At 39.8% G+C, this 1,153,433-nt stretch overlaps 2 protein-coding genes, 2 long non-coding RNA genes, 1 other non-coding gene and 1 pseudogene across 11 annotated transcripts; 4 read left to right on the top strand and 2 right to left on the bottom strand.

Moving 5' to 3' along the window:
- The first annotated feature begins 81,359 nt into the window (after nt 1–81,359).
- Nucleotides 81,360–143,501, top strand: LOC128106283 (uncharacterized). 2 transcript variants are annotated; one of them, XR_008216649.1, is made up of 5 exons: nt 81,360–81,513; nt 122,300–128,232; nt 130,517–130,796; nt 131,344–133,491; nt 133,684–143,501. It is a non-coding gene; the product is annotated as an uncharacterized LOC128106283 (long non-coding RNA). The 2 variants fall into 2 exon arrangements; XR_008216648.1 differs by having other exon boundaries at nt 130,517–133,491.
- A 1,087-nt stretch (nt 143,502–144,588) lies between these two features.
- On the top strand, nt 144,589–163,768 carry LOC128105140 (uncharacterized). Its single transcript, XR_008216273.1, has 3 exons — nt 144,589–144,674; nt 153,447–153,502; nt 163,488–163,768. It is a non-coding gene; the product is annotated as an uncharacterized LOC128105140 (long non-coding RNA).
- Nucleotides 163,769–339,945: 176,177 nt separating this feature from the next.
- LOC128106010 (40S ribosomal protein SA-like) lies at nt 339,946–341,370 on the bottom strand (annotated as a pseudogene).
- A 198,159-nt stretch (nt 341,371–539,529) lies between these two features.
- Nucleotides 539,530–1,097,888, top strand: Nbea (neurobeachin). 6 transcript variants are annotated; one of them, XM_052730144.1, is made up of 58 exons: nt 539,530–539,827; nt 619,029–619,260; nt 622,672–622,772; nt 623,013–623,108; nt 623,779–623,900; nt 624,672–624,798; nt 628,274–628,393; nt 630,978–631,124; nt 646,684–646,881; nt 647,436–647,569; nt 666,082–666,190; nt 673,595–673,747; nt 674,872–675,040; nt 679,586–679,665; nt 680,445–680,507; nt 680,598–680,695; nt 681,986–682,078; nt 687,719–687,827; nt 699,362–699,443; nt 699,647–699,770; nt 700,464–700,656; nt 703,357–704,373; nt 705,970–706,187; nt 708,337–708,490; nt 715,885–716,065; nt 717,302–717,432; nt 720,929–721,036; nt 725,379–725,547; nt 727,527–727,622; nt 747,127–747,565; nt 763,564–763,700; nt 765,773–765,899; nt 776,566–776,693; nt 811,168–811,229; nt 822,504–822,568; nt 842,848–842,956; nt 845,947–846,113; nt 885,214–885,338; nt 901,710–901,853; nt 906,359–906,391; nt 925,306–925,442; nt 994,956–995,073; nt 995,363–995,465; nt 1,000,497–1,000,612; nt 1,013,986–1,014,098; nt 1,027,235–1,027,375; nt 1,034,339–1,034,458; nt 1,043,890–1,044,042; nt 1,056,726–1,056,893; nt 1,072,752–1,072,841; nt 1,075,221–1,075,413; nt 1,077,263–1,077,334; nt 1,079,404–1,079,559; nt 1,080,217–1,080,387; nt 1,090,397–1,090,498; nt 1,092,218–1,092,414; nt 1,094,127–1,094,278; nt 1,096,092–1,097,888. In XM_052730144.1, the coding sequence occupies exons 1-58, from the start codon at nt 539,558–539,560 to the stop codon at nt 1,096,180–1,096,182; spliced, it is 8,823 nt and encodes a 2,940-aa protein (XP_052586104.1). In that variant the 5' UTR covers nt 539,530–539,557; the 3' UTR covers nt 1,096,183–1,097,888. The 6 variants fall into 6 exon arrangements, with proteins under 6 accessions (XP_052586104.1, XP_052586103.1, XP_052586105.1 ...); XM_052730143.1 differs by having other exon boundaries at nt 763,564–763,718; XM_052730145.1 differs by lacking the exon at nt 906,359–906,391 and having other exon boundaries at nt 763,564–763,718.
- On the top strand, nt 761,457–761,571 carry LOC128106802 (small nucleolar RNA SNORA69). Its single transcript, XR_008216850.1, has one exon. It is a non-coding gene; the product is annotated as a small nucleolar RNA SNORA69 (small nucleolar RNA).
- Nucleotides 927,546–932,332, bottom strand: Mab21l1 (mab-21 like 1). Its single transcript, XM_052730149.1, has one exon. It carries the CDS (start codon nt 928,943–928,945, stop codon nt 927,866–927,868), a length of 1,080 nt encoding a protein of 359 aa, XP_052586109.1. The 5' UTR covers nt 928,946–932,332; the 3' UTR covers nt 927,546–927,865.
- Nucleotides 1,097,889–1,153,433: the final 55,545 nt, after the last annotated feature.

The following is a 1,153,433-nucleotide window of genomic DNA, read 5'->3' as shown; positions in this document are numbered from 1 at the left end:
GGAAGTTACAATAGCGAAAATGTTCAGGGGCCTGGAGGAGTGTGGTCCTGTTTTCAGTTTGTTCCTGGCTGTCTAGAAGGGTAGGTTTTCATTCTAGAAAGAGTTCTTCAATGACAGGAGTTTTTGTATGAAGGATCTGGAGAAAACGATCAGGCTGGCTATCAAAGCAATGCTGTTGTGGAGCAGCCGGAGTGAATGTGTGCAGGCTAACAGGAAATGAAGGGTGAGGAGAGGAGAGGTAACTTTAAGTTGAAGGGAAGACAGAAGATCAAGCCTGGAAGGATACTCTGGACCAGCCGACTCACAGCTGCGTTCCGGATGGCAGGCTGACAATAACCATGTCAAACTCAATCCCTTATCAAGATAGAAGGATGCTGGGAGGAATCAAATAAAAACAATGAGTATCAAAGCAGAGAGAAAAAGGAGATATTAAAACAATTGAGATGTGCCACCTGTATCCCCATCTTTAAAGTATCAGGCTCTGCATTTTAAAGCTACTGGTCAACAGGCCCTCACAGTAACTTTCATGTTTCCCAAAATACCCTCAAGTGACACAGTTTCCCAATAGGAGCAACAATTTGTTATCCTCCTATCATCCACTCATACAGGGGTTGAGGGGCTTCTGTATGGACATAAGGTGCATACATTGAGTGTATACATGAACTGAGGGCTGCATTAACAAGCCTGAGCTGTCCTCAGGGAAAAAAAAACAGTATGCCATGATCGTCACCTTTAATTAAGGGTCAAGGTACAGAGGAGTTAAGGCACATTCTCGGGTGTGTGTCCTGGGTACAAATTCAGACAATCAGCCTCCATGTTTGTGCCCAGCACAAACGTCAATATCAAATGTGACTTTGGGAAAAGTCACATTGTCACCCAAGAGTCTCATGACCATAGGCAGGCAGGAAGACACACAGGCACAAATCAAGCTATTTTATTTTTCAGATGCATGAACATGGATTCAGATATATGCACATGTGAAGACAGACCTGTACATGGGTGGTGTCAGTACACATGTGTTTGCACCTAGGATGCAGAAGAGCTTGGCTCCTGCTTCCTTCACACTCAGTTCACTAGTGAAAACATGGATCTCGTCTCTAGGTCTTAGAGAAATTATTTTCACCTCATCTCTGCAAAGTTGAGCCCACAGTGGGCTCGAATAGAGCCTTATTTGCCACCACATTTAAAGTAATAGGTCTATCACAGATACACAAGACAACTAACCAAGTATCTCCATTCCTCCAACCCAGCTGAAGAGGTTAGACCTTACACTTTTTGGGTAATAAATAAACTTCTTGGGATCTTCTGAATATTACCATTTATTTCCCCTGAAGCGTTCCTTAGGGTTATCTATTTTTAAAAAAATACATTAATTTACTTTGAGCACCTTGCCTGCAAGTACATATGTGCAGCATATGCCTGCCTGGTGCTCTCAGAGGTCAGAAGAAGGCATTGGATCCACTGGGCCTAGAGTTTTAAAAAGTGGTGAACTGCCTTATGGATGCTGAGAACCAAACCTTGGTATCCTGGAAGACTGTCAGTCTTAACTCCTAACCCATCTCTCCAGTCCCAGGATTCTGTGTGTTTAACTCCGTGGACCACAGGCCTTTGTGTTTGTTCTTCGTGGGTACAGTCCGATGATGATGTGTGAAAGTGGGTTCACTTCCCAGGAGTGACAGTAGAATGGAGGGTGAGCACCCTGGAAGAGGAAGAAGAATGGTGTGGTGGTCAAGGCTCCCTGAAGAAATGAAACTGCTGGAATGGATACATACAGTAAAACAAGTAATTCAATCAGCTCATGATGAAACAGTAACACCAGCTGCCTCACACGTGAGAGCCTGGGAACTCAGCAGTTTATCAGTCTGACTTGTCCCATAGTGGCTGCCTCAGACTGGAGACACCAAGAATGTGGTACTCAGGCCATGATGCTGGGCACCTCAGCAGTTCCTAGTCTGGTACTAAAGATCTGAAACATTTCTGGAAAGTCTCTTGTTCTTGGTCAACAGTAGAAGCCTGGAAACTCCAGTTCTGGTATCACTGAGGGGATCAGCAGAGGCAGTAACAAGAGGGAAGGCCAAGAAGGCAAGAGGCAAGTCATTGTCTTTCCGGCACACTGCGTGTCTGGATAGCTACGGAAGGTGCCGCCTACCTACACCAATTAAGGCAACTGGGACCATTCCCCAGTTGCCCCCCCCCCACTGGAGTGATTCTAATTTGTGGCAGATTCATATTCAAACCAACTATCACAAATAGAATTTTTGCTAACTGGTTATATGGATAAATAAAATACTTGAATATGAAAGTATTCCAGGAGCAGCAGAATGGTTATAAAAAAAACCCAACCTTTTGTGAAAGAACAGTGTTGACATGGAACCTTTTCTTTTAGTAATCTGATAGGAGAGCCCTTCACTGCAGCATCACTCACTGCTAAGTAGCATTTGATGGTCCCCAGCATTCTCCCCATCCTTGTCTTAAGTCATGCTGAAGCACAAGGTAGCATATTCTTTCTTGGCTCCTGTAAATTGCTGCATGTACTTATCATTTATAAAAATGGACTTGGAGTGTAAGTGGCACTGTAAGCCCCTGAAGATATCTTGGGTAGAAGAAAGAGAGAAACTTACAAATGAGGCAATAAAAAGCAAATCACACAACATTAAATTCACTAAGTAAGCAAGATAACAGAGCGAAAATGCAGAGGTGCTGAGCGAGCAGGCTTCCAGCCCATTCAAGAGATGAGGTTTGAGGTGACCTGCATGCTAAGTCTACCTTGCGTGAGACCCATTATTGAGATGGCACTTGTTGCTGGCATTAGTTATTCACTTTGTCTGACATTTTCATTACTAGCTCTCATTTTTCCATAGCCTACAACTCAGTGGTAATTTTTTTTAACTTTCGTTATTCTTAAAGGGCCAAGTTTGCCATTCAAATTCTAGGGCTTCAGATGGGATTTTATTTAATGGGGGAAATAGGCCGCCTTAGAGTGAGACACTATTAGATGCCACAGAGAATCGCCAGGTCAAAGGACGAGGCCACCAGCTGATCCCATGAGAAATTATATTTTCATTTCATTGTGCACATTACTAACAAGTTTGGAACCCCCAGATGTGTACATTCTCTTCTGGCTGTCCAATGGAGATATTTCTAGGAATGGATACAGAGAGTCAAATCATATGATACAGCCTTCAAGGGGAGCTTGGGGCTGTACAGTATGGTGAGCCCACATGTGAAAATAATGTAAGGGAGGGTACAGACAGGTGCTACAACGCTTCCAGCTGGGTGTGCTGTGGCCTGAGCAGCTTGCTGAGTTCACCATGGCATCATTGGTGCAGATGCCATTTCTCCTCATGCCTCCTCCCACACACCTCCCACATGCCCCACTTTCAGAGTCTCGTTTTCCCAACCCTGAGCCACGTTCAGGCAGAAATACATCAGCACTTTTTGCTTGCCATCTTTCTTCACTGTTAGTCATCGAATAACACGTTCTCCTCTGACTTCAAGGAGAGAGTTGGGAGGGGATGCCTTTTGAGATGTTGGCTTCATAATGGACTTTCAAAGACATCAGTGCTCTAGCCTAGCTGCTGGATCTGAAGACGTAGAAAAGGAAACTACTAGAGTTTCTAATGTGAATGGATGATGCCCTTCCTTGACAATTTTCACTCAGATTGAGTCTGATTGGAGGTCCCTAACCATGGTCAGGACAATCCCACTAAGTTTATGGTTCCACCCACCAAAAAAGCCAAATCTGTCAGTAGGGAAAAGGGGGACATTGTAAGGGACAATTAGAAGTATCAGCTCCAACAATTTGCATGAGGTTATTTTTTCAGAGCATTATTATCTTGAGTCTTCATCCATCATATTGCTTCATTTCTCATGTTTCATATGTGCCTATGTTTGTGGGGGTGCATACATGTGGGTGGGAGTGCAGGTATGGAGGCCAGACCTCTTTTATTCTCTATTTTTTGAGACAGTGTCTCTCACTGAATCCGGAGCTTATTGATCCACCTCGGCCACTCAGCCACCCACCTGTCTCCATCATCCTAGTGCTGGCACTAGAGACTCATGCCACCATACCAGCTTTGACATGTGTGATGGGGATTCAAATTCAGGCTCTCTCTCACACTTGCATGTGTCAGCCACTTTACCAGCCAAGTCATCTCCCTAGACAACACTCATCCTGCATGTGTGCTTCTCAGATGGTCTGTTCACATCCAGTTTTTTCATAGCCTTATTTAGACCTCAGACATTCAGACATTAAATTTAGACATTTAAATGTGAACCTATCTCTGAACACTCTTAAGCTCTTACTGGATCAGAATGTTCAAGGTTATTTGTGTGTCTATTCCTATTCCCCTTCCACGTAGATCCAAGGCATGTTTAATTATTATTCATGTATACCTTTTTTAGACCTAGGAATTCCTATTCAAGAAAAACATATTGCTTTTTCTTCAGAGGTATTAAGAGTGAAAGGAAACACTTGTTGAATTTAAGTGACATCAGTCCATGCTTGTGGATTCTTTGCTCACTCTCATCCTCACACTCTATATTGCTCTGGGCTTATGCCAGCTTAGCTTTGTTCCACATGCTTGTGGAAAATCACCTCAGAAAAGCCAGCCTAGACTCAGAAAAATAAGTTATGCCCTAAATATACTGTCATTCCTTATCCCTCTTCAAAGGTCCTCTGTCCCTTGGCCAAGTCATATCAGTTTTCATCAAGATTAGCTGGGAAGACCTATAGCATAAAACAACATGAGGTCACTAGATGTGTTCTAGAATGACACTGGAATCATACTGACAGCATTCACTTAAGCTTACAGACATTAACCTGCATTTGAACATAGGGTGTGTCAACAATTGAGTATGCTTACACCTTCATGGGCCTTCTCCTTATTACCCTTCACCCTTTTCCTCTCTCCCTCACTCTCATATGCCCACACCTCATTGAACCCACTCATCACAGAGGAAGTCAAGCTTATACATCCATTTACTCAAAAAACATTTGTTAAGAAACCAGTGTGTGTCAGGCTCCAGGGTACCTCATTAGTACAAGGAACTGCTTATTTGGCAGGAGATGTTGCCTTGAAAAACACTGATTAAACATTGCTTTATATGCTCTCAGAAGTTATTCAAGGCATTGATGTCATGCAAAAACGAGTGATAAATTATGCCTGGGAGAGATATGGGGGACCAGAAAAGAATCAGAAAAAAAGAGGCGTTGGAGTAGGCATACAACAGAAGGTCATCTTGGCCAGGCATCCAAGGAAACAGGAATTTGTTAGTGTTTTTGTTTTTTTTCTTGACGTTCCCTAGGACATGTAAATAGAACTACATGGGAAAATAACAATCTATACTCATCCTGATCACTGTCTTAATGTAACTAATGTGGTCTTTGGTATCATTGGTCAAGAACATCTGGTCCAGAAACTAATATTCAACTTTGAGCTCTGTTTCCCCTTCATATTTTACATTGGGTGATCACTAGGTCAAGTCAGGTTCACTCAAGGAATGTCCATCTGGGTCATTGTCTCATCTTCTTCACCCCAAGTTCTTGTCAGCTTTCTCTTGGACTGGTGCAGTGGACTCTGTACTACAAGTCTCAAGTCATATGCATTCTTTGCTCTCCAACTGCATGAAGGTCTCCCTCTGTGAAGATCATGGTTAAGACATTCTGCACCATCATAGCATCCAGTTTCCACTGTGGTCATAATCTGCATCAATACACCCATGATACTGTGTGTGTGTGTGTGTGTGTGTGTGTGTGTGTGTGTGCGCGCATGCGTGCATGTGCACTTATGCACCCTTTCACCTTTGTACTTCTAACTTTTAGCTTTTTGCAGCTAAAAATTAGATTTATTTAGTGTAAAACAACACTCTAATTCAGCTTAAGTACTGTCTCTATCATTTTATCTTTTCTTCATTTATTCATTCATGTATTAACGATACTAAGAATTGAACTGAGGCCCTTATGTGTTACAAGCAAATACTTTACCACTGAGAAATAGCCCTACGTCTTCCCTTCATATTTAATTTGAAGGCTTACTAAGTTACCCAGGCTGTCCTTGAATTCACTCGGCAGTCCAGACAGGCTACAGATGTGTGATCCTCCTTTCTCAGACTCCTGAACAGGTGGGATTGGAGGCCTGCACCACCACGCCTGGCCTCCTCTTCAATGGAACACAGCACAATGAATTACAATAACTTATATAAACTGTAAATACAGTGATATATGTACATACATTTTTTATTGTTTGTGTCCTGGCTTGCCCTTTCTCATAGGGTGTCATTCTTTATTTCTGAATTTGTTGTCTCTTCCACTAAAACTGCAGGTACAGTCATATTTAATATCCCACTATCCTTTTGTTGCTCAGCATTCTCAATCACTCAGAATATCTGGTAACTTATATATGCAGATGCTTCACCCCAGACCCACAGCATCAGAAACTCTTAGGTAGGTACTGGTCTACCTACAGCATCCTACTCCTGGTTCTCAGGCAGGCTGAAGTGTGAGCACCACACAGTTAAAAGTGTCTCTATTTCCATTCACTACTCTACTCCAAACCCCTTCAGAGACATGCAACATTCTCTCTTGACATAACAAGTCCTAACTTAACACAGGTGGCAGTGACAACAGTGAACTGATACTGAGTTCAAAGTCATTGGCTACTAGTGAAATCAGGTACTGCTATTTTCCGAGGACAGTGTTAGCCTCTTGTTGGGTGTCTCCCTGTCCCTCATAAGTGCCTTTGATTGTGGCCATACCCCTGTTTAAATCTCTCAAGGTAGAAATCCTCTGATTGTGCCATCTGTCCTTGCCAGCACTCTGATGGAGGACATTATGAGACATGACTGTATTTATTTCCTTGGGGGACCACAGGAAGGGGTGCAGAGGGGAAACTGCTAATGGTGTACTTTTGGACTTTGGTTGACAGTAAAAAAAAGTCTCTACATAGTTGTAAACAAACAGCTAGGCATACTCTCTATATTTGTGTGTCAGAACTGTACTAATAGGTCCCTTATGCATGCATTTCCTATTTAATCATCATCATCATCATTATCACCACCACCATCATCCAGAGGTTTCCCTTATTTCAAATTCACTGGCAATCAAAGTTCTGAATATCTATGGCATGGCTCAGATGATATGACAAAGCCAGAGTCCTTAACCATCACATAGACCTCAATGTTGTTCCTTTGGCACAGGTGGCCCTGCTATTGTGACATAGGGATGCAGTTAGTGGTCAGATCATGAGCAGGGGGTGAGGAAGAAGTGAATAAAGATGCTGGGAGCATGACAGCCATCTAGCATGTGAATTGGATGCCTGTGGACAAATGCAGACAACTTCAACTGTGACCTGGAATGTCCAGAGGGTAAGAGAACAAGAGAAAAGGGATGCAGGAAAGTCAAGGTCACTAGTGTGTAACAAAATTGTATGTTTTTTCAAACAGTGTCCTGGAAAGGGTTGGGGATATATGTCAATGGCAGAGCACCTGCCCAGCATGTGCAAGGCCCTGAGGTTCACTGCCAGCACCACAGCAAAGAAAAAAGCATGTTGAAAAAACAGAAGACATTTTGTTTTCATTGGTGGCATCCATACAAGTACCATCACATGGACTCAACAGGTTATTTTTAGGAATATATATGTATATACAAATACATATACATATGTAATAACAATTTATGAGAAAAGAAGCCATAAAATTGATGGCGATGGGGAGAAGTATATGGGAGGTTTTGGAAGGAGGAAAAGGAAAGGATAAATGTAACTAGAATACAATCTCAAAAAATGGAATAAAAGAGGAAATTAGATCATATTGCAAATAATTTTCTATCCAAGAGGCAACTGGATATGACAAATATAAAAAGAGTCAGGTTGACAAGTAGAAAGTGAAAGATTAAGCTAACTTGTCAATTCTATTAGCTATGGGCTTCCCCAGTCTCATCACATTCTTGGATAGAGAGCCAGCGATTAGTAGATATGCCCTGACATCTTGAACAGGGAAATAATGACGGACAGAGATGGACTTTAACCCTGCCATGCTCACCAACCATACATATCCACTTCTCAAGAGTACAGATATCAACCTTTAAAATGGCTACCAAGGATCTAGAATTTGGGATAACCACTTTGTGACCCTGCCTTCCATAATCAGAAGCAGTTCGAATCCACACCAGTTGGTGAATGGATTGCATATGCAGATTAAAGAGCCTCATGTGAAATTCTTGGGCCAGGAAGTACTTCTGAATGTGGGGTTTACTAGATTTGGAAATATTTGTAAGATTTTTGTCTGTACGACACCCTATCCAAAAAGAGCAAGAGTCAAAAGGCTAAAAAATCTGTAGTTTCTTAAGCATGAGGTCAATGCACAGGTTTTCAGAGTTCAGAGTTTTGAATGAGAGAAGTCTTAACCTGTGGCAAATAAATACATGTCTATTTAATAAGGGGATGGTGGATTTTAACTAGCTTGAAAGAGGATCTCCTTGAACATAGAGGGCTGAAGTCATAGATGACTACAGATAGTAGTGACACTACCATCTCACCTCTGTGTTCCATGCTGAGTATGACATGGTATAAGATTCCATGGAGCAGGACAGTCATATCATTCACATAATCTCTCAGTCTGTGGTATACAGTACATCATGAAAACATAAGCAAATACGATGGAAGCTAACAGGGTTGTCAAAGGCATCTAAGAAAAAATCATTTGTGCATAAATCAGGACTAAAACTCAAAATTAAAATGACTGTTCAAAAAAAAAAAAAAAAAACCAAAGCTTTTGAGACGATGTACTCATGTACTCATTAGGTTTGTCTGTCTGTCTGTTTGTTTGAAAATGTGACACAAACTAGAGTCACTTCAAAGAGAGAGCTTCATTGAGGAGTCACCTTCATTAGACTGGTATGTGAGTATATCTGTGGGACATTTTCTCAATTGCTAACTGATGGAGGAGAGTCCAGCCCTGCAGCATGAATCTTAACAGGTCTTATTAATAAAAACAAACCCAGAGCCAGGTATTGGGGTGATCACTGAAAGATCAGAGAAACAGAACCAGCCACAGCTAATGTCACCTCGTCAATTCCTCAGTTGATCCTGAATCCTCGAACTGGAAGCCTCTGAGTCCTCACCCAAATGAATCTCAGCTGAACTACTGCTAAAAACCTAAAAGCTTAACCAGGCTCTAGTTCCTGGTTTTCACACCTTATATACCTTTCTGCTTCCTGGGATTAAAGGCGTGTGTCACCATACCTGGCTGTTTCCAGTGTGGCTTTGAACTCACAGAGATCCAGACAGATCTCTGCCTTCGGAATGCTAGGATTAAAGGTGTGTGTGCCAAAATTTTCTGGTCTCTATATCTAGCGACTGTTCTGTTCTCTGACCCCAGATAAGTTTATTAAGGTGCACAATATTTTGGGGAAAACAATATCACCACACAGCCCACTGTGGGTGGTGCCACCCCTGGGCAGGACATCTTGGGGTGTACAAGGAACTAGGTTGAGCAAGCCATAGGGAACAAGTCAGTAAGCAACACTCCTCCATGGCCTCTGCTTCAGTTCCTGCCTCCAGGTTCCTGACAAAACTACCTTTTATAATGATATATAAGCTGTAAGATGAAATAAACCCTTTCCTCCTCAAGTTGTTTTTGGTCATGGTGTTTATCACAGCAGTAGGAAGCAATTTAGCACAAATGAGGAGAACATTCAGGCAAAACCCTGAAGTGGCAAGGCTCTGGGTCCATTCAAGTGTGTGTGTGTATCCAATGTCCAGTAAGGAAGTGCAGGAAGAAGGAGATGGAGTTGAAAGATAGAGTTCATATTTGAGACGATGCAAGGATAAAGATAAACACTGGTTTACCAGTTCTGTAATTCTATGATTCTATAACATTATGGTCTTGTGTCAGAGAGTGTGTGGGTTGAGAGGAACGTGGGAGAGAAGGGGTAGCAAGAGGAGGAGGAGAGGAAGAAACCTTGCCCTCTTCACTGGGCCCCAGATATAACTCTTAGCAAGCCATTCAGGGAGCCATCATGTCAGTAAGCTTGGGTTCCCTTGACTTTATAATAGGGAGGCCGTGGCCAAGGGTTTCCAAATGTGATTTAAATGGAACCACCACTGAAATCAGGTTTGAATGCCCATCTCTACGGTACTCAGGAAAAAGAGCCCCCTTGGATTTGGCAGACAAAGCCAGAGACACTGTTTGGACTAGATTTAGGAAAGTCTGCCAGGTAGAGAAGAGATTTCAATTGCCATGCAGCCAAATTGGTAATTAAAGTGCCTGGGTACTGGGGACACATGGTGAAAAGCCCTGTGACCTCACCATGGTTGGAGTTAGTGAGATTAATGAGCTCTGAAGCCAGTACTTCATCTCAGAAAAATGCACATGAATTATGAACAATTCTCCATGAGCACAGATCAAATGCCAGAGACTGATCAAATATTATTCATTGAAATCAGAAACTGAAAACCAGTCAGTAGTTTTATTGGTCCAGTTCAGCCCTTAACAGCTCACGAAGTAGGGTAGGTGGGTATGGACCCCAAGGTCCTAGATCATCTGAGAAGTAGAAATGAAACATGTAAATACATTTACTTTCTTCTGAATCCAAAGCTAGCAGAGTGGATCTGTGAAGTTTATTCTCGTGGTGGCTAGCTAGGCTACAGAAAAGATGGTTCCAGAAGGACACACAAAGGTAATGCTTTGGGTAAAGGGATTTCGCTGCTCCCGGGTGTCAGCAGATTCAGAGAGTGTGCACTTCTTCCGTGCTTTGTTTTAATTGAAACTGATGGAGCTGCAGAGCCGACTGAGTTTCACATAAATCATCATGGGTAATATTCTTTCAAGGGTAATCACAACATTAATATACCACGCAGGAAGTGAAATAATTAAAATTTAGCACATTGCCGTATTGAAGTTTCCAAAATTAGTCTAAAGCACCTTTGCTCGGTTCAAATGAGCCATCATGGCAATACATAGAAACAGGTACCTTGTTCCATTACATCAGCAATCTGCAGGAAAAAAAAATAGAAAGAAAAATCACATTTTTGCCTAACATAACATTGCTTATATTTAAATCTTTTTTTCTGGTGGTAATAATTTTTTTATTTGTTTTACTTGCCTCTCAGCAAAATGTGTGTATAAAAGATTGCCAGATAGATTACAAATCTGGGGATGTCAGAGAGAAAAAATGGCTCCCTTATGACCCTTAGGAAGAAGAGTTCAACCTAGGGAGGCCACATAGCTGCATATGATGGGGAGATATCTACAGTGATGTTCTTCTCATCTCAATATATTTGTGTGGAAAGTAATAAAATATCCAGGCTAGGTCTATGTTGAGCCACACCGGTGGGATCTGTAGCAACACTAAAGAGATCACTTGCCCCAGGAAGTGTGTCTGATGCTTGGTGTCTTAAAAGAGATACTAAGGAAAAAGGCTTAATTGAGGAGTGCACAGTCCCCAGCACAGACAGCTTGAAGACAGCAATAGTTTTCAGGGAACTGTATGCCAACATCATGACACTCGGAGACTTGTAGTGGTAAGTTTCTCCAGTCCCACCTGCCCAGCCCCATGGTCCTGCCCGGACTGTGGTCCTGCAGTCACTTATAAAATAATCATTCAGAGGCTTAATATTATTTACAAACTGTATGGCCTATGGCGGGCTTTTTGCTAGCTAGCTCTTTCATCTTAAATTAACCCATTTCTATTAATATATATTTTGCCATGTGGCTGTGGCATTATCGGTCTGCTGGCATCTTCCTGCTCCTTGGGCAGTGGCTAGGCATCTCTCACTGCTCTCCTTTCTTCTCTCCATATATCTGCTTGGATTTCCCACCTGCCTCTAAGCTGCCTTGCCATAGGCCCAAACAGCTTTATTTATTAGCCAAGGGGAGCAACACAGATTCACAGCATACAGAAAGACATCCCATAGCAGAGACCTTGATCTCAAAGCACAAAAGTAGTAATAGTGGTGGCTCCCCTAACCAAGAAAATGGGCAAGACCTCAGTCCTCAGATAAAAGCTAACTTGTTCCTATGCTGTCAAGTGATGGTAGTCTATCTTACCTGGGTGTCATTTCCCTTTCCATACAGAAATCCTACAGGGAGCTTCAAATCTATTAGTGTCTTAAGAGGCAGAGAAATAACAAGGTCCTCACAATCCTGAACAACAACTTGAGTAGATCATTTCCCTTGGTTTTAACAGGTTCACTAAGAGGAATCCCAAAGTGGGACATCCAAGGGAGGCATTTCAGACTCCAGACAGGGGAACTAACAGAGAGCAGAGTCTTGTCTACTGCATCTCATGTCACATCAACCATCATAACTGTCAGTCTGTCCTATACAGAGTCAGTTCTGGGAGGCCACCATTCAAGCATGAGCAGATACTTCCTGCATGGAGTATTCTTCACTGGTTTGGTCAACCTCATGTACAGAATGAGTGAAAATAAATACAAGGTGAGCAGAACTGTGATTATAATCAAGTCTCATAAAATCACCTGACCAATGAGAAGACCAGCAATTCATGACCTGAAAAGAGGCTTCATGGAGAAAAGAGTCAGCATTCTGTCCATTTGACATTTGGCATTTTGTAGGAAAATTTACTCTTGTGCATTATAAACTCAAGTCTTCCTGTTAAGATAAGAAGTCCAGAAGTGAGGACCTCTCATTGGAACTTCAGGGATACTCCCTGAGCAATACTAATGTCCATGACTTTAACCAAAACATCAGTATGTCAAATTCCTCTCTAAACCTTCCTTGCCTTGCTGTTCCCAAAATCTTTAACCACATTAAGCTGGGGTGAGCTGAATGAATACAGATGACAGGGGCAAAAATGGAAGGAAGAAGCAGAGAAAAAAAAGAGGAAAGGGGAAATGAAAAAGAAGGTGTTTGTTTGTTTTAAGGAAGAAGAGGGTGAGAAAGGGAAGATGGAGAAGGAAGTATTGGAAAGAGAAAAAGGAGAAGAGGAAAAAGAAGTGGAGAAGGTGCTCTCAACTAGGTAAGGTTACTATGAGCATTTTATCACTCACCCTAAGCATGTGCCTGTCCTCTCTTACTGCCCACTCTTGTGGTAACCCTGGGGACACTCAAGAACACAAAGGAACATACAGTTTCAACCTTTCAGCTCCAAAAGTTACTACCTTGTGTTTAATCAAAGATCTAGCACTCTCTCATCCCTCGGCAAAGTACGAAGTGTCCTATTTATAAATCACCCTAATGATACAACAAGAGACATTTTCTAACAGGTTTTATTTTGGTTTAGAACACGTTTAATTTTCATAATTTTGTCATCAAGCATAATTAAGGAAATAATGTAATTATGGAGTGTGTAGCATGGAGGAAGGATAATTATTTGGACTCCCCGGAAATGAGCTCTTGACAAGGAAGCAGCGACTTGAAGGGCTGTTAGGAGACTATGTATCATGCTCCGCTGATTCAGGGGCTCAGTCATCTGTATGGGCTGAATCCAAGCAAGCATTCAGAGAGTCAGGAAGTTAAACCCCAAAACAAGGGGATACAGCCCTTCTTGACTAGCAAAGGTAACTGCATAAGTAGTTAAGGTTGTATCTCATGGAAATAAAACATGAGTGGCATACGACCAACCAATAACGAGGGAGGTAACATATTCTGCAGGAGCAGGTCCAATGCATGCTTCAAAGGAAGTGTTTCATCTAATCAATTGATTAAACATCATGTTTTAGATCAATCTGGGACTGAGCTAGAGCGGACACCAACCTAGATCTGCCCTGGTGGTTACAAACAACTTTGTATTCTTCATTCTGTAACATCAAGGAAATTGGAAGCCATTTTCCCCCAAATGAGGGGACAGTTTAATTCAAAGTGAGTAAACAAAGCTGGGGCAGGGGGGGTGGCGGCGAAGTGGGGAGTGGGTGAGCGAGGTTCCAGTGAGTTGATCAGGCAAGACCAGCATTCACACTAAAATTTTCAGTAGGAATTTGCTTCAGTCTGTGCAAACAGAAGAGTACAAATGATACAGGGGTACAGGAAAGGTCAGACTGCCTCCTTACAAACGACAAAAACGCAGTTTCCTTTCAGTTTTGATATTAGTTTTACCTGGAAAGGAAAAGGCCTTTTCATTTGGCTTGTTTACAATTTCTTAAACCAATTTTGTAAATATTTTAGAATATTTAAAACAGTATCTAATGAGGCCCATAAGCCTCTTGCAGCAAAAAATAATTAATTATACTTGGCACTTAATGGCACTTTTCATCATTAAATCTCTTTGTAGACATTAATTAATGGAGAGATGTCTCATTTTTTTAAGTTGCTGTTGGGCTGCTGTCTTTGCATCTCATGAATACCAGTAGTGATGAAATGAAAAAGGAAAGATGTGGAATCCAGAACACAAACATGCCCAAGAGTCTGATGGGTAGTGATGGACGTTGTGTGCTTCCTCCCCTAGACTGGATGAATAATGTTTACTCCTGCTGTATCTCACAATCTGTTTCCCTTTTATAGCATAAGCACTGAGATGCTGTCTTTAAAAATCAAATATCCCTTAAGCTATTTAGAATCATTCAATGTAAAGCTTCATAAACAGAAGAACTGAAAGCAACATTGTGTATGGAAAAGTTGTCCAGCTGCTCACCCCACATCAGCCAGCCCCCACCCCTGTTCTGTTCTCATTAGAAACTTTACCCTCAGGCAGGCCTCAGCTCACCTCTAAGGTCTCAGTTTCCTTATCTGCAGGGAAGGTTGATCTAGACTACAAATCTGTACTCCCAGGGTTTTCTCCCATGTAGTCCTGGCACCAAATAGGCAACATGAACACATCCATATTCACTTTCATTACCATGACTATTCCCAGAGGCATACCGCTTTGTCCAGAGAAGCTCCTGCGTGTTCAGCCTCAGTCCATCTCCTACAAACAAAGTTCAAAGTCTACACACTATCTTTAAAGTCTGCTACTCCACCTGACACTGAAACTTCTTCCCATCCCCCTTTTCAACTTCCTCCAATGGTAGAGTCTACAAGTTTTTGGAGATTGTTATTGACGTCCTTATTTTCAGCATCAGCAGAACGAGTTGGGTATGTTCAGGGGCGACAGTTGCGTGACAAGGTGAGACATCTGAGTGACAAGGTGATACAGCTGAGTGACAGGGACAGTGACAGAAAGGAGATCAGAATAGGCAGCCATGAGGACCAATTAGGAAATGTGGCTTTCTTCTCTGAGTGATGCAAAACATGGAAGCTTCAAGGCAGTGGAATGCCTGAATAGGTTCAGGTTTAAGGACTTAGCTTATGTTGGATCGGAGCAGTCAAGAGGTTGTTTCCATGTCCCAAGCTGGAGTTGATAGTGCTTAGGGTTATAGTAATGACCTTGAAAAAAAGTATAAGAGCTTGGGGTATTAATTCAAATTAAAAACACTAATTTCTGACAAGTCCGCCACATTTAAAGAATAAAAGTGTCATTGGGCTGGCGAGCAAGAACTTGGTGATGGGAAGGTGAGGAATGGGGTATGCATAGGAAGTACATCACAGAGGCAAAGTTACCACATTTGAAGTCAAATTTGGGAGAACTTGTCAAAATGGGTGTCGGAAACAGGGAGAAAGAGCTTAACTAGAGATGCCTCATGACCTAACTGGGTTTCCTACTGCTGTGATAAAAGACTGACCAATGTCAGCTGAGGGAGGGAAAGGTTTGCTTCAGCTTACACGTCCTGATCACAGTACATCCTTGAGGGAAGCCAAGACAGAAGCTTGAGTAGATCTGGACGCTGGAGGCAGGAACTGAAGCAGAGGCCATGGAGGAATGCTGCTTACTGGCTTGCTCTTCATGGCTTGTTCAGTTTGCTTTCAAATACAACCCAGAACCAGCTGCCCACAGTTAGCACTGCCCATCATGGGTTGGTCCTTCCACACCAATTATTGTTTACTGCTCTAGAGGTGGTGGGACCTGGGAGAATGAAGTCTAAAACTGAAGCAGACTAAAGTCTTGTGTATCAGCCAATTTTATTTAGAGCTTCAGACAATTTAAACTCTGAAGGCTAAGAGAGATCACTTGAGTAATGTTCTCAAGAGTTCAAACTGTATACAGTCACAAGGACAAACTTCATATGGCAAAAACATGTTTTTCCATAGAGGCATATAACAACAACCTGTTTGATGAATAATCTGAAGTAAATTCACTCCTATCCACTACACCTGGGAGGGGCAGGAAAACACATTCCAAGAACATTTCCATGCTTTGAAGAAACTGAGGTCTCAAGACTCTTGTCTTGCTTTCTTGGAGTTTTCTCACAAGAACTCAGAATTCTCAAACAACTCCATTCTTGGACAGTGTTCAGCAAATTATTAGTCAAGAAAATGCTGCCCACAGGCTTGCCTTCAGGTCAGTCTGATGGAAGTATTTTTTATTTTTATTTATTTACTTATTTATATACTGTGTGTGTGTGTGTTGTTGTTGTTGTTGTTTGGTTTTGGTTTTTGGTTTTTGAGACAGGGTTTCACTATATAGCCCTGGATGTCCTGGAACTCTCTACCTAGAACAGGCTGGCCATGAACTTACAAAGATCCACCTGTGTCTGCTTCCTGAGTGCTAGGAATAAAGGCATGTGCCACCAAACCTGGCAGAAACATTTTCTTAGCTGAGGTTCCTTCTTCTCAGATGGCCCTTTCTTATGAAAAGTTGAAAAGAAACAAAAAAGCCCAACATATTTCCAGATTGGGGGCCACAGAAAATTAATTGCTGAGTATGAAGAATTGCTGGAAGGTAAAATCCAGAATCTCTTTTCAGACATGATTCAGTATTAGTCACAGTGTTGTTATGCCAACTCTTGACTAAATATACCCGAAGTACTTTTTTATACTTTCTCTTTAAAATATTTTTGAGATTATAATAATTTATCATTTTCCTTTCCCCTTTCCTCCCCCCAAGCCCTCCCATGTACATTCCCTTGCTATTTTTCAAATTCATGGCCTCTTTTCTGTAAGTGTGTGTGTGTGTGTGTGTGTGTGTGTGTGTGTGCGTGCGCGTGCGCCCGCGTGCTGAGGACAATTTTAAGAGCCATGCCATATTGCCTGCCTGAGTTAAGTTTCTGTTATCCAGAATTGAGCCACTAACCAGAAACTTTTGACATGCCTGGACAACTCCTGAGTTATTAGAAAATAACTTAACATTTCCTTATCTTTCTGCTACAGTGACCATTAGTAACAATGTTTTGTGGTTAGGTTGCTTGGTTGGGTTGCTTGGCAACTCAACAGTCCCCTGATCTTTTCCCAAAGAAAGTTTCCTGGTCTGCTTACTATAAAAACCACCTGAGAAAAATAAAATTTTGCAGCTTGATCAGAATACTGTCCTGGTCTGCTTACTATAAAAGCCACCTAAGAAAAATAAAATTTTGCAGGTTGATCAGAATACTGTCTTGCTGTCAATTCTTTGTGTCTCCTGTCCCTTCATTTGCCATTCCCCCTTCTAGGGTCTCTGCTGAAGATCCCGCTGGCCGGGACATATGTATGTGTGTGTGTGTGTGTGTGTGTGTGTGTGTGTGTGTGTGTATGTGTGTGTGTGTGTGTGTGTGTTGGAATTGCTCAGTCCATACAATGTTGCTTTAATGTATGTTTCTAGGGAGGACCATTTGGTATGGCTAACTAGTTGGAATAGTTATATATACTAAGAACTCAATATGTTTGTTACTTTAGTTATCATCATTATTCTTCATCAAACTATCTTTATTAACACAAAACCACAAAAGGCAGTTCCATCCTCACACAGCCTCACTATCCATACCTACAGACACCATGCATTTCAAGAAAACGTCTGGTCAGTTTCTCTCATATCCACAGACTGTGGATTATTTTATAAAGCAGAGGAAAATGAAATTACACAGTGCTCCTCTACCCCAATCAGATTTCTTATCCATGAAGACTGAAAAGTTTTTATAGATAGAGCACATTCTTTACATCTTTCTTTAAGCCCACCTTAGAGAGAACCCCACTAAGGAAAATATCCGAGAAAGGCAGATTAATTTGCCAATGCTATGAGCTTTATATTAAATAAAATCAGAGTACTTGTTTTAAAAAATTAGAGATAGAAGAAGGGAGTCTCAGGTTTCCCACCTCTATCTGTCCCACCATCATAACATGATGATGAACAGTGGTCCTCTTGACATATCCATAGGGAATAAAGGAGCAGTAACAGAGAAAATAATTGCCACACAGCACACATATCTTTCAGCTGCCCTCAGGATATAAAATGCAGCAGGGTGCCTTTTGTGAGTTGGCTGAGGGGAAGCAATTATTTAGAACTGTGCTCTTTATCAACATCCCTGAAGCAGAATGCAAAATGAATAACGGGTAAATGGATGTCACTTTAGACAATGTGTTTCCAAAAATAAAAGCAGAGGACAAATAATCTATCTTGAGTTTGGTTCTGTTTTTCCCCCTCTATGGACAATGGCTAGAGAGATGTCAGTTGTAGTTGGCTACTCCTACAAACAGCAAAGCAGGAAGGCTTCATTGGAGAATATGGCCTCATCTTTCTAAAGGCTAGTGGCTCTTTAAAGCCCTGGGGTGCCACATCTGACCCCTCCAGTCCTTTTTTAGATGGAGATCACTCCACTAGGCTTGCTACATGAATTTTTCAAGATTATTCCAATGCTTGGAACCCCTAGACCTCTGGATGGTTGACAGGGCTGATCATTCATCCCTGCCCTGCAAGAAGCTAAATTTATCATTTTTAATTGACAAGATATTTCTGAATTTCAGCAAAGCCAAACAGGAGAAGGACTGAGAGTCCCTGAAAATGCCACTAGGAAAGGTCTGTTTCTCTAAAGGGCATTGTGTCCTGCAGGAAGGCCAAATGAAACAGGCATATTTCAGAATGTTTATTTCTTTACGCAGACATGCCTTGTTACCCACGCACGGAAATGAAATTTCCAATGGTAATTACACATTTTCTCTCAGCAATAGAGAAAAATGATCATGTGAGAGGTACAGACCCAAAGGTTCTGTTTCCTGGGAGGAGGTCCACAGATTTCCCCCTCTTTCTATGGTAATGAAGATTCCAAACATAGGATTACAGAAAAGAAATAAAATCTATGGGATTTGGAAGGTTCTAAAGCCTAAGTGCTCTAACACTGAAAACTGGACTGTCAAAGTAACCACTGGCGGAAGAAAAGGGTCCTAAAAACAGCTCTGGAGTTGCCCACCCACAGCTGCATAAGGATGCTCTTTACATCAGAGTAACAAAAGGACAATAAGGGATGATTTACATATGTAGTAAACCTGCAGAAATACATCCATGAGAACAGAGACAGGGCTATAGGTTCAGTACAATACAACAAGTGGCATAGAATTGAGGAAATGACATTAAGAACTCATTGTGCCTTGATTTTTAAAGGTTTGTTTTCTATTTGTGAGGATGTATATGTGCCTGTGATGGAGGCCGCCCACAGAGGACAGAAAAAGGCATCGGAGCTCCTTGGAGCTGGAGTGACAGGAGCGGTTATGAACTGCTTAGTGTGGGTGCTAGGAACCAAACTCTGGTCCTCTGCAAGAGCAATATGTATTTTTAATTGCTGAGCCATCTCCCTAACCCCATCTATCTTAATTAGGGTTTCTATTGCTGGGAAGAGACACCATGACCATGGCAACTCTTATAAAGGAAAACATTTAATTGGGATGGCAGCTTCCAGTTTCAGGAGTTTAGTCCATTATCATCATGGTGGAGAGCATGGAGGCTGGGAGTATGGCAAGCGTGCAGGCAGACAGGGTGCTGGAGAATCCTACATCTTGATCCAAAGGCAACAGGAAGTGAACTATCTCTCTAGGCATGGCTTGAGCATATACAAGACCTCAAAGCCCACCTCCACAGTGACACACTTCCTCCAACAAGCCCAGGCCTACTCCAACAAGCCACACCTCCTAATAGTGCCACTCCTTTTGGGGGCCATTCTCTTTCAAACCACCATACCATCTTGACTTTATTCAATCAGAGAAAAACTTACCCATATTACAGCATTAACCTGGATTAAGCCTCTTCACAGAGAGCTAACCATGACATTCTTCCTCATTTCAACCATACCATCATGAAACAACTCCTCCTGATTGGTTACTTCTGCATTGTCGAGGGTGTGTACCCTATATGTTTGGATTTTCTGAACAGACAGCTTATTTAAACCTATAAATAGCTCCATGCTCATATTGTGATTTTCAAGAAAGAATCAGATGAACTCTTGCCTCCAACCTCCTTTGGGGGATCATCCCCCAAAATTCTGTGGAGATGCTGCTGCTTTTAAGTGTTACAACTATTCCCAGAACTTCTGTAACAGAATGGCTTCTAGGGATGGAGACGGTGTAAGTGACCTAACAAAAGAGAGTGAAAAAATAGCTGGGGATCCCAACTGTAGGTGGTTTCAGTAACTGGGGTCCCCTACTGTAGGTGGTCTCAGTAGCTGGGATCCCCTACTGTAGGTGGTCTCAGTAACTGGAGTCCCCTACTGTAGGTGGTCTCAGTAACTGGAGTCCCCTACTGTAGGTGGTCTCAGTAACTGGGGTCCCCGACTGTAGGTGGTCTCAGTAGCTGGGGTTCCCACTGTAGGTGGTCTCAGTAGCTGGGGTCCACACTGTAGGTGGTCTCAGTAGCTGGGGTCCACACTGTAGGTGGTCTCAGTAACTGGGGTCCCCTACTGTAGGTGGTCTCAGTAACTGGGGTCCCCTACTGTAGGTGATCTCAATAGTTGGGGTCCCATACTGTAGGTGGTCTCAGGTGCTGGAGTCCCCTACTGTGGTCTCTGGCCAGTGGTGATCTCTGCTCAGCATTCAATTCAAGTCTTGGATGTATGGGAGGAAATCACACAATTCTAAAATTTTCATGGCTTTTTAAAACAGCTTCCAGCCCACAGGCCAGCCCCAAGGTAGACAGAGGCAAAGAATATGCACTTGCTAAGAGCATCCGTGTCTTTCTGGGCTCCACACATCATGAGTTATGTCCCACAAGGAATCACAGAGAGAATTATGGAGGAAGGACCTGGTATACCTGTCACCAGACCTTCCCCACCATTATGGACTGTATCGTGATTCTCCCCCAAGTAAACCTTCAGGGCTTCAAGGGCTCAGGGTGGGAAAAGGCTATGCTCTTTGATAGCCCACATCACGTGTTTCTCTGCTGCATGCTTACTCTGCCCTCTTTAATAACAAGGATTCTATCAGATGACTCAACAAAAAAGGATTAGCAAACTAGGCCTGTCACACCCAGTTCTGGACTCAGAGGGATGCTAGAATCTCCTAGCACACCCACCCATTTGTCCTAGGGAAGGACTATGTGGGTACCACCTGTGCTGTTTCCTTGGGATAGAAAAAGCAGTTCCAGGATGGGCACTCAGTTTTCTGTGATGAGAACTCATCGTTCATCAAGTCCTGCCTTCTGACTATGAGGCTGACCCAATGTCCTCTTGGCTCCAACTGAACGGTCTGCCTGTGAAGTGTCTTACTAAGGTCTGAAATAAATCATTAAGGTCTTGAATAAGCCAAGGAAGAATGCATACCCCGGTTCAGATCTGGCATGTTGGTTGTAGGTGTTGTCATAGAAACTGAAGGGAGTGAACAGAGCATCTTTGACCTGCTCAACTTCCCAGGTTAAACAGCGGGAATTGCGTCCAGTCAACCACCTGATGCAGCCCATCTTCTGTTTCCCACGAGTGGAGAGTCTAAATGAAACCCATCTCTAAGGTACTGAATTTATAAGGTACTGAATTTAAATGGCTGAGCTCAGGTGTAACTTTCAGGAGTGTATGTTAGGATCCCTCTGGCTTTGTGACTGTGGACCAGAGTTGTCTGTCAGAAGTTAGGGTTAAACCAGGGTCACAATTGCAGACCAACAGGAGGCAGATGGAAGGCAGCTGCCAAGTGAAAGAAGTCAGACTGTTTTCCAGGTGGAACGGTGACAGGAGGCAAACAGCCCAGACGAAAATAGCTGCTATTTCTCATCGTGTAGTCAGACCACTTCATCCAGAAGCCACCGTACTTCCTCTAGGTCACCAGGGCAAATCTGAAACTCTACCAGGAAACCATGTAGACTCCTAGAGGCCTGAGGGAATGAATAAAACAGCATTTGTTCTGAGTACAGACCAGTTGGGGCCAAAGAGCTTTCCCATAAAAGATGTCTGAAGTAGTGTGGTAAGGCATACTAGAGCATGTGACTAAAGTCATCAGCTGTCAGTGTCTACCCAAAAACGGATTGTCCTGGGAACATTTATCTATGTATCATTCTGCATCAGCATGGAACCTTTTTGTAAAAGGGCCTGATGATTTAAATAAATGTTCCCTCATAGGCTCATGTGTTTGAACATTTGGTCACCAGCCAGTGGCGCTGTTTTGGAAGACTATGTGAACTCTAGGAGGTGAAGGAAGTGCACCACTGGGGCTAGGCCTTGAGGCTTTATAGTCTGGCCCAACTTCCTGACTGTGGATGGAATACCAAGACCTGGTATACCTGTCACCAGACCTTCCCCACCATTATGGACTGTATCGTGAAAACTGTGAGTCCAAACAAATCTCTCCTCTGGCGAATCACTTCTCATCAGGCATTTTGTTATAGCACCGAGCATATAACTAATACAATGCCCCCCACACACACACGCATACACACATAAGCATGCTTTGCAAAAACATACCCGCAAGCAGGATGCCCTACCACTCAATTTTCTATTTTCCTATCGTTACTGCTTTATTTTCAATCTAGTGGAAAAATGTCCAAGAAATGTTAATGTCCTTTTCCTCCCTTTTGGGGCTGATTCCAGCCTGCAGGTTACCTTCCTTTTTACAGAGTAAGATGATACTCCATGCTACTTACTTGCTCAGACTTCCACACTTATTTCTGCTCAGGTCAGACCTGCAATTGCCTGTAGCCAGTCAAGTACTGTATTTAGTCTACTTTACATATCTGTGACAGCTATACCACAGACTGGGTAACTTATAGAGAAAAATATATCTACTTAGCTCATGTTTCTAGAATATGGGATGCCCAAGATGAAGGGGCTGCATCTGGTGAGGGCCTTTTGACTCTGTCATGCCATGTTCAAAGATGGAGATAAATAGATGATAGATGATAGATAGATAGATAGATAGATAGATAGATAGATAGATAGATAGATAGACAGATATACAGACAGACAGACTGACTGACAGACAGACAGACAGATAGATAGATATGTTGATAGAGAGAGATAGATGGACAGACAGACAGACAGATAGATGATAGTAGAGAGAGAAGGAAGGACAGGTAATGGGTGGAGGAAGTAAGAAGGGATCAAACTTGCCTTATAGCAAACCTGTTTCTCCAATAACTGCGTTAATACATATCCGAGGTCAGTGCTCTCAAGACTATCCTCTCTACCCCTCTTCTCTCTTAATGCTGCTGCCTTGGAAATAAAATACTCAACTTATGAAGGAAGAAGGACAATTCAAATCAAAAGAGGTAGGTATTGGGGGTCTGGCCTTTATTATAGATGTGGACCAGGTCTCAGGGTAGGTAAAAAGCCACAAAGAAACTGAAAGATCTGGAAATGGGGAAAAGTCCATGAGAAACCAGGGTACAATAATTTAAATATCATGGCCATTTGTTCAACCAAGATGAGCAGATGATTCCATATGTTCTGGTTCCCCTTGGGAAAACCTGGGGCCCACACTGAGAGATCTGAAGAAGAGTCCCATCAATGTGTCTATGATAGAAGGTCACAGAACAGACTAAGCCTGAGAAATTCTTCCTGGGTTTGGTTAGAAACAGAGGAGTCCAAGTGAAATGCATCTTTCAAACCCAAGTGTGCTTTTACAGCACCCTGATTTGTAGTGTGATTCATTTGTCTTAACCACTTGACATCTGTGTGCACAAAGTCAAGGGCACACAGCCAAGTGTGGGCATGTTCTGAGGAAGTCTGGAATCTGTACAAAAATTTTTCATGCTAAGCTAAATTATTGTTGGAAAGGCAAAATGTTGCTTAATGGCAAATGTCCCAGGAAGCACAACACACTTCTTCCTGGGATGGCTGGTGGCTAAGCAATTTGACTTCGCTATTACCATGGCTGAAAGACAGAGAACATAGCTCACGAGTTGTGTTAACACGTAATTTTTGAAATGGTTTCGTCTTAACTCTTCCAAACCCTCTTCTTTGGCTTCTCCAGTCTTCCCTTCCTTTGGATGAAGGCGGATTGGTGGAGGAAAATCACTCACAGATAGGTCAAAGGACTTGCTTTGGGGGTTCATAGCTATAGCTGTTCTGTGAATCTAAGAGATTCTGGCAAAGAAATTTGGATAACTTAAAGACAGTTAAATAAAGGGTATTGTCTCAATGCCATTACCAAAGGCAGAAGAAAAAAATCGCTGGGAATAGAAAAGGAGATGGAGGAGCTGACATTGCTAGGCCTGGGCTAGGGGTGGGGCAAGAGGAGATAAATGCTCAAATGAGTTTCTAATAGGAGCATGGATGCATTCAGCTCAGGTATGCAGCCGACCCAAAGCAGCCCTGTAAGGAAGACCACAAGGGGGCAATTCTCTGTGGCAGGCAGCATGTGAACCATCCCATCACCATCGTTGTGAATCAAAACCACCTGGTAGCCAGCCTATAAATGGAATCTTCAGTAATAGCTGCTTGGGAGTCCTCATGGGGAGATAGAGTCTCTGTTGTGTACTATGTTCAATCCGCCTCAGAAACCAAGCCTTGTGCTTGCCATTTGTCCTATCCTTCACTAATTTCACCAATAACTAAAAGCAAGCACATGATAAGGAATCCACACCACCTTTGGTGGTGACTACATGATCACATTCCCTGGAGGAAGCCTGCCACAGGTGGAATTTTCCCTTCAGTTATAGCAAAAATACAGAAAGCATGTTGACTTTGATGATGTGAACTACACAGATACACACACACACACACACACACACACACACACACACACACACACATATGTTTATGGGATGTAGCAATTAGTACGGTGTAGTCTCTTTTTTAAGTTGTACCTTTTAAAAGATTTATTTTATTTATTTATATGTATTTATGTATTTTATATGTATGAATGAGTGTTTTGCCTGCATATATGTAAGTATACCTCCTGTATGCAGTGGCTGTGGAGGCCAGAAAAGCATCGGATCCTCTGGAACAGGAGTTAGAGATGGTTGTCCTCCTCCTCATTGGGTGATAGGAACTGAACCCATGTCTACTACAAGAGCAGCAAGTGCTCTTAAGCACTGATCTATCTTTTTAGCTCCCAATACTACCTTTCCCCTACTATCTTGCAAAGTATTTACTATGTCTTGTTTTACACACACACACACACACACACATACACACACACACACACACACACACACACACACACACACACACACACACACACACACACAGTTTATGTAGGAGGACAGAAAAGAAGTGGAAAGTTCTGAACAGACTTTTAGGATGACATCACCCAGAATGGGGTAGCCCCTGGTAATGTATATCTCTTATCTTCTCAGTGACACCCAAGCCAATTTCCAAGTTTCAGGCCTCAGTCTTTTCTGAACTTAGTCACCTCAGTGAAGCTTATGATGGGGTGAAGGGGGAAGCTTTGGTCGAAATGAGTTCTCCCCTTTCGGTGGAGGTGGTGGCTGGCAAGCAAGCATCTGTGTGTATATATGTGTGTGGATGTAAGAACATGGATGGACAGTGCTGCATGGATGGTGAACTTGTCAGGACGGATGGACAGCAGTCTACCTGACTCTCCCGCTGGTGTAATCAAGCCTGCCCTCCCTTCAGTCCAGAGAAAAGCGAGCCAGAGCCTTAAACCACTCAAGTCTGGGCTCTGGAGTCAATATCTTGAATTTTTATCATGGACCTGTCCCACTTAGCTGAGAGATCAAGCCTGCAGTCTTGCAGAGGTGGGTGCTTGTGCTGGCTAGGTTTTCGCGTGCTTTTTTTGATTTTTGTTTCTGTTTGCTTGCTTCTTGGTTTTTGTTAACTTGACAGAATCTAGGGTTTTCTAGAAAGAAGGAATCTTAACAGAGAAAACACCTCCACAGGACTGCCCTGCAGGAGAGTCCATCAGGTGTTTTCTTATTTGATTTGTTCACGACGTGGGAGGGCCCAGTCCATTGTGGACAACGCCCTCCCTGAGCAGGTAAACAGACTAAGCAAGCCAGCAGCAGCAGCTCTTCGTGGCCTCCACATCAGTTCCTGCCCTGAGCCTGCCCTGACTTCCCTGGATGATGGACTACATTCTGTAAGAGGAAATCAACCCTTCCCTCCCCACATTGTTTTTGGTCTTGGTGTTTATCACAGCAATAGAAAACAAACAAAGGTAGGATCGCTCTATAAGAAACTGTTTATCCTGATGATCCTGATGCAGAGCTGACCTGCTTTCCTGCTAGCGGCACAGTTAGACTGTCAGACTATAGTTTACTTCATGGGATTATGGGGTGAGTACTAGCCTGTAATATCTAAGTCATAACTCACTGTGAAAATCAATCTTATCAAAACATGAAACCATGAAAAAATAATTCAAGTTTGATTTGCTGTCAAATATCTGAAATCAGGTGGATTAGAAAATAAAATTCAGACTGGAGGCCTAATTTAGTGCTACGGTCCTCATGTGGTTTGCAGGAGGCCTTGATTTAGATCAGTGGCACCTCAACAGTAAAGTAAAATAAAATAATTTTATCATGTGACTGATGTATGTACGAGGCATGAAGTTGGAACAGAAAATAAGAAATCAGAAACCTGCCTTCCACATTTGCCATCTCCATGACCTTAGGCATTGACTTAACTATCCAAGGTCATCAAGTGGCATCTGCAACAAAGCTGTCCAGTACATTTGGATTTTTGGATCATCCATCATTTAAAAGCATATAGGCCAAGATTTCCAGCTGTGCCACACTGAGACATCTCCTTTCTAACTCCTTTGGACAGAAAGGGTTCTAGCCAACATGGAGCAGAGTTTCTACCCAGTACCCACTTGGTGGGGCTGACTCAGAGCTGCCTCCACCTCCCAAGGCCTGGGGTTACCGGTATTTGCCATCATAACCAATATATACAGTGCTGGGAATTGAACCTAGGATGTTGTGCATGCTTGGCAAACACTATCCCAACTGAGCTATATTCCCCAGTCCTTTGTTTTTGCTTTGCTTTGCTTTGTTTTTGCTATATAATGCTGGCTGGGCTGATAATCACTGTAAGGCCCAGGCTGGCCTCAAACTTGCAATAATCCTCTTGCCCTGGCCTTAAGAGTACAAGGATCACAGGCATATGTCACCTCAACACAGCTGGGGGAAAAATACATTTCTGAGCACAAGTAAGCCCAACCCCAAATTCTTTCCCAAATGTTGTGGCAATGATAATAAATCAGGCTCTAAGATCACCAGAAAGCCACCGAACAATGGGAACTCATAGACATATTTGTCCCTCATTAGCAAAAAAGTATAATCACTGACTCCACATCATAAAGGCAATAAATAGCTAAGCCACTGTGCTGACTGCCAGATCCAGGCTGTCAGCTGGGAAATATCACTTAGCCCTACTAATCTTTACGAAAGGTGTTCACTACTTGAAAACTCATTTCCCTGCAAAATTAAATTAATGCTTTGTATAAAAGAGTATGCTTGATTCTCAAGTCAATTTTATCATCATCATCACCATCATCATCATCATCACCATCATCATCATCATCATTATTTTAATGATAAATGAAGAAGCTGAAGAGCAGAATGGTCAGGAAGCTCACCCCAGTCATGGTTAGAAAGTGGTGTAAGTGCCAGACAATTACCATGAGCCTCTTGACTATGAGGTCATGAGCAAAGGAGCAGATGTCAATTCAGAACCACCATATTGACACCCTGACATCGTCCAAAGGAACAAACAGACATCCCTCAGGACTTTAAGGTAAGTCTGGATGTAGCTCAACCTAAGATGTGATAACTGAGTGATTCTGGGGCTTTGTTGCCTAGGACCCTGCAGACAATACCACCATGATGATCACAGTTAGCTTCTCTAGGACATTTTGCAGAATTGGCCCAAATCCTGGTGTACCTCTACAAACAAACATGCCTCATAGACCCCCAACTCCAACACTTGAAAGCCTGATTGCTTTTTTCCCTGCCTAGTCCCTAGTATGCTTTCTATGTGTTTACAGGTATTTTAAAGGAACAAACTTTGCAAAAAAAAAAAAAAAAATTCGAGTTGGGGGTGGATGAGATGGTCCAGCAGGTAAAAAGAGCTTGCTGCCAAGTCTCACAATGTAAGTTTGATCCCCAGGACCCACATAGTGGAAGAAGAAAACTGACTTCTGTAAATTGCTCTCACATAACACACACACACACACGCACACACAGAGACACAGACAGACAGACAGACAGACAGACAGACAGACAGACACACACACACACACACACACACACACACACACACACACACACACACGGGGGCGGGCAGGGAGGGAGACAGATTTAAGTTAAACTCTATAAACAGTGTTGTACTTCTAGCAAACAATTGCTAGCTCACCACACATTAGCAAAGAGTTCCCACAAATCTATTGGATGTCTTGGAGGCTCCCTGGAGTTTCAGGTGGCATAGATTTTGGGAAGATGGTCTTCCCTGGAAAGAGAAGAACACTTTTGGTCACCAAATTCTAAGAAGCCAGGACACAAGTGGAGGAGGGGCTGTGTGCCTGCTGATAAAGATAGGGCAATGGAAAATAGTGTTCACATGGTGGCCACCAACTCCACTAGCATTTTGATGCAAACACTTTACCAGCTCCCCACCCCTACGAAAACAGATGACTTTAGAAATATCAAAAAGATACACCTTGCCACCTCACCTATTCCAAAATACTCCTCTCACTGATGTTGAAATGTGGTTAGAAGTTCATCTTTAGTCTCTCTTCTGCAGAAACATTACCATCTTAGTGGAGACATGGTGGGTAGGATTATCATGCATGTCTGTTTGAAAAGCAGGTAGAGCTATCACAGAAGAGATACAGATCACATGTCTACCCTGTCCCTTGTCCCTATATGGGTCCCACATCTCCTCATCTTCTAAAGTGTTCTTTTGCTATTTTTTTTCACCAGGTAGTTAGTTACATAAATCAGGCAGGCTTTTTGTGAGATGAATGGAAGAGTCCAACCTCCTGTTTCATTGACTAAACCCCATACCCCAAGAGAGTTCCATGAGAAACATCACAAAGGCTGATCCATGTGAGGCATAAAGAGGACATGCTGAGCTGCCGTCTTTCCTAACACATTATTGCAAATCCATTTGCCATGAATTGCCTTGTGAGGGAAGAGTAAGTGATAAACAGATAAAAGAAGTCACTCATGTAGGCTGGGCTTGGGAGAGGTATTTCGTCATGGGTGGGAGCTGAACATCATGGCCCTATGTGGGGAACACAGTAAGGAGGCTAGTTAGAGGAGATAGGAGTCTGGCCAGGTCTCTGGGGAGACACCCTTTCCTGGAGTCCAAGGAGTAAGGCTCCCTGTGCCGGAGGCAGTCTATGATCATCGAACAAATCCCTCAAATGCCTGCTGAACTGGGATTGAGCTCATCGATGTCAGGATTTTAAGCCTTGTGCTGCTTTGGTTCCTAATTTTCTTCTGTTGTAGAAAACAGCCATTGAAGGCATGAACACATACTGTTTGTTTGTTTGTTTTTCCATTTTCGGCTCTGAAAGCATACCTATGTCATAGAGACCTAGAAATCACACATAGCAGGGCAGCTGGTATGCCAGAACTGGGGAAGGTCTCTTTTTGGCAGGTTCAGTTTATGCTGGCTTGGTGCCTGGACACAGACTTGAGGTCTGCGGAATGTGATTAATAATCGGCAGACTGTCTGCTCCTCAGGTGATTCTCCTATCATCTGGAGGGAGCTTAGGAGTGGGGTGTGAAGACTGCCTGGAAGTGGGGAGAGTGCGGGCTGGGCATGAGATCCTCCTTTTGACAATGATGCTGAGGGCTGGCCATCTGCTTTCCAAGCCATGAGCTGTAGCAGCATAGGATGCTGAGGGCTGTGAGCTCAGCATGCTATCCAGGCTGACATTCCCCTGCCCTCCACCATATTACCCTGACCTGCTCCTCAGGACCTGTCAGGAGGGTGTGCAAAGACTTGTTCAGTGGGGCTCAGTCCCTTACTAAGGAGACTTCTAGAGTAAGCCAAGGTTGTAATATGTTCTCTGTCTCCCCTACCCCTCCTCCTTTGGCCAAATTCTGTTAGTCTTTGATGTCTAAATACTGGTTCATTGGTCAGCAGCCTTGGGATCCCTGACAGCCTGAAGAAACACTCTTCAGAAGTGTGTGCCCCAACTATACCATGTAAATTTAAATGTGCATTTTCCAAAATCTTCAAATGATTCCTCCCGTCCTCATGTTACATTTGAGAAACACAAGGCTAAATGATCACCTGATAAAAACTTTCACTCACAATGTTTGAAGAAGCCCAGAAACACAAAGTTATCCACAGATTATGTTTCTTATTATGTCATAGAGTTATCATATTATTACCATTGCTGTTGAATTTTTAAATTCATTGTTTCTTAGGTGTCTACATTAAATTTTAGTTGTTCTCATCTCCCGTTGTCTCCTCTTATACCCCTTCCTCTCCCACTGAAACCTTCTTCTTCTCAGCCAGTCCTCCTCCTCTAATGTGTGTGTGTGTGTGTGTGTGTGTGTGTGTGTGTGTGTGTGTGTGTGTGTGTGTGTGTGAGCCCACGTGCATGAGTCTCCTACTGAATTTCATTATGGTTGCTTGCATGAACACAGGTGGGAGGTTATTTACTGGTGCATAGGCAGCTCACTGGTTGCAACCATTAACTGTCAATAGTCTCTCAAGAGGAGTGACCTCATGGGCACCTCCCCTTCCCATGATGAAATATTGACAAACCCAGTCTTGCACAGGCCTTGGCAAGTAATGGCAGCTACAATGAACTCCTGAGGTCAATGGCCCTGTCACGCACAGAAAACATTGTTCTGTAGCACCCCTCCCCAGCCTTCTGGGATGATCCCTGAGCCTTGTAGGGGGTAATGTAGATGTCTGTCTCTTTTAGGACCAAGTGTTCCACTCTCACTTAGTCACGCTTTGTCTCTTCTTTTGTCAAGAACTGCATTTTCCCTGAGATCCAAGTTTTGCCTGGAACAGTGAAGATGTGAGAACTCTCATTCCTTGTCAGAATGTTAGGAAATTTTTATTGAACACAATGGTATGGGGAAATTAATTCATTTCCCCTGCAAACCAGAAAGAAAGATGCTAAAAGATCAGGCTCCACTGGGAAGAAAGTATTTGGGGGACAGAAGCAAGGCTATATCTAAAATATTGCTACCCCCAGCACACACTACTGTGATTTAATTGGACACCCCTCCAGAGCTGGAGAGCTGCCAAAGCCATTCTTCCATTCCCATCAAAACCACCCTCCAACATTTCTACTTAATAGAAAAACCCAATGGCATTTTGAAGACAAAATGTCCAGGTGCATATTTATTTGTAGAAGGACGTGGACCAGAGCACATCTTTCCCGCAAGCAGCAGTAAGCCATGGCTGTGCATACCGAAGTAGTAAGCAAGTCCTCCGAGGTAGAAAGGTCAAACTCACCGAAGAATGAATGGTAGCCTCTATTTATTTTCTCTCGGAAAACATCGTAGCAAACAGGTGCACCAGACATGCATAATCATCACCAAGATGAAGTAAACCCTCTCTCAAGCTGCCTTAGCTGGTGCAGGGCCCCACTGAATGAACAGAATCCATTTCAATGTCTAAAACTTTTAGACACATGTCAATTCCTTTGAATTTGCCTTTGATTTAACCCAGCAACTGGATGGGGTTATCTTTGATGTACAAGGCGGCATCGTCTTTCTGAACTAATAACAGCTATACTCACAGTGGCTGCATTCGATTTCTACCTGGTTTTGTGACACATGCTTTGTCACAAAAAAGATATAATTTTCTATAAGATATAATTTTCTATAAGCTGCCCCAGTTGTGCCTGTCACGCAAGCTGAGAACATGCTGTCTGTCTTTGATCTGGGCTACTTTTATTATGGATACATGCATAGCAAACCACTTTACAAAACTGATGTAGTGGCTCCCTCGGGATCAAAGGGCATTCATGCTTCCTGCCTCACACAATGCTCGCAGTGTCTCACTCTGGAGCAATAGGCAAGCGTGCCTACCGCCCATTATCAAAGACTCAGGTTTCCTAAGCTTCAGGTTCTACAGTGTAACTCACGGTGTGTTGGAGTGTTGCTTGGCTCTGTGTGTGGCCCTGTGGGGATTGGGGAGCCAGCACATGATGTTGGTGCTCTACTGTTTGTATCATGAGTAAGAGAGGCCTTTGTCTCTGACCCAAGTCACTCCATGCCTCTGCTATGCATTAGCTTGGGGAGGGGGTTTAAAAAATCATAGTCTCTCTTCAGTTCTTGAAAGAATCAACATTCTATATAATTATATCATATTTAGTCCCATGAGCAACATTTAAAAAGTACTGTGATCTTTGCCACATGTGAACAGAGTTGTTAACATGAAACTGTTGACATCTACAAGGATTCTGTGACTGAAGTCCATCCCCAGAGAGGCTTTAATTTCTAGGTAGTGTTGAGATATATAGTTGCTGTGTATGTGTATATATGTAATATGTGTGTTGCCATATATACTATATATTATATGTGTGTATATATGTAAATCTTGCTGATAAATATTATATACAAGTTAATCTATGTTTAGACACTTCAATACAGATTCACACTAGAAGACATGTTGGAAAAGAAGCATGCTGAAGGGGTACAGAGGGGAATGGCATTCGGCAGGAGATATAGAGATTAATTAGATCCAGACTTTTATCCACCTAATAATTTACAATCTTATAGCAAAATAAGCACTCTAATGATAAAACATAGTCGAGTAGAGAAAACACAACATAAAAGACCTGTTCAGACTCAAAATAGAAAGATGTTGTATTAAGTTGTGGGCTTAGGATCCAGGTCTGTTTTAGGGGATGGGCAGAAAGTCAGGGCAGGAACTCCAGCAAGGCACTAACTAAAGCAGAGGCCATGGAGGAACACTGCTTACTGGCTTGTTCCCTATGGCTTGCTCAGCTAGCTACTTTTCTTGTATAGCCCAGGCACACTTGCCTAAAAATGGCATCGCCCACAGTAGGATGGACCCTCCTACATTCATTAACAATCAAGAAAACCCCAACAAGTATGCCCATAGGCCAATTTGATGGAGGCAATTCCCAGCTGAGACTCTCTGAGATAACTAGGAGGCTAGGTGATAGATTCAAGGCTGTTTTTCAGTGGGAGTCAAGACCTAATGAATGTAGGTTACCGGGGTTTGAGGAAAGTGTGTGGAGAACATAACCAAAAGTTACAGAAACTAAGGGCACCTAAAAAATAAACATACTCACCTGCAAGGTCAAATCTTAGTGCTCAAGTGAGAAATCCATGAAACACAGGCTTACATGTGAAACAGGAAAAGAAGAGCTAGTGTTCTGAGGAGGGGTGTGCTCATGCAGCACGTAACATCATTCAGTCATAGACTACCATTCTCTTAGCATTCATCTTCAAATGGCACTAGCCAAGTGTCTAGTACATGTTGTATTTAGACCCTTCATGGAAGAAGTATTTTAGTAACATAATATCAGACACCAAATGAAGGCCCTTGATAACTATTTATTTAGTAATTTACAAATTGGTTCTATAATATGCTAAGACCTGGTTCTGACATCTGCAATGGTTGTAACATTCAGCAGAATCATTCTCTCTGCTTCAGCTTTAGTCTTTTTGTGTAGGGCTAGTAGCTCTCTTTAGATAGTATGGCTATAAATGCAAATGTGTATTTTTCCATCAAATACATGACTTTTACAATTATGGCACTTAATATCAGAAAGTCAAGCATAGCTAACACTTCTGTGTTCCTGAGACACTAATATCAGACATATAACCTCATCAAAGCACATGGTAATTAACCTAGTCACTCAAATTAGTATATGAGAGTATATGTCAACAACCTGATAACTCTTGTCCCCTTAGGATTCCTTGTAGCTTGCATTTTTGATGGAAAAGCATTTTTACATGTGTATATGTACTTCAGAAATAAGTATGTGATACTGTTTTTTTTATTTTTTCTACTCATTCTTTTAGAAGTTTCTACAAAGTGTTTTGATTATGTTCATTCCTCTGCCCCAACTCTTTCCAGATCTACTCCTCTTTCTTACCCCCCCCCCCAACCTTGCATCCTCATTGTTTATAACACTTGTCAAGTCCAAGTTGTGCCAGCCATATACTTTTGGATGTATGGTCTTCTACTGGAGCATGCGCAAGTTACCACAGGCAACAATCTTAAAGAGAACTGACTCCATGTCCCCCCAGAAGCTATCAATTGCCAGTAGTTCCTTGGGGCAATGGGATAGAGTTTATACCCAGGTCACAGGTCACAAATAAAGAATACGTGGGCAGATCATCAAAGGGTATCTGAGAAAACACCATTTTGGAGAAATTACTGTTGTAAACGTGTCTGTAAAACTACAGAATTCATCACACTGATTAACTAGGAATCATCAAGGGTTTCATGCCTTTGAATTCAGAACTCCTTGTCAATAGAATAGTGAAAATGTTAAATCTTTGCAGACAGGGAGACAATGTGCTTCCCTGAGTAATGCCTATTTAAATTTTAAATAGTTTAATGAACTTAAGAGAGAGCAAAGATGCATTCTCCAAGAGCATAGATTTTATTTATTCCATGTGCTGTAGAGACTTAATTAAAGCCTTGTTTCATTTCCCCTCACTTTCAAAATTCACATTCTCATCTTTGAATTCAATGGAAGCATGACCTTGTTCCCAGTCATAGTGAACTTTCCACGTCACCTAGTAAGCCTGAGGTCTCACAGCTAGGCTGGCAAAGACTCAGGAAAACAGACCATCTCTTAGTATCTTATGATGGAGCTTGAGGCTGAGGAAATCCTTGGGCTAGTCCCTAAAGCACCAAAGGGGAAATGGAAAGGCAGGTTGCCAAACATTAAGTGTCAGGAACCCTGCTTGCACCAGGAATGAGAGTCAGGGTGGTCTGCAGACAAGAGTTTTCAGCAAGAAAAAAAAAAACTGTGGTTGAATGTTCCTTAACAATGGTACGTCTGTGAATGAAATCTCTAAGCACCTTAGTTTGCTATGTGGTAAATGGAGAACATGCAGAGGTATGCATGACAAGTCTTGTTCTGGGCACAGTACCTCTAGATCTCAAGTCTAAAGCACAGTAGACAACTCAGCTTTAATCCAGATGTCCACTCCTGGAAGCGCAGCCAGTTCTGCTGAGCTATCAAGGCCTCATGCTCTGAATTATAGTGGAAAATTTTACATGAGCTAATGTGACAAATTGAGCTCCCTGTTTCCTCCATTAACTGTCTCTGCTTCTATTTTCTGCCCTCTGGAGGCATGTGACAGCAGAAGAACACAAAGAGAAGACAGATGACTGATGTGGTAGCTCCATGGTAGAGTATTTGCCTGATGTGCACACAAGGTCCTGGGTTCCATTCCCAGAACAAGAAAGAAAAGGAAGGGAGGGAGGGAGGGAGGAAGGGAGGGAGGGAGGATGGAGAGAGGGATGGATGGATGGATAGATGGATGGATGGATGGATGGATGGATGGATGGATGGATCAATGGAGGAAGGAGGGACAGAGGCTGTATGAGAGAAAGTTGTAATGTGTAAATACCAACTTGCTTTTCTGCATGGTCATCATATTCTTTCAGAGAGGACTTCTGTAACAGGTGTATGAGTTATGCTGGCTAGAAATGTCAAAAATAAGAACTCAATGCTGATCATATGCTTTCTGTTAGTGTAGCCATGAAATCCTATAGATATGAGTTGACAGGCGCTTTCAAATCTACAGGAGTGAATCCCCATGTATTTTACTGAAGCAAGCCACCATTTGGACTCATTTATGCTCAGTTGAAGAACAAGAATTATCAATAATATTTATTTTATCATTTCAAAATTCTAATAATGTAAACCATTAATAATTTCTGGATTAAATTAATTTATCAATACATAAGCTAAATGAATTTATTAATAATATATATTAATTAAAAGGGATTCTTGACATGAGCACAGCATAACACTAATGCTAATAAATCATTGTATACCTTGGGTATTTTAGACAAAGAGACACTGTCTTAGTTAGATTTCTGTTGCTGTGACAATGACTATTAATAAACCAGCTTGGAGAGGGAAGGGTCTATTTGGCTTGCAAGTCCTGATCACAGACAATTATGAAAGGAATTTAGGGCAAGGAATATGGAGGCAGGAAGTGAAGCAAAGGCCACAGAAGACTGCTGCTTCCTGGCTTGCTCTCCATGGCTTGCTCATCCTGCTTTCTCATACAACCTGCCCAGGACCACCTGCCCAGAGGTGGTACCACCCACAGTGTGTTGGGCCTTTTCACAATTATCATTAATCAAGAAAATGTCCGACAGACTTGCCTACAGAAAAATTTGACAAAGGCATTTTTTTTTTGTTCATTTTGAGGTTCCCTCTTCCTAGATGGCCCTGGCTTGTGTCAAGCTCACAAAAAATATCTAACCAGTACAGATGCTCAAGAAACCACTAAGAATTTCCTCTTGCCTATAGTTCAATTTCATGGAATGGCTTTCCTTAAGAAATCACTTTCCATAAACAAAGTCATTCCCTGCTTTATGAGTCAAGCAAATGGAGAGAGAGAGAGAAAGAAAGAGACAGAGATGGGGGAGAAAGAATCTCTGTGTGTATGTATCTGTGTGTGAATGTATGTGTTTGCATCTCTGGGTATGTACCTCTGTATGTATGTCTCTCTGTGTGTGCATCTGTCTGTACATGTGTGCCCCTGCATATAAATGTGTGTATGCTTCTATTGATGAAGTTATTAAGGGATAGGTAGGTCGCAGGGTCTGGGGAAGGTGTATTGCAGTTCAGCGGTGTTCTCTGGAGCTCTGCTTGGCCCACCTCCACCGCCCAGGGTCCCGGACCAGAGAGAGCACTCGCTCATCCAGATCTCGGGGCTCCAGGCGCCTCCCTTGGCCCCGCCTTGTAGGCGTGACAGTTGCCGAAGTCTCAATGGGGGTTGGAACTTGCAGATCAAAGCTGGAATGGCTACCCACTACATGTTTCTGTGAGTATATGTGTGAATGCGTGTGTGTGTGTGTGTGTGTGTGTGTGTGTGTGTGTGTGTGTGTGTGCAAAAGAGGAGTGACAGCCCAGAGCAAGCACTATAAAGGCTTTGCCATTGTGTGCTGTACCAAGCACAAGACAATGAACTTCAATTCTGTGGGTCACGGCTACCCAGCAGCCAGACGGCAGGCAAGGGCCACCTTTAAGAGATTCTGAAAGGCAACAGCTGAAGAATGCCCAGAGCCAGCGATTAGTCTTGATTCCGGCAGGGAATGTCTCCAGAAATGACTAATTGGTATTCTGCTCAGGAAAAGAAAAAACAGGAACCAGTTCTCTGGCTAAGCAAAGGAGCATAGCTCAGTAGGCACAGGTGTCCACATCAGTAGCAGTTGTCACCTTCAACAGAAGGGTGATACATGATAAGAATAACACAGAAAGGTGAGAGCTCATTTTCAAAGTCCTCTGCAGATGGTAACTCATTTGCAGTGTGTCCTTTGCTATATAGAAAGATGATCCATGGTTTACTCATGGGACGTATTCATCAATGTAATAGACAAGCCAACACCATGTATATATGTTAATATAAAATGATTTACACATGATAATACACATACATATGCATATATAAAGATATAAAAATCCTGCCATCATATATATATACATATATATATATATATTATACAGTAATATATTTAATTTTCTCTATGGATGTATACAATTTATATGTATGGCTATATACATGCATGCATGTGTGTATATATAAATATATACACATTCTTAGCTCAGCAGAAGCTTAGATACTTCTCATTTGTTAAACCTTCGAATGATTTCCTTACAATTTGGCAATTATTGTGTAATTTCAAGTAAAAGAGATGGTATAACAAATGATTTATACAATGATAAACATTCTAAGGTTTGAATGTTTCGTGTTTCTTCCCACATTTAAGAAAAAGTCAGGGTCTTGAGTGATGGCACAGATCTTTGATCTTAGCACTTGGGAGACAGAGGCAGGTGAATTTCTGTGAGTCCCAGGGCAGTATGGTCTGCATAGCCAGTTCCAGGCCAATCAGGCTACATAGTGAGACCCTGTGTGTAAAAAAAGAAAGGAAGGAAGGAAGGAAGGAAGGAAGGAAGGAAGGAAGGAAGGAAGGAAGGAAGGAAAAATCGCTGTCTCTAAGCATGCTTATATATTACAACATACAACCTATGTACATATATATGTACAAGATGGTTTTCTTCCAACCTGCCATTTTTCAACTAACTCACATGCAGACCCTGGCAGATGATCAAATTGCTCATAAAAGAATCAAAAACAAAACCACAGATCATCATAAACAAACCCACAGCATTTCTGCCACTGGCTTTAGTTTCTCCTCTACCCATCACTTCCCATGAGAGCCGAGAACACTGGCTGGAATTCCCTGCCCTCTCCTTTCTCTGGTGGAGGTAATCTGAATGGAACACCAGAAGCACAGTGCCCAGGAGGAGGAGGAGCACAGGGCCTCCAGAGCACTCTGGCTTCTCAGTCTCATGTGGATAACCAGCAACTAACAGGAGTGCCTCACAAAACATCTCCCCACTCCCCAGCACACCAGGCAGGCTCTAAAACCTCAGAGATACCCAGCACTCATTCTCAGTGGTTCCATGCACTGTGTTGGATGGGTAAATCAAAGCCTGATTTGTGATCAGTGCCTGTCAACGTTCCCTGGGATGGGCTATCTTTAAAACATATTTCCATGGCAACTAGTTTAGAAACATATTTCACTAGAGAGCCTCTTATGCTAGGAGAGCCAGGAAATCCCAAGTGGCCCTTTCTTGTCAAAGCTTTTGCTACCAGGAAAGCAACTGAGGGTATGTGGGGAAACCCCTTAACAGACAAGGAAGTGTAGCATCAAGTACCCTGAGCCATGCCAGGCTTTGGGGTTAGTGGAGAAGCCAGCTTGCTAGCCTTGCCAAAGTCACAATTTCTCTGCACAAGGCAATTTCTCTGCTCTCTACCTCCTTCTTAAGCTTTTCCAACACCAGCTTTGATGCTGAAAGTCCACCTCTGCCTTCCTTTTCCCAGCCCTGTCTAAAATGCATGTCCAGCTGTGGCTGTTTCCAAGGTTTATAGCTGCAAACTCCTGCTTGTTCAATGGAAACAAAAACCAAAAGACAAGGCAAAATCTTGGATGTCTGGTACCTCACCTCTACTCAGAAATTTTAAATTGCTCTGCAGCCTAGGATTGAGGCACACTCTAGCAACCCTGGAAATCCTGAATGTTTAACCTTCTGTTAAGAAAGGCTGTAGATTCTCCGTAAAAGTGGCTTTGGGGATAAGACCTCTATCACCCTTCTCCCAGGGCCCAGGAGAAGTATTAAACTCTGGCCAGAGCTAGTACTTGGTGTAGTTCCACAGAGCGATGGCACCCAGAGTGTGGTGATTTGGTGGCAAGTTTTCCTTCGCCCCTGAGACACTATCAACTTGCATGCCTTGGGTTAGAGACATTCCCTTCTCAATGAAGTGTGGTCCTGTGTGTGTCAGTCTTCTGTGAAGTCAATCAAGGCAGATTTAAAAGCTGCTGAAAAGGATATAAAGTCCAAAAATATACCAATAAAAAATTACCTTGGAAAGGAGAGTTTAGCCCAAAATGCTTAGGCAAGAACATTTTGCTGAAAGACCTATAATTTCAAAGAGCAGGTTCAGGTTGCATAGCAGAAATTCTCCTGTTTGGAAGCAGAAACAGAATTGCCAAGATTGTCCAGTACCGGGATTCACCCTGGGTTTCAGCATCCTGTTCTCTATTGATTTGTGGTTGGTCTCCATTTCAGCTTTCTTCATGATGACTATTGATCACCATGATAGATCATCTATTCAGCAAACTTCACTGATCATTAAATGGCTGGGTGAATAGATTAGCTGGTTGAAGGTCTATTCATTTAGTGCACATTGCCATGGACCATGAGTCCAGGGGGACCTCAAGACTTCATTCTCCTGCCTCTCTGTAGGACCCCATGATTCCAGAAAGGAGTCTTGTATGCTGGAGAGTCCCTCCTTGCCTTGTAACTCCCAAGAGGCTTGGATTCTTTGATTGCTGTGGCCAAGCCCGTGTATGTGACATGGAATGAAGATATATTTTTAAGATAATTTAGTGAAAGCAGAGTGAGGCACTAAAACAGACATTTATGACAGAAAAACATAAAAGAGTGCCCAGGAATCATATGCTCACCTGAACACCAACCTGCAAACATTGAACTCAGAAGCCACAGTGAAACCTTTTCTAAATTGCCTATAAAGCCTTTCTTAATTGAACAATATTTCAAGGCAAATATGTAAAATGCTTGTGAGAAGAAAATAGTCCCTATAAAAAGTTAAAGATTCCAATTTCAAATGATGTATATACCAATTACAGATTTTCTTTCATCAATTCCAGTACCTGGCCAAAACAGGTTTCCTAAGAACATTCACAGGGCACACTGATTATCTGAGATCTAAGCTGTATCCTTCTAAGTGAAAAATCCAGTTTAAGACTAGATTAAGTTCCCAGAATGAACCGGGAACTCTCCAGTCATGGAAGCTGGCTTGTGGGTAGAAGGAAGAGAAATTCAACTGGATGATTTGACTCTTATAGACATCTCTGCTCAAAGGGATCCACACTTGCACTGTGAATGACAGAGGGGAGGTATGAGCCTTCTAGCACCCACTTCTCCAGCAACCTCAAGGAGACTAATAGAAGAGTGTGCCTTCAGAAGGTACTTCTGGTAGTGATGTGAGGTGCTGGGCTCCAGTCTAATTGGATGAGTCGTCAGGTGGCAAATGGAGGCATGGGTATGGAGAAGTCTTTCCTCTCCGGGAAGGTCCTAGAATTCCACCCCACCAAGGAGTGAAGAGCAATGCAACGTGATTGCCAGTCAGTGATAGGATGGGGCACTGAGTGCGTGGGTCTCGTACATTGGAAAGTCCTACCACATACTTTTTTTTTTTCTTTTCTTTTTTTTTTTTTATTAATTTATTTTGCAATACAATTCAGTTCTACATATCAGCCACGGATTCCCTTGTTCTCCCCCCTCCCGTCCCCCTCACCTTCCCCCCAACCCCCCCCCCCATTCCCATCTCCTCCAGGGCAAAGCCTTCCCCACAGACTGAGGTCAACCTGGTAGACTCAGTCCAGGTAGGTCTAGTCCCCTCCTCCCAGGCCGAGCCAAACAATCCTGCATAGGCCCCAGGTTTCAAACAGCCAACTCATGCAATGAGCACAAGATCTGGTCCCACTGCCTGGGTGCCTCCCAAACAGATCAAGTCAATCAACTGTCTCATCCATTCAGAGGGCCTGATCCAGTGGGGACCCCTCAGCCATTGGTTCATAGTTCATGTGTTTCCATTCATTTGGCTATTTGTCCCTGTGCTTTATCCAACCTTGGTCTCAACAATTCTCGCTCATATAAACCCTCCTCATTCTCGCTAATTGGACTCCCAGAGATCCACCCGGGGCCTAGTCATGGATTTCTGCATCCAGATCCCTCAGTAGTTGGATGAGGTTTCTAGCACAACAATTAGGGTGTTTGGCCATCCCATCACCAGAGTAGGTCAGTTCGGGCTGTCTCTCGACCACTGCCAGCAGTCTGTTGTGTGGGTATCTTTGTGGATTTCTGTGGGCCTCTCTAGCACTTTGCTTCTTCCTATTCTCATGTGGTCTTTATTTACCATGGTCTCCTATTCCTTGTTCTCCCTCTCTGTTGTTGATCCGGCTGGGATCTCCCGCTCCCCCAAGCTCTCTTTCCCTCAACCCTCGCCTTTCATTACCCCCACTCATGTCCAGGCTGTTCATGTAGATCTCATTCCATTTCTCTGTCATTGGGTGATCCCTGTGTCTTTCTTGGGGTCCTGTTTTCCAGGTAGCCTCCCTGGTGATGTGAGTAGCAGACAAGTCATCCTTGTTTCATGTCTAGTATCCTGCTATGAGTGAGTACATACCATGTTTGTCTTTCTGAGTCTGGGTTACCTCACTCAGGATGATTTTTTCTAGATCCATCCATTTGTCTGCAAACCTCATGATGCCATTGTTTTTCTCTGCTGAGTAGTATTCCATTGTGTATATGTACCACATTTTGTTTATCCATTCTTCAGTTGAAGGGCATCTGGGTTGTTTCCATGTTCTGGCTATTACAAACAATGCTGATATGAACATAACTGAACAAGTGCTCTTATGGTGTGGTTGAGCATTTCTTGGGTATATGCCCAAGAGTGGTATAGCTGGATCTTGGGGGAGATTGATTCCCAATTTTCTAAGAAAGCACCATATTGATTTCCAAAGTGGTTGTACAAGCTTGCATTCCCACCAGCAGTGGAGGAGAGTTCCCCTAGCTCCACATCCTCTCCAGCATAAGGTGTCTTCAGTGTTTTTGATCTTAGCCATTCTGACAGGCGTAAGGTGGTATCTCAGAGTTGTTTTGATTTGCATTTCCCTGATGATTAGGGATGTTGAGCAGTTCCTTAAATGTCTTTCGGCCATTTGAGTTTCCTCTGTTGAGAATTCTCTGTTTAGTTCTATAGCCCATTTCTTAATTGGACTGTTGGGCATTTTGATGTCTAATTTCTTGAATTCCTTATATATTCTGGATATCAGTCCTCTGTCAGATGTGGGGTTGGTGAAGATCTTTTCCCATTCTGTAGGCTGTCGCTTTGCCTTGTTGACCGTATCCTTTGCTCTACAAAAGCTTCTCAGTTTCAAGAGGTCCCATTGATTGATTGTTTGTCTCAGAGTCTGTGCTACTGGTGTTCTATAGACCCCATCCCTGAGCCCTACCACATACTTTTACAGAAACAGGACAATGTCTCCATTAGACAAAAACATCAGGCAGTCCAGTGGATTAAGACTTAAGATTCCACAGGCAGCAGGTTTTTGGCAATGAAAGTGAAATTATTTATATGCACAAACTGATGTTAACACTGATAATTTCAACTATTCTTAATTTTTTTTTTCTTTAAAGGTATTTGGAAGAACATCAGGTAGAAGTAAAAGGCTGATTTTTCAATTCGAATTTCAACTCTCATTTTGTCAGCTTTCACCTATGTGCCCGGATGAGGTCCCTCATGTGGTTGACTCAGACATCCTCCCCCCCCAGTCTCTCCACACACATCTCCATATGTCTCTCAGCCTCTCTGGCAGCTAAGTGTGCCCACACGACTAAGTTCTGGCAAGTGCAAAAGTGAAAGGAAGTGATGTATGTCACCATTGGTCTGTGCCCAAGAAGCTTGCATTAATTTCAACATCAATCTTAAGATGACATAATCAGAAGGACCCAGGTTAAAATCTATTCTGTGGATGCCTACCTGCAAAGCTTTTGTTAAATGAACAAACAGTATTTCCAACCAGAGTATATAGAGACTGAAAGTCTCTAAAAGGTGGCAGAGATCAGAGTCTTAGTCACAGGATGTTTTTCACTAGATGTTACAAAAGGAAGATTATCTTTAATTAAAACAACACAGATTGGGGTATATAGAACACAACAATGAACACCGTTTGCATTACTTAGTTCAAGTTAATTTCAACTTCTTTTTATTAAAAAGCAATGAATATTATCTAACTTTCAGGGAGATTGAAGAATGAACTATAGTGTGGTCTATCACAAGGTAAGTGCTAAATAGTGACCTGTCTTAGTTAGGGTTACTGTGGTGTTTGACTCTAATTGGCCCCCATAATCTCATAGGAAGTGGAACTTTTAGGCGGCATGGCTGTATTAGAGTAGATATGGCCTTGTTGGAGGAAGTGTGCTACTGTGGAGGCAAGCTTTGAGGTTCCTGTTCTCAGGATACTGCCCAATGTGTCAGTCAACTTCCTGTTGCCTGCAAGATGTAGGACTCTCAGCTACTCCTCCAGCACCATGACTGCCTGCCTGCTGCCATGCTCCCTATCATGATAATGAACTGAACCTCTGAAACTGTAAGTTATCACCTCAATTACATGCTTTCCTTCATAAGAGTTGCCACCACTATCATCATCAAAGGAAATCAGAACTGAAACTCAAAAACAACAGAAACCTGAAGTCAGAAGCTGGTGCAGAGGCTGCTGCTTACTGACTTGCTCACCATGGCTTACTCAACCTGCTTTCTTATAGAGCCAGGACCAGCAGCCCAAGGATGGTACCACCCACAGTGGGCTTGGCCCTTTCCCTTCAATCACTAATTAAGAAAATGCCCTCCAGGTTGTCTTCAGCCCACCCTTATGGAGGCATTTTCTTAATTGAAGTTCCCTCCTCCCAGATAACTTGAAGCCTGTTTCAAGCTGACATAAAACTATCCAGCACAATTGGCCCCTTGTCAACCTAATACACAAACACATCACTGGAAAGCCACAACATTTTCTTTCCTGTTCATCCTCAAGAGCACACAAAATATAAACATTACAACATAAAATATTCCAAGACTTCAAGTCCCACAATCTTTACAAATATAAATATTTTAAAATTCAGTCTATTTAAAATCCAAAGTCTCAGCTGGGTGGGGTGGTACAAGTCTTTAATCTCAGCACTTGGAAGGCAAAGCCAATCAGATCTCTAAGTTCGAGGCCAACCTGGTCTAGAGAGTGACAGCCAGGACAGCCAGATACACAGAGAAGCCATCTTGAAAAAAAAACAAAAAACAAAACAAAAAATCCGAAGTCTCGTTTAAAGCCTAATATTTCTTTAAAACATGCTTCCTTACTTCAAGAAGGGAGAGCCGGGGCACAGTCACAGTCAAATCAAAACAAAACAAAACTCTAACAGTGTAAATAACTCACTGTCCAATGACTGGAATTCACTCAGGATCTTCTGGGCTCCTCCTAAGAGCTTGGGTCACTTCTGTGGCTCTTTCCTCTTCAGCACACACAGTTTGTCTTCTAGGCTGTGGCTGGCTCCACTCTTCTTCTTCTGCTGTTCTTGGTGCTCATCCCATGGTACTGACATCTCCAAGATGCTGGGATCTTCTACTATAACCGGGCTGCGTTTTCACCAATAGCCTCTCCTGGGTTCTCTTCATAAATATGCATTACATGCATGCCTGGTAACAGAGGAAGCCAGAAGAATACAATGGATCTCCTGAAACTGGAGTTACAGATGTTGGGAGCTGCCGTGTGGGTGCTGGGAACTAAACCCAGGTCCTTTGCAAAAGCAGCCACTGTTCTGAACTGCTGAGCCACACATCCCCATCCCCTGCCATGAGTGTTTCTTTATTCAACTCTTTTTCTCTCTTATCGATGGTAACTAAATCATGTCTACTTATTATGAGGGAAATATACCACATTTGCCAAACAAAAGCATAATACCACTCTCGTATGGAAAGAACAAGAAATTTGATAATGATTACAGATATATTGGCAAGATGTGGGACCTTGTGTTCTATTCTTGTTTTCTCAGCCTCAGTTTCCTCATTTACCCTGCAGATAAAACAGCCTACACCCCAAAGAGACCATGTAGGGATTGCATCTGACAACAAGTATAAATCTATCCTATAGAATTTAGGATTCCAAAAAATGTAGTGTTAGTATTCTAGATTATTGTATGAAATGTACAAACCCAGAGGGACCAATGTGAACACTATCCTCCCAAATAACATCTGATTTTCATTGGCTTACCCAAGCTAATGTTCATTATTGCAGTGCTTTTAATGTGGGTGGGACTGTTTCTGCTGCTACTTCCCTACCTTCTAATGTGTTTAAACTGATGAACTAACTCACTGCATTAGTGTGTCTGGAGTTTCCCCATTTGCTTTTCATTCTGAAGGAGGAAAAGAATGGCATCACTAGCAAAACATCACTTATGCCCAAACTGGACCTGACAAACCAAAAAAATTTTTTTAAATTAAAAAAAAAGCAAGATCCTTGATGTCTTACACTTATTGAAACAGAGAAGTGTTCTCAGAGCTGGGGGCCTCTTTAGGATCAAACCAAACAGATATTAGTAAAGTGAGTTTTAATGAGAATCTACAAGTCACTTTAAATTTTTCTATATATTATCTTCATTTGACAATTTATAATCTCTAGAAACTTCTCATGAAATTTCTTACTATGACTAAAGATTATGAAGAAGCAAAACTTCCTGGAATAGAGCTTGGTACATTGCTCAATCCTTGTGGGGGTGACTGTTCTTCAGTCAACTAAAACACTGAATACTTGATGGATGTGCATCCAGCCTTGAAAGAAGGAAGTATCAGACCTTTCTGTGTGCTCTAATACTTTAAAGGAGATTTTAAAACAACAACAACAACAACAAAAAGACCACTGGGTAAATGGGATGTGGAGCTTTGAAAGAGTGTAAGGAAAATACTTTCTGTCAATACCTCAACAAAAATTGATGAAACCATGCCAAATGATTGAGGCTCACATTAGCACAGTCATATAATCTGAATGGGACCATCATTGTACAGACAGTCTGTAGTTAACTGAAATAGCTCGTATTTTTTAAATAAATACATTTCTCCATTTATATGACAAGGAGTCTTGAAAATATGGAGGGGAAAGGACTTTTTTTTCAGTGTCCCTCAGTTCCCACAGGAAAAGAGACGAAGGTACTGGGGAGATGACTCTGTAGATAAAGTGCTTACTGTGTAAACATGATCTGAATTTGAGTCCCCAGAACCCACAGAAAGCCGGGTGTGGTAGCCTTCATCTCTAGTTCAAGTGCTCTCACGGAAAGATGGGAGACAGACAGCTGAATCTCCAGAAGCCCGTGAGCCAGCTAGCCTGGCACACACAGCAACAGACCTGATGGCTAGGGAGCCCTGCCTCCTAGAAGAGCTCAAGACTTGTGGAGAGATGGAGAAGACAACATACTACTGTTACATTCTAGTTGGCAGCAAGAACTCCAGCTTGGTCCAGTTTGTCCTACTCAGAGCCGTTATCCACAGTTTCCTGAGGGTGAACTCCAACCCCCAAGTTCCTTGTACAGGTGTCTAGAATGAGGCTAAACCACAAATGCTCAATCCTCTTCTGAGTGGTCAGCCCAGAGCTGAGCCTGGGCTGCCAAACTGCACAACTCCCTGACAGGCTGAAAGTACACCACTGTGTTTCATCCCAAACTGCTTCTTCCCATATTACATTGTGATAGGATGGGACTCCCAAGTGTCTTTCTGTGGTTTTTCCTTTTAAAACTGGCTGCTCTCTCCACCTCAGGGATGTGATCTGGAGCCTGAAACTTGCCACCTTCCTGATATATCAGTTTTTCTAAAATAAATTTGCTCAAACCTGGTCTTTTGTGGTGGATTATTCCCGGATTCTCAGATCCTAACACTACAAGTGATACAGAATTTGTGGGGATGAGAGTTTTGGGGGAAAAGGATGACCCTGGAGCCTGGTCCAATGCACACAGTTTTAATTTGGGGATCATAACAAATCTTCAAGAATAAATAAATCATCTCCTCAGAAAAGGGAGGTGTGTTAATCAGGGTTCTCTAGAATAACAGAACTTACAGAATGAATCTCTCTCTCTTTTACATATACATATATATATATATATACATATATATTTGTGTATATATACATATATATATGTATGCATATATATGTACACACACATGATTTATTGGATGACTTACAGGCTGCAGTCCAGCTAATCCAACAATGGCTAGCTCTGTTTAGAGAGTTAAAACCCCCAGTAGTTGCTTGGTCTACAAGGCTGGATGTCTCAGCTGGTCTTCAGTATATTCTGGATTCCTGAAGAAGTAGGCTCCAATGCCAGTGAAGGAATGGATTGCCGACAAGGCGAGGGCAAGCAGACAAAGAGCAAAGCTTCCTTCTATGTCCTTATATAGACTCCCAGTAGAAGGTGTGGCCCAGATTAAAAGTGTGCCTTCCCACCTCAAGATCCAGATGTGTGTGTCTTCCTACTTCAAAGGTCTGAACTAAAAGTGGATTCACCCCAATCAAGCAAAAAAAAAAAAAATCTCTCACAGATGTGCCCTCCATTTCTAGATTATTGTTCCTTCCAGATGTAGTCAAGTTGACAACCAAGAATGGCCACCATAGTAGGCAAACCCTGTAACTGTGACTAAAGGTTTGCTTGGGATTTTGAGACTTTTATGTACCCACATGTCTGTCTCAACAACTCTTATTAGGCTCCATTAGTTCAAGATAAGAAGATTCAAGTTAAAGCTTGCTCCTCTAGCAATATTATTAAGTGGCATGTGCTAAATTTAATAAGGAATAATTTGCTATCCTTCCAGTGAACCTTACTTGCATTTGAGCACAGATAGACTGAAGCCAAAGGTTTATGCAAAAGTCCCTTGCTGGGGCTGGAAGAGAGCTGAGCTGACAGGTAGAGTGGTCTCTCCCAACACATCCAGGAGTCAGCAACAACCAGCCTTACACCAGTGGTTCTCAGCCTTCCTAATGCTGCAACCCTTTAACACAGTTCCTTACATTATGGTGACCCCCAACCATAAAAATTAATTTCATTGCTACTTCATAACTGTAATTTCGCTACTGTTGTGAATTTTAACGTAAATACCTGTGTTTCTGATGGTCTTAGGTGACCCTTGTGAAAGGGTCATTTGACCTCAAAAGGGCCACCACTCACAGATTGAGAACTACTGCCCAACATTTAAGAAAAGTTACATGTGGGGGTATGGTGTAGAAAGGACAGTACAGAAACAGGAGCATGCCCCGTCCTTGAAAAATAAAATCCACCAGACCCCAGGGGCAACCTAAACTTTCCAGGCTCACCTATGTCCTTCCTTTCCAACATGATCTCAATTCTATCATTTAAACCAGGTTTCTTAAAAATTTCCCACTCATGGCCCCTTTCCCTTGAAAAGAATTTAAAATACATCAGGTATATGGGTATGTAAAATAGGTATATAAATCAAGTATTTACCAAAGAAGTCATAAATTTAGTTTGGTATACCTATTTTTTAATTTGTTAAAGACAAAATAAAATTTGCATACTAATGAAATGGTTGTGCTTGTTTATTTTTACATAAAGAAATAAATCTTGACTGAATGTTGATACGGCAGGACACAGAAGATCTTCATCATTTCTCAGAGTTGATCAATATTTTGGTTTTATAACCATTAGTACTGAGAATACAGCTTCACATAAATAAATAGTATGAAATAAGGGGAGTATGTTTAAGCTCAACTCAGAAATTATTGGGAAATCTTTCCTAAATTCAAGACAAGATTTATTTAATATTTTTAAAAATAAACTCCCAGTCAACAAAATAACTTTTAAAATCAAATTTTCTAACATATTCCAATCCAAACAGATACTAGCTTGATAATACTTATATATTGAGGAGTGAGAGAGCTATTAAAATTTGTTGCTTTATTTAATTAAACCAGTTTGGATAAGAGCTGAGGATTTTGCAAGTACAATAACAACCCTGTTTTCAGACCATAGAACTGTCTGGAAATTGAGCCAAGGTTTTTCAGACATTCTTTGGTATTGTCTAGAATGATGCCATCACATTTAAGCATACCATTCACAATTAAGCTGCAGTGAAGTCATGTAATGAAACATGGGCAAGCACTGAGAGAAACACCATGAGTCCATTACACATGTGATCTTGAATTACCTTTGATTGTAGTGCTTTTATTGTTGCTTAGTTTTTCACAGCCCTTACATTCATTAATGGGATCCCACATGTGATCATAGTCCACATTTTAAGGAATTGGGGTTTAAATGGTGATTAGCACAGAGACCCACAGCTAGTCAAGGTATAGAGAATAAAAGACTGTGGAATGCTCAGGCCTAAATGGGACATCTGAATCCCAAACCTACCTCACAAGGCTCAGGGGTCATTGTGGAAGAGGGGACAGAAAGATTGTAAGAACCAGAGATGACAGATGACCAAGGAAACACTGTTTCTGGACACAGCTGGGCAGTAACACGAATGATCTTACTTTGGCTGTGACACAATCCACAAGACTACTTCAAGCTCAAGCTAGACCAAATTTTAGCTTGGAAATAGGAGGTAGGCAGAAAGCCCAGCCCTAGCTGAGAAACTACGGGCAATTGATAGCTGCTGGGTGGGAAAGAATCGGGTTCCTATTAGATCTACTACACTCAAGTGGGTGGCTACACATGTAAGAACACAGGGGCAAATCCAAGTTGGACTCAATACATTTAAAAAAAAGAGAGGACAAGAGAGAGGGTGTGGATATAGGAGGACTTGGAGGAGGAGTAAATATGACCAAAACACATTGTACAAAAATCTTTAGAATTACTAAAATTAAAGAAAAATCAACTAAAAGTCACAACATCTGCAGGTAAGAAATTCAGAGGAAGTAGTGAATTAGAGACCTGGGATTGATTCTAGTAAAAGGACAAGACACAGTTATTCCCAAAAGTATTCTGAGCACATGGGTATGATGGCATGGAAACATCATTAGGCCCAACCATGGTCAAATTCAGTAGACAGAGGAGTGAGCTCCCCATCCTGAGGTTTATACCAGCTGGGGTAAGACATCAAGGACTCTGCATAGGAAGCTCAAAGCCAAGTAAAGGGCCTACTGAGTTTTAAGGGGAGAATTGATATACAACTTGTGAAATGTACTACTGTATATAAATAAGAAACAGGATATTGCCGAGGATGGGAGGAAGTTGGGGTCAGGTATCTTGGGAAATGCTAGCTTATGTTTCACTTGACATTAACCGAAAGTTCTCATTTGGGGAGATGACTGTGCAGTTTAGGAACTGAGCAAAAGGCTCAGAATGTTTTTGCTCAACTGAAATCTGCATTTTATCCCAGCTCTTCATTCATTTGTGAGGGATTGGAATTAACGGCATCAACTCACAAAAGCCTTGTTCTTTACTACTAAATTAAATCATATTTGAATATTATGAGATCCAAATTGCTAGAGACTTTCATCTGCACTGGGCATCTCATCTAATTTTTAAATAACATGATGGATGATTATTTTCTAATTTGAAAAGACGCTATTTGTATTTCATCTTGGGCATTGGAGAGGCCTTTTTATTTGTCAGGATGATAAACTCTGTGTGCAAAAGGTCACAAAGCAAGAAGTAAGTTGGCAGATTGACATTTTAATCTCATTTAACACAAACATAATTATGGGCATAAAAATCTTAAATGGAAATAAATTAAAATTATGTTCTCATTATCTTGGATTATGTTTCTATGGGTTTTGTGAAGAAAAAAAAAAGGACAAAGAGAAAAAGGAGAGACTTCACTGACTTGAGGGTAGGAAATATTGAGGCATGGAGGCCAATAATCCTAAGGAGGAAAGTTCTGAGGAGTTGCTACCTGTGTGTGATTACACTATTGTACCCATACAGACTTCCTAATTCCTTCAGTTAGCATGATACATGCAAGGAAACAAAACTCTTAGCCTTTCTCCTTCTGATTCTCTTCTTTAAATTAGATTCACTTGTTTTTCAACAGGACCATACTTCACATCAATAAAGTTTGTTGGCCTTTTGGACCAACAATCTATCATGCAGATTTCAAATCAACCTAGGGCATTGCTGGGGTATAGCTACCTCTTTGGTGACATCTGTGCCTCTCCCCAGGAGTGCAAGATCTTGATTTCAAGGACAGAAATGCTAGATTTCTTTCAATCACGTCTTAGAACCACTCTTCAGAAAAGAGCAAAATTCTAAATTATACATGAAACAATCTAATCAAGTAGGTATATCACCTTCACTTGGGTCCGCATAATCACCTCAACAGAGGCCAGAAGTCCACACAGATAAGATTATCTAGGAAAGACCTCTGGGGGCCATCTTTTCTAATAGTGTAGATATAGTTCTTCTTCTTCTCTTTTTTTAAATCTACTTAAATTGTTAACTTTCCTCTTCCTTCTGTTTATACGGTTATTAAATCTTCTATAATTTATATACTATTATTTTTAAACTATATTTGTCAATTCAGTTAGACATAATGAAACCCCACAGCCTGTGTACCCGATACAACAAAATGTTTTGTTAAAATTACTCTAGAGATGTGAAGTTCCAGATCAAAGACTGTGATTTCTTTCTAGCTTGTAGATGGCCACGTCATTATCCCTCACATGGCCTGAGGAGAGAAAGACCTGAAGAAGCAGAGTTGTGAGAATGCTAGCATGCTCGCCGTTGTCTCCTTTCACAGGGCCACTGATCCTACGAGACCAGGACCCCACCTTCAGGACCTCTTTTAACTTCAGTTACTTCTGTAGAGACCTGACCCCTGGGAGTTTGGGACATCAGCATATGAATGTTTGGAAATGAGAAATACAAAGATTCACCTCATAATGACAACAGAATCAGTGCTGTTAGTATTTGTACTTCTTTGTCTTCTTATACCAACTAGAGCAGAAAATCTGTGCTGGTTCGGTGAGTTTTTTCTTGTTTGATTTTGTTTTTATTGACTTGGCACAAGCAAGAGTAATCTGGGAAGACAGGGCCTCAGTTTAGAAAACGTCTCTCTCAAATAGGCCTGTAGACAAGAGTGTGAGAGCATTTTCTTGGTTAATGATTGATGTGGAAGGGCCCAACCCAGTGTGAATGGTGCCACCCCCATACAGATGGTTCAGGGATGATAAGAAAGCACACTGAGCAAGCCAGTAAGTAGAGTTCCTCACAGCTTCTGCCTCAGTTCCTGTTTCCAGGTTCCTACCTAGAGCTCCTGTTCTGACTTCCCTTCATGATAGAGTGTGAACTGTAAGATGAAGTAAAGCTTCTCTGTCCAAGCTGCTTTTGGTCATGGTGTTTATCCCAGCAATAGAAGCCCTAACTAAGACAGCATCCCAAGAGAAAGGAGCCGTATGGACAGGTCCTCCTAGATGCAGAGCCTTCTCACCAGAATATATTTTATAATGATTGTCATGGAAGGGAAAGGTGGGGGGTGACAAAGGAGAGAGTACAATGACTTTAGATCCCAATGTGTCTGGACTTTTTAGCCACAATGCTTTCTACTGGAAGTAACTTCACCCTTCTCTGCATCCCCATAGCAGATCGGATGTGTTTGCTGTGTTGTCAGTGTGAAGAAATGTGCTTGTCTCATTGAGTCTGAATACAGCAAGCACATGATCAAGGGCTATTGGTTATCTCCTGTTCCCTCATTTTAGGTGTAGTGCTGTGAAAACAGTAGATAGTCAAAACTCAAGATGTCAAATGAATGATGTCATTGCTTCTGGATTGCTAAACTACATTCCTTTAAATAAGTTTTTCTTTCTTTCTTTTACTTACTTCTTTCTTTCTCCTCCCACTCTTTGTCTCCCTCCCTCGCCTCTCTCTCTTTTCCTCTCTGCCTCTTCTTCTCTCCCCACCACCCTGCACCCCCTTTAAAAATTCTGCATGGCTTTAGAAGTAATGGCAACACTAACAAAAGAAACAGGAGGAAGAAGTAAGGTTCTTGTCTTTACTTTCATTATTTAAATTGTGTCAATAACAAATAAGGTTTGGTGGGGCTGGTTCTTGCACAGACAAGCTGTTCTGGACAAGGTGTTCTTTAGAACACACAAGCTTTCTTGACATGTTGGTTCAGCCACTATACACCAGGTTTTTCTCTTAAACATCAGAGACTAGTATCAGTCCGGCTTTCCCTCCAGCACCCCAAACTCCTACCCCAGTCCCTTCAGAAATGTTTTCTTCTCTTAATCCCCATGGGGCTCTTTGGTACCTTCCACCCTTGGGAGCCCTGCTGTTTCTGTCCTCTGCGTGCCTGTAATTGTTTACTTAACACTCTTCTTCAAATAAAAGACTCACCCCATTCCCTAAATCCCTGGTGGAGAGGAGGTGAGGGGGCTCTAGACCAGCAGAAGTACAAGACTCTGGAAACCGCCATTTCTTAGCAAGAAGGCAGTTGTTGGCTGCAAGTGTGAAGAAAGGCTGTTTCCCAGCTCTTCCAGGCCATGCCACATTTCTCTGAAAACGTGCTTTTCAAATGTTCTCACTTTTTGTGGCACCCTGTTCATTCGACTCTTCCCCACACTGTCTCTGCTCCTTTCTCCTTTCTCCTACAGTAGCATTTTGGGAAGGAAATCAGGGGCTGGATGTTAAGTTTCAGATCAGCTTGCTAGAAAGAGGAGTAACAGAGGTGACTAACTCATCTGCATATTAGTGCCATCACATGATCAGATCCATATTTTTCTGTTTCCCCCCATCCTCTTATGATTTGTCTATTATTGTCAGTATCTGCATTTAATGGGAAGAAGTAGTTCAAACATCTCTGGAATTTGAGTATATTTATCCTGCAGCTTCTTTACATCAGATCCACCTCCATTTTTCACATGAGACATTCTCCTGGCCACATTTTAAGCTTTTATGAAAAAATCTAAGTCTCTGTAACAATCCTAGATACAACAGCTTAGAGGTGTTTCTTTGTTTTTTGGTTTTTGGGGTGGAGGATGAAATCATTCCTTGAGAAAAAATACAAATTCTGTAATGAGAATTTTAAAAACCTAATTAGTATAAAAACATTTTCATAGATTTCTCTGCCAATGAAAAAACAGAGTATATCTCCTTAAGGCATTTCTTAGTATGCAAATGAAAATTTCAGAGCACAGCCCTGACAGGCACAATAATGAAATACACGAGACCAATTAAACTGTTCCACTCGTTCAGAGTCTGAGATTTAATTTCAGTGACTCATAACTTCAAAAGCAGAGATCTTAATGCCCTAGTATGATGAAGTATAGTTTTTAAAGGGAGAAAAGATTTTATTGAGGGAGTTTGCACATTATTCATGAATGGAATAGGGAGGGGTCTAATTCAATGACTGTGTCCAGTGAACAGAGTATATGACTTTTTAGCTGATACTGGTCTCCAAAATTTATTTACCACTATGTATAATAGAATAACAAACGACAGAACTTTCTGAGTCTTGGAGAAACAGCCAAGTGTATCATATCAGCACTGTCACCTTCCAATGAGGGAAGCAAAGAGCATTGACATCAGTTTCCGATCTGGGTTGGGCATGAGAGCTTGATAAAATGCATACTTATGGGATACACAGCCAGAACGTATGACAAAAGTTTCTAGAAAAGCATCAGGGAACTTACATTTAAAAAAAAAAAAGTTCTCCAAGTTGAGTATGGTGGTTGGAATGAGAACGGCTCACAAAGTCTCATGTACTTAAATACTTGGTTCCCAGTTGGCAAAACTGTTTGGCAAGGACTAGGAGGTGTGGCTTTGCTGGAGGAGGTGTGTCACTGGGGGCAGGCTTTCAGGTTTCAAAGCCCATGCAATTCCCAATTAGCTCTCCCCCCCAAAACCCTTGATCATGATATAAGCTCTCAGCTACTGTTCTAGTACCACACTTACCTTCCTGCTGCTGTGCTCCCTGCCATAATTGTTATGGATTCCAATTCTCTGAAACTATACGGCCCCGACAAACTCTTTCACCTATAAGTTGCCTTGGACATGGTGTCTTATCACTGCAGTACAAAAAGAACTAAGATAATCAGTCTTAACCATATTTTTTGATTCTGAGCCATCTTCCATAATACAGTATTTTCTTCCCACCCCTTTTGTACTACCCAGGTAGCCTGAGAGTAGAGGGGTGAGGACAGAGAAGTATTAGGTGGCAATATCAGTGTGAAGAAAAAAGCCATAGAAAGAAAAAAACAACATGAATACACAGAATCCATATTGTGAGGGAGCCTGAGGGAAATTATTATATATAAAAAGCACTGAAGATAGAGAGTATGAAAGACTTAACTGCAGTATTTTAAGATTAAACCAAGATTTCCAAGAAAATCTGGGGTCAGAATGAATATTTTTAGGTGTGGCTGGAATATTGTTTCAGAGGTCTGTGTCTTGAGGCCATTTGTTACCTTCAGTTTCTCAATTATAAATTTCTCAGTTATAAATGTCTCATGACATTGGCTGGATATTTTCTACATTAAAATTAACAACATCTTTTTCTTTAAAATAATTCATTCCTGATATGACATGACCCTGAGGCTGGGAAATCACTCAGTGATAAGACATTTGCCTAGTGTATGGGTGTCCTAAGTTCAGTTCTCAACTCTGGCAATCAAAGGGCTGAACATCTGATCCAGAGTAATTATTAATGTGTTGTTTCTCAACAATAATTCTACAACCAGGTGCCCTTGAATTTAGTTCAATTCTGACACCGATTTTAGATTTGGGATAGATCCCATAAGTCAAACACTTTGGTCCTTCCTCAAAGAGTGCCCTCCTTCAGATGGCAACCATACTCCTAGCTATTCCTAAGTAACTTCCATTTATTCTCAGCTGGTATCAAGTCCAGGGCTTCCTTTAATATATTGGGGTTCAATAATCCCCTAGAATAGTTTACAGAATCCAGAAAAATGGTTTCACTTAGAATTGCAGCTTTATTACAGAGACTACAAGCCAGAAGAGAGAGAGAGAGAGAGAGAGAGAGAGAGAGAGAGAGAGAGAGAGAGAGAGAGAGAGAGAGACAGAGAGAGAGAGAGAGAGAGAGAGAGAGAGAGAGAGAGAGAGAGAGAGAAAGAGAGACAGAGAGAGACAGAGAGAGAGAGAGAGAGAGAGAGAGAGAGAGAGAGAGAAAGAGAGAGAGAGAGAGAGAGACAGAGAGAGAGAGAGAACAGAGTTGGAATAGGGAGAGATTAAAGCACTCTGTTGCACAGAGATGTGCTGTGCTGCCTCCAGGTAAATGGATGTGATCAGTACCAAGGACATTCTAGGTGTCATGGAAAGCTTCTATGAAGTCTTAATTACTTAGGCAAGATCAATACAGTCAATGGTCATGTGACTAAATTTCTAAGAGCCCTTCCTTGGAAGCTTGAATTCAGGGCTGAAAAATTCCAGCCCTCCACCATATGGTTATTTTTCTGATCACCAGTTCCCACCTTCAAGCTATATAACCCCCTTATCAGTATAAACTCAGCTTAATTGAAATGGATTCACTGCATCTCTACAAATCTCAAAATACATTAGTGTTACTTGGGACAGTCTAAGAGATTTTGAAGTGGAAAACTAGGAACCAGGGGTAATATACATACACACATACATATAACATATCATCAAATGTGTGCATATAATATACAAATATATTATACATAGTTATGTGTATATATGGGAGTAGAGTATATATGTGTATAGATATTCCACCATACATGTATCCTGATTCATGCAAATACAAAGAATATTAGATTGCCTTTGCCTATGTTCTTTCTGGCTCTCAGTCATATTCACTAGATGGTAACAGATCTTCCTTGGTCTTACTAATTGGGCTCCTAAATACCCTAAAGGAAAAGTTCCAATTTGATGCATTTGTTTCAACTTTTAAAGTGCTACTACTTGTTTAAGAGACCCATCTTCAATTGTAATTCTCATTGTTTTAGATTTGGTTTAGTAACCACAGAGTGTAAGAAGAGATCTGGAAAGAAACACCCAGAACACTCACTAGGCTATGAGTTTTCTTATACAATCAAGGAGCATAAGCCTAGGAGAGCCACTTCCCACAGTGGGCTGGACCCTTCAACATCAACCATTAGTCAAGAAAAGGCTCCTGCAGGCCATTCTGATGGAGGCATTATCTCAATGGAGGTTCCATCTTCCCAGATGGCCATAGCTTGTGTCAAGTTGACAAAAAAAACTAACCAGTATAGTAGCTTCCTGAAAATATGTATCAACTTACTTTGAAGACTCAAATGAGACAATTATTTTGCTTTGTGTACCCAGACATGTAACCAAATTTAAACTGCCAAAACAAAATGATAATTGGTCTTCACACCTGTAACATTTAGTTCTTCAAAGGTTAATTGAATTAAACTGAAGAAACTAAGCGATGCACTTTAGGTTGCAAATAATAATAATTATTACTATACTCACATCTGACATCGAATGAGCAAGTGTTTTGACATCCCCATATATAAACACATTTTCTAATCATACAAACTGCTGCTGCTGACCCAAAACACCAGAATGATATTTTTCTAACTGAGATCCACTTGTTAGATAATATTGTCTTGCACTGAGTACAGCATACCATAGACCACACAGTTAAACATTTCCCAACTAATGTAGATCTCCAGGACTCACTTTCCAAACAATGTAGTCTCCCTGGAGAAGTGCATACCAGCAAAGGGTTTTGTCTCAAGTAACAAGGTAGATGGCTCCTGAATACTATCCTCTGTTCTCCTTGTGTGCCTACATGTGTGCATCTTTAGACACACACACACACACACACACACACACACACACACACACACACACACTCACACACCAAAATATTGGAAGTGTAAGAGATTTATTAGAAAATGTCTGTGGTGGGGGCAAGGGAAAGTGATCAGAAGTTGACAGAATAATCTACTACAATATATTGCTGACCTTTTGGAAGGAAGAGGAGCATGGCATGAAAATTTGATCACTAAAGCCTCAGAGTGCTTTATAGTTCTGAAAAGATTTTGGACAGATGTGTAGTTCCCCCATACACACACACACACACACACACACACACACACACACACACACACACAGCAGAAACTGCCACAGAGAGGAGTCCTGTGGCCTGCATGAAGGGGCTTGTCTAAAGTGCCAGTCACCTGTGGTTAGTGTCTGGGAGCATGGGTCTAAGAAGGCTCATGTAAATCCTGGAAAAACAGCAGCTAGAGGTTGTCTCATTGTTCCATTCCTTCTCACAGGTGGGTTTGAAGGATACCTGAATGGACAATAGACCTTTTCCTAGAACATTCTATATTCCAACTTAGGAAGTGGTCATATGAGCGTCCATGCTTGTGATAAATTACCTCATCATACACATTAAGTATGTTTATACATGCCTTTCATGAAAATATGCTATATAAATAGTCAAAATTACCCTAAATTTATCAAGTAAAGGACTGAAGTCACCATCCTAGAAAATTCTGCCTACATATTTTAAGAACAGTTGTACCCTGGCATCTATCAGCATGAATGATGAACAGTTTGTGTTTTATCTGTATTACTCAGATAATTGCCTCATTTCGCCTTACTACTTCTTGCTACATAGTCACTGAAGACAAAGACTCCAGTTCTGAATCATAATATTCTTAGAACTTCTAAGCTTAAAGCTCTCTAATTTTTTTTAATGTGTGATTTCAGCCTAGTTGGGGGCACATTGTCTGCTGTGTTCTTCTGGGGTTTCTGGCCAGGCTTGAGGTCTGATTGCTGCTGAAATTGAAAGAGAGTGGCTGAAATTTCAAGTTGTGCAAAATCTGTATCTATTCAGGTCCCTTAGACAGAATTTGGATCAGCGGCCTGTAATATTGGCCAAGACACATTCCTGGGCCTTTGATTGAGTTCCATTATCTGTCTGCTTTACCAGTCACAACACATAGTTTTCACCATAAAAAGAAAAATCTTTGTAATAAATGGAGACACACACAGCACTCTGCAAAATGAAACACGGTGCCCATTAGCCAGCAGGCTGTTTGAAAACAGGTTTCTTCGGGTTTCCCATCTCTCCTTAGGAACCACTGTAGGTCTCCAGAGAATCCTCATTGTTCTGCTCAGGACCCTTTACTACAAAGGCAAGATCAAGACACAGGCTGAAGCGAGACTATTCCCCATTAAAAGGAAAAAAGGGGAGACTAGAAATTATATCCGAAATTCTCCAACTGTGAGCTTTTAATGTGAATGATTTACTAAAATAAAATGAAAACCTAGCAAGAAATAGAAGACCAGTTTTTATTACTACTGGGTATATTCTAATACTCTCCACATTCTACAAATGTCTCTTCATTAATGAATATTTCCTTAAAAAATTCAGAAGTTAAAAAAAAAAAAGAAAATTTACAAAAAGTGTTTTCAGCAAATGAGCCCCAGAGCCCACAGTGAAGCCTCAAGTAGAGAGTCACCCTTCTAAAACATGTTTTGATACAGCTAAGTTAATAGGTAGGACCCAAATTCAAACCAAGGTTTTGAGGAGGATTTTTTTTTTCTTGCTAACAGAGCTACATTATTTCGGCTGAATGTCAGAAAATGTGCCCTGTTCTCTGCAGTTCTTCCCAGGGATGTTTCAAACCTGGCTCCTGTGGGTTACAGGGACAAACGTCAGACACACGTTTTTTTGCATTTGTTAATTGAAGCCGCACGTCATGATCTGGCTCCCATTAAAAAGTGTAATGGAAAGGAGTGTCCTTTGGTCAACAAGGAGAGATAAATTTGGAAGGAAATGTATAATATCCTAAAAGGGATTTCATACATCATTGAAGACAAAGGAAAGAGAAGCTAAACAGATCAAAACTGGGAGCTTTTTTAATCATGTCCACCAAAACATGCCTGTCAGTAGATTGAACACACCTCAGACGAGGATAGGTTTACCACTTGACTTCACCCAATAACAGTCTCCAGGCTTAAGGGAGCCTTTGTAAAGGGAAATAGCAAAGCTGCATGCACTCTGAATCTTTTTGAAAGGCAGTCTGTTGCTTAAACATGAATTCTTAGAATGTAAAATGTAAGGATAAAGAAGGCTATCTTGACTATGCAATGAATTTGGAACAGGCAAAAATAAACTTAAAATAGCACCTAGAGAAGCTGCAGAGCATTTTCTCGAGCAAGAATGTTGAATGCAAAAGTGCCCGGGGCTTTGGCCTGGAGCTGTGTCTATATAACAAGACTGAGCCAATTATTCTGAGGCTGTTGCCTTTTTTGTTTAAAATAATCCAGTGTCTGCAAAACCAATCTGAGACCTTTACGGTTTATGTGATCTAATTTTCAAGAAGGGGAGAAACAGATAAACAAACTGCAGTTGCTGATAAGCCATTTCCATCGTAAAAATTCTATAATTAAGGTAAGCAGGAAATGCTTGTCTTTGCTCCTGTGAGTCAAAGTCCTTCCCAATCCAATTTGCCTAGAATACATATAGACCAAATTAATAAACAGATGTCACCAACTTCTATTTTAAAGCACTGCTCCAGAGGAGCTGTCACCTTAGATGACAGTGGTAAAGCTGTTACCTGGGGTTGGAGTTTTATTTCCCATGAACACCTGAGCGTCATCTTTATGTGTGTAGAATTGAATGATTGTGTTGAGCCTCCTGCTTTTAATGCAGTATCCATATTTCACAGGACCCGGGAATGTGGAGGAGGAGAGCGTTGGTGTGACATGAAGCCAATCGTAGACGCGAGTCTTCTGAAAACCAAGCAGGTATTTCCAGCTCACTCAGAGCCTAGCACTTCTCTCCCATAGAAATCAAGAAAGTCTAGGACACTCTTTTCCCAGCAGCCACGGAAATTGCACACAGATATTTAAGCTGAAAGCATCAGCCATTTTCGAGCCACAGCTCCAATGCTTCCACTGTGTGTTTGGATATCAGAGGTTAAAAACATGAGCAGTGTAATAATGATGCTAATAATAATAACAATAATAAAATAACAACAGTAGTAATACAGCAGGGGAGATTTGTAGGCACATTGCAGGACAGGATATTTCCATATGGAAGAATAGAGTTTTAATCAACCTCGTAAAGAGAAACGGAAAAGCCTCTCCATCCATGTGTCTATCAGCTCTCAACCTCAGAGGTGAAAAGATGACAAAGAATCCAGGGCTTCAGAAAAGCAGAGTGGAGCAGGAAGGGGAGAAGGGGCCACTGGAAGACCAAGCCATTGGGGATACAAGGATTCCTTGGTATAGCCACCAAAATCAGCTAGCAACAACCGAACTAAGATTTAACCAGCTTAGAGTCTCCTGCTCCCTGACATAATTAAGATGCCAATGTTGTTCCTTAGCAAGATCTAGGAACTCTTAAGCACACTCTGTCTCACTTCCTGAACCCATGATTGGAGATACTGGCTCCAGAGTTTGTGACAAGTCCCCTCTTCTGCATCATCCTTAACATTTCATTCCAATGGGCACTGCATCTCCATCACTCCAGCAGGCAGAGACACCACCTGCACCTTGGACTATCTGTCCCAGCCCTGGGTTTACAGTCTCTGCATTCTGCACAAGCACAGAGAAGATGACTGTCATTCAAACTGCGGTACATGTCACCTAGACTTAATGGAAAACTGTACCATGAGTCATGCAAGCCTCTTGTCATACTAACACCAGAATGGTCATGATCATCCATGGGGATTGTCAGATGTAGTCATTTCTGTGTTATTGTATCACTGCTGCTATGAGAATTGCTCCCAGAAACATGATTCACAATGGATATTAGTCTCAGAAAGGTAAAGCCCTTGCCCTTGAGAAAGTGTATAACAACTGTTTATTTCTAGAAGTTACATGGGATTTTGGCCACAGGATGAGGCTTTCCACAAGGAAAAGGTGGCATTGCCACTCAGGAGAGGTGTGGGTTTAGCAGATGGCAGCAGTCTGTGGTTAGTCACTGATTCAGGGAAGTCTAAAATATAGTCATTTGGAGATTTCCAGATAAGTGATTTCTACTGTGTGTTGTGGGTGCACATTTGTGTGTGTGTATGTGTAGATGCATGTGTGTGGATGCACAAATGTCTGCATAGGTGTTGAGGTCAAAGGTCAACCTCAGGTGGCTTTTTGTTTGTTTGTTTTGTTTTGTTTTTCTCAGAAACCATCTACCTTGATTTTTTTGGTTTTTAGTTTTTGGTTTTTTCGAGACAGGGTTTCTCTGTGTAGTTTTGGTGCCTGTCCTGGATCTCACTCTGTAGACCAGGCTGGCCTTGAACTCACAGAGATTCACCTGGCTCTGTCTCCAAAGTGCTGGGATTAAAGGTGTGTGCCACCACCACCTGGCCCTACCTTTATTTTTTGTGTCTCAGTGGGACCTAGGGCTCCCTGAGTGAGATGTACCGCTTGATCGGCAAGTCCAGGGATCAGTCGGTCTCTGTCACTCTGATGGCAGGATTTTAAGTAGGTGCCACATCCTCGACTTCGTTGGGTTGGTTTGTTTGTTCCCACACAGGAAGCATCATTTCCAGGGATGTCAGGGTTTCAGTATGTAATGTTCAGTTGAGCTGATAAGTGACCAAGTGATGTGCTCTCCTGGGTAGCTGGCAGGCCTTCCTGGGTAGCTGGGAGCTACATAATGCATGTCCTAGAAATACTGGCTGGTGTCATCAGATACCCTCTCAGGGTACCCAATAATATGTCCCAGCTTTTCCTTCCAGCTCCTCTTCAGGAAGTAGGTGGGACAGTTAAACCAGGAAGGTGCATTTCAAGACCTTGCGGTGTCTGCAAATTACTTCTCCCCTCCAGGACTGACACTGTAGAGCTACCTGGTATCCCCATGGCCAATGGATGTCGTACTTACCTGCTTACCACTTCCTTGTGTGCTGAACATAGCTCTGCTGAGGTCCTTGCCTTTAAATATGACTTTCCATGTGTAAATAGATTTCTTCTCCAGCTTTGCATTAAGGCAAACTGTATAAAAGACTATTTGAAGAACATTGATCACTTTACCAGCTACTCCAGGAATTTTCCAGATGAGTCCTCAGCCCTGGGCCAACATGTAACCATTTCCATTTTACAAATGAAAATCTATGTTTGAAAAATCAGGGATAAAAAAAAAAAAAAAACAGCACGAACAGGCATGATGCGGTGTAATTTAGGCAATTCTGAATGTGAATTTTTTTATGTTTTTCTTATTTCTTTTTACTTTCTGAGTTATTGGTTCCTGCCCAACCTAAAACTAATCCAAGGCAATTATTTACAAAGGAGATTAAGATTTCTTCCAGAGAGAATGAACAGGGAAGGAATGAGCCTTTATTTGATTTCTGTTATTAAAATTGAGAACATCTATGGACATAATGAATTACTAATAAGCTAATTCTGTTTATGGTCTATGCTGAAGGATTCTACTCATATTTTTTCCTTTATTATATAGAAAACATGCTTCTTCTAGCTACATACTGGTGGGGAAGCAATCAACAGGCCATGCCTTACTACAGCAGACCAAGGACATTACATCATGGAAGGCACATGGGAGACAAAAATGAGGAAGAAAAGTGACAAGGTGAGACCGGAACACTGTGTGGCCAAACCTGACCTTCAGCCAGGAGTGGGAATGTATTAAACAAGAACTGTTTGGTTAAAGGCAGATGGGAGCTTCCCAGACCTCAAAAGAGCATTGTCTCCCGTTCATTTTATCTGCATTGTTCACAGCAAACATAAATCAAATAAGTTGTTGGGCAAAGCGAGCCTGGAGTTTTAGCTCCCCTTGGCTCCCTGTGATTCAAAATACCACAGACAGGAGCCAAGCAACCTGGAGAGATGGCTAGAAACCACAGTACATGGCTCTGCATTGAGAGTGTTAGCCACACCCCAGGTGGGAGTCTACTGAGGCTCACCCTAAGGGCTCGGAGCTTTCTCACAGCCCACAGGAGAGGATTTAGGGAATAAGACTTATGAAGACCAACAAGCACTAAGCAAGACAAAGAAGAAGAAGTGGTCCTCAGAATGCAGTTGTGGACAGATGTGGGGCAAAGGGCACCATTCCAGAAGACAGGGAGCCAGGGGACACCATGACCAAGGTGCCTGGGTTTGCTTTAACTCTGAGATCCTGTGAGTCTCAGCATTCCTACCACATACCAGATAATTTCTTTAAATGGAACTAGATGCTAAGCACAGGAGTACAGTTGGGCAGTGGGATAAATAATGTCTACCTTTCCCTGGAGCAGTGAGTTGGAAGTGCTTCTTCAACTGCAAATCAGATGGTATTATAACCAGAGTATGAAAGTCACTTTTCTGTTGTATTAGTGGGTTTGTTTCCAAGTATCTAGCAACAGGACAACCACATGAGTTACAGAATTAGAAAACAAGACAACTTCATATAGTCTGCCCACTCCAACCAATTCAGGAGTGACATTTGCAGCCTTGAGCTGTAACTGAATGGTAAGAAAATGATGAAAGGATGAGTGAATGAATAGACCTGGACCTTTGTACCTCAAGATTAGTCTCTGATGGGGTGATTTGTGGTAATAATGAGGAATAGAAGTCCTCTTTAACACATATTTTTAAAATTTGTTGTTTATACAAAATTTTATGGGTGCCTTAGTGTGTACGTGTGTGTGTGTGTGTGTGTGTGTGTGTGTGTGTGTGTGTGCAGCATGTGTATGCAGTACCTGTAGACATCAAAAGAGGGTGTTGAATCTCCTAGAACTGGAGTTACAGGTAGCTGTAAGCTGCCACTTGGGTGTTGGGACTGAACCGGAGCCCTCTGCAAGAACAGTAAAAGCTCTTAACCACTGAGCTATCTCTCTGGGCCCAATATGTATTTTTTGAAATTATGTATCAATATTGAGTCAATGTCACAGACTCACGCTAGGAAACCAGCCTGAGGTCATTAAAATGCTCACACTGAAGCTACATCAGTGACTAGGCCATATGTGTGTGCTACCTGACTTACAGACTCACTTCAGGAAGTGGCATTTGATAGCTTTTTCCAGTTGTTGGTTATGTACAGACTCTTGCATCAGATATGTACTGCTCTATAACTCTGAAACTGATGCTTAAGATAACAAACATTTATCTCAGTCTCAGAGGGTCAAGTTCCATGAGTGACTTAGTTAGATGGTTGATAGTTAAGCTGTCAGTCAGGGGGCTATAACCAGCTACAGGTTGGGACTGGGTGATCCACTTCCAAGATGGTACGCTCAGCTCATATCAAAACTGGTAGATCTCAGCTCCTTCTTAAATAAACCTCTCTACAAGATTTGTCAAATTCTTCAGAGCAAGAGATGCAAGTGTGTGTGTGTGTGTGTGTGTGTGTGTGTGTGTGTGTGTGTGTGTGTGTATGTGTGTGTAATATTGTATTTCATAGTTTCACCCACCAATTCTATAGTATTCTGTTAGTCATAGAGATCAACACTAAACAAAGTCAGAGATGATTACACAGAGTGTGGAAACCAGAAGATGAGTCTTTGGAGAGAACATTTTGGCATCTTCTTACCACAATTCCTTTTCAGAGATCATTGAATCCCACTGACTCCTAGTGTTAGTATAAGCTATTCATATTATCTGATTTTGCAACAGAGACTAAATACAAACCCCTTTGATATAAGTAAGTTGTGCAAAAATACACTATAACCTAAAAGCTTTGTTTGCTAGTTCAGAATAATAAGGCCTCATGAAATCCAAAATTCTGTCTGTCTCTGGATGCAAATTTCAATGAGATGTTCCCCGATAATTCTCTAAATGTCTTGCTTGTTCAGTGGGAGATAAGTTTCATTTTGCAGTGCTTTTGAAACTTGAATTAAAGTGATATCCAATCCACTTAGTGCTAGAATCAACAGAAAATTCCACACTCCTTTTTTTACTGCTACATTTTTTGCTGATGAATGGTTATGGGTGAGTCTGTGGAAAAAAATTAGAATCTGCATAATACATCTTCTCTGGACATAAATATGGTACCGGCTGCCACAGCACAAATTCTTTGCATTTCAGCATGCCTACAGTCTATAAGCCCCAGCATGACTCACTTCTCTAGTCCTCTTTCTAACCTGAGCACTATATAATCTTCCTTTACAGAGTTCTCTGATGTCATTTGCCTTCAACTGACAGTAGAGGGATTATCAAAGAAAAAAAATACAAGGCAATTACTGAAATCACATGACAGTCCACAATTTTCAGTTAAATCTCTAGATGATATGCAGTAACTGTACATCAGTTCTTACTATAATTGGAACTAAGGGTAACCACAACTTACAATACAAACATTATCCCAGTATGTAGCTATATACTGAGATCTCAGCTTAAGATGGAACCCTTGATCACATGAAGAAGATGCAGTGGGCATGTTGTTTGAGGAGAGAGGGGAGCAAAACATACCATTAACAAATCTCTACCACTGCAAGGCTCTTTTAGACCAGGAACCTGTTCTGTTCATGCCCACTGTCTTTATTATTTCTGTTGTAAAAATGTTAAAACACCTAGTTATAGTCAGTCAGTCACCATTTCAATAGCTTCAATTATCTTACTCAACTGTGGATCTGGCATGCTACACCACCAACCTACCGGACAAGTTGGGTTCACTGGTGCAATTGTGGCTTGTTTTGTGGGTAACCAACAACTTTCTGATTAGCTTTGGGGACCACTGCATAAGACAGAATTCACATGTGGTACTATAAACCTGGTCAAATTGATTTCTGAATATGTATGCCTATGCCCATAGACCGCTGCTGCCATCAGCTTTGGCTAGAAAAGCTTTTTTTCTGAAGTGGATGTCGGTTCATAATCGATCCAAGTTCTGAGAATATGCAACTATTGAATGCTCAGCCCTAACTGAGACATCTATAAGCACCTCCTCTGAAGCTCAGGGAACATTTTGGAGGAGGAGACAAAATGAATGTAAGAGCTGGAGGAAGGGGAAGAGTGGTATGGAAGGCTATCTTCTGGGTGTGACATGGCCATTGTACCCTAGAATGCTGTGATGCCCTGGATTGATCAGCAACATTCCATCACAGACAGGTTTATAGTACCACAGACACCCCTCTCGTCTCTGAGAATATGTAAGTAGTTCATTGTTGTTGGGGAATGGGAAGACAATTTCCTGAGTAGTGCAGCCACTGCTAAGTCCCTTACTCATGTTCCTGTAAGAAAATGTAATTAACTCCATGGGGGTCACCAAAAAATGGGGAAAAAAGGAAGCTATGTGGGTAGATGGTGGAACCATTGAGAAAGAGGAAGGAGACCAGTAAGGGTGCAATGAGAAGGGGTGCATAAGACCAAAGCACATTATACACATGTGTGAAAGGGTCACAGTGCAGCCCAGTATTATGTATAACTAATATATGGTAATATTTTTTAAGGCATGGCTATAGGGACAGCTAACAACAGGCATTAGGAAGCTGTTAACGCCATACAATTGGCTTGGTATTGGAAAGCTAAAACTGAAAGGGACCTTGGAATCAGCACAGAACACACTCAGACACCAAACTATCAGCACAAAGGAGATTTGCTACAAAGGAGGGACAAATAGGGATGGGGGGGGAGGGGCAGTCTCTGGACCAGCCAAAGACAGCAGCAGGTGCTTCTGCAGGAGTAGTTTGTAAGGAGGAGAAGGATAAGTCTTTGTTAGGATGAGTTGGTAAGTCCCGATTAGACATCTTAGCCAATGTAGCCAAATTGTGAATTTTGATCACTGGACCTTGGAGTTTTAGGCATAAGGAAGTGGTGAAATAAGGATATAGACCTTGATGGCTAGCTTTAGGAATGTAGTCTAATGGCTTATGGTTTAGCAAGGGAGAGGAAAGGGGGAAGAGCATAGCAAACACCCCAGAGTCATGTTTGCTATGCTCGGGCCTGTTAGAGAGCCCTTCAATAACCCTTTTGAACTCTTGGCATTTCTCTTCCTTTGACCACTCAGAAGCCATCTTCTGTCCTGAGAGATTCTAAACAACGAACTCTGAGCTCCCTGGTTTTGACACTGAGTGTGGATTTCAAAGACAATCGAGAATCTCTGGTCCCAACCCTCTGAACTGGCAGTCACAGGCATTGGGTTTTCTAACAGTTTATTTTCTTACAGGGACATGAGTAAGGGACTTACCAGTGGCTACACCTTGACCATGTGAGCAGATCAAAGAATCTTTGCAAAATGACTCCTCCCAATGCAGAAGGCCCCCAGCCTCCTACCTCACAGGAACTCTAGAGAAGGAGGCTGTGACATTGGAGTCCCTGCTCAGTTTATTGTGCCGAACACTGATGTCAACACTGAAGAAGCATAAGGAGTCTTGTGCATGTGCCCTGCCTTGCCCACTGTTAGGAGACACCCCTTGCAAAAGAACAGCAAATCAAACCTCTCTCACACAGCTGACAAGCACCCACCTTAGGCAACTGTCAATGTGCTCTTCTCCACAGACAGAGCCCTGCCTGCTTATTTTGACCTATCAGAGTATTGCCCAGGGGTTGTTTTGCACAAAGACTAGAAAGAAAGCCAGTGAAACAGGGATGCATACTTGAGTGCATTTTACTCCAGAGGACTTGATTTTGCTTTTCTAAAAACAGATTGCATAAATCAAAAGACTTTAGGGGGAGAAGATGATTGGAAACAGAGAAACTACTGTGCTGAGAAATCACTTGGGATGAAATCTTCTGAAATACTGGGAGTCTACCGCAGGGCTGGGATTTTCCTGGAAATCCTTTCAACTGGGTGTCACATTCATTGTCTGTTACTGAGCTGCTGCAGGGACTCCAATCTAGTGCTTAACAAGGATGGAGGGAGCCTTGCAGCAGCTAAGACAAACTGAGGGTGCCCACAGCAAAAGCCAATCAGCCAGCAGCAGCCTTGTGTCCCCTGTGCAAAAAGTCTATGTAGCTTAGCAACCATCAGCCTTACCTCTCATTGCTAATGCAAATGCATCCTGCAGATGCCTCTGAGGGGATCATTAAGAGTGCGCTGCTGCAGTGCTGTTGCTGCAGAGCATGCCACCCAGCTGAGAGGAGCCTGCAGTGTGGAGAATCTCAGAAGACCTGCAGCCAGTAAGTACTGTAAAGCATTACATCATCAGGTTGTCAAGGCAACTGGCCAGCCTGCTTCTCTGAACTCCTGTGGTCCATGCTGACAGGTCCTGTAGACAAGGACTGAGCCAAACCAAGCAGAGTAGAGAGGAATGGTCTGAGGTCTGAGGCCTGAGGCATGACCACTAGCAGGCTCTCTATTCAGAAAGGTGACATTGCCTCCTTGACATCAGTGTGGGGCTGGATAACACAATGAAATACATCCCACCATGGGGAGATGAGTATCTAATTGACAGCATCTCCAAGAAAATGTTTCCTTTGAGTCATCTCAGCATCTGAAAGAGGCTGTGAATCACACAGGCAGTCTTTCACTCCTGGGAGCTCCTGTCTCAGGCTCCCCTGTCCATTCAGAATGGAATCTTGGTCAGCTTTGTAAGGGTATATAGTCAAGTCTCACAAACTGGGTAGCTTTAAACAGTAGAAACATATTCCTTTGCAGCTGTTAAGGATTGAAGTTTGAAATGAAAGTATCTTTCAGGGCATGGGCCTTCTGGAGTCCCTTGGAGAAGATTCTGCTACCTCACATGTTCCTTAGATTGCATCAGTACCCAACTTCACAAGCAATCCCTGTTCTGTGTATGTCCCTCATATAAAAATACCACTCATCTTTGATAGGGTCCCACTTGATGACTTTCAATTAATTGTATTTGCAAGTGGAATCCTATTCACATGTTCTAGGGCTTAGCATTTCAGCACATCTTTGGTTGGGGATAGCAACTCAACCCATGACTGGTCTATTCTTCGATTTCCCAAAAATCAGGTACACACAGAACTTGTTCAAGCCTGTAGGAGTGTTCCCTTGAGTTTGATTAGGTGACATGGCTGCATTTCTACCCTGTCCTCTGTAAGTGGAGTTTTCCTGTCCCATAGTAGCTCTCAAATAAACACACTGAGGCTTATATTAATTATAAATGCTCAGACAATAGCTCAGGCTTATTACTAACTGGCTCTTATATTTTAAGTTACACCATATTCCTTATTTATGCTCTGTCACGTGGTGGTACCTTCATTAGCATGGCACATTCATCTCCTGCTCCCTCTGTGTCTGACTGGTGATTCCAGACTCTGCCCTTTTTCCTCCCAGAATTCTCCTAGTCTGGCTCTCCTGCCCAACCTTACTCTGTTCAGCTATTGGCCAGTCAGCTTCTTTATTAAACCAATCACAGTGACATATATTCACACAGTGTGAAGGAATATTCCATAGCAGTCCTTATCTTGTTTATCTTTTGAGGAAAGGGTGCTTACAGCCCAGAATTCCTTTTTCCAGTGGGCTAGCCATAACTGGCTACATTTAAGACAACTTCCAGGCTGAACCCCAGACAACCTCTATCTTCATTATAATTTCATCTACATGCTAAGTGACCCCCATCCCTCCTGACTTCCTCCACTACCACCACCATAAGACCTGGTAGTTGTCATGACAGTGACCAGATGCAATGATAAAGGAAGAGGAAATGTGTCTCTGAACTCCCTGAACATCTCTGCCATTCCCAGAAAAGACCTGAGTATTTCTCAGTCTTGTTAGGCTACCCCCTCCTTTCTTTAGACTTCATTCATAAACTCCTGACCCCCTAGGCTGGAGATGTTGGTTTTATTGAGAAGTTTGAGTTTATCTCCCACCTCTCCTAGTCTCTGCCAAACCTAAGAGTCTGCTCAGTTGGTGCTCGGTCTTGGTATTGGCTCCATGATGCTGAGGAGGAAGAGGATCCTGCTTGAGGGGAAACCATCAAAAACAGAGGAGGTAGAATTGGGTTCTCCTAACAGTGCTGTAGACCACATGGTGCAAAGTCCAACCAAAACTGATCTGGTAAAACTGAGCCATGAAGGAAAAGTGGGCACCCCCGCATCCTGGGAAAGCAAGTTCAGGGCTCTTTAGGCTCTCCATAGCCTCCACCATCTCGCCTTTCTCTTCTGTTCTTCTGGCAATATAGGCCACATTGATGGTTTGTTCTGACCTAACTCGTTTGAAAAGAAGCAAATACAAGAAAAACTGTCACCCTGATCCTTTCCACCAGAAAGGATGGGAGTCATCGTCTCCAGAGGCACAGTTGGACTTTTATCAGCTGCATTGCGACGGCAGATGGTTCCACATACAAATATTTCCAAGTCCGCTTTCTCTTTTACTAGCTTCCCCGTGTATTTGCCTTCCCACCTCTTACCACCTTAGAAATGCAAAGCCCCTGCTTTTGTGTGGCCCCTTCTGTAAAAATGTATATACAGACTGTTTGTCATCGGGAAGACGCCATGTATACTTGTTCTCACTCATGTCTACGACACCATGTTCATGCATGGGGCACCCACATCTAAACTTTTGTGTGAGTGGTTTCCTCTTGCTATTCTGTCTTTGGTCAACCTAATGTACAGGGCTTTCATAGAGCCCTTCCCAGAGAACCTGAGATGGGTAGAGGGGAAGGGCCCTTTTCCTTTCCTGTATAAAGACACCAAATGTCACTCTGGCTTTTTGCTAAGCAGTCCTTTCCAAACATCTCTCAGGCAAAAGTTTCTCACCTAGTGAATCACTTGGCCAGAATGGCCCAGGAAATAACACTCACGGTGGAATGGGCCTGCATTTGCTCTTTCTCTAAAGACATCGTTCCTGCCAAGTTAGCACAAAGCTTCTGCATTGTTTCTACTGTCAGGAGCCAGAAGTCTTTGGAAAATTATTCTTGTGCACTGGAGCAATTGGGTGGGGAATTCAACTCTCAAGAGCATGGACAGACCTGGCGGCGGGGGCACCTCACTCGTGGGCTTTCTCTAAGGAGTGTAGGATGAGGCTCTAACAGTGGCTGCCAGCAGCTAACACTGTGTGTGTTCTTTGAGACATTACCCTTCATAACTGGATTAAGGCTACTAACTCTGAAATAGAGATTTTCTTTCTGGAAATAAGAATTTAATGAATTCCGGGTGAGGAAGGGTTTCTGGGTAAATGAAGCAGAGCTGTAAGAACATGCTGCCAAAACCAAAGAAAGCAACTGAGACAGGAGAAGGTTTCATGCCCATGCCCAACCCCAAGTTCTTCCCAGTCTGAAGTCACTCCCCTCCCCATCTTGAATCCAGCTGACTGCATTGCATTTTACTGGATGTTTCCCACATAATCTCATTTAATATGATTATGTAGCTGTAACAAAGGGACAGATAACTCCTGATTCATGATTCCATTAAGATCCATTCTCCCCTACTTTCCTTCTTAAATGGCTCTAGGTAAGTCAATGATTGCTGTGTTCTAAAATGGGAGGTCTCATTTCTAACACCATGAGGTGGCTGTGACAGAAGAGCTAAGTACAGAAATGTTGGATAAATACCTCCTCTTGTAAGGTCCTGTGCATAGTTTCATTTTATACAAGAGGCACCCGGGAGCCTCAAAGGCTGAATGATATTCTCTGTATTTGGTTGGAACCTTCGGCTCACTCCTGCTTGATCCAAAAAGCCCCAATCCTTTCTCCCTAAACCCCACCCTCTCAGAGAATCTCAAACAAAGAAAAGGTGCCAAAACGCCCTGTTCCTCATTCTTGGTGGCTAAGGTAGTTCCTCCCGTGAGGTCGCCAGCAGCCCAAGTCCCCAACTACAGCTCTCAGCTTTTGGCCATACTTGGACACCAACCCAGCTTGTGGCAGACACATCATCACCCCTCGTCTACAGGTGAGTGATTTCTCCTGCCTCAGTCTCTGGGGCTGGAGAACTCACCTGGCAGTTGCTTTGCTCAGATAAACATGTCCTTTACTTTTTCAATTCAGCTTGATCCCTACCCCTTTCCCTTGTCCCCTTCCCCATCTCCTTCTTCTAGTTCCTCTGCCACCACACCCCAGCACATTCTAACCCAGATGTCCCCTTCTTCTCTTCAGAAGACACCTGCAAGGTCATTTGCTCCTGTGTTCTGCCTGAGTCAGGAAGCAGCCGCTTTAATTTTTTCTTCCCGTTAATAAAGGATCTCTCTGTGAAAACAGGTGTTTGGGTGTGGTCTGTGCCTAATCCGCGGTCTCGGAGGGAGCCCCACTGTGTGAGAGTCCCCTGCAGGGACTATTTGCAGGATTATAGGTGAGGGGGTTACCTTCAGGAGGAGAAAATATTCAAAGACAGCTGTCTCACCAAGATTCACCCCAGCATGAGTGACAGATCACAAAAACTGGAAAACTGGAGCACACTGCACAGCCTATAGGCAGCTCAACAGGTAGGAGATTGTCTTTTCCAGGTTGCTCCCTTCCTGTGAGCCTCCTCCAGCCAGCTTGTCTGGTCCTTGTTTCTTCTCAGCAGGCAGTTGGGCCTGCTTGGCTGATCTCTGCTTCTTCCAGATGGCTTGTCTTGTCTGGGAGTGACCCTGAGCAGGCCTTACTGCATATATATGCTGTTTGTGAGGAGAAGAACCTAGTGAATTGTTCAGTTTCAGGGACTTCCTGAAGCTATTGTGAGTTGTTTACTTCCTGTCCTTAGGAGCTTCCCTGAAGGATGAAGTGTTTTAACTCCCTATAAACACCCTGTCTTAAAACATTCTCTTGTTTCATCTTCCTTTCATTGTCTCTATATCTTAAGAAGTTTCCCTCCAAGATGAAATGTCAGAGGACACTGCTACACAGCAATCAGAATATGAACTCTGCCTTGCAAGGCAGCAGTGACTAGAGGCATAGTCACTTGCAGGTCAGTACTGCTTCCACAGTTCCCTGACCCCTTTGATGTGAGGCTCCCAACTCTAGGAGTCCAGTGCCTCATGGATTCTCCTTCAGCCCAGCGCCTTTTGGAGCCATCTTTTCCAGAGACTGACTTTCTGATTGTTCAGACGGCATCTCCCCTCTCACAACTAGGCTTTTCTATTTTTATCGCCCTCAGTTTCCTGAAGTGATGGCAGCCATACACTGCTTAAAATTTAACTAGTGATGGCTTTGTTCCTTGCATTTCACTTAACAGTATGACAAAGGGACGTGGAAAGGGTCCATCATACTCAAAGAGTTCTATATTCCATAGATCTGATTCAATCCAACCAGTTTTGGAACAAAAAGTTTTTTCTAGACTTTAGAGTTCATAAAGTACTTAAAGGGCAAGCATAAAGACAATATTGATTTTCATAACATGCCTCTAAAATCCAGGCATGGTGGTTCAAGCTTGTGATCCCAGGGATGGGGAGGCAGCTCCAGGGCATTGAGAGACTCTGTCTCAAAAAAACGAGGTAGATGGTGACTGAGGAAAAGCAGCACCTGAGATTGTCCTCTGGCCTCCACATAAGCATGGGCACATGTGCAAACACAAACACACACACATATACACACAGACATACACAAACATGCACACAGACACATACACATATGCAGGTACAGAAAAAAATGTTTTTAAAACTTGCATTCTGGACTAAACATGCATTGTAATTTTATATTAGTTTTTGCATTACTATAACAAAATGCCTGTGATGATCAGTTTTAAAAAAGGACATGATATTTGGCTCATGGTTTCAACAATGAGTTAACCCAGTTGCATTGAAGGTATTGAAGAGCCTACCACCCCTACCCAATGCCCACACAGTGGGGGTTCCCCCCTGGACTCCAGATTAAACACAAACCACACCCAAACACCTGTTTTCACAGAGATATTCTTTATTAAGGGGGAAGAAAAGTTAAAGCGGCTGCTTTCTGACTCAGGCAGAAAAACAGCAGCAAATGACCTTGCAGGTGTCATTGTTAAGAAGAGCAAAAGGGGAGGTCTGTCTTAGAATGGGCTAGGTTGAGGTGGAATATTTTGACTGAGCATGCAAATTAGGGGAACAAAAGGGGGCTTTTGATTGCTAAACTTTAATGCTTTGATAGCTGGACCTTGGTAGTCAGCCTCAGGAAGAGGAAGTGGCCATATTAGGGAATAGACCTTGGTGGCTAGCTTTTGGAATGTAATCTAATGGTTTTTAGCAAGGCAGAGGGAATGGGGGAGAAGGGCAAGGCCTGCCAGAGCCATGTTTGCCAGGCCTGGGCTGGTTAGAGTCCCTTCTGATGTGATGGGGCTGAACATCTTGGAGTAATGCATGGTGGGGGAGGTGTGTTTACTCCATTGCAGCTGGAAAGTAGAAGAGACTGGAAAGGAACGGGTCCCAATTACCCCTCTATGCTTTGCCACCAGCCTTCTTACTTCCTCCCCTGTGGCAGCACCTCTTAAAGATTCCCTCACTTCCCAATGTCTGCATTATCTTAGGACCAAACTTTCAACACATGAGCCTTTGGGGACATTTTTGATCCAAACAAAAGCATATTATTTCCTAAGCAATATAGTATAAAAATATTTCGTGTAGCATTACATTGAATTAGGCTCTATAAACAATCTAGAGATGGTTTAAAATATCAAAGGAGAAAATTACAATAATTTAGTCTAATGATCTTAATTTGCTTCCTTTTCAATTTTAGAATCTGGCAATTCTTAACTCTGTAAAGTAGAATCTATGTCCCCACGGGCTGAACAGCAAATGTCGGTTTTATACACAAAAAGGGGCTAAGGCAAACAGGAACAAGATAAGAGAAACCCTGAAGGGTCACTGCAAAGTTATTTTCTTTGTAAAGAAGGGACAGGGAAATAGAACAATAGGAAAATAATTGCTTATTTAACAAGGGTTTCTTTCTGGTCGCCTCTATTGTGTAAGGATTAAAGTAGAGGGAATTTCATTATCTTGACAAATGAAGCTGGCCTGTTTGCAAAATTCAGCTGTTGTCTCTCTAATCCTGCTTTCTCCGAGGTCAGATACACAACTGAGTTCAGCTTGGCGACACGGAACTTTAGCCTCAGTGGCTCCATTTGGATTTGGGGCCTGGTCTGTTGGGACTTAGTACAGGAATTGGTAAGAAACAATGTCTACTGCAATTTTTACTTAGCAAGAGTATATTGGAGTATATATAGGCTATATGCAAATACCATTACCTAGCCGTCAGCTGTAAGGGCCCACAGACTTTTTGGTACCTGAGGACTTGGGGTCAGCAGGAAGGTCCTGGAACATCCTCTGCCGCTACTATAAGAAATGAGCTGCTATGGTCCATTTCCAGTATGAGATATGCTTAGAATTCAATAGTTGCAGATAAACAGGTGTTAGGTCCTTCTCTCCCTTGGTTGGTGACCTGCTTGTCTCCAGACTCTGAGAGTTCAAAAGTTACAGGCAGTGTTAGGATCTGTGTGACTTGGGTCCTAGAAGACTAACAAGGGGCAGTGAGGGAATGAAGAAAGGACAGACAGACACATCACAGTAAAGCTGGGATCAGGTGGAGGTCTGCTCCCTGCAACTGGGAACCTTAGTGTGTTGATTAGGTACAGCACAGCAGGAGGGATTAGCTAGTCTGGGTGGGAGGTCTGCAGAAGAACAGTCTAAGGCTGTAAACATCCAAGGGCAGGAAGCTGTGACTGCTGGTCTTTGCACACACTGATCAATCCCTCATAAATCCTAATTACAGGACCCCCAAGGAAAGCTTGGCCATTATTCTAGAGACTGTATGGGTAACGATTTTGCCAGTGTCCCGTGGGCCCAAGGCCTTGGAGTGGACAGCATGGCTGCGGCCATGTCAACAATGCATACTCACTCAGGGATTCACTCATTCAAGGCTTCCTCTACTCCTTACAAAGCAGACTGCTATGTGACTGAGGCCTCAATCAGAAAAGGGGGCAGTCTCAAGCCCCGATTTATTCATTCAAAAAAGTTTTGCCTCCTATATCAATAGGATGAGGAATTTGAGAATGTGACTATGCTGGATTGTGAATTTCAAATGGCCCCGCCAATGGGGAAAAGCAGAGCAGAAACTTCTCATGGTCAAATCAGCATGCCGGCCACCTTTGCTTTTCTCTGTGCTGGCATCCCTTCTGCAGAATGAGGTGTTTAAAATGCTTCATTTTCACCAGTCCCTTCAATTTGTTATGGTCTTATCACAATATGTAACTGTGTAATACAAGCCTTCCCTAGGCCAGGCTCTGGGGTGTTGGTCCTACGGATACAATCCAAGCTTATGGCCCTGGTCCTCATGGACTACAGATGTGGGGCTAAGAAAAGAAAATGCTGGACTTCTGGAAATGAAAACCAGCTCCACCCAGAGTGACATCCAGCTTTGGACATAAAAACCACTACATTCCACCTTTGCAAGGGAAGGTATCTCAAGGCATCTTCTTGTAGTTGGCTTAGTCTTTTGCTGTGTGGGCAGTAAGAAGCTGCTGACGGGTCTCCTGTCACTTGAAAGGGAATCTCTGTTTTCTCTCTCAATCTCATGGTCAGTTATAAGCAAAGGCTGACAAGCAGTTAGAGGATTTTTTTGATGCCCCTGGAAGGCCACCATATGAATATCTGTACCCCACCCCACTTCCTTAACCCTTTGTTGACTCAACATCATCAAGGAGAGGCTTCTTCAGCTGGCTCTAGAAAATTATATCAGATTTTGATAAGAAAATAACTATTAAAGCTTCTTGGAAAATAAAAACTGTAGGACATATGGACCAGCACTTAGGACCTAAGAAAGAATGATGGGATGGGGGTGGGGTATAATACAGGTCTCAGTGCCTGTAAACATAGCACTTCAAAGCGGAGAAAAGGGTGGGGAAGGATAAATAACACTAAGAGTGTTTGGAAAATCCATAGAGAAGGATCATTTTGTGGGAAACCTTTCTCTGAGTTGTTGTTCAGAGCAATACAAGAAACTTCCAAAATAATATAGGCTACTGTCATTGCCCCTGGTGACCTCCCAGAGGCTGACGGTAAGATCCTCTTGCTGAAGACACCACACATTTCAGACAAAGGATTTGGAAGAATCAAGCTGGACCTGACTTGGAAGCCTCTTCCCAAACAGTATCAGAAGGTGCTATGCTAGCTGCCGAGGGAGAAAAATAATAGTCCTACACAGCTGTTAAGTCTATAAACCACAACAATGACCATCCCAGCAAGATGTCCCCAAGAGTGCAATAGGGGCACATATATCTTAGGGGTAAGCAACAGATGCCCAGTTGCCCTTAACCAATTAAGAATTGGTTAACCAAATAGGGAATTCATACCTGTACTGTACACTTAGCCGACTACATGTGGCTAAGGAAGTCATGGATCCGAGAAGAGAACTGGCTACAGCCATTCTCCTAAACCAGGATAATCCCTACTTGCATTCTAAATACTTGCCCTCATATCTACAGGTAAGTGCAGTTCTCAAGCTCTCATCAAAGAAGCTTACTTTTACAGCAGATAAAGATCCACAATTGACCAAGAGGTGTCCAATCCTCGTTGATATAGCTAAAATTAAGGCTCATGGAACCTCTTGGAAAAGGAGGCAGAAAGACTGTAAAAGTCAGAGGACCAGGACATCTGCTGTGAGACTGTCTTCTATACAGTACAGGGGAAGTCTCAGCAATATGTCTGCCTGAACGAGACTCGCACAGTGATAGCACCAGATGACATGCTAGTGTGGCTGGGGAGACATCACACACCTCCACAGGTGAAAAGCAGCTGGAAGTTAATGACTGCTAAGAGGGTAAGCAGTCTTCTCCATGGAAAAACCCCTGGTAGGTTATCCAACCTTGACTGGTCAGCCCTAAGCACATATACACACAAGCAACACTAAGTGATGGACTCATCAGGTTGTGCATATATACATCATACATACAAAATACATAGATACATACATACATGTGTGTATGTATGTGTGTGACAACAATAACTGAAAAAAGTATGAATTTGGAAAAGAGTGGGTGGGATGAAAGGAGCTGGGCAGAGAGGAATGAAAATGATATAAATACAGTACTCATTTATGAAATTCTAAAAAATAAAAATAGTTTAGAGCAGGGAAGAGGTGCAGGTCGGAGAATTAGGAATTCAAGGTCACCCTTGGCTACCAGTGTGTCCCAGGTGAGCCTTGGCTGCAGGAGACTTTATCTTAAAAACACAAAAACAAAAACACATAGATTGTTTTATCGTGTGGATCCAAGAGTTGCCAAACTTCACTTCTCCCTTGCCAACTGAAAGTTTCATAACATGCAGAATTTGGGGCTCTTACCCCCAGAACGTTGAGTCTAGTAAGTCAGGGGTGGAGCCTGAGAATGTACATGTCTGACATTCTCTGGTAAGCTGAGGCTGCTCTTCTTGGGACGGGTAGGGTGGGGGTGGGAGGAAGACAGTGGGGAGACCTTATGGAGAATTATCTGGCAATATTTGCATTGGAATATGACACTGGTTTTTTCTAGGCTTACTAAACTCCTCCCCTTAGGTCCTTGTCTCCCTTGCCTCTGCCCAGGGTTAGGCTACTCCATTGCAAGGCTGTGCCCCAGGTCAGGGTGCAGACTTGCACCATACTTGGTTCAAAGCAAAATTTTGAGAAAACTGGAGTCTTTGTTTTTTTGGTTTTGTGCTTGCTGCAGAAGGAAGCTACTGCTAGGTCCCGATGTCTGGCTTCTAGCCAGCTTCTGGGTCACTGGCTTTCCCTGCTGTTGCTAATGGTCTCTAGATGTTTCTGGTTGTTATTGCTGTAGAGTATCTCAGTTCAACTTTTTCTCTCATAACTACTGGCATCAAAGGCAGCTTCTTCCAAGTGGGAAATGATCCATTTTCTCTTCAGGTTCCGAAAGTCTCACTGTGAAGACAGGAAAATGCTGTCTGGATGAAGATCCCGTGGTCTTATGCCCTCTATTTCTAGCCTTGTCTCCATGCTGTTGATTGAATATGCCTGGCATGTATCTCCAGGCTTGGCACTGGCTCCTGCCTTAGATTAGAGCTCACGTCTCTCAAAAGATCATATACTGAAAGTTCAGTTTCTAGTTTGACATCATTGGAAGGCGGGGCAGGGGGCATACTGCTCATGCTGACAGACTAGAGGAAAGGTCTTTAAGTCAGTAAGGACATATTCTCAAAAGGGACTCTGGACCCCTAGTCTCTTCTCTCTTTCAACACACACGCACACACACACACACACACACACACACACACACACACACACACACACACACACACACCCTCCATCCAGGTTTGCTCTTTTTCCACAGCCACCATCTCCTATGATACATATCTATATGTTTTATCCATCTATTTATTACTGGTCTGAATTTTACCCACTGTGTGTAAGCTTCATGAAGCCAGGGATTGTAGTCCACCTTACTTGTAGCTGTGACCTTGAGCAGTGTTTGATCTTTGGTAACTGACACCCACTAACTTCTGAATGAATCAACCATATTTGTTTCCCCTGACTTCAATACATACCCTGCATGTTTTATCAATAAACTTAGGATAATGGATCTCAGCTAAAACCTAGGTGCCATAGTTTGGTAAAGCTAAGCCATATCTAAATTGTGTTAGACCAATACCCACACAACCTGCTACTTGGAGAGCTTCTCCAATCCCCCTCCACCAAACTATAACAAATCCATTCAAAGTCCCTAGAGTGATCTATTTTTTCATGAATACTCAAATAAACTAAGCAGCTTTATTCAGTGTGTGTGTATAAATATACTTTTATGTGTGCCTCTAGAAAATTAGAAAGAAATGTGAAAAATGTAAATGGTGAAGAAATAAATAGAAACAAGCCAAGGATAAGATTGATCAATCAACTCTGCTTGGCTAATGTATAAATGGGAACAAGCGACATTAATGTTACAAAGCAATTCAGAAAAGATTATCTCAATATGGCCAAGTAAAGCAATGAGAAAAGATAAATATTTATGAGTTTTACTAATATACATAAATCACCATTCGACCCTTCCAAGCCATTGACTCAGGTGAGACGACATTAACATGAATTCATAGTTTATGTTGACCTGTACTGCTACAGACTCCTCTACAGAATGACAAGCTGTGGCAAATTTCTCCAGTTGCCTGAAAAATATCTAGATTATTCAGCAATGTGCTCGTGATTATTTCAGAGTTTTATGCTGTCTCTTATTTGTGGGGTAGTATCTATCATTTCCAAACTCTGAATAAGATGCCTTCGGGTGACAGATGGTTTATCATTTCCTTATTATAGGATCCAAAGTTACATAATCTTTGAAGAGCCTGTGGGTCCTTCCGGAACCGGACTCATTCTGTGTCAGACTGAAGGGTGAGAAAGGCAGCCATGCTCTATGGGTCTTCTAGCTAGACACCGCAGATTGAGAAGGACACATGAAAAGCCGCCACCTCTCTTCCCATGCTTCACATCACTTGGGGTAAGGCAATTCTTTTACAGTGGCTGCCATCAGAATGGGTGCCTACACAAGACTGAAGGACAGCCCTACTGCTTCACACGCTGTAAATAGACTTCATCTCTGATTTCTCAACAGCTTTATTGTGCAGTTAGCAGTGACTCTGACGAATTCAATTCAGTGAGAAATCAGAAAACACAGAGACAGCAAAGAAATAAAATATATTTTCTGGCTTCAATGAAAAGTAGCCGTAATTTCACTTGGATGGTGATTTGCAGCGCCACATACCCAGCTGTCACCACAGCGTCCCTGGACTTTCTGTTGTCCCCTCAGCACTCTTCAAACATTGGGCTCAGCTGTGCTCGTGTCCTGGTGTTTTTTTTTGACAAAAGGGCATTTGTGCAGTAATCCATTTAAGTGGAAAAGAATGACTCAATCTTTTTTGCCTTTGATGGATGGAGAATAGAAGATCAGGACACCCTGCCCCTCAGGGGAAACACAGTAGAGATAACATATATAACAGTAATAAGAAAGAAGAGGTCATGGATTTGAGAGGAAGTGGGGTGGGGATAGTAGAGAAGTCGGGAGAGAGAAGGTGGAAACAATATAAATACAGTACTCAGATCTATACTTCTCAAAAACTTAAATTAGAAAAATACAACAGAGAAAGCAGTTTTCTTGTATAATTTAAGACTTCTGTGTAATTGTGACATTGCTCTCTCTCTCTCTCTCTCTCTCTCTCTCTCTCCTCTTTCTTTTGCTGTGTGTGTGTGTGTGTGTGTGTGTGTGTGTGTGTGTGTGTGTGTGTGTGTGTGTGTGATTTTGAGGGGTGGGGCACTTGTGGGGATAAAATCCAGAGCCTCCAGCATGGCAGCCTCTATACCACCACTGTGTTTCACCCAGTCATCAATGTTTTTTTCTTAATAATTCCTGAAAAGTTAGGGAAATTAATCTTGAATTGTTTGACTCGTGATCTATTTTGAACATGACCCTTTAGTACAAAAAAAAATGTATTAAATGCAAAATAACAAATGATTATATCTCTTTAAATCTTTCTGCTTATTTTTGTTCTCTCAAAAGCAAAAAGAGGTGTTAAAATAGGGATTTTATTTATTCGACTTATTTGTTCATGTTAGTTAAAAAATGGTTTCAGTGAAAGTTTTTAAGTGTCAATGAAGATGCCAGGAGAGACCTCAATTTCTGGAAAATAGTTCTAGCTACCATTGTAGTTACGATTCTATGGTTGTAAGGAAACATCACGACTGAGGCAACTTATAAAAGAAAGCATTTAATTTGAGGACGGGACTACAGTTTCAGAAGGTGAGTCCAGGACCATCACGGCGGGATGTGTGGCAGCAGGCAGGCATGGCACTGGAGAGCTGAGAGCCCACATCCTAATCTAAAAGTTTCAGGAAGCAAGACAGGATCTGGCTTAGGATTTTAGAACTGTAAATCCCTCCCCCAGTGATGTGTGTGTGTGTGGGGGGGGGGGGGGTCCCTGCAGGTGTCAAACAGAGAAGCAACCCAGTGAAGAGATAAGAATGAAAACCCCGTGCAGACTGACTTCTCTAGGCGGATCATTGTCAGTGTACTTAAATCCCAGTACAGTCTGGGGAAAGGTTTCCAGCAATAATTAGTCCAATCATTCCAATTCCAGGAGCACAATAAAGTTTAGGGTGTGACTACATAGAAACTCATTTACACAGTGCATGTGACCATGAGGATGGATTCTACAGCTAAAAGGCCTAGAATCTAGTGTGGTCTCTAACTGATAGCATAGAGAACAGCAAGCCACAAAGTACATGTGACATCTCCCCTAAGGATGGCTAATGGTCTAGGGAGGAAAGAGTCTGGGACAATCATTCTGGGGAATTTGGGTGAGGTCTGCCTCTGTAAATAGCAATAAGGTCACCAGGTCCTTAACAAAATCCACTCTCAACTTTCTGGATGGAATACAGGTATTTGATTTTTATTTCCTCCATTGAGAAGACACTCATCCCTGTGTGATTAATATTCCTTGTTCTCTTAGTGCTTCTCTGTGAGTACAAGGACCTCTGTGGCCCCAACACAGCAACATACCACCCCAACAAAGCCACACTTCATTTTTTTGTTTATTTATTTGTTTGTTGTTACATCCCAACCAACATTTCCCCTCCTTCCTCACCTCCCAGATCCCCCTTATCACTCATCTTCTCTCCCACCCCCCATCCACTTCTCCTCTGTTTCTCTTAGAAAAGAGAAGGCATCCCATGGATATCAGCCAGCCATGGTATATCAAGTTGCAGTGAGATTGGGCACCTCCTCTCCTGTTGAGACTGGACAAGGCAATCTGGTAGGAGGAAAGGGTCCCAAAAGAAGGCAACAGAGTCAGAGACAGCCCCTGCTCCCACTGTTAGGAGTCCCACAAGAAGAATAAGTTATACAACAGTAACATATATGCAGAGTGTCTAGGTCAGTCTCATGCAGGCTCCCTGGGTGTCAGTTCAGTCTCTATGAGCTCCTATGAGCCCAAGTAAGTTGATGCTGCGGGTTTTCTTGTGGTGCCCTTGAGCCCACTGGCTCCAACAATCCTTCCTCCCCATCTTTCACAGGATCCCCAAGCTCCACCTAATGTGTTTGGCTGTGTATCTCTGCATCTGTTTCCATCAGTTGCTGGATGAAGCCTCTCTGATGACTGCTGGGCTAGGCACCATTCTATGAGCACAGCAGGATATCGTTAGGAATCACTTCATTGACTTTGTTTCTGCCAGTTGTGTTTGGGTCTATCCTAGGTCTCTGGGCTTTCCTGCTTCTTGTTCCTGGCCCTCAGGGGTGGGCTCCCTCTCATGACATGGGTCTCGAGCTAGGCCAGTCATTGGTTGGCCACTCCCACAATTTCTGTATCACCTTTACCTAAGTACTTCTTATAGGCAAGACAAATTGTAGGTCAAAGGTTTTATGGCTGGGTTGGTTTCTCAATCCCTCCACTGGAAGTCTTGCCTTGTTGCAGGAGATGGCCAGTTCAGGCTCCTTATCCTCCTTTGCTGGGAGTCTTTGCTAGGGTTGTCCTCACAGATTGCTGGGAGTTTCCATTGCACTAGATTTGTAGCTCCCAGAGATGCCCCCAGATTCCAGTTGTCTCTCCCTCCATCTTCCCCCACCTGATCTCGACTGTTCTCTTCCCCCTATCCAGAACCCTCCCCCATCCAACTTGGAGGACTATTCTATTTCTCCTTTACAATGAGATTTGTCCGTGCCCTCCCCATGCCCCCTCCAGCCTCCTTGTTACTCGACTTCTCTGCAAAGCCACACCTCATAATCCTTCTGAAACAGTTCCAGTAACTGGAGACCAAGTAGGCAAAATATATAAGCCTCTTTTTAGAGTTTATCTAATTATCTATAGTGAGTTTAGTTCTCATTCAAACCACCACAGTTACTGGATATTCTCTTTTTTATTGGCTAGGGACATTCAGAGAAACAGAACCTAAAATATGTACAGGTAGAGATGTCTATTGAAGGAACTGATTCACACAATTGCAAGGACAGTAAATCTCAAATCTGCAGATCCAGCATTAGGCTAGAAACCCAGACAGAGATCTATGTTACAGTCCTGAGAAAATGCCACTATCAGAAACCCCAGTTTCCACTCAAGCCTGGAGCTCACTGGATGAGATTAGCTTACATTATGGAAGGTGGTCTGTAAATGATAACTTTAGCCATATCTGAAAAATACCTTCATAGCACCTTATTACAGCCAAATTTATATGTGAAATTAGCCACCAAATACTAAAAGTAGGGAGTACAATTAAGAGTGGGAACTACCTTTATTATTCCTTTCCCATAAGAAACAGTATATATCCCTCATGAGAGTAGGCCATTATCCCCAGTAACAAACTGTATTATGCATATTTGTAAATGGGAGTCATCAAAATACAATATGATTATTCATAACCTTAGTAACTTATACTTTCCACTTATATATTTTATTTATTTTTATGTGTATGGTGTTTTCCTACATGCATGTTTGTGTACCATGTGTGCACAGTGCTCTCAGAGGGCATTGGATTCCCTGGAACTGGAGTTACAGGCTATTGTGATCTGTGTATGAGTGTTAAAGAGCAGCCAGTGCTCTTAATCACTGAGACATCTCTCCAACCCACAGTTATATATTTTAAATAAAATACCTTTTATTCACAATACTTCCTGTTCTAAGGACAACATATGAGCAAAATGATGATTTATCTTATACTGAACTAAATTCATCACAGGTAATTAGAAAAACTATATTTTAAAAATAGACACTGAGAACACCTCCAAGAATACAAATGTTGGGCTCAGGAGAAGATACCACAAGAGAAGGGGACTGTACCAGGTAAGGCTCACATTTATACTCCATTTTATCTTGAGGATAGTCTCTAGTCCAGGAAACACAGGATGACTAGAACTCACAGAAAGAACAGTGTGATGGCCTGGGGTATCAGAAAAAGGTGTTCCAAACTAACAGAGAAGCTAGAAATTAAGGGAGAAATTCTGGTAAGTATGTAGCTACAGGATTAGCAGGAACATCCAAATTCTACACCTAAACTACTGCCAAGCCCTTGGATGAACCCTGAACTACGTACATCCAAATTAGACCATAAAATCCAGCATGCATTTCATCTGGAAAGAAAAAGGAACTGAGCAGATGTTCTAGCAGTAGCCCAGCACAGAAGAGAAAGAATTTGGACATGAGTTCTGTCAATAACTTCATTGGATAGACCCAGACTGTTGAAGACTACAATCTTGTATAGCCAATATGACAATGTTGTGGCTTCTCTTTGTGCCCCAGGAGACTTTGTTGCTAACAAAGTGAGCAGTGTGGTCTGGACCACATCAGTGCTGGAGGATTGATGCATTATCATTTGCTGGACCATGATGAAAAATCACTACCACTAGATTTGCAGTGGTAACTAATTCCTGCCCAGAGTGGTAAAACATTTTTATTAAAAGGCAATCTAGTGAACGGGGGTGGGGACCAGTCATCTAGTTACTAAAATGAAAGAAAGAAAATAATAAATATTTAATCATCAAAATCCACATTTATATGGCCACTCCTTCAACTGGGTATCTACATGAAGCCTAATGGAATGCATTTTAGTGGACTATAAACAGACTCAAAGAGTATTAATAAAGACAATAAAGCATGTAACATAACAGAACAAGGATTTGTAAGATTTCTTGGACTTTAAAACACTTTATTTGTAAGAATTACATCCATTGCACTAAATATAGTAAATGTTAAACTTGAGTTTGAAATATATTTTATTAATTTATATAAACAATGATAATATTTAGTATTAATGCAAATTGCACACATTTGAAGAATTAATGAGTGGCTGGAACACATGGAGTTTTTCTTAGCATTTCTTTACAAATATCTTTAGCACTTGGCTTAATTGAAGACAGCAATGGCTCATACATAATTCTGTATTAAATATGTTGAAATATCATATATCACAGTCACTGAAAATTCCCCTTAATACTCCTGGAAAATTGTAAGTGAAAATCTTGAAATTGTTATGGAAGTACAGTGGCCCTCATGGGTCATCTGAAATGGTGTCAAGACTCTTTGGGAATCCTGTTTGCAGAGACACATGTTTCACATGGACACAGATTTACACGGATGCACTTCTTTTGTGTTTTGCCTGCTGTGGTGATACATTATGTACCCTAATAAACTTTGCCTGAAGATCAGAGAACAGAACAAGCCACTAGATTAAACAAGAGGCCAGGCAGTGGTGGCACACACCTTTAATCCTAGCAGTCTGTCTGGACCTCTGTGAATTCAAAACCACCCTGGACTACATGAGATTGACTCAGTCTGGGAAAAAAAAAAAAAAAAAAAAAAAAAAAAAAACAGAGCCAGGCAGTGGTGGCACACACCTTTAATTCCAGTACTTTCGAGTCACATGCCTGTAATCCCAGCACTTGAGATCTCATGCCTTTGCTTGGGAAGTCACAGACCTTTAATCCCAGCACTAAGAAGGAAGTGATATGGTGGACGGAGAAAGACATATAAAGTGTGAGGAGACAGGAACTAAGACTTTTGGGCAGAAGCATCCCTTTCAGCTAGAGGTCTATCAGTTGAGGCTCTTTCAGTCTGGTGAGGTAAGAGGTGGTGGCTGTGGCTTGTTCTTCAGGCAAATTTTATTAAGGTACATGATGTATCACCACACTCTACCATCTCCCTCTTCTTCTTTTTCTTCTTCTTTTTCTCCTCCTCCTCTTCCTTCTTCTTCTTATTATTACTATTACCATCATCATCATCCTGCTCCTCATCCTCCTCTTCTTCATCCTCCTCGTCCTCTTTTTTTTCTCAACTTTAATCCCTTCCCAAAGACTCATTACCGACTTTTCACTGATGTTTATAATATGCCACACCTCTAATTGTTTTTCTAAGCAAACTGACAGATACATAACTTGACATTCTGATCCCAGGGGAATTCCCCTTCCTTGCTGCACTTCTGGGCTATCCTATAAGTAAGTTATAAACCTATACTTTACTATTCTTTTTCAGGGTGGTTCCAACAACTAAATCAAAGTACCTGCAAATCATGTTTGAATATTCTCCCATTGAGGCTGTATTTGTAGAGTAAGGGAGTCATAGGCAATGTAGTAATTGCACCAGAAGGGGGATGTGCTAAAAGTGGGTTGCATTATGTATGAAGGACACTGGTGCCATCAGTCTGTGCACAAACATAACTTAGTAACTGATGATCAAATGTCCTAAGAAGTCATTGACACCTTGCTCATGATAGATGCTCGATTTTCAAGGCCACTTGGTATCCCTGGGGGTCAATAGCGAGACAACAGTGATTTTGTAACAAGTGAATACATATTTTATGCAGAAGGTATGCTGGCCTCCAAATCCCAAAGGGTTTGCAGACAGCTATCTAAATGGAACTTTCCACAAGATTCCCAGAGTGTGGCATTCTGCCATAGAGTGTTTGCCCTATGTGGACTTCCTTTTCACAATGAAGTCCAAGAAGTAGGCAGAGCTGCTTAAAAATGCAACCTGGTTTAGCTGCCCCCAAATGTGATAAATTATTGCCTTCAAAAAGCCCCCAAAGTCCCTTTCTTAAGTGCTAGCAATTGGGCAAAATATAGAAACTTGTTTTTCATTTTTGATGTAATATCCTGACATGCCCTGAACTACAGGAGTAACAGGAATTTCTCTGGGATGACAAGACACATAAATTTTCCTCGTGGTTTATATTCTACTGTGGACAGCCCTGTATCTCACCAGGTGCTTGAGTTATCTGCTGTTGTGTAACAAATCACTCCACAGCTAAGTTGATTTAAAAGAACAACAATTGCTTTCCTGCCTCTCCTGGTGATTATGACTCAGGTAAGGGGGGGGGGTGCAGCTGGGCAGCCCCATTCAGAATCTCTCAAGAAGCTGCAGTCAGAGGATGCCTGCCTGATGTTGGCAAAGATGGGCTGCAGCAACAGCTCTAGGAAGGCCAACCACCCTTCATCATAGTCGTGGGATTTGGTGTGGTCCCCCTATTCCTTCCATCCCTCTGACTTTCTGTTCATACATCCCTGTAAAGGCTTTAACACAAGTCTTCTGCTGAGTAAAATGGAAGCCATTTCATCTCTAATGATATCAGCCTAGAAGTGCACATTACACCAAATCTGGTGTGTTCTTTTGGGTAAAGCAATAAGAAAAGTCCACCTAGTTTCAGATGAGGAAACAAGGACCCCCACATCTAAATGGCAAAAATGACATAATCAATTTTTTAAGAAAGGTATGTAGAGTTTACATACGGCTGAGATTGTCTGGTAAAACACAATCTGATGACCCAGGTATCAAGGACATGGGCTTTCCCCGTGTATGTTGTGTATGTGTTGTAACATGATACTGTTGATACGTATGGCCAGCATGGTGTGCAATCGTAAGTCGGCAATGGGTTAGAGTGTAGGTGTTTGTAAGTTGGCATTGCCCTAAGGTAAAATGTCAAAAGTACACTGTTTTGTCATTCATGTGAAAGCAGTTTTCTTCTTGCATTCTCTATTTATCAGAATTGATTTTTTAATTTTGCAGAAAAATTAGTAGTACGTGGCAACAACAGAGCATGGGAATTCTCTTTCATGATAGAAGACTCCATGTGAACTATGGCTATAACTTGAAGCACCACCTGACTGGATTACCATAGTCACTTATTCTCCTAAGCCCTGTTCTGCTTGGAGAAATCTGCACCTTATCTGGGGGCAGAACCAATAACTGGAAACCATTCATTTTTAAGAATATGCATTCAGTCTAACCATGCTGTGCAGTATTGCTGAAATTCTGCTTCACTAATTACATGTTCAGCTTCAGAGTCTTAAGTCTGCCTCTAATGGCCTCACACTGTCTACTACATATTTCCTTGTCCTCTCTCTAAGCCTAGTAAACTAAATTTCCATCTCCAAAAGCCCCTGGATGGTGAGCTTGGTAAAGTGAGTTGAGTAGGGACCACCTCTGCAGCATCTACGTGAAAACAGATGCAGACTTGCCATTAAAGTCTGGACACAAAGAAAACAGACCACAGCCCAGAACTCTGAAACACTTCAAGATAAAGAAGAAAACTGACTGAAGTTCTTAGATATTTCCAAATCACAGAAAGCAAAAAGCAAGACAACTATTGTTTGTAAGTCTCTCTGTTTCATATAAAGCAGACTAGTACAGGTAATTCATAATGTGTGAAGAGAAAAGACTTTTTTTGTGTTGTTTTGTTTCCTTGTTTGTTTGTTTTAAACAATTTATTGGCATGCTGTGCAGTCAAAATCAAGTGTGAAGGCCACATATGATAGTACATATTTATCATGCCAGCACTCTGGAGCTGATGCAGCAGGATTATGAGTCTGAGGAAGCATTCTACACAGCAAGTTCTAGGTTAGCCTGTGATACAGATCAAGTCCAATTTTCAATAAATAAATAATAAAAAATTTAAAAAGGGAAACCACTAATCCAAGACACATAGAAAGAAGCCCAAAACAATTATGTAAGGGACAGTGTAATATAAAAGCAATAAAAATCCATATAACTAATGTAGAACACACATCGTACATCTATACATAGATATATCTGTGAATACTGTCTTTGTTGGACTATTCAATGTCACTGGGTGTTCTAGTTTGCTTTCTGTTGATGTGATAAACACAATGACCAAAAGTAACTTGGGAATGAAAGGGTTCATTTGGTTTACAGGCACAGGTACCATTCATCGTTGAGGGATTCAGGGCAATAACCCAAGCAGGAGCAGAGACAAGAGTCATTGGAAGGATGTTGTTCATAGCTTGCTTCCCTTTGTGTTTTCTAAAGTCATTTCTTTCCATTTATGGGGTAAGTGGTTTTGGCAACCACTTCAATGGCAAATATATTAAGTTTAAAAAAATCAGCAGTGTTCTCTTTTAAACAGAGATGAATTATGAATGTCTAGATGTGATGGGCTATGAGTCAAAGGGGCAGCTGAAGCTCATCAGACATACTTGTATTACGCATTAAGCTTTCAGCTCAATGTCCAAATGTATAAGACCCTTCTTATTAAACCAAGCAGCTTCATATCCAGAACCAATGTTCTCTTTCTCTTCCCACAGCTTTTGGTCTTATGATTAATATGACAACATGGTGTGAAGGATGATTTCCATAAAAATAATTCTGCAAAGGACTTAAGGAAAGAATGTAGGTCTTTTTTATTAAATCAGTTTCATCAGCAAACATTGGACTAGGCCAGATAGCTTCCCTAAGAAGCATCAATCACCTAACAGGAGTGCACCAAGACAATGCATGAGCACACAGAAGGTAACAACACACAGGCTGCTTTGCAATCGGCTTCCTTATTTCCTTTAAAATGAAATTGCAATTGCTGAATGGATAGAATAGATTTATTTTTGCCTGAGCCATATTTTGAAGTCATAATTCAATATAGATTCTTTGCCCTAAATCCCTCTTTCCCTCCAAAGTCATGCATTTTCCACATAGGCATCTCCTCACCTTATTAATGAGCAGAGAAGATGAATTTGAGAACATAAAAATCATTTACCAAAATGACCTCCTGTAGAGTCACTCAAGTAATAACTGGAAAATGAATCTTGGATATTAGAAACCAGGGGTATCTAAAATATTTTCAACAGGTTCCTCCCAATTTTCCCCAGCTACATTACTTCAAGGGGCAATGAAGAGCTAAAACAAAAGCTAATCTAAAATAAATTAGATACATTGGAATAGTAGGCTAGTGGAAAAGCAGACACAGTGGCTAAAGGCAATGCCTTAGAGATAATTCACCATATAAAAACCTCAAAAAATAAGACACTCAATAATACTGGTTGTTCAGCAGTCAAGGCCCACAGCATGCTTATGAGTGCTGTTCATTCTGAGATATGTTATTTTAAACTGCTATGGAAATTAGCAAACTATGCCTCAGTCAAGTTGCTAACCTCCAGAATTCTTACTTTGCCAATAAATTTTCTCTCTCTTATGAATTACCTGAAGAGATACATTGAGAGTATTAAGGAGGGAGCTGGAAACTTGGCTCAGAGATTAAGAGTACTTGATGCTCTCGCATAGGACCTCGGTTCAATCCCCAGTGCTGTTGTTAATTTCTGCTCTTTTTGAGGGCCTGCCACCCAGCACCCAAATAAATCACACATGGAGGCTTGTACTTAATTATAAATGCTGGCCTTAGTTTGGCTTAGTTTCTAGCCAGTTTTTCTTAACTTAAATTATCCTGTCTACCGTTTGCCACTGGGCTCTTTCTGTTCTCTTACTTCTGTAAATCTTACTCTTACTCTGTGGCTTGCTGTGTAGCTGGGTGGCTGGCCCCTGGAGTCCTCCCTCTCTGGCTGCTTGCTCTTCCTTTCACTCCTCCATCTCTTTTCTCCTCCAAGAGTTCTCCTTCTCTGTATCTTCTCTCTGCCGGCCAGCCCCACCTATCCTTTCTCCTGCCTTGTTTTTGGCCAGTTCTTTATTAGACCATCAGGTGTTTTACACAGGCACAGTAACACAGCTTCACAGAGTTAAACAAATGCAACATAAGCAAAAGTAATATGCCTTAAAATAATTTTTCCCAACACCCCAGAATCTACATGTCAACTCATAACCATCTGTAACTCCAATTACAGGGGATCTGACACCCTCTTCCAGCCTCCACAGGCACTGCCTGAATGTGGTGCACACACATTGACAAAATACATGTAAAGTGCAAAATAAATATTTTTTTGTAAAAGAGTACCAAGTGGCTTTGCTAGAAAAAAGTATCAGTGTGACTCCTCATTTGGAGCAATATAATTCCTGATGATTATTGAGTTACTTTTCTTGCTAATGATAACAAACATGATTGCTGAATATGGAAGACTTGGCTTCTCCTGCATTTTCCTGTATTGTTCTATACATGATTCCACTGAAGTAACAGCCACCCACAGCCATTATTCAGTGCTAACATTACAGTGTCAAGAGATGATAAGTGGATTCATGGGTTATCTCATTAGCTGTCAGAACAACCCTTGGGAGATGGCTGTTATTTCAGGGCTCTATTACAGTTAAGGAATGAAGGGTGAAGAAAGATCAAATAAGTTACCAAAGTCAAACAGCTTTTAAGCGTGAGATCTCCACTTTGAGCTATGTCGTCTCGAAGTTCCTACTCTCAAACACTGTGATATGATTATTCTCCCTTGAAATGAAATGCCACGCCGAACACCAAGGGAAGAAAAGCACTGTATAAAGCCTCCATTCACCTCTAATTCATTGTTTCTTGGGTCCAATTCTAATAAGCACACAGCAGGTACCAGGAAGAGGCCCTCCCAGCTGTCTCATGCTGCTCTGGATGGAATAAGAGCACAGAGACCGTGTGACTTGACCTTCCTTCCCTCTGTCCTCTTGCAAGTGACCTGAGTGTGACAAAGAAACACCTAGAATCTAGACCCTTTGTCCAAGATTCATGCAAGCCCAGGACAGTAACTCTGGGGGTGGGCAGGAGAGTGTGCTATTTCAGAAAACAAAGAAAATATATTGAACATGGTTTAGCACACAACATTATGTTCTTTGCTGGATTATTTATAAAGTTATGCTTGTTATATAGATCTATAAAACACCAACTATGGTGGTTTTGAGTGAGAAATGTCCTCCATAGGCTCATATATTTTACCCTTAGTCTGGTTGGTGGTGCTGTCTGGGCAGGTTATGAAACATTTAAAAGTGCATTTAAAGGTGAAGCTTTCCTGGAGGTAGTATGCCACTGTGGTTTTACTGTTCTCTTTCTTTACTTTCTGTGTGCGGATAAAAATATAACCAGCAGCCAGGTGGTTTAAAGGCTCATGCCTTTAAACCCAGCACTCAGGAGGCAGAGCCAGGCAGATCTCTGTGAGTTCATGGCCAGCCTGGTCTACAGAGCAAGATCCAGGACAGGCACCAAAATAACGCAGAGAAACTCTGTCTCAAAAAAAAAGAAAAAAGAAAAAAAAAGAAAAGAAAATATGACCAGCCAAATTACTTCTGCCACCTGCTGCCATACCCCACTCTCACCTTATGGGCTCTCTCTCTCTGGAAGCCTAAGTAAAAATAAACCCTCTTTTTCTAGAATAAGCTGCTTTAGGTCATAGTATTTTATCACAGCAACAGAAAATGCTCACCCCTAAATGGAACACCCATATCACACCCCTCCTCCTCAGAGTCCTGGATCATTGTGGAGGAAGAGGATAGAAAAACTGTAAGAGTCAGGGGCAGTGGGTGACTACTACAGTGTTTCCCAGATACAACAGGGAAGTTGCATGTCTTGCTCACAAGACTTGCTCAAGCTCAAGCCAGACAAAATCACAGCACAGAGAGAGGAGGGGGGCAGGAAGTCCCACCCTTAGCTAACAAGCTATTAGTAATAGAGAGCTGTGGCGAGAAAGAGAGTCAATTTTCTTTTAAGTGCATGACCCTTGGGAGATTGACCGTGCACGGCTGGATGGCCACACACCCAAAAGTATATGGGCGGCAAAAATTGGACTTGGTGGGGTTTTTTGTTTGTTTTTGGTTTTTGTTTTAAAACAAAGGACACAATATTGTGTGGATAAGGAAGGGAATGTGGATCAGACAGGAGCTAAGGAAAGAATGAAAATGATCAGAATATATTATATGACATTCTCAAAGAATTAAAACCATTATCAAAAATAAGTGAACATTTCATTTAAATATCTGTTTCAATAAATATTTTATGACTATTAACCAATGAGATATTATTACAAAATTCAGGAATATATGGATTTCATAAGAATCTTCTGTTTACTGTGTCAAAGGCAGGTAGATTTCTTATTGCCAATTCATAAATTTATACATTTAGCTAAGAGGAAATGGTGAGTGGGTGTTTTAATTTGCATTTTCCTCTGTGATTTGAAAAGAATTCCAGTGAGAATTATGACCGGTTTTCCAAGGTTTTCATACAGTGTTTGTAAATAAAATAGAAGTTATTGTATTACCCACTAAGTAAAGTAATAATATAAAAAATACTAAACATTTTTAATTAGAATAGTGATATTTCTCTCACGAATGATATTATTTTGCTTCATATTATAGTGTAATAGTTTAATAGTAAGCCTTTCACTATAGAGAATAGAACTAGAATTTGGATTTTCCTGAAGTCAAAGAGGAAATACTTCCTCCTGTTAGAAGCAGTGTTAGGAAAACATTTTAAAAAGCAAAACAAACAGAAGAACAAAAATATTTGCATAGAACGTCAGGATGGAAAGCCATAGTGCAAACTGAGGAAGTCTGTGCTTTGATGAGATTTCAGCAGGTGATGAAATTCCTCCCTAAGGAGAAATGAGACACAACAAACCCTTGGAGGGTGGGTGCAGTTCCTCTGTGTGGCTGAGGAGGGCTTCCTCCGAAATCACACTGGAGGTCTTGACAGAACAAAGGTTTATTCTTGGGGGATCTCTCAAGATCCTGGGAGGGCCTTGCTGTCACTGAAAGCCTTAGGGAAGGATTCTTTCTTGCTTTCTTAGTTTCTGGAAACCTCAAGTCTTTAGCACTGTTTAGTTTGTAAAGCTAAGCCCTGGTCTCCACCTCTGTCTTCACATGGTCTTCTTTCTCCATGGTTCCTCTGTCTTGTTATCCAAATCCATCCTTCTCCTCCTCCCTCCTACTGCTGAATATACTTTACACTGCGTGAAGATATGTCACTGTGTTTGGTTTAATAAAGAGCTGAATGGCCAATAACTAGGCAGAAAAAGGTTAGGCAGAACTTCCAGGAACCGAGAGGTCTTGGGGAAGAAGAAAGGCAGAGCTGCCAGCTGGGCAGAGAGCAAGCAGGGTGTGTAGTACAGAGCAAAAGTAACCAAGCCACATAAAATACCATAGATTTAAAAATATGGGTTAATTTAAGTTATAAGAACTAGTTAAGAACAAGCCTAAGCTATAGGCTGAGCTTTTATAATTAACAATAAGTGTCTGTGTCATTATTTGTGAGCTGGTAGCACAAAGAAAAAGCCTGTTACACCTCCTTCCCAGTTCCTCCCTTCCTCTCTCCTCCTTCTCTCTTCCCTCTGTCTTTCTCTCTTTTTGACTTGTATAAGACTTGGGGAACACATAATTTAATCTACTCTACATAGTGAAAACAATATCCCACACAAGCCATAGATGTATAAGGGGCAGAAAGATGGTGAGAATTAAAAGTTCATAGTTAAAGTAATAAACATGTTTCTTTTAAGATTTTTGTTTGTTAATATTTGACCACACACACACACACACACACACACACACACACACATACACACACAGACCAAAGGACAACTTTTAGGAGTCAATTCTCCCCTCCACCATGGGGTCTAAGGATTGAACTTGGGGTCATTAGGCCTTTACCTGCTGAGCCCCCTCCCTGGTCTAAGTATGTTTCTCAAAACCTAAATTTTAAACATACACTCTGTGAAGTAAAGGAATAAATGTTTTTTGTCTTCAGGACTCAACACTGAAGAATTCTATGACCACATGTTTGTGGTTTTTTATTCCCACATCAATACATTCTCCAAAACTAGCCGCATGTCCTACTAATCAGTGTAATCCTGCAGTGAGTTACAGACCCTCCAATTTAAGGGCTCAGTAGCACAAGATCACCCTGTGCTTCAGGTGCCAATCACAGTTCCCAGGCCATTCCATTTTACCTCCTCTCTGAATGGCCAGTTTATGACTCAGAGTTTCCCCAGAATCCCCTCCTAGGAATTCTGAAGCATTGAGCCTTCTATGTTAGAAACATGGTCATATATCCAGTACTGTTACAAAGGTGTTTTTGCAGTGATTATTGCTCAGCAATTACAAGAGTTTTAGGAATCAAGAGCAGAGATCAATTATAGATTCCTTTTTAAATCATAATATCATGTGACCTTTTAGCATCATTACAGTCTCAGCAGATATTTGGGTTGGAATCCCTTTATCCAGTTATAAATATGATTCAGCTTAGTGGTTCTTGGGTCTGAACTCTTTTTTTTCCACCACCCTGAATACCAGTATTTACAAGTGAATGAGTTTGTATTTGGTGTTTCATGTTTAAGTCTACAATAAAACCTACAGTGACAGCAGGTGCTCTGTTTTCTGTTGAATGAACACTAACAGCTTTACTTTTTATGGCCTATATTCATTGAAAACAGAAAGCTGTACTTGATTTGACTGGTTTTCTGTTTGAAGCAGCTGATGACCCCAGTGTAAAACTGTCTTTATTTCAGTTGTTCAGCAAGTTCTTGTAACAAGAGGACTAACTTCTTAGCAGCTTTACATCAGGTATAGGAAGACAGAGAATTTTACAGTGAGGAAAGCCAGATAATAGGAATAACCATTTGATCAAGGTAAAACGATTTACATTAGAAATTGAGTATACCTCTTGCTAATGCTCATTTGAAGATAAATCCTCAAGATTTTAGTAAGTACTGATTGTTTTTAATTTTTTGCATATAGGTGTTTTCCTGTACGTATATCTGTGCACCATGTGCATTCCTGGTGCCCATGGGGGCCAGAAGAGGGCATCAGATCCCCTGGAATTGAAGTTACAGATGGTTATCAGCCACCATGTGGGTGCTGGGGAATGCACCTGGGTTCTCGGCAAAAACAGCCTCTGCTCTGAACCCCTGAACTAACTCTCCCAGGCTGTAAGTGCCAGTTTTTGAATTATGTGTAGTTACTTCTTCAGCAATTTGTCTCCTGACCTTCCTGAGTTCAGCACATCAGTCTCATAACCACAATGGATAGTAAATTCTCATCAATGCTCTGAATGACTCAACCATTTATTATTAATATTCATCAGAAACAGAATTCCCACTTGACTCTTTTGTTTTAGCTTTTTGTTGTCACAATTACTTGCTAGGGGTTGGGGGAAGAAAGAATTACCAAATAATAGGAAGTGGCAGTGGTTATAGAATTATAGTCTTAGTTTACAGATAAGTTCACTTTATCAAGGTTATTTTAATAGATTTCTATATTTTCTACTGCAGAAATTCCCAACCTTTTTTTCCCAGACATATTTCTTGCAGGTATGAATGACAATTTTCCATGTTTCCATCCATTGTCAATTGGATCTACTAACTGACAGTCTGGGGGTGTGTCACCTCAAAACCAGCCCCTCCCATAACAATATGAAGAACTGCCAATGCCCAAGCACACCTCACCTTTCTTATAAGCATCTTGCTTGCTGTCTGGAAAATGAAATTGTCAGATTGCATGCATCTTGCTGAAAACAGGAAAGGACATCACTGGTCATGTTTCCCATTTGGTCATGTGTTAGAGTAAAAATTCTGTTTACTTATACATTATTACTTATGCATGTTCCATTTATTTATACATCTTAATACTTAAAAGATGAGACCAGCTTGCAAGAGACAGTGAAGATTTGTCAAGCCCATTAAAGTTGATCTAAGCACAACTCTAAGTAAATCTGTAATGGGTCCTAAAGAAATTCCCAGGACAACACACAGCTTTGATCTTAGGGTTACCTATGTTGGGAGTTGCTATCATAACTTTAATAACTGCACCAAGGAGAATTTACAGCTTTAACAGATAACTAAGTGAGGAAATGATTGATGCAGTCAACCCTTCCTGTCACTCTTAAAAAGATGACATTATAACTTGGTGCCAGCTGTCTCCAGGTACGACTTATTCATTGTAAGCAAAGGAGCAAATGAGAAGTGGGGAGTCACTGGAAAAGCACAAACACAAAGGCTGCCTCTCTTGAGGTTCCAAAGTCAAAGTTAGAAATGATCGGCAAAAACAAAAAAAAGATCCTATCTTTGGAGAGGGGGTTGAGAACATCAGTATTAACTGTCTTGTAATTGCAGGTCATCACAAGTCAGATATGTTTGATGTTAGCTATAGAGACTGGAGATTTCTAACCTAGAGTTCATAGAGGGAGATGGGCAGACCTCAGATTCGGTCTGCCAGTTCTCAGAGAGGTTGAAATCATGGTGGTCTGATAGGTTAGCATCTAAAACATTGAAACCCTGTACTTCAGGTTCCCAACTTCATGAAGCAAGTGAAGAGCCTGTGCTCGCTACTGTTGCTAAGGAACCTGTTGACTGATGAATGGCACAAGAAAACAAGCAAGACTTTTCAAACAGCTATGAAACTCAAACACTGCTAAATTCTTCACATTTGGTCCCCTATGTCTGTAGTTACTCATAATTCAGAAAATAGCACTTTTTCTGGGTATTTTTAGACTTTTTTCTTGATTTTTATTAAAATAATCTCTTTAAAATGATTTAATTCCAAAGAGTTATGAAGTATACCAAATAAAGTAAATAAATAAACTAAGTAAGTAAACAAAGAAACATGGATCAAGACATGATAGCTGAAGCTAAGGGTCATTTAAAAGGTTCTATAATTTTAGTCATAGGTACCATCTAGGTATTTTGTATGTGTGTGTGTGTGCTTTAAATATCATAAATTTTGAGTAGTGTGTTCTGCTTCAGAATTTCATCCTGTGTGACCTGTAACCAGAAGTTTCTTGGTTCCACCTGACCCTGTGGTCCTCAGCTGTTTATAAAATAATCACAGAGGCTTATATTAATTACAAACTGTATGGCCTATGGTTTCAGCTTTTTGCTAGTTAGCTCTTTCATCTTAAATTAACTAATTCCTATTAATCTATATCTTGCCACATGGTCATGGCATTACCAGTCTGCTGGCATCTTGTAGCTTCTTTGGCAGTGGTTGGCATCTCTCCCGACTCCACCCTTCTTCTCTCTGTGTCTCTGCTTGGCTTTCCCACCTGGCTGTAAGTTTTCTTGAGGTAGGCCAAAACAGCTTTATTTGTTATCCAATCGAAGCCACACATATTCATAGCATACAGAAAGACATCCCACAGCAGTGACCAACATATTTACTCTAGAAACATTGAAGGGTGTGGAGAGAGTGAACTCCATAGATTAAACTCAACCAAAAGGCATGCAACTAGTAGCAGAAAAACAAGAAAAACAAAAAAGTTTTCATGGGAGGCCTAGATTCCCCATTTACTTTCCTTCCCTCCCTGAACATAGCCATCTTATCATAGTTTATCTGGGAAATGAAATGAGCTCTCTTGAAATGAGGAATTGCTTATGTCCAGAGTTGAGAAGACTCACCTACCTCTGACACATGGGGGCAACACATTTGTCAGGAGCTCAGCTCCCTGCTCTTCATGCAGAACACATCTTAAGAGACTCTGGGCAGAAGACAGTCTTTCTGTCCAAGAAGAGTTGGCTGTCCTCTATGAACTCACTCCCAATCACTTCAGTGACTTCAAAGAGGAAGAGAGGACCCTGGCTGCCCCTTGGCTCTATGATGGCTCACTGCTGGCTTTTGTGAGTAGCTGTGATGGTCTCACACAATTAGGGCCTTTGCAGAGTGTCCAGATCCCTTGCACCAACAGTCAGCAAATCCCTGGCTCTAAAATGCACAGCTAGAGAAGAGTGTTTTAAAAAAGACAGAAAAACAGAGCTCCCCAGACTTGTAACATCAACTTCTCCCACATGATTCCCTTGGCTGGTGAAACAACGCTTTACTCTTTGAGCACCAGTATAAGTGATCGGCAGCTGCATGGGGAGTCAAGTATTTCTTCAGTCTCTACAGAAAAGCTATCAGAGAGGAAGTTCCCTGACAGAATAGAAGAGTGAATTCAGGAGAGTACACAATTCCTATCCTGCTGAGCCAGGAAAGAAGAGTCAGACTCATCAGGAAAAGCACACTTGCCTTTTCTTCCTTTTCTTGTGCCAGCATCAAAAATTATTTTTTTAATAAACACAATTTAGAAATGATGAGCATGACTGCTTCCCAATGCTATCTTTGCACACCCAACACATAAAAAGAAAGATACTTTCTCCTATTTGACTGTTCAAGAATTCTACTGTACAGCATCATGGAATATCGAGATCAACTATAAATAACCTCACCAGGCCTGAAGCAAAATCACATGGAGCCCCAACTGCAGTTAGCCTTTAAAGGGCAATCTGCCTAGGACTTTACTCTGGAAACCTAATGTTAGCCTTCTCACAGTTTCAACTGAAATGAAAGTTATACATTGTCAAGGTCATGGCACCAAGGAGAACCAGTAGTCCCTGTAGTATAGGGAGAAAATGTCTACTGTCCAAAGAGTGCCATGAGATGGGGCAGTTTTCAAGCAATAGGGTGCAAGGTGTGAAAGAATTTAAAAATCTAAGCCACAGTCTTGATTGCCTAATTATCTAACTGATCTCCATACATGGTTGTCATGATACTGGAAGGCTCTGAATCCCATGGGAGAGCTTCAACCAGAAGCTGTTGGATTAGCCTTAATTTTTCCATTAATGTTCATGACCACTTTACGACTGTCCCTGGAGACTTGATGTTCCTATATTGAGGTGTCCGGACTCTATTGATGGAGGATGCTCTTCTAGGCTGCTCCAAATCCATAGCCAGCTGGGAGACTGCCATTCTAGATGCTCACTGGCTTTTACACCCTGTTTGAGTTCTTTGCTTAGGAAACACCAGTTCACAAACTGGTTGCAATTGTAATTAGGCAATTTAATGGAGTGGTAATTAACATATCAATGACCTGGAGTTAAAAGAAAAGACAATTGTTAGTTTCTGTGCAGAGGAAGTAGAATGATCCGGAAGAAAAGTCACTTAAATTTAAAAAACAAAACAACTGTAATCAAATTAGTCATGGGCCAGCCAACTGTAAGAACAGGAGAGGGGATAATTGGGAAGGAGGATAAAAAGCCAGGGATAAAGTTTTACACTCAAGCTCCCATCATGCCATTCTATTTAAAACAAGCACAGGATCTCCTTGGGAATCCTGATCAGTGCTGGCTTTATAAGAAAGACAAAGACTCCAACCAGGAAACCATTTCCAAGGAACTCTGGGTAATATGTATCTGATAGTAAGTGGACCTTCATGTGTTTGAGAAAAGTGTCTACAGAGCAGGACAGATGGATAAGCAGTTAACAATGCACACACTTTTCCAAAGGATCTGGGTTTGCTTCCCAGCTTCCATGGAGACTCACACTCTGCCATAGCTTCCACTCAAAGGATTTAGTACCTCCTTCTGGCCCCTGAGTAACTTCTCATGTGTGGTATGCACTGTACATGCACACACATGTACACACACACACACACACACATCACATACACACAAATAAAAATAAATCATTTGATAAAAGATAAGCTCTAAGCTACTAAGCATATTATATAGAGCATGTTTGGCTTTCATGGTGGACACTCCTCTTTCTACATCTCTACCACAGGGATTACAGGTACACACTTTTTAATTAATTACCCACCTGCTGACATCAGTCATGTTAGGCATCAAGATTCCCGCTGAATTCAGAGTTTCATCTTATGGAAGAAGAAAACTGAGAGTTAGGAAAAGTAAGTGCTTTTCCAAAAGTTACTCAATGGTTGACTTCACTGTTTTTCTCTAGCACCTGATTGCTATACAAATATTTTACTTGTATTATCTGACAGTGTGTCCAGATGTGCGTGGAAGCCAGAGGTCAATATAAGGAGTCTCAATTACTCTCCACCTTGTTTACTGAGACAGTCTCTCACTGACATGGGGCTCACTGGCTGGCCAAGCTGGCTGGCCAGCAAGTTACAAGGATCTTCCTGTCTCCATGTCTTCAGCACTGGGATTGTAGGAGCACACTGGCACCTCTGGGTTTTGTCTGTTTGTTTGTTTGTTGGTTGGTTGGTTGGTTGGTTGTTTGGTTGGTTTGGTTTGGTTTGGTTTTGCTTTATGTGGGTACTAGGGGTCCAAACTCAGGTCCTCAAACTTGTGCAGCAAGCCTTGCAGGAACTGAGCCATCTCAACAGCTCACATTGGTGTTAGGAATGCAATAACGCTGATATTTCTGTGTCAATGGCAATAATGACAAAGAACAGAGAAATTAGAAAACATGTCCCATATTGTAATCAGGCAGCAGTGACTAGGAGATTTACAGATGGTTCTTCTGGTTACAGATATCCTACACAGCTCCACTTCCCCTCTAGACTCTCTGTAATCCAGCTACAATTACAACCAGCACATAGAAGACTATGGCGTGTCTCCTGGGGTATTTTAGGTAAGAACATAGCACATTTGCCTCCAGTTTCCTCAGTCATAGTGGGTATGACAAAGGGAGCATCTTCAGTGGGAGTACTCAGGGTGAGCCAGTCTCTGTGCTAGTGTTCTCTGTAGCTGGTACAGTGACTCTGGTCACACTGCAACCCAAAAGCTCCTGGCATGAGGGAGATTTTGGAGCTTGCCTCTTGCTGCACACCCTACACATCTGGACTAAGAGGGGAAGGGTGGGGGGATGGGAAGCAGTAACCAGCTATTCTTTATCAGGGAGTAAGGCAAGAATTAACTCCTAGTTGTTATTTGAAGTTCAGCTTTATCAGTGGTATGGATCATAAAAATTAAATGAGAATATTCTAAAGTGTCTCTCAATCTGACTATCAGACTATTAAAACAGTGAACTCCAAAGAAATTAGAATTTCCCCCAGTAATCTCATGTTGGGAGAAGGAAAAGGTGCCAGCACCACCAGAGGAGGAACCTGTCTTCCGGAGAGAGTTTTCACACAGTTCCAACAACTTGTCAGACCCCCTCCAGAATGGGACAGGAGTCTGGACAAGAATGGGTTAATGGTGGGCAGAACCACACCTTGACTGTGTCTGCTTAGATGTGCACAGCCTTGGCTCTCTATTTGAACTTTGACCTCACTGAGGATACCCAAGATGGACCTGGGGGATTCCCTGAATGACTTTGTCTCCCTTTCCAGTGTGACCACCTTGTATAAATCTCCTTTTTCTGCTTTCCACTTTTAACTTGGCTCTTCATATTCACTTATTGAGGATGGGTAACCAGGCTTGGCCCAGGCTGAGATACCCAAGCTTGAGGACAGTTAGTTGACTGGTTTTATTTAAGATCAGTGTCACTGGGTTTTGGTTTTGGTTTGGTTTTGTGTTGTGTTGCTACAGAGTCTCCCTAGGTACCCCAGAATGGTCTGGAAATACCTGTGTAGCCCTGTCTGTCCTCAGACTTACTAGTGCTCCTGTAGAACTGGGATTGCAGGTGTACCACCATTCCCCTGGATGTTTTTACTACTTCTTTACTTTGTTAAACATTTTCATAGAATGCAGAGAAAGATGACCATATTAACTCTGTTGTGTCTCTTACTGCACAGAGTTCAAAGGAAGAAGGGCTTATTTTGGCTCACAGTTTCAAAAGTTTTAGACCATCCTGGAGAGAAAGGTGGTAGACCCAAGCAGTTCACATGACAGTAGAGCTACAGATAATGACAGGCAGTAACCAAGGATCATTTACCTCCAATGACCCACCTCCAATGACCCACTTCTCCATCCAGGCTCCACCTCTTAAATCTTCCAAAACCTCCAAAAAAAGTACCACCAGCTGGGAACCAACATTCAAAACAGGGACCCATGGAGGACATTTTAGACTCCAATTTGAAAAAACAAAAACAAAACAAAGATGTTAGTGAATGCAGCCTTTTTAAGGAGGGACTCCTGCCTGGCTTTCACCTGTTCCAAGGGGGAGGTCTCCTGTTCCCAGGAACCGTTTTCTCTCAGCTTCCAACTTTCAACTTCTCCAGTTGCTTCAGAAACATCAAGTGATCATCCCTGAAATTCTAATCGTACCTTCTTACATATACAAGTGTCCTTGATGTCCTCCATTATAAACTGCCCTGAACACTTTTCAGCATTCTTGACCCTGTAAGCAATGAGAGCATGCTGGAAAGAATAAAGCTTTGAGGGGTATTGTTTGGGTTTGGGTGTCCTGATAATCACATTATATTTCCACTTCCTTCGCAAGTTGAACACCAAATCTCCAGCTTTATAGGTGTGTTAGGTCAACGGTCACTGACCATCAGTGTGTACCGAGCATTTCTCTGCTTTTCGTAGATAGGACACTGAAAACAGTAAAAACTCCACATTCATGGAGCGTGACTCCAGAATAAATAAGTGTATGAGAGATGGTGATAACCCTTTGGGAAGAAATAAGACTTCGTAAGAAGATATGACTGTTAGGAAGGATAGCTGGAGGAACCTTTCAAGAAGAGATGAAGAGATGTTGAAATTCAGTGGGGCCAGCCTTGATGAAATATGGGGAAAGCATAAGACACACAAAGGAAGCAGGGAGCGTAACATGGGTAGAACCCTGAGACCTGAGGCATTGTATTCGAGGACTTAGAATTCTAGGAGTGAGTGAGACTGGAACAGAACAGACAAGACCAGTCCCTTCCTTTTCTCGCCACTTCTTTCTCCATCTGTGATGACCTCTGCTCTGAGCATACAGCAGAGCAGGCTCAGTTCTTGGGAGCTCCGTGTTCTCTGTGGGTCCTTGCTGCTAACCTGTTATCTGTTGGGACCAGATAACATCTTCATCAGCCCTCCAGTTCACTTCTTAGGATGGCGTTTCCAAGCTCTGCCACCTTCTCACTGGTCCCTAGTTTACTCTGGTGTCACTTATTGCAGGCTTCCCCATGGAGCCCCTTGTCCTTGCAGATTGACCCAACTGCCCCAGCCAAAGACCAATAAATAACTAAAGCTTCACGAAATCCCACTGCTCTGTCCAGTTTCCACTGAAATTTTGCAATTCCTATATCGTGATTCCGGACTCACAGCTTAAACTCACCACTGTCTCCTGACTGCTAATTCATCATGACCTGATTTCTGTTCCTTCTAAAGTTCTGCCACTCAAGATGCCCCACTTTGCCCCCAGTACAGCTAATAATCTTTCCTGACCAGACTTAATTGTCTCTATTGTGTTCTTTTTCTCCGGGTGTTATCTGCTGGTTTTAGAATAATTGACAGTTCCCATTTTGGAAGGTAGAGTGATGAGCAGTCTGCAATCCAATTTACCATATAAAATCCCAGATTTGCTACAGTTATCATGAGAATGGTGGCAATTTCCTAAGACTCTGTCTGCTCAGCTTCCTCATTTATACTTTGGAGTAAAATAGTGTCTGCTCCATATGATTACTAGGAGTATGAAGTAAGACAGTGCTTAAGAAAAGCTGAGCATAGCACCAGCCGTGGTAGACACAATATGAGACCTGCTGTTATTTGGTGAGTGTTGATACTCTTCTGCACTTTGCCTTCTGAGATTATGCATCCTCTGTGTTTTCCCGGTTCCTTTTCATTCTTTGCCTATCCTAGATTGGTGTGGAATAAAATAGTAAGACATGGAGTTTGTCTTCAGGGAGCTTCAGCTTAAGGCCTTTTATCACTTCAATCTTTATTTCTTCTTCTTCTTTTTTTTTTTTTTTGAGACAGGGTTTCTCTGTGTAGCTTTGTGCCTTTCCTGGATCTTGCTCTGTAGTCCAGGCTGGCCTCGAACTCACAGAGATCTGCCTGGCTCTGCCTCCCAAGTGCTGGGATTAAAGGCATGCGTTACTACCGCCCAGCCTCAATCTTTATTTCTTAAGGACTTGTGTTCTCCTTATAAATCCTGGGCCCTCTTTTTTGTTTCCTCCTTCCTTTGTAGTTAATAGGGAACTTTGACTTCTTCTCTTTTGAGTAAGTCTCAAACCCAGACCTTCAAGACTCCAGCTGTGACCCAAAGGACATGCCTCCCATTGACCATCCCGCTGTGAATACCATCACCACTGACTGCAGCTACTTAACTTCCAGCCTAAGGGGGAGAAGTTATCACTATGTCTTTATTCTTTTGATGGGACTTAGAAACTTCTCTGGGGTGCAAAGTTGTGTGAGGATGATGAGTGCAGAGGCCCAGCCTGGTACCAACATACATCTCCTCAAAATGATCGCATCAATCATGGACACAGGCTCCCTTATTCCTTCTCAGGACTTAGCATCCCATAGGTTAGTTAGGCCTTGGGGGAATTAAATTCCAGCTGTGACAAGATTTGATTTGCTTATATTCCTGCAATATCCATGGATCCAGGAGTTATTTTGTTTCTAAGACTCACCCCATTTTTTGTAGATGTATTTCCAAGTAATATCCATGACAAAAGGCAACTTTTGGGAATTTAAGACCCAACTCTTATATTTGACTTTTTTTTTTTCCAAACTGAAAGCATGGACTTCTCTATATTTGTAGAGGAAGATAGAAGGAGAAGGGGGCAAGGGAAGGAGGATGAGAGGCAGAGAGAGAGAGAGACTATCACTTACCTTACACTGAGTAAAAGCCATCCCCAAATATGGTAGCTCAGAGCCATGCAGATTTACTATTCCTCCTAAGTCTGAGTAGACTGGAATATTCTGATCTAGACCATCTTGACTGGAGTTGGATGGCCAGGTTGGCCTCACTGATGATGATGTATGTTGGAAAAGTTGGGGAGTAAGATGAAGCTCCTTGGCAGGTTTTCTCCTATTGACCCTCATGGCAGACAAGCTTGGAGGAAACCTTGTAACTGAAGTAGGATCAGTACCACTTGTTACTCATCCCTCTACCATCAAACAAAGCAGATGTTTCAACACCTGTGCTCTTATGGCCTGCATCATGCAATCAGAAAACCAGACCCTTGGTCAACATGCTCCACCCTCTCTCAGAAGGTCTCTGCCTTGACCCTTCTTCAGCGAACTCAGAATGTGTTCATGTGTGATAGTCAGAATTGTCACTGCTATGGCCAAGTGCCTGACAGCACAACTTAAAAGGTTCCGTTTCAGAGGCCTCAGTGCTTCGTCCCTGACTCAGCTTCTCCTGGGCCTGTGGTGAAGCTGAGATCATGGCACCAAGAGCATGTGGCAGAAGCTGCTCACCTAGTGGTGGACAGGAAACAGAGAGCCATGAAAGGGGTCCAAACAATATACATCAATTAAGAGTATACCCCAGATGACTCACTTGCTTGAGCTACACTTCCTGCTAAAGATTCTAAAAGGTACCTCTGACATAAGAACTTGTGGGAAACATTTCACACTCAAGTCATAACACAGACTTTTTATGACCAAATGACCCTTAGATGTTTCAGAGAATCATTCCTGAAAATAGCCTACAGGTTGCAAGTGCCTCCTTTCTTTCAGTGGTGGACTAATAGCTACAATGGGCTTTTCAGGCTCTGGGTCAAGACAGTATGGCTGATACAGGGGATCAGCTGGGATCTTTTACAGCTGGTCACCTGTTTTTGTCAAAATGTAATTTCATCTCTTCTATAAATTATATTTAACGGTAACCCTAGGAATTATTCTTTCATTGGAATTTATTTCTTCCTTCTTATTTGATTTCCTTATTGGTTTAATGTATGTAGGTAACATTTTCTTCCAAGTCTCTAACTTTTCTAGTTTGAAATAATGGTAAGAACGGATAAATAAACATCCATTAGTAATTTATTTATTTATTTATTTATTTATTGGTTTTTTGAGACAGGATTTCTCTGTGTAGCTTTGGAGCCTGTCCTGGAACTCACTCTGTAGCCCAGGTTGGCCTCGAACTCACTGAGATCCACCTGCCTCTGCCTCCTGAGTGCTGGGATTAAAGGTGTGTGCCACCACCCCCCAGCTTTTAGTATGCACTGGGCAACATGCAAAGACTTCTGCAGAATTATTTTCATTATTCCTCAGCATCCCTCAGGGAGGCTGGATCATCCTGTTCACTAGAGAAAGAACTGAGTTCCAGAGATCTGCCACAGCCACATAGGAAGTCAGTCCTAGGATGTGGGAGAAAAGAGGGGAAATCCTTGCTAGGCAGGCAAACAAAATGCAAAGGAACTTCTCCTTCCCACATTGTTCTAACTGCATGCACCTTTGTGTTCTCACCTCTTTTGGAGCCAAGTAGTCTCCATCAGAACCTGCAGAGGTGATTCACCATCCATCCAAATCCCCCAAGACTCTCTACATGTCACATCTGAACTCATTTCTACCAATTCTCCAGTCTTGAGTGGAATAAAAAGAAACGAATAAAACTGAGCAACTATTTAATATCTCTAAAGAATGGCTTTGATTATCATATTTTAAAATGGGGTGTCAGGGACTGATATATTTCTGTGTGTGAGAACATTAATAAGCAGCTAAAATGGGATTTTATAATGGATGGGCCACCTGAACCCATATATTTCACTACTACACAGCATCACCACACAGTTGTAAACAGTGTAAATTCATCAGAAATAATGAGTTGTCTATGAAAATATTGTAAGCTGAAATCCTAATGAGCTATTTAGGTTGAAAAGCCTAAAGATTGCTATTTCTATAGTGGAGGTATGCACAAATAATGTAATTGGTAATTAGATATAATAGAAAACTGAGTTCAGCTGGATGTGGTGGTACAAGCCTATAACCCAGTGTTTCAGAAGTCAAGGCAAAAGGGTGCAGAGTTCTGGACCAGTCACAGATGTAAAGCTAGATCAAGAGAGAACATAAAGCCAGAACTATGAGGGAACATTTCCTCTCTGCTGCTTACTGCTGAGTTCTCCTGGCATATGTTAGCTAAAATCACTTTCTCATATCCCAGGACAAAGAAACAAGTTTATTCCATTCCCAAGGGGATTTACTTCCACTGCCTTAATAACAATACAAAGTGACCTCTAGGTTTTCACGGAAATACCCTGAAAGTTAAGAAACATTTTCATTTGAGATGTGTCCAAGCTCATTTTTTTAAAAAAGAGTTCTCTTGTTTTGAACTGTCATATTTGGATCTGTTTCTACAGCAAGTGGGCCTATTCTGTCTCCTGCACACTGTCAGAGTATGATTTGGGATGGCAGCTGGATGGGTTGCAATGGCCCGGGCAGCTTTCAATTGTTGGACATTGTCACATACCACAGTACTGTCTGTTGAGAAAGGAAATGTCACACCCTGACCCTCTCAGCCCCAGCCAAGCCTGGGAAGCAGCTTTCACCAGCCTGAGGAGCCACAAATTACTCCAGCCCTGGGTGAATCACTAGAGGCGCAAAAACCATAAAGTCATTCTAGGGTCTTTCTCAATTTTCTGACTGAAGCTGGATAGCCCAGAATTGGTATCCCAGGGCCTCAATTAAATATAAAAGCCAGCAATTTAATATAATCCATCCACTCAGTCACCTGTGAGGTTTCCGCTGACTCCCACAGCACCAGAGCCACAGGTGCCAGAGAGGGATGCTGTCTTCATACAGGGGCTGCTCTGATTAATGCCCTGTGTTATGGGAAAATGTTTTCTTTTTCTCACTGTTGAGTATGCAAAGATCAGGTGTGTGATAATACCTATGATGCATAGGAGAAGATTGGAGTGTGAAACAAACCAGGATTAGCAAAGGGAAGATAAATGGAATGGAGCATGATCAGGATTTCAGGCATTTGCTGCGTATCAGAACACTGGTGTTATCGTGGCAAACAGATTCCATTAAACACAGTGAGGAATCAGCTCACATAAACCATACTTATGTTAATAAGCCTTTCCAGAGCTTTTAACTGTATTTGCTACATTATGCTGGAGTTCAGGTTTTCTGTAATACTATAATGACCCACCAGACAGACCAAGACACCTTGTGAAATGATTGGAAAATTAAATGCCTGTTAAGTTTTGTGTGTGTTTGGGGTTCTCAGATATCTTAGGAGGATGGAGGTGTTGGCAATGCTTTCTCCTCTATGCCTTAGAATAAAAATGGTGGATTGTACACTTAACCAAAGAATGTGAAGTCAATGCCATTCAAGGATCTTAGGACTGATCTATGAAAGATGATGATTCAAATATCTCAGTAAGAATTAAAACCATAAAACTCTTGGAAGAAAACTAAAAGGGGACCTAAGTCCATTGTCGTTGTTGGTAGTTACTTGTGTACCACAACGACAGTAGAGGTAGCAAAAGAAAAACTGAAGGGGACTACATAAAAACACTGAAAACAACCATGCATCAAATGACATTGTCACAAGGGTAAAACTGATTGGCAGAATAGAAGAAAATCTTATAACTGACAATGGGTTAATAACTAGAATATACAAAGAACTCCAAAAATGTGGCAAAGACAGAAGGAGTTTAAACATTGTGGTGATATTTTATTTGTGCTGAAATGTGATATTTTATTTGTATGTTAATAAATAAAGTTTGCCTGGAGATCAGAGATCATAGTCAGCCATAAACAGAAGTCAGGTGGTGTTGGCACATGCCCATAATCTGATCACATGGCAGGCAGAGTCTCTGTGTGTTCAAGGACACAGCCAAGCATAGTGACATGAGTCTTTAATCCCAGTACCAACCATAGAGACCTGGAGGTCTGTATAGACAGGCAGTGATGAGGAAGTGAGGTGGCTGGGCTTAGAGCCAATGAGAGGGCAGAACAGCAAGGCAATAAAGGCGCAGGTTAGACAGGAAGAGGCTCTCTTGGGAAGCTATGGCGATGTGGTAGGCTAAGGTTAGTTGGCAGGTATTGCTCTGATCTCTATGACTTGCACCCCTGTATTTGGCTTTGTGTTTCTTATTTAATAGGACTGTTTAGAAATTTGTCTACAATTGGTGCCCAATGTGGGGCATGAACCCACAACCCTGAGATTAAGAGTCTCATGCTCTACCGACTAAGCTAGCCAGGCCTGGGGCCTGTATACTCCAGCTGAGCCAGGGCCTAGAACCCCTGGCCTGTAAGGCCACCAATGGTTTTTTAAAATGAATTCTAGCCACATGGGCAAACAGAGGGCTTGTCATAGATAGCATTAGATGTCAACTTGACACAAACCCAGAGTCACCTGAGAAGACAGATGCTCAGTAGAGAAATTGCCCAGATCAGACTGTCCCATGGCCATAGCTATGATGTCTATGGGGCATTTTCTTAGTTGATAATTGATATATGAGGGCCTGGTCCACTGTGGGCAGTGCCACTCCTATTCTAGTAGGCCTGGGCTGCATAATAAAAGTAGCTGAGCAAGCCAGAGGTAGCAAGCTAGGAAGCAGCATTCTTCCATGGTTTCTGCTTCAGTTTCTGCCTTGAGCTCTGACTTCACTTAATGGTCTACTGTAACCTGTGAGGTGAAATAATCCATTCCTTCCCTAAATTGCTTTTGATCAGGGTGGTTTATCACAGCAACAGAAAGACTCAAGCAGAAATTCATCCCACAAAGCACAAATGGCAGATTAAGCACATGAGGAGATGTTCAGTGATATTAAGAAGAGCACTATATATCAAAACCACAATGTACCACTTTTCACCTGCTGGGAAGGTTATCACACAAACACATTTGCACATGCAAACTATGGAGAACAAGTATTGGCAAGGAGACAGAAAATCATAATCCTGGCACTGCTGGTGGTAATATAAAAATAATATGACTATTATAGAATCCAGAATAGCAGTTCTTCAATAATAAACTGGAAAATTACCATACTGTCTCTGGATATATAACCCAAAGAATGTAAAACTCATGTATATGTATGCCCATTATACAGGCACTTGATTTGAAGCAGTCAAAAGGTGGAAATGATCCCCTGACAGGTGAATGAGCAAACAAGTTGTGGTTATATGTACATAGAACAGACTATGTGACTTTAAAAATGAAGGCTTTAAAAATGGAACAGGAATGAACACAAAAGAGAATCTCTCAAGTAGAAGAAGCAAATCACAGAAGGACAGATATTGTACCCTACCACATCTGTGAAATATATATAGCTGTCATGCTCACAGACACAGAGACTGGAGGGCCCAGAAGATAGTGAAATGGAGAGTTGTTACCGGCCTGTGGAGTTTTAGTGTGGGAAGATGAAAAAGTCCTGGAGATAAATGGTAATGATGCTGTGCACAACAGTGCAAACATAATCCATACCACTGAGTTGTACACTTACAAATGGTTATGATTATTAAATCTTATCTTACATGGTTTTATCCACAACTTAAAGTTTTTTAAATATAAATGATAATAGCATGTGGAATAGATTCTGAAAAGACCACTTTAGGGGACTGGAAAGTTCAGTGTTTGAGAGTACTCTGTGATGTTGTAGAGAATCTAGGTTCGATTCAAAGCACCCACATGGTAGCTCACAGTTGCCTGTACCCGGGGATTCTATGCCCTCTTCCGGCCTGTGCAGGCAATGCATGCATGGGGTGCATAGACAAGCAAGCATAACCCCATGTATGTAAAATAAAAACAAATCTCTTTTCAAAGCCCACTTCAGCCTTAGTCACTGCTGTAGTTGGGAGCTGAAATATTCCCTAGGGGCCCTTGTGCTAGGGCTGGCTCCACAGCCCACTGTGTGGGAACCGGTGGGGCATTTCAGGGATGAGGCCTGGTAGAGGAAGTTAGGTCACTGGTGGGAACGTCCTTAAAGGAGGTATTTGAATTCTGGCTTGTTCCACTCTCTTTTCCATATGTCCTCTGGGAGTTGAACAGGCCCCCTCTCCTGCACTTCCTCTATGATCTATCACCTCACCTAAACCTCCAAAACAATGGACCAGCCAATCTTGAACTAGAGTCTCCCAAATTGTGAACCAAAATGAGCTTTTCCTCTTTGAAAGCTGACTCCCTCAGACATTTTTTTTCACAGTGCCAGAAAGCTGATAAACACGGTCATATATGTGCTTTAGGACTATCATGTCAGAGATTTGAAGTATGCCAAATAAGTTGATTACGTGATTAAAACTAGTTTTTCAGAGCTGTGGCCTGCTGAGAAATTCCATTCCTGTGAGGAAAGACAGGCTGAGTGAGCTTGTGGTCATATTATGAGTATGCTCTGCTCCATGTTTTTTGATACCTTCCAGTATGGTCCCCTTCATGTTTCACTACGACTGTCAAAACCAGGAGACAACATATCCTGTGACTGCGGCCTCCACAACAGATGACTGGAACAAGTCCCTGACCCAGACTGAGTCAGTTAGAGGCCTGTACCAATTAATCTGGAATTGTGAGAGAGACAACATGGAAAGGGGAGAAAACAAGGACAAAAGCAACCTCTGTAACACTGCCCGCCCTGGGATGTATCATCTCTAATAGAGGCAGAAGGTAGTAGATCACTTCCTAGAGAACAGAAGAGGTAAAAATGCACAATGAAGAGCCACTTCCAAGGTTATGATTCATCTTGCTCTTGATGTCACTTTATTAATCTTGTTCACTCACTCACTATGATACCAACAAGTGGTGACCGCCAGGTCTTGACCTGTGGAAAGAACCAGGTTGCAAGGAATTGAAAGAGTTCTCAGACACTGATTGCAACAATCTACAAGGAACTAAATCCTTCAGAACCACCCCCATGAGTCAGTTTAGGAGCACACAAGAGTCTGCAGCCCTAGCCTAGTCAACACTTGGACTGCCAATGTGGATAGGTGAGATGTTGAAGAAGTGATGCTCAGAAACCCACACCTGGGTTCCCAATCCATCTTATGTGTGATGTAATAGGAGCCTGTCACTTTAAGCCACCAAGTTTTGAGAGACTTGGTACACAGTAACTGATGACTAATATGGATGTACAGAGGTGGTGACACAAATCAAAATGTGTACGTGTGACAGCTAGGAATGGCCACTTTGCACCCTGGAGATGAAAGAGCAGAAAATGGGTCTTAGTGGAAAGAGACCAATCAAGGCTCAGTATGGGCAGTAGTCAAAAGCTTGAATGGGGACTGTGTGGGTTCCCCGCGGCTCACTGCTCCCCCATTACAGTCTTCACTGCAGTGTGGCTGATTTCACGCATTTCTGTTCTGTGAAATCCCAGATACTTGATAATAGCTCACCTGCGTTTACTTGATTCGCCTCGTTTAATTTGCAGACCTAACAATCAGAACGTCTAAAGGCAACTAGCAATCAGAACTTAGGAGGAGGCATCAAGTTGAACAGCTGCACTTTTGAAGGCAATCCATGCTTGACAATGACTTTAACATTTAAAGAGGCTCTTGGCTCAAGAAGCACCCACATGTTCTGAGCCACTTGTCTTTGTCACAGGAAGCTAAACCAATGTCGAGAGCATCAGTTCTACCTACTGTTCAATCAATGACCAAACAGAGCAATATCTATTCCACAGGTGCTGACTCAGAAATTTGTTCAGAATTTGATGTTCCCAGCTGAAAACCATCTGAAACGCTCAATATTGTGGTTGACATGCAACAAATTGTCACCCCCTCCCCTAAAAAAACATTGCCATGTTCTTGCTTATTATATGATACAATGGAAAAACGTACCCAGAGGAGGCATATTTTAATTCTGAGAAGCAGCCTAACTACATAAAAAGCACCATTCTCTCTTAATCCACTTAGACTTCTTTGCTGTCTTCTGTTTTAACACCATGTCAGTGCCTAATCACTCACCATTGTGACAAAAGTCAAAGCAGTTTGCATCCTGCAAGCTTGGCAATAAAACAGGTTTAAAAGCAATAAACATCTCTGAAACAATTCATCAAGCCCGAAAAGGGTGCCAGAATGATGTCTGAATTTTTTAAAACAAATTGTTCTTGGATTTAAACACCATGAATATATGTTCATAGTCAAGTTATAAGCCCTGAAAAATGACCTAGAGCCCGGGAGCAAATACAAATGCCACTTAGTGGTTCTTCGACGCTGGTAGACATCCCGTTGGTCTCTTCATACACACATCCTGTGTCATCGGGATTTTTGCCTTATCCTTTATTTCTGCATTTAACATTTATCCATTCACTGTCAGACTGAGAAATCCAGGTTTAGCACGCCACAAAAGTGTTTGCCATTAATGCTCCCTGCTTCTACTAGTCCCAGGGCCTCAAGCTTAGTGAAAACTGCCCTCCACTGAGACTCATAACCAATACTCCTTCCAAACCCCAGGCAACCAAATGTGAGTAAAGTGATCATGCATCAGACAGTTAAAGAGAGGTGGGGACAGACTGCTGAGGTCACATTTGGGAGCCACATGTTATTCTTCGTGGGTTCATGTTATATACTTATCTGTGAGTTTGTAGAAAGGTGTATGTGTGTGTGTGTATGTGTGTGTGTATGTGTGTGTGTGTGTGTGTGTGTGTGTCCCTATGTGTCTGTGTGTAGGTCAGATCTAGGGTGTCATTCCTCAAGTAGCTTCTACCTCCCATATTTTGTTTAAGGCAGGGTCTTTCATTGGTCTAGGACTTTGCCAAGTGGGCTATTGCATCTGCCCAGTAAACTCGAGGGATCCTCCTGTCTCCACCTCCCCTCTCACGATAGCTGAGATTACAAATGCACACCACCTCTTCCAGCTGCTCACATAGGTTCTGGCCTCATGCTTGGAAGACACTTACTTTACCAAGTGAACCATCTTTTCAGCCTTCTTTAGGTTTCTTTGGTGGCTGTGGTGGTGGTGGCGGTAGTGGTGGTAGAGGTAATAGTGGTATGTGTTAGAATCAAGCCTTCATCCTTGCTTATGGCAGGCAAATGATCTACCACTGAGATAGATCCCAGTCACCACATTGTACTATGTAATAGTGTTCTTCATCCACAGTGACCATCTTGGTCTTGGTTCCCTAGTGTATCAACCATGTTGCACAGCAGGAGTCTGTGCTCCACTCCAGCTAACAACAGTATGCATCAGACCTAAAAGGCACCTACCTTACTGCTGTGGAATAATCTTTTTGTACACTGTAAAGACTTGTCACTCGAATTGGTTTAATAACATGCTGATTGGCCAGTAGCCAGGCAGGAAGTACAGGTGGGGTGACCCAACTAAGGATGATGAGAAAGAGAAGGGCAGAGTCAGGAGCTGCCAGCAGATTCAGAGGGAACAGAAGATGAACATATCATGCTAATAAAGGTACTTCCATGTGACAGAGAGTAAATGAGGAATATGTGTTAACTTAAAATGTAAGAGCAAGTTAATAATAAGTCTGAGCTACAGGTCAAGCATTTGTAATTCATGTTCAGCCTCTGAGTCAGTTATTTGGGACTGGGCAGTCAAGACAAGAAAAGTCCATCTACACCCTACCTCAATTTCCCCCTCTTTTCTTTTCTCAACGTTGATTAGTTTCTAAATTGCTATTATCAATTCAACCTGAAAAGTCCTCAGCTGTGCACCTGTCAAACACATAGGACTCTGCTTGCCTCCTGGCTCAACCTTAAACTACCTTAAACTGGTGCTCTAAGGCTTGTGGAGACATAGCTGTGAATATTTATGTAGGAACAATTCTAGGTGGGTGACAGTGACTGGGCAGAGGAGGAGGTAAAGAGCTGCCCTGAATATGGGCATCATCATCAAATGGCCTGGGGTCCCAAATGTAAAGGGGATGGGGGAAGAAGGCGGCAGTCAGCAAACACAGGCAACTCCCTTTCCTTCCTGAGTGTGTTTGTCTCCACATCAGTTATCCAAAGATACCACACTCCATCTTTCTGGCCTTTCAGCATGGGCTTATCACCAGTAACTCTTCTAGATATATATCATGTCTACTTCTAGAGAATCATGAGTAATACACACACTTTCTGTAAATTGTAGCTCTATGACTTGAGGAAGCTTAGCCACACTACAACTCTATTGTCTCCTTCTTTGGAGACATTTCCCTCTACGTTATTAGCTGATCTTCTCTAGCTCATTCATATTCTCTCTCTCTCTCTCTCTCTCTCTCTCTCTCTCTCTCTCTCTCTCTCTCTCTCGTTTCAACATTTAATTTTTCTTTATGTGTATGTGTCTGTATACCACATGTGTATGAATCTGGAGTCACAGGAAATTGAAAGCCACCCACTCCATGGAAGCGCTGGGAACCTAACCCAAGTCTTCTGGAAAAGCAGCGTGCACAGTTCATCACTGAGCCTTCTCTCCAGCCCCTTCTCTGTATAATTCTTGTCCCCACCCCCTTGTATTTTACATGAAATTCAGATTCACATCAAGCCTGCCACTACTCAAGAGTGTTCATTACAAGTCGAGATTTGATCAGCTTCATACGTCTAATTATCTTCATTACCGCTGGCTTCAGTACAGCTTTCTGCAGTACTAGGATCAAAAATAGCCTCCCTTTCCAAAAGTGCACTCCGCACAAGTGGCAGCAGAAACTGTCTAAAGGACCTTCCTTACAGGACCCGCTTTGTCCTGTGTGTTTCACGTCTCATTTCAGACCCTTAGTTGCTTAACACCCAGAACTTTCACTTGTCTCCCTTCCGTCATGGATCTGAAGTGTCCCTGGAAACATTCATGAGTGCTGCATCACGTGACTTCACTGAAGCCTGGCTTCTGAACATAAAACATGCCCACTTCACATGGTACCAGTGGTGATATTATTCAACTGGAGTCAGTGCTACCTCCAAATACTTCAGTGCAGGTTTGAAACTATCATGCATTAAGAATTGCCATGTTTTTACTATATGTGCAAAGGTTTCTACTGTTTAATAAGCATAATTGTTTAATTACAGAAAAACAGACCTCTGCTTTCCCACGTCCATTCCTCATCATGCAAATATCAAACTAGCATATTTTTTTTTTTTTTTTTGGTTTTTCGAGACAGGGTTTCTCTGTGTAGCTTTGCGCCTTTCCTGGAACTCACTTGGTAGCCCAGGCTGGCCTAGAACTCACAGAGATCCGCCTGGCTCTGCCTCCCGAGTGCTGGGATTAAAGGCGTGCGCCACCACTGCCCGGCCAAACTAGCATATTTTTTATTCAATTGTATTAAAATATTTTATCTAAAACTTCCTGTTTGGGTTACACAAAAAATTGTTAAATGAAATTTGGGTTGAGACTAGGACAGAGTTTCTAGTAATTTCTGAAATGTTCCTAAATATATTTCAGCCATTCTATAAAAAACACATGAAAAGTGGTGTTATGGGTAGCTGACTCTGAGAAATGATGAAGATGCTCTATGTCTTGCAGTATCAAATATTTAGCTAAGATTTAATTCTTTACATGAAAATAAATAGGCAAGGCCTGGAGAGATGGCTCAGTGGTTAAAAGCACTTGCTGCTCTTGCAAAGGACTCAGGTTCCAATCCTAGCATCCACATCAGGCAGTTCATAATGGCCTCTTATTCTAGCTCCAAGGGATCGTATGCCTTCTCCAGGTCTCCACAGACACCTGCACATGTGGCATCCACACAGACATGCACCACAAAGATACAAATAAAGTTGAATAAATGAGCACACCCATCTCATTTTGGTTTCGCCTATTTGTGTAGCTGTGTATCCTGAGTCACATGAACATTTCTCGTGTGAAAGGAGTCCCAAGCAGAAGAAGCTCATGGCAGCCCCCTCTCCAGCCAGTCACATGAGGAAACACTGCCTGACAATGACCCTGAGACTGAGCTCTCGGAGCATCAAAAACCCTCTGTCCATATTCCTTGTCAAATGCTGGCCATTTGCTTCTCCGGGATCCTTTTCTCTGTATCAACCACCAGAGGTGATTCCTACTCTCTGTGGCTTCTCTACTTCTCAAATTACAAAAGTGCTTTATTAAAAAAAAAAATTGCTGGCAGCTAGAGAGATGGCTCAGAGAGCTGGGTGTTCTTCCAGAGGACCTAGGTGTGGTTCCCAGCACCCACATGGTAGCTCACAACCATCTGTAACTCCAATACTAGGCTTTCCAACATCTTCTTATGGCCTCTGTAGGCATTGCAACAAGCGATACATAGACATACATGCTGGGCAAAGCACCTATATACATTAAAAAGAAATAATTTTTTTAAAAATTTCAGTTGATGTGTTTCAATTGCTTCTGTATCAGTAACAGAGCATCAGCTAGAAGGAAGAGAAGTCAAGGCAGGCCTGAATGGTACCTGTTGCCAGTCATTGGAAATTGGTAACGCTAAAGAGTATAGAAGGACAAAATATGGACATCTAAGTATAACATCTGTTATAGAAATATGAACTTATTTATTTTCAAGATAGTCAAGTGGTAAAAGATACTAGATTGATTTGCATTAAGTTACAGAGAATATCCCGCCCTACCCTGAGTAAGTCCCAGTGAACACTGGGAACCCCTACGTCCTGATGAATGCTCCTCTTCCTCTACAACTCACTTTTCCCAATTCTAGGACCTAAAGCAATGCTCTGAGTAAAATGTCTTCAATAATTACCCATAAAAAGCCATTGTTCCGAGGGCCATGCTGTCACCAGAGCCACGCTGATCTGAGTGGCCTGTGCTGCCTCCCCAAGCTGCAGGCAAGGGCCATGTCTAGGTCCATGGTCCTAATGCAGTTGGGGTCTGTGTTGATGTCTGTGGACCCTGTTACCACAGGGTTCCATAGAAACCATGTGTGATGAAATCAGAGGGCCATGCTGAAGCCGATCCTGCCCTTCTCTGTCCCTGCCCTTTGCTGGACTCTGCAGCAAGAAAGCTGGTCCTGACTCTCACAGGAAAGCTGCTCCCCCTACTTGGGAGAGATAGCCCAGATGGCCCTACCTCTCATCATGGGTGGGAGACCCGGCCCTGGTGACATGGGTGTAAGAGAACTGGTTCCACCCCTCATTTAAGGGGGGTAGCCCCAGTGGCTCAGACTGACCAGCTCAGCAAACCCCCCAGACCCACATCTAGGGCCTTGGATTGGCCCGTCCTAATATCTATCCTATCTATGACCTACTGGAGTGTGTGAAGGTCTGTGGAACGAGATCTCCGTGACTCAGGTGTCAGGGATATCCGAGAGGAGTCTTAATGAGGGTCCAGTGATGAAACCAGAGGCCTTGAACCAGACCAATGACTTGTTGCAATGAACTTTTGCAAGGAAAGATGACTGGACAAAAGGATATACTATGTGACATACTGAGGTTCCTAGTGCCACTCAGATGAAAGAAGAGGCGTTGGAGAGGCAGGAAAGATGGAGGGATGAAGTAAAGAGGTTTATTGTTTGGTTGGTTTGGGGTTGTTTTTTTTTTTCATTTTATTTTGAGGTTCAAGGGTAAAGAGCAGATATGGAGGGACTGGGAAATTAGTGGAATTGGGGTGCATGATGTGAAATTCTCAAAGAAACAATAAACAAATTATGCTAAACATTTTAAAAAGCCATTGTTTGTATCCAATGGTGAAAACAGTCTGATACAAATAGCCATTGATCTGCCCTTGGTGTCCTTCAGCTTAGGGATGGAAAGAAAGAGAAACAGGACTTATTCCTATGACCCTAGCCTGTCAGCCATGCAACCTGACCGTCCCTGGACCAAAGCCAGTGGTACATTAGAACACAGCAGGTTTATGACTCCCAGCACAGACCGGAGATAGAGAACATAGCCTGACACTCTCTGATCAGCCCAACAGGACTGAGGCAGTCCAACATCTCGGGAAGCTACAGATTTCTTGCAGAAAGGCAAGGGCAAAACAGAGTAAGAGGCCGGATGGAGCAATGACTTTGCCTTAGGTCAGCAGCTTGAGATGGTCCTGACAACTCTCTGGTGCCTGAGTGACAGGCCATGCATAGAAGTCTGGGGGCGGGGACAGGGGAGACTGAGATGCTAGTGTAGTTCAGCAGTGTCAGAGAGACACCAGACATGGCCCTAGAGAGAAAATTTGTGCCAGGAGGCCTTAGATTCATGTCAGCTTTTATGTTTTTAAAAACATTCTAGAAGCCGACTTCTGTAGTAATGAAGGGCTCTTACCATCTATATCCACATCTGCGATAAATCTCAGGCTCTCTCTCCTTTGGAAATTTTAGCATGTTATAAATCACTGAAGGCTGGAGAGATGATTCAGGGAGTATTAGTCAGGGTTCACTAGAGTAACAGAACTCAGAATGAATCTCTCTCTTTCTCTCTCTCATACACACACACACACACACACACACACACACACACACACACACACACACATGGGTTTATTAGAATGACTTATAAGCTGCAGTCTAGCTAATTCAACAATGGCCAGCAATGGCCAGAAAGTCTAAGAATCCAGTAATTGCTCAATGCACAAGGCTGGATGTCTGGTCTTCAGTATATGCTGGAATCCTGAAGAAGTACATTCTAATGCCAGTGAAGGGATGGACTTGCTAGCAAGGTGAGGGGAAGCAGGCAATGAGCAGAAGCTTCTTTCTTCCATGTCCTCATATAGGCTGCCAGCAGAAGGTGTGGCCCAGGTTAGAGTTGGATTTTCCCAGATCAAATGATCTAGATTAATATTGTGTTTTTCCTCCTCAAGATACAGATTAAAGGTGTGTCTTTTTCCAGCTCAAGTGATCTGGATTAAAACTGTATCTTCCTATCTCAAAGATCCAGATTAGATGTGAATCTTCCCACTTCATGTTAAGCAAAAACCCCTCACAAGTGTGCCATTTTGGGGTTTTAGTTAATTTCAGGTGCAGTCAAGTTGACAACCAAGAATAGCCATCACAAGTGGTTAACAGCAAATATTACATTTGCTGAGAAACTGAGTTCAGTTCACAGACCCACATCAGGCAGCTCACAACCATCTGTATCACCAGTTCTAGGGAAACCAATTCCTTCTTCTTGCCTCTACAGGCACTACACTCGCATACTCCTACCCACACATAGACACACACATACACAATTAAAAAAATATATATAAAACCCTCTAAACCTGTCATTTAATGTGTATGGTACACGCTGATGTCCTTTATTCTCCTTTCAGTATTTATAAAACTTATGGAAAGTTCCAACCTGTCTCACTGAGATGAGAAGACCTAGAAAATGGGAGTTCTCAAGAGTCTGATGAGGAACTGCCATGAAAATGGTGAGATACTCTGGAGGAAAGCAGTGCTTGATGGTGGACCTCCTGACAGCCCCAACCTTGTTGCTACCAAGACTGTTTGGGTAAGGAAGTGCTTGTTGATGGGCAGTAAAATAATTGGGGTGAGTGATGTTTGAACTATAGCTCTACTGATGCTGAATAGAAATAAAAGAAATCTTGCAAAGTCAACCAGAAAAAATAACAAAGAATTTGGCAATAACTATCAACAAATAGTATGGTGGTGCATGTGAGTATCTAGAACACTCAGAAAGAAGAGGAAGAGGAAAAGGAGGAAGGGGAGAGGGAAAAATGAATCAATAAAGAATCACTTTCTCCAAAGAAATCCTGAGGAAGAAATTAATATTACTTGTTCCAAGAATTTTAGCACATTTAATTCAGCAAAGATTATGGAGTACCTGCTATGTCCAGGGCTCTGTGTGAGGTGTGTATACACAGTGTGGGCCACTCAGTGCTAAGGACAATGCCTTCTAGTTGGTAAGAACTTTAGAGACTCTCTTCCCTTTGGAATCGATATGGAAATACTAGACAAGCAAAAGCTTTGTCTTTCCTTTGAGATGTTTCCTAACTTGGTGAGGAGGAGCAGAGCTCATATTTACACTGTAGCAGCATCTGTGGGAGCCCCAGAGAGTTTGAGGTAACTATAAAATGAGTAATTGCTCTGTGGAAAGTTCGTTCCTATACAATGACATCAAACAGACAATCTGTGGCTCATTCTGAGCCTGGCAGCAGACCTGCAGAAGGGAACGTGCCCTTCTGAGCTAGCCCTTTACATAGCCTCCTGGTAGCACAGATGCTGCAGTTGGCCCTGGCACAGCCCGTGGCAATTACTGGTTCTGTTGTTGCCGGCTTTATTCACTCACTCTGTCTAGACTTCAATTTCTGGAGCCTTTAGTGACTCATTTTTCAAAAAACATACAAGTCATTTCACTTTGCTTTGCTTTAAGCTCTATATAACCTAATATTTAATGTGCTCTGAGCGATGTTATGTGTACCTCATCAAAAAGCAGTCTATAGACTTCCAAGAACACCAGATGATGTTGACTTTGACCATAATCTCATATTAACCTCTTATTGAAATCTCCATTTTATGAAAAGTCATATCCCAGGCCCTATTCAGAACTGCAGTGTTGACCTGGGTACCTTCAACGATGCTTTTCTATCTTTTATTTAGTTGGCAATAACTCTAAAGGCCATAATTTCATATTTGGTTGAGTTTTGAGTTGTTCAATTTGACAAGTTACCATTCCCTCAAAACCTAAGTCATTATCTTAAAAGCCTTGAATGGTCAAATCATGAAGTCTGAGTGTTTGAGGCAGAGTACTGGGCCAACCAGTACAAAATCTTAAAAATTGTATCCAGTAGCAACTGACTCTAACTGTATAAACACATTATGGATGTGTGCAAATAGGAGTATGCAGGTAGAGGGTTGAGCTGCTCTAGTGTTCGTGGGACAAGGGTCTGACCTTCTACTGCCCGCAGATGGTCAGTTCTAAGTAGAATTAGAGGCATGGAGTAATGTGGAATTGTTTCATCACTGGCTTTCTCGTGGCACATATCTATGCTTGTATTGTGTTCTCATGAGAATAGTCTTTAGTCTCATCATGGGATAGCGCCCTCAGACTCGTAATGTAGAACATCAGAAATCATTTCCTGAGATGATTCAGAAATTTGACTTTCCTTCAAGACCCTTTTTCTGCTAATTCTAAAGATTTGAAACTGTGCCTGTATTTCTACTTACTTATTTACTATATTTAACTAGAATTTAGTCTTTTCTCTCATGAATGTTACCTTTTATTTCAACATTTTCATTTTTAAATTTAGTTATTAATCACTTTTTATCATCTATCCTTTTAATAAAAGTTTGTTAAGGGTTTATAATAAGTCAACAATCACTCTTGGACCAAATATAGAGTCCTAACTAAAACAAGATCTTTGCTTTCAGAGATTTTATGGATCTGGAGATAATAATTTAAACTGTTATCAAGTGCTAAAAACCTCACACCATTTCTTCCTTTAGTCATATTTTACAGCACATGAACATTCTCTTTGTTTCATTAGCTTTAAAAATCTCATGTTTTGATTACCTTTACTGTTTCAGGGTCTGTTTAGTAATCCCTACTAACACACAACAACTACTTGCTCACTGTTCATGATTGGTTTTGCCACATGGGGTAATACCTGGAATATTCTGGCTTTCCATCTTCATTTAATTATAGGTCCAACAATCGGGACACCCTTGGTAATTATTACCTCAGCAAAGCCTTGCATGATTCCACAGAGAAGTCCCACTTGCAGTGTGAACCCACAGTTAAGGAGGCCTCTAAGCAAATTGACTCTATTTTCCTGACAAATAGGCCAGAGGAAAGAAAGTTTTTAAATTCACTAGAGATGACTTGTTTCAGCTTCTCCTCTCTGGTCCCTGTTGTGCTTTGCATGCATGAATCATACGGGTGATTTGAATCAAGAAGGTAAAGGAAGCCTTGCAGTGTTGATGCCCTTCACACCCCCACCATGTAGAGAAGTTGATAAGCAGACTGATAACTGAATAATGCTTTGCAATGTGAGATTCAGTGTTTGCTGCAAACGCTAACACCCACCCCCTTTTAATTTGAATATTTCTCTCCTTCCTCCATCTTGCTCCAGGAAGTGTTGGAAGATGGCCAACACTATTCTCCTACAATAAGTGACAGACTTCAGGAATTATCACTGGGTGCCAGCAGCTCTGGTTAAGAATATTTTTTTTCTCTATCTAGCTTAGCTGAATTTCCTTAGGCTAATAAATTAACCTCTGTGAGTGTGTGCCTACCACTAATTTGTCAGACGTTGTTAAAGAAGAATGTGATGAATGTCTGGTCATGTAGGAAACAATTTGTGTTTTTAACTACTTTCTTATTTTTGTTATAATTATTTCCTTGTGTGCTGGTTAGATTTTTGTCAACTTGATGCTAGCTAGCATGGGGGGAAAGGGGAACCTCTTTGAGAAAATGATTCCATCAGATTGGCCTCTGGGCAACTCTGTGTGGCATTTTCTTGATTAAGGATTGACCTGGAAGGGACCAGCTTATTGTGGGTGGGGCCTTCCCTGGGTAGGTGGTCCTGACATATATTAGAAAGGTAGCTGAGCAAAGTTATGGAGAGCAAAGCCAGTAAGCAGATCTTATCCATGGTCTCTGCTTCAGTTCCTACTTCCAGATTCTTGCCTTGAGTTCCTGCCTGGTATCTCTTCATGATGCACTGTGGTGTGATAGGGGAAGTCAAATCAACCCTTTGCTCCCCAAGTTTCTTTTGGTCTTCACATTTTAATCACAGCAATAGAGACAAACTAGGATACCTCAGATGCTTTGTCTGAGTTAGGGTAGTGTATATCATGTTTTCAGCCATTCTTTTCCCTTTAGATAAATTCCCTCTAACACCGAAGCTTATAAAGTCACCATGCAATATTGCCATACATCACTGATGCTATGAGGGCAGTGTACCTCAGACGAGGCAACTCTTCAACTTGCACCCCAGAATACAGGAGACAAAGAGCAGCACCATGGTCAGCGTGCAACTTCCATGAAACAAGTTAGAACGACTGAATGTTAGAGACACCAAGAGTTGCTTACAACTACAACATAAAAGCCTCTTTCTAGTGCCTTGGAGCCTCTGGGGCTCAGGTCATCTGAAGGGTAATATTTTCAGCTATGAGCTCGCTCTTCTGCTGCAAGCTTCCAGATACTTTATATATTCAGTGTTTTAGGGCCTAAAGGACACCACTATGGTGTGGAGGCTAGGCTTCACACTGTTTTTATTCCACATCATTCCAGCTCACCCCACACTGAAGTCCATCTTATGTTTGTAGAGAGCATCTAACTGAAGTGTCTTCAAGTGCAAAAGAAGTTGATGCTAAGAATTCTTAAGAACAATGCCTTTGATACAGAAAGAATTCTAAGAAATGATTTTGATTGCTATTACAGGGACAGAAAGGAGTGCTAATCCCCATGTTCTAAGAATTATATAGATACATGTGTGTTCCTCAATGAGACTGTGGAAGGATAACAAGATACTGTGCAGGCAGGTACAACCCCAAGCAACTATAAGTCCCACAGAAGAAATAGATGCTCCAAGCTCACAGCACAGCAAGCTAGAATCAGCTCAGGTCAGAGGACACCCAAAGAAGCTGACGCTGATTACCGTGCATCTGTATTGGCTAGACGGTGCTTCAGGACCCAGAGAGGGGCAGGAGAGCATCATGGGGTGGGGTCGGGAAGAACTGCAGAATAAAAGCACAAATGTAGCAAATTAAGGATTCTTTTAGAAAACAGTGAGTCATTCTTTCTAACTGGAGCAAAGCACTCATGAAATCCAGGGAAACAGAACTGTAGCTCTGTGTGGGAGTTGAATCAGAGAGATGCCTCAGGATCTAGGAATAGGAAATGACTTCTGGGAAAGATGTTCCCCATTTTTAACAGAGAACACTGGCCAGAAATGCATCCTTTCAACTCCTACATAAATAAAACAGAGTCAGATGTGTTAGTTATAGACAAGAAATGAAATAAAAGGGCAAGACTTTCTGCTTATGATCATGGGTGAAGATATATGAGTTACTCTTTCATTCCACCAAGTCTCCCTCCCCCACAAAACCAATATCATAGTATCACAATAAAAGATCAATAGACCTTCATGACCGCTGAGATTGAAAAGAGGACTCTTAGCCAGCCAGGGGTCTTAGTGAATTTCTGGAAAGGATGGAAAATTGATGAGAATACCTTTGTAGATTACAAAAAGCAACACAGAAGTCCCTTTTTCATATCAAAAAGAAATTCAAAACTCCATACTGGTAGGAGATGGCATGTATAAAAGGGAAAAAATCAAGGCAAAAACCTGATGACAGTTAGAAGCTTCATCTTTGGAACAACTATGCCTATAAGTCTCTCAGAGTTCCAGCCCTGCCAACATCTCTCATGGTCATATCAGGAGCTGAATTTACCTCTAGGCTAAGGCTGTGGAACAATTCTCTAAAAAAGTTATAATCCACTAAGAGTAGGCTACTATAGCAGCCCAAGGGGCAAGGCTTTGGCATTTGGGTGAAATGGAAAATAAACTCTGGCAACTTTGACAGCATAAAAGTAATGGAGCCACTCTCAGGAACAATGGGCAAAGTCGTATGTCCTCTCCTAATGGGCATCTGGAGATACTGTCCAAGGGTGATCAGAGAGCCTTGAACACATTATTTACAGCTGCAAAAGTAAGCCAAACAAGTTCCAAAATTTATAACATGACTCATGAGAACAGAGAAGTGGCAAGTAGAGTTGAGAAAGAAGGAATTCTTTATCTTCATAATGGGAACTTACTGGATCTCTTTACACTTTTTAAAGTGCACAGGAAATATTGCTGGAGTCATATGATGTAGATGCATTGAAGAAGCCACTGGAAGAGGCAACAAAAGATGGTGTTCAAGACTGGGCCTTCTAGGCAGTGGGACGTGGCTAGGAAAATGAATTACAGAGCTGTAGAAAGACATTTTTAAGTTTGCAAGCTTCTACTCAGCCTGAATGTCTTAAACTATGAATATGTAATTACTGTCAAAATTTCAAAATGTGGAACATTTGGATTTGACACCTAGGACCAAATGATAAGAATCTCTAAAATTTCTTTGCTGACTAAGAACTCTTAAGATAATTACAAATGGGCCCGTGAGATGGCTCAGAAGGTAAGGATGCTTGCCACCAAGTCTGCTGACCTGAGTTCAATCCAGGGAACCCAGATAGTAGAAAGAGAGAACCACCTCCTACAGATTGTCCTCTGACATCCATACCTGCAACATGGCACAGGTGAGTGTGCACACACATAAATGAATGAATGAATGAATGAATGAATGAATGAATGAATGTAATGTTCCAAGTATTATTAGTCTAACCTGAAGTGAATTTCCTTCTTTGTACATAGCCTGGGCCCTGACTTATTTATTTTATCCCTTCTCTTACACAGTTCTCTCTCTTAGAAATGGCAATTTAAAAGGATGTTTTCTTTTTACTGTGTCAGCTTTAAACTGAGCTTTACAGATGTCAACTTAATTAGCAGTATCTAGTTTTACAGATCCCAAGAACAGCTTGGACAAGTACATCATCCCCTGCCTAAGCTGTAGATATTGTTGGAGGAGTCTCAGTGAATCAAAAGAAGAAAATGATCAATATTCAGGGTTAGACGTATAGTTGCATGTAAAAATGACTCAAGATGATACCTAAAAATTTTAAATAGGCTAATTTGGACATACATAATTACTTCAACTTCTCTACTTGGGTTGACTGGATACAGAAATTTGCATGAAAGGACCATGAGGAAAGATTTAAATGAAGTTATTTTCCTAATAAAATTTCAAATAGGCAGATGTTTGCCCCAAGGAGCCATTCAGACAACAGAACTTACATAAAAACACTGTGAGTGCCAAAAGGAAAGAATGTCTTTAGCCACTACCTTTTAAAGATACATTCATTGTCCATATGAATGTGGATGGCATTATTTTGAACAGATTACATTCACTTTTGTCCAGTGATAAGTCTTCCACCGGAAAGATCAGGAAAACTTGAAATGTTTACTTTGAAAATTCTCCTGAGGATACTACAGCTTTTAAAATGTTAATTTATACAGATATGCATGACTCAATTAGGCTCACACTCTGAGCAGTGTTCTCTCTGACAAGAGCTGCCTACCATCTGTTAAGTGAACTATTTCCAGTTTTCATGATCCCAAGGTCATCATTTTAGCTACTGAAATTGAAAGTCCCAGCCATCATAAATGTCATTTGCCCCACCCTTCCTCTGATGTTCACTCGGGTCATCATTTTTTCCCAGATTCTTTTTTAATCAACAAATTTGAAAGAAACTCCAAAGGAAAAAAAAAAGCATGCCTAACCAATTCCATTTTCGTGGATGGTGGCTTCGAAACAAGTGTTAGCTTGCTCTGTTGTTCTAGAAGGCTGTTTTCTTTTTCTCTGGTAGATGCTGAAGAAGGCCTTCATTTTCTAGATTTTATGTTGTGAGTCATCTCAAACCTGTGTCCAGACAGTCATTTTATCTAGAAAAGCTGGCTTCGATAGAGATACCAGAAGCTCTAATGCTTAATGACCACAGCGGTGGACCATTTATTTGTTTTGCCTAATCTGGGCTTTTATGCCTAGGAAGTGCCCTAGCAGGCCCCAGGGAGTTGGACATCCTAGCTAAATCTGTCCTTTGGCTCTTTGATAACTTCCTGATTTCTTATCTTGGTTGGGCAAGTCAAGTGAGCCATTGAGTTGAAGTATTCTATAAAATATGTCCAACACATTCCATGTCACAGAACACTGTGGAAGGATCAAGGGTCATTGGTCCAGTTTTAGGCTTCTCATAGATGAGGTCAAGGATCTCTTTGACAAAAACCTCCTTTGGGAAGAGCCATTCTTGACTTGTGTAGAATTGGATCTTGTTATGGCATTCATAGAACACCTCCCCCACCCCCTCAGAGATTCACATGTTGAAGATTTGGTTAAGAACGCAGCCATTTTCAGAAGTGGGGCTTTGGAGAAGTGATTACATCAAGAGCAATATTATACTAAAATTTTGATGACATTACTGCAGGATGGTGGAGACTTAGATTGCAGATCACTAGGGCACACTGTCAAAGGTGGTATTTTGTCCCTGAGCACTTATTGTCTTTGTGGCTCTGTTTCCTGGCCACAATTCCATGAGTATCTTTCCCCTTCCACACTTTCTGTTGCAGTATTACTCCTCACCTCAGGCCTAAAAGCAATGAGCTAGCTGAGTTTGGAATGAATCCTCTGAAATCACGCATCAGAATAAACTTCCCCTCTCTCTCTTGTTTACTTCAGATATTTTGTCTGGGTTCAAGCTATAGGAGTCTTTCTTAGCCAGCTGGCAATTCCACTGGGTGTTTGGGACCCTAGGGCAGTCCCAAGACCTTTTCAGGGTGGTCTATTAAGCACAAAAGACACATCCTGGGTTAATACTCCTGTTAGCAAGAAATGAAACTACAGAAGCCAAAAGCAAGGTTAGTACATGTAGGGACTTTCCTAGAACTTTGGATTTTGATGGATTAGGTCATTGTTCTCTGTTTTGGCAGGTGTTGCTGCCCACATGCTGGGTTCCAAGGTCTGAATGATACTTCCACCATGATGGCATCAGTTGTGTCAAGGTCGGGGGGCTATTATAACAGTAACAAAATGATGATTGACGGGAGATGTCCCTCAACTGAAGAATGGGTAAAGAAATGTGGTACATAAACACAATGGAGTACTACTCAACAGTTAAAAACAAGGACACCAGGAAATTTGAAGGCAAATGGGTAGAACTAGGAAAAATCATCCTGAGTGAGATAATCCAGACCCAGAAAGACAAACATGGTATGTACTCACTCGTAAGTGGATATTAGCTATAAAATGAAGGATAACTATGCTCCAATCCAGACCCAGAGAGACTAGGTAACAAGGAGGGCCTAGAGGGAAAGCATGGATCTCCCTGGGAAGGGGAAATAGAAGAGATCTCCTGGGTGGACTAGGGATGGATGAGGATGGGAACATAAGGGGTCAGATTGAGGGTTTGACAGAGTGGGAGAATAATGAAAGAGATAACTCGATGGTGGGTTTATTTCAGGGTCAGGCAGAAACCTGATGCAAGGGAAATGCCCAGCTAAACACTACACTTCTAAGAGAAGTTACAATTCTTACAGCACCATTTTTAGTCATGTGAACCTTTTGAACTAGTTGCCTCATGTGTAAACTGGACAGCATAAGAGTGCTCACTTCGTAGTCTTCATGGAAAAGGGATCATTGTGCCCTGGCCTATGGTACTGCACCTCTGTGAGATCCTATTTTCCCCCTACGCCTTTCTTCATGTGTATGTACTTGTGTTTTTCCTCCATGTATGTCTGTGTACTACCTGTACTCACAGAGGCCAGAAGATGTCAGACCTCCCAGAAGTGGAGTTACAAGACAGTTGTGAGTGGTCATGTGAGTATTGGGAACTGAACCCAGAGTCTCTGGAAAAGGAGTGAGTACTTTGAACCACTGAGCCATCTCTCCTTGCATACATTATATTACTTGAGTATTTGTCTTTCTTGAGGGCAGTATATTCCCTTGATTACTTGGCCATTAAAGTAGTTTTATGCCATTTCTCTACCATGATGTGGCATACCACTAATAGATGAAGGAGGCTTCATCTATCTCCTTTTGAACACATCTTGCCTTTTATAGATTCTTTGGTAAACACTCTAACCATCTCCCTTATCATTTTCCTTGCCTTTATTTGCTTCCTGAGAACAGGGACCAAACTCTGCTTTGCAGTGAGTGACAAGCCAGAACTGTGTGGTAGGCATCATCATCTCCTCCATAACACGTCATTTAATGAGGGGGATGACTTCAGAGATTTTATTTTAAAGTTTTTTATTCTTTTCTTTAATATAAGAATATGAATGGAGGTTTGAGTAAAACTCAGTTGTAGGGTACCTACTTAGCATTCACAGGCCCTGGATTTGGCTAGGGATTGGAGTAAAATTCAGTGGTATTTACTTAGCATGAGCAAGAACCTAGGTTTAATTCTCAGCACCATGAAGAAAAAAAGCAGTATGGACAAATTCATTGTACTAGTCAAATAATTTACAGATGTATAAAAAAATTTGCTATTTGTACCCACATCTATTTTCACCTTTTGCCCAGCCTGGCAGACTCAGTGTTAATCAGGCATATCTTTGTTTTATGTATAGAAGCACACATGTGCATATACACATAATCAAAGTTATTCATATGTAGATACAGTGTTCACTTTATTTTTGTTCTTTCTATTCTTTTTGCATTTATCAAAATGGATTACACTATTTACAGGGGTTGTGAGCATTCCTGTGTGATAAAATGGGGATATTATTTTTAACAGCTGAATAATAATCTACAGAATGGGTATACTGTATTTGTTTGGCCATTATTAACAGACACTCAGATCATTACCAACTCCTATTCCATGATGAGTAACAGTGGTGGTTTGAATGAGAATGGCCCCCATAGGCTCATAGATTGAATGCTTGGTCACCATGGAGTGGCACTACTTGAAAGGATTGGAAGATGAGGCCTTGTTGGAGGAAATGTGTCAATACAGGTGGGTTTTGAGGTTTCAAAAGCCGTTGCCAAGACAAAAGTCTCTCTTTTGGCCTACACATCAGAACGTAGCTCTTATCTACTTCTCTAACACTATGTTTGCCTGCAACCATGCTCCCCACAATGGTGATAATGGACTAAACCTCTGAAACTGTAAGCAAGCCCCCAATTAAATGCTTTCCTTTAGAAGAGTAGCCATGATCATGGTGTCTCTTCACAGCAATAGAATAGTAACAAATACAATGGTGCTCCTGGAAACAGCCTTTCATATGCATCTTTTATACACTGGCCATTTGATTCTGTACTATGTATTCACAGGCCTGGAACTTCACATCAAAGAATGTGTGCTTGAGCAAGATTTACTAGAATACTACTCAAACTTCAGCTTTCAAGTACTGATGGACATACTACATATTCCAGACTTTGTTTCGGATTTATAATTTTGTAATGTTTTCCTTAAAGAAGAATGAGTGAAGAGCTAAAGAGAATGAAGCTTGTGAAATTTTTAACCTTTGAAACCCCATGGGACCAGGACCTCCTAATTCATAAATATGTACATTTAGGGTTTTTAAGTCAGTTGTTTGAGAATTCCCTACAATGTATTTTGGTCGCATTCACCTCTTCCCTCGGCTCCTTCCAGATAACACCACCCCATCCCCTTCTCCAACTTGGTGTCTTTCATTGCCTTTCAAAACCCATGGAGCCCAATTGTGCTGCCCCATCCCCATACTCTTAGTGGGCAGCATATCGACTGGAACATTGTTAACCTATGGGGGCCACATCCTTAAAACAAAACCGACTGTACCAGCAGGTGCCAATTGCCAGTGGTTCTTCAGCTAAGGGTAGGACTTCATGCTCACCTCTCTTTTCCTTTCTAGAAAGGTGGTAGTGATTCCTGCTTCCCCCAGCAACACAAGAGAGAACCCAAGATCCCACATCTTGGAGACACGAGGTACCAGTGTGTTTTGGCTTTCTTGTTTGTTTGTTAGCAAATATGTTGTAGTGGATTGTATTTGAAATGGACCCCAACAGGCTTATGTATTCAGTGGCTCATCTTCAGTGGCTGGTGCTGTGTGGGGTGGCTTTGGAGCAAGTGGAACACTGGAGAGCAGGTCTTGAAGGTTATATCTTCACTCTCTTCCAGGTCCCTTTCTGCTCCATGCTCTCCCTAGATATAAGGAGGTGAGGAAGTTCAGCCGCCAACTCCCACACCATTCTTGCCTGCAGTACAGCGCTCCCACCACTCTAGAGCTGCCTGCCACCACCGTGCTTTCTCTGTTATTTCTACTGCATCTACTCGAACCACAATCCAGAATGAATCCATTTTCGCTGAAGTTGCTTCAAGTATTTAGTCATAATAAGGACAAAGCAACTGCATTTAAAGACATACATGGTATCTTATTTATGTATGTTTTCTTCACTTCTGTCAGCTTAAGCATCTGCCATCTCTCTAGTAAACACATCTCCTCTGAGATTTTATAGCCATTTTTTCCATTGTAACCCAGGATGGCTATACTTAGCTGTCAGCTTGGCTACACCTGGAATTTACTAAAACACAAGTTTCTGGGTACACCTTACTGTGAGGGACTTTTCTTGATTAGATCATTTTTGACCGCATCTTCTGATGGCAGCTTATATAAGGACATGGAAAAAGGAGATGCTTGTTCTTTGGCTGCATGTCCCCACTCTTTGGCAAGTTCATGCCTTCACCAGCATTACTGCATTTTCAGGATTCAAACATATACCCAAGACCATCTGAGACATCAGCCTCTTGAACCAAAGCAACTATTAGATTCTTGAACTTCTGTTGGGAGACAGCCATTCTTGGAATAGTTGGACCACATCTTGCAAGTCACTCTAAAAATCCCATTTTTATATATAAAGATTTATTTTATTAGTTCTGTTCTCTAGAGAACCCTGACTAACATATAACCTCTTCCTGCCCATCAGTTTAAAGAATGTCTTTGTATGTCTCAAGATTCATCCACTCCACAAATAAGATTGAGCCTCTACTATATTCCAGACATTTCTGCAGGCTATAAAACAGAATTCCTGACAACACAAAGCTTATAATAATAAGAATAACTAATCAAAGTGCAAACAAGGAAAGAAAACAATGAAAAGGGGGCACTCTGGGTTGCTGTGGGATGGTCTGTATGTCAAGTATGTTGCTGATTGGTCAATAAATAAATCACTGATTGGCCAGTGGCCAGGCAGGAAGTATAGGCGGGACAAGGAGGAGAATAAAGCTGGGAAGTGGAAGGCTGAGTCAGAGAGACACTGCCAGCCGCCACAATGAGAAACAGCATGTGAAGATGCCGGTAAGCTACGAGCCGTGTGGCAAGGTATAGATTAATAGAAATGCATTAATTTAAGCTGTAAGAACAGTTAGCAAAAAGCCTGCCATGGCCATACAGTTTGTAACCAATATAAGTCTCTGTGTTTACTTGGTTGGGTCTAAGCGGCTGTGGGACTGGCAGGTGAGAGAGATTTGTCCTGACTGTGGGCCAGGCAGGAAAACTCTAGCTACACTGGGTGGAAAGCAGGTCCTCCCTTCCAGGTTGATGACCATAGTGGTGCAGGTTGAGTCAGGAGAGAAGCTGCTGGAAGAACATCTTAGGAGGCATGTTCATGCCCACACCCCTCACAAACACACAAACAAGTTCTTATTATCAGATACTGCAGTTCTAGCTGTTCTCAATTATTAATGTAAGTTTGACTTTGTATTGGCAATATTAAAATGAATGTTTCAATATGCTTTTGAAACCTTCATGTAAATATTGAATATGCAGAGCCAGAGTCATAAAAATACAATTACAAGATTTATTACTCTGATTTGTTTATTTAAATAGTGGACATATATCAGAAAATCAAGCAACCTATATTGTTTTAGACTGTGGGGACTTGTTTTCTTACCTTTAACTGGCAAAAAACTGAACTAAAACCTTCATGATATAGGAATTATAAAATTTCCCTCTGACCCAGTCTAAATCATAGAGCTGAAATCATAGTAAACACAGCACCAGCTGTAATTATGGTCAATATCCTTATTAATAGAGGGAAACAATGGCCTGATCATATAGTGATGCATGTAGTATGCTCAGTTGTCCCCAGATGAATGGGGAAGACATCTGTCAGAGTGACATAAGTGTGGTAGTTTGAATGAAAATGGCCCCCACAGGGAGTGGCACTGTCAGGAGATGTACTTGTTGGAGTAGTTGTGGCCTTTTGGAGAAAGTGTATCATTGGGAGTGGGCTTTGAGGTTTCAGAAGCTCAAGACAGGTCCAGTGTCACTCTCTCTTCCTGCTGCCTGCCAATCCAGATGTAGAACTATTGGCCCCTCCTCCAGTACCATGTCTGCCTGCATGCTACCATGCTTCCTTCCACAACAATAATGACCTAAACTTCTGAACCTATGAGCCAGCCCAAGTGAAATCTTTCCCTTTATAAGAGCTGCCATGGTCATGGTGTCTCTTCACAGCAATAGAACTCTAAGTAAGACAAAAGTTGGTACCAAGAGTTCAGTATTGACTGCTGTGGCAGAACTGACTGGGTTTTAGTTAGGATTGTGGAAGGACTTTGGAACTCTGGGCTAGAAAAGACATTGAGTGTTGTGAGTTTAGTTGGATGTTCTGTAGGAGCCTAGAAGATAAGAATGTTGAGAGCAGTGCTGAGAATGGAGGGCTGGCTTATGAAGTTTCAGAGGAAAGTTTAAAGGCTCTGTCAGGACAGTTTCCTATTTTGACTTAAGATTCTGTGGTTCTGGTTAGCTGGTACTAAAGAATAAGCCGTAATTAACAAGATACCAGAACTACTAAAGCAAAACCTTTGCTTTGCTGGGATATTTGATGCTGGTTGGCTGGAGCTGAGAATTTAGTGGTGATTAAGTAGAGAACAGCATCATTGAGGTGAAATCTTCTGGGAAGTGTTTCCTAAGAAGCAGCACACAGAAGCTGTGTTCCAGAGGCAGCCAAAGTTGGACCTTGTGCTGGCAGCCAAACTTGGTAGAGTAAGAGTCACCTAGGTAGGACTAGTTTTGAAGGCATAACGGGGTCATGGAGAGCAGCTGAGGCTTGGCACTGTGAGAGGCCAGGGGAGGCCATTGGTAAAGGTGCAGGCTCAGTGGCAGTTGAAGGCCCAGTACTGAAGGAGTCATGCACAGAAGTTGAGGCTTGGCACCATGAAAAGAGCCTACGAGAGGCTAACGGTAAAAGTGCAGCCCAGTTGCAGCACAAGACCCTAGCATTTTGGAGATGCCAGTACTACAGGATGGCCACCAAGAACAGCAGAAGCAGTGAAATGGAGCCAACTGGAACCTAGAAGACAAGTTGTGTGTGTGCACAGACGGAGGGCAGAGCTGGAAAAGTAACACAAACCCCTTGGAGGAGCCCAGAAGGTTATGAATGAATCCCAGATAATTTTACATTGAGTTATTTACAGTCTTGGGAGTTTGATTTTGGTTGGTTCAGATTGTGACTGTGCCCTGGTTCTTCCCTCTTGAAGAAGATATTTAACTTAATGTTGGTTTTTACAGGAGCCCATAGCTGAACGATTTTGAAATTTTAAAAGGGGTTTTGTAGTTTTAAAGAGAATAGATATTTTAAAAAGACCAAAATTTTAATGTGTTTGAATTCATAAAGACTGTGAGACTTTTAAAGTTATTTGTTTTTAATGTGAGATCTTGAGGATCAATAAGAAAGGAAAGGTGTGACTTAATAGTGATATGTTTGTGTGTTAAGTTGACAAGGGGTCAGTTGTGTTGGCTAGTCCTATGTCAACTTGACACACACACTGGAGTTATCTGAAAGGAGGGAAGTTTAATTGAAAAAATGCCTCCATAAGACCAGACCAACTAAAAATGCCTCCATTAATTAGTTATTGATATGGGAGGGCCCAGCCCATTGTGGGTGGTGCCATCCCTGGGCTAGTGGTCTCAGGTTCTATAAGAAAGTAGATTGAGCAAGCTATGTGGAGTAAGCCAGTAAGTAGCACTTCTCCATGGCCTCTGCATCAGCTTCTGCCTCCAGGATTCTGCCCTGTTTGAATTCCTGCCCTGACTTCATCATCAACAGCAATATGATGATGAACAACATTATGGAAGTATAAGCCAAATAAATCCTTTCCTCCCCAACTTGCTTTTTGGTCATGGTGTTTCATCACAGTGATAGAAATCCTAACTAAGATGAAAGGTAGGTAAGGGGTAGGATGGGTGCCAGCCCCATCCTCTCTGCCTCAGGGGTAATGTCCCCTTGTGGGATGGCTCCAGCATGAAGTGACATCTCATTTAAATTTCCACACCATGGCTTCACTCTCGTTTAAAGTTCTTTTCAGTTCTGTCATCCACATATGCCAAAGGGAGAGGATTGCCTTTCCTACTTCAGACAGTCCTTTTTTTGCTGCCCAAGGGATATCAGAACCTCCCTGCCTCCCATGGATGTTCTATTTGGAAGAAAGCAGAAAGCACTGTGGCCAATGCCACCATCAAATGTGTGTGTGGGAAATGATGGGGAAAGGTGATCTCTTTTCCTTCTAATCACAATGGATGGGCAAGTTATGAAAGACAACTGGTGACAGAAGTTTCATAAATACCCACAGGCATATCACTGCCTTTATCCAGAGCTGTGGTCTGTATTTAAGCAAGCCTTCGGTTGGGGCTTTCTCCAGAACCACACTGGTATGTCTTTTTACAACTTAGTAACTTGCATTTGTTTTCTTGTTCATGCTATGGCTGAAAAATTCCCATCTGTTCTTCTTCTCCCCCTAACCCATCATTCATCTTTCTACCCCCTTCCTCTTCTGTTGACCATGAATTCACAACCCTACTGGCTCACACCTCTGTTCTCTTTCTGTATCAAATACATATATCTTCATGTCCCGCATCCTTCCACACTTATTACTGCTCCCTTTTAGTTGTTCTGGGGAAGTTAGATGTGAATATACTTCTGGATGGAGAAACACAGGAGGCTAAAGGAAACTCACAGCTCTACCAACAAAATAGAAGACAGAGACACATGAGAACTTCTGCCTCTTTCCTTTGACTTCAAGCAGACTCTCTTCGTCAATGAGTAAAGAAATACATCTCACATTCTATTGACTGTTTACCTCTCCCTAGAAATTTACACATTTAAATCTTTTAGATTTGTTTAGCTTGTGTGTATGAACGTTTTGCCTGCATGTATGTCTGTGCAATTCATGCGTTCCCAATGCCCACAGAAGTAAAAAGAGGGTATTAGGTTCCCTGGAGCTGGAGATAGACAGTTGTGAGCTGCCATGTGGGTGCTGGGAATTGAACATGGGTTCTCTAGAAGAGCAGTCAGTGCTCTTAAGTGTAAGCCATCTCTCTAGTTCCTTTTTAGGAAATTGTAAACTGAAAGCACACACACAAACTGCTCCCCAAAATATGCCTTTTACTTTTTTCAAAAAGAAACTTTTAGTGACTTTTATGGTAAATATAATCAGTAGAACAAAGACATAAAATAAACCATGAGGAAAATGAGACCCTCTTGTGTTCAGTAATTAGCACTAAGGAATTGTGTTATAACACTTTTCTCGTATTTAAATGTGGGGGCAGTGCCAAATCTCACACTGAAATAGCTCTATGTCACTTTTCCAACCCCTCTAGGACAGTAATTAATTGGTGAGATCAAAAGAGTTGTAGAAGAGAAAAAACTTACTAGGATATTATATATTCCATATGAGATAAGCTATCAACACAAAATTAACAGGTCTGTTGGTAACTGGAATTTCATTGTTGGAAGAAAGGTAGACCTAAAACCTTTTGAGATTTTCATGAGGATTTTAATTAAAAAGCTTCTCTCTGTGTGTGTGTGTGTGTGTGTGTGTGTGTGTGTGTGTGTGTGTCTCCTTCCCTCCCTCCTCCCTTCCTTCCTTTCTTTTTTCCTTCCTTCCTTCCTTTGATATTTCTTTTCTGCATAGCAGGAAAATAGACTGCCATGTTTACTTATTGGGTCAATAAAAGTAGACTTGAACTTGGAAGTCCTATTACTGTCTCTCATCCCTGAGAAATGGCCCAACATCCAAATGAGAGGAGACAACCTCTTGAGCAAGAACTGACAAGGTGTTGTGTTGTGATTCCGGTGGGAAAAGCAGCAACACTCTGAGAAAACAGAATGCGTTCCTCTGGTAAATAAAGTTGCAGGCTAGCTGATAACGTTTTATGGGAAAGAAGGATTGTTTCAAACCCTCCAGCAAGCTTTTACACGGAGTAAATGCCTTAAGTAAGAAATCCTGTCAGTGAGATACAATGGCATGTAATAAACAGTGCACAGGTTTTCTTCAAGCAGCTAAGTCGATAACAGGTCAGTTGTATGTTTTAGCTTTTCTTGCCAAACTTAACTCCACTGGGCCATGACTGTACACAAAGACTTGATTTGTTTTGCTCTGTTTTTATTTGTTTGTTTTCAGTGGTCAATTTAGCTACTTCTTTGAGAAAGGAAATGTCTACTCTCCACACAGTTTGGAGTTCAGGAGTTGGCAATCCCAGGACTCCATTTGTGACGTGACATTGAGTGTCAAAAAGGGGACTGGTGTCCTGTTCGGTGCTTAAAATAACTGATTAAGAAATAAAAAAAATCTAAATTCAGTAAGAGAAAGAGCAATGAAATACCAAAGGGAAATGGAAAATTGACATGAATTCACACAAAAAAACCACAGATAATTAATAAGCAAACGAGAAAAATTATTCAATCTCCAACTAATAAATAAACATAGTCTGAGAATATGATAATGTTTGGCTACTAAATTAGTAGATATGGTAAGAAATAATGGCGTGTGTGTTGTTGGGAATATAAAAGTAGTATAATCTTTTAGAAAGCAATTTGATAGACACATTTGCCTAAATGGGAACAATAATGGTCACAGACCTCAGACTTGAAACCAAAGTTACCTGTGTTCATGTAGAAACAAATAAATTAGGAAAGAACATTAAATTAACTGTGACTGTAACTTGTGTCTTTTATTTTTGAAGTTCCCTTTCTCAGGAATATTACCCACTAATATTTATTTAGCCCCAACTCAACTAAGGAAATATACCAGCTTCCCTATTTCAATTTCCAAGCAAGGCGTTTCCTAAGAATAGCTAAATACAGGAGTCAAGACTTTGACCGGGATGCTGTCTTCTCTCTAAATTTCTCTTCCAGTTTTGACTCTGTCAAAAACAAACAAACCAGCAAAAAAGTCTGCCTGGGATAGCAGTTATGAGCTATGTAGATGTATTCCCAGGTTCAAGTCTGTATGGAGAACAAGTCTCAGATCCATCTGATTAGGCCTCCTTGAATCATGTGCTTAAAACGAACAAATCACAGGACAGGAAACACTATGCACTGATGCCCTCTGGGAATGTGTTGTCCTCTCCACTGTAGAGCCTGCCTAGGCCAAGTGAAGGGCACACCAGGAAGAAACAGTTTCAAACAAAATTCCAGGCTGTTGTCAATGAAGAAGTACGTTAACAGTGAATGTAACATGCATGGATGTGTTGCTTCCAATAGGAAAATTAACTCCTTTTTTTCCAGTTATTACCTTGTCATGTTGATTCCCTTCTTCTTTCTGGTCAGTGAGTTATAAATCCACCCTTAAAAAGCATCCTCAAAAAGACAGAACTGTGCAGCTTGTCAATGATAAGGTGTTGTTCAGCTACATTATGACTATAAGTGACACCTTTCATAAACAGTTAGACTGATAAATAAAAACATCATTTTTTCCATTAGAATTTAAAGTAAGATTTTGACTAGCTGGATTAAAAACTATAATTTTCCATACCTTACACCATATCTTTTTCTGCAGTCACTTTTTGGGGCACTTACATAAAATTATTGTATTTTATCAAATCGTGATGTCCCCCAAAAATCTCATGTGTTGATGGTTTGGGCCCAGGACGAGCAGCCATGTTCCAAGTTAGGGATTTTGAAAAGTGATTATATCATGAGGGCTGTGGTCTCACCCAGCAATCCACTGACAAGTTTATAACTTAACTGAGTATTAGATGATAGACATTTCAGAAGGTAGGACCTAATTAGAGGAAGGAGACCACTGGGTGTGTGCCCTTGAATGTGTGCCCTGAGGGTGTTTTTTATTACCACCCCCTTCTCTGTATCTCCATCTCTTTTGCCTGCCTCCTATCCACCAGGAAGTAAGTCACTTTCAATGACAACATGCTCTCCACCATTGTGTTCTACCCCAACACAAGCTCAGAAGCAACACAGCCACATGAGCACAAACTGAAACCATGAACCAGCCTTCCTTCCTCTGGGTTGTTAGCCTCGAGTATTTTGTCACAATGAAGAAAAGCTAACTCAATCTCCAACTCCGTTGTTTAATCAACACAAATACACACTAGATGAGACATAATCAGAAAGATTATTTTCTTGGAAATTTCCTGAACTTGAATGGCTGCATGGTTGATTGGGTAACACTGCCAGAAGTATTGCTGTCCTTGGCACCTTCTCTGCAGCCATGACAGAAAATAACCATGGTCTGAGAACCTGTTGCCATCTAGCCATTTCTCTGCAATTACAAAACAGTTCCTAGTTTTGAGGCACCATTCAAGACAGGGAAAAGGAGCAGGGAGAAGGACTCTGGGGCAGAGCTTTATCTTGCCAGATACTCCTGTGTCCTGGGAAACTCGGTGTCGTGATATGTACTTGGCGGAACTTTTGAAACTAATCACAGATTGGCCCTCGAAGTTGTCTGGTATCTACGTATTGTTTAATAATAATGACTTTCAAACTGGAGGGTGAACTCGGCACTCAAGTCTTCTTTTACTTGCCTGTAGGAACAATTTGAAAGCACAACCCTACTTGCCTCATGAAGAGAAATTCTTCTTTAAAAAATCATTTGTTAAGCAAATTCTCATAAGTAAGAAACATAATTACCATTAACTTTCATGAACATCGATTTATGCAAAGAAAAACAGCAAAGCCTATTAGACTTGACTGAATTGCTCCAACAGTCACATACATTAAGCAACCTAGCAAGGCCTTCCTCTTCCCTAATTATACTATAATGTGGCTATTCACCTGTTCTCATTAAATTCTTGCTGAACCATTATGGAACATATACTTAAGATTATTCTTATGAACACAGCATTGGGTGTTTATACCCATGTTTATATCATCTTCAGCTATGTGCTACGTAGTTTTATGTTGACTTGACACAAGTCTGAAATCATCTGAGAAGGAGGAACCTCAATTAAGAAAATGCCTCCATAAGATAAGGCTGTAGGCAAGCCTATAGGGCATTTTCTTAATTAGTGATTGATGGGGGAGGGCACAACCCATTGTGGGTGATGCTATCCCTGGGCTGGTGGTCCAGGATTCTATAAGGAAGCAGACTGAGCAAGCCATGGGAGCAAGTCAATAAGCAGCATCCCTCCATGGCCTCTGCATCAGCTCCTGCCTCCAGATTCCTTCTCTGTATGTGTTTCTGATATCACTGCTTTTGATGAACTGTTATATGGAATTGTGAGTGAAATAAACCCTTTTCTCCCCCAAGTGGTTTTTGGTCATGGTGTTTCATGACAGTAGTAGTAACCCTAACTCTAAGACAAACTGTAATGAAAAAGTATCAAGGAAAATGTATTGGAGATGCCAGTGTCATGGGATGGACACCAAGAACAATAGCAGCAGTGGAGTGGAACCTGCCCAAGCTTAGAAGACAAATTGAGTGTGCTGCAGAGGACAGAGCCAGAGAAGTGGCCCAAGCCCCTTGGAGGAGCCCAGAGATTATGACTGAATCCCAGATGGTAGACATTGAGTGATTTATACTGTTGGAGTTTGTTTTTGCTTTGATATGATGGCGACTGTGCCCTGGTTGTTCCCTCTTGAAGTAGGAAAGTATTTAACTTATATATAATTTTACAGAAGCCCACAGCTGAGAGACTGCATTTTTAAAAAGACTTCAGGCTTTAAACAAGACTTTGGATTTTTAAAAAGACTGAATTTTAAAGTGTTGGAATTTGTAAAGACCGTGGGACTTTTCAGGTTTGTAAAATGTTTAATATTTTGATGTTGATATTAATGTGTGATCTTGGGGATGAACAATAAAGGAAAGATTCTGGCTTAATAATAATGTGTTTGTAAGTCAAGTTGACAAGAAGTCAATTGCACTGGCTAGTTTTTTATTAGCTTGATTTCTGCACACTGTGAATATATATTACTCTCACTGGTTAATAAAGAACTGACTGGCCTGTAGCCAGGGAGGAAGTATAGGCAAGACAGCCAAACAAAATGCTGGGAGGAAGAAAGATGGAGTTAGTGGAGTCACCAGGAGACACAGAGGGAACAAAACCTGCTGGAGGACAGTTAAAGTCACATGCCATGTGGCAATACATAGATCAATAGAAACAGGTTAAAGTTGTAAGAGCTAGTTGGTAATAAGCCTGAGCTATCAGCTGAGCATTTATAATTAACATTAAGCCTCTGTGTCAGTTATTTGGAAGCTGGGAGCTGTTTTCAGGACAGAAACTTCTGCCTATACTTGACATAAGCGGGAATCATCTAAAGGAGGGAACATCAATTGAGAAAATGTCTCTGTAAGATCCAGCTATAAGGCATTTTCTTAATTAGTGATTGGTTGTGGGGAGGCAGCCCATTGTGAATGGTACTATCCCTGGTCTGGTTATCCTAGGTTCTATAAGAAAGTAGGCTGAGCAAGCCAGTAAGCAGCATTTCTACATGGCGTTTTCATCAGCCTCTGCCTCCAGGTCCCTGTCCTGTTTGAATTCCTGCCCTGACTTCCTTCCATGATGAACAGTGATGTGGAAGTGTATTCCAAATAAATGCTTTCCTTCCCAAGTTGCTTTTGGTCACTGTGTTTCAACACAGCTATAGTAACCCTAAGTAAGACACCATCTCTGCAGCACCCAGACTATGTTTTTAACAGAACAAATCCTTGGGCAAGACACTTTATTTCTCTGTGTTTCATTTTTCTTATTTACAAAAACATAATAGAGTAGAGTTGATGGCCTCTTATCTCCTTCTAGTGCTGTTACCACTACACTGGGGGTCTCTTTACTATGCTTTCTGTGTAGATGTTTTCATTCTGGAGGTATGAAGAGTTCCAAGGGACCCTCTTCATCTGGCTTAGAACCTAGCTGGATGAGAGCAGATGCTAAGAAGGTAAGTGAAGACACAAACTTCTAACTAGGTAAATCCCCAACTAACACACAAAAACACGTGCTATGGGAGAGAAGTGCATCATTTCTCCAACCCACTGACCTTGAAGTTTCCAAATAAAAGTTCAGACATAGAGGAAAAACACACACTGGGTTTGTGGGGGCAGTGCTCCTTTGGCTTGAAAACTAAACTGCAGCAGCGATAATGTCTGCCTCATCTTAGCTAAAAGGCAGAGAAGTGATATGGAAATTCTTTAATGCACAACCCCAACACATTTGTTTACTTGCTTTGTATTTTCTGTTTCTGGGGCACCGAATGTAAATAAAAACCAGAAGCAAAGCTTTCATGGAACAGAGATATGCAGGCAAACGAGCAAGTGAGGGGTTTGCTTTAGGGCTAAATTTCTAAGTGAATATTTTTCTTGAGTTCAGTGCTTTTAAAGATGGCGCTCTGTGGGTTACCATGACAACAAGTAGATATCCTCTTTAGAAGCCTAAGGCTACAGATCTCAGCTCCAAGTATTTTGTCAATCCACTTCTAGAATAAAACTTGTTGATGCACTGTAGGTGGGTTGAACAATACACAGAACACTCAACATTAGTATGACCCATTTCTTTGAAATATTATTACTATGGCCCCAGCTGCTTCTGCAGTGTTGAAGGACATGCTTTCCTCCCAGTTCATTACAGCCATTACATCTGAAGCCCACTTTATTTCAGCTTTTATTGAACTTCTCTCAAGACAAGGCTAATACTCATTTTCTACTTTCTTGATTCATTTGAAAGAGAAGAAAAGTTTCAAGCTGTTGGTCAGGCTGTCATTTTGGAATTTTCCTTTGCCCTTGGCCGTTTTTTTTTTTTTTTTTTCAGAACAAACTTCTTGATGATAACTGGGACCAAGGGATGACAGTTAATTTGCAGTTGTGAAGAAATGAAGGGAAGGTGTAGAGGAGGTAAAAGGTCCCTGGAGGATGTATAATAATAATAATCTTTTGTTATGGTTTCAGTGAAGAAGAAATGTTCCCAGAAAGTCCTAAGTGCCATTTCGATTTCAAGTTCAGCCAAGTTCCTAGAATCAGTAATCTCTGTGATGATGTATTTTGTTGAGTGTGTTTGTGCTGATTGAACAATGGGGTAGGAACATGTAGGAGGCACAGCTTAGAGAAAGCATTGGAGAAACCAGAATTGTTAAACACACAGGCCTACTTTCTTCAAGGAAAGGAAATGATGTCTTTTCATCCTGGGAAACTGGAGTGGATGTTGTCTAATAACCTGATGATCTTTTACCATTCTATGAAACCAGCCTTCACCTGAATCCCGCTAAATCCTGAGCATTGTTTAGGCCCCAATCCTCCTGAGCTTTGTCTCTCAGTTAATAGAACTTCCCCTTATGAAAGAGGTCCCATGCACTTTGCAACCTCCAGCAATAGAATCTATCCTTATGCTTATTACAAATCCTTTGTCCCTAGGCCCTTCCCCTGAGCTCTGTTTATCAGTCAATAGAACTCATTCTTATTTTTAAGGTCACAGGTGCCTTGCTATAGAGGTGTGCTTTGCAAGGAAGTTTTGACATAGCCATCCCTGAAGTTTTGTTGTGATAATTGTCACATGGTGGCTTTTTCCCAACAGTTTTACTGTCCTTAAATATGTAAGAAAAATAAACTGAAAGGTCAGACTCTTGAAGTTTTTTGCCCTAGCACCTGCTAAAGTGGTACTGATCAGAGTTTCATTCTTTACCTCACTTGGATTATTTCCCTGCAGGTTGTGACACTTACAGAAATCCCAACAGAATGTTCTGATTGTTGAGCAACTGCAAACAAATGTCTTCAACTAGTTGAGGCAGATGCAACTTTAAAATAACACTGTGGCTGAGGGCAGCCAGAATGCTAACTGCTCAGTGTGATTATCATGTAAACCATATAATATTAGGATTGAGGAACTGATATAGGGTGCATGATGGGAGTTTGTTGTTTACACAGTTCATTACATATCCCAACTTGGACTTGTGAAGCATGTATTCACATTTACAAAGACAGATTTGGATTTGAGGTTTCACACAGAAATCTAAACCTTGCCAGATCCTCAGTCCACTGTAGCCACATTCACCCTCATACCCACATAGATAGACTGAATAGGATGCCTTGAATTACATCAGGGGTCTGGTGTTTGTAGTTTATAGTGACGGTGATCTCATACCTGAAGGGTATAAAGTTATTTGTGGGTTGTGAAGTATTTTACCTTGCTTCCTTTGATACTTTTATCATTACAGTTTCTCTTCATTAGAGTTACTGTTGTGGTCATGAAACACCATGACCAAAAGTCACTTGGGGATAAAAGGGCTTATTTTATTCACAATTCCATATAAACAGTTCTGTTGTAGAATATTATTTTAAGATGTGTTACATTAGTTTATGCTGTGGAACGTTTGTTTAGTGATGCCAAATGTGTTGCATTCTTTTATGTTGAATTTGTTTAACTCTATGAAGTTGTGTTACTTTGCCTGTCTAAAACACCTGATGGTCTAATAAAGAACTGACCTACCAATAGTGAGATAGGAGAAAGGATAGGCAGGGCTGGCAGGCAGAGAGAATAAATAGAAGGAGAAACATGGGAGAGAAATAAGAAAGAGCAAGAGAACAAGGAGAGGTGGATGTTAAAGGCCAGCCACACAGCCAGCCATGGAGTAAGAGTGAAAGTAAGATATACAGAAATAAGAAAAGGAAAAAGGCCAGAGGCAAAAGGTAGATGGGATAATTTAAGAAAAGCTGGCAAGAAACAAGCCAAGTTAAGGCCAGGTATTTATAATTAAGAATAAGCCTCCATGTGTGATTTATTTAGGAGTTGGGTGGTGGGTTCCCAAAAGACCAAAGACAAAAGAGTAAAAAACAACAACACAGTTCATCATCCATAGCAGTGAGGACAGAACACACGAGGAGCAAGAACCTGGAGGCAGGAGCTGATGCAGGGCCATGGAGGAAGCTGCTTACTGGCTTGCTCCCATGGATTGCTCAGCCTGTATTTTTATAGAACCCAGGACCCCCAGCCCAGGGATGGCATCTCCCACAGTGGGCTGGGATCTCCCTCCCCCCATCAATCACTAATTAAGAAAATGCCCTACAGGCTTGCCTACAGCATGATTTTTATGGAGGATTTCTTTAATTGAGGTTCCCTCCTCTCAGATGAGTTCAGGTCCATGTCAAGTTGACATAAAACTATCCAGCACAATTGACCTCTTTTCAACTTGACACACAAATGTATCACTGTTAAGCCACAAATTTTCCTCTCTTGTTCATCTCCAAGATCACACATTAATATCAGTATTACAATATAACACATTTTACAAACTTAAAAATCCCATGTTTTTACAAAGTCAGCTCTTTTTAAAAGTTGGTTTTATTTTTTTTTATATAACTCAAAGTCTCTTTTAAAACTTAAAATCTCTCTTAAAATTCAGTATCTCAACTGTGGACTCCTTTAAAATAAAAAATAAGTTAAATACATCCTTATTTTAAGAGGGAAGAACCAGGGCAGAGACACCACCAAATCAAAACAAAACGAAACTCCAACAATATAACTAACTTAATGTTCAATGTCTGGGATCCACTCACAATTTTCTGGCCTCCTCCAAGGGGCTTGGGTCCCTTCTCTGGCTCTGCCCTCTGCAACACACACAGCTTGTCTTCTAAGCTTGGGCAGGCTCCACTCCAAAGCTGTTGCTACTCTTGGTGGCCATCCCACGGCATTGGCATCTCCAAGACGCTGGGGTCTTCTGCTGCAGCTGGCCTGCACCTTCACCAATAGGCTCTCCTAGGCTCTCTTCATGGTGCTAATGCATGACTCCTTCAATCCTGGGCCTTCATCTGCCACTGAGGCTGCACCTTCACCAATGAATGGCCCCCTCCTGGCCTCTCACAGTGCAAAACTCCAGCTATTCTCCATGACTCTTTCATGGCTTCAAAACCAGTACCACATGAGTACCTGCCAAGTTCAGGCCCCAGCTCCAGATACAACGTTGGCTACCTCTGGAACACAGCTTCTGTGTGCTGACTCTAAGGAAACACTTCCCAGAAAATTTCACCTCAGTAATGTCTTTTCTTAATTACAGCTAATTTCTCCAATCCTGTTGACCAGCATCAATTGTCCCAGTAATGTAAAGATTTTATTTTAGTGGTTCTAGTCTCTTGCTAGTCAGTCAACTCTTCAGCTCCAGCTGACCAGACACCACAGATTCTTTGCACAAATGGTCCAGTAGAGTTTTTTATTCCCTCTGAAAACTCATGAGCCAGACCTCTATCATCTGAAGTGCTCTCAAGATTCTTATCCTCAAAGCTCTGACAGAACAGCCCATTGAGCTCTCAAGATTCATATCCTCAAAGCTCTGTCAGAACAGCCCACTGAGCTCTCAACATTCACTGGCTTTTCTAGTCTAGGGTTTCAAAGTCATTCCATGATCCTCCCCAAACGTAGCCTGTTCTGCCATAGAAATACACTGTTATCCTGGTACCAATTTCTTAAGGTTACTATTGCTGTGATGAAACATCATGACCAAAAGCAAATTGGGGAGGAAAGTGTTTATTTGGGTTGTACTGTTAATCCTACCCAACAAGAGTAAAGACCACTGACCCAAAATTTCTGATGGAATTAAGCAAGCTTTATTTTCTGTCAGACAGGGTTAACTCCTTTAAAGTAAGATTTCAGACAATACTTCCAAAGACAGAAGAAATGGGTTTTTTTTATAGCAACCAAAACTGCAAGGCTAGGGGGTTCCCAGGGTCCAAGGGTTTTTGGTTACATAGGAACTTGGCATATTTGACAAAATATCTTATCCTTTCAGGGTATAGGGGATAGAACATGTTAAATTACAGAAAATGGATCAAGACACAGTCACACTTAAGTTCTACAGAAAATAGAAATGAACTTACTTTGACCAACAAGATGGCTTCTAATCTTAAGATGGAGTCAGGCTGGTCCATCATTCTCCACATCACTGTTCGCGAACGGAAGTCAGGGCAGAAATTCAAACAAGGAAGGACCTGTAAACAGGAATTGATGCAGAGAGGCCATAGAGGGGTGCTGCTTATTTGCTTGCTACTTGTGGCTTGCTCAGCCTGCTTTCTTGCAGAACCTAGGACACCCAGCCCAGGGATGGCACCACCCACAATGGACCGTGCCCCCCTCCCCCGCCCAATCCATCACTAATTAATGCCCTATAGCTGGATCTTATGGAGGCATTTTCTCAATTAAGTTCCTTCCTTTCTGATGATTTTGGCTTAGGTTAAGTTGCTATAAAACTAACCAGCACAGATTGCTCAGTGGTTAGGAATGTTTACTGTTCTTGTAGAGGATCCATGTTCATTTCTCAGCACCCACTTTGGGTGGCTCACAAAAACCTGTACCTCTATTCCCAATCTATGGACAATCTATGGCTTCTATGCCCATAAACACATGCAAGAAAACACATAAACACATAAAATAAAAATAAATAAGTAAATCTTGAAAACTACACTCTCTAGAATTCATCCAAGAGCTATCTATCCATTCTACTCCTACTAATAATGAAAACAACAGCAAAAAGAGCTAAAATGTTTCACTCACTGAAGTAGCTAAGAGCTGTTTCTAGCTTACACTCCACATTCCACTACTGTTTTTGAAATCTCAAGATAATAACACTCTGTACCATAATAATATGCTAACTGTTACTCCCAACGGGAGATATCATTATAAATTGAAGTAAACCTTGTACGGCGGCATACACCTTTAATTCCAGCACTCAGGGAGCAGAGGTAGGAGGATCTCTGTGAGTTCTAGGCTAGCCTGATCTACATAGTGAGACTTTTCTAAAAAAAAAAAAAAATTCATGGTATATATGAAACCCACGACTTACGGAGACTAGGAAAAAATAAAGGAATAAAAACTAATTGGAAATGCTGATTGAGCACTTTCTTGTTTTTGTTTGGCTTCCTAGCAGAAAAGTGAATGCTCCAATTTGTAAAACTTGGTGCAGGCAAATTTTACAGACAGAGAGCCTCTAGAACCTAAGACAGAAATGGGCAGCAGAGGCAATGGGATTATCAGGAACAGATTCCAGACAAATGGCATTTTAGATTCTTCTCTGTAGTTACGGAGCTGCGCTGGGGGGGAGGGGGGGAGAGAGAGAGAGAGAGAGAAAGAGAGAAAGAGAGAGAGAGAGAGAGAGAGAGAGAGAGAGAGAGAGAGAGAGAGAGAGAGAAGATCCTTGTTTTCTAACAGATTACCTGTGCTGTATTAGAAGCAATAAAAGGAGGTGATAAGGAAGGCAGCACAGGTAATTGGGGATGGACTTAGGGGAAAATGTGAGTGGACACTGCAATGAGTTACACCCAGGCATGATTTAACTTTCTTACATATTTATCAAAAACACAGTCGATTAATAGTAACTGTAATAGAAGGCTGTTGGGGAGTTCAGTAAGCATTCCCCTCTGTCTTGTTCTGATCACTGATCAGGCGTGGGGTCAGCCAAGGAGCTTCTAGAAGTTTATACGCTACTTGTTCTGACCCTAGAACCAGAACCTGATAGTATAATCATGCCAGTACTTGAACACTGAGTAGTGATGAACAGGCAGATACAAGCAAAGGTAATAAAGTATCTGTCTGTGGTATGAGGCATAAGGGTTTGTTAGCTTCAGTTGAGATCGGGATCAGTGAAATAGGATCATATGCATTTTCTGCTGTGAAGATTATATTAACTAGTCAGAGATTCACCACACAGCTAAAGAAGAAAGGATTCTGTGTGACTACAAACAAATTCTAAACCAAATTGCTGCAGGGGACATTCCGATGTTAACTTTACAAAGGGTAATGGGACAGTGGCCATCAAAGTCATCCTCAAAATCACGAATAATAACTATCTTTGGGAAGCTACTTCCAGTTCTTAAGAATGATTCCAGTGGTGCTAAAAAATCAATCATGAAAGATTGGGAAAAGAATAAATGAATGACTCTTCAAAGACATTCAGAAAACATGACTTAGCACACAAATTCCTAAAATTGCAATCTGTCTAGAAAACAGTGGACAATAAACATGGGGACCACCTTATCCAAAGCTCAAGAGATAACCAAAGGTCGATCAGATCTTGTTATTGGCCAGCTCTGGCAAAGGGACTCAGTGAAGCTCACACAGGTTCTGACACTGCTGAAAGGCAGGGGGTAAAATTATCTCCTAGAAATGGAAATCCAAGTTAAATAGAAAGATCTGAGGAAGGTTATCAGATGTCATACAAATACATCAAAGGGATAAGGAGATCCAAGACCTCTGGTCAAGGTGCCAGTAAGAATATTTTGGCAGATAGCTCTGTAAGAATGGAACCCTTTGGATGAGTCATGTTCCTGATATCTTACTAGGCAGAACACACTCAGGCACATGTGGGCTTGTAGGCCTGGGAGCCTGAGGAAAACTCTGAGACCGATCAATTTGATGCAAATAAAGCTTTAATCTTTCAAGGGTCCTTTCTTCTTCTTTTCTTTTACAAAATTTTATGGTTTGAGAGCATATTGACTTTTTGATTTACCTTCCTGTAAATTCTACAATGGTGGCAATTTTCAGATTGAATGAACATGGCCCAGAATCAAAAATCACAGTCAGAGAAAAAGTAACACTTTTAATTTATTGAGCATGTATCAAATTTTAACATCTTCTTGCTGGAGCAATTTGCCTGTCATCTTCTTTACTCCTCAAAACCAAATTATTAAATGGATACAATCACTTCCGTTTCATTGGTGAAGAAAGCAAAGCTTCACTTGCTGAAGTTAATTGCAGGTTTGAGACGTGAACTGTGTCTCACCTGCCTACAAGGCCTGTGCTTTAATTAATTAATTTTCCTAAATGGTGCCTAACAGGGAGCAGAAACCCAAGCCAAAAGCGCCTAAATGGGACAAAGGGCTGAGGATATTCAAGAGTCCAACATTACATCATAGTGGGAAAGGAAAGAAAAGTCCATTAGAAAGCAGACACGAGGGTTCCTCTCCTGCTTGCATTGCTAAGTAGAGTCTCTAAATGGCACACAAAATTTACAGACATTGGCACATTTCAGGAGGTAGACAGAAAGCTGGGGTTTCTTGGTCTGTTCTAAGCAGAGCACACATAGGCTTGACTGATCCATACTCTCTGCTAGGCTGCTGTGGAGTAAGCACAGAACAAGGCCAGCTCTGATACTGCCACCTGTTGCCTTTGCAGACTCATCTCCCTCTGCTCCTGTAGTGGTAGATGCTCCAGGCTTTAAATAACTCTTCTTACTCCATGCTTTTCCCCATGGGAATCTCTTGGAAACCCTGAGATCAGTTAGCAAACACATGCTTAGGACTTTTCTGCTGCTGTAAGGGAATACCACAGGCCATGTAATGCTTGAAGAAAAGAGACTGTTTAAAGTGGGAGGGGGGATTGTTTAGTGGAGAGCATGGGGTCAGTGCCAGCTTGGCCCCTGGTGAGGGCTTCCTAGGTGCTGTGCACCTGAGGACATTACCCTGTGTGGTAGAGCTTCCTCAGTTCACCTTCCCAACAAAATCAGACTCCTGAGAATCCAGATTCATTAACTGATGGGTGGAATAATTCATCCTAAGGTCAGATTCTTATGATCCAATCACTGAGAGACCTCACCTTTCAGTACCATTAGCATAATCATTTGGAGACCAACTTTTCAGCACATGAAAATATGGAGACTCCTTCAAACTGTAGTATAGAGAGAGACAAATGACAGGCAGATATTCTAACTCCAAGCTGTAAATCTCTACTCTAATTTCAGGAATTCAAATCCACGTAACTAACTCTATACCTGAAGTCGACTGCAGGTTTCAAAAGGTGAGTCTCAAATTGCATACAAAATCTATATATCCACATATCAACTTTAGATAACTATATATATTTATATATACTCATACACATATATACACAACATACACATATATCACACACACACACACACACACACACACACACACCACACACACACACACACACACACACACACACACACACACACACACACACAAACACACATTTTCCAGGAGTATTTATTTTTTTGGGTGATGGTGATGATGATTGATCAATTTGTTTGAGACATGGTCTCATTATGTATTCCAGAGTCTAGGCTAGCCTTGAACATGGGATCCTCCCTGTTCTGTCTCTCTCTCATTATTACTGGGTTTATAGCTATGTGCTACCATACCTGTTATCATCTAGGGGTGTGTGTGTGTGTGTGTGTGTGTGAGTGTGTATGCCTGCAAAGGTATGTATAGGTATATATATATATATATATATATATATATATATAAGCCAGTGGTTAACCCTGGATACTAGGACCTGCGGCTTACTAATGAGGCTACTTGGCTGGCCAATGAGCTTAGGGTTCCTCCTATCATCTTTCCCCTAGTGCCGGGATTACAGCCAAGAGCCATAGTGCCCAGCTATTTACATGGGTACTGGGGATCAAATTCAGGTTCCCAAGCTTGTGAGGAAAGCACTTTACTTGATGAGCTTTATACTCAGCTCCTCTTCTCTGTATACTTGATGTTGTAGTGTTTGCAGCCTAGCAGACTACAAAGAGCACACCTATCAGAGAAGATTTTAGTGTTAGCAAAGGGCTCTCCAAGAACAAGCCTTTCATTTGCAATCCACATTCCCAATAACTTTTGTCATAGTCTCAGACACCAAGCCAGCCCTTTCCCCACATCAACATATGACACATACAACCAGCACTTGCCTCCAAACCTCCTGGGATTATTCAAACTGGCCAAACCTAAATCCTTCCCTTCCTTGTCTTTCCCACACCCTAATACAACCAAGGGTGTGAGTTAGTCTTTCTTTTCACTGCCTTTTGCCACCGAAGCACATGGCGCTTCCTGGTGTGGATTTGCTGGTGTGACAAGCACCCTCCTTTTGCAAAGGTAAAGGGGAAAATCCACTGTCAGCAGCATGAGCTACTTCATATCACCACCATCACTACCATTAATTAAAACACTGCACAATCTGCAGGTATGATCGAGACCATCATGTTATTGTTTATCCTCCTGGTCGAAAGTGCACCACAAGCAACAGAAAACAAAATTTATAAAGATAAGAGCTGATCAATAAAATAGTATGTTGGACAAGACCCAATTCTAATACAGTATTATTCCAGATTTTGAGATGCTTTGCCATAGACATGTTCTTATTCTCCTTAACTCAAGCATCTTGTTGGTTTCTAGATCTCCCAAGCAGCCCCTCAAGTCTGGGGCCATCAATAGTTCCTGGCTCCAGTGGCAAGGGACCCTCTATAGCCTCCCTCTTGGAGGTTCCTCAATAATGACATATATGGACTAGTATCAGCAGTATTGGGGAACTGCTCTAGATCCCTGCTCTGGCCCAAGCTTTGGATAGCCTGAAGCAAGCCAATTGTCCATTGCAGAAAGAATCCTTATATTGTCCCAAATGTACAGGTGTGAGAAGGACAAACACACCCTTTGATGCCTTAATGGAGATTGAGAGATAACTTCCTAAGATTACCATCAACTGGATGAGGTCACAATACAGGTTCCAGGCTTGTTTGTAATTTTCCAACCTTATTGACCTTCCCTAGTATCCTTCTGAACAGCAAGCCAAAGCTCAGTGCTTTATCTTTATCTCTAAAGGCTACAGACATATGCCAAGCTGTACCACCTGAATCTTCAAGTCCCTCAACTCAGCTTCTACTCACAGTTAGTATATGCCTAAAGGAAAATCAGTATATTCTAAAAGGAAGTTTTAGACCTAACTCTTTTATTTGTTGTTTATTTTTTTTTTGGGGGGGGGGGGTTGTTTTTGTTTTCAAGACAGGGTTTCTCTGTGTAGTTTTGGCGCCAGTCCTGGATCTCGCTCTGTAGACCAGGCTGGCCTTGAACTCACAGAGATCTACCTGCCTCTGCCTCCTGAGTGCTGGGATTAAAGGCATGTGCCACTGCCACCCAGCTAGGCCTAACTCTTATAAACACATTTTCTTTGCATTCACACAATGTAGTTGCAGAATTCTGGCATTCTCTTTGAGTCTAAGAAAAATAGCAGCTGGCTATTTTTTTATTAAGCAGTGGGTGGTTCTTCCTCCACTTCCTTGTATACTTCCTCCTCCTCCTATTTCTCTTCCTCCTCCTATTCTGTACCTCCTCCTCTTTCTATTCCTCCTCCCCCTCCTCCTCCTTCCTTTCCTCTTCCTCTTCTTCTTTGGAGATAGGGTCTTATGTATCCAACGGCGGCCTTGAACTGCTATATTTCAGCAAATGACCTTGAAATTCCTAATCCTCCTGCTTCTACCTCCTGAGTGTTGGGATGGTAGGCAGGTGCTGCACCACTCCCAGTTTCTACACTGCTAGGGATCAAACCCAGGCTTGCATGCTACCAAAGCACTCTACCAACTGAGCTATATCCCTGACCCTTAAGCTGTACATGTCTTCTCTTATTTCTCTTTATAATAAATAAGCCTAGCTTTACAAATGAGGGAAAGAAGGTCTAGAGTAGTTTAGTAATTTGGCATGAGCATTCAGGTAGAGACAACCAAGACAGCTTGACTCTGTACACTAAGTACCTGGCCTCTCATCCACATCGTCTCCAAAGATTGTTGAATTAACTTCGTGCTTATAGACTCGAACCCATTATCTTCCCTGTTTGGATACTTTAAAAACACTATGCCTAGCATGTTCAAAAAACACTGTGCTTAGCATATTCACAGCATATACTAAATTTGTTTAAGCCACCCATGTGGTGTTGGTAAATGGTAACTGACTATAATGACCAGGATGATGGATCAGAAAGCACGTGAACACAGGGGCTACAATGACACTAAGAAGACCAAGGACGACAGGAAAATGAGAACTCACAGCTTTGGCTATGTAGCATTTTTATCAGTCCTTTGGGACATCACGGATTCTATTTAATTTTTTAATTTTGTGGAGGTGTTTCGAGGCTGAAGTCAGAACCTGGCTGCAGACCCAGATAAAGAAATGGCTTAGATAGAAAATTAACTTTATGGTCATTTTAGTACAGGTAGCAGTAGGCATGCTGGAGGACACTGAGGTCTGGTCATTGGTATGCAGAAGCTCCATCGGCTGCCTAAATCATCATCTAATGAAGTGGGTCCTCATGACATCAACTGCTCAAAGCATGTTCTCCTTATCAGACACAAGAGCTCTCGAGGCAGTTTCCTCTTAAGATACTTTAGCCAACATGGATTTCTCCATCCCTATTCCTTGGCAGTCTTGCTTTCTGGTGCACCCATTTCAATATATTTGAAAACATTCTATCCCTTCTGTTTTTTCTATCGATGTCATTCAGCAATTTTCCAACCTCATCTCTAGACTCTGGGCTCTGATAGACTGTTTGCAGATACACAATTTATTGGCAGTATGCTTTTTACAAGCCATCTTGAAATCTCATTAGGTGCTACTGATTTTAAAATTTCTTTCACCAGGTATGAAGAGATGGCTCAGTGGTTAAGAGCACTAGCTGTTTTTGCAGAAGACTGGGTTTGGTTCCCAGCACCCACATGGTAGCTCACAACCATCTGTAACTCCAGTAGAATATAATAGTTCAATATGTGTGTTAAATTATCAGATGGTAAAAATTAGTACAAAATGGAAGGAAATGAAAAAAATAAAGAAAATAATATAGCTTGAGAAAAAAGTAAACCACGAGGAAAAATTAAGTCCCCAAAAGAAAATTTCCTTAGATGGTAGTTCAATGAAAGCTTTGCCATACTCTACAACAGACCTTGGGGGCATACACATTTCATTTTCCATGCCAAGAAACTCTCAAATGTAGAGGAATGCAAAATTTTCAAAATCTCTAAAAGAAAGAGGGTATCTGGACACTGAAAAGAAATCATTTTCTGTTCAGATTTCAAATTGAGCCTAACAATAAACAATCATCATTTCCCAAACTAAGCATGAATAGCTAAGATTTTATTTAATTGAGGCTGTAACACTGAGGTTTCATCATTTGTCCTATATGACTTCATTCTGAGTCACCTGAGACTTTAGCAGTCTATTTTAAAAGTAACTGAACACAGCCTGTGTAATTCCACATCCTACCTATGATTCAGCTCAAATGAAATTTCCTCTCTTCCAGAAAAGTTAGATTCTATTAATAGTGAGAACCCAAGAACTAAGAAATGGAAGACTAAGACTCAATATGTTGGTTTTACTAGCCATTCTGTGTCAGTGGTATTTTTACCACTGTTAATACCATTTTTAATACAAGAGCACATGTCTGGCAAATCCAGAGAAAGGGTATAGAGAAATGATCTTGGCAGATTCAATTTTCCTTTTAACTTACATTTTTTTTTTTTTTTTTTTTTTTTTTTTTTTTTTTTTTTGCTTTTTCGAGACAGGGTTTCTCTGTGTAGCTTTGCGCCTTTCCTGGAACTCGCTTTGGAGACCAGGCTGGCCTCGAACTCACAGTGATCCGCCTGGCTCTGCCTCCCGAGTGCTGGGATTAAAGGCGTGCGCCACCACCGCCCGGCAACTTACATTTTTAATAAACTTTATGTAAAGTATCATGTTCCTCATGTGGAAGACATAAATACTGCTTGGGTTTTACCAGAGGGATATTTTAGAGGTAAGTCGAGATTGATCTCATCTCTGCTCAAATATTTCAGCAGCTTCACATCTCATTAAAGGGTGAAAATCAAAGATGAAGAAACTGAGGTTTATAGAAATTCTACTTTTGGAAGCCTTAAAGTTAGAAATCAAAACACTGAGATTGCCTCCCTTACTTCAAGCATCCTTCTGAGTCTCTGGTACCTACATGATGAGCTCACACACTCCAGTCCAGCACCTAACAACCCTACTCTCTTTCGCCATTCCAGAATTGGAGGCTTCCTTGAAACCTAGCTTTGAACCTAGCTTTGTCTATGCAGATGTCTTTTTATCATTGTTTAGAATGCTCGTTATTCACATTTTATATGGCTCTATTCTCATTCATATTCTGTCTTTGTCTCTCTCTCTGTCTCTCTGTCTCTCTCTCCCCCTCACTTTCTCCCTCCCTCCCTCCCTCCCTCCCTCCCTTCCTCCCTCCCCAAGATCAAGATTATCCCTGATATCCAATGTAACAAAAATAAAATTTTATTCCAAAGTATGATGACCACCACCTATAATCCCAACGTTTGGGAAGCTTAGACAGGAGGTTTGCCATGATTTTGAGGCCAATTTGAGCTACATAATAAGCCCCAGGCCATGTTATTGCTCTGAAAAATCAATAATCCACAGTAGTGTGATATGTACCTACATGCAAGTGTAAATCACAGAAGGCTTGAAACTGACCTCAAGTATTTTGAATAATCTAATGCCTTAGTACTTGTGTGTTGCTATTGTTACTATTATTATTATTATTATTATTATTATTATTATTATTATGAGAGAGAGAGCAAGTATATACATGCCACAGCAATTGTATAGCATCAAAGGACAACTTTTGGAAGTCCGTTCTCTCCTCGCTTAACTTTTTAAAAATTTTCTGTGCATGTATTTTGCCTGTATGTATATGTACCACATGTGTGCCTGGCACCAAAAAAGGCCAATGGATGGTGTTATACCCCTAGAACTGGAGTACAGGTTGGTTGTGAGCCACCATATATGTGCTGGGCACCAAACACAGGTCCTGTGGGAGAGCAGCCAGTGTTCTTAAACAGTGAGCCGTGTCTCCAGCCCCACACCTTGTTTTTAAGGCAGTTTTTCTCTTGTTTCTGCCATGCTGTGTCTTCAGACAAGCTGGGAGATGCACTTCCAGGCAATACACCCATCTCCACCTCCCATTTCCATGTAGGCATTCTGGAATTACAGCTGTATGTCACCACATCTGGCATTTTCACATGGATTCTAGAGATTGAACCTGGGTCTCAGGTTTGTGTGACAAGCACTTTTGGCCACTGAAATATCTCAACAACCTATTAAGTATGTGTTTGTGTAAGAAAAATATATACAAACAAAACATGGGCACACACATGTGCACATAGCAACTTCCTTTAAATTCAGTTAGCATGTGCTATGCTTATTTCACTCAGTCCCTCAGATCATTTTTATATTGATATTTTTAAAATACAGTTTGAAAAATATCTCTAGTTATAATTGCAAATTTAAGTCATTGTACTCATTCTTTCAACTTACACTTTCTTTTTCTTTTCTTATTTTTTTTCAACTTACTTCATATTTTCAATGTATCATACTTTGTCTGGTTTTCCTATTTCTCTATCTGGTATTGATTATTGAGTTTTAGTCTGTCATCTTTTAGCTCTTTACTTGCCAGGATATTATATAATCCAACTGTGATGGCTTTTCTTGGTTGTCAACTTGACTACATCTGGGAATTAACAAAAACCTAAAAATGGAGGGCACACTTGTAAGGAATTTCTGCTTAATTTGAAATAGGAAGATCTACTTCTAATTTGGATCTTTAAGGTAGGAAGACACATCTTTAATCTAGATCTTTAATTGAGATATTATCTGGACCACACCTTCTCTGGAAGTCTATATAAGGACAGGGAAGAAGAAAGCTCTTGCTCTTTGCCTGCTTGCTCTCACCTTGCTAGCAAGTCCATTCCTTTACTAGCATTAGAGCCTACATCTTCAGAATTCTAACATATAGTGAAGACCAGCTGAGACATCCAGCCTTTGTGGACTGAGCAACTACTGGATACTGGAGCTTTCCTTTCATAGCTAGCCATTGTTGGATTAGCTGGACCACAGCCTGGAAGCCATTCTAATAAATCTCCTTTCTATACACACACACACACACACACACACACACACACACACACACACACACACATATATATATATATATATATATATATATATATATATATAGAGAGAGAGAGAGAGAGAGAGAGAGAGAGAGAGAGAGAGAGAGAGAGAGAGATTCGTCTTTCTAAGTTCTGTTACTCTAGAGAACCCTGACTGATATACCAATGAAGGCTAGGTTTAAGTCTTCTCATTCAAGCCACACAAGGGCTCACAGCTACTCTTTTCAAATCCCTCTTCCACCTTGCCAATTTGCACAGTTTATTTCTCCTTTGCAAGCTTAGCACACATTTAGAAGAAAGTTTGTTGAGTCATTTTGGGCATTTAAAGGTATATGGAGAGAGAGAGAGAGAGAGAGAGAGAGAGAGAGAGAGAGAGAGAGAGAGAATGAATCAATTTTGATGTGATTAGATGTCATCATGCATATATTGAGTTTCTATTGGGAACATAGTGTGTTCTAGGTGTCAAAGATATATGGTGGAAATAAGGCAGTTGGCCCTCACAAAGTAAATATTCAATAAAACAGTTTTGTTTAAATTTGTGCAATGGGGCTGTCAGCATCATAGATATTATACTAATGGATCCCATACTATGATAAACTACTTAAAATAATGTTACTGCAAATGCTTTTCCAAATCTTACTTCTGGGAAAGTGGAAAAAGATAGGAGCTGCTCACTGAATGTACAAAAGAAGCACAGAAATTGTCATAGTATCACAGTTAGACAATCCTCGTTCACAAAAAGTGTAATTGCAAATGAAAGTTTAAAAAAATAGAGATTATTTATTTTTATTTTGTGTGTATGAGTGTTTGCCTAAATGTATGTATGTACCTCACATGCTTGCAGTGTCTACAGAGAGTATTTGAGAGTGTCAGATCCCCTGAAATTAGAGTTATAGATGGTTGTGAGCTTCCATGTGGGCACTGTGTCCTCTGAAGAGCAGCCAGTGCTCTTAACTTCTGAGTCATCTCTTCAGCCCCAAGATGATTGCATTTTATTGAACACTAATACTTTCAGTGACAACAATTGATTGCTTACTTTTATCAGGCATTGTACTTAAGGATTGCCAAGCATTAGTGCGTTTGAAATCACAATAACCCTACAAGTTGGAGACATTTGTGTATAAACTTCTGTCACACATTTAAAACTATTTTAATAACTCATTTTAATCACTCTGACTATGGCTTCTATTATTTGTTACTATATTTATTTATTTACTGGGTCACAATTTGAGGAGTAATTTTAAATTAGATATTTATTTGTTTTCACATTATAGTCCGTTTGTAAAACTGAGACTGTGTGTAGCCTGATTGTTTTCTTGCTGATGAATCAATTACTAATGGCCTGTAACTCACTCCCAATGACTATGAACCATGCTGGCTTTAGCCACTAGGCAGCCTTTCAAGCCCACAGCTATGACACTGACCATGAACCTTCTCTCATCCATAGCTCTCTTCTCTACTCACCTTCTATCTAGAGCTAGCACATGATACCTATTACAGTTAGTATCTCCAAGTGCTTATAAATTATCTATTTTATAACAGTTGAGAATTCTAGAATTTAGCATAGACAAAGTTTTGTATGTTGCTTTCTAGAACTTGCTTCTAAGAATCAGGCCAATGTTAATCAATACATTTTTGTGTCTGCTTTGTTATTCTCCTGCTAGTCTAAAAATATTGACAGTGGTATAGACAGAAGTATATCTGCAATTATTTCAGTACATAAACTCATTTTTAAAGACCTGAAGACACTGAAATTACTCCAAGAAATTCAGCATTATTTTACCATCTATACCTTAAATGCTATTTAATGATGAATGTTCTGTTTGTTACCAGACTGAATTTTAATTCTGGCAGGGAAATTGTAAACAAGATGGCATTAACCCATCCCCCAAAGGCATGGCCTCAATTTGTCCTCCTCAGCACAATCATGTCTCATATTCACTCAACAAACACATGTCCCATGCCAACTATATTCCAGTAACCACACCAAAGTCTACAAACAGCAAACCAAATGGACAAAACCTCCAGGTCTTGTGGCACCTACAACATGGTGTGGGGTGAGATGAATATTTTATGTTCTACTCTGAACTGTAGTAGCTGTAATACAGTCTTCTGTGATTCTGTCTACCCCTTATTTACCTGTTCCTGATAATGATGTCATTACCACTCTCAGACACATACACAGATGTGCACAGCTGTCCAGACACAGCTGTGGTTCAACTGCATTTTCTACATGTGCCTTTGAGGTCTTCAACTCCCAAGTTCTACCAAGTCACTCCCATCTCCTTCTAGTGTCCTCTCCAGGCCACCCTGATTTGACCCAGTGTAAACGAATGCTTTCCTTTCAGGCTGCTTCATTTTACTTTGGATTCTGTATGTTTGGGCTTGCCTTGGACTGTGGCTGAGTAGCACAAATCTAGCCTTAACAGACTATTCTCCCTTTGGCATCTTTGAGTTACACATACTGCCTTAACAGTGGTATGTGGGACTTAAGTTTCCTGATGAGTCACAGTAACTTGAATGATTATGCCATTTTCTCTATTATATAGCTTGATTTGATTTATTTACTCAATTGTGTAGTTCTTTATTCAAATGTATCCAGCCAAGACATATTAGACACCAATCACTCTCTCCAGAAATTGGAGATGCTGTAAATGAAGCAAAGAGCAGCATTTTTAGCTTGTTTTGGAATTATCTTAGATCAGTTCGTGAAGAATCACCTGCCTATAAGGAATAATAAGACCCTTCTGGACCCTATTCAGGGTAGCTGGCTTTGTCTCTTGAGTTCTCCAAATGAACATTTCCCTGGAGGCAGGGTCATAGGGGCTTTGTCTCATAATATTTCCTTTAGGTCCTTAGTTTTATGAATTAATGTTATATGAGGACAAACAACCAGGTAAGTCTGTCCTTCCCTCCCTTGGTTATTGATTCAAACAATGAAGGCAGAGAGAGACGTCTGTGAAGTCATCAGCCTTGGGAACTGGAGTAGGTTTGAGACTCTGGCCACCCTTTAGCTTTCATCTAAGTCGTCTATTTCTCCAGGAGCTGAAAACACTTGACAGCCCGGAAATGTCAGTTCTCTGAAATGGATCACAATAATCACTCGTGTCTGGTTAGAAGGATACAAGAGATGTAAGGTAATTCTGCAGAGGAGGGGGGAAAATATCTTTAGCCCAAGAGGGAAAAAAAGCATAAAAGTAGCTTTTTATCCCCTCTGGGACAGTACCTTGAGACTGTTGGGACGCTTCATTAAAATGCAAACATGTGAAATCGTGAAACGGGGGAAAAACAGAAAAAAGGAAAAAAAAAGTGGTTGGGGAAAAGATCGCTGTTTTTGTCCAGTTCCTACAAAATTGAATATTTAATGCTTCTAATTAATTTTCCATAAAACATATGGTTCTAAACTGTCATAGACATGAAAAGGGCAGGATTACTGAATTTAATGACTCGACAGTGAATGTGGTTTTCACACATGAAGTCAAGTTCATTACCCTTCACCAGGCCTTCCCTCCTTTTTCCCACACCACACACTCTCCCCTGCCTCCTCCCATCTTCATACAGAGGGCCCTGAACAAGTTTCAGAGAGAATCTTCCCGAAACTGGCCCAGCCTCTTGCTGAAATTATAGTGAAGAATTTCACCATTCATAATTTTAAAGTATTTACTTATTTATTTATTTGAGTCAGGGTCATGCTGTATAGCCCTGGCTGGCCTAGAGTTCCCTATGTAGACCAGCTGGCTTTGAACCCACAGACATGCCCCTGCCCCTGCCTCTGCCCCTATCTAGTGCTGGGAAGAAAGGTGTGTGCCAATGCAAGAATCATAATTCTTCACTGCATCTCTGATGTAATTGTTCCTGTCAGCTGGCTTTTGTTTCATTGTGCTGAAGTCTGAGGAACTGGCTGCCTTATTGTCCTTAACTATTGCTTCATTTAGATGGGAACACTGAGATGTCTAGCTGAAAATATAAAGCAAATTATCTTTGTGTCTGTATTGCTCATAGAATCCTGGAAGTCAGTCCTGACTGGGAAAGAAAACCCAAGCATATGTTATAGACTGTGGCTGAATGACATGCTGCTTTGGAATATCTATGGTTTCCTGCCAAGCCATTCCTATGCCTGGTGCCCACTTCCTCTTAGATACTCTGTTGGGTCTATAATGATGCCCCTCCATCTCTCTGACAGGAACACAGCCTTCCCTGGAAAGATAATGAAACTTCCAGTGGCTGGAAGTTAAAGCCATCCTGGAAGAGAACATTCCATTCAAGATTCTAGCTATAGCTGGGCCACTTGCAGTCAGCCCAGCCATGAAGGAATGTCCCTGAGAACTCTGTCCCAAAGGATTATAGAAGAGATGAGGTATGAGGGAAAGTGTGCCTAGAGCTTGTGGCTGAATGAGAAGCTAGGCTCATTCCGAAATGAGAGCAGCTATCATTCCAGAAGAGCCCAAGGCCTTTGCTTATTTTAATAGGATTTCACTGAAGGCTTGCCCTGATTTAGGGCTGGTTATCACTCAGAATGACCCATTCTTCACCATAAGTTTGAACATAACCCTTCAGATTCACTGACATTTGTAGAGTGGGGGTTTGTACTCCCTTCATTCAACACACACTTACTGAAAGATCACTGCCTGGAGAAATGGCTCAGCAATTAAGAAAATGTACTGCTCTCCCAGACCAGAGGATGTGGTTTCAGTTCCCAGCACCCATTCACAATCTTCTGTAACTCCAAGGGATCCTACACTTCTCCCTCACAGGGCCACCTGGATACACCCACACACATAGTTAAAAAACACGGTTTCCAGCTCTAAGCTTCAACCTTGAAACCAGAAGGGCAAGAGCTGACTCATGTGAAATTTCATCTTCTGTGTGTGGGTTGATGGGTTTCAGTGGATGCCCAAAATTATAGACAGGAGTAAAGTGAGTGCCTGTGTGCGTGTGTGTGTGCATGTGCGTGTGTGCGTGCATGCGTGTGTGTGTGTGTGTGTGTGTGTGTGTGTGTGTGTGTGTGTGTATGTGTGTGTGTGTGTGTGTGCATATGTCTTCCTTTACATACATACAGAATAAAGGGGTGATTCAAGCTCTGGACAGAACAGGTTGGTAGAATCTGATATGCTACCATGTTTTTTCGGAACAACACACCATTTAAAACATGAAACTCAGGAGGAGAGCACTTATCTAGCATTTGTGAGGCTGTGAGCTTGAACGCCATCACAGAAAACCCAAATAAATAAAACTTGTGTGTGGTGGTATTGTGTTCCCCAAAATATTGTGCTCGCTAATAAACTTATTCTGGGGTCAGAGACAGAGTAGCCACACTATTAAACATAGAGGATAGACAGTGGTAGCACACACCTTTAATCCTAGCATTTCAGAGGCAGAAATCCATCTGTTCAAGGATACAGCCAAGCATATGACTCATGCCTTTAATCCCAGAAAGCGAGCCTTTAATCCCAAGGAGTGGTGGTAGAAAGCAGAAAGGCATATGAGGACCAGAAACTAGAAGCATTTGGCTGGTTAAGCTTTCAGGCTTTTGAGCAGCAGTTCAGCTGAGATTCATTCTGGATGAGGACTCAGAGGCTTCCAGTCTGAAGAAACAGGACCAGCTAAGGAACTGGCGAGGTGAGGTAGCTGTGGCTAATTCTGCTTCTCTGATCTTCCAGTGTTCACCCCAATAACTGGCCTCAGGTTTGATTTTATTAATAAGAACTGTTAAGATACCTGCTACACTTGTGAACTGTTTATTTCTGAAACTTTTACATATAATACTTTCAAACTCCAGTTCATCATGAGCAACTAAACCTCAGAGAACAAACCTGCACATAAGAGCAAAATGCTGTGTGCAACAAAAAAAACATTGATAAAGTAATTTCTTACATTTCTTTTCTTTAAAAATCCATAATATTATCCCATAGAGTATCTAAAATAAGGATGAGGTATCTGGTTTTGTTTTGTTTTGTTTCATTAGAATGAGAATCAGGTCTAGTTTGGCTGATATGACCTTTGAACTTAGACATCAGTGACAGATACCAGTTTACAAACATATGGTGGCCAGGGACCAAGATGAAAATTCCAAGAAACAGAATATTGAAAATGGAAGAAAAATTAAGAATTTAAAAATTATTGAAGTTTAGACTTATGAAAAATTACATATAGCATCAGAATAAAAATACATTTTGCCAAACTGAGATAAAATGTGCTGTCATAGTTCACTTTCTTTAACTTACTTAAAAATGCCACGAAAATAAAATAAATTAAAATGCCTAACAGCTGAGATGTTCATGTGCTGGGCTGGGAAGATTAGGGTGGAAAGATTCTACTTTCAGTGTGATAGAAAGAGCAAGTTTAAGAAATCCCCTGTATAGCATGTCCATGATAGTTAATAAACGATATAATTGAAAATTGTGAAACACTGATACAAGTGTTCTCACTACAAAATAAAGTATATGAGGTGGCATGTTAAGTAACATTTATATGCATTTCATGATGTTCTAATGAACCAAAATACTATAAACCATATGTATGTACATTTTTGTCAATGTAAATAATTAATCAGAGAGTAGGGTTAGAGACATGATGTAGTGCTTAAAAGCATGTATTTCTCTTGCAGAGGACCTAAGGCATTCTAAGAAATTAGCTATCCTGAGGTTATGCAATGCCAAGTAATTCCTATCTTTGCGGCTTCTTTTTTTTTTTTTCCAATGAGAGTGCTTTCTTCCCACCAGAATGTGGACATGGTTCCTGGAAAGATCATCCACTGAAAAAAGCCACCTCTTCAAGAGCAGTCACAAAGTGTTCTGCATATTGACTTTTCAGGCTGAACATCCCAGGGCTTCACACAACTCCACCTACTATAGACTGAGAACTTATTTATGATCTAAAAAAATACCAACTCTGAAATGTTCCCCAGTTCAAACCTTTTAAGTATTGTTTGGATGCTCAAAATGTTTGAGATTTGGGAGCATTTCTAACTCCATATTTTCAGATTAGGAGTGTTTGACCTGTACAGACAACACACATCTCTCCACATCTGAGAAACCTCAGAATCTGAAAGATTGGCCCTAAGAGTTTTTGATAGGAAACAACATAGCTGCATGTAGTTCATTGCCCCGTCATTATCCCACTGTCCTCCACATACTCTATGCCATGTTTCTGCAAGTTTATGCTGTCATAAAAGGGGTTGGGTCTGACCTATAGGTTCTGTGGAAACGCAATCCATGCCCATGACCTAAATGATGCTTCTTTTAATACAATCTGATAATGTGTTACTTTGCTTCCTCCATCAGTCCCATTACTTAATTAGATCCTGATGAGCATGTGGACAAAACATCCCTTAATCTATTCTACATGTGCAAGTTTAGATTGATCTCCAAGTTAATTTTGTTGTCTTGTTTTTCCAGTGCCCACAGCATGTACCATGTACCCAATAGTTATCTGTAATGAGGATCAATGGTGCTTTAACGCTCTGGGAGTTTAAGAAGAACACAGATTTTAATTATTTTTCACATTTATCTACTTGTTATAGATGGGAGAGGGCATACCACACTTGCTTGTAGAGGTCAGAGGACAACTTGAGGGAATTGGTAATCTCTTTCCCATAATACCAAGGAAGAATATGTATGAACACAATGAGATTTGAAAAGAAGGGTAACCAGAAAATGAAAGAAGAAAGAAAACCATTCTAAAAAGTAATACTCAAAGATATAACAGAAGAAAACATTCCCCCACTGAGATTTAAAAAAAAAAAGGTAAGTTAGAAGATGGTGAGAATTTCTGTTTGGTGATGTTTGACATTCTAAACAAAAACCCTAAACCTGTGCTCTGAGAGATTGAAATGCTTCTAGATACAAGATCTCAGATCTTCTAAAAGAGTGTTGGGTTATTATTGTTCTTTTTTGGGTTTTTTTTTTTTTGGTTTGTTTCTGTTTTATGTACATGGGTGTCTTGCCTGCACATACATGTGCATCACATCTATGCCTTGCCTATGGAGGCCAGAAGAGGGCATTGGATCCCATGGAACTGGAGCTGCAAATGATTGTGAGCTGCCATGTAGATACTAGGATTCAAAATTGAGTTCTGTGTAAGAGCAGCCAGTGCTCTTAACTGCTGAGTCACCTCTCCAGCCCTTAGAAAGAGTGCTTTGCACTCAACCCATATGCATGCTTCCTTTCTCAAATACCATAGCAGAAAGTATAGACTCAGTGGTCATGTAGAGAATCTGGCTATTTGCCAACAGAAACATGGTTCCTTTTCTCTTTTTCCTGCCCAGCTTCATTCCTACTACATCATCTTTCTATTCAAATGTCTGTATCTTCTTGACTTTGGGTACCTGACTCTAGTTTGTAACGACTTTATCTTTTTGTTTTATCTTGTGTCATTATATTCTTATTATTATCAGAGAATCATACCAAAGATCTGTCTGCCAGGAAATAGGGCAACTATTCTAGGTGGTCATTCTTTTCCTTTGTTATTTCACACTGGGGTCCCTTCTGTCTGCTCACATGTGACCATCAGTCTTCCTCAGACTCCTTGTCCACAGTACAGATCCTTTGCTTTGCAGCACTCTTTGGTACCAACCCTTTGTTACTTACACTATAGAAGAAAATGTCTATATTGTACAGGCAACTTTTTCTTAAGTTAAAAAAAAAAACTCCATCGGCATCAGGAACAGAAAGCAAACAGTCAAAAGTGGGGTTGGCTCAGAGCTCTTTCCCGCCTTGCAGGATGCTGGGTGATGCTGCAGGGGGTGGAAGAACCTTGGAGGGAAAACCATCAGGTGATGATTTGCACAGCCAAGCTGTTGCTCATGTGATGCAAGAAAACAACATGTGTGCAACATGTGTCCCTTCTTCATTTGACCAGAGAATAAGCAAAAAATCCAGAACCTCCAAATCATGAGTGCCATGCCAACTACCAAAACACAGTAACTTTAATTTTTATTAGGTGCAACTAAATCTATAAAAAACATTAACATAAGAGTTTTCTCGATTAATTTCTTGAATTTGTTGTACCAATGGACCCTTTCTTTCTCCATATCTGGTTAGAAGAACAAACACCAAAGAGTGTCTGGGATAGAGATATGGCAAACTATACTTTTCTCATTTTACACCCTGAGATCCTAAAGATACTATTTCACTCTTAATCTTCCATAATAATAATAATAAAAACCAGAAACATTAAATTTTCACAACATCTTTTGCTGACCAGTAATTTGACTATAAACACTCATTTGTTGGGTAACTTCAAACATGAAGAAGGAAGGTGCCCAGCCAAGCCTTTATCCCAATCCAAACCCTTCTGATTCAGATTGCGCCACTTTTGTGAGTGGTGCATGTCTGAGTATTCCGGCTTCAGCCATAGATCCACGGGACTAACCTCACACTCACCCCTTCCCCCTTCACGTAGTAGATAAAATCCTATCTTTCCCAACATAGCCCTGTTCTCTAGCACCATGTGACCTTCCCTCTGTAGTCTTTTCCATATCGTGTATAGTCAAGTATTACTGACCGACACTCCTGAAACACAAGGCACACTCCACACAGAAAACTGCCCATTCCTCCTTGGCACTCCACAGGCAGACAGCACAGTCCAGGTGTTTCTATGCCTGTTTCTAGTGTCCCCCAAGTTGCTGTGATACCTAACCCTTAATAGAAAGCATCCTTAAAAAGAGCCTTTCCAGCCAGGCAGTGGTGGCGCATGCCTTTAATCCCAGCACTCAGGAGGCAGAGCCAGGCAGATCTGTGAGTTCAAGGCCAGCCATAGCTACACAGAGAAACCCTGTCTCGAAAAAAACCAAAAAAAAAAGAGAGCCTTTCCAACATGTTCCCTGCACTGTCTCCTCACACTAATAAAGGAAAAAAAAAAAACAGACTAATATTAACAGCAAATAACAGCAGCCAAAAGACTGCAAACATCTCCTGGTAATATTCTTCTATTTGCATTCTGCATTCTGATGTCCGTTTGCCTAGATGGTTTTTCCTCTCAGGTCTGGTGACTGGGTGTGTGAGCTAATTTACCAGCCTGCTTTAATATTTAGTGAGGAGCCACAGCTGACCAATAATTTTTAATGGCTTTCCTGCCATTGATTTCAACCCACATATTAAAGGCCTAATAAAAATTTTAACAGGCTTGGTGAAGGGACATAAGGACAACAGAAAGGTAATAGCTTTTTGCTCAACTCTGTGAAGAAGAACAAGATTGTGTCAACTTCTTTGGGAATTTTGAATGACAAGACAATTCCTGACTGCACCTCATCTCCATGGTGGGTTTTGTGTGTGCGTGTGTGTGTGTGTGGGGGGGGAGGTTTGTTTTGCTCTGATCTATTTTGATTTGTTTTGTAACTGATACAGCTGTCTTCTTCCTCAGACATCAGTAACTGTGGATGAAGGATGGATGAATTAGGTTTGTGGGTCTAAAACTCTTGTAGACCTAGCAATGAACTCGAGAAACAAGATTAAAAACAGACAAAAAAAAAAAAAAAAAAAAAAAAAGAACCAACCCCTAGTAACAGGATACTTCAAATGTCCACACCGGTTGTTCCTCACCACTCCCTAAATCTGATCATTCAAAGGGTACAGGGAACAGAATACAAAGTAAACAAACAGAATCACACATTGGAGGGTCACAATCACACACTATGTGCTCCCTGGGGCTTACAAAAGATGGGGGTCCCTCTGCTTTCTCTATGTGAATTGTGGGACAAAGTGGGTAACAGTTAGTTTGACATCTATCGTATTGGAAGTAAAGGATTCATTCTTAAGTAGCATAGGTTGAAACAAGAGCCATTAAAAAATCTTTCTTTAGGATTATGGATATTTTAGTTTCAAAAATTAGATGTAAATTAATTGTATATTTGTGTTACAGCCCTGTCCCCAGAAAGGCAACTATTTGTAATCCCCCCTCTCTTTACATTCACACATCTGTTTAAGTTATAATGAAACCTGGGGTATTATATTTCTTTCAGACAAAATAGCAGAAGACTGGGCGAAACAGAATTATTATGGACATTGAAACCAATAGTGTACAGAGAAGATGACATTTAAAGACAAATCTGTCTCTGGTAGCTCTGCCAAGCTGCAATTCCCTAGGTGCTCTGAAAGTTGTTTGGAGTAGATCAAGCGCTGTCGAGTTTTTATGACATTGAAGCCAAATTTAGCGGACTGCCATTAAAAGCAACATGTTCAGCAAAGAATACTCATGCTTATTCTACAGCCGGGTACTTGTTGGTCAAACACGGTGCTAGGAGGCATAGGAGACAAATGGAGAGAGAGGACCATTCTTTCTGGAAGATGAAATCAAAACAGAACAACCGTGTGAAGGCCAGATTAAATGGATGGAAGTCCTCATATCCAGGCCTTATTTAAACAGAGAGAGACACACAATAGGGGACATCTGTTCTGTGTACAAGGCAACTGAGGCCTTAATAATGCTGGGCAGAGGGGACTGCCACCTTCCTTTGCATAGGCTGGTGAATCTTTCGTTGTTAGCAAAGGACAGTCGCAGGAAATCTGGGATGAATTGGTAATTCAATGTGGTAGATCGAGCCCCAAGCTTAAGGCCAAGTGTGGCAATGACTATGTCTGGGACTATGGATAAATGTTTTAAAATGGCTCCTTGGAGTTGGGGAGATGGACAAGTGGGTAATGTGCTTATGGTCTAAGCATGGGGACTTGAGTTAGGACCCCCCATCCCCTGTGTTAAAAGGTGGGACATGGTGGTGTTTATTTATGATCATGGCACTGACAAGCAAAGACAAAGGGATGTTGGGGTTCACTGGCTTATGGTGATATTTTAATTGTACTGAAATGTAATTTTATTTGTATGTTAATAAATAAAGTTGCCTGGGGGTCAGAGCTAATAGCAAGCCATAGTAGAAACTGGGTGGTGGTGGTGCACGCCTTTAATCCCAGCTCTTGGGAGTCAGAGCTAGGCCGATCTCTGTGTGTTCAAGGATACAGCCAGCATGGAGACACATGCCTTTAATCTCAATACCAACCATAAAAGACCTGGAGGTCGGTACAGATAGGCAGTGATGAAGAGGTCATGTGGTTGGGTTTACAACCAATGAGAAGGCAGAATAGAAAGTCTATAAAAAAAGACAAACAGACAGGAAGTAGGTCTCTCTTGCTGAGGAAGATAGCAGCGGCAGTGAAGGGTAAGGATTTTAGCTCTTAGCTATCGCTCTGACCTCTTGGACTTTCATCTTTGCATTGGCTCTGTGTTTCTTATTTAATAAGACGGTTACATCTACACTGGCTAGTCAGCATAGCCATTTGATGAACTGTGGTCTCAGTGAGTGATCCTGCCTCAAAAGAATAAGAAGGTGAGTAAAAGAGGAAAGCACACAATGTTGATCTCTGACCACCATAATACATGTCCGAGCATGCATATACCTCACACAGGTGCACACGCATGTGTTCACAAAGGAATGGATGAATGAATTGATCCTTGCATCATCTTTTCCATATCTGAAGAATAAATTGCTGTTAAATAATAAATACAATATATCAAGGCACATTTATCCTCATGATCAGAATATGCTGTCCCCAAATACACCACTTTTTCTTTCAGCTAAAGATGAGTGAGAATGAAGAGATGCAAGCAGCAGCATCTGCCTTCTTCCTGTCTTCAGAGTAGAAGGGGACTGTGGTCTGAAGACTCACCCACCCAAGCTCCAGAAATGAAGGCTTGATCCTGAGCTCATGGTGCCATTGGGAGGTGACAAAACATTTAACCAGTGGAGTGCTAGTGGGAGGAAGCTAGGTCACTGGGATCCCTTGAGTAGATGCTGGGACCCTGGCTCCTCCTCCTTCTGTGGTGATATTTTATTTGTGTGCATTGTGACAGATTTAGCTTTTGCTAGTACAGAAAAAAAAAAAAAGGATTTCTGGGCTACACACTCTTTGATGGAAGCATAGACCCACCGCTTCCCAGAGTCACTGGTGAGTGTGGTTCCCAGAGCTGGCTTGTAAATGTAGTTCCACCATGTTGGGAAGCTGAGGTGGGCGGAGCCAGCAGCCAAAGCTGCCATTTCAGTCCTATTCGTTCTACAGTTTAAAGCAATGAAGGACTGGGAAGAGGTGGTGACGCACACCTTTAATCCCAGCACTTGGGAGGCAGAGCCAGGTGGATCTCTGTGAGTTCGAGGCTGGCCTGGTCTACACAGAGAAACCCTGTCTGCCAAGTGATTGGATTAAGGGCATGTGCTACCACTGCCTGACTTTTGTGTTAATGGCTTACTATTACCTCTGATCTCCAGGCAAACTTTATTTATCAACATACAAATAAAATATCACCACATTTCAGCACAAATAAAATATCACCACATCCTTCCCTTTGCTTCTAGGCCACATGAAGTGAGCAGGCCTCCTCTGCCACAGGCTCCTGCCATGAAATCTTGTGCTGCCACAGACCCATAACATAGGCCAAGCAACCATGGAGTGAACCTCTGAAGCTGTGAGCCAATCTGATCCATTCCTGCTTTTAAGTTGATTAAGGTATTTATCACAGTAAAGAAGGCTTACCTGCATTTAGGAATAAATGCTCTTTTGGCTGGAGGTGTCTCTTAGGCAAAGGGACAGATCATGGCGAGGGGAACACTCCTGCATCAGACAGGGAAGAAATGTCAAATGAGCTTCCATTTCTTCCTAATGTGGTCCTTATCTCCCATCCCTGCATACCCCCAGTTATCGCCATTGTATCTTACTATTCTATGAAATCCAAACTCCTTCTCTTTTGCTGAAAGGTTATATACGTCCCCCAGTCTGTTTCTTTGAATTTAATTTCTTTGCTGTGAATTCCATGTATTTGAATCATTGATAACCAACTTTCCTGCAGTTAACCTGATTTTCATTTTGATTTTCAGGCCCCCAGTAACTCAACATGAGAAGTAGATGAAAAGATTCCCTCCTCAATCTTCTCTTTATCCCCAAGAGAATTGTGGAAACTCGAACTTAGCTGACTCCAAGCCCTTTGCCCTTCCAGGTGTGTGACTCAGTGTCTGATTCTGGATCACGCCTTTTGGAAGAGATTAAAAAAAGTATTTCTGAAAGTGGAACCCCTCGCAGCTGCAAAAGATGGGAGTTTTCAGGTGGGGAGAAGCATGGCAGCTCCTGCCTGTTGGGGTTGTTCTGAAGCACTGGTTCCCCACAGCTAAAATTCCCTGAGCAAACTGCTGGCAAGGAAACTAAATAGTGTGGCAATGTCTTTAATCAGTTACTTGAGCTTTGTCCCTCTCCTGAGCTTTCATTATAACACACACACACACACACACACACACACACACACACACACACACACACACCACACCACATCTTCAAAATAGTAACAAAATAAAGTATGATGTGTGTTGTGTTATTTTGCACTTCTTAGCTTCCTCTTTAAAAAACAAAATTCAAAATAAGAAGAAACTGATGATTAATATCTTCTACAAAATGATATAGAAATCAAGTAAAAGAAAAGTTAAAAAGCCTCGGAGCTTAATTGTTACTGTAATGAGAAGGGGAAAAATACAAGTATAAAATTACATCCAAAACTTATTACTTAGAAAAATGCAGAGGCCTTGTGTCTCCCAAAGGACCAATCTGGGGAACTATTAGTGTTCCAGGAAGTGAGAACCAGAAAGTAATTGTTGTTGCTTGTTTACTCCTGACAGTTTTAAAGGACAATTTGTCTTGGAGGAAAATTTCTGTTTTCTAGTTAGAATTCTTTTTCTAAACTCAAGAATTTTCCAGGAGAATCTTAGGCTCTCACTCGGATTTTGTCAGTGAGCTCACATCTACTAGAATAATTTGTTTATTTAATTGTTTAATAGAGTATTATTCCTTAAGTTTGAAGGCAAGAAACAACACTGAATATAAAACACTTTCGAAAAAGGAAGAAAAATGTTATAAAGACTAGATGGCAGTCCAGTGAGTGAAATGCCAGCATTGTGTTCAAGGTGAGTCTTGAACTGGACAACTGCCACCTGCCATGTGCAGTCCTATTTGCTATTAATGTTGTGTGATTTTATTTGTATTCAGAAAACATTAAAATGTCCCAATACTTTCCTTAGGTACCCCACAGTCAGTGAAGATATATTATATTATATTATATTATATTATATTATATTATATTATATTATATTATATTATATTATATTATGGGAAGCCAGATTCTCTTAGTGCATTATTTACTAAGTCACACACACACACACACACACACACACACACACACACACACACACACACACACACTAAGAAAACTTCAATTGCTATTAATATTTTAAAACTGGCTAAAGGGATTTTGTCCTTAAGAAAACAATTGTCTCTGTCTCACTTGCAATCTTAAAGTTTTAATAACCTTCACCTCCCCCTCCGGGCTGGGGTTTTGTTTAGACTTGGGCTCACATAGGTCTTGTGTGTTCAGTTATAACTGCTGTGTCCAAAAACTGTCTGGCTTTGTCCATAAAACACCGTTTTCTTACGGCCACTCACCACCTCTGGCTCTTTCTGCCTCCTCTTCTGCAATGATACCTGAGTATTTGGAGGAGAAATATGTTATAGGGGTCCCATGGAGGGCTAAGCATTCTGCAGTCTCTCATTGTGGGTCTCGCTCTTGTTTAGGGTTTAGGAAGGGGTAGATCTGGAAGAAGTTGAAGGAGGGATGAATGTGATCAAAACACATTGCATGAAATTCTCAAAGAACTAATAAAAATTAAGGTTTAATAACCGCTAATACAAAAATTATATATCAATGTATTTCATACCAACACAGTATTTAATTTCTGTCCTTAAAGAGACATAGTGAATAGTTAAAGAGTTTAGGAAAAATATCTCAGAAGTTACCTGGAACATGGTGCACTAAGATTAAGGTAGAATTGTTATCATGCCCCATTAAAATCTGTAATCTCTTGTTAATGAAGTTTAAAAAGACAGCATATGTATCTCAGGGGGAAGGAAGTAGCAATTACCAGGATATATACACCAAGTCATCATCCTACCCCATTATTTATGCATTTACAATGTCTTTCTCTACTACATAATTCTTCTGGGATAAAAGCAGGAGATTTTGATTGCCTACTTAGTGAAAATTTAGATGCAGTTCACAACTAGTTTTAAGGGAAAGAAAAAAACTTAAATTTTATTACCATATACCTTCCCAATTAATTAATGGCAGAAGGGTTAAAATTCTGAATACACAGTGGTCTTGTTAGAGCATGATTGATTTGAATGCCTCCACCATGTTTACTCCTTCTGATACCTGGCACCAAGCTTCTAAAAACAAAGTGATGCTGGCAAGAAGCACAGCATAACAAGACAGTTGTATAACAGCCTCATTCACCTTATTCATTCTAAAAGGTATCTTTAATTGTGATAGCAATAACCATTTGCATGCCTTTCACCTACCAAGTACTTTACAAGCTCTATCTCACTGTAAGATGATAAGGACCCAGTGCGGTGTGCTAGCTAGCTTTCTGTGAATATAACTTATACTTGAAGTAATCAAAGAACATGATGGAAGGACAAGCCAAGGGTGTGTCTCCTAGAGTATAAAGACAACAAAAGATCAGAAGAAGTCACCCCAAATCCAATAGGAAAAAGATTAATCCTTTTTGTTCCACTGCAGCCACTAAGGACACACTGTGGTGGGATGTGGGCTCCCCAGGGCTTGGTAAGCCAAACCCTTGTTTTTCAGGTTGCAAAACAACTGGAACTGTCTGCACAGTGCCTGCAGCTTCCGGGAGGAAGACTTATTAAGATTTAGGAAGTAAGGGAATATAGCAATGGCTCAGTGGCTAAGAGCTCTTCCAGAGGTCCCAGGTTCAATTCCCAGCAACCACATGGCACCTCACAGCAGTCTGTAACTCCAGTTCCAGGAGATTTGACACTCCCTCCGGGCCTCCTTGGATACACAGAGGCAAGCAAACCATTCATAGACATAAAAGAAATATTTTGGAAAAGATTTAGGAAGTCCTTGAAATGCATAAGCTTCACAAGACCATTTCTCCCCATGGAGTAAGCAACCAAGACTGCTGGGCAGAGAGGAGACTCCCTTGTCTATCTTTTAAGCTGATTGCACATGGTACAGAGTTCCAGGATTGCAGCTTTCACAAGCTGGTACCGAGGATGAGGTGAGTTTGTGATGTACCTACCTTTGAGTCATCCAAGCTCCCCAAAGTAATTTTAGTAAACTCATCAGTTTGCTAAGTTGGACTTCGACAGAATCATTTCTTTGGTCTGTTGTTGGTCAGGTGAGGAGTGAGTAGGTGTTTGTTCCCGTCTCCCCAGGCAAAGTCACACATCACCCCCATGACTCTTGCATCACATGTGTCTGTAAAACCAGCATCATAAGGAAGGACACCAAGGCCTACTGCCGACACAACTCTCCCTACTAATACTCGAACTACGACTGCAGCGGCTCCTGGGAATCTTCCCAGCTTAGGCAGGCGAGGGTGAATGGGGCACCTGGGGCTTTCTTCCTAAAAGACTGTACTCTGTAAAATCTTTTTTTAAAAAATAAACTTGTCTTTCTACACCTCTGGACCTGCCATAGGTGGAGTCTTTTCAATTTCTGACATGTCCTTATGCCACCTTGGATCTTAATTCTTCTGAAGGGGCGAATCTCACCAGAAATTTCACCCTCCATGATTGCATCTTTACACACTTTTTTTCTGACCACGAGGCAAGTTTTCCCTAAGTTTCTACTGTCTCCTTTTGTTACTCTGAGTAGACTGGCTAAAAGCAGCTAGTGGCATGCTGGTTGTACCCGTTAGTCCTATGAAGGCTTAAAATCTTCTTTGCCTAATAAGCTGGCCTACTGTTTCCAAGCTTAGTTTCCCACAAAATCACAGGGCCTGGGTAACGGGCATGTAATTTCTTTGCCCTGGTGTAATATAGTCCCATTTTCAGTAGAATCCTGAGTCCACCCATCATTTCCACTCCATCTATCATTTCCTCCCCAGGAACATAACTTGACTATGTATGTTCTTCTTTCCCACTTGCTGCCACCACCAGGACTGACAGTTCAGTTCCATCTGCTTCTCCAGCTTCCAGGTATTTCTAAGGCCCCCAGTAATATAATTCCAAAAGCTTTGCTGCACCATTTCAGGTACCATTACAGCAACCATATCACTTCGTGGTACCAATTTTCTGCGTCCGTCAGCTTTATCTTGCTCAAATGCTCACCTGTGATATTCAACCATTAAAGGCACAGTCTTCTGTGGCTCATGATTTCACAGGTCCCAGTCCAAGTGTGGTTGGCCCAGTTGTTTGATGGAGGACATCATAGAACAGCTGTTCATCTGCTGCTAGAAACAGGAGAGAGAGTGCAGCGGAGGGACAATTGCCCCACTAACCATTTCATAAGCATGTACACCCCACCCAATGACAGGAAGGCTTTGATTCAGGCCCTGCCTCCCAAGGTTTCTATCACTTTTCAAGCGCATCTATCATTGGTGGGCTGGGCCACCAATAGCATCAGCCATCAACACATCTGTCCTTGGCAGGCCGGGAAGCTCACTCATTAGGTAAAACACTTGCCGTGCAAGCGTAAGGACTGGAGTTCAGATCCCCAGGGCCCATATAACTGCTCAATGAGCCCTGCAGCCCACCTTCAATTCCAGCCTCAGAACACAGAGACAGGCTGCACTAAGGCAAGCTGTAGCAAGAGTAGCCCTAACAGTGGATTTGACTAAGAGATCCTGCCTCCAAGAGTGAGGAAGAGGAGGAGCAGCCAAGAACAGTCCCTGACATCAACCTCAGGACTCCACATGCACTGCACCCATACACTACTTATGTTCTCACATGCAAACGTGAACTCACACACACACACAGGCACACAAATGGGAAAGGGAGGCGGGGAAAGAACACTCCGGGTCCAAATCAAACAAATAGGAAGAAACAGTTTCCTCTTTATACAAGTGGGAACCTCATGATCCAGTGGGCGTAGGTTATTTGCTCAGGAAAATTCCTCTGGAAAGCAGTATGAAGCCTTGGGTTTGAGCCTAGATTGAGCAAATGCTTGAAAGTGTGCTTCGGCTGCAGTTTTCTAAACATCTGATAAAAATGTTCTACAAAGTGAAAAAATGTTTCCAATCAGAAAAGTTATTTCAGCAACTCTGTTTCCTTTCATGACTGCCTATAGATGATGAAGGGCCAGCACTGGCCAGCAAGGCCAGGCAGAAGCTTATCAGCCACTCCATGTTTAACAGAATACGACTCTTGAAACACGTTTGTTTATTTGAAGTCCTATGTTAATGCTTTATCGCTCCTACTGTGGCTTTGCAGTCTGTGAGAGAAATCCCTGTTGCTTCCCTCTAACTGGATGGTAAAACCTGGGTAATCCCCCCTCAGCAGTGTCCCTATCTGAGAAACCGCAAAGACCCAATAGCATCTGAAATGCCAGTTCAGTGAGGATTCATTAGTTGTCCCAAACAAAATGAGTATTTTTATTTCTGTGCCACCATAACTTGTAGTCCTTTTTTCCACCAGAAAGTGAGTCACAGACCTTCTAAATTATCTTCCACACTAGACCACACTCTAGGATAGTATTTGAGTTTTCAGTAAACTTGTTGCTGACCAGAAGAAAATCATACCTTAATCTATCTTTCATATTCCTAAAACACATGGTGACAACTGACTGTTATTGTCATTTTCTCCCCATTCTGAGCAGATTACTGTTAAAACACACACACACACACACACACACACACACACACACACACACACACACACACACACACACCTTAAACTTATAAGCAGGAAACCTAAGTATAGCCCCAAGAAATTGATCACAATGTTGAAATATATTTAATATCCATACTTGAGGAAGGAAACCTTTCAAAACAAAGAATGGCTATAGTGTATAGAATCATATTTCAGATCCCTTTTTACCATAAACATCTCAGAAACCTCTAATCTTTTGAGAAGATACAAAAATAATGTTTGGTGTTTCAGAAACTAATTTTGTGAATAATATTATTATAATAACCTACAACTACAGTTACAAATGGGGAGACATTTTGTGAATTAATAGTTTGATCACCAAGCAAAAAAAGTGATTGGCTGTGCATCACTGATTATGATATTATAAGGCACATTCTACCACTACACCATTCTATCCAGAATAAATAATGAACACATAAAAACTGGAAAAAAAACCCATCAAACTGAAAGAAAGTGCAAAAGGCTTTACAGCAAACACAAGCTTGCTGTTCTCCCTTAAGGGAAAACACTGAGGTCTTTTAAATGTTTTATTTTACTTTATTTTAGGCTTGGTGTACTGGACAGCTGTGTACCACATGCATGCAGTACCTATGGAGACCAGAAGGGGGTGGCAGATTTCCTGGAACTGGAGTAATGGATGGTTGTGAGACATGATGTGGGTTTTGGGAATTGAAGCACGGTCCTCTGGAAGAACAGCCAGTGTTCTTAACTGCTTGGGCCATCTCTTCAGTCTCCATAACAAGATCAAAGAATCATATGGTGCTGTCTACTGAAAATCTCCATGAATCACTCAGTCTCAGTGAAATGTACAATTACTACTAAGATAGAGTACACATACATATGTGTAGACGTTTTTGAGCATCAACATAACTAGAACTCTAAACTTTGTTACCATGGAAACTAGTCTTTGGAGACCTTAACCAACATCTTTACTGCTGTGAAATAAAGAGGTGTTATTCCTCCTTATTAGTTATTCCAGGAATGGACAACTCACGATACAGCACAATCAGAACGTTCCAAAGACCTGAATCTCATTTGACAATGTTCTTGGGAAATCCTGAGTGTTGATGGCAGCTATTTCATGACTAAACATTTTCTAGGGTTGGAGGAGCTCCTCTCAAGATGAGAGGAGCATTCTGAAATCACAGGTGCTTCCAGTGCAGAACTTCAGGAGAGAAGTTCTTACTCAGTAATGATGTCTTGATGCATCCATATACTTTGGTATGAACATTTGTCCAGTACAGGGTTAAGTGCCTAGTTATTGCCCAGAACTAAGAGGAAATTGTAAGTGAGCAAGTGTGCGAACACAATGCCTCTGTAGCATTTATTGCAGGAACACAGGGGCCACCAGTGACAAGCAGAAGATAGGGAGGCAGGTGAGGTGATCTCCATGCTGCTGTTCTTGGGTGACGCACGTGGTCATATTTCTTATCTGTTTAAACAAAAAATTTTAACACCAAAACCAACACTATTGGTGCTGTGCAAAATAATAATGTCCTAACAATATCCACATGCTAATTTCTGAACACACCATGTTATCTGGTGAATGGGGCCTCGCAGTGTGATGACAGATCCTGAGATAGAGATTACACGGGATATTATATGAGCCCTGTGCAATCAAATGGAGAGCAGAAGGGATAAAGTGAAATAAGGTATGATGACAGAAGTGCAGGTTAGAGGGATAGAGCTGTGAGCCAAGAGATGTGGGCTGCCTTGTGAGGAACGCAAGGAATGAATTGTTTCCTAGAACCTCCAGAAAGACCACAGCAACACCAGTATCTCAACTTCAGCTTCATAGAAACTTGAATGTCACCTCCAAGAACTAGAAGATAGTGACTTTCTATTGTTTTAATCCACTAAGTTTGTGGTCTTTGTTTCATCAACCATGGGAAACCAGTAGCAACCTCACTGATTCTCATTTCCAGTTCTGCCTGAGAAGTTTGATACTGTCCTATTTTTTACTATGAAGGTACAAAAAATACTTTCAGAATATGTTTTCTATTTAAAAAATATTTTAATTATATAAGTGTTTTTGTGTGTGTGTGTGTGTGTGTGTGTGTGTGTGTGTGTGTGTGTGTGTGTGTGTGTCTCCATGGAGGACAGAGATATTTAATCCTCTGGAACTGAAGCCAGTTGTGAGCTACCCAACATGGATTCTGAGAACAGTACTTAAGTCATCTGCAAGAAGAGTGCAGTGTCTTAACTGGTGAGTCCCCTCTCAATCCTCAGTAATATGCCCTTATAAATAAAGAAATTTCCTTTACCTTTAAAAGCTATACATACTTCAATGCCCTAGAAGTGATCATTTTCATGTTTTCCAACAATATCCTTTTATTCTCTTTCAATACCCCCTTCCCCTACCCACACGTGCACCAGGATACTAGGAAAGTATTCTAGGGAAGGAACAGCTTCATGGTGGGTGGTGGGACAGGGTGGCAAAATAACCCCAGAAAGGATTGAGGTTATACAAGGTTATATGCAGCTTCTGCCAGAGAAGCCAGAATGGAGATTTCCATCAGCCTAACAGAGCCAACCAAGGAGCATTCACAAAGTTCTGCTGCCTGAGCAGCAGGAAATAGAACCAGAAAGACTAGAAAACTAAATTAAGAAGTTCAGTACACCCTTTATGCCACCATGGGCTTTGCTCCAGTGGGAAAACATATTGGCTTCCATCCTTGTATGTTGGAGCTCTATCTTCACCTGATAAAGAGGTTGGCTACTCTGCTTGGGTGAGTCCACTCAAGCCTTAAAGGAGTCAATCAAAATGCTATCACTACCTCTGACAGAGGGAGGTAGATTGAGGATGAGGTCAGGGTTGTGCATACCAATTTGTAGCTCAATATATTTTTGTTTATCTCTACTTAGAGCTAAGCTTCCATCCTATATACTTATTAGCCAATCAAAAGCCATGACAGCAAAGCCTATGACAGAGAACAAATGCTATGACTGATTGGGCATGCACTGTCCTAGGAAAATATAGGCATTATTCTTAGCATGATGCTCAGCTACATGTTGCATTAAATTGATTGTTATGGTTCCTTTTCTCATTTCTCCTTAATCTGCTAATACAGATTCAATGTCATTCAAAATATACTTCAAACAAGCTAGACCACTGGAAGTTAAATTTTAGAAGTCAAAATAATTCTTGTATTCACAGTATGCATGTCAGTTTTTGTCAACTGGACTGAGACTAAAGTCTCCAGGGAAGAGGTGACAATTGCGAATTGATTAGCTAGTCTACATTGTATTTATGGGGCAGAATTCCTTCCTAATCTTCCTAAGTCTTTCATTTAAGTTTAATGATTTTCAGGCCATATGACTCACTGTAATAATTTTTTTTTCCAGAATCCTAAATCATTCTATTCATGTAATGACTACACTGCAGGTCAGTTCTTCCTCTACCGAGGTCTGCTTTTCCTGTTTTCTTACAGTCTGCCTCTCAAGAGTAGCATTCAACAAGCAACTTTACATCTGAAATTGTTTCCAGGAACACAACTCTGGGAATGTTGTAGGCTTTTTGGAACCTCCAGTGACTCATAACATCCAACAATACCACACAGTCCTTCTCAGACAATTTCACCAGCATGTGAGCGTCATTCTCTTTTAAACCACCACAGTGCCAAATCTTTAATGTCTAGGGATGTGTGTGTGCATATGTGTATAAGGAACCTTTGAGCAGCAGCCTCAGTGAAGGAATGCTGCTGGATTTCTTCGGGAAATATACAGTTTGAATGGTTAATCATCTGATGCTGGTATTATTCCCACCATTTTCAATGGAGTACCAGTCTTGTCTTTCTACACCTATGCAGAACTTCTGTAAGAGACCAGTCAGAGACACTATTCCCCTTAAAGTTACACTTTCCAGCCCACAGAATGTTGTGGAAAATGGGATGCAAAAGCCTAAGTTGGAGGTCTTGAAAAAAAAAAATCATGTTTTGGTTGTGTTTGACATGTTTTTCCAATGCAAGAACTTGATCACATTTGTGAGTGGATACAGGGACTGTGTCTAATTCTACTATTTACTGGTTACTCCTTTCCTAGTGCCTGATGCATAACAATTCACTGTAAAAGTGAGGAAAGTATTCAGAGATAAGAGAGGTGGTACAAATGTGAAAGATTTTTGGTCCCAGTTGGCAAGAAGCCATAAATTATGAAGAAGATATAAGTATAACAAATATTTCCCATACTTGAGTGATGTTTTTCTGTTGGCTTAGCAGCTGCATGTGAATCTACTGATATTTTAATTATCATCTGCCACCCTACAGCCCCTCAGTCAGTGCCCCTCCGGCCACTCAGGCCATGGCCTGGCAGGGCTTCTGGTCCCTCAACCCCAGCTCTGCTGTGGCTGTGGTATGTAGGTTTAAAATAAGTTGCTATCATTCTATTTATCAATAAGACTCAGAAGTCAAAGGCTGAGGTTAAAATCTGCTAGCTCAGAGAGGCTGAGTAGCAAGTAGCTGACCTTGCTTTTTGGCCAGAGATATCACAAGAGACACAGCTCTTCCCTTGTCCCAGAACCAAGAAGAGGAAGCCCAAATTCTTGTCCCTGCCCTTTCCTTCTTGTGCATCTTCTTTGTCTAAGTTAATGGCTTCTCTATGATCACTTCCAGTCAGTCAGTTGTTGTCTCCACCCCCTGATTCAAGGTATAATTTTATTGGGCAGTCTTGAGAGTGTCATAGTGTGATCAAAATATCCCACATTTCCCCCTTTTTATCTAAATAAAAAAAGGAAGGTTTTAACTCTAACACAGTAAAACTATATACAATAAGGACAATTATCAGGTATTGTCTAAATAAAAAGGAAGGTTTTTAACTCTAACATAGTAAAACTATATACAATAAGAACAATTGTCAGGTAAGAATTACATATGCAATATCCAGTCCATTTGTATTTGACAAATTTGGAGAAAATACTGTATTATCTATCCTATTTTAGTGAGTCCAAAGTTTTATACCTAAATAATTTTCTACCATAACTTGTATTACCATCCTAAAAATACCTTTTTGGACACTAAAACATCTTCTTAGATAAACAACTTAAGCTTTTATGTTTCTTAACCTTATAAATTTTCTATCTCCTATGTAGGTTTCTTTTCTGAATTTGGTAACAAGAAAAACTGTAACTATAACTATGTAGTCTTCAACTCCATCAGAGACCCAAAAAGAATATATTATTACCTGAGTAAAAAGGAAGTGCAGAGCAAGCAGCTTCTAAAACTAAGAAAAGATAGAAATCTGGCTGTCTAGATAGTCACCTCAATGTTCCTCTGCAATGTTGGGACATCCATCTTTGCACTATGGGCCTAGAATATCTGACAGAGTTTTCTGTGAAGGAGAAATTTTGAAGGACTGTGCTACTTTGTCTTGGTAAAGTTTGGCAGTTGCCTTCTTTTGTGTCCTGCTTGTCCAGTTTGGACAGCATACTGTCAGCAGTCAAGGGAAGGGCAGTTTCTTGCCCAGTGGCTAACTTTGCCACAATAAAAGCATACTCCATATGGAGGTTCTTTTATGTCCATCATCCTTTCTTGAAGTAAATTGGTGCTGCTAAAGGCAGACATGTCTCACTGTCATGAAAAGCCTTAAGTTATTAAAACATCTTAACTACCATATTCTGTAGGTCTCTGAAATGTTTGGAGACCACCTATCTAAAATACATCTCTGTTTAACCTTGAAAACATATCTAACATGACTACAAGTTTGGTTATTATAGCTATTAACCTGAATTTCTTCATTATCCTAAATAGCTTTCAAGAACTAGAACTTTACATTACATTTTTAAAAGAGTTGCATAGGTACAGTATCTTAAATAAGAATAGAAATATATATACACTATAACTAAAATAACCTTAAATTTGTATCAATATGCAAAAATGTCTTAAACAAAATAGAAACATATATAGTGTGTTCTAACAAAAATAACTTTAAATATGTATCAATATACAAAAATCCACACCAATGCAAAATATTTGAGATTAATAGTTGCTTTTTAGTTAAAAGTAGATTCAATAATCTACCCTTTTATCCTATGATGCCTATATTTCCCCCTTTTTCTTTTCAGAAAGAGATCCTTGAATCCAACCTCCCTTGTTTAGTTTCCTCCCTACCATGACCAGGAACAACTTGTAACCAACCCCCTTAAACAATGATGAACATTCATAACCCACTGAATGACCAAAAATCACCCATCCCACCTCTTGAAAATGTTGGCATCATATTCTTAAAATTATTTCCTGTGTCTGGGGGCATCTTTAGGGAACCCTGAGAAAATTGAGATGATGGTCAAATCCTGAGTAAAATAGATGTAACATTTGTTGTTCAATCTCTGTGTAATGGGAAAGTGCTTATCTGAAGTCCTGGCTAGAGTAGTCTGTGAGGCTGGACCCTCTCAGAAGCTTTGAAGTTGTACTGTGCAGTTTGTAGTCAGAAACTGATCTTTGGGTGGTGTTTGTCAGCATAATGGCATTGCCACAATCTAGGGGGGGAATCTTAATTGTGGAGCCCCATCATTTTTTTTTTTTGAGACTTCAAAGGTCATTGCTAGGAATGGTCATGGTTCACTGCAAAAAATTAAAACATTTTAAGTGTCATAGGCAGCAGATCTCAGAGACAATGAAGGACCACATTATAGCAAGTATATCTGGGGTGCACAAACTTAATTCCTAGTTTCAAGCTTCAGACTCAAGCTTGAAATCACATATGGGAAGTTAGATGAAGCCTATTTCTATTAGTTAGTACTCTTTATGACTATTAATATCATGACAGAAAGTTTAAATACATATATATTTAAATATATAACAGATAGCATAAATATATAAAATATATTTAAATATATATAATCTTATAAAGTTAGAGATAATATTTATACCTTAAGAAAAATTTTAAAGAGTCAAAATAAAACCAAAGGATTATGACATTAGTGGCAATACAACAGTCCTTTAATTTTGGTTTTCTTCTGTCCCGTATCAGGTGGACCTTCTGACATTTGACAGAGATTTTGGATTTTCCTTCAACAAACATGCTTGGGTGTTGTTTTGTTTGTTTGTTTGTTTTGGTTTTTTGGGTTCTTTTTTTACTCTTTCAGGGGCCCACCACCCAGCTCCCAAACAAATCACTCACAAAAACTTATTCTTAATTATAAACACTTGGCCTTGGTTTGGCTTGTTTCTTGCCAGCTTTTCTTAACTTTACCTTTTGCCTCTGGGCTTTTCTCATTCTACTTCTGCAAGTCTTACTCTCACTCCATGGCTTGCTGTGTAGCTGGGTGGCTGACCCCTGGAGTCCTCCTCCTTCTCTGGCCACTTTGTTCCACCCCCCCGCCCTGATTTCTCCTTCTATATATTCTCTCTGCCTGCCAGCCCCACCTATCTTTTCTCCTGCCTTGCTATTGCTCATTTAGTTCTTTATTAGACCATCAGGTGTTTTAGACCAGCACAGTAACACAGCTTCACAGAGTTAAACAAATGTAACATAAACAAAAGTAATACACCTTAAAATAACATTCCCCAACATTTCCTGCTTTTTGTCTAAATAAAAAGACATAGCATCATAGCAAAATTATACACAACAAAAAGAGTTATCACCGGGTGGTAGTGGCGCATGCCTTTAATCCCAGCACTTGGGAGGCAGAACCAGGTGGATCTCTGTGAGTTCGAGGCAGCCTGGGCTACCAAGTGAGTTCCAGAAAAGGCGCAAAGATACACAGAGAAACCCTGTCTTGAAAAAAAAAAAGAGTTGTCAAGTAAGAATTAACATACAATATTCTGCCCATTTGTAGTTAACATATTCAGAGGAAATAATGCATTATCCTACTATCTTAATGAATTCAAAGTTTTACACTGAACTTACTTTCTATCATAACTAAAAAAAGAAATACAACTATAATTATCTAGTCTTCAACTCCATCAAAGACCCCAGAAGGATAATATTATTTGAGTACACAAAAAGTGCATTGAAAACAACTTCCAAAACTCTATAACTGACAGAGACATCTGACTGCCTGGACAGTCACCCACAGTTCCTTCTGCAACTTTGGGGCATCCATCTTCAGCCTACAGGACTAGAGTATTAGGCAGACTTCTCAGTGAAGCAGGAATTTTGAAGGACTGTTCTGCCTTGTTTTGGCAAAGTTCAACAAATTTTTTCCTGTGTGTCATGCATGTCCAGTCTGCACAGCACATTGTCATCAGTCAAAAGCAAGAACAGTTTCTTTGCCCAGTGGCTAACCTTACCACAGTGAAAGCAAACTCCATAAGGAGTTTCTCCAATGCCCATCATCTTCTCTGAAGTAAACAGATGCTGCCAGGATCAGATGTGTCTCATTGTCATTAAAAAAAAACTTTAAATTAACAAAACATTTTAAATGCCATATTCTATATGTCTTTGAAGTATTGGAAGACAATCTATCTAAAATATATCTATTTAATATAGAAAACATACCTAGCATATCTACAAATTCAATTGTTATAAATTACTAACTAATTAACTATGTTTCTTGATTGTCTTATATAATTTATAATAGTAGCTTTCAAAACCTAGAACTTTACCTTACATTTTTAAATGAACTGCATAGGTACTATATCTTAAACAAGAGTAGAAACACATATACATTATGTGGTAATAAAAACAACTTTAAAATTGCATCAATATACAAAAACCATTTAGACAAGAGTAGAAACATATATACAGTGTACCAAAAATAACTTTAAATTTGTATCAATATTCTACATTCCCCTAAATGATAACAAACACCCATAACCCACCAAATAACCAAATATCTTCTACTTCTCTCTTGGGACTTCTTTTTCTCCCAACTGCTTCCTGCTGTCTGTGGGCAAAGTATCTTTAGGGTCCCAGAAAGAAAATTCTGAGATAATGACAAAGTCCTGGGAAGACCAGCAGTAACCTTTGCTGATAGATATTATCTGTCAAGTTTCAGGAGGTCTTGCCTGATCAAATCTGATCCATATTAATCCTGAAGGAATCCACAGCCTCTCATTTCCTGTGGGAACAAAACTCAAAAGCAGTTTTGGTTTCCTTTTGACTTTTTAAAAGTTAAGACATCCCTAAAGAATATAAGCTGATTTATTTCAACAGTCCCTCTTTCAATTCCAGGTCACTATACAGCTGTCCTTTGCTTTTCAACAAACAAAAAATGCATAATAATATACAGGATCCAGACTACCTGTGTATTTCCCATCTTATGTAGCTTTTTTCTTTTACTCTCTCTTTAAAAACTTTATTATTTTTAAACTATTCATTACTTTCTATAACATCCCTTTTTTTTCCTTAAGCCTACACACATTGTTAAACACACTGTAAGCTATTTAGAGGTTTTTCCATCTGGACCTCTTTCATTGAGTATCTTCAGCCTTTTTGGCCATATGAGCAAACCTCTAAATTGCTAAGCTACACCTGAATTCTCTACATGGCTCTCAGCTGCCTCTGCCCACTTCTCAGTCATGAAAACCAAGCATGAAACTCCCGCCTGGTTGGAAGTTTGTCTGACCAGGAACTGCATTCAAACTTCCTAGAGCTCTGATCCTTGTACTGTGGCAGGAATTTTTATGTATTTTTTTTTTGTTCCTACTTAATGTTCTGGCTGATCAAGGGCTTGCCAGCAGGCAGAAACTCTTAAAGGAGCTGTATCCACTTTTTTTAAGCTTTCTCAGGCTATGGAAATCTGAGCCCCAGGTTGCACAACAAAATGTTGTTTGTTTTTATACTATTTTAGGGGCCTGCTACCCAGCTCCCAAATAAATCACTCATGGAAGTTTATTCTTAATTATAAATGCCCAGCCTTAGCTTGGTTTGTTTCTTGCCAGCTTTTCTTAACTTTAATTATCCCCATCTACTTTTTGCCTATGGGCTTTTTTCATTCTCTAACTTCTGTAAATCTTACTCTTATTCCATGGCTTGCTGTGTAGCTGAGTGGCTGGCCCCTAGAGTTCTCCTCCTTCTCTGGCCACTTCTTTTTTCCTCCTAGATTTCTTCTTCTATACATTCTCTCTGCCTGCCAGCTCTGTCTATCCTTTCTCCTGCCTTGCTATTGCCCATTCAGTTCTTTATTAGACTATCAGTTGTTTTAGACAGGCACAGTAACACAGCTTCACAGAGTTAAACAAATGTAACATAAACAAAAATAACACAACTTAAAATAATATTTCCCAACACTTGGGTTTAGAGAAGGAGAGAGCCACTCTCCAAAAATCTGCAGGGAACCATGACCATGCCTAACAGCAACTTTGAAATCTTCAAAAAGATGACAGGATCCCACAATGACGGTTCCACATGAACTATGGTAAAGCCATTAAGCTGATTAACACCATGGAAAGATCAACTTTGGACTACAAACTGCTCAGGACAATTTCGAGATGGCTAGCTGAGATGATCCAGATTCACAGACTACTCAAGCAAGGACTTGAGACAAGCCCTGCACTTTCCCATTATGCAAAGACTGAACAAATGATACAACTAAGTTTCTCAGGACTTGATAATTAACCCAAAAATTTTCTTTTCAGGATTCCCTAAAGATGTCTTCACTCCCAGAAAGCATGAAGTAATTTTAAGAGCACAACATCCACATAGTTGAATAAATAAAGTTAATTCTGAATTAGCTGGAATAATTTCAACAGTTTCAATACGTAAAACATTTTTTTCTGCATATTGGGAGTCAATAACTGTATTAAGATGTTCTGAAAAAACTAATAATGCCATGAGAATAACATATAATTCTGATTTCTGAACTAAATCATAAGGGCTTTGAGCCACTTTACTTAATTTTACTGACTTATAACCTGCCTTGTCTGATTTATTTGCATTAGTATAGAATGTAGGGGCTCCTGAAATTGGTGTTTCCTTTATTATATGAGGGAGAACCCAATTATTTCTTTTTATAATCTGAAGTCTCTTGCTTTTAGGATATTTTTTGCTAATCTCTCCCAAGAAATTACTGTAAGCTCTTTGCCAATGTTCATTTTCTGCTCATAATGAGGCAATTTCAGCATTAGTTAAAGGCACTACAATTTCTGTTGGGTCTATTCCTGCTAATTAATGAAGTCTCAATTTTCATTTCAGAATCAATTCAGAAAACTTTTCTACATAGGTCTTTAATTTTTCACTCTGTTTGTGTGGCAAAAAATATCCATTCTAAGATATTATATTCTTTTGGAGAATGAGTAGAAGGTAAAAGAACCAGAATATAATCAAGCTCTGGATCTAAGCAATCCACATGTGCATCCTGTTTTTGTTTTGTTGTTTTTTTTCCTACCAGAGCTAATTCTCTCTCATCCTCAGCTGATAGTTTTCTTGGACTATTTAAGTCCTTATCACCTCTTAATTTGAAATAAATTACTTAGTTCTTGAGTTTTTAATCCAGTTGTGGGACATGGCCAATTAATATCTCCCAGCAGCATTTGAAAATTATTAAAAGTTTGTAATTGATTTCTCCTGATTTGTACTTTCTGTAGTTGAATTTTCTGTAAATTTATCTTATATTCTAAACAATTAATAGAATCTTCTGTTTGTATTTTTTCAGGAGTAATTTGTTATCTCTAACAAGATAAAATTCTCTTTATTTCATCAAACACTTTTTCTAAAGTATTTGTGTCTGAATTAGCCAATAATGTATCATCCATATACTGGTAAATTATAAATTGAGGAAACTTTACAAATTTTTTCTAGTTGACATAAGGTCAGAGTTGCTTAACATTCCTTATAGAAATTTCCACTAGTACCTTTTAACAGGCTGAAAATTATTATAATTTGACACTGTGAAGGCAAATTTTTCTCTATCCTGTTCTTGTAAATGTATAGTAAAAAAGCATTCTTTTAAATTAATCACTATAATAGACCATCCCTTAGGTAATAAAGAAGGCAAAGGAATTCCAAGCTGTAAAGAGCCCATTGGCTGAATCATCTCATTCATGGTTCTTAAACCTATTAACATTCTCCATTTTCCCAATTTCTTTCTAATGACAAATATAGGAGAATTTCAAGGACTCGTTGATTCTTCAATATGTTGAGCATTTAGCTGCTCCTGAACCAGCTGTTCCACTGCCCATAATTTCTCTGATGTCAAAGGCCACTGTTACACACATACAGGTTTGTCAGTTAGCTATTTTAAAAGTAGGGTTGTTGGTACCTTTGAAAGACCAATAGCTGATATGACATGGTTATGTACAACTTGAATAGTCTGTGACTGTTCTTGATAATACTTTTTAATATTTCTCTCAGAAGCATTCTTTATTTTATGGTTTATTTCTAAGATATGTTCTAAGGAATGTTAATCTGTGTTTTCCATTGCTGCAATGAATCACATCCCTATTAATTCGTTGCTATGTTAGCCATATACAGTTTTAATTTTCCTATCTGTACTTCTGGCCCTATACACTCAACCTGTTTTGTGCTTTGTTTTACCTGAGATTAAGTTCCAGTCCCTAGAAGCTAAACTGTGCCTCCAGAAGAGGCTAATTTGGATGCCAAGGTTTTGGTGAAATTATTATTACATCTGTCCCCGTACCTACCAAACCCTCAATTTCAATGCTACCTACCTGTTTGTGTTTTTAGCTTTGGTCTCTGGTCATTTATAGCAGTTTGCCAAAATACTTGTTTTCTGGTCTCTCTTGAACTTTTTGTTGTATGTGTTGAAAGTGTTCACATCCAGAACAATGTAGTTTTTAACAACAGGTATTAAGTCTTTTAACTGCTCTGGGATGATTTTCTCTGATGATGACAGGGAAGGATTGAACCAGACTTGGTATTGGGGCCTGTGGGAGGCCCCTCAAGGTGTTTCTTGATGCAAAGGGTTACCTTGACTGTCCCTTGTTGATCTGCATTCATTAATCCAGTGCCAGCTTTTCCACACATTCTGCATACTCCAGAAAGATGGGACCTTCTATTTCGATTATCTCTAGAAAAAATATTGTTTCTAGGCACACCTTGTCTACAATCCCTTTTCAAATGACCTTATTTATCACAATTAAAACATCTGATATTTTGATTTTTCTTGAAATTTTTATTTTATTTTATTTTATTTTATTTTGCAATACAGTTCAGTTCTACATATCAGCCATGGATTCCCTTGTTCTCCCCCCTCCCGCCCCCCTCACCTTCCCCCCAGCCCACCCCCTATTCCCACCTCCTCCAGGGCAAAGCCTCCCCCGTGGACTGAGATCAACCTGGTAGGCTCAGTCCAGGCAGGCCCAGTCCCCTCCTCCCAGGCCGAGCCAAGCGATCCTGCATAGGCCCCAGGTTTCAAACAGCCAACTCATGCAATGAGCACAGGACCTGGTCCCACTGCCTGGATGCCTCCCAAACAGATTAAGCCAATCAACTGTCTCACCCATTCAGAGGGCCTGATCCAGTTGGGGACCCCTCAGCCATTGGTTCATAGTTCATGTGTTTCCATTCATTTGACTATTTGTCCCTGTGCTTTATCCAACCTTGGTCTCAACAATTCATGCTCATATAAACCTTCCTCTTTCTCACTAATTGGACTCCCAGAGCTGCACCTGGGGCCTAGCCATGGATCTCTGCATCCAGATCCCTCAGTCATTGGATGGGGTTTCTAGCATGACAATTAGGGTGTTTGGCCATCCCATCACCAGAGTAGGTCAGTTCGGGCTGTCTCTCAACCATTGCCAGCAGTCTGTTGTGGGGGTATCTTTGTGGATTTCTGTGGGCCTCTCTAGCACTTTGCTTCTTCCTATTCTCATGTGGTCTTCATTTACCATGGTCTCCTATTCCTTGTTCTCCCTCTCTTTTGTTGATCCAGCTGGGATCTCCTGCTCCCCCAAGCTCTCTTTCCCTCAACCCTCGCCCTTCATTACCCCCACTCATGTCCAGGCTGTTCATGTAGATCTCTTCTATTTCTCCGTCACTGGGTGATCCCCGTCATGAGTGAGTGAGGATACTAGATGTGGAACAAGGATGACTGGACTGCTACTTACATCACCAGGGAGGCTACCTGGAAAGCAGGACCCCAAGAAAGACATGGGGATTTTTCTTGAAATTTTTAGAAATCACTTCTCCTATCCAAGTATCATTATAAATGTGAGATTCAATAGCAGCTGTATTTTAGATCCATTGGTTTATGGGTACTGATCATGCCTTTAAAGGCCTGATCACTTTTTCATTCTGAATTAGCATTTTCAAAAGTCAAAGGTTCAGTTAGTATTTGTTTAACTTCTGGATCTGATATCATTCTGTTTACAGCTGAAGTGAGTCTTTGTAAGAAAAAATCAGTGACTTCTTTTGGGCCTTTCATAATTTTAGTAAATGTCTCAGTCCTCTCTATTGATTCTTCAACCCTGTTCCAAGCAGTCAAGCATAGCACCAAAGTGTGATCATCAAATGTAGACTGTCTTTGTAAATCAGCATACTGCCCTTGCCCCACTGAAAAGCTGGCCTTGGGAAATTTTAATACCTCTAGCCCTACTTTGTTGTTCTATGATCCTAGCTTCCTCTCTCCACCATGTTTTCCATTGTAACTGAGAATCAGCTTCCAATATTGCTGCAGCTAGATTTTTCCAGTCTTGTGGGATAATCTTGCTCCAAGTTGCCCATGAATTTAAACATCTGCTTCACAAAAGGGTGAATGCATACCATATAAAACTACTTCTTCCTTAAATCTCTTCAAATATAACACTTCTACGTGATCCCATTTAACTTCTGCATAGCCTTCAGGATGCCTATCATCTGGTAGTCATTTTTGCATGGTAACTGAATAAATTAAGGTTGGTTTTCTAGTAACCTTAGGCTGCTCCTCTTTAGTTTCATAATGCAATGGTATGGTAGGTTCTGCACTAAATCCCTCTGAGTATTTTTCTTATTTTCATTAGTAGGTCTTTTTAAAGTTTGTATCTTATCAATACTTAAGTCCTTCTAAGATTCGTACCTTATCAGTCAAATTTTTCTTATTTCCATTAGTAAGTCTTTCTAAGGCTTGTATCTTATCAGTCAAAGTTTTATTATTTTCATCAGTAAGTTTTTCTAAGGCTTGTATCTTATCAGGAAAAAATTTATTATTTTCATTTTTAAGTCTTTCTAAGGCTTGTATCTTATTAGTCAAATTTACATTTTTGGCACAGTTATCAACCCACTTTTTAAAGGATAAAATATAAATTACTTAACTGATAGTAATTACAATGGGCTTTTCGTCAATCCCAACTAAGTGGTTTATCTCCTCATTTATTTTTTCCATTTGTAAGCCATCCATAGTAGCACTATACAGAGTCCTAACTCCCTACATTGTTATATTTCTGATTTTTTTTAACATGGGAAATATTTTTCTTTTTAACATTATTTAACTTTCCCCTTAAGAACTTCCCAGGTGTCTCATCAAATCTGCTGACTTCTCAGTTCGTCTGCAGCAACAATGCCATCAGCAGTGGGCTTGAGCCCTTCATGTGATTTCCAAACATGAGCCTGCCTTCCACTCCAAGGAACAGCTCTCAGAAAGGCCTAGGCAGCAACTGTTAAGGCACTGGCCAATGTGACTTACCTATCCATGTGGTTGTGCTGTGCGTTGAAGTGCCAAATGATGTTTTTCTGTCAGCTTAGCAGCTGCACATGAATCTACTCAAATTTTAATTATCATCTGCTGCCACATGGTCCTTAAGTCATTACCCCACTGGCCACTCAGGCCATAGTCTTGTGGGGCTTCTGGTCCCACAGCCCAGCTCTGCTACAGTCATGGTATGTAGGTTTAAATTAAATCTCTATCATTCTATTTATCAGTAAGACTCAGAAGTCAAAGGCTGGGGTGAAAACCTGCTAGCTCAGAGAGGCTGAGTAGCAACACCTTGCTTTTTGGCCAGAGACACCACAAGAGAGACATATCTTCCCTCATCCCAGAACTAAGAAGAGGAAGTCCTAACTTTTGTCCCTGCCCCTTTCTTCCTGTATGTCTTCTCTATCCAAATTACTGACTTCTCGGTGGCAAATTCTGGTCAGCTAGTTGCTGGTTCTAACCCTAATTCAAGGTATGACTTTATTGGGCAGTTTCAGGAGTGTCTGAATGTGATCTAAATATCCTACAACACTTGAGTAGCTTAAATCTTAGGCACATGACTTCATCTTAAATGTTTTTCCTACCTTTATTATTCTGTTTGATGGTAAGCAAGGTGTTAAAGATTACTAAAGATTGAAATGTCCTCTATGTTCATTTGTGGGGACACCAAGCCTGACTCCAAATAAAGTCAAGATACATAATCTCAACTTATTCACAATTTTCATTACCTTCAGTCAATCATGGCCCAAAAGTATGAAAATTTCAGCAATAAGTAATTCATAAACTTTTACTATTTTTCTTACATCATAGCGTTATATATCATGACTTATTACTGTTTCAAATTTCTAATTTGCCTGATTTGTAAATTTTATCATAAATTAATGTGGAAAACATTAGGTTCATTATTATCCATGTTTTCTGGAATGCACTGAGAGTCTTGAAATGTATTATCATGGATGAGGGCAGACTGCTGCCATAGGAAAACCTCAAGAAAAAAAGGCTGAGGCATAGCTAGGTATAGCAGTAATGTAGAGGTCACACCCTTCCTTGTAAATGAGTCTCAGTGTTCTCACATGAGGAAATTCCACTGGGAAGTAAAGGTAGGAGGATCATAAGTTTACGGATACCCTGGACTATACAACAAGTTCAAGGCTATGAGACCTGTTCTAAAGAGAGAGGATGGAGAAAAGAAAATAAGAAAAGTTTAAAAACTGGGAGATTCTAAAGGCTTACTATGTATGCACAACTGAAGAAGAATGACTGATATCGATGGCTGAGCATCACAGAAATAGTATTGTCTCACTGTGGAAACCTTGAGAGTTGGAAAATAGATCTATGGCTTGAAAAGAAAGTCACGAAGGACTGTAGTTAAGTGGTAGAGAGAAAACATTCCCAAAAAACATAATATAAGATAACTATGAGGTGGGAAGTCCCTGGCTGTTAGGCAGCCCCGTGACAGTCACATACAGAGTGAATAACAGAAGTTGCTATGGGTTTGGCTAGCCTACATCCAGGCTGGCATGGAGAAAGCTACAGATGTATACTTCCTTTAGAACTTTCTCAGTGAAGCTATAAAAAAAAACTAACACACATGAAGCCAGTAACCCTAACTATAATCAACTACCTGAAAATAGAAATTCCAATAATAAGTAAGAGATAAAGATGGATCTGGGGAGTCACATGAAGAAAAGACCTCAAGGTAAGCCTGAAAAGCTGTTTATGGCTTTGACAGGTTAGGGGGCTACAGGCAGGAGGAAGGGCATACTGACATCAGAACAAAGCATGGCTGGTTGACGCTTCATGGCAGAAAGGACATGATTGATTGTGTGAAGAATTGTTACAATAAGATGTAAGCATGAAGGGCAAACAACAGAGGCCTTCAAAAGCTCCAAGGGACTCAGACTGGTGAACAGGTGATGGAAAATTGCCTGGAGTCTGGGAGAAACTAACGTCAGAACCATTCTCCAGAAATATAGTGTATTTATATAGTCCCCAAAACTTCAGAGGCTGAGGCTTAGGAGCAGAAAAGAGAATGGAGAAAGTGAAATGCTAAGCAACATGTCAAAAAGTTCAACAGGATGGTCAATCAACTAAAAAGACTGATGCAGACAAATTGAAAGCAATACCACTCAGAGAAACTGGGTTATTGAGAAGGGAATGTGGTCTAGAAAATGTGTCTGTTTGGTTTAAAATACATTGATTCTGGCAAGGGCACAATCCCCAGGGAGGGAAATCCTGCATCCCTGTTTCAATCACTGGAGCTCAGGAACCTGGCAGCCTCAAGGAGATCAGAGGCTTAGCATCTCACTGCTGTAACTCAGCAAGTCCTCCTGTGATTCCAATGCTCACCATGGACTCCCCAGGTTTGTAAGGGGTCTGAAAACATCCAGTGTGTAGACAGACTCTTCCTCGGTGTCGATGGCATACTTCTGCAAGAGTTTCTGCATTATTCTTTTTCCAATACCATGTAGTAGGCAATTGGGTAACACTTCCCATTGTATCTTTACAGCACATCCACTCTTAAAACTAGCAGATTCCCTCATCTTTTTCTATCACTCCTCATTTAATATGAACACTTATTCATATAATTAATATAAGTATAAGGTCATATTATTAACCCAACAAAACTAAACTCCAAAAGAGGTTAAATTTCAAATTCACAAAACTAGTAAAAAAGAATGAGAATTCTAACTCATTTTGCTTTGGTTCAAGAGTTTACACTCTTTCACTTAAATCTACCAATGGAGACTTTCTGCTAAAACATAAAAGAAATAAGGATACAGTGTCAGTTAAAATGTCCACTGAAGCCATGTCTGATGGTGCAGGCTTATAATCCTGGCACTAAGAGAGTCTGAGGCAGGAAGATCACAGGTTCAAAGCAGCCCTGTGGAAGTTAGTGAGACATGACCTCAAAATAAAAAGGGAAAAAAATGAGTTGAGAATAGAGTGTAGTGCTAAGTTCAACCCTCAGTGCTGTGAAGGTATAAGCATTTTGTCTGTAGACAAAGAAAAAAACCACGAAAATCAGCTGGCTGGAAGCTCTACAATTTCTCATTCCTGAGAACTGTAATGTTGTTTGCTGTGGGATGTCTTTCTGTATGTTGTGAATATGTGTTGCTCTCATTGGTTGATAAATAAAGCTGTTTGGCCAATGGTGAGGCAGAATAAGGTTAGGCAGTACATTCAAACTGAAGATGGAGATGAAGAAGGGTGGAGTCACCAGATGCTGAGAGCTGCCACCAGGAAAAGCAAGATATGAGAGAACAGGTAACACCACAAAGACACGTGGCAATGCATAGATTAGTAGAAATGTGCTGAGTTAAGTTGTAAGGGCTAGCTAACAAGAAGCCTGAGCCATAGGCTATACAGTTTGTAATTAATATAAGCCTCTGAGTGATTATTTTACAAGTGGCTGCAAGAGCTCAGTTGGAAGAGATTCATCTGGGCTAGGCAGGACAGAAAAGCTTCCGGCTCCAGTGGTTAAGTCACCCTCTATGTCTAGGCATTTATTCCCATTGTTTAGATTTAGAACATCTGTAATACACACATATCTGTGTTCACTGCAGCACATCTGCACTTACACACACACACACACACACACACACACACACACACACACACACACACACCAATACAAATGGACAAAGGAAAGTTATAAAGAAATAAAAATGGCCAAAAAAATGGAAAAAGTTTCCCAGCCCATTAATAGTTACAAAAACTGAAATTGACATAGATACCATTTTTTCATCTACTAAAATAGACAGAAATATGTTTTAGAATCTAATAAATGAGAATGATTGAAAAATATCATTTTTGTATTCTGTTGACTAAGTCATAAATTTATATCATCTTTCTAGGGGACAAGATGTTACTGTAAATCAAAATCTTTGGGAGATAATAGCTCTCAGGAATCTCCAGTGTGCCATGGCATCCATCACAATGTTATTTAAAGTGAGACTCTTTCAAGAGCCTAATGGACAATGATAAATAATGACTCAACAAAATTAAAAGTAGTATGCATTAAAACATCCTGCAGTTACTTAAAATATCACATTGCCTAAGAGTATGAAATCACTAGGGAAATGACTATAGCATATTATTAAATAAAGAAAATATTGTTTCAAAATAACATTATACTATAATCATTTTTGTAGTATAAGATGGAATCCTGCTCCAAATATCAACAAACACTCTTTTTGGATAATAGATTATATTGTCTTTTGTGTGTTTTCCTGTGACTTCTAAATTAGTTATAATGAAAATATATGGCACATGTTTTTACCATCAAAAAAAAGTCATATTAAAAAATTAATACTATGCCATACCTGGAGGTATAGGACTGTGATCCCAGTTGCTTCAGAGGCTAAAACAGGATGATCATAAATTCAAGCCTCCTGGAATACAGAGTGAGTTCAAGGTCAGCCTTAGCAACTTAGCTATTCTGTATCAAAATAAAAAGTGAAATGGGGGCTTTTCCAATGAGTACTTGTCTAGAATTTACAAGGCCCCAGTTCAATCTCCAGGACTGAGAATAAAGTGTAATTCTGTTAAATTATCCATTCTACATTTTCAGAGAATACATGTACCCACCCAGGTCCTTGAACAGGACATTTTATCACTGTGTCTTTTGTTCTAGAGAAACTTCAGCCTCCTCAAACCACCATAAACTTAAGTTCTGCTTTCCTGAATGGCCCAGCTAGTTTTAGTGATTGCTCTGATCACAAATATTTTATGAGAAAAAGGCATCTTTCTTGTGAGTCACACTTTTTCATCATCTTCAATCCAACCATTTCATTCACTTATGACTTCAGCAGTTATTAAACACCTACTTTGTGTCAGACAATGCACAGATGCCTGCAACATAAAGATAAGGTGGAAAAGGGGTGTGGGGATAGCTCAGTCCATAAAACACTCGCCATACAAGCATGAAGACCTCATAGAATCCCATAAACCCACATAAAAATGCTGGGTATGGTGGCACACACTTGCAACCCCAGTGCTGGGGAGATGAAGAAAACATGCAGTTCTCCGAGGCTTGCTGAACAACCAGATTACCCAAATCAGGTGAGATCCAAGCCAGTGAGAGACCATGTCTCAAAAGGCAAAGTGGATGGCATCTGAGGACAAACAATACCCAAGGTTGTCCTCTGGCCTCCATGATGTATTTACACAAGCACCTCTACTCCCACAAAACCAAACATGTGTGCACAAGACAAGCAGGAGAAAGTCAATTGCAGAGTGAGTCTTGATTAGTCTGTGTGTCCCTCAATCAAGTCAATGGGCCCACAGAAGAAGGCATCTAAACGTAGACTTGGGGAAATGATGGATGCTCAAAGGCTGTGACACCCTGAAAAAGAGGGAGGTACTTAGATTTAAGATTCTAGAATGGACACTATACCTAAAGGAATGTCCATGCATAGCACACAGGTTAGGAAGCTCTTCCTATATTCTGGGACCCTCAAACAGCTTGATTTGGGTAAAATGAATTGTCAAGGGCAAGTATCTGGAGATAAGTTTGGAAGAGAATATTCAATATCCTTGGAGAAGAATTTTGAGCACATCAGTTTTTGGAAGCACTGCAGAGTATTCCCCCCTGTAGCTCCCTAATGCACATTATAATCTACCTCTTACAACTTCATAATGCACATTAAAGTTTAAGGCCTACAGGAGAACTGCCCTCTCTTGCTTTTCCTCAATATTCCTAGAAACATACTTGAAAAACAGTGAACAGAAAAATGGGAAGAGTCTAGAAAAATGACTTGTTTAGTAAGCTAGTGAATGGGCTCTTTAACTTAAAAACTCAGGAGAATTTGGATAGTATTTGATAAGAGAGTCACATGATCAGTTAATAACAAAAGCAAAGACACCCTGACATCAGTAAAGAGCTTTAACAAATGGGACGGACAGACAGACAGACAAGCCTAAAACTAAAATGGAGGACACAGCAACAGGATGGCAAGGGTGTGCTAGAAAGGGTCAGTCCCAAGACAGAGGGTGACCCTTAGTGATGGCTAGAAACCAATATTCAAAGCATCAGAGAACGCTATCTAAGGTGAGTCTCGGTTTCTTCCTGAGGTCACTAGGGAGAGAGGGAAGCAAATGTGACACGTTTGGAACATCTTATGGGAAAAGGAGATAAGAGGCCAGCAGACAATCCATAGTCAGAAAATGTCTGGGGAATATGTCTGCCCATTTGCATTAAAAATGCAAAGAATATTTCCTTTTATGTGTAGGAGTGTTTTGACTTTGTGTATGGACATGCAGCATGTGCATGCAGTACCCATAGAGGCCAAAAAAGGACTCATCTGGAACTGGAGTTACAGACGGTTGTGGGTCACCCTGTGGTTGCTGGGAATGGGACCTGAAGTCATCTGCAAGGGCAGCTGGTGCTCTTTACCACCGAAGCATCTCTTTCTCTCTTTCCAGCCCCCTACCATTAATTTTCTTTAAAGACTTTTCAAAATAGCTTTAAAATTAATATTGACAGTTTGGGTTCAGGAAACAGATACATAAAGCCATCTGATGTTGTATCAGAAATCTAAACAACTAGAAAAATTCCCACTCCATGGCCAGAGCACAAAAAGAACCCACAGTTGGAGGGAAAATATGAAGCCTGTTTAGGAGCTATTTTTAGCTGCTTGATTACAGCAAAACATCATCGGTGCATGTTTTTCAAAGGAAAACAAGATGCAAACAGCATGAAAGGCAAATCAAGAAAAGTGGTGTTTCTAAAGGTGGCTATAATTTCGACCTCTCCAGATCCTCTCCTGCACCCTCAGAGAGAGCCCTGCTCTGTTTAAGTTCTAATGACTGCCAGCCCAGTGGAGCACGGAAGAGCCCCAGCAAGCCAATAACAGGAGAGAAAACCTGAAGAGGGACCAGTTGACCCAAGGAAGATCTAAAAGTCAGGATCCAGGAATCCTTTCAAGAAAAGATGACATATTTATATCTGTCCCTCTTCTCCACAGACCCAGATTCTGAAATGAACAAAAACAGTCATCACAGCTGCATGTCCACCCTGTTACTTTCCATTTTGACAGCACCGGCACATAATTGATTATCAGTCTCCTAATTTATTCAGAACTCAGAGTTAACCACTCATAGTCCTTTACAACAAAAGAAATTTTACTACCTAATTTTCCATATCTGAAATCTACATTTTTATGCACTCTCTTAGGGCTCTTTAAAAAGAAGATGTTTTAGTGTAATCTTATCATATGGGAGCCACGTTGTGTTTAATTTTGACTAATGTCCTTTGACGTTCACAAAAAATGCTTTGGACCACACTGTTCTTACAGAATTACTGTGAAGACTGTGGAACCAAGTATGGAAAGTTAAAAACTGTGGAAGTCTGTACAGTTAAAAATGGAGCCCAGATCCTCCTTACAGTGTCTGGCCAGTGAGCTGGCCAGTGAGCTACTGCTGCCGTTGCTCCCGGTCTTCAACACCACCAATACTAGACCTGATAACAGAGCCAGTACTGATGTGGGAGGCTGAAACTATGGCATCTGCAACTTTAGGCAGAGTGCCACAGTCATCACTGCAGCAGCATCTCTAACCTCTTTGGCACATTATAAACACAGCTCTGATTTTGATGTCCTGGAGAGGACCCAGCCATTGTGCCCATTGTCACAGTGGGATTTGAGTTTGGTATCCTATGGTAAATATCTGATGATCCAGATGTGCTCAGGTGCCTGTCATGTAGCAGATGAGAATCCAGAAAGGAATTCTTCTTCCCTTAATCTCCTGTAGGATTCTTCAGACGTAAGAACAAAAGATAGATACCACAAAGCCAATCCAAGTAAATGTCCACTGCAGGCTCAACTCTAGACCCAGTGTCTAAAGCTGCTCTTTAAAATGAGAAAGAATGTTTTGGCATTAAAAATAATAGATGTGGACTTCACTGAATAAAGCATATAGGAATGAATGTATGTACTGTATTTTTTTAATATCTTCAGTGTATTTCTGAATAATGTTGTAAAGACACATTGAGTATATGGAAGCTTTTTTGGAAGAAAGAAAAAAAAGACCAATTTTCACATTCTGCGATATATTGCACACATTAGGGAGAAAGCGGAGGCGTAAAGCCTACAATGGAGGCTTTCATGAACTGATGTAAAATGAACTGACCCTAATGGAAGCTGAGGAGAGAGCGTGGAGCCACAGAGGCGCTCCCTCTGCATGCAGCAGACATCCACAGAGAGGTTACTCTGGACACTCAGGAGGAGTGTTTATCTATCCCTCCTGACATGAGCAGAGACCAGACAAGGTGGAAATGGCTTTACATTCAAAGAAAGAAAAGCTGCGTCACTGTGGTCCTTTGACTCTTGCGCTCATTCAGTCAGCCATCTGTCCAATGGCCAGCAGTGACCATGTCCCCTCTGTGTTGTTCATCACGCCGTGGTTCCACGAGTAATGTAGACCAGGTCCTTGTTTCCCTTTTGTCCTTTTTCATTTTGGAAATGCCCAACCATCCTGTGTGGATGTTGATATGAGTCTCTTTGGAGGTCTATACATCACTCCCCAAGGTGGTGAGGAGAGAAGAAGCAGAAATAGCCAGCATGTCAGGAAGTTTGGATCAGGACAAGTCACAACTCAAATATAAAGAGTTCTCTAGCTGTTTTTATTACTGTAGCTCTATAGTAGAGCTTGAAGTCAGGGACTTCTGCTGTGGTCTTTAAAAGAATTTATTTTTATTGGTCACACGATAAATTCATACATCAGATGACAAAGAGACATGAAATTCTTCTAATTTATCTTGCTCATAAGAAAAATCATTTCATTTTTCAAAGGTTTATATTTGTTTGTCTTGTGCATGTACATGTGATTTCAGAATACTTTTGATCCTGTTTACCATCAGATGACCTTATTAATAAGTTATCATTCTATATTCTTTCTATACATATAACTAAGATATAGTGTTTTAGTTAAAGTTTCTATTGCTGTGAAGAGACACCATGACCACGGCAACTCTTATAAAGAAAAACATTCAATTAAGGGTGGCTTACAGGTTCAGAGGTTTAGCCCATTATCATCATGGCAGGAAGCATGATGGTGCACAGGCAGACAAGGTGCTGGAGAAGGAGTTGAGAGTCCTATATGTAGACCAACAGGCAGCAGGAAAGAGAGAGAGAGAGAGAGAGAGAGAGAGAGAGAGAGAGAGAGAGAGAGAGAGAGAGAACAAGAGAGAGAGACTGGGCCTGGTTTGAACATTTGAAAATTCAAAACCCATCCCTAGTGACACATTTCCTCCAACAAGGCCACACCTCCTAATAATGCCACTCCCTATGAGCCTATGGGGTTTATTTTCATTCAAACCACCACACAAAGTTAAAAATACCTTTTCTATTATGTGATGAAGGCATTACAAGGCACCAAGAGTTTCTTTCTTATTAGACAATTATTATTGTATGACATTTTATAAATGTCCTTCAGGGCTCAGTGCTGTGTTCAACACGATTAAAAATATACTGATCACTGAATTCCAGCACTCATATTCAAATATATACTATACTGATAGAAGCCAATAAACAAAGGAAAATCCATAAAATAATACAGTTATATTAAATTGATGGTTATGGTGGTAGTACTGGTGGTGGTGGTAGTGATGACTGATGGTGATGGTGATAATTAAGGTGATGGTGTGATGGTGGTAATGATGAGGGTGAGGGTGAGGATAATGATGATGATGGTAACAATGAGTGTTAAGTTTTACTGAGCATTTTCTACCTCTTGGAAGTGTTCTAAGCTCCTGTGCTGGTCCCTTTTTGTTCCACCCTGTGAGACAGAGCATGCTGAAAGTATTAACCACATGTTCCATTTGTTGGGGAGCAAGATTAAGGCCACATTCGCCCTTCATATAACTACAGATTTGATGGTTACAGTAGTTTAACCAGTATGAGTAGCTTAGAGGGAGGTGATACGCCAAATGCAGGAAGGTGGGAAGCAGAAGAAACAGACTGACCCATTTAGCTGAAAAGAGCAAGTACTAATGAGCAAAGAAAGAGTTGGCAGTACAGGAAACTCAGTTGTGCTTTGAGGTAAAGCAAAAAAGAAGTTCCCATTGGGAAAGTTCACTGTTTAGACATCATTGGGCAAGATACCAGAGAGGTATCAGGTAAAGGGGGAAATACTGCAGATGTGGATGTCACAAGTAGAAATTGAGGTTTCCATGGGCCAGGTTGGGGAGAAACAGAACGTTGGCATGGGTATCACTCTGTGATTAAATGGAAGAGAAACAGACACCAGGGTAATAGAACAAGCCGACTGGATGCCAGGTTGGATGCAGGCATGGAAAACAACAAAATGCAAAGGTGACCCATCTGAAATGCACCTGTAATGTGTCCTTTCTCTGTCTATTTCTCTTGTTAAACTGATCCTGTTCCATCAGAAACCTTCTGCCTCCCCTCAGTATCCTAGCACACTCTGCCGTGTGTGCTGGTCTTCCAGTTGCTTGCATTTCTCAGCTGCTGATGTTGCCCCCCACAGCTGCTAGTCTCTTATTGCCTTTAGTCTATTATTTACTTCAAGCTCTAAAATACAATGCTGATACCATCAGCTGCCCTTCTGTGGATTATATTTGTATCGTGAGAGCAAAGTTCCTGAGAAAAACCTACTCAACATAGGAAAGATTTGGTTTTGGTGCACACTTTCAAAGGCTTTAGTCTTTGGTCTGCTGGCTCCATTGCTCTGGGCCTGAGACAAAGCAGGGCGTTATGGTGGTGGGAACATGTTGGTGAGGAGGCTGCTCACCAGGAAGTAAGGAAGGAGGGGGGCCCAGGGAAAGGGTCAGAAACAACACATCATCTAAAGGGCACATGCCCCAAATCCATTACCGTCAACCAGGTCCACTCCTTAAGTTTCTGTTACCACCCAATTGTCCATCAGATTATGAAGCCATTGATGTGTGAATCCACTGATACTGTCTAGTACTCAGGATTTAGTCACTTTCCAAAAGCCTCTAAGCTGGCAACTAAACTTCTATCACAAAAGCCTTTGGGAGAAATCTTACATACAAAGCGCAACATTCGTGCATACATGCACAAGGATACAGACCAATCCCAAAGATATCCATGCTCTAGTCCTTGTGATTACCTTACATAGAAAAAATAAAAAAAAAAATAACATGCCCCCCTTCCTAGGATATGTTTAAAACCCTAAAACCTGGAGCTGTAGAAGTGATCTCAGAGAATCCAAATGGGTTCAGTCACATGTGTCTTCACAAGGGGGAATAGAGATTTGAGTAGAGAAGAGGGCAAGCCCATGTGTCATAAGCTACAGAATGTCCTGGCCGATGAGAGGTAAAAGAGAGAAAGACTTGATTCTTCTCTAGAGCTTCCGGAATGACCAGTCCCTCCTAGAACCTTAACTGTAACTCCCAAGGCTCACTAGGGACTTCAGCCTCTGGAGTCACCAGAGAATGTGTGGGTGGCTTCATCACTAGTACTCAGTTTGTTTCTTGATTAGCCAGAGATAGGTCTGATTAGTAAAAAAAAAATCTCTGTGTCAGTCTGTCCTTACTGGCCTGGAGATATTTCTATGTTTCTCATGAACACAAGTGAGACATGTGTTTATCTATTGCCAACAGTGTCCCAAGCAATTTTAATTCCACACGCTTTCCTCCCATCCATGCCTGTTTCCTACCTCAAGTATTCAATCAATGAACTATACCCAGTGTTTGGCTCTTGCATAGTTCCCAAAAGAACTGTGTCAACCCCTGTTCTTCATTCTTAAAATGTCCATCTGTCCTTCGAGATCACTCTAATCTTTCTTTATATCTACAAAATTTCTTACTCCCAGTCTGTGTTTCTGTGGCCTGAGAATATTGAGCACAAATCACACCTTATTCAATATTTATGGGCCAGATGGTGATGCTTGGGAAAGAGAGTCTACTTTTTTCTTCTCAGCAAAATGTCTGCTGCATTATTAAGTGTGGTTCAAAGAAAAGACACTCCAAAACCTCAACACAATACCAGTGATACCAATGTTAGATCCCAGGACATCTCATTTAAAGGCAACATCCTCAATAGATCCCTTGTAAACAGCAAAAAGCCAAACAAACAAAATACAAGTTTCTGTTTCCCTGTGCAGCCCCATGTTCATGGTCTCTCTTTTTTCCTCATTATAGCTTTTACATGGCCTTCAGTCCCTGGTGTCTCTCCCCTCAGACTGGTTGTCATCCTTCTGCTTACAACCTTGGGGCTTGGTCTCAAGGAGGTCTTGAGTTTCTGCTTCAGTCACGTTGTCCCTGAGATTTCTTGTTAAGACATAATTTGGAGAATATCCAAGTTCTACCTAATCAAGGAAGTTTCGAGAAGGGGAGCTCATAAACTATCAGTCTTAGTCTGCTTTCCGTGGTTACAACAAAACATGCAAGGTTGCATAATTTGTAAAAAAAAGGGTTTTATTTGGAACTATAATCTGGAAATAGGGAAATCCAAAGGCACGGTGCTAGCATTGGCTCTGGCTCTGCCTGGGTCCTCACGGACTTTCAACTCACAAAGACGGCAGAAGAGGGGGAACACTAGAAGCCGAGGATCTGAAAGAGAAGACTGGTGCCAGGCTCCTGTTGCAATAAACCACTACAGCAGTAACCATGCCTGTGAGAATGGAAGTCACTCCCAAGAGAAAAGCATGACTCCTTCTTACAGCAAATACCACAGCACAAAGGCCCAACCACCTCTCAACATCATTCATCAACTCCATTCAATTAGGAATTAAGTTTCAGGCTGAGTTTTGATGGGGGCAAGCTATATTGAAACTTTTGTTCTAATTGAATGGAAACTTTAAAGAACAGTTCAGATGCAACTGTCAGACCTCTCTGCTAATTTGGATTTGAACTTGTACAGGTACAGGTAAGCGAGATGGAGAGGCAATGTTCTATGCAGCAAAAGTCAGTCACCCTGGGATAACTGAGAAGCAACGTTTTGATCTCTTTGGAAGTGGGCACTTTGTCTTTACTTACTTACATCCCACTACCATCTGGGAACTTTGCCCCTCCTTAATAAAGCCCACATTTTTTCCATTATCAAAACCAGCAAGTGATTAATTAGGGCTGGAGCTGGATGGCCTTTGGGTCTGTTTGAAAGAGATAACGGGCAGGAAAAAAGGCAACAACTCTTCTCATCTTTCTGCTCTCATTAGGGAAATTTTTATCCCTTTCTTTTTATTTTATCTAATTTATTTATTTGTTTATTTTCCAAAACACCACACTACTGCTTGCCTGTCCCTTAGCCAGGAATTTTGTGTGGGGGTGGCCAAAGTGGGCAGCCAGATTCTCCTCTGAGCTCCTCTGCATTTTCCTGGGATAAACATTTAGTTCATAGTAGAGTAAGAAATGGATGACTTGTTTCAATTTATCCTTCCAGATCAATCATGAAGAGAAATGTGGGTGTTTCCTGATAGACTGGTTATTTTTGAGAGGAAGACAAAACCACGTTTGATTAGCTAACATGAGAGAGACAGATGTGCGCATTCCTTTTGTCTTCTGCCCATCTTGTGGGGGTGTTGGCTGTGTCCTGTGGACTTACCCAGTGACATAGAAAAATGTTCCAGGCATCCTAATTACAAGGCTTTTGTTTAGCTCCCAGCTGAATGTAAATACTACATTCAAGTATTCATGCACTCATCTTTAACTTTGTCAATAATTACACTAAATTGCAAATGAAGTCTCTACCAGAGTCTCAGCTATGTAAAGGCTATGTCAATGTTAACTCCCTCAAACTCCTCATTATTCTGTTTCTTATTCCACACATAAGAAACTAAGTGCTCACATTTGCCAGACAGTCACTACGGATGGCAACTTGAGGGAATGTCTTAGCGTTCTGTTGCTGTGATAAAGACCATGACCAAAAGCAACTTGGAAGGGAAGGCTTTGTTTCACTCTACAGCTTATAGTCCTTCAAGAAGGGACATCAGGGCAGATCATGAAGGGATGTCAGGGCAGACCATGAAGGGACGTCAGGGCAGATCATGAAGGGACATCAGGGCAGATCATGAAGGGACGTCAGGGCAGATCATGAAGGGACGTCAGGGCAGATCATGAAGGGATGTCAGGGCAGATCATGAAGGGACATCAGGGCAGGAACTAAAGCAGAAGCCATGGAGGAGTTCTGCTTACTGGTTTGCTCCTCGTGGCTTGTTTAGTCTGCTTTCTTATAGATCCCAGGACTTCCAGCTCAGGGGTGGTACTGCCTACTGTGGGTTGGGTTCTCCCATAGCCGGAAGGTTTCTCAGGTCCCGCCTGGCCCCTGCAGTCCCGTGTTCACCACCATCCCCCACTCCTACCCCACCCTATCCCACCCCACCCCATCCCCGGCCCCATGATCTGCTGTGGGATGGTCTGTATGTCAAATGTGTTGCTGATTGGTCAATGAATAAATCACTGATTGGTCAGTGGCCAGGCAGGAAGTATAGGCGGGACTAACAGAGAGGAGAATTGAGAGAACAGGAAGCTGGGTGAGGGAGACACTGCCAGCCGCCATCAGGACAAGGAAGATGTAAAGTACCGGTAAGCCACAAGCCACGTGGCAAGGTATAGATTAATAGAAATGGATTAATTTAAACTGTAAGAACAGTTAGCAAGAAGCCTGCCACGGCCATACAGTTTGAAACCAATATAAGTCTCTGTGTTTACTTGGTCGGGTCTGAGCGGTTGTGGGACTGGCGGGTGGCAGAGATTTATCCTGACTGTGGGCCAGGCAGGAAAACTCTAGCTACAATGATCCCTGAGCTGCTTATAAAATAATCATTCAGAGGCTTATATTAATTACCAATTGTATGGCCTATGGCAGGCTTCTTGCCCATTCCACTCTCCAAACACTGTGACACCCAAAATCACATTCTCAGATTTTATTTTATCCTTTTTATTGAAAATAGTTTTTTTTCACATAATATCTGAATATGGTTTCCCCTCCTTCTGCTCCTCCCAGCTCCTCCCCACCCTCCCTCTCATCTGGGTCCACCCGCTTTCTATCTCTCATTAGAAAACAAACACACTTCTAAGAGGTAATAATAAAATAAAATAAGATAAAACAAAACTAACACATTGAAATTGGACAAAGCAAAATGAAAAGAACCCAGAAAATGGCACAAGAAACAGATAAAGATGCAGAGACCCACTCACTCACACACTCAGGAATGCCATAAAAACACTCAACTGGAAGCCATATCATATACACAAAAGATCTGTAGGGTAAAAAGAGAAATAAAATCAAATAAAAAAGCCCTGACACAACATTATGAGACAAGGAGCCTCCAAAGATGCTGTTGAGTTTGTTTCTGTTGGCCATCTACTGCTGGGCATTCAGCCTGCCCTAATGAGCAGTTTGTGTATCAACTGAGACTCCCTTGAAGAAAACTAAATTTCTATTTGCAAGTGGTTATCAATTGGAAATGGCTTCTGGGTTAGGGATGGGGGCATGTGTCCACTTCTCCTTTCAGCTCTAAGACCCCATCTGTTTGCAGAGCCACACAGACCCTGTGTGTGCTGCCTCAATCTCTACGAGTTCATATATGCATAGATCCTGTTGATTTACAGGGCCTTGTTTCCTTGGTGTCCTCCCTCCCTTCTGGCTCCTACACTCTTTCCATCTCCTCTTCTACAGGGTTTCCTGAGCCCTTAGGGGAGGGATTTGATAGAGACATACTGTTTAGGGCTGAGTGTTCCAAGGTCTCTCACTCTCTGCATATTGTCTGGCTGTGTGGGTCTCTGTATTTGTTCCCATCTGCTGCAGGAGAAAGCTTCTCTGATGATGGCTGAACAATGATATAGGTATATGTATATGTATATGTATATGTATATGTATATGTATATGTATATGTATATGTATATGTATATATATACCAGAATGTCATTAGGAGTCATTTTATTGCTACACACTTTTAGTGGAATAGTAGTATTTGGTTTTACCCTAGGTCCCCGAGCTAGTCCCAGGTTCTTGGTCACCCAACCAGTGTCAGGTATGGGCTCCATCTTGTGAAGTGGGCCTTAAATAAAATCAGATTTTGGTTGTCTACTCCCACAATCTTTCTGCCACCATAGCACTGGCATCTCTTGCAGGCAGGACATCATTGTAGATCAAAGAGTTTGTAGCTGGGATGGTGTTTATGGTTTTCCTTTGGTAGCATGCAGAGTACCTTCTTATACTAAAAACGCTATCATGTAGAGGTGAAGGCTGTTTGAAGGAACCAACTCGACTTCTCCATGTTCAATGAGTTGTGTATGTGTTGTCTTCACCAACAGGACTTTGCAGTCAGTTTGTGGAGAGCAACCTATAGTCTGCAACAGCCTTGGTTATGAAAAGCTGCCTGTTGAGACCAGAGTGTGAGTCATGGTTCACTGCATCAGTCTGGCTTTTTATTTCCAAAATCACCCCAGGGCACCAACAGATAAAACCTTAGTGTGTTACATGTTCCAGGAACCAACCTGTTGATGTCAGAGCAAGGTGAGCTGGTGTCTGTCAGTTGGCTTTCCTCTGCGGAGTGGGAGGATCACGCCACCCCACATTCCAGAGACCCAAAGGAAGAAAGGGACAATTTGTTGAAGTCGTTGTGCTGTGACTTCAGTAACAGATGCTACCTGTGTGCTCACCCTGGGTTAATGTGGCACCCCTGCACTCACCCCTCAGGTGTGTTGGAAGCACCTGATGCCACCACTGCAGTCCTATACAAAGATGTGGGATATTGCTTCAGGTTCTCTGAGGCTAGTACAACCTCCTCCTTGAATGCTAAATATACATATTAATAAGGACCCTAACTATTTTATTCATTTACGGATGAAATTACATACTGATTGTTGACATAAAGGATTCTAATCTCAGCCTGATTCTTTCCTGACTCCCTGAGCCACATCATCTTCTAAAGTCAGTCTATCTGTATTAGTTCAAATAAACCAATTTAAATATAAGCCCAAACTAAGCAATTGTTGGAGTAAATCCACCATAAGAATTATTCAGAGGGATAAATAGTGCCAGTGTAATGCTTTGTCTGGAAGACTTGACAAATGGGGACTGAATCAACGAACATTTTAAAATGAATGAATATTAATGATTCCTGCTCCCATCTACTGTTTAGGTTACCTGCCTCATTAAATTATTCTCGCTATTTCTCCCTTCCATTATTTAGGTAATTGGAAATGTACAGTAAACTGAGTTGTGCTGAAAGCTCACAAAATGGGGATCAGAGTGTGAGGAAGGAAAATGCATTATCTGCTTCACAAAATCTGTGCTTTTTCTTGCAGGGCTATGTGTGAGTTTTGTTTGCATACAAGGTTAGGTTATGCTGAAGGACAACCAGCTATCATATCCAGGTTGACTTGTGCTTTGTAGTGGTTTTAATAAGGAAGCAGAAGGGAAGGAAGGAAATGTTTCCATCAAATGTCACACACACTCATGCACTTCATGCATAACCCCCATTTGAGAAATATATGTTATTTCTACTTTTGAAATTCTATATTTAAAATATATTATTTTTAAAACAGAGACTCAGAAAATCTTCCAAAAAGAGTCCAAGAAAAGGCAAAGTTGGCAATGCTCTGTGGATACTGTTCAGGTCATGGGTGCTTGCTAAAGTGCCTGTGACATGGTTTCACTGAGTGTTCTCCATGTTTGATAGTGATTTGCAGAGGATGTAAATACCCTATGGCCCATATTTTACAATGAGGATGTGTACAAACAGAGAGTTAAGTAGCTTGTCCCATATCATACTCCCTCTTCCCAAGGCTCAGGGGTCATCATCGAAGAGGGGGCAGAGAGACTCTAAGAGCCAGAGGGAGTGGAGATCTGCAGAGAAGTGGTATATGCTGAACATAACAGCCTATTCATACATATGAAATCACAGCAGGTGAGATGATGTGCACAAGACTCATGCTAAGATCAGGCCAGTCAAGATCCCAGAATGCACAGGGAGGGACTCAATAAATCCCACCCGTATCTGAGGAGCTATTGACAGTTGATGTCTGCTGGGGAGGAAGAGTCAGATGTCTTCAGGAATGCAGGCATGGAAAGGCTCTCCATGCTCCTCCAGAAGACGGTCCACACCCATGTGCATACAGGTACACTAAATGGACTTGGTACTCAGTCTTAAAAGAGAAAGAGAGAGCACATGAAGCTCAGAGGGGAAGTAGTTGGAGGGGCACTGAGGAGGAATTGCAGGGGACCAAATGGAGAGCGGGTTAGATCCAAGCACATTATATGTATATATGAATATTAAATACAATATTTTTTTTAAAAAAGCTTGCCCCAAGCGGCACAGCCAGTAAATAATGGATCCTGGATCCAGGATCAGAGCCCAGGCATTATAGCTGCAAAACATGCTTCATAAGCATTGGGTTATAACACTTCTGAAAGGGGGAAAGAGGAATGGCTGTTTTCCTAGACAGAACGGTCAGTAAAACCATCAGAAACAAGTCTGGCCTGTTTCTACAAGTTCCTCCAATGACCAGTATTTGGGGACTTCTATCCTTCTGATCCCTCCCTCTTTCTCTCTTTATTCAATGGCCCCAGAGACTGTGCTGTCCAATAGAACTTTCTGTGACAATGAAAACATTGTATACCTACTGCAATGTGCAACGTGGTAGCCATGAGCCTGGAGCTTTCTCTTGAGAACTGAACTGTGGCCAGTCCTGCTAATAACTAACTTTGTTTCATTTTAATTAATTTAAACGTAAATACCCATATGGGGGCTAGTGGCTGTACTAATTAAAGAGACATTGTAGCGATATGACTGAAATAATGATGACAGTATGATCTCACATTCACTTGAGATTTCTCTCAAATTTTACAGCAAGTCTGTGTATCTGACAGAGAACTGTAGAACTTCCCAGTATCCTACAGCAAGTAAGGGAGACAAGAAAAGAAGAGAAACTAGGGTTTGGAAAATAAAGATTCTTGGGTCTTGAAAGTGATTTCAAAGGGTTCATATTGTATCAGACTTCATCTCAGGGAGTCCTCTACAGTAGTAGATACTCAATACAAAACTTAAATGAACAAGTTGAAGTCTTACATTCTGCAGAGGATGGTAGCCCATCACCTTTTAGCTTTGATAATAGTGTGGAAGATATAGATAAGATGAAAAAATTGAACTCCAATACATTTCTGAAGGATATTGAAATTGATAGCCTGAAAGCTGCAAAAATAAGATTTTTCTTTATCAAAATACAATGAATTTGATATGTTCCTACCTACAGAATAAGGGATTGATTAGTCCACCCCTTCATCTCTCTGAGATAATTATTGATTCTTAGAGAAAAGCGCAACACTACTGTCTAAAGAAATATCAAGGGTTTTCTAAACAAAAGCAATTTATGAAGAGACATTCTTACCAGAGGAGCTCACAATGAGAGAACACATGTTCCTTACTCACTGGTTGGGAGGCTACATGCAGCACATCAGCTGGAGACATTCAGAACTGTGCAGAGTCTATGATTCATGCCTATTGAATGTTGTTCTGACTTTTCTTTATAAGGTGATCTCCATCTAATTAGTTTACATTTATTTTATCATTATTAGATAATTTCATACATGAATAATGTATTTACATCATTTCCTCTCTCCTTTCCAACTCTGTCTGCTCCCATGTCTGCCCCTACTCCTTTTCAAATTAATGACCTTTTCTTCATGTTTGTTATACAAATACAACCTATGCTCCTAGGTATGTGTGCTCGGGGCTGCCCACTTGTGACTGGATAAGCGTCACAGCGCTCATCCCTGGAGATGACCCATTCTCCCTGTCTCAGCAATCACTCATTGACCATCCTGTAGCTCTTCATCTAGGGATGAGGCCTTAGGAGATTTCCAAGGCTTTCCAAAACATGTTTTGTGGGAAAATATTATGTAGTCATTTACCCCTAATACTGACCTAGAAAACAATGGACATTTTTGTTTGTTTTTTGATTTTTCAAGACAGGGTTTCTCTGTATAATTCTGGCTATCCGGGAACTTGCTTTGTAGGCTGGGCTGGCCTCAAACTCACAGAGACCCACCTGCCTCTGCCCCACTAAGTGCTGAGATTAAAAGCATGCACCACCACTGCCCAGCTTTAATAAACATTCTTAAAGTACTAATGGCTTTGAAGCCCCAGTTACTATCTTTTGGATAAGCATTCTTCATGCACTAGGATAACTTTTGGAGCAGGAGGCATAGTTGTCCTCATCTCGGGTATGCTCTTCAGGATTCACATTTCCTCTAGGGAGGAAAGCTCATGTATAACAAGAATAAACTTTAACATAGTCAAACTTTTCTGATCTCTTTTTAGATTAGAAATCTGAACCCAGGTTACACCTATACTGTTATCTTCAGAACCACCAGCATCCACTGAAGCACTCTCGGCACTTCCACAAACTACTTCTAAGCATGATTACATAGCGGATGGAGAGCCAAGGAGTCTATTAGGGAGAAGGAACCAGGGTTACTAGACAGGGTAAGATGGTACCAGAGCTCCTACATCCACAAAAGGGAGCCCTATTAACGGAGTGCATAAAAACACATCCCTGCAGAGCTAACTGTCCAGCAAAAGTTGGGGCCAGGGAGGAATTGCAGCAGGTGTGTTGAAAATAGTTACCTGAAACCAAGATATTGGGGATAGTGTGGTTTCTTCCCTCAGGAGCCGTTCATGGTACCTTCCACGGAATGCAAGTGACTAGAAAACACTGTTCTCTGAGGTATAGTGCAGAGCGCACACAGTCAGAAAATGGCTCTGAGAGAAAAACAGACAAGCTGTACACCTAAGTGCCACCTAACCAAGTTTACTTCTCCTTCCTCTATGGCCTTGTAGCATAGTAAGAAGAGGATTATTGTAACATTCATTATAATATACATGTGTCCAACACTTCATTACTATGTCAAAATAGCTGAGAACAATTGGAAAGAAGGGTTTAGCATCATTGGTCATGGTTTCGCTCTAGTGAAACTTGACCCCGTGTTTCTGCCTGTCAGGAAGCAGTACATCACTGTGAAAGGTTGCATCAGAGGAGAGCTGTGCTCACATCATGGCTCACAGGAAGTAGAATGAGAGTCAGAGGATATGGCAGGGACAATATCCTCTCTTCCAAGACCAGCTTCCTAGGGCATATATCCATTGACAAGGCTCTACCTTCTCGTTTCTACCACCTCCCCAAAGTGCCATCAAATTTTGAATCTATCAGTGATTGACTCCATTGATTATGTCAGAGGCCCCATATCCAATCCTCTCCCAAAAGCTCCGCCTTTTGCATTGCATTGAGGCTCAAGCCTTGAACTTGCGAACCTTCGTGGTGACACTCCATCTCGAAAGCACAGCAGCAGAGCTCTGCTTTGTTCGTCTGTCCAACACAACTCATATCTCTTGGCCTCTAGCACCAGTATTAAGACATCCCAATTTCTGAATGAAATATTCTTAACTAATGAATTAAACAAGTGACTGAGGAGTTGGCTCATGAATTTTTAATCCCTGTTATATTATACAACATCTGGTCTATAGTAGACACAAGTGGCTTGTTGATCTAATAAACCAAGTTCTATCTTATAAGACAATTTCTGGGATCCGGAGAGATTAACCAGCGGTTAAGAATGCTGACTGCTCATGCAGAGGACCCAGGTTCTATTAACAGAATCTACACAGTGGCTCAAAACCATGTGTAACACCAGTTGAATAGGGTACCCTCTTCTGGCCCCTGTGGGTAGTGCAGGCACAAGCTGCAGGGCGTACATACAGAAAAAAAACCACTCATATACACAAAAAGTAAATCCTTCAAAAATATGATTTGTAATGCGAATGGGAAGGTATCTTTTCCCAAACATTTGATTTCTCAACTTTATACCAATTTTCTAGCATAATATTTAAGTTACTATCTGGCCAAACCATGCTACATATTCCAAAGGACCATTACATTCTGTAATGGTTTGAAGTATTTTCTCCTAAAATAACATGATGTCATTTCTAGTCCCTGTGATTATTCCCTTATATAGAACTAAAGGTCAATCTAAGACCAGATCAGTAGGGTTGTTCCTAACCTAATATGATCTTTAGTTTTAAAGGGGGAAATATGGACACAGGAAAAATGCCATATGAAGATGAAGGCAGAGACTGCCCAATTCACCTTCAAGGTGAAGAGAAGGGAACACAATTTCTAGCAAAGATTGCCATGAGGGGCTAGCTGAGAGACCTGGAACAGATTCTCCTTCAGAGCCTCGAAAAGAACTGATCCTGCCAAAGCCTTGATGCCAGGCTTCCATCTTCTGCTTCCTGGGGAACCCGGTCTGCAGAGCTCTGATACAGAAGCAGGGAGCTAATTCATTATCTTTGGGGCGTGTCAGTTATCATTTCAATGACTTTACTTTTGTGCGATGTTTGTATGTTTATCTTCATTGTGGTATGAAAGGGAAATTTTCTCACAGGCTCAAGTTTTTGAGTGCTTGTTCCCCAGTTGGTGGCACTATTTAGGGGCTTGATCATGGAACCTTTAGGTGATAGAGCCTGACTGGAAGAGGAATGTCACTAGGGTGGGCTTTGAGCTGTTATAGCCTCACCCCACTTCCAATTTTCCCTCTCTGCTTCACTTTTACGGTTGAAGATGAGACCTCTCAGCCTACTGTTCCTATGGCCTAGCGCCATGCCTGCCTACCACAGTGGACTCTTGTGCCCTGCAACTGTAAGCCAAAATAAACTCTTTCTTCCCATAAGTCACTTTTGGTCATGGTGTTTTATCACAGCAAAGAAATATCTAATGCAGACATGGAGTTGCACAGCAGAAACATTTTTTCCTTGTCTTTGTTCTTGGTATTAATTCCATTCAGTCCTGTACCCTCTTAGCACCAATATTGATTTTCCCAATATTTCCTAGTATGTTTTTAGAGTATATATTCATTTTAGCATGCTTCTCAAATTGTTTACTTTTCTCTCTCTCTTTTTTTTTCATCTTCATTAATGAGCTAGAGTACCAAAGAAAATTCTTGACACCACTGAACCTTCCACTAAAAGAAAAACTAGTACACGTTTTGGAGTGGACATAATTGATGACTACCTCAGGAGAGAAAACAAACATAACACTTGCTTTACAGGTCACTGGACTAGGATTCTTTGTTCTTATACTTCCTAGATTACTTGAAGAATACAAACAGAGGAGGCTGACTTTCAAAGTTGCCATGTAAAGAGATTTCAGAATACCCATGTCCAGCCCTAGACACATCTGTTTCATCACAATAACTATGACATGGACTTTTCAAGTCATAGCCCCATAGTCGAGGCCCTGCCTACAGAAGACATTTTAAGGCAATAGCATCTCCAGGTCTGGACTAACTTAGGCAGATGTGTTTATAACTTCAAAAGTTTGCCTGTATAACTTGTATGGTGTTTTTACCAATACAAAATTCTTTCCCAGGAAAAGGAGATACAAGCTAAGTATTTCCAATTCCCTTCATCCCAAAGATAATATCTAGGTCCTTCCCTCTGTGTTTTAAGCACTTTTCCTTCAAAGCCCATGACTTCCTGGCTTCTTTTGGTCACAACTTATCCTAGCCTCCTACATACTCAGCTAGCAACCTGTCTCCTGCCTGCCAACTTTTCCAAGCCCAGCTAGTACATTCCCACCTCCCTGGCCTATCTCTTTGGCAAACAAGTTCCTGAGGCCCCACTTTTGCATACAGGACTGATGCTAAAAGCACTTTTGACAATCAGTCAGGACTGAACTCAAGATTTCTGGCCTTCCTGTACTCTTCAGTCTGTGTTTCCTGTGAAATTGTAAAGCCCAGCTTGGGTACCTTCCTCCAATGTTTACTCTTCCTTTACCTTGGGGGTGAATATGGAAATGTACACACTATACTATAAGGGTGATAACATACCAGATCCTCTCCATTCATATCCTGACATGATCCACACCAAATGCTTTGTTGCAGTAATGGTGCCCCTAGTGTGCACCAAGGAGATAGTTGACCCATGGCTACCATTCTTCCTCAAAGGAGAACCCACCTTTGGGTTGAGATCATAGTTATAATCTGAAGCTCAGTTTCCTTGTTGGATGCAATACATCCTGTCAACTGAACAGTTTCAACTCATGCTACACAAGCATGTACTGGTGTTGTCTAAATCTTTTAGTCTACATATTGAAATTACTTATTTAGTGGCCACAGTGTCCCCAAGCTCAAAAAAGACTTGAAATATAAACCCTTTGCATATTTAAACAGTGAGCTTATAGGTAAGTCTTTATCTTGAGCTCCAAGTCTACTGAGAAGCTCCCACTTCGTGTCTCCTTATACTTGAAACTTAGCATGCCTTGACTACAGGGTTTCCTTTGGTCATAAATTCTCATTTTCATATCTTCCAGGCCTCTGAGGAGCTCTTACTTCTTCTTCAAGATATTCTTCACATAACATCACCTCTGAAACTGTTCCTGGAATGTCTTGTCCTTCTTGTAAACAGAAGAATCTGTCCATCATTGGGTCCCCATGCTTTTTAAGCATATATCTTATACGATCTAGAAAATTATTTATGATAGCCATATTTCTTGTTTTGAATGAGTGAGTTTATTAAGAATGCTGAAAATCAAAGTAAAAGAATAAATAACAAGAACTGATTATAGATATAGATGATAGATAGATAGATAGATAGATAGATAGATAGATAGATGATAAACACATTATGAAAGAAGGAAAGGAAGGAAGGAAGGAAGGGAAGGAGGGAAGGGAGAGAGAGAGATAGAGAGAGAGAGAAAGAAAGAAAGAAAGAAAGAAAGAAAGAAAGAAAGAAAGAAAGAAAGAAAGAAAGAAAGAAAGAAAGGAAATTGTTAAATTGTACCCTTGGAACATCCAGAAGAAACCTACTGAGGAAGCCCCATTGAAGCAGTTAGCTGGAGTTCCCTACAGAGTCCAGCACAGCAGAGGTCCCCTCAGATGAAGCTTTCAAATGACAAAACAAACAGCAGCAGGCCGACATCAAATCATCAAATCAGGTGCTCATAACATGCAGTAGAAACCATCCGGGAAATTTGAGGCAGCGAGCTGGAGTTCCTGGTTGAACATCCTCTCCATGGATGAGCCCCCCATATCTCAGCTCCCAGCTTCTCTTCCCTGCTATACACATTTTTATATCATGGGGTAAACAATAGTAACTTCTGTTGGAAGCATTTGACCTTCTAGTTGTTCTCAAGGGAATGGTGTTTTTACTGTTGGGCTCTTTTGCTGTTTTCTCTCCTCTCTGTTGGAATTGAACGTGGCAACCCACCCCCACACGAGGGCCTTAAAGGACATGTTGAGACAAACGCATTTGGGTCTGTAAAAGGGGTGAATCCTGCTTCTAGAGCCAGTTTCTCAATGAGCTCAAATAACTCATAACCATTTCCCACTATAATGTCCAACACCGCGTGCCTCTGTGACTTCTTCAGAAAGCGATTCCAGCAATATCCAGTGCATTATGCTTTATCCCCACTTGTCTGTGTTGATTTTTAGCAAAAGGTAAACCCTCAGCCAATACTTCCACACAGTCAGGAAGCATTTCCTTAATCTTTTACCAGGGGCCAGACTCATTCCCTGTGGGGAAGATTCAACGATGAGCAAGAAGCTGGGCATTGTGGTACATGCCTTTAATCCCAGCATTGGGGAAGCAGAGGCCAGTGGATCTCTGTGAGTTCAAGACTAGCCTTGTCTACATAGTGAGCTCCAGGTAAGCCAGGACTATATCATGAGATCCTGTCTCAATGAAAAAGTTACAAACAGTGACAGTCTTAGGCCTACGATAAAAGAGGTTCCAGCATAGTAGGAAGGACACGCAGTAAAGCCTCTGTATCAAGGTGTACCATACCCTCAAAATGTGGCAAACAGAAACTCTCAAAAATGTTGGTAAAGGAAATCACTTTTCTCTCAAATCAAGTCCTCATAAACATAAGACAGAAGATATGACACAATTCCAATACTCATAATAAAGACACATTTCATTACAGACCCTGGCATATATGAAGTTGTGATAAAGTAATGATGGTTTCTGGGTATACATCCCACTCGATATCTGAAGGAGCAAAGGAGATAAACTTCTGTCAAGTGATTTGTTCAAAGCAAGTTTGGATTATTTATTTTGTTTTTTTTACTGAGGCATAGTGTTTTCCAAACTGAGATTTAGAAATGGGGATGAGCTGCACTGGCTTCAGCTGAAGAAGTCAGAACTCTACTCCGAGAAAAGGAAAGTCTTCCAGCCAAACCCAAAAGCGCTGTAATTAGCTGCCTCATTGCGAGATGTTGAAATAGCTCCAGCCTGAGGAAAGCCGGGCCCTCGGAGTCAGAACAGCTTAGAAAAGAGGAGAAAGATGTGTCATTTATTTAGGAGTTTGATCTGAATCCAAGTTGGAAAAGAAAACCTAAAAGCTTTTAAGATAACAAACCTGGCGATAAAAGAACGATGTTTTCCTTCTGTGGGAAGAGCCAGGCTCTGTGTGAAATCTATTCTAAAATCTTTAAGACTTTACAATCAGGACAGGACAGGTGTTTTTAAGTGATCCATTTCCTTCCATCATTTCCTGCAAAGTTTTCGGTTTAAGTTGTACACGTTGTTTGCTAAGGTTCTATTTCAGAAATACCCGGGTGGAGGAATGACTTCCTGCTGCCGGGGAGCTCTAAAGCACAAAATATATCTGAGCGAATTTGGAATTGCTCAGGTTTTAAAATAGCAAGAAATGTGATTTCTGGGGAAATTTGAAATCCTTGGGTTGTCAGAATGCACAGACATTAATCTGAAAGGGGATTTCAAGTGTTAAAAACATGGTTCCCACCTTTCAAAACCAACAATGCCCCTTTAAAGCTCAAAGAAGGTGAGGATACCGATCTTGGTTTGTCTCTACACATCAGAAAGGAGGAAAAGTGAAAGAAAATTGAGACGAAAGGCTTCTAAGAGGGAATTTTCTCAGGTCATTAAAAAAACTTTAATTTCGGACCTTTACAGTTTTCCATTTACATGCCTAGAATCAACTTCAAAATTAATTATAAAAAATGTATCCTGTTACTTAATTATTCATTGTGTGATAATTTATTTTAAAGTCAATGATAGCACACATAAAGCATATATTTCTTTGTATAACCAAAAAGACTGTCCCCACTGAAATATAAACTTGGGGATAGAAATGGTCTTTTTTGATACAGAGTATTCATCTTTCTCTACTCAAGTGACTACATTCTAAATTCATGTAGTTTTCAAAATATACTGTGTAGTTCTCTTAAATCTTATTTTTGTTGAGAACTTCATACATAAGCACTGAATCTATAACACCCCCACTCCTTTTTCTCACCCCCAACTCCTCTCTACCTCCCATGCACTCCCTCCCAAGTTCATGACCTCTTATTCTTCAATTATGATTGTTTTATACATGCATTTACATCCTTCTGAGTCCATTTAGCATTGCTATATGTAGATGTGTCTAGGGTTGACCACCTGAGATTGAATAACGTCTCAGGGAGCTCATCCCTGGAGAAAACCAATTCCTTCATTCTCAGCAGCCATTGATTGCCTGTGTCTCTTCATCTAGGAGTGGGGCCTTGTGAGACACCCCCTCATGTGCATTAGTGTGCCCACTGGTATTGTCCTTGGACAGGTCTTTTTATACTTGTCTACTGTGGTACATGTTGCCCATCTGCCTTGCCAAACTGGTATCTTCCTTCAGGACTTCAAACCCAGGGCCTTGGTCCACTCGACAAGTCCTCTGCAACGAAGCTGAGTCCTTGGCTCTTGGTTTTGAGACAGAATCTTTCCATGTAGCCCAGGGTAGTCTGAAATAAACTATCACACCCAGATGTCCCCTCTACACCCCATTTTGGGACCAAACCCAGGGCCTTAAACTTCCTAGGCAAGCACTTCACTACTAAGCTGAACCCTACATCCCTTGAACAGTTGAGTTAATGGAAATGTCCCTGTTAGTACTTCTTTCTCTGTCTTCTCAGCAAAGCTTATGCAAACACCTGTGTTAATTAAAGGCAGTTGTTTTGTTGTTTATATACAGTGCTGGAGATCAAATCCAGGACCATGACCATGCTAGTCAAGTTTTTTATCCCTTGCTGATAATTTACTCTGTTTAATTTAAATAACCACCTTCTCTAGTTGAGCACAATAGCAAAGACTACTTCCTACTCATATATTTTTTTCTAATCCTGTTGGTTCTTATAGCAGAATAAGTGTTGAACAAAAGAGACAAGAACAGAAAGTGGGGTTGGAAGCCTCAGATTTGAGCAATGATCAAGCAGTAGGCTCATCATACAACTAGTCAGTCATACACCCTTTCTATTTTGAAGAATCCTCTTTAGATATTTTGCAGGATATAATGAGAATACCAGTTAAACTTTTTAAGGTAGCAATTACTAAAGTGGGTATAGATATATGAATTCTCAGATTTTTAAAGATTTCCTTGATTACTTTTAATTGTGTACATATATTTGTGTTTGTGTATCTGAGTGCAGGTGCCTATGGAAGCCAGAAGATGGTGACAGATCCCCTGAGCTGAGGCTTCAGGTGGTTGTGAGCCCCTTAATGTGGGTGCTAGGAACATAGCAAATGCTCTTAACCACTGAGCCATCTCTCCAGTCACCAATCCTCAGATTAAAAAATAAACTATTTTCATGCATTAACCAAAAAATTTAGAGAGCAGTTTTCAGAGCATTAAATACCTATAAAATTTTTGTCAACAGGAAAGAAAAAAGTTCTCTTAAAAATGACATAATTTATATTCTATAATCAGAGAGTAACATACAGTGGTGCCCCAGCTCAAAGACATATTCAGATGTTAGTGTTATTGCTTTCCTTCACATAGTAATTCATAATTCATAATGGCCAATAAATTTTCTTTCCTTTTTTTTCTTTTCAAGACAGGGTTTCTCTGTGTAGCTTTAGAGTCTATCCTGGAACTCACTCTGTAGAACAGGCTGGCCTTGAACTCACAGAGATCCGCTTGCCTCTGCCTCCCCTGTGTTGGGATTAAAGGCATGTGCTACCACACATGGCTCCAATAAATTTTTTAAAGTTGCATTTTGCTTTATGTCTGTATGGTGTCATGTATCAGCACAGCCCTGTATTTTTTCAATGATCATTTGCATACACAGAAACATTATTTTGCTCAAGAAAGAATTTAGGAAGGAAGTGACACACAGATGTGAGAGCTGAGCTTTGATGTTCCTGTATCATTTTCCTATTAAATATCACTAGTATCCTCAAAACAAAGCAAGGAAGCATTACATCTTATGGCTCCTGTTTTATGCCAGAATTTATAGGGCTAAGTATCTGATAAGTCACAGTTAGTCTCCTACACCTAATACCATTGAGTTTCAATCAGTACAATACATAGAGCAACAATGTAGCTTTTTCTCCATAGTTTAAAATGTACCTGTTCTCATCTCCCCACCATGTCCACTCCATGCTGACTAGCATTCAAACCACTGAGGGAGTGGGTTTGCTGAGTGGGCCAAAGAAAGCATCATGAATCTTGCCAAGCTATGAACTCTGTGAACCAGAAGTCCAGCCTGCCAGGTAAGATATGCCTACTTGTATAATAGTGGCTTCACTGTGGTGGTGGTTACCAACTGCTCTATGGTTGGAGTTAAGACCTATGGGATGGCCCATGCCTAGTATTACACTCTCAGATAACAACCCAGGTCTGGAGAGATGTAGTACCAGGCAGGGGACTAGTTCACAATGTTTAACCAATCCGTCTGTGCTGGTTTGAACAAGAATGGCCCCCAATGGCACACATATTTGAATATTTTGTTGCCAGTTGGTATGGACTGTTTAAGAAGGATTAGGAGATATGGCTGTATCGGAGGAAACATGTCACTGGGTGGTGGACTTTGAGGTTTCAAAAGCCCATGCTAGCCCCAATCTTATCCTCTCTGCTTACTGCCTGTGGATCAGAATATAAGATGTCAGCTACTGCTCCAGTGTCATGCTTGCCTGTCTGCCACCACACTCCCTGCCATGGGGGCCATGGACTAACCCTCTGAAACATTAGGCAAGACCCTAGTTATTTTCTTCTAAAACTTGCCCTAGTCATGGTGTCTCTTCACAGCAATGGAACAGTAACTAAGATTCTGTCAAAGCAGCAAGCTGTTCTCTAAATATCTATGCTTATAACCATAAGCAAAAGCTGATCCCAGCTTTAGTCAAAGAAACTTCTCCTTTAAATGAACTGTGGTGAATGCAGACCTGTGGATGCCCAGGAAAGAGCACAAACAATACTGTGAGCTCGGCCTTTAAAATGGAATCCACTCCCTCTAAGGTTCAGGGAACATTGCAAAAGAAGGTGCAATGTATTTAAGATAGGGGTAAGTTCCATGGAACACCACCTTTAGACTGCACACAACTCCTGCAATCATTAACTCACTATAACTATATTTACCTACATTAGGCCCTAGCAACAGTCCTTTGGGGAAGGGAAGGAGCTCATAGGGACCCACCCTTCACCTTGTAACTATTGGCTATTGATAGACTCTTGGATAGGGTGAGTTCTTGTCTTAAGTTGTGTTCCCACTGCTGAGTCCACCAGGATCCAAAGGACCATACCCATTGGCTCAAATACATCCTTGGGTAATCTCATTACATCACAAAATGAAAAGAATAGACTAAATATGATAGAGAGATTTGTGAAGAACTTTCACTCATTGCTGATGGAACTGTAAACTTGTGTGGCCACTATGGAAATCAATATCAATCTTCCTTGAAACAAACAAGCCCTGAAAGTTGAGCTGCAGTAGCTTCTAGCTGCACATCTAAAGGATTCTAAACCAACATCCCACAGAGATATTTGTACATCCATGTTTATGACTGAAGTATTCACAATAGCTAGGAAAGACATCCAACCTGGATGCGTGCATCCACAGAGGCATGAATGAAAAAAAAGTGCTATATATACAAAATGAAAGCTTATGCAAATGTAAGAAAAGTTAAATTTAGTATTTGCAGGTAAGTGGCTACAACTAGAAATCACCAAGTTAAGCAAAATATGCCAGACTCAAAAAGAGAAACACTACATGCTTTCTTTCATATACAGAACCTATATTTGAAATAATGTGTGTGATTATATTTACATCTCCATAGGTCACAAAACCAGAAAGAGGATCATAAGAGGGGAGGAAGAGATGATAAGGGAGGTAGAGAGTGGAGAGGGTAATAGGACACAGACAATAGGAAAGCAGAAGGGGGCCTGACTGGGGACAAAAGAGAAGCAGCTGATGGGGATGGTAAGAGGCATGAGGGAAGGAACCTGGGGGGGGTGGGTATGCATGAAGATAAAGTATGCATGAAGATGTCATGATGCGGCCCATTACTTTGTGTGATAACCTAAAATAAATTAAAAATAAAAACCATTTCTTTCATGAAGTCTGTATGTCTATATCAAAAACATGCACATTGGAGTACCAGAAGCCAACAACATTTCTGCTTCTCCTTAAGCTCTACAATACTTTACAAAGTGTAATTAATAATTAATTTACCATAACTAATTGCAGAGGATTAAGATGCTTTCCTCAATTTAGTTACCTACTTAGGAAGATGCTAGTGTATCTGGTTACAGAAAAATACTAAAGTATTTTATTTGTACAAATAATACATAAGGCATGAAGGTAGGGTGACAGTTGGTCAATAATATATGTCTTTGTCAGAACATTGATGCTTTTTGATGACAGGAGATCTCAAATATAAATACCTGTGTGATTTGTAGTGATTTGTAGAGCATCTCAAAACAACAAAACAGACTCTGAAATCATGCAGCAAGTGAATATCATAGGATGGGGCATATGCAAATGAACCTTAGGCTCAAAGCTCATTTTAATATCCTGGTTACACTGTTAGTAAATCCATGTGAGAATTTCAGAATGTAAAGTGAAAATGGTGAGTTCTAGGCATCTTGCCAGTTTGATTGAGGGTGTGAAATTTCTGACTTGCAAGATGAAATTCATAGAATCTTATAAGCAAGGGGGTTTGTGTGTGTGTGTGTGTGTGTGTGTGTGTGTGTGTGTGTGTGTGTGTGTGTATACATATATATGTATGGATAGATAGATAGATAGATAGATAATAGATAGAATAGAGAATTATCTACTTCCTTTACTTTGCAGCTATGTGAGTGTACATATGTATGGATAGAAAGACAGACAGACAGACAGACAGACAGACAGAGATAGAATAGAGATTGACCTACTGCCTTTACTTTGCAGTTATTGGGGAGAAAGAACTGCAGGCCTACAGAAGACCTGAGAATCAGAACCTCAAACCAGACCTACACAGTCTCTTCATCACTGGCTTCACCTTGAAAGAATGTCATAGATCATAACAAGGCAGGAAGCCAGAACTACACAATGTTGCTCCCAGGGTACCAGAGATAAAGCAAGAGTGTTTGTGTGGGGAGGAAAGAAAGAGTGGGGTGAGATGTGGAAAGGGAAAAGAAGAGGGGGGGCAAGAGAGAGAGAATATATGTAATTGAAGAAACATAATGGAAGGGGGAGAATTATCATCATTCCTTTACCACTGGAGAGCACAAGAGGGGAGAGAGTTCAGGAGCAGCAGTTTCTGCCCCACCCTTTAGAGTTCATTATGCACATGCATGACTCTTGCACAAGAAATCTCACCAGCAAAAGACAGCAAGAAACTGCTGTAACTGTGGCAGCACGACTCACATTCCTTGCCAGGTCAGGAGTAGGGTGCAAGAGGCAGAGGTGTGTGCAGAGTGAGCATCTGTGTACTGTTTGGGCCAGGGGAGATTTCTGGAGAGTTGGGTTTATAGAAAGAGGTTGGCGGTGTGCTAGGATGGGTTCCATCATGATCTTGGGAGTGAAAAAGCCACAAATACCCACCCAGAATGGAATGAATCTTTGCTCATAGTAATTTCAAATGATGGACCCCAACTTGGAACCTAGAAAGAGCCTAAAATATACTCCACAGAAATAACAGGTATTCCTGCTTGTAGTTCCAAATGTGAGCTCTGAGTTTGCTGTTTCACCATCATTAACTCTAATCCCCTGGAACTGTAAGCCTAAATAAACCCACCCTTCTGTAAGTTACTGTGGTCATGGTGTTTTATCATAGAAATAGAGTAACTAATATACCACACCTCTTCTCCTGTCTCCAGGTTCACAAAGGTCTATAACATGGAAGGCCAGTGACTTGTCATTAAACCAAGTCAAATGTCCTCAAACCAACCTTGATCTGAATATTAGGTGTTTGAAATTGAGGCTGCTTGTCCAACCTCAAATCATAATAAAGATGTACATCCTCTCATAGTAAACAAGAAGGCTCTAGAATCTGCCAGACACTCTGCCCAGCAACTAAATAAGAGGACAATGAGAAAAAAGTTAAGTTTTGTCTAGTTTGAGATGTTATCATACATCTGTCAGAATGGCTAAATCAGTAAAACAAATGACAGCTCATGCTGGCCAGGATATGGAGTAAGGGGAACACTCATATATTGCTGGTGGGAGTTCAAACTCATAGAGTCACTATGGACATCAGTGTGGCACTTCCTCAGGAAGATAGGAATTGATCTATCTCAAGATCCAGCTATACCACTCTTGGGCATATACCCAAAGGATGCTTCATCCTACCACAAGAACACCTGCCCAACCATGTTCATTGTTGCTTTCTTCATAATAGTCAGGAATTGGAAACAACCTAGATGTCCCTCAACAGAAGAATGGATAAGGAAAACATGGTACGTTTACACAATGGAATATTACTTAGCCATTAAAAAAATGAAATCATGAAATTCTCAGGTAAATGGATGGAACTAGAAAAAAATCATCCTGCGTGAGGTAACCCAGACCCAAAAAGACAAATATGATCAGTGCCTTGCTCATCAATCACCAGAGAAGCTTCTTCCTGCATGGGAACAAATTCAGAGACCCACAGCTAGACAGTATGCAGAATAAAAGACCTTGGAAGGTTCATTCCTAGACAGGACATCTCCATCAAATCCCTCCCCTCACAGCTCAGGGACACTGCAGAAGAGGAGATGGAAGTAGTGTAAGAGCCAGACGGGATGGAGGACACCAAGGAAACAAGATCCTCTAAATCAACAGAACAGATGCATATATGAACTCACAGAGACTGAGGCAACATGCAGACGGTCTGCACAGATCCACACCAGATGGGGTCTGTCTTAATTTGGGTTTTTATTGCTGTAAAGAGACACCATGACCATGGCAACTCATATAACTGAAAACATTTCATTGAGGTAAACCACTTAAGTTTCAGAGGTTCAGTCCATTATCACCATGACAGGAGCATGGCTGAGTGTAGGCAGCCGGGGTGCTGAAGCTGAAAGTGGTACATCTTGCAGGCAACAGGAAGTTGACTGACAATCACACTGAGGGAAGCTTGACCTCAAAGCCCACCCCCACAGTGACACACTTTCTCCAACAAGGTCACAGCTCTTAATAGTGCCATTCCCTGTGCCTTCCCTACTTCAATGACTCTTTCATCCAAGTTTATCAGATTTATTTTATGTGTATGAGTGTTTGCCTACATATATGTGTGTGTAGTACATGTGCACCTGGTGTCCACAGAGGTCAGAAGAGGGTGTCTGTCAGTCTCCTGGAACTGGAGTGACAGATGGTTGTGAGCTGCCATGTGGGTACTGGAACCTGAGCCCAGGTCCTCTGCAAGAGCAGTCAGTGCTATCAGCTGCCGAGCCATCTCTCCATCCCCATCGCTGATATCAGTTTAAAATAATTCTAGAGTCCAACCCTTTTCAAGTGAATCTTCTGGTCTCATGGAAATCCAACGCTGTGCTCACATCACTCTAGCCACGTTTTTACCTTTCTCAGCCACACCAGGCATGCTCTGGACTCAAAGTCTTTGCATGTGTGATGCTTCCCCCTCGAAGATGCTCTTATTCCACATGACTGTCTCCATCACTTCCTTAAAATCTTTGTGTGAATGAATCCTGACATCCTCCCTGTCTACTGTGCTCAACCTGCACCTTTTCTTTATTTATTTTCTTCCTGAGGTCTTGTTACTATGATCTCAATATGTGTTTCATTTGGGTTTTATCACTGCTTATGAGCTGCAATGGCTCAGTTGAAGAGCTTTAGTACTTTTGACTGCAGAACATACCACAGTCATGAGCACATGAGAAGTGTCCAACTCATAGCCATAGATAACATCAATAAATCGATATCACTGATGAATTTCTCTAACAAATAATGATTTGCATTTTTCTATGTGGAAATGTCCAGCATCATCCAGATACTCTAATCTATATGGTTGTGAACAAAAACATGTAAAGGCAAAAACATGGCATATATACTCAAGAGCATAAAAATAATCTGCACAGTTAGTCTGACAAGGACAGCAATGCATCCTGGGAGCTGATATCAGTATCTAGCTCCTTCATCTCATTTCTGTGACATGGAGCCAAGGAAGAACCTACTTGTATCATTGTAGCATCTTTTCTCTTTTGCCAGGGAAACTGAAATTAATGGTGAAGGGTTGCAGACTTCTGTGGCCAGAAGCTGCCACCCAGCGTATGAGAGTATGCTCCTCTGCCATTTTTCCATCACTAGGGCCCCTGAATGCCTAATCACAACATTGCTTCCCAAGACAAGTACTAAGCCTATGTGAGGGTCCTTTCCCATAAGCTCTCCATGGTGGAGACACATCATCTGTCTTCTGCAGTTTACCTGACTGCTCTGCTCCCTTCGTCTTGATTCCAGGCCTCAGAATTTACAGAAGGTTCTTCACCCAGTGGACAAGGAGCTGAGCCCATCCAGTAGACAAGAGGATGAGCCTACTGGTTGACAAGGGGCTGAGTCCACCCAGTAGACAAGAGGCTGAGCCCACTGGTTGACAAGGGGCTGAGCCCATCCAGTAGACAAGGGGATGAGCCTACTGGTTGACAAGGGGCTGAGTCTACCCAGTAGACAAGGGGCTGAGCCCACTGGTTGACAAGGGGCTGAGCCCACCCAGTAGACAAGGGGCTGAGCCCACCCGGTAGATGGCAAGGGGCTGAGCTGGTCTGCTAGGCGAGTCATCTCTGACTTTAGCTGTTAGCGTACCATTTCTGGGAGGTATTTGCCAGTGGTTTCTTTGCTCGTCCGAGTTACTGAAGTTCACATACTTGGCAGAGACACGAAGGGAATGGCTCTCCCGGCAACACCTGACAGGGAAACAAACACAGAGCAGAAACTCTTTGGTCTCCATGGTGATCTGGACCTTCAGCTCTGCCAAATCCGTTTTTGTTGTCATTTTGTTAGGTTTCGTTTTGTTTTTCCAGGCAGACTTTGAAAGAGACAGGGAAGATGAGACTGAGAAAGTCACACTCGCAACCTCTCAGACATTCTAAGAGATGTGACTGGACCTTCACTGACGTTTTGGCATAAACTCCTGGGATCAATCTCACCCCTGGCATGTGAGACAACTCTGATTCAGACCCAGTGAATGGATGGCACCCTCTGATTGTCCTTGCAGATTATCTGTCACACCCCAAGAAGACTTCATTGTTGTGGGGCACTATAGAAGAGCCTGGGTGATTTGCATTATGCAAAGCTGGGAAGGAGTAAAAGTGACAAGCCTAATGCTTTGGAAAAAAGCAAGGCAGTGGAAACCTGTGTCCAAGTGACCTTAAACACATTTAAAATGTAGCGGAATAATTGGGCAGTCTTGGGAAGCCTTTCAGAAGCATACTAGAAACATAGCAGATGCTTATGAAAAACAGAAAAAAAATGCTGCTGTGGGATGGTCTGTATGTCAAATGTGTTGCTGATCGGTCAATAAATAAATCACTGATTGGCCCGTGGCCAGGCAGGAAGTATAGGTGGGACTAACAGAGAGGAGAATTGAGAGAACAGGAAGCTGGGTGAGGGAGACACTGCCAGCCGCCATCAGGACAAGGAAGATGTAAAGTACCGGTAAGCCACAAGCCACGTGGCAAGGTATAGATTAATAGAAATGGATTAATTTAAGCTGTAAGAACAGTTAGCAAGAAGCCTGCCACGGCCATACAGTTTGTAACCAATATAAGTCTCTGTGTTTATTTGTTTGGGTCTGAATGGCTGTGGGACTGGCGGGTGTCAGAGATTTGTCCTGACTGTGGGCCAGGCAGGAAAACTCTAGCTACAAAATGCCAAGGTTTTTGTGGGGGTCCCTTTCTACCATTTCAGAGGGCAACAAAAAAATCCCATCACTCTAAACTTGGCAGCCCTGCAGTGGGAAAACTGCCCTGTCTCCCCTTCATCCTCTGGACCTGCAGATGGCTCGGGTGCTATTTATGTCTTGAATGACAGGAGTGTGCTCTGTCTAGATAAGTGGAGAAGCATCTCTTAAAAGGATCCTTCAAAAGAGCAGCTGTCTGGAAAGGCGAAGCAATGCCAGAAGAGTTCAAAAGCCGGTCCAAGTTCCATTCTCCAAGGTAAACACCTACAGGTGACACACACCCTTGAATAAGGAGACATGCTCCAGGTGCCACAGTGCCCTGGAGATAGACACTGTGATTCAATTTACTTTTAATTCATCGAAAGATCACATGAGCAATATATCATCTTTAAGGTTTATCTTTGTTTATATTATTTGTGTCTGTCATACTATTCTCAAATTTGGAAATAAAGAAAGATCATTTGACTCACCATTATTTCAAGTGTGTTAGCATAGCATTCAATATCCTTAACAATCTTTAGAAACATACTTTCACATCCCATCTATTGCCATTCCACTTCTCCCATGGATCAAAGTGGCTACACTTCCTTAAATGTGTGGACACTGTTGTATGTCTCCTTTCATTTCATTTTTCCAGCACACCACCAGCCCAAAGCAAAGCCATGTGACCTCTCCTTTGTGGAAACTCCAAAGATCTCCCAAGGCAGGATTTGGTCCTGCACATAGCATGATCCTCTGTGTAGTGTAATGGAATTGCCATATTGTGAGAATCCACTATGCACAGGCTTCTCTCTCCTTCTTCACTGTGAAGTTTTCAGAGGGCTGATCTATGTCCTTTCAGATCCCCCTGACTACCTCAGCAAACATTTGATGAACAGCTAGATGAAAGATGAAAGTCATAATTTTTCTTTGACTTTTTCACCTCCTGTTTTATAGAAGAGAAAAACTACAATCCAGAGAGAATCAGTCTTGTCCTAAATAACATTAAAGCTGAAAACAACAGAATTACATCAAAGAGCTTCGCTAGGTCCCTGTCGTGTGTAATGTTAGGACTGCTACAAAGTGTTTGCTACTGACAAGAATGGATGTGTAGTGAGAAGAGACCACAGATGATGATGTAAAGAGCAGAGAAAGCAATAATTTATTAAAATCCTGGAACTATAGGTCGCAACCCCAGCAGGAGTCTGAATGTCTACATCTGTACACAGCCATATTAGGTGTTTCCTAAAATAGGAATGTTTCTTCTTTCCCCAAACACACATTGTACATACACAGAACACAGTCAAGGTCATATGTAGACAGTTTTTGTGTAATATGATGATATGATGTCATCAAAGCACTGTCAAGGAGTCCCTTTGTAGAAGCCTACAGAATGGTCTTCATGCTGATTCCTAGAATGGTGTGTGTGTGCGTGTGTGTGTGTGTGTGTGTGTGTGTGTGTGTGTGTGTGTGTGTACATGTTTAAACAGAAATTTTTTTTAATCTACTTCCCTCTGTGTCCACATTGAGTGCTCAACTTGCAATCTCTAGCCAGGAGAAACTATCTTAGAAAAAAGGAATTTGCTGGTGTTAATAATTTATCTAAATTTAATGAGCAAAGAAACTCTGGGGATCCTAATAATATTATGCTTCTATTTCTCACAGATTTAGCTCAATTTAAGACCAATGCAAGGACCTACACCTCTTGGGGTCTGATCTCTCTGCCTCTGTCTGATCTCTCACCATAGGAACTGACTTTAGACCAAAAAGCATTCCCTCATGAGTGACTTTCAGCAAGCTGTTGAAAGGGAGGCAGTGTAATTTTATCATTATCACATCACTGGCTCACTGATGTGTTTATAACGTGCAGGAACTTTCCAAAAGCACATGGTCATAATTGCTGGGTCAATTCACAGGGCGGTCAAGATTCCGCAAGAGTGCTATGGAGCAGGATGCTAATGGCACGGAGCAGTGATAGAATGTTGTAGCAATGGAGGTGTGAAGTCTATGCGACATCGTGGGTAATGGGCAAAGAATAATACAAACAGAAGAAAGTGCTCAGTTTGGTTGAAATGCCACATTTATGCCATGATCATCATTTTTAAGTAATCATTATCAGGAGCTTCAGGGTCATAATGCTGCTGTATCACATACACACGTACACACACATGCTCCCCACGCACACACATGCACACACATATACACAAGAGGATTTAGCTCAGTTTTTGTTCATTTCCTATTTGGTTTTGAGTAGGTGAATTCAGAAATAATTACACATATATTTGTGTATACACACACACACAAACTACATATGTCTTGGTCAGGGAATTAATGATTTCAGCAGGAGCGATAAAGGTATGCAAAGATAGAGTGATTTCCACACACTGGGATGAAAGGACTCTTGCATGAGTACATATTTCTGTATAAAGTCCTAGGACCTCAACTCACTTTCTCTGAGTCTAAGACTATCTGGCTCCCACTCTCCTCTAGCCTGCACTCTCAATCTAAGTATCTCAGTCATTTCTGTCATTACAGCAGAAGTTCTGATTTATAATTCTAACTGCCTCTTAGCTTGGTGCTAAATGTGGTTCTCTGTAGCTCCCTACAATATATCAAAAAGGTGACTGCCTGGAGGCTAGAGAGGTGGCTCAGCATTTAAGAACACTTATTGCTCTTGCAGGGGATCTGGATTCAATTCTCAGCACCCACAGGGCCACTCATAATTACCTGTCACTCCCACTCCAGTACCAGGAGATCTGATGCGCTCTTCTGGCCTCTGCAGGTATGAGGCATATACAAATGGTACACAAACATACAAGCAGACAAAACACCCATAAAATAAAATACACACACAACATACATATATACATATTATGCACACATATATACATATATGCATAATATACACACATATACATATTTACATAGTACACACATATACATATATGCATAATACACACATATATATATTTATATAATACACACACATACACACACACACATATACTGATTTTTTTCAGTTAATCTTGTATCCAGGCACTTCACTAAAGGTGTTCATCAGCTGTAGGTAGAATTTCTCTGGTAGAATTTTTGGGGTCACTTAGGTATACTATCATAACATCTGCAAGTAGAGATACTTTGACTTCTTCCTTTCCAATTTGTATCCCATTGACCTACTCAGTTGTCTTATTGCTCTATCTAGAACTTGCAGTACTATATTTAATAGATATGGAGATAGCAGACAGCCTTGTCTTGTCCCTGAAATTAGTGGAATTGTTTTGAGTTTCTCTCCATTTAATTTGATGTTGTCTATAGGCTTGCTGTAAATTGCCTATATTGTGTTTAGGTATGTTCTTTGTGTCCCTGATCTCTCCAAAACTTTTATTGTGAAGGGGTGTTGGATTTTGTCAAAATATCTTTCAGCATCTAAGGAGATGATCATGTGTTTGTCTTCCTTTTAGTTTGTTTATATGGTAGATTACATTGACAGTTTTTCATACGTTGAACCATTCCTGCATTTCTTGGATGAAGCCTACTTGATCACAGTGGATAATCTTCTTGATGTGTTCTTGGACTCAATTTGCAAGTATTTTATTGAGTATTTTTGCATCAATGTTCATGAGGGATAATGTTCTGTAATTCTCTTTCTTTGTTGAGTCTTTATGTGGTTTGGGTATCAGAGTGACTATGGCCTCATAAAATAAAATTGGCAATGTTCCTTCTGTTTCTATTTTGTGGAATAACTTGAAGAGTATTAATATTAGCTCTTCTCTGAAAGTCTGGTAGAATTATGTACTTAAACTGTCTGGCTCTGTGCTTTTTGCGGGGGGAGGGTGTTGGGAGACTTTTAATGATTGTTTCTATTTCCTTAAGGGTTATAGGTCTATTAAATTGTTTATCTTATCTTGATTGAACTTTTGTAAGTGGTATCTATCAAGAAATTTGTCCATTTCTTTTAGATTTTCCAATTTTGTTGTAATACAGGTTTTTCAAGTATGACCTAATGAGTCTCAGGATTTCCTCAGTGTCTGTTGTTATATACCTATTTGTTTCTGATTCTGTTAATTTGGATATTCTCTCTTCGTTTTAGTTAGTTTGGATAAGGATTTGTCTATCTTGTTGATTTTCTCAAAGAACCAACACTTTGTTTCATTGATTCTTTGTATCATTCTCTTTGTTTCTATTTTATTGATTTCAGCCCTCACTTTATTTCCTGCTGTCCACTTCTCTTGGGTGCATTTGCTTCATTTTGTCCCAGAAGTTTCAGGAATGCTGTTAAGCTGTTAGTATAAGATCTCTGCAGTTTCTTTATGGAGACACGTAGTGCTATGAACTTTCCTCTTAGCACCACTTTCATTGTGTCCCATAAGTTTTGATATGTTGTGGATTCACTTTCATTGAATCCTAGGAAGTTTTTAATTTCTTTCTATTTCTTCCTTGACACAATAGTCATTCAGTAAAGAGTTGTTCAGTTTCCATGTGTTTGTAAGCTTTCTGTTGTTTCTGTTGTTTAAATCCAGCTTTAATCCATGGTGGTCTGATAAATTCAGGGTGTTGTTTCAATTTTCTTGTATCTGTTGAGACTTGCTTTGTGACCAAGTATGTGGTAAACTTTGGAGAATGTTCCATGAGATGCTGAGAAGAAAGTGTATTCTTTTGTGTTTGGGTGAAATGTTCTGTAGACATCTGATAGATCCATTTGGTTCATAACATTTGTTAGCTCCAGTATTTCACTGTTTAGTGTTTGTCTGGATGATCTGTCCATTGGTGAGAGTGGGGTATTGAAGTCTCCTACTATCAATGTGTGAGGGTCAATTTGTGACTTAAGCTTCAGTGGTGTTTCCTTTACAAATGTGAGTGCCCTTGTGTTTGGGGGCATAGATGTTGAGAATTGAGACATCTCGGTGGATTTTTGTTTTGATGAGTATGACATGTTCCTCCCCATATCTTTTGATTAATATTGGTTTGAACTCTATTTTGTTAGATATTAAAATAGCTACACCAGCTGATTTATTGGGGCCATTTGCTTGGAAAATCTTTTTCCAATCCTTTGCTCTGAGTTAATGTCTATCTTTGATGTTGGGGTATGTTTCTTGTATATAGCAGAAGTATGGACCTTGTTTTCATATACATTCTATTATTTTGTGTATTTCTATTGAGGGAATTAAGTCCATTGATACTGCGAGATATCAATGATCAATGATTGTTAATTTCTGTTATTTTGTTGTAGTTGATGGCGTGTGTGTGTGTGTGTGTGTGTGTGTGTGTGTGTGTGTGTGCCTGTGTGTCTGGTTTTCCTTCTTTGAGACACACTGGTGTAAGATTATTTATTGCCTATGTTTTGTGGGTGTAGTTAACCCCCTTGGGTTGGAGTTTTCCTTCTAGTACCTTCTGTAGGGCTGGATTTATGGATAGATACTGTTTATATTTGACTTTATCATGGAATATCATGTTTTCTCCATCTATGGTGATTGAAAGTTTTTCTGAGTGTAGTAGTCTGGGCTGGCATCTGTGGTCTCTTAGAGTCTGCAGCACATTTGTCCAGACCCTTCTGACTTTTAGAGCTCCATTGAGAAGTCAGGGCAATTATAATAGGTCTGCCTTTATATATTATTTGGCCTTTTTCTCTTGGAACTTTTAATAGTCTTTCTTTGTTCTGTGTGTTTAGTGTTTTGATTATTCTGTGGTGAGGGGTCTTTATTTTCTGGTCCAATCTGTTCTGTAAGTTTCTGGTACCTTTATAGGCATGTCCTTTGTGTTAGAAATTTTTTTCTTCTATGAATTTGTTAAAAATATCTTCTGGGACTTTGAGCTAGGAAATTTCTCCTTTTTCTATTCCTAATATTCTTAGGTTTGGTCTTTTCATAGTATCCCAGATTTCCTGGATGTTTTGTGTCAGGATTTTTTAAAATTTAACATTTTCTTTGACCAATGCATCTATTTTTTTCTATCATGTCCTCAATGCCTGAGAGTCTGTTTTCCATCTCTTATATTCTGTTGGTGAAGCTTGCATCTGTAGTTCCTGTTCACTTAATTAGATTTTCCATTTCCAGAATTCCTTCAGTTTGTGTTTTCTTTATTGCTTCTATTTCCATTTTCAGGTCTTGAACAGTTTTATTCATTTCCTTCAACTGTCTTTTTTTCTCCTGTCTTTCTCGAAATTCTTTAAGGGATTTATTCTTTTCATCTTTAAAGACCTCTACCATCATCACAAAGTTGGTTTTGAGGTCGTTTTCTTGTGCTTCAGCTGCATTAGAATATTCCAGGCTTGCTATGGTGGGATGGCTGGGCTCTGGTGGTGACATAAAGTCCTGGTTGTTGTTGTTTGTGTTCTTACACTTACCTTCAGGCATCTGGATTTGGAGTGATTATAGGTCTAGGTGCAGATTTCTGGATTTGTTTTTGTTGGATAGCTGTTTTCTTCCTTGGTTTCTACTTTCTTTTTGGTCTTCGGGCTGCTATGGCCTGTAATTGAGTAGAGGGTCTCTGCCTGAGTTTGGAGCTGGACTTTTGATGGCCTGAATGGCCTCTCATCTAGCAGGGTATTGCTACCCAAGTTTGGGGCTGGAGTTCTGGCTGTGTGTGTGACCTCTGATCTGGCCAGGGATCCTCTGCAGTTCAGGATACCAGCCTAGCTTTTGATGGAGCAGGCAGCTTCTGCCTGGTTTTCAGGAAGCTGTTCTGGACTCTGGGATTCAGGATGCTGGCCTGGCCTCTGGTGGTATAGGAGGCTTCTGCCAGAGGTTGGGCCAGGATATGATGAGAAGGAGAGGAGGGGCAGTTGGAGTTATGCTGGGCAGCCTCGGGCAACGCAAGGTGGGATGTGGTAGTGGCTTACCTGGTTTTCAGGGAGCTGGCCTGGCCTCTGATTGGTTAGAAGGCTACTGCCAGAGATGTAGGATAGGATATGGTGATGGTAAGATGAGGAACAGTTGGGTATGTGTGTGCCTGTGTGTGTGTGTGTGTGTGTGTGTGTGTGTGTGTGTGTGTGCGTGTGTGTGTGAGTGTGTCTGTGTACCTCTCTCTGTGTGTGCCTCTCTCTCTCTCTCTCTCTCTCTCTCTCTCTCTCTCTCTCTGTGTGTGTGTGTGTGTGTGTGTGTGTGTGTGTGTGTGTGTGTGTATGTGTGTGTTTCTTATATGGTTTTCAGCAAGGTGGCCTGGCCTGGGGTTCAGGATGCTGCCCTACCTGGCCTCTGGTGGAGTAGGAGACATCCACCAGAGATGTGAGCCTGGTATAAGGTGACCCCAAGTCGTGCATTTTAAATTAAGATCAATTATATAATTTTTTAACACCTGGGAGAGGATGGTGCTATCTCAAACTATAACTGATTACTAAAAGAAAATTTTATCTGTTTCTACTGAGACCCCAAGAAAACACGTGAAGGTTTCTTCCATTCTGAAGTGTGAAGCTATTTATAAAGGTGCTTATTAGGGCTAAAAGGGGAGTTTGAGATTGGAAAGAAAAATCTCACTGGGAAAGGTTAATGTGTGTTACAGTATTTTCCTTCTCTCCAACAAAGGGAAATTGCTGGAGGGCCCACCCCACCTTCTCTATGTCTGAATACAGAGGAGAGTTTGAGAGCTCTGTATGTGTCCCTAGAGTGTGAGGGACAGCAAAACCTACATCTAAGAGCGAGAAAGACACAAATGGAGAAGAACAGAGTGAACAGACACTGTGGTGACATACTGACATTTGCAACGTCCCCACTGGATGAGAATCTTCATAAGTCAGGGATATGCAAGAAGATCAAAGACCAAAACATAAGAAAGATTTAAACAACAGCAGCAGAAACAACAGCACCATCACATGACCAGGAACTAGAGTGATCAGACATGAGCATAAGACTATCTGTGTTCATATTAAAGTAAATATATGGGGAGTAAATATACCATGTAGCTATGACTTTAAAAAGAATCAAATGGTGAGGCTGGCAGGTTGGTTCAGCAGGTAAAAGTGTTTGCTGTTAAGGCTAACGACCTGAGCTCAGTCCCCAGAATCCACGTGATAGGAGAGAACAGACTTCTCGAAGTTGTCCTTTGACTTCCATGTACATGCCATTACACATGCACATCCACACATGTGGACACGTACAAATAAATAAATGAAAATAATTAAATGGGGTTTATAGAAACTAAAAATAATGGAACTAAATGGATAACTTGGCTAATGAGTTAAATAGCAGACTAAACATGGTTCAAGAAAGAACCAGTGAACTAGAAATGGATCAGTAGAAAATATTCAATCATAAAGAGATATAAGGAATTGCAAAATCAGGAAAAAAAAACCAAGTAGTATATGGCACTTCTCAAAAAATTTGACAATCTCAGAAGAAGAAAGAAGTAGTGTGTCATAAGTGGCATGCGACAATAAACCAACCAAAGACCTTGAAAAATATCAACAAAAGACAAAAGACCACAGAGACCTAAAGATTCTGGAGTCTACCAAGGCCAAATAGTGTGTACACCAAGAAAACCACACTGAGGCTATCACAGCCAAGCTTGACATCACAAGCAAAGCTTGAGAAAACTTGAGTCAGTGAGCAAAGGCTCCTTCCCTTCACAGAACGCTAAGAGACTGGCTGCCTTTCTGACTGAAACTAGGACCAGAGAGCTTGAGGTGATATTCTCAAGGCCAAGGGGAGGGGGCAGTGCCAACTCAAAATCCTACACCTGGAGAAAAAAGGTTTCAAAGTGAAAGAGGAAAACTATATTATTTCTTTCATTTTCTCTATAACAATCTCTGGCAAATAGATAGAAAATCCAAACATAAACAAAAAGTAAAGGAGGAACAAAGAAAGCCAACTTCTAAAAATAAAATTAAGAGATTATTTTATAAGATTAATGCTGGCCACCTTTCTCTTTCACATAACACAAAAGTTACTAATATGTAGGGAAAAAAGACCAGTTACATTACATTGAATTGAGAACCCTGTACATTAATAAATCTGAATTAGTGAAAATAAGCAGATGTGGAGGCACATATTTAGAGTCTCTGTACTTGGAAGGCAGAGACAGTAAAGTTTTGAACTTGGAGATAACCTGGGCTATAGAGGGAGACACTGTCCTTAAAACAAACAAATAAGATGTCGAAAATCCAAGTCCCAGGCAAGAATATATTTGCAATCCTTATATCTAACAAAAGCTACAGAACTCTTACAAAAAGTGAAAAAGAGCCAACATACTAATTTTAAAGCATTACTCAATTATTTCACAAAATACAATATTCAAATAGTCGAGTACTGAGTATTGAGGCGGTGTGGGTAGAGGGTATCTTCAGCCCTCCTTTGCAGGAGCAAACTACAAAGGACATCGTAACAGGACGAGTCCAAAGCATCCAGACCTTGGTGGAATCCACACTTCCTTCAAACTCTGACTCGCCCCACACTTTCCCAACTCTGGAATCTTGGTGATGAAGCTAACTTTTCTATGTTTCAGAGGGTTTTGTGTATGAAAGAGAGATAAAAGACCTGAAGAGGGCTTTTTGGAAATTAAATGAAATCACTCAGAGATTATTGAGCCTGACAAGGCAGATACAGAGCAAACAATGATGAGTAGCTCATTATTATTGTCATAGACAGGTTATTTTTTACTCTTTTATCTGAACAACTTCTACAAGAAAGCACGCCAGTGCTGTTTGAAATCATTTGGGATAGAAATAGTCCTCTTCTATTCAACACCATTTTTATGCATAACTACAAACCCACTATGGGTGTGCTTTGTCCCTTTTATTAAAATATCCTTGGACCAAAAATAACCTTTAAATGAATAACATCAAAAATAAGTGCACACCAAGCGCCTATGGTGGTCGGGATGGATGGAGGGTGTTTGCACCTGCTGTGTCTCCACCCCCTCATACTGCTGGACTTTTCCTACCCTTGCCTGAGAAACTCACTAAAAGATTCTCATTTTATTTCTTTGATCTGTTGTCCATGCCAGAGTCTGCTTTTTGGACTCTAAGAAAATATGTCCCTCTTATTTTGCTCTGACAGTGGTAGGCACAAGGTAGACAGATGGCAAAAGGAGGCAGTGCCAGGCAGTGACTGTGGAGGCCAGCCAAGGTGTCACTCGGGAGAAAAGCAGGAACTGCGTTTGAAAGGATGAGCGGAGTTGCAAGCACAGACAGCAGAGAGAAGGTGGGGCAACATCCACCCTCTAGGGATGGAATTAATGCAGAGGGTGCCGCTGAGGGAGGGCAGAAGACCAGGCTCACAGAGAAGGGAGTAGCCAATGGCTGAACAGTGGAAGGCTAGCACACCATGTTGAGGTGTTGTTCTTGATGTAGGAATGAGAGCAATAGGGAATAATGGAAAGATTTAAGTTGGGGTTTGGTGCGGCCCTTCTCCTAGCTAACCTGTTATAAAGCTCCCTCTGAGACAATGTGGAACCTAGCAAAGCCAGTCTCCAAGGTAAATGAAATGGATTGGATAGGGGTGAAAATGACTTGCAAATAATCAGTGATAGTGGAGCAGCCAAGAAATTACACGTTCTGGGAGGAGGAGATGGGATGAGCCAGTGTGGGCTGATGGGTGTGATCTGTGAACAGGAGCAAAGGCATCAGCAAGATGCCTCCACAGATCTCCACAGCTGGGGACAAGGTGATGCCAATACAAAGGGCAAAAACTCTATGTTATGAATAGGATTTTCATAGTTATAAACTTAACAATTTTAGCATTGGCTATGTTGAGAGAACATACATATAAATTTCTAAATTTCTTACTTTCCAATTTGGCAAATGTTTAATAGTTAATAACAACAACAACAAGACCACCCAAGGAAGCCCCTCTGCGTTAATTCCACCGCCCCCTCAGTGGGATGACAGGAGGTTCTCCCAGCATCAGGGCCTGCTGCTGCCAGAGGGACTCACACAAGGAAGTACAGAATTGTGTAATTAAGAACCAAGCCCTGAGTTGGAAATCACAGGGCCATGGTGGAATGCCCACTAATAGTGTGTGTGAGGCCTCAGGTTCAACTCTCAGAACTGAAAATTGACATAAACCAAATAATACATCTGAGTTTATAGAGGGGAATCATCTCTGGATGTGTGGACCAGGAAGTTCCCTAGGGGCACTGTTCACAGGAGCAAAAAATGTCAAGTTCAGAAATAAGACAGAAAGCCACAGCACCTCTCCAAGGTGGAATATTATGCCGCCAGTAGAATGGTGTGTCGTCCTGCTTGTTACATGGAAAAATGTCACTGTCTGAGGACAAGGAAGGCTGTATACTCCCATGTCCAACCCAACCCCTCTTACACCAGCCTCCTGTCAGTCACTCTCCAAATATCAACTCCCTGCAGAAGCCTTCCCTGCTCACAATATCTATTTGATTTCTGAAGTCACAACCCTCTCACCCAGTTGATTTCCTTACAACCCACGAAACTTTTTAATCCCCACAAATATTTCTTAGAGAGAAATTCCATATGAATGGTGGAGAGTATTTGTGTGAGATAAGACAACATAGGTACATAAATATACCCAGCCCTAAGTAAGGAATGGCTGCCAATCACAGTTAATAACCTTCGTCTTTCTTTAATACTGGCCTAGTTCACTTTCTGTTGCCATGAGAAACACCATGACCAAAAGCAGTTTGTTATTTGGCTTACATGTCCTGATCACATCCATCACTGTGGTAAGCCAGCACAGGTATTGAAACAGGTCATGGAGGGGTGCTGCTTACCTGCTTGCTCCCCATGCCTTTCTCAGACTACTTTCTTATGCTTTCAAGGACAACCTGCTCAGGGGCGGCACTGCCCACAATAAGCTGGACCCTTCCACATTAATCATTAATTAAGAAAATGCCCTACAGGCTTGCCTACAGCCAATCAGAGGGAGGCATTTTCTCCATCGGAGTTCCTTCTTCCCAAATGACCATGGGTTGTGTCAAGTTGACAAAAAGCTAACCAGCACAGCCCTGCAACTCTGCTACAGATTTGTTATTGTTTCCCAAATTGCTTTGAGAGCTTTCAGAAGTCTCTCACGAGGAGTAAGTAGATATTTTTGGTTGAAAATGATGAACCCACAGCAACATTCAAAAAAACAGGTTCTTAATGTGATTAGGAAACAAATTACCCCTCTACCCTACATCATTCTGTAATGAATATTAGTTATCAAGCATGTACACATACACACCCAAGAGCACAGTAGTGGTTCACAATACATACATACATACATACACACATACATATACATATACATACACATAAACATATACATATATATGACTGATAAAGTCAATTCCTGGTTCAATATTTATCTTGTTAATCAGTTATCGTTCTTTCCCAAATTTATTTCATAAATTCATTTTTCATTTCCTTCCATCCACTTTCCTGAGATCTTACATAAAGGCTAATGTGCATGTCAGAGCTCTGAATAACACAGACACATACTTTTTCTTGAATTTTTCCTCTTTAATCTCCTTTGTAACTCTCATATTTTTATGTATCTCCTCTATTGTGGAGAGATGAATGCCTAATTGTTCTCCCATAAGCGAAATGACACCTTAATGAGAGTATGCTAAATATAAAAATATGCATGAGGCAAGGTTCTCTCCCTGGAGTCTGGGGAGTTAGAAAGGGCAGCCCTGTCTACTCAGAGGGAACTTGAATTCTAGTGTCGGGAGAGAAGCTTGATTCCAGTCCTCTGAAATCTACGAGAAGCCATTTTGCTTTTCGGTTGCTGTGACAAACACCACAACCGAACCAGGCCAGGGAAGGGGAGGCTTCCTTTGGCTTATAAAGTTATAGTCCCTCATTGAGGGAAGCCAAGGCAGGAACTCAAGATGGAAACCTGGGCCAAGGACTGGAGCAGGGGCTGTGGAGAAACATTCGCAGTAGCCTGGGCTCTCTTGCACAAATAAATGATCAAGAAAGTGCCTCATAGACCGGTCCACGTGTCAATCCAATGGAGGCAATTCCCACGTAAGGTTCGCTCTTCCCAGGTGACTCTGGTTTGTGTCAAGTTGAAAACTGAAGCTGACCATGACATATGGTCATAGGATGGCCACATCTTAGGGCTATAGTGAAAAACGCCTTGTTCATTGGGCCAAATTTCTGAAACATTGTGATGAAGGGGGTGATTGACTCACTTAATAACATGAAATTTGAGGAAGAATTGACAGCAAACATCTGTGTGAAAAAAATCCTAATTTGAAGACAGTTTTGTTAATAAACTAGAACATAAAGATTTTTCTTCCCCTTTCAGAAACAGACAGCTGAAATGGCAGTGTGATGCCTTTGGTAGCTCTGTTTGCATTAAAGCCTTGCCCACAGCACCAGCTCCTTCACGCTGGTGAGTGCCGCCCTTCAACTCGTCAAGATCTTAGGCAACATGCACGGGACAGCTTGGGACGTTAAAAGGAGAGCAAATTTCCTTTCTCCACACCAGATGGGAACAAGGAATGGGAGTGTTGTGCACAGCGGAGCGTATCTATAAAGCTAGCATGTTACCATCTTATTTCAGACTCAGGGGTTGTCGGGTTTGTGAAATAGACCCATGTGGTACAAGGTCTCTATGGCAGGGCAGATACTAACCACAGCTTCAAAAGGGTGAGGTGCAGTTAGCATGGCCACAGGACAGCTCTCTCCAGTCACTGGGTCTGCTGGGAATGCCAGTGGAGTATCAAGGACAGGATTGTTAGGAATCAGCTTATGATTCGCTCAGTAGTTCACAAGCTTTGTGCAGACCTGGTTCCCCAGCTTTCCCCCAACACAGAAATATTCCATAACATTAAAGTCATATTCAAAATCAATTAAAAATATTTTTGTGATTAGAAAAAAAAACACTTTCTTTACAGAGAAAAACGAGCTGCTTTTCTTGTATTTCTTCTCATTCCTCTTTTCATGAAATTTCTGATTCTGACCCTCATTAACACCCCTTGGCTTTATGAGTGAATGACACATGGGATGAGTTATGTGTTAAAAATTTTGTGAACAAGCTCTCTCATCTTCATTATCTCATGTGATCTGCAATCAACCCAGGGAGGTTGGAGCAGAGAAGTTTAATGACTTCATTATGAGTTGGCTGAAAACTCAGACATTCTGAAGCATTTCAGTGTTTCACCCCCTTCTGTGTGCTGGGCTATGATAGTCCTATCCCCCAGTGCTTCAGAGATATTAGCAGACTAGGTCAAATATGAATCAGAGGGCTTTCATTTTTAAATGCATCATTCCTTCCCTTTTTGACATAATAAAGTCTGTGGAATCCCCCTGCCATTTCCACTCCAGTTGAGTCACTTTGGATGGACATCACATGTGGCTACTGGACACCAGCAAAGAGGACCCTGCCCTGCCTCAGAAAAGAACATACACCAATTAATTAGCTGCACATAATAAGTTTCTCCTAAGATTTGTACCATAAAGTAATGAATATCTACTGTCTTTGGCAGTGTCTTTGGGTTTAGGAATTTGAGGGCAGCGTACCTGGGCAGTTTGGCTTGGAGTAATTGTTCAGAACTATAGTCTAAAATTAGTCAGAACTGCACTTAACTGAAGACTGGATCCAGGCACCAGAAGTGCAACTCTGAGATGGCCCATTCACGTGGCCACTGAAGGGGCCTCAAAGTCTGCACAGGACACACCCAGACACCAAATTCTCAGCACAATGGAGATTTACTGCCCCCAGAGGGACAAGTGGGTGGTAGGGGGCTGCCTCTGGATTGGACAAAGACAGCATCAGGTGTCTCTGTAGGAGTGGGTTTTTAAGAAGAAAAGGGAAAGTCTGGGCTAGGGAAAGTTGGTTAGTCCTGATTAGACAGGTTACCAGTGTAGCCAAATAACAAATTTTGATTGCTGGACCTTGGACCTCTAGTCAGGCATAAGGAAGTGGCCAACTAAGGAAACAGACTTTGGTGGCTAGCTTTTGTAATGTGTGGTGATTTGAAAGAAAATGACCCCCAAGGCAGTGGCACTATTAGGAGATATGGCCTTGTTGGAGTAGGTGTGGCCTTGTTGGAGTAGGTGTGGTCTTGTTGGAGTAGGTGTGGTATGGCCAAAATACTTACCATTTTCGTATGAGCTGTCCCTCAAACTTGAATCCATTGGGACCACCATTCACTTACTTGTCAGCCTAGAAGTTAACATTTGATCCAAAAAAGAAAGGCATTTGTGGATTAGAAAAAGAATTGATTGTCAAATCTCCCAGTAGTGTTGATAATGAAGGTCTCTCTGATTTTATCCTTACAAGAAAGAAAAACAAAATAAGTCTACATTAATTCATTTAGTTGCTGCCTTATTAGTCTGTTGTGTCTGTTTGTCTTTACAAGGACAGTAACTTGGAAAAGATTACTTGAATGAAAAAGAAGGGAAAGGAAAGGAAATGTGACTGCTCCTAGGTATAGTAGAGGAGGAGATTTATTGTGGATATGTGGGAGAGCATAGCCAGAGGCAGGGACCTCTGGGAGAGTTCAGACTGTACATGACCCTGAGCTGTGCCATGTGGGGAGAGAGAAAGGAGAAGGGAGAGGGAAAGAGGGGAACCAGGTCGAGCAGCCAGGAAGCCAGAGATACAAAAAACATGGCAACCAAAATGGGCAACCAAAATGGTTGGATTATATAGGGAAGAGCAGCCCAGCTCCCTGGACTGGAGTGTTCAGGCTAGGGGGTGGAGTACGCCAGCCAGGTGGGCCCTATAATAGGTAGGACTGAGGAATTTCAGGGAGAACCTGAAGGTCTGCTTTGATGTATTAACTAGGCACCTCAGCAATTTGTCCCAGACTTTGAAATTTAACACCCCAGCCTTTTTTGATAATAGATAAGGGGTTCTGTGTAACATGAATTGCTAAACAGTTTTATTAGTAAAAAAAAAAAAAAAACCCAGAGCCAGATATTGGGGTAAAAACTGAAAGATCAGAGGGATAGAACAAGCCAGCCATAAGTTCTTACCACTAGGAAATCCTCAGCCTTAAAGAGGGCTACTTCCTGTATACCCACGTCTATATACCTTTCTGTGCCCTGCCATCTTACTTCCTCTCTCTGCTCAGCTACATCACTTCCTGTTTCCTCCCAGATCTATCACTTCCTGTCTGTCTGTGTAGACCGCCAGACCTCTATGGTTAACTAGTGCTGTTATTAAAGGCGTGTGCCACCATGCCTGACTCTGTTACCAGTGTGGCCTTGAACTCACAGAGATCTGGATGAATCTCTGCCTCCCAAGTGCTAGGCTCAAAGGCGTGTGCTACCATTGCCTAACCTCTGTGTTTAGTGGTTGGTTTTTTCCTCTGATCCCCAGGCAAGCTTTATTTGTTAGGGTACATATAAAATATCACCACAGTTCTGTGTCATCTTTTCTATGACTACTTCCTGTTGACATTGAGGCATCATTGTTGGACTGACCCAAGGAAGCTGGAATTCTGGCCAAATCCAGGAAGAACCGATTGCTTCAGTCACTTTCCAGGCTCTGCAGGACCATCTGGGGCTAGGAAAGTGTGGGCTGTGTTTTGGAGTAATCTGTGAGTCTAGACCTGCTGGGACTTTGAAGCTCTCCAGGAGGCAGATTTTGAGGGAACTCCTGGAGTTGTCACTGGAGCAGTATGTAGTTGATTTGAAATCTGTTGGGACAGGTAGACTAGGAGAAAAGGCAAAGTTAGGAGTTTATGGGGAGATTTTTATCTTGGGTGTACATTTGAAACTTCCAGGCCCATGGACCTGGCATTTGGGGAGTTCCAAGACCAGGGGGGAGAGAGAAAAAGGGAGAGAGAGAGAGAGAGAGAGAGAGAGAGAGAGAGAGAGAGAGAGAGAGAGGTGGGGGGAGAGAGATCCCACCCTAAGGAATAAGTAGACTAGGCAGATGGCAAACAGGTTGTTGATTGACAGTACTTGTTTAGAGTCCATTTGACCTGAGAGAAGTGGATTAAAGTTGATTCCCTGAAGCTTACAAGAATTTCTTAAGTTTATAAAAAGAGGCAAAAACTTCAGATATGTTAGCATTACACTGTTTGCATTCTGTACTGAAATCCACATTGTAGAAAAAGCAGACTAGCATCTTTGAGTCATAGTAAAAGCTTGGGCACCCAAAAATGATTTAGGGTTAAAAGCATTGACACTCTTTCCTCTATCCAGAAGAATGGGTGTGTATAGATTGGACAGATGTATTTTGCACAATGAGAAGCAATTTTTAAGTCTATTCTTAGAAGACAACCAAAGGAAATTTAAAATCCTGAGCTTGTGACTGTGATAATAACAGTCAGTGCTTAACAGTCTCATAGAGAGGGAAAGAAATCTGAACCATTTTTTATTTTTATATCCCTGAAATCACTTTGTTAGATCTTTACAAATTGTGTTTTCTTTCCTTAAAGGACCTTCTTAGACTTTGATAACTTGCATAAAACACTGTTTTAAAGTCCAGTTAGTTATTCACCACAAAACACAGGAGGCTGATAACTGGGAGCAGTCACTGTAAAGCAAGTGCCTTTAAATAAGCAATAGTAAAAAGTTACTTTAAAACCTGTTTTGCGAGTTTACCTCTTTTTAGAGTCTGGTAGCAAGGTAAACTGTTTGTCTTTCCCAGCTGGAAGCCTAGAAGCTCCAGGTAAATGAGGCCTAGGGCCTTATTTTTACATAGGAAGAGAAAGCAATTGAAGCCTTGGGAGGGGAGCTGGTGGAGCTGGTATGCTCCCTGATCTTAAAGCTATGGCTAGTTAGAGATCAGAGAAGGATAAATTAGAGCTGGAAGTATAATCTAAATGGTCTATGTATCAATTAAAATGACAGCAATTTCCCCATTCCCTAAGATGGGTTATCTTAGGCTCAGGTGGTTTTCATAGTTTTGTTGGGGGTAGTGGTCACTCTTTGGCTGTCATACAGGACAGCATTTAATCTTTAGCTGTCAAACAAAGCAGCAAGGCCTTTAGCTGTCAGACCTAGGTCTTAGAGATTTTTCTCACAGAGGAAGTTGAGAAAATTTACCTTACTTTGGCCAAGTAAATTAGGGCAATCAACCCAAAGTTGTCCACAGTTTGAGCAGAGTACTGGTGGCAGGTGAGACAAGGGGCAGTTTTGTCAAGTGGTTAGCATTACCACAATCCAGGTGGAGTCATCATGCCCCATCTATCTTCTTTGAATGTCTTAAGGATTCCCATTAGGAGGGGGCAGGTCTGTCTATTACAGGAAGCTTAAACATTTTAAGTGCCATCTTCAGCAGATATCTGAAGAATCAGAGGACTATCTGTCAAGTATACCTGATTTTAGGCTTAACCTTGAAAACACGTACAGGAGGCAAAAAAAGGTTGTTACTAAATGAACAGTTTAAAAATTAGTAGCTTATATAAGGTTAGGATTTTACAAGTTTTATCCCTGTTAAGTTTGAGCATTAAAATTTGAGTTGAAGATTTAATTCAATAACCTTTAGCATCAAAATGGAATATCACAGGTTTTTTTTAAATGACTTAGTTTATCCAAATAGCTAAAGCTTAACAAAGTCAACAAAGGCAAAAAGCTAGACAAATATTACTGTGAACCTGAATAGACCTTAGGAATTTATAAACCTAGATTATCAAATATACCTTATTTATCAAACATATGTTGTTTCTTATCTAAAATTTTTAGAAGCTTGGTGTTGAAAAGTCTTACCAAAAAAGACATAAATTAGGCATACATCTTAAATCAGCTTTTGTTAATATGAGAAGACTTTTATAACCTTAAAATTTTATCATCATATAAAAATCCATACCAATCCAAAATGTATTAGAGACATGTTCTTTTCTTAGTCTAAAAGGAGACACAGTAATAAGCAGAGGGTTCAGTAGGACTGAGAAATTTTAGAATTGTTGTTATATACTATGCAGTCATCTTAAGATGGTGAAGTTACATGGCATGCACCCTTTAACCTTAGTAAAGATGGTTGCCAGTTATGTGGTTGCTTACATCTTGATGAGATTGTCTGCCAAGATGGAGCAGAGCCACATGGTTGCTATTTAAAAACATCTAATTTCCTAAACAAGAGTTGAATGTAATATACAGTACATTCTTCACAAGAGTTGAATCACATATATAATATGTTGTAGCAAATTAAATTTACCTAGGTATAGATTTTTAAATTATAAGTCTCATAAGTTTAAAGCTAAATTTTGTTACAGATTTTATAGATTTTTTTAAACCACACCCAGTGAACTTACAGATCCTGAGATAAGACTTTACAGCATAGTTAAGAGAATTATTGAGAGCAGAATGCAGAGAAATCACAGAGATAAAAGATTTAAGAGTGGAAAGTTGTAGAACTTTAGAGATAAGAGACTTTGGGATCATTTGTTGTGTGGTGGCAGAAGTTGTTACAGGTTTCAAGATTCCGACTCTTGCTCTGTTTCATTTTTTTGTCTCTCTACCTTGAAACCAATCTCTTCTCCTCAGCCCACTGGGTACTCACTATATTTCACAGAATGAAGTGTTAACTAAATCTAGAATTTTTAAAAAGCCATTAAGATCTTTAAACAAAACCTTGTCCCTTGCCACTGTATGCCTGGAGTCTTGAGCAGTGTAACCCAAAGACATCCCTCAGTCACTCATATGGTCCAGGAACTTGGGTGTAGCACATCCCCCATCATTAGGTCTAAAAAATAAACTTATACTTGTTAGTGGAAGAGGAAGAGGGGAAAGGAAAGAGGATGAAGAGGAGGAGGATAAAAATACAATGAATTCACTATGTTCCCGAAGAAAAGGATAAGGAAAATGACCAACAGATGGGCATGTGACCAAATCTTCAGTAAAGAGACAAGGCCTCCTTCAGCTCTAGAATTAATGAACCTCTTATCAAGTTGGTGATCCAATTTATTATTTTAAATCTCCGAGTAAGGTGCCTCATAGAAAAATTACATCCCACCTCTCATTTGCATTGCATTGTTAAAAGTGAGCAGTCTACCTGGGATCTTCATTTGTGTTCACTTGAACATAAAATTATGTTGGAATATACAGGCAATGAGTCAGGGACTTGGGCATACTACACATTGCTAAGACACTGACATAATTTTCTCCTAGGAGTTCCAGTGGTCTGTGGACTCCCTTATATGACATTCAACACTGTTCTATAAGCTAAGGTGGACTGGTTCCATAACACCTTGCAAATGCCTAGATCTGATTATGTTCAGGTGCCTTCTAGGAGAGGGTGCAATGCTTGCATGGAAACTAAGCATCTTTTGTAGATTAAAATATCTGTGTTGCTAAAATTGCTCCCCATAGGGAGGCATAAACAGAATCATGAACAATCACACTATGACAATTATTTAAGCTACTAAGTCTGGGGCTAACTTACTCTGCAGTAACACATAACCCACAGTTCAGCCCTTTATTCTCCACTGCCCTACCATACCACATCCATAACCTGAGTTCTTACACTTTGGTCTGCAAATTCAATCATTTCCTTTCAAAGGAAACATGCTATAAACAAGAATTCAGAAAAGTACTTTTAGTAGCATATTAATTTTAGTGCCATATTAATCCAGGTATAATAATCTTAATTTGTGTTTTCTCCTGTTTCTGAGCAAATATTTTTAAGATAGATTTTATTTTATGTATGTTAATGTGTGTGCATCTTTGTGTGGATTGCACATGTACATGGGCGTCCAAGGAGACTAGAAGAAGGTTTCAGATCCCCTGAAGCTGGAGCTACAGGTGGGTGTGAGCTGCCCAACACAGATGCTGGGAACGGAGTAGTGAAGGAAAAGTATAAACTTCTAACTATCACCCTAGCCCTGATACACAAATATTTTCTTAAGAACTGAATTTTCCCAGTTGTTTATAAATGTCCTCATATTATTCCCCCCAAATATCTGTATTATTACCCCTCAGGAATTCAAAACTCAAAAGGAAATAAAATCACTGCTCTTTGGATTCAAGTTTCTCTCTTCTAAGAACCCCTTGATGGCTTGTTAAGGTTTCTGCTTTCACTGTGTTTTTATGCTCTTAATTGTTGGATTATTTAACAGATAACTGACATCATAGAGACTTCATTCCTCTAAAAAGTCAAGAATAAGTCACAATTGGAAAATACAAAAAAACCAAAAATGACCAAACTTCATTCATTGGTCGGTGGAAGTGGTTGTTGTTGGGCATGTTGGCCTGGCCTTTGAGCAATAATAGATTTTCCTGGAATGTAATTTTAACATGGAGACTTTTTTTTATTAATTCTTTGAGAATTTCATACAACGTATTTTGAAAATATCCTTCTTCCCCAACTCCTCCTAGACCTACCCTTACCTCCCTGACTACCCAACTTGTGTTCCCCCATATATATATATATATATATATATATATATATATATATATATATATATATATATATATATATATATATATATATATATATAGTATTATTTATTATTTTATATATTTTAAATCCATCTAGTCCAATTTATGTTGTCGAACTATTCTTGGGTTTGGGGTCTGCCCTGGAGTGTATCAGTATGCCAGAGACCACAAATATTAAAGAAAACTGACTTTCCCTCTCACAGCAGCTATGAAGTGCCAATAATTCCTCAGCTAGGGGTGGGGTTTCATGCCCATCTCCTCACTCACTCCATGCTGAGATACTGTCTGGCTTGAGTGTGTGCACATCTCACACCTAGTCACATGCTGAAAATAAGTTACTACTGAGTTTTTAGCCCTAAGCAAAACATACATCATCCCCGCTCCCAGGCCCAGAGAACATCATAAGAGGGAGCAGAAAGGCTGTGAGAGCCCGAGGATGGAGAAGCATGTTATGAAAAGCTGTCTTCTGGATATGGTATGGCAGTCATAAGAAAAAACACACCGAAGCTGTGGCTTTCTGCACGAGCCCTGCACAAACAAACAAACAAACAAACAAAAAACAGCATGAAGGAAGGAGGGAGAATAATTGAGAAGAAGTGAGCCACCAGGGACAGGAGAGGATAAGGGAGGGAAATGGCTATCATGATCACAGAACATTCTATGCACACACATAGTCATCAAAACAGAGGAAGAAAAAAGAAACCCATCTTCATCCTAGTTCATACTTACCCAAAATAGAAGCAACCATGATGGTCTCCTGTTGCTAAAGGTGCCAGCAAATCTGATACATCTACTCCGTAGTAGTACTCAGTGATAAGAAACATTGAGTCATCAAGCTTCATAAAGATATGGATGGGGACCAAAGAGATTGCTCACTGATTAAGAGCACTGGCTGTTCCTCCAGAGGACACAGGTTCAATTCCCATGATCCACCCATGTGATCACAAGTGTCAGTAACTCCAGTTCCAGGAGATCCTACATCATCTTCTGGCCTCCACCAGGCACACATGTGTGCAGACATATATGCAGGCAAACATTCATACACATAAAAGCCTTTTTAAAGGTATGGAAAAAAATCTTCCATGTGTATTGCTAATAGAAATATTAGTCTAGGGAGATCTAGACAGTCTGATTACGATTGTAGGGAATTCTGGGAAAGGAAACCCACAGCAATGGATGCTGGAGGTGCTGGGAAATGGGGAGAGATATCCCTGGGAAAAGGGGTATTGTGCAAGCACATCACCCAAAGCTGCATTTGTGGAAATCAAGTAACTGCACAGTGTAGGCTGAAAGCTAGTGCAAGCTCTGGGCTTCTGTAACAGCAATGAGGATGTCTTCAGTGGTTGTATGTACACACTGTATCAAACAAGTGAAACACACTGACATAATTATTCTCAAGGATGATAAAAATAAGGCAAGTGATTTATGGAATTGGACTAGGCCCTCTGCATGGAAAGACAGCTGTGTAGCTTGATGTGCTTGGGGGGCCCCTGGTGGTAGGATCAGAATCCATCCCCGGTGCATGAGCAGGCTTTGTGGAGCCCACTACCTATGTTAGGACACCCCGTGCAGCCTTGAGGCAGGGGGAAGGGCTTGGACTTGTCTCGACTGGATGTGCCTCCCCCTTGCCTGCTTGTGGGGGCGGGGGAGTGGGGGTAGGCTAGAACAGAGAGGCTAGGCGGGGGGGGGGGGGGGCAGGAGGAGGGAAGAGGAGGATCTTTGATTGATGTGTAAAATAAATGAAAAAGATTCTTAATTAAAAAAAATAAAAAGACAAGGCAGGTGAACACATGATCTGTTCAATGTTTATGTGGATCTGAAACAGTTCCAAATAACAGCAATTTTTTTTAATTGAAACCAGTATTTCTGGAGCTCCATTCAAGCAAATAGTCAACAACTAACTAAAAGACTGAGCATTCGCTCATGCTGTTTGTTATTAAAAGTGAGTGAAAAGAAAGAAAGAAAACCCTCTGAGTGTTTTTTTCATTTACCCTTTCAATTGTTCTCACTGTTACATGATGATGTCTGAAAAGAGGCTAGACCATCTGAGTGCGTGTCAGTTGAAACAGAACACCTTCTCTGAACAGCTGCTAGAGCTTAAAGGAATGCCCATAGCTCCTCTCCCCACAGAACTCTCTCTCTCTCTCTCTCTCTCTCTCTCTCTCTCTCTCTCTCTCTCTCTCTCTCTCGTCAAATTACTCTGGTGTAGTAGTTCGCTCTGTGCAGAATGGAAGAGCCATTTGCTCACAGAGACACTTAAAGGGCATTGCGGGGGAAGAGTTTCTCAGTTTTAGAATTCTTTTTACCCCCATCACTAACACTCTTGAAAGAGAAGACCAGAGTGGTCTCCCCTGGCCTTTGATCCTTCTGCCTCAACCTCACCTTTTGGGGCTTGAGGTACTATTTGTGGAATGAGGCTGAGGAAATGTGCCAACACAAATTTCAGGCTTGCCAGAGCTTACAGTCTTAATGTAAATTCAACAATTAGCAATGCCTCAGCTGTGGAAGCTGGAAAAGAGCCACACATCAGATGGCTAGAGAAGCTGGCTGGGAAAACCACTTCCATTCTACTGTTGTTAACCTGTCATGGCCCAGCTCAGCACACAACCTTGAAGAAGACCTGAGCCCTTGTGGTTATAAATTCATTAAGGTAGACCAGAAAGGCAGTCTTGAGATTCATCCAAAATAGAACTTCAAAGTCTAAGTAGGAAAAGAGATTTAAAGTGTGGTATCCAAAACAGGCAGCATCAGCGTCCAGGACAGCAAAGGCTATGACACACCGGACGCCAAGGGGGTCCAGTTACGCTGAGTTACTTCTAAGAGCAAACTAGCAGCACTAATGTGCCCTTGTAAATTTGAAATGCATGGCAGGTGTCACTCAGTAATGAGGCTTTTCATTTGTTCTCCTGAGATATTTGAGGAAGACAGGAAATAGATACATGTTGTACAGACACTATAGGATTGGTCAGAATCTCAGAACACTGTGATTTCTTTGTCTCACTCCCCCACCTGCATCTTCTGAAGAGAAGGAAAAATTATAACTACATAAGTGTGTATTTTTGACAATCCTATTGAGAAAAATGTTGTGGAATATTAGTTGAAGATACATTACATTTGTTTAGTGATGCAAAGATATAGTGCATTCTTTTATGTTGCATTTGTTTAACTCTGTGAAGCTGTGTTGCTTTGCCTGTCTAAAATACCTGATTTGTCTAATAAAGAGCTGACTGGCCAATAGCCAGGCAGGAGAAAGGATAGGTTGGGCTGGCAGGCATAGAGAATAAATAGGAGGAGGAATCTGGGAAGAGAAGATCAAGGAGCAAGAAAAGGAAAGGAGAACACCAGGGTCAGCCACCCAGCTGCACAGCAAGCCACTGAGTAAGAAGTAAAGAAAGATATACAGAAGTAGAGAAGGGTGAAAGCCCAGAGGCAAAAGGTAGGCAGATAATTTAAGTTCAGAAAAGCAGGCAAGAAACAAGCCAAGCTAAGGCTTGGCATTCATAAGAAAGAAAAAGCCTCCATTTGGGAGCTAGGCGGTGGGCCCCTAAAGAGCCAAAAGACTAAAGAGTAAAAACTACCAACTACAAAAATATAATGATATGAGGGTCAGTGAGATGGCTCAGCCAGTAAGGTGTTTGCTCCTCAAATGTGATGATCTGAGTTCAATCCCCAGAACTTATGTAAAGGTAGAAGGGTAGAGCAGACGCCACAAAGTTGTCCTTTGACATCCAGATGCATTCCCTGTCGTGTGCACATGCACACACATGCACACAATTAAGCAATAATATAATGATATGGGACTTTGGAGAAAGACCTGTACCTCTAAGGACTTCATACACTTACTTGACAAACTTACTTGTATTTTCCCTAAAATTCACTCCTCTTATTTCCATTGTGGTTATTATAGGTAATGAAAGTTTTATAGGTGTTCTAATTTGCTTTCTCTTGCTGTGGTAAATCACTCACCAAAAGCAATTTAGGGAAGGAAAGGGCTTATTTTGGGTTATTCGTCACAGTCCATCATCCAAGGAAACCAAGGCAGGAGCTAAAACTGGAGCTTGGAGGCAAGAACTGAAGCAGAGACCACCAAGGATGAACACTGCTCGCTGGCTTTTCCAGGCTCTCTCCGCTACCTTTTCTTATACAGCCCAGACCTTAATGAAATATACTCCACAACTGCTCTGGGAGAAAGCCCTCCCACTTCTCTCAAACATCTCTCTTCATGACATAGCCTCACATTCCCAAAATATCCATGTCTCCTATTGAGCTCTATTCTTAGGAATTCACAGCCAACAAAATCAGTATCTTTTGAATAAACATTCTTTCAAGATTTCTCTGTCAAACATCATCCAGCTTCTGTCTTTGGAGTCCCTCCCAAAGTGAAACCTGAGAAAGAATCTGGGTACAAGTGAGCCCCAAATGCACAGTCCAGCTCTGTAGAATCCAGACAGTGAAAGGAGGAGAACCAGTAAAGACGCCTTACGTAATGCATGACCACCGTGAGCCATTCCATTACCCAGAACTGTACCATCAAAGCATGTCCACCACAATGCTGTGGTCTGAATGTTCCCACCCAAATTTCTGTTGAAAGTTTGTCTCTATTGTTAAAGGATTCCAGAAGGTGGAAACTTTAATTTAGCTGTGATTGGTATCTGGAGGTGGGACTTTTGGGAGATACTTAAAGTTAATGAGGCTATAACCATGAATTCCTAATCTAATCACACCATGGCTTTAGAAAGGGAAGTGAGAACTGAGCCAGAACACTATCTTGCTGTGCACTGTCCTGTCCTGCTTCAAGACTCTGTGATCCCCACCAATTAGAAGGATTCAAAATTGCCCAACTTTGAACTTTCCAGTCTTTAGAACCATGAACCCAATAAAACTTTATCCCCTATAAATCACTCAGTCTCAGGCAGTATCTCTCAGTGTTTGAGTTACTTCTGAGATTTTTCCTGATTTCCACTGCTTCTGGCTGGCCTGGTAATGCAGAGGAAACACTCCTGTGTCCTACGACTGGATATAATTTTTCAGAAAGACCCAGCTGTCTAGTGGAGCATTTTTAGTATGATTGGGAATTAATTACCCACTATTGTTGTGGTGGCCAAATCCATGATAGAAATACCAGAAAGGGGGAAGGGGCTCTTATTTCTAAGAGTTCCATCCAAAGCTTCATGTGAGCTTCAGCAGAATATCATAGGGTAGGAGTATGTGTTCAAAGGATTTCTTTACTTCCTGGTAGCCCAGAAGCAAGAGAGTTGATATGGTGTGTGTGTGTGTGTGTGTGTGTGTGTGTGTGTGTGTGTGTGTGTGTGTGTTGTGGGGGATACCCTCAAAGACACACTCCTGGGACCTATTCCTGCCTCCTAATGTTTCAACGCTCTTCAAAATCGTACCACAAGCTGGAGAGTAAGTGTTAACACGTACTCAAACCTTCACACACACCAAAGCTCCAATCACTTCAGAGAAGGCTTGAAGACATAGACTCCTGCAGAGTGCTACAATCTATGGCTGAAGTCCCGAGTGCTCAACTATGCACACAGTAGGCAATTACATTTATTGAATTCATATCCAAATATCCCCTCATCAAATATTCTGCAACTGAATTATGCATATGTTTCCCAGAGAGAACCTTTACCCCAATCACTCATCCACACATCATTTAATCTGTACAAAAGTCTTCTTGTCTCCATTCGGCAAACACTTGTTTTGAACCCAATTATCTCAGAGATCTACTCCCTCTCATGCACTGTCAAGGCAATTTACTTCAAATGAGCAAAGCACTTCAGCTCACAGCCCCTGCTTCTGAATCTCAGAAAACTAGAGCATCTGTCTCTAACATGGGGTTCGTGCTCAGGGGTTGTTGTTGTTGCTTTCAGTTTTAAATATATTTAATTATTCCAGACTTCCCTTACTATTTTCCACATCTTCTATTTACATAAGTAGAAAGGGTAAAGTGTCTCTTTATGTTGGTCCCTTTTTGACTCAGCAAATCTGAGGGCAGGGAATTTTATCTCAGCAATTCCTGTTGGTTTTATCTGTAAGTCGTGACTGATGTTCTATCTAAAAAAGAAAAAAAATAATAACAGCCACCTTGTGCTAAAGATCACAAGCAGCTAGGAAAAACACGTGCCTGTACTAAAAACTGTGAGCGGCTTGTTTTACTTTCCATAGAGAACATTAATGGTTTTCCATTGTCCTCTCATCTCTTCCTCCGGTTACAACTCCAGATGGTTTCTTTAGACTGTGGGCATTACCTGTCCTCTAAAGAGGTTTCCAGCTGACTGTTTTTTCCACTGTAGCTAGCGTCTACAACAACTGCAGTGCTGTAAACATGTGTGTTAGGGACTCAAGGACATCACTTCCCAGCCGCTGGCAGACACAAAGCACTGGGTTTTCTTAAAGGCTAGAGAAGTGGCCTCCTGGCTACTGATGAGAGCACGGTCTTCAGTCTGAGTCCCATTTGTAATGAACCTGCCTTTGGATTTCAGCAATAAAAAAAAAGACATAATCCTTAAGAAGGTCTCACAGGAGTGTCTCTGATTTATGTGGCAGGACTCAATCTAGGGTGAAGGTTTAATGAGAATGGCATAAAGGATAAAGTGCCCTCTGCCTCTGAGACAGCAGTGATGCCTATGTGGACAAGAGGTCTGGACTTAATGACTGACAAAGATGACCTGTGTAGAAAACTGGGGAGAGAGTGGGAAAATATTTTTAAAAGAAATGAAAACCCATATGGTAAATATTGATCCATTATACTCCTTCCAGCAATTTCCGAACGTTTCCCCAAAGAAAAACGCCACATGGATAATTTATGTGCCTATTGAAAGTAATCTTCCAAGCATGGAGCATGGATGGCTGAAGGATTATCTTTCTTTCACCCTGGTCATTATAGGCCTGGAAGTCTTGCAAATAATGACCATTCTTTCATCCCAAACAGGACCAAGCGTGGGTTGAGAAATGAGCCTATTAAAATTCAGTTAAAAAAACCAATTTGCTGATGATCTCATTTATTAATTGCTGACTGCTTTTTAAAACCTTCAGTGGAAGACAAAGGGACTTCCCAATTTTTTCTCTGAGAACTAAAGCTTTTCATTGAAGGACTCCAGATGGGCTGCATTTAAGTACTAAAGTTCTTGTATTTGTTCCACCAAAAGATGAAAGGAATTTTACCCAGTTTTGTTCCACAATTACCACCCACGAGTTCTTCAATCCTGGCCAAATTGAGCATCAATTTAAATGAGATTTACTCAAGGGACCCTCTGCAATCACAATCAACACAAGATATCAGGGAGTTTAGGAAATGGGTCTATTAAATAGCAATTAAAGCTGTCAGCCTTCCCATGCTTGTTTTCCAGTTAATTCAATCCTACTAGACAGTTGGATTTGCCTGCTGGAAACAAAAAGGTTCATTTTACTTTAGGATTCAAGCAGAGTCCTAGGGCTGGCTGCTAGAGTTTCAGTGATGCCTCAGACTTCACGTTAAGGTGGCTTCTAGTCCTTCTAGGAATAAGTGACTTTGAAGTAACTTCCTGTACAAATGTGTAAGTCTTCCAAGATGCCTTGACACTCAGCAAAGAGTTCAGCCACACCTTTGAGAGATGCCAGCAAGGAAATCTTGGATACTTAGTCACTTTTCCTCTTTGTTGGATATCTTTTGCTAATTCTTCATATCTTGGTGGTCCCCATCCGACATTTAGTCATGTTATATATTTAGAAGGTGCCTGACATTGACTATCAAATATGAGTCAGATGTGCTCAATATGGTGGTACCTCCTGGTTCCTGCTAAAGATGGACAGGCAGAACTATCATGTGCTCAAGGCCAATCTGCAATAACTTAGAAGACATCTCAAAGTAAGACAAATAATTAAAATCACACAAAACATTGATTTAGCTCAATGGTAGAATACTTATCTAGCTGGTTCTGATTCCCAGTATTAAAAAAACAAATCACGCTTAGGTATCTATACCCTTTGATATATAATTTTCATGCTGAGGATTTATCCTGAAGACACAACCAGGCATTTGTGCCAAGACGTATAAACTATACTTTGCTGCAGTATCAGATTTGCTCACAAGGCAAAGCAATTCAAGAAGCTAGAGAGATGACTCAGTGGTTAAGAGCACTGGCTGCTCTTCCAGAGGACCCAGGCTCAGTTCCCAGGACCCACATGGTGGGTAACAACCATCCAGTTCCAAGGGATCTGGTGCCCTCTTCTGGCCATCATGAGCACTACACATGTATATGGCACACAAACATGCACAAAATAACCATGCATATAAAATAAAAATAAATAAAACCTAAAAATATACAATTTTTGACCCCTTAAAAACTACATGCCCTCTTTCTCCACCATGAAAAATGTCTTCAATGTCACTATGTCCTCTAAGGTATATAGAGCTCTAAGGAATGAACAAAACTTGGGACTTTGTCCATCAAACCCACCCTCATACCCTTAGATTCAAATCCTCTACAGTTTGCAAAGCTAGAGAATCAGGTACTCTGGTGATATTTTATTTGTGCTCTAACAAATAAAGCTTGCCTGGACATCAGAGGGCAGAGCTAGCCACTAGAGGCCAGGCAGTGGTGGCACACACCTTTAATCCCAGCACTTGGGAGGAGGAAACAGGAAGTGATATGGCTGGGCAGAGAAAGGAAGTGATAAGGCAGGGTGGAGACAGGAGCTGGGCCCCTTTTCAGCTGAGGAGTTGACTAGGTCAGAGGTGGCTGTGGCTTGCTTTTTTGTCTCTCTGATCTTTCAGCATTTACCCCAATATCTGACTCCAGGTTTTTATCAAGACCAATTAGAATTTGTGCTACATGTGGTGCCCAAACGTTTGGCATGAATTTCCACATAAAACAACCTGAGAGAGCTTAAAAAAAGGATTCTAAACTCCCAAAAGAGAAGCCAAATGCAGCTTCTTGGTGACCATCTTTTCTCTGGTAGGCTCTGTTTGCAGGCAGCGAACAGAGGTATGGCTCCTTTAAGAGATGGTTTCCAGAATCAGCATTAGGGGCAAAAAGCATGGAGCTCTTCTAAGAGGCCCTGCTGCCAAACACTTACACGGAGTTTATGAGCAGTGGGTGGCACGCTACTAGGTGGCAGCGAGAACCCAAAGACTTCTCAGAGTTGGAGCAGTAAACGTGGCTTTCAGAGCTGGTGGTAAGTGGTTTACAGTGTGTTTAAAAATACATGTAGGCTTGGGAGAGTACAGAGAAGGTATAGATAGTCATAAAAAAGAAATAGATAGTTTTAAAATAATAAAGTCCTTAAAAAGAGAGTAAAGTAATATAAAAAAAGGCCACATAAAGATGGAAAATACTTAGAGTCTGGATACTGTGTGTTATTGTGCTGTCTTTGAATTGTTTGACAGCTGAGGAAGGAGCAGCAGCTGCTAAGAGACATTGGATCATAAACGTTGCTGGATTAACCCAACCTATATATTTTGAAAATGCCTTGACTTCAAAATTTAAGTCAAAAGATATGTTCCTTTGGAGAAGAGGTTATGCTTTTATTTCCATGGGAAAGGAGAGGCTGTGGATTCATTCTGTGTTAAGAAAAATCAGATTTAATTAAGGAAGACCCCCTGAAAATTTTCCAATGAGAACAAATGGCCCAGTTGATCCGAGAGTTCAGAGCACCTCTGTTGCAGTTTCCTCTGAGTTCTGTATCCAGAAAGGCTTCAAGGCTGCTGGCTGAGATGTTCCAGCCTCACAGACTACTCCAGTCAGGACTTGACCATGATCCTAAATTTTCTCAGGGTCCCCGTAAGATTAACAGCACCCCCAATCAGCACGAAGTAGCATAGAAAACTCTACCCACATTCCCAAAAAATGGATTATGGATGTTTGTCTTTGTTTATGGAGTTTTATTACAAATTGTTATTGGCCATAGTCAATCTCTTTCTAAAGAAGAAAGGGGGGTATTATGTAGAAATGATGGGGAGAAAGGGTAAATTATTAAATATACTTTAATCCAAAAAAACAACTGTTAATCTTACATATTGTACCTCACCATGGATTTTAGTTTATCGATATAAATTTAAAGTTAATTTTGTTATACTATATATATATAATATATATATATTCTACTCTTGTTTAGGGTATTATGTTTATGCATCTCATTTAAAAATGTAATATATAATTAAATACAAATAATAGTCATCTATAAATAGCAAACTTACAGTCATGTTAGGTATGATTTCAAGGTCATACAGAGATATATTTCAGATAGGCAACCTTCAACACTTCAAAGACATACAGAATATGGCATTTAAAATGTTTTAAGAACTTAGACTTTTCTCAACAGTGAGATATGTCTACTCTTGCCAGCACCATTTACTTCAAGGAGGATGATAGCCATCAAAGAAACACCATATAGAGTTTGTTTTCTTTATGGCAAAAGTTAGCCATGTGGGCAAAGCAACTGCCCTTGCCTCAACTGCTGACAGTATGCTGTACAAATTGGACAAGTAAGACACAAAAGAAAGTGACTGCAGAACTTTGTCAAGACAAGATGGGACAGTCCTTCAAAAATCCTGCTTCACAGATGAGTCTGTCAGATATTCTAGGCCTGTAGGCTGAAGATGGATGCCCCAACATTGCAAAGGAACTTTGGGTGACTCTCCAGGCAGCCTGATGTCTCTGTCATTAGGTAATATTACATCCTTCTGGGGTCTTTGATGAAGTTGAAGACTAAATCATTATAATTACAGTTTTCCTTAGTTATAATAGAAAATAAATTAGATACAAAAATGTTAGACTCACCAAGATAGATAATTAAGTGTTTTCTCTAATTTTGTCAAATGCAAATGGATTGGATATTGTTACTATAATTCTTATTTAATAACTGTTTTTGTTTTACTATATTAAGGTTAAAACCTTTCTTTTTAATTAGACAAAAGGAGGAAATGCTGTGGGATAATGCTCTTGTACACTATAAAGATTTGTCACTCAAGTTGGTTTAATAAAACACCAATTGGCCAGGAGCCAGGCAGGAAATATAGGCAGAGTGACCAGACTAGGAGAATTCTGGAAGAGAAAGGGTGGAGTCAGGAATCATCAGCCAGCCACAGAAGAAGCAAGATGAGAATGTTGTTCTGAGAAAAGGTACTGAGCCATGTGGCTAAACATAGATAAGAATTATGGGTTAATTTAAGTGTAAAAGCTAGTTACTAATAAGCCTGAGCTACCAGCTGAGCATTTTTAAGTAATATTAAGCATCAGAGTCAATTTTGGGAAGTAGCTGCTGGGTATTTAGGAACAGGCAGGTAGGAGAGAAACTTCTACTTACAAGGCACATTTTTTATACTGAGGTGTTTGTGGATTAACATTATCTGTACTATGCAGAATTTCATATGTTCAAATGAGATTTTTCCCAGAAAGCAAGACTTTAAACCACAAATGAGATTAAAATGAGAATTTCAGGCTTCATATACACCCAGTAGTTAGTACTTTAGTGGCTTAAGATGCTTTTTTTGAAAGATTTTTTTCAGAAATTATAAATTATATATGCAGGTAGTTCTAAGTTTTAGTAATTACTTTGATAACAAAAAATATTTAAGTTTTTTATAGAATCGTGGGAAATAGAGAAGGAAGGCAGAATACATCCACATTCCTACCATGCAAAAATAGCATTTTAAACATCCTATTGTTTTCTTTCAGTCTTAGACATATATTCAATTTTGTGGTTATCTTCTGAGCCTTGGTTACAGTCTATGTACAATTTGATCTTTTCTCATTTTGCACATATATTAAAAATGGTGTAATGATTTCAATCCAACAAGGCCCTCCATGGGGCCCTGATTCTCAGTCATCACTTTTACTCATTCATCTGTTTACTCACCAAGACTATTAGAGGCTAGCTAGTCTTCCCAGGTCCTTATCCGGGCCAATTCACAGACTGAATGGAAAATCTTTACAGTGTCCAGTGAATGTCTACAGATAACAACAATCAAACCCTGTCCTAGGACAATGAAAAGTTTGGTGTGTGTTAGGACAATATACAGCAAGCCTCTGAAGGGCCACCTGTCACAGATCAAAGTCACTGTCTGCCATTGGCTATGAGCCTCTATGGCAGCTGTCCACCTTGATTTCAGGAAGGTAAGCTGCCAACCTGCCTTTGCTGCAAGCTGCTTCAGACACCACAGGAAACCCCCAGGATAAGGCTCATGCCAAAGAAACCAAGTCCTCATACAGTCCTGAGGAAAAGTCATTGCTGCCACCCAAACAAACCTCCTGCTCTGACCCTGCCCTGCTTCACTCTTGGCTATTGCACTCTTGGCCATTGCTCGGTTTTGCCACACCCATGTCCTTGGCTCACAGACTAAGAGGTGTGAAGGGAGAGTAGGGCTCTTGTTATTTACGGTTTGGTGAATGCAGCCACATTTCCGTGTGGGCTATTGCTTTCTAGTTTAGCTGATGACCAGGCTGCAAAATGCAAGCACTTAGCTTGTATAATTCTACACAGTAAGAGCCAGTGATTTTCAGAGAAGTCTCGGACTAAATGGAGATGGTAGCTCACAGCCAACTGTTTGTGAATGAAGTGAGCTGGGGGCATGTAACATATTTTTGAATAGGGCTAATTATTCATGTTTCGAGTAACAGATTACATTAAGATGTAAAGGAGATGGGAAAGAATGGGGTGGGGAGAATAGGTGCTTCACGTGGATGTATTTGTTATTGCATGTCATTCTAATGTGGGTGAATTGCACCTAGTATTTCTATAAATGTTGGTTTGTATTAAATATGTTATAAAGAGACTTTTGTTCTATGTGAGCAAGCAAGACAGACCAGAGTACAAATTTAATAATGTATAATAAACATTGAGGGGGACTATCAGATTTCCAAAAACTAACAAATATCTCCCCTAGAGACTCAGAAGCAGATGAACGAGCAATCTATGTTGACTGGCATGTTACTATCTCTTACACAAGGTTCTTCACAGCATAGTGAGAGCAGTGGAGGAGAGGAAGTCTTTTCCCCACCAGGCATCTATTAAGCCTCTCAGCTGTAAGTGAGGTGCCCAGAGCTGGCTTAGGAGGAGAATTTGGAAGGCTGTGCCAGAGAGGGGTGTGGGTGCTATTGGTAGAGCTCATGAGAAGTCAGTCTTCTTCCAAAGCCAAGGCTGTGACTGTGCTGTGAGTCACTTACCTGGCCTTCATTGTTTCTATTGATCTCCAATGCAGGGCTATTCAGTAGTCTAATAAAGACAGACAAAGCAAGTGGCTAACTCTCGATAAAACATGGCTGAGTGAGCTAAAATGGTTGAGAATACACATTATTGTTCCAATACATGACTCGACAGGCATTAGCTCATAGAATAGAATGAATGGCATATTTCGTTATCCATTTTCTTGTGCAGACAAAAGAAATCCAGGAAAATGGAATCTCTGTTTTTAAAACAATTTTTTTATTCATTCCGTTATTACAGATACACGAGTTGTGTTTTCCTGCTTCTGTGGGTTTTTCTCCATGTTAGAGACACTGCTGTGTGTCAGCTCGGTGACTGGATCATGTTAGCATCTCAGAGTCCATACATTACAGGATGAACTAACTGACCCCTTTAGTTTGGTAAAATGATGCTCTGGCAAATCTTCCAATGATTAACATTTCAGAATTAAATGATGTCTGAAAATAAAAGAAGAAATGTCTGAGGCCCTTTTCCAAAGTCATGGGAAACCAAGGATTTAACGAAAGTATTTAAACCAAATACAGACACATCATTTGCTGGTTAAAAAGTGACATGCTTTAATAATGTAATGAGGTTTATAGGCTCTGAGAACTTTCACAGGACTCATCAATGGCATATGATATATCCATGGTTGCACCCTCCCAAACTTCTAGAGACAAGAAAACTGCCAGCCTCTCCCTGTGGAGTAACGGTGTATTACCAAAATAAAAGCTAACAGTAGCAATCACAAAGTAAATTTAGATACTGGAACTCTTTATGCCTCTCTCTCTCTCTCTCTCTCTCTCTCTCTCTCTCTCTCTCTCTCTCTCTCTCTCTCTCTGTGTGTGTGTGTGTGTGTGTGTGTGTGTGTGTATGTGTGTGTGTCTGTGCGCGCACTCGTGTGTTCACATCCCATGTCTTTAAAATAAACACAGTCCTATTTAGATGTTTTAGTCTGTAAAAACCCAAAGGCATGAGTAAATAGGATGGGAAATGGTAGGATTGCATACTTCTGTCAAGTACTAGTTAGATGCAAAGAGGGAACTAGTGACTTCATGATGGAAGACATGGCTACCCGAGCTATCAAAGTGAATCTCAGTATCGTATTGAGATATTCCTGCCTAAACACATGGCTTGATTTTGACCATAAACAAAATGCAGACAGACATAAATTGAGGGAAATTTCACAAAATAACAGGTGAATCCTTTTCAGAAGTTTCAAAGCCATGAAAAATGCATAATGATGGGCACTCTTCTAAAATTGGGGAGACTAAGTTGTCAGCAAAATTAAATGCAATGTATTCCTCTGGATTGGAAAAGGCAGGTGAGAGAGATGATTAGAAAAAAAATGAATAAAGCCTGTAAATCAGTTGCTAGTATTGTAAAATATACTTTTTCCAATTTCTATGTGAAACAATGAAGATTGATGTAAGATTGTAGCATTAGGGGAAATTTGGTGAAAGGTATATTGGAATCCTTTGTAGCGTTTTTTAAGTCTGGGATTATTTCAAATGAACAGTTACACCTAAATTCCTAAAGAGACTGGCTTCAGTACATTTTTATGGACATTTTAACACATTTTAGAACAAAAGGAAATCAAGATTGCAAAGTTGCTGGGCTTTCCCTTAGATGATAAGGAACCTAGCAACTTATTATTCTAATTAAAGAGAGAGATGGACAGAAAGACTTTAGAGACACCCAAGGTTGTTATGTCTGCACAGAGAAGGAATTTCAAAGCCAACAACTTCATCTTACAGCCACACCAAGGAGGCATCTTTCCCTGTCATAAGCACCTTTCTGCTCCCAGAATCAAAGGCAGGCTTTACTGTGATCCAATGGGTCAGACTGCTAATGGAGGAAAGGTCATGAAGAGGATATGTCCCCTAGCATTTCACTGATCACAGGCAGCCAGGTGATGGAGCCTTGGCAGCATCCACACAGCTTTATTAAAGAGAATCACCAAAGTATCCACTATACCAGGGTGTGGGGGTCCTTTAAATACAAGGACACACTTCAATGGAATTACCATCACCTAAAAACTGCCTATAAAAATAGGCCTGTAAAAGAGCCTGTTGGTGGATTCCTTTCCTCTGCTGAACCTGTAATTAGGAGAGCTGGAAGGTGAAACTGATTGGCCTCCAAGCAAGACACAAATGCCCAGAAATTCTGAAAAGCTGTGCTACTGCTTTAGCAGACGCCTCTGACAGCTTTGGAAGCTGTTCTCTCTGATTTCACGTTGCTTAGGCAGACACCAGAGCATATAAAGAATGGGGCTGCTTGCCTCGCTCCTGACAGTTGATGTTGCTCTGCTTTCAGATTCCACGCCATTATTGAGGGGTTTCTTTCTGAAAGAGTGTTCCCCTAGTCTCACATGTTTCCTAGGAGAGCGTCCCTAAAGTGCTTGGGATTCCAAGGTGGGAGGTGAACAGTCCTCAGGAAATTCTCAATTCCAAATATCAGCAGGTTTTAGAGCCAAAAGTAGTGAAAGGAGAAAAGGATCAGCCTATTACTAATTTTGGATCACTGACAAATACAGCAATCCAAATATAAATGTCCTTGTGGGGTGAGATGGAAAATGAAGCTAGTAGTCTCCACTTGCTTCCACTTGGAGCTAGAATAGTTAATTTATACTCTACAAAGAGTTAGCCCTTAGAAATTTCATAAGCAAGAGGAGTTGAAAACTTAAGAGTGAAGGACAGTCTTCATTCATTCCCCTACTTCCATAACGCAATACCCAATACTATAGTGGGCTGGGTTGGCAGCTCCCACAGTAGCAGGGAAGGAGTTGGTGGGTAGTGAATAAACCCAACATTCCCTAGACCAAAATAGGAAAAGAGCAAGACGGTGGTGAGCCAGGTCACAATCAGAACATGCCTGGAGGCAGGGCGATGGGTAGCAAAGCTCTCTGTTAGGAGAAGTACTAGTTCACTTGGTTATGGTGAGTTTCTCTGTGTGTAGATGCCCAGCCTGTAATAATCACCTTTGCCCCACAAAGACTGTGTGACTCACAATGAACAACAGGTTTATTTGGTTAAAAATTCTAGAGCTCGGGAAGTCACACAGAATGACATGCCGTGAGGCTCTTTCTGCTACGTACTAACAGGGCAGAAGATGGACCAGCATAAGAGAACAAGAGATGAAACTCACTTTTCTAACATGCCCGCATCTACAAGAGCTACTACCTATGCAGCAGTGTTGCTCTGTTCATGAGAGGAACCCCTCTGCACCTAACCACACCATAAAAGGCCCATTTCCCCAAGTACTGAGGTAGGTATCCAGTTTGCAACACCTGAATTTGGGGGCGTATCCAGACCATGACTAACAATAACAGGAGGGACACCAGAGTGTGTGTGCAGCCCCACCCCTCGGCCTTCTCAACTTTAGAGAGGATGTGCAGGTCTTCTCCAACACTTCATGGGCCAGGACTGTATACAGAAGCAAACAAACCAGTGGACATGTTTTTAAATCTCTCTTGCTTCTCCTGATACCAATGTCTACAACAGGCCTCTGGGGAATGTTTCACAAGGCTGAGACCTGCTGGAGGCTCCTCGTGATGGGAGAAAGGAAATAAAATCTAGACACACATTCTCCATCTAAAATTTATGAAACTATATTCCACCTCTGTGGAGTGAAACCAAGCAGAGCTAAATAAATTGATGTGAGAAAACACCAACAACTGTGAGATAAGAGAAAAATAAAAGCCCAGAAGACCCCAGAATCAGTGTTATAAATACTCTTGTATTCAAGCATGTAAGACAAAGATGCTCACCCATATTACACTAAAACAACCGTGGTGTTTTCAGATGAAGCAGTTCATATCTGACCACTCATCTTGATCCATGTTTTACCAAGAGTAAACTTAAACAGACATGTCCATGTTCTTTCCTTAGATTTTTACTCCCCCGCCCTGCCAAAAACATAGAGGTTTTATGTTTCTCTCACCTGGTTCCTTTATCAGCTATAAGGAACACATCATCTGAATTGTATCTCCCTCAGGAAATATTTATTAAAGCATATCTCACAACCCTTACACATTTAGCAAGGAAAGGCAGGAGAAAATATTACCTATAATAGACAGATGTGTGAAATAACACACAGCGGTGTTTGAGAAGAAGAAATATAATGGGGAATTAACTCTTAATGACAGTCCTGTCTCCATGTACAATAGACTGGGCTTGTGTTGTGCAGCACTATTCTTGGGGAGGCATGAGCAAACATCCACTCACTCCAGAGAGGAAAATGATGGCAGAGTGAAGAACAGACGCCACCAAAGTCCAACTTGGTGAACCAGTGAGTTTTATTGGGGTTAGTTACACAAATGTGGACGAGGCTTACTTGCAGGAGTAGAAATGACTCAAAGAATACTGCATTACCAAAGCACACCCAGGCATGTGTGACAGCTCATGAGAGCTGTGCCTCTTCAGGCATCTCAGATGACCAGAGTCTCTTGTTAGACCCAGCTGATCTAAGAGCCTTCTAGGAAGCTCAGCTCATCTGGAAGTGTTTCTTCACAGTCCTTGTGGCTTATATAAGCATGGGGAAGGAGGGGGGACTAGCGAATCTGCTCAGTTTCAAGGACTTCCTGAAGCTCTTGAGTTGTTTGCTTCCTGAGGTTAAGAAGTTTCTGTTGGTTAAGTGGCGGCGCTCGTGCCTGGCCACCGCCGGCGGTGGCCATGCCAACGGAGGAGAGTGCTGGTTGGCGGAAGAATCACGAGCCATAGTTACCTTTCTAGAGCTTTATTGGGAGAGAGGGGGAGGGAGGGAAGGGAGGAAGGGAGAGAGAGAGAGAGAGAGAGAGAGAGAGAGAGAGAGAGAGAGAGAGAGAGAGAGAGAAACCGACAGACCATGCGGAGGGAAGAGAATGGAAGGAGAGAGTGCAGAAAAGAGAGAACACAGAGAGGGCACGCCCGCCTTTTAGTCTGGGATGCTGTCACAGGCTGGTGACGTAATTAAGGACATAATCCTTACAGTTTCACTGCAGGATGGGGTTACTACCTCCCTTTGAAGACTCCGGTCTTAAGGAGCTTCTTTCCAGGATGGAGAGTTTCATCTTGGAGGAAATTGCTGCGCGACAGCTCCTAGAGGTTTGTGAAGAATTATATCTTCAGTCTGAAAGACAGAAAGGTGACAATAACCGTCATGGGGACTAAACCCTCTAACTCACTTGACCCTCTTGTGTTCACCTGTGTTTGGAAATCATGAAGAATTTCTTTTCTGTGTTTCCCAGCACACTGGTACACATTTTATCTCAGTTTGTGCAACCAGTATGGCCATCATTTTGCAAATGGCAAAGTTAAAACTCAAAGGCCAAGGCAGCCACAATGACACAGCTAGAGCCTAGGAACAGGTGCATGCCTTCACCAATGCTGGAGTCAAGTTCTTTCTCCCCCTGAGATCTGGCTGCAGAGGAGCATCTTTGTCAGCAAAAGCAGACAGCATCTGTTTAAGATTCTCCATGTTTATGCTGCCAATGCCTTCTCTAACTTCTCTTTTCTCCTCAAATTGCTTGTTTTCACGAAGAGCCACTATTAATCATATTTAAATGTCACCTCTAACTGAATGTAAAATGCCCTTTGTATCCTAAATTGTCATCTCGATGATATAATGGCTGCATTGGTAATAGGAGTGATTGTAAAATCTTACTTTCAACCACATGAACCAACCAGTGAAGTGATCCAAGACACTTGGGGACACACAGCTTTAAGAAAGCTATCTACAGATGAGGAATTCAGATGCACTCTGCAATCTGTGGACGAATTCCATATGTCCAATTTCTTAGGAAGCTGGTGATATTCCAGAAAGCTGCATGCAGATGGCTCCTAGAGGTGTCATTTCTTCCCTTGTGGAGCACAGCCCACACCTGAATGTTGCTTTTATAAGCACAGATCCCAGATCCCTCCTCTGCATCTGCCAACACACAGATACCCCCAGTGCACAGAATCTGATTCCAAGGGAGAACCTGTAGCATTGAAAGCTCTCCAAGGAATTTTGGTGACTAGTGTCAGGGAGAGAGTGTCCCTACATCAGCAAGAGCCACAGAAACAAAAATAAACCCATTCTCCATTCCCTTTGCCTGGTGTTGCTGTGAATGTTTAGCAGGCCTCCGCCTTCTTTCAAGACCTTCACCTACAAACAGGACAAAGAGGCCATCCTCTCCAGGCCCCTACAGCATGACAGTTAAGAAGAAATGTCCTTAAACTCCCCCTGCTTTAGCCACAATCAGAGGAATAGAGGACTAACCCCAGCTCACAGATGTGAAAATCCAGCCGCTGAAAACACTCCCAGAAAGCTTTCTACCAGAAAGAAGAATGGCCATTCCCACTGGGATGAGAAACCCTATATAGCCTTATCAGAACCCCCCAAATTCTTCTTTCCCCACATCCCTTACTATGCTGACATTTAAACCCTTCCTGATCAGTTGGGTAGCATTGTAATTTAAAAATGGCAAGAAGGAGTCATACCATACAACAGGGCTTACTTACACCTGGGAGGTTTATTGAGGCAAGGGCAGAAAAGGGGGCAGAGAAGTAGGCAGAGACTGGTCCCTGGGGATGAAAGCAAAGGAAGAGAAAGAGATGGGGGGTGGGCAAGCCTGCCTTTTATAACGGAAAGTAGCACTTGCACACAGGGGGTGCTCTTAGTGGCTGTAGCTGAGAATATATCCTGTCAGGACCCTGAGGTCAGGCCAGTACAGACACCTAAATGCTAACATTCCTCCCTTTTGTTTATTGTAAAAAAGTGGGGAGTTAGAAAGGAGTAGCAGATGAGGTGGGGATGAGGGCACTGTGTTCTCAAGACTGCTTCCTGCTGACCTGGGGGGTGTTGATCATCTTTGGGGGACCTGAGAAAACTAGGGTGCTGGCCATTTCCTGGGGGAGCTGGCTGTTTCATTTCATTGTACAGGCTCTGTGGAACAGTCCAGCACTACTTGGACCTGGCAAGATGCTGTTCAAATGGACCCAAGTGGACTCCCTGGAGCTCACAAGAAATCATGATGAGGTCACCAGCCAAGATGGAGGAGAGCCACGTGGTTGCTGTTAATAGTTACATGTACATACACACAGAATTAAACAGAAGTTGATTGAATAGAAAGGGAGAACCGGTGTGTGCTGTGCAAGATGAAGCTGACCTCTTCACCTCTGATTCATACCTTGCAGCAAAGAGAACATTTAGAGAGGAAGAGCAGACAGACACAAGCAGGTCTTGGAGCAAAGGAAAAGAAAAATAGTGGAGCATTCTTTCTCGGTTCCCAAACTGCCTGGTCCAAAGAATGGTCAGTGGGTCTCCAAAAGACATCCCAGTGGGACCGAGGAGGTGTATGACACAATTCCCAAAGATGAGGCAGAGAGAAGATCCAAAGCCTGAATTTTCTGGTATCCCAGGGATCCAGGAAAGATCAGATTAAGTGGGTACAAGATGTTCAGTAATTTGTCATGTAAGAACAGGGGCAGAGGGCTAAGAGACCAAAAGGTACCAGGACTTCAAGAAAAGCCAGAAGGTGAGGAGAGGACTGTGCTCGAGAACTGAAGCCTCACATCTAGGAGAATGGTCAGAAGCAGGTAGCCCCACCAGAGACCCAATTGTTGGTATTGAATGGAAGGCAAAGCTGTCGGTGAATGAGAAAGCAGATTTGTTGCAGGTGGAAGAGGACAGATCTGCTGCGGGTAGAGCAGGCAGTTAGGGTCCTGGCGTGAAGCGGGTACCTTTGGTGGACCCTGCCAAGGTATGCCACTAAGCAAACCTGCCACATGAAACAAGAGTTAGTGCGAGAGGTTTACTGGGAAGGGGGTAGCCAAAGAGCGGAAGGGTGAAAGGCCGCATCGGAGTGGGGACTTGAGAGAGGCAGGCAGACAAGAGGAAGAGAAGCAAGAGGAAAAAGAAGAGGCATGAGAGGGAATTAGAGACAAGGAGAGGAGGAAGAGGCCTGAGGTGGGATCCCGAGGCCTCTCCATCCAGTCTGCCGAGGGGCCACCCCTGGCCTGTCTGGCCCACCATGCTGGGGAGGTGGAGCACAAGCACACTTGTTAGGACCCGAAAGATGGTGAACTATGCCTGGGCAGGGCAAAGCCAAAGGAAGCTCTGGTGGAGGTTCTTAGCGGTCTTGACGTGCAAATCAGTCATCCAACCTGAGTAGAGGGGCAAAAGAGTAATCGAATCATCTAGTAGCTGGTTCCCTCCGAAGTTTCCCTCAGGATAGCTGGTGGTGGAAAGGGACCTGGCAACAGGTCATAAGTAACTGCTTTGGCAGCAGAGGCAGGCCACTTCAGAACACAAGTATGTGTTAGTGCCTTAGAGAACACACAACTTACCCTTCAAACTAGTCTTCCTGGGCTCAGTAATGTCATGTGAGCTGGTGTTTTTTGACGGAGGTCTGAAAAGTGAGGAAGTGCTTTCCTTCAGAGATTTTTTTTTAACTTGAGTAATAATGAAGATACCAGCTCCCCAGAAACCAACTATAACAGTTGTTCCGTTTTTTCTGACACCAGCCAAGGATGCAGCAATTAAAATCTGGAACTGCAAGCTCAGGACTGCAAAGGACCGAGTCATGACACCAAATGTTGTAATTTAAAAGCGGCAAGAAGGAGTCACACCTTACAACAGGGCTCACGTGGGAGGTTTATTGGGGGAAGGGCAGAGAAGGGGACAGAAACTGATCCCTGGGGATGAGAGCAAAGGAAGGCAGAAAGATGGGAGGTGGGCAAGGCCCGCCTTTTATAAGGTAACATAGCAAATGTGCTCAGGGGGTGCTCTTAGTGGCTGCAGCTGAGGACATTCCTATCAGGACCCCAAGGGCGGGTCAGTACAGATGCCTAAATGCTAACAGGGTAGCTAGTTCTCAGAGTGCCTCTGATATATTCTAGGGAGAAGTAAATTCTCTTCTTCACTCTATTTTAGGTTTGGCAATTGAGATCTTGTAAAACCAACCAAAGACAGATGAACAAGAGCAAAACCATCTAAGGTTTACTGGCAAGTGTGTTATGCGTGGAACACGTGTGTAACCAAGGAAGGATAAGGAATGCAAAGGATCACTAGAACTTGAGTTTACACATTATTTTGTTAGAAGGAAGGGGATCGGGTGGCTAATATGTATTATAAACTTGACAGAGTCTAGACTTACCTAGGTGACAGACACCTGTGCCTGCCTCTGAGGGATTGTGTTGGTTAGGTTCGCTGAGGTGAGAACTTCTACCTTAAAAGTAGGAGGCACCATTCTCTAAGTTTCGGTCATTGGTTGCATAAAAATAAAATTGCTAGCTGGCTTTCCTCTTCACTGCACTCTTCTTCCTCACCATGGACACAATGACACCAGCAGCTCCAAGCTCTTGCTACCTAGACTTCTCCTCCATGATGAATTATACCCTCAAATGTGAGCCACAATGAACTCTGCCCCGAGTTGCTTTTGTCAATGTGTTTTTATCAAAATAACAGTAAAAGCAGCTCACACAGGAATGTGGAGGTGATCCTGTATGCTGAAACTGACAGAATCAAGGAGGAAAGTGAAGGAGAGCTCTAGCTTTTTACTCCCCAAATTTATATTAACAAGAAAGAAATTTCTGGAAGAGCTAGTTCTTTGGATTGTGACTCTCAGGCCTTTGGTTCTGATGGCTATTGATATTTTTCTTTTGCAGGCAGCTATTGCTTTCCTATGTCTAGTTTTGGCTTCTTTTATGTCTGTTGTGTGCAGTTTGTGGGGCCTGAATCTGCTCATTCTCATAGCCAGTTCCTCACAATAACGCATATACCTAAGAGGCCTGTTTTGGAGCGGCATATTGTGGTGTCCCTAAATGTGTAACTTCCATCCTGTATCATTTCTTCTGTTGTCAGTCAGCTCACAGACCCTGATCACTCAACTCTAAGTTGCTAAAGGACAAGTTTGATTTGAGGGCCTCCAGGATCACTAGGTCATTGAATCAACCCAGCTACTGCTCACCTCCCATAGTCTACTTATAGGGTGGATACAAATAAAGTTTAATTCGTTTAAGCTGCTATCAGTTGGGTTTTCAGCAATTTAAATCAGAAAATAGAGCTAATTAATTCACATTGTTGACTCTTCTGAGTCAGGACATAACATAACAAGGAAATGAGGATCCAACTGCTATAGTGGAGAAACTTCCCAGGAAGGAGCTCTGAGCACAGCAGCATGACATGGCCAGCCAGTCTAGCCACAAGACCTCCAGTGCTTTGGGGAAATTGTAGCTGTGATACTGGGATCCCAGAAAAACTACACAAGAAAACAGAATTGCATCCATGCATGATCAACCTCTCCAAAACCTCCTTGAAAACCTAATGCAAGTCAGCTTCATGCACCTTTTCCTTGAGTGAGCAATCATGGAAATTTATCAGGCAAAATGAATGTTTGAAGTACAGCCATGATGGAAAAAAAAGGCCTCCTTCATTTAATTATTCCTATTATGAAAGAAGAGTTTCAGCTATGAAAAATAAAACTCCTATATATTTTTTCCATAATTAAATGAGAGTCTCTTCCTCAAAAAAATCCCTTACATGTGGGGAAAAACTCAGAGTGAGGGTACACAGCAGGCGAATGGAGAGATTAGAGGGATTTCTGGGGCTAAATGTGTCTTTCCTCCTCTGTCAGCAGGAGAAGAGGCGGTAAAGGGTGGAGTGAGCCAACTTCCCAGTAAGTGGGCTGTGAAAAGTCAGATGAAAGGCTAGGAGACAGTGAGTGCCAGATCTTGACCTCTATCTAAGTGGAAATGGATGGTGAACTTGGAAGCATAAATAGGAATTTGAGCTACAAAATCCAAACCTCTAAATCAATCTGGCTGTCAGCAAGACTCTAAGAGAACATTTTCATATTTTAAAAGCTGTGTGGGAACTATTGGAATCTTAATATCTCTATCTGTAGAATAAAACACGGGCATGAGTGAATTCTTGGATACTCACAGCCCTGAGGTCTTCTAATTCTATGATTTGCCTTCCTAAGAGGATTTTGGTCATAGCTTTTCAAGTTACATGTGTCTCTTCCTCCAAGTTTCTTATAAAAGAAAGAGTTTATTTAGGGTTATGGTTTGAGCAACTTATAAAAGAAAGAGTTTATTTAGGGTTATGGTTTGTTGGGGACTAACTCCCACATTTATTTACCCCAGGGACTCTTGAGAAATGAGGAGTAAGAGACTTAGTTAGAAATAAAGAGAGAAGAGAGACAGAGAAATGCAGGATAACCTTGGGTGGGCCTGGATCCTTATCCGCCGGCCCAGAACTTTATTCCAAAGGGTTGTTTAAAATAATGCCAAGGGGAGGGGCAAAGAACCTCCCCCTTGCTAGTTACAGTCAAGTGTAGACCCTTACAAACACCTGGTACTCAGGCCCATGATCAAATCATCCTCTTATGCAGTCCTGCTGGGTACAGTCATTCGGAAGCCTGAAAGGACTCCACCAATGGGTGCAGACAGATTCCATGCAGGCAGAGTAGAGATAGCCAGTAGCAGGTGGCTAGAGAAGCAGCTGAGAACTCACATCTCAAAGCATAATCAGGAAACAGAATACACTTGAAATAGCACACAAAGCCTATACCTAGTGACATATGGCCTCCAGCACGATGACACTTCCTAATCCTTTCCAACTAGCCACCAACTTGTGACCAACTATTCAAATGCCAGACACTTAGACAAAAAAAAATATACAACATCATCCTCCATGTTGCTCAAAGTCTACCCCAAGACAGCAGCTCTTCCAAAATCCATTGTGAGTGTTGTTGAATAAAAGAATTAATTATGACTGTAACTCTGCAATAACTATTGTGAGAGGAAATACCACACCCATTTTCCACATCCTCCAAGGCAATAACATGTCCCTGTGTTCTTCCAAGGTGTCTATCTGGGTGTCTGGGTCTTGACCCCCAGTAGTCCATGGTGAGAGTGTAGACCAGTGTATAGCACACATAGGAGTAGGGCATTCCTACCCACTTCAATGCTGACTCTCCCAAACATCGTCAATAATAATGAAGAAATCCATAGTTTTTGTTGAAGAGTTCAAGAAATTTTTTCCAAACCAGCAGAATACGGGAATGATGCTGATAGGCAGACTCCAACATGGTGCACTGTCCTCCCTTTCTAGATTTCTAGTGAAGAAGAGGCCCTTCTGTACAGTTCTTCCAAAGGATCCCTGTGTCAACGGTCCATTTTCCCTATATTGTCTTCCCCCTGTATCTTCTCCTTTATGTCTCGGCCCCAGAGGCTGACCTAACATCACTGTCCCAACCAGCATCACAGTCTCACTGTTTCAGGATGCCCAGAGCATGTTCCTTGCAAAGTTTCCAACCTCAAGCGCTCACTGAATGGTAATTATCTTCTGCCAGACAAATTTGTGCTGCTGTGAAAAACAGGGATCGGGTTTTCTAGCTCCATGATAAGTCCTTGGCCTTTGGATTGAGGTGAGGATGGAAGAAGAATCAGTGGATATTTCTTTGTTAACTTTGTGAGCTTTTATTCTAAATACCTCACTCCAAACCATGGCCTCCAAAAATAAATACTGGGTTACTTCCCTTCTACTGGCAATACATGTTCTTCTTCCAGTAGCACTCATTTTCAATTCATCTCAGCAACTGATAAATAGCCACCAGAAAGAGTTATTCTGTCAAGTGAGATAGAGGAAAACATGATAGATCTGATGTTTAAACAGGATTACTAAGGAAGATTCATCCGGTCCAGGGAAGGTATTAGGAGGAAACGCATGGGTTCATATTTCAGACAAAGGGGGATATGAACAAACACAGAGGTATTCATATTTCCTGGGTATTAAAGACATAAATAAGAGGCCAGCCATTCCAAATGTATCTTGAGAGGCTTGTGGCCATCTCCTAATCATCACTGCATGTGGAGACTGCCAGAAGTCCGTGACTCTTGAAAAAGTAATATGGGCTCTAAAGTGATCCCATCCACCTCTGCAAATATCCTTTTAGGCGCCTAGAGGATAAGAAACAGAAACAGGAATGGAAGAACAAAGTTCCATGTGACAGTGCAATCCATAGCCCAAATATAAACCAGAAAAAGCCAACTCTGTCTGGCATCCCATAACTTGCTTTAAATGACATGTATTTTAAGTTACTAAGTGACTATTACTCTTCATTTAGCCCAAAAGCCTGGTGTAAAACAAGTATGTTTATACCTGATGTCAAGTGGTCCTCAGCGCAATAGGATGAGGGAGAGCTTATAAAAGATACATAATTAAATTAGTGAGAATTGATTTTTAAAAGAGAGATAGGAATCCATGAGGCTTCTTGAAGGATGCAGTAAGTTGAGCTCTGTCTGCAGGCTGAGTGGGATATTGGCAGGTAAAAATGTGGGAAGATGGTCACTCAAATAGAAGGAACAACATACAGTGTGGGTTGGTTACTTTTCTGTTGTGGTCATAAAATACCATGACCATGAGCAACTTGGAGGAGAAAAGGCTTAACGTAGGTTTTGGTTTTGTGGCGGATGGAGTCCATCATGGCAGAGAAGGCAGGGCAGGAGTCAGGGAAAGCATGGCTACAGGAATTAGAAGCTGGCTGATCATACTCATACACACACAGGAGAGAGAGAGAGAGAGAGAGAGAGAGAGAGAGAGAGAGAGAGAGAGAGAGAGAGAGAGAGAGGAGAACAGAAAGTGGGACAAGGTTAGAAACTCTCAAAGCCCTGCCATAGTGAAGTACTTTGTCCCAACAAGGCTCCACCTTCTAAAGGTCTCCATCCAAACCAGCACAAGGTGGGAAGGCACTAGGCATGTGCAGAATTATTCACAGAAAATCAGGGATAATAGAAACATCCTACATTTATGCCATTAGTAAACATATGGAATGTGGCTAACACAACTGAAGAATGTTTTCACTAATTTAAATTTAAATAGCCACCATAAAAATAAGCAGACCAACCAAACAAGAATAAGCAAAGCCTGTTTGTTCAGAGATTGCTGTAGCAGGGAACCAGTGGCTATTGTCTGTATTTGGGCAGAGACTCGCAGGTAGGCATAACAGAGGGGAAATATTTAGAATAGAAAAGAGAAAGGCTCAGGTGTGCCCTGGTGAGGCTGCAGGTGGACCAGCTAGAAATGGAGCATTCTGTAGGTTCTTTGTGGAGGGAGGGGGATGTTTAGGGAAGCTGTCAGGTACGAATCAAGACCTGGCTGCTTGAGGCTACTTATTGCAGGAGTTGCCGCTGGCTTCCCAGGACGTTGGTAGAGATGGTGGAGTGACTTTCTACCAATCTGACTCAATAGGTAGGAAACTGGCATCTGGTCTGGTTACTGTAGATAACGGGTTGCTTTTCTGGACTGACAGTTAGAATTTTGTGGAGCATGGTTCTAATTTATATATGATCTGTTCAACGCCTGTCTGTGCATTCACTCCGTGAACAATTGCTCCTGGCTGCAGCATGGAGCCAGGAAGTCGTGCAGTAATAAGAGATCTAGTCTGGTGAAACACAGGGTAGGTCTCAGGAAAATGTCAGTGACAAGACTGAGAACAGAGATAAGGGCAGGATGTGTAAATCTGGGCACTGAACTACGACGCCTGTATTTGTCTTGAGATGGATAAGAAGCAGGGAACAGCTAAGGGCAGGAAACTCTATGATCATATCTTTGCTTTGTTTTTTCAGTCACTTTTACTATGACAAACAGAACCCAGAAAGCAGCTACTAGAAAAGGAAAGCCCAGGTAAGATGCTATAACCCTCCCCACAAGAGGAGATGAGCACCGCACCATAACACAAGTGTGGATGGAAAGACGTGGACAAAGGAAAAACAATTTAGATGTACAATATTGAGTTCTAGAAATAAGATTGGCTAAGGGATGGCTTCACAAGTACTTTTCAGCCTAAGCAAGGTGACAGATGCTGGCTTTTTAGAGGACCAGGGAGTAAGGAATCGGCATGGTAGGAACAGGAGATGAGGGAAGACAATGACCTGGAGTTTTCAGTTAGAAAAGACCAAGAGAAGGGGTCGGAGAGTCAGCTCAGCCGTTAGCACTTGTTGCCCTTCCAGAGAACCAACGTTCAGTTCCTAGTGCCACATGTGGCTCACAATTATCAGAAACTCTAGTTCCAGGGGCATGAATGCCCTTTTCTGGACTCTCTGGGTGCTGCACAGATACAGGAAATATATAATATACATAAAATAAATCTAAATAAAGGAAGATTCAACAGATCAGAACAAATGAAAAAAATCTGAGATAAATCAGAAGAAACCAAAAAGTACGTTTTCAAATGGAAGAACCCAAAAGACATTCATAAGAGGAGACAGTCATAATAACTTACATTTTCCACTCAGTAAATAATCATATTTTGCCTAAAAAGCAATAAGTTATACTTGACAGTTTTCAGGGAGACACAGTTCAATTAAAACATTCCTGTTTATGTAAGCAGTAACATTTGGTGTCTGTCTCTCTGTCATCATTGTTCTCTTCCTCTTCTTAGTTTTTTTCTGACTTTGTTCTCTGCTCAGCATAGGTTTTATTAGTTAATTAAAATAAACAAATATAAGCAAGGGTCCCCAGTAGTAAGGCCATCACCAATTAGTGCTGGACATCTAAGAGCAGGATGCATGCTCTTGTCCAGATGTTGACACATGCTCTGCTTTGAGAGCCTGGGTGTCCCCCAGACTCACAGTCAGCTGGCATCTCCTCAGGGTTACCAGGGTTACCAGGGGTCCAGACAACTGTCTGTTCTCATTTCATTGTTTTCCTTTATTCTTGCTACTTTTATTTCTCCAATAAAATATGGCAATAGACTAATCCTGATTAGCTGATAACTCCACTCAAGATCTTCTACAAAAAAGACCCTGAGAATGGCTACCAACCAACTGCCATCATAAACACATTAAAAAAGAAAAAAAAGCAATTAAACTGATTACAAATGTGTAATACTCCAACAGGGTCATTCATCTTTGGGCTCCTTTCTCTCTGCATTCCAAATTTCACAAAGAGCAAAGCAGCCACACACAAGATTTAGTTCAAAATCATTGCCTGGCTTTACAGCAATGTCACCAGAGTAATATGTGCTAATATGAAGGTAAATTCAGTCTGGTTCTCAGCCTGAAGGAATGGCATTAATTGACCACAGTTCTGATTCCCAGAGCCAAAGAGCAGGGTCTCACTGCCATGGTGACTCAGAGCCACACTTTGTACCTGACGATTTTCAGAATTCCAAATAAGCCTCTAAAAATGGCTGTGATTGAGAAGACAATGATCCGGAGTCATCCTGGTGGTAAATTCTTTCCCTAGGATTTGGGCCAGCCTGGAAAGAGATCAATACAGCATTCAGATAGATTTATTTCCAATCAAATCACATATGGGAAGGTCACCTAATGCAATCCTGAAGGCGCATCCACCCACTTTCTTGGAAGCAGGACAGGCCTTAAGGGAAGTCTCTGAAATCCTTGGACATCCCGTCTGTGCCCTCTTCTTACGTTGACCACATTCTGCCCTCTCCCTCCTGGGGTCCCATCACATAAATAAATGCTTATCTATCCCCTAAGGAATGAGGTTAGCACTTTCAGGAAACAGCTTATGCGGTGAGCTGAGAGAAGTAGACATTAAGTTCTTTTCATTTCATTTAGAGGCTCTGTATCTGTGCAGAGATTTTTGGCAAGTGAAACAACCCAACTCAAGCTAATGTAGGCAGAAGAGATTTAATCAAAGCACACCACAGCTCACAGGGCCAGGAAGATCAGAAACGCAGGCCCAGAGAGAGCACAGAAAGAAGGGGGCCTCTTTCTTGTCTAAGAAAGCTCTATTAAGAAAATAACAGCAAAGGGCAGAAAGAAACAACCTCCAGGCGCCTGGTCCCTCAGTCAGAGCCTTGCCAGGCCAGTGAATGCAGGCCCTGGTCCATTGTGCTTCTGCTGCATCATGACCCCAAACAGTAGTGGCACTAATATGCACAGGTCATGTGCGAACAGAAAGATGGGAGTCTTCCCATATACATACAAAATACACATAGGAGGAGCATTCCAGGGGGAAATCTACACAAAACTAAAACAGAAAAAGTATCACCATTTGGGTATGGAATGGACACCACAGACTCCCATGTTGAAGCCTTGGCCCACAGTTAATGGTGCTCTTTGGGGAGGTTCAAAGCAGGCTTACCTTCAGGAAGTAGTCACTGTGTCTGTGAGAGTTATATCTGGTACCCAGGCCCTCCCTCATTTCCTGTTTCTTGTCCATTCTGAGAATAGATTCTTCCTGTACATATTCCTGCCTCCATAATATTCTACTGTGCCATGGAACCAAGCACATGGACTGAGCACGTTAAAACCATGGGCTCACGGCTTCAATTGTTTTCATGAGACATTTGCTCACAATCTGACAAGACAGGACTTGAATGACAGACACAGACCTGAAGCTGTCAAAGGCGAAGCAGTTCATGACAACATTAATAATAGTCATTTGTTCATAAACGTACACCAAAGGGGTCCTCCGCCTTTCTTTTAGTTTCAATAGGGTGTCCAAAGCTGTTAGGAAGTTGATCCAAAGAAGTCCTGTGTAGTGACAGGCTCTTAAGGGGAGATTGCTGGAAATAGAAAGACTTTCGTCATTGGTATTAAACTACATATGGCAATCTTTTATAGGCTACAAGGGGACAAGCTAGCAGTCCAGAAACACTTCAACAAAGAAGGGATCTGGTCCATGTCAGGACAGAGAAACTTCGGCACCAAACATTTTATGGGTCAAGATGGGATCAAGAAGGGTTTTACAGAAATGGTTCTTACGTCAATCTGACTGCTGTGACAGTTTCGGGATGTCTAGGAGAGACATGGGCAGAAAAACCAGAGTATTGGTTGGCACCGATAAAAAGCCAGAGAGGGCAGGTGTGGGGGCACTGAGGGTTTTTTTCTGACATCTTTCTACCACCTCAGCTGGATTTCCCTCATTTGACTGAAGGAACAACAGCTTCCCATGCACTTCCTTAATCTTTCATGTCTCACCTGACCGTGGGCATGGTTGGAGCATTGTGTATTGCATCATTTGTGATCATGAGCAAGTTGCTGTTTCTTAGTTACCCTCCATGCAATCATATGGCAGAAACTGTGGAGGGTGCGAGTCAGGATGCTACCTAAAACCTCTCCAGACATCAGGGAGGCTGCCATTAAAAAGGGCTAAAGACATTGGGCGCTCCTTGACAGTGGCTTCGTAATACAAAATTACAGAATCATTCACAAAACTGCCCAAGGGGCACTCAAAGGCTTTCAAGTTAATAAATGTACTCTCTATCACCTCTTCCTGGAATGTATACACTGGAGTTGAGGATCAAGGTTGAAATGAATGGAAAGTGGCAGAAGCTGAGGGTGTTAGATAATAGGTAGGGGAAAAAAAAACAACATTTCTACTCAGCCCATTGCAAACTTTACAGAAATATAGATACTTGAGTCCTGTATGGCTTTCAGTAAAAAACAAGAGATAGCCATTATCTCAGTCACCCATTAGATTTGTCCTATATTCCTTATGAATTGACCCAGTCTACTTTCTCATGCAATGTTAATCTGGAATGCCAAGCACCAATTCCTTTGATAAAATGGCTCCTTCATACATAAAAAAGGGGAAAAAATGAAAGAAAGACAACTCAGTTTCTCCACTTGTTTTAGTTAAAATTCAAACTTTTACAAGGAGTATCTTAACAAAAGGCCCCTCACATTGAGACTTTTAAATAAATATTAAATATCCCTATCTACAAAGCATTCACAGCTTTGAGAAAAGGGCTAAGAAGGCCCTGTTTTTCCTGGTTACCTAGCTATGAATCTGGCAGGGTGTAATTCATAACTTGAATGGCATGTGTATATTCTCTGATATTTTCTGAAGGTAGAAAAGGATATTAGATTTTCTTTAAAACAAAAGCAAAAAAAGGTCCTTTTTCCTACAGAAAAAATTAGTTTGAACAAAACAGCTTTTCATCTTGCTTATTAAATTCATATCTGTACACAAATTGTCTTTGGTTATAGTGTTTTGATGTTCTTATGATTGCTGTTTATTCCTTGTTGTTTTGTAATTCCATGATGCAACTGTTGCCTTGGTAATGAAAAAGTGGGCTCAATCCTTTTAAAATGATAACCATCTCCATTCCTCATTATTTACTGGATTTCATTCATGTATATTCTCCTTTCTATTTTTCTCCTTTATGAATTTAAAGTCGCTCTTTCCTTTGTCATCCTGATTTCCATTTTCTAAATACTTTCCAAACTGTCAGTATTTCTTACTTGTTCTATTGAAATGGAAAAATAAGTCTAAGGATTTTTTGCAAAACAGAAAAATAGACATTTGTGTATTGCAGCCAGTACTGTTGTGACTCACCACATTCTGCCTGTGCAGAAAACCACCAAATGACTGTGTAAGCTCCTTGGTCTAGAGATCCCAGGATGAAACAGGAATTGTGGAGCTGCCAAGCACCTGATGTGGTTCCTGGCAGCCAGCCCTATCACTCCAGTCCTTAGGTGGTCAATGTCCTCAGGATCAGCTGGCTTTTAGTGGCCACTTGACGAAGTGAAGGTGCCATTGTGGCTGGTGGAGCATCTCCATTTTCCATGGAGGGGAGGCTACATACCTAAACAGTAAAGTGCAAAAATCCTTGTAGTCAGAAGTTTCTCTTCTTCTTGCCAATTCCCAAATAACCACTGAGACTTAATATTACTTATAAATGCCAATAGCTCAAGCTTGTTACACTTATTAACCCGTATTTCCTATCTAAGCTTCACCACGTGATTCATGGTTTGTTACCTCATTTTCTACATGTCCTGCTTCCACAGTGGCTGGCTGGCATCTCTCCTGACTCTGCCCTTCTTCATTCCAGCATCCTCAGTTTGATTGTCCCACCTAGCTTTATCCTGCCTTGCCATAGGCCAATCAGCTTCTTTATTAACCAATGAGAGTAATACATATTTACAGTGTACAGAAGAATTATTCCACAGCAGATCCTTAACTGTAAAGGGCCATAAGTGCTGATCTGTCACCCAGAAAGAGAACTGTCCAGAATTACCTGAGTCAATGATTTGTGGTGTCACCTGATTGTTGTGGAATATTATTTTAAGGTGTGTTACTTTTGTTTATATTGTATTTGTTTAACTCTGTGAATCTGTGTTGCTGTGTCTGTCTAAAACACCTGATGGTCTAATAAAGAGCTGAACAGCCAATAGCAAGGCAGGAGAAAGGATAGGCAGGGCAGGCAGGCAGAGAGAATATATAGAAGGAGAAATCTGAGAGGAGAGGAGAAGTAGTCAGAGAAGGAGGAGGACTCCAGTGGCCAGCCACCCAGCTACACAGCAAGCCACAGAGTAAGAAGGAAAGAAAAGGTATAGAGGAATAGAGACAGGGGAAAAGTCTAGAGGCAAAAGGTAGATGGAATAATTTAAGTTAAGAAAAGCTGGCTATCAACAAGCCAAGTTAAGGCTGAGCATTCATAAGTAAGAATAAGCCTTCATGTGTGATTTATTTGGGAGCTGGGTGGTAGGCCCCTCAAAAGAGTAAAAACAACCAACAACATTTTGGTGCCCAATGTGGGGCACCAACTGTCCTTTCATTTAATTGTTGCTGCCTTTTAAACCACAGCTGTCTGAATCAACAATGGCAACTTCACTGCTACCAGCAGTGGTTAGGTGACAAGGGCTGTAGCTGGAGGGAATTCTGTTCCCTCAGGCTCCAATGCTTGCAAAGCTACTAAGGGAATTTAACTAAACTTCTGTCCCTCTAAAGAACTCAAGATTCAAAGGTTAAGGTGGAATTCTGCTCTTCAGAGAGGCTGAATATCAAGTAGTTCACCTCTTTTCCTTGCTTGCGTCCTCCAAAGAGCCCTCATGCTTCTCCTTACCCCTCCTTAAGAAAACTTCTCCACCTGGCTACTCTCTACCACTTCCTGTCAGCTAGTTGCTGACTCAGACTCCTGACTGCAGGTGAATTTTATTTAATCAAACACATCTTTGCATTATTAAACGAATGTTCCAGAGCATAAACAAAAGTAACACACCTTAAAATAATATTCTGCAACACCTGGTCAGCACTCTAGATTTATATAATTATAGATGAAATGACAGCATTCTCGTGAAGAAGAAATATAGAGTAGTTTTACTCAAGACTTCTTACCCTAGTAAAGTAGGTCCCTCAGGTCCCATGGGTAGATCAAAGTAGGTCATGGATCCTTCAGGGCCTATATCAAGTTTAAGAAATGCAGATTTGTGTGTTGCTCTAAAGAGAGTCTAGGACTTTTCACATGCTCAAAGAAGCCTACAATTAGCACAAGACATGTTACTTTTTGTCTGGCATAATCATATTTATGTCTACTGTCCTAAAATATTAGTAATTTTCTATTTAATTTTCACAAGACCCCAATATCATTGATAATCTGTCCAATCTGTTTGATTTAACCTGCAAAAGAATAAGAACCACTGATTTGACCCAACACTCTAATTTCACACAAGCACTCCTTATTATTTTAATTATATATTACAATTTTAAAGTGACCTGCATAAACACAATACCTTAAACAAGAGTAGAAACATACTTACAGTATAACAAAACTAACTTTAAATTTGTATCAATAAGCTAAAATCCATACTAATGTAAAATATTTAAGATTAATAGTTGTTTTTTGCTACACAGAGAAATCCTGTCTCAAAAACCAAAAAAAATAACAAGTTGTTTTTTGGATTAAAGTAGATTAAATAAACCACCCATTTGTTTCATTTCTATAGCCTCCCTTTTCTTTTTAGAATGAGATGCCTGAATCTAATTATTATATTATAATTTATATAATATAAATTATAGTTTATTGACGAGGTCATTGATATGTTACAGAGTCATAGGAAGCTGGCTTATTCAAATAAATGATAATCATATTGCACAAAAATTTGAAAATCAAGCAAAATTCTTTAGATTTCATTAAGATATTAATTTTAATTGTCAGAATCAGCGTTGTCACAGATTAAAAGATATGTATAATCATGGTAAATAGCTAGTATTCTGAGTTCCATTTAAGATGAAAGAAGTACACTTATGTACTATGATTTGGAAATTATACTTTTCAAATCATTCTTCTTCCCATTCATATGATTTCAAGAAATAGGAAATTCTATGGTGGATAATTAGCATGTTTAATCCAAGTTGTCAAACCATTTGAGCTTTGACTAGGTCCCAGACATTTTGCTAGGTGCTGTGAGACACATATAATAGGTACTATTGAAAGTAAATAAATCTGTGCTAGATTATAGGAAGCTTCAAAGACTATAGGATCACGAGAACAGTAAAACACAACATAAATACTAATGGTATATATAAGACATGATCATTTATAAAGGTATTTTAGCTTTCTGCAATGACACACACCTGAGATAATTAAATTCTAAAGGAATTAGATCTTATAGATTCTATACTAGATGTGATAGGCACAGATTAGTTGACAATTATTATACACTACTTTATTCTGAAGTGATTTTAACTTTTTATATCATAGAAAGATATCTAAAATGTAAAGCGTTTCTATATTAAACATTGAAAGAAGGTCTGAGCAATTGTAAACTGCCACTGAGCTACCATCCCTGAATAGTTTCTGCACAGTGTAACTATATAAAAAGTCAGGACAAAAGGCTGATGAAAACATGGGTGACTGACCTTAATAGACATTTCCCAAAAGAGACTACAAAAGTAGCCAACTAGAGCATAAGGAAAATGTCAAATGTCATTAAGCATCAGAGAAATGCAGCTCAAAACCACATGGAGATGGTTTTCAAATGGCTGTTATCAAAAGGACAGAAAACGAATGCTAGCAAGGATGTAGGGGAAGAGGATGTCTCACACACTGTTGGTGGGACTAGAAGCAAGTACTATTTTATGGAGAACAGTATATATATCTCTCACCAAATAAGAAAAGAACTACCATATGATCCAATAATCTCATGACTAGATAAATTTACTAAGGAATTGAAATTAGTATGTCAAAACACATCTGGACTCGCATAACATTATTTAATTCTTTGATTTTCATAATAACCAAGATATATAATTAACCAGCTGTCCACTGATGATATATGGACAAGAAATGGTGGTATTTACACAAAATTGAGTATGACCAGCCATAGAAAGAATGAAATGCTGTCATTTCAAACAATGTGAATGGAAGTGGAAGGCATTATGTTAAATGAAATAAGCCAGGCACAGAAAGATATAGTCTGCATGTTGCCACATATACACAGAAATGAAAGTTTGTAGGGCATTTTCTTGGTTGATTGTTGATGTGGGCTGAGAAGGTGTCCCTTCTGGGCAGGTGATCCTGGGTGGTATAACAAGACAGGCTGAACAGGCCCTGGAGAGCAAGTCAGTAAGCAACACTCCTCCACACCCTCTGCTTTCGCTCCTGCTCTAGGCTCCTGCTCTGCTTGACTTCCTGCCTTGGCTTCCTCAAGGATGGACTATAAGCTATAAGATGAAATAACTCCTTTTCTTTTGGTCATGGTCTTTGTCACAGCAATAGAAAACAAACTAATATACCTGACTCCGGCGATGTACTTCCTCCAACAAGGCCCCACCTTCTAAACTTCCTCACACAGCACCACCAGCTGGGACCAAGTGCTCAAACATTCAGGACTGTAGGGAAGGGAGGAACTTCTTACCCAAACCACCACAGTTGGCAAGGGTTAACTGAGCAATTTGAATAGCTAATAAAAAAGGGTTTCAAATGTTTCCAACACAAAAAAATAATAAAAATCTGAAATGATGGGTGTGCTAATTAGCATGAAGGATCATTACATGTTGTATAGACACACTGTGATATCACACTGGACCATGTAAATATGCACAACGACTATGTGTCATTAAAAATAAATATTGTAGAAGGTCTGCAAGTAGTGTTGACACATTTAAGAAGCACATATTTATAATACACACCGTGTACAGAGAATTCCTTTATTTGCACTGGAGAAAAATGTTGCTACCACATCATTTAAAGCTATGGCTATTTGCAGCCCATTAACATACTTAGGAACAAGCTATCTTCATCATTTATTAACTATCTAAGTGTAACAAGGTGTCCTGATAGTAAAGCTGTTACCACTTACAGGTATGATGACATTTTGAGGTCTATAATACATAATTTTGAAGTGTTAGAAAAATTTGCATAGAATCCCAAGTAGTTTATCCAAAAGTCAATAAAAATATTTTTCACTGATTTTAAAGACACTAATAATTCTGTTTCCTCTCCAAATTAATTCATTGTTATCCTCTCCTGTGCTGCTTAGTTTTTAGATGCTCCTGTCAATCACTTCAGCAGCCCCGATGACTGGGACTGGTGTCACTTTGGGTGACCCTCTGAAGACACTGGTAGAAGGCTGGGCATGTTATGGGGCTGAATGCTACCTGTGATCACATCTTGCACAGATGGCCCCTACCTCGTCTCAGACACACTTCACATCAGAGCCCAGTGACAGAAGTCTCTTTTGCCCTTAGAAAGATGGAAGGGACTAGTTTTCTGCTCTGCCAGTGCCTAAGTGCTTCGATGTTCCAGAGAGATGTGCTTAACTTTCCCCACTGCTCTGGAAGTAATCACTCCTTGAGTGGTCTTTTAACAACCTCTGCGTCAGGGTTAATTGGGTTTAATTCACCCTGCTGGACCTGAAGGATGCATACACTGACTTTTCTACTAATAAACCCAGTTTCCTGAGCCCTAATTGGAAACAAGTATAGAAGACCTTTATAATGAGCTCAGCTCCTGAGACAGGAAGAACCAGGTAAGACATCCATGGGGGAAGGGCTGGAAGACAGTCCTGCAGACCTAAGACAGGATCTGAAATTTTGAATTCAAGAATTGTTTCTGGCCAGGTTGTGGTGGCCATGCCTTTAATTCCAGCACTCAGGAGGCAGAGACAAGCAGATCTCTGTGAGTTCGAGCCTAACCTGGTGTACAGAGCAAGTTTCAGAACAGTCAGGGTGGTTACACAGAGAAACCCTATCTCAAAACACCAAAAAGAAAGAAAGAAAGAAAGAAAGAAAGAAAGAAAGAAAGAAAGAAAGAAAGAAAGAAAGAAAGAAAGGAAGGAAGGAAGGAAGGAAGGAAGGAAGGAAGGAAGGAAGGAAGGAAGGAAGGAAGAAAGAAAGAAAGAAAGAAAGAAAGAAAGAAAGAAAGAAAGAAAGAAAGAAAGAAGTATAAATAAATAAATGTTTCTGAGAGTCTCTCCCATCAACCTTAACCCAAAATGCTGTTGGACCTTCTGCTGGTTATCTTTTGTTGCTGTGATAAAATACTATGACCAACACAACTTGTAAGAAGGAAGAGTCACGGAGTCAGCTGAGGTTATGGTTTCAGAGGAAGAGTCCATAATGGTGGGGGAGGCATGGCAGCAAATGGCCACAGCAGGAAACTGAGCAATCACATCTTCTACTACAATTATGAAGTAGGAAAAGAGAGAAAACTGGAAGTGGGGTAAGGCTGTGAACTCTCAAAGCCCAGCACCAGTGACATCCCTTCTTCAACAAAGCTATATACCTCCCACCCAAGCAGTACCACCAAATGAGGACCAAGTGTTCCAATGCCTGAACCTATGGGGGACACTTCTCACTCAAAACACTGCAGTCTTTGTAGCCAGATCTACATGGTTTTGGGAGGGGGTTGCATATCTTGATTTCTTCTACATTTTCTGGATCCAGCTCCAAGCAAATTTCCTGTGCTCAGATCCTGACTGCATGCCTATCTCTCCCAAGAGGCTACCCTCTGCTCTGCGAAAACACCCTGTAACTCTGCAGCCAGATTCATATTTGGAAGCAAAGAATCATATTGCCACCAATACAGTTATGAGGTAACCTAGCAAGGCATTCCTATGAAGCTCAGGAATTACACTCTTTTGGAGCATGAACTAAAGTAGATCCAACTAGGTTTGTCTTAATAAGAATGTGATTCTGCAGACCTAACCCCATAGCCAAACTAATCCCTTGGTTATGCATGCCTATGCTCCAAGGCAACTTCCTTTTTTCCCATCAGGCCCTTCTTCATCAGATCTACTGGTCTTGAAAAAAGATGATCAGTTCTGAGAAGTAATTATTTATATTCAGAGAGTTGATCCTAACTGAAATTTCCTTCTGATACATTGGCATTGGCACAGCTATTAATATAAAAAAATGAAAATCTCATCTATGAAGTATTCTGGTGTGTTCTGGTACTTTCTTTCCCAAGAATACTATAAAATGCTATTTCATCCAGTCTTTCCTGTGCTTGGAAATCCTCTTCTAATTCTTCAAGATGTTGGGAGTCAATTTTAAACTCCTTCATTTAAGATACAACCACTGACCATTCCAGCTTTCTTGGTCATTCCTGATGTGAACCTTTCAATGAAGCCATTTCCAAGTACAGACATACACTGAACATTTTAGTCAGTGACAGATAGCATACAGCCCATGATCCCATCAGATTATATTGCTCAGTGACACCATAGCTGACTTAGTTTATGTGAGTGCAGTCTGTGTAATGTTCACAACAAGACAGACATCACAGAAAGATGTATTTCTTAGGGACTGTTCCCATTAGAAAGCACTGTGCAACTTTTTGTGTTGTTGTGTTCTTCTTTGTGTTTTGCATTCCTTGTAGGCTTATACATGTTGTCCCCTCTGCTCTGAATTCTCTGCCTCTTCTTCCTGTAAGATCTAGATGGTCTGCAAGCCTTACTCTAAGAACCCCTCCAATTGGGAACCCCCCCACTCAATCTTAAGTAAATGGAGCACTTATTTTTATATTTATGTAACACATTAAACTGTCAGACTTCATATATTAATCATTACACTTATTTTTGTATTTGTGTAACACATTAAACTATCAGACCTCATATATTAATCATTACTTATCTTTCTCAATTACCATCTTATAAATTTCTGGAAGGAATTGGTCATGCTAATAATCTTAGTGTCTAAGACAGTGCCTGGAACAAGAAGCAATAAGATGTGTTAAATAAATGAGTGCATGTTTTTGACTGAGCAGATTCAGAGTAACGAATGGAAATGGGACAGAGGAATGAAAAAGCAATGACACTCTGAGGAAAGGAAGATTTCTGAGGCTAGGAGAGGGAAATGCTGAGGACATTTATCTTGGAAAAGGCAGAATATAAGAGAGCTTTTCACACACATGATGTATTATCTCAACTATAAATAGGCACACTTAAGAGACATGCTAGAATTATATCCAAAGGGTATACTTAAGCAAGAAGTAATAATTTTTTACCATAGCTGGGACCATAAAACATCTTTCCTAATATGTTAAAAAAAATCTTATGCCTAGAAATATTGTTTTGAATGAGAGAAGAAAACCATCTTATTTAGTAGTTTGAGAGGAACATATACCTGAAGGAAAATGGGAATGTGGTTATCAGTGCAGAGGCACAGGCTCCTGCCATCTCCCAAGCAGTGATGGGAAAGCTTGATGGTAAAGCCACTGAGGTGGACTGGGTGACACTTTTTTCATTCTGGCTTCACTTTTTTGCTACTTATCTCTTACTCTTCATCACTTGCAAGCTACATGCTTTGGGTCTGGGTGTCTAAATGTCTCTGTTTTGTTACCTGCCTAATGGGGATGATAATTGATGATGCCTTCAAGAGTAGCTATGAGGATCAAGGAGATAAACACTTAAATATTAGCACCAAGAAGTCAATGATGTAACCTTAACATCAATGCTGTTATTCTGCACAGAAGAAAGCTGTGATCTGTGCCCTTACAGCATCCTCCCAAGGGTCACATTAACAGTGACTGTCAGAGTTAATACTGGAGCTGGGGAATCCAAAACAGAGGATGCATTTCTTTTGTGTTGTTGTGACCAAAATACCTGGAAGACACAACTTAAGAGGGGAGATCTTTACTTTGGCTTTTCAAAACAGTTTCAGGGACTCTCAGTTTGCGGTGTACCTCAGACTATGGCAGTTGAAGTGTGAGCTGGATGCTGTTCACATGATGAAGAACCAGGAAAGAGTGGGACCAGAAACAGGGGCAGAACACCCTTCAAACACCCACTACGGTGATCTGTCTCCACTAGGTGGGCTCTGCCTCCTGAACGACCCAGAGCTTTTTAAATAGTGGGATTAGCTGGAGACCAAGAACTCAAACATGAGTCTGTAAGGGACATTTCAAATTCAAAGTTCAACAGAGGGGCTGGGAACTCCAGGAACCAAATGTCTCCCAGATCTTGTGCAATAGAATTTTAAAAAAAATCTACATTAAGGAATCAGAACTGGAATCCTATAACCCTGATTAACAGGGGATTAAGGCTGTTTTCCTTAGCTTTCTTTTAATTATTAAAGAAAAACAATACTTTTCACGTAGTAGACGTCTTTCTGATGCCAAAATGTAGATCATGCTTCTTTATTTAAAGCTGGAGTTGTCTAAGGCCTTGAATAGTGAAGTGGGCACTGTGACCTTTGAAAGAGAACTGAAAACTCTTTGGCCTTCTAATTTCCTTGAAGAAGCTGCAGCTCTGGAGTTTTCTGCCCCTACCCAAGTGGCCACCTTAAAATAGACTGTAGAGAAGCCTCTGCAGAGAAACACATGTGCATACGCTTTGTTAGACAGTTGGAAGTCCAAAGCTGGGAAGGTTCATGGTTAATATTTTTCTGTCACAGAGTATGTTTGGAAATTAGGTCCTTTGCCTTCTTTCCAATTTTTGCTTTAATTTTTTTTTTTTTACTTCAAGGAATAAAATGCAACTATAATTTAGTTGTGAGATGAAAAACTGAAAAGATTATAAATCAGAACTGTGAAGACTTAAGAAATCATCTGTCCATTCACATTTATAGGCCGTGGCTGTCTCTCCCCTCCTAAGATGATTATTTCACAGCAAGGGTGAAGGTTTGCTCTGTACAGTCTCTGCCCTCAAAGATTTGATTCATGCTAATCTCTTTCATCCTGTACTGCATAGGATTATGTCTCCTCCTCTGTGTGGCACATTTTTTAAAAAACCTAATAACTGGGTGACTGTGAATCCTCTGGCACATTATAAATAACAATGCCTCATTTGTGGATGAATATTAAGAATTTTCATAGTGCTTGCTGTTTAAAGTATCTCTTAAATGTCCACAATTGAATTAAAGTCTTATGTGCAAGCATGAACCATAAAATTAGTTGGTATTACCAATGTTCTGCAAGTCAGGGCTGAAAAAAAAAATAGAAAGATTTCAACATGAAAAATTGAAAATCTCAGCTAAAAGTCAGCCTTTGAGTTTCCTAATGGCCTTAATTATATCACACTATTGAAGAAACAACACAAGCCAAAGACAAGAACCCACCCATATTATTTATATGATTCTTTACAATAACAAACAAACAAAAAATCTCCCAATTTAAACCAGGTAAAATGGAATTTCACAAAGAATGTTGTACACTGAAGTCTGTTTATTCCAATTTCTAAACGAACATTAAGATTGTGTTTCTTTGTAGTCTAAGTTTTTGTTGGTTTGGTTGAGTTTTCTGGTTTGTTTGTTTGTTTGTTTGTTTGTTTGTTGAGACAGGGTCTCTCTATGTAGAACCATATATGTAAACCAGCATGGCTTTGAACTGAGAGAGATTCTCCTGCCTCTACCTCCAGAGCGCAAGATTAAAGGCATATGCTACAATGAGACAGGTTACAGAATGGGAAAAGTTTTTTTTTTTTTTAGCAACTGCACATCCTATAGAGTGTTAACATCCAAAATATATTTTACAAAAACTTGGACATCAAGAAAACAAATAACCTACTTTTGAAACTGAGGTACAGATCTAAACAGAGAATTCTCAAAAAAGGAAACTCAAATGGCTGAGAAACACTTAAAGAAAAGTTCAACATAGTATTAATCATCAGGGAAATGCAAATCTAAATTACTTTGAGTTTTCATCTTACACCAATCAGAATGGCCAAGATCAATAAAACAAGTGACAGCTCATGCTGGCACAGATGTAGAGAAGGGAGCATTCATCTACTGCTGATGGGAGTGCAAACTTGTACAGTCACTATGAAATCAGTACGGTGGTTCATCAGAAAGATAGGAACCAATCTACCTTTAGATCTAGCTATACCACTCTTGGGCACATACTCAAAGGATACTTCATCTTACCACAGAGACACTTGTTCACTGCTGCTCTATTCATAATAAGCAGAATTGGAAATACCCTAAATGCCCCTCAACAGAGGGATGGATAAAGAAAATGCGATACATTTGCACAGTGGAATATTCCTCAGCCATCAAGAAAATTGAAATCATGGAATCTGCAGGTATATGGAAGGAACTAGAAAAAAAATCATCCTGCGTGAGAAAACCATATGGTTACATAAAGTTCTACATGGTATGTATTCACTTATATATGCTAGCTGTTAAGTCATCAGTAAGCAAGCTGCAATCCATATAACCTCAGAAATTGGACAGAGAGTAAGGGGCTGGAGGGAAGGATGAATCGCCCTAGGAAGAAGAAATGGAATAATAGATCATTATGACAAGGTGAGGGGACTAGAATGAGAAGATCAAACAGGGAGAGAGTAGAAAGAGGGGACTGAGGGAGGGAATATGGGAAAAGATAGCAAAACTAAGGGCCATTTGAGGGGTTGTATGGAAACCTAATACAATAGAAGTTTCCTGCAGTACACACACACACACACACACACACACACACACACACACACACACACACACACACACGATAGAGCCCCAACTGCACATCTCTCATCACCAAATGAAGCTTCTAGTACCAGGAATGGGTTACATATAATCAAGTTGTTGACAAAACGGATCCCATGGAAACTCCCGAATAACCCAGGCTGTTGCCAAGGCTATTAGTGGCTCTCCACAAACTGACATATTGCTGAAGACAACACCTACACAACTCACTGAACACAGAGAAGTTGAGCTTGTGCCTATCTAGACCTTTCACTCCTACAGACTAGGATTCATGCTACTGGAAAGTATTCTGCATGCTATCAAAGGAGGAATGCTAAACACCATCCCAGCACAAATCCTTCAGTCTACAAGAGTGACCTGACTACAAGGCACACTGGTTCAACAGTGGGGCAAAGCTTGTAGGAGTAACCAACCAAAATCTGATTTGCAGTGAGGCCCACTCCATGAGATGGAACCCATCTACAACACAACTTGGATGGCCAAGAACCAGAGACTAGATAGCCCAGGGACCCAGGAGGAAACCAAATACTACTGTTCTACTAAAGGAACACAGCAATAAAGTAACTCCTAAAGACATTCTGCTATACTCATATGTCATTGTCTTGCTCAGCCATCATCAGTGAAGCTTCCTCTTGCAGCAGACGGGAACAAATATGGAGACCCACAGTCAGACAATATGTAGAGAGTGAAAGATCACTCAACCTCCATCAAATCTCTCCCCTCAGAGCTCAGGGAATCCTGCAGAAGAGGAAGAAGAAAGGGGACACCAAGGAATCAAGGCCTTCTGAGCACAACGGGTTAGTGGACTGTGGCAGCATGCACAGAGCCTGCACAGGCCTGCAAAAAGAAGTGGACACATGCCCCTATCCCTAACCCAAAACGCATCTCCAACCAATAGCCACTTGCAGATGAAAAATTAGTTTTCTCCAACAGAGTCTCAATGAGGAAACAAAGCACACTTAAGAGTGGGCCCCACATCCAGCAGCAGATGGCCAACACAAAACTAACTCATCGGCATCTTTGGAGGTTCTTTGTCTCATAATATAGTTAGGGCATTTTTTTTTCTTTTTTACCTTACAGGTCCTTTGCATATATATTTTGGTTAGGGGTTTGAGGTTTTTATGTTATTCCTGTATGTGCAAATGTGTGTGTCTGCACCTATCTGCATTTTTAATGCTTTTTCTTTATCTCTTTTTCTTGTTTGGCTGTGTTTTCATATTCAAATTTGTTTCTTATTTTTATCTTATTAGTATTTTATTTTTATTCCTCAGATGGCCACTTGTTTTCTAACGAGAGACATAAAGGATGTGGTCATGGCTGGAAGGAGTGGCTAGGAGGAACTGGGGGGATTGTGGAGAGGGGAAGCCATAAACAGAGTTTATTATACAGGAAAAAAATCCATTTTCAATAAAAGAAAGAAAAATTGCACTTACACATAATTGGATAATTTCTGTTACATTTAGTTACCATATTCATACGGGATTAGGCAGGTCTCAGCTGATATATCAAGACCCACATTGACCTCAAAGTCATTCCTGCAGCATCAGTTCCTTTTGCCAATAACACTCTATTCAATCAAAACTCTTACCCTGACCTGATTCCTTGCTATTCCAGGGCTGTCTGTGAGACATGGCCTCAGCATCATCTAGGATGGTTTAAAACACACAATCAGACCCATCACAGGCCTCTAGGGAAACTATCTGCCTTTTTTAACAAGATCCTAGGGAAGATAAGTGCAGATGAAGGTACCAGGATCAGGTTTACATGGTTGGCCTAAACATGTGACTTTCTTGCATAATTGCTTCAAAGAATAACAAGAAAAAAAAATCAATAAACAGTTCTAAGAAAGTTGACAGCACCTATCATGTGCACAAGTTTGCACTCCCACCAGCAATGGAAGAGTGTTCCCCTTGTTTTATGTATTCTCCATCATGAGCTGTCACTTGTATATTTGATATTTAATCTTAGCCATTCTGACAGGTGAAAGATGGGATCTCGGAGTCATTTTGATTTGCATTTCTCTGATAGCTAAGGGTGTTGAACGTAAGTGTTTCTCGGCCATCTGAGATTCTTCTGCTGAGAATTCTCTGTTTAGATCTGTATCCCATTTTTTTAGTTGGACTATTTGGTTTTTTGATGCCTTGTTTTTTGAGTTCTTTTTACATTTTGGAAATCAGCCCTCTGTCAAATGAGGGGAAGGTGAAGCTCTTTTCTCATTCTGTAGTCTGCCATTTTGAAGGTGTCCTTTACCTTCCAGAAGCTTTTCAGTTTCATGGGGTCCCATTTATTGACAATCTTGGTGTCTGTACTATTGGTATTCTGTTCAGGAAGTTGTCTCCTGTGCCTGTATGTTCAAGGCTATTCCCCACTTTCTCTTCTATTAGGTTCAGTCAGTAGTTTGTTTGTTTGGTTGGTTGGTTGGTTGGTTTGGTTTTTTCAAGACAGGGTTTCTCTGTGTAGTTTTGATGCCTGTCTTAGATCTCACTTTGTAGACCAGGCTGGCCTCAAACTCACAGAGATCTGCCTGGCCCTGCCTCCCAAGTGCTAGGATTAAAGTCGTGCACCACCACCGCCCAGCTGACTCAGTCAGTAGTTTTAAAGTGCAAGTGTTTTCAATATTTATTGCAGCTAAGGTATTTTCAGTTTTATTGTCAAACACAGAAGTTAGAACTGACATGGAAGTTGCTGCTATGTGTTGTAGTCCCAGCAACCCAGAAGGCTGGCCTGGAGTTCTAATCCTACCTACACAGCATAGAAAGACTCCTTCTCAAAAGTATCAGTAGTCATAATAATTGCATAGGAATCTTGTAAATTGTACCTTGCTAGCTATATTGGTATTACTACTCTTTTTATTTGGAGGGCATGTGTATATCATATCAAAATGTCTATAGCTGCTACCCATCATGCCATGTCCCCTCAATGCCAATGGTTGGACTATAGCTCAGTAACCCACCGAATTAGGCTCTGGATCTTATTTTCAGAAAGTTTTGAAGACACAAAGAGTTTATTATAGGAAATTCAGGAACAATTTCTGGTGAGTGGTTAGGAACCTTCACCTTGGAGTTCATCCTTTTTTTTCCTAAGTTCTCTCAAGTCCACCAGTGAATGAGTCTGGATGGAATCAGTCAAACCTATTATTATATTACACACAGTAAGAATTTTATATCACTGAAGATGTGGCCACCCATACGTTTATCTTCTTCCTGCTTCACAAGAAGAAATGGGATTATTCCAGTAGGTGTTTTGCTTTGTGTACTGTGAACTCTGAGTGTCCCCTTTACCAGTAGTAGAAACCAGGTCATTTTTCTTATAAATCTAATCAGATCCAGGACTTCCATGCAGACAACCCAGAATCCTTTGTGGCAGCGGCTTTCTAATATTCTTCTCCTTTGGAAGAGCATTCAGTCCTGGATTAGTTCCGCCAGCCATGGCCATTGTAGCTACCCTAGTACCTGGCCCTCAACTCACATTCAGCATGTTTAAAACACACCTATCTTTCACTTCTATTTATAAATCTTGTACTAAATGGTCAACATTGTTTCAGGATAATACAGGAAGGGAATTTCAAAGACATGGTAAAATGAAGCAATACAGAGCTACCATAAACAGTCCCTAGCTGACTCTATGTATAAACAAGAGTAACACATAGGTATTAACACAAAAAGGCTCTGAAAAAATTGCCCAGTTAGATATTCTTGAAACCATAGACCTACTCACTCCTTTTTTATGTTTAATTTTATTTAATTAACATGTTTTTCATTTATTTTACATACTGACCAGTTTCCTCTCCCTCCTCTCCTCCTGCTCTCTCCCCTAACTCCCGTCTATCCCCCTCCCCATCTACTCCTCCTCCTCCATTCAGAAAGGCCTGCCCAATTCTTTATGGGAAGAAAAATAAAATGACTGGCATTTATCGATTAAATTCCATTACTATCCCTTCAATCAATATTCATTCATGAAAATGTTCTGTGAAGTCTTTAGCTTTGTTTACTTAAGTATAACCTAGAGTCACCTGAGTTAATTTATCCACATAACCCTATTTTCTCTCATAAATCTTAAAATCCTATAGAATCAAACTTCTTAAACTGTGGGTGGTGACCCCCATCATGAGGTTGTCTAATACCACTCAAACTATTATAACAAAATATCATAAACTAGGTGACTTCTAAATAATTAATGTATTTCTTACAATTCTGTAGGAGGGGAATCCTAACATTAAGACTCCAGAAGTTACTTGTGTGGTGACAGGTTGTTCCTGGTTCACAGATGGTGTCTTCTTACTGTGTCCTTCTATAGTAAGAATATGTAAGTTCTTCTATAATAAGAATTCTTGGGCATCCTCTATATAGATTTGAATGCCATGCACAAGGATTCCCTCTATTATGACTTACTCACCTGCCTGAAGGATCCACTTCTTGACAAGCATGGCCTCATGGGTAATTATAATGTTTGAGTATGGGAGAAGAGGGGGTAAACAGATACTCAGACCATAACAAAAAATATCTTAAACTAGGGTATTGACAAGATATGTGTAGCTGGAGAATTTTTCTCCAGCTCCCACCACCGCCAAGTCCCGCCAGTCCCAGAGCCCACTTATAAAATACACACACAGACTCTTACATTATTTAAACTGCTTGGCCATTAGCTCAGGCCTATCATTGTCTAGCTCTCACTCTTATATTCAGCCCATTTCTATTCATCTTTACTTTGCCACGTGGCTCGTGGCTTACCGGTACTTTACATCTTCCTTGTCTTGGCGGTGGCTCCAGCCGGTCTCCCTTTCCTTCCTCCTTCCTCAATTCTCCTCTCTCCTTGTCCCGCCTATACTTCCTGCCTGGTCATTGGCCAATCAGAGGTTTATTTATATAGAGCGATATCCACAGCAGATATGGGAATAAAAGTGCTAGCTAAATGAGAGGAAATTAAATATGTGATCAATTAATCATAGTTCTTCTAGTAAGAACACATGAGTGATGACAACGTGTTTGATAGTGAGATGGGTAAGCAGAGGAGATAGTTTAGAACCCTGAGGCCTCCATTTAGTTCTTAGCTGTGTACTTGGCAGCCTAGTTCCTTCAGCTGCACCCACTATGAACACACACTTCTCTCTAAATAATGCAGCTTGCAACCTCAGAATCCCTCTTCACCTCCAGCCCCCCAGACACACATCTGCATCAAGCATATACTCCCACCTCTGAGTAAGGATACTAGTTTCCCCGCCCCATAATGATCAAATATAAACAGTATCTATTCAAGCATATTTCCAACAAAAGGGGGAGTAAAAGGAAGAATGTCCCATCCAGCCTGAAATGTCTCAGGTGCATGCATAGTAAGACAAAGTCACATCCTCCAGGAGCCCTCTAAGGAAGACCCCCTTTTTGTCATCTATGCCTAGACATACTTTAGTGTGCACATAGTTAAAATAAGATGTACTATTGGAAGGGGCATGCAATAGAAAAATGAATATATAACTTGATCTATCAATCAAAATAGAAAAAAACTCAACCTACACCCCTGAGGAATCAACTCCTCCTTTCTATGACCCCATCCAAGAAACCTGAGAATCATCAAGGGCCTTGAGTGTCTTCACTCATGTGATCTGCCATCAATTTTGAAAGTGTGTCCCTCTTTAATCTATATTGTGCCTTTGCTTTAAATTTTCTTGCTTCTTTTGCAAATCTGTCAGAGACTTTGATTTCAGTTTTTTTATGTAAGAATCTGATAACACCTGATTCAGAATCTGACTGCCAGGAACAATAAGCTTGACCTTCTCCTTCTTATCCAGTAATCAGGCAACAGTGTTAAGTCTATAACAACTGAGAAATAGCAATCTTCCCCTATGAACTTTGCAAAATATATATATGTATATATGTACATATATGTATACATATATATACATGTACATGTATATATATGTATATATATATATATATAGTTTATTCATCTAAACCAGCTTTCATATTATTGCCTCCCTTGTCTCACTGAGGTAAGTTATAGTTTGATAACCTTCATTACTGAGCAACTCTTCATGCTCACTCTCAGATAGCCAAACATTGGATAGGACTGTTCACAAGTTCCTCTTTTGAGTTATGTTAATTAGCATAATAAATAAATTATTCTCAATAATGTCTATTTTGGAAAAACTTATTCAGAAAATTTTTTTGACCAAATACCTTATTTCTAAGAACTTACATTGTTTCATTTATGAAATAAAACAGGTGTGATTTCTCTTCAACCATCATTAATGCCTGCTAATTTATTTTATGTAATGTTATTAATAACAATTAATATTTGCTGTTCACAAAGCAATTTCACACACTTTACTGTATCAGCAAATTTAGGTATAACTTCAGATGTTAAGAACAATTAAGTAAATTTATAAGGAGAGATCTTCCATTGTAGACAATACGGAAATCTGAATGAGGCTTCAAGAGTAACAAATTAAGAAAGGAGCCATTTGAGTAATGGCAGCCTGTGCTGCACATGGCAGTCTCCTTAGCAGGCAGATACTTCCGCAGAACACTGGAGCATTACAGTTGCCCTATTTATTCACGGCAACACAGGATTCTATTTTTGGTCCCATTCAAAATGAGTGCAGAAATTCAGTGAGATGTGAGCAATCAGAAGAACTTCCTGTTGTCCATTCGTAAGTTGAGTTCATGATGAAAGCTGCAAGGTCAAGTTTCACAGCAAGTAGGAAGTTAATGACTACAGAAATATCTAGTGTGGCTTCAAGTACAACAAGGCCCTGAAAAATCTGAAAACTCCTCATTTAGGTTTTGGTTTCTGAAGAGCCATTGAGAGCATCATGATTTTAGAATCACTGGATTCTCAACTCATGAGTAAGATTCCATCAGCAACATATAACACTGACAACACCATGTATTCACCCATGGATCACATTGATAAGGCAAACACTAAGGGCTGGAGAGATGGCTCAGTGCTTAAGAGCATTGGCTGCTCTTGCAGAGGATCCAGATTTGACTCCTAGTACCTACAGGGTGGCTCACAACCATCTGTAACTGCAGTTCCCGGGGATCCAACACCCTCTTGTAGCCTCCACAGGCACTGCATGAATGTGGTGCACAGACATCTAGGCAACCAAAAGCCCATACATATACTGTAATAAACTAAATTTTTACACAGAAAGGCTAACATTAACCCACTAAATAAATAAAAGTTTCAATTTTATCAATAGTCACCTGAAAGATTTGCCTTATGATAGCAAAAGAGAGGACCTAAAGAAATAAGCTGGAAAAAAATGAGTCTTTAGAACAACAAATGGTACATCGGAGAGATTATTTGGAAATCTCAGGGACTAGTGTTGTAGATGGTAACATCAAAAACATTTCTGTCAAAGATGCTGTTGGTCCCTACTTAGGTGTATCATCCTGATGCTACTGCCCATCCCCCCAGCTCGGTTGCTGCTCACATCTCATCCAGCCCTGGGGACAGACAGGACTGGAGGGAAGGAGATCCACTCACATGGAGAGTCTTGGGTGGTAACAACACTCCATTCCCCAATATAGGGTGATCATTAACCAGTACTAAGTCACTCGGGCTCAACCTTCTTCCCTCTGGGTATTACACTCTCTGTAATATGATTCACACTCTAGAGCTCACTGTGGAACTATACTCAGGCTAGATTCCTCCCAATGTAAAAGTATATCCACATCATTCTGCTGTTCTTCTCATTTCTCACAGGTCACTTCTGAAAGCACACCCTTAATAAAATGAAACTTCCTTTCTAAGGAGACTTACTGAAAAGCTACCCTGGACACTTGAAAAAGTCATGGAAAACAACAAAAATTGTCACAAAGATATGTGACACAGATCAGTGTACGAAAATGGGGGTGTGGTGGGGATAGAAATAGGTCCACACTCATGATTAGTTGAATTTCAAGAAGGAAACTCAAGAAATTCAGTAGAAAAAGGATGATCTTTTTCAAAAATGTGCTAGAACAGCTATATAGCTAATAAAAGGGTTACTGATCCCCTATCTCATATCATATGTAAAAACTAACTTAAATATAAAAGGAATAATTAGACTAAATACAGGAATGTGTTATTTCAAAAAATCAAGAATAATGAACCTTTGGTGAAAAAGGAAGGAGGCATAATAACAAGAATGTCAGAATACTGGTAGTTGTTGAACTGGGTAGCAGGCATATACATTCCTTGTCTTTCCATGAAGTATTTGATTTTGAAGAAAGATGCCAATCAGAATAAACAATGTTTCCAACAGGTTACAGCTGCAATTTTGAAAACCAATATTTTAAAATCAAAACACAGTCCTACTCACACCATAACACAAAATATTTCTAAATGGTCCATAGATACAAAGAAAAAAAGACAACATAAAATTATGAAAGAGGAAAAACCCATGCAGTTTTAATACACTTAAATAACACACATCCTAGTATAGTACTGTGATGTTTGATACATGTGTGTATCCTGCAATTCTCAAATCAGATTAAATATATCTACCTTCGCAGACATTGAACTATTTACTTTATTTTGAATTCTATTAATTTTACTGAACTATTTTAGTTTCATAAAATAAAATCACTAATAGCTCTGTAGACCATATAGTACCAAACAGGGTTTGTTATACAGTATTTTTATTGCTTTTTTAAACCTAATTAGTCAAGTTTTTCTTTTGCTTTCTCTTCTAATCAATGTAACAGAAAGTTATGTTTATCAGTCCCAATCCTCTGTGCTGAAAGTTTATGCTAAACGTCTCTTTACATTGTTGTATTTCATCAGAATTGAACTTTAAAAATCTAGTCATGCCTAGGCCCCATGCCAAATCAAGTAGATTGTAATCGCCCAGGCTGGAACAATGGCACAGTGATTAAACATGTGGACTGCTGTTGCAGTGGACCTGGGTTTGGTTTCCACATAGCAACTCACAACCATCTGTAACTTTCAGAGGGATCCAATGCCCTCTTCTGGCCTCTGTGGGTACTGCACACATATGGTGCACATACAGACAAATGTAAAATGAATACATATACATAACATGAAAGTAAATAAGTCTTTTTTTAAAATCTGAAACTCTCTGGGAAAGTTCCACTGATCCAGCAGCTGACTTTTATTATTTATTATGTTATTTTACTTATTTTTATTTTTTTATATTTAAACATGTCCCTTATTTATTCTATTTGTTGAACTCTTTCCATTCAGAAAGTTTCATGTCCATAAAATCTTTTTTTGTTTATTTGGGGGGGCAGGTTGTGGGGGTTAAGAAGATAAATAAACTTACTGATTTAGATTCTTCAGTGAATAGCTTCATTCATCCTTTCATGTTCTACACTTGCAAGCTCCAGGGCACAAGTATATTTTTGATGACTTACCACAAGCCAAGCCCAATTAAGAAGGTAAAGTCAGTTATGTTTCCCAACCATCATTTTCCTCTTCCCTCATTTCACAGAAAAGACCACATACAAAGAGGATGGAAGTCATTTTTATATAAGATCTCAGAAAGTAACTGGAAAACCACAGGTTCACAGTGTGGATGGTCTTGACTGCAATGGAGTTGGAAAAATGCCAATCCTCCTAACCAGGTTCCCAGGCTAGCTTTCCAGAAGTTCCATGCAGAGCTGAGCTCACTCACAGGGACTAATCCACTAATTCAGCATTCCCTTCTTTTCTTCTCCCTGAGCACATGGGGATGGGGGTGCTAGACACCAATTTCCTGCTTGTGCTCACATAAGCCGTTGCAAACATTGGGAAGTGATTGTGGAAAAGGCAGGGATGATAGCTATTTATCTTGCTTTCTACCATACTTACATGGGAACACATGCGTGTGGATGCCTAATAAGCCATGCAGTGAAATTAGCCTGACTCTGATCAGCTTCCTTGTTTCATCAGCCTTTGGGGAGACAATGATAATTAGTTGGAATATCTGGAGAATAACACTTAATCATAGAAAACGAAAACAAAAAAAATTTATCAAAAACAAATTATCTTTGCCCAAGGTACATTTCTATCTTGGAAAAAGAACAAAATGAAACAATTTCCAAATTCTTCATGCTTTGTACATAAAAATGGTTAGTTCCCCCACACACACACACACACATTCCTTTTAAATATAATCATGCTGGACAGACATTTGACTCAATACTTGGGTGGGTCAAGTCTCACTCTGCTTTAGCAAATAATTAATGTGAAAGTTTCATAGATAGAAACTGCCACAGTTTATTGAACTTGTTAACATAAAATATAATTAAATGTACAGCACTGACCCTCAACTGTTGTATCATCACAGGTTTGGATAAGTATTCTTCTTGTATAAAGACAGATTGATATTTAGTTTTTGATGCACTGACCTACATAACATTCAACAGGGTAATTAGAAAGAAAAAGAATGAAGGGAACCTTTATCTAAAAAAGAAAGAAACTGCTTTTGGCTGTTTGAGTTCAAGTCAAGCACCTTTCTGAAAATTCATAGTCTGATCAAATAAGATTATAGTTAGCAGGCGTGGGTGGTTAGATAATCAGAATTGCAGAATAGTTACAAGCTGTGCTTTTCCCATCCCAGACAGCCCTTTAAGGCTTGTGAATGATTAACATGTCAATTAATGGAAATTTTTTTCAAACAAAACTTAAGACTCCAGGCAGGAAACTTGCTCTGTACACTTTAACATTGTAGCAGAAACCCAAAAAATATGGCTGTGACTGCTTTGCAATCACTTCTGTTCATTTCCAAAGTGTCTTTTTATGGCAACTGTGCAAGGACCAGGTTCATAATCCAGCCCTGTTGGGGGTGTGGGGCCTGAAGGCTGGGGCTGCTATCTGCAAGGCATCCTCATGGGATGCAACACAGACTCCTGAGAACAAGGCCTGGGTGGCTTGGATTGTTCACTGGTCCCTTTCACTTTTGGAAAGTATCTAAGCAAGAATAATGACATCTTTAGACCAAGAGCTATGCAAAATGATGAGGTTGGCTCTGTCTCCCTATTGCCTTTTTCTGTGACCTCTAATAAAGTTGTCTCCTGCAAAGACTGACCCACAGAAGAGAAACATATCACCAAGGCAGAAAAGCATGTGCAGTTGGACCACTAATGCTAGTCAGACAGAGGTGGAGAAAATGAAAAAGCACAGGAATCCATCTGCCTCTGGCAGAACCTGCAACTGCATCCACAGGGGAAAAAAATCATTTCAGAGGCACTGGCTGAAAATCAGCTCTGACCCCTCATGAGCAAAGATCAGCATTGCTTCCCTTGACATAGCTAGTTTAATGTAGTAACATTCTTGGATACCTAGTTTCCATTTATTTGGCTTTATACATCATTGTGATATTGAGATACAAAACATGCTGCCTTACCTAAGGCCTGGCTTTAAAGGAGCGGATCTGAAGCTCTCTCTACTATGGTGTGAAGGTTCAAAGTATACATACACATTTGCCTGTTCAGAGATCGCTATGGGGTGTTGTATTTAAAATCTGGAGTATCGATTCTATGAATGGAAAATGCCTTGAACTAAACTTGATAGAAGTTAGAGCAGAGCTAAAATTTGAAGTCTAAAATAGCCAATTGAGTTCTGCAAAATGTGTATAATCCCTGGCATGGAATAGCTGTCCTAAAAAGTACATTTACTAAGGATGGGCAGGTGGGTATATGAGAAGATGACAGATAGTAAGCTGAAGAGAGCAACCACCTGTCACGATTTCGACCTGTCTCAGGAGTCATCCAGATATTAGCTTTTCTCAAGATTCTTTCCTGTCTCTTTCAGCTTCATAACAAGTCTAAGGCTGCCTCCCTCCCTATGAGGCCTGTGTTTCCTCCCTGGATTTCCTCACTCTTTCCCAAACATCTACAACCCACATGCTTCCCCAAGATCTGTGGCTCCTTTCATGATTCCACCCCAGATCATGTGCATGATGCTTCTCAGGAAGACTGTGAAAATCTGATAATCCCCTGGCTTAACTGTTTCAAAAACAACTCAAAATAAGGAGGCCAAATCTTAAGTCACATTCTCCCTCAGTGTCAAATTTATTACTAACAATTCCACGTGGCTCTCATATGTCCTTATTCTAAACTACATAGTTTGTGTCTGAGACACAATTTAATATTTTAGCATTTAAAAAATAATGGTAGGACTTGTGTTTGAAACCTATAGTCTATTTGGTTGCTATGACTAGTTTAAAACTGTCATTGGTCGTCTATTTTCTTTGGTGTGGCTTCAGTTTAGGGACTGTATGGTACCTGAGTGTGAGAATCTGCGTCCATTCAGAAGCTAGAGTCACAGGAGGCTCAGGGATGGAGGAGATGTGACCAGATAATTAAAAAACAACTCACCTTACCTGCCTTGTAACAGAGTAAGCAACATCTTCACCTTCACTGAGCAATCATGTTTTAAATGCCAGACATCAAGTGATCCAAACAATTCCACACATTTCTGACACCCATTCCAACCCTCATTCACACATCAAACACAAGAGGCTACTGTGTTGCATTTAGCATTCATGAGGCGAGGAACGAAATAATAGACACTGAATGTGGATACTATCAAGGCAATGTCCTTTGCTTCAAAGAAACATGATTTCAAATGGAGTTCAACAGTTGTCTTATAGACATTTTAGGGTTGATTATGGTCCTTTGGAGGAGAGTTATAGATGAGAAAAATATGATAGCCCTCTTAGTTGAAAACATGTAAGACATGTTCAGTAATTTAGGTGTTTTCTACCCTAAGTTTAGGGTTAACCTAAGGCTCCACTTGTGTGGTAGTTTCTAACTTTGATAAGAGGAAATGTCCCAGATTAAGCACAAAAATGATTCTGGCATGTTTTAAGAAAACCAGAATTAGCACAGGGCCCCTAATATTCATTGCATTGAGATTTGAGGAGGCACCAATCAAGAGATGAGGGATAATAACAATATTTGGGATAATGAAGAGGAGGTAGGAGGGGCAGGAAATTGATGAAAGGCCAGGAAGACAGTCATTTAATTGAGAAGACACATAGTCTATCATGCCTGTAGTCTATATGCCCAACCTTCCAGGTACTTAGCCAAAAACTTGCAACTAAGAGTTTGGGTACTTTTAGCTATAATGATAACAGGCATGGTGAGGGCAAGTTGTATTTCCTCTATTTGTTCAAGGAAAATGTTCTATAAATTAAGAATGACAAGGAATACTATTTTGGCAATGCTTTTTTAGCTCCAGGCAATGTGTTGTATTTTATATATCTAAGATACAGGAACAATGATGTCAACATTAAGAATTCTCAGCCTCAGCACTGAGCACCGAGGACATACTAATGATTCTGGCCAATCAGGAAAGTCCTGGTAGAAAGACACCTGCAGTGAATGTGAGTTTGGCAATCATAAGCCTCCAAAACAGCCACCTATGATTTCCACTTCCTGAACTCCATGCCCTGGTGCAGTTCCCTCCCACACTGAATCAAGTGGTCCAGTATGATATGATGACTGTGCAAATGTCAATGTAGGACTTCCCAGGCTAGGTCATAAGATACACTGAGGCTACAATTTTCTTCTTCTGTTTTGGATCATTTGCTTGGTAAGAAGTCAGCTGCCACAAACCTCAAACAGCATTGTGGCTAAGATCCATGGTGAGGAACCGAGAGCTCCTGCCAGAAGCCAGTGACAAATTGAGGCTTCCTGCCAACAACCTTGTAAGTGAGCCATCTTGGAAGGCACTAGTCAAGCCCTTAGTTGACTTCATCCCAAGTCTCTGTCTTAGCCTATATGATTTCAAGCCAGAGCTACTCAGCCTAGCTTATCCCATTTGTGACCCACAAAAATAGTGGAAAGATAAGTGCTTCCTAACTTCAGCTACTGAGTACTGGAGTCATTTTTGCATAGTGATGAACATATATTTTGGTAGTTGGAAATGGGTGGCTAGAGTAATAAATAACTAAAAATACTAAATGACTTTGGAAAAGGCAGTGGGCAGAAGCTGGGAAGATTTGGGAAGAATGTAAGTGAGACCTGAAATATGCAAGCAAACTTTCCGGAGAACCCAATGCCCTAGCACAGAGGGTATGAGTGGGGGCCTAAGGAAGATGTGAAGAGATAGAAAGCAAGGGGAACTTGTTATCACATGTCAGGAAACTTCGTATCACTGTTTCCTAGATGTATAGTGTATAGAGAAAGCATAAAATGGACCACGGATGGCCTGGCTGAGGAGAATTAAAATAATGCAGAAGGCACAGCTCAGATTCAGCTTGCTACTCATAGCATAATGAGAGAGTTAGCCAAAGAAAAGATGCCCCCAACTTAAGATATAATCAACAAATTAAACTTGTATATACTTACAAGCTTAGACATATAATGTTTTGATCAATTCTTATTGTGAAATTACTAAATCAAACTAGTCAACATATCTATCACCTTGTGCCCTTATTAGTTCTCATAGTAAGTACAGTGTTTCCATTTGCTTGTTGTTGCTGTGATAAAAACACCGACCAAAACCAATTTATAGAGGAAAGCATTCATTTCACTACAGGTTGAGGAAAGCCACAGTGGAAACTCAAGGCAGGAGCTGAAGAAGAGGCTGAGAAGGAAGTGTGCTTACTAGTTTACTCAGCTACCTCTACCTAGGGGTGGTGCTGCCCACAGTTGGTTGGGACCTCCCACATGAATCATAAATCAAGAAAATGAACCACAGACATTTCCACAGGCCAATATGATGGAGACATTTTCTCTGTTGAGGTTTCCTCTTTCCAGGTGTGCAAGTTGATCATTGATGGTAGCGATGATGTACATTTAAGATCACTCTTAGCAATTGCACAAATCACTTCTGCTAACTATCCTCTTGATGCTGGACACAAGGTCCCTATAACTTCCTGGTTTTATCTATCCAAAACTTAGTAGAAAGAAAGACCTTTCTGTTTTTGAGAATTCCCAGTCTGTTCAAAAATGCCAAAACTAAAAAGTAGCTTCTATGCAAGGAGCCTGCTGCCTGCATTTAGTCTCCCACACTGCCTAGGTCTCTCCTTAAGGTGGTACATTTGTTACAACAGATCAACCTGCACTGATGCATCATAATCAAAGGCCATGTTTGACATTCTAGCTCATTTGATTTGTGTTCATTCTGTGGGTTTGGACAAATAGACAATGGCAGGTACGCATCCCCTAAGAATAACAGGGAGCCATTTCATTGCTCTAGAATCTTTGAGCTGCCTACTCATCCACCCTCCTCCCTTAGTGTTTCCTACTCTTTCTAATTTAGTAATTAAGGGAAACAGAGAATCTAACAAAGCTAAGCTTCTGAGGTCAATAAATATAGATATTACTTTAACATTTATTGAAATTCACACTTGTTCAAAATCAGATGTCTTGTGCATTCTCAAGTTTGACCCAGGACCGATTGCCTCCTTCTGATCTGTGTGATTGCCTCATGCAGAATGTGTATATACATATACATATATATATATGTATGTATATATATATATATGTATGCATATATATATATATATGTGTGTGTGTGTGTGTGTATGTGTGTATCCAAGCTCTTCAAATTATTCATTTTAACAGCTTTTTGTAAGCACTTCAAATGAATAGTAACAGGGCTTTGCTTTCCAGATGCCAGTTCATGTGTGGGAATAATTCTCCCAGACTTTTATAATTATGACAATTTGGGGAAGGGAGGAACAAACAGCACATTTAATTTGGAACAATTTTAATCAAATCTGTCTTTGCTTATCTTCTCAGTCCTTTACCATTTATGAATTTGGCCCAAGCAGCACAGTGGTGGTCCCCTATGAGAACGACCTAAAAACTAAAAAGACTGGTGCAGAAAAGGAGGCATTCTGCACTAAATGTGAAAAATACAAACCACACGGTCCCCCTTGAGAGGTGAGCTGGAAGTGTGGTGATCAGAGAAGCAGGGTGTGTTCAGAACATGCCTGGGAATATCAGAAGGCACTGACGGTGAACCACACTGACTGAGGTGGAGGCTGAGAAAGGCATAAAAGTTATCTAGATCAAAGGAAACCACAGTGTCCTCATTTTCCTACATTCCTCAGGGAAAAAAAATGTGTCAGTTAAGTTAGAGTGGGCTGCATAGTAGTTTGGAAAAAGGATGGTGTCTTGGTTGGGGTTTCTATTGCTGTGATGAAATATCATGACCAAAAGCAACTTAGAGGGCTAAGGGTGTATCTCTTCTTAGCACATGTCGTCCATCACTGAGATAAGACAGGGCAGGAACCAGGAGGCAGGAACTGAAACAGAGGTCATGGGAGAACATTGCTTACTGGTATGCTCCTTCATCACTTGCTCAGCCTATTTTCTTATAGCACCCAGGACTACCTGCCTGGTGGTGGCACCACCTACAAGGGGCCTGGGACCTCCCACATTAATTATCATCAAGAAAATGCACCCAGGCCAATCTGGTGGGAGCATTTCCTCAATTGAAGTTCCCTCTTCCCAAATGACCTTAGCATGTATTAAGTTGACATTAAAACTAGCCATCACAGACAACAAAGATTTGGGTAAGTAATCCAGTATTCTATGCTGTTTCTAGCTTCAAACACCTCTAGACAGAAGCTGGTAAATCGTCAAATAATGGGGTCCCATCTTCCCAAGTTAATGACCCTCAAATACCTTGAAGATGCCTTTATATATTTTTGAAAATTATTTAAGATCCCAAAGAACTTCATATTGTATTTTGAGGATAATAATCACAAATTAAAGCAGTTTTACCATGGTTGGTATATAAGCATGATGTCCATTAGCTAGCTGTGAGAATAACGGCACACATCATGTGCCTCTTACAGGCTCTTGATTCTACTACCACAGAGGATGAAAAGGGTAAGCTCTCAATGTGCTAATTTCACAGATCCCCTCCCTACAACGCAATTTTCTCAATATTCCTAGGAGTCCTTGGAACGCAATGCAGGAACTTGGAGGCAAGAACTGAAGCAGAGACCGAGTCCATGGAGGAACATTACTTACTGGCTTGCTCCCCATGACTTGCTCAGCTTGCTTTCTTATACAGCCCAGGATCTCTTGTTCACGGGCAGCACCCACAGTGCGTGGAGTACTCGCACATCAATCATTAATCAAAAAAATGCCCCACAGAAATGCTCACAGGCTAATTAGGTGGAGGCAATTCCTCAGCTTAGGTTCCTTCTTCCTAGTGACTCCAGTGTGTGTGAACAGACATAACTAACCAGTACAGTCTTGTGTTCTTAGATGAACATTTAGCCAAGAAACCATTGGCTGATTTTACAATAAATGCAGAAGAATGAAACCTGTAGTATGAATTCTAATTGGTCTTAATAACAAAAACCCAGAGCCAGATGTCGGGGTAAATGCTGAAAGATCAGAGAGACAAAAGAGTCAGCCACAGCCACCTCTGACCTAGTCAACTCCTCAGCTGAAAAGGGGCCAAGCTCCTGTCTCCACCCTGCCTTATCACTTCCTCTTTCCTCCCAAGGATATCACTTCCTGTTTCCTCCTCACAAGTGCTGGGATTAAAGGTATGTGCCACCACTGCCTGGCCTCTACGGTTATCTAATGGCTAGTTTTGCCCTCTGATCTCCAGGCAAGCTTTATTTGTTAGAGCACAAACAAAATATCACCCCAGAAAACTACTTTAGAATGAGAGACTCTTGGAATTATGACAGATCATCCATACAATATAGCTAAGTAGACAAGGTAAATTTGATTATGAATAGAGAGATTATCTGAATCTATATAGCATTCACCCTGTCTATATCACTAAGTATGAATAAGTCAATGACTTTGATCCACTAGAAATCATTTCAAGGGATTCTTACTGAGGCTCACAGAAGACCAGGGAAAGCCAGATTTTAAATACCCATGTGTTTTCTAATATAGCCTTACTTAGACTGTTTATAAATTTCCCATCTACCAAGCTGCTTCAGTTATTCTTTTTTCAAAAAAGCAAAGAAGTATTAAGATAAACTATATTAAGAATTGTTTCTTCAGCAATAAATTTTGTACATGAGGAGGTTTTTGAGAGGATGGCTCGAATTATTTTTCAACAATATACAAGTAGCCATCTGTGACCATGGGTTCTACACCCTGGATTCTCTGACTTTTGTGAACATATACATTTTCCCCTCTTATCATTATTACTTAAGCAGCACAGCATGTCAGCTAATTACACTATGTTGGGTTTTAGAAGTAATCTAGAGCTGATGATGTGCCCAGGATAATGCAAATATCACACTGTTGTATAAGAGCCTTTAGCATCTAAATATTTGTGATCTGTGGTGGGTTCTGGCACTTTTTTCCCCATGGAGATGTGACTGTACTTAACATGTCACTCTCTGTCTTCCTCCCCAGGGTTATCTACTTGCCCCATTGATGATTCTGATGATAGGAGCCTCTGTGCTCTACCAGAATATGGCTTCATTTCCATTGGTAATCACTTCGGTAAAGTTCCTTCACAGCTATCAGAACATAAAGATGAATTCAGAAGCAATTCTTTGATACTGTTTGGTAATTTCAAAATGGAAGGAAATTTGGAATCTAAGAGCTTTTCAACTGAAAAAAAAGCACCAGTTGGAACGAGACAAACCCTCCCTGACCTCCTGAGACGTTCACTCTTCTTCCAACCTGACTCATTTTATCTCAGACAGAGACTTGACTTCTGAGATGTCACGGAATCAAGCCCCACTGTAGTGCTTGTGGGAATACCCACATTCTCTCTGGCTCTCTCTTTCTTTCTCCCCCTTTCTCTTCTCTCCCTTCTTCCCTCTACTCCAGTCTTTTCTTCATCCTCAATAGTACAAGTCTTTTGTCTTCACAAGTTTACTTAAACTGACAAAAATTTTCAATTCCTCTTTAGAAAAAGATTGAGTTGAGCTATGCCTCAGGTCCCAGTGACCTAAATGATTTCTTTTTAAATTTCTTCTAGCAATTTGAATGAGGAATGTTCCCACCCTGCCACCACAGGCTCATGATTTCAAAGATACTAGATCCCAAGTAGAAGAACAGGGTTCTTCTTAAAGTATTATGGTCTAGCTGGAGAAATAAGGTACCATATTAGATGTCTAAGATTACATAACAAATTACTCAAGCTGTGATGCTCCATATAACCAAGTTTTATTGTTTTCCATAACCTGCAGGCCTACACATTAACTGGCTAGGAATTAACTCAAGATATCTGAGAAACTTAGAGTGATGCTGCTGCTAGCTGAGGCTGTGGTCTCATTAAAGGCTCAACTATAGGAAAAGCTGCTTCCAATCTCAGTCACACAACTCAAGCCTCAATTACTCCCCAGCTGTTTGAGGGACAGCTTTTCCTGACCATAGAGCTAAGGCTTTATCCATAGATGAGCTAACTCATCTCATACATGATCGTTCACTCCCTCCAAGCAGAATAATGAGAGGAGAGGAGACAAGAAGAAAGGAAAAAGCAAGAGGAGGGAGGAAAGGGGGCATGGAGAGAGAAAGAGAGAGAGAACGGAAAGATCGTTCTCCTATAAACAAATATTCAAAGGGAAAGAGCATGCCCTTGCCACACTCCACTAGTTGCACAGAGCAACTTAAAAAGCGTGAAAGGTTAGTGACACCCAGGAGTCAGGGATTGTCCCTTATGGAAAGCAAATATACAAGTCCAATGTTAATTATGAGTGAGTGACTCAGAAAGTGCATCATAGAAGGTCCGGGCTAATAAGAACACCCAGGAAGCTGACAAGATTTCCAACAGGTCTTGAAGGATGGGAGACCCTAACAGGTGAGCAGAAGATGGGAAACATTTCAGTTAAGGGGTCAAAGGACCAAGGAGGAGATGATGGTCAATGAGCTAAAGAAACTAGTTTCAGTTATGTTTTATTCTGACAGGCTTCTGCTTCCTAGAACCAATAAATTTTCAAGAGAAGATAACATTGAGTTTTACTGCCCTGACTTCTGATTTGTAACTCTTTGACAGTGCCATCTACGAGTCACTGAGTCTCTTGAAAAATTGCTCCACAGATAAACGTGCAGACATCAACCCCAAGATAAGGACAGTCACATCAAGATCACTTGTACCGCTAGGCAGGAAACTATATTTGAGGTACTCAGTGCTACCATGCTTTACATGCAGCACAGAAGGCAGCAGCCAGATGCTAAAGCCAAGACCATTACCCTTTAAATTAAAAACGTCGTCACAAAAAACAGTATTAATGAAACATTAATGAATTTTGATGAAGTGTTTTCATGGTGTCTATTATGTAAAGATTAATATTCTATCAATGAGATGATTCTCATCTCATTAGTCTCCTCAGTTATTTAGATTTAAAATAAACAAAATAAAATGATCCATCCGTGTTGACATTTTTTTCAGTTTGCTCCCTCTCTAATAGGATGTGAGGGTACCTCCATAACAGACAGCCACATTCACCAGGCATGAAATACTACCTACTTGCAATCCTGCCAGTAGATTTGAGGACTGAGGGACAGTGGTACTCTAAGGTACTCATGATATTCAAATTTGGTTGGGTCTGAACCTCACTATCTTTTGTATATGGGGTAAAATAGACACCTTCACATTGTTGCCAATCTTTACTCCCATACAACTCAAGAACTTTTTATCTTCCCAAGCTGTAGCTCTGAACCTGTTAAACATTAAGTCCCTATCTCTCCACCCTCAAGCCCATAATAATCACCATTCTATATTCTGTTTCTATGGATTTGATGCATCCATGCACTGACTACACATAGAATCACTCCATACCTGTCCCTTTATGCCTGCTTTATTTCACATACCCCAAAGCCATTAAGGGGCATTGCTGTTCCTTCACTACCTTAAATATATTTTGTCCACAAAGAAAGCCAGATCCCTGCCTAAGCAAGTGGAATTTATTTGTATCTTCATGTGAGAAAATGTGTAGTTTCATTTCCCATCAATATGATACACATAAGGATGGATAAGGGTTGTATACTCTATCCCTGAAATAACAGAAAGATGTAGGCAGCTGGTATTGCTTCTGAGGACATAGGTAAGAACCTACTCATGGAATCTAGATGTGGTAATCAGGAGGTGACTCAGGAAGGATTAGAAGCCTCATCTTCTGACACATGTGGCCTTCACTCTTGCTGTATGCTCCTGGGAGATTTTATCTTGTAAGTTGAAACCAGAAATTATCTCTTAAAAAAATATAGCATGAAGCTACAATGATCTTATGCATTTTTCTTGAATGGACTAAAACTGAATAAAAGATTTCAAGCATGTTTCATCTTTAATATGTTTTACTGTCTGTGAAGAGCTGTGTGTGTTTTGGCTGTTAGTTAAATCTGTGTTCTAGGCAGTAGTGTTATGATCTCATTGTGAGAAAAAAATATAGATATGCATTATGGGGTATTTTGATCACACTCTAACACTCCCAAGACTGACAATAAAGTTTACCTTGAATCAGAGGGTGGAGCTAGCTAATAGCTGACCAAAATTAGCCATAGAGGTTTTGGAGGACCCAGAACTTATAGAGAGACACAGGAAGTAGTAGGAGGGGCTTAGAAAGATTCATGGGCTTTTTTGGATTGAGGAAAGAGAGAGAGAGAGGAGAATCACTGTTCTAGAAAATTACACAAGTCAGTGAATATCAATGTCTCAGTAAATTACAAAAGGAAAAACTGGCCATCTAAAGTGTCCTCACCTCTGATATTAAAAAGGTATTGCAGGGGTGCCACCCTGGCCCCATGTAAGACAGAAGAATTTGGAAGGTAAGAAAAGGTTTTGATAACAGTTTGCTATAATTTGATGTAATTTGAGTTTCCTGGAATTCTCTCTTTTTTAAAAATTTTATTCCTTGAGAATTTCATACAGTATATTATTACCACATTCTTACTTGACCCCCAACTTTTCCCATATATATTACCCTATTTCACGTTCTCCTAGAATTCTCTTTAAGACCCATGCAAAAGTAGAAATGCCTTTAGAAAGAATTTTGGCTATTGGACTATTGTTTACATGCAATGTTATGGCAGGAAATGTGTGCACTGTCTTTTATTAGTCTCTCTCTCTCTCTCTCTCTCTCTCTCTCTCTCTCTCTCTCTCACACACACACACACACACACACACACACACACGCACACACACATGCACACACACACACACACACACACACACACACACACACACACACACCACACTGCATGGCCTGAACAAACTTCATTCTCAGGTGACTACTGTTTAAGTGTTTTGTGGTGATACTCGTCTACAGTGTTTAGAGTAACTGGAACTTTTGGTACAACAATCACAAATTTTTAATGACAATATAAATATTTCTCACCAACATCAGGCCAAATTTATGCAGACTCTTCATTTGTGACACAGGGAAGTTTTTGCTTTGTTGTGTTTTGTTTTGGTGATTCTTTCTAAGGCCTGTCCTCTAAAGTTCTCCACAACAGGAGAATAGGGACATGAAAGAGACCCATTTTCTCACCCTGTATTGAGAAAGCGAGTCATTTCCTTGTTTCTCACATCCCATTATACTGCACCAAAGGAGGCTGGGAAATTCAGGAAAACACAGCAATCAGTGAACAACAAGCACTTACGTATTCTTGCCGATTGTGTGCTCTTGCCATTCCTGGGAGATCACATCTAACTTCCATTCAAACCAGCCTCTGGTTGTAAATAGATGAAGGTTCACCTCAGGGACATCAAGAATTGAATATGACTGTCTTCCAGCAATAAACTTGTCAATATGAAAACACTTCTGGAAATGCACAGAATGATCTGAGATGAGACTGTAAGGTTGGTAGAGATGGACAGAGTAACCAGTCAACTAAACAACCAAGCAACTAGTCAGCCTCTTTCCCCTATATTTTTTCAAGACCTTCATTTGAAGGAGTGGAAATGCCATAGTTTAATTAAGTTTTAAAACTCTAATTTCCACTAAACACTCATATTCTCCAAAATATCAATATTAAGTTATAACTTAGAAAGCAGATTTGTAATAAATTCAAATGTGTAAATTACACTTGGAGGGAAGATTTTAAGATTATAAATGAGGTCTTTTTCTCTGAAATAGTCATTTCTTGATTAAAAATAGCAACCTTTCATTAAAAGTAATGCTTAAAGGTTATAGCCAATGTGATTACTCTAGCATATTGATACATTTCCTGAGTCAGTATTCCCAGAAAACTAGAATAGTAGAAATTCTTTTAAAGATACATCTTCACCTTATAGTAAAGGAGACATTTTTGATGTCACAAAGTATTTTATAGTATGCTTAGTTGTTAAAAAAAATAAGTATCTTGAGTATTGGGTATATTAATTGGCTTGATTTAATGACTCCACAATGTATCTGCATATCAAAAGATTACATTGTAGATCCTAAATATAATTTTTTGTTAATTCTATTTTACTAAAGCTGTTAAGGGGAACAATGTTATGTTATATCTCAGTTTATGCAGTTATTATATAAATGTCCAGTCAACAGAGGTTTTCCAAGTAACTTCTTGATATAAATCAAAGGAACTTTTTGAAGGATTTAAGAAATCCATTTTTGTCATAGACTAGTCTACTGCTCTGATGAATTCTTGCCCAAAAGCTTTATGAAACATAAAAACCCTGGTTGAGATTCCAACATTTCCAATTCATAAAACTCATGGAAATTCTATGGAAAATTCTTACAACAGGTATACATACACACATGATGCAAAGTTTAAGATAGACCAACTCAGGTTTAGCTCATCAAATGTTGACAGACACTCATGTAAAGGCAGATGTTTTCTTAGTGTGATTTATTTATTTTTTCCCACTTCTCCTCTGCCACCCTGACTAGATGCACCTCCTCATGAGCTATTCATTGAAACCTTAAACCAAAGAAGAAAACTGATTATTAAGATTTATGAGGCAGTGATATATTCACCTCTCAAGGAATGAGACAATACATCACATTTTGAAAGGCTGAACAATCAAGCTCTGACTATATTTATATGATATCATAAAGCTGTTTGCTTGAAGAATGACCAAGCAACCAACTGAGAGATGAGGATGGCTTTCTCTGGAAAGACATTCTGAATGAGAATGTTTTAGAAGCCAGTGTGTTTATTTGCATGGAGGACCTGTCGACCTTTTCTAAAGAAAAGAAACTCAATGTATAATTATTTGGGCTCAAGATAGCATTTATAAATTCATATGAAAAAAAGATGATTAGATAGTGAATATGGCTAAATGCTTAGCTAGAGGCATTCATGATTTCTATCAACCAGGGCCTTATAGAGGTCCACTTTCCAGTAAAGAGAAAGATACATGAATAATTACAACAAGTTGCTAATTACTAAAAATAGAATGGATCCTAGCCAAACTGAGAATTTCAGAATCTTTCTACATGAGACCAGAATCATGTTATGACTTCTGGTCACTGTCATTAAAGTATTTTCATTCTTTTAAGTAAGTAAATTCTAAATATTTAAAAATACACTTTTACTGCATCAACAGACAAGGAGAAAAAAGATAAAGGGTGGAACTACTGGTCTACCTTTTTCTTCTTGCTTTATTCAAATTTTACCAGTTGTGGGTGCCCATCTATTTCAGACAGATCTTAAGTTGGGGAACAATTTGATAAGAGAATCCCTTCTAAGGTATTAATGCTTTGCAAAGAAGTTTTAGTACACTCAAACATGAACTTTTCAGGTAAGACATAGTTGACTCATTCTCCTGGGAAATGATTGTCTTTTTAATGGCCTGGGCCATATTTGTGTTTTCTGTTTTCATTTTTCCCAAGGAAATTCAGGACCACAATTAAGCAACTTTTAAAAAGCAATAAAAACATCTGCATATATATGGTAGTGAATTATAGCCTTCACATATAATGAGGTTTCAACTACTAAACGGCATGATACCCGACTAGCAGCGAGTGAACAGATAATTTGAAATTCATACCAGTGCTGATAAGAAAAAATGCAATACACCAAGAAGATTCTAATAGAGTAAAAATCCATGTCTCATTTAGAAGAGCCTTTTATATGACTCAAATTGAAAGGTGAAGTAGTAGAGGAAGGCCATCCAAGCCCAGGAGTTACCTAGAAACCTTCTTCTGGTCCCCATCAGAGGAATTTTGGGAGGTCTGAACTTGTCAAAGCTTGGTCCATTGGAGCCCAAGGGTATTATAAGTGGACCAGAGCTCTCCAAACAGCAACATGGAGGAGATCAATAATATTAATAATCCCTGAGCAAAGCCAGAACTGTAAAACAATCCAACTCAAGTGTCAAAACAAAGGCTTAGCCACAGAGTGAACATGTGCCTAAGATGCTGTTCTGGCCCCAAAAGCACCGGACTAGGGAAGGAAAGTCTCCTGAGGGAAGAGTTTGCGCTTTAGTGTTGGCAACTTCAGCTGGTGAAGAAAACACAGAGAAGACTTAAACAGAGGGATTTCCCCTTCATAGGAGTCACCATGGCTGCTCTTTAAAAAGCAATGATAGTTTCTGGAATGAAGATACAGGGTGGGCAGCAGTGAGCACAGTCAGGGAGCTAGACGTGATAGAGTGGATATTAAAATCCTCTCAACTTTATTCAAAAGACTTTATTTCCCAAAGTGACAAAGCACTTGGGTGTCACCAAATCTGATCCCCAAACCAAAGCTTCATTAAAATAGCGAAACCTACCACTCTCTGAGGCTAATCCAGACTGTTTCAAACACCTACCAAAGTCCTTTTTGATAGGTTCAAGTGAATTACACATCAAAACTGCCATTGAGGCTGCCTGCCAACAGAACCCTTAGTCATCAAATCTTGATTCAAATGTGAATAGCACACAACATAAATGCTTAAAAGAGGGCATGTTATAGAAATGCAGAGAAGAATGGCCCACAAGACTGACATCTAGTCTTGATTAAAAACACACTTACATATGCAAAAAGTCAGTCTAACTCTAGAAACTGCACATTTCAGTGGAACTAATTATTTAATAAGTCTCTGTCTACTTTGTCCCACCTTCTGCAAACTGTGGCACTCTTTTTGATTTAGTGGAGTTTATTTCTTTGGAAAGCTACAAAAAAAATCTCTATGGTAACATCTATATAAGTCACCATCCTGCTCACTAGCATTCTGCTCTGTTCGTACACTTCAGCCTGATAGTGGGACCTTTAAATGAACCTGGGTCAGGACTCAAGCGACTGATGTTGGAGTTGTTCTCGTAATGAGGATAACTATGGTTTTACTTATTATTTTAACAAAGAATTTGGTTATACGCAAACAAACATAAAATAAAAATGAGGAAGAGTACTTATAATTACTGTCATTGGGTGACTTTTTCAGAAGAACTAGCATATTTCAGAGTCTCATTTTTACTATATCTGACATTAATAGATCCTCCAACTGTAGTGATTGTATCTTCATGAGTATCCCTCTATGTCCATTTTTTCTATGCTGGGGATTGAAATTTCTGTGCCAGGATTTTTCATATGCTAGCCAAGAGTTCTATAACTGAACTACATCCCCAGCTCAAATATTTCAACATTATCTTCTCTACTACAAAAGTAACATTTAAATAGAAAACAAAATGTTACCTTTTGGACATCTTTAACTGTGAATAGTTATTGTATGGAAACTTTAGGGATTGATATTTCTACTTTAATCTGCAACTTTATCTTTATAATATAATTGCCTTTAAGGTAAAATGAGTGATAAGTATCTTTTTCATGACTGGGATATTGTATTCCATGAACACTAATTGATAGTAGAGTTTTTATTCACTACATAATAACCCGTTTTTCATTTACCCCTTAGCATTTATTTAAAAAGATGGTTGTCAATGGTTTATTCTGTTCCTTACACCTTAAACTCATCAAAAAAAAAAAGTTTTAGTGGCAAGCCTCCTGGCTCAGAAAACAAAAACAAGGGTTTAGAACATAAAGTCTTTGAGTTTCAGGAGCCTACTTGTTGATTTAAATCATTCATGCTGAAACCTACAATCTGTTTAAACCATTCTATAATCTTCTCACTATAGTGTTTTGATGTATGACCTACATCTACACTAAAGATCCTCCTTCATTTTATCATGACTGATACGAGTTCTGAATGAACTATCAAGGAAAGACAGCTTTATCTGTCTAAGTAGATTCCAACATAGAGAGCTAATTTTGACACTGCACAATTCTGAAACAAGATCAGTCATCTCCAAACATTTCAGAGATCTCCAATTAGTTCCCACTTGTTTCTACTTAGAAAACTGAGCCAAGCCCTAACAGGACAGTTAGTCCAGTCAATTATGCTATGTAGAGCCAGCTTGACCGAGATCAAACAGAACCTTTCCATGAGGCACTAGGACAGTGTCTTAACTATAACAGAGGGAAAATTACCACACTTGTTGAGAAGTTGGAAATAACATGGTATTTAAGAGTCATCCCAGTTAATTGTGCTTACTCCAACAGTCATAACATTAAAAATGCCACAGAATTTCAAAATTTAAGGATCAGCATGATGATGTCTGCCATACTTTAGTGTTGTGCATAGCCAACATTGAACACACTCTTGAAGTCAGTATAGAAACCTGTTTCCATTTTAAGCATAGATATGATTTGTTTCAAATCATCACAACATGCTCTTTCTGGAACATGCTAAGATTGGTGCAGCTTGGGGCTTCCATGAGGCTCCTTATTGTCCAACCTCCTCAATGCTAAGTTCTACTTTGAGTACTGAGGTGCCAATGTCTCCGCTGCACAGGGTAAATCCCTTCTGACCAATTGCCTATTTCAAATCATTGGTAAGTTAGTAGTACAAATTCAACTAACAAGTCACTTTGTTAATCTCTTAAAAAGAGTCAGATGGGGGTACTTTTAATCAAAGAAGAATTATTTTTGCTATTCCTTTTGTTCACTCTAATGTTTCTTCATACAGCACCCCTGGACACATATGATTTAAGATTTGTAAAGTCAACAGAAGCAGAATGATATACTTAACATAGCAGGCCCTGGAGAAAGACATTGGGTTAAATTCTGGTCCAACCATGCCTTTTAGTGAGGTCTTAAGCAAGTGAATGCACATAATCTTCTGTTGAACGGGGATTTAAAAAACACCAGTAGTTTTCTAGGTTTGCTATGAGAGTTGACAGACAGCACATCAGCACTCCTGGTACCGTGGCCGGCACATAGTCAATGCCTAAAAAAATGTAGTTATTACTGCTAATGATGCTTCACACATGTAGTCATTGTTGAGTGGATAGATAGATGGTTAAATTAGAACAATTGGTGCCTACAGGCAAACAGCTCATGGTATAAACATAACTCTCCCTTTCAATCTGCTGGCCATCATTCCTCTGTCTGGACAGACTGTGAATACCAGAGATTTGAACCAAACAATTCCCAGAAAACATCAGCACAGCAAAATCATTCAAGAGCATTGGGGTGGCCAGAGCGGTCAATTCTGCCAGTTCTAGGTTCTGTTTCCTCACGTTTTTAGCACACGTGGATCTTTTTCCCCTGTTATTCAAAATAGACTTTCTATCCTGATTATGGTTTCCCCTCCTTCTACTCCTCCCAGTTCCTCCCCACCTTCCCTCACTCAATCTCTCCTTAAAAAAGAAACAGGCTCCTAAAGGATAACGATATAATAAAATGAAACAAATTATAATAAAACAAAAACTAACACATCAAAATTAGATGAAACAAAAAGAAGGAAACAAGCCCAAGAGAAAATAAAAGAAACAAAGACCCGAGCTGGGCAGTGGTGGCTCCAGTGCTTGGGAGGCAGAGCCCGGCAGATCTCTGTGAGTTCGAGGCCAGCCTGGACTACAGAGTGAGTTCCAGGAAAGGCACAAAGCTACACAGAGAAACCCTGTCTCGAAAAAAAAGAAAGAAAGAAAGAGAGAGAGAGAGCGAGAGAGAGAGAGAGAGAGAGAGAGAGAGAGAGAGAGAGAGAGAGAGAGAGAAAGAGAAAGAAAGAAAGAAAGAAAGAAAGAAAGAAAGAAAGAAAGAAAGAAAGAAAGAAAGAAAGAAAGAAAGAAAGAAAGAAAGAAAGAAGCAAAGACCCACAGGTTTGCGCACTCAGGAATCCCATAAAAACCCTAAACTGGAAGCCATTGTGTGTGTGTGTGTGTGTGTGTGTGTGTGTGTGTGTGTGTGTGTGTGTGTGTGTGTGTATGCAGAGGGCCTGGTGCGGGCCAGCATTGGTCTGCAAGGTCATCTGAGCTTTGCTCTTGTTGATTTAGAGGGCCTTGTTTTCTTGATGTCCTCCATCCCCTCTGCCTCTTACACTCTTTCTGCCTCCTCCTCTATAGGGTTCCCTGAGCACTAAGAAGAGGGATTTAATGGAGAGATCCCTTGCAGGGCTGGGTATTCCAAGGTCTCTCACTGTCTGTATAATGTCTGGCTGTGTGTTCCCATCTGCTGCAGGAAGAAGCTTCTCTGATGATGGATGAGCAAGGCACTGATCTATGAATATAGCAGAATGTCATTAGGAGTCGTTTTATTGCTACTTTATTAAGGAGTGAAAGACAGTAGTATTTGGTTTCCCCCTAGGTCTCTGGTCTATTTAGTCTCAGGTTCTTTTCACCAAAGAGGTGTTGGGTATGGGTTCCACCTCATGGAGTGGGCCTTAAGTCAGATCAGATATAGGTTGGTTACTCCCACAAGCTTTGTGCCACCATTGCCCTAGCATATCTTGCAGGAAGGACACCATTGTAGATCAAAGGTTTTGTGTCTCGGTTGGTGTTTATGTTTCTCTTTTGATACAATGCACAGTAACTTCTTGTGCCAAAGATGCTGGAATGTAGGGATGAAGGCTCCATGTGGCCACCAGCTCTACTTCTCCATGTTCAATGAGTTGTGTATGTGCTTTATTCAGTATGGGGCCTTGCTTTCAATTTGCCAGCAACAACTGGTGTTATTTGAAGTTTCCCACAGGACCGTTTTGGCCAAAACACAATTAGATGTAGCCCAATCTGGGTCTGGGTTAACTCACTCAGGATGATTTTTTTTTTCCTAGTTCGATTCATTTACTTGCAAATTTCATGATTTCATTTTTTAAACAGCTGAGCAATACTCCATTGTGTAAATGTACCACATTGTTTTTATCCGTTCTTCTGATGAGGGACAACAAGCATATTTCCAATTCCTGGTTGTTATAAACAGAGCAGCAATGAACATGGTTGAACAAGTGTCTCTGTGGCAAGATGAAGCATCTTTTGGGTGTATGCCCAAGAGTGGTGTAGCTGGATCCCGAGGTAGATTTTATTCCTATCTTCCTGAGGAACTGCCACACTTATCTCCATAGTGGCTGTACAAGTTTGCATTCCCACCAGCAATGGATGAGTGCTCCCTTTATTCCACATCCTTGCCAGCATGAGCTGTCACTTGTTTATTTATAAGAATTCTGATAAATGTTAGATGAAATCTCCAAGTAGTTATGATTTGCATTTCCCTGATGACTAAGGGCGTTAAACATTTTTTAAGTGTTTCTCAGCCATTTGAGTTCCTCTTTTGAGAATTCTCTGTTTAAAGCTGTACCCCATTTTTAATTGGGTTATTTGTTTTCTTAATATCTAGTTTTTTTTATTTTTTATATATTTTAGAAATTAGCCCTCTATTGGATGTAATAGTTGGTCAAAATCTTTTCCCATTCTGTAGGCTGCCACTTTGTCTGAATGATGATGTCCTTTGCCATGCAGAAGCTTCTCAGTTTCATGAGGTCCCATTTATTAAGAGTTGATCTTAGTGCCTGCACTAACAGTGTTCTGTTCAGAAAGTCTTCTCCTGTGCCAGTGAGTTCCAGGCCATTCCCCACTTTCTCTTCTACCAGGTTCTTTGTACCTAGTTTTACAATGGGGTCTTGAATCCATTTGGACTTGAGTTTTATGATCTACTTGTGTTCTTCTTCATGCAGACATCCTGTTTCACTAGCAACATTTATCGAAGATGCATTTTTCTGGTGTGTAGTTTTGGCCTCTTTATAAAAAAAAAAAAATCAGGTGTCCTCAGATATGTGGATTTATGTTGAGATTTTCAATTCAATTCCATTGACCGATGTGTTTGTTTTGGGGCCAATACTGTGCTGGGTTTTGTTTGTTGTTTTACTTTTTCTTCCTTTTATTGAAAATCGATTATTTTCTTACATAATATACCCTCCCTGTCTGTACTCCTTCCAGTACCCCCACCACCTGCCCTCCCGCCCAGACCCACTCTCTGACTGTCTCTCGTTAGCAAAGAACAGGCTTCTTTAATTATTATCTCTTAGAAATTATGCTGCAACTTGTAATCATGGATGGTGACACTGCCCATAGTTCTTTCATTCTTTAGGACTGCTTTTAGCTATCCTGGACTTTTTGTAGTTCCAAATGAAGCTTAAAATTGCCTTTTCAAGATCTGTGAAGAACTGTGTTGGAATTTTGATGGGGATTGCATTGAATCTGTAGATTGCTTTTGGTAGGTTGGCAGTTTTTACTGTATTAATCCCACTGATCCATGGGAGTGGATGAGCTTTCCATCTTCTGATATCTTCTTCAATTTCTTTCTTCAATGACTTGAAGTTTTTTATCATCCAAGTCTTTCACTTGCTTGGTTAGAGTTACCCAAGATACTTTATACTATTTGAGACTATTGTGAAAGGTGTTTTTTCCCTGATTTCTTTCTCAGTCTACTTGTCATTTATATATAGGAGGGCTACTAATCTTTCTGAGTTAATTTTGTATTCACCTACTTTTCTAAAAGTGTTTATCAGCTGTAGGAGTTTTGGTATAAATTTTAGGGTTACTTACATATACTATTCAACATACATAAACTGATAAATGTAATCCACCATATAAATAAATTGAAAGACAAAAACTATATGATCATCTCATTAAATGAAGAAAAGGCCTTTGACAAAATTCAGCACCCCTTCATGATAAAAGTCCAGGAGAGATTACAGATACAAGAAGAAGCCCATAGCCAATATCAACTTAAATGTAGAGAAATTCAAAGCAATTCTACTAAAATCAGGAATAAGACAAGGCTGTCCAGTCTCCATATCTATTCAATATAGAACTTGAAGTCTTAGCTGGAGCAATAAGACAACTGAAGGATATCAAAGGGATACAAATTGGAAGTCAAATTATCTTTATCTTTATAAAATGTTTTAACCAACTTTCCTTTCGTTTATCAAACACTCACTTCCAGCTGTGGTTTCTAATCATTAATCATCTAGTAATGTTCCCTGGTGTCTTCAAGACACCATTCCTATTCTCTCCCTGGGGAGCTGATCAGTCAAGGCTCCATTGTGCACACTTGTTTCCGTTATCAGCTGTAGGAGTTCCCAGTGGAATTTTCAGGGTCACTTCTGTATACTGTCATCTCATCTTCAAATAAAGATACTTTGACCTCTTCCTTTCCAATTTGTATCCCCTTCATCTCCTTCAGCTGTTTTATTTCTTTAGCTAACACTCCAAGTCCTGTTTCCCTGGTCAGAGTGGCCTGTGGGTTCCCAGGCAGTGCCTGCTGGAGTTGGGGTCTGGGATAAAGCAATGAGTAGGGAGAAGAAAGCTAGGAGGGGAAGATCTGTGTGGTCCACTGGAGATGCAGTGGCCTTAGCAGATGGTCTGCTGCAGAGCTGGGGTGAGACTGGAAGATTCTATTTGGAGGAACTGAGGGAGAGGTGAAGGCATGCAGTTAGCCTTCCTGCTTCCCTGGCTGCTCTTAATTGATCAGTAAAATTCCCCCCATTTTGGGCATTCCCTCCCAGGCTCTGAAGAGTTTTAAAACAGGCTCCACTTATGAATTTTGATTTTTTTTTAACTAAAAGAAAGGCACTTTCAATACTTACAATACATGAAATGTCCCTTACATCTCTCTTAACTACATAAAAATAAGGCATAAACTTTCCTTTTGTAAAAGAAATCACATTTATCAAGGTAATTTTCTTTGTTTACCTAATGCCAGTACCAGGAAGAGATTTTCTGAGCACTCTCACCAAAAGCACCTTGTGCAAGGAGGTGGTTTATTTTGCTTACACTTCCAGGTCACAGTCCATCATTGAGGGAAGTCAAGGAAGGCACTCAAGCAGGAACTTGATGCAGAAACTGAGTAGGAATGCTGTTTACTGGTTCACTCACAGGCTCAGGCTGAGCGAGTTTTCTCCCATGACCCATAACTACTTGGCCAGGAAATATTACCTCCAGGTCTACAGGGACCTTCTACATTGGTTAAGGCAATCAAGAAATCCCTCACAGACATGCCCAGAGACCAACCTGATAAAGACAATTACTAAGTAAAGACTCTTTTTGTAGGTGATTCTAGGCTGTATCAAGCTGACAATTAAATGCTCACTAGGATAATATAAACCTCAATCAGATGGTCTGTTCTTTGAGTTGTATGTTTTTGAAAGACTTGTGTGTGTGTGTGTGTGTGTGTGTGTGTAGTTAATTATTTCCCTCTTCTTAATCTTTTGTCATAGCTGTTACATACATGAATTCACAACAACCGTGGGCACCTGTAGAAGACCTGAACAAGATCATGCCAGAATTAAAAAAAAAAATCTAACATGGAGAGGGAGAAGCTTCCGATGTCCCTCCCCCTAGCTGAGGAGCTACTGGCAGCGGAGAGCTGCTTCAGGGAAGAGGGCACTGGCAGGTTTTGCATGCCCCAGTGGATGACCCCTATACACATACACTAATTGGACCAGTGAGTTATTAAAATCAAACAAGAAATAGAACATGAATCTATTGCAGAAAAGGGAGCTGGAGGAAGATTAGAGGTGTCAAATATGATTAAGATGCATTAATTAGGGTCTTGATTGATGGCTTTTCAGTTAAGAGCACTAATTGTTCTTTCAAAGGACATAGGTTTGATTCCCAAAGCCCACATGGCCACTCATAACTACTGGTCACTCCAGTTCCAGGGATATCCAATGGCCTCATGGCCTTTGAGGGCACCAGAAATATACTTGGTGCATAAATACACATCCAGCCAAAACATCCATACACATAAAAATAAAATAATAGATGCTATGAAATTCTCAAAAAAAAAATTGAAATTTTTAAGTAAGTCATTGATAAGTAAATAAATGATTGGAATGTGTTTGAAAATAATCTTTTGTCAACTTAATTCATAGAACAGTCAAAGAGCCTGGAAGGGTAGAAGGAAGCAGTTTTTCAAAGGAGGTATTGACTTTTAAATTTCCATCTAAAGTTCTGTTGTATTCATAGTAATGATCTGTTCCTCATTTTCAGTTCAAAGCACTTGTAGGTATTATTCTGTTTTATGGATTAAGAAATCAAGAGGTAGGGTGATTCAGTAATTGTTCAAATACCTACCAAAGGGTAAACTCAGGACTCAATTCCAAGTCACAGGATTTACCACCAGTGTAGTTTTGAGCGTTATTGTAACAGTAACATGTTTTTGAATGTTCCTACACGTAATGACAACATCAATCCATGCACCAATGTGAGTGGAGGATGTCTCACAAGGACACATCCCTAGATGGAAAATAAATGGTCAATGGCTGTTTAAGGAGAATCAGTTTTATCCAGGGATAAGTCCCTTGGGGGGTTATTCATTCAATCCAAAGTGACCATTCCCTAACAACATATACTTAAGGACAATACTAAATAGATTCAGAAGGGTGTGTGTGTGTGTGTGTGTGTGTGTGTGTGTGTGTGTGTGTGTGTGTGTTTTATCAGGGCATATATGTTTATGTGTGCTACAGTAGGCATATGGAGCTCAGAAGGGGTTGGTTCTCAGTTCTATTCTTCCACATGGGCTCTGGGGGTCACACTCAGGTCTTCAGGGGTAAGATGGTCAGCAAGATGACTTGCATGCCCAGAATGAGCTATTTAGACAGAAAAAGAAAGTCAGCTAAACTCTTGAGAAAATGTAGTGGGTGGGGAAGATTTCAGGACATTAGTGATTAGAGGTGGAGAAGGCCCTCAATCCCTAGAGACCCAGACCTGGAAACAAGCAGGAAGCCAGGGCAGCAGAGGTAGCTTCCATCCAGGAGCGGAGTAGCACAAGGACGGACTGCTCTCTTTGCTCCCCTCTGATTCCCAGATTGTGCTACATGGAGAATCATATGCATTTGTATTTCTTAAATAATTAAATTTCCCCTGGAATGGCCTCTTTTAGTGAAAATCGGTCTCTAAAGAATATTTGAAACAAGCCGGCAGCAGAATTTAACATACAAAGCACATATTTTGAGACTAAATGGAGAATTTCCAAATGGCATTTAAGTCAATACAACTTCTAAAGCTAATGAAAGCACAGCAGAGATGAGCTCAAATTAGCAGTGGTTGATCTTCGGCTCTTCGCCTTACCATGGCTGAAGCTCCTTCCCCCTCAGGTACGCTGAGCAGATGCTAAACCATTACACCAAAGACCTTGTCCTGCTAAGAGGCTTCTTTAATCTACCCACTGTCAAGGCCCCTGTGCTCCAAGGCACAAGTGCTCACCCACTTAATACACTCCATGTCCAATATCAGTGACAAGGAATGATGCCCATGGTCCTCAGCTTTGGGTAGAAGGAAAAGGATCTAGCGGGCGAACTTGCTGAGGTGAATAGGGAAAATGACTAGATAGATAGATAGATAGATAGATAGATAGATAGATAGATAGATAGATAGGTAGATAGATATAGATATATATATATGCCGGCTCATGATCATTAAAGAGCTCCTGATCATTAAAGAAGGCACAGAAGGCCAACCTTGTGAGTCAGAAAGATGGAAAGGGACAATTCCATCTACTTGTGAAGCAAAGACACAGCAAGATTTATCTCCAATCAAAGTTAGACACTAAGTCATCTGAGGCAATGCCACCACAAACATCCCCCATCAAGGAGGTATAAGACAGAAGACTCCCAAAGGAGAGGAAAAGATCTGGTGGCCCACTGCTCATGGTGTCTCTCAGCAGGACACTTCAGACCTTTTTCTGCCCAATTCTTTCTTTCTCAAGGCTTTCCCATTTACTACAAAATGTTTGTGACCTCTGACCCTGTGTACAAATGCCCAAAGTGACTCTGAGTTATTCAGGATCCGAAATGCATCTCACATTTCCAAGCTGTCCAGAATAGAGATGGTATCCACTTCATACACACAGTGCATAGAATTTTAAATCCCTGAACAGGGCCTTTAGGAGCATGTCCCCTGTTTGTAGATAGAGATAAACCTTTAAAAACAGGTTCCACTCTAGAACATATCTCTTAAATCTTAGTCGTCTCTAATCATCAAGGTATCTCTTCCTTCCCGCCAAAATCATCTCCGTGTTACCTGGATAAAAATGCAAATGTCAGGCAATTTTTCTTTGTGCAGCATGTATCCTATGGTTAATTCAATTAATTTCAGTGTTCCCTTTGAATAGATTAAGAAACACCTAGCCACCTTTGAGTATGTCTGCCTCCAGAAACGTGTGGCTGAGGAGGGAAGACCCTCCCTGAATGTGGGCAACACTAGCTCATGGGCTGGAGCCCTAGACTGAACATAAAGGAGAAAGTGGTCTGAGCACCAGCATCCGTCTCCCTGCTTCCTGACTGCAGACACAATGTGACTAGCCACCTTATGTTCTCACCGCAGTGCCTTCCCCACCCCGAGGGATTGTGTACCCTGAAACTGTGAGCCAATCAAAGTCCTTCCTTCAGTTGTTCCTTGTCAGGCATTTTGTCACAGCTATGAGAAAAGTCACATGACACTGAAGCACACTTTTTTAACCATTCTTCAAGCTGGTAGCTAGTCTACTAAGATCTGCAGACAAAAAGCAGGCTGAGAGGAAGGGGAAGATTTAGTTATTTTAGGTGGGAAGTATAGTAGGACTCAGAAAGAAGCAAATACACATGTAGACTACTTCCCAACAGATTTTAAAATGACAAGGATAAAATAAAAATAAGAACTGAAAAGCCTCCATAGAGATGAAGCACTAATGTTCCTCAAATGAGTAATAATCTAACCAGTTACATAATTGTTACCAGAAACATCAGGTGCTGATACAAGTGGTACAAGTACACTCTTTTAACTAGCAGATTAAGGAACAAAACCATTAGCGTTTTAGAGAAAAAAAAATAAACCTTTTGCAATTGAAACTGTGTATCATTAAATTAAAGAATACTCTTAAAATTTACAGTTAATGAAAGCATTTTACTTTGTCAGACAAAAAATTATACTTGTATATGTGTTCAACAAGAAACTTAAAGTTGAGCAAGATATTAGTTTCATATTGTATGAACCTAATCAGAATAGTTCAATAAGATGAGGTTGAAACCTGCGCATCAGCCCAAGGACCCACAGGTCACTGTGCATCACATATATTACAGATCCCAGCAAAAGGAGGGCCACTTACAGGGATGTGGGTCAGTTTTACGTTGCTGTGACCAAAAGAAAGAGAAAATCAGCTTCAGGAAAGAAGTGCTCTTCAGCACCATGATTTCAGAGATCTCAGACCGTGGTAAGATGAATCCACTGCTTTGTGCATGAAGTGAGGCAGAAGATCATGGTGCTAAAAGTATGTGACAGAGCAAAGGAAGCTGCCTCACAGCACCTGAGAAGCAGAGAACCAGGAAGGGCTAGGAACAAGGTATATCTTCCCAGGGTATGCCACCAGTCACCAGTGACCTACTTCCTCCAACTACCTCAACCCCACCTCCTAATTCCCATCACCTCATCCAAATGCCATTTTACTATGACACCATTAGTGGCTGGAATACAAGAAAACTTTATTTGAGGACAGAAACCTTATTTTCACATACTTTCTGCATGTCATAAAATACTAATTACCCTTTATTTTTAACAGTGTTGAATATAAATATTCGCCAAGCATGATGGTTTATACCTATTATCCCAGCACTCTGGAGGCTGAGGCAAGCAGAATCTCATGATTTGAGGTCATCCTGGGATGCCATGTGAGTTCAAATCTATCCTGGACTACAGAATGAGACTTGGTCTCAAAAAACATATGTGAGTTTTCATCTATATTAAACAGATATATTTAAACTTATTTATGTAAATACATAGCTCATAGGCTATACCTGTCTTGATGATAGAAACTAGAAAGCTAAGAAGAGATATGTTTGAGGGTAAATACAAAATTTCTACTTATCCTCACATGATTACATACTATTTGAATTTGTGTTACCCTTGACTTCTTATAGTTAATGTTAACTGAGGACTTTTAATCTACAGTATTAAAAGACTATAAAATAAAATTTCTTAAAGAATCAATAACATGAGATGGTCTGATTTGCTGCCCTCAGTACAGTGGTTCTCAACCTCTGGGTCACAACCCCCTTAGGGGTAACATATCAGATATCCTGCATATCAGATATTTATGTTACAATTCATAACAGTATCAAAATTACAGTTATGAAGTAGCAATGAAATAATTGTATGGTTGGGGGTCACCACAACGTGAGGAACTGTATCAAAGGGTCTCAGCGTTGGGAAGGTTAACCAAGCAGTGGGGGTGGTTCCCAGCCTAAATGGCGGAGGAGGAAAAGTCAGGCAGTTCTTAATCTATGGGCCGTGGATGTGGGGTAAATATAGTGACATGCTAGAGCCATGTTTCGATCAACAACATACCACAAATCTGACAGTGGTTCTTTAAGTTTACCATGAAGCTGAAAAAAGTCACATCATCCTGATTTAGCTTATTTTCCTATTGCTGTGATAAAATACTCTTATAAAAAGCAACTCGAGGAAGAGTTCATCTAGCTGACAGTTCCAGGTTATAGTCTATCATAGTAGGGAAGCCATAATCTGCAGTCAGAAGAAGAAAACATTGAATGTTTGCATTTGTGCCCCTCGGCTTGCTTTCTCCACTCACACAATCCAGGATCTGCCTAAGGAATTGTGCCACCCACAGTAGTCAAGTCTTCCTTCTTCAATCAATATAGTCAGGACAACTCCCCATAAATACGCCCAGAGGTCTATCTCCTAGGTGATGCTATGTTCTATCAAGTTGACAATTAACACTTTACATCACACACAGTGTTTATCATTATGTCACAAGTGTCTACAGCATTCAGCAGATGTAGCAGGCTACAGTGACTATGTTTCTGTAGGCATACTCTATGATGTTCATGCAATCAAATTACCTGATGTGCATTCCTCAGATTATACCCCACTGCTAAGAAGATCTATAAGTCAAGGTGTATATCTTTACCAACAAATGGACAAAAGAGCAGTCCTAGTTACAGGTAATATGCATCAAGTTCTACTTTAATTAAGTAAATTTGTATTTGTCTTAAAATACTAATAAATTAGTTTAAATTAATACTAATAAATTAGTTTAAATTTCTCTAATAGAGAAGTGAACAATTTTTTGAACATTGAATGAGATTTTGGTGCATGTAAAGATAGGAAGACACCATGTTACCAAATACAGGTGGGTCTATCCTCTGACCAAATTTCACCAAGAGGCTGAAGGAAACTGCTACACAGAGCACCAGAGCAACTCAGCCACACAACAGAATAAAATCATTCTTCTAAGTGACACATGGATGACAGAGACAATAAAGCAGAAAATCTCGGGCTTTTTAGAAAGGAACAAAAAAAAAAAGACCTCTAGGCTAAGATGAGACTTACAGGACAATTTTTAGCTTTTTCCAGGAAATGCGAATTTTCAAAAATCAATTTTAAAGGAAATGGAAAAACCCAAATGGTCTTTAAAACACAGACAGTACTGAAAATGCTTTTAAGTAGCCACATTTCAAAAGGGCTGTCCTTCCAAAGGATAGATTATGCCTGTCATGTTTAAACTGCTTCACAGAATGTGAAATGATAACCATTTTCCAACAAAAATTTTAAGACCAGCATAACCTAGATACTAAAATTGGAAATGTGTGAGAAAAGAAAATAGAGTCATAGTCAAATATGGCTTATGAGTGAGGTGCTAATAGGCAGCATTTTATGCATGGAGACAGCCAAGCCATCCCTATTATAATAAATAATAACACGTAAATGACCATGTAAGTCTTACTCCAGGGTGTTTTAGTATTAGTGGGGGGAAAGCCACATGAATAGATCAAAGGAAAAACACCAATCTATCATGTTGATAAGTGACATAAAATATTTAATCAGCTCCACCTCAATCCCACAATGGAAATTCATACTTTAATACTAGCTAATTAAGAAAATGTAGGATGACACACCATAAATGGATTGGGTACCATTTTTAAATGAATTTTGCTTCCCTTAATTGTAACAGCTAATTTGATAGGTATGGTAAGCAGAACCCTTCAATAAGTTCATGGTGAAACATTAGGAAGATAGCTATCAACTTCACGACTAACACAAGAAAATCTGTGAAACTCTAGTTGTGCTGGACTTTAAAAGTGAAAGGAGTCCTTACAACCTAAATTTATTGCTCACACTTCATGGTAATTACTTTTTAAGTCTGAATAGACCCCCACTATGGTGGAATATTTGTTTAACTATGGAAAGATGTGTTGCATTTGTTTAACTATATAAATATGTGTTTCATTTATTTATGTTGCAGAATATTTGTTTATCTATGTAAAGATGTGTTGTATTTGTTTAATCATGTAGACATGTGTTGCTGTTTTACCTTGCCAGCCTAAGGCACCTGATTGGTCTAATAAAAAGATAAATGGCTAATATTGAGGGAGGAGGTATTGGCAGGACTTCCGGGCAGGGAAAGTAAGTAGGAGGAGGTATTTAGGCTGGGGAAAGAAAGAAAGAAAAAGAGATGCCAGGGATCATCCAGCCAGCACAGAGGAAGCAGGAAAGTAGGACATACAGAAAGAAAGAAAGGTAAAGAGCTCTAAGGCAAAATGTAGATGAATAGAAACAGGTTAAGTTAAAAAGAGCCAGTGGGACAAGCCTAAGCTAAGGCCGAGTATTCATAATTAAAAATAGTAAGTCTCCATGTCTTTATTTGGGAGCTGGTTAGTGGCCCAAAAAAATTCCAACTCTACCCACCATATTTGGGGATCCCAAATTCCTCTTCCTTAGTCCTTATCAAACAATTATGTAATATATGCACAATATTTGGTTTAAAGATGTTTACTGAAACTTTGCTTATACAGAAGTTTGGAAGCATCTTAAAGCCTACAGTCATTGATCCCTCTTGTTCTGTGGCAGCTTTGGCTTCTTGGGTTCAGCCCTTCCTTCTTTCCTGACAGTCCAGCCTCTGGTCATGTGAGACAAATCTAATGCATCCCCTTATGATCCCTTACACAGTGTTCTGGTTCCACTAGAGACCCATAACTAATACAACCTCAAAATTCTAGACAGTCACCTTGTTTGCATATATGAAAGAAAAACAAACCTCTCTTTCTTAAGCCACCAAATTTTGGGCTGTCTTTGCTACAGAAAAGTCCTCACCAACCCTCTCATTTGTATGCCCTTTTATGCCCATACCTTAAGGCATCCTGTGCACTCCTACCTGGCCCTCCCTCCACCCAGAGAGCAGCCGCTAATGAAAGCAACTTACTGTGTGTTAGTAAACTAATTCCAATGGCCAGCACATACTAAGATAAGCCCTGTCAGGATCACTTGATGTTTATGATATCACCAGAAGGTTGCCTCCCTGCTTAATTTAAAGCTTAACTTTAAGCTTAATTTTAAAAAGATGAATAAGATATTCCTTCCAAAATGTTAATAGATGTTCACCCTTTCCTTTCAAGGAAAGTGATGACTAATAGCAGAGTTCATGGTGAAATGCTGAAATGTTATAAGGGAATACCAGAATGACTAAGGAACCCATGTATCATGCGAGTTTTAGACACTTTTGAGATGTATCTGATCACTTCAAGAATGAATCTCCTGATAATCTAGAAAGTTGCTTTTATTCTCAATAGCCTGAGAGAATAACGACAACCCTTTAATGTTTTAATTTATCAATTACTTAGAGACCAGTTAAGGAATGAGCATGAAGCCACCCCCTGCCTGAAAATGTCTGCCTACATCTAACAAATAAAATGTCTTATTCTGTCAAGATCAACTTTATATCTGTATCCTCCTCTATGGCTTTTCATTTCAATGGTGAGTCATTGTGTTCAGACTTCCTGAAGATGCCATGAATAGCAATGCAAGTCAACACTTACGTAATGATGTGGACCATTTGACTGAAACAATGACAACATGAACAGCTTCGACAAAAATGCCCAGCTCCATCATGGCAGGCCAACTCCCAATCAGTGTATGAATTGCCTTGGGAGTTAAGAGCATCCTGGGAGAACTCGAGATGTATTCATAGTGAACAGATGAGTAGCCCCAGGGCTAGGGCATGGGGAGTGAAGACGGGAACTGTTGCCTGATTCTCCTCAAGAGATGTAGAAGAAACATCTCCTCCCAAAAGACAAGGAGCCTACAAACAAAAGGAAATATGGTGGTTTAAATAGCAATTGCCCCCTTAGGCTGAAATATATCATATATTTCATATATGGTATATATTTTTTTCTGGAGTAAAGACCTCAAGAGATAGCTTGTAGAAACTTTATTTTCCTTCTGCCTTTTCCCCTTTGCTCAGATGTCTGCAGAGGAGTGCAGGACCACTCAGTGGTGACTCCAACCCACTTGGTGGCCTGCGTTGTGGGAGCTGCTGACCACTCCTCAGTGGCTGTCTGGGTGCTCCAATCTTCAGTAGGGAACTGCTGGATGGGTACAGAGGGCACCTGCACACCCTCAGACCAGTCTGCTCCCTTTGGCTGAGCAGGAGTTGACTCAGGAGATGATGCAGTCTGTTCACCCTAAACTTCCTCCTTGGTCACAGCCTTCTCGGCAAGAGCCTGCTCCTCCTCAATTTCCTCTAGGTCTCTGTAGAAGTTAATCTTGGGTATGTGGTGATATTGTGTCCCCCTATATATTGTGCACCCTAATAAACTTATCTGGGGTCAGAGAACAGAACAGTCACTAGATAAACATTAGAGGCCAGAAAATGGTGGCACACACACCTTTAATCATAGCATTCTGGAGGCAGAGATCCATCCAGATCTCTGTGATTTCAAGGCCACACTGGAAACTGAGCCAGACATGATGGCACACACCTTTAATCCCAGGAAGTGATGGCAGGAAGCAGAAAGGTATATAAGGCATGAAAACCAGGAAGTAGAGCCCTTTAAACTTTTAGGCTTTTAGCAGCAGTTCAGCTGAGATCCAGTCGGATGAGGACTAAGAGGCTTCCAGTTTGAGGAAACAGGATCAGGTGGAAAGTTATCGAGGTGAGGTTACCTATGGTTTGTTCTGCTTCTCTGATCTTTCAGCATTCACCCCAATACCTGGCTCCGGGTTTGTTTTTATTAATAAGACCTTTTAAGATTCGTGCTCACAGGAGATAGTGCCATGCATGTGGAGTACTTCCTGGGCCAGCATCCACCACATCAGACCCACTGAGTGAACTCCCTTGTTGCATGGGATGGCAACATCTAAGTAGCACAGAGAAGAGTCTGCGTCACACAGAGGAATGGTGGGCAGATTGACGTAAGATGCCTCTGTGAGGGATTGGTGGTCAGCCCTAGGATCAATCACCACTAGAAGCTGTGGTTCCCTGAAAGCTGCTTGGATGTAGTTAATGAAGGTCCCAGGAGTGAAACAGCCAGCAGCTGGAGTGGCTCCAGTGAGAGAAGCAAAGTAAAGAACAGCTCGCTGGCCAGGAACACCCTGGAGGGGACAAAGCTGACATCAGCAGGGTTCTCAATGGCAGCAATAGCCCGAGCTGCAAGCAACATCTTCTCCCAGGTGCTCTTCAGATTTCTGATGTAGGTACCATCACCTTTCCTTTTGTAGGTGTACTGCTGCATCTGAAAGTCAAGGTTGGTGCCACCCAAGTGGGATTCTTCGGCAAGGAGTTTGAGGACATCCTGCTCCTTCATCTGCAGGACATCAAGGGATCTGAACATTGTATCAGTTTCCCTTAATGTTATGAGGGGAATCAAGAACGCCATATGGACCCGTCCCAGGGAAGCGTGGAAAGGTGGCTCAAATATTTAAATGCTTGGTCATCAGGGAGTAGTGCTAGTTGACAGGGATTAGGAGGTGTGGCCTTGTTGGAGTAGGTGTGGCCTTGGAGGAGGTGTGTCACTGGGGGGGGGACTTTGGAGTTTCAAGTGCTCAAGCCAGGACCAGTGTTTCTCTCGCTCTTCCTGCCGCCTGTGGATCAGGATATAGAACTCTCAGCTACTCTCCAGCACCATGTCTGCCTGCATGTCACCATGCTCCCTGCCATGATGACAATGGACTAGACCTCTGAACTTGGAAGTCAGCCCCAATTAAATACATTCCTTTGTAAGAGTTGCCATGGTCATGGTGTCTCTTCACAGACTATGATAGGAAGATTCTATTAAGTCTAGCTTAGTAAAATGAGTACGTTTATTGGGTTATAGGAGCATAGGTCACACATGAGCAGTGGCACAACCAAAAAGTTGCACTTCCGGGCCAAGTCAGACCATGAATGGAAGAAATGCCTTAACCAATCTATTCCATTTACATTTTTACTTCTTCATTTTATCCATATGGATGTTTTGCCTGCACAGAGGCCAGAGGAAGTCACTTCAGAGCTCTTGGAACTGTAGTTACAGATATGGCTGATAGGAATTGAACCTGAGTTCTCTACAAGATCAGCCAGTACTCTTAACCGCTGAGCCATCTCCCCCACCCCTTGATATTTTTCTTATGTTCAGCAGGTATTTTGGAGTACAGATTTGTGTCCTAACACAACTATAAGTACATGTCTTCAGGAAAATTACTTTTGATGGGACTACTGTTTTCGTTCCTAATTGAGGATTAGTCAAAACATTAAACCTAAAGATGTTTAATTAGAGAGTCACAACTTTCTAGTTCTATGGTCCATGTAAGACGCATGGCCCAGTGGCGATATGACAAAATGCAGCCCTTCTCACAATGAATGTCATGGTCCTTACGTAAAGAGCACTCTGACAAGTGTGATCAGCTGTTTTAAGCACAACACCTTTTCAGAACACTTGTGGTAGTTAATTATGGCCATTTCTAGCTCACAGATGGCATGTGAAATTGAAGTGCTATGTTTTAGGTAACAAGGGGGGTGGTATAATAAATAAATCATTGTGAAATCAAAGGGCACAGTTGGTGAGGAGCATGATGGATGGCTGTTTATGACGCCCAGCACCTTGGCTGTTAACAGTGCTTTCTACTTGGTTTCTCAGCACCGTTCCATCTGCCACTCTCTTTTTTGCATGGTTTCCAACACAGTGTCTTCTTTTCCACTTGTCCTAGCAAGCCTTCATGGTCAGACGCAATCTCGTCAATTGAAATCATTTGCCTCCATGCGATGAATCTTCCAGCTAGTGCACTCCTCTGCCTGGCTCCCCATGTTCTGCTCACTACCAGGCAGGCTCCTGCTGATGAAATCACCACATACCTACATAGTCTATTCTCCTTCCTTCTACCAAAATACAGTTTATATACCAGCATCTCCAAAAAGTGGTACCAATTCACCAATTGCCACAGTTTCCTGAGTTCCAAACATACACAGAATGAGCCACCTAATTTTACATCCACTGACCCATGACTATGGATTATACAAGTCTTAGCTAAGGAACAGCACACCTGCCATGCTCTTCCATGACCCGGCATATGGAAATATGAAAGAAGGAAAAGCAGCATGTCAATAAATACTGTCAGGTGTCTAACTAACATACACAGAATTTCAGAAAATAGCCAGAACTTTCTGGTTCATTTTCTTAAAGTAAAACACGTGGAATCCTGCTGTCTATAGAAGGTTTCCACTGCTCATATAATAATCCTTCTGAAATATACTAGCCTGCCAGCTGTCAAGGACCTCTTCAAGATGTCTGCTGCAAGGACCTGGTGTTCTATGGCTCCAGTGGTCAATATAACTGGGGCTCTGCAATCCCAGTGACACTGCAAACGAAGGAAGGCATCTCTCTCTGGGAGCCAGCGGCCATCAGTAAACTGCTTAGGGTCCTGTGTGTTGAGCCATGAATTTGGCACAGTTTTTTGGTGATTCCATCTAATTCACCCAACACTGCAGAGTTGGGTGAAGGAGCTGTTCAGTGGTGATGAGCACTGGCTGCAAGAGCAGCCAAACTCAGCACTCACATGGGGACTGTAATTCCAGCTCCAGAGAATCCAACACTTTCTTCTGCTCTCCTCAGGTACCAGGCACACACGTGGTGTACATAAATACATGAGGTAAAACACCATATAAATTAAATAATTAGCTTAATGATTAATTTAATAAAAAGAATTTGTAAAGATCCCTTAGCTTTTAAAGTGGTATAAAAATGCATATTAGAAGATTTTTAAAAGTTACTTCAATGTAAAGTGTCAGGAGATTCAATCAGTTATAAAACAATTAACACTCCAGACATTTAAGGTTTGAAAACCTTAATTTGTCGTAGACTGTGATAAACAAAAAGAGACATAAGAGAGAGATGTGTGTGTGAGGAGAGAGGGATTATTTATATATATATATATATATATATGTATTCATATATATACATATATACACACATACATATGTATATATATATGTGTATATATATATACATATGATGAATACATACTGATAGAGATTCAGCCTAGATCATGCTGTAACATCCATTCCTCATGTGGCATCTTGACTTGGAGCCCTACAGTCCTCATCACATGCTTCACATGTGTGTGCTTTCCTAATGTAATTATTTCTTTCTGCAACAGCCTCTCCTATAGAAGCTGGGATAAGAATCTATGAGAAATACTCAGGTGACAGCGCCAATGCTCCAGTTTATATTGACAGCTGAGGTGAGGAAAGTCAGCTGGGCTCCGGGTCCTGCAGTTCTGCTGTCCCTGTGATCATCCATGCTTTAATCAGCCCAGTGGCCACCAAGGAACCAGACTTACCAGAAGAGCTGTGCTGACAGGAGAGGCTGCTCACAGGCACATCCCTCTCAGCACACACTCTCAGTCCCTTCTCTAAGTTTCTAGTCTAGCTATGTGACGTCTTTTATTCTAAATAACATTGGTGTCTCAGAATACAAGCCAAGTTTTCCATTGCTATGAAGGCCTTACTAGACTGGTATAGTGTGGAACAAACCAGACGCAATATGATGCCTACTTTGTAGTTCACTGTGTTATAACCAAGTCAATAAATCATATCATAAGGATATAGTATATAAGTAAATGAAGAAAGAATAATCTATCTTTACAAATCTAATTACTAACTGCTACATTTCCTATCTATTGTTTACTCGGCAATATCAACATATTTGAGAAATTTGAGATTCTTCCATTCAAAGACTTCAGGCAATAATGGACACACATTTTTTTAAAGGAGAGATTTCTTTAGTTGATGGGTAAGAATGTTTTCCTGCATGTATTTATGGACAGTGTGTCCATGCAGTGTACACAGGGGCCAGAAGAGGTCATTGGATCCTCCAGAACTGAAGCTACAGACAGTTTTGAGTCACCATGTGGATGCTAGAAACCGAACCCAGGTCCTCTACAAGAGCAGCCCATGTTAGTTCCCACGGCGGCAGCAGCAGCAGCAGCCTGCCTCAGCCACAGAGGCAACTATGTCATCACCTGTCGCCAGGCGCCTTTCCACCGTCAGCTACGGGACATGTGCACCTCTTAAAAGTGTCCGCCAGGCACAGGTCCTCCTCTTATCTCTCTTGCCCTTCTCTTATGTTTCTTGCCTCTCTTGCTCCTCTTCCCTGTTCTCTCTGTCTGTCTGTCTGTCTGCCTGCCTGCCTGTCTCATATCCCCACACCAACAAGGCCTTTTGCTCTTTCACTCTCTCCCTCCCGCCCCACTCCTCCAATAAACCTCTTGCACTAACTCTCCTGTGCTTGGCCTGTTTGCTTAGTGGCATACCTTGGCAGGGCCCACCTGAAGGCACCCATTTCACCTTTTTTTTTTAAATCATTACAGCCGGTGCTCTTAACTGCTGATCCCTACCCATGACTTTTTTTTTTAAATATAGGTAAAATTTATTTTTCATGAATCTCTTGCCCATTCTTCTCCTTTCACGTTCTTTCTTGCACACAATTTTGTTTGATTTCTCTTGACACACATAAGCATATTCAGGCTTCAAGAGACATTTTTTGAATATGATTCCTAGCTACTATGCCCCAAACTAAAGATACCAACTAATAAAGCACAGAATGACTAAGGACATAAAGTTGCCTGTGAGAGAGGCCCCTGGTGACATGAATGTAGGCTGAGGTACTGTTAACAGAAACCAACTCTGTGCAGAAGCATCTGAAGAGAAGCCAGGACCAGCTAAAGGACTACATCTCCCACTACCTCCTGTTAAAACAAATATTGTTTTCTATCCAGAAATTCTTTTGAAGACAAAAGGGTCTATAAATGGAAGAGCAGGTGTGTGGGTGCCGTGTGTAATTATGTACTAATAGAAGATTCCTTTTCTATAAGGTTCATGATGATTGAGGGTAAGGTACACAGTCTGTTTTCTAATTACAGTCAATCATTTCCTCCTTGAAGACATTCTGGTAACATGTCTCTGCCACTATTTTTAGATCTATGACAAATCATATACTCTGTACTAATTTAGAAATGTTTTTCATTAAATAGCTCTTATCAAATGCTGCTTCGAGGAAGATACAAATCATCCTGGGATCCCAGGGGTTGGCTCCACTTCAGACAGAAAGGAAATTGAGTCCATTTGAATGGTGAGAGATACAGGAAATGCCAATCTTATGACTAAGTCAAGAAGTCACATACAACATTTGAAATAGACCCATATCACCAAAATGGCTTCCCAATACAATTATTTATTCTTGAATTTCCTTAAACAAAAAAATACTTTTACAGATGTGGCAGTTCATGCCTGTAATCCCAGTACTGACACTTGAGAGGCTGCCGCCGGAGAATAGGGAGTGTGAAGCCAACCTGAGCTACATTCTTGTCTCAAAAACAAATAATAAAGTAAAATATAGTCCTACATCTAAATTACTATTGAAATACAAATAGTTCTGGGCATGTCCATACATAAGCCTATTTTTGTACCAGAGTAATAATAATATCAGCTGTTTCCTGAGGTCAGCTGTGCTGTACATAAGCCTGGAGGAATCCATTAGAAAAGAGGAAAGGGACAAAGAAAAACAACATTCTTCATAACTGAAGTTTGGGCAAGAACTGATACTGGTGTGGGGTTTGGCAGAATTTTTTCTGGTTTCCCATTCTGTGTCAATTACCTAAATTTTGTAAGAGAGGATTCTAATTTCTATTACATACATGGGGGGGGGGGTGGGAGACAGAGACAGAGACAGAGAGACAGAGACAGAGAGAGAGACATATATGTTCAAATCTTCATGGACTCCGTGATTTGCTTTAAGGCAAGTGTTTAAAGCAAGTGTGCAGGGATGTTTCTAAAGTCCAATTCATGATACAAACATAATTATCCTTTTGCCACATGGGGAAAGAAAAACCAGGCCTCCTCGGATGGTCGTTAATTCCACCCACACAGGCTGGTCTGCCAAGCTGCTAAGTAACTAAAATACTGGATGAATGAGTGGATGAAAGAAAGCAGAAGCAAGACCGGAAGCTTCTTGGTGAGAACATGATGCTGATAACATCCTCCTCCATGGACCACGCCCACCACCGGGGACGTGCATGGGCCCTTCAGTTCTGCCTACGAGTGGAAGCCCTCACTATGGTTTAAGCATGGATGGTAACACACAGATTTACATGTTTGATGCTGTCATCATCTAGGCGTACTGGGGGTGGGAGTTCATGCACCTTCAGGAGGGGTCAGAGCTAACTGAAGGAAGTCTTCTCCCTGGTTCCTTTCTTCCTCCCTTCCCTGCCTCTCTCTTTCTCTCTTTCTTTCTCACCTTCTCTGTTTTCTGAATGTCCAGGCATGAACTGGTTTTCTCTGTCCCCACCTCCCCCCACCATAATGGACTGATTGCTCCAAAACTATGAGCCAAAATAAAGCCTTGATTAGGTTGTTTCCATCAGGTATTTGGTGACAGCAACACAAAGGCCTGACCAGTACACCCCTTTCTTTGTCATACCACAAAATCAGGAAGACTAGGTCAGAGAGTAACAGCTGTAATCAATAGTGCCACCCCCAGCCCATCTGCATGGCGCCCATAGTGTCACCCCCAGCCTATCTGCATGGCGCCCATAGTGTCACCCTCAGCCTATCTGCATGGTGCCCATAGTGTCACCCTTAGCCTATCTGCATGGTGCCCATAGTGTCACCCCCAGACTACCTGCAAGACAGTTATCATGTCACCCCCAGCCTACCTACAGGCTACCAACAGTGTCACTACCATGAGGCTTCTCAGCCTTCCTGCTCAATGCACTGCTATATCAAACAGAAAAAAAAATATATCAATGGAAGATACAGATTACAGTACCAAGCAAAATAGAATTCTTGTGGGTGCTAATTTCCTTGAAGAACCTTTTGTGCTGTTACTCTCAAGACTTTCATGTGGTCGAAAATCAATCTCTCACACTCCCTTCACACAATTTTGTTGATTTTTTTTTGACATCCCACATATGCAAAAAAAATCATTTACTCAAAGTGCTTGAGAGGTGGAAAAATTAGAGTTTCATGCTCTGCGAACTGAAATTTATATAGATTTTTACAGCCTTGCTTTTAAAGAAAAGAAAACGTTTTCTGCAGTTAAGAAATCATTCCAACAGATAGGTCTATCTCTTCTACTGCTGTTTCTGGTTGGCTTATGGGTGAATTACCCTGGACATGGTTATAAATTTGAGAGTATAGGAATGAATGAGGGAGGCTTGCTTGCTTTCTTTCTTTTCTTTCTTCCTTTCTTTCTTTCTTTCTTTCTTTCTTTCTCTTCCTTCCTTTCTTTTTACTTTCTTCCTCCCTCCCTCTCTCCCTCCCTCCCTCCCTCCCTCTCTCTCTCTCTCTCTTTCTTTCCCTCCTTCCCTTTCCAGCTGGAAAATATAATGAGGACACAGCTGTAGTATCTAGAAATTGAGGGAATCTAAAAACCATAAAAATAGTAGCTTCCTTTGCCTTCTTTGAGACGTGAACTGTGAAACAACAGTTAAGTTTATCTAGTCTCCTATTATTTATAATGATTAATCTGAGACCATTTTCCCAAGAGAGTAATTAGCTAGGCGATTACTTCAGTATGAATCCAGCATTCTGATTAAATATAGCTTTCCATTTACAAGTATCCAAACATCCAATAAAGCACAGAACAGGGCTTTCTTTCTTTCTTTTTTTTTTTTTTTTAAATCTGAGTAGCAAGAATAGCAGGCCCATCTAACTCCAAGGAAATTTTGAGACAAGTAGGAATCCTGTTAAAGAGGAGCTAGCAATGGAATTCTATCTGCTCTGTTATGTTGGGTTTCTGTCTGCTTTTGTCTGCTACATGCTCAACCTATAGCTCTCTCCCCTGCACATCAGCAAGTTTTAAATGATGAACGCATTCCTGCTGTGGGATGTTCTGTATGGCAAATGTGTTGCTCTGATTGGTCAATAAATAAAACACTGATTGGCCAGTGGCTAGGCAGGAAGTATAGGTGGGACTAACAGAGAGGAGAAAAGAAAGAACAGGAAGGCTGAGTTGGAGACACTGCCAGCCTCCACGATGACAAACAGCATGTGAAGATGCCGGTAAGCCACGAGCCACGTGGCAAGGTATAGATTTATAGAAATGAATTAATTTAAGCTGTAAGAACAGTTAGCAAGAAGCCTGCCATGGCTATACAGTTTGTAACCAATATAAGTCTCTGTGTTTACTTGGTCGGGTCTGAGCGGCTGTGGGACTGGCAGGTGAGAGAGATTTGTCCTGACTTTGGGCCAGGCAGGAAAATTCTAGCTACACATTCCTGTCTTCCAGTTAAAGTATTTGAGGGATACTTACTAGTCCTCCATCTCGCTATTGTCTCTAATGTACTGCTACTAAGAGCAGAACTCCAAATACCAACTCATAATCTATTAATCCTCAGGTAAAATTCTGAGAATTGAGAACTAATTCCTCTGGAACCACAGGGTCTGGTCAAATCTTCCTAGCACAGCCTGCAAGGCTGTTCTTGGCCTGGATGCCACCTACTCTTCTGTAAGTGCTGGCCCCAAGGGCTTTTTGTTAGATTCTGCTGCTAGTGGTGGTGTTGTCTTTAGGGTCTCTCACTGGCCTGAGGATCTCCAATAAAACTAAGCTGGCTGTAAGCCCCAGGGATCTTCCCATCTCTGCTTGCCCAACTTTTCCTATGAGTTCTGGGGGGGTGGAACATGGGCCCTCTTGCTTGCAAGGCACTCACTTTACTGGCTAGACTATTTCCTCAGCCAGAAAGTATATATAATAATTATTTTTAAAGGCTTGACTGTTTATAATATACACAAAAGCAAGTGTCTGCTTTGTTTTTAAACCTGATATCCATTGTTATTTGTTTTAATTTATTCTACAAAGTGAAAGTGGCTCATCGACAAATACAGTATAGCATGCTCATTCTGAAAGATAAATGAAGTGTTTAAATACAAAGTGTACATAGGTAAAGCATCAAACGACACACAAAAAAAGAAATGGTCTCAGGACCTGACACTGGATACCTGCCCACAATGCTGTTTCAGAACACCATCAACAAGCTGATTTTACACACACTATGTTCTTTCTAAACCTAGTATAAAAGTGACTGTGTCGTGAGTCCTACCATCAGAATATGCCCAGGCGCTTGTCTCTCATCATCTCCATGGATACCACCAGCTGTCCTTAAATTATTGCCATGGTCTTTCAAACCCAGGGCCTTCTGCATGCTGTGATCACATTCTCCTCAGTCTCACAGCCTGCTTTGAACACAGGCCTAGACCTTCCACATACTCCTTATCTCAAGGTCTCCAAAGATGCTTCCTCTCAAGAGACTGTTGGGGCTGGAGTTCATTAACTTGACTCCAGTCCAGTAGGTGACCTTGCACTTACAAAAGCTTGTCAGCCTTCTTTGTTACTTTGTGCATTGGGTTCAATTTCTTGACAACCTTAGTCGTTGCCTTCACGAGTCTACTTTTTGCCTAATGGCTTATAGCTCCCACTAAGATAGGGAGTCTGCCTCCAACCTTTACTCTAGGGTAACCATGGGGGTCCTTCACCATGAAGGTAATAAGTGGGAGTCAAAGAAAGCACCCCAGACCTGAGCCACAGTCTTTCTAAACTAGTCTCAACAGTAAAATCCCACCATGCAGTGTACTTATTAGAAGTAAGTGCAAAATTTCATCCCACATTCCAAGAGAAAGAATCATGTGGATTAACTGAAGCTCATTTTAAAGGCTGACTACCCATGCATATATCAGCAATCAAATTCCAAATTCTTTTTTTTTTTTTTGGTTTTTCGAGACAGGGTTTCTCTGTGTAGCTTTGCGCCTTTCCTGGAACTCACTTGGTAGCCCAGGCCAGCCTCGAACTCACAGAGATCCACCTGGCTCTGCCTCCCGAGTGCTGGGATTAAAGGTGTGCGCCACCACCGCCCGGCTCAAATTCCAAATTCTTAAAGCCAAGATTTAAATCGCTGTTTCCATGTTTTGTTTTGTTAATTTAAATTCATGGTAGATGGCATTACTGCCTTTAGTAATTGAATCACAAAAGACTTTTTCAAAAACTGGATCTGGATACTGTTGTCCCTTTCCTGATATTCTTCCTACCCTGTTCTTCCCACCACACCAGCTGCTTGTTCTCTTAGGTTCTTGTTCAGGTCACAAACCTTGAATTAACTTTATCTACTCAATTTTATTATCTTCCCTGTCTAAAATAGTAGCAAATCTTTCAAAATCAGGTGATTTCACTTCCTACTGCAAGATTCTAAAATTAAAGCCCATGAATTCCTGAGGCCTGAGACCTTTCCTGGCAGTCCACAAGATAGACACAGAAGGGAAAGTCCAACAAAGAAGGGTTGTCACTTTGAGAGGAAAGAAACACAAAACACTGGTGATGTGGTTCAGTAGTTGAACACCTGTCTCCCATGGTCAAGGCCTTGTGTTTCAACCCCAGCACCTCAAAATTCCTAATGTTAAGGCATCCTTTAAAGGGGCTGGAGATATGAAGCAGTTAAGGATGTGTTCTGCTCTTATGGCAGACCTGGGTTTGATTCCCAGAACCCATATGAAGCAGTTCACAAACAACTAAAATTCCAGTTCCAGCATCTCTCTTGGCCTCTGAGGGCATACTTCAAGCAGGTAGGTATACATAGAAATAATGTGTACACATGAACACATGCACACACACACACAACACACACACACACACACACATATGCACACACATACACACACACACACACACACACATGTACACATACATATGCACACACACACACATGCACAGAGAGAGAGAGAGACTTGAGAGCCAGTGAGATGGCTCAGCACATACAGGTGCTTGCCACCAAGCCTGATGACCTGTGTTCCATCCCTGGGGTCGGTGGGAGACATGAGGTCCTTGTGCTCACAGATAAGCACTAGGAAAACCAGGAATATTAAACATATAGAACTGTCTCTACAAAGGAAGAGACATACAACCTGTGTTCTGCCCAAAAGGCTTGGGATGGGTGTGGTTAACAGCCTGGTGACCTCTGCACTATGTATGGACAGGCCACATCTGGCTTCCCCCAGACTCCTATGTTTATCTTAGTCAATCTATCCTCTCCTAGACTCTTAATCACAAACTGTTTACCTTGACCCTGCATTCCCAGTCAATCCATAGAACCCAACTTTATGGAAGAAGTCACGCAGACTTTACAAAGAGTTTTCATATAACCAAGCCTTACTCTTTATCATACACAAACAATTGAGTGAATTATCACCAGGAAACGTTTTACAAATTGTGCTGTGCTTAAATATGCCTGTAATAAACTACTCAGTGTCAGACTCTCAAAATTTGAACCAACACTGGCTGCTGGGTCTTGTTGAACCAGACTTCCTTCTCGGCCATGGTGTTTACAGAGATCCCTGTAGGGACCCGCATAGTAGAAAGTGAGAACTGACTTATACATATTGTACTCCTACCTCTACAGATACATGGTGACATACATACTGACCTGCCCCCCACACGCACAGTCACACAAATAAATAAAATGTAACTTTAAAATATTACTAGGATTTTCAACAGCATTGATTTTTGTCAGTGATTATTTCTAAAGTGAGGTAAGATAAAACTGTTGATGTGTTGGTATATAACAAGGTAATAGCACTTTGTGTAATGGCACTATCTCAGTCCATTCACAGTTTTGGGTTACTGTGACAAAATACCTTGGGCTAGGTAATTTATAAAGAACAGACATATATTTCCTCATAGTTCTGAAAGCTAGGAAGTCCAAAATGAATGTGCTGACAGGGTTGCTTGTCTGCTGACTGCTGCTCCAAGATGGCACCCCTATTCTCCAGTGGAGAGGCATAGTGCAGCCACACATTAAAAAAAAAAAAAAAAAAAAAAAAAAAAAAAAAAAAAAAAAAGCTAGCTAAGAAATGCTGCAGAAAGCCTTCTGTATCCCAATCAGAGGCAAGTGCCCTCATATCTAATCACCTCTTAGAGTTCCCTCCTCTTAACACCCGAATGTTAGAGGGACAAGTTCAAACCATAGCAGACACCCAACTGTAACTCTGTTCTTATGTACCTCATCGATGCACTCTGAAGTGGGAGAGATGGCTTCATTTAAGAATGTGTTCAGGACTGGCAAACCAGCTCAGTGGATAAAAGCACTTACTGTGCAAGCCTGATGACATGGAGTCTTGGATCCCCAGAATCCACAAGGAAAGACAAGAACCATCTCATCACACACACAATAACAATAAAATAAAAGTAAATTAAAGAGTGTGTTTAGCGCCAGTACTGATTTTTCATTTTATTGCTGTCAGCCTGTGACTAAACTCTTTGACCTCTACTCTAGGAGATACAGGGGGATGCATATATAAAGCATCTTGCACCCTTGAGCACCTGTTTGTGGTACAATTTTACTGCACCACTTTTCCTATAAAACACCATTTTTTTAACTTAAAAGAACAGCTGATAGACAAGCTATCATTGTTCATGTTGTGTCTCTGGGAGATATCTTGCTGGAAAAAAAAATGAACAAAATGATCTTGTCACTTCAAAGAATGGAAGCCACAGAAATTGGCACTAATATTAAAATTTAAGATTTCAAGGGAAAATGAGAATTTTGAAAAACTCACATCTGCCATTGTGGGATTTGACAGCTTCTTAATATCTAAAAACTTTTTTGATAAGGTTGGTGGTACCAGTGAACACAGTCTTTATCTTGTACAATAAAATGTGTCAACATTTAGAAGATCTGCATAACTCAGCATACTGATATTTCCTAAATGACAACTTCATAACCTTACCAAATTAGTCATCAGCAAACTGCATTCACAATACAATAACAGACAAACGTATTTTGGTGTAACATAGCACAAAAAGTTTATTAATGTAGTTTTAGATTCTGTCATAAGGTAACCTTGAAATTTTGGCACAATATCAAAGTAATGTCCATAATTGTCATAAATTCCTGCCTTTCACAAGAGAGCATCTCTTAAGCTAGTTCCTCCTCATGCACTTCAGTACAGATAGTATATTTCAACAGACAGGATGAAAAGTATATTCTGGAACCCAACATCAATGAAAACAAATGTGAGGTTTGAAAACTATGAAACAACATTCTCCCTTTTTCATTTGGATGATATGTTTAGTTTTCACACCAGCACACTACTTCCATAGACTTACTGTTTCCATTTTAAATGATTGAACAGACATTACTTTTTATTTCTATTATGGCAGATACAATCCACCATTTTTTTGAGGTCCCCAACAATCCTTGTGGATACTAAGACAGGATATTTTAGACTCACTGCTTCCCTGCCTCCCAAGGCACTGTTTCTCTGAATCATTGCAATGACTTAGAGGCTCTCCATGTTCTCAGCTTTGTTGCCTTACAGTTTTTCCAAGCCTGATTTCATGATGACTCTTTTTCACATAAACCAGTTGTGTTAAACCCTGATGAAAAGCTTCCTAAGGTTTTCTTTCAACATCATGTAGAGAAAATGTGAATATTTTTGTGGCCTACCAACATGCCATCTTTCTCTCTTCTGTTCTGGGTCAGAGCTTCATGCTCTGTCCTGCTGCTCTTCCTTCCAATTAGAACTTATTTCCCACAGGTATGTATGTGGATCTATGCACAAGTCTCTACAGCAGGTACAAAGATTCTTGGATATCTATGCTCATCTTTGTGTTTTAATTCCTGAGGTCTTCTGTGACCACTGACGTTTCTATGGCTGCTTAAAACAATTCTCTCAGGCCCTTCTTCCATTTTGTTTTTTCTACAACATTTATTACCATCTCATATAGTATATGTTTTACCTTTTTTTTTTTATTGTATTGTCTGTCTTCCTAAGCTCATGGAAGGCAGGAATTCTGTTTTCAGCTATATATCTTACAGGCTTTCAAATTTTGTTTGCTGAATGAATGGGTAAATGAGGATATGAATGAAAGAAAAGTATCCTCAGATGTTCTGAAGAAGTCTAGCTCCATTGAAGAGATTCTTTACTGGTCTTTGTAGGAAGAGCAATGTTACAGGAATCCTGTCACCGGTCAGCTAGCCAACTGAAAGGAGCATTTTGATCCAAGAGGTGGAGTTTTCCTTGAGAGTAGATGTAACCCAAAGATAAGGTGAGTCCAAGGGATTCGAGGGTGCTTTTGAAACAAGGAAGCAACCGCAGCAGAGCAGCTGGTGATTCGATTCAGATTCCCCATCCCTTATTGTGATGTTTGTGCATGGATTTTACAAATAGTAAACGGTGAAGTATTCATTTGACTTCCTTTATCAGAACAAGGAGAAAAGACAGGAAAGGGGAGGAGCAACCTAACAGCAGTGCAGGCTTTATGGGAAAGGACCTGTGAGGAGCTATCTAGTATAAGAACCAGAGCCTACTGTCCACTTACAGGCCAGGGAAAAAAAAAAGAATAAGGAAGGAAAAAAGAAAATGAAGTTGTCCTGTTGCTAGAGTTTTCCTGCCTGGCCCACAGTCAGGACAAATCTCTCTCAACGGCCAGTCCCACAGTCGCTCAAACCCGATCAAGTAAACACAGAGACTTATATTGGTTACAAACTGTATGGCCGTGGCAGGCTTCTTGTTAACTGTTCTTACAGCTTAAATTAATCCATTTCCATTAATCTATACCTTGCCACGTGGCTTGTGGCTTACCGGTACTTTACATCTTCCTTGTCCTGATGGCGGCTGGCAGTGTCTCTCTGACTCAGCCTTCCACTTCCCAGCTCTCTTTTCCTCCTTGTCCCGCCTATACTTCCTGCCTGGCCACGGGCCAATCAGTGATTTATTCATTGACCAATCAGCAACACATTTGACATACAGACCATCCCACAGCACCTCCCCTTTTCTTTTCTTAAAAAGAAAAGTTTTAACCTTTACACATCTCCAAAGTCAGCTTGGTATATTTGGGAATTTGGGCATAGCTTTTCTTACTACTTCCTGCTGGAGGGGGGTGCTGTATCTTATGGGGACACAAAGAATATTTTAGGATTATGGAGTAGTCCATGAGGGTGTATCATCTGAGCCAGTTGCCTTGAAACGGTTTTGGATGTTAGATCATCTGGGCCATGGTGTCATCGGAGACCTTTCAGGTGGTCTTGGCTGGTCAAACCTGATGTGTCTTAATCTGGAACAAATCCATAGCCTCTGGCTTTGTGTGGAAACAAAAGCAGAGTCTCCTTTCCAAAGTAACATATCCTTATATCCAAATTTTGAAGTCAATGATAACAAATAAGTTTTTCTAATAGCAATCTCAGAAGTCTCCAGAAAAGATGGGGCCCCAACAACAACTCTACCCAATCCAGAATGATGCCATGGTAATCATCATCATACTACACTTATTACCGGAATTTCAGACAATCTTACCCATTACTCTAAGACTTACTGCAGAACCTACAGTTAGTCTAACTGAGATTTAACTATCTGAGCTTTCTCACAGTACCCAACAGAGATAACATCACCCCCTAAACAGCAGAAAGCAATTCTAATAAAATGACGCCCCTTCTCCCTTAGGTTTCATAATTCTCAGGGTTATGGATGATGGTTATAGGGTTGGGGGTGTAAGGAAATATTAAACTCAGTATTCCAAAAAAAAAAAAAGAAGAAATGGAATGGATAGGTATAAGATATTATGGTAGATTATTATGTATACTAGTAAACAAATTTAGTAAAATAGTAGCCTTAAATAATTTGCACTGTTATGGGTTCTTATATGTTGATACAAATGTAAACTATTTTTATATTCCTGTTTAAGATAATTTGTATATTGATACAAATACGGAACTACATTTGTTATAATGTACATATATTTCTACTCTTATTTGAAATACTTGTATATTGATACAAACGTAAATTTATATCTGTCATACTTTATGTAGGTTCTACTTCTGTTTAGGATATTCGGTATATTGATATATATTTAAGATTATTGTCATATTGCATATCGCACTATATACTCCTGCCTCTGTTATAACATCTTGTGTATTGTCACAATTTTGAAGTCATCGTTCTTTACCATACACTTGCTTATAGACTGTTTACCTTGTTTATGTGAAGCCTTAGTCCTTAGGTTATTTCGGTAGATAAGACTTATAGATTTATAGTCACCTATGCTTGTCATCTCTATAGTTACGTTAGTTAGGTTATCCAGATTTACAGATACATAGGTCAGATGGACAGGTAATCTTCAAACACTTCATAGACCTAGAGAATATGGCATTTAAATAACTTAGAATTCTGTTGATGTGAGACATAATTGCTCCTGGCTGCACCAATTTGATCCCGAGAGAATGTTGGGCTTCTAAGACATTTCCATTTGGAAGTTTGTCTTCTTGGCACAAAATGGCCTACTGGGCAAAGAACTGCCCTTGCCTCGACGGCTGACAGTACTAATGAAATGCTATCCTTTCTGGACAAGCGGGACACAAGGAAAGCGACCACTGTATTCTGCCAAGACAGGGTAAGATGGTCTTTCAGAATTCCTGCTTCTGAAAATGGTCTGTCAGATACTTTAGGCCTGTAGCCAATTTGAATGCACCAACAATGCTGAGAAACATTAGGTGACTGTCCAGGCTGCCAGATGTCTCCGTCTACTCTCGCAAGATTCCCGAAAGTTGCTTGCATCCATCTACCATTTCTCAGGTACCATTATATTCCTTCTCAGGTCTTTGATGGGATTGAAGACTAGCAGTTATAGTTACAACTTAGTAGATAGAACATATTAAGTATTAGATTCAGGTTCTTTAGGATAGGACACCTTTTGGAATGATCTTTGTAACATGCCATTTACCTATGCTCTATACTTCTCTGGACTTTAGTATGTGTTTCTTGCTTGATATTGTTTGCATTGGTTGTACTTCCATCTTATCTAGGTCATTATCCCTCATTATTCCTGGACAATATTTGATAACCATTCCTTTGTATATAGTCTTGTATTAGGTTAGAACTTTCTTATTTAGACAAAAAGGGGGAGATGTAGTGGGTAGCCATTCCAGCTTTAATCTGGAAGTTCCAACCCCCATTGAGACTTCGGCAACTGTCACGCCTACAAGGTGGGGCCAAGGGAGGCGCCTGGGGACCTCAGCGGGTGTGCTCTCTCTGTTGCGGGACCCTGGACTGGAGAGGTGGACCGAGCAGAGCTCCAGAGAACACCGCTGGACTGTGATACACCTTCCCCAGACTCCGCGACCTACCTATTCCTTAATTTGTAAGTTACGCCATTAAATAAATCTCCTTTTAACTACGTGGAGTGGCCATAATAATTTCACCAATATTGTCCCATTTGAAGTCTGCAGTCAGTCCTTGGTATAGCCAAGAAGGTGAGTGTGTGGTGGGCTGAAGGCTACTAGAAGAACAGTGAACAAGTCTTGTGGTCAGCCTTCACTCCGAGTCAACACGGCAGGGAGGTTAAGAATCCAGAAAAACAAGTTGGAACCAAGTTACTTTCATTCTGAGGATTATCACTATTTAACCAAAATAAAGGAGCTTTTCAAAATGGTGTGACCATAACTAAGAGTCTCCAGGAAGAACCTAATCAGGTCTAGACAAAACAACATAGGCAACATTACAGTCATGTGGCATTCTAAACCTGTGGTCTGAAGACTAGTCCATAATACAGGTGCTTCTCTATAATTACTTCCTGTGAGTTTTGGTCAAGCTGCATGCCTACTTGTACCATATAGCTGCTCTCCTAAACTACCCCTGCTTGATGCTATAGGCCATAGCTCTGTTTAGATTGGCCAACAATCCTTATCCTTAGCTCTCAGCCATCCTCTCCTTTCAGAACGTCTCCTGGTTTACAATCCTCTAACTTTCTCTTCTCCTTAGGTCAATTCCAAGCACAGTAGTACTGTCTAAAAGAACATTGTACAAGGATCTCCAATGATGGAGGTGGCCTACCTCTGTCTGACTGCCCTCTATGACAACTACTGGACAAATGTATTGACAAAGTACTAGTACTAAGTATTGGACTACAACTGAGTTATTTTTTGTTGCTGTTGTTATAGTCATTTAAATTTGAGTAGCTACGTATATCTAGTGGCCACTATATAAGACAGTATAACATTAGAATGATAGATCAGCCCAATTCTCCAGATTCTTCAGGCCACAGAAGATTTTTCTGTTTGCTTCAACTCTCCTGAGGCATTAAGTCAAAAAGCTTCACCATGCAAAGTCCTTATGCTTCTTAATTTGAGGTTTTGCACACCATCCCTGATTCATAAACTTAGAAAGAACAGACCAAATGAACTTGGCCTATTTCCAAATACACTGGTACAGCAAGAATTGTTCAATATAAACAAAAACAATTGTAAATGAATTAACAGAGGCCGTCTAAAAAGCTTCTTTGGATATTAAACTAAATCCAAGGACAAATCTTAGCCAAAAATTTCAATCATGGCCAAAAAATGTTATATTAGGAAGGAACATGAGTTGAGGCCAGCCTGATCTAAAAAGCAAGTTCCAGGACAGCCAGAACTAGAGAGATCCTGTCTTTAAAAAAAAAAAAAAAAAAAAGGTAGGAGGGAACATGAAACCAAGGATCGTTTATGGTTGAGCTGGGACCCCTTAAGGCTTTGAAGACAAGATGTCTGCAGTCAGAAAGCTCTTGAGGATGGCATCCAGGTATATCTTGTTATTACCCTACTGTTGACCTCCTAGCTTCACTACCATTTACGGAGCACATCAGGAAAGAGCTTCATCTAATAATCTATTATTATCTCTACAATCATCTAGTAGGTAAAAATAGCTATCCCATTTCTCAGAATCGTTTGGACTCTAAGAAGTATGTCTAAAATCTCCAAGTTGGTAAGTGTTGGGGCCAACTCACAGGACAACCTAGGAGACCTGGAAACCTTTTTCCTTTCTCTGGATTGTGTCATTATGCAGGTGAGAGTATGAAGGTCACTGGGAGTCATCTGAATATCATCCTTCATTGCCTCCTATTTCATAACCTCCCTGAATGTGGAGAGGGAACATCTGGGTTAATTTCTAGGCAGAAACACCCAGGAGAGCTTTGAACAAAAGTCTAATTTTATACAAAAATACTATAAGATCCCTTACAATAAAGACAGCCCCCAAAGGAATCCATCTTAAAGTGAACACAACAGCAAATGATATTCATATTTAAGGAAAGGGGTCTTGTAAAGAAACCCTAAAATATGCCACTGCATTTCTTTGGAATGTGTTCAGAAGGTGAAAATAACTGAAGAAATTGGCTCCCTTTTCTTATCACACAGTATTCCCAGCCATCTGCTGCGTGTGCTTATGAAGATGCTGCAGTGCTTAAAATTCTCATCAAAGGAAATGTGAATAACCAATTTACAACCTGTGAGGGAGAAGGAAAGGATCCATCCTTCCCATCTCCACAGTTCAGATTTATAGTGAGCATGTGTAGTTGTGGGTGGCTGTGCTTGTTGCTTAAAAGAAGATTAAATTGCACATACCACCAAATAACAAAACAAAAGGGGGAAAACGTGTGTGGGAGATGGGAGTGAGATGCTAAAATAATTTCATTACTGTCAGGTGGTTTTCAAGCTGTACTGGGGTGAGGGGAGCCTTGAAGAGAATCTATTACCCAAAACACAAACGAGCTTACATCTCTATACTCATTTTTATTGCATGATACCAAATGGTTTCAAGAACATAAAAACTAAAGGCTGTGATGCTAAATGGAATAAAGGGGGTGGTAACCTCAGGACAAGACCCCACCCAGCTAAGCCTCCAACTTGTGAAAAGGAATTAAAGAAAAGCTTAAGCAGTGAAGAAATCCATCAACAGAAAGCTGATGAAAATGTAATTGAATGAGGGGGGCAAGTTCCAGCCCCAGCAAGCAGCAGAATTTGGCAGCTTTAGCCATGTGATTCTGGCTTTAGAGTCAAGAATACAAGTGGTTGTGGAATCTTCCTCTGTGACTAAAAAAACTGCTGAGGCCAGGCATGTGGCAGGAGGTCCCTGCAAAGAGGCCCAGAGAAGCCAATGCATGAAGCTGTGAGGATTAGCCTAGATTGTGTTGGTTGTTATTACTAGATCATGGGGACCCCCAAAAAGACCACCACAGAGACCAAATCACACATTGTAAAAGCAAAGAGCCTTTATTTATTTCAAGCTGGGAGCTTGGTCTCTCTGTCTGACACAGCAATGAGAGCAGAGAGCTCTGAGCCTGAGCCAGGGCAGGGTGAGGTTTTTATCTTAGCAGAGGTTAGGGTGAGGGGATTTCCAGGGTTCAGGACCCTAATTGGCTGACAATTGTCTAGGGTTATAGGTGTGTGTGATGGGAATGTTTGGAATGTCAGGTATTTCCCCTTAGATATAGGCCCTCCCTAGGTGGGGTCACCTTATGGCTTTTCCTGGATCCAGGTGTGACCTGCCAGTAAGCCTGTCACAGAAGCTGTGTCTGGGCCTCTAAGCCTGTCATGGTAGCTGAGTGGTCAAGCTGTTTTGGTGCCTCCACTACCACATTGGTGACCCCAAGATGTTGGAGATGCCAGAGTCATGAGATACCTGCTAAGGAAAGCTGCAGACTAGGTGTGGAATCAGCCCAAGAAAATAAAGTATTTTTTAGTCAACAAAGCTGGAAAGAGTTGGAGTGCTGAAAAGTGTTTTGACATCAGACATGGAGATGCAGTATTTGGAGTTTGCCCTGTTGGTTTTTGGTCTTTTTTTGGTCCAGTATTTCCTAATTATGCTTCCTTTCCTCACTTTGGGAATAGTAATATATATTCTATGCTATTGTATGTTGGAAGTATATGATCTGCTTTTTTGTTTCGATTTTACACAGGGTTATAGTTAAGAGAGTGCTGGGAGTCTCAAAAGAGACTCTGAACTTTTAAACAGTGTTAAGACTATGATAGACTATGGGGACTTTTAAACTGGACTAACTGTATTTTGCATTATGATATGGCTACCGTCCTATGGGGGCCAGAGAGTAGAATGTAGTGGTTTGAATAAGAATGGCCCCCGTAGGCTCATATATTTGAATGCTTAGTCACCAGGGAGTGGAACTCTTTGAAAGGATTAGAAGTATTAGGGGGTATGACCTTGTTGGAGGGAGTATGTCACCGGGGGTGGGCTTTGAGGTTTCAAAAGCCCATGCCAGACCCAGGGTCACTCTCTTCCTGCTGCCTGAGGATTGGGATGTAGAACTTTCACCTAGTTCTCCAGAGCCATGGCTGCCCGTGTGCCACCATTCTCCCCTCCATGATAATGGACTAACCTCTGAAACTGTAAGCGAGACCACTATTAAATGTTTTCTTTTGTAAGGAATAAACAAACAAACTTCAGGCTGGTAGATGAATCAGCTGTTATTTTCTCTTGGGACAAAGCTAAAGCAGTCAACGTCTCTAATTAGGGACCTGCAAGGGAAATCGCTTCCACCCTGCAGTTTAACTGCTAGTCATCTTACAGGACGCTGACTATGGGAACACCATCTCGTCTCTATCCCAACATCACACCTATCACACTCCCTTCTATCCCATGAACCTTATGTGCCCAGGGTTCAGACAGAGAATGGAAACTTAGCACCTATCTGCATGGAGCCCCAAGAATTTGGGGGCTCATTTTGTGGTAGTACTGTATTCTGGAACTGAAATGTCACCCAAAAACCATATGGCGTAAGTTTGGTTGCTAACCTGTGGTGCTACTGGGAGATGCTATAATTTTCACAAGGTTCAGCCTAGTAAAAGGAAGTTAGGTCTCTGGGAGTGGGCTCATGAGTCTCTCCATCTCTCTGTCTCTGTCTCTCTCCCCTTCTCACTCCTCTCCTTTTCCTTGCCTCTCCTTGCTTCCTGGCTGTCATGGGGTGAACAGCATTTCTCTGTCCACAAGCAAGAATGAACATCTAGAGAACCATGAGCCCAAATAAGCCTTCCCTAGTTTTTTGAATGATTATCTCACTTGTTTTATCACAGTATCTGAAACCTCAGTAACATAAAGAGGTGATGAGGAAACTGTAAATAGCCCCCCAACAACAGAAAACAGTCTTTCTTAAGAAGAGAGAGTAAAGTTCACATCTCAATACAAGCTGAGACCCAGGGCTGTGGCCTGCTTTGCTGGCATGGACTTGGATGGTGACACTAGAATATAGCCTGGATAGAGCCTTGTGTCTGGCTTAATCGAAGTCCTGCTCTCAAGAGGCACAGCAGGTGACGTGCTAACCAGGCAGGATGCCTCGTGAAGCCCAGCAGCTGTGAGGTCCCAGAAGTCAGAAGAAGAAGAGCCGAAGGAAAGGTCCTGCATGTGTGTGATGAAGACACGCACAGCCTTGAGTTCTGTCCTGACCCGATGCCCTACTCTTGTGAGGGTGCGAAGCTGGCATTAGTGTGAACCGGACGGCTCTGTCGCGGTGACAAACACTGCAGCAGCAGAATGCTCAGGACCGTCATGCCAGAACAGCAAGGACCTATTGCAGGGAAATTTAATACTGTATTGGTCATGTGGGCCATCCACCAGCCTTAGGAAAAGAGATGGGATGACAGTGGTATAGAACAGCCGCTCTGACTCTCGGCATGCTGACAGGATGGACCACCATCACTTCATTTTCCTTCCCACAAACTCACTCTCCAGGTTAGCCTCTAATGTGGGAATCAGTTAAAAATAAAATTAAATTAAGTAAAAAGTGAATAAATAAAACTTCTTGAAATGCAACCAATATACTTTTTGAATTTGGCTACCAACAGGTCGCAAATGTTGGCAATAGCCATCAAAATATTGAAATGACATCACATAACTAGTTAGAAACAATATCAATAAGTCAAAGATTAAAACTGTCACCTACACATACTACTAAGTTAATTATACACTAATAAAAGTCTCAGCAGGCATGGGCAGGGGAGAGATGCCCTCCTCCCACCAATGCCTGAGACAGGTGGAAGAGCTGGCCCTGAGGTCACAAGAGCAGCAGAGCTGTCCCTGCTCCTCATCAGCTGCGGCACTCTAGAGAGTGACCCCTACAGCTCACCTGGGCAACACAGTAGAGCTGACCCTGAAGGTGTGGGTGTGGGAGACCCCAACCTGAGGACCTGAAAGCTGAAGAACTGGCCCCGCCCCTTGCTCATTACTGCAAGGGGTGAACTAGCCAGGGCAGTGCTGGAGAGCCCACCCTGGTGGTGAGGAGAGGGGAGAGCTGGCGGGCTGACCAACCTGCAGCTACCCAGGCCCAGAATCGGAGTTTTATGTTGGACCACCCCAACATCCACCCTATCTGTGATCTGCTAGAGCATGGGGTTGGGGGTGGTGTCAGCTGCAGGATCTCCACAACACAGGGCAGCTATGGGATGTCCAGAAAGAGTCCCACTGAGGACACAGTGTTGATGGTGTTACTTTTAAAAATGACAAGCAGCGCTGTTACAGGGTAAAAAAATCATGAGACACAACAAAACCCAGTATCAGAGCTTTATTAGGAGGAAGAGGGGGCAGACAAAAGAACCAGGCCTGGGGAAGGAGCACATGCAGAGAGCAGAGAGAGAGGGAGATAGAGTGTGCAGCCGGGCTACTGATTGCGTGACCACACTGTGTGCACGTGATCGCCAGCACACATTGATGATGTAAGACGCAAGACCCCTTGCTTAGCTCCTGAACTGCGCATGTGCGGTCACTCGGCTGGAGTGTCAGCAGAATCCCAACAGATGGTGAAGCAGAGACCAGGGGCCTTGAACCACACCAATGATTTTTTTTTTTTAAATAAACACCTGCATGTAAAAATGTGTGGATAAAGGGGTTCACTGCGTGACTCACTGTGTCACACTGCAGCTTCCATGATGAGATTTTTCCCTTTCTTCCTTTTTTTCTTCCCCGCTTTTCTCTTAAATTTTATTTTGTTTTATTGAGGGTGGGGGGAGACGGGGGAGACCAGGAAGCATGGTGTGAAAGACACAACAAAAAAATAAGATTTTTTTTAAAGTCTCTGCAGAACACTATGGCTGCTAAAACCCAAATGAGATTGCTTGTGATCACCACATCTTTTTTCATCTCTTATCTTAAACACCGCACAGGAAAGCGCTTAATAACATGGCATGGTCAGTGTTGGTCAGAGGGAAGAGCTTGGGTTGAGCCAGTGCCTCCTCCATTACTGTTGTGCTCATGTCTCTAATCCCCCAGAGAACACCAAGGCGCCAGTTTCTGATGCAAGCACACAAGGATCTTTTTATTTGCAGGTTCGAACTCAGACTGCCACATTATGCTCCGATGCAGCGGATGGAGGGAAATGTGGCAATGGTGGCAGGATCAGGGGTAGGAGGGTTTTTAAAGGAAAAAACCATAAGCCAGGAATCGCATGCCTTGACGTTTTGGGGATTGGATAAAAGGGATGTGGGGCAAGGCGATTTTTTTTTAAACTATTGGTCTAGACTTTCACTGCAAAACCACATTTGAAACTGTTGGGTTAGACTTTTGGTGCAAAACCACAACCTGCTGACAGGATATATGGATATCTGCAAGGGCCATAAACTGCCAGCAGGATGTCTGCAGGAGCACCTGGATCTTGTTAAACTTTACTGCCCTGTATCTGTTCGAGTTGTCATGGCACATTCCTGAGATTCTTCTTGGAACTGAGTACAGCCCCCTGGTCACCAGGTAGTCTAAGATGTTGGCCCTTCCTTAAGATGGAGTCTGTAGAGTCAAGTCTAGGCCTTCATATTACCTTCACTGTTACAAGTTCATCATTAGCTACACTGTGAGCGAAAATTAGCAACAACTCCACTGCCCTTCACTCTGGGAATGATGTGAGGAATTTGACAGGGCCATCCTGCCTTGGAGGATCAGCAAGCAGGGCATGTTAGTCCTCTTCCAAATCTCTTCACTGGTCCACATGACTTTAGACAACCAGGTTGTATGAATTCCCAGTGTCTTAGCTTCTCTCTTTCATCCTCTCAAACATAAGAACTCCACACCAAGGCTTAGTACAGTAGCCCTTAATAATTTGCTAAACTGTTCATAATCAGAAAGCTAAATGATAATTGAGATCTCTTTCTCACTCACTAGCTATTGGGAGACTCTTTGGTTGCCCAGGGGCAGCATAAGGCAGACAGCTGAGGATGATCAGCCTGCGATTACATACAGTGTCACACGGAAAAGCCTGGTAGGGCGTGCCAGCCCACGCGTTCATGCCTCCTGCCTAACTGGCCCATTGTAGGGATACAAACTCTTCTCCTGCCAGCGCAAAGAGAAGAACAGGTTTAGAAGATTCTCAGACCACATATTATGCAAGTCAGCCACTACTGTCTGAAGGAAGGTTTTTGTTACATATGCAGGGAAATGTTAGATTAAAAAAGTATTTCAGAGAGCCACTGTGGCATATTGGCAATGAATTCCTGCTAGTCAGAGTGATCCCTGTTTTAACCAGATTCCTGGAGGTATTGGTGCACATTAGGAGGCAACCATGCCTTTCTGTATAACTGTTGAGGACAATTCTGGTGCTTCCAATATCAGAATGACTTGTGACAACCAGAAGTTATGAGAATTGGCATTTCTAGGCCCATCACATTTAGTTTGCTATGGTTCTCAGGTCACTCAGAGATTCGCCAGTCTGACAATTAATACATTTTTAACAAATAGGAGGATTTGTTAAATACTGGCCAGGACCAAAGATACTGTTCAGGTCCATAATTGAGATGCATGATCAGATTATGGCAGCAGATTACATTAGTCAGGGGCTTATAAAGGCAAAACTCACAAGGCAACATGCTTCCTGCCATCATCCAATAAGAGGCAAGCATACATCCTCATGTACTTCCTGCCTACATGTGATCAAGTACACATCCTGTGCAATTGGGGCAACCAAGCTTGTTTAGAGAAGTGAAAACACATAGCTTGTTATCTTACATGAACAGCCCCAGAATTCCAGGAAGTCATCTGTCCTTGGGCAAATGGGGTTTACAGGTTAGAGGCATTTTTGTTTTATAGATCTCTTAAGCTCAGATTTTAAACTTAAAACATAACGATAGCCATCACAGGTTAATTTTTTTCTTTACACGTTAAAGCTACTATCACATAAGCAAGATGAGTGTTTGATTCAGACCTAAAAGTGTAATGATAAAGCTTCACAGTTATGTTAGCATGAAAATATTTCCATTTAATGAAAAAGACTGATGTCAGGAGCCTGAAAGCCTGTGCTATCGGCTTTTCCTGCAAATCTGTGGGCCTTCTCAGTAAAGCAAACATTTGCGTGCATCACCTGGTTCCTCTACTCATTGACAAACAACATTTGTGTGTGTGTTTTGATGCCTTTCTGTTTAGAATAATTGTGCATTATAAGGAGACAGAGGCACCAGATCACCAACACGTTTCTTGGGTTTCTAGTTGACCTGTCACCTTAACAGTTGGACAGCTAGTGGAAGTTGTCAAGAACGACAATTTTCTTATTGCTGCTGTGAGTCTCTCTTTGGTGTTTGCATCCTCTTAGTGATGGGGCTGCTTTCCTAATCCGACAGGAAACAAAATGTGTTCTTTTCAGTTTTCTGCCTGGCTTGTATAAAGGACCACACAGAGAGAGGATTTCAGGTGGCCAACACATTTTTGCTTCTCTATAGAGAAGGTAAGTTCTCCACCTCTCTGCTCTAGGATCAAAAACAGACTGATCCCAGAAAGCTGGGGGTTGGGGGTGAGGTTGAGTCCAGATGGCTCTACCCTCAGAGCTGTCTGTCTCCATGGAGACAGAGGGATGCACAACAGAAGACACCCAGCAGGTAGAGCTGATGCAACAGGGAAGTGGTGGAAAACAGTAAAGGAGAATCTGGGTTGTACCTGGAGGTGGGAGAATTTCTAGTTGTCATTTTTAAAGGAGAAGAAATAGAGAGAGGAAGAGGAAAAGGAAGGGGAGGGGGAGGCACAGGAGAGGAAGGGAGGGATCATCAAGCTTTCACTGTTAATTTAATTACAGTCTCCTCTGGGTCAGAGTGTTCTTTAATGATGTGAGTGCTTATAATTGTGGATCTGCTTGGCTTCATTCTGGAGAAGCAGCAGCAGGAAAGTAGTTGATCGTGAAAACTACTACCTACGCTCAGCAAATCATCAGTCCCAGTGTAAAGCCCCCATGAAGCCCTGCGAGTTATGCAATCTGTTTGGCTCTTTCTTTTTCGAGCCTCACATTAATTTCAGAGGTGATTTCTAATGATTGCATCTCAGAAATTGTCAAGAATGGGTTTTTTTTTTTTTTTCTCCTTTTGTTGCTTGTTGCCAAGCAAGAACAGTCTTGTAATGACACCACTCACTTAGACGTGTATTTTCATAATGAGTCTTTAGGGGGATGTGCAACTTAGAAGAATTAAGAAAACAGCCTGCTACTTCCCATAACATCAAAACCATAGAAACGCAGTTCTGCATGCATAATGCCATATGGTAATAATGTCTGCAACACATCAGGCTGTACCCTGCATAAACTGTGAGCTGTCACTGATTCAAACAAGAACAGCGTTACACTTGCAAATATGCACATTTTAAAATAATTAATATCGTTTATTAGCATTTCTAAGAACTGGAGAATATAGAAGACAAAGGAAAAACATCAAAGCACAGTCTTAGCCCCACCCCCAACAAGTCTACTAATGTATCACGTGTCACAAAAGCTAATGCCCTGAAAAGCAGGAATAGATGTATTTTGTTACATTTTACCACCACGAGGGTTAAATCTAATCATAAGCATTGTTTTCAAAATAAAATAGCAAATATGATCAACGGAGGGAAAATAAGCTTGTCGATGGCCTGGGCTTATCCAGAACTCTCTGTCAGTACAGACCAAGAATGGCTTCAGCCTGGGACTGGCAGAATGGAGCTGACAGTCACTGTCACAGCAGCCAGAGGAGAAAGGCAGTGATGATCTTGAAATCCTGTGGGACGCCTTTGGAAGAAATGGCCTTTAAGTTTATTCTGGGCAAACACCTTTTTTTTTTTTAATGTATTGCAACACGAGTCTGTCACATTTAAAAGCTGTTGAATACAGCTCAGACCTGGGATGCTTCTAATTTTCCCTGTTCAGTATCATGATTTAGTTTAATTCAAGTGATCGAAGTTAGCCCTGGATGTCTGAGCCAAAGGAAAATATCCTTACACCCAAAATACACCCTTTGCTCTACCCAAAGTCATACTCTTTGAATTGGTAAAAATTTCAACAAAGCTGCTGGGAACATTTGTGTGCAGGGTTTGAGACGGACTTGAGTTTCCAATTCATTTGAGTAACTTTCAAGAAGTATGATTGCTGAATCCTATGTAAGAGTATTTTTGTTTTGTAATAAACTTCCAGAACTGTTTAATTACAAGGTAAAAACTAAGATCCGTCAGGTCCCAAAGAAACCCAGGACAACTCTCGCTCAGCCCCTGTGGCTCCACCCTAAACCTCTCCAGTTCAGGGGCCGGGGTTCCCTTCCCCCAAGCTTCTCTTTTTCTTATATAACCCAGCCAGTTGGCCACATGCTCTCTTGGTTCCCATGTGCCCTCATGACTCCTGGCTGGCTTGCTCTTGGCCTCTTTGCCCTCTCTCCTCTTCTCTCTCTCTTCCCATTCCTCTCCCTGCTCCCCAATCCTTTCCTAACCCCGTTTAGCCTGAACCCTTCCAGATGCCTCTGGCTGTGCTCTCCCTCATATCTACAATAAAACTCTTCTCCTCAACCACACCTAGGAGTGGTCACATCCTCATTTTCCTTCAAGATTCAGACAGAAACAAAACTGGTATGGTTTAATATGAAGCATTTCTGAGCTGAGGGTGCTATTCTGAAAGGCTGTGGAAGCTTTGGTGTGGGCAGGTGGAACGTGCATGGAAGAAGTAGGTCCCAGGGTGGGGGTTGGAGGGCCTAGGAGTGCCTTACCTTGGCTCCTTTTTCTCACACCTGCTATTTCCTGTCCATCTACACGTACAGAAGGGTCAGCAGCTGCAACAGATTCTCTATCCTAGCTCGTTGGACCAAGTATCATAGGTCTTTTTAGAACCGTGAGCCAACATGCATCCTTCCTCATTTAACTCTCTTTCTGTCGGGTATTTGACCCAGAGGAGTGAAAAGTTATCTAATAGAACAAGGTCCTCCTACAAAACGAAATATTAGGAACCCTCAATATTCCAGCTTTAAACCACACTGCCAAAAGTGAAGAAATCAAACTCTACAGAATTTTAAGCATGCAGAATTGTAATATAGGACTTTCCTGCACGAAAGATGTTGGTCACTGAGGAGTGACATATGTTCTTAGAGAAGTACGAGCTTAGACAATTGCTCCCTAAGTCACTTTCTTGTGGGAATTACTTCAAATGAACTCCGTGTGCTTACAGTATAACTCAGTAGTTCTCAACCTTCCTAATGCTACAACACTCTAATACGCTCCCTCATGTTGTGGTGACCCCCAACCATAAAATTATTTTGTTGCTACTTCATAATTGTAATTTTGCTACTATTCTGAATTGTAACACAAATATCTGTGTTTTTCAATGGTCTTAGGTGATCTTTGTGAGAGGGTCAGTTGATCCCCAAAGGGGTCATGGCCTACAAGTTGAGAACCACTGGTACAGAGGGAACTAAGGGTACAAACGTGGAGAAATTACTGTATATGGAGATGGGTGTCCTTTCTAATGACAGCAAACCCTATATTCTAGGTATAAGTAAGAGAATCTTCTAAATGACATTTATCTTAGTTACTACCACTAATTGGCCAGTGTCTGTTTCTCCCATGATACTCCATGGTCCTTATACACGGGCAGAGTGTGCCCTGCTCATCTTGTAGATGTCTCTGCCACCAGCATGGTGCCTGGCATCAAAGCAGGGCTCGGTTCCTTATGTACTGATGGCAGTAAACAGATGAGGCTGGTGCTTGGTCCCTGACTACACTTTGTGACATGAGTCGTTTTGTAGATTCTGTGAGGGCAGGGACTGTTTCACATCCTTTTCCACATTGTTCAAGACACCAAAGAGGATGACACAGTTACTAGATGCTGGTTTATTGGAATGAATCCTATGCCTCTCCTCAAGCCCCTGCCAGAGTATGGTACACATTCTTCTGCATGGCTATGCCTCTGTATATGCAACCTGAGCCCCTGATTCTTTTCCCAGCATCTTTGCTCTAATAACCACAGCCTTCTAGGACCCAGTACTATCTCTTCAATAGGCCTTTAAGGCAGGATTTACTGCTGCTATAGCAACCAGCCTTCTTGCAACCAAATTATTGGCTTATTCATCTGTTTCATACATTAAATAGGTTCTTTGAAGGCTGTGCTTTTGGCTTTCTCGATTTTTAGTGACACATTATCTCACTCATAATGGATGTTCATTAAATAGTAGTTAAATGAGTAAAGTCCCTAAAAAAATAAATCAGTGGATGGACTTCCTGAAAAAAAAAAAAAAAAAAAAAAAACAACTACATGAACACATAAGTAGTTGTTTATCTATTAAGAACATACAGGCTAACTATTGGCCAATTTGGAAGTAGCAAACAGAAATTAAATGTCATATACCAACAGAGGAACTTCTGATGATGGCCAGGCACTCCCAAATTCACATTGAGCTGAAGTTGGTCTCAGTGTGAGGAACCATTTTGTTTGTTCTGTGTCTCAGAGTTACACTGCTCTCAGTTGAGACTAAGAAGCACCGCTCAAGATTTAATTACATCATACTGAAATTATTTTCTGTCTTTTTGCTGTAGCCATGACAATTTGCTGCTTTTAAACTCTTTCTTCAAAATTAGGAGATGAAAGGAGGGAATTTTTCCAGCATCTTTTAAACGTCATCTAATCACTAGTCACATCAAGAAAACGTTCCTTATCAAAATTTTCCTTTAGTCTATTGTACTTGATTCATTTTCTCTGTCATGTGAAAGTGTCATAAATTTTGATAGAGGACCCAATTACAGTTTTCATGAAGAAATTTAGTCAATCTTTTAAAATATCTGTTTAAGAAAAAAGCTGTTACTTTCTTAGACATAGACACTGCTAGCTGTTTATCTTGTAGTGTGTTTCTCTTTCTTGAATTTATTTTTGTCGATCTTTTTTTCCTGCTTTCCTGATCTTGAAAGCCTGCGACAATCTAAACCTACCTGACTAGTGCAAGGATTCTCTACATGCCTGATGAGCAACTCTACACACATGATGAAGACCGGAGCCACACACCTTTTGTCTAAGAGAGTCCACATAAGTTGGAGTAAACAAAGGTAGAAGAATCAAATGAGAATTAACATGACCCAGCACATGAAAAATAATTCAAAATTAATACCACAAATTAATCTTGGAAGTATTCTAAAGTAGTAAACAGTTTGGAGCTTTCAAGAAGGAATCTGATGGAGACAGGAAAAGCCAAGGTGTAAGATAGGCTGAATCACTCTTTATACCCTAACCAAAATGAGGATGCCCTAGAAAGCAGGCTTCAAATTCTATCTTTGACAATGTCAAATCCATTTTGTAAAACTGAAAAGTTCTACAAGCAGCTGAACATTAGAGCATGAAAGGAATTGCCCAGGACATCATTTCTTAAGGTGACATGTGTTAGTTCCTACCTACAAACAAAAAAAAAAAAAAAAACAGAAGTCCTGTGATTATCTTAATTGTGGTGATTTTTGCATAATTATTGTAATTCTTATTACTCTTGGAATATACTGATCTGACCTTGGCAAGCTATGAATTTGAGAACAAGTGTCAGGGATCCAGAGGAGGAGCTTCATGCCTGATGATTGTGCCCAGTGTTCCTGTGGGTAACTCCTTTTTCTTTTTGTTTGGGGTTCCAATTTATTTGTTCATAAAATGAAGAGCCCAAATAAAATTATCACAGTCCGTATTTTGTGACTAAAGGTTACCTTTAGTAAAAATCAGACATGCTTTATGACTTGGAATCTTGAATAAGATAAAGCTCTGGCAAAAGTGAGGAAAAAAGAATTGACTTAAAAGACAAAAAGTGGGGCTGAAGATACAGCTCTGCAGTTAAGAGGATGCATTGCCCTTGCAGAGGACCTGAGTTCGGTTGTCAGCATCCACATCAGGTGGCTCACAACTGCTTTTAACTCCAGCATCAAAGGATCTGATGTCCTCTTCTGGCCTCCACAGATGACTACACTCACATGCACATACCCACCCACAGATATATATATTCAAAAATAATATAAATAAAAATACTTTTATTAAAAAGAGAGTAACATGTATTCATGTACTGCCATGTGGACATCTGTAAGTAAGATCAAAGTGCAAAAGAGAAAAGAGAAGGGTAAATCTAAGAAGGTAAATTCATTTCTAACTGCAGGTCTACTCCACTTAGGTCGGTAGAGGCTAGGTCTAGAACATAGCTTTTTAAACTGTGGGTCTTAACTTGAAATGGATCATAACTGAATGTAGGGGACACAAATTTGGCATCAGCAATAGTTCCTTAATGTTTATGAATAAAACGGTTATTTAAAATCCAACACATAATGAACCCAGGATGTTTCTGTCATGACTGGCAAACATGGCATCATCCTGGACTGCCTTGGTTCTGAGCACACAACCCAGACGCTTTGTACTGGACATGTTCTCAGACCACAGAACATACTGTGGATGAAATTCATGACTATACTGTGAACTGTGGAGTTTCTGCTGTCCAGATAAACCTCTGCTCTTATGGAAACACAATGTTCCAGTTGTAAGAACAATGACTGTTGCACTGGCCTCTCATCATCCCTCACACGAAGCGAATGACTGGATCTTTAGTAGTATTATGTTAGGATATTTGATTTTTTTTAACATTGCTGCTAAATTCCTGATGAGTTTCCTTAAAAAAAAATCATTAAATGAACTTTGGCATGGAGTTAGAACACAACTTTTAACAATTTCTGAAGTGGTCCTAAACACACTTCTGCCATTTTGTCTCATATATTTATGCAAAGTGGCATTGTCAGCACTGACAATTATCAAACAAAAATATTGATTAACTCTGAAAAGCCTTGATGATTATCTACATCCTCTAGTATTAAATATTCAGCCAGGATGTAATCCTTTTTTCTGTACCAGTGTGTGTATACACATGTATGGTATGTTTAAGCCCATGGAGGGCAGAGGGAGACTTTGTGGTCTGTTCTTGCCTTTTCCTTTATGTAACTGCCAGGGATGGAACTCTGCTTCTTGTACAGAAAATCCTTTATCCACTGAGCTATCTTGCAGAGCCCAAGATCTAATTTTTTATTTAAAAAAATCAACAAGAGTACCAAGTTTATTCATATACAAATCAGCTTTCATCTTTAATAAATGATGATATGCATGCAAAACAATGTTCTAAAAGAAATTTATTTATGATTTATTATCAGTAAATATTTGCCTAGAATACTCATTTTATGTACTCATATACCTGGATCATGCACAAATTTTTCAGGGAAAAATGATTCCCAAGCGGTTAAGATTTAAGAAGCCTTGGTGAGGAAATAGAGGAGATTAAAGCTCAGACTCATCTTTATGGGAAAGAATTCTGTGTGCTCGCAGTCATGTCCGCAGTAAACTCAGGGAGGATGGGACACAGAACATATGAGAGATAATTGTCATTTAAGTTCTCAAAAGTATACTAACTATGTTTAGTACACATTTGTCATTCTTTTCTGAATATGTCTAAAGTCCTTAACTCTATCCCCAAATAACACAGCATATGATCTGTCACATAAAATATAATAAAATAGGACTCTATAACCCAAGTAACTCCTTTCAGCCCTTACTGCTCTATAAACACAAGATGAAAGCTAACCATATCTCCTAATTTTATTCATTTTTTTCGGCAGTAATAGGAGCCCCGATTTCATTTGAGCATGCCTATCTAGAATAAATACATATACCCTACAATGTTTTGGTCAACAATGGACATATGACAGTGGTCCCATAAGATCGCAATACAGCTTAGGGGAATCGGCTCTCCCATGCAGGTTTGGATGGGTGTGCTCTGTGGTATTTGCACAACAATGAAATTAACCACAGAGCATTTCTCAGAATGCTAGGCTATACAGGACTGTGCTATTTCTGAGTTTCTCTTGCCAATAGGTGGGGCTAGGTGACTAAGTGCTAACCAATGAGGTATGTGCAGAAGCGATATGAGATGCTTCTATATTATAACCAGAAAAGGAAGGATGACATTTGCCTTCCACTCTTCTCTTCCTTCTACTGTCCAAGGCAGATTGGCTAGTGGTGAGCCATGAAGGACATGAAGATGAGGCATCACCCTGGAGTCACCTAAACGGCTTACACAAGAAGTCACCTCTAACAGGCATTGCTTTCGGGCATCCCAAGCTGTTATTAATTTGGGTTTCCGGTAGAACAGCCAAACTCTACCATTTCTAATAAAATTTACCTTGGAGTAATGGGAATATGAATAAAATCTTTGTGTGGGAAATGTGACATAACCAATGAATCAGTTTCCCATGAGTACACATTTTCCAGAAGTAACAGCAGGTGAAGGCATTAGAGAAGCCATTGAACCAAGCTTTGTATTAGGGTTGGGAAACTGTGGCCCAGGGCCAACTTAGGCCAATGGCCTGTATTTATAAACAGTTACTGGAACATTGCCACACTTACTTGTGTACTTATTGTCTGCAGCTTCTTGTCAAGTTCCAGTGGCAAATGCTCTGACAGGGAATATGATCCACTTTGATGGGTTTACACCTAAGTAAAGCACTCGTGTGTGTGTGTGTGTGTGTGTGTGTGTGTGTGTGTGTGTGTGTGTGTGTGTAGAGTTCCTCTAGAGACAATTGAATCCTGAAGACTCTGACCTTATGAATGGTTTAATACATTGGTGGATTCAAACTTTGAATAGACTTTTGGGAGGGGGTAGAACCATGGAAGTAGGAGGAAGGAGGTCATGGGACAGGGTGGGGGTGTAGAGTTGGGCTCCACTTCATGCTGGTCCCTTCCTATCACCACTCTCTGCTTCCTGCGCACTATGGAATGTGTAACCTCTATCACATGCTCCGTCTTACCATAAGCCAGGGATCAATACAGCCAAGGACTATGGATGGGTATATCCGAGACCATGAACCAAAACCTTCCCTCCTTTAAGATGTCTTTATCATGTATTCTGTCACAGGGACAAAAAAGTAACTAACAAATACAAATCCTAAAAGAGTTACTAGCTAGCAGTTTGCAGGGAAAAAAATAAACACTGGCTGTGGTGGTTTGAAAGAAAATGCCCCCCAAAGTGGGGGGACACTGTTGGGAGGTGTGGCCTTGTTGAATCAGGTGTGGCTTGTTGGAGGAAATGTGTCACTGTAGGGGCAGGCTTTGAGGTCTCTTTTGCTCAAGCTTCACTCAGTGTGACACTGGATCTACTTCCTATTGCTTTCTGATTAAGAGGTAGCCAGCACCACATCTGCCTGCCCACCACCATGCTCCCCACCATGGTGATAATGGACTGGACCTCTGAACTGTAAGCCACCACCTCAATTAAATATTTTCTGTATAAGAGTTGCTGTGGTCATGGTGTCTCTTCACAGCAATGGAAACCCTAACTAAGACATTGGCCTTTCTCTTAAAAGATAGAAGCCACTCAACTGTGTGGACTCTGGTCACTAAAGTAATTCCAGATATCAACTTTTCCCTGACTCTGCCTGGCAGCTTGTTCATATCCATTAGTACACCCAGTTCCTTTTCAGTATTTTATAGTTTCTTTTTCCTCTCCTCCTTTCTCCCTGTGCAGAGGTTTCATCTTTTTTCATGAAAAGTTGTCACATTCTCACAAGAATTCGTGAATTGCAAGGGAAATCAGGTTGTAAGAACCAGTGGTATGAGGCTTCCATGTCTGACTACTGACCCTTCTCCTTCACCAATTAATAACTCAGTCCCATGTTCTTGTCTCTTAAGCATGGAAATTGAATTTCACTTTCCAACCTTACGGTGGCTTCTTGCCATTATTAAAGAAAATCAGTTCTAGGCCAGTATGATCTACATATCAAGTTTCAGGTCAGCCAGGGCTATAAGTAAAGCCCTGTTTTTGTTTATTGGTTGTTTTTTCTTTAAAAAAAAAAGAAGAAGAAGAAGAAGAAGAAGAAGAAGAAGAAGAAGAAGAAGAAGAAGAAAGGAAGGAAGGAAGGAAGGAAGGAAGGAAGGAAGGAAGGAAGAAAGAAAGAAAGAAAGAAAGAAAGAAAGAAAGAAAGAAAGAAAGAAAAAGAAAGAAAGAAAGAGAAAAGAAAAGAAAATTTGAACAGGATTTTAGGTGACAACAATAAGCAAGAGCCTATAAAGAATATGCTACATTTATCAAAATAGTCAATTATCATAAGTGGGAAAAAATAATCATACTCCTGGGTATAAATTTTAAATCATATCTATCAGAAAGAAGAAAAGAACAATACTGGCTTTAAATGTGCCAGGCTCTGAGATTCCTTCTTTCAATATAAAAAGAAAGCTTAAGAAAACACTTGGGTCCTTAAGTAATGAAAACTTCACAAAATCAAAATCTTTTGTTAAAAATAATAAGAAGAAAAAGAGCAACTCAGTTGGTACATGAACACTAGTCAGTACACGAGGAACACATTGTCCTTATATTTTAATGGATTTTAAAACTTAGATTCATTTTAAATGCCCATAACTTACAACATGATTTTCTTACTACTCGTAAGATTCCCAAATCTAATTACATAATTATATATGTATATATGTGTGTATGTCCAGAAAACTTAACATTGTCAGAAGTATGCTATATGCATTAAAGACATCAAAATCTCGTTGTTCATGTTATCTCATAAAGCCAACCTTCCTAGTAAGGTCGCTGCTAAGCCTCATGTTTGAAGCCCCATTAACACTGGAAATGTGGCCCATAGTCATATGATACTGTGGATATTGAAGATTTAGATAAAAACAACATAAAACATTATAAATGTTTTACAGTTTGATTACATGTTAAAATATATTGGACTAGATAATATACCACTGGAGTCAGCAGTTTAGCTTTTTAGCTGTGACTACTGAAACAGTTTAAATTATACATGAGGCTTGTATTGTATTTCTACTGGGTAGCACAGCTCTGGAGGATCATAAAAGATTCTTCCTCAGAAGCAACTGCCAGCTTTCAGGGTGTGAGAGACAACCATGGCAACAACCCTGGCAATCAGAAAAATTGAATTTTGTATCAGTTACTTCACTGAGATGAAAAGTCATTTTGTGTAATCCCAAAGAACCTAACTAGGAATGCAAGAATATAATATCCAAAGTCTATCATTCTCTTTCCCTCATTTAATATTACTGATCCCAAAGAGGAGATTTTATATATATTCAGTGCATGATGTGCGTCTTACTTAGGGTTTCTGTTACTGCGAACAGACACCTCTTTTTATAAAAAGCAACTCTTATAAAAGAAAAACATTTAATTAGGGTGGCTTACATTTTCAGAGGTTTAGTCCAGTGGTGACATGTGGGCTATCGGAGAAGTAGCCAAGCCCCGCCATCTTCAGTCAACAGGAAGTGAACTGAATCCCTAGGCAGTATCTTGAACATATATGTGACCTCAATGTCTGCCTCTACAGTGACAAACTTCCTCTAACAAGACCACACCTACTCCAACAAGGCCACACCTCCTAATAGCACCACTCTCTTTGGGGGCTATTTTCTTTCAAATCACCACAATGTGGTATTTGTTTAAGCAGGGGTTCTTAACCTTCTTAATGTTGTGACCCTTTAATACAGTTCTTCATGTTGTGGTGACTGCCAACCATAAAATTATTTTCATTGCTACTTCATAACTGTAATTTTGCTACTGTTGTGAATCATAATGTAAATATTTTTGGAGACAGAGGTTTGTCAAAGGAGTCTCAACCCACAAGCTGAGAACCACTGGTTATAAGAGAAGCACTAGATGGCCAAATGCAGCTGAACTAAAGGAAGAAGGTCCCCAAGCAAGTCAAGATAGCCACACCCTGACTCAACTCGATCAAAATAACTAGCCTGAAGAACAAGACTTCAGTACTTTACACATCTCTGTAGATAAAAACTGTTTTCACTGTTTCCCTTTTACAACCAGAGCAGAGTGCTAACTTTGCAGGTCAGAGAAGGAAAAGTCCCCCATAGAAAACCTTGACGACCTCTCAAGACCCTCCCATGCTTGGCTCTCCACAGATGATTGACACAATCTCACTCAACTACTGATCTTAAAACAGCAATTTAAGAGTGCCTTTCCTTGCAGAAGGAGTTCAAAAATTCTAACATGCTACTGGGTATGCCTTTCTTGTAGTGTGTCACTTAACAGAGTGGCAAGTAATAGTTCTCAGCATGGCCTGAATAATTGTATTGGGCTGTTTCCATTGTTTTCAGTGGCTTGTGCAGGACACAGACACTTGACCCCCAGAAAGGCCATCCTTTGGACTTCCTCCTAAGACCCACTTGAAAGCTACCTACCACTGCTTTTTAAGTGTCAAACACTGCTAAGAATGAAAGTTCTATGTCACTCACTCCACTGGCTTTTACCTTTGCCCCCAAACCAATGAGAAGTCCTTGTTCTCACTCCTAACAGATAGCTCCTAGTTCAGCTCCCAGGAGTAGGAATGCCTAACAACTATTTGTAATTTCTTTCTTATAATTGATCATATATTTTATAGACACTTTTATGCATTGTATAGTTGATTATGTATTTAAAGGTATATTTATTTTGATATAGTTGGGAACATATCATAAATGTAGGAATACTGCTTCTCAATTAAGGCCAAAAGAGAACAATATGCTTCCAAACTTAAAAACTTAAAGACATGGCATTTTCTTCATTTAATGTTAACTGATATCATAACTAGTGCACAGAGTACTAGTAATGAGAACAAGAAAGACTCTATTCCATTATTTTTCTTGTGTTGTAAGGATAGGATAAGGTGCCCAGATACAGGTTTACCTTCTATTTGTGGGTCTTAGCATTGGACATGTTTGTTTTGCTTTGTTTTTACTTTTTTTAATAACAAAATAAATTATAAAATGATAAAACAAAAACTAACACATCGAAATTGGACAAAATAAAAACACTAAACTGGAAGTCATAACATGTATGCAGAGGACCTGGTGCAAACCTGTACATGACGCCTCAGTCTCTTAGTTCATCTGAGTTTCGCTCATGTTGATTTAGAAGGCCTTGTTTTCTTGATGTCCTCCATCCCCTCTGGCTCTTCTATTCTTTCTGCCTCTCTTCTTGGGTTTCCCTGAGCCCTGACAGGAGGGTTTTGGTAAATGTACCATTTTGGGCAGAGTGTTATAAGGTCTCTCACTCTGCATAATATCTGGCTGTGGGTCTCTCTATTTGTTCCCATTTGCTGCAGGAGGAAGCTTCTCTGATGATGGCTGAGCAAGGCACTGATCTATAAGTATAGCAGAATGTCATTAGTCATTTTATTGCTATGGCTTATTGTTTTGCTTTGTTTTAGTTTGGTTGTTTTTGTTTTTGTTTTTAAGAACAGTTGTCTTTGGTTTTCCCCTAGGTCCTTGGACAAACTAGTCTCAGATTCCCAGTCACCCAAACAGTGTTGGGTATGGGTTCCTTCTTATGGAGTGGGCCTTAAGTCAAATCAGATATTGGGTGGTTACTCACACAAGCTTTGTGCCACCATCACACTAGCATATCTTGCAGGCAGGAAGCCATTGTAGTTCAAAGGGTTTGTGGCTGGGTTGGTGTTTATGTTTCTCTTTTGGTAGCTTGCAGGGTACCTTCCTATACTAAAGACACTAGAACATAGGAGTGAAGGCTCTATGTAGGCACCAGCTGGACTTCTCCATGTTCAGTGATTTGTCTAGGTATTTTCTCCGCCAATGTAGCCTTGATATCAGTTTGTGACCAACTCAATTAGATACAACCCAATCTTGGGACTGGAAGCTTCATTTGGTGACAAGAGATGATCAGTTTGGATTCCTTCTCCCCCATTATTTGGCAATTTCATTTAGGTGTTTATAAATTTATAAATGTTCATTTGCTGTTATATATGTATATATTTTAGGAAGCTTCTATTGTATCAGGTTTCCATATTATCTCTGAAGTGGCTCTTAATTTTAAGCCATCTCTCCTGAATTCCTTCCTTGCCCTCCTTTCCCTTCCTTCCCCTCCCCCACTTGATCCTCATGTCTCAGACCATCCACTCATTTGCAATTTCTAGTTGCTACTGAGGCCAATGGGAGGAAAAGACTTCAATTCTATTTCTAACTCACAGGTGAAGAAGTTCTTCATTTGACTCTTTATAGGCAAAAAAAAAAAAAAAATGACACCAGAATTTTTTCCATATGCAAAGAAAATGCCACCAGATTTTTTTTTAAGTTTACCTTTCTTATTGAAAACAAAACAAACCCAAAGAGAGACAAAAGGCAAAAGTTACTTCCAGCTTAACTAACCTGCAACAGCATCACCCAGGTCTTACAGACTCAACCTAGAACTGCCCACGGGATCAACATGCAGGCTTCTAGGATCAGAGTGATAGAAATTAGGACAGCTTGTGCAGGGGCAGTGTGAGAGAAGAAATGAGAGAGAGAGAAAGGGTGGGATGACAGCTATTACCAACCATTTCTAAGACTTCACCTAATCTAGTGTTCCCCAGAAACAGATGACAAAATCCTCCTTATATTGAGATATGGTCCTTCTCTTCCTAGTTTTTTCAGGGTGTCTGTCAAAAAGATATGAGGAGGGACTAGAGAGATGGCTCAGTGATTAAGAGCCCTGGCTACTCTTCCAGAGGACCCAAGTTCAACTCCTAGCACACACATGATGGCTTACAACCATTGATAACTCCATTCCTAGGGATCATAAGCTCTCTTCTGACTCCTATGGGTGCCAGACATGAATATGGTTCACAGACAAAATATGGTACATGCAGGCAAAATACCCATATACATAAAATGAAAACAAACAAATCTTTTTAAAAAAAAAGCATGATGTGATGAACCCCATTATTTTGTGTTATGTTTTCTGAAATTTAACAAACAATAGATAGATAGGTAGATATGTAGATAGATAGATAGATAGATAGATAGATAGATAGATAGATAGATAGATAGATAGATAGATAGATAAATGATTGATAGATAGATGGTAGATAGACAGATAATAAATAGAAATAATATGGTCAATTTGATGAGAAAAGTTGTGATACAAACTGAAATATAAGTGTCTAAGAAACTGACTCAGATGTATGTTACAGATGTGGTAAAGTCAGACAGGGGTGGGCTGGTGTGGTGAGGGTGATATCCCTTCACCAAAGGAAGCTGAAGAAGTAAGAATGTGTGTGACAGGTACCACAGTCACTCCCTTCCTCTATGGGTCTCATGTTTTCCCTTTGAGTCTTATTGTCTTGTGGCTACATCTTAGCAACTACAAAGTCAGTGTGTTGTCTTCAACATAAAATCTCTTCAACAAAGAAAAAGAAACATTTTTAGAAAGTGACCACTGTGTGCTACTCTCTTAATCTCTGTGCAGCACTGCACCATGGGATTGTGATGGACATCAGCAAAGATGTATCATGGTATGGTCTCTGTCCCACTTACAAAATGTCCCCGTGGGTATCAGCTGTGGCCCTGTGGCCACGTATGTATCAGCCATATCCCTCAGGTGAGTGAACTGCAAAGATGGTCAGAAAGGAAGAGGTCTGAGCCAAGGGCGCATGCTTCAGAAACCTGGGAGATTCTGAGGGGAGAGAGCAGATGCATTGTGAGGTCTCCTAGTTCATTCTCAGAGCCTGCAGGGGCCAAGTGACTTCAGATCATAGCAAATTTTTCTATCAGAAAATAGAGGTTAGAATTAATCCCAGGCATGTCATTATTTCAAAATATTTGGAATAATAAGCACAGAAAATAAAAACTATCCTTACATTTCAGGTTAGAATGTTTCAATTCAGTGGATATTTCAGTATTTATTACATTATTACTTCCTAGATGTGGTGTTCATGAATGTAATAGTAATTTTTGGAGGGGAGGATTGAATCATTTTAAATTTCTCCAGGAAAGGTCATACTGAATTCTGGAAAAAAAAATTTCTGGTTAAAACATTGCCAACTAAACACATCTATTATAAGTCTGCATTTTCTGATATAGACTAAAATTTCTATTAAAATCATTATATATATATATATATATATATATATATATATATACTGAGGTTTAATAGTGATGTGCTTTGAGATTTGTCACAGGAGCTCAACAAGAACAGGATTCATGATGTGCAATTCCCACATTACTTGAAAATACTCAGTTCTGCTATAGAAGATCAGAGAAGTAACAGGAGGATCTGAGCTCATAAAACGTTGTGTCTTTCACAAAAGACAAAAGAAATAAGCAACACTCAGAAAACATGTCAAGTATAGATAACAAGTAAACGAAGAACTTGTAGGACATAGGAAGAACTCATGTGCGATGTTAAATATAGGCAGTAATATATGCCAACCATCGGTCCATGGGACAAATTTAAAATATGTTGGAGCAAATTAGTTTTTTTAATAGAAATTGATGGAAAAACAAAATCTTCCTCTCTCTGGGATAACAGCTTAGGTGAAACTAAATTCAGCACCCATGGATAATACCAGGTATGATCTCAAACAGACTCATGTCAGCCCAGGTAGGGGGGTTATATACAATTAGCACAGGACTTCTGAGTCTTCTGGTCCTCATAAGTTCAGCATCCTGGAGGAATAGTGGCATCCTTTATCTTCTCTCATTTCCTCACTAGCAGACAAGGTATATGAACATCAGGATGGCCAAGATTCAGATACTGTGTTATTTTCAGTTACTTGGACCCTAAACTTACCCCATGTTCTTGCCCTGGCTTTTCCTCGTATGTTGACTCAATAAACCATGAGATTCTACTGATTCAGTTTAATTTGGAGCCTTTCTGCCCTGTGACCTCTAAGCTAGTGATCTGGCAGTGTGCTTTGATGTCTCCATGATCTAACATAATTTCCTATGTGATGGGTCTGATCCATGGCATTCTAATCATTTAGGTGAGAATCATGTAATCCAACCAGTCCCCAGTCACCTTGGTTTAACACAGTAAGTTCAACTCATGTAAAGTTTCAACAAATATAAAGATGAATAAGATGAACTCAAGCCTTCACCTTTGAAGAAATGTCTTGCTGGGCAGTGGTGGTGTATACCTTTGATCCCAGCACTCGGGAGGCAAAGGCAGGCAGATCTCTGTGAGTTCAAGGCCAGCCTGGTCAACAGAGTGAGTTCCAAGACAGGCTCCAAAGCTACACAGAGAAACCCTGTCTTGAAAAAAAAAAAAGTATCATATCTGTTTCTGGAATCTTTCTAAGAGCCATCAAAGGAAAAAGTAATATTTATCTATTGAATAAGAATGGCCTCTTACACTCATATATTTGAATGCTTAGTCACCAGGGAGTGTAACTCTTTGAAAGATTTGAAGAATTAGGAAGTGTAACCTTGTTGGAGGAAGTGTGTCACTAGAGGTAAACTTTGAGGTTTCAAAAGCCCATGCCAAGCTCAGTGTCTTTCTCTCTGCCTGCAGACCAGGATATAGCTCTCAACTACTGTTCCAGCACCTACCTGCATGCCACCATGTTCCCCGCCATGATGATAATGGACTAAACCTCTGAAACTGTAAGCAAGGTCTTAATTAAATGCTTTCTTTTATAAGAGTTGGCATTGTCATGATGTCCCTTCACAACAACAGAAGAGTGACTGAGACATCTATGTATCTGCACACTAAATGTCATTAGTAACAGTATGAATACTCATTGTACTCCTGTTGAATTAAACAGTGTTGGTACATTTTCATAATGTAGTCATTTCCATACTGATATTTGTTGACTGTGACAAAGCTCATTAGTGTACCCTGAAAATGGCTTTGTTGAAAATTATAGGTATTAAATCAATCATTCAGTCAGTGACTGTTATGATGAACAGCTGATGTCTGTCTGGATTAGCTGGACAGATGAAAATCCTTCAGAGGACCAGTAAAACCTAAAGTCAGTTTTCAGTAGATTATAAAAAATATCCTAAACCAACTCTTCATTGTCAAAGTGTGTGGGCAATTAAACTTGACAATGACATATATGGAATGGCAAACCCATGCCACCAGGCTCTGTTTGCTCAGTAGAGGAGAATCAATGTGAGCATTAGGTCAAAGTCCAGCTGTGGTACATGAAACAAAGTGAGACATGAGGAAAAAGCAAAATGGAAGTCTTCTGGGTTGTGAATTTTCTCAGATGTCTGTTCAATCAAGGATACATCAGATGGATTGTAGTTTGTTCATATAACAGAATATCTTCAGCAGTTTAAGGAGATGGAAAAAGGCTTATGAAATGATACAAAACAACCTACTAGGTCCATTACAAACAGAAGTTCAAGGTGAGGAGGAGCTTGTATGGCATGTCTTATGTTTCAGAATGTAAATCATACTTGCACACGTCCACAACACTGGAGAGAACATGCAGTTCTCTGGTTATATTGTTTACACTAGGAAGAAGAGCTAGGTACATGAGATGTACTGCAAAGATAATTAATGTTTCAGTTTTGTATAGTTTTAAATTTTTTATACTTTTTGTTCATTGTGCTTTGGGTCAAAAAGTAAAAGAATAAAATCAATTGTTAAAATTCAAGTTGATTTTTTTTTGTGAAATGCTCCCTGATCAAAACTATGAAACTCAATCCAGGAAGCAAATATGTTCTTTGGTGTATTTATGTCTACAGCACCCTCGAAAACACCGTGGGCAAGTTTTTACTTATTTTCTGATAAACCTCCCAAAGTTGGGTCAAGTGTGGTGGCTCATGTCTATAATCCTCGCACTGGGCAAGCAGAGGCAGAAGAACACATCTGAGGCCAGCCTGAGCTATAGAACAAGACCCTGTCTCAAGAAATAAAAGGAACTCTCTCTTCCAAGTATGATAATTAAGTTACACCTAATGTTGACTATTTAGGGGTTTGGAGTAGTTTGCTTACACTTTAATGGCTATGTCACTGAGGACATTGGTTTACCATCTCTGCTCAGCTTGGAGTTTTCACTATAGTTGATTTGACAACTTTTAAAAATTATAGAAAAATTTTCTGAAAATTAAGACTGAGTACTCTATAGGGTCCTCCTGAAGTCCCAGGCTGGACTTGATTCTCCACAAACATTGGAGAAGAAAATGAAAGATATACAACTCTGTTTTCTCATCCATAAAATGATAATAATAAGAGTGCCTAGTTTGATAAAACATGTAAAATCCCAAATAAATGGTAGTTGTAAGTAATACAACTTAGCAGTCAAGGGAAGATGGGTTTGTTCGGAATAAATATTTATATTCAGAAAATATAAGCTTATTGTCTTATTTAAATAAAACTGGACGTGCTTAATAATGCTTGGCAATGGCCATTGCCCGCTCATAATAGCTTGCTAAATATCTCTCCCAAATATCTATGATTACTGGTTTGAATCAGAAAGGCTCATCTCCTAGTGTATTAACAATTAGCTGCTTTTGATGGTGTTGCAAAGCCAAATAAGCCAGTTACTGTTCAAATTTCTTGTTGTGAAAATATCTAAAATGGCTTCTAACAATGTAGAAGGTAAAAGAAACGCTTACATACTGGCTTGGGAGTGAGGAAAACTAGAATTAAGATCATAAAAATAACAAGACTTCACATTTAAGAAGTGAGAATTAAATTTATATTTCTAAAGCCTGATATAAAGATGAGTTTGAAAACAGTTCATTCTGATTTGGTTAAATTGACCAAGTAATGGTCCCACAGTCTAATTTCATTGCCTTGATAAACACTGACACAGAATCATTTACTTGGAACTTCAGTGAAGAATCATGTTGTGTCTAAAACCATCTAAAGAGGCTTATGTGTAAGTGATTAGTCCCTGAGAACAGAGATAAACCAGATTCAATCATCTTTGGGTATACATGCTGTCACCCAGCAATTATCAGATCAATCTTTTGATTATGCCTGAAACACAAACTAATTACTTTGAAAATGATCAGCCATGGCTGTTTTATGAACATCCCAATCTATTATCTTCCAAGGGAGAGAGAAACATGCAGGCCTAAGGTAGGACTGAAGACACACAACTAGACAAGAAGATACTGAGCAGCTCCAAGCACGGGCGTGAGGGTGTTCATCACTGAAGAATGAGAACCCTGTGAGCTCTGACCTCTCCCAGACCCCCAGTGATGCCCTCAGCTGGGTTCACTACCCAGAAAGGAGAGACCCAGTAGCTGCTTCTAAGGACGACTCATTACCTGTCAGTGACATTAGTAGTATGCAGCAGCCCCCCCCCCCCCTCCATCTCGAGTGAAGTTCCCCTGTAGTCAGCCATGAGCTATCATCCAAAAATATTAGATGGCGAACTTCAGAAGTGAAGAAGTCCTCACTGTGTTCTCATCACATGAGGAGCAGGCAACTGGGACACTAAGGGCATGGAAAGGGGGAGATCTGTGCCTCCGAAAACCAGCCCCTGTGACTTCTATCAACTGAGAACATGTCCAGACCCTAACCACCTGAAACCCCAAAGGGTGCATTTTCAAGCTATTTTTTACAGACAGGGTAACATCTCACTTTAAGCCTCTGAAAATGGTCTTAGGACAGCAAAGGCCATCTGACATTAACAAAAACACCACTTCAGCCATAACATTTATGGTGAAAACCATCCCAGTAGCTATTATCACTGAATTATGAAGAGAAAATGAGAACATATTTAACCTCTTGACCTCAACTCAGAGACACTGAAAGCCATGGGTTATCAGAAAATCAATAGAATATGCCAAGTTTTCTCACGGGCAGAAAGAGTCTGATGTTTTCATCTAGTCTCACAGGCATGGCTGCACTGCGAGGCCTTTCTGTATAGAAAAAAAAAAGAGGAGGTGGAAAGAAAGAAGGCCTAACCCTGTTATTGGTATACAGAGCCGCAGGCATAGGTAGGTATAAATCTTTCAAGGGCTGTCGAGTCTGGAAAGGGAGAGTTAGTTATATAATAGAATTCGCAAGAGGAGGGCTGAGGTCCTCATGCAGATGCAAGCTGATTAAAATTAGCACTTCATGAAATTGCTTTTTTCAAAAAAAAAATGAAAAGTGATTGTAAGTGGGACATAACTATAAAAGTAAAAAGCCCTCATTTTTCAATCTTTGCTAAAGGTTCTTTCCATGTCTGACCTTATTTGGTGTTTCAATATAAGGCTGCAAGAACTTTTAAGACCCCTCCCCCTTTTCTCTCTCTCTCTCTCTCTCTCTCTCTCTCTCTCTCTCTCTCTCTCTCTCTCTCTCTCTCTTTTCTTGTATTGTCATGGGAAAATATGATTCTGCGGAGGCAGGGTAAAGACGGTTCTAGAAAGAGAACTGACATAACTGTGGACAACTGCCCAATGTTCTAGTGGGAGATGCTTCCTCAGTGTCCATCCGTGACGTTGCTGAGAGAAGGTACATGTACAGAGCACTTTTTCCAGGGCCTGGCACTGCCCAGGTGGCATTGGTGGTGCCACTGTCATTACCAGTATAAATAAATGGCATTAGTGCTGGTGACATTTCTGTCATTACTGTCTAGGGAAGAAAATCATTCCTCTTCCTGTGTCCTCTCACATTTCCATCTGTCCATCAGATTAGCCGATGTCACACAGGACTTCCTCCCAGCCAAACAGGCCCCGTCCTCAGGAGTTCAGCTGTGTTTGCTCACAAAAGATCTTCACAGACTGATTTGCTGGCTGTTGACCTTCTCCCCACAAAGGGATGGGATGGGGAGGGTCCCTGGACCCTTACCCAAGTGTCAGCTCAGTCTTCTAAACCAGTTGCATGCCTTCTGCCCTGATTGCATGTGGCCTCCTGGTCTCAGGGAAGGGCTAGTGTACAAAGAATAGGAAGGACTGAAGGAAGAGGTCCCATCTGTGCTGCCTTGGGAAAGACACTAGCCATGCTGGTGCCAGACCCTTCCTGTGCAGCTGCTTTGGGGTCACCCAGGATCTTGTCTACAAACTCTCATCTATACTTTGTAAATAAGATCAATAAACTCATAGGTTCCCCAGGGTGAATTTTGTTTATCGTTAGGGCTGTAGAAGGAGGGTGAGGCATTGCCTGGTCCCTCCAGAGAAAAATTTTCATGACAGGTGCACAGAAAGGTAAATTACCCAGAGAAGAACAAACAGAAGTGTATTGACATAAGCATCCCATATACACATGGGAGCAATCAGTGATGGCGGCTTCAAAGGTGTGGCTAGAATTGGGGCCTCTACAGCCTTTCTTTGTGGTGAATGGGGGAGAATTGGGGCTCCTCAGGGCACTTAGAATCAGTGACATCTGAGGGATCACCCCTAAATAGGACATTTATACTATCCCCTGTAAGGACATTCCTGAAGATGTAGTAGAATACAAAAGCTAGATGATTGAGAGAAGGGCTGTGAAATGCCATATTCAGGGTACAGCTCAGCCATTGCAAACAAGATCTCACTATAGCTGTGGTGGACTGCACTGGGCCTGCAGGAAAATGGACCTCTTAACAGCCTATCACAGATCAGAAAGAGGCTAGTGAAGCTCTGCCCCTCCCTGCTGAATTCTTGGCTACCAATGGATTCTGTGTGAGGGAAAGTCATTGTCTTCAGTTGTATGTCAAATGTGAGCCCATCAGGTCCATTGGATAGTGTCGAACCCATTGACACACAGAAGGCCCTGCTTAAACTCAGTGGGTAACAAAACAAAACAAAAAGTCATAAATGTGGGAAAGGAATCTGTAGGGGAATAGGGAATGACAGAGGTGGGATCAAGACAAAAGAGGGTGGGGCTAAGTAACCAATGTACTATATACATGCATGAGATTGTCGAAGAACAAACTTAATAAGCAAAACAAAATAAGCAGGGAAATGCAATGGTCAATAGGTCATTGAAACTAATGGAAAGTAAGAGCAGATGTGATTTGCAGATCCCTCTGGCCTTGTTCCTGGGTGCACAGATCCATCACCTCATGTCTTTGTATTCATACTTGAAAAAAATAAGACGAAACAGAAATGGATGAAAGACAATAGACTTATTTACAGTTTGACCAAACTGGGGATAGAACTTGAGGTCACCCAGGATCTTGTCTACAAACTCTCATTCCCTCTACTTGTCCTGTAGTCATGTTATCATTTTGTAGAAAAGAAACAATCACCAAGGAATGTGCAAGTTAAGTTGTCAGAACCATGTGAAAGATGTGAAAGATCCTCCTCACACTAGGGCTCTGACTCCAGGCTTTTTAGTCTTTCTCTGTCTCCAGCATAGGATTGTTAGGGAAGCTTTCATTCTTTGGGATCCATTGTTTTGGGTTCCTGTTTCATCAGTCTGATTGCTGAAGGACAGCTGCCAAGTATTGCTAGAATGTCTCCTCCTGTACACAGGCTTCCATGTAAGGCACAGGTGGCAATGCCTGTGGGCTGTGCCTCTGGTGACTAGTTTCTGTCCTTCCTGAGACAGAGGCAAAATCTGTGCATTCATGTCCCACTTCAAGGTAAAATGGAGGAGAACCAGAGAGCTTTATTCAGTATCTGCTTCTCATTTACTTTCACCTCTAAATAGTCCTGTGGCAAACTTGTGGGATGGTTCTTTTGCTACCCTGAGTTATTCAAACTCAGCAAACTTGATTGGCCACCTGCTATGCCCAGATCATGGGGACCCCCAAAACACCACCACGGAGACCGAATCCCATATGTAAAAGCAAAGAGCCTTTATTATCTTCAAGCTCCGGGGCTTAGTCTCTCTGTCTGTCTGATGCAGCTGTGAGAGCAGAGAGCCCTGGGTCCAGGCAGGGTAGGGTTATTATCATAGCAGAGGTTGGTGTGAGTGTTAGAATTCTGCCCTCACTCCAGCTACATGACTGCACATGCGCAGTTCAGGAGTTAAGCAAAGGGTCTTGTGTCTTACGTCATCAGTGTGCGCTGGTGATCATGTACACACAGTGTCATTGCACAATCTGCGCATGCATGGCATGGCTCTGTAAGCCCATCTGCGCATTAAAGAGCCATGACTCAGACCCCACCTTTTCTCTCTCTCTCTCTCTCTTTTCTCTCTCTCTCTCTCTCTCTCTCTCTCTCTCTCTCTCTCTCTCTCTCTCTCTCTCTCTCTGTTCTGCTCTGTCTCTTTCCCACCATCTTTCCCTCTCACTGCATGTGCTCCTTTCCCAGGCCTGGTTCTCTCCCCCCAACCCCTCTTCCTCCTAATAAAGTTCTTTGCTACTAGGCAGCTGTGGCTCATGACTCGCGACCTTTTTGCACAGTAACCAGTGCTGCAACCAGCTCTATTTACCATTCATTTCAGTGAGGGGATTTCCAGGGTTCAGGACCTTGGTTGGTTGACATTTGTCTAGGGGTATCTGTAAAACAAAAATAAGTGTGTGCTAGACTCAGGAACATCTGGCTACCTTATCTAATGGTTGGAATGTTTGGGATGTTAGGTACTTCCCCATCCCTGGGTGGATCCCTGGGTGGTGTCAGCTGATGACTTTTCTGGATGGGGGTGTTGCCTGCCAGTAAGCCTGTCACAGAATCTGTGCCTGGGCCTTTAGGCCTGTCATGGCAGCTGTGTAGTCGAGCTGTTTTGGGGCTCCTCTACATACCTATGCTGTATCAGATGCTGCCCAGCTACCTGCAAGAAATTCATAATCTCACGAGTACGCCAACAACTTGAGTCCATTTGATTTGAAAAGGGAGAAGAGGTTAGGAGCAAGCAGCAATTTTAATTAAAATTGAAATTCCCCCAGACTGCTGAGTCAAATCCATTACTGCCTACTATAGAGACACTGCAGAGGCTACAACCTAGAGCTTCTAAAAATCCACAGTGAGAGATACAAAAAAGGCTTGTTTCAAGCCTACTGTGCTCCATTAGTATTCCTGAAATAGCATGTCCTTCTGAGCTACCCTCTTCGTGTGGTCAAGCTAATTGGTGTATACCCTATGACCTTCACCAATTGCTCCCAAGTGTCTTCTGTCACATCCTTGGGCCCTGTCTGTTTAAGCCTGCTCTTTTCTGCTGACTCATCGCCATCAGAAGAAGTACATTCCACCATCCCTGGCACTTCTCAGAGACATATAAGTTGGACTGAAGTACTGACAATTAATATCTTCACTCTTCCTGGAATGACACATGCAATATTATCAGTGCTGCTTTACTTGTGTAGAAATGAAAAGAAATTACAGGAAAAAAAAAGATGGATTTTTTAAAAAGACCAACATCAGTGACAGGTACATTTTACTTCCACTTGTGCTTATAGAGAACAAAGACAGTTGTCATAAGTGTGCTACATCAGAAACGCAGACAGACATAGTTATATCTTTCTACAATGTCAGCATTTATTGTTACTAAACATCTTTAGCTTCAACTTGCTAAGTTGTCCCCATTCTCCTTCCTAGCAGCTGGGAAAATACAGGTCCTTCTAGTCCAGTCTTAACGACTAACATTAACTCTCAGATTATGCATTATACACCACACAGTAGCTACAGCTATATTTACGCATATATATAGGGTAGAGAATGGTCATAACCAGAGGCCCTGGCAGAGTACAAGGAGTCCAAAGAGGCTGTATAGAAAGAACAGGTTGAAAGTTGATAGTGATCCAAAAATGGTCTCTGGGAAGGTTAAACAAGAAACCTTGTTGGAGAGATCCTGAAAGGCACACCATTTGGTTATAGTTGGATCCAAGGCTCAGGGTTAAGTTGAGCAGTGGAAGTCAAGGGCAGGACTGTGGAGGAAAGAGACAAATCCAAGTAAACACACTGACAGAAGTTTAGAGCATGAAGTCACTCTAAGTGATTCTGCAATTATTGTGCATGTAAACAGCACCACCTGTTTACAGTGCTAAAAACATATTCCGAGACGGAGTCAAATGCTGTTTATAACATGGAGTCTCTTAGGGAAGGCACAACTTGGAAAAGTACTGTTTTACATAAGATAGGGTAATTTAGGGCAGGACACACCCTGACCTCAGCATATTGTAGATCAAGGTACATTTTTTTAATCACTTTAAAAAAAAAAAAACTTACACAAGACATGAAATTGTACCCCTGTCATTACATCACTTTAAAATCCCTAAAAGAATCTGATGAGTTCTCATTTGAATGCTTGAATTATAAAGCACATGACATGAATGTAAACCTCCCCACCCCCATTCCATACAAATTATAGTCAGACCCAATCTTTAACAGACTTCTTTAGAGTCACTAATGGTGGTGTGGTAACAAGCCCAAAGCTCTGCCTCTGCTCTGCCTTTGGCTGTGAGAATTTTTTCCTCTACACCCTCCCCTGGGAGAGATCTGGAGAATAGTTATGACTCCTTCCTCACCTCCTTCAGATCTTTACTGAAATGCCACTTCCATGAGCAGTTTCTAGGCCACCTGTCTTAAAAATGCTAACACCCTACAGTTCCCTCCCCGGCTCGACTCTTTTGACTGCTTTCCATCTTTAACACACTTGACATATTTATAGCCCTTACCTCTAATATCAAAATATGCTTCTTACTGTCTCCCTCCCTCAATGAACTATGCGGCCCATTAGAGATCTTTGCCTGTTTGGATCATTGTTACATCCCCAGGACTCCATGATACATAAGGGAAGATAATGCTTGATGAATGCATGAAAAGAGACCTTTACCTTCTGCACTTTGGGGTTTTTTAGGTCCCTGCAAGTTTCCTAGGACTGCCTATGAAAGTGTCTTATACTGACAAAATTAACAAAAATTTGGAAATAAGTCAGCCTGCCTGCCCACACACCTGTTTCTGTGATGAAGCCAGCAACTGAATATTACCTAGTGGGGATGAAATCACACCAGCTATCCTACCCACGGAACAGTACCTGTGGTGATATTTTATTTGTGCTGAAGTGTGGTGATATTTTATTTGTGCTTTAATAAATAAATAAAGCTTGCCTGGAGATCAGAGGAAAAACCAAGCCATTATAAGTAAATACAAAAGTCATGCAATGTTAGCACACACCTTTAATACTATCACTTGGCAGGCAGAGATCTGTCTGGATCTCTGTGAGTTCAAGGCCACACCAGAAACAGCTAGGTATGGTGACACACATCTTAAATTCCAACACTAGTTAACCATGGAGGTCTGGAGGTCTGTACAGACAGACAGGAGTGGCAAAGCTGGGCAGGAAGAGGAAGTGATGTAGCTGGACAGAGAGAGCAAATCAGGTGGCAGAACAGCAAGGTATAAAGCATGGATAGACAGGAAGTATCTCATATTTGGAGGCTGCGGAGTTGGTGAGGTAAGGTTAACTGTGGCTTTCCCTATTTCCCTGATCTCTCAGGTTTTCACCCCTATATCTGGCTCTGTGATTTTTATTTAATAAGACCATTTAGAAATTCATCTACAATGGAGCCCAATGTCAGACTCTCAAATTTCCATAAGGCCTAACAGAGTTTTAAAAGGGCTTCTAAAAACCACAATAACAGAGCCAAAAACAGCTTTCTACTTCATGTCTCATGTGGGTCAAGATATAGAGATGCCAAGGTACAGAGACACTGTGGCATGTGGACTTGAGCTACAGTATGGCAGGTTCATGGTGTATGGGCTTGAGTGCAGGATGATGGATTCCTGCCACTGTACACAGTGGCATCCATCTACAAGCTGCACAGCATGGTTCATGGTGGACACAGCTTTTACAGAAAAAAAAAGGGAAAGAAAGAAAAGGTTTGGGGACTACACACTGCTGGATGGAAACATAGGCCCACTGCTTCACAGAGTAAGCAATGAGCATGGTTCCCCAGAGCTGGCAGAAAACATAGTTCCACCATGTTGGGAAGCTGAGGTGGGCAGAGCCAGCAGCCAAAGCTGCCATTTCAGTCCTAGTCATTCTGCAGTTTAAAGCAGTAGATTCACAACACAGATTCAGATAAAAGAAACCCTAAACAATTTACAATGTGTATAAAAATATATATAGGCTTGGAAGAGAGAGGAAAAGGAATATAGACAGTTATATAAAGAAATAGAAAGTTTTAAAAAATAAAGTCTTTAAAGAAAAAGTAAAAGTAATATAAAAATAAGCCACATAAAGATGGATATTACATAGAGAATCTAGATTGTGTTGTCTTTGGGATTTTTAACTGCAGAGAGACATTTGATTGTAAAAGCTGTTGAGTTAAATCAATATGTATAGCTTAAAGGTATCTTAATTTCAAAATTTATGTCTAAGGATACATTGCTTTGGAAAAGAGGTTCTGCTTTTGTTTCCACAAAAGATGAGAACCTATGGATTTGTTCCAGGTTAAGATGGATCAGATTTGATCAAGCCATACCTCCTGAACCTTAACAGCTAGTACCTATCAACAAAAGTTATAGCTGGTCTTCCCAAGACCTGACCATTATCTCAAATTTTCTGAGGATCCCCATAAGACTATCACCACCCCCTATCAGCAGGAAGTAGCCTAGAATACTATGCCCACATTCCCAAAAAATGGATTATGGATATTTGTCTTTGTTTAGAGAATGGTTACAAATTTTTACTGGTCATAGTTAATATCTTTCTAAAGAGTAAAGGGGGATATGATATAAAAATATAGGATGTAGATATGATAGGATAAAAGGGTAGATTATTGAATCTACTTTTAAAGAGCAACAACTTGTTTAAAAATGTTTTACATTGCTATGGATTTTAGTTTGTTGACACAAATTTAAAGTTAATTTTGCTATATTGTATGTATATTTCTACTCTCATTTAAGGTATTATGTTTATGTAACTCATTTGAAATTGTAAAGTATAGTGAGAAATACAGATTAATAATTAGTCATCTATGATAATCAAACATAGTCATGTTAGCTAAGTTTTCTAGGTATACATAGATATATTTCAATTAGGTAGGTAATCTTCAAACACTTCAAAGACCTACAGAATATGACATTTAAAATGTTTTTAAAAACTTAGATTTTTCTGGACAATGAGACATGTCTGCTCCTGGCAGCACCAATACTTCAAGGAGAATGATGGGCATTGAATAAACTCATTATGGAGTTTGCTTTCTTTGTGGCAAAAGTTAGTCAAAACTGCACTGGGCAAAAAGGTGCCCTTGTGTCAACTGATTGACAGTATGTTGTATAAATTGGACATGCAGGACCCATAAGAAGGTGACCACTGTACTTGATGAGATGGTCCTTCAGGTTCCTGCTTCACAGAAGAGACTGCCAGACATCTACAGGACACAGGAAAAATGACTGAGAGACTAGGCCTGTAGGCTAAAGAATGGATGCCCAATATTGCAGAGGAACTTTATATGACTGTCCAGGCAGGCAGCTGTCTCTATCATTTCCAGAATTTTGGAAGTTGCTTACAATACATTTCCTGTTTACTTAGGTAATATTATATACTTCTGAGGTCTTTGATGTAGCTGAAGAGGGATAGTTATAATTATAGTTTTCCTTAGTCATAATAAAAGATAAATTAGATATGAAAATTTAGACTCACAAATACAGGATAAACGATAAAATATTTTCTTTAATTTTACAAAATACAAATAGACTAGATATTGTAACTGTAATTCTTGCTTGATAACTATTCTATTATGTGTAATTTTACTATGTTAAAGTTAAAACCTTCCTTTTTGATTAGACAGAAAAGGGGAAGTGCTGTGGAATGTCATTCTCTAAGCTGTGAAAATGTGTTGCTCTGATTGGTTGATAAATAAAACACTGATTGGCCAGTAGCCAGGCAGGAATTGTAGGTGGGGTGAGGAGAAGAGGAGAATTCTGGGAAGAGGAGGAGAAAAGTCAGGAGCCACCAGCCAGACACAGAGGAAGCAAGATGTCAAGGCAGAACTGAGAGAAAGTACCAAGCCACATGGCTAAACATAGATAAGAATTATGGGTCAATTTAAGTGTAAGAGCTAGTCAGTAATAAGCCTGAGCTAATGGCTAAGCAGTTATAATTAATATAAGCCTCTGTGTGTTTATTTGGGTCTGAGTGGCTGCGGACCAGGTGGGACATAGGAAAACTTCCAGCTACAAGTACCAATCATCCTTGGGACTGGACTTCATACAGCACCTATTCGAGCCAAGACCAGCTGAGCAGAGGGAATGCCAAGCACCTGTGTAGATTCTCACTCAGAGCAGGTGTGCCAGAAACTGGAGGTTGAAACCCACTTTCAGAGGCACATCTGGATATTAAGCCAGACCCAGAGTAGAGGCCAGAGATAAAGCAAAAACAGCAATTACAACCAGAGCTGGAACTAAAGCCAGAGCCAGACCCACACCCAGACTGTGGTCCAGAATCATCAAGACAAGGGCCAGGAAGGATTGGTTGGTGGGTAAGAGTGCTTACTCTACATGCATGAGAGCTTCTTTCTTCAACATGCAAATAACCAATTTTTCCAGTACCATTTATCAAATAAGTTGTCTTTTTTTTATGAGTATATTTTGGCATTTTGGTCAAAGATCAAGTGGCTGTTGCTGTGTGGATTTATATCTGGATCTTCTATTCTGTTCCATTGATCAACATCCATGGCCGGCAGGAAAATGCAGATCAAAACTATTTTGAGTTTCCATCTCACCCATATCAGAATGGCTATCATCAAGACAGCAAATGCTGGCCAGTATGTAGGGAAAGAAAAAATGTTTTTCACTATTGTTTGGGAATATAAACTGGTGCAGCTACTAAGAAAATCAGTGTGGGTATTTCTCAAAAAGATAAAAATAGAATTGCCATATGACCCATCTATGTAGCTCCTGGATAAATACATCCAAATATCCTACCACAGAGATACTTGCACATCCATGTCTACTGTTGCTCTGCTAACAATAACAAAGAAATAGAGTCAACACAGATGTCCACCAAAAGATAAATGGATGATGAAAATGTGATATTATACACAATGGAATTTTACTCAGCCATGAAGAAAAACAAAACTATGAAACTTTCAGGAAAATGGATAGATCTAGAAATTATGAAGTAAAGTAACCCAGACTGAAAAAGACAAATTGTGGATGGTTTCTCATTTGCTGTCTTAGTTAAGCTTCTGTCAAACCAACTTGGGAGGAAAGAGTTTATCTGGTTTACATTCCATCATCAAGGGAAGTCATGGTAGGAACTCAAAAAAAGGAAGCTGGAGGCAGGAACTGAAGCAAAGACCATGGAGGAATTCTGCTTATGGGCTTGCTTTCTATAACTTGCCCAGGATCTTTTTTACAAAGTCCAAGATTACCTGCCCAGCAGTAGCACTACCCACTGTGTGCTAGGATGCTAGGCACTCTTCCATCAATTGACAATCCACAACATGTCATACAAACACACCCATAGGCCAATTTGATGGTGGTAATTTTTAACTGAGATCCCCTTTTCCCAGACATGCCAAATCTATAACCAAGACTAGCCATCCTAAGTCTACCCCCTTGTCATCTTAACACATAAACACATTGCTTTAAGCCTTACCTTTTTCTTTCTTTTGTCCCCATAATCTTACATTAATATCATAATATAAAAATACAACTTTAAAAGTCCCAGTCTTTAAAAATTATAATGGCTTAAAATTTCAGTATCCACTTAAAATATCCAAAGTCTGTCAACTTTGGGCTCCTATAAAACAAAAACACAACTTAAATACTTTCTTAGTCTGAGGTAAGAACCAAGAACTGGAGAAATGGTTCAGTGCTGAAGACCACTTGATGCTCTGGAGGACCTAATGCTTTCTGAGGGTAGTGCACACATAAAGTACACAAACATATGTGCAGGCAAAACATCAATACACATAAAATAAAAATAAATCTTTTTTTAAAGAGGCAAGAAGCAGGCACAAAAAGTATCCCAGTTAAATAAAACCAAAATCCAGCCATGTAGCTCAATGTCTGAAATCTTGAACTTACGGTGTTCCAGATTCAAAAACCCTTAGGCAGTCCTACCTCTCCAGCTCTGCCACCTACAGCACACACATTCAGTCTGTATCGGTAGGCTCAGGATGGCTACAGCACACACATTCAGTCTGTATCAGTAGGCTCAGGATGGCTACAGCATATACATTCAGTCTGTATCGGTAGGCTCAGGATGGCTTCACTCCATACTTGCTGCTGTTCTTACTAGATATCCTAGACATCCCATGATCCCGGAATCTCTGAGACCTCTGAAGTCTTCATTGCAATTTTACCAATGGCTTCTCCTGACCTCATATGATGCCAAGTTTCAATAGCTCTCCATGACCCATTCAACCCTACAGTTTTCTGAGCACCAAAATCAATGCCATAGGGGACCACTTCCACACATTATCAAGTTCAGTTGTCAGCTTGAGATGCAGCCTTGGCACCCTCTGGCCCACAGCTCCTTTGTGCTCACCCTGAGAAAATGTTTCCTAGAACTTTTTACCTCAGTGGTGCTTTTCTCTTCCTAATAGCAGCTGATTCTTCAGCCCCAGCTTATCAGTAACAGTTGTATCAGTAACAGTTGTATCACATCAGTTATATCAGTAACACTTCCCCAGATGTCACATGAACAGCCCTGGTAGTCTTGCTTTCCTCTGAAAGTTCACAAGCTGGATCTTTTTCACATCTCTCAGAATTGTCTTCCAAGTTCATCATGCCCTGATCACTCAATAGTTTTTCCAGGCCAGAGTTCCAAATTCCTACAACCCTCCAAAATTGACAGATCCATCATAGCAATTTCCCACTTTCTAGGACTAGTTTCTATTTCAGCTTGCTTTTATGTGGCTGTGATAAAATACTGACCAAAAGAATCTTGAAGGAGGCAAGGGTTTATTTGGCTTACAGGTTACAATCCATCATCAAGGGAAGTTCATGTTAGTTAATATTCTCTTGCTGTGAAGAGACACCATGAACAAGGCAACTCTTATAAAAGAAAGCATTTAACTGGTGGCTTGCTTACAGTATTAGGGGTCATGATCCTCATGGAGGGACGCAAACAGGCATGGCACTGGAACAGTAGCTGAGAGCCTTACATCCTGATCCAAAGGTAACAAGCAGGGGTGGGAGGACTGGGCATGAAGTGGGCTTTTGAAACCTCTAAGCCCATTCCCAGTGACACACTTCCTCCAACAACCTTCCTATACAGTTCAACTAACTGGTGACTAACCATTCAAATATATGAGCCTATGGAGGCCATTCTCATTCAAACCACCATGGGAGCCAAGACAAGAACTGAAACATTCACTATGCAGGAGTGCTGTTTTTGGGCTTGCTTCCTGCTTCTGCTCTTCCAACTTCATTATGCAACCCAGAACTACTTGCCCAAAGGTGGCACTTCCTACAGTGGGCTAGGCCCTTCTGCATCTATTAGTCATCAAGAAAATGCCCCCTAGACATACCAACAGACCAATCTAATGGGGATATTTCTTCAATTGAGGTTCACTTTCCCCTGTGTGTTAAACTGACACACAAGAATAGCCATCACATATGCAGATCCTAGCTTTTAACTTATTTGTAAATGCTAGTTTTTAATTTATTTGTGTGTGTGCATGTGTGTATGACAGAAAGATGGGTCAGGAGTTAGGAGTACATATTGTTCTTCCAGTGGACCAGACTTTTTTTGTTTTGTTTTCTTTGGCCAGCACTGACTTAAGGTTCACAACCACCTGAAACTCCAGTTCCAGGAGACTCTGATGCCATCTTCCAGCTCTGCAGGTACCTTCACTTATATGCAGAGACCCATAGATATACATATGATTTAAAAATAATTATAATTTCATAAAGAAATCTATTTTTAAAAATAAAATTCTTAAATAAGTCTTAGGATATAATTTCTGATCATTCTTGAAAACTCTACTGCCTTATGTCAAATGCATTGTTAAGTTGAATTCTTTTTTTTTGTATGAGCACAAAGTAAAGACACAACAAAAACTTATTCATGTATTAATCAATGAAAGAACCAGCAATATATTCTAGGAGTATCTAAATAAAATTTGAAGAGCAGTGAATATGTAGGTTAGAAGAATGCTGAAGGGGAGTTACAAACAGATGAAAATTGGCATCTGTAGGGGCAAGATTGTCTCTCTACTAAAAAGGTAGATTTCCTGTGTATGTTCATGAATAAAGCCATTTATGTAGCTGGTTATCTACAACTAGTGGGGTTAGCTCAAAGCCAATGAAAGGCAGAGTCAGCCAGGAGGGTGTAGCAACTAGAATATTTGATCTTTATTTACCCTGACCTAAGTCTTTCTCAGTTTTCCCTCACACTCAGACACCCAATTCCAGCCCCTCTCTTTTTTCCATGAAATTTGGACTTACTGTCCATTTAACATAAAAACACTTCTTAGTCCATGTTAAGAAATGCACTAAGAAATAAGAAAAGGGGTGCTTCTTTTCTGCTAGTTTTTTCATAACTGTGTACAATTCCCGTAAGGATGTGTTGCAGCTTCTTACACTCTATCCATATACTCCAGCTTAGAGACTCCAGAAGACTCAGAATTTGAAAAGAAAATATTGATGTGAAGTAACTAGTCCATTTGTTAATCAGATATGAAAAGCCTCTCTTGCATCTGATAGTAAAAAAGAGCCAAAGTCAATACTTTCTTAGCGCTATCCAAGGCTCTATTCAACTAGACAAGACCCTGAGGGTTAGGCTGGTCAGTGTGCTCCAGGCTATGGACAGAAGGTATCCCAGGCTTCTAGGACCCGGGCCACTTCTCCAGGATCTGGCCAGTAGGAGAACCCTTAACCTTTTGCACTTCTTTTGTTCTCTATATGTTACTTTAAAAACTACATTCTGCTTCCATGTTGATGAGCCCTGAAGGCAAGATCTGCAATTGGCTGAAGTCATCCATTAAGTGCTTCATAGAGATATATGCAAATATATGCAAATAAGGTACACCACAGAGTATTTAAACTAAAATCCAATAGCCTTAAATAGACACCAAATAATAGTCCTAGAAGAGGCAATTAAGTCTATTGTTTACAACCAATTCCTTTGTTAGATGACTTTTTTCCTCAAATGAAGAGAGTAGTCTTTTTCTTAGCTCCTCTGACAGAAAGATAAAAATTGCATTTGCCTCATTGTTACCTACAACAACATAGCCAAATAATTTTATTAACAAGAGAAAAAGTAATGCAGAAATGAGGCAACAGTTATAAGGCTTCCCACGATCTACCTGTTGTTCACCATTCTAGTCTGCCTTCCCCCCTAGTCCCTTCCACAATCCTTCGTAACTTCCATACTGCCTATCTTCCTGTCATCTTAGCCTACCGCCCTGTTCAAGGTTGTCAATATTGGAGGGACAAAAGGACATATTAAGATGATAACATGATGGTTTTGGGTCTGGCATAATTTTCATTCTTTAGGGGGGTTGGTTACAAGTTGTTGTCAAGGGTTAGGAAAAAGGCTAAGCAAAGGAGATTAGATTTAAGGTTCTTGTTTAAAAAAAAGAAAAAAGAAAAGAAAAAGACAATGACTAGTTTTAAATACTTTACATTGGATTGGATTGTTTTATATTGTATACAAATTATATATATTGAAATTGATATTGTTAGAAAATGCTATATGTGTATTTCTAATTGTACTTATACCATTCATTTAACAATGTAATACAATTTTCTGATCCTTGAATGTTATTATTACCAACTATTAGGTTATAAAGAAATGAAAGTTAGTAGTTAGACATTACAATAGAACTTGTAGCCATATTAGATATGTTTTAAAAATTGAGCAGATATATTTTATATAGACAGGTCATCTTCAAACCCTTCAGAGATCTACAGAATATGGCATTTAAAATGTTTTAATAACTTAGAAAATTTTTCTTTTTTGTTATGACTCTGAGACATGTTGGCTACTGGCAGTACCAATCTACTTTAGAGAAAATATGGGCATTGAAGAAACGGCATATGGAGTTAACTTTCATTGTGGCAAAAGTTAGCCACTGGACAACAAAGTATCTTCGAATCAACAGGACAAAATGGACAGAAAGGACATGAAACAAAGGACTACTGATTCTTGCCAAAACAAGTGTGGTTATGGTTTTATCAAAAAGCATCTTCTGAGGCCAGAACAAAATGACACCATCCCTGAAGTGGCCTTCGCAATCTGGAAAAGGTACAGTGCCATTTTCTTCTAAGGCAGCTGAACAGGCAGTGGGCCGATGGCTTCTGATGTACAATGGAACAGCAGCTGAAACAGTTATTCTTGAAGAGTAACTAAGCTCATGCTTCTCAATAGTAAACTGACATTTAATAGAGGGATGTGGAGAAGAACAGGATGCTGAGATGAAGCCATATATACACAGCCAAGAAGAATGGACAGCTGAATTAAAAAACCATCAACAGTTTCCAGAATTTAAAATCCTGAATCATGATATGACACTAGTGGAATTCAGGTGTTTCTGGTACATGGACTGCTCTCACCCAATGTGAGGTTGAACTGTTGACCTTGTGTACATCCTACTTCACAAATGAGTCTGTCAGATACGCTAAGCCTATAGGCTGAAGATGATGCCCCAACACTGCGGAGAAACCTCAGATGACTGTCCAGGCAGCTGGCTGTTTCTGTCAACTCACAAATTTTTTGGAAGTTGCTTGCATGCACTTCCTGTTTTTATTTTTGTTAGCTAATATTATTTCCTTCTGAGGTCTCTGAGGGAGTTGAAGATTAGTTATAGTTGAAGATTAGTTAGTTATAGTTGAAGACTAGTTAGGATAGAAAGTGAATTAGGTACATTTTGGACTTACCAAAATAGGATAGATAATGGAATTATTTTCTCTGAATTTGTCAAATACAAATGGACTAGACATTGTTTAGGTATTTATTACTTGTATATATTGTATATAGTTATTGTACTTTTGTATATAGTTTTTCTTATGTTAGTTATAAGCTTTTTCCTTTTTTCTTTTTATTAAAATAGAAAAGGGGAAATATGGTGATATTTTATTTGTACTGAAATGTGATTTCATTTGTATGTTAATAAATAAAGTTGCCTGGGGGTCAGAGCTAATAGCAAGCCATAGCAGAGCTGGGGCCATAGCAGAGCTGGGCATTCGTGGCACACACCTTTAATCCCAGCACTTGGTAGGCAGAGCTAGGTAGATTTCTGTGTGGTCAAGGATACAGCCAGCATTGGAGACACATGCCTTTAATCTCAATACCAACCATAGAAGATCTGGAGGTCTGTACAAACAGGCAGTGACAAGGCAGTTATGTGGTTGGGTTTACAACCAATGAGAAGGCAAAACAGAAAGTCTATATAAAGACAAACACTCAGGAAGTAGGTCTCTCTTGGCTGAAGAGGCTAGCTGCAGCAGACGGGTAAGGCTCTTAGCTCTGGTCTCTTGGCTTTCTTCTTTGCATTAGTTCTGTGTTTCTTATTTATTAAGACGGTTGGTTACATCTACATTTGGATACAATCTCTTTCTAAAGAAAATAGGGGATGGTTTAGATATGATAAGACGAAAGGGTAGATTAATGAACCTACTTTTAAAGAGTAACAACTTGTTTAAAATGTTTTACATTGCTATAGATTTTAGTTTATTGATACAAATTTAAACTTAACTTTGTTATACTGTATATATATTTCTATTCTTGTTTGAAGTATTATGTTTATGCAACCCATTTAAAATTGTAATGGATAATTAAAAAATAGATTAATAATTAGTCATCTATGATAATCATATTTGTAGCCATGTTAGTTAAGTCTTCTAGGTATACATAGATATATTTCAGATAGATAGGTAGTCTTCAAACACTTCAAAGACCTACAGAACATGGCATTTAAAATGTTTTAAAATTTTAGACTTTCTAGACAGTGATACATGTCTGCTCCTGACAGCACCGATTTACTTCAGAGAGGAGTATGGGCATCGAAGACAATCCATATGGAGTTTATCTTCACCTTGGCAAAAATAGCCATTTGGGCAAGAAACTATTCTTGCCTGGACTGCTTGATCAACTGGATATGCAGGACCCATAGGAAGGTGACCACTGAACTTTGCTTGACACAATGGTCCTTCAGGTTCCTGCTTTGCAGAGGAAACTGCTAGACATTCTACATGACACAGAGAAAAGTGAATGAGAGACTCTAGGCCTATGGGCTGAGGAGAGATGCCCCAAGTTTACAAGAGAACTTTGGATGACTGTCCAGGCTGTCAGCTGTCTCTGTTTACCCTGCAAGACTCCCAAAAGTTGCTTGCATCCTTCTCCCATTTCTCAGGTAATATTATATCTTTCTGAGGTCTTTGATGTGGTTAAAGACTAAATACTTACAATTTTCCTTAATTATGATAAAAGATAAGTTAGATATAAAACCTTAAACTCACAAATATAAGATAGATATCTTCTTTAATATTGTAATTGTAATTCTTACTCAATAATTGTTTTGTTATATGTAATTTTACTATGTTGAAGTTAAAATCTTCCTTTTTGAAAAAGAAAAAAAGGGGAAGTGCTGTGGATATCATTCTATATAAATAAAACACTGATTGGCCAGTGACCAGGCAGGAAGTATAGGCGGGACAAGGAGAGAGGAGAATTGAGGAAGGAGGAAGGAAAGAGGGGACCACCTGGAGCCACCGCCAGGACAAGGAAGATGTAAAGTACTGGTAAGCCATGAGCCACGTGGCAAAGTAAAGATTAATAGAAATGGGCTAAATGTAAGAGTAAGAGCTAGACAAAGATAGGCCTGAGCTAATGGCCAAGCAGTTTAAATAATGTAAGAGTCTGTGTATTTATTTTATAAGTGGGCTCTGGGACTGGCGGGACTTGGTGCCGGGAGCTGGAGAAAAATTCTCCAGCAACAGTTCCTGAAATGGGGCAGAGGTTAAAAAGTTGAAGTAGGGAAGAAAGGTAGGAAAGTTATGGGGACATGAGACAAGAAAGGAGTCCTTCCCTGTGGGGTTTGGTTGAACCTCTCACCAGCTAAGAAGCTAGAATTCCAGCACACAATACCTGCTGTCATAGTTACTGGCATAGGGTTAATATTCCTTTTGTATATAATGTCTGAATGTATATGACCTTGGAAAAACCTCATTGCTAACCCCATCCCCACTCCCTACCCTAACCCTCCATATTCTCTGGGAATGTTAACAAACAAGACTATTAACTTTATTTATGGTGAAGATATCGTAATTTCCCTCATCCTTGTGATCTAGAGCTTAACCTATTAATTGAAATCCTATCAGGTGCCTCTCAGGATCCACCCTATAACCTTATCAAGGTTCCTTAATCTTTAATGAAATAGCTTCAAAACCTAGCAGATATTAAAGAGTGACTCTCTCTCTCTTTTTAAATTCATTTTACATACCAACCACAGATCCCCCTCTCATCCCTCCCTGACCCACCCTCTATCCCTTCCTCTGAAAGGGTAAGGCCTCCCATTGGGAGTCAGCAAAGCCTGATACATTCAATTGAGGCAGGACCTAGGTGCCCCTCAACCGAAGAATGGATAAACAAAATGTGGTTCATATACACAATGGTGTACTACTCAGCAGAGAAAAACAAGGACAACATGAAATTTGCAGGCAAATGGATGGAACTAGAAAATTGTCATCCTGAGTGAGGCAACTCAGACTCAGAAAGACAAACATGGTATGTACTCACTCATAAGTGGATACTAGATGTAAAGAAAGCAAAGGATACCCAGATTACAACCCACAGCTCCAGAGAAACTAGCTAACCAAGTGTGTCTCTTTTTAAGAAGCCCACACTCATGCTCTTTCTGAGATCCTCTCTTCTTAGTTCTTAAGCTTAAAATCTACATCAATATTAATATATATTGTACATGATAGGTATTTTAAATTCCTGGTGTTAGGTTTCTCCACCAACACAGTAAGTCAAATCAAGCTGAATTAAAAGATAAAAGACCAGATTTAATCTGAGCAAAGCATGGGTGATCTCAGGTTAAGATGTAAAATCACATGGCAGGTCACTATGAACCAGAGCTTAAATACTCTGTAGGCATGGTCTTGAGCAGCTCTGGGGGAGGAGCCAGCTGGTTGGCAGGCTTTCTAGGGGGCATGGTTTAGAAAGGGAAGAGGGGACTGACATGGAGCTTCCAATGGAACATCTCAACCTTCTTGGATATATGGGTGCCTGTTCAAGTGTGGCTACTTCCTGTTAGCATGGGAAGATGTGAGGAGGGGGAGTCAGGATTCAGTGGGCTCACACTCAGTGTGAGGTGTGGGTGAAGAAGCCCTCAGTTAACTGCCATCCTAGAGACCTCCAGGATCTGTTTCTTGAGGAAGCAGAGAAGGCAAGTTGCCAGGAGATGTACTTCTTCCACCAAAGTCATAACTTTTAGATGTCCACGAACAGTGACACAAACTGAGAACCAAGTGTTCAAATGCCAGAGCCTGTGGGGACATTCTCATTCACACCTCCACACTTACCTCTTAGGGTTACTATTGCTGTGATGAAACACCAAGACCAAAAGCAACTTGGAAAAGAAAGGGTTTATTTGGCTTACATTTCCACATCACTATTCATCATCAAAGGAAGTCAGGATAGGAACCCGGAGGACATGGAGGGTTGCTGCTTACTGGCTTGCTCCCCATGGCTTACTCAATTTGCTTTCTTATAGAACCCAGGACTACCAGCCCAGGGCTGGCACCACCCACCATGGGCTGGGCTCTTTCCCACCAATCCCTAATTAAGAAAATGCCTTACATGCTTTCCTACAACCTCATCTTACAGAAGCATTCCCTCCTCTCTTATGATTTAGCCTGTGTCAAGTTGAAATAAAACTATCCAGCATACTACCATACCCAGCTTTTATGTTAGGGATTCAAACTTAGGTCCTCATGCTTGTACGACAAATGCTTAATCCGTCAAGCCATCTCCCAACCTAAAGTATCTTTAGTAAAACTGTAATTTGCTCCAAACTGGCTAGTCCTGAAATTCTTTTCTGTGTTGAAGCCACAAACCCTAGGTTGAAGTTGCTAAAAGATTGTGGGAACTCCTCACATTGTTGAGGGTGACAATGTGGAGATACGCCTCTATCCTGCCACCTTGGCAAAGTGACCTAATCAAGATGTGCTTTGGAAGTGAGCTGTTTCATTCCTTTGCATTCTTTCCCATGCAAACCTGATTCACAATCCCTTTTGGGATTGCAGACTCCCAAACTAGAAACTTTTGGATGATGAAGATGTTGGCTTGTGTTGTTTTTCTACTCTGGTAGCTAGAGCCTTCTCAAAATTCTTGCAAGAACTATGTCAAAGGAATAGTCTAGCCCACTCATTTTGTGGAAATAATGGAGTGATTGACTCACAAAGACCCTTTGTTTCATGAAACTGTAGTCGTGCTTCTGAATGTCTCTAAATTCATCTGTGCACTTCCTGGTGAAGTACAATTTATCAGTTTGGCAAGAAGTACCCCTTCTTGTCTCTAATATCACCTTCCATGTGTGATCAGGGTGATGTCTGATCACCTTGCCCTCCTCCATGGCCATCCTACTAAGTCATTTTTGCTAGAATCTTCTTTATCATGCTACTTCCTCTTTGTAATTGTCTATCCATGCCCCTGACCCTACTCTTTGACTATTAATCTCACTTGCCCATGCTCTATTGGCAATTAAATCCAATTCTATACTGAGGTCTTTTTCCTTTTCTTGCAATAATCTCGAATATTTTTTTCCCTCTCCAATTTAACCTCTGTGGTATCCTGAAGTTTCTTTGATTTTACCCAAGTCCCGTGGCTAATAGGGGGCAGAGCTGGAAGATGATGTCTAATGCCAGTTTCTACTGCTGCGCCCCTTCCACCATACCACTCTGCTCTGAGTCTCTCAGCCTTGCATTTGCTTGTAAATATTTAAACAGCCCTCTGCAGAGCTACAGAATAACAGAGAAACCATGCTTTAAACAATCTAGTCTTATCCCCAAAGGTACATTAGAGCCCAAACCATGAAATTAATAGATACTTACTTACTCGGGATCAATACATTCCTTGGCTGAGATGAGAGACTGTTTTTGGACAGAGCATAAAAGGGATGGAGAAGAGTGAGCGAACTAGGCAATGCTGACAAATAGAAAAGCAAAGGAAATTTGGGGGATGCCTACAAAAGCAAGGGGGCAGACACCAGCTCCAGTCATGCCAACCCTCCAAACCAAACATGCCCTCACATGTCCCAGGGATGGATAGAGATGGGCAATGAAGAACTGAGCCTTTGAGACTAGGTACTCTGGGATCAGAAACCTTTAGGAAACCTAATCCTAAGTCTGGGCCCCCATATTCTCAGGATCTTCTGATTTGGGAGTCAACATCTTCATCAACAATTTGTAATTGCTCAGTCTTTGTAAATGTCCCCAAGCACAGAGTGGAAAATCACCCAAGGACCTGATATTCTAAAACCTACCACCAAAAGAAAAGAGAGTTGGGGATCGTAGCACATGCCTATAATCTCAACACTTGGAAACCAGAGGGCAGAGGACCTCAAGGTCAAGTTCAACCTTGACTACACAGCTAAATCCTGTCTCAAACACACACACACACACACACACACACACACACACACACACACACACACACACACACACACAAGATTGTCCACATAATATAGCCCTAGTTTAGGAAAAAAAACATATACAGGTTGTAAAAATTCCTAAAATAAGAGAGCTCAATCAAATTATTTTATCACAAAATAAGAAACATCTTAAAATGTCACCATACAATGATTCTAATATAAAATGCCCTGTTCTGTGTAATCCAGTTTCTCATTTGAACTATGTCAAGAACAAACATCAACTGAATGCGTCCCTTTAGAAGTTGAAATAGTATGTAAGTACACCATTCTCATGGTAACTATTTTCTTACTAAATGGAAATAGCATAATTAACATTTTAGGATGTCTTTTTCTGAGATTTTCATCTTTTATAGTAAGTGTCCATTATGTTCATAAATAACCCATAGTAGTGTCTTCTCTTTTTTCTCCTTTTATTTAAAAAATTAACTTAATGAATGTACAATGAAAATGTGCTATTTTTGATGCACTATTAGTTACAGCATGTATTCCTTGAATAGTTTAATATTTTAACCATTGTTGAATAACCATTGTTCTTTATAGTGTTAAGAACTCAGGACTTTCCAAAAGATGCTGCTCCTGCTGTTGCTGTCATTTAATCCCATGGCCAAAGGCAATTCAAGAAGAATTTATTTCAGTTCATGGTTGCAGAGGGCTGTTGTCCATTACAGCAGGAAAAGCATGAAAGCAGATGCGGGAAGTTGAGGGATCACATCTCAACTGTACACAAGAGGCAAAGTGAAAACTGGAAGTGGACAAGGCTATAAACTTTCAAAGACTGGCCCCAGTGACACACTTCCTCCAGCAAAACTTCCAATTTGAAAGTTCCATAGCTTCCCCAAACAGTACCACCAACCGAGACCTACTGTTGAAATACACGAGCCTGTGGGGGACAATTTTTATTCAAACCACCACGGTGATCTATAAAACATGGGTCCCCCGCCCCCCGTAAATTCCTTAAATGTCAGTGTTGCAGCCATATTCTCTTAAGAACCCACAGCATGATTTCTCATGACCTGATTATCTGTGATCCAGTAGGGAACTAAAGGTTGATAGTTGAGTTTCATGGGTCCTCAGTGAAGCATGTTCAACACAATTTGACAAGAATTGTCTAGTCCACAGAAAATCTTTCCTTAGAAGACTGATATGGTAAAAGCTGTAAAGATCATCTAGTAGGAGCAGTGACACTATGAACAACTGGAGTCTGTTTTGGGGGAAAGAAAAGACAGTTTTTGAGGGGCCAAGTTAAATAAGAAAGGGGAAATTACCCTAAGCAATTCCTAATATTGCTTCACTCAGTTATGTCTCTTATACTGATTTTGTGCTAGTTTCTATGTACTTCTTAAGTATACTTTTTTTTTTCTCAGTTCAGAACAGCATCGCTTCAAATGTCACCAACTCCACTGAACCTGTTACCTCTCATGTAATCCACAGGGACTGAGTGGTTGAAGATTGATGCAACAAGAAAGGGGTCTATTCAGATTTCAGTGTTTGGTCCCCCACAAATTTGTATTGGAATGAAATTGCCATTGCAGGCATGTAGGACCTGGGAATTTTCTATGGTTGTTAGGCCACCATGGCTCTGTGGGATTGCTTCTAGCATAAAAAGACTAGACAGCCTTTCATTATTTTATTTATTTACTTACTTGTTTATTTATTTATTATTAAGAATTCTTTTATTCATTTTACACACTAACCACAGATTCCTCCTCTCATCCCTCCTCCCACCCCAAGCCTCCCCACCCCACAGACAGCGCCCCCAGCCTCTCCTCCGAAAAGGTAAGGCCTCCCATGGTGAGTCAGCAAAGCCTGGTATATTCAGTTGAGACAGGTCCAAGCCCCTTCCCCTGCATCAAGGCTGTGCAAGATGTCCCACCATAGGTAGTGGGCTCCAAAAAGCCACCTCATGCACCAGGGATAGATCCTAATCCCACTGCCAGGGGGGCCCTTAAACAGATCAATCTACACAACCGTTTTGCTTATGCAGAGGGCCTAGTCCAGTCCCATGCAGGCTTCACAGCTGTTGGTTCAAAGCTCATGAGTTCCCACTAGCTTGGTTTGGTTGTGTCTGTAAGTTTCTCCATCATGATCTTGATGCCCCTTGCTAATGGAATTCCTCTTCCCTTTCTTCAACTGGACTTCTGGAGCTCAGCCTGGTGCTCAGCTATGGATCTCTGCATCTGTTTCCATCAGTTACTGGATGAAGGCTCTATGATGACAGTTAGGGTATTCACCAATCTGATTACTGGGGTAGGCCAGCTCAGGCATACTCTCCACTATTGCTAGTAGTCTAAGCTGGGGTCATCCTTGTGGATTCCTAGGAACTTCCTTAGCACCAGGTTTCTCCCTATCCCCATGATTTCTCCTTCTATTAAGATATCTCTTTCATTGCTCTCCCACTCCATCCCTGTTCCAGCTTGACCATCCCACTCACTTATGTCCTCATCCCGCATCCCCTACCCTCTGTTGCCTCCTCACCCCCAGTTTACTCAGGAGATCTCATCTATTTCCCCTTCCCAGGGTGATCCATGCATCCTTCTTAGGGTCCTCCTTGTTACCTAGCTTCTCTAGAGCTGTGGGTTGTAGTCTGGTTATCTTTTGCTTTACATCTAGTATCCACTTAAGAGTGAGTACATACCATGTTTGTCTTTCTGAGTCTGAGTTACCTCATTCAGGGTGATATTTTCTAGTTCCATCCATTTGCCTGCAAATTTCATGATGTCATTATTTTTTACAGCTGAGTAATACTCCATTATGTAAATGTACCACATTTTCTTTATCCATTCTTCAGTTGAGGGGTATCTAGGTTGTTTCCAGGTTCTGGTTATTATGAATAACGCTGCTATGAACATAGTTGAGCATGTGTCCTTGTGGTATGATTGAGCATTCCTTGAGTATATGCCCAAGAGTGGTATCACTGGGTCTTGAGGAAGATTGATTCCCAATTTTCTGAGAAACTGCCATACTGATTTCCAAAGTGGCTGTACACAGCTTCTCATTCTTTTTTTCTGCCTCTCTGCCATGTTATGCTTCTGTGGTGTTATGACAGAACAGGAATGTCTTTCCATATGATGTGAACATCTTGATAATGGCCTCTAGAGTACCAAGGCAGCAAATTTCTGTTCATTATAAATTACTCAGTTTAACTAGCCATGATGGCACCTGCCTGTAATCCCAGTACTCAAGAGGCTGAGGAAGAAGATTGCAAGTTCAAGGCCAACCTGAGCTGCATAGCAAGATCTCATCTCAAATAAAATAAAATTCATATTAAATAATAAAATTTATATTGTGCTATTCTATCTCAAGTATTCTGTAGGACATAATGTAGTACACAAAGTTTTCCTATAGTGTAAGTGAAGTGCCAATTTCCACATAGCTCTCTCTCTTTACCAAGAAATTCAATTTAAAAATAGTTTTTAGATAACATTATCAACTAATGTTTACTGAGGGGGCTCTGTGCTGGGCATTTCATTTAATTTCTCTTTTAATATCTGCAACAATCCCTTGAGACTATCCTCATTTTATCAGAGATGGGACAGGAGAAAGTTTGGTTCAATCCTACCTAGATACTGTATGTGCATTTTGCGTCTGTGCCTTCACCTTCTTTCTGGGATTAAGCCCAGTCACCCTACCACTGTTTATAATCCCACTATCTTGTAAAAAAGGAGTGTCCACATAGGGGTGTTTAAATAAGGATCTACAAGTTTCTAAAGTCCCATTGTGCTGAGGGGTCTTAGCCTATTCCAGCCAGATCAGGAAAGAGAGACTCTTTGGGTAGGGAAGACAGATCTCCAGAGCCCTCAGCTCAGATATCCTGTAGGATCCAGTCCAGTTGCAGAGGATATGCAGATGTGACTTGTCTTCATGGGACTGGGAGTGTATGAGCTTCTTGTAGTCACCAAGGTTCTCCTGTTTTTGTCCTCTGACCTCTTCTAAGCACAAGTTGCCTACCCTGTCCCAACACAATCCTGCATCCTGATTTCCTTTGTGGGACAGCTTCTCTCTTGAATGTTAAGAAGCTTTCCCCTTTCCTCTCTAAGCTCTTACAAATGAAAAGTCTTAACTTTCTAAACTGGTGTGTTTGTCACGTGGGATTCAGGGCTTATTCTAGCTTTCAAAAATTGAACATCCTTCCTGGTGGTGATTTTGTAAAATAAGAATCCAAATTCTCCCAAGACCATTTGGAGGACTCCAAGAAATACAGACAAGCAGTATTTTGGGTAAAAGGCCAAATTGTATTTTAGGATTTGTGGACCATAAAGAGTCTCATCAAACAGTGGCTCGTTTCATTTTAGCCTTTTGAAGTCACAAGAAGCATTCTTAGCTCCAGCATGTTCTATGGCCCATGGAATTCTCTTTGCTGAACTGTGATAAAGGAAGAGGCAAGTTCAGGGCATTTCTTTGTCTATTTGTCTATGCTGGGCTCAAACCAATTCAGAATCTCATAGCCAATGGGAAACAGTCCTCAAACTGGTAATTTCTGTGTTTCAGTACTTATGTCTGATCTATGACCAAAATTGTAAAATTCAGGTTACAAAAGCCTCTTTTCCAAATATCCAAATGCATTTTTATGTCTTCTCTGTATGTTTGTGTGTGTGTATGTATGTATGTATGTATGTATGTATGTATGTATGTGTGTGTGTATATATATATATTTCAGAAAGGTCCTAAAAATTATTATGCAAACACTTTCTTATCTTGTAAATTAGATTATAAAATCTCTTAAATTAAAAGACCTCTATCATGATTGACTTCTACAGATAAGTGTTTATAAAATTAAATATTCCTAAAACTCCCAAACATGAAGGAAATTGAACTTCCTATAATTTCAATGTACTAAAAAAAGAATTCTTAATGCAACTAATCTATATTTTAGGAATTCCAGCTTACATAATTCAGCCAGTCTTTTGCAAATGAGACTAATTTATTATTGTTGGTTTAATAAAAACAAATTAGGTCTTCTCTGAGTTATCAGCATTAATTAACATACAAGACTACATTTTTATTCTACGTCAGTACACAGTTAATAAGCTTCTGCAGGTTTATTGATAGAATAAACTAATGTTACTTCTACTAAATATTTAAGATTATGAAAAATGCAAATGTGTATTTAACTAAATTAAATCATCATTCCAACAAAATTTATTCCAATCACATTTACAGTTTGTGATATGCTGGATAGATATCTTCCAAGGTCTTTAGGTAATTCAGAGACTGGGCTCGTAGATACTAACCTGGATGAACTGATGGATATTCACTGGCTATTTGGATCATTTCTAAGAAAGATGGAATGGAGAAACAGTAATCACTAAGCATAATTTAGTGTTTTGTTTTTTGTTGTTTATTTTTGTATAGTATAGAGAAGTTACTTTTTTTTACTAAAGAAATACATATATTCATTTTGCCACTTTAAAAAGTTATACTGAAAAGTACACATGCAGACAGAAAATCTGCAGAGATTAGACTTGGCTAAAGTTTGACTGATTTATTTATAAGATTTTCAAAAGAAATCCCTAATATCAAATATTATACTGGGGAAGAATTAAAGTTTAGATTTATCTTTCTTGGATTACTATTTGGATCATATAGACAGTTCTAAGTACTTAGGTGTATCTTCCATATAACCTGCCAAGGTGACAAACTTCTACAGCTTATGTTTTTATTATTTAATTCTATTTCTTAGGAATAAGCTAAGACTCTTTCCAATAATGGTAGCTCCTATATTTATCAGAGTTTTCTAGAAAAAAAGTAGAAGATACAAAAGGAAACTTATCACATGGGATCAGTTCTTGGGATTATGGGCAATGTCTCAGAAACAGGAGGAAGAATAAGCTGAGTACTGTTTGGATGGAACATCCATCCTTCTTACTGTATCCAGAAACTGTGGCTTCTCACTTTCTACCCTTGAGACTCAAGCAGGACAGGACTTACTTCACAGGCTCTCCAGGCTCTAGGGTCTTTGAGCAAGGACTATAATCACACCACCAGCTTAGCTGGACCATCTCCCTAACAAAATGCTAATACCTTCTGCAAACACACTCACAAACATCCTCAGAAATAATTTTTTTCCAGCTATCTGAGCATCCAGGCATGCTGCTTAAAATTAAACACTGTAGCTCCTTGAATAGGTAGGTATATCATCCTAAATGGTCAAATAAAGTACAGATACCATCTGTAGTATCCCTTGACTTCATCCTAATCAGGAATTCAAAACTCCCAATAGATTTTGATGCTTGTCTGTGCAAACTTGTACCTTGAAAGCATAGCTGAGAGAGTCCAGAGGTTTTTCCCTGGAAAATCACAAGGAATGTGTTCTTTTGTAAGTGAAAACAGAAGTACTACAGATAATTATGCTATTTGAAAATTACTTTATGTTTCATGGGATGACACATCAAAGCAATTTAGCCTTCCCCATTGTAAACATGTGACTCAAAGCTTATGTGTAGAAATAGTTCAGTCATTGTATGCTGATGGGAGCTTCCTTAAGAATTTCCTGTATCCTTACCACTGATGACAGTCATCTATTGATTAGTATCTTTGTGCTGGTTTCCCTATTGACAGCTTATAAATAATAAACCCAGCTATCTTAAAATGTTAAGTGGGTGCCAACATCTTTGATTTGAATGTAGCTGCAGCTTTGAGTCCAGTGCTTTCCTTTGAAGTTTTACATCACTTATGTGTATTTTATTAACACAAAGAGGCTAAAGATGTGCATCAGACTCGCCAAATATCTTACCTGATGCTTCATACGTCCTTTAATACTCTGGGTGTATATTTTTATTAATTTATCTCAATTTTATATGTATGAGTATTTTTCATATATATATATATATATATATATATATATATATATACACCACATGTGTGCAGTGCCTGTGGTGGCCTTTAAAAGGCCCTGGATCCCCTGAAACTGGAGTTACAGATGCTTGTGAGCCATCATGTGGGTGCTGGGAACTGAAGCCAGGTCCTCTGCATGGGCTGAGCCACCTCCCCAGCCCCTGAAAGTAAGTTTCATTGTTATATTTATAGATATTTTATCTGAAACTATTTTAAGTGGAACATATTGTGTTTTGCCAGCTATAAAAGCAATCAAACTCCTCATTGGCCCTATTATTCTTGGAATGAAATCCCATCAGAAGATACACTTTTGCAATGTCTCACTCGGTGGCTGAGCATAGCAACTTAAGCCTTGTCTCAGAGTTTCAGTTTTACTTTGATGATCTATTGAAAGCATGAGGAGCTATAGGACAAGGTGCCTGGTCTTCAACAAGAAGTATCACCCCAAAATTTGCTCACCAGGTTGGCCTCAATTTCATGACAGTCTTTCTGCCTCAGCTTCCTGAGGCATGAGGGGTGATAAGCATCAGCCATCATACTGGCTCCATGTACTTCCTGACTGAAAAAGTTTGAGTGACATCTCCAGTCGTCCCTTTTTGTCTTTCTAGGTTCATTCTTTTATTATTCTGCTGTCATTTAGTAGAGCTTTAAGAAAACATAAAATATATATTCACTTCACTATGCTGCAACAATTCTTGTTGATTAATTGTGTTCTTTATAATTTTAAAGTCTTAGTCTTTTTTTCTGCTACCTTTTCTACCCCTGCTTTCATATTCCAAAGAAAATGTCAAACTACTGTGATGTCTAAAACTTACAATGATGTTCTACTTTCCTTACAATGAATACATTTTTATTTTTAACATCAAAAGTTGTCGACTTAAATACATATCAAGGAAAACACCTGTGACTCTAGAAGCCCTCTCAGCTCAGAGAACACAGCTCCCAGATCTACAACCCTCTGTAACACATTATCAGCGAGGTGGGCAAGGTACTGTTGCCAGAAGCCCAGTTCTTTCTCCCAGTGTTTGGAAAGGCATGTCAAGTGTGTGATTAAACCTTAATTTGTTGATGGTAGCTTCTCGACACATAATGAGCTCTGAGCAAGCGTGTGGTGGAAACTCTTGTAAAAAGGCACAGCACAAACACACAACAGAGACCACTGCAAATAAACACAGTGGAGATGCCCATTCGCTCACAGGTGGAAGAAAGAAGCCCCTGAAATCTTATCTAAATTTTTCTACAAACGTGAGTAAATAACAGTGGGACAGGAGTGGTCTCTCATTGTTCCTCATTTTTAATGGTCTGCTTGGGTCTCATCATTGGCCGTGTGGCAGGAAGAATACTTCATGAAAATCTGAAATCTCCTAGAGTTTTGCATGTGCTGTGGAACTATGATGGCAATAAAATTAAGTGGAGATTAGAATAGTTTTCTAAGAAAACCAAAAAGCTGTATTATTCTGGGGAATCCTACCTAAAGAAAAAAGAAGTGGTAAGATGGTGATACCAAAGATGGGGAGCAGGCCCCCATTCTGGGATCACACTCTTCAATGCTCCCAATGTATTCCCTGAACTAAGATCTAGCTATCAAGTGATGTAACACTGAGTAGGAAGACCGAAGGGATTGACATGCAAATAAGCTCTCCAGGCAACCTACACGGCTTAAATTCTGCTCCGGCAGGAATATTTGGGGTGCTCATTTGCATTGCATTGGTTAGTTACCGAAAAGTACATTGGGTTCACAGCACTTTAAAACCCTCCTTGTCAGATCCTGAGAACAAATGAAAACGTCTGAACAAAGGCGACTGAGCAGTGAGCTCTCCGTCATAAGTCAGAGAAAGACAATACTCCTTGTGTTGGGAACATAAATGTTCTCTTTGCATGTGTATCACACAAACAGGGGCCACAGATGAATGTGACTGCCTCTTCTTAAAACAAAGCTCTCAGTCCCAGTAGCTTCTCTTCTGGTGTAGTCTCTGGTCCCCCGTGTCATGGTGCTTCCAACTGAGTTGCTCTTGGAGTCATAGCTCATACTAATGTTACTGCATCTGCTTCCAATTTATAAAAGTGCACTTTAGGAAATGCTCTTTTCTTTAATTCACAGCAGTATTTATTGCTGCAGGGGAATCCTAGGCTTATTCTTTGGCAAGCTCTCAGCTCTCAATTTAAACAGGCAAAGCAATGCATGTCTCTCCTTCCTTAAATGGGGACTTGGTCTCTGCATAGTTTGGCTACTTCATTGTCAATTAAAAAATAAAATAAAATAAAAACCATGAAATTAAATGACCATCTTAAAGTGAGGACCTTTCCAGGAGGTTCTTTTCTGTAGAATTTCTATGTATAGCATTTCAGCTTTTGTGGTTGTTCTTGGTTTTGTTCTGTTTGTTGGTTTGCTTAGGTTTCATTTTGAGACAGGTTTTCACAATATAGTCCAAGCTTGCCTCAGACTCACAGTCCTCCTGATTCAGTCTCCCAAATATTAGGATTAGAGGTGGGAGCCACAATGCACAGTTCACTATTGTCCCTTCAGTGGCTATGGTGCCGGAACTGTGCCAGCTGCTGTTCAGAGCACCCACCTTTCTGCTATCTAGCTCCCAACACTTTCTGGAAAAATAAAATAAAGTAAGTCCATTCAGTAATATACATTAAATACTTTTTCAGTACCATAAGTGGACACAATCTTCTCTGTAAGATAGTCAGGAGTTTGCTTTCTGCTTCTGTGATAAACACCATGGCGAAAAGCAACTTACAGAGAAAATGGTTTACTGGCTAACAGTTTATAATCTATCATCAAGGGAAGCCAGTCAGGAACTCAAGGCAAGAACCTGGAAGCAGGAACTGAAGTAGAAGCCATGGAGGAATGCTGCTTACTGACTTGCTGCTTCTGACTTGTTCAGCTACATTTCTAATACAGACCAGGACCACCTGCCTAGAGATGGCACTGCCCATAGTGGGCTGGGCCCTCCTACATCAATGACCAATCAAGGCAGTGCCCTATAGGCCAATTTAACAGAGCAAGTTCCTCAGTTGAGGTTCTCTCTTCCCAAGTGTGTCAAACACAGGATAGTATGCTTATAGATAGGATGGACCGACCATAACAACTCCTTTTGTTGGACTCAGGGTGGGTGTTTTATTACAATGACCATTTTTGGCTGTGAATAAAGATAAGATGCCTGTTTCTATTTTGTATGTACAAAGCTACATTTTCAGAAGTGTATTTGTAGAAGAGTATAATTATTTCAAACATGCTTGTGTAATAGACTATATCAGTCCCATTAACAAAGCTCATTTCAATGTGACTCTATTACCAGCTATACTTTGAGAATTCCCTGGAGTTAAATCCTAGCTGTTTTAACTAGCAACACTCAAGAGATGACAAGGATCTGGTTTCCCAACCTCGCAATCAAGGGCAAGGCAGATAAAACACAAAAGTAGCCCAATAGATCACATGATTATTTACTCACAGTAAACTGCAAACAGCCACCTTTTAAAGGACACTTACCTACCTATGTTCCTGTTGCCTTTTGTATCATCTCATCCTTTCGGTCTACAAGTTCCACTCCACGTGGGCACAATGCAAACATGTTTTATATCAAGTAAACAACAGCATATCATATCTTCTAACTTTATAGCCCCATGTAAATATTTAACATCGATCTCTGTTTCTTACTTTCAAAGGACTTCTATGATAGAAAAATAGTTTTTAGTTTTATTCAATAGACTAAAGAAATGATGAGAGATTCAAAAATAAAAATAGCATCGAATACACATAAGGTCTATGGCAAAGATAAAATCTGAATTAGAAATGAATAAGGTACACTATTCTCATCAATGCAGGTACAGCAATACAGTTCTTGACCAGCAAAAGCCACAGAGGAAGTACCACTCAGTAGAAAATATGTATCCCACAATGTTTTATTGGTTGGAAATTGAAAAAGTGTCTTTTCTCCAAAATCAGTTGTTCCTATATCCTCATCAAATGGTATGGAACAAAATACAATTAATGTCATAAGTATCTTCAGTCTTTGAAGTTGTTGAAGAGAATCTGATGAATGGATTTAAAATTCTGTCCTATTTATGAGTGGCATTCTTATATCTGAATGTTTGTAGGGTCTTAGTCTATTTTGTGCCTCCTCTTTAACAGAATTTTTATATAAGTGAGTGATTTAGAAAGAACAGAAATGTGTTTCTCACCATCTGGAGGTTGCGAATCCCAAGTCAAAGTGCCATCATCTACCTGGTGGTGGTCTTCTTGGTGAGTTATCCCATAGCGGTGGCAGAAGGACAATGGAGAGCCACTTCTACAAACACAGCCACTCCTAACACAACAACATCGATGACTCCATGGAGAGATGCATCTAGTGTCTGAACTTCAGGTTCCAGCTGTGTGGTCTTCAGGGGACATCCTTAGACCACAGCAGCATCTTAAATACGAAGGCAAAAGATCCAGACTTTTAAGTTATCTCGAGTGTTTACCAGATCAACAAAACTACTAAAATACTTAAACACTTTTTGATATTGACAGTACTTAGCAGGAGTAAAAATTTGATCAAAAGAGAAAAACTATTCACAAAGCTAATATTTATAATAGCATTAATAATGATTAACATACTACATTATTTGAAATCATGCTTCTTAGGCACTAAGTATTTTCTAAGCAGAAAGTCCTGTTCTACTGACCATTTAATTTAGGTATGAAATCAATTCCTTTTCTAAAAGCAAATTCTGTTAAAACGGATTGTGATTTCAGAATCTAGAAAAAGATTAATTCCTATAGAAAGCTGAACTTTTCAACACAATCATATTTTTCAAGGACACATTTTTAGTTTTATTTATTGGCTAGAAAATAATGAGTTTACAAAAGTTCTGAAGATGGTTAACTAGAAGCAAAAGGAGACAAAAAGATGTATCTGCCTGTCATGTATATGTAATGCATTTTATTTTCCCTAATGAAAAAGCTGTGAACACAATTCATTTCAGCTTCAATTAAAACAACAAGATCATTTCCCCTGATTTCATCTTGGTTTCCCATCATGGCCACTATTTCCAGATCTGACAAGAAACAGAACTTTAAGGGTGAATGAATTACAGGAGAGGAGAAGAAATAAAATATCTATGACTCCCAGAGAAATGAATCAAGGCTTAAATAACATGAAGAGATCAAATTGGGAATAAATAAATAAATAATGTCTCCAACCAGGCATATTTACAGAGTCTGCTACAAGATTGTCACTCCTAAAGTGGCACAGACCCATGTGTCATTTTTGCTTAGAAGAGAATATTGCCTATTACCTTTTCACATCACCTTTTTAGAGAAGAGTGAAGAGTTCTGAATGAAAATATAATCTCAGTGTATTGTATTAAAGAGATTAGTGCTTATAAAATACTATAAATAAAAGAATAATGATATTTATAGCTGTTAACTATTACGTATGAGATGAAAGGAAGGCTATTAGGACAAGTATCCAAAGATCACAGACAAAATGTTATAAAACCAGAACCTCAAGGGGAAACCTGTAATCTTCTCTGGGTTACTATGTTTAGTGAGCTTATGAAAATGAATCAACCTTTGATATGCATTTGATGCAAAATTCCTTAAACATTAAAAGAAATGGAGCTTTCTCTACATAGTAAAGTTGGAAAGCATTAATGATCTATGATACCTTTTATGTTTCAAATACAGATTTACCCAAATAAAGGAAACTTTACTCTTTTGTTTTCACCAGAACTCATTAGTAGGTTAAATGATTATGTGTCCAAACAGTTTTAATGGTTTTTAATGTGTTAAGCAATAATAAGAAGTTAAGGTTGGCATTACTAATGGAACATACTACTGAAAGTTTTTTTTTCTAGAATGTTTTCCATGTCTATGCATTTAAAGCTTCTTTAATCTTTGACATTTAACCTTTGGCAAGAGGAAGCTCCATACTGTAATACAGTTGTCCCTTAGAGATTACATGTGAGCAACAAGGGCTAAAACAGGCTCGCTAGAATCATCAGCACAAGTAAGTCTGCATATAAACTTCTGGGATGCATATTATACTCATACAATATATACAACATTGCATTATTGTATGTGTATATAATATATATATATATATACATTAATGCAATAACAAGTTTACAAAAACTATTCTTTATGTAATATTGTCCAATGTTTTCACTTCTTTTCCTGTTCTAGTCCCTCTTCTAAAAAACACTCATCACAAGCCTGTAAATTGATTCCACAAGCCACTAATGAGTTGCAATCTATAGTTTGAGAAACACTGCTCCAGACCAATTAAATATTGTACTTTACTCTGAAAGTCTTCGATTAATTGGACACACCTGGAGGCAGATGCTGCCATTTGGAAATGATAGCTGAGGCCAAATTATGGCCATAAATGTTCTTCCTAGCAACCCATGAAGCCTTTCTCTGCAAATTAGTATGGCTGATGTCACTGTAAATCTTCAAAGCATTTCCTTTATCTGAAGAGCGTATCTGCTTCCAAATGGTGAAGAGAATCCCCACTGAAAAACAAGCCGGACCACATAGTAAATCCAACAGAAAGTGATTAATGGGGCTGGCTGTCAGCAGAGGCCAGCTTCCTTCCCTTAAGAAGTGTAAATAGGACCTCCAATTCATCTTCCTCACTGTTTCCACTTAGGGTGGTGGTCCAGAGATACATTTTCTAGTTAATAATTAATCAGAAGGATCACTGCCAGTGGCCCAGAAGGGAGAATGAGTGGGTAGAATTTTCCCTACATAGACAGCTTTCCAGCAATGCACCATAGCATGATGTCTTAAAGATACAGGAACAATAGCACTTATGAAATCTGGGCAATATGGCAGATTTTAACAATATAAGCAAGTGTGGTTCTCACTACCCCAACAATGCTCACTAACATACAGCACCAGCTTTCCTGGGCCACACACTTGCTAAACCTTTTCTATCGTACAGTGCCCTAAGCTTGTCCATTAGAGTGCTCTTCGACACTGCAATTAATTATTCTTTCATAGCTTCTTTGGGGTCTTCTATCCAACTTAAGAAAGCTTATCTAGTTCACTCTGGAGTCTGCCCTGTCTAGTGCCCAGAACAACAGTGATACTCAGTATATATTTGTTAGGGTAGAAAGATGTGGGCAGGCACAAAGCATTTCATAAGCCTGACCAGCCAAGGTTGATTCCCAGATTCCATGGTATGCTAGAAAGAACTCCCAAAGCTTGTTGGGGGAAGGGGACTGGAAACTGCAGTTATGAGCAATGGCTGCTTTTCCAGAGGACCTATGTTCAATTTCTAGCACCCGAGTAGTAGCACACAACTGTATGCTCTCTCTGGCCTCTTCAGGCACTAGCTATGAGCATGGTACACAGACATACATGCAGATAAAATGCCCATACACATAAAATAAAATAATTTTTTAAAGTTGTTCTCTAGCTTCTAACATACTGTGGCACACATGTACAAACACACACACACACACACACACACACACACACACACACACACACACCACTAATGAATAATGTTTTAGAACTATAAATAAATATTCAGTGGATGAATGAGTGAATTGATGGATTAAAATGAATGAATACATTGACAACTTAGATTACCATATGCTTTGTGTGCACAAATAGACAGAGAGACCAAGCACCTTGACATATGGTTCATCCACTGACTTTCCTCCTATCCAGTGAGCCAAGTGCACTCTGGTTATGGTCAGTCTCCACCACCCCAACACACACATCTTTGTCTCTGCAGCCCATTCAACTAGTCTTTATTGGGTTCCCACCACTGGTCATCAACCAAAGTGTCTTCCTGATAACACCTTTTCCTCTCCATCTCTTGTTCCACAGCCTCATCACTTCTCTCAGGTGATTTCAGTAGCCTTTGACATCTTCCTGCATTCTGCTTTCAGTGGTATCCAAGCCCCAGTCTTCTTGGATGCCCAAGTAATCTTTCAGAAATATATATATATAAATATATATATATATAATATTTATACACACATATATCCTTATTCTGATCAAAAAATTCTCAAATCTAAACAGCCAGGTGTAGAGTACAATGCTCCTCTGTTGCCCTGGTTCACCCCCTTTATCAATTTTACACCTCACTTAAATAGCAAAACCTTTGCACTTTGCTGAAGGACCCATGCTGCTGTATCACGCTATAGTGTGGGCACTCTACTCCTTCCAGTTGAATATTTCTTCCACTTTCTGCAATGAGATATTTCTATTCTGTTTTAAAGATCCATGGCTGGGTGTGGTGGCATATGCTTTTAATACCAGCACTGAGGAGGCCAAGACAGGTGGATCTGTATGAGTTTGAGGCCAGACAAGACAACATAGTGAGACTCTGTCTCAAACAAACAAACAAAAATATTCAAAGGAATTCATTTATTTTCTAGTCATTCATCCCTGATCCAGTTACTCTCCTAGACCACTATTCCTTATTGGGGTTCTGTTTTACAAAGCATTAACAGGCATTTGCCAACTAAAATGCAGTGTTGTTAATTTACATGGCTGTTGTTGCCCTTCTCCATACAACTGCAGAGTTGTATGGGATTAAATTATAGCAAGCAAGAATTGAGCAGGAGCCAGGCGGCGGTGGTGCACGCCTTTAATCCCAGCACTCGGGAGGCAGAGCCAGGCAGATCTCTGTGAGTTTGAGGCCAGTCTGGTCTACAGAGCGAGATCCAGGACAGGTACCAGAACTACACAGAGAAACCTTGTCTTGAAAACCAAACAAACAAACAAACAAAAAGAATTGAGCATGAATCCAGTTTTGTATCTAGGGTACCTACCATTGATATTGGCCTCAGTATCCACCATTCCTAGAATATGCAATGCACCTATTTAAGGAAGAAGAAACTTATTTCAAGGTTCTGTTGGCTAAAAAATTCGGGAGGAGCCATGTTGTGTAGTTTGGGTGTCCCTCAGCTAACCAGTCTCAGTGAACAGAACATGCAGTTGCTCTAATGGATAGCACTAGCTGAAATCTCACTTTCATTACCTCAGACTGGTGACATGATCATCTACAGTTCCTCCATCAGAGTCACCCATGAAGAGTCAAACACTATATCATCAAATTTGCCAGAAGATTCTGTACCACCCATACTTCTTTCCAAATCTTGCCTGCAAAAAGACTGTCACACTGCTCTGCACAACCCCAAAAGCAATCATCTCATTATAAGGCATCTGTAATGCATAAGTTACATGGCTACTATGTAGAGTCCTCATTGCAAAGGATTCTGGGGAAATGTATTTTGTATAGCTTCCTGAAGTTGTTTGGGGAGCCATGCTAGAAGTGAACTAAAGTGGATGATAAATCTGAAAGCCACTTTGAAATTGCTCTCATATAAAATGATGAACTAGAAAAATGAACTAGCGGGTAGAGAGGTCTTCCACAGTTAACAGCACTGACTACTCTTACAGAGGTTCCCAGCACCCACAGTGACTCATAACCTCCTGTACTTCCAGTTCCAGAGGATCTGATGCCTCTTCTGACTTCTGTAGGCACACACATGGTGTACACACACAGATGTGAGTGAACACTCATACACATTAAATACAACTTTTTAAAAAAACAAATGAACTATAGAGGCCATAGTTACCATTTTAATTCAGCATATTATATTGTTTAAATAATTTTAATAAGTAATTTGAACTTAGCCTTAAATTAAAAAGATAGGCCATTGCCTTTTCAAAGTATTGCTTAGCAATATATCTGACAGTTATTTTTCTCTGGCCTTTAATGAATCAGCTGTTTCTAACATTTTCTAATTCTCTTCTTGTGTGTGTTCTATTTCAACTTACGAGTTAAAATACATTATATTATTTATTTGTATGGAGACATAAGCCCTTCAATTATAACACATATTGATTCTGACAATAAAAGACTGCTTCAAATGTAAGGCCATAACACATTTCTGTGAGAATAGATAAATAACATTTTTTATTTCTCCTTTGTACTTGGTACCTATGCAGTACATTAATAATAAAAATTAACCTGCCTATTTTAGACATACTAAGTATGTCTGAAACACATTATATGATAAATTAGAATCTAATATAATTATCATATAAGTATATCTAAAACATATTAATGTGTTTTGGATATAGGAAGTATAAACTCTTGTAAAATCCCAATAAACCCAAATACATTCCTTTTAACTCATATTTTCAGTTTCATTTTTTCCCATGGATCAAGCCCCCAGTTTACAACCTTCTAACACAGTTACAATACATGTCTTTTTTGAAGACCCAGATTAAGTTTCCAAAGATGGAACTATGTATGGTACTAGGACTTGATCCCAACAAAGACACTGTCCTAGTCACATTATGTGGGTGATGCCTCTGTCTGCTGCCAGCTAGAGCAATAGCAGTCTTCTTTGATGCACAACCACAGTGGCCTCTGCATGCCTGGGCCACTGAGCACAGTGCAGTGGATCCTAGTGAACAGATTCCCAGGGAGCATGCCTGTAGAGGCTAGAAAAGGTTATCAGATTCCCCTGGAAATGGAGTTGCAGATGGTTATGAGACACCAGGTGGGTGCTAGGAATTGAACCCAGGTCCTCTGGAAGAGTAGTAGGTGCTCACAACCACTGAGCCCTCTCTCTAGCCATTTGCCCTCTATTCTAATGTGAATCTGGCTAAAAACACCCAGCATAAAAGTCCTGCCACAGTCTGAATTCTGTTCTACCTTGAAATTTTCTGCACCCAGTTAGTTAGTCCATCATCTTCAAACTCAATCTCTCCCAAAGTGTCAGGTCGGGGACAAGGTCTTTGCTGGAATGTAACACAACAGCCTCTCATCCCATTCCTCATGGAGTCCTTGTTTCCATCTGAGATCTCAGGAGTCTTTACTGTCTATGTTTATATGGGCATTCTAGTCTGCTGCAACCCCAACAGACACACCCATTACGCTTTACTCACAGCGTTCTGTGGCTTCTCTACTGCACATCTCCAAAGTCTTTCAAATCCTCCTGAATATCAAAAGCTTAAGAACAACATGGTTAGGTTTAGTCACAGCAACAACTCACTTCTCCGAGGCCAGTATTCTGTGTGGTTTGGTTTGGTTTTGTCACTGTGACAAAATATCTGATGTAAACAACTTAAGAAAGGGAGTGTTTCTTTGGATTCTGTGAGGTGGGGACCAAGCCCTGAGTGAGTTAAGTCCTAAGGGAATGTGTGCTATTAATATGGACATGGCCGTTTCAAAGACCCCAGATCCTCAGACCCATGGGGAAATGACAAGGCCTTCTCCACCCCCACATAAGGCTCATGGGGAAATGACAAGGCATTCCTCTAGTCCATGTGTGGATTTTGGTAGTTGGTGTATATGTCCACTTTCTCCCCAAGATGTTCACAACACAAAGATTGCTCCCCTATAGAATCTGCTCCAACCAAGATGAACTAAACCTGTCTCCTTGTTAAACTGTGTATAACAACCCTGTTTCCTTGTGTATCTGCATGTAATAACCCTGCCTTCTTGGTCATCTGTATGCAATAATCCCACCACTCTGTTCAATTCCATACAACAAATGTGTTCCTAGGATGCTGAGGCTTCGCTAGCCAAGAGCTCAGACCTCCTAATCCCAGATTTGTTTGTCTAGGTATCTGTCTTTTCTTCATGCCCTTGCTGTCCCACATCAGGTCCAAGTCCCTGTACCCATGTTCAAAGTTTTAAAAAATTTGCTCTACAGTCCTCCTTGGATCCATTGGTTCTGGGTCTGTGGTGAGGCAGAATATGGCAAAGTCACAATGACCATGGTCAAGACAGCCCCAAGGACCTGACCCTGGCCCTTAGTTCCTCAGGGCCCTTATTCCAAAACAGTGCCAGCATGTGGGATCCAGACCTTCAGTACCCAAACTTTGGGGACAGATGCTTCATACTGAAACCATAACAGCCACTGGGCAATATTTCTGAACTATATGATAGGTGGTATTTTTAACTGTAAAAAAAGCTTATGAGAACAAAGAAGACTAAAACTGGTTCAGTAGGACTAAGTGAAGATTTTATTATAAGAATAACTATACAACTTCATTTTTATACAATGCCTTAATTTTTTTAAAGCACTTGTTCTGATTATCACATTTCTAATAAGCAATCAGGGATTATGTCCATTTCAAAGATATTTAAGTTCAGTTTCAAATATGATTCAAATCAATAAAAGAAAAAGATGCATATTGAGCAGCTAGAACACACCAAGCCCTGTAGTAGGTGATCTGGGACAAAGTGGGAAAGTTAATGCAATTAAAGCATGTTAAGCACCACAGTAAGAGAGGAGAGAGTGAGATGTATATCCTCACTGAGCAAAGTAGACCTACAACTCAGCTCAGCCCAGGCTTCCCAAAAAAGCAAAAGTAACATCTAAACAAGTGTTTGCCAAACAGTGGGGATTTAGTAATCCACTTGACCCATCTTACCCACTTCCCAATTCTTGACATTTGAACATATTTGATTGTCATAATACATTCTCATTCATCCTCCCTCCAATCCTCTTTCCTCCTTCTTAGTGATGCTGGGGCTTGAACCTAAGGCCTTCTACATGCTAGGCATACACTCTACCACTAAGCCACAACCCTGGTCACTGTCACAAGGATCAAAGGAACTTTACTGGTCCCTAATGTGAAACTGCTTTCCAGGTGTCACCCATTGGACAAGCCCTCTACAACAGCAAAGAAAAAAGATTCAGTCCAAAGTGCCCCCACTACTGCCCAGTGAGAAACCTTGGTCTAAGTGGAGCCCTGACTTGAGGGAAGGAATTGAGGAGGTGATGAGGTGAGGAACAGTGCAGGCAGGACAGAGAGATTAGAAAGCAGTACTCTAGAGAGGGCCACGGGAAGGAGGCCATTGACAATTCATCCACTCACTAATGTTTTATGGTAAAATACACACAGTGTGAGATTTACCAATTTAACCATCAAGTGCTCAGTTCTGTGATGCTAAATATAAACTGTCACAATCATCTGTCTCCAAGCCCTCCATCTTCCCACTAAACTCTGTACCCACTAAACACTCAGGTCTACCCTCTCCTCAGAACCTGGCAAACTCTACCCACCTTTCTGTCTTTTTGAACCGGACTTCTCTGAGAACCTCATACAATGTGATAATTTAATCATTGTCCCTTTGTGTCTGGTTTACTTCACGTAGAAAATGTTTTCAAATTTCATATCTATTGCACCATATGACAAATTCTTTTGGGAAGACTAAAATATCCCATTCTAGTATTGTTTTTTATCCATCACTCATCCATTAAATAGATAATACTTTGGACTACATGGAATAAGGTTGCTATGACCATGTATATGATGGAATCCCTGTTTCCAGTTCTTTGGAGAATATACCCAGAAGTCATTCCCTGGCATTACGCCAGTGCTTGGTACATGACTGAATGATATCCATGATCATTCCGCCATGGAACCTATGTTTTGTGGAGAAAAACAGAACAGCTAAAGAAGCAAGCAGACAAGGCCATTTCTGGGAGCTTTGTAAAGAAAATAAATATAACTACAGTGAAGATAACCCAAGAAGAGCAAGACTACTCTGAAGAGTATGGGAAGCAGCAAAGTTGGCCGACACCTTTGAACTTTGAACAGGGCCCGCCAAATCAGTATGCTATATTAATGTACATAAAATATTGAGAGATGTTAAATACAAGGTCACAATAAGTTCTACAAAACAGGCTAGAGCCTTACATCACTGTTATTTTGTAGATATTCTTTGTTGAGCTAAAAGATTGGGCTCAGGTACATGTTTATCAGACATAGTAATCTATGGCCGACCTCTCAGACATCTGACTCTTTCCAGAATCATCTTACGAATGGCAAGAGGATACTTTTAAGTTCTAACTAACCACACCTATTTTATACCCAGCACTACTGCTAGTGTTTTTGTTTGCTTGTTTACAGAGACTTTCCTACAAGCACAAGATAAAATGGTATCGATTCTAAGAAGAAATGGCTTACTTTAATATAGCCTTGCTTTAAAATAAACAAGTTCTACTCTGCTCAAAACAAGATTCTCATACAACTCAAGTACATAGTATCTGAACATGCTCTGTCAAACAATGAGAACAGTTTCCTTACACCTAAGACCATGTGTACCTTACGTGAATATTGTTTAAAACCTATTTTTCAATGAATAACGGTCTACAATGATCTTCAAAGATACATACTTCTATTGCCAAAGCCTTCCTGTTCAAAGAGCAGAAGCTCTGATTTTTTTTAACAAGATGACCTTTTCCCACTAGGTTAACGGACACCTCTTCTTCTGTAGGACTAAGACCCTGACGACATTCACATGTAAAAATCTACCAAAATTTTCCATGAAAGAATGTGTAAGTGACAAGCTCTGCCACAATCTAGCTTAAAATACTAACTGTATTGGTTACATGAGCAAGAACAAGTGATGTTATAACATGTATATTAGGGGGAATGATAAGATTATTTTCTGTTTTGTTAAAATTCTCATTTTATCTTTTACTATGATGCAAGTGGCTAATGAAGTAATAGTGAATCAATATTCTTAGCCTTTAAAGTACTTACTAAAAAGTGGCCAGTTTTGCTTAGTGTATTTACTCCATCAACAAACAGTGGCTGAACACCTAGATGAAAAGCAGAGCAGAGGCTATTAAAATTGTAATGTAACACCATAAAGCTAAGCATTTGCCTACATACATTAGATGATTGCTTTAGAATAAGTTTTTAAACACCGTATGTGGAAATATTTAACATGCTTTAGAAAAGCATTAACCTATTAAGGATCCCATCATTACTACCAGGACATGCACCTCTGACATTTACCGTCTAGCACTGACCTCAAACAGAGAAGTTCACAAATATATTCTTAATAAAAGATTATAGAAATTAAAAAAGGACTCTGACTGCCTTGCATCTCCCCCTGCAACTCCTGCTTCTTTTGTAACTCCTCTGCCTTCTTTGTTAGTCAACAATCAACATATTCTTACTGATTGACAAACACTGTGCTCAACATTGAAGACACAAACAGGAATAAGAAGAATGAGGTTGATGATCTGTGATATTTCCAATCTGGGTGGGGAGGCAGATAAAAAAAACAAAAAAACAAAGGCACAAATTTCCCAGATGCCTAGAGAGAAGGTAGAGATGATTATCCACAAACATCAAAACCATGATGTCCAGCATAATGCATAGAGATGGACAAGAGAAATAGTTGGGGAAGACAAAGTCATCTCATCCCTCAAGAATTTCACAGTCTCTTCATGAGGAGGGGAAGAACCTAGATTATAGACCTAGGGTTTGTACATAGTTCTATTTGACTCCTGCTAAACATATTGCTGGGTGGCACACAACTGTTACTTTTAGCCTGTTTACTCTTGGTCTTGCTTCTTCAAATATATTGCTTGAGGAATTTGTGGCAGGTCAGAGAAGCTACCAAAAAAGGCTGCAATGTTGTGTTCTCACTCAATATTTTCTTGCCTTGGATTTAGCAGTGGATTTCATTTTTTACTGAGAAGAGGACAATCTTCTAAGCAGTTTATCCTGTTCCCTGGTCCATTGCTTAGCTCCAGCCAAATTCTTGGATTATCTCTCTACTCTTATCAGCCATCTAAAACAGTGATTCTCAACCTTCCTAATACTCCAGCCCTTTAATACAGTTCCTCATGTTGCAGTGACCCCAACTGCAAAATTATTTCATTGTTATTTCATAACTATAATCTTGCTACTATTATGAATCATAATATAAAATCTCTGACATGCAGGATATCTGATATGCAACCCTCAAAGGGATCACAACTCATAGGTTGAGAATCCCTGATCTATTCCCGACAGTCTTTGCTGTGGAATAGATGCCAGAAAAACTCAGCCAGAAGTCCTAAAAACTTCAGTTAGTCTTATCTCACACTCAAACTGAATTCACAGAAAACAAACACCACTTTCTGGGGAAGGTAGTCAAATCCTTTGATCACATCAATTATGATACAATGGATAACTGTACAATGACCTTCATTTCGTGTCCTGGGCATCACTTAGTCCTAAAGTTTCAATCCAAACAAGTCATTTGAGCTTCTTGGGGAAAGGAAAAACACACATACATGTAGCTGGAGAGCTTCTCTCCAGGTCCCACCAAGCCCCCAGAGTCCCGCAGCCCACTTATAAAATAAACACACAGACGGCTATATTATTTAAATTATTTGGTCTAATGGCTCAGGCTTCTAGCTAGCTGTTCTTTTATCTTAAATTAACCCATATCTATTAGTCTATAAATTGCCACGTGGCTCGTGGCTTACCTGTACCTTACATTTACTTGTCATGGCAGAGGCTGGCAGCATCTCTCTGCCTCAGCCTTCCACTTCCCAGACCTCTCCTCTCTCTTTGTCCTGCCTATACTTCCTGTCTGGCTACTGGCCAATCAGCATTTTATTTATCAATCAATCATCCACAGCACATACACATTGGGGATAAACTAAGTACTTCACAGAACTAAAAGAAAACCTAAAACTGCTCCAGACATTGTTTGTTTGCTTGCTTTTAAGACAAATACAAAATCTGTTCCAAGTGTGAAGGCAGAGGAAGGATGGGACAGTCTCTTGAGGAAGCCATAAGTAGGATGGACCACTGTGAACACACTTCCCAGGTTCACTCATCATTTCCAGGGAAAAGGGTGTCAGGTGGATTCCCACTCATCACTAAGAAGAGTGACTATCAAAAGCACAGTCAGCAGAAAGGAGAGTAAGTATATCCATTGCTGTAGAACCGAAATGGTCAGTTAGAACCAGTCTTGTTTCTTGGGGGTCAGGGGCTGGGGCAGGAAAGTTCTTCTGAGTTCCAGTTCAGAAGTTTCCTAGCCCTTCTGTGTATTTATCTAAATCATAGAGTTTAGCCATACCCTTCTAAATAAGACCAGCAGGGTTTTAAAGCAGTCAGCGTCTGAGCACCAGGAGTCTGACTCTCCAATGGACACTTGCATGTGAAGATGTACAGACTAAAGGGTATACTGTTTGACTCACTGTGTCACACTACAGCTCCCATGACCAGATTTTTCTCTTCTCTCTTTTCTTTTTCGTTTTTCTCTTTTCTTTAAAATTTTATTTTGTTTTGTTTTGCCAGGGAGGTTGCAGGAGTAAGAGCAGATGGGGGCGGGATGTGGAGATGAGTGGGATCGAGATGCATGATGTGAAATCCACAAAGAATCAATAAAAAGTTAAATTAGGAAAAAAATATGAAGTGTAGATGGTGGTGGTGGTACATTCCTTTAATCCCAGCACTCGGGAGGCAGAGGCAGGCAGATCTCTGTGAGTTAGAGGCCAGCCTGGTCTATAAATCAAGTTCCAGGACAGTCAGGACTGTTACACAGAGAAACCCTGTCTTGGAAAAAAAAGCCAAACAAACAAACAAAATGAAAGTATGAAGAATAAAACAAGAAGAAAAACTATTTTAGGAAAAACTTTAGGACCAGTCACATGAGAACCCATTGATAAATCTCCTTGTTAGGAACTTTTTTATCTATGTTCTTATTATCTAGAACAAATCCTTGAAGAGAAAGTTCATGCCAAGTGCTTATCCCAGTCCTCAACAGTGAGCCAATATTCACTGATAATCCCTCTTTCTACAGAGCTAAGATCTTTTTTGAACTATTTCCTGTCACTGGGGCATAGTCTTTTCCACTGGACTCTCCCCATTAACATCCACTCTTACACATACGTACTACAAGGTATCCTCTCTTCCTGTTTCCCAACACGATTTTGTAAAAGGATAGAGAATACTAGAATCTGATTTTCATTTTACTCATCAGTAGTTCCTGAATGTTGGTCTTCGTGACAAGTTACAATGGGCTTTTGTTGTCGTTGTTGTTCATTATCTGAATATATCTGAATATATAAGGCCTGATACTTGTCACTGTGCCAAAGGTCAGAACAGAGAATCCTAAGGAAGACAAAGATGATGATGCCAATGGTGTCAATGGCCAGCATGCATAAACACCTACTATACAGGTGCTGACTGAAGCTCTTTGTGTGCATTGAACTTCCCTGCCGGTGGAGGGGAGCTAGGAACAAATGTTCATGAGGGAAACAGAAACAAGAGAAGAGACAACCACTGGGATCCAATCTCAGCAGATGCAAAGGATGAGACCACGGAATACAGACTTCCTTTGTTTGATAATGTAACACTTTGCTTAGTATCTGTTAAAGAAATGAACAAATGGGGGGTGGGGGAGATAGCCAGGTGGTTAAGATCACCTGCTGCTCTTTTAGAGGATTTGAATTTGGCTCCCAGCACTTACAATGATGGTTTACAATCCCCTGGAACTGCAGTCTCAGGACATCTGGTGCTCTCTTCTGGCCTTTGAGGGCACCTGGATTCATGAACATACACACATAAAATAATACAAATGCATTTTTTCGAAGAAAGAGATGAACAGAGGATCCACTAACCATACGTAACAATTCTCCTAACAGTAACACACCCTAGTTCACTGGATTCTAATCTCTGCTTTGTGTTGTTAGAGATAGGAAATCTCAATGTCTGTCCTGCTTTTGAAATGTGGCATTAAATATTCTGTTCCCAAAGAACAAGCGAGACCCCACAACTGCTCTGTTCCACTTTATTCCTAGTAAGCAGAAAAAAAGAGAAGGAAAAACCTCAAACACTTAGGGAATCTCAGTGTCTAGTATTGACTGGTTCTTTCCAGCAAAGAGAAGATTAAAATACATCCACTGCTTCTCAAAAGTTTCAATTTCCTTACAGCTAACTTCTCACTAATAGCTTATGGTATCTTTTACATTTAATTCTTCTTTTTAGTGTGTGTGTGTGTGTGTGTGTGTGTGTGTGTGTGTGTGTGTGTGTGTGTGTGTAGCACTTACATTAAATCTGAAATGCTTTTAACTAAGTACCTGGGGAAGTGGATGGAGAAGTACAAGGTCTGGAAACTCTCTAGCAGCACATCCCAGTAACCCTTACAGATCATCTCCTATTTGTTAAATGTCAGAACTACATTAAGTGTTGCTTAGTCTTAAACTGTGAAATAATAAAAATTGATCCATATCCCTATTTAGTCCAAATATGGATCAAATTCAATATTCTTCCTAGAGAAGCAAAACAGAAGAATGCTGGATTATAAAGTCGTGAATAAAGTTCTGATGCTCCATGCAACTGGGTCCTCATGGATGGTGGTAGGGGACAACAGTGTAACCTGTCCCAGCTCCTTGCTTATAGCCGGATGTACTTTCTTTTGAACAAAAAACTATGATGCATTGGGAAGTGCTGGTCACAAGGCACAGGTAAATTCTAACATCATTGTCAGTTTACTTGACCAAGAAGTCTACTTGGCATTTCTCACACTTCCTTCAAATGTTTTCCTTGGTAGTGTTTCCACTAAAGAGGAAAAGCTTTCAACTCTGAGCACTAGAAGAAAGGAAGCCTCTTAAATAATTCATAGAGAAAAATTAATAGTAAACAATTTAATGTCAATTATATTAAGCAGTTCATGTTCTACATATAGGATGAAACATTCTATTCCTCTCCAAGGGAAGCTTGGAGGTGTCAGCCTGGTCTTGAGCCATGCTGTAGGAGCCAGGCCTTCTCCTGGGCCGTCAACTGTGTTCAGAAATCTCACACAGCACTCTGAGTTTTATTAACCCCTCTTTAAAAAGAGAGGCTGAATATTGAAAACATCTAGCCCCATGTTGTATTAAAATATCAACAAATGTATCTTTAAATTTTTATCATTACTGCAAATGTGTGTGTATGCATGTCCACACATGTACTGTGGCAAATGGAAGGCCATGCAGAAAGAAAAAGAAAGATCTCAGGTAAAGAAATGATAAGTAGAAGGGCATGACTTTGGTATGTTTGAAGAATGCTAACAGGCCAGTATTATCTGAAGTGATGCATTGGTAAAAGTCAAGGGGGAAATGTCCTCAAGCAGCAGATTGGGTGAGACCTTGTTCATAGAGGCAAGACACAGGGTTATATTCCAAACATGAGGCCAATATTTTAGAACATTTTGAACAAACAGATGACCTAGTTAACTTCTTCTTGTTAAAAAGTATCAACCAAGGACTGGAGACACAGCTCAGTCGTTAAAGAATGCATACTGCCATAGGACTTGAGTTCAATTCCCAGCACCTATCACAATCAGGCAGCTCACAATCACCTTTAATTCCAGCTCTGGGGTACCCTCTTCTGTTCTCCACAGTCACCTTCACCCACATGCACACACCCATACACAGATAGATACACATAATTAAAAATAAACCTCTAAAAGTACTAACTGTTATACAGAAAATGGGTTGAAACAATACTAGTGGACACAAGGAAAATGGACAATTGCCATTTTAAAAAAAAGGCCAGGGCAAGATGGGGGGTGATGTGTGTAACACACTGTTGGGACTGAGCCAACAGAGTTTGAAAGAAAAGTGATGTTGGATGTTGGAGAAAAAGCCTAAGTGACCCCCAGGGTTTGCCAGAGCCACAGATACATAAGATTAGTTCCCACAACAGAAAATACCCAGGAGAGGTCTGGTCATGAGAATACAAGGAAAAGCTGTATTTCTTTCTCTTTGAGGTAATCAGTAGATATCTAAGGAAAGATGCCAACTCTTGGGGAAGGAGGTTGGAGTTTGCCAAGTGTGACATCATGCACTGTTAACCCCCAGCACTTGGGAGGTAGAGGAGGGTAGATGTGTTCCAGGCCAGCCTGATTTACATAGTGACTTTGACTGCATGAAAACCTTTAACTTTATGGTAAGCAAAATAAAAAGACACATCACATCCTGAAACGCATACCCAACAATGAACATAACTCACAGAGTGGTATGCAGAATATGTTAGTACGCCAATAAGAAAAGCAACCTAATAGATGGATGGGTGGAAGGTTTGAATAATCTTGTGATGAAAGGAGCCTCCAAAGTCTGTGTTGGTCTTGCAGAACCAAGATGGAATTAGAAGGTAAGAAAAGTGTCAGTCCAAGTTCCAGCACAGAGGAAGGAAGGTGGCCATGAAGTCCCACCCACAGCCAAGAAACTACATACAATTGACAGCTGCTAGGAGAGAGAAAAATCTGTTTTCTTCACTGGAATGCACAGGTATTATCAACCACACTCCAGAGCAGGCCCCTTGCTCTGAGGAAGTTGTGGTTGAGCTAGTGAGGAGTCCTGGAGTCAGAGTCACAGCTGTGGTTTGATCGTATCTCTCAAACTCATGCACAGAAACCTGGACTGGTGTAGAGTATTACTGAGAGGAACTGAGACCCAGTCAGGTGTGTTAGGATCACAGGGGTGGCACCTTCATGATAGGATTAGTGCCTCCCTGAGAAGAATGTGTAGCTCAGGAATCCAGACACCTCCTCTCACTTCTGTGTGATCTCACTTACTCTTCCTACCTCAGGTTGAAGCACCACAAGGCCCTCCACCAGAAGCCAAGCAGATTCCAGATTCATGCTCTATGTATGTCAGCTTCTAGGGCCACAAAACACACTTCTTATCTCAATGCTTTACTCAGGCATCCTGTTATAGCAACAGTAAAGTATAAAGGAGTCAGGGTGTGGGAGCAATGCAGCACAGAAAAAAGGGAACTCTAACTTTATTTATGGTATTTTTTCTTTTCTTTTCTTTTCTTTTCTTCTGAAGCTGGGTAGCAGAAGCAAAATATTATCATGTTCTTTAATTTTTTGATTGATTGATTGAGTTGTTGTGACAAAGGGTTTAAGAAGTTAAAACAAGGCTTTTAGAGAACCCAAAAACAGGACTAAGGATCAAGAGCTACCACCAACTCCGGCCTTCAGTTGCTGATCTAGTTTATTGGGAAATCTTGACACCTAGGAAAAAAGAAAAGCCACAATACTAAAGCTTTCAGAGTGGTTAAAAGATGCATCCCAGTGTTCAAAAGGGAGGAGCTGGCCAGAAATGAGAGCAGACAGGATTATCCCAGGGGGCTGAACTTAAGAGGAAAGGGAGAGAGAAGAGCGGACTTAGAGTGGAAGATGAACAACTTTTCTAATGATGGGTATTTTCTCAGTAAGATGAGAAGCAAGCTGCTTGGCTAAGAGAAAAGAGGGAAGTGGTTTTGGAGGTTGGAGAAGAGTAGAATTGCTAGGCACTCCCCAGGGCTCACTTGAGGTTTGCGGTTAGAGATTTAAAATACCACTTGGCAGGCTGGCTGTTCCCTCCAGCCATGGTGAGCCAGGGATGAGACTTTCGTTTAATCCAGGTGAGGTTTTTCCAAACAAGTAATGTGAAGGGAAGGTGAAATTAGTGACGGATTTGAGGGCCAGGAAAGGCAGTGTCCAGAGAAGGGAGGGTACAATTACAGCGTGGTGGGAATAGGAAAGCCAACAGGAAGAGAAGGCGGTAGGCATCCCTGGCGTTGGGTCAATGAACAGGGCAAGTGACACGGCTAAGATATGGCGGTCAAGTGTGTGCTGCTGCAGAGTGTGAAACTGGAGGTGGTAGCAGTCAAAGGAAGCTGAGGTGTGGGTGGACAGGGAGAAAGGACCGTCACAAGTCAATGAAGAGACCCAGAGGCCCGTGGAGTGAGCATGTGTTTGAGTGGCTGTCAAAGTCACTTCATCTGATGATAGCTGCAAGGGTGAAGACGATGCTGAGCCAAGTTCTGGAATGTTCAGTGAATAAGTGAGAGTGATTAAAAGAACTAGAAACTGGAACCGGAAAACTTAAGCCAAAATGTGCAGAAGTCAGATGTGTTGGCAAGGATAAAATGTTTTTCTGTGAGAGTAATGTTGTAGTATTGGTTTTTTTTTTTTACTGTCTTATTTGAGGATGTGTTTGAATTATTCCTTGAAGATTTTTTTTAAAAAATCTGTATTACTTTAAATTTAAGTTGTGTGTGTATCATGAGTACAGCACCTGCTGAGGCCAGGTGAGACCATCAGGTCCCCTGGAACTGGAGTCACAGGTGGTTATGAGCTGCTCAACTCCTAAAACTTGTGCATTGTAACACACACGAACACACACTAATACACATACACACACACACACACACACACACACACACACACACACACACACCACTTCATACATATGCACACATATATACAATAGTAGAAATAAATAATAACACATTTTTAAGACCCAGAAAGTAAATAAGTCTCAGGAAGGTCTTGAAACTCAGAACATTCACAAGGCCCCTCCCCAAGCTTACATGAACCATAACAACTTCTGGGAAGCTCCAGGATATGACTTTCATGAGCTGTCACCCATGCTGGGCAGGGCTTCTAAGTTGCCTTTGAATCTCCCGTGCTCCTGTAAGTGACCCCTGTATTATTATGCCTATACACAACCCCCATAAATTCACTGGTTCACTAAGCTAAACGAGGGGAATCATTCCCTTCATCTGTCATGGGTACCCTGTCTGGGGGTGAATAGATGTTTGATCACATCTCCTTAGGTATTCCAATTTCATATTCAAATTTCTCTAATTATTCCAAAAAAATCTTGAATAGCTTATTTGCTCTTAATGGGTTTCAATCAGGAATCAAACATAGCACTCATCTGCTGTGTCTCTTAAGCATCTTTATAAACAATGGTAATTTCTCCTCCCAATATATTAAGACTTTTTATGACATTAAATTGTTACATATAAATCCAGGCCAGGCCTCCTGCCAAATATCCTGCCTTGTGTATCTTATTGTTCTTCGTGGTAGCATTTAAATCTTTTTTTTTTTTCTTTCCCTGGTATTTCCTGCAAGCTGGAAGTCAGAGCTAAAAGCTGGATTTGTTTCAGCTAAGCAATTCTGGCCAGAATAACTTGTAGGTGATGCTGTGAATCTCTTATTGTCTCACATCAGGGCCACAGAAGGTCTGTCTCACTGGTTTTGATTCTAAGATTTACCCTCATGAAAACAATAAGTAAGCAGGGTAACACACTGCAAAGGTCTTGCTCTGAAAATGTGAGCCTCTAATTTTGCTAAAAAAAAAATAAGTAAATAAGGTCTAGGAAGCAAAAGCATGAAACAAACATCAAAGATTCAAGAAAAAGTTACAGGAGCTTTTGATATTGAAGAATCCACTTGCCAGAGGCAATTTTATAATATGGATATTAGAAGAGTGAGACGTCCACATGGGAAAATTATAAAGACCACGAGAATAGTATGCATTAATCTACCCCCTTCCATTATTACTCCAAGTCTGTTGCTAAGTAACAGCTAAAATATAGATCCTTCATAAGAAAAAAATAAAAAAATTTTAATTCATGAATCAGGCTAAGTATGATTTTAAAATACTATATATATACTGCCTAAATAACTAATTCTTGAGTTGTGCCTGAAAAAAAAGATCAAGAATTTGTAAAGACTCCTGTTTTGTTTTGTTTTGTTTTGTTTTTTTTGTAAAAAGCCTGGGAGGGCAAAGGCCAAAGAGAAAAACAAGAAAAACACATTTTATATGGTTTGTTAATGGTTCCATAAATACAAAAAACTATGTCAGCCCTCACTTAGCTAGGACAGACTACAAAATTAACTTAGAACATACATTTTCAGTCCCTAGATTACTGTACGCCTGTGAGCTCAAATGTGAACTTAATCAATACAGCGTACAGACTGGCAACCTGCTAATAGCAGTTTCCTGCTGTACACTGGCTGCCTATTTTGGAAAGCAGAAGAAAGCCTTACTAACCTCAGATGTGGTAGGCTAGCAATGACCCTGACAGCCTTGGTACCACCCTCAACTGATAACATGGAGAGACACTTGGGATCCCGCCTGGGACAGTGCCCTGGGGATGTCCACTGTGTATTCTCAGCTGAAGGACATGCTCTAAGCTAGTCAGGACCCTGGTATGAGGCAGCCTGCTTTTTTCTGCCCTCCCTGTACCTCTGGATGCTCACACACTGCCGCTGAGGTGAGAGCAATTGCTTCTCAGGCTAGCCTCAGCTCTAAGTCACCAAGGAACAGATGAAAATTACAAATTCTCAGCCCTTACCCGCCTGTGATTTTACTGACAAATCTGTGAAGAGGGGAAGGCCCAGGTTTCCCGAAGTAGAACTCTCCAACAAAGCAGCAGCCTCCCAGAACAGGCTGTTCTAACTTTCCTTTGTTTACCCACGGTAGCAACCATAGCAACCTTCTCTGATCACACCAAGTGTTCCAGTTCCTAACTAAGTTTCCATACTGAGACACCTGCTCTCCGAATAGAAATTTTACTGATCACTCTTACGTTGGAATTCTGTAACACACAAATGAGCAATCCACAAGGAGCTAAAGGCACAGGACACCGATTTATACTCAGAAAGCCATCCTATGATCTTGTATTTCCTTGAGGGTCATTATATTTTTTCTGTTTTCAGTCTTCAATTAGCTGCTCATTGCTGGAGCCACCTGCTCTGGTCACTAAGCTTTGGCCTCCTCCCTCCGGTCACTATGACCTCTTTCATCTTTACTACCCTACCTAATGTACATGTTTTATGTTTATTATGTGGGTGTTGTCTGATTCTCTCTCTGAAATGGGATGGAGAACTTTGTTTTCTTCCTAAGCTACAAGTGGCTATAATAGAACATAGAATACATTGGTTGTTTACTATACATTTTTAAAATAAATGCTGAATAAGTGACTTGTAGCCAAGCATGGTGGCTCACACCTTAATGCCAGCACTCAGAGGCTGAAGCAAGAGGACCAATCATGAGTTATAAACCAGCCTTCTCTACACAGTTTAAAGCCATTCTAGGTATATATACCCAGAAACTATCTCAAACAAAGAGTTTTAGATTGTTATTTGTGCTGTATACCTGCCAACCCTGCAATAATCATTCATATTTATGGATAAAAGCAGCTGGGGTGGGCTTTCTCTGTAAGTACAGAGGTCTTTTTCCCTTTGTGGGTAGACAATGTTTCATCTGTGTACTCAGAGCTGAGGCATCATGGATAATGGACCATGTCCAAATACCATCACAGCATGTAAAGTCCAGCTCCTTAGGCCAACATGGTGAGGGCCAGATTCTGGCATGGCTACATCAATACCACATCTCCAGAGAGTAAACCATTTCTTTGAAGTGCAGTTCTGAGTTTTGTATTAAGGTTGAACACACAAGGTCAGGGACTGTGTGTGGTCAACAGAAGGATAAACAACAGTAAGATAGAAAAGACAAGGATATCTCTTTCTAGAATTTTCCTTTACATGATAGATCCAAGTACATACCTTCTTGCAACTTTCTCATGTCTATAGGCAGTGTTGTCCTCTCAGTGAGAAGCATTCTTGAGAAGGGACAGTTCTCTACTTCAGACTTCTGCATACCTTTGAGATAAAGTGCCTTCCACTCCAGTGTATTCCTCAATACGGTCCTATCTGTTTTCATTCTTCCAGAACTTTACTGCCAAATGCCTGGTAGCTGATGCTGCTGTCCACACCACCGTCTTTGCTTATGAGTTGCCCCGCCCCCATTGTTCCCAGCTCTGTGGCTTAACAAGTACACCACGAAATGCAGCAAGCAGGCTGAAAAAAGAACCCTTCCCCTTATCTTGCACCAGAAAATTCTCTGAGGAAATGGTGGTACTACTTACAAAGGAAAGATTTTATTTGTAGTGGATAAAACTTCAGGGTTTTTTTTCCTCCCAAAATTGAAGTGATATTCTATATAATATAATGAACTTTAATTTAATAGGTTTGGCATGGTTTGGTTTAAGACAAATTTTCATGTAGCCTAGGCTGGCCTCAAACTCATGATGTAGCTAAGGATGACCTTCAACTCCTGATTCTCCTGCTTTTACCTCCCAAATGCTGAGATTCCAAGTGAGTGCCAGTACTGATTTAATAGCACAAATATTCAAGAAGGTCCTATGTACATAGGTGGTCCCTATGTACACACTGGAGAGTGTAGTCACAGTGATTCCTAAGCCACTCTTGCCCCATAGATCATAGTCACCATCCACACCAATTTGAGAACAGTTTATAAGAATGGGTGAGATATGATTCAGCAATAGAATAATTCTGCCATCCACTTACAAAGCTCTGTAGTCACGCACTGGACATGTATGTCATACAAAAATCACCTATCTGGCTTACTGCAGAATTCTTTATAAAGATTACATAAATCCTTTAGTTTAATACCATCTTTGTATTCACAATACCCAAAAGGCAATGGCAAAATTGATTTTATAACAAACTCCATCATTTTAAAATATGATGTATTTTATGCTCAGTAATAATCACAAAACGTTAAGCTGGCAGTTTTTAAATGTATGTCAAATTCCTTTTGTGATCACAGAATTGGAAAATATTTTTAAATGCACTCCCCGGTGATAACTGACAGTGCCTTTGGTATTCTAAAATCTTTGATTCAAATATGTCAGAATTCTAAAGAAACATACTTGAGAATAAATTTCTTGGAGATGAAAATTTCTTTATAGATTTAGTTCATTCCAGTGGTATGACTGCTCCTTATTTTCCCCAAGTTAATTGTAAAATAGGGTAATTATGAACTGGATTGCATTGCAACGAAAGTGAAATGGAGAGCTTGTGGTTTTCCACACAAATACTTCATGGCAGATACTGTCTCCCTAAGACATGTAGGGTTTCTCCAATGGAGGTGGAGTCTGCTCTTGATGTAACTATAAAGGCCTCTGCATGGTAACATACAAATTGTTACTTCGGGCATTGCTTTAAAGTCTTACCTGAAAACCATGGGAAGAGCAATGTCCATTAACAAAGCAGGTGACTGCATGGCTTGATTTGAAGGCGGCTCCCAGTCTGTCCTGTGAGTACAGTGTCATTCCTTAGAATTCCTAAGTTGGGAGCCATTCTCTGAGGCCTTCAAGAGGTTTCTCGTAAATACTGAAAATGTCTTAGAAAAATAGAACTCAGGACAGGAGGGAGCTTAACAACTGTGCATGCCTGACTTTACCCGCAGCTGTTAGCAATAATACCATCAACACACCCGTCACTTTTCTATTTCATGTAAAGCTAATAATGTAAATTAATTTAAAACCGTGACTTTCTTAGAGAGAGAATTGGTTTTAAATTCAGTATATTATGATTGGAAGCCAAGAAAGAGAACCCTAGGACAAAGGATGGGAAGAGTCAAGGCAAGCATGAGGGAGAGTCATCCTCTCTCTACTTTCCTACTCCCAGGCACACTAGTCATTCAGCTTCCCTGCTTACCCATCTTAAATACAATCATACATGGCAGCCTCCTTATGGGGCTCTCAAATTTTAATTAAAGCTACTTCCTGCTGTTAACACACACACACACACACACACACACACACACACAAGGTACTTAATTCACAAGTAAAGATTGCCAAAGTATAGCGTGTGATGAATTGACCTATATAAGTCTTTTGTAATGAAGGCCCCAATCAAATTACCTAATACAGAGCTCGCAACCCCAGGCTATGCGTTGGGGCCTCAGAACTCGTGCTCTTTGACTAACATCTCCCCACATCCTCTTCCCCCAGGCCTGTGCAGTTACCATCCTGTTCTGCTCCTACGAGTTTGACTTTTGAAGATTCCAGATGAAGTGAGATCATACAAGGTTTTTCTGCACCTGGCTTCTTTCATGTGGCATAATGTTCTCTGGGTTCATCCCTGTTGTTACAAATTACAAGATTTTGTTATTTTTTGTGTGGCTGAATAATATCTATAGCACATAGATAGAGACAGGGATGTACATGTAGACACGTATCCAGCCAGCCATCAGCCAACACAGGGCGTTCTTTACTGTCTTATCTATTGTGAATGATGTTGCAATAAAGGTGGGGGTACACATTAGTAGAGTTCTCTGTTTTGGGTCCAGAAGGAAAAAACAAGAAAGTGTCTGCTTGTCTTTCCAGACTATACCTTTCACTTAAGTCTTGGATCACATGTACCAGTCCTGAGTCCAGGGTTTACATTGGCCATGGCCCAACCCTTACAGCCCCTGGGGAGGAATAAGACCACACAGATTTGGCCTATCCTGCTGAAGGGCTCAGATAGCAGTGAGGCAGAAGGGCCTAAGTCTCTAGTATAATTTCTTAGTCTCACTTTCTCATCTCTAAAATATAGACAAATAATCTCTTTCACACATTTTCCTTAGGATCAAGCTATTTTATTGACTTTCTACTTTAAGTAACTTAGAGTAGAATATGATACTTCAGTGCTTTTTCAGCAAATACCACTCACTTAATTCATTTAATATAATGGACATCACGATGTCCTCACATTTAATAGACATTTTAAATATTAGCATGTATAGAATTGGGTCCAAAGTACAAAGATCTTGCCTGACTTCCTGAGCCTTATTGAGATCAGTTTACTTTAATGATTCCTTCTATAAAGCATTTATAACCTATAAAGCACACTAGCAGTGACATCATTATTCCCTGCGACTATCTTGGTGGCTGTGGAAGACGTAGCACACACTTGCTTTCCAAGGCCTTGTGTTTCTATTTCTGATGAATCACAGTTGCCCTGGAGTCAGAAGTCTGTTCAGCTGGGCCCTGGGTGTGCTGTTGAGGCATCTTCAAGTCAGAAAGCTGCCGGATGTGTGATTCATGATTTCATTTTTTAAAATGATAAAAAATAACACCACAGACAATCGCAAGTGTTGACTGTTCAATAAGAAAAAAATATCCCATGGTTCAGCATAGTAAGGCAGACTTCAATCAGGATCATCATGGCATGACTGGTCTAGGGGTAGGATTCTAGGACATGGAGAGTGGACCAAGGCTGAGCCCAGAGTGAACAAGTAGGGTTTACAACCAAGGAGCAGGGGCAGGGTTTAGGACACATAAGGTAAAAGAGATTCTGGCCAAATCAGCATAAGAGACTATTTCAGGAGGAAAACAAGCTCACATGGAGTTGTTGGGAGATGGTGGAAAATAGATCAGATATTGAGAGTGACTGTCAGTGGTAGGCCGTTCTTGTCAGACTGATTCCACAGGTCTCATGACAACAGTGAATTTTAAAAGCAAGTCCCATAGGTGGGACTAAAGAGGGGCTCTGGTCAAGCAAAGAATCTGCCATCACTAAAGGAAAACATGAAGGACAGAGATGCTCTATAAGTCAGGGGTACGCAGAAGCTGTGCCCAGTGCTAACGTAAACAAGGGAACTGAGGGCTTATAGAGATGGATCAGCAGCTATGAGCATATACTGCTCTGACAGAGGACCCAAGTCTGTTCCCAGCACCAAGCCCTGTTGGGTAGCTCACAACTGCCTGGAACTGCAGTTTCCAAGTACCCACCCTCTTCTGGCCTCCACAGGCACTGCACTCATGTGCACATAGACACATACACACGTGCATAACTAAAAATAAATAAATCATCTTTTGAAAAAGAAACTAAAAGCATTGGTGTAGCTCAGAAAATGTTTTCACTTTTGTTTTTGTTTGTCTGTTTTGTTTTTCAATGAAGGTGGGATTACTCAATTTTATTCCAACCCCCTTGATGTTTCTGTTTTTTATTTTTTTGAAAATGTTTAATCATTTTCTTATTTCTATCACCTCAGAGGTTTAATAAAGAGTCTGCAGTTTTTTGTTTTTGTTTGTTTGTTTATTGCTGTCTTTAAGAACAAGGTGACTACTGGTCAGGTGTGGTAACACATACCTTTAATTTCAGCAGGAAATCTCTGAGTTCAAGGCCAGTCTGGTCTACAGAGCAGCTTCAGGCCAGCCAACGCTTCATAGTGAGAATCAAAACCAAATATTACTCTTCTGCTAGAGGAACAGGAGTACTGCAATAAAAGCACTCCTAATGATATCCTGATTTACTCATAGATCAGTGTCTTGCTCATCCATCGTCAGAGAAGCTTCTTCGTGCAGCAGATGGGAACAAATACAGACCCATAGCCAGATATCATGCAGAGAGTGAGAGACCTTGGAACAAATATCCCTAAAAGTATGCCTTCATCAAATCCTCCCCTCAGGGTTCAGGGAACTCTGAGGTAGGAGAGTCAGAAAGAGTTTAAGAGCCAGAGGGGCTGAAGGACACCATAGAAACAAGGCCTTCTGAACACAGCAGGACGCATATGAACTCACAGAGACTGTGGCAGCATGCATAGAAGCTGCATGGGTCTGCACCAGATAGGGTCCTAGGGCTGAGAGAAGTGGGTACACACCCTCATCCCTAGCCCAGAAGTTATCTCCAATTGATAACTACTTGCAAATGAAATTAGGTTTCTCCATGGGAGTCTCACTGGAGAAACAAACCACAGTAGGCCCCATGCCCAGCAGTAGATGGCCAACACAAAATGAACAGCATCTTTGAAGGTTCTTTGTCTCATATTGCTGTGTCAGGGCATGATTTTTCTATTTAATCTCACAAGTCCTTTGTGTGTATATTATGGCTTCTGGTTTTGTGTTTTTATGGGACTCCTATATTTGCAAATGTGTGTTTCTCTGCATCTGTGTGCTTTTCTCTGGCTCTTTTCCCTCTGTTTGTTTGTTTTGTCCTATTCCATTTTGTTTGGTTTTGGTTTTGTTTTATCTTGTTTCCCTCTATTTTATTATTATTTCTTAGATGACTTTTCTAACAAGAGACAAAAAAGATGTGGATCAGGATGGGAGGGGTGATAGGGAGGAACTGGGAAGAGTTGGGGGAGAGGAAACCATAATCAGGATATATTGTATGAGAAAAATCTACTTTCAATAAAAGAAAAGAAATAATTCAAACAAGCAAACAAACAAAAAGAACCAGGTGCCTGCAAAAAGGTGGCACTTTAAAAACCCACCCATAGTCTCTCCTCTCTCTGTCTCTCTCCCTGTCGGTCTCTGTCTCTGCCTCTCTGTCTCTCTCTCTGTCTCTCTGTCTCTCTCTCTCTCTCTCTCTCTTTCTCTCTCTCTCTCTCTTTCTCTCTCTCCTATCTGGGATCCTCCTATTTAGAAAATGGCCTTCACACATAATAGGACCCGTGAATTCTACCATGGATTCAGCTTGACACATGAATTCTAGGGATATAGTATAAAATAATCTAATGACAATTTGGATTGAAAGTGTTTCTTATCAGCTGAAAAGCTTCCAAATTCATCAATTATTAAAAGATTTTGAAGTGAAAGCTAGGTCTCCAGTGTCTGAAACATTTATTTGAAACTGCAGTAAGACCACAGAGACAGGGCAGGGAAGAAAAACAAGCCAGTGCACCTGTGGGGTTCTGAGGGAAATACAAAAAGGTAACCAGACAGTCTTGCCTAGCAGTGTCTTTCAATCTCCAGCCCCTCAGACTATTCCTATCCCGGTCAGGAAATGATGGGAACATGTGCTCTCTTGGCTCTTTGTATGACTAGTGCTGGCTCTCTCTCTCTCTCTCCCTCCCTCTTTTTTTCCTTCCTATCTTTCTAACAGTGGGAAGCAAGAGAGAGAGAGAGAGAGAGAGAGAGAGAGAGAGAGAGAGAGAGAGAGAGAGAGAGAGATGTATTCAATGTGTCCACATAGGGAAGAGGGACAAAGAGATCACTTAAACCCAGCAACTCTTACCTTCAGGGTCCTGACGTGAGATCAAAAATCTATCTAGAAAGCCAAGGATATGAACATCTACACAGACCCAGGCAAGGGAAGGCCCCACCCACAGTTGACCCATCCTTGTCTGGGCCTCAGCCTCATTCTATAAGGTGGTCTGACAATTGTTAGAACTGTGTGGAATCTCTTTCCAGCAGACAAGTCCTGCTCTGGTGGGAGGTTTTTCCTTCTCCCCCTATGAGATTCCTGTGGAAATTCTCATTTCTTTGGATTCATTGTTTCAATAGTCTGATAATTACATTGAGTAATTATCATATGATAATTACAAATGTCTCTTCAGGATATCTTCATTTCTGCCAACCCAGTCATATTTCTCACTTAATGTTTGAACATCTCCACCATGAGGTAGAATATGTCTGTGTCTGAACCAAACACAGTAAACAGAATTCAAGTGGGACCAAGGTCAGAAGACATTTAGCCATATATAAGAACAAATTTTCATAACCTCTTAGCTTTTAGTTACTTTTGGAAGGGCTGGGAAAAAACCAACTTTCTCTTACTGATTTTAGACAGGGTGTCCTCATGAAGCCTAGGCTGGCCTCAAACTTACTATTCTCCTGTTTCAGTTTCCAGGGTTACTAGTATTACAGGCAAGAACTTCTATGTCCATCATGTTATTTAATCTCTTGGCCTGATCACTTAAGTGACCATCTAATAATACCTGAGCAACAGTCTGTTGAAAATAGTGAGTAGCATCATGCACAAGAAACTATGCCAGAAAGCTAAGACTTTCTCTGCAAAGGCTGAAAGTAAAAGTGGATTTCTTTTCCCCCAGCAGTCAACAAGTAAGTTTTGGTTTGGTTTCATTTGTAAGCTTGGTTTTTCTTACTTGTTTGGGTTTTGTAGGGTTTGCTATGATTTTTATTTGTCACTTTGTTTCCTCTTAGTCTCCAAGCTAAATAATTTTCATTTTTCAGCTACCAGTAGCATGGGAAAGAATACTCTTCATGTGGTATATTTATTCTAGATAGCCCTACCAGCTTCCCTGGATTCTGCTTCCACTCTTCTTAATGCACTCCAGGATTTTACTGGTGTTTTTCTTCAGATTCTTTCAGCTTCTAGCTATAGCCCAGTTCCACAGCGAAGACCACATTTAGGATTTTATGATGAAAATGCTCACTTCTAGGTACCTAAATCTTTTGTGATTATCTATATTTGCATTATTGAACCACTCCAAAATTCAGTGACTTAAAAAAAAATCAAACATTAAGTTTGTCCATAAATGAGTATTTCAGTGATTTGGTGTCTACTAGTTTTTTCAAAATATTTGTAGAATTAATTAAATAAACATCAAGTGTTTAGTAAGTATGCATTGAAGTCTTCTCTGACCCATTTCCTGGATAAAATGGCATCTGTGATTTGTACAGTCTTGATCTACCAGCCTCCTTTCTCTTTTGCATGCCCTGGTTGGCCAGGATTAAGAAGCTGCAAGTGGGCAGACAGTCACTGCCCAGGGGAATCTACATATAGGAAATATACAAGCACTTCAACGCACATACCTGTGCACCTGATTTCATAAAGGTTTGTAATAGCACCCGTGTGCTGGCTTGTTTTATGCCTGCTTGATATAAACTAGAGTCATTTGGGAAAAAGAAACCTCAGTTGAGAAAATGTCCCCACCAGATTGGCCTGTGGGCAAGCATTTGATGAATTTTCTTGATTGGTGTAGGAGGGCCCAGCCCACTGAGGGTAGTGCCACCTCTGGGCAAGTGGTCCTGGGCTCTGTAAAAACAAACAAACAAAAAAAACAAACAAACAAAAACAGGCTGAGCAATCCCTGATGAACGACCAGTAAGCAGCACCACTTCATAGCCTCTGTTTCAGTTCCTGTCTCCAGGTTCCTGCTTGAGTTCCTGTCCTGACTTCACTGAATGAAGGACCAGTAAAATGAAATAAACCTTGTCTTCCCCACGTTGCCTTTGATTATGGTGTTTCATCACAGCAACAGAAACCCTAAGACAAACCCTTTCTACATTGCTAATGAAAATGTTGTATCAGTGGCCAGTGGCTCCTAATTTAATTTTTTTTACTCCTTTTGGCAACTGTTCCTAAATATAGAGTTAAGAATCCTCACCTCAAGTTGAGCATGGTAGCACATGCCCTTAATTCCAGCATTCTGGAGGCAGAGGCAGGTAGATCTCTATGAGTTCCAGGCCAGCCTGGTCTACAGAGTAAGTTACAGGACACTCTTGGATGGATGGATGGATGGATAGATAGATAGATGATTGATAGATAGATAGATAGATAGATAGATAGATAGATAGATAGATAGATTCTTGCCTCAGTTCTTTATGCTTGTGTAGTATAGTAGCAAGGAACAGAATTCAAAGTTGAAATGTGTCTGCATGCTATCAGAGTTTCTCTATGACCAAATTATTCTGATGTGTTTCCTTCCAAGCATCACCAGTCACCAATGACAAGCATCTGGAAAAAAATGGTAATGACCAGGGTTTTGTTTTGTTTTGTTTTTATCAATGCTTTTTTCCAATATAAATATGATGAATAAAAGCCAGATCACCAAATTCAAGGGTAATTGTAAAACTTGATTCACAAATGCCAGATCACCAAATTCAAGGCTAACTGTAAACCTTGATTCATATACTGAGAGTCCAAATTGGCTCCTGCTTCTGTTGCAACACAGAATATTTTTAAAGGCTTAATACAATTCCAAATGTGGAGACTAAAAGACAGAAGTTGAGAAATGGTGAATATAAGCTTATAGAAACAGAACAAATTTATAGATTTAAGGATTCTTCAAAAAGGTAATTAAATGACAAAATTTACAATGACTGGACTTTGAAGCCAAACAAACAAACAAACAAACAAATCAAAACACAACATCATCCAGAAAAGGTAAAGCCTCCACAAACCATATGCATCTTCTCTTCTCTTTAAGATAATAGAAGATGAAGACTCCAGGATTGGAATGGGAAGCCCCTTAAGAGTACTGACTGAAATACTTCAGATGAAGATTGCTGTAGGTAGTGGGTAAATATTTTGATTGGGTCTGTTTTAGTTGTCATCAACTGAAAAGAATACTAGGATAAAATGTCTGCAGAAAGAGTCTTCGGTGTCAAAGAGTACAGATGAGCAAGTGTGTGTAAGAGACAGTAAAGCACTAAGTTAGGACACCGGACTTGCACAGATTGAATTACAACAACCCCATTCAAATCCAAATTCTTCTACTTATGTGTTGTCTGCGGTTGGAAATTTCACTGAAAAATTTCAAACACCCATTTTCTTCTAAGAATGGAAATAATAGTACCATATAACATAATTTGTTGGGTTAATGTGAGCATAAAACCAAAGGAGATGATTCATCAAATAGAACCATCCAAATCTAAAACACCCCAAATTATCATTACCTTGTTACTATAAGTTTTACCCTCCACACACTGAACAGACTTTTTGAAAAAAACAAAGACATTTATCTGTAATGCTGTTGCAAAAAGTCCTTCCCAAGAGGAGACATGATCAATATCTACCCTTTCTCAAAAGATTGCTTTGGCAAACTCAGGCACCATTCAACCAGAATTCACCCTCGGGAACCAGTTACTTAATTGTACTTCCTTACAGAGCTCATGTGAGGGGTTATGTATAGGTTTGTGGGTTCTCCTTCCCTACAAACAGGTTGGACCTGGAAAGCCTTTTTTTACCCAGCAGAGATAGTGGCTTTCCCAGAGCTGCATAAATAGAACCCCTCCCCACTAGTGTTTCTCAGGCTATATATTCTAGGCCTCCTAAGACCACTTGCAACTAAGGCAGAGTCGCAAATAACAGGTGGTAGTGAGCAATGAGGTACTCAGGTAAAGGGCCTCGTGACCCTCCCACCCCTCCACGAGGGATGTAAACAGTCAACAAGTCCAGCTAGTATGATCCTTTTGTAAGAGTGCACAGATGAACTCCCCAGGATGGCAGTACTTGTCTTGGAGGACAGTCATACACAACATATGTTATAGGAAATTTCAAGTCATATGAAAATTAACATATTCATATTGTTTCCCAATGGTGCACTATTTCAGAGGAAAAATAAATCACTGCAAGTCAGTTATAACAGATAATTTTGCACTTAACACAGTGAATGATTTAGGGATCATGTTGGTTTTCTTCAGAGACATTCAGCTGGGACTCATAAACAAATAATGTCACAGTAGCAAGAGGAAAGAGGCAAGACTGTGACCTTAGGACTAGTGAGGAGACTCATTGGAGAAATTCCTTGGTTCTAGAACAAAATTCACAGACATTTTTAAAGTAACAGACAAACTGTCTAAAATGTAAAACACCTTTGGGAAGGCCAATCTAAATCATTCTAAAAAGAAATGAAATGTCACCAAATTCATCACAAAACATTTGAGAAAGCATAAAGGCTTTCTCTCTAATCCCTGGAAGAACCCTTCTTAGCAGCATGAAATAATCCTTAACAAGATCATTCTTACCTGAAGAGTGACCCCGTATGGCATACATTGTGAAGGAATAAGGCCATCCTCACTTCAGTCTATTGACCTCTGAAGTTCCACACTTGCAAAGGGTTTTGTGATTGTTTGACTAGAGTGGTGATGGTTTTAATGTCAGCTTGACAGGACCTGGAATCACCTAGGAGACAAGTACTCAGGCACACCGGGGAAGGATTGTTTGACTTGAGCATGCCTGTGAGGGATCCCATCAATTAGGTGAACTGAGGTGGGCAGACCTATCTTAATTGTGGGTGGCACCTTCCCCGGTAGGAATCCTAAACTGCACGAAATGGAGAAGATGAATTGAGCTCTGGAACTCATTGATCTTTCCTTGCTGAACATGGACATGGTATGGCTGGCCGCTTCAAGCCCCTGCTACATTGACTTCCCTGCCATGATGGACTGCGCCCTTCAACTGTGGAAGAAACAGGCTCTTGCTCCATCGAGTTGTATCTGTCAGAGTATTTTATCTCAGCAACTGAAAAAGAAACTCAGTCAAGAGGCATTTGATTTGGTTGGTTCTTATATTTAATGTAAGTCTTTCTGTTCTGAAAAAGAATTTAATGCAAGTGTTCTAATTTACAATCTGATACCCTAAGAGTAAATCCTTCAATCCAATTGAATTTTCGAAAGCTGTAAGAATTTCACTATGAAAAAAAAAAAAGGCAACAAGAAACTGCCAAGTAGGAGAGAAGTGCAAGTAATAGCACTAACATCTATTACTACTGAAGTCGAGCACGCCATGACTAGTCCACACCAATTATGGTAATCCCTTGCCGGTAACCAACCTAGAAATGGGTATGAGGTAAAATTCTGATCAGTGAGACATAAGATGGAATGCTCTGGGGAACCTTACTCACTGACTTAAAACAAAAAGAGACACAAAACCAAAACCAAAACCATTCTTCTAGTAGCGAGTGTTTTCTGATGCCTGGAATATCTACCGCTGTCTTGTGACCATGAGCAAAACTGCCCTAGGAATGATAGGGATGAACCAGTATATCAATGACTGCAAAGGATAAAATGGGAAGAACTCCAGTCCCTGATGTTTGTGAACTAATTTCATCCTAATGCAGCCCTACCATGGACCTCTCACTATGTAAGATAATGCATGTTATAGTATGGCCCACTTAAGTTGGAATTTCTCTGTAATTTGAAGCAGGGCTTTATACAGAACTTGTTGATCACAGCAATGTATTTGAGAAGTATCTCACATCCTACTTCAGATTTGATAGAGAAACATGGATTGACAGATAATTTAACTTGGGTAGGCTATATATGATTCCATAATTAGGAGGTCTTTACCAGTCTGTCTCTAAAGTAGTTTGCCCTTAGTTTTTCCTAGCACATATTGTCATCAATAACTAATAAACACACAAACAACATAAAACATTTAAATGAGGGTCTGGAGAGATGGCTCTGTGATTAAGAGCACTGGCTGCTCTTCCAGAAGACCTTGGTTTTCCAGCACCCACATGGAGGTTTACAGTCAGCTATAACTTCTGTTACAGGGAACCTGATGCCCTTTTCTGGACTCTGAGGACACTGCACTCACATGGCTCCCATATAGACAAGCACAAACACACACACACACACACACATACACACACACACACACACACACACACACACACACACACACACAAATTTAGATCTATTTCTATAAAAGACATGAAAACAACTTAGCAGAGTGGGATAAATAATATGCTAGGCAATAGAATTAAAGCCCATAATATTTTAACTTCTGATTCCTGGTGTTTGTGTAGCTCACCATCATTGCATTTGCTATACTATGTATTTGATTATTGATCTCTGTCTGGGAAACACCAGCTAATACTGGTTTCTTCCATACTTCCACTCTTAGTTTGATGCTACAAGTTAAATAAATAAGTGAATCCATGAATAAGTGAGTATACTGATTTAAAGTACTGAATCCATCAGTTTGAAGCTAAAATGTAAGAATTCTAAGAAATGAAGTTGAACACCATTATCAGAGCAAAGAACCTGTAGCTAGACAAGTCAGAGGCCTGAGGGAAGTACCCATTACAACCACTCTACTACATGGACATAATACTAAACCAACTCTTAAAGATATATTGGTATACTCATAGATTGGAGAAGCTTCCTCTTGTGGTAGATGGTGGCTGTGATGGCTAGTCTTGGTTGTCAACTTGACTACATCTGGAATTAACTAAAAAGTGGCCAGATACACCTGTGAGGGATTTTTCTTAATTAAATCATTTGAAGTGGGAAGATCCATCTTTAATCCAGGTCTTCTGAGATGGGAAGATCCACCTTTTTGGTGGCAGCCTATATAAAGGACATGGAAAAAGGAAGCTTTTGCTTCTTGCCTGCTTGCCTTTACTCTCACTGGCAAGTTTACTCTTTCATTAGAGTCTTCTTCTTCTTCGGGACTCTGTGTATTCTGAAAACCATCTGAGACATCCAGCTTCATGGACTGAACAGTACTGGATTTTTAGAATTTTCATTGGTAGACAGCTATTGTTGGACTAGGTAGACCACAGCCTATAAGCCATTCTAATAAATCATATATATAAAACCACAAATGTGATTATATACAATCACAAGTCTATATATTATTTATTTACTTATATAAAATGTAAATATATATCAGTTCTGTTCCTCTTGAGAACCCTAATACTATGATTAATACAGAGACCCACAACTGGTCAATATGTAGAGAATAGGAGACTGCTGGGTGCTCAGCCCTGAATAGGATATCTGTATCACATCCCTTCCTCCCCAACTCTCAGAGATCATTTCAGAAAGTGGAACATAAAGATTGTAAGAGCTGGAGGTAGTGATGACTACAACAACAACAACAAAATGATTTCCAGAGACAAAAAGAGCATGTCCCTGTTCAGACACCATTTGGCATAAAGCCAGGGTGTGGTCATCATATAGAGATTGCCTTTACATTAGCATAATCTCCCTCTTCCAAGAAGTTGATCTTGGGAGATTTCCATACCTCTAGCCCTACTTTGATGTTCAATAGTCTTAGCCTCATCCTTCCACCAGGTCCTCCATTGTAATTGGGAACCAGCTTCTAAGACAGCTGTAACCAAATCTCTCCAGTCTTGAGGAATAATTCTATTACAAATTGACCATGAGTTTAACATCTGCTTCACAAACAGAAAATGCATACCATGTGGCACTATAGCTTCTTTGAATCTCCTCAAATCTAACATTTGCACAGGAGTCCAATTAGCTTGTACACAGCCTTGAGCATTTGACAGTTCCTGTAAGGTTACTGGGTAGATTAAGGTTGGCTGTTTGAAAGCCTTAGGCAGTTTCTCTGTAACCATATAATGCAATGCTGAAATCAGTTCACCTTTAAATTCCTCTGTCTGGGTCTGAATTTCTCTATGATCTGTTTTAACAAGCTTTTCTAGAATTTTTATCTTGGCACTCACATTAACCAACTTTCTTAGTGATAAAACAGAAATGATCAAACAAATAATACTTATAATTGACAATACATAAATCTCAACTACATTAATTATCCCCTTATTTAATTGTTCTACTTTCAACTCATTAATTGTATTATCAAACAGAGACCAAATTCCCTCCATTGTAAGAATGTTTCCCATTTTTTAATGTGGGAAAAATATTTTTTAACTAATTTCTCCCTTTAAAAATTCCCAATTGTCTCACTAAATCTGCTGACAATGATGATTCAGATGTGAGGCTGACTGCTTCTATGTAGTACAGTAGAAGCCTGAGCAGGTTTCAAGGCAGCTACCTAGTGTGGTAGCCTCCCAAGATGGGGATCCAGGGAGAGCCCACCACCCACCAGGAGAGAAGAAGCCAAAGAGCCAGCCATCTGCACGAGGGAACTCCAGAAAGCGGCTAACTCCTATGGGTAGGGAGCCAGCTGGTTAGGGACTCCGGCCCATGTGGGGTGGAGACTTTGGGTTTGTGCAGCTTGGGCCTGAGCCAGGGCCTGCAAGGCTACAGGCAAGCAGCTTTTTCATGCCCCATAAGTTCGATGCCAGATGTTGTTCAAATCTTAGATGATCTTTTAATTAAAAAACCCAGAGCCAAATATTAGGGTAAAAGCTGAAAGAGCGGAGAAGCAGAGCAGCCAGTCACTAGTTCTTACTTCTACGAAATTCTCAGCCTAAAGAGAGAGAGAGTTCCTGTTTCCTCACACCTTATATACCTTTCTCTGCCCTGCCATATTACTTCCTGGGATTAAAGGTGTGTGTGCTTCCCAAGCAAACAGCTCTGTGGCTCTCTTCTCTAATCCTCAGGCAAGTTTACTAGGGTATACAATGTATCACCACAGTTGCATGTATGAGCTTAGAACAGTTGAGACATCATGCACCAGACCTATACAAGTTCAATGGAAACAATACCAGAATGGAGAGGGGAGGGGTGGGTGCAAAGTCCCACCTCTGGTTGAGGAGCTGTTGATAGCTGCTGGGAGAGGGAAAGTCAAGGGGTTGTTGTGGTTATTGTTGTTTTAAGGCCTGTGAAGTCAACCATACTCTAGAGGATGAGCCCATAAGAGTATTCAGGCATCACAAATTGGACTCCATCCATAGGTTGCAAAAAAAGGAGGACATGAAGTTGGGGATGGGGTAGAGAGGTGGAAGTGAACTGGAATGGGATGAAAATGATCAAAACTATAATATATATATACATATATATATATATATATATATACTACATAAAATTCTCAAAGAATTAATAGAAGTAGTATTTAATATAAAAATTTTAAAAAGAAGTAGAAAAAAATAAAAACAGAAAAATGTGAGTTCATATCCAATAAAATAGAGGAGGAAAGAATATCTCACATGCTGCTCTTCTGATTCAACTTTGCTCTCCTGCTTCTGTGATTTGTTCATATATGTGCATGTGCATGCATGGACAACTGCTGTGGATATCGCTCTGTATAAATATGCTGACTGGCCAGTAGCCAGGCAGGAAGTATAGGTGGGACAAGCAGAGAAGAGAATTCTGGGAAGTGGAAGGCTGAGGCAGAGAGACGCTTCCAGCCGCCACCATGAGAAGATGTTAAGATACCGGTAAGCCATGAGCCATGTGGCAACTTATAGATTAATAGAAATGGGTTAATTTCAGATAGAAGAACAGTTAGCAAGAAGCCTTCCACGGCCACACAGTTTATAAGTAATATAAGTCTCTGTGTGTTTACTTGGTTGGGTCTGAGCGGTTGCAGGACTGGTAGGTGAGAGAGATTTGTTCTGACTGTGGGCCAGGCAGGACCAGGAAAACTCTAGCTACAGACAACAGAATATTATAAGTGGTCCATATATTTCACAACTTCAAAACAGCCCTTGACAGCACATTGAGCAACTTGTGTTATGCTTTAAACACCAAATATTGTGTATTTCTATTCCTGTGAAATCACCTGGTAACTTGGACAGTGGCCCTTGCCTTCAGCATCTCTGCAAAGACCTGTGCCGTGTAGTAGCATTGTGGAGTACCTGGTAAGTCCTGTGTATACTCCTCTTATTGAAGGAGGGTATTGCACTTTCCAACATCTTCTACTGCTCCTTCACAGGATCATGTGAAAACCTAAAATGTGAGATTTAGGCTATGTGTATAATCAAATTCAATTATATGCTTCTGGAAAACTTAACCATTACAATAATGCTGTACATGTAAAGAATTAAAGAAATCAAACCAGCTAATTTTAGGGGGGAAATACAGAGGTATTGTCTCCAGAGAATGGAAAGAGTCACAGAAATGAATGCTTTGTTTTACATCAAAGACTCATTCATTAGAAATCAAAGCAGACTACTAAATCTGTTTGCTGAATAACAAAAACCCTAACATAAGACTTTATTTCATTATCAGTGTGATGTTCTAGGCTAACTTCTGTACATGGGATAAGTCTTTGGGTCATGATCTTATTTAGACTTGTCTTACTTAGAGATTGTTAAAAATTAAGTCAAGGTCTAGCATGAGTTTAAATGGCTGAACATTCATCATTCATACATACACCCAAGAAAATACAAATTTACTTAGAATCAGAAAAGCTGACTGTTGTGAAATATTTCTGTAACTAGGCAAAGATATGTTACATTTGTTTATGCTGTGGAATATTACTTTAACTGTGTAAAGGTGTGCTACATTTGTTTATACCGCATTTGTTTAACAATGTAAGAATGCGTGTTTAATTATGTAAAGATGTGTTGCATTTGTTTCACTTTGCCTTTCTAAGGCCTCTGATTGAGATGAACAGCCAAGAGCTAGGCAGAGAAAGGATAGGTGGGGGCTGGCAGACAGTGAGAATAAATAGGAGGAGAAATCTAGGCTCAAGAAGAACGAGAGAAGAGAAAAGAGGGAGAAGAGAACAAAGAGAAAGAGGGGGACATACCCATGACCAGAAGCCAGACAGCTGCTGCCAGACAGACAGACATAGAGACAGCAGGAAAAATAGGAGATAGAGAAGAAAAAAGAACCCGAGGCAAAAAGTAGATAAACAGAAACAGGTTGTTTTAAGTTAAAAGAGCTAGCCAGAAAATGGGCCTTAGCTAGGCCAAGCATTCATAATTAACAATAAATCTCCATGTCATGATTTGGGAGCTGGTTGGTGGCCAAAAAACAAAAGAAAGCCTGGTACAGGTAACTATAAATTGCTTTCTGTCCAAATTAAAATGATTCAGCCACAAGGTCACCAACCTCTAATCTTCCACACTGCAGGAGCCATTGAGTAGAAATTATTTATAAGAAATGTGGTATTTGGAGGTGTCTGAGACAATAGGTTCTCTATGTTGCATTTTCTGTGACTCATAGGAGTCTTGTGATTTGTGAAAGGGTGCTAACTTCAGAAGAGGGCAGAATGAACATTATAAAACCACTACACCCAACTATGTGACGGGATATCTTGGAAGGCTCAAGTACTACATTTTAAAACTTTATCTAACAAAGACTCACCGGATGACTCTGTGTTGTTATATATTATATACCAGATATTGATTTTTTAAAAGCTACGTTTGTCAGGCATGCATGCAATAATCTTATAACATCCTCTTAAGGGAAGCATAATTGAACAGTTAAGAGAAATACTTCTCAAATTATTTTCTACCACAAAATATTCAATATACACTATTCACATCACATTCCTGTGGACCATGGGTCTGAGCCTGTAGCCAAGTGCTATAAGACATTTGGAGAGCCTGGAAATGGAATCTGCGAATGAAAGTCTGGCCCCAGCACAGATTCTGGAGCCTTAAAAATAAGCTCTAAATTATTTGACATACTCCTGTGCAATGGGGCCCTCATGCCTATTTCTTGACTCTTCATGGCTTGTGACTACTGAAGTCCATCAGGTAATGTCACAGCCATGCTAGGGGACATGAGTTCATATCAAGCACAGCCATGCACTGCTTCCCTCAGAATCTGGTTCTCCGGCTGCTTCCTTTAAAGAAACTAACTCTGGGACTCCAGGCCATGTAAGAAACCAAAGCCACATTGTCCTGGTTGGATTTGTTTTGTTTGTCAACTTGACACAAGCTAGATTGATCTGAGAAGAAGGAACCTCAATTGAGAAAGTGCCTCCACCAGATTGGCCTAGGGACAAGCCTGTGGGGCATTTTCTTGATTAATGCTGATGTCAGAGTGCCTACCTCTCTGTGGATGCTGCCATGCCTGAGCAAGTGGTCCTATGTGTTATAAGAACGCAGGCTGAAAAAGCCATGCCAAGCAAGGCAGTCAGCAGCATTCTTCCGAGCACCTGTTTGAGTTCCTGCCTTGACTTCCCTCAGCAATGGACTGTTACCTGGAAGTTTAAGATGAAGTAAAACCCATTTTTCTCCATGTTGCTTTTTGGTTGTGGTGCTTTATCACAGCAATAGCAATCCTAAGGCACACATTAAGAAGCCATACATAGATGGTCTGGTTGGCAGTGCCTTGCTCCTCGTGGTCACTGCACCTGGAACGGAGACATGAGACAGGTGTTTGGATCAGCAGCTCTCAAATTTTAGCACATACCAGAGTTCTTGTGTCAAAGTAGATAACTGAGCCCCACTGCTAGGGTTTCTGACTCTGTAGGGCTGAGATGGGCCCAGATAATCAGCATTTGTAATTTTCCACGTAGTCGGGAGGCCACACCTGGAGAAACAGTATTCTTTAAGAACTGAACACTGAGATTCCAGCACCTTGGTGCAGAGCTGAGCCGTTCTGCTCTGTCTGCAATTTTAGTCCACAATCCCCATAAGATAATTTTTCTGTGTTTTCTTCTCTTCAGGAAGATTGATTACTATGAAAGCAAGAGAAAGGCATTATAGGAAATGTGTAATTCATTGTATTTGATTCTAAAAGTGTAAGAGTCACAAACTCTTCCACTTTGGTAATGGGACACAGCACACATCTCAGGGAATACCAGATGTTGACCCACCACATCCCACAGGGCATTCCCCCTGCTGTTTGGGAATAGGGGCTTTGAGATCAGAGCTGTGTTTGAGTTTTACCTATAACTTTAAAAGTTAGGAGACCAATCAATAAGGTAACACATGGACCTTTGGAGTTTATGCTGTAATCCCATTCTGCCACCTTCTAGCTATGTCAAACCTAAAGCAAGATACTTAACCTTTCTAAGCCTCAATTTCTCCATTCCTAACACAGCCCAGGAGAAATGGTTGTGGTCAGTGTGGGAAACAATACCCTTAAGACAGCACTTGGCAGTGAGAGGCTAGTAAATGTCATGCCAGTGTGTGTGCCCTTATTTGTTTTTGTTTTTGTTTCTTTTTCATTTAAATCTGTTTGAACATTAAAACATACCTGCAAAAGCAAGACATGTAAATGTACTCCGTGGTGGTGAAGCAATGGTAAGGATTAAATAAAAGACAAATAAAAGATTTGATGTGCGGTGGCTGTCATTATCGTAGTTACTATGAAATGGACACATTTCCTGATACAACAGCCTTTGCTCCAATAAAATGAGCTGAAATGGGAGGGGGAAGCCAGATCACCCAATGCAGAGTGCCTTAGCCAGGCATGGACCAAACAGTGAGGGCATAGGTAATAAAAACCTAAGCTAAAATAAAATAAAACCCTATCGCATAGGAGAATCCAAAGAGTGCCTGTGAGTCTGCTCACAGGCATGCTGTAAATGTAATCCCTGTGCTTAATGTTCAGATCGCATCACAGTCCTGACAGTGTCTCGTGCCAGCAGCTGTGAAGGAGGCAGCACATACCTTTGCTGGCTTCCGGTCCCCAGCATCTGCTGCTCTTCCTTCCCTTTGCAGCCTACGTACAGGTTCCAAGTGCCATGCCTACAAGACAACGTGCTGATTGACTGGCAGATGTGTAGCAAACCTTTTGCGCTATTATTAATGAATATTGTATTATTTACTTTTCTAGTTGCTGTGACGGAATGCCAGACCAAAGCAATGTAAGAAAAAAAAGTTTATTTGGACTGACAGTTTGGGATTGTGGTGGATCACAAGACAAAATGTCTGGAGGCAGGAAGATGAAGTAGCTGGTCACATTACATTCACAATCATAGAGCAGAGAGAGATGAATGTTGGTTCTCTACTACCTTTCTACTTTTTATTTAGTCCTAAATCTCAGTCCAAGATGAACTGCCAAAAAAAAAAAAAAAAGCAATAGCTATAAAAATGTAAAAGCTAAGTAATGACAAGTTACCGTAATGAACAGGGTCTTCACAAAACAAAGAACCTGGAGAGATGGCTCAGTGGGTAAGAGCACTGGGCGCTCTTCTAGAGGATCCAGACTCAGTTCCAGCACCCACATGGTGGCTCTAAACCATCTGTAACTCCAGTTCAGTGGATCTGATGCCTTCTTCTGGCCTCACAGGGTACCAAGTATCCGCATGTTACACCCAGATGTGTGCAGGCAAAACACTCATGCATATAAAATAAAAATAAACAATAAATAAAATAAATCTAAAGGAAAAAGAAGCTGCAGGGCCTCAGTAAAATGAATCTATGGTTATGTAATGCTGGGTGAGGAGGCTGCCAGTTTGGAAGCCAAGTATTTTTTCATTTCTACCACTGTGTAGCTGTGTCTAACCTAAAGCACGATACTTACCCTTCCTAAGCCTCCATTTCTCCAATCCTGAAAGGGCCTAAGAGAAATGGTTGTGGGGAGTCTAGGAGACAATGCCCTTAAGACAGCACTCGGCAGGGAGAGGCCAGCAGATGTTACACAACTGTGTATGGCCTTACTTGGGGTTTTCTTTGTTTGAGCATTAGAACATATCTGCTCCCTTCTTTCTCTGACCAGTTACATTATGCCCGGCATGCACATACTTTAACATGTTTTTCTTATGATGTTTTATTCTTCTTATAATTGAAGAATGTTGCAACAAAACATATTTTTATTTTACCTAGATGGGGGAAAAATCTCTCTAAATATAAGAAATAAATGACAAAGTAAAAGACAGACATGTGATTTCATAAAAAATAAATAAATAAAACTCTTCCATGTGTTAGGAAGAACCAAATTAGTTAAATTAAAACTGAGAAATAACATAATCAAAAAACCTTTCAAGCCATTATGCAAATAATTCATACAAATCAGTAATGAGATTCAAGCTTCCTGGTAGAAATATGAACTAAGATACAAACAGATAATCTACCATATTAGTCAGAGAAATCATTGCAAATTTACACCATATACCCTTTCTGTCCTAGGAAGATAGCAAACAGCTATTTTAGACTGGTAAACTTTCATCAAGACCCAGATTCATATTCCTTTCATGAAATTGGTCTAATTTCCCAGGAAGTAAGATGGTTACATAAATTAGAAGTTATAAAAATATTTCCAATCCAGAATCTAAGGAAACTTAATTATAAATAAATAACCACATTCCCAACAATCAAGGTAAATTGATATTTGTGTATGTGTATGAGTATATGGTTTTATCATTTCAAACATTTCCTAGCAAGCTGAGAAAATAAAAGCAAAAATATGGGGGAGAGGGCATCAAGACACACCAGATATTCCATACTGAGTGTCAGTAGTCATGGTGTGGAGCGCTGCATTGGACGTTTTTTCTGCAACACTGTTGGGGTCCAGGAGAGAAGACTGTGGTCACTACCTGCCAGAGGCACGAAGAGGGCAGTCACAGGCCACACTCACTTTCTCTGGTACCTCAGGAGTTTCAAACACTAATTTGCATACATGTATATACAAAATCACTGCATTATTATTCCAGTTTGTGGGATTAAGCTAATTTAGTTTCCTTTTCCTTTAAGCTTTTAAATTTTTTCAGTGCTTTTGTGATGAGATTCAGGGCACACTGCTCTGAAACACGGTTCCTTGGCATATTGACTTCTTTAAGATAAAGGAATTTAAGAAAGCATGTATCCGGGAAAGACTATTGGTCCTCTGATGCAGTCCTTGGGACAGGATCAACTGAGAGTTGCTCTTTCTCTGCAGTGAGTAAAGGAGTTTCCTAACCTCTGAAGCCAAGAGACACAGGGAAGCCTCAACAGGCCCCGCTCCCATCTACTGCGCTGGGCTCATACATACCCCAGTGGAACTGGTACTATTCCTATGGAACTTCCGCTCTTCACCAAACTCCATGAACCACTTAGGTTTTACTTCGGCTCTCACCGTCTTTCCCGTGTCACAGGTAACAGGATTCAGGAAAGGACAGTGTCCTTGAGAGTATCAGAGGCTGTGAGCCCTAGGTGGACTGACTGAGGCTTGGGGGTCTAGGGTCCTAGAAAATCAACAGCAACCAAAGCCACCATGAGCTAGAGACCTCCAGGTTCTTGCCTGGTGAATTCAAAGAACAAAATTCATCATACAGCCGGGCGGTGGTGGCGCACGCCTTTAGTCCCAGCACTCGGGAGGCAGAGCCAGGCGGATCTCTGTGAGTTCGAGGCCAGCCTGGACTACCAAGTGAGTTCCAGGAAAGGCGCAAAGCTACACAGAGAAACCCTGTCTCGAAAAACCAAAAAAAAAAAAAAAAAAAAAAAAAAAAAAAAAAAAAAATTCATCATACAGAATGATGGGTTTCAGAAGGTAATTTGATTATAGGATTGTGAGTGGGAATTCAGGAATAGGTCCCCCAAACTAGATATCATTGAGCTGTTAGTCCAGAGGATTTTTTACAAGCTTTCCAGCAGAAACTGCGATGGGGCATGGGGAGGTACAAGCTGTTTTGTCCAATTGGTCCGTCCGCCTCTTAGTTTTGATCTCATCTTCATGGAGAACAGTGCTTCTCAATCTGCAGGTCGCAACCCCTTTGGGGATGGAACAACCCTTTCACAGGGGTCGCCTAAGACTATCAGGAAAAAGATATTCACATTATGATTCATAACAGCAGCAAAATTACAGTTACTAAGTAACAACAAAAATACTTTCAGGGTTGGGGGGTCACCACAACATGAAGAACTGTATTAAAGGGTCGAAGCATTAGGAAGGTTGAAAGCCACTAATATAGAGTCTCCAGGCAAGGATATCATTTAGGGTGAAAGCAATAACAAAGCAGAGTCCTTTCTGGCATTCCTGGCCTTTGGTAAGAACAGACTTGCTGACAAGACTGTGCTGGTTCAATTTTTTGTTTGTTTGTTCTTTTTGGTCAACTTGACACAAGCTAGAGTCATCTGAGAAGAGGGAACCTTAATTGAGGGATTGCCTCCATCAGAGGCTTCTTGCCTGTGGGCAGTCTGTTTTCAGTGATTAGTGATTAGTGACTGATACAGGAGGGCCCAGCCCATGGTAGGTGGTACTACTCCAAGGCAGGTGGTCCTAGGTGCTGTAAGAAAGCAGGCTGAGCAAGTCATGGGGAGCAAGCCAATCAGCAGCATCCCTCCATGATCCCTGCCTGTTTCTGTTTGAGTTATTGCCCTGGCTTCTGTCAGTGACTGTCTGTGATGGAGACATGTAAGCCAAATAAGCCCTTTTTTCCACAAGTTGCTTTTGGTGATGATGTTTATCACAATAGGGAGCTAACTAGGCTAAGGACCAAGGATGGTCCAGCTTCCAGCCAATGACAAGCGTCAAGACTGCTAGTTCTGAGTCCTTCTCCTCATACTACCTGGCCAGTTTCTACTTCCTGTGCCCATCACTTATGTTTAATACCATGTAGGCTTTTCTCTTATTAATCTGCCTGTTGCTATGAAGGTGTCAGTCGATGAACCTGGTTAAGATAGGTGGAAGAAAACACCGCTTCCCCTCTGCTGTTTCCACACTGAGCACATATTGCTTTTTCAGTTTTGATTTTAATCTTCAAATCGTCCAAGTGATGTTTTAACCAGGATATCACACTCAGTCTAGGGAGAGCTGCAAAGCTCAGGAAATAAAAAACAATTGCAAATGAATTTCAGAGAGATTCTGTACATGCTTTTCTTTCTTCTTCCAGAATAAATTATTATTAGAGGTAGAAATATCTTTCCCTGTACAGGTTAGCTCTAAATCTCTTCAAATTTGGTTATGAATATGAATGTGACCTTTTGTCTCCTATAGATATCCAAGCACTTAAAAGAAGATTTCTGTGAATGAGCTAAAAAAAGAACACAATTTTTTTTGTCAGTATAAATAGCCAAAGGGCCTGAAACTAATGAGCTCTACATTTGAAAGCACTGGTCTTATGATGAGAAGTAAAAAATTTAAAGCAATGAGTGACATTTTGAGGTTCTCTTACTGATTTGTAAACTGCTGCGTCATCCCCACATTGGAAGCTAATTTTGATATTTTCTGAGTTCAGATTTCTGTGCAAAGAGCACGTAGCAGGAGAAGCAGCAAGCAAGCATGATTTTGCAGAATGCCTTCTGCTTGTGAGGCAGCGGCAGACCGGGAAACCACAGGCTTTGGGGAGTGAGGGTCATTAAGACTCACATGCAGCTTCTCTTTAATTAGCTCTGTGACCTGAGACAAGCCAGTGTCTCTGTTTTTGTTCAGGTTTTCCACATCTGTAATATGAAAATCTACTGCTACTGCACTCTGGAGCATTATGTATGAACATGATTTGAGTAAAAGATATGAGAGGCAGAAGCCAGCAGGCAGCAGCCTTTCCTATGGGTCTGACTCCCAGATGACTGCATACAAACCTCTTCTAAAGTGCTAGCTGATAACGAGGATGTTAACTAGCACCCGAACAACTGGGGAAGATTTGTGCTTCTAAAGTGGAATCAAGTGGAACTGTCCAAAATATCAGGATTGAGAAGTAGGACCATGATGCCCAGCCCACACTCCTGAGCTCCCTGGGAGCTCAGTGGGGGAAGTCAGCTACAGTTTCTCATAGGCTTCCCCTTAGTCTTGTGAAATGAAAAAGTCCACGGGGATGATTATGTGCTGTGCTCTGTGAATTCACATTGACCAGGGTTGAGGGACTTTCTCACTTTGATCTCTGTGGGTCCATGCCTTCCACAGTTCATTCAACATGGTCCTAGAAACATATGTAAGTTCATTCAGCATGGTCCTAGAAACATGAGTAAGTATTAAGACTAACCTAAGTTTAAAATCCAGGTACTGAATAGGATCTGTATGTTTTGGGGGGGTAAAAATGAAATATGAGAAGATGGCCAAAATTCACGTAGAAAAGTCTGACAGACATGGACTATTAAATCTAAAGATGCCCCCTACACACACACATACATACACACACACACACATACATACACACACACACACACACACACACACACACACACACACACACACACACTACCTGGTAATGTCACTATAAACAAAGGCAGAAACAGAACACAATTGTAGGTAGTTAACATCTAACAAACAAGTTGATATCAGTAGTTTTGGGTCTTTTTTTGTTTGTTTGTTTTTTGGGGTTTTTTTTGTTTGCTTGTTTGTTTTAGCATATCCTAAACTAATTGTTTAATGTGTTGCCTGTGTTGCCTGAGAAGCCTTGTGGCAGAGCCCCTCTCCTGCTCACCTCATATATACCTGTAGAGCACCAAGCAGATTCCACAACTGCTTAGTCTTTATAGCTGTTACAAAACATGGAACAGACACGTTGTAGCCAGGGCAACACCCCATCTTTCTCACAAACTGCCTTACTTCTGTCTTGGCACAGCTTTTATTTTCACACTGTAGACTTAAAAAAAAATTATCCAAATCAAAACTGCCCAAAGCATGAAGGGTCTCACTTTTGACTTATGTAAATTTTAATGAAATATGTATGCTAGGCGATTTTAGGTTTTACATAAAAATTATTTTAATTGTACTAAAACTGTGTTGCAAGCCAGTTATGGTGACACAGGCCTATAATCCCAACACTTAAGAAGCTCAGGCAAGAAGATACAGAATTCAAGCTCAAGATTAAAAAAGTATATATATATATATATATATATATATATATATATACACAAAACAAACAAATAAAAGTATGTTCTACTTCTATTTTTTAGGGGAAAAGGTAGTACAAACTTTGGAACATAAAACCCAACCAAAAGGGCTGGAGAGATGGGTCAGTGGTTAAGAGCACTCACTGGCTGCTCTTTTAGAAGACCCAGGTTCAGTTTCCAGCACTCACATGGTGGTTCACAACCATCTGTAACTCCAGTTCCAGGGGCTCTGACAACCACTTCTGACTGCACCAGGCATGCATGTGGTGCATACATGTAGATTCAGACAAACCACTGAAACACATAAAAAAATAAAATAAAATAATCTAAAAAGTTTTTAAATAAAAAAAAAAACACCAGAATGAATACATGGCAATAGAGCACATGATAATGTTTATACAAAACTAACTGGGGGCTGCAAAGATGGATTATTGGGTAAGAAAGTTGTGGAGAAAGTATAAAGCTCTGGGTTCAAAACCCAAGCACCCACATGAAAAAAATCTAGGCTTTGCTGTACATGCCTGTAGCCCAGCCCTGGAAGGCACACATAGGCAGACTCTGGGAGCTCACAGGCCAGACAGCCTAGCCAAACAGATGAGCTCTGCATCAGTGAGAGGCACTGTCTCAGGCAGTGTGGCAGAGTGATACACACGCACCTGCACGGTCACAGCGTGCACCACTCACACGTGCAAATTAAAGACACTGTTGAACCTTCATTCTGTTGCAAGGGTAACTATTTACAACTCAATTTTACTGTTACCATGGAATGTCGAAAAGAACAAAAGCTCATCCAAAGCGAAGAGCCTCTCAGAGAGTTTAAGTATCATCTGTGTGAATACCTTTTTTTAATCCATTCTTCTATTCTTTTTTAATATGCATTGATGTTTTGCCATGGGTGTCGGGTCCCCTGGAAATGGAATTACAGACAGTTGTGAGCTGCCCTGTGGTTACTGGGAATTGAACCTGGGTCCATCTGGAAGAGCAACCAGTGCTCTGAACCACTGAGCCATCTCTCCAGTCCACCAAGTATCCATGAATACCTTTCTAAAACAATTTTTATTTTTTGAGACAGTCTCACCATGTAGCATTTACTGGCCTAGAACTCACTATGTAGACCAGGCCAGCCTCAGACTTACAGAGCTCTGCCTGCCTCTGTTTCTCTGAGTGCTGGGATTCATGTCACACCCCACCCCACCTGGCTATGTGTATGTCTTTTAAAAATTGGTTATTCTCCATAAAAGTGACTAGAGACAAAACCATTCATCCTATGCTTGGCTTAACAGAAGTGATACTTTCCCAACCATGCAGTCTTATAACCATTTCCCAAGAAATAGTAAACCCTGAATTCCTCCTGTTCTCAGGGGTCTCTCTTCCTTGTTATTACTGTATTCTTTTCCAGGAAAAAAAAAAAAAAAAAAACAGTCCAAATCTTCATGAGACCAAGTAACTCTGGAATTATTTTTTTATGCTCTACCACACTGCATTTATTCCTGGGAAGTGACTGTACACTTGCAACAGTCAGGTGATCCTGTATCAGGCCAGCCAAGCAACGAGGTAAACTCCATCCTAGGCTGCCATGAAATTGCTGCCAAGAAGGAGCCAATTAGAATCCTGGAGCAGCGGGAGCTTCTTGAAGCCAGGTGGATGAGCATAATTGGCAACATGGAAGGTACTAGGGTACAAACTAGGAACAGGGACATAAATGGGTCATGTCAGAAGGGGAAGGTTCAGACATGGGTAAGGCTGCCTGTGGGCTTTAGTGTATATGTGGTTATGAACAGTTTAATGTGATGGGAATGGTCACCTCACCTTGAACAGACAGTTTCTCAGATATAATGTAGTGCCCTGGGCATAAAGCTATAAAGATAGACTTTCCTTTTGTCCATGGACAATGTCCATTCTTATGAAAGGCTTCCTTTGTAGTAGACTTGACACACCAGAAAGACAGGTTCGAGTAATTTCCGGGCGACTCAAAGGCAAACGCCTTCTCACTTGTTGGTATGTTCCCTCTCCTCTCTATTCTGCTTTGACTCTGAGCAGAGTAAATGCAAAGAAAGCCTTAGTTAAGAATTATTAAAAATACCACCCTAAAATTTAAGGCTAATAAATTTGGGGAATGTAGTCATGACTTTTCTGTTGCAGTGTTAAAATACCAGAAGCAACTTTTAAGAAATAAAGAGTTTGCTTGGGGCTTATGGTTCCAGAGGATAAATCCATAAAGGTAGGGGAGGTGTGGCAGCAGGTAGCTGGTGCAGGAAGCTAAGACATCATATCTTCAACCACAAACAGAGAGCGGAGAAAGAATTAGAAGTGGGGTGAGGCTATCAACTCTCAAAGTTTCCCCCAATGATGCACCTCCTCCAGCAAGACTGCACCTACTCCCCAAACAGCTCCAACAACGGGGGGCTACATGTTCAAATACCTGGCTGTATGGAGGGTGTTTCTTATTCAAACCACCAGACTCTTAGAGCACTACCAGAATATGGCATACATGGTTCCCTCATTTATCACCACTGCATAAAAACAAAGAACAAGGAAGCACTGAAAAGTCTTTCATGGGACTGGGAAGATGGATCAGTAGATAAAGTACTTGCCACACTTTATCTGGATCCTCAGAACCAAGGTAAATTATAGGCCCACCTATAATTTTAGCACTAGGAAGGTTAAGACAGGAATCCACAGAGAAAGAAGTATTCCAGACCAATCTGTCTAGCTAGACAGTGAGCTCTGGGTTTAATTGAGAGACCCTGCCTCAATGAATAAGGTAGAGAACAATCTAGGAAGACATGCACACATATAAATGTGCTCACTGACACACATGTGAACACACATGAACAAATATACATACATAGGTTAAAAAAATAAATGTACATATATATATATATTCCCTTCAAAACAAGCATTTATTCATCATCTATAGTAGAGTGAGTCCTATGCAAAATACAAAAGTCATGTGATTTAGTAGAAAAAGAAATATGACAGCAAAACTGTTTTCCCAAAGATCACTGGTAAGTGAAGGCTTGGAGATGATAGCAAGATATTAGCAAGCACACCAGGAGAGCAATAGTCAGAACCAGCCAGAGGTTTGAGGAGGTTTCTTGCTCTTTAACTGCCATGCCCCACTTGGTTGAGTAAGAGGCTCCTTTGCAGATGAGAGTGACCACTGCTCAGTTACTGCTTTCACTTCTTCCCAGTTCATTTCCTTTTCAGCATCCAGAATGAACCTGACCTACAGGTTGGAGAGAGGGCCAGCAAACAGGGTAGGGAGTGGGTCTGGTTCTTTCGGGTCCAGGCAGAAAGTTTACAATGGTGTAACTAACGCTTGCCTTTTTTCCATTCTGGACATGTAAAACTGAAGTCAAGTGAGAAAATCAAAACACAGAGACTTCTGCAGACCATTGCTGGAAGATATGAGTGACACCATGACCACAGCAACTTTTATAAAGGAAAGCAGTTAATTGAGGCTTGCTTACTGTTTCAGAGTTTTAGTCCATTGTCATCGTGGCAGGGAGCTTGGCAGCACGTAGGCAGACATAGCACTGTAGAAGTTGAGAATTCTACATCCGGATCCATAGGCGGCATGAAGAGAGAGACACTAGGCTGACTTGAGCTTTTGAAACCCCAAGGCCCACAACCGTCGCCCCTACAGCCCAGGGACGCACTTCCTCCAACAAGGCCACACCTACCCCAATAAGGCCCCATCTCAAGTAGCACCACTCCCTAATGAGCAAGCATTCAAATATATAAGACCATGGGTGTCATTCCTAGTCAAACCGCCACAAACACTAATAACACAAAAACTAAAGAGGAAAATAAGCCTTTGCAGAAGTCTAGAAAACCCTGCTGGAGATTAGGAGTCAAAACAGGAAAGGGGAATTCACAGAAATGTACAAGAAGAACATTGTTAACACTATAAAATGCTGCTGAGGAATCAAATAAGATAATTATGGAGAATGTTCATTAGTTTTAGGGACACAGAGGCCACTGGTGGCTTTGCAAAGAGCAGTTTTAATGAGGTAATAAGAGCAGAAAGCAAATTAGAGTGCAGACACCAAGTATGCACAATTGATTCACTAAGTATGCCTTTGAAGGAGAGGAGGAAGAAAGAGTAGACAGAACAATACACATAATGGACACGGCATGTGACTAGGAAGACAGAACACCAATAGCAAAACAACAGTGTGGAGCTAACAAGCACACAGATGTGAACTGGACCAATCACAATGGGCAAGGAGGAAATCAGAGCAAGGGAGCAACTGATGAGCACATGACTGTCTACAGCCTAGACACAAGGGCATCCTAGAAGTCAGCATGGTTGAGCTCAAACTCTTTATCATTTTCTTTTATGTGTATGAGTGTTTTATCTGCAGGTATGTCTGTGTACCATGCTCAAGGAAGTTGTAAGAGGCATCAGATCCCCTAGAACTGGAGTTAAAGATGGTTGTGGGCTGCCATGTAGGTGCTGGGAATTGAACCTGAGTCCTCTGGAAGAACAGTTGGTGCTCTTATATGCTGAGCCATCTTTGCAGCTCCAAGTTCAAATTCTTGTTCTGGCATGTATCAGTTTCCTTCATCTTTGAAATGGGGATAAACTTTCATTTTTTTCTAAATCATACATTTAAAAAATACATTTGCCATCCAATTAAAAATGTATGGCGCACACACCCAAAAAGTGCATGATACATGAGTATCAGTTTTCCTTTCTTCATGTTAAAACAAGTGGTCGAGAAGAATTTAATATAATAACATAGATATGTAAAACACTTCTTCATATATGAATTCTAACATTGTCATAGTTAATTGTTGGTGTATTTTTGGTATGTTGTTCTTCTTTTCTGAGTCAGGGTTTTTCGGTGTAGCCCTGGCTGTCCCGGAACTTGCTATGTAGACCAGACTGGCCTCAAACTTACAGAGATCCACCTGCCTCTGCCTCCAGAGCGTTGGGATTAAAGGTGTTTCCACCACACCTGGCACCTTATCCTATTTGAAATGTGCTGTGGTAGGATATTGTCGTGCTATAGAGATTATTTTACACCACTTTAAAACCCAGTCCTGTACTCCACTTTTATCTCTCCACAACTCTGTGAAGCAAGTAGGGCAGGTGTTACTGTGCCTTGTTACAGATAAGGAAACTGGGACAGGCTGAGGTGAAGGAGCCAGGCCTCGAGAGTCCGGCCTCAGCTGCTGGGTGATGGCTGAACAGGATCCGTCCCTGGAGCTCAGGGCTCTCTTTGCATTCTGTAATGTGCAGGTCGGGACCCCTTTCAGCACCAGCAGTGCACAGAACAGTGGTGAGTGGGAAATTCGTTCCTTCTTGCACTTGAGTTTTTCAGAGGGGAATATAGCACATCAGTTTAGGTTTTCTTCAACCACAGTTTACCCAAATATCGCCAGAGTGACTACTTCTCCAGCACTGCATCCTCCTTTCACTGAGCCTGGCCAAGCACTAGCCTCCCCATTGTGAAGTTTAAAGCTAAGGAGACCTGGGGGGAAAAGGTTGAGTCCTGCACCCCAGTGAGTGGACAAGGAAACCATGAATCCATGTAAAAGGAATACAGTGTCCAGGAGAAAGTCTCTAGCCAGAGGGAGCTGCAAAGACAGACACCAAAGCAAAATACTAGTCTCACTGCCACTCATCAAGGAACAACAGCTATTTATGAAACATTATTTTAGCGACAAATGTGTAAATGAAGACCTGTTCCTGAATAGTTCAATAAATATGTTCATCTGTAGTTTTAAGTGATATGTAGTCATTAAAATAATTAACTGAATCTGTTCCTTGAAGTATAGATAATGAGAAAGGCAAGATGCAATTGTACATAACAGGATAAAATGTATAGTATATATTCTCTGTGTGTGTCTCTCTGCATGACTGTCTCCCTGTTTCTCTGTCTTTCTGTCTCTCTCTCTCTCTCTCTCTCTCTCTCTCTCTCTCTCTCTCTCTCTCTCTCTGTCTTTCTCCCTCTCTCTCTCTCTCTGTCTCTCTCTCTCTTTCTCTGTGTGTGTGTTTACTTTCAAGTCTTCTCAATCTTTGTATGTGATATCCCCCACTTTGAATAATCTTCTTTCTCATTCTATTCTTCTACCTAGGAAATTCCTAGTCCTCTTTTCCAGGCCCATTTAAGGGCCACATTCTTGGGAATGCTCACATTCCTTGGCTGAAGTTAGGGCCCCTCTTTATTTACTTCCTTGTAATAGCCTTTTCCTCTAACAGAGCTCTGGTGGCATGCTGTAATAATTGTTTTAATTGTTCATATTTCCCAGTAAAGTATGCTTGTGCAAAAAGAGACTGTCTTGTTCACCTCCAGCTTCTTGTATAACTCCTAATATTAACTGAGGGCTCAGAGCTCAATTAATATTGATTGGATGATTACATGATTCCCTTTAAGCATCTCAAGGACATTGGTGACATCACTTCATAGATGTTGTACTCCTAGAGGGTGTTCTGGAGTCTACCACCTCAGTAAGATCTTACTTATTGAACAAATTTACACATAGATAGTATTACAATCTTGATACATGGAAGATATGACTGTGTCCAATACCTGACATAAATAATATTCAAGATGTAAGACACTGAGAGGAATTTAAGAGTATGGGAGTAATGAACAAGACCTTTAAGGACTAGGGCATATCTTACTGGTGTAAATCTGACTTGAGGCAGATTGACTGTAACTTTTCCTTTGCAGATGATTTGACTATTGTGAAACAGGTCTATACATAGAAGTCTCACTAAAGGGATGGGTTTCTGCAGCCTGTGGTCATGTGCCTACTACATCTGCAGTTACTTATGTAAAGCATAGGCCATAGACACATGGCCCAAAATGTCTACCTTTATTCTCTATCAATATGGAAAACTGAGAGACTCTAGGGCTAAACAATAAACAAAATTGGGGCCATATCTGCACAAAGCCAAGGAAGCATCCCTGAGGAGAGGAAAGTCACCCATGCAGAGCAAAGAGAAGCAGATCAATGGGAAATGCCAGCAGAGATGACTGATTATCCAGTACAAAGAGACATGAAGATAGCAGCCCCACTTATCTGCCCAAACATTCACTCATTCAGACATTTGGCGCATTTCCTAGCAACTCTACACTACTATTAGTTCTGAGGACTCAAGACTGAATAGAATAACCAAAGTCCATGGTGTTTCACGGGGCTTGAAGTCCTATGAAAGCTGCTATGATAAAGAATTATAAATATTATGACAGGGAAGTTCAGGATGCTATGGAAACAAAACATGAGCACTCAACTTTGTCTAACTTCTGTGTATGTTTCTCAGTTTCTATACCATGTAGCCCCATTGTCTTTCACTTTCTGTGTTTCAGTCCCTATGAGATTCTTCTATTGCTTCTAACACATGTTGTTTCTTCCTGTGACTTGGTGGGATAGATACCTGATTTCATCAACTCAGCATCTTCTTGGTGCTGTCCTATCAGAAACTGGTCTTCTCTGCCTGGCGGAGCTGTTGCTCATGAGAGACTACCTCTCTTGCACTTTCAACCGACTGATCAAAACTTCCCATGTTCTGAGTGAAGTGATTGGCTCAGATGTTGACACTCAGACTACTGTGGATAACTCGGCACTTGTTTGTGAGGACTCGTGGGGAAAATGAGAAAAGTGTCGGCCCTTCTGAAATTGCAAGCACAGGGTCTTTCGGAGTTCAGAGCTATTGAGACCCTTATTGTTAACATTAAAGAGCACTTTCCTGTGTGTGAGGACAACAGAGGCAAGAGATGATGACATCTTTTTAAGCACCTCTTAAATTTTCTAGTTCTCTGAGCCAATCAGTTCCCTTTCCTGCAACATGTTTGAGCTGCTTTTACTCATAACAGAAAGTATTCTCAACAGTATACCTGTCTTAGATATATTTCTGTTTATGCCCAAATAATACGTAAGCATGAATGTAGTGGGACTGGGCACAGCTAGAACAAAATTGACTCACTCTATTTTTCCACTCTTTCTCAGGTTGTAAAGGCCCATTGTGTAACACTTAACCCAACAGTTCTTCCAACAATTTCCAATATCAACAACGGTGAGGTGGTGTCATGGCTATTCCTACCCTGTGGTGCTTTTCTAAGGTTAATTAGCTACAAAGTGGCTGGTTTGGTATCTGCAATGTGTGCTGCCACCAATATCTGCCACATCCCTCCTTACTGCTCTGCCTGGATCTTATCCCTCTGTGCCAAGCCTAGTGTATTTAGTCCTCTGCTTCAGCTCTGCTCCCTTGGTGTGCAAACTAAACCATGCCAACTGGAACATTATGAATCTATTTAATTATCCTTTTGAAAAATTAAAATCATAACATAAATTTTATTACCCTGCTAGAGTCTAATTTTCATATGCAAATTTTAATACATTAATAGTATAATCAGATTTTCAAGGCACTTAAACTGTGCCAGTTTATATTTTAATGCAGAGGACAAATGCATTTTTCGTAGTTTGATCAAAATAATCTGGAAATAGTTACAGCAACAATCAGACGCAGGTATCCATCACATGAAAGAAAAATCACTTTTGTCCAGATTCCTTCCTCTCTTTAATACACAGCAGTCCTGAACTAAAAATAGAGAAAAGTGCAGCTTTCTATTTTTTAAAAGAAAAATTTCCCTGTAGTGCTATGGATCAATCCTTAAAACTATAAGATTTTGGAGACAGAAAAAAAGTTTTTGCTCTATGACTTTAAATATTCCAAATAAGCCTGTGTTGTAACATTTAAAATACCATTTATTTCTAATTTTTAGAGTGATTAAACCGATATTAAAATAAATGGTCACACTTCAGTTTCTAGACAACTTAACAAAACTCTGTTGTAATTTTAGGAGTTTAGAATTCCATTTGGATGTTATGTTTGTCATAGTTAGTTTTTGTCAGCTTGGCACATACCTGGGAAGAGGGAATCCCAGTTAAGGAATTGCCTTTATCAGAGTGACTTGTGGGCGTGTCTGTGGGAGTTTTCTTAATTGCTAATTGATGTGGGAGGGCCCAGTCTACTGCAGGCAGTGCCACCCTGGACAGTCGATCCTGAGTTTTATAGGAAAGGTAGCTGAGCAAGCCACAAAGAGCAAGCCAGTAAGTAAGCAGTGTTCCTCCGTGGTTTCCGCTTCAGTTCCTGGCTCCAGGTTCCTGCCTTGGCTTCCCTCAATGATAGACCGCGACCTGTAAGCCAAACAAACCCTTTCCTTTCCAAGTAGCTTTTGTTCAAAGTGTTCTCTCACAGCAACTGAGAAGCATGCCAGGACAATATTGCTATTTATTTATTTTTTTACCAGTCCTTGAAGAATGACATAGATGGATATACTCTAGCAAGCATACTGGTACATCGGAGGTCATCCCCACTTTGTGTGCATGTGTGTGTGGGGGGGGTGGTGTTTAACACATGCACAGGTCACACAGCACTTGTGTGGAGGTCAGAGGACACTTTGCAGGTGTCTGTTCTCTCCTTCCACTATGGTGGTTGCAAGGATAAAATTCAGATAAGGCAAGTACCTTTACCCGATAAGTCATCTTGCTGGCCCTTAGAGCTTTATTTTAAAATACAAACATTGCTATATTTATACACAAATATAGAGAAGAACTTTCATATTTGTGTTCATAGGTTGTATTTTCTTGGTTAAAATATTTTATCTGATATATGAAATAAAAGGAACCAATGAATCATTTTTTCCCAAACCCATTAAGAAACCCTCTCTTGGGCTGGAGAGATGGCTCAGCCATTAAAGGCTAGGCTCACAACCAAAATAAGAAATGGGCTGGAGAAATGGCTCAGTCGTTAAAGCCTAGACTCACAATCAAAACAATAAGAAACCCTCTCTTGGTTTTTAAAGATAAATATATTTAAGAATTTATCTGAACTTATCTCTGTTTGTCTACATGAAGATTACCCACGAGACAACATACGAACCAAGTAGACACAATTCTGTGGGGTAACTATCTAAGCACTCTAATTCTGGAGAGTCTCCATCTCTTAATAACAATGCTGTCTGAGCCTAGAGACCTTTGTTCCTCCTTGCACTACTGTGGTCAACCACTAACATCTGACCACAGACAAACAAATTATTGATCCTCTAAGTGTGATATGCTAAAGGACCAGAGCAGAGCATGGATGAGATGTAGATTAATAGAGTAGAAGGAAGGAAGGAAAGAAAACTCCAGAATGATCCAGAATGATCTCTGACCCATCAAGGAGCATCAGAGAGGCCCTGGACCACCAGCCTCCAAGGGAACAGGGAAGGCACCCAATGAAAGAGACCAACAAATTATTAGTTTAACATTTTAAATATAATTAATTCTATTATATTTTACAACATTTTCTAAATGTGCTAGTGGGATCATGGCATTGACAGCGGACTTTGAATTAAGGGACATTGTTTTCCCTCACTAATTAATTAATTATCTCCTTAATTAATTATCAAAGATAGTTGGCTGACTCTGGCAATGACATTTATTCTTTTTCCCATTCTCTCATATGCACACTCTGCTATACCTTACTGAAAAAGCTGAAAATTCAATAAATAAATGCATTTGTTAATGATTTAGTGGAATGCAAAAGGAAAGAAAAGCTGCCAGATCCACACCAGGAGTCTCCTGCTTTGCCAAAAATGATTTCAGTGGTGTCAGGGCTACTGATGTGAACCCCAACTGCAGGAGGCCAGAATGCTGGGGAGGCTGCTGTTTCTGCAGCTGCTGTTCTCAGAGTCCTGCTAAAGGGAGCTTCCCCATCCCCAGTCTGCACATTTGTGAATGATAAACCAGAGGTTTGAACATGTTCGTGTCAGGGTTTCTTCCTTCAGCCCCTTCATACACAGAGAAGAAGTTCTACTGAAATTCAAGACATCAGCTTAGAATATGTTAATGCTCATAAATTAAATTGCTCACAGAAGGTGATCAATTTTTAATGTTTATACTCAAGATGTTCTTTTTAATTAACACTTGGCTACATTTGTTCTCTGTGTGATGCAGAAAATGTCTGAACTTGCAGAGAACTGCATTAAGTTGTTAGACATCAAACTACAGTAATTTTCAGAGTTGCACCCTTCCACTGAAGAAAAAGGGCTTAGCTTCAGATAGCTGACAGCATAAAGACACCTGAGTTACTCTCAGAAGTAGCAGGAAGTTACTCAGTATGCATGGATATTTTTGGAAAGTTACTTGAATTCCTGATAAAGAGATGGAAAAATATCCCTCCCAAAGACCTGTGATGTGCTTGAAGACAGGAGTGTGGAAATTGAAAGAGATTTCTCTATTCAGTCCACATTGATTAAATTAGAATCCACTCATATGACTAGTTAGAAGGAATAGAACTAGAGTAAAAAAGACAAGACTGTTCATTGGCAGTGTGATCATGGGAAATGGGCCCAACTCCTTAGGGAAAAAAAAAAAAACATGGTCTGTGATGAAAACAGATCGACGTTCATGAGCCAAAATGAACAAAGTGGCTTCCATGGTAGTGTTGCCAAGTGTCTTAGTTTGGTTTCTATTGTAGTGATGAAGACCATGACCAAAAACAACTTAGGTAGTAAAGGGTTTATTTGGCTTACATATCCACTAAAGCAGGAACTCAAGGCAGGAATATGGAGGCAGGAACTAAAGCAGAGGCCATGGAAGAGTGCTGCTTACTGGTTTGCTCACCATGTTTTCCTCAGTTTGCTTTCTTATAAAAGCCAAGGGTGGCATCAACTAAAGTGGGTAGTCCCTTCCACATCAAACATTAATCACAAAAATTCTCCCACAGCTGTATTTACCAGTTAATCTGGTAGAGACATTTTCTCAATTGAAGTCACCTCTTCCTAAATGACCTTGGTTTGTATCAGGTTGACAAAACAACAACAATGAAACAAAAAAAAAATGAAATCAGAAGGAATAATTTCTGGGCCAATGAGATGGCTCAGTGAGTAAAGACACTGCTGCCAAGCCTGATGACCTGAGTTCCATCCCCAGGACCTGCAAGATGAAAGGAAAGAACTGACTTTTACTTTACATGTTGTTCTTATACTCAACATGCATGCCATGGCACACCATACCCCTCTCCACACATGCACACAAAATAAATAAATATGTAATTTTTTAAAATATAGAGATTTCAGGTCTTAGTTGATGGTACATAACAATTAGGGCTTAAATTATGGCCATAATTGGCACTAGTGTGAGTGTTGGGACCAAGATACACTTTGAGGGTGATGGAAGTGTGATTTCGACAAAATGGATAGAAATTTCCCTTTCTGCATATGTCCCAACCAGCTGTTGGGTTGACAAATATTATACAAAAATGTTCATGCTTCACTAGTAGTTGACTAACTGGCTAAGAAGATGCTAAGCCACATATTTTCTACTTAGTATCCGCAGCATGAATTTCTAGATTTAGAAATACTTTCCATTATGCGAGTAAAATTCTAATAATTCACACAAACCTTGCTTATAGGTATCTATGGAAAACCTTATTACGTAACCCATTAAAATTATTTTTTAAATCCATAACAAGTCAAACTATCTGAGACAAGAAGAGTGTGTTTCTTTGTGATCCTGAAAAATCAGTGTTGGGAAAAGCTTCCTGATCCATATTTCTGGGGTATTCATTATAATTTATCACACATAGAACTAGAAAATTTAAATGATTAGTTTTAGCTTATCCAAGTTTACTTTTCTTTTATTTCCCAAATATTTTCTCAGCATTAAGATGTGAAAAAGTCATTGTTGTTGTTATTTTTGTTTTCCAAGATAGGAATTCTCTGTGTAGCCAGGTTGTCCTAAAACTCACTCTGTAGACCAGGATGGCCTCAAACTCAGATCTTCCTGCCTCTGTCTCCCAAGTACTGGGATTAAAGGCATGTGCCACCATGTCTAGCTCTGTGAAGAAGTTTTTTTAGTAGCAAAATTCAGTTTTAGGGAGTTTTATGTTTTCTGAAATAGATGACTAGAGTGTTAAGGATATTGTAGTGGTTTGAACTCTCCATAGACTCAGGAATTTGAACATGTTGTCCTTAATTGGTTGCATGTTTGCTTTCTGCTTCCCACTTTATGTTCAGGTTTTGAGCCCTCACCTTCTTGTTCCTTCTGCTATGCCTGCTGCCTGCTGCTGTGCTGTCCTTGCCATGATGGACTCGCACCCTCTGGAACCGTAAGCCAAAATAAACTCTTTCTTCTATAAGTTGTCCTTGATCATGGTGTTTTATCACAGGAACAGAAAAGTAGGTAATACAGAAGTAAAGAGAGAGAAAAGAAAAAGCACCAATTGGCAAAGGGGGAAGAAGACTTTATTGTCAACTGGATAATTTGTTTTGAATGTATTTGATGAAGATTATATTTTATAAGTAAAAATGTTCAACTCCTGTCAGTAATAATTCTATTGGCTTGGGACTTTGAGAGGTCTCACCCATTTGAGTTAACATACCACCATTCCTTGAAACACTTTGTTTAAGCTATCTCATATTGATTTGCTATGTGATAGTTGAGACACTGTGAGGTTATGCCGTATAACCTCTAGAAAAGCACACAACTCAAGTACAAAACAATGATCTTGCTCAATGCTTACCAAGCCTGATACACATTAGATTTGGCTTTATAGTTTTCAAAAGCATACAGTAGATACACATGTGCATGCACACACACACACACACACACACACACACACACACACACACACACACACTTATTCTATAAGTTCTGTTCCTTTAGAGAACCCTGAGTAATATAGACCCTGTCTATCACAGCTCCCTGACTATGGTAAACAAACAAAATGTTGGATCCTTAGTCATTTAAATACAGCAAGAATTAACAGATCTTTTTATTGTCACAGATCAGGAAGTAAATATACCAGGCATTGCAGATCTTTGGTCCCTACTGCCACTACTCTGCTTTACTAGTCTTTGGAACAGTTACTCAATCACATCATTATAGTGGGGTGGAAAAGCCACAAATAGTACAAATTTAAAAGACCTGGACTCATTCCAATAAAATTGACTTACACAAACAGACAACTTGTTGACAGTCCCTGTAGCATAACACCTGACTTCCTCACACACACACACACACACACACACACACACACACACACACAAAAAAAAAAAAAAAAAACTTTTGCAGTTTTATCATGATAGTGTTGTTTTGTAGCTTAAAATATTACTTATTTCAAAAAAAATGCTGCAGTAGTTTAAGCAACCAAGTAGCTATAGTACATGATTATTAAAGAAACTGCATAAATAAGAATGGCCAAAATCATAATCTTTGTGCTTTTGATGAAATTATCATTTCTAGAGGCTGGTTATTAGTGAATTTCATTAACTTTTATCTAAGCTAGCTAATATAACTTTATAAATTATGTCTATCAAGTACAAAGTGATTACATAAAAATTCTCTAGTGCTCAATGCTGGAACAGAAACTGTTTAATTGTTTCATAGGAAATACCATTGTCATCAGTGGGACATGCTGGAAATACTGAGTATCTTAGTCAGTGTTCTATTGCTGTGAAGAGATACCCTGACCTTGAAAACTCTTACAAAGGAAAACATTTTATTGAGACTTGCTTACAGTTTCAGAGGTCTAGTCCATGGTCATCACTGCAGGAAGCATAGTGACATGCAGGCAAACAGGGTGATGGAGAAATAGCTGACAGTTCTACATTCAGATCCACGGGCATCAGGAAGAGCAGATACACTGAGCCTGGCTTGAGCATTTGAAACCCCAAAGCCTGACCCCAGTGACATACTTCCTCCAACAAGGCCATACCTAACCCAAATAAGCCAGACCTTTAATCCTTCTCAAGCAGCATCACTCCCTAGTGATCAAGCATTCAAATATTTAAGCCTCTGAGGGCTGTTCTTATTCAAACAACTACACTGGGTGTATTAGTCAGGGTTCTCTACAGTAACAGACCTTATAGAATGAATATCTCTCTCTCTCTCTCTCTCTCTCTCTCTCTCTCTCTCTCTCTATATATATATATATATATATATATATATATATATATAATGTATATATGTAGGAAGGGGGTTTATTAGAATAATTTACAGGCTGTAGTCCAGCTAATCCAACAATGGCTGCCTATGAACAGAAGGTCCAAGAATCCAATAGTTGATCTACCCATGAAGCTGTATGTCTCAGCTAGTCCTCAGTATGTACTGGAATCCTGAAGAAGTAAGCTCTAATGCCAGTAAAGGAATAGACTTGCTATCTAGGGCAAGAGCAAGCAGACAAAGAGGAAGATTTCCTTCTTGTATGTCCTTTATATTGTCTTCCAGCAGAAGGTATGGCCCAGATTAAAGGCAGGTCTTCCCATCTCAAAGATCCAGATTAGAAGTAGATCTTCCCACTTCACAAATGATTTAATTAAGCAAAAATTCTTCACAAGTTTGCACAGCCATTTTGGGGTTTTAGTTAATTCCAGATGTAGTCAAGTCAACAATCAAAATATCTATCATGGTGGGCATATACAGGGCCCCTCTCCTCTGTAGGAAATACACAACCAATCAATTATAACTGTGCTCAAATGTGATCTCACAATATTTCTTAATATGGCTCCAAGCAGTCACACACACACACACACACACACACACACACACACACACACACACACAAGTTAAAAGGGTGAAACCTAGGTGTTGTGGGAATTCATTCCATTCAATCAATAACCTTTGGGCTATCTGGCCCAATGGGCATGGCCCTCTCTGGGTATATGACCTGTTAAAACTGAGGAGGGGGCACACTTGCACTCTCTTGTATGGTAGGAGACCGGAAGGTTCATTCCCTTCACCCCTGGGCAGAATGACAGCTGTTTATTTTGTTCTGTATTTGTGAGTGTATTATCCCCATTTTATATCTTAACAAATTCTTAATACCCTTTAACATACTCTCATGGGTTCACATTACATCTAAGTGACCTTAGTATAATAGAGAACATATTTCCAGCTCAAGAGAAAGCAGGAAACTGCTCCATTCTCCATGGATCTGATTGTGACTCTATCACCACACTGAAGAATATGCCTATCTCCTAGAGATAATAGGGAGCCCAGATACATGTCACATTAGAGGTGCAGAGGATGGTGGCCAGTCACATCTCCAAAGCAGGCAGTCAGGATTTTGTACAGCACATTTGGAAGAAAACAGATTCTCCAATCTACAGATTAAAAAATTCATAGCTAAAAACTGTGCTTTGAGCTTGTTTAAATGGAAATACTAAAAAATTTTTCACAACATCTAAAATAAACCCTGAAGCACAGATTTTAAGGTTGCTAGTCAGGGACTAAGATATGAAGCACACAAAAGATGATCTAAATTGGACCAGAGCTGTGGTGATTTAAATGAGATGTCCCTCCCCATCCCCCATAGTCTTGGGCATTTGAACACTTGGTCCACAGTTGATGCTACTGTATGGAGAGGTTTAAGAGGTGTGGCCTTGATCAAGGAAATATGTCCCGGGAGGCAGGCTTTGGGAGTTTAGAGACTTGTGCTATTTCCAATTCACTTCTCCACTTCATGCCTGTGGTTCAAGAGGCGAATTCTCAGCTCTCTGCTCCTGACACCATGCCTGCCACTTGCTGCCATGCCTTGATGGCCTCTTATCCCTGTGAAACCACATGCCCGAATAAACTCTCCCTTCTCTTTGCCTTCCTTATGGTGTTTTATCACAGCCACGGAAAGGTAACTAATTCAAGAGCGTTCTCACTGGCCAAACTCTTCCTGACTGGTAGCTGATACTAGCTGTCTCTCAAGCTACCTCTGTCTCTATCACTTGATGTCTCATGTGCTAGACAATCTTCCTTGGTAAGATGGTGTGGGGTACATTCTGAGAAAATAAAGATCAAAGCCACAAAGCCTAGAAGTTACCATTATACAAGACATTTCAGTACATCGTGTGGGTCAAAGTAAGACTTGAGAAGTAGAGGAAACAGACTCCACCTCTTGGAGATAGGGGCTACAAAATGATGATGTGTTTTTCAATCTGCCACTATTAGTGGAGTTGTAGTCTTCAGTAACATATTCCCATTTTTTGGTTGTTAAATCCCAAATTAAGATCTTCCGGTTAGTAAACGCTGGTTAGCAAGACTAGGTGAGGCCTCTCTGACACCATCTTAAGAGTCTGCTTTTCAGAGTGGGTGTGGGTGAGTGGGGTGTGGATGAGTGGGTGTAGGTGAGTGGGGTATGGATGAGTGGGGTGTGGGTGAGTGGGGTGTGGATGAGTTGGGTGCAGATGCATGGGGTGTGGATGAGTGGGTTTGGATGAGCAGAGTATGGATGCATGGGGTGTGGATGAGTGAGTTTGGATGAGTAGGGTATGGATGCATGGGGTATGGATGAGTAGGTTTGGATGAGTGGGGTGTGGATGCATGGGGTGGATGCATAGGGTGTAGATGCATGTGAATGAATGGGTTTGGATGAGTGGGATATGGATGAGTGGAGTGTGGATGAGTGAGTATGGATTAGTGAAGTATGGATGAGTGGGGTATAGATGAGTGGGTATGAATTAGTGGGGTGTAGATCAGTGGGTTTGAATGAGTGGATGTGGATGAGTTGAGTGTGAATGAATGGGTGGTCTCATAAGGGTCTTTCAGAATGAAACTTTCTTTTTTTTCATCCCTTCCTGGTTTATTTAATCTATTTTAAAGAAAGAACCTTATATGGCATCCATTCTGTAAGACTGTTAGTTCAATGTTGTGTATAACTTTTACTTCTTTAAAATAATACATGAAACTCCATGGCACAGGGTTCTATTTTCTTACAAATAGATAACCTTCTTTAACAAAGAATATACGAAGATGTTTTTTCAGGCATCAGTTCTAATATCTAGCTATAATTGATTTAGACAAAGACAGGCAAGCAACAAGACCACAGCTTTGTTCTTCTGGATGAGAAACAGGGACAGGAAGTTCAGGGTTTGGTTCAAGGACACAGACCCACCTAACAGGAAAACTGATGCCTTAAGACAAAACCCCACATCACCAGTATTTGAGCCATTTTGAGTTTACTGTCTGAGTGAGGGTTAGCAGGCCTTTCCTGTAAAAAGCAAGATAATATTTCAGACTTTGCAGGTCACATGGGCTCTTGAAGCTCTATGCATCTCTGGCCTGTCACACAAAGCAAACATGGACAATGCAATTAAAAAGGAGCATACTTGTGGACCATTAAAACTTCACAAAACCAGACAAATTCCAAAGAGAAAGGACATCTAGCGTTTTATCTTTACTTCTTTGGTTCCTGCCCTGTGAGCCATCTGTCTTTGCTGTTCTTAATAGGTGCACTTTTGCTATAATTGTGAGTGGAAGAGCTTTTCTCAATTTTGTGACAAATCGTTGAAAATGAAGTTGTGAGGACCACAAAACACAGAATTTTTATCAAGCATACGTGAATGGGAAAGTTAAGAGTGTAATTAATGACTCCACTCTTGAATATACACATAATGATTGTTCCCTGCTCTGCTGTACATCTGCTATTAGTCTAGGAACAACACCCATGTGAATACCTCCCAAACTCATGTGTAGTGTGCAAACCACTGGGACGGGTGAGAGCCAGAGATAGTGTAACAGGATAATCGTGGCTTTTTAAAAAAATCTCCAGGATATCCTACTATGGCAGCAAAAATGGGCTGAAATCCTGGTGCCCCGGTGCCTGGAGTAGCTCTCCCAAAGGAGCAGCTGCCTCCTGGGAAAAGACTTACTATTTCACGACTAATACAGCCTTTCTACAAACTATAACATGGCTACAGGGAAGGCAGAGAAAAGTTGAGAACTTTTCTTTTTCCTATTCTAGACCAAATTATAAATCACCCATTTCCTTTACAAATTGCTTTAATGAGAAGAAATCACTTGAACTTAGTTCTACAGAACCTAATACAAGGTCCCCCTGCCTTGTTTTGGGGGGAGGAGGTACAGTGGGGTAACATTGACTTCATTAACAAAACCCTGCATGTCCATCCACTTCTGGTCTTCTGAGTTGAGGCTTTAGGCTTCCCTACACAAGCCCCCTGTTTAGTCAGAAAAGCACGTGGTAAGCTTTAGGCCTCCCGAAGGCCTCTCCACCGATGCAGCAAATTGAATCAAGCCAAATTGGAAAGCCCAGGTTTAACAGGTAACGTGCTACTGGGCAATTCCCTGACCCGCAGAGATATCTGTTTTCTGGGATGCAGTTTATATAGCCTGTGGGAGTAGTCTGGAGTCTCTCTGGAGGAGTTGTGTTTGGTGGGCTTTGAAGGGACAGGTTTTGGGAAAGAGATAGGGAAGGGGAGTTGAGGTGGATCTTCCACCAGAACATTCCAGACTCTTTGGGAATAGGGGCATCGGTTCAAGTCTGACTACTTCCTGTGGGCATGGGGTAACGTGGGGAAGAGGAGTCGGGAGTTGGTGGCCTCACATTCAGCAGGAGGTGTGAGTGGAGGAGCATCCAGTTAATTGTCATCCTGGAGACCTCAGGCATCTGTTTCTTGAAGAAGCAAAGAAGGCAAGTTTCTAGGAAAAAAATTATCATTACTATCTGCCCTAGTTGCACTGTAGAGAGTAGAAGAGCAGATAGGCCCTTTATTGGGACAACTTGGAAAACCAGAGGATGGAGGGTCCCAACTGCTGGACAGACCATGTATCCTGAATAGGTACTCACTTGAGTCTGGAGAGATGATACCAGCATGGATGTCCCAGGAGCTTGGCAGCTGAGGGGGTGGTAAGGATCACAGTATGAATGAAGAAGGAACCTCAGAAGAGAGAGGTAGGGGAGGTACCCGGCCAATGGGGGAGTTTAGGATGGGAGGTGGTGATTGAGGAGGAAGGGTCTTATGTAAAGGAACTTAAAAGGGCTCAAACCTATAGGAGAGCATGGGGTGGCCTGGAGGCAGGTAAGGGCAATGGGGAGAAGGGAGGGCCAAGATAACCTGAGTTCAATGGAGAGCTTGGTGAGCTGTTGTTTGATGAGTCCATTGGCCTTCTCAACCTTTCCTGAGAATAAAGGTGTCAACCATAGTTAGGAGGTAACAGAGTTCTTTAGGTGTGGGCATGTGAGTGAAGTCCACCTGCCAATCCTTGCCTGGTTGGTGTCCTCAAAACTGGTGCAGAAGCTGACATATCTGGAGGGCCCCTGTGAATGGACCTGTGAGATACTCAGGAGAGTGTGGGGGCCAAGGTGAGTGTGGCTCCCAAAAGGCTGAGAACATTGCGACCAAGCAGAGGTGCAGGGTAAGCAGGCATGACCAGAAGAAGAGTGTGAGAAGAATTGCCCTGCAAGAATGCAGGGAAGTGTCAGGGTCTTAAGTGGAAAAGAAGGGATCCTGTCCACCCCTGTGACAGAAAATGGTGAGGGAACTGTAGGGCCTGAGTGAGATTTCAAAACAGAATTGGTAGCTCTCATGTCCAAAAGAAAGTCAATGGACTTTCCCATTACCTGCAGCATCACCCTAGGCTCAGAGAGGGCAATGGGAGTCAGCTGGTCTAGGCCATGTCAGTTCTCCGCCAGGCTTAGGAGTTCTCAGTTGCCAGTGTTGGTGAGGCTGGACCTCCATGGCATGGCATAGAGGATGAGCCTGCATGGGGGCATTCCGATTTCCAGTGCCCAGGCTACTGGCAGACAGGGCATGGCCTCCTGGACAGCTGGGGTCAGGACAATAGCATGACCAGAGGCCCTGCTTCCTGCATTTGAAGCAAGTTTTTGGTGGAGTTGACTTGGGCTGAGCTCCGGCAGGTTGGAGCCTCATGACCACCTTCCCTTACACCCCTTGTGGGGGCCCTGGTGGCCTCAGAGCAGCTGTTAAGGCTTGGGCGGGGAGTGTATTCTGTTGCAACCTTGTCTGTCGGGTTGACTTGACTGTCATTCTCTAGCATTAAAAACTTTAAAAGCCATTTCCACCAATTCCTGTAGGGGAGTTTGGGGATCCTCCCCAACCTTTTAATTTTTTTTTTCTAACATCTGGTACTGACTGAGAAATGAAATGGGTGGGAAGGCAGGAGTCTGGTGAGACCGAGTAGGAGAAGAACCTGGGGAAGATTTGGGGGCGTTAGGCCAGTGTGTAGGTTGAGGTATTGGGGGGAGGAGAGGACAGGAAGAAGGATAAGGAGGAGGAATTTCTTCTTAGATTTGTGGCCTCAGAGGAGAGGGTTGGGCAGGTAGAGTTCAGGGGAAGTGAGGGAGGGGCCAGTGTCCCTGGCAGCATGGTCAGAGTGAAATTTTTAGGGTCCTAGTTCCCAGATAGGTGGGAATCTGGAGGTGCCATGACCCTAGCCAACAAGACCAGTGCTGTGAGACACTGGCCCCAGTAGGGAGGGCAGGAATGCAGAACCCAAAAACTACAGACATAGGGCAGTTCTTTCCAATTATATCAGATAGCCCCAATTTGAATAGATTTTTGTAAAAGACCCCACAGCAGCATTTGGGGATCAGGCTTTGAATGGCAAGTGCTGTTTCTCAAGTCTATGCTGAGGACCGGAAGCCTAGCACAATGCATCCACTGTGGTAAGTCTTGGGTCAAAAAAACGGATGTATATGGGAAATTCCCTTCAACAGAACATCTTCTGGAGAAGGGGTCCCATGGAACAAAGGCACCACTTTTCTCCAGAATGGGTCAGGTTAGGCAAAGGCACCCCTTTGCTCCAGAACAGGTTGAGGGCCTGGTACAGCCACGTCTTTCACAGGACACTCTGAAAAATGAAGAGGCCCTGGGCCTCCTAGACAAGGACTCCGAAAGGAAACTTACCCAGCCTAGAGCCAATCTCAGTCTGGTGGAGAGCAGGTGTAGGGGAGAGGGGTGTTTTCCCACCATGTGACCCTGGGCCAGTGGGGAAAAAAATATCAGCCCCCTCCTGGGCAGGACCTCCAGATGATAATTTGTACCCTGAAGGCCTCTCCAGACACAGCAATCCAAATTAAACAGAATCAGATCGAATTGGAAAAGCTCAGGTTTAATGGGTAAAGCATTCCCAGGAGATTCCCCTGCCCCTCAGAGAGGAGACCAGAAGAATCACATGTCTGTTTTCTGGGATGCAGCTTATATCTGTTTTCTGGGATGCAGCTTATACACCCTGTGGGAGTCGTCCTGAGCCTCTCTGGGGGAGGAGCTGTGTTTAGCAGACTTTGAAGGGCCAGGTTTGGGGAAAGGGATGGGGGAGGGGAATTGAGGAGGATCTTCCACCAGAACCTTCCAAACTCTTTGATTATAGGGATGCCAGGGTGCCAGGGGTTGAGGTGGAGCTCCCACCCAAACAGCATGGAGTACTCTGCTTCAAATGGTTTGAAGATTTTTCTGCTACAGAAACAAAAACCCAGCAGACAATTCCTCATGCTCTTCCTGTGATGGCTAGTTTTTATTGTCAACTGTAACAATGGACAATCACTTGAGAAAAGTCTCAGTTACCTAGTTAAACTGGCCAGTCTGTTGGGGCCTTGTCTTGATTATGCTAATTGGAGTGGGAAGACCAGCCCACTGAGGAGGACAACATCCCCGAGGCAAGGACTGCTGGATTGTATACAGGGTGGAGAAAGCAAGCTTGAATGTGCTAACTCATTGCCCTCTGCTCTGGACTCTGGATGTAATGCGACTTCAAGGTCCTGCCACTTTGTAGTCCTCACCATGATGGACTGACCGTAACCTGAAACTGGGAACCAAGTGGACCCTTCCATCCTTCAGCTGCTTTTTCCAGGGGATTTTATCACAGCAACAGGAAACAAGACTAAGAAAACTTCACAATTCACATTTGCATTTTCCCCTCTAAATCATTCAACCTGAACACTTTTTAGTTTTGAAATTCTTTCATAATTTGAATATCCCATACAGTTCCCAAGCAACTTTATTGAGCATACATGCTAACAGTAAAGACAAAATATCATTTTAGGACTTGTTACTATATGTCTTTATAAATCTCTGGGTTTCTGTTTGTTTCTTTGTTTGTTTTTTGAGACAGGGTTTCTCTGTGTAGTTTTGGTGCCTGTCCTGGATCTCACTCTGTAGCCCAGGCTGGCCTCGAACTCACAGAGATCCGCCTGGCTCTGCCTCCCGAGTGCTGGGATGAAAGGCGTGCGCCACCACCGCCACTCTGGTTGTTTGTTTGTTTGTTTGTTTGTTTTTTAATGACTCAAGATTTTCTCTGAAATCTCCTTGCACCAGTACTTTAATAATAATTATTAATTTCTGTTTTGTTTACTTACGTCTGTTTGTTTATTTTGAAACAGTGTCTCATGTACCCCACTATACAGCAGAGGAGAACCTTGAACTGATCCTCCTGCCTCCACCTTCCCAGTGCTGGGATTATAGTTATTTGCTATCACACCATTTTACTCAGTGTTGAGAACTGAACCCAGAGCTTCATGCATACTAGGCAAACATTCTATCAACTGAACGCATTCCCAACTCCTATTTTATTTATTTTTCTCTTTTCTTCTTCCTTTTTAATTCTTTATTAATTCTTTGTGGATTTCACATCATGCACCCTGATCCAATTCATCTGCCCTCTGCCCTTACACCTCCCCATCAAAAAATAAAATAAAATTTAAAAATTCTCTTATTGGAAGCTGTAGTGTGTCACAGTGAGTCACACAGCATACCCTTTAGTCCACACATCTTTACTTGCAAGTGTTCATTGCAATGAGTCATTGGTCTGATTCAAGGCCTCTGACTTCTGCTACACTATCAATACTGGGACTCATCTTGGATATCCTGCTCTAGCCCTGTGTCATGGTGATCCTGCAGCTTTGGATCTGGAGGTCTGGCCCCTTTACCGTGCTCCAGCAGTTCATAGATGCAGTAGATGTTGGTGTGGGCCAACTCATAGCCTGGTTCTGGCCCTGGGTGGTAGCTGGGTTGGTCAGCCTGCCAGCTCTCCCTCATCCTCACCCGTTAGGTGAGCTCTCCAGCACTGCCCTGGCTAACTCATCCAGTGCAGCAGGCAGCAAGGGGTGGGGCCAATTCTTCTGCTCTCATGCCCTCGGGGCCAGCTCACCCACACCACCAGTAGGGCCAGCCCTACTATGCTGCCCAGGTGAGGTTCAGGCCTGTTCTCTGGAGTGCTGCAGCTGGTGAGTGCCACAGGTGATGAGGGGGAGGGGGGACATCTTTCCCTTGCCCACACCACCACATGGCAGATGGGTGGGGGAGACCAGCTTTCCCGCTCTCACACCCTCGGGGCCTGTTCACCCTCAGCCCCACCACCAGGGCCAGTCCTCCTATGCTGTCCCGGAGAGGGACCTGCTCTCTTGAGTGCTGCAGCAAGTGAGAAGCAGGGCAAACTCAGTGCAGCCCTTGGCTATCAACGTGATCCCAGACCGCAGTCCAGACCAGGGACATCCACATGGCCTTTGACGGTGACATGGGCCATGGACATCGACACAGACCCCTACTGCTGCATGGCCACGGACCCAGACATGGCCTCAGTGGCAGCGCAGGCCAGGACTTCACCATGGTCTCAGGTGGCTTCACAGGCTGCTCACATCAGGCTGTTCTCCACTTTCACGTCTCCAGTTCCACCTTACTTCACAGCACACAAGCTGCTCACTTCCATTTCTCCCCCACCTATTCGCTCGCTTTCTCTCCCATCCCTCCACCACCTACTCACTTCCCACCATGCCCTGGGGCCCCGTGTTGTCCTTCCACTTCAAGGAATACCTGGGCCTTCCACCCACCCAGGCGGCATGGTTGGTTTCCATCCACCCCTATTTTATTTTTTATTAACACACTCTCTATCAATATAAGCAAAAAGGACAAAGTTTCTGTTGCTTTATTACATTACTTTTCATTATTTGCCCTTGGTTTTTAAGAACAGTACTTTTGCTCTATTTTTTTTAAGATAACAGAGGGACTATAACAAAAGGAAATAAATATTTTTTATCACGAGGGGTTAATTGAAATAGGTAGTTCATTTTCTCAAAGTCTAAAATTATGGGAGACATTTTGCAAGGATTAAATCCTCAAAGTGTTAGTGAGCTAAGATCTAGAAACTTCTAGCAGATTCAGCCAGAGATGTAAACACTAATAACACAAAATAGCTTTCATTCCTTCTATCTTAGGTTCTTATTATGAGATTTAATACAAAAAAACTGTTCAATTTTATGTTGGTTTTCAATTCTCCTCTTTGCAAACTTGTCACCATTTAGTAATCAACAGAAGCTACGATTTAGAGCATTGCTTTCTCCTTAAAAACATTTCTAAACTGTTGTTATCTCTAGTGTCCCTGTATCCTTCAGGGTAGTTTTGAGTGTGTGAATTTTCAACCCTATCAGAAATTCTTCCCAGAGTACCTCAGGGGCATGCGCCTCAAGGGGGCGATTCCGAAGTCCAGCCTACAGTGTACAGCCCTGACAACCCCAGCTGTTTTAGAGCTCTTGATATTCCCACCCTTGTTCTCTGGCCTCCTGGTCTACAGCATCTGTCAGACCGAAACCGTGCTCATTGAGTCACTCCAAGTACACACGAATTAAAGGACCATGTGTTCATGTAGTTCTGCACTGCATTACACTTCCGATTATTGTTCTTTAAAATCGTAAGTCCTATTCATTCTGAGCAACTTCATTACACCTTAAAACAATTTGCATAATAATAATAATGTAAATAATAATATTGCATAATAGTAAGTATATATTTTGATAATCACTGCCTACTTTTGCTTATGTTAAAACCAGATTCCATTTTTCCTTCTGCCCCTCCCCCTCCTCCTTTTTTTCTTTCTTTCCTTCAGATTCTCACCAAATATCCTCTCCTCCCTCCTTCTCTTCTTTCTCTTTTCTCTTCCTTCCTTCCTCCCTCCCCCTCCCTTCTTCCCTCCCTCCCTCTCTCCTACCCTCCTTTCCTTCTTCCTTCCTTCCTTCCTTTCTCCTAATTGCACATCATTAAACAACCCAATTTGGAGCCAAGGAGACAGCTCAGCAGATGAAGACACTTGTGACAAGTTTGGTGACCTGAGTTCAACCCTCGAAACCCACATGGTAGAAGAGAGGATGTGTACCAGGACACAGCATGCACACCTCCACCCCAGCCCCTGCCACACACAACAGGTAAACATGTTTAAAAAGAAAAAAAGAACCCGATTCTTTCAAAGTTTTCTCTCATTGCATACGAATCCTCAATCTGGGGGAAATTATGTTTTCTAACTTCCTTTTCCTCCTTCCACTTTAGTTTTCTCTTAAAGTTATACAGAAAAGAAATCAAGAATAAATAAGTTGTTTGTTGGTGGTGGTTTGTTTTTCTATCCAAGCTTGTCAGCCTGACAAGGACCCATATTTCCTGAGCCTTCTCCCTTCTTTGTGCAGATTAGCCAATGACATCAAATTGTGAAGCTGAGCACCTACCAATGGACTGAGACATCATCACCACCTATGGCAGGGATTAAAAGACAGAGGCCATTTTCGGGAGTGTGGTCAGTTTGGGTTCTTGGCACCCATTTTGCTAAAAGAAATCACCTTGAGGAATTACATTTGTTTTGTTTGTGTGTTTCTTTGTGCTGCACCAAGATACTTTTTCCCCCTTGTGTAGGTTCTAGACCATTTCTCATTTGGACTCTGGGTATTCATAACATCATGAACAATTAACAAATAGTTATTTCTAAATTAATAAGCTTTGTCAATTATTAAAAAACATAATTTGTCATGAGCAACATTCTTGGGTGTTGGTACTGTTCCACTGTTTACTATATTTCAGCAAATATCACCAAACATATCTCTACTGTCTTTGATGCCATTTTTAATAGATTCAGATACACTTGATGAGAAGTCCTTAGATTCTTCAAGTGAGACTTTCTACAAAACTGAAATATTAAAATCTCACCTTTCTACAATAGTTGTTGAATAAATGTCCCCAACGCTGCCTTAGCTCTCGGTGCTGTAATTAATTCTGTTAAAGGTTTTACACATGACGAAGCATGGTGCCTCGGCTTTGTGTCCATTGCTTGGCTGCTGTCCTCCACATTTTCTCCACCCCTCTGCTGTGTTAAGAGGGGAGAACTGTCTTTCCTGTCCACTTGAACACCTCTGTTTTCTTCTTTCTTATTGCAACAGCCTTCCAGCTGACATGGGGAGGGTTTTCTGTGTTCAGGCATCACTGTGTTTAGTTGCTGCAGTTTTGTTCTACTCTGTGCAGAAATGTGGACAGCCTGGTGCTCTTATGTCGCCTCCTCTCTCATGTCTTAGGTCACCCAGTAGAGTCATTCCTCTTTATGGTCATGCTTGGCTTTATTCTTGATAACCTCCTATGATGATCACTGCACAGTGAGCTAAAACAGATGAACATATCACTTTTAACTTACTTCTCAGCCCTCCAACAGGCTTTGCCTGCTGCTTAAGGCTTAAAAACTAAGTGGTAATGACCTATACAAGAAAATAATTCATGTTCATGGTTCTCTCTGAGTAGGATTTCTTAGTACATTAGAGACCATCTTTTCCTTTGTAGAGCTCGGGATAGCAAACACCCTCTTCTAAATGCTGGAGGTTACAGAAGAGAGAACACATTCCCCAACGAGTTTGGGTTCAGCTTTTAACCTTACCAGTGGGGCCACTTTAACTCAGCTATCCACCTTATGAACAAGAAAGCTTAAAAACCTCGTTTTATTATTGGCTTCCCTCTGTTCCAAGACCACAGAGAACAGTAGGGACAACTAAAGCGTAGAGCCCACTCACAAGGGTACAGTGGCGAACCCCATGTTTGAATTTATTTGTAACATTTCATTCTGTCATTTCTAAAAAATAAATTTGGAAAAAGTAAAAATTACCTCCTGTTTCCTTTTCCTTCAAGTATCCAAACGAGTGACCCCTGAGCCTGGGACCACTGTGCCCTTTCATGTTCTCCTCTCCAGAGGCTGTTAAACTAACAGGAAGCTCTGTTTTCAGGTGTGTAACTTGAATGTGTTTAGCTACATGATAAAGAAAGCATTTCCCCAAAGGTAGATCAGAGTCTCTACCTTTCATTGACAGCAATTTCCTGTAGTTTTTAAATAATGAAAATTGAGGGAGGGAGCTTTTTCTGCCATCCATGCTCCCAGGGTTGTCCCCATGGGGAGGTGGGTTCTGTGAAAGCTGAAACTACTTCTCATAGTCTGTGTCATCCCATCTTAGGCATTGACTGTATTCAAGTAGTTTTCATTCACTCAACATAGATTTGTTGACTGCTCCCTGTGTAACTGATGCCACCTGGGACTCCTCAAGGCAAAGGAAACTCCCTCCTCCAGCTCAAGATGAGCAAGTGATGAGGTTAAATGTGCATGCGCTAGCTATCAGCACCATGAAGGCAAGGGGAATCGAAATTATTCTGAAATTACTGAGCTATGCTCCAAAGGAAGTGTCACAGGTATGATGGACTAATAATCTTGATTGTCAATTTGACACAGCGGGAAAGAGGAACCCTTCGTATTGGCTTTATCAGATTGGCTTATAGGCGTGGGGGGAGGGGTTTTCCTGATGGTTAAGTGATTTAAGGAGGCACGGTCCATTATGGGCAGTGCTCCTTCTAAGCCTGGGCTGTATGAGAAAGGTGCCTGAATGTGAGACTTGGAGCAAGCCAGTGAGAGCACTCCTCCATGATTTCTACTTTAGTTCTTGCTTGAGTTCTGTCCTGAATCCCCTGGAGGATGGACTGTAATCTACAGGCTAAAACAAACCCATCCCTTGATTGTGGAGAGCTAACTAGAACAGGCAAATGTGAACAGCAGGCACAGGCTGGGGCTGGAGCATGCCCAAGTTTTAGAAGAACAGCAAGGAGGCCAAGGTCAGAACCTGAAACTCTAGCACTTAGGTCTCCTGTGACTGGCAGTTCCTTGAAATCCAGGAGAGAGAGAGAGAGAGAGAGAGAGAGAGAGAGAGAGAGAGAGAGAGAGAGAGAGAGAGAGAGAGAGAGAGAGAGAGAGATTAAATAAAAAATTGCTCTTTTTCTTCAAGCTTTCTTTTTTTTTTTTTTTTTTTTTTTTTTTTTTGGTTTTTCGAGACAGGGTTTCTCTGTGTAGCTTTGCGCCTTTCCTGGGACTCACTTGGTAGTCCAGGCTGGCCTCGAACTCACAGAGATCCGCCTGGCTCTGCCTCCCGAGTACTGGGATTAAAGGCGTGCGCCACCACCGCCCGGCTCAAGCTTTCTTGACCCTTCCTGTATTTGAGGTCTCCGAGCTGTGTGGGGCACTTTAGCACACACCTGACATTAGACACTTTCTCCATGATTCCTGAATCTTGAGGCAGTTTAGTCTAAGAGAAATCACTATAAATCTGTTATTCTAAGTGTACTGTCCCTCATGAAACACGGTGGGCATCTAGTTTGGTTTTTCTAACTCCTGGCTGTGTTCTTAATTACTTCACGATGGCATCTCATTGACAGATGCAAAGCTGTTGAGATCACACCAGTCTTACTAAAATAAAACCAGCTGGCATCTGAGGGGATCTTGCCTGGCCTTCTGGACTCTTCATTTCTCACTCTACGCTCATCTGTGCCCTACTTTTAAAACCTAACTCCTATGGGAAGATGCTGAATTACAGGAATTCCTACTGGATATTTCTCGGCTCTGATGATGCCTTAGAACCACAAAGCAGGGACAAGATTCAGCCCCCAAACCAGGGCCTCACAGGGAAGGTAGAGAAGTGGGGATGGTAGTGGTGTGAGAGAAGTAAGTGAGAGCCATAGTGAAGACTTGCATCTTTAGGGGAGTCCGTTCTCAGATCTCACCATTACTGCAGTGTGTGTGTGTGTGTGTGTGTGTGTGTAGGGGGATCACTGTTTTCAACTTTTACTTCAGGAGGAGAAAAAAATAGTTCAGTAAGGATGGCTTTTATCTAAAAGTAAAGATTGCAAATGCTGGTGAGATGTAAAAGAGAAGGGATATTTGTATAATGCTTGTGGGAATATAAATTAGTGCAGCCATATGGAAAGCAATATAAATGAAAATTCCTCAAAAAATAAATAAATAAAAGTAGAACTACCAGTGATCCAGTGATTTCATTTATGAGGATACATATCCAAAAGAAATAAAGTCAGTGTGCCAAAGAGATAGTTTCCCTTCTATGTTCATGTAAGCACCATTCACAACAGAGAAGATGTAGACCACCACAGTAAGACACTGGCATTGCCATCTCAGTGACCCAGCTGGCACATGGAGGGCTTTGCTCCATTTGGCTGCTGTCTGGAGTCCTGACCTAGTTTGACTCTGGTTCTGGATTTAATCCCTGCCAGCTCTTTGGAGTGTTGCATTCAATGGTTAATAGCCTGGAAAGACCTTGGGAGGCCTCTTGGAATGAGTAATTGTATAACAGAAACCCTGTGTAGTGAGCATTGTAAGATCTACCTGCTCCTCAGGCTCTGTCTTCCTCTGGGAGGGCCTCTTATTTGCGATTAGCTGCCAAGCCAACCAGGAACTCGGTTATCCCTCTCCCTAGCACAGTGTCTTTCAACCTGTGAGTCAAGACCCCTTTGGGGGTCGAACAACCCTTTCACAGGGGTCACCTAAGACCATTGGAAAACAGATATTTATATTGCAATTCATAACAGTAGCAAAATTACAGTTACAAAACAGCAATGAAAATAATGTTATGGTGGGGGGTCACCACAACACAAGGAACTGTATTAAAGGGTTGCAGCATTAGGAAGGTTGAGAACCACTGCCCTAATGGATTCTACACCCAAAGGAAGCCTCTGGATTTCCCAGGCTCGGCTTGGTTCCAGGCTGGGGGTGATCTTAGCCCTCTACTCACTTTATCATCTCATCAAGGTCCTTCATGCTCCAAAGGCAGCCGAGGACTTTGCAGATTCTGTTGCTCAGCAAACTAGAAATGGTGTGTCAGATCCTTACTCAATTGCCTACAGCTGCAAAACTAAAAATGGTGGTTTACAATGTTTCCCCCTTGTGGACATGTGGTCAGAACAAATCTTCCGCTCATTTAGATGACCTCTTTTCCCTCTGTGCGCCCTCTCTTGAAGTCTGCTTCTGGCAGCGAAGCTGAGGACTGCTCTGTGCTGGCTTTCTTTGCTTCCTCCAAGGTATATGCGTCTATATATGTTCATGAACAGTCTACCTTTTGCCTCTCAGTCTCTAAGAGTCTAAATGACAAATGTGGTTTTCTTCTTCTCTTGCATAGCCACCATTGTAGTTTAGACGCCTATATGATTGTTCTCTCAGCCTCTGCCACACAATCCCTTTCTCTTGTTCAACCTCTACTGGAGTGACATTTCTAAAAGGGTCAGGCCACACTTTCTAGTCTATAATCTTCAAGGTCCTATCACTTTCAGGATGAAGTTCCAATTTTTCCACTTAGCTCCCAAGGCCCATCAAAAACCACTATCTAGTTATCTCTAACTAGATAGTTATATCTGTAACTATCTAGTTACAGAAATAGAGACAAGCTACTGAACCATCCTGTGCCTTTGTTCCCATCCCTTGTAAAATAGATAAACAAACAGCACATAAAAATATGATTATTGTGAGCATTGGATAGCATTGGGAATATAAAATACCTAGGCAGTGCCTAGCACACAGAAAGCAAGCTGTTTGTCTTTATACTGGGTGTGTGGCACATAGGTAACACCAAGCTACCGTTATTACATCCTTTCCATCTCATCTCCCTTCCTGGCTCCTGCCTTTGGCTATACTGTCTTTATGGCCTGTGATGTGATTCTTTGAGGCATACTTGTGGTGTTGCTTTCTCCACTTTCAATGCCTTGTCTCTTTCCTTCCTCTACCTAATACTTCATTTCAAAGACCCTTTCCATATAGCATCTTCCAGGAAGCCTGCCTGCACCTTTCTGCTCCAACCAGCTTTGCTTGCCCTGTACCTCCATAGCTTCTAGTGATACCTCATTCACTATGCTGAAGTAAAGGTTTCATCATAAGTCTGTTTCCTGTAAAAGATGGGTCCCTTAGAGATAGGCAACAGTCACAAGCCCACACTTCCCAAAGAGAAAGAACTGATGTTGTTGAACTAGGGTGTTAATAAATGGTTGTTGGGGGCTGGAGAGATGGCTCAGCAGTCTAGCTCTTTCTGAACTTCAAGAGAACCCAGGTTCAGTTCCCAGCAACTACATCTGGCAGCTCATAATCACATATAACTCCAAGATTTTGCATTATTAGTTTATTGTTAGTAGTGAAACTAAACTGGCCAATTGGAAATTAATCACAGATGAATATATTTTTAAAGGATGTTCACATTTTTTCAAACAAAGGACTTCTTACAACAGTATGAAGTTTACTGGTGGTGTTTGTATTAGTTGCTTTTATATGACTGTCTTAAAACATCATGAGATGAGCTGGCTTTCTGGAGCCCACTACCTATGGTGGAACACCTTGCCACAGCCTTGATTCAGTGGGAGAGGCTTAGACCTGCCTCAACTGAATGTACCAGGCTTTGCTGACTCCCCATGGGAAGTCTTACCTTTTCGGAGGAAGGGATGGAGGGTGAATTGGAGGGAGGCTGGGGAGGGCAGAAGGAGGGAAGAGAGGGGCATTTGTGGTTGGTATGTAAAATGAACAAAAAAATTCATAATAAAGAAAAAAAAACACCATGAGAAAGACAATTTGAAAGAGTTTATTTGGGCTTACAGTTCCAGAGGAATAAGAGTCCATGATGGCAGAGGAGAGGCATGGTAGCTGGTGCAGGAAGTTGAGAACTCACATCTTGAACCAGAAGTAGTAATCTGAGGGAGTGAATCTGAAGTGGCACAAATCTTTACACCCTCAATGCCTGCCTCCCATTACATCTTCCAACAAGCTGTTTCTCTTAAGCCTCCTTAAACAGCGCCACTAATTGGAGACCAAACAGTCAGACATCTCATTCAAACCACCACAACATTCTATCTATCTATCTATCTATCTATCTATCTATCTATCTATCTATTTATTGTTTTTTTCTTTTCCAAGACAGGGTTTCTCTGTGTAGCTTTGTACCTTTCCTGGAACTCACTTGGTAGCCCAGGCTGGCCTCGAACTCACAGAGATCCTCCTGGCTCTGCCTCTCGAGTGCTGGGATTAAAGGCATGGGCCACCACTGCTAGCTCTATTTTAAATGTTTTAATTGTGTGTGTGTGTGTGTGTGTGTGTGTGTGTGTGTGTGTGTGTGTGTGTGAGAGAGAGAGGGGGGGGGGGGTTGGGGGTTAGGAGCATGCCTGCCACGGTGAGTGTGTGGAGGTCAGAGAACAACTTTGTGAAGTTGGATAGCTTCTACTTTAACATGGGTTCCAGGGATCAAACTCAGACTGCAAGGCTTCTACAGAAAGTATTTGCCCACTGAGCCATTTCTTGCAGGCTCAATGTTTTAAAAAGGAGAGCAGTATTAGTCAGGGTCCTGTAGATCAGCAGTTCTCAAGCTATGCATTGTAACTCCTTTAGGGGTCAAACAACCCTTTCACAGGGGTTGCCTAAGACCATTGGAAAACACAGATACTTACATTACGATTCATAACAATAGAAAATTACAGTTATGAAGTAGCAGTGGAAATAATTTTATGGTTGCAGGTCATCACAACATGAGGAGCTGTATTAAAAAGTTGCAGCATCGGGAAGGTTGAGAACCACTGGTGTAGAACAGAATCAATAGGATGTGTGTCTATACATACATACATACATACATACATACATACATACACATATTAAATCGGCTAACATGGAAATAGTAACAACAGCTGTCTCATCCATGAGAGGCTGAGAACCTGGTAGCTGTTTGGTCCTTGAGCCTAGGTGCCTCAGCCATTCCAATCTGTCATTAAAGACTGGGAAGTTTCCTGGAGAGTCATGGGTCCTTTGTCAACTATGGAGGCCTGGAAATACTGTTTCTGATATCAGTGAAGGAATGAGCAGCAGCAGCAGCAGCAGCAGCAGCAGCAGCAGCAGCAGCAGCAGCAGGATGGATCAGTTCAGCATCAAGAGGGAAGTCCACCCAAGCAAGAGGTGAGTCATCTTCCTCCTGCCCTGGCCTTCTCTATCTGGGCTTCTAGCAGAAGGTCCCCAGCACACTTGAGGTGCATCTTCCAACACCAATTAACAATCCTCCAGTTGAAGATCTCTATTCAGATAACTAATTTGTGCCAATCTGACATGAAAACCCACCATCACAGCAGATGTTAAGTCTCATAGCTGTGGACCTATTACATGAGGTGTTTCAACTGGGAAAGCATCTAGAAGCATTTCATAATTAAGCTGAGACACTGGAGTAAAATCAATAATAAAAAGGCAGCATAGCTACAAAAAGGAATAAAGTCTTGATGCATGCTACACATGAAATGAAAGATGACAGACAAAAAGCCATATATTACATTAATTCACTTTTATGGAATGTCTACTATAGACAAATACATTCAGATAGAAAGTATGCTAGAGCTTGGGAAAAGGAGAGTGATTTCCAATGGGTTTCTTTAGGGGCTGATAAAAATGTTCTAGAATTAGACAGTGGTTGTGGGCACACAACCTTGTGAATATATTAAAAGTCACTGCATTGTACATCTTACATGGGTCATATTTATGGTTTGTTGAATTATGTCACAATAAAAATATGTAAAAAAAAAAGTGATACACCAAAATAATTACCAAGAATGGGGGAAAACAACGCATGTCATTTATCATTGCTATTAAAAGGCCCACAAATAAAGCCACATTTTCAAAGTATGAAGGATTATATAGCCAGCCACTTAATGGCATCTATAAAGCATTTTTGTATTTCTTTTCCCCGAGCTTCCCAGAAGTCATCCTGCTGCACTGTTCCTCTTATTCACGGGCTCCAAAGACTGCAATTGTCAGTTAGCTGCTATTTTGTTTTTGTTTTAAACTTTCAAATTTCTTTAAGTAATTTCTTTTGGTTTTATTATGTTCCCCATTTAGTTCATTCAATAAGATGTTAAAATCTATGCTATTTTTAGATAAACTGAAATGTTCCTTTGACCACTAATTTTATTTTTGAAATAGACATTAATAACTATTTATGCCGATGCTACTGATATGATAAAATTAATAACATTTTACGTTTATTTAGATTTACCATACTCACATAACTTTTATTACTGATCACTATAAATGTCAGTTGGAAAAAGGCATAAACTGAGAATTTCTGTAGAAAAGAGAAAAATGTAGTGGTATCATGTTTTTAGTCTCTTTCTCAATGATAACACAATGCTGAGAGGTCATGTATAGGCTATGGCTCTCAATTTCTGTAGTTCAGAGCATGTCTTGAAATACAGCTATTCTGACCTGGAAAGCTTTAATGTATCACACAGTTCAGCAATAATTACACGCTAGTTCAACAATCTAATGTCTCCCAGTGTCTGTACAAGTATCTACTGTCCAATTGGTTGACTCCTGTGCTGAAGCTTTGGGAGGGAAAGTGGGGTTTTCTAGGCTGTACTCTTTAGCATATTTAAAGACGGGTTATGCTTTGTGAGAGTGAACACCCATAATCCAGATAGCTCCAAAACTGTCTAAAATGTTGCTATTCTGTTTCTGCTAATGTCGATCATAGTTCCTCTTTTGCAACCCTGAGATGACATTACCAACCTCCTCCCTCAATACTTTCTTCACATCCAGGCGGTGCACATTCTCCCCATTGCCTCAGTTATTTGACTTTGACGCATTATATATGGCTTCTCTGTTAGCCAACCTGAACTGCCATAATAATAGACTAGCACAGATTGCAAGACTTAAACAAGAGACCCTTGCTTTCTGGCAGTGCTGGGGTCTGGCCCGACTCAGTGTGGAAAGAACTTCCTGGCTTTCATACAGCTGCTTTTGTCTATATGACCTCACATGGTAGAGAGAACTCTGGTATCCCTCCTTTCTTCATAAGGTCACGAACCCTATTGAATTAAAGGCCTATCTTTATTGTGACAGTATTTATCTTTTGTCACCCCTTCATGCAGGCACACTGGGAGTAGTGCTTCAACATTTTAAAATTTGAGAAGAAGGCACAGTTTAATCTATAACATTTCATTCCTAGTTCTCCAAAACACATGTCCTACTCACATGCAAAATAGATCCATTTCAGCCCCAAAGCTCCAAAGATCTCAATGCACACCAATATCAGCTCTTAAGTTTATAGCCCAAGGCATCTAAATCAGATATGAGTGAGACTAGAGATACAGTTTATCCTCAAGCAAAATTCCTTTCTAGCCCTGAGCCCATGAAATCAAACAAGACATCATCTTAAAAAATGTAACTGTGGCCAGAGTAAGATAGGCACTCCATTCTGAAGGGGAGAAGTTATACAAAAGAAAAGGATTCCAGATTGCAAGTGTGTTAGTTATCTTTCTCCTCACTGTGACAAAAGACAGAAGCAATTCAAAGGAGAGGTATGTTTGGGCTTATGGTTTACGAGGGTATAGTCTATCATGGCAGGGAAGGCAAGGCTGTAGAGGGCTACAACTGTAACAGTCTGAAGCAGGGCTGGGCTATTTTACAATCAAAGACTGTCCCCAGTGACTCACTTCTGCTAGCCAGGCTCCACCTCCTCCTCCTCCTCCTCGAGGTTCCACAATCTCCAAAAACAGTCACATCAACAACACCTCATTTTCAAACATAAGAGCTTGTTGGGTGGGGAGACCTTATGGATTCTGAGCATAACATCAGGTCTACAAGCTAACAAGGACATTCAATTAGATCTTAAGGCTTGGGAATAATTCTCCCTGATTAAATTTTCTGTCTCTCAGGCTTATTGGAATGACAGTATGACCCTGTGGATGTCTCTGGCCCTATGAAGGTGACTTACCCCTGAGGCAGTAGGTAGAGGCACACTTATCCACTGCAGCCAAATAGAAAACCAAGGAGGATTCAGTCTTATCTTGCAGGGTTCTGGTGGGAAGGACCTTTAATTGACTTTCACTTCAGTATTCTTCTTAACTGGAAGGATAAAGTAGCTTCACAATCAAATAGGTTTTTATCATCTGACCCATAAGACCTAAGTGGGACAGTTCTCCTTAATATTGCCTCAGTGCTCAACTGATAGTCCTGGCACACCCCTGCTGTTCTCTTTTGAATAGTCTTTTTTACTCTGTGAGATATGGACAGGTTGAGGATTTCCCATGGCTCCTCACAACCTCATCTTCATCCTTCTACATTTCATTATAGTTAAAGGAGTCAGGCCACATCTTCAGCATTTTGATGAGAAAAATGTCTCAGGCAGATAAACATCCAGTTTCATTATTTATCACTTCTACCTCCTACAATGTGTTCGAACATAATACAGTCAAGTACTTTGTCCCATTATGATAAAGACTGCCATTATTCCACAGGCAGCCTTCCTGTTCTCACCTGGGCCCTACTCAGGTGAGTGCTTGTTCTCCCTTGACCTTTAATATCTGTGTTTCACCAGCACCCTGCTCAGGGGGATGCAGGTTCTTTAAGTTTTACCCATTGGTGAAGCAGCTTCCGTTCAGAGCAGTACCCCACCTTTTAGTAACAAGTCTATAGTAATAAAAGTTTTCTGTAGTAATAAAGGTTTTTCAAAGAAATGGAACCCACTTCATTTTTCATTTACACATATATTATACATACACACACACACAGTGAGTTTTACGCTTGCATGTATTTGTATAGTTACACGAAGAGATTTATAATGAGAAATTGGTTCACACAGTTACAAGAAATCTCAACTCTGAAGTCAGTGGTTCTGGAGACCCAAGAGGTCTGATGATAGGGTAACACTTGTAGAAAAACTCCTGGTGAAGTTTCTCATCTGAAAGTTAGTAGGTTCAAGACCCAAGAAGAACTGATATTCCAGCTCACATAAGAAGTCAGGAAAAGGCTGGAACTCTAGCTGATAGACAGGAAGATTTTCTCTGTGCTTTAGAAGGGAGGTCCTCTCGTTCCATTCAGACCTTGTTGATTAGATGAGGGCCATTCATATTAGAGAAGGCCATCTGCTGTACTCAGTCTATAAGTTCAAACATTAATGCTGCCCAAACACACTCTCACAGTCACAGAGTAATGTCAGAACTAAATGTCTGGGCATCATGTGACCTAGTCATCTTGACACGTAAAATTTACCATTATAGTTTGCCACAAAGAGGATCCATATTATAACGGGTGGGTCACAAAATGCTGATAGCCCTGCTACAAGAAAAATGGGCAGATATACAAAAGAGAAAATGGTTTGACTTAGGTGTCTGTGCCCCTATGGTGCTAAGGCTTCTGGGGTACCAGACACACTTTACTGACAGTGCTGTCTCCCAGGCCAAAGTTATTTTCAAAATCAAATACCACCATGCTGCATGTGAATTTTGCCATTGTACTAGATGGTAAACACAACTGTAGTCCATTTTTGTCATAAATTATCATTTTTTTCTCCCTTGGGTGTTTTTAAGATCCTTCTTTAATGCAATTTTTTAGACTGTCAAGTAGAAAATTATACTGTACCCTATGCAGCATAAGACTATGCATGCAATTTTGTTTTACCCGCAGACATTTGTGGTGGCAAGGTGTGTCCTTCATTATGTGACAGGATACATCTATACATCATTGGAGCATGGGAAGGAAACACACACAGGTTTTCACCACACTCATTGAGAACCCTGAAAAGCAGATCACTGTAAGGATGGCAATAAGTGCCTTGTAAGGATGGCAATAAGGTATCAATATTATTACTTCAAAGGAATTTCAGATTCATGGGAGGGGGTAATAAGACTTAAATGTAAAAACTATAAAATAAAATGAAGTTCTTCAAGATCCACAAAAGTAGACATCACAAATGTTTGGAAAGCATTTTTGTAGAAAGTGGTTGTAGAGTTGATCTTTGGAGGGTGGTTTGGGGCAGGCAATGAGAGGTAGAAAAAGAGAGGTGGGGGGGCATAAGAGGAGGTAGGGACAGAGAAGATTGTGGCTGTAAGTTACATAGTTAATATCAGAAAAAGTTGACATGCTAAAAAACCTAAATGGCTTTATCATCTTGCTTTTATATAATTTTTAATAGACTTACAATCACAGCTTTAGTGTTAAAAATAAATCAGAAATCTAGATGCATGGCTCTGTTCTTGCCCACAAGCTTCAGATACATGGGGTGGAGTACAAATCTACAAGCCTAGAAGGAATGGAGATTACACTTGCAAAATGCCTGTGGAGTCCTGATGGGAGATGGGGTGTTGAAGCAGACAGGGAAACTAGAAACAGACTAGAAATGTTTCAGAAACTTCACTATGTCTGTCTGTCTGCCTGTCTGAGACAGGGTCTCACTATATAACTCTAGCTGTCCTGGAATACACTATTTGGACCAGGCTGACCTCAAACTCATGGAGATCCACCTGCCCCTGCCTCCGGAGTGCTGGGACTAAAGGTGTGGGCCACTACGCCTGACTTACATGTTTTATTACATCTTGTGCTCATCTTACTCCAAGACTATAAGTCTTTTCCAGCTCCTGTCACTGATTTCTGATCCTCCTAAAATTGGCTTACTGGACTCTGCTTCCCTTTTTGTATTTGATAATTTGAGTCCTTTCATGTCCTAATATCCATGTTGCCAAGGTAGCTAAGAAGCGTCAAGTAGATCTCCACTCTCTTTTAGCAGATCTCAGTCACAGAGCAGTACCAACCATAGAAGGCATTGGCACACAGGAAGGGGTGCTTGCTTTGGTTACCATAGTGATTAAATGATGCAACTTGTGTTTAGTGTGTCTGAGAAGATCTAAATGCTGGAAGTCCTACAATTCTTGGAATATTCTGGCAAAAGACTGTCACATTCAAAATAATAGCAATTGTTATGGAATATTACTTTAACTAGGCAAAGATATGTTACATTTATTTTTGCTAAGGAATATTACTGTGTAAAGATGTATTACATTTATTTATGCTGCATTTGTTTACTGATGTAAAGATGTATTGCTGTTTCACCTTGCCTGCCTAAGTCACCTGATTGGTCCAATAAAAAGCTGAACAACCAATAGCTAGGCAGGAGAAGGATAGGTGGGGCTGGCGGGCACAGAGACTAAATAGGAGGAATCTAGAGGAGAGGGGAAGGAGGAGAGAACAAGGGAGAAAGAGAGAGAGACACCAGGGGCCAGCAGCCAAGCAGCTGCCAGACAGCTAGACAGAGTAGCGCATACAGAATGAAAAAAAGGTAAAAAGTCCCAAGGCAAAACATAGATGACGAGAAACAGGTTAAAATAAGTTATAAGAGCTAGCAAGAAACAAGCATAAGATAAGGCCAAGAATTCATAACTAATACTAAGTCTCCTTGTCGTGATTTGAGAGCTGGTTGGTGGCCCAAAAGAAAGCCTGCTACAAGCAATATACCTTTTTGATATCTTTATGGACTTAATAAAGAAACCCAAACATTTCAGTAGAATGAACCAAAATTATTTCTCTTCACAGTCTTGAATGGTGTTTTGCACATATAATTTTGGATTAGGAAATTTGAGGACCTTGTTGATACAAAAATGGATCTGTGGTATAGTGTCTTGGGCTGCCTTCTGCTATTGTACAGTACAGGAATGGCCAAGTAATCTGTGAAGAACACAGATTTAGTGTAGATGAATTTCTAAAATGGTCTTATTAAATAAAAAGACACGGAGCTAAATATAGGGGTGAAAGCCTGAGAGCGATCAGGGAACTAGGGAAAGCCACTAGCCAACCTTACCTCACCAACTCTGCAGCTTCCAAATGCTGTGACTTCCTGTTTACCCACACTTATATGCCTTGCTGTTCTGCCATCTGATTTGCTCTCTCCGCCCAGCTACATCACTTCCTCTTTCTGCCCAGCTCTGTCACTTCCTATCTGTCTGTACAGACCTCCAGACCTCCATGGTTTCATAGTGTTGGAATTTAAGGCGTGTGCCACCACGCCTAGCTCTGTTCCCAGTGTGGCCTTGAACTCACAGAGATCCTGCCTGCCACGTGATAGGATTAAAGGTGTGTGCTACTGTTGCCTGACTTCTTTGTTTACTTAAAATGGCTTTCTTTTTCTTCTGATTCTCCAGGCAAGCTTTATTTATTAAAGCACAAATAAAATATCACCACAATTTAGTTCTCAGAGTTCTAAAAGCTGGGGAGTCTAAGATGACAGGGGAAGGGGCCATCACAGTGCAAGACAGAGCCAGGATACTAGCTTAGGATTCTTTCCATTTTTTTTATAAAGCTTTCATTGTGCCTTCATGAAGATGCCATCCTCATGACCTCATCCAACCCTAATTACCCTCTCCAAATACCAACACATGAATTTGTGGATTAAGTTTAGAAAATATGAGCTTCTGTGGGACACATCAAATCATGACATTCAGGAGTCCAGGCCTCTATCCCCAGGTTAATCAACTGCCTACTCTACATGCTGTTCACCTCACAGGGACTTCACAAGCATTCTGCAAATCATCATTCTCCATGATCAGCCTCTGACCCTGTTTCCCCTCTCAGAAGGTTGCAAAAGCAGTTCTACACAGAACAAATTATAGCAAAGTGAGAGCAAAAATATCACTCCATGAATGGCTGGAAAAATGCCTGATAAAGCAAGGACAGCCTTTTTAAGAAGTCTGGATTGGAGACAGGTTTATATTAGGCAGCCTATTCTGAGCTTTCCATCCGACTCAGTCTATACCCTTACCTCTTATATATGCCTTTCTGCCCTCCTGAACATAACTTTCTGAGTGTCTGGAGCAAGAAAGAGAGAGAGAGAGAGAGAGAGAGAGAGAGAGAGAGAGAGAGAGAGAGAGAGAGACAGAGACAGAGACAGAGACAGAAACACAGAGGCAGACACATACACACACACACACAGGACAGAGACACACACACAGAGCAAATGCTAAGTAGTCAGTCTGGTATAGAGACACACACACAGACAGAGGACAGAGACAGAGAAAGAGACATAGAGAGACGGAGTCAGAGTGAGAAACAGACATACATACACAGAGGACAGACACACACATACACACAAAGTGAATGCTAAGTAGTCAGTATGGTACAGAAGACAGAAACAGATACATACATACACACACACACACACACACACACACACACACACACACACACACACACACACACACACAGAGAGAGAGAGAGAGAAAGAGAGAGAGAGAGACTGCTAAGTCATCAATGTGGTAGTCATCAAGGTGATCATTTATCAGCCAATAGACAATTCTAGAAGGAAACAGAATAGAGAAAGAGAAAAGCCTGACTGAGATCACACAAGATGAAGATTCTAAACAGTCTATATCCTCTGGCAGCCAGTTTGAGTGTCTCAAAGGCTTCATTTGCTGAAATTCAATCCTTGTTGAAAGGCATTACTGACATGGAAATAGTCACAATGTTTAGATGTGTGGTTTTGTCGGTGATTAGGGTTAGATTAGATCTTTATGATGGAGCCGCATAACTGAATCCTGGAAGCGCATCAAGAACAAGAGAGAGCAAACAGACATGTCTGCTCCCTCTCTGTTGCCATGTAATGTCATGTGTCACCTTGTGACTCTGTCAACAAGAAAGTCATCCTTATAATGTTAACCTACCTCAGGTATTTCATTATAGTGATGAAAAATTAATTAAAGATGGTGACAAGGAAGAGATTATTACCATAACTATACCTAAAAATGTGGAGGCGGATTGAGAACTGGGTACACTGGAGGAGGTTGGATGATTTTAGAGGAGCAGTCTAGAAATAGTCTAAAATGCGGAAAAGAGAACATTATGGATGATTTTGGTGAGGGCTCAGAGGATGAGGAATCTAGCTGGAACATGCTCTTCAAAATGTCATGCTAACACATTCTCAGATGCAGCTGTTAGGAACTGGGGTAAAAGCCACCCTTGTCACAACATCACAAAGTACCCTGCCTGAACAATAGCCAGGCCCTAGAACTTTAAGGAAGGCTGAAGTTAACTATGATGCTGTAGGATGTCTGGTGGAGCAAATACCTAAACAAAAGTATTCAGGCTGCTGCTTGGTTATAGCAGGATTAGGGAGCAATGTCAGGACTCAAGGGCAGAATGTATAATTAAAAGAAAGCAGAGTGGAAAGATTTGGAAAATTCACAGCCTGGCCCAGGAAGGATGGAAGAAAAAGTGAGGGTTGCCTCATAGAAAGTGCTTGCTAAAGAGATTAGCAGCATAAAAGAGAGTCAGTGCTTTGCATCACAACAAGGAAAAAGGCCTTGAGGGCATCTCCATGCTCTCAAAGACTGAACCTCCCTTCATAGCTACAGGGCATTTGGGGAAGAGTTTTTCTGTGAAATCCCAAGGCACTCAGAAGGGATTTAGAAATATTTGTTTTATTTTTATTTATGTGTCTCTGTATATGGGTATCCCTAGAAGCCAGATGAGGGTGTCAGATGCCCTGGAGCTGGAGTTATAGGGGATTGTGGGTTCTGAGAACCAAACTGGGTAAGAGTAGCAAGCTCTTAACCACCAAATCTTCTTTCTAGCCCCAAGAAAGAGTTCTCTACTGGAGCCCAGCCATGCCCAAGGATTCTGGCTAAGTTCCACAGGACCTCTGTAGGCTTGGTTCACATGGGCCTAGATGTGGCTTCTGCTGGCTGTATACTTTGATGGCATCCACATAAGCAAAATGTAAGTTCTGGGATCATGGCAAATTCCACTGAGATTTCAGAAGTCATAGGAGTCTGGACAGAAGTCTGCTACAGTTGGAACCTCTGCAGGGAGAACTTGATAGATCCTTTCCTGTAAGTGCAGACCCTCAAAAGGTAGCCATATCAATAAAGTGAAAAGCCAGTCCTGGAAACCCACAATGGTAGTATCCAGCTCTGTAGAACAGTCATGGGTACTGAGACCATAACCATCCCAGGAATAGGCTAACCTAAACTCTAGGGCCAGCCTATGCTGCCCTGTGTACAAGATACTGTCTTGGAGCTTCAGGATTTAACATCTGTCCTGCTGGGCTTTAGTCTTGCTTTTAGAGCCAGTATTCCTTTCTACTTGGCTATTTCTAGAAAATTCATTGATTGAATCGTCACTGGATTTGAATACTTGTTTGTTATCAGTCTGGCCCCTATAGGGTAGGCCCTGCGAGAGCACTGTCTCCTACACTGTGAGGTCTCTAGTACTTAGAACAAGTAGCCCTCTATATACCTCTGTTGACTGAATAGCCTAAGCAGGTCATCCCCAAGGGGAAGAGAAGGCATTGAAGCTGTGCATTTATTCTAAACTGGATTCTTACGTGGAGAAACGGAGACTAATGCGATGACTTGCTTCATGTTCCTGACCTTGCTCTCTAGTGAATCCTGGGGCAGACACTCAAGATCCTGTTGCCTTTTATTTTCACAGTTGAGTTGCTGTGGTTCTAACTTCAGGGGTGATAGTCTGGATTCTTTCTAGGTTATCTCTCTATCTCTCTATATCCATATGTCTCACTCCCACTTCCTTTTCCTGAGATCTCTTTGTGGGAGATTTTATTTGGTGCTGCTCAGGAGTATGAACAAAATACAAGCAAAACCATCATTTTAGGTTTAAGAATCTCATCCACAACTGCAGGAAATGCTTCCAACATCTGAAGAACCCATATGTGGCACAATTGTTGCTGCCTCAAGAAAGATGTGTCCGGGCCTCTGAAACACCCAGACTGCACAGTTTGTAAATTGCCTAGTTAAGCCTGCACTGAAACTGTGTTACCCACTTTTAAACTGTGTTAGATTCCTTGGTACTTTATAGAGCTGATAGGCTGAGCCCATTACTGTGACAAAAGGATTACCTTTAAGTTGATGCTTTACTATAAGTAATTATTTTCCTTTAGTGAGTCTAAGAAAGGAGGGTTACAGTTTATCACCTGTGGGTGAAATTAAAGAAGTCTCTGAAGTACGTGGAATTCTACCACCACAAATAAAATCAACTTTCAGTATTTGTCAGGGGTTGACTACAGGTTCTCCAAAAATAAAATGCATAGATGCACAAGTCCTTCAATAAGACTGTACAGATTTGCATATAAATCATATGCATCTTACTGTATTCCTTAAATCATCCCTCCACTGTTTATAAAAGCTAACACAATATAAATGTTACGTAACATAAATGGCTTCAGTACTGCACTAATTAAGGAGCAAAGATAAAGATGCTGGGCCTATTCCATTCAGACGCAATTACAAAATATTTGGTCCAAAGTTGGTTAATTCATAGAGCTAGACCCTATGGATATAGAGGACCAGCTGCAGCTGTATGTTTTGACTCATGGCATACACTGGAAATTGTTTAAATTAAATTGGTGCTATCCTGGAAAAATCAACTTGGGCTTATTGATACATATTCAAAAACAGATTGTATTGTATGAACTTAAAATGAAAAATTTGAAAGTATTTTCTCCTGATAGACATAAGTCTAACTAGTTAACATTGCTAAATAACAATAGCTTTGAAACTAGTATTCATCAAAAATGTTGGCAAGTATAGCAGTAGCTATTAAAGACTGATGTTTTAAAAATTAATAGTAAAAGGATAGGCCTCTTCAAATTGCATTCATTGTATGTTGTCCTTAAATATTACTTCTTAATTTCCTTTTCAGGACAATCCTAATTTCCTTTAGTGTAATTATTTTTCTTTATATAATATTCCATTTCTATATTCCTCTGGAAGTTGAGATCCATGCCAAAAACTCTCTCAATTGGCCTCCATCTTTTACGTTGTATTCTTCAAAGATCTCCTGGGATTTGGGCCATCTATGTGGCACTTAATTTTGCTGTAGTCCCTGAGAAGTGGTCTAACCCCTAGAGTCCCATCACACTTCACATGTCTTTCTTGAGGAATTGGCATTGAATTTCTTGTTGATTTTTTAGAGATCCCTTGGCAGGCAGTTGAAGGCAGCACTTGATTCTAATGGGAAAAGGCACAGCTAAGTGATATGGGAAAGGCATTTCTGAACTGCAAGGCTAACTAAAAAAACTGACAGTAAGTTATCTTTGTAGACAAGATTTTGTTTTACTAACAAACGAAACTTATTTTATTCAAAGGCAGTTTTGCTATTATTTAAGTTCAAGCTCCTATCCTCTACCAAATAATTAACTTCAGGAAATGGAGATGCTGGCAATGAACTTACTGTATACTTTGGAGGCAAAACAAACAAACAAACAAACAAAAAATCCAGGGTTTTTGTGGGGTCATTCCTATAAATACTTCTTTGGAGGACCCTTAGTTATATCTTTTTAAGAATGATGAGATAAAACAGTAGGCAACTAACTTCAAAGTAATTTCTTCTGATTGCATGAAACTCAGGTCATTTATCCTAGCCACTCATCTCTATACTCTTTTGTTAAGCAGATTTCTTTTACTCTGAAATGTTTCCATTGAAACTTCTAAAAAATTCATTTTAGGACATTCACTCCATTCATTTGCTTTAATTTAATAATCAATCCTTCCCTATGGCATGTGGCTTCCCTTGCAAAACATTCAATTGGTCGTTTCCCCAAAGACTGGAATGTCATATGATGTAGAAGTGTGTTGGCATATTTTTAGCTCAGGGTTGCCTATTTCAATTCGATGCCCCTTTACTACAAAAACTTCATCTTTAGAGATCTATCCATGGCCATGGTTTTGCCAGAATATCCTCTCTAGCCAAGGCCCATCATTTTCATTTGGCTCTTCCCAAACCTCAACTTTGTAGGGTTCTTGATGTATTCAGCCTTGAGACCTACACTTTTTTTTGTATTTGATCCCTTTTTGTCTATGTCCTATACATTTTATGGCCTCCATGCTCCACATCATAAACAATAAACTTTAGTACTCCTGCCTCTGATGTTTATGCTAATCCTCAGATTATACCATTCCTTATTTCCACTCTACTTGTTCTCTGATCTCAGAATAATCTATACTTCTTATCAATTTCTAGATTCACCAACTACTCCTGTCTTAAATTTCTTATTTCCTTAGACTAAATCATGGGGTGAAAGCTGAAATAGAGAAGCAGAACAAGCCAACCACTAACTTACCTCTACAAAATCCTCAGCCTCAAGAGAGAGACTTCCTATTACTCTTGCCTTATATACCTTTCTGTGCCCTGCCATATTCCTTCCTTCGTTCCTTCCTTCCTAGTGCTGGGACTAAAGGCATGTGCCACCATGCCTGGCTCTGTTCCCAGTGTGGCCTTGAACTCACAGAGATCTGGATGGACCACTGCCTCCTGAATGCTAGGATTAAAGGCATGTGCTACCATTGACCTCTGTGTTTAGTATAGTTGACTGACTTTGTCCTCTAATCCCCAGGCAAGTTTTATTGGTGTACACAATATATCACATTATCAATGCTATTTTACATTATATAACACAAAATCTAACCATGCCTAAGTTATGTTTTTAACATCTGTATCATGCATGTGCGAGTTATCTAGAGAAGTCCTATCATCAGATTCATCAGATTCTCTGTTTTCACAGACATTGCTCAAGGAGACCTAGTGAGCAAAAAGATGTAGTTCTGCATCTCTACAATCTCTACTTAGATTACTCCACAATAGTCCTTTCATGTGATTAAAGATATAACATTCCCTCTCCTCTTCTCTACCACTGGTTCACTTTTAACACCACTAACTTCCCCCCATTCTACCACAAGTTTCTTTATTCTCATCAGACCACATCCTCTACCATGAGATTAATGTTGAAAAACTCAAAGGAGGGGGATGGCACAGATTAAATAAATCATTTTTAGTTTCTAGATACCAATGAATAAATTAGGAACAGTATTTATGGCCATTGCTTAGACACTAGTAATTTTTACTGAAAAATGTGTGTGTGTGTGTGTGTGTGTGTGTGTGTGTGTGTGTGTGTGTATGTTGGGTAGGTGTGCATGCACATGGGACTCACCAACTTAGAGTTTGGCTGGTCAGTGAGCCTCAGGGACCCTTCTATTCCCACTTCCCCATGGTTGGGACTACAAATGTGCAGCACCATGCCCAGCTCCCCAGGGACCCTTCTATTTCCACTTCCCCCAGAGTTGGGGTTACGAATGTGCAGCACCATGCCCATCTCCCCAGGGACCCTTCTATTTCCACTTACCCCAGAGTTGGGATTACAAATGTCCAGCACCATGCCCAGCTTTTCACATGGGTTCTGGGTTCACCTGGTTCTCAGTTCCTTATATTTATGTGTCAAGTACTATACCAACTGAACTATCTCCCCATTTCTGAGAAATTAGTATTATTACACAAGAACTTTAAATAGAATTATGGTAAGAAATTAAGAAAAGAAAGAAATCATTTGAAGCATTATAATCTTTCTCATTCTTACCTCATAGAAAACAACCCTGCTTTCTACAAACCCTGGAGTCATTCTTAAAAAAATAGTGCAAAAATAGAGGGGACACACACACACACACACACACACACACACACACACACACACACACACAAATACAGCCTGTTTCTATATACTGAGATCTTCATTGCTCCATTTATGTGAGATTAAGACTTAAAAATGTCACTTTATCAAGTTTGGTAAATCTACTTGTGTGTAAGCATGTACAATATTATAGCCACATTTCTATTCCTTTGGGGGAAAAGTCAAGTTATAAGTAAGCCTTTAAATGGAAGTGAATGATGGTGTTCTCAGTTTTCTAGTTTTTATCCTCACCCTGAAGAAAAGGCAACACTATGAGAGTGTACCTTTTCACAGTGGTCTTTCTAGTGGCTTCACCACTTTTAATAAAATGTTTAATTAAGACAGTTATATTAGTTAAGATGCAGCCTTGGATGATACATCAAATGTCTAAATTAACAGAAAGTTCCCAAGATGGAATTCTGTTTCTTTCTCATTTTACCATCCTAGGTGGCATTGTGGTTCTGTTCTCCATTCACCCAAATGGCCAGGCTCTTGTGTTTGCTTTAACTAAGGTAGTGTCCTAATTTGGGTGGCATCCAGTGGCTTGCTAGCACCCTCACTAAACAGTGGAAAGGGGTGTAGGCTGCTGTAAAGGATTTCTTAGATGATGAAGGCCTTGCTTTTGGTTTACTGGTTGCACTCTGGACATGGTCATTTTGAAGAGGTTAGCTAATGTTACTTTTATTAGGAATGGTCAGAAGTCCACTCATTGTATTACTATATTCTATTATTCTAAAAGAGCAGAAAGATACTAAGAGACTCTTAGTTTTCTTTTCCATCAAGTCTTCAGCAACCCCAACATTTATACCTATCCTTCTTTCTACATGTAGGGTATGTTTGTGCCTTTCAGGGTGATATGGTAAGTCTACAAAGTCCAGAAATGGCACTTTATAAATTAAAGGCCAAGTTATTAACTTTCTTTGCATTGCATCATAAAATAAGAACAAGATATCTGTAATAAAGACTTTCGTTAGGGTAGGAAAATTAAGAAACATACAGATTCCTTTAGCTTTGATTAGTTATAAATTCTGGCAATTATCAAATCCTCATATTTCCTGTCCTGGAAATAAAATTCTTTGATTGGCCTCTGAATTTATTCTTTGCTTCTCCATGATCAATATTTATAGGGTCTTCCCTGTCCATCACTCACTTTGTCCATATAGGAACTAGCATAGACAAATTCCTCTGGGGTGCCATGGCGGGGGGGGGGGGGGGAGCGGAGAGAACACACAGCTCTGCAGCTGCCTCCTGACAGGGATGTTGAGGCCCAAGAATTGTTTTAGGAGTATAGTTGTTTGATTTAAAAATTTTAAGTTTTTATTATCATTGTTCATGGATGTGTGTGCATGATGTGTGTATGGTGCACATGCCATGGTGCACATATGAAGATCAGAGGACAATTTTGTGGAGTTGGTTATCTCCTTCCACATTTATTTGGATTCCCAGGAACAAATTCAGGCCACCAGGATCACACAGCAAGTGCCTTTACCTCTGAACCATCGTGCTGGCCTAGTTCTCTGTGTAATTTTTGAAGGGCAGAGATATAATTCTTCCAGAACTGTAGTAGATTGTCAATATATTTGCTTTGGATCACTTTAGTAGTCAAGCTAATCCTACCAAAGATCTTATTTCAGTAAGATTAAGTCTGAGAATGTCCTGACTTTTAGTAGCTTTGGGACTCTTTCTCTTTCCCAAACATCTCCCAATGACAGCAGCAGTTTGAGGTGAATGTCTTCGTGTAAAGGCAATACTTTTATTCTATCGTTTGCCACTGAGTAGGGAAGGCTGGGCCATCACAGTTTTAGGTCACACCCTTCTCATTTTCTTTCTTTTTTTTTTTTTCTGGTCGTCATTTTTATTTATATTTATTTTTATTTATTTTATTTTATTTTACAATATAATTTAATTCTACATATCAACCACGGATTCCCTTGTTCTCCACCCTTCTTTCCCCCCAGCACACCTCCCATTCCCATCTCTCCAGGGCAAAGACTCCCCCGAGGATTGAGATCAACCTGGTAGACTCAGTCCAGGCAGGTCCAGTCCCCTCCTCCCAGGCTGAGCCAAGTGTCCCTGCATAAGCCCCATGTTTCAAACAGCCAACTCATGCACTGAGCACAGGACCCGGTCCCACTGCCTGGATGCCTCCCAAACAGATCAAGCCAATCAACTGTCTTACCTATTCAGAGGGCCTGATCCAGTTGGGGGCCCCACAACCATTGGTTCATAGTTCATGTGTTTCCATTCGTTTGGCTATTTGTCCCTGTGCTTTATCCAACCTTGGTCTCAACAATTCTCACTCACATAAACCCTCCTCTTTCTGGCCAATTGGACTCCGGGAGCTCCACCCGGGGCCTGGCTGTGGATCTCTGCATCCAGCTCCTTCAGTCATTGGATGGGGTTTCTAGCATGACAGTTAGGGCGTTTGGCCATCCTATCACCAGAATAGGTCAGTTTGGGCTGTCTCTCGACCATTGCCAGCAGTTTATTGTGGGGGCATCTTTGTGGATTTCTTTGTGGATTATCATTGTTCATGGATGTGTGTGCATGATGTGTGTATGGTGCACATGCCATGGTGCACATATGAAGATCAGAGGACAATTTTGTGGAGTTGGTTATCTCATTCCACTTTTATTTGGATTCCCAGGAACAAATTCAGGCCACCAGGATCAGGCCCAGAGTGTGGGCCTCTCTAGCACTTTGCTTCTTCCTATTCTCATGTGGTCTTCATTTACCATGGTCTCCTATTCCTTGTTCTCCCTCTCTGTTCTTGATCCAGCTGGAATCTCCCGCTCCCCCAAGCTCTCTTTCCCTCAACCCTCGCCCTAAGGATACAACAAAGAAAGAGAACTACAGACCGATCTCCCTCATGAACATTGATGCAAAAATACTCAATAAAATACTGGCAAACAGACTCCAAGAACACATCAAAACAATTATCCACCATGATCAAGTAGGCTTCATCCCAGGGATGCAAGGGTGGTTCAACATACGAAAGTCTGTATAAACAAACTCAAAGAAAAAAAAACCACATGATCATCTCACTAGATGCAGAAAAGGCACTTGACAAAATCCAACACCCCTTCATGATAAAGGTCTTGGAGGGATCAGGAATACAGGGAACATACCTAAACATAATAAAGGCAATTTACAGCAAGCCAACAGCCAACATCAAATTAAATGGAGAGAAACTCAAAGCAATTCCTCTAAAATCAGGAATGAGGCAAGGCTGTCTGCTCTCCCCATACTTATTCAATATAGTACTTGAAGTTCTAGCCAGAGCAATAAGACAACATAAGGAGATTAAGGGGATACAAATTGGAAAGGAAGAAGTCAAGCTTTCCCTATTTGCAGATGACATGATAGTATACTTGAGTGACCCCAAAGATTCAACCAAGGAAATGATACAGCTTATAAACACCTTCAGCAACATAGCAGGATACAAGATCAACTCAAAAAAATCAGTAGCCCTCCTATATACAATTGACAAGCAGGCTGAGAAGGAAATCAGAGATACATCACCTTTACAATAGCCACAAATGATATAAAATACCTTGGGGTAACACTAACCAAGCAAGTGAAGGACCTGTATGATAAGAATTTTAAGTCCCTGAAAAAAGAAATTGAAGATGTCAAAAAATGGAAAGATCTCCCATGCTCATGGATAGGCAGGATTAACATAGTAAAAGTGGCAATCTTACCAAAAGCAATCTACAGATTCAATGCAATCCCCATCAAAATACCAACACAATTATTCACAGACCTGGAAAAAATAATACTCAACTTCATATGGAAAAACATAAAACCCAGGATAGCCAAAAGAATCCTGTACAATAAAACAATCTCTGGAAGCATCACGATCCCTGACTTCAAGCTCTACTATAGAGCTACAGTAATAAAAACAGCTTGGTACTGGCATAAAAACTGACATATGGACCAATGGAATCAAATTGAAGACCCTGACATTAATCTGCATACCTATGAACATATCATCTTTGACAAAGAAGTCAAAAGTGTACAATGGAAAAAAGAAAGCATCTTCAACAAATGGTGCTGGCATAACTGGATATCAACGTGTAGAAGGCTGCAAATAGATCCATATCTGTCACCATGCACAAAACTTAAGTCCAAGTGGATCAAAGACCTCAACATAAATCCAGCTACTCTGAACCTGATAGAAGAGAAAGTAGGAAGTAGTCTTGAACGCATTGGCATAGGAGATCACTTCCTAAATATAACACCAGTAGCTCAGACACTGAGAGAAACAATCAATTAATGGGACCTCTTGAAACTGAGAAGCTTTTGTAGAGCAAAGGATATGGTCAACAAGGCAAAGCGACAGCCTACAGAATGGGAAAAGGTCTTCACCAACCCCACATCTGACAGAGGACTGATATCTAGAATATATAAGGAACTCAAGAAATTAGACATCAAAATGCCCAACAGTCCAATTAAGAAATGGGCTATAGAACTAAACAGAGAATTCTCAACAGAGGAAACTCAAATGGCTGAAAGACATTTAAGGAATTGCTCAACATCCCTAATTATTGGGGAAATGCAAATCAAAACAACTCTGAGATACCACCTTACGCCTGTCAGAATGGCTAAGATCAAAAACACTGAAGACACCTTATGCTGGAGAGGATGTGGAGCTAGGGGAACTATCCTCCACTGCTGGTGGGAATGCAAGCTTGTACAACCACTTTGGAAATCAATGGCGCTTTCTTAGAAAATTGGGAATCCATCTCCCCCAAGATCCAGCTATACCACTCTTGGGCATATACCCAAGGAATGTTCAATCATACCACAAGGGCACTTGCTCAGCTATGTTCATATCAGCATTGTTTGTAATAGCCAGAACCTGGAAACAACCTAGATGCCCTTGAACTGAAGAATGGATAAATAAAATGTGGTACATATACACAATGGAATACTACTCAGCAGAGAAAAACAATGACATCGTGAGGTTTGCAGGCAAATGGATGGATCTAGAAAAAACCATCCTGAGTGAGGTAACCCAGACTCAGAAAGACAAACATGGTATGTACTCACTCATAGGAGGATACTAGATGTGGAACAAGGATGACTGGACTGCTACTCACAAGACCAGGGAGGCTACCTGGAAAACAGGACCCCAAGAAAGACACGGGGATCGCCCAATGACGGAGAAATGGATGAGATCTACATGAACAGTCTTCTCTCTTTCTAAAGCTGCCTCTTAAGAGCCACATCTTTCAACTGCTTCAATGCAGGCAAGTTGTCCAGTGGGTTCCTCTGCAGCTCCTCCCAGACATCAGCTTACTTAGTGCTCAGGCCTTAGGTGGAGAAGCTTGTCATCACAGCTATGACACTTTCCACTATTAGGCTATTTTGGACTAGCTCCAGCCTCAGTTTTCTCTTTTGCAACAAGTATCAGTATACACCCCAGCTATCTTTGGAGTAGTGTACTCAGGTAGCACATGCTTTACCTGCCATAACACCACAGGTTATGTTTTTGTTTTTTTAAGACAGGGTTTCACTGTGTTGTGTAGCCTTGGCTGTCCTGGATCTCATTCTGTAGACCAGGCTGGCCTTGAACTCACCAAGATCCTCCTGCCTCTGCCTCCTGAGTGCTGGGATTAAGATGTGGGCCACTATCACCTGATCACCTGGCTCACAGGATATATATATATATATATATATGGCTTAGCAGGATTTACCAGCTGTATCACTCTCACAAGTCCAGAGAAGAGTAAGATTATTAGCCTTGTATTTCAGATCCAGGGTTCTGCTCATCTTACAGATACTGAATTTTATATCATGGTATAGGTTTGGTGGCCATGCTATTTTCAGTAAGAGGTTCAAGGAGTAAATAACAATCTGTCACACTCATCTACTCTAATATGGAGACATGTGTGACAGGTCTTAATTGATATTCATTTTAAACTTGGGTGAGTCGGAAAAAATAAAGAAAAACTATATAAGCGAATACATCCAAAGATCCTTTTATACTCTTTACTTGTACCCTATTGACTGATGGACTTGAAGCTTAACAGAAATGAGAGGCAAGAAATAGCAGGCTAGGAAGATTTCGATTTAACTTTGCTTCCAAAATACTTTCCCGATAAAGAATCCAAATGTTGGATAAGAACTCAAGTGTTATTTAATTCTTCCTTCCATCTCTGGGAAGCTCAGCATTTAAGATAGCATAGGTAATTTCCATCGAAAGACTTCCATGGAAAGATGCTACACAAATTCTCTCTATTGAATTTAATGTCTCTCTGTTTTCTAGCAGAATGAATCCCTGAAGCTGTAAGTTCTCCTTACATAATGATCCACACTCATGAAAAACAAATCACACAGGAAACTGACAGTGCTGGTACATAAGTGCTTGAGAAGTGGAGTTTGCCTCTTTTGTCAGTAGACAATCTGCAGTTCTCTCAGTTTAATGACTTCTGTGTTTCTCCAGAATTTCCTGAGTGAATATTTTCCCGCCTTCAGTCTTTGTCACTTCTAATACCTGAGAAAGGAGACCAGGCCTGCTATCAATAGAGAGCACACACTACCGAGTTGGCACTTCATATCCCATCTTGGCCCCAGATGTCAGAGAAGTGAAGATGGGACTCTCTTAACACTGAAGCTTCCATGACTAGAGAGCAGGGACTACAGAAGAAAGAGGAAACAACAAAATGAGCCATAGTGGCCCCTGCTGATAATCCCAGCATTGGGAAGTAGAAGTAGGAGATCAGGAGTTTAAGGCCAGCTTCAGATACACAGTGAGTTTGAGAACAGCCTGGCTTCTATAAATTCTTTTCTAAAATTAAAAATAAAACAGCAGAGAGAGAGAGAGAGAGAGAGAGAGAGAGAGAGAGAGAGAGAGAGAGAGAGACAGACACAGACAGAGACAGAGACAGAGACAGAGAGACAGAGAGAGACAGAGAGACAGAGAGAGACAGAGAGATGAAAAATGAGGTTTATTTTTAAACTTTATAACAGGAAAATAATATATATATTTAAAAATAATAGAAGACTTGTTGCAGAAATCATGACAGTTAAGTAAGCATTTTTCTATTTCAGAATCATGTTTTTATTATATATTAATATGTATAGCTATTCTATGGATCTGCTACTCATTTAAAAATAATTCATATATTAATGTGCTTAGATAATTTATACAACAGAATTGTGGAAGTAGCGACTTCTCAACTTGTCATATATACATGTGTAGATGTGTAGTTTAGTTCCTGCATAAACTGATTAAGTTGTTTTGCTGCTGGTGTTGTTTTAACCATGGCTATCATCTCTAATTTTGCAGATCTCCAACTTGAAACATTTAGAATGACCTTTGACATCTTTTCAACTATGGTTTCTTTTAGTGGTAGGTGAGTGGGTTTTACAAGTCCATCCATACACTGTTTGAAGTCTAAAGCAGAGGCAAAAAAAGCAAGCTCTGAGTTTACATAAGAGACAGTAACACACAATACTCCTAAATACTCCACCTGAGTAGCCTTCTGTTTCTAGTTTTATATCTCATAAGAACTCAATATCCTGGTGAGTTCCTTCTAACTCTATGTAACTAGAACCAGCATGGAAGGTCATAGATCACATGACAACTTGGAGAAATTGAACAACAGAATAGCCTAAAAAAATTGGCTTTAACATATTAGATAGGCAGGTAGATAAGAGTAGATCAATACTCCAAGATACTCCAAATGATGTTTTAAAAAAAAAGACCCACATCTTCTTTAAGTTATGCTACTCTGTAGTCACCTGCTTTTTACCTAAACCGTGGGATGTTCAAAGAGATAACGTTCTTACTATTTATTTATTTATTTATTTATTTATTTATTTATTTATTTATATTTCATGTGTATTGGTGTTTTCTTGCATGTATGGCTGTGTGAAGGAGCCAGATCCCCTGGAACTGGAGTTACAGACAGTTCTCAGCTGCCATGTGGGTGCTAGGAATTGAACCCGGGTTCTCTGGAAGAGAAGCCAGTGCTCTTAACCGTTGAGCCATTTCTCCAGCCCAAGATAATTTTGATATGTTAAATCAGAGGTAAAAACTTTAGATGTTATGTGAGGAAATTAAAAAGGCAGCCAGAATATTTTTTTGGCCAATGTTACTTACTTATTTATTTATTTGTTTGTTTGTTTGTTTATTTATTTATTTATTTTTGTGTATGTGTGTTCGCACCAGAAAGGGGATCATATCCCCTGGAGCTACACTTCCATAATTCCAGGTGGTTGTGAGCCACCTAGCATGGGTGACAGGAACTTTGGTTCTTTAGGCAGCAGCAAGTGCTTCTAAACACCGAGCTATCTCTCTTGGCTCCAATTGCTATTTCTTTAGGCAGCAGCAAGTGCTTCTAAACACCGAGCTATCTCTCTTGGCTCCAATTGCTATCTCTTTGTTATTCTTTCAGGGTACAAAATGGACAAAAAGATTATTTCAGTTGTGTCCTTAGGTCTTCAGTTTTCAGTTACTCACGTGTTCATTCCACAGGTTTCCCTGGTTCCTACCAAGCACTGCCAGGCCCAAGGTGAGCATAGAGAGTAGTTACCTCTCAGGTATTCAGGGCTGCAATGGAGGCAGTCACAATTTCTTGTTATGTCCCAGTTACTGTGACAGATGAAATGAATTCATTCCATCATGCTAACAACTCATTGAAAGAGGTGCTGTTAATCTCAGGAGGAACTAACATTTAGAGAGACTGATTTTCTTCAAATCACAAACCGATGGGCAACAGGGTCAGGAAGACAAATCAGGCTTGTCCTGCATTACAGTCACTCTCTCCCCACGTCATGAAGCCTTCCGAGCTTTGTGTGCCTCGAGGAGCACCATGCTAACCTGACCAGGGATCTGAAAAGCCTTCATGGGAAGGGGCAAATGGAATCTTCAGAAATGGGTAAGAATCTCAGAAAGAGAGGTGGTTGTGAAAGGCTTTCCAGATTATTGAAAGAGCAGGTAAAAGACAAAGGGCATTATGGGAAAAACCATGTAATTAATTTTATTCATTTAAAAATATCTTCTGATGTCAGTGTGAAGAACAGATGAGAGGTGAGACCTGAGTCAAGAGACAGGTTTTCTGATTATGGGAACAGTCGAGAGAAGGCCCCACAGGGTCTGACCTGTACTGACGCAGTTGTCATGCGGAGGTCTGACAGTGCCTACAGAGTTAGGAAGTAGTAGCTGTAGGACCTCATTGAAAGGCAGAGAACAGGTATAGGCTAAGGAATTGGTGGTGCCAATTCCAGAGCAAGAGAATACAGGAAGAGAAGGGGACTCTGAAAACATTGTTTAGATAGTAAAATCAGGTCCTGTTAAAACAGTACATGAAAAGAACACATTCAGTCACAAAATACAGGTTCAATTCTGTTTGAAAGAGCTACCACAGACTCTAGTGACTCTAAGTTTAAAGATAAAAATAAATTTCTGAGCAAGTAATTTTATTACAGAAGAAAACAGTTAATGTTTTATTGGATAAAACTAATAATATTTGATATAATTTAGAGGTGGCTTTAAAAATATTTTTGCTAATTTGTTGCTGGAGACAAAACCCAGGGCCTTGTACATGCCTGCAAGCACTGTACCATTAAGTACACTCCAGCCCTACAGGAAACTTTATGTAATATGCAATTTCAGGTAAGGTACAAACTCACGCAAAGAGAGAGCACACATACAAAGGTTAGGTTAGATTTCTGAATTTATTAGTCAAGAATATAGTTCAAGCAAGAATAAGTGTTGCACATCCCAGCATGGAATCCTTAGCTTCCAAAGTCCCAAATGGAAAGAGGAATAGAGACAACACTGTCAGAACATGACAGGGTCTTACCAGATCTAGAATGTTCTGGTCTTGCTATGAATATGTACATGGATGACATCTCACTTATGACACCCATGGCCATTATTTATTGGATTCATCTACTTATAAAGAACCTGTACCAGACACTCCATATCCTTCTATTTATGGGGATATAGAAAAGCATAGCTGTCCCCTAGATATGACCCCAACTCAGGATCAAGAAAGCAATCCTCCTGGGGATAACAATTTCATCATATTCTAAATCATTATAAGCATCAAAATAAAAGCTAACTACTTGTAATCAGGTGTACTTCAAAGCAACTAAGGGATAAGATTTCAGGTATTTACTTTTAAAACAAATCCCTTAATTCTCACACTTACATAAATACTGCTGAACATGAACAGAGTCAACTATTTGGCTGGTGGTAATATGTTTTCAGACATCTTGAACATTTATACATTTCTTGGTGTCTTGTATACTATTTTTGAACTTCTGTGTCTTAGAAACAACTTTCTAACAATAAAATACATTAATAATAAAAACAAGCAGAATATTTAATACTGACTTCACATTAAGATTCTAACGTGTGTGAAATTTAGTATTTTATTTTAAAATGTTTTGTCTACTTTTTAAAATTTTACTACATTTAAAATTAATTTATTTATGTGTGTGTGTGTGTGTGTGTGTGTGTGTGTGTGTGTGTGTGTGTGTGTGTGTGTATCAGGGAGAGCGTGTACATGAACCACATGTCAGTGGAGGTAATAGGATAACTAGTGAGAGACATTTCTCTCCTATCATTTGGGTCCTGGGGATTGAACTCAGGTTATCAAGCTTAGCAACAGGCCCTTTTGCCTGCTCAGCTATCTTGCTAGCCCTTACACTTTGCTTGAGGTATGATCATTTATCCAATGAGTAGTTTCAATGGCAGGTTACATCCTAGAGAAACTTTTTTCTTTCCATTGCCAGTTTCAGCACCAGGGAGAGTAATCTTCCTGGCTAACAGTGAATATAGATGAGTAAATGCTAGGTGTCTAACTTCAAATTAATTTCTAGGTTCATATGAATGAGTGTAACATGATAATGAAGGACACAGGCACAGGGGAAGTATTTGTTTTCTCCCATTGTTACTGCTGCTCTTCTTGTTATATGGAAAGCTGATGTAATAAAAAGATACTTAAACTTCTTTGTCACAGCTATCCAATATATGTAGAAACTTAATGATCAATTAGATATTTCTAGCTGTTACATTCTAACCTTAAATATAGCATAAGATTGGACTAGCATTTCTTAATATTAGAAAAGCACAAAAATACACAAATCTCAAGGCAGCTGGGCATGTAGCATGTGTGAGGCCCTATGTTCATGCCTGGGGATTAAAGAAAAGTATGAATTGAAGATCCTCAAAGTTCAGCAGTGCTTATAAACACAAAATAACACTTTAAAGAATAATCAATTATCTTCCTTAACATAGCTATAGGATTCCTGTGAATTATAACTTTTCATGTGAATTTTCAATTAGACTTTTATATGCTTTGAAGAATAAAGCAGTGATCTATTAACTAACTATATTACAATATATATGTGTTTCTAAGTGGCAGGGGTAGGGCAAAGACTAAAACCTTTAGGGAGTTAAGCTTGTAGGATTATTAGCACAAAGAAATTACCAAATATGGTTAATTGTTTGACTACCCTAACAATGACTAAAAAATCTATGCACTAGAATTTATTCATCTTAATCTTTTAAATGCAATCATTTTGATGGAGTTGGCTATGTGCAAAAACCTAACATTTAAATAAACATGTATTAATTAATTAGTAACTATTCTTCATTAGTAACAAATTTGGGTACTGCACAATTAATGTTGCATTTGGTTGTTTACTAATTAATATGTCAATAACAAATCTAAAACATTTTGAAGCAACCAATACCTGTGACAATTTTAATGGCAGTATCTTTATATCGACATATCTTGGTTATTTTGCCAATTTAAATTTAACAGATGTCTGAATGTAATGACAAACTTGGAAAGCTAGCATTTGTAAACCCAATTACCAGAAATGCTCTGTCATATGGCCAAAATTTAGGAAATAGGCAAGCACGTATTCCCAATGGTCCATTAGCATAATAGCTTATAACTGTTCTTGTGAATCGAGGGGAACAAAGTTCTTCAGAGAAGAAGTACAAAGTGCTCGCAGGAAACCAAAACCAAAACCAAAACCCAGTTCGATGCTGAGCTCTGACCCCTTACCAGCATTCCACTTTTCCATCATTAAGAGAGGCTGGCCTGAGGTTCATGGGTGATCCTACTAACATCTGGCTTGCACATCTGGCAGTCAGTCTTGAATCTGGAAATAGAAATCAAACAGCTACCTAATGAGTGTAATTTGTCCCCATACACAGGAGCGTAATGCCAAGCATTTATATGAAACATTTACTTGCACATTGCTTCAGTTTATCTGTCAAGTAACTTGGGGGAATAAGTTAGTAAAATTAGGTCATAAGACACAGGAGCAGAGAAAATGTTTTCATTTTCACCTGAAATCATACATATGGAATGTCTAATGAGTGCATAAACACCTGATCTAGTTTCTTTACTTTCAAAACATTTTGTTTAATCATAAAAGCATAGCATAAAACCCAAGAGAAATTTGTCTATACATTCAACAAAGCTTTGTCTTGCTGTCCAGTAGTGCCAGGATTTTTCTAGGAGAAACTTGTTGACTCTGTGTAGATTCCCTTACCTCAAACACATGCTCCAGGGCATCTGTCCTTCAGGGATTCAGGCTTGTTTTCCCAAAGAGCAATATGAATACACTGGAAATGAGGTGCAAAATTACCAGACAGCCTTTAGAAGCTGTCAAACTTGGCCTCTTGTTTATCTTTCATTTTATTATGTTTCCAGGTGTTTGCCCAGTCTGAGATTGCCTTTCTGATTTGCTCTGGGGATTCCTGGCTGCCCCAACTATCTTTTCTGGGTTTGCCTTAACATTTTTGTTTCAGAAGTTTGGATTCTTGACCTTTGCTTCTCAACCACTGGCTCTGAGCATTGAACTTGACAATTTCCCTTTTTACAGCCCTGACACCATGTACCCACATTTTGTCAAATCCAGTTTCCTGTTCGGAGTCTACTGCCCTGCATTATTACCTGGCCTGCAGTTCTAGGTGATTGGTATCACTGTCTCATTTTAGTAGTGCTAGAATTAACATCACTCTCTCTGTGACACTGTACTTTTCAAAGTGTGATCATATCTGTAGATGGATGTTTCAGTCCTGCCAGGTCCCACAGCTGTTCAGTCCCAAATAAACACAGAGGCTTATATTAATTATAAACTGTTTGGCCAATTGCTCAGGCTTATAACTAACTAGCTCTTACACTTAAATTAACCCATAATTCTTGTCTATGTTTAGTCACGTGGCTTGGTACCTTTTCTCAGTTCAACATTCTCATCTTACTTCCTCTGCATCTGGCTGGTGAGTCTGTCTCTGCCTTTCCTCTTCCCAGGCTTCTCTTAGTCTAGTCACCCCACCTACACTTCCTGCCTGGCTACTGGCCAATCAGCATTTTATTAAACCAATAGGAGTGACAAATCTTTATATTGAACAAGAGCATTATCCCACAGGACATATATAAGTTTATTATAACTTCATTCCTATTTCATGAGTAAGAAAACAGATCCAAAGATACCACACAATGATGGTTACTCTGCAACTTTGAGGATTCCAATCCTCATTAACATGCATGCATAAAGGAACTGAATGTTTTTATTTTGATTTAAGAACTGTTTTTTTCTTTAATAGTTGAGCTCACCTGTAGTGCAAGTAATTTATACAGACTTTATCAGTGCCATGTCAGAGGCCCGGAGCTCAAGATATTCCTGAAAACTTTACTTGTTGGAAAGTTGTTGTCAACCAGGTGTAAAAGGCTTAAAAAAGACTACAACACCACAGTCAAGGTTATCCTCTGAAATAGTATTATTCATATAGGTTTTATCAGTTCACTGTCTTCAAGGTGCTGCACTCTACACACTTGTAACTTCTTAAATAAGGATGGGGACTTTGTGTATTTACTATTTTATCTCCTTTACTTTAGAACTGTCCATGGTTCGCAGAATACACTTGTGATGGTTTGAATGAGCACTGTCTGCTACAGGGTCAAGCAATTGAGTTCTGATTGGTGCTGATTGGGGAGGTTATGGGAATTCTAGGAGGTGGAGCCTTTAGGAGGAAGTATGTTGCTGAGGTTGAGCCTCAGAGTTTATAGCCTTGCCACACTTTCAACTCTTTCTCTGCTTCGGTGTGTGGATAAAAATGTGGATCTCTTCTCTTCCTTCTTTGGCTGCATGCCATCATGCCTTTCCTAACATCAGGGGCTTTTGCTCTGGAAGCATAAGTCAAAATAAACTCTTCTATAAACTGCTTTTGGTCATAGTGGTTTTTTTTTAATCACAAAACAGAAAAAGAAACTAATAAATACTCAATAGATCTACATAGAACAGAGTGCCTATACTTTATACTTTATTAGTCTTTTATACTTTAATCATACCTTGTTTTTCGAAATGAATAAATTTCACTAAAATTTTTGGTCTTTCCTTCCTCCTTCTTTTCTTTCTTTCTTTCTTTCTTTCTTTCTTTCTTTCTTTCTTTCTTTCTTTCTTTCTTTCTTTTTTTTCGAGACAGGGTTTCTCATTGTAGCTTTGGAGACTGTCCTGGAACTCGCTTTGTAGACCAGGCTAGCCTGGAACTCACAGAGATCCACCTGCCTCTGCCTCCTGAGTGCTGGGATTAAAGGAGTGTGCCACCACTGCCCAGCATTTTTAGTTCTTTTTAAATGAACTTCTAAAAAACTTTATTCTAGCCTCATTAAGCATGCCATATGGCTTATATTATTCAAATAGTATACAATCTTTTAAATACTGTATAGTTGGATACATATATTTCTTTTGTTTTGTTTTGGAGGCAGGGTTTCTCTCTGTAGCTGTCTGTCCTAGAACTTGCTGGCATGTACACCAGACTGGCCTGTCCTCAAACTCACAGAGATCTGCCTGCCTGTGTATCCTAGGTACTAGGATTAAAAGTGAGTGTCACCATGCCTGGCCATACAATGCTTCTTTAAAGTTGTCCTGGCTGACAGTTTTCAGGATGTTCTCCAATGAACTTGTATTGGATGGTGTACAGTTGCTACTGCATAAAATATTAATATCAGTACATTTAATTTCAGGCTAATGCTTATGGTGTGGTTGGCGGTCACAAAGCTCCACAGCTTGCTATTTCAATTATATTGACCATTTTATATTTACAGTTGCTGCATTCTAAGTTTCCACACATCTTGTAGCTTAACTATAGTCTCTGTGTTTTTGTTATTATATTTCCTCTGACATTTTTCTTACTTAAAGATGATAGATTATATTGTACAATTCCAGAGACAAGACCAAATCTGTACAGCTATCTTTAAAAGTAGACAATACTATCACTTACATGTAAAAATTCATATATATCTTATAGTGATTCAATATAAGATATTTTAAATTTAGGAATTAGTAGAGGTATTGCGACAAAAAAAAGACACCATGAATTTCCTAGACACAGGTAGAAAAACTACAGAGGGTATTAATAGAATAAGAAAACACAGACACAGAAATACTGAGAAGTCACATTTTAAAAATTGAAAACTATATAGATAGGAAGGATATGGCATAATAATTAATTATAATCCCATGAAATCCACAGTTCCCTTTAGAAAGGAAACCAGGGACAATCCTCTATCCGGGCACGAGCTTTAAGTGCTAAGTCTGTTTACAGAGAAGGCAGTAACTAAAGATTTTAATGAAAGGAAATAGAAAATAAATAATTTACAAATTAAAAGCTGGCTTAAGTCACTGTAGACAAGTTTGGCAGATGGTTCACTCCTGGTGGTTAGTAAGTTACAATGGAATATTTTGTTATTATTATTGGCTTTTTGTTTTAATAAAGTCTCAGAGAAAAATACTTAGTTCATAATGCCCTTTCTCCTTCCTACCTAAGACTAGCTGAAACCAAAGTTATCTTGTTAACTTGGTTTAATACACCTAATAGATATGAAACATTTAGGTTTCAGAATGAAATGAAATCATTAGGATTACTATAAAATAAGCAAATGTTTTATATCTATCTATCTATCAATCTATCTATATCTCCATGCATGTTGGGCTATTCATTAAAAACCAAAAAACTGAGCAAGATGCATGTTCTATTTGGGTTTTGAAAAAAGGAAGGAAGTCAATGAATAAAGAGAAGGTAAGTGGAAACCATATGACTCGAAAGGTCAACACACTCTCTTAACTATTTCTGTCAATTTATGATCACAACTTTTACCATCTATGGAAAACGTAATGAACCTTTCTATGTTTTATCCCTTTAAGCTCTTTAAGTGTACATGAGGTAGTTAGTATTAGTATTAGGAATTTAGGGTCAAGGATAATTTGCCATAATTTGGGTTCAATCTATATGATCTCATTTTGAACCCCCTTTCTCAGTCATTATGTCATACTTTACAGATTATTTAGAGTTAGGAAAAGAATGGTAAAAAGAAAACAATGACATCCTTGGGGAAAGAAAATGTTGGAAGTTATGACATTAACAATGTGAGCTGACTGTGATGTTTGTGAATGAAAAACTATGTGTTCTGAGGATAAACTATTACCTTAGCAGGCTTTGCTAATGTATCTGGAAACATGCTACTTACGTGTTGTGACTGCAAACAAAATCTGGTAGAGCTTGTTTTAATATAAACAAAGAAGCTGATGACATAACTGTGGCCAACATATGATATTCCATTTACCTCTCATGAGATTGAACAAACAAAAAAGAGGCTTTATATACTCCATATGTATACATAACACACAACTACACTTTGTTCCTGGAGACCTCCTTTAGTTGTATGATTGTGGGTGTGATCAGGTCTCACATAGACATCAACTCCATAGCAACTTTGCACAACAGATACCTCACAACTCTTGCCAGGTGGAAAGGACAGGCCAGATACCATTTCTTTTTTCTCTAGTCCAGACTTCTAGTTAAGTGAAAATAAGTAAGGCTAAGTCCTAAATCATCTCTATGTATGTACTAATTACGTGTACATTACAGATAACTGCTGTGATAAAATACCTGAGGAAAGCATCTCAAGGAAGGGAGGGCGTACTTTGCCTGGGAGTATGGCCCATAATAATGTGTGCAGAACAATGGCAGGAGTGTGAGGCCCTGGTCACACTGGCTTTGCAGTCAGGAGGTAGAGTAGGACAAAAGCAGGCACTCCACTAGCTTCCTTTCTTTTTTATTCAGTCCAGGACCAGGCTATGGGAATGGTGCTATTCACAATAACAGTGCTGCTCCCTCCTCAGTTAAAACGGTGGAAATGCCCTCATAGACAAGTCTAGGGGTGTATCTCCTAGGTGATTCTAAATGCTTTCAAGTTGATGATCCAGATTGTCACAATGCAGTAACTCCTTACATATGTCAGTAAAGTTGTTTCAAGTCATTGGTCCAGTACTCAGCTATGATTGATTCTATGCACTGCTAACCAATAGTTGTAGAGTTTGGTAAGGGTGCTTCCTCTTATCTAAAAGTTTCAAATAGTATGACCACCACTTCAAAGGATTCCTGGATATTTCCTCATAGCATTTCTTGTCTTCCCTCCAGCCAGGGTACACATTTTTATTTGTTTGTTTGTTTTTCTTGTTGTTTTGTTTTGTTCTTGAGAGTAAGTTTGGCTGTGTAATCTTGGCTGACCTGAATCTTGCTGTCAGGCAGGCTCACCTCAAACTCATAGAAATTTGCCCACCTCTACCTCCTGAGTGCTAGGATTAAAAGTGTTGAGTCCCTATGTCCGGAGCAGTGGATTAAATCATAATTACGGAGAAATATAACAGTAATACTTTCAATAAGAACTAGAAGATTAATGGTAAGTCAGGTATATAACATCTTTACAAGTATAAGGAGTGGTATACTAATGTAGCTATAAAACAAAATTCTGATTAATCTTAATATAATTAAAAGCCATTTATTTATTCCACATGATTTTTGTCAAACTAAAATGATTCCTAGGAAGCAAAAAGGCTAATGGGCTATTCTGACTCCAGGTGCTGGAGATGGAACCCAGGATCTTTGGTACACTGGGCAAACACTCTGTCATTGATTTATACAGCCAGCCTTTAGTTGTGAACTTTTAATAGAGACAGAGATATAGGACCTGTTTGACCATCTCCTGGTGGGAAGCTCTACAAAAACATGTTGTTTTTCTTTTGTATTGGACCTTTCCTACTCTCATCAATGTCTTTTATCTGGTAAGATGAGTAGAAATTAAATAGAGGCTTTGGTCCTGGTTACACTGTGAAATGTGTGGGAGACTGAGCTCAGCTAGCCATAACTAGATCAAACCCTAAATGTATAACTTCCTCAAGTATGACTCACATAAGTGAGTGGACCATACTTTGTATTTGTATTAGTTTTTCATTTGAAGAAGGGGCACTGTAATGAGGGTTAGAAATAAAACATGTAAGAGTACACGGCACATAGGAGAGGAGTGGTGCCTGACAAATGTAACGTTAATGTAGTCAGCCAGTAAAAGCTGTGCACATTCTTAATGTACTTTCCTTTCTATAGCACATGTACACCATACCTGACGTCACTGTGGAAAACAAAACCATTCAATGTTTGTTAGTGTGAAAACATTACACATTTAGTACATAGATATATGTATATTTTTGCATTTCAGAGAAGGGATTATATGTGTGACTACATGTATTGGCCTATGATTTTCTTACTTTTAGCAAGTAAGACAGAGGAAATGGAAGCAGTTTGCTTTATTTAAGTGAAAATTTGTCAACCTAGGTTACTGGAAAAGCCAGAAACATTTCTCTTTGAAAGCTGAAAATGGGTATAGCATTTCCTGTTTATCTAGACAGGATCATGAATGTATTCATGAAGATGGCATTTTCACTGACAAGAATTTCAGTGGGGTTGATGAGGAGAGCATAGAAAGAAGCCTGAATAAAGTGCTCAGGGAAGAGAGCACAGAAAAGTCAGGGCAAAGGGGATTTGGGTTGGCTAAAGCCTTATTGTTTTAATCTTGGGACCTTGGAATTATTCAGTGATCCATAGATTCTTATCTACATTAGTTACTGTTTACAGAGGTAACAAAATCAGTTATGGTCTCTGTGTGTGTGGTGTGTGTGTGTGTGTGTGTGTGTGTGTGTGTGTGTGTGTGTGTGTGTGTGTATTAGTTTCTCAGGGATGCTGTAACAAAGTACAAGCTAGGGCTGGAATGAGAGGAGGAGGAGCTTCAGCTGCAAAGATTCTCTCACAGATCTGGAGACCAGAAGTCAAATAAAGGTCATCTCAGGCCATCTCTCCCTGAAGGTACTACGGGAGAGTGTTTCCTTGTTTCTGGTGGTTGTCAGCAGCCCTGTCTTCCTTGTCTTCCCGTGGCATAACTCCAAGGTCTATCTGGGTATTCACAAAGTGTCCTCTGTTTCTGCCTCACTTCCTCTTCTCTGGGCTTCTTTGTCACTTTCCATTTTAGATGGACACTAATCCTATTAAGTCCCACTCCATTCAGTATACTTGTATCTGAATTTACATATACAGTCATCTTCTTTTCCAAATCAAATACAAATGAAAAGTACTGGCAATTAGAACTTGAACATTTTTTTCCTATATAATAATCCAACTCACAATATGCATGTGTGCCCATGCACGTGTGTTTTAAATATATGAGGTGTGTGCTTTATAAAACATAAACTTTTGGGCTAGTGACACAGCTCAGTGGGTAAAAGTGCTTGCCACGGAAGACTGACCACCTGTGTTTATCCCCTGGATGTCACAGTGGGAGGAGAGAAAAGTTGTCTTCTGACCTTCACACACCTGTGTGCCTGTGAGTGTCACATGCACATATACATACAAATACGACTGCACACACACATAAACAATAGAATTGAAAAAGTAAAAGTTATTTAATCAAAAATTTTATATTAAATTAAAAACTGAAAGTAGTTCACCACTTTTTCAACTGATAGATATTAAATTCATAAATCTCTAGGTAAGAATCTAGGAGTTGGGTAAACATTTTTAAGTGATGAGACAAGTGGTGCACACTCCAAACTTCCTGTCAGAAATAGAATGAGGGAAAACTTGAAAAGAAGTCAAAGCATGGAGGACCTTCGGCACTCAGATGAGCATTCTGATCGTACTATGTTAGACAAAGAGTTACTGGTGGTGTTTTAAACAGATGTGGATGAATGTAGAATTTATAGTGATTAACAAAGTAAGCATTCTAGACCACTATCTGCTCATTAAAAGCAGATTTAGATTTATTCATGGGACGCTGGTCTAGAGACAGCAGAGGTGGAGTCCAGGACCCCAGGTATAAACTTCCTAGCAAGATAATAGCAATGAAAATGAAGAGTAGTATACAAGCTAGATTGTACTGTCGGAAAGGACGGGCCAAGCTACTGCTGGCTGAATAGTGCAATTGCATAAGTATGCCATACTTGAGGGCACATGTGTGTATTAGGGGACCTGTAATAGTCTTTGTTTTTTACATTCCAGAATACTTATTTTTATAGCACTGGCGTGGTTTTATATATATATATATATATATATATATATACATATATATACATATGTATATATATATATATTGACTTGCTGGTTAGCTTTTTATGTTTAAGATAATACTTCTTTAAATACAAAATACTAAAACCATCTATTTCAGCCAGTGATTTGCAAACTTATAATAGATATGCAAATATGTGCTGGTTGGTAATGATTAGACAGGGTCAAATGAGGTAAAAATGCTGAATTTCTGTGTTGTTTTGTGTTCTCTGTTAGGAGAAAAATTAGTAGATTAAAAAATGGGGTGGAAGGGTCCAATGTTGAAGAAAACTAAAGTTTAAATTTGATGAAGAAGTTGTAACCAGGTTATAATTATGTGTATGTATATAGGTCACTCAACACACATAGTTCCTGTATATGAAGGATACAAAGATGCATTTTACTATATGCTAGCTACTACTCAATGGACGTCATCTGATTGGAGTCTTCCCTGTGGGATAGGAATTATCATGTCTGACGTTCACATAGTCTAAAGAGATTGCACAGACAGTTCAAGGGTGATCCAGAGCCCTGTTCACTTTTTACAGGGCAAGGAGCTGACAATCTACAGAACACTTTAATTCGCAAGCTTAAACAATATTTCTGAAACTTAATAAAGTATGCAATAGTGAGCTTTTCCTACTTTACTCTGAGTAGTGGTCATTTTCTTTACCTATTCCTCATCTCTAATAAATAAAATTGAACAAGAAAAAACAAACAAAAAACAAAATGAACACACCTATTGCTTGAGACACAAAACAGAAAATTCAGAGTTCTTAAAGGGATGTTTAGCTATTCATTAAGAAAGGAAAAGGAAAGTTCAGGCTGTCAATGTCTATCAAAGCTCTCATCCAAGATGTCTAGAGTAAAGCAAGAGGTACAACCTACTGATATATATATGTGTGTATATATGTGTGTGTATATATATGATTATATGTGTGGGTGTACACATTGAGATAAAACCTTTTATCCTGGTTTTACATAATTTAAAAGAGAAACAGCATTTTAAATTTGCAAATGAAATAGTTCTCATAGACCTAGATGATGCTTACCTGGGCCAGGCACAAATACCGCAGGGAGTTTGAAAAGTCACAGGAATTCTTAATTGTGACACTAGAAAGTCTTACTTAAGGTTTTGCAAATTTCCTAAGCAGTTTCAATGATGTAAGCATTTTATAATTCCATTGCAATTTTATTTAAATGGACATATCAATTTATCACTTCTTTCAGTTGTTTTTTCATAACTACTTTAACAAGCTCATCAATACAGTGGGAGTTTAGAGTAATAACATTCAACCAAGAACTAATGGTAAGCACAGGTATTAAGGAAGTTTGTCCTATGGTACTTCAGAAATGTTTACCAGATCCTGTATCCTGGGAGTCGACTGAAGGTCCAACAAAACAAGATTAATAAAAAGAAAGATATTATGATGAGTTTGTATATTGACTTTTTTTTTTCCATTTGAGATGACAAAATGATTTGAATGCACATTAGAATTTCTAAGCTTTCTGGTGACTGGCAATATGTCTTTATTGAAAAGGGCACACCTCTTGAAATATTAAAGAAACTATATCCTTGGTGTCGAGGAAGAAATCAGCAGTCATGCTTATTTGGTTTCAATTCATCGCCATCAGAGGTATTAGCATGTGCGTGTTAACGTTTTTAATTAAAGATTTCTCGTGGACTAAGGCTGGTCGTGATGACCCCCTCTATATTTTGATAATTCAAACAAATCTTGTGATCCGCATACGCCTATGGCAAAGGGAGACATCATCACCCGGCATCATACCTGGGGCTCCTTGGGGATTTCTAGCACGGGGTGTTGGGCTCCCCCCCCAGCTCCCGCACCCGCTAGGCTGGGAGGCGAGTTCAAGAGCTCGCTCGGGCCCGGGAGGCTCCCGGGGTGACACGTCCTATTTTTAGCCCACATGCGCAGGTGTCAGCCTCTCCAGCGGGCGGTGGAAAAAGCCCCGCCGCGACATTGCACCTGTCTGCAGACCCCAGCAGCGAGGCGGGGTCGCGGGCCCGCGGAGGGCGAGGAGGGGAAAGGCGGCCCGGAGCAGGTGGCCCGCCACTCCCGGCACGTGGCCCGCGCAGCGAGGCTGAGGAGGACGCCAGGCGGACGCGCAAGCTGTGTCCTTCCCCTCAGGGCTCCTCCCCGCGCACCTGCTCACCTGTCTGTCCGATCCCGGCGCGTGGGGGAGGGACGCGGGGTGAGGGATGCGGAGGAGGAGCGTCGGGAGAAAGAGGGGGTGCAGCGAGGGCTCCGCCCCCCCCCTCCACCGCGGACGCCGCGCGCAGGCGCAGTGGCCGCTACCGCAGGCAGGGGGCGGCAACATGGCGGAGTGAGCGGCGGCGTCGGGGCTTCACAACAACAGCGGCGCCGGTGGCAGCGGCCCGAGCTTCGGGCCCCCGGCGGAGGGCGGAGGACCGTGCGAGCCGAGGCAGCATCCCCGCGGCGGGGTGGGGTGGGGGACCGGGCTGGTGGCCGCGAGCTGAGGAGATCGGCGGGGAGAGCGCCGAGGTGATCTGCGAGGAGATCCGAGAGAGGCGAGCGAGCGCTGAGGCGAACCGTGAGGAGATCTGTGGGAGACAGCTGCGACGGTCCGGGAGGAGAGCCGGGAGGCGACCTCGGAGGCGACCCTGGCGGCGATCCCTTGAGGCGCTCCGCGAGGCGCTCCGTGCGCACGGCCGCCGGGCCCGGCTGAGGCGCGGACGGGAGCGGGCCCGGCGCCGCGGCGCTGGTGGATGCTGGGGCTGCGAGGCGCCGGCCGGGGGGCGGGGGCCGCGGCGGGGATAACGGAACCGGCGGAGGCGGCGCGGCGGCGCGGCGCGGCTCCTCAGCAGCGGGGCGGATGGCGAGCGACAAGCCGGGCCCGGGGCTCGAGGCGCAGCCCGCCGCTCTCCTGGCCGTCGGGGCCGGCGGCAGTGGAGGCGGCGGAGGAGCCATGGGGGAGCCGCGGGGGGCGGCCGGCTCCGGCTCCGGCCCGGTGGTGCTGCCCGCGGGGATGATCAACCCCTCGGTGCCGATCCGCAACATCCGGATGAAATTCGCCGTGCTCATCGGACTCATACAGGTCGGCGAGGTCAGCAACAGGGACATCGTGGAGACCGTGCTCAACCTGGTAAGGGTCCCCGGGCGTCCGCGCCCTGCCACCCCGCGTCCCTCAGCCGCCCGCCCGCCCGCCCGCCCGCTCGCTCGCAGGGCCACCGCGCCACCTCCTTCTTGTCACCCGTGCGATGCCCAACTCAGCCCGGCTTTCTAGCACTTCCGACGAGCGTTCATTTGGGCCTAGACCATGAGTGGAGGGCCCTTGGGTCTTCTGGGACTTTTTCCTCCCAGCCTGTTAATTGTCCATGCTGTGGCTCCGCAGGAGTGACAGTCCGGCCCCTGGGGCATGACACCCCCACCCCTACCCTCCCACCCCACCCCACCCCACCCCCCCGCGCCTCCCGCTCCCGAAATGTGAGAAGCGCACTCTTTCCAACTTGAGCAGCTGAGATGCTGTGTTTTCCAGGGAGGGCAACGAATGATGCAGGTTTTGCATCTTGTCTTGACATTCCGAGGCTGTGATGGAGAGTGTTGTGCCTGTGCTCGCCCCGACCCTCATCTCTAGGCAACCTTCCCCTCTTTGTAATCTCTAGTTATGCTGCTCTCTTAGCCTTTGGGGGGTGGGGGGCACAGAAGGTGTTAAAATGGAAGGGGCACCCGATCATACAGGTTGGTTTCGATGGATGGTTGCCTTCAGAAGCGTGGCTGGTGGATAAAGACCAGAGGGAAAGATTTCAAAGGCAGCCTAGGTTTTGGCTCCTTTCATGGTAAGAGAGTTACTGCAGAACTGTGTATGACTTAATGTTTTGCGCTATCTACAGGGAGTCTAAGCGGTGTTCCTGATGACAGGGAAAGAGATAAAGAGAGGAAAATCCTGAATAGAGCACAATTAAGGATAGATCATGGATTATGCGCTTTGTAAATGCAGTGGTTTGGTTTTTTTTTTTTTGTTTGTTTTATTTTACTATATTTATTCATTTTTTCTGCAGCAAAGCTCTTAAAACAGTTTCCTCTGCAACATCTAGCCTTTGACATTCAGTAAGGTTGGGTTTTGGAAGGCAAGGTGTAAATCAGGAGCAATCAGTTGACCATTGTACTTGGTGTGAAGTCGCAGGCATAAAAAAATGCTTGGCTAGGGGATTTTTACAACACTCATGCAGTCTGAATTTTCAGTGAAGCAATTATTTTTATTTGATGTATTGGAAAATTGAAAGAAAACTGCAGCTATGGCAGCGGTACCCTGAGACACGGATTAGATAATGTCTGTGGTTTATGGACCTTTGAAATTCACAGAAAAGTTGAAGCACTTGTTTTTCCTTTTGCTAGTGTGTCAAGTCAAAGATAGGTTATCTGTCTTTACTTTGCTATATTTATGGCTGCTTGAAAACAAAGCACCTTTTTTTACTTTTGTGTACCCTTCAAATAAATCACCACAAACGTCAGTGTAAGTTTGTAAGGTTTTCATCCCATAGGTATAACTAGTTCCTTTCAAAACACTAATGGGAATATGGTTTTCTTTTTATTTTACCTTGCTTCAAATAGGCCGTTACTTTTATTGCTCCTTTTTTGTTTTTAGAAGATAGGCAACCTCAAGAAATATACTCATGTATTAACTGCTATTCAATTTATGTATATTTAAAGGAACACGCACATTTTAAGTTTTTCCATTTTCTGTAGCCAATAGGATTTTTACTGTAGATGATGTGATTATGGTATTTGTGCGCTTACCTAGTGTATGATTACCTGGTAAGAGGCAATAGGGCTCTCACAGGCTCGAAACTGATTTGAATATGGAACCAGTGTGAACTCAGTAGCCATGCCTGCTGGATCAGTTCTTGACAGATGGGTTCTTTAGATACACAGTAGACTAAAAAAAGGAAGTGAAGTATTACTCTTATGGAAAAAAAGAAATTTAACTCTTCAGTGAAGTGAAATCTACCATACAAGATGCAAACGTTTTTTTCTTTTTATATATTTACTCTTAGCTTACAGGTCTTAGAAATATGTGATACCAAAATCGCATACAGCTCAATTCCTCTGTTTGATTTTTGGAATAGAAATAGTAGGTGTAAATTTTCTTTGCAGAGATTTAAAGAACGCAGTCTAGTTTTAGATGGAAACTTGTGGGGTAAAGAGGAGATGACAAAAGGCACTATTTATTATTATGTTGCTGGCTGTATTGTAGTTCTTGAGTTAGCCATATGAGGTCTAGGGTTTTGAATTGTAGGTTTAAGCTTTATTGTTCAAAAATAGACTTGAAGTTGTGGAATTTTAGATTGATTCTTAAAAATATATTTGGCATCACAATAATTATCAAAGTTTCATTTTTATTTAAGAAGTAAGCACAACCAGTAAAATTCATTTAGAGTACTGAGTGATGTGTTAGAAGTTGGAAACTTTTAATATTTCTAAAATGAATTCTTTTACTTTTGATCTTAAGTTAAATATAAAAGAACAATGTAAGGTGGAAATAGTGAAACATCTCTTACGTTGGCCCATGACAGAAAAGGAAGGAAGGGAACTAATGAAACTGAGTTCTTAACAGTATGCTTGGCATGGTCACCTTTGACAAAGTATTTATTTGTTTTTGTTCTGTTCATTCTTCTTTCTGTATAATGAGAAAATACGAGAATACTCATATTTGGTCTTCAGGTGCTGTTTCACATTTGCCTTACCTGAAAAAATTTGCAAAGCAAAGTTTAAGGATGTAGTAAAATATAGGACTTCACCATAGCTCTGCTTGGAATTTTTCTGCTTTTTATCAAAGGCAGAGGACATTCTTCTACTCAGGGGTTGTAGTGAAGATCACAGTGTAATAAAGTGTATGATGTCATTGTCGGTGCTTGTATTGTGAATCATGGGGTTGTAGGTGACGTAAAACATTCGAATATGGGACAGAGCTATCAGGAACATGATTGAATTAGTTTGAAAATAAGGTTACATGGCGAGTGTGTGGTCAAGGATTTGTCTTGTGGCTCTACCAGTACAGAAACTAGTCTGGAAGCTGGCTTCAGGAGTTTTTTATGTAGCATATAAGAGAGTTTATGTTGAAGAGGTTTTATTGGTTAGCTTTCTCTTGTAAAGCAGGCATACTTAAGTCTATTGTTTCCTTTGTAAACATACTTGACATGTATTTATAGAAAGTTTCTACTTCCTTCAAGTAAATGCTATCTACATACATATTATGTTTTTTCTTTGTTTATAACACGGAAGTTTCTTTTTTAAAAAACGTAAATTTTTAGAAAAGATAAGAGAATTAATTTTAATGAAATAATTACAGTAGTGTTTTTAAATCTGCTTTAGGTAGTATAATTTTTAATTATAATAGTAGAATTCAACTATAGTCATAGATTTGTTTCATGAGTTATTGAATTTGATTTTTTTCATGTGTTTATAGATTATTTTAAATTAATTACTATGAAATGTATCATTATGTCTTTAGTTGTAGGAATGATATTAATCGAACTTCTTAAAAAATGTAAATGGTATAACTATTTAGTGTATTGAAAGATGCAACTAAATCCATGAGGGCATTTAGACTATTAAATTCCTCTTGGTATGTGGATCATGGTAGTTTTGTGAGAAGGGGTATTTTGTTATTTTATTTATTTTTTAACTAAACTATGACCATAACTCTTCTTCCTTGAGAGTCTATTCATTTGCAAGTTGATAATCAGAATAATTTATATTTTTCTGGTGGAGTTTCATAAACCAAATACATATAAATTGAATTTATTAACTTTATACACATAAATTAAGTTTATTAAAAATACAATTATTGATGAAAAAGAGGCCATGAATTTGATGGACAGTGGGAAGGACATATGGAAGGACTTGCAGGGAGGAAATGGGAAGGAGAAATATTGAAATTAAATTACAATGTAAAAAATAAATGACAAAAATGCACAATTGTATTTTAGGTAGACTTGTGGAAGTGTTTAATTGCAATGAAATTACATTTATTTATATTGAAATGATTTCTTGCATATTAATATTGACATATGAGCCTATCTATAGTACCTTACATATTTATTCTTGCTGTTCAGTATGGAAAATTAAATATATAAGTAGTGTAAGTTTGATATCTTAAGAAGCTTAAGGATATATGTATCATATAAAGACATTAAAAGCTGTCATTTAATGATACTAAAGCAGCAAATATGTAGCTTTCTGTGTTCAAGTTTTATAATTTTAAATAAATACTTTATTTATAGCTGTTTTGGGTACCAGTTAGGCCATTAATTGAAAGTGTCCCAAGGCTCTTTCTTGATTCTTGGTATGCATTTTCCAAGCCTAGTCTAACATAGTAGATTTCACAGCCGAGCTCCATTTTGTTTCCCAGGGTAGTGGTATTACAATGATTCAACTGCACTTTTTTGTTTATTTAGAATGTGGTGTATCCACTGCAGATTTTTCACATATTGTGCCTGTACTTGATATATGTACTGCTGGCCTAGCTCTTTTGTACCACATACTAGTCACTCTCTGTATTACAATTATTTATGTGTGTTGTACCTTGTAGCTCTGAACTCCATAATCTTTTACATATTTATTTTTTGTGTTTTTGGCCCTTTCATAGTTAAATGTATTTTGAATGCGCAGGATACTATTAGAAGGCAGTAATAATTAAAACTAGATTTGAAAGCTACCTACTGAATTAGTGGACAGTCTAGCCTAAAAGAGACCTTATTGCAAAACATAAACAAAAATCTGGTAGAGTCTAGATTATAATCCCCCCTCAAATTCATATAAAGTGAATATTTTGCTTATTTCTAAGAATAGAAGTATTTTGGATATGTATATGTTTAGCTATTAGGCTTTATTACATGTGTAAATGTTATTTATAAATTTAAGATTTTTGTTTGTTTGTTTTTTGGCAGGATCTCACAGTGTAGACCTTGCTGGCATAGAACTCAGTACATAGACCAGGCTGGCCTATAGTTCAGAAAGCTCCTCCTGGCTCTGCCTCCTGATTACTGCCTTAAATAATTGTTTTTAACGGACATCATAGGAATAACTAAGAATATGATAAAATCTTTTCATGTTATTTTTATTTTTATTATTAAGAAAGAAAATATAGTCACTAAAGAAGAATTTGAAAAGAAGCATTAGTAAGAGTAGTCACCTTAGCGTATGCTTCTTCTTTTATAATCCTACCTCAGTTTTTCTCTAATGGATCATTCACTTACATGCACCTCCATTCTCGTTGTCTTGTTGAGGTGGGTGGATCCTAGGAAGGGTTGGCTAACACCCATGATTGGTTTAGGTTGAACATTTATCCAAAGGGAGTCACATAGTTGGTGCCATGACTTTTTGGACGCTCCTGGTTAAGACACTGAACAGGTAGAGTCTTTAGTAAATGGCTGCAGTGCCTGCCTTCAAATTTGACCAAGTGTGAATCCAAGAGAGTTGAATGTCTTTGTGATTTAATACCAGTGCCTCTGTGCCTGTCATGATTGGCTGTTTGTCTTAGTTATTTTTAATTGTCAACTTGACGCAGTCTAGAGTCATCTTGAGAATATGACCTTCATTGAGGAATTACCTAGATCAGATTGGGCACAGCTATGGGGCATTGTCTTATTTGATGTAGGAGGGCCCCACCCACTGTGGGTGGCATCCTTCCCTGGGTAGAAGGCCCTGGGCTAGCTAAACGTGGACCTTCAAGGAAGCTAGCAAGTAACATCCCCTCACGGTCTTTGCTTCACAATTCTGCTTCAGTTCCTGCTCTAACTTCCCTCAAGGATGAACTGTAAAATGAAATAAACCCTTTCCTTCCCCAAGTTGTTTTTGGTCTTGGTGTTTAGCAGCAACAGAATGAAACTAGAACATCTTTAATGCTCTTTTAAAATATGTTACTGTTGTTACTAGTTTTGAATCAGTTGAAGTTGGGTTTTTGTCAGTTGTGAATGCAAAGAATTCCCCTGCTTGTACAGAATTACAATTAGTAATTACTAATTCAAATTAGTATTTGAAATGAGACATTGTAAGATACAGAGTTTACAAGCTGAGGTGGAGTGTGAGGCATGAGAGCATTGCCTTCCTTGGTAACTTCTTTTAATGATTATAAAGAAGCTGTTTAAATTGTCACTGTGTTACCTTGCCCATGCAACTATTTAGGCTGGAATTTAGGGATGGTGGAGTCTTCTTGGGTAACCTTTGGGACCCCCTTATAATGTCTTATACTAGAACAGCTTGCTTTGTTCTAAGCTTGCATGCCTGAAAGGAAAAGAATATGTAGTTTTTTCAAGTAAGAGAGGTCTCTTCTGCAGTAGCTACCATGTAAGATGGAAAAGCATTAAGATATCAAGAACTTTGTAGGGCAGAAAGCCGTTATGTTTACCTTATGCTAAATTGATAAGAATAAAGGCAGAAGTTTAAATGAAAAAAGTTCCGTTTTAAGCTTCAGCCAGATACCTCATCCAGTGTACTCCCAGCTTCCAGACCCAAGTCAAAGTGAATCCAGTCTAAAGAGCTTTAAGCTAGGATGCAGCCAGGATGGTAGAGTTGCTGGGCCACCTCAGCCTTAGTGTTTGTTTATTGTGCTGCAGGGAGGATCCTAAGGTGAGGGCTAAGGCTAAGGCCTACTTCTGTAAGACCGAAACTTAAAAGCTGAACCTAAATTGCTGTCCTGTATCTCAGCAAGACCTATTGACTGAAGTACATGACTAAAAGTTCAGTAAGGTTTTAGGGAAACTGTACTTCCAGAAAATACTCAGCTCGATCAAAAAGCCCATGTTCTTCTTCTTTCTTTTTTGCCAGTCAAGTCTTTATTATTCATGTTTCTGTTAGAACACAGCTGCACATAAAAGCAAACTTTAATGTCATAGTAGTAGCTGAAATTGTATCTGATGAAACAGTAGAAACCAGCCCAGGATGACTTATGGAGCAGAAATAATTGGCCATTCACACAGGAAAGAGCAATTGAAGAAAATACTCTATTTTCAATTTTTTTTAATTTAGATACAATATCCAGAAGCTGAATGAGTTATATTCTAATGATTATACGTGTTTTCCTTTGATTGAAAATAGACTTTTTTTTCTCACATAGTATATCCTGAGTATGGTTTCCCCTCCCTTTACTTCTCCGAGTTCCTCCTCCCCTCCCCTCCCATTCCGATCCATTTCCTTTCTGTCTCTTATTAGAAAACAAATGAGCTTCTAAGGGATAATATTAAAATAAAATATAATAAGATAAAACAAAAATGAACACACTGGCATTGGACAAAACAAACAAGCAGAAGGAAGTGATCCCAAGAGAAGGCACAAGAAACAGAGACCCACTCATTCCCACACTCAGGAGTCCCACAAAAAACACTAACTGGAGGCCATAATATATACTCAGAGGACCTCGTGCAGACCCATGCAGACCTTGTTTGTGCATTCTGCCTTAGTCGATGTGAGTTCATATGAGCTTTCCTCATGTTGATTTGGAGGGCCTTGTTTTCTAGGTGTTCTTTATCCCTTCTGGCTCTCGCACTCTGCCTTCTCTTCTTCAGGGTTCCCTGAACCCCGAGGGGAGGGATTTGATGGAGACATCCTTTTAGGGTTCCAAAGTCTCTCACTCTGCATAATATCTGGCTGTGGGTCTCTGTATTTGTTCCATCTGCTTCAGGTGAAGCTTCTCTGATGATGGCTGTGCAAGGTCATGATCTATGAGTACAGCATAATTATCATTAGCAATCATTTATTGCTACTTAAAAAAAAAAGAACATTAGTATTTGGTTTTCCCGTAGGTCCCTGGGATATCTAGTGCCAGGTTCTTGGTCATCTAAGAAGTGTCCAGTGTGGGTTCCATCTTGTGGAGTGGGCCTTATGTCAAATTAGATATTGGTTGGTTACTCTCACAAGCTTTGTGCCATCATCACCCCAGCATACCTTGCAGGTAGGATGCCATTGTCCATCCAAAGATTTGTAGCTGGATTGGTGTTTATGTTTCTCCTTTGGTAGCCTACAGAATATCTCCCTGTACCAAAGATGCTAGGACATAGGGGTAAAGGCTCCATGTAGGCACCAGTTCCACTTCTCTGTGTTCAGTGATTTCTGTAGGTGTTGTCTTCAGCAGTGGGGCCTTAGTATCAGTTTGTAGAGAGCAACCTGTGGTCTTGAAAACAGACTGTGTTTTGGGAGATTCCCATGGAATCCCTTTGACCAGCAACTCAATTAGATGTAACCAAGTCCCTGAACTGGAAGCTTCATTTGGTAACAAGAGATGACCAGTTGGAGCTCTGTCTCCCTCCCCATTATTTTCAATACCATTTAGATTGCATATATATATAATATATATATATCATATATATATCACATATATATTCATATATATATATATGACTCGTCTACTGTATTTGGTTTCTATATTACTCCACAAATGGCCCTTAATTTTGGCTATCTCTTCCTGTATTCCCTCCCTTGTCCTCCTCTTTCCTCCTGTTCTAGCCACTGCCATCCATTTATAACTATCTATATTCCCCTTTCCTAACAATATCTGTTCTCCCTAGTTCCTTAATCTATATCTAACCTCTGTGGTTCTATGGATTATGGTTATCATTGACTTAACAGCAAATGTCCACATATAAGCAAATTCTCTTCTTGGTTTGGGATACCTAGCTTGGGATGATTTTTTTTCTTTTTTTTTCTTTTTTTTTTTTTTTGGTTTTTCGAGACAGGGTTTCTCTGTGTAGCTTTGCGCCTTTCCTGGAACTCACTTGGTAGTCCAGGCTGGCCTCGAACTCACAGAGATCCGCCTGGCTCTGCCTCCCGAGTGCTGGGATTAAAGGCGTGCGCCACCACCGCCCGGCCGATTTTTTTTTTCTAATTCCATCTATTTACCTGAAAATTTCATGATTACATTTTACTAACAGCTAAGTAATACTCCATTGCGGAAATGTACCACATTTTCTTTATTCATTCTTTTGTTGAGGTACAACTAGGTTGGTTCTGATTTCTGATGAATTGGAGCAGCAATGAACATGATTGAACAAGTGCTTCTGTGATAGCATGAAGTGTCCTTTGGGTATATGCCCAAGAGTGGTACAGTTGGATCTTGAGGTAGAACGGTTCCCATCTTCCTGAGGAAGACCACCACACTGACTTTCGTAGTGGCTGCACGCTTGCACTCCCACCAGAAGTGGATAGTGTTCCTCCTATTTCCACATCCTTGCCAGCATGAGCTGTCACTTGTGTTAATGATCTTAGCTATTCTGACAGGTGTAAGATGAAATCTCAAAGTTGTTTTGATTTGTACTTCTCTGATGGCTAAGAATGTTAAACGTAGTATTTCTCAGCCGTTTGAGTTTCCTCTATTGAGAATTTTCTCTTTGTACCCCATTTTTTCAATTGGATTATTTGTTTTCTTGATATCTAGCTTTTGAATTCTTTATATATTTTTGGATATTAGCCCTCTATTGAATGTGGAGTTGATAAAAATCCTTTCCTATTTTATAGGCTGCTTTGCCCAAATAATAATGCATGTTGCCTTACAGAAGCTTTTCTGTTTCATGAGGTCCCATTTATTAATTGTTGATCTTAGTGCCTGTGCTAATGATGTTCTGTTCAGGAAGTCGTTTCCTGCGCCATTGAGTTCAAGGCTATTCTACACTTTCTCTTCTGTCAGGTTCAGTGTATGTGGTTTTATGATAAGGTCTTTGATCCATTTGCGATTGAGTTTTTCAGGGTGATTAAGTGTGGGTCTATTTGCATTCTTATGTAGCCATCCAGTTTGACCAGAAACATTTGTTGAAGATTTTTTTTTTCCCAGTGTATATTTCTGGCCTCTTTATAAAAAATCAGATGTTCATAGATGTGTGGGATTTATGTTGGGGTCTTCAATTCGGTTCCATTGATAAATGTGTTTGTTTTTGTGCTAAGACCATGCTGTTTTTTATAACTAACACTCTGTAGCACAACTTGAAGTTGTGTATGGTGATACCTCTTGTAGTTCTTTTATCATTCAGGATTAACTGTCCAGAGTTTTTTAGGCACTTCTCATTCTAAGCCTCTTGAGACATCTCAAAGAAGTGGGATGCCTGAGCAGTAGATCTGCTAGATGGAAAATCTCCTAGGGAAGATAATGGAAAAGTGAGAGAATGAATAGGTACTTCCAAAATTAGCTACTTGAAGAATTCCATTTGCCATGATGTGGAATTATGGCCATGATACACTTAAAATTAGGGTCCATGATTTACTTTACAATCTGTTTGATTAAATGACAGTAATCATGTTGTGTGTGTGTGTGTGTGTGTGTGTGTGTGTGTGTGTGTGTGTGTGTGTGTGTGTGTGTGTGTGTGTAGCTTGAGTTTTCCTGCCTGGCCCACAGTCACTCAAACCTGACCAAGTAAACACAGAGACTTATATTGGTTACAAACTGTATGGCCGTGGCAGGCTTCTTGCTAACTGTTCTTACAGCTTGAATTAATCCATTTCCATTAATCTATACCTTGCCACATGGCTCATGGCTTACCGGCATCTTTACATGTTGTTTCTCATCATGGCGGCTGGCAGTGTCTCTCTGACTCAGCCTTTCACTTTCCAGCTCTATTCTCCTCCTTGTCCCACCTATACTTCCTGCCTGGCCACGGGCCAATCAGTGATTTATTTATTGACCAATCAGCAACACATTTGACATACAGACCATCCCACAGCATGTGTGTGTGTGTGTGTGTGTGTGTGTGTGTGTGTGTGTGTGTGTGTATGTGTGTGTTTAACTATTGCTTATTAGTTATATGGAGGATATTTGAATTTACTATGTAGCTATATTGTCAGGTTATGAAGTTACTACTAAGAAGGATGTATGATTTTAGGTGACCAAGAATAATGCTTGTATACTAAAAATTAGACTGAGTGCAGTAACTTGGCATTATGATTTTTAAAATTTATTTTCACCTGATGATGGTAAGGTGGTTAGTAATTTTCTGTTTTAGGTAAAGACAATACAAATACTGGTATTAAAAAGATCTATCATCTATGGGCAGTGGTGGTACATGCCTTTAATCCCAGCATTCTGGAGGCAGAGGCAGGTGAATCTCCATGAGGTTGAGGTCAGTTTGTTCTGCAGATTGAGTTCTACACAGAGAAACCCTGTCTAAAAAAAAAAAAAAAAAGGTCTGACTATCTATCTATCTATCTATCTATCTATCTATCTATCTATCTATCTATCTATCTATCAATCTACCTATCATCTATCTACCTATCTAATGTTTGTCTGTCTTGTCTTTTTTGCTGTTAACAGTTTAAGATTTTCTGATGTTCATTTGAGGAATCATATTTTCTCATTTTTATAGTTTGGAGTTTTCTTGGACCACACACAAAAACTGAAATTGGTTCATTAGAAACAGATACTGTTTATGAAATGTAGCTGTACTTTTTAGATAGTTTGATAATGTATTGCAGATATTTTCTGATGGGGTTGTTAAAATGTTAGAATGTAAATGTAGAGTTGACTGGCAATCTGCCCCAATGAAGGAAGGAATCTACTTGATAATGGAGGTCGCACAAAGATATTTGAACCAAGGGTTGGATTGCAGAGAGCATCTCTGGAACATCTCAAGTCTGTTGGTTATATGTCAGATGTTTCAGTGCATTAAGCTAACTCATTCACTATTTTGCTTGTGCTTGTTTAAGTCTTTTTTTCTAATGGTTGCATGTCAAAGACTCTTAATACTTTAAATTATAAATTGAAAAAAATCCCTTAGGGTATTAAATATTATAGGACAAACAATAGAAGTATGAATTTTTCAAAGGGCTTGATATGTTTCAAAAAGGAGAAATAAACATGGTTAATTACTATCAGCATTCACTAAACAAGAACATGGGGTAGTAGCATGAAAAAAATAATTATTGTTAGGGGATGCAAAAAGCAATCTTAAATACTGTTGTTGAGCATAAAAATGTTATACTTTTCTGAATGTCATTTTAGCAATATTTATCAAGAATTTGAAAGAATTTCCTGTGCTAAATTCTTAGTATTTTGTTTAATTGTTTTTGAGATAGGCTGACCTAGAGTTTACCATGTAGCAGGATGACCTTGAATTTCTGTTCTGCCTGCCTGCACCTTGATAGTGCTGGTGTTAGAGATATACTTTACCACACCTTGTTTATGTGGTGCTGGGAGCTGAAACAAGGGTCTTATACATGCTAAGCAAACATTGTACCAACTGAACTAAATCCCTAGCCCTAGGCTTCTTTAGCTTAGGAAAATTTACACTTGGACAGGTTAGAGACTAAATGTAGTTCACTGTTATAAAATAATAACAATCTAACTATTCAATAGTAGGGAAAACTTAAATAATTTTTAAAGCCATGTTATAATTATTATACAGTTTATAGTCATGGATTTTTCTGTCATTTTTCTATAAAGTGGGTTATCTACCTGATTAGATTGTTGTGCATATTAGAGAAATTATTACATGCAAAGAGCTCAGGGCATAGATAATATTTATTATTACTTATTGTTGTTCATATTTTTAGTCTGAAAAAAGAGTAACTTAACTAAAACAGATTCAAAATACTTGAGCCTGGGAACCTATCAGAAAGATCTCAGGTACCTTCTTCTCATGTCCTCCTGAATCTTGCTCATCACATTTCAAGTGATACCTGTGGTACTCTCCCTCCCTCTTTACCTCCCTCCCTCTTTTCCTTTCTTTTCTAATTTCCTACTTTGAGGATGGTAGAAAATAGGAATAGGCATGAAGTAAGGGGTTTCTTGACCTGGAACCTGATGCATCTGTTCCTTCCCTCACATGGTTGAGTCTTACATGGATATACAGTAGGGCATGAATGATGATCCTAGGCAAATAATACCTCCCTCTGGGAATATTTGCTTAAATATTTATAAAACTACTTGGGTAACAAGCCTAAGGGACAAGTTATAGGATTAAATACTATTTCATGATCACTTAGTTTTAGAAAATAATTTCAGTGACTGTCTTAATGACTGACAATTTACAGTGCATTTGTGAAATTGAACTGCATAGTTTAATCCTTAGAATACTGTTTCTTTTGTAGATACTATCCTTTACAGGTAGGTTCAGAAAGTAAGACTGCAGGAATGGGAAGCAGTTAGACAATTATTTAGGTACTGAATAGCTTTGATAGACTTAGATCCTTAGATTCTAAATAAGGGTTCTTCCTCATTACTAAATAAAATATGGTACCCAGAGATTATCTTAAGCACATATTCAAGCACATTGTGTGAAGAAATGACGTTTAGTGGGAATGCTTCCTATTGGTGTCTCAAGACAAACTGAAGAGAGAAATAAAAATGCAAGCAGGACAATTGGATGGATTTACACATAAAAGTTACTTAGCAAAAACTATATTGTGAGCTATTTTTGAGTGCGAAAATGATTTATTATACAGTATTATAAGTGACTTTTTTTTATAAGCTTTTTACTAGGCAAAGTGGATCATTTGGATAGTATCTGGAACCAAAATTGGTGGTATGGTTTAATACCTTACAGAGAAAAAGTAGGCTTGGTGCCATCCTTGTTGAATATTAGAGGTAGTATAAGAACCATCACAGCCATGTGCTTGAATATGAATTGAACCACCGTACTTACTTGAATGAAATAGATAATGTAACTTCTAATTATTACGTTTTCTCTCTTAATTTGCTAATGTAGAGCAAACATTGATACAAAATTGTATGGGACTGTAAATGTTTAGATGTGTCTCCTTTTCACAAGTTTTTTCCTTTGCTGAGGGATGTATAAACGTTTCTACTGTACTGCCGAGCTTTTTACTTTTGGGAGAGGAACTGACATTTATAGGTTGGGCTTGCTTTCACACTTTTATTCTTAATGCCCTTTGCCAGTTCTTGGAGTAAATGGGGATTTATTATTGTCACATACAGAGTCTGGCTGAGGTTAAGGGGAGCTTGTCTAAGTTGCTTGCTTCAGGGATGACCTTCAAAACTAGATCTTCCATTTCCAAGTTTGCTGTTGCTTAAAATTTATAATTTCTTTGGTAGTGATGATATTGGCAATGTGCTAGCAGCAGTTTTTGAATCTTTATATCTCAATTAAATCCTCATCACCTGAGATGTAAAGGCATCAAAAAGCATCTTTGCCTATCCAAGTTAAACAAATTCTTTTGTGTTTACAGAGAATGAGTTTTAGAATTTATTTTTTAAGCAATATGAATTAATATAAGAATATCTCCTGTTTTTAAGAATTACATTGTGTTGCATATTACCTGTGATATATCACTATGGTTCAGCTCTCATATTTCTTTTACCTAAAAAAAATTCCTGTTCATGCTTTAAGACTCAGCTATTAATTATTAGCTATTTAAGCAAAATCTTCTCTGGTATCCCCCTTAAAAACCGCTCCTCCCATTCTGCCCTCTCATATGTTTTGTTTATACCTCAGATTAAACACTTGCACATTCTAATTATTTGTTTACTACTTGAATTACCTAGAGAATTATAATCCCTCGAGGATCATTGTATTATCTTTCTCACCTTGCTATTTTGAATACTTAACATAGAATCTGGCATTTTGTGGTGTATAGTTATCCCCCTTTTCTTTCTAAGTATTTTTTCACCTTTGATATAATTCCATAAATTGCCTTGTTTGGGTCATATTTTACTTGGGAGTGAATATTATCTTTGTTGTACTTTTGATTTTTTTTTTTTAAATTTTTTTTTTTTTATTTCAGGGCTGAGGACCGAACCCAGGGCCTTGCACTTGCTAGGCAAGCGCTCTACAGCTGTGCTAAATCCCCAACCCTTTGATTTCTTTATTGGCCATTTGCTTAAGCATTTCTGTGTTTACTTTTACAAGTAGAGGGATGCTAGTGACGTCTAGGTTTATATATACATGGTTCAGTTATCTGAGCATTTAAGATGGGTAAGGATCCATGGTTCCTCCAGATAAGGTGAATAGTCTGACTGGTCTTGATTAGATGAGAATGTTCGTTGCTATCCTAAGTCCTTCACAGACTAGGAATTAACCAGTTCTTTGACTTTACCCAGTCCAGCATTCTTTTCTGTTTGTCTTGATGACTACCTGTAGTTCCCTTTACTTTAGTTTATTTGTGGCTCTCTGGTTTATAACTTTCAAGTAGAAGCAAGCTTTTTTATTTTTTTTTGACAGATGGACTTTTTTGCCAATTTTATTATTTATTTTTGCAGGCTAAATAACTTTTTTTAAAAAAATTCATCTATTTATTTTACATGCCAGGTGCAGCCTTCCATCCCCCCATCCCTCCACTGCCTCTCTTCCACTCCCTCCTCCTTCAACCCTGCTCCCTCCTTTTGTCTCCATCCAGGAAAGGGCAGGTCTCCCATGAGTATCAATAAAACATAGCATATCAAGTTGCAGTAAGACTAAGCACTTCCCTATATATTAAGGCTGGGCAAGGCGACCCAGTATGAGGATTTGGGTGCCCAAAACCAGTAAGAGTCCGGACGGAGAAAGCCCCTGTTCCCACTGTTAGGAGTCCCACAAGAGGACCAAGCTACACACTGTAACATATATGCAGAGTATCTAGGTCAGTTTCATGCAGGCTGTCTGGTTGTAGGTTCAGTAGCTGTGAGCCCCTTTGAGCCTAGGTTAATTGATTGTGTGAGCCTTCCTGTGGTGACCTTGACCCCTCTGGCTCCTACACTCCTTTCTCCTCCTTTGCAGGATTCCCGAACTCAGGCTCATGTTGGTTGTGAGTCTCTGCTTCTGTCTCCATCAGTTGCTGGGTGGTATCTTTCTGATGACAATTGGGCCAGGCACCAATCTGGTCACAGGAGGCAGTCAGTTCAGGGTACTTATCCACTATTGCTAGGAGTCTAAGATAGGATCCTACCCATAGACTTTGGGTGATTCTCCTGCACTAGACTTCCACCCAACCCCCAAATGCTGCCCCCCCAAAGTGGTCCCCCTCAGCACTCTCCCCATCTGTGCCCCTACCCCAGCCTGATAGCTCATGTTCCCATCCCTACCTGCCCTTAGTCCACTCATAAAATCTTTTCTATTTCCTCTTTCCAGGGAGAGATCTAGGTGTCCCACCATGAACTCTCCTTGTTACCTAGTCTCTCTGAGTCTGGATTATGTAGCATAGTTATCCTTTACTTTACAACTAATATCCACTTATAAGTGAGTACATACCATGCTTGTCTTTCTTGGTCTGGGTTACCTCACTCAGGATGGTTTTTTCTAGTTCCATCCATTTGCCTTCAAATTTACTGGTGTCCTTGTTTTTAACAGCTGAGTAATACTCCATTGTGTAAATATACAACATTTTCTTTATCCATTCCTTGGTTGAGGGACATCTAGGTTGTTTTCAGGTTCTGGCTATTACAAATAAAAGCTGCTATGAATATAGTTGAGCAGGTGATATAGTTGTGGTATGATTCATCTTTGGGATATATGCCCAAAAGTGGTATATCTGGGTCTTGTGGTAGATTGATTCCCAGTTTTCTGAGAAACTGCCACTGACTTCCAAAGTAGCTGTGCAAGTTTGCACTCACACGAGCAATGGAGGAGTGTTCCGCTTACTCCACATCCTCTCCAGCATGAGCTATCACTTTTGTTTCTGATCTTAGCCATTCTGACAGGTGTAAGATGGAATCTGAGTTGTTTTGATTTGCATTTCCCTGATAGCTAATGATGTTGAACATCTTAAGTGTTTCTTGGCCATTTGAGATTCTTCTGTTGAGAATTCTCTGTTTAGAACTGTATCCCATTTTTTAATTGGATTAAGAAGCAAGCTTTTTAAATCACATCTGATCAGACTACTAAAAATGAAAGTTAAGTAATTTACTCTTTAGTCCAAGCTAGTGTTCTAGGAGCAAAGTTAAGATGTTCATTGGTTATATAAAAACAATTTGTAATCTCTGCTTTGAATAACTCAAAGTTCATCACAGGTAATAGAAGAACAAAAAGATAAATTACAACAATAAAAAGTAAAATTGCAGAAGTATAAATGAAACTTTGTAGAGATTTACTTCTTTGGAGAAGTCTTTACTGGGTAGTGAGTTGTTTCTTGAGCTGGTAACTGTTCTCCAGAAACAAAGGGGCAAGAATAGACCAGCTCTCCAAACAAACAGCATAGCTTGCACAGGGGCCCTTAGTAATAACTACAGTTTGTTTTTTCTTCTAGTGTTATTCATTAACTTTTATTTTAGCTTATTTTTTCCTTTTTGTCTTGCCAAGTTTGTTCACAGGAGGTGACAAAATTTCTTAGGGCGCAATTTATTACATTATTTAGGAACTCTATTTCTGTGGGTTGTCTCTGACATATGGACTCTCAAACCAGTAAGAAATTTTATGTATGTTAACTAAGAAATTTACTGGAAAAAATAGTTCACAAAGTTACAGAGATGAAGTCCTAAACTACATATTTGGTGAACTTGAAATTAGCAGAGTTGATGACATATATTTTTAAATTTAAAGACTTGAGAACCAACTAAGCTGATGGTGTTTATTCTACTCAAAGACCAGAGGGTAGGTACTTGTAGGTCCCTAAATCCTAGATCAAAACTTAGGAGTGGACTAGTAAGAGGGTCCATTTTCTGTTATTTTAGGCTTTTAACTGACCCATTAGTTACCCATATTGGGGAGGACAATTTGTTTTGCTCAGTCTATTGATTCACATGTTAATCTCACCTGAAAACACAGACACACTAACTTCTGGTCATCCCATGGTTCAGTCTAGTTAACATATAAATTAATCCTCACAGGGGATGTATATTATATTTTTCCTATCCACTCTTTCCTCCTCCTCCTTTTTTTGCATTGGCTGTTGAAAGGTATATTTTGTTATACTAATTACATCCTCTTGCACTTAAGAAGCATTCAATAAATACTGAATAAATGATGTATAAAAATAAAAGAATGATATATTGGAAAAAGTAAAGACTATAATTTTTAATATGTCATAAACCTGAGAAGATTAAAATGGATAAAAATGAGAACATTTTATGTCCCCAACCCCTGGCAGCCACATTCTACTTTCTCTTTCAGTGAATTTGACTATCTCATGTAAGTGGAAAGACATAGTGTTTGTTATTTTGTGTCTGGCTTATTTCCTTTATAATAATATCTTCAGTGAGTCAGAGGTTGTGACCCCAACCAGTATCTAGTGGCAGTACAGATGAAACACTGCATCTGTATTGTGGATGTTCTGTCTGACACCAGGATCTATTCAGTGTTAGTAGAGACAGAAATTGGTAAGCCAGTAAGAAAAAGTAATTTCTATCAATTGCTGATTCTTTGTTTCTTAAATTTTATGTGTAATAGATAACATGGACCATAGTCACATTTCTTTAAAAAAATATTTTCCCTCGTTTGTTTTTTTTCCCTAATAAAGATTTTTTTTTATTATGTTATCTTGGTACTTTCCCCATACAACTCATACCAGCCCCAACCTCATATTATTCATAGTATTTCTTTGTCTATCTTATGAAGCCTAAAATAATTAGAGTGACAAGGTAGTCCCAAAGGGTGGGAGAGGTGAAGATTGAGCAAGAAAGCCAGAATTCTCCTGAGTAGGCACAGAGGGAAGAAAGACCAGGAACACTCTCATATTATTTTTGTCTTGTCATCTAAAAACTTTAGTGGTAACAGCAGTTAGTTTCTTACAGGTTGTTACACATAGTGATTTTAGTTCTGCCTTGATTGTTCAATTCATCATTCATCTAAAGTGAAAGCCCTTCAATTCACTGTGTGCTTCAGAGACTGTTAGTGTACTTATAGTCAATAGTCTACACTTTAAACAACAACAACAAAAAACCACTTAGCTTTCAATTTTTTAAGTTTATCTTATGAGCTTCTAGAGGGCATGATCTGTACCCATTTGAACTCATTTTTACATACCAGTTTCTAAAGATGGGTCATTCTTTTAAAAAGTACATTTTAAAATTAGCGTAGTGGTGGTAGTGGCGTGTATGTGGAGATCCGAGGACCACTTTTGGGAGCCTGTCTGTTTACTCCTTCCACCATTGGTCTGCAGCTAATTCCATTGGTAAGCTTTATATTTGGAGACTTGGAAAGACAAATTTATCTTTTATATAGTTTTATAAGTTATAGATTACAACTATCATAGAGTCCCCCTTTACCTTTGGAGCAAAAAAGATTTGCTCTTAAAATGAATTAAAGAATGCACATCAGTAAGAGACTGAATATTTCAAGTGTTTTTTAAAATGATTTGTTTATTTTCATTTTATGTGCATTGGTATTTTTCTTGCACATGTGTCTGTCAGTATGAGGTTATTGGAATCCCTGAAACTGGAGTTACAGACAGTTGTGAGCTGCCATGTCAGTACTAGGAGTTGGACCCATGTCCTCTAGAAGAGCAGCCAGTGGTCTTAACTAGTCTACATTTCAAGCTTTAATTGGAGGAAGTGATAATAGGAAGAGATCGCTGCTGAGCCATGTAGCTTGAGTTTTCCTGCCTGGCCCACAGTCAGGACAAATCTCTCTCACCTGCCAGTCCCACAGCCGCTCAAACCCGACCAAGTAAACACAGAGACTTATATTGGTTACAAACTGTATGGCCGTGGCAGGCTTCTTGCTAACTGTTCTTACAGCTTAAATTAATCCATTTCTATAAGTCTGTACCTTGCCACATGGCTCGTGGCTTACCGGCATCTTCACATGCTGTTTGTCATCGTGGCGGCTGGCAGTGTCTCTCTGACTCAGCCTTTCACTTCCCAGCTTTATTCTCCTCCTTGTCCCGCCTACACTTCCTGCCTAGCCAATGGCCAATCAGTGTTTTATTTATTGACTAATTAGCAACACATTTGCCATACAGAACATCCCACAGCACTTCCCTTTTTTTTTTTCAAAAAGGAAGGTTTTAACCTTAACAAAGTAAAATTACATATAATTTAGGAATTTGGGCGTAGCTTCTCTTACTACTTCCTGCTGGAGGGGGGCGCTGTATCTTATGGGGAAACAAAGAAAATTTTAGGATTATGGAATAGTCCATGAGGGTGTATCGTCTGAGCCAGTTGCCTTCAAACCATTCTGGATGTTGGATCATCTGGGCCATGGTGTCATCGGAGACCTTTCAGGGGGTCTTGGCTGGTCAAACCTGATGTATCTTAATCTTGAACAAATCCATAGCCTCTGGCTTTCTGTGGAAACAAAAGAGACTCTTTTCCAAAGCAACATATCCTTATATCCAAATTTTGAAGTCAAGGTATCTTTAAAATATACATATTGGTTTAACTCAGCTTCCTTTACAATCAAATATCTCTCTGCAGTTAAGAATTCCAAAGACAACACAATCCAGATTCTCTGTGTAATATTCATCTTCACGTGGCTTATTTTTTATATTAATTTTACTGTCTCTTTAAAGACTTTATTTTTTTAAACTATGTATTTCTTTATATAACTGTATATATCACCTTTTTTTTCTCTTTTAAGCCTACGTATATTTTACACACATTGTAAACTATTACATCTGAATCTGTCTTATTGTGTATCTCTTGCTTTAAACTGCAGCAGCTGTGGCTGCTGGCTCTGCCCACCTCAGCTTCCCAACATGGCTACGTTTACCACCAGCTCTGGGAGCTATCGTGGGTCTATGCTTTTATCCAAGCAGCGTGTAGACCAGAAACCTCTTTTTTTTTTTTTTTTGTACTAGCAAAGTCTAAATCCACCATGCAGCTTGCAGCTTAATGTGCCACTTGCAGAGGCCTCATTCCCACCATACTGCAGGTCGAGTATGCATGCTAGGAACCCACAAGTAGCTCAAACCAGCAGCTGCCGCTCATTTGAGAGAGACAATTAGGAAGCTGTTTTTAGCTCCGTTTTAGAATCTTTTCTCAGGTTTTAGTTGGAAACTCTTGCCACCACGTTGGACGCCATTTGTAGCTTGAGTTTTCCTGCCTGGCCCACAGTCAGGACAAATCTCTCTCACCTGCCAGTCCCACAGCCGCTCAAACCCGACCAAGTAAACACAGAGACTTATATTGGTTACAAACTGTATGGCCATGGCAGGCTTCTTGCTAACTGTTCTTACAGCTTAAATTAATCCATTTCTATAAGTCTGTACCTTGCCACATGGCTCGTGGCTTACCGGCATCTTCACATGCTGTTTGTCATCGTGGCGGCTGGCAGTGTCTCTCTGACTCAGCCTTCCACTTCCCAGCTTTATTCTCCTCCTTGTCCCGCCTACACTTCCTGCCTAGCCAATGGCCAATCAGTGTTTTATTTATTGACTAATTAGCAACACATTTGCCATACAGAACATCCCACAGCAGAGCCATGTAATGATGGTAGGCATGGTACATAGTAAGCACTTGCTAAATGCCAACTTATAAAACAGTAGGTCAGATTTTGAAGAGATAGCCATGTTGAAGGTGTGTTATCCCATGAGTACAGTTTTGGTTGAAATATATAGGATTGGAGTTAAGCTTTTGGTTGTTGTTGTTGTTGTTAGTGCTTGCCCCTTCATTGATTGTGGAAGTAGGAGCTAGAACCTTGAACATTTGTGAAAAATGAATAAAAGGAAAAACATAGAAAGGAGTAAAAGAACTGAAAACTTAAAAATTATTTATAATTTCTGAATTGCAACACTGTAAGTTTAATTTTTCCTTAGCTGATTTGGTGAGATTACTATTTTGTCAACTACTCTTTTTCTGTAAGGAAATCTTGTTCTCTCATCCTCTGTTCAAAGACAGATACTTTTATTTCTTCAAATTATAGTTTTTCAGTTACTTTATAAAATTGAGTATATATTATAGAAAAGTAAATTGGAAATCAGGTCAGAAAAGTATATGTAATAATGCAGCAATGAATTATAAGGCAATATAATTATTTGTCTTATTATTGTTATCTCATTATTATTGTTATTTTGGCACACTGTGTAGCTCTGGCAGTCCTAAAACTTGCCATGCTATAAGACTGGCTTTGCATTCACAGAGATCTGCCTGCCTCTGCCTCTGGAGTGCTGAGATTAAAGGTGTGCCCTACCATGCTTGCCCTAATTTATACTTTTTGTTTTGTTTTTCAAAACAAGAGTTTTTCTGTGTAGCCCTGGTTGTCCTGGAACTCACTCTGTAGACCAGGCTGGCCTCAAACTCACAGAGCTCTGCCTGCTTTTGTCTCCTGAGTGCTAGAGTTAAAGGCATGTACTACCACTTGTTTTATTGTGTTGGTATTTTCCAGGATTGAGTAGCTGTAAAAATTTTTTCTTAGGGAGATTACTCATAAATACATGTATAGAGGATATGTTGAAGAAATAGCCTTTAGTTAGGTTTGTTGAGTTTTTTCATTAAAAGAGAAATTGCATGTATACTGGACATAATGCTTATCCTGATTACTGATGTTCACTCTGAAAGATAAATTAATATATTTTAGTTACTGCATGACAGACTGTCATTCAGAATGACAACTGAACCCAATACATTGAAAATTACGCTGCCAAACTCTGAAATAAATAGAAAATGACCTGCTTAGAAAATACAGAATATAGACATCTACAGTAGAGGTTTTGACTTCAGAGTAAAAATTAATGGGGCTTGAATCCATATGATAACAAATTATATACTTTATAATGTTAATATCTGTATATGTACAAGGATGAAAGAGTTTATGGGAATAAAGTATAATAATCAGCCTTATTCACTTGTGGCATGGTATTAGTTGTTAAAGAGGGACTCTATAAATGCATCCTGTTTTGAAAAAAATGCCAGAATTTTTATAAAAGCTTTTCTTTATTATCAGTATACAGGCAAATATTATATATTTTTATTATTATTATTGAGTTATGTAATTTTCCAGTTTGAGTTTAGTTATTTGGGATGGGTTACTAATTGACTGTCCAATTCTTATGTTCCCACTTACTTTTCTATGGCCCTCATCCCTCCCTCATTTTAATAGTAGTCTGTTGGTTCTGAGTATGTGTATTCATTTCCAGTAAGACTTCAGTATTATATATATATATATATATATATATATATATATATATATATATATATATATAATTTTTATTACACAAGTACTTATTGAATACTTACTGCATATACTGATAGAAATTGTAAATAGATGATCACATCAGAATCTCTGTCCTAGAGTTTATAATGCTATAGGATTAACAGATATAGGCAATTAAATATGTAAATTATTTTATAGAAATTAACCCAAATAGGCATGTTCAACCATTTTACATTGTGATAGGATGTTGTCATCTACAAAGATCATGCTCAAGAATCTTACAATCAGGCTTTCCAACCTCATAATGTTTTAAGCAAGGCTTACAGTTTTGTATTGGGCCACATTCATAGCTATCCTGGGTACATATCGTCCCTTGGGCTGCAGGTTGTAGGTGGCTGACAACTGGCCATAATGAAGAAAGAAGTCTTCAAAAGGAGTTAAAAAAATAGCCTTTCTGAGGATGAGGATTTTGAAGACTAATTACAAAAAAGTAAGATATTCAATACTAATTTCATGTTGAAATGATATTTTGGGAATTTGGATTTACTAAATAAATATTTAACTTCACTTGTTTCCTTTTATTTCTTTTTCTTTTTACAAGGCCGATAGAAAGTTTAAATAGATTTATGTGGGTTGTATCTGTGACGAGTTATATTTTTATTGAATACTATTTGTTCTGAGAGAAAGTTATTGAAGTTTTTAAGATTTTGAAAATAAATGATCTATTCAAAATATAGAAACAGATATTCTAGAATGCTATATTTCTCTGTATGCCTACATACATGAGTGTACACATGTACACAACATTTTTATGTTGTTTAAACCATTCATATTTTGGCCTTTCCTGGTTTGTGTCTGTAAACGTCATACTAACTAATGGCATTGACTTAATAGCACAATTTAAAAACCACATGTCACAGGGGAGAAGCTTGTTCTCTTTGCTCTGGTAAAAATTGCCTAAATAATTCATGGAAATCAATATGGCAACAAATTAAAATGCATTTTATTGTCAGCAGATACTATGGTGGGCAAATTGTACATGTTGCTGTAGAATTGATGGGAAGCAATTGGTAGAATTAAATGAAGCAGTTTCTTTTACAGTGAGATGAAAGTACTGTTATTTCCAACATATATTGTTTATACTGTTTGCTAGAATGTGTTTCTTAATGAAATAATGAAAAACCCTGCTTTTTTCAGATACGCCTACTTTCATAGGTGTCTGTATATTTATGTTATCAAAACCAAAAAGAAAAAAATTCTAATTTTACCTGGAAAACAGAATATTTTGTGAAGTTTTTTTGTTTTGGGTGGGGGGAGGCTGTCAAAATCTACTTTGCATTAGATTATTTCATGCCTGTATTGCTACTTTAATATTAGTTACTAGGGGCACTGTATTTGAAGAAGGCCTCTGAAACTGTAGAATGTTGGAATGTTATTGTTTCATTAAGATTTAAAACATCTGGATTTTCAAATGTGGAGATCTAAGGAACAGAAAAGCTACAGATCTAAATTAGGTAGTTCTATTTTTAAATTTCAGGCCTTTGAATTTCTAATACCGCAGTTACATTTTTGGTTGTATTAGTCTGAGTATCTGATATTTAGTGAGTAGATTATTTTGCTAGGGCTGCCAAAACATACCAAAGGTGTGGTGGCTTATATGACAGACATTCAATTTCTTCTAGTTCTCCTGACTAGGGGCCCAAGACTAAGTTATTTGCAGGGCTGGGCTCTTCTGAATGCTTCTTGGTCTGCAGGTGTTTTGCCTGATCTTTTTTTGTGTGTGTCTGTCTTAATCTATACCATATTGTTAGAATCTACTCATCTGCTTCATCATTGGATCTTAATGATCTCTTTAAAGGTTTTGTCTTCAAATTCAGTGGTGGTTTTAGGTTCTTAGTACTTTATAGGATATTTGAGATCCTTAGCCTGAAAGACAGATGATGGATGATAGGTGTCCAAGATCTTTGTTATTGAAGCTTTACTGTCATTTAAAAATGTTTTGGTCCATCCTTTTCTATTTTTCTGTTTTTTCCTCGTTTCTTTCTCACATATTTATTCTTGCATGCATTTATCTGTGTACCTAAAGGCATTATTCACTGTTATCACTTTGAGTACAGTTTTGATTTTTTTTTTACATCAGTATTGTTCTATCTTTTTAAATATCTGCTGTAAAATATCTCCAGAAAATGGAGATCTCTTTTTTCTTTTTTCCTTTGTTTTTTTTTGTTTGTTTGTTTGTTTTCTGAGACAGGGTCTCTCCGTGTAGTTTTGGTGCCTGTCCTAGATCTCGCTCTGTAGACCAGGCTGGCCTTGAACTAACAGAGATCTGCCTGACTCTGCCTCCCGAGTGCTGGGGATTAAAGGCGTGCGCCACGACAGCCCAGCCTCTTTTCTTTTGTGATAGCACTACTACTACTACTACTATTACTACTACTACTACTAGTAATAATAACAACAACACTATTACTACTACTAATACTACTAGTAATAATAATAACAACACTAATAACTAGTCTCTATTAAGCTCATATTAATAGCCATTGTGCTAAATGCTTTGTAGGTATTAAATTTCAGGTTAGCCCTGAAGTTGGCTAATATTTTATAGATAAGAAAACTAAGGATTAAAGGAGATTAAGTAAATCCTCCAACCTTTTAGACTTTATACAGAGGACAACATTTGCTATGTTTACTGCTTTAAAATTGAAAACAAGATATCTATTTTGTTATTTTCTTATTTTATGATTATGCATGTTTTGCCTGCTTTAATGTATAACATTTGTGTGAGGTCAAAAGAGGGTATTGATTTCCCTGAGACTAGAGTTACTGATTGTGATCCTCTTTGTGGGTGCTTGGAATTGAATCTGTGTCCTCTGCAAGAGCAACATGTACTCTTAACTGCTGAGCCAACTCTCCCGCCTCATACTGCTTTTAAATTAAAGAAAATAAATGAAGAATTCTCAAGAAATTGATTTGCTACTGTCTCAAATTCTAGCTGTGTAGTTCATTGAAATTAAGGTATGGAAATAGATTTATGGTAATTATAGTATCTACCTAACACAAGAATTTGTACACTTGGCTATTGAAGTTTAAATAAAGTTTTAATTCTTTAAACCCTCAAGAATTTGTTTGTACCTGGGTACAAAATCATTCAGTGTCTTCTCTTAGCTTATGAGCACCAATGTCAGTAGCATGATGTATATGGCATGCCATGTTATGACCTGTCTCTCTCTAGTGGCAATTAATTGTTTCTCACAGGTTCTACATATTTTAGTGGTATTAAACTTCTACTCTTAATCCCTAGAGTTGAGTATGTTTGTGTCTCTTTGGGGTGCACGTTTACTTCAGTTCTAGTCACACAGTATTTTGTTTTTCTTGATCACTTTGGCCCAGTCCAGGGTTGTGTGTGTGTGTGTCTCCCCCGATTGGAGAACTTACCCTTTTGGAGGAGGGGATGGGGGGTTCGAGAGGGGGAGTTAGGTAGGGGTGGGGGAGCGGGAGGAGGGATGAGAGTGGGATCTGTGGTTGCTATGTAAAATGAATAAAATTGTTTTTTAAAATAAAAAGTATTAAATTCCAGTGAGACTGATATGCAAATTAAAAAAATACTAAATCATGTTAGGGCTTTTAGTATAACTAATCTGAATTCATAATTCAGTTCTTGGTTCTACCATTTATCTTTGCTTGTTATCTTGATTGAATGTATGTATTAGATGCTGCAACTTCCTAGAGAGTTATTAGCTACTTGGGGAGTAAGAACAGATTTGAAGATGGAAGAGTCCTTTGCTTGGGAGGATTAATTGGACTTTACTGAGTAGACTGAGTGGAGTAAAGCATTTTAGAGAAGGAAATTTGTGTCCACACAGTGTTTTCAAATACAGATTGAATATTCTTAATCTGAAAATTGAAAATAAATGTTTTTGAGAACATACATAGTTTTTGGATTAGGGATATTCAACTCCTAAGTCTTTGTAAAAACAACAAAATAAGAACAACAGACAACAAAACAAACTAAAAACTACTCAAAGAAAACTCCAAAATCTGACTCATTTCTGGTTCCAGGTTTTTCAGATAAAGAGTACTCAACTTGTACTGTCTTCTTTCAAGTTTATAAGAACAACAGACAACAAATCAGACTAAAAACTGATAGACCCCAAAATCTAGGGTCTCAAGTGGGCGTCCCAAGAACCCAGACTCCAGTCCAGTTGATGCAACAGCACGAAGTTTATTGAAGAAGAGACTGTACAGACGGGCTACTCTTGTCCTGAAAGCAAGAGTCACATCTTACTGCAGCCACATGGGTGCTTTTAAAGGAAAACCCCACAAAAACCACAAGATTACAATTCCAATACAATTTTGTCACAGAGTGGGTACAGTCACACCCGCATGTACATTCTTCCCGAAATCTCAAGTGGGGTATCAGGGCGGGAGTGGAGTTTACACAAAGGTCACAGTGGTCCTTCCTGGAACACTTGCAATTATCCCAGTCACAGTTGAGCGAATCTCTTAACAGAGATCTCTTTACATTGTTACATTGTGGCAGGGTGGTTGAATAATGATTGAGTCAGCTTGCCCTTGGAACTAGATTTTTAGTTTCTCATTTCCTGGGGCTTGGGGGTGTAAGCCTGAAGGATTAGGGTCTTTCAAAACTACTCAAAGAAAACTCCAAAATCTGACTCATTTCTGGTTCCAGGTTTTTCAGATAAAGAGTACTCAACTTGTACTGTCTTTTTGCAAGTGTTTTGTCTCTCAGTAAATCCCAATGTCCTTTAGGTCTGAGTTTTCTCTCTCTGTTACAGATTCTTTTCTAGAGGAGACAGTTTTGTGTTGTAATTAACCAGGTGCCTTTTCTGGCTTGATCTTACATTTGCTGCTTTTAGCTCCTTTAAAAACAGTACCTGACTCTCTGTATTTAGATTTATAAATCACTGTGTAAATACTGTTTTGAATCAAATTATTTTTGTTTCTTGGTTTTCTATAAATAGCTTGGCCTTCATGGTTTGACTAATCTGAATTCAAATCCTGGCTCTGTTTTTGCCTTATGTCCTTGAGCCAAATATTACACCTTTTTAAGCCTTTATTTCTCTCTTTGTAGAGCTGTTATGTATATATAAATGTGTGTGTGTGTGTGTGTGTGTGTGTGTGTGTGTGTGTGTGTGTGTGTGTGTACACATACATACATATCCTTCATTCATTTGAAAACAGTAAAGGAAGGATGTTACCTTCCTTTTTTCCTCTCTCAAGTAGAAACTGTATATATGAGAGATGTAGATTATGTTTAATAGCTTCTATACAGAATGCATACAGTGCAGTGCCATTCAAAATATAGTTCTAATGAGGCTTGAATATTTATGAGGTGTTTGCTGTCCTAAGGGAGATAGGAAGATAGTGTCAGAATTCAAGTCAGCTGTGTGCCTAAGCATATTGCATTTGTATGGGGTACTCCACCCTACCTCCTAAGACTTTCTTGATGAAGGTGGTAGTATGATAACTTACTTTATTGCAATTGCTTGGACTCCAAGTCGCATGCATTTAGAATATTTTTTGAATCGCATTTAAGCAAATCTTTAGTTTTATTTATAATACTTTCCTTTTGATTTGTAATGTTTAAAAGGTTTGCTTTTCTTAGTAATAAGATGATAGATTTGGATCTGTATTCTAATCTGCTACTAATTTATTGGGTAAGTCATTGCAGGATTCTAGACCTTATTTTATTTTGCTTGACTGCAAATGAAGTTGGGCTAGGTGATAGTTGTGGTCTCTGCAGATTTTAATATGCTTATCATCTGATTTTTAAAAAGTGTTTTTAAAACATAACATAGGTCTAGTTAAAGTAGTCAGTGAAAAGGTAAGAAGCATGGAATAGAAACATTGTTTAAGAAACACATTGTTGTTTGAATTATTAAGCTTCTGTCAGCTGTATGTTAATAAATTGGTGCTAAACATGTGATTTATTATTCAGCTTGTAATCTTAAGTAGTGACTTGAGTCCATTTTTTGTTGCTATAACAGAGTAGTTGGGGTTGGATGCTTATTATACAGAATAGAAGTGTATTTTGGCTCATAGTTGTAGAGACTGGAAAGGTCAAGATTGAGTGGCTTCTGGTGAATGTACTTTTTAAAAGTAGATTCAATAATCTCCCTTTTTATCTTATCATATCCATATTCTCTCTTTTTTCTTTTCATAATAGATTCAATAATCTACCTTTTGGCATTTTTATATCTTCCCCTTTTTCTTTTTAAAGTAGATTCAATGATCTACCTATTTATCCTATTATTACTTTATCTTTTTTCTCAGAGTAGAGTCAGTGATCTACCTCATATCTATATTCTCTTCTTTCTTTTTCTTTTATTTTTTTAAACAAAAGCTCTGAATCTAATCTCCTTGTTCAGCTTTTTTTCTGACCATTAACAATTAACAACTTGTAACCAACCATCATAAACAATGACAATTATCCATAACTCATTGATCGATTAAAAAACTATCCATCCCACCTCTTGGGAATGTGGGCATTGTTTTCTTAAAATTACTTCCTGCTTTCTGGGGGTGAAGACATTTTTAGAGAATCCTGAAAAGAATTTTTTTGGGTTAATTGTCAAGTCCTGGGAGAGGTAGCTGTATCATTTCCTCTGCATAATGGGAAAATGTTGGGCTTGTCTCAAGTCCTTGCGCGAGTTGTCTGTAAATCTGGATCATCTCAGCTAGCCATCTTGAAATTGTCCTGAGCTGTTTGTAGTCCAAAGCCGATCCTTCTGTGGTGTTAATCAGCTTAATGGCTTTACCATAGTCCATGCGGAATCATCATTGTGGGGTCCCATCATCCTTTTGAAGATTTCAAAGTTGCTGTTAGTCATGGTCATGGTTCCCTGCAGATTTTTTTTTTTGTACCTCCTCTGTGTTTTGGAGCAATCACAGTCTGATAAAAGTCAGTCTCTCGGAACCGTGAATATCTTCCCAGCAATTTCTCCCCACCATTTGTCTCGACAAACTTCTCCAAACTGACCATTGCCAATGTTTTTATGTAACATGATGGCCTTGGCAATTCTTCTCTGAACAAACAGCAGTAAACCTTTCATCCCAGGTAACAGCATCACTGCAGTCACCAACACGATGAGAAGGAGCCAGCAACTGGGAGCAGCAGCCACTGCCTCCATGGTCCCACCGCCACAAGTGGTCAGGCCAAAGCTTCTCCTTAGCAAGCCTCCTAGGCTGGCCTCAAACTCGGGATCCTCCTGCCTCTGCCTCCTTCAGTAAATTCTACCAGCATGTGCCACCACAATTGGCAACATGTAGCTCAGGTCTCAGCTGGGGTCGGCAAGGCTATAGGCAAGTAGCTTTTTCATGAATTCGTACCACAAACATTGGGCGCCACATGTAGCACGAATCTTAAAAGGGCGTATTAATAAAAATAAACCCAGGGCCAGGTATTGGGGTGAATGCTGGAAGATCAGAGAGACAGAACAGGCCACAGCTAACCTCACCTGGCCAACTTCTCAGCTGATCCTGTTTTCTCAGACTGGAAGCCTCTGAGTCCTCATCCAAATGGATCTCAGCTGAACTGCTGCTCAAAAGCCTAAAAGCTTAACCAGCTCTAATTCCTGGTTTTTATGCCTTGTATACCTTTCTGCTTTCTGACATCACTTCCTGGGATTAAAGGCTCTTGTTACCACACCTAGCTGTTTCCAGTGTGGCTTTGAACTCACAGAGATCCAGACAGATCTTGGCCTCTGGAATGCTAGGATTAAAGGCATGTGTGCCACCATTTTCTGGCTTCTATATCTAGTGGCTGTTCTGTTCTCTGTCCTCAGATAAGTTTATTAGGGTGTACAATATTTTGAGGAACACAATATCACAACAGGTGAAGGTCTCATGCTTTTTCTTCTTGTGCAAAGTAGAGAAGCAGGAGGGTATATGTGAAAGAGAGAAAACCCTATACAACATGCTCTTTGATGATTAATGTATTCCATGAGAGCTAAATTCACATGAGCAGAGAAAGGCATTTGTAGTGGGTAGCCATTCCAGCTTTGATCTGGAAGTTCCAACCCTTATTGAGGCTTTGGTAACTGTCATGCCTACAAGGCGGGGCCGAGAGAGGACCCTGAAGACTCAAGATCCGGATGCGCCAGCTCTCTTGGTTCCTGGACCCTGGACACTGGAGGTAGACGGAGCAGAATTCTCCAGAGAACACTGCCAGACTGCGCTACACCTTTCCCAGACCATGTCCTATCCTTTCATTTGTGAGTTGCCCCACAAAATAAACCTCCCTTTTAACTACGTGGAGTTGCCTTAATAATTTCACCAATAGGCATTCACACATTCCTAAGGGTTCCATTTCTGTGAGCCAGAACATTCCCAATGGACTTCATCTCTCTGGCACTGCTGCATGGAGGAATTAAGGTTTGAGCTGGGGGTGATGACGATGGTGGATCATAGACTAAAATCTGCTAAACAATAATATGCTAGGGGAAATAGACAAATGATTCTATATCTATACATATGCAAATATGTAACTATAATAGCATCAGGTTAGACATGTAGCCCAAAAGTACATGGAATAGGAGAAAGACTTTAGACTCTGCAAGCAGTAAATTTTCTGTAAAGATACAGACTTTGAGGATCTTGTGTTGCATATGTCATTTTTGCAACTAGTCAACACTGCAATGGTAGTATACAGGCAGTCTTACAAATGAGAATACACTATTTGATATTCAATATTGGTATTTCAAATCCCAATTTTCTGACACCAAGTTGGTATCCTAGAATTCAATGTAGGACTGATACTGAAGTTAGTGTAGAACATTGAAAGTTAAGGGAAAAATCCTCCAATCCAACTTAATTACTTGGAATTAGTGTGAATCCCTTATGTTAAAGGACTTACACTTCAAGACTGACTACCTGTGCTTCATCCCTGATGACTACATGTTCAGGGGTTCCCTCAGGCTTAATAATTGATAGAATTCCTAAGTGACATACTTAGAATTTTATTGTAAAGGGTACACCAGGGGGACAGGCATATGGAAGAGCTATACAAGGCAAATTGTTGAAAAGGAGTGGGCTGCAGAGTTTGTGTAGCCTCTCTGGTTATGCACATTAGTGTGTTCATGAATCTTTGTTGAGGAGTCAACAAAGGCCTGATTGAATTCAAGCCCCACTCATCTGTTTCGTCTTTTCTGCTTGATCTTTTTGATGTGACAATCCCTTCAGTGAAACTATCTAAGGTCTCACCTTGACTCACAGTGTCAGCATGAACTAGGTCTAATTGAGTCTTTCATTGAGTTAGTGAATAGCACAAGCTGCTGCCATTCTGAAAATTTCAAGCATTTTTGAAGCTCTGTGCCAGGAACAAGGTACAGAGAATAAATATACATTTAAAATCATATGTAGGGGATATTAGTAACATATCAATGAATGTGTGTGACTGTGTTTTAATATAATCCCATTTATAGTGAGGAATCAAGCTAGACTTTATCAGTAGGCAGGTTTGCAGGCTTCTGTCCTAAGAAATGCTTTTCAAAGGTTACATTTGAGCCATGCCTTCTGTTTCTCGAAAGATTTTTGTTCATGTTATATAGTTTTTTATACATTGTCTATGTTATTATTATGAATAATGGGACTCATCCTGCCATTTTTACTATGTACATAATGTATTTCAGTCATAGTAGTACATATCCCCCTCCTAATAATCCTATCATTATTCTTTTTCCTCCCCAGATAGCACCACCTTCTGCTTGTATCAAGTGTGTGTGTGTGTGTGTGTGTGTGTGTGTGTGTGTGTGTGTGAATTAATGAGATTTATTAGGGTTATTTACAGGAATATGGATGAAAATTTGTTTACTGTAAAATCCTCCAATTCCAACTTTATTACATGGAATTAGTATGAATCCCATATGTTAAAGGACTTAACACTTCAAGACTGACTACCTGTACTTCTGCCCTGATAACTACATGTTCAGGGGTTGCCTCAGGCTTAATAACTGATAGAATTCTTAAGTGACATATTTAGAGTTACCATTTTAATTATAATTCTGAAATTACCACTGAAAACATAGTCCCTGCCACCCACTGAGCACTTACTTACTATGAGCCCCCTCCCTGTTCCAGAATAGGGTGTTGATGGACTCACTGTTGTTCATGAAAATCACAAAGGCTGAGTTCAAGAGTGTAACTGCTGTGTCACTTCCAGAAGTCAATATTCTACCCCCCCCAACATACATACACTTCCTCTTGATCTTAATTTCTTTCAGCCCCTTTTGTAGTGTTTCCTGAGCCTTGGAGGGAATGATGTAGATGTCCCACTAATGGCTGAGCATCCACCATTCATTTATTCTTAGTTCTTTGAGGCCATTTATAAGTCTGCAGTCATCAGACCTTTGCAAAAAAGGGTCCTTTGATGAAAATTGACATTAGCACTAATCTGTGGGTACAAACATAGCTATTTATAAAGGGCAATTTGATAGTCATATCATGACCATTTAGTAAAACAGTAGTAATGGTTTCCCACCAAGGCTTGTGACCTTCCTGGTTGTGATTATTTGAACAAGTTTATGGTATTGCACATAAATTCCCTTCTGTGGAGCAAGTATCAAATCCAATCAGAAAATGATTGGTTACTCCTCTAACACTTGCCACTGTTGTATGAGTAGGTTTTTATCTTACCTGGATGTTCCATGTTCTTGCACATAGAGTCCACAGCTGTCTAAGTGTTAAAAATGATATCTTACAATCTTGGTCATATATTTTAGAGAAAATTGTTTTGATTCATTCGAATTACCCTCAGAAATTTTCTTTAAAGGTACTTAGTGAGTGATTACAGAAAATTATTAACACATGTGCCCCACCTAGTAATGTGTTTTAGTATCAACTAAGAAAAACCTTAGTTCTCTCTTTTCATTAACTCCTCTGTGTACCCGGCTTTTTCTTTTGGGCCACCAACCAGCTCCCACATCGTGACATGGAGACTTAGTTATGAATACTTGGCCTTAACTTATGCTCGTTTCTGGATACCCTTCCCCCCCAACTTAAATTAACCTGTTTCTCTTCATTATGGTTTGCTTTGGGTCTTTTTACCTTTCTTTTCTGTATATCTTACTTTCACTGCTTTTCCTGTCTGCTTATCTGGCGGCTGCTTGGCTTCTATGCCCAGGTTTTCTTTCTCCCTTGTTCTCTTTTTCTTCTTATTCTCTTTCTCTAGATTCCTCCTTCCATTTCTTCTCTCAGCCCACCAGCCCCGCCTATCCCCCTCCTGCCTAGCCATTGGCCATTCAGCTTTTTATTAGACCAATCAGATGCCTTAAGCAGGCAAGATGAAACAAATAAAACACATCTTTACATAATTAAACAAATGTAACACAAGCAAATGTAACATACCTTTACACAGTTAAAGTAATATTCTGCATATAAACAAATGTAACACATCTTTACATAGTTAAATATTCTACAACACCTCTTTATGCCTCTGAGAAATCTTGAAAGTTACATACTGATACACAACTGGCTGGTTCTGTTATGCTGGGTGATCAAGATTTTCATCTCTTTTATTTGTGATTTTCTTCGAAAATATTGCTGCTAGAATGCTGTTTACTATCTGTCATTGTTGAGTCCTACTCCTCTTTTCAGAGAGAGAATTAGAGCTTTGGGATGGGGTTTTATTCCTTTGATTTAAATGGGCTTTTGATTAGTTAAGTTCCACATGCTGATAACTGGTAGAGATTAGAAATTTGGTAAGTAGCATTACACTTCCTGTTAATGGAGTTCAAAGCATTTACAGTGTTTGGGTCCACTTTCATCTCGTCCTCCTTTGTTTTCTTAGGAGATGGAGCAGTAGTGATTTTCTGTTTTTGCCTAGAGTTTTTACAAGCGAGTGAATAATCCTGCTTTATCAATTTCTCTTCTTAATGTTTGCATCTTAGTATACAAGAGATTCCAGTAGTCACAGAGACAAGCATTTAGAAGGCCTCTAACCAAGTGAAACTTTACAGTGGTCCAGAACCAAATTTTTAACTAGGATAATGTGGACTTAGATTTAACTGCTGTTCACTTCCTCATAACCAGAGAATAGAGAGTAAAGTGAAATAAATATTTATGAGGATATGCAGAAATGAAGCTGAAATGAAAACATTGAAAAAAACTTAATTTTTTTGGTGTTGGAGCAAAGGAAAAGAAAGTTTTGTTTGTTCTTTCTGCTAGTGATCACAGCAAGTTAGTAATACTACCTTCAATTATAAAAGAAAAGTATTTCAGCATAAAGGGCAAATATTTAAATAGCCTTTACTTACCTTTTTCAGTTGAAGTATGTATTTCTAAAAATTGGATACATGTTAAATGCTCTTGATACTGGTAGTTCTGTTAGGAGAAAAGAGACAACAGTCCTATCATTTTTTAGTCTTAACTAGACCTTTCAAGTTAAGTCCTGTAAGAATTCCAGTTCACCATAGTTTACATGTGAAGAAACAGCACTGACTTAATTGCCTAGGCTATTCCTTTACAAAGAATTGCTTCTGACTCAAGCTTGTTAGCGATTTTCCAAGTGCTGTAAGAGAAATAGAAACAACTAGGAACTTTTTGAGGAGAGATGGATTTCATCTTGTTTGAGGAGTAGACTTTCAGGAAAAACAGAAGAGAGATGTGGAAGATGAATGAATGAGTGAATGAATTAGATTACTGCATTATTAAAATCATAAATGGGCCAATTTTCCGTGGTGGTCTCAAGCAAACCATCTCAGACTGCGGCTTGCCTACAGTCATGTTCTTTGTTGGCAGAACAAATAGACATGGACCGCGTGTAAATGTCCTAAACAGAGTGGATGCTGAACCTAAGCAGTATGTAGAAGGAATCTAATTCTCTAGGCATCTGGATGAAGGCTCAGAGTGTTCAGTGTTAAGGATTTTGTTTCATGTTTCTTATGCCTGGCATACACACTAGACATTCACTGATGGAAGGTGGGAAGAAATGGATGAAAAAATTAGATTTATTTTGTTTTATGTAAGAGTGTTTTGTCTACATGTATGTATGTGTACCACATGTGTTTAGTGCTCACAGAAGTTAGAAGAAGGCATCTGATCCCCTGGAACTGGAGTTACAGATGATTGTGAGCTGCCATGTGGGTGCTGGGATCCAAACCCTGGGTGTTCTGAAAAATCAGACAGTGCTCTTAACTGCTGAACCATCTCTCCAGCCTCTAAAGTTGTTTAAAAACAATCTTTTAACCTTTAAATGTAAAATGTAACCGTTGAATGTAAAATGTCTCTCCTAGGCTCATGTGTTTGAACACTTGGTTCCTTGATGGTGGCACTCTTTGTGAAGGTTGTAGAATCTTCAGGAAATTGAGTTGCACTAGAAGTGGCTAGGGGCAGGCCTTGAGTTTTTGTAGGCTGGCTTCACTTCATGTCCACTCTCCTACTTCCTGACTGTGCATGAAGTAGGGCTGGCTCCTATCACCATGCTTTCTCTGCCATGATGCAGTGTGTCCCATTAAAATGTAACCCAGAATTAACCTTTCTTTCCTTAAATTGCATCTTTTTAGGTATTTTGTTGTAGAAACAAGACAGGGAACTCATACAGTGGACATATTCTAAGAAATGCTGATCAAAAGTAACTTTGAGGAGTATTTTGAAAGACTTAAGTTGGTCATATTTGTTATTGGGACAATTTGGTGTTGACTTGCAGGCCTCTAATAATTACTGAGGGAATGTAGAACATTTTATTTGAGCATCCATACATGTACTTTACAGTTTACTAACTTGGCTTAATCACATGTCTGTATTTTTGTGCATCTGCCAATCCACTTAAAAATGGTTGATTATGCTTGCTCTGCATAAAATTACAGTAACCCTGTTAAAACAATTTTTCTTTCCTCTCTCTCTCTCTCTCTCTTTCTCTCCCTCCCTCCCTCCCTCCCTCCCTTCCTTCCTTCCTTTTTTTTTGAGATGCTAGTGATTGAACCCCAGAACCTTGCATATGCTAAGCCAACATTTTACTACTGAGATGCATCATTAACTTTCTAATAATATATTGTGAAAACAGAAGTCTTGAGTGTAAAACCCACTGAGTTTTGACAAGTGTGTGTGTTTATGTCAGTCAAATCCCTGTTAAGATATAGTGTTCTGTCAGAACATGGTCCAAAAATGGAGTTGTGTCAGGGCATTCTGAGTGTTTGTGAGAAAACAAGACAAGAAAGAGTCTTGCAATCTTAGTTTCTTCAAAAACATGGAATTATTCTTGGAATGTGCTTTCATGCTTCTCCCAGGTGTAGCAGATATAAGTAAGTTTACTTCAGATTATGCATTACAAGTTTTTGTTAATTGTTATTTGTTTATATGCCTATATGGGAAAACACGTTTTTGCCATGTGCAGCTTATCTACCACATGTGGCTTTCCCTTGTGATTGGACACTTTACTCATGTGACTCTTAACCTTCAGAGTATAAATTGTCTGATGCTCTGAATAAAGTTGGCTATTGCATGAGATTTTAGTCTACCTCATTTTTAGGCTCCACTCTTCCAGGTTCACACGGCCAACTACAGCCGTAAACAGTATACTACTTGTTGCCCCAGAGAGTTCTTCGTATTCCTCTTTTGCCAGTTCATCCCTATCCCACATTTTTGGATGTAACCACTTGTTTGTTTTTTTTGTTTTCCTTTTACTGTTGAATAATACTGGCTAGCGTAGAAAGTTTTTATAAATGACATTTAAAAATTCAACTCATTTTATAGCTACTTGATGTGTATTAGAGGAGGACGACCTTGTACTTCTCTGATCTCCTTGTTAGAGGAAGATGACCTTGAACTTGTGATCATCTTGCTTCCGCCTCCCAAGTGCTGTCATTACAGACATGCTCCACCACACTGAGCTTATGTGGTGCTGGGATCCAACCTAGTGCTTAGTGCGGGCTAGATAGGCACTCTTCCATCTGAAGTACACCCTCAGTCATAAGAGGACTCTTAAGTAAGGTTTCTTTCCACTCAGTGAACAGTTGTTCAATTTCCTCATATTCATTAACAGTTTCTCTGCATATGTATGAGTGTGTGCTGTGGTTGTATTTGCACGTGTTGGGGTGAATTGCAGAGGCCTGAAGTTGATGTTGGATGTCTTCCTTGACTGATCTCACCCTACATACTGAGGCATTACCTCTACTTGAACATGGAGCTATGTTTTTGGGGTTATTCTGGCTAGCCAGTATGCTTTAGGGGACTCCCTGTCTCTGCCTCACCCACACCAGGATGACAGGAGGGCCTGCCATGCTCACTTGGTTTTTACAGAGGTTCTAGGGGTCCTGGCTATGCTCCTTGTGCTTGGCTTTACTTTCTGAGCCGTCTCCCCAGCCCTTCAACAGTTTCCCTCTTTCTCTTAAGGTTTTTATTTTTACTTATGTGTTATATGTATATGAGTGTGTGTGTATATGCATACATGTATGCTGATGGCCTCAAAGGAGAGAAGGCCAGAAGAGGGCATCACATCCCTTGGAACTGGAGTTGTAGATGGTTGTTAGCTGCTCAGTGTGGGTGCTAAGGACTAAACTATGGTCCTCTGATAAAACATCAAGCACCCTTAACCTATGAACTGTTTCTCCAGCCCCAATAGCTTTTTGTTTTTTAAATAAGGTTCAAACTGTAGATTGAATAACCAGAGTTAGCATATTCATTCTCCTGTTGCTAGAACTCTGGAATGTTTCCAGGTTTTGACTATGATGAATGAAATTTCCTTAAATACTCATCTACAAGTCATTATAGGATTTAAAAAAATATTTCAGGTCATATCAATGAAGGTAATTATTGGGTCATAGAAATTGTCATACTTTCTTCCTAAGAGATTAAAACATTTTGTACACAAAGTGTGAGCAATTTCAGTTTGTCCAGGATTTCATATGTTTACCCAATCTGATGAATGTATAGTCATGTTTCATGGCACACTTGCAAGATATAAAATCTACTTATAAAAGCAAGTAGTTTTTTTTTTTAATATACCAACAACAAACTTGTTATTTTTTAAAAAGGACGATTCATTTCACAGTAGCCTTAAAAGCAAACACCCCAAACCAAACCAAATCAAAATAAAAAAAACCCACACAGGGAATACTATAATGCCAGAAAGAAAAATTATGGAAGGCACTACAATAAAAAAGTTTTTATGTTCATGTATTGGCAGAATCAATACTGTTGAAATGGCAGTGCAGAAGTGGTCTTTGGATTCAGTACAATTGAATTAACAAAATTCCAGTGATGTTTTTCACAGAAATGTAAAAAACAGCCTTGATAATCATATGGAAACATAAAAGAGCCTGAATAGCCAAGTACATTTGAATTCCTGATATTTCAGTTCAATGCTGGAAGTATCACAAAACTTGACTTCAAACTATACTTTGGAATAGTGATAAAAGCAGTATAGTACCGGTTCAAAAGCATTGTAGAAGAACCCTAACATAAGCCCCATTCAGCTAGTCATCAGATTCTTGATAGAAATGCCAGAAACATACATTGAAAAAAAAATCTTTAACAAGTGCTGTCAGAACAACTGGATATCCACATTTAGAAGACTGAAACTTGATCCCTGTTTCTAGTTTTGTATAGAAATAAACTCAAAATAGATGAAAGATATTAATGTAACATCTGAAAGTTTTCTAGACATATACAATGACTTTCTGAATAGTACTCCAGTAGCCCAGGAAAAAGTAGCAAAAACTGACAAGTGGGATTGCATTAAATAAAATCCTTATGTACAGAAAAGCAGCCATTTAACAAAATGAGGAAACATTGAACAGAATGGTGAAATACTTACCAGCTATTCATCTGACAAGTGACTAATATTTAAAATATATAAAGAACTAATATTTAAAATATATAAAAAAAATCAAAAGAACAAGTCATCCAATCAAGATTGAGCAATCAAAAGAAAACACTACCAAATACTTTTCCATTAAAGAAGTTTAAATTCGTAATAAATGCAAGAAGAAAATATGACTGTGTTTACCCAAATGAGTAAGCATAAATGGCCAGAAATTGTATGAAAACCTGTGCACTATCTTTAATCGTGAGGGAATTTCAAATAAGAATCACTGAAATTTTATCTCACCACAGGCACTATAACTTTCATTAAGAAAATAAGTGTTGTCAGGAATGTGGGTGAAAAAGGAACCTTTGTTTGCTGTTAGTGGAAAATGTAAATTTATTTACCAACTGTGGAGTGAGTATGAAGATTCCTCAATGAGTTAACAATGGAAGTACCTGTATACCACTTCTGGGTATATATCCTGGGTATTAAAGTCGTCTCATTATAGATACACCTAAACACTTGTGTTGTCACTGTACTATATGTAGTAGCCAGTTATGGAATCAGCCTAAGTGCTCATCAGTGGATGAGTAGAGACAGTGCATGATATATGCACAGTAGAGTTTTATTCAGCCGTAAAGAAGAATGAAAAATAGTCCTGGAGACCATCCTTTTAAATGAAATAAGCCAGTGTCACAAAAACAGGAATTGAATATTTATCTCATGTGTGAACTTTAGTTGAGGGAAAGAAGATGAAAGTAGAGTAGAGGCTAATAAGTGTGGCACTGGGGGTGGGTGTACCTGGGCTTGTCACAATACAACGTGTTACTTTGTACAATTAACATATGCTAATAAAAGAATGAATGAATAAAATATAGGTTCTGTGTGGAAAAAGTGAAGAAATGAAGGTTGTTTGCTTATATGAAATAATTCAAAGGAATGCCTGCATTAAATTTCAGTCATTTGAAAGAGGTTTACACTAATCAGTTTTTTACTTGAACAAAGGAATGAGAAAAGACAAATACACTGTCAAGCAGGAGATGCTTATTTTAGATGCTTTTCCTAAGTATATTGGTGGTTGAGTGAAATAGAAACATTTCAGATGCTGTGAATTTGACAAGGTTGGCTCCTTCCAAGTGTACTATACCTTACCATATGCAAAAGACCTGTACAGATATTTTGCTTTCAGACTACTTTTAAAAAACATTCCTTTGAACAGTGTTTTGTTTTGTTTTTTTTTTCACTTCCAGATTTGTTGTATATGTAATTTGCTGTGCTTGCCTGCTACTGTTTTATTGCCTTTGTCCATTGGCATATAGAATCCCTTATGGTTTTTGATGGTTGGCTTAAGGTTTTCTTTTGTTGCTTATCTTTCCTATGAACATCATGGACAAATTTATCTAGGAGATAAATATCCATTCCTATATCAGACTTACCAGGTTTTATTTAGCCCAGCAATTTGTATTTTCATGCCATTATAGCAATCAGAATATATATTATGATATAGAATCACCAGATTATTTTTATAATCTGTGATATTATAATTACCCAGATGTTATATAATCATATTGATCTTGATTGATTTATTATATAGTCATACTCCCCAATTTTATATATATTATTAATATTGATAACTTCGCAGTATTTTCAAAACTTATATAAATACTAATTTATTTTGGACAAATGGGAAAATAAGAAGCAGACATAATTATACGTAGTATTTATAATTCTCTCAAAGTTGCCACTCATAATATGTATTTTTTATTTGGGTTCAATAAAATGTTTTAATACAGATTTTAAGCAAGATCGTTAAGAGAAGAAAAGAGTTACTGATGAATAAAAGAAACACACCAGGAGCATGGATGTGGGCTTCTTTGTGAGAGTCTTACTTCATTGTTTTTATAGTAGTCATATGTAAGAATTTTTTATTAAAAAATTAAGTGAAATTGTGTGTGTTTACACATTTTTTTTTATATGCATCTGTGTGTTCATGTGCGTGAGTGGAGGTCAGAAGATAGCTTTCAGGAATTGGGGTTCTCTCCTACTGTGTTGGGCCTGGGGATCAAACTCAGGTTGTCAGGCTTGCAACAAGTCCTTTTACCCACTGAGCCATCTTGCCAACATGATTTTGGAGGATTTTGAAGCTCTTATTTTCTAACTGTTGCTAGGAAATCTAAATGAGATTGCAGGGCTCCTGTGGGGTACTTGACAGACTTACATTTGATAAGGTCACAGGGATTCAGAAAGGTAAGATATTTTTACTGTAAACATTGTTAATGATCTTGTTTGAGATTCCCAGAAAATATCTGAGGAAAGGTATGATGTCTTACCTAAGATATTACATAATACATTAAGGTCTTAAGCCTGGTTTATTTCTATGTTAAAATAAAATATCCCTCTATAGAAGGAGTATTATGTATATATTGTCAGTATTCACAGAAAATGTTAATTGTGTTGGAATTTTTTATTTTAAACTGGTGAGAAGCTCCTTTCTCTTTTCAAGTCCCCACATTTTCCCCTGTCTTTCTATCCTGCCTTAGTTTCCTCCTCTGAGACTTTGATACCTTAATGGTAAGGGTGACTGAAGGCCTAAGTTTCATTTTCCAAAATTTCTATCCTGAGCAGGGATGTGGGCCCTACCTACCCTAGGATCAAAGATTTCAGGTTTGCCTGATCTGAAGTGGGCATGAGAAAGTTGGAGCTTGCCGATTGGAAGGTTATTTGAAGGGAATCTGAAAGAGAGGATGTTACTCAAGATATCAAACCATCTAAAATCAATAAATCATACAGTAGATTATTATTATGACTAAGATTAGTACCAAAAATAGTAGGGCCTTTTTTTATCTTGAGTTACCTGATAACTATATTGGTAGATAATTAAAACTGAAGGCAGAGTCTGACAGATTTCATTTGAATATATGTAAATCTTAGAGGACTAGGGGCATACTGCCCCAGTGGTCAGGAACACACACACACACACACACACACACACACACACACACACACACACACACACACACTATATTACTGGCATAGGTTTATTACTTTGTGGTATTGTTAGACGTCTTGTAAGATAGCTCTCCCTCTATTAGGTAATTAATCTAGGCAATCTGTCTCAAAGCCCAGAGTCTTAACTCTTAAAGAACTCACTTTCAGAGTAATCAGGTTATGTAAATCAAACTCTGTTGCCTGCCATATGTGACTCTGCCTGTATTTACCTTTCTATCTACATATGTTTATATATATTTAAAAATACCAGCAAGTTGTCTGTGGCAATATTGGATTCAGAACACTGCACTAATATTTTTAAAGGGTTAGGGGAAAATATACCTGAATCTGGTAATATCCTTTTAGACAAATTGATGTTTTAGAACACAATATAAATATTGGGCACACAGGGACTCAGAAAGTATCCTGTCCAGAGATCATTGTTGAATAAATCACTAACAGATGTACTCTAGCAAGAATTGCAGTGAATCAAGAAAAAGTAATGTGCTACACAGTGTAATGATGCGCAAAGAAAGTAATAAAATGTACTGTTAAGTTTAAATAAAATTAATAGATTTTTTTTTAACCTGGGAAGTAAAGGAGAGCAAAATAAGCTTAGGTTGTATTCTTGGTTGGAAGAAGGTAGATATGCTTGCTGACATTAGAACTTCTAGGAAAAATAAACAGAAACTTGTAGCGGGTAAGCATTCCAGCTTTGACCTCAAAATACCACTCCCTTTGAGGCTTCAGTAACTGTTACGCCATAAGGCGGAGCCGAGAGAGGACCCCTGAAGACCTGGGATCCAGATGGGGGAGCTCTCTTGGTTCCTGGACCCTGGACACCGGAGGTAGACCGAGCAGAGTTTTCCAGAGAGCACGGCCGGATTGCACTGCACCTTTCCCAGGCCCTGTAACCTATTCCTTCACTTGTAAGTTACCCCACAAAATAAACCTCCCTTTTAACTACGTGGAGTTGCCTTAATATTTTAGCCAATATCTGGCGCCCAATGTGGGGCGCCATTTGTAGCTGAAGTTTTCTCCAGTCCTGCCTGACCCACGGTCAGGACAAATCTCTCTCACCCGCCAGTCCCGCAGCTGCTCAGACCCAACCAAGTAAACACACATTGCTTACAAACTGTATGGCCATGGCAGGCGTCTTGTTATCTAGTTCTTACATCTTAAATTTACCCATTTCTATAAATCTATACCTTGTCACATGGCTCGTGCCTTACCAGTACCTTACATCTCGTTTTTCATGGCTGCGGCTGGCAGCATCTCTCTGACTCAGCCTTCCACTTCCCAGAATTCTCCTCTCTCCTTGTCCTGCCTATACTTCCTGCCTGGCTGCTGGTCAATCAGCATTTTATTTATACAGAGGGATATCCACAACAGAAACTACTAATGCTGCTGCCCACAACTTAGCATTTATTGTATATCAGAAACATTGTAAGACAAAGGTAAAGAATTAAATGTCTAATTCATGCATTCTTTAGGAAATCCAAGAGGAAGCACTGAGATGAAGAAGTGTGAAAGTCAAGAAGGAATTTGAGCTTTAGAGATGCTTTTAAATAAAAATTCTTTTGCATATTACTTCAGTGCTTTTTTGGCTATAAAAATTTCATAGCAAATATACGTTAGGACAAAATACCTGGAATGAACAAAATAAATCAAGAAAGGTTTATTTTGGCTCATGGTATCAGAGATTTTAATTCATATTTGGCAAGGTCCTTGCTTTTAGACTGGTGACATGGCAGAAAGTCATGGCCAAGGAAAGGTATGATTTTGTCCATGGCAGCCATAAAGGGGAAGAAGGGTTAAGAAAGAGAGAGGGAGAAAGACAGCAGGGAGGAGAGGAAAGGCCCAAACAAGAAACTGGCCCAGAAACCTACCTTCAGCCAGGCATATCTTTCACAGTTTGCTCCACCTCCCCACAGTGCATTGAATCGAACACTCTTAATGGAATCACTTCCCAAAAGAGTTGCCTTTGAAAACTGATTTGAAATTGAATTGGGAACCAAGACTTCAATCGTGAACTCTTTGGAGGCTGCTTCATATGCAAACTGTAATAGAAGCATTAGTAATGATGAAATTGTTGAATGATAAATAATGATTAAATTAGAAAAAAGAGCATGAAAGGAGTCAGAGGACATAGCACTTGAGTCTTTTGTAAGGAATCTTCTACACAATTCCAATTAAAAAACAAAATTTGATAATCTGCATTTTAAAAATTAGTGGTGAACATTGAACATACTAAACTGAAATCTAAGATTAGCTTTTGAGACACAGTATGTGTTCTGACAAAATGGAAAGAAAAGTACGGGGAAAGGGGTGTAGGCTCAATTATTAAAGTGATACTTGAGAATGAATGATGTCTTAAAATGGTGTCTTGGGAGGGCAAGAAATAGAAAAAAAACTATAGGTAATAAATGAACTGGAGCCCGATATTTGTTTATAGTGTTATTGTGAAACAACTGGGCTAACTGAGAGGGTGTATTACTAATACTAATAAAAACGGGCTCATTTCATCTGTTAAAATTTTCAAGTTGGTTAATAGGACAGATTGCAAATCTGCATTCTGCATGGCAGATGTGTATACTGGGTATGCAGTGACTTAGGCTCATAATAGAAACACAGTCATAGGAAATGTAAATAAAGTGACAGGAGGGATGGGCTTTGGTATTGAACAAGATGGACTTTAGATTATAAAACATTAAAAGAAAAAAGAAAGGCAATATAATACTGAAGGCTATAATCCACACTGAAATTATAGGAATTATTCTTGTACCTTGTATATCAAGTCAGCTCTTAAAATGAAGAAACTGCAGAGTATGTAAGAATGAGACATTGGTAATTGGAAACTTTAACATTCTTCATTTCAGGTGCCTCAGATTCATGAAACATGTTTAGAATTGTTGATTTAATTTACGTCAAACTGTAAACCCTTACTTTGGGGACTGAAATGTTACATTAGTGTGCTTTTTGACATTAATGAACATTGACTATAACATAGGTTAACAAAATTCCCATACATTCTGAAGACTAGGAATACAAATATTTCTCCACTTTCCATGAACTCTCATACACTGGAAATGTCTTAAGTAAAAAGCATATTCAGTCTACTTACAACACATCCTAATATGATAGCATGCTGTAGACTAATACCTAATTTTTTTTTATTCTTGTGATGAGATGGCTGACTGGGAACTATGGCTGCCCATCATTGAGAGAATATCTTACCACATATATCAGCTGGGGACAAGATCAGATTCCAAATTATGAGTATAGTTTTTACCAAAGACCTGTTATTTTCATACCATCATAATGTAAAAGAAATCATAAATGAAAAGTCACAGAACAGATGCACTGAAAACAGACTTCTCTAATGCAGTTAACTAGTAATGAACAAATTCAATCCAAAAATAGTAAGGAGAAAAACTAGACACGGAGAAACAGATTAAAAAACAAACAAAAGATGCTAAAAAGGTTTTGATATGTTAGTAATTAAAATAAATGGTTTATTTAGCATTAAATGACTATGATTGTATTGTGGAAAGAAAAAAGCTAAGGTGTATGTATTTTGCAAGAGACACATAATGTGCTAATTTAAAAAAAGGGAAATAAGGTCTAGGCAAATAGCAGTCAAGTCCTTTCCCTGCAAGCAGCTGAGAACTTTATAAAAATTACAGAAAGTTTTCTTAATGCTAAAAGGATGAAGAGATGACTAAATTGAAGTTATATTTCATCCATCCATGTGTAGGTAATTTAAGTGGGTTGAATGTTATCAGCTTTGTAGTCTGTATCTTCTCCTATGGTTAGGGTATGTTACACATTGGCATTTTCAGCCACTCACCTTCTTCTTTAAGTTGAATTTGAGTCTGGTTTAGACATTTAAGATGTTTAATCTTTTAATACAGATCATGTAGGTTGCATTCAAGTCTTTCCACATTGTAAAATGTTTGACATAGGTTTCTGTGATCTGAAAGGAAATTAAAGGGAAAACAGCTCCAGGCAACTAGAATGGTGTGCCATTTACTCTTGATGAGTGTTACTGTTTTCTTGATGACTTTGATTTATTAGAGACCTTAGAGGCCTCTGTTTCATCTGGAAAGCAATTCTTGTAGGTGATAAGAAATAGGGTGTGTTGCTGGGCGGTGGTGCATGCCTTTAATCCCAGGACTCGGGAGGCAGAGGCCTTCCTGGTCTACAGAGTGAGTTCCAGAACAGCCAGTAGTGTACAGAGAAACTCTGTCTCGAAAAAACAAAACAAACAAAAAAAGAAATAGTATGTGTTATGTGCTATTCCCTCATGTTCAAGATATGTCTTCTTTATTTCTTATATGCATGTAATTGAGCTTTGGTTTACTATTTGGTAATATGTTGTTATATACTACATAGTTTTAAAATTCATATACAGTTATTGTGCACACACATATATTTATATATATTAATTTTTTTGTGTGTGTGCAGGACTAGGAATTATACCCAGTGTCTCATTCATGCTAGGCATTGAGCTGCTTCACCAGCCCTAAATATGCCATTTTGTCATTAGGATTTTGTTTAAAATTTTTTTCCAATTCATTTTTATGTCTGGATAGCAACTACAGAGTAAGGTGTTACTTTCTTTACTCAGTGTGAAAAGAAGGTGACTGCTGTTTTTTCAGTTCTGAAACAATATGATGCTTTTCTTGTAGGTGATATACTTCTCATTGCTTCTTTTGAAAGTGACTCTTTATTCATGTTTTCCTCCTAGAAACAGTCTTTATTTGTAGACTGGGCATGCTTTGTACTTGCTATCCTCCTGTTTTAGCCCCCCAAATGCTGGGATTGAAGTGATGTGTAACCATGCTTGGCTTTTATTCTCTTTTTTTGTAACCATATGTGTAGTTGTGATTTTCTTTATATTGGTGAAATGAATGGTAGAACAGAAGTGATTCTAGAATCTACAGCTTAGTTTTTCAAAATGTTTTTTTCCACTTACCTTAAAACAATGGTTTTCCTTCAATTTCTTCACTGCTCTTTTGGAAATATGATCTTTACATAGAAAAGTTTCCTTCCAGATTGAAACATTCCTCCCTGCAGGGAAGCTCCTTAAGCAGGAAGGCAAGCAACTCAAAGTAGGAAATCCCTGAAGCTTACTATATTCACTAGGTCCACTTCCTGCCAGAGTAAGCAATAAAAGCTGTAAATCCCCCTCAGATGGAAGGAAGCTGAGCTGCAAAAGAGTATCATTGGAGAAAAGCTACAAAGAAGAATCTCAAAAGAGCCAATTTTCTAAGAAGACTCAGACAAGCTGAGCTGCAAAGGAAACTCTGAGACCAGACCAGCTGCCTAGAAGAAGCAGAAACCAGCCGAGATGCCTGGAAGAAGTTTAGACCAATTGAGGCACCAGGATAGGACACTCTCTAGCTCGTTGAGCTGCCTGTAGGCTGTGAAGTGTGTTCCAGGTTCCCAGCTTTGTGAGTTATCACTCATGCTGGAGTGGGCTTTGGTAATACAGCTGTCTTTGAATCATTTCTGCTCCTGGAAGTAACCCCAATAAAGCTCATTGATTCACTAAATTGGACTTTGGTGGTATCTATACTTTGATCTGTCATGGGCTCCCTATCTGGGATGAGGAGACATGTTTGTTGCATCTCTCCAGAAAAAGTTTGTCACAGAACAGACTGTCCTGTTCCTTTTATTCCATATTCATTCTTTCTCATTCGTTTTTGTTCCCATTTCATCTGTGTACATTTCACTCATTCTTCAGTTGTATAATCTATAATTAGATCTTGGCAAGGTTGTTGTTGGTGGTTGGTCTTTGGTCTTTTTGGGGGCGTGACACCCAGCTCCCAAATAAATCACACTTACTTATGGAAATCCGGCCTTAGCATGGCTTCTTTCTAGCCAGCTTTCCTTAACTTATCCCAACTACCTTTTGACTCTGGACTTTTCCCATTCTCTTATTTCTTTAACTCTTACTCTTACTCTGTGGCTTGCTGTGTAGCTGGGTGGCTGACCCCTGGAGTCCTCCTTCTCTGGCTCCTAGATCTTAGATCTCTCCTCCCAGTTTTCTCTTTCTATATCTTCTCTCTGCCTGCCAGCCCCGCCTCTCCTTTCTCCTGCCTTGCTATTGGCCAGTTCTTTATTAGATCATCAGGTGTTTTACACAGGCAAAATAACACAGGTTCACAAAGTTAAACAAATGCAACATAAACGAAAGTAACACATCTTAAAATATTATTCTACTACACAAGGTCCCTGCAGGTATCCAGGCAGGGAAGTCAACCACATAAAGATATGAGAGTGAAAACTCTGTGCAGATTGACTTCATCAACCTGGATCCTACTTCATGGAGTCTAATAACAGGCAGTTTATTCCCAATGTATTTAAACCCAGTATAATTTGGAAAAAAGTTTCCTGGTATAACACAATCCTCTGTGTACCAGGAGGCATAATTACATTGAAACTCAACTCAGGGTACATGTCATTTCTTCTAAAAAGATGGATTCTAGTGATAGGTTACTTGTACTAACTTTAATGCCAAAGGGTCTTGCCTTGTCTGGGTCCTACTGATAGCATAGAGATCATTTGAGCAATTAGCCACCTCTGGTCCAGATTATAGGAGCCTGGGAGAGCATCTGGCTATAAGGGTCATTTAGATTACTAGCTTTCTAGTTGTAGGAGCTTGAAATGGTCTGGCCTAACAGATAACACAGATCACCAGGCTACTAATTACTTCCAGTTCTCAGCCTTCTGGATGGAAGAACAGGTTTTTCATCTTTCCCATTGGAAAGACAATGCTGTGTGCTTAACATTCCTTGCTTTCTCTGGAGATCTGTGGGCACAAGGACCTTTGTGCTATGCTCCCAACACAATATGTTCTTCACTGATATATTGATTTTGTTTTTTTTTTTTTTTTTCATTTCTTTTTTTTTTTTTTTATTAATTTATTTTGCAATACAATTCAGTTCTACATATCAGCCACGGATTCCCTTGTTCTCCCCCCCTCCCGTCCCCCTCACCTTCCCCTCAACACCCCCCCCCCATTCCCATCTCCTCCAGGGCAAAGCCTTCCCCACAGACTGAGGTCAACCTGGTAGACTCAGTCCAGGTAGGTCTAGTCCCCTCCTCCCAGGCCGAGCCAAACAATCCTGCATAGGCCCCAGGTTTCAAACAGCCAACTCATGCAATGAGCACAAGATCTGGTCCCACTGCCTGGGTGCCTCCCAAACAGATCAAGCCAATCAACTGTCTCATCCATTCAGAGGGCCTGATCCAGTGGGGACCCCTCAGCCATTGGTTCATAGTTCATGTGTTTCCATTCATTTGGCCATTTGTCCCTGTGCTTTATCCAACCTTGGTCTCAACAACTCTCGCTCATATAAACCCTCCTCATTCTCGCTAATTGGACTCCCAGAGATCCACCCGGGGCCTAGTCATGGATCTCTGCATCCAGATCCCTCAGTAGTTGGATGGGGTTTCTAGCACAACAATTAGGGTGTTTGGCCATCCCATCACCAGAGTAGGTCAGTTCAGGCTGTCTCTCGACCTCTGCCAGCAGTCTGTTGTGTGGGTATCTTTGTGGATTTCTGTGGGCCTCTCTAGCACTTTGCTTCTTCCTGTTCTCATGTGGTCTTCATTTACCATGGTCTCCTATTCCTTGTTCTCCCTCTCTGTTGTTGATCCAGCTGGGATCTCCCGCTCCCCCAAGCTCTCTTTCCCTCAACCCTCGCCTTTCATTACCCCCACTCAATCTTCACCAACCCCACATCTGACAGAGGACTGATATCCAGAATATATAGGGAACTCAAGAAATTAGACATCAAAATGCCCAACAGTCCAATTAAGAAATGGGCTATAGAACTAAACAGAGAATTCTCAACAGAGGAAACTCAAATGGCCGAAAGACATTTAAGGAACTGCTCAACATCCCTAATCATCAGGGAAATGCAAATCAAAACAACTCTGAGATACCACCTTACGCCTGTCAGAATGGCTAAGATCAAAAACACTGAAGACACCTTATGCTGGAGAGGATGTGGAGCTAGGGGAACTCTCCTCCACTGCTGGTGGGAATGCAAGCTTGTACAACCACTTTGGAAATCAATATGGCGCTTTCTTAGAAAATTGGGAATCAATCTCCCCCAAGATCCAGCTATACCACTCTTGGGCATATACCCAAGAAATGCTCAACCACACCATAAGAGCACTTGTTCAGTTATGTTCATATCAGCATTGTTTGTAATAGCCAGAACATGGAAACAACCCAGATGCCCTTCAACTGAAGAATGGATAAACAAAATGTGGTATATATACACAATGGAATACTACTCAGCAGAGAAAAACAATGGCATCATGAGGTTTGCAGACAAATGGATGGATCTAGAAAAAATCATCCTGAGTGAAGTAACCCAGACTCAGAAAGACAAACATGGTATGTACTCACTCATAGCAGGATACTAGACATGAAACAAGGATGACTTGTCTGCTACTCACATCACCAGGGAGGCTACCTGGAAAACAGGACCCCAAGAAAGACACAGGGATCACCCAATGACAGAGAAATGGAATGAGATCTACATGAACAGCCTGATTTTGTTTTTTAATTGTAGACAATACCTTTTATACGGCTTCCTCTTGTTTGCTGAAACCTCAATCTTGTTTCTTGATTCCTTGAACATATTAGTGATGATTAACATAAAATATGGCCCTTACCCTTCACTAATCTTGTTATCTGTATATCTACTCTATTATCTAGACACCTAACCTGTATCCTGTTGGTTTTCCTGGTTTTTAATACCACTTCTTACCATTTCATGTAGGTATTTTTATTGACACCTAAATACAGTAGATGAAAACTGTAGAGGTAATTTTAAGCATCTGACTCTTTTACTTTCTTCTAGAGACTGCTTTTGGTTTCTTAGGCTTGAGATGCTAGCTGTTTGAGATTATCATAATCTATTTAGGGATCAAGATAATTTGAAGTTGTTCTTAATGTATTAAGGGCTTTTTCTATACTTCTTTTCTATTTTAATTGATACAAAATTCCAGCTCCCTGTATAATTATACATTTATAGGTGTACAATATAGTGGCTTTATTATACTTAGTGTAGTGCAAATTACCTAATTCTAGAAATTTTCTACTTCAGAAGGAAAGCTTGCACTTCTCAATTCCCCATCCTGCTGTCTGGTACCCCCAATCTATAGATTCCTATTTCCTTCATGGACTCGTACAGTATGTGGTCGTTTCTGCTTTTTGTCTTACATGCTTGGTCCATTTTACTTTTCCCTTTGCCGGTTCTCCAAAAGTGTATCTTCATGATCACATCCAAAATGTCAAGTGTGATGTCAAAGGTCTATAATTGAAGGCCTGTAAATCCTAGTTCTTGTATAACTTTTTCATGGTATACTAAAATCTTTCAAGTTCTCAGCTGCTGTTTCCCCATTCCTACATTGGGCATTTGTCTCAAAGGGGAACAATAGTCCCTCTTCTGGGCTTACCTATTATTTGAACTTCCTTGTCTGGATCTGACTTTGTAATTCTTCACTGTCTTAATGGCTGGCTAATGTTTTCAAATGCGGGTGTTTTTGTTTGTTTGTTTGTTTGTTGTTGGATATTTTCTAGTTTTCCATGGGAGTTTATTGGAAATAGACTTTGTAAATAAATGTTTGGTAAACACATTTGCTTGTCAAACTTTATAAAATTGAGAATATGTGCTGGGCTCTTGCTAGAGATTTACATTCTGTAAAACAGACAAGGGCTTTTGCAGTCAATGAGATTACATTTTAGGGAAAGGTATACACATACTTCTCAAATATGTTTTATGTCAAATGTGAAAAATCATATGAACAGGATAAAATAGGAAAGAAGGATTGGGAATATTGCTAGATGTTGAGTACTGTTTTAAATGAGGTCATTTAGGAAACACCCATTTGGTAAGATGACATCTGAAGAGAAACTAGAAGAGAGGCATATTGAAATTAGAAAGAGTTAGCCTCAAGTCTAAAAACCTGGAGGCAAGAATGAGGTGAGCATATCTAAGCATCATACAGTATGATACAGATAAACTGAGCCTTGTGGAACTGCAGGTCCTGAGTACTACTGTGCAGGTTTAAATTTAATAGCAGAGTTGGGAAGCCATTGTGGTGTTTGGGGCAGAGGAAAGACTCAGCTGACATCATTTCTACCATAGGCAGTATTTTCAGACCTGATGTAAACATTGGGAGATGAGGCTGGACACACAGAAACTATTGATGTTCTCTAAGTAATCAGGGAGCGAGGGAGGGGAAAGTGCCCCAGGTTAGAATATTAATGTAGGATTTTAAGTATATTTTGCTGGTACAGAGCATCTCCTTTGTTCGACAAATGAGGATGTGAGAAAGGAATTGAGGGTGATTCTGTCATTTTTGGGGTTCCAAATGAGAAAAGTGGAAATTGGACTGATGTGCTTACTGGACAATTTGCCTCTGTCAGGAAGATAGTTCTGTAATTTGCTAGTTTCTTTTGCTTAGAATAAATACCTTTTCCCATTCCTTTAAAAAATTTTTTTTAAAAAAATTTTATTTTATGTGTATAAGTATTTGCTTACATATATAATATGTATCACATGTGTGCCTAGTGCCTGCAGAAGCTAGAAGAGGACATTGGATCTCCTGGAACTGGAGTTTTTGATGGTTGTGAGCTACCATGTGGGTATTGGGAGCCAAACCTGAGTCTTGCACAAGAATAGGAAGTGCTGTTAACTGCTGAGCCATCTCTCTAGCCCCATCTCCCTATCCATTTGCCCTAAGATTGCTTCTGTCCTTGACCATAAAGTGCATTTATCTCAGGCATTCAGTAGACAGATACTGGTTGGCCTGCCTTCCCACCCTCCCTCCCTCCCTCCCTTCATTCTTCCTTTTTTTTTCTCATCCAGTCTGCTAGTCCATTTCTTTTGATTGGTAAGTTTAGAACATTAATATCCAAGATTATTATTAAAATACGTGTATTTATTCCTCCTGTCTCATTAGTTTTGATTTTTTTTTCTGTTCCTCATTTCCTGATATAGTTTATACTCTGCTTTAATCTCATGAATGCGTTTATCTTTCTCTTTGGTTTGAAGATTCTTTCAACTATCTTCTGGAGAGCTGGCTTGGGGGTCATAAAACACTTTAGTGTGTTTATTATTATGAAGAGTTTCTTTCCTTTTCAATGGTAACATGTAACTTTGTTAAGCATAGTAGTTTGATAGACAGTTGTATTTGAATTTGAAATAAATCATTCCAAGCTCTCCTGGCTTTTAAAGTTTCTGTTGAGAAATCTATTATTCCAATGAGCCTGTCTTTTTGTGTGACTTGCCATTTCTCTTTTGCAGCTTGCCATGTACTTTCTTGGTTCTGCACATGCTTGTGACTATAATAATGACATGGGAGACTTGACTGATCTTCCCTGCTATTCTAATGCCTCCTATATCTGGATGGCCATTTCTTATTTCAGTTTGGAAAATCTGTTACAATTTTATTGAAATGTTTTCTGTGTCTTCAGTATGAAGGTCTCCTCCTTTGTCTTTGATTAATAGGTTTGGTCTTTTCATAGTGTCCTGTCGATCTTGAATATTGTGTTTGTACCTTATTTTGTTATTTTCTAAGTGCTTCAATATTTCTATCTGTGATCAAGTCCTGACCTTTTGTTTTCCTCTTTATCCTTTATATTGGTGCAGTTTTCAGTCTTGCATATTTTTAAATACATTTATTTATTTATTTTGTATGTGTGAATGCAAGAATGCCATAGTGCACACATGGACATCAGAGGACGACACTCAGGAGTTGGTTCTCTCCTGTTACTTTGTGGAATTGATTGAAATCAGGTCTGTCTATTGATTGAAATCAGGTCTACCTACAAGTATCTCTACATGCAGAGCCACTTGAATGACCTGACTGAATGAATTTTTCATTTCCAGTATGGTTAGATTCCCCTCTTAATTATTTCTGTTTATTAAATTCTACTTTGTGGTGTTGTGTGGTGGTGGTGGTGGAGGTGGTGGAGGTGGTGGTGGTGGTGTGGTGGTGGTGGTGGTGGTGGTGGTGGTGGTGGTGTGTGTAAGAGAAATCAAGGGAAGTATATCCTCTTGCTAATCTCTACTTTGCTTTTTGAGACAGTATCTCTCATTGAAGTTAGAACTTGCCAATTTGCTAGTCTAGTGTGCTTCTGGCATCCGATTTTCTCTGCCTTCAGTGTGGTGGTATTAAAGGCATATGCTGCTGTGCCCATCTTTTTACATGGATGTTGGGAATCTGAACTTAGGTCCTCATGTTTGTATGTCAAATACTTTACCTACTGAGGTAAAGTCTTTGCCTTCCAGGGTTCAAATTCCACTTTCACATCCTGTGTGTGTAGCTAGAGTTTTCCTGCCTGGCCCACAGTCAGGACAAATCTCTCTCACCTGCCAGTCCCACAGCCTCTCAGACCCGACCAAGTAAACACACAGACTTATATTGGTTACAAACTGTATGGCCGTGGCAGGCTTCTTGCTAACTGTTCTTATAACTTAAATTAATCCATTTCTATTAATCTATACCTTGCCACATGGCTCGTGGCTTACCGGCATCTTCACATGCTGTTTCTCATCATGGCGGCTGGCAGTGTCTCTCTGACTCAGCCTTCCACTTTCCAGTTTTTTCTCCTCCTTGTCCTGCCTATACTTCCTGCCTGGCCACTGACCAATCAGTGATTTATTTATTGATCAATCAGCAACACATTTGACATACAGACCATCCCACAACATGTGTGTCTGTCTTTATTTCATTTGTATTTTTCTTTGTGTTCTTTTTGGAATTATTCGACAGATTGTTTGTGTCCTTCAATTTCCTTGAACATACTTTAGTCATTCTTTTCAGACTTCTTTTTGAGGGAGGAAGTGGTTTGGAATTTCATCTAAAATTCATCCCCATTTGAAGACATAGGGAAGTAATTTTTTCCCTCCCTCCCTCCCTCCCTCCCTCCCTCCCTCTTTTCATTTTTAAAGAGATCATGCTGACTTGAATTTTCATGTTTCTTGTGTTTTTTTCTCTGGGACCTGCATACCTTGGGTTAACTTGTTGGTAGCATTAAAAGAAAATTACCTGTTCTTTCAGTTGAAGTGTTTGCAGTGTTGAAAAGGGAGTAGGCTGTGGAAGGATTGAGCTGTTGTTTTTCTCTGTGATACTAGTCTTACTGGTCTTCAGGACACCAGGCTTTGTGGTGGTATTGTGTTTCCCGAAATATTGTGCACGCTAATAAACTTATCTGGGGTCAGAGAACAGAACAGCCACAATATTAAACATAGAGGATAGGCAGTGGTAGCACACGCCTTTAATCCTAGCATTCCAGAGGCAGAGATCTACCTGGATCTCTGTGTGTTCAGGGATACAGCCAAGCATGATGACTCACGCCTTTAATCCCAGAAAGTGAGCCTTTAATCCCAGGGAGTGATGGCGGAAAGCAGAAAGTTATATAAGGTGTGAAGACTAGAAACTAGAAGCTTTAAGCTGGTTAAGCTCTTAGGCTTTTGAGCAGCACAGTTCAGCTAAGATCCATTTGGATGAGGACTCATAAGCTTCCAGCCTGAGGAAACAGGATCGACTGAGGAATTGGCAAGGTGAGGTTAGCTGTGGCTTGTTCTGCTTCTCTGATCTTTCAGCGTTCACCCCAATACCTGGCTCCAGGTTTGTTCTTATGAATTAGACCATTTAAGATTCCTGCTACAAGGCTTACTATACTATAAAAAGTAGAATACTGTATTCAACCATAACAAAGTATATGAAGACACACTAATGCTCAAATCCAGTTCTCTCTCAAATTCAATCACTTTAGGAAGTAAAGGAGCATTGATAGTACCATGTACACTGAGATGTCAGCTATTGTGGGTATGAATATGAAGGGGAAAATGCATAGTAAGCCTGTAATAGCATTGGGTTGATAGAGAAAAAGTGGAAGAGGGAAATGTAAGTAGAAGGGGAGAGTAGTAGACACCAGGTGATGATTAGTGGTAGGGAATGAGAAAGTTTGGTTACAGGTAGAATAGAGAGGTAATGGAATATAATCATATGAAATAAAATGTCTCATGTATCAGGAGGCTGAGACATGGAGACTCTACAAGACAGGATAGCCTGTGTTTTTTGGGAAAGCCTGTCCAAGAAAGAATGAGAGCAAAAAGAAGGGCTAGGGGAAGGAGAGTGTGATAGCTATTGTTGGTTGTCAACCTGACTATAACTGGAATGAACTATAGTCCAGAAATGGAGGGCACACCTGTGAGAGATTTCCAGCTTGGATTGAAGTGGGTTAAATCCCCTTTTATTCTGGACTTTTGAGGAAGGAAGACACAGGCCTTTAACACAGATTTTGAGGTGGGAAGATACACCTTTAATTTGGGCCACACCTTCTGCTGGAAGCCTATATTAGTACATGGAAGAAGAAAGCTCTTGTTTTTTGCCTGCTTGCCCTCACCTTGCTAGCACATCCATTTCTTCACTGGCATTGGAGTCTACTTCTTCGGGATTGCTGCATATACAGAAGACCAGTTGAGACACCCAGCCTTGTGGACTGAGCAACTACTAGATTCTGGGACTTTCTATTCACAACTAGCTATTGTTGGATTAGTTGGACTGCAGCCTGTAAGTCATTCCAGTAAATTACACACACACACACACACACACACACACACACACACACACACACACACACACACTCACTCTCTCTCTCTGTCTCTCTCTCTGTCTCTCTCTCTCTCTCTCTCTCTGTCTCTCTCTCTCTCTCTCTCTCTCTCGAACCCTAATACAGGGTTGTACTTAGAACAAGATATAACTGGCCTGCTAAAATATTAAATATTAAATAAAAAGAATAAATGGAAAGGGAGTGTGCTGGGTGGTGTATAAAGTCTGATGCAGTTGATGCAGTCTCACTTAATTACTGGCTACAGCTTGGATTCAGTTTCTTCCTGGCCTCCTGGATGCCTGTCCCAGATCTAGTTTGTCCTTCATGATTGATTGGTTTAAAGTGATAGCCTTACCTCTGCAGTCCTTCAGTGATCAGGTTATGAATGCTATTCTTCTTTCTGGGAGGTCTTTTAAGAGGTAGAGGTTGGGTCACAGATGCTTGTTCTACCAGTGAGTGGTCTTTCACAGGTCAGGTCACAAATCCTGGTCACATTCTGGGGAGTCATTCAGGAGTTTAATTGCTAATGCTGGCCCTTCCCCTGGGTTGCCCTTCCCAATGTTGTACATTACCCTTTGACCCTTAAATTCTTCAGTAGACTTTGTTTCTGACCATGTTTTTTTCTTGCAAACATTTCTTCACAGCAGTCTAGCAGTCTGCTGCCCAGGTTTCTGTATATAGTGCCTGAACACTTGCTCTGAATTTCCTAAGAATGGGTCTGGGATTGCCAAGCCTTTAACTCAGTAAGAGTATTTTAAAAATAGCAGCTTGTGGGTCTGGAGAGATGGTTCAGCAGTTAAAAACACTTACTGCCCTAACAGAAGATCCTGTGTTTAGTTCCCACATGATAACTCACAACCATCTGTAACTCCAGGTCCAGGATATCCAATGTCCTCTTCTGGCTTTTACAGGCACCAGGCACATAAACAGTGCATATACACACATACAGGCAAAACATTAATATATAAAAATAAATCTTAAAAAACCCATCTTGCTTAAGCTCTGGTTAAGCACCTACAGGAGAGGGCTTTCTCAGGCTGTCTTTATTATTTATCTGTTTCTGTATGCAACTTTGACCTCCCTTTCTCCCTGCTCCTCCTAAAAGCATTTGTTACTGATTGAAGGTACAATGTCTGCTCTGTTTTAAATATGGTTCTGGACCCTGATTCTCAGAAGCCAGGGACTTGCTAGACTGCACCAGTCTCACTGAAATGGACTGTGTTTCTTGTTCTGCTTTGAAAAGTTCCATAATTTACTTTGGTGTTAGACTAGAGATTTTTAAACATTATCTGTCTTTTATAGCTACTACTGCACTTCCCCATTTCCTCACTGGGGATTCCAGCAGACCTTGTCTGTATGTAGTGTACCATATCAGATCAACAATTGCTAAAAGGTTTTTAAGTGTTACAGTAAAGGAAAGGAGTTATTAAACTTTGTATTAGAATCTTAGATTTTCATAAGATTGGAAAATACACTTTTCATAATTTATTCATTAGCTTCTTGATTTTTTTTTGGTACTGTTGTCAGCTTATTTGTTTGATCTTTAGATGGGAATTATCATCATCACCTCCAATACCTCATTCTAGGAATTGAACCTAGAGCCTCATGGAGGCTAGGCAAGTACTATACCACTGAACTGCATCTCTATCTATCTCAGAAGTAACTTTTTGTTTTTCATGGCATTTGAAATGTTATGAATCAGGTACAGAAGTAGAAACTGGAGTAGCTAATGGAAAGCAAAATTAACATTCTGACCTTTCAGAACTTATGGTCTTCTTCTTCTTCTTCTTCTTCTTCTTTTTTTTTTTTGGTTTTTTGACTTAGGGTTTCTCTATGTAGCTTTGCGCCTTTCCTGGAACTCACTCTGTAGTCCATGCTGGCCTCGAACTCACAGAGATCCACCTGCCTGTGCCTCCTGAATGCTGGGATTAAAGGCGTGCACCACCACCACCACCACCACTACCACCCGTCTTAGAACTTATGGTCTTCATAAGGAAGCAACTAATTTTATATATCTAAATCAAGTATAGGTTATACATACTGCTATGAATGAAATAATACTTCTTTATTGCAGTAGTAGGTAAATGCTACCCTTTGAACTGTGTTGCCAATCCCTAAATAATGTTTTGATATAAAGAAAACCTAGTAGATGTAGATAGAATCTTCAGCTGTGTGTAGGCTCTCCTGGCGAGATGTGAACAGATATTTATTCAGCTCAGATAGTATACTGACTACAAACCAAAGAAACAGTTCTATTGAAGTGTAACTCACTGAAACATTAGTTTATCTAGGTTAATTACTGGAACACGAGTGATTCTTGAACAGCTGCTTGCTCAAATATGGATGACAGCTCATGCATTCTGAATCTTTGTTACTTGCTGCCCAATATTTGTAGGCAGCTGCACTGAAAAGTGGTTATTGCTTTCTCAGCTCCAGGAGAATCCTGCTGAGTCATAACTTTGTGACCTCCTGAGTCTTCCAAGTTTCTGAGCTTCTTTAGCTTTTTGAGTTTCATCAGCTTCTTGGGGCCTCCAGCCTTCTTTATTCTTTGTATCAAGAAGGAATGCTTCAATCTGGGGAAAATAATTTCACAACATCAACAAATCCATTGTTGAATAGAGAATAGGAGTATGAGAAATTCAGTCATACAAAAAGCCAGTGGAAAACATGGCAGACACAGAAAAGTACACAGAAGATTGGGTAGGGGGAGGGACAATGATGGGTTGATGGACTGTTTTGAAAGTGACCCAAATATATGTGAATGGAACCTATTGAGCAAAGAGGAGAGAAACATGAGCCTTTAAGTTGGTAAGGTAGACATAACACAATTAGGTATAAATTACCCCAGTTTGGTAGACTGTGAGGACAAGTTTATTTTCAGCAACAAGAGCTTTGGAGAACTATTGAAGTCTTTCAGCTAGGAGAGAAACATGGTCCCTTACAATCTGAAAGGATCTTATTGTGGGAGTAGAAGGAGTCATAGAATTAAAATTTTAATTTAGATGATAGTTGTTGTTTTGAAGAGGTTGGACTGGGGATAGCTCAGTGATAGAGTGCTTGTCTGCCTTGCTTCAAGTCCTAGGTTCAGTCTCTAGAAGCATACGTGTGTGTGTGTGCTTGAAGGAAAAGTCTTTAGTGTTAATAGCATCTTTACTGTTTTTGTTATTCTTCATTGTAAGGTGAATTGCTAAACGGTCTTATTAATAAAAAAAACCTGGAGCCAGATATTGGGGTGAAAACCAAAAGATCAGAGGAATAGGACAAGCCACAGCCAACCTCACTTACTGACTCCTCAGCCTCCAGAGAAACCTACTTCCTGTATACCCACACCTATATGCCTTTCTGTTCTGCCATCTCACTTCCTTCTCGACCCAGCTACATCACTTCCTGTCTGTCTGTACAGACCTCTAGACCTTCATGGTTAGTGCTGGGATTAAAGGCATGTGTCACCACACCTGGCTCTGTTCCCAGTGTGGCCTTGAACTCACAGAGATCAGATCTAGATGGAGCTCTGTCTCCCAAATGCTAGGATTAAAGGCATGTGCTACCATTGTCTGACCTCTATGTTTACTATAGTGGCTGACTTTTTCTTCTGATCCTCAGATAAGCTTTATTGGGGTACACAGATAAAATATCACCACATTTTGTGATGATACTTTATTTGTGTTGAAATGTGATATTTTATTTGTATGTTAATAAATAAAGTTTGTCTGGAGATCAGAGGTCATAGTGAGTCATAAAACAGAAGTCAGGCGGTGGTAGCATATTGGTGAAATTATTAAGGCCACTCCACGTAGTTAAAAGGGAGGTTTATTTTGTGGGGTAACTTACAAGTGAAGGGATAGATTACAGGGTCTGAAAAAGGTGTGGCGCAGTCCAGCAGTGTTCTCTGGAGAACTCTGCACGGTCTACCTCCAGTGTTCAGGGTCCAGGAACCAAGAGAGCTGGCGCATCCGGATCTTGGGTCTTCAAGGTCCTCTCTTGGCCCCGCCTTGTAGGTATGACAGTTACCGAAGCCTCAGTGGGGGTTGGAACTTCCAGATCAAAGCTGGAATGGCTACCCACTACATCTCCCCCTTTTGTCTAAATAAGAAGGTTCTAACCTAACACAAGACTATATACAAAGGAATGGTTATCAAATATTGTAAAGGAGTAATGAGGGATAATGACCTAGATAAGATGGAACTACCACCAATGCGAACAATATCAAGCAAGAAACATATACTAAAATCCAGAGAAGTCTAGAGCGTAGGTAAATGGCATGTTACAAAGATCATTTCAAAAGGTGTCCTATCCTAAAGAACCTGAATCTGATACTTAATATGTTCTATCTTAATATGTTATATCTTAGTATAATATATATATATATATATATATATATATATATATATATAATATACTAAGTTGTAACTATAACTGCTAGTCTTCAATCCCATCAAAGACCTGAGAAGGAATATAATGGTACCTGAGAAATGGAAGATGGATGCAAGCAACTTTCGGGAATCTTGTAAGAGTAGACAGAGACAGCTGGCAGCCTGGACAGTCACCTAATGTTTCTCAGCATTGTTGGTGCATTCAAATTGGCTACAGGCCTAGAGTATCTGACAGACCATTTTCAGAAGCAGGAATTCTGAAAGACCATCTTACCCTGTCTTGGCAGAGTTCAGAAGTCACTTTTTCTTGCGTTCTGCTTGTCCAGAAGGACACCACTCGTATTGTCAGCAGTTGAGGCAAGGGCAGTTTTTTGCCCAATAGGCCATTTTGTGCCAAGAAGACAACTTCCAAATGGAAATGTCTTAGAAGCCCAACGTTCTCTCGGGATCAAATTGGTGCTGCCAGGAGCAATTGTGTTTCATGTCAACAGAATTCTAAGTTATTTAAATGCCATATTCTCTAGGTCTATGAAGTGTTTGAAGATTACCTGTCCTTCCGACCTATGTATCCGTAAATCTGGATAACCTAACTAACATAACTATAGAGATGACAAGCCTAGATGGCTACCCACTACAGTAGCACACACCCTTAATCCGATCACATGGCAGGCAGAGTCTTTGGTTAAGGATACAGCCAAGCGTAGTGACACGAGCCTTTAATCTCAGTACCAACCACAGAGACCTGGAGGTCTGAATAGATAGGTAGTGACAAGGAAATAATGTGACTGGGCTTAGAGCCTGAGAAGGCAGAACAGGAAGGCAATAAAAGCACAGGTTAGACAGGAAGAAGCTCTCTCTGGGGAAGCAACAGCGAGGTGGTAAGTTAAGGCTAGTCGTGGCTATTCACTATTCACTCTGATCTCTTTGGCTGTTACCCCTGTATTTGGCTCTGTGTTTTTATTTAATAAGACTGTTTAGTCTACATTTGGCACCCAACTTATTGCTCTGTGTGTTGTGAATGTGTTGCTCAGATTTGGTTGATAAATAAAATGCTGATTGGCCAGTAGCCAAGCAGAAAGTATAGTATAGGCAGGACAAGGAAAGAGGAGAATTCTGGGAAGAGGAAGGCTGAGTCAGGAGATGCTGCTAGCCACCGCCATGCAAGATGTATGTGTGCATTCAAATTTCAATTTTTCATCTGACAGAATGACTTACAATTCTAATAGCAAAAGCCTTTGAACAGGGAATATTCTCAGTTTTTATTTGTTTGCAAAACTCTTTGATTTGATTTGCTGTTACTTATAAAATGGAATAAGATTTTTATTGTTAGAGTAGGAGTTAGATTAAAAGGATGATTTTGTTTTGCAGCCAGCACTTCTCATTATTACTTCACCATACTTGTTAGATTGTCTAAAGTACACTAAAGTGTACTTTATATCTGCTGCTGTGGTCACTTGTTGGTCTGTGTTATAGACCATACTTGTATCTGTTGTTATAGTCCATTAATACATAAAAGTGGTCATAATGCTTTTGGTAAACCACATATGGTTTAACATATATTAAAGATATATATGAAGTGGGCATTAACTGTTTTGTAGTTGGTCCTTCATTTTCTTCTCCTTCCCTAGAGTTTCTGTAGAGCATTTGTAGCAGCACTTGTTATACACTTGGGTATAGTTATTTCTATGGCACAATAGGAGCTACTTGTAGAGAACAGTAGTGGAAAGTAGGTTGGAAAAATAAGCAGTTTTTTTTTTCTTTTACTTTGTTTTTGTTATAAGGATCATGAATTTTTATTATGTTTATGCCAAAATCAAAAAGCATTTTCTTTTTACTAAACAATCATCTAAAATGTCTTTTATCATGCATGCCAATGGTTAGTGGCAAATCTTGAGAGTTTGAGGACTAGTAGAGGTACATATTTGTGTCCCTTGGTGTGGTTTCTCTGGTACTACTCCTTCCAAGATGTGGAGAATGCATGAGTTTAAATTCTAATTTGATACTAGCTTTGGACTGTGAGCAGGTTATTCACTGATGCTAATCTCAGTGAGTTGCACATGACTCAGAATTTTTAGAATTAGAGGATATTACATTCATAATACTCAACTTACAGTCAGTTCACAAAATGATACTTTTTAATTATCCTGCTTCTGCTTGCATTCTTACATCTCTGAAATCCATGTAGATATACTTTCAGATTGAAGAACATCCTTTATCAGAAGTTAATAGTGGAAAAGTTTTATAATTTATATTGTGCTTGCTTCTAAGAGTGACTTGAATTGGCTTGCAGTATAAGATCTAAAGACTGGAGGGTGGAGATTATTAAGAAAAATGTAGTTACCTAATTTTGATCATTAATTTATTCTTCTACTTTCTGGTGTCCAAGGGGAAACAAGATAATCCTAAAAAGATAAAATGATGGTTTGTAATATTCTGATTTCTTAATATGAGAAACATTCTTATTTCTTCCTATACTTCACATTCTCTCCAAATTTTATAAATCATTTCTTTCTTTCTGTAGAAGTCTCATCAATGTAATAGTTGATGAAAGCCACCCAAAATTTAGATGTTGAAGGAGGTAAATCACTTCTTGGTGTTTTGCCTAGGATCAAGCATAAATATGGGAAGTTATATTACTATCTTGTACCTCATTCTTAAGTTGCTTGTATTTTAAAGGGCTTTCATATATCTTTCATCTTTTTGTATCTCAAATCATATTGAATGTCACATATAATAGAATAGAGGTTTTGTGAAAGTATCATGGGATCAGAAAACCGGATACTTGCTGGGCAGTGGTGGCGCACACCTTTAATCCCAGCACTTGGGAGGCAGAGGCAAGCAGATCTCTGTGAGTTCGAGGCCAGCCTGGGCTACAGAGTGAGTTCCAGGAGAGGCGCAAAGCTACACAGAGCAACCCTGTCTCGAAAAACCAAAAAAAAAGAAAGAAAGAAAACGGGATGCTTTTAATTTTGAAAAGAAATATTCAAGAAGATCTTCTGAGGAGGTGAAAATTAAGTTTATTTTTCAAAGATGACTTATGAGAGAAAAAAAATGCGTGTGGGTTTTGAGCTATCCATTATGTCTGCTGCCCTTTGTGTGATTTAGTTGAATTTTACTATTGAGTTTTGATAGTGCTGTATAAACTGTAGATACGAGTCCTTTGTTAAATATGTAGTGTGCAAGTGTTTTCTCTTAGTATGTAGGTTTCATTATTACATGTGTATATCTATATCAGGCTATGGTCATATTCATCCCTTGTGTTATTATCCTTTTGTGTTCTTTTTCTCTTTTTACTTTTCTCTATCCATATCCTCAATAGTCCTCTTTTTATTTTTTGTATCTCTGTAGATGTAACCAACCTTCTTATTAAATAAAAAACACAGAACCAATGCAAAGAAGAAAGCCAAGAGGTCAGAGCTAAGAGCTAAAACCTTACCCTTCCTCCTGAGGTAGTCCCACCTCTCCGAACCAGAGCTCCCCCTGTGTTAAAGTTTATATAGAGTTCCTGTTCTGCCTTCTCATTGGTTGTAAACCCAACCACATGACCGCCTCATCACGGCCTGTCTGTCTAGACCTCCAGGTTTTCTATGATTGGTATTGAGATTAAAGGCATGTGTATCCAATACTGGCTATATCCCTGAATACACAGAGACTTACCTAACTCTGCCTACCAAGTGCTAGGATTACAAGTGTACGCCACCACTGCCCTGCTTTCCTATGGCTTGCTAATAGCTCTGACCCCCAGGCAACTTTATTTATTAACATACAAATAACATTTTAATATGAATAAAATATCACCATATATCTCTTTTCTCCCTGTCCTCTACCTAAAAATTCACATTCTAGAACATACGCAACATGTATTTTGTGAGACAGCCTTGTTGTCAATCTTCAGTTCCAGTCAGTTCTGGAAAGTAACATAATCCTACTTTGTGTGTGTTTGTGTGTGTGTGTGCATGTGTGTGCATGCACGCTTGCATGTGTGCTTATGCTTGTGCTTGTGGAGGATCCAAGTTGTCACTGAGGAAGACTCCATTTACTTTCCACTTTACCAAGGCAGAATTTCTTGCTGCACCCAGAGCTCACTGATTCCTGCTCGTTCAGCTAAACAACTTGCCTCAGTAATTTTACCTCTGCTTCCGGAGTTCTAGGATTACAGGTGGTCTTTTACTTGCCTGGCCTTTATATGGGATCTGGGGATCTGTACTCTGGCTTTGTCTAGTGAGCCGTCATCACAGCCCCATCTTATTCTTCTTCAGTGGCTGCAGTCAATTTCATCAGGTACCACATTTTCACTCTCCTAATATATTTTTGAGCACCTTGACTGGTACAGCATTTTGGCTATTGTGGATAATGCTGTGATGAACATGAATGATAGCTACATAATAGCTTTATAGTAATCTGATTTTGAAACTTTTGGGTATATATACCAAAGTGGTGTAATTTGATCATATTGTTATTTTAGTTTTAATTTTTTTGTAGCAACCATATTCTGATTTTCTAGGTGGATGGCCTAATTTACATTCCCATCAACAGTGTTTAAATATTCTCTTTCCTTGGTGTCCTTGATAACAGTTGAACTTTTAGTTTTGTTGATGATAGCCAAATGTAGTTTTGATTTTTATTTCTATAATATCTAAAGATCTTGACCATCATTTCTTGTAATTAATGGCTATTTGTACTCCTTCACTTGAAAAAATAACTGTTTGACAAATGCTGATAGAGAAAAAGAAATTTAATACACTGCTGATGAGAATGCAAACCAGTGTAGAAACTATGGAATCAGTGGGGAAATTCCTTAAAAAAAACCTGAAAATTGAAGAATTAGCATGCAATCCAGCTATACTACTGCTGGTCATACACCCAGAGCAGACTGCAGAGGATACTTGCATATTGTTTTTGTTGCTGGGTTATTTATAATAATCAAGATTTGGAGCCAGCCTAGATACCCTAAGGAAATGTGGCATGTATGCACCATGGGAGTTTTCTTCAGCCTTAAAGAAGAATGTAGTTATGCTATTTTAAGAAAATGGTTAGAATCATAATCATTTAAGTTAAATAAGCTAGACCAAGAGAGATAAATACCACATTTTAATTCATGTACATAATCTAGATTAAATGTATATATTGGACCTGGTAAGAAGGCTCAGTGGACAAAAGCGCCTGCCATCAAGCCTGATGATCTGAGAGTGAGTCCCAGAACCCACATGATAGAAAGAGGAAACTGGCTCCTGCAAGTTTTCCCTTGTCCCCTTCCAGAATGTTTGTATAAAGATGTCCTGATAGGTCATTGCATGAAGCTGTGAAGGTAAAGCCTAAGTTGGAATTGAGAAACTGGTATGCTGGGACTATTGGAAGATCCTCAATGAAAGCAGCAGGCATGGAGTGCAGCTGGCCTAGGAAAAGGGACACACACACACACACACACATTTGCTGTAGGTAGCAGAGATGGAGCAGTAAGGCTACATAAGCCGTTTGATACCCAGGTTATTATATTATGAGTTCCAGATGCTGGACATGGAGCTGGAGGACTTCATGTTTGCCCTGCTAGACTTTTGTCTTGCTTTGGTCCCTGTTGTGCTCTGATTTTTTCTATTTTGGAATGGGAATCTTTGTTCTATACCATTGTGTGTTGGAAGTCTATAACTTGTTTTTTTATATTCTAGGAGTTTACAATTAAGAGATTGTCTTGAGTCTCAGATGAGATGTGAAATTTTAAATTTTAAAGTCTTAGAATTATTAGAATATGAAGACTTTTGAAGTTGGATTGTGGTTTTCATTATGAGATGAGCATGACACTTTAGGAACAAGAGGGGAAAGGTTTTGATTTGAAGTGATGTGCTTGTGTGTCAAGTTGACAAGGGATAAAGTTGTGATGGTTTATCTCAGTTGTCTTCTTGACAGGATCTAGAATCACCAGAGATATGTCTCAGCACATGCCTGTGGGAGATCATCTGTTTCAGTTGAGACGAGAAGATCCAGCTAGGTGTAGGCTGTAACAAAGGAGAGTGGTTTGAGCACAAACATTAATGCTTATTACTTCTTGACTGTGGATGCAATGTGAGCAGCTGCTCTAAGCTCCTGCTACTTGTCTTTTTTGCCATAATGGACTGTTCCCTTGAGCTGTGAGCCAAAATAAATCCTTTCTCCCTTAAGTTGCCTTTGTCAGGGTAGTTTATTATAGGAGCTGGAAAAGAAACTAAGATAATACCCATAGGCTCTAAAAAGTATCAGTTATATTTATCTCAGTAAGTACCCCAGTGCTATTGTCTCTGAACCTTATTTGGGGGACACAAATAAAGTACATAAATGTCTTCTCTTACAAGTTAACATTGGGACTTATCTCAAGTCATTCTGTTACTGGAGTTGGCTTTCCCCTCATGGTAGGGAGGATCATACATCCAAGTGAAGGCAACTCCTAGGAATATTCACATGCAATGAGACAGACAAGCAAAAGGAGTGAGAAAAACAAAATAAAAACAGGAGAAAACATTAATGAAACAGATGTATAAAACACCCCCCTCCCCCAAAAAAAGTGCATGAAGAAATCACTGTGACACAACCTACCAAAAGCTAAAACAAACTGGCAAAGCTGTTTTGTTGTCTGATAGACTTCAAACCATAACTAGCCAGAAGAGAGAGAAGATTGCTACTTATTTTAAAGGGAACAATTCATAAAGAGGATAAAACAACTGTGAAGATGGAAATTAAGGTTCCCAATTTCCCAAACTCCAAAAGACATAAAATGTCTTGTAGTTTCTTGTGTATAATATCAGGAGACATCAGTACTCTATTCTCAGTTTTAGGTATGTCTTACAAACTATTTGTGAAGCCAGTATTACCTTAATATCAATTAGATAAATCAGCTCAAAATCATAGCTTGAGCAGTAAGAAAAGAAAAAAGAAATGAAACAAATAGGAAAGAAAGAAATCAAGTTATCTATAGTTGTAACTACTATGATCCTATACTTAAAAGACCCTTGAGACTCTAGCCAGAAAGTGATTAGAGCTGTAACAGGCTAAAAAGTCACTTAAAAAAAAATCAACTTTTTTTGTACCAATAATGAACTTGCTAAGAATTAGCAAATACGTCTTATTTACAATAGCTTATAAACAAACAACAAAAACTAGGAATCTTTCTAACCAGAAAGGCAAAATTCCTCTACATTAAAATGTCTAAGACACCAAAGACAGAAATTGAACAAGTCACTAACAATGGAATGACTTTTTGTTCTCATGGATTGACAAAATTAATATGTGAAAATGGTCAAGTTTTCAAAAGCAGTCTACAGATTCTATACAATGTCCTTCAAGATTCCTTTGATGTTCTTCACAGAATGAGAAAAACAATACTAAAATTCACATGGAAGTACAAAAGACTCCACTCCAAACAAACAAACAGCAGTATATGCTAAGGTAGAAAGAACAATGCTGGGTTATCAGAGTAGCTGGCACCAAATTATACTACAGAACTCTAAGTGATAAAACAGCATGGTACTGACACAAAAAGGGACATGTAGACCAATGGAATGGAGGACTCAGAAATAAAACTATACAACTAAAGTAATTTAATTATTTTACAAAGATATAAAAAGCATACATCTAGAAAAAACAGCTTCTTCAACAAATGGTGTTGATAAATTGGATATCCACATAGAAGGCGGAAACTATACTCTTTTTTCTCACCCTACATAGTAATCAGTTCAAAGTGGATTAAGGACTTGGATATAAAGTCTCCTAAAACTGATAGGTAAATATGAAGATCTAGGTATAGCCTTTCTGAAAAGGACTTCAGTAGCAAAGATAATAACACCAAGACTTTTCAAATGAGATTATAGGAAATGAGCAAAGGAAACAATTCCCAGAGTGAAGAGGCAGCCTGCAGAAAGAGGGTGTTAATTTCTAGACTTCATTAAAGAACTGCAAAATTGAGCACACGTGCATGTGCATTCACACACACACACACACACACACACACACACACACACACACACACACACACACAACAAAAACCAAAAAAACAAAAAAACAAAATCACCCAAATCTTCTGATCAACAAATGCACAAAATGGTGCTGTGAGTTGTTCTGTATGGCAAATGTGTTGCTGATTAGTCAATAAATAAAACACTGATTGGCCATTGGCTAGGCAGGAAGTATAGGCGGGACAAGGAGGAGAATAAAGCTGGGAAGTGGAAGGCTGAGTCAGAGAGACACTGCCAGCCGCCACGATGACAAACAGCATGTGAAGATGCCGGTAAGCCACAAGCCACGTGGCAAAGGTATAGATTAATAGAAATGGATTAATTTAAGCTGTAAGAACAGTTAGCAAGAAGCCTGCCACGGCCATACAGTTTGTAACCAATATAAGTCTCTGTGTTTATTTGGTTGGGTCTGAATGGCTGTGGGACTGGCGGATGTGAGAGAGTTTGTCCTGACTGTGGGCCAGGCAGGAAAACTCTAGCTACAAAATGGACTAAAAAACAATTTTCAAAAGAAGAAAACTGAATGGCCAATACACATTTTAAAATGTGTTTATCATTCTTGACAACATCAGGGAAATAAAATCAAATTAAAACTACATTGTGATTACATTTCCACTCCAGTAATATTGGCTAGTATCAAGAAAACAAAGGACAACAAGTGTGGGGAAAAGGAATTCTTACTACTGCTGGTGGGAATGTAAACTGGTACAGTCACTATGGCTATTTCTAAAAAAAACCACTGAAAATAGAACTACTTACTATAGAACCTAGCTATGCTCCCCAAAGGATTCCACATCTTACTATAGAGTATTTGCACATTCATATTTATAGCTGCATTATGCAGAATATCTAATAAATGGAACCAACTTAGATATCTATAAACAGATGAGAGAACAAAAGAAAACATGCATGTTTACACAGTGGAATTTTATTGAGCTATAAACAAAAATGTATTGATGACTTGTGAAAAAAAAATGGATGGATCCAGAGATCATAATGTTGAACTAGAGCTCCTGACATTATGTGAAATAAGCCTGACTCATTAAAAAGATACCATATTTTCTCTCATGTAGGTTTTAGATTTTATGTATATGTATGTACAGTATGCACGTGAGTGTTATGGAACTAGAAAGGGGTCCCAGAGGAAGGGGAGATTTTGAAGTAGTACTGAAGATTGTAATAGAGCTCGTGTGGCATGACAGTAGAGACAGTAGAAAGGAGGCTACTGTTAGGTAGAGAGGGATCACTGCAGGGCAGGCTGATGGAGCAGGCAAGTGGACAAGGAGGATAAAATTCTTCGACAAGGCTCAGGTAATATGGAGAAAGAGGGGTGGGAAGATTCTCAGGGCCAGATGTAAGATAGGACAGTTTGAAATGGTGTCTTTTGGACATGACAGGGCTGTTGCTTTCATGAACTCAAAGCAGTGGTGTTTTTATGCACAAAATCAAAGCAGTCAACACATCAACACAGAGGATTGGCTAACTAAGCCCCACCCCTAACAGAAGAGCATTTGGAAGTTGATAGCTGCTGAGGGAGGGAAGAGTCAGTTTCTTCAGTGGCCTGGCCCATGTCAGGTTGCTAAGCTCCAGTTGATGGTCCTACACTGGTGTGCATACTCTTGTCACTGATTGTTCGCAGTGAGCTATTAAAAAAATAAGAAGACACCAAGTTTGAAGTAGGAAGTAGTTGGGGAAGGTCTGGGAGGAGCTGAAGGGAGGAAATATGGAGTGGATATAGTCTAAATATGTTGTATTTATGTATGAAATTACTAAAAAAGTACCTAATTTTAAAAAGTTCTGACAAAAGAACAAGGTATATATGAAAATACTGCAATGAAACCCATTACATGGTATGCTAATTTTCAATAGAAGTAAAAAATTATGTAAATTTTTAACAACTCAGGTAGTATAATACTGACCTTAAAAAAAAATACTTGTTTTTGCTTGTTCAGATGAGGGGAGGAGACTCAGAAGATACTTGAATGTGAATGTTTTAAAAGCACATATTTGCAGTTTTACTTTGAGAAAATTAATTAAAAAGTAAAAGGAAGCCGGGCGGTGGTGGCGCACGCCTTTAATCCCAGCACTCGGGAGGCAGAGCCAGGTGGATCTCTGTGAGTTCGAGGCCAGCCTGGGCTACCAAGCGAGTCCCAGGAAAGGCGCAAAGCTACACAGAGAAACCCTGTCTCGAAAAACGAAAAAAAAAAAAAAAGTAAAAGGAAGTTATCAGAATATAAGTTCTTGTTGCCTGCTCAGACCTGCTGGTTAATCTGCATTTTAGTTGTTCTGTTCACAGACTTTTAATTTGCCCTTTTAGACTAGTTGTCTTTGTTGATTTCTATTTGTTGAGATTTTATTCTTCTAGTCCCTCCTCCGTTGTCTTTGATTTCCTTTATTAGAGCCATTTAAGATAGTTGGTTTCAAATCTTTGTCTAGTGAGTTGAAGCCATGCCTGCACTTTCTCCTAGGTGCTCTGTTAACTTTTCTTCGTTTTTTAGATGGACCATACTTACTTATTTTTAGGCTTCAGATTTTTTTCAAACTTGACTTTCAAAAATACTGCTGGAAATTAGACCCAGGAACTCACATCATACTAGTAACAGTCATTCTTCTATTTAGTTACTTTATCCTTGGGAATTGTCATTAAAAAAAAAAGTATAATGTAGAAATATTTGATATAAGACCTGCCTGTCTTCTGATTTTGGATATATATATATAATATATATATATTTGTGTGTGTGTGTGTGTGTGTGTGTGTGTGTGTGTGTGTGTGTGTGTGTGTGTGTGTTTGGCTTTGTTTTTACAGTGATTCTCATTAAGTGTCTAAGAGTTTTGCATTCTTTGTTGTTTGTGACCTTTGAATTCTGTTTCTGTTTCTTTGGCTTGTTTTGACAGTTACTGTAAAAGCCTAGAATCAAAAAAGAAAGAAAAGAAAAAAGAAGATTAAAATACTCAGTCCTTGGGACGGTGCTGCATCCTGTAGAGCCTAAGGGCTAACTGGAGGTCAAAATTCTGAGCCTTACTACTTCTTTTTTGAGTGTGCTAATGCCTTGGGCATGTTTATGGCTTCCTTAAATCCCTTCTGTACCTGGGAGCATTAAAAAGACCTTATAACCTCACGTCTCCTTTTTCCACTTGAATATTTTCTTTCTTGTCACAAATGTTACCTCTTGCTCCAGGCTGCTACAGCCAATCCGTGTGCTTCCAGATGTTGTGAGCTAGCCTTCGAAAGCTGTGGTAGTGGAAACAAAAGGGGATGCTTTGTGCCTGTCTTGGAGTTGCCAAGCAGATGGAGATCCACAAAGGCACAAAGGTCTTTTTGAATAGGGGTAAGACTGCTGCTTCTGGAAATGGCAGTTCGTACCCTGAGTTCTTAAGACTGTTGCCAGTCTAGGGTGTAGGAAATGGTAGAATGGTAGGCAAGATTATTTAATATTCCAAAGTGTTGTTAGCAAAAGCAGTGGCTTCTTTATTTGGTTGTAACTAGAATCTAGTAGTTTTTGAAAGTTGATTCTTATACTTTTGCCAGCATTTTGGGTACATATGTGTACACTCAGTAGTACAATACTGAGTGTGCCCACTGTGTGTGTATGTTTTGTCACTCCCAGGTTGCTTTTTCAAAGAAATGTGTTACAAACTGATTTCACTTGAAAATAAAAACTGAAAGTGGAAACATTTAAGTCTGATTTTAACAACTGGCAGTTATGTATAACATACTGAATATACTTGGCAAAAGTTTCTCCTTCTATGCTGGCCAGTATTTTTTTATGTCAACTTGACACAAGCAAGAGTCATCAGAGAGGAGGGAGCCTCAATTGAGAAAATGTTTCCATAAGATCAGGCTGTAGGCAACCCTGTAGGGCATTTTCTTATTTGATGGGGTAGGGGTAGGGGGAATTGTGTATGAGGCTACCCCTGGTCTGGTGGTCCTGGTTTCTGTAAGAAAGCAGGCTGAGAAGCCATAGGGAGCAAGCCAGTAAGCAGCACTCCTCCATGCCCCCTGAATCAGCTCTTGCCTCCAGGTTCTTGCCCTGCTTCAGTTCCTGCCTTTACTACTTTTGATGATGAACAGTTATATGAAACTGTGAGTGAAATAAACCCTTTCCTCTCCAAGTTGCTTTTGGTCGTGTGTATCATTGCAATAGTAACACTAAGACACCTTCTTAAGTCAAGAGTGTGTCCCTTAAATTTTGTTTCATATGAAACCTTAATAACAGAAGAAAAGGTAAGGCAGGAGAGGTATATAAAGAGTTGAAAAAATATCTTTGGCTCTGTAATGATCTCTACAGCCTTAAAAAAAGTTATATGGGAACTTGAGTAATTAATTGTTGAAAGAAAATAGAAAATGGAAACATTGAGTATAAAACTCAGCAGACAGCTTGAGAACTGACTTCAAAGTAAAATCTGCTACCTTCATACCTCCTGTCTTTCTATCCTCCCATTCTGTGGCCTCTCTCTTTCTCTGTAAATTATTGAATAGCTTATATGTGCTTGGCAGTGTGCTTGTGGTATAATATATAGTTGATAAATGGTTCTTGTTCTTAAAGAGCTTGTTATAATATGTGAGATGTAAATCAATTCTATAAAACAAACATGTTTCTGTCAGTCTAGAAAACAAATTCCATAGATGGTAGCCCATGGACTGTATATGATGTATGGCCAATCAGTCCATATAGTTCTAGAAGAAGCTGGGAGTTCTTATATTTTTGGTTGTGAACCTAACCTTTAACGGCTGAGCCATCTCTCCAGCCCGAAGCTGGGAGTTCTTACAGTCTAGTTGCTAGTATAATGGATCTGGATGAAAACCATTTCCTGGCTTACAGATAGCTATCTCCCATAGTATTATCTTGTGGCAGAGAGACATAGATCTGGTATGTCTTCCTTCTATATAAACACAAATTTCATATTGAGAGATCTGCTCTTATGATTTCAGTCTCAATTAATTATGTTCCAAAGACAATGGCTTCTAACACTACCAAGTTGGAGATTAAGACTTCATTCAGTGGATTTTGGAGAATGTACATGTTTGGTCCCTAATATTATTTAGTGATTGATATGTGGATGGATTATAATGGAAATTTAAAGAAAGGCACTCTTTCTGGGAAAGGTTTTTGGGGTCAAGTGGTATCTAAGCATTAGTATTGGTAGATATTTGGAGATTTATGATTGGGGATCTTGGAGACATAATAAAAGTTAAAATATCTAAGGTTTAAGAGAAAACTGTGCCATATATAGGAATAAATGTATACAGTGTCTTAGATAAAAAGTGGCATTGTATACCCCTTTAATGTCACTATCGAGAAATAGGAAGGAGACTAAATCTGAGTAGCACATTGAGATTTAATGAACGATGTTATAATTTTAGAGTTTATTGTAATAAATGAATTGCAAAGAACTCCAACTGGTTTATAATTGTTCTTTTTGATCAAAGTGATAATGAATATCCCAATAATATCCCAATAAACTAAATGTCCCTGTAATACATAATATTCCAATAACTTGTGATTCTGAAAGTACTAAATAAAATAAAATATTAGTAATTAAAATTCTTAATTTTTTCACAAGACAAAGTATTTTCTAGTCATTATTTTATATCCCAGATGCTTTATCAATATACTTTATGTAAATAAGTTATTGTCATTAAAAAAGCTCAGCTCTGATGTTTATTTCATATTAACTTACTTGACTGATTCCTGGGTGGGATAAAGAACAGAATTTTCTGTAAGAACAGAGGGCCAAAGCAGTACACTGAGACTCCTCAGTCTCAGGGACTTGCTAGTCACTTAGATTCTGTGGTACAGGGATTTCCCACACCTTTTTGCTTTTCTTTGTTTATTCCCAATGCTGACAAGGTGACCTTGGGCTTGGACTTTCTTGTGCCACATCCTTTGCCTTTCAGAATGTTTTCTATGATTTTTCTCTTTCAGAAAGTACTGTGGATTCTCCTGTAATTGAACATTACAAATCTACTTTCTAGGTGGACATGGTAGCTCATGCCTATAATTCCAGCAGTTTAGCCTAAGGCAAGAGGGTTTGAGTTCAAGGTCAGTTTAGAGGATCAAAGCTAAACAAAAATGCCAGAAACTACCAAATAATTTCTACTTCCCCAGTGATTTTATTTTTGTGGTTTGCTCTCTCTAGAATTGTCATTTCTTAACAGCAGTCTGTTTTTCTTCATAGTTACTCTAACCATGCCATTTATATTTTTTTTTTTTTTTTAAAGCAAGTCTACTGTTAATCCTACTGGGAGAGAATAAGACCACTACCACAATTTTTGAGCCAAATTTGAAGTATGCTTTATTAAATACTTGCCAGGATAGTGGACACTGGCCAGGTCCACACCTGGGATTCCCAGAGAATGGCCAAGAGTTATGCTAGTCTGGTGCTTATAAAGACATAACCCAAAAGGCAATGCACTTCCTGCCTTCTCCCAAGGGCAAGCGTACATCCTGACATACTTGTTGCCTACATAACTCCAGCCTATGTGTGATCAAGCACATCCTGTCACTTGGGGCAGCCAACCTTGTTTACAGAAGTGAAAACATGTGGCTTGTTTTCTTACATAAACAACAGCCCCCAGCATTCCAGGAAGTTATCTTGTCCTTGGGCAAGTGAGACTTAGAGGTTAGAGGCATTTATGTTTTATAGATCTCAGGCATAGTAATTTAAACTTAAAACATAACTTTAGCCTGTACATCTACACCTCTGACTTTATATAAAGTAAAAGGCACTTTCTATCTAAATAAGAAATCTGAATCTCACACTTCTGTCTGACCCAGATTATGTTTAATTCACTTGTCTTCACTTTCCCTCTAAAAGCAGTTACATCTTTTCTTTACAGAATTGGTAGATTGTCGTTTGAATAATAAGGCCACTCACTGCTTTTATTTATATGGTTTAGCTGCTGATGACTATTGGACCACTTGTTAAATAGATGGATGAGTATTTTGCTAATTTTGGAAGGGTTTCCTACAACAGTCTCTTTAACACAACTATGTTAGCAATCACCATATATGTTAGAAAGACTAGTTTTTTCTAGATGAAATAGATATTCTCCACAATATTTCTGAGGCATGTAAAAGGTTTTCTGTCCCCCACCCCAATAATAAGTTTTCGGCCAACAAAGTAAGTTAAATAAGCCAAATTGGAAGAAAAAAAAAATAACAACAGGTTTATTGAGAGCAACTCCTAGGTGGGTTCTCTGGTTCCAGAGATTGGGGCCAGAGGAGTTGCAACCCAGCATCCCCCCCACAACGGGAACTAAAGCAGGGAGATTTTATAGGTTGTAGGCCAGGGGTGATGTTGTGTCTACCAAAAGCTGGGTTTGTGCCCAAGTATGGTGAAAAGCTCAGTGCTTAGGCAGGACTTGAGTGGCTGGCAACTTCCGGGGAGGAAGCTGCAATACCTGGCCAGAATGTGAACCTGGGCTTTTGGATGCCTTTCCTTTGTTGGAGATTCTGAAGAGAGGAGAGGAGAGCTGAGTGGTGGGGAGGGGAGACGGGGGGGGGGGGGGTGGTTAGGAGGCTTTCCAGATGGTGTAGGGGCAAACTGGAGGCTCCAGCCAAACAACATGTTTTTTGCTATTTGGACCAAGAAATCATGGAACCTTGACTCTTATTTTTTGTAATTAAAATTATACATAGAAGGATGTAATATTATTGACTGTGAAAGATGAAAACTTAGACTTTATGTAGCAGAGCTTAATTGCTAGAATTGTGGGCATTAGATTTGTTTAAAGTAGCCCATTTCTCTTTTATTTGAGTCCTCTTATATATATTTACTTTATTTATTTATATACTTGAGGAATTTATACCAGGTCTGCTACAGTATTTAAAACCGATTTAGCAGATTAATCTAAAAAAAAAAATTTAGTGCTGTCCTTTTCCTTTTCTGTTCTTATTACTGTGTGCTTCTACAGATTTATGTACAGGGTCATGTACAGCTTTATATCTGTTGTTAGAGTCATCAGTAAATATTTATATCAGTGAGATAGAAAACCTCTTCTGGGTTGCTAATGACTCATGAACAACTTCATACAGTGATGACTCAGGTTAATTAGACATACAATAATGAATAGATAGGTATTCTGTATTTGTATGGAATGATGAAATAATAGTTGGGTTTGATAGATACTCAAGAAGATAGAGTGTCATGGTGTAGTACACTGTGTTGGCTGGAAACTTAAGACCCGCTGGCTTGGTTTTATGGGTCTTCATCTCTGCTGGGTCAGATGAGTCTATGTTTTAGATGGGAAATTGGGGTTGTTCTAGCTCTCCTGATAACAAATCTTAACCTAATACTGACTCTGCCTGCTGTTGTGTCATGTACTTCTGTATGTGTGGGAGTGTGTGAATGTGAACATGTTTATGTGTGCACGTGTATGTATGCTGATGCCAGATGTTGACACTGGGGATCTGTAGCCATATTTTTTTCTTTCCTTTCTTTTTTTTTTTAAAATGGGATCATTGGTTTAGTCCATTGTTATCATGGCAGGGAGCATGGTGGCATGTAGGCAGACATAGTGCTGGAGAAATAGCTTGAGAATTCCACATTTGGATCTATAGGTATCAGGAAAAGAGAATCACTGGGCCTGGCTTGGGCTTTTGAAACCTCAGAGCCCACCCCTAGTGACACATTTCCTCCAACAAGGCCACACCTCTTAATCCTTTCAAATAGTGCCATCTCTGGGGGACATTCTTAGTCTAACTACCACAGTAATAATTCATGTGGTTTGATCAACAGAGAGTAAGCATGTCATAGTACTTTGTTCTCTGTGTATTCATCTGTTACTGTGCATTTAGTGGGGCTGGTAATGGTTTATAAAGTAGCATGTTGATGGGAACAGTAGTAACTTTTGAGTCATTTGCCAAAAGTCATAATGTTGACAGTAAACCAACTTTCTCCTTTTTTAATTTGTATGGTTTAGAAGAAGATTATAAGGCCTTACATATTTCTCTGTTCAAATTATTCTTTTCATGTTTCTACACTTACTGTAAGTTGTTCTTTCATCAGTTTCATATTTCATTTTCTATGTTGAAATTGAACCAAGCTACTTTTTTATTATATCTTTTTTCCCTATAACTTCAGTAATAGAAAAATAAAAGTGAATTTTGTCTTAATATCTATCCTTAGATACTATATTCCTTCTGATCTTTTTAAAAGGGAATTTGACCTGAATCATACCCCATAATTATTTGCTGTAGTTTGTGTGTTTCTCTAGATTTGAATATGCTGTTTTCCTTCTATCTCTGTAAAAATTAAACTTCTTTTTGCCTGTTTCATTCCTTATATCTGTAATTCTTTTTTTAAAATATTTATTTGTTTATTATGTATACAGTGTTCCGCCTGCATGAAAGAAGAGGGCACCAGATCTCATTATAGATGGTTGTGAGCCACCATATGGTTGCTGGAAATTGAACTCAGGACTTTTGGAAGAATAGCTAGTGCTCTTAACCTTTGAGCCATCTCTCCAGCCCCTGTAATTCTTAAATTTTGATCAAAATTTGCCTTATGCAAGATGACTTAGAACATTTTTAGTGTCCATACTTCCTTGACACTTGATTGTTTGATATCATTCTATATTAATGTTGTAAATAACCTTCCATGTCATTTCTACTTACTTTTTTTTTTCCTGTTTACTTTCAGCTGGTTGGTGGGGAATTTGATTTGGAGATGAATTTTATTATCCAGGATGCTGAGAGCATAACGTGCATGACAGAGCTTTTGGAGCACTGTGATGTAACATGTCAAGCAGAAATATGGAGCATGTTTACAGCCATCCTACGAAAAAGTGTTCGGAATTTACAGACCAGCACAGAAGTGGGGCTGATTGAGCAAGTACTGCTGAAAATGAGTGCCGTAGATGACATGATAGCAGGTATGGTATGGCCTGACAGAAAACTAAGATTTAAATAATTGTAAGGTTTCATGTACTTCTTTATATTCTACAGTGAAAACAGATTTGTAGAAATTGCCTTAATTTAAAATAAGCAAATAGGAATATATGGACAAATTGGCTTTTATGTTAATTGAAATGTTCGGACTAGAAGAGAAAACAGAATTGTACTGTGCAAACATAATTACATAAAAACATAAGTACATTAGAAAATTATCAGAAAAATAAGCAGTATTTTTTATGATACGTATAACTAAACTACTAACATATTTAAAATATCACAATATGTAGGTCAGCACCATTTACCAAGTTACTCTAGCTCCATGCTTCCCAATCTGTTGCATCTGGAACCTGAAGAATCAGCAGAATATATCTTTTGAAAGTACCTATATTTGTCTTCATATTTTTTTGGGACATTTCTCTGTTAACTTTTTCCTAGAGTTCTTATTGTGATAAGACACCACAACCAAAGTAACTTATGAAAAAAAAAACTGTTTTATTGGGCTTACAGTTTCAGAAGGTAGAGTCCATGATGAGAGAGCAAAGACATGGCAGCAGGAACAGCAGAGAGCTTTCATCTTGATTTCCTAGTTAGAGGCAGAGAGAGGCACACTAATGGCCCCAGCTGACACACCTCCTCTAACAAGGCCATGCCTCCTAGTCCTTTCCAAACAATTCCACCAAGTGGAGGCAAAGAATTCAAATATGTGAGCCTATAGGGGCCGGTCTCATCCAATCACAATAGCACATATTGTGGAATAGAATATAAAATATATGTAGAGTAGTTTTAGTTTATTTTGCTTATTATATTATTTGAAATAATAACCTTGAAATCCTGGATTTGTTATTGCTTACTCTTAGCTCTCTGCAAGGTGAGTCTCCTCTGTGGTTAAATATGTTTCAGTAGAAATGTTTTGGCTGATGATCCTACAACAGCAGTTATTTCTAGAAAATAAATGGAGCCTGAAAAAATTAAGTTTTTATTTTGTTTTGTTTGGTTTTTTTGACAAAATATATGTTTAGTCTACATACATTTTGACGTAAAAATATTTACACAATTCTCAAAGTGCTAATTTGACTGTATAACAATATATTTAGCCCTTACAAATAGTTCAGACCCAGAGAAATTTTAATGTTTTCATATATTGACTTTTAATTTTTAAATTTTCAGAGGAAAACATCATCAAAGAAAGAAATGAACAGTGAGGTTAACAAGAATGGATTTTAAATTTAAAAAGTTTTCAAAATTTGGTTTTCTTACTATTTTGAAATCTTGTCCAAAGTGGCATGTATTTCTGTTGAGCGTGATTTTGGATGAATAATAACATGACTAAAACTGAGATTAAACATGCATTACTTTCAATATTTAGAGTTATTTAGCAGGAATTTTTGTGAGTGTGTGTGTGTGTGTGTGTGTGTGTGTGTGTGTGGTAGTATAGTATAAATTGTTTAGGATATCATATGATTTTTCAATCCTGATAGCTGGGCTTAAGACCTTTTATTTTCCCTCTTTTTCTTTTTTTCCGCCCTGAATAAAGTGTCTACTACTTTACAGAATAGTTTTAGAGTGTCCAGAATTATATACATAGTGGTTTATAGTAGTTAGTGGAACTTAATTCATGAGCACTGTGATAAGAAAGCAATGAGGGCTTGTTAAGATAGTCTCTGTTATACCTGAAGTTCTTTAATTCTTTTATCTTTTCTTCTCAGTAGCATTTCCTTCTCAAAGGACCTTATAGCTAAAAGATATGAGAAAAGGGAATGAGTGTCTTGGAAAAAAAAAAAAAACATATGCTGCTTATGCTTAACTACTTACAATAGAGGAATTAAAATTTGGATACTTTACTGAAAGTTTGAAGGAATACCTGCAGACTATTAAATTCTCATCTTTGAGTGCTATAGTGTGTTAAGTTTATAGAGGTACTCTAAAGTTAATAATTTAACTTATCACTAAAATATGGCTAAATATTTGTAATACATTGATAAAATATTTTATAGCAGTAGTAATTTTTTCCTCTTTAAAATTTTTGTGGTTGCAAAATTATCTGCTATAATAAAATTAAACTGAACTGCTTAGTTATGGGTCATTTACAAAATATAATCTACAATATATAAAAAAATTAAAAAGTAACCTACTACAAATTTATCTCCTTTATCTTGATCGTTGTAAATACAAAGTTGTTTTGCCAAAATCTTTTTATATAAATATTTAAGAAATCTTCAGTGATAGCCATTTCAGCCAAAAGGTTCCAGCTTTTAAGATTTTTGATTTTTATGTAGAATTTCCTCTTAGAAAGAAGCCCGGCTTTATGCACTAATAATTAAACACAATTTTATTGTTTAAATAACGAGATATTTTGCTTCATTTAAAGATCTCTCAAAAATGCCACACACATTGTCAAAATTTTACTGTAGAAATTGCTTACTCATTGTGCTAGTTAGTAAAAAATAATGAATTACTTATTGCTGATGATAACCATATTGAATTTTGAAATATATATTTTAATTTTCCAAATTCCAGTCATTAATCTGTGTTTTTGACAATGTAGATTTTTATAATCTAATCTACCTTCTTATATTAATTGGTAATACATTTTTTATATATATATATATATATCTGTGTATTTATATTCACTTGTATATGACATAAGCGCTTTAGAATGTGAGATGTATCAATATTTAGTTGTTTAATTTTTTACAAAATTATTGAGAGAAATATTAATCATAATGTATAGAGGAAGTTACCAGACACAAGGTTAATTTTTGTCATTATTTAGTGAGTTGTGTCTGTTACGCATTCATAAACATTCACATTAGCATAATGAAAATCAGAAACATTGTTTTTAAATTAGATCCAGTTGTAGATTAGTGAGTGGCAGTGAGAGAATTCATACTGCCTGCGTTTGAATACTGACTCTGCTGTTCACTGGGCATACATTTTTGGGCAATGTGACTAAGTTTTCTGGGCCATAATTTATTCAATTTTAAAAGGAGATGATATTTAAACACTCATAGTCTGGCTTTGAGGATTTCTGATATTAGTACATTTAAAGCACTTAGAATAGTGCCCCATGTGGAGTAAATGCTCAAAATTGTTAATTACTCAATAACTAAATGGTTCACTACCATGTTTTATTGGTCAGCTGCCAGTTTGAAAATAGCCGGTGTGCAATGCTAAGTCTTGGTACCTTTCAATATTTTTATCTCCCTTTTCCTACTTGTAACAAATCTGTGTCTGCATTATGAAACAAAATAGTCATTCATGAGGATACTTAGGTATTTTAGATTTTTAAATAGAAGTAACATTTGGTAGCTTTCTTCCCCTTCAAAATATAGTAGCTTGACAGATGAGCTCTTGCCTAGAGTGTAGAGTAACTTTATTCTCTTCTGCAGATCTTCTAGTTGATATGCTCGGGGTTCTTGCCAGCTACAGCATCACTGTCAAGGAACTAAAACTTTTATTCAGCATGCTTCGAGGAGAAAGTGGAATCTGGGTAAGCTCTGGGCAGAGGGAGGAGTCTTCAATACCAGTACATTAGTACTTAATGTTCAACACATTGTCCCTGGAGAGCCATATATTTGAATTGGTAATGCTAACTACTTCCTTCTTAAACCATTTAGTAAATCATTTAAATGCAATTTTCTCAATAGTTACCATACAGTCCATTGATTAGTGTTCTATTAGGTATTATTGCTAACTTCTACAATGACTATTTCTTTCATTGTTTTCTCAGCCAAGGCATGCTGTAAAATTATTGTCAGTTCTTAATCAGATGCCACAAAGACATGGTCCTGATACATTTTTCAATTTCCCTGGGTGTAGTGCTGCGGTAAGCTTAAATACACGTGTTTATTTTTACCTATTTCTCTGTTATCTGAGTTTACTTGGTGTTCTATTAGTTTGTCTTTTTTAGATTGTCCTATGAATAAAATTGATAAAATCATATTGTATGTGTCTGTGGTTCTTTTGTTGTTGTTGTTGTTGGGGAGGGGGTTGGAGACAATCTTGTTATGTAGCCCTGACTGGTCTCTACCTCACAGTCCTTCATCAACTTTCCTGAGGCTGGGATTGTGGATATACATCACCATGTGCCTTGTTTACCCATTATGTTTGGCTTCACAGTGCTTTAGAGCTTGGCCCTTACTCCATTAACACTTTCCAGGGCAGGTTTTCTCAGCTGTATTCTAGCTTCATTAAGAAAATGAAGTCCTACTAAAAACTAGCATAAAGCCTCAGAATTAGAAAATTCTGAGGAATGTTTGTCAGTCACATGTCTATATTGTGGGAATTAGAGGAGGGGTTTGCAGAACAGTCTGGAGCCTGCTGAACATGCTAGAAATGATACTTCATCTACTATGTATTTCAACAAACAGCATGTGGAGAGTATATAATTGAAATAATAAAGTTTTTTTTTATTTTTTGGGGGGGAAGGGGAGTTTGACTGTAGTGACTTTGTATTTCATTTAACTGATAATTTACCAAGTTTCATTGTCTTGTAGGCAATTGCATTGCCTCCTATTGCAAAGTGGCCTTACCAGAATGGCTTCACTCTCAACACTTGGTTTCGTATGGATCCATTAAATAACATTAATGTTGATAAGGATAAACCTTATCTTTATTGGTAAGTAATATGCTTTATTTAGGACTTTTGTCTTTATGTACTTGAATTTTAAAATTAGACACTATCATAAAGCCCATATAGCTAATATTTATTTATTTACTAATGATTCTAGGTGTCTTCTCATGTTTATTTTCTTTTCCACTTACAGTATAAGAATCAAATGTAAATCTGTTAGGGGATCATAGGATTATTAATATCTGATGTAGTAGATAAAACACTAGTTCTCACTAGAGTGTATTTACTCTTTCATTTCTATAAGTATAATTGATATAGAGGTTAAAAATAATAATAGCCAGGAAAGAAATTATAACAAAATAAGATTGTTTAGTATTCATGTTCTTATTTAGACTAAAATATATATACTTATTTGATCACTCACATTATCCTCAAAATCAGCTCTTTTTTGGTAAGGTCTTTTAACCAGCATAGGAGATTAGAGACCAAGTTGTTATTGACAACATGAACTATGTTGAAATGAGATTGGAATGGGCTAAGTGGAGATGGTCCTTCCCAGTAGATGAAGTCTGCCCAGTAGACATTTTGATCATTAATTTGTTTTATGTCTGTGGTATTTTACATTTAAATATAAAAAATCTTCATGGTCATTTTTGAGTTAAATTCCTGATTTTTTAAAACCTTATGTTTTAGTTTCCATTTGGCCAATGTGTTAAATGTGACTGTACAGAGAATGAAGTTTTATTGTGTAAGGTTTTAGTAGGCGTTGTTATATTTTTTTTTAACTAGAGTTTTTATATTCTTGTATTAATACAGTTTTCGTACTAGCAAAGGAGTTGGTTACTCTGCTCATTTTGTTGGCAACTGTTTGATAGTCACATCTCTGAAGTCCAAAGGAAAAGGTTTCCAGCACTGTGTGAAGTATGATTTCCAACCACGCAAGGTAGGGCAGAGTAGATGCTTCCCTTGGAGATCATGTCTGTTGTCATTCACCTATCCCAGGGCTTTGCTTTGACTTCTGTAGTATTCTTTAGCTTTTCTCCTGACTTCAGTGCTTTTCTCTTTCCTGTGATTTTTTTTTTAATCTTTGTGAGAGGTCTTTTAATCACTTGTGTTGTTTCTCTCACACTTGTGAGTATGTGAATATTTTACAGAGTGCTAGACCTATGGGAACTAGGGATATGATGGTGGACAAAAGCATAAACAATCTCACTTTTTTTTTGCCACTTACATCTTACTGAGGATTTTTATTCAGTTTCATAATTGCTTCTACCCTTATTCTTCAGTGCTCTGTTTCTTGGCTTCTCACTATCTGTGAGATGTTGCCACTTGGGTGTCTTTCCACTTCCAGACCTCAGAATGTAAAACATCGAGTTTCCTTTCTCCAGGTCCACATCCATATATGTGCTGAAATCCTCTGGTTTAGATGTCTGCCATCCTTACATTGATTGGGTCATGTTCTTCATCTTCTTTTTGATTACTTTCTAGTACTATGTATTATGTCTCTGAAATACATCTATTTCCTTCTAAAGTTTCATTATTTGCTGCTTAACTTTTTCACATTGTTTTCTCTTCATCTTGAATGATTTCTTGCTTTCCTAAACTATTTTATACACTAATACTAGACTTATCTCCCTGATGATATTCATTTTCTTAAGCTAGTGATTTACTTTTTAGTAACTACAAAATAAATTAAAAGTTTTATCCATGTGATCTGAGTGAGTTAGTTTTACTTGTTCAGACAGTTCTAAGTCAGACCTATCAGATTGTCCTACTTCACTCAACATTTCTGTGCTATCTTTTCTGGGTTCCCTCCTTCCCTGACTGGGGAGCCAACTAATGAGATACATGCATGCTAGGTAAGCACTGTATCAAAGAGCTGTACCCCTACCCATCTCTCTTTATGTATATTATTTTCAGATATAATTAATGCCACTCTTTTTAGAATTATTTTTAAAATAACTTTATGCCCATTTAATGAGTGTTGAGACTAAGATCTGTGATGGATTCATTTTTTATTCTCTCAAATGACTGACAGTACTGAATTCAGTAGAATACCAATAAATTGGGTAGCTATATAAAAATATGACTTAAACAAGCTGGAGAGATGGCTCAGAGATTAAGAGTACTGACTATTCTTCCAGAGGACATGAGTTCAACTCCCAGCACACACATGGCAGCTCACAACTGTATTTAACACCAGTTTCAGTGGATCCAATACCCTCACACAGACACACATGCAGGAAAAACAAAAAGAAAAATTTATAACTTTAACAAATAAAAAGGGCTTTTGCTTTCTAAAGACATAAATTCTATCAATCTAGGTCAGTGGTTCTCAACTTGTGGATTAAGACCACTACAGAGGCCGTATATCAGATATCCTGCATATCAGATATTTACATTACAATTCATAATAGTAGCAAATTTACAGTCATAAAATAAAAATGAAATAATTGTGTGGTTGGGGGTCACCACAACATGATAAATTATATTAAAGGTCACAGCATTAAGAAGGTTTTGAGAACACTGATCTAGATAGAAATAGAGATTATTAGATTTGCAAATTTTAGGTATATATATTTTTGACAAATACTATAGTTTCCTTTTTTATTGAAAATAGTTTTCTTTTCATACATTATATTCTGATCATGGTTTCCCCTCTTCGAACTCCTTCTATGTTTTCCCACCTCCCCATCCACCCAAAAGCATAAGAATTTCTAAAGCATAAGAATAACATAAATTAACTAGATTTTAAAAAACAAACAGGTGGAATTGTTAAGTGAAGTAAAAGCAGTTCAATCCATTTGCTCACATTTTATTTATTTTGTTCCTATTTGCTTATGAAAACGTACTTCTGTTTCTGTTAGCATTTTAAATACAGGGATTGCAAAGGGTCTTGGGTGGAGTAGGGCCCAGGGACTGATACCGTTTCAAAAATTTTTTTCTGCAAAGATTCTAATAAACCTTGAAAACGAAAATCATAATTATAATTATTTGATCTCATTATTCCTTATTGTTAGAGAAAAAAAAAATCATCTTTTTTCTTTAATTTTCCAGGAGATGTGTAGTTAAATTCTTATTATGCTTCAACTAGGGAAAACTATACCTCAGTAAGTGGGTTACTGGCCTTTTCTAAAAAGACATGCACACTAAAACTTTTGTTTGCCCAGCTGCACTGCCTAAGAGGTGTTTGACCTTGTAAAAATGAGTGTACCCATTAGCATGTTACCTCATTTGTAGAAAGTGTTTCGTGCATAGCTTATAGCGATATTTGTGTAAATATTATGTTGTAATTTTTCTTATTTATCATCTATTTTCTTTAGTTGTAATGTGTACCTCAGGAATTCTTAGTACATATATTTTTCTTACTTCTTGTTGTACACTTTTATATATCAATTTTTGGATCTCAGATTACATGTAAATCACAGTATATATGATTAGTGTCAGTACGTGTATGTATGGAGAGTACTCAAGTTCTATTACTATCTTTAACTTAAAAATATGTCAAACATTGGAGTCCTTTGAAATGGTAAAAACTCATTTGCATCTACTACATTTTGATGGTCTCAAGAAACAGAAAAATAGATATAACTTAACTGAGATTAACTTACCCAGTAATTTATACATTCATGTATTCATATATCTTATTTATTTTATTTATGATCCAAAATAAATTGTTTGTTTAAAAACTATAGACCTGGTCATCATGTTTTATTGAATAAGTTAATGGTACCTAGCCATTTAAGTGAAATAGTAGACACCATTGAAAACTCATAGTTTTCTGACTTAGTGCTTCTGTCAGTGCCGTTAGTTAACTACTCCTCCCCTCCTTTAACTTATCAGTGCATTTGTCTTCTTAGTTCAGGCTCTTCCGGTTTCCTTCTCGAAGCTTTATAGGCTTATCTGCATCCACACTTGTCTGGCAGCTACACTTCCACACTGTTGCCAGTTATTTTTCTAAGCTATGATGATCATCATCTCATGTTTCTCACAAGCTTTAGGAATAAGCCATTATGCAGAAAGCAAAAGGCCAGTTTCCTACAGATGTTGCTGCATCTAAATACTGAGGAAGGTTTCATCAAACCTCTGTGCGTCCTTTTGCTTGCAACCTTGTTTCCCTCCTGTTCATCCCACATTTCCTTTTCATCCCAAGTGTTCGATATGAAGTTTATCCACTCATAGTGATTTTTCTGTGATTGCCTTCAAATGTTGTGTGTCTTTCTCAGTTCCTAAGCAGTCACTTCTTTTTCTATTTATCAGTGTTGGAGACTGGGAGTTCCCTGGCCTCTTCTTTCACCAGGGACATAAGAAATGGGAGGAAGGGGCATGAGGTGTAAACTCCTTGAGATCTCTTGTAAGGAAGTACAAAGGCTGTGACTGTGTTTTAGACATTTGACATCTTAGTTGTTGTATTGCAGTGGTACATGATCAGCATTGTCCACATCTACAACCGATGGAGGAACAGTGAGATCCGTTGTTATGTCAATGGCCAGCTGGTATCTTACGGTGACATGGCTTGGCATGTAAACACAAATGATGTAAGTTTAAATTCTTAAATGTATTTTACAGTATGTTCTCTCACTGTAATATAAGTAATGGCTATTTGGTAGAAACATGCAAATTTCTGTTTGAAAGGTTTTATTTACATTTTATTCTTAAATTATTTAATTTATACTTACATAATTTATATTTAATTCTTAAATATAGTATGCAATTGTTTCAGACACATGACTTAATGATATTTAAAAAAATAAAAATAGAATGAGGTTATGTGGTACCCTGGGGTCAGGTCATATAGGTATCTCATTTGCAAATACAGGCCTGGGCTTGCATCTGACCCAGGACAAAAAGCCTCCCAAGTTTATATTGAAAATATTTCAAATCTGAGTAGGCATGGTGGTACACACCTTTAATCCTAGCACTCAGGAGGCAGAGGCAGCTGGATTTTGTGAGTTTGAGGCTAGCCTGGTCTACAAAGTGGGCTCCATGACAGTCAGAGCTACACAGAGAAACACTGCCTCAAATGAAAAAACAAAAACAAAAAACCAAAATGAACAAACAAACACAAAAAACTCAATCTGACTGCAATGCTTAGAATTCTTTAACAGAAAAGGACTGTGAAACAGAGGGCATATCACGTACAGGATGATCTGTCATCATAACACAGAGATACTTGCTTTACTTTGTGTGTCTGTCTTGGAGCAGGTGACACTGGATTCTAGATAGAGAAGACATGGAGTCGAAATCTCCAGAATGCTTGCTATTTCTGTAGCTTGAGTTTTCCCTTTCCTTCCTCCTGGCATTTTAGGGCCAAAGTAAAGCATGGTTTGCAGTGCTGAAAGTTATCTTTGATGCCAGTGATACACAACCCTTCTAATATACCTGGTTGTAATAGTAATGACTTGCTTTTAAGAAAAACAACTAAAATCTACTTCTAACTTTTGTTTGCATCTTCTTTAATTTTAATCTCTTTGAGGGCAGGGGTTATGTTATATTCTCTTGTTCTGTTTTCTCTTAAATGAATAAGACTGTTAACATTGTCTAGTCTCTATGTAGATCAGTAGGTGACAAGCTGTTCTGCCCCAGCCAAGTTGACTTCACCTTATTTTTGTATGATCTGGAAGCCAAGATTCTTGGATTTTCACTAAGAATACTTTTTTAAATAACACAACAACAACAGAGCAAATCAATATGAATATGCACAGAAGATACATGGAACACGCAGAACTTAGAAAGTTCCTGCCTGTGCCTTTATAGGGGAAGCTTGCTTTACTACGCAACAGGCTCATTGGGGGAACCATAGGCAAATGAGAACATAGAAATAGGATTCTGCTTCCTGTCCACTGATGTTGCAGGGGGATATAGTCTCTTTATTACTAACATAAAGGAAGCTCCTGTTTTTTCTTGACCAACATTAGCTGAAAAAGACAGTATTTAAAACAACAACAATAAAAGAGACAGAAGATTTTGAATTCTGTGATAGTACTTCAAGAAATAGAGAAGCCTGGGCATGTACACATTCTTTATGTAGTAGTAACTTTAGTTTCCACAATTTAAATTACACTTGCATGTTTAATGATGAGTTCTGATTTTTTTTATTCCATTCACATTATTCTTTGTTATTGTATGAGGCACAAATGGGATTTCATATTTGATAGATCTGTTTGTCGACTAATTGATTTCTCTGGCTCTGTGTAGATTGATAGCTGAATATTGGTGTGCTTATTAGAATTAATGTGTGATATCCTGTGGGAGGACATTGGGCAGTAACTACAGTTTCTGGCTTCAGTGTTTGGCATTGAAAGGATATAGATGTGCCATGCCTTCTAGATGGGAAATTGTTTAGATGGACAATATTCTGAGCAGATTGAATCATTATTGTGTGTTTGCTTCTGTATTATCCCTACTCATACAAGAAGAAACTGATTTTCTTCATCATTGCTGAATTAGTGCAGGAAAAGAGGGTGGTAAATCCATGTGGAGAAATGAAGCAGAATTTTTAAAAAATTAACTATGGATTTATAGTTAAGATTTGATAAAGTCATTCTTTTGATTCACTTTAACCTCTCTAAATTTGAGCAGTTGTGAATATTAGCAATTTAAAATTAGCTTTGCGGGCCGGGCGGTGGTGGCGCACGCCTTTAATCCCAGCACTTGGGAGGCAGAGGCAGGCGGATCTTTGTGAGTTCGAGGCCAGCCTGGACTACCAAGTGAGTCCCAGGAAAGGCGCAAAGCTGCGCAGAGAAACCCTGTCTCGAAAAACAAAAAAAACAAAAACAAAAAAAAAAAATTAGCTTTGCTTCAGTAAACAAATTATAATTTGTTTTCTGATGTATAGAATTCAATTATAAACAACTACAAACTCTTTGTCTTTAGTGTTACAATTTGAAAAAGTGGTCAAGTCTGAGGTTGTGATGGATGGTATGTGCTTAACTCCTACTTAACTGACTTTATTTTCTCTAAAACTTGTTCATTGACTTATTGAAATACCTGAAAAACAGCTTATACAATGCTTTTCACTATTATTGGTATCTTAAAATATGTCTATTAATGAAGAAATGCATTCTTAAATGTTCTGTCATTACAAAATAACGATTCATTTTTTGTGACTTTTAAAAATAGAGCTATGACAAGTGCTTTCTTGGATCTTCAGAAACTGCTGATGCCAATAGGGTATTCTGTGGCCAGCTTGGGGCCGTGTATGTGTTCAGTGAAGCTCTTAACCCGGCACAGATATTTGCAGTTCATCAATTAGGACCTGGTTATAAGGTAGGAATGGCCACATTATTACAAATTCCTTACAGAGGTCTTGTTGTATAGTCTGTTGTAACACTGGGTCAGTGTCACCCCAACTTTTTGAACCTTACTGTGATGCTCCTTTTTGTCTGCCTTTCTGTTTTTAACTATTGTCATTTCATGAACTTCTTATTTTTCATAAAGGTGTTCCGGTATTAAAGACATACCTTTAGCTGTCAATTCTTAAAAAATTATTTTCTAACAGTATATTGCTTATTAAAGTGGTATTTGAAATCTCAGATTTTGAAATATGTACATTATATTACAAACATACAAAATGACTTGTTATATTATGAACTTACAAAATGACATTTTGAGGTCACAGAGGTCAAGAACACTGGCTGCTCTTCCAGAAGTCCTGAGTTCAATTTCAGCAATCATGTGGTGGCTCACAGCCATTTGTAACAGAGTCTGATGCCCTCTTCTGGCCTGCAGATATACATGCAGGCAGAACACTCAGAAATGCATGCATCCGTAAACAAATCTTTAATAAAAATGACATGTGGAGAAAAGAGTGAGATATTTAGAGGAAGAAGCAGTGTCCAATGCTCTGTCCCGTTGAGATCATTCATTTTATGCATCTACATTTACTTGTCCCTTACGTTCGGTAAAGAATAGTGTAATCGATGTACTCTTTCACAAAACCACTGATGCTGACTTATCATATTATCCTGATTTCTATTTAGCTTTTGAAATAGATGCATTTTAGGCAAAATGCAGAATTGACACCTATGAAACAGTTTTTAATAAGTACACTTGGTCCGTATGGCTAAATTACTTAAATCACATTTGGATTTGTACAATTTCAGACTATTTGGAGGGGAGATAAAATTATACATTATAAATCAAAGTTGATAATGTTTGAGGAGCACGTCTTGTGTTGCTGCTTTTTTAAAGTTTAAAGTTTAAATTTACGGGAAGATTGTTTTTGAAGAGTAATACCAAATAATAAAATATTCTTTTTAAACCTTTTTACATTCATATTTATGTTTTATTGTTTTATGTTAGACATGTAAGTAACAAAATTACTCCTTTAAAAAGATCTGTTTGTTCCCAGTGACTTTAAATACTTAAATACTTAAAAGAGTCTTGCTGTTTTATGTCACAGTGACATTACATGCTGCTATCTTGTATCCATTTTGTTTTGTTTCACTAGGCCTAGATATGAATTGGTGTTAGTATAGCCACTTTTTCCCCCTATACCAATCCCCTCCCCTTTTCCCCTTTTATTGAAAATAGATTCCTTTTTCACATAATATAGCCTGGTTACAGTTTCCCTTTCCTCTGTTCCTCTCAGTTTCTCCCCACCTCCCCTCCCATCTGGATCCAGTCCCTTTCTGTCTCACATTAGTAACAAACGGGCTTTAAGGGATAATAATTAAAATAAAAGATAAAACAAAAACTAGGTGGATGAGACAAATGAACAGAAGGAAAAGAGCCCAAGAGAAGGGGCATAAGTCTCAGAGATCCACTTGATTACACAGTCAGAATCCCATAAAAACACTAAACTGGAAGCTATAATGTAAACACAGAGGACCTGGTGCAGACCCCTGCAGTCCCTGTGCATGTTGCCTTAGTCTCTGAGTTCATATGTGCTTTGATCATGATGATTTAGAGGACCTTTTTTTTTCCCCCTGCCCTCTATTCCTTCTCCTCTTCTGCGGATTTCCATGAGCTCTGAGGGGAGGAATTTGATGGAGACATCCCATGTAGGGCTGAGCGTTCCAAGGTCTCTCACTTCTTGCATAATATCTGGCTGTGGGTCTCTATATTTGTTCCCATCTGCTGCAGAAGGAAATTTCTCTGCTGATGGCTGAACAAAGTGCTGATCTATGAGTGTAACAGAATGTCTCTAGGAGTCATTTTATTGCTACTTTAAAAAAAAAAATTAGTATTTGGTTTTACCCTAGATCCCTAGGCTATCTAGTGTGTCAGGTCCGTGATCATCCAAGCAGTGTTGGGTATGGGTTCCATCTTATGAGTGGGCATTAAGTCAAATCATGTATTGATTGGTTACTCTCACAAGCTTTGTGCCACCATTGCCCAGCATATTTTGCAGTTGATCCACTGGTTTGAAGCTGTGTTGCTATTTACATTTATTTTTTGGTAGCATGCAGAGTACCTTCCTGTACCAATGTTGCTAGAAGGTAGTGATGAAGGTTCTATGTAGCCACCAGTTCAACTTCTCCATGTTCAGTAAGTTGTGTGGGTGTTGTCTTCCGCAATAGGACCTTGGTGTCAGTTTATAGAGAGCAACCTATAGTTTTGGCAGCAGCATGAGTAGTTTGAGGATTTCCGTAGGACCCCATTAGCTAAAAACTCAATTAGATGTAACCAGTCCTGGTACTAGAAACTTCATTTAGTGACAAGAGATGGCCAGTTGGGATTCTGTCTCCCCCATTATTTGACGATTTTATGTAGACCACCTTCATGTATATAAATATTTTAGTAAGCTTCTACTATAGTAGATTTCAATACTACCCTTCAAATGGCCCTTAATGTTAGCTGTCTCTTCCCATATTCCCTCCTTCAAGTCCCATTCCCCCCCTCCCCCATCCTCATTCCAGCCCCCTCATCATCCATCCGTACCTATCTATTCAGTTTCCCTTTCCTAACAAGATCTGTCTCTCATAATACCTTACTCTATACCTAACCTCTATGTTTCTACAGATTATAGCTTGGTTATTATTGATTTAACAGCGAATATCCACATAAAAGCTAATACATTCCATATTTGTCTTCCTTGGTCCAGGGTACCTCATTTGGAATGGTTTTTCCCCCTAGTTCCACCCATTTACCTACAAATTTCATGATTTTATTTTCCTTTTTCCTCTCTATTTGATTTCTTGTTCTGCTTTGTGTTAACTTTGCATGAGAGTCTTAATATGGTTTAGAATGTATCTAGTCTTCTGTCTTCCTTTGTCTTGATCATAAAATATTTTCATTAGCTTTCTGTTTTTAAAGATACACGCACACACACATATATACACATTTGCCTGTATTTATGTATGTGCACCATGTGTATGCCTGGTATCCACAGAGGCATTGGTATCCTAAAGAAGGCATTGGTCCCTTGGAACTAGACTTGCAGATGTTTCTGAGCTGCTGTTGGGGTACTGAGAATGAATCTAGGACCCCTGCAAGAACAGCAAGTGCTCTTACTGATGAGCCATCCCCCCACACTGTGAAGAAACAATTAAGCACTAAATAAATGATATTAAATACAGTGACAAAATATAAATAAAGGTGAGAAGTTGAAAAATAATGTAAACTATAAATCCAATATCACTATTGTAAGCAAATTTCAGAATCAATAGGCGCTTCCTGGCAGCACATAAGGGAAAGGGTGAGATCTAAGTGTTAGGTTCTTCTACTCAGAAAGGAGCCAACATTGTGTTGAACAGCTTGGCGAATTAGAAATTCCTCATTTGGCTCTTTTTTGTCATGCTCTTTTATAACAGTGGTAAAAATTAGAAGGAGCCCTAAGTAATTGTGTTCTTTCAACACGTAGTGTTCTTATATAGAGAGTCAAGGGCCTACACTAAAATTTGACATATACACAAGAAATACCTCTAATTGTGGGCATGGCTTGAGAAATTATCATATTAAGTTGTAAAAGTCCCTAACCAACTGAGCCTTTGTTAATGGAGATTGTAAATTAATGAGCACAGGTGAATTTTCTCAATTGGAAATACAAAGCATAGTTATTATTTAGCAGTTTGTATATGCAAAACTCATTGATATTGACAGGTTTTTTTAACTAGAAATTTAGATGATATAAAGAAAGAAAAGATGCAAATGAGACCCAGCCACATTCTGACAGGAACATTCACATACTTCACCCTAGTGTCTTGGTAGTGAGCAAAGTCACTGCTTGCAGGAGAGCTGTAGTTAGACTGTTCAGAGTATGTAGGATATAACAGTTAGTTGACTCTCATGGTCCTATGTTACACATGAACACTTTGATACAAGAGCACATTGTATGGTGAGGGCCTTACTTACCTCTCATTCCCATTACTTTTGGACCTTTACCCCTATATCTCTTTGCACCCCTAAAAAGGGAGTTTCCTACCTTTTTTCATTGTGACACATCATTGTTACCTACAGAGTTCACATTTAAGAACTACATTATCATCTTAGAAAAAATTTGCCAAGGAAAAATTCTCACAGTGCTGTAACTAGGGATATATCTTTGTGTTTAGCTGTGTTCATAGCTGTTCATGTGGCCTGCAGCAGGTTAGCATCTACTTTTATGTCACACACACATAAGCATGACTTCGTTAATCTCTATAAAATACATAAACCACAAATGAGAAAAATACTATTTTTATGAAACTGGCTCAAATTTATTAATATAATTAGCTTTAGTTGCATCCACTTTCCTACAAATGACACAGTTTCATTCTTTTTTATGGCTAAATCAAGGAATTTCATTGTATATATGTGTCACATTTTCCTATCCATTATCCTGTTGCAGGACACCTGGGTTTGCTCCATAACTTAGCTACTGTGACTAGAGCTGTAGTGAACACTCATATGTAAGTGTCACTGTGATGTGCTGACTTGGAGTCCTCTGGGAGAATACCCAGGAATGGTATAGCTTAGTTATAGGGTACATCTATTTTTCATTAGCTAAGTAACTTCTATGTGGATTTTTATAGTAGTTGGACTGTCTGCTTTTGGGCCAGAATCATGCTTTTTTTTTTTTTTTTTTTACTATGGCTGTATTAGAACGTAATATAGATAGGAACATTATTCTTTTTATTTAATTTTGCTTTGGTTTACTTTTGAATAACTTTTAAGTTTGATCTCTTATTGGAATGTCTCATATGTTAAGCATAAGTGAAAGTGACAGAAAAGTATATCTGAAGTAGTAATGTAAAAATATTTCAGGTGTAATAGAGCTAAAGACCTTAGTAACTCCACTTAAAATAAATTTAAAGAGCTCAGACACTTGAAGCAGTTTCAGATAGAAATGGAACAGCTTGCATGGGGCTACTGCAAGTGCAGAATGAATACATGTTGAAGAAGCTGGAGATGGCTGAGACACAACACTGTTTGAGGAACATAGCAGCTTGTGAAGAGTGGAGCTGGACCAGCAGCTGGAAGTGATGCACAGGGAGTTCACTTTGGTGTATGCATATGGCTATTGTTAAGTGCTCTTGTGCTTAAGGAAACTGTAAGAATGGTTTGTCTGGTTTTTGTGTGATGGCTCCAGTAACTGTATGGTTAGTGCCAAGCCAGAGAAGGAAAGGAGGTGAAGGGACAGAAACACAAGACCTTTGTGGAGGAGAAATGTGAAAATTAGGTTGGGCATTTTCTCTCACTTCACCACTGGGATGACAGCCAGAGACACATTTTGGATAGTGTCCACCAGGTGTGAGAGAAGACAGCCAACTAAGGCTTCATCCTGGAAATGGAATAGACAAGTGTGCTCCTACCATCCTATATTGATGCAGTGCATCTGGCATCTGGCCAAGAGCCTGGAGTCATGCCAAACTGCTTATCTAATAGGCCAGGAGAGAACACAGGAGGAGCAGCTCAAGAAGTAGCTGGGGCCTGCAGACTGGACACTGTGGAAGTCTACCAGTCCCTCCCTGCAGAATTCCACAAGTACTTCAAGGGAGGACCTATAAATGCTGCAGGAGCCATCATTAGGATTTATACCATTGGTGCCAAATACCATGTGCAGTGCTGCATCTGCTCTGGCCTCTAGTCCCCCAACTCCAAGACCAAGCTAGACAAGGAGGGGAGGAGGCAGGTTCTGGGGATCTCTTCCTGGTAGCTATCTGAAAGGCACGTGATAATAAAGAAGTCAGTTTGTGATTCTAGCCACTGCCATCACTGGCTTTCAGGCCTCTGTGGGATCAATCTCCTGAAAAGGAAACCCTGATACCATATCTCCAACTTCCAACTTTCTTCTCTTTTGTTCCTGACAGCATAGCCAGAATGCCTGCAGTGTCTTAGCTGGCCCTGTCCCAAGCTGTCATCCATCTCTCTGCTTTGAGGGAGATAACTCAACTACCTGCATTTCTAACTCCCTTCTGTGTTGTGTCCAAATCCTAGGGAAGGAGAGAAATCACAAGGTGAACACCCAGGTTAGGGGCATGTGTCCCTGCAAAGGAGGATTGGTCCTTCATAGTCTGTGTTCCATGTTTTATTTTTTGACAGCCTTCCCTTTGGAAACTAGGCAGTGATGTTCAATAAACAATTTCAGATGCTCAAATAAAACAAGAACCCCAGAAAAGTCAGTTAAAAACAGACAAACAAAAACAAACAAACAAAAAGCAAGACTGAAAAATGAAGAGCCAAAAGTAAAGAAAACCCTTGTAAATGAGAGAAAATGGGAAATTGATTGAGGAAGCAATGGTTTGGAAAACCACACTAGGAAAATCATAGAGATGAAGCCAAGTATTTTTTTAAAGTTATGAAAGAAAAGCACCCTTAAAAGCCAGAATTCATTCATGAAAGTTTCTCTAGGTATGAGAAATGAGAAGAATTAGGAGAAATGTTGGCACCAGCACACTTCAGTGACCAAAGTGGGAAACATGGATAATTAGGACTGAGCCCCAGACACAACAAATGAAAGGTGTAGATGAAGTACAATCTTCTTTCTCGTGATTTCTCTTAAATGTACACAGTTGATTAAAGCAAACTTCTTTCATGTAAAATTGATTTGTGTCACACAGAAAAATGCTAACAGAACACTAGAGGGGGCTAGAAATGGTCTCGTTTGGTGAATAGTTTCCATATTTTAGTGTCTAGAAATAAAGGATTTGAGATTGAGTATAAGTCAGTAGCTCGCATGACCTGAGTAAAATCAAAGTTACATGCTTTTCTTTTCTTGAGCTTTGTAAATAAATACCTATTTCCTCACAGCACGTGCTTTGACCTCTCTTTCAAATCAGAGGTAGCAATTACTCAGTTGAAAGGATGAGCAAAATAAGAGCTGTCAGGCAAACTAAATACAAACAGGAACAGTTACTATCCCATTCATTTATTGTTTCAGTAAATATTGCATAAGTGAGCAAGAGAAATTTACTTGGGTAAATAACTCATATCCTCTGCTATAATATAAAACAAGATTTTTATTTTTAAACAGGACCTGACTGTGTAGCCCTGGCTGGCCTGGGAACTCACATGCTGGTATTAAAGGCATGCACCATCATGTCTGGTAATTTTAGTGAAATCCAGGGAATGTTACACATGGCCTTCTAGGGTGGTCAGCATTTAAGTGGACCACCACAGCTAGGAGGCTTTTTGAATATTCTTCGTGAAGATGAGCATGGTGTAGCTCTTGAGTCCTAGGAAAAAGCCGCTGTTGTCATTAGTATAGTAGTAGAGATAATGAGCTGTGCTGTTGGTTGGGGATTTTGGAGTTTTGATACATTTATGTCTACATCCACAGACGTTCTGTAATTACTACAAAAATGAATGATGATACTTGTGAAAGAAACTGTAGAGCTTTGATCTATATGTGTGTACATTGAATATATATAAATATATTACATACATATACATAGAAATTCACACTTATTTCTGTTTGAGACATTTCTCTAAGTTATGTCTCTTACATTCTTATAATGCTAAATGATTATTCAGTCTGACTTTTAAAATTCCAGTCTACTAAAACAACCATCCTTCCAGGACACTACAGACAGGTCAAAAATCTTCACTTATAGTAGAAGAATCAGTTTCTGTAATTGCTTGATAATGGCAAATGAGACTTAATTTGCAGTGTCTTTTTGTAGTGAGTATCATTTTATTACATGGCAAGACTATTGGACATTGTATTAGTGATGTCCTTTTTTAAAAAATTTATGAAATGTTACAGTGATTATGAGGCCAATACTTGACACAGTAGGTAAACTGATATATGTCATTATCTTAATATCTTAATCATTTTCTGCTATGTTAAAATACTAAAAATTGCATGCATTGAAATTTTCTTTACTAACTTTGACATTTGTTGTCAAACTTGTGTCTATAATCCTTATCCTCTCCAATAATCTGACATGTTTGAGGGTGATAGTGTTGATTGTAGGGCATTCAATTGAAAAAATTCAATATATTTAATATTTATTAAATTAAGGAAGTATTCCAAGCTTTGGGGATTAATATGATTGAGCTTATACTCTTTGATGAAAATCTTACAGAGAAGGAAGATTTTTAAGAGTTCTTAGGATATAAGTTGGTGTCAGAGGCATCTGAGACAGAGGACATGATTGATAGAATGGAAACAAAGGTGTACAGGATATATATGGGTAGACCCACAATTAGGCATGACTTTGTGGTAAAACACTTAGTGGGAAGATTAGTTTTATAATGAAGCCCTAGGATTCTTTTGATAAGCTTAAATTGTTGAAGGCTTTGAGTATCCAAGTACTAAATTTGGATCATGGTTTTTGCTAAAGTAGTATTTACTCCAAATTTGTAGCAAGGAAATAAACTGATCAGATTATATGCTTTTCAAAGATAGGGTTTGAGATACAACTTTTAGAATCTGTATGATTTTTTTAATGGCCCAGAATGGATGTTGTGCTTTAAAATACAGAGCTAGCACTAGAACATAGTTATTGAGTGTTGCAAAATTATGATAATATTCTTTCAGCAATATTCAGTATGTGTTATGGGGAGAGTAATATGTATTTTTTTTCATTTTTTGAGACAGAGTTTGTCTGTGTAGTTTTGGTGCCTATCCTGGATCTCGCTTTGTAGACCAGGCTAGTCTTGAACTCACAGAGATCCGCCTGGCTCTGCCCTCCTGAGTGCTGGGATTAAAGGTGTGTGCCACCACTGCCCGGCACATGTATTGTCTTTTATATAAATGTGGCAGCCAGGTATGGTGGTTCACACCTCTAAACCCAGCACTAGGGAGGTTGAGCTAGGTAATTGCTGCAAGTTTGAGGCCAGCTTGTCTCAAAAAGCGAGCAAGCAAACAAGCAAACAGAATGCCTATATTCTTGAGGTTAGTAATGCTTTCTGGAGGTCAGTATTACAAATACCATCCTGCAACGTTTGTGGCAGTTAGACTTAGCTTTTTAGTTAAGCAGCATGTTAGTACATTTTCTCATATTTACATTAGGTAAATGGCCCAATTTAGGTGTTTATGGTCTACTAAATGATGTCCTGCCTCATTAGATTATCTTACAGATAGTCTGGATATACAGGCTGCCTGTATAATGTTATATCCCCTTGTATGTACATTATATTAGTATGCCATCTGGCTTCCAGATTATGATCCTCTTGTCTTTTGAGTACTGGGATTTTAGGCATTTATCCCAACACACCTGAAAACTTAATGTAATAAGTTTTTGTATATTCAAGGTGTTAGTTATTAGTTTTTCAAACTTCTCTTCAGTAAAAAGATCTATTGTGTATATAAACTGATACTCAAAGTACTCTGTGATCTTAAGGCTTTATGAGTAAAAATTGTGGATCAGTTCATTTGTAGTTACTAGTATCTAACTGATGAATGTAACACGAATTCCTAAATGGTCTTATAATAAAAAAAAAAAATCCTGTACTAGATAGTGGGGTAAATGCTGAAAGATCAGGGAGAGACAAAGGAACAAGCCACATCTTACCTCTAGGACTCCTTAGCCTGAAAAAGCCTCTAGCCAAATGAGCTTCCTCAGCCCAAAAGCCTTTAGTTCCTGTCTCCTCATGCCTTATATACCTTTCTCTGCCCATCATATTACTTACTTCCTATTGCTGGGATTATAGTCGTGTTACTTCTCAAATCCTGGGATTCAAGGTGTGAGATCTCAAGTGCTAGGATTAAAGGTGTGGGTCACCACTGCCTTCCTCTGTTTCTCTCCTAGGCTGAGTCAATCTCATGTAGTCCATGGTGGCTTTGAACTCACAGAGATCCAGACGGATCTCTGCCTCCCGAGTGCTAGGATTAAAGGCGTGTACCACTACTGCCTGGCCTCTATGTTTAGTCTAGTGGCTTGTTCTGTTCTCCAATCTTCGGGTAAATTTCATTAGGATACACAATATATCACCACAGATGAACAAATGTATCACCTATAATTATTAAACACAAAGGCCAGTTTTATAAAAATAATATTTCCTTCCCAAGCTTTATTTTGATAACAAAAATTTATACCAGTGTATAAAAGAGACCGCAGGTAATATTGTTAAAATATGTTTGATGATCTATAATAATGGGTTAGAGTAAACTGGTTATTTGCAAGCTACTCTCAAAACTCTACTGGAATTGCCCCTGGAGTACCATCTCTGCAGAAAGGAATATACTCACTTACTCATATTTTAGAGTCCATGAAAGTCAGACTGGATGCTTTTGATATTTCCTATTAAAATAATGCTTTCAGGGTTTGCTATGGGATTGAACACTGACATAATTTTAAAGTTATGTTGTGTGTTATTTGATCATGGAAATTGAGGCTGAAGATCCTGTGGGTCAACTTAATAGGGGACATTTAGAGGGTGTAAGTTGCTTCATGTCTTCAGTGCTGTCCTTTAACATTATTTACTGACTTGAGGTATCTTTGAACACTTCAATCTTTAGTGAAGGCTAGCTGCCAATATTATTTTAAGGAACGATTATTATATAACTTAAAATTGATTAAAAATACTGTTAAAATGAATGATATATATATGAATGTCTACATAATGATACAATAATGAATAATAATGTGTTTCTATATAATACATTGATATCCTTGATGCATGACTATATGAATGAATGCTACATGAATAAATGAATGCTAACTAATTCATTTTGTAGAACAAGTCCTTCTGTTCACTCTTCCTTTCTGTGTGATGTGATTTATTTTCTTGGATATTGGTGCTGTAGGTTTTACATGATGTAATGCTCTGTGACAGGGAATTCATTCATCATCTCTTAATTGCACTTTCAGTGTATGCAGGGCCTAAAAAGATGGATATGCCAGTTCTTACTTTTGAAGAATTATTTACCAAAACATAACAACATTATCACCAGTTTAGTGTATAAAGCAATAGGTAAATATGAAAAAAAATTAATCTTTCCCACAGTGCCACTTAGAATTCTATGTAACTCATGGAAAGCTGTGAAAGTTGTCTGACTGAAGGCACCAACTAAATTTGATTGCTTCTGACTTGAACTCAGATTCTCAGAGGAGACTTTGATACATCTAAGTGGTTGAAATTAAATTTAAATTTAGAATGTTAGAAATATATGTGATCTTACACTGTTTACCTATTTCTTTCAGTCTGTTTTGTATTTTCTATTAAGTATTTATATTATCCAGATATGTTTCTTTTATTTTGCATAAAACCAATACATATGACATGATTGGAATAAGAAGCCACTGTTCTATTTCAGGTTTTCTCACTGTAGCATGCGAATAGACAATGTGAGGTCTCATAGGAATGATAATGTGTAGCAGCAATACTTATTGTACATTATCTGTATAGACAATTTCTATAATATATTTACTTATATTTTGATATATATTTGTATTTTTTCCAGGAAATTTGAGACTAAAATTAAGTTATAATTTTATAAATATGTTATCATTTATTTAGAAAAATTATTAAATACAGACCTATTTTGAAAGTTCTTAAGAGAGAATTTTTTTTCCACTTTTATTTTTATTATAATTAGATTCTTTTCTAATGCAATATATCATGATTACAGTTTCCCTTTCCTCTACTCCTCCCAGCTCCTCCCAACATCCCTCTCATCCGAATCCACTCCTTTCTGTCTTTCATTGGAAAATAACAGACTTCTAAGAGATAGCAACAAAACCTAACAAAATAAAATATAATAAGATAAAAATGTTCACATCAGACTTCTACAAGGTAAACCAACAGAAAGAAAAGAACTGCAAGAATCCAAGACACAGTCATTCACATACTCAGGAATCCCATAAAAATATTGAACTGAAAGCTGTAATATATACACAGAGGAATTGTTTCCTACCTGTGTAGGCCCTGTGCTTGATGTTTCAGTCTCTGTGAGTTCATATGAGCCTTGATCAGTTGATTTAGAGGGCCTCGTTATCCTGGTGTCCTTCATCCCCTCTGGCTCTTACACTTTTTCAACCTCTTCTTTTGTGGGGTTCCCTGAGCTCTGAGGGGAGACATCACATTTAGAAGTGTGTGTTCCAAGATCTCTCACTCTCTGCATGATGTCTGGCTGTGGATCTCTCTATTTGTTCCCATCTGCTGCAGGAGGAAACTTCTCTGATGATGGCTGAGCACTGATCTATGAGTATAGCAGAATGTCATTAGGAATCATTATATTGGTTTTACCTTAGGACCCTGGGCTATCTAGTCTCTGGTTCTTGGTCAGCCAATCAGTGCTAGGTATGGGTTTCATTTCGTCCACTGGACCATAACTCAAATCAGACATTGGTTGGTTACTTCCACAAGCTTTGTGTAATAATTATAGTAATAAGCTTAGCATATTTTGCAGGCAAGACAGATGGTACATCAAAGGTTTTGTGCTTAGGTTGGTGTTTATGTTTCTCTTTTGGTAGCACACAGAGTATCATCCTCTACTGAAGACAGTAGAATGGAGGGGTGAAGGTTCTGTGTAGGCACCAGCTCCAACTCTCCATGTTCATTGAGTTGTGTGGGTGTTGTCTATAGCAGTGGGGTGCTGCTGTCAGTTTGTAGAGAGCAAGCTATTTATCTTGGCAACAGCTTGAGTTGTTTGGGGATTTCCATGGGACCCTTTTAGCCAACAACTCAATTGGATATAATCCAGGCTAATCAGGTATTCTGAACCCTGAGTTTGGTGACAAGAGATGGCCAGTTGGGACTCTGTCTCCCTATTATTTGGAGACTTCATTAAGATTGTCTTCATATATTTTAGGAAGTTTCCACTGCAATTGGTTTTTATATCATCCTCAAATGCCCCTCAATTTTAGCTGTCTCTTCCCCAAATCCCTCCCTCAACTCCATCTCCCCCCCACACGCACCCGCCAATGCCTGATTCTCCTGTTCCCCTTCCCTTGACCCCAGGCCATCCATAAAATATATTCTATTTCCCCCTCCCAGAGAGATCTATGCATCTCCACTTGTCCCTTACTGTATAACTAACCTTTCTGGTTCCTCAGATTGTAGCTTGGTTATCATTTATTTAATGGCTATTACCCACGTGTAAGAGAATACAAAAAAAATACAATATTTATCTTTCTGGGCCTGGGTCAAATCAATGAGGATGATTTTTTTCTAGTTCTATCCATTTGTCTGCAAATTTCATGATGTCATTGTTTTTTAAACAGTTGAATAATACTCCATTGTTTAAATGTACCACATTTTCTTTATCCATTCTTTTGTTCAGCAACATCTTGGTTGTTTCCAGTTTCTGGCTGTTATGACTAGAGCAGCAGTGAACAGGGTTGAGCAATTTCTTTTATTGTTCAGGACTATTTTAGCTATCTTGGGTTTTTTGTTTTTCCGTATAAAGCTGAGAATTGTCCTTTCAAGATCTGTTAAGAATTGTGTTGGAATTTTGATGACAATCAAATTTTCATTGAATCAGCAGATTGTTTTTGGTTGGCCAAAAAATAAATTCTTATTTTATAAAATTCTTATTATCATTTATTTAGAAAAATTCTTAAAATATAAATCAATTTTGAAAGTTCTTAAGAGACAAATTAACATTTTAATTTTATGTGGATGATTTAACTATCTTAGTATATTTTAAACAAGCAGGGAGTTTTATTTGTTATGTTTTTGCACCTGTGGCTTATATTTAAGACACATTTTCACACATTATTGTTATATGTAAGTGTATACATTAGTGAACATGTTATTTAACTTTACTACTTGTTCATTGATTTTGCTATCCTACTAAATGTTTATGATTACATGTTTATGCATGGCCTCATGGAGAAACAATGAGTATCTGTTGCAGTTGAAAAATGTAGTATGTTTTTAAGATCCTTATGAGAGTAGCAGAAACTCTCAATGCTAGGGATTTATGTACATTTTATTTGTTAATTGAAAAATCAACACAGTCCATTGTTATTTTCGAGAATACCTGTGTTTTATAAAAGGAATTAAAGGAAAGTTTGATAATTACGAAACAAAGAAAACATTTTTAAACACTGGGTCATCAGTCAGGTTATCTGATGCTTGGACACATGTTTTAGAGGGCATGTTGCTCTCTAAGGTGCTTGGGAACTGGAAACGAACCTAGCAAACATCTGTCTTATCTTGATATAGGCTGTCTGTTGGACAAGAGTTGTTGTGATACCCTTGTAATTTCCCCATGGAACTAACCACAGGAAACATAATAAAGTGAGACTGGATCAAGGACCACGCAGCCCCAGTTAAGCCCCTGTGTGTGTAGTCTTGGACCTTCCCTCACAGCCTTATCTTAGTCTGTGTTTCAGATGTCATTAAAAGTCTTTTCTTCATTGAAGAGGCTAGGATGGATGCTATTCCAGTTTCAGCTAGTGCTCCCAGTGTCTCCCTGTGGCTTTTCAGCTATAACTGCATGATATACTCTACCTGCTTACACTGCAGCTCTGCCCTTGCCCACTCAGCTCTTTAGGTAGTCCTTCTTTATCTAGGTGACTTTGGTGGTTCTTGATTGCCTTTATCTTCCATAAGATAGTTTTGTTTCTACAAATTAACTCATGTCTTATTTCTCTGAAGTAAGTTTTCTCTAAGTGGTCTGCAACAGAAGTCAACATGCTAACATATTTATTAAATGGTAGTTTAAACTTAGTAGATTAAGTACAACTACTAACCCTTTTAAGTGTTCATGATTTTAGTGAAATGTATGGTAAATGTTATTTTACAATACGAAGTCAGCCAGAGAAAGACAATCAGATAGCTTTCTTTTGGCAGCGTCACTACCTGCCTAAGTCATCATTTCACTACAGAGTTTTAGAAATTCTGGTTGCATGTTTCTTTTGTAGTATATATTAGGGACAAAAAATAAAATTTTCGTTTTAAAATGCCACATTTTGAAACTTACTTTTATTTTGAAACATGTGAAGCAGTGATTTTTAAAAAGTAGCTAAAATTAAAAGCTTTGAGGTGAGAAATAATGTTCTATATTTTACATAATTAAGTAAAATGAAACATCTGATCCAAATAGGGCAGTTTTGCTCATTTCTAATATTGAAATAGCTAAACATATTTTAATGTAAATGTACCATCTATAACATTGGATACATGTGATTAGTTATTCATTTGCCTTTGTCTTCACTTACATCTGGTAATTAGTGGTTTGCAAACAGATTGGAGGTAAAAAGACTAGAGAGAGTAGTCAGGCCACAGGTAGAAAACTGCTTGAATTTGGCCAGACATACTTGGTTTGCAGTGTTCGTAAATACGTGGATTAATCTATAAACTGAATTTTCTAAAAAAAAATTCACTGTTAATAAATCAAACAACTTTCAGAACTGAAGTGAAAGTAGCAAGATATGCACCACTCCTGTCTAGTGCCAGATACTATATATATATATTATAACTATCATTATGGTAGTTGTTCTTTGCTTTAAAAATTCAAAGTTTACCCTTACTTTAAAAAGAGTATTAATGACACTTTTTTTTACAGAGTACCTTCAAGTTTAAGTCTGAGAGTGATATTCATTTGGCAGAACATCACAAACAGGTTCTGTATGATGGGAAACTTGCAAGTAGTATTGCCTTTTCATACAATGCCAAGGCCACTGATGCTCAGCTTTGCCTGGAGTCCTCACCAAAGGAAAATGCTTCCATATTTGTGCATTCCCCACATGCACTGATGCTCCAGGTAAGTGGATGGGCCTTTGTGTTCATGCTCTCAGCACTGAGAGTATTTTCATTTCCCTCAGTAAGCACTGCTCATCTACAAAACGTTACTGTTTTTGCGTTTGAATTCCTAAACCAAGCCTCTGTCTTCCCCTTTTGACTTACTCGGAAACTTGTTCCATCTGTTGTCATGTGTTTCTGTGTCCTTTGAAATAAAATCTGTTGACTTCCTGGACATGAAGTTGCTAGGTATAAAAAATACTCTTATTTGAAAATATTTTTACCTGCCAACTTGAAAATTGCTTGAATGTCCTTAAACCCAATAATATTTCTTCTAGAATAAGTTAATTTAGTTTCATGGTTTTAGGATAAAGTCTTCTCAGCTTATTTCAACTTTAAAGATGACTAGTCAAAGATACTTCATTTTTACTTTGTACATGTATGTCTATCAGTAATTAAATTCTTGAGAGCTGTTCCATTACCAAAATACACTAACCATATAAAGATGCCTGGGGCAGGAAATAGTGATGAAAATCATGTCATGGAAGTTTAATAAATATTTTTGTCTTTATGTAGGATGTGAAAGCTATAGTAACACATTCAATCCATAGTGCAATCCATTCAATTGGAGGGATTCAAGTACTTTTCCCACTTTTTGCCCAGCTGGACAATCGACAGCTCAATGACAGCCAAGTGGAAACAACTGTCTGGTAAGTTGTCTTTGAATGTATAGTATGCTACTTATACTTCACATGCTTATTTTATACATGTGTATTCCATACTATATAATATATTACAGTGTTTGGGTCTTAAGTGCCAGTAAGAATATTCTTAGAACTGAGGCAGATATACATCTGCATAATATAAAAATAACCATCAATGCTTAGATTCTGATTATCATTAAAAAAAAATCCCCCCCCTAGAAATGAAAGAAGTAATTCTAGATGTAATAAAGTGATTATGATATACAGTTAAGGAAATGGCTTAGTTAGCTCCAAACTTATCCATGAAAATGCTCATAGTCTTGTCAGATTATATTAAACTACTAAGGAAAGCTATGTTCAATAAGTTATACAGTTTATAGCTTAAAGACTTACTCATTTTATAATCCTATACCATGATCTAAAATTAGAACAGTGTTAACATAAGCTTTCCATTAAATATATATTTTTGAGGGACACACAGAGATGGTGGTTTGTTCATGTTCAGGTAAAATTGAAATATCTTTTTAATGAAGTTGAATTAATGCTTACTTCACATAACTTCCCTTATTTTATTAAAAATACCTTGTGTATCAAGTTCTGATTTATATATTTTCTAAGGTTGAGGATAAATTTCAGCACTATATGGCCATTTTGCTTTGGATTTTAAGAGTGAGTTACATAGACAAACATTTTTTCAGTCCAAAATAAAAAAATACTTCATTAGCATGTACATATTTTTAGTGAGTTATTGCATTTTGAATTAATGGCAAACTAGTAAATGAAATTTTGGGAAAAGTTTAATAGCCAGTAAAATATAAGGCATGGTTTTCTCAAATTAGCTGAGTTTACTTTGAAGATTTCTGTGTTAGTATTGATAGTGGTATTGTTCCTTCATGTATTAAGAATGTTGTTTTGTAAGAAACATATTGAAATATAAATCTGATACTCGTTAATGACAATCAGTGCCTGTCTATAGGCTATCCTTTATTTCAATGTAATATAAAGGTTGGAGTTTTGAAAGTCAAAAGCTTTGATGGGACAATGAAACTTGAACTTGTCTCCTTTTGGGCTATTACTTTACAGTGAATTTTTATTTTGATCCTGCAGTAGATCAGTTTGGTGAAAACAGAGACAAAAACAAACAAACCATGCATTATGATCCTGAATTTAAATACAAAATGTTTTGCTGTTTATACCTAAGGGGAGTGTGATCCATTATGACCTACATTTTAAACTAATGCTGTGGAGAAAATGCCTTGCAATTAAACAGTCCTTAGGAATTACTTGGAATTCATAATTTTTTTTTTTTTTTTTGGTTTTTCAAGACAGGGTTTCTCTGTGTAGCTTTGCGCCTTTTCCTGGAACTCACTTGGTAGCCCAGGCTGGCCTCGAACTCACAGAGATCCGCCTGGCTCTGCCTCCCGAGTGCTGGGATTAAAGGCGTGCGCCACCACCGCCCAGCTGGATTTCATACATTTTTAACCTGAAAGATATTTCCCAGGGAAGATTTAGAAAGAAGATAATTTGGAGTGTTATAACTAAAATTACTACAATAATGTATTTCTTTATGGACAGCTATTATAAAATCTTAATGCTAATAACACTTCTAATGGTTATTTGGGCCTTTTGACCAACATATGTGGAAGTCTTTTATGTTTGAGTTCAAAACTCATTTCAGTGCTTATATTTATCTTAATATTTAAGTTGTGTTTATTTAATCAAGGAGATAAAAGGGGAGAATTCAACATTCTGATTTTTTGCTTTGTTTTTATTATACATCTCAGGTCCCCCTCATACATACTAATTCCAATTTATTTAATGGTGTACATTTTGTCCTTAGTTTATAGATGATAGAAAACATGTCATAGGAAAAAACTCTAATCCTCTTTAATAACAGTACACATCCACATCTAAGACACTGTGGGATTCCATTGTGTGCTCTCTTGAATTCTTTCCTATTATTATTTCATTAAGCGTTTCATAGTCTTTGATATCTAAGGCATGCTGTTTATAAACATTTGTTGTCAGTTTTACAGTCTTTTAATGTTTACTCTTCATAGGGACCAGCATATAATACAGTGTGTCAGCAAGAGAGCCATTTATTCATAAAATGCTAAAAGCAACTTGTTACAGATGATTTCTTCCTCACTTGATGAATACAGATTTTTAGCTATATAAAGGTTTATAGAATTTCTTGCTTTATGCTTATCAATTCATAAAGATGAATGGGACCTTAAAGTAGGATTATCATTTTAGGTTAGCCAGTATTAACTTGTTTCAAATAAACAAGAATCACTCTAAAATGCTTTAATTTTCCAATGAAAGTTCAGTATACTTTTAAAAACTGTTTGTTTGTGTATTAAATATACGACAAAATCTCATTTTCAGTGTCTTTCAAGAGAAATTGAGCTAAGCTGTAATAACGTTTTGCTCTAGTTTCTGTGTTTCATTCTGAAGCATTATATTTTCCATGCATTAAGCAGTGCCTTTTTATAAAACTTTTTACTGTTTTTATAGCCTCAGCTTTGGTTTGGTGTAGGAGGACGCAAAATTAAACTCACTGAGGGTAAACTTGTTTTCTGGAGTCGGATGTGTGACTTACTTGTGCAGGATGATTGCTCTATCTTTATTTTATCCTGAATGTTGCATTATTATGTTATCACTCAATTCCTGAACTTTCTGGTCATTTAGTTTAGGATTCAGATCTTGAGCTTAATATTATTAGTGCAATTTACAGTACATTATTAACTCTTTCACACCATAGTTTGTAGTACTATAGCCTTTGAATAATAGGGACTCACAGTTATGCAGAATAAGATATTTAGGTAGATCTACAAACCCTCTGAGTTTGTTATTAGGCTGAGTGAGCTAGATGATTTTACAAGGTTTTATAATATGCTTTGATTTTGTATTTTCAATCCTGTGTATCACCATTCTTTTTAAGGTAATATAGCAAAGGATCATATTACTTTACATGTGACTTCCTTTCTACTAATGATGTTATATGTTAGATAACTACTTAATTACTGAAATAGGACTAGGACTTTGAACTTTGTATTTTGGCTGTTATGATAACAGTATAGAAATCAACACCAGGAGCTCTACCTGGAGCTCAAGAGTCCAATTGGCGAGAAAGAGGAGGGTTTGTATGAGCAAGAATTGTTGAGACCAAGATTGGAAAAAGCACAGGGACAAATAGCCAAACGAATGGAAACACATGAACTATGAACCAATGGCTGAGGGGCCCCCAACTGGATCAGGCCATCTGGATAAGTGAGACAGTTGATTAGCTTGATCTGTTTGGGAGGCATCCAGGCAGTGGGACCTGGACCTGTCCTCAGTGCATGAGCTGGCTGTTTGGAACCTGGGGCTTATGCAGGGACACTTGGCTCAGCCTGGGAGGAGGGGACTGGACCTGCCTGGACTGAGTCTACCAGGTTGAACTCAATCCTCAGGGAAGTCTTTGCCCTGGAGGAGATGGGAAGGGGGGGTGAGCTAGGGGAAAGGGGGGGCGAAAGAGGGGGAGAAAAAGGGAATCTGTGGCTTATATGTAAAATTAAATTAAATTATAAAATAAAATTAAAAAAAAGAAATCAACACCAGATTCAGAAACCTGAACATTCTAAGATGGTTTTTGGACTTGTCTTCTACTGTAGTACTTAATCTCTAGGAGTAATTGTCTTGTTTGCCTTTAAAGAAAATACATAGGTGTAAACTTCATCAGTGTGCAAAACTGTAATTGACTTGTGGATGAATAATACTGAGCAGAGTCAAATAGCTTGTGGCAATACATGTAGTAATTGTTCAGGAATTTGTATTTCAGTAAGTAAATTAGGCCAATGTCTTATGTTGGTGAAACTACATGCTCCTTATAATTATTAACTACCTTGAATATCCCTGTGAACAACAAAACATCCAAATATCTTTGACCCCTTCTTTGGTTCAGGTAAAATTAAACATTTCGAAATAAAAATAAGCAGTTAAAAACTTCAGGCGATGCACACAAAACAAGCATTCTTTCTTTATTGTGTGACAATGTAAATGTTTTTTGAACCAATGATTTAAGTTGATTTTTTCCCATGAAGCAAAAGTATATTGGAAATTCTCAGCAGAAATTCTGTGGAGCAAAGATAAAGGTTCTTTTGGTTTCAACTCTTTTCTGTGCTCTGATTTCAGATCATAGGATTGGTCATGAGTTGATAGAAGTTGTATATGATATTCCTTGAGTATTTACTCTTGTATTGTGTCTGTTCCATCTGAAAGACACTTTCACTGTCAGTTTACTAAAGACTTTTCAAAGATAAATAACCAAATGTGATTTTTAGTGCCAGCAATATATTATTTCTGTAAAACATAAAATAAGCTACTCTCATTTGTAAACTATAGCCTAATAAAATATTTCAAATACTGTACTCGTGTTATGTGAGCTAACTGTATTCTACTGATGATGAGAAAGAGTGAACATGAACAATCACAGGATCACACAAGCTTATGAGAGTGGATGTAAAGGTTCTGACTGTGAAGACTTGAGTTCAGAGCCACATGTAGAATCTTATGAATGCTTCTAGAATCCCATTTTTAGTGATATCTTAAACTATTTCATAAATTAAAAATTAATTTCAAGTAATAATTTAAATGAAGTCATGTAGGTCTGTAAGTATTTCCTAGACAAAGAGTAGTTTTTTACTTTTAATTATGCCTGTAGGTTTTTTCCTGGAATGATGGAATGTAAGACATCACTCAGAGAATTTCACAGAACATTTGTATCAGTGATCATGTATTTCAAAGGTCCTCTTACAAGGTGAAAATTGGGACATGTTAGTTAGTTTAGTAAAGTTAAATAATTCTTTTCTTTCTGTCTTAAATTATTCTGTCTTGACTTACCAAAGTTATTCCTGTGATCAAGTTGACTTAGCAATAATCAGTCCTAATTAGCTCTTTTGTCATACTTAGATGTTTCATTGTTCAGCTATCTGAAACTTATTTTGCTGTATTCATAAAAGTGACATCAAATGTTTTTGATTTTTAATTCAGGAAAATGTACTGCTATACATAGATTGTTAACTTTTATTATGTGCTTTTAATCCAACTAGCCAAAACATAACATATGATTGTGTATGCTAAGCCAAAGAAGTAAAACCAGTGTTTGTATAAGATGGTTTCTCCTCATGGAGGTTGTTGTTGTCGATTTAAAATATAATTAGTGCTTTTATTTTCAATTTTATTTAAATACTTTATTAAATATTTACTAAAGTAATTCATTCAATCTTATTTCCTTGATTTTTTTATACTTTTATGGAAGAACATGTTGCTGCACTTAATAGTCGCATTTCCTTGTTAGCCACTGTAAAAACCAAAACAAAACAAAACAAAAAAACCAAACAGCAACAGTGAATTATAAGGAAACCATCTTTGAAGTGAAACTACGTAGGTACAGCTCATGGAAATAATAGATGGCAGGTGGCCATTTTTGTTTTATTTATCTAGACAGAAGACTGGATCGTTATTAACCTGTTCTAATATGTTCCCTAAAGTCATAGATTTGGTGGCCTCATAAATTATTCATTTTTCATTTAATATTGTTTGCTTTTCAATTTTTCTTCAAGGAGATTCAGAATCTGAATGTGACTAGAATTTTAGATTTTGTAGAGCATCAGTTATACTTACCCTTCTCTGGTACTATAAGTCTTCATTGTGTTTGAACAAACTCTTAATGTCTTGATAGGCATGTCTCTCTGTACAGTACAATTTTCTGAACAACAAAATGCTTCTTTTTCTGTTGATTACCTGATGCAGAAAAAACAATTTCAAATATTTTTTTTGAGAGTTTAGGGGCAGATACTATAAAAAGGTTAAACAATACTTGTTATTTCCAAATTCAAATGTGTTAATATTTTTTTTCTTTGTAGTTCATTTGTCATATAAGTTATTTCAGATAACATCATTGAGAATCTCTCCTTTGGTGGCCTAACAGAAACATGGAAGGCCTTTGTAGGATTGCTTTGATATTACTTTGTTGGGGTATCATTTAGAGGCTTTCATGATGGTCATACTTTCCTTTTGGCAGAGAGATTAATTTCTTTTTGGACAAGTTACTAGCAAAATCTCTGCTTTTAAGTCTCATCTCTTATTACATGGTTACTCAGTGTAAAACTTAAAGGCAAGATCACAGTAAGGCAAAGATGGAAGAGAATCTTGCTGGAAAGGTTTGGGGATGCTGTCTTCTTTGAAGTTATAGTTGGCTCAGAGCAGTTGCAAATTTGACATGGAACTTTTGTAACTCTGAATGCCAGGTTTACTAGTTACTACTTTAATACGGTTCAGGCACGGTTGAATTAAATATGAGAATTCAAAGATTTCTAGTAGACTAGTGGTCAGGAACCCAATGGAAAGAAGTTTGTACAGATCAGTTCCTGTGAATTGAGCATCTTGCACAAGGGTCACGTGCAGACATACATAGTGCCATGAACTGTCTTGCTATTCTACCGTATATTCTTATGTGGCTGTGAATAGAACACATATGGCATTTCCCCTAAGTCTAAGAGGAACTTGGATGAGGATCCACTGTCAGAGTGTAGGTCCTGGTATTGGTCACCTGAATTTATAAATGAGTCCTTATAAAAGGGCTATCTTCACACCATTAATTTATGATTTAAAAGCAAAAAACCAAAAAACAAAAACAGACTTGCAGATAGATTTCTGCCAAGGACACAGAAGAAAGTATGTGTTTGGCCCTTAATAATTATTCAAATAATAACAGAAGTTTATTATCCTGGTACTTTTCTGTCTCACAAATGTTTAGAACATCTACATTTTAGACTCTAATTTCTATATAAATCCTTAACATTTATCGGTTTCTGAATTCCATTTTGAGATTTTCTATGATAGTTTGATGAAAACATTAAATTTGTTTCACTCTAGATACTTCCTTTACAATTCACCTTTGTTAATGGGCAGTGTTACTTTGAATCTGAGTATTGAAGATTTTTATTGACAGCTTTTGTGGATGGAGAGACTCAAAGCATCTTGAAAATATATTTATGTTTTTGAACAGTTATTCATGGAAAGAAATTAATTGTGAATATCCATCATTTTCCAAGAAAATGAATAAGATTTTTTTGGTTTATTTTTAACATGCCTTCCTCAGTCGCATATCTGATAAATGCAGCAAAAAAGACAACGTGCCTGAGGGATTCGAGAAAAATTCTGGAGTATATCAATATTCTCTATTACATTTTCTTTTCTTGTGCCAAATTTTCTATACAATAAAGGGGATTTTAAAAATAGTAACTCAGAGCAGTTTGTGGAGTTCTTGAGGTAAATTTTATTTGTAGGAACATCTAAAACATATGCATTTATTAAAATATTTCTACTAAAGTTGGTGCCTGGTTTCACATAAGGAAAGTTTAGAACTTAAATCTAGAAAAGACCAGTGGGAACAAAATCAGTAGGTACCAAATTACAGTTTAACGATGGGAATGAGTAGCTCTGATGTCATGTGCATGGGACTGTGACTCTAGATAAGGGACTGCTGTGGGATGGTCTGTATGTCAAATCTGTTGCTCTGATTGGTTGGTAAATAAAACACTGATTGGCCAGTAGTCAGGCTGGAAGAAGTGTAGGCGGGACAAGGAGGAGAATAAAGCTGGGAAGTGGAAGGCTGAGTCAGAGAGACACTGCCAGCCGCCATGATGACAAACAGCATGTGAAGATGCCGGTAAGCCACGAGCCACGTGGCAAGGTATAGATTTATAGAAATGGATTAATTTAAGCTGTAAGAACAGAAAGCAAGAAGCCTGCCACGGCCATACAGTTTGTAACCAATATAAGTCTGTGTGTTTACTTGGTCGGGTCTGAGAGATTTGTCCTGTGGGCCAGGCAGGAAAACTCGAGCTACAAAGGACTATGAATGTCTTTACTGTAAGTGATGCATGAGGATGTAGATATCTTAAAATCATTTAAACATCACACAGTTATACACATACAGAAAGATAACATGTTACCCCATTAATATGTACAGTTATTCCTTTTATGTAAACAATATTTGGAAAGAGGAACTATTATTACCTAGGCCAGAGTTTGATCTGTAGTTAATGCCTTCATGGCTCATGGTCTACAGTAAATATCCTTAACAATTAAAGGAGGGTGAAGCTGTAAGTTATGTAAGTTTATTAACATATCATCAGTAACATGCAGTAAGATTTTTATTTCAATAAAAGTAGCAATTTTTTGTTTCCTGAATTTTGTAAAGTTGTGAATGACTTTGGAGCCCTAAAAGGAGTCATGGCATCCATCAATATTACAGCCAAAATCTAGACATTCATGAGAAGCAAGGCTATATGTACTTACTGACAGCCTCAACTCCATGACTTGAGCAGATTTCTCAAAATGAAACTTTCTGTTGCTTCATGTAAGAACAGATGACCCATATAAGAACCACCTGTAGCCAGTATCTCTTACAGACATTAATCCAGTTACAGAAAGATAGCGTGAAGATTTTTGAAATGAAATGTTGGTGCTGCCCTTTCTGTTTTAGTCAAGTGGTCAGGTTTTTGTTTGCCCACAGGTGGAGAGTAACTGGTTGATAGGGAACATTGAGTAAGGATGATGTAAATCCATAGAGGAAAATCATTTTATATCGGCTGGGTATTAAAAGGAACTTTAGGATTGGTCTTAGGTTGTACTTCATAATTTGTATCTGTACCTACTGAGTGAAGTTACAGAAGCCAAAAAAAAAAACTGTTTTGGAATTGTGTGGGAAAACAATAATAATTGAATATTGTTCTCATGAGTCAGCATTCACATAATTTAAATATTAATAAAATAATCTAGTTTTCTGTCCTCCACAAGTCAGTGTGTATGTTTGTGAAAGTGTTTGGTCTCTGAGTATTATGAATAGCTTTTGCAAAGTATTGTAAGAACTGAGACAAGTTTGCTGTTGCTGTAGCTTTCTGACCCAAGTATACTAGAATATATAGTGTGAAGATAAAGAAGAATTAGAATTAAGTAAGGAGAGACTAGTGGGACAAAATTTTGAAGTACATAGTAGTGTATAGTGTTTTGGTTTTCTTCAGGTCTGCTTGTGTTAGGATAGGAAATGCAGTGTCAAATTATACATGAAATTTGGTAGCTTTCCTCCAGAAAGACAAATTGTTAACACGGCCAGATACAGTTCATTTAGGGATTTGCTTTTAAATCTCACTCTCATATCTCGGAGGAGCCAGTATTTATTTTATTAGAAGAAAGAGATTAGAGAATTACACATGAACTCTTTACCTTTGATCCCACTAGAGACTTCTGCTCTCATTTTGTTGATTTAGACACATGGCTAACTATAATGGAGCTAGGAAATATAGTCTGTTTATATAAGGAGGAGGGAGCTAACATGGGAATGATGATAACTAGCATCATCTCTGGTGTACTGGTTTCTTATCTGGTGAATTTTGTGAATTGCCATAGTTCTTGATCAGAATGGCAGCTCAACGTTATGAAAGGATCTGAAGACAATTGACACTGTGACACTATGTAAACTTGATTAACTGGTAATGTACTATTTATCACTAGTCTTTCCCATTAGCATACAAAAATCACAAGATAGTGAATTACATTGGACCATCTTAGTTTGAAGAGTCAATTAAATTAGTAAGAATTAAACATTCCTGTAATGAGCATAATCTATCTGTTTCTGTCTCTCAGTATGATAAGAAAATCTTTTATTTGGCAAAATTTATTGACTGTTTGAGAGCTCTCAAAAGTACACAGTAGTAGGTAGAGTGAGTAAATGGTGCAGAGTTCATAGTACCTTTAAGGTGGTGTTGTGCTCACTGTAGTTTGTGACTTCTGTGTACTCAGGGGTGAACTATATACACTAGAAACCTGGGATTGAGGAAGAAGGTATGGGGTGGTGTTTTTTGAGAAACCAGAGAATATGAGTGAGAATGACTACATCTCTAAGAGAAACCCTTTATTTCTAGTAGAGAAGTTACTGTTCCTTTTCCTTTCTTCATCCTACCCTTTTGTGTCCTCATTTCTTCCAGTCAGTCTCATCTCCATGAAAGCAGATGCACTAATGAAGCCCAAACTATCACAGCCAAATCTGAGGGAGGGGCATCCTTTCCTTTGGCCATTGAGACAAATCATCTCTGAACTTTCTTTTTTTTTAATTTTTATTTTTTATTGTCTCAGTTTTCCTACTGGTAGCTTTGGATATAGGAAGAGTTAGAGAAAAATATAAAAGAAGGAGAAGAAAAAGTCTCAGTTTTTTTTTTTTTTTGATAAGGGAAGTTAAAGTGTCAGTGAGATCCTAGAAAGGGGAGTGTTCTTTACTGTGAGCCTATACAGTTTTTAAAGCCTCTCCTGTGCTGTATATATGGACTTGATCTATATCAGGGGCAACAAGACAAGAAAACTAAGATGAGTTACAGAGATTGTAAACAGAAAATTACAATGATCAGTTTTCAAAGATGGCATGAATTTCTTTATACAAATTCTCAAGGAATTGACACACATGAAATTCCAGTTTTAGTTGAGGAGTTTTACACTCTTTAGCAAGTGTAGGATTAAATATTCTCCAACAAAATTAAACTATGTTTCTCTGTATCTAACAATGTGCTATACGACACCTAATTAAAAAAATAGTTTCAAGGGTGGTTTCAGAGGCTAGAGAAGATTGTTTAGTATTTAGGAGGGCATACTGTTCTTGCAGAGAACCTGAGAACTTAGGAGATTGGTTCCTGCATCAGATGGTTAACATCCATTTGTAACTCCAGCTGAAGGGAGCTAGTGCCTCTGGTCTCTGCATGAATCTGCATACACAGGCCTATACACACACTGAGAAATGCAGGAAGGCACGCATGCATGCACACACATACACACACACACACACACACACACACACACACACACACACAGAGAGAGAGAGAGAGAGAGAGAGAGAGAGAGAGAGAGAGAGAGAGAGAGAGAGACAGAGAGAGAGAGAGACAGAGAGACAGAGACAGAGACAGAGAGACAGAGACAGAGAGACTTTTAAAAGAATATGTAAAAAAATTAAGTGTTTAAGCATAAATTGCATAAGATATGTATAGGTTCTGAGTGCTGAAAACTGCAAATTGCTAATAAAAGAAAGTCAGTATTTAAGTAAGTGGAAAGTTACGGAAGTTTTCTGGATAGGACCACTCAGCATAGTAATACAGATTATATTACTTGTTATATAGATTTATTAGAACACCAGTAAGAATCTCCTATATTCATTGGTGTGGAAAAGATGACTTTAAAGTTCATGTAGGAGGACAAAGTAACTAGGGTGCCTAAACTAATTTGCAACACAGATTGAGGGAATTTTAATTAGCTGACTTTAGGACTTACTATACTACAATGAAGAACACACATAAACACTTGGATTTTTTTTCCTTTTCTTTTTGTGGTAAAGGTACAAATGCACTTTGAAATAATGGCAGGAAAATAGTCATATGCCCCAAATCACCTGTCAAAGCCAAATAACGTATCCCAAGTAAAATTTGCTTAAAAAAATAAGCCTAAATATAGAACATACAACTACAAAAGAGGAACTATAAGAGAAAATCTTTGTAACAGGCTGGACAAAGTCTTTTTAGATATGACACCAAAACTAATTAATGAAAGAAAATATTCACACTGTATCATCAAGATCAATACTTCTGTTTGATAAAATGTGGTAAAAACACTTTTAGTGGTAATGATCCTCCCATGCTCCCTTCTCCACCCTGCCTCCTCTCATTTAACTCTTCTTCATCTGTTATTCCTCATGCCCCTTTCATACCGTATGCATTCTATCTCCTGTTCCTTGAAAGTCCTTTACCCTCCCCCTTACTGATTTCCTGACTTCTACAGGTACTCCAATTTAAACATATATATCAAAACTAGCCTCTGCATATGAGAAAGAAATACAACATTTGTCTTTCAGGGTCCAGGTTATGTCACTCAATATCCAGATCTATCCATTTTACCTGAAAATGTGATAAGTTTATTTTTCCTGAACAGCTGAATAATAGTCCATTTTGTAAATGCACTCCACTTTCATTATCCATTCATTAGTTGATGGACATATAGACTATTTCTATTTCCTAGCTATTGTGAACAGAGCAGCAGTAAACATAGGTGAACTAGTATCTCTGTAGTTGTATATAGTGTCCTTTGAGTATATGCCTAACGTGTTTTTTTAGTCACTGTACTATTTCTGTGAAGAGACCTTATGACTATGGCAATTCTGAGAAAGCATTTCCTTGGAGCTTGCTCACAGTTTCAGAGATTTAGTCCATTATCATCATCATAGGGAGCATGGCAGCATGCAGGCAGATATGGTGCTGGAGAAGTAGCTGAGAGTTCTAGATCCTGATCTGCAGGCAGCAGGAAGAGAGTGACACTGTGCCTGACTTGAGCATTTTAAAAGTACCCCTAGTGACACACTTTATCCACAACAAGGCACACCTCCTAATCCCTCTCAGACAGTACCACTCCCTGATGACTAAGCATTCTAATGTATGAGACTATGGGGGCCATTCTTATTCAAACCACTACAGTGGTATAGATGGACAATATAGTAGGTCTGGTACTAGCTTTTTGAGCAAGCTCCCAGCCTATTTCCATAGTGGCAACACCAGTTTGAAAAAGCTTTACTTTTTGCTTCTGTAAAGCTTCCTAAGACGCATAATATATTTTTAAAAGTTTAAATGGTGTTACCGTATAATGAAGGAACAGTGCCTCTTCCAGACACCGTAACTATCAAATAAAAACCATGGTACAAGGAATGGGTTATCTTTTTTGGAGGTGTTGTTCACCTCAAGAGCTACCCACGCTTCAGAAGATGGTTCCATACCCAGGCACATACTGGCAGCACTAAGTGGACTTGCTAGACTTCAGAAAAAGAGCACATGAAATTTCAGGGGAAGTGTAGGGGGGAATTACTTGATAAAAACACATTATATACACGGATGGAATTCTCAAACAAAAATGCTATGAAAACACATGCTACAGATTGAAATAATAGCTCATTTCTTATTTGAAGAAGGGTTCTTTCAGTTGTATACAAAGCACTGTTAGCCCTCAAGTGTTGTTCGAATCTTAGATGGTCTTTTAATAAAAAATCTAGAGCCAGATATCAGAGAAGCAGAACAGCCAGCCACTAGCTCTTAATCCTCAGCCTAAAGAGAGTGAGTTGCTGTTTCCTCAAGCCTTATATACCTTTCTCTGCCCTACCATATTACTTCCTGGAATTAAAGGTGTGTATGCTTCCCAAGCAAAGGCATGAGATCTCAAGTGATAGGATCAAAGGTGTGTGCCACACTGCCTGACCTCTATGTCTAATCTAGTGGCTGGCTCTGTCCTCTGATCCTCAGGCAAACTTTATTAGGGTACACAATATATCATCACCACACTCAAGTATAAAAAATAATCCAATTAAAAAATTGTCAAAGAAACCCCACCTAAGTAGACACGTTAGTAAAATGAATGTGTCAGAGTAGCTCAAGAAGGTTTTCAACAGCTGATAGGGAGGTTGTCACTGTTAGATAGCATTGTACACCTAGTAGAATGGCCAGGGGAATAAAAGGAAAACAAAAAATAAAACAACAACAACAACACCTGTGCTGCTGATGCTGGCAGAGATGTGCCACACAGCAGAACACCAGTATTAGTAGGATTACCAAAGGGTACAGCATCTTTGGAATATAGTTTGGCAGTTTTGTATTAAGTCAGCCATATCATGTGTATTTTAGCTTTCTACTCCTTGATATTATTTATGAGAAAAGAATGGAAACTGCTCATATGCAAGCATCCTTTTTTATTTTTATAGTAGCCTTATTCACACTCCCTTGCTGCAACCCTAGTGCTCTCTTGAGATGAATGGTTGTCCAAAATGACTCATCAATTTCTACCATGAAATATTTAAGAATTAAAAATACTCTGAAATATGTATTTACTGGGATGAATCTCAAATTTGGGCAATATATGGAAGTCTAGAAGGGAACCTTGGAAGATCACGTATTTACTCCACTTAGATGACTTTCTTAAAAAGTCAGAGCTGTAGTGACAGAGAAGCATTCTTGCTACGTTACAGGTATTGAGGTGGTGTGAGTCCAAAGCAGAAGGGTGAGCACAAGGACATTTTAATTTGTGGGTGCCCGTGGAGGCCAGAAGAGAGCACCAGATCCCCTGGAACTGGAGATACAAATAAGCTACCATATGGGTGCTGGGAACCAAACCTTGGTCCTCTGCAAGAGCAACCAGTGCTCTTCACTGATGAGCCATCTCTCCAGGCAATGTATACATTTAACATTTTTTTCTTTCATTGGTACATCTAAATAGTAAAATTTTAGACTTTGAAGTTTTTTTGTATCTGTCAGATGTAGGATGTTTAAATATAAAGTCACAACCTATAACAGAGGAAGATATAAATACTTGAGTTTTAGAACATCTCTGCAAATCTCTTAAGTATTTTCATGTTTAAATCACCTAAATGAAAACATTGAAATTATCGAGCAGAGATTTCTTGGAAAAAATACCCAGAAGGTACCCTGTGCTACCACCCATGCGTCTGTCTATCCTTTCTTCTGCCAGCGTTGCAGTTGCTGTACTGAAGCAGTTGCCTTTACTGTGAAGCTTCTGTGCACACTGAGTAAGGCGGCCTTGCCTGTGTCAGTGTTCCCTTGCAGAACTCGCAAGTGATGTCCTTAGGAGCACCATGTTCCAAAATGGCCATTGCAGTTAGAAACTTGGTTTAGGCCTTTCTCATTTTGAACTGTAAAGGAGGTTAACTCTTCTGAGATATTGATTCTTTTATTTAAAAAAAAAAAAACTTTTTTAAGTACTGGGAATTAGTTCTATTGCCTTACGCATGCTAGGTAAGCATTTCTCCACTTACCTATATCCCTGGATTACCTCCCCCTCCTACCCAGACCCTCTACCCGTTGTAAGTTTGTGACACAAATTTTTTTTGGATCAGCCTTGACCTTTCTTTGCATCCCACATAGAATGATCATCTTGGCTTGGGGGTGACAAAATAGCACAGAATCTATGGTGTAGTAGGTATTTTATATGATTTTAATAATCTTTGAAAGATTTTAGTGTATTTTAACATTAGGCTACTTAAAGAGATGAAAAATGATATTATTTTCAAAAGATTTTAAGGATATCTTAATCTACTTTTGAATTTAATTTGACACTCATTTTGCCTATAGGGTTTTTAAGATATTAAATTCACCATTTTTAAGGAGAAGAGGTATTGGGTCTCAGCAAAAATCTTTAAGTTTTGCATAGGTTCATTACATTCTTTTTAATAAAAAGATGTTTATTTTGAAAGCCAACTGAGATATGATAGCTTGTTTGTTTTAATATAAAAATCAAGTATTCAGATTCTATTTTTATATGAGATGGCTTTAGAAATGTTCATAGATTATATGTTCATTCCTTCTAACTTCATTTACAAAGGAGGCATATCTTTGCAATATCTTGTATATCTGAATACTAAAAGTACCCAAAGATATTAAAACTTTCTTGATTCTAACAATGAATAGTCTACATTAGTTATTTTGAAACACTAAGTGGAAAAAGCACTGAAAATAAGTCAATCTATAGTCACATACATTTTAATGGAATGAAAATATAGTGTATATATTTTCATTTAAAATTATTTATATTAAATATAGTGACTAAATATTCTCATATGTTGTTCACAACTGTTGTATGATTCTCTACTGAGATGGTGAGCAGGCCCTGACAACAAATATCCTGAGTTGTTGGTATCATGCTACCTCTTCACCCTCTGATGTTTAGCTCTCACAAATAATGATATGTGAATATTATTTGCTAACTTAATCAAAGCTTATTAAGAATTGGAAGATGGTAATTAAGTTTTCAGGAGAAAATTCCCCATAGTAGATTATTAGTGTCATTGCCCTTCAAAGGAGACAGGATTTAAAATCCCCAACTATTCCTAAAGTAGCATTGTTACTTACAAAATAATACATTATAGTACTTTTAATTGGAAAGGTTAGCAGTTTTATATTACTGCATATTAATTAATACCCTCTAATCTGCCCAGGAACCCTCTGACAGTCTGTCTCTGGCTGGCTGAAGCTGTACTTTGCGCAGCCATGTTTTATGTTGTCTTAGTTTTGGCTGACAGAGCTGCTTGCCTTTCTTTTGGCTTAGTGTATATGTTTAGACCCTGACACATGAAGTGATGTGTTCTAGACAGGAAGTGGAATGCAGGAGATATAGGAATGGGCTGAAGTATCCTTTATATTTGCCTTTGTATCTAGGGGAGTTGGAAATAGGCAAGAATGGAGAGAAATTTTGTATGGCAGTACACAGAATTTTGCAAGTTTATTGTGAGCCCTGCAACAATCCGATGCATTTTAGTTACTGGTAAGTTTGTTAAATTATGTTTGAAATTGTACATCTTCAAAGATGGCCATCTTATTAAGTCCACCTTGTCAAAAATACCTTATTTTTAAGATTTTTTTTTTAAAAGATGCGGTGCCATTATTGCATTTGGTCTTAGGTATAAATTACAAATACTTTGGTTAGTAAATGCATTTGAGTTTTCTGTTGTCACGGATAATGCCAAAGTGGAATCAATGTTTTATGGACAACATGATCTTGTGTTCACATTTTGGAATTATAACAAATGTGTCCTTCTGCTTTTGCACTGGAGTGGCACTGTACTTAGAGGCCTGAGTTCATACATTATATGACTGCAAATGAATAATTTTGTGATATAAAAGATTTATAAAAAAGTCCACGGCATCTTTGTAATTTTATGTGCATGTGTGTGTGACTTTCTCAAAGAATACTTCCAGTTTTTCCTTAATGTATCATAGAAACCTTTGCGAGGCAGACTTCAGTCTTCTCTTTTGACAGTTCTGATGCTTAGGAACCCACTTTCCTAACTCATGTGTAGGTGAAATTCCATGAATAGGTTTGAAAATTGTGGAAAGTCTATGCAGTAGCTTTCTTTATTTTCAAACATTTAAACAGAAATGTTATACGTAATAGAGGATTTAAGCAGTTGTTTGTGAAATGGACTTGACTATTGACCCAATTCATTTGAAATCAACTAGATTGCTTAATAGCTTCTTTACAGAATCCCAAGGGAGTCTTTGCTAGTTGTGTTTTCCTTAGAAATACTTACCTTTGGCTCAGAGACAAAGTAAAAAGAGTATCACTGTTTGGTAATATTAATTTTCATTTTTTTGTGTGTATAGTTTACGGATGTAGGACTAGCTAATGTGATTAAGTTTTAATTTTCTGTGATGAAGTACTTTATTTCTGGGTAGTATGTTTATCAGAGTATCAAGTAGATTGTTCAATCATCACTTTTTATAATAATGGTAATGATCATTTTGCTGTTGGTTCCTGTTATGAGAACATTATTTTAGTCTAATAGATAGATAGATAGATAGATAGATAGATAGTCATTCCAAATTACTGGAGAAGTGTGTTGTCAATACTTTTGAAACCAGGAGAGCTAAGTAAGTTAAAGTCCAGTTAAATATACTTCTTTTATAATTGTTAAGCTTTCTTCATTATCAAATTTTCTTAAATATTTTTAAGAAAGAATACTGTTGTGTTTATTATAAATAGGCAATATGAGGCATATTACAAAACATTTCAGATAGATAGTATTTCAGTTCCTGATAAAGTCTAGTATATGGCAATTTCTTCTAACTGTGTTAAGCACATATAATCAAGGCTGTATGTTTTCATTCATGTATCAGTGCTGCTGGTTGAAAATATATCTCTAACTCATGAAGAAATACATTATCAAAGCTTAATTCTTTGCAGTCACTTCCTTTTTTTCCCTCATTTACTCATTCAGTGTATATATCTAGTGCTTATCTTGTCTGGTACCCACCGTTATCTGATTTTATATGTTTGTGTGCACTGTGTAATTAATTTTAGCAGCTTCTCACTTCTATAATACATGAGTCATTTCTTTACTTTGCTCTCATGAACTTTTCTGAGGGCATGTGTGGACATAAGTGGTATGTGAAATTTCTCTGGTTGATTTTTATAAATCAAATAAGTGCTTATAAACAATAGTTCTAAAATAAGTTTAAGAACAGATATGTTCTTCACAAACCATTTCCTATACATATTTCAAACTTTTATAGCCTGTTTTAAATATAATATTATGATAGTGTATATATTATAGATATGTTTCTTTTGCAAGGTTCACTCAAAGTAGGAATTAGTTTTTATATATGTATCGATACATTTTATGCTTAACTGGGATATAAATTATACAGTTATTCTTTTAGTTTATTTTTTTTTAATTGAAGGATAAAACTAATCACATCTTCTCTTACTTGTGACAAGGTACATGTTTGTATATTAAAAGTCATACAGCATTTTTTTAACAAAATAGAAATTAATTTGAATGTTTCTTATTGTTTGGCATAATAAATTACTGAAATGGAGCACTATGTTTATAATAAATATTTAATGACTACAAAATGAAATTGTCTGTACTTTACACACAGTGCTACTCTTTTGGCATTCCTCGTTGAACTACTTAAAAGTTCAGTAGCCATGCAAGAACAGATGCTGGGTGGAAAAGGCTTTTTAGTCATTGGCTACTTACTTGAAAAGGTAAGTAATACACATTGATGACTTTTGTATGTAGCTTTTGTCACAGGTATAGTTGACAATCACTAATCATATTTTCTTAAGTTACCTTTTTGATCTTTTAGTGACAATATTGTTTGGTAATTAAATATCAATTTATATTATGCTTTGAATGTAAGCATTGACTTCGAATTAAGAAATTGTGAATAAAAGTAGAAACTGGAGAAAAATTCTCTCGTAAGCCTAGGGAGTCTGAAGCAGGAGAAATACAAGTTTGAGATTAGTCTGGGTTACTAAGACTCTGTCTCAAGAAAACTCAATTTAAAAAGATTTTCCCTGTGCTAGTGCTATAGAGAATGACCATGATCTACAACTTGCAGTGACCTATAAATATGAGGGGAAAAAGGCAAGATTTGAAGTGTGCATGTTGCTAAGCTAAGATTCCAGTATATTAGGTGAATTTAATGCATTCTTGACTTACACTGCTTTGTCTACAGTGGTTTACTGGAATACAACACTATTCTTGAGTACATGCACTTGTGTCTAACTAATCCATTTATTTGAAAAGATAATGGATCTGCTGCATTGCAATCTCATCTTTGCTGTAAAACAGGGACATTATGAAAGTAAGATTTTGTTTTCTGTTTTGTAGGCAGTGAACAGTTTTTATCTAGCTTCTTGTTACATCTCAATAGTTGATAATGCAGTCATCTCTCTTCATTAATTGCTCTTTAAGATTACCTCGCTCCTTTTGTCTTTGCATTTTTATATACATTAACTCATCAGTTTTCATAAAACAAGCAGTTTCATTTTGTTATAGTGATATTTTTATTAAACCCTTCAGTTCACATATTTGTTTCATCTTTTTAATTATGTACAATGTCTTCTATTTTTGTGCGTATAAAATTTTACCTGATTTTTGATGGATTTATTTTTCATCAAACATGTTATTTCATGTCTTAACCATTTTTTTTTTAGTTTTTGACTTGTCGTTTACATAGAAATAGAATTATTGATTAGTTCATACCATTTGTACTGCTATTGCTACTCCCTCATTAATTGTAGGCCTTTGTAGATGCCTTAAGATTCTGTTTGTGGAAGTAGTATCCTCCAAAACAGATGACTTTATTTCTTTTCTGATAACTATTTCTGTTTTTGCTGTTGCTTTATTGTACTATCTGAGACTTCTGGTGCATTGTTGACTAGAAGTTGAATAATGGACACCTTATTACTGATCTCATGTACAATGCATTTAATAATTATAATTTAAAATATAATCTATTGCAATAGATTAGATTTTATAGGGTTTTTCAAAACCTAATTGAATTGTTTATCATTTTAAAATTTTTTCATAAAAATTTGTCATAATATTGATTTTTTAAATATCTTTTTGTTGGAGCGTATGAAGTTCTAATTTGTTTCTTACTTTGCAAACCATATTCATTAATTTCCAAATAGAAAACTTCCATTTACTCGCAAATACGCTCTTGTTCCAGTAAGGTTTTCAGATAATCACCATACTGACATTCGTATTGCTGAAACCTTTGCTCCACTGATTTTCTTCACTTTGATACCAGTTGCAACATTACATTCCAGCAATGTGTTTCTTCAGTTTTGTGTCAGTTTCTCTATTTCCTTCTGAAGACTACCTTTTACCTGCTGGTCTTATTCTTTTTGTTTGTTTGTTTGTTTGTTTGTTTGTTTGTTTTGTTTTTCGAGACAGGGTTTCTCTGTGTAGCTTTGCGCCTTTTCCTGGAACTCACTTGGTAGCCCAGAACCTTTTCTCCTATAACTCATTCAATTGAGCTCATCCATTTGGTTGCTTTCATTATCCTATAGATACTAATTATTCTCAAGTTTTTCTCCATTTCAGTACTCACTAGGATGTCCAGTGAGTTATCTGCACAGATTTCATTTACCAAATTATTGCTTCTGATTTTTGTAGATGTAACCAACCTTCTTATTAAATAAAAAACACAGAACCAATGCAAAGAAGAAAGCCAAGAGGCCAGAGCTAAGAGCGCAATCCTTACCCTTCCTCCTGCAGTGGTCCTATCTCTCCGAACCAGAGCTACCCCTGTGTTAAAGTCTTTATATAGAGTTCCTGTTCTGCCTTCTCATTGGTTGTAAACCCAACCACATGACCGCCTCATCACGGCCTGTCTGTATAGACCTCCAGGTTTTCTATGATTGGTATTGAGATTAAAGGCATGTGTATCCAATACTGGCTGTATCCCTGAACACACAGAGACTTACCCAGCTCTGCCTACCAAGTGCTGGGATTACAAGCGTACACCACCACTGCCCTGCTTTCCTATGGCTTGCTAATAGCTCTGACCCCCGGGCAACTTTATTTATTAACATACAAATAACATTTTAATACGAATAAAATATCACCAGATTTTTCTCTCAGATATTCTGTTGTCCTTTTTATCTTAGTCAATTTCATTATCATTTAGCTAGACCTAACATTTTAATCCATTTTTACTCTGGTTTTTCTCACACTAAATCCAAACGCTCAATAATTATGTTTAGTCATCAGAATATATCCAAAATCCAGGACTGGAAAGATATCTTAGTGGTTAAGAACACTTGTTGCTCTTGCAGAAGACCCAATTTCTGTTCCTAGTACCTAGATGGTGGGCTATAACCATCCATAATTCCAGTTCCAGGGGACCCAAAAGCCCTCTTCTGACTTTACTGGTCACTGGGCATGCTCATGGTACATATACATACATGTGGGCAAAACACTCATACACAAAAAATACAAGCAGAGGCAGGTGGATCTCTGTGAGTTCGAGGCCAGCCTGGACTACCAAGTGAGTTCCAGGAAAGACGCAAAGCTACACAGAGAAACCCTGTCTTGAAAAAAAAAAAAAAAAAAGCAAAACTTAAAATTAAGAATGTATGCAGAACCAGTTGCTATTTCCTATCCTTTACTGTCCTCACTACATTCATGGATACCATCTTAGTCCCAATATCATCCTCTTTCCGCATTAGTTACTTTTCTAGTTTTATATCTCTTGCTGTAATAAAATAGTGAACAAAAGCAAGTTAGGGGAGAAAAGCATTTATTTTAGCTTACAGGTTGCTGCCTATCATTGAGTTAGTGAGGGCAGGAAATGAGGCAGGAATTTGAAGTAGAAACCATGAAAGAATACATGCCAGTTGGCTAGGTGGATTGCTCAGACTCATGCTTAGCTAGTTTTCTTTGTAGCCCAGGACTACCTTGCTAGGGAATAGTGCCACTCACAGTGAGCTGGAACCTCCTATATCAATTAACAATCAACATAACCCCCTATGGCGTATCCACAGGGAAGTCTAATATGGGCAGTCCATCAATTGAGACTACTTTCTTAGGTGACTCTAGGCTGTTTCAGGCTAATGACTAAAACTGGCCAGTATATTTGCATATTCCATCCTTTACTTATACTCACACTACTTTAAATGATGTTGCTCCTTATTTAACTGAATTGTTGATCTCATACCTCTGGCATCATGTGTTACCACTCTGGTTGACTTCACTGTGTCATCCCTCTTTGCCTTTCTCCTAGCAACAAGCGTATGCATGTACATACATGCTGGTCTTTGCAGTACCTTGCTCCAGTTTTCTATTAATTTTCTTCTGTATGCACCTGAATCTTTCACGTCTTTCTAGGGCATGACTGTAGTGACTACTTCTAGTTAGATGCCTCTACTTGAACTTTCTATCACCTTTTATAATAGTGCTACCAGCTAGGGGCCAAGCCCTCCATACATGAGACTGAACAATAAATACTTCATATCCAAATGATAACAATAGCTTATCAGTCTTCATCTTGTCAAGAAACTGACAGAGCATTCAACTTGAATTATTAACAAAATTTTAATGTCAGGCTATTTAAAAAGTAAGTTGCAAGCATTGTTAAGGGAATTTGGCTAGATCTGGGGAATGATGAGAATGATTATTTAGTATAACTCAGAGAAGAGTGTTGTACTTGAGTGGATTGATGTCTTCAATAATGTAATAGTGTATTGATTTGTACAACAATGTCCCCACTTCATTTTCCTTCTGTCGAGTAACAACCTGCTGATGGATCAAACTAGTCAAACTTTTAACTGGACATCAACAGGCAGGAAATTTTCCCAAGCACAGTGATAAGATAAGGAAAGTTACAGAACCATCTAAACAGTGAATTCAGTGTTAGGTTTGGTTATATAAGTCTTAAATGATATCAGACACCAGCTTTGTCTACGTCTTTTTTATGCTGTGTCCAGGATTGATTTATACTACAGCTGTTCTCCTTCATGTATACAGGGTTTTTGCTCTATACCCTTACATCCAGGTAAAGAGACAAATTTCATTTCTTGTATCCATATACAGTTCTTCCCTTCTAATTGATCTGTCAGCCTAGGGCTTGCCTTCCTTTGTGTCTATATTTGTTTTAATGAAAATGCTAGAGTTTGGTGCTGGGTCTCTGAAATAAATGTTGTCACCTGTCCCCCAACATCAGATGATTAATATGATTTAGTTAGTTGGTGGATCTCATCCTTGGTATCTTGGAAAAGCAGAATTGATATTAAGGTTCAATTATTTCATGATATACATTTACCAATTAAAATAATTCCCACAGTTATGTAACATATGACCATACATGTACTGAATGATTTTTCAATAAAGTAAAATTTTCTGCTAAGCCATTATATCCTATAAATGTTGGACAAATATTCTTTTATTCAACGTAAGTGGCTTCTTATGGCATTCAGTGCTACTATTTGCTGTTTAGTTACTTCCCAGTGGACACTAATTGTTTTTTCTAGTATTTCATATTCTATTTCCAAATACATTTACCTATACAGTTAGTGTGTTACATAGCTTTCCCCTCCCCTTCCTTTCCATTTCCTCCATTTCTTTTTTTAAAGATTTATTTATTTAGTATATGGATGCTTTGCCTGCATGTATATCTGTGCACCAGTTGTGTGCCTAGTGCCTGCAGAGGCAAGAAGAGATCCCCTGGAACTGGAGTTACAAACAATTTTGGTTACTGTGTAGGTGCTCGGAATTGAACCTGGGTTTCTGCATGAACAATCAATGAGCCTTTTCCCCAGGCTCCTTCCTTATTTTCTTTTGAACTAACTCTCCAACCAGGCTATTCTAGAATCCATTGTCATCCTCCCTTAGCCTTCATACGAGATCACATCTATGCACAGCACTTGGCTTCATATACTTCATAATTATGTGTTCATGGGGATATTGGCCCTGTCATGTCCAGAAGACACTGTTTCACAGCTGTCTTCCCTGACCTTGTGTAAGGAGGATCGGAATGTGACATGGTGATAGGAGGTGACAAGAATTAAAATAATTGAAAAATGTATGAAATTGTTTAAAACAATAAGTAAATTAATATATTCTAATGTCATATGGCTTGAATCCCAGAGTTTACATTTCTGTGATGTTCACATTGTGATGCTTCTGCCTAAGATTTATTCCTATTAACTGCCCAAGTATAAATCCCCTTTGTGTGTGTGTGTGTGTGTGTGTGTGTGTATGTGTTCCCAAATGTCTCACACATGTGAAGAGAGCACTCTACTACTTAGCTAAACATCTGTATTGCTGCATCTTTTTTAAAGATTATTTTACTTGTAAAAATGAAAACAAATTACAAAATAGAAAAAAATATAAAGCAATCAATTGAAGTAAACACTTCAAGAACAATTGGGTTTCTTGTTATCTTTTCTAATCTCCCAGTTTATCATTTCTGTTCTTGCTTACTTTTTGAATTTAATATAAATATTAGTTAAACATTTACTGAGGAATTACAGAAGGGACTGGAAGATAAAAGATCAATAACAGCCGGGCGGTGGTGGCGCACGCCTTTAATCCCAGCACTCGGGAGGCAGAGCCAGGCGGATCTCTGTGAGTTCGAGGCCAGCCTGGGCTACCAAGTGAGTTCCAGGAAAAAAGGCGCAAAGCTGCACAGAGAAACCCTGTCTCGAAAAAACCAAAAAAAAAAAAAAGATCAATAACATAGTTTGCTCTGTTTCACGAGGAAAGAAAGGTACAGGGATTACTTAGAGAATCTGAGACATAATGAGTAAGTACCATTCACAGGCCAAAGTAAATGCTTTTGCAGAGAAAGTTCATTGTACACATGGTAAAAGTTTGAGTCGCCAATAATTATACTCAGTTTGAAGAAAGTTTTTGTAAAGATTAAGTGTAGATCTAAATATACTCTCCAGTAGCATTAATGAGCATAAAAAGACAAACGTCTCTATGTAGAGGTCCAATGTGTTCATGGCGTTCAGCAAGTTCAAAACCTATCTGTAAACTATGAATTACTATCAGATGAATATAGTCCTAATGCTTGTTGGCATTGACAGGCTTTTGGCGTTTGAGATTAGATTATCAACTTTTCTGAAGACCAGTGTGTTTTCTATGTTACCACACTTTTGTCTGAAATTATATTATAGGGTAGCATTGGCCAAATGAAGTATAACTCAAGAATCAAATGCAAATTAAAATGTTTAGTAAAAAGTTACAAGTGAATAATATTTTTTAGCCTGGTATATCCAAAACATTATTATAGTATTTGATTAGTTTAAAAGTGAGACCACTTTTTAAAGCATTATTTTCATTATATGCTATAAAAATCTGTTTTACACCCCTATAGGACATCTCACTTTAGACAGGCTGTATTTTAAATGTTCATCAGTTACATAGGATAGTGTCTACTTTATCAAACTGTTGTGAAGAATGATCATGAGTGTTAGAAGTTCTATTGTTTAGCTGTGTTGAGTGATAAATCATATATTGGTGTTAGCAGTTGAGCATTTGTGATGGGAATACTCTGCACAAAAATATTATGTGAAAAAGGTCAGAGTGTCATCAAAAGAGATATTTTATTTGTAGTAAAAAATGGGCAAAGGAAGTCATATTTGAGCAGAGATCTCTGGATTAATCTAAGGATCATGAAGCCAAATGAGAACATTGTGTCCAAAAAAGTCATGTCTGATTTTATGATGGACAGGACAGGCAGGTTTGTGCGGAGGCAAGCAAACTTCATTTGTCAGTGTTGAAATGCCTAGAGGAATAGAACATAGGGTTTTACTGTGCTTGTTGTGAAATGATTTTGAATAAAGCACTCTTTTTTCTTCAATTTACTATAATTATTTTACCTTAATTTCTATAGGATCTTTTGTCATTTTGAGATTCTTATTCATAGTTTATTTTTCTTCTTTATATTGAAAAGAGTTACTTATCTGTAACTGGACAAGCTATCACTCCAAAGGAATATCATAAAATTGCATTAACTACATTTTTACTAACAGACAATATACACGTTTGTGCCTTTAATTTAAACTTTTGGGACTATTTGAATTAGTCCTATAAACAATATATAATTTGATATCACAGACTTTTCTAGATAGACTTTCTGTTTCTGCCTTTAGTCATCAAGAGTTCACATAACCAGAGCTGTCTTGGAGCAGTTTTTATCATTTGCAAAATACCTGGATGGCTTATCTCATGGAGCACCATTACTGAAGCAGCTTTGTGACCACATTTTATTCAACCCAGCCATCTGGATACACACACCTGCAAAGGTCTGTAGTTCAGGTTCATTCATTTACCTTTAGTTTAATGTTATAAAGTACAGTTAATGATACAGTTTATAGTTATTCAATCTAATGTATCCAGTTGAAAACATTCAACATTTTTTTTGCTTATTTTCTGGTCAGTGTAAGGCAGAGATAAAAATTTGAATATGTAAATATAATAAATGAAACTATAGTTAAATGTTAAACTTGGTGTAGAACTGAGTTTTTTTGTATTAGATATGATTCATAGCTTGTCAACAAAGAGAGTCATGAGCAACTATTAAAGACTAGGAAGAGAAAACAGAACACTGTGATCATTTAGACTAGGAAGTTGCTTTCATTTTGAACTCAGATGTTTTATCATGACATAAATATTTTTAAATAAGCATATACATAAACCACAGTATTTTTCTAGAAATTTACATAAAAGCCTTATGTAATATAATTGAATTTAATCCTAACTTAGATCTGTATGAGGAATATAGTGATTTGGGATTGTCTTTTGTAGCTTTGAAATCTTTTTCACAACTGAGTAAGTAATGTTTAACTCCTGTTTTTCATAGAGCTTATCTCACTGTGGCACTAAATCCACAGCTAATAATTGTTCCCTCTTCTAACTAATGTGCTTGATTGTCATGTTCATATGTTCAAAATCTACATAATAGCTCTGTATTGTGGCACTGCATGAAGAAAGTGGAGTCCCGCAACCTTTGGCATGTGTTATGGCAGTGTATGTTCTCTGATACACTGCAGCTGTTCCCCTGGGGAAGGGTGTGCTCAAGGAATGACGAACAGATCCTTTCCTTAGGAGCTGTCCTAGACACAGCTACATCATTTTATTTCTTATAAGATTAGCCCCAATTACGCTAAAGTCTCAGTTATAATTGATAGTGGCTATTATCCTTAGATAGAGAACCTTCTTTCCTAATTGAGTAATGTGGATTATCTTTATTGAAATCACTTTTGGTGGGTGTTTATTTTGATTATTTCTTTTTAAGATATAAATGGCTACTAAGAAAAGTTATTTTAAATCACACAAGAAATTGTAATAGTTTGTTGCCAATTTGCATTTGAATTAAAATGGAATTTATACTTAATAAGCACTTAAACTTACTTTAATTATATATTAGGTTCAACTTTCCTTATATACCTACTTGTCTGCTGAGTTTATTGGAACTGCTACCATCTATACCACCATACGAAGAGTTGGAACAGTATTGCAGTTAATGCACACATTAAAATATTACTACTGGGTCATTAATCCTGCTGACAGCAGTGGTATTACACCTAAAGGACTAGGTAAGCACCCCTGCCACCGCATTTCCATTTTCATGTGCTTGTCTAGATCCTGGGTACAAGTCAAGTGGACACATGTGCGTGACCACAGTTCTCCTTTAGCTCTTTGATTTCTTATGAGGTAGAATATTATCTTAGCAATTGCATGTGATTTAAAAAAAAGAGTCTAGGGTCAGTGAGACAACTCAGTGCTTACAGGCACTTGCCTCAAAAAACTGATGACATGAGTTAGATCTTCAGGCTCCACATGATGGAAGGAGAGAACTGATTCCTCCAAGTTGTCCACTGACCTCCATGCTGTGGCATGTGTGCATCACCCATACACAAATAAATTAACTGTATTAATACTGTTATAGTGTTAAAATACTTTGGAATAAACATATTTTTAAATGCATTTGATTTTGACCAAGATGCTTTTTATGGGGAGCTCTGGGAGATACAGTCATAATGTTAACAATGGGTGAATGTGACTGGTCCCATCAGTGTCTTCTAGTCCTTTGAACTTTAGGGTATTTAGACTGCTTTTAACTTTCATTTCAGATATGCTGTTTGACCTGAGTGTAGTAGAAACTGCTTTAACTTTTCTATGTTTGCTTGTGTGTTTTAAGAATATAGACATGTTTTCTAGTTATACAAACGTACAGCTTTAGGGTACAAAATAATCCCAAAGAGAAACACTCATGGTCCACTGCACGGGAAGAAGCACAGTTGAAAGTGCAGCTCCTTTCCCTGTCAGTAAGTTGAGACATGAAAATGGTTAAGCTTTTCTGCGCAGTCAAACTACTTTTTTCCATTTATAATCATGCTTCCTATTATATGTTCTAAATTTTATTCCAAAAAAAAATGAGGTGATCTATTCCCATTTATGTGACTGTCTCTGATTTGTTTAGAATTGACAAGAAAGGGCTAATTAAAAATATTTTAGGTTTTTTCCAGAAATGTCCCACCAGTCTATAGTTTTACCAGCAATGTGTGGTAGGGATTTTCTCAGAATGTTCACAGTAGTATCAGCTAGTATAGTCACACCAATCTCCTTGTGAAAGGAAAAATAGCATTAGTATGCTAATATTCTGGTAGTCCTACTTTTTATTTTATGATGAGTCAATAATTGTCACTGACAGTCATGTCTAGTCTGTCTTGTCGGAGTTTATCTTGTGACTTTTGAGTTGATTATGCCCAGAGTCAGTCTCTGTTGAGTAATCTTTGCTTATATCTTTAATAACGTGTAATATCATTAGAGACACATACACATGTTCAGATACATACATAACATATGTATCTGGAAGAGCTTGGAGCCCTTGTTCTGAAAGGCTGAATTGTAGCGTTCTCCACTGTGAACAAACCATATTGTCATTCAGCTTAACCTCTGATTCACAACATAACTTTACAAACATAAAAGTTACTAAGAGTTATATAAAAAAAAAAAAACTGAACTATACCTACATATTTGGTATATTTACATATCTTTTAATTTTACTATATTAAATCAGTCTGCCCCTCACCAGATAGCCTGATCCTTTGAATGCTGACTAAAAATTTGTCATTCTCATTATCTCTTTTTGTGAAATACTTAAGTATATACATTATTCTTTGTATCAGTTGAAAATAAATGATAGAAAACATGTTTTCTTATTTCATCTCAAATGCTTCCCTGTGTACTTCCCCAAAGATAAAGGTACTCTGTTAAGTCATAGTGGAGTACCCATGAAAATTAGAGTACTAGTATTAATACAATACTACTTCTAACAAAGGCCCCATTCAAATTTTATCAATTACTTCATTGGTAACACTTCTACAAAACATAATACTTATCTTCTTAAAATGCCAGTTGCAGGACAGTTGCATTTCCTAGTCACTTTTGTGTTCCTTTATGTACACTGGGTCTTTGAGCATTCTCTAGCCTTTCATGTCCTTGACATTTTTGAAAAGCAAAGACAGATTTTGGAGACCCCTCAGTTTGGATTTGTAGGTGTTTTTTTCATGGTGACTTGGGTTTTTCATTTTTGACAGGAATAGCACAGAAATCCTGTTTCTGTCTCAATCTATCCTGTCAATGGGATACATGATGATCAGCTGACTTGTGTCTAGTGGTGTTAACTGTGAATGCTTGTCTAGGGTCTCGTCTACTTCTGCAGCAAAGCTTCACCTACTTATTTCAAGATAAATCGTGATGGGATTTATCTTACTCTGTCAGCTGTCAAGAGGGATACTTTCTAACATAATAGTTTGCATACTGCTATCAAAGAGAATGTGTTTTCCTTCTGTATGTATTTGTTTTTCAGTTTTTTATATCAGTATGGATTTTTGAATTCCTCTTTTATTCAGTGTATTATATTAGCAGCTGGTAGCTTTCTCTGAAAGGGCCCTGTACTTTAGTTTTCTGTTGCCATAAAATCTGTTACATTCTGTGAATTCTGTTGTTTTATTTCATAAACACATATGAGCATGTTATACTGGAATGAGCATGGCATACTCCAGTGCAACATGGAAACATGTTGATAAAGGACCTGGCAAAAAATAGTGCACTGGCTCCTGGGTGGTATCCTTATGTATTTTGAGGCTTGTATTCTTCCAGATTTGTCCAGTAAGAAGCTTCACAGGTTATATTGTGCCTTTGTGCAGAGATCCATAGTTTTGTAGTATTTTCTTACTGTATAACACAAAATATTCTTGGTTCTTATTATACCTTTCTTGTTCTAACCATGTTTCTGCAAAGAACCCTTGCTTACTTAATAGATATGAAGTTTTAAAAACTAAGGGATGAGTGTTAGTTGTGCCTGCTGTGTTTCTGTATATTTTCTTTTGGTTTTCTTAGTGGATAGGTCTAGGATATACAACTATATGTGTGCACATAGCTCTGTTAATAACATACTCTATTGAAGTCACCTGGCCCAGTCCAGCTTTAAAGCGTTTGGTATTTGCAACCTTTTCTCTATAGTGAGAACTGGCTCCCATTGGATTATATGTATATATTTGCATATTTTCTTGTTTTACCTTGTTAAACCAGTGTTCTAACATTTGTACCATTACCTCAGTTTTAACAGCTGTATAAAGCCAGTGGTTCTCAACCTGTGGGTCTGGACCCCTTTTGGTGGGAGTTACATATCAGATATCCTGTGTATCAGATGTTTACATTATGATTCATAACAGCAAAATTAGTTATGACATAGCAATGAAATAATTTTATAGTTTTGGTCACTACAGCATAAGAAACTGTATTAAAGGGTCGCAGCATTAGGAATGTTGTGAACCACTGGTGTAAAGTTATGATTCGTTTTGCAATTAATTTTAAATTTATTCAATAAATCTTACTTTAATTTTATATTTTGCTTTTTATTTTACTAAAATTGGATTCATGTCATACACACAACATGAACATAAGTGTGTTTCTATGCAGCATGCTGTTCCCATTATAAAGAGTGTGACAAGCATATTTATAGCTAACAATTACTGCATGTTTACAATTTAAATTATTGAGTCACTGCCTCATTGCTTCGCATGCTTCACACACAGTTTGTCCTTTCAGCAATACGATCATTTTCATTCTTACAGTGAAGTAAAAACTAACCTGAAACATTTGTGTATTCTTTGTATGTGTTGTAAATCACAACAAGGCAGGCTTTTTGAAAGTAATGTCAAGTATCGATAAGAAGGGTTAGGTACTTTGCCATTGATTGATAACAGTGGGCAAAAATGAAGCTAACACTTGGAAAATGTGGAACAGGTTTGTTTCTAATAATAGATGAATGCACTGGGTGACAGTTTGCTTGCAATTGCACTAATCTGCATGAAATGTTTGTGAGTGGATAATCATATGTTATAAATGATACCCAAGGGAATTATGCTTTGAAAATATATAAAGCAGTGACATTAATTCTTATTGCTTTAAGAAACACTTGATGTTTAAACAATTTTTGTGAGTCTAGCTATGCTTAAAAGTGTGTTTTATTATATGTCATACAGTGTACAGATCCTTTCAAATTCTCATTTTTATGGCAATTAGACATTCACAATTGAATCCTTTAAAATTAGAAACGATGGAACTGCTAAGTGTATTTTAACTCCCCATGATTGATTTCATTTACTGACTCAGCATTTGCTGGTGCTCACTACAGTGTGCATTGCACATGGGAGAAAAGGATGCAAAAATATTAATTGTGAGGAAGTAGAGTGGAACAGTTTTCTATATGATGCATGGGATTAAAGGAAGAGTCTCTAAATGGGAAGAAGTTTACAGGTCAAAGAAATATTAGGAAATTTGTTAATAAAAACTAAGAGAAAAACATCCATGATAGTATTTGGATTTGCATTTTTCACTGGCAATGATGTATTGGAAGTTTAAAGCAGCTCCTTTTTCCTAAACCTAACATTCAGGAAATAATATGAAATTGCCAAAAACCTGAAAATTAATTTTATTCTTACAGTTTTGAAATTATAAAACATCAGCAGCAACCATTATGATTTTTGAAACATTTAATATATAATTCTACAGAATTTAAATATAATTGCATTAAGCTTATTTAATGGCATGGCTTATTTTCTTTGCAGATGGTCCCCGACCATCACAGAAGGAGATCATATCACTTCGGGCTTTTATGTTGCTTTTTCTGAAACAGCTCATATTAAAGGTAAAATAACTTTATTTTACAATTACAATGATTTGGTGAAAAGGAACTACTATTGTCAAAGTATAAATATCATTGTCATTAAATTATTAAGAATGCCTTTTCATGTTTTTCTACAAACTCTGTAATAGTACCATTTTTTTGCACCTAAATTTGGTCAAATATTTATTAGGATGGCCATGTTAAGAGGTATGGATGTACTAAGGAGATGTGCCAGTTGAGATAAGGAACATGTGAAAAAGAATTGAGCAGAAAACCTTATTATAGAAAATGGCATGTGTTCCATTGTAGCTAAGATTGCAGAGTGTTTGTCATGGAGGATTTTCAAGAGTAATGTGGTTTAAAGACAGTACACAGGACAAGTTGTATGACAGTACACAAGGTGATCCCACAAACCCCTGAATTTCCATTGCTTATGGAAGCAATAGATAATAAGAGCACCGTAACATGAAATCATCACAGTCTTGTTTAGTTTTTTGCTGGTCTTGAACTTATAAAGATCCACCTGCCTCTGCTTCCTCAGATTTGATTCTGGACACTTAGGCTAGCATTCCTGATCCTATGTTTTAATAGTTTCAATCATATTAAAACATTAAACACAGTTATAATTTTCAAAATAGTTACTTTTAAATGAAATAAAATGTATTTAAATTATGAAACATGGGATTTTAATGAACATGTTGCTTTTAAGTTTCTGTATGATTTTATGTCGTTGATTTTGATGCCTTTCTTTAAAGTCTTAACTTCAGATTTTAATTAACTAACAAAATATTTTTAATTAGGATCGGGGCGTGAAAGAAGATGAACTTCAGAGTATATTAAATTATTTACTTACAATGCATGAGGTAGAGCATATTTTGTATCTTTCATTTTATTATTTTATTCAAAGATTTTCAATAAAATTTAAATAAATACTGATATTTCTTATTATGCAGGATGAAAATATTCATGATGTATTACAGTTATTAGTGGCTTTAATGTCAGAACACCCAGCCTCAATGATACCAGCATTTGATCAAAGAAATGGAATAAGGTATGATTGTAATAGCAGTAGTATTAATTGTGCACCCTAGATTATTCCGTGAATGTAAGAAGAGAGAAAAGGAAAAAGCTGTCAGTTCTTATATTCTCAGGGAGCTAATGAACTGTACAGAAGTGGTCTGTACAAGTATGAAGCTGAGTAATTGTGATTGCTACAGTGCAGGCTTTGCATAGTGGGAAAAGCAGAGTTATTTATATATTTTTGCAAGAGCATAATAAAGAACATGGTGCATTTCAGAAAAAGAAGATGCAAGAGAATTATGGAGAGAGAGAGACAGACACACAGACCAACCAGAATCAGTGATCTATATCTTGGTCATATTATGTATTTTTAAAGCTTTATAGTCAGCAACATGAATGAGAATGGAAAGACTAATGTAGTAAGAGCATTAGAAATTATATTATTCATTACTATTAGAGATGATGTCCTAGGCAGGGGTGGTGGATTAGTAGTGGGAATTACAGGTTTGAAAAATATTGTAGAACCAAAGACCAAAGCTAAAATAATTTGAAAAGTGACTCTAGTTGTGGTAATTATGAATTAATTATTAATAAGAGAAGCACAGTTTTTTATTAGAATTCTCATGAACTTAAACCTACAATTTACCTCCTACAGATTTCCTTTTAAAATTTTTTGCAGTTTCAGCAAAAAAAAATGCAAAAAGAATGAATTTCATTTAATTCTTGTTATTTTATTTTATTTGTGGTGCTAGGGCTCAAACCCACAGCATTACACATGGGAGACAAAGCTTACCACTGAACTGCATCTCCAGACCCAATTTTGCTGTTAGTTTAGTTGGATATAAGAAGCCCTGATGATAATGCACCACTGAACTGTGCAGCTAGTAATATGACATATATATCTGTAAGGTCTGAAACAATTGTTTCTGGTGAATACAGTGAACCTAAAGAGGTGTGTTAGGATTATTAGTATTTGTATCCCGTCAGCATTCACCAATGGATATGTGATTTTTCTCCTGCTATATTATCCCTGTTTTGTGACCCTGTCCTTTTCTAATGTTAATAATCTCTAAATTTTCATAAGAGAGAAATGACAAGGTAGATGTCTGCCTGTGGTTCACTTAGCAATCACGAAAGGATAAAGTCAACATGTTTAGGTGTTAAAATCCTAAGAGAAGTAGTGATATGGTCGAAGTATGTGTCCAGGAATTGAGATTTTTTTTTATCCAATGTGCTGGAAAACAGTACTTATAATGTATATATAAAGTACTGTTTCCTTTGTAATATTAGCTAGATACTTAAAAGATCATTTGTTTTTTAGGGTCATCTACAAATTATTGGCTTCTAAAAGTGAAAGTATCTGGGTACAAGCACTGAAAGTTCTGGGATATTTTTTGAAGCATTTAGGTCACAAGTAAGTTGATGTTTTCATAATGAATTACAGAAATAAGTACTGAAATTTTTCTTGAGTTTTGTATTTCATTTTCAGCATATGAAATTTTATTTATTTTATTTTAATAGACAGTATCCTATGGAAAATATAAAAATAAATGTGTCATTATAAATTAATGTTTTATTAATAGTAGATTATACTACAAGATCACAATTTATGTAGGATAGTTAATTTCTATATTCTAGTATAGATAAATTATGATTTTTAAGAATATAATAAGATAGACTTGTTAAAATGAAAAGTGCACATCTGTGTGACTTCAATGAAAACTTCTGTGATCAGGAATGCTGTGTACATTGAGTTCTCGAGGAGATGTATTCTCAGGCCTGCACTCTGACATGGTAGTTTATTTAAATTATTTCTATTCTTTTCTAACAGTGAGCCCTATTGATATTTTGTGATTGTACATCCTACAATAACACATTTCCCCAAATTCTTTTTTTGTAAGCTGCCTCTATTGACCATCTTCTCCAGAACAGAAAGAAGTATTCTTTTTAAAGACTGTATTCTATGTATTCTATGCAAATGGAAATGGTTGGTACTGTCTTAAGCATGGCTGCCTGATATTTTTCTCAAATCTCAGCATTGCCAATTTTGGCTGGTGCCTAAGTTTAAATTAAAAAAAAAAAAATGACCCTGGTCATATGTTACTCTAAAACACACCTGTAGACTAAAAGCAAAAAGGATGCTGCCACAAAATTTATGAGCACACAGAGAATTGTATCTATGAATAAGTCTTTGGAAAATTGGTGCAGAGTTCAACCAATTTAGAATGAGCGGAAAATACTAATTACTGCTGGAAAACACTGGATAAATTTAATAGAAAGAAATAAGAGGAAAACAAGTATTTAAGTTAGTAGAAAGACTAGAATTGTCCTTTTTTTATGGCCTAAATATGCAGAAATGCCATAACTAGAGTGACTTGGGGAAGACTGATGAAAACAGGAGCATGGAGTAAGTCAGGAAGTCAAAGGTCTAAGCTTTTTTTGTTTTTTGTTTTTTTTTTTTTTTTGGTTTTTCGAGACAGGGTTTCTCTGTGTAGCTTTGCGCCTTTCCTGGAACTCGCTTTGGAGACCAGGCTGGCCTCGAACTCACAGAGATCCGCCTGGCTCTGCCTCCCGAGTGCTGGGATTAAAGGCGTGCGCCACCACCGCCCGGCCAAAGGTCTAAGCTTTTATTGGTGAGAGAGAATTCATTGACAGCAAACAGTCGACTGTTGGGATTGGTAGTTGTGAAATGCTGTCTAAAACTAGAGCATTATTTTCCATGTTAAACTAGAAAGGTAAGTAGTTTTCAAAATATTGAGTATCTGTGTGGATAAAACCAAGAAGAATACATACAGTGGAACTCTTAAAAGTGAAATGTAGGGCGCTGGAGAGATGGCTCAGTGGTTAAGAGCATGTACTGCTTCTCCATGAGACTTGCGTTCCATTCCCAGCATACCTCTCAGGTGGAACACAACCACCTGTAACTCCAGCTTCAGGGAACCTGACGCCACTGGCCTCCGTGAACACCTGCACCCATGTGCCTATCCCCCTGAGACACATAAACATACACATAATTTAAAAGTAAATAAATAAATATTAAGCAAAAATTGAAATGTAACTTAAAATATATATATTTTATATATATAAACATATATAACAGTAGACATCACTTGTAAAAGTAAATGTAAAACACTTTAAAATCACCATTCTAAGAAAAAAGTTATGTTAATTGCAAAAGTAAAACTTGGTCTGTTTGTATGTACAAAACTCAAATAACTGAGACAGATAAAGATCAAAAGAATGAGGAGGGAAGGCCGCATAAATGCAAAGCAAAACATGGTAAGAATCATGATCTTTATATGCGACCTCCTTATTAGTTTGCAAGCCAAGAAGCAATAACTGTGGAAAGATGAAGTATATTTTATAATGTTGAAGGTTAGAGTGTTAATAAAATAGAATTTAGAACCACTTGTAATTTATAGCCCTGAGATAGACTGACTACACCTGTCTCTGTCTGCAAAAGTCAAAATGAAAAGTATCTATATAAGAAGAGCATGATATATTTCACATGCCCATGAAAACTTTGTGAACATTTCTAGTGTTGTAGAAGACATCAGTGGAAAGTTCTAAAATGTTGAAACAAACTGACATTTTCTTACAGACGTGAAATAAGTTAAAGTGTGAACAAAACCACAAGTCAGATAGCTCTTTTATCTAAATATTTAAAGGGTGGGGCTCAGCGATGGCTCAGCAGGTAAAGACACTGGTTGCTCTCCTGAGGACCCAGGTTCCATCCCGACATCCACAGTGACTCACACCCATATGTAACTGCGGTCCCTGAGGTTCCAGTGCTCTCCTATGGCCTCCATGACCACTGCATGCATATGATGCTCAAACATACATGAAGGCAAAACACTTACACACGTAAAAGAAATGCTTACAGGATTATGCATAGCTGTCAGTTTACAAAAAGGAAATACAGGACAAGCATGATGATACAAAAACTTTAGAACAAAACAGACTCACAAATGAATTGAATGAATACAGAAAGAGGGAAATAGTAATTTATGATTCAGAAAATAGCAAAGATTATGAAGGCCGATTTGAAATAAAAATGATAAATCATAGTTTAAATCCCAAGAAAAAATGTGAGTATATAAGCCATATTTATTAGAGATATGAAAAGAATTTCCTTCCTTAACTAACACTCTCTAAAATCACCATGTCACCACTTATCCTTGGCATCCTGCAGAACACTCCTAAACCCAGCAGAATGATTTACAGTGCCATGCATCATGATCCAGGGTGTGTCATATATTGGACTTTAATACATAAAACAAACTGCAGAGACATTAAGGAAGTCTTCGATAAAATAAATGTCTCAGACAAAAACAATTAAATCAGATTAAATGAATCAGCAACAGAAACGGAATAAACCTTATAAATATCCTTATAAATATCTTATAAATATCCTCTGGTCAAAAAGGATGTCATAAAATTTGAATATAATTGAACCAAGTGAAAATAAACCCAGAACATAAGACAATTATTGAATTCTTAGGATTTCTATCAGGGAAAGTCTCCAGCCATATTCTAAATTTCCTTATTTATTTAAGAAGCAAGAAAACACCTTAGCCTTCAGCCTGGTATTTCTATACATAAACATCTACTTCAGAGAAGAGAAAACATGTTTGTTTTTGTCAGCGCTCTTGAGTATTCTTAGTACCATTATTTATGGTTAAGTAATGGAAGGAATCCAAAGTTTATCAGCTCTGTGATTTCTTACAATTGAAATTTCTTTTTTTTTTGGGGGGGGGGTTTCGAGACAGGGTTTCTCTGTGTAGCTTTGCGCCTTTCCTGGATCTCACTCTGTAGACCAGGCTGGCCTCGAACTCACAGAGATCCACCTGGCTCTGCCTCCCGAGTGCTGGGATTAAAGGCATGCGCCACCACCGCCCGGCCACAATTGAAATTTCTTAACAAAGTTCACCAACTACAACATGCTATGATATAATGGGCCCCCTAACCATGATACACAGAAAAAACACAAGCAAAAAGCTATACATTTTAGGGTCCTCCTTTGGGGAATGTCTACAGCACAGATTTGTTGCTGCTTTGGACTGGCAGTGGGAATGAGGATTGAGTGTAAATAGGCCCAACGAAACTTTCAGGATGATGAAAATGCTTTATAACTGGATTGTGGAGATAGTCATAAAACACTATAAGTTGTTTAGAACGCTCATTTTGCTTGCAAAAATGTTTGAATTTTATAGTGTGTATATTATGATAGTAGAGTTATTAGCAAGAGATTTGAAAAGAAAGTTTTAAAAACCTTAGAAATTATAGTTTAGTATCACTTTTTATTTGGGGAAAACCTTCAAAATATACAAATACGCAAAAAAGAAAAAAAACACACAGCCAAGTTAATAAATTTGTGGTGGTTGGTAGTATATAAAAAAAGGTACCATATAAAAAAGAGAAGATTAAAAATGAAGGGTAATATATTGTACATATAATAAGAAAGAAAACAATTGAGAAGATGAAAGAAAAAAAAGGAAAAGTCATTGCAGAGGACACCAGAAAAAAAAAGTTCATTTAATACTCATCGAGTTGTCAGACTTGAAAACTTTTGACTTTAGTAGGTGTTGGCAAGAATGTGCATCACTGGTAATTTTACAGTTACTGGGAAAATTATATATTGATATATGGATTTTGGAGAATAATTTAACATTTTTTCCTTTGGTTTTTGAACATAGGATTTCCTTGTGTAGCCCTGGCTGTCCTTGAATTTGTTCTGTAAACCAGGCTGGCCTCAAATTCACAGAGATCAGCTTGCTTCTGCCTCCTGAATGCTGGGATTAAAGACATGTACCACCACTGCCTGGTGTTTTAACAATTTTTTAAAAAGACAGATAACTTATGATGTATGACTCAAGTAATTCTCTTCTTAATATAGGGGATTATTTCATAGCTGTACAGATGTCCATGCAGTATTGCTACTGATAACGAGATATTAGAGGCAACATGAAAGAACATAAGCAGGAGAAATTGACTTAATATATAATTCATATACTGGCAAAAAATTCGATCATCTAATGTTATTTAGGAGTGAAATTTAGTGACTTAAAATTGCCTTTGAAATCTTAATATAATCAATAAAGTTATGAAAGAGAGTAGTATATAGAACCATTTATTTAAAAGCTGATAAATTGAGAAACAGAAGTATAACTTGATGAATTTATGCCCCTCTAATAAAAGAATAAAGACATACATGGAAATCTGAAGCAAAAGTTATGTCATCAGTTATGCTTGAACAGGAGGAGAAAGAATCAGGGACCGGCACACTGTTTTGTGACTGCCCTGCTGTTACACAATTCCTTCTTTTTCTAAGAAGAGTCTTCGATTGGAGAGGTGCCTTAGTTAGTAAGGTGCCTGTCTCACAAGCATGACAACTTGAGATTGGATCCCTAGCACCTATTAAAAACCGGGCATACTGGTACATGTGTGTACCTCAGTGCTGGAGGAGGGGACACAGAGATAGACACAGTCTTCTGAAGGTTCTACAATCTTCCCAAACAGTGACCAAGCCTTTCCATACAAGAACCTACAGGGGACATTGCACATTCATACCAAGAAAGGAGGGGAGCATTGAGATCGGTGGAAGTAAACAGAGCAGTGGTTAATCTGTGGGCAACTGTAGAATTAAGCACTGATGAAATGGAGGATTATTTTCTCTTTGACTCCAATATCAAGGGTACATGTTCACTTTTACCATCATTTAGATTGTTTTAATGTTAAGATTTGCTACAGAATATATTAGAGACTTGGAATGATGTATTCTGTGGATTAGGGTTAAATTATAAAAACCTTCTAGATAATTACTAGAATCTGGAAATAATAACTGCCAATCATCATATATGGTTATGTAATTTGAATATGTCTCATATTTTAATTGTATGGAGGATTTCCTTGAGAACTATTTAAATAAAGCTGTAGGCTATTAGCAGGTAACTAGCTGTGTTATGAACTGTTGCTACTTTTTATAGAGGAAGGTTGATAAAATAATTGTATGATTCTGCATTTGTTTGTAAGTGTTTACCTCCATTTTCTCCAGGCGAAAAGTTGAAATTATGCATACCCACAGTCTCTTCACTCTTCTTGGAGAAAGACTGATGCTGCATACAAACACTGTAACTGTCACCACATACAACACACTTTATGAGGTAAAGTAAAAACAAAAGCTGTGACAAGAGTTCTTAGTGTGTATGTATACTAGAAACCTTTGTGTGTGATGGAGAGAACATCCCAATCACTACAGATGAGGCTGAATACTGTGCTAGTTAGTTTTGTCTACTAGACATATCTGGGAAAAGGGATCTGATTTGAGAAAATGCATGAGATTGGCCTATGGGAAGACACTTGATTAGTGATTGATGTCGAAGGGGCTAGCCCATTGTGGGCAGTGCCACCTTTCAGAAGATAGTCCTAGGTTGTATTAAAAAAAAAAAAAAGCAGGCTAAGCATGCCATGTGTAGCAAGCCAGTAAACAATGTTTTTTCATGGCCTCTGCTTCAGTTCTTGCCTTGAGTCCCTGCCCTGACTTCCTTCAGAGATGGAGTGTGACCTGAGAGTTGTAAACTGAAACAAACCCTTTTTTCCCCAAGTTGCTTTTGGTCATGATTTTTGTCACAACAACAGAAACCCTAACTAAGACAAATGCATAGCTTATATTTTCATTCTTTTACAAACACTTCCACATGTCCTGTATAGGTTTGCTGATTTGCTTCATAGTCTTCCCACACAGACAGTATTCACATATATTGTGAATATTAGTTCTACTTCCATATCCAGTACTCTCCTCCATTTCTAATATGCAGTAACTACCCACCTTAAGATAGAGTTGACATTGAGATGAAGTGTAGGTAAGAATTATTTGTAAAAGTGATGTCCTGAATTGTGTTCAAATCTCACCATTTCCATATAGAATCCCCCTCTCAACCCATCTTACAAAGTGTCTTAGTCACTGTAATAGTGCTGTGAAGAGACACCATAGCCAAGGCAACTCTTATAAAAGAAAGTATTTGATTGAGGTGGCTCCCTTAAAGTTTCAGAGGTTCAGACCATTATCGTGGCAGGTAGCATGGTGGCATACAGGCAGACATGGTACTGGCTACATCTTGATCAGACAGAAATGGGGAATAGACTGTCACACTGGGAAGTATCTTAAACGTAGGAGAACTCAAAACCCACCCCCACAGTGACACACTTCCTCCAACAAGGCCAAATCTACTCCAACAAAGCCACACTTCCTTAAAAGTGCCACTCCCTTTAGGGGTCATTTTCTTTCAAACCACCACATTCCATTCCCTGCCCCTCAAAAGTTTGTAGCCATATCATAATGCAAAAATGTACTCAGTCCAACTTCAACAGTCCCCATAGTCTGTAACAGTCTCAAAGTTGTTTCAAAGTACAAAGTCTCTTCTGAGACTCATTGGAATCTCTTGACTGTAATCCCCTGTGAAATTAAAATCAAAAAGCAAATCACATATTTGTAGCAGGCTTTTTCTTTTGGACCACCAACCAGTTCCTAAATCATGACAGAGAGACGTACTAGTTTTGAATGCTTGGCCTTAGCTTAGCTCTTATTTTAATCTGTTTCTCTTTATCTACATTTTGCCTCAAGACTTTTTATTTACCTTTCTTTCAGTATATGTGTGTCTAGCTGGCTGATGGCTACCTGGCTGACCCGCCCAGGATGTCTGCCTTTCTTTCTCCCTCATTCTCTCCTGTCGTTCTTTTCTCTTCGGATTCCTCCTCCTATTTATTTTCTCTGCTCTCCAGACCCACCAATCCTTTCTCTGCCTAACTATTGCCATTCAGCTTTTTTGTTTTTTTGAGACAGGGTTTCTCTGTTTAGCTTTTGGTGCCTGTCCTGGAACTCACATTGTAGACCAAGCTGGTCTTGAACTCACAGAGATTCACTTGCCTCTACCTCCCAAGTGCTGGGATTAAAGACATGAACCACCACCACCCAGCCCCATTCAGCTTTTTCTTAGACCAGTCAAGTGCCTTAGGCAGGCAATGTGAAATAGCAACACATTTTTTCTTAATTAAGCAAATGCAGCACAAACAAATGTAACACACCTTTACGTCATCAAAGTAATATTCTGCAGCATAAACAAATGTGGCATATCTTTGCCTAGTTAAATATTTCACAACACAGACTTCCAGCATATAATGGCACAGGATGTACATTACCATTCCAAAACATAGGGAAGGGAGCATAGTGAGGAAATATTGGACCAAAGGAAGATTGAAAACAAGCTGGGCAAACTCCAAACTCTGCATCTCCATGTCTAATGTCAAAATGCTCTTTAGATTTCTAACTGTATTCAGCTGTGTTGACAGCAACATACTTCTTTCTGTTGGGCTGGTTCTATTCCCTGTTAGCAGCTTTCCAAGGCAGGTATCACACAACTCTGGTATCTCTACATCTTGGGGTCTCCAAGGCAATCTAGGCTTCAGCTTCACAGTTTCATGCAATAACCTCTCTAGGCCTCCATTCAGGGATACTCCTGATACTGCCTGGCCCCAGAGTCTCTCCTTCATCTTGGAACAAAACCTATAACCACTTTATTCTATCCTTAACTCTAAAGCCATAACCATGTGGCCAAAGCTGCCAAGTTCTTCTGCATGCTGGGACTGGAACATGGCCCTTTGTTCAGTCACATCTTCACCAACTTTCTGTTTTTGATGGTTCCCTTCACTGCCTAGTTTGGCTGTTCTGGAACTTGCTCTGTAGACCAGGCTGGCCACAAACTCAAGAGATCCACCAGCCTCTGCCTTCTGAGTGCTGGGATTAAAGGTGTGCACTACCACACTCAGGTCTAAGCTTTTTTTTAATTCTTCTTCACAAGTTGGAAACTTAGCTGGCTGGGCTCTTCCCCTGAGGTCACCACTCCTTTTATTCCATTTCTGAGTCTGTTTATCTCCTTGAACACAGGATTTAGTTCTATTCCACGTTTTTTTCTATTTCCTCCTTTTATCATTAAATTTTACATTTTGTAATTTACCCTGCTCAGCTTCTTCCTTTTCATTATAAATCTTCATTAGAGTGACCACTAATAACCCCATGACAGAGTCTATACTAGGCTGTTTTGAGATTTCCTTTGCCAAAGGAATTAACCCAAAACTCTTCACTTTAACTTTGGAGAAACTCTTTGGACAAGGGCAAAAAGCCGCCACATTCTTCACCAAAATATCACTAGAATGATTTCTCGACCACATACTAATATTCTTCTCCTCTGAAACTTCTTGATCCCCACAGTTCAAATCATTTTAAGCACCACTGTCTTCCACGCTCCTACTAGAATGGCCTGTTAAGCAGCACTTAAAGCATTCATTCCACTACTTTCATCACCCAAAGAACCAAAGTCCAAATTCCTCCAAACAAAAACATAGTCTGGCCTGTCACACCAATGCCCCCATCCCTGATACCATACTCTGTCTCAGTTAGGGTTTTTATTGCTGCGAAGAGACACCATGGCCAAGGCAACTCTTATAAAGAAACATTTAATTGAGGTGGTTCACTTACAGTTTGAGAGGTTCAGTCCATTATCATGATGGGAAGCATGGTAGCATGCCAGCAGACATAGTGCAGTCTACATCTTGATCAGAAGGAAATGGAATAGACTGTCACACTGGAAGGTATCTTGAGCATGGGAGAACTCAAAGCCCACCCCCACAGTGACACACTTCCTCCAAGAAGGCCACCTCCTAATAGTGCCACTCTCTTTGGGGGCCATTTTCTTTCACACCACCACAGATACCATGGCCAATGAAATGCTTATAAAAGAAAACATTTAATTGAGGGCTGCTTACAGTGTCAAAGGGTAGCTCCATTATCATCATTGCAGGAAGAACTACTGCATGCAAGCCAGTTCTGGAGCAGAATCTGAGAGCTTGGCAGGCAGAAAGAGGGTGACACTGACTGGTAGTCTTTTAAAGCCTCAGTGCCCACCTCTAGTGACACATCTCCTCTAACAAGGCCACACATACTCTATTAAGGCCACACCTCTTAATCTTTCCAAACAGTTCACCAGCTGAGGGAGTAAACATGAAAATATATTAGCCCACAGAAGCCATTCTCATTCAAACTGTCACACAAAGTAACCTGCACGTACGCTGCCTTACAAACGCCAGTAAAATGTCAGGTCTGTTCCTGTATATTCATCTGAATTCTTCTTTCTTCATTTTGTCTTCAGTGAGCTTCCCTTGCTTCTGTAGTGTGCTGGCAAACATATAGAAGTGAAGGATATTTTTTATCTTCTTAAGGGTTGGAAATAATCAAAAGCAGACTAATATGCGATATGGAAAATTTATATGAGATGCAAATTTCATGGTCCATGTATAGTTTTATTGGCTTGATGCTGATTGGTTTTGACATTCCCTGCAGCAGTGTTTGTCACCCCCCTCCTTACTTTGCACTACAGCCTGATTCAGTAGGAATCATGGTAGTGCAGTAACTCAACAGTGATTCACATGACACTTGACTGTTGCTGGAGATTTCTCCAGTCCTACTGGGGCCTGCAGCCACTCAGACCTAAGTAAACACACAGAGACTTATATTACTTATAAACTGTATGGCCGTGGCAGGCTTCTTGCTATCCAGTTCTTATATCTTAAATTAACCCATTTCTGTTAATCTGTATGTTGCCACGTGGCTTGTGGATTACTGGTACTTTACATCTTTCTTCTCATGGTGGCAGTGGCAGCTGGCAGCATCTCCTGACTCAGCCTTCCTGTTCCCAGAATTCTCTTTTCTATACTTCCTACCTGGCTACTGGCCAATCAGCATTTTATTTATCAACCAATCAGAGCAACACATTCACAGCATACAGAACATATCCACAGCACTTAACTTACCAAATCTTACTGTAATTTTATTTTTTAAAAAATAATAGTGTGCACCTGTCATTTCTGATTAGAAGAACATTATTTCTTAACTCACAATTTTAAGAAACAGTGAATTGTGGATTCTTTGTTATGGGCATAGACAGCAAGGCCTTGTGTCTCTTACATGGGAGCTATAGTTACATCAAAATATTCATCAACATTATTAAACTCAGAAAAGCAACTTTTGGAACATATAAAATATATCATCATTATATATATTTTTGTAGATTTCAAAATAATATAGGGCAAATTCCAACTCCCTTTTTCATGTAAACTGTGGACCATATTTGGTTCCCTTCCAGGTTTTGTGTAGTTCTCAAGTGAGATAATTTAATTGTGTTCAGTATCCATAAACAAAGTCTGGGAATCTAAACATGTGCAAGTATAGTCATGAATAACTGTGCAATGTTGTGACCCTGTCAAGTATGTGTCATAGGAATATCACCCATATCATCCTAACTAGTGTTTGCTGACCTTGGCACTTCTGCAACAGAAATGTAGCTCCTCTCTGCTGTCTTTATTAAACAGTCTGTTTTACTTATCACGATATATGAAGAGCGCTAACATGCATTCATGATAAACATACAAAATAAAATGTACCCCTGTGCCTCTATTACTACTCAAAATAAGTATAAAGATTCTCAATCACACTTGCAACTCTTAACAGCGTATCATCTTATACGTAGCCTTTAGCCCTTTTCAATATTTAATAATATCTTACTAATGTATCTTTTTATTACAGTATTATTGACTTTTAGGAGGTCAGAGTAGTTGTTTTGGATAATGAGCCAGTAAATATATTTAGGCTTTGTTGGTTACATGATTCTCAGAAGGAGCCATGGGTGATATGACTCAAATGGGCTATATTCCAATAAGACTGCATTACAGGAAAGTTTGGCTACATATGGTCCCAGGCCTTGGTCTGTTGACGCTTCATCTGCAGCATTCTGTTTTGCTATTTTATGCCATCTTTTCTCACCTGCTTCCATGTACAGACATAGGAGTGGGTAACAATGAAACATCTTGGTCTTTGTTTTACCGCTTCTGAATTTATCATGTTCACTGTTGTTAGTCATTCCTCAAATTGCTTGATTTGTAGACTCTATCAGCTACCAATGCTGTTTTTGAATTATTCAACTTTCCTGTTTTAAGAAGTACATGCAGAACTGAATAAATACCCATAGAGTGGATTGTACTGTGCAGTGTGTTGAGGTGGTTTCCTTCTATTCTCCTTTGTGTTTTGAGACAGTGACTGATACTATATATCATCATAATAGTAACTCCTTTTTTTGGGTACTTCTTAGGACATTACCCCTTGTGAATGCTATGTGTCTATTACCTCAAGTCTTAAAACCAGTATTCAGTTATTGATACTTTTATCGAATCTTAAAACAGACATACTGAGACTCAAGATTACATAATTTTTTCCCAATAACATATGCTCATGAAATAGGTAGGTTACATATACCTAAGAGGAAAAATAGCAAAATTGCCTTCAATAAGTTACATGAAAATTTTCTTTTGAACCAAAGCCTTGCTACAGTGTCAAATATGGGCTCTGAATGCTGATGTCTAGTATTGATTTACTTTGTGTCTTCATTTTCTAACCAGTTAGTTTGCTTTGGCTTATGGTGCTTATTTGGGTTTTTCAGCATTTACTTATGTGAATTTCTGACCCTCTGCTTGTTTTGTTATTATTGACAATCGAATAGGAAGTCAATGAATCCTTACATGGAAGTAACAGTGCAGTGTAGCATCATATTTTAAATTTCAAAGTTAATTGTATGCTCCTAGTCTGAAAACTACAATATACCATGTTCATGTGCACACTCGAATTTCTGATGGACTTCCTGAGACTGGCTCAGTGGTGAATACAGCAACATCTTACCAAACACCTGTCCATGTTTTGCTGCTGAGATCCAGGTTTGGGTCTCTGTTTAAGTCTTTATTAAGCAAAGCCAAGCTGTTTCTGACTCTGTTAGAGTGGAGAAAATGCAATAGGTGTGAATCCTCTGACAGTGTATGATCCAGAGATTCTAAAATGGGAATGAAAAAAAATACTGAGTTCTTGTATCAGTCAGTCACTATGTATGTCTTTTAAATGATAATCATAACGGATAGAAATAAGTTTTGAAGGACTCTGAGTTATTAATGAACTCATTTCAAAAGGTAGAATTAATGTAAATATACTAAAAGTTAGGAAGATAGTTTCTGATTGTTCAGTCCTGCTGATTCTATTCAGCAGTATAAGTTTCTTCACCTAGGCTTTAGTCAGTGCTACCAACAGGACGTGTTGAATTATGAAATTGTGTTTGAATGAATTGCTAGTTCTGGGTCATCACAGTTTGAAGATTGTATCACTTGGGGCTGCTGTCATTTATTGCAAAATAACTAAATTCAGCCAGATGGTGGTGGCATGGGCCTTTAATCCCAGCACTCAGGAGGCAGAGGCAGATGGATGTCTGTGAGTTTTAGGTCAGCCTGGTCTACCAGCTGAGTTTCAGGACAGTCAGAGCTGATTACAGAAAAACCCTGTCTTGAAAAACCAAAAACACAAAAAACAAAACACAACAAAAAAACCAAATGTACAAACCAGCCAACCAACCAAAAAACTAAACTTATGACAGACAGTAATAAAATATATGTTATTTAAGTCAGTGTTCTGAAAATCCTATTATGATAAAAAGTATTTCATTTAAAACTCATATTGAGATAATATGTACATGAAATAATGTCTATTAAACTAAAATCAGACTTTTTCAACAAGTATTTTTCATTAATTTAGTTCTTTGATTTCATACATGAATGTATATAATTCATTCTGGTTACTCTCTTCTTCCACATTTTCTTCTCTCATCCTCTCTTGTCAATGCCTACTTTTCCTTACCTGACCTTTTCCAAGACTCATGACTTTTGGCTTTATTTTGTGACCCATTTAGCTTAATGAGGGCCATCTGTGTGACCTCCCGATTAGAATTTTCCATTGGAGCCTGATGGGGTCACAGTGCTGGGTACATAGCTAAAGGCAGTGATCTCCCATTCTCTGAATCTATCAATAGATGTCTTAGTTACTTTTCTGTTTCTGTGATAGGACACCATGACAAAGACAACTTATAGAAGAAAGAGTTTATTGGGGGCTTATAGTGTCAGAGGGTGAGTCCATAGCCATCATTGTGGGGAACATGGCATCAGGTAGGCAGTCATACATAGTTCTAGAGCAGTAGCTGAGAGCTTATATACTTATCCACCAGTAGGAGGAAGAAAGCCATCTAGAAATGGCCTGAGCTTTTGAAACCCCATAGCCCACTTCCAGTGAGACATCTCCTTCAACAAGACCACACCTCCTAATTCTTCCCAAACAGTTCCACCAACTACTGACCAAGAATTCAAATATATAAGCCCTTGGGGGCCATTCTTATTCAAACTACCATGGTAGGAAATAGTTTGTTAGTGGCCATCCCAAGTACTTGCCCCATCCTTGCCTGACTGTTGATGGGGTATCCTTCTTTAGACCAAGTTCAGTCATCCATAGTTGTGGGAAGCTCTTGATTGCAGTTGATCTATATTGCCTAGGAGATGGCATTTCTCAGCACTTTCCCCTGTCTTCTGACTCTAACATTCTTTCATCTTCCTCCTCCACAGTGTAGACAAATTTCTAAACCATCTTATTAAATAAGAAACAAAGAGCCAAATACAGGGGTGAAAGCTGTAGAAATCAGAGTAATAGCCACCAACTAACCTTCGCTCACCATGTTGCCATAGCTTCCCAAGAGAGCCAAACCAGCTTCTTCCTGTCCAACCTGTGCCTTTCTTGCCATGCTGTTCTGCTTTCTCATTGGCTCTAAGCCCAGCCACATCACTTCCTCGTCACTGTCTGTCTATACAAACCTCCAGGTCTCTATGGTTGGTACTGGGATTAAAGGTGTGCGTCACCACACTTGGCTGTGTCCTTGAGCACACAGAGACTCTGCCTGCCATGTGATCGGATTAAGGGCATGTGCCGCCACTGCCTGACTTCTTTTCATGGCTGGCTATGACCTCTGATCTCCAGGCAAACTTTATAAATAAAATGAAATATCACATTTCAGCACAAATAAAATATCACCACACCACAGTATTTCCTGATCCTTGCAGAAGATGGTGTGAATGTCTGGTTTAGGTTTGAGCACTTGTCCATCACTTATTGTCAACATCTTGCATATCAGTGAGTCTCTGTATTTACCACCATTCATTGGAAAGAGAGCTTCTCTGATTAAGGCTGAGAGTGGTAATTGCCAATGGATATAAACATAATTTAGAGGGCAGTTGGGTGTGCTGTCAATTTAGTTAACCAGCAGAATTAAGTTACCCCCTAGGGCCCAGGAACTGCCTTGCCATGGGCTTTTGAGCAAGTTCAAAGTACCAGCTATGGATTCCCTCTTATGAAATGGGCCTCAAATCTTATCAGTGTGGTTAAAATGTCTTCATAACAGCCCTACAACTGTTGTACAAATGTCCATGGTTTTTAGCAAAATCTTCTAGTCAACATCATATAAATTATGAGGCAGTGAAAATATCAAGAAACAATGACAAAGATACCCAGTGAGCATTGGGAGTCAGTAAGTCACAAAAGAAGCTGCCATAGCTAGCACTTTAGACTAACATCTTCCAGTAACATAAGGAATACGAAATAAAATTTAATGCTTAGTACCACATTGAGATCTGTATCTCTAAACACCACATTTATAAAGTTACCTCTGTGCTTAGAATTCAGTCTTTCTCTATCCTTTCCAACACAACTGCCACCTGTTACATGTGACTTCACCATAAGTGTTGAATCATATAGAATTCATGAGGACTTCTTCATCTTATTTTGTTTTAGTTTAGGGTAAGGGCTTAACTTCTGTATATCCCTCGTATAAGTCAGTAGAACCTTCAGGGACCACTTTGAGTCTTAAACTGCCATTAAAAGGTTTATACCTATATTCATTTCTCCCCATTTTATACACATTATTTCCTTCCCTCTTTTAAAATCTCACATAGGTTCTTAATGACAGTTTCCCATGTTTTATTGCTTAATAGAAGCATGCATTTCTACCTTTTTCCAGAACATTAATTAAGTAAATTGATGCTAGAAATGTAGCTCCACTTAACAGCTGTTTTCCACCTCCAAACATTAAGTAGTGTGTGGGCACGTAACTGGTACTTAACAAATACATGCTGAAGTCAGTTCCTAAATATATTTGTATAACTTGTATAAATCTTTCATATTTGAACATGCTGTAGTCATGAGAGTGCTTTCACACAGGTACTGTAATCTTTGTAGCAAGTTTATGGATAAGCATTACCATTACTGTCTTCAGTGCCACATGACAGAGCAGAGCTTTAAAAAGACAACAGGAAAATCAGTGGTGCTTTGAGCCAGATTGTGTTTCCTGTACAGTGTGACTTATTCTCTCTTGGTTAAAAAGGGTTGGAAGATTCTATCATAAGGGAACATGGTCTGATGTTTCCCCTGCAAGTATGCAGTTATTTTGAGTATCATCTTTATAACAAGAATTATTTGGAATCTTGTCCTTTGGGATTTTGAGGAAAGTTGGTATGGAAACTCCTTTTAGGTATATACCAGCCACTGTTCTTTGATATATATTATTCAAAGAGATTTTTATCTCGTGTGTCAGCTCCATATAGAAATTCATGCTTAGAGTACCCTCTTCAGAAAGCATTCTGACACTTTAGTTTAACATTGTTTATTTTTAAACAAAAGTGTGGGTAATTCTATCCAGTATTTATCACTTAAGTAATAATAGACCAATGTCTTATTTCAAGTCAATACATTTTTCAGATATATCCCTCATTTATCTATGTAAATTTCCTGTCCTCTTTGTAGTCCGATAAAAATGAAAGAAAAGTGCTTCCCTTCTGGTTGTCATGGTTCTCTTCTCAGAAGCCACCACCCCTGTATCCTAACTTGCTCTTTCTATTCTAACTTTTACCTAAGAGCTCTGCATAACTGATTTCAAAATTAACACTGATATTTTTGCCATGATTTTTTGTATTGATAATGTGTTGAACTGTTTTTTTAAGGTTATTCAGAGTTTAACATGTTAGCTCTAAGTAGAAAATTGTCATTGATAGGAAATGCCGTGTTTAGTGAAATGCATCTCTACTGAAGTATATGTATATAGACAGACAGGTAGGTAGATAGATGTAAGAATGGTTAAAGACAAGAATGGTTAAAGCCTAGAATACATGAGCAACCACACACATTCATTATTTATATATGACTCAGTTATTCATTCTGTCACTTAATGACTACTGATGTGTGTCAGCTTCTGGTGCTAACCATGGGAACATAACCAAGATGTGCAGAATTATTCTTGAGGGTTTTGAACCTCCAGTTTAGTCAAAAATAGAAATATAAATTGTAGATTTCTGTATGAGGCATAATTTTGTTAACATTCGCTGATTTGTTTTATTAACATGACACAAAACATCAGTGTTTATAATTCAAAAAAGGACTGTATTAAAAGTGTATACTGAAAGCGTATTTCAAACAGAACAAATTTATATTAGCTAATTATTCTTTCCTTCTAGAGATACAGTGTCTGGCTTTTGTCTTTATCCAAAGTAAGTAAAATTTGAGGTATATAGATTTTAGAGTTTAGGGATATATGTCATTTATTAGAAAGCTCCTTTGGGAGAGATATTTCTTTTGACTTGAAATTATTCTAAATCTTTTAGAGATTCTTTTCTTATATAGCTATATTTGGCAGTTTTAACTTTTTTTCTCTAAATGAAGTTCAAATTTTTCATCTTTCAGATCTTAACAGAGCAAGTGTGTACTCAAGTTGTGCATAAACCACACCCGGAGCCAGACTCTACAGTGAAAATTCAGAACCCAAGTGAGCAGATGCCACTCTTTACTATTCCATGGTGGTTATGTGGTTATGTGTGGGACTAAATCAGAGCTTGCAGCCCTTCCCGTGTCCTCATTTTTAACAGTTACAACTCCATTGCCAGAGCTAAGCATTTAGTTGAAAATTAGAGAATGTGGTATGTCTTACTTACCCTTTTATATTTTAATTCATATTTTGGTTGTTTATAGTGATTCTTAAGGTGGTGGCAACTTTGTTAAAAAACTCAACACCAAGTGCAGAATTGATGGAAGTTCGTCGTTTGTTTTTATCTGACATGATTAAGCTTTTCAGTAACAGCCGTGAAAACAGAAGGTAAACAGTCTGGATTTTATTCTAGCTTAATATTTTTTCTGTGCTTGATTTTCAACCATTTTTAAAATAAAAATTCAAATATTTTGTTAAATACTCTTAATCATTTGAAAAAGCATGCTTTTCCCAATTTTATATGCTTTTATTTGGTTGTCCTAGTATATTTAATTAAATATATGTATGAATATACAAATATACAGAATTGTACTTAGAATGTAGTCAACTGTCCCTGATACATTTTACTCACCAACAGTGCATTTAATACTCACTGTGTTGGTTTGCCCGTGTTCACTGTATTTTCTCGTCATGTCACCAATTGTTGTTCTGCATTTAAAGCTCAGACATGGTGTGCAGTCTGAGTCTGTGAACTTGTTTGTGGTCATTTCCTAAGCTTCTAGGAAGTTTTATGTATTGTATGTGAAGCATTGTGGTTCCCAGGCTAGTAAAGTTGGATTGGGGTGCCTATAGAGCAAATTGAGTGCATTGTGATTGCTGAAGGTGGTGAGAACTCTGACCAAGAGTTAGGAAGTGATTTTGATTAATAATTCAAATTTTGTAAGAAAGAAAGAAATTGATGGAAGTTACAGAATACATAGAATAATTTTGTACTCAGATTATATTTTTATTATTTTATCTACATTTCATAGTAGTAAATTGTAATTTTGATATTTTTAATGAGTTCTTTTTCCTACTTAGATGCTTACTGCAATGTTCAGTGTGGCAGGATTGGATGTTTTCTCTTGGCTATATCAATCCAAAAAGTTCTGAGGAACAGAAGATTACTGAGATGGTCTACAACATCTTCCGGATTCTTTTGTATCATGCAATAAAATATGAATGGGGAGGCTGGAGAGTCTGGGTGGACACACTCTCAATAGCCCATTCCAAGGTAACAGGGACCCAGCTTGTTCTGTCATTGAAGTTTCAGCAATGGCTATAAACTCTCATCTGGTGCCACCTGGTGGACATTCTCAGTTATGGCCCATTCCTTTATCCTTGTTTTGACTGTGCTTTTTCTGCCCCTTGGTGAGACTCTAGAGCTTGAAGGTGGTTTCAAGATCATTTAATTCAAACATAAAGTTTTTAATTTAGAAATTTAATTTTAATAACACTTAAAAGATAAAGTGCCTGCGTGGGCGCACACTCGAAGTCAGGATGGTGGGAGCTGGTTCTCTCCTTCTACTTTCTGGGTTCAGGGATTGAACTCGGGTCTTCAGGCTTGGTGGCAAGCACTGTTCCCTGATGAGCCATCTCAGTGTCCCCTTAATTTGGAATTTTACTATATATGTTTGTCACAGATGTGAGAACTTGGGGCTGAACCAGTTTTTTTTTTTTAAACCAAACCATACTCAATTCTTACAAACATATTTCATGAAATAGTAGCTGAAATGTACTTCTATAGATGCTTTTAAAGTAATCAGACTTCATTCTCAAATGAATAATAAATACTTGTAAATAATAAGTAAATAGTAAGTGGGACTTAGCTGAGTGGATAAAGTACTTTCTATACAAGCCTCAGGACCTGAATTTGGATCCCCTTCATCCACATAACAGGCTAGGCATGGCTGCACACACTTCCACTCCAGTGCTGGAGAGCACGATGGGTAAATCCCAAGGGTTCTTTGGCCAACCAGTCACTCTAGCCAAAACCATGCATCCTAGTTCAGTAAGAAATACTGTCTCAAAAAACGAGGTGCCAAAAGTGATTGAGGAAGACATGTCAGTGTCAGTGCCTTGTGAATGTACCTACCTTCCACGTGTGTGTGTATACACACATATATATAGTTTTTTCATAATATATGTATTTCATATATATATATATATATAATATATATATATATATATATATATATATATAGAGAGAGAGAGAGAGAGAGAGAGAGAGAGAGAGAGACCAAACTGAGCTCAGATTCACAAAGGTCTCAATGCTTCTGTCTCCCTGGTGTTGGGATTAAAGGCATGCACTTTTAATATTTTTGATTGTAGTGTTGTAGTCAGTGTTCTATTGCTGTGAAGAGAGACACCATGACCTAGGTAATCCTTATAAAAGAAAACATTTATTTTGGGGCTTGCTTACAGTTTCAGAGGTAAGTCCATTGTAATCATTGCAGGAAGCATGGTAGCAGACAGGCAGGCATGGTGCTGGAGAAGTAGCTGAGAGCTGCATTCTGATCCACAGACAGTAGGTACTGGGCCTAATGGGGCTTTTGAAACCTCAAAGCCCACCCCTAGTGACATACTTCCTTCAACAAGGGCACACCTACTTCATTAAGGTTACACCTCCTGATCCTTCTTATCCTTCTCAAATAATGCCATTCCCAGGTGACTAAGCATTCAAATATATGGGCCTATGGGGACCATTCTTGTTCAAACCACTATATAGTATCTTTTAATATTTTTTAATTCTAAGATTCTATCCTTATTAAATTTTAAGTATCATTTGTCTTTGGTAAGGAGAGTAGTAAATTTATGCACACATTATATTCTAGTAATTCAAAGTTGTGATTTCCTCAACCAGTAGCATCACAGAAGAAACATGGACATCCAAAATTAGGCTGCTAATCGAGTTATGTTGAAATTAAGGTTTGTGGTTTAGAAAGCTCATATAGTTATTTTTAACAGGAATTAGAAAAATTATTTTAGAGACCAGATAATACATGTTTTAGGCTTTCTGGTCTGCCTCTGATGAAGCTGCTCAGCTCATCTGTTTTAATGTGAAAGCAGACACAGAGAACAAGTACATCAGTTAACATGGTGGTATTATAAGAAAATTTTACTTATCAAAATAGATGACAAACTGATGTGGCCTTTGAGTAACAAGTTGCCAGCCCCCATGATTGGGAAGTTTCTTTTGTAGGAAATAGGTTTCATATCTTTAAAGAAAGGTCAACCAAGAACCCTGTTAGTCCACAGATTAATATAAATTAAATTTGTGTGCCTATAAGAAAAGATTTTTTAACATTAGAAAAATTTGGAAGAATTTATATTACCTGTTGTAGTCCTACATTTTGCATATGCACACCTTGCATTTGTCATTGCTTTAATAAGTTTTAATGTAACAAAGAAAAAGACATTGCAAGTCCATGCACAGAACATATACTGATGTTTCTAATTTAGTCACCTGTCTATATTTAAAAATGATGTAGTGCCTTATAAATGTCTGTTTACAGGTCCATGTGAGGTACTTTCAGTAGTGGTTGTGATGGGTGAAAATGTTACAGTAGCCATGTGAAAGCTGGCATAGTGATAGTAGTTGTGATATTGGATATTATCATCTGCCAAGTCATTAAACCTAAACAGTGTTCACAAGTTAGGTATCATATGATGTTAGTTAATATTGGAATACTTAACCTGCACAAAGGAACCTTAATATTGCAGCTACCTATGTGATTAGAGACAAGTTAGGAAATAATGTATTGCTGTATTTCATCATTGTTCCCAATTACGTAATCAAACCATTTATTTAATAAAACTAAATCTTAAAGTACTTGTACCATTTTGCTATTATTACTGAATTTTATTTCTCTTAATTCCATCTTTCTCTTGGAATATACAAGACACCTCAGTTTTCCCTTTACTTATCTCCTAGGTTACTTACGAAGCACACAAAGAATATCTGGCCAAAATGTATGAGGAATACCAACGACAAGAGGAGGAGAACATTAAGAAGGGAAAGAAAGGAAATGTGAGCACTATCTCTGGTCTTTCATCACAGACAACCGGAGCAAAAGGAGGAATGGAAATCCGGGAGATAGAAGACCTTTCCCAAAGCCAGAGCCCTGAGAGTGAGACAGACTACCCAGTTAGCACAGATACGAGAGACTTGCTCATGTCAACCAAAGTGTCCGATGATATTCTTGGAAGTTCAGATAGACCTGGCAGTGGAGTGCACGTGGAAGTGCATGATCTGCTAGTTGATATAAAAGCAGAGAAAGTGGAAGCAACAGAAGTAAAACTTGATGATATGGATTTATCACCGGAGACGTTGGTGGGCGGAGAGAATGGTGCCCTCGTGGAAGTGGAGTCCTTGTTGGATAATGTATACAGTGCTGCTGTTGAGAAACTCCAGAACAATGTGCATGGGAGTGTGGGTATCATTAAAAAAAATGAAGAGAAGGACAATGGTCCATTGATCACACTAGTAGATGAGAAGGAGGAGCTTCCTAATACTAGCACATCCTTCCTCTTTGATAAAATACCGAAACAGGAAGAGAAACTGCTTCCAGAACTTTCTAGCAATCACATCATCCCAAATATTCAAGACCCCCAAGTACATCTTGGTGTCAGTGATGATCTTGGATTGCTTGCTCACATGACTGCAAGTGTAGATTTAACTTGCACATCAAGCATAATAGAAGAGAAAGACTTCAGAATCCATACGACTTCAGATGGCGTGAGCAGTGTCTCTGAGAGAGACTTAGCATCATCAGTTAAGGGATTAGACTATGCTGAAATGACTGCTACAACTCTGGAAACAGAGTCTTCCAATAGCAAAATTGTACCAAATATTGATGCGGGAAGTATAATTTCAGACACTGAGCGATCTGATGATGGCAAAGAATCAGGAAAGGAAATCCGAAAAATCCAGACTACTACTACAACACAAGTAAGCCATTCCCATGTGATTTTTAAAAGTAAAGAAAAGAATCAGATAGGCACTGAGTTGTTAGGTGCAAAGTGGTTTCCTAGAATGACACTACACTTAAATTCATGTAATTTATAACTTACAGAACTGCGTGCTATGGCATATACATATGAAATTCAAGTAATCTGACTTTTATTACCAATTCTGCCGCATTTCTCTTAATTTTGCTCAGCCTCTTTGGGTCTCCGATTCTTCTGTCATATGAGACACTGTGGTAGATTAAAATATGACTGCTAAGGTCTTCTGCCCCTTCTCACCGTTTGTGTCTGCATTTATACCTTCGTACTTGATCTTTTCATTCTGACCTTGTACCCCAGGCCAGCCCTGTTCTGGGGATTATAGAAAGAGGACTTGCAGCCAGCTTGAACAGATGCATGAGCAATAGGGAAAGGACTGTTATCTGTCGATGCCTACTGTGCTCCAGACACTGTAGATGTTTTCAGATTCAGTCCTCAACAACACCCTTGTGAGGAGGGTAACATAGCTGACAATATGTGGAGTTAGGAGCAATGAGAACTTTCTTTACAAACACAGGAATAGAATTTGTTACTTTTAAAAAGGAAGCTGCTTAGGCCTGGTGGTTAGTGCTGTGGTTTTGGACAGTCTGTAGTACAGCTAAAACAAAACAACAACAACAAAAAACCCACTATGTCTTATGAGACAAACTTGTGACTACTTAATTTTTGGACTAAATCAATATTTATGGTTAGAAATTGATGAGGTTATAATGACCTTTAAGGATTTGAATTCCGTTAACCCTATGGACTTTCCTCCTGCCTCTTCATTTCATTGAAGGTAAGTTTATGTTTCCATTCCACCTATGTTGGAAAGAATAAACCATGTCTTACTATTGTCTTTGTACTCTAGTAAGAATACTGGAGTGTGTATTCTATATGTGGGAAAGGTGTGTTTATTTTTTGTTTAATTGCCAATTTCCATTTTGGTGGCAGTTGTACTACAATGATAATTGGCAGGGAGAGAGGATATTGAACAAGATAAGATTTCAAATAAAAAAAAACCCAGATCATTGCTTACTGGGCATAATAATCACTAGGTTTGCCTATTTTTCATTGAGAATGCACAGGCATTTTTCTGGCTTCTTTTCTTACATCATACAGTGTGTTTATTTTTTATTAAAGTATTGTTAATGAAATGCACTTTGAAGTTAATTTCAGTCTCTCCAGTGATATTTCTTCACCACTTCTTTTTAGTTATAATTAATTGATGGTGTGTATCCATTGCCCCCATTCATGCATACTAAGTTCCACAAAGGTCATCTTATACTAGTGTGAAGATCTGTGATTAGGGAAAGAGGATCTGGTTTTGAGTGAGAACTTTAGTGCTGTTTTTTGATGACCTTGCTTAAATTCTGCAGTATCAAAGCAGAAGCCCCAATAGCAGACTTTAGATGAATCTAAAGGATTTCTGTGCAGGTGTTTGAAATGCACTCACTACTAAAGTCACATGTAAGACTCCTATTCACTTCGTTATGCACGCTGGTTTTTGAATCTCACATCTCCTTTGTGCTCCACAAAAGTTTACTTTCTCTTTGTTTAGGCTGTTCAGGGCCGGTCTGTTACCCAACAAGACCGAGATCTCCGAGTTGATTTAGGATTTCGAGGAATGCCAATGACTGAGGAACAGCGGCGTCAGTTCAGCCCTGGCCCCCGGACTACCATGTTCCGGATTCCGGAGTTTAAGTGGTCCCCGATGCACCAGCGGCTTCTCACTGACCTGTTGTTTGCATTAGAGACAGATGTGCATGTGTGGAGAAGGTACAACTATTTCTTTTCTATATTTTGTTCACCTTCAGTTGAGAAATTGAATTTTTTTATTTTTATTTTGCATGTGTGTTTGTTTTGCTTTGTATCTGTGTCTGCCTACAATGTGCATGGCCTGGAACCTGCTAAGGTCTAAGGAGGGTGTTGGATATTCTGGAACTGGAGTTACAGATGGTTGTAAGTCAGCATGTGGGTGCTGAGAATTGAACGTGGATCCTCCGCAAGAACAAGTGCTCTTAATCATTGAGCCAGCTTCCCAGCCTGAGAAAATGAATATTTTTATTAAATGATTTCTGTCATCCAATAAAATTCACAAATTTGTTTTAAAAATTAAATATTTAAGTTTTTGATTGACAAATATTTATATAAAGTATACTTTTTATGATGTTTGGAGCACACATCTCTAGGTATGTAGCAATTTAGCTTAAGACAGTTAAAGCAGAATTTTAAAATCTAGCATTGCTCATTCTACACAATTCAAGAATTAAAGACCAGCTTTTGTTTATACTTCTGTAATTGCATCTTTTCTTGTTAAACTCAATACTATGAGCTATATTATTGTTTAGTAACAACAATAAATAACACTTAGTACTAAAATAAAATCTTAAAGTAGCCTTTAAAATGTATGTCGTTAGAACCAATATGTATAAACAGTTAGTGGATGTTGGTTTAAATCTATCTGAATTCAGTGTTTGCTTTTTTTAAATTTCAATACAGTTTTCTAATAGCAGATTCACATTTCTCAATCAGGAGATGTATCATTCACATGTGCAAGTGTGTAAATTTTGGAAGTTGATGGCTGTCAACAGGAAAAATACCTCATTTTCAGAGATTTGGTCCACTCGGTCACGTCTCAGGCTGAAGTTGACTTCCCTACTTCTCTTGGTTTTCCTTCAGGATAAGGGCAGCCACTTGAGGTTGTCTGTGTTAAAAGGCAGACTCTCCTTCCCTTCTCTCTCCATCTTCTTCTTTTTCTATTTTTTTCCTTTTCTTCTTTTCATCAACATTTTTTCTACTGAATGAAGCCCCTTAAGGAATTTCTTCCATACTGTCTATCAGGGTTGTACATTCATTTGGAAAACACCCCCCCCAAAAGAAATAGGATTCTAATGACTAGGCTGTGTGGATCAATTCTGATTAACAATCCAGTAACTGGGGAGGCCAACTCATCTGTGGGAAGCTGACATGACTGTTGTGGAAGTTGACAGTGTATCTGCCAAGAGAGTCTTTAAGTTTGATCTCTTTTCCCAAGCGAGGCGTAGACTCGTGCTAATGTTGGTGCGTGCTGTGTGTCTCCAGATGACTAAGGAAAAGAAATAGCGTGACTAAAAATGAAAGGCATGGCTTCAGATGAAAGTCGATGTGTGAGGGAAAAATGGGATTTGCCCAGTTTCCTCCGACAACAAACTGTGTGTCTTTGCTTTCTTTATGGATGCTCACGAAAGTTTCAAACACAAGTGTATACAAATTTAAAGACTACGTTTAGGCTAGAGGAGAACATCTAATCACACTAAAACAGTATATTTCTTTGGCACCTTCATTGCACGTTTTCTACGGGAAGTCCTGCTGCTAACTTATTCTGTGACCTCCCTTTTCATTCACAATAATTCTTGAACTTCTGCCAGTTCCCTCAGTGATGCTTCCCATCACACATTTCCTCATGGTTGTGAAAGATGTGCTCAGAACCACAGCTGGAACTTTCTCTCTGCAGGCTCTCAGCTGGTTTGCTTCCTAACACAGAACAAGCAGATGCAGCCAAACTAGTTCTAGTTAATTCATGGGGCCACTCGATGTCTCAGAAGCTAGTTAATAATCAGAAATGTGAAATGGAGGATTATTTTCCCAGGCTGCTTTCGTGGTGAGTTTAGTCTTTGGAGTACTGATGTCCATTCTTAAACAAACCAAGAAAGAACAACAAGAATAGCGTATTTTCTAAATATGGACACAAAAAACCTTGCAGGAATAATTTTTTTGATAAAATGCCTGAATTATGAGTTGGTTTTGTTCTAATAATTCCATTTTAAATTTATCTAGCACTTCTCTATTTTGTAATTGTTTTCATTTTAAAATTTTTATTCTGAATAAAGTATCTAAACCCCTTACATTTACATGAAGGAAATAAATGTGTTTTTTTCTGTTTCAGCCATTCTACAAAGTCTGTAATGGATTTTGTCAACAGCAATGAAAACATTATTTTTGTACATAACACAATTCACCTCATTTCCCAAATGGTAGACAACATCATCATTGCCTGTGGAGGGATTTTACCTTTGCTCTCCGCAGCTACATCACCAACTGTAAGTTCTTTACCTCCACCCAGTGGTTATATTTTGTAATGACATGAGTTGAGGATTCTGGTCATTTGAAATACAGGGAACAAGTGGATTTTTAACAGTGTCTCCTACAGGAACTCTTATGCCATTTATTAGATTTATATTTCAGTCGCTTTTATTTACCAGTATTTGGGTCGTATTGTGTATATTTATTAGAGTATTTCTCAGTTATTTCTGGTGAAATCTTTTAAGAACTACAATTATAAATATTTTTTAACTTTTATATGCTGTGTATTTCTTTAAATCTTATATAGTAAGCTGTTAAAGTCCATTTGTAATGTAATATAACCTTAATTACCAATTTTATATTAGAAAATATCTATTTCTCTTTCTTTATAAAACATGAAAAAAAACTAATATAATCAATTTGGAAAGCATTTAATATTGATCATGTATGTCTTTTAAAAATGCAGCAGACCAGTGTTAAGTTATATGTAATTTTCATCTTATAGATATATTTAGTTCTAGGCTGGTGTGTCTGTAGCTGAGTGGCAGTACTCCTGCCTAGCATTTGTCATTATTTGGTTTGATTCCTAGAGTCACAATTTTAAAAATATTTTAAAAAATATTTTTGACTATGTCAGAGTAACTCTTAAGTGTAACTTGATCAGATGGGAAAGAATATAGAATTCCATAGCTTGTGGCCCATCTTGCTGCTTCTCATAAGAAACTCTTTTGTAAGCCCCAGAACCACAGACAACTGTGTGATTTATTAACACGTCTACTGCTTAGTGAGGAATTTTTCTAAATTGATCCAGACTTTATTTCGTCAGTAACATGATTTTCCTTGCATGGCTCTTCTTCTCACTCTGTCCACTGGAATAGCACCGAAGTTAAAATATTAGCTGCAACAGACTGTAACCTCACACACTTCCTCCAGGCATATATACATACCTGCGTTCCTGATGAATTCATCTAGCAAGCAGGCTAGTTTGGGAGCAGTGCAAAAGGACAGATCAGCAATGGGGTCCTGTGGAATTAATTAGTAACCAAACTATGGAAGTGGCCTGGGAATAACACTACAAAGAGTTGATGATATGTGAAGAAGGTTGATGCCTAACATTGGTCTGTCACCCCTTCTGTCCTGTCTCAACTTTCCTCTAGTGATGTATACTAAATTCTGGTAAACTGCATTCTTATATTAAGACGGGGAGGATGCTGCTTTTTCTATAAATCAAAGACTAAATACAATGCTTTCTGTGTGGAATCATGAAATTTTCATTTGTTTTCAGGAAATTTTAAGAGACTGTATTTACTTTAATATAAATATTGAATGTTTTTACACTTTTGTGCAGAACAAAAATGATCATTCTATAAAATAATTTAGTAAAAAATCATCAAAATTTGCAGAGGTTTGAAATATCCACATTACTAAATATCTTCAAAATTTTAGTGTCAAATATTCCTATTAATAAAGTATTAAATAAATTCAGTAACTTATAAACATGTTATATATATACTACTTTAACACTCAATATAGCTTATTTTTAAATTAACAAAAACAAAATTAAGATACTGGCATTTTAAAGTTTGATTAACAAGAACACTTGCATATACAGTTTTGACCACTGTAATTTGGGGCTTTAAAATAATAGTTTGCCTATTTTTTAGACTGTTCTTAGCAGATTTGGAAGTTAATTTTATTGCCGAAATTTTTTTGTCTTTATTTTCTGTTAATTGGTCCATTAACTGATTGTACCTATACTTGGTTATGCAACATACTTGATTTTATATATTTATATAACACAAATATATTTTATATAATATAATTAACATGTTTATTGTTACTCATTATTAAAAACAAATATATAATATAAATATATATGTTTCTTTTTAAAGAAAGTTTTATATATATAAAACTGTTATATAACTCTTTAAAAAGAAACATCTATATTTGTTCTCATGCTTTCTATATAATGTGGAAATGTGAAGGATATTATTTTCTTTTAGTGTTACTGGATTGTTTAGTGTTCTTGCTATATAGTGGGAAAAGGAGGGAGAAGCCTGAATAAAGAATGAAACCCACACTGAAAATATGAGCTTTTCAGCTCAAAACTACCAAGTACAAAACTTCAAGAGTTCTGAAACAGGTGAGAGGGAGGAGACACTAGGGTTGCTCTGATTTACCAAAAGGACGCTGTCATATAGGAGCGTCCGAGTATCAGCTTCTGTGTATGAAGCAGAAACACTCGATGTTGTTGTCTTAGTGTCCTGGGGTTTTTAATAACACATATATCTATTTTAGATTTTCATATCTGTGAAGCTTTGTATTTTTTAATACCTGGGAGTAATGATAGCTTTGACAGTAGTAGCTGGCAAACATTCTGTGTGGAGCTAGATAGTAAATACTTTAGGTCTTACAGCCATCTGCTGAACTGAGCTGAGTGGGAGTGGAATAGGTTTCTCCTAAGATCTGTATGGTATGAGACACTGACATTGCATATGCTGTTCATAAAACAAGAATAACAGGGATGTATATAAAAACCTTATTATTATAGAATTCATTCTTTATAAAATAAGAACTTGAATTTGACTCAGTGGCTAGTAAGTATAATAAACTATTTTTTAGCAAATGTAGTTATCTCTTAGAAGATGCATACTTTTTTTTACTATTTTTGTCAGTAGACATTTTTAATGTACAACTATATTAAACTTTAAAATGATAAGCAGAAGTAGAATGTGAAATCTTTTTGTAGTCCTCTATTTTAAGAGTAACAACCTAAAACTTAACCCAGAAGTAGCCTTTGTTATTCCTCGAGGTAAGTGCTGTTCCCTGTTGATGGTCTGCTGCTCAGAAACAGACTTATTTTTCAGTGAGACTCAGACATGAATTTTTGTGAAGTTTGGATTAAATGGAAATGGTATTAACCTCAGTATGAGATCAATCTTTGCTTCCATGTGGGCTGTATCATTTGCTGGGCATGGCCTCAACCTTGGTTTAATTGGCTAAAGGATAATAATTATATTTATCCCAAAGAAAGTGTTTGAAAATCGAATTTGGTAATAAATGTGACATATACTAGGTGGGGAAGCCTCTTCAAGCTTTCTTGAATTCCTTCAATAACTCTCTCTTTACATATTTGTTTGATGGAATAATAATCCCAGTTTATTTTAAAAGCCTTTAACTTATAAAACTCTAGAATTTAGAATGTTTGAGATAATATAGTTATTATTGATAATCTGTTTTTTTTAAAGATTTATTTATTATGTATACAGAAGAGGGTGCCAGATCTCATTACAGATGGTTGTGAGCCACCATGTGGGTGCTGGGAATTGAACTCAGGACCTCTGGAAGAGCAGTCAGTGCTCTTAACCTCTGAGCCATCTCTCCAGCCCCGATAATCTGTTTTGATAGCAAGATATTCAACCAGAAATAGTTTTTTTATTTGCTATTTCTAGGGGATTGCCCATTCGAAGTGGTCTGTTTCTTCCTTGAAACTGTAAATGACCACAGCAGTCTGTGTATAGTAGGAAAAACATTTCTGAATTATTCTTTTTTTTTTTTTTTTTTTTTGGTTTTTCGAGACATTTTGTGTTTTTTTTTTTTTTTTTGGTTTTTCGAGACATCTGAATTATTCTTATAGTGTCATTGTTCTGAAAGAAAGTTTTGAACTCTTTAATTAATCTTACCTGTAAAGAGATGACTTAATGTAGACTTTAAGACTAGAGATGCACGTGGTTTATATTATAGTAAGCAATCTAAAAAAGCAGTATTTATTGAGGTTTTAGATACTTGTGTTATTTAAAACTGTGTGTTATGGTAAATAAGTCACAAAAATGTGTTAAATAAAAATAAACCAGTAGTTTTAACCTTAATATTCAGGATAAATTAAGACACTTGGCCCAGCATGATGGTGCATGCCTTCATTTCCAGACTGCAGAAGCAAAAGCAGATGTCATTACATTTCTTTGTGAGTTCAAGGCCACCCTGGTCTACATAGTGAGTTCCAGACTACCAGGGCTACACAGTGAGACTCTATCTACAAATAAATAAACAAACAAATAAAATTGGACCACTTGCTATGCAATTTGATCAGTGTTTGCTTTGTGGAAGGAATACTATTTTGTTGAGTTTTTGAATTAAGTTTTCCAGGACTAGTCAGTTGAATTACTTCCTTTATTTCCTACCACAGTGTTCAAGTTAGTTATGAATTAAGGCAGAGAATTGGAGGGAAACATGGAAAAGCAAAGAACATTGTCAGTCATACATTCCTTCACATTGTGTTGTGATCATTCAAATTTTTTTTTTCATTTTGGCTTTTTGAGACATAGTTTCTTTGTGTAGCCCTGGCTGTCCTGGAACTAGCTCTGTAGACCAGGCTGGCCTCAAACTCAGAGATCCACCTGCTACTTTCAGAGTGCAGGGATTAAAGGCGTGCACCACCACTGCATGGTGACCAACACTACTGCCCAACAATCACTCAAAATTTTAAGTTGACCATATTAGTCAACCATCAGAACACAGTGTCAAATGTGGTTTAATTTTTTTCTGTTCCAGGAAAATAATAGAAATGACATTTCTGGTTCTTCAAATAATGCATCATCATACAAAAGGAAAACAAGCTTTTCTTCTATGTCAGGCATGATGACAGTCTTAGTTACAGTCATTTGGAAAATGTGAGATTTGGGGATTTGATGTAGTTTATCTCAGAGTAGTTACCCTAGTGGTAGTCTCACAGTTCTATATATTTTCCCAGTGAATATGTCCATGAAAATGGCATATTTTCAAATGTATACTCACATTATTTGTTGTAAAAACTCAAAGAACTGGGATTTTGTAGTTTTGGTGGGGGGAAGGTCTATAATGTTTTTATTATATAGACCTGATTCTTAACAAGGCCCTGAAACTTTTAGATGATATGCAGCCACCTAAGCTCATATCATAGGCCTAATAGTGTATCAATGAGTTATTTTCTTATAAAAAGTGAATTTTAAGTTGTGATGGCATAAATGTTTTAGTTTTGTATAGGAAGGGTTCTGAATATTTGAGAAAATTAATTATAATATAATTTCCTCATGGAAAAAGTCTACATAGTTGGTGTAAGAAATACGGTGATTTCCCTGAGTCATTTCTGCTCAAGTCCATACTGAGTTAGGGTTTGAAAAGAGGCATTCTGTGTTTGCTCTTTAAAATGTCTCATTAATCATCTGCTAGGAAAAGATACTTGTAATATAAAATAGAATTTGCATTCTTTCTCTTATATTTGCTATACTCACGTGAATATATTTGGGGGCAGTTATTCAAAAAAAATAAATTTAAATTTAAATGTTTCATATTAAATCTTAATCATAATTATGTACTTTATAAAATAAATATATATTCTGAGAATTTTGTTTTTAATAAAATAATATAATTTTAAAATGTTATTTTGTGTTTCAATTTTACATGTATTTTCATTTAATTTTAATAATTTCCTTTTTCTTGTACTTTTTTGGTCTGTTGTCTGTTTTGTCAATGCATGTCCAGGGTTCTAAGGTTAGTATTACTTTTGCAGTAATTTTTAGGTTTTTTATTTTTAAATTTTATTTTTAATTATGAAAATTTTACTTGGTTATATTTTGAGTTTTCATATCATCTTTTAATCAGACATATCTTTGTGTATTAAAAATTCATTAAAAGGATTATTTTCCCAATACACTGATGTATTTGTTTTATTATTCACTACAATAAATATCAAAATATAATGAAAATAATGTAAATAGAGTCCTATGTACAATCAGATTTAAATTCCAATTACAGCAAATTAGATGAGATATATATTAAATTTAGTGAGAATTATATTAAATGAATTTTATCATAGGATGCTTATATAATATGTTTGTAAATTATATTAACAGAATGGAATAATATTTTCTCGATTATTATTCATGTTAAGAATACCTTTTACTTTCAGTTTTGATATTTTGGTAGAATAAGTTTGTCAAATTATATGGGCAATTTAATATTTGTGTATTTAATATTTGTTTCTGATTCACTACTTCAAAATTAGAGCTTATTTATACAGACAATTTAATAATTATGTACTTAATATTTTTTTCTGATTCACTACTTCAAAATTAGAGCATATTTCACTGGTTAGGTTTGTAGATTCCAACTAGAAAATAAAGCAGTAATACAGTGAGGTAGAGCTCTCAACATTTCAACAATTTAAAATAATGAAGAATTTAAGAACATGTCTGCAGATATACTGAATTCTAATTTATTGAAAAGTTATTAAGAACTCTTGATTGATGTAAAGCAATGGCTAGTGTTTCATCCTAGAATAACTGAAAATAGATTTACAATGAATTCTTTTCTTCTGTTACGCTCTGGTCACAGCTGTTTAATTTGATGCTGTGTCAGCAGTAAAGCACAAATAGGTAATTAGAAGCATTTCCAGAGACAGTGTAAAAGTCAGTAGGAACAGGAAGCTATTCCATGCATCTACCATGTGCTTGACTTTTACCATTTGGTTAAAGATAAGTCAGTGTGGGTAGTTTGCCCATTTTCAGAAACTTTGACAGAATTTTTATTTACAAAACATATCTTTCATTTGCTCCTTCTGGCACTAAGAAAATTAATTCTAGTTATGAGAAAATCAAAATCATTATAGTGTTGTTAGTATAGAATGAAAAATGAAGAAATGTTGCCATTACTCATAACTTATGGAGTTACACATTCTAAGAAACAAAATAGATTTTGATATTCCTTCTGAAAGCAGGAAATAACATTTTATCAAAGAGAATATTTTAGTAAAATGTAACTTTCACCTTAACAATGTTCCTTCCTCCCTCTACAATGAGAGTTTCATAGCTTATCAGTTAGGTATCTAAAGGAGCGAATCCTTTTGGTCATTTCGACCTTAGTCTTATTGGACACATGAAATCCTTAGTGTTTCAGTTTATGATTCTAAATAGATAAGTCAATAGTAGGTATTCTAGTTTGACAGTCATCTCATTTGATAGCAAGGAAAATTTCTGTGTATCGTTCCCTTTATTCATTATATCTGTAAGAAAGGAAAACATCCATTTGTAAATGGAAATGAAGATTTTAGGAGAGAAAGGCCAATTTTATACCTCTTTTATACCAAAACAAGAATAAGAACATATGTGTGGTTGTCTCTAAGTATCTTCATGAAATTATATGAAGTTCTTTCTTCAACTAATACAGTATTTAAATTAATACTAATTTTAAAATGGGCTTTTTAATTTAAGAATAGTGAGTAGGGAAACGAAATTTGGCAAGGTCTTGTGATAAGTATTATTAATTTATTTTCTATATTCTTATGTACGCTTTCTATACTTCTTTTCACCTGTAGTGTATATAACATGTGCCACATTTCCCAATTTTAAACAAGGTTAACTCTCCTCTTTTAAAGACTGAGTTGGAAAACATTGAAGTGACACAAGGCATGTCAGCAGAGACAGCAGTGACGTTCCTCAGCCGCCTCATGGCTATGGTTGATGTCCTTGTGTTTGCCAGCTCTCTCAATTTTAGTGAGATTGAAGCTGAAAAAAACATGTCTTCTGGAGGGCTAATGAGACAGTGCCTAAGGCTAGGTAAGTATGCTAAGGCAGTGGTACACACTGTGTAACTAAGACAACTTGTGCAGCTCTGAGGTATAGAAAGCACTGATTCAGGTTGGTGAATCTGCAGCTTAGTTACTGTCTTGTAATCCCCAGGATTGCTCAGTTTTAAAAACTTGTATCTTCTCAGTGGAGACTGCATGGAATCATTTATTGCTTCAAATATAGTCAAACATTTAGAATTACCTAAAAATCAGTAAAACTGGTATTTATCATTGATTTTAATGTAGATCGCTTTGTGAACCTTGTTTATGTCCTTGGCCTGCAATCAACTGAGGATATAGTGTATAGCAGAGCCCTTACCTAGAATAGGAGAGGCATGAGTCTGATGGCCAGTATTGATTACCAAAGGAAGACAGAAAGGAAGTTAGAGAAATGGTAGCCCAAAATCTGTGTTTCTTATAATAATGATTACATGCTAGTGACAAGGAGTGTAACCTCTTTGTGCTGTGCAGAGCTATTACAACCCTTAGAGTGGATGATGTCTGAAATGAGAAGGTGTACTCTGTAGTCACCAAGAAAGGTGAAGTAAAGTCAGAGCCTTATTATTAAACATTTTAAAGGTTGATACTAATTTGTGAATGTATGTATGATTGTGTATATAGATAGCATATGTGTACATATGTCTGTTTGTATATGTGTGTATGTATGCCTACCAATGCATTCATATGTGAAAGTCAGAAGATAATGTTCAATATCCTTCTCCACTTTATTCCTTTGAAATAAATAGTCTCTCACTGCACCTGGAGCTAGGGTGTCCTCTTATCTTACTAGGGTTACAAGTGTGAGTGACCTTTTTATATGAGGAATTTGACTTCAGGTGCCTATGTCTGTACAGCAAATGCTCTTACCCACTATACTGTCTCCCCAACTCCTCTCATAGGCATTTTATGTTGCTAAAATTTTTAATGATACAGAACATTTGTAATAGTGACTGATGGAAGATTATAGAATTAGGAAGAGTTATTTTGGGAGTTTAAAAGGCTATGGTGATCTGTTTCTTTTTAACTTGGGAGTACATGAGTATTTTATTTAATATATATTCTATGGGTATTGTACCTTAGTTATTATATTTCATAATTTAAATTTATCTAATTTTAAAAATACTAATCTATGGCAGAAAAGGAAATACAAAAAATAAATAAATTTAAAACATTTTTCTATATAGCCATGTCAACAATTTATGTTAATATCTTTCTGGTTTCTTAGTTTGTTGTGTAGCTGTGAGAAACTGTTTAGAATGTCGACAGAGACAGAGAGACAGGGGAAACAAATCTTCCCATGGAAGCAGTAAACCTCAGGAAGCTCCCCAAAGTGTGACTGCCACAGCAGCATCCAAGGTAATACACCATTTCCTCTGTAATATGCAGTCCTTTTTCATTTGTGAGAACAATGCAACAGGATCTATAAAATGACATAGGTTTGATGACCTGGTGCTGGCTTCTGTGCTTCTTGGTTGTATCTGCAAGGTTAGCTAACCTCTTTAGATTTTCACTTGTATGTTATTGAAGAAGGTACTAGTAATTTCTACTGATAGGGTTCTTAAGAATTGCATTGGCACATAGCAATGGAGATTTCTGTTTTAAATAGTTACATCTATTTTCAAAGGTCAGCCTATGAGCAAAGCACATTTTTAAATGGATTAGCTTTGGGTGAAAAACTAGTTATTGACTGCCCATGAAATGAATGAATGGTATATAGTAGTTTGGAATATACTAGCAATACTCGTACAAATGAGTTTTCTTCTTGTGTTTAACTGACCCATGACATCATGTGCAGCCTCATGGCTTTGAAGGTTTGTATGACTGCTCTGCACTTAATTCCACATCTCAGTTGTGACCTTTCATACATAGAGTAGACCTCATTTAACTCATCTAAAGATTTTGACTTCTTAAACTTTTATATAATGTCTTTATCTTGAAGTACATTTCCATATATTTTACTCTTCTTAAATACATTCATGTAGGCCATCTTAGATGCTGCCTTCTCAGGTCAAAGTTTTTTGACACCATTACTGTGCACCAGTCTAGGGACAGCTCCTCTGATGGTTTCAGTAAAACCAGCATGTCTCTTTATCACTCACTGCACTTGTAATTAAATGTTCAGCATCGACACAGTAATTTTTTGTTCAACAATTGAAGAAACTTAATTGGTTTTCTAAGTTCCATGCCTCTGTATTGCTATAATTTCTGCTAAGCCACTTGCACATGCATAAAGTCTGTTAGTTATTTAAGTGTTGCAGCCTCTTTTCTTGTTCACTGCTGTCAAAGAAATATGACCCACATATTATTTTACTGCTGACAAGACTCCATAGTGATCTGCATTGCTTGGGAAGTATTTATGTGCCAGCAGTCTGGCTCATATTCACTACATAGACATATTAAAGGGCTGGTTACTAGAGGGTGGTGACCATATCTTGTACATCTCTTTGCCTTCAGAGAATTGGGGTACTATAGGTTGTAAAGAAGTGTTTCTGGGGTGTATTCTAGCTTCTGCCAGTTAGCTTAGAGAATCCTGAGACAAATTTCCTTGTCTTACATGTCTCAGTTATTCGGGATTTTAAAGTGAATGAGAATCCTAACTTTTATGATGTTTGTTTAATAAAATGCAAAAATAATATATTAAAGCACCTAGAGGTTCCCGGGGTGAGGTGAACATTCAGGTATTGCTGGTGCCTCTCGCTTCTCTTAACACTTAGAAGAGTGTAACTAATCCACTGCTTGGGAGAGGCTTAGGTCTTGACTGTGCCTATACTTTTCTTTCTTTCTTTTTTTCTTTTTAATTAATTATTTTACATCTCAGCCACAGTTTCTCCTCCCTCCTCTCCTCCCATTCACTCCCAGCGCCCAATCTACTTCGCTGTTTCTGTTCAGAAAGGGGCAGGTCTCCCATGGGTATCCACAAAGTGTGGTATATCAAGTTGCAGTAAGATTAAGCACCTTCCCTTGTATTAAGACTGGGCAAGGCAGTCCCGTATGAGGAATAGGTTCCCAAGAGCCAGCCAAAGCATTAGGGACAGCCCCTGCTCCCACTGCTAGTCCCACAAATAGAACAAGCTACACAACTGTCACATCTCTGTAGCAGGCTTCGGTTGGTCCTATATTGGTGACTATCTCAGCTGTCATCAGAGAGCCTTCATCCAGTAACTGAAGGAAACAGAAGTAGAGACCCACAGCCAAACATTAAGCCTAACTCAGGGAATCCTGCTGAATAGAGGGAAGAAGGATTGTAGGAGCCATCCTACAATTGTAGGGGGGACATCACAAGAAAACCCACAGAAACAACTAACCTGGTTCATAGGAACTCACAGAGTCTGAACCAACAACCAGAGAACCTGTACTTTTCTTACCAGATAAACAGAATCTTCAAACTAAGTGTGGTTCTTCTTGTGTTATATAGACAGCATACCGAGTGAGACAGAAATCTGTGTTGTTTAGTTGAGTTAGTGAGTGTGTCTCTGGCTAGAGGTTGGGCAATGAAAAGTCGATAAGTGGTGATACTGGAATATTAGAAAAAATGTATGAACTGGTAGCAAAGTATATCCATACAGAGAATAAAAACAAGTGATGCTGTTTTTATGCATGCATTTCATACATGGCACTTTAGGCAGAATAGTTGATTTTTAATCTAGCAGAAGGGCTCTCTGGTACAAATCTGGACACACTTGCATGAGTGCTGTATCTCCATGGAGCCTCATTTTCATATTGTGTAAACACAGGAGCAACAATTTAAACTTGTCCTCACATAACCTTTCCAAGGTCAACTGGGATTGAGGGAATCTTTGTAAAATGGTACATATATTAAAATATTTCTAGTTTTTCTACATGTACTATAGATTTATCTAGTCCATATGCAAGTTTTTCTAATTACCTAATGCTAAAAGTATTAGGCTATCCTATAGGTAATCTAGTTGAATTTTGGAGCAGTTACAATTTCACATAGAGTGGATAAACTTGATGATTTTAATGGAAACCATGTAACTATGTGCCTTAGATACTGAACTTTTTCCTATACCATGTTCCACAGGAGCTTCATGGCCTCCTTTAGGGGTGAACCACCACAGTGGCATCTGTGGGGAAGTAGGAGTTGGACAGCAAGCGCATAGCTGTTATGTGCAAAACTTGCATTTGCATTTTATATATATATACATTGTCAGATTTAGTCCAAAGCATTCTTAGCACATCGAGTAATTGAAAAAGCACTAGAGTGAGCCAAAGTAACTCGGTGCACTTTCTATTTTATGTTATGGATATATTATCTAAAATTCTTAGAGTTTCGTTTCTTCAACTACAGAAAATCATTTCATTGGTGTGTTCTCTAGTGTCTGTCAACTATAGTGACAGACAAACTAGGGCTAAGTTTTAGAGCTTACCTTTGAAAAATGGTCATGAAGTGACTACATTTGTAATTTCATAATATTACATACCAATATTTTTTATCTCATACGTATATATGCATGATGGATAAATTAAGAGAATTAAAGACATTTATTAACTGGGAATTTTATTAACAAGCATTAAGCCAGATAGCAGAGACTTGCACTCAGTTCTTCTGAAAAGCAAGATAATTTTTTTTCCTACACAACCTCACCTCCATTTATGAGCTCATAGAGGCACCTCTGTTGATAGCAGGTAAGAACAAGGAGGAGAGAAAGCATGACAAGAAGGGGAGACCAGAAAACGAGCCCCATGCCAGTTTTGTTGTCACTCATTTCTAGTTTAGGGGGTGCAGGAAATGGTGTGGGAAGATCAGCCTAATGTAAAAAGTACTATAATGATGCTTCTCAATAATTTTCTAGAATATGGTATTTCTTAATAATTCTCTTTTGTTTTCAAGGCTCCCTTAGAAAATGTTCCCGGTAACCTTTCTCCTATCAAGGATCCCGATAGACTTCTTCAGGACGTTGATATCAATCGCCTTCGTGCTGTTGTCTTTCGAGATGTGGTAAGTAATATATCTGCTTGGCTTCCTTGCAAACAAACAAAAATCAAACAGTAACAACAACAACAGTAAAACCAACTTGCATGGTCATTTGTGTTAAGCAGTGTAAAATTTGCAAAGAATTGCTGTCACTACCAATTGTCCTGTTGTCTGGATATATTTCATACTTCTAATGGTAAAATAGTTGAACCTTAGTTTTTCCAAGAGTTATTGATAGTTTACTTTGCAAAATGATATGTATGCATACAGGGCTGGCTGGGAAATGGCTCACTGGGTAAAGTGCCTGATGCAGAAGCATGAGGACCTGAATTCAGATACCCAGTGCCCTTGTAGATCTAGGTATGGTGCTGCACATCTGTAACTCCAGTGTTGAAGATGCAGATGAAGTTTCTCAGATTCAGTGAGAAACTGTCTCAAAAAATAGAGTGATGGAAGGCACTCAGCGTCAATCTCTGGTCTCCACATTCACACTCACAGGTAAGCAGACACATACATGTACATACACTATTGCTTATACAAATGATAAGTTTTGAGATTTATTTCATATTCCAAGATTAGAGATAGCCTTGAAACACTAAGTTTTACTTTATCTTAGGTCCTCTGGTCCTACCTTTTATATTTTTTACTCCATTTCCACATAATGAATATTTTGTTATTTTTAATATTTCTTTTATTAGACATAAAAAGTTATCTCATCAGGTGTTAATGAAAGTTGCCTTTGGGTGTGGGAAGACATTTTCTTTCATTTAAAAATTATTAATTATTATTGTGTATGTATGTGCTCATAATGCATGTAAAGGGAGTTGTTAATACCACAAAATACATGTGGAGGTCCTAGAACAACTTTGTAGAGCCCATTCTGAGGGCTCCAGGGATTGGACTCAGATTTCTAGGCTGAGCAGTAAAAACTTTTACCCATTGAACCCTCTCACTGGCTCCTACTTTCACAAATGATAGTATCTGTAGGAATCTGAATTAGAAAGAAGGCTTAATAACATTCAAAGAAAGAAATAGCTTAAGGAAGGGTTAATGGAACTCTCTAGTCCATGACTACTTACTCAAGGCAATTAAAAATAAGATAGACCTTTTGATGAATTGTGTAAAAGTACAGTGTTTCACAGCAGATTAAGCAATAATAGCAGTTTTTAATATAGGCATTATAACCAGCCAGATTAGATCCTGTTATTTTAATTATAGTTAATTCTTGATGGAATGTTTAAAGAAGTGTATGTTTGAAATGTATATGTAACAATCAGTTAAGTGGAGTGCTTTGTTGTTTACAGTGTGGTTGTGATAAGTCTAAGCCATGTGGTATGGTGTTTCATGCTGTAGATATATGATAGAAAAATATTAATTCTTATAATTAATGGGAAATTACAGCAAAATAGATAAATAGGAAAACATAACAGACTTAAGCAATAAATACAAAATATGTAATATAAATCAACAACATGATTAGAAGTATCATCAGTGGATAACAGAATGAAAATTAAAAGGATATATTTTCAGTATTGAATGAACTAAAAACTGAAATGATAATGCTTAGTATTGCAAGAATGGAGGAATCAGGTTCTTTTATGTAATCTTTGCTGTATAAGGATAAATTGGACAACCTTTTGTATAGTTCTTCACTACTATATTAGGAAAAAGAAAAAAACTTTGCAATACCAATGTCTCACAACCTAGCTCCTGTACTTGTAGTTCTGCAACAGTGTACTTGGGTGATAAGCATTAGGCTGCATGAGATTGACAGCACACATGTGTAGAATCAGAGTGTTACCTTTTTCTCACCATATTTCTAGATTACAAATGCATCTCTCACGTGGAATAACCTGGGGCCTTAGTTTTTGCAAATGTTAGTATGTTAGTTGGTTGTTAGTTTCAAAGTTTTTATAAAACAACAGTCACATTTAGCTTATTTAATTTCCGAAATGCATCAGACCTCAGATTAGGTTTTAGGAAATATTCATATGTACATTACCTATGTGTGTGTGTGTGTGTGTGTGTGTGTGTGTGTGTGTGTGTGTGTGTGTGTGTGTTTTCAGAGGACAAATAATTGAGTATTTGACAGCAATTTTAGGGCAGGAGTTTTTGTGCTTCTCAAAAATTTCTCGGCCTTTTTGCTTTTCAAGCACATAAAGTTTTAGTATAATAGACAATATATGTGTACATGCACATTTAGATGTAGAGATTGGGATTATTGTGCTTTTTAAGGACTTCTGAGGATGTGGGGAGCAGTGAAGAAAGTATATATTACCTGTGTAGAAGGAGAGGAATGTGCTGTGTGCTAAGATGAACACATTGCTTAGAAACAGTCAGGTCAGTTAGATGACTCAGCAGCTGGTGGAGGTGCTTGCTCACAGGCCTCATGGCCTGAGTGTAGTCCCCAGGTCCCACAAGGTGGCAGGAGGGACAGACTTACCTGCAGGAGAGCTGTCCTCACTAAGAATTTTTTTCAAGATTTCTGAAAACTTTCATATATTTTTAAAAATTTTCTGAAAATTTTTCAAGAAAGCCTTTATTTGAAATTTCTCAAATAGATTGAAATTATGAGCAAATTCATTTTGTTTTTGCTGTCCTCATTAGAGAATGGATTTTATTAGATCACCTGTATCTTAAATGGTATAAAATTTAGTGAATTTTAATCCTTCAAAAAGTACTGGAGTGCTTTGCATCATACCAGTATGTACATTAAAATCTTAAGCAGTTGTAGGGCTAAACAGTTATATTTTTTATTCAAATTGGGGAAAAACAACAACCCAGGAATACACAGACAGGAAAAACAGAGTTTATGTCTTTATAATAATAAAATACCTCTAAACATCAGTTGATTTATGTAAAATTTAGTCATTCTTGAGGTGTTTAGCTCCTGTGTATATGGCACTTTATTTCCAAAGAGAGAAACCCTGTCTCAAAAACCTCGCCCCCCAAAAAAAAGTTTACAAGATATGGCCTAACAAGGATGTATTGAGAAGTCTTCTAGCTTATCCTTCATGTTACTTTTCCTAGAGATGCTTATCTCAGCCTTTGGCTATAGGCAGTTCAGTGTATTTTTGGGTAACAAACCTGCTACAATGTTTTCTTTCCTGCCAGACCCCAATGCCTCTTCAAACTATTGTCTTATTTTTTCAGACCTTTTCTTACTTTACTGTACTCTGGCAGAACACTATTTTATCATTAGATATGGAAATGAGCACCTCAAATATATGTAGTATTCGAGAGATTTCTTTTTCCCTTCCAGAAAAACTGGATTGTTACATCTTTTTACCTGTTAGTGCAGTCAGAACTTTAATTATTCATCATGTATGTTACCACATAACATTCTGTTTTACAATGGGATTGCATGAAATTCTTATTTTATGATTGCCGTTGTTTATATATATCTGCCATCTTCAATCCACATAACCTCTTGCTCAGGTAGTAGTATATTTTCTAGTTGTGATTTTTCTCTATTAACTTTTCTTATTTATAATGCTTAAATCCTGATTTTTTTAAAAACTCAGTACATTAATTTTTTTCATCTGCATGTTTTATAAGGAAGTCATACAGATAAAAATGGTAAGAGAAGGGTGATATTTTGTAGCACATTGAACACAATCTTACTATATTAACTTTTAAAATTATTTCAACGTATAACTCAGATGAAACATTTTAGGCATTTTGTGTGTATCTTTAACATGGTACTTAGTATAATTTAGTTATCAACTCTTAATTTTCTTTGAATTTATATTTAGCGTGTGTGTGTGTGTGTGTGTGTGTGTGTGTGTGTGTGTGTGTGTGTATTGTGCACAACATCCTCACACGTTCTCGCTTGCCACAGTGCATGGGCAAAGGTCAGAGGACAATGTTATAGAGTCTTCTTCTACCATGTGGGTGCCTAGGATCAAATGCAGGTATCTTTGCCCACTAAACCATCTGGGCTGGCTCCAAAGGTTTATTTTATTTTATTTTACTTTATTTATTTATTTATTCTGGCACCAAAGAAGCCAGAAGAGCATGCCAGTTCATTAGAAGATGGAGTTTTAGATCATTATTAACCACTTGAAGTGGGTGGTAGGCACTGAACTCTGGTCCTCTATGAGAGAATCAAGTGGTTTTAACTACTGGGCTATCTCCCTAGCCCTCCCCCCAGCAACTTTTATTTTGTATTTTGTATTTTTTTTTGAGCTGAGGACCGAAACCAGAGCCTTGTGCTTGCCACTTTACCATAAATCCCCAAACCGCCCCTCCCCAGCAACTTTTAAATAAAAGTTTAAGGTCTAAGAAGAGAAGAATAGTTTCTTATATTTTGTGAATTTATATCCTAAAAATTTTGAGTGTCAAACTGCCTTTTCATTTTACACAGGATGATAGCAAGCAGGCACAGTTCTTAGCTCTGGCTGTTGTATACTTCATCTCTGTTCTGATGGTATCTAAGTATCGGGACATATTAGAACCCCAGAGAGAGACTGCGAGAACTGGGAGCCAACCAGGTAGAAACATCAGACAAGAAATCAATTCTCCAACAAGTACAGGTACTTAGTGTTTGCTTTCCATTATTTGACATTTCCCTAGTATTTATCTCTTTTGCATACATGTTTGAACTGTACTTACTCATAGACACTTCAGACATTTACAGAATTGGTAGAGATGCTAATACAGTATTTGTAGATCGGCACAAATATACTGGATATATCTGTACATATTTGCTATCATTCACATTTGTCGGTGCAGCTTTGGGTTACTATTTCCCATTAATGAATAGAAATTATTTGGTCATGCTATTTTTTTAATATGCTAGGGACTCATGCTTTTCACACATTTCTTGTGAAACTTTTATAAGCATAGGAGGTCCCCATATAGTTACTCAACGTTAAAAAAAAGGTAAAACACTAATCTTTACAGCCTAATTCAAAAATTCTCTCCTTCCCTTCTTTGCTTTGTCCCCTCCTCTTTTTGCTACTAAGTGAACACTTAATTCAACATCTAAATATTACATCAATTATATAATATGCAAACAAACATTTGGAATTTTGTACAAGTTGGAAAATGTTTATACAAAGTAGTTTAACTAAAAGTTATGGAGAAGTAACATCAGGGACAACAGTGAGCCACCTTGGGTTGTATTGGCCTCATTTGCACAATACTTACACTGCATAAGCTGTTGCATTAATGGCTATCATCACTCTAGAGCCAGTGGTATCTGGGAGAATGGAGCTTGCCCATGAATAAGGCAGACTGAAGTCTCATGCAATAGCCAACTTTATTCATAGCTTCAGACAATTTATACTCTAAGGGTTAAGAAAAGGTCACATGAATAAAGTTCTCATGAGTTCAAGCTATATACAATCATAAGGACAAGCTGCACATGGCAAAATCATGTTTTTCCATCAAGGCATATAAAGGATAGTTTAAACATTTGGTTGAATAACAGCAGCAAGCAATAATGAGTAATCTGAAGTAAACTCACTCATATCTGCTACACTTGGGAGGAGCACAAAAACACATTCCAAGAACAATTCTGTGTTTTGAAGAAACTGAGGTCACAAGACTCTTGTTTTCTTGGAATGCTCTCACAAATACTCAGAATTCTCCTCACTCAAATCCATTCTTGGACCATGGTCCAACAATTGGCCTTGCCTACTGTATTGAAAACTATAAATATATTTTGTGGCAACTAATCATTTGTATTTCCTACTAAGTGTTTGCATCAAGATTATTTTTCTGTTGTTTGCACTGTAATCTTGACAACTCAATGAGTGTTTCTTGTAAACCATGCATAGCTTTTTTTCTTGCATTCCATTATACTTATTGGATTAGCATCTTCAAATTAAAGGTACCTAATGTACTGTATTAATATTTACTATGCTGGCATACACTGGATATTAACAGTCATACCACAGTAGTGCAGTTCAATTAGTCTAAAATGTAGCATTCCGTAGGTATGCTCCTGGTTAATTTATAGGTGGGATTCTTTACTGAGTCAACACGTATACTTCATAAATGAAGGTTTTCATAGAGATTTGTAGTCAAACCACTGCATCTTGTTAAGTGGGACAGCCTCCTTTGCTTTTTACTGCTGTTGTAGAGACAATGGATCACATTTTAGCCACAGGATTTTTCTTGTTGCAGGTCAGACTATTCCATTATAACACTATTATTTTAATTTTATTCGGCCAATTAAACATCAGTTTGCCATTCAGATTGATGTCCTTTTAAAGTATGAAGATACTTTATGTGTCATATATTTATAAAATGAGCACTATTATAGTGAACCTTTTAGGTGTAGTTTTCTGGCCTGTGTGTATGTTTTTATGTGTGTTGCTAAAAGTACTCTACTCAGTCAGTGTATTGCCTACTTCGTTTCTCTTAAAACCTCTTTTCCCTCCCTTAGAGATGTGTTCTTTATTATTGTGTGCCTGTTGCAGTAATATAGAAATGTCATGAGTCTTTGATGTGAACTATATTACTGTCATTTTCTTCCTCAAATATGGCTCCATGATTTTCTCCACAGTTGTGGTCATACCATCTATCCCTCATCCAAGTTTGAATCATGGACTCCTTGCCAAGCTAATGCCTGAGCAGAGTTTTACCCACTCATTTTACAAAGGTAATACTGACATTATCTAATGGCTCATTTGGTTTTCCTGTTTCATGAGTTTTTTTTTAAATCAATATTCATAGTGTAATTATTTATAAAGAAGGTGTATTGTATTTCTATAACATTGCTACCAAGAACCAGTTAGAGTTTTTGTTCTTGCATTCCATTATATTCCTTAAGTTAACATCTTCAAGTGAAGGGTAACTAATGTATTATATTAATAATTACTATGCTGGCATACACTAGATGTTAACAGTCATACCACAGTAATGTAGTTAAGTTAGGCTAAAAGGTAGCAATCTGCAGATTAACCAGGAAAAAAAAAGATTGAATGTAACTATGGACAAACTGGCCTATGGGTTCTATGGATTATTTGACATCTAGTCAGAACATAGTCTTAGTACTCTTTAAAGGAATGGAAAAAAAGTCTTGCATGTAAAAAAACACATAGAATTAAATGTTAAACATCCAATAATACATTTCTAAGCCTGTTAAGAGGCTAGAAAATATAAGCATAAGCAGAAAACAATCATTGAACAGAAATAGATTTGTAAGCAGTAATAAATGTTTCAAATGAAGACATTAAAGCAGTAGCCGTGAGAAGTATTTAATTATTTAAGATGTGTTTCAGGTAATGGAAAAAGTGAACACAGTAAAGAAAGAATGAGCCCACATAAGGAAAAATCACAAAAATGTTATAGATGAAAAAAACAGCAGCTGAAATGATGATGTCTGTGGGTCCTATTAACAAAAGGTTGGTTGCTGCAGAACATGAGTTTTACCAGGCAGAGCTCTCACTCCACTGGTCCCAAGATTTTCCTGTGTGCCCACCTTGCACAACTCATGGCATATTGAACATGATGGTTTTTCTTCCTGTAATTAGTTACACTGTTAGTCACGTTCATATGTAAGAGTGATGATCCAGGTTGCAAAAGAGGAACTCAGAGACACATTGTGAATTGTGAACAAGCCCCTGAAAGCAGCTTATAGGAGCTAATAACAGTGCTCAGCTAAACCCCAGAAAGAAAAATGGGAAAGTGAGGTCTAACATGAGAAGGCAGTGATTTCTGCTGACAGTTGGAATGAGTTTGAGGAGAACACTGAGCCCCAGATGAAACCATAGTTTGATGTATTCCATACCTAACTAACGATGTCCTAGGGCAGCTTTAGAACAAGTAATACTAGCAAAGTATTTTTTATTACACCTGGATGAGTTCTTTTATTTTTGAGGGTGGGGGAAGTAATGGACTTTTTAACACTGTGGTGAAATGAAAATTTCTTAGTAACATAAACCTTGTATGTGGTTCATTTTGTGAAGAAATGTATTCCTGAGTGACTGAAAATCTTCTAGAGTAATTGCCAAGATTTAAGGAATCTGCTTTGGAATATCCATGCTCATCAAGAAATTCTCACTCATGCAACAGTTTAGCTTATCTGGAAAACTTTGTAATGATAATTTTAAAAAATTCCTATTTTCAGGTTAATGTTGTAAACTTACCAGTCTTTTTTCCTGACAAGATGGAAAATGATCTTAACTGCTGTTGTGTGCTATATTGCTGGGGTTATTCAGGGAAAAACTCTAATTGGTGAAACCAGAGCTGCGAGTAAATGCTTAGTTTTTCTACAGGACAGGGAACCAGTGTGGTTTTACTTTTAGAAGATGACTAGGACTGGCTTTTTGGTGAAGTTCTAAAACATTTTCATAAACTGTGTGTTTCCAAGTGGATGATGGCAATGTTTTTACACATAGCTAGAATCAAAGAGCAACATGAAAGCTAGAATGTAGGACATGTGGCTGCACACCTTTAATCCCAGCACTTTGGAGGTAGAAGCAAATGGATCTCTGTAAATTCAAAGCCAGTTTGATCTTCTTAAATATTGAGTTCCAGGACAGCCAAACCTGGATATATGTGTGGAGTGTGTGTGTGTGTGTGTGTGTGTGTGTGTGTGTGTGTGTGTGTGTGTACAAACCTGGAAAAAAATACATACATATATATACATATATATATATATACACACACATACACACAAACCATATATGTATGTGTGCTAGAATATGAGAGACACACAATTTCTCTGATATGTCTCACAATCTAAAAAGAATTACAAATGAAGTATCTTGATGATTGCTAATAAGTGGATTACTCATCTACTAGAAGTTAAATGTCTATCTTATGGCTTTGATAGAACGTTTTAATTTGTATCTTCTGTAATGGAAGATACAGTCAAAGAGAAGTCATGAATCTATAGTCTTTTTCTTTTATTGGAATACAATTTGTGTTGTATTAGTATTGAAGATGGAGTACTGAAATTTGTAGTTGGAATTTTCTTTAGACCACCAACCAGTTCCCAAATAAAGACCCGGAGACTTACTAGTTGTGAATACTCGGCCTTGGCTTAGGCTTGCCCCACTAGCTCTTTTAACTTAATTTAACCTGTTTCTATTCATCTATGTTTTGCCTTGGGACTTTTTAATCTTTCTTTCATTCTGTATGTCCTACTTTCCTGCTTCCCGCTTTTTCTAGCTGGCTGGCCAGTGGTATCTCCCTGGCATCTCTTTTTCTTTCTTCTCCCAAGTCTCAATTCCTCTTCCTATTTACTCTCACTGCCCACAAGTTCCACCTATTACTTTCTCATTTGTTATTGGCCATTCAGCTTTTTATTAGATCAATCAGGCACCATAGGCAGGCAAGGTAAAACAGCAAATTACCTTTACATAATTAAACAAATGCAACACATTTTTACATAGTTAAACAAATGCAACATATCTTTGCATAGTTAAACAAATATTTCGCAACAGAAATTGGCTAATGCTAGCGTATTTTGATTGATTTGTAGTGCTGAGCATTAAACTCAAGATGTAATAGATACCGAGTTTCGTGCTCTACCACTTGCACCGAGGATGTATTTCTAGTTTCATTTTGTAAATAAGTTTAAAATGGGCATCTCCTCTGTCCCTGGTGCATGAGCAGGCTTTTTGGAGCCCAGTGCCTATGATGGAACACCTTGAGCAGCCTTGGTGCAGGGGGAGGGGCTTGGACCTGCCCCAGCTGAATGTACCAGGTTCTGCTGATTCCCCATGGGAGGTCTTGCCTTGGAGAAGGTGGGAAAGGGGGTGGTTTGGGGGGGTGAAGCCTGGGTGTAGGAGGAAGAGGGAGACCAGGATCTGTGGTTGGTATGTAAAATGAATAGAAAATTTCTTAATAATAAACAAGAAAAATAATAAATAAATACATAAATAAATAAATAAATAAAATGGGCATTCCCAACTCTGAGTTGTCATTCCAGCAACATACTTCTGTGACATTTCTTTTTAAACTAAAACAAAACATGTTAAGGAGCTGTATCATTGTTAGTTTAACTTGGTTTAGCTATGTTAACTGATTCAAAAAAAAACCATTGTCATGTTGTAAGTTTTAAATATTTACATTCCCAGTGTTTGTGCAAAATGTTTTTGTTAGTAGAGCTGGATAGGAAGGTTAACAATTAAGAGTACTAATTGTTCTTTCAGAAGATCTGAGTTCTGTTCTCAGGACCTAGGTTTGGTTCCCAGCACCCACATCATGCAGCTCTCAACTGCCTGTAACTCCAGTTCTAGGGGATCTGATACTTTTTTTCTGCTCTGCAGGTGCCGACATACATGTCTTTCTCCACAAATTTTACTCAAGAACACACACTCATGAAACAATGGATACATAAATAGTTTTTAAAAACATATTTGTATTACTTTTACTGTATTGTTCTTTGTTTCAACCATTTTCCTTGGCTGTGATGTACTAAAGGGAAGTTACAAATATAATTGCAGCAGCCCATTCCCCACTGCCATCCTCTTGAACATAATACCTGCTTACTTTCTTTCTTCTGCTTATGGTTTATTAGAATGTGTACTTCCAGAGGGTAGTAATGACTGTTTCATTTATTTAACTTCTTATTTTGTGATATAAAGTGTGATGTGTTAAAATTTATATTCAATGTGGAATGATTGCATCAAACTTCTTAACATGCCACTCACTTGATATATGGATCGTACTTTTTTGATAAGCCTTAAAGCTGTTTGGATATTTAAAACACATTTACATAAATTTCATGACAGCAGTATCTCACTATTAACTGTAGTTACCATGTTGTAAAGTATATCTATACAGTTTTATAACTGTGTACCCTTTGACTAACATCTTCCCAGTCTCTAGTAATAATTCCATTCTCTAGGTCAGTGAATTGTATTTTCCTAAATTGCATGTAGGACTGAAAACATGTGGTATTCATTCTTCTGCACGTGCTTTCTTAAACTCATTTTATGCCCTTGAGTTTCTCTAGTTTGTCACAAGTAGTGGATTTTATGGATGTTTTGTAGCTGAATCATATTCCATCGTGTATATGTACCTCATTTTTTCTGTGTACTCCTGTATTTATTCCACATCTTGAACATTGTGAAGAGCGTTGTAGATCTCTTTGAATGATTGTTTTCCTTTGCTTTGTACATAGGACCAGGTCTGTAATTACAGGTGACTCTGGTGGTCCTATCTTTATATATTTTTGTTTAGAAATACTACTATACTATTTTCTACAATGCCTAGACTAATTCTCATTCCCAGCAACAGTGTGCAGTTTCTTTTTCTGTACTTGTGATGTCATACTTTATCATCGTGATCATACCATTCCATTAGGAACAAGGTGATAGTTCATTGTGATTTTAATTAGTTCTAGTTGATCAGTGATGTGCATTTTGTCATGCACAAATTTTCATCTTTTTAATTTTTAAATGTCTTTTCAGATCCTATGACCATGTTAGAAATTATTTGTTTTTATGTTATTGTTATAGAGTTCTTTTAGTTGCTTATATTTATTTTGAATTTCTCTCATTTTATTATTGGTTGTTTATTCTCTCTTATTTTTTTATTTTATTTTATTTATTTTTGTTTTTATTTTTTTGCTATTCAGAAGCTGTTTTCTACTCTGTCTGTCCTTTTGTTGTTGTTGTCTGTGTTTCTGGTCTTTTTTCAAAACATCTTTTAAAAAAACTATGTCAACAATCCCTTCTCCATTTTCTTCTAGTAGTTTTAGTTTCAGGTTTTTAAACCTTTAATCTATTTTGAATTGAGTTTTATAAGTGAAATAAGGATTTAATTAATTGTCCTACATATGGAAGAAATTCTTCTTTCTCCATTCTTTATTCTAGACTCTTTTGTTAAAAATCTATTGGCTACGAATGTACAAATTCACATCAGTACCAGTTTATTTTTGTTTCCATAGCTTTGAAGTATATTCTAAAGTGGTAACATGGCACCACTGTCATTGTTCTTTTTGTTCAAGATGGCATTAGCTATCAGCAGTATTGTCTAGTTTCTTATAAACTATTTGTTTCTATTTCTGATAAGAAACATTGGTATTTTGATGTGAATTATACTGGATTTATAGGTTGGCTGTAGTTAGAGTTTTTCTGCCTGGCCCACAGTCAGGACAAATCTCTGACACCCGCCAGTCCCACAGCCATTCAGACCCAACCAAATAAACACAGAGACTTATATTGGTTACAAACTGTATGGCCATGGCAGGCTTTTTGTTAACTGTTTTTACAGTTTAAATTAATTTATTTTTATTAATCTATACCTTGCCACGTGGCTTGTGGCTTATGGGTACTTTACATCTTTTTTGTCCCTCCCACCCAGCTTCCTGTTCTCTCAATTCTCCTCTCTGTTAGTCCTGCCTATACTTCCTGCCTGGCCACTGTCAATCAGTGATTTATTTATTGACCAATCAACAACACATTTAACATACAGACCATCCTACAGCAGTTGGCTTGAATTGTGTATAGACATTTTAGCAACATTAATCTTCTAATATATGAACATAAAATATCTTTGTGCTGTCTTCAGATTTTTTTATCATTTTCCTTGTATAAATTCTTCACCACCTTTCACTCATGCGTCCATTAATTTATTTTCATGGCTAAATAAGATTGCTCTCCAGTTACTTTTTCCAGATAGTATATTCTTAGAAACGATGCTGATTTTCGTGTCTCATGTTGATTTTTTTATCCCGTGACTTTGCTGACTTCATTTATTGTTACTGGCGGATGTGTGTGTGTGTGTGTGTGTGTGTGTGTGTGTGTGTGTGTGTGTGTAATCTTATAGAGTTTTTATGTCGAAAAACATACCATCTGCAGAAATGACTTTTTCCTTTCCAGTTTGTATGCTTTTGTTTTATTTTTCTTGCCTAATTGCTCCAGCTCAGACTGTAGTGCTGTGTCAAATCAAAATTGTCTTTCTTTATAGATGCAAGGCGTCTCCAATGTCTTGCATGTAAAAGTGAGTGCAGGAAGAAGTTCTTCAGTAAATTAGTAAGCTAGTGAGAAAATTAAGTAATATTTTGTAAAGGTGAGTATTGGCCTTATCCTGGAATTATAATTAATAACCCTGCCCAAACAAGAATCTTACTAGGTAGCTTGTCCTATAAGATGATAAAGCTATATGTTAACATTACTAATAAAGCTAGTAAGTTTAGATAAAATGTAACAAATATTTCATATTAATTTTCCTATAATTTATGATCAGAGAAAATACTTAAGACAGGAAACAAATGAAAGAATGAACTGTTATAAGAAAAGACACATGTATTAGAAGTCTAAGTAAACTAATTCTGTATGTTAGTACACGAGCATTCTGTATATTTTAACTGTTAGTTTGCTAGTCAAGTGGAAGAAGTAATACTTTAGGAATGTGTAGTTAAGAAGGAAACTAGTTTTCTTTGTTTTGTGTTTTCTTTTGAGATAGAGTCTTGCCATATAGCCAGGAAACTATATTCTTTCTCGTCTCTCTCATTATGCCACATAAATTATATATGTATTAAAGTTTAATAATAACAGTGAAACTGTGAATGTAATGTGTTTACCATTCTAGTTGTTGGCATGAACTTGAGAGAGCGGGTCTAAAATTGAGGCAGACTAAAGTCTCATGAAGTAGCCAACTTTATTCAGGCCATCAGACAATTTATACTCTGAGGGTTAAGAAGAATCATATGAGTAAGTTGTTCAACCATATGGACAAGCCACACATGGCAAAAACATGTTTTTTCCAAAGAAGGCACATGAATAACAACAGCTGAAGTAAACTCACTCCTGTCTGCTACACCTGGGTAAAGAACAAAAACCCATTCCAAGAACAATTCTGTGTGTGGAAGAAACTGAGGCTATGAGGGACTCTTGTCTTGTTTTCTTGGAGTGTTATCACAGCACTCAGAATTGTCACAGGACTTCATTGTTTGAGTGTGTTCTGACAGGAAAGAAGATTCAGAGTAAATATTTGTGTAATTAAAAACATTGTTCTCTTGGGTGTGTCTAATCCCTGGGCTGGGGATCACATGTAGCCAAGGACAGCTATGAATGTGGCCCAATACAAAATTATAAATTTACTTAAAACATTATGAGGCTTGTGTGTGCGTGTGTGTGTGTGTGTGTGTGTGTGTGTGTGTGTGTGTGTGTGTGTGTGTGTGTTTTCTTAGAACTTATTTGTATGGTTTTGGGCCTTGTACTTTGTAGACGACAACATGATGTCTCAGTGTCAAAAGGTTGTTCTTAGACTGATGAGATGCCTCGCCAGGTGAAGACACTTGCCTTGCCATAAATCCTGAGGACCTCATCTCTGGTGTCTACATGGTAGAAGGAGAGAATTGATTTCTGCAAGTTGTCCTTTGATCTCCACACCCACACACAGGCAGTGGCGCGCGCGCGCACACACACACACACACACACACACACACACACACACACACGCACGCACACACACACACACATTAAATATATACATGTAGAAAATGTTTTCCAATTCTTTTTTTTTCTTCTGAAGTTTTTTTAAGCCAAAATACTTACAAAGGAGAATATATTCAAATAATCAGCAAAGGATAAGAGACTAACAAAAGTATGGTACGTATACATAGTGGAATATTAATTCTCCATTGAAAAATGGTATGTTGTAATTTGCAGGAAGATAAAGGATAGATATCATCTTATATGAAATGATCCAGACATTCAAAGAAAAATATGACATCTTCTATCTCATACTTGAATTTGAAAAAAGATGATATAAAATTTAATCATCATTACTAGTGCGTAGGGTAGGTGGAGAAATGAGTTAGAGGGAGACTAGAAAATAACTTTGAAAACACAGACAGAAGAAATAAGTCCTCATGTTCTACATAAAAGTGAGAAGGTGATAGGTCACAATTACCTAGCGTATATCTTATGATTAGCTAGGAAGGAGAAAGTCAAAGATGCTGAACACAAAGCTATTATAGGGAAGTAGAATCATTGACTGTACTGATTTCATCCATGTATAAAAATAGTCACAGAGAACCCTTATATAAGCACAATTATTATGTATTAAGCAAAACAGAAAATATGTATATAGTATTTTAAGGACACCAAAATGATAATTACCCTGATTTCATCATTGAAAATTATGTATTTCTATAGATTTACCATAGTTTATTTCATAAATATGGACAAGTAAAGTGATGATTAATACAAATAAAATCTACTTTTGAATTCACCTTTATTTATTTCACCAAAGTAATCAGTTGATGATGTGAATCTTGGGAAGTGTTTATGAGCAAATGATGTTTGTGGTTTGATATTGTTGATTACACATAGGGAATCAGAATCCTAATATTATGGAAGATAGCCTGCATATAAAAATATAAACACTTCCCAATTCTTTATTTATAAGCAGGCTCGAAGTTTTGTTTTATATTTGAAAAGTTTAAAAATGTCTTAAATATCATATCTGAAAGATATTGGCAATGTTTTATGAAGTACAGATAGGTAGTGTTGTATGTTTCTGTGATTGTTAATAGCCTCAGCTAGGGAAATATCTCAGTCTGTAAAATGGTTGCCACACAGACAATTTCAGTTCAGTCTCCAGAACCTATGTTAAAAATAAAATTGGGTGTTGTGGCAGGCTTGTAATCCCAGAGTTAGAAAGGCAGAGGCAGGCAGGTCATTGAGCATACTATCCAAATAACTAGCCAAATCAGTATGCTCCAGGCCAAAGAGACCCTATCTCAAAAAACCAGGTGGAAGGCTCCTGATGAATGACATCTGAGGTTGACCTCTGGCTTCCAGACATGCTCTCATACACATACATGGGCATCCCTTCACACACGTGCACCTACACAAACATGCACCCACTTGCTCCACACACACAAAAGAAGGTTATTATCATCAATGGATAAAAACCTCATATATAAATTAAAAGAACATGTAACTTAAAGTGAAAAAAGATGGAAAAAGCAAATAGATGACTAAAAAGGAAAAGTAAGACATAACAAATAAACAAATAATATTTAACATTTACTAATACCCAAGTAAATTTATATAGAAACAAAATTGTATCTTCTCAAACCAGAATTTGGAAGGGTGAGTATGTATGCTTTCTATAGCACAAAAAACTTCCTTACCTTGCTGTAGTAATTCCTCTTTAGTACTGTTTTAGGAAAACAAGGGTATACCAATAGCTTAAATTCAAGGATTTTGTTACTTTTTGTTTATTGTATAGTTATAACTATTATAAGTAAATTATATTTATGAAGTTGTTACATTTACATAATAAAATTCACTCTTTCAGGTTATAAAGTCCCTCATTTTTCTTACTATCACAATAAGTTTTAAAGATTAATAGCTCATATTATAAATGTGTCATTATTTGTACATACTCTAATGTATCATTCTGCATCTCTGAGTACTAATGCTGAAAATGTTATATATTTCAGTTATGTAAAGTTGAAATCGTGTCTATTTTTCATGATAATTTCTTAACTTGTTTAATGTAATTGCCTGTTTTTAGTTAGTCAAAGCTTCTCTTACACTTTTTATTTGCATCATAATTCAATGAATATCGTATTTTCCTTCATTATATCTATTTTTAATAAATCAGTGATTTCCTACATACTGTGTTATAAGTATATGTAAAGTGAACAGAAAATATCTGTCTATCTGAAGAAAAATGGTCTAGGATATGAGGTAAACACTTTTAGAAATCATATACTGAAATGTATTATTGCAAATCATGGTATATTCTAAGGAATAAAGTTTTAAGTTTGAGAAGCCTAAGAGAAGAAATATAATTTGGTTTGGGCATTCGGTATGCCTCACAGAAGTGATATTTATGCCAAGAACTAGGCATGTTTGGTTAGTTTGGAAAAGAATGGAGACGGTGGTTAGAGGCAGGCTGGGAGGTGGGCCAAATGTCCAGCAAAATTTTGTGTTATCTGTTGATTTAATATAGTAATCAAGGGGAAAAGAAGCTGTCAGAATTGCTTTGGTAGTTAGACAGGAACCAGATCATGTAGCAGCTACAAAAAGCCACATTAAGGAACTGGGTTCAAACTAAAGATAATACCTTATTGGTTTCTACTTTTGTCATAAAATGTTCACAAATATTTAGGAACTTAAATCAACCTGGATTTATTATCTTTTAGACCTTTGGTTAAAAGTATAACATGAGTTTTATTGGGCTAAAATTGGTACATCGTTTCCTTGTTTGTTTTCTGGAGTGTCCAGTTTTCCTCCTCTTTCTATCTTTCAGAGGCATTTGTATTCCTTGGCTTAAAGCCTTCTACCTCCATGGACCAGTAATTAGTGCATTATCAAAACATTGTTTTGTTGTCTCACTTTCCTTTGAACAGAATTAGGAAAGATTTTCTATTCAAAGGACTCATTAGAGTTACCTCACTTGAGTAACCCAAGGTAATCTTCCCTTTCAAGACCCTTAAATTTAATGTTGTCATATAAGACCAAATATTTTCACGTTATGAGAATTAGGATTTTGATGCTGTAGAGGTGGGGTTATATATATACAGTAAGAAGAGAGTAAGAAGAGAGATAGGTGTGCAGTTCTCTCCAGCACTAGCCATAAAAGTACAAAATGATAGGACATGGCATGCAGATTTCTCAGAAAATTAAAAGTAGAACTACCATAAAATCTAGCAATCCTACTCCTAGATGTTATCCAAAAGAATTAAAACATGATCTTAGAGGGTCTTTGCCCTTCCATTTTCACTGTAGAATTGTACACAACAGCCAAAAGGTAGAGTAGCCTAAATGTCCATCACAGTAACAACTGATCAAAACAAACAAGCAAAAATGACAACAAAAAACAAATCCTGTAAAAAACAATGACATCATGAAATTTGCAGGCAAATGGATGGAACTAGAAATATCATCCTGAGTGAGGTAGCCCAGACTCAGAAAGACAAATATGATATGTACTCACTCATAAGTATATATATATATATATATATATATATATATATATATATATATATATATATATATGTTATTTTTACAAAGAACAATTTTTAAGGAATATTGTAGCTACAGTGGATAATATGTTCGAGGGGCATGCAGGAGACTAGATTATTGCTTCTGACTTGAGATGTTCTTGCTTAAGAGAATGATGGTGAGGTTGTAGAGATAAAGAGGAAAGTAATGTGGGGGAATACTTTGAAGGTCAAATGGCTAGGATTTGATAGTAGGTTCAATACAGTGTTGGAAGAAATGTGATGCTTCAGAGATGACCTCTGGCTATCTGGTGAGAAGCACTGAGGTGATTAAAGAACCAGTTGATAGAGAAGACTATAGGTGGATGTGGGCATGAGGACCATACAAGTGATGACCTGACAGGTTTCTTAATCCTTGCAACAGATGGGAGACTAGTATCTTTCAGGTATAGTCTGTGCAGATTTTAGAGGGTAGCTAATTTTGTCTGAGGTAACATGGAAAACTAGTTACTGGTGGAGGCAGAACTGCAATTTAATCAGTTTGAATAAATTTCCAGTACCTTTCTATTTTGACTTCCAGTACATTTCCAACAGAAAGAAATACCTCAAAGTACTTGTTTGAGGCATGGAAATATGAAGTAAGTAGTGAGGGGGGACCTGGAAAATCCAACCCATGCTATTTAAAATGTATATTTTTTTAATTAAAATCTCTGAGACCAGCAAAGAACAGAAACACGCTGTCAATACAGACAGTGGGGAAAATAGTTGAGAGAAGATGTGACTCACAAAAAGCTTGTTTGCTTTTTGGATGCATGTTTTAAATAAGCAATTATCAGTATGTGCAAATAATTGAAAAGAATGTCTTCTGAAGAATTGAAAGTATGAAGATAATGTCACAACATATTGTGTTGAGGTGTTGAGAGAGTCAGAAATAAAACTTTATTTATTAAAAAACAACTAGAAATTCTGAAGTTGAAATTATAGTAACTGGAATAAGAAGTTCACTAGAGGAATTCAGAAGTTTAAGCTGATAACAAGAAGGATTAGTGTATTTGAAGTCAGACCACTTGTAACTGTCCAGACCAAATGAAGTCTCACTGACTTCAAATATCAAGTAAACCAATGTGCATATACTGAGAGTCTTGCAAGAGAGAAAAGAAAGGGGCAGTTAAAAAAAACAAAACAAAAACTATGAGCTGGGCATAGTGGTGTACACTTTTAATCCCAGCACATGGAGGCAGTGGCAGGTGGATCTCTGAGTTTGAGGCTAGCCTGGTCTACAGAGTGAGTTCCAAGACTGCCAGGGTACACAGAGAAACCCTGTCTTTTAAAACCAAAACCAAAAAAAAAAAAAGTAAAAACAAACAGATTCCAAAAGAACTACAAAAGTTTGGAAGAAATAATGGCCTGTATAAAATGTATAGTGCACCATAAGTAAGATATAATCAGTGTGACCCACACCTAGGTAGTATGGTCACAACACTGAAAGGTTTTCTTAATATTTGATGGTATCATCTCATTTTGTTTCTTCTATTGTTTATTAATACATTGGATTCCCAAGGATGTATTCTTTTCATATCTCTACTATAGGAAACAATTGTGAATAATTACTCTGCTTTGCAGTCTCACTGTTGAGTATATATAAAACAAACGTTTACATTGATTTTTTTTAAAAATCATTTCATATATTATTTTTGCTTTGGGAGTTAAAAATGATTTTTATGTAAGTTAATCTTATACTTTTAGAATTAATGTAACTAACAAGTTTTACACTTTTATATTCCATCTTAGGCTAGGGTGTTTCATTTGCTTGATATTTAAAGAAGTAGATGCTTTACCTAATTTTCAGTGCTATGCTACTCCTCTAGAGAGTTTGGAAAACAGCAAACTCAATACTTTAATATGTCAAACATATTGAGATCACTGTGAAACAGAGATTTTGAGAGAAGGAATGTGATGAATGAGGTAAGCTTGTAAATCTCATGTCATTTGTTAAAATTAACCTCATATTTTTTTTTCAGTACATATTAGGTGAATTCATTACATTCAATAAAAAACACTAAAAGGCATCTGGCATCCAACTGCCTGTTTCTGACAAGGCTCAGCTCACCCAGGCTAGTAATGGTTCAGCTTTGTGTGCTGGTTGGCTGGCCTATTGCTAAAAAAGCTCATGAGAGCTGTTGAAAACTCACACGCTACAGTTGCTACTATCACTACACAGATACCCCTAACTTTCTGTTAAAGTCATTGTATTACATCCTCATAATACATAAGAAAGCATTCTAGAGAAAGAAGTACTGTGGAATCTGCACTATAGTGTCAACTGAGAACATGTTCTGTGAAGGGTGTCAGAGTGCAATGAGAAATGAAGGTGGGCATTTTGGCTAGTAATCAGGTTTTTTTAGTTGTTGTTGATAATGTTTTTTCCAATTACTCTTACAGTATGTTCTTTGGGCATTTGATTTTACTTCTATGTAACATGATCACAGGGTGTGCTTTAAAATACTTGTGTAGAATTTTTATTAACATTTCAAAATCATTACTCCATTTTAAAATCATTCAGACTCAGTAAATGAAACTTTATTGATGTGTAAATATTTTGATGAGCTATCTTAAAAATTCACAAACTTTCATCATAACTTGGAAGTCAACACATATTGAGTTCTAAGTATCTTGTAAGTTAGAGGGATTTTTTTTGTTGTTTGTTTTTTGGGGTGTTTTTTTCCCCCCGAGACAGCGTTTCTCTGTGTAATTTTGCGCCTTTCCTGGAACTCAGTCTGTAATCCAGGCTGGCTTCAAACTCACAGAGATCCGTCTGCCTCTGCCTCCCAAGTGCTGGGATTAAAGGCGTGCGCCACCACTGCCCGGCAAGTTAGAGGTTTTTAATGCTCATTGAATGTCAGTTAGCTGACCAGATCAGAGAGAAATAGTCCATGTAAACAACATTTAGCTATGCAACTAAAGTGATAGATGGCTCAGCAGTTGAATACTTGGTGCAGTTTATAAAGAACAGATTTTAAATCCCAGAAGCCACAAGCAGGACTATCTCGTTAGGGTTTCTATTGGTATGAAGAGAAACCATGACCACAGCAACTTTTATAAAAGAAAACATTAAGTGACTGGCTTACAGTTTCAGAGGTTTAGTCCATTATTATCATGGCAGGACCTGATGAAATGCAGGCAGACACGGTCCTGGAGAAGGATCTGAGAGGAGAAAGAGCTACATCTTGATCCTACAGGCAACAGGAAGTAGACTGAGACACTTGTCATGGCTGGAGGATATGTAAGACCTCAAAGCCCACCTCCACAGTTTCTCCAGCAAGGCCACACCTACTCCAACAAAGCCACACCTCCTAATAGTGCCATTCCCAGTTAGCTTATGGGGGCCAGTTACATTCAAACTACCACAAAGAACTTCCAGTAAGATGTTTAACCCCAGCTCTGAGGAATCTGACATCCTTCTCTGGCCACCTGAGCATATGCATTCACATACACCCCCTGTCGCTCCCCCACCCTTCTCTCTCTTTGGGTATGGTAGTTTATGAACCACAAATTGAAGATACTGTTTTCTTAGATAGTATTTTTACTGGGGAAATACTTACCTTTTGGTCTAATTCAAATTTTAAAAGTTAAAAATTTATATGTAGCTTTTAAGGCGAGTTATACTATAAAATGGTTGGATAGCCTATTAGTGTAAAATCAAAACTCTGTGCACGGTGACAGATATGGATCTATAGTGGATCAAAGACCTCAACATAAATCCAGTTACTCTGAACCTGATAGAAGAGAAAGTAGGAAGTAGTCTTGAACGCATTGGCACCAGAGATCACTTCCTAAATATAACACCAGTAGCACAGACACTGAGACAAACAATTAATAAATGGGACCTCTTGAAACTGAGAAGCTTTTGTAGAGCAAAGGACATGGTCAACAAGACAAAGTGACAGCCTACAGAATGGGAAAAGATCTTCACCAACCCCACATCTGACAGAGGGCAGATATCCAGAATATATAAAGAACTCAAAAAACTAGACATCAAAATGCCCAACAGTTCAATTAAGAAATTGAACTCTATAGAGCTAAACAGAGAATTCTCAACAGAAGAAGCTCAAATGACAGAAAGACATTTAAGGAATTTCTCAACATCCTTTAATCATCAGGGAAATGCAAACCAAAACAACTCTGAGATACCATCTTACACCCATCAGAATGGCTAAGATCAAAAATACTGAAGACAGCTATGTTGGAGAGGATGTGGAGCAAGGGGAACACACCTACACTGTTGGTGGGAATGCAAACTTGTATAGCCACTTTGGAAATCAATATGGCACTTTCTTAGAAAATTGGGAATCAACCTCCCTCAAGACCCATCTATACCACTCTTGGACATATACCCAAGGAATGCTCAATCATATCACAAGGGCACATGCTCAGCTGTGTTCATAGCAGCATTGTTTGTAATAGCCAGAACCTGGAAACAACCTAGATGCCCTTCAACTAAAGAATGGATAAATAAAATGTGGTACGTATATACAATAGAGTATTACTCAGCAGAGAAAAACAGTGACATCATGAGGTTTGCAGGCAAAATGGATGGAACTAGAAAATATCATCCTGAGTGAGGTAACCCAGACTCAGAAAGACAAACATGGTAGGTACTCACTCATAAGTGGATACTAGATGTAAAGCAAAGGATAACCAGACTGCAACTCACAACTCCAGGGAGGATACCTAGTAAAGAGGACCCTAAGAAAGACATGGGGATCGTCTAGCGACAGAGAAATGGATGAGATCTACATGAGCAAACTGGGGGTGAGGGGAGTTAATGGAGGGCAAGGGTCGGGGGAAAGAGAGCTTAGGGGAGCAGGAGGTCCCAGCTGGATCAGGAACAGAGTAGGAGAACAAGGAAAGAGATACCATAATAAATGAAGACCCCATGGGAATAGGAAGAAGCAGAGTGCTAGAGAGGTCCCCAGAAATCCACAAAGATATCTCCACTGTAGACTACTCACAATGGTCGAGAGAGTGCCTGAGCTGGCCTGATCTGGTGATTGGATGGCCAAACACCCTAACTGTCATGGTAGAACTCTCATCCAGTGACTGATGGAAGCAGATGCAGGGATCCAAGGCCAAACCCCAGGTGGAGCTCCAGGGTTCCAATCAGCGAGAGAGAGGAGGGATTGTGTGGGAGGGAGATGTGGAGACCATGATTTTAAGAAGCACAGGGACAAGTGGTTGTACTAGTGGAGACACATGAACTGTGAACCAGTGGCCCCCATGGAGCTAGACCAGGCCCTCTGGATGGGTGAGACAGTTGATTGGCTTGAACTGTTTGGGAGGCCCCTAGGCGGTGGGACCAGGACCTGTCCTTGGTGCATGAGCTGGCTTTTTGGGGCCTAGGGCCTATGCTGAGACGTTTTGCTCAGCCTTGGTGCAGGGAGGAGGGGACTGGACCTGCCTTGGTTGGATCTATAGGCTGGACTGACTCCCCAGGGGAGACCTTGCCTTGGAGAAGGTGGGAATGGGGGGTGGTTTGGGGGGGAGGCTAGGGATGGGAGGAGGGAGGATGGGGGACTCCATGGCTGATATGTAAAATTGAATTGATTATAAAATAAAAATATTTATTTAAAAAAAAACAAAACTCTGGACAACATCTGTAAATCTGTAAATTTAGGCCAAGGACTGGAGTATATTCCAGATATTTTCTGACAGTTAAACTGTGAGATAAAATTGACCCATGTTAGTAACTGTCACTGACTTTGTAGTTTTGTTGTTGATTTTGGAAGTTCCCTCATTTCACTTATATTTCCTGTCATATGTTACAGAAATGTCATAACTGCTGTTCAGTGCTCTTGGCATTTTGTTAAAGTTTGAATGCCCTCAGCCACCTTCACTCCTCACTCTATGTCCCTAGGTTACATATCAGCTTCCAAAATCTACTCTCACCGTGGTGTGAACGTCATCAAAATTTATGACTACTCTTCTCTTGGTTTCCAGGCATAAGTATTCCAGAAATTCTGTAGACTCCATGATCAAAACTGAATTTATATCTTTTGAACTGCTTTCCTATTTGCATTGTTTAATCAGTAGTTTATTACTATTCTTTATTCTTATTAGACGCATCATGATTTTATATCTTCCTTATTCCTAATGCTATAATTTTAATTTTAGTCTTAATTTTCTCTTAAAAGGTTTATTTTTGTTAAATCTTAGCTATAATTTTAACTCCTATTCCCTGATGCTTTTCCTGGTATTATTGAGATTGCATTCCAAAACTAATATAATTTTTACAATTTTTAATCTTTAAACAGTACAAGAGACATCTAGTGTATTTTTAATCTTGATTATTCAGTGTTGGAACAAATATTCTTTCCCTAATTCTCAGATTAATCTTTTTTTTTAATTCTTGAGAAAACTTGACAATTAAAAAAGCAAAACTAAACTTAATAAATATACAAATGAGTATAATATAACATTACATTATCGGATATATGTATTTTTGTCTATTTAAATGAATATTGGACAGTGAAAAGTTTAAATAAAGAGGTAACTATTTCTATATTAATGCATAAGCTTCAGTATAAGTCTAATAAAAATAAAGGAGATTATAGTTTCTTTGTCTCTTAAAGTGTGGTAAAATGATTCTGAAATTAATCTGGAAAAGTAAATAAAATTATGTTCATATCATAGTATTCTTCTGCATTCAAGAGATTAGCAACTGTTTAACCACAAACCCAAGAGTTGATCTGTGTGTATGACATTATCTCTAAAGCAGCATTCCTCTGTGTTTTCAATAGCTTGTCTCATGAGGCTTCCTGAGCTGCATGCGACATCAGGCCTGTCATTTTTTGTTCGATTTCTTACTGATAGAACCTCTCAAAACACAGAAACAAACATCAACAATTTCAATAAATTCTTATAATGTAAATCACATAAAATCTCTTAATGACTTACTTTTCATCTTCAAAATTATTTTAAGTTATGCTAGGTGACTGTGGCATACACCTTTAATCCCAGCACTCAAGAGACAAAGGCATGTGGGTCTCTGAGTTGGAGGCCAGCCTGATCTACAGAGTTCTCTAAACAGAGAAACTCTGTCTTGAAAAACCAAGGGGGGAAAGATTTTACATTAGAGACTGTTTTACACACACACATACACACACACACACACACACACACACACACACAAACACACACACCCACACACCCACACACTAAGATCAAGTACATTTTCCAATGCTATTTAGAATTATTCTATGGAAGACTTCATCATACTAACTTTTGTCATCAGACTTGGACCTTTTAAAAAACTATCTCCACACTCTGTGTGTGTGTGTGTGTGTGTGTGTGTGTGTGTGTGTCTTTCTGTGTCTGCATCTACATGCACACTCCCATGTATTTCACATTGTAGGTGTAGAGGTCAGAGGACAGCTTGCAAAAGTTGGTTATCTCTTGTTATATGAGTTCCAGAAATCAAATTCAGGTTATCGGACTTGGTGTCCAGCTCCTTTATGTACTGAGTCATTATACTGGCCCAGATTTGACATATTAAAGGTATTTTTCTTTTCAACCATTTTAATTAGTAACATGTGCACAATTCCTGTTTATAAAGATAAATATATGTTTCTGATTCCATTTTTACAAGTGGAAATTAATATTTATCCACAAAAATTAGGCAAGAGTTGATAATAAAGGCACATATAGACTAGTTTCTTATGACACACTGTGGTATAATTAAAAAATATGTCTTTTTGAAATAATCACTTGACATATTTCACATTCAAAAAATCACAATTATATGTATGTAAATTTACAATAATGTCTTTAGCTAATTTAAATATTTGGGGCATTTTTTAATTAAAATGCCAAAGGGGTATTAAAATGACTTTTTATTTTTAAGGACCATAATAATTTTTAAGGAAATAGCAAGATTCTTTTCTTGTATCTTGTTTGAGAACTAGCAGTGAATGAATAATGGGAAGTTGATGTAACACTTTTTATTGCTTTAAGAAATTGGTTGAATTATCCTCTTAAAGGCATGTGTTTTAGAGTGTCAGATAGGTTTTTTTTTATAAGAAATGGGATTGTTTTGATATGTGCTGAACAAAACAACAGGTGCATATGGTTGTTGTATATAAGGTGAGTTGTGCTGTGTGTGTTCAGATAAACCCATGGAATTTTCATTTGCTTCATACCTGCACTTGAAACCTTTTGATTAGATCAATTTCTTTCATTACAGAAACACCTGCTACATTTCCAGACACTGTAAAGGAAAAGGAAACACCAACCCCTGGTGAAGATATTCAGCTAGAAAGTTCAGTTCCTCACACAGATTCCGGAATGGGAGAGGAGCAAGTGGCTAGCATCCTGGATGGGGCAGAACTAGAAACGGCTGCAGGTCCTGATGCAATGAGTGAACTTTTATCCACATTGTCATCTGAAGTAAAGAAATCACACGAGAGCTTAACCGAACATCCCAGTGAAATGCTGAAACCTGCACCATCCATATCTAGCATTAGTCAAACCAAAGGCATTAATGTCAAGGAGATACTGAAAAGTCTTGTGGCTGCCCCAGTTGAGATTGCTGAGTGTGGCCCTGAGCCTATTCCATATCCAGATCCAGCACTGAAGAGAGAAGCGCAAGCTATTCTTCCTATGCAGTTTCATTCCTTTGACAGGTATGTACCAAACTTCTTATCCACAGTGCTCTATCCATAGAAGGAATACTAAGCTCTGTTAATTTACAAAACAGTAGGAGAGTCTCAAGAACTTCTCATTTGTTACAAGACTGTCGAACTGTTAGTCCCCAGGATTGAGCCTGGGATGAGGCATGATATGGTAAGTAGCACATTGCACTGGGAAATGGTGAACACAGCATCAGGTTTAATCTATCACTGAAGAATTATCACACATTGGGGAATCTGTTTTTCTCTTTTGCTTTTACCGTTCTCTATATGAAATGGATATGCTAACTCTCTAAAAAGTCTACTCTGCTTTCAAATGCTATTCTGTTATAAAATATTGTAGTAACTATTGAAGATTAAATAACTTCTTTTAAGTAGCCACATATAATTTTAATTTTTAAGTTGATCTTTTTTGAAAACTGCAAAAAGGTTTGTAATTGTTTTCCTGTAATAATTCTGCCATCATTATAAAAGGTTTATTTTGCCAGATATTTGAAAGTAAATATTCTCAAATGGCATTTTCTGACTTTAAACTACTTAGAACCTGGCCCATATATCTACATTTAAATATAAAATCATTCAATGAATTTAGAAGCAACTGATTCCTTTTTCTAACGCACTATATATACAATTAAATAATTCAGTGAATCAAAATAAAATGTTATAGCTATAAAGAATCCTTGAATTTACTATACCTTATAATTTAAATCAAGTGCAGCATCAGAAAAATATTGGAGGTGTTCACTAATTACCAGCAAGAGTGTTTGAGTTCTGGTTTTTACTTTATACTCTATACTTCCAATTATGTTTATGTGTTGATATGTAAAATAAAAAATATGTTGGTTTATTGTATGGATTAAATGTTTGTTATGGATGTTTAAAACATATCTTCATACCAAAAATTTGTGTGTGAGAGAGATGATTGGTAAGCAAGTTGTTTCAGCTTTAATGATAAAGATTTAGTTTAGGAATCAGTGTTTCTTAAGCTAAAATATCAAGATCAATGTATAGGCAAACAGAATAATAAGTAATATTAATTTATTACTGAGTAGTTAGATGATGTAATTTTCATCAATAATCATCATATAAAGATGTGTCATATTAATGTTTCTAAGAAGTGGCAAATTGTAAGACTCTGAAATGTAGAAAATGCTTTTCTGACAAGTCCTTATCAAATAATTGTTAACTCTGTGTTCTCATGTTTATTTATACAGTGATTATTCCTTCTGGTCTTCCACATTACATCTCTACTTCAATTGTCCAATATATGTTTACAGGATATGAGTGTATTTGTACCTATGATTTGTGTCAGTCTATGCCTTCTATGTGCACATAAGACTATCAGTGTCTATATACTAAATACCACAAAGTAATAAGGTAATTGAAGTTGTCCAATTTAATTTTAAATTTTATCTTTAAATTTTGTCAAAATACAAATGAATAAATCTAGATAATTACTGAAATTTGAAGGAGAGAATTCAGTATAATTAAGCCAAAAAAAAATGTTGTTGATTTGGATTTTTATTCTTTTTTTTTTTCATTAAAAATTACAACTGTCATCTAAATGGTCACTTTTCTTAATTGCACAGCATTTAAACTTTTCAGAATATTGTTTTGAAACAGTCGGACTTTCTATTTGTTCCTGGTAACATTTATGCACAATGTAGTAGGAATGGAGTCATTCTAAATTGTGTAAGTAGAATGAAATAGAAGAGCACAAAGCATGTTTTTTATGTTTTTATTCTCTTTAGGAAGAGTCTCCAGTGTAGTTAATATATGCAGTAGCTCAAGTACTAGCAAATGTAAATGATGAGGTGATATTGATGAAAGGAGGGATTGAGGTCTCAGGGGGCACTGATGAAGGATTGAACAGAAGCGGCCTTGCACTGCACGTAACTCAAGTCTGTCGTCTTCACTGCTCAAAGCCATAATGGGAGGTGGCAGTCTGAAATGAGTTGCCACGGCGAGCAGTATTATTTTTGAAATGCTTTCACACAAATCACTAGGCCCTGCATACAACTTAGTTTCATGCTTTAATGTCATCAGGAGGCACAAATTGGTGTGTCTAATTGTTTGCCACCTGCCAGCAAAATGAGCTGCCAGCCAGCCAGACGGGTTTGATTGTCTGTCAGCCATTCAGTAGATCGAGAGTGACAACATCAAAAATTTAACTTTAAACTCTGAAGCTTTGAGCAGCTTTTCAGAGACATCATCCCCACAAGAACTCTTGGACTGCTGCATTTTCAATTATATTTCCAGTATATTGCTGACATTTACCTTATCTGTCTTAAGGTAGCTATAATTGCATTATGAGGTATATAAACATATTACTGAAACACTGACATCTAAAATCCAAGTTATGACATGTCTTTTAACAACAGATTGAATTCCTTGAAAAATGGGATCCAAGATGACAGCCTTTAGAGTGAAGGTCCAGAAAGCTCCCAGTGTCAAACAGAATTACCACAAGGCTTATTCTATACATAAAGTATTTTGCTTTTACTTTTAGTTGAAATAGCTGTAAACTCAGTTGCTGAACTCAAACTAGCATTATGTAATGGTACTGGAAATCATCTGTGATATTTCTTTTGTTAACCAGTTGCTTATTGGTCTGTTGTAGTCATTGCAGCAATACATTTCTTATGCTTACTCCAGATCATAAACTGACTTGCTTAAACAAAACTGCAAAGACTAGAGTCCTGATCACTCATCTACACTCAGCACTCATTTTTCCACTTAGGATGGAGCATTGAAGAATTTTGGTGTTTTAGAGTTACAAAATTTTAATATGTAAATAGCAACATCAAATTCTAGACATGCTTAGGTCTAAACTTATTTAGAATTTGGTATTTCTTCAAAATGTATGTGGAATTCTTTATATGTTCTTATCTACATATACAAAAACTATTGGTTTCATTTATTTCCTCATGGCATTGGTACAGATTATAAAACATGTCTTTGATTACACTGAGTTACCAAAGGGTATATGTATTCGTATAAAAATATAGAATCCCCCAAACCAGTCTGCAGTAAGCACTGTGTGTAGAGATTGCTGGATTCTTACTATTGAGTGAAAACATTTAGGATGGTTTTGTTTCTAACAACAGAGTTTAGTGTTGTCATCTGGAAAGGGACACAGCAAGTTGCAGAATTCTCTACCAACACTGCCTCTCTTGGGAGATTTACTTGTAGACCATAGTTTGTTAATAGTTCTAGTTAAGCTGTCACTAACTGCAAGTTAGCTTTTCTCTAAGTCTGCCAGTAAAGCTGTGTCCCACCCACCCCATTTTTAAATAAAATTAAACTCTGTAGTTCACATGCTTATCTTTGGAAGGCAAGAAATAAAGAAAATCATGGTTCTTTGTGCATTTCTCTTGTTACTCTTCTTTTAGAAATTGTTATAAATTTAGCATATCATAGAAAGATTGAAGCTGTATTGTTTCCTTAACTAACAGAGGCCAATATGGTTAAGATTATATAATTACATGTCATCCTTTCTTGTTTTTCAAACCTGTTTTGTGTTCAAATTTCTAGGTTTGATGTAGTTAGGCAAACTAGTAATGTATTTTTCCTTACTTTTTAATATTTTGCCTCCAAAGCATTTGCTTTTCTATAATAAGAACAACTCTGAAATAAAATATGTGGTTAAAATAAATAATGATAAATAATTTAGATTTCCTATTTTAAACAAAGTATAAGCCTAGTGTAGGTATATTCTCCCATCATTAGATTGTTAACATTGGCTTTAGTGCAAAAGAGTAAAAATAGAGGCTATAATAAAGAAATGTTCTTAAGCAGATCTTACTTATTTCTTTAGCCATAGAACTAAAGTTGTTTTTTTAAAGTATAATTATTTGTGCTGGTGTTGTATTCCTACTTCTTTGTGTTTGTTGAAGAATCTCTTTTGATTATACTATTTAAAAGAAAAAAGTAAATATATTGAAGGATAATTATGAACCTGCCAGCTTTTACAAGTTAAGTATTCCATTGTAATCTCTGATTTTATCCTGCCTGGAGTGGACTGGGTGTGATGGAGTTTTGACAATGTGACTGTACCCTGTGTTCTCTTTGTCTTTCCTGGCATCTACAGAGACAGTTTAAGTGAATTAAATAATGGATCTCTTTTCAGTAGGTAAATTAATGAAATAATTATTTAAAACATTTATTGGTATTCTCAAATATTTTATCAAGTAGAGAAGCATAATAGATGAAACATTAGATCAATAACCCTGTGATGTCTAGTGAGATTCAGTAAACAGCTGCAATTCCTAAAGTATTTAGTGTATTATTTTTCCACTCAGTTCCTGTTTTTTACATAAGTGTCTTTGACAATGAATAATGCTAGCAATTAATAGTTGTTCTCTATATAATCTGTTTTTGCTATTTACTCCCAATGCCCTCTCTGTTTTAGGGTGTCATTCACTTTGTTAGTTAGATCTTTGCATATTTATGCCAGAGACATTTTTCTATTTTACTGATATTTTTCTTTGACAGTTTGATAGATTTATATAATGCAGTCTGATTACTCTGACCACCTATCCTCCTTTACCTCCCTCACATCCCTGTTAACCACTTACTCCTTACCGGTCGCTTTCCCAGATTCATGACTTTCGATTTTGTTTTGTGACCTATTTACTTTAACTAGACTGTTTGTGAGAGTATCAGAGCTCTCTGCTGGAGCCTGGTGGGATCACCACTGTGTATATAACTGAAGGCTGTGATGTCTCTGCTCCTTGAATCTGCCCCTGGGAAGTAATTCAGCAGTGAGGAGTAGGTCCCTGGCCCCATCCTCTACCTGTGCCTATAGCTCATAGGCCCATTTTTATGCAGACCCAGTGCTGGCATCATAGTTGCTGAGAGTTTGTGATTACAATGACTGTGTCACAGCCCTTCTTGTCTTCTGCTTCCATGTTTTTCTGCCCGGTCTTCCACAGTTTTCCCTGAGCCTTGGAGAGGATGAGACATATCTATATCTATATCTATATCTATCTATCTATCTATCTATCTATCTGTCTGTCTGTCTGTCTGTCTGTCTGTCTGTCTGTGTGTGTGTGTGTGTGTGTGTGTGTGTGTGTGTGTGTGTGTGTGTCTTGTTTAGGGCTGAACACTCATTTGTCATTTATTTTTACAACCCTGTCCATCCGTGAGTCTCTACATTTACTGTCAGCCACTGGATAGAGGCTCCTCTGATTAAAGCTGAAAGGAGTATTTGTCTTCATATAAAACTAAATATTTAAAAGGTACTTTGACATTGTTCTAACTTAGCTAAACAACAGTCTTGCATTCTTCCCCAGGGCCTGTTACTTCCTGTGGGGTTTTGACTAGGTTTTACAGTAAGTACCAGGTATGGATCCTCTTTGTGTCGAGGTAATTGAATTTAGTCAGAGAGGAGTTATTCAACTTATAACAGTAGTACCACTATTGCCCTAGTGAGCACATCTTGCCTGGCTGATTCATCTCATGGTTCAGAGTGTTCACAGGTAGATAAGACCATTGATACCTTTTGTCTCCCAGCAGTTTTGATAGCATCTACCAATACTGTAAAAGGAAGCCAGTAAAGAGGAAGAAGATTGCAGCTCAATTGCAGCTTTTTATCATTCAGTGAATAAGGGTTTCCTTACCCTCACATGCACATTTGATTTCCTGATAATAGTCATTCTGACTAGGGTGAGATGGAATCTCAAGGCAGTTTTATTCTACATTTCAATGATGGCTAAAGATGTTGAACACTTTTAAGAGCTGTTTTTTCATCATTTGTGATATACTCTGTGATAGGGTCTTAACTAGTTCTTATGAGCAACCAAGAAGAATGGCAAGAGCCTGCATTATTTTAGAAATACTTTGCACTAAGGAGATGAGGCAGGTGGATCTCTGAGTTCGAGGCCTGCCTGATCTACAGAGTGAGTTCCAGGACAGCCAGTGCTACACAGAGAGACCCTGTCTCAGAAAAAAAAAGAGGAAGAAGAGGAGGAGGAGGAGGAGGAAGGAAGGAAGAGGAAGAGGAAGAGGAAGAGGAAGAGGAAGAGGAAGAAGAAGAAGAAGAAGAAGAAGAAGAAGAAGAAGAAGAAGAAGAAGAAGAAGAAAAATGCTTCGTAGCTTTTGTACACAAGAGGGAGAATATTGGCGTGTGTTCTTTTGAGCTTCAGTTACTTCACTCATTTTCCAGTTCCATCCATTTACCTATGAATTTAATTTCTTTTTAGCTAAATAAAATTCCTTTGTATATATGAACCATATTTTCATTATCCATCAGTTGGTGTACATATAGCCTGATTCCATTTCCTAGCTTTTGTGAAGAGTGACAGTGAACACTGATGAGTTACTGTCTCTCCAGGAGAATATTGAGTCTTTGGCATATATGCCCAGGAATGGAATAGCTGGGACAATTGACAGTTATATTTGTGTCTTTTTGAGGAATCTTAACACTGAGTTCCATAGTCAATATTCCAGTCTGCACTTCTACTGACAGTAAATAAGGGTTTCCTTACCCTCACATGCACATTTGATTTCTTGATAATAGTCATTCTGACTAGGGTGAGATAGAATCTCAAGGTACTTTTATTCTTCATTTCAATGATGGCTAAAGATGTTGGACACTTTTAAAAGCTGTTTTTTCATCATTTGTAATCATTTGAGAATTCCTTGTTTTTATCTGTAGACCATTTTTCGATAGATTGGTTTTCTTAAAAAAATTTTCCTTGTGATTTCTATTATTAATCCTCTGATTGATGTATAGCTGGCAAAGATTTTCTCCCTTTCATTCAAAATAGCAAATGACCCAAGTAAAGTCTTTGTACTTCCCTCCGAAACACCGCAAACCAGGCCTCCATCATTTGCATTGCTCTCAATATTCTTAACTTCCATGCTCTTACAGAACATCCCGCTGAGCTCTCAACATTCAGCAGCTTTTCTAGCCAAAGTTCCAACATCCTTCCACAATCCTCCCCAAAGCATCAGTAGGTCTGACTCATTAATACCCATTAATAATCCTGGTACCAGCTTCTGTCTTTATCCATGATCTATTGCTGTGAAGATACATCATGATAACAGCAAGTCTTACCTGCCAACGGCATGGCCAGGCCTGTCACAACAATAACTTGTCTTAGGGTTTCTATTGCTGCAATTAAAGACTGCAAAAAGCAAATTATGGAGGAGTTTATTAAGCTTATATTTCCATATCACAGTTCATCATGAAAGGAAATCAGGACAAAAACTCAAATAGGGCAGGAACCTGGAGGCAGGAGTTGATGCAGAGGCCATGAAGGGGAGCTGCATACTGGCTTGCTCAGCTTGATTTCTTATAGAACCCAGGTCACCTGCCCAAGGGTGGCCCCACCCACAATGGGCCAAGCCCACCTACATCAATCACCAATTAAGAAAATGCCCCCACAGGCTTGCCTACAGCCAGATCTTAGGGAGGCATTTCCTCAGTTTGGGCTCCCTCCCTCCTGACACCTCCAACTTGTATCAAATTGACACAGAACTAGCCAGGACACTCACATTCTATCAGTTGCCTTTTGGTTTGATTGACTGTTTCCTTTTCTGTATAGAAGATTTTTGTTTCATGAGGTCTCGTTTATTAAGTCTTTTACACGCTATTAGTTCTACCAATCCATGAGCAAAAGAAAATCTGTCTTCTAGTGATTTCTTCAGTTTCTTTCATCAGAGATTTAAAATTTTCATTGCAGAAGTCCTTCCTCTCCTTGGTTATGCTTACTCTGGGGCTTTTTTTTTTATGGCTATTGTGAAATGGCATTATTTCCCTGATTTTTTTCTCAGCATGTTTGTTATTGGTACAGAGAGTGAACATTGATTTCCTTATGTTAGTTTTGTTTCCTGACACTTTGTTGAAAATGTTATTCGATTCTGGGAGCCGTCTGGGTGAGTCTTTATGGTCTCACATATAGAATCATATAAACAGCAAACATGAATTCTCTGAATTCTTTTCCTATTTGTATCTTTTTTCTTTTTCCTGTTTTACTGCTCTAGCCAAGATTTAGATCACTGTATTGAAGCTGGGTCAGGTTTCTTCATGGGCTGGTCACTTCCTGCAGAGCCAGCAAGAAGACTGAGGTTGACAAGGAGTCCTGCTGAAGGCAGGTGGGGGCTTGAGTTTCCTATGGGGAAATAAGGAAAGGCCCCTAACCAGAAGTTAGATCATCATGGAGTCCAGAATAAAAAAGCATGCTGGGACCTAAGTAACTTAAGGAGGAAAAATTAAAGCTATAGTTAGCATAGGGTTCTGGGGAAAGTGGGTGGGTTTTAGGCAGCCTCTGGAGAAGTTAGAGAGCAATTACTGGGCAGAGTGTTGGCATAGCAATTCTAGAAATATGAGAAGGGTTTTAGGAAAGATCTCTATCCAGCTTTGGAGTTGGAGAAGCACGGTAGGAATCTTAGGCACAAAAAATTCAGTATTGTGATCCTAGGCAAACAATGTGATCATGTTAACTAAAACAACTTGTCCTCAAAAATTCATGAAATTATTGATGAAGAAAAATACCTGGGAAATCAGTCCAACTCACCTTACTGTTAAAATCACTCGAATCTTTGTCACATGGTCATCTCAACAATTTGAGCACACCTGTCACTGGAAATTAGTTGATAAGTATTACAGAGATTTCTTGGTGCTGCTGGCCCTAACTTAGTATTTTCAGATACATGGAAGTTTCATTTTATTACAGGTCTTTAGATGTTTTAAAAGTTACTACATGTTTTCCATATTTTTTTGGTCTTTTCAGGCTTTGTAAGACTTTGTTATCTTTATATCCTATAAGTGTTTCTTTTAGATATGAGAGTATTGTTGTTACTGTTAAACTATGAAGCCTCAAACTGCTCATAGGTTTTCACTTAGGAAGACAGCAAGGGAAGAATGTCACAGGATTATAGCTTCTTGCAGTCTGGGTACTATTGCAAAAGTAGACCTGACCTGCATCAGCACTTTTGAGGGTTCCATGGTAATATCAATAGCTTAAAGAGCAGTGATAATCTGTAATAATCAGGTGCCGTTTCAAGCACTTTGACAGCAGCCTTATGCAGTACAAACCATTGGGAATCTCATTGTAACAGTGAAGAGAAATACGGACTCACATGCTCCATTTCACATAGCTAGCAGTTGTCTGATCTAGACCTCTAACCTAGGTTAGAACACTTAGAGGTGTGCTCTCAGTCACGGTGCTTCACCAAACCCAATGGGGTCTGTAGGTGAACTTTTCTTTCCCGCCCACCAGTTTCCAAATAACCGACAAGGAGACTTATTAATTGTAAATGCTTGGCCAATAGATCAGGTGGTTACTAGCTATCTCTTATATTTTAAATTAACCCATATTTCTTATCTACCCTCTGCCACGTGGCAGTACCTTCTTTCAACACAGTATAATCATCTTGCTTCTCTCTGCTATTCTCATGACTCTTCAGATTCCACCCTCCTTCTTCCCAGCATTCTCTCTGCCCTGAAAATCCTGCCTAGCTGTTAGCCAATCAGCTTTTTATTAACAGTGAGAGCAACACATTTTCACATTGTACAAAAGTATTATCCCACAGCATTTCCCTCTTTGTCTAAATAAAAAAGGAAGGTTTTAATTTTAACATAGTAAAATTATGTACAACAAAACAGTCATCAAGTAAGAATTATAGCTAAAATATTCAGTCCATTTGTATTTGGCAAAATCAGAGAAAATATTCTATTATCTATCTTTGTGAGTCTAAAGTTTCATATCTAATTTACCTTTCTATCATAACTAAGGAAAACTTTAAGTCTAATTATTTAGTCTTCAACTCCATCAAAGACCCCAGAAGGGTGAAATGGTACCTAGTGACAGGGACATCTGGCTGCCTGGACAGTCACCCTGGTTCTTACATAACCTTGGGGCATCCAGCTTTGGCCTACAGGCCTAGTATCTGACAGATATTTTTGAGAAGCAGGAAATTTTGAAAAACTGTCCTCCCTTGTCTTGGCAAAGTTTGGTAGTCGCCTTCTTTTGTGTCCTACTGGTCCAATTTGGACAGTGTACTGTCAGCAATTGAGGCAAGGGCAGTTTCTTTGCCCAAATGGCTAGCTTTGGCCATAAAGAAAGTAAATTTCATATGGAGTTTCTTCAGTGCCCATCTTCTTTTTTGAAATAAATGGGTGCTGTCAGGAGCAGATATGTCTCACTGTCAAGAAAAGCCTTATTTTTTTAAAACATTTTAAATGCCATATTCTGTAGGTCTTTGAAGTGTTTGAAGACCATCTATCCATCCAAATATATGTTTAACCTTGAAAACATACCTAATATGACTACAAGTTTGATTATTATAGATGACTAACTACTTATCTATATTTTGTAATGATACACTGTATTTTTAAATGAGCTATATAAGCACAATACCCCAAACAAGAGTGGAAACATACATACAGTATAAAAAAAAAACTTTAAATTTGTATCAACCAAAAATCATACCAATGTAAAATATTTTGAGAGTAATAGTTGTTTTTGGATTAAAGTAGATTCAAAAACCTACCCTTTTTTCATCATATCTATATTATATTCCCCTTTTTCCTTCAGAAAGAAAGCCTTGAATGTAACTCCTTTGTTTAGCTTTTTTCTGACTATGACCAATAATAACTTATAACCAACCCCCCAAACAATGACAAACATCCATAATCCATTGAATAACCAAAATCCACCCATACCCCATTTTTTGAGGAATGTGGGTGTCGTTATCTAGACTACTTCCTGTTGTCTGTGGGTACTAGTATCTTTGGGGGAAGCTTGAAAATCAGGATAATTGTTAAGTCTTGACTGTCATATCCTGTGAGGCTGCATCATCTCAGCCAGAATCCTTGAAGCTGTTTTTAATGCTGGATCACCTAGGCCATCTGTTTTATTGGTGTCTGGTCCCCTTGCTCTGAAAATACAAAAACTTTTAAAAGTAACATACATACCTGGATTAATACAAGTATTGACTGTGCATTGTATACAAGTCAGTCAAAGATGATTATTTGTTTTATGATTGAACAGTTAAAATACACATCACATGTCTTATAGTTCTAGGATTATTTCTTAATGTCTGTAGCCAGGATTTCAGGGGGTCTTCACCAATCAAATCTGATTTACTTTAAACCCAGAATAAATCTTCAGCTTCTCATTTCCTGTAGAAATAAAAGCATAACCTCTCTCCCAAAAGTAATGTATATTTTGACTTCCATTTTGAAGTCAAGACATTTTAAAAATATATATGTTGATTTAATCCAGCAATTTTATAATCCAGTGTGTCTTAGCAGCTGTTGTCTATTTATTAGCAATTAGAAAATCTAAAGACAACACAATAACATAGAATCCAGACTCTGTGTATTTTCCATCTTTACGTGGCGTACTATAATTTTTTGTTCTATTCCTTTTTTAAGGACTTTATTTAAACTATTTTTTAATCTATGACTGTCTCTACACTTTCTCTCTTCTCTCCCAAACTATGTATATTTTTTAAACATACTGTAATCCATTTAAAGGTTTTATCAGTCTGGATCTGTCTTTATTGCATATTTGTAACCTTTTCTGTCTGTATAAGGAAACAAAACCCCAAACCAGCCATGCATTGTCCTGGTGGCGCTTGCACTGGCAGCTCAAGCTCACAGGCAGTGGCTGGGAGATGCCTCTCTGTACCACTGCCTGTGTGAGAGATTGTGGGAACCTACCATGCAGCTTAGCTCATGGAGTGCTGACAGGGCTCAGGCTGGCAGCTCAAGTATGCAGGCAGTGGCTGGGAGACACATCTTGGCATTGTGGCCAGCATGAGAGACATGAGACTAGGAAGCCGTTTCTTTCTCAAACTCTTTCAGGTTTTATGTAGATGTAGGTGACAAACATTTGGGTGCCATTTTTAGCTGGACTTTTCTTTCCCACCTGCCAATTCCCAAAAAACTGACAGGGAAACTTAATATTAATTGTAAATGCTCAGCCAATAGCTAAGGCTGGTTACTAGCTAACTCTTAACATTTTAAATTAACCCATGTTTCTTATGTACTCTGCCATGTGGTGGTGCCTTCTTTAAACACAGCACGATCATTCTCTCTGCTTTTCTCCTGACTCCTCAGACTCTGTCTTCCTTCTTCCCAGCATTCTCTTTGCCCTGAAAATCCTATCTAGCTATCAGCTTTCTATTAACAATGAGAGCAACACATTTTCACAGTATACAGAAGGATTATTCCACAGCAGGGTTCATTGAAGGGTTTCACAATGATTCAGGTTTTTTGTTTTGTTTTGTTTTGCTTTTTTAAACCAGTAATCATTTGTGATTTTTGAATTTCATTGATAAACTTTCAATACAGAATTTTCATAGTTATTTTTTGTGATATTTCTCCTAGAATATGCACAGGGTACAATACTATTGATAAACGTTCCTACATGCTATAGATAGTCTGTTATAGGAAGGTTTGCCCATATTTGATAATGAAGACAACGATGTGTTATTCAGAAATCTATGTTGTTATTTTTCATCTTACAGCACTGCCAACCATGTGTCCATGTCGTGTGTGTGTGTGTGTGTGTGTGTGTGTGTGTGTGTGTGTGTGTTAGAAGTTGATGTCAGTTATCTTCCTTAGTTGTTTTTGACTGGAGTTTTTGAGACAGGGTTTTTCACTGGTCTTGAGCTCACCAATTTGGTAAAACAGGTTGGTCAGCAACCCCCAGGAACCCTCCTATCTCTACCTCCCTGATGTTGGGCTTACAGAAGCATGTGGCCTTGCCTTGTTGTGCTGGGCTTTGTACACAGCTACAGGGGGTTGCAGTCAAGTCTTCATGCTGGCACAGCAAGCACTTTATCCACCTAGCCATCTCCTCTATGTTTCTTTATCAACAGGAATTTTTGAGAGATGCAGGAAAAACATGAAATAATTTTACTGATAAATTTCTTTCAAATTAAGAATTGGTTTTGTTTTTGTTAGGATTCCAATGAAATGGTATGCTTCATATTATTCTAAATCATAGAGAGAAGTTTTGATGATAAAACAAATGCATCAGTATTTTCTCTCTTTTTTGTTACCTTTATATGTTTGGAACTAGATACCATAGGTCCTGTAGGTAGGAAATTCTTTGAGTTTAGAGAGTGAAAACAGTTGTTAATAGTTCTAAGGTATCTCATAATTGATCAAGTCATTCTAAATGTATCCTCATTTAAGCTCCCAAGTTAATATGTGAGCATTAACATCTTTATTAATGAGAAACTATAATTAGAACCATACAGCTTGAAGATGTTCAGTTCAGCTCTCAGTTCTCTGTTATTCCATTGTGTATTCTTTTTATGATGTCATACTTCATCTTGGGAAAGTAAATGGAGACACTAGATAAGGGCACATCATAGGTGGATTAAGAAGACAATGTGTGTTTTTAATCATCAGAAAGTTGTGACTTGAAGAATGAACCTAAAGCATTTGACTTTGTTATCTTTAGAAAGAAGAAAAAGCATCCTGAGAAAGTGGAGAAATTTTTATGGCAAAATTAATATTATTTAAGATTATAATACCTTGGGATGGAGAGATTGCTCAGAGTTTAAGAGCACTAGCTGCTCTTCCAGAGGTCTTGAGTTCAATTGCCAGCAACCACATGGTGGCTCACAACCATCTATAATGAGATCTGGTGCCCTCTCCTGGATTGCAGGCATACATACAGGCAGAACACTATATTTGTAATAAATGAATAAATCTTTAAAAAAATTACAATACCTTTAGTCTCAAAAAAGTTATAAAAGCTCATTAAGAACAATAATTATTACAAGTTTAAATTTTCAACACTGAAATAGTTACTGAAGAAATTAACAAAAGAAGGGTTTGTGTTATGGAAAGGTAAGTTTGGACTTGAGAATGTGATGTTCATAGTTTCACTGAGTGGACTTCATCCATTAAAAGTACAAAGCAGGTTACAGGTACAGCTCTTCATTTTGTGGGAGTATTGCCACTACCCTGCTGAAAGAGAAACCATGTTTACCTTTATGAGTGTAAAAATGACAGCCTGACAAAGACAATTCAGAAAAATAAGTATATAATAATAAGTGGGCATATTAATAATAAAATATACAGGCATTAAATGACAGCATACATTGAAGATTTTCATACTGTCAGTCACTATTTCCCATGCTTTGAGTTTTATCTTAAATCATCTTGTGAATCTTTTCCTGTAAAATCAATCATAGTTGAGTGATGCTTGGGAGATATTTATGAAATAAAGTTTAAAGTGCTATAAATTTTGAGAAATAAGCCTTTACAGCAAGGGATTGTAGATACTGATTATATTTTGGAAATTAATATTTTAAAATTGAGCAATGTCCACATATGTTTAACATGAGTTTAAGACAGTGAAGTTAAGATTTTTTTTTTTTTTTTTTTTTTTTGGTTTTTCGAGACAGGGTTTCTCTGTGTAGCTTTGCGCCTTTCCTGGAACTCACTCGGTAGCCCAGGCTGGCCTCGAACTCACAGAGATCCGCCTGGCTCTGCCTCCCGAGTGCTGGGATTAAAGGCGTGCGCCACCACCGCCCGGCTCAAAGTTAAGATTTTTAAATGAAATGTATTTAAGTGTTGAATAAATATAAGAAAATAATGAATTTCTATGCTACAAAATTAAGGCATGAAAGCTAAGTAGCACTTTAACTATATATGTGTGCTATAATATGAATTGTCTTCTGTTAGTGAAAACGATTTTAATGAGAGAACTAAAAATACTAGTTTTTTATTCCCTTTGTGTGTTTTGTTATCCTTCACTTCATTTTTCAGCATCATATTTTCTTTGGCAAATATTTCTTTTACATATATATATGTAAATTTTGACAGTTTTTAGAAAGAAAGTGGAGTATGTGTGTATGTGTATGCATGCCACCTGGAAATCTGAAGACTTTGGAGAGTCAGTTCTCTCCTTCCATCATGGAAGGAGAATGTCTTGTTTCTGCTGGACTGTATAGCATGTGCAGGCTGACTGGGCAATGAGCTTCTGGGCGAATCTCCTGTCTTCACCTTCTATCTTACATCAGAAGTGATGGAATTAACAGGTGCTTCCTACCATGTCTGGCTTCTTTACTTGGGTTCCAGGGGTCAGTTTCTCAGGTGTAGCACAAATCTTAAAAGTCTTATTAATAAAAACAAACCTGGAGCCAGGTATTGGGATGAATACTGAAAGATCAGAGAGACAGAACACGCCACAGCTAACCTCACCTTGCCAAGTTCCCTGCTGATCTTGTTTCCTCAGACTGAAAACCTCTGAGTCCTCATCCGAATGGATCTCAGCTGTACTGCTCCTCAAAAGCCTAAAAGCTTAACAGACTCTAGTTCCTGGTCCTCACGCCTTATATACCTTTCTTCTTCCTGCCATCACTTCCTGGGATGAAAGGCGTGTGTCACCATGCCTGGCTGTTTCCAGTATGGCTTTGAACTCACAGAGATCCAGACGGATCTCTGCCTCCGGAATGCTAGGATTAAAGACGTGTGTTACCACTGCCTAAACCTATGTTTAATATAGTGGCTGTTCTGTTCTCTGAGCCCCAGATAAGTTTATTGGGGTGCACAGTATATTGGGGGACACAATATCACCACACTCAGGTGCCAATTTTATGGCCATTTTACATGCATGATGGTATAATAAGAAGGAAGTGGACATTTTGTATACATTTTATTGCAAGATTATTTGTTAAGCATGTGCAAAATATATTGACCTGAGAGCACTTGTTTCTCTGATTTATGGTTATTTTTCATTTGTCATTTTAAGAAAGATTTACAAACTCCAGAGTCTACTCTAGTGTTTACCCAAAAAACATTTAATGTCATAAACTTCCCAGTGTTTGCTTAAGTATTCCATTTATCAGTGATGTTAGGTTTGCAAGTTAACAGTGTTGAGGGTTAGGGAAGGAGAGGAAAGGACTGAGGGAAGGGAACTTAGCTGGACTACATTGTTGACTTTGTGTATCTGTTGTGCATCTTGGGAACAGGCTTTATCTCAAGCCTTGGTGTTGTTTTCTGTCTTTGTCTGCAGGAGTGTGGTGGTGCCTGTAAAGAAACCACCTCCAGGTAGTCTAGCTGTCACTACTGTGGGAGCCACCGCTGCAGGAAGTGGGCTGCCAACAGGCAGTACCTCAAGTATATTTGCTGCCCCTGGAGCTACACCAAAAAGTATGATTAACACGACAGGTATCGTCCTTATAGACTTTTGTGAAGCTTCATCCTTTTTTCTCCGTTTGCTGTATCTTCATTTTCCCATTTGTTCTCAACAACTAAAAAGCCCAGATCATTTAGAGTTAGCTTAGTTTTTAGTGTGCTGCAACAACTTCTCACAACTTGTTGCTGGTTCTAGGACACACACACAGTGGTCATTTCAGGAGAGAGTACTAGTTTTTGTTTTGAGTTTTCTCAAAACATCATAGCCTACTTTCAAGGTACAGTCAGATTATTGGAATACATTTGGGAAGCAAAAGCTGATTTAGATACTAGAGAGTGACAGGGAAAAAAAAACTTATAAAGCATGTGAAGGTGCATCAAACATGTTAGTGCTAGAAAATGGATTTTTTTGGATTGAACCCTAAGGTGTATCCTTTGCTAAATCCTTTGAGGAAAGGCAGAATTCTCTAAGAACATTGATGATATGCAAGAGCCTCAACTTTGTAAACAGAGCATATGAATACGGACCATTGCCTCACACTGAATTAATTTATATTCTTAGGTTATAACTGTATCCAATTCATTGTCCGGCTATTTTTATGATTCTAGTAATCAAAAATTCCAATTTAAATTCTGACTAAAATCAATCTCTCTCCTCTCTCTCTCTGTCTGTCTCTGTCTCTATCTCTGTCTCTCTCTCTTTCTCTCAAATTTCCGGAAATGTTCCTGTTGATTATTAGCTAAATAAATCCTCACCCAAATCTTTGTGATTCCATTTTAGGTATTTATACAACGCAAGATGATCCCTGACTTTCCTTCCCTGACTATAGTAGTCTTCTGTTCTCCAAACTGTATAGCCTTGAACTTTTCCATTTATTATCATTACTTAGATTCTTCCCATTTCTATTGATTTTGTAGCTCCTTTTTGTGCTTTCTGTATCTATCTTGTTTATCATGCCACCTGAGTCTGACATATCATGAGCCACACATTTATGGGTGTAGTAAGTAGAACACTCTCTTAAGCATATATACTTGTCTCAATCATTGAGCAGCATTAATGGCACTTTAAAATTTGTAAGTTTATTTTTTTCCGTTTTAAAAATTTAACAGTGTAGTAGAATCTGTACTTAGTGATATCTAGTAAATAAAGTCCTTTTTTTTCTTATGACTGCAGTAAAATGAAAAGATTAAATCACCTTTTGTCTTTGTACAAGACAAGTTATGTTTTCTTGTAATTTTGTTTTAAAAATTAGTGATATATAACAGTATAAGTTTTTTGATAGTATAAAATATGTATTACAGTAAAAATTAAAACTAAGCAATAAACTTCCTCCTTAATACTTGATCATATATAGAGAGATATAAATGTGAGCTAGCATTTATGCTGGGCACAGTATACAGTTTAGATATTGGCACATGGCACTGTACAGCTGTTATAGTGGAAATTCAGTGAGCAGCTCACTTTGTTGGAATTAGCATAAGATATAATACTTAGGAACACTAGATGTCCCTCACTTCCTTTGATGTACTCACATGACATATTATAGAAAAATCTCTAAAATGGCATTTTCATATCATTGAGGAGAACTAATTATTTTAAAATCAGGTACTGTTATACTCAGGATAGGACCTCTGAAGCAATCATTTTATCATAGTCAGAATTTAATGCTGCAAAATGACAAAATTATGCTCCCAGTGCTCTGAAAATTATGCCTTAGATCATGAGGTCTAAGAAAATTACAACATAGCAATAAATATGGGGACAAAATTTTCACATTTAAATTTGCATTATTTTATTAGCCATATTTAATCTAGATTTTTTTCATCTGTTGATGTCTTTCATTTATACCCATTTGTAGCATGTAATTTTGTTAGATTAACATAAGTTAACTGGATTTTAATGTAATATCCATTACTTAAAATCATGGAATTTATTAGTATACTAATGACCAAATAAATTTTAATTGTCAAATTCTTGTTAGAAATTCTGATGAGTTGTTCTTTGAAAATCAAATAGAAATGAAGTAATAAAGTTATTTTTCTAAATAAATTTATATTTAAAACTAAAATTATTATTTTGGGAACAGGTGCTGTGGATTCAGGGTCCTCCTCCTCTTCCTCCTCTTCTAGTTTTGTGAATGGTGCTACCAGCAAAAATCTTCCAGCTGTACAAACTGTAGCCCCAATGCCAGAGGATTCAGCTGAGAACATGAGGTATGCATAGTGATTCGTTACTTTTACCAGTTTTACTCTCCCTTTTTAAGACACAGTGAAATATTCGGTGGTAGGTACACATACGGTAAACATTCTTGGGAATGTCAGTTAGGTACATACTCTTAATATATTTGGTTTTGCCTAACCATGGTACTTGGGGAAATTACTTAAAGTCAGTCTTATATTTTCAAATGGAGTTTGAAGGGTCTTGATTAAAAATGCTTACAGAGATTTTAATTCTCTGTAGTATAGCACATATTATCATTTCCAATAATAGTTCAAATGTGTAAAGATAGCACAGTAGAAATTGATCATCTCTGAGTGATAGCACTTTAAACTATTAGCGTTGAAAATAAGTCTCTGTAGTTTTATGTAATATGTATCATTGGACCTCAAATAGCCAACATTTATTTTGTTTATTGTGGTAAGTGATGACTCATAGAATGTACTGCCCCTCATTATGAAGTTTATAAACATTTATAATTTTCCAGTTTTTATCTATTTCAAATAATGCTTTTATGTAAATGACAGTATGGGTATCTATTATTGTCTGAGTATGTGCTGTGCTACTGTGCATATCTGTTAGGCAAATAAAAGATTATAGTGGACTTGCTGCCTAGTCTTTCTGTGTACTGTGACTAGACTATGCCAAGTGAATTTTCTGTGCATTTGTCAGAATTTATGGACTCGGTTGCTGAAAATAGAATGCCAGTTCACTCTCATCTTGGCCATTTTGCAGGCTTTTTTTTTGTCATTTTCATTATCAGTATGGCCTGTTTGGAACAATAGACGATATATATTTGGTGAAATTCACGGTACCATTTTTTGGTGTGATTGCCTCTTGTGTTGTATAAGTATTTGCTTACATTTCTCCACTCTTTCTGTTGAGTTTTGTAACCAGCTGGAATGGCTTTTTGACAAATAACAGGGATAAGAAGATGGCCATCCCTCATTCGAAGACTTCTTTGTACCATGATTCTCCACTTCTGTCACCAGTTATGTCCTTATATTCTTGTTTTGAGTTTGACCCTCAGTTCTGCTCTATCTGTACACCTTCTACACAGCTGACAAAATTATCTTCAGGTTTAATAACGACAGTAAGGGCCTTGAGGGAGGTCTTTGGGTCAGAGTTCTCCCTGCTCTGTACTCTCTTAGAACTTTAGAATCAGAGTTAAAACACCAGCTGTGTGAAATAAGTGTGCATTTTCCCATAGAATGGAGTCTTCCGAGACCGTTCTGCAGTGTGCTGGACCTTTAGTTCTCTTTCCAGGTTTTCATTTCCACACTGAACATCAAATACTCCTTTCAGAATTTTAGTTTTTCTTAAACTAATGGTTCTTAGCAATGATTCTTATTTTGCTTTGCATAAATTTTAGTATCTTTCTGAGTTTATTCAGTTTTAAGGAGTTTAATAATTTGTGTCTATATTTTTCTCAAGTTAATTTTCATTTCAACTTCATTGAGATCATTTGTTTATGTTGCTGAAACTCAATAAAAATGATCAGAATGCACATTTTAATGAGTTTTTGTAGTTTATAGTGTGGTAAAACCATATGGCAAATTAGGATGAAAAAAAATATACTTATCACTTCAGAAATGTCCACATTTCTACATGTAATTTACCTGTGCCCAGTAAACACTTAGGTGCTTTTCAGCTTTACATTTTAGATTTTACATTCAAGGGTTTTAAAAGGATGTGATCATATGATATGTACTGGTTTTTGTCCTTCTTTCACTTGACTTATTGATTTGTTGATTCATTTATCTCTTTGTTTTTGACTGTTCTTTTCCTATTTAGTACTAAGTATTATTCCATTTTGTGACTCACAATTAATTTATCTGTTTACTCAATGATAGACCTTGGAGTTTTTCCAATTTTGGCATGTTACAAATAATGATTTAGAAAATCCTAAGTCTTGGGATTCCCAATACATTTCTTTTTTATTTCTGTTGAGTAAACAATTAAGAATAAAATCACTGTTAGGATAGTAAGTAATTGCTTAAGATTATGAGAAAATGCTGAGCCATTTTGCCAAGTAGCTGTCATTGCACTTTCTGGGGCGATGTATGAAACAGTCCGTGCTTGACATTTGTCTGTACTTGCTGTTGTCACATTTTATAATGGTGGCATAATTAGATCTTGTTGGTTTTTTGCTACCTGCTGAGTGGTTTTGCCTGTGTTTATGGGTCATTGAACTCTTTTCATTTGTCTTAAAATGAATTTTTTCTTATAATATGTAGGAGTTACTAGTGTACTCTGCATAGATGTCCTTTGTCAGCTACAGGCATTCCATTGCCTCATTCTATAGACTGTTAAGAGCAAGAACTTTCTAATTTCTGTGAAGTTCATTGCCTCAAATAGTCATTTCTTTTGTGATTTATGACATCTATAATAACTAAGTTATCTTTATCAACCCCCAATGTCCTGTACTCTTACTTTACCCCCTAAAAGTCTCGTATCTTCCCCACTAATGGCTAGGTTCCTGATCTATTTGGTGTACTTTTAGATAAACAGCTTTGAGATTTGCTCTTAGGTACAGTGGTACAAAATTTGTTTTATCTGTTTCGTAAAACAAACAAAATTGGTGATATTTACATTATGGCTGTATTGATCCTGTAGGCTTGTGGAGCATTATTAGTATCTACTACTGACTATTAATTATTCATGTTCATCAGTGCTGTCCATCATGCATTGAGATCTTGTGGTTTTTATTGTAACAGTCTTGAACTTTGTATTGTGCCTTTAAAAATAGCTTCCATGTCTTTGATGGTGTTCTGAGTTAGGATTTCTCTTTTTCTTCCTTCTAGTACTTGTGTTGGGTTAATGGCGTTTTCTTTTTCTTTCTCCCAGTTTCTCTCCATTGTTGATTTGTTTCCTTCAGTTTTAAATACTTAAGGTTTTTATGTTGGAGTTTTAAACTAGCACAGTTGTGTAGTATTATTTTCTTATAATAGTTCACAGTGGCCTGTTCTTGTAACCTTTGATCATCGTGCATCTTATTTGTAATAGTTTGGTGGAGTACTAAATTGTTGCAAAGAGGTATAGCACTTACCAAGCATGCATTCTGCTGTGGGATTCAATCCCCAACATGCAAATAAAATGAAATTAAAATAGATAGATAAATCAAAAGGAGCAACATGTTGCTATTGTTTTGTCTAAGACAGTCAGTTTACCTGTATTTATTATTTCTAGCACTCTTAATTTACACAAATCTAGGGTTTTGTCAGGAATCATTCTCTGGACTGAAAGAACTTGCTCAAACAGTTCAAGCTAGCTTCAGATAGTTCCTCAACATTTGTTGTTTGGAAAAGCCCCGAGTTTTACTTTCATTGCCTAATGATTTTCTGACCAATACAGAGTTGTTGATTTTTATGTTTTGGAAATGGATTTGAAATACACTTTCTTTCATGTCTTCAGACTTGCAGGGTTATTCTGAAGAGAATGCCATTCTTTGTTCTGTGACGTGAGCCTTTAGTCTCTGCTTTCCTCAGACTTTTTATTATCTTCATTGTGATATTTTATTATGACAAATTTGGGTTATTTACTATTAAAATTCTACAAGGTGTTTTATGTCTCTTGGGTGTGTACTTTTAGTATCTTTTACTGTTTGGGGAAAGTTCTTAACTGATGATCATTTATTTCTTTTACTGTGTCTTTCATTTCCTTAGTTTTGTGTTGTGGCCACATCAAATTTGCAGAAATCTAGTACTCTGTAACAACATCTGTTTATTAATTCCCTCAGTTCTACAGGCTTCAAGTCTAACTTACTCAGACTGGCCTCATAGCTGGCCCACATTCTTATGGAGACTGGAATCTACTTCCAGATTATCTGAGGCTGTAAACAAATTAAACTCTTATCAGATAGGACTTATGGACCTGTTGCTTTCCTTGTTGTCTGTCTGGGCTGTACTTGGCACTCAGCCTTTTCCCTTTTCCCTGCATGTGGCTTGCTGTACTCAGAACCAGTAGAGTGTGTCAGGTGCTTCTCATTCTGGACTGCTGTTGTTCCTCTTCTGACTCCTCTGTCCTGTCTTCTTCCTTCTCGGTGCTTCTTCTGGAACCACTGAGGTGTCCAATAGTCCATGTGTTTAGGGTGAGCACACCTACAGGGAACTCTCCCTGTCTTAGTGTACATATTCTTAATTTGACTTGCAAAGACACTTTTGACATGATACATGTCCTATCTGTAGGTTCCCGAGGCTGTGGTTCAGGTATCTTTGGACACATTATTTAGCAACACCATAAGAAATTAGTTCTTACTGTCTCAAAGCTCTTGAATTCCTATGTGATAAAATACTTAAAATCATATCTTTTAACTGTTAAAAATATGGTGTGTGTATTGCTTTATTATTAACTAAAATCACCATATTATGTAATTAGAACTTAACACTTTTTAATTGTAATGCTGTATCCCTTGAACAAAGTCTCCTATCCTCCCTCTTCTTCCCCTGTCTCTAGCCTGTGTAACCATATTCAGTTCACAATTTCAATAAGACTGAGTTCTTCAGATTCTTCATGTGTGAGATCATACAGTATTTGTTCTGTACATGATTTATCTCATGTTGCATATTGTCTTGCAAGCCTATCCATGTTTGTTGCAGATGACAGGTAGTGACAGAATAGTACATATTCTACATGTGGTCTAGATACCACCCCTTCCGTATACATTCACTGTTGCTTGAGTTTTCCTGCCTGGCCCACAGTCAGGACAAATCTCTCTCACCTGCCAGTCCCACAGCCTCTCAGACCCGACCAAGTAAACACAGAGATTTATATTGGTTACAAACTGTATGGCCATGGCAGGCTTCTTGCTAACTGTTCTTACAGCTTAAATTAATCCATTTCCATTAATCTATACCTTGCCACATGGCTCGTGGCTTACCGGTATCTTCACATGCTGTTTCTCATCATGGCGGCTGGCAGTGTCTCTCTGACTCAGCCTTCCACTTCCCAGCTTTATTCTCCTCCTTGTCCTGCCTACACTTCCTGCCTAGCCAATGGCCAATCAGTGTTTTATTTATTGACTAATCAGCAACACATTTGCCATACAGAACATCCCACAGCAATTCACCTATTGACAGACACTTAGGTTAGTTTCACATGGCTTTTGTCAACAGTACTACGGGAAGCATGAAAGTGTTTAAAGTCACTGATTCTTCACCTGGTTTACTTGACTCTGTTGATTCATCTAATGAAAGCATATTGTCTCTTTTAATTATATTATTCATTTCTACCATTGTTTGAGATTTACATACTTTTGCTTCTTTTGTAATGCTCCTTTGCTCATACATGTTGGCTGTCTTGTCATGTCTTAATTCTTACAGATAGTAAATAATGCTTGCTTTAGATTCCTAGATAGTTCTAGAATCAGATTTGCTTATGATCCTGGTTCTATTAGCTTATCTCTGTTTTGTTTCTTTCTGCTCCTTTGAATACATTGTAATTTTGGTTGAAAATGAAATTGTGGATATGATGTTGGCATCATAGTAGCATTGATGCCTGAAATGTGCCCTGTTCTACTTGTGCCAGGTTTTTAGTGTCAGAAACCAAGTCATCCTAGTTTAGAGATTAGCAGAATTTTCTTTTTGTTTTGGTTATTCTCTGTGAACTGTAACTCTCTGACCCTCTCAGTCTTTACTTTTTACTTGAATGGGTGCTTTTTTTGTCAAATGTTCTCAGTCTTCTTCCCTCTTTGTAGGCTGCTTGGGTGTTGTCTTTCAGAGAGGCTCAGTACTCTGAACCCCTTCTACAGTCTTAGACTGCTAGTCTTTCACTGAGTACTTCCGTGCCCAGTGTTCAGGGGCCTGGGCTTCTTGTTGTCCTTGTTGAGACTCAGTTCTCAGTCATGGGCAGATAGAGAATCTCACATGGATTCTGACTACTCAGTGATGGAATCTCGAAATATTGAGATCTCAAGATGTTTTCTTACCCCATTCCTGGTGCAGAGAATTTTCCTGTTCTGGCACTAGCAATGTTTAGGCTTTCTTTTGTGTCATGAATTGGAAGGATTGCCAGCTTTCCCACAGCTTCCATGAGACTGTTACCCTGTCATATGGAGGAGATGGAGAACGACTCCAAGCTGTGCTTTGTGCCTTCTTGCTACAGTTATTGGGACATCTCAGCTTACAGAAGCAAAGGAAGTTTTTCCCATCTTGTACATTCTATCCAGTCTTGTCTTATCTATTGGTGAAGCTTATAGAAAACCATTTGAAAGTAACTTTAGAATCCTGCTATGTTTACCACTCTGAGAATTTTGCTCTCCCATGTTATAATGCTATCACTTCAACTTCAGAAATTTCAAATGTTAGCTGAAATGTTATGACCAACTCACATAGTGCCTTATGTTTCTTCTTCCTCAGCTTTCATCATCAAAGCAAGTTCCTGTATCTTTTTCCTGTTGAGAAGTTCTTGTTTTTGATTTCAGGTTCAAGGCTAGTTGCTATCTGGTAGAGTTTATATGCTCTTGTGTCAGAATAGAATTCTGTCTATTGTGTGGCTTCCTGCGTAGTTATTTCCTATGCGTGCTACTCTGGGTTTCTCCATCACAAATAGATGTCCAATAGTTCTCCTTAAGTAGTCAAGTTATTTGTTGATTTTTTAACTTACATTTTACAAAATTACCTATGAACTGAATGCTATTCTAAAAGCATACTAAATTTACTACCTCAGGAAGGAGCTTCATAAGCAAAGCAGGGCAGATGTCTGCTTACTGGGGAATGTTCTGGATAAGACCACCTATAAAGGCTTGGAGAGTGAGAATTAGTCTGCAAGAAAAGTGAAACAATTTCAGGACACTGCTTGGGGAAGAGCCAGCACTGCAGTAGCTTCAAGAGAGGTGACATCTTCAGTCAAATGAAGGCTCGGTCTCTTTACCTTTCACTGACCAGCATTGGGTTTGGCCTTAGGTGAAGCAGCCTCTCTTCTGGGGACGCTCTACAGCCCTGCTCAGAGCTCTGCCAGAAGAAGAGTCACTTAAACAGCTCCTGCGATGTTACTGTCTGGGAATAACTTTATTTTTAGGACGTTTTATTATAATTTGTCTATCAGTGATTTAAAGCACAAATATCCTGGCCCTTTATATTACTGGGCTTGAGTCTCAGTTAATGGTTTATTTTCTTGACTTTATATTTTTGTCTCACTATAGGGAAGTTTGATGATATTTGTTCAACTAGTTGACTTGAAAAGACGAATTGCTGCATTTCCATGTTCTGTTATTTCCTTTCCATCTACCAAACATCCAATTAACAATTTCCAAAAATGTACTCCAAAAGCTTTTATAATTATTTAAATACATCTCTAACAGGCACCATATTTCTTAAAACATGAAAAATATTTACTTAGAATTTAGTTTATATTATAAAGTAATAAACTTCTTATATGGAAGAATTCTGTTTGGCCTCAAATTTCTTAATCTTGTGTAATTCTATCTACTTTCTTAATGTGTACATTGTGCTCTTAAAATATATATTATTCTGTTTGGAAGAAATTAGGAGAAATGTCAGCTTTCTATTTTATAAGATTGTGGAAAAATAAAATAAGCACACATTTCTTTTTTACAGCATGTTGTTTTGCTTAGTGGTAGCAACCCTAGAAACTTACAGCTTAAAAACTGTTTGACTGTATGTTACTGATTCTGAAATTTCTGATCTGTTTACCCATCAGCTCTTTAGTATGCTTACTCATGTTTCACAGCAGTAATTGAATGAAAGCCTGATAAAATGTTTAAAGGCAGGGCTTGTCAGTTCCTAGTCATAACATGTAGCTGATTAAACAACCTTGGATGGCTTTTCTACCATAATACTCTCTTTCTATGTATTTTCTTAAACAAACCATTTCATTTACCTATGTCTACATTCCCTAATTCATATAGGAACATTTAATTGGTTAAGTGTTTCTACCATGGAATTCCTTAATTAAATTATTTTCTATCTGCTGTATCTTCTAGGTACTTTACATAATACAGTTACTTACGTTAGCTTTGGATTCTGTTGTTATAATTGCTCATTCCTCTTTTATTTTAAGAAATGAATATTTAAGAATTTTACAAAACAAAATTATTAATTTTTCTTTATGAAATCAATACTACAAAAGAATTGACATTGAGAGTAAATCAAGACTATAATTTTATGAAGTAGCACAATTATAATAATGGAATTTAATAATATGTATAATGTCCAAAATGAGTGTGGGTAATTACAAGTTTTCTAGGAATAGAAAACATAGCATGTTTCTATGCACTTTTTCATAAATCTTCCCCATTCTCCTGACATTCTTCTTACAACCACCATGACCTTGGATATAGCTTGAGGTCAAATCTTTGTTCAGAAACATTTAATAAGTACTGTAGCCACAGGTTTTTAGACACTGCTTTCTCCCACAGCTTAATTGTGTTATATTTATATGAAATCCTTAGAATTTGCTAAGACTTTTAACATGCATGTAAAAGGAAGTACCAGGTTGGTATAGTGACACACACCTTTGATCCCAGCACTTTGGAGATAAAGGCAAACAGCTCTCTGTGAGTTCAAGGCCAGCCTGGTCTACAGGCTGAGTTCCAGGACAGCCAGAGGTACATAGTGAGACCCTATATCAAAAGAAAAAGAAAAAAGAAAAGAAAAGAAAGTACCTAATTGTGGTTTTTAAAAAACAACAACATTATTAAGTACTTGTACTGCAGGCCACATTGTTTTATTATTAGATTTCACATCTGAAGCATCATTACCTCATTTGAAGGTTTTATTGTCTTCTCTTTAACAGTAACAAAATTATTGTTAAAATGGTTGATAAATAGCTTCAGTTGTTTTCTCATGTACACCATAGTATTTCAACAGTTTATACTGTGCTTTTCTCCAGGAAGAAAAGGAAACATTAGAAGAGAAGTGCAGGCCCAGCATAATGTGCCTTTTTGTGTGGAAGGATTCAAGTCTTTCTTTGCCAAGAAATAAAGGGGCTCTAAATATGAATTTTATTTCTGTTCCACTTATTTTGATAAATTATATGTGGATGAATACATATTTTACCCTCCTTTGAAAACACACTTGGAGTAATGTGTAAATATCAACATCAACAGTAACCTGTCAGTTTCTTCAATGTAGAAAGGAATACAAATACTTTTCCACTTAGAATGTTATGTGTTATATGGTGAGGAAATCTAGCAATATGATTTGATGATGGATATAAACCTCCAGAATCTTGAATTTTCATATTTCTGTGTGCTCACTCACTCATAAATAAATATCAGTGCTTCTTTCAGAAACCAGCTTTAGAAAATATTAATAATTATCTGGATCTATCTCATTTCTATAGTTGTAATCCCTACTTATGCTTTCATAGTAGATGGAATTACTTTATCTGGAAGCTATGGACATGATTTTGCTGATGAAAAGGATTTGATGAAATAGAAGATGAAAAAAAAAAGCTCTATTTATAGTTATAAAAAGTCAAGAGAAAATCTATTGTGATGGTGAGAATTCTGAGCCTTTAGGTAGTCCTAACTCTCCAGCTTTTGTGTTAGCATTTCTTAGCATCAGCTTCTCTCTAGAGCAGTCAGTGTCAGAGTGGTCCCTGATTGGCATCAGCATCACCTGAGACTTGCATGTACACTCTCATTTACAGCTCTATATGCTCATTTACAGCACTATATGGGTGGCTGGGCAGTCTGTGTCAGCAGGCTCTGCTGTGATTCTGCCTCACCCCACAGCTACAGGGCTGGTTTGAAATAGATGCGTCACTGTTAATGCCTTACTCCATATCTTCTGTGTGAGCAATGAACTCATCTAACCTTATATTGATTTTGTTGTTGTTGTTCAGTGTATCAGTCATATTTCACAATAATACATATGAGTGGGTTTTATTCAAAATATGACAAGATTAACATTACTGACATCTCACTATGTACTGGATGCTTTTCTGCTCAGATTTTGTGGCTTAGATGATTAATCTCCACTGGGCAAATGTTAGGATCATCGTTCTTCAAGCAGGCAAAGCTGATGTTCATAACATCACATGACTTATTCTGTAGCAGAGCCAGTATTCCCATTTAAGCAGTCTTTCTCACCACTTACTTCTATGAGACATAAATCTATGGCCAAAATATTAACCTGCCTATGTAAAAATATTTTCCTCCCCCATTTTTTCTTTTACTTATAACATATACCTACAAGGCAACTACTTAAAATGCAATCCTGAGCAATACAAATATTATTTTACTCTGACAAAGCAAGTCATCTGACTTCCAGTTACCTCTTTAGTTGTCCGGCTTTACAGGAAATGCTTTTTGCTAACAGGAGTTTAAATTCTTTGTAACTGCTATAGTGAACACACAGTAGGCCTGAAAGCCATTGTCGCTGATGATGTGTGGAGATATAGAAGAACTCATTTTTTTCCTGACATTCCTAGATCTGGGCAGTGCCTTTGGCCCCTTTGGGTGCAGGACTCGGGCTCTTTTTCATAATGTAGTTGTTCTCATTCTACTTCAGTCTACAGAGTAGACACCAGACTCTGCAACACTGTGTCCCTCCCAGATTTCCATATGAAGCTTCCTATTTTCCATGGGCTCGAACTGGACTTTTACTGTGACTTGTACATATTTTAATTTAGAACTAAAGTTTATTTGGCATTTATATTGAACTATATTTACTAGTCTTTATGTCTTAATTTCAACAGCATCACTGCAAAACTTGAAAGAGCTTTAGAAAAAGTTGCTCCTCTTCTTCGTGAAATTTTTGTAGACTTTGCCCCATTCCTATCTCGTACACTTCTGGGCAGTCATGGACAAGAGCTATTGATAGAAGGTATGATTTCTCTATATATTCTACATATTTTACTTTCATGAAATGTACCTGTTAATCATGGCATAGCTTGTGCATTTAAAAAGATATATATTGCCAAAAGAATTTAAAGATACCATAGCTGCAGATTCTCATGAGACTTTGTGTGTATGCTTTCTCTTTACTCATTTTAAAGTGCCACTTTGCAAAGTCAGTGCCAATGACAGAATTCCAAATGAGGAACTTTGAAAGGTCTTAGAATGGACAGTAGTGACTCTTCTATCTCAGTCTTATTAGTGACACTGTACATCCTTCCAGTGGGACAGCATTTATTAAGCATTGGTCTCTTAACATTCCCTGCTGTTCTGAGAGTCATGATTCTTCGAATGACTTTTCTTATCCATATGATGTTTTCAATGTAAGAAGCTGTAACCAGGAAGTCAGTAAAAACATTGAGAAATACTAATGGGCATTTGATGAAGCTGTTGTCTCCTCGTCAACAGCAGCTCAAGTCAAGTAGTGAATGGTGAAGATTTAATTTGTATACCTGTAGTAGGTGAGGAGCTTTGAAAATTATAGTTAAACAAAGCTTTATTTCACTTAAGCATTTCAGTTTATGACTGTTACTGCGCTTCAGAAAGGGAAGATCAGTATTAAGATGGCCCTGCAAGTAAAAGGGGTTCTTTACACCCTTTTAGTGGCCTTTGGATTTAGTGCTTGTAGCTTCCACTTCAGCTTACTGGAGAAGCAGGGGCATTTTCCTGTTTGTTCTGACATTGTTGCTCTGCTTCTGCACAGTGTTTCTATGAGGCAAAATGGTGATAGTCAATGTCATCCCTTGGGCTCCTATTTCTACTGTTTATGGCCTTTGGGAATTGCTGAGTTACTGTAAGATGGAGTATTTGGATGAGAATTAAATTGCATAATGCATTTAAAGTTTCCAAACAAAGTGGTAGCTTAGGAGAACAGAAAAACAACAATGTCTTTTGGCTGAAGCAGTGTGGAATAGAAAGTACCCAGAGGGAGCTGAAACATCTTTGTCTTCACCTTGAGTGACTGGCAAGCTGTCACAGTTGTGAGGAGAGTGGGAAAGTCATTCTTTCTGTCATTACTTCCACCCACAAAGTGAAGTAGGAAATGTTGCAGGGATCTAGACTCTGAGCATCTCACTAACTAAAAGCTGCCCCTTAATGAAGTTCATGCTCTTAGAACCTTGAAAACTTCACCTTGACCTCGGATTGTGCTTGTCTAAGTACATTGTTTCAGATGTGTGTGATCCATTGGACAGTGTGTGTCCCATGGATGCACTGATGCACCTGTCCTGAGTACTGTGATGGAAGGACCAGATGCTTCCCTCAAGGAGCTTACAGTCTACAGGGAAAGACCTATAATTTAGAGCATATACAAACAACATAGAGTATAGTGAGGCCAAATGGCTGGATGACCACATACCTTTCTAGTGGGATCAGAAGCAGGTATGTTCCTGGGCTTACTCCTGTCTGCTCTTAGAGTCTCTTTCTCATCTTCATGTAATTTTGAAGTAAGTGTCTCTTGCTTCTGTTCACTTACCAGGGCAGCCCAACCCTGTCTTATGAATTAGACAGACTTTGAGCCAGATACCCCATTAGATTTTAGATATTAGATATCTCTGACCAGGTACCTCATTGATACCTCAAACACACTTTCAAAACTTTAATCACCTTTCCTCTCAGATGGATTTTCTTATGTCATTACTCACTTGTTTTGTTATTAATGTCACTCAATGTAAACATTTGAAAAAATACCTGATCTTTAAATTGTTTTCCTTCTACTTGATATTTACAGTAATTTGGTAAGAAATGATAATTTTTGAAAATACTGCTTTGAAACCTAGTTCTCCAAACAGTACTGCAAATACTTTATCAATCTGTTTGAAAACCTGCTAAGATGGTGGGAATGATGTTTTGGTAGCTAAAAGTGGAGATGTACATGTAGATTCTAAGGGGACTAATGTTTATCGGTGCATTTTTTTCTTGCTTCCTTAATTCTTTTGGTTTTGTTGAGTATATTTTCCTGAGGAGCAAGAAAGCTGGTAATTATGCTTTCATGTTTTTTGTAACATGGTAATTTTATTTTAAAATTTCAATAAATATTAATTGAAAACTAATGTAAATGTTTTCTCACACCTTGCAAAATATTGAGTATTTTTCTGTTTTCATGTGTACCCTTTGTTCAAAGTTTACAGAAATTAGAAATGCTAATTGAAGATAAAGTAAAGGAATAAAGTTAGTAATATAGTAATGCTATGTGATGGGCTTTATGTTGTTATTAAAATGTAGCCACACATTTTACATAAGTTATCAAAGAGCCAGAGCATCAGTAAAATTAGGAAAGTAAAAGTTATAAGGCTCAGATATAGGTTCCATCTCACGGAGTGAGCCTGAAGTAAAGTCAGATATTGGTTGGTTACCTCCACAAGCCTTGTGACACCATTGATCTTGCATATCTTGCAGGCAAGACTCCATTGTAGATCATAGATCACAGGGTTTGTGGGTATATTGTGTAATGAACTCCCTAAAGATAGGTCCTGAACATGTCAGGCAGTGTATCTTCAGAAAACCTGCTGCGTAGTATGCCTGTAAATAGACTATTGCCAATCACTAAAATTGGGGATAAGTTTGATCAGCTGAAGGAGCAGCATCAGACTAACAAATACATATAAGCAGATATGTGAGAACTCAAATTTCTTCCTAATCATATATGTACTGGGACAACTGCCTAACATATCACCCAGTGTATGTTCTGTGAGCTTAAGCACTGAGCCCTGGTATGGTTTCTAGGATCTTTCCCCTTCCCCAATCCTTTTGAAACTGTTTGTCATTATTAAAATGAATCTGTGATTTTATTTTAAAAAGGCTCACGTTACAGGGTCTTTTTTTTTTTTTTTTTTTTTTTTTTGGTTTTTCGAGACAGGGTTTCTCTGTGTAGCTTTGCGCCTTTCCTGGAACTCACTTGGTAGCCCAGGCTGGCCTTGAACTCACAGCAATCCGCCTGGCTCTGCCTCCCGAGTGCTGGGATTAAAGGCGTGCGCCACCACCGCCCGGCACGTTACAGGGTCTTAAGTGAACATATTTGACTATTTGATGTTCTAAAGAATTATTCCCAGATAGTATTTTAACTACTGTATTTTGGACAAAAACATTCCCTTGCATAGCAGTCTTTCCAGAATTTTCCATGGCCAGATATCTGGACTTTTTCTTATACCTTTTTCATCAGTAGGTGAAAGGCAAGAGAAATGACTGGGAGAACTCTTAAGTATCCCTCAAATATCCTAAATTGAATCAAAAGACTGTGAATAGTAAGCCTCTATTGATAACAGTGATGTAATATGGACTTACAAGTGAGTATTCTAGAGCTGGAATGCTGCCACAAGTTAAAAATTAGACATTCATTATTTTCCCTCTGGCTCAATATAGTTTTATCCTGTAGATTTTCTGTAGTCAGAATTATATATAATGATCATGTCCTTCCTTGCTAATGTAAAGTGGCATTTCTTTATAACAGAATGATAGCAAATGGTAGATCTTCAAGCTGTGAATATTGTTTTTTAAATGTCATTACTTGGGAAAATGAAATGTTGATAACCTTAATCTATGACCCTGCAAATGGCCCGTCCAATCCATGTATCTAGGAATTACTGCTCAGTACCAGAATGAAGTTCATATCTGCCAGAATTTGGTTGTTGCTTTCCAGATTCATCTATTCTCCTTCCTCTTGCTGTAGACAGCTGGTAAGCAAGTCATACATCATATATCTTATTGACTTCTTTGTTTTATGTGGAGTTGTTTTCTTTTTATATAGGGTTCTCTCCATTTTATATAGACCTCTTCCTTTTACATGAAGTTCTCTTCATTTTTCGTAGAGTCCTCCTCCTGTCCTTTCCTCTCCTCCAAGTTGTACTCATCCTTTGACTCCTGTGACAGGGTCTATAAGAAACTTTAATGCACTCTCTTCAGTGCTTCTGTGGGACATTTTATTCTACTAACAAGATTATTTTCATTTATAAATAAAAGTATCTCATACTTTTCTTGCCATTTTCTCACTTAAGTTTTATCACATAATTAATATACAGTATTCCCTTCTTCTACCTGAAAGGACACTGTTTTTACTACTGATGATTTTTGGTAGAGGTAAAATTTTGTGTTCCTTGATAAGAATTCCCAGTATTGATCTGCTGTCCATACCCATGAGTTTTCCACTTCATTCTAGATTCTTTACTCTACCCTATAGAAGTGCATGTTGTTTCCTGTTCTCGCTTGTTTTTCATTTGGGGCATCAAATTCAGGATCCTAGGTCTGCCAGGTGAGTGCTGTAGTGCTGAGCTCATCTCCAGCCTCCACTCTTACTCACACTTCCATCTTTCCATTTTCCTCCAATGTGACATTTCCTCTCTTCTAAGAAGGAAAACTGTCAGAAGAAGCCAGGAAATTACACAACCAATACTTCATCTCCTTAGCCATTGATTATTTCTGTTTGAAGTATTGCTTACCATGAATAAATCTTGTGACTTTTTACTTTATCGTATATGTATGATACATACTTTATCATATATGTGAGTCTGACAGAAGCAAACCTTGAATTTATGTAACTGAAGCCAGTTTCATGTTTTAAGAAAAGAAAATCACTTTCAGTGTCTATATAATAAAATATATTTGAATTGTATCTTGGTTGGGTGTTTTATGTTTAGTTTTCCTTCTATACATGTAGTTGCTCAATTTTTCTCTTAAGCAATCAATCACTGCTACTTTCAGTTGTCTCTGTTCTTTATATGCAAGCTAAAACAATACCATTCATTTTCATATCAATGTTATTCAACATGTTTTGTTAAACTTACTTTGTGATTCCAGAGCAAGTATATGCTATTTTTATTTTTCCTTTGATGGAAAAGACTGTAGTTATTCAAATCTTAATTAGCTTCCTTTAAAAATGTTCAAATTCTTTATGAACTACTGTCTAAGAGTCCCTTAGAGTAAATATAGATCTAAGTGTCGAAACCCACAGCAAAGATGACAGAAAAATAACAAATGGTCAAAAGTATTAGATCTATTTGGCTTGCTGCAGCAATGGAAACTACATGCCAATAAAACCAGAAAGCTCTTCTCAAAGATCTGAGGGGCTAGGGAGATGGCTCCGTGCTCTCACACATGCATGAGGAACAAAATTTGCATCCCCAGACCTTGCATAAATGCAAGATGGGTGTGTCAGCCTGCTTGTGAATGAAGTGCTGGGGAGGCAGAGGCAGGGAAATTCAGGAGCAACCTGGCTGGCTAGACTAGCCATATGGGTGAGCTCTGGACTCAATTGAGAGACTGCCTCAGTGAATAAGTCCCTCACTTACTGTTCATCCTCTGTTATCTGGCTTCAACTCCCTTAAGTCTGTAGAACTGTTTTAGCTCCTGTGACAGCACAGGCTCAAGTCCTTGAGGACTCTTAATCCTTTATATGACTTCATTCTGTGAAAACAGTCTCATTTTTGCCCCCCCCATGGCCTACCCTATAGTGAGGGCCACTTACCAAATCCACCTGCACCTGAACACCTACAAGTCAATGAATGACCTTGGAAGGTTCAGTTTTTAAAATGAAAACTTAAGTTAGCATATGCTTTTAATATCCACATCATTATTAATTGCTAGCTTAGCAGTAGCTGTTATTAAAACAGTAAAATGTTTTCCTGTGAATAAGGTAGAGAATAACCAAGGAAGACTTCTACGTCATCCTCAGACTTACGCACACACACACACACACACACACACACACACACACACACACACACATACACACACACACACACACACACACACACACGTGTGCTTATATGTATGCCAGCATGCGTACATAAACACATCCATCCATAAGTACATATATATGTGTGTGTGTGTGTGTGTGTGTGTGTGTGTGTGTGTGTGTGTGTGTGTGTGTAGTAAGTAAATGATTGATGGATAAATCAATAAAATTTTGAAGGAGAGAGAGAGAGAGAACTAGTTTAGTATTTAGATGTAAAGATATAGGCTCCATTGTGAATCAAATGCTGATTGTCAGAATGCGGAATACATTTTGACCATTTTTATTTTGGAAGCTTTATAAGTAATACAGAACCAGTATATCACCCAAAAGTTGGGGAGGGGAGAAAGGGGGATATGGAGAAAGAAGAAGGGAGAAAGAGAGAGGGGTAGAGAGGAAGAAAGGATGGGGGAGGGAGGAAGGAAGGAAAAGATGAAAGGGAGAAATGTTTGAAAGGTATGTGTGTGTATCTTTTTAGTGTTGATTTCAATGCCTTGTCCTACCGTGGTACAGAGTAACCTTGAGAAACCACTGTTTAGACTTTTTAAGCATTGTTTATGTTCACTTGATAACTTGCAAAGATGTATTCCAGGTAAACACTGGCTATGAGGATTTAGATGAAACTCCCTTTAGTTTCCAAGGACAGGAAGGAATGTAGTCTGACTTTAGGTGGCCTAGAAATAAGACAGGAGAGTCAGTAATGAAGACCATTCCTTTTGACTTAAAACTACCTCATAGTGCCTAGTTTCTGCATCTCTGTGTCTTCTTACCAAACTAGTTTCTATGGCATAGTCATCAAAATGGGGCCCTTCACAGCCCTGAGTCTAAGTTATCTTTAAATGGAAATGTCTTTCATCATTTAACATGTGAGAATCTAAATGGCTTAGCTAAAACTGATTTTTTTTCTTTTGGGCATAGTTTTTTGTTTCTACTAAAATCAACTTAAGTCTGCAGAAGGGTAGGATAACAGGTTGTAGGATATACAACACTATCCTTTTTTAAAGAGCTGCACATAAATTGAAATATTTTGAAAGAAATATAGTAATTTAGAAAGTCTAATTTGAATGACATCAGTACGTGTTTATTCAAATTCTCAGCTTAAGTCTTGTATAGTTCCCAGGAGTAGGATTGTTAAAAATGTGACAGTGTCATGAAGTTTCCACCCCCTCCAAAACAAGGTGTCACTGAACTATTAGAGGAATGAGCCTTGTCAGCAAAGTACATGGCACCCACAGTACTGTGGTCACAGTGAGAGGTCACATGTTTGTATTTTTGTCTTATAGAAAATGATGTATTAAAATGTGATTTCTTTTTTTTTCCTTGTGTGTATGATGCGCATGTGTGTGCATATTCAGCTTTGCATGTGGTGGGTACACACATGTGAATGGGCATGTACATGGAGGGCTAGAGAGGTTGACGTTGGGACTCATCCTCCATTGCTCTACCACCTGACTCCCCCAAGGCATTCTTCCCACTCAGACTCAGAGTCACCTTCTGTCTCATTTTCCTGGCCAGTTTGCTCTGAGCAACCTCTTGTCTCTGTCTCTTCAGCACTGAGGTCAGACTGCCGTGTCCATCAAGCATTTTGTGAGTCCTGGAGATCAGAACTCCAACCCTTGTGCTTTAAGGGCAAGTACGTTAACCATGGAGCTGTCTCCTTAGCACTAAAATGGTTTTTGTTAATTAGCATTTTAAAATTGCTATAATGGAAACAACAAATATAAGTATATTGCAATTGGGAGCATATTATATTTTTAATATCATCAATAAAAGACCTGTAGAAGAGAAAGTAATAGCTATAAAAACAAAAACAAATGGACATTTAAAACATGACTAGCTGACAAAGATATCCATTGGCCCCTTATCGGGCCCTGGGAGTCATCCAGTCAGCTGCAGAACAGGATGTGGATCAATACCTGGAGCAGGCCATAGGAAACAAGTGAACCTTTGAGGAATTGAATCAGCACACCTTCAGAGGAAAACCCACGAAGGTCAACTGGAGAATATCAGTTAAAGGAAGAAGCACCAGTGCACTACAATGGATGAGTCCAAGGGTGCTGTGGTAAGGTGAGATAGGGGTAGAGTTATCGAGACCCCATAAGAAATTAACCACACTTCCCCTGCAGAATAGGGGTCCACACTATGGAGAAACTTCTATGAATAGAATCTACACTGAACAACGAAAAGACAAAAGTAATGAAGAGAAAAATCCAAATAAACTGTAAAAGACAGCCAACTAAGAAATTAGTTTATCACATTTTTAAAACAACTACATGTGCAGTAGTTTTGTGCTACTGTGACAAATAACCCATGTTTAAACAAGTTATAAAGAAAAACAGTTTTTGTGTTTGTTTTTTTATTGTTGCCGATGGTTTTAGGTATTTTATTCTACAGTCATTTGGCCCCATTGCCTTTGTGCAGGGCTGCACACAGCAGTGAGAATTACATGCAGAGGAGATTCTTACCTCATGGGGAAGAGAGGAAGCTAAGATAAAGATATATAGGTAGGGTCATGGTACCATAGCCTGTTCAAAGACATGTCCCCCAGTTGTCCTAACTTCTTGTCACTGGATACCAAGTACTAAAGATTTCATCACTTCCCTATAGTGCCAAAGACTGGTGACAGAGCATTAAACCTATGGATATTTGGATGACACAGAAGATCCATACTGCAGGAACAATAAAACAGCAAGGCAAAATCTGAGAAGCTGAAGAGAAAGGTCAAAGGTTATATAAAAAAAATTTCTGAAATTTAAGGAAACTCTTATCACATAAAGGCAAAGGATATTAATTTTATGTAGTATAGTAAAAAATGAGAATGGGAAGAAAAATCACATCAGAAACATGTTTAAATGAGCTAAAGAATTTAGAAAAGATTGAAGAAAGTAAAAGCTATTTGAATCAGAGTTTAGCAGTTCTAACTCTGGAGAAAGATTAGAAAAATTAGAAAGGGATCACAAATAAAGGAGAGAATTTTTTTAGATGGAGTTAGAAAAAATAAATGATAAAATCAATAAATAAGGTCATAAAAGTGCAAGAAGAGGAAGGAGCAATATAAAGACCAAAAATCTAATGACTAGAAAGAAGAAAAGATGAGAATGAGCAAGTCACATTTACAATATCTAAATTGCTGGGAATATATAGTTTCCAATAAGGAAAACAAAGTCAATTAGAATCATCAACTCAAATTGTCATAAAATGTTTAAAAGACAAAATTGGAAAATACATCTTTTTTTTCCTTTTTTTTTATCTTTTTTTATTCATTTTATATACCAATAATACATCTTCAAAGGACATATTGAATGTCTGTGAAAAATTAACACCAAATAACAAATACTGATACATATTTCTAGGAACCTTATGAAATTTAAAGAAAATACTTTGGATACCCATAAAATGTGGAAAAATTGACAAGTGAGGGAGAATCAGATTGCCGTGATACTTTTTTTTTTTTTTTTTTTTTTTTTTTTTTTTTTTTTTTTTTGGTTTTTCGAGACAGGGTTTCTCTGTGTAGCTTTGCGCCTTTCCTGGAACTCGCTTTGGAGACCAGGCTGGCCTCGAACTCACAGAGATCCGCCTGGCTCTGCCTCCCGAGTGCTGGGATTAAAGGCGTGCGCCACCACCGCCCGGCACCGTGATACTTTTAAACACCGTGTTTTTCCTTAAGGAGAAAAGTAAAAACTAGTCTTTGTCTATAGCAACTACAAATAGTTAATATGCAAGAAATCAGGAAATAGTCTTCCTAGAATAGTTAATATGCACGAAATCAGGAAATATTCTTCCTAGTCTTTCTCCCTGAAGAATTTTCAGAAAACAATGATTTGAGAAATCTTAATCCAAATATATCTTAAACTCAGATATAGATGTGTTTAGAGAGGATTGTAGGGAAGAGTATAACTAAGTCCTTAACTGAAAACTGACAAAGAGAAACATCCAATACTTTTGTCAATCTCTGGTAACAAAAGATTGCATCAGGTGGGGTTAGCTTTCTCTTAATGAAATACGTTATCTCGTAATGATAGAGTGATGGAGTCCTAGAATAATACTTGACGTTCTCAAAAGAATTAGTAGATCTTAACAAGACTTTCACCTTAACAAAGAGAAACAAGTTCACAGTCAGATGGGCACAATACTATCTCAAACCTTATACAACTGAGCGAATGAATAACATGAATGCCTGCATAACCCAAATGTTAAATTATACCATGAGAGTTCAATCACCAAAATTTATGCTGCTGGAATTTCTGTGGTCTAAATGACTCAGTTTTCTCAAAATAAGCCACATGTGGAAAAAAAAGTAAAGTCTGTAGTTTGAGATGAAAAGACATATCAAAAATAATTAGTAAAACTAAGCTATTTATACATATAACTATATAATAAGGTTGTGAAGCTATAAAGAGAAGGAAGATGATTATCATAAAAGGATAGTGGTTTATAGAGGGAGAGGGTTTTAATTAAGACAACACACAAGGGTATCTTTAGGATACTTGGCAAAAATCAGCTTCTTTAGCTATGCAATGGTTACAAGATCATTTCCTTCATGCATGCAATATTAACCGATTTTGATAAAATTGCATGAAATTCTACAATTAAAATGATCTTTCTGGTGCTGTGAATTGTTTGAGGCCCACTCTCCCACTGAACTCTACCCTCATCTCACAGTGAAGTATTTTTTATGTCCTCTGTGGTGTAAGGTATAAAATAAGCTTTCAGCAACAATTAAAACCTAATTAATGGTGATGTAGATCATCTTTCTGGAAGGGAAACTCATCAAGAAATTATTTCAGTCAATGGTAAACTGCCCATTTTAGAAAGTTTTCATTTAAACATCTAAAATTATTGTCATGGAATTTACTCATCTATATTTTAAATTTTGTAGTTGAATAAGGAAGTGAAAATAACCAAGATAATTATAAAACTGAAACTCATGTTTTAATTGAAGCATAGATCCCCGTATCACAGTAAATATTGTAGTAGCACCTCTCCAGCATGTGGTCACAGTATGTGATAGTGACAGACAATGCAGTAGAAGCATCGTAGGAAACAGAAGGGTAATTAGATCCTCTCATCATTCTGTACACATGACACTAGCAGGAAATCAAAGAAACACAACTTTAGATGTTTTCGACAATGGAAATATTTACCCTTCAAACATGAGAAATATTTCTTAAATTAGACATGAAAGATCAGGAGGGAGCAGTATATTTTGCACATAAAAATTGATCACTTCAGTCTTAAATACCCCTCTCAATTGATAAGGAAAAATCTTGGATAAATTTTGATACTCTTTCATTATAAAAATACTCAGAGGAAAGTTAGATAACAAAGAAACTATCTCAGCATAATTAAGGCCTCATAAAATGCCCAGAGCTACATTCCTAAGCAATGGGGCAATGCTGAATGCTTTCTCTGTGCATTCTAGTGTATTAGAATGGCCAAACTCTGTTGATATACTATGGTTATCAAGGTGTCTGTGCAAGGTAAAGATTTACACTACATTGGACAGGAAGAAATAAAACCTGTCTCTGTCTCATAGGATACTTGTGTAGGGTACCACTTAGAAGTAATGAATGGGTTTAGCCAACTTGCAGGACAAAAAATTAACATCCCCATAGATCATCCATCTTTTATGAATTAACATTGAGCAGGCTGCAAAAGAAACCAAACATAGTTGCAGTTATAATAGCATTTAGAAGAATGGATTGCTTAGACCTAAACGTAACCAATATGGTAAGATTTGTATTAATGCAGACTTCAAAAAATTGCCAAAATTAAAGACATTTTGAGTGGTCATGGATTGTAGAGTTGATATTAGGATGCCAGTACTACCCAGGTTGTCTTTGTGTAATGGACGGTTCTTGTCAAAAAAAACCACGATGGCTTGTGTAAAAATGAAAACATAGTCTAGTATAAAATTCATATGGAATCTCAACGGCATCAAAATAGGAAAAAAAAATAGAAAAAGTTGGATGGTTGAAGCTTAGTGGTTTAAACACTGCAGTGTTGCAGTAATCAAAACCAGTGTTGATTGGAATAGGGCATCAGAGACAGCAACATCATGAGCTTTTCTGTTTAGCTTTTGTGTTTTAGATTTTGGAGAACTCTCCATCTTTCAGTCTCTGACTCTTGAGTGCAGGGATGGCAGGGGTGAACTACTATGTATGTTTGCTTTTAAGAGAAATATGGCCGGGCGGTGGTGGCGCACGCCTTTAATCCCAGCACTCGGGAGGCAGAGCCAGGCGGATCTCTGTGAGTTCGAGGCCAGTCTGGGATACCAAGTGAGTTCCAGGAAAGGCGCAAAGCTATACAGAGAAACCCTGTCTCGAAAAACCAAAAAAAAAAAAAAAGAGAGAAATATGAAATGACTCTCCCTGAGTTTCCTTTTTCTTGTGATGGAATAACAGGGAGTGAACTTGCCTTCCTCTTGTTACTAGGAGAATATTGACACAATGTGTGAATCTAAATGTTTTATACATTGAATGATGGCCCTCAGATTACTGTAAGCCAAGGCAGAGGGCAGGGGGCTAGGCATAATTGAATGGGCTCTGTGATTTCCTTGACACCTTTTCTGGAAAGATATTCTAGATTGCCATATAGAGAAGATGTTCTCAGGTGATTCTTAGTAACCTTGCTGAGTTGAGATGGTGATTAGAATTGAGAAAGCTGTAAGCAAGGTCTGTAGGCAAAGGAGCTACTCTTTGAACTAGCTTTGGAAAGCTGTGTGCACCTTGAATCTTTGAAGCTGTGAATACATAGGTACAATATCCACAAAGCTAGGTAAATCAACTATATGCCTTTATTGGACAGTTTCTATCCTACATAGTTGGGAAATGTTCTATCTCCACCAAGCCAGCATTCAGTTGCCACTGCTCCCCAGGGACATCAGCCCAGAAGGATAGCAATACCAGCATAGTTACAATTATTTCTATAGCAGAGCTCACTCTAGATCCATTCTAATCTAGATTCACTCCAAAACAAACAAAACCAACCTTCAGTAATGGACTCCATCAGATTAAGTTGTTTCACCCACAATTTAATTGTGAAAACACAGCCCAACACATATTAAAGAATATAGCAAAATGCAAGCATTTACCAGTGTAATATTTACAATGCCTTCATCCAAACAAAATTGTTATAGATGAGATGAAGTAGCAGTAAAATTTAGCACTTTTTGTGCAGGAATTTTGTTAGAAAAGACAGAAAGGGATGTTTAAAAGAAAAGGAAGAGAAATAGTGAGACAGTATAGAAAGAATGAGACAATTTACAGTAACTGGAAAGATAAAAAAATCTGAGAGTTTGAAAATAAAATCTGAAATGTGAAATAATATGATGTGTATGACAGCTTTTACCCTAAATAGGAACATATAAGTGCTCTTAAAGATAACCAATTGACTCTTTTCCAAATGTAGCAGAAGAAAAAAAGTTACTAAGTTAAGAGAACAGAGCCATAGGAACATAGGAACTGGTGTACAGGAACCAGCATTGTAAGAGAAAGAGTACCAGGCATGGAGTGGTAGAAGGAGGACAGGAAATCAATAGCATCCTCACTTATGTAGTAAGTTCCAGGCTTGCTTGAGAACCTGTCTCAAAAAAAGAAAGAATATTATATATTTTATACTATGTTTGTCTAAGGAAATGAGAAAGAAGGGGGTAAAGGGGGAAAAGGGGACGATAGAATAATAGGCAAATATCTTGAGAGCTATAAATCCTAAGTTTTATGAAAATCAACCAACCACCAGCAGGACCAAGACTAACACTAGAACGCCACAGAACCTCATAAAAAAAATTCAAAGCCCATGTTAAAGAGGACATTGAAAAATAACTCACTGGTGAAAAGCAGGCACCAACTCATTTAAAAGTGACTTGAACACAACATTTGGCCAAGGATGTCAGAGGCCCAGAAGCACCTGGAAAGCTCAGCATCATTAGCAAGTAGTTATGTGTAGCAGTCACTCACCACTACAAACACGTGGAAATGGTTAAAATAAAACATGGACCATAGCAATAACGGGAGAAAGTAACATGCAGCCGGCAAGAGTCATCCACGGCTTTCATGGTGGCTTCGAGGATGCAAAACAATCCCTAGGAAAATGATTTAGGTTCTCTGAGTTAAACAAACACTTGCTGTATAAACCAGTAACCTCATTCTTAGGTATTTCTCAAGGGAAATGAAAATTTCTCCTCATGTAAAGTCATGTAAGTGAATGTTCGGATCAGTTATGATTGTGATAATAGCTAGAAAAAATGAGAGTGTCCTTTAACCCTATTTGGATGAATTTGAAAGGACCTAATCACAAAAAGCAATTCTATTTATTTATGTATTTTATATTCTCCAAAAAAACAAGTTCAGTGATAGAAAATAGATTAGTGATTCCCAGGGGCTATCAAGAAGGAAAAGACTTCTCTGTGAGATTCCTTGGGCAGGGGCCACTATTTTATGCCCTGATTATGATGGCATCACACACGTTAATATACATGTTACATTTCACAATATAAAAGAGACTTGTATAATGAAAACCAAAAGTCATGGTTGGAAGAAATGAAAATCTAAGTAACACTCAAAATGACTGAAAGCATTACTGTTGTTACAGTATCAGTGCTATCCAAATTAGCCCACAGTTCATTGCCTACAATTCATTACTCACAAAAATCTCAGTTTTTTTATGTAGAAATAGAAAAATCAGTTGTAAAATTCAGTTGAATTCATTGGTCAATAATAGCAGAGGACTGTGACACACCACTTTAATGGACACATCATGTTTTCAGATAGAAAATGCATATTAGTGCATATGCTGCACTTTGGACCAAATGGACATCATCACCCCCACCTCACTCTCCCTCTCTTACACACACACACACACACACACACACACACACACACACACACACACACAGTGGCAGAGAACAACAACACATTCATGTAAGAGGTGCAGAATATATGTAGTTTTACACAGCCCAGGGAACATAGTCCAGACTAGATGACATTTAGGACAGAAAACAAGGCCTAACAAAAATAAGGCGGCTCAGAAGATGATCACTTAAGACTTCGATGTATAAAACAAACTAAAAGGAATTTCACAAACACTAAAACTTATCAAGTACACCTGACAGCCAGCACATCAATGAGCGACATTTCAGAGCAAATTTTAAATTTGCTTGAAAGGACAGGAAATGGAGATTGCAACATACGAAAACTCACTGGATACTGCAAAGAGCAGGTTTAGAAGGGAAATTTATAGAACTAAATACATTCAAAAGATGAGGGGAGCTTGAGTAACCTGTTAAACCACAATAAAACAAAATTTTAAAAAGCTTAAGTCTGGTAAAATGAAAACAATATTATTAAAAGTAAATTAAATATAGATTAAAAACAGAAAACATGGGCAAAAGTAATAATCTTGAAAGGGGCAGAACATTCATAAGAATGAAATGTGTGAGCATGTAAAATCACTTTGGTTTTTTTGAGACAGTCTTTCTGTATATCCCTGGCTGTTTTGGAACTTACTCTGTAGATCAGGCTGGCCTTAAATTCACAGAGATCCACCTGCCTCTGTCTCTCAAGTGCTGGGATTAAAGGTGTGCACCAACACCACCTGGCTAAAATATCTTAGTGAAGTAGTCATGGGCATTTTGGTGTATGTGGCTGTAAAAATCTCCTAGCAAAGTGAGACCCTTGACTTGAGACCCAGAGATATAGAGGCCTCGTGGCCCAGACCCCAGTAGTGCAGGAACGTGATTGGATGTGGCTCTAAGATTAAGGTAGCCATCTTGTAGCTGACTAGCTACACAAAGTGGGATTTCACCATTCTTAGCAGGCATAGTGGGAAAAGTAGCAGGCTTAGCCTGACCATGACACTCCATTTCAGAAAGACCTCAGTTGAGTTTACTACATAACAAACTCAGCCAGGACATGGAGACTAGATACTCATTCAACTTCAGCACCACTCTGCCAGACTCTGGGAAAGGTCTTCTGGGCCTGTATTTAGGAAGGGGACCTGGATCCAACTCAGAATCTGCATGGGGACTTGAACACTCATTGCAAGCTGCTAATCAGACAAGAGAAGGCTACACAGTAGTTGGGCGAGCACTTCAGCTGGTAGCCTGAAGGACTCTCTAGAGCTATGACTAGTGTCTGAGATTCAACCTGTGAACAAACATCCTAAACAGACCACATCTGTAACCAGATCTCCAAAAGGAAGGTCCAGAGTTGGAACGTTCTCCTGAAAGCCAGGTGACAAACAGGTTATAATGTTTTTTGACTCTGTACCCTATACTTTCTATCTTTGTGTCTCTTTTCTTTCTCTTTTTCCCACTTTTTCTGTTTTCATTTTCTTCTTCCAAAATACATAGGCTGATCAGATTTGTGATCTCTGCACCCCCAACCTCTCCTAAGCAGGAATGGCATACCTCATTTGATTCCTGTATATATCCTTCTCCCTTTTCTAGTCAACCTTTTCTGAAGACTGTCTCACTCCAACCTCCTTTGCTCCTACTATTCCCACTTTTCTGTGTTTCCGTCTCCTTTTTTTCCATTTCCTTCTTTTTCTGATATTAATCACTAGTCTTACCATGAGTGTTCTTTTCATTTCTATTCAGACTCAAAATAACTAATATATTAATATACAAACTGCTGTCAATTACCCTTCACTTAATAAAATGGTTGGCATTTATGGGGTGATCAAATTTTAATTGATTGACTATTTTTTCATTTGGCCACTACCCTTAATAGTGATTGCTTTTGCAAATAATATTATAAACACCAGAGAGAGCTGGGAATCAAGCCTCAACCCATACAGTGTATCAGAGAAAGACAACACCAGAACCCTATAAAAAATCAAACCCTCTTGAAGAAAGCAATCACTCCCTCCAAAAGAAGAATTATTTAAAATACCTAAAATAAACATGTTTCCTGGCACCGAAGGGCAAGCCACAGCACAAAACACAAATGATAGAAAAATGAAGGCAACACAATTCCTTTAAAGCAATACTAATTCCATAGTAAAAAGCCACCAGTGAGATTGGATTGCATAACATCTGAGGAAAAGAACTCAAGAATTGAAACTGTATTCAAACAACTTAAAGAAGACAATTCCTGAAGAAATCTAAAAACACAAAATACTGAATAAAATAAGAAAGTCAATACAATACATGAAGTAAGTCTTCAATGACTTCTTCAATAAAGAAGGGAAATAACTTGAAATGAAAAGCAATGTATTAAAAAAACAGTTACGTGGAAAGTTTCAGCAATATAGTGAATCAAGGAAAGGAAGACCAAATCTAAGAAACATGGGGAGAGGGTCTCAAGATAAAGAATATATTTTCTCCAAAATCCGAGCCGAAATTTTCCTACAATTGGAGAAAGAAATATAAATCCAGATGTAGCAGGCATTTAGAACATTAGACAACACCAAAAAGAGCACCCCTATCATATTATAATAAAACTACTAAATACACAGAACAAAGAAAATATATTGAAAAACAGCCAAAGAGAAATACCAAGATACAGATAAAGACAGGTGCATCAGAATAAGCACATTTCCCAAGAAATTTAAAAGCCAGAAAGGCTCAAAATAATGTATTTCAAGTTCTGAAAGAATAACTAGCAACCCATACTATTGTATCAGCAAAGTTACCCATCATGACTACAAGAAAAAAAACTTAACATAGTAAAAAACAAGCTAAAGGAATTCATTGCTACTAAGCCATCTCTGTAAAATATACTGATAGAAATCCTTCAGACAGATGAGAAAGACAAATATATCCAGGGAGAATAAACTACTCTTAATAATAGATAAACAAGAACTTAGTAGGATAAGCCCAAACTGTATAAAATCAAGAAAATGAGAGGAATTCATCAGTGATAACTGAATAAGAATAGATTCAATTCTCAAAATCAAAAGATGCAAAAGAGCAGATTGAAAATTAGGGCATTTCTCTTTGTTGCTGCCAAGAATTGCATGTTACCATAAAAAAGACAGATGTTCCTCAGAGGTGAAAGATTGGGAAAAGGTATCTAATAAAATATACCTAAGGAACAGTGGTTCTCACTGATCTATATCTGACAGAAGAGCTTCAGACTAAAACTAGTCAGAAGAGCCTTGTGTTTGTTTGTTTGTTTGTTTGTTTGTTTGTTTGTTTGTTTGAAAAGGTCATTCCATAATGATTAAGGAAACTATATGAAGACCATGAAAAGGACATTATGATTCTAAATATATACACACCAAATGTGTGAACCCAATTTTATACAACAAATAAGACTAGTTGTAAAGATACAGATGAAGCCTGACACAATTATAGTGGGTCATTTCTGCACCTCACTCTCAAATTTACAACTCAGTCTATCTTTAAATGTCAGAGAAACATCCAAATTACAAAGTGTCATAAATCAAATAAACTTAACAGATACCAGTAAAATATCCATTCAAACACTGAAGAATACACACATTTATCTCAGCAGTCTACAGAGCTTTTTCCAAAGTAGATTGTAAACACAAAGTAGATCTTAGCAAACAGTAAAATTGAAGTAATTTCTAAAATTGAACAGTAGAATACAACTAAAAACCAATATTAAGAGAAAACTATAGAACATAACAAACTCATGGAAATTAAACAATACTCTGTTTTATGATGAGTGGGTCACTAAACAAGTCAATGAGTAATTTTTAAAAAATCCTGTAATTACATGAAAAAAAAAACATAGCATGCCAACTTCAATAGGATACAACGAGAGCAATTATAGAATAGAAGCTTGTTGCTCTAAGTGCCTGCATGAGAGCTCAAGTAAACAACTTAATAATACACATTAGGGCCTTGGGGGAAACAAGACAAAGCCAAACCCCAAATTAGTAGACAGAAAGCAATAATTAAGATTAAGGCAGAAGCTGATGAAGTTGGGGGAAAGTAAGAGTAAAAAGAATCTTTCCAGGTCTGTGAAGAATTGTGTTGGGATTTTGATGGGGATTGCATTGAATCTATAGATTGCTTTGGGTAAGATTGCCATTTTTACTATGTTAATCCTACGCATGAGAGATCTTTCCATTTTCTGACATATGGAAAAACAAAAAACCCAGGATAGCCAAAAGAATCCTGTACAATAAAACAACCTCTGGAGGCATCACGATCCCTGACTTCAAGCACTACTATAGAGCTACAGTAATAAAAACAGATTGGTACTGGCATAAAAACTGACAGGTGGACCAATGGAACCAAACTGAAGACCCTGACATTAATCTGCATACCTATGAACATATAATTTTTGACAAAGATGCCAAAAGTGTACAATGGAAAAAAGAAAGCATCTTCAACAAATTGTGTTGGCATAACTGGATGTCAACATGTAGAAGGTTGCAAATAGATCCATATCTGTCACCATGCACAATACTTAAGTCCAAGTGGATCAAAGACCTCAACATAAATCCAGTTACTCTGAGCCTGATAGAAGAGAAAGTAGGAAGTAGTCTTGAACTCATTGGTATCAGAGATCACTTCCTAAATATAACACCAGTAGCACAGACACTGAGAGAAACAATTAATAAATGGAACCTCTTGAAACTGAGAAGCTTTTGTAGGGCAAAGTACACGGTCAACAAGACAAAGTGACAGCCTACAAAATGGGAAAAGATCTTCACCAACCCCACATCTGACAGAGGGCTGATATCCAGAATATATAAAGAACTCAAGAAATTAGACATCAAAATGCCCAACAGTTCAATTAAGAAATGCTCTATAGAGCTAAACAGAGAATTCTCAACAGAAGAAGCTCAAATGGCAGAAAGACATTTAAGGAATTGCTCAACATCCCTAATCATCAGTAAAATGCAAATCAAAACATTTCTGAGATACCACCTTACAGCCATCAGAATGACTAAGATCAAAAACACTTAAGACAGCTTATGTTGGAGAGGATGTGGAGCAAGGGGAACACTCCTACACTGTTGGTGGGAATGCAAACTTGTACAGCCACTTTGGAAATCAATATGGCACTTTCTTAGAAAATTGGGAATCAATCTCCCCCAAGACCCAATTATATCACTCTTGGGCATATACCCAAGGAATGCTCAATCATACCACAAAGGCACATGCTCAGCTATGTTCATAGCAGCATTGTTTGTAATAGCCAGAACCTGGAAACAACCTAGATGCTCTTGAACTGAAGAATGGATAAATAAAATGTGGTACATATACACAATGGAGTACTACTCAGCAGAGAAAAACAATGACATCATGAGGTTTGCAGGCAAATGGATGGATCTAGAAAATATCATCCTGAGTGAGGTAACCCAGACTCAGAAAGACAAACATGATGTGTACTCACTCATAGATGGATACTAGATGTAAAGCAAAGGATGACCAGACTGCTACTCACAACTCCAGGGAGGCTACCCAGTAAAGAGGACCCTAAGAAAGACACAGGGAATGCCCAATGACAGAGAAATGGATCAGATCTACATGAGCAAACTGGGGGTGAGGGGAGTTAATGAAGGGCAAGGGGTCGCGGGAAAGAGAGCATAGGGGAGCAGGAGGTCCCAGCTGGATCAGGAACAGAGAGGGAGAACAAGGAAAGAGATACCATGATAAATGAAGACACCATGGGAATAAGAAGAAGTAAAGTGCTAGAGAGGTCCCCAGAAATCCACAAAGATACCTCTCTTGACCACTCCACTACTGGCAGTGGTCAAGAGAAAGCCTGAACTGACCTACCCTGGTGATCAGATGGCCAAACACTCTGTCATGATAGAACTCTCATCCAGTGACTGATGGAAGCAGATGCAGAGATCCACGGCCAAGCCCCAGGTGGAGCTCCAGGAGTCCAATCGGCCAAAGAGACGAGGGAGAGATATTGAGACCATGATTGGAAAAAGCACAGGGACAAATAGCCAAACTAGTGGAAACACATGAACTATGAACCAATAGCTGAGGAGCCCCCATGGAACTGGATCAGGCCCTCTGGATAAGTGAGACAGTTGATTAGCTTGAACTATTTAGGAGGCCCCTAGGCAGAGGGACCGGGACCTGTGCTTGTTGCATGAGCTGGCTTTTTGGAACCTAGGGCCTATGCTGGGACACTTTGCTCAACCTTGGTGAAGGAAGGAGGGGACTGGACCTGCCTCTACTGAATCTACCAGGCTGAGCTGAATCCCCTGGGGAGTCCTTGCCTTGGAAGAGGTGGGAATGAGGGGTGGATTGGGGGGTGGGAGGACAGGGGAATCTGTGGCTGATATGTAAAATTAAATTAATTATAAAATTTTTTTAAAAAAGTAAAAAGAATCAAGGAAGCAAATTCTTTACATCTGAATAGAACTCAATTGTGTATATGTAGCACGTTTTCATTATCTGTTCTTTACTTAAAGGACATTTAAGTTGTTTCCATTTCCTAGCTATTGTGAGTAAAGCAGCAATAAACATGACTGAGCAAGTATTGGTGGAATGGAATGTCAAGTTCTTTGGATATAATCCAAGGAATAGTATAGGTGGCCATATGGTAGATCTACTTTTAGCTTTTTTTGAGAATTATCCTCACAGATCTTCATAATGACTTCACCAGCTTACAATCCACCAAAGTTATAATTTTTTTTTATTGTTAGCCACTCTGACCTGGATATGAAATTGCAAACTAGTTTTAATTTGTATTTCTTTATTTGGTAAGAATATTTAATACCTTTAAAGGTATTTATTTCTTATCTATTTTTATTTCTTCTTTTGAAAACACTTTCTTCAGATCCATAGCCATTTTTTTTTTTTTTTACAATTGAGTCATTCGGGATTTTGTTGTTGTTGTTGTTTTTATTTTTCGAGTTCTTTGTATATTCTGGATATTGATCCTCTATGAGATACATCCCTGGCAAAGATTATGTCTCACTCTGTTGGCTTCCTCTTTATCCAGTTGATTGTTTCCTTTTCTGTACAGAAGCTTTTTAGTTTAACGTAGTCTTGGATGTTAATTTTTGCTCTTAATTCCTGAGAACATAAAGTCCTATTCAGAAAGTCATTTCCTACACCTATATCTTTTAAGTTATTGCCAGTATATTTCTTCAAGCAGTTTTAGCACTTTAGGTTTCATATTAGGTCTGTGATTCATTTGGAGTTGATTTTTGTGCAGCATGATAGATACAGATCTAATGTCATTTTTCTACATTTGGACATTGGTTTCCCAGAAGCATTTGTTGAGAATGCTGTCTTTCTTCCAGTGTGTGATTTTTAGCATCTATATCAAAATCAGATAACTGTATCTATGTGAATTTATGCTTGGGTTTTCTATTTTGTTCCATTGATCTAAATGTCTATTTTTTTGTACTAGTGCTGTATCTTGGAGATAATCAGCAGCTCTCTAATTGGACTTAAGGCCCTGATCAGTCAGAGAGAATTCTCACCTGTAACTATAAGCCTAGCTAACTACTTATGACTGGTGAGGTCATGAACTCTAATAAAGAATGTACTACTGCTACCTAAACCAGTATAGTTCCCAACTACAGTCTAAATACTTACCCTTATATCCACAGATAAGTGTAACTCTCACCCCTCATCAAAGAAGCTTTCTTTTTGCAGCAGATGGAGATTATTACACAAATCCAGGAGTAGTAATCAAAATGCAGAGGCCTACAGACTGTGGGTGCTCAAACCAAATAAATACTTCTGCAATGTACTCTCTATAGCTAAGACTGAGGAGTATCACATAAAAAAAGAATGGAAATGTTATAAGAGTCTGAAGACCAGGACACCTCTAGGAAAGAGTGTCCTCTATAAATGTCAGGAAAGCTTAACTCATGAAAACTCAACAAATACCGTTACCTAAACAAGACCTGCATGATAAGAACATCAATGTGTTGACATGCCATTGCAGAATGGAGGAAAACTCACAGGACTCCACCGCTAGAAGAGTGACTGATAGTTAATATCTGCTGAAAAAGGAATTCCCATCTTCTCCAGGAATGAGCATCCTGATAGGTTATTCAATTTCAAGTGGTCAACTCTAAACACATATACATAGGAGCAACACTAAAGGGACTCCACAGATTGTACTGATGTGTGTGTGTGTGTGTGTGTGTGTGTGTGTGTGTGTGTGTGTGTGTGTGTGTGTGGTGTAAAGCAAAAATAATTGAAGAAGAGGCCAATAATTTGAAAGAGTTTGAAGGGGACACAGGGAAGTTTGGAAGTGGGGAGAGAGAATGCATAGTGGAAATGATATAATACTCATTTATAAAATGCTCAAAAAATTAAGAATTAAATTAATAAAAAGTATAAGACTCTAAGTTTTTTCCCAAAATAGAATTCTTTCAAGAAAAAATAATACCAGCAAATCCTTATGAAAAATAACTAAAAGAGAGAAAAGACTCACACTAATTAAATCCGAGGTGAAAAGGGAGCCATTATAACAGATTCTAATGAAATCAGACAATTATTAGGACCTACCTTGAAATTTTATATTCCGTTAAATTGCAGAATATAAGATAAATGAATGAACTTTTAGATGCATATCACTTAACAAAATTAAATTAATAAGATCATTGAAACAGTTCCATCTGTAACACGCAAGGAAGATAAAGCAGTAGTCCAGATGAATTCACTCCTGAATTCTTTCAAATTTCAAGTCAGAAGAAACACAAATTTTTATTAACACAAACAGCATGGTACTGACATAGATGATCAGACAATTCTCAAAAGAAGTGCCAATAAACATGAACTTTTTGGCATTAGAAAAAAAAACACATCCAAGTTTAAATTTTTGATAATGCTAATAAATTTGCACAGTTCTTAGTGCTCGGGGCAAGCTCTAATAGTGAAAGATCTCAAAGAAAATATAAGAACTGTCTACTATTTACCAGTAACTTTCTAAATGTGAGTGAGATCTACCCAAATTGAATTTCAAATAACAGTTCAACTCTGTACAGACTTTCACATGTAGATTTTTTTCCTGGGCTGTCAGACATGCCTCCCTTTCTCTCTAGTTTCAGGCTTTGAGGTCAGACCCAGGGCAAGTCAGCTTTGACTATTAGTCTCCTGTCAGTCTTTCTCAAGTGTCAAAATACAGTTTTCCTCATACAGATACTTCTTAATTAGGTAGGGTTGCCACAACTTAGGGAGACTCTGGAGAACAAGAAAAACAAGTCATTAAGGACTAATCCTTACTAAAAAAGCCTGAGAAAAATTGGATAAGAAATGAACATTTGCCAGGACTTCTACCCCTGCCCCTTTATATTTATATTGTCTATAATATACATGGAAAGTTGACAATTTTACTATATAAAAATATTTTCCAATTTTTAAGTTACTTAGAACATGGGGTTTTTTGTTTATTTATTTATTTGTTTATTTATTTATTGGAGATTTGTTTGTAGTTAAGTCCTGTTTATTAAAAAAGATTGGCTAGTTGACCATTGCAGGATCAGATGCAATTAAATTCAGTAGACTGTAGACCATAGCTGCTAGCAAGTTATATTTCAGGTGTTTTTGTAATAACTTTCAAAACTTGTACATTATGGACTAAGTTGAGAAATATAGAGATAAAATATTTTAAATGCCATACAAATATAATGTTATGATTTTTATTGAAAGTTCCCAGAATCTTCAAATATTTTGCATATGTATTGATATATCTGGTGTTCAGAATTCAGTGCATTGCGTTTTTTACAAATTGCCCTCTGTGAATACCTTGCTTCTTTCCTCTGTCTCTGAGTTCCTAGTGGCAGAGTCTTAGGAATTGGAAGCTTTTGTTATTAGCCACACCCTTATAAACTGGAAAGAAGAATCCTCCATTATTTCAGCCATCCCCACTCTAGCTTTTTGTTTCTTCCTCTGCAGAAATCCACGCTCCAGAAACCTTCACGTTTGCAGAGTGTCTCTGGTACCCTGTAAGCATTTGCTATACCAGATGCTCTTCTGATACTTCCCTGTAGATGAACTGTTTCACTTGTGTCCTCAGACATTGTTGTGCCGTATAAGCTTCCTATTTGGACTGAAGATTATAAGGTCATGATTGCATCTTTGATTTTTTTTTTTTTACTAACAAGATAATGCAAACCATGATTGTGCTATTTTTTTCCATGCATAGTAAGAACTTGATCAGCAAGGATCTTTTTTGTTGTATTTTACTGATTGTTCAGGTTAGTTGCTGTGTTAAAGCTATGGGATGCTCCCCTGAAGCTTCTCTAGTTTCTTCTTCTGATTTCATTGTTTGTTTGCTGTGTGCACATCACCAACTCCTGTAGAGTTGGTTCTCTTAATCTAGTTTTGCTTGCTATGTGGCTAATATAATTCACAATTATATATAAAATGAATCGCTTCGGAGGTTTAGGGAATAGTTTCTTAAAAGCTACAGTTTATATTTGGTGCCGGCTTAGCTGTTAGATTGTTCCTGCCCTTTGCCACGTGGAAACAGGACTTGTGCATCATGGTGCATGTGCATGCCATCATCTTCCCTAACATGTTCTTCTCCCTGCTTCATGTGGTTGTTGTAATCCTATTAAGTCCATCTATTGGTAGTTTTCTCATTAAATATGTAATTATTTTAACTTTAAAGCTATTTATTTAAAAAGCTTACAGAGGAATTTAAACAGCCGAACAGCAAAGCATCTAATTGGAAAGTTATTTCTAACAATGATGTTTTGTCTTTTTACATACTTGTTTTGTAGTGGAGAGAATGCTTAAGGCTAGGTGCACTCTCAGAAAATACTTCTTTATTTAAACATCCTCTTTAACAAATTAAAACATTTTTGATTGCTGGTCTTAGAATAATCCCCTTATCACTCTCCCTACAAATTAATGACCACCCATTAGTTCAAGTTTCATATTTTCTGTTGATTCCTGTTAGTGCCACTGTTTTCTTTTTCTGTCAAGGAATTGATTAAAATGCTATTTATCTAGATCACTGAACCAATGTCCTAAAATTCTACTGAGATAGGCCTTGCTGCTCTCACTGAAAACTGGTCAGTGTGTTTGTCTGGGTCTCCCACTAGAATTGAGGCTTCTCTAGGAAGTAGAGCATACCTGTTTCTTTTGTGCCCTGGCACATGGTAACTATTTAATGATACTGTTCTAGATATTTTTAAAATCACCAGGTGTCTTTAGTTCTTGAAAACACAGATACTGCCTTTCTGATAGGTGTACTTCATCTACATACAGTTTCAAAAGAGAAATATTTCTTGTTCTAAGATGAATTAGAAAGAATAGAAGGTACTGTTTACTTTTATTTGATAATGTTCTAGTATTTTATGCTGTGTACAAACTTCTATGAATGATTATTGGGCCACTGGTATATAATATAATTTGACTCTAAAATCTTACTCTGAATTATAACTAGATTTGAATTAGATGTAGGATGTTTTGGTTAGACAGGTAATTTTTACAATTTTAGTCATTGTTATTGTGTATATGTGATGATGTCTGGGTATGTGCATGCCGTGGAGTGCATATGGGAGGTAGGACGAGACCTTTATGGAGTTGGTCCTTTCCTTATACTTTTATCTGGGTTCCAAGGATGAAGCTCTCAGGTCATCATGTTTGTGCCTTTTCCTGTGATCCAGCTCACAGGCACATAATTATACAAAATAATTTTAATTAATTAATAACAATATATTTATATTTTGTTTACATACTTTATGGTATATCATGCCAATAAGTTGTTTCTTTTAATAGAATATGAACTTATAATTTCTGGGACTTTTAAGAATATTTATAATGTTATATAACTTAATCTGCAAGACCACATTTTATTGCTAATATTGAATAATTACTGCTCATTGCTCACCTTTAGTGTTTTCCTTTAATGTTACATTCACTAAAGAAGCTCAATCTGGGTCAAGTCTGAGAACTTACTGCTCTGAGCACACAATTCTTGAAGGTCTAGTTTATTTTCTCAGATTGTGTCCACAGTTCAAGTCTGTAATTGTTGGATAAGGCTGAGAGACTCTTGAAAATAAACCGGTTCACCTGACTAGCCTCTTCTACTTGAGCTGCCTTAACTTGAAAGCATTTTCCTTTTATGCTTTCATCACAATAATTATCGAGTGGTTTCCTTTTAGTGATTGTCTTAACCTTTTATCTTTAACTTTACAGAAGCTTTATGATGAAAAAGAAAGTGATACCGTGCATTTACATTCATCATGGTTTATTAATGTATTTGAAAAAAAAAACATTTGTTACACAACTATAAAGACCCTAAGGGTTCATAATGACTGTTAGAGCAACTTTAAACTTACTTATATTTCAGAACTTAAATATATTTATTTGAGTTTTAAAATTAATGAGAGCTAGAATATAAGTTGTTTGGAAATACAATTTTATATTGTTCATTTTTATATGATATAGCTAAAAGAATTCCATCATTTAAAAACATATAATGTTATTTTAATATAAAGATATTTTTATAACTTTTATTTTAAACTTTGTTTATGTAGCTATTTATGTGATATCACATGACTGGGGTATTTCTCCTCTTTGATAATTGATATTTCACTTAATGACATGTATAGGTAAAATATATTAATAAATTTTGATGATGATTTGGTGCAGTCTTGTTTGTACAATACTGAACTTGAAACAGACATAGTTAGCAGGTTTGCACTGAACTGAGGATTTTAGAATCTGAAGTTGACCAGGGAGAAGAGAAGCATGTTTCACAGGGACTAGCATAGAGCTAACAATCAGCGTTGTAATCAAGTTTAACCCAGAGAGCACTACAAAGGCCAGATGATTTGTGACAGTGAACATGTCTGTTAGTTCCCTTATTTCAGCCTCCCTCATTACAGTTTAACTAAATCAAGAGGTCAAGAAAAGGGCAGGGCATTCCAGGCATTTGCCATTGTTTTTTTTAAAAAGTTTGAATCTAATCTTATGGATAATAGTTTCTCACAGAAACCTCAGAAATACATGTTTTGTGATTTTTGAGATCGTGTTTAGCTGTAAATGTGTTTTTAGTGTACTGTAGATTATTTCATCAACATATATGTGTATGCCTTTTCTCTGTAATTGAGCTGATAGCTTCTTCAAGCCTAAGACTATGTTGGCTTCCATATGTCACAGGCCCTTCCTCAATGCAAGGTCACTAACATTTGCTTAGTTGTGGATTCAGAAGTAAATGATTTAATGTTCCCATTGAGAATCATTAACTCCAATCATTCAAAATGAGAATGTTTCCAAGCACAGCCTTCCCCTACATGTTAGTACTGAGTAATTTAGACATCACAACCTATTTTTAAATGTGTAAATCAATCATGTCAGTGAACAGAAGTGAACAGCACATGAAAAGTGGCACTGAGTATCAAAATTTACCAAAGTATTTTTCAAACATTGTATTTTTGATGAGGTTGCACAATCTGTAGTGTTTAAAGTATAAGTAGTGAATGTCAACTTGGGGCAGGATGAACTTATGTAAGACCTGTTACCATAGATGTGTTGTCTATCATTTTATAGAACAATCATCTTTGAGTGTTATGAACTTCAAACAAAGCAGCGCAAGCACGCACGCACACACACATGTGCACACACAGGTCTGAATCAGGTTTCTAGGGCATATCAACAGAATGACAAGAAATGAGAAAGATTATGTCAGTAAATCAGTCCAAGTGATTATGTGGGTGTCGTGCCACTAACCTTATAGGTACTTTTGTTTCTGACCATCACAGGCATTCTAGGTGTACAGCCATTCCCATTTAGAAATGAGCTTTAACTTCTTTCGACCTAATGGAATTTCCATGGGCAAGTGTACAGTATTTATTTTATTAATATTTGTTTCTTCATGAATGTTTGAACATATTTCATATAAATGAGTACCATTACCTATGGACATTAAGAAGCTAAGTCACATGAAAAAATTTTAAATAAATATTTGAAATCCCTTATTTGGGATTTTAAAGCCAGAAACATTTTATAGTTCAGACATATAAAGCTAATAGTTACATTTAAGTTTACTTCATAGCCTCTTCAAGAAAGCCTAGGCTAGCTGGTGGAGCACTTTAGTTACTCAAATTGGCATGCCTGCCAGGACATGAATATTCACATTAAGGGAATGAAGATTGTAACAGCATATTGCTATTCAGGTGAAAATTTGCCAGTCGTCCAGTTTTTGGTAATCTTAAAAGAATTTTTTCATTTTTCTGTGTATTTCTTGAATTTTAAAATATCATAAGTATATATCAAATAATGTTCCCCACAGTTTAAAAAAACTGTAGATATATTGGTGTGTATACATTTGGCAGACATTTACTACCCAGGCCTCTACAAAGAAGGATATAATCAGTGGTCTTCTAAATACAGCCAGGCTGCCATTAGTGGTAACTGAGTTGTTAGTTTTCTGTACAAATCAGCTCTCATCAGCTCTACGGTATTTGAATGGGCTTTGTTTTCAGATAAAATTTATTATTGTAATGTAAAACTGAAATTGATTGGATCAGAGTTAGCATTTTAAATGTATTTAATATTGTTATAGCTTCTTTAAGTCATATTACATTTGATGCCATCAAACTGTAGAAAAAAGTTATTTTGAAATGTCTAGTGAAGTGTTAGCTCATACTATGTCTGTACATGTTAGCATTATTCATACTAACAATGGAATTCTAATTCAACATTGGTTTTCCAGAAATGCTGTAATATTGTTCTTGGAGTCTTATTTTCATGTTTTTAAATTTGGGGATCCACATCAATTACTTACTCTGGTGATTTTTTTAAACTGAAAGTAATTTTTACAGAGAGAACCCTGCCAGTGTTAGAAGAAATAAATGGTATCTTTGAAATACAAAAGTAAAAAAAGTAGTGACAAATCCAGGAAGTGACTGTTGTGCCAGAAAGATCTGGTGGCTTTGCAGCATCCTGAAGCTCCACCACCATCCCTCTCTGGTGTGCTCTTGTTCCAACATGAGAACTACAAAGGTACCCTTGAAACTAAGGCACAAGAAGCACAGTGGGCACTTTCTTCTACTCTCATACTCTGTAATGGTGGTTCTCAACCTGTGGGCCACAACTCCTTTGGGGGTCACATATCCAATATCCTGCCTATCAGATATTTACATTATGATTCATAACAGTGGCAAAATTACAGTTATGAAGTAGTAAGGGAAGTAATTTTATGGTTGGGTGTCACTACAACATGAGGGACTGTTTTAAAGGGTTATAGCATCAGGAAGGCTGAGAACCACTGCTTACAATATTACATCCCAGTACCATTGTTCTGGTTTGGTTGTTGATGTCGTTTTTCATATCTCAGACATTTGTTTCCCCCCATCTTTGCCAACATAGGGTCAGCACTAACCAGACAAATGACATTCCTTCAGATGTTCCCACACAGGGCGCTGACCATGCTGTTCTACCGTACCCTTCATGGTCCTCTGGATCACATCGGTTACCTGCTAACAGTACCTACACTGCACTCCTCACTTGCATTAAAATGATGCTCTCTAGGACATTGGACACAATGCTCAGTATATGCTTTCAGTATATGAATTGGGCTTTTGTTCTGTCAATTTTCTTACCTTGACTCCCCAACATCTTACTAAGTTTTATTGTTGTTGTTGTTGTTTTGTCAATGAATGATGGTTTCTAGATACTTGTTGAGATTCTTTGTCATAGATGTCTGTCAAAGTCTCCTGTTTCAGAATAATGCCCATTGTGGAAGAGGATGTGATGTTTCTTCTAAGATGAGTCCCATTGCTTGTTGTATATTGACTATTGCCCTTCACTTCCCACCAGGAAGAACAGCCTTAAAGACTGGACCATTATGCAGTATTTGAAATCTAAAGGACTCTTTCACTTGATCTTTAAGTTCAAGGGATAAATTAGTCAGACCCTCAGATTCACACTGGAATCTGACTGCTCTTCAGAAGAAATGTTATTGTAGCTTGTGTAGTGCCTATATTAAACAAAGATAGCTTGATCCCAAGGCCAAGCTTCTTATTTCATACTCATTTGGGTAGTTTATAATCTAGTCTATCTTTTACTATAGGGTTTTCATTGCATTGTTTTGGTTGGTTTGGTTTTAGTCAAGAGCAAGTTTATTTTCAAAGTTTCTAGTAAATGTGTACACAAATGTCTGCCAATTTGGGATAATTGTTTTCATCTTACTCTGTTTTGCTAGCTGTCTGGATCTAGACCATCTAATCAATATGCACATATGCCTGTGTCTTGGCTACCCATTAGCTAATGTCATCCTTCAGAAGTGTAGTTGACATTATACTCAGGCTCTCGTTAGTCATTCTTCTTCCAGTAGATCGTCTTTTACTTGCCAGCCTCCTTCCTCTTATGCCATAGATAGCTGCTTTCATCCAGCTCTTTGCTTTATGCTGCAAAACCAGTATGGCTTGCAGTGTTGTGTTTGTATTATGGGCAGCATATTTATTCTAGTGAATACATATCTTCTGGTAAGAACATTCTTTTGGTTGGCCTGTACTTTTGCCCCCTACCTTCCAAACAGAGACTCACCATGTAGGCTTGGCTGACCTGGAACTTACTAGAACCCACAGAGAACTACCTGCCTCTGCTTCACATGTATGACTCCATTGAAGGCTACTTTTTAGTTGACAAGGCACATATTGTCATTATACAATGGGAATGTCATTATTAGTCCTTGGAACCATTTTCCCCACTTAATGACCTGCTCATAGCTCTTCATCTTAACTCCCCAAACAATTTGTAATTTTCTTTCTTCCAGTCTTTCTCTGAATTTTAACCTAGGTTCCCAGTTCTACTTTCCAGCACCCTCATCCATCCCCAAGGTGCAAAGCTCTATTGAGATATTTCTCTTTGTTCCTTGATCATGCTATCCTTGTTGTATAATGTATTGCTTCCCATTCCCACATCACCAAAACATGCTACCTTCACCAAGGAAGATGACAAAGTCACTCTAGTTATACTTAACCATCAAGACCTTCATTATCATATAAATGCTGGATTGTTATGTAGAAAACATAAAACAATCATTCTAAAGAAATGATGTAAACTCTGGCCCCAGTTCTACCACTTCCTAGATGAAACACATTGGTCTTATCACCAAATATTTTCATTTTATTAGTCTATCAAATGCTATAATGAGAACTGGTTCAAAAGGTTAATATTATAAGGTATTTGAATTACAGACTGGAATGCTTGCCGAGCTAGAATTAGTAAAGTCTTATTTATCACTGTAAAGTGCTCATACTTTACTCTTAAAAGTGTTATCAGAGCCGGGCGGTGGTGGCACACGCCTTTAATCCCAACACTCGGGAGGCAGAGCCAGGCGGATCTCTGTGAGTTCGAGGCCAGCCTGGACTACCAAGTGAGTCCCAGGAAAGGCGCAAAGCTACACAGAGAAACCCTGTCTCAAAAAAACAAACAAAAAAAAAAAAAAAAAAAAAAAAAGTGTTATCAGATACGTTGACTCAGTAACAGATTTCTTGTCCGATAAATTCAGTGTAGTAAGACCTGCATGAGTACACTGTTGTCCAATGTCTAAACAGTTAAGAGTAGTTCACAGCATCATCAGATAAATTTTACTTACTTGAGCTTGTGATTAAATTTCCACTGACTGAAATTTATTGCTTCTTAAATTTGCAAATATAGTGATGTTTATAAGAATAAAATGTTATTTTATTCTGTGTGTTCATCTCATTATCCAGGCATCACACTGCATATTACCTGTTTGTCTTGTGTGTTCTCCTTCTAACCCTTCGGGATAATTGACAGCAAGCCATAATTCTAGTCAGTTTCCAGAATTTCCGTAGCTTGTGTTCTCATCCTCAGTGTCAGGTCTGTTTTTGATTCCTGGCATGTCCTTTAAGAACAGGTGCCTTTGACCAGAACTAACTTACCAAACACACTGATAAAGAGTGAGGCTCTGTGGACCTGAGTTCATCTTCTTTTACAGACATGAGAAGGGATGTGTTTGCAAACACCAGCTTGCTATCCTGCCAGTTTGTTCACATTCCTTTGGGAAAAATACGTTAATGATGTAAGCTTTTATATTTTCCTAATGATGCATTGATTTTCTAGGAGTTATGAATATGACTATTACATAAGAGTTGGTTTAAAAATTAGTAGTAATTCCATTTTTTCTAAGTTTTATTTAGTATTATGTATTCAAAATTAACTTAGAATAAAGATGGACAATTCTTACAGCAGAGTAGTATTGTTTGTGTTAATATACCCACAGCTTAATTATGATCCTATGGCCATTTCCTTAAGGTTTTCTTTGACAGAATTCAAGTACTTGATCATCCAACAAGCAATGAATGTTCCATTAATCTTTCTGACTCTATAGCTCCTGAGTGTGAAGATTTCTGACCAGTCACACCACATGTCTCTTAAACCAGCTTTTCATGTTGGTCTCTTATTTCATTAGCTGTCTGCCCAGAATCTGATAATATGGAGTAACAGTGACTCTTTACAGCTTGTCTGTCTGTCTGTATGACATGGATAAAGTCTTTACCAGAATGGGCACAAAAGGGTATTTATCCACCCCCTGTAATAAATGCACATGCTAGTCTCTACAAGGTACTTGAGACTGCTAGTTGAAAACAAGAAATTAAAACTGTTGCTTCAACTTTGCATTTGTTAACATTTTGATGTAAGACCAAAGCATCTCTTTCTGTAAAATTATTTACTGGGCCAGCAGGTGGGCTCAGGAGGTAAGTACCTTTGCCCCATGGGCCTGGAGTTCTAGCCCCAGAACTCACACAGCTGTCCTTTGACTCTCACACACACACACACACACACACACACACACACACACACACACACACACAAACACACCACTTACCTATTCATAATAAATTTTATTAAAAGATGCTTTTTTGACTGTGTTTGTACTTAAGAATTAAAATTTTCAAAATCTATTCATTAAGCTCTTTTTCTATAAAAAATAGGCCCATGACTTGGACATTTATTTTAAAGTAGCATTCATTATAACTAATATTCAGAGATGATTATTTTAATAAGGTAGCAACCACTATAATTAATATGCTCAGAGATTATTATTGTCATATTTACATATCCCTATTATTGTATTTTATTTTGCAATTTGCAATTAAATTTGCAATTATGATCTACTTTCTTATTATATATAATAACATTTTACACATCATCCTTTATTTAGGAGAGTTGAATAATTTATGTCCAAGCTGTTTACAGAATGTTTTTCCCTGTAGACAAGGAATGGCATTAGAGCATAAAGTGACTTGCATGATCGAGTGATGTAAGGAACTTAACACAGGCCCCAGCAGACACGAGTCAGTAATCCTTGGGATCGCATACTCACTGTGCTCACTTTTTCATTCTTTGTGATACTTGGTCTGTGAGTTTGGATCGTTTAATAAGTTGTGGTGAATGAACTGTGTGTACCTTGTTTAATTTTGGTCCTCCAAGTAGAAAATGCCAGCAGCTCTTCCATATTTGTTCTCTGCTCCAGGAAACATACAGCAATGCCTTTGGATTAAAGCAACTCTAACTAGCTCAATTTCAGTAGTCATCCCTTACTTTATATAAACATTTTAAAACACCATGACCTAATAAGAACTGAAACATGAAATCAATATTTTAGCAACTTTCATATCACTTGGAACATTTGAATATTTTAAATTATTGTGAAAGAGTATATGGATGAATATTTCCATTCACTTAATTTCTGAAGCCTTGTTTCAAAGAAATGTTTTATAATTACAGTAAGGTAATTCTGTGCATGTGGTATGATTTGACCTTTGCTGTCCTTCCCCTATGCAGGCCTCGTGTGTATGAAGTCCAGCACGTCCGTGGTGGAGCTTGTCATGCTGCTTTGCTCTCAGGTAAGAGTTTCATTCGCTTGGTCAAGTTAACCTGCATGAGAATTTTTTATGCATGCATAATATTAATTATCATTTAAATTTTATCTCTCGCTGTGGAGAATGCAAAAGATAGTTGGCCTTGAGGCACATTAGAGCCTAGTGATCATCCCATGTAAGCGCTGCTTTACGCTCTCTTCTCTGCTCTCTTCTTCCTGACCTCCTGTCCTGTTCTGTCTGTGCCTGGCTCTGTTCTGTGCTCTTCAGGTCTTTTGCTATTGTCTGCACCATCTTTTAAAAATACTGCAGCCACATTACAATTTCAAAACCTAACTAGTAGTCACTGTTGTTTTCTTCGCTGTCTGATTAGAAGTGGTAGAAACTCCAGTTCCTTTTGTATCAGTACTAAACACATACAGTCCAGCCATTGGTGAGCCATCTTTGGCAGGCTGCTTTTCTAATTTTATGTCGAGTCGATATATATTAATAAATCTGAAAGTCTACTGAGTGGTGACTATCTTTAGTAACAAGAATTAATGGTAAATGGTTGGATATTGTTTCTTTTTAAAAGCTATACAAAAACAAACAAACCAAAAAACTTGATCTATCCAAAGCTTGAGAAGAACCATGTATTAGTTGGATAACTTAAATAGAAATGTATTGGTCTTTACTTTCCCTGGCACTTCAAGTCTCCCTGTTACCATATGAATGTGAAATATTCCATATTAGAGTGAAAAGGAAGTAGATACATGTTTGTAATAAGTAGCTGTTATATTTATCCGTGGTCTCCTCAGTAGAAAGGTGAGCATATCTGACCATAACCGACCTGAGGTCCACCTAACGCCACCGCCAAGCCAGATAAGCCAAGCGTGACTTCATTGGTCTTTAAATGTTTTGGAGCAAACAGCAAAAGCTTACCTACTGACTTAACCGTGGTCTCCTCAGTAGAAGAGTGAGCACACCTGACCATAACCGACCTGAGGTCCACCTAACGCCACCGCCAAGCCAGATAAGCCACGTGTGACTTCATTGGTCTTTATATATCCCGGAGCAAACAGTAAAAGCTTACCTACAGATTTCCAGGTTCACATTTACTTTCTTCAGGAGTGTGTTCGTGGGAAGCCAGGAATACAGTTGAGAGGAAACCATAGAGAGCACCAGCCCTGGAAGGAGCTCATCTGCAGAGCGTGTGAAAATTGTACCCAGTGCCGAGGTCCTGAGTTCAGGGGAAATGGAAGCTCCGTGGACATTTTAGGTTGATAAGAATCCAAATATTTAGCAGCTTTTGTGGCAAGGCATAGTTTAGAATGCCTTCTTTCTTAGCCCTGACTATCACTGCAGTTGAGAGAAATAAAGAGGAATGTTGCATTAGGATCTGGTGTCTTTAATGGCCTCATCATCTAATCATAGGTTTCACATCACCCATTTGCTGGCTCCAGGAATTCCTGCCATTAGGGGCCCTAGAGAGGAAACTTTGCCCCAGATATTGATTGGAAGGAAGAGTGGGAAATGTAAGCTCTCTCTGTGGTGCACTTTCTTCAGTGTGTCAGCAGCACAGCATGACAAACGGCCTCTTAGATTGATTTCCAAATTGAAGTTCTAAAAGAATTCAGTGTTCAAACACTGACAAATTTAAATCTTTCAAGTGCTTTCCTGGTTAAATAGCCCTCACATAAGTAACCTGAAAGGTCTACACATTAAAAATAACTCAGGTTGTTTTGTTGTTTTCAGTTAATCTGTAATGTTACTTTCTACAAAGCAAAATTTTTAAGAAAGCAAATGAGTGGTTTTCATTCCACCAAATGCAGTTGTGTAGGTTAACTATTTTAGTGTGGAATTAAGCTTATCAATCCATCATTGCAGATCATTAGCTGGTCCATAGATGTTTTCAAACTTTGGTTTTGAGGGTACTGAGGAAGATAGACACATTTCAAAAGGTTCTTAAAGTAATATGACATTTTTCTCTAACACTAAAATTCGTGATTTTTACCAATTAGCAGGATGACCACAGCAGTGACAGACCTCTGATGAGGAAAGTTAACAGTGCTGTAGAGATAGCGTGGCCTAGCTCTCCGAAAAGCATGATCTTTTCTGCAGATCTTAATGCATTTCTTCCATTGGAGCTGATCCCTGTAGAATTAGCAGCAGTCTGCGGGCTGTCTTCCTGCCAAGGCAGGCAATCATGATGAATCTTTAAAAGCTCAGGCCGCAGAGCTCTTTTTGCGTTGTTTTACTGACCGTCACCACAGGATGAGCAACAGCAGTGAGCGAGACTAACAAAAATAGTTCCAAGTTCAATGAGTCCTTACTGTCTGGATACACTATATGCTCCCCATTCCAGTGAGAAACACCTTAAAATATTATCCCTGCCAAAATAAGTTTTCAATGCAAATGTCATTTTGTAGTTTGTTAGCATAAAATGTATTTATCCTCAAATTTAGACAAGCCATTGGCAACTCAAACTGTGTTAGAATAAGCAATGGGGATTGAACAGAAAAGGAAGTGAACTTTCCTTTGGCTGCTCTCTTTGCTACAACTCATTAGATGCTTTTACTTTTACACTTTTCATTTCCATGTTGGAAATTCTTCGTTAAATACTACATGTTATTAAGAATATTTGATTTTCTTTCTTTCTTTTCTGAGCACCTAAAAAATTACTCTTGTCAACAGTTTGTGTCCAAAATGTGGTCTCAATTCACATGAGATCACATTACAAATGTCTGAAGGTACTTGTCAAGGATAATTCAGTTCATATGGCACCCTCTAAACTCCAAGGGGCATGGTATCCAGTTTACCACTAGTAGGATTTTGCATTTCCTCAAAAACATATTTAAGTTTCAAGAAGATATTACCATTCTCCATTGTAATTTGCTTATTGTTCCAAAAACAGAACAATTTTTGCTATATTTGGATACTTTCTTCCATGTGCATCTTAAATTTTAAGAACTAATTATTTACTCTTCACTTATGGTTTGTATTAAAATAGTTACCATCATCTTCTTAACAAGATGTTTCTTACCCTTTCGAAGTGTAAGGAACTGTATCAAGTGGTTAGTCTGTGTTCTACTTGACAAAGAGCTCCTGGCCAGTGTCCCGCACAGGCTCCGCGGTTGTTGTAGGGATCGTGGCGTCAGACTGTGGGTGAATCTCTGCAGTGCTGTGGCTGAGAGCTGCCACCCTCTCTTAACACCTAACTTCCCTCTGAAGTTACCCTTGCTGGACTACATTCTTAGATGAATAGCAGACGGAGTTTCTCAAGTCAACTTTTTTAGGTACTATAATCGTTTCTAATTATTTCCAGATTTTCTTTTTGAGGAAGTCTCCATGAGAAGAGCTCTAAGAAAACTTGAGTGTTGTTACCCACAGGATTTCTTTAAGCTTCCACCAGGAAAGCTTAGCAGATGCCACTTTCATTTCTCTTTGCCTTATGTGTCAAGAGATAAACTGAGGGACCGCATGTAAAAAAAGTTATTTTCTCAGTATTTAAGTGCTTTATGACTTAAAGCACTGAGTAAGCAAATGCCTGCTTAATAAATCATTCCTGTTCTCATTAAAAACTTTAAAATACATAAGTTAAAATAAAGACTCTTAGGATCTATGTATGACATGCTCAGCATGAATTATTTTGTGGTTTGTATGACTTTGTTCTTTTCTAAGTACTTCATATACTTGACTAAAAGGATTTGGTGACTTCACTGGTGTGGTCAGGGTGTGACCCAGGACTTTAAAAACAGCACTTACAAAGGAGCCACAACTGAGGAAAATCTTTCTCCTTTCAAGTGATTTGGCCTTTGAACATTTAATTTTTAAAAACTTTTTCTCCGGTTTGGTACAGTTTAGTCAAATGGCACAAAAGAAAATGATTTTCTTCTAGATGTAATAAAGCCAAGATGAGATTCTAAGGCAAGGCTGAGGCTAATGCAGAGGCCTGATAAATGTCTTCATTCATGTGTACTCAGTACTGTACTGAGTACTCCATACTGTAAGGACTTGAGGTTGTGTAATAAGATGATAAATATGAGAAAAGCAGAGATGGATCCCGTGTTTTTCTCCAGGCCTTGGGAAATATCATTAAATCCTGAATGTGAATGAAATTCTATCACATGTGAGTCAGTGCTTAGGCACTCTGTGACCACCTTTTGTTAGTATTTTTTTGGTTACTAAAACCTTAGTGACATGCTTCCATCCTGATAGGAGGCTAGGCATATTATCTGTGGTATTACAAATTACACATCTGAATTTGAAAGCAATGAGTCAGAAATTAAAAACGAAACAAAACAAAAAACCAACAACACATGTTCTGAGATTTTTAATTAATATAATCAAGCAACATGCATGTGTGACTCTGAAGACTGAATGTTCATGGCAGGCTCTACGGAAGTGGACCCTGAGGCTGGTAGGCTTTCCCAGCTACATTATCAGAGAAGGAGACACATCTCTTGGAGACAGTCCAAACATGTGTGAAGGTCTTTTTGTCCTCTTAGGTCTGTCCTCAGACCTAGGGCTAACCTTGTTTATTGCACATCAAAAATGAAATAACTAGGATTAGTGAGATAGTTCCACAGGTAAAAGTGCTTAATCTGCAAGCCAGACAACCAGAGTTCTATCACCATAAGAAAATGAGAGAACCAAATCCCTGAAACTGTCATCTCACTTCTAAATGAGAAAAGGAAATAAAAAGGGAGGACATGACTGTTCCTGGATGTGGTGGAGGAGAAAGTTTATTGTCGATAAAAGGGAGAGCACAGTAAATATGAGAAAGAACATAGCCAGAGGCATCAGGAAGGGTCCAGAGTGAAAATGTCTGCCAAGTGAATCAGGCCATATGAGAAGAGGGGACAACCAGGAGCAGTAGCCAAGAGGACAAGAGGTCCAAAAGGTCAGAAAGGACCGGCATAGTCAAATGGCTGCATTATATAGGGAAGAGCAGCTGCAGCGAGGGCAGCCCAGCCCCTAGGCTGGAGAGTTCAGGGTAGGCGTGGGGTATGCCAGTCAGGAGGACCCTGGAACAGGTATGGACTGAGGGATGCTGGGAGAACCTGGCACCCAGCATATGCTTTGATATGTTAATAGGCACCAAAGTTAGTCATTTGTCCAGGTTTGAGACCTAACAACTGCCACTTGCACTCCATGGCACAAGCATACTGATGCCCCCTCCTTCAGTATCACACACACATTAATAATAATAATAATAATAATAATAATAAAAAATAACAATTTTTATAAAATAAATCATACCAATTTTTACTGGGTTATATAGAGTATTTCACGTTTTTCTGGGTGTCTTTTAAATGAAGTTTTCACAATTTTAGTCATTTTTTTCTTAATCTTTTAACAAATCCATCTTTTTGCTTGATACCTTCTGTAAGCTCCCTACCTTCATGTTCACATGAATCGGCTTACCTAAAAAGATGTGAATGATCAGCCTAAAAAAAAAGGAAGCTTTGGGGCTGGAGAGATGGCTCAGCGGTTAAGAGTGTGGACTGCTCTTCCAAAGGTCCTGAGTTCAATTCCCAGCAACCACATGGTGGCTCACAACCATCTGTAATGAGATCTGGCGCCCTCTTCTGGCCTGCAGGGAATACTGTATACATAATAAATAAACCTTTTAAAAAAAAAAAAAGGGAGCTTCAATGGGATGGTCAAGGAAAGGGAAAGGAGATCATTCTCTGAAGAGAAAGGTCCATCCCAGATCAGGAGTTTCTGTCCCCTGTCTCATGTAACTTCTTGTGTCATGTAAAAGGCCTTCATATTCTCATGCTAAATCAGAAATTAAAAGTTATACTTTACATGTTCAGCTTTTGAACTTGGTTTTAGAAGTTCTTGTTGTATCAAACTTTAATTTCAAGACTTGAAAGAATTCAGAGCCACATCTGTAACTAAATCTTAACTGAATATTTGAACGTGACAAACACTAATTTTTTAAAACGTTGCATATTTTCTTTTAGAATTGCTCTAATTGTGTCCATAGATTTTGATGTGTTATGTTTTCATGTTCATTCATTCAGTTTTTAAAAGGTTTTATCCTTTTTGACTTCTGCTTGACCCAGTTTTCACGTGATTGTATGTTTGTTGCTCAGAGTCAGTTTTGTGTGCTTTCTTCTGTTTCTGTTGTGGACATCCAGCTTTAATCCATGGTGAGCTTTTGTAGACAGTTCGATAGGCTTCTGAGAAAAATAAATCAAAATAAAACAGAACAAACATTCTTTAGTGCTTGGGTGGAATGTTCTGTAGATATCTGTTAGATCAATTGGATGTATGGTATTATTTAACTTCAGAGTTTATTTAATTTTTATCTGGATGCCCTGTCTTTTGGTGAGACCGGGGTATTGAAGTCACCCATTATCTGTTAGGGTTGATGTGTGACTTCTAGATAGAGTGTTTCTTTTATGAAATTGGATGTCCTTTTGTTTTGTGGGTATGTCTAGAACTGTAATATCCTCTTGATGGATTTTTTCTTTAATAAGTATGTGTACCTATGTTGAACATGTTCAAACTTCATGTAGTCAGTCTTTAAGAAATATAGTAGGACAGCTATCTATATAGCATTTATATCACTAAGCATTTTTATGCTAAGAACTACAAATCTAATGATTATTTATATTGTACCAGGGGATGTACTTATATTTTATACAAATACTATACCATTTTATATGAGGGACTTAAGCAACCCTGAATATTGGTATCCTTATGTTGCCTACTTGTTTTTATATGATTGTCCTTTATATTAGCAATTTCTCTAAATTAATCAATTAATCATTGGGTTTTTGTTGTTTCTTACATTATTTTTTCCTATAAGCTTTTAGTACAATGTTCGTGAAAGTAAGCCATGAAAAGGCAAAAAAGAAAAAAATACTTAAAATGTTTTACACATATACTCAGATATACATTAGCTTATCTTTCTGTCCTAGATGGCTTCCTTCTTTCCTTCCTTCCTTCTTTGCTTTCTTCTTTCTTTTTTGCTATGATAAACTCCATGACCTATAACACAAATCTTAAAAGGTCTTATTAATAAAAAAAAAAGACCCAGAGCCAGATATTGAGGTAAAAGCTGAAAGACAGGAGAGGCAGAAGCAAGCCATTAGTTCTTACCACCACTAGTTCTTACCCCTATGAAATCCTCCACCAAAAGAGAGCAAGCTCCTCTCTCCACCCCTCTATATCACTTCCTCTCTCGGCCCAGCTCTATCACTTCCTATCTATCTGTACAGACCTGCAGACCTCCATGGTTTACTAGTGGCTAGCTCCTCCTTCTGATTTGCAGGCAAGCTTTATTTGTTAGAGCACAAATAAAATATCACCACAATGACCAGAAGCAGGTTGAGGGGGTGAAAAGGATTTATTTCAGCTTACTCTCCCAGGTCACAGTCCATCATGAGGGGAGTCAGTACAGGAACTCAAGGCAGGAAGTTGAAGGCAAGAACCATGGAAGAATACTGTTTATTGACTTGCTTTCTCTGGCTTATCTCAGGGTGACTTACTTAGTGTAGTGTTGCCCATAGCAGGCTGGGCTCTCCTATTATCTACCAACATTCAAGACAGTACACACAAACATGCCCATAGGCCAGTCTGACCTAGACAGTTTCTCAGTTTAAGTTCCCTCTTCCCAGGTCACTTTCCTGTGTGTCAGTTTGAAAGTAAAAACTAATCAGCACACTTTCCCATTAATAGAAAATGTGTGGGTCACCTCTTTTTTATTTTACACAGTATTCTTCACTCCAGTTCTTATTCTTATTAGCTTTACTAGCTTATTGCTTGGGTTTTTCAACATGTCATCATCTTATCAGTTACAATGAGCATTTACTTTGAAGATTTTAAGGAAACCACCACTTTGGGTGATAGTTAATGTTAAGTAGACCTTAAGGATACAGGAAATAAAAAATCAATTTTCAGTTTCCAGAAGACTTTAAATCTATTCTTACCCTCTTGTTTTCCTTCTAATATTTACCATATTTTCAAAATGTTTAAGATGGATTAAATGCCTAAGGATATTAAGTTGGCATGTTTAATTTTATACAAAGAAGGAGGAATGAGTAATGTGCATTGAGCTGGCATAGATGAGGAGAAACTGAAGGAAAGAATAATGTTCTGGGCCTGAGCTGTCTACCGGTCATCCTACTGACATAAGAGAACATAGGGATTTCATCATCACCCTTCTGGAACTTATTTGTCTTCAGAGTGTTCCATTTCAAAGAGTCTTCACACAAGATCCAATTCCCTGAGAAAGTCCCTCATCTTAAGGAAATTTTATGCATCCACAAAGAACAGTTAAAAATGGTGACAAAGCTGTTTTAAAGACTTGATTGTCCTCTGCAAGCATTTCAACTTGAAATGAAATGTTTCCCACAAAGATAAAGATGTAATGTGGTGTGTTCATGTACCCAGCAGCATGCAGTCATGCCACGTGCTCCTCTGCTCACCATGAGTTTATGTTGTGCAGGGTTCTCCTGGGGCAAGATATAGCCTTAGAAAAAAATATATTTCACATAATACAGAATAATGTAGCAGGCCACATCCTGATTGCAACATTCTGTTTACAAAATTATATAACACTGTTCTAAGATACAAATTTCTTAAATGAAGGCTGGTGCTTCTATTATCATTGGCTTGCTTATACTTAAACACCAACATGCTTACCTTAGCTCTAACTTTTAACTATTTCTGTATCAAAAGTTATAAAATTATCATCTGGCCTAAAGGCAGATTACAGATATTTTTAGTTTGATCTAACTAGTTTTCAAAACCTTTACTTTGCTCATCTTGTACATTGGAATATTTGGATGTGTTCTCTAAAATGTCTGTGAGTTCTGTGATTGAAGAGCATGTCAACAGAGCCATAGGTTTAAGAAGTTGTCTCTATGACTGACTCTTCTTCATAGTGGAATGAATTGTTATCACAGTAAATGTCAAATAGTCCTGAAAAGCTAATATCTTTTGTGGAATCTTGATTTGCAATAAACATAGTATTTAAGAACAGTGTCTAAAAGGATGGTAGTAGGACACCTATTTAAAATGTAAGAAAAGAAGGCCCCTGTGATTTTCAATAAAGATGGAATTGAACGGAGTTCTGAGAAATGGAGCAGCCTTGTCGAAGTGCTTCACGGCTGCAGCAGAGTGGCTTTGTGCTGTCCCCAAGTCTTTTCCCAGTTACTGATTCTCTTTGTGCATAAAGTGTAGGTTCATGGTTTTCCTTGAAATAATCATCTATCAGTTTGCTTCAGTACTTTATTCTTAGCACAAATTCAAAGCTCTAAATGGGAATGTGATCTATAGTGAAGAAAAAGGTTGAGGTTAGCAAGAAGACTTTTTTGTGAATCTGGATTCATGCTTACGGCAATTGAATACCTCTAGGTAACTAGCTTTTCATATCTAAAGAAAAGCATGGTCTTCTATATAATGAGCTAAATAAAGTTTTGCTCCAATGCTGCATGGTTATTAATTAATAATTAATAACACTATTAATTATAACTATATCACTCATTCAGAAAAGACTTGTACTGAGTTTACTTGTATACTGATATCAATTTGAGTCAAAACTTGGATGTAAGAAGCTAAGAAATTGCATTTTACTATAATAAATAAACTTTCATTCCACCATATCTGTTAAGATGTAAAAATATTATATAAAATAGTGGTTTTCCATGTGCAAAAAGAAGCAAAAGAAACGTAAGTCATGAAATGGGATTTGTAGATGAGTGACATGAGTAATTAATAGAAATTATATATATATATGTATATTAATGGAACTAGAGAAATATTTATGGAACTACTAAAAGGAATATAGTTTTTAATTAAAAACTTACTTGCCAACTATATATTTTTAAGAAAGTTGAAGTTATTTGAATTAACCCAACACCAAAGTGGATATTTAAGTATATTCCAAATTTTCCATAGGAAGTATACAAAATAAGCAGTATTTCTAATGTTCCTAATCCAAAACATAGTACCAGAGTTGTTGGTGTTCATATCTGTAGCCCTTTCTCTGTGTGGTCACTAGATTCAAGCATTTAGCAAATGTGGCTAATCTCCAATTAGCAAAGAGAGAATACTTTAGAGTAATATTAAGTATTGTTTTACACATTTGAAAATAATGAATTTGTAGTTTTGTGCTGTTTCAGTCTTTTTGAATGTGAGTCTGACTAGAGTAATTTATTTCCAAAGCAGTCTAGAGATAGGGATTGTGTAAAGGTACAAATGCATAAATGTATAGATTTCCTAAATGTATAGCAACATAAAGGTATAGATACATAAAGGCATAGGTTGCATAAAGTTACAGATGCAGAAAGGCATAGGTGCATAAAGGCAAAGATGTATACAGCTACAATTGTCTAAAGGCATGAATGCATAAAGGTACATGTGCATAAAGACATAGATACATAAAGGTTTAGATGTATAAAGTATAGATTCATTAAGGCACAGATTCATAAAGGTAGAGATGCATACAGGTATATGTGCTTAAAGGCATAAATACATAAAAGCACAGATGCATAAAGGCATATGCACATAAATGCATAGATACATAAAGGTATAGATGCATTAAGGCATAGGTGCATAAAGGCACAGGTCCATCAGGGTATATGTGTCTGGAGATATGTATACATGCACAGATACATAAGCATACAGATGCAGAAATGCACAGATTCATAAAGGTGCAAATGCATAAAGATGTATGTGCATAAATGTGTAGATGCATAAATGCACAGATATATAAAGGTATATGTGCATAAACATATAGATGTATAAATGCACAGATGCATAAAGGTATATGTGCATGGAGGTATAGATATATAAATGCAGATACATAAGCATATAGATGCAGAAATGCACAGATGCATAAATTTATAGATTGATAAATGTACAGATACATAAAGGTATATGTGCATAAATGTATATATGCATAAAGGCATTTCCAGTTTTGCTTCCAGTTATAATGAAAACTCTGTATTAATGACTAAAATTTTCAATAGTATAAAATATCTCTTCCTTGTGCATAGCTTCAGGCCTCTTTTGGTCATTTGGTCTTTCCTGGAAGGAAGCTTGGTGCTTAACGACCATTTTACCTGCTATCTTACTTTCCAGCAAACTTCAATTTTCCGGGCACCAAAAGCCACCTTTTCAACTGTGTGAATCAGGGTCATTAAAATTTCTTCTGAAATGACACTTGTTATAAAACCTTGCAAAGACATTTGAAAACAAAGTATTGTGGAGGTTACTAACAGTGTCAACATAGTTCCTAGCTAGTTACTATTTCATTTGCATGTTCATTTTTCTTATATTTGCTTTGGTTTATCCCTTTAGGAATGGCAGAATTCTATCCAGAAGAATGCGGGCCTTGCATTTATTGAACTCATCAATGAAGGAAGGTAATTAATTTTACACTTTCTGGGAAACTAGACAGTGTGCATTTGATTCCACTGCGCAACTGCTCTTTCATACCATCTGTTCTATAAATTGTAAGAAAGTAGCTTTGAATTAAATAATTTAACATGTAGGTACTTAAATTTTAAATTAACAAATTTTAGGTGTTAAGTATTAGGTTTTGGATACAAAGTATATATGAAATAATATTAGATTCATGATGTTTTGTGAGATTTGAGCCACATCTTACTGAGTAGTGAAGTTGTATTAGACAGCTCAAGTGAATCCAGTCTGCAGTCCCATCTGCCACCCCATCTGTTTTCAGGCTAAGCTCCGTGATTACGCTTGAGCCCTTATCAGTTCACATGAAGTGGCTTCTTCTGATCCTGTCATGCAGTTGGTACCTGACCGGACGTATAAGGAATGTTCAACACAGAAGGTGTAACAGCCTTAGTTAGGAGTGTCTGTTCCCATTGTTAATGATGCCATAGATGATATTTTGTTTGAAACCATTGTTGTATTTGTCACTGTCATATGTGGTTGTTTACTATGATTTTTGCAGTGCTTTATGGGTGGTATAAGGTTGCTAGAGCTGTCACTGTTTGATATGTCTAGTTTCTATCAATCCAAGGCACACAACCATTACAAGATGAATTTCTTGTATGATATAGTGCATTCTAGGGAAAATAATTACTAAATATTTGGTATGATGTTTGCTTTTTTGGAACAAGCTTTACATAGATCAATAAGGAAGTAATGCTTATAGTATAAGAACTTGACTTTTTCTTCAAGAAATAATGATCCTTCAAAAGTAGTTTATATGTGGCATCAAAACTCAGTTTTTAGTATTGCTCTGCTTTCTTCCATCACTGAACTGTATCCTGAGAAACTATCTCTGTTTGTATAGTATCTTATTGCACATTTCTTCTTTTGATATGCATAAGCAATGTTTTCATCATAATACAGCTCTGAAACTTCAAATAAGTTTTATGCTTACTGCAGTGTTAAAAAATGAAGAAAATTATAAGAATTGATAATAGGGAAAGAGAGATGGCTTAGGGGTTAACAGGATTGACTGGCTGATCTTCCAGAGGACCCAGGTTCAATTCCCAGCACCCAACTGATGGTTCACAACCATCTTTTACTCCAGTTACAGTGAATGATGCCCTCTTCTGGACTCGGTGGGCATCAAAAATGAGAAAAATTATTTTACTGTCAATAACACTTCTTGGAGCAAAGGGAGCTGAACTTCTAGTGCTTTAATTGGATTGTAATTATTGACAGAAAAGAATGATGCTAGAAAATTTGCTAATATCAAAGATATAAAGCTTCTTGAAGTTTCCTTTTCCAGTAGTAGTTTAAGGTTTGCTTTATATTGAGAGGAATTGAAAATAAAGAAAATACTGATCACTTTTTTAAATAATTAAATCAGAAACTCTCTCCAAGAACTCATTGTTCCATACAAGCTTTGCCACATAGAGGGAGGAATATTATGATCCTAGTTGAAGGTGATCTTAGTATTGACAAGATAGTTTTCAGGATGAAAATTTTGGTCATTTAAAAGCATAGAACGTGCATGAGGGGAATATCTGCTCTTGTAAGTTAAGCTACAGTGCTTCAAGGTGGCCTTTATTATAAAATGGCTTTTATCTTGACGACATGTTTAAGGCTGAAGGAACCATGCCAGTGGGAAGAGAATGCCATCTTAAATTTGACCTGAGACACAGTTAAAAGACATCTAGACTCGGGGAGAAGAAAACTCTAGACTGGAGATGGAACTCAATAGACACTTCCTGCCTAGCATTCCAGAAACCTAGTGTTTGAATCCTAGCAGCACATAAGTTAGGCGTGGTGGAACATGCTTATAATACCACATCTGCACAGAGGTGCACAGAGGACGATTAGAAGTTCAAGGTGATGCTGAGCCACACAGTGAAGCTAGTCTAGAATACACAAAACTTTATCTTAAAAATCAAGCAATAAGCCGGGCAGTGGTGGCACATGCCTTTAATCCCAGCGCTTGGGAAGCAGAGGCAGGCTCTGAGTTCAAGGCCAGCCTGGGCTACAGAGTAAGTTCCAGAAAAGAAGCAACGCTACACAGAGAAACCCTGTCTCGAAAAACCAAAAAAAAAAAAAAAAAAAAAAAAAAAAACAATATAGCTTGTAGACTTGCAGACAGTGATAACAGTGCAAAGGCCTGGAGGCATGCGGTAAGGAGGAGGAGGTTTTCCCAGTCATCCCACAGCTACTGGGTCTAGTGCCACAGGCTCCAGCAGCATAGGGTCCTGTCATGAGAGAACTTGGGCTCTGGGTGCTGGGAAGTCATTATTGAGGATTAGGCATTGTGTGCAGTGTGATGCACAGATTCAAGGGTTCAGCATGGAACCATACTACCCTGTGAGTCTTCAGGCATCTTTTTAAGGATGATGTAGCTATGAGAATGGAAGACATGGACACATTAGAAAGTATCATTTGGAAATTAGATCAAGAAGACTGTGATGATAGAGAGAAGAGAAAAAAAAAAAACAAAGACAGCCTGGTTTCTGGCTTTGATAAATGGGTGTCATGTACTAAAGGTCCAGCTCGCCTAGGGAGAGCAGTGCAGGAGGGCCATTGTTTGCTGAGAAGTGCTTTTGATTTGGGTTACACTGAACCTGTGAAATTACAGAGGTTCAGAACTTATCAAAGTACTTGGATCCTGAGCTCTTCAGAAAGCAAGTCAGAAGGGTTTTAGATGAGTGGGAACTCAAAGGCAAGCTTCTAGTGCATGGAAATCATCTCTTTACCCACATCTCCATGTGTTTGCCTCTTTTTTGTTTGTTTGTTTTTTCAAGACAGGGTTTCTCTGTGTAGCTTTGGAGCCTGTCCTGGAACTTGCTCTGTAGACCAGGCTGCCCTCAAACTCACAGAGATCCACCTGCCTCTGCCTCCCAAGTGCTGGGATTAAAGGTGTGCACCACCACTGCCTGACCTCTCTCTGTGTTCTGGAGTTAGCTTAGATACAACCCTATCACAGACATTCCCATGAACAACCACCTGCATGACATCATCTCCAGTTATCTTTGTCACCAGTTGTAGCTAGAGTTTTCCTGCCTGGCCCACAGTCAGGACAAATCTCTCTCACCTGCCAGTCCCACAACCGCTCAGACCCAACCAAGTAAACATAGAGACTTATATTGGTTACAAACTGTATGGCCGTGGCAGGCTTCTTGTTAACTTTTCTTACAGCTTAAATTAATCCATTTTTATAAATTTATACCTTGCCACGTGGCTCGTGGCTTACCGGCATCTTTGCATGCTGTTTGTCATCATGGCGGCTGGCAGTGTCTCTCTGACTCAGCCTTTCACTTCCCAGTTTTTTCTCCTCCTTGTCCCGCCTATACTTCCTGCCTGGCCACTGACCAATCAGTGATTTATTTATTGACCAATCAGCAACACATTTGACATACAGACCATCCCACAGCAACCAGTTTACAGGTCTCCACCCTAAAACTCTTTCCTTAAAACTTAAATTGTATTTGCTATCTTAGATGTATATAGACCACCACAACTCTGCAACCTGGAATAGTGCCCTAGTATGTATTAGAAATTAGAAGTATTTATGAAAAGATGAAGAAAAGTGAGCAAATTGTTAAAATGGCCAGTGTTGAAAAGACAGGAGAGAAGTGACTAAGGAAACCTCAGAGCTTGTGGGATGGTTTGGATAAGTCTAAAGTGCGGTCTGTATTTATAATCTAGTGTTTTCTCTTAGAGTCCAAGGTTGGTGGGAAAAAGGCTTGAGCACATTCCCCTTTCTCTTCACTGAGCCTGTAAAGTAGACTCCTTTTCCCCTGCTCCCCAACCCCTCCCCTTCCTCTTGGGCCATACTCAGAATGGCTTAGTGCTAGGAATTGCTCACTGGCCATGTGTTTCTTATGGCTATTTTCACAGTGCCTAGTCAGATATGGCACACACATATTATTTATGCCCAAGTTCACATATCAGCTCTTCCACTGGAAAATGCTTTTACTATAAGCATTTAACATAATCATACCCTGACAGTATTTTAGAGAAGGATCTAAAATGGTAGCACCTATATCTCTGAAGGTTGAAAATAATGCATGTGACATTTATAATAGCTGCTGATATACACTTAGGATGAGAGGCTCCATTTGTGTTGTTACATATTATACATACTCAGAATTCTCTGGTTCCCATCTATAGTTTGGGTCATTCTTCAATTTTCTCATGCAAAATCAAAATGGTTTTTGTTTGTTTGTTGGGTTGTTTGTTTGTTTGTTTTTCGAGACAGGGTTTCTCTGTGTAGTTTTGGTGCCTGTCCTGGATCTCGCTCTGTAGACCAGGCTGGCCTCGAACTCACAGAGATCCGCCTGGCTCTGCCTCCCGAGTGCTGGGATTAAAGGTGTGAGTCCCCACTGCCCAGCTTCAAACTCAAAATGTTAATACTGGTTTCCAAAGGCCAGTATGTAGATGACCATTCAGTTCTTAGAGTAAAAGCACATCCCTCTGTGTATCTGCTACTGTAACTACTCACTCACTGTGTGCTACATACAAACTCAGTACTTCACATGTGTGGTACCTCATTTGGACACAGAACATAGTTCCTAACTCTCAGCTTGACTGTTGGGCTATCCATTTATTTGCCTGGTAGGAATGGAAATAAAAACCTCCAAGTGGAAATTGTTATAAATGTTTATCTTTCTTAACAGCTACATCCATTAATACAATCCATCAATCAGAGCCTGAGAAAGCATGTGTGAGTCATCTACAATTAACAGGAAAAACCAGCTGATGAATGCGCAGCTGAACTAAAGCACACCCAGGACAGCCTGGAATTATACTCTGGATCATTTAAAGGAATCTAACAGAATCTTTATTATTAAAACAAAGCAAGGTTAATGGAATGTAAAATTACCTATAATATCTTGGCAATAATAATTAGAATTTAAATTATTAAAATATGAAATGAAGAGGAAGTATATAAGGAAGACATTTTTTAAATATGGGATGTGAGTAATTCTTTGAAATGAATTAATCTTTTCCCTAAATAAAGTTCTATCACCCTTTTGAAAGGAATATCAGATATAATTAATGAATATCAGATACAATTAATGAATTCACTGTAAAAATGCACGATGTTTATGTTCACTGCTGATATAACCTGGGCTCACAATGTTCCAGTTTTCATTTTATGAAAGGTAAAAGATAAACTTTAAGCCTTTAGGATCTTAAGAGGCAGAACTTGATCCAGGTGTAGTTCATTAATAATTATGTGGCCGCTGTTTGCATGCCATTTAACATTTAAACTGTCAAGGTTTTGTTTGAGTTTGTTTCTCCAGCAGACACAGTCAGTCACTCACACTGAATCTCTCTCTGTCTCTGTCTCTCTCTCTCTGTCTCTGTCTCTCTCTCTGTCTCTGTCTCTCTCTCTCTGTCTGTCTCTCTCTCTCTCTCTCTGTCTGTCTCTCTCTCTCTCACATACACACACACACACACACACACACACACATACACACCAGCAATTTCCAAAGCTGTAATCTCTGAATCATTTCCTTGGAGCTGATGTTTTGGTTTAGTTTTTAACCATGAATCTGTGGAAACTTGAAAACAAAAGTTCTTTCTCTGTATGGTTTCATCTAGAGCCCTAATAAGATCTTTTTCTTACTATTCTGTGTGTGTGTGTGTGTGTGTGTGTGTGTGTGTGTGTGTGTGTGTAATAAATTATTTAGTGCTGAATTTTGCAAGGAAATGATTAAAAACTGTCTTATGCTTTATAAAATTACCATGTAGTTCTATTTTTGACTTGAACATTTTAGACAATGTTGACAAAATATGATTATTCAAAGCTGAAGAAAGTCCCATTTAATACAGATTAAATTTCACATACTAGGGAAATGCATTTCACATTTACTTGTGTTAATTTGCTTTATGTTTTTATAACAAAACACTGGAATCTGGCTGGTTTATAAGCAAAAATTTCTTGTCCCATCATTCTCAGTGCTGGGAAGTCCAAGATCAAGGCTCCAGCATCTGGCAAGGGTCTTTTTGCTCCGTGCTCCCAAGGTTAAAATGGAAAGACAGGATGAGAAAGAGCAAGGGGAGGAATGGTCTTGGTTTTGTAACAAGCCTACTCTTGCAATAACATTAATCTATTCATAAGGCCACAGCCCTGAAGACCTATTAACCTCTTAAAGCCCCTATTTTTAACACTGTTGCAACAGGGTTAAGATTCAGGCTCATAAACTTTAGGAAACATTCAAACCACGGTGATCTTCAATCTTATTTGAATTATATTTTAACCATATTTAAAATATTTCACCAGATACACTTGTATTTAGATATTTTTAACTTTTGAGAGAAAAATTTTTAAAATATAATTCTGTCTTAACCATCCTTACTCAAGGCCAAGGTTCTGAGCTTCCCTCCATATATCAGGGAAATATAATAATCAAGTTCTAAGTTTAATAGTTCATGTGTTGGTACACAGAAAGCACAAAAGTGATTTTCCTCAATTTTACACACTATTTAAAAGCCAGCATTACTACTTTATAACACTGCCCCATCTGGGGAAAGACTAAGAAAAGGGTTTTATTGTTTATCAACTGTTAGTTTAACATAACGTACACACACACACAGGTAACCCTGAAGGTCTCAGCACCTGTTACCTACACAGCATTGAAGACCCAGCTCACTGAAGTCTTAGAAAGCATATCTTGTTTAGTTTCGGTATGGAGAGAAATACTTTTACACATATTTCTTCTGTCCTACTAACTTAGAATTGAGAAATTTGGATTTAACTTGAAGAAAAACTAACCCATTCAAGGATATCCTAGTCAAGGTATTCCTTAGTGCTAAATAATCATGTTAAAGCTCCAGTGGTGTGACTACAGAGCACTTCTTTTAGGAGAGGGACTCAGAGCCATACAAGCACAGGTTAAGATTACAGAAAGATAAGTGGCCCTGGTGCTCACTGTAAGGACAGATAGAGCCCCACCTTCCTCATCATAAGTAGCAAATGTAGGCAAGATCAAGATTGCATTGTTATCTCTGTGGTTTATATTAGTTACCCATGCATGTTTTCATGACTTGAGTGCTGACCAGTAATTTACTTACTGCTTAGTACTGATAGGGGTTTATGAAAGTTATCTATGTATCTTTGAGCATGTGCAACTTTTATAATTTTTCCTTTTTTCTTATAAAGAAGACATCAATACAACGAATTATACCATTATCTAGACTTCTGTATTTGTAGCATAATGGAAGAAAAGTAGTGAACTTCACTCACTAAAGAGCAGAAGGGATGTTAATAAAGTATTTAGATATTTAATGAATAAAAATACCAATTTTACCTTCCTAACCTTTCAGAAATATAAAGTGCTTCCCAGGTCATCTTATGAGACATCCTACCCTTTACAACAGCATCAAAGGCATTTCAAGAAATGAAACTTCCTATTAGTACCGTTGTTGGTTGTTTTTACTCTTTTGGGGGGCCCACCACCCAGCTCCCAAATAAATCATACATAGAAGCTTATTATTACTTACAAATGCCTGGCCTTAGCTTGGCTTGTTTCTAGTCAGCTTTTCTTACCATAAATTATTCAGTCTACCTTTTGCCTCTGGGCTTTTTCCTTTTCTTACTTCTTTCCTTTTCTTTTTCTTTTCTTACTTCTTTCACTCTTACTCTGTGGCTGGCTGTGTGGCTGAGTGACTGGCGCCTGATGTTCTCCTCTCCTCCTTTTCTTGCTCCCATCATAAACAGGTGCATCATCTATACATGGACTCGTATATCATATCCAGCAACTTGTGGAAATAATTCTACAAGAAAACTTGTAGTCAAAAATTTAGAGTTGGTGTGACATTCAAAACTGTTACATGATGCTCTCCATGCACAGACTGAAAAACACACTTGTGAGTGAGCATTCTCAGAGATTCAATACAGTGTGGAGTCATGATGCTCATTCTTAAATTAGGACTGAAAGTGAACTTCCTGAACATAGTGATGACTACAGAAGCACAGCCAACACCTTGCCTAGTGGAGACAGACTAAATACTTCTTCTGAAGAGCCAAAGTGTGGTGATACATCGTGCACCCTAATAAAGCCTGCCTGAGGATCAGAGGGCAGAGCCAGCCACTAGATTAGACAGAGGCCAGACAGTGGTGGCACACACCCTTAATCCTATCATCACAGGATGGATCTCTGTGAGTTCAAGGCCACACTGGAAACAGTCAGGCAGTGGTGACACACACCTTTAATCCCAGTACTGGGATGCACATACTCCTTTAATCCCAGGAAGTGACCTTAGGGCAGAGAAAGGTTTATAAGGCATGAGGAAACAGGAACTAAGGCAGTTCAGCTGAGATCCTTTTGGTTGAGGACTCAGAGGCTTTCAGTCAAAGGATTCCTGGAGTTGGTGAAGTAATAGGTGGTGGCTGTGGCTTGCTCTGCTTCTCTGATCTTTCAGCTTTCACCCCAGTATTAGGCTCCAGGATTTTTATTAAAAGACCATCTAAGATTCAAACAACACCAAAGCAAGGCAAGGATTTTTGTATCACTCAGCACTTGTATTGGGCATTTGACCAGAGGTCTCACCTCATTCATTTAGAGAGGCAATCCCATGGCCAAACAAGGTACTAGAACTACTAAGTGAATCAAGAAAATAGATAGGATATAAGATCAGTATTCAAATACTATTTGATAGCATGCTTATAAAAGAATCAAATCAAAAGTAAAGTGAAATACTTAGGACTACCCTCTTAATGTACACAAAATAATTGTACAATAAAACTACAGTGTATTTTATATAAACTAAAAGTTGAATAAATGTGCAACTCTTCTCTGCTCATGGATCTTTCTAAACTGATAACTCAGGCCTAAAGTCCTTGGAGGATTTTTTAATTGTTGATGATGATGATGCTTTATATTGTTTTTTGTAGAGATTGACAAGCTGATTTAAAAATTTCCATGAAAGAGCAAAGGGACTATGATAGAATGTAACTAGGTTAGATCATTTTCCCTACTTGATTTTAAGACTTCTGGCAGGCCAAGCCTGAAAAGACTGCTACAAATACAGCCCAAGACATAGTCGTAAATGTGCTTTAAATATTCTAAGTTGTTGTTCCCTAACTCAGTTGAGAGGTCCTCCAGTGTGAAGGTTGTAGATGGCAGTGTTGTATTGCAATGGTAACTGCTAAATGCCAAGTTGGTGCAGTATTGGTGTAAAGGTAGAAAGGTCAATGAGACAGAGGGAGAATTTGTATCTTACAAGTCAGTGAGGAAGTCAGGCTCTGGATCTTCAGGCTGCACCACTTTCCTGGGCAGGCCCCTTGGGTCCCTTGGATTTAGTAGGCTGATGGGAGATTGTTCTGTGCTGCTTGAGGCATGAAGAGTCCAACCTGAATAGTTCTTGGGCTTGTAAAATTTGTCACCAGTGCCTGTAGAAGTCCGTGGCCTCAGTTCGCTGTGCCAGTTACACAGATACAACCTATAAGAACTGCAGTATTCCTTCAGTTGGTGACCAACTTCCTGGTACCAAAATCCTAGACTGGCCAGGCCAGATGGAAAGCTCCCAACCTTTAAACCTGCATGGTTTGTGCTTCTCTGACATTGATGGATATGCTCATCTTCAGTCTGCTGAGGCATTTGTTTGATGTGAGTTGCAGCATCTTACTACCAGAGTTGGGAATAAGGCTTGTAGGGATAATGTAGAGCTGGTAAGTATTATATCAAACAAATACCACATTCTGCCTAGAACCCTGGTAAGCTGCTCACATTCATCTCTTTAGTTAATTCTCACACATAGAATTTTCCACACTTTACAGAAAACTACATAAACCAGAAGAGCAATAATTTTTTGAAGAGTTTTATAAAACGGTGGGAGAGAGGCCTTGGTGGGTTGAGCCAAGGTGCCCCACGGCCAGTGAGGGAGACATGTCATGCAGACATGGTGGTCGACAGTCAAGGAAGCATGGCAGAAAGTCAACTCACCATGCAGACACGGCTCCCATGTGGAAAGTTTTATTAAATGGGGAAGGTGGGGAGAAGAAAGAGAAAACAGGCTGGGTCTGAGGAGAGGAGAAGAAGAGAAAGAAAAGGGAAGAAAAGGAAGGGAGGAGGTGTGCGCTACCTCGTGACTAGAGAGGAAGGAAGAGAGAGAGAAGGGGGAGGGGTTTTCTCTTAAAGAGGATTTTATGTAAGATGATATTGTCAGGGTGCTGGGTGGGCCAGGGGCAGGTCTGAATGCTAACAAAGAGTGCCTTTCAGGAAGATGGTCAGAATGTATGATCTTTCATGAAAAGGGGAGAAAAGGAGGATGATGTGTGTATGTGTATATCTGTGTAGATATATGCATACATAAGAATATATGTGTGAAATAAAATAGTGACTGAACAAAAGAGATAGCCATAAGATGCCACAGTTTATAAAATTTGAATATATACAAATTAATGAGCACTACATAGTTGATAATTCATTAACTCAAATATGTCTTTAAGTTATATAGAAAAAATAATACTATGTACACATCCTTTAGTTGAGTTTATTGTTCATCGTAGCATTATAATGATGCCAAAAAAAGGAAAAAAACAAGAATTTCAGTCTTAGGGGATATAAATAACAGAACTCCTTGGCCTGCAGGATATTGGACTTCCTTTGTGTATTAGAAAATATGCAGTCAAACTCTCACTAGGGCAGTCATTAAAAGATAATAAACAAAACAATATTTGAATTGGGCAAAAAGTTCAGACACTACTGAAATCAGTATATAAATGGTCAACCACCATTTGGAAAGATGTACAAATTTCTTTTCATTTGAGAAATTCAGTTTTGAACCACAGTGAAACAGTGCTGTATACCTGCCAGTGTGGTAGAGTTAAACATAATATGGCAGGCATGCAGAATGTCCATCCACCTGGAAAATTGATTATTCAGAATCTTAGCAGGTCAAACATACACATACTTTATGACCCAGTTATTCTAAGCCTGGTTATAGGTCCAACAAAATGAAAGGTCTATGTTAAAATGTGTGGGTGAATGTTCACAGCAGTTTTATTCATTTTAGCCAACATTGAAAATGATCAGATATCAATGAAAAAGTGGGTAATAACCAAATAATAATGTAGCATCATAATGGAGTACACAGTCAGCAAATGAAAATCTTTCCCACTATGACAGTCAACAAAAGACAAAATTATAGAAATAGAAACTGAATCACTGGTGCTACATATGGCAGTTTATATGAAATAGTTTATTTGACTAAATTTATCAAATGGTGCATTTAAAGTAAGTTAAATACTGTATTCAAGTTAGCTCTCTATCAAAGAGGTTAGAGGAAGATGGCTTAGTAGGTAAAAGCAGTGACTGTGCAAGCCTCATGACTTGGGTTCAACTCTCAGAATATAGTGTGGAAGGAGACTACTAGCTTTCCAGAGTTACCCTCTGACATTCAGATGTGTACACCAGCAGCTCAATTGTGTGTGTGTGTGTGTGTGTGTGTGTGTGTGTGTGTGTGTGTGTGTGTGTGTGTGTTTGTGTGTGTGTGTGTGTGTGTGTGTACTAAATAAAATAATAAACAGACATTTTAATCTACTCTTCATTACTTATAATGTACAAATTATGCAACTAAAGCCTGTCTTTATCTGGTCTTCCCTCCTGCTTGACACTGCACCAGGCACATGCTGTGTCCTGCTTATAGTGTATTTACCAACACAAAACAAACAAAAGCTTGATTCTGCTTCTCTTACCTTTCTTCACTCTGAAAGCTGTTAAATGCTAACCTGGAGTGATTATCTCCTGAAAAGTCAAAGACACAACAATTGTTCCTTATGTAAATAAAGAGCTATTTGTGTTCCTCTAAAAGATATCAAATGAGGTATGGATCATGTAACTTATGCAAAGCACTCAGTCTGGTATGTAGTCACTTCTGTGCATTCCTGACAAATAGTAAGGAGTCAGGAAATTTCACTTGGTTTTTGTCTTAGTTAGGGTTTCTATTGCTGCAATGAAACACCGTGAGCAAAAGGCAAGTTGGGGAGGAAAGGGTTTATTAGGCTTACACTTCAGCATTCTGTTCATCACTGACAGAAGTCAGGACAGGACTCAAACAGGGCTGGATCCTGGAGGCAGGAGCTGACACAGAGGGCATGGAGGGGTACTGCTTACTGGCTTGCTTTCCATGGCTTGCTAAGCCCGCCTTCTTATAGAACCCAGAACCAACAGCCCAGGGATGACACCTCCCACCATGGGCTGGGCCCTCCCTCATTGATCACTAAATGAGAAAATGCCTTACAGCTGGATCTCAAGGAGGCATTTTCTCAGCTGAGGCTCCTTCCTCTGATGATTCTAGCTTGTGTCAGGTTGACACACAAAACTACCCAGGACAGTCTTATTGTTAGTATTTATATAAGTGATATTCAGGTGGGGTTTGAAAGACTCTGGAGTAAGTGGAGAAAATTGAATACCTCACACAGCTCACCCAAGAGCACATATCTTCTGTGTTACCAATATAGTGGAATCAGTATTGTATGGTCTATGGCATATTGTATTCGGTACATCTATAGATGTATACACATGTGCTTATAGACTGTTGTGCTATTTAGTCATCAGTGGAAAGGCAAAAGCAGTGGCACTACCTCTCATCTTTTGCAAAAGAAAAGTATTGTAGGTAGGGTTTCTCTAGTTCTTAAAACTTGTACTGGTAGATTGAACAATAAGAAATTAGATGTATTAAGACTCATTCACAATATTTACAACACAGTGGCAATCATCTTCCCTTCAGGAAGAAGCCACGTGATCACAAGGAACACAGAATAGCTTGGAAACGTCACACGGAACCACATGCATGTCTTTCTTGTATCCTTGTATTATATTGTGGCTAGTTGTACTGTTATGCCTATTGGCTTTTATACTTTCTTCCAACTTCGTTTTTTATGATCTTTATTTCTCCACTTTTATTAGTATTGAAAGTTAAGTGGGATAGAATGACACAAAGCAAGCTTCCTCTGTAGCCCTGTCACGTCTCTGATCTTGAGCTTTTGTTGTTACAGTCCACAATCACTGTGCCATTTCTTCTCAGTCTTTCTTATACTTAACATTGGCTCCTTCTCTTAGATACTAGCATCTGATCTGCTTGATATGGACTCACAGAAATTAAGCCAACAAACATCTTAATTATTTAGCTGAGAATTAATGCAGAATGGTGTAGTTATAACAAATATTTTTTTAACCATTGTCTTGACAAGACATAGAATCTTGAGTAACTACCAACTTTTTCAAAAATAAAGTTTAGAGAATGGAAAAGGTTTCATGATCTATTTTTTAGCAGAATTTTGTTTGCTAAAACATTTGTTGTGTAAGAGGATTTTGATAGATGGTAATGCTTTTAATGTTTTACTTTTAGTAGAATGTACCTTGAAAACAACTGTTCTAAACCAATATCCCAAGGTTATAGCTAACATGTCCTAAAAGAGCACTAACTTATTCTACTGTTCTCACAACAGCTTTCTAAATCAGTATTAAGAATAGTTTAATTATCTTAACTTCTTCAAAACATACTAACACACACACACACACACACACACACACACACACACAACTAAAGTAATGGGACTATAGTGATGGCTCAGTGGTTAAAAACATTAAAACATTGGCTACTCTTGCAGAGGAAACAAGTTTTATTCCCAGCACCCACAGAGCAACTGACAACTATATGTAACACCAGTTCCAGAGGATAGGAATCCCTTTTCTGGCCCCTGAGGGCACTGCATGCACATGGTGCACAAACATACATGTAGACAAAACACTCATACACATACCTAAAGAGTAAAAATACTGCAAAAAAATTTAATGAAATAAGGAAACTGGCAACAATTTGCGTGAGTTTAAACTCGGCAATAACTTATCTGGATTTGACACTAAAAGAAACAACCAAAGAAAGATGGATTGAGCAATAGTTGCCAGAAATCAAACTTTATGTTTGCCGAAGGTCATGCATTACCAAGAAAGTAAGAGGATAACAGGGTTAGAACAAAAACTTTTAATTAACATGTGTGATAGTGGCTTAATATGAAGAACCTGTAACCCAAAGGTAAAAGGTCTAATGGTTCCAATTTAACAATGGGCAGAAGGTTTGATACAGGTATTTTTTTTTTCAAAGAAGATGTGGAAATGATTATTGGGAAAATAAAAAGATGGTCAACATCATAAGTAATAGTAGAAATGTGGGTCAGGATGCGCTGAGGTATCACTACATATACCCTGCAGTTTGGGGAATGGCCACACAAATGCTGTTAGGGATTCAGGAATCCAAAAGGATCATTCACTCTAGAGAGGAGTTGAGTGACTCCTCAGAATTTAAACAGAGACTTATAGTAAGACCAGAATTTTCACCTTTATGCATATCCTTAAGAGAATGGAAGGCAAATATTCACAGTAGCTCAAACTGGAAACAACCCATGTGTCTATGACCTGATGAATGCATAAAGAGAGTATAGTATGCCTTATGCAAAGAACAGAATATCATTGGGCTCTTAAAAACAAGTGATGTACTGACATGTGCTACATGTCGATGGATGTAAAAATTCACTATCTGAAAGAAGCCAGAAGAGTCTATGTTTATATGGTTTCATTTAAATAAAATGTCTAGAATAGGAAACTTCAAAGAGAAAGGTATGTGTTAGTACTTCTAAGACATGAGAAACAGAACCAGCACTATCTGCTGATGGGTGTGATTTGTTTCACTCACTATTTTATATGGTATTTAAGGTTAATGGGTTGAAATGATAACTTGTGCCTGTGTTGCCTCTCAAAAACCTTGGTCAAAACAAATTGACTGTTAAATAAGACCAACCAATTTTTACCATCAAGGAAACATGATTCTATGAGTTTCTTTATGGAGTAAAGCCTCTTAGATCTTAGAACTGCTTCCTACATAAAGTAGGGTGGAAAATTGTGAGCTACTGTGATGAATGATTTTCCTTTTCCTCAGCATGAGTAAGCAGCAGGTTGGGGACACTAGGAAGACTCTCCAGATAATTGGCATTTTTCTCTGTTGTGCCTGAGGCCAGTCTTTACTTACAATGTAGCACCCACCCCATCTCTGCACTTGCTATTCCACTGTTCTGCTCCCGGGAGTGAGACCTGTTAGCCAGCTGGATCAGGAGCCCTTCCTTCATGCTGTCTCCTCTTAACCTATTTATGTTTTGGAATCTTGAGTAATTTTCACATACTAGTTTTCTTTCCCCTTGCTTCAGCCTTAAGCATGTGTTCAGCAAAGGCACTGAGTTAAATGCTCACATGTTTCACATCCCTCTCTTGAAGCCTATTCATCTACAAACTGTAAGCCAATAACTTCATCAAGTTAGTGTTTGAAGTTTATAGTTCTCTCCAGTCCCCTATGTATGTGTTTGTGTGTCTGTGTATGTGTTTGTATGTGTGTGTCTCTGTGTGTACATGTGTGTGGTATATGTGTCCCCAAAGGATGATAGGTCATCCTCTATTATAGTCCATCTTGTTTTTTGAGATAGAGTCCATCACTGATCCTGGAGCTCATCTGCTGGCTATTCTGTCTTGCCAGTGAACCCCAGGGGTTTCCTTTCTCTTCCCCTTCCCCCATGCTGAGATTATAGATGTATGCCACCTCACCTGGCTTTCATGTGGGTGCTGTAGATCCAAACTCAGGTCCTCCTAACCACACAGCAGTCACTTTTCCCAGGTCCTCTTTTGAAACTTTGTTCTGTGCCAGGACAGCATCACCATAGAGTTTCTGTCCTCTGCAGTGATTGGGAGGTTACATCTGCATGTGGCAGGGTCTTCGTTTGAACAGATATTACTACTGGGAGCATCTCCATGAGTCCTCCGTGAGCAATGCCTAGTTATTCAGGCCAGTTCTCATCACAGAGTAATTGTGTTTATTTCAGAGCAGAGACAAACATAGTTGTAGCAAAATTTTCTAACATGGTTGAACTTGAACTCAGAGCAAATGAGAATTTTTATTGCAACTCTGAAATAAAGGATCCATTCACTCAGCATTCTTGGTGGAAGATGCCATGCAGATTCTGCAGGTAATTTGTTGCGAAAATATTAAAACAGGTTAATGAAATTCAACTTTGATAGATTAGAAAAATACTAACTATTCAGGCTTCTTAAAAATACATAATTTTAAAACTATATTTTGTCAACCTTTACGAAAGTCAGCATATGTAATAGTTTCTTCTTTGGCTTCTCTGTGATTGTCAATGAAGAGGACATGTGTAACTAGAAGTTTCTCAGGGTCCCGCCAAGCCCCACTTATAAAATAATCACTCAAAAGCTTATATTAATTATAACTGCTTGGCCATTAGCTCAGGCCTACCACTGACTAGCTCTTACATTTAAACTCAGCCCATTTCTGTTAATCTATATATTGCCACGTGTTCCGTGGCTTTACCTGTGTGCCATTACATGCTGCTCTCTGGATGGTGGGCTGGCGTCTACTGACTCAGCCTTCCTCTTCCCAGAATTCTCCTTGTCTGGTAATCCTGCCTATACTTCCTGCCTAGCGTTTTATTAAACCAGTGTAGACTGCCATAAGTAGATCAAATGTAGTGGTGAATATAGGAGGAATTCCTATGAGTTGGTGTTTCATAAATACATATTCAGGTTTTTTTATGTGTTGGGGAGTTTGTGATGTATTGTGTAATGTGCACATATGTAGGTGTGCATACATGCTTGTGGAAGAGGGAGAGGTGGAGTGTCTGTCTCTACTCTTCTCTGTTCTCTGCCTTGGGAATGGGATCTCTTACTGAACCTCAAGTCGCCTTTTCAGCTAGGCTAGCTGGCCAGTGAGCACTTGAAATCCACCTCTTTGGCTTCCAGTGGGTTACAGGTGCACACAGGGAAACCTGGCTTCTTAACTTCAAGTCCTGCTTGCAATACAAGTGCTCTGAGCCACTGAGCATATCTCCAGCCCCATAAACACAAATTCTAGGACAAAGTCAAGCCTGTGCCGTTCTAATCGAAACTTAAGACAATTGAATAAGGAAGAGAGACTGATGTTATTAATGAACTATGAAAAGCAAAACTTTTGATCTTGAAAATAATACTTCAGATTAAAATCTCAGCAGAGAATAACCTGGCAATGAATAAATATAAGCATTAAAACTGAATTTTTAAAAAGACCTAGGTAATATAGAGAGACTGAGAGCTGAGGATTCTCATACTTCATATATTAGAAGAAACTTGGTAAATTTGCTCTTTAATGGAAAGCCAGAAGTACTTGAAGTTAACTCTTCAAATATATATATTTTTAAGTCACATAATAATTCCTAGTTGCAAAAGGAAAGGTTAGAAGAATGACCTGACAGTTAAGCATACCACCTGCTCTTGTAGAGGACGGAGTTTAGTTCCCAGCCTCTGTATCGGGTGGCTCACAGCTACCTGTAACACCATCTCCAGATCTGATGTCCTCTTCTGGTCTCCACAAGTACCCATAAACGTGTGAACTTACACACAGACATACACATTTACACATGATTAAAAAAATAAAATATTTTTTAAATTTACAAAAAAAGTTTCACTGTTTTCAGCTGACAAATGAAAATATGTTTAATTATTACTCAAAGGGTAATGGCACAAGTATTAAAAGTACATGTTTTACTTCTAAAATATTGGTTAATAAATATCCAATATAGCCGGTTGTGGTGGCGCGCACCGGTAGGATTTGCTGCAGGAGGCAGAGGCAGGAGGATCATGAGTTCGAGGCCAGCCTGGACTACACATTTTTCATAATATAAAGAAAAAAAATCCAATATAAAAGTGAAATTATGAGTAGTTTTTCAGATTTTGACATGAAACAAGGTACTTCAGTTTACTTCTTCTTTTCACTTTCTTTTTATTTATTCTATGTGTCTTTTATATTATGTATCTTGACCCCATTTATTTTCCCATCCCTTTGCATCCACTCTTGCACACACACACACACACACCCCAAAATAAAACATAACGTAAGAGAAAAAGGGAAAAAATTAAAAATCTCATCATAGGAGCTGCAGTGTGACACAGTGAGTCACACAGTGAACTTCTTTGTCCATATATCTTTACTTGCAAGTGTTCATTGCAAAGAGTCATTGGTCTGGTTCGAGGCCTCTGGTTTTTGCTACACTATCAGTGCTGGGCCCTCACTGGGACTCTTCTTGGACATCCCGATGGTGCCCTGTGTTGTGAAGATCCTGCAGCTTTGGGTCTGCAGGTCAGGTCCCTTTATGTGTTCCTGCAGATCATAGATGGGGTGGATGTTGGGATGGGCCAAGTTCTGGGCCTGGGCAGCTGCAGGGTTGGTCTGCCCACCAGTTGTCCCCTGTCCTCATCACCAGGGTGAACTCTCCAGCACTGCCCCAGTTATCACCCTTATAGCAATGAGCGAGGTGTGGGGCCAGTTTTCCTGTTTTCAGACCCTCAGAGTGGGCTCTCCCACACCCACACCATCAGAGGCAGCTTTACTGTGTTTCCCAGGTGAGGTACAGAAGCCACTCTCCCTTGTTCTGCAGCAAGTGAGGGGCAGGGACAGCCCTCCTGCTCTCATGACCCCAGGACCAGCTCCTCCACCTGTCTCAGGTATTGATGAGCAGGGGAGGGGGCACGGAAGGACATCTCTCTTTGCCCATGCCACCACATGTCAGACAAGTAATGGAGACAGCGCCCCCCTGCCCAACATCAGGACTGGGTCACCCATATCTCCAGCCATGGGCCAGCTCTGCTGTGCTGTCTAGGTGAGGAGCAGGGCTCACTTTCCTGAGTGCTGCAGCTGGTAAGAGGAAGGGTCTGCTGTGGGATGTTCTGTGTGTCAAATGTGTTGCTCTGATGTCTGTTGCAGGCAGTAAGGGGCAGGGACTGGCTCACCCACACCTCTGCCAACATGGCTAGCTCTATTATGTTACTTCGGTGAGGTACAGGGCCTACTCTCCTGAGTGCTGCAGCTGGTGGGGAGCAGAGACAACTCTGCTGCTCTTGTGACCTCAGGGCCAGTTCTCCCACCTGCCTCAGGCGTTGTTGATGGGGGAGGTCTAACTCTCCCTGCCCATATTACCACAAGACAGATGGGTGATGGGAACAGCCTCTCTCTTGCTCACCACCTTGGGGCTGGCTCACCCATACCTGCACTAACAAGGTTGGCAACATTGTGTTGCCCAGGAAAGGTGCAGGGCCTGCTCTCCCAAGTGTTGCAGCTGGTGGGGGTCTTACATTTAAAATGAAACAGTGATACTCCTGAGGATTCTGTCAGGGTAAAGAATTTTAACAGTTGGCCATGGTGATTTCAGCCAATATGACTGCCACCATGAGCCAGAGATTGCTGCTTTCTCTCTGTGGTTCTCATTTGCCTGGATTTGCTAAGAAGTCCTTTGGTCTTATGGAATTTCTAGACCTGCCATTACCTGCTCGGTTGGTTTTGAACTGAGACTTTCTCTGGACCTGGGGACTGGGGCATCTCTCTGGTCTCCAAGGCTTTTCATGTGATGTGGCCTGCAGCATGACAGCGGACTCCAAAGAGAGAGTTCCAAAAAAGTCAAAAGCTGCCAGCCATCCTATGCCATTAACCCAAGTTACATGGCATTCCTTATTCTGCTGAGCACAGGAAGCTACAGAGCAGGCCACTAAGAAAGTAGACATGGGAGTGTCAAAGTAATGCTGCAGAAGAGTGCCACCATTCTGGAAAGAACTGCCTCAAAGAAAGAAGTTAGCAGAAGACTGAGGGAGGGCCCCATGTGTCAGTCACAAGATCTCTAAGACAGGTCACTTTGAGGAAAGCAGGTGAAAGCAGATTGCTGAGCACACTAGCTCTACGAGAGAACAGGCTGGGGAGGCTGATAATGGTGGGGATTCTCTATGGTCCATGCCACACACTGGAAACACAACAGTATCTGCCTGTTAAGTTCTGAAGCTGGGGGAAGAGGGTGCAGGAAGGAGCATTTGACTGTCCATTATATTTGAAAAGCTTGAGTTTTTAAAGAAATGGCTTAATAATGTGCCCTACTTTGCATTGCATTTGTTTAAAACTTTGTTTCATTATAGTTCTAAGAATTTAGAATCTCCTCATTTAGGAGCTTTAGGAGTCCTTCAGGCCTATCATTTGCCTTGCTAAACGTGCTACAGTTGTAATTAAGATATATCCTCTCCTTTATAATCTAGCTTTATATAAGTTTTATGCATAATTTTTGAAATAGTAAAATTGTATTCTTGTAAAGTAATTGGACACCCCTCCCAAGAAAAAAGCTATCATGAAACAGTAAATTCAATGGTATTTGTCTTTTCAGATTGCTGTGCCATGCTATGAAGGACCACATAGTCCGTGTTGCTAATGAAGCTGAGTTCATCTTGAACAGACAGAGAGCAGAGGATGTACATAAGCATGCAGAGTTTGAGGTAAGATTGTAAAGTCAACCATCACCCATTTGTTACCTGACATATGACATACTTCAGGAGAAAATACCTCTGAAAGCATTTTAGGCCCTGCTTTTAAAGATTTTCCTCAGTGTCAATCAAAACACTGATACATTTGCACCTTGTCACTCTGTCATGTTCCTCACCATTGGGGAAGAGAGGCCTGATGTCATTCTCAGCTACTGTAAAGACAGAAACTTGAGATTCTAAAAACCTTGTTTTTAATCTATTAGAGCTTTACATAACAACTAGGTGTATGTGGATGCTTGGTGTGGTTTATGAATGGACTCATATGGAGCTCAACAGATCTCCCAATTTCACTATTTTAAATACAGCAGTTGTTCAGTATTTCAGGTCACTCAATTTTTGAAACAGTCTATTTCAGAAATACATAGATAGTCTAATAGTTGGCTTTCATAGGCTCCTAATGGCCTTGGAGTTAATAACTGCAAGAATTCATTTTCCTGGTGCATCATGCCAGTAAGTGAAGCTAGAGAAGAGAGCCTGCCATTCTAGCTTCCATGGGGCTTTTCTCTTAGTAGAGCAGCTCACTGAGTCATGCACATTGATGGACTAGGTCTGGTGATCTCTGCCCGTGCTAGCTGAAAAGCATGAGACAGAAAAATAGCTGCGGTCACTTTCAGACACACAGCCACCCCTTGATTGATCAGATGGAGAGCAGGTACTTGATGTACAGTACATTGTAAATACTGTATTTAAAAAACTGCTTGAAACATCAGTTAAAAAAAAAAGTATAGTGACAGGTAGTTTACCAAAGTTAAGTTTCATATCACTTCAGCAATAAAAATGTTGGATATTTATCAGGGCATCATGCAGTATTTTAGATGGCTAGAAAAACTGAATTATCTCTTTTTTGAAGAATATATTCATATATAAAATGTCAGAACTCAAAAAAAGAATCTTTAATTGCATTTTAACTATGGTCGTAAATAGGATTTAGAATTTCAACTGAATTGCCTGCAGGATCTATTCTGAGGCAATCATTTCTACTAAAAACAATTCAGGTTGTTTTGTGGAGATATAACAGATCAATATTTGTCTTATGAAACATTTCAAATATATTTTCAGGCATGTAGATATTAGCTATGACCTTCAGCTCATTTTTAAACAAAAGGGCCATTAAGACAAGGACAGTGTTTCTTTGCCACCTATTTATTACTGTCCCACATAAGAAATGTTTAAACATTGTTTTGTAATTGCTCTCCTGACCACAAAGATTGTTCAGAAATCGCGACATTTTGTCTGTGCATCCTGTGTGCATGCATCTGTGGCTTCCCTAGTAAGAAGTAAGACTTTCTCAGACTCACCCTAAGTGTCACATTTTTTTCTGAAGAAGTGGTGAATTTAGTCCCCCTGTGGCTGTGCAGCAAGGGGAGTGAAAGCTTCTGAAGGCAGTGAACATGCAGGTGAGACATTTTTAGGACTCAGGATCCACAGTGCCAATAGAAGTCTAACTTTGAGAGAATAGTCACTGTTACTTAATGGATACCCACTGGTTTTTCAGATCAAATGCTTACATTTGTTTACTTCATGTTAGAATGTTAGTAAATTCACTAGTATGTGTGTATCTGTGTGTATATGTGAGTGTGTGTGTATGTGCTTGTGTGTGTATGTATTGGTGTTTGTATCTGTGTCTATCTGTATGGGTATATGTATATATTTATGTTGAGGGTGTTTGTGTGTGTGTGTGCACGTGCGTGTACTAAACACATCAATTTTAAACTATAAAAAAAAATGTCAGGAAGGATGACATTTGACTAGGCTTGACAATTCTCTGTTACCCTCATAGAACCCTGCAGTTAAGGGGGAACCATATTTAATTTGAACTGGGTACTTCACAGTTAAGGCTTTTTTTTCTTAGTTAATACTATAATTGTTAAGGAAGAAAAATGAAAATTTAATTTTACCCTCCAATGAGCTAATGAAATATTAACCTCATTATTGCAGTAGATCTTTGTACTAATTGGTGATTCCCTGTATAAAAAGATAAATTGTAAAATGAATTAATCCTTCTTAGATTACTATGGGTTCTTTCTACAGAAGAGAAAGCTTGCCTAGAATGTGTGTCAGCAGACTGGACTATGTCCCCATGCCTAGTGCTTGCACAATGCTGACAACTGGAGCTGGTTACATGTATTTTCTTAGATGTTTGAGATGTAACTCTAAAATCACAGCCTGAGCCAGTCTGCACAGTAGCTAATCTAAAACTCCAGTCTCCTTTCAGCTCTATATTGAAGATTTTCCTAACAGGGTCTGTTGATCATCTGTGATCATCAAGAAGCAGGAATAAGATGCAGATGTGACAATTGATGGCTTTGGAATTGGGAAGATGAGAATAAGAGTGATTCTTGTGAGACTTTTTGAAGCATTAAAATAAGAGTTAGAAGGGAACACTGGGAAAGCCTTGTCTTAGCTCCTCAGTTTACAGATCAGAAATTAAGTGCAAAAAGCAAACAGAGTCTGCTTAAAATGTGAAACAAAATCCCAGTCTGCTAAATACCTAAGTAATTTTCCTTCTATACTACATTGTCTTTCGGGAAGCAAAAAGATTATATGGCAAATGACAAGATTTTTGTTTTCAAAGTAATTATTGAAACCATATATCTTTATTTTATGTGAGGCATGCTAAATTGGTTTTAAAAGGTAGACTTAGGTTTTAGTGAACCATTTCTTCTTAGTGATTAATTTTTGACACTGAAACCAGATTTTAAGAAGTGAACCAAAGTATAAAAGTTATTAATTTTGTTAATATTTTTCAAAATATTTTATATATACTTTTCAAAAGAGCACACAGTTTTCTAATTTGAAAGATGGTTCTGCCTCCCTTCGGACAAAGTCTTAGGTCTTGTCAAATGGGGGTTTAAATTCAGTAGTTCTCCCTTCAGCTTAAGGGGAGGCATCATTTTTCTCATTCTACTTAGTGTGTTCTTTCTTGTTGCCTACCTTCACAGTCACAGTGTGCACAGTATGCTGCTGACAGGAGAGAGGAGGAGAAGATGTGTGACCACCTCATCAGTGCGGCCAAGCACCGGGACCATGTGACGGCGAACCAGCTAAAGCAGAAGATTCTCAACATCCTCACCAACAAGCATGGTGCCTGGGGGGCTGTCTCACACAGGTGCGTGAGGATGGGTATGGAGGGAGAAAGTAACACATGACAGAATTGACAAGAGAAAATAAAACCCATTCTTCACCATGACCACACATTTGTTACTTAAATATCATTGAAAACATGAAAATGGGCCTAATTTATTAGTTCAAATCTTCATTTTAATAGTTTAAATGGAAACCTAAATGGTGTGTTTTGTTTGGTTGTTTGTTTGGTTAGTTTTTGGTTTTTGAGACAGCGTTTTTCATTGTATCCCTGGCTGTCCTGGAACTCACTCTGTAGACAAAGCTGGTCTTGAACTCAGAGATTTACCTGCCTCTGCCTCCCGAGTGCTGGGATTAAAGGCATGCATTACCGCCACCCAGCTAAAAACCTTAATTTTTTGAAATTTTCTCTATATTTTAGAGTAATAGGTAATGATAAAACATTTGCTTATGCAAGAGTGTTAGGTGTAAGATGTGCCTCCCTTTTTAAAAGATTTTCAAAATTAAGTTTGTCATTTTTACCTTTTATTTTATATGGTAATAAAATATAATCACTTATTGTAGAGAAATAATACACTACTTTAGAATGGTTTCTTTCACTCGCCATTCAACTTTACGGATTTTTCACCTCAAATTACATTTATGTTGCTGTAGCATAATTAAACCAAAATTGATCATTTTTTGAAATATAAATTTTCTGTTTTCTGAAGTTTGTGGCACATAAGGTGTTTTGTTTTGTTTTTGTCTGTACACAGTGTTCGCCAAAAAAACTAATGAAAAAGTTCACTGTGTTTAGATTGCTGGTGTCATCTTTCTTATATCTCTCTTTTATTGAACCCCTCACATGTTTTTACTAAATTTCCAGCAGTGTGGTGATTTGTGGAATATAGACTGATGCTACTGTGAAGCATTCTGGGAGAAGTGATTCTGTTAGAGGAGACTTGACAATCTGTCCTGGGCTTACAAGAAAGATTTAAGAAAATAGTAGTGTTTTTGCATTTAAGGTAATGCTGTAGCCTAACATCTTAGAAAAAGAACACCATGTACTTGACATTTATAATAAGCACATAGCAGCTATACATGTTACTTTCAGAGACTGCATTATCTTCTCAGGCTCTGCATTTGCAGTGCAGACTCCATTAATCAAGAGACCTACCACATTGGTGTTACCTTAAGGATGCTCCACTCTCAAGTGGCTCAGATTTGGCTGCATATCTTATCACCTTTCAAGGGGAAAATATGCAATGCCACTCTGTCAGGGAGGTGCACAACCTCATGTCACACAGAAAATTTAGCCATGGTGGAATTGCCACTCGTGCCACCCTCAGACACATCAATCTCAGCTGCATGTCTCATCACCCATCTCAGGCCATGCAGTCACTCCTCCCTAGAACCCATCTTTGGTTCTATCCATTCCTAGACAGGTGCCACTGTGTGCCTTTTTCTGGAGAGACATGAACATGTGTCTATCCACCCCAGATAGGGTACCAACAACAGACTAAAGAAACAGTTATACCCAAATCTAACTTAGTAACTGACTCTGGGTTAATTGGATGTGTTAAAAGGAGCATAATTTAAGAATTACTTCCATGCAATGGCAACAACTCATGCAAGCTGCGTTCTTGCAGCTCCCTACACTACTTGAAACAAAGTGCAGATCTGAGGCCTCCTTTTCCCCTTAACTGTCACTTTCCATAGAACTGTGAGAGGGGTTTGTGAGTCCTTTACATTTCAAGAGCTTCCTGAGCCTGGCATGTTTTATTTCTAAAGTTCCATAAGCCTCCCTCCAGAAGGGGCATACCAATTCAGAGCAAAGTCCGTCCAACAAACACCAAAAGTCTTTGTGCCTGCATAAAACTACAGTCAGCAATGTATTTATTAGAGAGTTGTGTGCAAGCCCAGCAGCATTTTACCTGTATTCCAATGGGAATCGTGAATTTCTCAATGTACTGGGAAAATATTGTAAATTAACAGTTGCTTTTGAATGCTTGTGATTTGCAAATGTTCTCACAGTTCTCATTTTAATTCAGCAAGAAATAGAATTAATTGCACATTGGCATTTTCATATTATCTTTCAAGGGGACTGAAAAACATGTTTCCAAGTGGAGTGGCCATGTTTTGATTAGAGGTCATTTTTCTGGACTGCTTAGCAGTATTTGACAGTCAAAGCTCTGTGCTCCCTTGGTTACTTTGGTTCCCTTGCTGTCTATTTGGCCTCCTTTCGTAATGTGTACCTCACAGTTCATAGCTTCCCTACTGCATCTGCACTGGCTTCTGCTTCATTGTGAACAGGCTGACCTCACTTTGCATGTTGTCTCCTCTCCTAGTCCCTTCAGATTCAAGTGGCGTTCTAGGCCACCTTATCAAATTCTCACACTTTCTGTCCTTTCGTCACTTCTCTGAACTCATTAGCTTTAATTTCTTTCATGGCCTTAAAATTTTAAATGTGTATTTCTTTCACCTGTTATTATGGATTTTCAACTCTATACCCATTGTATAGTACCCTACATATAACAGATGCTCAATACATATTCTTTACATTTATTTATTTTTATATTTTAATAAAAAATAGAATTATAGCACTTCTCCCTTTTCCTTTCCTCCCTCCAGCCCCCCAGTCCCCCTCCCTTCAACTCATTCCATGTCCCCCGCTCTCAAATTAACAGCTTCTTATTCTTTGATTTTTATTAAATAAATATGTGTAAATATGCGTGAATATGTAAGTGCAACCTGCTGAGTCTGTTTTTGTTGTTAGTGTGTATATGGCTTCAGGGATGACCACTTTGTATTGAATAACCAGTTAGAGGGCTCATGCTTGGGAGAGGCTAATTCTCCATCTCTCCGAAGTCATTAGTTGCCTATAATTCTTTCTGTAGGAACCCAGTGAGATTTTCTTCCTACACCATTAGCATATCTATTGATACTGTCATTATTTCAGTCTGGTTCAAACAGCTATTTCTAGTCTACTTCCTGGTATTCTGGCTCTTAGAATTTTTCTGTCTCCTCTTACATGATGTTCTCTGAGCCATAGATGCAGGAGCTGTGCTGTAGATGTGTCCAATTTGTATGGAATCCTCACAATCCATTCATCTCTGCATTGTGTCCAAAAATAGTTTTCTGTGATGATCTCCATTTGTCTTTGAAGAGGAGTGGTAACTACACTTACCTGTGGGTTTAAGAATAACTTTTAGAATATAGTTAGGAATTATGCTGGTCTAGCAAAGTGTCAACAGTAGATTCTTTTCTAAGATTCTTGAACTCATTCACTCTGGAACGGTGACCAGGTTTCTAATACCAGGCATGATTTCTCTCCTGTGGATTGGGCTTTAAGTTGAATTAGACAGATGTTGGTTACCACAGACATGTGAGTGCCACTTATTGCACCTTCACAGATATCTTGCTACACTGGTCATTGTTGTGGTTCACAGGTGTCTGAGCTGGTTAGGGCCATTAATTGCTTCCCTCCGTTGGCAGCTTGCATAGTATTTTCTGGTACTATAGAAGCTAGGCCACAGGCAAGAGGCTTTTACATGAGATCTAGCTTAAATAAACTGAATACTGTGCCCTAAGTGTACAGTGTCTCCAGCAATAGGGCCTTACCATCAACCTCTGAGAAGCAACCAAGGGTAACAGCAATATTGTTCAGGGCAGTGTCCTCAACCTGTGACTAATGACCCCTTTGGGGATCACATATCAGATATCCTTCATATCAGATATTTACATTATGATTCATAACAGTAGCAAAATTACAGTTGTGAAGTAACAATGGAATTATTTTATGGTTCTACAGCACGGGGAACTGGATTAAAGGGTGGCAGGGTTAGGAAGGTTGAGAACCACTGGTCTAAGGAGTACTGTGAATAACCTGTTACTAATCATTCAAAAGCAAGTTTTTAATGCCTGATACTGGGGCTGTTGTTAGTCTGTGATTCTTATCAGGAGCATTATCAGCCCAAGTGCTATAATGGGTGTGTGTGTGTGTGTGTGTGTTTGTGTGTGTATTTACATTCCAGACTTCAAAATATATTCTAGAGCTATATAATAAAAACAGTATGATATTGGCACAAAAACAGAGATATAGACCAATGGAATAAAATAAAAGATCCAAACATGAGTACTTATAACTACAGCCATTTGACATTTGAGACAAAAAAAAATTCATTGCATACATTGAAGAAAATGTTGAAAAAGCATTTTTAACAAAGATCCTGAGAAAATTCCATGTCCACATATAGAAGAATGAAATTATACCCATATATATCACCCTTGTGATATTGTCTCCAAGTGGATCAAAGAAATAATTTGAAACCAGAAGTGCTAAAACTACTAAACTAAAACATAGGTAGTACCTTACATTATATAAATTTAGGAAAGGACTTTCTTAATAGGACTCCATTTCTCTGGGAATTAAGACCAACAGTTGACAACTAGGACCTGATAAAACAAAAAAACTCCTGTACATCTAAAGAAACAACCAATCAAGTGAAGAAGAAACCCACAGAATGGAAGAGTATCTTTGTAGCTATATATCTGATAAAAGATTAGTACCCAAAATATACAAAGAACAATAGACCAAGAATATACAAAAAACAAAGAGTCAGGGAGAAAAAATGACCCAGTTTTTAAAAATGGCCTAAGAATCTAAACAGAGTTCTCAGTAGAAGAAATCAAAATAACTAAGAAGTACCTCAAAAAGTGTTCATCATTCTTAGCAATTTGGGAAATGCCAATTAAAACAACTTTGAGATTCTATCTCTCCTTAGTCTGAATGGTTAAGAGATCAACAAAAGAACTGATTTAAAAAACAAACAAACAAACAACAACAACAAAAACCGCTGCTGAGGTTGTGGATAAAGAGGAAACCTCATCACTGGTGGTAGGAATGCACATTGGTGCAGCTGCTCTGAAAATCAGTGTGAAGAATCTTTCAAAAAATGAAAATAAATCTACCATGTGATCCAGCTATACCATCCCTTGGCATATGCCCAAAAGACTTGACACCCTACCCCTCAAAGAAGGCAATGTTCATTGCCACTCTATGCATAATATCTAGGAAGGGGAAACAACCTCAAGGTCTTTCAACAAATAAATGAATAATGAAAATGTGGTACATAAACACAATGGAAAACTAATCTGTTAAAAAAAATGAGGTCATGAAATTTGCAAGCAAATTGATGGAGCTAGAAAGAAAATATGGATGAGGAAACCCAGACTAGAAAGACAAATACGTTTATAGTCTCTTGTCGGTGGGTCTCAGCTCCAAATCTTCAGGTGTGAGTCTATAACCTGAAATAACAGCAGAAACCAGGAAAGTAAAAAGGGCCCAGGGGGTGGGGGACGCTTGAGAGGGAAATAGCAGGTAGAGGTGCTATGATGCAAAGTGGGGGGATGAGCAGGGGGACTCCAGCTGGAGAGGAGGGAGGAAGGTCAGTACAGAAGGAAAAGGAGAGGAGGGACAAAGAACAGCAAGGTTGTTTGATAGATCCTCAAGGAATCCTATTATTTTATATTTACCTAAAGTTAAATTCAGTATGTATTTTTGAAATGAATTCATTCTTGAAGGTCTGTGTGCTGTAGTACCATGTGTCAGTGGTGTTTGGGCTTGTTTTAGAGGTGGTCTTTATCATATAGGTTGTGAGCTTCATAACATGAAGCTCTATTGTTTATTTGTTGAGTATTTTATTAACCTTCAGCAAAGAATTTCCCTGCTCCTCAAGTTGTGTAGTGAATAAAATGAGTAAATAGTTTCTACATTATTAGTAAAATGAATTATGTATGTAAAATGTCCGATGTAAGATATCTAGTACATCTTTGTTCCTTTGTTTGTTTGTTTTTTGACTACTTGCAAAGAGCCTATTAAATGCAATAACACCCCAATATGTTATTTTTATTTTATTCACTTTTTTGTCAACAAATTAAAGCTTGACTCCTGTCTATGCTAGCATAGTTGTAAGCAAACTTGTCCTCTAGCCTGGTTTGTTGGCTATTAGAAACAATGATATTAAATAAGAGGTAACAAACACACAAGTTGTGGAAAATGCCAGCAAGGAAAGGCCCTCCAGGACTTTTGTTCTATTAGGGAAGAGTTCTTTGAAGAGGCTCTGTTTAAGCTAAAATTGGAAGTGATTGTTAGATGGGTGTCTGCAGATAGTGGGATTTAAGTCATTCAGGAGACAAATATTACCAAAACTTTGACCTGAAAATTAACAAGATGAACAGAAACAGAATAGTTTGTCAACTACTTAATGAAGAGTGGAGTTAATAGCTTGAAGTAGTTTGAAGAGTCGACAGGAGAGTAATATATGAGCAACATGATCTGAGACCTTATAGATCATACTGAAAATGTGTGACTGTGTCAGGAGAGGCATAAAAACAATAAGAACTTTGAACTGCAGGGCAACAGGATCTGATTTATGTTGATAAAGATAAGTTCAACTGCTCAGTGAAGCTGTGTACAGAACAGATAAGAAAGTATGCTCACCCTGTTCAGACCTGCAGTCTCTCAATCCAGTGTCTCCTCTGTCCAGAGCAATCCCTGGTTCTCTCTGACTTTCCTAGCCCTGCTCTTCTCATCACTCTGCAGGAGTTCTGAGTCGGGCTCTGTTTGAAAGGCTTGCACTGTGTCTGTCTTTCCCAGTATCTCACAGCATTTTCAATGTGGGAACTGAATGCTAATCATGTCTAAATTCTGCTTATCCACTCTACATTAAATATGAACGAATGTCATTCCTATAATAATCTACCTCATGTCAAAATGTTTACTTTTAACACAGTTATGCCAACTCTGGGTTTTTACTCAGTCATGCTACAGGACCTAACATACTTTAGCATTGAAATTAATTTTGTTGCTCTTTCTTTCCACTGTCTAAAATTTGAAAAATCCTTTTAAAATATGTATCTCAAGTTTCAATACTATTAATATAAGCTTGGGCTATTTTTCTTAATCTATATTAGTTTTGAGGATTATATTTCCTACTCTTACATGCCATAATTGCCTATATCAAATCCAAAGAATCTAGCAGACCCTTGAGTTTAACAGGCCTGTCTCTTAATTTTTATTGGGCTTTTTTATAGAAATATTAATATTTAGATTCTGTTTCCTGATAAGATGCTGGTAGGACCAATTACTGGGTGCAGCTGTTTATGAGCAGTTGGCATATCATATTTAGTGCCTTATTTTTTTTATTTTTATTTTATTTTTACTTTGCAATACAATTCAGTTCTACATATCAGCCACGGATTCCCTTGTTCTCACCCCTCCCGTCCCCCTCACCTTCCCCCAGCCCACTCCCCATTCCCATCTCCTCCAGGGCAAAGCCTCCCCCGCGAACTGAGATCAACCTGGTAGACTCAGTCCAGGTAGGTCCAGTCCCCTCCTCCCAGGCCGAGCCAAGCGATCCTGCATAGGTCCCAGGTTTCAAACAGCCGACTCATGCAATGAGCACAGGACCCAGTCCCACTGCCTGGATGCCTCCCAAACAGATCAAGCCAATCAACTGTCTCACCCATTCAGAGGGCCTGATCCAGTTGGTGACCCCTCAGCCATTGGTTCATAGTTCATGTGTTTCCATTTGTTTGGCTATTTGTCCCTGTGTTTTATCCAACCTTGGTCTCAACAATTCTCGCTCATATAAACCCTCCTCATTCTCACTAATTGAACTCCCAGAGATTCACCCGGGGCCTAGCCATGGATCTCTGCATCTAGATCCCTTAGTAGTTGGATGGGGTTTCTAGCACAACAATTAGGGTGTTTGGCCATCCCATCACCAGAGTAGGTCAGTTCGGGCTGTCTCTCAACCGTTGCCAGCAGTCTGTTGTGGGGGTATCTTTGCTGGAGAGGATGTGGAGCTAGGGGAACTCTCCTCCACTGCTGGTGGGAATGTAAGCTTGTACAACCACTTTGGAAATCAATATGGCGCTTTCTTAGAAAATTGGGAATCCATCTCCCCCAAGATTCAGCTATACCACTCTTGGGCATATACCCAAGGAATGCTCAACCGCACCACAAGAGCACTTGTTCAGCTATTTTCTTATCAGCATTGCTTGTAATAGCCAGAACCTGGAAACAACCTAGATGCCCTTCAACTGAAGAATGGATAAACAAAATGTGGTACATATACACAATGGAATACTACTCAGCAGAGAAAAACAATGACATCATGAAGTTTGCAGACAAATGGATGGATCTAGAAAAAATCATCCTGAGTGAGGTAACCCAGACACAGAAAGACAAACATGGTATATACTCACTCATAGGAGAATACTAGATGTGGAACAAGGATGACTGGACTGCTACTCACATCACCAGGGAGGCTACCTGGAAAATAGGACCCCAAGAAAGACACGGGGATCGCCCAATGACAGAGAAATGGAAGAGATCTACATGAACAGCCTGGACATGATTGGGGGTAATGAAGGGCGAGGGCCGAGGGAAAGAGAGCTTGGGGGAGCGGGAGATCCCAGCTGGATCAAGAACAGAGAGGGAGAACAAGGAATAGGAGACCATGGTAAATGAAGACCACATGAGAATAGTGCCTTATTTTTGTTCTAAGGTAGATAATACTTTTCCATTTTACACATAAGAAGTATAAAACTGATAGAAGGCTAATGTCTTGCCCAGTGTTACATAGTTAATAGTAGTAGAGGTAGATTTTAATCTAGATATGTCAACCTGGAGGCCAAGGTCATTCCAGTGTTGAAATTAATTACTAATTATTTATATTAAGTATTAAAACTATTGATTGAAATGATGAAATATCACTAGCTAAATGGAAAGGAGGTTTAGAAATACGAGGTTTTAAAAATTATTTTTACCATCCTCTGTGCCCAAAGCCTGAGCTGAACTGACTTCAGGAGTGCTACCTAATTATTCAAGGCAAGGCAGACAGGTTTAATTGGAAAAGCTAAAGTAAAAAGAAATTCTCCAAAAGAAGTTCATGTCACCCAGTGTCCCACAGAATCCTCTGGTGCCTTCCAGACTTGCTCAGTGAAGAGAGCCAGGAAAAGCTCATCATTTCTCAAGCAGGCATAACTAATAGATGCTGAACCAGTAATGCTGCAGATGAGGAACTGTCAATGATTTTAATGCAACCGTTGTAACTAACATTTAAGAAATAAAGGCAAATTGTCTTTTAAAAAATGGCAATGAGTAAAATCTCAACAATAAGATGGAGTGCACAAAAAGGAACTCAAAGGGGAAATGAAGCCACTGACATGAAAACTTAGCTGTGTGCATTCAGCAGCGGAAAGAAGTTGACAGGGAAAAGAACAGGAACTTAAAGATAGATCATGGGCTTTCACAGTTGAAGAACGGGGATGAGCCGACTCCATAAACCTATGGCACAGTGTCAGAAGGTCTGTCATTCCAGTCAGTGGAGAGAGAGAAAGAGGGAGAGAGGGAGGGAGGGACAGAGAAAGAGAGACAGCGACAGAGAGAGACGAGAGAGAGAAAGAGAATGAGTACAGAAAAGTTACTTTAAGAAGATAGTTAAAACATGAAATTTCATAGAAGATACCAAGTTAGAGACTTAAATATAGAGACTCCAAATAGAAAAAATATTAAAAGCTATATTTAAACATACCATAATGAATCTGAAAACTAAAGATAGGAAATTTTTGAAAGAAGTCATGTAAGAACAAATAAACAAACAAAATATGTGTTACATCTTGTGGAACAAAAGCTCACAAGATTATAGCTTTCTTGTAAAAATCACAGAGCCCAGAAAAAGCATTATTAATTCAAAGTTTTATATCCAGCAAAAAAAAAAAAAAAACACTTAACTTTAATTATGGCAAAATGAAAGTGTTCTCACCTAAGTTGTTAGCAGAAGCCACATTCTCAAAGAAATGCTGAAGACATTGTTCCAGAATACAGGCACCGAGAACAGCTGGAATAGCAGCTGGAACTTCAAAAGTAAAGAGGGTTTTGTTGTTGTTTGTTTGTTTGTTTGTTTGTTTGTCAACCGTGACATTAGAAAGGCAGTGTACTAGAGAAGCAATGAACCTTTTTTTCATCAAATGTTACCGGAAACACACAAAATTTGGAGCAGCCTGCACTGCAGTCCTATATAAAAGTCAACTCAAACTAGGTCTCAAACGCATACACAAAATGTGAAATTGTAAAACTTCTAGAAGAAAACAAAATCTTTGTGGTCTCATCTGGTAGAATGATTGATTAATCACTGAAGATCTGATTCATAAAAGAATAAAAAAACAACAACGTAGGACCAGAGAGATAGCTCAGTAGTTACAAGCACTGGCTGATCATGCAGAGAACCAGGGTTCCATTCCCATCACCCATGTGGCAGTTCACAGCTGTCTGTAACTCTAGTTCCAGGGGATCCCATGCCCTCTTCTGACCTCCATTGGACATCAGGCAGTCAAATGTACACAGACATACATGCAGGCAAACACTCATACAAATAAAATAAAATAATTTTTTTAAAAAGAAAACATCACAAAATGGTCATGATCAAAACTAAATATCTATTTTTAGAGGGGAAAAAACTCAAAAGAACTCAAAAGTATGAGAGAACATCTGCACTAGACTGGAAACCCCATAGTTTACAGAGGATTTACACCCGGTGTATAGAATGTACTTTCCGTGTATAATGATATGAAACAGGTATTGCAGTTTAAACAGGCGGCAAAGCCCTAGAGGAGACACTTCACATGAACAAAATCGCAGAGAGACAAGAAGCACATAAAGATACCCAGTATCAGCTCCTACAAAAAGTCAAAACAAGATTCAATTATGAGTTTATTGGAATGTTCAAATGAAAGCAACGGAGATGTGCTGGCAAGGTAGTTCAGCAAGTAATGGTGTTCAGCACCATGCAAGAACTGGAAAGGCTATGAATGAAGCATGTGTAACCCTCACACATCCCTGTAGAAACAAATGGGTTCATCTTCAGATGGAATATTTCAGATGGATTCTTTTTCATTTATATATGTATATATATATATAATGTATATCTCATAGTACTATTCTGTGCAAAATAATAAATTATTCAAAGATGAAAAACATTTTACTAGAAGTATTCAAATAGTTTAAAATGTCAAGCTTTCATCTAGAAATGTGCTACATAAAATATTTTTATGAAAGTTGTGTTAAGATATTGATAGCACCTGTGCTAGTTAAAACAGTACAGTATTCACCCTATCTTTACAATGTGAGGTGTGAGACTCCTCAGCAAGTAAGGACTCACTCAGTAGAAGGTAGTTCCTTTGATTTGGTTATGTAAGGAGGAAGGGGATTGAAAGAGTCAGGGAGACAATAGGAGCAGAAAAAAGAATAGCTAGTGGTAGATTGTGAAGACTAGAAACAGCAATCCAAGACTGACACCTCCAACATGCAGAGATGAAGATGATCAGATGGGGAAACCGAGTATTGAAGATTATAGTAATCAGGGGTTCAAAACTGAAAAGAAGAAATGCTGTATTGGGTAGTGACTTTGAATTATTCAGGGTAATTCCAGTATTTAGGGTGGAAGAGGAGATGTGTGTATATTTTCAATTTTCTATTTTTAAGAGGAATGGCCTGGGATAGGCACGGGACTCCAAGGAGAAAGATTAAAAGGCTATTGCTATGTTTAGCCAGAATTTAAGTCTCAAAGTTCAGCAAGGCAGTAGTAGCACATGCCTTTAATCCCAGCACGCCAGAGGCAGAAGCAGGCGCATGGATCTCTGTGAGTTTGAGGACAGCCTGGTCTACAGAGCGAGTTTCAGGGTAGCCAGGGCTGCTGAGAGAAACCTTGTCTTGAAAAGCAAACAAACGGGGCTAGAGAGATGGCTCAGAGGTTAAGAGCACTGGTTGCTCTTCCAGAGGTCCTGAGTTCAATTCCCAGCACCCACACAATGGCTCACAACCATTTGTAATGAGATCCAGTGCCTGCAGGCAGAGCACTGTGTACATAATTAATAAATAAATAAATAGAAAGAAAAGCAAACAAACAAAAGAAGTCTCAAAGTTCATCTTCCCTAGAACAAAGTATAATACAGATGCAAATGAAAAGAAACAAAAGATACACTGCAGCATAGCAGGGCTTAAAAGGCTGTCACCATGCAGCCCTAACAGAACTCTAATACACTCCAGAGGACCCATTTAGGAGGACGTAGAAATGTAGATTGTAGCACAAGTGTCTGCGTGGGTGGGAGGGCCTAGGCTGGAGATCCCCTGACCCATTTGATTGACCTAAAATCTATGGGTTTTTTAAAATTAGGATAATTATTTTTGATCAGAGTTCCAGAGGTGTCTATTTTAAAATGCATAACACATACAGTTAGAAATACATAAACCACACAGGTGCATATAACAGAGGAAAGCAATTTGCAGCTAAAACAACCAATCTCACAAACATTAGACTACTTTCTTAGCCACGGAAGCCTTCAGTGTCTACTGTTTTTTCTCAAATTCCCAGGATTGGGATTTCTCCTTAACTTAAAAAGGGCATAAAATTGCAAACTTAAGATCATTTTCCCTCCTTAAAGTGAGTCCATCACATCTCTAGCCCTCAGTGCAGTTGTTAAAAAGTATACATACATTCACAAAGCTGTAAAACAGTGCTGTCAAGCACTAAAGTTAGGCAGACCCTAGAGCTCGTCTGCTGGAATCACTGGAGATGATGCTGTCATACATATTTGGATGGTGAAATAAGTCTGTGGACTCTCTTGTGACTTTTATTCTCTTGATTTTTGGTTTGAATAGTTTCAATTAAATATCTAAATTCCTTGAAACAATGTGCTCAGCTCCTTACATTCTAACATGAAAGGTATATTAAATATTTAAGAATCTGAATCCCAGTAGTTTCTGTATGAATATACTGTTTTGTAGCTACATATATTTTTGTTTTTTTACAAATGAAAGGAATAAAAAAAATAAATAAATGGGATAGGTTAGTTTGCAGTAGTGTTGTGTTGTGCTGTAGGGACACTAAACCACATGTGTTAGATTGTGCTGTGTGTTTTAATATTCTGCTTGTAAGTAGTTCATTGTTATTTGTCAGTGATAAAAGTTTGCCTGCTACTTGGAAAGTGTCTTTGCCTTAGAGTGCTGTATTTGAAGTCATCTGTCATGAATACTTTGATGAGAGACGACTATTTATGTTTATGGCATTTTAAGTAACTGGGCAGGAACCTTTAGAATACAGGAAAAAAGCCTGATTTACTGTCATCTCTGTTCATTTAATTCTGCAACCTTGACAGCATAGTGTTCCCATATACCTCCCAATGGGGATAATTCAGTAAAACAGATGAACACCAACACCTAATAATTGTTTCCACCTTAGGAATTAGCAATGTGATGGAGTACATATGACTGGATGGGCGTTATTGCCAAAGCACTCCACCAAACCCCTTTGCTAATATGTACTACTCACTAGAAAAACAACTATTTTCATTCGTAACCTGCTTCCTGACAGCATTTACTGCATTTAACAGTCTGTTATTAAGAGACAAAATTTTATGTAAATAATGTGTTTGACTGTTTTGAAGTCAGCTTTACATTTTGTTGTTCTTAAAGCCATAAAGTAAAGTTTCTGCAAAGTTATTTCAGTGTTTATTTTGATATGATGTCCTATTGCATTACCTCTCTGTTGTTAATTTATTTATAGACACTCCTTAATACATGTGATTATGTAATTTGTCAGATGTTAATTTTTAAATTCAGTGAGCCCTCCATTTCTTCATTCAAAAAAAGATTGGAGATATAGAATCCATTATATAAGGAAATCAACCTGTAGCAGTACTGGGAAAAGTAGTGAAACACCATAAGGGTTCCACATTCAGTCCCCCATGCCTTGTGCTCCAGAGCCATGCTTACAAACCACTGAAGTATGGATTTGCCACAACACATCCTATAAGCAAATGCTATGAGGATGCTCTTTGCTTTGATATAGCTGCAAGATTAATGATCTTAGCACAGTATGTTTGCTCCCACCAGTACTTCTATGTTAAAAATAATGCATGGTTTTGGCAGTTTAATTTGATGTGACCAAACCTCTCTTTCTATGGTAGAATTTCATATTTAACGTTATAGTTATAGTTCTGAGTGTGTTATGTAAGTTGGCATTTGAGAAAAACTACAGACTGTCTTATATAAAGATCATCATGAAGTATGTATGACATAACTATAAAGACCATTGTGATCATTGTTAGTAACTGCCCAGTTGGAATGGAAATCTAAGAGAACTGAAGGCTGCTTATGTAAGCCTTCAGAAAACTCTGGTAAATGAGTTATCTCTACTAAGTGTAGATCACTGACATCAAGGCCATTACAAATTCTCCATGAAGAAAGCACTAGTAATGTGTCACCACTAAGTAAATAGTCATCTTTTGTTACTTTAGGGTTAGACAGTTGTGTCCCAAGAATATCATCTTCTCTTTTTAACAGCTTTCAAGCTGATATAAGCCCTAGAAATCTAATTTCCATGATTTATCTGGAAACTGTATATTGTAGTATTTACTTGGGGACAGTGTAGAAATGTGAGGAACTGGTTCTCTCCAAGTAATTATTTCTCATATTACCATTATTCAGTGAATAGTTACCAATCTGTAGTCAAACACTGTGGACAAAATTACTGTTCAGAATTAGAGTGAGGCTTTACAGAAATAGCGTTTTATGTCTTTTTTCTCTTATCATAAATTTTTAAATTTAAATGTATCTGGCTTCTGAGAGCTAGACAATAAAACATGTCAAATATGAACTACTTCATAGGCATTTTCAATGCTTAAAAAGTATTTAAGCTGTAAATACATATAGGAAGTGGGGAAGTAGCAAAATAATCTTTACTTTTCTAGTATCAATCATTAGATATGTAAGTAATGGGTCATTTTCACTCTTCAGGGTTGGAATGTTGGCTCATTAGTTAAGAGTGCTTAATGCTCTTGCAGATGACCTGGGTTCTGTTTCCAGCACCCACATGGCAGCTCACAACTATCCATAACTCTTAATTCCAGGGCACATGACCCCATTTTTTTTTTACTTCCATGGGTATCAGGAGCACATGGTACACATACATGTGTGCAAGCAAAAAACTCACACACATAAATAGAACAAATAAATCATTGTTTTAAATTTTCATCTTTTAGTAAATTTTGTGGTACCATGTCAAAGTTAGGCGAATACTTGTTCATATGTCCAGATGAAGGGGCAGTAAAGTGACAGGACCTCACCACTGTTTCCTTGAGGAGCATCACACCTCTTGATACTTGTGTTCACAAGATAGTTCTTAACACTATTCTGTATCTTATATAGCTTCTTTTAGTCTACAGCAAAGTTAAAAATGTTTACCATGAACTTATAATTTTTCAATTCTTCACTAAATAAATAACCTTTACAAAATGATGATAAATTTAAAAAGAAATTTACATAATGTCAGTATTTTACTAGTTTATTCTTTTAATGTAAATAAATATGTACAGTATTTTATTTGGTCATCGAAAAATATTCCCCCCTAACAAGAGTGGTGATACTCACCTTTAATCCCAACATTTTGGATGCAGTGGCAGGTGGATCTCTATAAGTTCAAGTCTACACTGGTCTACAAAACAAGTTCTAGGCCAGCCAGGACTACACAGTGAGTGAGACCCAATCTAAAAAACAAAACAACACAACAAATAAAACACATACACTCCAAAATTCCTCACCTTGCATCTAGCTCCAAAGTTTTCACAAGCTTAATTATATATGTACTGTTCTGAGTTTTAATTATTTACTTTATGATTTACATACTTGTTATGTCATCAAAATAATTACATCTATTGACTTGCTTTGTTTTTGTAAGTATTTGGGGGGGCAGGAGGAAGGAAGAAAAGGGGGATCTGTGATTGGTATGTAAAATGAATGAAAAGTTTCTTAATAAAATAAAAGAATAAGCCAAATGAAAAAAAAAGTATTTGTGGATATATAGCTAGAATATCTAGTAGTAATAACTTTCCTGAGTTTCTTTAAATTTGTGAAAGTTTTCCAAGTAAAGCAATATCAGCTTCAGGGCCAAAACTGAGAAAATTCAGATTCAGCTTTTCAGATGTTTCTCACAGCTGTTTTGTTGTCATTACTGTTGCTATTGTTAAAAGGAAAATGACTTTTTAGTTTGCTTTTTTCATTTTTCAGTATTTCGGTGTTCATCTGCCAGTATTAATCATCATAAGAGGAGCTTCTTGTCTTTTAAAAGAAGTTGGTACAAAACTTTTGAATCCATCCACTGAATAGCATGTGAATTGGCCTAGTTAATATCTGCTTTAAAATTCATAGTATGTGATCAAGTCTCTCCAGTATTGAGTTAAAGCCTACAGCAGCATATTAGATTCAAGAATCTTTCAGATTCCATCTCATCTAGGTGTCTTAGCTCTAAGCCATCTCAACTCCAGGCTGTCTCAATTCTAGGCCTCAACATCTCAACACTAGGTCTTCTCCACTAAAGGCATCTCGACTCTAGACACCACATGTACAATATTCATATCTTGTTAACTTGCTCAGCTAGTTTTTGAGAAATTTGTCAGATGAAGTTTTGAAAGCTTGTATTTCTGTGGAGTTGTTTCAGAAAAGCCAATCTTAGAAAATCTATAAGGAGGCTGGAGAGATGGCTCAGAGGTTAAGAGCACTAGCTGCTCTTCCAGAGGTTCTGAGTTCAATTCCCAGCAATCACGTGATGGCTCACAACTATCTATAATGAGATCTAGTGCCCTCTTCTGGCTTGCAGACACACATGCAGGCAGAACCCTGTATACATAATAAACAGGTCTTTAAAAGGAAAGAAAGAAAACCTTATTTTTCTTCCTGGACTTTAGCTGATCATGGTTAAACATACATTTACATGTTTTATTCCTTACTTTCTCCAAATATGTGTAGCTACTTTCACAGCAATAAGGTGCATGCTTCATCATTGCAGTATCTGCAGATATGCATGAAGTGTCAGGCAAATGTCTATGCTCAGATGCTGTATACTTGAAATCAGTGTTCACAGGCTTAGAATGTGTAAGAAGGGACCGAACTTGGGATTTTTAAAAACAAGTTGTCTTAAATGTATTGTTAGAAAAATTAGGAAATTTAGCAAATCTTCACATCCAGTTCACTTCCTCACTTACTTTTTTTGATTCATAGTTACCCAAATTAATATGATTCTCTGTTGTTTACAGATATTCAATAGAAGAGTTGTTGTTTGAGAATTTAAATGTTCGATTTTTTTTTTCTTCTTGGGTACATTTATAAGAAACAGGATTTGGTTTGTCTTGGATTCATTGGATATTAAAATCACCAGCTTTTAGTTTTATCTATTCCTTTGTTACTTTTGCCTTTGGTTAAATACACCATAGGGAAAGAAGAATTCTCAGTTTTTTCCCATTATTTAATGGTTTTGAGCAGATCCCTTTTACTCCGTGCTACATTAGCTTTCCATTGCAGGCACTGTTGTGAAGTCCAGAGGCCTTAAGCATCATCGGGTTTGCTAGTTGGTGTGACTGCCCTTGAATTTCTCAGTCTTTCTCAAATGAAAGCCTTCGTTAGAAGGATGCTTCTTTCAGTGTAAACTTTTTGGAATTTAACTGCACTGTTAAGATTTGAAGGTCTGTAAACATTTTTGTGAGCCTAATTGTTGCTTATTTAGAACTCTGACACTTCAAGTAAAAAGTATTTATAGTGCAACTATTATGCATAAAACCCAAATTTGCAAATAACATTATTTGGCAGAAGAAAGTGCAAAATTCTTTGGTGCTGTGGGTGTGTTTTAATTAATTTTTCTTCTTTTAATACTTTATATAAATTACCCTAGTTGTTTGAAATTGCTTAAGAGTTGAGGCATAGTCTCTAGGAGACTGCTATCTTATGCTTAGGCTCATGCTGAAGAAAGCAAAGTCTTCTCCCTTCTGTATTGGTAGACGGTTGAGAGAGAGATTCTGAGTTATATAGAAGAGTAGGAAAGGCGACTGGGAGGTTGTGAGAAGATACTCCAGTAGAAGGAAGCTGCAAAAAGTGTGTCCCCATGCAGCTCAGGAGGTTAACTAGTCCAACATTCCTGGCACAGTTGTGGGTCTCCTTTTGACCTTAAGAAAGGATCAGTTCTATAGTGACAAAGAGATGTTCTTTGTTTTCATGTTTCCTCACAGAGGTGAACATGTCAACCCTCTACTCAAGTAACAAATTAATTGTGGCTTCTTTTGCATTCTGACTGAAGAGAATTGAAGAAACTCTGGAAGTGAGCTGCAGCTGAGGCAGTGTTACTGGTGATCCATAGCATGAGCTAGTGAACAGAAACAACCAGGTGAATGAGGACTAGAAGAAAAAGAAGGCAGGGAGGATGGCAGGGTCAACTAAAGGTGAACTGCTGCAATTGAAAGTGCAAAGAATATACCCTTTGGAATTTGGGGCCGAACAGAAATTCCTCTTCTTACAGAGCAATAATTTCTAGACACTACAGCTCTAAACTTTTGTTTTTGCTAACTAACTTGTATATATTACAGTTTATAACTTTTACATCTAAAACATCTCAAACTCTTCAATCCTTTATACCTGAGTTACCAGAAAGTAGTAAAGCATCATGTCTATGTCCTTAGACTCTAATATACCTTAGCTCAGATCCTAGTGGTCCAGGCCTGTCCATTCTAGCTATTCAGTCCTCCAGTTTTGTCAGGGTAATTTTACACTTCTTTCCTGACTTTATTTATTGACACCGTGCTTTACTATGCCCTGCTATCTTGGAATAAATTTACACTCCTGCCTTCACAGTAACTTCACCATAAATTCTAATGCTTTCCACCAGTCAGGTTCTCACTAGGACCTTTCTTAAGCCCATCTTTGATCTCTACACACACAGAAAGTGAGAGAGAGAGCTGGGGGGAGAGAGACAGACAGACAGACAGACAGACAGACAGACTGGAGAGATGGCTCAGCCATTAAAGGCTAGGCTCACAACCAAAAAATATATGGGTGTGGTCAATTTTTTCGGAAACATGGTGTTATTTTAAGTGAATTTTAGATATTTCTTTACATTAGCTGTATCTAGACTTTGGTTTGCTACTTTATAGCCTCGGTTTTAAACATTTTTTAAGTTCATGTATGATAAAGAATACAGTCAAGAGGGCTGGCGATATGACTCCCTGAGTAAAGTGCCTTCTCAAGACCTGAATTCAGATCCCCAGCACCAATGTAAAATGTCAGATGTGCTGTCAAGTTCCTGTAACCCCAGCACTAGTAAGTAGAGAGAGACAGATCCTGGGGTCCTTCTGGCCAGCTAGTGTAGCCAGTATGAGGAATGCCAGGTTCAATGAGAAACCCTTTCCCTAAAATCAAGTGGAGAAACAATTGAGGAAGACATCCTGATGTCTGTCTCTGGCCTCCACACTCCTTGCACCAAGGAATGCAACATCTACACACATATGTACATACAAGCACATACACTTAGACACATGTGCACACAGAGAGCATGAGTGGAATTCTGGTGGCCTTGAGTACATTTTAACATAGAAAATGGGTGGGTTTAAATTTAAAATATGGAGTGAAATGGACTACAGATTACCACAGAATGAAAGGAGAAGGCATTGCATGGACTTCCCCCTATATGTGGAAATGTGGCACAAAGCAGAAAAATACACATTATAAAAAGAGCACCTCAGTGAGTTACAAAATGGACACTCCCTGTGTGATCACCTAGGTGAAGAGACAGTGCCACCAATTCTCCTGTCCCGTCAAAAGTAGCCAGATAAAAGCATTGGTTTGTACTTGGGGGGACCTAGGCCTTGAAACCATTTTCCTTCAAAGAGTACATACTTGTCATCTAGTTTTGTATTCATGCATAGACTCGTAGAACATGAGCTTGTTTCTCTGGTTTTGTTTGTCCAATATTTGTGATATTAGCCCATATGGCATAAGCTTTTTAGATGGTTTAATATTCACCTATATGTAGAAATACATTACGTGAGTGTATCTGAATTTATCTGTTACACAGATTTTTACTATTAGGAGTAAAGTTGCTCTGATGATTCCTGTACATGTTTCTTATTGTTATATTTTCCAAAAAAGTATATCTGTGTGTAGATAAACACACACACACACACACACACACACACACACACACACACACGGACACAGACACACACACACGGACACGCACACGCACACGCACATTTCTGTTTGAAGAACAGCTAGGATCAGAGTTATTGAGCCATGGTGTAAACACGTGTAGCTCTTTTACTTAAGTTTCCAAGCTGTTCTCTTTTTCTGTATCCCTACCTTCTGTCTTTTTCCACATTACTATTTGGGTGTCAGTATAATACATTGCATTATAATATCATTTGCAATTTTCTGATTTCTTAAAATCTCAAGTACCTCTTATGACCAGTGCCATTTGTCTCATATCTGTTTAAATCTTTTGCTCAACCTTTGTAAAAAGGTTTTTGTTATTTTTTAATTATATGTATGGCTATGGTGCTGTATGTGCATACGAGTGTAAGTGTCCATGTGGGGACTAGAAGAACTGGATACCCCAGGACCAGAAGTTAAAGGTGATTGTGAGCCACCTGGTGTGGGTTCTGGGAGCTTGTGTCTTCTGCAAGCAATATTCGTTCCTTCCTAACCACTGAGCTGTCTCTCCAGCCCCTTATTGAATCTTCTGTTGAGCTGTCGTTACTCTTGACTCATTTGTAGCAATTCATTATGTGTTCTGGATCTGATCTTCAATGGAGTTGAGCATTCATATGTCTCCTCCCCACTACTCACTTTCACTTCTGTTACAAGCAGGATTTCTAGTCCAGATCACCTTTTCTTCTATGGTAGCGATTTTGCTTCTGGAAATGTCTCTTTTTTGTTTTAACACTGTGAAGATGTTCTCCTAGTGTTCCCAAAGCTTAGTGCTTTGACTTTGACTTTGTGCTTGGGACTTATATGGACCTTGTGCAGGAGGCAGAAGTCAGTATTGGTATTTTTTTTGTCAGATATCCAATAGATCCAGCAGTATATATTGAAAAGGCCACCCATCTGTGTTCATACTGTACTAATAGTCTGTGTCTGGATCAGTTTTCAGACTCCCTGGACTTACTTTTCAGCACTCTGGGCCAGTTGTCTGTTTTATTTTAAATCATGTGTATGTTTGTGGGTGCCCACAGAGGCCAGAAGAGGGCATGAGATGCCCTGTAGCCAAAGTTATGGGTTGTTTTGAACCACCCTATATGGGTGCAAAGAACCATACTCCATTCAGCAAGTTCTCGAATACTCTCACTGCTGAGCCATCTTTCCAGCCCCAGTTTCTATTTTTGAACCCAACTGTCTTGATCGCTGTAACTTTATAAATAAGCCTGATACGTGGCTTATTTTCAGGTCCATGGTTCTCATATGCTCCCTTGGCTGTTCTTGACCTTTGCACTTCTGGGGAAAAGTGTTGAAATTTTTACTGAAAGTTCATTGACTCTATCGAACATTAGCAGCTTCATAAAATGGTATGCAGATGTACTTGTGCGATGAGCCTTTGCTTATGCAAGTCGTCTCCCGTTTGTCTTGGGGATGGTAGGTAGTTTTCAGAGTGAAGATACCGTACATGTTTTCATAAGATTATTTTTAGGGATTGATGTATTTTGAAGCTGTAGTAATTGTATGTTTTTTAATTTAGGAGTGAGCTTGGGACTGATGACAGAATACAGTCGTTTCATATATAGATCTTTATCCAGTAATCCTTCTAAACACTCATTGGTAATAGTACTATCCATTTTCTTAGCTGTTCTGGTGAGTACAGTATCAACTGAAATACTGGCAGCACTGCTCCTTTTCCAGTTTGCATTCACTTTGCTTTTGTACTCCACTATGCGAAGATCTCACGCAGTGTGTTGTTTCATGGGATCTAACAGTGAGGTTCTTTCTTTGTCCTCATGGCAAGGACGTTTTAGTATTTTACAGTAATTTAAATAGTTTTATAAGGTTTTTTGTTACATTTTGGTTTTTAATATATTTTCTTTATCAAACTAAAGACGATTCCTGCTTTGTGCTTTGGTCTATGTAGTTTGTAGAATGTTTTTATGAGTAGATGTAGAATTTTGTCATGTCTTATTAAAATCAGCACATGGTTTTTCTTTACCCTTTTTCTGCTGATGCAGTAATTGGAGAGGAGTTATAATATTAACTTCTCAAACAGTGATGGTTGAGGTAGACTGGCTTTTCAGCCTGTACACTTTTCTCAGAGATTTGCTTGCTGACCCTCTATCTGTGGTTGCTATTAGCTAGCTGTAGTTTAGTTAACATATTACTGTTCACAGGCTGCTGTTCTATGCAAGGTAACTCCTAGCCCAAGGGAGCTCTCTGTTGTCTGATCTATGAGAGCATGCTAGCCTTCGGAACAGTAACATTACTATAAAGCAGTACTTCCTGTTGGAGTGAAATATTAACTAGCCTGCAGGTTAGTAAAGAAAGAGTTCAGATTTCCAGTTCCAAGGGATGGCATAGGATTAGAACAGCAGGGATATTTGAGATAGGTTAAATTAACCAGAATAAAGTATGAGAATAGTCATAATTAAAGATAAGAGTCAAAGTAGAGTTCAAATTCAATCAAGGAGGATCTTGATTGCCCAGCCAAAGACTAGGCCTGGTTCTGTAGCAACTCAATTTTACAGATAAGAAAAAGCATCTTGAGAGGTCATGACCTGCCTCTGGTACTACCAAATCAGAACTGCAAATTCATAATAAAAAGAATTTAATCACACTAGTCCTTTATAAAATAGACTACTAGTCTACTGACTAGTTTTTTTACCTTATATTTGTAAAATAATTTTTGAAATTATGTTCTTCTTTGTCTTACTACATTCTTCAGTTGTAAAATTAAATTGATGGAGGCCCAAACAGAACAATTATTCTGCAGTGGTGACAGAGGTAATAGGTATTCATCTCTTATGATACTGGATGTTCAAGCAAGGTCATGGGTGCTAGAGAAAGAGAAACAATCCATATAGTATCTCTGGGTGATTAATGTGAGAGGGCATGTCTTATTTGGGGTTCTAGCCAGTACTTATATTAGTTTTGAAATCCTGATGACACATTGCCTGTATCTAGTGGACGCCTTTCCTCATGATTTCTTACTTACTCTGTGCTTTCTTAAGCTAAAGGCTAAAAGTTGCATGCTACATTTGGAATGATGAATATCTTTGTCTTTTCCTTATATCTGTGTTGTACTCATAACCTTAATATTCAGAACGCATTTTTATATGAAATGTATGTATATGTATTGGGGGACAAGTTCTCAGGGCATAACTCAGACAAGCCTTAAACTCTCCACCCTTCTGCCTCAGACTCATGAGTGCTGTACTCCAGGTGCCTGTCTGATGCCCAGTTTTCTTTCCTGTATTTAAGCACATGGAGTGGTTCTTTATATTTAGAAGTACAAGGAGGCCAAAAGGATGAACACATGCTAAGTAAATAAAAGACTAATTATTCTTATTCCTAGAAGCATACCTTTGGGGTAGAAATATGATGTCTTGCAGATAGCATTAAATACATATAACAATTGTGAATATATGGTTGTGAAATGAATAAATTAACTGAAATTTATTTTTCTTGTCATTTCTACAAAGACCTGGAAGATTATGAAGAATCAGAATCCTTTCTGATTCACTGATTTTTAAGAGATGGATTATAATAAGTTAATTTTAGTATTTAATTATTTGTTATCTGCTTTAATAATAATGTCTTTGTAACACTAAAAATTCATAAGCCTCTACATTGCACTAAAAATGAAAATGGTTAATTTTAGTAACAAAGGAAGTTTAGTTCCTTTTGTAAGCAATACTTTCAAATTTGTGCCAGCAAAAATGCACACTTATTCTGCTGTTAACAACACTCACAGCGTAGAACTCCCTCATATCATGGCTTTTCATTACCTTGCCCAGGGATACCGATCCATCCTGCAGTGCTTCCTGCTTACCCATTAAATTGATTAATATTGACAGAATATGTCAAAGTATGTACTGATATGAATACTGGTGCCTTAATCATTTGGAGAAATTAGAATTAAAAGAAAATTCATAGAAGAGAAACTCAGACATGGCTTTTGTAAAGAATTAATCAAAATCGCCAAACTAGAAAGAGTCCCTGAATCAGTTAATTAGGTGGACTTAACGTGAGGCATTACATGGCCTGACAGATGTTTCAGAACAGAGTTGGGAATTGAAGAAAGTATGGTCTCTCAGATCCAAAAATGAAATAATTTCACCCAAGAACAAGTTATTCTGGTCAGTATATGAATTGAACATAGCATTGAGTAGAAGGAGGTGATGGACTAGCCATTGTTCTTTAGTGTCCTTATCAAGTAGTTGGGTTTAGTGGGGAGAAGTGGGGTTCCATGTGCTCAAGTGCTCACTGTCATGGCATGCTCCCAAAGATTTCCTCCAAAAACATTTACAATGAAGCCCTCCTTTGTGAAGGGAGGGGCTGTACTCAGTGTCAAGGGTCAGCAAATGGTTATAGTTTCTAAATCTATGGCATTGAAGGATAAAATAAATATGTAAGACTTGACAAATGAAAATGACTAAAGTTATTCATAAAAAATTGTTTGAATGCCAAAACTAATGCTGAAATGTGTACATATTTTAAGGCAGATGGAGTAAACAACTTGCAGTCAAAGTTTTGTTTGTTTACATGTTTTAACATATTCTTAAATATTTGAAGTTCATGTACCATTTATGCTCATTGGAAGGGTAATGAAAAAGCCAGGCAGACAGGTGTTGCTGCATGTTGGCTGGTCATGAGAATCCAGTATGGAAGATAAATCTAGTGAGAAGTCGCAGTTGAGGTCTAGAACTAGCCAAGGTATGCTGGAAAGAGTATTCAAATTGGAAAGCAGGGCAGTAGTGGTATACTCCTTCAGTTCCAGCACTTGGGAGGAAGAGGCAATCAAATCTCTTTGAGTTCGAGGCCAGCCTGGTCTACAAAGTGAGTTCCAGGACAGCCAGAGCTGTTACACAGAAAAACCCTTTCTCCCTGTCTCAACACACACACACACACACACACACACACACACACACACACACACACACACACACACACAAAAATGGAAAGCAGGTCCATTTTACCCTCTTTCAGAATCCACTGGCTAAGAAATTAAAGGAAGGCCGGGCGGTGGTGGCGCACGCCTTTAATCCCAGCACTGGGGAGGCAGAGGCTAGGCGGATCTCTGTGAGTTCGAGGCCAGCCTGGTCTACAGAGCGAGATCCAGGAAAGGCGCAAAGCTACACAGAGAAACCCTGTCTCGAAAAACCAAAAAAAAAAAAAAAAAGAAATTAAAGGAAAAGTCAGAATTTAGGAAAAAGACTAAACAGTATTGTAAAATGCTAACACACATTAGTACCTGCCTATTGAACACTCTGTGATGTTGCAGTAAGCAACACAATATTTCCAAGGCAGTGTGTAAGAGCAACACAGCTCAGGGGTGCTTGAGACATAGTTAGTTGGCTGGGATACTTCACATTCCATAGTTTGTCTAAAACCACTTCAACAGGGTTTATACCTGTTTCTCATAATTGTGTCATGACAATGTTGGCATCTGTCCTTGTCTGACACCCTGAACTGTGTTGCTTTCTCCCCCTAGTGATGTTACTTTTGTTCTTTGACTAGGTAGACCTCTTTTGTGTCTTTTCTGAAGTAAGACCTTTAGTAAATTTTACAGTCAGTCATTCAGGCTTATAAATTTAGACTTTGGAAATTAGAGTCACTTTGAGTTCATGTATTCTGCTGTCTTAAAGGACTTCTCTTCATTATCCTGAAAGATAGACATTAAATTTTTATTGTAAATTTATAATTAGTTTTTAATTTTGTGTTTCTTTTGTGTAAGCATTTAACTTCTATCTGGACAAAAATTATAAATATATATTTCTCAATTAATTAAAAATTCATGTTTTTAACTAAGTTTAGGTACAAGGAGTAAGTTCCAGTGCTACACAGAATAGGGAGATGACATAGTTTAGAGTTTGTCATATACTTTATAAAGTCCCAGGAGCTTGTCCACATAAAGAAATAAAATTGCCATAGGAGAGGGCAGTGCTCATTATGATTGATCATTGCACATTATCTGCCCTAAGATAGGAACAAGTATCACCTACCCATCAAAAGAGTCAAAGGAAAGTTGTATTTTCTTTATCTAACATACAGAGAAAGTGTTTTGTCTTTGATGTGTGCCTGGTATGCCTGGACTTTTCTTTGGTCTGCCAACTCTCAAAAATGACATGGAGACTTCTATTAATTATGAAAGCTCAGCCTTAGCTTAGGCTTGTTTCTAACTAGCTCTTATAACTTAAATTAACCCATTTATATTAATTTAATTCCTGCCTCATAGCTTTATTACCTCATCCCCGACCATACTGCCCATTTGGTTCGCTCTGTGTCTCCTGGCATCTCTGCTTTCTTCTTCCCAGTGTCCTCTGTGCCTGGAAATCCTGTCTAGGTATTGGCCATACAGCTTTTTATTAAATGGATCAGAGTGACAGGTCTTCACAGTGTACAAAAATATTATTCCACAACAGCCTGGTACCCTAAAAACTCATTGGATGTTGACTGTGTCCATTGTGCTAGCCTCACATAAGGCTCCCTAGTGCCATGTTCATGTGGCAAGGGAGACTTTCACTTTTTCTGCCTTTGTCTTCCAGAATGTTATGGATGACTTGAGCCAAACTCTTACTGTAATAGCCATTTAATCCATATATTGTGAATTTAATATGTACATTTAAAAAAAATCTTCCTTCTAAAAAAAACAAACAAGCCAGACAATGGTGCTGCAAGCCGCTTGGAGGCAGAGGCAGGAGGACCTCTGTGAGTTCCAGGACAGCCTGGTCTACAGATCCAGTTCCGGGACAGCTAGGGCTACACAAAGAAACCCTGTCTCAAAAAACAAAGCAACAACAACAAAAAAATTCTTTCTTGATTCTCAAGTATCTTTACTACACCATCTGAAATTCTTTCAAAATAATTTACTTTTGCTTTTCACAAGTGGAAGTGTTTTCAATATTAAATTAAAAACTGTAAAAATATTATGTTATTTATCTAGAATAACTTACTATAGCATTAAAACTTAAACTAACCTGTGACTGCCTCCAAGTACCTGTGAGGCTTTAAGTCAATGCTGGTCTAGTTATAAGAAGGAGCAGACAGAATGAAAACATGCATTATTTCCCAACATATGAAAATATTACCTCAGTTTCTTAGTTAACTAGATTAAACTATTATTTTGTAGCAATGATTAATCATCAAGGCAAATAAACCTAAATTTTATTTCATCACTTTACTTTTGTTGCCAGTGTTTAAAAATAATATTGAGTATTTTGTGATTGTTGATAAATGTGGCCAAAATAAGCTTACAGCAGAAGATCAATGTTTTAAAAATTGAAACAGTATAGGTTTGTATTGATTAATGTGGCTAAATCAAAATGGGAGGCTTTGTAACAGCTTTTTTAGACAGGCTGCTCCTCAGTAATGGCAACCTATCCATTTTAGCTTTCTACTGATAAATCAGCTTGAAAATTGGATGTCAAAATTTTTTTCACTGAAGTAGTGATTTTTTTCTTGCCCTTTAACCTTTTCTGATATATTAGATTGGTTTATAAGACTAAACTCTATCTCAGAGAAAGCAGTTGTCAAATTGACAGTTCGATGGATTTTTAGATGATTTTAACATGTTTTCATCTATTATATGAATATATATATTATATGTTATTTCTGTGTATGATTAAACATATTTTAATGCCCTGTCTGGGGATAGTTTTTTATATTGAAAAATTGAAAAGTACATTTCAAAACATTCAGCGTGCTGTTTGCGGATCTTAGAAGTTAGAGAAGGTCCGAGTCCTGACTGGGCAGTTGCCACCTTCTCCTGCAGCAGTGCTCTCAGTTCTGTTCAGTGTGAACAGTTTTTCACGGAAATTGATTCATCAGTGGCACTCTCATACCTTATATACGGTCAAGGGAAACCTGGCACGCTTTGTTACCATAAAAACAAGAAACAGAGACCAGTGGCACTCCCTTACTTCCCAGGAAGCAGCAGTGGGAATTTAGAATAGCACCAGAAAGATACAATTAACATCACAGAAAAACAAGCTTCCTTTGGATTTAACGGGTTAGCCTTAGGTGATGGCTGACAAGACCATACCCTCATGCCTCTGTAGTGGACTCTGTTAGCCTGGGAAGGTATTGATTGTGAAGTTTCTGTTGTATAATTACTTTTTTTGCCAAGAAAAAAAAATTCATGGTGTATTGATCTAGATGGGAGCCTCTGCGTGGCAGCTTCCCTTGGCTAGCAGTGAGTGTCATCTTTCTGCCATGATAAATGGTAACGCACTGGCCCCACATAATTACTTTGTGGTGAAATGAACCTCCTATCCCCTTTTCCCTTCCCTGTGCAGAGATATAACAATCGTCTTCATCTGAAAGCTGTAATTTACTGGACTAATCATCCTCTTAATGGGGGAAAATCCCCGTCCCCTAGAGTATGGCCTGTGTTGGCTAACTGAAACAGAAACACCTTTTAAAATGATGGAGAAAAAGGTACTCCACAGTATGTACCATTTTTACCAATTCTCAATTGTTCTTATCCATGCTTTCAGCTGTCTATTCACCTTTGATCTATATTCAACCTTCAATTTTATATTGGATATAAATTAACAGAGGAAAGTTGACTAGAGATAGTCAAATGCTTGGTTTGCAATGCAGGAATGATTTATATAAATTAACTTATTAAGTTTATGGAACTGACTACATTTTGTAAATACAAAACAATTTATTTAGGTAACACTTGTTTTGAGAAAACCCCTACTTATAACACTTCCATATTTGATTTTAAGTCTTAAGCAGCATTTCTATTTTGTAAATTCTTTTTCTTTGACCATTCTTTCCCTCAAGCAGCAAATAAGCCCCCTTGAGTGTGACAATCACACTCTCCCCAGCCATTCTAAAAGACTAAGATGATTTGGGTTGCTTGTCAGCCTTTTAACAAAGATTCTCAGTGTGTTCCCAACTCTCCTTAAGCCTGTGCTACGTTTTGATGAGCAAAGACCTGTCTTTCGTGCCCCTGCTTTAATACTTCCTCCTGCGTAATGACTTTTCTTTAAGTAATGTTATTTAAAGAGTGTCTGGCAGTCATTTTAGATCATTGTAAGACCGTGGTGAAGGGTTGCATAAAGGTCATTTTCAATGATTGTGCTTAGTTAAATAAATGTACAAGTTTCAAAAGGAGTCTTGCTTTTCAGTCACAAACTCCCTCTTAGTGCCTCTGGGAATACCAAGTAAAATGTAGTTGTTTCTGCCTTTAAGACATTGTATTTTATATTTTCCTTCTCTTTGTTAATTTTTCTCCTCATAATTCTGTTTATTCCCACAACTGAATACAAAAGTGTTATTTGGTTGTAAATTAGATCCATCACTTTTGACAGTTGGTGGAAACCTTATATATAGATATAAATGAATGTTTAGAAAGGATTATTCTTTTCTAAGACTTATTAAAAATCACTACTTTTTTAAAAAAAATGAGACGGTTCTCCCTTGAATGTAGCGCAGGTTGACAGTTTCTTCCTACCCTGGCCACAGCTGGCTTCTTTCTGTTCACAGCTAGCAAGTAAAATCTATGCAGATGAAAGCCATCCTGATCCTATGTAGTCATTTCCCATCACTTTACCAGCCTTAAATTACTTCCATGACCTAGCACTGCTTATCAAGAAAGCCCAGACCCAACTTCTGCATTGAGATGTGCTGTGCTCCAGGAAAATGATACTTCCTTAAAGCCACCACACTGTGGGTAGCTCATCACCACAGTGTCATTTTCTAAAGTAACTATTGTGTTTGCTCCCCGAGGAAATACTGTCTCTACTCAAGTCATTTATCACTTAAATTCTAGAAATCTATATGCGAAAGCAAAGATGTCCCTTTATTTTAATCATTAACACATTTTAAAAATCTGAAACAAAAAAAAAAAAATTGTGCTTCCAGGAAAGGCGCAAAGCTACACAGAGAAACCCTGTCTCGAAAAACCAAAAAAAAAAAAAAAAAAAAAAAAAAATTGTGCTACAATGCCTCAGGTCAAAGTCTCATTGATCTGGTATTTTCTTAAATATTTATTTTAGCAAATTAGATGGAAAGCTGAATTGTATCTGAATGCTTCAGAAGTCATAGAACTAGAGTGAATTTGATGGAAAACAGCTTTTCTCCTTCCTATTCTAAATGGTTCCTACTTTGATTATAAGCATTTATTATAATTATCAAGAGATTAGGCTCTTATAGAATCCTAGTAATGGAACCATTTAAAAGGAATATAATGGCAGTTTATTGGATTCTGCAAAAGGAAAGAACACAGCTAGAGTGGTCTGTTTTGTATAGGGCTCCACTCTTGGCTGAGGATGCTCATTTTATTATTCTATCTCTGTTCATTCACTGTGGTAGTTTTGGGTGGCTAAGGATTTAATGTTCTCTAATATGTGACCTGACCTTTGGCCTTTCTATGCTTTCCATCTTTTGTAAGGCACACACACATATGTGTATGCTGACTTTTCAGTGTGACTATCTTTGCTATAAAAATCAGTGCAGTTGATATCCAGTTAATTCCTCATAAATGAAAACTGTGGACCTAACAGTTTTCATTAGACTATTTTAATTTATTTGGATACAGAGAGAGAGAGAGAGAGAGAGAGAGAGAGAGAGAGAGAGAGAGAGAGAGAGAGAGAGAGAGAGGAGAGAAGAGAGAGAGAGAGAGAGAATACAAGGTTTGTCTTTGGGTGGAGGAGAAAAAAAGAAACAAAGTTCAGTGGAGTAGAATTCCCTGAACTTGTAACTAGCAGAACTGCAGTGTGTGCAGAAATACAGGAGAACAATTAGAGAATTGATGTCTGTGCAGAGAAGGGACCAAGGTGCTGATGCTGTCTGTCAGAAGTGCTTGTCCTCAGAAGAGGCTCAAGTTCAGCAAAACCCTTTCTTGTGCTGTGAGACACTGGGAAGGCTGTGCTATGATTCTGGACAGTCCTGAAAATAAAAGACCGCTAGCCAGCTTCCTTGCCAAATAGCATCCTGTGCATAGTAAGCCTTCAGAAGTATTTTTTCTTAATTACTTTGTTTTTATCAAAGTGGTAAAGGAAATATTTTTATTTCAATGTTTATATTTTCTGTTGGATATTTTTAGGGAAGGCCTTCTTTCTTTTGTGTGTGTGTCTCTTTCTTATTTTTTCTTTTTCTTTTTTACAATATCTTACTCTGTAGTGCAGGCAAGGCTTTGAGCTGGAAATCTTCCTGCCTTAACCTCCCAAATAGCTAGGATCACAGACCTGCCCTACTATTTTGTTCTACCCTAAATAGTATTTCTTTGGAGCATTTCAAATTTGTATTTCCTTACTTTAGCTGTTTCATATTATCAACGTATGTAGTATTATTTTGTGACTGTTGTTGCCAATCAAGAGAGTAAAGTTAGGAGTCATGGTTCCATCCCTTAAACTTAGCTGAAAATTCTTAAACCGCTCAGTATGTACCAGAGGCTTTAGCTGCTGTTCTAAGTTTCTGGAGTTTTGCCCGAGGCTTCTTGCCTTCATTGCTCACTTTCTTTTTGTATACTGAGAACTGGAGATGTAGTCACAAGCCTAGGTGCACTGGCACACAAAGCAGGGAAAGAACAATTCAGAATGCTAGTGACTCACAGAGATGGAGAGAAGGATCCATAAGCCAGCTCTGTTGTGTTAAGTCAGCTGCTTCTGACACAGCACTAAGCATTGTCTTTGAAATAGTGTGTGTGGTTTGTATACTGTATTGCATAATGTGTATGTACTATGTAATGTGTATTTATATACTATTTTACTATATAATATAGAGGGTGTATCTAGTATAGACATTGTATAAAATGTATGTATATAGATAAATGAAAAATTACAAAACATCTCAGTCCCAACAGGGTGGTTTACAGCTGTAATCCCAACACTTGAGAAGCTAAGATAGGAAGATCACCAGGGGAATTGTAGGCTATCCTGCACTACAGAGTGAACCCTGTCTCAGATGAGGTGGAGACATGGAATACTGAAATATTTTAAAAGAGTAATTTCTACCTTCCTCATGATTAGACTACTACTCAAAAAACATAGACAAGTGAAATTAGTATGTGTATATTTGTTAAAGATTTCATCTGTGTCACTGACTGCCAAACTAGGTCATTAGGAGTCTGTTTCTTTCTTACTAGACCTCCCCTTAGATAGAATTATATATGTCAATTTGTCAAACTGCTTGTCCATATGACTTCATTTCCTTCTTGCATATAGTTGTATGCAATAGTGCTTTTGTTAATGGCAGTTGAGAGAGAGTGGCACAGCCTATGTGCAAGAAGAACATGAAGACAGTAGTAGTGGTTTGGTAGGAACAATCACCATCAACCTTTTGCTTTAGTGTTCTGTTCGCAAATCAGTTATAAACTTTTCTAAAATTACTATTACTCATATTCTGTCTGAAATATCACTGACTCCCTTTAGTAATGCAAAGCGGCTCATAGATTTTGATTTCACTTAGGGATTTGAGGGCACAGGCAAGGCTTATGTTTCCTTGATAGGCCTGTACCAATGCACTAAAATCACTGGAAAATAAGCAACTGGACACCCTTCCCCTCCCCCCCCAAAAAATGAGTTCACCTCTAGGAATTTCCTTAGGTGTTCAATCCTTTTCTATTTTCTAAAAACAATATTTTGTTCTTACAGGGAAAGTGTATATCTTGTAAACAAATTTAGAATTAGGCAAGTGTCTTATGCTTATTTGTTGCCTAGTGATGCATGCCATCTTCATTTGTACATTGCTTTGTAGAAATGCCAGTTGTGTAATTATTGAGCGCTAACCCAAATGGTCCTGAAAGAGATAGTTTAAAGCAGCTTCACCATACCAGATTGCCAACAGCTAACACTTAAAGTAATATAGTTTGCCAATCATGAATCCTAAGGGTCTCAAATACAAACTCAACAGGACAAATAGCGGGCCAGAGTTGCCATGGAAAACGGAGAGGTCCGTAAGGAAATCTGAAAGTGTCATGTGGGTAAATGGAACTTTCTGTTCCCTAGATAATCTCTAGTTAAGAATGGTGATAGTGTAGTACTAGAGGTATTTGGAAGCACAGTGCTAACAACCCCGCAGAGTGAGCAGTATTCAGAAACGTTCAGAAGAATGCAGTGTAATTGCTGATGACCTTCCAGGTCATCTTGGATCATTTCATTGGAAGTCACTACCACCCTGTTGCATGACTTAGCCATCTTGAGGTTCTCCTCCCTTAGAGGGCCCTGTGATGGGCCAGTTTCAGCTGGTGGGTAATTAGCCTGATTTGTCCAGCTGCCTTGTAGCAGAAAGTCAGGCTAGCAATTTGAGGTTCCTGATCCCTGTTGGGTGTCTTAAGACAGTTCACCTGAGCAGTATGGGGAGCTTCCTCTTAAAACACATGTAAATGTTTTATTTAAAATAAATAAGGATTTTGAAAATTGTCCCAGTAGCCTTCTGATCTTTAAATAGCAAATGTTTCTTTTGTTAGAATGAAATTCAATTCCCTAGACATCACATTTAAATGACCTCTTCTGTCTTATATGAACACTAACTAGAACCTGACCTCGGTTTCTTGTGGACAGATTTTCTCATCTTGCATGTTCACATTGAAAACATTACCCCTTGAAGACTATGAAATCATTTTATTCTTTATGCTACTAGAAAAACAGACTTAAAGCATGTGGTGGTATGCCCGAGACAAAAAGAGGTAGATAAATGGGGTTTTTCCTCAAAAAAAAAAAATCTGCCTTCTCTGAGGAAAACAATAAAATCAAAAGCAAACTGAAAATCAAACATATCAACACCCAGACTCTAGCAAAAGGCCTTTCTTTTGCATAGTTCCAAATGTAAGTCCCTGAGACCTTTGATAGAACTAATTATTTTAAGGGAAGACTAAAGATTTCCCCTTAAGTGGTTTTCCCTCTCCTTATCAAATAGTCATGCCTCCCCTTCATATTGATAGTAGAATAAGATCTATCTGGATAGTGGAATATGACCAAAGTATAAGGCAGACATATGAAAGAGACTAAATGAAACCCATGATTTTATTCAGTTAACATATGCTAATACGAAAAATATCTATATCCCTTCTAAAAATTACTAGATGACATTAACTTGAGTTTTTGAAGTTCACTGTGTCGCTCCCATAATTCCCAGTGTTCATCCAGGTTAGGTTAGCTCTGCTGGAAAGGAGGCAGTCAATAGCTGTCTTCAGTGTCACATCCTCAAGAGAATTCATTTTCTCCATTGCTTTTACAGTGAGTGTAGCTAAGAAATCAGAGTACCAGAGAACACACACTTGCTCTGCCAGTAACTGGTTGCTTGATCCTGAGAACAACCACCCCTCCTGGCCTCTATTTTCTTATCTTATAAGGGTGTGTAATAGTGGTGCTTTTCTCGTTTGGAGTTTAAGAGGACTAAATAAGCTAGCATATGTGGAATGACGCCCATTGGCTGTCATAGTTGCCATCCTACCAACTTATCTCTTGGGTTATACTGAGGTCAGAAACAACCTGAACATCTCAGGGATTCAACTCAAGAAAATCCTATTTCTCACTCACATCCACATCCAGCACAGGCCCTCAGAATAGCAATGCTCCCAGAAGTCACTTAAGCGTCTTAAATACTGGATGGTGTGGGGAGGGAAGGGACATGGTGCCTATGGCCTATCCACTGTCTCTGGGAGTCTTGTCTGAAAGTGACTGGCTGCTGCTCACAAGTAACTGGCCAAAAAGTCACATCAGCATGCTTTTCTTCAACATGCATATAGAGTTAGGCATGGTGGCCAACTCTTGTCTCCCAGCATTTGGCATACTGATGCAGGGGGATTGACCTTCCTACAAGGTCAAGGCAAGCTTGAGCTACATAACAAGATCATGTCTCATTTTTTTAATAAAAGGAAAAAAAAAGTAAATGCGAAAAGTACAATCCATAGTGTGTCCAAAAGGAGACAATAACACCTTTATCTTAGTAATAACTTTATTATAATTTATAGACTATACTATCTACCCATTTAAATTATATAGTTCAGGTACTCAAATTAGGATTGCACCATACTGAAGTGCATAGTTCAGGCTTGGTATGTAACTCAGTGGTGGAGCACTTGCCTAGCATATGCAAAGCCCTGGCTTTTAAACCTTAGTACTGCCCCAGACAAGCAAAGAAAGACCAACAGACAGACACAAACTCCAGTCTTTAATATGCAATCTTTTATTGGCATATATTCACTGTATGAAGTCAAAGTACATTATATACTTTGTGCCTATTTATGTGAAGATAATTTTTAATTACCAATCTTTTAGATACATGTTTTTGTTTGATCTGGGCAAGATTAGATTTTATACATGGATTTTTTGGGGGAGGAGGGAGGCAGGGTCTAGACAGACTTTCACTATGTAGCCCTGACTAGCCTGGAACTCACTCTGTAGACCAGACTGGCCTAAAACTCACAGAGATCTGCCTGCCTCTGCCTTCTGAGTCATACACAGAATTCTTGATATCATTGATTACTAGGGTTAATGCCTGTTCATGTGTCTCATGTGTGTTTTTAGTAAAGTATCTGTTTTTTCTGACTCTAACCTTTTATCTGATCTCTGGAATAATTTTTATTGCTAAATGTCCAGCAGCCGGTTACCATCTGGTTTTGTTTTATAATGTAAGTTCAATCTTCTGTCTACTTTATGAGAATAATCCATCCCTTTAAAAAAAAAAACTCAAGCACCATAAAAACAAAAACTAAACAAGAAAATCAAAACTGTAAGCAAGCCCCCAAGTTAATGTTTTCTTTTTTAAGAGTTGCCTTGATCGTGGTATCTCTTCACAGCAATAAAAACATGACTAAGACAGAAGTTGGTATCATGAGTGGGATATTTCTGTGACAACCTGAGCATGCTGTTTGTTAGAGGAATATGGAAGACTTTGGGACTTTGGACTGGAAAAGCCGTTGTCAGGGTTTAATGGGCCATCCGAGTAGGAGCATAGAAGACAGGGCTGAGGACTGTTTGAATTTTGGGGGCCCAGCTCAAGGAGGTCCAGAGGGGAAGAATGTTAGTAAGTGGTCTAGGGTTGGTTCTTGTGATACTTTGACAAAGAAGGTGGCTGCTTTTTGTCCTTGTCCTAAAATCTTCCTGAGGTTAAATTGAAGAGTTTTAGATTAATGGCATTGGCAGAGGAGGTTTCAAGCTAGCCTATGTTGTATGATTATTAGTGACCACTCTTGTACAGATCTATAATGAAAAGAAGCAAGCTGAGGAAGGAAAAATATAAAATGTATACTTTTCGGGATTGGAGTGGAGCATCAGGAAATGTAATAGAACTAAGTCCAGTGCTCAAGGAAATAAATAGTTAAAGAAAAGCCTGGTGTTAAATGGAATAAAGGGAGTGGTGACCTCAGGTCAAGACCCCATCCAGCTAAGCTTCTAACTTGTGAAAAAGAGTTAAAGGAAACTTTAAGCAGTGAAGAAAACTACCAACAGCAAAAAGCTGATTCAAATGCAGTTGAACAAGGAACAAGTTCCAGCCCCATCAAGCAGCAGAACTTGGCAACTCTAGCCACATGGTTCTAGCTTTAGAGTCAAGGATACAAGGAAGGGATTATGGAATCTCCCTCCAAGACTAAGGAAAGCTGCCAAGGCCAGGCATGTGTCAAGGGTGTCCCTGCATGGAGCTCCAGAGAGGACATTGCATGAAGCTATGAAGTTGAAGCCTGAACTTCCTTTGAGACCCCAAGATGTTGGAAATGCCAGAGTTGTGGGATACCTGCTGAGGATAGTTGCTAACAGGGAGTAGAACAAGCCCAAGAGAAAGAAGTGTGTTGCAGTCAACAAAGCTGAACAAGAGTTGGAGAGCTGAAGGGCATTTCGACATCAGACATGGAGCTGCAGAGTTTGGAGTTTGTCCAGCTGGTTTTCTGTCTTGCTTTGATCCATTATTTCCTCACTATGCTCCCTTCCCTGTTTTTTTGAATGATAATGTATATCCTATGTCATTATATGTTGGAAGTATGTGATCTTTTTATTTTGATATTTATAGGGGTATTACAGTAGAGAGATTGCATGAATCTCAGAAGAAACTTTGGACTTTGAAACAAATTTGAGACTGTTATATACTATAGGGACTTTTGAAGTTGGACTGAATGCATTTTTGCTTTATGATATGGCTATAAGCCCATGGGGGCTGTTGTAGGGTATTCATCAAAGAAGACTGCTCGGACGTGGGTTTAAGCCAATAGAAAGTCTTTACTAGCCAGCCAGTGACTACTACACTGGTGTTCAGGATCCCAGTGTAGTACTGAGCCTTTCTTAGGGTGAGCTTTTAAGCACAAAAACCATATTCTAGGTTGGCATACTTCAGTTAATAAGAACAGTTATCCAGAAGCAGAACTACAGAAGCTAAAAAGCAAGGTTAGTACATCTTGAGACTTGCCCAGAACTATATAGACTTTCATAAATAAGGCCTTTGTTTTAGTTTTGGCAGGTGGTGCTGTCTATGTGCTGAGTTTTACAGTCTGAATGGCACTTCCATCATGGAGTCAGTTGTGCTAAGTAAGGTCTTAGGGCCTGCTAAGATCTGTGGCCCTGTTACAGGGTCCAGGAAGTGGAATGTGGTAGTTTGAGTAAGAATGGCCCTTATAGGCTCATATATTTGAATGCTTAGCATCAGGGAGTAGCACTGTTTGAGGAGGATTAAAAGGATTAGGAGATGGGGCCTTGTTGGAGGAAATGCTGGGGTAGGTTTTGAGGTTTCAAAGCCCATGCCAGGCACAAGGTCCCTGTCTTTCTCTCTGCCTATGGATCATGATGTAGCTCTCAGCTACTGCTCCAGCCCTGCTTGCATGCTGCCATGCTCTTCACCATGATGATAATAAACTAAACCTCTGAAACTGTAGGCAATCCTCCAATGTTTTCTTTTATAAGAGTTGCCTTGATCACGGTGTCTCTTCACAGCTATAGAACAGTGACTAAGATAATCCCTCTGAAACTGTAGTTACAGACAGCAAGTGCTCTAAACCCCTAAATCATCTCTCCAGCCCCAGGCTATAGGTATTTTGAAATTAAAAATTATTCTGTTGACTCCTTGTTGAAAAGTATACTTATTCCAGACCTGGTATTAGAGATTCAGTAATGAGCAAAACAAAAACAGGCCCTGCCATATTCTCCTGTAGTGAATAAACTCTATGAAAGCTTTCTGCATGTTTCTATGAATAGTGCTGCTTACAACAGTGACAATATCATCTTTTTTAACTGTGTTAGTCTACATCATGTAAACAGCAAACCTAACTTTTTAAGCTGAGGTATTTACCACCAATGTTTGTTGAAGTTAAATTGAAAACCAAGTTCCATTTCAAAATACTGCACTGGACATATAATATGCATGTTTCAAGTAGTTCCTAATATGCACTGTGGGGTGTAATAATGGTTCAGCATGTACAAGACAATGTTATCCAATGATAACCATAGTTGTTAATGGTTTATATTAGCTGAAAGCTGTAAAATCATCTGAGGACTCTTAGCGTTAGAATAATAATTTACCAAGACAATTACCACATACTGGAAATTTTTTGCAACTCTAATTTGGTATTATTAATAATGGATAAAATTGCACTTTTCTCAGGTTGCTGTGGGCAGCAGGGATTTAATTCAATGAATATTTCAGCACATCATTTTAATCATTTCTCCACCAGATCCACATGGGCAATATTTTATTCTTCTTAATTTAGTCTACTAAGCCACAGACATTAAATTGCAGACTATTTGTAGTAAGATCTACTCTGTGATTTACAAGCTTGTTATAAAGTGTAAAAGAAAGAAAACTGCCATTAAGGCTTGCAGTTTGATGTTGCATTTGTTACTGAACTCCCCATGATCAATGTTTTGGTAGAGACGAGAACACTGAAAAATAAAAAAGAAAGAAAGAAAAATGGCCAAGTGTTTACAGTGTAAGAGAATAAAGTATGAGAATACAGCTATTATAACTTCTGTTTGATTGTGATAGTAATACTCATAAAAACACAACTGTCTTAATTTTCCAGAGATACCAATGAAATAAAATTTTAATTTTAGGGAACAAATGAATTTCCAGTTTTGACTTTTTGTTAATAACACTAATGTCATTTCTTTCCCACATCTAGTCAATTGCATGATTTTTGGCGTCTGGATTACTGGGAGGATGACCTTCGTCGAAGGAGAAGATTCGTTCGAAATGCCTTTGGCTCCACGCATGCAGAAGCACTGCTCAAATCTGCAATAGAGTACGGTGAGTGCCACTGCCTCCAGAGCAGGGTCTCTCCTGAGGGGAGAGTTCTGCTGTAGGAAGAATTTAGTTTTTCAGTGTTACGTCATATTCACTGCATTAAGTGTCAGAAATAACATGTTTTGCCTTGACCTTTAGGGCCATCTGAATCAAACTGAACTCTGTATTTCTTAGATTTATTTAAGAGACTTCATCTTACCATAAAAGATTAAAATATCCACATCTGGTCATAACCTAACACCCGTTCAGATAGCCTAAAACTGTAGTAAAATGGATTTTTCAGTGTCTTTCAAACTTTAATGACCACAAGCCATGTAAACATGTTACAGTACTGTACTCAGGTGTGGGTGTGTATTTTGTGTTTTTTTCTACCCTGGGTACTGCATGAGCCCTGCTGCAAAATCTGTGGTTTTGCCCATCAGTGTGCGTGTACCCATATATACACAGATAGACATATACAGTGATCTCTATTTACATATGTATATATAACTGAAATGTTATATTAGTAACCTATATATTCCCACCCTATTTTTTTTAAGCTCAGAAAATTATCAGGCTGGGGAGATCAGTCAGTAAAAGTCTCGATGAGTTCCACTTAAAAGTAGGACACAGAAGCATACATCTGTGACCCCAGCATTGCAGAGCCAGAGACAAGCAGATCCCTGAAACTCACTGGCCAGCCAGTCTAAGCACTCAATAAACTCCAGATTTAGAGAGACCCAATTTTATAAAACAAGGTGGAAAGTAATCAAGGAAAGTGTCCATGCGTCCATGCATACATTCACACATGCACACACAATTGAAAATGGTCAACAAAGACATGGGTGCCATCCACATGCACATACACGTGTCCACATAACCATGTGCATTGTGCATACATGCATATGCATATACATATACCACACACACGACACATAACTAGACAGTCTTCTTCTGTTCAGCCAGTTCAGCTCCCAGGCTTCAAGTGGATTGCCAGTGAAGTCTGTCATAACTGTCATACGTTCAGTGTTATCAACCATCACTGCCAGAAAGCTGTACCCCAATTCTCTTTTTAAAGATGTTTAGTAAAAATATTACTATAGTTTAATAAAAATGTTACTTTAGATTATTGTCTAATAGGTTTCCTTAATTACATTTTTGTTTGCCCACTTTTTAAATTTATTGCATTTATTGTGTGCATGCTGTGCTCATGCTCATGTATGCACAAGTACGGGCACATATGTTTACGTGCCATAGCTCATGTGTGGAGGTCAAAGACAGCCATTTCTCTCCTTTCAGCATATGGGTCCTGGGGATTCAATTCAGGTTCATTAGAGTTAATGGCAAGCACCTTTACTCACTTAGCCATCTCACTGTCCCCATTTACACATTTTTAAATGCTCTCATGAGTTTAAGGCTGATTGGCTATGTCAGAATTTCTGATACCATCTATCCAAAGGTAACAATAATGAGCCCTGTCCTTGTAGTTTGTGTTGTCCATTTTTTAACTCTGGAGTTACTTGCCATACCTATTTTCACTTATTTGAGAGTAATTAAGTGAACTGTCTATTTTAAAGTTTACCACATATGGTAAATAGTTTTGCATCATGGTATCGTTTGTATCATGCCATACAAATCTTATTCTTAATGAGGTGAATGTAAAAAGATACAAATCATTACCAAATAAACTCTGTACCTAAGGGTTTCAATGCAACCATTACCCTAAGAAAAATTACAAAGTAATTATACAGTGGAAGTAAATATTAAAAATGTTTCAATAAATCATAGGAGTCCTTACTATAAGGAATTCTCAAATCAACTCTAAAGCCCATCTAAGGATTTTAGCACCCTAAGGATTTGCTGCCAACTTAAAGTGAGTTGTTACGTTCATGATTCATAGAAATACTGCCTATGCAGGCAGCGTATACTTAATAGTACCTGGAGCTGGCCTGGAAATCACCATGAAGATGACCCTGGTCTGGAATTCACAGTTCCACATGCCTTTGCCTCTGGAATGCTGGGATTAAACCTGTGTGCTTTATTTACTAATTTAAATTCAACATGAGTTTATCTCATTTGAAAGTAGACTTATCTGCAAATAATTTGTAAGAGAGTTTAGGCCAAGGAGCATTGGTAGTAGTTATAAAAGCTTTAATTCTGTAGAAGCTACCGTCCATACTCTACAGGTTACTTCAAAAGGGCTTTGTTATGAAAATACTTATTTTGTTTCTGCTTTAAAAATGGGTTTCTTTGTGTTTGATTTGTATTTTTTTTTTGCCTTAAAAATCCCTGTGGCCGGGCGGTGGTGGCACACGCCTTTAATCCCAGCACTCGGGAGGCAGAGCCAGGCGGATCTCTGTGAGTTCGAGGACAGCCTGGGCTACCAAGTGAGTCCCAGGAAAGGCGCAAAGCTGCACAGAGAAACCCTGTCTCGAAAAACCAAAAAAAAAAAAAAAATCCCTGTGATGGAGGTTCATATTTTAGTCACATAGAAACTATTGTTAATAAACCTGGACTAAAATAAATAGTGCTCACATCTTGAAATAAATGCGCCATGCTGGCAAATCTTCTGTGTACTACATGGGAATTTTACAAATGCTCTTTTCATTCATTTTGCATGCTCGATGATGATCAGTATTCAGGCTCTTTTGTCCCTCTTGTGTCAGGTTCCTTGATGGAGAGAAAGAAGAGTGGTTTTATTTGACAGGTATTAGGAACAGCATCATATATTTAAAACACCTGTACAGCTCCTGTGGCAGAGTCACATGATGATCACTCGCCAGGGTTCAGGTCATGGTGTGGAAGACCAAAGATAACACACCACAGATCTCCCTCCCTGAACACTTCCCGGGTACACCTTTTCAAATGTCTGTGCACCTCAGGAACTGAGGAGAGGGTTGCCAGTCCGAAAAGGAGCAAGGGACAGGAAAACGGAAATATTCCAGGGAGGAATATCTGCAGACAAATAAAGGGAAGATTACAGACACCCAGGACTCCCCACTTCTTCCAGACCTGCTTGCCCCCAATCTGCACATGAAGTACTTCTTCAGAAGAAAGAGGAAGTAACTGCCAGTAATGATTACAAAGCACTTCCTTCAATAAAAATAGATGCTGAGAGGCTTAATTGAAAGCAGATTCTGTTTTTAAAGATAAGTTTTATATTCAAAACATCTATATAAAGCCAAAAAAGAAAAGCCAAATTATATAAAACCCCACCCATTGTCTGAATACCCTGTCAAACATTATAATGTCTTTATGTATGCAAAGTCTGGCAGGGTGCAGAACAACAACCGCCCTATAGACCTGTGATGTTGGGTACACAGGTTAGGGTATCGTCATAGGACAAAGTCGACAAATTGAAATTCAGTGTGTTCCTTCTTCCTTGTCAAATAATTGCATCATTTCTACCTCCCTATGATAAAATGTTTTAAATCGTAACTTGCCATTAGGCTTTGAATATGCACAATCTCAGTTGTGGATTTTGGTGACAACGATTTTTCATTTATCCATGTGATAGAAACATAAATGTTTCAGGAACAAAATATTGTTTTATACTGGTAACTTCCAGTGTGGGTAAAAGAACTGGAATCAGTGATAAAATAGTCAAAACGGTTAAAGACTTGTAAACTGAGAGAGGTAGCCTTTCCTTAGTAGGTAAAACATGTCTGGACGCCAAAGCCCAAGTTGAGACTAGGAGCCTCCATGCAGGTAACACAAGGAAAGCAGAGGCAATGGACGACTTCAGGTTTCGTGGCAATGCCTTGGATCACTTGACCTTTCTTGATACCCTAAGTCCAGACACACGGTTTGGATTGCCATAGAGTTGTACTTCCATGATGCAAAGGAATATTCAGCTGTAGTTCATATTTCATGGCACTATTATCAGTTTTCTTAGAGTCTCAAATAAAAATGTTAATTCTATCTTTAAATGAGTAAATAATCAGAGTTGGATATCATTTTAAGGAAACAAAAGATAATAGTTTTATTTCATAATGATTTTTAAAAGTTTGCTCCATGATTTTATTATTAAAACTTGTAGCTGACCTTTTTCAACTGGAAAATAGCCTGTGCAGCGATGAAATTTTTCCTGCTTTTTAGTAACACTAATGAGTTGAATAATTTATGAGGTAGTCATGTGCAAAAGATTCAGTATGATTTGACACAGTCTCATTCTCTGGTGTTGGAATGTAATTAATAAAAACCTAGAGGCATGTAATTTTTTTCTTGATGTTTAATGTGCTAATTTTGCATGTACTGAATGTGTTGTTTAGGTGGTTTTTAGTGGTAAAATCTTTCGATTTAGAATTTAATTATCAGGAGTTTTATAAACCATAGCAGTGAAATTATGTAAGGAAGATGTTTTAAAATTCATCTTCTCACCTGCATGGTTTATTCTTTGGACAATTAGCTAATCGGTAAGTAATTGAAATAGTGGGTTTTAAGTGTTACATATTAAAACAGTACCTAGACTCTTCAACTTCTGGTACTTTCTAGTGTGTAAAGATACCTGCTGACAAAGAATAGGAAAAACTCTTAGTAAGTTTGGATCACTTTGGTGAGTGTCAGTCATCATTTGGGCTTCTGTTTCTCTTCCATAAAATTACAGTGGAGCTCCATTTCATCAAAGGCTAAGATCGCAAGTGCTTCATGTCTGTGATCAAAGACGTCATCTTAAATAGGTCTGATCTGGCAGAGGAGGGCAGGCTGCCGCAGCCTGAGGGAGGGAAAAAAAACACAGAGCAAAGATGACAAAGTTAATCAGTCATTTCTGTGGCAATAAATAATAAGATATGCTGAGAACTGCAAATGAGAACATTCTTAGCTTCCTCAGAGATCTGTCTGCTTAACACCTGATTTATCTAAGCTTGTGAAGCCATCAAGTTATGACCTTGATGCACAAAAAGCAGCTCTGTAATGAGCTGGAATTAAATTAGTCTGCTGCTGAATGCATGGCTACTGTAATATGTTACATGCAGTCCTCAGAAAATAGGAAGGCACTGCGAGTAGAAACAATGCTGTGCAGCAATGCAGCCATTGAGGAAAACCATGAAATTGTCTGTCTGCATTCTTCCAGGAGTTTGCAGTCATTACAGCATTTGAGAAGCCACATCCGTACTGTGTAGAAACATGAGTAAACCTCCTATTTTAGTTGGTGCATTATAAATTGGATCTCTGTATTCGGAATAAAAATTAGTGGCTTGAATTAGGTTCCAGTAACTGCTGAAAAATTAATGATGCAATTGTTTTAAGAGAAGGAAATACCTGCAGGCAGTTGTCTGCCAGCTTTTGACATCACCTCATAAGCTTAGTCTCCTACCCTTGTCTTTACCCTATGGCTTTATGGGCTAGTAAAATGTCTTAAATAGATTTTTTAAACTGGGGTCATAAAGGCTACAAATATGCTTATAGCATCCATTTACACATACATGGCATTTCTCATATCAAAAACTATTCCAACAAGCTACCTGTTCTTATGTTGAAGATTCAGACACATAAGATTTAAGCAGATTCAGAAGTTTAACTGTGCTAATTGAAAGGCACTTACTGAAGAGTTTCTGTGTACCACACATGTTCTAAACACTGGGTTTGGGAGCAGGGCATTTCTAACCTGCAGAAGCACAGGAGACAGGCTGACCAGAGAAGGTATCACTGAGAGTAGCTGACTTACAAATTGCCTCAAGAGAATAATCTGCATTTACCAGGTGAGCAGGGAAGTAAGGGTGGAAAGAATAGAAATCCCCAAGATAGGAGGGAAGGGAAGATGAAGGGAAGAGAAATCGCCAACATGGGGAGGGAACTGAGTAGAACAGAACAGAGTAGGCTAAGCTAGGCTAGGCTAGATAGAATTCACCAACATGGGGAGGCTTAAGGCCTTGACTTGATGGACTCTGTGTTTGTATTAATGACAGAAATTCATAAAGTATTCGTATTTAAGACTGGGGATATGACTCAGTAGGAAAGAAACTGATGACCCTGAGCAAGTCTTTGCAGTCAGTCTGTAGCTATGAATACAAATTTTTTTATTTTAGATTATAAGTAAAAGAATAATTTTATGTATATCAACATATATGGAAAAATAAAATAATTTTATTTTAGATATCTCATATTCTCAGATAAAATAAAAACCACTTCCAAACCAAAATCCAATTTTTCTGCATATCTCATTAGAGCACCCATGTTTTTGCAGAGCTGAGTGCTCTTTAAAACCCAGTCACTGTCTTGTACTTATTTGATGGGGTCCGTGTACCGCATTTAACCACATACTTGATGAGTTTGGGAAACTGAATTGAAGGATGAAGTTTTCTAAAGTCATATCGACAAGTGCAACATTTTTAAGATCTGAATTGGTTGTTTATATTTTATTTTACTTAGAACATCCTGAGATGCTAGAGAGAAAGCTGGGGTAAAGTTCATCTAGTGGACTTATGCCAAGTGACAAGGGGAAACATACTTCATTAGTTTGCTTATTTTAGACCAATTTCTGGCAACATCTACACACAGCTGCATGAGTAATACATGTGCAAAGTATAATAGGTTGTGGTGATATTGTGTTCCCCAAAATATTGTGCACCCTAATAAACTTATCTGGGGTCAGAGAACAGAACAGTCACTAGATATAGAGGCCAGAAAATGGTGGCACACATGCCTTTAATCCTAGCATTCCAGAGGCAGAGATCCATCTGGATCTCTGTGAGTTCAAGGCCACACTGGAAACAGCCAGGCGCGGTAACAAGAGCCTTCAATCCCAGGAAGTGATGGCAGGAAGCAGAAAGGTATTTAAGGCGTGAGGATGAGGAACTAGAGCTGGTTAAGCTTTTAGGCTTTTGAGCAGCAGTTTAGCTGAGATTCAGAGGCTTCCAGTCTGAGGAAATAGGATCAGCTGAGGAACTGGTGAGGTGAGGAAGCTGTGGCTTGTTCTGCTTCTCTGATCTTCCAGCATTCACCCCAATACCTGGCTCCAGGTTTGTTTTTATTAATAGGACCCTTTAAGATTCATGCTACAATAGGTATTTGTTTTGCAGTGTACTATCAGTGTTGTGAGCCCTGTGAAGATCATATGTCTGAGTGGCAGTTGAAAACATGAACTGAATTCCTCCAAATCAGTGAATAGAGTGGGCATGTGAAGTTAAGGTCAACACCACACAGAGTAGTGTATCCCCAAATAGAGACCAGTACCACATGAAGGAACCAGAGGCTGTTATGGGGAGATGGCATGAAAATGAGGCTGTGAACAGAGAGCTGTTGAAGGATTTATGTTTGCGAAAGGACAGACCACAGAAATGAGGTGACCTAGTGATGTGGTAGGTGACCTAAGCTCACCCCAAGCACCACCCGCCATGCTCTGTGTGCACTTGACCCTATGGAACATTCCCTTACATGCAGTTTACCTGATAATATCTGGTAACTCTCACAGCATGTTACCCATGAGGATGTTGTAATATAGGCCACCTCAGTGTCACTCATGGGCTTTATATATTGTCACTTCTGAAAACATAATGTAGGTTTATTTTTTCAATTTATTTATTTGTTATACTGGCTTTATTTCTATTTATTTTTTATTCATTTATTTATTATTTACTTATTTTTTGTCTACTTGGGTTGTTCCTAGGGCACCAACCCAAGTAAAGAATCATTCTGCCACTGAGTGCTGTTAAAATAGCCTGCACATCATCAGCATCCTAGCTGTGCCTTATTTTAGTAATAAAGAGAAAGGAGTTAGTTACCATTTTCTTCCTCCTCTCTAAGCCCGTTAAAGCATCTTCTACTCCTTTTCCAGTAGTCTGAGATACTAGAAACAAATTTCACATGTTGCTCTAGGAAGTGCCTCCCCTCTTCAGGTTTTGTTTATGTCATCTACTTCATGTTTTTTCCTTCTCAAGATGTGCTATGATTCCAGGCTTACATTCTGCTCCTGTCTACTCCTCGGGGCACAAGATTTAGCAGGCTTCTTTCCTTTCCAAGTTCCCTCCCCAACCCATCCCTCTCTTTTCTTCTAAGGGAATAAAATGCTTAAAGAAGGAGGGAATGACCCACTGTTATTCCATTTCGATAAACTCATCTCCCATCGCTTTTCTTCTAAGCACTTTTCCATGGGGATCAAACTCTGCAGTGAAATCAGGCAGAGTTGAGGACACATTGTCCTGACCTGTATGATACTGAGTTCCAAACTTGCTCGAGCAGTATTTGTTTTTCTTCAAGTAAAATGTGCTACGTGGCTTGCAGTATAACAAAATTCTGTTCTAAGTAATTATACATCACCCTAACTTCATGGCTAGTCACAATTCTACTGAGAGATATCAATCCTAAATTGCATAAAGAGTTAGTATGGTATATATTCTTCTAAAAATCATAGAATACAGTTTTCTGGATTGACTGTTAGATTATTATATTAACATTTCATAGTTATATTGTGCTTAAATCCACTTAACTGCAGTAGCATTTCTTGCACCTTTTTAATTGCATTTTTTTCTGTTTAAAAATGCTATTTATAAATATCCCCTTTGCTGGTCTGCTGTAAAAATATTGCTTACATATGAATATTTTGAATTAGGTATAAATGAAATTCTGTTTTTTGCTGTCAGAACCAAATTGTGAAAATGTATTACATGTCTTTGAAAATCAGTATACTCTATTAGCAGGCCTGTCAATATAAAAAGTGCCTCCCATTTCCACCTCCTGCTCTAATAACCTGTGTTACTCTCAGGCAGTTCACATAATCAGAGTATATTGTCAGCTTACTGGAGTTGGGGAAGCATGAAATGAAAATCGCGTTAATATTGATCCAATTCTTTTACTTGCAAGTGTCCTTGCTGTCCTTTTCCACTGAGCAATAGCTGTTGGGGTTAGGTAGCCGTTTTCCTCTCTCCTTCTTAAATTCTAGTCAGTTGTTACAAACATAACTAATCTGCATAAGGGTTTAACACTCAGAATAATTTCTATGGACACTGAGTCTTAACTAATACACAGATTGCTAATAGTAAATGATTACTACACACCAACATTTTCCTCAGGCTGTTCAGAGGACAGCCTACCTGAAGGGATAAGGGATGTCTGCACATTCCTCCTTGATAGAAATACAAAGGATGCACTGCTCCCATTGTATGCAAGGTAATGATGTATCATCAATAATGACTCAAGTCCAAGTGCCTTTTTTTAATCTTTTATTTTATAGAAGCATATATAATATCTATTTGTGATCACTCACTAAACCCTTTGTCAACAGAAATGAATTATAGTGGGAATGATGTTTAGATCTTCCTCACCTGGACAGAAATACCACAGCTAAAAGAAGGAGCATGAAGGCTGATCTTGCAGCTTTTACATCTGACTTATTAAACTTATCCATTAATCACTCTGCCTTTATACGAAGGTGTCAAAGTAACACACAGAAATTGTCTGTTTGAGTGTGAGCAGCCTGTTTCATTTGTGGGGACTTTTTTTTTCCAGAAAAGTTTATGCAGATGGGATGAAGGTTCTGGGTGATGGATCACATATCGAAAGAGTAATGTGCCTTCAGGATTCCAGTCTCTCTAATGTATAGTGGAGTTTTCACCATTGGGATTTTCCTGGATTTTTTTCAGGTTTTTTTCTTTCTTTTTCCTTCCTTCCTTTCTCTCTTCCTTTCTTCTTTCTCCCTCTCTCGTAGTATTCTATTCAGACCATGTCTCAGTTAAAAATAATCTTTCCTTTTATATCTCCATCTTAAGGAGGAAATATTTGTTCTATGTTTAAAATCAAACTGTAAAATTACATCTGAAATTTAAATTGCTTAGAAGGGAACTATTTATTTGCTAGTGGGTGACTGCTATGGCAAATTTCCACATAAGTGCCTTTAGCTTTTATCTCACACATTCACTGAGCCCAGCACCCAAAGTTGGGAGCAGTAAGTTTCTCTGTGATAAAAAAAAAAAAAAAAAAAAAAAAACATTGCTTAACCATTGCTGTCCAATGTTCAGATCTATATGGTGCTCAGTAACAGACATACATGTCATCACATGAGATCTTGTAACTACACCTAATTAGGGGAAAGGTGCATTTATCTTGAACTCTTTTTCTTTGGGTGGCAGTTAAATAATATTGTGTACAGCTACAAAAACACCATCCTGTAAAGGTATTTGTTGCTCTGACTTGAATTTTAATGAAAAATAATCTTTATTTTAGCATTTCCCAAAGTATCCAAATCATTGGTGCTTTTATTTTTAAAAAAGTATTTAAATTTGAAGATTAATCACAGTATTTTATCTGACTTATATTAGGGTGGTTTGTCAAAACACATTGAACAAGATAAAAAAATATTATGAAATGATGCATGTTGCAAAGAATTTCTCTCTTGAAAAGAATGCCCCCCAGTGAAGCGAATTTCCAGATGTCTACAAACATTAGAATTTTCTAAGCATACATTTAGGCAAAATTAAAATTAGGTTAAATTTTCACTCTGCCAGCCTCCCTTCAAAGACCCCCTTCAAAAGATGAGAAAATACTATGTTAAACTTGTTTTTAATTGAAAAAATCGGAAGGTGTTTTCCTTCAGATAACCAAGATTTTAAACATTCATATTGTTAGAATAGTCGTGTATAAAATTTCAAAAGCCATCAGAAATGTTGATGCAGTGCTGGGCGTTGTAGCACATGCCTGTGATACCAGCAAAGCTTTGCTTGGAGTATCACTATTTCAAGGCTGGCCAGGCCTTCCCTGTGGGCTCAAGGCTTCGGCAACTTTATGAGAACCTGTATCGACATTTTTCAAAAAAGAAGAAAAAGGGGCTGGTGATATAGCTCTATTTTAGAGTGCTTCCCTAGCATGCATGAGGCCCTAGGTTAAAACCTTAGACCCCAAAACTGATGAGATGATGATGATGGTGATGATGATGATGATAAAAATAAAATATAAAGTTGATGCTTGTGTAGCTTGTTTAATAATAACTTAATGAATGCAATGAATAAAATGGTCCTGGGGGAGGGGGAGTATTTAAATGTCAGCTGTCTGCACTATGTTCTGTTTCACAAGAACTTAACAGCACATGAACTGCATATTTTCTTTGTTCAGGAAGCATCTATTTAGACTAACTGAGGGTACATTGTGCTTTGTAATGATTATGAGCCGACACCTTGCATAGCATGGTGGACAAAAATATTCCACAAAGCCAAGGGCACTGATGTTGGCCAGGAAGTGTACTTAGGACTTCAGAATCAGGCTGATCTTATTTTAGGTTTATGACTCTCACGTTTGCCTACTTTCTCTTCTCCCTTTGTATAGATCCAGTAATATCATGAGATTAATTTAAGTTTAATGAAGTTCAAAATACATAAGCATCCGCTATCTCATCTTAATTTTGCAATAATCCCTTGAGACTTAGGTTGGGAAAATACTCATTATTCTTTCACAAATTGGAAACTGAAGTTAAGAAATTGGTGTGTGTTTTTTTAACGTTTATGGTGGTTATAAAAGAAAAGAATAAAGAATGATAAATAGTAAAGTCCAGTTTCCCATTATGGATAAACTGAAGGACATGCAAAGAAAAGTAACTTAAGAAACAGTGTATAGGAGAATTAGTGGGTGAGTTATAACAATATTACTTTCATGTGCTTTCTCAACAAACTTTTGTTTACTCAATGCCTGAGCTATAAATTAAATTACACTAAGAAAGTGAGGGTGTAGATCAATTGTAGATCACTTGCCTTGAACATTCATGGCCCTGGGTTCCATCCCAAGTACCACACCAGAACTAAACAAAGGGAAGAGAAATGCCACTAAGAAAATCTCTAAATAAAGTATTTCAAAATAAAAGATATAGGTTTAATATTTAACCCACACAAGTTTGACAACATGCAATAAGCCAGATGGATAAAGAAATCAGCTGTGTCAGGCTTAAAGGGCTTAATCACTAAGCCACCTCTTCAGCCCTGTGACTGCTGCTCTTTTTTAATATCTACAGTTAACTGTAGAATAATTGCTTAAATGAAAATAAATCATGTTGTGTTTTCCATTATGGTATTTTTATCAATATAAAATAATGTAATAATAACAAACTAATGGCTAGATCTTGATTTTTTTTAAAGACATTGATAGTATCAACCGAAGCAGGTGTGCCCATTCTGTCAATGTATTTTAACTTAGGATTGTTTAAGACAATAAAAACTGAAGCAATAGTAATAAAGCTGTATGGTGATGGCCTATAGCAGCAATGCCGGAGACAGTTTTCCTGTCACTTCCCTTTTAAAATATCCTCTGTCAGAGCAGATGATTTAGCTCAGTGATCGAGAGCTTGCTAGCATACATGGCCCTGCATTCAGTCCCTGGCAAGGGAAAAAAAGTAAATTAGTTAATTAGCTTAAGTAGAATATACTTGGATTCTCATGGTTTCCTGGTTATTAAGAGAAACTTATGAAGGAAGAAAGTCTTCAGGGCTGCACATTGTCTCTATAACTCTATGAATAAGTCTATGGAAAATGCTTTCCTGTGTGTAAAACATGATAGGAAATGAAAACTGATCTATTTTTGCATTTGACTTCATTCATCCACAAGTCTCTGGTACTTTTTTCTCCTGAAACTTTACATTTCCATGCCATTTTCCTATCTTCTCCAGACATAAGCATCCTCGTCTCTCCTGTCTGGCTTTACTCATTTCTTTGTGATTCCCATTTCCAGTCTAAAGCACTCCTCCAGTGGTTTGTGGCATTTGCTCGTTAATTTCTTGATGAATGGCTAAAGAGGCCAAGAAGTGCGTTCAGTTCAACATGTCTTCTAAGACAGATGATCTCAAATAAATTCCCCTCTCAATCAGATTTTGATTTGTTAGGTGATAAACCAATTCTTTCTAAGGACAGTGTTTACAAGCCTTGTAATGAGACAGCCCTCTGAGACCTTCCTCCTTTTGCTGTAATGTTGATGGATGAAACTCTAATTCATAAAGGATATTGTGATTGAAAAGCACCTTTAAATCTCGTATGCTCTAATCTAGACAAATGTTTGTTTCAGTTCCACAAAACTGGTAAGTTCACTGGGCTGCAAGCCGCTAACACTTCAGCAGGGTTGATCAGCTCTGTGTGTGGGTACCAGTTCCTTTAGCAAATATCATGAAAAATTTTGAATGTTTTCTGCTTCAAAGCTAGAAGAGATCAGAGAAAGCTTGATACATTTCCAACCTCCTTCTATTGCATGTTTTTTACAAGTAGATTTTTATTGTGGTAACGTAAAGTCACCTGAAACTGCTCCTTCTCTTTTTACATGGTAGTGATATAAGGAAAAACTTGGTTATTAGGCTGACTGAAGCTTAATGGGCATTGTTACCTTAATGCAAATACCTGGGCTCCATTTCACATAAATTAACACAAATCAGTGAGATTCTGGGGCATTTGGGGAAATTTTGATTTGGAAATATCCAGAGATGACTCCTGTGCCTCCATTCACTCATCAAAGATTTATTAGTGCTTGTTCCTTACCAGGCAATGTGCTGAGTATGAGAGAATACAGAGACAGATATGTGATTCCAGCCATCAGAGGGCCTCCAGGTGTCTGTGGAGATAAATACGCAAGCAAATGCCAGGTACTTCAGCTGGAAGAATTAGGAGGTGTGGGGAGAGCATAAGGAAAAGAGTTGACAAGTTATGAGAATGGAATGAATGTAAACCTGAACTTCAGCAGGTTTTGTGTGCACCTACTGAGTGCCAGCCCCGTATGCTGCAGAGATGACAAAGTAGTGTAGTGCGGAGGGCAGGCTTATAAGAGATCCTGCCTCCAATATGTATCCAAAGTTATATTAGCTGTGACAGCACACGGGTTACCTAGGACAGATATCTGAAGGAAGAGAATTGTGAAGGGCAACTAGAAATAGAAAAGGGAAAAAGGAATACCCCTTACATTGGGCATAGCATCAACACAGATCAAGAGAGATGTGAGAACATGGCATCTTCCAGGAGCTAACCTTGACTCAGTACTGCTGTGGAACAGTGGGAAGAGGTGATGGGAGGCTGGCAATGAGAAGCTGAGGATTTGATCAGCTGTGCCAAGGAGTCTAGGTTTTACTCTACAGTGTAAGTCTTGCTGAGAGTGTTGATTACAAAGCAAATGAAATGAAACAGGAATACTCAACATACTTGTATTGTATGATAAACATTCTGAAAATGAGTTGAGGGTCATATGAGCCAATGACTGATAGTGCAGTGGCCAGGACCACACAAGATGACTCCTCAACCTTTGACCTAGGCAGGGGGAAGGAGGAACAAGCTGGTTAGCTCAGCTGGGGAATTCGTGAGTACTTGTTATGCAGGTGAAAGATCCCTGAGTTGTTTATCATTGCATTTGCATCTTTTGTTGAAGGAAGCAAGCTCAAAGTTTCTCTAATTAAACTACTGCCGGACTGGCAAAGGGATTGAGACCATTACTCCCCCTCAGACATTCCTGCTGTGCTGGGTTTGTCTTGGGATATGCATCTGAAATAGTCCATACTCTGTCTTTCATCTATTATTCCAGGAGTAAGAATCACCCATGAACAGTGAAAAAGTACCCTATGTAACCAGGGTAAAGTCTCCAGTGAGGTGTTGGTTTTGCAATAGCAGTATTTGTCTCAAGTTTTTCTAAGCATCCAAAGTCACTGTGTAGCTAGCGGCATTATGTTCACCATACTAAAGGGCTGTTGCCCCCGGGGGCCTTTAGTGGCAGCTTGTCCCTACAGCTAGTGCCACTCTGCAGTGGTTCTGGTGTAGCTGTCCTCTTAAGCATGTGCTTTTACTTTTTTGTGACCTTTGAATCAGTTTGTGTTTATCAAGCAGAATTGGTGCCCCAGTCTCTACGAAAAAGAAAAGCTATTCTGTCTCAAAAAAAGAAAGGAAAAGCTGCATAGGTCAGGGAGAGAAGGAAGCGGGAATGAACTTGAGAAGGTTGAGAGTGGGCTCACATGCTGTTGCCCAGTGCAGATTTTACAGCACCTAGATGTGCTTCCAGGAAAGCAGTTGAGTAACACCAGCATTGATGCGCTGTTGGAGGCCTGTGGAATGGACCTAGGAGAACTGACCAAATAAATGTACTGTAAAGTGTATCAGGAGCACGTTGGGCCAAAACTGTGACATGTCCTGGGAGCAGCATTACCACAGAACCTGGCACCAAGCACAGCACCACCACATAGGACCAATTTCCAGGAGTATATACACTACATGCAACATCCTGCTAGTCAGTGCTCTCTTTCAAGCCTGTACCAGATGCTGTAAGTAGAACACAATATTTTCCTCCAGATTGAACTTCAAGGAGCACAGACAAGATTGTGTGCATGTTCAGCATGGCATACCTTAGACTGAAATGGTATGAAATAGAGCTTTTCCCATGTGGACTAGTTTATGTATACATGTATGTGTCCAGTTTATTTGCAGTTTTAACAATTTTAGATTGCTGTCACCCAAAGCAAGTGTTTGAGAATGTGGAAATGCTTGCCAGGTAGTCAATTTGGATATGTGAACTAACATTGCTCCTCTGGAATAAAACCAACTTGGCTGTTTGTGTGTGCTTAATATGTTCTTTAATTTAGCCTTACTGGTATCTCTTTTGTTTTGGTTTGGTTTGGTTTGGTTTGGTTTTCTTGAGACAGAGTCTCTCTGCATAGCCCTAGATATCCTGGAACTCATTGTGTGTTTTACTATGATTTTATATTATTTTGTATACCAAAGCAGGATATAATTTCAGGAAATCCATTTTTATTTCGTTCATTGGTAAAGAACCCACTTCGTGCAGTATGCCGATTGAGCATCCTTCTGCCTTACCTCCTTGTGTTGTAGCTCCCTAGTCGACACCATTTCTTCACTCAGAAGTGAATACTTTACTGTGTTCTTTATACCCATCTCATCATCTATCAAAAACTAGTTTAATAATTAGTTAATTCACACAACAATATGGTTATATAAATTAAATCTTAAAATGGTGTGGATCAGAAAGCTAGATTTGAAGGGAAATATTTGTAGAGCATGCATGATTCTAGAGTCACATAGAATGGGTTATAAACTTGGTCTGATAGAGCAGGCCTGCACTCCCTGCTACTCAGAGCTGCTCAAGAGAATCACAAGTTCAAGGCCAGCCTTGGCAAGTCAGAGAGATCTGGTCTCAAAAAGCAGAAAGGGCTGTTGGTAAAATCAGGGACAGAATATTGTAAAGAAAGTAGAAGGGTGGATTGTAGGACCACAGTGAGCCAGTAGCTTGCTCTCCCTACTTCTTCATCAGTAAAGTAAGGGATAAATCTCCTGCAACTTTTCTCAGATAAATTCAGACCAACAAGATAAAGAAGTATTTGAAAATGTTCTGTGGTTGTAAAGAAATAGCAAACATGGCATATAGTAAAGAAAATTATGTAATGCCTACTAAGTGCAAATACATTCCCAGTAACTAAACTGCTGTTTTGGTTGCATGTAGGCACTGAAGAAGATGTAGTGAAGTCCAAGAAAGCATTCAGAAGCCAAGCAATCGTAAACCAGAACTCGGAGACTGAACTTATGTTGGAAGGAGATGATGATGCAGTCAGCCTGCTCCAGGAGAAAGAAATCGACAACCTTGCAGGTACTTGTTAATATGTTTCTGCTTGTTGTGAGGAACACATAAAGCCACTCAACTCCAACTCTATCTCCTGGTGAAGAAATGTATGCCAGTGGTTGTCCTGGTATTTATTCATATGAAGGTTGATAATTTAATGTGCCTCGTTCTCTGGACTTGAAGCAAATGTACTTTACTGACAGTACATCAATAGGCGCACACATGTGCAATGAGGAACAGTGCTTTAGATGGGGAAATAATTCTCAGTACATATCCTGGCATAAAACTACTGCTGCTGTTGGAAGATAGGATAGGATAACGAATCCCTTGACTTCTGTGTCTCTCTCTACCCTGCTGACAGCCTTGGAAAACGGTGCTTCAGCAAGGTGAGCACAGGACTTGCCATCCAGTCCAGGATGAATTATTTGGAATGTTTTGCTCTGCCCTCACACTTCTAAATCCCTATTACTACCAGGTAACCTCCCAGTCCCACCTTCAACTTCTCTTTTCCTGGTGATGGTCTGAGGTCATTGAGAACAGGATCTGCCATGGCCTGATTGGGTGTGGACATCTTCAAGGATCAGCTAATAACCTTTGAGGTCTGATTAAAGCAGGTCAGAAAGAGATGAAGACAACTTGGGCACAGGCTTAAAGCATGCATTGAGTCCAAGAACCAGACTGTGAGGTTATATCCTACCTAGAGCCAGGTTAAAACTTCCATGTTAGCTAGATATGGTAGTACACTGCCATCTCAGCATTTGGCAAGAGGACTGCAGATTCAAAACCAGCTTGTGCTATACAATGAAATTCTATCTCAAACAAATGACAACAAAACCATCCTGCTGCATAGTCTCAGACCTCCAGGTGAGCTTTAACCTCAATTTGTTGTCAGCCATACAGCACCGGAGTACAAGTTGAGTAGGGCAGTGGACTTCTGTGCATCTTCTATTAACAATATTACACTTCTGTTTCCAGGAGCTCACTTACTGAAAGTAATATGGTATAGCTCTATAAAAGCCTGTGGTGATGTTATAATGAGATGTTATTACTCATTGAGTGGGGGAGACAGACTCCCATCCTCCCACTTCTGGAGGATATACTACGAAAGGTTATTCTAGTGCCAGGTCCTGGAAATGCCCATTACTACATTTCCGTATCATGAGAATTGTTTTTCCTATTTCTAAAAATCTATTTACTGTTTCCTGAATACCAAATGTTTTTCTTCAATTCCAAAGTAAATGTTTAAATGTTACTTTCGGAAATGAAGGCTGACAAAGGCTTTTGCTAAATTAGACAACAGATATAACTCTTTTCCTGGACCCATTCCTACTTTCGAGGTCATAGGAAACATCTTCTGTCTGACCTTGCCTTTCCTCAATCATCAGTACTAACATCCATGTTTTGCCATTATGTACTTTAGTTTGCATTACCAGGTACTTTGTTTCATCAAAAATAGCTTATTCAAGTTGGCTTGTTTTCTTGAAGCTTATATTAAATCTGCTCAGTATTAGTATTAATCTGCCAATCACACAACCCACCAAACAGTAGTAACTCTTCTGTGCTTCTGTCCTTTAATGGTAGCTAACTTTTAAGTTCTGTTCATAAGCATAAGCATAACAGTGAAAACATTAAATCAGATGCCTTAGAGCAATGAAGGTACCCTTGAAATAAATTATTAATGTATATTATAAGTAATAGTGGCATTTCATAAAAGTCACTTAAAATCAGATTGTATAATTTCTGGTCATCTGTCTCTCAGGCCTCTGACTCCATCCTTTCAGCAGATGTTCTTTGAACAAATCTACACCTGTCCATATCCACTGGGTCCTAACTCATCCTCTTCATGTAGGATCCTTATGTCTGTCTGCAAAGTTTAGAGTGTATCCTGAAACACTGATGATCCCTTCCCTAGTCCATAGTGTTCATCTTTAAAACAGTAGCCCAAAGTGTCACTGGAGCCTTGAATAAAGGAGAAAGTGAGTGAGAGGTGAGTGTTCCATAAAAGGCAAAGAAAGACACAGAAATAGTGTTCACAATTTACAGGAGTGTGTGTGTGTGTGTGTGTGTGTGTGTGTGTGTGTGTGTGTGTGTGTGTGTGTTTTGTAAATGCTAAGTTCATTATTGCTCTCTACTGTCATGACTGACATTTCAGCACAGAATTCATTTCCAGAAGTTAACTGCAGGCCAGGATCCCTAAATTGAATGAAATCAACTATTAATAACCATATAAATGGGTAACATTTTTGCTCTAAGAAATAATTGTCATTATCATAGTTATTTGTCTTAGAGAGTAAATTTTAAATAACAATATTTCGTTTTTTGTGGTTTTTGTCTGTCTGTTTGTTTGTTTGTTTTGAGACAAGGTTTCTCTGTGTACCTCTAGCTGTCCTGGAAACTCATTCTGTAAACCAGGCTGAACTCACAGAGATCCCCCTGCCTCTGCCTCCCTAGTGCTAGGATTAAAGGTGTGCACCACCACCATCAAGCTAATAATATATTAATTTTTTTAACTTTCTTTTATTTATTCTTTGTGTCTTTCACATCATGCCTCCCGATCCAACCCATCGCCCCCCAAAAAGAAAATAAAACAATAAAATTTAAGAAAAAAAAGGAAAAGGGGGGAAAATCTCATCATGGAAGCTGCAGTGTGACACAGTGACTCATGCAATGAACTTCTTTATCCATACATTTTACATGCAGGCATTTATCGAAAAGAATCATTGGTCTGGCTCTGCTATACCATCAACACTGAGCCCTCACTGGGACTCTACCTGGACATCCCATTGCTGCCCTTAGTCATGAAGATCCTGCAGCTCTAGGTCCACAGGACTGACACCCTTTCCCCCCATGCTCCAGCAGATCACAGATGGGGTTGGCCAACACAAAACCCTGATTCTGGGCCTGGGTAGTTGAATGGTTGGTCAGCCCACCAGCTCTCCCCTGTCTTAGCCACCAGGGTGAGCTCTCTAGCATTGCCCTGGCTAGAGCAAGGTCCTCAGGTTGGGTTCTCCCACACCCACGTCTTCAGGGCCAGCTCTACTGTGTTGCCCAGGTGAGCTGTAGGGTCCACTCTCTGGAGTGCCGCAGCTGATGAGGGGCAGGGACAGCTCTGCTGCTGTTATGACCTCAGGGCCAGCTCTTCCACCTGCCTCAGGTGTTAATGGTGGGATTGGTTTGGGCATCTCTCCCCTGCCCGTGCTGCTACATGACAGATAGGTAATAGGGACTCATTACTCATGGGGCTGGCTCATAACTTCGGGACTGGGTCACCCACACCTCCACCAACAGGGTTGGCTCTATTGTGCTGCCCAGGCAAGGTGCAGGGTCTACTTTCCCGAGTGCTGCAGCTGGTAAGAGGGAGGGTCAGCTCTTTTGCCCACCACAGGTGTTAGAGACAAAGAGGGAGAAGGCATCTTTCCCTTGCCCTCATGACCACATGGTAGATTGAGGCGTGGGTATGGCCAGCTGTCCCACTCTCACACACTCAGGGCTGTCTCACCTGCGCCTCTGTCAACAGGGTCAGCTCTACTGTGCTGCCCAGGCTAGGAGCAGGGCCCGCTTTCCTGAGTGCTGCAGATGGTAAGGGGCGGGTCAGCTCCCTCGTCTGTTGCAGGCGGTGAGGGGCAAGGGATAAGAATAATGTATTTCTTATTCATAACTTATTCTAAATTTCCTGATAGTGCCATACTGCCTAAAGAGAACTTCACCATTACAAGAGACAGCTCCAAGTTAAAAAGCAAAAGATCCTGAGAATCTGTATATAGTATTGATATAATCTCATGTTCATTTGGTGTCTCAGAAAGCGTTCTGTAGTCACCATTCTCTGTTTACAGCTCAGAAATGAAAATTACAGTGTTTCACTTCTTAATTTAACTCGGAGGTATGTCCACACACTATTCATATAAGAAGTATAGTATTTGGGCTGAAGAGTTGGTTCAGTGGTTAAGGGCACTTGCTGCTCTTTCAGAGGACTTGGGTTCAATTTCTAGCATCCACATGATAGCTCACAACTCTCTGTAACTCCAGTTCCAGGTGACCCAACACCCTCACACAGACATATATACAGGCAAAACACCAATACACATGAAATAAAAATAATTTTTAAAAAGCATAGCATCAGAACTACACAGGTAGCTCTGAGCAGAGTCCCTTGTCCTCTCCTTACAGAGCCCTGCCTTGCTGACAGACACGCCGAGACCGCACTGCAGTCCTCCTGGAACTGTACACGCAGGGCCTTTCCTTGTCACTGCATCTGGTCACATGCCAGCACATTAGTACTGAGAGGTCTATGACTGTGCATGATCAGGAGCAGGAGCTTTAGCTTTACTAATAGTCCACACGTTGTCTAGCTCCAGTCTAGTGGCTTTTAATCTTTTTTTCAAAAGAATGCTTTTAAAAAGCACAGTTTTACTTGAATGTTGGCTGTTTGCCGTGTTTTCTTTATTGTTTGGTGCTTTCTGCTTTTAATAGAAATAAAATGTTCATAAAGTTCTGTAGCTTCAATGTCACATGATTTTCTTTTTCATTTTTAGTTCCCTTTCTTCCCAAGCTGTTCATCTCAAGAGGCAAGTTAAATGTGTGTGACTACTAATCACTCAGCTTACTATGTTTGTAGCAGCTAATAGGATTTTAATATAGAAGTATGCCAATCAACTAAGTAATTATTATATTATTAACATCTAATCTAATTTACTTTAATTGCTGTTTTAGTTTATAGTGATCCACCAAAGTGAATTAGCCCTAAGATTCCATATGTGCCTAAATATTTCATCTTACTAATTACATTTTTACTTGAAATACTGAAATAAATTAGTATAAGCTAACTGAATTTAATATAAAATAGCAATTATTTTATTTGAAATTTAGCAAGTTGTTTCTTCCAAAATTTCAAGTAATAAACTGAAATTAAAGATTAACTCAAATTTAAGTGAGTAGACAGGGGGATGATTGCATTCAACTGATAAAATGCCAACCCACTGGTACAATGTATTTTGTTTCTTTTAAAAAAGACTATTACATGGGGCTGGAGAGATAGTTAAAAGAACTTTCTGCAACCTCTCTGTGAGAAACCAAGATCCTCACTTCACAATAAGAGAACTAGAAATTCACTGTAGCAAAAGTGAGGCGTTTCTTTTACAAACTTGCAAGGTTGGGCATCAGTTTAGAGTGGCAGGAACACTGACTGAACATGGAGGAAAGTTTATAAATGGGCCTACAGTGTGCCGTGCCCCTTCCGCCTCATTTGAAGAAGCAGGAGGGACACTCCTGTCATCTAGGTTTGACCCTTCCCTACGTCCTTTACACTTTTTCTTTTATTCAACAAAAACCATGTGTGGGTTCATATCTACATTTATCATTCTGTTTATTTTAAAGTTTATCAGATATATGACCGTGCAAGCAAGCTAGGCTGTTAGTAATTCTCTCATCTAAATTTTTAGTTTGGATAAGGGGATAACTTAGCAGTGTTAGGAGAGTCAGAGATAACTAGACTAGCAGGCATTCACAAGGTCAAGTGTTTTCTGCTCCTTTGCAGCTGGATATTTATAAGCTGGCTTGATGCACCATCAGAGTTTTCTTACATTCTCTTAGATAGAACCCATCTCAATTTTAAGTCCATTTAAAATACCATTTACTGGCTAATCTTTAAGTCCTTTAATTTTTTTTTTGACATTTCTTGGGAAGTGTTGGTTAGCTACATCACAAACATATGCATATGCAATATAAAAATCATAATTTTTGGTATATTAACAGTTACACAACGTCTCCTAAGTGAAGCTTTGTGCTCTTTAGCTGCCCTCCGTGTGTTTGTCTCTTCTCCCCTGGATTCTTAAGCAACCGCTGGTCTCCTTTCTGCCTCCACATTTTCTGTTCTGTGCATTCTGTGGTGGACTCATGCCATCTTTTGTGTCTGTTTTCTTTCTCTTAGTCCGGGGATGGCCCATGGTGGAGGATATCCGTCCTTTCTGTAAGGACTGTTCCCTTGTATATAGATCACATTATTCCATCCATTTGCTGGTTGGTAGACATTTGAGTTCTTTCACCTTGAGGCTGTCTTTAATAAGATGCTGCTCTGAAAATTTGTGTATAAGGTTTTATGTAAGCATGACATCTTATTTCGGGGGCTTTCTGCCTTAGATAGTAACTCTGCTCTTTAGTAACGGTCTGATGCCAGATGCTCACCAAAAAGGCTTGTGCCATTGTACATTGCATTTGCCGTTTTCAAATCCCCATCTTCATAATTTGTTACCTGGAGGCCACATAAAACCCCTCACTGAAGATGTTGTCTTTCTTCTCACACCAGAGTCCGTAAAGGCTGTGCATTGCCTTCCTTTTAACCGTGAGGAAATCTCTCTTACTTACAAGGCTCTTACTGAACCTTTGGTAAAGTTTAGTAAATAGGAGAGCCAAGACTTTTGACAAATGGGGCTTGAAATTAAGATACATGTTCATGAAAATGAAGTACTCAGTTCATCTCTCAGCTCTTCCATAGGGAAACTTTTTTTCTTTTTTCCCCTTTTTATTAAAAATAGATTCTTTTCTCATACAATCTTTCCTGATTACAGTTTCCCCTTCGTCTACTCCTCCCATCCCTGCCTCCCCTCCCATCTGGATCCACTCCCTTTCTATCTCTCATTAGAAAAGAACAGGCTTCTAAGAGATAACAAAATAAAATATAATAAGACAAAACAAAACCATCTCATCCCAAGTTAGACAAGGCAAATCAACAGAAGGAAGAGAGCCCAAGAGAAGGCACAAGAATGAGATCCACTCATTCCCATACTCAGGAGTCCCATAAAAATACTAAACTGAAAGCTGTGGTATACACACGGAGGAGCTGAGAAAAGACTGTGCAGGCCCTGTGCTTGCTTTCAGTCTCTGTGAGTTTATATGAGCTTTGTTTGGCTGACTCAGAGGACCTTCTTCTCCTGATGTCCTCCATCCCCTCTGGCTTTTACACTCTTTCTGCCTCCTCGTCTGTGGAGTTCCCTGAGCACTGAGGGGAGGAATTTGATGAAGACATTCCATTTAGAGCTGTGTGTTCCAAGATATCTCTCCCTTCATCCCTCCCTTTTCCTCTCCCTTCTTCTTTCTCTCTCTCCCTCCCTCTCTACCTTTCTCTCTATAATATCTGGCTGTGGGTCTCTGTATTTGTTCCCATTTGCTGCAGGAGGAAGCTCCTCTGATGATGGCTGAATCGTTATGATCCACTGATCTATGACTATAGCAGAATATCATTAGCAGTTATTTTATTGTGTACACACACACACACACACACACACACACACACACACACACACACACCAGTAGTATTTGGGTTTATCCTCGGTCCCTAGACTATCAAGTCTCTGGTTCTTGGTCACATAAGCAGTGTCTGGTATGGGTTCCATCTAATGGAGTGGGCTTTAAGTCAAATCAGATAATGGTTGGTTATTCCCACATGTTTTGTGCCACTATTGCCCTAGCATATTTTTCAGGCGGGACAGATTGTAGACCAAAGCTTTGTGGCTGCGTTGGTGGTAATATTTCTCTTTTGGTAGCCTGTAAAGTACCTTCCCATACCAAATACATGTAGAATGTAGTACTGAAGCTTCTTTGTAGGCACCAGCTCAACCTCTCCATGTGCAATGAGTTGTGTGAGTGTTGTCTTTAGCAGTGAGGCCTTACTGTCAGTTTGTGGAAAGCAACCTACTGTCTTGGCAATAGCCTAGGCTGTTTAGGGATTCCCATGGACCACTTTGGCCAACAACTCAATTGGATATAATACAGTCCCTATACTAAAAGCTTCATTTGGTGACAAGAGATGACCAGTTGGGACTTTGTCTCCATCATTATTTGTAGAGTTCTTTAGGATTTTAGGTTTCCACTGCACTAGACTTCCATACCACCCCTCAAATGCCCCTCAATTCTAGCTGTCTTTCCCTGCATTCCCTCCCTCAACCCCATCTTCCCTGCCCCTCCCTACCTGATCCTCTTGTTCCTGCCCTCACCACCCCCAGTAACCCCATAAAAATCTGTTCTATTTTCCTGTCCCAGTGAGATCCATGTGCCTCCCCCTTGTTCCTTCCTCTTTTTTCTAACCTCTCTTGGTCTATGGATTGTAACTTGGTTATCACTTATTTAGCAGTTCATATCCACATATAAGCAAATACATACTACATTTATCTTTCTGGATCTGGGTTACCCCACTCAGGATGATTCTTTTTCTAGTTCTGCCCATTTGCCTGAAAATTTCATGATAATCATTTTTTCTTCAGTAATTTATGACCATTTTATTCTTTAATTTTTAAAAATTTATTCTTCACAGTACATTACATCCTGACTGCAGTTTCCCCTCCCTCTACTCCTCCCAATACCTCCCTCCCCTCTCCCTCAGATCCACTCATCCCATTTCCCTTCAGAAAAGGGTAGGCCTCCCAGGGATATCAACCAAAAACGGCATGACAAGTTACAATAAGACTAGGCACAAACTCTCATATCAAGGCTGGACAAGGCAACCCAACAGGAGGAAAGGGGTCCCAAGAGCAGGCAAAAGAGTCAGAGATAATCCCCCCCATTCCCACTGTTAGGATTCCCATAAGAACACCAAGCTATGCAAACATAACATATATGCAGAGAACCTAGCACAGTCCCATTCAGGGTCCTTGATTGTCACTTCAGTCTCTGTGAGCCCCTATGAGCCCTGCTTTGTTGATTCTGTGGGCCATGTTCTCATGGTGTCCTTGACCCCTCTTACTGCTAAAATTCTTCCTCCCCAAGTTATGCAAGGTTTCCTGAGCTCCACGTAGTATTTGGCTGTGGGTCTCTGCATCTGTTCTGATCAGTTGCTGGATAAACCTCTCTAATAATGATTGAGCTATGCACCAAACTGTTCTGGCTGGTGTGGGCTGAATGCTGTCATTTTTTAAAAGCTTAGTAATATTCCATTGTGTAAATATAACACATTTCTTGATTCATTCTTCTATTGAGGGACATCTGTATCTAAGTTGTTTCCAACTTCTAGCTACTTTGAATAGAGCAGCAGTTACTTTGAATAGAGCAGCAGTAAACATGTTTGAGCCAGTGTTCTTGTGGTAAGATGAAGCTTCCTTTGGGTATATGACCAAGAGTGGTATAGCTGGATCTTGAGATAGATCTATTCTCATCTTTTTGTTCATTTGGGTCTTCTCTCTTTGCCTTTTAGTTAATTAGATAAGGGTTTATCTATTTTATTGATTTTTCTCAAGGAACCATTCATTGATTCTTTGTATTCTTTGTTCCTATTTGGTTGATTTTGGCCCTGAGTTTGATTATTTCTTGCCATGTACTCCTTTAGGGTATGATTTCTTCTTTTTGTTCTAGCTTTCAGGTTTTCTGTTAAGTTGGTAGTATGAGATCTCCCCAGTGTTTTTATGCAGGCACTTGGTGCTATGAACTTGCCTCTTAGAACTGCCTTCATTGTGTCCCTTAAGTTTGGGCATGTTGTGCATTCATTTCATTTAATTCTAGAAATTAATTTTTTTCTTGACTTATTTTTCGATCAGTTGAAGATTGTTCGGTTTCCATGACTTTGTAAGCTTTCCGTTGTTGATATCTAGACTTAATCCATGGTTGGCTAATAGGATGCAGGGAGTTATTTCAAACTTTCTTGTATCTGTTGAGACTTGCTTGGGATGGAGAGATGGCTCAGCCATTAAAGGCTAGGCTCACAACCAAAAATATAAGAGACTTGCTTTGTATGTGGTCAGTCTTCAAGAAAGTCTCCATGAGTTGCTGAGAAAAGGGAATATTCTTTCTTTCCTGTGTGGGTAAAATGTTCTGTAAATATCTGTTAGGTCCATTTGGTTTATAAAGTCTGTTAGTTCCAGTATTTCCGTATTTAGTTTTTGTCTAGATGACCTGTCTATTGATGATAGTGAGGTATTGAAGTCTCCCGCTATCAATGTGTGAGGGTCAACATGTTTTTAAAGCTAGTAGTGTTTCTTTTACAAACTTGGTTGCCCTTGTGTTTATGGCATAGATGTTAAGAATTGGAATGTCAAAAAAAAAAAAAAAAGAATTGGAATGTCATCTTGGCGGAGTTTTCCTTTTAAGAGTATGTAGTGTATTTCCCTATCTCTTCTGATTAGTTTGGGTTTGAAGTCTATTTTGTATGATATTGAAATCTCTACACAAGCTTGCTTCTTGGGTCCATTTGCTTGGAATACCTTTTCCCAGCTCTTAATCTGGGGCAATGTCTATCCTTGATGTTGAGGTGTGTTTCTCAGATGCAGCAGAAGGATAGAGCCTATTTTCACATTCATTCTTTTAGTCTGTGTCTTTTTATTGGGAAATTGAGACCATTGGTATTGAGAAATATGACTAATCATTATTTTGTTGTTGGTGGGGGAGATGTTTCCATTCTTTAGATTTTGCTAGTCTGAGATTGTTTGTTCCCTGCATTTTCATAATTGTAGTTAACCTCCTTAGGTTGGAGTTTTCTTTGCAGCACCTTCTTTATGGCTGGATTTGTGAATGTTGTTTAAATTTGGCTTTATTGTGGAATATCTTATTTTCTCCATCTATGGTGATTGAAAGTTTTGCTGGGTTTAGTAGTCTGTTGGTCTCTTAGAGTCTGCAGCACAGACCTTTCTGGCTTTTAAGCACAAACCCTTCTGGCTTTTAAGTCTCTACTGAGAAGTCAGGTGTAGTTCTCCTAGGTCTGCCTTCATTTGTTACTTGACCTTTTTCCCTTGCAGCTTTCAATACTCTTTGTTCTGTGTGTTTAGTGTTTTGATTCTTATGTGCCAGGGGAATTCTCTCTTTTGGTCCAATCTATCTGGTGTTCTGTAAGCTTCTGATACCTTTATAGGTGTGTCCTTCTTAAGGTTAGGAAAATTTTCTCCTATGATTTTGTTAAAAATATTTTCTAGGACTTTGAACTGGGAATCTTCTCCTTCTTCTATTCCTAATATTCTTAGGTTTGGACTTTTCATAGTGTCCCAGATTTATTGGATGTTTTGTGTCAAGAATATTTTAGATTTAACATTTTCTTTGACCAATGTATCTGTTTCTTCTAGCATGTCTTCAATGCCTGAGATTCTCTCTTCATCTCTTCTATTCTGTTGGTGAAGTTTGCCTTTGAAGTTCCTGTTGGAATTTTAAACTTCTCATTTCCAGAATTCCCTCAGTTTGGGTTTTCTTTGTTGATTCTACTTTCATTTTCAGGTCTCACACAGTTTTATTCATTTCCTTACACTGTATTTTCCTGGATTTCCATAAAGGATTTATTCATTTCTTCCCAGTTTGTGTTTTTCTGGATTTCTTTAAGGGATTTATTCACCTTTTCTTTAAGGACCTCTATCATCTTCATACAGGCTATTTTAGGGTGTTTTTCTTGGGCTTCAGCTGTATTGGAATTTTCAGGGCCTGCTGTGGTAGGGTTGCTGAACTCTAAGGGAGATGTATTATCCTGGCTGTAATTATGTTTTTATGCTGGTGTATAGTCATTTGGGATTGGGGTGATTATAGGTCTAGGTGATGATTTCTGGTATTGTTTTTGTTGGGTGGGTGTTTTATTCGGTGGTTTATGTTTTCTCTCTGGATTTTAGGAGAATGTGATGGCTGTGTGTTGCCTGGTAGGAAATTTTCTGTGGACCTGTTAGGTGTGACCACTGGGAGTTCCAGGTAAAATGTGTTTCTGAGTGTTGGGACTTGACACTTAGGAATGAGGATAGATAGGCTAGGGGTCTTAAGTGGTGAAGGTCTTCAATTAGCTTGCCTTTTCCCCTGATCTACTCAGCTAGAGTGTTCCCAGAGAATGCCTGCTATTATTGGAGGCTGGGTAATGGGATGAGTTGGGAGAAGGGAAGTTGGAGAAGATCTTTGTGATCCATTGGGGATGGGGTCAGAGAGGAAGAGGAGAGCACAGCAGGTGTTCTTCTACAGAGAGAGAGAGGTGAAGGTCTTTAGTTAGATTACCTGGTCCTAGCCTGCTCGGCTGGTGTGCTCACAGGGAATGACTATTTGAGTTGGAGGCTGAGATAATGAGATGAGTTGGGTAAGGAAGGTTGGAGGAAAGAATGTTTGTGATCATTTGGAGATGGGGTCAGAGAGGAAAGGTGTTCTGCTTTTTGTGGGGATGATCTGGGGATGAGACTGAGGATTTGGATCTACAGGAGTAGAAGGTGAGGTGAAAATCTTCCTGGGCAGGAGGTAGGAAAACTCACCTTCTCTCCATTCTGACTTCTGCTAATTATGTCTTTATTAACTGAATATCTCTGAGGGTTCACATTTATAAGGCCAAAACAGCAATGCTGCTCTCAATTAAGAAAGGTCTCTTTATTGCATAGAAAGTGGTGTGTTCTGTAACCAACATATTAGAATATTACTTTAAATACATTTTTAAAGAACAGTAATGATTTTTTTTTAAATAGCAGTGTTAGGATATGGATATTACAATGTAAGCTGGACTTTTTAATGTGGATTTTTTTTTTCAAAGTAAGAGGCTTATAATCCTTTATACAAGTACTTGTACACACACCCTTCCTGAACTGAAATTTAGGAAACATGAATTCTGTGAATAAAGAATGAGAAAGATAGAAAAATAAGAAGGAACCTAGTAGGATATGTACTGGATCCCAGAGCCTCCCTCCCTCCTTTCTCTAGAAACAAGCTCTGTGTTTATTTAGTGTTCCTGACTGCCACTGGACTAGTGTGAGGACCCAAGACTGGGAAACTAAAATCAAGGAAACGGCACAGTGCTACAACCCAAGGGTTTAAAACAAGTCCAAGTGTCAGAAGCACAGATGTATTTGACTTTGGGTGGAACCGGGTAAGTATAAAGAAAAGAAGACACTGTTGTTCCACACTTGAGTGCAGGTCCCTCTGTCCAGGCCCGCCTGCCCAGGCCCGCCCCTGCCATGCTATGAAGTTCTAGCATGGTGAACAGAATGCACTTGCCTGGCTTGCCAGCACATATATATTTAAGATTCTCCACGTGTATTTTTATGTAATTTTTGTTGTAGATTCTAACTAGAATTAATTTACCAAATTTGTATTCATGGAAAGATGTCTCTAAGACATTCTGGATTCTCTAAAGTGTATTTAACTCAGGACCCCCCCCCACCCCCGCCCCATTTTGAAAGGCATGTGTATTTCAAGGGAAATTTAATCCATATGTTCCTGACTCACTCACACTTAACTCATCAAAACGTTGTTTAGTAAAAGCTATTTGATGTTGGGAAAGCCTTACAAGACTTCTTAAGTCTTTTTTTTCCTTTCTCTTTGAATTAGGAAGTTGCTTTGCCAGTCATAAATAGCATACTCAAAGGGTTCACATTCAGCTTCAAACAGTCCACCAGTCCCTTAGAGATAACATTCACATGCCTATTTCTTTCAAAAGCTAAAATATTTAACTTTATAACTAATTTTTTTAATACCTGGTGTACTTTGATACTTGTCATTGTTCTCAGAAAGTCAGCAGGCCAGTGTAGACCTTCAGGCATTATATTGTAGCTACAGTCCTATGTTTCCAAAAATATATGTCCTCTTCAACCATGTCCGTAGTCCATAAAACATATTTAAACTACTTTTAATAGCAATAACAGTCCTGCTAACCTGACTATAAATTTTAAACTATAATAACATAACAGGACACAATTTAACTGTGTCCATTATGCATTAGCTATGCTTCAAATCATACATAAAACTCTCACATACCTTTTATTTTAAGAATAAGCTACCCTTTAGTCAAGTGTTTTATAAACCCCAATAGTAAGACCTTTTCTTCCTAATACATTGTTTTGGTTGAAACATTTTTTCACTTCTTTCTCTGTATGCAGAATTTCTAAGAATTTATCATCATACCACTAATCTGAAAAATAGGGCAATAATCACCTAACTTATTGGTAGACTGTGGCTCCCTGTATATGGGGCACCAAGCTATCACACATTACAGGTTTTAGAGAGAGCATGAATGAAGGTATTAATTGCCTAATAGAAGAAGTACATGAATTTTGTTGTTTGATACACTTGGAGGAGAATGTGAGATAAAAGAACTGCTTTCCAGTGAACAGACAATTCACACTAGCATCTTGAAGCAAAGGAGGAGGATTGATGTACATTGAAGAAGTGCCCTGGTCTTCTCTCTAAGAGACGTTAGCAGTGTTGCAAAGCTGAGGTGAAAGAGCACTTTCCCCCAGTAGAACAGTGATGTACAAAGATGCACAGTCTCTACAAGCTGGTGGTACTTTCCCCCAGTAGAACCGTGATGTACAAAGATGCACAGTCTTTACAAGCTGGTGGTACTTTCCCCCAGTAGAACAGTGATGTACAAAGATGCACAGTCTTTACAAGCTGGTGGTACTTTGAGCTGTTTTTATTCCCATAACATAATGCTGCATACAGAAGCTGGAACCTATAGAAAGTCCAAGGCCATAATCACTTAGCCTGGAGAACAAGGATTTCTGTGGCAAGCAGGTTACAAACACTCCAGCAGAATATACTCTGTTTGTTCAGATAGTACTGTGACAAAACTCAGGAATTCGGACATGCTCAGAGGTTAAGAGTCTTGCTGCCCCCCAGAGAACCTGAGTTTGGTTCCCAACAACCACATTAGGTTTCTCACAGTGCCCTGTTAACTTCAGCCCCATGGGAACTAACACTCTCTAATGGCCTCCCCAGCTACCTACATGAACATTGCACACATTCACATAGACACACATATATGCATAATTTTTTAAAAATTAATAAAGATTAATTGATTTATAAATAGAAAAAGAAAACAGATCTAGACCTTTTTAAACTGTAAAAGAGGATAATTTGAATTTGCTGTCTAAATTATTATTGTTTAAAAATTTTTCAGACAAAATTCTATAGTGATTGAAGTATCTTTTATTCTTTTTTATTCCGAAGTTGTGCTTTTCTTTCATTTTACATTACTAGCTTACCAACCAGCTAAAAACAGCCAAAGTGCTCCTCCAGTTCAGCTTATAGGTGAATCAGAAATTCAAAGAGAAACTGAAAAGTTACAGATAAATTCTGTATCTAAATTTGGATTTGCCCTTTTCTGAGTAGAAGTGGAGGGTTAGATGTGGGTGGGACAAAGGGGAGGTGTGTGGGGGGAAGGACTAGGAGGAGAGGAGGGAGGGGAACTGGAGTCAGAATGTAAAATAAAGAAAGAAAATAAACACTAACATAAGTAAAATTGGATAGGAAGGTCTCCATTTACCAAACAATATCTTCTGAGGAGAAAGAGTGATCTAGATAAGTATAAATGTGGATGGGAGACAGAATTAACATTTACTAAGAGGAGACGGTACTACAGGCTGAGAAGTGCCAGTCTGTTGCTTAGAATGCAACTGAATTTTAAAAGTTATGTCACAGCAGTGGGAACACTGACCCACCATCACAGCCTGAGAGACTTGGAGCCAAAACATAAATCTGCTTTTCTTTTTCCAGGCACTTTTTTAATTTCCTCATAGCTCTGTGTTTTTTGAAACTTTCAATTGGTTAATAAATCAATTAAGTGGATTATTGCCATCTTTATTGTATAGTAGATTTTAAAAGGAGAAGGAGAAGAAGAAGAAGAAGGCAGTGAGGAAGGGAGGAGGAGGAGGAGGAGGAGGAGGAGGAGGAGAGCAAGATAGCTCAGTGGATTAAGATGCTTGCCACCAGTCCTGACAGTCTGAGTTCAGTCTCCAAAACCCACATCATGAAAGACAAGAACCAATTCTTGACAACCTGTCCTCTGTCCTCCGCATGTGTACCATGGGGAAACACACATACACACACACACACACACACACACACACACACATACACACACACACACACACACACACATACATTCTGTAATTGCTTTAAAAAAGAGAGAAGAGTTTACAACAGGAGATACCCCCAGAGTACACTGTAGTAAAGGCAAGAGCTGGGAGGGCATGCGGGCCCTTAGCAACCATTTTCAGATCCTGACTCCAACTTTATTCTAGTTGGATATATTATTTCTTAGGTATAAGCCATGGTGATACATGGAATAAAAAGATACATGATAGAATCCCTGCCCTTCAGGACCTGACTGGTGGGCTAGGACTGCTGGATTTACAAGATTTAAAAAAATGATCCAAAGTTAGAAAGCAGAGTTAGGCTTGGAGTTCACAATTTAGATCACCGAGGTCACTAAGGAAATGGATAATATAGAGAGCGGAGAGCCTCAGACCAGCTGCAGAGCTCCAAGGAACAGCAGGCTTCCGGCCAGTGAAGAGAGCTGTGGGCAACACTGCGGAGGGAGGCCTAGCCAGAAGACAGCAGGACAGTCCTGTGCCATGGGCATCAGGGCCCTGCTTCAGCAATTTCAACCTAATGTTCCTTGGAACACAGGTATTTTTAAAACCACAAGCACAAGCAATCCCCTAGGAAAGTGTCTGAAATCTGAAAGATTCTAGTAAAATCAAAAGGTTACAATTTTGTTTCTTAACTCTGAGAACTTGTATTTTTATTAACCATAGGACATTTTCCAAACACCCTGGCAACAGGCCAGGTGGGAGTATAGCCAAAGAACTGAACAGAAGACAACAACTCTTTAACCTCGGCAGGCCTGGAGAGGGCACAGATAAGAAGACAGCAGCTGAGGTGGCAGGGGTGGGTGATATCAAGCACACAAGCAGAGAGAGCAGCTGACTTCCAGCTCCAAGAAAACGGACAACAGGAGATGAGGATAAGTTGGGTACAGAAAGCCTTGAGATAGAGGAAGACATCAAGACAAGTGCAACCTTTAATTTTTCTCCAAAATATGAATATTGTAAACCAGAATGGATGCTTGTAGAGCATCAGTTTTCAACATGTGGGTCACAACTTTTTTTGGAGTCACATACCAGATATGCTGCATATCAGATATTTACATCACAGTTCATAACAGTAGCAAAATTACAGTTATGAAGTAGCAGTGACAATAATTTTATGGCTGGGGGTCACCACAACATGAGGAACTGTATTAAAGGGTCGCAGCATTAGGAAAGTTGAGAACCACTGTTGAAAAGGATGACCTTTCCTAAGAAGAGGCCTTATATTTACTAGTCTTCTCAAAGGCGTGTACGTACCCTCCGCACAAAAAAGATCCAAACCACTGCTGTACACTGCAGCATCTGATCTCTACTGCCATAATCTAAGCAGATCTGATACCCAAAGCTATGTGTGCTTTCTCAGTGTCCTCTCCCACTGCTTCCCTTTCCTCGTCCTGCTCTCCTCCAGCCATGCAATGTGCAGCTGTGTGTCCATCCATAATATTTCCCATTACATTATCTGTCTGTCATACCCATACATCACAGCTCTTGGAATTGCCATTTCTGCAAATCCCATGCCAACTACCACCACCTTAGTAAAAATTGTTACACTTCAAGGAATGTCCATAGGGTTGTTCTCTTCCTCTTCTTTGGTAGAAGACAGTACACATAAGGATATATAACCTAACTTTAGCATCATGTATAAATCCTACCTCTGATGTGGACTAGTTGAAGGACCTTTCTAAACTACCTTCCTTCTCATTTTCTCATCTGTAGAATGAGGACAACATCAGTAGCTGACATACAGAGTTATTGAAAGGAATAAATAAGATTAATTCATGTGCTGTGCTTTGTACAATGCTCAGTTGAGCCCTTCTCTCTATGACATAATTATCCATACACATTTCTTTTTTTATTTTACCCCATATTTTTACCTCATAAAGGTCCTTTTTTTAAATGAAATTCATACCTTATACATTACTGTATTCCCTTTAGTTCCCAAAAGAACACAACACATAGTCATTACTTTTTGTTGATTGCATGAATGAATGGATGCTGAGTTAAATGCCTCTGCATCTAATTTCCGAAGACAGAACAAATTGTATGCTAAGAAAAATGTGGCAGTTATAAAATTATGCCATTTCAATGAATAATATATATGGGGTGTAACTAGAATAATTAAGTGTAATTGCCATTGGATTTTAGTATATTTTTTTAATTTTTATTTTCTCCAGGATTCACTCTCTCTTAGAGAGTGAATTTTAAGGAACAATTTGGAATAAAACAAAAAATATTATCTGGATTTTAAGTGACTTTTACTGTTACATACAAATGACACAGTGGTATGTATCATTTTCTGTGTTCTGTTCCATAAATGCAGAGTGCACTCTGTGAGTGAGTTCTTCAGGTTGATGATGTGAACTAGAGAAACAAATCAACAACATGTTCAATATCTTAGGAGAGCTGCAATGAAAATGTACCAGGAGCCCTGGGACTACGAAGGCTGGCTAGAATGAGCCCAGCCTAGAGTTTAGGGTCCTAAGCCTCCTGCTCATAATAGATCTAAATCACATTCTCTGGTTTATTCACACATCTCGTCTAGTAGGAATTTACTCTCCTCAGATACAAAATGACATCCTGATGCCATAAAAGAGTCCTAATTCCAGAAGATGAAAGATGTCTCCCATATGTTGAACTAAATGTAATATAACTGGAAACACAAATCTCATCCAGCTCACCTGGGAGGGCAGATTATCACAAGAGCCCAAAAATGATCAGTGCTTTTCAGTAAGGTTTTTGTTTAGGACATCTCAATGCCACTTTATCTGGACTATCTATGTGCTTTTTAAAGTTTTTCTTTCTAAAATCCATGATAGTCCCTGCAGAAAATACTATATATTTATTATATTAACATAAGATACATAATTTTATACATATATATTAAGACAAAGAATTACTTGTTCTACAAATGAATTGGGGAATATAAATGAAAGGATAAGGTTAGGGTCTACTAGATTGTCTCTTGGTACCTAAGATTATTCATTGCTGGCACATTAAATAAGATGTAGCTTTAGATAACGTTAGTAGTAAGTAGGATCTCTGCCATGCTGAACAGACATTATGCTAAAGTGTAGTGTTGAGTTGCTTGTTATGAAAGAGGTCTCTCATTTTTCTCCCAGCTGCAGACTGTGGTAAGTTGACTCTTTCCAGAGATAGATTTACTAAGGACTCCAGAGATTAATATGTGCTCTTAAGCATCAAATAGTCATCTCAGGAAACATGGAAAATGTGGGGATGATCTGTTATTGTAAATTTCAATGTTTAAAACAAAGGGAACTCAAGAAGTCACCAAGGAGCATCAAAGGCCACTTTCTGGGTACAGGCTTATATACCTATGGGACTATTTGGGGGCACTGTGTAATGAGGGTTCTGGGAAAAAATATTGCTAAAATTGAAGTGCATACCCCATATGCTTCTAAATTTGTTTTGAAATTAAAGACCTTTAATTTTTTTCTTTGATTTCCCCCAAGTTTTCCTAGCAACATACTTAAAAATAAAGATGCCATAAAGTAGTGATTGTGGTCAGTGTTTTGGCCACATTCTGTTAGCCACACTATTTCCTCAGAAATTTTGTCACATTATTACAGAATCAACTGTAAATATTTACTCCCTGTTCATATTTTAGTCTTAATTTTTTTAAATCATCCTAAATACAATGGCTTTCAAATTAGCTAAGTATAAGAAATATTAGCTGGGCAATGGTGTTGCATGCCCTTAATCCCAGCACTCAGGAGGCAGAGCCAGGCTTATCTCTGAGTTCAAGGCCAGCTGATCTACAAGAATGAGTTCCAGGATAGCCAGGGCTACACAGAGAAACCCTGTCTCAGAAAATAAATAAATTTTAAAGAGAGAGAGAGAGAGAGAGAGAGAGAGAGAGAGAGAGAGAGAGAGAGAGAGAGAGAGAGAGAGAAATATCAGCTGATTCCAATGTACACTGCAACAATACATTTTCTAAATAAGGTCATTGCCAGTCATATGTCTTATCTACTAAGTCTAACAATGCCAGTTTTAATTGACTTTCAACTTCCTTTGATTCCATATTCTTTGTGCTGTTAGAACTGGTAAATGTACTGTCTGCAAATGTAGTTGCCATACTTGCCTTTTGATAGCTAGGACTCTGTTGACCCTCCTAAATCATGATTAAATCCTGCATCAGAGCAAAGAAAAGCAGTTCTGACCTGTGGGACCTGGCCTTGGTGTTTCCGGGAGCTGGTCTGGAGGTCACAGCTAAGCCAGGGTGCTCTTGAGCTGAACATAAACATCACAGAGCACCATCATCTGTGATGTCACAATAGACAGTTTAATAATTTGATCTAAGCTCAGACAAAAGCAAGGTCATGAAACACTAAACACCCCCTCTCCTGGCTGAAGTGGGTAAATGCTGCTTCCTTACAGCCTTAGTTTGCTGTTGAAACAGTTGTTAAATAGCCAGTCCCCAATAGCCTGTTTACAGCAGATACCACTGCACAGCAGTCTTCCTTCTTGAGTCATGAAATTCGGCAAATCCCTTTACCAAGGTCTTGATCCTACAATTAGTCCTTTGCCATTCCGGCCCCCAGAGTTTCCACTCCTCTTCCCTTACAGTGAGCAGTCAGCCTGTGGTTCTGTTGCAGGTGCCATTGTGACATCTAGAGCCCAATTTCTGTGAATAGTGACCTGTACCTAAATGGAGATGGGAAAGACTTTTGTAAACTGTAAAGTTATATTAAGATGCTAATATGTTTTCATTGATTTCTAGGCTTGGGTTCTGATTTTTCAGAAACACAATCCAAACCCACAAGTATTTAGCATTCTTTTAAAATATATTCAGTGGCTGTGTGGTGGTGCACGCCTTTAGTCCCAACACTCGGGAGGCAGAAGCAGGTGCATCTACAAAACAAGTTCCAGGACAGCCAGGGCTGTTACACAAAGAAACCCTGTCTGGAAATAAATTATATTCCATGAGCATATGTACTTCTGACATATCAGGACACAGTGAGATTTACCATTTGCTTGGAAAAAGTGTGGTGGCCTCAAAAAGAAGCTCCTTCTTGGCAAATTTCTGATGCCTGGTGGCACTGGTAAATAGCACCCTTAGCCTTCCTTGAAAAGTAGTCATGGACCCATAGCCAATGTGAGAAGTAAATAAAGTTTGCTTTTTTCTGCTTTTTTATTATCATTATTTGTGGTAGAGTTTTAAATTATATGTACCAATACAATAGAATAGGCCTTTTACATTTTGTAATATTACCGTGCTGTGTGTGCTGAGGACATTATTGTAATTTATTCTTTCATTATTAGGGTAGCTATTGGAATTATTGGAATGGATGTATTTACAGTCAACTGTAAACCCGTAGTGCTGAGGGGTGGGGCTAGAAATGAACCAACCCCATAGATGAGTATCTCCTGGCACCAGGGATACTGTCCCTCAAAACACTGTTTGGAAAAAGATCCCGGGTTTCTAAATCTCTTGGTACCATATGGAAAACATGCTGGCTTGTGATTGTGCTTTATGTAAACATTTTAATATAGGATCCCTAAAATCCAGAGGCTCCCCGAAGGGGATTAAAGCTAATCTCCTTTCTCTATTGCTGCAGTGGATTAACTGTGCGCTCTCTGGCTGCTCTGCTCCCCGGAGGCTACAACAAAAAGGCCCTGTGCTCCTCCAACAATCTTCGGAATTGGGAGTTGTAATTGGAGATTTTCGGGAGGTTGGAGGGTTCTAAGGTTGAATATTTCGTGATGTGTATTTCTTAAAGAAATCCTTTTATAAACTCCCAGAAAATCTCAACTCAATAGAAAGAAATTGGAGTACAATCAAAAGGAAGCTCCGTCCTGTTTTAGAAATGTGTGCCCGGCTAAAAGCTCCCGAGCTCTGCGTAAAATTCGTGCTGTGTTTCAGTAAATCAGAGTATAGCCTGGTTAACTTCTCTCATGATCTTTTTAATTTTTTCAGTTTTCCCAATTTATTGTTTGGATATGTTAAATTACTTTTTAGGAGAAGGAAGCAGCTCGCCATTTTTAATGTTTTTGGCCATTGTTTTTCTCCAAATGTCAGACTTCTGAAAACCTAAAGCGTGCTCGTCGGTGTTTAGAATGAACTTTCCTAGGTTGTTTTGTTGTTGTTTGTCTTTTTGTCAAGCCCAAGTTGTTTAAGACACTTTTCAGATGTGAATACAACGAACATTTCGGAGAGGAAACGAGGAAACCCGCGCTCGGTGCAGCGCTGCGGCGGCGCAAGGGTTAAGGGAGCGGTTCGAACCCGCGGGCGGGCGCGGGGGATCTGAGGAGGGCCCCGGGGGCTGGAGGCGCCGGCTAGCGCGGACCCTCCAATAAACACAAAGGAGGGCCTGGGGAATAGAAACCCAAATCCACTTGTAATCGTACAAGAGATTCGGGCATAATTACTTGAGCAACCTAGATTAAGATTGATGAGCCTTTAAAGTGGCGCTCCAGACCGACCGCCTCGCCCCTTGGAGGAAGGGAAAAAAAAAATTCCCGCAGGCCGATGAGGACCCAACTCCGCTGCCGCACCCGGAGCTGGGGCCGTCTTGCTGATCTGCTAAGGCAGTCAGACCGCTGAAGGCGACCCCACTTAGTCTGCTGCAGGCCAGACTCCATAAGCCCTACCAAAGCCGGCCTAGGCCTCAGGGTCTCCCCTCAGAAATAGCTGGGCTCCGCCGGACCGCTGGCTCCGCGAGCTTTCCCGGCTCAGCCGGGGCCTGCCTGCGTGGTGCGGGTGCGCGCAAGACTCCCCCTGATCCCGGTCTCCTGCTGTGTACCGCAAAGGGCGGGCATTATTGCCTAGGTTCTGTTGCTGGCTCCCTAGAACCTAAAAGGCATCAACAAAGCCCACGTTAATTCTAAATTTCTTGTCCTATGTTTAGACCAATATGGAGAAGAGGGATTTCAAGTAAACCCCCCCTTGAATCAGTATTATAATTGAGGAAATTCGAAGTGAGCACTCCACTCGGGTGCGCACACTTTCCAAAAATCTATTGAATCCTAATTTCTCTGGATTCAAAAGCTGAGAAATTGCGCTTTCCACTCCCTTTTCCAAGAATGGTTTTGTTTCAGCGTTCTTCTCACATTTTCATCTTTGGTGTGCTCTGGTAAGAAAATGACGGCCAAGATTTTCGTTATTTTCTTCAGAAGAACCCCGGTAGCTTTATATTCCCACCTTAGGACGCCAAAATTAAAACAATCCTTCCATAAAATGCTAGCCCTTGGGATTTGTATACTTAGCCGCTTTCCCCTTTCGCCTCTATCACCTCTCCTTGGAGTAGAGACGCTGCCAAAAGGATTGACTTATGAGATGGTTGGTCTTCGGAAGCATTAGGAGAGCAAGTGATGTTCTTTGGAGAACGGGGCACCAAGGATGCATCCGTTCTGCTCTGCATTTGTAAGTCGAATTAAGGCAGTGCCTCACCAACCATGTATATTTCTAGGCAGAGGTTGGAAACTGGCATGTTATGGGTCTCTTATTCAACACCCTGAACTCTTGAGTTTTTATAAAATTACTCTAGTCTCGTTTTAAGGTACCGTATAAATGCTAAACAGACCTTACCTAACATGAAAAGACCTTGCATAGCATAGGCACCATTTTTCCTAGTATATCTTTAAAAACAAGACCAGGCCATACTCTCTGGAAGGGACTTTGGGAGCACCAGAGAGGCCCAGCCTGACTCACTGCCCCTGTCTTGCAGGCCCTGTAGTTCTCAGCACCCCTGCCCAGCTCATCGCTCCCGTGGTGGTGGCCAAGGGAACTCTCTCCATCACCACGACAGAAATCTACTTTGAGGTAGACGAAGATGATGCTGCCTTCAAGAAGATCGACACAAAAGTGAGTTCGAGTGGCTGCAGCGCATTGGTGGCTTGGATGGCAGAATGTGGTTTTCAGTTTTGCTTGGTTTTAAATGACTGGAGAGGTATACATATTCTCATCTTTCTTATAGAAAATAAAATGAATGAAATAACACATGATCTATTTCAGAATTGAAGACTGGATTAATGAGCTTAAATCCTAAACTTAAGTAACAGAGCATGTGCATTTGAGCAGTCTTCCTATGTGCCTTTGTGTGTACTTAGGCAGATTTGGTGTTTAAGCCAGTTGTTCTCAGATCACTCTGGGGCACAGTGTCTCAGTTCCTGGGAACACTAGGACAGATCTTGTGAAATTTTGTGTTAACATCACATTTAATTTCCAAAAGTATATATTGCAATATGAATTATTATGTATTGAAAGGTTATAAGGAAACTGGGGCAGGGGCCATTTGCATATAATTTCATTTCCATTATTACATCCATTTTTCATCTCCTGAATTAAATGGATTTTACATATGGATTTAAAAGGCAGAAAAGCAGGTTCTTTATAAGCTTTGATTTAAATGTACACACACAGCATACTCTAGTACTCACATTCCATTCCAGAAGGTGCACATTTGGAGCTTTGGAATGGCATACATGTTGGCTAAATCTTATCTTGTGGGTTTTAGCTCCCCTGACCATCAGAGAAAGCCTACAGCACAGCACCCTTCTGAGATGCATTTCACTAGTTTCTTATTTATGTCACTATAAGATTTGTAGATTTCTTCTGAGGGTAAGAGGTTGAGATAATGGGGTGTTCTACTGTCATTTTGAAAAGATCTTTAAGTCACTTCAAAAGCTGTTCTAAAATAGTCAGACTTGAGCCTTATTGTTTATATTTAAGTTTTATGCAGAAATGGAACAGTATAGAACATTATTTATAAATGAGCAAAGGAAATTCTGAAGTTTATTGCCACCCGAATGAACTAATGCAGAGCCTTAGTGTCAGGCCTCTCAGCACTTGTTGATCAGGGAGAAATAACCAAAGCCACGGTGTAAGGAGGGAGTGTGCAGTGCTTAAACAGGGAAGAACTTGTTTTGATGGTTTGCCATTAGCTTTCCTGTGCAGTAAGAATGAATTGTGGTTTTCTGATCAGTTTCTTCCAATAACCCTTGTCGTGTTAAAATAGGGTGATAAAGTATATTGCTTAAAAGATACGTTCATTGTATTGTTTAGATTTCATACATAAACTTTAAAGTTTTTATTATGACTTTAAGTTAATTTTCTCAGAATTTGCTGCTTTTAAACTCAGTAATCTCTATTGCCATGATAGGTTTTCCCCTTATATTGTCAAAAAGCTACAGAAATACTAACCAGAAGCAAGGTCTCAAAAGTAGATTATAAATGTGTCAGTTGTAGAAACGAACCATCTAGTAAATTAGAAACTGAGGAAATGGATATTTTCTATAGCTATTCAAAAAAGAGCCCCTTTAATGTGTATTTTTAGTGATTTTATTAGCCTGTTAGTCAAAATGTTTAAAATACTAGTTGATTTTAAAAAGGAAGCATTAGCTCTTCTGACAGAAAACAATTTAAAAATGAGACACAACAATTGGGTATTTTACTTCATTTATTATCTTCTAATTAAATAAAATCAGCAACAGAAATTAAAATCTAAATCACAAAAGTAATTATCCAGTGTATTTCAAGTGCATTTTCAAATATATATAATTCAGATATTCAAGCGTTATTATATAAGCTGAATTCAAATTTCTTTGAATATATTTAAATAACATTTCAAGTATACTTACGGAATGTTAGAACAAGCAATATATTTGAAACAAAATGTAAACTTTTTTTTTAAGTTCAGACACTTCACAGACAGGTTAAGTAACAGGAGGAAATCTACCTTTAAATGCATCTCTGTTCATGGAAAGTGTCTGGAAGTTTCCAAATGGCAATTTCAGTTCTGTTCACCAAATCACAAAACACCAACATCCACACTTTCAAAGACAACATGAGATCACAATTTTTTGTTACAAATCAAAATATACATTACTCGCTCCTTCCGTTCCTTCCGATGGCACATCCAGGTCGTGTTTACTGGAAGGCAGATGCGCCTAAGTCTCAAGATTGCTATAATCCTTTGATGGAGTTGGCCACGGTCTTGCATTGTTGCCCTGCTGTTTTCGGGTTTTGTGTACTTACTTTTCAGGGGAGATGGGAGATGCCTGCTTAAAGATACTTGTGGGTGTAGGTTTCCCCCTGTGTTTCCCTACTCCATTCCCTCCTCTTAGGGGTGTGTGAGATGATGCATGAATGTTGTGCTGTTACTCCTTCTGAAGGAAGAGACTGTTTGCACTGTCTCAGGAAATACTAAATAGGAATCAACCAGGAAGTTTTCATTTCGTCGGGACTTTGAGAAGAGTGATCTTGTCGGCCCTGGATTAGATCATCCTCTAGAGTTTTTCCAAACTTTTGGGGTTGGTCAGGATCTCTCTTGCCAGTCGCCACGTTTGTTTAGCAGCGTTTTCCAGAGCCGAGTGCGGTTTGCCTTGAAACAGATCTAAGTTCGGTAAGAAGTAGTGGGGACACCGCCGACACTGCAGGCATGAGATGAGCTGCAGCAGAATTCCGTTCAGCCGGTCGCCCAGGCAAGATTCGTCCCAGTCCGACTCCCGGGGATGCTTCTCACACTCGTAAGACACCAGAGTCTTCATGTGGTAGTTGTTGAGGGGCTGGCCTGGCAACTCCAGGTGGCGGTCGCGGAGGGTTTTCAGGATAGAGAGACATTTCTTCCTGCAGCCCCCCATTTGCAGTCTGTTCTCAGCCTCTGCAAACTGCAGCACCCAAGCGTCGCTCTCCGCGGAGCTCTGCTTGCCGGCCAGGGAGTGGCACTCCTTGGACAACAGATTGAACCCCTCGGCCTTGACCTCTGCCACGCGGTTGGGTCCTGGCCAGGGGATGTGGGGAAGCGGCCAGTGGGCAGCACTCCGCGGCCAGATCCCGGTGCATTTAAAGGCCGGGGTGATCTGCACCACGTACCTATCGCGGATTCTCAGTTTCACTTCGCTCGTGTCAGCCACCATCTTTACTACATCCCTGTAGCTACACTTGTCCACCGCCTGAGCCACCAGCGTCTGAAACCTGGAGCGGATTTTGCGTGCCGAGAGGTAGCCAGAGGCGGTGATGAATTCCACCCAGAGGGACATGCTCCTCTTGCGCCCGTCGCTCAGCTTCAGCACCGCGCAGCCAGGCAGTGAGCCGTCGTCCACGAAGTTAAACACCCCCATCTGGTTCAGATAGAGTACCACCTCGAACTCGGTGGGAGAGATGACCTCCAGGCCCTCATAGCGGTTGTCCATCTCGTTGAGGGAGCTGATGAAGCGCGGTTCCTGCACCTCCACCTCCTTCAGGACGTCGGAGACCACTTTGCAGACTTCCCGGATGGTTTTGGCGATGGCAGCTTTCCTGGCCTGGCATTTCTCGTTGTAGTACTTATTCAGGTGGTAGACCAGCTTGGCCTGGGCCGCGATCATGTTGGGGCAGAGATCCGGATTGTACACCGGAGTCTCACAATAAGCTGTGGGATCCAATGCGGCTGCTAGCGCTGGAGCCAACTTCGGTGGTGAAAGGGGGCCACGCGCAAAAGGCACCGAGCCTCTCTCTCGGACAGGCTGCAGTGGGGGCCGCCCTGCCCTGCCGGCCTTTTATCCGCGAGCCTAGCCGGTCTTAAAGTGAAAGGCTGCACTCTCCCCCTCTCTCCTCCGTTAAAGAATCCGTGTCTGAGAGAGACGCTTGGAGAGAGCACCTTCTCAATAAAAACAAAAGTTGCGCTGAATCCCAGCAAAGCTCTTCCAGTAGTCAAAATAGTCACCCCTTTCCGTATTTATTTACGTTTTCCCGTAATCATTGTGTGTGCAGGACTGTTAATCAGACGGAGGAAAAAATGTGCCGAGTGTGTGTCCGGGTGAGTGTGTGTCTGTCAGAAGAAGCTGCTGTTGGTTTGTGTAAAAGCCCAGATGCACTCGTGTGGAAATTATAAAGGCAGGGCCAGGCAGGCGGGCGGCCAATCGCCACTGGGCTCGTCACGACAGCCTCCCCCAGCTTCAGCCCGGCTAATTAATCCCCCCTCGTGGATAGAGGCACAGAAACCAAAGGTAGGAAGCTGCTGCCGGCAGAAAACCATCCAGGCCACCTAGACAGGTTGGAAAGCAAGAGGAAATCTGGCTTTGGTATAACTTGAAGCATATTTACACTTGGAAAAGACTTGGCTAAGAGAAGTGGCTCTCTGTGCTGTAAAGCCTGCTTGTCTGTTCACCTCCGATGAGCTATCCAGGTGGGCGAATGGTCATCCTCCAATTAGTGAAGTCAACGGGGCTTTCTAGAAGAAAGTCACTAACTTGCATTTAGAGTAAGGTAATTAATACCCGTTAATCCTTGGGGTCTTCTGAATGCAAGTTAGAAGTTTGCTTCTTAACAGACTGATGGCTTCAGACGGAGAAGTCCTCCAGTTTTTCTCCATGTTGGGTGTTCCCAATCAGAACACTTTTCCAAACCTTAGGCAGAACCTGTTCTCTTTTTACCTAGGTTTCCCCCTTTTCATTCGCTGAGAGGAATCTGAAAATTACTGCAGAGTGCGGTAGATATTATCTACCCAGTTAAAAGAGGGGTGATTAGAACAAGTTCACCTGTCTGCAGTTCCCTGTGTCTGTAGGTAGGCTGGCCAGTGCTAAAATAACAAACAGCAGTGAGGGCTGTATGCTCTTTCGGGAGTACTTCCCACAAGATCTCTGGGATTTAGATGGGCTGTATTGGACAGAAGGCCCTAGAAGATTCACAGAAGTGGGCTTTACACTGAGAACTTGAAGGTGTGGCGTTCAGCCTTGGCTGCTCCTGCAGGCTTAAAGACAGATCTCCCATTTCAGGTATCCTTAGTGGTGGCCAACAGTAGGTTCCTAATCTTATGGGATTTCATAATTTGCTTATGGGAAGATGGCCAACGTCTTCAAAAATTAATTTGTAACCATTCAGGTTTGGGTTTGTCTGTTTGTTTGTTTTAATTTGTTTCATTCTGGAAATTTTCAAAGACATGAACCTTTCTAAATTTTGGAACCCTAAGGAGGTGTTTTAGGGAGCTCCTCCTCCTTCCCAGACCATCACCAGATGAGCCCTCAGTGCACATGAACTAAAGAATGAGTGGCTAGGGCTTGCGTAGTTTTCAGTTGCCTGCCTTTAGTGCGGAGGTCTGTTTGTTTCCTATTAAGAGAATTTCCAGTGTAAGGCTACAGGAGCACCTGTGTAAGCACTTTTAATGGACTCCTGTTGAGGACTCCCAACTTTTAAGCATCACGGGGCCACCTCTAATGTAGTTTCTTGTTACCCAAGAGTGATAGATTCCGATTTAGATTAAATTAGTGCGTAACATTTGGGGCTTACGATGGCCGTCTATTCCATTCCCCCAAGACATTGTGTTCCCTCGGGAGGGTGGACTAGGGACTCTCAAAACCCCTCCCCAGTTTGCAGGCGTCGCGGGTGAACGCACTGCTACCTTTTGGCAGCTCTGAAGAGGCGGTGGAGGAGGCAACCCAGAGCGCCAGACCAACAAGAAAGAACTGTGCTGCAAGGAGCGGCTGCTGGGGACGCGCGGGTCATCAGGGTGGGGTGCGGCAGACAACCTCTCCCCGCGGCCTTTGCGCCTTCCCCAGCTCTCTTCCTTGGTTCATCTGTTCTCAGGCTAACTGTAAAGCTGTCTGGGTGTCTGGGTGTCCCCACTCTCCTCCAGTGCTGCAAACCACACTCGGTGTCCTTGTACCACTCTGCTCTCGCCGCCTCCCCGCCCTCGAGTGGCTCGGTCCTAGTGTGACCTGTTCTCGGGCTTCATTGCAACCCAGGGATACTTGGCCCTGACCTTCCTGGGAGATCGCGCGCCGGATGCCTCACCCCGCCTATGGGGCTCGAGGTAGCTCCAATGCCGAGGCCCTAGTAGTTCCCTATGTCCGACAGTGGGATTCAAGATACCATGGCCGCCGACTGCAGCCTGGCGCAGGTGGCGCATCTTTCTGGGCTCGCTGTGCGGCTTAATTGGGTTAAAGCGAAGCTAAACACCGAAGCACTTTGTGCAAACTAATTGATGCAACCGAGGCCCTTCCCTAACGATTTTTCACTTGAAAAGCAAGAGAACCACGAAAGTCGTTACTCCTAGAGTGTTGCAGGGTAGTGAGGCCTCGGGTTTCTGGAAGGCCAGGCCCGCCGGGCGTCCTGAAGCACCCACCACGCCCGGTGCTGACAGTGATTTACATAAAACTGGACTCTCGGCGGCTATTGTCGCCGTAGGTTGACCCGGCGGCTTAGAATAACACTAGCTTGTCTTTCTAGCTGCCGCTACCCGGATCGTCTGCTACCCTGAGCCCGGGAAATGAACTGCGCCTGTAGCTGAATCCTTTCCGCAATCTCAATACTCCTCGTTGTAGAAAGAAAGCTAAACAGCACTGATGGCTGCTTCTTTCCCTCCATGCTTTCTTTAATTGAATTGCCCGTGGAGAGGAATTAAAATTAACGATGTATTTTTGTGTAATTCACCTGATTTTAATCGAGGTTTTGGCATTCGATATATTTTGTACTGGTAAATTATTAACTCCTTGATAGTAATTTTAATTTAAAAAATCATTCGACCTATTGGATTGTTTGAACTGGTGATGTTATACAGAAGTGATATAAAATCTGTTTTATTATGTGAAAAGTCTGTATAAGAACTGGATTGATGCCAGTCGATTTTTTAAATACAGTGTTACGGAGTATCAGAAGAAAAGCTGTGTGTGTCTCGTGTTTTAAGACATAAATGGTGAATTGTTTTCAGTGCTATGCATGTAGGCATCCTTGACATGAGCTAATAATAGAACGATAATTGAAGAAAAGTGACCTAATTGGAGGGAAAAGAAATACCCAAGAATCTCATGATGTGACCACTGAGATGCCTGCATTGGAATGGTGTTTAGGGTTTAACTAAGGCAGCCTGGATTTAAAATATTCCAGTTAGGGAAAACAAATCTAGCTAAGACACAAGCCTGTTATCATAACATCTAGCCATATTTGTGAAGGTAAAACCAATGTTGTGAACTTAAGCACTCGGAACAGGGCTAATAGTAAGGACAAGACAACTGTTTCTGAAGTGTGCTTCCTGAGTGACTGTCCCGGTGGGGGTGCACTTCCATCGCCTGTGAAAAGCCATGCATGCAGCCTCCTACAAGGAGGTCAAGAAAAACTGCATTGTGTTCAGAAGTGTAGGAGCCTAGGGTTTCTAGGGCGGTTGTTGTTGTTTTCTTTTGTGTTTAAATGACTATTTAAACTCAAATTTCAAGTTCACTGACTTCACCAGTGGCAGCCTTCTGGAAGCTCATAAGGAATGTGAGTGAGCAGTTACGGTGCTCACTTACACACGGTCCTCCGTATTTTCATTATCTGCCAGCAGCTAGTTTATTCACAACTGTTCATGAACTTAAAGTTTATTTTTTAATATGTGCTTATTACTCTGGAGACTTTAAAAGAATATGAAGTTGTTTCTATTAAATTATTTATCTCTACTGCTGGAGTGGCTTTGAAGGCTCATCATGTGCATCTGATTTCTTCCCTTCTCTCTTTTCTAAAAATGGACCCAGGCTACTTTAACTGTTTCTTTCTTCCAGACACAATATATTCCCCCCTTTACACTAGAGAAATTAAAGACAGATATTTGTGCAGGGTTTTCTTTATGTGTCAGATTAAATAACCTGAAATGGGGAGGGGTTCTAGTAATTTGATGGCATTTATATCTTTCTTCCTATTGTGACTTCTGGTATAAAAGCACTTAAACAAAATAGCTTGAAAGTTTCAGGGATTTCTTAAAGTTATTATTTTGTTTTTGAAAGTCAGGTTCATTACAAAGTCAGGCAGGAGATTAAGGTCAGTGTTTGCATGACATAGACCTGTTCTGTTTCTTCAATCTGAGCACCCTGGCTTGAATGATGGAGTCCATTGCCTCAGTGTTCTTTGTTACCCTGGTGCACAGTTCTATAGTCACATTTGTAGTGGCAAATACTTTTTTATACACTATTCCTTAGTGTTGCCATTAGTAAGAGTTGAAAAGAAAAGTAACTTAGAGATTAAAGATGCTAGTTGGAAGTAGAGGTCTAAGGATCACCACCCCTGCTTGATTGACAGCCAGACTTTTCCTTTTATAGATAAGGGAGTTAAAAGTTCAGCTTGTATATGTAATCCTCTCAGTTTCCTCTCTTCATTTGAATATGTGCGTAGAGGTGCAGGATATTTCAAGTTGCTTTTGTAAGTTGGGGCAGAGCTGGGGAAGAAAAAAAGAGATTGAGGGAAAACTTACCAATGAAAACAGTTTTTTTTCTGTCCATAATGAATTATGTCTCTGATTTCTTCCAATTGTCTTTGGACAATGGGATTTACATTCACTTGAGTTTTGTGGAATGATGATCTCTCTGTCCTTCCTCAGAACCCTTGGTAACATCCCCAGGTTCATTATGACAAAACTAAAATTGTTTTTGTTAAATCTCAGCCTGAATTCTTCATTCAGATATCACAGAAATAAGTAGACAGGATAAATGGACTCATCACTTCATTTTTTTTCCCTATGAACAAATGAAAACAAGGACCCCCTCCCACACACACAACAAACAACAAACCTGAATTTACAGGATTTTGTATATGTGACTGCAGCCCCAGTGCTCTGAGTAGGCTGCGTTTTTATTACACTTGGAGAAACAGTGGAACCAGGTGTGATCAGCTTGTTAATCTAGACCGCACTGCTGTTATTATCACTTCATATACTGTGATGATTAAACCACTGAAAATATTCAGCATGACCTTGAGACTGTAATATGGTTTCTACCTAATCAACTTCCAAATGAGGGCTTATCAAAAATAATCTCTCCCTTTTGTTATTTAGTGTTTGGAGCTTTTTTTTTTTTTTTAGTGAACAAAGCATTCCTATAAATTGGGCTTTATTGTAATTTTCAGTAATTATTAACTAAAGTGCTAATTTAAAGTAATTATATCACAGAAAATGATCACCTCTTACAACATTTATGTAGTGACAAATATTTTATAGAAAAGGGGACATTATTATACAAATAGGAATTGTCTTGTACATACAGGTATAGATGGTAAATGTTTGCAAACAGACTCCCTATATAATATTTTGTTTTCCCTTCTGGCTATACTCACTATACTAAGTATGTAAATTTTAGTTTACCAGTGTGTACTATTTCCTAAAAGCACAATTTTTTGTATAGTGGTGTGTTAAAAATATCAAGTGAAAAGTAGAATTGATAAACAGTACTTTTAAATCTTTATAACCTTTTTTATTTTATCTGAATAAAAAATTAAAATCAAGAGCATAATTTAAAAGTATTTATTAAATAAAAATTGAGGATCCTGTTAAGTAAAAACACTAGCTTTACTTTGGTATGAAATCTGCTTCATAAAGTTGGGTGTAGGGCTGAAGAGATGACTCAGCAGCTAAGGGCAGTCAATGACTACTCTTCTAAAAGACCTAGGTTCAATTCCCAGTGCCCACGTGGTGACTCAAAACCACTCACACACATAAAATAAAATAAAAATAACTTTAAAAAATACAGTTGGGTATATTGAACTATAATTTGCAAATAGTACTATTCCAATCTGTGAAGTTTTCATATGAATGTACCATCCTGTGAACTCTCAAATGAATTAGCAATATTTGAGGCATATTTGTTATTTAACATCTTTATGGCAAAAGAAAGAAATCTCCCCAACTGTCAGTATTTGTATTTTACTTTGAAGTTGCTTTAATCTTTCTTTTACATGATCTAAGGTGAGACTATGAAGTAATTGCAGCTAATACTAAATAATGCATGCACATTCTTGCATCACATTGCTCAGAACCAAGTTTCGTATAAATGCACACTGTTACTTAAATTTAGATGGTCAAGAACACCAAACAAAGAATTAGTAAAATGTCCACATAGGGACATTTTTGTTAATGCTGCTGCTCTCCCAGATAGCTCTAGTGGAACTTGTAACTAGTCTTTAATCCCCCCAAGATACACAAATTATTTAAAAGCTTTCTGTTTTATATTTTTATTTGCAATTAAAAAAGAAATTTTAATGTTACACAAGCTTATTAAATAACATTATTATTTAATGTTACAGGCCTATTAAGAAAAAAGTTATTGCTTTCTTAACAATCTTAAACCATTTTTAGCACACATTCTTTTCAGTGTTTATAAAATAGCCTGCACATGCACACATTCATACACGAACGCACACACACAACCATAGTATTTCGGATAGTAAAAGATTGAATTGGCTTTTTGTGTTTTTACATGAATCTGCCAAAAGGAAACAGGGACTAAATATAGACTTTATTTTCAGGAACATTCCATAATGTTTGTTGTTTTGTTTTTTTTTTAAGATTTATTTTTATTTATGTGAATGTATGTGTGTGTGTGTGTTGTGTGTGTGAGAGAGAGAGACAGAGAGACAGAGAGAATGTATGCCGTGTGTGTAGGTGCCTGTGAAGTAGTCCAGAAGACAATATCAGATGCCCCGGAACTGGATTACAGGCAATTGTGAGGTGCCTGATGTGGGTGCTGGGAACCGAACTAAGGGTTTCTACAGGAGCCGCAAGCACTCATCCTTAAAACTTTCTCTTCAGCCCCCATGGACCAGTTCTTACCAGTTTTCAGTAATACTTTCATAGATTGCTGGCAAATGGATTTAAAAACTACTAAATAGAAATTCAACAATTTCTGTCTAGTCACATGCATATCAGTGCTGTACACTTTTTGTTATAAGATCAAGAAGCTTAAATGTCAGTAGCTATTCTGTTCATGAAAAACCTATACTTCTCAGACATTCACCTATATTGATAACTACCCATGCACATAAAAATGTCTTTACGAATTTTAAAGCATTTCCGACTTTTGTGACAGACTAAGGTTACTTTTTTGTAACCTTCACCTGTATTTGATAAGCAGAATGCATAATTCATTGGGGGTGGGTGGGTGTGGGTTTGTTTCTTGGTTGGGGCTTCCTAGTAGGCAGCCCAGTTCTTCATTTGTTTTTCTCTCCACGCTGCATTAGCACGTTTTCCCCTGTGTGCATCTGCCAGCACACAATTTAGCCACGGGCATCTGTAGACCTTGTGGTGATCAGTATTGCAGGCAAAAGCCATATGTGTTTAAATAAAAAAATAATCTCTTTATTTCATTTGCTGTTTTAACTGGATGGATAACTTTTGTGCCTCAAGACAGAAGAAGAAAAAATACAGAAATAATTAATTGCCTCTATTCTTAAGGCAGTTTCATTTCCCCCTCCAATATGGAATGCTTGTCAGCTCTCCTGATAAATGACTGCATGTATTTGCATAGATTTTACATTAACACAAAAATTAGTTTTATTTGTGAAAAACTAGTTTACATAATAATATAAAGTCAGTGTTATTGATTACATTTTTAAGCATGATGACTGTAGAGAGACTGTATGTAACATTCTAACTTTTCAGAGATCTGGTCAACTTGTTCCTTAATTTAAACTTTCTCTTTAATTATTTATATTGCTTTGTATTAACTAGATATAAAAGTGTAGTTATAAAATTTCCAGTTTTAACAAGCATCTTTAAAAGGTATTAACCACAGCCATTTCAGACACATAGCACATAGTAGCAATCATTTGGATAAAAGATTACTTTAAACTTTACCAGGGAATTTTTTGAAAATATTCATTATGAACTGCATACATTTCAAAATATTGGAGGAGCATGTCATGGAACTGGTCTAATTTTGATAATCATGTTATCCCAAGAGGACACACCATATTGGATATATGTAGTTGAACTCTTTCCTGGGAAGTAATTTCTAATGTATCTAAGAACCATCCTCTCCTCTGTTGTTCCATTTCCTTAAATGTATTTGATTGAATACCTTAACCCAGTCTTAACATAGAATTAAAAACAGCAACAGCAACAGCAACAAAAACAAACAACACAAAAAAAACCCCACTATCCTCGAGCTGTCTGGGTTCTGAAAAGAGTCCCCATCTAAGCGGCAGGCAGGAAGCGGATGATATGGCATCATGTTGTCTAGAGGCAGCCTGCTAATTACATGCCGTCCTTGTATTATCCATGTTGTGGAAAATGCAAGTATGTTCAGTGCTGTTAGTTACATCACAAAGCTTTTCATACAGTACACTGGATCCTCAAGAAACAGACTGACTATACTGAAAGGCAACCCAAACCCAGAGTATCTCTGCCACTTCTTGATTCCAGGCCACCCTGGGTGCCAGCTGTCACAGCTCAGCTAATGATGACAAATGCCCCTCTCTATGCAGATTGCCGAGCTTGCAGGCTGCTGTGAGGCAACCAGATTACCTTTCTTCAGATAGTAACTTAACCTTTTAAGCTCATGTCAAAATCAAATGATTGGCTGTGATAGTTTCAATATCTGTATCTTTAAAAAACCAAAATCAAAGTAACACCTTATGATGCTATGAAATTTGTTTCACTGTATGATTGGCAGCCTTCACCTTGGATGCTATAATGTTCTTAGTGAGATCTATGTGGGATATAAGGCACAGCCAGTCTCAAGAATATGTATTTGAACCAGCTTTAAATCAAGTAATAGGAATAATTGAGAAAAGCTAATTCTGTGAAATTCTGGGGGAAAAATGTGTTCTCTTTTTCTCTTCATATGAATGTTGGAGCCTCTCCTTCTGTGTATAGACCCTGCATGCTCCAAATGAGTGGATGATTATTCTTTATACTTAAGTCAACACGAGAGGTGGGGTGGAGAACAATACTCAGTGAATGTACGATCTCATTCAGTCTGCAAAAGAAATGTTAGGCCCCACAATTGAAGAAACCAAGATTGAGAAGGTTAAGAGTCTTACCAAGGGTCACACAAACAGTTTCAGAGCCAGGTTGGTCTGACAGTGGCTAGTGTTGGCTCTACAGCATGTGGACTACATTACAAAGACAAGTATGTGTGGATTCATGTACTTCCTGGTATTCTTTGTAGCAGCAGATGCTGTGGTAAGTATTCTGAAAAGAAAACTAGAAGCCTGCTTTCAGGATACATTAGCTTAAGGATATGATCAATGAGTTTTAAACTCCATATTATATAATTCTTAATATGCTATAAACTTCAATTTTATAACTTGTTAGTCTTCCACATGGGGAAAATATTTAGGAAGGATATATACTATTAAATGAATATAAAATTGTACTAATTCACCCAAAGATCTATTTCCTTCTAAAACCAGTTGATATTCATAGGTAGGCCTAGTGACATGACTAGGTAGCTAAAGGCATTTGCTGCCTGGCCTGATGACAAGAGTGTGATCCCCAAGATCCAAACAGTAGAGAAAGAAAATTTACTCCTGTAAGTTGTACTTTGTATTTCACATGTGCTCTATAATGCACATGTCCCACCCCATACACACAAAATAAATAAATATAAACATAAAAGTAAAAACAAAGTTAATGGGCTGTATCTTTATAAAAAGAGAAGTTTAGAAATAATTGCTTCAATGATTATTTGCAAAAGTATCTATATACTTCTGTAGGGTTCTGTTATTCATATTGTGTCACTCTGTGATATCAATGAGCTATGTAAGCCAAAATAATATATAGCTTTTTGCAAGACTCATTGAAAACTTCCTTTCATCATTAAAGTGAAGCCCTCTCCAAGAATGCTATATAGCCAGGTATACTGGCCCAGAGCTGTGTATCATCCTATCACCTAGGAAGCTGAAACAGGAAGAATTCATTGAATTCAGCCTGGCCTTATAGCAAATCCCAGGCCCTGCATCATCAGCCCCTGTCTCAAATCAAAATCAAATCAGAACAAAGCTTTGGGAGCCCCAGGTGCTTCACCCCCAACCCCCCATCAAATGTGAGGATTGTTTTCAGTGATAGACATCTGTCTATTATGTTGTAAAATTTTCATATATATTTTAATTATGATACTTAGAATTTCCAGTAAAACTAATGCTTAGCATATGTAAATGCATATAAAACTTCAAGTGAACATTTTGTTATACCATACCATGCAATTAGTATGAGGAAGAATAAACTTTGCCTCATGAGTCCAACATTCTCTCTCAGGGCAGAAGAGAAATTTAAGGGAGTTCTGTGGCCCCTCCTTAGGCTATATGTCTCCTCTGTTACCCAGCATGACTCTCCAGTCCCTCTGCTGAGAAGGAGCCCATCACCCACCCACATTCACTAACAAGCAATTCTTAGGAACCTCTTCCTGATATAGGACCAAAGTCCCTCCTTGAAAAGCTTACCTTTTAGTAAGGATTTTTCCCCTACAGTCTTATTCTTTTAACAGAAGGAAGCCCTTTAAAGTAAGCATGATCAACCACCCCATTACAGCTTTTTTTACTCTATAGTAGTCTTTGGTGAGAACTGCTCTTGATAATGATCTCTTCCTGAGCCAGTGATGTGTGGTCCAGCACTCACTCAAGATGCTGGATAATGGCTGGAGAGCCACAGCTCCCGTTGAGCACCATTGTCATGGGGGATAAGCCCATCCTCTGAAATACACCGTGCCACTAAGCTGTGAGGTCTGGGATTAATTGTAGTAAATGTATTCTCAACTAGTGATATTTTCAGTTTATAATGAGTTTATTGGAATGCAGGTCCATTGCCTGTCAATAATAACTATATGTCAGATATCAGATTGAATATACTTGTACCCTTTAGTCTTTGTATTGATACCGTGTTTCATCATAGCCACTCCTCTGTTCAAGACCCAAACTTCTACATATGGCTTTTGGTAAATATGATGACTGACTGGAGTATATTACTCCCAAATGAACTGGGGACTGTAGAGCAGCTTTCAATAAGTGAGACATTTAAATCAACTTTGGGTACTACCAAAACCCTGTTGCTAAATGCTGTGCATAAATATCTGTGGGGGTGTGTGTGCGCACGTGCATGCATAGTGTGTGTATGTATGATATATGTCTGGGTGTTATCTGAGTACAGGGATACATGTTCCATGGGCATTTGTGTGAAAGTCAGAGGACCACCTCAGGTGTTAATCCCTGAACTCCCACCTTGTTAAGAGACAGGATCTTTTTGTTGTTCCCTGATGTATAAACACCAATATCCTATTGGTTTAACATATGTATCTAGAATATTTTTTTGAGATAGAGTTTCTTTGTTACATAATCCTGGCTGTCTTGGAACTTGCTATGTAAACCAGGCTGACCTCAAACAAAGATCCTCCTGTCCCTGCCTCCTGAGTGCTGGTGTTAAAGGCATGCACCATCACACCAGCTGTAACTAGAATTCTAAGTGTATGACTTTTGTTTTTTTCCAACGCAGTTTATCTTGCCACTTTTAGGTATTTTTCCTAGGTTTGACTGAGAATAAGTTTTATATTATTATTTTGAGTAAGAACAAGTATAACAGCTCTTTCTAAAAATCTGTGAAAGTCTACAAATACAGTGTCCATAGCAAAACAGAATCTAGCTTAAATAAATTTAATGTATCAACTTATCCTAGGTATAGAAAGAACTCAATATGTAGACAGATTAAATTCACTAACTATTCCTTGTCAAATACTTTAAATTCTGGGCTGGGGAAATACATAAAGTACTTTCTGGGCAAGCATGAAAACCTGAGTTCAAGCTTACGAACATCCATAAAAAGCTAGGCATGGTGACACATACCTTTAGTCCCAGCACTCGTGAGGCAGGGACAGGTGGATCTCTGTGAGTTTGAGACTACCCTGGTCTACAGAGCTAGTTCTAGGACAGCCAAGGCTACACAGAGAAACCCTGTCTCAAAAAAAAGAAAAAAGCCAGGCATGGTGGAATATGCTTGTAGTTCTGCACTGGGGATGCTGGGACAGGCAGATCCCTGAACATAGACCACGAGGTAAGTCAGGCTAATAAGAGAACTGACTCAGAAAACACAGTGGCCAGCACCGGAGGAATGCTGCCTGACCTCTGGTCTCTTCATGCACGGTGCACATTGTATGTGGATGTGGTGATATTGTGTTCCCCAAAATATTGTGCACCCTAATAAACTTATCTGGGGTCAGAGAACAGAACAGCCACTAGATATAGAGGCCAGAAAATGGTGGCACACACACCTTTAATCCTAGCATTCCAGAGGCAGAGATCCATCTGGATCTCTGTGAGTTCAAAGCCACACTGGAAACAGCCAGGCATGGTGACTCACGCCTTTAATCCCAGGAAGTGATGGCAGAAAGCAGAAAGGTATATAAGGCGTGAAAACCAGGAACTAGAGCTGGTTAAGCTTGTAGGCTTTTAGCAGCAGTTCAGCTGAGATCCATTTGGATATGAGAACTCAGAGGCTTCTAGTCTGAGGAAACAGCATCAGCTGAGGAACTGGCGAGGTGAGGAAGCTGTGGCTTGTTCTGCTTCTCTGATCTTCCAGCATTCACTCCAATACCTGGCTCAGGTTTGTTTTTATTAATAAGACCATTTAAGACTCATGCTACATGTGGACCCACACATATGAAACACACACACAGATGCTTAAAATTCTAACCTAGTTTCTCATGTTTTTATCAGAATGTACATCCCATTTGGCGTGAAGCATATATTTTGACCTGAATCACCTTTTCTGCCAATAGCTTTTGTGTCTATAAACAGAATCATCAGGTTTTATACATGTTTAATGCACAGAAAAGCAAGTCAACTTTAAATACAAATGAAGAGCACCCAGAGCATACAAAGTACTATAGGAATCCTATGTGTGTTGGCCTGGTACTGCTTTCATTTGGAAATAGTAACAACAGTTTTGAAATCATTTAACGTGAGTGGAGTAAATGCTTGTAAAAAGTGATCTAGTTAATGAGTTAAAGACAACATGAAATCCTTTAAACTATGGAACATCTCACTCTCAGCCTTGTGTGGTGGCCCTCTAGTCTTCTCTGTATGTCTACTGTTAAAGTGAGGCCTGAAAACTTTATTCTTTTTTAAATTTTATTCATTCATTTATTTATCTGTTGGAGGTGGGCTTGCATGTAGGCCATGTCACACATAGAGGTCAGATGATAACTCAAGGGAGTCACAGTGGGTTCTCCTGCTGTGTAGAAGATTCATCTGCCCTGGAATCTATGCCATCATCAGCTTTGAGGTGAGCACCTCTCTCTGTGAGCCATCCTGCCAAGGTAGTCTTCCCAACAGGACCCTTGCACTGAATCATTTTCTTGCAGTACATTGCTTGAGTTGACTATCAGCATGCCAGAGTCAGATGGTAAGTAGAGAGCCAAAGGGCCTCCAGTGGGCTGAGTTGTTTAGAAGATGCACTGGAGTATTAAATAGTAAGAAACAAGTAAACAATAAAATGCAAAAACATATTCCACATCTCTAGGTTTCTGTGTGTTTAAAAAAAGGCAAAAATCCCAATCCCATTTATACTCACTTTTTTTTTAAAGATTTATTTATTTATTTGTTTGTTTATTTATTTATTTGTTTGTTTATTATGTATACAGTGTTCTGCTGGCATACATGCCTACACACCAGAAGAGAACACCAGATCTCATTATAGATGGCTGTGAGCCACTATGTGGTTGCTGGGAATTGAACTCAGGACCTCTGGAAGAGCAACCAGTACTCCTAACCTCTGAGCCACTTCTCCAGCCCTATACTCACTTTTTATGAACATAATTTACGTTTAAAATCCTGATTTTCTGCTAGAAGTGAATTCATGTTTTTATTTGCCAACCCCCCCTAACTAAAATAAAATTACTATTTTTTTTTATTTATTTTTGAGACAATATCTTTGTGTAGGCCTGGCTGTCCTGAAATCTGCTATATAGACTAGGCTGGCCCTGGACTCACAGAGATCTGCCTGCCTCTGCTTCCCAAGTACTGGGATAGTTGTGTGTGCTACTGTACCTGGGTCAGGTGAAATGAGTGCTTTTTCCCCAACGTTATTGTCACTTTTAGGTAAGAACAGAAGGTAGCAGTCTGCCTGAGCTTTGGCTTTGCTGCTGTGTCTTGGGCAGAGAGTAGAGAAGCCCCAACTTTTACAAAAGCAGCCTTCAGAGTGTAGAGCTGCCCTTCTGTCTCATCTGGTGGCTTCTGCAGTAAGAGGCATCTCGGTTGTTTTATGAACTCCCTCTCTGTGCTCTGAGGAGTTTATATGTTGCCCACTCTATTGTGCTTCAGTCCCAGCAGACCCACGCACATTCTGCTGAGCATATTTGGGGGATAATTAGAACTAATGAAGCCTGGAACAGATCTAATTCTCTAAGTGATTTATTCCCATGCTCTTGTCTGATGCCCAAGAATTCTCCAGATCATGATCTAGCCCATTTATTTTGTTCCGAGCTTTGTGTTGTCACAGCTATTCTGTTTTTAAGTTGGTGTGTTTGTTGCTTTTCATAGACATTAGAAATACATCGGGTCCCTAAAAGGCTGAGAAATATGTTTCTGAGGAGGTTTTATGTCACTTCTTCATCCTCAGGGTTAGGGGACTGCCAGCCCTTTGCTGCCTTTTGTTTGTGTTTAGACCTCAGGATGCCCATGGCACCTGTGAGTAGATGAACCAGATAGGAAGCCTGGGGTAGTCAGTCTCTATCAGAACAGGTACTGGGAAGTGAAACCTTCAAGGGAAATAAGTGGAAATCATTAATGAAGTATTTCTGTTGCTGATATAGGTTTCCCAAGGAAGTTGGGAGGGTTTTAGAAGCTATGGGGATGGCCTTCATTTCAGAGGTCGGTTTCATTAGCAGGGCTTCACTGTGTTGGCAGAGCTCAGAGTGACATTTCTCCACATGCCCTCACCAAGTAGCCAGTGATTCAGTGGCCTGTAACACTTTAAATCCCATCAGCTAGCTTTCCTTTCCTGTTATAACTGCTTCAGTGAGTGGCACTTGTGTTAGGAAGGTTAAGATCTTGGTGGCTTACTAAGGGCATACTAGACCAAGGACAGACAGAGTTGCCAACAGAAGAAGGCTATAAAGATAGTGAAGCAGTGCTACAGTAAGTAAGATGCCCAAGTCTTTGCAGGTAGCTTTTGTAGCCTGTGTACTTGTACTGTGTACTGTGCACTTGTACTCCTCTTGCCAAAGAATCAGAGCAGAATTTTTTAAGAATTGGCACTTTTATGTATTGACCCCTGTCTGTGATATTCTCCATACTCTGTACTTGAGATAATAAACAGCTTAAGGGCAAAGACCAGTTTATTGCATTCACTGAAATACCTTCATCAGTAAAGTTCACCAAGCAGGCTGCTTAAAGAGTATTGATGGTCCTAAGATACCGGCTTACTCCTTTGATAAATGTCAGTCTTAACTGTACACCCGAGCCTATAGCTTCTTCTCATCATATGCCACTCCTCTGCCTGGAAGGCAGCCAAACACTCAAATAACTCATCTTCGGACCTTGGTAGGAAAAGTCATCTGCACATTTTTATCTCATTTACAAAGACAAGGGCTGTGGTAGAAGAGTTGCCATTAATGACTTCCCCCTGTATTGTAGATGTCCTACGAGCTGCTTGTACTTTTGTCCTCTCAAAAGACTGTGGAGTGGACACTGCTGCCTCTTTCCTATTGGTAAGACCCTGAGACACAGGGCAACCCAGTAACTCCTATACCCTTTCAAAGCTGGGCATCTGCAAATTTGTGATTTTTATCCATGTCTGCTGCCTCCACAGCCCAGGCCCCACTATCTTGGTTCATATACTAAACCTCTCTAAGTTTGTTTTCTCATATGCAAGATAAAGATAAGAATATCTAGATGGTGAGGTTATTGTACAGATTAAATTAATATACATCAAATGCTTAGACTATTTTAAAACTTGTTTTTCCCCAATCCACACAGTACCTAACAGCTAGTATTCAGCATTTCTGAATCTAGATCCCAGTACTTATCAAGACTGTCTCCTGGGTGAATATTTGCTAAATGTCTAATTAAGGTAGTAGTATCTATCTTGTTCTTAGTTGAAGACTTTGTTAATTCTACTAACTATTTTAACCATTTACTGCAATGTTTGTAAAATGAGTAAAGTTTTCATTCCTGCTCTCCAGAAACCCTGGTAACTACACTGATAACTCTCAAATTTGCATCTCCATCCAAAACCTTTTCTCCACAGTCCAAGCTCATTTGTCCTGTGGTCTCCACATTCTCTCCCATATCTAAGACACATTTCAGACTGATATCCAAGCTGACTGCCCATACTCCACAAGTGGCAATTCCTTTGTTTTCATACCACATATGCACAGCACCAATATACCCACTTAGACCAACATTTTAGCCACCATTTTCTCTTAAGTGGCATCTCTTCCCTCCCTCCCTCCCTCTCTCTCTTCCTTCCTTGCTGTGTGTGTGTGTCTGTCTGTCTGTCTGTGTGCATGCCCACTAAAATAAGCATGAGTGTTCATGCACACACATGCAAACACCAGATCAGGTTGTTGGTGTCTTCCACTTGTTCTCTGCCTTGCTTCCTTGAGACAGGGTCTCTCACTAAACCAGAAGTGCAACTTTTCAGCTATGTTGGATGACTTGCAAGTGCTCAAGATTGTCTATCCCCACCTCTCACCCCAGTGCCAGCCGACATCCTGTCTTCCCCACTTCCTGCAATACCCTTTATTCCCATTTCTCAACATAGCAGCTAGAATGAAGGAGTGAAAACATGGCTGCAGAACGACTGAGAGTTTACTTCTTCATCCATAGGCACAAGGCAGTGAGAGCTACCTGGGACTGGATGAGTCTTTGAAACCTCAAAGCCTAGCCCCAGGGACATACCTACTCCAACAAAGCCACACCTCCCAATCCTTCCTCAACAGTCCCATGAACTGGGGACCAAGTATTCAAATTTATGAGCCGATGGGGCCATTTACATTCAAACCAGCACACCCCTCTGTCTGTTTGCCTTTGGATTTTCACTGGAAGAACTGCATTTCTTCCTCATCTGAATGCTCTTCCTTCTCAGGCTTTAACCTCACTTGACTCCCTGGGGTTAGTTGTGTGGAGTTGAGCACTGTTGAGATCTAAGTTCAATTTGGTTTGGTTTTTGTTTGTTTGTTTGTTTGTTTTTGTTTTTCAATTTTGTGTACATTGCTGTTTTGCCTGCATTCATATCTGTGTGAGGGTGGAACTGGAGTTAGAGACAGTTGAGAGCTGCCGTGTGAGTGCTGGGAATGGAACTCAGGTTCTCTGGAAAAACAGTCAGTGCTCTTAACTGCTCAACTATCTCTTCAAAACTGTCTTAAGTTCCTAAACTGTGACAAGCAGATGACTTTTCATTTGTCCCTTACCCCCAAACTCTAGCAGAGGACTGTACACATATGAGGATCTCTGTACAAACATCAGGTGAGAAATTGAGGGAACAGATTAGGGTGTGGAAGTAGTTAAAAGACAAGTTTCTAAGTGATGATTAGTAACCATTTCTTCTTTGTGCAGATTTCAAATTTAGCTTTCACACATAGTATTTCACCTTAAGTGTTACAGTAATTACATGCCATAACTCATTCTACATGCTAGTTTTCAATTTTCTCTTCTGATAATTACCATTTTTTAAGACTTTATTTATTATGTATATAGTGTTCTGCCTTCATATATGCATGCAGGCCAGAAGAGGGCACCAGATCTCATCATAGATGGTTGTGAGCCACCATGTGGTTGCTGGGAATTGAACACAGGACTTTTGGAAGAGCAACCAAGTGTTGCTCTTAACTCTGAGCCATCTCTCCAGCCCCCTGATAATTATTAAAAACGAAATTTGGTAAGTAGGTTGAAATGCTCAGACATTTCAGGCTGTTACTGTGAGCTTGCTTGATCATGAAGCAAGTTTGGAATTTTATTCCTGATTTGTTACGACTACAAGTGATCATTTTGAGAAAGTCCTTTGTTATCAGTCTTCTCTTAGGCCACTCTGCAGCACAGTTTAAATAAGTCCTTCATTTGCATGGTTTGAAGATAAATATTTTCATTTTCCATCATTCACAAATTATGAACTTTCTGTCATTAAGTCTGTGTGTAAGCAGTGTCTAAAATGTACAGTCTTTAGGCTACTGATGGGGAGTGGATATGTTAGGCTACTGTGAACCCAGACATGCAAGCTTATATTGTTTGTAGTGCTTTGTCAACACAAGCTTGGGAACATTGGAAACATAGCCCTGAAATTCCTTGTACTGGGCTTAAGTAGGGAGCTTAAGTCATTCAGTTATCAGACATTTATTGAGGTCCTCTTAAAGCTCCCCACTATTCAATGTGAAACCATCCCTGCCTCACAATTCACAGGTCCTTAGGACTGCAAACCACAGACTACACAGTTGCAATTTAGCAAGCAAAGAACCCAGTAAGTTCAGAAGGAGGTACTGCAGAGCTGTGAAGGAGAGACACCCAAACACAGCCCAAGAATGCCTTCTGAGCAAAAGCCTGAAGATGAGTGTGTCAGTCCTATGAACAAACATTTGTAGAACATAATTTTCTCTTTCCATCTTCCTATTCTTAAGCATCAGGACAACTAATTCAGCCACAGGCCATGTTGTTCATAGCTCCTAGATAAGGGCAACCCTGCAAGAAAGGTCACACAGCAGGAAGAGTATTTGGCTGCACCTGAGTTGACTCTGATACTTGCTTGGGTACAGGAACTCTACCAGTTATACAAAAATAACCACATGAGTGAGTTTTCTAGAAAGAAAGTAAGTTCTGTTTTAGCCATTGATCAAGGGGTTATCCAGATGAAACATGCAGTTTAGTGGAGTTGAACTGAGTCTGAGGCTTAGGAGAAAGACGGAGGAGTCACCACCAGAAACATGCCCAGAAGCACAAGAACATCTGCAAGTCTGCAAGAGACAGTATGTAATGAGACCAGTACAAAGAAGTGATTTGATTGTGAGGAGCTCCAGCAGAGGAAGAGGGGACAGGAGGAGTGAATGGGAAGCAATGTTCAGAGAGATAAGGAAGGAAACTAACAAGATTATTGTGAAGCCAAAACAAGAGAATGTAGTGAAGAGCTGAGACCAGCATTAGCCATCACACAGTTCAGGGAACATGAAGAGTCTCTGCCCTGCCTCTTCTCCACATGTGTGTTAGTCGGATTGCAGAGACAGAAAGCAACCAGCCAGACTGAAGTGAAAGTAGGAGGTAGAAAGTGAATCACAGGATACATGCTCAATAAAAGTGGATCTAATATAAATGAGATTTTTGTCAAATGTGGATGGATGCAAGACAAATTTAGAGTTGCTTGAGCATGCCTGGGTCACAGGAAAAGCAGCTACGGACATGAAAACTGACAGGAAGGGGAAATTCATGGAGCTGGTTTGTTTTCACACTAACAGAAGGAAATGTTACAATTTTCTTATCACCACAAACAATTGACACATAGGCTGATTATTAGGAGGTAATCTATATAGTTCTTACCATTTCATTTTAATTTTTCAAGTCGTATGTATTAATAAGTGAAGGATGAGATACTGGTTTTGGAAACTCAGCCAGAGGTTTGGAAGGGTAACAAGAAAGGGTGTTGCATCCTGGGAGGTAATTTTGTCTGGAGAAGAGCTACCAGCTAGCCAATAAAGGGTTCCCTTTTCTCCTGCTTATAAAAGCTTTGGGACTCAGGTAAGGACGGTGGGAGGACTGGGTTATTTCCAGCCATCACCAACAAGAGCAGGAGGCAAAATGGGTGACTGAGGAGTAGAGAGCTACCATGTGCAAACAGAATTTGTAACAGCATCAACATACATAAAGTCAGAATTACTCATACCACACAGCTTCCTCATGTGGAAGAAGGGAGAAACAAAATGACTAGATATCCAGGGATGAGGACTTGTGGAGAGCTTCCGGCAGAAGGATGTGAGTACTGGACCTCTGTGAGTCGCAGCTGCCAGGCTGCTGGTTCCAAACTGATGGGAGTCAACTTTGGTCAAGTTGATAACCTGGAAGAAAATGGAATGATGGCAAAAACTGCAAGTCTGGTTAAGAGTTGGGTTATAAGATCACCCTCAGGCTGTCTGGTTTAACTTGAATTTCCTTGGTAAATCCAAATTTAAATAGGAGTCCAATTGGGCAGTTTATCTGACCATTGTGGGTGGAGGTGAGATATCCATGTGGTGAGTTCTTGAGCAGGTGGGTGTGTAAGATGTCTAGAAAGCAGGAGGCAGAGGAGAAGCAGAATGAGGTAGAACATGGCTAAAAGTGGACAGAAACTGCTGGAATCTAAAGGCCGGAGTTTTAATATTAAAGTAATAGGCTTTCTATATGGAAATTGTACTCTATAAAAATGATATTAACAATTGGAATGGAAAAAGAAAGGGAGCCAGAAAGAGTAGAGTGAATTATGCTTTGCGACTGGAGAAGGAACAGGCTGAGTCAGCAGAGCCTACAGAAAAGCGTGCACAGCCCAGTGGCTGTCTGGGGTAGTGGGAGCCAAAGAAGCTTCACACAGAACCCATGTAATTTAGTGTTCTGCATACCTTTAAGATATTTAATTAATAGTTCTATCCCAATATCTGAGAACAGTAGAATTGATTCCACTCTTCCTGCAGCCTGGATGACCATAAAACTGCCCATATGGGGCAGTCAGGACACTGCTCCTCTCAAGCTGGACACCCTTCCCACCCTCCTACCTTCCAGCTGAAGGTGGCATTGCATGTGAAAGCATCTTCAGGGGTCATCCCTGGCTTGAATCCACATAGTCTGCTTGTTTCCAGTGTTTTCCTAAGGAGGAAGGAGCCTGCTGTGCTGACTGCTTCCTCTGAGATATGCAAAACTTACAAATGTTTTTCCTTTGTCTTTCCTCCTTTCAGAGAAAGATGCTCTTGCCTGGGGTTCAGAAAGGTGGGGTGCTGGGCTTGAGCTTTTGAGTGAACTCTGATCTTTTAACTGGCTGTTTGCTGCCTCATCTAATGAGAGCTTTGAGGGAGATGATTTCTAAGCCCCACCCCCTTTCATTGTTAAATATTTATATAACTTTGAGGTCTGTGCACAAGAGCTGTTTGACCTTTACAGGTCAGTGTCTTCCTCTAAACCACACTATAATCAGAATTATAGTAAATATCTATCTAATCGAGTTATTTTACTGTATTAGTGTTTTCTTTAAAATATATCATTTGTTACTTAAATCTTTAGTTTTTGAGTATTTTTAAGACAAATTAAGTCAAATGTGGTTTGTCACCACCAGAACTCATATTGAGGAGTCTTTGTTTCACACAGTGTTGGTGTTAGATAGGTCTAGTTCCCCTTTTCTGTCTTCCAAGTGTCCCCAACCCTCTTGTCCTCACAGGAAGCTGAGAAACAGCAGCCTGCCTAGGCTTGACCTTCCAGCCTTCAAAACTGTAAACGCAATAAACTTTGATTATTTATCATCATTCAGTCTCAGGTCTTCTGTTATAGTAATAGCAAATGGATTAAGATACAGTTTTAGGAGCTTGAGAGATAGCTCAGCAGTTAAGAGCTCTTACTGCTTACCTGGGACCTGAATTCAGTTTCCAGCACTTATGTTGGACAGCTTACAATGACCTGCAACTCCAGCTCCAAGAGGTCTGATGAACTCTTCTGGCCTGCATGAGTACTTTCAAACACACACACACACACACACACACACACACACACACACACACACGCACACACACACACACACACGCACACACACACACACACACACACACACGCACAATTTAAAATGATTTTTAAAATGTCTAAAGACACAGGTTTATATGTTGATCTTTATATAACTTTAGAAAATACATAGTGGATATTATAGACTGGAAATCAAAGTTACAATGACAAGAAAATAAGAAAGAATAATAAATCATGCAAAATGAATTTATGACTTCAGGGTACTAAAAGAACTTCTAAGTTTAATCAAAGAACCCATCATTGAGGAATAATAGAGAACATGAGATGTGTTTGAAGACATGATTGGGTAAATATTAGAACATTGTGTATTTGACTCTTCTTTCCAACATTGCTCAGCAAGGTGTGGAAAGGACATGAGAAAAGAGACACAGTGTAGCCTCACTTTCCTGAAGAAGAAAATATGGTCTAAACTTTAAAACAAAAACTCACATTCTGATAAATTAAGTATCCCATAAGGTCTAGCTCAGTCTCTAAGAAAGTAACATACATGTGGGCATTCCTGTTCCCATGGGGAAGGGGTTCCATGACCTCCTGCAGCTGTCAGCACACAGATAGGTGTTCCAAACCCATATACAGAACAGCACAGGATTTGCATATAACTACACATCTGTATCCTTAGTCATCTCTAAATTACTCATAATCTCCAATAGGATATAAGCATTGTATAAATAGTGGTTCTACAGTATTTAAGATATAATGACAAGAAGGCATGTGCACATGTTTAGTACAGATGATTTTTTTCTGAAAATTTTTGATTTATGATGGTTGAATTCATAAATGTGAGTCCTGTGGGTGCAGATACAAAAAATCAACAGCAGAGTATAAGAAATAATGAAGGGACTAGGCATGGCAGTATACACCTTTAGTCTTAGCACTCAGGAAGCAGAGGTAGGAGGATGGCTGTGAAGTCCAGTGGTGTGGCTTGGTGGTATAAAGCACTGGCCTAGAATGCACAATGTCCTGATTCCAACTCTTAGCACCTCAGAAAAAAATAATCAAAACAAAATCCTCACAAAGATACAGGTGGTTTAGAAATAAAAGGTTAAGAAGATATACCATACAAATAACAGTGGCAAAGCGTTAGAGTGGCTACATTATAACAGACAAACCAAACTTCCACTAAAGAATAGCTAAACTGGACATTTTTAAATGATAAAGGCATCCATCTGGTATACAACTGACAATAAACCTCAGTGAATGTAAAGCAAAGACACAGAATTGAAAGATGAAATATACAGTTCTTCAATAGCAGTTGGAACTTCAATACCCCACTTTAACAGTGTATAAAATAATGAGATAAAGATTGGCAAGGGCAAAGAAGACTCAGCCACCTTGTGCTCATGCTACAGCAGAGGAGAGCTTTGGGTGCAGCCCAGTACAGAATCTGACTTCTATTGCTGTGAAGAGACACCATGACCACAGCAACTCTTTAAAAGGAAAACATTTAATTGGGGCCTTGTTTATAGTTTCAGAGGCTTAATCCATTATCATCATGGCAGGGAGCATTTTGGCATGCATGTCACTGGAACAGTAGCTGAGAGCTATGTCCTGATCTGGAGGCAACAGGAAGGGAGAGACTCTGGGCCTAACATGGGCTTTTGAGACCTTAAAGTCCACCCCCAGTGACATACTTCCTCCAAAAAGGCCACACCTACTAGTTCTTCTAATCCTTTCAAATAGTGTCATTGCCTTGGACTAAGCATTCAGATAGATGGGAGCCATTCTTACTCAAACCACCACAGTGCATGACTTGATTACACTGTGATCAAGTGTGTGTGTGTGTGTGTGTGTGTGTGTGTGTGTGTGTGTGTGTGTGTGTGTGTGTGTTTTGGAGCATGAACTTTTGAGTGTAACTCACCACCTCATTGGCATGTGCAATGCCAAAAGGTGATATTTGCTTAAAACTAACCAGACCTAGAGAACACTGAACAACAGTAGAGTTCTTCTGTAGTGTCTGTGGAACATTCTCCAGAATGACCATTCATCAGGCTATAAACAACCTTCAGTAAATTTAAGGAGGAGGAGTAAAACGTTATAAATAATTTTCTGTGGTACAATAAAATTAAGTTATTTGTTTGTTTTTCAAGACAGGGTTTCTCTGTGTAGCCACAGCTGTCCTGGAACTTGCTCTGTAGACCAGGCTGCCCTCGAATTCCTGAGTGCTGGGATTAAAGGTGTGCACCACCACTGCCCAGCTAGAATTAAGTTTTGTTTTGTTTTGTTTTGTTTTAATCTGCAGAGTACACAAGCAAAATTAGTGAGGTAGTAAAGTTTGGAAAGCAGGTACAATTCCCAACACTGTAGAAATTTTCTCAGTGGTCCTGGAAGAGCTGAGGCTAGTTTGGCCAGCTGAAGCTATTGTGGGTAGCTGTAGTAGGATTAGGTTGAGTGTGTATATTAGTTTCCCACAGTATATACATCTGACCAACAGTGTGAACAGAGGTTATCCTAACAGTTATTTCCTGTGATACAGAGTCAGTATTATTCCTTCATGTAGTATGGCTCTTTAAATTTATAATTAAAGGTTATGCAGGAAAGTCAAATGGCAATGTACAAGAGTTGTTTTAAAGGTGGTTTCATTAGGAGAAAACTATAAATATGTGAAATATATAATTCCTGCAAAACACCTTCTTCCGCCTCAAATGGAGAAGCCTTAGTACCAGAAAAGAGCATGGCCTGCAGGACTTAGATTTCATGTCAGACCATCCCAACTGAACAAGCTTCTAAATCAAGTTCTTGTTATTCCAAATATGGCCATCGTCAGATATTTGGTAGAGAATCAAAGGAAATATCCAAGTATATAATATTAGGTAGGACTATAAATAATTTAAAGTCTCTTTTGGTACCATTAAGATCTTTGAGTTCTCATTTTGGCCATCATTAAAAGAGATGATGTGCACTGGAGAGAAAGCTTGGCAGTTACAAACACTGATTGCACTTGTGGAGAACCTGGATTCTGTTCCCAGCACCTACATGGTAGTTTAAACTGGAGTTCCAGGGAATTGGATACCTTCTTCTGGTCTGTGAAGTCATTGGGCTTATTCATGGTGCACATATACACATGAAGATAAAACACTCGTACATATAAAATAAAATAAGTAAACTTCATTAAGATAAGTAAATAAAGGAGGTGTTGTAGCATCCCTTCCTTGAGCATTCGTGTGTGCGTGTGGAATTCAGAGGACAGCCTCAGGGTTGTGCTCTCACTTTCTGCCTTGTGTGAGGCAGGGTCTCTTTGTTGGCCACTGCTTTGTTCACCAGGCTAGCTGACGTGCAAGCATCCGGGTTTCACTCTCTCTACCTCCCCTCTTGCTGTAGAAGCTCTGAGATTACAGACCCATGCTCTCTGGCTTTATGTGGGTCCCGGAGATTCAAACTCAGATGCTCAAACTTGCATGGAAAGTATTTTACCCACTGAGCCTTCTTCCTGGCTTCCTCATTTTTGTAGTTCAGAGTGGTGTTTTAAATTGATATGGGTGAATAGTCACAGAAACAGAGAAATGGCTGAAATATGCTGTGCCTAGGATTATACAGAGCTTTCTGATATGCAAATTAATCTCTCATACATAAGTCAAAGAATCTTAATGCTACCTTCCTTAGTACGTGAAGACACTAATTAGTTCATTGGAAAAACAGTATTCAAAGTGAACTTCCAGGGTACAAGAATTGAAATTAAACTAGCAGTACAGTTGGGGGAATATGCAAACAAAATAGTTTTATTTTTTTTTAAGTGATTTTTTTTGAAATTCCATTCTTTTGTAATAAAAATGTTGTCTTAATGCTAAGAAATCGAAGTTTAGAACATTTGTTAGAGTTTCTGTTGTTGTGATAAAAGACCATGTCCAAAAGCAACTTGTGAGGGAGGAAAGAGTTGATTTCAGTTTACAGTTCCACATCACAACCCATCATTAAAGGAAGTCAGAGCAGGAACTCAAACCAGGAACCTGGAGGCAGAAACTGAAGCAAGGGCCATGGAGGAATGCTCCATACTGGCCTACTAGCTCATGATTGCTTAGCCTCCTTTCTTAAACCATCTAGGGGTGGCAGCACCCATAGAGAGCTGGGACCTCACACATCAATTACCAATCAAGAAAATGCCCTACAGACTTGAGTGAAGGCCAGTCCTGTGGAATCATTTTCTCAATTAAGAGTCCTTCCTCGCACATGACCGTTGCTTATGTGACACTGACTTGAGAAGTAGCCAGCGTAGCACATCTAGCATAGGCTCGAGTCTTTCAGTGCAGTCTTCTGTGTTTGCACACAAGGAGGCAGTTCTTCAGTGTCAGGCCCTGCGTTGAGTGCTTAGCTTTTACCCCTCTGCCTCTTGAGGAAGCCCTTCTCCCTGTGGAAACTCCCGTTGCTGGCCTTGTTTGTTTGTACAGCCAGAATTGCATACCGATCCTTACGGTGAACTTCTTCCCCCACAAGCAGCCTGACTCCTAGCACTCAGAACAAGGGAATCAGAGACAGGAGTCCTGGACTACTGAGGCCTACTTGGGGAGGCCTATGTGATGCATCACTCCAAAACATAGGTGACATCAAGTCAACATCCAGGAAGCATGGATGACACTTGGCATTTGATAAAATCCTCTCCAGGGAAATCTGAAGAAAGATACAGATCAGGTGCCTAAGCTCCCTGTCAGGTGTTCTCGCCTCTGTCCTGTTTGACTTCACAAATGTACCTAGAACTGTTTTGCTTATTTTTGAATCTCAATAAAATTTATACTAAAAATGGGAGGTTGTATTTTTCAACCATATATATTAAATGTTCATTTCTCATTATATCTTAAGGAAATGGTATCTGTCCTTGCCAATGGAGATGTAGGGTATTAAACTCCCCATTCATTTTTAATCCCTAATATTACAGTTGGCCATGCCTGGTCCAAGTACACATACACCAGGTTTTATGGTTTTTGTTGTTATTGTTGTTGTTTTTCGAGACAGGGTTTCTCGGTGTAGCCTTGGCTGTCCTGGAACTTACTCTGTAGACCAGGTTGGCCTGCTACTCAGAGATCTGCTTGTCTCTGCCTCCTGAGTGCTGGGATTAAAGGCGTGTGCCACCACTGCCCAGCTGGGTTTTATGCTGTTAATGAATTGTTCAAATCCCGACCTGTTGGTTGGGATTTGTGTGTTTGTGATTTAAAGAAAGAGCTATTTAGTGAAATGTGTATAACCACAGCAGGCAGTTGATAAGTAGGTGTTATTCCAGGCCTTGGGTGTGTAACCCAGGTTAGTAATTACTTGTAGAAGAAAGTAGTCTTGCTATAGCAAGCAGTGCGGGCTTCTTTTTGCTAATGAGAGAAGAAGCTCTTGACAGTGCGTTCTACAGAGAAGCGTCAGATCTGTTTACCTGGTTGAAATTCAGGTTGTTGTATTGCGGTGTCGGTTCTTTGGTTTTGGCAGCACTTCTGAAGTGTCTGTTCACTCCCTTAGTGGGTGAATGCTGGTGTTGACACCACCTAACAAGCAGGGCTTATGTGTTTACAGAAGAAGTAATATGATAGGTCAGGTCTAGGAGGCACTTCTCAAGAGCTTGCGCATAATGAGTAGCTGGCAGGGAAGGCAGAGCTGACACTCTGGAGGGCCTTGTTGACACCTGCCTCTCTTCTCCAAAGCTCTCTTGATCATGTTCAGCTGCTCTGTTCTCATGTGGGGAATAATAGTAGAGTAAAGCTGCTTTTCGGTCTCATTTTTCTTGCTAATTTACACATTCAAGCCATTTTTTGTTTGCTACCCTTATTTGCTATTCCCTTTTGTCAAGACGCTGTTCTCTTTCTTGCCTCAGGCCTAAGAACTAATTTGAGCTTCTATAATTACTTCATGTTTTACACCTGTCTGCATATCATGCACCCCTTCCTCTGCACTTACACTGTATATTTCTTTGCAGAAAAGCTGGATTTTATATACAAGAACTCCTCCGTTTCTCCCCTCAGACATCGTAGGGAAGAGACACAATGAAACTATTGCAATACCATCATCTGCAGCGTGCCTGACCTCCACAGTTCATGAAGGACAAATGGACGCTGTCTGCTCAGACAGCTTGTGTTAAGATGTTGCAGAGCAGAGAGGCTGAGCTTTGTCCTCGTGAATGAAGCAATGGTTGTAGTCATTTTAGAATCATTAAGGCTCTGAATGCAGTGTCTCGCCCTACAGTGTGTGCTCTGTGGCCGCCCCTCTGCTTTAATAACAGCTGATTAAATTTGGGTCAAGCGCACTCTGAAGAGCATTACAATGAAGAAACTGTTGTAAAAGTTACCTGTTTAAAAAGGCAATTGATTAGATGTTTAACTTAAGTGACAGCTGCAATTCATTTCCCGTTCTTGGTGCAGTCTTGCAGCCTGGCTGCCTTTTGTAATTTGGGCTTCATTCTTAAGAACAGTCTTGAATAACACAGGGTTGCTTTCCACTTGAGCCTGCTCCAATCCAATTAGGAGTTTAACAAGGGTCAAATTAAGGAGACTTTACACTCCATGTTTGCATCATTAGTCATAAGACTGTTAGGTGAGCATGTGACTGTGTCAGGGACCAGGGGAAAGGCTGTAGTATGGGACAGACCAAGGCTGTCATCCACCACCGGCTTTGCCCCTTGGCTGATGGAGCTCAGCAGGCTAGCAACAGTGTTGCCTTGTCAGATGCTGGTGTGCAGTTGTTGGGAGGTACAGGCCCAGCTGGGCTGATGAAGAGTGTGTTTTCTGCCTGCTCCCTTCCTCTTCTGGCAGGCTGTTGTGATTGGGCAGGCTGCTGGGAAGGCAGGAAGTTGAAACCTCTTGAGCACTCATTATTTTTGATGAGCTGACAACTATCTCGGCTGCTTCTCTCTTCCTGCTCTTTTCTGCCTTTTTTTTTTTTAATACATAATTTTTGGTTCTGTAAAACATTATCATAGGACATGAAAATGTAAGATTTTAGAGTTAGTGTTGTAGTGAAAATCACTTCCCTGCCATTTGAAAGCAGAGTTCATAAGGGTATTTTCAAAATTTGCGTTACTGAGGATAGCATTTTTCCAACCCGTCCATCAAATTATGTTTATAGTTGTTAATGTGCATCAGCCACATTATATCACTATGCAGAGAAAATGACCTGTTTTTAAAAAGAAAAGACAACAGGATTCTGCTCACCAGTGCCTGCATGCGTGGGATATTGTTGGGGACTGCTGGCATGCCCATGAGCAATGCTTTGTGTCAGAATACAAAGTAAAGACTTATCTAAAAATAACACTTCCATTGTTCCTTTCTTACTTCCTCAACCCATTAACAGGTGCTTTAGTATCATGAGAGTTTTCATAGTCTAATCCCCTTTCAGAAGCTTTTCAGAATAAAAGCCCTAAATGGTCCTCAGTATTAATTTGATGTGACTTCTGTACAATGTGATTTAAAGCTCTCAGAAGCACATTTTCACTGCTTACCCTTGTTCATTAGTGCAGAGTGTGGAAAATGCAAGCTACTGTGTAGTGTAGTCTCAAATGTGAAATATTTTGTTGTTTCCTTCTACATTGTTTTCTAGTTTAAAATGAAGTATTATTGTCTCTGTGGTGTGACTGTTAATCCTCAAAAATATTATTTTGTAGTACATTTTTTAAGTGTATTCTTAATGTTGATGTTTTTCAAAACTATCACTTGAGTCTTGGATTTGCCAAGAATTAAGAGGTGTGATGAAGTCTGCCTGGCACATAGCAATCGGGTGTAAAGATGTGATGCCATTACATCTTTGTTTGTACCTAAGCACTTCACACCCAAGAGCTTCCAGTGCTGGCATCTCACCTTGTGTCAGGGACTCCAGAAGCCTCAGAAAATAATCCTGGAGAGATGAAGAATGAAACAAACTCCAGTCACTACAATCTTTGCAGGCACTGGGTCAAAATTTCCATAGTTTGACCTCGTGGTTTATTCTTCTTATACATTTAAGCATAGTATAAGTTTGGGGAAAGATTTCCATTTAACAATTATCACAACAAAGCTTTAGGCATGGCTACATAGACAGTCCCTAGCAAAGTAGTAAAGCACCTTTTCAATAAGAATGAGTTCTATTGGCTGATAAACAGAGCTCAGGGCTAGGGCCTAGAGAGGAAGGATCTGTAATAAGAATAAGGGTAGATTCTATTTGTAGAGGGTACAAAGTACATGGGACCTCTTTCTTAAGGGTGGGTTCTACCCACTGAGAGACTTACTCCAAGCTGTGCTGCCTACAACCTTGCTCCTGGATTTTGTTGCCTTATATACACATCTGCCTTCTGATGCATTAATATCTGGCAAGCATAAACCTTATTGTCCACAAATAATTTAATTCTGGTCCTGTATATTCCATGCCAAATTCTATTTCCTTGCTGTGCCATCCATCAGCCTTGCTTCCAGAGTGGGAACAAAACCCTATTCTTTGAATTCTACATTTCATCACTGACTCTCAATATTTGTATTCTCCATGAGGTTAAATAGCTTTGTGGGTGTGTGTACATGTGCCTAAAAGGCCGTCTGTTTTTGATGAATACCTTGAGCATTTCTGTTATGAAGCCAAGGACTAACAAGTAATAAGGAGAACTCTGAGAGTTAGATCTTGCCCTTTAGAGCTTTAGTGGCAGTCAGGGACAGGCAAAAATCAAGTAAGCACACAACGTGGTGTCCACATGCAGCTGTGAGAGAGAACATGGTTGCTCGTGGGTGACATAGCAACTAGCTTCTTAGGGACGCCTTCCCGAGGACCCCACTTAGAGCTCACCTCTGAAGGCACCTCACTATTTAAAATGCCTTATTTCTTTCTAAAGAGCCACACGGGCTTTTGACATGTACAGCCCTGAGAGCACATTACTGAGGAGGGTAACAGAAGGCATCTACAAAGAGTCCCCAGTGACCGGAGTTCCAAAGGGAAATTCATGGAGGCTACAGGCAATCTTCATAGACAGGCCAAAATATCATGAATTCCAAAACTGTTTGCCCTTTGCTTACAATTTCTCTGGGTTTTAGTCTCCCTTCCAAACAGTTTATTCTGTAATTGATCTGTGTACCATGTTGGAAGCAGATAGGAATCTTCTAGTCTTGACTCAACAGTGTGCTGGAACCAGTTCCGCTAGGCTGGAGAGAGCCACACACCCACTGCTGTCTACTGTGTTGGTAAACCTAGGATCAAAAACCTATAATGATTCATAGAAACTCCGTCTGCCCAGCCCAAGGGCATTTCATACCTTGCTATACCCAGAGACTATGCAGAAGGCTTGTTCTTAAAAGTAGAGTTGGAGAAAGTCTGAATTCTCACAGGTTCCCTTCATTCCTCTATGGGATCTAAGAAGGTAAATGTGTTTGTGTAGATGGCAGAACACTGATTATTTAATAATGAGTCCACTCAATATTTTCACAAAATGTACATAGAGATTAACTTCTTAGTTGTATTGTTATCAGAAATACATTCAGGGCCACAGGGGAGGATGAAACTATATTCTGATGTTGTGCTTTATTAATTAAACTTTCCTGATGGGTGTTTAAAACCATGTAGGTGACCAAAATTCACATTTTCTTTTTATCATGACGAGTTGAGAGTAAGGTTCTCAGAGGTCACTTAGGCTTGTGTATGTATATGGATGTGTATATGTAGCAGTTATTCTATCTGTGGTGGTGGTGCACACCTTTAATCCCAGCACTCGGGAGGCAGAGGCAGGCAGATCTCTGAGTTTGAGGCTAGCCCCATCTACAGAGTGACTTCTAGTACAGCCGGAGTTACACAGAGAAACCCTGTTTTGAAAAAAGAAAACAAACAAACAAACAAACAAACAAAAAAAGACCTTGCTTGATTATGACTTTGCTTGGAAACACTAAAGACATTTACCTCATGTACTAACTCTCCTCTTACAGAATGAACATAGGTTAGAATCCACCTGGAGGGCATCCATAGCCTCCTTGAACAAGAGGACAGGTGACTGGCAGGAACAACAGGATGTTTTGCAATATGCCCCACAGTTCCTAACCTAGTTGACTTTAGAGGTCAAGGGTCAAAATATTGCCCCTTTTAATCTCTATCATTGCTTTTTATACATCCAATGGAAAAACCAAACTTAATTTGTTCAATTCTAGGTTCCTATTTTTCTTTTCTCTTATTGCTCACACATTTCTTTACAACAAAGTCTTTTTCTGATCAACGTTCCCTGCAATTTCATGAATCCAATTTTTAAGAGAAACCTAGTAATTTTGGTTCTCTCCTTTCTTACTTACCAAGTCATATTGTCTTGATCCAAAAGGTATCCAGAATTTTACCATCTCTCTCCAGGACATTGTTTACTTGCAGATGAGTGCCCAATAGTGTGATAACATTCAGAATGGCTTTATTAAACATGCTGTGGTGTTCTTTTCCCATCATGTTCATTCATCTTGACATCTTGTGTAAAGATCATTTTAGTAGTTTATTCTGCAGGAATGACAAAGTCTTCAAAAACTCCATTCTTTTTGTTGTTGTTTCTACATGGATGTTCTCATCTGAAGTAACTCAGTGCCTGTCACTGGCTGAGTACCTCCATACTGGGTTTCATCAGCAGCACAATCCTTAAAGACAGGGGTGGTCCTCCTAATTGAGAGATGAGATAGAGGTTCAAGAGTAAAGTTCAGTCATATACTACATAATGAAGTTTGGACATACCACATGCAAAATGGTCTATAAAATTATGTTGCAGCTAGGCAGTGGTGGTGCACGCCTTTAATCCCAGCACTAGGGAGGCAGAGGCAAGCAGATCTCTAAGTTTGGGGCCAGCCTGGTCTACAGACTGAGTTCCAGGACAGCCAGGCCTACACAAAGAAACCCTGTCTTGAAACACACACATACACACACACCAAAAAAATTATGTTGCCAAGATATTTCATAGCCATCTTAGTTTATGTAAGTATGCCACATAATGTTCACATAACAATGAAATTGCCTATATGTATTCCTCAGAACATGTACCCTGTAAAACAGCACATGACTGCAATTTGAATGAAGTCGCAGGGCTGTAAATTAGCACTGGTTGTAGAATTCAGATTTGCCTAACTTTAAAGTGTGTTCTATGACCACTGTATGAGAGGGCCTGGAGACCAGAGATGTGAAACATTCTGGAATTTTAAAGGTTTTTAGTATAATAAGATGGTATGTGGGTCAGGATACCCACAGGAATCAGAATGAAGAAGGCAATACTCAGTTTTGAAGGAGATTATAATCCATATTGAAGGAGATTATAATCCATATGCAGGAGTTGGCATTTTACCATCAGGAAGGAAAGCTGACATTTACTCTTGGGCTGGAGATCTGGCTCAGTAGGTGAAGGGCCTACTATAAAAGCATGAAGACTTGAGTTCAGATCACCAGCACCCACATTAAAAAGACACACATGGATGTGTAATCCCAGCTCCAGGGGTTGAGACAGGTAGATCTCAGGGGCTCACCAGCCAGTCAGTCTAGTCAAAATAATGAGCTCCACAATTCTGTCAGACACTGTCTTAGAGAATAAGATGAAGAGCAATAGCAGAAGGCACTAACATTGACCCCTGACCTCCACATGTGTTTACAGTGGTGTTTACACATGTGTTACACACAAACACCATGTGCATATACATCACACACAACACACACATTGTGTTAAAAAGTAATAATTACCCTTGAATGTAGTATGATGAAAACATTTGAAGACAAGAATTATGAGTTTTCAGTGGCATATGAAGTAACATGAATGGTGAAATTTGGGAGATTTTAGGAATTAGAGGAATAGATGTTGTCAACCACCACCCCTTGTGAGATAGCATCTCACCATGTGGCCCAGGCTGGCCTCAAGCTCTTAAGATCAAGCCATCCTCCTGCTTCTGCCTCCTAAGGAGCTGGGATCACAGCACGTGCCGGCAATGATTGGCTGTGGATAGAACTTGGAAAATGATTGACTGTGGGAAGGAAGGGAGATGATGACCCTTGCTTTTCTAGCTGAGTTGTTGATGGCGCTCCCTGAGATGGAGAAGTAAAAGGAACTGAGGTTGGAGTTGGTGGTGGAGGTCTGACTTCTTTACACCTCAGTGGTGAACCTGATGAGACTTGGACCACAGGAGCCTGGATTGGGGGAGTAGAGTTCTCAGGTGAAGGCACAAATGTGACACATCAGAAACTAGGTTGTGGGCCTGTGTGAACAGAGAGGGATTATTTTGGAAGCTTCCCACTACAATGAGGATCCAATACGAGAATACCTAGCAGCCTTGTCCAAATGAGCAATGAGTGAAGGAGGAGCCGGCATGCTTTTCAAGGAAGTTGGTGGCCTAATGCCTAAAGGTCTAACTGTGTTGGCCGATGCCCATGTGTTTGTTTGTTTGTTTGTTTGACCTGTGTCTAGTGAACTGTCTGACCATGGTTCTGACACTAGGGGTGAAACCTATGTTCCCGGCATCTTAGAGGGACCACCTGACAAGAGGTCGTCTCTCTTTCCGTGAATGGTGAACACAAATGTGTTGCTTTTTATTCACAAATCCTGGGAAGGACCTAATAAGCCAGGAGGACAATCCTCTATCCACAGGTGGCTGTAGGCAGGGAAGGAAAGGGTATCAGAGAACTAACAATGTATGTGAGGGATGGACCACAGTAAGTTATTGACAGGTGTTTAAATGGCCCCTGGGAAAGAAGCCAAGTGAAAGCCCAGAGGTCGTCTGTTTGGCCCAAGGGCCCATTTGAGTTTGTGTCTCTGACCACAGGCCAGAGCTGTTTGTGCATGCTGATTCTACATCTAAGGCCCAAGCAGTAGCCTTTGCTGTGTTATTCTTGGTACAAGGATGTCAATCCTCTTGCACATTCCTCTGTGTGTATGTGTGTGCATAGGAGAAGCAGAGATGAAACACCAGGTGGCAATATGCATACCAATGAATTCATATTATTCATGAAAACCTCTTTCAAGCTCTTGGATCCTTTTACTGCTCTGTAATATGCTCCAGACAAGCCCTGCAACGGCTCCTTCAATTCCACTTCACTCCTCATGGTCTTATTCTCCTACAAACAGAAATCCTGCATCACCTCCAGTGAAAACCACCTAAGTGCTTTCAAAAGTGTGACAAAAATAATTAACAAGTATTTGGGTCTAAGGAGAAACTTCCACTGAAACTCCATCTATAGGCCAGATTCTTAGGCATTCACACTCAGAAGACTGGAGATAAAGGTCAAAGGTAGTTTGAACTCTTGAAGCAGACTTTGATGACGTTAATAGGTGATTTCTCCTTGGTGCAGTTGGGTGGGTGCTCAACCATCTGTTGAAGCAGTGCTTTCTGTTCCAAGGACCTGCCTGTCCAATTCAGAAACCCCGTCTGTTCTTACTCAGGTAGCCTTCAGACATGGCACCTGTTGGTCAGTTTGTCCTTCTGTTCATATATAGCAGACTTTATCATGCTCCCAAATCATGACATGGAAACTTACTATTAATTATGAATTCTCGGCCTTATCTTAGACATGTCCCAGTAGCTCTTATAACTTAATATAACCTGTTTCTCTTCATCTACATTTTGCCTCACAGCTTTTTACCTTTCTTTCATTCTGTACATCCTACTTTTCCTGCTTCTTCTTTGTCTGGCTGTCTGGCGGCTGCATGACTAGCTGGCCCCAGGCAACTCCCTCTCTTTCTCTCTCATTCTCTCCTCTCTTTCTTCTGATCCTAGATTCCTCCTCCTACTTATTCTCTTTGCCCGCCAGCCCCACCTATCCCTCTCCTGCCTAGCTATTGGCTGTTCAGCTTTTTATTAGACCAGTCAGATGCCTTAGGCAGGCAAGGTAAAACAGCAGCACATCTTTACATAATTAAACAAATGCAGCATAAACAAATGTAACACACCTTTACATAGTTAAAGTAATACTCCACAACATTCATCTCATCTTTAAATATTCTCTGCCAATACTTCTTTCCCTTGCTTACTTTGGACATTGGCAAACTGAGGCCACCTCCGAGTAAAGACGCTTTTCTCCAAGCCTGAGGACCTGGGTTTGATCTCCAGAACCAGCCTCTGAAAGTTGTCCTATGGTTTTCCAGTTTGAACCAACATCAAACAGACACACACACACACACACACACACACACACACACATTTTTAAAAGATGTCTTCATCACCCCTCACTTGAGACAGGACTGCCCATGTACTGCAGGTATCTTTATTCTATAGAATAGCCGTGCTGTTCTAGACATAAAATGTGGAACCAGAAGAAATTTTGGCCACATAAAGACCTTTAAGTACCATCTTTATTTTATTTATTAAATATTAGCAATATGCAATACCTTTCTTTCATGATGTCTTGACATTTAGTACTCAGTTGACAAACCTATGGTGTAGTGGAGGACTATGAAAAATTGTGAAATACTGTGAAAACTTGAGTGTGAAATATTGAGTGCAGAACAAGGAAGCAAAAAACAGCCAGTATAATTAATATTGGATTTGTTTACCCGTACATCTAGCACTTTAAATCTTCACCATTCATGATGGCAGTGTAGATAGCCACTCTGTAGTATTCTAATACAATTAGATCTCACTATAGGCACTCACCAGTGCTAACCACACTTGCTGGTAAAAGCAGGGCAACCCTCTAGTGTATCACATATCAGCATGCTCTTACCTGAAGTTAGATCATTCTTTTAATTTGTTACCTGCTGGACAGTGATCCTCTTTATCTTTTGCCACCTCTTACTATTCCAAGAGAAAGGTTTTATACTCCATGTTATTAAGTATAACAGCCAGACTATTTAACTGAAAACACTAATCACAAACAACTAGAAGAGTCCAACTTGAAATGTGTCCTACATCAATACCCTTACTAAAGTTTTTGTTGCCTGGTTGGAATTAATGTGGAGATTAAACCCAGGACCTCTTCAATGCTAAGCACACATGCTACCTGGAAGTTGTACCCCAACACTAATATGTTTTTTTTTTCTCTTTGTTTTTGTTTTTACTACCCATGTAGACACCTGATAATTTTTTTTGTTTCTTTGTATAAAACTTTGTAACTGTTATTAGTGGAGTAGAAATATGAAATTAGACTTTTCTGTAAGTCTGCATTAGAGAGGACTCAGACTTACTCCCTCAAAGGAATCTTAGCGCCATTTATATCCATAAGAGAAATGAAATGGTCCTCAATATAGGCAGTCATTTGTAAAAAATCTGTCTCAGTTTCCCACACAAAGCTTGTCAGCCTCAAACTAGTTTTGAATTGTCAGTGAAAATATTTGCTTTTACTTTCCAGCACATACTAGTTTTACTCCAAGTACATCACAAGTGAAAATTTGAACACACAGTTGCCCAATAGCAATTAAAATCTTGACTGAGTTGAATGATATTTACAGAGGAATGCCTACAAATTAAGGAGAACGTTCACTGCTAAATAGTCTATATTCTTGATCAGTAGTCACTGTGGCCTCTGAGGTGGCTCATTGTTTTGGTTACGTGGCGTAGACCACACTGACTTGGTAGCACAACCCTATCATCCCAGCACTTGGGCTTCTGAAGGAAATGAAAGGAAAGTGGAGAAAGAGGAGTATAGGGAAAGGGGAGGGGAGGGTTTATGTAAGGGTGTGTGTGTGTGTGTGTGTGTGTGTGTGTGTGCGCGCGTGCGCGTGTGCGTGCGTGTGCGTGTGTGTGTGTGTGTGTGTGTGTGCGCGCGCGTGCGTGATGTGAGATTTACAGCTCTACCTGGGATCAGCTGCTTTCCACAGTTGGTTCATAAACCACTTGCTTTTTTGAGGGTGCTTTCCACCTCTCCCAACAAGTAATTGTCTTCTGTTTATTCATAGCTTTGGTCTCACTGAATTTTTAGTTTGCAGGGCCCTGTCTTGATTCTCCTGGGCTCTCACTTATGTGGTGACATTTCAGCTTTATCCCTGCTGCCAGTCACACAGCCCCTTTTGCATTTTGTATTTCCAGTTCGCTGCAGAGCTCACATGGTCAAGCCAGAGCAGACCTCTGGATTACAGCCCTAGCCTGCAGAAGGCTCTGAAGAGCAGAGTCTGTGAGAAGGCAGGCATGGGCTTCCTGCTGCTACCTCTTTGTAGGACTGATTTTTCTAAGTTTGCTTTCAGTAAATAAGCCCTGAAACTTGGTGTCAGGGTGGAAGATTTCATTCCTTTCTCTGAAAGTGCTCTCTTTCAAAAATCCCTGGCCTACGTTTATTCCTAGTCTTGGGAATAATTATTCCTGAATTGCCTTGTTTTTTATCTCTTTAACTTTGTGCTGAAGTTGATGGTTTGTTTCTCTACCAGCCCATTGGGATTTTACACATTTGTGCCCCAGACCCAGGAGGTTTCAGTAACTCTGCACTGTCCTTTTGTTTGTTTTTTATCAGCCTTATACCTTGATCCTTTTTGAGCTTTCTGTTAGTATTTGTGACCTAACTTACATTTTATATGTTCCTACATAATCAAAAGTGATATAAATTATATAAATTCTGACACATTCAGGGACATGTTAAAGTTTTCAGATCTTTTTGTTGTTGTTGTTGTTGTTTTTGTTTTTTTGTTTTGTTTTTCAAGGCAGGGTTTCTCTACGTTGTTTTGGTGCCTGTCCTGAATCTCTCTCTGTAGATCAGGCTGGCCTTGAACTCACAGAGATCTGCCTGGCTCTGCCTTTAATACTCCCGAATGCTAGTATTAAAAGCGTGCACCACCAACACCCAGCAGTGCCACCACTGCCCAGCCAGACCGTTTTTTAGTTAAACAGGGCCTTTAAAAAAAGTGAACAGTAATTTTAAAGTATTAACTCTTCCATTGATCTGTGTTTATGTAACTTAAGTCATCCAGTTATTTTTTAAAATATATAAAATTCCAATTGGGACTTAGAAATGCCTTTTAAATAAGTTTTGACATTTGGATTCATTTCACTATACCAAAATCATTTGACATAACTTTGTAACAGATTCTTGTTCTGAGGAAGGTTTGCATAATGAAGGTAGTATCTGTTTTTAACTATTTGCCCTTACCCTCTTCCTGCAACAGCAGTCTGCACCCCTAACCATAGCACTCAGGAAGTATTTTGCTTTCCCCGGGCTCTGCTTATTACCTTCTCCTTTAGAAGAGAAAGAAACTGGCATGAGCTTTATATAAAAGCACCCTTAGGGGTAGAAAGTGAGGGAAGGCTGCATGATTTTAGAGCAGACAAAATGTCGCTTGCATTTTGCTGGTCAGTAGTTTGATATGCTTGTTTGCTGATGTGAAATGACTAGGGCTTACAAAACAAGGTTTTGTTTTTTAGCTGCCTGTGGACCTACTGGGGCCTAACAGAACCTAGTCAGCAGGTCATTAACTCTGGAGAAAACAGCTTGCATTAATATGCTCTAATCCGGTATAATTAGTCAAATTACTGCACGCCGACCAGCTTGTCATGTGTTGTCAGACTTGGCATGCACACTAGATTGCCTGGGTCCCTCTGGAATGCCACCCTCAATCAGGGAAAACTGCTCATTTGTAGTGGTCTTGAACTCTGGAGAGAAAAGCCCCACACAGTGGTCAGAGAGGAGCTTGCCTAATTCTTAAAGTTCAATTCCTTTTTCAGCAAAATAATTTATGTTTTGGTGATCGAAACAGAAGCTTGTCATTTCTACAAGCATGTTTCCTGAAGCACATCTATGTAAGTCAACATTAATTCACATTAGTGCCCAAAGAGATCTTAAAGAAATTATTACTAGTTGACCAGTGTGTTTGTATACGTTTGTGTGTGTGGGGGGGGGGGTTATTTTCCTGTAGGGTGAGAGGTTATTAAACTCTAAAAGGGCCACATTAGCATAAATTTACAAGAGCTCTTGTTCTGGAGGCATGATAAAAACCAGTGTTACCTTTGCATTAACACCGACTCGCTTGTTGTGCTTTTGGCAATGACAGATAAGTCAGCGTAATTCCCCATTGCAACACAAATGATGCTCCAGATTCCAAACGCATCCTGAAGATGTCACTGACAATAATCTTCAAAGAGCGGCCAGTGAGAGTGGGCTGTGTGTTTGTAGGATGATATACTGCAAATGACAGGAAGAATTATGTGAGTGGAGACGAATCTGTAACATATTATTAAGCAATTTCACGAGAATAACAGGGATAAAAGGATAATGGATGAGGGTGTCATTATTACCTTCATGTAGTGGGAAAGCACAAGCAAAGGTAGAGAGACAAGATTAATTGAGGAAGGCCGAAGCGCTCATTGCTCATCAGCTCCTTTGTGCTCCCTGCTCCTGAAATTCCAGACCAGAGAAAAGGTGCCCAGAGCTGCACTTGACGTGGCTGGCTGTAAGGAGTGCAGGCTGACAAGGCGCTTTTTAGTCACCTCTCCTTCTGTCTAGAAACAACAGCAGCAGCAACAAAAGGCAACACAACAGTCCGGCTAACCGTGTTTCTCTGTCTCTGTGCCACCTTCCACTGTTAGTCATGCTTCTACACTCAGAAATTAAACAATTTCAAAATGCATTTTCCATGCTTTGTCAAAAATGCTCTTTTCAATTTGGAAATTCAATTTTGTTTATAGAGTATTTCAAAATCTGTAACAATATTTGACTGTCCTAAGGTTATAAAAGATAAAGCAAAATTGGTCATCAGTTTCTAGACTGCATTCTAAGTATGTATCCCATTTATGTGGCTTTTAAATAACGGCAAGTAGACCAGGAATAGTCTTTTGTTTGGGTTTTTTGTTTGTTTGTTTTGTTGTAGTTGTGTTTTGGTTTTAGTGCTGTGGATTGAACCTAGGGCCTCTCATTCCTGCCAAGGACTGTCTACCACTGAACAGCATACCAGCCCCTAGACTGTCTTATTATGTACTAATGTGCAAATTATCTTCCTCTATAACTTAACCATACTTAATCCTTAGCCGTCATCCTCAGTAAGCAGAGAGGATTCCTACTTAAGTTGTAGAAATAATAGAACTATGGAACTGCAGATAAAATGGATTTTCCAAGAAATTTCTTAGTGAGTGATGCTTCTAAGAATAAAACCATCTCCAGACACCTCGTCCAACATACTTTTAATTTACATTCATGCCATGATCTTTTTTTTGGTCATGATTGTTTGCATATGTGTTTTTAATTATCTTGAAACTCTCTTCACTAAAGAAGCATCCTGGGGTTTGGTATGGTGTAAGAGGAAAGAGACTAGCATTTGTAGGTGGTTAAAACTCTACTCAGCCCTTGGAATATCAGCATTATGAATTCATAAAGGGGGAATCTAAAATTCAGAGACAGATCTCATTTGTCTGAGCTCACAACTGGAACTGTAGTAAATTTAAACCTAAGTTTTCTTGGCCCCAGAGCTCATAGGATTTTGTAGCTTTGTTTTTTTTTTGGTTTGGTTGTTTAATTTCTTTGTTTTTTCACAATGTTGTCACTTTGTTTTAGCTTTTAACTCTCCTTTCTGTCTCCATGACCTAAATACTAGGATTGGAAGTAGACACTACCAGCTTGGCTACTTCATGCTCAAACACTGGCTAGCCCTACACTTCTGTCTATATTCTATCTTACATTTACAGTCAACATATACTGTCTTTTTACACTTGTCCTATTTCTATCTATCTGTCCATGACTCTGCAAAGTCTGCTGCTTCATTGGAAAGACCTGTCTTTTTGTATGACTTTTGACTCAAATTTACTAAACATACAAACAATCCCTTCATGTTTATGAGATATGGGGATAAAGGAAACGAATATAGGATATGTTACTATATACTTAGAGCTATCAATTATCTTAAGGTTTTTATTGTTTTCTGCACTTGTTTATATGGAGATCAAAGAACCACTTATTGGACTCAGTTCTCTCCTTCTACCCTGTGGGTTCACAGGGTCAAATTCAGATTGTCAAGCTTGGCCATAAGTACCCTTACCCACCAAGCCATCTCTAACTAGTCATTTTGTTTGTTTGTTTTTAAATCCTTATAGCAACCATAAAATATATGTATCTTAAAATCTCCATTTCAGGCTTTGGGGGGGGGAGGATGCAATCCCTGCACTCAGAAGGCAGAGGCAAGTGAATCTCTGATTTCAAAACCAGCCTGGTCTACAGAGTGAGTTCCAGGACAGAGCTACACAAAGAAATCCTGTCTTGAGAAACTACAAACAAACAAAACCCCATTTTAGAAATGTAGAAACAGAGTCAAAGGAATTGCTGCAAATCACAGATGCAGTGAAAGGAGAGAAACAGGTGGAACCAGAAGCTCACTAGGTGCTAGAGTCCATGCCTTTCACAGCGCCACAGAGCTCCACTCCTCCTTTTTTTCTAGCAAAACGGAGGTTCTCCTGCAGTCATTCTTAACTTTGACTCATGTGCTTTCCCGTTTGCCAAAGGTTAGAGATAGAGGAAATATTGGTGGTCATGGATGAGCATGTAGAAGGCATACCCCTGCTGTGCCAAGAAAGGAATGAAGCAGCTTTCGTATGCAAATGACCAGCAGGGTGAGCGCCAGTCATGTGATCCCAGTTTTCCATATCAAGCAGGAGCATGAGGAGGGGGCACTGTGAGACATCTTGTAGAGAAGACACCTTTATTTTTAGTTTTTTACATTTATTTATTTAGGCAGACAGGTAGAAATGGAAGTGACTGCTTGCAGCAAGGGCAAGACAGACTAGGAAAGGGCCAGGCTTGCTCTTCATGACCACATGCTGTAGATGAATTCTAAACAGCCTTATTAAATAAAAAACACGGAGCCAGATATAGGGGTGAAAACCTGAGAGCTCAGGGAAATAGGGAAAGCCACAGCTAACCTCACCTCACCAACTCTGCACCTTCCAAAAGGTGCTTATTCCTGTCTACCCACGCCTATATGCCTTGCTGTTCTGCCATCTGATTTGCTCTCTCTGTCCAGCTGCATCACTTCTTCTTCCAGCCCAGCTCTGTCACTTCCTGTCTGTCTGTACAGACCTCCAGACCTCCATGGTTAACTAGTTTTGGAATTTAAGGCATGTGCCACCATGCCTTGCTCTGTTCCCAGTGTGGCCTTGAACTCACGGAGATACAGACAGATCCCTGCCTGCCAAGTGATAGGATTAAAGGCGTGTGCTACCATTGCCTGACTTCTATATAGTGGCTGACTTTTTTCTCTGATCCTCAGGTAAATTTTATTGGGAGACACAGTATATTGGGGGACACAATACATCATCACAACATACTGTCTGTGAACTGATGTCTGTGAACTGAAGAGAGACCACTTCAGTCCCTTCAGGACACTGTTCATGACCCAGTCACCTCATCACCTTTACTAGGCCACACCTCTTAAAAACCCCACCACCCTAGTACTGGACACTAAGCCTCAGCATGAGCTTTGCTGGAGACAAGCCCCCCAGGTGATAGCACGCTGAGTGAGTATGCACTACAACAAGAAAAACAAAGTGGACGGAGTAATCATTCTGGAGTCGCTTAGGTGACAGTTGCGCCTACAGTGCCAACTCTTCCATCAGTACAGTCAGCAGGTGTAATACTAGCTCAGTCAGGAAGCCACAGCGGGCTGGACTGTAGGTGAGGCAACTCTGTCTGTGCCCGTGCCAAGAAGCTTGCCTGGGCACTGGGAATAAGCATCCTTATACAATCACTGACTGTGGAGATTGGGAAGGGAAGATGAACCACGCCTAGTTAGGGGGCAGGTTAAATTACCCATGGTTATGAGACCTGAGACACTTGCCATAGAAATTCCCAGGAATGTCCTTCACTCTCTCCACCCCCTTCTCCCTCCTCCTCCCCTTCTCCCCCCCCCCCTTTCAGCAACTCTAGGAATCAGTTCCTCGTCTCTCTTTTCCAATGCTGTTCTATATTACCGTTACCTCAACTTTCTTGACATGGTAGAGGGAAAGACCACAGCCTTCTAGTTTCTCCCAGCTTGTCTCTCTGGTAGTTCCATAGGAAGTTTCCAAGTATTTACATTGCTCCAGTTAGAGAGCTCATCCATGAAGCTCATAATTTGTGGCATGTCACAAACCAACTTTTCTGACAAACATTTTCCTGATAGGGAAGCTTCTGTTGAGGGAAAGGCCTTTTCATTTCTCACCGTCTCTGTCATGTTCCTAGAGAAGAAATGACTGGCGAGCTTTCCTTGTTCTCCTTGTGGGAGGGTATTGCTGCTCTCATTTTTCTAGAACAGGCCTTCAGCATTTTAGGTCCCTCAGAGAACAGAGTTCATAGCCATTTCTGTCAGACCCACCATGCACTTGCGTTGACTTTTCTTAAAATAATAACGCTTCATTTAGGGCCTATTTCATTGAGTTTTATGAGAAGTTTAGCGGAAGTAGTCTAGTGTGCACTGCACTGTAGGTGTGCATCTCAAAGGCTGTGTGGGCTGGACCTCGTGGATTGAGACACCCACCCGCACTGGCATGGACTTAGGAGAGAAGCCATCAGGGACAAGAGACTGCACAGAGAGTAACTATGCAGAACAGTTCTTGCCTTTGGGCAGAGGAGGGACTTTGATGTTATAAATGAGGATTCAATTTCTAATACTCTATGGTAAGTTTCTCAGAGCATTTGATTTTAGTTTTAAGTCTCAACAAGCCTTGTTAGCCATTATGTAGCACAGTGACCTGGTAACTGTAAGAGTCCCTTTCCATCAGTGCTCTGACTCTACTTTTAGATTTCACCTTTTCACAGAACTATTACTTACACTCTTCCTTTTCATTTGCTAAGGTCCGTGCTTTTGTTTATCTGCATTTCCTTCTTTCTATTTTGCTCTTTGATAGGTCCTTTTGATTTTAGTACTTAGCCTGTTTTACATTTATATATTCTTCTTTTTATTATAGTTGAAATATTTAAAACTAAGAGTTTGTATTAGTGTTCTACGTTTATCACTCTTTACTTAGACATGGCACCTATTTCTTTGAAGCTGTCTTGCTATACTCATGCTCAGAGAACGACGTGACTCGAATTGAATCCAATGGCTAAGCCAATGCCAAGATCTTTCGTTTGGACCGTAGAAAGGGTAAAACATGGAGCCTGACCCTGACTTCAGTTGCCCAGCCAACAGGAAACACATAAGGAAGAGCTGTGCTATACACTCAAAAGAGAAGATCCTTTGTATGAGTTCAGTGGGTCAACTCATCTTTACACAGCATGGTCTGGACAAAGAAAGGAGGTTAAGGAGAGACCTCAGCACTTCTCCTTCTTGCTTGCTTGCCTCTGCTCCCATAAGTACCAGCGTTTTCACCTAGCACTTAAGCCTATTAAATACAGCTACTTAAAATATGTAATTTGCCACTGTGCCTTGTATATCAGAAAATTGACTGTTTGAGATGTGCATTAAATGACTGCAGAAATCAGGAGCAAACACTATATTATGAAATGAATTTGAAAATCAGCCAATTAATGTGCTTATCTGAATGTGTTTCTGTAAAAATTTAGGAAAAGCTGGCAGTAGTGATGCCATATTAAGGACCACTAAAGTTGTTAAGGTCCTGGAAAAAAAGGCTGTGATGTTGAAATGTTGGGGAGAATTTTCATAAGCCCTTTAATGAAAATTTCATTGTAACTAGTTCTAAGAACTTAATGAAACTTGGAAAAGTTAATAAACTGCATGGGATTTTGGAAGAATAAATAAATAACTGAGAAAACTTGCCCATAATTATGTGAAAATGTTCTCTGTATGAAGTCTAAGGTAAGATAGTCTAAGGTAGAAATCTCTCTGGATTGCTCTAACAAATTTTCAGACAGAATTCATTGCTTAGCTGTCCAGTGTAGAAAGCCTAAGTCAAAGCGCAGGCAGATTGGTACCTGGTGAAGGCTGCTCTCTACTCCCTACATGATGTCTCCTTCTCTGACCCCATATTTGGAGGGAGGGGAAGTAGGCTCCTCCAACCTCTTTTCTATGGAGTAGAATTCTATTCTTGAATGTGGAGCTTCCATGACCTGCTCAGTCACCACCCAAAGGCTCCACCTCTTAATGCCGTCATCATGGGAGGTGGGTTTCCATGTGTATACTTTGGAAGAACAAGAGCATTTAGACTGGGCCTCTTGCAGTCTCAGCTTTGTTAGCCTTCAGAGTTTCTGTGACCTTGATGAGGCAAATGAACATCACCTATCTCTTCTTCCTTCCTGTAAAATAGCAATAAAAATCACCTCATTTGCCATACAGTGACTGTATGTGCATAGAAAAAAGCTGGACTAAAATAAACAATGTCATATCATCAACTATTTAACTTGAGCATACCACAAAAGTTTTCTACATTTGCTTTTGGCTTGTTTTTGAAGAATAAAATATTACAGATACAAATAGTGTCTAACCATGGTTCTACTCTGTTCTCTCTTTTTCTAGAAAGTCCACATTATTTTAGGGGTGCATTATGCAGTTTGGTCATATTCAATTTAGGATTAGTATTCCGTTTTCTGTTTCTCATAAATTCAGGAATAAGTAATCCATTACAATGACTTTGTTCATCTGTGTTATGTAGTTCATGTCCTTTGTGCATGCATGTTAGGGTGCACATGCACATGTGTGGAGGCTGGAGTCGATTTTTGTGTCTTCTATTGCTCTCCACCTTGTTTTTGTTTGTTTACTGATTTGTTTTTTGTGACAGGGTTTCTCTGTGTAGCCCTGGCTGTCCTGGAACTCACTCTGTAGACCAGGCTGGCCTTGAACTCACAGAGATCCGTCTGCCTCTGCTTCCCTGTGCTCTGCTTCTGCCTCTCTGCTGAGATTAAAGGTGTACATTAACACTGCCCTACTTCTCCACCTTGTGTTTTGAGACAAGCTGAAGTTCTTTGGTTAGCTAGACTGGCTACCCAGAAAGCCTCAGCAATCCACCTATCTGCATCCCCTTATCCCTGGGGCTTCAGGCATGTGCTGCTGTGCTTGGCTTTTGTGTGGGTATTGGGAATCCAAACTCAGGTCTGTATGCTTGTACAACAAACATTCTACCCACTGGGTCATCTGCCCAGCCCCTGTGATGACCCCCAGCATCGGGGCAGGCCAGTTACATGGTCTTCCAGAAATCTTGAGTCTTGTTACCAAGAGAAGATGTAAACAGCCTGTTTGTCTTTTGTTTCCTTCTAAGAGTTAGTTGATGGCAAAGAAAACCAAAACACATCATGTGTCCCCAGTGTGAGCTCATTCACTCAGCATGTTTATTTTAATCATTTCTCCAAATGGATAAAGTAAGACCAGAAGCAATTTCATAACTTGATTAAAGCTGCTGTGCCTAGCAGATTTCAATGACAAACATGGATATTTACCATATCGGGAATAAGGTTAATACTTTAAAACAAGGTTGACAAGAGAAAAATTGTCTTAGTTTGCAAAAAGGATATTTGTTTCTTTAAGTGAAAATTGGGGTCAGTAGGTCAGAGCTCTCCATGCTCCTACATGACTGAAATGAATTAAATAATGCTGCAGAAAAGCCACACTGAGCCAGCTAATGACAAAATTATACACTGACGCTTGAATAAAATCATCATACATTGGAAACGCTTGGTATGAGGAAATATGAAATGTTTATGTTCATCACCTCAGTACAGCAGTCCTGAGTCACAGACCTCCTTCCTGTGTTCATGGACTAGCCCACGGTTCATGTCCAGGAAGCAGGTGCTCACCTTCATCTTTGGGACATTTCTAGTCTTAGTTACCCCCTTCTCTCGGCATACTGATTTGCACATGATAAGTAACAATTACTCTTGGTTCAGTTAAAAATACCCCACCTTACTTACCATCTGGGGTGAGTATTGTTCTGTAAACCTGATTTTGATTTGTTGATCCACCTCGACCCACCACCTAAACCACAGCAGCCCTTTGAGGCTAACATGGTTCCCACTGCTTTATAGATAGAAAATGGCCAAATACTTGACTAAGGTGATGGTGCTTGTGAATAAATTACTACATGACAACTCCATGTTTGTACTGGTGACATTTCAGGAATGTAATGCAAATAATAATGTTTGATTTACTGTTGATTTTTGAGATGCAGGGAAAGTTGTGAATGGGAATTTATTTTTCATAACCAGAATAAAGAGCACTTCATTCCTGAGTGTTAATAATGCCTTATATAACACAGCATAGATACACATGGAGCATTGTATTTGGCTCTTTGGACTTTAATGATAATGCCAGCAGTTACCCTGTGGAAATGGTTTTGTCAATGAAAACACTGAGTTGTCTGGGAAACACTTTATTACATTTGCTTATATATGAGCACACACGAAGTTATGGACAACTTTGAATAGTTGCATGTGAATGTAGTAGATCCATACCATGTCTCCAGGATACTGAAACGGCAAGTTGCCTAGTGTAAATGAGATCTCTCCAAGCCCTTGTAAACACAGTCCAGTGTGTCGTGCCCTCTGTGGATGCATTTGTTCATAATGACACTTTTCCAACAGCTCCAAAGGCAGAGCATTTATCACAGTTACCTGTAAATACTAGTTTTACCGTCTCCTTACTCTTTTCATGTGTGTTGATGCTCAGAACACAGGAATGAAACCAGCTCTGCTGCTGGTCATCCTTGCAAGCTTAATTTTGAAGACAAGCAATTCGAGTATCAATAAACTGAATTGAAAACACAGTTGAATTTCCAATGTGATGTGGCTTGTGCATTGAAGGAGACAGATGGTTTGACCTTCCTTTTCTCTGTGCCCATATTTTCAGTGTGACTCTTTTATCCTTTTTTTCTATGATATGACTTTTTTTGCATTATTATAAAGCAATGTGCATTAGGCCCGTTATTAGGCATTTTTAATTACTGTGCAAAACTGGGTGTAATTGAAACAAAAAGCATTGTTTCCAATCCTAGTTTTTTTCCACAAGTCCATCCTGTCAAGCTGAAAGCGTGCAAGTTATTTTCTGGTGGTGTGATTAGATTGGGGCTGAACTCTCCAGCTGGCAGGCCTGTCTGTGACTGGCGGCGGCCTGTCCCCAGTGCTTGTCATTTCCTGACGTGCCTGACAGGATGGGGACAGCCGCCCCAGATAGGTTCATTAGATGGTGTTTTCTACAGCTGGGCTAATAAATAAATAAATAAAGCCCCTGTGCTTTGTCAGGGCCCAAGCTGTAGGGCCCTTCGTGTTGCTTTAAACCAGGGCTTGTTTTGACAAATTTGGATCTGTGTGGTTTTTAGATTTTCTGACACGTCTTTGCTTCCTTCCCCTTTGGCCTGCACTTGTGGTCTCTGCCTTGTTGCTGCTTCACAGTCCTAACACATCTTCCCAAGAGAAAAAGAACTACAGTTTTGGAGGGTCTAGCACACAAAAAGAGTGTATGTCTCCATAGAAGAGCAGTAGCTAGTCTGTTTCCATGGTGACCTACACAGTGGGAGGAGAACAGTCCTAATAATGCAATAAGCCAATTACAAGAAAGGTTAGCGTTTTCACAGAGCCTGGAACATTCTACCTACATGAGAACACAGGATGGTTACTAGCCGTCTACACTGCCAAGTACACCACTCTTTAGAACTGCCAAGCACTTGGGCTGTCTTCATCTAGGCTCAAAGCCTCAAAGGAAGCTGACAGTGTCCTTCCTGGGTCTATAGGCTTTTATGTCAGAAGAGAAGTTAGTGAAGATTATAGAATACCCACTCATTAAAACCAGAAATAACTCCCGAATCCAGATTTGGAAATCTATTTCAGTGTCAGTGATGGCCCTCATTACTGTTCACTGATTTGACCAAATCCAGTTTGTGTTTAAAACATAGGAGCATGACAGTCTTGACGTACTGTCTTTGCCCAACATTTAACCTTTTTAAATGGCAGATTTGGAAAAGAAAGAGAATTAAAAAGTAGATAGTGACACTTCCCCGCTTTGCCAGTCACACTCTCTCCCTTGGCCCGCAGGGACATCCGAGGGCCATTCTTAGTGAGCTGACAACACTAGACCACAGCGCCGGTTCCAGAGCCGGTTTCGGCTGCCTTTGTTTTCACGTCATGCTCCGATACGGAGTGTAATAATGTTGTGTCTCGGATGCTGTCACGGGTGTAATAAATGGGGTCCAGGAAACACAGGAAGCTCTTCATTTGCAGAAACCCCAGCCTCTACCTTTCCTTTGTGTTGCTTCTCCACTGCTCTCCTCCCGTCTCTATGACAACTGTGTAAATTGGGATGGGCAACTGTCATCTGGAGTATTACTGAGAGAAAAGTGTTAGTGAACACACAGCTCCCATAGATGGAGCATTTCAATATAATCCAATTTTAATTGAGCTCCAGAGACTTTGATGTGTTGCAGAAGGTTGGGCGAGAGCTATTCCAGGGAGAAATTAAAGCAGCCTGGCCAGGCTCCCCACTCCAGACTGTCACCATCTTAAGCCGGCATTAGCATCAGACCTAACCTGCCCCTATGGAACGACTCACTTCTCTTTTCAGAGTCTCCCTGATGGGTTTTGCCATATGTAAAGCAGAGCACTTTCATCTTTTCATATATGTTTTTACACCCATTCGATTAGGGTTGAAAGGCTTGTAGCAGTCCTGAGACTCATCTCCCGCTGTCTATTGGACTTTGCTTTTTCAGTTCAGGAAAAAAAAAAAAAGAAAAGAAAAGAAAAAGGAAAGCACAGCAGGGATTAGTGTGAAATTGTCAGCTATCATATATTAAACTTTCTTTTTAATATTGCTGTGTGAGAGCCAATCTAGAAGCTAAAAAGTAGAAGGAAGTGTAATTTTTCTTTAGCATCGATTTTCTGTTGTGCTACCCTTCAGTGCCTAGATCCTTGGGCATTTTCAGAGGTAAGGGTTCTTATTTCACAATGCATTAAAGTATCTTTTCCTCATTGGGTAAAAGGGCTCTCGGAGAGAGCCAGCTATAGATTCTCACACAGGCATATCGGTCCTCAGTGGAGAGACTAGGAATCCTTTTTTGTTTTTGTTTTTTGTTTGTTTTGTTTTGTTTTTTATTTTGTTTTTAAATAGAGCGAAAAATAGGTACTTTTCATGGACATTCTAAAATATTTTAAAATTCTAAAATATTTTAAAACGTAATGCTCAGTAATCCTAAAAATGGCATAAGCTCACACTATGAACTAAATTAAACAAGCATGAAACAGAACACTGTGCCAAGAACTGAAAGGAATTATTATCTAGTGATAGCATCCCCAACCTGTCATCTTTATTACCAAGTCAGAGAAATCAGTGTGAAACAGTGAGGAATGAGGTAAATTATGAGGATGTTTATGTCAGTTTGAGTACACGTATCCTCACAGATTCCTGCAGTAGCACTCAGCTCAGACCACACTCACAGGGCCTGGTGAGAGCTGAGGAGTGCCAAGAATTGTGGGCTGCTGTGAACTTGCAAACTCGCCCTGGACAGGCCCAGAGGAAGAGGCCCCGTTCTCTGCATCCTCTGTGACTTTCCTCCTTATAAATAAACATGTAACTTACCTGTAACCTACCTCGTTTGGGGTTTTGGTAACTTTGTATTCCTTTTCTCTTTAAAAAATAAAGTCTCCAACTTCAGGGGAGGAGGTTGTTAAATACTTTCTCATTCTTTTTGGGAGGGCCTTCAGGCCTACATAGTGCTCTGGTGAACAGCACCATTCCAAATACTCCATCGGGTACTTACTTAACTTACTTTCAGGGTAAGATCTCCACAATGCACACCAAGGTCAAGATCGGAAACTTCTGGGTCACAGCACTGGGCTGTGTATTTTAGATTTTGATAGATCACACCAAGGTTTCTTGTATGTAGTACCATTCGCACTCCCCAGGAGCTCAGGGCACAGTAGTGTTCTGCACAGCAAGCTCAGTGTTAGCAAGCCTCAGTAAATGAGTTGTAAATGTGTGGTGGTCTTCCTGTTAAGACGAAGTGGAGTGTGCTTTAGTTGGAAAAGAGAAGTGTGTCCTGTAGTCCTTGTGAGTTGTTGTTTCAGGCCACCCTTTACTGGCTGAATGTCCGTGGGCAACAGTGTAGTGATGACCCACTTACACACTACTGTGCATTAGAGGTTACTATATTTTAATGTGTAATACTTTTATACATATACCCGTATCTTCCTTTTTCATACCAACTTTGTCTTTTCTCTATGGAATGCCCACCTAAATTGTAGTAGTTTGATTTCAAACCTTGAGCACCATTTAGAATGTATCCGCCTCGTCAGTAAGAATCATGCTGCTCTAACATAAGGTCAGTGATTTTTTTTTACCCCAAAATTCTGGCACAGCCTTCATGAAAATATCATTAGTTAAATGTACTAACACATGTGTACTTACTAGGCAGGATTCTGTGCCAGATGGGCCTCATTCTTCATAAATGAATTCATGATGTGGATGTCTCTAGTATGCATTTTGATTTATCTTCTAAAGCAGGCAGGCATTCTGGAGAAGCATACATGGGATGGGTGTGCCATGGAACTGCACATGCAGAGCCCTTGCTGTGTGCTACATGCCAGTCCATACAGAAGGAAGATCTCTACACAAGCATGGTGTCTGAGTTAGACGTAGAAATAATTTTGTGTGGGAAGAAAACAATGCTATAGAGAAAGCTCGTTCATATCGACGGTGAATGCAACTTTAATCATTTTAATTCATTTTATTTTATTTACTGGCAATCGTTCCAAATGTGGATAGGGTCATTGTTATTGTTGTTAACACATTTCCTTTGCCGAAACTCCTGCCTCTAAGGGTAGTTGTTGAATGATGGCCACATCTAACGTCTGAGTGACTGAAACACTTCTCTTTCTCACAGTATTATGTGTGCCATAATCTAAACCTAGAGATGGCAGAGCCCTGCACTTACCAAACCTCTGGAGTCACAGATACCTGCAGCACCTCTAATTTCTCAGTGGCTTTACCGGGACATACTCACTTGGTTTAACACAGTTTACTTTTCCTCTCCTCTCCTTCTGCACCTGTCTGAAGTGTCCTCCACTTTCTTCTGCCTTAATTGAGATCTTGGGTTTATCCTCCTAAAGTCATTGTGTAAACAGCCTCCACAGCATTCTTTCCAGAATATAGACGGATCCTGGGCTTTGTTGCTTTTTTGCCTCTGCAGAATCCCAGAACTTCTCAGAGCTCACACTAACTATAAGCTGATATTGAAGTCATAGTTTGCATGTGTCTTTTCTTCAGTGAGTGTTCTGGAAGGCCTCATGCCTCTAGAAGTACCGCCTTACAGCAGACAAGCCTGTGATAAGAACACTACACAGAGGCTCATCCCATTCTTTCAGCAAGCCAGTCGGATGCAGTTGTGCTGTGTGCCTTGCAGACACAGGCACAGGCTGAATGAAAGGGACCTCTCTGTCTTGTTTAACACCATTCCCAGCATCCAGCATCATTCTTGGAACTTAGTAGATTCTGACCCTTGTAGATTTTGTTTGATGCACAACTCAAGTGTGATGATGGAAGGCACTGCCTAGAGACAGAGGACTTGTCCTAGGACTCACAGGCCAGTCCTCCGTGAAGTAGAGCTATGCTATAAATAGACAGATGTTGTAAGGCTGCACAGTAAGCTAAGTAAACACAGTGCATGCCTGGGCTGTTCTATCATGCCACTTATGCCAGAGAGCACTGCCTTCAAGTTCCAAGATCCCCAGAGTTCTGTTTTCTCTTCCTGCAGTATCATGAGTGATATTGTTGCACAGCAAAGAGCAATGGATATCCCTCAAATAGCCAATCACCCTCCCATGTAGAGAATTGGGAGCAGAAGTAGAAAACCCAAGGAAATTCAGGAGCCAAACTGTCTCTAGTTGAAGCCCTTTTTTTTTAAAGATTAATCTTCACACATGACAGACATAGTACTGAGCACCATCTGTTAAGTAGTATATAAGGGGAAAAAAGTCCAGTAAATAACCAGAGTTAGTTGGACTACAAGAAGTCCAAAAGAATCTTTAGATTGGCGCATACCAGCCTGGAAAAGGACTAGAATGGGGAAAGACTGCTACTTATTCCTCCCAGGTTGTTGACTGTCCCTGAGGTTCTGATGGGGAGGACTTTTGAGTTCCCTCCTCAGCGTGGCATGGAGCACCTCACTGTGCCACCCGCCTGCTGGGGACAGCTATGTTAATGGTTTATACCCACCGTACTCTCATGCTGTATGAGGAGAAACTGTTGATAGGAAATAAGTTACAAGGATTTGATCTGTCATCCTCCTAAGCCCAAGTTCTTACCTACAGCATGACATACAAATAAATGAAAAATAAAAGGTAGTTGACTGTGGTGATTTATGCTTGTAATCCCATCCCTTGGAAGCCTTGGGTATGAGGATCATGAGTTCAAGTCTGACTAAGGTCTCATAGAGATCCCCTGTCTCGGGAAAGGAATTATTTTAGCCCACCAATATGGGAAAGTGAAACTAAAGAACTGTATGTAAATGATGCATGTTCCCTGCCTCCAGCTTGGTCTCAGTGTAGCTATTGCCAGGAGAGTGGAGCCAGAATAACACTGGTGGTAGAGAAAGAGTTCTCTTGGGAACCCCTTACATGTGCTGTCAAGGCATAGAAGTCAGATTTTCATGGGCAGATACATTTCACAAACTCTAATCTCAAATTTTACTAAAGCAACTTTCATCTGCTAATTACTACTACAAAAGAAAAGTCTTTTTTTTTTTTTCTAGGAAATCATTCATATTCATCTTGTGGTCCTGGTTCCTGGTAAGCCAGGTGCCTTCCTGGCGGGCACTTGGTAGATGGTTGACTATCCTTGGAATAAATGCTGCTTTGAGCAGCAGATTTTACTAGTAGGGATTTACCAAGCAGACAAGGAGAGCTATAGTAAAACATATTGTCTGAAAATATTTAATACTTGCATACTTAAAAATTCTAGTAGATTTTATTATCTCGGGCAGCTTTATGTTTATGGAGAATTAAACTGATAATATACATAGAGACTCTGTATGTGTGTGCGCGCACGCAAGTCAGGCTTTTTCCTTCTGTAAAAAGCAGGCATGTAGACTAAGTCAAGAAACAGACTTTGTGTCAGCTCTGTGCAGATTTCCTAACTCAAAAGTGTGTGTTAGAGAAAGATAGCTGGGGGGAGCAGTCTGTCCCCATTCTAGTCCTTTCCCATATAAGCACACATGGCAACATAAACAGATGAGAGCTAGCTGAGGGAACAAGTCCTAAGACCGAAAGGCCTCTCAGGCTGGCTAAGTTGCCTGCTCTTCTCAACTCGGCTTCATAGGCCCCCCCCCCACTCTTCCGTGCTTGGCTTTCTTGTTTTTCACATGGATGGCATCAGCACTTCTGAAATTATCGTCAACTCAGGGATATCTGGAGGAGGAGGGAGGGAACTTTCCATTTGTTCCCACTCCAGAATGGCATTTTCTACATCTGATCTGTCTCTGAGATGAGTGTGGAAGGAAGAAAAGACCACCTCTGACATGATCAGGGTTATAAAATTAGGTTAATTTGAAAGATGGAAGTGGGTAGAGCAGGGGGCAGAAGTGAGTTCTGGTGTTACTGAAGTTTCCTCTGAGGAAACACAATAGAATTCAAGTAGGAAAGTCCTTTTTGTAACTTACATTTGTGTGTTTGGTGTGTGTGTGCACACTCATGCATGTTGAAGTTTGAGAACAACTTGCAGGAGTTGGTTTTTTATTCTACCATGTGACTCCTGGGGACCAAACCCAGGTCAAAGGGCTTAGCTGCATACACCTTTACCTACTGAGTCATTTAACTGGCCTACAAGTGGAAGATTCTTATTGGACCTGAAAAGCTAGAATTTCACTAAGGCTCCGATAAACCACTTTATTTTTATTTTCATAAAGTATTATAAAGCATTATTAAATAATAATTAATTAAATGCTACTAAATTATAAAATATTTTGTTCTTACAACCATAGATGCCAAGTGTCATTAAAATGATACGTATACTCTGTCTTTGTCCTTTTTCTGCCACACACTGATTCCAAATGTATTTAATAATTCAACAAGAGCATTTTTGCTGAGTTTTGGCACTGTAATGGGCATTGTACTAAGTAATAGTAATAGAGTAGTAAGGAGAAATAAATGGTCAGAATTTAGAAGAAATGGAATTGATAAAACATGCAATTGGTTCACAAGATTACCTTTGGGTACATGCTGTGGAGAGAACTTGTATATCGTGCTTTGAGATCATGCGGTAGAAAATTATAAGTAGCTAGAGAGGTCAGCTAAAAAACAGGCAAATGAGAAGTGAACTAGGCAAAGAAAGGAGGGAAGATACTTTCAGGAGGGCGGAACATGTTTTTTTGGCTATCGTAGGAAGCAGCCTGGCATGTTGAAGAGGCTGAAAACAAGCCCGTGTGGCCAGAGCCAGGAGGGCTAAGTGGCACCAGATGCACCCAGAGCCGGAGACAGGATACATGCACCGAGACCCATCTCATCTGTCTTGGCTTCTGCTCCTCAGAACACCAGCTGCTCTGTGGTTCCTGCTCACTGTCTTCTTGCTGCTTTTGGCTCCTTCCCATTCTCCCGTGTGGGTGTCTAAATATCTCACATTCAGATCGTCAAGAGAGATTATCTGATTGGGTCAGACAGCCAACACTCATGATAGTGTGACTCTGGTGGGCAGATTTTTCACAACCATCAATCCTACGTTTCCTGTTGAGATAACTGCCTTTATATGAACTGTCCATTCCAGTTCATTCTGCTGTGGCTAGGATCATGAGTTTGCTGCTATGTAAACCCAGTACAAAGGAACATATGTATTAGTCAGGGTTCTCTAAAGGAACAAAACTTAGAATGGCTTACAGGCTGTGATCCACCTAGTCCAACAATGGCTTTCTACCAATAGAAGGTTCATGAACCCAGTAGTTGTTCAGTCCACGATGCTGGATGTTTCAACTGGTCTTCAGTATACATTAGAATCCCGAAGAAGTGTATTCTAATGTCAGTGAAGGAATAGACTTCCAGGGAGAGCAAGCAGGCAAAGAGCAATTGCTTTCTTTTTTCCAAGTCCTTTATATAGGTAGCCACTAGAAGGTGTGGCCCAGATTAAAGGTGATCTTCGCACCTCAAAAGATCCAGATTAAAAGTGAGTCTTCCCACTTCAAATGATTTAATGAAGAAAAATCCCTCACAGGTATACCCAGCCATATTGGGCTTTATTTAATTCCAAATGTAGTCAAGGTGACAACCAAGAATGGCCACCACAACATCTTGGAGAGGAGTGGCGTCCATGGCCTGCCCAATCCAGTCCTAATAAACTTGGAATCAGTCCAAGGCCTTTGGATTCTTGCTTGTGCATTTGTTTTCTTTTCACAATGCTAGGGATCATACTCAGGGCCTTGAGGATGTCAGTCAAGTCCTCTGTTACTACCCTAAACCCCCAGCCCAGTTCTTGTTGTTGGCTTAAGAATGTCCCTATGCAGCTCAAGCTACCTTAGAAGTTAACAATCCTCCTGTGAGTTCCTACTCTTGTCTCCCAAACATTGAAATTATAGCCACCATACCTAGCTTACCTTGGGACTTTTAATGACTGGCTTAAATTGAAACAGGCCATATTTATCAGGAACTTCTCGGGGGCTGGATAAATGGTTTAGCAGTTAAGAGCATTTGTTGCTCTTGCAGATGATCCAGGTTTAATTCCCAGCATCTACATAGTGGCTTACAACCATCCATAACTCCAGTTCCAGGAGATCCAGTGCCCTCTTTGTCTTCCACAGGTACCCAGCACACACACACGATCCACAAACATGCTTGTAAACCAAACACTCACACATAAAATAAAATGAATAAATCTAATAAAAATGTTAAAAGTGACTTTTCTGAACATATTAAATACAGATCAGCTAAGGTATTAGTGATGTTAAATAACTTGCATGTGTTGGATGGCCTCTGTTCAGTATGACCAGTAAATAAAGAGATGCATTGAGAATTCCTATCCTCGGCCCATCATAGAGTCACAGGTGTGCAAGACAAACCAAGTAAGCCAGCAGTTATGGGTTTGCTTTGTGATGAAAGAGTGGGTGCAGGGCTCTCTGAAGGAGCAGTAGGGTCTCTGAGCTTAATCGTTAATGGCAGTTGATGAGCAAAACACAACAGTGAGGGATTGGCAGGCAGAAGAAATATTATGTGCAGGAGCACTGGAGTGTGACAGAACATGGCACATGGGGACCTGAAAAGTATTCAGATTGGTTGACTTAGGAGCTGGGCAGAAGGCACAGGGTAGATAAATGTGTGATTTCACAGCACTGTTAGTAACTAGCTGACACTTTGTGTGTATTGTGTGCTTCACAGAAGCTCTGCTATGTATGGATGAAGTGTTCGTTACAGTGCTTTTGATGTTTAAAGGTTCATGGGTCAGAGTTGGGATGACATTAGTGCTTCTGTTTTGTGAAGGTTCCTGCAAGTTCATATAAGCATGTGCTAACCAGGGAGTAGATGCTTGAGTCTTTAATTTTAAAAATATTAAGATTTCTCACTTCGTTAGACACTTTTTACTTTTTTTGTGTACTTAAATACTTCACAGCAAAAAGTTTTAATATTGTGGAAGAGTTTTCTCATAGCATAATTAGATCCCCAGGAAAAAGCAATTCTCTTTTCTGTCAGCTTGGTAAGCATTGACCAGTTGGGCTGCAGCGGTAATTACACTAGCATATCATCTGATACATTTTCAAAAGGCTAAACAACTTGGCTGATAATTTATAGTATCCAAAAAGCAGTTTGACCACATTGGTTCAAAGAAAGCATGCTAACTCAACTGAAATTTGAAGAAAGCATGTCTAAAAATAAAGAACTTAAAAATGTAACCATTAAAAAGCTGTCACAGTGCAGAATATTGCAAGGGAAGTTAACATTCTAGTTTCTACAAACCAGTATCTTTTGTTGTTGTTGTTGTTGTTGTTTTGTTTTGTTTTCAAGGCAGCATTTCTCTGTATAGCCCTAGCTGTACTAGAACTCACATTGTAGACGAGGCTGGCCTTGAGTTCATAGATCCTCCTGCCTCTGCCTCCCCAGTGCTGGGATCTAAGGCATGTGCCACCACATGGCGGCAACAAACTAGTATCTTTATAATTGTGTTGAATTCTTTTCTCCCCAGTCCCCAGTCCCTAATCCTTTCAAAAATAACAGCAAAGAGAAAAATGTAAGATTTTAGAGTATGCCAAGTTTGAGGAAATTGGGAAACACATTTACATGTGGGGACATTCATGATTAAGACAAAAACAAATCAGCCTCACCAGCATTCCTCTCTCAGGCCACACTTTGGAGTGTGTAGTGGACATAGAGGACTCCAGTTACAGCTCTGCTCATTTGTCAATTAAACTGCTAAATGTCAATTAAACTCAACAAAGTGGTCAAGGTGCCCTGTATGGAAGCTTTGTAAGGAATATATGAACAGACCCTCACTGTCTCTACTAGTTCTGTAGGATGCAGGTAATAAATAGACCAGTTTAAAAGTACTTGCCCCAATGTAAGATACTTCAAAGGACACTAATGACACTCTTTTGAATGAGTTCATAATTTTTAACAACTAATTATGACTTACTGTCTCTGTATATTATTGGACCAATCTCCCTGTTTTCCTGTTAAAATCCTTTCTTCACTGTAGTCACAGAAATGATTTCTAAAGTGCTAATTTAATCATTTGGCATCTTTGTATAAAATTCTCAAAGTGGCATGAGAGTGTTGTCGGAACAGGGCCCAAACTCCACATGATTTGCCTGATCTAGCCTTGTGATCTTGCTCCCACCCACCCTTTACTAGTCTGATCTTTCACCTCTCCTCCTCACAATACATACCACGACACCCTGGACCCATAGCCGACTGTGCCTCATTAACATACATGTCCTTCCTTTCTCCTGGGACTCTGATCTCCCAGAGATCAGGGGCAAGGCCTGTGTTGTTCATCAGTCACCCTTGGTGGTCAGTTCATAGTATCTGTTAAGTGAAAGTAACCAAAGATAATAAAATAGCTATGTCACAAAGAAAAGATTGGTAGAACAAAGACAGTTGTTTTCTGCAGATGACAGTAGTGGCTGTTGCTCTAAGCCTGGGCTTTGAGATCAGAGCTGTTAATTCAGGTAATTTCTAGGATGAGTCACAGCTAAGAAAGCAGGTTGTGGCTTTGAGTTCAGTGAATTATTGTATGAAGTTCTTTTTATACTTGCTGATGTTGTCATTACTAATGATTAGGACCAGATAGTGTGTGTGTGTGTGTGTGTGTGTGTGTGTGTGTGTGTGTGTGTGTGTGTGTCTGTCTGTCTGTCTGTCTGTCTGTCTCTGTGTAGGCAAACGTGTGTATCTGTACACGAGAAAGTAGGGTAATTATAGTAGTGTGAAATCCTTTGTTGAGCACTTCCCATGTGCTTTTCTAAAAAGAATGACCTTACCTGATCTCACAAGCATCTGATGAGGTTAGCTAGTATATTCCTTATCTTAAGCAAACTGAAGAATCATAACTGCCTGAGGTCTCACTACTAGAGAGAGGGCAGACCTCACAGGTATAGAATATAAAGATTAATGTATAAAAAGCTGTCTATAGGTAGATTACCTAAATACTGCAACTGCAGAGTGTGTATTGACCCCTAACTACCCTATAACTTATAGCAGTAGTGGGAATGATAGCAGATGTGCACTATCAGAACTATAGCAACATAACATATACCAGCAATGGACATGAGAGCAGATGAGCACTAATCAGAATTATAGCAACATTGTATAATTTTTGTTGGGATGTATTTTTAATTACTACACAGAAACCATGAAATAATATTAGAAATTCATCTCAATGAGATCACTAGCTGAAGTGCCTGCCAGTGAATATTACTTATTACAAAAAATACAGAAATAACTGAAATTTTAACTGGCTTCTTCTCTTAAAGATGTGTTGAAAATTGATCCAGTGGAGAGGAGAGGTGGGGAGAAACTGGGAGGAGTGGAGGGAGGGGAAACTGGTTGGGATGTATTGTATGAAAGAAGAGTCTATATTTCAATTTTAAAGAAAGATATATACTGGCATATACATGATTTTTGTTGGGTTCTTGGTAGAAAATGTACTTCAATAATGTATATTCCAGGTTGAATTTCATTATGTAAAAGTAATACAATATCTGACTAAGGTATTTAGGCAACCGTTAAAATAGCATTTAATAAAAACAAAAAGATGTGTAGAAATCATGTTCACATACATAGAGGAACTGTCAACTTTCATTCTCAAATGTTACTCAGTGTTTTTACATGCCGTATGCTAAATGTCACCTAGTGATCTATCATCAAAAATTACTTGTAAGTATCTTTAAGTTGACAGTCCAAATAGATCCAGTTTGTTTTGAAAATAAACAACTTGGAAAACAGTTGACTTACAAAAGGATTTTTTAATTCACCATCAGAGTTCCCACTCCTCATCTCTCCATCCTATCTTACGTGTCCTGTGTTTGAGAGTCCTTCAGCCTCAACAGGTCTTCTACCCCAGTCGAAGCAGATACTTCTTTGTATTTTTAGCAAGAGACTGGTGATGTAAAAATGAAATAGAAAAGAACGCTCGTCTCTTATTTCTCCTTGAATTGGTTGGGGAAATAGCATCACCAAGAGCAGGCATCAGAAGCTGGAGAGTATGCCATACCAACAGTGATTGGGCAGCTCCTTCCGTCTCCACCTCTGCTTTTCTTCTGGGTCAGGAGTCTTCCCAGTTCAGCTAGCAGATGTGGGAAGAGTGTATATATTCCTGTGTGAATAGAAACCTGAGATTTCTTTGGAACTATTCTGTCTTGAATATATTCGTTACAATTCTGAGCCATTCGTAATTTACATGGAATTATAAAAGTAATGGGGGCCTGTAACTTAATATTGAATTACAAACCCTTTAATTAAACTGTTGGAACTAAAAATATCTATAAAATATGACCACCTCATGAGCACTGACAAGGATACATACAACCTCTATGACATTTTAGTTGTTCTAAACAGCAACTACGTACTGCTTGACGCATAACTTGTATTTTCCATATCCCGAGAGAAGTATATGTACTACTCATCATAATGTATGTGTTAGGTGACCTGAGGTCAGCAAGGCCATCACTAAACAAGAACTTTTAGTTTGCACAGTATTAGCTGCCTCTGAAGGAAAATAAAAGACAAAACCGATTTGACAGCTCCATTCATGTTTCTGACAATGTTGTCCATGTCTGATACAGATGAGTGCACATCGGCCTTATTTTTCTTCACATGATCACCAGATAATGTGTGTTAAGCATACATTTTGGGAAGGTGGTTTACAAGCTGGTGTTTCATCCTGTTTCCTGTGCGCTTCAGCTCACAGGTGAATGAGGATGACCTTAGGGAACAAGCCACCTAGTCTTTACTTTTGTATGCCAGGCACTTACCTCAAAATAGTTAGTGGCCATTTTAAAAAATGACAAGATTCCATAAGATTGGGGATCATGATGCTTTACTGTTCATTTTTATGACCTATAGAATGCAATGAAATTTATGTTTATTCGGCTTTCAGAAAATGAAGCCAAATGAAGTAGTTAGTAGCTGTTGATTAGATTCTGTAATGTGTTAACTAATTTGCAGAAGCAGGAAGACACAGCCAGAGATTATGGGAAAGTTGACCTAAAGAAAACAAAACCACAATCCTCAACTGTTGATAAAAGTACTTAGATGATGTAGGAGAATATCTTAGACTACAAGGAAAGCAAGTTAAAGCACTGCTATGGGAGATCCTAAAAGATAGATAACATTATGTAACAAGTAAAGGTATAAATAAAACACAGACAGCTTTATTGTATCAGTTCATATTTCAGACCTGGGCTTGGCGCCCAGATTTTTATAGAAACATGCCGTAAAGTCAGCATTCAATTGACTATAAATGATATTCCTTTACATTTCTGAAATGCACACCAATAGATTAAACTCCTCATCACATGCCCCAGTAATATCCCATCTGGCCACTCTACCACCGTGTGCACAGCCTTCTATTCCCCCTCACACAATTCCCCAGTGTTGTCTAAAATCTTACTGAATGACCTTCCCAATGCCTTTCAGGAACCATTTGAATCCAGGCAGGGGAGAGAAACCACATACAATTTACATGGCTGGAGTGCAATGTAAACAATTATAATTAAAGCAAGAGATTGGGGCTACAAGGAATGGCTAATAAGAAATAAGAAACTCTTAAGAACTATAGGAATCCTGTATATAAGGAGAAGGAGTAGCCTGGACTGCCTTCGAAGCCTTTCTGCCATGTGTAGATTCCTGAATGCCAGTCACACAAGTGTCCTACTGGAACGCTGTCCTCTAGCAGTTTTTCAGAAATTTCCCTCAAAGGAGTTGGTAAAGCTGTCCTTGGCGTGTCCTCACCAGAGACACTGCTGTAGAATGACTGGAGCTGGAAGTCCTTGGAAACTGCTTTCCAGTGGGGGCGGATGGCCTTTGTGTACCTCGGGAGCTGGCACTGAGACCAGGTACTACTGAAGGAGTGCAGCGCAGGAAGCAAATCCTTCCTCCGTGTGGCTCCTCGATGCTTCCGATAGGCTTTATCATCGTGCAAGCTAGCAGAGGGAACAGCTTTAAAGGGCACAGATTCATTTTAACAGAGCAAGTAGTGAAGAATCAAGGTACACGCAAGAGACTAGTAAATTTCTCCTGACAGAACTCTGACAGAGCCCACAGAATCAGGCCACCGTGTTTTCCCAGTTACCTACTTGATATATCGCAGTTCCTGCAGACAGACGTGAGTGTAAACATACCTGTGTCTACATGTACATAATGTACATTCATGCACAGTAACATAGCATAACTAGTATTACATGAGGGGCCCAGCGTAGGCTTCATAAGAAATTACCATGCTTATTCAAGTGACTGAATTTCAATGGTCTTAATTATTTTTCTTGGTGAAATAATTATATGCAGATAGTTTTCAAGTATTTGTCTTAAGATATTTGTTACTTCATACATGCAGAAGATGTTGGTATCTTGTATTCTTTCCATTCTTCCATTCTGAAAAAACTATACTAGTGTATGAAATTCAGAATGGCAACTGATTATAGTTACTTGAGACTGTGTAAATATTAATTGCAGTGAGTCACCATAGTAACCATTTTGTAAAATGCATGAGAAGTTTTGCATTTAGAAGCTGAGAGGAGTTGTCAGGTGATAAGAACAATTTATAGAGCTGGCCCTCTACTCTATGTATTCCCTGGTCCTTAAACTAACCAGCCAAGGGTATTATTGTCACCACTTCTCAGAAGACAGAAGATGATGGAGTCAAGTACTTTTTCCAAGATCTAGAGCTAGCAAATGGCAGAGCCAAGATTTGGCAAGAGTCTGACTGACTCTGAATGTCTTAGGACTTAAACACGTGCAACAGCCTCTGCAGACCGTCTGGCCTTAGGAAGACTCAAACCGAGTTGAAAACTGGAATGGGGCCTGGAGAGAGCTCACTCATAAAGTGCTTGCCGCACAAGCACAAGGACCTCACTTTGACTCCTCGTAGCAACCACATAAGGGAAAAAAAGCTGGACATGGTGACATATTGCTGCAGTCACAGTGTTAGATCAGTAGAGACAGGGGGATCCCTGCTGCCCAGTCAGATTAGCTGAATTGATAAGCTCCAGATTCGGTGAGAAACCCTGCCTCAAAATGCAAGGTGGAGGGGCTGAGAGATGGCTCAGCAGTTAAGAGCACTGACTTCTCTTGCAGAGGACTTGGGTTCGATTCCCAGCACCCACTTGGTGGTTCACAAAAGTACATAACTCCAGCTTCAAGTGATGTGACTTCCTCTTCTGACCCCCACAGGCACCAGGCATGCTCGTGGTGGTGCACAAACATATATGGAAGCAAAATACTCATACACATAAAATACTTGAAAGAGAGAGAGAGAGAGAGAGAGAGAGAGAGAGAGGGAGGGAGGGATAGAGAGAGAGAAGAAAAGAAGAGTAAGGTGAAGAGCAGTTGAGGAAGATAACTGACATTAACCTCTCTGACCTCCACACATATGTACATACCCATATATGCCCACAGGAACATGTATACACGCACACACACACACACACACAAACACACACACACACACACACACACACACACACACACACACACACACACGTTTGTTTGCATTTGTTTCTTAAAAGAACCATGAAAGAGCTTCATAGTTGCTTTCAAAGCAACAGAAACCTAATGTATATGAAACTTAAGAACTACTTTCCGTTTTCTGCAAAGTAAGTGCAGGTACAGATGTAAGGAAAAAGTGTTCATGTGTTAGCAGCATTGGTGCTTCAAAAAACATGTGCTTTGCATACTCGACAAATGTGAACTGGTCTGTGCTGAGGAGCAGGCAATCTAGGTGCTGGGTGTTCTGTGGAATGTTCTGCATGTTCCAGCAGCCCAATGTGGGGCCAACCTTGCTGCACCTCCTTGGCGTTCCTCACAGTTCTCCCATGCTGCTATGATGTCAGCTGTACATCTCCATTTATCTAAGAAGGGCAGGAGAGTGTCAGCCTCCTGTGACTCATTTTATCAGCATTTCCAATGCATCCTCAGCCGCCTTTAGTTCTGTTCTCATTACCAGCACTGGGTCAAATGTCCTACCAGAGTTGCAAAGCCGTTTTGGAAAACAGAATAATATTATAGTTGCCCTAGACCACGGGTCAAGCCAAATTCCATCCTTATTCCAAATTCAGCCACCTCAGTGTAAATAAAGCTTTATTGCTACACAGTGCTTACCTTCTGCATTGTCTATGACTGCTGACAGGTTACCAGGGAGAAATTGAACAGTTACAGCATATAACATGTTACCTACAAACCTAAGAACATCTGCTGTCTCACCTTTTACTGGAACAATCTTGCTCAGACCAGTCAGGAAAAACTGAACACAGTGGTAACTGGTTTCCATGAAATAAAGGAAAAAGAGAAAGAAGGAGGAATGTTTGGCAGTACCAACAGTGTGTGCCACAGATGGGATAATGTCTGTTTAAGTCACAGAGTCATTTTGAATATATAATTATTCTTACTCCTTTGTTTCTTCTTGAATCAAGAGAGTTTAGAAAGGTGGAATATACAGTATTGTGTGATTGACAGCCGTGATGTATCATGAAAGCAGAAGATAACTCATTTAGGATTTTACATAGCACTCTATATAAAGTGTTCTCCAAGTCTTAAGTTGCTACTTCATTGGTTACTGTCCTTTTAACCCATTTCTCTTAGGTTCTTGCATACACTGAGGGACTTCATGGGAAATGGATGTTCAGTGAGATCCGAGCTGTGTTTTCGAGACGCTACCTTCTGCAGAACACGGCGTTGGAAGTATTCATGGCAAACAGAAGTAAGTCTCTGAAGGAGGCTGCAAGATGTGTTCACCCTTGATACTATTCATTTACATGTACAGTACTGTTTGATTATTGTCTGTATTTCCTTTTGTGTGCTATCACCAAAGCGAAGTGTGTTTGAAGATGTTCATTTTGGTTTCATAAGGACAGAGCTGTAGAGAAGGCTCATCTTCTATGAAAACTCATTGCCATTTCAGATAAGCCACAGTAGGCCCTTGAATATTGTGTCCTGAGTGGGCAGTTCTCCTGTGGTTTGCTAAAGTGCCTTCTTTTCTTCTACCACAGCTTCTGTGATGTTCAATTTTCCTGACCAAGCAACAGTTAAAAAAGTTGTCTACAGCTTGCCTCGGGTTGGAGTGGGGACCAGCTATGGTTTGCCACAAGCCAGGTAATTATATCATGTTACACATTATCCGTGGTTTGTTTACATATAGTAATTTCTAAGCCCAAGGACATTCTTTCTGTGTGGGTTATTTATGGAGAAGGAGATTATGGGAACCGCTGCACTGGGAGTTAGAGAGTGACGAGGGCAGACTTACTAAAAATGTCTCCACTGTCTGCAGTGATTACAGTCACAGTTAACATATAAAGAAGACATCTCTTTCTGGGTGGTGGTGTCGTGTGCCTCTCATCCCAGCACCAGGGAGGCAGAGGCAGAGGCAGAGGCAGAGGCAGAGGCAGGTGGATCTCTGTGAGTCCAAGGCCAGCCTGCTCTACAAAGTGAGTTCCAGGACAGCTACACAGAGAAACCCTGTCTTGAAAAATGAAAAACAAAACAAAACAGAAAGAAAAACAAAGGAAGAGGAGGAAGAAGAAGAAATCTTTCTAGTTAAAACATACAGTACTAGTATACCAAAAGCCTCTAATGGTGTTTGTGATTAAGTACTAGGGAATAGCATATCAATTATGGTTTTATAAATGCTAAATATAAATGGCTGTTTATTAAGGTAATAAAACATCTTGGAATTTCTTTTTTTTAATTTTAAATAATAATAATTATTATTATTATTACTTGGTGTGAGTGCTGTATCTGCATGCATGCCTGCATGCCAGAAGAGAACATCAGATCCCATTATAGATGGTTATGAGCCACCATGTGGTTGCTGGGAATTGAACTCAGGACCTCTGGAAGAGCAACCAGTGCTCCTAACCTCTGAGCCATCTCTCCAGTCCCTTGGAATTTCTTGAGAATAATAGTTATTCATTATGGTATAGTTTTAACTTTTACCTAAATCCTTCATCTTAGTATTTTTTAAGAATCATTCAAAACTTAATTTTATTAAATGTTATTAAGTTACTAATCTAAGTAGAAAACACAGTTACTAATTATGTGTATCATCGACGCTTGAATCCATGAAAGTGAGTACCTGAATAAAAGCGCTCTCTCTCTCTCTCTCTCTCTCTCTCTCTCTCTCTCTCTCTCTCTCTCGCTCTCGCTCTCGCTCTCGCTCTCGCTCTCGCTCTGTGTGTGTGTGTGTGTGTGTGTGTGTGTGTGTGTGTGTGTGTGTGTGTAACAAAAAGGCTCCATACTTAAGACATTGCTGGTCCTGGTTCAGATTTTCAGTGACGTCAGCAATCTGGATTGGTTTCGTGATCACAAAATCACCGTTGCTGCCTCAGACGCCCCATATCCATCTTCACACAACCAGTAGAGAGAAGACACAGCTAATTTCTCTTTAAATGTTTATATTTTAAGAGGGTCATATTTCTCAGAAGCTTCTGAGAATCTTTATCACAAGTCCCTTTTGCTAGAAGAGATCATCTTACACCTCTAAAACAGCAGGAGTGTTTGCTGACTTGGCCCAGGGGTCCCCTGCATTCTAGGGCTTTGGAAAACACACCTTTGATTCCTTGCCACGTCCTCCCTGACTAGGAAGAGGATTATATCCACAGACTGGTGGAGGTGTGCTCTGCATAGAGAAACAGCACTGTGCAGCACAAACTGTTAAGTCCTTGAAGATTAGTGCAGGGCACTCCTGTGTGGAAAAGCCAATTTTTGTCCATCTTCCCTAAATAGATACCAGACATTCTAAAGATAGGGACTGTGTTTTATTTATCTTTCAACTTGTAGCTCACAGCTCAGTGCATAATTGCAAAAATGCTTTCTAAGTGCTCTTCACTAGGATTCCCTTGCATTCTGTCTGACCTGTTCTCTTTACGCTTCCAGTACAGGAGCAATTTGTGTGCATGTGTGTACATGCTCAGCATGTTCGTGAGGAGAATGACAAGATTAAACCAAGACATTAGTAGATAATGAAGCATGTATAAACAATTCAAGTCAAAGAAAAATGCATTTAATCTATCAAAAACAATGAGAGAGGTTTGTAAGGCTTGTCCTTATTGATTGTCTCCAAGCTGACTCATTGTAATCACTACTTCCTTCCCAAGTGCTCACAGACTATACATTTAATCATCAGTTCATTCATTTTTTCGGGAATGAACATTAAGAATACACAAATAGGTCTATCTTTCCCCTGGTTAAGTGTGAGCTTCTGCCCCCTAGCATCTTACTCAATGACCATAGTTCCGGAGGGGCATATATGATTTCCTGCCATGCTTTTGATTCATTTAAAACAAACAAAAATTTCCTTACCATCTGCCTTACCTATTGTGAATATCAATTTTCTTTGACTTCTGAAAGATTACCTTTTGGAGTAGAAAAATAAATAATCAATAGATTTGCCTTTTCTGTCACTTCATAAAGCCATGGACTCTGAACACCACGTTGGTCTCTTGGCTTGTTTTTTCCTTAAAGTCTCCACTTATTCTTACTTTCCTAGCAATATTCTTGCAGTCTCAGTTTGCATATTTCTGAGACTTGTAGTCTTAGAAGTAGCAAAGAGGCTAGGAGAACTACATATAGGCCTAGACCTGCCACTATAAGCTGAGTAATAATAAATGTCCCTAACATCTAGAAAGAACGCAGTATATACTGGTTAAAAGAATGAATGATATTAGACAAGAGGAATAACATTCTCACATACCATAAAATGGGAAAATATCTTTGTAGGGGTTTTCCAAATTGAAATATTGTTTGAAAGACAAAGTAAAGGTACTGTAAATGTGTATATGCAGTATATCCTTGTGTACATTCGTGCACATACCCACAGATGAGGGTGCATAGGTAGGTAAAGTATATATACACTGACCCCTTTCCACTCCCTTAGGCTGCATATGTCTGCTGTGGAAGATCTTATGAGGTTTTGAGAATTGTCAGAAGGAAGAAATACCATGTTCTTCCAAGGAGAAGCTCTCTGGTGTGTCCCGACAAATTAATGAAGACTCCAGATATCTGTGCTATGCTTTCTTGACACCTGGTTCTGTCAGTATATGCAAAATTAAGTCAGCTCTCAGGATCTTTCAGCTAAAGCCTGCAGACAATTTTAAACAACAAAGCATTATCAAATTCAAAAGCGGCTATCTTCCCCCCAAACAACTGGCTTCAGCATCCCCTGGCCTAGACTAAGACAAGCTCACTAAGGAGGTCACATTGCAAATCAGATTGTTGCTTAATAAGCAAAAGTTTAGGACAAAAGGACAATAGCATAGCCTCATGAATGTCTCTCTGATTAATTAATATTTACAGTGTGGTTCACTGAGTACCTCCCATATCTGAGGGACAATTTGTGTCTTAATTATGACAGGACCATTTCCCTTAAATCTTAAAGCACTCACATTTTATAAAACTAATGAGGTTCTTACCCTAATTTACAAGTAAGAAAACTTAGAATTAGATAACTTATCATTGCTCCTACTTTTTTAATTCTCATTTTTCATCTTCTATCAAGGTGACTCGTGTTGGTCCTATAAAACAGTTTTTTCATACTGGACAAAAAAATTACTGGCAAACACTCACATCTCACATGTGATATTAACTACTGTTCTATGTTTTCTATCCAGACATCAGGATCCAAAGGAAATGCCCTGGCTGTAATTAGAGTTGATGGTTTTAAGCTATCACTGTTGCTATGTTACTTGATGCTTTTCATTTCTCACTTTCAACACTAGGTAGTCCTCATTTTCCATATGACTTTGAGGAGCCTAAGGTTTGTTTCGGTGTTTACCAGGCTCAAAACATAAGATCTCAGTGAGGAGTTAGTTTGGGTCCAGAAAAGTGAAGGTCCTAGCTTCAGGTTTGGTTCCAATGCTTGAGAAACTATAAAGTGCTCAGTAGATGCATGCCCTTTCAGAAACTGCAGCTGCTTAGAGAGAACCACACACAGTACCTCCCTGTCTTTTCATCAGGGTTAGACTCCAAGGAGCCACTTGTTTTTAAGATAGTGACTTAGCCATCTTGCCCCAGTACACAGAGTATCTTATGCTAAGTAATATAGAGAAAGCAGATTTAATTCCCAGTTTCAGAGGCTGATCATGCAAGATCCAGCCTTATCTACTCAGCCTGTGGTGAGGGTTCCTTGGAGCAAGAAAGGAAAGTGGCCGTGTAAGATGGGTCCAAACTTGCAGAGCTTCCTTATCCATATAGCCTGTTGTCTTTGAGAATTGACTCACTCCATAAGACCATCATTAATTCCTCCTGAGGACAGTGCCCCTATGGCCTAGCACCTTTCATAAGGTCCCTCTTCTTGAAGATCCCACCACTTCAACACTACTGTCCTGGAGACCAAGCTCCAGCTCATGAACCTTTGGTAGACATGCTCAGACAGTACCAAGACCATAGCAGGCATTGAGTTCTGAGTGAGTATTTCAGCTGAACTGCTTAGTGGACAGAACTGCTAGGTGTTTCTCTTGGCCAAGGAGCATTGTGAAAAAAATTACTGTAACATTAAAGGTAACATGAATTTTAACAGTTTCAGGACCAAGTGTCTTTATCATGCTTTTATAAATATACTAGGTTTCCCCTTAATTTTCAGGTAAACACTGTGAACCTATAAGTACACAATGATGCTGCTATGTTTATGTCCCTGGGCCTATGTATGTTTTCAGAGGTCTCATTTTGTTGTTTTGCATTGGTTTTGACATTCGTGGTGGGTATCAATCATGCGGGTGGAGACTGCACTTTGTATTTCCTTCGTTCAGTGGCAGGCACCATGCCACTGAGATGAAGGCTGATGCTCGCAGGCAGGCACTTGTGTAACTAGTAGTTTGTTGTCATCCAGTAGGTTTGCTGTGTGGTTTAAAGTCTACCATAATTTATTTTGAGCACAGTTAAATCATTTTTGTTCCAGTGTACTGTAATTAGCCATTTGCAACTGTATTTTCACAGATAGAGCTGCTTCCAGACTTGTCCTTTTCTATAATAGAAGTCTCAATAGAGCTGGTTTCTACAGATAAATATCTTATAATCCACCCATGAAGGCCAAGCCACAAATTACTGAATGATCTCAAACAGAAAAGTTAGTTGCAAGTGGACTTTTGACAGTTGTGACTCAAAGTGTCTTTCTGGTCTGCTTACGAATAGGAGGATATCACTGGCCACTCCTCGACAGCTTTATAAATCTTCCAACATGACTCAGCGCTGGCAAAGAAGAGAGATCTCCAACTTCGAGTATTTGATGTTTCTCAACACTATAGCAGGTAAGGTGCCTTGCTTTTCAGACCATCAGAGTATTAGGTGGTATAACCTGATAGATGTCTTGTTTTCGTTGGAGCTCAGATGTAGTAGTAGGGTAAACATGATGCATTTACACTGGAGTCTGTCGGGAGCTGTGCAGCTGATAGCAAGGTTATGATACTTGCTTGCTCTCCTTCTGCCTTTTCCTTTGCTGGCAGAATTGTCTGAAAGTTTATTAGTCAACTAACTATTGCTAGACTATCTAGAAATAATAATGGGAAAATATGGTTTCACTCCTTGGTCATTCTCAGCAGAAGCAACCAGACAAGAGAAGAAGAGACTCCTGCCTAGCATGGATATTGCCTGGATTAGGCCAAGATCTTACAGCATCTTTTTTCTTAAAGTCCTCAAATAAGAATAAAAACACAGATTATATTTCCTAACTGATGAGCACAGTTACAGTGCTTGTCAATTAAGAGAACACAGTGGCTTGTTTTCTTCCTCCTGATCAGAGGTTTGTGGATGGCTCAGTGGATGTTGGTGAAACCTGGTCCCTCCCTCTTTTTATGTAAATTGAACTTCAAGACCCCTGAGTCATTCTGATTTGTGGAGTTTGCTTCTATGAACCAGGCTGTGTGGAGCCATACCTTGGCAGACGGATCTCAGCAGTGGCCTAGATGCCTGTATCAGACCTGTGTTTACTATTGGTGTGACTCCTCACAGTAGATGCAGTAGTGCTAGTCCCTGAATCATTGTGTTTAAAGGTGACTGAATATTCATGGAGATACTACAGGCACTAGAACATGGTTGGTCAACAAAAAGGAATAAAGTTATTTGAAATATTTTTTCTTTTAGTCATAAATACATGTTAATATGTGTATTCATATATAGCAAACTTGTATCTTAAGGAAACCTGTTTGCTTCCTAAAAAGTAAATGAACTGTATAATACTATTAAGTTACTATATCATTTGCACCCACACAAGAAATGAACATAAATGAATGAAAGGGAAATAACTTAGTTTCCTTGGCAAAAATCCCTCAGCACTATGACTGTTAGTTCCCAGAACCCTACACATAGCAAAACCCGAGGTTGCACAGGTCCCATGTGCCCCTCCCACATCCATGAAACCAACTGCATTAGCTGTAGCTCTCACATGATGTGAGTGCCATGTGAGCCCATGCCAGCCTTATCATTCAGACAAGAACAGGACAAGGGCGGTGTCGGTTCTAGATAAGTACATTTTTAAAAGTACTTTTTATTAGGGAGTGTTGCAACTCTGGGGGAAAGGTGTCCTGAATGCTCAGGGGAGTCAGGCACTACCTTGAGCTAGCTGCCAGGACAGCTCTGGCAGCTGGAGCTACAATGGGACAGCTCAGCTTTGGAGGGAAAGGTATCCTGACTGCTCACGGGAGTCAGGCGGATACCTAGAGTTGGGGTGCGGTGGGGGATGGTCTCCCCGCAGGATATAGCAATCCTGCTCCTCTCCTGGAGAGCCTCTATAACTGAGCTTTGCTCAGTCCCCACTTAAGTGGGCTTTCCAACAGAGCTCTGCTTCTTCTCCAGCCCAAGATGTTGCTTCTTTTGCTTTACTCTGCTAAAGGTGAAACCCCTGCAGAAATGTAGCAGTCTCCTCTGCTCGTTACTTTTTCTGCTCCACCTAGCTCAGTCCCCTAAGAGACGTCTTAGCAAGGTTCTTCTTCTCTGTGCCAATGAATGAAGATCTTCACACCCAAGACTCTTTTAAGAAAGATATTTATTTGGGAAGGACGAGTCCAGGAGAGCGGCTGCCTCTACCAGGGTGGGAAAGAACAGCCCACAACTGAACAGGCAGGGTGGTTTATATAGGATCTCTTGGGGGCGGAGTTTCTCCAGGGAGAACGTCTTCTGTCCAGGATTGGTTAGTTTTTTTGTTCAGGGATTGGTTGGTTTTATGGGTTAGGGGCAGAGATGGCCCTGATTTCAGAGTCAAACTGTGTTTCTTTCATTGGCCTTTCTTAGCTTTTTGGCTCAAATTTTAAGGCCAGGGCATATTTCTTTCACTGGCTCTGATTCCTGTAGCATGAATCTTAAAAGTTCTTATTAATAAAATCAAACCTGAGGCCAGTTATTGGGGTGAACACTGGAAGGTCAGAAAATCAGAACAAGCCACAGCTATCTCACCTCGCTGGATCTTCAGCTGGTCTTGTTTCCTCAGACTGGAGGCCTCTGAGTCCTCATCCAGAATGGGTCTCAGCTGAACTGTGCTACTAGAAGCCTGAAAGCTTAACCAGCCAAATGCTTCTAGTTTCTGGTCCTCACGCCTTATAAACCTTTCTGCTTTCTACCACCACTCCCTGGGATTAAAGGCTGCTTTCTGGGATTAAAGGCGTGAGTCACCATGCCTGGCTGTTTCCAATGCGGCCTTGAACTCACAGAGATCCAGAGGGATTTCTGTCTCTGGAATGCTAGGATTAAAGGTGTGAGTGTCACCATTTTCTAGCCTCTGTATCTAGTGGCTGTCTGTTCTCTGACCCCAGATAAGTTTATTAAGGTACACAATATTTTGGGGAACACAATACCACCACATATTCCAGGGACCAAGTGTGTTTCTTTGGCACTGCTTTCAGAGTCAGGGCGTATTTCTTAGGTTCTAGGTTCAGGGATAAAGTGTTTCTTTCACTGGCTTGGGTCCCAGATCCAGGGTGTGTTTCTTTCACTGGTTCTGGGCTCCACGGTCAGGGTGGGTTTCTTTAGCTAGCCCTTTTTCCCTACACTTTTGGTCCTGTCCGAACTATAGACACCCAATTCACAGTTGCAGAGAGTCAATGCTTCTTAGGTAAGTACATGACTTCACAGCAAAGCATAATCACCCACTAAAGAGAAGAGGGTCAGAACCCCAGGCAGGCCACCTGTGTGTCCCACAGAGAAGAGGGTCAGAACCCCAGACAGGCCACCTGTATGTCCCACAGAGAAGAGGGTCAGAACCCCAGACAGGTCACCTGTGTGTCCCACAAAGAAGAGGGTCAGAACCCCAGACAGGCCACCTGTGTGTCCCACGGAAAAGAGGGTCAGAACCTGTAGCTATAAGTTTTCCTGTGTCCCGCCCAGACCTGCAGTCACTCAAAACCAAGTAAACACACAGAGGCTTATATTAGTTATGAACTGGATGGCCTATAGCTCAAGCTTCTTGCTAGCTAGCTCTTATATCATAAATTAACCCATTTCTATTAATCTGTGTTTTGCCATGTGTTCTGTGGCTTTACCAGTCTGCTGGCATCTTGTTCCTTGGGCAGCAGGCTGACATCTCTCCAGCTCTGCCTTTCTCCTTCCTCTCTCCCTCGGATTTCCCACCTGCCTCTAAGCTGCCTTGCCATAGGCCAAATCAGCTTATTTATTAACTAATGGGAAAAACATATAGTCACCTCATACAGAAAGACATCCCCCAGCATTTCCCCTTTTTTTATCTAATCAAAAAGGAAGATTTTAACTTTAACATAGTAAAATTGGATATAATAGAACAATTATCAAGCAAGAATTACAGTTATAATATCTAGGCCATTTGTACTTGGCAAAATTAAAGAAAATATTCTATTCTCTAGCCTATATTTGTGAGTCTAAAGTTTCATATCTAATTTATCTTTTATCATAACCAAGGAAAATTATAATTATAACTCTCTAGTCTTCAACTACACCAAAGACCCCAGAAGGATATAATATTACCTAAGTAAACAGGAAGTGCATTTTGCAAGCAAATTCCAAAAATCTAGAATGACAGAGACAGCTGGCTACCTGGACAGTTACCCAAAGTTACTCTGTGACATTGGGGCATCCTTCTTCAGCCTATAGGCCTAGAGTCTCTCAGTCGCTTCTCTCTGTGTCCTATAGAATGGCGGTTTCTTCTGTGAAGCAGGAACATGAAGGACCATCTCGCCTTGTAAAGTTCAGTGGTTACCTTCCTATGGGTCCTGCATGTCCAGTTTATATAACATCTTGTCAAGCAGTCCAGGCAAGAGCAGTTTCTTGCCCAAATGGCTATTTTTGCCAAGAAAAAGATAAACTCCATATAGAGTGTAAATCAATAAATCAGTGCTGCCAGGAGCAGACATGTCTCACTGTCCAGAAAAGTCCAAGCTTTTAAAACATTTTAAATGCCATATTATGTAGGTCTTTGAAGTGTTTGAAGATCACCTACCTAATTGAAATATATCTATGTATAGCTATAAAACTGAACTAACATAAATATAAACGTGATTATTATAGATGACTAATTATTAATCTGTATTTCTTAATTACATTACAATTTTAAATGAGTTGCTTAAACATAATACATTAAACAAGAATAGAAATATATATACAGTATAACAAAATTAACTTTAAAATTGTTATAAACTAAAATCTATAGCAATGTAAAACATTTAAAAGAAGTTGCTCTTTAAAAGCAGATTCAGCCAGGTGGTGGTGGCACATTCCTTTAATCCCAGCACTCAGGAGGCAGAGCCAGACAGATCTCTGTGAGTTCAAGGCCAGCCTGGGCCAGCCTGGTCTACAGAATGAGATCCAGGACAGGCACTAAAACAACACAGAGAAACCCTGTCTCGAAAAAACAAACAAACAAACAAAAAGTAGATTCAATAATCTACCTTTTCATTCTATCATATCTATATCCTATCCTCCCTTTTTTCTTTTAGAAAGATATTGACTATGACCAATAACAATTTGTAACTGATCTCTAACAAAGATAAATAGCCATAATTCAGTTTTTGGGAATGTGGGTGTAGTTTTCTAGGCTACTTCCTGCTGATTGTGGGCACTGGTAGTCTTATGGGGATTCTGAGAAAATTTGAGATAATGTTCAAGGCCTGGGAAGACCAGTTATAATCTTTGTTGATAGGTAACATCCATTAAAGTTCAGGAGGTCTGGTTTGATCAAATCTGATCCATCTTAACCTGGAACAAATCCATAGCCTCTTGCTTCCTGTGGAAACAAAAGCAGAGCCTCCTTTCCAAAGCAACATATCCTTAGATCCAAATTTTAAAGTCAAGATACCTTTAAAATATATATATTGGTTAAATTCAGCAGCCTTTACAATCAAATGTCTTTTTGCAGTTAAAAATCCCAAAGACAATATAATTCAGACTCTGTGTGTGATTTCTATCTTTATGTGGCTTATTTTTTGTATTACTTTTACTGTCTCTTTAAAAGACTTTATTTTTTAAAACTATTTCTTTATATAACTGTCTATCCTCCTTTTCTTCTCTCTTCCAAGCCTACATACATTTTTACACACACTGTAAACCATTTAGAGTTTTATACCATCTGAATCTGACTTATTGTGAATCTATAATCCTTCTCTGACCAGGAGAGATTTTTAAACTGCTAAACTGTGTGTTTAGTACTGAAGCAGCAGCCTTGGCTCCTGACTCCGCCCATTTCAGCTTTTCAAGATGGCGAAGGTAATTCACCTCCAGGTCTGGGAGCCATGCTCCCTGCTAACTCTGGGAGGCAGTGGGTCCATGCCTCCATCCAACAGCGTGTAGCCCAGAAACTTTTTTTTTTTTTTGTCTGTACTGGCCAAAGCTAAATCCACCACAAAGTGCAGCTTGGAGATGCCTTTGTGTACCATGGTGGGAATCCGCCATGCTGCAGGTCAAGCCCACATGCTGCAAACCCGCCATGCTGTAGCTCAAGTCCGCAGGCTGAGGCTGGCCTGAGAGACACACTAGGAAGCTGTTTTTTAGCTCCATTTTAGAATCTTTTTTTAAGTTCTCTCAAGTTTTAGATGGAAAGTCAAGCCAACACGTTGGGCAGCCAAATGTAGTCTTGGTGAGGGACGTTTCACTGATAGAAATGTACAAGCCACTATGATGAGCATACAATTTCCCTGTGCTATACAGCAGCTCTAATTGTTTGGGGAAAAAATTCCAGAACCAGGAAAACCAACTGAGTTATACACAAAGATATTCCAAGGACCACAAAAACCTTTTACTGATTTTTTTTTTTTCTTTTACAAAGGCTGACCACAGCTATTAAAAAAAAAAAAAAAAAAAAAAAAAAAAAAAAAAAAAAACCTGTGTCAGTTAAAGAGTTAAGACAAGTATTATCTGAGTCCTTAGACGACTTCTACTTTCTACTCCGTTCTGTAATCATGAGTGTATTTCCTCAATTTATATCTTAATAAATTCTGTTGCCCATTTAGTAGACTCACTGATAGATTCACAACATGCCCCCACAGTTGGGCATGGTTGCGCAAGCCCGCCAGACCTAGACACTTCCGCCTAGCCAGTTCTGGGTCAAAATAGCCATTTCTGGGTCAAAACGTCTCTTGTGACCAGGACCCCCTGCTTCGCATGGTTGCATAAAGCGCGCAACGCAATCATGTGATCTACACGCATGCGTGGAGTAGCCACATGAGCCTGTGTACACATGCGCAAACCAGCCTTTATAAGCCGGCGCCATATTACCAGCTGCTCTCTTTATGCACATGTCTTCCTAACAGGCCTGAGCACACCTGTCTCCCTCTCTCTTATCTTAATAAAACTGTTAGTGGATTTTGTCGTGTTTCGTGACATTTCCTCGCAGGGTAAGAGTGCTACCAAAATAACTAACACTCACATGGATTGATCGTAATAGAACACCACACAGGCCACCTGTGTGTCCCACAGAGAAGAGGGTCAGAACCCCAGACAGGCCACCTGTGTGTCTCAGGACAGACGCTGGACTTTGAGGCTTTCCCTCTATCACAGGTTCTCTCCTTCAGAAGAAATGTGTAACATGGTAACATTTTGTGGCAGTTGCCATGTTTGGTTCTATGTCATATTTTTATGCTGCTGCTTTTAATGTTTGTTGCTTCTACTATTTTATTGTATGTGTTTGACCATAGAGATAGTTTCCCATGTGTTTAGTGATCTAGAATGTAGGTGTCATTTTATTAGTTCTCCCAGAGAATTGGTTAATTTTTTAGCAGCCTCCTAAGCTGTATTTCCCTGTCTTATTTTATTTTATGTGTGTATGTGATGTGTGTGCAGGCATGTGCACAAGGTGTCCAGCTGTATCACTATCTACCTTACTAATCTGAGAAAGGCTCTCTTGCTTAAACTGAAACTAGGCTGGCAGCCAGGAAATTCCTCCTTCATCCCCCACAGGCTTATGTGCCCACTCCAGCTTTCTCATGTGGATTCTAGGGACTTGAGCTCAGGTCCTCATACTTGAGCAACAGGAGCTCTTAACCACTAAACCGACTCCCCAGCCCTGTTTCCCTTATTTATAAACTCAAAAATGAATCAATTTTAATCACTCTTATACAATATAAAAATGTTTACTCAGGTTTACATTCATTCTTTATTTTTGTAAATATAATTTACCATCTATATTTCAGGTTATTAACTCTTTACTTTTGAAATTCATGTCTTTCTTTATATTAAGAAGTATTTCAAATTATTAAAAATTTTTGTTTAAATAGTATATGATTTTCAGATACATAATTATTTGTCTGATATTTGGAAGATAATATTGTTTTTTATGTTTGTCTGCAATATTTTTTCTATATTCTGTGTTAAGACTTTCTTCTTTATTGAGGTATATATTAAGCAAGGGCAGTGTCTGCTGCAGAAGTAACTAGGTCCAACACATGCAAGACCTGGAAAGCAATTGCCCTTGGAGCAGGGGGGAAAAATAACAGATTCATTTTCTTGCATTAGATGAGCTTGGGTTTTTCCTTGACTGGGCTAGCTCTTTGGAGCTGTTAGATAAGACAGCTGAAGAGCAGGGTGAGGTGCCTCACCTATAGTTGAGTTTCTAGAACAGCAGGTATTCTAATGGTGATACCTGCTGTTCTAAGTTGGAATGTGCATAGAACAGTCTCTGATTTACTTTTTTCCAGAGCTAGTTGCTGTCCTTGCTGATGCCCTTAGTGAATGAGTGTCAGTGAATTCCAAAGCTGTGGTATGGTGCCCCCTGAAACCACATCATGCCTGTTTCTCTCTGAGAGTCACTTTGTTTGACTAGGTCAGGATGCTTCTTCTAAATCTGGGTAAGAGATAACTTTGCAGTCCCTTCTAAAAGTTACACTTGAAGCCAAGGGTGGCACATGCCTGTAATTTTAGTGTATGGGTGGCTGAGGCAGGAGGATGGTGAGTTTGAGTCCAGCCTGAATTACAAAGCAAATCCAAGGCCAGCTTGGGATATATAGTGAGATTCTATTTCAGAAGGCTGTGAGCAGAGTAGAAATGTGAGTGAATGTAATGAGCTGCGTACGAACAGCATAGAAACCAGCATGCCTGCTTTTGTTTCACTTCTTAGAAACCTTGGGTTTCTAAGCCAGAGTTTGCGGACAGAAAAGGTAGGATGGGAGGGAATTGGGATATGAGCAATAGCAGGAGGGTGGTGAATAGGGAGGAAAGTAAGAGACTGAGTGTGTGTTGTGGGGAAAAAGCCATCCTAGCTTCCTGCACTCACTCTTCTCCGAGTGAGGCTGCAGCCAGCAGCACCTGCACCACCTGGGGTGACAGATGTAGGTGCTCCTGTTCTTCTGCAGCCCTACAGTGTTAGAAATGTCACTGGACACAGCAGTCTGCCTTTCAGAGCCTCAAAGTGGGCCTCATGCTGCAGGTTTGAGCACCATTGCTCTAGCCGTCTGAAAACCGGTTGCCATAGTAAGCTTTGCATACAAAGACATTTGGAATATCAGGCATAGATGTGTACATCTGTCTGCATGTGCACATACACACGTCCAAGTATGTGTGTGTGTTCATGTGAAGAGTGCATGCATGTGGAGGCTAGAGGTCCACCTTGACTGTCATTCTTGGCCAGGGAGCTCCAGGGATCTGCCCTTCTCCACCTCCCTAGCAATGTGATTACAAGTGCACAGCCTACACCCAGGTTTTTCTTACAAATGGGTGCTGGGGTAGAGCTGAGGATGCCATGCTGAAGTAATGAGTGCCTTACCAAATGAGGTATCTTTCAACCCTGGAAGCATTTGGGATGCTGAAGCAAGAAGATTTAAAGTTCTAGGCCAGCCTGGGCTGCAGAGCAAAACTCATCTTTTTTTAAAAAAGGTATAGAGCTCACACAAAGAAGCAAGCCATTTACAGGTGTTGATTGTAATGAAAGATTACGTGGAGATACAGACTACTCAAGGAAGGTTTAAATGAACTCTTCAAGGATTTGGACAGATGTCTGTGATGATCCAGGCAAAAATGAATGCTTAGAAGTAGAATGGCAGTGGGGGAGGTTTGTGAATGTCCCAGACGCTCTACTGGGCCTTCTCAGCGACTCTTCTGCCATCAACCATGAAGTTCTAAGTGAGTCCCAGTTTGTATTGAGTGCCAGCACTGGCACTCTGGACAGTGGCATTAAATAGACTTGTTCATTATGTTGGTGAATCTTGGTATGTGTGATCCACTGTATGAATTCACTGGGATTGTGGGCGTGGGGTTCTTACAACCAAAACTAAGTCAAGGAGCAGAATCAGAGTCTAATATGGAATGATCCTTTTAAGTTTGATACTTTTGATTAAAGCAGGTCAGTGTGACTTCATAAATTTCATATTTTTTCAACATTTTAGTTGCATTCTTACACACTTGAGTTTATTGTCTGTGCTAAAATAGCTTCCCTGAATCCTACAATCCATCGCATGGCCCATTCTGTGGTGATACTTCTTAATGTCTGTTTGACTTGGCTGGTTTTCCATTCTCATCTCTAGATGCTTGAAACAATGAGACTAGAAACGTGTGGCAACAGCTGCTTTATAGAGCATGGCATAAGGACAGTGGACTTTTCAAGCCTCATGTGATAAACATCCTACATGCTCACACAGACACAAACAGTTGCATATATATTAGAGAGGTTGCCAAATACTCAGAAAACATGGTTTTTCAAAGAAATTTCCTAAAGCCCAATAATGTGTTCAGTCTTTGTCCTATTTATAAATTTAACAAATATTCACTAAGAATATGGAAGTGTTAATTAAGACTTAAGTAGCACCTAAGCCTAGCTGTGTGAGAGTTGACATCTTGTTGATTTTGTCTACTCTCATCCCTGGTGCTGTGTCCCTGGGAACCTGCACACACATGGGTTCTAGCAGCACCTTCTCTGCTCCCTAGGTATTGTCAGGACAGTGTCTCTGTGTGTCCTTGGCTGGCCTGACCCTCCTGCAACATCCTCCAAGTGCCGAGATTTCAAACATGTATCTTCACACCCAGCTTTATTTAATTAAATATACCTTGAAGGTTTAGCTTTTAAAATGAATGAGAGTCCAGATTAGAACTATGGTATTTAATTCTTTTTTAAATACTTGAGATGGCTTTCAAAAAACCATTAAATTATAGTAGATTATGTGAAATAATTTTAATGATGTTTGGAATTCAACTGGAAATACAGTTTTGGTCTCTGGCTCCCAGAGTTGACCTGATTTCTGCTCATCGTATTCTGACAGATACAGCCTAAGCCTCACTTTATACATTCTGAGGTAACACTAGGAAAAAGACAGTAAGAGCTGGCGTTCTTGCATTCAAACAAACAAACAAACAAACCCAGACTGATCGCTAACATAGCTTTGTGTAAATGATCCCGTTAGACTTGAGTTTTTTTCCTTTAAGGCTTTTGAGTTGTTTTTCATATGATCAGCTAATGAATTCAGCACAACTTTCCAACCCTAGCCCTGTTCTCCTGGTTAGCACTTTCCAGGTTCTTACTTCGTGATGAACAAGCTCTCCCTGGTTAATTATGTATATATTTAGCTACTGCATGTGTTGGGCTTATTATTGTCATCTAATTAGGTGTAACTTGAACTGCTTGCTTCTAGAAAAATCATTAAAAATTCTTTCCTAATGACCTAGAGATGACAAAATGTCTGTAAAGTGTGAAGACGTCAACGACATAGGAACAGCATTCTTACAGCGTGCTAATCCAGGTGCCGCCGCCATCTCATTAAACGATACTTTGCTGTCATTAACATTTTCACCAAGGAATTGCAGTTATAATTTCCTTGTCAGCTGTCTCTAGATCACTTTACCTTCAAAACTAAAGTGCCATATAAAAACATTAAATTGGATGGTTTAATTAAAAAGTTTTTTTTTTTTTAATGAAGAAACATATCCAGTGTTTCTGAGATCTCATTTACTGTGCTTCACTTTTATTGTTTGAGTAGATTAGTGTCGTGGGCTTCCAATATTAATATGCATCTTCTGAGATACATCCTCAGAAGCATAGTTAGCAGAATGTGCAACGTGGTAAGCTCTTACCACCAGCAGAGAAGGCAAGAGCCTACCAGGATAGCACAGGTGTATTTGTTACATGTGATGTGTGTGGGCTCTGCTCAAGAGAAAAGCAAAAACAGCCAACAAGTGAACGCTGGGTGACCAGAGATGATCAGATATTACTTTGGAAATATTTCCCTTTGGGAGATTTAATGCACTTATTTTTTCTCATGTCATGAAGATGTTCCATAAAATAAAGAATGCAGCCGGGCGGTGGTGGCGCACGCCTTTAATCCCAGCACTCGGGAGGCAGAGCCAGGCGGATCTCTGTGAGTTCGAGGCCAGCCTGGGCTACCAAGTGAGTTCCAGGAAAAGGCGCAAAGCTACACAGAGAAACCCTGTCTCGAAAAACCAAAAAAAAAAAAAAAAACAAAAAAAAAAAAAATAAAGAATGCTAGTTCATTGAAACTTAGGGATACAAACTTCTAAAGTACTTCATCATTCTTATTCTTCTTTGTGACCTTTGGCAGATTGTAAATTTTTAATTCAAGTAAAAAAATATATACTGACTGTCCGTGTGACAAGAGGAAGTAGAAAATTGTACCAAAAATGGGTTAATGCCATTACATTTTTTAAAAAAGTTTATTGTATTTGTTCAATTGAAATGATATTGTGAAGCTATAGTAATGTAAAAATTACTAGAGTTTTCTTATCATTTATTTTTATAGAACTTTGTAGGAATTATTAAAAATGGCTTACAAAAATTCAGAGTTAGAGAAATTGTTCTGAGCTGTGACTTTAACATCATAACATTGTGTGTGTGTGTGTGTGTGTGTGTGTGTGTGTTTTCAAAATGAGGATTTCTTTACTTTAGAATGTTTCTGACAGTAGCATAATATCATCTCCTTTATTATAAACACATTTATATTAAAATGGTAATTTCCTCAATATGTGCCCTTTTTCTTATAATATCTTCATGTACAGGAGCATTTAAATTTTCCAAGAGCACTTACTGGCCAGAGAGTATCTGCCAAGACACAAAGGTTTTTAAAAAAACAAAACAACCAAGGAGGGGCCTCTGTCTCCCTGCCTAACCTAAAGCAGTTAGCCATGGTTTATCTTGCTTGCTCAGTTTCTATCTCCTTCCCAACCCATCTCAGTTTGGGGCAGGATCTCACTGTGTGGCCTTGGCTTGCCTGTGAGTCAAGATCCTTCTACCCTAGGCTCTTAGATGACTGGAATTACAAGCCTGTATCACCACACTAGTCTGGACACTGTTACTTAAATATGGTAGCATCTTTTGCCTAGCTAATTAGGGGAGTCAGTATGCTCCCATGAAGCTTCCACATTCCAACATGCTTTGGATCCTGCTGAAGATATTGAACCACTCTTTTAAAAGCCAGCAGACAAGCCCAACAGTTCCACAGTTCTCCACCCACGGGCAGCAATATAGCCGGGAAAGAAAACCAACGTACAGGGAAAGGAGTGTGTTTGGCACCTGTCTCCTTACTTCCTCCTGCCATCACAGCACTTCCCTGCCTCTGCAGATTCTTGCCGTGGATTTTCAGTGCCTCCAGAGAACCTAGGCCTTACTCATCCTAGCAGGCACTGCACCACTGAGCTTCATTCCCAGCCTCTCCACTGAGTCTTGATGCATGCTAAACATAGCATGTTTACTGACAGTGCAGTTTTTGCATGTATCTTCCGTACAGCAGATTATCATCTGATAATAAGCTCCAAACATGCAGTTCAGCAGCCTGGCGCCCTCCATGACCCTTTCAAGGTCCTTGGCTGACAGGGTTCTGCTTCTAAGGTTGAATGTTGTCTGTGTCAAGATCAACAGAAGTAGTATCGATGCACACGTGGGAAGTCTCAGTGGACCAGGTTTCACAGTGACACAAATCACCTCTGTTCACATGCTGCAGATAGAACTAAGTCCCATTACCACAACTATTTATAAGGGAGGCTAATCCCATGGAAGGGGATCGTGTGTGATGACCAGCCAGTTGTCACCTGTGTGAAGGTCTTATTGAAATTGTTGAGGGAAGACACTTTGGACATGGGGTTATCAGAGCACTTCTGATTAAACAGAGACTTAGTCCAATAGGAGAGGTTTTTTCTCCTGAAATACAGTGGTTGCCTTACTTATGATAAGCACAGAAACTGCTTTTTAAGAAGTTAGGGCATACACATTCACTTGTTTTCTTTTCTCTACTAGGACGGACATATAATGATCTGAACCAATATCCTGTGTTTCCATGGGTATTAACAAACTATGAATCAGAGGAATTGGACCTGACTCTTCCAGGAAACTTCAGGGATCTGTCAAAGGTAACAGTTAAATGCACAGAAATCTCTACTCTACAGGAGCTTCAGCAGAAAGGGTTTCTGCCAGAGTGTACATACTCAGTGAGTCTGTGAGAAAGTTATTCCCTCTTCTGTAGATCAGTCTCCAATTCTTATCAACTCAAGCCACAGGAATTATGTAACTATTAGTGACATTATCAACACCATCATAGGAACAATGAGTGTCTGGGAAAGCAGGGTCAGGAAGAAGGTGCTTAGGGTTAGTCCTGGGGAGAAATCTAAAGTTAGTGCAAAGTCTAACGGCCAGTCACTCGTGTGCTGTATTCCTGAGGTGAAGAGAAATGCTGTCCTGACCACAGTAGCAGGTGTCCTCTGGGAAGGGCTTAGCATTAAGGAGGAAGGAAGGTAAACCAGCAAGGATCTGTTTAGATGGAGAAGGTGGGACCCTCCAAAGGACTCAGGATGAGGGTAAGGACTACAAAGCAGATTTGGGGTAAGTTAACCTAATTTTGAAGTGAAACGTTAAATGAGATGCCAAGCTGAAGTGCACTAAGAATTAGAAATGCCCAAAGCAGCGCTGCGGCCTGAGCTCTTATTGAACACTGAGTCACGCCCCCATGAATCAGTTTTCAAACTGCGCATGCTTGATGGTGCCTAGCATGTCACTCAAATCGCAGGTCCACATCTACAGTGCGGGGCATCAGGCAAAGTTACTCACTCTCTCTTTGCTTCAGTTTCTTCATCTGAGTACTGGAACAGTGATAAGCAGGTCATAGTGATGAGCTCTGGTGAGGTGCTATGTATGTGTGGCCTAAAACAATTAATTAATGCTGTGTATGTTGGTTAGAATTCTCAGGCATTACCATAAGCCACATGCTCTACGATCTGAAATATCTTTCAGGTAGTGATGATGCCAACAGCATACGCCTGTTGTATACTGTTGTAGAGGGTATGCTGTACAGACAGACGCTGTACATGTTTGCCAGGATAGAGGACTACTCATTGGTCATTAACGCAAAACCTATTCGGTGCAAAGGTAACAGTTAAAGTTGCTCTCTAAAGTCTTGTCTATATGGGCCAGAGACGTGGCTTACCTCCGATGGTAAAGGTGCTTGCCATCAAGCTGACCTGTCCTCATTCCCCAGGAGAGAACAGACTCTGGCTCCACATGGGCCTACACACATACACATACACACACACATATACACACAACACACATATATAAGTAAGTAAATGTGATTTTTAAAATGATGTAAATCATGCCTTTTTAACATTGATAGATACAATTTATTAGATACTACGTGTGCATGTGTGTGTATGAAAATGAAGTTTTATAGTGTAGATTTTCAAGGACCGTGCACATTGTATGCTCACCTCATATCCTGGTTAGTTTTTGTCAACTTGATACAAATTAGAGTCTCCTGGGAAGAGAGAACCTCAGCTGAGGAATTAACTCCATCCGATTGGTCTGTGGGCGTGTCTTGGGGCATTTTCTGAACTGCTAATTGATGTAGGAGGGCCCAGCCCACTGTGTGTGGTACCACCCCTGGGCAGATGGGCCTGTCTGGGCTACATAAGAAAGTAGGCTGAGCAAGCCAGTAAGCAGCATTCCTCCATGGCCTCTGCTTCAGTTCCCGCTTCCTGTCCCTGGTGTCCTTTGGTGATGGATTATGACCTATGATCTAGAATAAAACCTCTCCGAGTTGTTTTTTTATCATAATGTTCTATCACAGCAACAAAAAGCAAATTAGGACCCCTCATATGCTGTGTTATAGTTATTTGATTCTTTTTTTATATAAAGGAGGAATGGTCCTTTTGATCTGAAATTCAGCTATAATGTCATAGTCAAAGGAAACTCACACACCAAGGCTTCTTCCTTTCCTGCAGTGATTCTGTCAGCAAATACTTAACATGTACTCATTGTGTGTGCAGAAAACAGGCCTCTGCACTGGATAGATAGGTGAGCCCAATGAGAATGAGTCAGATCAGCCTTGTGGGGAGAGATCAGTCCTGAACAAAGATGAGAACTTAGATCCTAAGAGAGGAAACTGACAGTGGTGAGGGTGAAGGAGAGTGGGACCTACTGGGGCGTGTGCTCAGATACCCCACAGCAGTTGGGCTCACACCTTCCTGAAATACTAATACAGCCAAAGAAAATACAGTGTTCGTTCTGTGGACTATAGGAGTTAGGTGCTAGAGTGTTTGCTAATGGTAACAGAATTTCATCTCCCCGTGTAAAATGATGAGATCACTGGTTTTGGGGTGGTGGCGCTGATTCCTGGACTGGAGACCTTGTGTCTGGTAGGCAGTGTTTTACACCAAGCCATATCCTAAGCCCTCCTTTTCTATTTTATTTTAACACAGGGTTTCACTAAGTTACCCATGCCACCTTGCGCTCACTCTGCCTCCAGATAGGACTTAAACTTGAGGTCCTTCTGCCTCAGCCTCTTGACTAGCTGGGGTGACAGCCTGTGCTTCTGAAATAACTGGAAAAGCTGCCTTCATTCAGAGTGCTCAGTGTATGCCTCCTTTGACAGCGCTTTGCCTTTTGTGACTCACATATATGTCCCCAATTTTATGAAGTGTGAAATAAATAGCAGAGACAAACAGGCGGAGCCCGAGTTAATCAGGGACCATGCACATGAACTGTCTCTTTTTGCAAGCATAGAATCGGCCCTTAGTACTGGGTGGTTGAAGGCATGAGTGGGAAAAGAGAGGTAGCTTTTGCTTGCAGTTCTCCCACCGTCCTGACCCATGCGTTAGCAGTCTGTTATTTACACTCTGTCACACTGACAGGATGGGAAAATGTTAGCAAATTAAAGCCTCTTGATATGTTAATAAATTACCCTCGCATTGTTCCCATGGTTCACTGGATTTCTTAATAGGAACTTCCATACAGATGGTCTAGGAACCCAGGACTACCCTTTATAAAGCCCACTAATACACAAGGTTTTAATGGATGAAAATGTCTCTTCCTGTGCACCAATGGGAAAGTGACATTAGATGTGTACCATTGGTGGGAGGGAGGGAGGGAGGGAGGGAGGGAGGGTGGCTGCAGTGGGTACAGCACTACTGCACTAGGAGGAACCACCCAGAAGCACAGGGACGTCTCACAGTTCTAACAGATACAGAAAAAGAAGGCTTCAGTGGGAAATTGTTTCCCAACAGCTCAAGGCAGAATTGAGATTATTAAATGTTATTAACTGGAATTAATAAGAAAAGTAATTATTTTAAAAGCAAAGATTAGGAGTCTTGATCTAACTAACAATTCTAGAATTAGCAGTCAATAATTCTAGAGTTTGTTTTTGCTAACATTTGAGGTCCCAAATAATATCATATTCCTTACTGCTTATAATATTAGAGAAACTATTAAATACACAAACATGAAAAATTAAGTATTTCTTTATACCACCAACTTACACTGTCTCTGTGGCTTCTAATTATGCAGAAACCTTTTGAGTTAAAGGTTCAGAAAACTCAGCTCAAATAGCTCAAACATCAAATCAGCACCATTGGTTCTTATAACTGAAAGATTCAGAGAAGGGTTTGGCTTTTTAGGAAGATTTCCTCAGTGGCTCAGATAATGCCAACATGTGTCTCTTGCCACTGTAGACTTCAGACTTGCTTCTGCTCCACAGCCTGTGGTAGTTCGGACATTCCCTCTCCTCTCTGTAGTAGTGGAATGGCTGTAGTAGCTCCTACTTCATACTTGGACTCAGAAGAATCCCAGTAGCCCCAGTGTAAGAAAAGGAAACTTCTTTCTCAGCAGATGTCACTGATGCTACTTGAGAGGGGCGGGACAGCCACTTGCACATGGAGCTGGAGGTCAGGTCAGGATGAACTAGGGACCCTGGCCTGCCCTGGGTGATGGGAAAAGAGCTGTGCAGGCCCTTTGGATTCTTGTTCCCGAAGGAAAGAAAGTCACTTTCTGTTACCACGTGTGAACTGAAATACACCTGAGACTTTGCTCTTTATGATTAAATGAAAGGAAGAGCAGATTGAACTTGTACAAACCTCCAGATGTCAGAAAGATCGTAAGGTATAACCTTGACCCTCACAACAGAGCCATTGTTTAGGCAGCCACACTCTTTACACAGATCCGTAGAAGATACGATGCTCAGTGGAGTCATAACTGAGTTTACCAGGAAACAAATGAAGCTTAAACTTCAAGACACCTCAGTTTTCAGGGGCTTCTTCCTGTACTTTGCCCTAATTTTAGGAACATAGTGTTAAGTTCAATTTCCATAAGAACCTGTTAGTCACTTTTCTGTCACTGTGATAAAATCCCTAGAAACGTAAATTTAATGAAAGGATGGGCTTATTTTTGCCTACACCAATGTAGATAGGGCCTTTGTGCTGGTTAGGTTTTTAGTTTTGTTGCTGTTTTGTTTGTCAACTTGACACAACCTGATCATTTGGCAAGAGGGAACCTCAGTTGAGAAAATGCCTCCATCAGATTGGCCTATAGGCAAGTTTGTGGGGTATTTTCCTGATTAATGATAGATGTAGGAGGACCCAATTCATTGTGGGTCCTAGAAAGTATAAGAAAGCTGACTATGAGCCTGGAGAGCAATCCTGTATCACTCCAGCATGACCTCTACTTCAGTTCCTGCCTCCAGCTTCTTTCCTTAAGTTCCTGCCCTGGCTTCCCTCTGTGATAGATTAAAAACTGTAAGATGAACTGAACCCTTCCCTCCTCAAGTTGCTTTTGGTCATGGTATTTTATTACAGCAATAGAAACCCTAATTAAGACAGCCTTTAGTGTCACACCTTGTGCACAAGGGGCATTCAAGGAGTGATGGATACACAGCAAATTCTCAGTCACCCTCTGAATTTCTCTATCTTAGTCATGATTGACTAAAAAGTCTAGTGAAAGAGTGTTTGATTCAACTAAATCATTTTTAATTCAAGTAAGGTAAAAAAGAATAGCGTTCAATAATACATTTTTCATGCCACTATTGTTTTATTACCTCCTTAAATGCCAAAACACTGACCCTAAGTGTTTATTAAAACATGAGTTGCACACTTATCTAGAATGAATTTTTTTCATTTATGATCTTATTCTTTTCCTGGCCACCTTTATTAAACCAATGAAGAGCATGGGAAAGGGTTTTATTTAGACTTCTTTTTTTATTAGACTGCACAGGCTCAAGTATCACTCATTATAAATTGTATTTATTGTTTGACAAATAAAATGGTCTGTCATTGACCAATCTTTTCAGTACCAGCCACCAGTAAGTAGGTGGAGAGATTTTTTTCCTTCCATTTATATAGATATTCCCTATGGAAATATGAGCTTGTTATGAAACTTGTCTTAAAACAGGATACATGTTAGTGCCTCAGTTATTTATATCTACTCACATGAGTTTGACTCCCAGGTTCTAGTGGTTACATGATTTTGACATGAATCATAGTCTCTGCTCGTTAAAGTACAAATGGGATTTTCCATTTCCCAGTCATGTCTTCTGATAAAAGAAATCATTTCATCACAAAACCAAATCCTGGTAATATTGACATAAACATAAGACATCATACATGTATACACACAGGTTCGAATACACACACATATGCACAAACACACTCATTCACAAAGTGGAAAGATCTATTTTGTTAACATAGGAGTTGTCTGACTGGCAGGTGAGGATGAACTTAACGTTTCCCACATTATTATGCCATTTAAAAAGAGGAAGTGATAATGCCTGGGGCTTTGAAATGTGGCAGTGCAAATGCATGTGCTGAGGTGCGAGTGTTGGTGAGTGCCTGTGCACCTGGAGTGGAGTTGATTAAGCTGGAGAATGAGCAAACCAGAAACCCATAGCATCTTCCTACTTGTTCTTATCTTTCTTTTCCACCATAAATAAAAGTAACCAAAATGAAAGTTTTATTAGGTTAGTATATAACCTGCCTGATGATGAAGTTTCAATAACTAAATAAATACAGACTATTGGAAAAGTATTAAATGTACCAGACTTTTTAAATGAAAGTCATGGAACTTGATAATTTTTGACAATCTAGTAAATAAAAATAATTTAACTCTATTGACATTATAGTAATGTTAATATAGACTTTGGCTTTGTGTAGTACAAGGTCAAGTTAAACTGGCTTCAATTGAAAAGATAAAGTATTTTTTTCTTTTTTTTTCTTTGTTTTCTCAAGACAGGGTTTCTCTGTGTAGCTTTGGCACCTTTCCTGGAACTCACTCTGTAGCCCAGGCTGACCTCGAACTCACAGAGATCCGCCTGCCTCTTGCCTCTGAGTGCTGGGATTAAAGGTGTGCACCACCACTGCCCAGTGAAAAGATAAAGTTTTTGCAAACCTAGTGTTTCTAAGGAATCCAGAGTAGGTCAGTGTTGGGAAGACCTACTCTGAGAACATCTCTGCTGCACCTTGCTCTGGTGTTGAGCTGACCAGCTCTCAGCAGTATAGCAAGGAGGCTTTTGTAGCCCCACCAGAGATGGCTTTCTTCCCATATACCGGCAGTTAAGTTTCTTTGGATCCACTCTGATCATGGGTTGTTTTATTTTTTGCCCCAAAGTGGCCACATAGGATTTTGAGAAACTTGATGACAGTTTGGGGTTGTCAGGGGTCAGCCCACCTGCATCAGGCTTACTATGTATGAAGAAGGACTAGTTCATAAAGGAAGGAGGAATGGACAGAGGAACTGTTGCTCTCGCTCATTTGCAGAAGCTGGTTGTAGGTGTATCTTCGTTCATTGGAATTAGTGCCCTTTCCCCAGAGTGCACTTTTTTGCAGATGCTTAGTCCTTGCACTGGCCTGTGCATCCCTTTCTCACTGATTCCTTAGGTCTCTTAGTTATAGGAACCTGCCCTTGATATGTCTTCCAAATGTTTCCACTTGGTTGTTTGCCTTGTTTTATGGCTAAACACTTTGTCTAAAATCCCCACATGGAAGTTTTTCATGATATTCTATAGCCATTCTAGTCGGTCTTTATTCATTCAGTGTTTGTTACTCAGCTAAAAAAAGAAAAAGCCGCCGGGCGGTGGTGGCGCACGCCTTTAATCCCAGCACTCGGGAGGCAGAGCCAGGCGGATCTCTGTGAGTTCGAGGCCAGCCTGGTCTCCAAAGCGAGTTCCAGGAAAGGCGCAAAGCTACACAGAGAAACCCTGTCTCGAAAAACCAAAAAAAAAAAAAAAAAAAAAAAAAAAGAAAAAGCCAGGTGCTGTACTAGGTGCTGAGAATTCAGATGTGGATAGTTTAGATGTTTCATTTAAGGTCCACTCTAATGGGCAAAATGAGTTACAAACTTACTTCACTATTCCTAGGCACTGTCTGTGAAGCTTCCAGAATGAAATCTGAACCACTTCCAAAAACATGAGTCAGATAAGAGAGAAGCAAAGGGCAGAGGGGTCTGTAGGAGTGAGTCCTGCCTTGTCATGAAGATGTTTTTCGGGATGATGTCATGTAGTTCATGATTGAAGAAGTGGAAAAGATAAGAGTTTGAGAGGCCTGTGTTATAGATTTTTGAGCCCTTGATTATTACAATGAAAGATAACTTAGGTATATCAGAAATTCTGATATGATAAGGATTTTGAAACACCCAAAAGCTCTCCTTAGAAACCAAACACATTGACTCAGCTTCAGGCTGTTTCTAGCACAGCAGAGCACAGCACAGCAATTGTAAACTGCTGGAAATCTGTAAGCTGCAGAGCTGTCGCTAAGTTTGAGATCTCAGTTTCCTCATCCGTAAGTAACACGAGGGCATAGGACTGGGCTAAGACTCTGACCCTCCCTCCCTTTCCCGCCCTCCTTCCTCCTTTCACCTTCCCTCCCTCCCTCCTCCCTCCCTTCTTCCTTCCCTCCCTCCCTTCCTTCTTTGGATCTGACCTCCTGCCTCTACCTCCCCCATGCTAGGATTATTGGTGTGTACCACTGTGCCTAGCTGGTTCCATCTGTTTCTGAGATTCTTTGGTAGATAAGGAAGCAAACAGGCAGAAAAAAGGCACACAGAGATTCTAATTTTAGAGTCAGCATGAAAGTGCAACACAGTGGTGTGGACAGAGGGGTCGTCAGGTCTCCCTTTCCTTCTTGTGAAGTTAGATAAAGGGATGCCTTGCAGACCCCAGATATTTGTGTAAATCACTCCAGAAAATGGATGAGTAAACAGTATCTTATACAAATACACAATGTCCTTAAAAATCATAGTGGCAGGTAGTAGCCACAGAAACATTTTATTTTATTTTATTTTATTTATTTATTTATGTATTTATTTATTTATTTATTTATTTATTTATTTATTTATTTATTTATTTATTTTGGTTTTTCGAGACAGGGTTTCTCTGTGTAGCTTTGGAGTCTGTCCTGAAACTCACTCTGTAGCCAGGCTGGCCTCAAACTCACAGAGATCCACCTGTCTCTGCCTCCCGAGTGCAGGAATTAGAGTTGTGCGCCACCACCGCCCGGCTCACAGAAACATTTTAAGTGATACAGATGGAACCTCAGTACTGTGAGCATTGACATGCACATTTCCAGGTTTTAGTAATGTACAGTGCTGAGGTTATTGTAATGAACATCATGTTTCTCTTTGAAAGCCCTTTTAATTCTTAAAAATCATAATCTACTTGGATGAAACTGACCATTTATTGAGTTGACATTTATTATTTATTCAAGTCAGTTCAGCTTTGTATCCCGAGTTTTCTCGCAATGCTCTAGTTTTTCATTCAATATTTACCCAGTAGTCTTTTTAACTTACATTTTTTAGTCATTTTTCCTTACCTGATATAGATGCCTATTCTGAAAAATGACTTGATATAACATAGGTTTTAACGTAGAAAATATTGATGGATCAAGGCTAAAGGAACAGAAAGAGAAAATAGAAAAACAAATAAAATGGAAAAAACCCTCACTTATATATCAAAAGAATTCTCACCCAAATGCATCAAAGTGCGGTCCAAGTAGAGCCTGTTCTGTTGTGTGTTTGCAGCAGTTAGATAGTTAGATAGACAGACAGACAGACAGACAGACAGACAAATGATAAGTAGATAGATGAAAGATGGATAGATACGATGTCCTGAATATTATAAATTTATGCTGGCATCTCTCAGGATATTTTTTCTCCATAGAGTAAAATCACAAACTTGTTCAAGAAAACAAAAGCTTTTTGTGGCACTCTCCTCTGAGACAGATTTCTCTGCTGCATCTTTGAGGAGTGGATGATAAGGGATGCAAGTGAGGGACCAAACATTTGTTCAGTAGATACAGCAGTGTTTTGCTGCTACATAAACAATCCCTTCCCAATTTTACCAGGCATATGACTGTCTGGACACATGTCAGTTCATCTCTTGAGATATCAATAGCATTTAGCAAGTTATATAAGCTTACTCGCCCTTCTAAAAACAACAGGGTTTTATGGGTCTAGAAATCGTATTTTTAGTCTCTGCCTGCCCCTTGTGCCTGACTTTATGTCATGTGTCACTGTTCATTTGCAGCATAAAACAGCAGTAGATCTAAAACCCGTTTTAAACTCTTTAAGTGGAAGTCACAACAATGGCCGTATCTAAATGCTGATGGAAAGGAGACTAGCTCCTATTGCCAACCAAATGTGTCAATCTCAGTAAACCGTGTGTTTTCACCAGAATTTCAACTATAGTCATCTGCAAGATTGATATGGGATTTGCACTGCAATACTCACCTAAGTTTTAAAAAGATGCCAGACTTACAACCTTATCAATAGAGAGTTGATGTTGACGTGAGTATGAGAGATTCTGATGTCCTTTGGATGGAGTAAGAAAGAGGCCATCTATTAACAGAATTTGAATCTCCTCATAAACAACTGGAAGCTTTTTTTCCTTTAAAAAGTTTGTTTCTTGACTACTAGAAACAAAATGATTTTAAAGTGGTAACAATAAGTGAAACTGTTTACATTTCAGAAAATTTATTCATAGGTTCATTAGACAAAAATTCCAAATGAGAAATGTATTTGAAGTAGTAAAAAGGAGAGGTTTGCAGGCTTTGACACAGTGCAGCTTTTCATACAGAGCTCACGTGCTTCTGCAAATACTCCAGTAGAGAGACTTCAGTGAAACTTGAGCAAATAAAAAATGTAAATATGTGTTTTCTCCTTTTTGGGTAATTGAGGAAAAGGACTGGCTTCTTTTTCCTTCTTCCTTGATGTTTTGTGAGCAAACATTATCAATATAAGGTTGACCCTCTCTATGGGCAGCTGTCCTTCAACTGAAAGATCCACCAGCACATTCAAGACAGAAAGCACCACACACTTCTCAGATGGCTCACTGAGTTAGAAGTTCGTTATGTGGACATCTAGAAGAGTCCAGATCTGGTTCACTATGTAACTTTCATTTTTCTACTTGGTAGCTCTTGTCCTTTCACCAACCATAAAAGTTACATTTGTTTTAAATATCAAGAGTTTTACATAATATTTGAAGAAATGCCTTCCTTTTTTACATCTGTGTAAAAAGATTTAGCACAGAATGGGGCTTAAGCCTTGAAGTATATAAGTGGAAGGTTTATGCTTTCATCCCAGGAGTCACAAAAAAAGGCCAATGGTTTTGAAAATTTAAAATATTAATACCCAGGCTGGAGAGATGGCTCAGAGGTTAAGAGCACTGACTGCTCTTCCAGAGGTCCTGAGTTCAATTCCCAGCACCCACATGGTGGCTCACAGCCATCTGTAATGAGATCTGGTGCCCTCTTCTGTGTACATAATAAATAAATAAATCTTTAAAAAAATATATTAATACTCTTGTACCTAAGAAACACAACTTTTAAAAAATAAATAAGTTGTTTAATATTGGTTAAGTCATAATAAAGGCTAACATAAAAGGAACATACTTTACAAATAACTTCAATATTTAGGCTAAGCACCTTACAAATAAGAGCTTATTATGAAAATTCTAGCAGCCTTAACTGCTGGCATCATTGTGTTGTTTAAATTAGTCTTCTGGGACCAAAAGAAAAGGTTCACAGCAGTTTATAAATGAATTTTTCTCTCTTGTGTAACATTATATGTCCCATTGAGATACTAATTTTCTATGACTTCTCCTGTTCAGATTAAGCTTTTGGAGAACTTCATGCTTAAGTAGTAATATTAAATTTGTAGGTAAAGACTGATATGCTTAATACTTTCATTTTCTGTGTAAACACTTATTTGTACAGTATGCAGCTAAAAACAGTAACTTGAACCTAGCTGTTAAGTGTGGACTCCATATATGAGGAAACGAAGACAGAAAATTGAACTAAGGCAGTTGCTATTTGCACTCATGAGTGTCCTGTCCAAAAGAAACTGAGACAAATGGCTCTCTGTGGTGCCTGTTAGCACAGGAAAGCTCAGGCTGGCTTCTAGGCTCACTCAATGCCTGTGGCTCTCCTCAGCTCTTCTCACCCTCTTCTCTACCCTAAACTTCTTTCTTTACCCTAGCATCTCGTTTCTATATAGCCCTGCCATTTCAGCCAGGCACTCTTGGCCCTCTCATTGTTCTCCTTCTCTCTCTCTCTCTCTCTCCCCCCCCCCCCCCGCTCTTCCCTACCCCCACTCCCCCCCGACCCCTCTCCTTTCAGGGCATGGTCCATTCTGCTGACTATGTTTAGTCTACTGCTTTCTCTCCCTACTAAGGACTCTTCCAGACACCTCTGGCTGTTCTTTCCCTCGTATCTACAATAAAAACCTTCCCCTCAGCCATATCTTGGAACAATCGTGTCCTCACTTTATACAGTGAGAGTGTGCTAGGAATCATTAAAGACTGGGTGTGCTAAGAAGTTTGGAGCCATGGTCTAATAGTTAACATGAGCTTTTGGAGGGAAGAAAGTAGCCCATATCCTCCGCTAAAGTCCTGATAGCACAGGTTGTAGTGGCTTCACAAGGCACCTGCATGTGAATCTGAGTCCTCTGGATCAGCCCTTCTTCACTTAGTGTGTTGTTCAAATTCATAAAAAGGATTGGTGCTGTTGTACCTGTTTCTCAAAATCCCCAGAGACCACCAAGGAGCTGGTTTCCGATGCAAGGACATAAGGGTCCTTTTATTGTGAAGTTCATCCTGGGCCACCAACAGATGGAAGGAAATGTGGCAGTGGCCACGAGCCCAGGTGTAGAGAGGTTTTATAGGAAAAACCACAAGCCGGGAATTGGCAACTTGGGATTGGGTAGAAGTGATGTGGGGCAAGGTGATTTTTTTAAACTATTGGTCTAAACTTTGGGCGCAAAACCACATTTGAAATCATTGGGTTAGACTTTTGGCGGGGAACCACAACGCCCTGAACAGGATTATCTGGACTGCTCAGCAGGATTATCTAGATATCTTCAAGGGCCATAAACTGCAGACAGAATGTCTGCAGGAGGATACTGCTCTGTATCCATTTGAGTTGTCATGGTACATTCCTGAGGTCTTTTCTGAAACTGAGTACAGCAGGTGGTCTAAGATGGTGGCCCTACCCTAAGATGGGGTCTGTATTGCCTTCACAGTGCTCCAGTTGGGCAATAGCAGGACAGGACCAGTGTTCCAACTGTGCTTCCTCCTCTGAAGGACCTTGGCTCCCTAGCATATAGCATACAGACTGAGCCTAGCAAACAGGAAAGCTAATGCAAAGGAAGTTCCACAACTCAGCAAAGACAACAATATAGAAATCTGTCTTAATAATTATTGCCAAGCTCAGTGTCTATCGTGTGTGCTAAGGAGCCAGGGAAAACAAAAAGGAATCATGAAAATACTGATTTGACCTGAACAGTTAAAACTGAATCACTTTCATTTTGCTTTGGTATTTTTTCTTACTGGTTTTTGTTTACTTGCTTGTTTTGGTTTTTATTTTTTGTTGTGTTTTGTTTGTTGAGCGAGATCAAGAAAGAACATAAAATTGGATGGGTAGGGAGATGGGAAGGATCTGGGAAGTGTTGGGAGTGGTCCAAGAATATGATTAAAAAAAATAAGAAAAAAATTTCAAATAACAAAAACCTGAATGACCCTGGGAATCTAATTTTCTAAAGTTATAGCCAAGTCTGGAGACTTTACACATGTCCCTGTGTATTTTTATTGGGTACACTGATTAGTAATTAATATTGAAATCCACTCATTGAAAATGCCATACAGAGCAGTCCATTAGTGCTGAAGTACTTTCAGAATGAAGCCTGGACATCTAGGATGTTTACTATTGCTGTGTGAAACAGAACATTTTCTTTTATCTTTTTACAGCCAATTGGTGCTTTGAACCCCAAGAGAGCAGTGTTTTATGCAGAGCGTTATGAGACATGGGAAGATGATCAAAGCCCTCCCTACCACTATAATACACATTACTCAACGGCAACTTCGGCTCTGTCGTGGCTTGTTCGAATTGTAAGTATCATCCTTAACTTAGCGGTCTCTAACTCCAGAGTGTGAGTATATTAAACGAAAATCAAGTACATTTGGGGTTCACTTTCATGACTAGAGGCCAGTGAGTAGAAAATGGACGCCATGTACCCCAGGGAAGAGTTCAACCTGTGATCTTCCTTCTCAGCTTCCCAAATGCTGGGATTACAGATGTGCACAACCACACTTTGCTTTGAATTTTAAAAAAATAAATATATGGTCGTCTTTGTAGAACTGGGTTAGGAAGCCAGTTACTTAAATTTCTATACTTATTTTTGAGCTAGGGATAGCACATGCTGAGCAGGCACTCTGTTACTAACTCTAACCCTGCGTGCATGCGCACAAACACACACCCACCCCTGTATCCCCAAATGAGTCATAAAGGACCCTCTGGTGTATATATTGAATTTTAGATCAACTAATATGTTAATGAAACAAACCCCAAACTGACTTTAAGAAAATACCAACTCTGTACTTATAAATCAGAGGTAAAGACAGAAAATTGTGATCCCTTTTTTAGACCAAGATTTTTAATTGGTCTCATCTCTCCAAGATTCAGCTTAATTGTATGAAACTGGAAGTTAAGAAAAATCTTAATTGTATTTTAGACGCTAGAATAATTAGATCTAATTGTAATTTTGAGAGCATTACATCTGTGGCCAAGCCTGACTATGGGAACCAGTCAGAGTGGCCCTCCTTCACTTGATGGTCACAGTGCTCTCAGTAGGCAGAAGGCATTTCCCACTCAGGCAAGAGATGACACCCTCAGATTTCCGCACACAGAGTTCATGGAATCCATCCTGTGGCTCCAGCCTCAGAAATGAGCAGACTATAGAACTGATCAGTCAGGGTTTAGGGGACCTGATTTCTGACAGCCACAGGCATAAAATGTAGTCTTTAATCGATTTGTACTCAGAAAACAAAAAGACTGATAAATTCAGTTCTCTGATCACCAGTGATTAGGCCATAAAGCCAAATTTCAAGTCATTATCACTAATAGTGGGGAATGACCTCTGAGGCATGAATGAACTGCCAACAAACAAAAATCAGTACAGGAAGCATAGATTTAAAATCTAGGGAAAGGGTGCCTGTAAAGTTCTATATGCTGTCTGCTCTGGGAGCCAAGGAAAAATGTGGCTGTACCTAAGCAGGCCAAGAACTGCCCCCACAACCCACACAGCCCATTGGGTTTCATCAGGTTAGTCCACCTACACTTTGCAAGAGGCCCCCAGAATCATAACATAACCACTTTTTAGAAAACATTGAACCCAAGTTTTCACTCTGAGAGGCTCTTTTATACCTCATCAGAGTCCCTGATGCCGCAGCCTTGGTGAGCCACCACAGTGAAGGGGAGTCTACCTCACCCAGGCCTCTTGGAGATGGACAGAAGTCCAGGGCTGTGTGTGAAAACCACAAGAGCAACAACAACAATAGATGTTTCAATTGGGTTGTCTTGAGATTTAAATGAGAGTAATGTTTGATTGCATCTTGAAGTAGACACAGTGGTGTTACGTGTTTTCTGTGAATGCCAATTAGTCAAATCTGGAGACAGATTGGCAAAACACATTAAAAGAAAAACACTTGTTCTCAACCACCAGATTTATTAAATATTTTTCTCCTCTAAGTAAGCTAAACCTTTTCTCCAGTCCAAAAACACAAGAGGTCCTCTGGCTGACCTGCTGTTCCATTGGGTAGAACACAGGACTGAAACTATGCAAGGGCCTGACAGCGATCTTCCGTGTCTCCTGCACAGAAAGCATTGCTGTCTCACAGGGAATCCCTGACTGTTTAACAGCTTCTAGTACCCTTGGTGAGAAGGAAAAGGAACGGGTGGAATTAGTTTCATAAATTTTAAACCTGGTATACCCAAAATGTTACTTTTTGGTCATGTAACCAATAAAAAATTATTTATGTGATGTTTAACATTTTTGAACTCATTTTGGAATCCAAAGAATATGTTATATTTCTAGCACAATATTACGTCTATTGACTGCTGTATCCAACAACACATGTATCTAGCTTTCATTTGGCTCAAATGCTTCATGAGAAGCTATCAGAGACAGAGTACTGGAGTCCTGTGGTCTAACAGCTTAAGGAGCATTCAGCTAATGGCCCAGGGAACTTTGCTTTCTTCAGTCTTACTCTAAGGACTTTATGAAGTAGAAAATGCATTTATAATGTGTGTCACTAAGAATCTGTTCATAAAATATAATACATATTAAAATAAGTGGCTGTCTTCTACCTTTCAGTCCTTTTAGACCTAAAGTCATTACATTCATTATCTTTCAATATATTTAGTATGACAATGATGATAATTGCATAAAAATGCTAATTAGCTATATACCTCATTACTTTAAATTAAGAATATTCTTTTAGTTAAACTCCCAGTGAAATCACTTGTCTGACTTGCTAGGCTCTAGAAAGACTGTTTCATTGATGGCTGCCAGACAAATGCTGAATAAACCCTCATTCCAAAGTGAGATTTCTTAAGATAATACATGGACACGTTGTGCTCAGATGTTTGTCCTTCCAGGACCTGAGACATCACCCTGAGTAATCACCCTGAGTAATCACTGACTATGACCAGTTTCCCTGGCTGACTCAGTGTGCCAGCTCAGCCCTTCTGTGCTCAGCTAATTCTTCAGCCATTTAATAACAATAATTCTTAGGACATTAAATAGGTAACATTCAAAATTTTAATATCTACATGTGCTTATAATTTAGAACGTTCTTTATAATTACAGATTATTTAGAAAACATTACCCAAGAAACTCCACTGTAATGTATCATTAAAAATACCTGTGTCGCCGGGCGGTGGTGGTGCACGCCTTTAATCCTAGCACTCGGGAGGCAGAGCCAGGCGGATCTCTGTGAGTTCGAGGCCAGCTGGTCCACAAAGTGAGTTCCAGGAAAGGCGCAAAACTACACAGAGAAACCCTGTCTGGAAAAACCAAAAAATAAATAAATAAATAAAAAATAACCTGTGTCTAGTAAAAATAGCATCAGTACTTTCACCAGCATCATCCTTTAGCCAACCCAAATAAAACCTTTCATTGTGGTTATTTTGGATGCTGACACTTAAGGGCAGTGCATATTCACTTAGAGGAAAACAAGTGATATCTAATCAGAAATCAGAAGTGTGGCACACAGAAGGCACACAGGTTAATTCATAGAAAATGCTGATTGATTCTAGACTTACTTTTGGATTCTTTCAAAAGAAATAGGAGAAAATTATATCTCAAGACTCAAAGTAGAAATAGTCATCCCTTCCACGCATGGAAGTGTGGCCTTGAACTTGCACAGATGCTGGAGGGAGGCACACACCTGCTGGGGAGACAAATTGGCCAGCCCAGACAGACAGCAGGACCTAGCACAGGGAGGTCTCAGCATCAACCTGTTTCCTTTCCCTCTCTGTAAGGTTCCACAGCACTTCAGTTCTGCATCTGAAAGGGACTTCCGCACAGTGGGGGCTCCCTTCCAGATCCCAGATTAGGCACAAACCACATCCAAACACTTGTTTTTACAGAGAGATCCTTTATTAAACTGGGAAGAAAAGTTAAAGTGACTGCTTTCTGACTTAGGCAGAAAAACAGTAGCAGGTGTCATTGTTAAGAGAAGAAGAAGGGGAGGTCTGGGTTAGAACGGGCTAGGATGCGGTGGGAAAGGAGACGACAGAGGATGAGGGGGAAGGGGACAAGGGAAAGGGGCAGGGATATTTTGTCCTGGAGGGACAAAGGACAGCCTCTGGAGAGATACGAGACAGATGTGGCACATGGGCAAATGGCGGTTTATAAAGGTAAAGGGGAGACCTCATGTTAGGACAAAGTGTTTAATTTCAATTGGGCATGTTCATTAAGTGAACCAAAAGGGGCTTCTAATTGCTGGACTTTGGTAGTCAGTCCCAGGAGAAAGAAGTGGCCAAATAAGGAAATAGACCTTGGTGTCTAGCTTTAGAAATGGAATCTAACAGTTTTTAACAAGGCAGAGGGAATGGTGGAGAAGGGCAAGGCCTGCCAGAGCCACATGCTCCAGTGGGCTGGTGTCCCTTCATCTTTCCTTTGCTGTGATTACACATGGTTGGGGTTCAGTTTGGGTTTTTAAATGGAATGAAGAAAACAAAAAAGATGAATGTTGTTTCTAACATGGAATTGACTGGTCTGTAGAGGTTACAAGGCAGGGAAGGTGGCCATTGCCTTTGGAGGAATCTAGTGAACTAGCAGTCTGGGTGCACCAAGCTGGTTGTTGTTTTATACTTTCGTGTAGGTAAGATACACCGAGCTTTTTTTGTTATTTCACTTATCTTATCTAATCCTGTAATTACCCTAAAGATGATTGTCAGTGTCAGCTTACGCTAGTGAAGTAACAGAGGCAGGTCCAGGACAGTATGTAAAGGAACTTGCCCAAGACAGGTAAATAGTTCAAACTTTAAAATTAGTAAGTCATGTTTTGCTCAATTTATCACCACTATTTTTCACTTTTAACAGTCCAATTTTGATTAGTTTACTGAGCATATATACACATTTACCATCTGACTTTTAGTAGTAAATTAAAAGTCTACAAGGCAAGTTTAATCAGTGAGAGACACCTCAGATAGTTTTTATTCCTAATTATGGTGACATCCATTCGTCTCTTATATAACTTAAAATTTTAACAGAGTAGACTTCTAGGCTGTATATTTGATTTCCAGGTAAAATAATTGATTTTTTTTGGTACCCCAATAGTAGATTTCTCCACAGATGCAGTAAGCAAGATCAAGCCAAATTAAAATGACCAGGTTTATTTGGGCCAAATGTTCTCCTCTGACTCTCCAGTGCCCCGCCTCCACCCCAGAGATGAGGCATGGGGAGGGAGGAGGAGAAATCACGTGGCAGGTATAGAGACCGGACTCAAATACCCTGCAGGCAAGGTCTTAAGCTTTGGGGGAAGAGCCTGGACTTTTGACGTCTTTCTGAGGGAGCAGGGTTTGGAGAGGGAGGAATGAGGCCAAGGCAGAGTTTCCAGCTGAACAATAATAGAGTCCCCTGTTTTTTGCTATATCATTCATGATCTTATCTCTTCCATCTCACTTTTCTGTCATTCAAAAATGCCGGGCGGTGGTGGCGCACGCCTTTAATCCCAGCACTCGGGAGGCAGAGGCCGGCGGATCTCTGTGAGTTCGAGGCCAGCCTGGGCTACCAAGTGAGTTCCAGGAAAGGCACAAAGCTACACAGAGAAACCCTGTCTCGAAAAAACCAAAAAAAAAAAAAAAAAAAGAAAGATAATATATTACGAACTTAGAAAATTGATGACATCTATTCACACTAAAATTTCAGAAGATTTGAAAAAGGTAAATATTTCTGGATGTTGCCAGATGATCACCCTCTAAGATTAGTGGCAAGGAAAGGAAGGTAAAGGGACATGGGAAATGTCTAACACATTAAGAAACAAACAAATTTGTGTAGTAAAGAAAAGACACAAATAATTAGAAAAATGCCCTGCAGAATTCTTTTTTTTTTTTTTTTTTTTTTTTTTTTTTTTTTTTTTTTTTTTTTTTTTTTTTCCGAGACAGGGTTTCTCTGTGTAGCTTTGCGCCTTTCCTGGAACTCACTTGGTAGTCCAGGCTGGCCTCGAACTCACAGAGATCCGCCTGGCTCTGCCTCCCGAGTGCTGGGATTAAAGGCGTGCGCCACCACCGCCCGGCTCCTGCAGAATTCTTAACATCATCAAAGTTGGGAATGATTTTTGTTATTGATCCTCCCCATCATAAGCTTAAGAAAAAAGGGTTAAGTATGGCAAAAGAAATATACATTTGATTTTGCTCTACTTACAGGTAACTAGGGAATCCTTAGTGAAAATGAGTATTATTTACTCTTTTTTGGAGACAAATTTAGTGATGTCAAAAGCAATGCCTCCCGTTCAACCTAAAAACTGCAGAGCAGGCATTAAAATGGGATAAATGCCCGGGTGTTGTGATGGCATTATCCCAGGGCTCCTGTTATGGGAGATGTCCTGATTGATAGACATAGTGCTCAGGATGCTAGCCAAAGGCAGCAGTCCCAGAATACTGAAAGTGTCAGGTCTCAATTGCATTCACTTTAGTTCATTCCTTATTCAACAAATTAAGTAGTGAAGAATTCTATGCACTAGGAGTTAAGCTAAGGAGGAGCTGAAACAGGGAGTGAGATAGACAGGGATGCTTTCATAGTGGGGAATGCAGTCATAGCTGTATGAACAATGTTCAGAGTCTAAGGAGATGTCAGCTGCTCAGAACATACAGGGAGAATCCAGTGAATCCAGAATAGTCCTCGGGGTCAGTGTTAGTGAGGAAAAAGGATGTTTGCATCTGGCAAAGGAAAAAGGACAGAAGCTAAAGCAGCAGCTAAGACCCCAGCACAGCAGAAGGGAATGTGAGAACTAAGACAGTGCATAGTTGAGACTTCCTGCAGAGCTCTTGGAGCTATCAAGGTAACTGAATAGGAATTGCATTTCTAAAGAGCTCCAGACCATTGTGTAGACCCTGTGTTTGGGTGGCCCTTCTTAGCTACTCCAAGATGGACATCACCAAACTAATTCCCCACTCAGAGTGAGTGGCTTGTCTTCTTGCAGTTAGTATGTATAGGCTGAACTACTAGAAAAAAAAGAAAATCTCCCTTATAAATGCCGTGGGAATCATTTGTAGAGAGATCATAGGGTATATCATCGTTTTGCAGATAAAAAGACATGCCCATGAGACCAGAAGTCATGCCAGACTGTGGAGCAATGGGCCGCAATGGCACAATCAGCCCAGACCCATGTCTCCTGACACCTTGGTGTGGGCTTTTTACCCAGGGCTCTGTATTTCTTCTGCCTATGGAGGGCCTCAGAGACTAGTGTCTTTGGGTTCTTTCATTTTGTCTTGTTTCTACAAAGAAATGACTGTAGCTATCTGTGTTTCATATGATCCAATGACTGATTCTTTTCTTTGCTCAGGAGCCATTCACAACCTTCTTCCTCAATGCAAATGATGGGAAATTTGACCATCCAGACCGAACCTTCTCATCCATTGCAAGGTCGTGGAGAACTAGTCAGAGAGATACCTCTGATGTCAAGGTATATAGTTCATTTATCATTTATAGTCATGGAAATCTAAAACTTGTTGAAATTTTTATTTTTAAGTATAAATGGATATATATGACGTTTTATGTTATGGCTTTACTCCATTATATTAATATTGTATACTACATCTAATCTTAAAGAAAGTCTGTTGTTGTATGACCCATGTAGTTTAACGAGGGCCATCTGCCTGACTGATATATTGGGAATACCCATTGGAACCTAATGGGGCGGTCACCAGTGTGTGCATAACTTAAAGAAATGATCTCCCTTTCCTTGAACCCATAGGAAATGTTTCAGCAGTGAAGGGTAGGGCTCCCTGAGACCCTCCTCCATCCTGACTGCTGATGGGCCCATTCATGTGCAGATATGGCGTGGTCATTGGTTGTTTCAGAGAGTTCATGACTCTAATTACTGTGTATTGACTAGAAGGTGGGAGTTTGCAGTCTTTCTTCCTTCCTCCTGGCTCTTACCATCTTTCTATGTCCTCTTCCAGTGTTCCCCAGCCTTAGAGGGGATGGTATAAATGTCTTATTCAGGGCTGAGCACTCAGCCCTCACTTGTTCTCAGCACCTTTCACATCCATCAGTCAGTGTGCCTTCCAGCAGCTTATTGCAAAGAGAGGTTTCTCTGATTAAAGCTGGAGTGGTAATTGTCTTTAGGTGTGAACATGCATTTAGAAGGTGGGTTGACACACACTTAGTTAAACAACAAAGTTAAGCTCCTCACTAGCTCCTGTGACACCTTCAATGTGGGCTTTTGAGAAAGTTTGCAATACCAGGTATGGATTCCTTCTTGTGGAGAAGGCCTTAAGCGCCAGCAGTGTAGTAAGTAGCTTGATCACTTGACAGTTGTGCCACCACTGCCCAGATGAGCAGGACCTTTGATGGATGAGGTTAGCATTGTGACGTGTAGGGTTCACAGCCAGATTTCTCCCCCAGCAGCTTATATGGCACCTTCCAGCACTTTGAAAGCTAGCTAGAGGAGGCTCCCAGCTCAGCTCCAGCTTGATTTCTCTGTAGCATATGATCAAGGTGTGTGGTGCCTTAAGCAATATCATCTAGTTCTGGTATACAACTAAGAGGAATGGCAAAAGCATTGTTTAGGGGATTCTGGGGTCTCCCTAACCAACGACAAGTAAGGAGGTGCTCCATACCTGGCACTGGAGTTTTTTGTTAATAACAAGTAGCTTCAATTAAGAACCATTAAAAGCCGGGCGGTGGTGGCGCACGCCTTTAATCCCAGCACTTGGGAGGCAGAGGCAGGCGGATCTTTGTGAGTTCGAGGCCAGCCTGGTCTACAGAGCGAGATCCAGGAAAGGCGCAAAGCTACACAGGGAAACCCTGTCTCGAAAAACAAAAAACAAAACAAAACAAAAGAACCATTAAAAAGTATCTCAGGATTTTTTTTTTGTTTTGATCAATTAAGGTGTTTTCATTTTTTAAAAAAACCTCTATCTAACCCAAATGGATAATCAGGAGATGGAAAGAACGATCCAGTAACTTACCTTTCCTGCTGTTCACTCAATATTTGGCCCATTGCATAAAACACGGTGGGAATTGGATCTGACCTTAATGTGTCATAGTGTTATAGCTGGCTCGGCTTTGGGGTTGTGTAGCCTGGGGCAATTAATAAAACATTAATGACAAGACTCATTTAAAATGCAGGCTTTTCTATCCAGCCTTAGCCTTTTACTTGACTGCCTGGGGATACTATGCAACAATACATATTAGATTAAACCAGCACACACAATACCCAGAAAGAGAGCAGAGCAATTTTGCAGTTGGTACAACTTAACTAGTGGTAAATACAAAGATGTGTTAATTGTCTACTTGTGCCTCTTTTTTTTTTTTTTTTTTTAAGAAAAAGGAAAGGACTACATGGCCATGATTGATGCATCAGGAAAATGTGCTCCTTTCTCTCTCTTTCTGATAGTAAGATCACATGATCAAATTATTACATAGATAGTTTCTTATTTTAAACCTTTTTTCTTTATCAGTGCAAAACTGTTAGGTAACACTGAATTTAGGGCTTAGTCCTACAGAAGGGAGCCAGTTAAACTCAGCTGTTTGATTTGCATACCTATGTCCACCCGAAATACTTACACCAAGTAGTACAGTGTCTGCAAAGTGAGAATTTTGTGAGGGAATGGAAGCTGTGTGTTCATTTCCTTTTCAAAGCAAATCACACAAGGTTGAAGCAGAATGTAGCACATCCATGTTTTATTTGTTGCTATTAAAGTTGATGAGAGTCAGTCTTAATTTATGCATATAACATTCACATTTCGAAAAAGCCGGGGTTTAACCTGCAGCTCTGCTTACTTAAATATGGTGACCGCACTTGCCTAACAGTCTTGACTTCTCTAAGGAATTAAACTAAAATATCCATAAGCAATCATTCCAGCTGACTGTGGCCAGGGATCAGGAAGGAGCCTACTCTTATTAATGCACCTGGGGAACAAAAAGAAAACTGGGAGCTGGAAGGCACTTCGTGGGCAGCAGTATCTCAACCTCATGTTACAGAATCACCTAGTGGACAATTTGCATGGAAGTTAAATATTCTTTTATACAATTGACTATTTCCATCTTAAGTCAGAGCTGTAGCCTTAATTTATCAAACTATTTCAAGTAGAAACATCCTCACTGTTACCTAGCATCATAACAACAAAGAATTGGCGTTTTTCTAAGCTCAGAGGTCCACTCTCACATGCCCACACACGTGGGGTCGGTTATTTCTTATTTATTTATGTAATCACACTTCTCAACTTAACTTTCCTTTTCTTCCTGAAAACTCGGTCAGTGCTTCAACCACCAGAGACCTCAGCAAGCTGCATTTCCGTCACTAAATCCCACTACAGCCTTCCTCTTGTTACCAATTAGGGAACTTTCACATTTTGTTGCTAATTGTGGTACTTGACTACCTGGAGTCAGGCCTCAAAGAAGCCATCAATGTGACTGTCCCTAACCTGGAAATTTTCTTGGTTTTCCTCCCCAAGCAGTGGTACTGAACACCTCCCACCCCTCACCCCCCTCCCGCCAGTACCTCCACCACACACTCAGTTGGCTAATAAGGAATGTGTTTCTCCACCTTGACATTATGCCGACTACATTGTCAGCTCTCCCTGACCAGCACCCTTGGCCCTTGCATACTGTGTGATTATATCCTGGGATCTCTTTCTTCAGCAAGACTGCGTGTTCACACACACAGAAATGGACTTCTGTGTCCTGGAATGGGGCTCTGTGTACCTTGCATGTATTTGCAAAGGGTGATTCCTAATAATGGGACCAGTGGCTCAGTGCCATCTGCGTGTTTACTTTTTAAACATATAATCAAACCATCATCCCCAGTGATGCAGTTCCCTCCCTAAAGCCATGTTAGGCTGCTCTTTCCCCATCCCCAAGTCACCCTGAAGAAGTAATGTGGTTGCTGCTGCTCTGGAAAGTTCATCAGGGAGTGGACAATACTGTCTCTGAATTCCATCTGCCCTTCCTTAGCCATGCACAGCACTTTTCTGTACTTATTGACCATAATATGACATGTTCAGGCAGATCTCCAAGTTCCAGACCAGCCTGGTCTACAAAGTGAGTTCCAGGACAGCCAGTGCTACATAGAGAAACCCTGTTTTGAAGGAGGGAGGTAGGGAAGGAAGGAAGGGGGAAGGAAAAAAGGAAATTGCAGATAATATGGTTTCCATCAGGTTTCTATTCCATGTGTGTGCACACCTGTGAGTGTGTGTTTTTGTGTGGGGGGGGCAATCACATATGTTCATGTATGTTCTGATGCTTTCTGTTACAGCATCAGAATATGGGTCTTATGACAAAATGTTAGAATATATGAGGTCTTTAAAAATAATTAATGGTGAGTTGATATTTTTAAGTTCATGGTTCAATACATCTATTAAAGTATTTTTCATTTTAAAATAATGACTGATTTAGCAGGGAAGAGTGAGTTACTGAGAATAATAATCCCACTAACTTCTGGAGCATGAATTTTTATTTCTGGTCTCTACTGTGTAATATAGTAGTTGATGTGTTTTCAAGGAAACGGGTTTTTGTTTCCAGAGAGAAACTATCTCTGCACTATCTACTGAGGTAGACAACCTTGCAAGGGAGCTAAGAATGCAGTGGATGGTTTCATTCTGTCTCTCTCCATTAATGTCAGCTTCTTCCTGTGCTAATGAACACAAGATGAGTAGAAAGGGGAGCTGCCCAAGTGACCTCTGAGAAGAGGCCCCAAGAGTGGAGTCAAATCAGTTAGTTTTGGCTCTAGGGTTTTGTATTTTGATTTTAAATTTCTTTCCTTCAGCCATGCCCTGCGAGCAGAGCTATTCCACTTAGAGATATCCTTACACTAATTTTCCTTAATACCATCCCAAGTTGTTATGTTACTTTCTGAATAGCTATGTAGATGTTAGAAAAGGTGGCTGTGACACAGTGTCATTAAGGTGACATAGTGTAAATTAATGCAGTTAATGGAGGTGCTCACACTGCCTCAGTGACCCATTATGAGCTCTCGTGGAATTAACAGATGCCCAGGCATCAATCTTTTGGGAAAAGGATAGAAAAGCGCTGGCAGCTTTAAAACCTCACAGTGAATTATATTAGGAAAGTGAAAACGTCTGGGTTAGATTTGATTTCACCAGGAAGCCATAAAGTGGTGCGGCTCTCAGCAAAATATATTAAACTGAAATGTCAGATTTGATGCAATAGGTACACAATTATGATAGTGTTAATAGTGGTCTTCTATCATCCTAAGACATACTTTCCAGTTCAATTTCTTAGCAGCTTGAACTTGTCATAAGCTTATAAATTAGAAATTGTGTTTGAGGATATTTTCCTATTTTTGACAGAACGCATATACTACTGTTAACTGTACCGTAGGGTTTTAGTATAGCTGTTAAAATAAACTAGAAATCACATTTGCAGATACAAAATGCCTGTTACAATATCCACTTTGCCATTTCTTTAATAATATTCCGTGTCTTTCTCTACTGTTTTTCATTTAGCGATATTTAAACTCCTTGGATTTTTCTTTAAAGAGAAGCTGTTTAACAGTGTGTGGGGGTGGGGTGGGGTGCAGTAACCCAAACAGCAGTTGCCTTGGCCAGTCTTGTCTAGCATGCCTACATGGAGGCAGAGAAGACTGGGTTCCTTTTGAGAAACACTTCACAGTTTACAAACATGCTTTTGGTTGGTTTGCTAAGTGCTCGAAGCAGCTCATTTTGACAGGAGACCAAAACCAGCAGGGTCCTCTTGGTGCTGTCTGTCTGGGGCTTTCCTGTGCACCGTGACTCTCTCATTCTCTAGGGCCTTGCCTCTGCCCTCTGGGTCTTTTCTTTTTCATGCATTGCATCTCCTTGAAGTTGAATGCTTTTCTGCCTGCCTCCTTGTAGGAAGTTAGGCCAAGGTCCCTTTGCCTGTTGGACTAGCAGCTATAAAAACACACAGCTACTCTGTATGTTTAGTCATAGCTCAGAATTAGAAAAAATCTCACTTAAATCTTTTGAGACAGGTTATTGTGACCTAGAACACTGTCTTCAGTGCCCAAAAGATCCCTAGACTTCACAGTAGCTGTACAGATGTGCGCACACCACCTTAAGCATACTTCACATAACTCCTAGGAGGGCTTTCTGCATCCCTGGCTTGAGCCTCACCCTGTGGCTACATTCTGTTCGTTACTCTGAAACTGACCCTCACGTTAAGCCTGCCTCTCATTTTGACCATCTTTTGCTATCTTAAGTTAGACCTTGTATATCTCAACACCCTGTCCCAAACCTGAAAATAAGTTTCTTCCTTATTTCTCATGATATCTTACACCCCTGGTCATTTTAAGCATTCTACCTAAAAGTTCCTTGGACACAAGCTCCTTAGGTACTTTGAAGGATGCAGCCTTGTTAAACATCCCTCCTCTGCATCACTCAGGGACCTTATCTCCTACTTCCTCAGTAATCTCTAGGACAGCCCCACTGTAACACTTCACCACCACCACCCCGCCCCAACCCTGTCTGCTTCTTAGTCCCAAAGCCATTGCCTCACATTTTAAGCATTTACTAGTACAATACTTCTCCTTTAATTCTAAGTTCTGTTTCTGTAATTTCTCTGTAGCAGACCACCCCAAAACTTACAATTCAAAACTGTTCCTTGGCAGTATGCAATCAGAATTCAGGCTCAACCTGAATAGCTGGGCTCCATGCAGTAGGATACCTGGACAGCTTGGCTGGGCAAATTCCTCACCTCTCTTTGCATCTGTGTTCATATCTACAAAACGTGATGGTGAGACGTCCATCCTGTGAAGTGCCTGTCAACACTAAGAAAACACATGTAGAGTACTTAGAATCATGGCAGGACTCAGTAAGACCTGGAAATGCCGTCTTCAGCTTTAAGACTGAGTGGCCTTAAGCTTTAAGCATCATTTCACTGATTCCTGGTCTGGCACAAGAGATAAAGATGTCATTGCACAAAACCAACTAGACCTCAAAGGTAATACTCTCTTAGTCTTTGTACTACTATTAAAATAAATCTTTTAAATAATATCAGTATAAATATACTGAGATGCTACCAATATCCTACATTTACATACCAACTTTCAATAAAATTGGCTAATTGAAACAAAATTTTAGAGCAGTGAAACAGACATAAAACTTCAAACTTTATCTGCTGCATTAGATGCTTCTCCTAGACCTCTGTGGCTTTGCTCTCCCCTCCTTCTCCATCAAAAACACCAAACTTCCCCCAGTTTCTTGTTCAGACTAGTCCATTACAATTGCTCTGGTGTTTTAAGGTTCCTGTGGCCTTGCCAATAAGTCGCTCAAAGCAGCTGGTAATCGTTTAAAAAAAAAGAAAAAGAAAAAGAAATTTCTTGATACCTACTTTAAACCATATCTGTCTAGTAACTGTTGGACTGTTGGAAGTGTGAGTGATTCCTTTGAACTTCAAACTCTCATAGCTCATCCCACCAGTGTAGGTAACTGTCTGGTTTACAAGCCAGATGAGGAAGAGAAGGGAAGGTCCTTGCCCCAGGACTGTTCTCCAGACCCTGGTAACATTGCTTTACAGACTTGCACCCATCCCAGCCCTCTGGACTGTTGGACTGCAGCCCCTTGCCTGTCTACATCACTCTGTTACTGGGGAGGGCCAGCTTGTGGCACTGTCCTTTCCACTGTGCCTAGATAAAAGCCCTACCAGGACTGACAGTGAGCATGCTTGTTCACCGTACAGATTTCCTTTCAGCCCCTTCTCTACACTAAGTCTTTCTTTGAAATTGTGTCTCACATATATGGATGTAACTGGAGTTCTCTTTTCTCAGCATCTCATTGTGGCCTTGCTCACCGCACCTCATGCTCTGCACCTTGCTGTGGACCTCCTCTTGTCCCTCCTGCTGCTGCTCATAGGCACACTGCATCTTCTCCTTCCCTTCCAAGTCTCCCTTTGGCTTTGTCACCCAGAGCTCTCTGTATTTGATCATGGCCATTGCTCTTCCACTTGACAAACAACCCAGCTTTCACCAAACATTCTCCATTATCTGGTGCCCACCCCTTCTCCTTTCTGGTTCTCCTGTTTGGTCTGTCCCCACTATCCCCTACCGTCCACCCATGCCCATGTTTTCCCCATGCCCATGTTTTCCCCTCTTTAATAAAACTCTCTGATGGTCTTCCCACCCCTTCCCCTGATGGTCGCTTTAGCCTTGATCATGTCCCATCCCCACTGAACTGTTTCTGGACCCACCCAAAGTTCCCTGCTCTCTTTATCTGCCCTTCCTTCTCTGGTGTGAGGGTCTTGCATTATAGCCACTGTTTATACCTCAGCCCTTAGACCTCACTTTGAGTTACTGGATGGTTAGGCCATGGCTTTTTTACCAAGAACTCATCATACTGTGTGGAACTCAAAACCTTTGCTCCACAAAAAAGTAAATGTCTGAGAAGTATATAATGGATTTTAGAAAGAGTTCTATTTGAATGGTTTAATATAAGAAAACTGATTCTTCTTACATTATATTAAAACTGATCAATGTACTATATAATTATTAATTAATATAATATGTAGTTATATTAAAACTATTCTTAATAAACTTAGCTCCATTTATCTAGACAATTCATTTATATAAACCTCATTATGTTCCCGCAATGCCATAGAGAATGAATTTAGTTATTGCTTCCTTGTCATCTGCAAAATCCTAAGACTCAGTGTCAATCAGTTTCACACAGAGCCTTGCTAAGGTAGACACCACCCAGAAGAGATACAATCAGCTTTAATGTAAGATGTCACAAAAGAAAAGCATATAAAAAGTATATATGTTTTTAGAAAACTGAGGCCCATTTATTTGAAGACTTCTTGTCTGGTGGTTTACATTTCCCCTGTGCATCCCTGGGAGTGACCACAGGAAGATTCAAATTTCAGGTAGTATTCTGTTAGCATGGATCCTAGGACATGAATTAATGTTGTGCTTTTTACAATATAGTATAACCCTCATCTTGGAATTTAAGAGGATATATATAGTACGATTCAAAACCATTGTAGTTTGTTTTTCAGCTTCTCTAGTTACTTACAAAAAAGTTAAAAAATAAGGTCTTAAAATAATTTTTTCTATTCAGATTTATTCTAATGAGGCATAAACCTCACACTGACACTCAGGTTCATCTTGAGTCCAGATATTTATGCCACACAGAGATAGTAAAATAAGTCATCTTTATGTATATATAAGCCAGCTTATCCACAGCCTATATTTAAACTTGATTATAATATAAGTATTAGTCCTGTTGTATTCAGTGGTGGGTGTAAAACAACTTGGTTGGAGCTGGGGTATCTCTCTGATGAATACTAGCCTGACAGGTGCCAAGACTGTAACATCAGCACTGGATACAAAAATTATTTTGTAATTAAAAAGTAAAATGATGAATGTCTATAAATACCATGAATTATAATTGCCACTATAATAAAAATCAAAAGTAGCAAATATTGTGATTTTTTTTAACAAATCCTGGCAGTGACATTTTAGTTTGGATAGTTTGTTAATATACGTAAAAGGTCCCTAAGCAGCATAGACCTGTTGATACAGCTTCATACATTTGTCTATTGGCATTGGAAACTGCTGTTACTTTGCGTACCCATTTATCACTGTTTTTGTTTGTTTTACTGAGGATTGAATGTAAGGCCTCCAGCATTCTAAACAAGGGCTCTCTACTACTGAGCCACACACTCCCTTGACTCTGTGTGCCTGTTTCTCAGAATTCACAGTAAAGAAAGGATGATAAAGTAAATTGTGTAAAAGAAATGTTTCATCTTCTTGGATCCCTAATTGTTTTCAAATGGAGACTAGAAGGGCTGAAATTAGGTCAAGGATTTGTTTCCTTTTATAATTGGTAAAAGTTAATCAGTTTTGTCAACTGATTTTACCAACTGGCTACTAAGCTGCATCTCTTTTCTGCACAGGAACTAATTCCAGAGTTCTACTACCTACCAGAGATGTTTGTCAACAGTAATGGGTACCAGCTGGGTGTCAGGGAGGGCGAAGTGGTGGTGAACGATGTGGACCTTCCCCCCTGGGCCAAGAAGCCTGAAGACTTTGTGCGGATCAACAGGATGGTAAGAAAACTGGTTTCTTACTAAGACAGGAGTCAAGAAGTTCACATCTTCTGTGGTCTTGTTTTTACCTGTTGCCAAGTGTCCTTATCATCTATAATGGTTAAAACCTAAGAAGCAGTGACAGAATCCTGCTGTAGTCTTCTGATGGCATCCTTCGTTGTAAAGCAGACTTCTCATGAGGAGGATTGATGGGGAGGTATTTCAGCTCTGTTTGTTCCCTCAGGAGGAGGCAGACAAGTGTCTGCTGACTAATATCACACATTCTGAATGGCTTAAAATAAATGTCCATTCCTTGTTTTTGTCTATTGTAACCAATGCATCTTCATACGTTTCTCACTCATAAAAGTATTCAAGGAGAAAGCTACATCTCATGAAACACATCTCATGCTGTAATGCACCTGGCCTGGAAGAAAGCACCCATCTACCAGCATTTCTAAAATACACATGGCAGAGGTCTGGGTGTTCAAATACATCTGTAAATGTCTGCCTGTAGGGATTTTATAATTTTAATGTATTTTACCACAGTCAAGGAGATTTGCATCTTGGTGTGGTTATGGTACATGGGAAATGAACCATGCTGTCAGGTACTGGTCATGTTAAGAATTGTTAAGACAGTGGAGACAGTGGCCCCCAAAAGCACATCGCTAGCCCTGTTTGGAGTACTCTCAAGTCTGGTTACCTGTCTCATAAATCTGCTTTCCTCTTTTGGGCAGTTGATCTGAGTCAGAATCCACATAATTTCCACACAGCACAATAGGAGTCATGTAGCCCTTTGGGAAAGAGTATTATTGATATGAAATTGGCATACTGAATAATTCACACACTGAGCGCTTTAACCTCAGTGGGTTTGGCCTGCTCAGAGCTGGGCAGCCCTCACCACAATCAGTTTGGAGATACTGTGTCACGCCATAAAGAACCCCTGACCTGTTGGTATTTCATCCTATTTTCTCAACGTCCCATCCCACCCAGCCATGCCCAGGCCATGCTAACCTTCTTACTGCCCCCACTGTGTTTCTAATCTTCTGCCTTCTGGCCTCTCTGCCTGTTGTAGACATTTGATATGTGTCGTCCTAAGGCACAGCTTTGTATGTCCTTCCCATACTGTGCTTTGTATCTATCGCACTCTCAGTAACAACTTTTATTTTACAGCTATATTTTCTGTCTTTAAGAAATATTCAGCAAAAAAGAAAAAGAAAGAAAGAAATATTCAGCTTTTGATATACTTCATTTTTAGGAATTGTTGCTGATACAATAGTCATATACTTAGAAGCACCATATTAGGGCTGGGCAAGGTGACACATGAGGCTTTTTAATTATTTATTTATTTTGCATCCCAAAGACCGCAGTGTTCCCTCCCTCCTCTCCTAATCCCTTCCACACCTTCTCTCCCTGCCCCCATCTACTCCTCCATTTCTCTTCAGAAAAGAGCAGGCCTCCCATGGATATCAACAAAACATGGCATATCAAGTTGCAGTAAGACTAAGCAGCTCCCCTTGTATTAAGGTTGAGCAAGGCAATCTAGTATGAGGAATAGGTTCCCACAAGCCAGCAAAAAAGTCAAAGACAGCCCCTGTTCCTGCTGTTAGGAGTCTCATGAGAAGACCAAGCTACACAACTATTACTGGAGGCCACTGCTTCTGATTTCCTACTGGCACCATGTCATTCTCAGTGCCACACGTTTCATGAGGTGGGAAGGTACTTTAGAAAGGGGGTTTGTATTCTTAGTTAAAGGGTGAAACAAAAAAAAGGAGTGAAATGCTGAGAAGACAGGTTAATGAGAGGGAGAGTTCTCTGGCAGGAAGACAAAGGACTTAACTTTAAAGATGGGAAAATGGCCTCTAGTGTGTTGTCCACCCTATTGGCCTGATATGTCTCTTCAGGGGTGCTCATTGTCTGTAGTAGGTTGTGAAAAGCGTGGAGACAACTAGCTTTAGCATTTTGAGAGCAGTCATCTATCCAATATTGCTTTTTCATTGCAATGATTTGGTCAAACTTCATAAAAATGAAAGAAGTCACTAGAAAGAAGGTTGATGTATGGTCGGGTATCACAATAAGCCTTTATCTTACATTATCTTGCAACAAGTCCCAGACAGAAACAGCAGTGAACTCCTCAGTTATAGTAAAGTAGGTATTACAGAAAATAGGCAGAGCCTGTGCAGAATGCTCTTCAGATACAGGAGCACAGGCAGCCAGTGGTACTCAGTGTGAGACGCTGTCTGTCCTGTGAGAACCAAAGTGATAGCAACAGGTGGAAGGGCCACTCTTATGGGAGTGTCTGCACTGACGCTTCCAAAGCTAGAGCAGAAAGCAGTGGACTGGCTGACCAGTCAAGGCTCCAGGGCAATTGAGCTACAGAAGAAACTGGTCCTCACTGTCTTGTCTCTTCCTATTGTCCTCTCTGCCCACAGCTCATCCTGGTCAGTTCACTGGTGTGTTTGAATATGGAGATAATTGTGAAACTGGACTTACAGAAAACGTGCCTTGTAACAAATAGTGCTGGAGAAGTGGGTACTAGAAATGTTAAGATTGTTGTACGCAAAGCAACCAGGGACCTATATAGATTATTAGCCCAGATGGATTATAGACCAGAATACAAAGCCCACAACTGTAAAGTGTCTAGAAGACATGTAAGAAGCAATCTTTGTGGATGTAGGTTAAGCAAAGATGCCCACATATGATACAAAAGTACAGTCCAGAATGGAAACACTGACAGCCAGGGCATCACTAATGCTTCTTTGTTTTGAGTAGTGTTAAGAAAATTAAGAATAGCTCAGCCTGGGAAAGGCTTTAAAACAAACATAGGACTCAGCAGATGAAAGACTGTACACACCAGACAACCTGAGTTTGCTCTTCAGGTCCCACAAGATGAAAGGAGACAACCAACCCCCACAGGTTGTCTCTGTCTATCCCCACACTTGGCATAGCATATGCACATGTGTGCACACACATCATATATGTAAATAAATAAGTGTTAAAGCAATCTACTGAAAGACTGGGGCCTGAAATTTAAAGCAGATAGTCAAAAAATAAAAATAATAAAATAATTAAAAATTCTTTTTTTAAAGATTTATTTATTTATTATGTATACAGTGTTCTGCCTGCATGTATGTCTACAGGCCAGAAGAGGGCACCAGATTTCATTACAGATGGTTGTGAGCCACCATGTGGTTGCTAGGGATTGAACTCAGGACCTCTCGAAGAGCAGTCACTGCTCTTAACTCTGAGCCATCTCTCCAGCCCCTAAAAATTATTTCTTAAATAGTGAGGACAAAATATTCTCCTGTCCCTTCCAAAAACAAAACAAAACAACAAAAACAAAAAATAAACAAACAAACAAAACAAAAAAAACCCTACATGGACAGCATTTTCCTCCTGAGCAATGTAGCCTGCTGGATATTTATGCCTTTAAAAGTATCACATCACTCCAGAACCTCTCTTACTCACATCTACACAGGACTGCTTTCTTTGCATTTGGCTTTTTAACACAATTCTTGAGAGCCATCTTGCTTATATCCTCACTGTGCTGTGTTGTGTGTGTGTGTATGTGTGTGTGTGTGTGTGTGTGTGTGTGTGTGTGTTTACATTAACATCATATTACAAGTAATGTCAGTCAATATTATTAATTCATGCAGCAGTAAATGAACGCTGGAGTTATTTCCAGATCTTGCCTGTATCAAGTAAGGCTGCTATGAACATTGACATAACATCACTTTTCTATCATACACGTTTCCAGAAAAGGATGGGCTTTTATTTCTTTAGAGTACATATCTAGAAATGAGCTTGCTTACATAGTAGATTATATTTATTATTTTGGCAAACTATCAAAGTGTCTTCTATAGTGACTGTGTCATCTTCAGTGTGAGATCTACACTGATCTCCTTTACCCACTTATATCTCCTGGTTTTGTTTTTAATTATAGCCTACTGGACATGAAATGACAGACTTTTACAATTTACAATTTTAACTTATCGTTCTCCAATAAATGATATTGAATATCTCTTTATGTGTTTATTAGATGCTACTTTTTTATATATTTTAATAAGACAGTGAATAGTGACTTATAAATACAACTTTGGTATTCTTTATTGGAGTATCTTATATGTTCCCCAAATTAGTACTCTTATTTAAAATATGCCTAATAAATAGAAAGGTGGGTCCTGCTTTTGAAGGCAAATTCTCAAGGTATGCAATATCCTGCCTAAGGATTTGGGGTGTAGTGAAAGCTAATAATTATCTGGACAAGAAACCACCAGGTCATTTCTATTTGTAGAAACTAATCAAGCAAGGTAATGCATTCTTAATTGAATCTGCAGAAAAATGTGCAGTGAGTCATTTAGTGTGTTAGATGGCAATGCATTCAACCCAGTGAACTTGCCATGCAAGAACATTTCTAGATTTTCTGTAAATGGGATTATTTGAGAGATTGTTATAGTTATTTTCCTAAGCTGTATTGCCACTTGGATCGCTTCTTTACCTCCCCATGAGAATAGTCTTTAAACCTTCTCCCACAAATGGAAGTCAGTAAGCTTTATAGATTGATAAAAAAAAACCAACCCAAATTAGTATAATGCTGTGTCTGCCATAACGCATGCTCCACCCACCTAGTGTCAGTGACATAACCCTTCTTCCTTTTACATCTGTGGCTGTTTGTGGGCATGGAGCCTTCAACAGCCTGACTGTGGTACTGGCTTTTTTCACTTGGAATCCCGAAGATCTAATTCAGGCAAACATTTCACCAACAGAGACATCTCCTGCCTAGGTTTCCCCTTCAATTATAAACCAATTTTTTTCTTATCTTACTAATGAGTCTATGAAGACTTGGAAAGTAATCTTTTGCTGTGTGCTGGATATTTTGAAATCTTCCGTTGCCCCAGGAGACGTGTCAGAATAAGTAGAAGATTTGCATAAAGATCTAGCATACAGTGGATGGCTTCAGAAATCTTCCATCTGGGACTCCCTTAAGCAACCCTGGGAGGCTTACCGAAAGAGCTCTCTTATACATCAGCTGGGTCATAGGTCTGTGGCAGCCATTTTTGCTTCTGGGTTAGTACTGCTTCTGGAAATTCCTGAGCTATAAAGGGACATGTCACCAAGTGTGGCTGTATCCACAACTGCCACTCTCAGGGTCACTTTCCTGCATTTCACTGTCTTGAAGTCTACTTCCACAGCACAGATCCTCTGTTCTGGCCAGGTTCCTCACCTGCTGATACGGGGTGATCACACTGATCTGTAGAAACATAGCAAACCATGAATTAGTACTGAATATCACGAGCTTGCTACATATTTCTCAGTTTTGCCAAAGGTACATTTATTTGGTGTGTGCTTCTATAATATAGAAAACCTATATACCAATTAAGTGAGATGTAGAAGCATTTGCGTCTTCCCTAAATTCTGTGATGACAACTATCACCCATTCAGTGTTTTGTTAAAGTTTCTGTGTACTTATTGGGTAGTTCCTTTAGGTTTTAGTTACTCTGAAATAGGTTTGGAGGGGAGTATAATGTGCTCTGCTGTATTTTAATATAGACTAGGATTATCTCCAGTTATTCACAAGAGTTCTTTGTTACTGAGCCTAATGTACAAAATGAGAATGTCATATATCCCAGAGAAATGACATTCGCTGTGGTAAAAGTCCTTCATCTCTTTGTGTGGATTAGTATTCTGTATCCGTGAACATTCCCTCCTCCTCCTTTCAAGCTGTCATTAAGAAATTCAAGGCAAAGAAGAGAAAAATAATTGTATGGAAGGGAAAGCATCACTGATTTTTAAATGTGGGCTTTGCCGTAGCTTGTGGCAGTTGAACAGGTGTCTGATATGTGGGCAGCAGCCTATGCTTGTCTGCAGATCATTTTCTAGCTTTGAAAACCAAAGCTTTAGTATTAGTGGGTGGTGACTGTACAAACTCATAGAGCTCATACCTGTCTATAATATTCTTCGACCAAAGCCTTCCCCTAGTACTTTGGCTTGTCCGGATGCAGTCTTAATTTGTTGTTGCACTTAGTGTTGTTGCTCTTGTTGTGACACTAACACATATTGCTGCTTGTATGTTGTGAATGCAGTGACCAAGAAGTGAATGTTGTGACAAAAATTGTTTCACTGAGGAGTTGTATAACTTGAATTTGGTCTCATTAGAAAAAACCTGAAACGTAATGTCATAAATTTTGGTAGACATCTCAGTAAATTCTACATGCTTTGTTTGTACAGCAAGCAAGCACTGGCTTAATTTATCTACACAGAGCTAAGCTGATCACAGCCAACTTCCTTATGAAGCATTGATAAAGCCTTGTGTTTAGTTCTAACACGGTTAGCATCTGACCTTTTGACAAAGGACAGAAATAGAAAGTCTTTCTGATAGTATTACCCTAATGCTGGCTACATCAATCATAATCTACCCATTTATAATTTGTTTTAGCGAAAAGGCCTTCCATGAACGTGAAGTAGTAATGCAGTCTAGCCCTCAGCTCTGCTGAGTCAAATGCACAGCACAGGCCTCATGCACCCAGGCAAGGCGCTGAGGCCTGTGCTTCTGCTCATATTGTTTCATGTCCTTTGCAAATTGTCCCTATTTTGAAGAAAAGTTCTAGTAGGTAACAGTCTGAATTTGAAATATTTTACTAACACATGAAGCAACAGCTTCCTTCACAAATAGCTAGTGAGCACTCCAGACAGGTCTTCTAATTTATAGTACATCACTGACCAGGCAAGATTCCCTGCAGTCATTGAGCTTCTTTTCAATCAAGACAGACCAACTTCCTTATGAAGGAAGGGAGGAAGGGAGGGATGGAGGGAGGGAGAGAGGGACAGAGGGAGGGAGGGAAAGAAATAGCTTGGTGTGTGAGGTGGCCAGTTCTAAGTTAAAGAGAAGCAGGAGGGAAGGAGATGACTTTGGGAAGAGGTTGGTGGGTCCATTTGAAGGTGAGCTTGAGCAGAGGCCTGAGGTGAAGGAGTGAGCCATCGGACTCCCTAGAGACAGACCTCTGCAGGCAGAGGGACATCTGGGCAAAGTGCAGTGACAGGCATGCTTGGCCAGGCCAGTGGGCCAAGGTGCAGTGAACAGTGGTGCACAGCAAAAGAGAACTGAGCAGCAATAGGACTTACCACATCGGGCTTGAAGGCTCCGTACGCACTTCATGCAGTGGAGTGAAGTTGGTGCGGTTTTGAGCTAGGGTTACTTGCTCAAACCTACTGCAGCAGTGAGAGTGCTGGGATGCCAGAGTAGAACTGGAATCCTATCAGGAAGGTTTCCACAGGTGATGGGGACGTGGAGGGGAGGGGAAAGTAGTGAGACGCTGCTGTGAATCCATTCTCTGTATACTCTAATGGTGGACCCCATAGTCCCCTCCGTGACTTCTCCTAGTGACATTTCTCTCAGTTTCTTCATTTTACAGAAGCAGATAAATGGTCAGGAGGACTACATTGCACATTGGTTGCTCACACATAGCAGAGACTTTGAATATTTCAGTTTGTTTTGCTAGGATGAGGGGAAGGACGTTAGTACTTATCATGGCATGGAGGGCAGGAATTCTAAACTGCAGGACAGGCTGAAGTCAGCATTCTTACCCCAGTAGACTCTGATCTCTTGAGAACATAGAAAGCTGCTTATCCTTGTGCCCTCCAAAAATAGTGTCTGGCATGGGTAGATGGGCAGTAGTTAGGGACAGGTACTTCCTTGTTCTTTTGCATTTTGGTGGAATGTGCTTGGGAAATCAGAAGTTCTTGTCTCTTTTGTCACCTGTCTCTAGGGTCTAGGACACTGTCTGTCTCCAAGGCATACTCTCTAATTGAGGATATGCACTATACTTTTGAAACAACCAAACAATGCTAGTTGGTAATAATCCCATATTTTTGTAGTGCACTTTCCAATTTGTATGTAAATTGATTTCACAAGTAACTGTGCGTGCTGCTGCTGCCACTGTGTTATGACAAGAGGGTGTTTGTGAAGAGCACGCAGGCCCCCTTTTCTCACAGAAGAAAAGACAAGGGAGAAAATAAACACCTGACAAAGAATGGTTCGACTCAGAAATGTACAAGATGAAGTGGCTCTCAGGCCAGTGAGAAGGGGACAGTAAGACTTGGCTCTGTGCCCTGTGCCCCCATGGACCACCTCGTCCCAGAGCCTTGATCTCTATCAGAGTACCCTGAAAATTTCCAGAGGCAGAGATGGGACAGAGTGGCTGGGGCATGCAGGGTTGTGCTGGCTGAATTATGCATGGAGGAGCCTGGTGGGGTTAGGCTGTAAGAGAAGGAAGGCACAGGGCATGGTGGCTTTTGAAGTCTGCTCCATTAACAGGCTACCATGCACTGGCGTTGGAGAAAGAGGCCACATGTATTGTAGTGGCCATTTGGATGACAGTGAGGCCCAGGAAATCATCTTGGGTCATGGTACATCCAGCCATCAGTCAAGTAATTTAGGATTATTTATGGAATAATTTAACACACATTCCCCACCACAGTCATTTAAAACAACTTTGTTGAGCTGGGTATATCAACCCAGCAGTCAGGTTACTGAGACAGGAGGATCACTGAGAGTTCAAGGCCAGCCTGGGACCCATGGTGAGTTTAAAGCTGTCCTGGGCCACATAGCATGACCATATGTGTGTGTGTGTGTGTGTGTGTGTGTGTGTGTGTGTGTGTGTGTCCAATTATGTTTATTTAAAGCATTATATATAATATAAAACATGCACATATAGATGTCCAATTATGTTTATTTAAAACAATAATTGAGTAATTAAAGTCATAATGACTAAAATTTTAATGCAATCATGGGATGAAAAAACTAGCTTAGACATTACAGAAACTTGAATGTTTTTCTGATTATCTGCTTGAATACACGCATCACTATTCAGAGAGTGTTTTATTACCGAAAGCAGATCTTTGATAGAATAAAAGGATGGGAATATTTTTACTTAGTATAGCAGAGGTAGAAATTGCATTCCAGTATATAAAGAATTCACACAGTTAATTTCCTTTTTTCTTTTTCCCGAGTTTTAGAGAGGCTTTAATCCCAAGTGCATTAGTGAAAGACTTCTATCTAATACCCATGGGCAAAGATGGGGATGAGATTTAGGTAGGTGCTATCCATCTGAAAGATACCACTCGACTTCATGTGTCTCTTCACTTCCTTCCTCCGACATCCCCAGGATAGAGTTATGGATTGGAAATTGGGTTATCTAGGCTTAAAGCAATTGCTTCTGCCTTGAGATGTGCAAGGAGATGTTCAAGAAGCTATTAGGGCCATTACAACACTAATAGCTTAGTAATCGAGTATTTTTTCATATTTTCCAGTGTAGGCACTGTACTAAAATCTTATTTCAAAGTGCAGAGTGGGTCTGTGCATGCAAACCCAGTTCTGAAAAAACCAAATAAGCACAACCATGTGTTGAGTAGCAGGTAAGGACCATTTAAAGTGCAGTGAGCAGCCCTGGGATGGACTTCTGCTCTGGGTGAGGTGGCAGTTAATAGTCAGTTCCTGGATATGCATTTGACTTTGAGCTAGATTTAGCTTTCAAGTGTTCTAAACTTGGGTTTTCTTTTCCTCTTTCAGAGTGATGAGCAAGGTAGTTATAATAAGATTTGTCATCTTCACTCCGACCTCTTTTAATTTTATGAACGAAAAGGCAAAGCTATCCAGAACATCTCACTGCCACTGTCAGTTGATTCATTGTGCTGCCTCTATTGTGGAGGCTAGACTAGAGCAAATAACAATAGATGTCAGAAAGATTTGGAGTTAATTAAATATTATTATGAAAACTATGAACTAACTACTAAGGTTCAGAGCTGAGAGGAAATGGATTAATACCAAGCAAGACATTAAAATGCAGAAATCGATGCCCAGAAGCCTCAGAGAAATTTAATGAAATGACCCTGAACCCTCATAAAAATCCAAGACTTCTGCTTTTTAGGTGAATTCTACCAAATTTTCAAGAGATAATGAACTCAGCTCTTATACAAAATGCCCCCAGAAACCATGGAAAGGCATTTTAGGAGGGTAATGGGATTGTGATTCCAACAGTAATAAAGGGGAAATTAGAAAAAGAGCAAGTGCCAACTTGATATACATGGAAAGATGGCTAAGATGCTAAGAGAACTTGCTGCTCTTACAGAGGACCGAGATTCAGGTCCCAGCACCCACATGATGCTGCACACAACCACCTGTAACTCCAGTTCCAGGAAATGGGATATGGTCTTCTGGCATCAGAGGGCACTTACACAAACAGGGAGTCATCCAGTTAAGCTCCTCATGTACACACACACTTAAAAAGTTAAAAATACAGTACTGAGGAAGCAGAAGCAGGCAGATCTCTGAGTTCATGGCCAGCCTGATCTATAGAGTGAGTTCCAGGACAGCCAGGGCTGCGCAGAGAAAACTGCTCAAAAATAAACAAATAAACAAACAAATAAAAATAAAGTGAGCAGAGGATATGAATAGGGAAATTTTAGGAGACCCTAAAGACCAATAAACATGTCTTTAAAATATCTAACTTGTTAGTACTCAGAGGACTACAAATTAAAACACTTAGTTACCATTTTGTATCTATCATAGTAGCCAGAATTAGAAACCTAGGTAACATCAAAGGGGAAGTGGCATACAGAGGCACCAGGGACAACTAGAATTGAGGACAAGACAGCCATTCTGAAAAGCAGCAAGCAGTGGCTTGGGAGGAGGACGTTGATCCCGGGAGTGGGAGGTGAGGCACTAGTCCTATTCCAGAAGAAATTTCATAGACGTCCAAGAGCCGTGGGGGGAATGGGCACAGCCTGTGTCCCAGGGGATGTCTGTGCAGCATGTGGAGCAGTGGATTAGCCGCACACAGGCTGCCAGAAGCGGATCTCAGAACAAGTACAAGGGACAAAATGAGATCCTAGGCCATGGCTATAGAGCAAACACACACACAAGAGGACGCTTCATCAGAATGGAAGGAATCAGTAAATACTTCCCAGGTGTTACCTGTGGGGGAAGAGAAAGGGAAAGAAGAGTACTGAGAGGAATAAACACATTAAAAACTCAAAGTACTGGAAGCCATTATTCTCTCTGTCCCTCATTGTGGCTTTATCCTAACAGAATAATAGAACATTTGTCAGTCTTTCAGTGATAACTCTAAGATTTATTTCACATGGTTGCTGTCTAGCAAATCACAAATGACCAAAACTTTAGGTATTAATTCCATAGCTATTCTCAGTTCCTGGGAGGAGATTTGAATGTGACCACTCAACAGTGACCCTGCATGATAGTTAGCTTTTTTATCCTTCCATCCATTAGACAAGGCATTGAAGTGATCACAAACAATTATACTGACTTTAAATTGACTATGATACTGAATTGACAGAATCACACAAACTATAACAGACACAAAAATTTAAGTGATCATTTTATTTATGTCTCATTGCCCATATTCTGGTCTAAATGATTAGTTTAATATTAATAAAATGGAGCATAAAAATTCTGTTTAGTTTTAGTAAGTAAATGCTGTTTTCACAAAATCTTAGTATTTACATTTCTGGCTGAGAATTACACAGAGTGGTTATTAAAAATGACATTTAAAAACAGTAATCAGGAAAAGAATAGCAGGGAATGAAGTATCAAGTGTGGGGAAGTTCAAAAGCACTACTGAAAGTACAGTTTTGAGAGGATCCCTTTGAAAGGTATTTGTTACTGATATGAATTCCAAAAATGGGTTTGCACCTTAGAAACTAGAGCAAGCAACCAGAGAAGGACTTCATTCACACATTTACTGACAGCTGTCGGTTATAGTATACAGCCATACACAGAGAAAATTTGCAAACCTGAATAAGAACTTCCTGTGCACATGGTTGGCATCCTGCCTGCTTTGACTGCATCAGAAGTGAAGGAGTGAGTGGATGGATTACTCCCATGCAGCAGAGCACCCACTACTGTTTTCAGCCAGGACTGAACAGGACTCCAGCCCACCTGTCTAGATGTTTCCAGGAAGCTTCTAGTGGTTCTTAAATAAAATCACATTGTTCTAATTATCTCACAAATAAAAAGCGTCACATAGCCTGTGTAAGGAAGTTACTCAGACACTTGCCTAACGTGCCCATTTCCAAACTCAGAACATCTCAGTGAAGTAAACACAAAGGGCCTCTTCTCTGCAGCCCTTCCTAGAAATCTGTGCTCATTTGCTCTCTAACTTACTTCCCCCCCTGAATAGCAAATCTCCCCAACTGTCTGGTGTTTCCCAAAGTCTCTGTCAGCTGAGTTGATTCCTGGCATGAAGAAGGTCTTCCTTTCTAGTCATCTTAGAGGCAAGGTGGAGGAGTTCATTCAGGAAGATAAACCCATATCAAAGCTTCCTATAAAATGGTTTAATTTTAAACTAATGTTTAAAAATTAGAAATGAAATTATTATAAAATGGCATTAAACAGCTATTATAAGTTATTTTTCTTTTGGGTGTGTGTTTTTATAAGAAATGTATTTAATTTGTGTTGTATATATATAACGGAGCCAAGAGAATGGCAAGCATTTTGTGAAGAGACATTTATTTAGCTCTCTGTCTTATTAAAGGTAGTCTTTTGCCACTTCTGGGGACTGAAGATCTAATATATACAAATCAAATAGAATATAAAGGCATAATGTCTTTATTTATACTGAATATTTCACAGTGAGAAAGTGATATGGAGCCTTGCTAAATTTGCAGTCTCATTATTCCTTGATTCATTGCAGGCCCTGGAAAGTGAATTTGTTTCTTGCCAACTCCATCAGTGGATCGACCTTATATTTGGCTACAAACAGAGAGGGCCGGAGGCAGTCCGTGCTCTGAACGTTTTCCACTATTTGACCTACGAAGGCTCCGTGAACCTGGACAGCATCACAGATCCTGTGCTCCGGGAGGTAGGTGTCCTGAGCTGCTCCCAAAGTGTCTGGCATCTCTCAAACACAAATCTGACTTTCCATCTCTTTCTGTGTAAATCTCCTTTCAGCCTAACTCTTTACTACATATACGTTTCAGTTTTTTGACAAATGAAAAAAAAAAAAGGAAATATATCAAACGCATGCAATGAGACTAGTATGTTGGGATTTTTGAAATTCAAACCTTTTAATGCAGAACTGTAATTTTACTTCCAGATCTTCATTAAAATGCATAATTGTGTTATTAATGGGTAAGGCTTAGATGAATATTTAACTATGAGTAATTCACTAAAATAATCAGCAGCATCAGTATTTAAAAACAAAAGCAACTTTGCAACTTTCAAGAAGGAACATTTAAAGAGATATACCAATGTAATGGATGTTATTGTAGTTCTTTATTTCCAAGTGTTCTCAGCCTGAACTGTCTGTAGCTAACAGTTGGGGATTGTAAGTATTTTTAAGTGAAAACAATCATATTAAATAGCATTTAAATAACTTCCCATGCATAAAATGACTTTGGCTAGGTGGGCAGAGTAAAGATGCAGCAGCTGCTAGGTAAGTGTTGCTGCAAGGAGACTATATTCCTGCCCTCCATCCTAACCGCAATCTGCCATCTGTTGTATGCAAAACAAGCCATCGTGGCTACATCTCCAGGCACTGGAATGCTTTTTCAGTTTTCATTTCAGAGGTAGGAAATGTGCAGATTTGGGAATCAAACTCTCTTTAAAAATCTTGTATCCATTTCTTACATATCCTATAAAATAAAGACTCTATTTGCATGAATCCAAGCAGAGAAGAAAAGGAAGAGAGAGCACACGATCATTGATCCCTTGGGGCAGAGCACTTGGAGAACACATTCCGAGCATGTTATTAAAGGCAGTGTTGTGCAGTAGCGATAGCACAAGGGAGTAGGAGCAGACAGAGGGGGAGTGATCCAGGGAGAACCCAGGTATTGTGAAATTGTTTGGTGAAGTGAGAAATATCCTCCAGAGACCACTACACTTGCCGAATTTAGGGCCCTCAGTTGTATATAAATTCTAATCATCTTACCTGGTGGGAAGTAATTCTTATAACTATACCCCTTTGCCTAATATAGGCCCATTTTATAATTGTTTTACAAACAAAATTCATCGTTTTGAACCTACATTTTTTTCTTTCCCTCCCCGCCAGACAAGGTCTCACTATGTAGACCATTCTGCCCTCGACCTCAGAGTTCACCTGCCTCTGCCTCCGGAGTGCTGGAGTCCAGCATGTTCACTGTCTCACCCAAGCACAGTGAATACTTTTATAATCAGAAAAGGAAAAATTGAGTAGTTCATCCTTACAGCCCAAGCCCAAGTCCAAATTTGACTTGATTTATAAACTTCATGGACATCTCTGGTCCTGGGTATTTTATTGTGCCCTTTCCCCTCTACAACAAAGTTCTGTATTTAAAAGAGAAATTACAGGCCGATTATGTTGGACAAAATACAAATTTGAACATACTGAATATGAGGAAAATCACAGGGTATCGTTCAGATTGTGATAGGAAAATAGCGTTTGTTTTTTTTTTTTTAATTTAAATGTCAGTTGAAAAAGAGACACATAGGCTAGGAAAAAGACTCCAGAATTAGAATTGAGACAGACATTCCTTCCATGATTCGAGTGCATATTTGACCCTCACTGAAGGTGTCTGCTTCTTCAGCCATCACACCGTTATTCTGGACAGTGGCAAAGCCAATTAGTAGTTCACACGCCTTACTCATCACACTGTAGGAGCTGTAGCCCAGAATGGGGGCTCTTCACTGATTTGCCGAATGAAAATGGGCCCAGCCTCATGGTTGCTTATTATATAGATGCTCTGAACAGAATCTGTTACATGATGGATTTTTATTACCCCAAGTAATGCAAACTGCCAAGCTAGGCAGGATGTCTTTGTTTAGGACTTGGCTCCTTTGAGCATCCCATTCTGAGTAAACACTTGCTGGGTGCTAAAGCTCTGCCATCCTCAGAGTCAAACTAGAATGTGCATCTTCTCATCCTCAGACCCTTGCCCAGGTGTCTGAGTTGTCATCTCTTAGAGCTGGAGGAGGCACACTCCAGCAGCACACCTCTCCCTCCAGCTAGCACAGGCCCTGACACAAGTCAGCAGAGGTGTTTGCACTGGCTTTGAAGATCTCTATCAACTCAAGTGCTGAGGAAGCTGCTTCGTCTCCTTGAGGGCAACAAGAGGCCGTTAGTGTGGTGCAAACCACAGACTGAGGGCTTTTAAAAAGGAATATGCATTAGCTTTTTTCTCTCCTGCTCCTCACCGTCATTCCCTCTCATACATTCCCATTAATGTCAGTAAATAAGTGAGAATGAAACATGTTCCCACAAAACGTCCTGTACTACCATTTAAGATCTCGAAGAAGAGTGCTCCCCAAAGGCCAAGAACCATTCAAGAACAAGCTAGCTGAAGATGCCAGAGTGCGGAACCTCACTCACTACTTTACTTGTTCTCTAAAGGAAGAAATAACACGGTACCTCATTTAGGGAGACTTAGCCTCCACAGTCATGAGACACAGATAGTGCAGCTAAGATTTGATGGTCATTTATGCCCCACCCCCTGGAACATTATCACCGTGAAAGATGTAAACAGAGGCTGAGTTTTCCTATCCTGATCACCCAGTTCCAAATAAACATGCAGAGGCTTATATATGAATATAAAATGCTTATCCAATAGCTCCGGCTTATTACTAACTAGCTCTTACATTTAAATTAATTCATTTCTATTCATTTATGTATTGCCACGTGGCTCGTGGCTTTACCTGTCCTCCAGCATCTTGCTTCTTGAGCGGCTGGCTCTCATCTCTCTAGACTCTACCCTTCTTCATCCCAGTCCTCAGTTTGACTGTCCCGCCTAACTTTATCTTGTCTTGTTATAGGCCAAACAGTTTTATTTTTAACCAATGAGAGTAATATATATTCACAGCATGCAGAAGGATCACCCCACAGCAGAAAGACTCCTGGGGAGGTGTATGCAGTACCTGGCTTCAAAGCATCCCAGTTGGAACTCTGTAGACCTGCCCAACTAGACCCTGGCTTGAGAGAGATGCTTTCAGTCTGAAAGGTTGAACACAGACTCCTAAGAAAAACAGAGCTCAAAGTTATCCCATTCATGATGTCTCCACTCATTTTATTATAATGATTATCTTTGTATCTTTTTAGCGCAAAGGTCATTAATATATAAAACTACAGAAAGGCTAGTTTTTTGTTGTTTGTTTCATAATGCCAATTTGCCTGACTAAGATATATTTTTTAAATGCTAAGCATCACCATAAAAGACTAACATGTCTCCTTTGTTCAAAAATTCTATGATCTGCCTGGAATTTTGAGCTTTGAAGTTAGTACTAAAATTTGAGAAATAGCTTAAGGTTATTGACTCATTCCTCCCTGACAGGTGAAGTCATGAACCAGCACTAACCACAGCAATTATGGCATTAAAATGTCAAGAAATTAGAGGTCAGAATAACAGATAATTTTCTTCTCTGTGTCAGATTAAAAATTGGCATTCTTTGACAGTTTAGGATCTCTGGCAGAGAAAATGATGACAGCTTAACTTATTTTATACTTGTAAAGCAGTAATTGATAGTAAACTTTATCTTGACAGCTTCTGGGCAGGAACATGACAGCGCAGTTCTGGTACAAAGCTCCTTAATATGTAAACACTAGGTCTGCTGGAGAGTAGAGATTTATTTAAACTGTCTTAAGCCTTGTCTTACATCATTATCTTCTGGGTTCTTTTCTCATGATGGCTCAACTATTTGGGCAGTGGTTTTGAAGCGTGATAATGAATGAATATTCTTTCTTCTCCTTTTCCCGTATTAATAAAAAACACCGTTTTCTTCATATTCGTACCTACCAAATGACCTGCATAGGAAACAGGGTTCTGGGTTAGTAGTCACTGGGTGCTGTGGTTTCCTTCCTCCCTGCTCCTCAAGTGTGATCCAAAGCCCAGCAGAATCCCAGCCTCTGGGAGCTTGTTAGAACTTCTGGCTAGAAACTTAAGCTTCCCTAACATGACTCAGGAGAGTATTCAGGCAGGGCCCATGGGGGACTTGATGTTAGAGATTTAGTTTTCTAAACATATTTTGGGTGTGGGGGTGTGTGTGTGTGTGTGTGTGTGTGTGTGTAGTATTTATATGTTTGTGCTTGGGTACCATACTCTGTGTGTGTGTGTGTGTGTGTGTGTGTGTGTGTGTGTGTGTGTGTGTGTAGTATTTATATGTCTGTGCTTGGGTACCACACTGTGTGTGTGTGGAGGTCCTGGGACATCTTAAGGATGTCAGTTCTCCTTCCAACATAGGAGTCCCAGGGACTGAACTCGGGCTTTTAGGCTTAGTGGCAGGTGCCTTTACCCACTGAGCCTTTTCAGCAGCCCAAGAAGGTGGAGTTGGAGGTTTGTTCTACATTAGATGTGTTAGAACTACTTGAGACGCTTCTGCTTTCCCATACATGTAGAGAGAATAGAGAATAGCATACTGGAGGTCACCCAGTCTCATCTCATTGCATCTGCTCCTCCAGCCCAGGATCTACCACTGTTTCAAACTTATATCCCATGCCCAGAAAGGTATCTTAGCAACATCCACTGTGTCTTTCTTCCTGTCCTATGGCTATTAAGAACAAAAAGACTAACACTCTGTGTCTGTTCTAAGTTAATATTTCTGTCCTCAATTATTATTTATAGCTATAATTTTTCTTTAAATGTCAATAGTTTTGTTAAAAATTTATTTGAATTTATATGTTTCTGCGTAAGTTTATATATGCAGCGCATGCATGCTGTGCCCATGGAAGCCAGCAGAGGACATAAGATTCCCCTAGAATTGGAGTTATAGGCCATTGTGAGCCTCCATGTGAGTGCTGAGAAAAAAACCCAGGTTCTCTGCAAGAGCAGCCAGTGCTCTTAACTGCTGAGGACCTCTCCATTTGCTCAAGGTTATTAGTTTTTCAGAAGTTAACATAAGTAGGGCACTGGTGTTGAAGGTGCACCCGTGCACCAAGAGAAAACGTGGAGTCAGCATCCTGCAGAAGCTGTCAGCTCACGCCAAACAAATGACCAAGAGTGCTAAGTTCTGAGCTGACATAAAACTTGTCATCACACCTATTACCAACCTCACCGAAAAGAAAAATGATTGAAATGACTCACCCTGTGACATGGAGAGGTAGACACATAAGGTGGTACCTGGAACATAAGGGTCATGCAGTGTTTATGTAGTTACAGATATACTCATCAATTTTGCATTTTAAAATATCCAATACATTTTAATATTACCAGCAATCACCAAAAAATGTGCTATTTTTCCATCTAGCTGTCTTTACTTAGGCAGGCTGTGCTTTGATCTCTCTTTTGATCTGCCACGGGTAACAGAGCTGCTCTCTGTGTGTGCTCTGAGGAGAGCGTGCCCACAGGAGGTAGGCTACATCACTTCAATTTCACTTCATTTTCTTGCTGAAATGTTCCCTTGCTACTACAGAGCACTAACATGATAGGGCTGTCAAGAACCAGCAAGACAGATGTGTCTGTATCCAAAACAGCTGCTGCTGACTTTCACAGAGAGATGAGTTCATAAAGTTCATAAGAGGAAAAAAATCAACGCACTTTTCATTTACTGATGATTTAAATGAAAAGACAGTCTCAGCACTGATGGTCCTACCTTCTGTACTCACCCTCCTCTGTGTCTATCAGCCCTTCCCTCCCTGCACCCCGATGTCTCCCTTTGATATAACCGGGGGTATCAAGGAATGCTGCCTTGATCCTCTAGGTTTAGTGTTTGTGGGTTCAGTCCTCCATCTGTGAGCCATGAACAAGCTACCTCAATGGGCTGCAGCACGTGGCATTTGCTCACAGAGCCATGGGGTCTCATTATCTTCATACTGGCTAATCAGGACTCTTCTCCTAAACAGCTTTTCAGAGAAATGATCACAATGAATGAGCAAAAAGATAGCTGATGATGATCTCCTAAATGGCCTTAAGTAAATCTCTCCTTTACTACATTGAAATTTTTAACAAGTTCAAAATCCAAATTAAATGCAAAGAGCACCCCTATGATTTGATTAGCGAAGCACACATAGTCATAAGGTGTTCTTTGGAGTTTGGGTGTCAGGAAGAAAATACCACAACCCAAATCCCTGTGTTTCATATCTGCAACACTGGGTCTGACATGCAGATTGGTTAATAAACTTTGAGTGTAGAAGTTAGTATCAAAGAAATCGATGGCACACATTGAATGGTGCTTAGCTAATCTGTAATTTGGGTTTCTCTTTTCTCATTGGATCTTACAGTGTCCTTGGTTAGTCAGTTTCTCGTCTCCCTCACAAAAACATGAGGTGCAGCTAGACAGCCTCACATGTATATCAGATATTTTTCCTCCTCTTTATGTTATCTTCATTATGTGCTACTGAGAAATGATAATTGTCAATTTTCAGAAATTATCAGCAAAAACTTTTTTGGTCCCCCCAGTGAAGGTGACAACTGCTGTTTGTAAATAAATGCCTGGAAGCCACGTTCCATCTCCTATCAGCATAGGGCGTAGTCATATTACACCGTCATCTGCTTCAGTTTGTGGGAATGGCTATCACTCAGTCATTTCAGTTAGATAGTCAGGATTCATGTAAAGTTTCAGACACACTGATAACGGCCCAATTGAAAGTTGTTTGAAATCTCAATGCAGTCCTTGTAAATTATTGTTTCCCATTTATGTCAAAACCAGAGGCCATTTTATTCTGTTGAATTAATACTGTGATATCTTGAATATGAGTTTGGCTTGATAACAAGACATGCTTCATTTTGGACTATTGATGTCCCCACCTGGTGAATTTGTGTCCCTGTGTTCTGCACACCGAGTCAAACCTTGAGCTTCTTCTCTTTTTTGGTAACTCCCTTCTGTAATTAGACACTCCACCTTACAAGGCCACCACCTGCATGCCTGCCCCCTCCCACTACTTTCAGTACCCACCTGCCCACAGCTTCTTCCTCCCCTTCTCCCTGTCTCCTGAGTCAGCCAGCGGAGAAGGCTTTTCACAGACAGCCTTCTGTATTGCCCTGGATGCTCTGGGTTGTACCCTTGGGGGTTCAGCCCTCTGTTCATGAAAGAAGAGTGCTGAAGTGAGCAAAGAACCCCAAACAGGAAAGCCTCCTTAAGACATCATCTCCCTCTGGACACAGTGAGTGCAGACTGCAGAGACCCCTGCCCCCCCAGGGAGCTCGTAGCAGGGCCCTCTGTAAGGTCTTCCTCAGTAAAATGGCTCTTGATGGAGAGCAGTTGTACTCCAGTCTGTCCCGTCCTGACAGGTAGCAAAGATAAGCAGTACCTGTCTCTCTCACTGGTCACACCTTTGCACTAATCCCTGGGGATCTCAGCACATGACCTGTCAAAGGGACACTGAAGGCTTCCTTTAAAAGAAAACCTCTGCCGCATGCTGCCACATGGATGAGCCTTGGGGACATTGTACTAAGTAAAACAATTTGGTCACAAAGCAAAACAAAACAAAAAAGCAACAGACACCCCACACCCACCCCTCACCCCCACATATAAATAGAAATATTCCACTTAGAAGAGAAGTCTGCATCAGCCACTATCACAGAGGAGGGAGCAGAATGGTGGTTACCAGGGATTAAAGGAGAGGGGAGGGTAGACTTTTGTTTAGTGTATCCAGACGTTTCGTTTTACAAGATCTAAGGAGCAATGGTGATAAGTTGCACAGCAATGTATTATATGTACTGCACAACTATATGTAAAATGGCTAAAATAATAAACCATGTTTTATGTGCATCTAAAATTGCCTTAAGAGGTAATAGAGTTTAATATTGGTCCTTGTTAAAGAGGTGTAGGCAAGATACAGAGGTTCAGGAACAGAAAGCAAAACACTTGAAGGCTAACACACTCAGGCCCCAGGTAAGAGGGGAAAGTACTGGAAGAGAGATAGCAAGAGATATGTTGTCCTGCATAAACCGTGATCTGAGGCAAGAGTCCAGCCTGGCCACGGCTAAAACAAGACCTGGCAAGGAGAGCCACACAGAAAATCCCTCAGCCTCCTGCATCCTGTGCTAAGCTAGGCTCTCCTGAACCCAGGGGGAAAGGCCAAGAGCAAGGAGTGTAGTGAGGAGGTTTGTGGAGGCCCAAGGATGAGAGCCAAAGAAGACCGGTGTCCAGCACAGCATCCATCCCCCTTGTAATGTTGCTTCCAGCTAAGCAAGTGTACTGGAGACATCCAAGGTAGGTTAACCACTACCAGCTACGTTAAAAACCCGTGCTTTGTTCCTTAGATTTGAGCACATGGTCACTTCAAGTACAAAATCTGAGAGAACTTGCCATCAGTAGAACTGGATTAATTATAAAAGAGGAAATATTCTGGATGGGAGTTTTTCTGTCAGGATAGATATCTGTTAAGTCGCTTATGTAACATCATTATGATTGACCATTCCAAGGAGATGGAACCATAGAAAGTAAGTCCTCTCTTCACCCTCAGAGACTTGAACCAAAAACCAAGGGAGGTAACAATAAACCCGAGCTGCTCCTGCGAGCCTGGGCTGAAAGGGCCTTCCAAGCCAAGGCAAATCAGTTCTTTTCTTTTAACTGGAGTTAGCAAATAGTTGCTTACATATTCAATAATTTTGCCAGAATAGATTTTTTTTTAGTCTTAATGTAGGTGATTATTAAATCAATAATAAAAAACATTTGTATTTCTACTTGTGGTTTCTCTGAGGAACTAGAAACAGTTGACTATAAAACAGCACTTTAATTTTTTATATAGTTTAATGTTTAAAAGCAAGAAATGATGGAGTGCATATATTATTTTCTTGATTTACTTTGTTCTTGGTTTTCCAGCATTAATAAGTAATGCTTTATATGATCTTGTTTTATCACAACAATAAACCAAAAGCAAAGCTTATCAGTTTAAAAAAAAAAGCTTATCAGTTAAAATACCACTACCACTAAGTCACCTTTCTTTTGCTCATTCTCAAAGTTGCATTGTTTTCTCATTTTTTATGTGATTAGGCAAATTACAGGTAGAACAGAAAGATGATACATTTATTATATTTGCTATGTCAAATGTATGTATGTATATATGTATTTGGGGGGTATGGAAACAACAGCAGCTCTTAAGTGTTAAAATCACTGTAACAATGAGATAAGCACAAGACGAGGTAAAATGGTCAAATTTTTTTTCTCTGTTCTCAAACAACCATTTTTCTTTTCTTTCTTTCTTTCTCTTTTTTTTTCTTGAATTTTTTTGAAAACCGAATAGAGTTGGTGACCCTAAAGCAGCCACATTGGAAAGTCTGTGTCTACATAGATGATAGGTCCCTCTTGGCCACATAGATGGAGCCCCTCTCAATTAACCTTCTCTCAGGCTGTACACTCTTGCACTAAGGTAACACATGCCTCCAGCAGGTCACATGCAATTAGGATAGAGTTGCATATAAGTGGTTGGGGGAGGGGCTGGATACTCAGGTGTTGATCCAGTGACCTTCCCCACCCCTATCCTTCAGTTAGGGAATGTCAATTCACATCAGAGATCCTGGTTGATATCTGCTAGCAGGAACACTTGATTTGATGAAGATAGGCGCTTTTTGATAGGAGCTTTTTTGATGTCAACCAGGTTGACAACAGTTAGAAGGAGAAGGAGGTAGGAGGGCAGAGAATGAGGGAGGAAGGAAAAACTAGTTTTCAAGATTCTATGGAAGAAAAAATGCATCCAGGTTAAATTTACCTACATTATGGGCAGAACAGAGTTAAGTTGTTTTTATCTATTGCACAGCAAGAGTCTGCTACAAGTGTCCTGAATTTTGACTTCCACTTGTTTATGAAGTCTTTCCTCGGGACAGGCACATGTGTAACACACAGGCACATATAACTAATCTACTTGTGTATCTTCTGAGGATTTAGTGCCAGATTGTTCACAGAGGAGGAACTTTGTTAGAAGGTGTCTTAGTTAGGGTGTCTATTGCAGTGATGAGACACCATGATCACAGCAACTCTTATGAAGGGAAGCATTTAATTGAGGTAGCCACAGTTTTAGAGGTTTAGTCCATTGTCATCATGGCAGGGAGAATGGAGACTGGGAGTTTGGTGGCATGCAGGCAGACATGGTGGAGGCCACATCTTGATCAGAAGGCAACAGGAAATGGTCTGTGACAGCAGTGGTATCTTGAGCATAGGAGACCTCAAAGCCCACCCATACAGTGATACACTTCCTCCAACAAGGCCACTCCTACTTTAGCAAGGCCACGCCTCCTAATAGTGCTACTCCCCATGAGATTATGGGGGCCAATTACATTGAAACTACCACAGAAGGGGAGGCAGAGAGGACAGAAACAGTTAAGCAAGGTGACCAGCAGGTCAGAGGAGAGCAGTGTGCTGCACTACAGCTGCCATACAAGGGTCCTCTGTGCATGTGTGTAGGGCATCTTGTTAACTCATGAATTGCAAAAGGTGCTTCTCCTTGGGAACTGAGGGAGTTTCTGGCTCCATCTGCCTCCAAATGGGTACCATTGTGTATCAGCCTTGACTAATGAGGAAGACAAATCTAGAGAGAGCCTTTGAAAGTCAGTGAGAAGAAGGCCTGATTTCAGATGTGACTGACTATAATTTGATTGGTGGGCACCGGAGTGTTTTGCTATAAGAGCCTAACAAGATAGAGGACAGTGAAGATAACAGAAAGTGATCCTCCTGGGTCCTTTCCCTACTGGGAGCTTTATATTACAACTAAGCAGATAAGACCAGGGGTCATCTCAGCACATTTCTGTGTCCTTGCCTGCCTGTCCTTGCAGAATCCTAAATGCTCGAATTTCCTTGAGGTGTTGAACACACCTGCTTCATGATAGACCCTTGAAGACAGATGCTAAGCATTTAATGACTGACCAGTGAAAATTCTGCAGAGTAACAAAAAAATTAGTTCAGAATCACTATAGAACAATTGTCAGGTTTTAAAAAACCAACTTGAACTTTTATTTCTATCTGAGCAGTTCATAATAGAAAACTAAAGTGGTCTTCCTTCTGAAATCAGTTGGTGAGATAGTGAACTCTGGCATGTAGTAGTTACAGTCCATGAATACCCTAGAGACCACACAAATCCAAACGGCTTCTTCATTTATAGCAATGGCCATTACATTCTAGGTGCACAAACCTTAGTACACAAGTCAACACCACAATTTGGAGTACAACTGGGCATTCTATCCATGGCTGCTTCCCCAATTCAAAATGAGCATCCAATGGTACTACTGCCTACCTCCATATTGAAATGTTCCTCCAGTGGTACCTGCCTACCTCCATCAAAAATGCGTAACATTTTCCTGAGCTATTTCTAAATAGCTAGAACTATTTCTAAAACCTGAAGCTACTAACAGCCCCGATATCCACTAACAGGGAAATTTCTAAGTTGTGCTAAACTGATAATGGGACACTGCTCAACATAAAAAAAAAAAAATGAATAGTGATGGATACAAGAATGGATATCACAGACATTATGTTGATCCACAAAGGGCACACAAGTAAAATGTTTACCTTATGGTTTGTTTTCTAGAAATTCCAGAAAAGATTGATAAGCATGGGAAGTGGTTAACTTGTTGGGGTGTGGACTGTGACAGTTGGCTAAGGAGAGATAAAAAGTTGCCCATACCCATGTTTACATTCCTGTAACCATCACAAAGATCAAGAGAAGGAAACTTCCAACTCCATCCCTAAGTCTTCTGTCTTGATGAAGAGAAGAACTGTGTGTCTACTTTGTCTTTGTCTTGTTTGAACCTTAAATACAAATTTGTATAAGTGTGCTGAAAACTCCAAGATCTGGGCCAGCAAGATGGCTCAGCAGGGAAAAGTGCTAGCCACTGAGCCTGACACCCACGTTCCACAAGGTGGAAGGAGAACTGACTGTCTCAAGTTATCCTCTGGTCTTCACATGTATGTCATTGCGAATGTGGCCCACACGTATCTGTACATTCATAATAGTTAATATAATTTAAAAGCCCATGATTCCAGTTTAGAGATCAAAAGCCTAATAAGCAGTGCAGCTTTCTAAGAATAAGCCAACCCATGTTTTCATGTCACCAGCCAAAGCATTGTCCACCAAGGACCCTGTCTAAGTGTTGCGCTCTGAGGGGAAAGATAACCCCAATGCAAGTGTTGCAGCTCTGAGGGGAAAGATAACCCCAATGCAAGTGTTGCAGCTCTGAGGGGAAAGATAACCCCAATGCAAGTGTTGCAGCTCTGAGGGGAAAGATAACCCCAGTGCAGGTGTTGCAGCTCTGAGGGGAAAAGTTTCCCCAATGCAGGTGTTACAACTTTGAAGGGAAAGGTGTCCTGTCAGGAGCCAAGTAATGCAACAAAGTCACACCACACAACAAACCTCACACAACAGACTGATCAGGAAAGACACAAGAGGGTGGCTACCTCTGCTCAGGGAGAAGCAGCAAAGAACTGAGAGAGGCAGGCTTATGTAGGGTTTTTGGGGTACAGAATTTTCCAGGGTAGAGATTTCCAGGGTAGGGATTGGTGGGATTTCGAGCTCAGAGATTGGTGGGCTTTCAAGTCCTGAGCTTTGGGCTTTTTATTCTGTAGGGTGGAGCTTGGCCACTTGTGTCTGGAGTGGCTGGGTCTGTTCTGTGGGTGGAGCCTGGTGGTTGGAGGTCCTCATGTGGGGCCTGCACCTGGAGTGGCTTACACCCTGTGTTCTTTGAAATTTGTAGAACACCAAAAGCTTGGCAACCACATTTGTTTTTGAGAAATCTCAAGTGCTGCACCTGTTACCTGTGTGGACTGTGTTTCATACAGGGATTGTTACTAGAATCCCTTGACTCTGAGACGTACATCTTCTGATAGTGGATAGCTTCTCAGTGAAGAAATTGAGTTGGCAGGCTCATTCTCAAACATCTTCTAATACTGGAGAACTTCTTAGTAAAGGAAGTTGGGTTGACAGACTCCTTTCCAAAGTTCAGTCTTATGCCATATACCTTGCCCATTCATCCTTTTGAGCATTCAGAATGACTAGACTAAGAGAGCATTCACAAATGCCAGCATCTCCAATAGCTCGGTAGGGATGAAGCAAGTGAACCATGCAGTCTGGGCTTGTCTCCACCACAGTCCTCCCTATTGTGTGCATTCATGTGCATATCTGATTTCCTTCCCGGGCTGCAGACTTCCTGAGGGCAGTGTGGATGTTGACTAAGCATTCAGATGTTTGTCAACCTAATGGCTTGTAGTAGCACTGAACTGTTGGAAGTAATGGACTCTTGTGTTTCCTCTACCCCAGTGTTCATGTGCTTTTCATTTTCTGGACCAACTTCCAGCTTGGCCCAGATACCTCACTAGTGCCCCACTTTTGTAGTCAGCAAATATCGGAAGACTGAGCCACAGTCCTCACCTGCAGAGAGTCAAACTGAGCAAACAGACAGACACATAGTCAAATGTTCAATTCCATAACAGAGGGAGGAACTGAACTTTGGGATTATGGGGGAAGCAGGTGATGACGTGTAGAGTCCCAGCCCAAGAACAGCATCAGTAGAGGACTTCCTCTTGCATGAGAAGGATCTCTCAGGACAGCGACTTAATCAGATTCCTAAGCTGTATGCTGGGCCCTACATCACAGCAGGCTGGTCACCTATCCCAGTATCTCTGCTGAACAGGAGATACCAATGCCTCCCTTAAAGCATATGGGGAGAACAGGTGTAGAGGGGTAGAAAAGAGAGGCAGCAGGCTCTACTGGCTGATGTCTAGTAATGGCCAGAGGTGAAACCATGCTTCTCTGATGTCAATAAGAACTAAGATTTTCTAATTCAGAAGGGAAAGACTACTTGGAAGGCAGGAACACAGGATACCTAATAGATAAATTATAAAATACAGTCCTTTGGTGCACAAAACCATCTGATACAAGGAAGAAAGCACAATCCCAAAAGAGAAATTTGGAATTGGAATGCTCTGCCTCAGTCCAAAGGGCTCACCAAAGAGCGCTGAACAAGAAATTTCTGGAAATTACACCAATATCCTAACACTTTCTGGTATAATTTTAATACTTCTGTTTGTGAAACAAAGTTAAAGTAAGTGGGAGATGCTGGCTGACTCTTCACTCAGTGAGTGTTTAGGGGCTCCCTAAATACGGGGCAGTGACTGAGGTCAGAAGTGTTTGATGTTAGCCCCATCTTCTCGCCCCTATGAGGTCCTTTTGCTTGGAGGAGTCAAAGTGCACACCACAGTGTCTATTGCTGCAAAGACTTTAGTTGATATTGGACATTTGCTGGCTAGGACAGCTTTAACAGTAAAATTACTACTTTACTCCAGAAATAATTCTCAAGAGTTATTGTAATAATGTGAAGCCAACTAGAAATGGTCTCTTTCCCCCTTTTATAACCATAAATCTTGCAATGGGGAGATACAGTGTGGTGGTACCTACATGAATACAATTTAGCTGAATAGTCACACTTAGCATTTGAATGGACATCATGAAAATAAATGTCACATTAAAACTGGACAGCACTTAAGGAGATTTAATAATTCACCCCATTGTCACTGCAAATAGATGAACCAAAGCCCCTTTTATGCAGTTGTTAAAATATGGTGGATAATGATCCATCCATGTTTAATATTGCTAATAAATTTGAAAGTTCACGTTTTTACTGATAGACATTTCCTTGAAATGCAGTGTAGAGGGACAGATGGTTAAATTTAAGTGCTTTATAAGTGAGAATGGTAGATAGTGATGCGATTAGTGGCAGGGTTGTGTCAAGAGCCGTATACAGCTTACCTGCACTCCTTCCAGCGCTCAGCAGTGGGCTTCGTATTTCACTTTTATGTGCACCAAATTGCACATGATTGTAGCGGGAAACTAGCGTGGTAACCGAATAATGATCATAGTAAATATTGTGCTTTTCCTTGTTGACTTAAATTACACATTTACAATATCTCAGGAAAAATCTTATTAGTCTAATTTAGTATGTTGAAATATTTTACCTATAAAATTTGTGTATAGGAGAAATACTTAAGTCTCTAAACACACGGTTGCACATATACAGACACATGGGCATGCACATGTATGCAGTGTTATATTGTGTGATCCAGACAGTTTGAGGTGGAAATTAGTTTTATTCAATGGGAGCCATACACTTTTAGTATTCATATCTACACAGTCTTTAATAAAATACTGCAAATAGCTCAAGATACCCAAAGAATTCTGTCCTAAAAAGGACTTTTCTCTAAAGTTTACGTGGGGGAAGCTGAGAGAAATTAATTCATACCTTATAAATAAGAATCTGTCTTAAAGCACCATAGCAAGCTGAGATGTATTTTTTTTTATTGAAATCTTTGCTTTATTTGATCACAACACCAAAGCCTTAGTGTTCTGACCTCGGGTTGCCCTCTGTGTCGACTGGAATGCATAATTTTCTGAATTTTATTTCATGTCAGTGGTAGACATTATGTCTCATTCTCTTTTCCCATGAAGATTCCAGAAGCTTATTTCATTAGAGACCCCCATACATTCCTCCTTACCAAGGACTTTATTAAGGTACCTGTGTTGTATGTAGTGTTAAAGGTGGTTTTTGGTCTTTAACTGCATGCATGGATGCACAGATTAGCATTTCCACATTTAACTCCAGCTTCTGGTGATGAGAACAGTGCTGTGCTTAACTGAAGCATGATTAGAAGAAGTGAAGCTTGTCCACAAAATACTAACCCTTGGAGGAGTCCGCACCATGAGAAAAGAGCACTCATGGAACTTTCTAGACTCCTTTCATGGCTGACTTGAGCTCCACTTGCATTGTCAGGAGTGTGTTGACCTCTCTTTTGACACATATTGATTATGACAGTCACCCTCCTTGCCCTGCAGGCCATGGAAGCACAGATACAGAATTTTGGACAGACGCCATCTCAGTTGCTCATCGAGCCACATCCGCCTCGGAGCTCAGCCATGCACCTGGTAAGGCATCAGCCTGTGGAGGGATTTTTCTCTCCTTTGTGCCCAGAAAGAAAGCAAATAAAATGGTGTTTCAGTAATATTTTCAGGGGCTCTCCATTTATCTGTTGCCTCTGAAGTTCAAGGGCATGCTAGAAGGAAGTGTGGTTTCTCCTCTTCAGTCCTGCTTATTAAGTGAGCCCAATCTTGGGCTCACAAAGGCAGCATCTACTTCTCCATAAGCCTATTAGTGTACACAGAGGCGCACACACTGGCCCCAAATTAAATTAGATCTGTAAATTACTGCACAGTATAAACACAAGCCGTAGAAGAGTGGTTCATTTTAAGAAAAGTGAGTGCTTCTAAAGGCAATCTGTGGCTCCTGCCAAGCGGCTGTGAGACAAAACAGGCTGGTTACACGTAAGGGCTCCAAAGTCAGATAGGAACCAAACACCATTTCTGCCACTAACTAGTGACTGTGGCTTTGTACTTAACAGCAGTGTGCTGACATTTCAGCATCTAGAGCATAGGGGTGACAGACATCCCTGCACTGACACTCTAAGGCCTGCTTCCGAGCCTCTCTTGGGCCAGCCCCTGTGATCTAAGCCCCAGTAGATGCTACCTGGCCTCATCAGGAGCTGATCATGTTAGGCTTTCAGTACTGTTTTACAAGGAAAAAATTGTAATCTTTATGTTTTATTCATTTTTTTTTCTTTTTTTGGTTTTTCGAGACAGGGCTTCTCTGTGTAGCTTTGCGCCTTTCCTGGATCTCACGCTGTAGACCAGGCTGGCCTCGAACTCACAGAGATCCGCCTGCCTCTGCCTCCTGAGTGCTGGGATTAAAGGCGTGCGCCACCACCGCCCGGCTTGTTTTATTCAAAAATTTGAAGGTCCATGTTTATAACAAAGCAGTCCTTTTTCAGTTTATCAGCAAATAGGGAACATTCCCCCTTTTATTTAATTCAGTGAAGACAAAAAAAAACCTTGCTGAGATACTTCTAATGTATTTTTCAAACTGTGATCTTTCACTTTTTAAAAGATAAATGTACAAGTGTTTAGAGACAGAAATAGTTGCAGATGAATTCTCAAATGATCTATGTGTATGCACCATCCTGGAGACAAGCTCTCAGCGAGGTGCAAAGCTCTGAGAGAGGCTGGCAGTGGGTGTGTGTCAGTAAGCCTGTAAGCCAGTGCTTCTCTGATGGAAGGGATGTTTATCCCTTTCACTTACTTACTGTACTTTTGAGCACTCCATGTGTCACAGGACTAAACAGTGAGGCCCAGTGTCAGGCGTGTCCTGGGGAAACAGAGCTACATGCTTGCTTTAAACCTCGCCCCAGCGGCCAGCCACATGGTCTCAGTCCAGTAGGCACAGTGGGTGTCTTGATTGCATTTGGTCCTTCTGTGTAACAAAACAGAAGGACCGGCATGTGACACAGGTCTTTCCCAGATGACTCTCAGCCATGGGACAGACCATGTGGTCCACACTGCCTGACCGAGTCTCTTATACCTGTTGTATGAAATGGCTTGGTGGGAGAGTTTTAGTCCACGTTGCTTTTCTCTGTTTTTAATGATGATGGTGACGATGATAACTATCCTGGGGAAATGCCCAGTTAGAACTCACTACCTTCCTACAAGGAATTATTGGATGCCAAATTGACATGGAGCTGTTAAAAGAAAATGAGCTTTCTAAACTCATGCTCCATAGAGAAAATCCTCAAACATGCATGAAAGCCAAGTAGTAGTTATTTCCAGCGTTCTTATTTTACGTGTTTGTTATAGTGCTCTGTAGGGCTGTAGTATCTGCTGTCATCTCATATGCTAGATGTTTAAGAAGAAAAGCCCCCCAAATCAAAAGGGTTGACCCACAGTAAACGGAACCTGTAAGAGAGAGGAGGTCAGATATGTGAAGACACGGGCCCGAGCACCAGGCTGCTCTGTAGGTGGTTAGGTTTTAATCATTTACACCGTGGCCCTAGGATGACATCTACCAGCCAAATCACTTTATATTTCATGCTAACAACATCAGCCACTGATTGACTAATTTTCCATCAAATTGGTTTTTTAACTTCCCTGAACAAACTATGTTGCATCTTGTGGCTATGTCTGTGAGCTGACTGTTCGCAGAACAACCTGGCCGTATACAAATTGAGGCTGACTCTTAGCAACAGAGAGTAAATACTGCCTCGGTGACTTAAGAGGCCCTGCCCCGTCTTCTCTGTGCCTTCTTCAGGGGAAGCTGTGCTATCTGGGATGCCCTGGCCTGGGAGACAGTTCAAATGCCTTGGAGGCCCTGCCTGTGCTCATGCTAGCCTTGTCTGTTTGCACCTCCTATCCCCAGACCTTCAACTAACCGAGTTATCCTTTCTGTTTCCTTCTGTTTCTCCCCTTTCTACTCAACAGTGTTTCCTTCCACAGAGCCCACTCATGTTTAAAGATCAGATGCAGCAGGATGTGATAATGGTGCTGAAGTTTCCGTCCAATTCTCCTGTGACCCATGTGGCTGCCAACACCCTGCCCCACTTGACTATACCTGCAGTGGTGACAGTGACCTGCAGCCGACTGTTTGCTGTGAACAGGTGGCACAACACAGTAGGTACGTGGGCTGCAGCACTCACCACAGTGTTGTTGGTTCTTTTTTTCTTTGTGTGTGGGTGGGTGGGGCGCCACCCAGCTCCCAAATAAATCATACACGGAGGCTTATTCTTACTTACTTAAGCCCGGCCTTAGCCTGACTTAGTTTCTAGCCAGCCTTTCTTAACTTATCCCATCTACCTTTTGCCTCTGGGCTTTGTTCTCTTACTTCTATAAATCTTACTCTTACTTCATGGCTTGCTATGTACCTGGGTGGCTGGCCCCTGGAATCATCCTCCTCCTCTATCTCTCCCTTCCAGATTTCTCCTTCTATATATTCTCTCTGCCTGCCAGCCCCACCTATCCTTTCTCCTATCTTGCTACTGGCCATTCAGTTCTTTATTAAACCATCAGGCACAGTAACACAGTAACACAGCTTCACAGAGTTAAACAAATGCAACATAAATAAAAGTAACACACCGTAAAATAATATTCTACAACACCACAGAGCTAAGGTGCCAGGGGCTCAGGTGTCATTCCATACAGACAGCGGCAGGACTGAGTGCTGTCAGGCCCAGGTGGTGGTACAGTCTGTCCACTCCTACAGCCCTATGCTAGTGCCTTAGGTTTGGCTCCCTTCTTTCTCTGCACCCCAACAAACTTCCAAACAGAGAAAGTTTGTCTGGATTTTGTAGGCAATAACTTCAAACCACCCTCCTTCAATGTCCTTAGTTTACTTAGCAAATATTTCAGTGCCCATTATGTGTCAAATGGTCCTAGGCTTTGAATTTCAGTGGAAACAAAACAAATATCATCTCTAGCTTTGTGGAGCTTGGTCTGTGAGAAAACGAAAACACTAAAATTGTCCAGTGATTTCACATGTGTTTGCTGCACATTCATCCGTGAGAGCTCCAGCCAGCACATCTTGAAGTGATATAATGTCATTGCAAACATTTAGACATACTGATCCCTATTTAACCAGGGCAGACATAGATGTGACCAAATGATTTAGTTGGCCCAGTTCACCACTTATGGCGTCCTGCAAAGCCTCAGGACTTCCACTGTCTCCAAGATTGAAAAGATGAGCCCTGATGATTTAACCTGGATCTTTCTATTCCACTGACATCTCCCTCACTTGGAAAAGGGCAGTGATTTATACCACACTTTACTTCCTTGAGTTTATATGTGCCTGCCTCTGGTTTATGGTTATTGGTGATATTATCAACAGGGGGTGGCGCAGCTTCTGCTGGCCCAGGAGTGTACAACAGACATCTTACGGGAAAATAAGACTTCATTGTTCACTGGGCCTTGGCCTCTAGGACTGTTTTTCATTAAGAGAAAAAAAAACTGTAAAGGGCTAAATTATTAAATTGTTCAAGAATATTATGTATAGTTATTTCATAACCATACATGAAAATATGACAAATGAACTCGGTTAGACCCCAGATGTCAGTCCCAAAAGTAGCTTTAGTAGGATGAAAGTTTTAGGTATGGCTCAACTTATAACATGGATTGACTAGTCACATTATTGGGAAAGGCCCCTTGTAGGAGAGCCCCAGCTCCAGCTGGCCCCATGCCACGGAAACCCAGCCTTGTCTTGTATTCCAAGCCTACTGGTTGCTTTATAAGAAATGCTGTGATGCTCTCTTTGTCCAGTTTATCACTCTTCTTGGCTTTGTATATCTCAAGGAAACCCTAAAGTCCCTGCTGTGGTGACATTTTAGGACTCCTCCATGAAGTCACATGATGGAACCAAGTTGGCACAAATTTTAAACAAATGCACATTTTATGTGGACATCATAAAACACCCTTGTTAGGAAAGGCTTCTTTTCAGATAATCTCATGGCAGCTTTCTATGCTCACTTCTTTAGGCCTCAGAGGAGCCCCAGGATACTCCTTGGATCAAGCACATCATCTTCCCATTGAGATGGACCCATTAATTGGTATGATAATATATTTGTTACTTTCTGTGGCTGTGATAAAACACGTGACCAAAAGCAACCTGGGGAAGAGTTTGTTTTGGCTTGTGGTTCCAGAGGGAGAGTCCCTCATGACTGGGAAGCATTGTAGCAGGAGCCAGAACAGGAAACTGAGAGATCACATCTTCAACCAAACACAAAGCAGAGAGAGTGACAGGAAGTGAGGTGAGGCTATAAATCCTCAAAGTCAGTCCCCAGCAATGTGCTTCCTCCAGCAAGGCTCCTAGGTGTTCCACAACCTTTCCAAGCAGCGCTACCAAATTGGGGACCAAGTATTCAAACGCCTAAGCTTAGGACAGTCATTGCTCATTGAAACCACGACAGCTAACAAAGATGCATTGTACAATCTCGTCTGTCTACACATTCTCGCCTGGTTGTTTGTCTCAAATACAGCTGAGTGATATATTACAACATCAACATGAAAATGACATCAGATTGTCACAAAGGGTTTTGCCAACCTCTCCATGCAATCCAAGAATGCTTTGCTGTTGAACCTTTTATGGCATTTTCTTGATGTTTTAGGAGATCATGTAAGTTGAATAGTAAAAGGCAAATAATTACACACTGCCCTGTGTTTGAGCCTCAAATATTCATAGCAACTTTATATTATTTAAGGTAAAGAAATTGTTAAGGGAAACCAATACTGAAAAGCACCTTCTAAAAAATTTCTATTTGATGGAGGTAAATTTGTTTTTTAAAGTAATGGCATCTGAATTGCAAACTCCTGAGCTACAACCTCTTACAGTCGCTTACAGTCATGTGGTCCATAGGCATTCTGCCCCTTGTTTTTGTGTCTGTGAGGTGGTTTATGGTGATGTTTATTCTCCTAGCTTGTGGGATTATTTAGAAAATTAAACTAAAAGAAACTTTGACATGCTATAAAAAGTTGCTCAGTTGTGCATAAGCAGTGGTATTCTGTTCTTCAGTTGATTCAGCTTTCATTTTGATGGGTCTTGGCTTTTTCTTATTCTCATCCCCAACAAGATAGCCTTGCAAAGATGCAAGCTTTGGGACTAAGAATATTTGAGTCTATCCTTGTTCCTCTGTCCACCAGACACCGACAATGAAATAGGCAGCTAGTGTGTGACCATGGTACAAACGGCTCTGCTCTCAGGAACCAGACACCAGTTCTGTGGTTTTCCAGCAGCCCAGGACAATGTCAATTCTCTCTTACTGCTTACCCTAACCGAGTAATTATTTCAGTTATTTTGCTGCTTTAGTAGATATCTACAGATGTGATTTAATTGGCATTGCAGCCTTGTGATGGTGACCTTCAACATCTGCACTTCCTGTTTAAGAATTCAGGAAGGGATTTGCCTGAAAGGATGGCGCAGCTTCAGGGACAGGCTGGCATCCGGACAGGCACTGGGGAAATCAGAGACGTCTCTGAGTTCCTGGCTATATTCAGATTGACTCCCAGGGCTGCACACTGATTCTCTGCCTGTCTCTCTCTCCCTCAATCGCTTTCCCATCTCTTTTATTGGTCTCCTCCCCTGCCAGCCGTGCTGCAAAGGGCTTGTGTTGTTGACAACCAAGGTCTTTAAAGCTACTGACCTGAAGCTCCCCATAGGCTTCCCACACACACCAGCAGCTCTCTGCCAGCGTTTCACGTGGATTGAAATACGCCGTGAGAAAGTGACAGATGGAGCAAACATTAGATACTTTTTGATTGTGTACAAGTTTACTTCCACCTGGACACTAATGAGCTGGAACATAGCATGCATGTATAAAATCAAATGCATCTAAATACTTTTAATATGTTTCCAATTCATTGTCTTGGATTCCTTGTATGTTCTCATTTGTTGTGGAAGAACTGAGTTTGCTGACATAGTTTTTAAGTATATGATATAGCTCATGAATAATCATTGCTACTAAAGGAATGTATATTCCTGGAGGAAAACATGTAAATCTTAACACTTTTGCATCATTGAAAGTCCATTGCTACCTCAGTGTAGCACAAATGTACTTTCCTTCCATGAGGACATGATGAAACTTTTCGAAATTGATCTTCAAATCCTTTTGTTTGTTTTTAGCAAATAATTCTGGTGTGAACAAGCGGCAGATCACAGACCTCGTGGACCAGAGCATCCAGATCAACGCCCACTGCTTTGTCGTCACAGCAGATAATCGCTACATTCTCATCTGTGGGTTTTGGGATAAGAGTTTCAGAGTTTACTCTACAGAAACAGGTACTCTTCACAACAAGAGTTTACTCCCAGTGTTCAAGAGATGTTGGAAGCATGAGGACCTGAATTCCTTTCTAACCAGCTGTCTGGCTGCATTGGCAAGCTCTGGGATCACTGAGAGGCCCTGTTTCCAAAATAAGATGGAAAATAACTAAGGAAAATATCTGATACCGACCTCTGGCCTCCACTCATGTGTGCACACACATGTGTGCACAAGCACATATGTATACCACCCATGCACTCACAGAGAATGTATCCTCTCCAATGTGAAATCATGATAGTGTAGAGATTCCATGCTCTGCCACCTCCAAGTGGTCAAGGCTCAGTGACCACATTGTAAGCTGACCAACTAGTTCTGCCTCAGAAATGAATTACTGCTTCAACTCACTACTGACCTCATTTTATACCTCAGTGACACTATCCGCCCCTCCCCACATTCAAATCCAAGATAGGAAGTAAAACCCTCCATTGTCAGACCCAGATTCTGAAGAGAAAAATCATGATCGTTTTATAAGAACTTTTCTTAAAAGTCACCTGTGAGTGGATTGGAATATCTTGCAAATTTGGAGGCCTGTGGCTTTTTTTCACAAATGAGTAAAATAAAATTAGATCAATTTCCATAAAGACAGTGAGTCTAAGTGGTGTCATTCTGTGCTGCAGGGAAGCTGACGCAGATTGTATTTGGCCACTGGGATGTGGTCACGTGCCTGGCCAGGTCGGAGTCCTACATTGGTGGGGACTGCTACATTGTGTCTGGATCCCGGGATGCCACCTTGCTTCTCTGGTATTGGAGTGGGAGGCACCACATCATAGGAGACAACCCCAATAGCAGTAAGTGTTTCTGACAAAGGTCCTTTCAGACAACAAGTGGCTTAAATATGTTTTGTTGTTTTATTTCCTTCATTTTTAATGGAATCTGTAAAGAACTTAAAATATGAAAGTTTAAGTGGGGGAAAAAAGTGTAAAAATGAGCAATTACTGTGACTTTGGCCTGGGGAGAGTCCCAGGTCTTCTCTTAATGACCACTCACTGATCCTCTCAGCTGCTGTCGCCAACACCCGGATGTCCCCAGGCTTCAAAATTTTACCTAGGCTGTTAAATCTCAGAGTTTCTCTCAAGTAAGAATCTCTGCCTTCCTTGAAATTCAGTGAGCTTTTATTTGTGCCTCAGTCGAGTGACTCATTACTTTCTTCGATGTGGGTAGCTCTGCCTGGCATGGTCTCTCTAGTACTTCTGCTCCTCAGTGCCCTGTGTGAGGAGAAATGGCAAGAATGGCCTTTAGGTCCCACACTTCTTCCAGCTTGTGTGCATTTTATCTGGAATGCTACAAAAACAGGAGACGGCTGCTGATGGACGGGAACCAAGGCCCTATCATAATACAGAAACTCCAGAAATACATGCATTGAGGAAGCTGGAGTTTGTTCTCAGTGTCCATAGCTGGAGTTGAAAGTGTGCTGTGAAGTGGTGCTTACCTTTCGGTGTGGGGTGAGAAGAGTGTGAAAGGGAAGGCCTCTAGCCTACACTGTGGAGTAGGCTGTGACAAGGACTCAAGGGCTGTCTAACATGGTAAGATAATGTGTTACCACGTCTACATTATCAATGAACATTTCCTGATAAATTTAAACAAGGTCATAGCCTTACGTTCACTTCTAAAACCCCCGTCTCATCGGTAACAGAGTTCTATTGTGTGTGTGTGTGGTGGTGGTGGGGGGTGTCACTCCACACCTGGAGTATTGATATATACAGTTTATCTAAGCATACCCTCTCACATTTCCAAATGTTCTTTATCTCTGTAGTACTGTAGCAGGACTTTGAGTCATCCTAGATATACATTGACAAAAATTAGGCATTATAAGAAAAAGGAATTTTAAAAAGCAACAGAAAAAGTTTTATACCCAATCAGCTAATATCTTCAAAATGAAACTCAGAAAGGATAATCCAAAAAGGGAATTCATAGAGCTCTAGAGATGAATCCAAGGTGAAAGGTGTGAACTACTCTTGCAGAGAACCCAGGACTGATCCCCAGCACCCACCCATCAGGAGGCTCACAGTCTCCTATAACTCCAGTTCCAGAAGAATCTGATGCCTCTGACTTCTGTGAGCACCTGCACTTGTGTGTACACCCTACACAGTTACACATACACATGGTTTTTTAAATGACTTTTTTTTTTTTAGAATATCTTAAATTTTTTATTCCCTACCATTGATATTTTGTCTTTCATCTTCTTTCAAGGTTTTCTATAATTTCCAACTTATATCTGTATTTAATACTGCTTTATTCTGCTAGACATTAACTGACTGCTTTCCTAAATCTAAGGATTATATAGTTTTAGTATAAATATATATCACATTTTCGTAAAATTTTGACAAAACCAAATAATTCAAGTATTTTGTGCAGTGACAGTATACAGTTAAAGAGTGAACTGTGGCCTTCCGTGGTGACAGAACTCAGCTCATTTGAATGTAATCAGTTCGGGATGTCTTTGTTCCTTTTCTTTTTTTTTTTTTTTTGTAAGTTCACATTATATATAGTGTCAAAAGAAGGAACTAAGATTAACATAATGTCCTTGGTTTTTCTATTGCTCGTTATTATGTAAACAGTGAGTGGCAGTGCAGAAGGAGGGCTGTGTGACTGAAGAGTGGCAACCAAGAATTTTGATCATTAAATCAGATTTTATAAAATGACTCTTTTAAAGGGGAATTTGTATCTTAAAAGCTACCATCTAATAGCAAAGATGAGATTTTATGTTACTGTCATCAGGTAAAGAGTTTTAAAGAAAATACTAAATTATAGTAACTATCTGTGTTGGCTGTGCTATGATCTAAGGTACCTTTAACCCTAAAGATGCCAAGTACTGATCCATCAGTAAAGTTAAATCTAATAATATTAAAATAGTTAAAGTCTCTGGTAACAGATGCTATGTAAATGCCCAATGTTTATGTAAATCAATAAGAAGGAAGTTGTCAATATAATATTTGAAAGCAATATTTTTGGAGGTGGGGTTTTACTATGTAGCCTCAGCTAGCCTGGAACTCCCTATGTAGACCAGGCTAGGCTGGCTTCATACTCACAGAGATCCACCTGCCTCTGTCTCCCTAGTGCTCAGATTAAAGGCATATACCATCACACTCTGAGTAAAAAGCAGCATTTTATTTCAACCTTAAATGAGGATAAGATTATCCTTTAAAAAGTTAATTACCAGCTGGGCGGTGGTGGCGCACGCCTTTAATCCCAGCACTCAGGAGGCAGAGCCAGGTGGATCTCTGTGAGTTCGAGGCCAGCCTGGTCTCCAAAGTGAGTTCCAGGAAAGGTGCAAAGCTACACAGAGAAACCCTGTCTCGAAAAACCAAAAAAAAAAAAAAAAGTTAAGTACCAAAATGTATTTTTCAATATTGCTTCCATATATAAGAATTTTTTTAATAAAAAAACCCTTGTCATCATTGAATTTACAGACTTCCATAAAGTGCAGTCCTCAATGTAACATGAAATGTAGGCATAGGTGTGTGTCTCCTGTTGTCCTCAGTGGAGGACAGGGTTGCTCTTCAGAAAAAGCAGGAGGAGCAGATACAGTACAGGTGGAGCAGGTGGTATGTGCTGGTGCACGCTGTGTCCCTGGGACTTCAATAAGCTGTGAGTGCTAGGTAGAAGAAGCCCCAGCCTTCAGGAGTTAAGTCCTGCCTCTTGAGTGACTAAGCACACTGAGTACTTCCAGGACTCAGTAACTCTATCAAGTAATATTAATACCATCAGTACATGGGCACATACCCAGAACTTCACATTCTGGATGAGGACTCATGAGCTGTATTTAAAAAAAAAAAAAAAAAACCTTTCTGCTTTTTGCCAAATGGATAACCACAAGAGTAAAATCCTTAAATAGGTAATAATATTTAATATTTGAGCAATTTGATAGTTTTATGCCTTTCTCTACAACAGTCTGTCTCCACAAAATACTTTTGCCTGACTCAAGCAGCTGAGTCAATCTGTGTTTTTAAAGGCAGCCACAGCACTCAATACATAGACAGCCATACCTGTGACAGCTGTGGTATTGCCACAGACATGGAGCCATTGTCATCAAAAACTGACAATGTGAAAGAAACTGTCCAGTTTAATCTAGTGTAACTAGCAAGTCACAAGTCAGAGGACCAGGTTGTATGTGTTTTCTGTCTCAAAATACATTGCTGTTTAATACCAAAAAGGTGCTTATACTAACTGGTAACAATGTATGGCATAATGCCCTTGGATTTGGAAGGTGTACATACTAATATAGACCTGAAGGAGAACCCTAACCTGGGACACTGTTGCCCAGTAGCTGCTATAATCTAGGGATTAGCCTACTATAGACATTAGTTATTTTGTATGGCATAGAGACCAAACCAGACTCATTCATCAAGCCAGCATCCTGAATGAGGATGTGTCTGACTTTATGTGAGTATCGCTGATATCTAACCATGAGGTCAGAGGACCTTATTATACTTGTTTCTTTTGTAGTGTTAGCATTACATAATAATGGATGCCTTTGTTGTAGAAAGAAAAATAAGTAATGTTTGTAGATTTTTAGGCAGCTAAAGAAAGGTTAGTTTTGTTATGTCAAGTTATGTCAAATAAATTGTTGTGACTGATTTAGATATCTCAGAAGTCTCCTGCTGTCTTTTTTTTCCCATTTCAATGACTGTGTCACAAATACAATAGAAATTTGCGAGCAGATTATGACACAGAATTCCAGACTGTAAAGGAATAAACTACCTGCTCGTGCTACAAGTTGGATGGTCCTGTTCATTAATGCATTTTATACTCATGATGCTATTGTTACTCTTTCATGTGGTGTTGAATGCAGGAAATCATCCTGGAGATTTACAGTAGGTTCCTGACTAGAAAACAGACTTGCAAAGATGTGAGGGACAGGTGCTTTCATCTGAAACAGCCTTACACAAATTCTGAAACTAATTTGGAAGTGATAAAAATTAATTTGCGCACTTTAATTGGAAGCAGCCTCCTGCATGAAAGAACGCAGAGCAGGGCAGGCAATTTGTGCTAGTAGCTGATTGAATTTTTTGTCAGGTAGGTGTCTTGGACTTGGCCGCTTATCCTCTAGAGCCCTTCTTTGCAATATATTACAGCCCATCTCTGACTGGTGAGCTTTAACCAGATCAATGCTATTCCTGTGGAATCCCCAGGGCACAAGATTCATTGATCTTGGGACTTGACAGCTCTCATTACGTGCTGTATCTTCCAACAAGATAGTCACATGAGGAGCGAGTTAACATTGTTGTGTCTTCAGTAGACCCCGAAAATGCATTAGGACCTCAGCTCAAGACCAATCTGCTTTAAAGAATGTAATTTAAATGTTTATTTTGAGCGATACATACATATGAAAATTTTAAAACCATAGCAATATAAAACCCTGAAAGGGGATTTAGTGCTCATCTTTCAAATCAAATCCACCAATATCTACTGAATAATATGTGTGAGAAAGTTATATGCTGTTCTGATCCACTTTTTAAACCCAGGTCTCTCTGCCCATGTGTAAACACTATGCAGACCATGAAAGCAGAGGACTGAAAAGATGTTTCCAGATGTGCACACACACCTTCTCTGGCCACCTGTTGTGTTGGACTCAGCCTTGGACACTGACCTCCTATCAGCTGCATCAGCCAAACATCTACCAAACTGAGTTCAGCTCTTTGTTTGCCACCAGCCTTTTGTCCAAAGACAATCCTAGAGCTAGTCCCTCAGCCACCACCGACCAGCAGTGTGATAAGAGCTAGGGCATGGGGGAAACTGGCCCAGAGGCAATCTTTCATTATATATATATGAATGAAACTAATTGGCTCATTTCTCAATCCAAGGAATCTTATTTAGGGTGTAATAAACGTTAGAGGAAGCCTGGGCAGCTTGTGATACTTCTCAGTCACAGGACATTCTAAGCCAATGGCCATTCTGCATAATGTCCCATATCATCTCTGGAGACATTTTGCATTGGTGACAGGAGCAGGACTGCCTTCCTCTTGTTCTGTTTGTCGTCTCCCTTTATAGGTCTGAGACTTTAAGGAAGGTGTTAGTCTGTGTTGGATATAACATGAAAATCAAGAGTGACTAATTTCTCTGACCAGACAGCTTTGGCTCACAGACTGGGGTATCTGAGCATCTTGTGGCTGTTTTGTAGAAGAGGAAGGACCAGAAAGATACCAAGTCCTAGACCCCTGTGAGGGTGTGGTCAAAGACACCCCATCATGGGCCACTGGTATGATCCAACCTATCAGTCACTGTCCTTAGCTATTCCAGGAAAGTTCTAGTAAATATTTGAAATCACAGTATCAGTGAAATTCCTATAACATTTGATGCTTTATTTTGGAACTTTAAATTAAAATTCCATCATATTTTTGTAAGTGTAAGCATGAATGAAAATGGTTTGTACCTCGATTCTGTAGTGGCATCACCAAGGCCATAAATAAAATCTGACCGCTGTGTGTCACTAAGAGGTTCATTCTCTGATGCTCACAGACAGGCACTGAGGACTGTGGGTCCCAGAACCTCAGCCCTCATTCCTTAGCTGATTTAGAAGGGTGGAAGTCCCCTTATTTCAGTAAGAACCATGAGCAGTGTCTGTGCTGACCATCTCTCAGAGCTCCAGACCATCTTAATGAGAGTGCTCCTGTCATGTCCCTGTGCAGCATTGGCAGCCTTTGTGGTTTTCCATCTGTTTCAAGGATGCTGAAATAAATGCCTGTTGATAAAGGTGAGATGGATCTGCATGTTTAAGCCCTTTCTGTTTAGAATTCCCAGTGCTTGCCTGTGAGGACCAGATGCTCTTGTTCCTTATCATCCACAGCACTGGAGTGAGGCAAGATGAGGTTTCCTCATCGTTGAGGAAATGAGTGGGGAAGGGGTGAAGTGCATGGTCCTTGGAGAGGAGGTCTCACCTGCACCTCCCTCTGTGCCAGGCCCTTTGACCCCGAGCTCCATCCATCAGCCGTGATGTGACAGTGACAGGATATTACCAAGATCTCGAGTGACTGTTGGGGTGTGTGACATCTGTCCCTGGTGATGAAGTATAGGAAAAGCACTTGTCCTTGTGCAGATTTTCCAACCCAAACAGCTTTGAAGAAGGCTTTCTTTGCTTTCCCAGCAGTTAGGAAGGAGCAATGCTGCCCTAGACAGTGCCACTTCATGTTTACGTTGTTCCATCCTCTGGGATCTGAGATCGTAATGAAAGCACTGAGACAGGTCTTCAAAGAGCTGCTTCCTTGTGGAAAATAGACCACAGAAGGAATTTAAAGTTGTTTTTGTTTATTTTTTCTTAATTCTTGACCATTGAATGATTGCTTTTTTTATAGCATATTAGGGAGATTTATTAGAGATATAATTTATTAAAGATATAATTTCAGGATTTTTTAGTGTATTAATATCTCCAGAGTAATCAGAGAGACTAAAAGTATGCCTGGGAGAGAAGGCTAACTGGGTAAGTGCAGTTGACCAAGTACAAGGGAGTCTGCATTTGGATTCCCCAGCACACACTGGGGTGCTCAGGAAGTGACCTTGCACATCTGTATCCCCAGCACTGGTAGTCACTGGCCAGCCAGTCTAGCCAAAACAGCAAGCTCCAGGTTCAGTGAAACAACCTATCTCAAAAATGAGGTTAGGAAGCAATGGAAGACACTGGATATCAACCTCTGGCCTACAAGTGTGCACACATACATCTTATTAATGCCTAATCGCCTTAACAGGAGACTCAAGATGTCTTAGAAGCACAGTTTTTCAGTTTTGTGAATATGTTTCAGACAAACTCAAGACCCACAGATACTTTACCATTATTCAAAGCCCATTACTACTGTTTGCGTAGATTTAGAGCTGATGGGGGAACTGCTGTGGGCTACAGTGCTCCTTCCCCCAGTCTGCACTTGAGAAAGACTTCAAAAGGAGAAAACTCACCCACATGGATAATCTCCAGAGAAGCAGAAAACAGTAAGCCCTTCCTGAGGCACAAGAGTGCCAAAGGGGCAGGTAGGCAGCAGGTGCCCATGCCAGCCCCTGAGCCTTCATGTCTCCACACCTGCGCCTGACAGTGAGTGCCAGGGTCTCAGGCCAGGACACGGCTCTCGGAAAGAGGAATGCCAAGACCTAAGGCCAAAACCCAGGGCAGTTCTCGGAAAGACAAGATGGGGATGTGGGGAGGTACCCATCCGGAAGGAATTCACAGAGAAAAAGCAGACAAGGAACCCACAAAACTCCCCAGGCTGAGAAACCTACTCCACAAAAAACGAACAAGAAGCAGGAGAGAAAACTTTTAAAAAGTGTGATGCTCTTTAAGATGAAAGAAGGGTGTATTAACAGTTCTACATTTCTTATGCAGGGCTGAGAACAAAGGAATTCATTTTATTTCTTTAATCTTAAACATATAAATACTTAATGTGTAATAAATATTTTAAAAATTCCCTAATTCCAGAAACAAAGGCAAATCTGGCTGCTATGTTGGAAGACTCAACTTGGTTCTTTTTAAAGAACAAAATTGTCATCAACATCACAAACTAAGAGAAGGAGGGCGATTATCACATCTTGCAAATGTTTTCTTGGGTCCTTGAACCCTAGCTAGAGAAAACCAGTCTTACTCACAATTCATCTTAAGACAAATTTCCACTGGAAAAAATTCAAGGCATAATTATGACCACAAATGGATTTCATCTGTGTTACTACCTGAGAGAAGTTTTAGTTTCATAGGAATGAATGAAATTTAGCACAAAATATCATAGAATTTTCTGTCCTCAAGGAAATATCTGCTGATCTCTTAGAACATAAATCTTCTAGAATTTTGGAAGAGTTGGCTGCAGTTATAAGACCCAGGTTACAGTGTGGCTCTTCAAGGTGCAATGGCTTGTGAAGCTGGTGGACTAAAAATGAAGTCATTGTGTTCAGATATACACACAAAGGCAGCTTTCTATGTATGTGCTTTTTGCTAGAATGATACTGCAGATATCCGAGATCAACCAATGACATAGACCATATGAGTTTAGTATACTGCTTTAAAAATGAGGAGCAAAATGAGACATGGGTGACTATAAGCCATGTAAGATTTGAGTAAGTGTGTTGTTTTTAGAAACGGGGTATTATAAGCTATAGTTAACATTGCTGTCCTCAGCTCCTCACCGGTAGAAGGCAGCCAGGCAACTGGGGACTGTATTCAGAGGTAGGGCACCAATGGAAGATGACTTAGCTCGACTTCCTACCTAGTTTTGTTCCTAGGAAGTGGAAAATTGAGATACTTATTTTTCCTTTGCAATTTTGCCCATACCCCCTCCTGCTTCCACTCACCTCTGCCTGTTTGGGTGCAGACTTAGGAGGTGTTTTTTTTTTTTTTTTTCATTTACAAAAGGTAGGCTATGTTTATTAGGAGTCCCAAGTAGTTGACTGAGTCATTGTGACTCAAGACCACAAAGAAACCCTTTGCCTCCACTTCAGTCTGACCAGCACCAGTGTCTGTAGGCTGCTTCCTGATGAGCCTGGTCATTCAAGTACCCAAGATAGTTCCTGATGACTTTGAGACCATGCTCAACAGGAGCTGTTTTTAAGTGAGTATGAGAGCATGAGATTCAGACATGGAAGCTCCCACTCAAATCCAGCTCCTGATATAGGAGACACTCAGGAAGGGGCTGAGTAGCCCTACAGAGCCTTGTGGGACAGACTGTGTGGAACTGGGGAGTTTCTTAAACCTTCTCCACTCATGACTCCTTTGCACCCATGACATTTTTATACAACCATAGTTATACAGGTGTAGAAAGAGGTATACAAATCAAACACCCATAATAAATCATAGACATTTGTATTAAAACAATTCTTTGGTATACTTTTAATTTCATCATTTATTAAAGGAGAAAGCAAAGTTTCATTGAGATGATGTCTTCATTTTAACACGAAGAATTAACTCTTGATTGAACACTGGACACTGGAGGATGTAGAACATTGTGTATATTTTTCATAGTCCATGGACTTCTGACTTTATAGTTGAGAATGCTGAGAATGCCACTTTATATAAATCCGTATTACTAGATGGCAGGAGCATGTGTAGTCCCTTTCAAAATGGTTGGAAATTCTGTCTTACTCCCAAGTCGGAGTTTACTTAGTGTATTCTAATAGAAGTCGTGACAACAACTTTCACGATCACACGGTCTGATGCAGTCCAGTCTAGATGTGTATTAAGTTGACACATGCGGAAGATGACAGTAGGAACAGGGACTGGACGGAACCATCGTGTGTCTAGAATAGCAGAAAAACATATGTGTGCCCAAAGAACTACAGTCTCTAACCTGTGGTTGTCTGGAACCTGAGTCAGGTGCTGCAGGAAGTTAGTGTTGTGTGGTACAGACTACAGGAACACGTGTTCAGAACCATACCCACAGTGAGGTGAGCTGCCAGCTTCCAGAAACGCCACAGGCACATTGTCATTGGATTTTGAGTTACTTTTTGGTCACTGTGCTTTCAGGAACCATTTATTGTTGCCCAGTACTCTGTGTCTCCCATGTTCAGATTTAAGCTGGAACTAGAGACAGTGAGATGACCTGACCTCACACGATGTTGCCATGACTACATGATCCCACATATGCTTGAGAGGATAGCCACTGACACCTCTGAGCATGCGCATGGATTAATTTCCCTGCTGTCCCACCCACCCTGTAGCATGGACAGTAGTTATGCCATGTCACACGTGAGGGACAGGCAGAAGGTAAAGTGAGTGGCTCTGGCCATCCAGCTAGTAAATGTCCTTCCTCATCGTTGGTGACTCTTTTGTAAGTGCCTCATTATGTCTACACTGGTCTCCAGTGATGCCCTGTTGCTGTTTCTTTGTAGGTGACTATCCTGCGCCCAGAGCTGTCCTCACAGGCCATGACCATGAAGTTGTCTGTGTCTCCGTCTGCGCGGAACTCGGACTCGTTATCAGTGGTGCTAAAGGTCAGAAGCCATTTCTTTCACGTTCTGTCTCTAGGCAGTGAGCATTTTCTAGCTAACTGTGACTCTTGTTGATTTCTTCCAGAGATTCAACACAGACAGATGTAGCATCTGAGTTCTCTGCAGTTGCTTAGTTTTATCAAAGATTAGTATTTATTTACCAGCATTGACATAAAATATGGTTAAAAGTTTACAGTGTGGTCACTGGCGTTCTTACCCAGACACTGGTAAATTAAATTTGCAATGAATCTACATGATGCAGCTGTGAAAAGGGGGCATTTAAAAGGCAAAGGATGCATACCACTAATGCACTGGGAACTGGGATCAAGTTACTCACTAGTCTGGCCTTAGGACCTCCACTTCCTCTACAGGTCTTTTCTCTGCAAGCTGACTGCAGGGAGAGAGGGAAAGGAGACAGACTGCTTCATTTCCTTTGTAGAAGAATTGTCACCTGAAGAGGCTGTTCTGACAGGGATGGCTCTTCTGGGCTCTTCTGACAGGGATTACAGGCCTCAATGGGAACTGTCAAGGCGGAAAGACCGTAAGGGCCAGAGTGTAGGAGGCTGGCCAGAGCTGAGCAGAGGCCTAGAGCCCAAGAGATGGAAAGACTTAGCATTATTATTTTTAGTGGGATTCCTGGAAAGTTTTTTGTGGGGAGGTAGGGGGTAGGTTGCTGTTTTATTTTTCATTTTTGTCAAGGTCTAAGACTCCAGATGACCAGACATTGTTGTCAGAGATTGTTGGGCAGCATTATAGAGTATGAGCAGTCTGAGAAAAAGAGACCATTTGCTTTGTATTTCAGAACAAGTGAGCCTAGCTCTGCAGGTGCGAACAAAAAGCTTCTTTCCTACAAGTGGTGACAGCAGAGAGATCTGTTCTTTCCCACAAGTCTCCATAGCCCTCCCCCTTTTAGTCAGGGGAGAGATTAAGTATAGTTTGATATTGACACCTTTTTTGTGTGCAAAAATGTGGCTATTCAAATCAATTGACCAATAAAAATGTAACCACAGTTTTTGCAGGCTTTGGTTTCTGAGTGAGCAAAGAGGCAGGCATATAGTATGAAGTTACAGCATTTGTTTCCATGATTAGGTCAGTGGAAACTGAATATATTTTCTTAATATATTTTCCAAGGCCATAAAATTGCCCTGAAATAAGATGGGCCTTTCTCTGAACCTTTACACTTTTGCCCCACTGTTAATATTAAAAGGCAAAAAAAAAAAATTTCTGTAGTCTGAATTAATTGATTAACTTCTTAATTACACATTTACGTCTTACATATAAACTACAAAGGCAAAGCTTGCTTGGCAGTGACATGTCTATACTGTGATGCTGAAATCTGATGCAACTGGAGAAATTTAGCAACAGTTCTGATCATTTTCTTAATGAGAACCTTCTAAAAACACAGTAGATCAAACTTCTTGGGCATACTCTTTGCTCACTTGACTTGGGAACTAAAGCTGGTTGTGATGACTGTTACTGGAGGTAGGGGAAGAGATTTAAACTTTAGAGCACTGTGGGTGCTGCATCACTGTGTGTGTTTCTGTGTGTGAGTGCAGGTGGGTGTGTATGCATGCATGTATATGTGCGTAGTGTTACAGCCACAGCACACCTCTGTTGTCTTCATCTCCTTTAACAAACCCCAGTGCCCACTCTGGTGTGGTTTTGGGTTGGTGGCCCTGGTAGTCTCTCTAATTAGCCTGGAATCTGTGTTCCCCACTGCAGAGGGCCCTTGCCTTGTCCATACCATCACTGGAGACCTACTGAGAGCCCTAGAAGGGCCAGAAAACTGCTTGTTCCCACGCCTAATTTCTGTATCCAGTGAAGGCCACTGCATCATTTACTATGAGCGAGGACGGTTTAGCAACTTCAGCATCAATGGAAAACTTTTGGCTCAAATGGAAATCAATGATTCCACTCGGGTGAGTACACATCAGTGTTGAGCAGCAAGAAGCCATTGGAGTCAAACTTACTCGACATAAAAATGGCTTGGTGTAGAGCTTCCCCAGCATCCAATTAAACACATGCTGGGTTTGAAAACATGCAAACTCATGTTGATGAATGCTTTGAACAAACCCAAGATTCCTCAGTACTGAATAAGCAGCTCAATAAGTAGACTCTACAGACCACAGTTATTTGCCCCTTCACAAACAATGGTCTTGGTTCTATGTTCCCATGGTGTCCTAGTTAGAGTTTCTATTGTTGTGATAAAACACCATGCTCAAAAGAAACTTGGAGAGGAAAGGGTTTACTTCAGCTTGATCACAGTTCATCATGAAGGGAAATCAGGAACTCAGGGCAGGAACCTAGAAGCAGGAACTGAAGCTGAGACCAAGGAGGAACACTGCTTACTGGCTTGTTCCTCATGGCTTGCTCAGCCTGCTTTCTTATACAAGTCAGGACACCCCTGGGCAGGGCCCTCCCACCTCAATCACTAATTTAAAAAAATACCCTACAAGCTTGCCTACAGCCCAATCTTATGGAGGCACTTTTTTCAATTAAGATTTGTCCCTCCCAGATATGTCTAGGGTTCTGCCAAGTTGACAGAGAATGATCAGGACATGTGGACAAAGAAGCCTGTCCTGAGAACCCTGACTGTTGCCCTCATTCACAAATGAAGGACAGTGGCTGGTGCCTCAGTACTAAAAACTATTGTGAAATATGTCTGTTCTTTATGCTGTCTCCATTATTTACACTCAGATTTTACAAAATGGAGTGTTCTCACAGATTGAGAACATCTCACAAAGTTCTCTCTAATCTTCCTAGATTAGTTTGGCAATATTCTCATTATGACTTTCATAATTTTATAACCAAATTAGCTTTAAAGATTTTTATTTTAATTATGCTATATCTGGGGAGCAGGGAGTGTGCACACTTGAATTCAGAGGAATGAAGAAGACATCAGATCCCCTGGACCTTGAGTTCCAGGTGATTGTGAGCCATGGGTGCTAGGAACAAAACTTGTGTCCTCTAGAACAGCAGGAAATACCCTTGACCACTAAGTCATCTCTCTAGCCCCTTAAATTTATTGTTTCAATTGGCTTTAATAAGTCTTTTAAAAAAACAAAACAAAACTTTGATAGATTCCATATTGAAAGTTCTGTGGATTAGATCTAGGAAACTTGGACAGCTGGCTAAATAAGGAGATAATGTTAAGGAGATTGACAGTGCTTGACAGGTAGTTGGTTAGTGGTCTGTTGGTTTCTTGGTAGGTGGGTGGTTGATTATTGAGTGACTGGTTGTTGGTTCGTTTGTGATTGGTGGATGATATGGTTAGTTGGTTGGCTGGTGGTTGGTGGATGATTGTTTGATGATTGGTTAGTGGTTGGTAGGTGATTGATTGGTGGTTGGGTGATTAGTAGTTGGATGTTGATTGGTGAGTTGATGCCTGGTTATTTGGTGGCTAGTTGGTGGTTGGTTGGTTGTTTCATAGTTGGTTACCTGGTGCTTGTTTGGTTGGTGGGTGGATGGTGATTGGCTCGTAGTTGGTTGGGTATTGGTGGTTGTTTGGTTGGTCGGTTAAGCTTGCATACACTAGGGCAAATGCTTGACTGTTCAGCTAATTGCTGCTCAGTCATGACCATTGACACAAAACAAATGAAGAGATCATTGTTATCGGCCTTTTGTTCTGAAGGCTATTCTCCTGAGCAGCGATGGACAGAACTTGGTGACTGGAGGGGACAATGGTGTGGTGGAGGTCTGGCAGGCCTGTGACTTCAAGCAGCTGTACATTTACCCTGGATGTGATGCTGGCATTAGAGCAATGGACTTATCCCATGACCAAAGGTAAGCCATGTCAAGGGCAGTGTGATCATAGGAACAGGATGTTAGCTTGGCATTCTCCTCCTCCCACCCAGATTAAGGAAAGAGAAACATAGAAAGGGCAAACTGGAGATGAGTAAGAACCCAAGGAAGGCCCAGCTTTTCTACTATAGGAAAGGTTTCTTGGAAGAATATTGGCTTTGAAATATTTTAAGTATTAACACATAAAATAAATGTAACAAAACATTTTTACAGTATAATAGAATGGTACAAAGAACTCAAGAAAAACAGTATGCAAGTCCAGTCAGTAAACTGCTTGCTATGTAAGTATGAGCACTCAATTCAAATCTCAGAACCCACATAAAGAAGCGAGGCATGGTGTGCACACTCATAACCTCAGCCCTGAAGAGATGGGACATGATGATCCCTGGGGCTTCTGAGCCAGCCTAGCCTAGTCCATGGGCTCCAGGACAGAGACCTCATCTCAAGAATAATAGAGTGTCTGAGGCATGAAGCCAAAGTAGTTTCTAGCCTACACACACACACACACACACACACACACACACGAAAGAAAAAGATGTGACTTGATGCAGCCTGAGGAATAAAAGTTTTTAAGGAAAGCTTATGGTTACCATTGGAGTAAACCAGTAAATAGATGTGGCTTACTTCCTAATTATTTGTGTGTGCACAAGTTTTTTTTTTTAATGTGTTTTAAATGTCTTCTCAGGTAGATTAAATATTTGTCTTTCAATTCATTCAAATGCTTTCTGCAAATATCTGTTACCAGTATTTTAGCTGAAATATCCTGCCAAGTGCTAAGGGGACATAACAAGGTGACCCATTGCATGATCCTAATCTAATTGCATAGCAGGGGAGCAGGACCAGATCCTGGGAGGAGATGAGATGACTGGCCTTGTGAGCAGCTGAGGATGAGCCATTTGTCAGGCTGGGTCAGAGTAGGCGTCAGTGAACACCTGCAGAGCCATAGTAGTGTAGGAAAGGTGCCAGCTACTTCCCTTTTTCCATTTTAATCTCATTCTTAATTTTGCTTATGTGTTCTGTGCAAAGCAGTACTGCATGGGACAGTTCACGCACAGAAAGTATAGCTGATATACACATATTGGGGAAGTAGGTACAAGACACATGGGTCTGATGATGGTCTGGATTAACAGCTGAGCACACTGCTCCATCAAGACAGAATGTCATGAGACTTGAACTCAGTCAGTGGTAGTGAGCTATCCCAGAGAAAGGAGCCTCTGATTGGTTAGAAGGCACAAGCAAGAGGGGCAGAGATGATCTCACCTACATGGTGACTGCAATGACTCAGGACGGATGCGCTAAGTCTCGAGGTTTTATGATACTACTTGCTGTGTACTAAGCTATATAGTGGCTAAGCTGTCCAGGAGACAAAACAAAATTGGTACCTGGGTTTCAGAAGGACTTGTGGTTCGTATACCCACCACACATATCCAGGGTATATAGCGAGTAGGTAAGAGATGGAATAGTTAAAAGGACACTAAAAAATAAAGGCCAGAATTCCACAGAAAAGCCCCAGCTCGTCCCAGAGGAGGATGTGGGTAAACCATAAATACAACAGCTGAGAGGCAGTGGAGCCCAGGTCACCAGAATGTGTGGTTTTGTGGGCTTGACTAATGCTCTCCCACAGGGCTCTCCACTAGCTGAGCAGCCCTTGACAGAATCAAGAAGAAATGCTAGACCTCTCTCAGTGTGCACAGTGAAGACTTGGGGACTTGTGAGATAAGGCCTGTGTCCAGCAAAAAGTGGAAAGTGGATACTGTTTTCCTGTCTCTCTTCACATCCATCTTTGCTTCTACAGGACTCTGATCACCGGCATGGCTTCCGGCAGCATTGTAGCTTTTAATATAGATTTTAATCGGTGGCATTATGAGCATCAGAACAGGTACTGAAGAGAAGCTGCAGAAGCCACGTTCAAGTGAGAGCACAGTGCTCTGTGGAAAGGCAGTCTCTCTGGTGGGGACATCGTCCCATCGGCTGTTTGTACATCCATCCCACCTAGCAGTCGCCGAACATCATAGTCAGGAGCCATTTCACCCTGTTTTTCCAGGACTGAACACCAGCTGCTGTCAAGCAAGCTCATATCATGTAAATTATCTGAATTAGGAGACGTTTTGGTAATTATTTCATATATTGTCGTTTATTGAGAAAGGTTGTAGGAAGCCTCACAAGAGACTTTTGACAATTCTGAGGAACCTTGTGTCCAGTTGTTACAAGGTCTAAGCTTTGAACCTAACCTGCATCCCATTTCCAGCCTCTTTTCAAGCTGAGAAAAACAAAACCCACGTTTGATACTTTGTACATCATATGCATCTTATTTAAAGGGATACTTTTGTAAAAGTGAAACCTTGTATAAAGAAAGAGCAGCCTTTGTTAATTTACTGTGGAGTTACAACCTGCATGCTCCCTACTCCCCACCTTTTGATGGAACTGGTGCATTCAAGATAGGAAATGGAAAGGACGCAGCTTGTTCAAAAGGGTTGAATTTGGGCTCAGTCAGCAATTTTAACATTTTCACCAAAATATGATTTGCACTTTTGATTCTAAATTCATCCCTTCTAAGTGAAGTTTGCTCATATAGCATTTGGATACTAAGCCATTATTTGCCATTGTTGGTAGTTTATACAAAGAAAATTCAGCCCTGCCCTTTAGGACCTGAAGATGCAGCAGAAAGGGAGCCTGGAGATGAGGGCCTGGTTTCTACTGTGTGGAGTGGGAGTCATGATCATTAGTCCCATTGCATCAACTTCCCAGCACCTGGACATCGCTCCCCTGGTGTCAGCCCACTGGCTCCATCTCCGTGTCCGGGGAGGATGAGGATGCTAACATTTCCCCCTCCTTGGTTCTCAAACAGCTTAGTTTAATAATGAGTCAGACTTTATTACAACAATAACTGAACTTATCCCTTCGTTCCTTGTGAGATTCTCACCTAAAGCCACATTCCTAGCCTAAGGCACTTCATCTTTTACAGTATAAAATGACGGCTCTCAAATGATTTTTCCATCCATTGTCCCAATCCAGCCATCACCCAGGGGTCTAGACATTTTCTTCATGTTTCTTCTTTGTATATTTGGTGACTGTATTGTCATAGATGTACATATCGTGTCGGTAGGGCTATGAGGCATGTTACAGGAATGTAATTTTCTCAGAATTTCACTCACTTGCAGTCATTTATTTCGAAAGATAAAACAGGATAATGGGTTCTTTGTATTGGCACTTTGCACCAGACACATATCATTATTTATTGCTGTGAGTACTTATTTGTCATCCACCTTGTACTAGAAAGTTTTAGCACTGAATTATTCCTTCTTCATTGTTGTTTGTATTTATGAAATTCTGAAATTATGGGGAATCAGTGTACTGATTACGTTACTCATCACCAGGCTGTGAGCAATATCTTGAGTTTGTAGCTTAGAATTGGGAAGGCACTGAACATCTGGAAGACAAGGTCATTTCATCTTGAGATCATGGTGAAATATTTTGGATATATAAATTCCTTAAGCTATTGTAACCATGTTTTATTGCAAAGATGTAAAATATGCCAGATGTGTGTGAGTTGGAAATCAAAAAAAGAAAAATAAAATATGCAAAGAATTCAGATTGCTTCACATGTCACTGGATACCTCAGTGACACACATTCCTTACACTGGCCCCTGAATTTGAAAAATCAGCATTGCCTCCTGTGAGGGCCTCACATGCAAAACCATGAATGGAGCCCTAATAAAGCCAGCAGTCATCTTGTGCATTGCCAAGAATGTGGCCAACGGGGTCCGCAGGGACAGGAACCAAGTGATAAAGGAAATATCTTCTTAGGTGAGTATTATCAGACAATGACACTTTTATCTAAAAAAAATACCCACACTTAGTAGAGTTTATCAAGCCCAAGTAACTCGGGCAGGGACTGAGGTCTGGAGGAGCTGAGCAGCTGCTGGCCACAGCAAGGTGGGTGATGGGCAGGTCAAGCTGCCGTCTGCATTACTGTAATGGGAAGGACAGGGGCAGTGGAACCCCAAGAAGGACTGACTCTCTTTGCCTCGTGCTCCAAAGCCATAAACTTGTCAGGTACCACAAGCTTCCCAGCTCCTTCAGCCCGACCCACGTGGTAACTGTCAATTATTCCAGCAAGTCAGTCGCTAAATACCTGCTGAAAAGACCGGGAAACTGCACTCTCCTTTCCAGCACCATCGGCTGCACTCCACGAAGCCTGCTATTTGGGGCTGGTCTCTAATCTGACCTCCTCTCCATCGTACCCTGCTCAGCATTCTTCAGGTAAGGTCTTGGGAAGAGGGTTGTTGAGCTTAAGAAAATCATCTGGAGGCTTTAAAGAGTATAACATAGGAGTCCCAGTCCCCACATGATCAGACGTATTGCCCTTGATTACATCTTAACAACCCTGATTTAAGAATTAAAGTCCAGGCCCTGAGTCCTTCAGTTGGCTCAGTCACACATGTGTTCTCTCTCTCTCTCTCTCTCTCTCTCTCTTTGTGTATGTTTTTTTATGTGTGTGTGTTCACACCCTCAGCCATTCTGTCCATTTGTAGAGCTGGAAATGTAGTACAGTTGTCAGAGTGCCTTGTATTCATGCACAAAACCCTGGGTTCAAGCTCCAGCATGGAATAAACCAGGTCCAGTTAATTCCAGGTCATCTGTAATTCCAGTTCTCAGGAGGTCTTGGCAGGAGGATCAGAAGTTGAAGGTCATCATCAGCTACATAGCCAAGTTCAAGGGCAGGCTGTGCTGCCTGAGCTGCTGTCTCGGACCAAAAACAACCATCACATTTGCAATCTCTGAGAACCCCTGAACCTTTGTCCCCAGAGTTCTTCCTCCCTGGAGTGCCCAGGCTACTCACATCACCCCATTTAACATCTCATTAAAATAGATTTCAACTCATTGGGTCATGCATAGTCTTGTTTGGCAGGCAGAGGTACCCCCAACCTCATTTCCATGCAGCATTATAATAAAAACAACTTTTAAATTAAACTTTAACAAACAGATACAGCTCTTCTTTGAGGTCAGTGAAGTCAGAGTGCCATTTTAGGTAATGTGACAACCATTTGCACCAAAGAGACAGCAAAAACAGATACAGCTCAAGTGTTGTAGAACCACAGCGTCCAGAATTGCCTCACCCCCTTGTTTAGGTACTACCATTCTAAGAGCTGCCTAAAGGCTTCAAAAGAGTCTCCTGCCCTGGTTATGAAGAGAGCAGGATAAGACTCTGAGTAAGTGAATTCATTTATAATCAACACCCTGAATGTCACTCAGTGAAAGACCATTTCTGTTGTCTTTTATGCTAATTTACAAACTAATCATTATCCCACCTCCAAAAAGCCATCCTCAGGATATCATATCCTTACTGTGATGTTTCTGCTCTTCCTGGAGTTGAGTTTGGGATGACAGCGCTCTGCTACACAAATGATCTGGAGTGATACTGGCTGTCCACAGATGCGATATAAACCAACACACAGCATGTCTGTCCTGGAAACTGCATGGTGGTCACTTGGGTGAGGTGGTGCCTGTGGTGCTTTACCAACACTCAGTGTGTCTCTGTCATAAAACTGGGCAGGGGACTGTTACAACACACTGACACTTGTCTCCTTCCTGGGTCACTGGGATTCTAATCTTACAGCCTCGAGGCAGTATTTGGGATTGGACAAGATTCTCAGCAGTACAGTAACAAACGTGATTGCTGAAAAGAAACAGGTGATTTCAGATCCCCAGGCAAAAATGACAAAAGTTCAGTGGGGTGGTCAGGGGCCCACGAACTTCCTATAGCTCAGCACCCCAGCCTCCCACTGCCTTCTCCCACTCTGCACTGTGGTACCCAGGTACTCATGCTTCTGTCACCATGCAAATTCTGGGCTCTCTGCCCATCTCAGAAATACTAGTTACAGTAAGTCCCAGCAAGCTGCAGAAGAGGGACTGTTGAGGTGTTTTAATTACTGCTTTTAACCAGAGTTCACACAGTGGTTGGAAGAAGACAGTGCTGATAGATGATTTGGGTGAGAGCTTCTTTGATTGGAATGTAAAAGCAGAATCCAAAACCTGGAGGCCTTCCTTTGTAAATAACTCATTGCTTCCCTCATCGGTTAAGATGGGGGCATAATGGTAACTCTGGCAAGGATAACTTTAAGCATCAAAACACTGTGCCCTGGTAGAGCCTCTGGATCTCAGGAGCCCCACACCACTCCTGCTGTCCACACTCTAGTGAAAATGTATTTTCACTGCCCAATGTCCTTTCCCTGTCTTAACTGCTATGCATTTTCACTGGGTATAGCAAGCTTTATTCCTATCATAACATCTGTGGAGACTTCCAGGCACAGCATTTAGTCCTTGGAATGGAACTCTTGAACTCAGGCCTTGCCAAACAGCACACTCCATTTCTGCTACCTTGGTGACATCATCTCTGACTTACGGTGGCATATGGCCTGAGAGGGACTTATCAGAGTTGGTTCTTAGTTTCTTTTTTATTATTATTTTTTTGTTGATTATTTGGGAATCTCACATCATGCACCCTGATCATGCTCACCTCCCAGTCTTCCCATGTCCACTACCCCTCCCCCGTAGTGTCCTCCCACAAAAGAAAAATAAGTCCATTTTGTGTTCTCCACATACTCACTGGAACATGGTCAAATTCCTAGTGGCCAGCCCCCCAAGGGACAGTGAGTCTTTCTCTTCCTGTGTCTGCACCAGAAGCAATCAACTGAGGAGAGCCGTGCAGTGACCAGAGATGGGCAGGACCAGCTCTCCCTCGAGAGCCAGAAACTGTTTGCCTGTGCCCTTTGACATTGACTTGGCCTCAAGCGGCAGCCCAGACTATGACCCACAGGTCAGCATGGCCTCAGGTGGCTACACATGCCATTCACATCGGTGCCCCAAGGCAGCAAAGCCTCAGGACATCAAGGTCTCAGGCAGCAGCACAGACCACATACTTCCACATGGATCTCAGATTTCATCAAGGCCTGGACAGCAGCATGGACCACAGACACCAACATGGTCTCCCTTGGCATCTCGGACCAGGGTGGTCCTTTCAGGAGGTCCAATCCAGACAATGAACCTTTCCTCATCTCAGGCCTCTGTTGTTGCCCAGAGCCAGGGAGATCTCACCGCCAGACATCAGGTTCAGAGGTTGAGTCTGCATCTTCATAAGCTCCAGGGTGTTGTACATCATCCCACAGTCCCACTCGGTTTTTTCTCTTTCCCATCTCTCCATCACATACTTGTTCACTGTAGTGGTGCCTACCTGCCCTGGGCTGCGGGACCAGGCGATGCTTGGATGTCTTCCTTTAATTTTTTAATTGTATCCTGAAGTGAGAAGGCAAAGTTATCTTTCTCTTCTAGAGTCTCTGGCCTGTCGTTAAGCAGTCAGAGTTTGTTAGCAACCTTGTCCACATTGCACAGAGAAGGCCACATGCATCAGACGAGAGTGAAGCCACAGGAAATGCCAGTCAGGAGTCCAGGGGACACAAGTTGCCCCAGTCATGCAGATGTCACAGTTCTGGATGTTTGCTTTCCCAGTTAGCTTCAGCTGCTAATGAGGTAGCCCAGAGTTATTGGAGGGAGTCTCAATTGGAGGATTGCCTGGGTCAGACTTGCCTATGGGCATGTCTGTGGGCATTTTCTTGATTGCTAATTGATGTAGAAGGGCTCGTGCACTGCAGGTTGTGCCCTCTCCCCATAGATAAGAAAGAATGGCTACTTTGGGGCACAGGTAGTGACTTGGTCCTGAAAGGACCATTAGGATACCAGAATTCCATTCTGGTTATGGGCCTGGGTCTCAGAACTGGGTTTGCCACCAAGGAGAGCTTATTCGAGAATGTCTGAGCAGCCTTGTAGTGACTTGCTTGTCTATATGTGTTACATTTACACTTCAATTAAAATGCACACTTTGAAAAGTTAAAAATATACCCAATCTCACCAGCTCATGACCACTGAATGTGCAGGTTCCACCCACTGGTTTCATGGCTCTCTCCCATTTCTATCCTCTGCAGTGGTTCGGGGGTCTGTATATTGGCTGCCCTGTGCCAACTGACACTTTTCTTCTAATGGCAGCCTGGTTTCAATGCTTTCTTTTGCAGAAAGCCAGTCCTCTACCACCTAAGTGGTACACACACACACACACACACACACACACACACACACACACACACACCCCTGAACACACACAAACTTTAAAAAGTTTTTTAAGCCTCAGACTCTCCAGTGAGGTTTGGTCAAGTCCCAGAAGACCTTAAACCAACCCCTGAGAACTCAATGTTCATATGATAACCTACAGTTATACAGCCCTTTGGGTTTGCAAACCATGTGACTTCCTCCAGAGCTCTGTCAACTGCATACCCAAAGATACCCCAGGAAGATGGGAGAAGTTGTCCCAAACCACAGAGTCGATAAGAAGGGAGCTAGTATTCAAGCCCGACCTCCAGGTCCCAGGTTGACCAAGCATTTACCTACTCCTTTACCAGGGCTCACAAAATACCACCACTAAAACCTAAGTACTTCAGCCTGCTGAGTGCTTGGAACTCAAGGCCACAAAAGACAGTCTCAGAAGCAACCTGAAAAACCAATGTATCTCTGATCTTCTCCTAACCTGTCTCTCTTCCTCCCCTCTGAAGCTAGTCATAACAAGATTCTCTTTCCCACAGCAGTCCTAGAAACTAGGGTCCTTTTCCCAGAGAAAGATGCTCATCCTGAAACTTACCCCAACCCTAGTATGTTGTGTAAGAGCTGGCTGTCTTAGCCACCATCCTATTGCTATGAAGAGACACTATGACCAAGGCAACTCAAAAAAGAAAGCATTTAATTGAGAGTTTGCTTATAGTTTCAGAGGGTGAGTCCATTATCATCACAGCAAGGAGCATGACAGCAGGGAGCATGGCAGCAGGCAAGTGTGGTGTTGGAGAAGTAGTTAAGAGCTCCATGCTGATGTATATAGGCCAAGAGAGAGGCTCTGGACTTGGCATGGGCTTTTGAAACCTCAAAACCTGTTGTTGGATCCTAATGGCTCCCTCAGAAGAGGGGGTGAGAAGGTGCAGCATCAACAACACAGAAACCAGGAGTCAGTTGAAGGCAAACAGCAAACTCTTTTATTCAATAACAGGGACGGCTTTATGTACCCTCCTCCCAGCACCAAAGCTCTGTCCCAATCTGGTAGCCATCCCTCATTGGCTGGGCACGATCAGGAACTCTGACAGGACCTGTTGCTAGGCCCTCAGGCAGACTCCAGGTTGGCTCATAAGGAAGTATGTTGTGTGCATGCTTTGGCAAGTGGTTTGAGCCAATTTCCTCGACCCTATGGGACTGTCTACTACAAAAGCCCACCCTCCCCAGTCCCCAGTGACATACTTCCACCAACAAGGCCATACCTCTTAATCCTTTTCAAATAGTGACACTTCATGATGACTAAACATTCAAATAGATGAGCCTATGGGGCCATTCTTATTTAAACCACTACACTGGCCATAAAGAAATACTCTGGCTATTTTCTCTGAGCATTAAGACTCTCATTCCAGAAAGTGTTCTGTGCATGGCCTAGAGGAAGAAGTGCTACAACTGAGGGGCACAGAAGAGCCAAGCAATGTCTGTGACATTAGATCAGGACAGTTAGTCCCATCAGCTACACAGCTAATTCAAGATGAGCATAGAAGACCAGAGTCTCTGGCCGACAGGGAAGGTTGAATGCTCATAACAAGTATTAGCCAGCATTGTGAGCAGGCCTTTGTGTGTTTGTGTGTTGGTTTGTTGGTATTTGTTGGGTTTTGTTTGGAGAAATGGGATAGCATTAGCTCTCAGTAGAGATGAGATCTAATCAGAACGTGAGGTTTACAGGCAAGCATGTAGACTTCACACAACACACCTATATCCAGGGATTTTCAGAGAGCAGAGGTAAACAGCTATATCAAACAGACACAGTCTGGTGCCACTGCTGCCTATGAACATCAGCTGAACATTGAGCACAATCTTGGTGATATGGAGAGGCTATTGACAGCTCCCTGGGTGCCTCACAGCTTGGGTGATTATCATCATATCCTCCCAGTAGCCCATAGAGTTGGCATTATCATTCCAGTCATTCTTATGAGAGATGTGAGACCCAATGAGATCAAGTGTCTACTTCAATACACACACAGAAATTATCACTATATATGGGGCACTCAACTTGAGATGATCCTTCTGCTTCTGCCTCCTGAGTGCTGGGATTACGGGTGTAAACCTATACTCACATGACTTTTTCCATAAAAGTGTTAGGTAAAACCCAAAGATATATATGAATACAGCTCAATGAGGTTAAACCTTGGGTATATCAATCAAAAGTGTCCAGGTATAGCTTTCAGGAAGCCTAGCTTTGTACATTGTCTCTAGATCAGTTCATTGCAAGGTATTTGGAAAGGGACAACCTCCCCTGAAATTTTGTCTTTAGGGGAGGTGTAAACAACATCTACCCTTTCTCCTAAGGTCCCAAAGACAAACCAAGCATGATTCCACCAGAGTTCACTCTGGGGAACCCATGAGTTTATTAGGCTTCTTTACAGAGCATAGATGAGGGGTTATAGGCAGAAGTTGGGGGGGACTTTACATAGTCATGGTCTATATCCATCATGGATGGTGATTCCCCCAAGATGAAGTGCAGAAATCCACCACCCTCATCCTTTCCCTACCCTATATTCTCTCCCCTCTCCACTAAGGCCATGTGCGTTAAGGTAGACTTACACACAAATGGTTGGGAGGGGTGACTGGATACTCAGGCCAGGTTCCCATGGGAAAGGTCAACTGTCAACAGGTCCAGCTATGATGATCAAGCAGGTCTGGCAGAACTGAAGATGGCACCGGTTTGGCTTGGAGGACTGTCTTGGGTAACCTCCTGAAGGAACCTGGCTACTATACTGGTGTTGGAGACAAGCCAGGTTGTCACTAAAATTCTAACTATGAAAAACAGAGAAGAGACAGTGTTCTCTTTCAGGAGTGTTGAGTGTGGCTGCTGTGGGCACTGTTTCAGTCATTGCCTAGTGTTGAGAAAGCTGCCCCCCTGGGGACGGGTGAGGGAGCAAAGACTGTGTTAGTTAGTTTTATGTGGCTGGGACAAAAGAAGGAAATCTTTCTTACAGATCACAGTTTCAGAGGGTTTGGGAGATGGAAGGAAGGGTAGGGCAGAGTCCATGGCAATAAGAGCGGGCGGCAGCACCTTGAGGGACGCTGGCAGGGAAGCAGGGCCAGGAACCAGTTGTAAGGAGAAAACTGGCACACGTTTCGAGGAAGAAACTATTGATGTAAGTGAACAGGATGTGGGACACCACCTGGGGATGTTCGGGTGACTCTTTGAGAGAATTAGGTGGTCCTACATTTTAAGTTTATAAAGAAAAACAACAAACACTGTAAAGAATCAGAAAAAAAATATTAGACAACGTTTAGCACTATAGAAGGAGGCTTAGCTAGTTAAAAAAAATAATTCTCCCACTGCAAAACACCTAAAATATTGGAGATGAAAGGATGGGAGGTCACATGAGAAACCAAAACCAAGGTTAATTTATTGAAGGAAATTCTAAATAACCTGCAATTACCGAAACATGCTTTACCAATTCTACTCTCCAGTACTAAGGAGAGCAAAGGTTAAAGATGCACCTAGCAAAGCCAAGTCCGAACAGAGCAATGGCCCCCACCAAACCCAGAGCTGCAAAAGATTAGTCTCAACATGGAAAAGCAAACAACAGCCACGCTAAAGAACTCCCCTTCTTCACACTAGCTTTGGACGTAAAAGGAGGAAAACCCTCACTGAAAATGTATCATCACAGCCTACCCTGCCCCTCCTGTGAGATGTCAAGAACCCTGTGCCAGGGCTTCAGCTGAAAGCGTTCCCGTTTGGTCCTTTCTCGGACACTTGCAAATCTGTGTCTGAGAAAAATAGACTCCAAGTCTTCAACTATTCCCCATGGTTAAATTTGCATAAATATTCTCCCTCCCCTTCTCTCCTTCCCTCTCTTTCTTTCCAGAAGAGCTGTAAGTAACAACAGCAACAATCACCTAAGATGTCAGAATTCCATCTTAAGTCAAAAGCAAAATGTGCTTAATATATGTTTTCAATTTGAATATATTTACATAGTTTGGAGTGTTATTGGTTATTTCTAAGCAATTTAAAAGGAAAAAAGAAGCATGGACGTGGAAGGACAATGCTTCATTTTAAAAAGATAAAGCAAATTTTAAAAATAACCAAATCCAGTTTCTTGAAATAGAAAGAGCTATTGGTATGACCTGAAGTGTAATCGGCTATACAGCAGGTTAAACTCAGCTGCAGAAAGAGTTAGTGAAAGGAAAAGTAAGTCTTGGGAAATTGTCTAGAATCGAAAGCAAAGACACAAACACAGGACAATCAGAGAAGGAAGATTCTACATATGTTTAGTTTCTACGTATGTTTAGTTTGAGTTCAAAAATAGACAGAAAACAGTATTCTAGTATTCAGAGATAGTGGATGAAATATTTAGGTCCTCAGAGCAGGAACCAAAAATCTATAAGCAGAATTAATATACACTTACATTTGTAACAACATACACCACCAAAACCAAAGAGGAAGTCCCAATCCTGAGAGAGGACATTCCTGGCCAGGAAGCTGTTGTAAATAAATGGCCACCGAGAGATGAAAACTTCGGGGATGCCATCCCTAGGGGATACCCACGCTCTGGTAGATGGCCTTACCTCTGTGTTTGTTCTAGCATCACTAAGTAGACTCTGTGTGTGAAAAAAACGAAAAACAAAAACAAGAGACTACATGAAGCTGGGAGGGAAAGTGGGGGAGGGGCATAGGGGAAACACTGGGAGAGGATGGGATGGCGTTGATTAAAACACATTATATGTATGTATGTATGAAATCTTCAATAAAAAAACATGTCAATAAAACCATCTCATACTCAAAAGATCCTGAGAGAGAATACCTCATCCATCATCCCACACCCCCATCAGACAGCTAGATGACTTCCAATAAGAAAAATAACAAATCCGCAAAATGAAGGAAGGAGCAGCAGTTTTTCAGGATCCCTGCAAAGAAATAACAACCAATATTTCGTGATCTGTCACAACACAGTAAAAAGCTTTTCAAGAATAAAAATACACTAAAGACATTTTTAGATAAACAAAAAAATCTAAATAGCCCTTCACAAAGGGACTTCACCTCCCCAGGCAGAAACTGGACAGACACAGGTAGGAAGCTGAAAAAGAGCAGGAACCAGAAACAGACACAGGGGAGCCCAATCAGGCAAAGGAATAATTAGCAGCACTCCTGTCTAACACAGCAAGAGAAGGAAGACTAGGAAATCATTCTGGGCAGTGGTATCTACCAAATAAAGGGAAAAGGTTTGAGAAAAAGCTTCTGGGAACCTTGTGCAGCCTTCTAGGGGGCAGCGAAGGGAGACCGCCCATCAGCTTTCTAACATTTGTTACTGTAACAAACTACCTGAGCTAACTTAAAAAGGAGAAAAAATTATTTTGGCTCCTGGCTAGAGACTCCACTCCATGATGTTTCAGGCATCACAGAGAAGATTTTAAGGGGAGCTTTTGGTAGAGGAAGCCTGTGTACCTCATGGCAGACTCTGAAAAAGACCAGGGTGCCACAATCCCCTTCCAGGATGCTATGAATGACCTAAGACCTCCCATTACAGCCCAGCTCCTAAAGATTCCATGCACCCCCAGGAGCACCATGGACTGTGAATCAAGCCTTCAACACATATACCTTGGGAGGGCATTTCAAAGTCACACCCAGGCACAGGTGGGCCTTTCATTGACGCCACTGCCTTTGAGGGGCCCCTGCACCTGTAAGTAACCCCAATAAACTCATGGACTCATCTGGTTGAACTCTGGCAGACTTTGATCTGCCAGTGGCTCCTTATCTGGGAAACCAGGGATGTCACATGACAGAGAACCAGAAACAACAGAGCTGAGTGTGCACAGACTAAGGCCTCTACAACCAGAATAAAATAAATATTCTCTCCTTTAAATGGATTGCCTTGGGTATTTTGTCTTAGGGACAGAGGCCTAACCAACAAGCCTTACTAAAGCAACAGAATTTGTGGCACATAGTCTCATCTGACAACCCCAAGTGCCACCTAAGCAGGTTTTCAACATTTTTAAGACAAGTAAGAGGAAGAAGTTTAATTTATAATTTTGTTGGGATTCATAGTTTGCTTCTGATTATAGCTTTGTGTCCAAACATCTAATCATTTCTTTCTAGCATAAAATCCTTAGTTAGGGGACTTCTCCAAGGGGCTGTGAGTGTAGCTCAGTGGTACGGATTTGCCTAGCATCATGAGGCTCTGAATTCTCCAGTACTATAAAAAAAGGAAGGGAAGAGAAGAGAAGCTTTGCTTTTCTTTGATATGTCTGCGCAGAATAAAATGTAGACAGGTATCACAAGAGTATGGTTCCCATAAAGCAACCCCTGGGCAGATATTGCAGACTGATGGCTTAAAAATCCCAAATGTAACAGCTGCTGTGAGCCTCTCCTTGGCATTTGGAAGGAGCCTTATTGTCATCATACCTGGCTTTCTCTGTGTGAGTATAGTGTGAGAGGGGAGTGGAAGGGAGGAGAGAAGGTGTGTGTGTGAGAGAGAGATGTACACGTGTGTGCTGGTGCATGCACCCATGACTGAGCATGAGAGAGAGATGTGCACATGTGTGTGCTGGTGCATGCACCCATGACTGAGCATGAGAGAGAGATGTGCACATGTATGTGTTGGTGCATGCACCCATGACTGAGCATGAGAGAGAGATGTGCACATGTGTGAGCTGGTGCATGCACCCATGACTGAGCATGAGAGAGATGTGCACATGTGTGTGCTGGTGCATGTACCCATGACTGAGCATAAGAGAGAGATGTGCACGTGTGTGTGCTGGTGCATGCACCCATGACTGAGCATGAGAGAGAGATGTGCACGTGTGTGCTGGTGCATGCACCCATGACTGAGCATGAGAGAGAGATGTGCACATGTGTGTGCTGGTGCATGCACCCATGACTGAGCATGAGAGAGAGATGTGCACATGTGTGTGCTGGTGCATGTACCCATGACTGAGCATGAGAGAGAGAGATGTGCACGTGTGTGTGCTGGTGCATGCACCCATGACTGAGCATGAGAGAGAGATGTGCACGTGTGTGCTAGTACATGCACCAGGCCTGAGCATTTGGAGGCCCAAGGTCAATGTCTAGTGGCTTTGTCCATTGCTCTCCACTTTTTTTGTGAAGCAGGTCTATCAGTGAACCTGAGGTTCATCCATTGTCCAGACTGACCACCTGTGAGCCCCTGCCCTCCTCTTGCCTCCTTCCAGGGCTGGGATCACAGGAACATACCACCACACGTGGCTTTTATGCTGAGGATCCAAACTCAGGTCTTCAGACTGATGCAAGCACTTCACCCACTAATCCAGCTCCCCAACCCTAGGGCCTCCCCCCCTTTAGAGGCCCTGTCTCTAATACAGTCAAAATTGGAAGTTCTGGATGGGTAAATTCTTTTCTTAACAAGAATATTGTTTAACACTTGTTTATGGCGACAGGTGACACTGTGGTAGAAGCCTACCCTTCCATATGCCTCCTGCCTGAGAGGACAGGCATTTCCTTCACCTTCACAAACACAGTTTTGAACTTTCCATTGAATACCCAATAAAGGGACCTCGGACAACAGATTAGTCATCATCAATATGGCAAAGTATCTAAAAAATGATATTAAACACGAAAGGACTTTTTTGGTCATGATTTCCGTCTTATGTGGGCATGTCATGGAAGAAGGGAGTGTTGGAGAAAAAAATGCTTACTTTGTGGCAGCCAAGAAGCAGAGGGAAAAGAGGGAGAATGGGGGGGAGGGGGACTGAGGATGAGATACAGCACCCCCAGACTCGCCCCCACCCCATTATCTATTTTCTCCATCCTAGCCCTGCCTCTAAAAGTCTCTGTCACCACCCAGCCATGCCAGCTCATTAGGACTCCGTCAGCATTCACGGTTTAGGTCAGCGTCCTGGGAGCCTATCAGCAGTCAATGCTGAATCCGTGAGCGGAAGACCAGGCTGGAACAAATCAGCTTTTGGGGGAATTCTTTATATCCAAGTCATTCTAAACTCATCATGCAAAATACTATATGAAATGGATAATTCTGGGTCAACACATAGGAAGCAACTTACAGTTCAATATGATCCTTCCCTATATTACACAAACCCAGAAAGATAAAACCAAAATGATATGATTGAGTGGGGCCGAAGAAAAAGATGAAGTGGCTGGGTGGCAGTGGCGCACGCCTTTAATCCCAGCACTTGGGAAGCAGAGCCAGGCAGATCTCTGGGAGTTCGAGGCCAGCCTGGTCTGCAGAGCAAGATCCAGGACAGGCACCAAAAACTACACAGAGAAACCCTGTCTCGAAAAACAAAAACAAACAAAAAACAAAAATAAACAAACAAACAAAAGATGAAGTGACTATAATTCTGATAATTTTAGGACACCCGAACTCTAATTTCATCTTAGTTTTTCAGGTGAGTTCATTTTCTCATTCTGTTTCTGGAACGCAGACATCCATCCTTTGTCCAATCCTTTTGCTCCTAAAAGAATTTTAAAAAAAAAGAAATTAAGATTGAGAAACTAATGTGTGTCTTTCATAAAAGAGAGCAGACTTTCCTTCCTCAGCAGCCTCCACACACTCCATCCCTTCCCTTTCCCAGCGGAGCCAAACGGTGTCATGAATGCTAATTGACACTTTTCTGGAAAGCATCGAATTGTTGAAACCCTGACCCTGTTCAACTTGATTATCTTGACTCACAATTAGAAATCAAGAAACTTCCAGAAAGAGAATACGTGTGTGTGCATGCACGCACACACATGCATACACACACACACACACACACACACACACACACACACACACACACACACACACACACTTACTTTATGTCCTGGCTTTTGTTCTCAGAAGGTCATGGGGGAGGGGAGAGGGCGAAATTAGACCTGTGTTTACACAGCTCTTCTCATTGGCCAGGACATAGTTTTTGAAAGTTTGTAAACTAGCCCTTCCAATTTAAATTGAATAAGTAGGTGCAGCTGAGTAAATGGAGAGACCTGGGTTTGCAGCCATGTGTTTTCACTTTAAACTTACATTGATGGGGAACAGAGGGGGCTAGAAATGAAAATAAGAGAGCTGGAAGACAGGTTCTTTAAAGGGAAAATGTGAGAAAATGAAGAGTCAAAGCAGAAGTCCTCTTTGCTGGGCCCTGGGGAGGCCTGGGGGGCCTGGGGTGGGAGGCATTCAGACTACAAGGGCAGTCTGGAGAGGCCCCCTCCTCAGAGCTGCCTGAGATCTGGAGATGAATGGAAGAACTGCCCCTGGGGAAAAGACTCCCAACACCCAGAGACCAGGTGCCGGGACAGGACCTGAAAGCATACGGGGTTTCCTCGGATGGCCTAGAAGTAAGGCAGTGCCAGCTGGGAGTCTTCCCACAGGCCCCCTTAGAACAACAAACTGCTACCTGGTAAGAACAGTGATTTGTTCCACAGCTACTTGTCAATCAAGTGTCCCCACCCCACTTTCCAGAGCACAACTCTATTTGGAGGTTTCGTCCTTTAAAAAGTCATTTGGGTTAAAACAGGGTAACTGGAATCTGAAGGAGAGTTAGAGGGCCACAGGAGAGAAGGAACGAGAAATGGGGTCCCCAATGATGGCAGCTTCCTGTTTCCAGAAGACATTGCAAGGAGAAACCAGGAAGGTATGGAGGCAGGCATCTAAACAGGACCAATGCGGGTCACAGGGAGCCTCATAAAATACTCACATCTGTGCCCAGCCTTAGGCCTGCCCCATCCTGATGGGATTAAGACCTTACTTTCTCTTTCTTGGGGTTTGGTTGCCTGTCTTCTACTTTCAGTTATTAGTCTATGCCAGGGCTCAGCCTCCTAGGGCCAGAGAGGTAGGAATACTTTGATCTTTTATGACTGGAAAGGCAATTTCTCCCAGGGGAACCAGGATGGGGGCTTAGGCCAGCACTCCGAAGCCAAGAAACTGGGCAAATGTGGACCCTAAAGAACTGCTCATCTTCCCAGGGGAGCAAGGTTGAAAGGTGGCAGGTTCCCCACTCAATACACCACAGGGACGGGCCAGCCTCTGCCTCATGGCTTCCTCACCCACACCTGGCTTCTGGGCCCTTGAGCGGTGACCAGCTAAGTGTAGTCACCTGGGGTGAGCTGTCTGGGGGAAGGGAAGACGTCCACCCCCCACCACACCGCACCCTGTCTCTTTCTTCTGTTTCTTAAACCATTCTCCTTGTTTGTGTAGAGCCCAGAGGGCAGGACAGAGGCGTCCTTCACACACTCCTCCCCTAGCCCTGGCTTTCACAGCTCTGGGTCCTGCAGGGCCTGGAGCTGATGACGTGTAGGGAAGGCGGGTGAGAGGGCAGGCTGTGAGGCTGTGGGTGGCGCCAGTAGAAGGCTTCTCTGGACGTGCAAAAGGCCCTGGGTTCCACCCCCAGCACTGCCATGGCCAGTCCATAGAGAGGGCCCTTTTTTTTTTCAGAGTCAGAATTTTTCGGGTGCCAGTAACAGCTAGAGGCAGAGGTCCACCCTGCCTGGGAGGGAGGCTGCAGACCAGGACTCCATTGAGTCTTAATGTCCGCTCTTTCTGCCCACCACGTCCAAGTCCTTTTCTTCAGTCTTTGCTCCTCGTTGCCTGCTTTTGTTCCTGCCCAGTTACCCTGAGTACCCCACTTTTGTTTTGACTTTCCAGTTGCTATGATGTTAATAGGCTGACGGCAAAGAACGAGCCATATTCTCCAGAACTATCATACTTGCTTATTGGGAATTAAGGTCACAGGGTATCAAAGAGTCACATAGAACAAATATTCTCAAGAGGACCCTATTGGTGAAATTATTATGGCCACTCCACGTAGTTAGAAGGGAGGTTTATTTTGTGGGGTAACTTAGAAGTGAAGCGATAGTTTACAGGATCTGGGAAAGGTGTAGCGCAGTCCAGCGGTGTTCTCTGGAGAACTCTTTTTGGTCTACCTCCAGCGTCCAGGGTCTGGGAACCAAGAGAGCTGGCACATCCGGATCTCAGGTCTTCAGGGTCCTCTCTTGGCCCCACCTTGTAGGCGTGACTGTTACCGAAGCCTCAATGGGGGTTGGAACTTCCAGGTCAAAGCTGGAATGGCTACCTACTATGGGACCCCTCCTTTCATGGCTGCTAATAAGGAAGGAGAGGATACTGGCACGAATACCTCTGTTGGTACAGTCTCCTGAGGCTCTCTAGAGAGAGAGACAAAGATCTGGAAGCTTTTTCTTACAGATGGGCAGTCATCAGCAAAGGCTCCCTTAGACTGTACCCTCACCCACTGGGTTTTGTTTGATCCATGGGCCTTAAGGAAGGAGTGCCTTATTGTTTTCCTCACTGACCTGGTCTGAATATAAACTAGAGGATAAAAGGCAGCCTTCAGAGGGAAAGAGCAACAATGTAGACAGTCTTCACAGCTGTGAGCAGATGCCGGCACAGGTTAAGAAATTAGATGGGCCGATGTCTCACTGGGTGAAGTCCCATAGGCTGTTGCTCCAGTTTCTGTCAAGTGTTGTCAATAAAGGAAACCTTAACAGGGCAGCTCCCAGAAGCAACAGACGGATGGGCATAGCAGAAACCGCTCACCGCCGTTGGCTCAGGGAAACAGGCAGGGTTAAACTCCGGGGTCCTGAAGTCAGACTGACACCCCCGCCCCCCGGCAGCCGGTGACCACCTGGTGTGATTCTTCTTCTAGGATCTTGGTTAAGAGGGAGTGTGTGGCACCTTCCCTGCTTTTCACCCAGGGTACCACCTTCTTGGCCCATCGCCGGCCTGGTGCCCACAGCCAGGGGATCTCTGGCGATTTCAGGATGATGTTATTCTAGTGGTCAAGGGTGTCCTTGTAGATGTCCATCCCTTGCCGCATGGGCCCTCTTGTGTTGGTTAGTTTTGTGTGAACTTGACCCAAGCTAGAATCCTCAGTTGAGAAAAGGCTCCCAGCAGATGGGCCTGTGATGGCCATGAAAACCCTGGCTGTGCGCCTTCACAGGCAGGGCTGGGATCGCTTTCCTCAGGACCACCTCCCACCCTCCTCTCTGATTTCCCATCTGCCTTCTTTCCATCCATCTCACCCTGTTTATTATCAGCACAAGAACAATGGGGCCACATGTAACTTCAAAGGGCAGCAAGAGGCTCCTGTTTTAAAACTGCAGAGGCCTCTGCCTTAGCGTAGCTTTGTGCTTCTGGCTCCCCTCAGCTCTGGGAATCCTAGGGGGTCAAGGTGAGGTCCTGTATGGATCTCATTGGGAATGACACAGGACTGATGGGAACTTCACGAGTGTTCCTGCTCTGTAGAAGAACCAGAGTCAAAGTTTGGGAAGGGGCATGGGACTGAGAGCTGGCACAAAGGTGCTGCCCTCACCATAAAGGGGTGTGCTGTAGAATAATCCTTCTGTACACTGTGAAGACCTGTTGCTCTCATTGTTAATAAAAAGCTGATTGGTCAATGGCTAGGCAGGATTTTCTTTTGGGGCAGAGAGAATTCTTGGGAAAAGAAGGGCGGAGTCAGAGGGGACGCCATGAGATAAAGAGCGAGCAGGATGGAAAATACATACATGAGGTAAACGAGTCTCGGGGCAGCACATAGATGAATAGAAATGGGTTCATTAAAGTTATAAGAGCTAGCTAAAAACAAGCCTAAGCTATTGGCTGAGCATTTATAATTTATATTAAGTCTGCCTGTGGTTATTTGGGGAGCTGCCAGCAGGACAGAAAAGTCCACCTATAGGGGTGGGATTTGGAGGATACCAGTGAAGCCGAGTGGCTGGAAGGTTTTCTTGCACAGATGTGATCTGAAGCTGGGAACAACTGACCAGCTGATGTCCATTTTACCCTACAGCCAAACCCACAAGAGTGGCACCCCCTGGACCACTTACCGGTAGATAATTGTCACCCTCCCATCTGCTATATCAGAACTAGGGAGCTCCTTACAACAACTGGAAGCCACAGTTCCTAGTTCCCAAATGAACCCCAAATACGTTCTTTTCACTTCTGTCCTTCAAGTACATTCTCCCACCATATTACCCACCCCCTGTTTAATATCCAGGCTATTTTTGTCTTTCTGCTCATGCCAGGGGAACCTGTGGGGAAGGCAAAGCACGATGATGATTGGGCCCCACCCACCTAAGCTCCACCACTGGCCATGCCTCTCTGAACAAGATCCATAGGACAGTCGGAACACTTTGCCAATCGTTGGGATGAAGTGGGACAGTCACTGTGCAGATAATTGTAAACAGGAGCCTGTGAAAATAAAATACCTGGCGTGTAATCAGATCTGCTATGGAATACTTGGTCTCTTCCTCTTGGTCCTCAGATTCATACAGGTGGACGAGCTGGGATCAGAGAGGGGACGGGAGAATGACTAGAGATGCTGTGCAAATTCCTATCTGGCGTCTCTGATGCCTTCAAATTCTGCAGCTACGTCCTGTGCCCAGGGAGGCTGGGGGGCACCCTAGCTCTCTCTGAAACGTGAAGTTCCCCTTGCTGCTTCCCCCAGGTCGCACTGATTACCACATCATGAAATGATTTTCCTTCTCTCTTTATCCCCCCCCCCCCGCCCCCGTTTGCTTCTGAGACAAATGGAAAAATAATTTGATCTCCTTGATTCTGTTCACTCTTGGTATTCTCCCCCTTCGCACCGAGGCCCGCCCCTTGATAAATAGGAACACATGTGTTGAGATCCTGGCCTTCACCCGCTGGACTCAGCCCTCCTCCTCCACTGGGTGGGGGTGGGTTTCTTTCCAAACTCGGAATTAAATCTCTCACAACAGGAAGAACATTGCTTTTCTTTAAAAATTTGAGGGGAAAATTCCCAATTACACCAATTCAGAGATACAGCTTTGCCCTTGAATCTGGAAGTTTCCTCTCTCCAGCTCCAAACTCCCTGACGGGGCGAGCAGCAGACTCAACACAGCTGCTTCTGCCAAGTCAGCACTGGTCCATCATGCTGGAAGCCAAAGGGTGACAGATGTATATCTAGGACATTACCCTGTATGTAGATTTCATCCAGGCTTGACCTCGGCCCTTCCGCCTCCCAATGGAGTCACACATGGACACTTCCAGTGGAGGTTTTTTGTTTTTTGTTTTTTGTTTTTCCTTCTAAGACTGGTCCTCTGTCTAATTCCTTCACATGAAGGCTAAATTTCCTGAAAACTACATTTCAAATGTTTGAAAGCAACTTCATCATTGTTCTTTAGTATTCTGGTCTCCGGGCAAACAAATTTACCTCTTTTCTTTTAAAAGCACCCCACAGACACTGCAGAAACTTTTGGTTGGAGCATCCCCTATAGCTGGCATTTGAAGCAGGATGCCTTCTTGAACTGAAAGGCATGTTGAAGAATCCCTATAAACTTCTTTGCACATCAGTTTAAAACCACCTTCTGAGAGGGATACGTTCAGCCCTTGCTGCCAGGGGACTCTCCGTTTATGTGGCCTTTGTTTATGTATGCCCCGGTTAATAAAAACTCTACTTAACAGATACACTCAAACACCTCCTTGGAAACTAATTTTCTTTCTATCGCAAGAGCTTTCTGGGAAGGAATAAAAGGAGAGTGGGGTTGGCAGCCCTCCATCGTGTGGCCATTTATTGTCATGGAATGTAGCAAAGGAGGGTTCCTGCTAGTTCATTTTGATTTCGGTGTGTAAATCTGCTCTCACCTAAAGCTTGACCACATGACGGTGCAGACACACATTAAACTGATTATTTCAGTCTGAGCTGTGTGTAGACAGTGCACTCTAAATTGCACATAAAAATGTTCTCCTAAACCATACCACCTGCCTGCACAAAGATCATGTTCTTTCATAAAGACAGACTCTAATATGTTTCTGGGATGCTGGCTTCCAGGCTCGACAAGATTGTCTCTCTGCAGGAACTGGGTTGGGGCTGTGGCTTCTCTTGGCTGCCTGGTTTCCTTTCCAAAGAGACAGGGATGCTGTTTTGGAATGATGGTGCCTCAGCCGGCCTCTTGCTCAGGAGATTATCATCTCATCCCCTCCCATCAAAATGCTCTCATACAACAGGGTGGGTGGGTCAGCATAATGCCTGGAAGACCGTGGCGTGAAGAAGTAGGGTGTGTGGTGACAACACGAACCATCACAGCTCAGGAAAAAACATTTAATGAAAACAGGGTGTGTGGGGTGGGGGGGCACCTAGGGAAGAGAGAAACTCTGAGAGGGAAGGTCAAACTAACTTGACTTTGCCTTGTTAGGACAGGTTTCACAGCTGACTTTTCATTATCTGTCTGTTCTCCGAGAACGAAGATTCAGAGGTACTGTAGGAGCACAGTGTGATGTTGCTCTTGCAGTGAATATCCCCCCCCCAGCTGAACTTCCAGAATAAAGGGGTTTGAAAATGGCTCCTGTCTCTTGGTTTGGGGGTTACCTGATAAAGACCTGAAGTTCATCCCCTTAGGCTCTCTCTCTGTCTCTTTCTTGCTCGTGCGCGTGTGCGTGTGTGTGTGTGTGTGTGTGTGTGTGTGTGTGTGTGTGTGTGTGTGTATGGGGGAGGTGATTTCTCGTTAGACCTAAGACTTTAATCACCCTTCTCACTCTGAACCCCCTAATCTCTGAGCTTCCCAACACCATTCTTTCTCTATTAACTCTTCATCTCCCTTGCAAATTCCTACTCTATGGTCCCATGACGATTGGTGTTTACATGGCAACTAGACCGAGCTACAAAGTGCCCAGATGTTTGATCATACATCATTCTGATGTGTGAGTGGGGGTCTGTATGACGTGAATACTGGAGTCAGCATGCTAAGGGTAGTAGGAGGCCCTGCCCCAGTAGGTGGGTGCCACCCCATCCTTTGGAAGGCCTAACAGAACTAAAGGTTAGATCAGGAGAAATCTGTTCTGTCTGCCCGATGGTCTTCAAACCGATGAAATTCCCTGCTTCTGCATTTGGCCTGAACACCAGTGGCCTTGCTCCTCAAGCACTACAGACCAGGACTTTTTGGCTTCCATCATCACAAGACAATGTCTTTTTGTTCTTTCTCTTGTGCTTAGGTCAGAACCCAGGGGCTCATACAAGCAGAGCATATAATGTACCCAATCAGAGCAAATTCTTTTTTTAAACATGTACTTAGGTCGTGTGTGTGTGTGTGTGTGTGTGTGTGTGTGTGTGTGTGTGTGTACACAGGGCACACAGCTTGTGTGTGGAGGTCAGAGGACAGCTTGAGGGAGTTGGTTCTCTCCTTCCAACAAGTGGGACTAGGAATCGAACTCAGGTTACCAAGCTTGGGTTCAAGTACCTTTGCTCACGGAGCCATCTCAACAGCCCAGAGTTGGTTCTTTATAATAAATCTCCGTTTCTATGTACCTAGCTCCTGTGAGTTCCACTTGTCTGGGGAATTCTAATCTAAGCCCATCCTTACATGTTGACTTCTATCCCTACATCTCTTTCAAGTCTTAGTTGGCTTCCTACTGCTTCAATAAAGACCATGACCAAGAGCATTGTGGGAGGGAAGGATTTGTTTGGCTCACAATATCCCAATCCTTACATGTTGACTTCTATCCCTACATCTCCTACAAGTCTTAGTTGGCTTCCTACTGCTTCAATAAAGACCATGACCAAGAGCATTGTGGGAGGGAAGGATTTGTTTGGCTCACAATATCCCAATCGCACTCCATCAACTGATGGAAGGGAGGGCAGGAACTGAAGCAGAAGCCACGGAGAAACGCTGCTTACTGGCTTGCTCTTCATGGTTTACTCAGCCTGCTTTCTTATAGAACCCAGGGCCATCTGTCCCGACCCACAGTAGGCAGGACTGGCCCACATCAATCATTAATCAAGAAAATGGCCCATGGACTTGCCCACAGGCCAGTCTGAGGGAGGCATTTTCTCAATTGAGGTTCCTCTTCTCAGATGACTTTATCCCACGCCAAGTTGACAAAAACAAAACGAAAACCTAGCCAGGACAGTTTCAAATGAGCCATTCAATCCAGGTCCCTTCAGTGGCTCTCAGGGAATCAACAAACCAACCCTTGGAACTTGTGAATATTTATTTAAATGGAAAAATTGACTTTATGGATGGGAGGAAGGCCAGGGAAGGTGTCTGAGTGAATCCTAAATGCTGTCATAGTGTCCTAACAAGAAAGGCAGGAGGTGCCATACAAACTGGGCTACCCCCCACCCCCACCCCTCGCCCACAATTGCTGTGACAGAACACTTGAGACAACTTAAAAGGAGAATAAAAGCTGGTTCTTGGTTTCAGGTGTCAGGCCAAGGTTAGGTGACTATTGTGCTGGAGCCTGTGGGCCGGGTAGCACACATCATGGCAGAGAGTATGTGGCAGAGAAGAGCTGTTTACCCCCATGGTGTCAGGAAAAGCGGAGATCAGACAAAGAGAGGAGAGGAGAAGGTCCTGATGTCCCCTCAAGGACACAACAATACTGGCCTAATCACTGAACCCCTTGTGTTTCTGCCATCTCCTGGTAGATGCTGCAGACCCAGGACCAAACACTGAGCACATGAGATCTGGATCGGGGGCTAGAGATTGTAGCCCAGTGGCAAATCATTTGCAAGTGTGTGCCAAGCTCCTGGTTCATTTTGCAGCAACACACACACACTCAACACTTAAAGCAGGTGACACAGAATTTAGGATATTAAAGCACCAAAGAGGAAAAGTGATGTGACCCCAAGTTTGGAGTGATGAGACTGTGAACCAAGAAATGCCAGCAGCCTAAGAGGCAGGGAGACAGATTGTCCCACAAGGGCTCCAGAAGGAAACCAGCCTGCTAACACCTTGGTTTTACCTAAGTGAGACTGAATTTGGACCTCTGGCTTCCAGATATGCAAGGAAACAGAGGTGCTTTGTCACAAGGCACCAAGTGTGTAATTTGTTACAGCAGCAAGAACAAACTAATACACTCTGCAAGAGTTCCTCCTGGAGAGCAGATTAGTAGGGGCAGTCTCCACACCTCCTAGCTGGAGGGTTTGGCTCTGCTGCTGAGGATCTTCAAAGCTTTCTTTTCCCTCGGATCCCAATTCTTTTTATTTTATTTTATTTATTTATTTTTTTGGATCCCAATTCTTAAAAACAAACTCCCCCTTCTGTTTCTCCAGTCAAATTTCAGAGTATTCCTTAACTCCATTCTCATGACCCCGCTTGGTCCCACTTGCCGAGCAGACCCTGAGTGCAGGCCCTCATTGTCTCTTACAAGCATTACTCCGTCTCCTGCTTAGTTTGTTTCTAGTCTCTTAGACCTTGGGTTACTCAGCATCTTCCTGGAGCCAAGGCATCTGCACCAATCATTAACCTGACCACACCCCTTCCAGATTAAATCTTCATTTTCATTTATTCTTTCTTCTTATACACAGTACTCCCTTCCCATCAACCCTCCCTTCCAACTCTGGCCAAATCTATCCAGTCCATCACACAGGGCAAGCCCAGACCCAATACATGTTTAGTGGGACCAGTATAAGGTGTGGTGTCAACCCACTGATACTTAAGAAAAAAAATACCTTAACTTATGATGTTTAAGACACCTTTAAAGTTGAGATTTTAGGGGCTAGAGAGATGGCTCAGTGGTTAAGAGCACTGGCTACTCTTCCAGATGGACCTGGGTTCAGTTCTCAGCACCCACATGGCAGCCCACAACTATCTCTAACTCTTTTTATCTTGTAAAACTGAAATCTCATGCCCACTAAACACTAACTTCTCCTTTTCCCTCCCTTCAGCCCCTGGTAAGCACCAATTAACTTTCTTCCTCTATAAATGTGAATACGAAAGGCAGCTGACATTAGTTAACTCCGTGGTATTTTAACTTTTATGGCCCCTTTTGTGTCACTTAACATAATGTCCCCAATGTCCAGCCGTAGTGTGACATAGTAGAACCTCCTTCCTCTTTGAGGCCAAGCAATATTCCATCATGTATGGGTGCTACATTTCCTTTATCCATCCACTGGATACTTGAGTTGGTGTTGCTTTATTTTAAAATGTGATCAGCCACAGAAAGGTTAACCCACACGCCATGGTATCATCCGGACTGAGCTGAGAGCCTGGCTCTCCCTATTTTTGCTCAGGGTCTTGGACTGGCTCACTTTGTGGGGTGAGAGGGAGGACGCGGTTAACATCGCTGTCATCATTCCGTCAGCACGTGGTGGTGCCCAGTGAGGAAGAATTAAAATGAGTGTGGTAGAGCCACCGCACCTGGGCTTCTCATGACGGGGAGGGAACGGTGTTGAGTTCTAGTGTCGGGTGGCACACTTCCGGCCCCACCACTAACCGCTGCTGTCCCCTTGGAATTAGGGAATACCTCAGATCCACATCTCCTCATTTGTCACAAAATCCTCAGAAGACACAAAGATGAAATGGGTCTCTCTGTGACATGCAGGGAACAGGCAGACACCTGACTCCGCATGGTGACGTTAACAAGGATGCAGGAAATAGTACTCACTAGGTTACGCAGGCCTCGTTCACCACATCACTTGGTCCTTACCCTTGGAAATGGATACTGTTACATCTGAATTTGAGGTGTTCTGCTGAGCTTGAGAGAGATTAAACAATGTGCCTGAGGTCCCGAAGGCCCTCAGTTAATCGGAGGGAACTCTGTGCTGACAGCTGAGCTCTGCTGTGATCCTGTTGGCAGGAGGAGATGACCACATGGTAGGGCCGCACCCTGGTGAGTGCCCCCTTCCATGCTCTGTATCTCCTGGGACTGGAGGGAATTCCCTGTTGAAAACCTACCTCCCTGACCATTGTATTTAGGGCAGGCAAAGGAAAAAGTGAGTATATGAAAGTAAAATGGAATCCAGAAGGAACTTGGGGTGAGGGTTGACGGTATTTGGATCAATCTAATTAGGAAGAGCCTCGATTTTAGATTTTTTAAAAATCTTACATTAAACATAGGAACTCACTTGACAATCTTATATGGCACACGCACACACATTCATAATTATGCTGGTGAAAACAACCCTTGTGTGTAAACATCTCACAAGGGGCAGAGTGTGCAAGCCCATGTAGGCACTTTTTGGTTATTTAAAAAGATCCAAAGAAAGTAGCCCCCATCTGTGGAACTCTAGGAAGGATCTGGAAGGGGACCCCCATTTGATCCTTGCCTGTCACCCATTTCTCACATCTGTTGTTCCCTATTAACTACTTGGTTCCTGATTTCCCACAGTCCTCACAACAGTCCCCATTTCCCTCCAGCTCCATAGACAACATTTTCTGTCCGTCTCTCCTGAAGGGTCACAGTGACAATCCTCCCTCTAGGGTCTTAAAAAGTGGAGTCTTGCCGGGCGGTGGTGGCGCACGCCTTTAATCCCAGCACTCGGGAGGCAGAGCCAGGCGGATCTCTGTGAGTTCGAGGCCATCCTGGGCTACCAAGTGAGTTCCAGGAAAGGCGCAAAGCTACACAGAGAAACCCTGTCTCGAAAAACCAAAAAAAAAAAAGTGGAGTCTCCCTCCTGAGCATAAGGGAGCTCCCAATAGTCAGCTGACAGAAGCTTTCAAAGCTAGGGAGAGTCTGAGATTAAATAATGGCCAAATAATGCCCCCCCACGCACAACTATTAAGTAGCTCAACAGGCTTCCAGGGTCAGCGGACTGTTGTCCTCTGCTGGGCCCCCTGCCGGCAGCAGATGGGATCAGGAGACTTGGCCAGTGGGAGGGCGCTGGTAGGGTTTGGTGAGAGAGGAAAATGAACAGCAAGGTTAAAGATACAGAAGGAGAAAGGATTGGAAGTCCAGACAGAAGGTGGAACCTTAAGAGAGGGTTCCTGAACCGGGCGGTGGTGGCGCACACCTTTAATCCCTGCACTCGGGAGGCAGAGGCAGGAGGATCTCTGTGAGTTTGAGGCCAGCCTGGGCTACAGAGCGAGATCCAGGAGAGAGACAGAGAGAGAGAGACAGACAGAGAGAAGGAGAGAGAGAGAGACAGAGACAGAGACAGAGACAGAGACAGAGAAGCAGAAGACATGGTCCTGCTCAGAGGTGGGGATCCTGGACAGGAGGCATGGATGACTTTTTGCTGGATGGTTTTCAGAGAGTATGGAGGAAAGCCTGACTGTGAGGTAATGGGTTTCTGGACTCTTCTCCAATGGCCCCAAGCAGTCCATGGGAAAGAGCAGAGAAGGCAGAGGAGTGGATGTCCCAGTGGGTGGCATGAGGGAGGAGGTGAGGTAAGAGAGTAGCTGAGATCCTGAGTTGTGGGCTGGGTGTGGGGGTGGAGATCCTGGACCAGACGTCATGGAGTCAGGAGGGAGTAAACAGAGAAGGAGGCTTGTGAGCAGCAAGTAGGAGCATCGTGGGGGGATCTGCAGAGATCATCGGAGCCACAGCACAGTCTAGGCGTAAGCGGGAGTGACTGGATTTCTGCTGAAGCCAGCAGGGGCAGAGGAAGTGGGGGACATCTTGGACACAAAGCAGGGAGGCCGCACCACAGAGACCTTGGCTGATGCTGACTGAAGTAATGCTGCATGACGTCCGGGGTCAGAACACAGATACTGTCCCAGGGCAGGAGGCAGTGGGTCAGGTGGGTCAGGCACAGAAGGAAGGAGGGAGACGAGCCCCAGGGCTGGCTGGGGAGAGGGGGAAGGCACAAGTCCTACACAGAGCTTGCTGCTTCAGGAGAGAACATTGAGAACAAGTGTGCTCCCTGTTTCCCTGTGGCTTCATGCTCCGCTTCTCTGGATGCAGTTACAGGCACTAGAGGATCTGGGTTCAATTCCCGGTACCCACATGGCAGCTCACAATCGTGCAGTGCATCACTCCAATGCCCTCTTCTAACCTCTGTGGGTACCAGGCGACAACATGTGGTACCCAGACATAGATAAGGGCAAAACACTCACATGCATAAAAAGTCTTTTTAAAAAGATTACAGAGCTCTTATTTCTCTGAAATTCAAACCAGGCACCCCATGTCTCAGTCTGGTGGTCCTACTTCACAGGAGTCCGTGAAAGGGAACTTCCTCCCCCTCAGACATGGCAGAAGGAAGAGAAGGGTCCAGCGGGGTTTGTGACTGTGGAGGAGCACAAAGGTCATCAAAGACGAAAGAGCCAGATACTGTAGGCCAGGCTAGCCCCTTCATCCCACCTGAGCCTGCCTTGAGTATCATCCAAAGACTAAGGGTCAAGAGGAAAATATTCCAGAATGCAACAAGAAGACTGTTTTTACTTCATTTGACTTTATTTGGGGGGGGGGGGTGGAACGATTGTCATATGTCTCATACAAAGATATCGGGAGACAAGCACAATAATGACAAAAATGTTGTTTACGTAAAACAGTGTCGTTGAATGAATATAAGCGAAGGTTGTTTTTTCTGGACGCTAGGCTCAGGAAAGCTGCTGCTGATAGGCCTGAGAATTCCTTGGGGACGGATACAAAAATAGTGAGCCCTCCAGAAAGAAAGCAGGACACCACTTCGGGGAGAGGAGGGCGGCTTTGGGGGATGGCGGATGGTTTCACATGTCTATCCACTGAGTTCTGCTCCCAGTAAAGCGCGTGCCAGACAAAAGCACCTGTCGCTTGGAACAGGGCTTGGTCCCTCCTTGTCATTCCAGCGGTGGCACCATGGTGCACACCTGGCCTTTTTCTACTCTGCTCACTGTGGGAACCCTTTGCTCCAGAAATGTAGTTAGATGCATCTGAGGACCTGTCTCACCCCTCCCTTGTGATGTTGTCTGAGCTCTGGTAGAGTGAGACACCCGCACAGCTCTCAGAGGACAGTCATGTCCTAGTTGGTCTATGCCCTGGTGAACAGGTCCGAGTCTTCCTAAGCTTTTAGCATCTGAAGTACACGCCCATATACTTCTCCTAGAGATGACATCTGTCCTCCGCAGAATAAAGGGCTCTTTCCTTTCCCTATTTCTTTTCCACTAAGAGCCTTCCTTCTTCCTCCGACCTTAGGAAAGGTGATTCTTTCCAGGATTCTATTCTGTTTCCTTTTATCTGTATCTGTCTGTGGTGTGTGTAGGGGGAGGTTGGGAGAGTATGTGTGGTATATGTGTGTGTGTGGTGTGTGTGTATATGTGTGTGGTATAAGTATGTGAGTGTGTGTATGTGTGTGATGTATGTGTGAGTCTGTGTGGTGTGTGTGTGTGTGTGTGTGTATCTGTGTGAGTGTGTGTCTGTGTGTATGAGTGTGTGTGTGTGAAAGAAAGGGAGGGGATGAGATACTTTAAAGAATTAAGTACAATCTTTATTTAAATAAACTTTCAACCTGAGTGACACATCTGTAACCAGAACTTACCCCAGAGGATGAGGTCGAAGCATCCTGAGATTGTAGCCAGCCTGGGCTGCATAAGGAAACTCTACCTCAAAAAATAGCATTAAATATAACTATCAAATTGCATTATCTTCAAAAGAAACTGCATCAATCAGAATTGTCTGTCACTGTGACAAATGACTGAAGAAAAGATCTATTTTGGGGCCAGACATGGTGGCATTTAATCCCGGCACTTGGGAGGCAGAGGCAGGTGGAGCTCTGAGTTTGAGGCTAGCCTGGTCTACAGAGTGAGTTCTAGGACAGCTAGGGATACAAAGTGAAAACCTGTCTTGAAAAAAAATTATATTTTGGCTTAAGGTTTGTCCATGGTTGTCTGGCTCTCTCGTTCCCTGGGAAGTAGCCATGCTGCTCACTTTGTGGCAGCCAGGAAGCAGACAATGCATGGTTAGAAGGGGCCAGAGCAAGGTGCAGCTCTTGAGGACATGCCCTTCTTCCAACTCGGTCCCATCCACCCAAGTCCATGGCCTCTCTGAACAGCATTACCACCTGAGCTTTATGCATCCATTGCTTGGTGAGCATCTGGGACTGTTTCCACTTTTAAGCTTCTATGAATAGATGCTGCCATAGATACTAAATGTCTGTTTGGTGTAGAAGTGTACTCCTGTTTCTCCTGGACATACATCCCTAAGGAACGGCATTGTTGAAACACAGAACTCCACATATAAGTTCTGATGGAGCTACTGGGCTGCTTTCTTAAGTAGCTGTACCATTCGGCATCCGCACCAACAGTGCACAACAGTCCCAGCTTCTCCACACCTTTGCCCACACTTGCTTTGGCTGCTGCCTGACTGGTTCAGCCATGGATTCTTCCCCTTCCGTTCTGACTTGGTGTTGTGTGGAGTTGTTGATGGGCTTCTCAGGCACTCATTGGTCATCTGAATGTCTTCTTTAGAGAAATGTCTATCCAGATTCATCGCCCAGGATTTTTGTTAGTTTATATATCTTTATCTTGCATTGTAAGACTTAAATAATGAATAAATCAGCTATGAATATCCATGCACCAATCTTTTTGTGGATGGATGCATTTGTTTCTTTTTGAAACCCTGGGTGGTAATGAGACTGCTTGACATTTAGAGGTTCTAGTATAATGTGAGAAAAGAATAGATTGTTGTGACATTCCAAAGGGAGAATCCTGTCTATTATGGATGAGCCATGATTCAGCCAGAAAACAGGGGACATAGACACCCCTCCTGAGACTTTATCATGAGGAACTGCCTGGCTGAGCAAGTCAAATCTGTAGACAGGTGGGTCTTCCAGGGGAGTGAAGTTCCAGACGGTCCTTCAGAACTTTTGTTTGGATGAGATCAAGGCTATTTAAAGTCCTTCTAGCTAACAAAGTTAGGCTCAGCCTCCACAGTCTAACCTAAAGTCAACGGAGGAAGTGTATGTTATAAAGGGCTCGCCTCTCCCTTCTGCCCTCCATGTCTTCTGAGAGGAAAGATCATTTCTGAAACACACCAGAAAGCATGTTTTACACTGAGAAAGGCAACCCAGTATCAGAATCCCCCACAAAGCCACCACACATAGCATCTCCAGTTTAGACTCTAAGTAAGTTGATAGTTGATTCAACCCTGGTCATATGACCATTTCAAGCCCATAGAAGGGAAGTAGTTAAATGGTTGCTCCCAGGCAAGACTTTTTCTTGACTAAGAAGGTAGAAACCACGGTGGAGATGTAAGGATTGTGTCCCTAATTATGTCAACAGCCTGCGACGGCGTCCCAGCCTAAAAAGCGGGTGAGCTCTCTCTGTGTTCTCTCTTTCCATATGGACTCTCCTTCCATAGTCTCTCTCCTCTGTGTGGTCTCTCTCTTTTTCTTTCTCTCTCTCTCTCTCCCTCTCTCTCCCAATAAAGCTCTAGAAAGGTAACCATGGCTCATGATTCTTCTGCCACCACAACATCCATCAGCATGGCCGCTGTGGGTGGTGGCCAGCCACAAGCACCACCGCTTAACCAACAGGGAGTCCACAGCGCCACCTTCCTAAAACAGGGAAAACTGGATCCCTGACGGAATTCACGAACAGAGCCAAACAAAGAGTCTTCTTATGATAGCCCACAGGACAGAGCAGCATGCCCAGCACACACACGTTGTTCAGTAAGAGCAGCTGCAATCGAAGTAAGACCTGAGGTGGGACTGTTATGCCCAGATCACAGGGACCCCCAAAAGACCACTACAAAGATGGAAATCCCACATGTAAAAGCAAAGAGCATTTATTTCAAGCTTGGAACTTGGCCCCTCTGTCTGTCTGACACAGTGGTGAGAGCAGAGAGCCCTGAACTCAGGTGGAGCAGAGTTTTTATCATAGCAGAGGTTGGGGTGAGGGGATTTCCAGGGTCTAGGACCCTGATTGGCTGACAATTGTCTAGGGGTATCTGTAAAACAAAAAATATGTGTGCTAGACTCCAGGACATCTGGCCACCTTATCTAATGGTTAGAATGTTTAGGATGTTGGGTACTTCCTCACACCTGGGTGGATCCCTGGGTGGTGTCAGATTAAGGCTTTTCCTGGATCTGGGTGTTGCCTGCCAGTAAGCCTGTCACAGAAGCTGTGTCTAGGCCCCTAAGCCTGTCATGGCTGCTGTGTGGTCAAGCTATTTTGAGGCCCCTTCACAGGGACCACTGACTCCACTGGTCCCTCTGCCCAGGTCCTCTCTGCTTGTGGCTGACCTAACCGGGACTCACGAGAAATCTAAGATGTCAGTCCTGTGCTCCTGGTGTGGGCCCTGGATCCATACAGCAGTGCTGGCTTTTCCGTTTTCGGAAGCGTTTGCTGTTTTCCAGGACAAGTCAGACATCTGGCATCATGTTCTGCTTGTTCGCACTCAGGCCCCTCTGCAAACCTCTGGCGAGAACTATCTGGATTCCTGGAGAGACTGATGATGGTTCTGAGGTTGCTCCACAGCCTCTTCCTTAGGGAGCTTTAACCTATTTTATCCTCCCAGCTAACAGCACCCCCAGGGCTGTTGGCCTCATTGAGCCAAAGCCTCCAGCTTGTGCCCCGAGTCCCCCATGGCACCATCACATTGGTGAATCTAGGCCAGCAGACATGGTGCCTAGCTGAGCGCATCATCTTCTTATTGGAATGTTCCAGCAGGAAGCAGAGCCGTCGCTGTGTTTATCCTAATCTAGCGCCTGTGCTGCGCAAAACAGAAGCACCATCTTGCTGCCGTTGGCCGCTGTCGGGTATCCTCGGTGCCTAGGACAGCAGTGTGACTTTTAAATGGCACCAGGCAAATGTTTGCAGATGAAAGGTAAATACGGAACAGAATGATGCTCTGCCACTGACGGAGGTCAGGAGGGGCTGGCCTTCGCTTCCCTGGAATCAGAATCAATAACTGGGCTAGAATTGGACACCCAAAAGGGCAGTCCTAATGTACCGGCACTGCACTGTGTGTGGGGTGGGAGAGCTGGCTGCGGGACTGTCCAAAGGACACTTCCTTGTGTCTCTCCTACGGCCTCTCCTGCCCGCAGCTCTTCTCGCCTGGCAGACAGCAGGCACACAACCATCATGTGACAAATAAGAGAGGTTCTCTGTGTCATATGCTAAGCATTTTTAATTCGACACCAGCTTCATAGGAGGCAGGCGAACTATGCCACAATCTCCTTTCCCGGAAGTACTCGCTCTGACTTTGAACCAGGATACATCCAAGTTGTGATTGTTGGGTGTTTCCTGCATTCTGGGCTGGTTTCTACATTTCTGGGTACTTTTAAAAAGCCCCACACCAAGGGACTGGAAAGATCTTGGAGAAGACTCAGGCTCAGTTCTCAGCACCCATGTGGTATCTCACAATGCTTTGTTCCAGTTCCAAGGAGTTAGATGCTAGCAGTCCTCTTCTGGCCTCTGAGGAAACAGTCTGCATGTGGTGCACGTGCACACATGAAGGTAAAACACTAATACACATAAAATAAATCTAAACAATCCTTGCAGCATCTCTATGAGCTAGGCACAGTTACAGTGTTCATTTTACAGCAAGTTAACACGAGCGTGGAGAGCAACCACAGAGCTACTTGGTAATCTAGTGGGTTACTTGCCCTATCCCTTGTGTCTAGACTAACCGAGACACTAACAGGTTCCCACTTGCTAGCTGCAGAACCTGGTCAGAGATGGTAAGCCACGAGGGAACCCAGAGCTGAGAGAGTCTTCCTTAATTAAACTCAGCAACCTAATATTCAGCTTCCTGTTTAAACTACCCATCAACCTTCCTGAATGTCCCTCCTCCTCAAAAACCTTCTCAGGAGACCCAGCAATCCTACTTTGGAGCATTTACCCATTTGAAAACATGTGTCCTCACAAAAGTTGATACCAACTCTATTATTGACAGCTAAACCCTGGAAACAATCTAAAACCCATCTCCCGGTGAAAGGACATGAAAGTCACATCTCCCAGAAGGAAACTGAGGCAGGGCCAGGCAACAGCACGGACAGGAATGGATCTCAAGGTTGACACAGGCCGATGCCAAAGCATGCTCATACGATGGTCTACAGAAGGCCAACCAGGGACAGGTTAGAGGTTTCCAGGGGCCAGGGGAGGAGAAGGAAGTTCATGACAAGGAGACACAGGGAACTTTTAGGGGAAAGGAGCTCGAAGTTTGACTATGGATGTTACAAAGATGGGCAGCTGCTTCCATGTCACACCCTTAAAAGGTGAAATCTCATATGTAAGTTATATCTCAGCAAATGTCCCCTTCCTCCAAACCTGCTTTCCTCATTCTGGAGAAGGAACCCATGGCTTCCCATGTGCTGGGCAAACATCCAACCATTAGACACATCCCCAGCCCAGCAAACCCTTTAAAAATAACCTTTCTCTTCTCCTCTGACGCAATCTTTCTATTCATTTATTTATTCAGTCAGTTCGTTTTCTGTTCGTTTTTAGACAGAGTCTCACTGTGTGACTGAGGCTAGCCTCAGACTCACTAGGTAGGTCTGGAATTCTCCATCTTCCTGTCTGCCTCTTCCCCATGCTGGGATCATCAGTGGGTGCCGTCATATCTGGCTTTCTTTTCTTTTTAAATTCAAGTTAAGAGATCCACACTTCAAATACCCTTTTCTGGGCACCAGGCACACCTATGATGCCCACACAAGCTAAACACCCGTACACAAAAATAAATTTTTCTTACGTGCACAATTTAAACATGTCAGTAGGTGGGTAGACTGGTAAGCCAGGTGGCAGCTGCCTCCTGGGGGCCACAGGAAGCCTTTCCACACCTGCTAGTACAGCTGCTGTGTTCTGAGTGTGGGAAAGCCTCAACCCGGGGTGTGTACAGTGGCTTTCTACTAACCAGACCCCATACGGCTACCTACCCTTTGTTTCTCTTCTAGTGGGATCCCCAGCACTTTGGGAAACCCGTTTATTCTTAGTGAGTCTTACAGGGACAAACTGTTTATTATCCACCCACCCCCACCTAGCCCCAGCCCCCCACCCCTGCCGGATTCCGATAGGTCTAAGGCAACTAGGAAAGGATACTGGATTGGTGCAGGCCAGGGTCAGTGTTGGGGGCTAGGTGATTGGCAAGAGAGCATGTGGTCTGCAAGAGTCCCCTCCCCCAACCCTGAGCCTCCCCCTCCTGGGGACTGGTGCCTTGGCCCCAGGCAACAGAGGCAGCAACACAAATAAATAGAAAAGCTGTTTCATTAAAATCTTTCTAAGACGTGGTGCACTCAGGGCTCAGTCTCCTGTGACCTCTGGAAGAGAAGAGGCGGGGCTGTTAAAGACAGGATTGCCCCTGAGGCTAGTCTCTAGAACAGACATGGACAGGGCAGCTGAGGGTCAGCCAGGGCAGCTTCCAGCTGGAGGGGGACTTCAGGCCCCAGCAGCATCAGCAGCTCGGCAGGGAGAGGTGGCTGCAGCAGCTGAGGCAGGCAGGCGGGGACTTGGTGCAAACCGTGAACTGGCAAGCCTGCCTGGCCCCCAGACCTTAGAACGGGTGTGAGAATGCAATGCTGAGACCGACCGGTTATTGCAAAGTGAGTTGGTCCACAGTGTTTCACATTATAATGACTTTCCATATCTTTCCCACATCACCCAGCTGGTTGTAAAAATCACATATTAGTAACCGGATTCTGGGCCCTGTCACAGAGATGGACAGTGCGTTCCACCTCACGGATTTTTCTGTCTATATTACACAGAAATCTAAAGATTCCTTTTGAATGTCTCCTCCAGGGCATGCATTTCCTGCAACTAACATAGCATCCAGGCCTGCTTAATTAATAAAACAAGCCTATGTACATCTGCAGTCATTCCAAGCTATTACCAACCCCGCCCCTGATTTACATGGAATTCAGCCTGTTGGCGCAGAAAATCCAACGATTCGCTGAACTATGTTTTCGCTTTTTCCCCCCCTTTAAAATATGAGTCGTTTTGGCTAGGACCTTCAGGGGTTTCTTTCTGAGAATCATGCCTGCTTCAGTAGGATCTGAGTCACCCAATGCTCAGCACCAGGTGAAGCCTAACATTTTGGGAACAAGCTGTGCCCTCCAGTCTGTTGCTCGGTCTCTTGATTTTTCCACATGTAAGTGAAGATAATAAGACACTCTTGCCGGATCCCGGTGAGGATTAGACGTGTAAAACATACAATACCTTATAACCCTGGGAAGAAATGGAGTTTTGCCTCTGAATCCCAGATCTGACACTACATTGGTTGACCATCAGAACTCTTTTAGTCCTTTAACTTTCTACTTTCTTTTATTCTTTTGGTTTTTCAAGACAGGGTTTCTCTGTGTAGTGCTGGCTGTCCTGGAACTTGCTCTGTAGACCAGGCTGGCCTTGAACTCACAGAGAATCGCCTGCCTGCTTCTGCCTCCCAAGTGCTGGGATTAAAGGCGTGCACCACCACTGCCAGGCTAATCTTTTTACTTTCTAAAAAAACAAAACAACAACAACAACAAAAAAAAAAAAAACCCGAAGCTACTGATACCTTATACCCTTGTAATTTCTTTTAGCATTGTTGAGATTATATAGACTAAGTAAATTGTCAGTAAGGACTGTTACTCCTCTTTTGCAGCTTTGGGGTCATTGTGCATTCCCAATTGTCAAACTTTTCCCCATTTGGGAAAAGACTGTACCTAACTATGGAGTGGGCAGGCCTTTCTCTCAGAGCTCATAGATGGGTTGACCCATCGATGCCTTCATCTCAGCTTGAAGGTCAGCAGGAACATTCCTGAGCCCTTGGGGGGTCTCATAACTCTGCTGAAAAATGTAAACACACTGTGTTCATAAATAAGCCCCATGGTCCTTCCTTTTCTCTTGAACCCTGACACACAGCTTCCCTTTTCTGAACCTGACTGTGTGGAGAGCATTGCTGTGTGTCTTGACTGAGTGGTGGATTACACTGAACTCGATTTCTCCACAGAATGCCTTTCCCCTCCTCATCTTCTGGAGCTGCTGATCTTCGTAGACGGTTCTTCAGACTGAACTTGGGGAAAGGATGAGCGTCATGGGAAGCAGCTCCGGTTATGGCAGCAAAGCACAGAGTGGTCAGTGCGAACATCTGTGAACCTTGGCGATCTGTAAAAATGTGGCTTTGCTGAGTGGTCAGTGCGAACATCTGTGAACCTTGGCGATCTGTAAAAATGTGGCTTTGTTGAGCTCAGGGCCAAGTCCTGGATGGACTTGAGGTCCTCAGAGAGAGAGAGAGAACACCACACAAGGAAGATTCATGTGTGGATGGGGAGGGTTGAGAAATGTCACTACTGAACTTTATTTAGGTCCCAGGTGGGAACTGATCCTTGTTAGGAAGCTCAAATCACGGTCTAGCCCCAGCCTTCACCTGTGTTGACTGAACCGCCCCATCTCATTCCAACCAGTCCTTGTGGTGGCTTTGAAAGGCACTGAAGTCCAAGACTGGTTTCTGAAGTGCTTTGAAAGCAGCTACCGTCTGTGCCTGGCTCTTTTAACCCCCTGGCTCCACAGACTGGCCTGACACCCCTGCTCTTGCAGCACTGGGGTCTGGTACCTGCTGGAGAGCAAGTTGGCTGAACTGATTTGTTTGTTTGTTTCTGGACTCTCTGATGCCCAGGGACTCTTGTATTCATGGCCTGACCTGATTGCTCTTGGCTCTGTGTCTCTATATAATATAATGAGAGAGGGAGAGAGAGAGAGAGAGAGAGAGAGAGAGAGAGAGAGAGAGAGAGAGAGAGAGAGAGAGAGAGAGAACATGTGCTTTAGGGCAAACACACACACACACACACACACACACACACACACACACACAGGCTACTTTCTCAACATGAGATTCTACTGATTCCAAGATAAAGAACCCAGAAGGATACTATTTGGAGTTTGTATTTGTCATTTTACCATATCTCTGACAAAATGCCCAATAAAACAACTTAAAAGAAAGAAAAGCTGGAGTTTGGCTCATGGTGTTGGTCTGTGGTTGGCTGGTTCCGCTGTGTTTGGGCCTGAGTCATCAGAACATCACCGGAGGAGGATGTGGAAGAGAAGCTGATGACCGAATGGGCATGGTGACTGGGTCAGACAGAGAGAAGGTAGGATGGGAACAAAATACAGTCTTCAAGGACTCCTAAGCAACATGCTTCTTCCAAATAGGCCCTTCTAAAAGTTTCTGTCACCTCCCAGAGTCCCGGGAGGCTGTGAATTCAGTGTATTAAGTCATTGGTGAGCTGAGAACCCTGAGGGGTCCTGCACTGGGGACCAACCCTCCACACGTAGGCTTGAAGCTGAGGCAGGGGCATGCCAGGCACCAGGTCTTTGAAGGGGAGGCTGGCATGTGGGTCTTTCTTTTTCCCCCTTTCTTTTAAAGGTACCATATTTATCATTTTCCTTTGAAGCCTAGACCCTGAGATGTTAGATTCTTTTGTGACCATTGGATTTCAGTGGACTTCAGAACTGGAATGAATTTTGTCTGTGTGAAATCTTATGTGCAAGAACTGCCTAAGCTTTAGCCACTGTGGTAGAAGCACTTGACTTTCAAAGGCCTTGGCCATTTTCTTTTCATGGGTTCCTTCATAAAAAAATCAGCGGATCATTTTTAAATGAGCGTGCTGACGTAAGACAAATACCCAGGCTAAGTTCATCGTTGTGTTCATGATTTCCTTTGATTTTAATAGATATAACATCATTTTCAGTGCCCCCATGAGTCTGCTGGGTCCCAGACTCTGCCTGGTCCACTTGATGGCTATGTTACCCCCATGTAGAGCCTGCTTCAGGCTGTATTATATCTCATATATCACCTTCATAGCCTCTGGAGGCACTTGACTCCTGCTCTGCAGCGGGAAACTGGGCTCTGTTGTTTCTCCATTCCTTTTTCATTTTCCCCGAGAAGGCGTTTGTCAACCCAGGGAGGGCCTGGATGATGGATCACAGAATGGCTTCATCAAATCCAGTTTGGAGAACCAAGGAGTTTGCTAGGTTAGTCACAGAACCATGGGGGAGGGGTCAGTCACAGGAGCATGAGCAGCTCTGATAGTTATGTCACCAAAAAGCTCGACAGCCAACTCTGCGGATAGCTCACACCGCTGCGTAACGGTAGCTCCCTGCGCAGCCTTTTGGAGTCAAATCTCACTGAAGACTTCCCTCTCACCCGCCGTGGTTGCTGTTTATACAACCTGAGGGAGGGGCCTCTTGCGTCTTGTTAGGTTTCTCATGAATTTCATCAGCCTCTCAAGCCTCCTCCTTTTATCCAGGAAGGAATCTTTGCATTAGTGAAATGTTTCCTACCAAGGGTACTACTCTACATGAAAAACTGGAAGACTAGCAACAGGTCTCCCTGTTTGTAATGATTATCTAAATTATTCTATTATTAATAAAAACTTTGGAGACAGTCTGTATGCTCTGAATGTGTTGCTCTGATTGGTTAATAAATAAAGTGCTGATTGGCCAGTAGCCATGCAGGAAGTATAGGCAGGGGGGCGGGGGTGGGTAGGTGGGGGTAGGGGGGTGGGGTGGGGGTGGGGGGGGTGGGGTGGGGGTGTGGGGGTGTGGGGTGGGGGTGGGGGGGGAACAAAGAGAGAGGAAAAGGCTGAGTCAGGGAGCTGCTGCCATGAGAAGATGTTAAGATACTGGTAAGCCACAAGCCACGTGGCAACTTATTGATTACTAGAAATGGGTTAATTTAAGATGTAAGATCTAGATAACAAGAAGCCTGAGCCATTAGGCCAAACAGTTTAAATAATATAAGCGTCTGTGTGTTTATTTGAGTCTGAGTGGCTGCCAGCCTGTGTGGGACTGGAGATAGCTCCAGCTACGAGTCAGTAGGGTATGAACCTGGTAGATCCAAAAAGAGAAGGAGAAAAGCCCAGCTGACCCTCTTCTGCTTTTCTAAGATCCAAAAAGGTCCGTGAAACTCCTAAGCCCCTCCTCCTTTCTCCCTGTGTCCCTCCCTCCTCATCTGAGTCGGCCAAAAAAGCTCTGTGGTTTATTTAGGTCAGCTGAGCACGCACTCCATCCTCTGAATCAAAGTTCAGTTTAATGACAGTTTCAGGGGGCAGAGCGAACAAATCTTCCTCAACACCTGTTCTGGCTTCATCTCTGTTGCTATAACAAATACCATGAGCAAAAGCGATTTAGGGGAAGAAAGAACTTATCTACGTTTATAGATCATAGTTCATCATGGAGTTAAGTCAGGAGAGGAGCTGGAGCAGGAACTTGAAGGCAGGCCTGCTTGTATTTCCATCTAGTATTACCTCTGACTAAGGAACTCACTCCAGCCAACCAAGTACAAACAGAAGAACCCACAGGGGGGCTTTGCTTGCTGGCTCACTGGCCAGTTTATGCTTTGCTAGCTAGCTTTCTCAGACAGTTCAGGACTACCTGCTCAGGGAATGGTGCCTCCCACAGTAGGCTGGATCCTCCTAAGCCAATTAATAATCAAGACACTCCTCCTCCTCCTCCTCCTCCTCCTCCTCCTCCTCCTCCTCCTCCTCTCCTCTCAGATGACTCCAGGCTTTGTCAGGTTGACAGTTAAAGCTAAGTAGGACAACCCTTCTGCATCTGAGTGGAAAATACTCCTCAGGGGGTGAGAAGACCCTAGGGTGACTGTCTGAAAGGAGGCCTTACAAAGGGGAAACCCTAGAGAGGGTCACAGGTGCTGCTGAGTCCAAGAACTCATGCCCTTTCTGGGAAGCCTTAAAATGAGGGCCCTGTGGCCTTCATGCACAGAGGGTTGGGGGGGGGGGAGCAGTTCCTTCAACATCCCTGTTACGACACTCACATTTAACTCCATCCTGGGAAAATCAGAGAGCAGCGAAAAAAAATCCATTTCTGATAATCAGGTAAAGCATGTTTCTGGCAGTCAGGTGATCGGTGTAGTTTAAACTCCTAAGTTTAATTCCAAGTACTCATGTTGGACATCTCACAACTACCTATAACTCCAACTCCAGGGGAATGGACACCCTATTTTGGACTCTGTGTGCATGTACCAGAGAGATACACAGAGTGCCAACCCATACTCAGACACACACTTGTATAATAATCTAAAAAAAAATCTTAAAAAAATATAATTCCTATTTCTTTCATTACTGAGTCTGTGGATGATACTCACTCTATTTACAGCAGCAAAGGCCTTGTCAGAAACACCAGCCCTAGTTGAGACAACCTCCAAGGACAGCAAAGGCCTCAGAGGACCAAGTATCCCCTTCTACAGAAGACCAGACTTTGAGTCATGCTTGACTGACACTCCTTTCTTGGGAGCACAAATAACCTGTAAACACTCCTAGCAGAAATGATGTGTATGTACTTGGCATTCCGGCTGTCCACCAGGTCATTAAACCTAGGCAGTTTGTAAAAAACCCAATTTAAACAGGTGCTCAATGGGTGCCTAGTCTGTAATGGGCCAAGACTAGACAGATCTCACTCCACTGTTGGACTCAAGGCTTTCATGCCCCATGTACCGAGTGAATGCTACCACAACCTGGATGATTTTGGATGCATTCTTTGTCTTGTCCATAGTAGACACTCAATAAACGAAGTCGGAACTTCTCTGAAAGCTCTGTTTGTTCTTGGGCAGGGTAGAATTGCCCCTTGGTATTGAGGATCTCGTACATTCAGGTCTTGGTCCTTTAAGATGCCACCAACCAGATGTCCCGTCTTTCAAGGCTAAGTCTGATACCTGGTCTTAGTTTGGAAGCTTCCTTAGCTATGTATGAACTTCCTGCTCCATAATGTCCTGCTTACTTGATTCTCTCCTCACACTGAGTGTGTCTCCAGTCCAAGACCTGGTCCATGAGAGACACACAGCAGTGCTTGATGACTTGAGAGGCAATGGGCCACAATCATCCAAGACGAGCTTGGCTCATCAAGGCCACGGGCAACAGCAGTGCAAAGCACACTCCACACCACCAAGGGGCAGTAGCTTGGCAATTTCTGGCTAGGCTTATTTTTAATAAGGTGCTTACTTACATGTTACAGATTCAAAGACTCTGGCATGCAAAGTTTCCAGTAGAACATCTCCGCTGCACCAAGATCTCCTAGGCCTTGTCTAGGAGTGATGGAGTCCGTGGCTGTACTGCTCACTAAGGTGCAGATGTCCGAAAGAGAGGAGTCTCTGATTATCTCAAGGGATGCTCATAGCTAAAGGAGGAATCTTGAAGCTTAGCAAACAGAACACAGCCGAGTAGATTATCTAGGGTGGGTTAGCTGTCTTCTTGGGGTTGGATGAAGGCTTTTTCTGGTCCATTCCCTAGGGATTGGGATAGTACACAAGTGCCCCCTGGTGGTTTTCCCACCAAACTGCAAAGCTCTGAAGATGGTCCCAGGTGGGGCATGGCTTGTCCACAAGAAGAGTAGCAACATCTGTTAGGCAAAGCAAAGAATCAATGGGGCCGGCAAAGGATGGGGGAAGAGCACCTTAATTAAGTGCCTGACCTTGTGGGATGGCTTCTTAGTGAGTCTCTGTCCAGTTAGTCTATGTGGATTGATTTTGTGATTACACCGTGAAGTCCAGCCGCCAAGAGCCTTGATAAAATCTTTACACATACATTAAGCATGGAAACCAGGTAAGGACCTTGGAGAGTTTGCCAGATGTTCCAGCAGATGAAGGCCCCCACGGAGAAGACCTGTGCTTTCAGGGTCGACTGGAACTGTCAGCTGCAGCGGCCAGAGGGCACAGGGATGACAATGGGATTGGCACAGACCTGCTGGAGAGCGTGCGGAGAAACCAGCAGGCCAGGAGCTGTGGGAGACCATGGGCCTTTCATCCCTGAGCTCTCTACAACAAGAAGACCGTGTCCCGTGGAGCAGAGCACTCCCACACCGAGTCCACGGTCACTTGGTACTGAAGGTTATCAGGACTCTCCCAGTCAGGCAGGAATTATTCTACAGATTAGGACCTAACCACTGGAGAAAGCCAAGCTGATTCTCACTCCCATATACAAATGAATCAAATCAGATATCGTGTAAGCCATCTTAAATCACAGGGTGCATGGCTCATAGGTGGGCAAGGCTTGTAGGCATGCCATTTTTTTATATCATAAAATGCATGGAATAAAATAATTTCAAAGTGGCAGTCTTATGTTCTGGACCTTTGCTGTCTGTTAAGTCTTACCATAGTCCCTTGCATCATGCCTCCTCTAAGGGGCTCTAACCGCTGCCCCTTCTGTGTCCCTAACCCCCTACCAACAGTTAGGATGACCTCTGAGAGAGGTAAAGGGGGACTAGGAGCTAGATAGCTTCCCTGATAGGCACATAAGGAGAGAGGCCAAGAGGGTGAACTTCAAAGAAAAAAAAAATATATGATTTCACTGAGGGGTGCAGTTCAATGGGGGAACATGTGCTCAGCATGCTTGGGGTTCAAGGTTCAATCCCTACACCACAATAAAAACATAGTGATGATGATGATGACGATGGCAATGATAGTGATAAATAATGACTTCATCAATCTTGACAGTTCTGGAAAACCAAGTGAAGCACCAAAAGCCCAAATCATCACATGGTTTTAAAAAGTTTCAATACGAAATTCTAGTACATACAACAGATTTTGTTGTTATTGGTGCTTTATAAGTTGCCAAGCAGTTGTTTAACTATTGGGGGACTGGACAGGGAGATGGCTCTGTAGGTAAGGCATTTCCTGTCAAGTCCAATGGCCTGAGTTCTATCCCTGGGACCCACATGGTGGAAGGAGAAAACCGACTCCTACAAATTGTCCTCTGACCTCCACACACCATGCTATGGTATGTGTTTGCACACTTATGCTACACATGAATAAATAATAATAATGAATTATGTAAGTAAATCATATAAATATACAAATAAAGTATGTAAATAAATAATGAAATGAATAAATAATAGCCCCAATGTTTGAAATGTGTATTACAAGTTTTGTTTTCTTCAGAAGTGCATGCTGTTTAGCTAAACTGAGATTTTAAAAGTCTGAACTATGCTGCGGATGTGGCACCTTGGTTTCAATTGCCAGTACCAATGAATAAACAAACAAACAAACAAATATGCTTACTTTACTAATCACCCAAGCTGAGGTTTTCTGCTCTTGGAGCTGTTTCACAACTGAAAGGGAGGGAAGAAAAGGAGGCTGGCTTCCCTCCTTCCCTCTTCCCAACTCCGGGATGCTCATCCTCTGACCATGTGTGTGACTCTGGAATTCAGTTTCACCCTTCACAGTTTCTCCTGGCTTCTTGGGAAAAGTCCTTGAGACAAGATTCTTGAAAACAACAATACCCCATCCATGAAAAGCAGGTCATAAAACAAAAGAAGGGCTCCCATCCTCTCCCCCAAATAATGTATCTTCTACTAGATCCCGTCTTCCGAAGGCTTCCCTAGGACAAAAGGACCGAATTTGAAACATTTGCCGAATTGAAGCAAATCTGAGCTTTGCCAGGATCCTTATGGGCCTTATAAATATTTATATGCAATAACATCTGGGCCTGAGCTCTAGTATCTGAGCTCATGTTTGCTGAATAGTCTGGCTTTGCTTTGTTTCTTGAATGAGAGAAGCCTGCAGAGGATACCTTCGGTTTCTTGAGTCAGCATTCACGTTCATTTTTCTGAGTGTATCTCCTAAGCGCCAAGCCAAAGTCAGCTTGATTTATTCTTCTTATTAATCAGAAGGCACAAAACGAAGCAAAATGGGGGCAGAGGGAATGGAAGGTGGGGGCTCTCTTAGAACTGGCTCGCACAGCTGAGGGTTGCACAATTATCTGCAAATGTCAGGTCCCCAAGTCCAGTTTCGCCTGAGCAATATGATTGACTGTCCCAAAGGCCCCGAGTTTCCTCTAAATAATTGCATAATGTTCTCACTTTGTTTTAGCTGAGGAGACTTAGTCATGAGAATCGAACAAATGCAGCTCTCTTCAAGTTTTCCAAAAGCTTTTCAAGGGCTGATTTATTATTTTTGGATAGGTCAAAATGAGCCACGTTTGCATAACCAGAAAGCAATTATGTCTTCCGAATTCAAAGGACAAAAAAAAAGTGTGAACGTCAATGAAGTCACTCCTCAATTCTCTCTTCCAGAGGGAGAGAGGGCTGTTAAAAGTCACTTGGTTTTTCGTTTGGAAAATGGATTTGTGTTTTTAATCTCGTTCAGTATGCTTAGAGTCCTTCACCTTCAGTAAAGGAAGGGCTTTTGCCTTGAAAACTTTGAAGGAACTACAAGATTTCCTATCTCTGTACCTGTTCACGCCTCAGTAAGTCCAGGGTAGTGGTGGAGGGACTTAATCACTTTCAATTTCTCTGGAGAAAAGCTGACACTGGGACATATTGTGAGGGGCTCCCCAGCTCCCCATCAATGGATGTCACAGAAAAAGGAAGCGAAGGGGCTGAGGAGAAGGTTGGGCCACTACAGTGCTTATCATACAAGCCTAAGATCTGAGTTCTGATCCCCAGGATGTGCACAGAAACCAAGGCATGGACAGGTGATTCCCCAGCCCGAGTGGAGCAGAGGCAGGAGGATGCCCAAGATCACTGGCCAGCCAGCCAAATCTGAGAGCTTCAGATACCCTGAGAGGACATGCCTCAAAAAAGTGAGATAGAGGACGATTTAGAAAGACACCCAGATTTTGACCTCCAGCTTCCACACACACCACACATGCATGCACACCCACCCACACACTCACATAAGCACAGAAACCCACACAGAGAGCAGAATATTATATGCTAGTAAAGGCAGGATTGAAAATGTGTTTGTTGTGAAGGAGGGAGCTGTCACCTCAAGAGAATGGCAAGTGCTGTCCACAGATTGGAAAGATTTTCCCCAAATACAGACAGCTGACACTGGAGTGCACACACACACACACACACACACACACACACACACACACACACACACACACAGGTCAACTGGAGGAAGTTGTTTTGGCATAGGGAAGCCCAGGGAATGTTCAAGGGAATCAGTCTCTCGGGGGTCTTCTTGTTTTGCATGAGTTGCAGAGTGTTTTTCTTGTTTTCTGTTCACCAGTGGAAACATGAAACTTTCATCATTTCATCTAAGGGGGACTGGGGCTAGGGAATGCTGGAAATCAAACCCATTGACGCCTCACTGCTAAACATAGCAAGTGCTATAGCACTGAGGTATACTCCCAACCCAACATCTCATTCTTAAGGTTAGGCTTTTCAGAGTCGGGGCCCCTTTGGGTGAATACATCGTCTCCCTTGAAAGCCAACCTGAGTCTCTAGTCTATGATAAGAAACGAAGGGTTTGAGAAAGGGATTCTCCACCCACCCTGCCCCCTTACCTGAGCTCATTACTCCAAAAATGACAAAGTGAGGGAGAAATGTCCTCATCCTAGACTTGGAAGCTGTTTTTGTGCAAAGATAGAAGTAACCTTTTAAATGAGGTAGAAAGTATAATTATACCCCTTTCCTAATGATTAGACTAAGTTTGGAAAAGAAATCTTCAATATGATCCCCTTAGGAATACATCTAATATGTAATTTGAAGTCATAAAACATTCTTGCTGCAGGGAAACACAAGGGAACCGCGAGGAGATTAGATTTATTTTCCTGTGTTTTTTGTAAGTGAGGTCAAGAGGCAGGAAGAGGGCCATCGCCTATTTCATACTAATACTCTGACATCGTGTGACTATGTTCTTAGGCCCAGATCCAAATGGTCCTCAGGCCGAAAGGAACTGAAGCTGAAAGCTGAGAACTATCCATCCTGAAGCTGAGCGGTCTCAAGTGCTTTTTGAAAACTGAGTCCGTACATGATGCCCAGAGCCTCCCATGATTTCTAAAGGCTGGGGACTCTGGGAATGTGCTGATGAAAAGAAATCTCAAGGGCAGTTGACAAAACGTAGCCTTTGAAACAGGGACTCAGATTTCAGGGATAAAACAAATGATTTTGTTTAGCCTAGTCAGAGGAAAGCGAATACCACAGGTTTTGAGCTTGCAGACCTTGCTTATGCTTGACAGGTTTCCAGAGGGCATTTTAATATGACAACAATAATACTTGTAAGATACGAGCTCTGAGAAGCTGGCCAAGATAAGAGTTACACGAATGCTCTGCACTAAGTGGAAGAGAACCCTTTAAGTCTTCATAGTTCTGCTGGATGCATTCTCTTAGGATGATGGATGTCTGGATATTGTGCATACCTGTGAGACGTTATAGAAGGTACCTCATAAGGATGAACTTTATTAATTCTCAGGGCAAGCACACAAAGTTGACATTCTCATTTACCAAATAGGGAAACTGAGGGTAAAAGAAGGAATGCATTGGCTCCTAAATCATTCATCTGGTGTCTGGCAGAGCCAAGATTCAAGCCCAGATCTGTGCTCCCATTAATGGGCTGAGCTGCCCCCCGGAAGACCTCGCTCTAATAGTTCAAGGCCCTTCTGAGAGAGGCAGGAAGGAGAGGGAGCACTAATAGAAACAATACCTAACTTGTGATTCCAGTGCCAGGGGAAGCTGGGGTCCACGAGAAACCTAAGCTGACTAGACATCCGGGTACCCCATTCCAGCAACACAGAGGAGTGGAGGGCAAAACTCTATATGTTGAACAGAACAGGTGTTTCAGGAGTCCATCAGAAGATAGTGAGGAGCCCTGATAAGACGTGCGGTCAATCGGAATAATGGCTAGATACCATCCAGAGAGGGCAAGGGAGGAATTCTCAAACTACTTTAACTTGGGCCTAAAGAAGCTGAGGAAGAGAAGTGTGTAATTAGGAGCAGCAAGTTCATCTGGGGAGAGCAAAGGGGAGCATTTCCGACAAGCCCCAGTGCCAAGATCAATATTATCTTATATTAAAAAAAATTGAAGTTGATATGAGGCTTTTGCAGAGGCAAATTCACCATGACCAGGAGATGAACAGGGGGTGGAGCCAGCAGACGAGGGTAGCAACTGATTTTCAGTAGCTGGTAGAAGGAGAAGAGAAGAAACGAAATTCAATATTCCAGGAATTAGGGCCCTGTGCATGTCGAGAACAAAAGCAAACATGTCTGCTGGAGTGGAATAATGCAGGGAGCGCTGCATTCAGGAGCTATTGGGCCCTGCAAAGACCTCCGCAGCAGTCCAGGGGAATCTGCGGCCGTGCACCTGTGGGGCATTATTACTTAACAGCTTGCTCTGTGCAGTGAGCCTGGCCCCTGACAACGCTAAGGAGGGAGCAACACCATGATGCTTGCGTTCTTGGCCTTGAAGGGATTAGTGTCAAAAGCTACCACCTGGGAAGAGAGCAGTACGGCCACGCCCAGGGTTTCCCCACCTGGTGCTCTTTTTGCCATTGGGTGTGGAATTTTTGAGGTGATCCCTTGCAATATAAGTTTACCATTCTAGTCTTGCCCATTCAGACTGCTAATCAAACAGATGGCTGTGGCCAACAATCCGCCATTTGGCGTGACAGATGGAATGTGGCTATCTTTTTACAGATGGCCAGTTTTCAAAGAGTAAGAATAGGTTAAAATGACATTTTTTTTTTTTTTTGCTTAGATACTCTCTAAAGGAATTTTGAAAAATTTTGTACCAGTCATTTTCAGTTGACCTCTGTAGCGGTTTAAATGATACATGTCCCCCTTGGGCTCAGGTATTGGAATACTTGGTACCCAGTAGGTGGCGCTGTTGTGGGGAGGAAGTAGAGCCTTACGAAGCAGAGCCTTGCTGGAGGAAGTATGTCCCTGGGGATGGGCTTTGAGAGTTGATAGTCTCACCCTACTTCCAGGTGCTCTCAGCTTCCTGTGTGCAGCTGAGATGGCTTCTTTTGACTTACTGCTTCTACTCACTCTCAGGCCTTCCCTAACAGTGTGGATGACAGCCTTCTGGAGCTGTAAGTCAAAGGAAATGCTTCCTTATGTTGCCTTTGGTCATGGTGTTTTAGCACAGCAGCAGCAGCAGCAAAGTCACCCAGGCAACCTCTAAAGTTTTGTTTGTAACTGCATTAAAAAAACCAAAAGCAAAACATCTAATTCTGGCATATTGTAAAACCCTACAAATAAAAATATGAGTTATCAGTGTTTCTAAATGAATCTGATCAAATAATTTACCACCCATCATCACCTGCTTTGAGACTATAAGAACAAATCCACTTTAATAAAAGGGAACAATGTGTATTTTCCCTTTGTTCTTGACAGTGAGGCCGCTGCACACCTCCTTCATGTTCGTGTATTGTGTTCTGTGCTTATTTTTATGATTGTGCGATCATGTCTCTGTGATAGACACTTGCATGTGCTTTTGTGTATTTAACTGTGCAGGGTTGGGAACTGAAGATACCAGCACTGAAGAAAACGATGGGCTTGAAATGTTTAGTTTATTTTCTATTTGAAGACAAGGTTTCACTACATGACCTCAGCCATTCTAGAACTTGCTCTGCGGTCCAGGCTAGCCTCCAACACAAGAGCCCCCTGCCTTAGCCCCCTCAATGCTGGGATTGCAGGTGTATCATACTATACAGCTACATTTCATTCTTTATTGAAGTCTTATAATAAAGAACACTCTCCAACAGGCACAAACCAACCTAAAACTTTAAATTTTTCTTTTTTACCATGCTGGGGTTCCATCCCAGGGCCAGTACATATAAGGCAAGCACTCTAACTCTGAGCTCCAACCTCAGCATATAAACTAAATTCTAATAGACAAAGGTCTTCATGAATGAAAGGGAAGGGGATTTTGCTTTTGAAGTCACAGCAATCCTTCTGCCTCATGCCCTGAGTGTACATACCATGCCTGTTCTGTTTGTTTGTTTGTTTATTTTTAGTGGCTGGGGCATATACTGCAAAGTGGTTTTTGTTTGTTTGTTTGTTTTTTAGCCAATTGTGCCTTAAAAAGTGGGTGAGGTGGCAAGGGAGAAAAAAAAGGGTATTTTAAGCCAATCAGTGTTTAGAAGAGAGGACTCTTAGACATTGAAGAGCTGAAATTGATTCTTTTAAAGTTATCCATATGCCAGTCCCAGTCAGTGGGAACATCTTGGTGTGCAGGCTGAAGGGAGATGCTGGCAGGTCTGGAGCTATGGTGCAACTCAGTCCTTCTCCTCCAAGTTACAGAAGCCATCCACAACCCTATAGAACTAGTCAGCCTTGCTACTTGATAACTGTGTGTGACTCTGACAGCGATGAGCCCTTCTGGGTGCTCTGCTTGAATGGGCTCTACTGGGTCCTAAGAGGGCTGTGAAGGCACTGAGGGGTTGATAGACATCAGCACAGATGTAGAAAACAGATGCTTCCTGCTTACTCGTTTTCTTTGCTACCAAGGAAAAGTTCGGACTATTTTGATTTAGCTATAAGAGTGTTTATTATATTCTTCTCAGTTCTCAAGGCAAACCCCTGAAAATGGTCCTCTACTACTATTTTCTGAGTTAGATACCACCAGGCAAGAGGAAAGTGATCTGTGTCTTGGTTCTCCCCTCTCTATATTGGACATGGCAAGGGAGTTGGTCCTGTCCTCAGCACCCTCCACTTGATGCTGGTGTTCATCCTCTCCCTTCTCTATTTTGGTACAAATCCTACCTGTGGCCATAGAGGCAGGAGATGTTGCATGCATGGAAGTATCCTGTCATCATATTTGATATTCCATTTATTTTCATGGCAAGCCAACCTTTATTTGGATTACTACATAAAAACACATGAATGAATTGTTACTGTGCAAATGATTTGGGTCTCCCATTATCTGGGAAGGTGAGTGGGGCTGTGTACCCTGTCTACATTTGAAGGAGCAGAGGGACCTTGTTAAACTAAGATCCTTCTCTACTACAGACAGACAAACACGACTCTGGGCTGGGAAGCCAGACAGACAAAGGTTCAAGCCCAACTGAAGCCACATTGTAGCGGGAGGCTTCCATGTGCCATTTACCCTCTCCAAGGCCAAATTAACCACCACAAAATGTGGCCAACACTACCACTTACTCACATGGCTGTTGGGAAGATCCAAAAAGACAAAGCAGAGGCAACATCAATACAACGTCTAGAGGGAGCAAATATACAGAAAGTGCTGGGACTTCAAGTCAGGAAAATCAGCAAACAAAATTTATACAAAAAGCTAACCATAGCAGAAAAGAAAGAGCAAAACCATCTAAGTTCGTAGGTGGCATGACTACCTTAGGACATCGCCAGAATTTATCTTTGCTAACCTTACCTTTTTTAATCAAATTTTTAAAAATTTATTTTACAAACCAACCACAGTTTCCCTTCCCTCCCCTCAGCCTGTTCCCTCCTCCCACCTCCTTTTCATATCAAGTTGAGGCAGGACTAAGCCCCCACACCCCCATCAAGGCTGAGTGAGGCATCCCATCACAGGGAATAGGTTCCAAAAAGCCAGCTCACATACCAGGGACAGATCCAGGTTCCACTGCTAGGGGCCCCACAAACAGACCAAACTACACAACTGTCTCCCACATGCAGAGGGCCTATGTTGGTCCCATGTAGGTTCCCTAGCTGTCGGGCTAGAGTCTGTGAGCTCCCACAAGCTCAGGTCAGCTGTCTCTGTGGGTTTCCCTGTAATGACCCTGACACCCCTGGCTACTACAATCCCTCCTCCCTCTCTTCAACAGGACTCCTGGAACTCAGCCCAGTGCTTGGCTGTGGATCTCTACATCTGCTTCCATCAGTTACTGGATGAAGGCTCTATGATGGCAATTTGGGTAGTCACCAATCTGATTACAGGAGATGGCCAGTTCAGGCACCCTATACACTATTGCTAAGTATTAGCTGGGGTCATCCCATTGATTCCTGGGAATTTCCCTGGCACTGGGTTTCTCCCCAACCCCATGATGACCCCCTCTATGAAGATATCTCTTTTGTTGCTCTCTCTCTCCATCCCTCTCCCAACCAGACCATCCCAATCCCTCATGTTCCTATCCTCCATCCCCTCCCTTCTACCCCCTACCCCTGCTCCCAATTTACACAGGAGATTCATCTATTTCCCCTTCCCAGGGCGATCCATGTGTCCCTCTTAGGGTTCTCCTTATTACCTAGTTTCTCTAGGGCTGTGGTTGTAGCTTGTTAATCTTACCTATGATGATAAATTCTAGACTGCAAATACACTTAAACATTAACTGTCAAATTTTTGGCTTTTAAAACCTTGTATGCTCGTTTTACCTTTTTTTGAGTTACTTGTTTGGGAGGGAAGCCTGCCACAGCAGGTAAGTGATGGTCAGAGGACAATTTGCAGGGGTCAGTTCTCTCCTCCCACCATGTGCATTTAAGGGACTGAATTAAGTTTATCAGGCTTGGTGACAAGCACCCTGATGCTGTGAGTTTCAGTAAACCGCCCAAGTTCTCGCTACTGTGTGGGAGCCCACAAAGGTTTCCTAGTGAGATCCGAGCTTGCTTTACACAGCAGGGCTGCATTAGGGAATGGCTTGACCATGTGCAAGGTCACCAGGTGTCTGAGATGGTCTGCACTTGGCTGTGCTGGGGGAGGTCTTTTGCTCCACCCCTTGGCATTCCTTTAAAAGCCCTTTAGTAGAGACAGAAGGGGCTGGTGGGTTGAGACCCAGGCCCTCCGGAGGCTATCCTGTGTTTCTATCTCTCTCTCTCTCTCTCTCTCTCTCTCTCTCTCTCTCTCTCTCTCTCTCTCTCCTACTATCTACAAATTCCTCCTTTCTCCCTGCTCAAGAGTACCCTGGGGGAATAAGAGGAAGCTGGTCTCCCTCACTACTGGTGCCAGACCTTGGTCTCAGCCAGTTCTGTGTGGTTCCAAAACCCATACTCAAGTAAGCTCTATTCGGCTCTAGCTCCTGTTTTCATGGTCTGTACATTCCTGTTAGCTGAGCTACATAGAAGTCCTTTGTGGGAATGTCTCCTGGTTGGTATTTCCAGTGGTTGAGTCCGTGGCTTCCTGTCACAGTGTATTTTCAAGATGTAAGCAGGGTGAATCATCTGTACATCTTTGCCATGTGGTAAGAAAGGGGCTGGTTCCCTCATCTTAAGCTTTTTTCTTTTATTATACTATGTCATGTAAAGCCATTTTCTATGTAGACATGGGTGTATAAGGTACTTTGTGCATACCCCTCACATCCTCCATTTCCCCTGTCACCCCCACCCTTGCTTCCCCCCCAGCTGTTCTGCATCTATTCTTATGTCATATGTACATACATAATTTTGTGTATGTATATGAAACCTAAGTCCCACATATGTGAAAGAAAATATATACTTGTCCTTCTGAGACTGATTTAATTTGCTTAATATGATGACCTTCAGTTATTCACTTTGCTGCAAATGATGTAACTTCATTCTTCATGACTGAAAGAAACTCCATTGTTGTGGTGATTTGAACAAGAATGGTTTTCATAGACTCATATGTTTGAATGTTTGGGTCCTAGTTGGTGGAACTGTTTGGGAAGAATTGGGAGATACAGCCTTGTTGGAGGAGATATGTTACTGGGGGCAAGCACTGAGGTTTTAAAAGCCCATGCCATTACCAGTTAGCTCGCTCTGCCTCTTGTCTGTGGATTAGGATGTAGGTTCTTTGCTACTGCCTGCATGCCTGATGCCATGCTCCCCACCATGATGGCCAGAGACATACTCTCTGAAACTGGAAGCCGATAAACTCTTTCTTCTATAAGTTGCTTTGGTCATGGTGCTTTGTCATTGCAGTTGAAAAGAAACTAATACAACTGTGTGTAGACACACACACACACACACACACACACACACACACACACACACACACACACACACACACACTGTGCTTTCCTTATCCATTCCTCTGTTGACAGACACCTAGATTGTTTCTGGGACTTAGCTACTGTGAAGAGGGCTATAGTAAACATTTATGTGCAAGTGTCTCTGGCATGGGTGACTTGGAGACCTCCTGAGAAAGGAGATTGTGGAAGAAGAAACAAGGCTCAGAAGGCACAGGAAGAACTCTTTCAAAGCCAGCATCAAAGCTAGGCACAAACCCAGCCTGTGGTTCCAGCAGGGATGTGTTCTTGGAATTCAGGGTCTTATAAACAGTGTTTTGAGGTCAACTCATTATTCTGAGGAGGGAACCCAGGATTATTACTCTATTGGGAGAAACATTTGTTGATATAAAGGAGTAAGCCTTCCTGCCAAAGAGTGCATTTTGAGATTTAAAGGACAGAAACTACTACGGCAACTTGAAAGGAAATTCTGGGTAGTAGTGCTTATGGGGCAGTTGGCTTGTAAGCAGGACTCATGTTTCCTTTTCTACATGGAGGTGAGGGAACGAAGTCCTCCTTATGTTCTGCCATCTCTTACTAGGTTTTAACTGAAGCAGGGTGACAACAAGATGCTCACAGGGGTGCAGAGTCCCCACCACAATGATGAGGACAGATAGCCGTCCCAGGTCAACCCAGGATTGTTACTTGTCAATCTGTATTCCTGTCCTTGACCTTCTGCCAAATGGTTTGGTGTGAGGGCAACATGCCCATTGCTTCTGGCCTTCTTGGTGCTGAGTTGTGGGGACCAAGTTTCACTGACCTGGAGGCACAAGTCCCAGCTGTGCTAAAACCAATAGCAGTGTTTGGCCTAAGAAGACCTGCCATACTGTGACTTTTTCATGTTTGGGCTGAGCAGCTGGGCATTGGGTTTCAAATTTGGTGGATGGAGGCTTTGTTGAGATATGGGTTCTCATTGACTCTACAGCCACATCAGGACCAAGCATTGTGGGTCCACCTAGCACACATATACTGACTTGCTACTGGTAGATAACAGACACTAAACCCCAAAGCTCAGCAGAGTGCAGCCTATTGGGTTCCTGTTTGTGTAAACTGACACTCCAGGACAGGCTGCACCAAGAAAAACTCTTTTTGTGATGTAAACTGTGGGTTCCTGTTTGCTTTTGTAAAACACCTCTTCGCACCCTACTGGCTCTGCATGACCACTGTATGAGCCAAAGATCTGCATTCACTTTTATCTACAAGTTCGTGGGTCTTTGCCATTGTTTGGTTTGGTTTAGGCTTTTTGTTGTTTTGTTTATTTGCTTGTTTTCCAGGTTGTCTTGAGACAGGGTCTCAATATGTAGACCAGGTTGGCCTGGAATTTGTGATCCTCCTGCCTCAGCCTTCCCAGCCCTGGGACTGCAGGTGTATTTCGCCACACTCTGCTCTACACATTCGTGGTGAAGCTGTGACTCTTGGTTTAGCTGTATGTGAAGATGGAGCCTCTAGGGAGTCAAATAAGCTTGCCTTTCAGTGAGGACATAGAGTGGAGGCTGGATCAGAGAGGATCAGCTTCCCCATCTCAATTTCCAGAACTCAATAACTGAGAAAAGATATGTGACTCTGAGGCAAAATGACTGTCTATTGCCTTAAGGATTCTTTCCAGGGGCCCAGAAGAGAAACTACAAAATGTGCAAATTATTTTTGAGAAAATAATCTAAGTACATCAAGCTCTTAGTCTGTCTATGTTATTCCTCTGGGATAGAATCCTATCTACACAGCTTCAGTTCTGTTCTCATGCCTAGCTCCTTTCTTGCCTGATATCTCTCTATATTTATCTACTGTCCCTTCTAAGTTCTATCTTAATTCTCTCATCTTAAATCTGCCTCACCTAGGTTCTTCTCATCTTGTTCTTTTTTTTTTTTTTTTTTGGTTTTTCGAGACAGGGTTTCTCTGTGTAGCTTTGCGCCTTTCCTGGAACTTGCTTGGGAGACCAGGCTGGCCTCGAACTCACAGAGATCCGCCTGGCTCTGTCTCCCAAGTGCTGGGATTAAAGGCGTGCGCCACCACCGCCCGGCCTCATCTTGTTCTTATCCATCTTGTTCTTCCCCATCTGGCTCTTCCTCATCTTCCATCTCGTCCTCAAGTTCTCTCGTCAAAATCCTCCTCTAAGTCTCCTTATACCTCTCAGTTCTCCCCAAGTCTCTGAGGTTTACAGTTATATACCCATGCAATAGCAGTGCTCTAGCCAAAGCAAGGTCCCAGGCTTGAATTCTTACAGGGTCATAAAGGCAGACAAGAGTTTTCCTCAGGCAGTGACCATTAGGCTTTCTTTTACACCCCAAAAGGGAGTGGTAAGAGAGGAGTTCAATTGAGAGCTAAAATCAGTTAATATATCAGAAAAAGGGAATTTATTTGCTCAAACTACATTCCTAGAAGTGGTTAGGTAAGAAGTTAGGAGTCTATAATGTTAGTAAGGCTCTATAAGAAAGTAGGGTCTCAGCCGGGCGGTGGTGGCGCACGCCTTTAATCCCAGCACTCGGGAGGCAGAGGCAGGCGGATCTCTGTGAGTTCGAAGCCAGCCTGGTCTCCAAAGCGAGTTCCAGGAAAGGCGCAAAGCTACACAGAGAAACCCTGTCTCGAAAAAAAAAAAACAAAAAACAAAACAAAAAACAAAAAAAAAAAAAGAAAGTAGGGTCTCAGCTTAAATTGCACAAGAAATAAAGCTATCCGCCTGACCTAGGAGACAGGTGTTGTTTCCATAAGGGTGTTTCCTTAGTTCAGGAGATCATTTGGCCTTGGATGCTTGATAGGTATTTTAGATAAATACACTGTTAGGAGTTCTTGGAAGCACACATAGAATTACAAGAAAATCATTGTAGGAACCAGCTAATATATATACAAAAGCTAAAATATCACCAAGACTTCTTAAGCCATGGCTTGACCTTCAGAAAATCCTTGGACTTTCCAAGTAGTAGCTTTTGTGATAGTAGCTGGATTCCAATACATTTTCCTGTGGCTTGCCGCAAAGGATGTATGTGCATACACGCCTGCGTTGGTGTGTGTGTGTGTGTGTGTGTGTGTGTGTGTGTGTGTGTGTGTGTGTGTGTGTGTGTATACAAACCAGAGGAAACCTCCAGTGTCATTCCTTGGACAGCATCCACTTTTCCTTTGAGATGGATCTCCTTTCTGCGTAGAGCTTACTAAGTAGGACAGGATGGCCGGCCAGCGAGCCTTAGAAATTCACCTGCCTCAGCCTCCCACCCGCCCTGAGTGCTGAGATTACAAGTGTTCATCACTATAACTGGTTTTTGATGTGGGCTCTGGGAATTGAACTCAGGTACTTGTGCTTTCAAGACAAACTTAACCGCTGAGCCATCTCTCCCCTCACCCTTATAGTAAACTTTTAAAAAGTGAAATACACAAGTAGTTTGTTTTTAAATCTTTCCTATGCATCTTACAGAGCTTGTCTATAGTGTTTAATCCTTGGGAAATGATAAAGGCAAAAATACCCAGTGTGTTCTGCTCCATGTGCAATTCATGGCAAGGGGGAATCACAGTCCTGAGAGATCATGGCCCTGGGGGGGGGGGGCACTGAATACTATTGTTCAGTTAAATTAACATACCTTCTAAATATGTATGTTGTCCATAGACAAACGGCTCTCTCACCCTTAACCTGGGAAGAAGCCTCTTTTCAGTGAGTGATGGTAAATACAGCAAATTGGGGCTGCTCACAGTACTGAGTGTAAGTTATGGAGGAGTGCTGAGCCCTAAACAAGACAAGACATTTAGACCATCCCCTGCAAGGCTTAGGGACCATCAGAAGAGGAGGCGGAAAGAATTCAAGAGCAGACTGGCAGGAAGAAGGGCTTCAAGATGTCATCTTCTGGGCATGATGCAGCCTTTGCAATCGGGAAATCACAGA

Source organism: Peromyscus californicus, unplaced genomic scaffold (assembly GCF_007827085.1).
Source record: "Peromyscus californicus insignis strain IS unplaced genomic scaffold, ASM782708v3 Scaffold_9__1_contigs__length_137607984, whole genome shotgun sequence".
NCBI lineage: Eukaryota > Metazoa > Chordata > Mammalia > Rodentia > Cricetidae > Peromyscus > Peromyscus californicus.
The sequence above is the reverse complement of the archived record's forward strand: the minus strand, read 5'-3'. Positions and strand labels throughout refer to the sequence as shown.

What these genes read in the sequence shown, in the direction of transcription:
- Nbea (XM_052730143.1), top strand. Translation starts at nt 539,558, where the DNA reads ATGGCGAGCGACAAGCCGGGCCCGGGGCTCGAGGCGCAGCCCGCCGCT. An exon ending in TCTCAATAGCCCATTCCAAG is followed by an intron (nt 700,657 to 703,356) that starts GTAACAGGGACC and finishes CTTATCTCCTAG; the next exon opens with GTTACTTACGAAGCACACAA. An exon ending in CAATTCTCCAACAAGTACAG is followed by an intron (nt 725,548 to 727,526) that starts GTACTTAGTGTT and finishes TTTTCTCCACAG; the next exon opens with TTGTGGTCATACCATCTATC.
- Mab21l1 (XM_052730149.1), bottom strand. Translation starts at nt 928,945, where the DNA reads ATGATCGCGGCCCAGGCCAAGCTGGTCTACCACCTGAATAAGTACTAC.